At 44.7% G+C, this 1056232-nt stretch overlaps 12 protein-coding genes and 7 long non-coding RNA genes across 52 annotated transcripts; 8 read left to right on the top strand and 11 right to left on the bottom strand.

The window, feature by feature from the left end:
- Positions 1–85234: 85234 nt before the first annotated feature.
- GPATCH2L (G-patch domain containing 2 like) lies at positions 85235–146634 on the bottom strand. Of its 14 annotated transcripts, none has more exons than XM_055538721.1 (11): positions 146501–146632; positions 143671–144342; positions 128645–128709; positions 121688–121864; positions 119686–119765; positions 116893–116960; positions 115658–115717; positions 114124–114199; positions 113687–113772; positions 96899–96993; positions 85235–90646 (listed from the first exon to the last, which is right to left on the bottom strand). In XM_055538721.1, the coding sequence occupies exons 2-11, from the start codon at positions 144330–144332 to the stop codon at positions 90486–90488; spliced, it is 1530 nt and encodes a 509-aa protein (XP_055394696.1). In that variant the 5' UTR covers positions 144333–144342; positions 146501–146632; the 3' UTR covers positions 85235–90485. The 14 variants fall into 14 exon arrangements, 12 of the variants coding, with proteins under 12 accessions (XP_055394696.1, XP_055394699.1, XP_055394697.1 ...); XM_055538724.1 differs by having other exon boundaries at positions 114124–114159; positions 115663–115717; XM_055538723.1 differs by lacking the exon at positions 85235–90646 and adding an exon at positions 94727–95043 and having other exon boundaries at positions 146501–146634.
- Positions 146635–146689: 55 nt separating this feature from the next.
- LOC129621832 (uncharacterized) lies at positions 146690–150372 on the top strand. Its single transcript, XR_008699711.1, has 2 exons — positions 146690–147433; positions 148778–150372. It is a non-coding gene; the product is annotated as an uncharacterized LOC129621832 (long non-coding RNA).
- A 49945-nt stretch (positions 150373–200317) lies between these two features.
- On the top strand, positions 200318–202275 carry LOC129620673 (uncharacterized). The gene is made up of 3 exons (XR_008698653.1): positions 200318–200421; positions 200682–200828; positions 201177–202275. It is a non-coding gene; the product is annotated as an uncharacterized LOC129620673 (long non-coding RNA).
- Positions 202276–234992: 32717 nt separating this feature from the next.
- IFT43 (intraflagellar transport 43) lies at positions 234993–338519 on the bottom strand. The gene is made up of 9 exons (XM_055538720.1): positions 338387–338519; positions 335498–335590; positions 294430–294494; positions 263719–263751; positions 263036–263082; positions 236234–236306; positions 235917–235992; positions 235384–235446; positions 234993–235254 (listed from the first exon to the last, which is right to left on the bottom strand). Exons 1-9 carry the CDS (start codon positions 338438–338440, stop codon positions 235135–235137), a joined length of 624 nt encoding a protein of 207 aa, XP_055394695.1. The 5' UTR covers positions 338441–338519; the 3' UTR covers positions 234993–235134.
- Positions 273623–284171, bottom strand: LOC129621829 (uncharacterized). Of its 2 annotated transcripts, XR_008699707.1 has the most exons (3): positions 283801–284171; positions 280661–280823; positions 273623–274020 (listed from the first exon to the last, which is right to left on the bottom strand). It is a non-coding gene; the product is annotated as an uncharacterized LOC129621829 (long non-coding RNA). The 2 variants fall into 2 exon arrangements; XR_008699706.1 differs by lacking the exon at positions 283801–284171 and having other exon boundaries at positions 280661–280909.
- LOC129621830 (uncharacterized) lies at positions 285638–299450 on the top strand. Its single transcript, XR_008699708.1, has 3 exons — positions 285638–285767; positions 293348–293553; positions 299330–299450. It is a non-coding gene; the product is annotated as an uncharacterized LOC129621830 (long non-coding RNA).
- Positions 335060–368399, top strand: TGFB3 (transforming growth factor beta 3). Of its 2 annotated transcripts, none has more exons than XM_055538718.1 (8): positions 335060–335663; positions 344196–345025; positions 353890–354053; positions 354549–354678; positions 360368–360475; positions 363059–363224; positions 365819–365972; positions 367147–368399. In XM_055538718.1, exons 2-8 carry the CDS (start codon positions 344548–344550, stop codon positions 367303–367305), a joined length of 1359 nt encoding a protein of 452 aa, XP_055394693.1. In that variant the 5' UTR covers positions 335060–335663; positions 344196–344547; the 3' UTR covers positions 367306–368399. The 2 variants fall into 2 exon arrangements, with proteins under 2 accessions (XP_055394693.1, XP_055394692.1); XM_055538717.1 differs by having other exon boundaries at positions 343814–345025.
- Positions 368400–371477: 3078 nt separating this feature from the next.
- Positions 371478–688116, bottom strand: TTLL5 (tubulin tyrosine ligase like 5). Of its 5 annotated transcripts, none has more exons than XM_055538711.1 (34): positions 687973–688116; positions 686218–686386; positions 679915–680021; positions 667574–667656; positions 666202–666308; positions 662623–662753; positions 657352–657434; positions 649938–650007; positions 649423–649507; positions 637878–637979; positions 636007–636098; positions 635136–635243; positions 623423–623504; positions 621808–621869; positions 620245–620339; positions 617723–617764; positions 608477–608590; positions 608131–608222; positions 593606–593668; positions 588546–588584; positions 582803–582960; positions 581541–581847; positions 576258–576378; positions 573610–573756; positions 572412–572515; positions 570036–570163; positions 566715–566798; positions 565746–566141; positions 558078–558265; positions 534659–534813; positions 472380–472575; positions 452613–452827; positions 427252–427334; positions 371479–372205 (listed from the first exon to the last, which is right to left on the bottom strand). In XM_055538711.1, the coding sequence occupies exons 2-34, from the start codon at positions 686289–686291 to the stop codon at positions 372183–372185; spliced, it is 3936 nt and encodes a 1311-aa protein (XP_055394686.1). In that variant the 5' UTR covers positions 686292–686386; positions 687973–688116; the 3' UTR covers positions 371479–372182. The 5 variants fall into 5 exon arrangements, with proteins under 5 accessions (XP_055394687.1, XP_055394686.1, XP_055394683.1 ...); XM_055538708.1 differs by lacking the exon at positions 617723–617764 and adding an exon at positions 423195–423317; XM_055538712.1 differs by lacking the exon at positions 427252–427334 and having other exon boundaries at positions 371478–372205.
- LOC129621826 (RING-box protein 2) lies at positions 508269–509126 on the bottom strand. The gene has a single exon (XM_055538716.1). It carries the CDS (start codon positions 509030–509032, stop codon positions 508691–508693), a length of 342 nt encoding a protein of 113 aa, XP_055394691.1. The 5' UTR covers positions 509033–509126; the 3' UTR covers positions 508269–508690.
- A 118-nt stretch (positions 688117–688234) lies between the features above and the next one.
- ERG28 (ergosterol biosynthesis 28 homolog) lies at positions 688235–702261 on the top strand. The gene is made up of 5 exons (XM_055538715.1): positions 688235–688586; positions 690915–691078; positions 693643–693733; positions 697305–697423; positions 697550–702261. The coding sequence occupies exons 2-5, from the start codon at positions 690946–690948 to the stop codon at positions 697627–697629; spliced, it is 423 nt and encodes a 140-aa protein (XP_055394690.1). The 5' UTR covers positions 688235–688586; positions 690915–690945; the 3' UTR covers positions 697630–702261.
- Positions 702262–703618: 1357 nt separating this feature from the next.
- Positions 703619–730870, bottom strand: LOC129621823 (feline leukemia virus subgroup C receptor-related protein 2-like). Its single transcript, XM_055538714.1, has 11 exons — positions 730019–730870; positions 724153–724294; positions 721349–721489; positions 714099–714166; positions 712772–712875; positions 709290–709400; positions 708109–708214; positions 707851–707962; positions 707236–707278; positions 704376–704388; positions 703619–703699 (listed from the first exon to the last, which is right to left on the bottom strand). Exons 1-11 carry the CDS (start codon positions 730601–730603, stop codon positions 703619–703621), a joined length of 1506 nt encoding a protein of 501 aa, XP_055394689.1. The 5' UTR covers positions 730604–730870.
- Positions 730871–764075: 33205 nt separating this feature from the next.
- Positions 764076–773977, bottom strand: LOC129620672 (uncharacterized). 2 transcript variants are annotated; one of them, XR_008698652.1, is made up of 3 exons: positions 773806–773977; positions 773240–773589; positions 764076–764261 (listed from the first exon to the last, which is right to left on the bottom strand). It is a non-coding gene; the product is annotated as an uncharacterized LOC129620672 (long non-coding RNA). The 2 variants fall into 2 exon arrangements; XR_008698651.1 differs by lacking the exon at positions 764076–764261 and adding an exon at positions 766465–766564.
- A 1366-nt stretch (positions 773978–775343) lies between these two features.
- On the bottom strand, positions 775344–777947 carry LOC129620671 (uncharacterized). The gene is made up of 3 exons (XR_008698650.1): positions 776076–777947; positions 775722–775905; positions 775344–775626 (listed from the first exon to the last, which is right to left on the bottom strand). It is a non-coding gene; the product is annotated as an uncharacterized LOC129620671 (long non-coding RNA).
- A 9593-nt stretch (positions 777948–787540) lies between these two features.
- Positions 787541–845552, top strand: LOC129621821 (feline leukemia virus subgroup C receptor-related protein 2-like). The gene is given in 11 exon segments (XM_055538707.1): positions 787541–788173; positions 788176–788240; positions 810064–810205; positions 812619–812759; positions 823297–823364; positions 824594–824697; positions 837748–837858; positions 838660–838765; positions 838914–839024; positions 839706–839761; positions 843694–845552. Coding segments are annotated over 11 exon segments (1608 nt in total). The 5' UTR covers positions 787541–787680; the 3' UTR covers positions 843905–845552.
- Positions 845553–866823: 21271 nt separating this feature from the next.
- Positions 866824–879636, top strand: LOC129621820 (ergosterol biosynthetic protein 28 homolog). Of its 5 annotated transcripts, none has more exons than XM_055538705.1 (6): positions 866824–866952; positions 867319–867433; positions 869569–869766; positions 872041–872131; positions 878649–878701; positions 878894–879636. In XM_055538705.1, exons 3-6 carry the CDS (start codon positions 869601–869603, stop codon positions 878971–878973), a joined length of 390 nt encoding a protein of 129 aa, XP_055394680.1. In that variant the 5' UTR covers positions 866824–866952; positions 867319–867433; positions 869569–869600; the 3' UTR covers positions 878974–879636. The 5 variants fall into 5 exon arrangements, with proteins under 5 accessions (XP_055394680.1, XP_055394676.1, XP_055394677.1 ...); XM_055538702.1 differs by having other exon boundaries at positions 866833–866952; positions 878649–878767; XM_055538704.1 differs by having other exon boundaries at positions 866852–866952; positions 869569–869733; positions 878649–878767.
- Positions 879637–905789: 26153 nt separating this feature from the next.
- On the bottom strand, positions 905790–927772 carry LOC129621819 (ergosterol biosynthetic protein 28 homolog). Of its 4 annotated transcripts, none has more exons than XM_055538698.1 (5): positions 927636–927772; positions 915693–915857; positions 913295–913385; positions 906659–906777; positions 905790–906532 (listed from the first exon to the last, which is right to left on the bottom strand). In XM_055538698.1, exons 1-5 carry the CDS (start codon positions 927676–927678, stop codon positions 906453–906455), a joined length of 498 nt encoding a protein of 165 aa, XP_055394673.1. In that variant the 5' UTR covers positions 927679–927772; the 3' UTR covers positions 905790–906452. The 4 variants fall into 4 exon arrangements, with proteins under 4 accessions (XP_055394673.1, XP_055394675.1, XP_055394674.1 ...); XM_055538700.1 differs by having other exon boundaries at positions 906725–906777; XM_055538699.1 differs by lacking the exons at positions 906659–906777; positions 927636–927772 and adding exons at positions 917993–918107; positions 918474–918591.
- Positions 927773–934072: 6300 nt separating this feature from the next.
- On the bottom strand, positions 934073–991368 carry LOC129621818 (feline leukemia virus subgroup C receptor-related protein 2). 2 transcript variants are annotated; one of them, XM_055538694.1, is made up of 10 exons: positions 990261–991368; positions 962369–962510; positions 959790–959930; positions 949486–949553; positions 948149–948252; positions 941777–941887; positions 940870–940975; positions 940611–940722; positions 939874–939929; positions 934073–935910 (listed from the first exon to the last, which is right to left on the bottom strand). In XM_055538694.1, the coding sequence occupies exons 1-10, from the start codon at positions 990999–991001 to the stop codon at positions 935833–935835; spliced, it is 1659 nt and encodes a 552-aa protein (XP_055394669.1). In that variant the 5' UTR covers positions 991002–991368; the 3' UTR covers positions 934073–935832. The 2 variants fall into 2 exon arrangements, with proteins under 2 accessions (XP_055394669.1, XP_055394670.1); XM_055538695.1 differs by lacking the exon at positions 941777–941887.
- Positions 991369–998209: 6841 nt separating this feature from the next.
- BATF (basic leucine zipper ATF-like transcription factor) lies at positions 998210–1041674 on the bottom strand. 6 transcript variants are annotated; one of them, XM_055538693.1, is made up of 5 exons: positions 1041035–1041674; positions 1038628–1038732; positions 1019369–1019893; positions 999483–999765; positions 998210–999027 (listed from the first exon to the last, which is right to left on the bottom strand). In XM_055538693.1, the coding sequence occupies exons 1-3, from the start codon at positions 1041095–1041097 to the stop codon at positions 1019684–1019686; spliced, it is 378 nt and encodes a 125-aa protein (XP_055394668.1). In that variant the 5' UTR covers positions 1041098–1041674; the 3' UTR covers positions 998210–999027; positions 999483–999765; positions 1019369–1019683. The 6 variants fall into 6 exon arrangements, 1 of the variants encoding a protein (XP_055394668.1); XR_008699703.1 differs by lacking the exons at positions 1019369–1019893; positions 1038628–1038732; positions 1041035–1041674 and adding an exon at positions 1001676–1001783 and having other exon boundaries at positions 998409–999027; positions 999483–999660; XR_008699700.1 differs by lacking the exons at positions 1019369–1019893; positions 1038628–1038732; positions 1041035–1041674 and adding an exon at positions 1001595–1001726 and having other exon boundaries at positions 998409–999027; positions 999483–999660.
- On the top strand, positions 1025895–1027798 carry LOC129621817 (uncharacterized). The gene is made up of 2 exons (XR_008699705.1): positions 1025895–1026089; positions 1027479–1027798. It is a non-coding gene; the product is annotated as an uncharacterized LOC129621817 (long non-coding RNA).
- Positions 1041675–1056232: the final 14558 nt, after the last annotated feature.

Here is a 1056232-nt window from a genome sequence, read left to right as displayed (position 1 = left end):
AGGCCATGGCAGAGCATCGGGCTGGGATCCCTGTGTTATACAGCGACTGCCTGCTGGTTGCCTCGTTATTCATTTACACATGATGGTGTATATATGCCAGTGCCACTCTCTCCACCGGTCCCACCCTCTCCTTCCCCCGCTGTGCCCACCAGTCTGTCCTCTACATCCGGTCGCCATTTCTTCTCTGTAAGTAGGTTCATCAGTACTATTGTTCTAGATTCCATATATATGCATTAATATATGTAAACTGTTTTTCTCTTTCTGACTTACTTTACTCTGTGTAATAGGCTCTAGGTTCATCTGCCTCACTACAACTAACTCAAATTCATTCCTTTTTATGGCTGAGTAATGGTCTATTGTATATGTGCACCACAACTTCATTACAATCTCATGATAAATTTTCGACAGATGAGGAGTTGTTTCTTACGGATGAGCAAAGAATGTGGCTTCTTGAGATAGAATCTACTCCTGGTGAAGATATTGTGAAGACAGGTGAAATGACAACAAAGAATTTGGAATGTGACATAAACCTGGTTGACAGAGCAATGGCAAGATTTGAGAGAACTAATGCCAATTTTGAAGGAGGCTCTACTATGGGTAAAATGCTATCAAAGAGCATTGCCTGCCACAGAGAAACCATTCATGAAAGGAAGAGTCAATCAATGCAGCAAACTTGACTGTCGTCTTATTTTAAGAAAGTGCTGCAGCCACCCCAGCCTTCAGCACTGATCAGTCAGCAGCCGTCAGTATCATAGCAAGACCCTCCATCAGCCAAAAGATAGCATTTTTTAGCAATGAAGTATTTTTAATTTGAGATATGCGCCCTGTGTTTTTTTTTAGACATAATGCTATGGCATAGACTATAGTATAGTATACATATGATTTTTACATGCACTAGGAAACGAAAAACTTTGTGACTCGATTTATTGTAACATCAGCTTTCTTGTGGTGGTCTGGAACTAAACCCACCGTATCTCCAAGGTACACTTGTACAATGATTTTTGCTCTTTATTTCCTGCCGTAACTCCAGCAACAAACAAACAAACAAACAAACAAAAAACAGTGCCTAAAATTATAAGTAGAAACTTGATAAATATTGTTCAGAAAATGTATGAATTCTAGTCTTGGATCAGAGCCTAAATGTAGTTCTAGAGATTATAAAAAGAATATTTGCTACATTTTGCTTCTCACTAGGATGCAGTGGCTTATATTAGACCAATGTCCCCACCAAGAACAAATAGAAAAGCTGGATAAAATATAAAATTCTATTTGAGCGTATTGGAGAGCTTCCGAAACAGCTGGGCATTGGGGAGGGGCCTTGAAACATCCTGAACTCCCAGTTAGAACCTTTGAAGGGCTACACCCTAAGAGTAAGAAGCATTAGAGGTAGAACAAAACTTTAAAAGTCTAAATCCAGCTTTGTGTCATCTCAGTCTCTAATTGAATTGAGGTAATCTGCCTGCCTTAGCTGCCTTCCGGATGATAGAGTTAACCCTTTCTGGAGGAAGTTAACTCTGCCCAGAGCCTCCATGATTGTTCTTATACAAATCTGGTATTGAATAAAATTTCCCGGCACACAAACGAAGAGGACAGGGCACTTCCCTGGCAGCCGGTGGTTAAGACGTCATCTTCCAGTGCAGAGGGTGTGGGTTCGGTCCCTGGTCACCTAAGAGCCCACATGCCTCATGGTCAAAAACCCAAAACTTAGAACCTATATTGTAACAAATTCAATAACTACTTTAAAAATGGTCCACATCAAAATATATTTTGAAAAAAGAAAAGGACAAATAGAAGCAGATCCACAGATGAGCCAGATATTAACATTATTAGACATAGGTTTTAAAATAAACTGAGAATAAATGAGAGCTTCCTTACTATGTAAATGGGTATCCATCTAAAGTTTACAAAAAACCTTATGCTTAATCATAAATTATTAAGACCCTTCCTCCCTCTATGAAATTGACAATGAGGTAGGATTCCACTAAAATTACTTGTTTAGTATTGTGCTGGGATAATAGAGCAGTAAGGCAAAGAAAAGAAATATAAGAATTGGAAGCAAAATAAGAATGTCACTATTTGCAGGTAATATGATTATGCAGAAAATACAAAAACAATACAGATAAACTATCAGAATAAGTGAATTTGGCAAGGTCTTTGGATACATGGCCAATCCATGAAAGCTAATTTTGCCTCTGTATACTAGAACCAAACAATTAGAAAGCGTAGTTTAAAAATATATCATTTACGGACTTCCCTGGTGGTACAGTGGATAAGAATCCACCTACCAATTCAGGGGGCATGGGTTTGATCCCCAGTCCAGGAAGATTTCACATGCTGCAGAGCAACTAAGCCCACGTGCCACAGCTACTGAAGCTCATGAGCCTAGAGTCTCTGGTCTGCAACAAGAGAAGCCTGTGACCCACAGGTAGAGTAGCACCAGCTCACCAAAACTAGGGAAAGTCTGGGCTGTGATGAAAATCCAGTGGAGCCAAAAATGAATAAATAAATAATTTAAAAATGTATATCAATTACAATAGGATTTTCCCTGGTGGCTCAGATGGTAGAAAATCTGTCTGCAATGCAGGAGACCCAGATTCAATCCCTGGGTTGGGAAGATCTCCTGAAGAAGGGAATGGCTACGCCCCAGCATTCTGGCCTGGAGAATTCCATGAATAGAGGAGCCTGGTAGGCTATATAGTCCATGGGGTCACAAAGAGTTGGACATGACCGAGCGACTAACACACACAAACACACATACACAATAGCATTTTAAAAGTCAGATACTTGAAAGTAAATATAATGAAAGATGTTCAAAAATTTTTTACATAAAAAATTACCAAGTTATTGAGAGAAAGTGAAATACAAATAAATGGAGGGATAAGAAATATTCATGAATTATAAAGAGGGTAATTGTTCATTGATTGATGTATATATTCAGTGTCATCCCAATTAGATTCCAAACAGTTTTTTAAAGAAATTGACAAGCTGAATCTAAAATTTATATGAAAATGCAAAGGCTCAAAAGAATCCCCTAATGTTGAAGGAAAACAAAATTTGAGGACTTATTAAAAGACATGAAGAATTTTTATAAAATTCCACTAATTAAGATAGTATGCACATTTCTAAATAACACATGGGTCAAAGAAGAAATCTCAAAGGAAATTTTAAAACATTTTGAGTGAAATGAAAATGAATACATAACTTATCAAAATCTGTGGGATGCAGTAAAAATAGTGCTTAGAGGGCAATTTATAGTATTGAATCCATATATTAGAAAAGATCTAAAATCATTTATCTAAGCTTCCATTTTAGGAAATTAGAAAAAGAATAAGAAATTAAACCCAAAGCAAGCAGAAGAAAAGAAATAATAAAAGTTTGAGTAGAAATCAATGAAATTGAAAACAGAAAATCCATAGAGAAAAATCAATGAAACCAAAAGCTGTTCTCTGATAAGATCGATAAAATCAATAAGCCTCTAGCCAGAAAAAAAAGAAACTAAGAAAAAAAAAGACAGGGCACAAATTACTAATATCAGAAATGAAAAAGAATATATCATACAGACCTAATGGACATTAAAATGTTAATCAAGGAATACTATGAACAACTCTATACTCACAACTTTGATAACCTATATGAAATGGACCAGTTCTTTGAAAGACAAAATCTGCTAAAACTCACACAAGAAGAAATACACAATCTTAATAGGCCTATATTATTAAAGATGGAGAAGGCGATGGCACCCCACTCCAGTACTCTTGCCTGGAAAATCCTATGTACGGAGGAGCCTGGTGGGCTGCAGTCCATGGGGTCCTGAAGAGTCGGACACGACTGAGCGATTTCACTTTCACTTTTCACTTTCATGCATTGGAGAAGGAAACGGCAGCCCACTCCAGTGTTCTTGCCTGGAGAATCCCAGGGACGGGGGAGCCTGGTGGGCTGCCGTCTATGGGGTCGCAGAGAGTCGGACACGACTGAAGCGACTTAGCAGCAGCAACATACTATTAAAGAAAATTAATCAATAATTAATAACCTTCTAAGACATAAGCACCAGGTCCAGATGAATTATAGTGAATTCTACCTAACATTTGAGGGAAATTATACCAACTCACTACAGTCTCTTTCAGAAGATAGAAGAAAAGTGAATTTATCGTAATGCATTCTATGAGGCCAGCATTGCCCTAATATCAAAACCAAACAACGACATTATAAGAAAAGGACAATATGGGATTGATACAAAGACAGAAAATGAGACCAAGGGAACAGAATAGATCCACACATGGGTTACTGATTTATGACGATGATGTAGCTGCAGTAAAGTAGGAAACTGTTGCCTTTTCAACACCCAGGATTGGGTCACTTGGATATCCATTCACAGAAACCATTTCCAGATTTAACAACTAAAAGTGAAAGATACATTAATAAGGTTCTTTGAAGAAAACAGGGCAATATCTTTATAACCTTGGAGGAGTAGGTAAAGATGCCTCAAACAGGTCATAGGAAGCACTAACCATAGAGGAAAATATTGATAAGTTGGATTGCATTAAAATCAAGAGCTCTGTTCATGAAAAGACACCATTCAGAGAGCATAAAGTCTCACACTGATCAGAATGGCCATCATCAAAAAGTCTACAAATAATAACTGCTGGAGAGGGTATGGAGAAAAGGAAGCCTTTCTACACTCTTGGTGGGAATGTAAATCAATTGGTGCAGCCACTGTGGAAAACAGGATGGAGGGTTCTTAAAAAAACTAAAAATAGAGATACCATATGATCCAGCAATTCAACTCCTGGGCATTTATTTGGGAAAGACAAATACACTAATTTGAAAAGACACCTGCACCTCAATGTTAAGGAACATGTATTTACACTTACAATGTTAAGAAGCACTGTTTACAATAAAGGAAGCAAACTAAATGTCCATCAACAGATGAATGGATAAAGAAGATGCTGTACATATATGAATATTATTTAGCCAGAAGAAGAATGAAATAATGCCATTTGCGGCAACATGGATGGACTTAGAGATTATCATACTAAGTAAAGTAAGTCAAAGGTAAATATTATATGATATCACTTATATGTGGAATCTAAAAAATGATACAGATGAACTTATTTGCAAAATAGAAATAGACTCACAGACATAAAAACAAACTTATGGTTACCAAAGAGGAAACAGGAGCGGGTGGGGGATGAGAGCAAATTAGGTGTCCAGGATTAACAGATACACACAACTATACACAAAATAGGTAACAGCAATATTTACCAAAGTCTAATTCTCAATGATATAGTACATCTCTGTTTAACTTTATAAGAAACTAGCTATTTTCCAAAGTGGTTGAACATTTTGTATTCCCACCAGGAATAAATGAGTGTTCCGATTGGTTCACTTCTCATTAACTCTTGGTATTGGCAATCTTTTCCATTTTAGCCATTGTAATGATCATGAGAGAGTATCTTATGGTTTTAATTTGCATTTTCCTGATAATTAATGATATTATGCATCTATTTGTGTGCTTATTGGCCTTTTGTATATCTTCTTTCGTCTGTTTGAATATTTTGTCGATTTTTAAATTGGGTTGTTTGTCTTATTATTGAGCTATAAAACTTTATGTATTCTTGGTCCAAATGCTATGCATGCGTGTTTTCTCAATGGTATCTGTATTAGTTTTCTATTGATGCTGTAACTAGTTATCACAAACCTAGTGGCTAATAACAACTCAGATTTATTGCTTTATAGTTCTGGAGATCAATTCCACAGGTTTAAAATCAAGGTGTTGGCAGGGCAGCATTCCTCCTGGAGGTTTGAAAAGAACTGATTTTCTAGTTTCTAGCAGCTGCATTCACTCTCTGGCTGGTGGCCCCGCAGCATTGCAACCTCTGGTTCCATCATCACATCTCCTCTCTGTCTCTGACTCTCCTGCCTCCCTCTTAAAAGAGCCTTTGCATTCATATGAGGCCCACTGGATACCCCAGGAACATATCCATATCTCAGGATTCGTAATGAAATCTCATCTGTAAAGTCTCTGTTACCATGTAAGGTAACATATTCACCAGTTCCAAGATTAGGACATGGACATTTTGGGGAGGCCAACATTCAATCTACCACTGTGTCTTTCAATGAAGAAAAATTGTTTTGTTTTGTTTTTTCCATATTAGGGTTCTCCAGAGAAACAGAACCAATAGGAGATATAGCTGCATCCTTATGGAAAGAGATTTATTATAAGGAATTGGCTCTTGGAAACATGGAAGTTGACAAGTCTCAGGATCTTCAGAGTGAGTTGGCAAGCTGGAGACCCAGGAAGAACTGATGTTTCATTCAAGTCCAAGCGCAAGACAAAGTCAATGTCTCAGCTCAAAGGCAGGAAATAGAAGGAATCCCTTCTCACTCAAGGGAGTATAAGATATTTGTTGTATTCAGGCTTTCAACTGATTGGATGAATCTGCTTTACTCAGTTTGCTGATTTTAATGTTAATCATATCCAAAACATCCTCAGAGAAACATGCAGCATACTGGTTGACCAAATATCTGGGCAGCCCAGTCAAGCTGACATGTAAAATTAGCCATCATGAATCTATAGTCCATTTTGAGTTAATTTCTGTATATGGTATAAGGTAAGAAGAATTGAGGTTTTGTAGTTTTTCCAAATGGATATTCAGCCATTCTAGCATGATCTGTTGAAAAGACTTTCCTTTCCCCACTGAAAATCTTGGCCCTTATGTAGAAAATCACCCTAAAATATCTATAGGTCTACATTTGAACTCTCCATCCTAATTCATTCATTAATAGGTCTATCCTTACACCAATACTTTACTGCTGTAACTTTTAAGTCTTGAAATCTAGTAGTATAGCTCTTTCATCTTTGGTTTATTATGAGGACTTTGGATTTCCATATACATTTTGGAATATGCTCATCAATTTCTATTTTTTAAAAAAATGGTAGTTTGGGATTTCATTAAATCTACAGATCAATTTTTGGAAAATTAGCATCTTTAATTTGAGTTCTTTTTTAAAGTAATATTCTGTTAGTAATCTGAAGGTCCTCCCTGTTGACGCTGTTCAAAACAAATGATAATTAAAAACATAGCTCTAGTTCACTGAACTTAGCCTTGTACAGACTCAAGATGGCTCAGATGGTAAAGCGTCTGCCTACAATGCGGGAGACCTGGGTTCGATCCCTGGGTTGGGAAGATCCCCTGGAGAAGGAAATGGCAACCCACTCCAGTATTCTTGCCTGGAAAATCCCATGGAAGGAGGAGCCTAGTTGGCTACTGTCCGTGGGGTTGCAAAGAGTCGGACACGACTGAGTGAATTCACTTAGCCTTGTACAGGTACTCTCTATGTATAATTTTACTTAATAATCCCAACAATTTTATGAGATAGGTATTATTACCCCCATTTTTAAAATTTGTATGGGGATTTCCTTAGTGATCCAGTGTCTACTCCATTGTGTCTAAGAGCCCCCAGTGCAGCGGGGCTCAATCCATGTCCAGGGAACTAGATTCCACATGCTGCAACTAAAAAAAACAAACAAACTCGAATGCCACAACAAAGACGGAAGATCTTGTATGCCACAAATAAGGCTTGGTGCAGCCAAATAAAAAAATGAAAATAAACATTTTAAAAATTTTTATAGAGGCTCATGAGGGAGGAGATGTGTGTGTACTTATGGCTTATTCATGTTGATGTATGGCAGAAGCCAACACAGTATTGTAAAGCAATTATCTTCCAATTAAAAAATACATCTAAAAAATTTATAGAAGACAGTGATTCTGACAAGTGATTTACCTGAGGTTACAGTGTTAGCAAACAGCTGAGCTAGGATTTGAACCCCAGGCTTCCTAACTCCAAAAATCCATCTTCTTTCTTAAAAAACATGATGGCTGCTTTGTTTTATATTTCTCACTCCCTGCCTCTTCCTGCCCTGATTTCACTCCCACCCAATTGACTCCCTAGTTAACATGCATTACGCACCTACTATGGGTGCCTGGTGCTGGGTGAGGTCATTTATATACCTTTCCATCAGAGAGACACATATTCTTACAGATCTATGGGTACTTGTTTGTATATATATGCCCTTTCCACCGAACTCTCCCGTGACTGGAGTGAGGTTCTGCCCTCCATCACCTGTGCCGTAGAGGCAGGAGGAGAAGTTCCTAGGCCTGCCTGCCTGCCCCCAGCCAGCTCCAGGCCTCTGGCTTTCATAAGACTCGAGCTCAGCTGCTCTGTCTGGTCGCTCATTGTAGGAGTTGTAGATTTCTGTCTTCAGGTGAATGATTTGATTCTTTTCTCTGACCCTCAAAAAATAAGCAAACGTGCACAAACCAGGCAAAATGATGCACAGAAGACCCACCTCCAAACGTGGGAAACCAACGCTTCTATTTTTAGGTAACCCACTTGCTCTGCAACCTCACCCCTCTGTGGATAGATTCCTTCTGCTCACACTCGACTCGCTCCGAGGAAGCAGGTTTTCCGTACACTCTTTTGTTCCCAGCCACTCTGATGTATCTCCCTACTCCAGCCATCAGTCTCCCCATGCCAGGCCCTCAGGTCTGGATCTACTTCAAAGGCCCAGTAGCGCCCAAACTCTAGTCACCGTCTGCAGCAGTAGCAACTCCTCTGTTCCAAAGTCCCTACTCTTCCAACGTTAAGAGGGAACTTGGACGCGCACAGGTAAAATGGCATCTTGGGGGCGCTGTCATCTTCCTGCCACACTTACTTAGCAGAGAATACTTAAGACGCTCCAGTACTGGTGTCTGGTGCAATACTACAAATTAGGGAGACATTTGGAGGCAGGCTGGATGTGAGCCAAATAAGAGTCATCCAGGCATTTACCCCCTCATTCGACAAACATTCATGGAACACTCATCATGAGGTTCCTGGGACAATATTACATTCAGGGAACACAAAGGTGAACAGGACAGAGTCTCTGGCCTCAAGAAACTTACCAACTTGTCCACAGGCTGCAATTGTTGTTGTTCAGTTCCTAAGTCGGGTCTGGCTCTTTGCGACCCCATGGACCGCAGGGTGCCAGACCACAAAGAGCTACTTTTATAGCAGGAGGAGCTTAAAGAAACAACCAGAACTCACCAGGCAGGAGGTCGAACCAGAGAGCAGAATGGTGGCACCCTGTGGTCCCACTCTGCTCACAGGGAAAGGATGCAGGGTGGAGGATGGACCGGCCCAGGAGAGGACGTAGCCATGAGCTACTTTGCACAGCAGCTGATTCACTCGCTGCCCTGTCTGCAATGAGAGAATGTAAGGAAACAGGTGAACTCCTCATGTGCACAATGTAGATGACCTGAGGGCGCTGCCAGTGGAACTGAACCCTCCTGTTCAGTTCTCTAACATAGGGCGCTAGACGGTGGCTTCAGGCCTCGGGAAACACGGTGGTTGTCCTCCTGCAGGACATTTAAAGTTCCCGCATGTGACATACTGAAAAACATGCCTCGAGAACTTGAGGATAGAATTAGGGAACTTGAGCAAAGGAAGACAAGGTCTGTATTGAATATGCATTATCCATTGAACAGTGATGAAGGGCAGGCAGGACTGGAATCAAGACCACTTGAGGTTCGAAATTCAGTTTCACTACTTCTTATTTGCTGTGTGACTACGGACAAGTTACTTCACCTCTCGGAGCTCCAATTTCCTCATCTATAAAAGGGGCTAAAATACTTTCTTCCTAGTTTCGAGAAACGAGGAGGAAAATGAATGTCAATCTCTCATCCTTTCCCCATCCCTCATTTCATACGTGAATGAATGAAGTGCTACAGGGAAGTAGTAAACGCTCAAAAAGCACCCATTGTCATTATTGTCCTCATTCAAATTCCCACCTAGAGCTTCCCAGTGACTCGCCATTCTGTGCATACTTTGAGAGTTAGAAAGCCTCGCACAATGCAAACCCAAGTGCAGTTCTTGGCCAAGTGCTGTGTGCTAATCAGAGCACTGCTTCTCTTCTGTCAGCTCCCCTTTGGGTTTTGGACCCAGGCCTCCTTTCTAATTTCAGCCAATAGCTTCCTACAATAAGCGGAGAGGATCCTGGCCTGTACCTCTCTCTCTCTGTTTCTCTCCCCTCCTCCCTCCTCCTTTATTTTGGCCCAGGAACGTGTCCCCAGCATGTCAACAGCAGTGGGAAGTAACCTAATTAGTAGTTAGTTGATAGACTGCCCACCCTCGTGTCCCACTGGCAATCCAGCAGCCTTTTTCTGCAGACAGGAAAATATTTCCTTGCTAATTAATCTGAGCACAGGGATTTGAGTTTGGACCAAGGCAGGGAAATCCATCTCCAGGAGTCTTGTTCAATCGCATCTGTTTCTCCGGCAATCATTTCCTTCCCGCCCCCACCCCCTCCCTGACTCCCCCTGCTCCAGCTCACCCCTCTGGCCTTTCATCTTCTACCTTTATTAAGGCTGGTTACCCTGATGACTTTCCCGCCTGCACCCCCCTCCCCGTGGCCCCTCTCAAGAAGAGGCAGCCTGCTCTCTGAGGACTTGCTCTGGGCTGATTTTGTTCCAGCGCCAGGTGCTGCCCAAAGAGAGGAGAGTTCATGCCGATCGGCTTGGGGTCTCGGCTTGGGGTGGCTGAGACCCCAACGGCCCCACTGTGGTGCCCCCTGCCCCCACGATCCGCACTGCCAAACAAATACAGACATCTCACTGTCGTTTTTAAATAAGGCTCAGCGTCTGTCCCTGGGCCCTGCCCTGGTCCTCTGCAGAATCGTTGCTTTGCATCTGAAGTAGTTCCTGAGAAAGGGTAACCATCCCCATCGTTTTGCTTCCTCCCTCGTCTCTTCTGCCCGGTCCTGTTAGGTCTCCAGGACACACACTGGACACAGGCAGGGGGAAAGGGACTGGGTGTGGGAGTCCTTGAAGGGAAGGAGGTTCTTCATGACACAGAGGTGATGAGCTCATGTCTGTGGGGTAAGCTTGGGCTCCAACGTGAGAGAGGTAAAGGACCATTTCCCTGCTGCCGGCCCTTGAGTGCTTGTTATAGACCATAGGAGGCCTCCTTGGCTTGGAAGCATTCTTGAGGATGCTATCAGAGATTCCTCTCACCAGGGTCCCTTGATGACACCCCCTTTTTCACAAAGGCGAGCTCTTTCCTTCCCTGCGTGCGTGCTAAGTCGCTTCAGTCATGTCCGACTCTTTGCGACGCTATGGACCGTAGCCCACCAGGCTCCTCTGTACAGGGGGCTCTCCAGGCAAGCATACTGAAGTGGGCTGCCGTGCCTTCCTCCAGGGGATCCTGCCGGCCCAGGGATCCAACCTGTGTCTCTTGTGACTCCTGCATTGACGGGAGGGCTCCCCGCCAGCAGTGCCACTTGGGAGCCCCTTGCCTTGCCTGTCAGCTGCCTAAAGGATAAGGCTCCTCTAGACCCAAAGCTAGAGCAGACATCCTGGAATGTGAGGCCAAGTGGGCCTTAGGAAGCATCACTACGAACAAAGCCAGTGGAGGTGATGGAATTCCAGGGGAGCTATTTCAAATCCTGAAAGATGATGCTGTGAAAGTGCGGCACTCAATATGCCAGCACATTTGGAAAACTCAGCAGTGGCCAAAGGACTGGAAAAGGTCAGTTTTCATTCCAATCCCAAAGAAAGGCAATGCCAAAGAATGCTCAAACTACTGCACAATTGCACTCATCTCACATGCTAGTAAAGTGAAGCTCAAAATTCTCCAAGCCAGGCTTCATACGTGAACCGTGAACTTCCTGATGTTCAAGCTGGTTTTAGAAAAGGCAGAGGAACCAGAGATCAAATTGCCAACATCCGCTGGATCATGGAAAAAGCAAGAGAGTTCCAGAAAAACATCTATTTCTGCTTTATTGACTATGCCAAAGCCTTTGACTGTGTGGATCACAATAAACTGTGGAAAATTCTGAAAGAGACGGGAATACCAGACCACCTGACCTGCCTCTTGAGAAATCTGTATGCAGGTCAGGAAGCAACCGTTAGAACTGGACATGGAACAACAGACTGGTTCCAAATAGGAAAAGGAGTATGTCAAGGCTGTATATTGTCACCCTGCTTATTTAACTTCTATGCAGAGTACATCATGAGAAATGCTGGGCTGGAAGAAGCACAAGCTGGAATCAAAATTGCCGGGAGAAATATCAATAACCTTAGATATGCAGATGACACCACCCTTATGGCAGAAAGGGAAGAGGAACTAAAAAGCCTCTTGATAAAAGTGAAAGTGGAGAGTGAAAAAGTTGGCTTAAAGCTCAACATTCAGAAAACAAAGATCATGGCATCTGGTCCCATCACTTCATGGCAAATAGATGGGGAAACAGTGGGAAAAGTGTCAAACTTTATTTTTTGGGGCTCCAAAATCACTGCAGGTGGTGATTGCAGTCATGAAATTGAAAGATGCTTACTCCTTGGAAGGAAAGTTATGACCAACCTAGATAGCATATTCAAAAGCAGAGACATTACTTTGCCAACAAAGGTCCGTCTAGTCAAGGCTATGGTTTTTCCTGTGGTCATGTATGGATGTGAGAGTTGGACTGTGAAGAAAGCAGAGCACTGAAGAATTGATGCTTTTGAACTGTGGTGTTGGAGAAGACTCTTGAGAGTCCCTTGGACTGCAAGGAGATCAACAAGTCCATTCTGAAGGAGATCAGCCCTGGGTGTTCATTGGAAGGACTGATGCTGAAGCTGAAACTCCAATACTTTGGCCACCTCTTGCAAAGAGTTGACTCATTGGAAAAGACCCTGATGCTGGGAAGGATTGGGGGCAGGAGGAGAAGGGGACGACAGAGGATGAGATGGCTGGATGGCATCACCAACTCAATGGATATGAGTTTGAGTGAACTTCGGGAGTTGGTGATGGACAAGGAGGCCTGGCATGCTGTGATTCATGGGGTTGCAAAGAGTCAGACACGACTGAGAGACTGAACTGAACTGAACTGAAGGGGCTAAGGCAGAAGAGACATTGTCCAGGTGGTGTTTGCAAGTTACTTCTCACCAGGACATTTCTTTTTATTTATTTATTTCAATTGGAGGCTAATTACTTTACAATATTGTGGTGGGTTTTGCCATACACTGACATGAATCAGCCACGGATGTACATGTGTCCCCCCATCCTGAACCCCCCCTCCCACCTCCCTCCCCACCCCATCCCTCAGGGTTGTCCCAGTGCACTGGCTTTGAGTGCCCTGTTTCATGCATCAAACTTGCACAGGTCATCTATTTCACATATGGAAATACACAAGTTTCAGTGCTATTCTCTCAAACCAGGACATTTCTTAAAGAGTAGTCTGAATCTGTGATAACATGAAAAGCCATGTGAGTTTGCTTGCCCATCTCAGACAGGACTGAAGAACTGAGTGGCTGAGCTCCAGAGGACTCCTCAGGGCCCAGGGAGCAAAGTGGTCAAGATCATAGGCTCTGGAGTCAGGTTGCCCAGGTCCAAATACAGACTCAGCTATTATGAGCTGTATAGGTTCTTTACTGCTGTGTAACAAATTCTCCCCAAAGTTGACAGCTTAAAACATTTATTATCTTATTGGTTTTGTGGGCCTGGACCTTCCTGGCTGGGTCCTCTGACTCAGCATCTCTCACAAGGTGACCTTCAAAGTGTGTCTGACTAGGTGTTGCAGACGCCTCAGGGCTGCACTGGGGATGATCTACATCCAAACTAACTCCCAGCATTGTTGGCAGTTTTTGGCTCCGCATGAGCTGTTAACCAGAGGCTGCCCTCAATTCCCTGAAGCCTCTCCGGACAGCAGCTGGCTTCCCTAGGGCAAGGGGCCAGAGCGCAGCTAGGAAGAGACTGAACGGTTGTCACGGTCTTCTAGGACCTAATCTCTAAAGTGGCATCCATCACTTTGTCTTACTCTGTTAACTAGAAGCAAGAATGAACAGGTCCAGCCCGCATCCAAGGCCAGAGGATGGGTGTGAATGCCTGAGGCAGAGACCAGTGAGGGCATTTTCGAGGCTGCCCACCACATTAGCCATGTGGCTTTGGCAAGTTATCTAAACTCCCAGGGCCTCAGGTTCCTCATCTGTAAAATGGGTATGTTACTAATTAATAGCACATAGCCTGTGGGGATAAAGTTTCCCTGGTGGCTCAGAGGGTAAAAGAACCTGCCTGCAGGCTGATTCATGTTGAGGTCTGACAGAAAACAACAAAATTCTGTAAAGCAATTATCCTTCAATTAAAAATTAATTAATTAAAAAAAAAAAAAAAAAGAACCTGCCTGCAATGCAGGAGTTCCGGGTCCGATCCTTGGGTCAGGAAGATCCCCTGGAGAAAGGAATGGCTATGCATTCCAGTATTCTTGCCTGGAGAAGTCCATGGACAGAGGAGCCTGGTGGGCTGCAGTCCGTGAGGTCACAAAGAGTCAGACATGACTGAGCAATTAACAATTCCACTTTTTCAGCCTATGGAGATATTATATGGATTAAATACTGGTGAAGAACCTAAAACAGTGGCTGGGAAGTGTATGTTCAATACACATGAGCAGTTACAAGGATTAGAAGACAGAACTACCAGAAAGTGGTTCTGAGCTAGTAACACGCACCCATCAAATCAAGCGTCTGTCTGCTTTCTGCAGCTGGAGGTACCAGGACATACTAGAGAGGGGGAGGGGAGCAGGAGGCTGCAGATGAGCAGGAGGATGCCAAGGGTGGCGAAATTAACCTGGCAAGCAGGGCTATTCCTGGAGCCCAGGTCTTTATCTCCTAAAGGGGTTCAGGGCTTATGTTTATCTCCTGTGTAGCGTCCACATACATTGGGTCTTTCCTGTATACAGGAGACTATGTCCAGTGCTCTGCGTGCCTTATCTCATTTAATCTTCATAACACACCTGTGAGGCAGGTACTGGTCCTCTCCTCAGTTTACAGATCATGCACACTCTTAGCGGGAGGATTGTAAATTGGAGATTTAGAGGTTGAAAATTAAAGCCCAGAGAGGTTCAGAAACTTGCCTGGGGTCACACAGCCTCAAAGTGGCAGTGCGAGGAGTTGGATCGAGGTCTGTCTGATTCAGTAGCCACTGGGCGAGCAGGCAGGTGCCAAAAGAGAACAAAGAAGACAGCGGCAGCATCTCTGTTCTCTCATACCCGGAATCCCACTCCCTGGCCTCCCAAGATCTGCACAAGCTGTGATGCCGCCCCCTGCCTCAACACCCCTGCAACCCAAATGTGGTCCTTTAGGGTCTAGCTCTGGACCACCCGACTCAGCCTCCTTAAGGGGCCCCTCCACCAGAATCTCAGCATCATTCTTAGAGCCCTCGTCTGCTTCTTGGGCTTCCTCACAGTTGGCACAACCTGACTCCGTGCGCCTCCCAAAGTCACCTTTCTTCTCCACCCTCACGCTAACCTCTTTCTCCAGACTGTGTTCATCTGTCTTGAGCTCACAAGCTGCCCTTGCTGACCCCTGATTCTTCCAACATCACCGAGAGGCTCCCTCCCACCGACCACCGCATCCAAACCCCTCATCACACAGCCCCCGAGCCACACCAGAGAGAGGCCCACCGCCCTGACAAGAGGGCCTCCTGGAAGAGAGGAGAATTTTCGCTGCTCATCGCCAAGATGGAAGAGAAGGCCAAGGCCCCGAGGAGGGACGAGAGAATGATGGAGCCCCGGGGTGTAGATGCCAGGGGAGAGAGTGTGCTTCATGGGGGCTATAAATTCCCTTCTAATTCCAAATAATTCCGATTACATGGATGAGTAGTTTTCAATCAGGAAGATAATCTCAGAGATAGATGGCAGGATAATTGTTCGTAGCGCCGACGTAAATATTGTGTCGTTTCTATTAATCTCCGCGAATCGGCTGTCAGAGGTGTCACTCATTCATCACAACAAATTAAAAATAAAATTTTAAGAGAGAAAATCATGCCTGGGTGGGGGGTGGTGGAAGAGGCTGGGGTTGCCGTGAGAACTGTGAATAAGAGGGGGAGGTGTAGCCAGCAAGCTGTTGCTGGAAATAAATTTGGCTTCCCTATTTAATATATTTATTTATGAAAGCAAATGGGGACGAGGGCTGTAGATCTCTATTAACCTCCCCGTAGGGTGTGCACACATGCGAGCCTGTGCATGCGTGCACACACATGGGGGCCACTCCGCTAGCACTGCCCAGAGGTGAGCCAGGCCCTCAGAGCCACCTGGACAGAGCGTGTATTTATACATCCCAGAGGTACGTTGTCTCTGTGAACCGCACACCCCAGCCTCACCCAGCCAACAAGGGGTGGTGGGGCAGAGGGTGGATCTGGGCCGTGAGACCCCCTTTCACAGCAACTATCAGCCACTGAGAGAAACAGTATCTGGACCTAAATTGTCACTCCTGAAACAGGCTGGCAATTTTCTGTAACACCCTGGTCTTGCAGGGTAACTCAGGCACCTAGGAGCCTAGATTCAGAGGAAAGATCTCCTGAGAGATACCTGAGAAGGAAGACTGTGAGCCCATTCCTTTGTCTCTCTCCTATTTAAATTCCTCAAGGTATGGGGTCCCTTTAGGAGAAGGCACACATTTCCCCAACTCACCCCTCCCTACACCATGCACCCGCATCCCACCCACCCACCCCCCGCCTAACCATCCGTGGTGGCAGGTGTACTAAGACATCACTAGAATTTAGCCCCCGCAATGAGGCCCATTCTCCAGCATCACAGTGGGATAATCGGCTCTAATCTTTGTACATGTTCATTTCTATCAACTGTACACCTGCATATACTTTCAAAACATATTTGAGGATGCCTACCAGAATGCACACACTGCCAGAGTGTAGGGACAAGAGGAGGAAGTCCAGGACCCTGACACTGATTCCACCATCTGGTACGAAAAGTGCCTTCAGTCCGCCTATGTTTGCTGAAAGAATGACTGAGTGGATCAATGGGTGGAAACCAGGGTGATACTGAAATAATGTGCTCAGTCACTCAGTCATGTCCGACTCTTCGCAGCCCCAAGGACCGCAGGTTGCCAGGCTACACAGTCCATGGGATTTTCTAGGCAAGAATTCTGGAGGGGGTTACCATTTCCTACTTCAGGGGATCTTCCTGACCCAAGGATCGAACCCCCAACTCTGTGTCTCGTGCATTGGCAGGTCGATTCTTGACCACAAGCACCACCTGGGAAACATGAACTCAGGAAGGAATTTCGTGTCCAGAGATACATACCAGAGTGCTCCACACAACTGCTTGAGCTAGGCAGAATATTTGGAGTTATATTTTCCAGAGACAAAGCAAAGGAGGATGTTCCCTTCGTTACAAGATTCACAATGTTAGTAAGATGGTGTTCTGGGCTGTTCAGCAGAAGCTCAACTAAGGTCTGAGAGAGGGCACCTTGCCATAAAGGAAACAGCAAGCTCCTGGAGGTCTCTTGGTTTCATGGGTTTCCTCAGAGAGGACACTGTCGCTCTCCAGCTTGGTTTATATAACAAACCTGACTGCTGGAGCTCTGGGATCCTGTTGGGAAAGGCCTAGAGGGGGTTAACCCTCAGGGTGCCGATTTGCACTTAACGCTTCTGTTGTCCACGGGGAACCCTTGCCCTAAGGGGTGTCCAGAGGCAGAAGTCCAGAGCCTTTCTGGCTCAGTTTCTCTAGAAGATAAACCTCTCTTCTTTTGTTGGGGTGGGGTAGAGAAATCGGTTGCCCACGTGTCGGGGAGGGTACTTCTCCAAATGCAAACCAGTCCTTCTGTTTTTAGCACCATCTGTCTGCTTACTTTCCAAATACTACCTTGTGCCTCTGACACCTAAGCCTTTCTGGAATTGGGCTTAACCTGCCTCTGGGCTCCTCTGTCAATCTTCTACCTCTACTCCTACTCCTGACCTAGGCTTCAGCTTTCCCAGCAGTAGCCAGTAACCACTTGTTTGTTCATTTCCAGCCTCCAAAATCTAATTGCTATTGTCTGCTTCTCATTCTTTTTGTCCTTAAGGGTTCATAGCTTTCAAAAATCCATTTACCATACTTTGAGCTGGGTTTGGGGAAGGACTAGCAATAAATGCACGTGTTTCTATCTGTTATACTTAAACCTATGTCTCCATAGCCTTTTTATAACAAACAGGCTTGTGCTTTTCCTACACCTAATGTGACAGCTGAAGCTGAAACTCCAATACTTTGGTCACCTGATGCGAAGAACTGACTCATTGGAAAAGACCCTGATGCTGGGAAAGATTGAAGGCAGGAGAAGGGGAGGACAGAAGATAAGATGGCTGGATGGCATCACTGACTCAATGGACATGAGTTTGAGCAAGCTCTGGGAGTTGGTGAAGGACAGGGAAGCCTGGCGTGTTGCAGTCCATGGGGTCACAAAGAGTCGGACACGACTGAGCGACTGAACTGAAGCTGAATGTGGCAAAGACAGTGCTCTAGGCTCCCCAACCTGTGTTCTCCTCCAGGGCACTCGGGGAGATGACGTTTCCCAGACTCCCTTTTAGTTTGGGATCATGCAGCTGAATTTTCAGGAAAAAAATGTGTCAATGAATTCTACTCACTGTTTTCATTCCTTTCAGCCTCTTCATCCTTAAGAATGAGAGAAATCAGAGACAGCTGAGGCACCAGGTAGAAGCAGTTTAGATTCCTGAGTCTCTCTGGGAGAAGGATCGCCTGACCCACATCCGACTGCAAGGTGAACACAAAGTCAACCTTTATTGTTCTAAACCCCTGAGGACTCAGGGTTTATTTGTTGTTGCATCTTGGCCTGGGATATCCTGACTAATACAACAGCTTTTTATAGCACACTTCAGCAAAAGCCAACGGCATGTTCCCAAGAGATGGTTGTACAGGGAGCCAAAACCATACACAATTGAAGTAGCCGTATGGTTCTCGGGTAGTTCTGGCTAGGCCCAGGGTTGCAGTCTGGAATATCTGGGGAAGCGATCACACTCTAAGTGCTCCAGACAGTCTCCATATGAATTACATTTTGAAATAAAAATTTTTTTTTATCAGAGTTGGCCAGTTAAATCTTTGGGATTATATTCCTTATCAAGAATATATCATGCAGATACTGTGTTTCCAGTGAAGTGCTGAAACACACACTTTGAAAATGAGCCCGATGAGAAGTAGGATTAACATTCTCTTAGAAAGATAAAGTTGCTAACCGGTACTGAGGCTTGAATAGGAGGATAGCTTTGGGGAAAACAGCTGACTAAGGAGATCTATCAAACCAAGGAGATACAGGGGCCAAGGAGTTTCCCAAATAAGAGTTTTGAAATTTCTCCAAGACCTGCACAAGGAAGGTAGTGGGCCCAAGGTGGACAGTCAGAGTGAACATCTATGTTTTCTCTGCCTGTTGGTTCTTCTTTTCCCTGGTAAGAATTTCTTTGTTTTCCTTTGAGGGAGCTCCCCTCCTTCCCTTTCCATCAATGAGTGTGAGGTGGGGCTGACTTCACCTACCCACAGACGTGTGACCCCAGTCTGAGCAATCAGCAGGCTGCGTTCTCCAGGCCACAGGGATGGTTCAGGACGCACATGAAGTCTAGGTACACCAAAGGAGAGTGGACCCGGGGCTTTCGCTGAAACTACTGGGGAAGAATTATAGCTCCCCAGGGGTTGTTAAGCTGAATGATTATGGCCTCGGGGTTGCTGAAAACCCTGCTGTCACCATGAGAGGGGCAAGTTTCCTGAGAATAAAACTAACGCAAGAGGAAAGCCAAGCTAAGAGGTATAGGGCCCAGGACCAACTTCATTGGAGACCCCAGATCCAGACAAACTTAAATTCCACTCTATCTCTGGATCTGGGAGCTATATTTCCTTTTTTTTTTTTTCTTTGCCAGTCTGCATTTTGTTTCTGCTCTGGCAATGAGGAGGGTCTTGGCTCACAGAAAGACCTTTTGGCCCACCTGTGGCTTATAGTAAACTTCAAAGACATTCCTGGATTCATAAATAAGAATGAAGAGCTGGAACAGAAAGGGCCACTAGTCACCACCTGGACCCCAAGGGTTTCCTTTGCTTTCCCTTCAGCATAATTGACCCCCTTTGCTGTCAATATTGGTATAAGACCTGCAACTCCATTATGCTTTTGGCTGGTGTGAGTTGGTTTTTTTTAAACCAGCCGCCTTGGTATTCAGAGAAACATTCAGGAATGTACATGGAGACAGACCATTAAAAAAAAAAATCTACCTAGTACAGGGAGAGAAGGTAACATCTCAAGTCCTCAAAGTCTGTAATTTCACTAGCACCCATGATTCCTGGTATCTGTCTCTACATTTTTATAATTCAAATCATTTTTAAAAATGGAATAGTAGCAAGAGCTGCTATCTTTTTTTTTTTTTTTTTTTTTAAGCCATGCTGGGTCTTCACTGTGGCACATGCAAGCTTTCTCTAGTTGTGAAGCCCAGGCTTTCTCTAGCTGAGAACTGCCCCACTGCTTGTGGGAATCTTAGTTCCACGACCAGGGATCAAACCCATGTCCCCTGCAATGGAAGGTGGATTCTTAACCTCTGGGTCACCAGGGAAGACCCTGAATGCCCATTATAAATCAGGCCCCTTGACTTTTACAATGAGACTATGGGGTTGGTATCATTATCCCCATTTTACAGAAGGGGATACTCAGTCATAAAGTAACTTGTCAAGATCTGTCAGCTAGTGAGTGGCATAATTAGGATTTCTGAAGCTGCTTTACTGAGGTATAATTTACATGCCATAAACTTACCCACTGTGAGTGCACAATCTAACAATTTCTAGTAAGTTTATGAAGCTGTGCAGCCCTCACTGCTTAGCTTTAGAACATTTTCCACCTCAAGATCACCTTTGTCCCCCCTTGCAGTCACTCCCTGTCCACCCCCACCCCTTGTCCCTGGCCCCAGGCAACCCCTCATCTACTTTCTGTATCCAGACATTTGCCTTTTCCGGACCTTTGAGATAAATGAAATCATGCAGCATGGGAGCTTGTGCATCTGGCTTCCTTCACTCAGCTAATGCTCTCAGGTTCATCCATTTGTAGCATGTGCCAGCACTCTACTCCTGTGTGTTATTGAATTGTAGTCTACCGTATTGATACATTAGATTTCATCTGTCCATTCATCAGTTGAGAGGCATTTGAATTATTTCCACTTTTTTGCTATTATGCATAATGCTACTATGGACATTTGCATACATGTCTTCAGGTGGACAGATATTTTCATTTCCCTTCAGAAGACATCTAGGAATGGAATCACTGGATCATATTTGGATTTCAGATCCAGGTGTGTTTGACCCCAAAGCTTTAACTCACCACCCTATGCTCGTCTGTTTCTCCTCCCTGAAAATCAGTCTCTGGCAGTTAACATCCTTAACCAGGACATCCCCTTCCTCTCATCACCTTACTCCTACAGTGGGAGCTATGGTTTCTGCTGGGCGAGACATTGAGAAGACATATTCTGATGGTAGGTCTAGGAAAGAAAACGACCCTCTTCAAAAGCACAGGCAGAAAGGACTTTCCTGTGGCTGAGGTCCAATAGGTGAGAATCCACCCACCAATGCAAGGGATGCAGGTTCAATCCCTGGTCTGGGAGGATTCCACCTGCAGAGGGCCAGCTGGGCTCGTGTTCCACAATGACTGAGCCCACAGGCCACAACTACCGAAGCCTGCACACTCTGGAGTTCGTGCTCTGCAACAAGAGAAGTCATTGCAATGAGAAGCCCGCACAATGCAACCAGAGAGTAACCTCTGCTCGCTGCAATTAGAGAAAGCCCACAAGCAGCAATGAAAACCCATTGCAGCCCCCCAAAAAGGATACAGCATGGGCAGAGAGAAGTGCTGAGGATGAGGGACCTGTGACCCCTGCTCCCTTCATCCTCAAGGGTGGGGGCAGCTACACACCCCTGGGCTGTTTCAGCACAGCTGCCCGTGTCCTCTGGCCACACCTGACCCCCATCCCTGGTCAACCGGCAGCCTGATGCCTGGCTCCTCTCTCCACCTCCTCCCTCCATGCTTTCCAAACTGAAGTGACACTGGGAGGTTGTGTGTGCATGTTGGGGGTGGGGGTGGAGGGAGGAATGGAGAGCTGACAGATACCAGCTGTCAAGCGCTGTCAAAATAATGCTGACAATAAGCTGTGCTCCCCAGGTCAGGTTCAGGACTAACACTGCTGCTTTCTGCCTGCGGGGACCAGCTCTCAATGAAGTCTTTGATGAGCAGCCCAGCATTTGTCATCGTGGAATCTGGCCTGCGGGGAGGATTCAGGGGCTCCTGCTGCAGGCACTGGGGTGAGAGAGAATAGCATGGATGTCTGCGGGTTGGGGGAGCTATAGAAGAGAGTGATTTGGCTTCCCCACCAAACTGTAAGTTTCTTGAGGGCAAGGACTGCTTGCCAAACCCGTGGGGACCACATAGTACCTGGCATATGGCAGTGCTCAATAAATATTTGTGGGATGAAGCAATGGGTGAGGGAATGAATGACTGTGTGGATGCCTTCAGTGAGGCAAGTTTAAGGAAGTCCATCATAGGAGGTGGCTGGTTAGTTGATTTAGTTGCTAAGTCATGTCCAACTCTTGCGACCCCATGGACTGCAGCCTGCCAGGCTGCTCTGTCCATGGGATTCTCCAGGTAAGAATAATAATCATGGTCATGCTCCAGTTAGTTGGGGATGGGGTGTCTCTTCAGAACACAAAACACATGGGAAACCAGGGTTGGAGGGAGAAGCCACTTCTGCTCACAGACCCCCAGGGTGAAGACAGGAGTGCAGCCAAGGCCACCACAGAATTCAGGCCTCTCTGTGACTCTGCCGGGGCTGTTTGCTTAGAGAAAGGGGCCTCGGTGGCTTAAGTACCGATCAGTTCTCACCCATCCTCCCGCTTTCCGCTTCTCCTCTCCTGCACCATCCGCATAGGGTGCAGCCATCAGTGTGGTTGAGATGAGGCTCCGTGCCCTCTCCTGCCATCAGGAAAGATCTGCCCTGAGAACCTGAGCCCTAAGGGCAGCTGGGACACGTTGATGACACTGTTGCTCTGTTGCTCAGTCGTGTCCAGCTCTTTGCGGCCCCATGGACTGTAGACCACCAGGCTCCTGTTGTCCATGGAATTTTCCAGGAAAAAATATTGGAATGGGGTGCCATTCCTTTCTCCAGGGGATCTTCATGACCCAGGGATTGAACCCGAGTTTCTTATGGCTCCTGAACTGGCAGGCAGATTCTTACCACTAGGGCCATCTGGAAAGACCCAAGACATGAAGAGTCATCGTTAGAACCTTCCCTCTCTTGCCGCATAAGACTGACCTTCTTTCTATAGGAACTGGAATCCCAGTGCTCACCCTACACTTATCTCCAACCCTACCACATCGTCACTGCCCCACACAATATATAATGCATTCTTGGCATCTGTACCCCTCCCCAAACTTAGTCTTGAGTCCTTCTGTAACCCACTGCGATGGTTAGTATCAGGTGCCAATACAATCTGAAACAGAGATGCCTGTGACTCCTTGATGCAAAAGCTATAAAATTTATATGCAGAGTACATCATGCAAAATGCTGGGTTGGATGAAGCACAGGCTGGAATCAAGATTGCCAGGAGAAATATCAATAACCTCAGATATGCAGATGATACCACCCTAATGGCAGAAAGTGAAGAGGAACTAAAAAGCCTCTTGATAAAAGTGAAAGAGGAGAGTGAAAAAGCTGGCTTAAAACTCAACATTCAAAAACTAAGATCATGGCATCTGGTCCCATCACTTCATGGCAAATAGATGGGCAAACAATGGAAACAGTGAGGGGCTTTATTTTCTTGGGCTCCGAAATCACTGCAGATGGTGACTGCAGCCATGAAATTAAAAGAAACTTGCTCCTTGGAAGAAAAGCTATGACAAACCTAGACAGCATATTAAAAAGCAGGGACATTACTTTACCAACAAAGGTCCATATAGTCAAAGCTATGGTTTTTCCCGTAGTCATGTATGGATGTGAGAGTTGAACCATAAAGAAAGCTGAGCACCAAAGAATTGATGCTTTTGAACTGTGGTGCTGGAGAAGATGCTTGAGAGTCCCTTGGACAGCAAGGAGACCAAAGCAGTCGACCCTATAAGAAATCAACCCTGAATATTCATTGGAAGGACTGATGCTGAAGCTGAAACTCCAATGCTTTGGCTACCTGATGTGAAGAACTGACTCATTTGAAAAGACCCTGATGCTGGGAAAGATTGAGGGTGGGAGGAGAAGGGGACGACAGAGGATGAGATAGGCGGATGGCATCACCGACTCAATGGATATGAGTTTGAGCAAGCTCTGGAAGTTGGTGATGGATAGGGGAGCCTGGCTTGCTGTAGTCTATGGGGTCTCAAAGAGTTGGACACTACTGAGCAACTGAACTGAACTGAACTGAAAGCTATAAATCAAAACTTCAACTCTCCCTAACAGCATCCTCTAGTCAGCCTTGACCACCACCATGATCATTCGTATTTTCACAGTTTGCTCAGGCACATTTCACTCTGCTATGATAGCAGTCATTAATATGACAAACAAGTCTTCTGAAAGTCAGCAGGCAGCCCTCCAAGAACTCAAATGGCATCTCTTCAGGTGATTCTGCATTTTTAAAATAATGAATGCTTTTAAATGAATGTTTTTCCAAATATCAAAGTGGAAAATACTGAGACACTGTGCCCTGCTCTGTCTGAGGGCTTTTGTCCCTCTATCAATTTAGGAGAAGACTTGGCTTAACAGACTCCTGCATTTTTTAGGCTTCGTTTACCAAGTGATGAGGACTCCTGGCAATAAATTTGAACACCTTCCATTGCTCAAAACAGACCTAAATAGGGAATTTGTCATTTTATTGGCTGTCCAGCATATAATCCCCCTTCCTGCTATTATCCCAATAAGGAAAATTCACATTGGATGCCTTCTTGGGAGAGAGAACTCCTGCCCATCAAAATGGGGAATCGCCCACGGGGTGACATCCTAGGGGTAGAGGAAGACCTGCCCATCATTGTTTGTTGTTGTTCAGTCAGTAAGCTGTGTCTAATTCTTAGCGACCCCATACACTACAGCATGCCAGGTTTCCCTGACTTTCACTATCTCCAGAAGTTTGCTCAAACTCATGTCCATCATTAAGGAAGCTCAATCTTGACTCTTTTGACCCATCCTCAAAGATGGGCGAAGATGAGTGAGTTCAAATTGGCCAATGGGACCCTCTCTCCCTGGAGCAAGTGATTCAAGTGTGTGGGGCAGCTGGAGGCTGTGTTTATCTCAGCAGTCACTTCGGGGCACAGACCTGCCAGTTTTGCTCAGGTGGCCTTGGTCGGAATTCCTGCTGCAGTCCCTGGCTCTCCTGGCCCCCAACAAATTTGTGAGCCTTGATATTCCTTTAGAAAATTCCCTTTTACCCATTAGAGAGCCACAGCCAATTTCTGTTGCTTGCAACCAAGAACCTTCCCTGATGCAATTTGCATTATAAGAGCGATCATTCATTCAGCACCTTCTGAATGTGAAACATTGTACACTTTGCAGTTTGACTACAGCTACCTTTGTATGAATTACAAGATACCCCCTCTGGTGGCGGGGGGTGGGGTGGGGTGGGGTACTTGAAAATTTCTCCCTCTGGCAGACAAATTACCAAAGATGCCCCTTCCTCCATGGTGACGCAGCCCTTCATGGGGCACAGCGTGGGCTGGTCCCTTTGGGTTTGAGCAACTTGCATGGTCATACCTGGCTGCCTTGCTGTAATTTCTGTAACTACCACTCAATGTTTTCAAGTTTCAGGGAAACCAAGGCTCAGAGATGTTAAGCAATTGCTCGTTTCACTAGTAAGTGGCAGAGCCAGAGACAGACCAAATCTGCTTGACTCCAAACTTGCCAATTATACAACAGCCACTGCCTGCTGCATCAGAGATGGACCTAACCTAACCGTCCAGTTAGAGAACTGGACAGAAAGAGATTTCCCTGGTGATCCAGTGGTTAAAAGTCTGTCCTTCCAGTGCAGAGAGTACAGGTTCCATCCTTTGTCTGGGAATTATGACCCCACGTGCTACAGTGTGGCCAAAAGGAAAAAAAAAAGAACGGATAGGAAATGAAGCCAAGGAAAGACGATTTTAGGGTAAGAGCCAGCCCTTCTAGTCAGAGGCACCCTACTGAGCAACGTCCACAAGCATTTGTTCAGGGCTGTCTGATCAGCATCACCAGAGTGGGGGCAGGACCTAAATACACTACACCCACTGAAGTTTATCAGAAAAGACAGCAAAGCCATGAGTGAGTGAGAGTCCATCTCCCTGCTGCTTCTCTTTCACTAGAAGCCAGAGTAAAGGTACATGAATTTCCCTATGACCCAGCACTTCCACTCCTAGATAATTACCCAAAAGAAAACACAGATCTATAAAAAGATTTGGACACATACTCATAGCAGTTTGCTCATAACAATCCCAAACTGGAAACAACCCAAGGTCCACCAACTAAAACTGAATAAACAAATTATATACATTCATAGAGTGGATGATAGTGAATGATAGTGATTCTGTTCAGTGAATGACAGCAGCCAAATGAAAAAGACTTCATAGAGTGTGATTTCATGTAATTGAAATACAACCTATGGTGACTAACCTATGGCAACGATACTAACCTGTGATGATTGAAGTCAGAACATCGGTTTTTCTATGGTGGGGTCGGGGCAAGGGAATAAGAGAACTTTCTGGAATAACGGAACTGTTCTATATCATATCAATTTCATAGGTGTTGTTCAGTTGCTAAGTCGGGTCCGACTCTTTGTGACCCCATGGACTGCAGCACACCAGGCTTCTCTGTCCTTCACTATCTCCCTGAGTTTGTTCAAACTCAGGTCCATTGAGTCGGTAATGTCATCCAGCCATCTCATCCTCTGTTGCCCCCTTCTCCTCTTGCCCTCAATCTTCCCTAGCATCAATCTTTTCCAATGAGTTAGCTCTTCGCATCAGGTGACCAAAGAATTGGAGCTTCAGCTTCAGCAACAGTCCTTCCAATGAATATTCAGGGTTGATTTCCTATAGGACTGACTGCTTTGATCTTGCCATCCAAGGGACTCTCAAGAGTCTTCTCCAGCACCACAGTTGGAAAGCGTCAATTCTTTGACACTCAGCTTTCTTTGTGGTCCAACTCTCACATCCATACATGACTACTGGAAAAACATGGTCATAATCCATGGAGCTGAGCTTAAGAGCTACTCACTTTATTATATGTAAATTATACTTGAATTGTTTTTTCTAATGTCAGTTAAAAAGAAAAAGAGAATAAAGGCCAGAAGCTGCTCTTCCCTGGGGCTCAGAAGGCCACGTCTCCCCCCACCCCACAGGTGTGGCCATCCTACTGACACTTGGCACTTCCTAACCTGATCTCTGGCCCCCAGGCAGGTCCACTTATCCTCAGCCTCCAGACTTATCGCTCCTTCCCCCAGCTGGTGATGGAATTATCTCCACAGGATTCTAGCTGGGAAGAAAGACACTATAAAGAAACCTCTCAACATCCAAAGGAACTCCGCAGCTTTGGTTACAACTGCCCTCTGTAAGCTGCCCGTCCATGTGAGCTGCCTCGTGGACAGACAGCCTCAGAGGGGGAAGAGATAGCTCGGGTCCTGTGGTCCAAAGTGTTCCTCGGAGAAAGACCCATTGTCTCAACGCAAACTGAAGAAGGCAGATGAAATTCCAACCGCCTGTCCGGGCCCTCGATGAAGTGTTGGAAATAGAAGTGGGGGAGAAAGCACCTCTTTTCTGAGAGGCTTTGTGGTATGAGAGAAAGAGCGTGCACTCTGAGGCAGGGACAGGGGTTCAAACCCCAGCTGTGCCACTTATCAGGAGTGTGACTGGGAGCAGGTGACAGCCTCTGAGCTGGGAATGACACACGCTTAGAATCCTGCCCATAAAGCCTCATCCCCTCACCTGAGCTAAGCACATGGCATATGAGGATCGTTGCAACCTTCCTGCAGAAACGCAGTAACACACATGTGCAGAGGTAACCTGTGTACATGAACAGGCAAAGACCTCACCCTTCTTTGCATCTCAGGCTGAAGGTCAGTTCCTCAGTGATGGCTTCTTGGGCCTCTTGCAAACCAAATTAAACCCCCCTCCCAAATTCTCTCTCGAGCACTTATTCCAAATTATTATTACATATTCATCTGGGCTCATATGTCCCTTGTCCCCAGGCTACTATTTTCATGAAGGCAGAGACTACATCTGCTCTCTTTATCCACCCTTCCAGTAAACATGTAACACAGAGCAGGGCACGTAGTGAGTGTTCAGTATATATTGTGAGTGAAGAAACTCAGATCCACACTAAAAGATGGTTTGAAATGTATCCTCTCCAGAATCTGGAATGTGACGAAACTCGGTATGCAGCTACACATGGCAAAAGATATGAGATGTTTCTGCACGAAGATATGTGTTCATGGAGATTATCATTAAAGTGAAACCCACAAAACTTTATTCCTGGTTGGGATCTAGCCGTAAACTGGCATCTGGCAAAAGCACCATTTTTCATTCTAACAACCTGCATCTGTAAGCGGCACGTGCTCATAACAGAGCATATGCCTTTCACTCTGAAAAGCTCAATAAATCACTTGTGATATTTTTAATGGAGATGAAATTAAATTAAAACTACCAGCTTTTATTTTTTATGCAGTTCGCATTTTCAACATTTATTTTAGAATAGTTCAAGATCTGTAAAACCTAGGGCTTTGGTCTGAGGTTTCAGGGTTAGTTTCCATATTAATTTAAACTGCAAACATGATTTGGAAGTAAATCTACTGCCAAATATATATATACATACATGTGCATTCTGAAATCAAAGGTGCTTTTGGGATTATCAGTGGATATAGACTTCCAAGGCAGAGGAGCCTTGGAACTTAATTAATATTGTGGGGGAGGGGGTGTAAAATTGTTTTTACCAGTTACATTTTTAAGGAGGTCAGCTTCTGAAGTATCATGCCACCCTATTAATCAACAACTTTCCTTTCTTCAGATCATTCCCGATGACTCACTTCATCTGAGAAGCCTATTCTAAGCCCTCTTCAAGGAAAGTGAACTCAGACATAACCCTGACCACCTGCCAGTGAGCTCTCTCCCAAAGGAGGCAGTAACGCTGAGCTGGGCTTGCAGGAACACTCTGGACAAGGAGCCAACTCACCTTTACTCACCAGGGTCTTTGCTCTGGGCTGGACAGCCCCCGCCCAGCCAGGCTTCTCTGGCTGAGTCAGTCACACCTGGCCTGTTTATTTCTGAGCACACACAGTGAGTGGAACCCTGTGCTGAGAAGGTTTAGCAGCTTAGCTCTGTAAGGTCACCCTCTTTCTCTCCTCATCTTATACAGAAATAAATAGAAGCCCAGAGAGGTTAAATAATTTGCCCAAGGCAACTGAACTGAACTGAGTGGAACAGGGGGTGTGTGGGGGATGCCAAGGTCAGGCTAATTAGAATCTTAGTGATTGGTGAAGAGAGGGGTACGTAGTCAGCGCCAATGAGAACTGGTCTTGGGATTTCTCCTGGTACCTCTGAGATAGAAGATTTCTTGTTCCTAGAGTTGCTGAGCAGGCAGAAGACAAGCCAAGAGCTATGACAGCTATCTTGCCACCAAGGAAAGGAATGATGTCAGCACGGAAGTCATGGAGATGAGGAAGGGAAGGCACAAGGTTCTAGATAACATGGGGTACCTGGACCTAGTTCTAACAATTTGATCAACCACAACTTTTCAGATACTAGGGGTGATACTTCTCTCTTTGGCTTTATCCACTGTGAGTTGGCCACTGTGCTGTGCTTAGTCACTCAGTCTTGTCTGACTCTTTGTGACCCCGTGGACTATAGCCCACCAGGCTCCTCTGTCCTTGAACTTTTCCAGGCAAGAATATTGGAGTGGTTTGCCATGACCATCTCCAGGGGATCTTCCCAACCCAAGGATAGAACCCAGGTCTACTGCATTGCAGGCAGATTCTTTACCATACCAGGGTAGCCCCAGTTGGCTGACCACTATTATGGGCTAAAATGTGTCCCCCTAAATTCATAGGTTGCAGCTCTAACCCTCAGTTCTTCAGAATGTGGCTGGATTTGGAGATACGGACTTTTAGAGAGAGGTGATAAGTTGAAATGCAGCTGTGAGGGTGGGCCCTAACCCAATCTGACTAGTATCCTTATAAAAGGAGGAAATTGCATGTACAGAGAGGTCCCACAGTCTCACGCAAACAAGGAAAAGGCCTGTGAGGACGCAGTGTGTAGGTGGCCATCTGCAAGCCAAGCATAGAGGCCTCAAAAGAAACCAGACTGCTGACACCTTGATCTTAGAATTCTAGCCTCCGGAACTATGAGAAATAAATGTCTGTTGTTTAAGTCAGCGGTATTTCGTTGTTGCAGCCATGATGGTTACTTCTTTGTGTCAATCTGACAGTCCTAAGCGGATGCCCAGATAACTGATATGGCAGGATTTCTGGGTGTGTCTGGAAGGGTGTTTCTGGAAGAGATTAGCATTCGATTCAGAAAACAGTAAAGCGATTCACTCTCTCCAGGGTGCGTGTGTGATTAGTCGCTCAGTCTTTCGTGTCTGACTCTTTGTGACCCTGTGGACTGTAGCCTGCCATGCTCCTCTATCCGTGGGATTCTCCAGGTAAGAATACTGGAGTGTGTTGCCATTTCCTCCTCCAGGGGATCTTCCTGACCCAGGGATCAAACCAGTGTCTCTTATGTCTCCTGCATTGGCAGGCGGGTTCTTTACCACTAGCGCCACCTGGGAATCTGTTGGGGGCCTGAATGGAACAAAAAGGTCAAGGAAGGTGAATTCTCTCTCTTCCTGAAAGAAGAATGTCCATTGTTTTCTGCCATAGACATCATAGTTCCTGGTTCTCAGACCTTCAGATTCCAGGACCAAGAACTGGAGTTACACCCCCAGTTTTCCTGGTTCTGGCTTGCAGATGGCAGAGTGTAGGACTTCTCAGCTCCATAACAGCCTAGGCCAGCTAATAAATCTCCTCTTATTTATCAATCTATCTATGCATCCATCCTATTTGTTCTGTTTCTCTGGAGAACCCGGACTAATACAGTTGTTGTTGTCCAGTCACTCTGGGACCCCGTGGACTGCAGAACTTCAGGCTCCTCTGTCCTCCAGTATCTCCTGGAGTTTGCTCAAATTCATGTCCATTGAGTCAGTGATTCTATTTAACCATTTCATTCTAGCAAACTAATACAGCTATCAAAAGAATCTTGGTTTTCCTTTTGCTCAATCTATGGGAAGAACCATAAAAAGCAGCTTTTCAATACTGGATAAAAATACAGGAAGAGCTTCAGAAATGAGGGGGAACAGGGTGCTGAAATAGTCAGAAAGGACTTGGGGTGGGGGAAAGATGAAACTGGGGTTGGAAGTGAGCATTTTATGTATAGTAGATAAGTAAACTAGCCAAGGCTTCCCAGGTGGTGCTAGTGGTAAAGAATCTGCCTGCCAATGCAGGAGACAAAAGAGACAAGTGTTTGATTCCTGGGTCAGAAAGATCCCCTGGAGGAGGGCATGGCAACACACTCCAGTATTCTTGCCTGGAGAATCCAATGGACAGAGGAGCCTGGCGGGCTATCGTCCAGAGCGTCGCAAAGAGTCAAACATGACTGAAGCGACTTAGCACACATGGAAGCAAACTAACCAGAGAATAGCTGGGAGAGAAAAGGAAAAGTGGGTATTTAGGGGTTAGATTAGGGAAAGGTTTAAAATCCAGTCTAAGGAGTTTGGAATGTATGTTGTAGATGACGAGGGTTGGGGTAGAGGAGGGACAGTTTGAAGGTGGTGTCAGGGACAGAGAGAGACCAGAGTCAGGGAAGTCATGACTGAAATAAGGATCGCTCCCAGAATCACACTGGGGGATGGAGAGAGAAGGAGGCAACCCATGAGTTTGCTTGAGACAAGGCCCATTTCCAGGCTAAGGAGCCCCTGTGAGTGGCCTGGAAAGCTCTGGGGTTAGACTCGGTGAAAGCTTCAGTCTGCAAATGCTCTCTACACTTCTACACTTGCCTCCCTCCAGGGGCACAGCTGGAGGCCACTGTCACTGCCAAGGGCATGCAGCTAACTCCTCCATCATTTATGCCCCACCCTTAATGCCAGTCACTGTCAGAACTTCCCAGTTCCACTAACCCCCATGGCCTTTGTGCGTATGCCTAATATAGACAATAAAGTCTTACTGCCCCAACAAAACTCCCCTGGGTCCAAAACACCCTCTAGATCCAGCCTCCATCCTGGAAGAGGGGTGAAACCATCCTCTTCCCATAGCCTTCCACCATGGCAACTCCACAGAAACCAGTGCCAGGGCCCTTTCACTCAACAAATACTTGCTGTATATCTATAACATGCCAAGCCCTGTGATAGGCATTGGGCACTGAAATACAGGATTCAGGTAAGACCTGGGTGGGAGTTCATCCACTGCATATAAGACATTACAAAGCCATCATAATAAAGATTTTATAGAATTGGCTGAAAGATGGGCAAATGGGCCAGTGGAACCAAACAGGGTCCAGAAACAGACCCATATTTATAGGGTCATTTGATTTACAACAAAAGTGATGTTGCAGAACAGTGGGGAAAAGATGGTCTTTTGAATAAATGGTGCTGGGTCAAATCAATTTCAGTAAGGAAAATAAAAAGAAAATTAAGACCACCCATACCTCTTATCATACACAAGAATCAACTCCAAATAGACTATAACGAAAACAGAACAGCAAAACTTTGAGAGGATAGTATGTAAGAAAAAAGCACTGTCTATAAAGAAAGAGATCGATATATTTAACTTTGCTAAAATTAAGAAACTTCTCCAACTTTGATGGAACTGTTCTCCAACTTTGATCAAAGACCCCATTGCGACAGTGAAAAGCAAGCAACATGGCAAGAGAAGATTCTTACCAGGAATCAACCATATAACCAGCATAGGACTTACATTCAGACATATAACTCCCTCATATCAGTTATTTTAAAAGCCAAACACACAAAAAAAGAAAAATGGGCAAGATACTTGAACAGGCAATTCAGAAAGGGTATTCCAGTGAGCCAGTAAAGATGAAAATGTTCACCTCATTACAAATCCGGGAATGCAAATCAAGGCTGGAATGAGTTACCTCCATCTGTTTAAAAAAACCTGACGTCTTTGTTCTAGAGAAATGTGAAACAACAGGGACTGCCATGCAATGTTGGGGCAGGGAAAGTTGTAAAAACAAAGAGAACACTTTGATTCAGAAAGTCCTCTCTTGGATCCACAGCTAAGAAAAATGTGTGCACAGGAACACCGAAGACGTGGACACAAATGTTTATAGTTTATAGCAAGCCTTTTCATAATATTCAAAAGCTAAAAACTGCTCAAATATCCATCAACAATAGTTTAGATAAACTGTTGGGCAAGTTCCTACAATAGAGTACATACCCAGGTGAAAATAAATTAATTACAGCTAACCGTAACAAAACTGAGCTGAGCAAAAGAGACCAGGCACAAAAGAGAATTTATGTTATGATCCCAAGTTGCTCTGGTTCAGAAATAGACCAGACTAACAGTGGTGCTAGAGGTCAAGGGAATTGTTGCTTGCAGAGAAAAGGAGGGGTAAGGATTGAGAGGGAATGGAGGGAATTTTCTGGGTTGCTGGCCATGTCTGGGCAGTGAACACAGAATTTTGTTTTACAATAATTCATTGCATTTTATCCTTTATGTTTTGCGCAATTCTCTGTATATGTGCTATATCTTATAAATTGTTTTTTTTTAGCTGAATGTTTATACAGCCAACAAATTCACAATCGAGCTGGGAAAGCAGAAATGTAATCAGACACTTATAACACAGTGAGATAAATGTGCTGATGAGCCAGGCCTGGCCTCCCCTCCCAGCTTTGCCACATCCTAGTCATGTGATGACAAGTGAATTAGCCTCTGCTGGTCTTTTCCTCTTGTTTAAATGGGAATGATTATTATGCTCGCCTCATGGGGTTGTTTAAATGAGTAAATAATAGGTAATACGGCTAGAATATACCTTGTATATAGCAACTGATTGATATTCCTGTTAACTTTTATCATCATTGGGCTTTCCTGATGGCTCAGATGGTAAAGAATCTGCCTGCAATGCAGGAGACCTGGGTTCAATCCCTCAGTCGGGAAGATCCTCTGGAGAAGGGAATGGCAGCCACTTTAGTATTCTTGCCCGGAGACTTTCATGGACAGGGGAGCCTGGTGAGCTATAGTTCATGGGGTTGCAAAGGGTTGCACTCAGCTGAACGACTAACACTTCCACTCTTTTTTTTCAATTATCATCACTACTAGTTTCACTTTCACTATACCACAGGAGCTTAAAAAAGGAGCACGCAACCCACACAAAAGGCAGTAGAGTTTCGTTAATCTCTTCTGTCTGCTCTTGATCACTCTTCAGCCAGCTTTGGTACCCAGATGGCTTCCCTGGTGGCTCAGATGGTAAAAAGTCTGCCTTCAATGCAGGAGACCTGGGTTGGATTCCCAGGTCTGGAAAAACCCCTGGAGAAGGGAATAGCTACTAACTCTGGTATTCAAGAAGGTCGAAGAGAAAGGCACAGCATTATATTCCCCTGCCCTGTCTGCAAGGTCTTGGAATCAGCCACGGCAATCAATTCTCAACCTCACTTGCCTCAGGATCAGGCAGAGGAACGCCAGAGCCACTACCAATGCTTGAGACATCTGCCCATGCCCTGTGCACAGCAGGTGCTCAAGAAATGTTTATTGAAGGACTGTAAAATAAGGGGAGGAGCATGAAAGGGGAAAGCGGGTGAGTGAGTGAGCAAAGCAAGCTGAAGAGCAGGCAGGAAACTCACGTGTACCAACAACTGTGACTAGGAACAGATGTCGGACATCCTTTGGCCACCTCCCTTTCCCTCCTTGTGGCCAGAATCTTTGCTCTTCCCTGTCCCTCATCCTGCTCAAACCTGCTGCTCACCCAGACTAGAGGTCACATCGTGATCCACCGAGCCACCTACTGCTCAGACGGCCATGTGAGGGAGTTGCTATTTATCTTTGTTACCGCTGCAAGTGTCCGAGAAAAAACAGCTTCAGAGATCACATCTGTTGGGATAACCTATTGATTTGTGTCACATTTCTCCCAATCCCCATTTTATTGTTGTTCAAGACGGGGTCAGGGCAGGTCGAAAATAACTCTTTCCGATGGAGGCAACAGACTGGGGAATTCTAACAGGAATTCTGAATTCTCTAAAAGGTGTGGGCTGTGGAAGTAATGGAAGACCAAGGTAACCCAGTGCCAAATGGGTGGGTGAGGGGGTCGGAATGAGGTCTGTGACATTCAAGCTTAGGGAGAAAAGACAAAATTAACTAGGAAGATAGAATGGATTTACAACTTAGGATCGATACTCAGTACAAGATTTTAGAAGTTTTTTTTAAATTAGTTTTTCATACTGGACACACCAGTTTGCTGAATATAGTCCAAGTATTAGCCAACTATTCTATGGTCAATGAAAGGGAAGACATTTCATATTTATGAATACCAGATCATCTGCCAAATACTTCATCTATAGTATCAGTCGGCAAAATATGACCAAATCCAACCACTGGCTGTTTTTGTAAATAAAGTTTTCTTGGACCACAGTCATGTTCATTCATTTATATATTGTCTATGGCTGTTTTACTACTAATAGAGTTGAGTATCAACTCTAAGACCATATGGTCTGCAAAGCCTTAAATATTTACCATCTGGCCTGTTGCAGAAAACATCTATAGGATCTTGGCTAATTGCCACATCTCCATTTTACATAAGAAAACTTTAACTCATGAGTTAAATAACTTATTCAAGATCAGATTTAAGGGTAGTCCTGGGATTTGAATACAAGTCTGCTTGATGCAAAAAAAGTTCCTATAGATATGTGCCATTTTCCAAAGAAGAAGATATTATGTTCAATCTTAACAATGCTATTTATTTAAGTCAAATATCTACACAAATCACAACTCTACAAGTCAAATTTGGCCCAAGGACTGCTTAAACCCCACTCTTTCAATTGAGTAGTTTTTGAGGTTAAGGAAGATTTCTTTAGGCTTAGAAATCTTTTGATTATGCTGAGATTTCAGGGTAATGGTATTTGTCATTGAGTTAACTTATGGTCCATTTCATCTTAATTAGCTCTACGTTCCTCCTTAATCTTGACCAATACTAACCAGTAAGATGGGGGGACAAATATGAATCCCCTCTTGAAGGAGGCTAAGTAGGGGCATGAAAAGCCAGTGACAAGGCATAATCAGTAGTGATTTAGGGACAACTCAAGTCTTCTCTGTGTTTGTCTTTCATCTTCACTCCCTCCCCTGGCAGAAGAGTCATCCCGTCAGACACTGGGCATAGCTGTCATGATATTCAGGAGGGAGGAGGTAGAAAACTGCAGAACTTTTTCAGAATGCAACACTTTCCAAAGAATCTCTGATTCTCTCAGATAACTGATAGGAACAGATAGGATAATTCATAGGAACTGATGACTGATAACTCAAAGTGGGAAAAAAAAAAACCCTCATTGTGGTCAGAATGGAGAGGAAATATGCTACTGTTTGGAAAAAAAGAGTATTAAGTGAGGAAGAAAAGGCAAGTATAGAGAGATTCTCAAAGGACATGACATGACATCAGCATCTTGAGAGAGATTATTTAGGAATAACTGAGAAGAAATAATTCATAGAATGTGATTTTTTAATAGATCCAAAGGACATTAATGTAAACCCCTAGTCCCCTGTGCCCTGTAGCTCTTTTGGAACCATTTGTCCAGTGCTGTGAGTAGCATGGTCATGGAGTTTGCAAAAGAAAAAAAAAAAAAGATACTGGGAATTATGGAAGGATCTCAAAGGAAAGGAAAGAAAAACCATGGGGGTATTTTATTGGATGATGTAGAATAAAATCCATCAGTGCAATTGATGGCAGTTCCCCATCGCTGCCAACCCTAATTCTGAAGCAAAGTACCTTCAGGAATGTACTTCTATTCAAAGTCAACCTGGGGACCCCTGAGAGACACTAACCTTACCGATCTTTGGAGAAGGGATGCTCCAGGGTTAAGCTTGCCCTTTTCCAGCTGCCCCAGACATCCTAGTTCTCATCCCACAGTTGGATCCCTCCCTCACATGTTCTTGGACCAGCCTTTTCTTCCCACCTCCACACTAGCTACAGGGCGTGGACCATATGACCATGTATACACCCTGTTCTTGCCATACAGCTTCCCTACCTAGAACTGTTTGTGGGACAGCAGCCCTATTGATACTCCAGAGCAAGTTTAGAGAGAACGATGGGAAAACCAGGAAGGCCCAGGCATGGACAAAGCCCATGAAACTGACAAACACACCAAGAAATGTCTTTAATGTCAAATCTAGCCCTGTTTTCTTTCCCGCTCAAGACCACCTTTTCCAAGCGAGGAACTTAAGCCCCATTACAGTCTTTGAACGCTGCTGGGGACTGCAACTTCAGAACCGAAGCAGCTCTGGTCCCAGGCCGAGGCACCTCAGGAGTTAACCAGGGGTATTTATTTACAGGTTAAAGAGGCCAGCTCCAGAGTGCGCGCTGTGCTGAGGAGACGCAGAGCGTGAGCTAACAAGACGCTCTCTCTAGCGGCATTCTGGGCGATTACTCCCGAGCACCCAGCCATACCAAAATCAATAAACAATTTCAGCGCAGCCCAGGGAACTTTGCCACACTTAATAAAAGTCTCCAGCTGCAGTTATGGCTTCATTTCACCTTAACGTCTTCTTTAACTGTCCCTTCTTTTCAAGATCAATTAGAGGTACATGCAAAGAGAATAAAGAAATCCGCACGTGCAGATGCCCACACGCTAACACACACACGGCCAGCAAACAAGGTCAAAACTGGTAATGAGGGCAGATGGACTGTCCCCTCGTTGCTGTAATTCCCAGCTTTAGGGTGAGTGATGGTGGATATGTCTAGGCACACGGTTGGGGGAGTGGGATTGGGTTTTGGGGGAGAAAGGAGAGGGAGAGAATTGGGGGGATTTGTCCCCTAATTCCTAAGTACATATAACTAATCTAGATACAGAAAGCACTCCTACTCTATAGGTGTCCAGGTGAAAGTGTTAGTTGCTCCGTAGTGTCCGACTCTTTGCAACCCCATGGACTCGAGCCCAGCAAGCTCCTCTGTCCTTGAACTTTTCCGGGCAAGAATGCTGGAGTGGGTTGCCATTCCCTTCTCCAGGGGATCTTCCCAACCCAGGGCTTGAACCCAGTCTCCTGCATTGCAGGCAGATTCTTTACTGTCTGAGCCACCAGGGAAGCCCATAGGTGTCCAAGGAGCTCTGCTTTTCTGAAAACCGCTCATGATGCTTTGCTTTTGATTGTTTATTGACTCCCCAGAATATCAATTTAAGAATAGACAGAAATGGAACTTCCCTGGTGGTCCAGTGGTTAAGACAACGTGCTCCCACAGCAGGGGGTTAGGGTGTGCCTCTCTGGTCGGGGAACTAAGATCCTGTATGCCACAAGGTCCAGGTGTGCAAAAAGAGAAAGAAAGAAAGAAGAGATAGAAAAAGAGAGAGGAAATGAGGCCAAACTGTGTTGATTGTATTGCTAGTGACTTGAATTAAAGAGTTAAGAGACGTTGCTTGGAGCAGTGAGGCTGGATGGAGAAGAAGAGCTTTAATCTATGGACCAAAATGATGCGTGTTGTTGGGGTGTTTGTCTCACACACATGAGAAGCCCACCGTCACACTAGCTCTGGCACTCGTTTTAGTGTCTGCTTAACTGACCAGAGTTGTTAGCCATTTTCCAGGCTTGATTGGATATGTGACGAAACTAAATGAGAATCTGTTTAATTTTTTAAGCGTGGTCCCAGTGTGTGGTACATTCTATACATTAGAAAGTTCATTACATATGCACGTGTCTACATGCACAAACCCTTTCCTCTCACTTTGGAAAATTACTGGACTCTGTGAGATGAACCGCTCACCCTTTTAGGAAGTCAATAACACTAATTAATTCATCATCTTTCTTGGATTCTTTGCCATTGAAGTGTGGTTAGAAACAAGTGGAAAGCTTTATCTGCAAGAAGCAAGAAGATAAAGACCTTCGATGAAACATCCTTTACAAAAACAAAAGGAGCCACTCAGATGATGGGAATAGAGATAGTGTTAGGACTTTTAGAGTGAATAGTTCCCTTTCTCTGACTATAACTCTGAGCAGTAAGTGCCAAGAGACATCAAGCTGACCATCTTCTTTCAGGTAGAGAAGTCCTTTTGGAAGAAGAGATAGTGACTCTAATTGCTAGATGTGCTGTCCTTTCCCTAGACTGCAAAGGCACCCTTGCCATTGAGGATGTGAAAAGTGGACACACACGTGAAGAGGAAGGCTTTTTTACCAAGGACTCTGGATCCCAGAATCCGCTCTACCTCCAGGTGTGTCAGTACATTGGTGCTGGTTCTCTGAGCTACAGGCTTTCTCCACTTTTCCAAGGATTTGACTCCATCATCAGGACAGCTTCATCCTCTACTCAATTCTATGCTTCTCTCTCCAACTCCACACATTCTCATTCCTGCCTGCCACCCTCCAGTAGACTTTCACACCTCACCAGTCATCTTCCAATCAAGCTTTGGGAGACCCCAAGCATTTGGAAGGGTACAAGACATTTAAGTGGCAATTACAGCAAAGTTCATATTTCCCCCTGCCAGTACAGGAAGTGGCTCTGTGTAAAAGTTCTGTTCCCAGGGGTAGAAAGAATTAATTGTATTTGACAACTTCTAATGCAGTTACAACATGTTGGAATGCTAAAATTTGCAGTTTGGGAGAATATTCTTTAGCACTTCAGAGTAAAGAATAAAGACATACCAACCACAGAAATAAAGCAGACTTTCTAAATTTGTCTATTTTTGTCCTGAGACCAAACTAGATATGTCGACAAGTCAATTACAGAGCTGTCCACACACTAGGCACTTCCTCAGGTCCCGGTGGCCTTCCATCACTTACTAGCATGACAGGTCCCTGACATCTAGTTAACACATGAGGCAGGAAATCCTAAGCCTACTGGTAGCTAACATAGGATAAACCACAGGTGCACCTACCTTTCTAAAACTCAGTCAATAAACACATTTGTAAAAATATTCCACAAAATGTAGACGGATCTGCAGGTTCTAGCGGAAAAGCCCAACTACAAAGGTGTGTGTTCTTATGCCTTCCTCATGCCTCTAGCCTATTTAATATTTTCATGGTGAGCACAGAGGGGGAGGCTCATGTCTAATTCTGTCTTTTGATTTCCTGCAGGAGCTCAGGATGTGCAACTATCTTTATAAGCAACCTTCACAAGCATGCTCGTTTAAAAAATAATCAACTGGGAATCTGGTTAGAGTAATGCTTAGTGGTTGAGGACTAAGAAAGGCAAAGTGGAGATTAATGCAAAATATATCAGGTAGCTAAAAAAGAGAGAAATTGGACACCTGGGTATCTGAAGGCCTCCTTTATTTTGAGAATACATAAGACTTGTAAGATAACACACCTTCAAGTGGTGATTCAAATAGTATAATTCACCAAATTCACAAATGACAAGATCTGATCTTTGTATATTTTCTGATCTCTGTATGGTTCTGTATATCATGTAGAGCTTTGAAATATATATCTGGAGCCAAATAACATGGAAACTGGCTTCATCTGTAAATCAATTCCCGGGTTACTGATTGCCTTTTAAGGAAATTATTTGATAATTAAGTGTATATATGAGCTATGATAGGCGATTGAAAATCACCTAGAGAGAAGACTAGAAATAATCAGACAATGTGCTGACCTGGCCTCTCCCAACCTAGGCTACCCTCAACACCCACACTCACCCCACTATAACATGCATGATAATTGATCACCTCACACCCAAGTCTCAACCAAACTCACTTAGCTGCTGATAGTGGGTTTCTGTGTAGACATAGCTAGCACTGTACTCCGTGCTCTTTTAGGGCATGTCTTGTAACCTATTCCATTTAAACTTCTGCGCAAAGAGGACTGGGGCTTCCACTCATTTCTATAACAATATAGGACTCTGATTCTCAGGTCTACATCCAACTGTTGCATTGTGTAGGGTTCCCTTTGGGCCAAGGACTAACACAAGTTCTTTCTTGGTTCTTCTCAGGGCAAATAATGAACAATTACAAATACTTTTTTTTTTCTACATGACTAAGGCTACTACGGCTCAGTGGTAAAGAGTGTGCCTGCAACGCAGGAGACACAGGGGACGTGAGTTTGATTCCTGGGTCGGGAAGATCCCCTGCAGGAGGAAATGGCAACCCACTCTGGTATTCTTGCCTGAATAATCCCATGGAAGGAAGAGCCTGATCGGCTAATAGTCCAAAGGGTCACCAAGAGTTGGACATGACTGAGCACAGCACACATACAAGGCATTCTTACTCAGTTCAGTTCAGTTCAGTCGCTCAGTCGTGTCCTACTCTTTGTGACCCCATGAATCGCAGCACACCAGGTCTCCCTGTCCATCACCAACTCTTGGAGTTCACTCAGACTCACGTCCATCGAGTCAGTGATGCCATCCAGCCATCTCATCCTCTGGCGTCCCCTTCTCCTCTTGCCCCCAATCCCTCCCAGCATCAGAGTCTTTTCCAACGAGTCAACTCTTGGCATGAGGTGGCCAAAGTACTGGAGTTTCAGCTTTAGCATCATTCCTTCAAGAAAATCAGAGATACCAAAGGAACATTTCATGCAAAGATGGGCTCGATAAAGGACAGAAATGGTATGGACCTAACAGAAGCAGAAGATATTAAGAAGAGGTGGCAAGAATACACAGAAGAACTGTACAAAAAAGATCTTCACGACCCAGATAATCACCATGGTGTGATCACTGACCTAGAGCCAGACATCCTGGAATGTGAAGTCAAGTCGGCCTTGGAAATCATCACTACGAAAAAGCTAGTGGAGGTGATGGAATTCCAGTTGAGCTATTCCAAATCCTGAAAGATGATGCTGTGAAAGTGTCACACTCAATATGCCAGCAAATTTGGATAACTCAGCAGTGGCCACAGGACTGGAAAAGGTCACTTTCATTCCAATCCCAAAGAAAGGCAATGCCAAAGAATGCTCAAACTACCGCACAATTGTACTCATCTCACACACTAGTAAAGTAATGCTCAAAATTCTCCAAGCCAGGCTTCAGCAATAAGGGAACCGTGAACTTCCTGATGTTCAAGCTGGTTTTAGAAAAGGCAGAGGAACCAGAGATCAAATTGCCAACATCCACTGGATCTTGGAAAAAGCAAGAGAGTTCCAGAAAAACATCTGTTTCTGCTTTATTGACTATGCCAAAGCCTTTGACTGTGTGGATCACAAGAAACTGTGGAAAATTCTGAAAGAGATGGGAATACCAGACCACCTGACCTGCCTCTTGAGAAACATGTATGCAGGTCAGGAAGCAACAGTGAGAACTGGACATGGAACAACAGATTGGTTCCAAATAGGAAAAGGAGTACGTCAAGGCTGTATATTGTCACCCTGCTTATTTAACTTCTATGCAGAGTACATCATGAGAAATGCTGGGCTGGAAGAAGCACAAGCTGGAATCAAGATTGCTGGGAGAAATATCAATAACCTCAGATATGCAGATGACACCACCCTTATGGCAGAAAGGGAAGTGGAACTAAAAAGCCTCTTGATGAAAGTGAAAGAGGAGAGTGAAAAAGTTGGCTTAAAGCTCAACATTCAGAAAACGATGATCATGGCATCCGGTCCCATCACTTCATGGGAAATAGATGGGGAAACAGTGGAAACAGTGTCAGATTTTATTTTTTTGGGCTCCAAAATCACTGCAGGTGGTGATTGCAGTCATGAAATTGAAAGATGCTTACTCCTTGGAAGGAAAGTTATGACCAACCTAGCTAGCATATTCAAAAGCAGAGACATTACTTTGCCAACAAAGGTTCGTTTAGTCAAGGCTATGGTTTTTCCTGTGGTCATGTATGGATGTGAGAGTTGGACTGTGAAGAAGGCTGAGCGCCAAAGAATTGATGGTTTTGAACTGTGGTGTTGGAGAAGACTCTTGAGAGTCCCTTGGACTGCAAGGAGATCCAACTAGTCCATTCTGAAGGAGATCAGCCCTGGGATTTCTTTGGAAGGAATGATGCTAAAGCTGAAACTCCAGTACTTTGGCCACCTCATGCGAAGAGTTGACTCATTGGAAAAGACTCTGATGCTGGGAGGGATTGGGGGCAGGAGGAGAAGGGGACGCCAGAGGATGAGATGGCTGGATGGCATCACTGACTCGATGGACATGAGTCTCAGTGAACTCTGGGAGTTGGTGATGGACAGGGAGACCTGGTGTGCTGCGATTCATGGGGTCACAAAGAGTCGGACACGACTGAGTGACTGATCTGGTCTGATCTTCCAAAGGAATCCCAGGGCTGATCTCCTTCAGAGTGGACTGGTTGGATCTCCTTGCAGTCCAAGGGACTCTCAAGAGTCTTCTCCAACACCACAGTTCAAAAGCATCAATTCTTCAGTGCTCAGCCTTCTTCACAGTCCAACTCTCACATCCATACATGACCACTGGAAAAACCATAGCCTTGACTAGATGGACCCTTGTTGGCAAAGTAATGTCTCTGCTTTTGAATATGCTAGCTAGGTTGGTCATAACTTTCCTTCCAAGGAGTAAGCGTCTTAATTTCATGGCTGCAGTCACCATCTGCAGTGATTTTGGAGCCCCCAAAAATAAAGTCTGACACTGTTTCCACTGTTTCCCCATCTATTTCCCATGAAGTGATGGGACCGGATGCCATGATCATCGTTTTCTGAATGTTGAGCTTTAAGCCAACTTTTTCACTCTCCTCTTTCACTTTCATCAAGAGGCTTTTTAGTTCCACTTCCCTTTCTGCCATAAGGGTGGTGTCATCTGCATATCTGAGGTTATTGATATTTCTCCCGGCAATCTTGATTCCAGCTTGTGCTTCTTCCAGCCCAGCGTTTCTCATGATGTTCTCTACATAGAAGTTAAATAAGCAGGGTGACAATATACAGCCTTGACGTACTCCTTTTCCTATTTGGAACCAATCTGTTGTTCCATGTCCAGTTCTCACTGTTGCTTCCTGACCTGCATACATGTTTCTCAAGAGGCAGGTCAGGTGGTCTGGTATTCCCATCTCTTTCAGAATTTTCCACAGTTTCTTGTGATCCACACAGTCAAAGGCTTTGGCATAGTCAATAAAGCAGAAACAGATGTTTTTCTGGAACTCTCTTGCTTTTTCCAAGATCCAGTGGATGTTGGCAATTTGATCTCTGGTTCCTCTGCCTTTTCTAAAACCAGCTTGAACATCAGGAAGTTCACGGTTCCCTTATTGCTGAAGCCTGGCTTGGAGAATTTTGAGTATTACTTTACTAGCATGTGAGATGAGTGCAATTGTGCAGTAGTTTGAGCATTCTTTGGCATTGCCTTTCTTTGGGATTGGAATGAAAGTGACCTTTTCCAGTCCTGTGGCCACTGCTGAGTTATCCAAATTTGCTGGCATATTGAGTGTGGCACTTTCACAGCATCATCTTTCAGGATTTGGAATAGCTCAACTGGAATTCCATCACCTCCACTAGCTCCGTTCGTAGTGATGATTTCTAAGGCCCACTTGACTTCACATTCCAGGATGTCTGGCTCTAGGTGAGTGATCACACTATTGTGATTATCTGAGTCGTGAAGATCTTTTTTGTACAGTTCTTCTGTGTATTCTTGCCACCTCTTCTTAATATCTTCTGCTTCTGTTAGGTCCATACCATTTCTGTGCTTTATCGAGCCCATCTTTGCATGAAATGTTCCCTTGGTATCTCTAATGTTCTTGAAGAGATCTCTAGTCTTTCCCATTCTGTTGTTTTCCTCTATTTCTTCGCATTGATCGCTGAGGAAGGCTTTCTTATGTCTTCTTGCTATTCTTTGAACCTCTGCATTCAGATGCTTATATCTTTCCTTTTCTCCTTTGCTTTTCGCTTCTCTTCTTTTCACAGCTATTTGTAAGGCGTTCTTATAGTAAGCCCTTAAAAGTGAAAAGTGAAAGTGTTAGTCGCTCAGTCGTGTCTGAGTCTTTGCGACCCGGTGGACTGTAGCCCTCCAGGCTGCTCTGTCCATGGGATTCTCCAGGCAAGAATACTGGATGGGTTACCGCCCCCTTCTCTGGGGCATCTTCCCAACCCAGGGATCAAACCCACGTCTCTTATGTCTCCTGTCTTGCCTGGTAGGTTCTTTACCACTAGAGCCACCTGGGAAGCCCGAACATGGATGCATAAAGTCCCACAGCTTTTGAAAAGGACAATTTATTATCACTGTGCCGTCAGTCATTAATGCTATCCTAAGTCGATCAGGGTTTTTAAGACTCATCCTTCTTTCTTTTAAATTATTAATGACTGGGTTTGGTTTCAAAAATTTCAACTTTGTAATGAATTCTGTAGTATTCCCTGATACACATGTGCAGATTTGCTTGGAACCTGCAGTTTTTGTAATTATTTGACTTAAAGACCTGCAATGTTGCTGTTCAGTGTGAACCACCCATATCCCTTAGGAAAAAAGGTAGATTGATGAATCCCCACCACATACACACAATTTCACTGTAAGAGATCCTAGACTGTGATTACCGAGTTCTATTTTCCAACAGAAACTGAAAACAGGTAGGTGATCAGCCAAAGTCACAGATTCTAGCCCTTTTCATGAGCACACAGGGTTCCTGGATACTAATAGCTTAAGAAAGAGATTCAGCATCAATGAGAAATAATATGTTTCTTAGTGACATTAAATTTGCGCATGAGACCAGTCAGGATGGAAGCAAATTACAGTACACATTTTAGAGCTCTCCTGTGATTAAAAAAAAAACAAACCCAATGTTGTAATATTTCCACTTATAGAAATTCTGAAATTTGTTCCTAGTTTTGGAAGACAGTTCACAGAAGAGCTATGCTAATGTCACTGTAAAAACCAAGTCCTTTCTAAAGGTTGAATCAGAAAACACATTCAGGAAAGGGTAGTTTGTGGAAATGAAAATTATTCTAGGAAAATCAATACACCATCTAAGAGCCTTGGCTTGGAAACTCTTTGCTGGATTGTTCCCTCACCGAAGATCTCGTTCCTCTTCTCCAAGCATCCTACCGTGGACCTTTCATTCCCATTCCACCACTATGAAGGAAAGATAACCTTTCTCTTCATTAACTTCACTTCCTTCCAAAGGTTTGCTTCCATTTGGTCAACTAACACAAGAAAGAAGTTGCACCAACTTCTAGAATTCAGACAAAGGGCAACCGCAATGCACCGATGAATGAATCCTTTGCTGACCCAAATTTCAGGTGGGAATGGGGACTCCCTCAGTCACCCTCAACTGACCTCGCACCCTTTGTGACTCCAGCATAGCATGTTTGACTGTTGACTTACTAGGGCTATTATTATATTTAACTCTATTAGATACAGCAAGGAAAGACATAGATATAGATATAGACACACATATGTAATATACCTGGAGAAGGGCATGGCAATCCTCTCCAGTATTCTTGCCTGGAGAATCCCATGGAGCAGAGGAGCCTGAAGGGCTACAGTCTATGAATTGCAAAGAGTTGGACACGGCTGAGCAACTCACACACACATGTGCAATACACAATATTATATAATGATTTTTTGTTAAGTATCCATTGTGTGCAAAGTAGGTTCTTTGAAGGGAGAATGACACGAGGGTGAGAAATGTAAGTGGATGACTAAGAAGACAACATCTGAAAAACCATTTGGCGTTATAGATATCAAAACTGAACATACACTTTTAAGAGGTTACTCTATGACCCATCAACCTAGCCCTGATGTATGCATACGTATATTCACCAGAAGAATGGACAAGAATGTTCACAGCAACACTCTCTGTAACAGTCTCAAACTGGACACAACGTGGGTGTCCATCAACAGTAGCATGAACACAGAAATTGTGGTATATTTATACAGGGTAATGCTATTGCAATGAGAACGGACTACTGATCCATGTAACAAACTGAGTGAATCTCACAGACATAATAACAAGCTAAAGAAACCAGACCAAAAACATAGCACTAGGCATAGAGAATAGACTTATGGACCTGGGGAGAGGGGAGGAGAGGGTGAGATGTATGGAAAGAGTAACATGGAAACTTACATTACTATATGTAAAACAGATAGTCGATGGGAATTTGCTCAGGAAACCCAAACAGGGGCTCTGTGTCAACCTAGAGGGGTGGGATGGGGAGGGAGATGGGAGGGAGGCTTAAGAGGGAGGGGACATATGTATACCTATGGCTGATTCATGTTGAGGTTTGACAGAAAACAACAAAATTCTGTAAAGCAATTACCCTTCAATAAAAAAATAAAAAGAAAAAATACATAGCACTGTATACTTCCATTTGCATGAAATTTAAAAATAGACAAAACTGACCCATGTATTTAGAAGTAAGGATAGCAGTTACCCTTGAGAGGGGCTGGTGATTAAAAGTGGATAAGGAAAAGAATGAGAAAGGGAAAGTAAAAACTTTACTTGTACTTACTCTTTCAAAATAAAAATTAGATATATTTAAAATGTACAACATGATGTTTTGATATGAACGTACATAGTGAAATGGTTACTAGAGTCAGATCAGATCAGATCAGATCAGTCGCTCAGTTGTGTCTGACTCTTTGCGACCCCATGAATCGCAGTACGCCAGGCCTCCCTGTCCATCACCAACTCCTGGAGTTCACTCAGACTCACATCCATCGAGTCAGTGATGCCATCCAGTCATCTCATCCTCTGGCGTCCCCTTCTCCTCTTGCCCCCAATCCCTCCCACCATCAGAGTCTTTTCCAACGAGTCAACTCTTGGCATGAGGTGGCCAAAGTACTGGAGTTTCAGCTTTAGCATCATTCCTTCCAAAGAAATCCCAGGGCTGATCTCCTTCAGAATGGACTAGTTGGATCTCCTTGCAGTCCAAGGGACTCTCAAGAGTCTTCTCCAACACCACAGTTCAAAACCATCAATTCTTCGGTGCTCAGCTTTCTTCACAGTCCAACTCTCACATCCATACATGACCACAGGAAAAACCATAGCCTTGACTAGACGAACCTTTGTTGGCAAAGTAATGTCTCTGCTTTTGAATATGCTATCTAGGTTGGTCATAACTTTCCTTCCAAGGAGTAAATGTCTTTTAATTTCATACTAGAGTCAAGCTAATTACATTTCTGTTTACAAGGTTACCATTTTTTTGTATATGGCAAAAGCACCTGAGATCTACTCTCTTACCAAATTTTCGGTATACAATACGTTATTATTAACTTTAATCATCATTCTGTACATTAGCTCTCTAGACTATTCAGCTTACATAACTGCAACTTTGGACCCTTTGACCAACATCTCTGTTTTTGCCTGGCCTTCTCTCCCTGGTTCTACTTTTGGCTTCTATGTATTCAACTTTTTAAGATCCCCTATATATGTGAGATCATATGGTCTTTTTCTTCCTGTTTCTGGTTTATTCCACTTGTACGATGTCCTCTAGTTTCACTTATGATATAGGAAACGGATACATAGATATAATTCAGTACATTCCTTTGTCCACTCATCAGCTGATGGACATTTAAGTTGCTTCCATATCTTGACTACTGTGAATAATGCTGCAATGGACACAGACATCTTGTCAAAATACTGATTTCATTTCCTTTTGGCATATACCCAGAAGAGGGATTTCTGGGTCATCTGGTAAGTTTTAATTTTCTGAGGAACTTCCGTACTGTTTGCCATAATGACTATACCAATTTATATTCCCATCAACAGTGTACCAGGGTTTCCTTTCCTTCACATCCTAACACTTATCTTTTATCTTTTGATAATGGCCACCCATACAGGTGAGGTGATAGTTCACTGTGGCTTTGATTTGCATTTCCCTGATGATTAGTGATGTGGAACAACTTTTCATGGTGGCCATCTGCAGATCTTCTCTGGGAAAAATGTCTATCAAGTTTCTGTGTGGTCAGACCACTCAAGAGGGCTGTCCTCTTGCTCTTTGTATATTGCCTGCCTGGCCAGTCCCGGCTTCACCTATACTCTACTCACATAAGCACGCTTGCCCCCTCCCCCCAGCTAGTGACTGTTCTAATCCTCAGGCCAGAATGGCTGCACCTGCTAGTTTACTAAAGGGAAATATCTGACCTCTTGAGGGTTGTTAATCTGAGGGGCTGAAAAACGTTCCCCAGTTGCTGGTTTCCCTGGCAACTGATGAGCCAACCTGATGTCAATTCCCCCTATAAATGTTAGTAGCCTCTTTTCCTGGAGAAGGCAATGGCACCCCACTGCAGTACTCTTGCCTGGAGAATCCCACAGACAGAGGAGCCTGGTAGGCTGCAGTCCATGGGGTCGCGAAGAGTCGGACATGACTGAGCGACTCCACCTTCACTTTTCCCTTTCATGCATTGGAGAAGGAAATGGCAACCCACTCCAGTGTTCTTGCCTGGAGAATCCCAGGGACAGGGGAGCCTGGTGGGCTGCCGTCTATGGGGTCGCACAGAGTCGGACACGAATGAAGTGACTTGCAGCAGCAGCCTCTTTCCCCACCAAGAAGCAACAGTGGCCGCCATGGTCTGTCTGCTGGCTGCCATACACAGTGAGTTGCACTCCAGGAGCTTTTGGTACAGGCCGGTAAGATCCCCATCCAATAATCCATTGATGTCTCTTTCACCGACTCCGGGCTCTGTCTTCAGTCCCCAGGCTGGGCAACTACAAGGCTTGTTGGCCTGTAGGGTGCGGCCCAACCACTGAAGAGCCAGTCAGGAGGCCAAGGAAACTCCCATGAGCACTGAGATGTCAAGAAATACGGACAGGAATGGAAAATTGCAGGAGTAATCCCGAGGTGGCCATCCACCAGCATGCGGGGCCCTGTGGCAGCTGACCACTACCGGAGACATCTTTCTCTTCTATTATATTGGTGGCGTCCTGTTAAACCTCAGAGTCTCTTTCTAGCTTAAAAGTAGCAGCCCCAAGGTCCTGGCTCATCTGACTCCATGGGGGTGGCTGGTGAACACAGACAAAATCTCAAGGACTGAGATTATCTGTCATACTTAGGTGTTATCTGACCCCTAAATAGTTACGGACACAGGCTGTAGGGATATTGATTCAGGGACAGACTTGTGAGTTGGACATGGCCAGTTACCTAGAAGGGTTTGCTTGGGTCCTGTGGCAACAGCAAAGTAGTAAGAGTATCCTTGGGCCTCTGGGGCAGCTACAGATGTAGGCAGAGCTGCCATCGAGTGTGATGGGCACCAGCCCTGTGCACCTACAGAGCATTATAGCAGGTGGAAGACCTTACTAATGGTCTACCTGGGTCATCAAGTAATGCAGAAAATCATTATTCAGGGCCTGAAACAGCTGTGTATAATGTAAGGGCTGCCTCCCCCCAACTCCATTGGATAGCAACCCAGGAATCCTCTTTACCAGCCATGAAGTTCAGAAATGGGCTGATCAAAATGACAAACACTGGCACTTCCACCTGTCCACAGCCCCACCGCTGTCTGGCTAATTGGAAAGATGAACAAACGACCTAAACAAGAGTTGAGATGGGAAACCTGCTCTCTTAACACAAGGAGCAGAGGGCTGACTGGAGCCCTACTGCTGTAACTGAACATCCCAGGAGCAGTCATCCTGGTGCCGTGCTGTGTTAACCCACAGAGGCAACTAGTCAACACCATCCGAGTTCAACCGCTAACCACTGAGGGACCCCTGCCCACTATCGGTCAGGACAGTGGCTCAGGTTTCCTCTTGCCACAGGACCCACCTGGGGGATCACATTATAAAAAGCCGTGGGACAGGAGGATAGGTCCCTGGTGGTTTGGGTTTGCACCCCATGGGGAACAGGAGTAGAAGAGAACTTAGATTTCACCTGTCTTCTACCTGCCCCACTCAAGACCACTCAGGAGGCTAGGCACCATCATATTAACCCTGTGCTCTGCTGTTAATCCACCTCTCCAGTACTCGGCATCAACTGTGGGGACTGAAGGGGCTGGCCAGGACAGAGACCTCAGGTTGGGGCGGTGTGATCTCAGAGTGCTGCCATGGCTTGTATTCTGCTTAATGATCATGTCTCCCTTGTATTACGCCGGTTAAACATCTTCCATTTCAGCTCCAGTCTGAGTAGAGGGAAGTCTGTTTGCAGACTGGGTGACAGTGGCGGCCTCTCTGTGAAGTGAGTCATGGCTGGGTCTGCAGTGAGATGCCCTTGTTTCCCTGCAAAGCTTGCAGGCCTGCAGGTGCAGCCCAACAGGGCCTTTGATCTTTTTTTTTTTTTAGATCAGATCGTTCAGCTTTTTTCGCTGTTGAGCTGTATGAGTTCCTTTATATTTTTTGGATATTGACGGTTCATTGGATACATGGTTTGCAAATATTTCTCTCGGTCCATAGGTTGCTTTTTCATTGTGGTGATTGCTTGCTTTTTCACTGTGTTGGTTGTAGATGCTTTTTTAAAATATAATTTTATTTATTATTTATGTTTGGCTGCGCTGGGTCTTCATTGCTGCATACAGGCTTTCTCTAGTTGCAGTGCAAAGGCTTCTCGTTGTGGTGGCTTCTCTTGTTGCAGATCACAGGCTCTAGGGCAGGGGTGCCGTAGTTGTGGTGCGCGGGCTTAGCTGCCCTGTGGCATGTGGAATCTTCCCAGACCAGGGACTGAACCCATGTCCTTTGCATTGGCAGGTGGATTTCTTAACCAATGGACCACCAGGAAAATCCTGTGTGGATGTTTTTTAGTCTGATATAGTCTCACTTGTTTATATTTGCTTTTGATGTTGTATTCAAAAATCATCACCAGGGCAATATCAAGAAGCTTTTCCCATATATTTCCTTCTAGGAGTTTTTATGGTTTCAGGTCTTATATTTATTTCAGGTCTTTAATCCATTTTTAAGTTGATTCTGGTTTATGATGTAAGATGAGTCTGATTTAACTCTCTTGTATGTAAATATCGTGTTCCCAGCATCATTTATTGAAGACATTATCCTTTTATCATTGGGTATTCTCGGTGCCCTTGTCAAAAATGTGTTGACTGTATATGCTTGAGTTTATTTCTGGACTCTCAATTCTGTTCCATTGACCTATGTATCTGACTTTACGTGGTACCATACTGTTTTTTTGGTACAGTGGGCATGCATTTATTTAGAAATCTGTATTTTCATCAATAAAAATGAGACTACATATAAAGATATAAAGTGTGGGGGAGGGGGGGAAAGAGGGGAAAACTAACAATAGCAACAGAAATGGTAAAATACTTAGGAATAAGATGACCAAAACCGCATACACTCCTATAAAAGATGTGAAACATTAGAGAAACACAATGACTTGAAGTGGAAAGACATGCCATGTTGTAAAGGAAGAAATTTTCCTCTACCCTTCTAGATTCTTCTAGCTGATCTAAGAATTAAACTGACATGAGACTGATTAACAGAAGAAAATCAGACTTTTAATATCATCTTCCCAGGTGGCTCACAGGTAAAGAATCAGAAGACAAAGGAGACACAGGTTTGATCCTTGGATTGGTGAGATCCCCTGGAGAAGTAAATGGCAACCCACTCCAGAATTCTTGCTGGGAAAATCCTATGGATGGAGGAGCCTGGTGGGCTACAGTCCAAGGGGTTGCAACGAGTTGGATAGCCAACTGCCCTAGGAATGCAAGGTGTTAGGTGGCTAAAAAATCATGTCCCTACATGCTCTTTGTCCTCTCTAAACCCTCTTCAGTTGATGAAACTGGCCAGACTCTGGCCAAAAGGAATGCTCACTAGCAAGTGCTTTTAGTTTCAGATGATAGTATTGGGAATAGAGCCTGGATCTTTCCTCAGCAAATTAAATCTTTTAGCCCGCCACCTGTATTGACATGTTTTCCACACATGTGGATAATGTTTATCTCATTTTGAGAACTTTCTCTAGCATCTAAGCATCATTACATGGCATTTTGCCCAATGAGAACTGTGGAAAAATCCAGCACTAGTCCGTATAGAGTGTGTATGCTCACAAGTTCTAAATCTGTGCCCCTGCGACTCTACAGGGAGCTACTCTAAACTGTCCAGACAGAGCCCTAGTTTGGGTTAAGAATAAAGCCGGAAGACGGAGGCTATTTTTGGCTGGTTTTCCCTTTTTCATTTTGAACATGAAAAAAATGGGATGGGAACTCCCAGATGTACATTAACTGGCTGCCCAGCTTAGGATGGCTTAGGGAAAAGGAAGTTTTTCTAGAATGCTGCTGCTGCTGCTGCTGCTGCTAAGTCGCTTCAGTCGTGTCCGACTCTGTGCGACCCCATAGACGGCAGCCCACCAGGCTCTCCCGTCCCTGGGATTCTCCAGGCAAAAACATGAGTGGGTTGCCATTTCCTTCTCCAATGTATGAAAGTGAAAAGTGAAAGTGAAGTCGCTCAGGCGTGTCCGACTCTTAGTGACCCCATGGACTGCAGCCTACCAGGCTCCTCCGTCCATGGGATTTTCCACGCAAGAGTATTAGAGTGGGTTGCCATTGTCTTCTCTGTTTTCTAGAATAGTGGTTCTCAAAGCTTGATCCGTGGACAAAGAGCAATAGCACTATTAGAAACTTAGGAGGAATGCAAAGTCTCAGATCCACCTGGACCTACTGAGTCAAACTCTGGAGATGGAGCCTGGTCATTTGTGTCTTAACAAGCATTTTAGGAGATTCTGTATTTGTTCAAGCTTTAGAAAAATCCTACCCTCAACTTACAGCATGTAATTGATAATCACTTGGTTAAGTAACTGGACTGGATACGTTTCATTTACTCTTGTTTGTGCACAAACAATGGTAGAAACACACAGAGATCAGGACGCATGGCTTGTAGTCAGATAACTGCTTAGAATTAGCAGCAGAGCCTAGGTTCCTTGATTTCCAGAAAGTGGAAAATGTCTAGTCTTTTAAGAAGAATAAGGCGGTGTGAGGGAGGCAGAGAAGAAAAGGAGAGGGAGAAGGAAAGAAAAATCATGTATTTCAGTCCTGGTTCCCTAAGACATCAATTCTTAAGACAATCAGAGAATTCAAACACCAGTGATCTTCAAGACAGCCTTAAAGTTAAACATTTTCAACAATCCTATGCCCCACGACACTCAGCATTAGTGAGGGCGTTGTTCACATCTTTGAAGGAACAAACATCCCACCAGAGATGTGTCTGGTGCTTCAGAACTCTCTCCCAAACAACTCATTTGCTTTTATCTCCTAGACACTGAGAAGGGAATCGTCGATTATGCTTCCGTCTTCTGGAAAGCTCAGAAGCAAATTAGCAAGTGCACATCAATCGGCCTTTGGTAGAAGAGCCTCGTGTGGCTGTCTTGTTTTCCTGCCTCTATTTCCCCTGCCTGATGTTGCTCCCTGACCGTCTACCTTGCTGCCTTGTTCGTGGTTTTGTCAGACATCTCTAATCCTTTTACGAACAAGACTGGCAATATGAATTCAAAAGGTGGAGGGATTCTTTTCCCAAGCAAACTGAAAACCTGGGAGGAGCAGAAGGGTGACAAGCCACCAGTCCAACGGGAACTTCCCTGACCCCTCCAGCAGTGGTGGCCGAGGACATAGCAATCCGGATCAGCCTTTGAAAAAGCAAGAGCAAACACAGGGAAAGACAGCTGTTAGCGGCAGAAAAGCTTTCTGCATGTTGGTTTCCAGAGTTGAGAAAGCGGGAGGCAGAGAGGAAATTGGGTTCTAACTTCTCCATCTCATGAAATAGACCTATTTCTGTCTTCCTCCGTCTAAAGACTAAGTCGGCATCCACACGAGACTGGACCCAAGCCTTTCTCCCTTTGGGTGTAACGAACCAGCTACAGGGACAGACCACCCCACTTCCACTCGGCTCAGAGTTCTCAGGGAGACGGGCTGGCTTAAGGACAGGGAAGCATAGACAATTAAGGGCCTCTGGTTCAGGCTTATTGCAAAACTGAAAGAATATTGCTTTGATTTCCTATCTAGTTTGGAACAGGTCAAGGGCATCTTCCCTGGGTAGCTGTCTTGGAGGGACTTATTTCAACTTCAAGGCAGGCTGACTGGAAAGGACTTGGGAGTCAGCCACGGAACAGGGTGGTGGGGGCTGTGTGGAGCAGCCCACTCCCCCAGCCAGGAAAATTTCCATCCACAGCTCCATCAGAACTGCAGCGTCAACCTTGATCAGTCCCTTCTGAGACCAGTTACATCCATAATGACACCTCTGCACCTTCCCCTTCCCCCAGGGGCATGACAGATGAGAGGCTTCATGGAACAGGTCCCTGAGCCGCGATGGGAATCCGTCTCGCTCCATTGCAGGAAAAATATATATCCCTGAACAGCTGGGAGGAATTCTTTCATTATTCACCTGCGGTCTTATGGCTAGTCCTCACTTCCTCATTTTACAAGAAAAAAAAAGAAAACCGATTGAATGGCATATTCTGACAAGGCTTGTTTTTAAACACCAGGCTGGATGGAATAGGGGAGGTGGTGGCAAGAGCACTAGGAACAGAGGGTTTGTGAAGCCCAGGGCCCTGGAGACAAAGAGTAGAGCTGCCCCTGCAGGTGGGAGGCAAGGAAGCTTCCCAGGGTGGCCTGTATGCATGGTGAGCACACGGGGTCAGCTCAAGGATGCAGGCTTATGTCCCCCTCAAAAGCTTTTTGTTGGGAGCAGTTCACAGCCATCCAGAAATCAGACTAGGGGAGCTGTGTAGAAAGGAGAAGACAAATTATATCAAAGGCAGAGATAGTCACAGTGCGAATAAAGTGCAAGGTAGACACCCAAAAACACACTCAGTGGACACACTCAGTGTCGTCCACAACAGCAGGAAGCACGGGCATATATATTGAGAGGGTGGAAATCCTTAGAGTTCTCATGAGGGTGCTTACCCTCCAGAAGCTCATCCTAAGGTCAGAGGAAGCAGGCCAAGAGGAGATCATGGAGGAAGCAGCAGGGAAGGCAAGTTGGGTGGAGTATACCACAGTCATCCTGGCTAGGAGGAGGACATGGCCAACTCAACCAGTCCCCATAGGGGTCACACTACCACCTCCAAGGCAATATGGTGGTGATGGTGATATTTGACCATCTGGTCAAAGGCTGGAAGACTCATTCAGCTAAAGGCAGAGTATCTGATCAGTTCTTAACTAGCCTTCAGTATTAAACTGAGGCTTAGCAAACATCCACCATATTCATTTTCTATGCCATTTAACTAATTACCACAAAGTTAGCATATGGGGGCTCAGATGGTGAAGAGTCTGCCCGTAATGCAGGAGACATGGGTTCGATTCCTGGTTCAGGAAGATCCCCTGGAGAAGGAAATGGCACTCCACTCCAGTGTTCTTGCCTGGGAAATCCCATGGACGGAGGAACCTGGTAGGCTATAGTCCACGGGCTCACAGAGTTGGCTGTGACTGAGCAACTTTCAGTAGCATCTTTAAAGACACATTCACGCTGTATGGTCTCTGTGGGTCAGAATTCTGCACACAGTCTGAGTTGTTTGCTGAAGGGCCTCAGGTGTCACTTGGGGCTGTGCTCTCATCAGAGGCTCAACCAAGGGACCTGCTGCCAGGCTCCTTCAGATTATTAGCGGATATCATGTCCTTGTAGTTGCCAGAGTGTGGGTTTTAGCTTCTTGCTGGAATCTACCCTCATCTCCTAGCGACTGAGCACTGTCCCTTGTCACCTGATCTGCTTGCTTCCTGCAGCTCGCTTCTCCAAAGCCAGCAACAGAGAGAGGGTGGGGTGGCAAGGAGAGGGAGACCAAGGAAGAGAAAGGTGGCCAGCAAGATGGTGTCTCACATAGCATAATCATGGGTGCCACAGCCGTTGCCTTTACCGTATTGTATTTGTAGAAGGAAGTCAGTCAAGAGGAGGGGGGGTTACACAAAGGTATAGACATCGGGAGGACAGACATGAACAAGCCGTGTCTTAGACGGAGGTGAGAACAAAGTTACCTCTAAGAGGGAGGCAGAGAAGCGGGAGGGTGAGAGAGTCTGGAAATTAAAGAAAGTGTGAGATTTAAAACTATACCTGCAAACCTCAGTATCTGGACTGCATTTGGATCCTGATGTTTTTAATGTTTAAAAAACCTGTTGATTATGAAACAATTGGAAACTTGAATATCAACTGGATATTTGAAGACATTAAGAAATTATTACTTTTTGAAATTATATTTGTGGACTTTTAACGAGCCCTTACCTTCTAGAAATTCATCTGAAATATAAAAGATAAAATGATATGCTAAGAGATTTTTCTTTACAAAGCTACGGGAATAAGAGAAGGTAGAGCTATGAATGAGGTAGGAGCCCCAGAGGCTGATGTGGGGCTGGGATGATGGGCACATGGGAGTTCATTAAGTTACTAAGCTTTCATAGATACTCAAAATCCTGTATAATAAAAGCTTAAAAATAAGCATGAGTATATACCCTTATTGGTAATCATTATTAGTCATTTTCCAGGGGATCTTCCCTACCCAGAGCTCGAACCCAGGTCTCCTGCATTGCAGGCAGATCCTTTACCATCTGAACCACCAGAGAAGGCCCATTAGTAATCACAGACAAGCAAAAACCATGTTAGATCACTTTGTGTCTATCAAATTGCCAGAAATTTTTTACGTGACAGTACCCATTGCAAACTGAGGATGTGATGAAACAGGGGCTCGATGTGCTGCTGGGTGGGGATGGAGAGGGGGTGGAGTGTAAGAAATCATTTTGATAATATGTATCAAGAGTCTTAAATGTTCAATATCCTTTGATCCAATAATTCCATTTCTAGGAATTTACCCTAAAGGAATAGCCCTCAAAATGGACAAAACTTATGCACAAAGATAGTCACTACAGGACGTATACCAAAGAGCAGTCCAGCCCTGGCCACTGAAAAGTCTAACGCTGTGATTTATGATGGGTGCTTTGGGCCAAGTAGGGGCTTCCCTGGTGGCTCAGCTGGTAAAGAATCCCCCTGCAATGCGGGAGACCTGGGTTCGATCCTAGGGCTGGGAAGATCTCCTGGAGAAGGGAATGGCTACCCACTCCAGGGTTCTGGCCTGGAGAATTCTATGGACAATATAGTCCATGGGGTCACAAAGAGTCAGACACAACTGAGCAACTTTCACATTTTTTCTTGGGCCAACTGGTGTCCACTCTGTGTCTGAAGGGACTGGAGACTAAAGGGGCATTCTCCCAGGGAACCTCTGGATATGGTTTACCTGTAATCTCTGGACATCAAGGCTCAGGTGAGCTTCCTGGGTTGGCAGTACTGATACATGTTACACACCGTTGCCGGAAAAGTAACACTGTCTGTGACTCCATGGGAAGAAGACTGCTGGAAGCTCTTCCTCTGGCTGATTTTCATCTTTATTTTGAGCTGTGATAAACAATGGCCACAAGTATAACAGCCATCAGTGAGTTCTGTGAGTCCTACAGTGAATCATGGAAACTCAAGGTGGTCTTGAGGACCCCTAAATTTACAAGGGTGTCACAAGTGAGGGTGGTCATGTGAACTGTTCCCTAACTTTGCAGTTAGTGTCAGAAATTAAGGCAGTCTTGTGCATTGTGCCCCCTCTAACCTCACATGGGGTTATCTATAAAAAAAAAAATTCCCAGGTATGACTTCATTGTTCCATAATGGAACAGACTTATGTAATATTATGCAGATATTAAATGTAGCAATCATAAAGAATGTGTGTTACTAAGAGGGAGGGTATGTTACATGTCCAAAACTAAAAGTTTGATGTATGGTATTTTTACTACACACATGTAAAATTTTGAAATACAGGTAGAATAATGTGTACATGAAGTACACCAAAATGCCAATGGGTAGGTGTTCTGGGCTAGTAAGATTGTGATTTTGTTTTTTCTACTTCTCTGAACAATTGATGCTTTTGAACTGTGGTGCTGGCGATTTTTCTATTTCTCTAAACTTAAATGGCCCATAGTACGCCAATAAGTATAACTTACTTTGATAATCATAAATGTGTGTTTAATCCCTCAGTTCTGGCAATGATTCCATAGCATAAGGTAGCTCGTGACTGGGAAACTCTCAAAAGCTCAAACCTGACTATAAAACTAAAAACGTCACCGAAAGGAAAGAAAGGAAGACGGACTGTAAGGAAATCTAAGCAGCTGCAAGAGGAACTCTGACAAGCACAAATATAAAGGGTAGAGAGAAGAAACACGAAACAAGGGACCTACATAACTCTGCGAACAGTGACAGGCAGTGCTACAGAAGAGAAGTCCGTGATGACAAGGTGATGTGTGTCTATAATGGGGGCTGTGCCCTGGCAAACCCTTCAGATCACTTCCAGATTAACACTAACAGCAGAGCCTTCAGTCCTTAGGTGAAGCAATGGGGCCTTGAATTGACACAGTACTCAAAACACTTTCCCAAACACTGCCTCTATTCTCAGGGGCTTCTGTTCTTCAAAATCTTAGCAGAGCTGAATGTGAATAAAGACTTTAATGAACAAGATGAGTTGTGGTTAAAGGGTCAGATGGCTGAAGCCAGCAATAAGGGGAGATTTGCAAAAGAGCCAAGGCATTAAAAATGGTTTCTGCTGTTTTAAGTTTAGGGCAAGTCAAAGAAAAAGATGCCATGGGCACTGTTGTAGAATGATAGAGATTTTTATCAGAAATAAGGCAGAACTTCTACATCCCCTAATTTGCTTCCCTCTTTACTATCCAATAAAATCTTTTACCATGAAATGTGTAACACAAATGTTGATAAGAGGGAATCAAAGCCCTGAGTGAAGAGATTATAAAAAGTGCACCTGTTTTCCAGCTACTCTAATGAATTAAAGTCGCTTACCTCAATGAATTATTCTCCTAGATGCTGATAACTCTAGCAAATGGGATTGCTAAATTATTGTCAAGGATCTTGGATGTAACTGGAAGAACAGAAGATTCTAGAAGATGCAGGTTGGGGCTTTTGTAACAAGGGTAGCGTAGATCTAATGCATTATGTTTCACCAAGTATCTTCATACAAATTCTTGCCTGTTCTTTCCAGCAAACAAGTATAGTTGGATCAAGTGAGAATAAATGCTAAATGGTAAAGCTGCATACAGAAGCTTGAAATTGTAAGTGGGAGGGATTTAACTGTTCCATTCATCTTACAGATGAGGAGGCTGAGGTTCTAACAGACCTGCTAAATGTCCCACTGCTAGTTTACTTTGCAAATAAAGGAGCTTATTACTGCCACCCAAACAAGAGTATCAAATTCCAATTAAGCTCCAAGCACTACAATACAAAATGATGAACCTCAGGATGCTGTATGGATTCATGTGTAAACATACCCATGAAACATCAGATTGACATCATTTCTGTCTTTGTCATGATTGTTAGGCTCTCTGATATGGCATATCTATAATTCAACAAAGGGATTTCCTGATCCCCTTCCTTCAGGCACAAGGCTGACTGTCCTTATGGATGTGGATATGTGTCAGAGGCATCACCCAGGAAACCTGGAAAGTTGTGTTAATGGGGACCTAAAGCTGAATCAAGGAAAGCTAGGTCAGAACCTGGTAACAACCAAAACCTGTACTTTATTCTTTTTAGTTATATTGCAACAAGCAATAGACTCTCTCATAATTTTAAGGGGAACAGTGGAAGAAGTATGGTAAGTCTGGGAGAACTTGTGCAATTAGTAGGAAGGTGGAGAGGCCGGGCAAGGATGAGCAGGACTCAACTGGCTAGAGCTGTCCGGTCAGGCACTCCCGCTGGAACGCATGGATGTGCTGTTGTCTCTGGCGGAGGGGACACTGTCCTTGTTTCATGACTCAAGATGGCTAGCAGTGGAACTCACTGTTCCAACCTTCCATTTAGTGGGCCCACCCCTTGAGCCTGGAGAAGGGGAGGAGACATTTCATCTAAACTTCATGATGTGAGAGCAGAGGAGGACAGATCCCCAAAGAACAGAAATGTTGCTGGAAATAAGGTGAATGAACTACGTTTGGACCCCTGGGGTAATCTGCCTTCTGGGCCTGTGCTTATATGTGGAGTATTTTAGCGAGAAAACACTCCTCTACCCGTGAGAGAGTTGAGATAGGACTGAATGAGAGAATGCACAGCAAAGTGATTCATAAATGGAAAGGTGCCACAAAAGGCTTAATATTATTAATTGGACAGAAGGAGCCAAACTTCTCTGGCGCACTTTGGGAAGGAGCAGAGAGTGTCCATCAGCCCCCCTGGGTTCTCTTGAAGCCTGCCTGCCCAGTGGGAGTCACCGCTCTGTTAGGTAGTAACAGCGTGGGATGGGCTAAGCCGGCATCTTGGTCTCCGTCTCTCTGATAACTGGGTCTGTCTCTCAGTTGGTCCTCAAGTTGGGAAGGAACATGGATCTCAACCATCCACTTCCAGCCCCATCAAACCCAATCTCAGGGAAATCAGGAGAGCCAATGAGCAAGCCACAGTGAAGGCGGCAGGTGGAAGGCAAGCTGGAACAGGTCCCCAAGGCGGGGCTCCATGCTCACGGTGACTTTGATCTAGCTCTCACACTGGCTTGCATAAGCCTGCAGCTGCTCAAGGTCCCAGAGTACCCACACATGACATGGAATTTCACAGTGCAGTGGATGAGATATCGACATAAGAGTTGGCAACAGCACAGACTCCATCAGAACGCTTGGGGTCAAATTTTGGCTCTGCTCGGTGGTCTCAGGCAACTTAATTAACCTCTTTGTGTCTTATCTGTTTAATGGGAATAGTGACAGTACCAACTCCGCTGGGTTATTATGCAGATTAAATGAGACAAGTCTGGCACATAGTAAGGCTCAGTAATCATCATTATTAAGAAAAGAGCATATGCAACTAGAGATTATCACACTAAGTGAAGTCAGTCAGAAAGAGAAATGCCATATGATATCACTTATGTGGAATCCAAAACGTTCCACAAAATATGCGACACAAATGAAACAGAAACAGAATCAGGGACAGAGAGAACAGACTAAGTGTTGCCAGTGGGGAGGGGACTGGGGAAAGGAGGGGTTTCAAGGTACTAAAGTATAACACAAATAACTATAGTCAATATGCTAAGTCACTTCAGTCATGTCCGACTCTGTGTGACCCCATAGACGGCAGCCCACCAGGCTCCCCCATCCTTGGGATTCTCCAGGCAAGATGGAGTGGGTTGCCATTTCCTTCTCCAATGAATGAAAGTGAAAAGTGAAAGCGAAGTCGCTCAGTCGTATCCAACTCTTAGCGACCCCATGGACTGCAGCCTACCAGGCTCCTCCGTCCATGGGATTTTCCAAGCAAGAGTACTGGAGTGGGGTGTCATTGCCTTCTCCGACTATAGTCAATATTCCATGATAAACCATAATGGAAAATATTTTTTTTAAAAGAATGTATATACACGTGCAACTGCATCACTTTGCTGAACAGCCGTAATTAACACAGCATTGTAAATCAACTATACTTCAGTTTAAACAAATAAAAATTAAAAATATAGCACAGCTGCTAGTTTAATTAGGGGAGTCAGTAACTACCATACCCAGTGGGATTGCCTCAGAGATATTAACTAAAGAAAGTTTTTAAAGGTTATTCAAGGACCCTGTCCTGGATGCCATTCTCTCATTTTTGCCAGTGATGGAGAGCAAGACAGAAAAATGTATGCTTATCAAAGTGCAGAAAAACCAAAGCTGCAGATGAAGGTACACGCTTGCAATGGCAGGATATTCAGGATCTTAAAAAGGTGGATCCACAAACCAATCTAACAAGACAAAATGGAATAGTAATAGTAATTGTACTGTTCTTCATGTAGATCCAAATATAATCAAATTATATGAGCATAGGGTAGAAAAACAGCTTTGCAGCATGTATTAGAAATGCAACAACATTTTAGATTAGAGCTGTTTTAAAACTAATCCAAAGGATGTCTTCCAAAGCCCGCTTACTGACCACCAGTACAGAAAATGGAAGGGGATGCCTCTCACTTACCTCTGGGCTGATGATGGGGGATTAGGCAGGAGCAGGAAGGCTACTCAAGGAGTTTGAAAGGAGAAGGACCAGGGGTATGCTTCCAAACCAGACTGTTTGATGAGTAACCAAATATAAGGGTTAAATCTAAAGGAACTTAACAGGACTATAGATGGGAAAGAATCAGAAGAGGTTGGGAACCAAGTGCAAATAGGATCTAAGTGAACGTGGAGGGGATTTGAAGAGGAAATTATGAGTGATGTCCACGAGCAGCATAGAAGAGATTTGGGCTAGTGTGAGAAAATACTTTCTAAGAGGTGAGTTTTCTGACAATGGATGAGCAACACTGGAGGCAGTAGTATTCAGGAAACCACTGGGTTCACCTGATGGGGTAAATTACATAAATTTCATAAATCGGATGGGGAACAGGGCCGGACCACAGATTTAAGTCCCTGTCAATTCTGAATTTCTGTGATTCTATCATGAAACCATGAATACACAGCCTTGTTCTGACAGCAAGCATAGCATCTATCATATTAAGGGACATCAATCCATTATGTAACCCAGAAATTAAAGTTCAGTAAAGCCACTCCTAAGCTGCCATGTTTGATAGTTAGCTGAGCTCCTAACCCAAGAGTTCAAAGAAATTGAAGTCATGTTTCCTCTTGATGCCCGTAGAGAGTTTGCAATCACCTGGCTGCGGGCTGCAGCCCTCTGGATGGAAAGCATGTCTGAGTCAGTGTCTGTGTCAGGAGACAGATGGAAGCTGGCCACATGACCTCTGGTCCCACATCCATTCCACCAAATGGAGAGACATGACAAGCCTTTTATTTTCAGGACAGAGCGCCATTGATTATTCCCTGTTAATGCTTCCCTGTCGATGGCGGGCAGGGACTAGAGGGAAATGGAAGGATGTGATATCTGGGCCCCCAAAGGGAAAATCAATGTGATATGGTTTGTATTTCATCCTAGGATAACCTCTTTCTCTGAGTTCCAACCCACAGGCCACTGTTTTTCTCCACCAACTCCTCCAGATACTGTCATGTCCTTTCACACTCATCAAAGGACAGGGAGGAAGGGGAGAGCAGATAAGGAACGGGCACCGGGAATTATTAAACTCAGCTTTCATTTTCTTTTCGGAATTCACAGTCACTAAACAGGCTACAGGATACACGGAAACTTCCTCAGCAGGTTCAGATCAGAGGGGAAGAGCCAACTAAGTCAGCTGAAGAAACCCTTGTCTGACTTATTACTGATGCATCCGGCAGTCAGCTAGTCTCAAAGGATGACCTTGGAAAACTGACAACCTAGAAACTGCATGCCCCCTGGCACAATGCTGAAAGTTACAAGTTCAGAGAAAGAGGCAGAGACTTGTAATGTGGGGAGGTGAGAGGGAAGGAGCAACCTTTCTTTGTGTACACACACACACACGCACACACACACACAAATCAAACACCAAAACTGTTTATGTTCCTCCCTCCGCAAAAGGAACTCAACATTTTGAAACAAAATGCTTGAGATTCTGAGATCTTCCCTGTGGGGTCTGGGGGAAGAGAAAGCAACACTACCTTACTGTCTTTTAAGTAGAGATGCAAACCAGAAATATCCTGATACCTAGAGCTTATACTTACCCTCTAGTTCCAGACAGGGCTTTTTATTAGCATTTAACCTCCTCAGAGTTGAAGCCACAGAGACCCATAAGGCCGTGTTGCTTCTGGAAAGCTACGGGGTTATCTACTGCTATTTTCCCCTTTCATGTAGGAATTGATCCAGGAGAACTGAATAGACATTTTAACTCTACTTACTTTATGTCCTAGGTCCAGGAATCATGGACCAAGCCCTCTGGTTGGGGGACGCTGGACCAGGTGACCTCCAATGAGCTTTCCAACTCTCAGCCTCTACGTAGGGTCTCTGGTGATGGCCAGAGTGGCCAGGATTAGGAGGCTGCTCTCTGCTTGTAGGTAGAATTGAGTAGCCCATGTTTTACATACCTACACATGTGGATACCAGTTCCACTGGTTACAGGCAGTACTCTTCCCAGTACTACATGTATAGGATCATATCTGTGTTACAAACATGAGCTACTTTTAAATAACTTAGAGAAAGCATGTGTCCCTAGCAAGAGCATGATTCATTTTATGTTACTCAATTCACAAATGACTTGCAAGTGATGCCACCAGAGAGGCTGTGGATCATGAATATCCTAGAATGGTCTTGAGGCCATGTCTCCACATGTCCCTGGATACAACTCCCCATAGTGGGTCAACTTCATGCCTTGGGTTCTAACCCCGTCAGCTGCTCACAGTCACTTCTGCCTGAGTCCTTCTCCCCTGGGCTTTGGGGCTCCATTAGTCTCACTTCCCTATTGCCTAGGTGATTTCCTCTCTACTCCACAATGGCCAGATAGGCACTTTGAAGTCGGGGAGAGGAGGAGCTAAAGACCTCTATGGGCAATTGCTTAGGCCAACACCAGAGATAACACTTTGGCCACTTGTGAAGAGCCAACTCACTGGAAAGACCCTGATTCTGGGAAAAGATTGAGGGCAGGAGGAGAAGGGAGTGACAGAGGATGAGATGAGTGAGATGGCATTACTGACTCAATGGACATGAGTTTCGGCAACATGAGTTTCGGCAAACTCTGGGAGATAGTGAAGGACAGGGAAGCCTGGCGTGCAGCAGTCCATGGGGTCGCAAAGAGTTACACATGACTTAGTGGCCAAACACCACCACTACCAGCGATAATTCTATAGGGAAAGCAATTATTCTAGAGAAAGATGCTGGCCAGAAGCCTGGGGTGCTGAGTCCCAGCATGGCCTTCACTGTGGAAGACCTTTTTCAAACAGCATAGAGAATTACATATGGCCCCATGACCTATTCTGAAAGGAAATGCCAGAGCCCCTCAAGGATCCCCAAATGGCAGGGGGGAGGACCCCTTAAGGTGGTCCTGGAGGGCCTCTGAGCAGTACTTCCTGCCCAGTTCCTGAGTGTCAAGGGGAGGTGAGGTCTATAATGCCCTGCCCTGGCTCTCAGACATCCCTCTACACCCCTGCTCACAGACATTTTTTGTTTGTTTTGTGTTGTTTTTATTGACTATAACATATCTCCAGAAAAATGCACATCATGTTTCTGAGCTGTATTCATGTTGCTTCATGTTGTTTATTAATCTTTATATGTATTAATAGTATTCCACTGTATGACTATATCACAATATATGAATTCATTCTGTTGATGGATTTTTGTGTCATTTTCAGTTTGGGCGACTATGTATAGGGCGGCTATGTCCCTGTGGTTTGGGGCACATGTGTACACGTTTCTATTTCATATATAGCTAAGAATGGTACTCCTGTGTGGCTAGGTTTGCATATGTTTAGCTTCAGTTCAGTCGCTCAGTCGTGTCTGACTCTTCGCGACCCCATGAATCGTAGCACGCCAGGCCTCCCTGTCCATCATCAACCCCCAGAGTTCACTCAGACTCACGTCCATCGAGTCAGTGATGCCATCCAGCCATCTCATCCTCTGTCGTCCCCTTCTCCTCCTGACCCCAATCCCTCCCAGCATCAGAGTCTTTTTCAATGAGTCAGCTCTTCACTTGAGGTGGCCAAAGTACTGGAGTTTCAACTTTAGCATCGTTCCTTCCAAAGAACACCCAGGGCTGATCTCCTTCAGAATGGACTGCTTGGATCTCCTTGCAGTCCAAGGGACTCTCAAGAGTCTTCTCCAACACCACAGTTCAAAACCATCAATTCTTTGGCACTCAGCTTTCTTCACAGTCCAACTCTCACATCCATACATGACCACAGGAAAAACCATAGCCTTGACTAGATGGACCTTTGTTGGCAAAGTAATGTCTCTGCTTTTCAATATGCTATCTAGGTTGGTCACAACTTTTCTTCCAAGGAGTAAGCGTCTTTTAATTTCATGGCTGCAGTCACCATCTGCAGTGATTTTGGAGCCCCAAAAAATAAAGTCTGACACCGTTTCCACTGTTTCCCCATCTATTTCCCATGAAGTGATGGGACCAGATGCCATGATCTTCGTTTTCTGAATGTTGAGCTTTAAGCCAACTTTTTCACTCTCCACTTTCACTTTCATCAAGAGGCTTTTTAGTTTAGCTTAAAAACTAGCTCTTCACTTTAGCTTTAGTGGATATTGTCAAATAACCATCCAGGTGGCTAGACCAGTATACACCCTTGCCGGCAGTTTAGGGGAGTGTCTGTTGTTCCACATCCTTACCAGCACTCACTGTCAGTACTATCAGTCTTTTTCATTTTAGCCATTCTGTTGAGAGTGTATGATTTTGTGGTTTTAATTAACATTTCATGAATGACTAATAATGTTTAACCCTCTTTCATATACTTACTGACCATTTGGATATCCTCTTTTGTGATGTTTTCTGCAAGTCATTTGCCTGGTGTTGGATTATCTGCTTATTTAATTGATCTGTAGCCGTTTCTAAAATAGACTCTGGATGCAAGCCTTTTCTTAAGTATTTGTATTGCAAGTATAATCTCCTACCCTGTGGCTGACTTTTTTTTTTTTTTACCCTTGAGTTCTTCAAATAGAAAAATTTTAATTTAACCTAATACATCAGTCTTTATCTTGCTGGGTAGTACTTGTTATTTAGCATAAGAAATATTTACCTACTTCAAGGTAATGAAGACATTTTCCTGGTTTTGCTGCTGTTTTTCTTTTGGAAGCCTTATTGTTTTATGCTTTCACCTTTATAATACAATTTTTTATGGAACTGGTTTTAATTGGTAAAGATAGGGTCCGGAGAAGGCAATGGCACCCCACTCCAGTACTCTTGCCTGGAAAATCCCATGGACGGAGGAGCCTGGTAGGCTGCAGTCCATGGGGTCGTGAAGAGTCAGACACAACTGAGAGACTTCACTTTCACTTTTCCCTTTCATACATTGGAGAAGGAAATGGCAACCCACTCCAGTGTTCTTGCCTGGAGAATCCCAGGGATGGGGGGAACCTGGTGGGCTGCTGTCTATGGGGTCGCAGAGTTGGACACGACTGAAGCAACTTAGCAGCAGCAGCAAAGATAGGGTCAAGATTTATATTGCAAGTAAATATTCAGCTGAATGAGCACCTTTATGAAAGATCATCCATTCCTCACTACACTACAGTCATCTTTGTCCTTAGCAAGGGATTGTATGTATATGGGTCACTTCTTATCTGTATTCTATGCCATTGGTCTACTTGTCTATGTGTACATCAATACCGCATAGCACTATAGCTTTATAAGAAGTCTTGATACCTGGCAGTATAAGTCTTCCAGCTTTGTTCCTTCAAGACTATCTTCTCTATTCTTGGTCCTTAACATTTTCATATAAATATTAAAATTAGCTTGTTAATTTCCCCCTCCCAACACCCTCCCCACCCCCCCACCCCCACCGCCACCCCCGCAAAAGCTTTGATTTTGACTGGATTGCACTCCTTCTAAGAACTGATATTTGAGCCTTCAATTCATGAACACAGCGACTTTCTCCATAAGGTCTTTTTAATCTTTCAATGTTTTCTCTGTAAAGGTCTTTTATATCTTTCATTAGATATATTTCCAGGTATTTTGTATCTTTGATGCTGTTATAAATAGTATTTAAAATTTTCATTTTCAGTTTATTATAGATATGTAGAAACATACGTTTCTTTAATCCGGAGACCTTTCTATATTCATTTTAAATAATTCTAGCTATAGATTCCTTAGAATTTTCTACCTTAAGCAATAATTTTATCTGTGAATAAGGACAGTTTAATTTCTTCCTTTCTAGTTTTTCTAGAATCCACCTGCAATGCAGGAGACCTGGGTTCGATCCCTGGGTCAGGAAGATCTGCTGGAGAAGGGATAGGCTACCCACTCCGGTATTCTTGGGCTTCCCTGGTGGCTCAGCTGGTAAAGAATCCACCTGCAATGCGGGAGACCTGGGTTAGATCCCTGGGTTGGGAAGATCCCCTGGAGAAGGGAAAGGCTACCCACTCCAGTATTCTGGCCTGGAGAATTACATGGACTGTATACTCAGGGGGTCCCAAAGAGTTGGACATGACTGAGCGACTTTCACTTCTAGTTTTTATAAGTTTTTTTCTTGTTACAATGGTTAGACTCACTAATTCTTTTTTCTCTTGTTATAATGGTTAGAATCACTAGAATTCCTAACCTAGTACAATATTGAATAGAAGGAATATTAAGAGGTATTCCTAATTTCAGGGTGAAGGCATTCAGTATCTATTAACTATGATACTCTCTGTAAGATTTTTACAGATGATCTTTACCAGCTTAGTGGAGTTTCCTTCTATTCTTAGTGTATTAAGAGTATTTGTCATGAAAAGTATTTGATTTTATTAAATGCTTTTTCTATATCTATCTATATCATTTGGGGCTTCCCAGGTGGCACTAGTGGTAAAGAACCCACCTGCCAATGCAGGAGATGCAAGAGACACAGATTCAATCCCTGGATCGGGAAGATCCCCTGGAGTCAGAAATGGCACCCACTCTAGTATTCTTGCCTGGAGAATTCCAAGGACAGAGGAACCTGGTGGGCTACAGTCCATGGGGCCTCAAAGAGTCCAACGCGACCAAATACATACTTACATATTTCATTCTATTGAGATGATCTTATCCTTTTTCTACTTTTTTATGTTAATTTGTTTAAACAGACTCATTTTTAAATTGAGATATAATTCATTTACTACAATAGTGATCCTTTTAAAGTGTACAGTTCTGTGGTCTTTCAGGATATTTATAAAGTTGTACAAGCATCACCAGTATCTAATTCCAGGACATTTCAACCACCCCCAGAAAGAACTTCCCTACCCATCAGCAATCATTCCTCATTAACTTCTCCCTCCCAGACTGTCGTAGCCACTAACCTACTTTCCGTCTCTGTAGATTTGCCTTTTCTGGACACTTCATATAAGGAGAGTCATATGTGGCCTTTTGTGTCTGACTTCTTTCACTTAGCACAGTGTTATCAAGGTTCACTCATGTTGTATTATGAGTCAGTACTTCATCCCCTTTCGTGGCTGAATAATATTCCATCATATGGACAGAGCACCTTTTGTTTGTCCATTCATTAGTCAGTGGGTATATAGATTGTCTCCACTCCTATTATTAATCATGCTGCTATGCACACGGGACATAGGTTCATAGGTTTTTAGTTCTTGAGTGAATACCTAGGAGTAAAACTGCTGGGTCATACGGTAACCTGTGATTAACCTTTTGAGGAACTGTCCAGCTCTTTTCCAGGGTGGCTTACACCACTTTACATTCCCACAGCAATTTGTGAGAGTTCCAGTTTCTTCACATCCTTGCCTTACTCATTATTGCCTATATATATATTTTATTACTGTCTTCTTCATGGGTGTGAAGTAATGTATCATTGTGATTTTGACTTACATTTCTATTACGACTAATAATGTTGAGCATCTTTTCCTGGCCTGTTGGCCATTTGTATATTTTCTTTAGAGAAATGTGTACTCAAGTCCTTCGCCATTTTTTTTTTTAAAGTTGGGTTGTATGTCTTTTTGTTGTTTAGTTGTAAGAAAAACTTAAATATTCTGAATTTAGACCCTTATCTGATATATGAATTGCAAATATTTTCTCCTGCTTTGTGGGTTATCTCTTCATGTTCTTTATAGAGTTTTGGAGGACAAAAATCTAAACTGTTGATGAAGCTCAGTTTATCTTTTTTCATCTTTTGCTCGCTTGTGCTTTTGGTGTCATATCTAAGGAACCATTGCCTAACAATGTCATGAAGATTTACACTTGTATTTTCTTCTAAGAGTTTTATGTTTCAGCTCTTATGTTTAGATTTTTGATCCATTTTATTTTTTACATATGGTATATGAAGAGATCCCACTTCTTTTTTTTTAACATGTGGCTATCCAGTTGTGCCAGCACCATTTGTTGAAAACAGTTTGATTTGTAATGCTAAGCCAAGCTTGCCTTCCTAAAATAAATCATATGATTGGACTCTACTTGCTAATTTTGTTTAGTATAGTTGTACATATGTTCATGAGAAATATCAGTCTACAATTCTGCTTATTATAGCGTCCTAGTCACCCTTTGGTATTAAAATTATGAGTTGGAAATTGTCTCTTATTTTTCTATTATTTGGAAGTTTGTGTAAGATTATGGGCATTTCTTTAAATATTTAGACAAAATTGCTAGTTTCAGATTCAACTTCTTAAACAAATATAAAACATTTGGATTTTCTTTTTCCTCTTCAGTTGGTTAATTGTGTTTTCCTAGAAATTTCATGTAGATTTTCAATTTATAGGCATCAAGTTCTTTGTAATATCTACTTACGACACTGATAACTTGTACCTTCTTTCTTCTTTATTTTCTTCATCTGGCAGATTCCCCTTGTTAGCAGTTATTAATAATATTGGTCTTCTCAAAGAACCCACCTCTGGATTTGTCGACTTCCTTTTACCTATTTTTCTGTTTCATGACTTTCTGCTAGTATTTTCATATCTTCAGTTTTTTCCTCCACTCTTCTATCTTTGGATTTAATGTACTATTATTTTTCTACTTTCTGAGATGGACACTTAGCTTGATTTTTAACCTTTATTATCTTTTATTATATGAAATTTTAAAGAAACAAATTTCCCTATAAGTACAGCTTTAGTTTTGTTCTTTAAATTTTTATACACATTTTATTGTTATTTAGCTCAAAATACTAATGTTCATTGTAATTTCTTTTGAATTATTGTTTATTTAGAAATACATTGCTTGATTTCCAAGTATGTGAGGGTTTTCTAGTTACCTTTATGTTATTGATTACTACCTCAATCCCACTTTGGTCAAAGAATATATTTTGGATGGTTTTACCTTTTGGAACTTGTTAGAACTTACCAGCATGGTAAATGTCCCACAATTACTTAGAAAGAATACATACTCAGATAAGGTTGACTGTAGATGGTATGTATGTCAATTAGATTTATTACTCACGTAGTTGCAATCTCCTGCGTGTGCACTCAGTTGCTCAGTCGTGGCTGATTTTTTGTGACCCCATGGACTGTAGCCCGCCAGGTGCCTCTCTCCCATCTTCTTTTTTTTTTTTTCACTCTTTATTCCATCAGTTCCCTATAGTTCTGTGATTGTGCTTTTAAAACTGAATTAAGTGCATCAAAATACAAAATTATTGTATCTTCCTGATAGACTTATCTTTATGAACTGATCTTCTATCTTTAGTAATACTTCTTGACCTACATTTACCTTGACTGCTCTTTGTATGGCTACATCTCCTTTGGGTTAGTCTTTGCTGGGTGTATTTTTTCATTGCTTTGCTTTCAATCTTTCTTTGTCTTTACACTTAAAAGTGTCCCTCTTAAAAGCAGTATAGAGTTAGGTTTTTAAAATGTTCTTCCACATAGTAAGTAGTTTCTTTAAGATGATTCCAAATGATCTTCACCTCTTGTCATTCAAGCCCTTGTATAATCTCCTCCCCCTTGCACGTGCACTGAGCCTGACACACCTCTAGTGAATTCTAATGACCAGCAGTCAGAAGTTATTTCACACATACACAGTTGTATGTGAGGAGTGAAGCATGGCTTTAATTTTTTTCCAGAATACCATTCAATGGTACCCACTTCTTGAATATTTTCCCCACTGAATGAAAAGCTGCCCTAACCATATACTCAACTCCCATACATATTTAGGCCTATTTCTGAACTGTTTTGTTATGCTGATCTATTTATAAAGTATAACCACACTGTATTAACTGCTGTAAATTTACAAGTTTTAAAATATCTATGGAGTTAATCTCCCTCTATCACCATCCCTCTTTCTTGTATATTCTTACTTGTTTTTCCATATGAATCTGAGAATCAGCCTGTGTAAATCTTTTTCTTTTTAATCCTATTGGTATTGCTATTGGGTATCACGTAGATTAAGAAGAGGTGACATCTTTATGATACTGACTGTTCCTACTCAAGAACATGGGATGTCTTTCCATTTATTCAGGTCTTGTTTTACGTCCCTCATTAGCATTTTAAAGTTTCCTATAAAGTAATGTTTCTTAAGTTTATTCCCAAGTATTTTATATCTTATGTTTTTGGCTATTATAAAATGACCTTTTCTTTCCTTACAGAATGTAATTGGACATTGTGCATACAAAGGCTATTTCCTGAAAATTAATTTGTATCAATTTAATTTATTAAATTCTGATTTGTTTTTGGTTGGTCTTCCTTTAGTTCCTAAGTAAACAACCCAGGCATATCATCTACAAATTACAAGCCTGTCCTCTCTTCCTTTCTAATTTCTATACCTTTAACTTCTTTGGTCTAATTGTTTTGTCTAAGTCCTAGAGAACAATTTTAAATGATGATAATGATTAGTAAATGTCTTTGTCTTATTTCTGACTTTAATGAAATTGGTTCTCTAATTCTCATTTAAGCATGATGCTGGCTTTGGATTGAGATAAATATATTTTATCATATTAAGGAAACACTCAGTTAGTCTTAATATTAAATGAGCCTTGTTTTCCTGAAATAAGCCTCATTTTGTCATGGTGAACTACTCCTAGCTAGAGCCAGCTTGATTGGGTTCAAATTCTACCACCATTATTGGTAAGTTGAGCATTTATTAGGACATTTGATCTCTTTTTGACTCAGTTTTATTGTCTGTAAAGAAGGGATGTTAAGAATATCCACTTCACTCACTATGTTGCTATGAAAATCAAATAACTATGGAAAGTTGAGCATTTTTTCAAGTGTTTAAGGGGCATTTGCATTTTTTTCTGTAAACTGTTCATATCCTTTCCGTATCTTTCCATAGGATCTCCTCTATTTTTAGAAGCTCTTTATAAATAGAGGGGTTTCCCTAGTGGCTCTGGTAAAGAATCTGCCTGCAATGAGGAAGACCTGGTTCGATTCCTAGGTTGGGAAGATCCCCTGGAGAAGGGAACAGCTACCCAATCAAGAATTCTGGCCTGGAGAATTCCATGGACTGTATTGTCCATGGGGTTGCAAAGAGTCAGACAGGACTGAGCGTCAGTTTAGCTATAAATTAGAGACTAGCCCTTAATATTAATCAAGGAGAAGGCAATGGTAACCCACTCCAGTACTCTTGCCTGGACAATCCCATGGATGGAGGAGCCTAGTAGGCTGCAGTCCATGGGGTCGCACAGAGTTGGACACAACTGAAGCGACTTAGCAGTAGCAGCAGCCCTTAATCTGTGAAATAAATTGATGATGTTTTCCTAGTTATCACTTGTAGCTTATTTTACTTTGGTATATTTGAGATGTAAAAGGGATATTTTTGTTTTTGTTTTTTAGCATAGCCAAATATATCTGTTGTATCTAGATTTTTAAGTTATCCTTAGTCTGGAGGATACATTAGCCCCAGTTCTTCACCCTTTATCTGTATCCCCATGCTTTACCATGTGAATTTACAATCCCTTCCACCAAATGGGTGGAGAATATTTTCCTACTGGTCCAAGGAGACTGAAAGACATGTGGTGTTATTATGCAATAACTAATCAATACTGTTAGGAAAGTTTCCTCACTCCCAGGTTATAGAGCAGGGATGACAACTTTTAAAAAATATGTAAGTAAATATTCTAGAGTTTACAACCAGATATGTTCATGTATTTTTCCTTCTCCTCATTAAACCCTTCAAAAGTGGGGGAAAAAAAAAAAAATTCTTACTTAGCTTTCAACAGTCCAAAAAAGTCTCGCAGATTTGGACCAGCCTGTCTACTGAGAAATTCATCTTATTTTTTCCAGTATGTCTTAATATTGTACAATTAAATCTCTGATCAATTTGAAAATTATTCTGGCACATAGTATGAGAAATAGATCAATTTTCATTTTCATATGACTATTGAGTTATGCCAATACCTTTCATTTCTATAGTTCATCTTTCCTCCCCACTGACTTAAGGTACCACCTTTTATTTTTTTTTATTGTATAAAAATATAAGTATAGTTGACTTACAAAATTATATTTCCAGTGTACAGCACAGTGATTCAATATTTTTATAGATTATATTCCATTTAAAATTATTACAAAATAAGGGCTATACTTTCCTGTTCTGAACAATATCCTTGTTGCTTATCTATTCAATATATAGTAATTTGTATCTTTTAATCCCATCTGTTTTGAGCTCCTTCCCTCTTCTCTCTCTCCACTGGTATTAAATAGTTTGTTTTCTATATCTGTGAGTCTGTTTTGTTATATGTGGAATCTAAAAAAAATGTATATAAGTGATAACATTTCAATAAGTATAATATTTTCTAGGTCCATCCACATTGTTGCAAATGGCAGAATTTCATTCCTTTTTATGGCTGAATAATTTTGTTGTTTTTCAGTTGGTTGGTCGTGTCCGACTCTTTGCAACCCCATGGACTGCAGCACACCAGGCTTCCCTGTTCTTCACTATCTCCCGGAGTTGCTCAAACTCATGTCCATTGGCTCAGTGATGCCATCCAACCATCTCATCCTCTGTCGCCACCTTCTCCTCCCGCCTTCAATCTTTCGCAGCATCAGGGTCTTTTCCAATGAGTCAGTTCTTTGCATCAGATGGCCAAAGTATTGGAGCTTCAGCATCAGTCCTTCCAACGAGTATTCAGGGTTGATTTCCTTTAGGGTTGACTGGTTTGATCTCCTTGCAGTCCAGAGGACTCTCAAGAGTCTTCTTCAGGACCACAATTAGAAAGCATCAATTCTTCGGGTCCCAGCCTTCTTTATGGTCCAACTCTCACATCCATATATGACTACTAGAAAAACCATAGCTTTGACTATACAGACCTTTGCTGGCAAAGTGATGTCTCTGCTCTTTAATACTCTGTCTAGTTTTGTTCATAGCTTTTCCCCCAAGGCTTCCCTGATAGCTCAGTTGGTAAAGAATCCACCTGCAATGCAGGAGATACCGGTTTGATTCCTGGGTCAGGAAGATCTGCTGGAGAAGGGAAAGGCTACCCACTTCAGTATTCTGGCCTGGAGAATTACACAGACTGTATAGTCACGGGGTTGCAAAGAGTCAGACATGACTGAGTGACGTGCACTTTCACTTTCTTCCAAGGAGCAAGTGTCTTTTAACTTCATGGCTGCAGTCACCATTCACAGTGAGTTTGGAGCCCAAGAAAATAAAGTCTGTCACTGTTTCCATTTTTTCCCCCATCTATTTGCAATGAAGTGATGGGACCAGATGCTATGATCTTCGGTGTTTGAATGTTGAGTTTTAACTTAGATTTTTCATTCTCTTTCACCTTCATCAACAGGCTTTAGTTCCTCTTCGCTTTCTGCCGTAAGGGTGGTGTCATCTGCATATCTGAGCTTATTGAGTCTCAAGATTCTCCTGGCAATCTTGATTCCAGCTTGTGCTCCATCCAGCCCGACATTTCGCATGATGTACTCTGCATATAAATTAAATAAACAGGGTGACAATATACAGCCTTGACGTACTCCTTTCCCAATTTTGAACCAGTTCATTGTTCCATGTCGGTTCTAACTGCTGCTTCTTGACCTGTGTACAGGTTTCTCAGAAGGCAGGTAAGGTGATCTGCTAGTCCCATCTCTTTAAGAATTTTCCAGTTTGTTGTGATCCACACAGTCAAAGGCTTTAGTGTAGGCTGAGCAATACTCCATTGTATACATAGAGAACTATAGATATAGACGGAGAAGGCAATGGCACCCCACTCCGGTACTCTTGTCTGGAAAATCCCATGGACGGAGGAGCCTGGGAGGCTGCAGTCCATGGGGTTGCTAAGAGTTGGACACGACTGAGCGACTTCACTTTCACACATTGGAGAAGGAAATGGCAACCCACTCCAATGTTCTTGCCTGGAGAATCCCAGGGACGGGGGAGCCTAGTGGGCTGCCATCTATGGGGTTGCACAGAGTCGGACACGACTGAAGTGATGCAGCAGATAGATATAGATATGCACCACATCTTTATCCATTCATCTGCTGATGGGTGCTTGGGTTGCTTCCATATCTTGGTTATTGTAAATAATGCGAGTATCATTTCAAATTAGTATTTGGGGGTTTTATTTGTTTTCAATAAATACCCAGGAGTGGAACTGCTGAACCATATGGTAGTTCTATTTTTAGTTTTTAGGGGAATCTCCATACTGTTTTTTTCAATTGAGGCATTGTAGATGTACAATATTAAGTTGCAAGTGTATAGTATATTCACAATTTCTAAAGGTTATAATCCACTTATAGTTATTATAAAATATATTCCCCATGTTGTATATCCTTGTAGCTTATTTATTTTATATAGAATACTTGGTATCTCTTCATCTCTTGTCCCTAACTTGCCCCCCCTCCTTTCTATCTCCCCATCGGTAACCACCAGCTGTTTTTTAAATAATTTTATATTTATTTTTGATTGTCCTGGCTCTTGGTTCCCGCGTGCGGCTTTCCCCAGTTTGCAGCGAGTGGGAGATCCTCTCTAGTTCCGCGTGCGGGCTTCTCATTGTGGTGGCTTCTCTTGTTGCAGAGCATGGGCGCTCGGCTGCCTAGGCTTCAGTAGCTGTGGCACACAGACCTGGTTGCCCCACAGCATGTGGGGTTTTCCTGGACCAGGGATCGAACCTGAGTCCTCTGCATTGGCAGATGGATTCTTAACCACTGGACTACCAGGGAAGTCCCAACCATTAGTTTGTTCTCTATTGTCTGTGAGTCTTTCTTTTTCATTATATTTACTTGATGTTATATTTTCTTAGTTCCACAAATATAGTATTTGTCTCTCTGTGACTTAGTTCACTTATCATAATTGCAAATAGAAAAATGTCACTCTTTTTTTATGGCTGAGTAGTAGTAATAGTTCATTGTGTATATATACCACATCTTCTTTATCCATTTATCTGCTGATAAACACTTAGGCTGCATCCTTATCTTGGTAATTATAAATAATTTACACTTTGCTGGTGTATTTACTTCTATATTTGAATCCTTTTCACATCTTGTATACTTTTTATTCTTCTTAACTTTCTAGTTTATTTTCTTGTTTTACCTTTTATCCGTTATTAGTTTAAATGCTATATTCTTTATATTTATTCTTTTAATAGTTACTCCAAATATTTTAACATATCTACTTACTAAAGTCCCAAATTAATAAGACTCTTTAGTCCCCTCTTGAACAATTAAAGGGCAGTAAGACATGTTAACTCTCATCAACTCCTTTCAAAAGTATATGCTTTTGTTACCTGGTGTTTTGAAGCCTCTCTTTGACTTCCTGTTTAACATGTTTATATTTCATGCTAATAAATATCTAGGTTGTTTGTGAGTATGATTCTCCTGTATACTATTTCTGATGATTTGATCTCACAATATCTTATTTCCCTCTCGGGTTTGTGGTTTTTAAGTGTGAGCTACCCATAATCTTTGTGATTTTATCTATGGAAATTCTTTTGATACCTAGATTGGAGTTTCATTCTTCCAGAAAAGTGTGTGTTTGCTTCTGCCAGTCATCTGGGGTTACCACCTACCTTGGTCCACTGTAAATTAAATTCCTACTTGCAGTATTTTGGACCACCCAAGTAGTATAAATTTGGGCCAGAAACCTCTATAAGGGACAACTTGCTAAATATTTTTAGGTTAAATTAAAAGTCCTTCCTCCATCCAGGGCTAAGGTCAAGAAAGGTATGTTCCCTTGCTGTTACTTCTGCTTGGTGTGTTTATTTGGGATTTACCCTTACACTGCAAGTGTAGCACTTCCGAGGTCCTCACTCTGGGAGATCTCAGATCTTTCTGCCTTGAGCAGGCCCTACTCTACCTCCTGCACTTATCAGAGTCATCAAAAAAGAGACGCAAGGAGACCAAGTCTCAGCAGACACCTGCAGGGTGGAAGATGGCTTCTGTCTTACTTGACTCCCAAGTTTTGAGCTTTCACATCCCTTTTGACCTCTACAGATTCTTTCGTTTCTTGCCTCTGCTCTGTGCATGTAGAAAGCTATTTTTAACCCTCAATGATAAAGCTAACTCCAAAAGTAAAAGTACTAGGTAAGTTAGCAGGATAAAAATTAGCATATAATAATCAACAGCCTTCATATATAAGAACAATAACCAAGTAGAAGACATAATGGCAGAGAGAACCCCACTTACTAGCAACAAAGATTAAATATGTAGGGAATAACCTTAACAAGAAGCACACTGAAGCTATTCAAGGAAAAATTTAAAGCCGTCCTTAAAAGGCACACAGATAAGACTTGAACAGTAGAAATACAGCCCCTGTTCTTGGATAGGATGATTCAACATTGTAAAGATATCAGTTTTCCCTGTTAGTTAATAAATGTAACATGATATCAAAAATATCAACATTATTTTTATGGCATTACATGGGTTGATACTAAAGTTTATGTAGAAAAACAAACATGTAAGATTAGGAAAACACTGAGAAATTATGACAGGGGACTAGCTCTCCCTGTACTGGAAGTTTTCCATAATTGAAACAGTGTGGTACTGCGTACAAGCAGACAAACAGACCAATGGAACACAAGAGAAAGTTCAGAAAGAGACACAAACGCATGTAGATCCCGGGCTGAATCCTTAACCAGAGAAAGAACGTTATTGGGAAAAGTGGTGAAATTCAAATCAAGTATGCTGTTTAGTTAATAGGATTGTGTCGGTGTTCATTCCCTGGTTTTGATACTCGTATCTTGCCTACGTAACATTAGAAACTGGGAGAAGGGCATACATCAATTCTTTGTCCTATTCTCGCAATTTTCCTTCAGTCCAAAATTATTTAAAAATAAAACGTGTGTTTTTTAAGGTTCTGAATCCCGGACCCTAGAATATAGAGAAGACTGAGTCACAGTAACGTGGCACACTAGAAAAAGGGCCACTGGTCGCCACTGTTGGCCAGAAACATTTACCTGGCTTTGCTTTACACAGTTCCAAAGGGTTTAGCTCCCTTTATTTGCTTATAGCATGGTAGCAGTAAGATGAAAATTACAGATCAGCACTTAAGTGTGGGCCAGCTGTGTTGTTTCATCCTGTGGATGTTTTCTACAGCCTTGAAACTGCAAAGATTGTGAAGGTCCCTGATCTAAAAAGTGGGAAAGGATCAACACATTTACTGTCACTACTGAGAAATAAAGCCTCAAATGCGTAACTGGTGGTTGACAGCAACGACTCTTACTGAAGAACAGTACTAGGAATTAAGACCATCACATTGTGCTTTAAATTCTACCAAGATAAAATTCAAGTTGAGTAACTTCGGACCGGTATCACCAATAGAACAAGTAAGGGAACCGGTCAGCCATGGTATAAACTGGTATTTCCAATTAGGTTCAGTGTATGTCCTAAGTATGTCAGTAGCTCTTACAAATAGGGGGACCTGATTATATTTCCCAGAAAAGTAATTAAGGAGGTGCAAAGCAGTTTATATCTCAGTTCCAGTGCTTTGCTCCCACAGTGGGCCCGTTGCCGTAGGGTTTCCATGACTGCACAGAGGACTATCACAGCTCTCCAAATCAACAAGCAAGCCCATGTCCACAGAGCCCTCTATTTTCTGTCTCCTGCCTACCGTTCCCTGCTCCTCTGTATGCTTTATATGTCAGCCTTGCCAAAATTCTTGCAGTGATGGCCTCATCCTCTCTTAACACTTCCTTATCCTTCAAGATCTGTTAACAGTATTTTTTTAATCCTCCCTCTGTTCATTTTGAGTTGTCACTTCCTCCTTGCTGCCAAAATACCTTAATATTCTTATCTCAAAGTCAGTCCACATTGTAGTATTTGCTTTCCTCGTCTCTTCTTCAGAAGACCACGAACTTCGTAACAGTAGAAATGCCTTCCCTCTTTGCTCCCAGCAGAATGGTTGGCATACAATGTGTTCTATACACAGCTATGGGGCTTCCCAGGTGGGCCTTAGTGGTAAAGAACCCACCTGCCAATGCAGGAGACATAGGAGACAAGGGTTCGATCCCTGGGTCAGGAAGATCCCCTGGAAGAGGGCATGGCAACCCATTCCTGTATTCTTGCTGGAGAATCCCATGGACAAAGGAGCCTGGTGGGCTATAGTCCATAGGGTTGCAAAGAGTCAGACATGACTGAAGCGACTCAGCAGGCAGGAATCCACATCTACTGACTGAAAGGACATGTATGAAGGCCAAGACGTTAAAGACAGCTATTTGACTCGCAGTTCCATAAGGTTAGCAAGATGTTACAGTCCCTCACTACCTTTACCAACTGAAAGCCATGTCCTGGTTTAGGGGTCAGTTTCGCTTTGGCACACAAAGGACAGTACCTTTTTAGAGCCAGTGGTTTGTTAGGTTTATTGACTTGTGCTCTTGTCACCTTCAAAAACAAAAGGAGGTCAGTGTAGGAGGTGCCACAGAAGCTGGCTGTCTTCTTTCAGGGTCATAAGCACAGAGATTAGACCAGCTCGTGTACAGTTGCTCTCACAGAGAAACAGCCCACCAGAAGCAACACATAAATGAAGTAAAGGAATCTCACCAGACACCCAGCCCTGGGCCCAGAGGCACAAAGTTTATTTCAGATGTACATGCCCACAGTTCATTGGTATTGAAAAAAGGGCAGCATAGGGTATTGGTTGGGAATAGAACCTCTAGCACAAACAGACTTAAATTTGAATTCTGGCTGATACTTAACAGTTATGTGACTGAGTAAGTTAATTAAAACTGTAAGTGTATTTTGCTGCTTTAAAACAGAGACAAAAGCCCCTGTCTTAGAGTTGCTGAGGATTAAGGAAGATGCTGTTTACAAATAGCACATAATACTCAGTAAACAGTCACCATTATTAGGAGGAGGGGGACGATGGGCTCTGAATAGTAGTCTACTGGTTTCCAGCAGAGTGTCTAAGGGACTCAGAATGTCCTGCTTTGTGGCAGCCACCCTCTTCTCCAAAGTCCCTGACGAAGCAGGCTTAGTAAGTTCTCAGTAATGATCTGTTCTATCAGTGAACAGGGCAATGATTCTAGTGGACCTTTGTCATTCCTATCAGCTGTTCAGTATCTAACCTGCCCTCCTGTGTTTGGGGGATTCATCCATACTCAACAAAAGCTAAACATTCCAGATAATCTCATTCTCCCTTCCCGCAGTCAGGACACAGGCACCTGACAACTAATCAGACCTACCTGTCCCAGACTTGAAATCAGAAGCTAGTGATATGAAGAAGCCAGAAACATAGAGAGTCCCTTCTGGTGAGGGTGGAACCCCTGCACAGAGATCCAGAGGCAGCACGCAGTGACGTGGAAAATCAAGTTCCACTTCATCATTAGTAAGGATAATGCCTGAGACGCCAACAAGAAGTTCTCTGAGAAAGGAAGCTCCAACAAGGCACCCAAGGTCAAAAAGAGGTGACGAAATGAGTCTGTCTCATCCCTGAAACTCAAACTAAAATCTTACCAACAGTAGCAGTAAAAATAGACACCTTGAGATGGCTTTCCTTATGGATGATAATTATCAATGAAAGAAAGTGCGTCCCTCCCATCAGTGCTTTAAGCCAGCACATTAAGGCGGCATGGCAAAGGAACTCATCAGCACATGACTATTCCTGAAGTAAAGGAGGTGAGGGCAGAGGCAGACTTTCAGTCTGTGTTGGATTGACTTACTGACCAGTCTGCCCGTCTGTGGAGGCTGAGACAGTACAGAAGCAGGAGAAAGATGAGGGGAGCAGGGTCAGAAAAGGCAGAATTCCAGAAAGGAAGCAGTTACGTGGTATCAAGACATCAAGAGTGTCTTCTTCACGTGTACCCCAGCACTCATTACAGCACTGTTTCCAATAGCTAGGACATGGAAGCAACCTAGATGTCCATCAGCAGATGAATGGATAAGGAAGTTCTGGTACATATATACAATGGAATATTACTCAGCTATACTATACAGAGTGAAGTAAGTCAGAAAGAGAAACACCAATACGGTATAGTAACACATATATATATATATATGGAATTTAGAAAGATGGTAACAAGGATTCTATATGCAAGGCAGCAAAAGAGACACAGATGTAAAGAACAGACTATTACTGGACTATGCGGGAGAAGGCAAGGGTGGGCTGATATGAGAGAACAGCATTGAAACATGTATTCTACCATATGTAAAACAGATGAACAGCGCAAGTTCAATGCATGAAGCTGAACACTCAAAGCTGGTGCTCTGGGACAACCTAGAGGGATGCGGTGGGGAGGGAAGTAGGAGGGGGTGTTCGGGATAGGGGAGGGGGTGCAGGTACTCCCGTGGCTGAGTCGTGTTGATAAGTGGCAGGGGCCACCTGAGTAATGTGAAGTGATTGTCCTCCAATTAAAATTTTTTTTTAAAAAGCATCTCTTATGTCTCCTGCATTGGCAGGCGGGTTCTTTACCACTAGCACCACCCGGGAAGCCCAAAGATCAACCTAAGGACTAAATTTTAGCAACTAGAGGTCATTGGTGAGCCAGGCAAGAACGATTATAACTGTTCAACTGGTGAGGGTGGCAGCCAGGTTTTAACATGTTTGCTCTTAGCCCCAGGGGCACGTTGGCGGCATAACCTTGTTTTAAAAAGACTGTCCCACCACCACCCCATTCCTGTGTAACTGGCCTGTGTTTCAGTTGAGGGAATTAGGGGGGTTTTGTTTTTTTTTTTAATCTCCCCAGATGATCCCAGTGTGCAGCCAGGGTTAAAAACTACTGCTTCAGTGGATTGAGAATTAACAGAAAGTGCAGGAAAGGGCAGTACTTTTAGTGCTAGTCAAGAGGTTCAAAGAGTTGAGGAAAGGTATTTTTGTTTGAAGGGGAAGTCTTTGAAGGTGTTTAAATGCAAAGCTGTACGTGTCAGGAGTGAGAAGTTGTACTGAGCAAGGCATCTGATCTAGGGAGAGGCCCTGAGTGTAGGAGAAGGGATTCTTAGGGGCAGGACAGGCATTTCCAAGACAAAGAGGAGGTGAGGAAGGGTCTATGCGAAGGTGTGTAAGCGGCCTTTCCCCCTCTAATGCTCTACTATCTCTTAGGGGGAAGGTGAGATTCCCAGCTAGGAGTGAAAGGTGGGAACTGAAAGGGTTTAAAATGGTCAGTTTGTGAGAGCTAGTGACAACAGGTGGGAGACTGAGTAAGACAAATATTTAGAGCAGTTCAAGTTATCACCATGATTTGGCGGTGACAGATGTTTCATGGAGAAATACATGGCTCACTGTGGGCAGTGGGGGTTGGGGGGGGTGGGGGGGTGCAGGGAGCAAGGTGTAGAATCTATACCCAGTGAAATGAGTTGACTTACGTCATCAAGGCCGTTGGTAAGTTCTTGGATAATTCCTTTCCTTTTTCAATTAACATTTGCATGAGGGATCTGCAAGGGTCAGAACTCACTTCTAGGGAAAGAAAACATTAATTTTCATAACTTTTTATGTCTTTAAAAATTTTTATACTCCAATACCTTGATAAAATCTAGTAAAACTACCATGTTTAGCCAGAGGTGCTTTTTAACTAGTTTTCAAGATGGAAAAGAAAAATTATGTGATGCTTTAAAACACTACAAAAATTGAAAGACGAGCTAAACAATCTATTATGCATGTGTACTAATCGTGTTTTTTATTTTCTATGTATTATGATGTTTTGACATCTTAAACAAGGTTTCTGGATGGGGAGACTGCCCCTCCCAGGGCTGGCCAGTTCTTAGACCCAGCAAGGGACCCAGCATGCGTCTGATGTGCAAACTAACCAGGTCCGTGGAGACATACCTCCTCCCTTTGACCTGCACATCTCAGGCTGCAATCGTCCCAGGCCAGACATCCAGCAACTGGAGCCTACAATGTAGCCTTAAGGACCGGGAATTATTGGGAATTATTCACTAGCCATTCCTAAACTGTTCTCCCTGCCCTGCTTTGCCTTTCCCAAGAAAACCCCCATCAAGGCCCTGGCCTAAAACTATCACTTGCTCCCATCCTCTGCTTCTGACCCAAACTTGGTGTGGCCCTGCCGGGCAAACCATGTCTCTTGTTTCTAGGGAAACTAACATTAGACTTTTCTTTCAGTGGCACGGACCTCTCTCCATGTCATCACTCAGTTGCATTTATAAAGATCCAGGCACAAAACAGGAGCATCGGAGGAAATAGAGAACTCCTCCATAGCTACACATCTTCCCAGAAAGAACTCTGGTTCACAGGCTTTAGTAATAGAAGTCAGACCCAGGCCAATTCAAAGAAATAAAATCTAAAGGAAAAATGGCCATGACTTCATTTCAAAGCTTTAAGATTACTGTCTTCTGAAACACTGACTAGAAGTCAGCCAAAGAAAACATATAACATGCTGTTACTACTGGTCCCCAAGCCCTGTGGAATCACTAGATGAAATGTAAAACAAAGACAACAGCGTGTGATTAACTGGGAACACTGAAAATTGATCTTTACATGCTCTGAAGTACTGAGATTAATTCCCAGCAAAAGACAACCAATAACCCAACAGGTATTTATTACACAATAGCTATGTATTGGAGGTGGGTTCCCCACCCCCTTTTTTTTCATTTTTGTGAGCCACACTTTAAAGGCTTCTTCATTATGATGCTGGAAAATACATGACATTTTCCCATGAAACTAAGATGTAATGAACAGGTATCATAAAATCATGGGTGGCACTATCTTACACAAATCTTACACAGTTTTACTGTCAATGGCGAAAAACAACTTATCACTCACAGACTAAAAATCCAGTTGTATTTTAATCCACTTTTTAAAAGAGCTGTTTTCCATCCATCTAAAAATGGCCTCAATGGCATTTTTCTCCACATCATCCTATCTCAGTATTTCCAGATCTTTCAGGATCTTGAGGGGAAAAGTATGGTAAATAAAGACATTTAATAGTTTCTGCAAAGAACCATACACAAAACATTTCTATACTTATGGACGAAAGTATAAGAGCACCTCAGAGCTTAGGGGGGATACCAGTATATTAAAACACTTCTTTCCAACTACGGCAAAGCCTGCAGTTCTAACACGTCATGTGGAATCCCCTGGAGGGCTTCGAAGAGTGTTAGGCCTCACCCTCAGCTTCTGATTCAGCCGATCTGGTTGGCAGAGAATGTGTGGGTGCTGTTGGTCTCAGGGTCCTAGTCTGCTTACCCCATGCGTCTCCTTCTCTTCTCCTCACCTTCTCACTCTGGATCTTGCCAATATTCCTTTCCTTGGTGAACATCTTCAGGATCTGCCCCACTCTTCAAATACTGTGCTTAAAAAATTTATTCCCCACATTTGGCAATTTTACCTAGTGCAGTGGCAGGAAAATGTCTTCTTTGGGCCACTGAGTTTGTTTTGCTGAGCTTCTTACAAACTTTATAATCCACTCTTCAGCCAAGATTATTCGATATCCTTGTTTCTTTTCAACGTTGCTATCTGTAGGCATTTGATGTTCATCTGTTTTGTGACCTTAACGTAGATGAAGGCATCACTGGACCACTTGTGTTCAGTGCTAACAGCTGCTGCTGCTGCTAAGTCGCTTCAGTCGTGGCCGACTCTGTGCGACCCCATAGACGGCAGCCCACCAGGCTCCCCCGTCCCCGGGATTCTCCAGGCAAGGACACTGGAGTGGGTTGCCATTTCCTTCTCCAGTGCACGAAAGTGTAAAGTGAAAGTGAAGTCGCTCAGTCGTATCCAACCCTCAGCGACCCCATGGACTGCAGCCCACCAGGCTCCTCCATCCATGGGATTTTCCAGGCAAGAGTACTGGAGTGGGTGGCCACTGCCTTCTCCAAGTGCTAACAGCAGAATCCACCAATTTCCTCACCTTCTCCCTCTGTGCCAGTTTTCTAATGGGGTAGAAACCCAACCCGAATGCTGTCCGCTGTCACTGTCGGTCACTCCACTCACTGTCACGACTAGAGTGGGAGATCAGGAGATAAGGAAATACTGACAACTAAAATGGGCATTAACCAAGGAAGCAGCTGACAGTAAGAGCAATCTACTTCCACCACCCCTCCCACCATCATACGGACCATGATACAGTCTATAAACTATACCCCAAATAGAATGTAGCCACAGCTGCTGGAGAAAGTCACTCTGCTCTCATCCCAGCTCAAGGTAAGGTTCACCAAATATAGAATGCTGAATACGGATTCTAACACTGAGATTTTTACCTAGCCTGATCCCCAGGGAACAAAAGCTTGTGGCTCAGAATCATGTAGTAAAAGCCAAAATAAAGCAAAGACTTGACACGAATCATGCATCACCAGGAGACTTTGCCTTAAGCCAAAGTGGGGAACCCATCACACCAGCCATGACAGTGCTCACCTGGCTTCCTTGCTCAACACTGATCTGTTCGACTCTAGATGACTTCTGTGATAACTCTGCTCCTGTACTTGGAGCATCAAAACTTGCTGTGCTGTGGTCTAGACTGTACTTCTGGTTCCAAAATGCAGCAATATCTCAGATTCATCCATTTGGGATTCAGAAATAGTTTAATTACCTGTCCAAGGTGTTGAGCTGCACTTAGCAAAGGATGCCATAAACATCACCGATTAAGAATCTTTATTTCAGCTCTTGGTCATTTTGTTGCCAAAACAGGTCTTTTTTGCAGCCTGTCTGTACAGCCCAGCAAAACAATGTCACCTGAAATTTCCAATTATGCTTGATTTCTATAGAATTCAAGGCCTATTTATCAAGAACACACCACTCAACAAAGATCATACTCTGCTCCTCCAAATTTGGCACCAAAAACCAGCTACTAATTTCTTCTGAATAGTTATCAAAATGCAACAAAACTTCGGATGCAAATGAAGTTGTTCCCTTTAAAACATTGAATCTGAAATATAATCTTAAATTCCCTTGAACCTGTAAGCAGAACTATCCTTTATGAAAGATGCTCAGGCAAGTAGACAATGTCTTGACTTTCGTCCATTGTGAAAAATACCCAAGACTAGGATCTAGACAGGCAGACTATAGCATGCTGGGATAAATCAGAAACCTGAAATAAGGAAGAACTGGGGGACTCTGCTTCAGTTATTACTTTTGAGCAGATCATACGTATGTGGGCTCAAAAATTATCCTCAAAGGAAGTCAAGCTATCGGGTTTTCTTCCAACAGATTACAAAACTTGATTTTGAAATTATTTTTTTGTTGAAAGGTAACAGATTTTTCTTAATTTATAACATTACACACTTTGTTGTATAAAAAGGAAATTGAAAGCTTAAGATTCAAAATACACTTGATTCTAAGGTTAGTCCTCTGGAATGGACTCACAAAAAACAAGCAGAGTAAGTCAGTGAGTCTTCTATAAGCATGCTCATGCAGCAGCTTTAAAGAAGGAGCACAATTTACAACCCTGTGTTGGAAATGTATTTGTGTGCTTAATGGCTATTCTCTTAGGCAATTAATTTTCTTTCCTGCTTATTACATACAGGTAGATATGGCATTTTGGGGCTTCCTGGTAGATCAGCTGGTAAAGAATCTGCCTGCAATGCAAGAGACCCCCGGTTCCTGAGTCGGGAAGATCCCCTGGAGAAGGGATAGGCTACCCACTCTAGTATTCATGGGCTTCCCTGGTGGCTCAGACAGTAAAGAATTCGGCCACAATGTGGGAGACCTGGGTTTGATCTCTGGGTTCGAAAGAGCCCCTAGAAGAAGGCATGGCAACCCACTCCAGTATTCTGGCCTGGAGTATCCCCATGGACAGAGGAGCCTGGTGGGCTACAATCTATGGGGTTGCAAAGAGTTGGACATGACTGAGCAGCTAAGCACAGCACAGCATGGCATTTTGGGGTGCTCCCTGCTGAAAGTATTCAAAATATTCAGGAAAGATTGATCAAGAAAGAGGATATACAGCTTGTCTGGCATACTGTTTCAAAAATATGAGTCTCAGAGTGACTCAGTTCAATTAATGAAAAACAAAAGATTATAACCCAGGACTAAGAAAGTTTGAAAGTCTGGGATTTTAGTCTTGGCTTGATTATGTGATTTGGGGCAAGTCACGAAGTTCTGTGACTATTCTTAACCCTATAAAATGTAAAAGTAGTAATCACCTACCTTTTCATCACAGAAATATTTAAAATGTAAGTAAAGCTGTTCATATAAATTACTTTTAATCACAGGTAAAAAGGAGAATTATTAGGTTATGTGTCATGAAGAAAAAGATGCTACCCAAACTACAGAGGTCTCAATAGGCCATTATCGCAAGACTGATCTCTGCATGAGCCATGGAGCTTACTGCAAAGAAAATACAAGTATTATGTTCATGGATTTCTCCCCGAAATCCAACAAATTCTGTTAGAGATGTGTGCCTCAGGACACTACTGGGACTAAGTAAGAATGCACATATGACAACAAAAAGCAACCTTCATCACTGGAACAACAGAGCAGAACCACCTTATAGTCAATGGACATTGTTCCCTATCCTGGTGTGGGTGCAGCCTAATGGCAAGGAAGTACACGCGCCACCACAGGGCACCTGGGCGGCTCCCAGGGAAGCCGGGCTGGCTTGAGCACTACTCCTCACTCTAATCTCCACCTGCCCCTCGCTCCGCAGGATCCCTTGTTACGGACAACGGCCAGGTTCTCAGTCTTCGATAAAGTGCTGCGTAAACAGCTTCCGGTCCCCTTTTCCCACCAGATTCACACCCACCGCACTGACATGGCCATTCTGTAGCTACCACTGGTGAGGATGACAGTTTTCAAAGGACTACGAGAGTGCGGCCCACCCTTAGGTTCTGTGTGAGAAGAGGCACAATGGCGCTTCCGGGAGAGGAGGCTCTGTCCCGCCAGGTGCCGGAGTGCGCGCTGCTCCAGAGCGCCACCAGGGCAGTGGGCACTTGAGAACGGCTCCTGCGTATTGCAGAGTAAAAGCATTCAATTTGTACCAAAAAAGAGCCCTTCTGCCAACCAGGTCCCAGGATGACAGACACTCTTGATGATACTTTTTTAGAAAGGGTGGTTTTTCTCCAGTAGCTGTAGGCAGTCACGTATTCCTCATTTTGACAAAGGATCATCCAACTTCAGGCATGGCTGTATATATAACTCCACAGGCAGCTAAGCCGTCATAAACACGCCAAGTATAAAGTCATGTTGAAAAGACATTTTTCCTCCCCAAAGTATGGCCCCAAGAAGCCATTATTATAATTGAGTATGAATTTCTGCTACAGGTTATTGACCTATAATACTAACAGTAAAAGTCTCGTTTAGTACATAAAGGCTTACACCATGACATGAAGTATTTAGACACAATCCACCGACTATTTTAAATTCGCTGTACACCTAAAGGACCTTCTTCATTACACCCATCTGTATGTATATGTATAGAGGTCCTCTTTGGGTAGAACACAGACTTTGGAGATGAGGCAACATACAGTGCAGCTGCTGGCGATGCCAACAGGCCATCTAGAAAAACAGAGTAAGTTCCCAAGGCCCGTGCTGCTGGTGGCTCTTCTGAGGCTTCAAGTTAAGAACTTTCTGGATTTATCTTATTGGCACTCTGCTTGAATAAAGACCAGGCTCAAAGGCAAGCCTTATCTCCTGCAAATTAATTCCACACACAGGTCTTAACTCTGTGTTTGGAACTGACTGCAAATTTAGAACTTCCTCAAATGGTATTAAAAGCACTACACAAAAAATACGCAAAAGCAGGTACTGGTTTTTCAAGAAAAACAGGACATATCTGCAAAAAATCAACAGCTCTGTAAACAGAGCTGTAGGTAACTGTTGGGACAACAATAGCAATTTAACATATACAGCATTGGATGACCTTTTTTAAAAAAACTGCTGTCTCAATCCTTTATAATAATAATAAAAAAAAAGATTTGCACAACATGATTTTCTAAGAGAAAGAGTTCACTTCTTTGTTTGAAGAGGAGTCAGTCCGATGGTGAAAGGGCTGGGAATGTCAATTAAGATATGCAAGACAATATAATACAAAGTCTGATATTTGTTTCAACAACATCCAGTCAGCTCCTGGTGGGTGAAATACTGCATTCTAGCTGTATCCAGGGCTCTTTTCCTGTGGCATTTTAAAAGACGTAGCTGCAGCTGAGTCAGTGGCTTTCTCTGCGGCAGAGGTCCTGACCAGCCACTCAGAGTCTGGAGGTCTGGGGGCCTGTGACGCTGCTGTAGCTGACTCCACTGCATCCATGTGAACTGGTAAGGGTGTTACGGTTAAAGTGAGGAGGAAAAAAGTCAGAGAGACGAATTAGAACAAGAGGCATGTCAACACAAAACTTTTGTAATCCTCATATTTTATGTCCTATTAAACCAAGCAGCTACATAGGGTTTCTTTTTTTTTTTTAACCAAAAACTAAAGGCAAGATTTAAGTATGATAAGTATGTCTCCACATCAAGAAATAGGTTTAACTGAACAAATGAATAAATTCAGGAGTACAAATTCCTAATGTACTAATAACCACTTATGAAGCATTTATATGCCAGGAAGTATACTATATAAACACTGTATACTTACAATCTTATTTCTTAATGCACTCTTAGAAATAAGTATTGCCATTTCCATTTTTTGGGTCAGAAAACTGAGGCATAGAGAAAGCAGATAATTCATTCAGAGACACGGCTGTTTAAGCAGCAAGACTCAAACTCATATACTAGACTCCAAGCTCTCTGCTCTTTCTATAATGTTCCATGCCTCCAATATGACGGAGTCACCAATGAACACTGAACAGTAAGGCAAACGGTAGAAAAATTACACAGCCGGGCCATCTGTTTTCAGCACGGACATTAAGACATTCTGGACAGGATGCCACTGCTCGTGCAGGGCTGTCCTATTTCTTTTAGGACACCTACCCTTCGGGACCCTGTCCTTGAATGCTCAAAGCATTCCCAGTCACTGTGACAACCCAACACTGCCCCCACATTTGCAAATGCCCCCTGAGCAGAGGAGTACAACCACCATCACTCTACTGAAAACAAACATACACTAAAATAAAGCAAAACATTAAAAATTTTCATTTTTATCCTGTCACAATAATTCTACTCCCAGGAATATAATCTAGAAAAGTAATTTTCAAATTATGGGTCACAAACCCAATGTAGTAGGTCATGACAAATATTTTTTCCCCCCTTAATGAAAAAGAACAGAAAATATCAGAGGGAACCCAAAGGTTTATTTCAGATTTTACAGGTACACCCAATATATATTCAAACATAAATTTCTTACTGTGAGTTACCAAGAAAAAAAATCGAAAGCTATTACTCTATGGCACATATACAAGTTTTTTAGAGGGCAGTAGTTTTCAAACATTTCAGAACCTCAACCCCAGGAGCAAGAAATACATATGACATCACCACCCAAATCTCTCTTTTTCACACACAAGTATGCATGCTCATTCACTCTTATTTAAGTGAAAATAAATTTCATAAAAACTGTACCTACCATTACCCCAAGGTCATCAACCACGGGGGAAAAACTATCTGAGAAAAACTTTTTGTGTTGGCTACATATATATTTTTTTATTATGGCAAAATAGACAGAAAATATACCATTCTACTAATTTCTAAGCATACTCCTCAGGAGCAGTCAGTACATCCACACTGGTGCACAGCCATCGCCACCACCCACGTCCAGAACTTTTTCTTCATCCCAAATGGAAATTCTCTACTCATTAAACAATAACTCCCCATTCTCCTCCTCCCCCAGCCCTTGGCAACCACCATTTGTTTTTCTTTCTAAGAATTTGATTTGTTTTAGGTACCCCTTATAAGCGGAATCAAATCGTATTCATCCTTTTGTGTCTGGCTTCTTTTCCTTAACACACTGCCTTCATTCATATTGTAATGTGTGTCATAATTTCATTCTGATAATGAAAGTTTTCAGGTTGAATAATAATTTGTTGAATGTATAGATCACATCTTGGTTATCCACTCATTCAGGGATGAACATTTGGGTTGTTTCTACTTTTGGACTGCTGTGAATAATGTTGCTATGAACAATGTTGCTCTGAACATAGGTGTACAAATACCTATTTAAATCCTTGCTTTCAATTCTTTTGGGTGATATATATCCAGAAACAGAACTGCTGGATCACAGGGTAGTTTTATGTCTAAATTTTTGAGGAACCACGAGATCTTTACAGTGGCTGCACTATTTATATTCCCACCAGCAATACACAAGCTTTCCAATTTCTCCACATTCTTCAAACAACGCATGCTGTTTTTTTGACTTTGTTTGCTTGTTTTGATACAGCCATCATAAGAACTGAGAAATGGCCAAGAAAAACTTTTGCGTATGTTTGCCCACAGAATGGTGCAATACTTTCCCCAGTAGCATAAACCAGCATGAGAATAAGAATCTGATTACGATTATCATAAGAATATGATTGAAATGTTTATCAAGAATGACTAACTGTAATATATTCATCATGCACAGAAATGGAATACTATACATATGGCAATAATGAATGGATTCTGGTAGGATAAAATGTGAATGGAATCAAGAACTAGGTGAAACTTGTAACTTATAAAATATGACATTCCATTTACAGAAGCTTCAAAAACATGTAAAACTAGACAATATACTGCTTAGAGATACATGTATCTGTTGTCAAAACTATTTGAAAACAACAAAGAATGACAAATAATTAACCAAAAATATATATTAGGAAAATATATTCCCACTCTCCTTCATAGAGTGGGAAGAAAATTTTTTAAAAAGACATTCTTTTTTTTCCTAAGGGAATCTTTTTGTTTGAATATTTATTTATTTGACTGCGCCAGGTCTTAGTTATGGTACTTGGGATCTTGGGTCTTCGCTGCAGCATGCGGTATCTTAGTTGCAGCATGCGGTATCTTAGTTGCAGCATGCGAACTCTTGCAGTTGTGGCATAAAAGATCTGGTTCCCTGACCAAGGACTGAATCCAGGTGGAGTCTCGGCCACTGCACCACCAGAGAAGTCCTGATGCTCTTTTTTGTAAAGTAGATGGTGGGTACATGGATACTTGTTGTATTGTTTTTCTTTACACCACGTATATATTCTATAAACGTTCCTTTGCGGACATTCAATATTCATTTTCAAAAACATTTTTAACTTTAAAAAATATTTAAACCTAATTAAAAGGCATAGTAGGCAATAAGAATCTGCCCCATGACTCCTGAGACAAGGGCCAATCTAAAATGGAAGTACTGAATCCAATCCCAGGGTTAGAATAATATTGAGAATAACTCTGTTTTAAACATTCTATTCACTTAATTCATACATTAAATATCTAGTGAGATTGTCCCATGTGTGGAGTGCTGTGTTCTAGATGCTGGGGGTACAGCAGTGAGTAAGACAGGTGAAACCTCCTGCCCTGGTGAATGCACTGCTGGCATGGCTGGCCTGGTATCTGAAATCTTAGACAACTAATTAACAGGTTAACTGTTGGGTACCCTTTCAAGGACACATATCCTATCCCAAGAAGGTCAAAAAAGGCTCTTGGAAGGGTCAATCCAGTCAGGGCTTTGGGGACTTCCCTGGCAGTCCAGTGGTTAGGACTCTGCACTTCCACTGCAGGGAGCACAGTTGGGAAATTAAGATCCCACCCCCCCCACCCCCCACAAAAAATAATAAGTCAGGACTCTCAACAGAACATCTTGTCATCCCAATTCTCCTTTACCTAAAGCTATATGTTTACTTTTTGGGAAAAAAAAAAAAAAGGAATTTGCACACCCAAAGCTCTGATTTGCCACTCTAACAAAGAAAATCATCACAAGAAAAAGAAGTCTTGCTTCCATTTAAGTTCCTTATGCTTCTTATAACTACTTAGTCTCTCAAATTTTCAAGAAAATAACTTTTTTCTTTTTCAGTTGCATTCTTTAAGAACATACACAATAGCTGGTTCACTTCAGCACGGGGTAGACACTACTGGAAGTCCCTGTTCTGGTGTATCAACCTTAAAAGCAGGTTAATACTCTTACTCTCGAGGATCCAGGGTGGATCCCTGTGCACTAAGCACAAGCATGTTTTAAAGCCATAGAGGGAAGGGGAGTGGAGATGGATCTACCCAACGACCCCATGACAAGGTCCTTCTCCCTGGTCTTTGTTAATATTAATACAAAAAGACAGGAAGGCACGTTTTTCCTTTTTGTTCTTCACCTTTCTAGTCTTATTAATATCTTTAAATCCAGTCAATTTCAACTCAAAACTTTCCACTAATGGGGGAGGGGGAAAGGGAAAAGATTTGTGGCTGCATGTTTAAGAAAGAAGCTGAATTCATCACGGTGACAGGGGAGAGTGTTGGCAGAGATCTGAGCTATTTATTCTTTTAGGAAAATCCTATAAAGAATGACACAAGGAAGCCTCTATCTGCAGTCTTGTTCATCACACTGGTGAAGAATCCGATAACAGATGTATGCAGGAGCGTGATTTAGTGCCAGGAGCTGGCCCCTGATGTGTATTAATACAGCGGCAAAGCGGAACGCACCTCTCTTCATCACTCATTTCTATAAAAGAGGTGGAATCCGAGATGGCCCGATGTTAGGCAGAGCAAGCCCATTTGTTCTATTGACTGATGGCGCGGGCTTGGGCTATGTCCTTCACCTCCATGGGGCACTCAGGTTGTGGATAGGAAAAGAAAAAAAGAAAATGTTCAGTGAAGCAGGCCTTAGTCAACAAGTGAGAGGAGCTGGGCTCAGCAGGGGAAATGTTTAAGGCTCAAGTCTTCTTAATACCTCCCAGTACTTTCCTGATTTGAATATGGAGTATGGATTGTGAACTCTTCTCAGCAGTTCTGCTCTTATCAGCAATTAAAAGCTAAAAACATAAGCTAGACATTAAGGGGGAAAAAAAGAACAACAACAAAAAAAAGAACAAAAAATAGGGGAGACTACGTTTCACTGCCTCTATTAATTCCACAGACTGGATGAAGACCTGAGTTTTGACGTGGAATCATGGTTTGGAAGCAATCCTGTCATATACAAGACCAAACACCTGCAGTGTTTAAGAGGGCAGCTTGAGAGTCATAGGGAAATTGGACTGAATCTTGGTCTACAATTTATGAACCATGTAACCTCAGTGACTATTTTAACCTCTCTAAGCCTCAATTTTCCCGTGTGTAAATTGGGAATAAAAAACAGCATCTCCCTTATTAAGTTGTTGCAAAGGTTAAGTGAAATAATTCAGATAAAATGTTCAGTTCATGGCATGGCCATGTGAAAACTCACTTAAAAAAAAAAAGCTTCCTACAACCATCAGAACTGTGATTGAGACTGTTCAGTATGAACCACTACCAAGTAGCCATGCAAACAGAAGCTCACACAGGTCAGTTTCAGAGTATGCTGAAACTTACTAAGTTAGAGAGAGAGCAGTTTCTATCTGTCTGAGGTCTACTCTTTTACTCAGGTATCAAGTGCTCTGATCTATATATTATTGGGCTGGACAAAAAGTTCGCTCGGGTTTTCCCTTAAGCGATAATGGAAAAATCGGAATGAACTTTTTGGCCAAACCACTATCTATTTTCTGAAGAGAATAAAATAATTTATGATATACTCAATTCCCTCAGAGTGAATTCACCATCAGCAAGAAAATAACCATAAGTACTTCTGATAGGTCCTACAAGCAGATACGTTCTTTTTAACCAGAGTAATTTATCCTAAAATGTATTACAATGTATAAAGTATTTCCAATGATAACTAATTACATTTAATTATCTTAACTCCAAAGAAAAATATCTACAGACACCCAATATTCTTGATGATATAAATGATGATATAAATATATAATCATCCCCCTTTTTTCATCTAAGGATAACATACATACAGAGCACCTAAATCAATGAACCTTTATATGTGCACATACTCATGTAATCCCCACCAAGTTCATGGTATAAAGCATTTCCAGCATCACAAAAAATTTTTTCATGTCATCCTCTGGTCCCTACCCTACACTGACCGTAATTACTATTTTGGTTTCTATAGCTAGTTTTGCCCAGAAAACTTTTAAGTTTTAACTTGAAAACTTAATTAGGAATTTCATGACTAGGAAAATACTAGCACTCTACTAGACATTAGAACAGTGATACTGTATTGTACTGTACACCAAACATGAAAGTAAATAAACCCGCGCAGCTCCTTTACTACTGACTAAGCTGCCAGCCTGCCAGGGTTTTCCTTACCACACATCTAACTTCCTGTCTGTGCTGCAGCAGGAGTGCAGATGACTCCAGATTGCTGACGGTGAAACACAGGCATTCAAACTCAAGAAAGCAGAAGACAGTGAAAAAGCACAGACTTTAGGGTCAGAGAGACTTCAAGCAAATTACTTTTCACATTCTCAGTTTTCCCACAGAAAATGGGAATAAAATGACCTACTTTCTCATAAAGGTGAGATGAGAAGGTGTATAGAACATATAATTTAGTGCCTGACACACAGCAGGTGGTCAATAAAGGATAACTACATATCTAATTACCAGCATTTGGGCTGGACAGTGACGCCGTGGCCACAGGTTTCCGTTTCCTCTTGATGTCACGTGAACATGGGGGCCCCAGGTGTATGTTTGCCGGTCTGCAGATACGAGGAAGAAAAAATACTGCTTTAACTGGGTGATTCTTATTGTAAGACATTATGTTCAGCCCAGGTGAAACCCCTCACCCACTACACACACACACTAACAAAACGGGCACCACCCTTTGCCATCAAGTGTCAGTACAAGATTCAGAATTAATCCTAACTTATTCTTTACACACAATGTATGCCCATTTAAACTTATTACCTGAATTCAGAACAGACATCCAAGATTAATTTCAATAAATATGTGCTTCATTACATGCTAGTTTTGTACAATTATTTTTCATAAAAACCACAATTGTTCTAAACTTGTTAATGAAATACTTACTCCCAAGTGGTAATATATTGAAAAGTTTAATGCTGCATGAACACAGATATTTGCATAGAATTTTAATAGCAGGTTTAACCCTTCTATCAGTATAAATCTGGATTTCTAATAGTGACTGTATCACAAAATAAGTTTAGTTTCTGTGATTTTTAAAAGTAATAATTTATGTGCTAATAATAGGTTCCCTGAAATAAATATTCTGCTTGTTTAAAAAAGAAAACAGTAAGAACGTCAAAGCTAGAAAAGCAAAAGATTCTCTGAAAGGCAGTGGACTTAACACTGAAATTTTTGGCAGGTTATTTTATATAATTTTTATTTTATATTGGAGTACAGTTGATTTAATATCTGTCAAGATGGCGCCCACCAGAGCAAGACCCAGTTTTACTCACAGCCAGTCCCTCCCACCAGGAAGTGTCTACAAGCCTCTTATCCTCATCCATCAGAGGGCATACAGAATGAAAATCACAATCACAGAAAACTAATCAAACTGATCATATGGACCACAACCTTGTCTAACTCAATGAAACTATGAGCCATGCTGTGGAGGGCTAACCAAGACAGACGGGTCATGGTGGAGAGGTCTGACAAAACGTGGCTCACTGGAGAAGGGAATGGCAGCCACTTCAGCATTCTTGCCTTGAGAACCCCATGAACAGTATGAAAAAGCAAAAAGATAACACTGAAAGATGAACTCCCCAGGTCGATAGATGTTCAATATGCTGCTAGAGAAGAGCAGAGAGATAGCTCCAGAAGGAATGAAGAGGCTGAGCCAAAGCAAAAACAATGCCCAACTGTGGATATGCATGGTGGTGAAAGTAAAGTCCAATGCTGTAAAGAACAGTACTGCATAGGAACCTGGAATGTTAGGTCCATGCAGCAAGGTAAATTGGAAGTAGTAAACAGGAGATGGCAAGAGAGAAAATTGACATTTTAGGAATCAGTGAACTAAAATGGACCAGAATGGGCAAATTTAATTCAAATGACCATTATATCCACTACTGTGGGCAAGAATCCCTTAGAAAAAATAGAGTAGCCCTCATAGTCAACAAGAGTCTGAACTACAATACTTAGATGTAATCTCAAAAACGACAGAATGATCTCTATTCATTTCCAAGGCAAACCATTCAATATCACAGTAATTCAAGTTTATGCCCTGACCACTAATGCCAAAGAAGCTGAAGTTGAACAGTTCTGTGAAGACCTACAAGACTTTCTCGAACTAACACCAAAGATGTCCTTTTTCATCATGCAGAAGTAGGAAGTCAAGAGATACCTGGAGTATCAAGCAAGTTTGGTCTTGGAGTACAAAATAAAGCAGGGCAAAGGCTAACAGTTTTGCCAAGATTATGCCCTGGTTATAGCAAACATCCTCTTATAACAATACAAGAGATGACTCTACACATGGACATCACGAGATGGTCAACACTGATTTTAGACTGAATATATTCTTTGCAGCCAAAGACGGAAAAGCTCTATACAGTCAGCAAAATCAAGACTAGGAGCTGACTGGATCATGAACTCCTTATTGCAAAATTCAGACTTAAATTGAAGAAAGAAGGGAAAACCACTAAGCCATTAAGGTACGACCTAAATCAAATCCCTTACGATTATACAGTAGAAGTGACAAATAGATTCAAAGGAGTAGATCTGATAGACAGAGTGCCTGAAGAACTATGAACAGAGGTAAATGACATTGTACAGGAGGTGGTGATCAAAACCATCCCCAAGAACAAGAAACACAAACAGGCAAAATGGCTGTCTGAGGAGGGCTTACAAATAGCTGAGAAAAGAAGAGAAGCAAAAGGCAAAGGAGAAAAGGAAAGATATACCCATCTAAATGCAGAGTTCCAAAGAACAGCAAGGAGAGATAAGAAAGCCTTCCTAAGTGATCAATGCAAAGAGATAGAGGAAAACAATAGAATGGGAAAGACTAGAGATCTTTTCAAGAAAATCAGACATACTAAGGGAACATTTCATGCAAAGATGGGCACAATAAAGAACTGAAATGGAATGGATCTAACAGAAGCAGAAAATATTAAAAAGAGGTGGCAATAATACACAGAAGAACTATTAAAAAAAAGATCTTAATGAACCAGATAACCATGACAGTGTGATCACTCACCTAGAGCCAGACATTCTGGAGTGTGAAGTCAAGTGGGCCTTAGGAAGCATCACGATGAACAAAGCTAGTGGAGGTGATGGGATTCCAGCTTGAGCTATTTCAAATCCTAAAAGATGACCCTGTGAAAGTGTTGCACTCAATAGGCCAGCAAATCTGGAAAACTCAGCAGTGGCCACAGGTCTGAAAAAGGTCAGTTTTCATTCCAATCCCAAAGAAGGGCAATGCCAAAGAATGTTCAAGCTACCGAACAATTGCACTCTTTTCACATGCTAGCAAGGTAATGCTCAAATTCTCCAAGCCAGGCTTCAACAGTCTGTGAACTAAGAACTTTCAGATGGTCAACCTAGTTTTAGAAAAGGCAGTGGAACCAGAGATCAAACTGCTGACATCTGCTGGATCATAGAAAAAGCAAGAGAATTCCAGAAAAACATCTGCTTCACTGACTACGCTAAAGCCTTTGACTTTGTGGATCATAACAAACTGTGGAAAATTCTTAAAGAGATGGGAATACCAGACCACCCTACCTGCCTCTTGAGAAACCTGTATGCAGGTCAAGAAGCAACAGTTAGAACTGGATATGGAACAACAGACTGGTTCCAAATTGGGAAAAGGAGTACGTCAAGGCTGTATATTGTCACCCTGCTTATTTAACTTTGATGCAGAGTACATCATGCAAAATGGTTGGCTGGATGAAGCACAAGCTGGAACCAAGACTGCCAGGAGAAATATCAATAACCTCAGATATGCATATGACACCACCCTTACAGCAGACAGAGAAGAACTAAGGAGCCCCTTGATGAGGGTGAAAGAGGAGTGTGAAAAAGCTGGCTTAAAACTCAACACTCAAAAAACGAAGATCACGGCATCCGGTCCCATCACTTCATGGCAAATAGATGGGGGAATAATGGAAACAGTGACAGACTTCATTTTCTGGGGCTGCAAGATCACTGCAGATGGTGACTGCAGCCATGAAATAAAAAGACACTTGCTTCCTGGAAGAAAAGCGATGACAAACCTAGACACTGTATTAAAAAGCAAAGGCACTACACTTAGCCAGCAAAGGTCCATACAGCCAAAGCTTTGGTTTTTCCAGTAGTCATGTATGGATGTGAGAGTTAGACCACAAAGAAGGCTGAGCGCCCAAGAATTGATGCTTTTGAGCTGAGGTGTTGGAGAAGACTCTTCAGAGTCCCTTGGACTGCAAGGATATCAAACCAGTCAATCCTAAAGGAAATCAACCCTGAATATTCATTGGAAGGACTGATGCTGAAGTTCCAATATTTTGGCCACCTGATGCAAAGAGCAGACTCATTTGAAAAGACCCTGATGATGGGAAAGACTGAAGGCAGGAGGAGAAGGGGATGACAGAGGATGAGATGGGATAGCATCACCGACTCAATGGATGTGAGTTTGAGCAAGCTCCGGGCGATGGTGAAGGACAGGGTAGTCTGGTGTGCTGCAGTCCATGGGGTTGCAAGAAGTTGAACACGACTGAGTCACTGAACAAGAAATAGTTGATTTACAATATTGTGTTAATTTCAGGTGTACAGCAAAGTGATTCAGTTATACATATACATGTATGCATTTTTTCAGATTTTTTCCATATGGCTTATTATAGAATATTGAGTTCTCTGTGCTATACAGTAGATCCTTGTTGACTATTTTATATACAGCAGTGTTTATATGTTAATCCCTAACTCTTAATTTATCCCTCCCCCCAACCTTTCCCCTTTGGTAACCGTAAGTTTGTTTTCTATGTCTGTGAGTGTGTTTCTGTTGTATAAGTATAGTTCATTTCTATCGTATTTTAGAGTCCACATATAAGTGATATCATATATTTGTCTTTCTCTGACTTACTTGACTCAGTATGATAATCTCTAGGCCTATCCATGTTGCTACAAATGGCATTACTTCATTTTTTATGGCTCAGTAATACTCCAGTGTGTGTGTGTGTGTGTGTGTGTGCGCGCATGTGCGCACAGTACACACGCATCTTCTCTATCCATTCCTCTATTGATATACATTTAGGCTGCCTCCATGTCTTGGCTATTGTAAATAGTGCTGCAATGAACACTGGGATGCATATCTTTTCAAATTATGGTTTTCTGCCCAGGAATGGGATTGCTGGACCATATGGTAATTCTATTTTTAGTTTTCTGAGAAACCTCCATATTCTTTTTCAGTGGCTACAATAAGTTACATTCCCACCAACAGTGTTAAGAAGTTTCCCTTTTCTGCATACCCTCTCCAGCATTTGTTATCTGTAGACTTTCTAATGATGGGCATTCTGACTGGTGTGAGGTGGTACTTCACTGTACTTTCAATTTGCATTTCTCTAATTATTAGTGATGTTGAGCATCTTTTCACATGCTTTTTGGCCATCTGTATGTCTTCTTTAGAAAAATATTTATTTAGAGCTTCTGCTGATTTTTTGACTGGGTTGTTTATTTTTTTGATATTGAGCTGCATGAGCTGTTTGTATATTTTGGAGATTAATTGCTTGTTGGTCACTTCACTTACAAATATTTTCTCCTGTTCTATGGGCTGTCCTTTCATTTTGTTTATGGTTCTCTATGGTATGCAAAAGCTTTTAAGTTGAATTAGGTTCCACTTGTTTATTTTTGGTTTTATTTTCATTACTCAAGGAGGTGGACCCAAAAATATATTGCTGTGATTTAAGTCAGAGTTTTCTATGTTTTCCTCAGAGTTTTAGAGCATCGATATCTTACATTTAGGTGTATAATCCATTTTGAGTTTATTTTTGTGTATGGTGTTAGAGGATGTTCTAACTGTACACGTAGTTGCCTAGCTTTCCCCACACAACTTATGGAAGAGACTGTCTTTTCTCCATCGTATATTCCTGCCTCCTTTTATCACAGGTTGATCACAGATGTGTGGGTTTGTTTCTGGGCTTTTTATCCTGTTCAACTGATCTGTATTTCTGTTTTTGTGCCAGTACCAATACTGTTTTGATGAGTGTAGTTTTGTAGTATAGTCTGAAGTCAAGGAACCCAATTCCTTCAGCACTCTTTTTCTTTTTCAGGATTGCTTTGGCTACTTGGGGGTCTTCTGTATTTCCATACAAATTAAAATTTTTTGTTCTAGTTCTACAAAAATGCCATTGGTAATTTGATAGGGATTGCACTGAATCTATAGACTGCTTTGGGTATACAGTGTTTTGACAATATTGATTCTTAAGAACATGGCATATCTTTCCATTTGTTGTGTGTCATCTTTGATTTCTTTCATCAGTATCTTATAGTTTTCAGAGTACAGGTCTTTTGTCTCCTTAGGTAGGTTTATTCAGAAGTATTTTCTTTTTGATGTGATGGTAAATGGGATTGTTTCCTTAATTTCTCTTTCTAGTCTTCTGTTGTTAGTATATAGAAATTCAAGAGATTTCTGTGTATTAATTTTGTATCCTGCAACTTTACTGAATTCCCTGATGAGCTCTAGTAGTTTCCTGGTAGCCTCTTTAGAATTTTCTATGTATAGTGTATGTCATTTCCAATTTGGATTCCTTTTATTACTTTTTCTTCTTTGATTGCCATGGCTAGGAGGCTGGTATGCTATTTCATTTCCCTGCTTCCTCCTTCCTCTCAACCTAGACAGATCCTATCCCTGATTAAAGGAGCAAGCTGAGTCAGTCTCACATCTGCACACAGCTTTCCTTGAACACTCTAGGCCTCATCAGCCATGAATCATTATTTAACTGGTGTATATGTATCTGGTTTCTCTAAAGAGGCTAACATCCTTGGGAACAGGGACCATGTTTACATTTATTTCATAATTTTCCAGTGACCTACCAACTTCAGCACAAGGCACACAGCTGACCCCCCACTAAGTATCTGTTGACTAAAACAGATATGAATTAATAAAAGTTTTAAAAACAAAAATTCTCAATTGTACACTTACGGGGGATTCAAATGGTAATTTTTTTTAGCCATGCCGCACAGTTTGCAGGATCTTAGTCCCCTGACCAGGGACCAAACTCTGGCCTATGGCAGTGACAGCACTGAGTCCCAACCACTGGACCACCAGGTAGGCCCTAAAATGGCACATTCTGTGTTATGATATTTTAATACAACTTTAAAAAACACAGCCAGAGTACAAAGCACATACAAAAGACTCCAATAAAATTATATCAGATGAACTCCTAATTGGTAGTCCTAGCTGGGGAATCAAGTCTCATGGCTTAACAGCCTTAAAAATGAAACCTCACTCAAATTTAAGAGAATCTAGTTAGCAAGGCAACAAGACTACTGTTGAATAGGCAAATTTTCCTATCCAGAGGTCCCCAATCTGGCAACTTCCACAGTTTAAAAACATATGGGCATGTGCACCCACATGCTTCCCTCTCGCCCTCACACACACATGTATACTCTCTCTCTTTAAACAGCAAAAGCTTAAGAGTCAATTCAACTTATAAACAAGAAAAAATAAGAATTTGACTGAAACCATAAGAAATATTTTAGAATGCAAAGAACTCTACAAAAGGCAGATATTTACAATATAAAGCCTATGGTCCAAAAAATTCCACCTAAGTCACCTTTTATTGATCATTCGCATCTATATGGCAAAAGACTGTAAGTTAGGTACTCCATGAATAGTTAATTCTGAAACCCCAAGTGAAAGGAAAGTATAAATGTGTAAAATAGCGGAAATGATCCATTTTTTATACCTTATGGAGTTCTGGGAATAAGTCTAAATCAGCATGCCGATTTACTAATAAGAAACACGTAAGACAGAATGTCAGAGGTAGACAGGTCTAAATGTAGACGTATCAATTGCCTTTGAAGTCAAAGACAGGCAGAAAAGAAAGTGACACTACAAATTTTGTTTCTCCTCAAAACAGAGAAGTGTATAGAACAGAGCTTCCATTTTTCCCACAAGCAAGGTGCTTAAGTAAATACTATCCAAGCCCTTTGTTCTAGTTCAATCAAAAGTGAAAGCGAAAGTCGCTCAGTCTTATCTGACTCTTTGCAACCCCACGGATAGCCCACAGACTTCTCCAGGCCAGAATACTGGAGAGGGTAGCCGTTCCCTTCTCCAGGGGATGTTCCCAACCCAGGGATAGAACCCAAGTCTCCCACACTGCAGGCAGATTCTTTACTAGCCGAGCCACTGGGGAAGCCCAGCTCAATTGTGCTTCTCCTAAAGACCCAGAGGAAGAGAAAAGTCAAGCAAAGGGAAACAGTTTACAGCCATGCTCCTTTCTTCTTTACCTTAAGCTCACTGAAGGACTCACTAAAATGTTTCAGATTAAACGTTAACCCCATTTCTTCAAACTAAACAATGTTATTAGACATCAAGACAGTGGCTACCCTTGAGCTGTGGCTAGTGGAAGAGGAACAGCCACTAGAAAAGGCTCAGGCAACTTGCGGGATTCTTTCTGGAAATGTTCCACTTCTGGATCTAGATGCTGGGTTACTTGGATGTGGCTTCATGAAAATTCATCAGGTGTGTATTTCTTCGTACACTTCTCTGTATATATATTATCCTTCAATAAAAACTTTTTTAATTAAACTTTTTTAAATTAAAAACTATTGCTTCTTCAAGGTCAATGTTTATGAAATGCTAAGTTTTGACAGATACAAAATAACAATCATAAGAAAAACACTCAAAAGCGTTTTAAGGTAGTAATTCTCAAAGTATCAACTTGAGCTAAACAAAGCAAATACTGCCTTTTATTTACACGCCATCCATCATTTCACAGCTCTGTGTGCTTGATATATGTCAAGAAGATGGCTGAGGGCACATATTATCACTCTTTATGGACCTAGTCAGTAACATTTATCCCATATTTTCAAGGAATGACACATTTTGGAATAAAATTCTTTACATTTTAAACCATTTTAAATGGAAATGCAATGGTTTTTTTAAATGCTTATTTTAGTAAAATGAAAATAAGTATTACTTGCCTACTGTTCCGGAGAAGGCAATGGCACCCCACTCCAGTACTCTTGCCTGGAGAATCCTATGGATGGAGAGCCTGGTAGGCTGCAGTCCATGGGGTGGCTAAGAGTTGGACACGACTGAGCGACTTCACTTTCACTTTTCACTTTCATGCATTGGAGAAGGAAATGGCAACCCACTCCAGTGTTCTTGCCTGGAGAACCCCAGGGACGGGGGAGCCTGGTGGGCTGCTGTCTATGGGGTCGCACAGAGTCAGACATGACTGAAGCGACTTAGCAGCAGCAGCAGCCTACTGTTCTACACATAGTTATCCCCTGCAGTATATAGTGCAACATCCTGAGGAGGCCGCTGTGTGCTCAAGGTGGTCCTTGCAACACCTGCCCCCTGGGCCTTGCTTCCTGAATCCCCCACTGGTCTCTGCTCAGCGATGTTGAGGGCTTCGGGGTTAACTGTCCCTACGTTAGTTAAATGACTTCCGACTGCTAAAGCCTTCAGCCTGTCACTTCTCTGCAGTAAACGGTCTACTTCTACCATCTCATTCCCACTCCTAATTGTTACACCTTCAAAATTCATAAATTCCTCTTAGGAAAGAACTGGAGGCTTTCTGAAACCAGACAGCACGGTTGAGTAAGTCAGTAACCTTATTTTGTCATAAAAGTATGTAGTTCTGTGTGGACTGTTTCCTTTCTACTCAGGAGGGGAGTTTTGCTCCTTTCACCGTTCACTGAGTTTCTACCTGGTGGGGGAGATGATATGGTGGTGAACAAAACAGTCTCTTCCCTAATGGACTTTATAGCCTGGGCCCACTTCCAGAAGTACAGCTTCCCAGTTACAGAACCTGTATAGAAAGGAACTGAGGCAGCCCTAAAGAGACATCACGCTCACTCCTAAAATTCAGGTTAGTGCTCCTTCCCTCTTAAAACATTTCTCTTAAGACCATTTCCAGAGAGTCATTTCATAAGAGGCAGAATAACTTCACAACTTAGGGCTGAGTAACAACAAAAATTGTGTTGTTTTCACTCTGACAACGTCGCTGTCTCCCAAGACAGGGACTGAAGAGGGCCAACACTCAGGTGAGGAGGTATCACAGAGGGCCAGGGAACGGTGTGGGCTTCCCCTTCTCCTGGCACGCAGACCCCGATCCTTATCCACTGAGTGGCAGAAAACTTAACTACATTTCTTTTTTTAATTTTAACTCTTTTTTTTCCTTTTAAAGAGCAGTGCACGTTGCTCTTGTATGGTGAACCATGTCCTGTGCGAGGAGGGAGGGGCTCTTTCAATTACGCAGAGGCAAAAAAAGGCTAAGTACTAGTTAAGCTAAAGCCACCACCAAGTTAAAACTCCCTTCTCAACTGAAGTGATATATGGTTATGTAAGAAGAAGCTTTTACAAAATACACATCTCCCACCACGCAGGGATGGAAGAAGAATCTGTAATATGTTTATTTTGAAATTCTACCTCAGGTAATTCTGATAAGCTTCTACCTACTGTGAAAATTACTGAGCTAAAAAAAAAAAACCCTCCCAAGGCCAAGCTAGTCCATAAAAAAAATCTAAATATTTAACTTAAAGAATAAGAGAGTGATTAAATGAATATAAATGTAGATGAAAAATATATTTATTACTCCCCAGTATGCAAGCAATTAACCCAGAGAAAAGACAGGCCACGTTCGCTCTGTTCGTCTGATCTGGGCCTCAGTGTTCCGGGCACTGCTTCTTTCACAGCATGAGTGCTAGGTCAGAACTTCTCCTAAAAGCATCACATTCAGCAGTATTTGCTGAAAAGATCTGGGGGTGGTGCGGGTGGAACGAACATTAAAAACATTAAATGCACTCTTTAAAAATTCTTACTTCAGGAAAAAAAATCACTAAATTCACATTGTAACTGTGAAGGTGAATGCTGAAGATTAAAAATTAATTGAAAGAGTATTCTGTATATTCACACGTAAACACAACACGTCTATTTTATTTTTTACTGCAGGTAACTAAAAAGATCAGGTGAGTTGTTAAAACTGCAGTGTTACTTAGGAAACTGGGCAGGTCACTATGTCCTTGGGGCAGGAATGTACTTTTAGGGGAAGAAAAACTTACTTTGAGAAATACATGCATGTTTAATAGAACCAATGTTGGCAAAAAATAAATAAATAACTGAAGTGACTGCTTTAGATTTAGAACAAAGATGTTTAAAGTCATTCCTAAGGAAAGAAAACAGTCTTCTGTCAACAGCAAGCTAATTTTTAAGGAATGGTTCACCTTCAAAAAGCACTCATTTTAAAAACTCACTGAAAAGTTCACGTTTTGGTATGAAATAAAAATAAAATTTATTTTAAAAAGACATTTGCTGTATTTTTCCTTTAAAACACACAAATAAGTAACATCAGGAAAAAACTATTGATATTTCTAAGGACCAAAGGTCATATACATCATATATTCCAATTATTCTCCTCAATTACTAATCTATTCACCTCAATTATTTTTAACAAAAATTTATGGAGGCCTACACTGTGCTGGGTGCAGAGGTTACACACAAAATGACTGAGCCAAGGGCCCGTCCACCAGGAGCTCACAGCAGAGGGAGGGAGGCCGACGCATAAGGTGATACGAGACACTGAGCTGTAATCAAGGAGCAAGGAAAGTGAGGGGGAGAATGAGGGAAAAGAGGAGGAAACCTCAGGAGTACAGACCCCTCCTCACATGTGATTTTACCTTCAGGGTTAAGTGACATTTATTAGACACCCAGTCGGGGAAATATATCTTCACAGACTTGCACGTTTGACAGGACCCAGGCCTATGACGCCAGAAACAGGACTGTCGCAGTGAGGAGAGAAAACCACCTCCCGATCAGAGGACACAAAGGAGGTTTTAGGAAGAGATCCTGGCAATCCCACTCGTGTTTTCACTCAAACCAAACCTTCAGCAGTTTGTGACAAACTGCTCGCCAGCACCTGAACATTCTCTGTAATCTACTTACTTCCCTTTGCTGGGCGAAGGCTGGCATCTCATGCCACCCACAGGAGCAGAACAGTTTCATATCCCTTGGAAGGATGGGTATATTACAGTAGCAAAACAAGAGAGAGAGAAAATGCTTTCATCATTCCATACCTGGCAGTAAGATGCCAGCTGGCTGAGAGCTGCTATAAACAAGACAGTCCAACAGAGGACAAAAGATTCCAGAACTGTGCACTACAGAATGCAAAGTCCCGGTAGGAGCGGGCAGCCATATGGATTCCTAACACATGACTGAAACCAAGCGCTGAAGAGGTGAGCGAGAGCTACTGTGCATCACAGCATCCCCAGCAGATAGAGGACTAATAAAAGGTTCTTTCCCCTAAGCCCCGAGGTAAAACCTGAGGCTGTTTACTATGGCTCCAAAGGTCAAAATTAATAGCATGAATTGAGTCTTCTTTTTGCTCTTTGAAACTCCTTGTCAAGTGGCACAGCCAGCTGGGCACACAACTCTGATATGCAGATCATAGCGTTTGTGAACAGATAAAATGAATTACAATGAGTGCAGACTATCATATTTCAACTAACAGGAAGGTCTCTCTCTCTTTCACCCAAGCACTGTCCAAATGCCTTCTCTTATAGTCCACTTGGGGTCATTTTAAACACCTCAAGAATCTATACTAAATATTCGTTAGCAAATGACTCTGGAAGCCAACTCAAGGTTTGTAAAACTGCAGTTATCCTTAGAACAGGGTAGTGTAGTTAACTATATAACAAAAGTAAGTATTAGCTACCAGTATGCTAAATATTCAAGTATATTATTTCATTTTGATCCCGACCAGCCCCCAAAATATTGATATTTTCATTTTCAAGGTGAGGAAATTGAAGTACGGGGAGATTAATTCTTTTGCCCAGGTAAAAGCCAAGACTCTTATCTGAGTCTGCCTCAAACTAATATGAGATTAAAAACTTAAAAGAAAGAATAAAAGAAATGGTGATATACTACAAAGTGATCACCCAAAATAGAGGAAAGATCAGGAAAGTCGAAGAAACTCAAAACTGCCTCAAGATATTCAAAAACTACAACCGGCGACTTGTGCATCATACAAAGAGATGTAGCAATTTATAAGTTCCAGTTATGGTTCTCTAAGACAATAATGGTTTAAAAAAAAAAACTACCTTTCAATCAATAAATCTCTCATTTTGGAAAAAGCTGCCTACAGCTCTAGTTCCTTATTACCATCTGGGGCTGTGTCCTTGGCAGCAATACCAGCGCTTCTACCGGAACACCAATCACACCATCTGCTGTTTGAGCAGCAGCAATTCTTAGCACCGGCACCCCGTCTTACTACTTTAATAGCAACAGCCCAATACCAGCAACCAAAACAACCAAACCCAAACAGCTGGCTTACGAATTTTATCTATATACACCCTGCTCACGATCCAGCTACCCACACACTCACCCATCAACTCTGCCCATTTGCCCACCACTAAGTGCTGGACCCTACTGCTCTCCTCCTCACCTGCAGCAGTTCTCCAATGCTAAGAGAAGCCCAGCATTGTCCCTTCTGTACAGAACTGTGCTCACAACACCCAAGCACAGGACAATTATGAAATGGGCTTTCCCGTTAAGTGCATTACAAAGCATCAGTCGTAAAACCATATGCATTTCGGGCAATAGTTTTCAACCCTGGCTGCATGTTAGAGACACCTGGGAGCTCCAAAATACTGCCAGTGCCTGGGCCTCATCCCAGGCCAATCAGATCAGGATCCTGCCAAGTGGGGGACCAGCCTGGATATAATTTTTTTTTTTTTAAGCTTCTCAGGTGATTCAAAAGTACAGTCAGGGCTGAAAACCAGAAAACTTCAGTATTTCTAGGGTGGTATTTCTGAAAACCTCTTAGCCCACAAATGAATTAGGTGGTACAAAGACCACAAAGGTTCGCTCTCACTGCACCCGCCATCTGCGTGGTATTAAAATGACACATTGATCACATTTCTCTTAAAATCACTTCCCCATTATGTCTTGTTTATGGCAATGGAAAGGTAACAAGAGAGTACCTTGAGGTCACTCACTGCCCCCAGCAGCCCCCAAGCCTCCCTTGGAGAAGGCTCTAGCAGTAAGGAGGTGCTTGAGGAACCCTCCTCTCTCGCAGCTGAGTGTTTGGGGGGGAGTTGAACTGGTCCCATCCAGGCAGGAAGCAGCCTCAGCTCAGTAACCCGACAGGAGGAAACCTTCACAGTTCAGGCATGATCATCAAACTCTTTGTGCTCTTACAGGAGAGTAATTATAGGCATGTGAAAAAAGGGAAGCACTCCCCGAGGAACTCTTCCTCACATGCTTCCCAAGAGGCAGTAGGGCCATTAAAAATTCCATGATGAAGAGGAAAAACAGCCTGGGAACAGCCAGGAGGCAATACAGCAAATTAATACACCAGGCCTCCTCGGGGAAAGCTGTGATAAAACAGGAAACACTTCTCTCTTCGCAAAATAAAATTATACCGCTAATGATAACATAGTCACCACACACACACGCACAAATCGTTCTAATGATGGGTGTGAAATTCCCAATGCTGCCCAGATGCTTTGAAAGGAATCTTTACAGCAAATAAGATGGAACAAGAAAAAGACAAAATTTCCATTCGAAACCGTTTTTAATGTGGTCACTCACCGGCCTCTTCCCTGCCACCACTGCTCTTTAACATCCTTCCCTAGGTGCCAGGTTTTGTTAAATGGTCCATTCTTTGCAAAGCCCACCATCCATTTCTGAATCTGATAGCACCCGTCAGCCACACTGGAGCTAGGCTGCTCCTTCTCTGCTGACCCCTTGCCAGGCAGGGACCTCGCTATTAAGGAAAACAGGGAGCCCCGTGCGAAGTGACTCATCACCCACATTTCCTAAAACCTGTGGAGGTCACTTATGCTGACCATTTCTCACAGATCGGGGGTTCCCAAACTTTATTGCTCGTGCGCCCTCATCAGTAAAAAAAATCTGAACACTCCTTATATATGTAATACATACACATAAAAATATGTGCTGCTAGACTAATATATGTATAACTTAAAAAAAATTTTAAAGCATAAGATAATAAATAAATGTAAGTTTAAAAATGTTCTTCCCGTGCCCCAAAGAACCTTCATGTTTGCAACCCCGCTTTGTATCCACTGACCCAGGAATGATGCCAGGCAGGACAAGCATGAGCTGTAAGTGTCCACACTCTCCCATCCTGCTTTCAGCAACAGTCCGAAGCAATAAGCACTATTTCCACAGAGCTGAGTGCACCAGAAACACAGCCTCGGCTTCCTTATGTTTCCAAGTCTGAACGGCTTGGAAGAGAACCACAAGCACGGCCGGTAAGAGAACAAAGATAATGATGTGGATAATGAGATGCACAAAGAAACACGAAGCTCACACCCACTCCAACCAGGATGAGGCCTTAAAGGCAACAGGAGGCCTGACAAAGGCATGGATATACCAATCTCAGCACAGCTCAAGGCAGCAGAAGTCCGGGGAGGAGGACAAATCGTCCACTTTCAGTATCTGACATGACATGGTTTTACTCACAGAGTCTTCCTGAAGAGCACACGTGGACATTATTTTATTTGGTATTAAAATAAGTAGCTGGAGGGCTGCTTTCCTATGGACTGAAATTTCATCTTCCAAGACAGCCTGAGCACTACCACCTCTAAGAAAATCTCCCTGAGCCTGAGTGAGGAGCTGCTCTTCTGAGTTGCTATCACTCTGGTGCACACAATACCTGTCATTCCTAACTGTAGTTGTCCATTTCTACACCTGACCCTCCCATGAGGATATAAGCTCCTTTAGGATAGTATTAAATATTTAAACAAAGTACCTGGCACATAATAAAGTGTAAGGAAGTGAAAGTGTTCGTCACTCAGTTGTGACTGACTCTTTGCGACCCCAGGGACTGTAGGCCACCAGGCTCCTTTGTCCGTGGGATTTTCCAGGCAAGGAGGATACTGGAGTGGGTTGCCATTCCCTTCTCCAGGGAATCTGTCCCACCCAGGGATTGAACCCGGATCTCCTGCATTGCAGGCAGATTCTTTACCATCCGACCCACCAAGGAAGGCTTCCAAGGAAGGCTTCCCAGGAAGGCACATAGTAAGGACTCAGCAAATGAATGAATGAATGATGGCTAAACAGCATGCGACTAAGAAAAGGCCTTACAGTAGTTTACTAATATCCCCTAATTTTCCAAGCTCTTACTTAACACCATGCGTGATAGTCTCTTTTTTCAAAAGATTTTTCCTACTGAAATACTACTTTTCCAGTAGAAGGTCTGGCAGGCGGTTATAGTGCAGAGTTCATTATTATAGGCCATAGCAAATATCCTAACTATATCCATGAAAAAAATCATTTCTTTGTGCAGCCTGCCCCCCAAATCTATGAATATATCCACTTAACAATGTGTTAGGAAGAATAAAGAAAAAAAAATCATTGGAACCTTGGAAAGAAATTCTTTGTGCCACGAGAAATAATAAAAGTTCTATGGTTCAGCCTATTAGCTGCTCCTTATGCGCAATAACCCACTAGGGCATGCCATCATAGAAACCATATTTACTTTGCATTCACCCAACTTGAGAGAATGTATATTCAGAGGCACTGATCTCATTCTGCTATGCAAGTGCAGGATTTATCCTGACAAATTCATACTGAATGCCCCGTAAGCGCCAGACACTGTGTTAGGCGTGGGGGACGGATGTATCAGGGAACAAGACAAGGTCCCAGCACTCTGAAGCTTATAGTCTAGTGAGAGACAAGGGGAAAAGTAAGAAGAAAAACAAAACAACAATAAAGTCATTAGAGACTGTAATTAAAGCTCTAAAGGAAAGAGAGAACGAGCGGTGAGAGGTGCAGGCAGGTGCTTTTACACAGGATAGCCGGAGGGGGTCCTCCCAGAGGAGGTGGCCCCAGCTGGGGTGAGAAAGAGCCAACCACAGGAAAAGCTCTAAGACGGCAGTCCAGCAGAGGGAACACGTGTGAAGGTTCAGCGGCAGGAAAGAGTTGTGAATCTGAAGAATAAAACAGAGCTCCCAGGCACAGCTGGATCTCTCTCTCAGTGAGGAGGAAGCAGTCTATGAAAGGAGGCTGGACAAGAAGGCAGGAGTCAGATCACAGAAGATGAGTCAGAACTTAGGTCAAAGCTGAGTTTTTAAATCATACAGTAAGCCAAAGGACCACAGGAAAGATAACTTCAACACTCTGCCTCAGTTTCTGCCTCTCTAGAACAACTCCTGACCTCAAAAAGTTGCTGAGAGATCAAAGTAGACAGTATACACTAACATACTTTAATCTGAAAAGGCTTATAAAAGGACAATAGTATCATCTAGAAAAGACAGTCACTAGGACACAATTACCTGGCAGAGCAGTGCGCTGGTGAACATCTCCGGTGAGAAGCATCAGCAAGAACATCCAGGGAGTAAAGGGGAGAGAGAGGATTAAACTGCAGAATAAATGAGATTATTTCAGTAAGGCTTACATGAAACAGACCTGATCCTAAAGGGCTACCTGCTGCTTGCTTACTTTTCCCCTTTGATTATTCAACTCTCCTGTCACACCACAGACACCGTTCAATCAATCTGTGCACAGTCAACAGTGTGCCCACAAATGCAGCGTGACTAATCGAGCCAGCCTCAAAAACAGGCTAGTCCTTGGTAAGCAGCAATTTTTCACAAACTTCTGATACATAATAATTACTTAAGCGGCAGAATCCAGTACTTTCTAACTGACATAAAGGGAACTTATGCCTACTGATTTGCAGCCCTTGTTCCCAAGAATACTAGCATGAAATTACCTTGTCCTTATCCTGGCAGATGTTTCCAGTGAATAACTGGTTAGCACAAACCAGCAGCAGTGTAGTGGAAACAGAACTAGATTAAGAATTAGAATATCCAACGTTTAGTTCCAGCCTACCACTGAGTTGTCATATACTAAAAACTACAAAATCTCTTTGGGCTTTACCATCCTCATCTGTAAAACAGATGTATCACTATCTGTCTTACCTATTTCATGGGATTACTGTGAGGGCTACATAAAATATTACTTTTGGTTTAGAAAGTAATTTCAGTTTCTTATCTGTAAAACACCTATTCGCCTCAAAAGGGGGTTGTAAGGATCAACTGGGAACTATATAAAAGTACGTCACTTTATGTTGGCTAGCCTTCTTTGGATTTTTTTCTACAATAAATACTCCTCCCCCCACATTTCAGAAATAAATATATATGAATACTAGAAGAACAGCGAATGGTGTTAATCATTTCAAAAGAACTTAAAAAGTACACAAATTAAGCAACTGTCTGTCATAGAGGTTCCAGTTCCAGTGCTGTATGACTTTGGGCAAATGGTTTAAACCTCGTTTGTAAATAATCCATCTCATCTGTAAATTAACAGATCTGGATGAGATGATCATCATAGGTCTCTTTGCCTTTAGATTCTGATGCAAACACAATTAATACTCTAGCGTCGCAGTTCCCAAGCTGTAGTCTCTCACATTCCACCTTAATGACTATCTACCAGCCACCTGCTCTACTGCTTGTTTCATATTCTCCTGCGTATTAAGCTTTACTCAGCATTGTCATCACTATATTTCTGTGAAATAACAAGTTTGATAAAATGATTACATTTTTCTAATACAAATTATTTTAACTGAAGTAAAAACTGTGTATCCACATGCCATCTAAAATCATATAAATTCATACCAGTTAGGTCTATCACTGTTCTAGTTCATTTTGAAATAGTAACTTCAAGGCGAAAATGCCAAGTCTAAAAAGTATTACCAACTTATTAACAAGATAATAAGCAGAAAAACCAAAAAACCTATCAGTATTCGTCTATTTTACAACTAATCATCAAGATGAAACAAACTCTCTCCCAACAAAACACAAAAGGCTAGGACATTAAAGGAGCACACTAAGAGCCACTGCCAGCAATTTTAAAACCAGGACCCTTATACAGGCCTGGATACGCCGAGGGCCCCTCAGGGGTAGCCAGAGAAAGGAGTAAGAGGCTCTAAGGCCTCAACCCCATTTCAGCCAAAGCAGCTCTACCTTCTCCTGCTTCAAGTGTTTAGGATTCAACATTGCATTTCTCAGCATGGGATGCTAATACTGAACTAAAAAATAGGCAAATGAAGTTCATTCTGATTTTTTACTGCAAAGTTCAAAACCAGAATAAAAACTGGATTCCTATGAAATATGTTACACATAATAAACCGAAGATCACAGTTGAACCTAAAAAGGTGAAGTGACTCTTGTTCTTACTAGTGGATACTAAGATACTTTTGGAAAACAGTTCTCCAAGAAAATCAGAATAACATAAGGAACACGAACCTTACCTCGTGTGCACAAGCAGAAATGTGAGGAAAATCAGAAGCCAAGGCTTTATTCTTTCTAAAGAAAAGGAAATCAAATGATAAAGATGACAAAGAAAAATAATCTTACCTGATTTCGTTCTCTTTTCCCAGCTGATGGTAACCAGAAACTACAGAGAGGGAGAGAGTAAGAGGAAAGAAAACAATAAAAGAAGTGGTGAGTGAAGTTGCTCAGTCGTGTCCGACTCTGCGACCCCATGGACAGTAGCCAACCAGGCTCCTCCGTCCATGGGATTTTCCAGGCAAGAATACTGGAGTGCACAGCCATTCCCTTCTCCAGGGGATCGTCCCGACCCAGGAATCGAACCCGGGTCTCCCGCACTGTAGGCAGATGCCACCAGGGAAGTCAGAGAAGTGGTACGAACATTATTAGAGACAAGAAGATAAAAAAGATACTGGATTAATGAAGTGAAGAAAAAAGAAATGAGGAAAAAAAAAAGGAATCAGAAGAGAAAAGGAGATGTTAAATGTGTATGAACTTTTTTTTTTTTTTTTTTGCAGAAAATGACTCTTCAAAGTAAAAAGTCAGAATACAGAAGACTGGACACTAAAACAACTCAAGACGATGGTGTGAAACCAATGCACTCTCAGCTGTGCGGTGAGAACAGGATCCCAGTTCAACAAGGGCACAGACCACAGCTTGTCAATTTTATAACAACCAACCAGGTTGAAACGATACAGGATCACGATTGGACACTGACCATGACACAAACTAGAGACACCAAAGAGCCAATTGTGTTAGGGGGCAAGGCTGTCACAAGAAAAGGCAGAACACTACACACAGGCTCTCCAGTAGCACTTATCACAGTAGTTAGAACAAAAAGATATTTCTTTGTCTAGAGGCCTAAAAATGGGAAGCGCATACAGAAGAGAATACAGAAGCAATCACACATTTGAACAAAAAAATTTTAAGAGATGGAAAAAGTGATTTAAAATACAACATTCTCATTAGAGGCTACTTTTACAAGGTAGCACCTAGAGACATAAAATGCAAAGAAATAAAAACTAGTCTAGAAAGGAAAAACTAATCACTCTCATGAACTCAGCATGTTAGCCATGTTATAAAGTACCAATCTTTAAGATGACCTCATTCAGCTCTACAACAGAATTTCCAGGTTTCTTCATAAAATGTTCTTCTGCGCTCTCCTCCAAGGAACAGGCTAGGAGAGCACCAGTGAATACAGAAGCACTTACTCTTTCTGCCGAGGGTCACTAATGAGGTGGCCTATCCTCTCAGTACCCAGATTACTTATGCTGGACTCCTGAAAAGGCAAAGAAGGTAAAACAATCATTAAGTATGATCTGTCACCAAACTCACCCTTTCCCATGATTATACCAGTAACCCCAAAGCACATGTCAGATGTCAATCTTAAAATCCAATAGCAACTAGACAGCTTTTTATGGAACTCTATTGTAAAAGTATTGCATGGTATTCTAGACTCAGTTTTCTTTAGTGCTCAGAAAAAGTCTTTTTTTAAACTATGTATAGTATTTTAATATACCTCCTGGACTTATTTAAAAATGTCAAAATAGAAACAGTTTTTTAAAAAATCCAACAGCAGCCAATTTTTAACAGGCTAGCACACCAAGATCCCTAGAGTCATTCACTTATAGCCTCAACAGCCTTCATAACGTGACATTTGTGAAGTCCTCACCAGGAACACCTAAGTATCTACTGACTAAATGTATACAGGTCAAAAGATTTTTGTAACTTACAAAAATTGTCACCCTGTATTTTGTCTGTTAAACGTCATCTCCTAAAGTAAAAATACAAGTTGTATAAACTGGTTCTTAAATTAGTGGTTCTCAAGATTGTAATACAAAATCATACCCATACCACCACAAGCAATTCAGAAACTAATCTCAAAAAAACTGGAAAATGGCAGAAGGCACTCACCCTTCATTTAACTTGAGTGCACTTACAGTGAGTATCTATCACAGAACTTGGGCGAGCGTATTGACAGCACACGAGCAAGAGTTACACGCATGTGAGGACGTGTTAAGATGAAAGAGCATAAGTCATGGGCATGAGTGTCAAAAATGTTAAGCCTGTTACTCAAACACATTTGTTTCTGGGCAAACACTATTATCTGTATTCATCTGTGTGTGGATTAGCCTAAATATGAGGGTACACATTTTAGCAGAACTGACTGTGGAAAAATTAACTTGGAGGTCAGATTTTGGGTAGGAGTGGAGCTAAATGCAAAGGCTTCCCATACTGTATTCTTCCTATTTTTCACTCCTCACACCTACACCTCTTGGTCACAGACATAACCATGGTAATGGGGCCACGAGAAAAGATAGGTGAAAAATGAGCTATTTGTTACAGCAGAAAAATTATTAACTTAAAGTGCCGTAATGTTTAAATTTACAGTTTATTACTGTGTAAATTACAAGCAGTACTTTGCGTAATTAGCAGCTCGCTGGCAGGGAGCTGTGAATGAGACTCATTATTTATGATTACAATTTAGAAAAAGAGGAGAGAGACAGGGGAGGGAGAAGAAGGGGGGCAGAACAGTGACCTCTGCTAGAAATGACAAATATCCCTTTAAGGTGATGAAGATGAATTAACCAAGTCAATATTATCCTATTCATTTGAAATCATTACAGACACATCCAACAGGCCCTACTTTCCTTCCAGGCAAGCTAAAGGGGGTTCTCCAGGATGAAATTATTTACTTCCATGGGCGTGGAAGGCTCTTATTTTATAGGAGCTGAAACAAAATAAGGTAGGTGTTAGGGAGAACACCATGTGTCAAGCCTAACCAATAAAGAAGAAAAGTCAAACCATTGCTCTCTTCCCCACTCCCAACATCCTGGGGCCTCCCTCCACTCCATGTATTCCTACCTGCTAGCTGTCCTGTTAGAATAAGCTCCCACAATAGAAAATGCAGCGCTGTGTTGCCTATAAAATGAGTAATCCAAAAGAAAAGGTATTCTTCCAATAATCAAATATTTTTCTAATTAGAGATATGAAATAGAATTTAAAGACAGATAAAAATATGAATTCATCTGAAAATAAACAGACTCATTTCTTTTGCAGAAAACAGTCCTCTGATTAACCTATAAACAGAAGCTCCCTTAAGGCAGGAAGACTGTGGCTCTGATCACTGCATACCTGGTCGGGCACAGGGCCTGCCACACTCAGGCAGTCTAGATACTTACTGAGTGAACAAACATATTAATGCTCTAAAAATGCCTCTCCCACCCTTATTCTTTCTCCACCACAATCTTCTCTGACTGGTATTGAGCCTCAGCCTTATTTTCAATCTCAAAGCTAGAGTGAAAAATAAGTAATTAATTAAATTTAAATTTTAAAAAGATAAAAAAGAAGGAGACCTGGGTTCAATTCTCTGTGTTTTGCCACTTCTATCGGGATAACATCAGACATTCGTTAACACCTTTGAACCCATTTTCCTCATCCTTTAAAGAAAATATCACCTTTTTACCAAGAGTTTGGGGAGGAATAAATGAACTGAGTACCTAGCAGAGTTCCTGGCAAAGGCAGAACTGAGTAAATGGTAGACAGTCCTCCCTTATGGCCAAGGAGGGACTTTTGGAATTTGATAACAGGTCTTGCTTCCCATTTTTTTTTAATGAATTAGAATAAAAGACCAAAGTTAGAACAAAAGAAGCATTCGTGAATTCAAGAGGAGTCATAAAGAAGCCAAGAGCATTTCAACTTATACAATAATAATATAATCAAAAGAGTAGAAGGGACAGAGAGCGGGCCTCTAGGTTTACAGACCACCAACACTGTCATGACAGTGTTTGCTTTGTCAGAACTTGTGTAGGAATCAAGCTTCAGCTTTCATGTATGTATCCACTCATGTCCTATATAATGTTCACTCTTGTGAACGTGCAAAATACATCTGGTTTAATTAACCCCAGGGAGTTCTTCAGCACCTTTGATTACCAATAGGATACAAATCTCTTGGGGAATAAATTATCCTCCCAGGGAGCCTAGGAAACAGTGAGAGCTATCACCTTCCCCACAAGCCTTCTTCGCCCTTTTCTAAGGCATCGAGCTGCAGCTCCAGGCAGACGATTAAAGCGAGCGTGGTACCCTAAATAAAAAAGAAGACAGACCTCAGTAACTGAATGCACAAGATTCATTAGCAGTGATATGCTTTTAGTACACAAAGGCCTTCCACCTGGGATCTTACTAGATTGATCCTTAAACCAGTATCATTAGGCTATTTGCCAAGGATTTACTATTCCTTTGTCTTTGTCACCAGTGGTATGATCTTAGGCATGTCATTTACCTGTGACCTAGGCATCCTTGTTTAAAAAGGGAACACTCATTTGCTCAGTCCGCTTTTACAGGGCTTCAAGACTCCATGAAACAGCACATGGAAGGTACTTTATAAACTGAAAACACTACACAAACATAAGGTATTATCAACAATTTCTAATTACAAATTAAACATTAGCTATCATCTCAAAAACATTCTAACTCAGGGGCTTCCCTGGTGGCTCAGTGGTAAAAGAAATCGCTTGGCGGTGCAGGAGACACGGGTTCAATCCCTGGTCCAGGAAGATCCCATGGGCTGCGAAGCAACTGAGCCTATGTGTCACAACTACTGAACCTGAGCTCGAGAGCCCACGATCTGCAAATACTGAGCCCACGTGCCGCAACAACTGAGGCTGGCGTGCCCTAAAGCCCATGTTCTGCAACAGGACAAGAGAAGCCACAGCAATGAGCAGTCTGCGCGCCACAACGGAGAGTAGCCCTTGCTCACCGCAACTAGAGAAAAGCCCGCACAGCAAGGGAGACCCAGCACAGCCAAGAAATAAACAAACAAAAGTATTTAAAAAAAATTTTAAAGACATTCTAATTCACGAAACAGGTTAAAAAAAATAGCATGTATAATATAATCCCATTTTTCTAATTGCAGTATATGTTCTATACACAGAAGAGACTACTGGAAGAATCCACATGAAAATATTATCAGCGACTCTGGGTGTGGGATTACAGGCCATGTAAAGTTTCTTCTTTCTAGTCTTGCTTATTTGTATGTACTTTAAGTGGTCCATAAAGAACTTTTAGAAATGGTCATTGATGTGTTTATGAAAACTATTAAGGTACCAAATGATGTGCCTCGGCCAGGCATCCTTACCAAGAACAGACTGCTTTGAGAAGGTGTTTCAATCACCCAAATTCATAATGAAACACTGCAGGACAGGAATTCACAACTCTTAGTGCAATGCTGCACCCACAGATGCTCAACATACACTTGGAAACTGGATGATTTTTGGTTTCTGGGGATCTTTTCATCACAAATTTATAGAGCTAAAAGAAACCTCTGAAACAACATTGTTCAATGTCACAATATCCTAAGTCATCACTCTGATGCCCCAAGGAAATGAAGTAACTACCAGTCACAGAGCTAGGAAGACAGTACCAGAGAGTATTCCCACCTTTCCTTCCCCCGACCTAGGCTCCACTCACTCCACTTTGTTACATCATAATCAGTGGGAAAGCACAGGGAAAGAATACACATTTGTATTAAAGCCCACAATAACAGAATTACTAAAATAAATTTTTTTTTTTAATATTTTAAAATCACCCATTTAAAAAATGTCATTACGCCTGTTGTTGTTATGAATGTTGTTACTGAAATCTGTTCTCTTCCGAGATCCACTACTGCAGGCTTCCACTGGGCACTCAGGAGCCCACCGGTTTCACAGGATAGGCAGCAGTGACACACTGCTGGGCTTCTTAGACCCGGCACAGACGGCAACTGCAAGCTGAAGGGGTGCTCGCTAATATAAATCCCAAGAGTCTCCGTGGACTGATTCAGGTAAGAATGGAGAAAACCTCAAGCTCTGAGACTGACCGTTGAACCTTCTGGACAACTCCCTGGCCTAGTTCTAAAATTCAGACAGTCAATGCATGCTTACAGGCATGAGTAGGCTGGCCATGGGTGGACTCCCCCCAGAGAGAACATAAAAGTATGAAGTATGTTTTGGTTTCCTCGGAACTCACCTCTTTGAGCTGGTCGAGAAGGTAAAAGGAATGTGGAATCGGAAAGTTTATCCAGTCCAGAATCCATTCTCTCTACCTCGGAGCAGTGGTCAGGAGCCCACTTGGGCAGCAGATTAGGGACAGTGAATCCTGGGACGCATTCTCCTTCATAGAACCAATCACTCTGCTCATCGTCCCCTAAAGGAAAGAGATTCTGTCATGGCTAGAATTTTTAACGTGCTCTAAGAGAAGCCAAGTGGGAAGATGATGTCTCAGTGCTATAGGTCTGATTATATTTTTTTAAATAAAGTCAACGTACAAAAAAAAAAAATGTTTGCTACTTCTTGATCCATATTATGACAAAAACCGGGACATCAAACTAGTTCCACATAAATGTCACACTGAAACACACTGGGAAGCTTTTGATAGTAAAAACTAACAAAGTTACCGCTTATAAGTCCTGTCCACCTACCAGAACCCATGCTAAAAAAATCTGTAAATTTGTTATCTCTTCCAAACATTACACTAACTTAAACTTATCCATTAGGCAACTAAAGCCCAGAAAAATCAAGATAGAGTTAGCAATGGTGAAGCCACGGTACGCCTGAATAACTCCAAAGCCTTTAACATAAAAATGAACTGCCTCTCATGTACCATTCTAAGTGGCATACATGAACTTGGAGGTTAAAAACCCACAAATATTACTCAATTCGAAACTGGCTATTTTTGTAGGATTTCTTGCTGTTATTTCTTGTAATAGGTGAATAAAGAATGTATACTCATACCTTGTTTCTTCCTTGATATCTCATTAATGGGACAGAAAATCATCTTGACAGTAGCAACCCAAGCTACCAGAAAAAAAAAAAAAAACTAACCACAAAGACAATGTAACCCCCCAAGGCTTGTCGAGAAGTTATAACATTTGCCCAAGGCCATACTCAATTATTGACAAAGTCAAGACTAGAACCATACAGCCAGACTCTTGGTTCAAACTTCTTTCTACCAGCTACTATAATAGCATCTCAATTTCCAAAAGAGCTTATTCCTGCCCACAAAGAGTAAGATGGATAACTTTCTGTCTGCTACCCCTCACCCTTTTCAAAACAGCAAGGATGAAGGAAATTATTACTAGAACATCTAAAGAGTTCACATTGCATTCATTCTCTGATGGGTACTGGATCTCAGGGAAGCTGCTCAGACCTGTTAATCATAAGAAGTATCAGATTCATGGATCACTAAGGATAACTCTTAAATCACTGCAGAGATCTTTAAAAGGAAAAAGAAGCCACTAAAGAAGCTGCTCCAAATATTCTCTTATAAAAACACAACATCAACAGCTGTTTTTCAGAACAGTGGTTCTCAACCTTTAGTGTGCTTCAGAAGGATGGGGAAGGGCTACCAGAACACACACTGCTAGGCTGCACTGCCCAAACTTCTGCTTCTGGCCTAAACAGGACCAAGAACGCACATTTCTAACAAGTCCCCTGGTGAAGCTAAACTGGTCTGGAGACCACATTTGGAGAACCATTACTCTAAAAGCATCTAACCTAACCAGGTATAAGAATGAATAAAAGATAGGCATCAGAATTAACGATGATTAGTTTCACTCCAAGTCAATACAGTGATTCCTTCCTATTCATAAGCATTCCTTGGGCCCTTTATTAATTAGTATATCATAATTTTCCAATAACAAATGGCAGACTATAAGGGAATTTTTTTGTTTGTTTTGGTTCTCAAGCATTGACTCCAGATTTTCGATAATACAAAAAAGGACTCACTGAACTGGAAGGACCCTTGTGACATCATTTAGACCAGTAGTCTTCAACCCTGGTTCACTAGGATGCCTGATGCAGGAGCTCCTCAAAAGAGGGCTGCCAGAGAATAAGGGAGAGGCTGAGTGGGTCAAGCTCTGACCTCCTGCTCCTCTAGGAGCTTGCTTTAACCAGATTGAGTTTAGTTGTTTTATAATTTGAGGTTCTGTGTACAATTTTGTTTCAGGAAGAGAAAGGAGAATTTCCCCCTTATCTGTGTTCCCCAATAATCATTAAGAGCTTATTATATGCCAGATAATGTGTTACTACTGTGGTAAAAAATAAAAAACAACAACAAAAAACTCCTGCCTCTGAAAATCTTCCATGGAAAAGGCATGCATCTGTTATCAATAAAGTAATATGGTCAGTAAATAAAACAGTAAGTTCAGGAAAAGAAAAAGAGTTAAGGGTTCTAGGAGATGATGTGTACACTGATTGTATCAGAATCCCTTTAGGAAATATGTACATTTAAATGGGGTATTTGAGACTTCAGTGATTATTTACAAACATGTAAGCAGTATTAAGAGAAGCCAAAGGGATGCTGAAGCATCCCGGAGCCAGCAGAGCAGTGAGGCTTTACCATTCCTAGACCTGAAGAAGCAAGGGGAAATAATGCTTACCAGAACATGGAGAACTGTGGTTATAGAAGGGTCCAAACAGGGGTGGTAGCCTTCAGCAGAAGAACACAAACAGGAGCAACCAGGAGAAAGGGAGTCAGGGATGGTTCTAATCCAATGCGGTACCCTGCATTATTGTTTCCATCTCTTCATTGCCTCCCCATAACAGAATGATACATTCACACCCTTTGCCCTTTGCCCTGGGATTCCACAGAGCCTACCCCTTGAGGAAGAGCACACTTTTTCATCCCACAGACATGGGGCTTAGTCATCTGACTGGCTTCAGGTAGAACATGAGCAGATGTGATTCAAGCAAAAGCTTTAAATACTCATATATGTTCTGGCTTGGTCACTTGGCATTCACGTCCTCTGCCCTGAGAAGTCCATGTAACGCAGAGCCATTGCTCCTTTAGCCTAGGTCCCAGAATAAGAAAAAAATGAGTAGATACAAACCTAACTTGAAGCTTGGAGACAGGCTAAGCCCAGGCAAGAGCAGCTGAACCACAGCCAAGCCCCAGCCCCACGGCAAGAAATTAATGTACTGGATTGACCACACAGTTTGTTCGGGTTTTCCCATAGCATCTTACAGCAAAACCTGAACGGACTGTGGCCAACCCAACAATAAACCACTGAAACCTAGGGCTGCTAAACAGTATTATCATAATAAAAACTTGATACAACCAATCTCATTCACCTCCCCCCCGCGCACACACACACACACACTTCCACTGTTGCCTCCTCCTATCAGCCAAACCCAACCAGAAGTTGAGAGCAAAAAAACCCATGGATGTAGTCCATAAATATGCCCCAGAGGAGCAAAATGAGCACAGTCTTGGAGGATGACCAGCCATTCAAGGAATGGTAAAGATGAGAAATTCTGAAAGAGATGGGAATACCAGACCACCTGACCTGCCTTTTGAGAAACCTGTATGCAGGTCAGGAAGCAACAGTTAGAACTAGACATGGAACAACAGACTGGTTCCAAATAGGAAAAGGAGTACGTCAAGGCTGTATACTGTCACCCTGCTTATTTAACTTATATTCAGAGTACATCATGAGAAACGCTGGGCTGGAAGAAGCAAAGCTGGAATCAAGATTGCCGGGAGGAATATCAATAACCTCAGATATGCAGATGACACCACCCTTATGGCAGAAAGTGAAGAGAAACTAAAAAGCCTCTTGATGAAAGTGAAAGTGGAGAGTGAAAAAGTTGGCTTAAAGCTCAACATTCAGAAAACGAAGATCATGGCATCTGGTCCCATCACTTCATGGGAATTAGATGGGGAAACAATGGAAACAGTGTCAGACTTTATTTTTGGGAGTTCCAAAATCACTGCAGATGGTGACTGCAGCCATGAAATTAAAAGACGCTTACTCCTTGGAAGGAAAGTTATGACCAACCTAGATAGCATATTCAAAAGCAGAGACATTACTTTGCCAACAAAGGTCTGTCTTATCAAGGCTATGGTTTTTCCCGAGGTCATGTATGGATGTGAGAGTTGGACTGTGAAGAAAGCTGAGCACCGAAGAATTTATGCTTTTGAACTGTGATGCTGGAGAAGACTCTTGAGAGTCCCCTGGACTGCAAGGAGATACAACCAGTCCATTCTAAAGGAGATCAGTCCTGGGTGTTCTTTGGAAAGAATGATGCTGAAGCTGCAACTCCAATACTTTGGCCACCTCATGCGAAGAGCTGACTCATTGGAAAAGACTCTGATGCTGGGAGGGATTGAGGGCAGGAGGAGAGGGGGACAACAGAGGATGAGATGGCTGGATGGCATCACCGACTCAATGGACCTGAGTTTGGGTGAACTCTGGGAGTTGGTGATGGACAGGGAGGTCTGGCGTGCTGCAATTCATGGGGTCGCAAAGAGTCGGACATGACTGACCAACTGAACTGAACTGAACTGAAAGATGAGATTTAAGGCAGAGAGACCAACATAAGGAAAGACACAGAAGCAGGAAGAAACATACCTTTGTGCTGAGAACTCTAAGCATCTAAATATCACCAGAATGTGCAAAGTTGATGCAGAGACAAAGGGCAAGACTGGGGCTATAAAATATTCTATGACCTTCCATAATATACCAAGGATTTCTTGTCATTGGAAGGCTTTTCAAAGGCCCAAAACTTAATCTGTTGTAGTAACTCCACACTTTCTTACACCTCTGTATACACAGCATAACCTTTGAAAGATGCATTATGATACTATAGTAAAAGCAAAGAAAAAGAGCAAATATTAATATTAGTAATTCTGAATGTATGCTCCAGTTCATTCATGAAAGACCAAACTTTCCTGGTATGAGATAAGAGAACCAAAACCCTAGCTACAGACTATGCAGGAGTATATACGCACAGTCTCTAATGACACCTAGCTCCCTCAGAACCAGAAAGGGATAGGAACGCATTCATAGCAGCCTCCATTAGAGTGGGAAGCTCAACAACTCCACTTGTACCCACAACTCTGAGGCATGGGTGAGACACCTCCCCATGGTCTCTTTACAAAATTAGGATTTGGAACCTAAGTCTCACAGTCCTGGGATCCCTTCAGTTACTAAGGAGCCAATCTGGATCACCCTAGACATATAGCCACCGTGCTTCTAGCCTTCAATCACTTAACCCTCGGAGAAAAATCACTGAATTTCAGAAGGGACTTTAGACATCTACAAATCACTCACTTAGATTAAGAAAACCACAGTCTACCCTTTATAAAATTACATTCTGAAACCAGTCAATCCTAAAGGAAATCAACCTGAAATATTCATTGGAAGAACTGATGCTGAAGCTGGGCCACCTGATACGAAGAGTCAATTCATTGGAAAAGACTCTGATGCTGGGAAAGATTGAAGGCAAAAAGGAGAAGGGAGCAGCAAAGGATGAGATGGTTAGATATCATCACCGACTCAATGGACATGAATTTGAGCAAACTCTGGGAGAGAGTGGAGGACAGGGAAGCCTGGCATGCTGCAGTCCATGGGGTCAAAAAGAGCTGGACACGACTGAGCGAATGAACTGAACTAGCAATAAAAGGGAACAAATTACTCATAAATGAAAATATCACAGATAAATCTTACATACTTTAGATGAGGAGGAAAAGAAGCCAAACACAAAGAAATGAACATTCTGTAATTCCATTTATGAAGTTCTCCAACTGGCAAAACTAATCTAAAGTGGAAAATAAAATCAGAACATTAATCGCCAGGGCAGGGAATGACAAAGAAGGAACACAAAAGAAATCCCTGGACAGATAGCAATGTTCTATGAGTTGGGAGGTTACAAGACTTCATTTGTTTGTCAAAATCATGTAGCTAAGATATGCACATTTCAATTTATATAAATTGTAACTCAAAAAAAATGATAAAAATAATAAATGGAATGTGGTGTGGAGTGTGGGTGGAAACAAATGAAATAACAGCAGAAAGCTGGTAAGTGTTGAAACTGACTGGCTCATGAGGTTCATTATTGTATTTTGTTTACTTTCCATACGATTGATATTTGTTTAGAATTAAAAACTTAATATATGTAAACAAATAAATAAATTGCCTTATACCTGACTTCTGGAAAAGATTTAAAAAAAAAGAAAACCACAACCTAAGGGAGCTATAAAAAATTCTTACTGTTACACACTTAGTGTAGCACAAAAGTGTATAGGACAAGATCAAACTACTGTTTAAATAGTAAAAAATAAAGAACTGATATTTAACACACACAAGCCTTCCTCACAAGAAGTTTCTACTAAACTTCAGAAAAAAAGATCTTTTCTATCGTCTCTTCACCCAGAACACTACGATCATCTATTGTTGCTGTTTACTCACCCTTCAAGTCCGACTCTTTGCAACCCCATAGACTGCAGCATGCCAGGCCTCCCTGTCCCTCCCCATCTCCTGGAGTCTGCCCAGGTTCCTGTTTATTGTATCAGTGATGCCCCCTTCATGGATCACCGCCCTGTCATGGCAAGGGGGCTTGCATAACTCAATGAAGCTGTGAGTCATGCCGTGCAGGGCCACCCAAGATGGATGAGTCATAGCAGAGTTCTGACAAAACGTGATCCACTGGAGGAGAGAACAGCAAACCACCCCAGTACACTTGTCATGAGAACCTCATGAACTATATAAATGGTCACTTATAAATAAGGTTAAAAAAGTATATTCTCTCCATGTGAAAATAAGAATGTCTTACCATCCAGTAATACAATGTTACAAAATAACCTTATTATTATTTTTTGGTTTTAATAAAAAGCAACTTTCCAAAGTTCTATCCTTGATACTATAACATCCCTGGATCAATGATCCTCAAATTCTGAACTACCTGCATTAAAAAAAAAATCACCACAGGTACTTATGGAAAATGCAGACTCCAGGGGCTAACTCCAGACCAATCTGAGGAGCTCAGGAACTTGCAGTTTTAACAGTTCCCCACATGGTTTTTATGCCCTAAAGTTTGAGAACCACTTTCACAGACAACCATCATACTCCCAGTAAGGCACTCCTAGAACCATCCAAATCCTCCCAGAAATGTGGAACCAACGTCCCAAGGCTAGGATCACGATTACCTTGCCGGCCTTCATCGTTGGTAAAGAGCCCCGTGTCACTGCTGCTACACACACTGCTGGTTTCACTGAAACAAAGAGTAAAACACAAGAGAACACATCAGGTCCAGTCAACACGAAGCTGTCCATTCATCTGCTGGTTTTCAAGTCAAAAGATCCCAAGTTTCCCTCATTTCATTCTAACTCATTAGCCTATCAGAAATACAAATTTCACAGTTAAGTATAGGGGTAAATTCATTTTCCCCCAAACAAAAGAAATGTAAGAAGAGGAGAACTGTAAACTTTTACTTATATTTTATAGTACTTTCAAAAGATTGCAAGTCACTTTGTTAGTTTACCAAGAGGAAGTTAGACGCTCATGGAAGTAAATTTCAACCTGCTTTGGTATCACAAATTTATCAACCAATTTTATTTTTAAATATTGTCAACTATCAGTTTCAAATGAAGCCATGCAACTTAAAAGATATCCAACATGGTTCAAGTTTTCCCATTTACAAAGCAGCAAACAAAAATCCAGAAAAAAAAATCAGTATGACAAAAATTATATTTTCTAAATTTAATGTCTCTTGATATCAAGTGGATACAACAAAATTCACTTTAAAAATAAGGTTAAAAATGAAAACGTAAAAACAAATTCCATTTGAATTCACCAAAATAAAAACTCTGGCTCCACAGAATGCTGTCCAAGTCAGCTTCATCCTGAGCTACTTCCAACAACTGATTCTGCCTCTTCGGATGCTGCGTTTCTCCCACCTAATCATCAAATTCGATTTATCTGGCACAAGAAAAATTTCTCTATTCTTTACAATACGCCATTTCCTTGATGGGGATGTTTCCTTCCAAGCTAGTCAGTCAAGTTCGTTCACGTGCTCTAGAAGACAGAAGCAGCATCCTCACCCTGCTGCATAAAGAACAGGCTTGGCAAAACCCCAGTCTGCATTTCTGGATCCAAACTCTGAAAATATTTTGTATTTTGCAACATTTCCAAATGTCTTGCCAACACTAAATCCTAAAAATGCCAGTTAAATTATGTAGCAGTGTTTCCTCACTTAAGCTTCTCTCTGGGCAACAGATCCAAGAAATTTGTTGCAGTGAGAGCCAATAAAACATACCTGATTTCTTTAAAGCTTCTTTCATTTTCCTCTGCACTTATAAATGGAAACATTCTCCGGTGTCATTATGAGAAATGTCTCACAAAACTTAGCACCACTGGATTCTGATGGATTTAGCTTCTTCAAAGCGCTCTGCAGTTAAATCCAGAAGACATCCTCACAGGGTACTGCATTCTTCCTACTTCTGAGTTTAAGGAACGGTGCCTGCTAACTTTATGGTGCTGTTTTTGTTTTTAGCAAGTTCCTGAGAGCATTAGTGGTATACTCTAAGTCCACTGAGTCTTACTACATCCTCTCATATCAACTACTTTATTACTATCATCTTACCTCAAAGGTAAACCATATTTTATTTATTTTTTAGCTCCTCTACATGTTAAGGAGGGCTTAAAAAGCACATCAGACCATAAAACAAACATTCTCCTCCACCACTGTGTTATATGCATTCTTGGTTAGCATATCACTGAGATGTAAGGATCATCAAACAACAGCCTGTCAACTATTTTTGTATAGGCTGTGAGCTAAGAATGGTTTTTACAGTTTTAAATCACCAGGTAGAGGGGCAGATCAGAAGGACTCTATTTCGTGACATACAGACATGACACAAAATTCAAATTTCAGTGTCCATAAATAAAGTTTTATTGGAACAAAAAGTTCCTATACAGTTTTGCTCATTCGTTGACTATTACAGATTTTGGCTTCTTTCACACTACACCTGCAGAGTTGAGGAGTTGCAATAGAGAACATATATTACCCACGAAGCCCCCAAATACTTGCTAGCTGGCTTTTTACCGAGGAAATTTGCTGTTTCCTGCTCTATGGGTGTTTCAAGTTCTACCCTGCAATGTCTATGGGCTCCTCTATTTGAATATTTCCAATTAAGAAATTAAAACTACGGCCTTACTACAAAGTCTGTGGATTCTGCCCCCATTTATCTCCGGCCACCTGTAAGCACTACAAGATACCATGTTTCTTTCATCCTTTTTCACATGGATTCCATTATCTCCTCAGACTCTAAATAAAGGGAGTGATCTGCTGGATCCAGGAAGGTATGGGTAACCTAAAACCTTCCTGTCTTGTATATTTTCTATTTCTGTCAACAGTATTTAAAGAGACTCACTGTTCTTGAAAGAGCTTGCACTAAACTTGTCTGTAAGTTTTCTATATATAGTTAATTAGAGTAACAGCAATGATGTCATAGAAATACCACCAGGATTTTAAGACTGTGTTCTAGGGAGATATGTATTTTCTTCATTAAGAAAATAATGTGTGCCTTACAGAACACTTATTACATAAAAGTATCATCATTCCACCAATATCTGGAAATGACTATTTCATCTGATAGCATCTGCTAATTCTATCTATGTCTCCAGAAGAACTTGCATTGTGAAAATCTAACTACATGTAAAAAAAACTGCATAATTTACTGAGGACAAAAAAAGGAACTTCATGGCATTATTTGCACATAAACACTATGATACAGCATATAAAAATGTAGGGCTAGCTATGAAATAGAAGCAAATTTTTCCTTTTCCAATTTATAGGCCAAAGTCCTGTGGCCTTCATTCAATTCTGAATCAGAGATTACCATTTAAAAAAAAAATCAGATTAGTACGATTTTAATAATGATTCAGTCAACTGTAAAATGTTAATTCAGCTAACTAAACAGAATGTTTAATATTCTGTTAAAAATAAGCACTTATCTTCCAATAAAAACAATTGTCTTTTAGTACCTTTATAGATCACAAGGTCAAAAAGTTCAAAGGTGGTAGACTACTACACATTTTTCCTATTACAAAACCGTGAAAAGAGCTTATACCTTTTTTTGCTATGGGCAATTTTACTAGGCAAGGAAAATAGCTCTGTTCCTCATTTTTATAAGAAAAAGAAAATGAGATACTACCTCTGGTATCCACTTCACTATAGTTCTCTGAAGCTTAGTCAGGAAGACAGAAACTCAGCCTTGATTAATCATCAGAAAAAGTAACAAGATAAAGCCCACAAATATGGCACATAGTGAAAATCTTGTCTTTTCCTAAAATGACAGCAACTCCTAGAGGCACCACGCCTCCTGCCTTTGCCTCGGGAGCTGTTCTGTACTCCTTGTCTCACATGATTCTAATCTATAGAGAGTTTGCATATCAAAGTTTTCATTGAATATTTTGAAAATATTTTGGGGCAGAAATGTATCAATCCTACAATACATTATTCAAAAATATTCTACTGTAAACTGGGGCAATAAAAAGTCTCTAACAGAAAAAAGAGGAGGAAGGATTTCCCCCACTATTTCCCCTAAATTGTCACTCATTCACTTAGTAAGCATTTATTAAGTTTTACTTTATACCAGGCCCTGCTATAACCAGCACTAAAACTAACAAGGAAGCAGGCCAACCACAATTTAAATCCATGTATTTTATTGAGAAAAAAAAAAAAATTAGCCTAGTCTATGGAAGAAGAGTGTGAAAACACAGAAAGAAGAGTGCTTTCCAATGAAGAAAATTCTCCACTGAGGGTGGTGCAAGCTGAGAATTTAACCTTGTAATACTGAGAAAATCACCTCATATTAGAAGCCAGAAAGTATCTCAAAAATATTCATATGTGAGTAAAAATAGTAGTAATACCTCACACTTCTCTGGTTTTCACTGAAAAAAATAAAAAACAAACCCACAATTCAGCAGCATAGCCACTATTTAAAATAAGACCAAAAAAAAAAAAAAATTAAAGCCTAGATTTTTGGACGACCAATTAATTGTATTAATATTACCTACTTTTTATAATATTGTTAGAAAAACAACTGAACCATATCCAACTGAAATAACATAAATGTAAAGAAAGTCAACCTAACCAGCAGTTCCAAACGCTTTCCTCTCTCAACATTTTATTATGAAGACGTCCAAGCAAACAAAAAAACTGAAAGAAGTTACCACTCACACTCTATCACCTAGATATTGCAATTAACATTTTGGTTTTTTTGTCTTGTCACACGTGTCCACCTATCCTTACCCAATCATCTTGGTAATTCAAGGCACTCTGGGTAAACCAGATGACTGGGCATGCCATCCATTTTCAGAGGGGTAGATTATTACAGGAATCAAGCCTAATAAAATATATTGATATTTCTCATCCACTTAAATAGTTAATTCCAGGGTAGAGTTAGCTAAACATTGTAAATTTTGGTACAAATTTTTAAATGCTTTCATCTGAACTGCTCTTCTTGCCAAGTTCTGAAAATGAATTGCCTGTCCTTTTCAGGAACAATTTTTAAAAGTATGGTTTTCAAATTAGGAAAAAGTCTCCATTTTTAAAACACAATATTTTTATTCTATAGAAGAAATCCATGTTTTGGTCTTACTGACTTTTCTAATATGAAAGTCGTGCTTGTTGGTAAAAGCAGCGTCAATGAAGTAAAAAACTCCATCTCGGTACCAGAAACATTGAGAGCAGTGGTTCTCAACTGGAGGTAATTTTGTCCCCCTTCTCCTATCTTCCTACCCCACCCCAGCCCTTGGGGTCACTCGACCATATCTGGGAAAAGCTTTTTTGTCAGGACTTGGAGGCAGGTAGAAGGAGCTGGTATTCTATTGGCATTTAGCAAGCAGAGGCCAGGATGCCACTAACATCCTACAACGCACAAGACAGCCCTCACAACAGAGGATCATCTGGCCCAGAACTGTCGGCAGCATCAAAGGTGAGAACCCTCATCTAGAGTGATGAATAAAGTGGAGGGATGAAGGGGGTGGGACATCACAGTTTAGGAGGGAAACCACTTCAGAGGAGGGGCAGAGGTCAACATCCTATAAAAGAAACAATGTCATTCTGTTGCCAGGACTGGGTCAGGGCCTCAGTCTGAGGTCTAGCAGATCCCACAATGAGCAGGTAGCTGAACCTTCAGGCTAACTGGTCTGAAGAACTGAAACTCCTCACGAGTTGTACAGGTCACCCTTCCCGGCTTAGCCCAGACATAAAGAATATCCTACAGCCATGGATAAGAAAGATCCAGGCTGGGAAAGAAGGAAATACCTCGCTCACCTCAATGTCCCCAATGCCTAATACAGCACCTGGCACACAACAGGCATTCAGTAAATGTTGCGCAAATGAAATGAACTCATTCAAATCAGCTCTGTTGCCTCTCCTTGTATGGCTTTTGTGTCATGTCACTGCACCTCTCTAATCCTATTTCCATTCACGTTAAAATGTGGATGGACTGTTCTGAGGATGTGCTATGAGGATGTATCGCGTACGTTATCATGTATGGAGTCTAGGATGTATCTGTGGAGTCTAGAGCTATTATACAAAGGCAAAGGATGAAAGACTCAAAGGCTACTTCTAGGGTGATAATTTTTGTATGTTTCCCAATAATATTATTTTAGAGGCTAATAGTAGTAGTAATTTCCTCACTGGTATTCTTATTAAAATAGTCATCTAAATTCAATGGGACTCTCAATTATACCTCAATCTAAAAATTCTGTAGGACTCAAATCTATTTTCACTTTGAATGGAAAATTCATATGTGACCTATGAAACCTAGCATTTTCCCCACACTGGGTTTCACCCAAGAGAGGGAGACGCTGCTCTCAGCAGATATTAGACAAGTACCCCAAGAAGGGGTTTGGCACTTGAATTATTAGGAAAACTATTAATACAGAAAGCTACTATTCTGTATGACTCAGGGAACTCAGACCGGGGCTCTGTAACAACCTAGAGGGGTGGGCTGGGGAGGGACACGGTAGGGAGGTTCAAGAGGGAGGGGACATAGATACCTATGGCTGATTCATGTTGATGTTTGGCAGAAACCAACACAATATAGTAAAGTGATTATCCTTCAACTAAAAATAAACAAATCTAATTATAAAAAAGGCTACTATTACTTATTGATACCAATAACATCATTTACTGTGTTCTACTATAGAACCAACAAAGTACTAAGTGCTTTATATTCATTATTTCATTTCTTTTACCCTAAAAGTCTATGAGATAACTATGTCAACCTCATAATACAGATGAAGGAATATGGTTTGGAAAGATTGAGCAACTCGTCCCACACTGCACAACAAGAATTAGAACCAGGGTAGTGTATCTCCACTCCAGTACTCTTGCCTAGCAAATCCCATGGACGGAGGAGCCTGGTAGGCTGCAGTCCACGGGGTTGCTAGGATTTGGACACGACTGAGCGACTTCACTTTCACTTTTCATTTTCATGCATTGGAGAAGGAAATGGCAACCCACTCCAGTGTTCTTGCCTGGAGAATCCCAGGGACGGGGGAGCCTCGTGGGGTGCCGTCTCTGGGGTCGCACAGAGTCGGACACAACTGAAGCAACTTGGCAGTAGCAGTGTATCTCGACAGCCCAGCTACTCCCTGAATGGCCACTAAAATACAGGTGATGCCGAGTCATCTCATTTCCACTTACTCAAAGTCAATTCAGGTTTATTCAGAACGTAACTATGAATTTCAGCACTTCTCATTTTCATTTACCTGAAAATGCAGACCGACTGACTGAACTAGGGAAAAAGTTTACTCTTTGCTTTTTGCTACGTAGAACATTCAGATACAGCTGAAATTCTAGCTATATTTTGATGACTACAGCTTATAAGCTAAAAATGCATCATACATGCTGAATAGCATGAAAATGAATCACAAACTCAATTCAGAAAAGATCCTCTCTCCCTTCGTGCTACATCTTAAAATTTAAAACATAAACAACCATTTTCAGTATACTGAAAATATAACAATGTATTCTCAGAAATCTACACCTTGCTTGCCTTTATAGTTCCTAAATGTCCTTTCTTTGAAATCAAAGTAAAAACATTCTCTTAGTAAGTTCTGGGGAAATAATTACTCTGAGAATATTATTCCTGAATTTAGCTTCACGATAAGTAACGAAAATTCTCAGAAGACCAGTAGCCACCTGTGGTAACCAGACTCCCGCATGACTCCCGATGATGCCAGCCTTCTGGTATTTCACACCCTGGCTGGCCTGTGTAACCAACAGCACAGGCAGACGTAACAGTATGTCATGTCTGAGATTTGGGTACTTTAGGGAGAGGCTGCTCTCTCCCTCTCTCCTGCTCTCTCTCTCTCCTCCTTCTCTGTCAGACCATCTGCTCTATGGTAGGCCAACGACCATTTCTCAAGGATGCTAACAGCCCTGTAAGAGGGGCCCAAGAAAAGGAACTGAGACTCTCAATCCAGCAGACTATTAGGAAATGAGATCTACCAAAAGCCCTGTGAGTGAGCACGGAAGTGGATTCCTCAGCCCCAGCTGACCCTTGAGACGACGAGAGCCCTTACCGACAGTAAGACTGCAGAAGACAGACTGAACCAGAATCACACAGCTAAGCTGCTCCTAGATTCCTGACTTCAGAAACTGCACTTGAAGCTGATGTTTTATAAAGCTACTAAGTTCTAGGGCAACTTTTTCTGTAGCAATAAACACAGCATCTTTACGAATTCTCCTTGCTTTCTAGCCCTAACAAGAAGCTTCTAACTTCGAGAAGTCAAATCTCTGAATTCCCACAACTAAGAGCTTGTTCTCTAACCTGTGCTGTTTAGTCACTCAGTTGTGACCCCATGGACTGTAGCCCTCCAGGTTCCTCTGTCCATGGGGATTCTCCAGGCAAGAACACTGGAGTGGATTGACATGCCCTCCTCCATGGGATCTTCCCAACCCAGGGATCAAACCCAGGTCTCCTGCATTGCAGGACGATTCTTTACCATCTGACCCACTAGGGAAACCTCTGACCTGAGAGCTTACTAATTCTATCATATTACTGACCACAGAAAACTGTAAATTTAGACCTGAATAAGAGTACTTATACCTGTCACCATTACAGTAAGGAGGTACAGAATTAGTGCTATCCGTTATACTCAAAAGTTGTATCAGTAACTTTACCACCTCGGTTTCTCACCCATTTAAATTATTAACCAAGTAGCTTAAGTAAGATGTATCTTTTACAACTAACTTTAAAAGAAATAAGCAGGATGGAGTTAATGGCTTACACTATCATGCTAAAAAATAAGGGGCTTCCTTTTAATTTTTATTAAATAATAAAAAATACATTTAAAAAAAATTTTAATTGTCTTAGAATTTACAAAAACAGAAAGGTCACTCCTAGACCTATCACCTGAAACACCTTCCCTGGATTTCTCTTCCTTTTTCCTAAACTGAAGTGGTATATTTGTAATCATATGTAATCAGAGTTCTCATTATGGAAGCGCTCATGACTGAGGGACAGGTTTTTCAGAGAAGTATCTCCCACCAACTGCAAAATTATTCCCACAGTAAGTTATGAGAATGTGTAATGAAGGAGGTTATTTTTTCAGTTTCTTCAGATGGCACCAAGAAAGAAGGCAGCAACCTCTCCAGTTTCACAGGTCAATTAACATGGCCACTGCAATCAGGTATACTTCGTGGAGATAATAATTTCTGTCAGGATTTTGCTACTGAGCTATGGCAGTGACTTAGAGAAGTCCACCCCCTCCTTTTAAGGCTTAGTTAACAGATTCATCCTCAGCAAGACGAGATGCCTTTTCAGAGTAAGTTTTTAAAGAGCATGTATTTTGAGACTTGAATACCTGAGAATGTCTTTCTGATGTCTTCCCACTATCTTAGCTATACATAAAATTCAAGGTAGGGAGGGGAGAAGAGGAGGGGAGCAACCTTTACCCCTCAAAATTCTACAGGCAAGTCTATTAGCCCCTGGCGTACAGTACTCTAGGGATGAACACCAACCTTATTTTCATCCCTTTGAAGATTTTCTTTGCAACTGTTCCACTCCCACCACCAAAGCAGAATGCAAAAATGTTGCTAGGATATGACTAGAGGTCTCTTTTCATTAGCTTTCCCTTTTAATCTATACGCTTAATTGTTCAACCCAGGAACATGTTCTCTCTTCAGTTAGATTTTTTAAATCATTCTTCTATCCCAATGGTTTGGTTTCTTCCTTGGGAGTAATCACATACCTGCAGACTAGGCCTCCATTCCTGTGCTCCAGATCTATCACCTTCTCTCTCATTTTTATCTCCTCTGTGCATTTTGGGAGGGCTTCCAAAGTTTTCCACATCATCAACTCAATTTTCTGCAGAATGAATTGTCCTTCATTTTAACATTACATTTCAAATCTCCCTACACTCTTTCCTCCCACACTTCTGGGTTGTCAAACAGCTATCTTTCTGTCCTTATGACTTTCTGCTCCTGTTTCAAAGTGATTAGACTTCCTTGCATCCTTATGAAGATTTTCTAAAATGTTCTTCTGGTTTTCACTAGCTGTCATTTTCAAAGATGTGTTCTTCCTCTGAACACTCAGGAGGGTGTGCCCTTCTTCTTCTTCTGCAGAACCTGCTCAAAAGCCCCTTGCTGAGAATTAGTTTACCTACAATTTGGTATCTGCCAACAGAAGGGGTAGCTAAATTACTCCTGGTCCCATTCTCTACTCCCTTGGATACAGGTAACACACTCTTTTCACATCTACAACAAGCCAGGAAGATAGAGCCCCTGGCCTAATTCACCCCTAGATTTTTATCTCATACAGCTACGCAGGAGATTGAGATGGGATCGTCTTCTGATCCTCACTGCCTGATTCTGACCCCATTCCAGGAGTCTGCAATAAATGAAGGTATATAAAATACTACAGTCTCCAGAATGCACTGCTACTAGGACTGCTTTTTCCTTCTCTGTCTGCGCCAACAGTAAACTACTCTTGGAGACTCTTATTTCCCAGGACTCAATATGCTATGACTGTCTCCTACTCCCAAACATATATACACACAGAAAACACTACGATTCCGTATCGAGTACATTCTGGGAGTTACAACCTCCAGGCAGAAAATCAAGGATACTGACTGGGAAGTTAATGGTGCAACAACACTCGGGCTAAAACTACAGCCGCCCAACTTCCTGACTGAACTGAACCCTGCCTTTCTGAACCAAGGGCAGACTATAGGGAGAGAATGCAGGGCCTCACTACCGACAGTCAGGGCGAGCTCAGCACGGCTGCGGGCTTCCTACTGCACTCTCCAGAGCAGGTCTATCAGCCTTGGAGTTTGACAAAATCTTGGCGATAAGTCAGCTTTAAGTCCTGGTCTCTGGCAATGTTTCACATCTTCGTAAATATTTTAGGGGGTGGCTGAGGTTCCTTATCAGATGCTTTTTAAGGTGTGAAGTTATAATGATGTGAAGGAGACTGTGACAAAACAATTACAGCATCTCAGTGTTACAAGGGACCTTAGAGATCATTCAGTTCAGCCCCTCCAACTCTACACTTCACTAAGTGGTCATCAAGCCCAGGCTTGAAGTGATCTACCTGGTAAAACAACTCAATTTTTATGGAGATTTAATTTTCAGAATGCTATATTTTATACTGAGGCAACACTTCACACTCTGCACTTTCTATCTATGGATTCTATTTCCTTCCTCTAGAGTCACAGAATAATCAAAACATTTAAGAGACAGATCTTCAAATACAATAATGTAACATTAAATCCACCTCCCAAGTTGTTTTTCTTCCAGTTATTCCTTAGCATATAGCAGCAGAGCTTTGAATAAATCTATATAAGCACACTGTGCCAGCTATGCAATACTCTCCAATGTGACGGTATAACCGCAACAATGGTAAATATCCTCTTGGTCAGCATCCCTATTTACAGAATAGAAAAACAGAACATCCTCAACCTACCACATATAGTTTTTTCCACAGCTCCAGTAAACCCCTGATTAATGACCTCCACTTGCAAAGGAGGCTACTTACCTTAACCATGAAATAATGAATGCTATTGATCCAACAAGCTACTGCTATAGAGTGTTATTGATCACCTATCTTTGGTTAAAATGGTCCTCATTTAGCAATTTCACTGTTGCAAACACCTGGAGCAAAGCATGCTCATAATTAAAAAGAGTTTGGGAGAGTTCAAGTGAGAGGTGATGGACAGAGATCTCAGCTTTCCACCGCTTATTCTTGCTTCTGAGCTATTATTTGTGTCAGAAGGGATATTGATTTTCTATAAAAATAAGAAAACAAGAGGCACCAAGGGGCCGCAGAAGGTCAGCTTGGGCTAGAGAAGGAGGGGGGAGGTTTAGCACTCTATCTCTGTCATTTGGCTTCCAAGAGAAGAGAATATTTTCTTTCCTGTGAGATTGGCTTCTAATACATCACCTTAGGAAGGCCCCTGACTGCAACTTCAGGCCACCACCAAACCAATCCACTTACGAAAGAAAAGAAGCTAAATTATATTCAAGGGGAACAAATGAATGATGTTAGTGAAGAACAAAGCAAAATTGGGCTATGACTCACCTAATTAATAGCCACTGTACAGACAATTTGAATAAAGATCAGTAGAAAGTAATTTTACAAAAGAGTTGATCTATTCTAGAATGGAACACACATGGATAGAAAAATATTAAAATAATAATTGAGCTTTTTACATCATAACCACTTTCAGTCCCTCAGAACTCTTGAGGGATTGGTTGGTACAGAATTGAAGGAAGAACAGAAACAGAAAAGCAAAAAGAATTATAGGTTAAATTTAAAACTACTCTATGTTTGTAAGCAGAATAAATTTTAAGGAAAGTAGAAATAAAGTTCTCTGATTGAGACATAGATTTTCAAACTGAAAACACCTAATATATGCTTTTAAAAAGAACTATTTACTAAGCAAAGTAAAGCTTAATGATCAACTTCATCCTAATAATTTTACAAGCTGGATCATATATTCTGCCAACCCTCAAAACCACTGATATAAAGTTCTACACTTTGATCTGTATGCAAAGTGGCACATCCAAGCAGATTTATGAAAGAGTAATAACCAAAAGAATTCTTAAAAGGATTTCTTTTAACACATAAAAAAGGTTGAAAAATTTTGACAGAATCAACTCACCAAGACAGTATAACATCTAAATCATGAACTACTGCCTACTTAAAACATATGCTAATGTTAGTCCTGTTTATAGGGTGTATTTAATAATCTAAGGCAGAGATTTTGGTTCCAATTTACTATTGACAGGCAAAACATAACGTGCAGTCAACGAACAACTAAGAATCACCATGAGACTTTCCTGGTGGTTCAGTAGTTAAGACTCTGCACTTTCACTGCAGGGGACGCAGGATCCTGTTCAAGGAACTAAGATCCCACATGTCACATGGCATCCCCCCCCTCCCCCCCGGCTAAAAAAAAAGAATCACCCTCCTTCCTCATAGAGTATACTTAGGGGGGAAAAATACAAAGCACATGTGCTTGTAACTAAGATGAATCAGCATCAGTCAAGGTGAGTTGAAGACTCCTAAATACACTCTGAAGAATTTTTCTCATTCTACATCTGCTGCTTCTCCACCCAATATTCCCTTAGCTACAAGGATTTTGGTGTCCACCAAAAAACTCTTGTTCTTTGAAAGAACTCTGAAGTTATGGGCCAGGAAGATAGCCCCAATGTGGGAACAGGTCTCCTCAATTTGAAAAGAGAAGAATTTCCTAAGAACTGCTGCCTACTTCAATTTACCCAAGCTCTCAGATAACTAGATATGTATTATCACAATCTGACTATAATGTGTGACAGATGTATCTGGGGTAAGAAGGACCTGGAAAGATTCAAGTGCCTCACTGCAAAGTTACAGGCTCTGTATTTGCAACCATACTTGGGCTGTGATCTTAGAGAAGACAGAGTTAACAGTCACTCACACACACAATTAAGACACAGTTTAACAAGAAATTCTGGGGAAGAAATACATATACCCAAAAATATCATCCCAAAAAGCAGTTGTTTTTTTTTAAATTGTCATTCTTAATAGTAAGATGATTATTATTTGGTATGTAAGCTTGATATTGAAACAAACTTGAACACCTCAATTGAGGGTTTCACCATTATGAAAGGATACAAGTTAAGCATTTCTTGTCTGATTAAATATAGCATGATGAGAGGAAAAAAAAGGGGTTTATAATCCAAAATCATACATTTAAATTGGGTTAAAAGGCCCTAGAATATACAGCAGAGGAAAATCAGGAAAGCCAAATTATAAGCCTGCCAAGTCTGACTCTCTGCAACCCCAAGGACTATAGCCTACCAGGTTCCTCTGTCCATGGGATTTTCTAGCAAGAGTACTGGAGCGGGTTGGCATTCCCTTCTTCAGGGGATCCTCCCAACCCAGGGATCAAACCCGTGTCTCCTACATCTCCTGCAGTGGCAGGGGTGTTCTTTACCACTGAGCCACCTGGGAAGTCCCACCTAGTTGCACAGCCTGGCAAACATAAAGTTAGTAAGAAAAAATTTTAAAGCTAGATTAAAAACCACCCATGAAAGGTACAGGCATACAGACCTGAGCAGCTTTTCTTATTCCTGACAAAGTCTCACCTTGAAGTTCCTAAGATTTACGCTTTTGTTTTTCAGACAAATCTCAGAAGAAGCAAAACCCTAAGAAAGATCATCTGTTCTATTAGTTGTAAAAGTTAAGCTGAGACAGAAAAGTGCCATGGGAAAAGCAAGCTCAAAGAGCAATCAAACACAGTGGTTACCTATGAGCTATGGAATTAGGTTTGATTCCCAGTTTTGCTACTAGATGACCTTGGGCAAATTATCTCCACACTCATAAGCTCTATTTCTTCGTCTATAAAATACAAACAGTGGCCCCTACCACAGAGGGGAGTTGTGAACATTAAAAAAGAATATACGTTCTGCACAATAGTACAGGGCCTGGCACACAGTTAGTGCTTAATAAATGCTGACTAACACTGTTAAGGGATTCCCTCATAGCTCAGTCGGTAAAGAATCTGCCTGCAATGCAGGAGACCTGGGTTCAATTCCTGGGTCGGGAAGATCCTCTGGAGAAGGAAATGGCAACCCACTCCAGTATTCTCACCTGGAGAATCCCATGGACAGAGCAGCCTGGCGGACTACAGTCCATGGGATCACAAGAGTAGGACACAACTTACAACTAAACCACAACAATAACATAATACAGTGGTCCTCAGTTGGGAGTACTCAACCCTACGAGGGAGCACCCATGAAGGCATTTGTTTTGATACTATGAAGGGTGGTGGGAACTACGTAGGATGCCAAACACGAGACATCCCTCTTCACAAAGAGCTGCCTCACCCAAAACGCCAACAGCATCAGCATGGAGAAACAGACATCACACATTAATATTCACAACAATATTAAAGCATCAAGCTGGGGAGTATCGATGTTTCTAGGACTATCTATTTGAGATGTAAAAAATTTTAAAGTCACCCAAAACTACACCGACATTTTAAGCATGCACCCATCAGAGACAAATTTTGCTGGCTCAATGACATCTGGTGTAAGACTAATGGGATTCAGTACTGTTCTTTTCAAAGTCTACCATGTGTTCCGACAACTTGAATGTCAGCCAATAAAATAAACTCAATACAGTTAAACTCAAAGTAGTAGAAAACACAAACAGAGCCCAGAAATATTACTATCTCAAGCCATGATTCTTAATGGGTAAAGGCAGCTTACCAAGAACATTTACAAATTCCATATGCCTGGCACCAGCATTTTCTCTCCCACGCGCGCATGTGTACACACATACACACACACACAAATCTCTGCTGAGGCCCTGGTTCTAAAGAATAGTTATGTATGTATGAACTGCGTGGCATAAAGAGCAGCAAAATGTTTTTAAAATAAAACTCTCAGTTATGCATTTGAGGTACACATTTTAAATGACTTTCAGAAAACAAATGTGTTGCTATAAAATATAGCCTTCTTGATACAGGGTAACAGGATCATTAAGCCAGAGATAAACACAACCTGACTGGTTAAAAGAAAGCTACAAAGTCAGTGTTATCAGAGGCTGGTTTGAAAGAAAAGTTGAAATCATCAAGACTGTGGATTTGTGCTTAATTTGTAAAATTAACCAGGAAAATCTTTTGACTTAGTAAGATCAAAATGGAATAGAATGGGAGATCTCACCATTCTGACATGTTCTCATCAGAGCCCTGTTTTTGTTCATCTGCTTCACACTCCATCCTTTCTTTCCTTCCCGTTTTGCTTAGGAAAGTCCTGTTTTCTGCTGATTCACACAACCCGTGACCTGATGAGGTCCAGGGAGTATTCTCCTTCCAGCGGGACAGACGCTGCTTCTTGGCCGACTTGAACCTGCAGCCTCTCTCATAGCTCCAATCTGACACCTTGAGCTTCTGCTGAAGGCTAGCGGCCACCTCTGACGTCACTCGCTTCACCTTACGCCGGCGCCTGAGCGGTCGACAGGGTGCATTTTCAGTAAAGGAGTCAGATTCATGCCAAGAATGCTGCTTACTCTTAACAATGGCGTTGAGAGCTGGGTGCCGTTTGACTACCATTGTGTCATCTGAGTCACTGAAATTGGTGACTGGGGCCATTTCTCGACAGTCCTTGAGAGCCTCATCCAGACTGGACTCAGAGGCCTCACTGTAGCAGCAGGTATGCTCCGCCAGGTGAGTGAAGTCTGAACGGCGCTTCCGGCCTCTCCGTTTGCGAAGCTGCCGCCTCTGCTGCCGCGGGCTCAGGGCCATCTCCTCCCAGAGCTCACCAAGCTTATTCTGCTCAGATGTCTGCTCCAAGGCTGAGGCTAAGTCATGAACCAGCTCATCCATGAGGCCACATCTACCAAAGGAGGTTCAGAAGAAAAGAAAACAAGAGAAAGACTGAATAGGATCTGTTGCTTTAGGATAATTTTTTAAATAGATCGTGGCACTTCAGAGTCCACTCCATCTACAGAAAATTCACCTGCATTCACCTGGCTACACTTAAGATTCTATTCCTATCATCCATGCACTGTTAAGTCGCTAAAAATAGGTGTCTGGCCCTTGTTAAATGCCTATAGTCATCATGTTCTTAAGCACAAATACTCAAAATACTCACCAGATGTCAAGTGGGTTATTAGTAAAAACAAGCAAACTCAGGGGAGTTATCGCTCCCTTTTCCCAATTAAACTTGCTCAACAAAATTACCTGATGATGAGATCTAAAAGGTTTAGAGAATGTCTCTTTAGACAGGAGCAGAAAAACACTCAACTTCAAAACCATAGATGAAAAAGACTGTTCTACAGTCTTGGGTCACTAATAAGAAGTGTTCTGGCAGGAACAGAAAAACAACCTAGTGACGCCCCTTACAGAGGGCTGCCTGCAGCTCTGGTGATCCGGGAATTTGTAGTGACACAGGTTTGTATTGTGCCCGGAAAAAAAAAAAAAAAGACAGTTTGCACCTACTCTGGTTCCAGCTACCACCCAGAGGCTATGAAGTAAAGAGCTTTAAAGAGTATGTCATAAACTTGTGAAGAATTAGCAACTTTTAAGTTCTTCTCACTCTCCTTCAGAAAATAAAGTGAGCATCCAAATTCTGTGCTTCGGTGCCAGACAATCACACAGAAACAGGATATAACTGAGGCTGAAATGACAATACATGGAGTCTCTAAGATTTCTAGGTAACAGCTTTCCAAAATTTCCTATTTTTCAACTCATTATTGTCAAACCATCATACTTCAGGGATCACTTCAGAGGTAAACCTTCCAGAGGCAGAGAGCAGGAGGAACAATTTTCAAAATGCCTTTTTTTTAAAGGGAAATGTGTAATATACTTCATACACCTAATTAAATACATGTTAAACTAGCACTTTTTCCCTAGCTCTTAAGTTCAACCTATTTCAAGACCATAATTAGAGCTTAAAACTCTATGGTGCCACTCTCAGACCATATTTCCGTTCACCCAGTTTATATTTTGCAAAGGACTTTCTAAAAACCTATTTTCATGCTATCTCCATGCCAACCAACTCAAAGTCAGGAGGAGCAATAGTTGACACCTTGTTCCAAAACTACCAACCAAACAAAACTTCTCAAAGTGTCAAAAACCACACTCACTTAAGCAATAAGCTATTTAAAATGCCATAACTGGGGTTTGGGGAGACAACTGTCCCTAAAAACCAAATAGGTGAATCTAAATCTACTTCCCTCATCTCTATGCTTAACTACTGCTTTAAAAACTGTACAGACTTTAACACGGAAACAACTAGAAGCTGAATGCCCTGCCTGTGCAGTTGAATGCAAGCCTTTCAAAGACTGCAAAAATTGGAACAGCAGGTGACAGAAGAACCCTGGAACTCCTACCCTCCCTGGATGCACCGTCCGAGAGGATCCGGGGCCAGGCAAGCAAAGGCTGTCCCGAGTTGCGTAAAGGATGGGACCAGAAACCAGTAGAAGTAAAAAGAAAGACGCAGGCAGGCGCAGGGTCGTATAGGTGCAGACCGGGTTGGGAGGGGAGACGTTGCGGGAAGACAGGAGGGAACTTCTCAGTTGGGGCGACCGAGGAGCAGGGAGTCAGCTCTTCCAGGGCAGAAACTGCCAAGATGCAAGCCCTGGTGATCTAAACTCCCTCCCTGCCAGGGGTCGCAACGTGACCACATCTGTTGGGGAAAAAAAGTGTGTTTCGAAGGGCTCTCCCCACCACGACCAGGGGCCCTTCCCCGAGGACGAGGGCGACCACAGCTTGGGATACCAAGCCCTTACGCTGTCGCCACTCCCTAAAGAATCAGAAAGTAGAAAAGACAAAAAGTGATTGTCGCCTGGCAGATGGCCCGAAACCCTTATCCCCCACGGATTCGGGGGGGAGATGGGTCCTGAAAAACAAGGCCCGCCACCCTCACCCGCTCCCGCCAGCCTTTGCCGGCCCCCTGACGCCCCCCGGTCGGTCCGCGGCGGCCCAGAGCCCGGATCCCCGCTGGCGCCGACCCCCCGGACCCCGACCCTCTCATTTCCAGTCCCCCTCACCCGCTGCCGCAGCCACCTCCGAAGGCCGCCGCTTGCGGGGCCGAGTCTCCCGGCCGGAGCTTTCCTCTCTGACCTCATTTCCGGTCTGGGCCGGAGGGGTGGGGCGGCGGCGAGATGGGAGGAACTTGGCGGCGCGGGAGGCCCCGCCCCAGCACGGCGCTTCCTGCCAGCAGCCCCGCCCACTTCCGTCCCGTGGGACGCTGGGGGCCACGAGAACCCGGAAGGAAGGCAAGGGGGCCAGGAGCGGTGGTGTTTCGGGGCAGACGAAGGACCGGGGCTGACAGGACAGTGGCGCTGAGGTGCCCATCTTGGGGAAGAACCTACCCCGTGCAGGCCTCGTCTGCCTTGGAGACGTCAGGAAATTGGGCCCTAGAGAGGGGCGTGGGCCTTGTCCTTGCTGACTGGCTTTATACAAGCGCGTGGAAGTTAGGGAAATGAATCTTCATTTCCTAACTATGAGAGTTGTATAGCCTTTGACAGGATAGCGTCGTAGTGAGACTATTAAAGATGCACTTTGCCTTGCGTAACAAGTAGTACTGGATTATAACTTGAAGTATAGAATTGATGCTTTTGAACTGTGGTGTTGGAGAAGACTCTTGAGGGACACTTGGACTGCAAGGAGATCCATCCAGTCCACCCTAAAGGAAATCAGTTCTGAATATTCATTGGAAGGACTGATGCTGAAGCTGAAACTCCAATACTTCGGCCACTTGATGCAAAGAACTGACTCATTGGAAAATTTCCCTGATGCTGGGAAAGATTGAAGGCGAGAGGAGAAGGGGAGGACAGAGGATGAGATGGTTGGATGGCATCACCAACTCAATGGACATGAGTTTGAGTAAACTCTGGGAGTTGGTGATGGACAGGGAAGCTTGGCATGCTGTGGTCCATGGGGTCGCAGAGTCAGATGCAACTGAGCGACTGAACTGAAAGGTAACAGCCATAGTCAAACTGGGGTAAATCAATCACTTATACAAATAAATGTATAAATGGGGAAGGAGTGATGTCTTTGGTGCAGAAGTCTAAACAATTTTTTAGATACTCCACCATGAGGCCTCACTCCTCATTCTAAATGTGGCCTGTGCCGTGACTTCCTTCTGAAGAGTACCATGTGAAAAGTGGGGGAAGGAGAGTAACTTTTATAGTGGAGAAACTAAACAAGCACTGCCTCAGTCAGGTGATCAAGGTTAATATTAACAGTGATTAATCATGTTGATAGTATGTGCACTAGCGAGGATATGACAAATATGGCCTTTTATCTCTGTGATACTTTCCTTCTAAAACTCATAATCCCAGTCTCAATAAAAGGGAAGAAGTGGGCAGCCCCCACCTGAGGGACATTCTACAAAATGTCTGACCAATATTCCTCAAAATTCTCAAGATTTTCAAAGACAAAGTCTGAGAAACTGCCACAGCCAAGAGGAGCTTATGGACACATACCAAGTAAATGTAATATTGTATCCTGATGTGACACTGGATTAGAAAAAGGATATTTGGTAAAAACTAAAGAAATGTGGATAAATTATGGGCTTTAGTTAATAATAATGTCCCAACATTGGTTTGGAGAAGGCAATGGCACCCCACTCCAGTACTCTTGCCTGGAAAATCCCATGGACAGAGGACCCTGGTAGGCTGCAGTCCATGGGGTCGCTAAGAGTTGGACACAACAGAGCGGCTTCACTTTCACTTTTCACTTTCATGCATTGGAGAAGGAAATGGCAACCCGCTCCAGTGTTCTTGCCTGGAGAATCCCAGGGACGGTGGAGCCTGATGGGCTGCTGTCTGTGGGGTCGCACAGAGTCAGACACGACTGAAGCGACTTAGCAGCAGCAGCAACATTGGTTCATTAATTGTGACAAATGTTTACTAATGTGAGATGTTAATAATGGAGGACCTGAGTGTGGGGTATGTGGGAACAGTAGTACCTCTGAATTTTCCTGGAAACCTAAAGCTATTGTGAAATTAAGTTTATTTTTAAATAACTTTGACCCTGAAAATTCTGCCTCTATGAATTTTGTCTAAAGAAAAAATTAGAAATGGACAATGTAAAGTACAGGTAATTAATCTTTGTAGTGCCAACTTAAAAAAAAAAAAGCCTAACGTAAGAGCTGTGAGTTAAGTTTTATTGGGGCAAAATGAGGGCTATAGCCCAGGAGATAGCATCTCAGATAGCTCTGAGAAACTGCTCCAAAGAGGTAGAGGGGAAGGTCAGTGTATATGTGGTTTTGGTAAAGGGGGAGCACATTGCAATCAAACACGTTTTCTTTTGTTTGGCAGAATGTTTCTCCTAGTCACCAGAAGCAGTCATCACCATGAAGGACTTTAGGACTTCTCTGGATATAAGGAGATACAAGAACTGGGCTCATAAAATCGACTGTGAAATTATTTAACCATCTGAAGACTTGTTCTGCCAGTTTTTCCCAGAGCACAGAGTGCCTCTTTTCTGCCCTCCAACCTGAATTCCTTTCAGGGATTGTTGAAAGTCAGCATGATTTAATCCTTGTAGAGGTAGATGGCAAGTGCCAATTTGTAGTTGACAGCATTGTGGGAGGTTGGCATGAGACTACTAGAAAAAAGCCAGAAATCCTACAACAGGGGTTACTTATCTAAACTAGTGTATGTCTATGGGATGGAATACCTTGCAGCCTTTTGACAGTGATTATAGAAGAATATTTAATTTCACAAAAAGTCATCAATTTCTGATTGTGTACATTTCTGTACAATGGTTGTGCTTTAAAACATTCCTTTAAAGAAGAAAGTGGGCGGGGTGGGGGGGTTGCAGGGAAAGTTTCTTTAAAAATGTAGAGTATGAGACTATTCATGCATAAAGGAAATTAAATCTATACTTGCATAGGAATATGACCAGAATAATACATTACTTATCATCCAAAATAGTTCCATTATAAGTTATTGTATCTCCTACATGTTGTTCTTATGGGTTTTCAGAATTTTCTATAGGTGAAACATTGTGTAAAGAATGAAGGGTGTAGACAAAGATGACTTCAAGTTTTGAGCCAGAGTGACTAACAGAGTGAAGTGAAAATCAGTTGTGTCCAACTCTTTGCAACCCCATGGACTGTAGCCCTATGGACTGTAGTCTGCCAGGCTCCTCTGTCTATGGAATTCTCTGGGCAAGGATACTCGAGCGGGTAGCCATTCCCATCTCCAGAGGATCTTCCCAACCCAGGGATCGAACCCAGGTCTCCACATTGCAGGCAGATTCCTTACCAGCTGAGCCACCAGGGAAGCCCAAGAATACTGGGCTAACAGAGGGGTTGGTGCCTTTTGCACAGCTAGAGAAGTCAAGGAGAGAAAAAAGTTTGGTAGAAAGATGATTAATTCCACTTTGGACATGCTGAATTTGTGACTCCCACAGGACAAAAAGATGGAAATGTTCAAGAGGTGTCCGCAGCCATCAGCCTCTTTTCTGCTTAAGTGAAGTTCTCTCCCATAAATCATATCAGCTCCCATAGTGTCACTTCCCTCCATCAGCAATGAATGCTCCCACATTTCTTGAAATCCAGCTTTTGGTTTCAGCTTAAGTGAAGTTCTCTCCCATAAATCATATCAGCTCCCATAGTGTCACTTCCCTCCATCAGCAATGAATGCTCCCACATTTCTTGAAATCCAGCTTTTGGTTTCAGATTTATGCTAGATAATTTCCACTTATTTTCACAACCAGCACCTCCAGGTTAAGATGTCAAAACAAATCTTAGTTTCTTCCATAATCCCTATCATACGTGTCCTTCCCCCACTGTTCCCAGTTTGGGAAATGTCACCAGCATCATGCAGTTACCCAGGTAAATTAGCCATTAGCCCCTTTTTTCCCCCCTTAATACTTCTTCATCTAAATAAATGCCAAGCTTCAAGGATTCTACTTTGATAGCATTCTTGCATCCACCCTCCCCCTTTTGCTTTCTGTCTGCCACTGGGCACATCTGGGTAGGCAGCCTCTCGTGGATGGCATAGCAGCCTCCTTACTGGTCTTGCCACTTCCATTCTCTCCCCCAAAAGTCATTCTCTACACCGGCACCAGAGTGAGATTCCTGAAACACCATTTCACTTCATCTTCCACTATCTCCTGTGTCACGCTGGGCTCACCAGACCGCTTGCTTTTTCTTGAACACCCCTGGGGTTCGAGGGGATTTAAAGGCTCAGTGTCAGCGTCACCTCCATGGCGTCTTCGCCGTGCTTGCCTACTCTTTGGGATCTCTCAGAACTTGCTGGCATCTTTTTTTTTTCTTTACTGGTATCTTGATTACAACATTTCTTGACTCAGCCTTGAATCTGAGACAATTCTGTGCAAGTTTGCCTCCCCAGCTAAATTACTCTTACAACAAATATTCACTGAGTACCTATCACACATGTGGCCCTATGCTAAGCTCTGGAGATATAGCTGGGTGAGCAAAAATGAAGCCTACTGCACTGCCCCAGAGAGTCTCTTAGCCATTGTAGTCCCACCACTTCCAGGCACAGTCCTTTGTACATGGTAGGTGCTCCCTAACTACTGTCAGTTGACAAAAGTAAATATTTGTTTACTATGCTGGAACAGGAAATTAGAATTGCTTGTCTCAATCTTAAGAGAAAATTTAAATGAAAGCTAGTGATGGTGGGAGCCTGGGCAGGGCCACTCAAGGAAAGAGGATACAAGAGAAGAAACCCGCGGAGGGCAACGCCGTCAAAGGACAGAGAGCAGTGGGAAAGAATCAGTGTGTAAAAGCCAGAGAAGGGTGACATTTACGAAAAGAGACCAAGAGGACAATTAGAAACAGGTGTCAGGAAAGGCCATCACATTTGCTAAGTGAAGCAAGCACTGATTAAGTGTTTATGTAGACTTGGAGCAGGTAAAGTAGAGGCAGGAGAGAAACCAAGAGTGAAGCTCCATACATGATAAGCTGTGTCCTGTCCTGACGGCTTAACTTCCTCATCTGTCTGTCACAAGAGACAACAACAAAACATACTCATCTCTTGGGTGGAAGTTAAATAATGCAAAATGTTTCATTTAGAGCCCAACACAAATTAAGCACTCTAAAAATGTTAGTAATTATGGAGTAGCTGCTGCTGCTGCTGCTGCTAAGTCACTTCAGTCATGTCAGACTGTGTGACCCCATAGATGGCAGTCCACCAGGCTCCCCTGTCCCTGGGATTCTCCAGGCAAGAACACTGGAGTGGGTTGCCATTTCCTTCTCCAATGCATAAAAGTGAAAAGTGAAAGTGAAGTCGCTTAGTCGTGTCCGACTCTTAGCAACTCCATGGACTGCGGCCCACCAGGGTCCTCCATCCATGGGATTTTCCAGGCAAGAGTACTGGAGTGGGGTGCCATTGCCTTCTCCGAATTATGGAGTAGAGGAAGTCAAAAAGTTTCCCTTAACTGACCATCAGGATGGAACTTCAAGTTGAATGAGCAAATCACCAACTGAAAAGATCTGCACCCAGTAAGGAACAACAGGCTTCTCCCTTCTTTGTTTCCCACAGAGAAAAAACAAGTACCTCCACTGGCTGATTCATCGGATTCCATGTAGTTATAATAACCTGAAAGTCCTCTGCATGCCTGCACAACCTAGGATATGGTCCCTGCCCCATACTCCTAGTACCAGCCCATAAACTCTCCCTCCATGCCTCCCCACTCCCACCCCAGGGCCTTGGCATATGCTTTCCTGAAACCAAGAATATCTGTCTTTTAGGGCTTTGCAGGTGAGGGTCATGGAATATCCTCATCTTTGAAGTTTTGGCTAAAATGTCACTTCCACAAACAGGCCTTTTCTAATACCATCTTAAGAAATCCTACTCCCCTAAAGCCAGTTTCTATCTCATTGTCTTCTTTATTTCACTTATGGCCTATTTCATAATCCAACATTACCTTATTTTGTGTGTATTTGTTTATGCTCTGTCACATCCCACTAGACTATAAATATCATAAGAACAAGGAGATTGTCTTTTCTTTTGCTTTTGTGTTCCTTCACAGTTCATCTCATCAAAGCTATGGTTTTTCCAGTAGTCATGTATGGGTGTTGGAGAAGGAAATGGCAACCCACTCCAGTATTCTTGCCTAGAGAGTCCTGTGTTCGGAGGAGCCTGGTGGGCTGCTGTCTATGGGGTCACACAGAGTCGGACACAATTGAAGCGACTCAGCAGCAGCAGCAGCATGCTTTTTAGAACTCATCCTATGGGATTAGTTAGCAACTTAGCATGCATGCATGCATGTATGGATGTGGGAGTTGGACTATAAAGAAAGCTGAGCACTGAAGAATTGATGCTTTTGAACTGTGGTGTTGGAGAAGACTCTTGAGAGTCCCTTGGACAGCAAGGAGATCCAACCAGTCCATCCTAAAGAAAATCAGTCCTGAATATTCATTGGAAGGACTGATGCTGAAACTGAAACGCCAATCCTTTGGCCGCCTGCTGTGAAGAACGGAATCATTTGAAAAGACCCTGATGCTGGGAAAGGTTGAAGGCTGGAGGAGAAGGGGACCACAGAGAATGAGATGGTTGGATGGCATTACCGACTCAATGGACATGAGTTTGAGTAAACTCTGGGAGTTGGTGATGGACAGGGAGGCCTGGTGTGCTGCAGTCCATGAGGTCGCAAAGAGTCGGACATAACCGAGCGACTGAACTGAACAATTCGTCTCCTTGTTCAGAGCTTCTCTAAACTGATCCAAGACATTCTGAATCTTTCCCCCAAATATTCCAATAGCCACTGAAGGGATGTTGTTAATACTAATAGAAGCAGTGTCCACCAGGGAGGACAGGAAGTGTTTGCATTTACCTGAAAAATGGGTGCCTCCCTGAAACTTGCCCTCCTCCTGGCCCCAGCCCTTCTGACACCTTCTCTTTGGCAGGTGGCAGATGGCAGAGGTTTGTCAAATTCTACCTATGGCCCAGCTCTCGTACTGTCTCACTTAACCCTCCTCAACAACATCGAATTTGGGGGGTTGTCAAGGTAACATTTATCAAAGGCTTCCTTTGGGCCAGGCATCATGCTGAAGACTTTAAATTCATTATTTCATCTTTTCAGTATCCTTTTTGATGTTGGTGTGTGTATTAATTTCCTGTTGCTGCTAAAACAAATCACTACACGGTGACTCCAAACAACACAAATTTATTATCTTACAATTCCGTAAGTAGGTCAGAAGTTCCACATGGATCTCACTAGGCTAAAATCAAGGTGCTCAAATCATGGCTTGTTCCTTTCTGAAGCCTCTAGGGGAGAGCACATTTCTTGGCTTTTTCTCGCTTTGCCAGGCCTCCCAAATTCCTCAGCTTGTGCCCTCCCACCATCGTCAAAGCCAGCAATGTCAAATCTCTCTGATCCTCCTGCCACCATGTCTGTCTCTGACCACAGCTGGGAGAGGTTCTCTGTTTTTAGGAACCCATGTGCACCCACGTGAATAATTCAGGATAGTCATTCCGTCTCAAGATCCTTAACTTTAATCATATCTGCAAAGTATATTTGTTTGCCAGGGCTGTCATAACAAAGTACCACAGACTGGGTGCCATAAACAACAGTCATGCATTTTCTCACAATTCTGGAAGCTTGAAGTCTAAGATCAAGATGTCAGGAGGTTTGGTTTCTTCTGAACCCTCTCTCCTTGGCTTATAGATAGGCTGTCTTCACTCTTACCTTCACAGTGTCTTCCCTCCAAGTATGTCCATGTCTCAAGTTCCACTTCTTATAAGGGCACCAGTCATTGGATTAGGGCTCACACTAACAGTCTCATTTTAACTTAATTATCTATTTAAAGATCCTATTACCAAATATAGTCAAATTCTGAGGTACCAGGAGTTAATACATCAACATATGAACCTGGGGATACAGTCCATAACAGATTTAAGTCGATCATCATGCTATATATTTTCAATTTGTCCCATCTCTTCTTTTTCCCTCTTTTTCTTCCTTCTTTTGGATTAAGTGCTTTTTATTATTTTATTTTATATTCTTTGTTAGTTTATTGGTTATACCTCTGTTTTATGTTTTTAGTGGCTGCTTTAGGATTATTAACTTATTAACTTATTTTACTCTGCCTTCAAGTAATATTGTAACACTTTATACCTTGTCTACAACAATACCCCTCCATTTCCTCTGTCCTAGCCTCTGTGCTATTGTTATCACACATTTTACCTCTAAATATAGCAGAAATCCCCAAATACATTCTTTTTAAAAAATTAATTAATTTTGGTTGCATTGGGTCTTTGTTGCTACAAGTGGGCTTTCTCTAGTTGCAGCAAGCAGGGGCTACTCTTTGTTGTGGTACGTGGGCCGTTGCAGTGGTTTCTCTTGCTGTGAAGTACAAGCTCTAGGTGCACAGGCTTCCAGTAGATGCCTGGGCTCAGTTCCAGCACGTGGGCTCAGTAATTGTGGCTGGAGGGCTCTAGAGTGCAGGTTTAGTAGTTGGGGTGCATGGACTTAGCTGCTCCATGGCATGTGCAATCTACCCGTACCAGGGATCAAACCCATGTCCCCAGCATTGGCAGGTGGATTCTTATCCACTGTACCACCAGGGAAGTTCCCCACAATACACTCTTATTTGTTTGCCTTAAACAGTCAGTTATCATTTAGAGATTTTTTTTTTTTAATTAGGTAAGAGACTTATAATTTCACAAATGCCATTTTTGGTGCTTTTCATTTCTTTGTGTAGATCCAGATTTTTATGTAGTATAAATTTTCCTTCTACCTGAAGTATTTTCCCTTAACATTTCTTGTACTTCTGGTATGTTATTGATGATTCCTTCAGGTTTGTCTGAAAAAATTTTAAAAAAGCTTTATATCATCTTCATTTTTGAAAAATAGTTTGCTGAGTATAGAATCTTAGGTTGATGGTGCTTTCAGTACTTTAAAGATATTGCCCCATTGTCTTCTGGCTTGTGTTATTTCCAGGATAAAGTCTGCTGTTACTCTTATCTTTGTGCCTTTTGCAGAAAACACCTTTATACTGTTGCTGCTACTTTTTTCTCTGTAACTCTAGTTTTAAGCAAGTTGACTATGATGTGTCTTAGTATTCTTTGCATCATGTCTATTGTCCTTGGGATTCATTGACCTTTTTGGATCTATGGGCTTATAATTTTCATTCAATTTGGAAAGTTTTTGGCTATTATTTTTTTATTTATTATTATTATTATTATTTCTTCAAATATTATTTTTGTCCTCTCCCTTGCTCTCTACTTCTGCGACTCCAGTTACACATACTTTACATTGCTTCAAGTTGTTCTTTTGTTCTTTCTTTTTTGTTATTGTTGTGTTCTGTTCTCCACCACCACCTGCCCCGCCCCCGCCCCCGCCATGTGCTTTATTTTGGATAGTTTATATTGCTGTCTTTAGAGTCACAATAGTTTCTTCTATATCATCTAATCTGTTGTGACTCTCACCCAATATATTTTTCATCTCAGACATTGTATATTTTTAGAACTTAGATTTGGGGCTTTAAAAAATCTTCCATGTTTTTCCTTAATATGCTTATATTTTTTCTACCTTGTTAAACATCAAATATAGTTATAAAAGCTGTTTAATATCCTCATCTAATAGTTCTGTCATCTGTGTAATTCTGAGTCCATTTTTATTGATTGTTTTTTCTTTACATTACAATTGTATTTTCCTGCTTCTTTGTGCCTGGTAATTTTTTAAATTGCTTTCCAGACATAACTAATTTTACTTTGTTGTATACTGGAAAATTTTGTATTCCTTTAATTATTTAAGGTGGGAGTAAATACAGTCCGTAGCTGGTACAGTGGTAAAGAATCCGCCTGACAATGCAAGAGATGCAGATGTGATCCCTGAGTCGGGAAGATCCCGTGGAATAGGAAATAGCAACCCACTTAAGTATTCTTGCCTGGAAAACTCCATGGACAGAGAAGCCTGGTGGGCTACAGTCCAAGGGGTCTCAAAGAGTCAGACACACCTGAGCACACACACATGCACAAGCATATACTCCATTAATGCCAGAAAAGAAGTCCCAGGCCCTGTATTACATTGAAAATATTTTACTGGCCTGGGAGACTAGAGATTATTTTTCAATTCAGAAAGCTCTCAGATCAGATCAGTCGCTCAGTCGTGTCTGACTCTTTGTGACCCCATGAATCGCAGCACACCAGGCCACCCTGTCCACCACCAACTCCTGGAGTTCACTCAGACTCACGTCCATCGAGTCAGTGATGCCATCCAGCCATCTCATCCTCTGTCATCCCCTTCTCCTCCTGCCCCCAATCCCTCCCAGCATCAGAGTCTTTTCCAATGAGTCAACTCTTCGCTTGAGGTGGCCAAAGTACTGGAGTTTCAGCTTTAGCATCATTCCTTCCAAAGAACACCCAGGGCTGATCTCCTTCAGAATGGACTGGTTGGATCTCCTTGCAGTCCAAGGGACTCTCAAGAGTCTTCTCCAACATCGCAGTTAAAAAGCATCAATTCTTCGGCGCTCAGCCTTCTTCACAGTCCAACTCTCACATCCATACATGACCACAGGAAAAACCATAGCCTTGACTAGACGGACCTTTGTTGGCAAAGTAATGTCTCTGCTTTTGAATATGCTATCTAGGTTGGTCATAACTTTCCTTCCAAGGAGTAAGCATCTTTTACTTTCATGGCTGCAGTCACCATTTGCAGTGAGTTTGGAGCCCAGAAAAATAAAGTCTGACACTGTTTCCACTGTTTCCCCATCTATTTCCCATGAAGTGATGGGACCGGATGCCATGATCTTCATTTTCTGGATGTTGAGCTTTAAGCCAACTTTTTCACTCTCCACTTTCACTTTCATCAAGAGGCTTTTGAGTTCCTCTTCACTTTCTGCCATAAGGGTGGTGTCATCTGCATATCTGAGGTTATTGATATTTCTCCCGGCAATCTTGATTCCAGCTTGTGTTTCTTCCAGTCCAGTGTTTCTCATGATGTACTCTGCATATAAGTTAAATAAGCAGGGTGACAATATACAGCCTTGACGTACTCCTTTTCCTATTTGGAACCAGTCTGTTGTTCCATGTCCACTTCTAACTGTTGCTTCCTGACCTGCATACATGTTTCTCAAGAGGCAGGTCAGGTGGTCTGGTATTCCCATCTCTTTCAGAATTTTCCACAGTTTATTGTGATCCACACAGTCAAAGGCTTTGGCATAGTCAATAAAGCAGAAATAAATGTTTTTCTGGAACTCTCTTGCTTTTTCCATGATCCAGCAGATGTTGGCAATTTGATCTCTGGTTCCTCTGCCTTTTCTAAAACCAGCTTGAACATCTGGAAGTTCACGGTTCACATATTGCTGAAGCCTGGCTTGGAGAATTTTGAGCATTACTTTAGTAGCGTGTGAGATGAGTGCAATTGTGCAGTAGTTTGAGCATTCTTTGGCATTGCCTTTCTTTGGGATTGGAATGAAAAGTGACCTTTTCCAGTCCTGTGGCCACTGCTGAGTTTTCCAAATTTGCTGGCATATTGAGTGCAGCACTTTCACAGCATCATCTTTTTTTTTTTTTAGGTAGATAGGAGATTCATATTTTATTTCTCCACTGACATATTTACAGCAAATAGGCTCAACTGGAATTCTATCACCTCCACTAGCTTTGTTTGTAGTGATGCTTTCTAAGGCCCACTTGACTTCACATTCCAGGATGTCTGGCTGTAGGTCAGTGATCACACCATCGTGATTATCTGGGTCATGAAGCTCTTTTTTGTACAGTTCTTCTGTGTATTCTTGCCATCTCTTCTTAATATCTTCTGCTTCTGTTAGGTCCATACCATTTCTGTCCTTTATCGAGCCCATCTTTGCATGAAATGTTCCTTTGGTATCTCTGATTTTCTTGAAGAGATCTCTAGTCTTTCCCATTCTGTTGTTTTCCTCTATTTCTTTGCATTAATCGCTGAAGAAGGCTTTCTTATCTCTTCTTGCTATTCTTTGGAACTCTGCATTCAGATGTTTATATCTTTCCTTTGCTCCTTTGCTTTTCACTTCTCTTCTTTTCACAGCTATTTGTAAGGCCTCCCCAGACAGCCATTTTGCTTTTTTGCATTTCTTTTCCATGGGGATGGTCTTGATCCCTGAATCCTGTTCAGTGTCACGAACCTCATTCCCTAGTTCATCAGGCACTATATCTATCAGATCTAGGCCCTTAAATCTATTTCTCACTTCCACTGTATAATCATAAGGGATTTTATTTAGGTCATACCTGAATGGTCTAGTGGTTTTCCCTACTTTCTTCAATTTCAGTCTGAATTTGGCAATAAGGAGTTCATGATCTGAGCCACAGTCAGCTCTTGGTCTTGTTTTTGCTGATTGTATAGAGCTTCTCCATCTTTGACTGCAAAGAATATAATCAATCTGATTTTGGTGTTGACCATCTGGTGATGTCCATGTGTAGAGTCTTCTCTTGTGTTGTTGGAAGAGGGTGTTTGTTATGACCAGTGCATTTTCTTGGCAAAACTCTATTAGTCTTTGCCCTGCTTCATTGAGTATCCCAAGGCCAAATTTGCCTGTTACTCCAGGGGTTTCTTGACTTCCTACTTTAGCATTCCAGTCCCCTATAATGAAAAGGACATCTTTTTTGAGTGTTAATTCTAAAAGGTCTTGGAGGTCTTCATAGAACCATTCAACTTCAGCTTCTTCAGCGTTACTGGTTGGGGCATAGACTTGGATTACTGTGATATTGAATGGTTTGCCTTGGAAACGAACAGAGATCATTCTGTCGTTTTTGAGATTGCATCCAAGTATTGCATTTTGGACTCTTTTGTTGACCATGATGGCCACTCCATTTCTTCTGAGGGATTCCTGCCCGCAGTAGTAGATATAATAGTCATCTGAGTTAAATTCACCCATTCCAGTCCATTTCAGTTCGCTGATTCCTAGAATGTCGACATTCACTCTTGCCACCTCTTGTTTGACCACTTCCAATTTGCCTTGATCCATGGACCTGACATTCCAGGTTCCAATTGCAATATTGCTCTTTACAGCATCAGACCTTGCTTCTCTCACCAGTCACATCCACAGTTGGGTATTCTTTTTGCTTTGGCTCCATCCCTTCATTCTTTCTGGAGTTATTTCTCCACTGATCTCCAGTAGCGTATTGGGCACCTACTGACCTGGGGAGTTTCTCTTTCAGTATCCTATCATCTTGCCTTTTCATACTGTTCATGGGGTTCTCAAGGCAAGAATACTGAAGTGGTTTGCCATTCCCTTCTCCAGTGGACCACATTCTGTCAGATCTCTCCACCACGACCCAGCCATCTTGGGTTTCCCCATGGGCATGGCTTAGTTTCATTGAGTTAGACAAGGCTGTGGTCCTAGTGTGATTAGATTGACTAGTTTTCTGTTAGTATGGTTTCAGTGTGTTTGCCCTCTGATGCCCTCTTACATCACCTACTGTCTTACTTGGGTTTCTTTTACCTTGGGCGTGGGGTATCTCTTCACGGCTGCTCCAGCAAAGTGCAGCCATTGCTCCTTACCCTGGACGAGGGGTATTTCCTCACCACCACCCTTCCTGACCTTCAATGTGGGATAGCTCCTCTAGGCCCTCCTGCACCCCCACGCAGCCACGGCTCCTTGGACATGGGGTTGGTCCTCCCAGCCACCGCCCCTGGCCTTGGGCGTGGGGTTGCTCCTATTCCCTCTAAATTCTGTTGACAAGCTAGTTGTTTCCTTTTGTAGTCCACCTCTTTCTTAGAAAGAGCCAGCTGATCATTTCAATACTCTACCTGGAAATTTCACTACTCAAATCCATAGTTGATTAAGTAATTTTTCTACTGTCCAAATTACCTCAGACAAGTTTTACTGATTGTATAACTATACATAATATGGGCTACCTTTTTTTCCTGCTATAGCAGTATCTTTATCATCTTTCCCAGCCTACCTACTTGCTTTCCAATCCCAAAGCCAGTGTTTGTATCTTTGCCTTGGGTTTTATTTTTGTTTTTGGCAGCATCAAACTTCTAAGTACCAATTTATGTATCAGTTATCCACTTCAGAATAATACTGCATAACAAGTCACTCCAAAATTTGGTTGCTTAAAGCAACATCCACTTATTATTTCTCACAAGTCTATAGGCTGACTGATTAGGATTGCCCATCTGGGGAGGATTGGCAGGTCTCGTCTGGGATTGTTCATGTACCTGCAATCAGCAGGGAGACGGTTGCTCTAGTAAGTCTTCATCTGGGACAACTTGACTGTCTTCACATGCCTCCAGCACAGTCATGTTCTCATGACCAGAGTCTAGCCCTGGTATATTCTCCTGTGTGTTAGTTGCTAAGTCGTGTCTGACTCTTTGCAACTTCATGGACTGTAGGTCACCAGGCTCCTCTGTCCGTGGAATTCTCCCAGCAAGAATACTGGAGTGGATAGCCATTCCCTTCTCCAGAGGATCTTCCTGACCCAGGGATTGAACCCAGGTCTCCTGAATTGCAGAGGCGTTCTTTACAGTCTGGGAACCTGTTCTTTACACCAGGGAAGCCCATATCCTCGTGACTGGGGTAGTGTTCTAAGAGAGGTGCACGAGGAACTACACATTCTAAGATAGAAACATGCAGTGGTGACTCTGCTCCAGTCAAGCTCACAATTGAAACATTGGCCAAAGCTGGTCATGTGGCCAAGCCCAGAGTCAGCACGGAAAGGCATTAACAAAGGGAGGCATGAAACACCGGGAGAGTAATGCGATGAGCTATCCTACCCCTAAGTCTTATCAGCGTCCGCATTTTACGGATAGGAAACCAAGGCACAGAGATGTTAAATGACTTGCCCAAGGTCTCAACTCATGTGTGGTGGAGCTTGGGTTTGAACCCAGGTTATCTGGCTGTGGACTCCAGTGTACACAGTGCTGAACTACCTTCTGAGAACAGGCATTATGTGGGGTCTCTGCACACCCCCCACCCCCACTTGGATAACGGGTCATCTAGCCTCCTCTTGGGGCCTTCCAGAGACATATGGAAGCCACTGCCTCCCCAGAGGTCAGCCGGAAGTCACAAGGTCTGGCCAGCAGTGGTCCATGAGGTTGGTCCCAGCAGTCCCTGCTTCCTGGCCACCTCCCCCTGCCCCCCACCCCCGCCCCCGTGCCTGTGGCAGCACGGTGAAGTATTGCAGGGGTTAAAGGCAAGGAAGAGGGAAACAAAAGAAGGAATAAAGTCAAGAAATGTGCCATGAAGCTTCTTGCGGCGGCGGTGGCGGCGCAAAGCAGAGAAAGTCATTTCCAACTTCTTTCATCTCCTAGATGAAGCCACTAAATAAAGGGGCAAAAGCGGCGAACACAAGGGCTTTTAATCTGTCTCATCTCCTTCATAATAACTGCAAATTCTCCCCGGGCCCCTGGGAGTGAGCCTCTTCCCTCGGCTCGGCCTTATCTCCCCCCTCCACATTTCGCGGGCGCCGCGCCGCTCCCCGCGCGCGCTGCCCGGGCCGTCCCGGCGAGGCCTGGGGGAGCCGGCGCTCCCCGCCTCATTGTTCCGGCGGCCCGGGGCTCGGAGGAGGGATGAAGGCTGGTCAAAGGGAAGCGGGCTCGCCGCGGCTTCATTAACAGCGGCCTTTCAGCGGCGCGCATATCAGAGCCGGGCCTTTTCAGAGGCGCTAATTAGCAATTTGGATCCTTCCCCCCTCTGGAGAGGCGCCTTCAATCTAACAAGTGGGATCAGCGCGGCGCGCTCTCTCTCTCTTTCTTGCACTTAATATTTATTGTTTTCCGTTTCTCCCTCTCCTTTTCTTCCCCTTCCCCACCGGCCGCATTGTCCGGCTCTGCCACCAGATAAGGCCTTCAGGGTGGGAGGGGCGGGGGGAGGGATGCATCATTAACCGCTCTTAATTTCTCTGCGATGATAACTTCCTCTCTCGCACGGAGAGAAGTTAATCTTTCTGGGATGTTGAGAGAAAGAGGAGAGTTGGGACAGGATGGAGCTGGGGTGAATGGCCATAGAAGGGCGGAGATGACAGAAGGGACTACTCTCCTCGAATCCTCCCCACACACCCGATTTCCCAACTTTCCTGTCCGACTCCTAGGCCTTAGAACTGGATACTCGCATTCTTTGCCCTCCCCTCCCCGGCTCGACTCCGCAGCAACCTTTCTCAACCTATAGAAATTCAACTTACTCTCCAAAGTCAGGTCGGCTGCCACCGCCTCTATGACGCGCACCTTGATTGCCCCGTCCTGCCAGAATTTCCCTCCCTCCCCCTTCTGAAATCTCATAGCACTCGGGACACCAATTTTATATGGTGAATTCTGCCCACCTTCTGGTTGTTCACGACTCAAGTGTAGGGGTCACCAAATCTTTAAAATGTCTATATCCTCTATAGGATCAGCATGCAGTAAATGTTTGTTGAATGAATAGTCAGGAATAGCAAATTCCTGACTGCCACCAGAGCACAGGTTTGTCTCCTGTGTGTGTGTTTTTTTTTACTTCCTTCAGTTCAGTTCAGTTCAGTTCAGTCGCTCAGTCGTGTCCGACTGCGACGCCATGAACCACAGCACACCAAGCCTCCCTGTCCGTCACCAACTCCCGGAGTTCACTCAGACTCACGTCCATCGAGTCAGTGATGCCATCCAGCCATCTCATCCTCTGTCATCCCCTTCTCCTCCTACCCCCAATCCTTCCCAGCATCAGGGTCTTTTCCAATGAGTCAACTCTTCGCTTGAGGTGGCCAAAGTACTGGAGTTTCAGCATCAGTCCTTCCAATGAACACTCAGGACTGATCTCCTTTAGGATGGAGTGGTTGGATCTCCTTGCAGTCCAAGGGACTCTCAAGAGTCTTATCCAACACCACAGTTCAAAAGCATCAATTCTTCGGTGCTCAGCTTTCTTCACAGTCCAACTCTCACATCCATACGTGACCACTGGAAAAACCATAGCCTTGACTAGACGGACCTTTGTTGGCAAAGTAATGTCTCTGCTTTTGAATATGCTATCTAGGTTGGTCATAACTTTCCTTCCAAGGAGTAAGTGTCTTTTAATTTCATGGCTGCAATCACCATCTGCAGTGATTTTGGAGCCCCCCAAAATAAAGTCTGACACTGTTTCCACTGTTTTCCCATCTATTTGCCATGAAATGATGGGACCAGATGCCATGATCTTCGTTTTCTGAATGTTGAGCTTTAAGCCAACCTTTTCACTCTCTTCTTTCACTTTCATCAAGAGGGCTTTTTAGTTCCTCTTCACTTTCTGCCATAGGGTGGTGTCATCTGCATATCTGAGGTTATTGATATTTCTCCCAGCAATCTTGATTCCAGCTTGTGCTTCCTCCAGCTCAGCGTTTCTCGTGATGTATTCTGCATAGAAGTTAAATAAGCAGGGTGACAATATACAGCCTTGACATACTCCTTTTCCTATTTGGAACCAGTCTGTTGTTCCATGTCCACTTCTAACTGTTGCTTCCTGACCTGCATTCATGTTTCTCGAGAGGCAGGTCAGTGGTCTGATAGTCTCATCTCTTGAAGAATTTTCCACAGTTTATAGTGATCCACACAGTCAAAGACTTTGGCATAGTCAATAAAGCAGAAATAAATGTTTTTCTGGAACTCTCTTGCTTTTTCCATGATCCAGCGGATGTTGGCAATTTGATCTCTGGTTCCTCTGCCTTTTCTAAAACCAGCTTGAACATCTGGAAGTTCACGGTTCACGTATTGCTGAAGCCTGGCTTGGAGAAGTTTGAGCATTACTTTACTAGCGTGTGAGATGACTGCAATTGTGCAGTAGTTTGAGCATTCTTTGGCATTGCCTTTCTTTGGGATTGGAATGAAAACGGACCTTTTCCAGTCCTGTGGCCACTGCTGAGTTTTCCAAATTTGCTGGCATATTGAGTGCAGCACTTTCACAGCATCATCTTTCAGGATTTGGAATAGCTCAACTGGAATTCCATCACCTCCACTAGCTTTGTTTGTAGTGATGCTTTCTAAGGCCCACTTGACTTCACATTCCAGGATGTCTGGCTCTAGGTGAGTGATCACACCATCGTGATTATCTGGGTCGTGAAGATCTTTTTTGTACAGTTCTTCTGTGTATCCTTGCCACCTCTTCTTGGTATCTTCTGCTTCTGTTAGGTCCATACCATTTCTGTCCTTTATCAAGCCCATCTTTGCATGAAATGTTCTCTTGGTATCTCTAAATTTCTTGAAGAGATCTCTAGTCTTTCTCATTCTATTGTTTTCCTCTATTTCTTTGCATTGATCGCTGAGGAAGTCTTTCTTATCTCTCCTTGCTATTCTTTGGAACTCTGCATTCAAATGGGAATATCTTTCCAAACATATAAATAGTACCTGCTACCTCTCAGGTACTATTCTAAGTAAACTACATTAAATTAAAATGCCATTAAATGACATTCAGTCATTTAATCCTCATACAGCCCTAGGAGGTAGGTGTGATCTGCATTTTACATATGAGAAAACCAAAGCACAGAGAGATTAAGTAACTTGCCTATGATCACAGGGACTTCCCCGGTGGCTCAACAGTAAAGACTCTACCTGCAATGCAGGAGACGCAGGAGACATGGGTTTGATTCCTAAATTGGGAAGATCCCCTGGAGGAGGAAACCGGCAACCCACTTCAGCATTCATCCCTGAGAAATCCCATGGACAGAGAAGCCTGGCAGGCTACAGTCCATGGGTTGCAAAGAGTGGAACACAACTGAGTAACAGTATTATGGTCACAGAGCTGTTCAGCAGAGTTGGGATTCAAACCTAGGCTGCCTTGCTCCAGACTCTGTGCTCTTAAAACCACCTTGCCAGAATATGATCTTGGCTTCCACGGAGACGCCTGCCTCTCTAGCTGGATGGGAGGGAGGCCTAAGCCAAAAGTCCAGGCAGGCACAGAAGGGGTGGGTAAAGGTGGTAAATTAGCAAGGCCTTCACCTGGAAAGTCGACACCACAGCCAGATTTGACACTTGGTGTTTGGCATTTGGCCACTAAGTCAGTGATATCGTTGATGCCCGAAGCCCAGGTCCCATGGACCATACCGATACCGGCCCCAGCTAACCTGATCTTACTCATCCCAGGCCCGCTCTGCTCACAGAGGCGGCAGGGCAAAATCCCCAACAAACTCTGGTTTCTGCTATTCCAAAGTGCACAGAATGGAGAGTGAGGGAGGGCAGGAGAGCCCCTGAAAATCCCCTCCGAATTATAAACATATCCTCTTTAAGTACATTTCTAAGGATAACATTTGTATTACTCTGTCCTGTGCCTGCAGATAGGGCCGTGCCTATCTCCTCCATCTCCCCTCCTTTCTCTACACTCTGCTGGGAGCAGTCCCTATCTGAAGCGACGCTGGCAATCCGGCTTCCCTGCAATTGTTTCGATTGAGGGAAAAAATTAATTTCTGCCTATCGTTAATTGAGAGAATTGTGTGGAGGGCGAGGGAAGGGGAGGGGGAAGGAGAGGAAGGAAGAAGGCGGAGGGGAGCAATCGTGTTATTAACCGTGTCCCTTTCATAAGCAAATATTCTGATTGCCATCAGTGAGATGAGAGGCTCATTAATGCAGGAAGCAGAGAGGTGATTAGAGAACTTTCAAGAGCTATTGAGCTAAGTGGGAGGGAGGGTGGCAGGGATCTGGAGGCCGAGGGAATTTGGGAAGAACTGGGATGTGAGGAGGAAAGCCACTGGCCTTTTAGATGGGCTTTCCTGCTCTTCTGCCCCCTCTTCCCCTCTTCCCTGTACTCACTTCCAAATGGTTCCCAAAGCCATCAGCCAGAGTTGGGAAAAATGCAAAATGGTAAGTGAAAACTTTGCAAAAGACACACCTTCTCCAAAGACTCATACATCCTGATGCTAGACTGGTAGTCCACAGGTCAAATTGTCTAGCCCATTACAGGTTTGTCTAGTGGCCTATGTTTTAAAAATTATGTTGTTATCTTTACAAGATTGCCTCTACTCTCTGATGCCAGTCCCCACCAGTTCCTGTTTATTGCTCCCATTCTGCCTCACTTGTTTACATCCCTCACTTGTTCCCTGCTAGTCTGTGACAGCATTTCTGTCCCACTGGAGGCCCGGGGAAGTGGGGATTGAGAGGGGGGGCTGTTGAGAAGAGGTGGGCATGTGAAAGGGTGGCAGGGGTAGATGCCATTGGTGTCGCCTCTCATTCTCCTGCCCACCCGCTCTGGTTTCAGCCATAGCTGTGCTCACCAGGTACATGTGAACCCACCCCAACCAAACCTACCTCCAGCCAGAGCCTCACATTTCTCTCCAGTTTCCTGTCTTAGGGACTTCTCCAGGAAGCAGGTGCTTAGCAGTACCCATCACCAACACAGAAGCATGGTGGAGAAGCAGGGGAGAGTTTAAGTGTATACCTGTGAATGACTGAGTCACTTTGCTGTAGAGCAGAAATTAACATTGTCAATCAACCATACTTCAATAAAAAAAAAAAATTTTTTTTTTAAAAGCGTGGAAGAGTATATAGCCCCAGGGCCAACCGTTAGCCAATGGGGCACAGAGGCCCGTGGACAAATACCCTAGCCTTTCCAGAAGCACAATTCTAGGAGGCATTCTGAACCCAGTACAGAGCGCCTGATGGAGCTGAACCCCACTCCTCATAACAGCCCTCTCAATAATCACCCTTTCAGTTTCCTCTTTATCACTCTCGTTTTCTTCACCCTTCACTCCTGCTTCCTGACGTCATCTCTAAAACTATCTATTCCCAAGTCTACCCAAGCTCTGCTTTCAGGGGAACACAAACGAAGATGGTGGCCATGTGTGTCCCCAATTCGAAGAACAGGAGATGATCACCAGGGAGAAGTGGCAAGTGCCCCATCAGTGATGGCTCCACGTGGCTCTGGGCAGCAGTGGTGTTAAAGACAAGTGCGTGCGTGTGAGGCCAGAAGACCAGGAGCCAAGGAGGACGAAGAAGCTGTACACTGTGCTCAGGCACTGAGACAAAGCCACACGGGGATGCCAAGACGGGAGCACCTGGAAACTGACAGTCTGGTCAGAAAGAGCCATGTATGCAGCCCCGTGGCAGCACAGCCCGGTGGCCAACCTCCCAGGCTGTGGCCAGCCACTGCACCAGGGCTCAGCATGCTTTCAGACCCTGTGTGACCAGCTCTAGGTGCTTCCCAACCCCTCCCAAACCTCCCTTCCAAATGTGGACATGACAAAGTCCCCATGACAAATAGGAAACCTGCCCATCCTTCCTCACACCGCGGCACTTAACCTCCCAGAATCAACGCCAATGCCTGTTTTCACAGTAAGATGGTCCCAGCTGGAGGCACAGACAGGCAGAGGCTGCCTCTGGCCAAGGAATCTCAGGAAGAGACAGCTGGAGGGTCAGACAGCTGTGGTGGTTCTGCTCCCAGCCTCCACATCCAAAGAACATTCGGATTCTCTTCCAGGAACCAAATGTTCTCTTCCATCATATTCTGACTCTAAAATCCACCAGCAAAGAGATCAAGACCAAAAAGAGGCCAAGGAAAGAACTGGAAAGAGGAAAAGCAGAAAAGGGTGAAAAGTAGGGGAGAAGCAAGAGGGCCAGGCACTTGGAGATTTTCAGAACAATCTCCATTCTCTACGGTGCTTTCTGTTAAAAAAAAAAAAAATGAAAAAGGAATGATGGAGAAGGGGAGAGAGTCAGACAAGTTTAATGATGTGTGTTCAAAGCTCAGATTGGAAAAATGACAGAGAAAAGCAGCCTGTTTCGGCACTAATAAATTGTTCTCTGCCGTAAGAAGCGCCTGTCGCGGCATTAATACAGGCCCCTAATACACGGGTCAGGGTTAAGTAATTCTCTCCGGCAACTTAAGCGAATAATGAAGCTGGCAGCGGCTGGTGGTGCGGTGGGAGAGATGGTCTATGCCGCCGGCACTTTGTCTTCATTTATTATGCCAGCGGCCGCCCGGACGGGAAGCCTCCGCCGAGGAGATATCGCTTCATTTCGGCAAGGTAATGAAAGCCGGGTTGGGGGGAGGATAAACCAATTTGCCGGCTGACACTGGAAGGAGTGATTTGCAGACTCAAGAAGGGGAGAGGAGGGCCCATGTACAAGGAGGCACAAGGCTAAACCAAAGTGGGCCAAGGCCCTTCCACTCTGCACAGACCAGGTAGGGCCGCTGAGTGGGAAAAGCGTACCAAGCTAGGGGAAGGAGAGAACAAAGTCAGGGCCCAGGTCAGTGGGAAGGTGGCTGGAAGGATCCACTAGGAATAAGGGGAAGGACCAGAGATCAGGCCAAGGAAAAGAAAGGTCTCAGACATACTGGGTGGAGGCTTGGGCATGAGGCATTGTGAGAAGAAAACAGAAAGTGGAGGACAAGTAGAAGTCAAGGCTAGTCTGGCACGGAAAGCCAGATGAGAATGGCAAGGGGGAAAGTGTTTTGGCTGATGACAAACTTGAACTATCTGGAGCTAAACTGTCTTTGAAGGGAGAGTCTGAGACCACCCTGATGTTGAGTGATTTCTTCCTCTATGGGCAGCGTGGGCCAGCCTGGCCATCAGAATCGTCTTTGGCAGTTGTTCTCCAATGATATCCTCAGGCGGCAATCTGAATTTGGGGACAGAGGGTCTGAGGTTGTTATTAGAGAGGAGTAAGTTGGAGGTGCATCTCTTCGGAGCATCTCTTCGGTCTGCTGCTGCTGCTAAGTCACTTCAGTCGTGTTCGACTCTGTGCGACCCCATAGACAGCAGCCCACCAGGCTCCCCCATCCCTGGGATTCTCCAGGCAAGAACACTGGAGTGGGTTGCCATTTCCTTCTCCAAAGCATGAAACTGAAAAGTGAAAGTGAAGCTGCTCAGTCGTGTCTGACCCTCAGCGACCCCATGGATTGCAGCCTTCCAGGCTCCTCTGTCCATAGGATTTTCCAGGCAAGAGTACTGGAGTGGGGTGCCATTGCTCTTTGGTCTGGATGTGTCCAAATCACAGCAAAAGCCCCTCACACCCACAGACCCCCCGCCATCACTTCTGTCTTAAAAGTCGGGGGAAATCCTCCCCCGGGTCAGGTGTTCAGCTGAGTCTCCCTTGCAGTTGAGTACCTCCCTGGAGCAGTCTGGCCCAATTACAAGATGCTATTCTTCTCTGTCACATGGGAGGTAGGCAAGAGAGCAGGGGAGAACTGGTGAAGAGACCCAGTCCTGCCAGTCCTCATGGAATGTTTGTAACTGGGTGTTACCAACTTGCACATGCTTCTTCCAAGCCAAGTGAAATACCTGTAGGAGCAGGCATAATCCCAGGGATCTATAAAAGGTCTAGGAACATAATCCCAGGGATCTAGTAACATTGCCCTGTAATCTTCCCAAACATTATCAACTTTCTTTCATCCTTTCAGCACCAAGGCTTTTGGACAGCTCCAGGCAGACATTCAGGTTACCAAACAGGCTTTCTGCCCCCTATATTAACTCATTTTCAAGTTACCGAAGATCTGTTCCAGGTTTTCCAGGTGGCTCAGTGGTAAAGAATCTGCCTACCGATGCAGGAGATGCAGGAGATGAGGGTTCAATCCCTGGGTCGGGAAGATCCCCTGGAAGAGGAAATGGCAACCCACTCCAGTATTCTTGCCTGGTAAATCCCATAGACAGAGGAACGTGGTGGGCTACAGTCCATGAGGTCCCAAAGAGTTGGACATGACTTGGCAACGGAGCAGGCATGCAAGATCTATTCCTTCTCCCTTTCCCCAAGATTAAGGTGATCGGTTCTTCAGCAATCATAAATGGAGAAGAATCTCAACTTCCCTGTCCTCCCCTTGCCAACATGCATTTCTCTCCCTCTTGCCCTACACCCAGTCCTCTTCCCCATCCTCCCACTCACACACTCCCAAGTAATGCTGCCACTTTTCTCCCCTGATGTGGGTTAAGGATTTCCAATAAGGACCAAGTATTTGAAGCTTAGCACTGCAGTCTCTGGAGGAGCCAGGCCAATTTCACACTAATCTAACCCATGAAGGGAGAGAGCATCGGAAGCAAAAATTACATCAAAGAGAAGTTAATGCTGAGAAGCAGGCGACATAAAAAGGAGCTGCTTTCAGTTTCAAATGACTACACCAATCTGGATTAAGAGATCAGCCTGCCGAATGCTTGTATCACCATTTCTGTGCCCGGGCACCAGGCAGAATGAAGTCTTGTCCTCAGGCACTTCTCTGAATGGGGGTCAGAGGAGAAAATAAAGCTTCCAACTTACCTGCACATTCAGTGAGATAGGCCATGCCCTGTGCTAGGCACTTTTGAGGGGAAAAAAGTTAAAGATATACAAGAAAAAAGACTAGAAAGAACCACACACTACTGTACATAAAATAGATAATCAACAAGGACCTATTATATAGCACAAGGAACTCCACTCAATATTCTGTAACAACCTATAATGGAAAAGAACCTGAAAAAGAAGAGCTATAGGTATAACAGAATCACTTGGCTGCATACCTGAAAATAACACAGTGTTGTAAACCAACTATCCTCCAATATAAAATAAAACATTTTTTTAAAAAGACTAGAAGGAAGCAGACCAAAATGTTTGTTTTGGAGTGATTTTTTTTTTCCTCTCTCTATTGCTCCACATGTTTTGTAACGAAGTTACATTATTTTCACAGTGACAGAAATAGAGTAGATGTTTAAACAGCAATGGAAATGCAGTGTTTTTCTCTCCAGCTGGAATTTATATCTCCAGGTATTTTCCTTGGCACAGCACTTGACATAGTTATGCTTATATGTGAAAAAAAAAAAAAAAGTACTCTATAAAGGACCACACCGAGGTGGTCAGTGACAGAGGGGAACTACAGGTTCCCTGACTAAGACAGAAGTGGCAACCTGAGAAGTTCTTAGCACTTTAATTTTCCCCTTTCTCATAGGATCTAGGGGCTCTGTGTTTTTTAGTTCCCAGCACTTCACACAGAGCCTGACTGAATATCACTTATTAAATAAGCAAAAGAACGAATGAAAGGGAAACTAAAGATCTTTTCCATTTCATTTGACCACAGACAGAATTGCTCCAAAGTAGTCAATTTAAATCTATTCCCCACAAGGCCACGTGGCTCCCTCCCAAACACATAACCTGGTGCCCAGGACAGAATTCTTTTTTTGCCCTCAGATGCTCTCAGCCTGACAGAGTCCCTTGGGCAACCACTATGCCTGTCCCAGTGGGGTCCGTCTGCCCTAATCTTCCCACCGTTGGGCTTCTTCCCACTCCTTGAGCCCGAAGTCCACTGACCCCCAGGGGAATGACCCAGAGGGTGAAGTGGAAAGTCAGCAAGAGCCAGCGGACTCAGTCTGCCCGGCTCCCCAGGTGAAAAGCCGCCAAAGCCACGAGTCATCCCGTCTTAAGTAAGTGGAGCTGAAGTGAGACCAGCCTGCTGCCCACCCCTCCTCCTGCCCACCCTCAGGCGGCAGCCTGACAAGTGTAAATCCCAGAATGAATGAAGGCGCCCGGCCTCGGGGAGCCGGTGTCTCCGCGAGCATCTCCGCGCTGATTGACTTGTCGCCTCTGTGAGGCTGACTCTATCAGCTCCTCGGCGGCTCCAATTCCAGGTGTGATTTAGTTTGGAGATGAGAGGTGACAGTTAACATTGGTACTCGTCACTGTAGATCAGACGCAGTCACGCTGTCTTCCCCCTCCTCTCCTCCCCGGCCCGCCAGGTCCTCCTCCGCGGTGAGCTCACTGGCTCCCGCCGCGCCCACCCACCTCCCGGCCCGCTGGCGCGATCCGGATCCGCCGGCTCCCGCCTGACTCCTTTCTGCCCTCAGCCCTCCCAAGGGTTTCCTCCAAGCCCGGGACCTTCCTGGAGTCTGAACCCGGACGGCCCACATCCCCTGCCTCCCCCGCGAAGCCTGAGAGGCTTTTTGGTTCTTTCACCTCCTCATCTTCTCTTTTTCCTGGTAACCCCAGCCTCTGGATGCCCTCCTTACCTGCTGGCATCATACTTATGACATCAAAGAGCCGGCCTGGCGCTCACAGCTAGACCATGGCGCTTTCCTGGGGATTGCAAACAATTTCACAGAACACCAACTTCAGACAAAGCCACTCCCTGGCCACGGTGAACCAGGGTGAAAACAAGACCACTTCAAGATCAGGCCTGAACACAGATGAAAACAAGAACCTCATCCAAAGCACAAAATGACCAGCCACCTCTCTAACCTAGCCAATAGGATGACTGCTGCTTCTTTACCAATCATAGCTTTAGCCTAGGTCTAGTCTTGTCTTTTGGATAAGATTCATAAAAATACCCCAATCATAGAATTAGCCCATCTTCCTGTCAGCAACTAACCCAGAGCACAGTCCCAATTCCTTGAAGCCTCCCCTGTATCACCTAGCCTGAGTCCAAATCCTCTAATAGTTTATTTCTAACACCTCCTTATCCAGACATCCTACAGTGTGCCGTGGTGTGCACTCTGCATCATGGCAACAAGTTAGTATGTCCAACTTTGCTCAACTGCAGGGACATTCCTGAGGGCTTTGGCTGGGGGACGTTGGCACACACTTTGTATTTCCCCCATTCACAAACCTTGATGCAGAGGCCCAAGGACAGAAAGTGATGTGCGTGAGTGAGGGAAGTTGGCAGGAGTATGTACGTGCTGGGTCAGCAGGGAGCAGGGTTCAAGTCAGAAGGAAAATGAAAAATGTGTAAATCTTCCATTTCTCATATGGATGTTTCAAAGCTCTCCACACTCCAGAGAAGTGAGGGATGCAAGCCCCATTTTTACAGCTGAGGAGACAGAGTTTGAGAGGGAATAATAATTTGCCAAAGCCACATAGTAAATGGCTGGGATTCTAACTCAGGTGTTATATTTGTGACTCTCCAAAATTCATATGTTGAAGTCGTAACCCCCAGTGTAATGGTATTTGAATGTGGGGACTTTGGGTTTAGATTTTGATGAAGTCATGAGGGTTGGGTCCACCCCATGATGGGATTAGTGTCCTTATAAGAAGAGAAAGATAAGCCAGAGAGCTCTCTCCCTTGTGAAGAGAAAGTGGCTCTCTACAAGCCAGGAATTGGGTTGCCACTAGGAACTGAATCAGTTAGCACCTTGATCTTGAATTTCCCAGCTTCCAGGGCAATGAGAAAGAAATGTCTGTTGTTTAAGCCACCCAGGCCACTGTATTCTGTTACTGCAACCTGAGCAAACCAAGACATTAAGGTCTACATCATACAAAGCCATACTCCCAGGACTTCCCTGGTGGTCCAGTGGTTAAGAATCTGCCTGCCAAAGATGGGAACATGGGTTTGATCCCTGGTCTGGGAACTTAGATCCCGCATGCTGTGGGGCAGTTAAGCCCATGTACCACAGCTCCTGAGCCTAAATGCCCTAGAACCTGTGCTCCAAAACAAAAGAAGCCACTGCAATGAGAAGCCCGCGCACCACAGCTAGAGAGTAGCTCCCACTTGCCACAACTAGAGAAAGCCCATGTGCAGCAACAAGAGCCTGTGCACCAAAAGGAAGACCCAGCACAGCCATGAATAAATCAATTAATAATAAATAAACAAGAAAGCCCCACTCCCCGATAGATTCCCCCCATTTTAGTATTAACATTTAATTATAAAAGTAGTACAATAATAAATTATCATTATAAAAAATATATATTGCTGCTAATGTTTGCCCAAGCTTAAGTCTTGGTATCTTCTTGATCTTTCAGAGGTATTGCCATTAGCGGTTTGGTGTATAAACTTTCAGTTCTTTTTCTATGTACTTACATCCGTATATAAATACCCATAGAAAATATATATCATTGTTTTGTGGTGTGACTTTATCTTTACAGAAAATCTTTCTACAGAAGCCCTACAAGCTCAGGGATTTTGCCCTTGATCTTGAACTTCCATGGTCACAGTTGCATCCCTAGGATCTAGAAGTGTGCCCGGCACATACTCGGTGCTCAGTAAACATTTGTTGGTTGGATAAATGGGTAAAAAATCATGGAACCTTAGAAAGCCTCTCATGTGAAGGCTCTGGAGCTACCGCATTCCATTCACCACCTCCTGGCACTCCGTGGTGGGCGGGGCAGGATGTGGTTCTGTCCTCTGTGTAGCAATGCCCTGTTGATGGACACTTTGGTTGTTCCTGGTTTGTCACTACCATGGTGCAGCAGTGGACAGTGTGCACATCTCACCTGGTGCACACATGCACAGGTTTCTCTAGAATAGACGTGGCACTGTGGGTCACAAGGAATGCATGGTTTTAATTGTCTCTCCCAAACAGTCCTTTCCAAGAGGCTTTACAATTTATTCTCTCTCCAGCAGTATGTATGCCCAAATTCCTGATAATCCTTGATATTGCAAGCATGCGTGCTAAGTCGCTTCAGTTGTGTCTGACTCTTTGCGACTCTGTGGACTGTAGCCCACCAGGCTCCTCTGTTCATGGGATTCTCCAGGCAAGAATACTGAAGTGGGTTGCCATGCCTTACCTTAATGGGATCTTCCAGATCCAGAAATTGAAGCCATGTCTCTTATGTCTCCTGCATTGGTAGGTGAGTTCATTACCACTAGAGCACCTGGGAAGCCCCAATACTTGATATCACTACACTTTAAAATATTAACCTATTTGAAGGGTAGGAAATGGTACCTGCTTTTTTTTTTTCACATGATTACTTATACCAAAAGGTTCCTACTATAATTTCTGTGCAAGAAAAGTAGAGAGAAAGAGGAATCCCAGAGTATATTCAGGGAAACCTAGTGAAATTATAATAGCTGACATTAGTAAACACAGCTCTGTGTACATGCTAAATCCATACCTGGGAGGCAGACACATCTGAGTTTGAATCCTGGGAAAGCCCCACGCTAGCTGTGTGATCTCAAGGGAGTCACTTAGCCTTTCTTGGTCTTGGGCCTCCCAATCTGTTAAATGGGGGAAATAATGGTACCCACATTACAGGGTTGTAAGAAGAATTAAATGAGTTAACATTTGTCAAGTTCTTAACATGCCTGCCCATCACGCTGTATAAGTGGTCATTGGATAACTAAAAATGGATAGTTATCCACTGGATTACTAACATTAGAGTCTACATTTTTTTATATGTATTGATTCATTTCAGTCTCCCATCAGTTTTAATGAGGCAAAGACAATTGTTAATCTTGTTTCAAGGGCAAAGAGAGGTTGAGAAATTGGTCCAAGGTCACATAGGGCAGAGCTAGGATTTGAACCCAGATTTCCAGCACCACTTAACCACTGCACTGCATGTCAATGCTGGGAAAGGAAAGAGGCAGATTTTTCTTTTTGTGGGAGCTGTGAAAAGTGGAGGAAAACTCTGAAGCGTTGAGGAAGAAGCCACCGCAGCCTCCATCAGAGGACACTGCAGCCTCGTCCAGGGGAGCACTCTTCCCTCCATCCGGACTAGTTCTGGTCCAGAGTCCAAAACCTGTGTCCACACGCAGCCCCAGAACTTCCTCGCTCTCTGAGCTCGGGCGAACCGCCCACCTGGAGAGCCTTCTGTACTCCTGTGTCAAAGCTCCATCTGAACAGGCTTCCCAGGTGGCACTAGCAGTACAGAACCCATCTGCCAGTCCAGGAGACAAAATGCCAGCAGCGTTCCCCTGAGGATTAAAAGCAATAATACCCACAAAAGCCCTAAGTCTGACAGAGGCCCAAGAAAACCCCATTGTCCTTCCTTCCTGGGGCTTTAGGGCCATTTCTCTATTCAACCTCTTCCTAATTCTCTCCCCTTGAGACTCACACCATCATGAGGGTGGACCAGTGACATTCCAGGGATGGGGTGCTGAGCACAGTCTGCTCCAAGTACCGCAATAAAGGGCTGCATTTTCATAAAGAATTTAAAGACAAATCATTGAAAGTCAGCCTGCTTTTTATTATTAACATGCTCTAGTGATTTTAAACTATACCAGTGATAAAATCAGAGAAGGCAATAGCAACCCACTCCAGTACTCTTGCCTGGAAAATCCCATGGGTGGAGGAACCTGGTAGGCTGCAGTCTGTGGGGTCGCTAAGAGTCGGACACGACTCAGCGACTTCACTTTCACTTTTCCCTTTCATGCATTGGAGAAGGAAATGGCAACCCACTCCAGTGTTCTTGCCTGGAGAATCCCAGGGATGGGGGAGCCTGGTGGGCTGCTCTCTGTGGGATTGCACAGAGTCTGACACAACTGAAGTGACTTAGCAGCAGCAGCAGTGATAAAATACTCCTCCTTGAAAAAAAAAACAAACTTTTGTTGATTTAAGTTCTAAATGCCTGCACTCAGGGTGAACCAGCTCCCCACCCGGCCCTTGGTACACCACTGGGCAGGAATTCTACTTGGTGCAGGAGCATCTGCTCCAATAATGAGTCTTCACCTGGACCTCTTTGGGGGAGGGTAGCAAGAGGCAAGGAACCAAGGGAGCATGATTCTATGGACCACAGACGAGAGCCCTCTGCTGCTGCTGCTGCTAAGTCGCTTCAGTCATGTCCGACTCTATGCGACCCCATAGACGGCAGCCCACCAGGCTCCGCCATCCCTGGGATTCTCCAGGCAAGAACACTGGAGTGGGTTGCCATTTCCTTCTCCAATGCATAAAAGTGAAAAGTGAAAGTGAAGTCGCTCAGTTGTGTCAGACTCTTGGTGACCCCATGGACTGCAGCCTACCAGGTTCCTCCGCCCATGGGATTCTTACTGCATAACAAACCATTTCAAGGTAACATGGCTTAAAACAAGCACCATGTTAATGATTATGATACTGTGGGCTGGTTGGGCAGGGCTCAGCTGGGATGGCTCATCTCTGCTCCATGTGGTTCACCTGGGCTTGGTCTGTGGCTGGAATTTGGGCTGAAAGATACAAAAACAGCCTTCCTCTCATGCCTGGCCCTTCAGTGGAGATGGCTGGGACACTGCAACTTTTCTTTACTCCTAATTTTTCATCTTCTAGACCCTTCTTTGCATGTGATTGTTCTAACAGTATGACCTAGACAGTTTTTACCCTGTGGCTCAGAACTCCAAGACAGTGAAAGTAGACGCTCTCAAGGACCTCTTTGGACCTGGGCCTAGAACTTGTACAACCTTCCTTTGGCCACCAGTCATGGACCAGCCCAGGTTCAGTATGACAGGGAACTACACAAGAATGTCGATCAGAGAGGCTCAGGACCCCACCCAGCAAGGTACCATCTGAAAGCTGTGACTGTCCTGTAGTCAGGGAGTGTTTGAGCCTAGGTGACAGAGCTGTGCAGCTGAGGGTTTCCTCTGAAGCCTTCTACAGCCCTCCCCCAGGACACACTTACCTTACTCTGGGTAAGGCCTGGTCTCCCCAGGACCACCCCTCCCCCTAAATTCACCCCCTGGAATATCCCTTTCCTACCCCCATGAAAACGTACTCTCGGGATTGACGTGCCCTACTGACCTGTGCTGACATGGCATGCTGTGTGTGAATAAGCCCTGGGCAGTCCTGGGCCTGGCCCTCCCACCTTCCAGGAGGCCACAGCAGTTTTCTGGAGCAGTGAGTGAAAGTGTTAGTCACTCAGTCATGTCCGACTCTATGCAACCCCACAGAGTAGCCTGCCAGGCTCCTCTGTCCTTGGGATTCTCCAGGCAAGAATACTGGAGTGGGTAGCCATTCCCTTCTCCAGGGGAATTTTCCCTATCCAGGGATCGAACCCAGGTCTCCTGCATTGCAGACGAACTCTTTACCATCTGAGCCACCAAGTCCCTTGGTAAAACTCCAGGCACTTCAGCAAGTGGGTGCAGGAGAGGTTCCCGAGCAGGTGGGGGTGTGGTATCTCCTGGTTGCCTGTGTCCCTGACTGACTATATGCCAGTGGGAATTGCCCATTTGTCTGGAAAATTAGAGCCCCCTCAGTCTAGGCCATTCAGGGGAGTTTTCTGTTCATTACCTTCTCAGCTCGTTCTCTGGGTGCCTTTCCTTAATCATTTCCTTCAGAGCTAACAGCAATCACTACCACATGGCAAGTACTGCTTCTCCATCCCAGCCTTTGTGTTGTGGTCTTGGGGAACTGCCTCACTGCGTGGAGGGAGCTGCTGTCTGAGGGGGTGGGGGAGCCCACTGATGCTCCTCCATCTCCTGTGCTCTAAGCCCAGGTGCGAGGCCCATTACCCAAGACCCCTTCCGGCAGGCCCTGCCAGTGCCTCTTAGCGTCTCGCCCTCCCCCTCTCTCTGAGCTATACCCAAGTGTGTGTGTCTATTACAAGAAGGGGGAGAACAAGCCAGCAGTATGTCACGGGAGTAATAATTACATCCCCAACTCCCATCATGCCGTCTGCTGCTGACCTTTCACCCTTCCTCTCTTTTAATCACCCCCCAGCATCACTCACTCTGACAGAGCAGCAGCACGGGCCCTGTGACCTGTCAGCCCGGGGACATGACTTATAGGGCCTCGCAGGTGGACAAAGGGAAGGGAGATAGGCCACATAAATCTCCCTGGTGAATAAAGGAGAGTAATGGAGTGCTCTCCCCGGGCCCGCGCTAGCAGACTCCCGTGGTCTCGTTATTCGGCACAGAGTTTCGGTGATGAGGAAGTGGCCCAGGCTGACATGTGGGTCCCAATCAACCTTGCCAAAGCCAGCAGCCTCTAGAGGAGCCCCAATGTCACATCCACCCTGATGTCCCCGGAGGGGGCAGGACAGGGGAGGGCAGCTGGCTCCCAGGCTGGTTTATTGCATCTGCAAGTGGAGGAGTGCTTAGTCGCTCAGTCGTGTCTGACTCTTGTGACCCATAGCCTGTAGCCTGCCAGGCTCCTCTGTCCAGGGGATTCTCCAGGCAAGAATACTGGAGTGGGTTGCCATTTCCTTCTCCAGGGGATCTTCCTGACCCCAGGGATCGAACCTAGGTCTCCTGCATTGCAGTCAGACTCTTTACCGACTGAGCTACAAGGGAAGCCCACAAGTGGAGAGGAGGAAGGGAACCCACCTCAAGCCAAGCAGCCCCTGGCCTGGCTGCTCCTTGGGTGGTGGTCCCTAAGCTTGGTCAGGAGCTTCTTCCAGGAAGGGGAGAGGGCAGGAGCATCCGCAGGCCTGGAGCTCGCTCTCTAGAGAGAGCCCGGAGTGGTGCCCCTTACCTGGTAAGAGGTTCCCTGGACAGAGAACATTGAGGGGGTGACTTGGCGGATTGTGTGCAGGATTCATCGGGATCCTTCCAAGCTTCACTAATTAGCATGAGAGAACCTGTCCTCACTAAGGCATCTGAGAAGGAATGGGTACCCAATGGCCTGGAACCCTGAGCTGGGCAGGAATATCCCCCTCCCACAGGCAAACCCTCGAGTGGGGATGAGTTGCTGATTCTGAAACTCACTCATTCATTACGACACCAGCTGCCTCTCAAGTCTTTCTTTACCTGTTCATTTAGCTGCGGGGCTGCAAGCTAGGGCCCACAGGTGTCTTTTGTTTAGTCTGGAGTTGTTTTATCAAATTAGAATTTGCAGTTCTTCAGACAGTAGTGGCTCACTCCAGTCCACACTCCACAGACACCTGCCATCACACTTAATCCTGGTTCCAGTCATCTACACCACCTGCCTCTTCCCTATAGACAGTTTGACCCCAAGGAACCCCCTGAAGCCCAGGCCTCATTCCTAGGTGGTCCCACTCAGACCCTCCATCCTTCTTGAGGACGGTTTCCGCCTCACCTCCTACATCTGTCTGGAGAGCACATTAACTTCCTTGAACCTTTTATAGCTTTTACTGCATCTGAGACTCAGAATAACTCCCTGAGATGGCAAATGGCATCATCCCCATTTGGACAGCTGGAGAACATGAGTAAGAAGGTAACTGGCTTGCTTTAGGCCACACAACTGGTCAATGAAAGACAGAAGAGGACCCAGAGATTTTGATGTCAGATGTCTTTTTTTCCACCACACCATCAGTTCAGTTTAGTTCAGCCTCTCAGTTGTGTCCGACTCTTGATGACCCTATGGACTTCAGTACACCAGGCTTCCATGTCCATCGTCAACTCCTGGAGCTTGCTCAAACTCATGTCCATCGGGTCAGTGATACCATCCAACTGTCTCATCCTCTGTTGTCCTTCTCCTCCTGACTTCAATCTTTCCTAGCATCAGGGTCTTTTCTAAAGAGTCAGTTCTTCGCATCAGGTGGCCAAAGTATTGAAGCTTTGGCTTCAGCATGAATATTATTAGCATGAATATTATTCACCTTGCAATGAATATTAGGATTGATTTCCTTTAGGATTGACTGGTTTGATCTCCTTGCAGTCCAAGGGACTCTCAAGAGTCTTCTCCAACACCACAATTCAAAACATCAATCTTTAGCGTTCAGCTTCCTTTATGGTCCAACTCTCACATCTATACATGACCACTGGAAAAACCATAGCTTTCACTAGATGGACCTTTGTTGGCAAAGTACAGCAGACCATAATTCTTATGAATTGTTGACCCCACGACACTCAACTACATATTTACAGTTGGATCATCATATCTCAGAGTGCAAGGGCTATTGGGTCCAATTCTCTAACTTTGTGCACAAACAGCCTTCATGATAACTCCAACACAGATAGTCCCACAGCCCCCACTGACACCTCTGGGGCCAAGGGACTCACCATCTCAGAGGGATGGTTTATTCCATCCTTGTGGAGTATTTGCCTTTAGAAAACTCTTTCTCATCTTCCTGGAGCGCAAATATGTGAGGTCCTCTTACCACCGCCATGGACTCTTCTGCTGCTCTCAGTATCCACATGGAAGTGGCCCTCCCACTTGAAGGATCTGAAGACCCTTTGTCAGGTTCAACAGGCTCAGTTGCTGTATCGGTCAGGATCACAAGGGACAAAATACTGACCCTAAAGGGAATTTATTCATTCATGAAACTGGCAAGATCCAGGATTAGGCATTAGGGGACCCAAGGGTACAAACAGTGCTTTGAGGAGCCTGTCCCCATTTCTCAGCTCTGCCTTCCTCTACACTGACATTGTTCTCAGGTAAGTGCTCCCGATACGGAGGCTTCTGGGTAGACTCAGCCTAAATCCCACCAACTCAGTAAACGCCATGAAAAAGAGTTCCCCTTTCCCAAGAATTCCAGAAAAAGCCATGGGTAGGATTGTCTTTGACCGAGCTTGGGTCACATGTCCACCCATTAATCAGTCCCTGTGTCCAGGAAGATGGAGATCTCTGAATGGTCAGGCCCAGGTCATACACCCACCTCCGGGGATTGGCCCCACCTATATGACATGCCCAGTGAGGTGGGGGAGTCCCTGAAGGAAAATCATGGAGCACTTTACAGAACACGGGAAGATGGAGATTGGCCCACTGTAGTAGTCATGGTTTCCAGGCCTATGCCATCCTGATCATTCTCTCTCTGTGCGCTCTCTGGTATGTTTCTTTCCTTGTGTGGTGTAGTGGGGTGTAATTCAGAGAGTAGAACTGAGTCTCCCACAGGTGGTATCAACTGTGAAAAGTGGGTTCCAAGTGTGTCCTACCTGACTCCTGGACACTCCACTTCTATCAGACATGCAGGGTCCCATTCGGGACCACACTGCTGTTCTGGCCCCCTGCACCTGCAGGCAACTAACACACCCCGGTCTTGTACTGCCCTTTGGCCACCAACTTCCATCTCTTGGTTAGCAAGATTCATTTTGATATTTGGCAAAACTAATACAATTATGTAAAGTTTAAAAATAAAAAATAAAAAAAAAAACAAAGGAGTAACACTATTCAAGGCAAACCATTCAATATCACAGTAATCCAAGTCTATGCCCCAACCAGTAACGCTGAAGAAGCTGAAGTTCTATGAAGACCTACAAGATCTTTTAGAACTAACACTCAAAAAAGATGTCCTTTTCATTATAGGGGACTGGAATGCAAAAGTAGGAAGTCAAGAAACACCTGGAGTAACAGGCAAATTTGGCCTTGGAATACGGAATGAAGCACGCAAAGACTAATAGAGTTTTGTCAAGAAAATGCACTGATCATAACAAGCACCCTCTTCCAACAACACAAGAGAAGACTCTACACATGGACATCACCAGATGGTCAACACCAAAATCAGATTGATTATATTCTTTGCAGTCAAAGATGGAGAAGCTCTATACAGTCAGCAAAAATAAGACCAGGAGCTGACTGTGGCTCAGGTCATGAACTCCTTATTGCCAAATTCAGACTGAAATTGAAGAAAGTAGGGAAAACCACTAGACCATTCAGGTATGACCTAAATCAAATCCCTTATGATTATACAGTGGAAGTGAGAAATAGATATAAGGGCCTAGATCTGATAGATACAGTGCCTGATGAACTAGGGAATGAGGTTCGTGACATTGTACAGGAGACAGGGATCAAGACCATCCCCATGGAAAAGAAATGCAAAAAAGCAAAATGGCTGTCTGGGGAGGCCTTACAAATAGCTGTGAAAAGAAGAGAAGCGAAAAGCAAAGGAGCAAAGGAAAGATATAAGCATCTAAATGCAGAGTTCCAAAGAGTAGCAAGAAGAGATAAGAAAGCCTTCTTCAGCAATCAATGCAAAGAAATAGAGGAAAACAAAAGAATGGGAAAGACTAGAGATCTCTTCAAGAAAATTAGGGTTACCAAGGGAACATTTCATGCAAAGATGGGCACAATAAAGGACAGAAATGGCATGGACCTAACAAAAGCAGAAGATATTAAGAAGAGATGGCAAGAATACACAGAAGAACTGTACAAAAAAGATGTTCATGACCAAGATAATCACGATGGTGTGATCACTGACCTACAGCCAGACATCCTGGAATGTGAAGTCAAGTGGGCTTTAGAAAGCACCACTACGACAAAGCTAGTGGAGGTGATGGAATTCCACTTGAGCTATTTCAAATCCTGAAAGATGATGCTGAAAGTGCTGCGCTCAATATGCCAGCAAATTTGGAAAACTCAGCAGTGGCCACAGGACTGGAAAAGGTCCGTTTTCATTCCAATCCCAAAGAAAGGCAATGCCAAAGAATGCTCAAACTACTGCACAATTGCACTCATCTCACACGCTAGTAAAGTAATGCTCAAAATTCTCCAAGCCAGGCTTCAGCAATATGTGAACCATGAACTTCCTGATGTTCAAGCTGGTTTTAGAAAAGGCAGAGGAACCAGAGATCAAATTGCCAATATCTGCTGGATCATGGAAAAAGCAAGAGAGTTCCAGAAAAACATCTATTTTTGCTTTATTGACTATGCCAAAGCCTTTGATTGTGTGGATCACAATAAAATGTGGAAAATTCTGAAAGAGATGGGAATACCAGACCACCTGACCTGCCTCTTGAGAAATTTGTATGCAGGTCAGGAAGCAACAGTTAGAACTGGACGTGGCACTACAGACTAGTTCCAAATAGGAAAAGGAGCATGTCAAGGCTGTATATTGCCACCCTGCTTATTTAACTTATATGCAGAGTACATTATGAGAAACGCTGGACTGGAAGAAACACAAGCTGGAATCAAGATTGCCGGGAGAAATATCAATAACCTCAGATATGCAGATGACACCACCCTTATGGCAGAAAGTGAAGAGGAACTCAAAAGCCTCTTGATGAAAGTGAAAGTGGAGAGTGAAAAAGTTGGCTTAAAGCTCAACATTCAGAAAACGAAGATCATGGCATCCGGTCCCATCACTTCATGGCAAATAGATGGGGAAACAGTGGAAACAGTGTCAGACTTTATTTTTGGGGGCTCCAAAATCACTGCAGATGGTGACTGCAGCCATGAAATTAAAAGACACTTACTCCTTGGAAGGAAAGTTATGACCAACCTAGATAGCATATTCAAAAGCAGAGACATTACTTTGCCAACAAAGGTTCATCTAGTCAAGGCTGTGGTTTTTCCCGAGGTCATGTATGGATGTGAGAGTTGGACTGTGAAGAAGGCTGAGCGCCAAAGAATTGATGCTTTTGAACTGTGGTGTTGGAGAAGACTCTTGAGAGTCCCTTGGACTGCAAGGAGATCCAACCAGTCCATTCTGAAGGAGATCAGCCCTGGGATTTCTTTGGAAGGAATGATGCTAAAGCTGAAACTGCAATACGTTGGCCACCTCATGTGAAGAGTTGACTCATTGGAAAAGACTCTGATGCTGGAAGGGATTGGGGGCAGGAGGAGAAGGGGATGACAGAGGATGAGATGGCTGGATGGCATCACTGACTCGAAGGACGTGAGTCTGAGTGAACTCTGGGAGTTGGTGATGGACAGGGAGGCCTGGAGTGCTGCGATTCATGGGGTCGCAAAGAGTCGGACACGACTGAGCGACTGAACTGAACTGAACTGAACACTATTCAATTAAGCTTAATCATTTCAGCCTCATCATTGCAGTTCATTGGAATCATTTAACAAAAGTTAGTTCTGGCAGTCTGAAACTCTGGTCATATGTTTTTTTATTCTAGTCCCTGTCATATAAAGCTTAGTAGGACAGGATTAAGAGCACAGCCCTATGACCTCCCTCTAGAGACTTCATCCAGCCTGATCAGTTCAATGATTAGATCTCTTTAGTGAGAATAACAATAGAACCAATCTCAAAAGATTGTCATGATGGTTAAATGAGCTAATATTTGTAAAGCCCTTAGAACAGGACCTAGCACATGGTGAGTAATATGAAGGTGTTGGCTAAACAGACAGCTGGGCCTTGATTAATCAAGAGATATGAACTACAGCTGTGCTATTATTCAACCCCCATTTTCTGTACCAGGCCCCACATCTCTTGTGATAGGTTTTATCAAATGCCTTGACATACATGAATGATATCTCTGCCTTTCCCCTCATCGGTATTATAAAACACAGAAAGTGAGGTTTGGCTGGTATAAACAATGATGACCCCTTGTGACCCACATTCCTTTCTATGAGCTCCAAATCCATCTACTTGATAAGTGTACTGTTCTAAAACTGGGGACTGTCAATCTTTCTGATCAAGAATGTGTGGTACCACCTATTGGAAATTTCAGACAGCATGGTATTAGTGTCTCTGTTCTTGGAGTCAAAGTTATACTCAATAAAGAAGAGTAAATTCAGTTTCCTTGAGACCCGAAAAAACAATCCCCAAAGTCAGGACCCTGCCCTTGATCACTCACCAAACCAAGCTAAGCAATAAAGGAAGGTACTTGGATCAGTTAAAAATGCTGTGACCTGCAAGTAACAGAACACACAGATACCATAGCTTGATCGTAAGGATTGGTATAACCAAGAAGTTCAGAGGTGGCAGGTCTTAGGATTGGTTGAATGTTGGTTAACCATGTATTGAGAACCCAGATGCTTTCTGTTCAGTTCTGCCATCCTTAGCTTTTGATGCCTCATAGTTAGAAGGCAATGGCACCCCCACTCCAGTACTCTTGCATGGAGAATCCCATGGACGGAGGAGCCTGGTAGGCTGCAGTCCATGGGGTCGCTAAGAGTTGGACACGACTGAGTGACTTCACTTTCACTTTCGTGCATTGGAGAAGGAAATGGCAACCCACTCCAGTGTTCTTGCCTTGAGAATCCCAGGGACAAGGGAGCCTGGTGGGCTGCCATCTATGGGGTTGCACAGAGTCGGACATGACTGAAGTGACTTAGCAGCAGCAGCTAAAGCTCCAGATATCATGGCCTTCAAAGAGGCACAAAGACAGTAGATTCTCTTCCTTTTCCTATGGGATAATAAAATATATTATCTAGAAGTCCCCAGTGTACTTCTCCCTTGTACATCATTAGCCCTAAGAAAGTTACATGGTTTTCCCTAGCTACAAGTAAGGCTAGGAACTGGAGTATCTATATTGTACAGAGAGTGGTGGCAAGGGAGAAGTGGGTTAGGAATGGCTGCTGGGTAGCCAATAAACAAGGCCTACCATGACTTTCTAAGCAGGATGGTAGCCCTATTTATCCACCACCACACCCCAGAGCCCCTGGAGGAGGGCATGGCAACCCATTCCAGTGTTCTTGCCTTGAGAATCCCCACGGACAGAGGAGCCTGCAGGGCTGCAGTCCATGGGGTCACAAAGAGTCGGACACGACTGAGCAACTAAGCACAGCACGGCACCCCCTAGACCATATGTTAGCACTAGAAGTAACCTTCAATTCATCTTGTCCAACTTCATCTGGCTATGATAAAACAGAGGCCCAAGGAGAAAAAGACTTGTCCAAGGTCACACAGCTAGTTAGTAACTAGTTAGTAGCTGAACAGTGTTTTTATACATAAATGAGGATAATAATGTTTTAGTCAAGGCTAGACTCTCTCTCAAAGAGAGAGAGAGTTAGGCTCGTATAATTCTGAGGGTTGACAGTCTGAAATCTATAGGGCAGGCCAGCAGCCTGGAAATTCAGCTAAGAGTTGATGTTGCAGTTTTGAATTCCAGCTCTTAAGGAGGGCGGCAGGCTGGAAATTCAGGCAGGATCTCTATGTTGCAGTCTTGAGAATTCCTTCAGGAAATTTCGGTCTTAAGATGTTCAACTGATTAGATGTGGCCCATCCACATCATAGAGGGTAATCTGCTTTACTCAAACTCTAAGTGCTAATTATATCTTAAAAAATACCTTCACAGCAACGTCTAGACTGGTACTTACCCAAACAACTGGCTGCCAGAGCCTCACCAAGTTGGCACATAAATCAATCATCACACAGTAGCATCTATCCCATAAGGTTGTTATGATGATTAAATGAGTTAATACTTATAAAGCTCTTAGATGTACAGAATCAGTACTTGAAACTGCGCTAAATAAATAGATGTGTAAATGAACAAACAACTGGGACTTGAACCCAGGTCTTCTAGTACCATGGTTTTCAAACTGTGTTTCCACACTGAAGCCACATGCACAGGGGCATCACAGGATGCTATAAACTTTCCCAGCAAACAGTCAACATCTGCCAGTGTTGAGGAATGCTTGCTATCTGCCAAACACGATGTGAATTACCAACCTGAGGTAGTTCACATCTTCAGCGTTGGCTCATACTACATTCTTTACAGTGGTCGCATATCTTCAAGAAGCTGGATTTTCAGTATTTGCTACAATAAAGGTCAAAGCAGAACTGGTCAATCTTATTCCAAAGTCTGAGAAAATGTGCGGTGTCCAACAGGCACATATATCCCATTGGTATGTGATTACAGTTAACAATGAAATAAAATCTTTTTAAGTTTACATTTATGTCGGGACTTCCCTGGTGGTCCAGTGGCTAAGACTCTAGGCTTCCCATGCAGGGGGCCCAGGTTCGATCCCTGGTCAGGAAACTAGATCCCATGTGCCTCAACTAAGAGTCAGCATGGCGCAGCTAAAGATCCCACGTGCTACAACGAAGATGGAAAACCCCGCGTGCCACAGCTAAGACCAGGCTCAGCCAAATAAATTACAATAACTTTTAAAATTTAAGTTTATGTGTGCCTTTTTTTTTTCCCCAAATGGCTAATCAGTTGTGAAAACACAAATGTTTCAGCTGTTCAGACCTAACTACTTAAGAAACACAACTTTTAGGTATTTCTTTTGACCCAGGGGTATCGCAAAAAAAAAAAAAAAAAAAAAAATCGAGACCCTAAGAGTGTCGTGAACCAAGAATGTTTAGGAAACTTTGTTCCTTCTATTTCATTACATTTCTCGTGATTGTGCCTAATTCTTGTCCACCTCAAACATCCTGAAAGACAGCAGGAAGGGTAAGGAATTTGGCAAGGCTTCATTTACTCAGTGACTGAAAAAAGCCCTGGGTGGGGGCATTCCAGGTAAAACCAGGAGCCTGGCAGGTGGGCCAATGGGTCGCCCTCTCTGGCCCTAGAGACAAACCCAAACCGCAGCCCCCTTTTCCTCTGGGACAGCATCTGGATGCTAAGCCTTGTTCCCCCATCCCCACCTCCACCAGCCCCCACTCCAGCAGAGTGAGGCTCAACTGAATGGCTTCATTTTTGCTAGAAAGGGCACTGCCACGCAGTCCTGGGGCAAGGGAGGGGAGAGAAGACCCTCCCTAGCCTCCCCAGCTGGGCGGGTACCTCGGAAGAGCCGCAGTGCACAGCACCCCTGCCCTCCCCCCATCTGCCGTTTAACGATGATGGAAGCTGCTGTCAGTGCGCGGCGACAGTAATAAACACTCTTCTTAATAACACAGGGTGTACCTCTTATTAAAATGAATGGACTCCCACAGCGCAGCCTGGGGCTGCACGGCTGGCAGCCAGCCGGGGATGGCAGCCCTCAACTGGAGCAGTTTATCTGCTGTAATTACTGGCAGGACAACACAGTGGGGGCTTCTGGGGGCAGGCTGGGAGTGGGTCCAGGCCTAGACTCAGCTTAGAGTTACAATCACACACTTGGAGATACCCCACACAGACCTCACCCAAGAGCCCACCTTTCCACGTCCTGCGGTATAAAGACACACCTATCCAGAGTCACATGCATACACCTGGAGTTGACACAGGAATGCTCTGATGGGATCTGTGTGCCTGACGTGGTAAAAGGCAGCAAGAGGGACTGCCATGTTCTCAGGGGTGGCCTGATACCTCAGGGATGGGTGAGAAATGCGCGCTGTGCTTAGTCGCTCAGTCGTGCACAAGTCTTTGCAACCCCACGGACTGCAGCCCTGGCAGGCTCCTCTGTCCATGGGGAGTCTCCAGGCAAGAATACTGGAATGGGTGGCCATGCCCTCCTCCAGGGTGAGAAATAGGGCTCTGCAAATAAATAAAGCTCAGGGAGCACCCACAGAACTTCAAGGGGTACGGGAACCAGGTGGTAAGCTGCTTGGCAATGCTCAGGATCAGAGAGATCTCCAGAGAACTCCGGGCCTATGGCATCACAGTAACATGGGCATGTGCTCTTATGGCACCACGGGAGGCACTTAACAGAATTAGAATTGACCATTTTAAGATTTGTTACTTAAGAGTGCTAAAGGAATGTGTGACTGGATGAGTGAGTGAATTAGTGAAGTAACCACAAGTTCTGCAGGGAATGTGATGAGCGTGAGGACTTTTCTGGGCACGCGTACACAGACACACATGTGAACACACCCTCAGGCACAGACACACACACAGAGGCACACACAGACACATACACATGTAGATGGACACACACACATGGGAACATACAGTCACACATGCACACACCTGCACAGACACATACATGTTCACAACTTGTATCTGACACACCCCTTTTTCTGGCTCAAGCAGTGCTAGAAACACCAGTCAGTGCTAGAAACACACACACTGTCAGCTCAGGCACGTGACCTCAGACCCACTATGAGAGACTCTGCTTTTTAAGATATTTTCCTTTTGAGAAGTGAGAGAAAGGTGTTTTGTGAAGACACAAGAGAAGGTGAGACAAAGGGACTCGGGGACCCACAGCATTCCTTCCTTGCAGCCCCCAGTTCAGCCCAGCCTGCCCGTGATGCAACTGAGGCCCCATCAAGCAGAGGCCTCGCCCTGCCTTCCACTGAGCCGTGTTGCCCTGTTTTTACAGGGACCTAGACGCCTCTCCAGGACTCTCCACAAGAAGGGGTCTTCCCACAAGGTGAGTGAGTGATTGTGTGCGTGAAAGTCACTCAGTCATGTCCAACTGTATGGTTCATGGAATCTTCCAGGCCAGAATACTGGAGTGGGTAGCCTTTCCCTTCTCCAGGGGATCTTCCCAACCCAGGGATCGAACCCAGGTCTCCTGCATCACAGGTGGATTCTTTGCCAGCTGAGCCGTAAGGGAAGCCTCCCACAAGGTAGTGGTTTCCAACTCCATTCCTCCCCGGGCTTTGCAGGGGTTCTACTGGAGGAGGCAGTGGGGAAACTGAGAGAGAGAGAGATGGAGGGACAGAGTGAGGCAGGGAAGGCACGTGTCTATAGGTGGGTGTGCGTGCTCGAGGAGGGCCAGAATTTCTACTCCCCAGGAGGAGCAAATCTCCTTTTCCATCCTAGTATGAGGCTACACAAAAGAATTTGCCCAAAGGGCTCCATTCTTTACAAATATACAGAAATTGAAAACCACCAAACTAGCCTGGGAACAACTGTATCTTGCTTATCTCAGTCCAAGCTGGACCTCAGAAGCCATGGAGATGAAGCTTTAACCCATGAGATGCTGATAAAATCAGTCATTTCTGGCTTCTACCAAGCATTTCCTCTGGGCCAGGCCTGGCTGTGCACTTTAGAGAGGCCATCTCATCTAATTCCCACATCAACCCTGTCATCATCTCCACTTTATAAAGGAACAAGTAGATAGGAAGTAACAGTAGCAGGATTCACTCCCAGGCTGCCTGGTCCCAGAACTCAGGTTCTCTATCAGTGTACAGCACTGCCTTTGGAGGTAGCAAGCATGTGAACTTGACCTCAGGAACCGACACTGCAACCCTCAGCATTTTCCAGCTTCTTGGAAGCTATTCCTCACAAATGAGATGCTAGGTGGGAGGCAGCCTCTCACACTAGCCTCCTACAGGTGATGGTGGCTGCAGTAGGGGAGCTGGTTTTACACCTTATAGCCATGGGAGTGCACTGCTTTTAAATTTGGACGACTAGTTTGTATCTCGGAGAAGGCAATGGCACCCCATTCCAGTACTCTTGCCTGGAAAATCCCATGGGCAGAAGAGCCTGGTAGGCTGCAGTCCATGGGGTCGCTAAGAGTCAGACACGACTGAGAGACTTCACTTTCACTTTTCACTTTCATGCATTGGAGAAGGAAATGGCAACCCACTCCAGTGTTCTTGCCTGGAGAATCCCAGGGACAGGGGAGCCTGGTGGGCTGCCGTCTATGGGGTTGCATGGAGTCGGACATGACTGAAGCGACGCAGCAGCAGCAGCTTGTATCTGGCCAACTCCAGCTTCCAAGAATAACTACTAAACCTGGACTTAAAAACACAATACATACAATCATGGGTGACCCTTGGGAACATTAGACCAAGTGAAATAAACCAGTCACAAACAGACAACACTGCAGCATCTTTTCTGATCACAACTGTGTGAAACTAGAAATCGATGATAAGGAGGAAACTAGAAAAGCCACACACATGTGGAGATTAAACAGCATGCTAGTGAATGACTAATGGGTTACCATTTCCTTCTCCAGGGGATCATTCCGACTCAGGGATTGAACCTGGCTCTCCCTCTTTGCAGGCAGATTCTTTACTGACTAAGGTACAAGGGAAGCCCTTAATGGGTCAATAAAGAAATTAAAAAATACCTTGAGGCAAATGAAAACAGAAATACAACCTACCAAAACTTAATGGAATGCAGTTATAAGAGGAAAGTTAATAGAAATAAAAATGCTTACTTGAAACAAGAAAAATCTCAAACAACCTAACTTTATACAAGGAACTAGAAAAAGAACAAATGAAGCCCAAAATTAGTAGAGTAAATAAACAAGATCAGAGCAGAAATGGAAAAGAATAAAGAGGAAAAACATAAGATCAATAAAACTAAGAGCTGTTTCTTTAAAAAGTTCAATAAAATTGACAAAACTTTAGACTCACTCAGAAAAAAAGAGAAAGGACTCAAAACCAGAAATGAAAGAGGTAACATTACAATTGTTACCTCAGACATAGATGATCTGCAAGCAATTTTATGCCAACAGATTGGATGACCTAGAAGAAATGGATACATTCTTAGAAACATAAAGCCTTCCAAGACTGAATCAAGAAATAGGAAATCTGAATAAACAAACTACTGGCATGAAGATTGACTCAGTAATCAAAATTCTCCCAATAAACAGAAGTCCAGAACCAGGCAGCTTTGTGCTGAATTCCATCAAAGAGTCGAGAAGAATTAATGCCAATCCTTGTCAAACTCTTCCAAAAGATAGAACAAGAAGGGACACTTACCAATCATTTTATGAGGCCAGCATTATCCAGACGCAGAAACCAGAAAAGAACACCACAAGAAAAGAAAGTCACAGGCCAACATCCTTGATGAGTAGGCTTCCCAGGTGACTCAATGAAAAAAATCCACCTGCCAATGCAAGAGACACAAATTTGATCCCTGGGTTGGGAAGATCCCCTGGAGAAGGAAATGGCAACCAACTTCAGTATTCTTGCCCAGAGAATCCCATGGACAGAGGAGCCTGGCAGGCTGCAGTCCCTGGGGTCACAAAAGAGTCAGTCATGACTTAGCAACTAAACAACAGTCCCTGATGAATAAAGATGGAAAAATTCTCAATAAAATATTAGCAAACCTAATTGAACAATATATTAAAAGGATCATACACCTCAATCAAATGACATTTATTCCAGGAATACAAAGTCAGTCCAACATATATACACACATTATTAATATTATTATGAATATTATTCAGCCATAAGAAGAATGAAATGTAAACATTTTCAACAACAGGATGGACCCTGAATGGCATTATGATAAGGAAAGTGAGTCAGACAAAGACAATACACTCTCAATTATATGTGGAATCCAAAAGAAAAAACCAAGCTCATAGATGCAGAGAACAGACTGGTGGTTGTCAGAGGTAGGGGAGCATGAAAGGGGCAAAAGGAGTCAAAATGTACAAACTTCCAGTTAGAAAACAAGTCGTGGAGAGGTTAATATACAGCCGAGCGACTATAGTTAATAATACTGTATTATACATTTGCAAGTTGCAAAGAGAGTAAATCTTAAAATATCTCAGCACAAGAAGAAAATCTGTAACTACGTATGATATGGAAATTAACTAAACTTGATTGTCGTGATCATTTCACAGCACATACAAATATTAAATCATTATGCTGTGTATCTGAAACTAATATAAAATTGTATGTCAATTATACCTCAGTAAAGAAAAAAAAGAAAGTGGTTAAAATGGTTAAGATGCGTATTTTCCCACAAATACAAATGGAATGAAGGGTTTGGAAGAGCTAGGCCAGCAGGAAGTGTCCTCGGAAAGGGCTGCAGGGGATCTAGGTGTCAAGCCTTCAGCATCTGTCTCTGGTCCTCCTGCTGCTACTGCTGTTGCTGCTGCTAAGTCGCCTCAGTCGTGTCTGACTCTGTGCGACCCCAGAGACGGCAGCCCACCAGGCTCCCCCATCCTTGGGATTCTCCAGGCAAGAACACTGGAGTGGGGTGCCATTTCCTTCTCCAGTGCATAAAAGTGAAAAGTCAAAGTGAAGTTGCTCAGTTGTGTCCGACTCCTAGCGACTCCATGGCTGCAGCCTACCAGGCTCCTCCATCCATGGGATTTTCCAGGCAAGAGTACTGGAGTGGGGTGCCATTGCCTTCTCCAGGTCCTCCTGCTACCGCCACTCATCTTGAGCCTTCCCATACTTCCCAGATGATGAACAGGCCAGTCTTCAGCTGAGGGTGGCCCTGCAGCAACCTCTCCAAAATTAACCCCTTTCTCCCCTTCTCCTCCTCCTCGTTTCCCTTCTCCCCCTCCCCATGGTTTGCCCTCCTGACCTGAGCCACAGCTACAAATAGCTGGGATACTCCTCTGGTTCCTCTGGTTCCATGTTTCCACTGTGCTTAACTTGGCTCCAACTATGGGAACCACAGTGAAAGAGGAGAGTGAAAAATGTGGCTTAAAACTCAACATCCAGAAAACTAAGATCATGGCATCAGGTCCCATCACTTCATGGCAATAGATGGGGAAACAATGGAAACAGTGAGAGGTTTTATTTTGGGGGGCTCCCAAATCACTGCAGATGGTGACTGCAGCCATGAAATTAAAAGACGCTTGCTCCTTGGAAGAAAAGCTATGACCAACCTAGACAGCATATTAAAAAGCAGAGACATTACTTTACCAACAAAGGTCCATCCAGTCAAAGCTATGGTTTTTCCAGTGGTCGTGTATGGATGGGAGAAGGCAATGGCAACCCACTCCAAAACTCTTGCCTGGCAAATCCCATGGACGGAGGAGCCTGGTAGGCTGCAGTCCATGGGGTTGAAAAGAGTTGGACATGACTGAGCGACTTCATTTTCACTCATGCGTTGGAGAAGGAAAAGGCAATCCACTCCAGTAGTCTTGCCTGGAGAATCCCAAGGATGAGGGAGCCTGGTGGGTTGCCGTCTATGGGGTCACACAGAGTCGGACACGACTGAAGCGACTTAGCAGCAGCAGCATGTATGGATGTGAGAGTTGGACTATAAAGAAAGCTGAGCACCAAAGAATTGACGCTTTTGAACTGTGGTGTTGGAGAAGACTTTTGATGGTCCCTGAGACTGCAAGGAGACCCAACCGGTTAATCTTAAAGAAAATCAGGATTTCCATAAATATTCATTGGATGGACCGATGCTGAAGCTGAAACTCCAATACTTTGGTCACATGATGGGAAGAATTGACTTACTGGAAAATACCGTGATGCTAGGAAAGATTGAAGGCAGGAGGAGAAGGGGATGACAGAGGATGAGATGGTTGGATGGCATCACTGACTTAATGGACAAAAGTTTGGGTAAATTCTGGGAGTTGGTGATGGACAGGGAGGCCTGGTGTGTTGCAGTCCGTGGGGTCACAAAGAGTCAGACACGACTGAGCAACTGAACTGAACTGAACTGATGGGAACCACCAAGTTAAAGCAGAGCCAGTTCAAAACTGCATTTACCACCACAGTTCAGGTGGTTCTAGGACCAGCTTTTGATGGTGGGTGAGGAAGAGGCAGGGTCCAGAATTTAATGATCATAAAATGACATGCCTTTGGTGCACACCTGTGAAAAGGGTTTCACAATCATTGTTTCCTTTCATATTCACAATAAAGCTGGTGGTAGTGTGAGCCCATTTTACAGGTGAGGAAACTGAAGCTCTGGGTGTTTACACAAATTGCCCAAGGTCCCAAGCTTTTAGTCACTGAGCCATGCTGCTTCTGGTGGAATCCAGACACCTCTTCCCCTCCCGTGAGGAAAGAGGACGGCAAGTGCCTTCTCTTGGGATGAAGGATAGGGACTGTAATGACTTCCGTCATGCCTTTGGGCAGCTGTGATGACAGGAGTGAGAAATGGCTGGGCAACACCCACTGTCGAGGCCTCCAGTGACTAAGCTCATCAGACTCTGGGTCTAAAGATGTCTAATGAACAGGCTGGCTGCTGGGCCACCTGTGGTTGGGCCCTGCAGGTGAGGCATTCAATAAATCCCACTTTGGGCCCCTCCAAAATTTGTGTCCAGGTGTCCTCAAGGGAAACCTTAAATGGAACAGGAAGTTGTGAAGAAGGACGTGGCGCAGAAGGGGCAGTCTCACCTGATTTGCATTGGCAGTGATGACATCACCATTGGCGTGATGACATCACCATCGGCAGTGATGACATCACCATTGGCGTGATGACATCACCATCGGCAGTGATGACATCACCATTGGAGTGATGACATCACTACTGGCAGTGATGACAATAATAACCAAAGCACCACTGTTTGCGCACCCACCACGAACCAGGCACTTGCTCTGATCGTCTGCATCCTTGTTACTAAAATCACCTGGAAGCTAATTACAAATAAAGGCACTCAGGCCCTACCCCAGCCTTGCTGAGTCAGAATCTCCATTTTTCACAAGGTCCTCAGGTGATTCACGGGCACTGCCTCACACCTTGTCTTATTCAGTCCTTAGTGCCATGTTCCCAAGAAATTATGTTTTTTCTGTTCAGATTTTACAGATGAGGAAACTGAAGCCCAGGGGGGTGGATTTCATTGTCCAGGGACAAGAGGAGGAAAGAGTTGGAATCTGACCCTGTGGACAATGTGGCTTCAAACCTAAGAAAGAGGCGATGGGAAGTTTATGAGCTGTTCTCGCATTTTGGGCTTTTGATTCTTGTCTTTTAATCAGGCTGCCCCCCAGAAGGACACTGGAGGCTCCCTGCAAGCAGGAAGAGTTACTCAAGGGCTACTCTGGACCTCAGCCTTGCCCCTTCCTCCTGCACCCCAAGTGGGGCTTCCCTGAACTTGGACACAGCAGCCCCTTGAGGGAGGCGCTTGGGAGGGCAGTGCTCAGAGGGAAACAAGGATAATCTCTCACCTGCTGCTCCAGCTTGGTCCTCCTAACACTCACAGGCAGCCAAAGGGGGCCAACTTAGGGCCTGCCGGGTTAGCCCACCTCCCAGCGAGCCAGAGACATTCTCTCCCCTGCCCAGGAATGTGGTGCCCACTCCCTCCTTCAGGAAGCCCACGAAGCCACGTGGCATACGCCAGCAGCATCTTGGCCCGTGGGGCTGTGGCCCACGACGCGTCTCATTCCAAACTCCTCAATCTCTCCCATTAGCTGAGATTGCAGGTTCAGAGCACAAACATCGCTGCCTGTCACTGCAGCCGCACCTCCTCGCCAGCTGGGAATGGTCTCGTCTCCTTCAATCCATCACGGAGGGTTTCTATTGCTCTCCCTCTGTGAGGCCTCCCCCCAGCGCCTGGCCCAGGGGAGTTGCTGCGCTGCCAGGTGGGAGGAGAGAGGCGGCAGGAAGCCCAGGGCAGGGACCTCTCAGGCCCTGAGCCCGGTAGTACCTGGAGAACCCAGCCCTGACTAGCGAGCAGACTTGCTTCAGACCCAGAGGAAGCAAATGAGGAGGTGGCGGGAACAGAAGGGTTAGTTGCTCAGTCATGTCTGACTCTGCAACCCCACGGACTGTAGCCAGCCAGGCTCCCCTGTCCATGGGGATTCTCCAGGCCAGAATACTGGAGTGGGTTGCCATGCCTTCCTTCAGGGGACCTTCCTGATCCAGGGATCAAACCTGAGTCTCCTGCACTGCAGGCAGACTCTTTACCATCTGAGCCCCCAGCGAAGCCCCCAGCAGGAGCAGAGGCCTTCCCTAACACTCCCCAGGCGTGGGATGTACACTTGCTGCCCCCGGAGATGAAGTCACTGTTTTTAGAATTGCGAATCTGGGGGCCTCATCCCTGGGCTTTCTGACTCTGGGTATCTGGGGCAGAGCCTGAGAATCTGCATTTTTTAACAGAGCTGCTCCGTGTGATTCTGAGGCCATAGGTCCCTGGATCCCAATGTTGAGCAACTTGGCTGATGGAGCCTCTTATCAGTAGGTTAGGCCGGATGGTGCTGTCGTAACAAACAACCCCCACACCCTCAGGAGCTTAATACAATAACGATTCATTTCTTGCATCTCCATGCCCAAAGCTAGTTGGCTGGAGGTTCCTTTCACTGAGGTTATTCAGAAACCCAGCTGAGGAAACTCATCTAGACCAGATTTCTGTGATTGTGGTGAGCAGCACAGCTGGGGGGGTTGAACCGACAAGTGCTCCAGCCTGAAAGCGACACGGAGCACTCCTGCCCACAACCCACTGGCCAGAAATAATGCTAGCTAGCACCCTGCCCAACTTTGAGAGGATGGGGAGAAGTAAACGCCCCCCGCCACGTGTGCCAGGGGAGAGAGGAGTGGAATACGGGGGAACCGTCTGGGCGTTCCCCCTGGATGGCACTGAGGCTGAAAGCCCAGCCCCTGCCTGCTGACGCCTGACCCACTGGCTGCAGCCCAGCAAGATACAAAGGAAAGCACAGGGTGAGGGCCTGGGCCCGCCATCGTTTCCATGGCACTTAGTCGTCGCCAAAGTTTAGTCACATGCGTTATTGCATCAATGATTCTTGCTGCAGCAGAATTATTTATACATGTATATTATTTGTTAGGTTGTGTGTGTGTGTATGTGTGTGTGTGTGTGTTAGTTGCTCAGCCATGTCTAACTCTGTGCAATCCCATGGACTGTAGCCCGCCAGGCTTCCCTGTCCATGGAATTCTCCAGGTAAGAACATTGGAGTGGGTTGCCATGCCCTTCTCCAATTTGTTACAGGTTATATCATTTCACTTACTGGAGAAGGAAATGGCAACCCACTCCAGTATTCTTGCCTGGAGAATCCCAGGGACGGGGGAGCCTGGTGGGCTGCCGTCTATGGGGTCACACAGAGTCGGACACGACTGACGTGACTTAGCAGCAGCAGCAGCACATCATTTCACTTAGCTTTCAGAGCAGTTGAGCATATAACCCTTGAGGCCACAGTTAGTTACAGGGGAGGACTGAGGTTAGTGCCCAGGTGTTTGGGCTCCTAGGCCAGGGCCCTTCCGATCAGGCTCAGGCCAAAGCAGAGCCAGGGCAGGTTGGTCCCATGAACTTCAGGCTTGTTGGTTTGGGCTGGGCCTCCCTCAGTGGACAGGGTCCTCTGCCCTTGGAAGTCTCACATTAGGTCTGCAAGGGTCCAACTCCACTCTCTCACCCCTATGATGCTGCTGTCAGCCCCAGAGCTAACCAACTTTCTTTCTCTGCCATCTGCTGGGAAAAGGGAGACTCCATCAGCCCCTGACCACCAGCAGTCTCCCTAATAATATTTAGGCCCACCTCGCCAAGCCTGGGGCTTCCCTTATAGCTCAGTTGGTAAAGAATCTGCCTGCAATGTAGGAGACCCTGGTTTGATTCCTAGGTCGGAAGATGCCCTGGAGAAGGGATAGGCTACCTACTCCAGTATTCTCAGGCTTCCCTTGTGGCTCAGCTGGTAAAGAATCCACCTGCAATGCAGGAGACCTGAACTTGATCCCTGGGTTGGGAAGATCCACTGGAGAAGGGAAAGGCTACCCACTCCAGTATTCTGGCCTGGAGAATTCCATGGATACAGTCCATGGGGTGGCAAAAAGTCTAACACGACTGAGCAACTTTCACTTTTCACTTTCACTCCAAGACTGGCAGACAACACGTGCCAGGATTTAAGTTTAAGGGTGATGGGGAACTCACAAGTGAGTGGTGTATCTGAGACTAGGTAGGTTTTTCTGTGGGAAGTCAGGGAAGGAGTTTGGGGGCAGGGAAGACTTGTCCAATCATTTTTGGGAAATTAAGGAGATGAAAAAATTAGTCTAATCAAACTCTTATTTTACTGCCTAGCTATGAAATCCCGGCTAGAAAAGGCCAATGGACATAGGAAAATCTGGTCACACAGTCCACATTCTCAAATGTTCCCAGGGCCCCAGGAAACCGTGGAGGCCCACAGAGGTCCTGAGGCTGTCTTCAGGCAGGGCTGAGTGCTCGCCACAGCAGTGCAGCGGAGAGACTCTTGTGAACACAAGTACTGAAATGGGGCCACTTCTGTACTTTTCATCTTAAAATAGGTTTGTGCCCCCTCATACATGCCTTTTATTTTCTCCTAAGAAAAATACAGCATGGGGGCTCAGGGGCTCCCAGATCCCCGAGAGACTGTGTGCTGTCACTGAGCCGCTCCACGACCTTCAACCCACACCTCATTTTCCTCTGCCTCATCGTTATGCATCACTCTCAGCCCAGATAGTCAAGGGTGGGGTGGAGAAGAATGAGCCTGGGCCCGCTGACCCTCCGCTGGGGTATACTTATGGGGTGTATGGCCTCAGATCATGAAACTTCACAGAGACTGGGAGTTGGGGGACAGGGGGACGGTATAATTTTCAAGTTCAAAGACCTGGGACGGAGTTCCTGGCTCAATGATTTCCTATCTACGTGGTCTTGATAAATCTCTTATTTTTACTAACTTCCTTATCCATAAGATAGGACAATAATAACCGTCTGCTTTCTAAGACTTCAGTTCATTCCTCCAACAATTATTTATTGAGCAGGTGCAGCAGTTGGTGGGGGTGGGAGGGAGTGGACAATAACCAAGGGCACTAAGGAGGTGCTTACCGTGGTGGTAAGTGTCATGAAAGAGGCAATCAGGATGGTGAGATAAAGGGTAACAAGCTGAAGCTGGGAGATGGCTATTTAGACTAAGAGATCAGAGAATGTCTCTCTGAGGAGGTGGCATTTGATCTCAGACAAAAGTGCATGTGAAGACCTGGGGCAGTGCATTCAGACCGAGGGAAGTACAAAGGCCCTGTGGTAGAAAAGGGCTTGTCAGGCTGGCAGGCACTGGGGCAGTGTTTTGGAAGAAGACAAAGTACTCAGTGAGGCCAGCCCTGGGAGAAAAGTGAGCTCCAATGCAGGCCACAATGAACAAGGCCTAGGGACTAGTAGGTGGAAGTCCAGGCTTCCTGCTTTGTGATTTCTCCCCTCAGACCTGTCCCTGCCTTGTAGCTGCCCCAGGGGAACCAGAAGTGGTTAGGCAGCTGGCTAGACTGCCCTGGGATCAGAGAAGCCTTCCTACCTCACCTGGGTAAGCTCAGGCACTCAGTTGGCCTGGCTCATAGGAGGGGAACAGCTCATGACCTCTCAGGCCCAGACAATGGGAAGGGCTGGTGCACTCACTCCTGGCCAGGTGGGCCTGGATGAATCCTCCCAGGAGACGCCTGGGCACCCACTCAGCAGCCCTATTTCTGCCCTCCAGTCTACACACGCAGAGGAAGAGTGACCTCTAGTGATGGATGCCCGGCAGAGAGCTCAGTTGCCCAGCTGGCTGCCACCAGGCCCTGCTTCAGAGCCCAGAGTGGGCAAAGGTGGGGCAAGACTTCATGGGAACCAAGGAAGCCAGGGCAACTGCAGACCTAGAGCACAGGCTGTTCTCTGAGGGGTGAGAAACAGCCTCGTTTGCTGGCCAGGGCACTCAGCTGGGCTAAGGAGCCCTAAACAGAACCCAAGGCTGGGTGACCTAGGGGTCTGAAAGTCCCCCAGCCTCGGTTTCCCCTTCTAGGCTGTCCAAGATCCCCATGAGTCTCCTATCAAGACTCTACAGTAGGTATTGGTCTCTTCATTTTAGAGATGAAGACATGGAGGCACATATGGGGAGAGAAAGTACCAGAGCCAAGATTCAAGTCAAGATCAGTGTCATCCAAAGCCCACCCCTTTCTATTGTGCCTCACCCTCCCTCAGCCTGGACCTAACCAGGGGACTTCTCAGGACACTGGTGAGCTCCGGGGCATGGTCAGCCCTCTGGGCACCCATCTGGGGCTGCATGGTATGGGAGGCAGAGATAAGTCATTGTGCATGAGCAGGAAGCCCATGTGGGCAGGGTACTTGTGGGTGCAGGACCCCTGTGTATTCAGGGTCCACGCATGTGTGCAGGCTGTGTGTGCAGGAAATGGCTTGTCCAGCAAGCCCTGGGCCTTCCCAGGTCTACCACGCATCCTCCTTTTATTCTTACCCAGGAAATAGCAGAAACCCCCATCTCAGGATTGAGGGCAGGGGTAGGGGGTAGACGCTGAGGCTCCCCTCTATTGTGTCTTCCTGTTCATTTGCATTTCCATCCGCACAGCTGAAGAACTTGACAGGAAGACCCTCAAAGGTCCTGATGTCTGAGTCTTCTATACAACATCCAGCTTCAGGAGGGATGCCTCCGATGGTGGAGACCCACTGCCTCCATCACCACATCCCATTCCAATCTGTAGCATCCATTAGTCACAGAAAATTCCTCTTTATGCTAAGCTGTCATCTGCCTCCAATGAACTTTAAACTATCAAGTCTGGCTTTCTTCCTAGAGTCATATGAGATAACTCCATGGAGCCTTCTTACGATATCTTTGACGATTAAAAACTCTTCTAAGAGAGCTCCTGCAACTTGCAGAGGGATTCCCTCTAGTTATTGCCTGAGAACTGGTCAGAACATGTGTGAGAAGCTACTAGAGGTTGAGAAAGAACCACTGCAAAGCAGTAAGTCCAGCAGCTTCTTAACTTCACACCCGGCTGGAACTAGTTTGTGTTCCTGCCAGCCCTAATGGAAAGACCTCATAATAAACTGGGCATGGGGTAAAATCCCTGGAAGTGGGGACATATTAGAGCCAGACAACAGACTATCCTGGATCAGCATAATAAAGCATGGAAGTGATGAAACCTCCCAGATGAATGATGGCGGGGAAGAAAAGGGGAGTTGAGGACCAGGGTCAGGGCTTGAAGTATAGCTTCCTGTTCACTACACACCTTTTTTCACTGTTTGGAATTTTTACTGTGTATATATTCCTTTTAAAATACTTTTTTTTTTTTTTTTTAAAAAAGAGGGCAGGCTCTGGAGTCAGACTGTTTGAGAATCTGGCTCCCTCTCTTATAAGCTGGTTAAACTCAGGCAAATCACTGAAACCCTCCAAGCCTCGGGTTTCTTGTGGATGAACTGAATTTTGTCCTTTTGTTTCAGGTGACCATGACCATCCCTCAGTTCCAGAGATGGGCATATTACTATGATCTTAGGTGGTGGGGTCTCTAGGGTGATTAGATCATGAGGATGGAGCCCTCAGGAATGCAGTTAGTGCCCTATATAAGAGCCCCTGGATTTGAAAGAAAAAAAACTGAAAAAGAAGAGATACATGTATATGAATAACCAAATCACTTTGCTGTACACCTGAAACTAACACAACATTATTAATAAACTGTTCCAATATAAAATAAAAAGTTAAAAAATTAAAAAAAAAACTCTTCTGCAGGGAAGATCTAAATAGACATTTCTCCAAAGAAGACATACAGATGGCCAACAGACACATGAAAAGATGTTCCGTATTGCTAATTATAAGAGAAATGCAAATAAAAATTACAATGAGAATTATACTCCAATAAAAAAAACTACAATAAGGGGTCACCTCACACCAGTTAAAATGGCCATCATCCAAAAGTCTGCAAATAATTAATGCTGGAGAGGGCGTGGTGAAAAGGGAACTCCCCTACACTATTGGGAATGTATATTGGTGCTGCCACTATGGAGAATAGTATGGAGGTTCCTTAAAAAACTACAAATAGGGTTACTGTATGATCCAGCAATTCCACTCCTGAGTATATATATGCAGAAAAGACCTGACCACCAATTCAAAAAGATACATGCACCCCAGTGTTCACAGTAGCACCATGTACAATAACTAAGACATGGAAACAACCTAAGTACACACTGATGGCTTCCCTGGCGGCTCAGATGGTAAAGCGTCTGCCTCCAACGCAGGAGACTCTGGTTCGTTCCCTGGGTCGGGAAGGAAATGGCAACCCATTCCAGTACTCTTGCCTGGAAAATCCCATGGGCGGAGGAGGCTGGTAGGCTACAGTCCATGGGGTTGCAGTGTCGGACACGACATCTATCCATTGATAGATGAGTGGATAAAGAAGATGCGGCATATACATACAATGGAATACTACTCAGCCATAGGAAAGAGTGAAATAATGCCATTTGCAGCAACATGGATGAACCTAGAGATCATCATACCAAGTAAAGTAAGTCGAAGATAAAGGCCATAGATCACTTATATGTGGGGTCTAAAAAAATTATACAAGTGAACTTCTTTATAACATAGAAATAGATTCATGGACATAGAAAACAAACGAATGGTTATGAAAGGGGAAAGAGGGGAGATAAATTAGGATTGACAAATTCTGATGAACAGATATATACTACTATATATAAAATAAACAACAGGGATCTACTGTATAGCACACAGAAGTACATTTAATATCTTTTAATAACCTGTAATGGAAAAGAACCTGAAGCAGTACTCCTGAAACTAGCACAACATTGTAATCAACTAAAGTTTAATAAATAAAATAAAAATGAAAACATGGAACAGAAATGAAAAAGATTCTCTTCTGCAAGAAATATAGTCTGGGTTCGTTTGAGCATTTCTAATTGTCTAGCTTCTCTCCCACTCTGGCCGCCTCCTGACAACTTGTCTCTTCAGAAGCAAGTCAAACACGTTGGGAAACTGTATGTGAAACGGACTCTTTATGGTAAAGAAGCTTGGGCAAGAAAAAAACCCATGAACATAACCCGATTTTACTATATATGCTGTACGTTCCTACAAAATAGGAGGAAAGATTGGAATCAATGTTTAGAAAGAGCAGAAATAGTATAGTTTCTTGTTTATGTTGATTCAACAGCCATCCTAGAGCTATCAACAAAAAAACCATATATGTAGTCAATATATAGTTGCTTAATGAAACGAAAGGTAGACGAGAAGAAGAGAGAAACATACCATCGCCTTATTTTCCCCACCCCGTCTCCTTGTCATCATCCACTGGGCCCTAGAACATACCTTCAATTCAATAAATATTTACAGAGAATTTGGAGGCCTCAGAGCTCTGGCTCACCTTCCTGTTGGGGAATAAATCCTTTTTGTTTGCTTTGTTTTGGCTGCACTGGGTCTTCGTTGCTGTGCTCAGGTTCTTTGTTACGGCACGGTGCCCCGCAGCATGTGGGATCTTAGTTCCCCAACCAGGGACTGAACCCACATTCCTTGCACTGGAAGGCAGATTCTTCACCACTGGATCACCAAGCAAGTCCATGGGAATAAGTTCTTGAATTGTCCTTATGTGAGGTGACCAGATATTCAGAGTGGAAAAGAAGCCATTGTGTGAGTGATAGAAAATTTTTTTTAAAAGGAAAATTTTTTTCTTCCAACTTGATACCTGTATCCCAGTTCCCTTCTGAGGAACTGTTTCTCCCCCGGTCTCAGCCCTCTGCAGCCCCAGCTCAGAGCTGGTAATCTAGTCCAGAGCCAATTCCAGCTTCTGTCGTCCTGTTCCCACAGCTGATTTATAAACAGGGACGTGCCTCAGTCAAAGCCAATGGGACACAACGAGTCTATTGTTTCTGGGAATCTGAAAAGAGGCTCCTCTTGATAGATCTGAGGACCTAGCGTGTGCGATGAGTGCAATTATGTGGCAGTTTGAACATTCTTTGGCATTGCCTTTCTTTGGGATTGGAATGAAAATTGACCTTTTCCAATCCTGTGGCCACTGCTAAGTTTTCCAAATTTGCTGGCATATTGAGTGCAGCACTTTCACAGCATCATCTTTCAGGATTTGGAATAGCTCAACTGGCATTCCATCACCTCCACTAGCTTTGTTCGTAGTGATGCTTCCTAAGGCCCACTTGACTTCACATTCCAGGATGTCTGGCTCTAGGTCAGTGATCACACCATCGTGATTATCTGGGTCATGAAGATCTTTTTTGTACAGTTCTTCTGTGTATTCTTGCCACCTCTTCTTAATATCTTCTGCTTCTGTTAGGTCCATACCATTTCTGTCCTATATTGAGACTCTTGAGAGTCCCTTGGACTGCAAGAAGACCCAACTAGTCTATCCTAAAGGAGATCAGTCCTGGGTGTTCATTGGAAGGACTGATGTTGAAGCTGAAACTCCAATACTTTGGCCACCTGATGCGAAGAGCTGACTCATTTGAAAAGACCCTTAGCTGGGAAAGATTCAGGGCAGGAGGAGAAGGGGACAACAGAGAATGAGATGGTTGGATAGCATCACCAACTCAATGGACATGCGTTTGGGTAAACTCTGGGAGTTGGTGATGGACAGGGAGGCCTGGGTGCTGCGGTTCATGGGGTTGCAGAGTCGGACACAACTGAGCGATTGAACTGAACTGAAAATCTGGAGCTGCTGCAGCTGTCTTGTAACGATGAAGTGAACGGGCTGTAACATATTTTAAAATGTAAAAATGAACGCATTGGTTTGTCCCCAGAAGGCTCTTGCTGTCCTGCCTCTGTGTGTTTAGGTTTATATGGTATGGGGGACAATCTCTGCTCCCTCCATCTAGCCCATCTTCTCTCACAGCCACCCACCTGGATCTCTGAGCTCCCAGACTTGGTATACGTTCCAGGGTCACTGCCTTCTGCATTACCATTCTCTGAAGATACTTTCTTCCCATGGTGGCCAAGAACACTAGATCCCTTCGATGTCCACAAACAGAGTTTCTAGATCAAAAGTCAGCACCCACACCTGACCAGCTGGAATGGCTCAGTTAATGAGACCAGGGATTTTCCACCTCTGCTTTATGGAAAAATCTGGAAAGTGTTTTGCCTATGAAGGGAACTGGGTCTTGATTGAACACACACACACACGCACAGAAAACCATGAGCATGGTCCTGGCTCCTAAGTGAGGAGAATCACCCTGAGCTTAAAGGGCCAGTGGCACAGCCCAAATGTAGGCTGCCCAGCATCACCACTGTCCGCTTATTGTTCTTCAGTCAGTTCAGTTCAGTCGCTTAGTCGTGTCCGACTCTTTGCGACCCCATGAATCACAGCACGCCAGGCCTCCCTGTCCATCACCAACTCCCAGATTTCACCTCTTAGTCCTGGAGAAAAGAAGAGAAGTCAAGAGAAGAGAGAAGGCAAAGTCTGAGGTCAAGTGCCTTGGGACCTGGAGGAAGCAGTCTGTTGGCAATCCTTATACCCAGTGCTGGGAGGTGGCATCCTGAGGGAGCTTTTGGACCCTAGAGGGGACCCGGACCCTAGAGGGGACCCAAGCCCTGCACTCTGCACTCCTGCCCCTGCCTTCTGAGTCCCACAGCCCTGAATATCCTCTCCAAGGTTGGCCCTGATCTCTGCCTCACCCTAACTCAGCTTCTGGTTCATAGGGTCTTCAGGAGTGGGGACCAAATCTCAACAGCTCCCTGGGGCCTCTCACAGCATTGAGCAAGCTAGAACCAGCCTTCCAGCCCCAGGGGAGGGATGGAGAGGATTTGCAGGGCTGGGTAAAAACAGGGAGAGTGTGGTTGCTGTGATGGTGTTTTGGGAAGGGCTGGGGGACAATATGAGGCCTCCAACATTTCTGGGGCTTGGAGACACAAGCAAAGGTCTTCCCACCCATTTCTCAGGTGGAAACATCTTCTTCCCCATTTGCCCATCACAAGGAATGACAGTGCATGACAGCCATGTCGGGCCGTTCTCAGGCTGGAATAGACCTCATTTGATTTCATTCATGTAACAAGTCAATGAGCTACTGTGTGCCCCTTCTAGGAACTGGAGAGATGGAGCGCACAAAATAGAATCTCCATTCTTTTGAGGACTGTGTTCTAATGGGGAAAACAATGAATACAGATGAACAAGAAAATATCCAATAACAAATACATGCCAGGCAAAAAATTTAAATGGGGTGAGGTGACAGAAGACTACTTCAGCCTGGGTGGCTGGGGAATCTGAATTAAAAGGAGTAAGCCTTGGATGTCCCTGGTGGTCCAGTGGTTAAGAATCTACCTGCCAGTGCAGGGGACATGGGTTCAATTCCTGGTCTGGGAAGATCCCACATGCTGCAGAGCAACTAATCTCTAGCACCATAATTACTGAAGCCCCAGCACCCCAGAACCCATGCTCCACAACAGGAGAAGTCGCTGCAATGGGAACCCTCAGCACCGCAACTAGAAAGTAGCCCTTGTTTCCTGCAACTAGAGAAAGGCCCACATGCACCAATGAAGACCCAGTGCAACCAAAAATAAATTAAAAAAAATTTTTTTAAAGGAGTCATCCTTAGGAAAATCTAGGGAAGAACCTTCTGGATAGAGGGATGGGCTAGTGCAAAGGCTCTGGAGTGGGAAGATGCTTGGCCTGTTGGAGGAAGAGATGCCAAGTAACAATGTCTTGCCTTTTATTGAGCACTTATTAAGTGTCAGGCAATGTTCTAAGACATTTACATTTCATTTAATTCTCACAATCGCCCTACGGGATAAAGGACTTCAACACTGCCTTTTCAAAGATGGCAAGCCCAACACTTACAAAGGTCGCCCAAGGTCTCATAAGTAATAAATGGCTAAAGTGAAAAGTAAAGTTGCTCAGTGGTGTCTGACTCTTTGCAACCCCATGGAGTGAAGCCTACCAGGCTCCTCTGTCCATGGGATTTTCCAGGCAATAGTACTGGAGTGGGGTGCCGTTTCCTTCTCCAGGGGATCTTCCAGACCCAGGGATTGAACCCAGGTCTCCTAAATTATAGGCAGATGCTTTACCATCTGAGCCACCAGGGAAGTCTAATAAATGGCTAAGTTGAGACCCAATTCCAGGCAGTCTGACTGCGGAGTCTGTCCTCTTGACCACAATGCAAGGCAGCCTGAGGCAAGGGCAACGCTGCAGAAATAGACTTGAGAGCCTCAGACATGGATGACACTTAAAGTGGCAGGGTTGCACTAGGTGGCTCAGGTTCAAGTCGAGAGAGAGGAAAGAAAGAGAAGAGTGCCGATAGGAGCCCTCCAACCTTAGGAGGTGGAGCAGAGAACAGGGAACAGAGATGGAGCAGCCAAGGAAGCGGGAGGGAAACTGGGGCCTGTGTTGTCATGGCAACCAAGGAGGAGGCTGTCTCAGAAAGAAGAGTGAATTCAGTGGTACCTGTGTAATACGCTGTGGAGAGGCCAAGTGAATTGAACACAGAGAAGTGACCATAATTTGGTATCAAGAGGGGTCGCTGTTAATCTAGAGAACAGCTTCAATGCGGTGGAGGGGTCAGAAACCCCACTGGAGAGGTTGAGAGAAGAATGTAAGGTGAGCAAGCGGAGATGGCAAATTCAGTTGGCTCTGTGATGGAGGAAGACCAGGAATCACAGGATTCCCCAAGGACTGGGCCTGTGGTCTTCAACCAGGGGTCTAACTTTTCTAAGCCTCAGTTTCCTCATCTGTAAAATGGGGATGACGGTGATACCTCTTCTGCAGGACGGCAATGAGGAATCAAATGAAAGAGATGAAAGTGCTTCAAAACCCACAAAGCCTTGTGAAGACGTAAGATATTTCAGGGGTCTCGAATGCCTCTCTGTGTGTGAGTTGGGATTTGCTCCCTCCCCCTTTTTCCGCTTTAACCATCTGTCTCTCCAATCTGAAATCTGTTCTGCCTGACCCCCAGCTGACCAGAGCCTTCCTTCTCCCTCTGTCCTGCCACAGCCTCCTCTTCACAATCCTGGCTTGGCTCTGGGGGGCTCTGTTGAATATGCAAATGTCTCCCCAGCCAGCTGGTGTCTGCCTCCCAGAAACACATGTTCCAAAGCCCCTCTGCCTCACCAGGGAGGGGGGCCAGAGCCTCTGCCGCCTCCCCAGCCCAGAGAGGACACATGGCCAGGCAAGGAATGACACAGCCAGCAGATGGGGAAGGGCTGCTAGGCACAGGCGAAGATGCCAGGAGAGGGGCTGGGGATGCACACCAGCGGGCAGGGAGGAAGGGGCAGAGCGTCAGAGGCATGCCCACACACCACAAGAGCACGCTGTCCACCCAATGCATCTGTCCCTATTCATCCATCCATGGGGCTTCTTGGTACATTTTACAGCCTCCAAAATTCTACTGGGTTTTGCAAAATCAGCCTTGCCTACATTAAATATATATATATATGTCATAAAATACTTGAGACCTACACAAATGTATCAAGACTAACACAAAAAGACAAGTATACACTGCGATATTTAAAATGTTTAACTAACAAGGACCTACTGTATATATAGCACAGGGAACTCTGCTCAGTGTTATATGGCGGCCTGGATGAGGAGGGGATTTGGGGGAGAATGGGCTTCTCATTGCGGTGTCTTTTCTTGTTGCTGGGAAAGACTGAGGGCAGGAGGAGAAGGGGGAGACAGAAGATGAGATGGTTGGAGTTTGAGCAAGCGCCAGGAGATTGTGGAGGACAGGGAAGCCTGCGTGCTGCAGTCTGTGGGGTCACAAAGAGTCGGACACGACTGAGCGACTGAACGCCAACAGTGCCTAGTAGGGCTGGAAGGATGAGCTGGCTGAACAGGGCTGCTAACAACCAGCAGCCCCACCATCACCCAGCACAACACAGTGTGCCAAGCGCCACTCCAGCACTTGTTAAAAACGTTTAATGTATTTACTTTCCACTGCACTGTGTCTTTGTTGCAGCGCGAGGGCTTTCTCTAGTTGCAGTGAGCGAGGGCTACTCTGCTGCGGTGCGTGGGCTTCTCAATGTGGTGTCTTTTCTTGTTGCAGAACGTGGGCTCCAGGTGCGTGCAGGTGCGTGGCCTCAGTTGCTCTGCAGCATGTGGAACTTTCCCAGACCAGGGATTGAACCCATGTCCTCTGCATTGGGAGGTGGATTCTTAACCACTGGACCATCAGGGAAGTCCCCATTGCAAGCCTTTTATATGCACTGATTCATTTAATTTTCATACAACCCCATAGGCTAAATACTATTATTTCCTCCATTTTCCAAGTGAGGAAACGGAGGCGCAGAGTGTTGAAATGACTTGCCCAAAGTCACAGTTATAGAGCCAAGACTTGACCCAACCCTGCACGCACCACAACACTGTTGCCCCACGTGTACCCCAAGTTTCACCATGTGCCCCTCCTCATCAGCCAGGTGATGGTCACATCTGGACCCCAGAAGTTGGTGTCCAGAGGCTAAGGTCCTGAGCCTGGGGACACAGCTAACTTGGTGCCTAAGGAGCCCCAGGAAAGCATCAGGCACAGACAACAATGGAGCAGGGTCCTTCTTTCCAGGGTATAGGTGGTTGTGAGCCCGGTGGGAGACCCACCCCCGAGGGCAGCCTGGAACAACTGCTCAGATGCAATAGGCATTGTCCTGCTTATTTGGAAAATGGTGGGTAGAATAAGAGAGCGTCAAGGTTTTTGACTGTAGTTTCTAAAATCTCTTTCATCTCCCAAGTCACATGACTCTACAACAGAAGCTGGCAAATATATCTGTGGTATATGCATGTCTGACTCTCTGTGACCCCATGGACTATAGCCCATCAGACTCCTCTGTCCATGGGATTTCCCAGGCAGGAATACTGGTTGTGCTCGTGCTAAGTCACTTCAGTCGTGTCTGACTCTTTGAGACTCCATGGACCATAACCAGTCAGGCTCCTCTGTCCATGGGATTCTCCAGGCAAGCCTACTGGAGTGGTTGCCATTTCCTTCTCCAGGGGATCTTCCTGACCCAGGGATAGAACCCATGTCTCTTTCATCTCCTGCACTGGCAGGCAGATTCCTTACCCGTTCTGCCACCTGGGAAGCCCATTTCTGTAAAGGCCCAGAAAGTAAATACTTGAGGCTTTGAAGACCATACAGTCTGTGTCACAACCAACAAACTGCCAGTGAAGGGCGAAAGCAGCAGACAGTATGTAAACAGCTGGGTGCGGCTGTCTTCCAATAAAACTACGCATATTAGGAAGTTGAATTTTATATCATTTTCACTTGTCCTTAAGTATTGTTTTTTTTCTTTTCATTTCCCCCAACCATTTAAAAATGCAAAAACCCTTCTTAGTTCACAGGCCACATGAAAATGGGTAGCAGGTGGCAGTTTGCCAACTCCTGCTCTAGAAGAGCCTGGATGGGGAGACTAGGAGTCCTGGGTTTGAATGGCAGGTCTGCCATTCTCAGCTGTGCCATCACGAGCAAGCACATAACTTCTCTGAACCCGATACCTCCTACATACAATGGAGATACCACCGTCGACCCACCCCCACCAGCTTGGACTAAAATGAGAAGATTTGAGAGCATACAGTCAGGTCTTGGCAGAAGAGGCGGTCCTCCGGAATGTCAGCAGGTCCATGATTTATCTCCCCAAAGCCCTTCCAAGCTGAAAAGTTGAGGACACCGCTGGTTCCTTTCCATCTTTTGCTGCCACCTCTTCCTCCACCCCCAGCCCTGGGTCACCTCAGCTGCCCAGTGCCTGCTCCTCTGAAGGTCCAAGCCATATGTCACAGAAAGCCCAGGGTCAGAGCGTGCTCCGCTGGCCTTCATGAAGCCTGTGGCCACAGGCCTTCCCTGAGAGGGCAGTGTCCATTGTGTCAGGGTCCTTGGGAGTATTCACACACATTGCTCATATCAGACATTCAGACCTTGGAAAGCTCTTTATTCATGCCTCCTTTTTTTTTTTAAAACAACTCTTTGCTGTGGAACTTTACTGACTGGGTGATTCTAGTTATACCAGGAATCTGGCTTCTGCAAATGCCCTTGTGTCACCAACATGGGATACTGTTTTCTGAGGAATGGCAAAAAGGGATGAGGCCTAAGAGCAGGAGCAAGGGATGGAAGCTGGACCTCATAGATCTATAAGCATCCCATCCCCAGGGCCTGAGAGTGGGCAGCACTGAGCCTCAGAGGAAGGACCTGGGCAAAGGCTGGCATGCAGAGCCCCTTCTGGCAGTCACGTGTCATCTAGATTCTGCCCCATCGGGAAAGGGAAGTGGCTAGAGTTTCCGTCTTTGGTACTTTCAAGCCCACATTATGTATGTCTGGGCCAGGGAGGGAGGGGACCCAGGGCGAGGAGCATCACAGGCAAGGTTCCCCCTGCATCTCACCCTCTGTGTTAGCTTGCTAGGGCTGCCAGACCAACGTACCACACTGACTGGCTGGCTTAAGCAACCGGAATTTACTTTCTCACAGTTTAGAAGGCTGGATGTCCCAGATCAAGGTGCTGACAGGTTGGTTTCTCCTAAGCCCTCCCTCTCTGGCTTGCAGATGGCCACCCTGTGACCTCACATGGCCTTCCTCTGTACGAGCATCCCTGCTATCTCTCCCTCTTCTTCTAGGGAGACCAGTCATTTGGGCTTAGGGTCCCCTTATTGGACTACCCATTACCTTAACTGCCTCTCAAAGACCCCCATCTTCACACACGGTCACAGTCTGTGGTACTGGGGGTCAGGACCCCAACATAGAAATTTTGTGAGGCCCCAGTTCAGCTCAGAGCACTGTCTCTCCACCTCCAAGCCTGAGCTCCTCAAAGCCTCCCCCAGCCCATGATGATGTGGGCAGTGGGGGAGCCCTTGAGGTCCCCAGCCCTCAGGTTCTTGCAGACAGGAAAGGGCAGCCTTACAAGGGATGGGGTAAATGTTTTTGGAGGTGGCGGTGGAGGTATGAATGAACAGCACGTGAAGTGGGTAGGAAAGGCGGTCATATTTGTGTAGAAGTGGCACATTCCTCAAGGACCTGAAGGAGGAAACAGACAGAACAGGCTCCATCTTGAAAGCAGGACTCCATCTTGGGCTGGACTGTGGACTTTGAGCTCTATGCCCAGTATCTATGGAAACAACATACCAACTGGAAAACCAGACCCTCTGGATGGAAGAGCCCTAGGGCTCGAATCTAGACTCTCCGTCGCCTAAAAGAATACCCTAATTATCTATGTAACTGAATTGAATCATAAAGTCTATTATGCCTATTGGGGTATGACCACAGGCCTATTAATAATTGTCCACTGTTAACTACCTAGGCTTAAGGCATATGAATCACCGGTTAACTTTGTATCTTTCTTTTCCTTTGTTCAGACTAGTTTCAGGGAACTTGGGGAGGTGGGTTTGGGCACATACACTTACGGTATATAAGGTTTTCACAAAAACTGGTCAGGGTCCTTGACTAAGAGGAGGCTCTGCCTTGGGCCCGCGGGTGTAATAAACTGCACTCCACTATCTGCATTGTCCTTCTGAGTGAGTTTGTTTCCCGGGTCAGGCGGTTTCAACAGACTAACATGACCGTCTGTGATTCCAGGGACTAATGGGTTGGCGGGCTCCCAAAGGAAAGACACTCGACGCATGCAGACCCACAGCCTGGAGGCTGCATCGGCCCCTTGAAGGGCAGCACCGGCCCCAGCTCCACGTGTGGCTGGCAAAACCGAGTAGCAAACCGAGGAGCAGCCCAGACCAAAGCGAGCCCCACTGCTGCCGGTTCAAAATCACTCCAGGGCTCCCCTGAGCTCCGCCCACCTCGCCCTCCAGCGGCGGAGAGTGCAGCAGGGTGGGAAGAGAGGGCACCCAGCACATTGGCATGGCCTTCACCTCAGCCTCTCAGGCCCGCCCCCAGCCGTGCCCTCTCTCCCGCCACCGCCCCTTGGAGAAAACTTTCTCCAACTTGTGAGCTTCCTTCTTGAACTTTTCCCCGCTGGGCCGGGGAACGGGCGGGGGCGGGGGCGGGGGGCGGTGCGGTGGTGGCGCAGGGGGGGGAGGGTGGCGCAGGGGGGGGAGGGTGGCGCGGGGCTGGAGGGAGGGCGGCTGGGGGGCTGGGAGCTGCCTCACGCACCGCCTCTCCCCGTGCGGCCGGCACCTTCTGGCACGATTATTAAACGCAAATTACAAAAGACGTGACCCACGCGATCTTATTTCTTCTTTCAACAAGTGCTGCCTGCAGGGCCCTGATTCCGAATTCCGTTTCAATTATCTCGGCTATTTTAGACACAAAGCGCCCGGTGTTTGTGATGGCCAGCGACGAAGGAGGCGAGAGAGGAAGGTCCGGTGGCTCAGAAGGGGGATGCCTACCTCTCCCGTCTAAACTTGCATTTGCGGCAATTAAAGGCACCTAAAGCCAAAGAGGAGACCGGCTGAAACAAGTCGCATCCCCGCAGTACCCGATGCCCTGGGTGTGAGGTTACAGACGCACAAGCCCCAGTGGCTCCCCGGGCAGGAGAAGGGTCTGGAGCAGCCTTCCTGGGGGCTTCCCTTAGTGCTCCCTGTGCTCCTCCGTGCTGACGGCAACCTCAATACTCCCGGATGGAGGAGGCTTCTCCACCTCTCATCATTGGTTCTGGGGTAAAGATGCAACACAGCTCCCCTGTACAAGGCTGGTGGTGCCGGCAGGAGGACCCTCAAGAAGCAGAGAAGGAAACCAGTGGTGAATCCATTATCTTCCAGCAGGACCCACAGTGCCCCCAGCGCGACATCAGAAACCCCGGAGGAGGATTACATCTCTTGCTCCCAGACATGCCCAGCCCTGGGCCACGCACACAGGACACGGTGATGAAGAGCCCCAATTCCTGAGTTGCGGTCCCTGAAGAGCCCTGAGTCCCGGAAGTCTGCCCTCCCAGCTTGCCATTTACAAGCCAGATGACCTTGGGCAAGCTCTGTGACCTTTCTAGACCGACATCAGGGTTTTCATCTGTGAGAGATAGGGACGGTCATGGTAACTGCACCTCATCGAGTTTTGGGGAGGATTAAAGACAATATGATGGCGAGCCTCAGCGTGATGCCTGGCATGTGGAAGCATGCAGAGCGCCCATGGAGCTCTAGCCCAAAACCAGTGGAAGTCTGAGTGGCTCCAGCCAAAGCCACAGGTGTCAACATGTCAGGGGTCCCTGCCCTCCCACCTGCCACCCTGCCCCCTCCCGGACGCCTGTGATCCTGGGAAGGCCTGGGGGTGCTGGCCAAGTGCTGGTCCGCTGGCCGCCCATTCCCTACTGCCCGGCTGCGGGGACCGGGCCTGCCCAGTCACGGGAAAGCCGATTTATAGCTGCGCTTAGATGGCTGGCGAGCCATCTGTCACAGGGGCTCGGGCACCTTGTTCCACCTGTGTTGAGTGTGTTTTATTGGTGTTGAGCAGAGTGAGGCCAGAGCCGAGTCGGGGATAGGAAACCCACTCAAGTGAAAAATGAGGAGAGCCAAATGGGATTGAGAGAGCGATAGGGGGAGAGCTGGTGAGAAGGAGGTGAAGGGGTGGATTGTAAAACACAAGACAAATGGGTGCTGTGGCCTTGGGGTTGCTGGAGACGGGTACAGAAGGCTGGGGCCTCTACACCTTCCCCGCTCTCGGGGACCCATGGGAGCCCAGGGAGGTGCCAGTAGCGGCAGTGGCAGGCAGGTCAAAACCATCTAGAGGGAGAGGGACATAGGCACAGACATAGACGCAGGAGCCTCTGAGTCTGCAGGTCATGGTACAAAAAAAAAAAAAAAAAAAAAGGTTTTAAAAAGAAAAGCAAACCCATCTTGGGGCCCAGGGCTCCCCTGTCCTCTCCTGGCAGAATCTCGCTCCCCAGCCTACTCTGGGAAAAGGAGGCCGGGCTGATCAGCTTCCAATTTTACCCCCTTGCCTTATCGTCCCTCAGCACGGAAGTTTCAAGTCCAAAACCATGAAAAGGGGCTGCGGTGAGGCAGATTTAGAGATTTCCCTGTTAGGAACAAGAAAGGAAAGAGAGGGAGACAGGCAAAGGAAGAGAGGGAGAAAGAGAGGGGGAGAGTGAGGGGGTCGGAGAGAGAGACACTAGGCTTTGTGCCTGCAACAAGCCACTGAAGGTGCATTTTTAATTAAATTTATACAAAATGTGTCAGTTTTATCTCTAGGTTTCAAACCTGACTCTTTTTCTATCAAAGAGGAGTATTGATCTCCATTGCCCCGGAGCTACCTGACTGAATTAAACAGAATAAATAGAAGGAGGAGGACTGAAAGGGCTCAGAAACAACTGCAGAGGCAAAAATCTAATGGCTCCACAGTCATTTGCTGCAATTAAAAAACAAAACCATTTAGAGAGCCTGTTAACACCTTGAAGTCAGAAAACTCTCAGTTCAAAAAAAAAAAAAGGCTCCAAACAGCTCCCAGGCAAAACATTTTAATTGCTCTAAATCCTTCTATCTCTGGTGGGCACTTGGGTATCTATGCATTTCCCTGTGACACCCAGGCACGTGCGTGGTTCTGTCCCCTGGCAGTCCCCCCTCCGCCACCCCACCCGGCATCAGCCCCCTAGTTCTCTGGTTGTTTGCACTGAGCCACTCCCAGCCCCAGACGCACACTCAGACTCCAGCAGCTGGCTCCCTCCCTCACTAGGCAAGTGACTGTACCTCTCTGCACCTCAGTTTCCTCATCTGTAAGAGACAGGCAATAACACACACTTTATGGGGCAGTTGCAAGGATAAAGTAATACAGGAAAGGACTCTCTGTGCAATGCCTGGCAAGGTAAAGGCATCCACAGACCTCAAGTTCTCAAGGTGGTGACTTTGCATAAATACTGGCCATGGCACCCTTCCCTGCGTCTTACGAGCAACTTCTTTGAGGTATTATGACCCTAGCGTGTTTTCCTGGTTGGGCCTTTCTCCTCATAAGAGGCTCAGTTGCGATTCTGGGGCCCCGTGACCTCTCATTTGGACTCTGTGGCATCGGGAGTGGACGTTCCCATCACGGAAGAGACGCAGTGACCGACAGGCCCCAGGATGGTGGCGGTTCTGTGTGGCTGTGACGCTGCTGTGGGGAACCGCAGACAGGCGGCTTCCCGGCGTGTGCTCATGTAGTGCCACAGAGCTCTGCTCTTTATTTTTAGTATTTTTATTGGCGTATAGTTGTTCTGCAGTGTTCTGTCAGTTTCTGCTGTAAGCAAAGTGAATCAACTCTATGTTTACATATATGCCCTCTCTTTTGGGTTTCCTTCCACGTGGGTCACCACAGGGCACTTGAGTAGAGGTCCCTGTGCTCTACGGTAGGTTCACATTAGTTATCTATCTTATCAGCCCTGCACTTTAAAAAGGTCCCAACACTGGGGCTAATGCTCTGTGGTCCTCACTTTGAAATTCTAAATTTTTGAATAATAGGCCCCGCATTTTCACTTTTCACTAGGTGCTGCAAGCTCTGTAGCTTGTCTTGACCTCGGCATATCCCCACCGCACCCTCACGCGTTCCCTTTGTACTTATTTCTGTCAAGGACCACGGTGCTGCCAGTTACTCAAAATCATGGAGGAATCTTCACGTCTCTCCTTCACTGCCCCTTCTGTCACTGAGACCCTGCTGCCGCTCTAGGCCAGGTGTCAAATCCACGTTCATCCCTTTCCTTTCAGTCTGAGCTCCCCTCAGCTCAGGCCCTCTCCACCGCACATGTGGGAACTGCAGGGATTTCCCCTTGCTCAAGTCTCTTCCTCTTCAGTCCATGCCCATCAAGGCACACTTGGGCCTGGCCGGGGTCTGTCACTCAGCTGAGGTCAGCCCACTCGTGCGGGGCTACACGAAAGTGTGGTCCTGACACCTGCCACAGCAGCACCATGTGGGAGCTTACTAGGAGGAATTCAGATTCATGGCTGCCTACCAAATTAGAATCCCAGGCGGACGCGACCGACCGGCGCGCTAAGCGCGGCCAAGAGGAGCCACCTCATGTCCAAGGTCAGGGGCAGAAGCCAGGAGGACCCCATGCCCGAAGGGCGGCGGCCAAGAGGAGTTACCCCACGTCCAAGGTCAGGGGCAGCGGCCGAGAGTACCAGACTGCGACGGCTCAGGAATGGCCGAGAGGAGCTACCCTGCATCCGAGGTCGGGGGGGCGGCCGAGAGGAGATACCCAGCGTCCGAGGTCAGGGGCGGCGACGAGAAGAGTTACCCCATGTCCGAGGTCAGGGGCGGCGGCGGGGAGAACCAACCCCACGTCCAGGGAGCCATGGCTGCACGGGCACGGGAGGGCCTAGAGGAGCTATCCCATGTTGAAGGTCAGGAAGGCCGGCCGTGAGGAGATACCCCTCGTCCAAGGTAAGGAGCAATGGCTGTGCTTTGCTGGAGCAGCTGTGAAGAGATACCCCATGTCCAAGGTAAGAGAAACCCAAGTAAGACGGTAGGTGTTGCAAGAGGGCATCAGAGGGCAAACACACTGAAACCATACTCACAGAAAACTAGTCAATCTAATCACACTAGGACCACAGCCTTGTCTAACTCAAAGAACTAAGCCATGCCCCTGAGGCAACCCAAGATGGGTGGGTCATGGTGGAGAGGTCTGACAGAATGTGGTCCACTGGAGAAGGGAATGGCAAACCACTTCAGTATTCTTGCCTTGAGAACCCCATGAACAGTATGAAAAGGCAAAATGATAGGATACTGAAAGAGGAACTCCCCAGGTCAGTAGGTGCCCAATATGCTACTGGAGATCAGTGGAGAAATAACTCCAGAAGGAATGAAGGGATGGAGCCAAAGCAAAAAGAATACCCAACTGTGGATGTGACTGGTGATAGAAGCAAGGTCCAATGCTGTAAAGAGCAATATTGCATAGGAACCTGGAATGTCAGGTCCGTGAATCAAGGCAAATTACAAGTGGTCAAATAAGAGATGGCAAGAGTGAATGTCGACATTCTAGGAATCAGCGAACTGAAATGGACTGGAATGGGTGAATTTAACTCAGATGACCATTATATCTACTACTGCGGGCAGGAATCCCTCAGAAGAAATGGAGTAGCCATCATGGTCAACAAAAGAGTCCGAAATGCAGTACTTGGATGCAATCTCAAAAACGACAGAATGATCTCTGTTCATTTCCAAGGCAAACCATTCAATATCACAGTAATCCAAGTCTATGCCCCAACCAGTAATGCTGAAGAAGCTGAAGTTGAACGGTTCTGTGAAGACCTCCAAGACCTTTTAGAACTAACACCCAAAAAAGATGTCCTTTTCATTATAGGGGACTGGAATGCAAAAGTAGGAAGTCAAGAAACACCTGGAGTAACAGGCAAATTTGGCCTTGGAATACGGAATGAAGCAGGGCAAAGACTAATAGAGTTTTGCCAAGAAAATGCACTGGTCATAACAAACACCCTCTTCCAACAACACAAGAGAAGACTCTATACATGGACATCACCAAATGGTCAACACCGAAATCAGATTGATTATATTCTTTGCAGCCAAAGATGGAAAAGCTCTATAGAGTCAACAAAAACAAGACCAGGAGCTGACTGTGGCTCAGACCATGAACTCTTTATTGCCAAATTCAGACTGAAATTGAAGAAAGTAGGGAAAACCACTAGACCATTCAGGTATGACCTAAATAAAATCTCTTATGATTATACAGTGGAAGTGAGAAATAGATTTAAGGGCCTAGATCTGATAGAGTGCCTGATGAACTAGGGAATGAGGTTCGTGACATTGTACAGGAGACAGGGATCAAGACCATCCCCATGGAAAAGAAATGCAAAAAAGCAAAATGGCTGTCTGGGGAGGCCTTACAAATAGCTGTGAAAAGAAGAGATGCGAAAAGCAAAGGAGCAAAGGAAAGATATAAACATCTGAATGCAGAGTTCCAAAGAATAGCAAGAAGAGATAAGAAACCCTTCTTCAGCAATAAATGCAAAGAAATAGAGGAAAACAACAGAATGGGAAAGACTAGAGATCTCTTCAAGAAAATCAGAGATACCAAAGGAACATTTCATGCAAAGATGGGCTCGATAAAGGACAGAAATGGTATGGACCTAACAGAAGCAGAAGATATTAAGAAGAGATGGCAAGAATACACAGAAGAACTGTACAAAAAAGATCTTCATGACCAAGATAATCACGATGGTGTGATCACTGACCTAGAGCCAGACATCCTGGAATGTGAAGTCAAGTAGGCCTTAGAAAGCATCACTACGAACAAAGCTAGTGGAGGTGATAGAATTCCAGTTGAGCTATTCCAAATCCTGAAAGATGATGCTGTGAAAGTGCTGCACTCAATATGCCAGCAAATTTGGAAAACTCAGCAGTGGCCACAGGATTGGAAAAGGTCAATTTTCATTCCAATCCCAAAGAAAGGCAATGCCAAAGAATGCTCAAACTACCGCACAATTGCACTCATCTCACACACTAGTAAAGTAATGCTCAAAATTCTCCAAGCCAGGCTTCATAAGTGAACCGTGAACTTCCTGATGTTCAAGCTGGTTTTAGAAAAGGCAGAGGAACCAGAGATCAAATTGCCAACATCTGCTGGATCATGGAAAAAGCAAGAGAGTTCCAGAAAAACATCTATTTCTGCTTTATTGACTATGCCAAAGCCTTTGACTGTGTGGATCACAATAAACTGTGGGAAATTCTGAAAGAGATGGGAATACCAGACCACCTGACCTGCCTCTTGAGAAATTTGGTTGCAGGTCAGGAAGCAACAGTTAGAAGTGGACATGGAACAACAGACTGGTTCCAAATAGGAAAAGGAGTACGTCAAGGCTGTATATTCTCACCCTGTTTATTTAACTTATATGCAGAGTACATCATGAGAAATGCTGGACTGGAAGAAACACAAGCTGGAATCAAGATTGCCAGGAGAAATATCAATAACCTCAGATATGCAGATGACACCACCCTTATGGCAGAAAGTGAAGAGGAACTCAAAAGCCTCTTGATGAAAGTGAAAGTGGAGAGTGAAAAAGTTGGCTTAAAGCTCAACATTCAGAAAACGAAGATCATGGCATCCGGTCCCATCACTTCATGGGAAATAGATGGGGAAACAGTGGCAGACTTTATTTTTCTGGGCTCCAAAATCACTGCAGATGGTGACTGCAGCCATGAAATTAAAAGACGCTTACTCCTTGGAAGGAAAGTTATGACCAACCTAGATAGCATATTCAAAAGCAGAGACATTACTTTGCCAACAAAGGTTCATCTAGTCAAGGCTATGGTTTTTCCTGTGGTCATGTATGGATGTGAGAGTTGGACTGTGAAGAAAGCTGAGCACCTAAGAATTGATGCTTTTGAACTGTGGTGTTGGAGAAGACTCTTGAGAGTCCCTTGGACTGCAAGGAGATCCAACCAGTCCATTCTGAAGGAGATCAGCCCTGGGATTTCTTTGGAGGGAATGATGCTAAAGCTGAAACTGCAGTACTTTGGCCACCTCATGCGAAGAGTTGACTCATTGGAAAAGACTCTGATGCTGGGAGGGATTGGGGGCAGGAGGAGAAGGGGACGACAGAGGATGAGATGGCTGGATGGCATCACTGATTCGATGGACGTGAGTCTGAGTGAACTCCGGGAGTTGGTGATGGACAGGGAGGCCTGGTGCTGCGATTCATGGGGTCGCAAAGAGTCGGACACGACTGAGCAACTGATCTGATTTGATCTGATGGGGTCCAGGAATCTGCTTTTCAACAGGACCTCCCAGTGATTCTGAGGCAAAGGTTTGAGAAAAGCGAACGTGAAAGTCACTCAGTCGTGTCTGATTCTTTGTGACACCATAGACTATACAGTCCATGGAATTCTCCAGGCCAGAATACTGGAGTGGGTAGCCTTTCCCTTCTCCAGGGGATTTTCCCAACCCAGGTCTGCCACATTGCAGGCGGATTCTTTACCAGCTGAGCCACAAGGGAAGCCCATGAATACTGGAGTGGGTAGCCTATCCCTCCTCCAGCGGATCTTCCCGACCCAGGACTCAAACTGGGGTCTCCTGCATTGCAGGTGGATTTGAGAAGCACTGATTTGAAGTGCTTTAAAAGGTTTGAGAAGCACTGCTGTAAAAAAAACAAAACAAAACAAAAAAAAAACAACAACAACAGAAAAACAACCTTTTTATTTTATATTGAAGTACAGCCGGTCAGGAGCCTGGTGGGCTACAGTCCATGGGGTTGCAAAAGAGTTGGACATGACTTAATGATTAAACTACAAGAATAACATATTCAATCAGCAATGTTGTGCTAGTTTCAGGTCAACAGCAAAGGAACTCAGCCATATAGATAGATACATGTATTCACTCTCCCCCAAACTCCCCTCCCTTCCAGGCTGCTACATATTTAATAACACTGAGCAGCGTTCCCTATGCTATACAGTAGGGTTGTTGGTTATCCAGTTTAAATATAACAGTGACTACATGTCGATCCCAAACTCCCTAACTACCTCTTCCACTCATCCTTGCCCCTGGCAACCATAAGTTCGTTCTGAGAAGCATTGCTTTTTGATGAGCATTGGTCATCAACCAGCCATGCCTCCCCAGCCTTCCAGGCCAAGTGTGGCCCTGCCTGGGACATGTGCCCCTGCCCTCAGGCCCCTCTGGGAAAGTGGAATGTCCAGGCCACCGAGCCCATCTGTCCCCTGCCTATCAGGAGAACTGATCATGCCCATTTCCACGTGGGCCGTAGTGGGCTGCCCAACGTGGCTTAATTAAACAGGGGAAAAGATCAGGTTAATGCCAGATAAGCAGGCAGGATTAAAACAGACAGAAAGAATGGACAAAGGGGGAGTTGTCAGCACCCTGGCCTGTCTAGAATGATTATTAATAATGATAAGCTGGAGAACAAGAATAATAAAGGAATAATGAACTGGTTCTGAAAGTGACAGGAGATGGGATCTGATAGAGAGATGAGCCCTGGGGGCCTGATGCCCTGGGGATGGGGAGCAGGGTTTGTGGTGGAGGCTCGGGGCTGGGGGAAGGACTCTCTTCCTTCAAGGAGGCCAAAGACCCAGGAGGCCGATCGGACCCAGGTCCCAGTTAAAGCTATATTCACTCTCCTCCCTCTAGATGACTGCAGATCTTAAAGCCATGCAATGCATCAAAATCACCTGGGGGTACCACATTAAAAATGCAGATTCCCAGGCCCAACTCCGGAGGTGCTGATCCCCCAGGTCTAAGGTGAAGGCCAGGCATCAGCATTTTGGATGCCTTCCCAGGAGGATCTGTTGTGGTGGTCCATGAACTTTGCTTTTAGAAACACTGATCTTATATGCCAGGGATGGTATCTACCTGGAGCAGGGGGTACATGTCATGTTTGGATCATTCTGAAAACACATCTGGCAGCTGCTGCCAAAGGAGAGAGAGAAGAGGGGTGGGGAGGGGTGAATTGATGCCCTCCATGTGAGCTCTGCAAAGCGGGACAAAGGCAGGCCTACATCCAGGGAGGAAGTTGCACCAGCTTTGGCCTTGCTGTCATGCCCTGGTGCCTGGCATTGGCACTGACAGATACAAGCACTGTATCTCCTTTGGCCAGGGGTCACAAACTCACAGCGTCCACGGAAGCAAAGAAGAGGCAGGCCTGGGGGCGCCTCCAGGGTGCGCAGTACGGGAAGGCGGGTTCGGTACTACCGGATCTTTGCAAGAAGCGGAGGTCTGTTTGCCTTTTCCTGTGATACTCCTGATTTTTATATGTTGTCAGGTAAGACATAAATGTCAAGAAAACTGTTAAACTGTTTCAGCCAATATACTGTGAGTGCAGACTGCAGTCTGTGAGATGACAGTTTGCATGGCTCTTGAACAGGGTCGGAGGTGGGCAAGGTGACAGTTTAAAGTGCATATACTCAGGTGCCCCCTGCCAGGTCTCTAATCTTGCAGGTCAGGCTTGGGAACCTGTTTGTTGGGTAAGGTCTGTGGAGTCCTCAGAGGCAGGCGGGCCGTGCCAGGCAGCCACCTCTGAGAAGCCCTGGCTTGCAAGTATTGTCGTTTTGCCTCTAGACTCTAGGGTAACACTTTAAACAGCCCACTGAAAGGTGGGCAGACGGAAAACCTGACATCCTTGGCATCCTGTGCCCAGTGCCCCTGTCCTGCTGAGTGATGGGCACAGCTTCAAGGCTCTAGCATTGCCGTGGTACAAAAACTGCCCCTCACGGAGGAGACCCCAGTGTGGGGTCAGAACCTTGCTGCAGCCCGTCAGGAGAAGGAACCAACAGAACCCTGGATGTACTCCGAACAGGAATGGACTCTTCCCCAACTCATCCAGTGTTTGATGAAGATGAAATGAGAAAGCCCTGGGTTAAGCCTTACTTTCTCTTACCTGTAAAATGGGCACAATCGCAGTACTGCCTTGTTGAGTTGAGATGGTTGAGTGAGATACTCTACAGAGTGCATTGCATCTTTTGCCTGAAACCTGGTAAGGGCTTCATAAATGATAGCTATTATTGTTGTTGTTCACTCACTAACTTGTGTCTTCACTCTTTGCAACCCCATGGACTACAGCCTGCCAAGCTCCCCTGTCCCTCACTGTCTCCTAGAGTTTGCTCAGATTCATGTCCATCGAGTCACTGATGCCATCCAACCATCTCACCCTGTTACCCCCTTCTCCTCCTGCCCTCAATCTTTCTCAGCATCAGGGTCTTTTCCAATGAGTCGGCTCTTCACATCAGGTGGCCAAAGTACTGGAACTTCAGCTTTAGCAATCTTTCCAATGAATATTCAGGGTTGATTTCCTTTAGGATTAACTTGTTTGTCCTCCTTGTGGTCCAAGGGACTCTCAAGAGTCTTCTCCAGCACTACAATTCAAAAGCATCAATTCTTCGGCACTCAGCCTTCTTCTTCATTTTTTTTTTTATGGACCAACTCTCACATCCATTCATGACTACTGGAAAAACCATGACTTTGATGATACAGACCTCTGTCGGCAAAGTGACGTCTCTGCTTTTTAATATGCTGTCTAAGTTTGTCATAGCTTTCCTTCCAAGGAGCAAGAGTCTTGTAATTTCATGGCTGTGGTCACCATCTGCAGTGATTTTGGAGCCTAAGAAAATAAGGTCTATCCCTGCTTCCACTTTTTCTCAACCTATTTGCTTTGAAGTGATGGGACTGGAGGCCATAATCTTTGTTTTTTTAATAAATGATAGCCACGGCTGGACATAAACATGAACTGGGACACATGCTAACAGGGACACAGGGGGCACTTAGCTCTTAGTCTTAGCCAGGGACAAAGCTGTCTCAGGGGACAGCGCCTGACACTGCCTGGCCCCAGAGTGCTCATCAGTGAATTAGACACACGATCAAGAGGCCAACAGGGAATTCCCACTCTGGGACTGATTAGGACAGGCCCAGCCTCACCCTCCCCAACATGGACCGGACTCCCCTGTTTCCACCAGCGCCTTCTCCCTGTGGCCTCACAATCACTCTCCTAAGGCCCCCTTTGTCCTGGACCAGCCATCCCAGGGGACTGCTATTCCCTCTGCCATTTCTTACCTGGTGGGCGGCTGGAATGAGCAGAAGAGCTGCCTGTCTTTTCAGGGGCTTGATGGGAGTCTGGCAGAAGGAACTAGAGGTGACCCAGTGCTGGAAGGCAGCAGGTCCCTCAGAGCGGCCAGGGCGGAGGGAAGTCGGCTCCGTCTGAATGATCATTGCGTAGAAGGGCTGACGAGGGGATGGAACTGTGAGCAAGAGAATCTACAGAATAACGCCCATCATTGAAAAGGAGGCGGGAGAGAGGTACCGAAAGGAAGGTTCTGCAAGATGTGCTGTTGAGCAGAGAAAGCAAAATCCAGGCCATCCTTGCAGAATGGTCCCTACTACCTAAATAAAACTAAGCTCTGGGTCTCTATTTGTATGTCCATGTATATGTAAGTGCGCAGAAATCTCTGGAATGATATCACAGTCACCTCTGGGGAGGGCTGTGGAATGGAAGGGGGCAGGATATTCACTATATTTAGATATACAGTTTTAAATGTAGTGATTATGTATTTATGTATATAATTTCATGAATATGTGCAAGTTAAAGATCATATTTTAAAAATGGGATTTGTGAGCTTTTAAAAAAAGAAATTTTTTTTATTTTAAAGAGCTGGCATCCAAAGTTCCTATATCCCTGCATCCCCCAGGTCAAAAGATTTATTGCAATGCAAAAGATGGCATACCCTGTTCCCTCTGGGGTCACATCTGTTTTAATCAGTCTTGGGTCTTCAAGGTTCCCTGTGTCCGCCCTTACTCCAGGCTCAGTGGACCTGGGCTTCCATTAGAAAGTCAAATATGAGTCCCAAATGCCTGTGCTTTACTTCACATCGGACTACCTGTGGTAGTCAGACTTGCTGGCTTTTCTTTCCATGGAAACTCATGGAAGACTAAACTGCAGATAAGACTGTGAAGGCAGCTCTGGAGTCTGAGTAGACTCCTAGTCCGAGGGGCGGGGGCTGAGGTGGCCTTTCCACAGGGCCTCTTTGCTTCCTGAACCAGTTCTCAGGGGCAGCCAGGCTGCTGGGTCCCAGGGCACAGGGGACGTTGAAAAAACTGTATGATGCTGCAGAAACTAGGCCACCTCCTCTACCTGAAGGGGTGAGGGGACAACAGTGAGAATCAAGTTCACCGATGTACAATTGACATACCATAAAATCACTCTTTTTTAAGTGAATCCTTTGATGAGTTTTATAAACAGACATGTAACCAATTGCACAATCAAATTATGGAACATTTCCATCTCCCTAGAATGTTCCCTCCCACCTCCATGTAGCATTCCCCCCTCCCCCCGCCCTCCCCTGCCTCACCTAGGTTTGGGTTTTATTTATTTATTTTGTTTTCTAGTTAAAGAAGTAAGTGTTAGTCGCTCAGTCATGCCTGGCTCTTTGCGACCCCAGGGACTGCAGCCCACCAGGCTCCTCTGTCCATGAGATTTCCCAGGCAAGGATACTGGAGTGGGTTGCCATTTCCTTCTCCAGGGGATCTTCCCAACCCAGGGATCGAACCCAGGTCTCCCGCATTGCAGGCAATTCTTTACCAGCTGAGCCACAAGGGAAGCCCAAAGGCTATACTAATTTTTTCTCTTTGCTTCAGCTTCCCCTGCCAGTGCTATCTCCTCCAACTACACCCTAGGAGGGGGCTTTCTTGTTCAGTCTTGGTTCCACCGTCTTTGTCCTTAAAGTTGCATGAGCACCCCGGAGAGCATGCGTCTCAGGTACAGTGTGGGGCTGCCCACTGGGCTTCTGTCAGAACAAGCCTGGCCCTTCACAAAGCCTCCAGCAGCTTCCCCTCTGCTGAAGGAGAGCACGCCATCTCAACAGCTGTGTGCTAGGGTGGCGTGTCTACCGGGCCCCTGCCCCGGAGAGGTCTGGGGCACAGTCGTCTAAGTGGCATTTCTTCTTCCACCTTCATCAATGACCACCCCCTTCAGACTCTGAAGGAGGGCACACCCAGTCTCCTGGCAGGCCTGGTATCCACAACACCCGCTGTTCTCTGCCCATACAGCCACCAATAGAGTCTTTAGGCCTGACCTCAGCAAAAAAGAGGAAGCTGTTTTCTCCTCTGGCCTAGAGGACACCAGATTCTTTCATCAAATACCTGCTGGGGGGTTTCAGTTCCTCCTCGGTTGGATTAGGTTCTACGGTGGCACTTAAATGAGTGAGAGGGACTGAGCTCTGGCCAACCTCCCCCAGTCCCTCTCCAGGAATCCCAAACCCACTGCACCTCAGCCAGACCACAGGGGTCTGGGAGGCGTCTGGATTTTGGAGAAGCCGTTGCCCACTCCTCTAACCAGCTGCCTCCTCTCAGCCCTGCTCCAGAGTCTCGGCTGGACCACCACATCTAGCTGGACCACCCCAGGCCCACAGTTTGGGCCCTGCGGGAAGCAGACACCCAGACTGAAAGATAAAGAGGGAAAGATGCAGGACGCGACAGGAAGAGGCTTCAGGCCGAGATGAAGGGCTGACAGCTGTGGACAGAGAGGAGAGGAAGGAGGATTGGATAGCAAGGATCTCAGACTGCCATGCAGCTCTGACAAAGCTGCCGCCAGCCCCAGGAGGAGGTCTGGTGGGAAGACTGCTCTAGAGGAGTCCTGTGCTGGCCTGGACTGGCGAGCCCCGAACCACATCAGGTTCAGCAACGGTCTGGGAAGCTCACAGCCTGGACCTGGAAGCAGATCCTGAAGGCACGTCACTTCTTGGGCAAATTTCCCAAAGGGTGCAACCGACACTGTCTGTCCTCCAGAACTCGGCATGGAGACCTTGGCGGCTGGCAGCCGGGGTGGGCTCTCCTGCCCCGAAGGCCTGGAAGCCAGACACATTCCCGGCAGCCTTATCTCCATCACACCTCTGCAGCATGACTGAGGCACTGGTGGCAGCCACAGAAAGAAGGCAAACCTGCTAACGTTCTCCTGCTGAGCTGGACCTTTATCAGGAGCAGATGCCATCAGCTGCAGGGCAGAGTTTAAATGGTTCAATGGAGGGCAAATGACTGAGGGTCCAGTTATTGGCCCTGGAAATATCCCAGAACTCTGCTCAAACTCTCGTCAAACCCATACTGGACACCGGGTTAGATTTCTGATCAGAGGGGGATAACCCCAGAGTAGGTAACACTGGACCTCCTCCAGAGCTCATGTGGTTTTAGCGTGCCCGTCAGGCAGGGGCCTGCTTACTGACTAAAGAACACTGCTCTGCAAGTCAGGACTCAAGTTCCAATACCCATGACCTTGGATGAATGCCCTTGGGAAACAGGATTTATTGTTGTTCCATCATTCAGTCGTGTCTGACTCTTTGCCGACCCCATGGACTGCAGCACTCCAGGCTTCCCTGTCCTTCACCATCTCATCTTCTGTGGTCCCCTTCTCCTTCTGCCTTCAATCTTTCCTAGCATCCTGGTCTTTTCCAATGAGTTGGCTCTTTGCATCAGGTGGCCAAAGTATTGGAATTTTAGCTTCAGCATCAGTCCTTCCAATGAATATTCAGGGTTGATTTCCTTTAGGATGGACTGGTTGGATCTCCTTGAGTCCAAGGGACTCTCAAGAGTCTTCTCCAACACCACAGTTCAAAAGCATCAATTCTTCGTCACTCAGCCTTCTTTATGGTCCCACTCTCATACTCACTGGCAAAATGAGGAGATGGGGCAGCGTCTTGCAGTCAGTGCCTGGAGAGTGTGGTCAGAAATGGAAGTGAGGGCGGAGTGGGGTGTGTTGACCTGCCCCTATTCAACGGAGCTCTGGCCTCTCTGCTCATGGCAGTCTCTGCCCCAGGGACTGTGGCCTGGTAGACAGATCTCCCAATTTCATAAGAGAAGCTGGAAATCCAGGTTTAAAATAAAACCTTTCTATTTTAAATGTTGATAATTAACCGAATAATGAAAAAAACTTGCGTTAGCCAAATCAAACATGTCCTATGGGTCAAAATCAGCCTGTGGACCTCCCCCTCATGACCTTGGGGTAGATGCCCACGTGTAATCAGTGCCGAATATGCAGCCATCTGGGCAAGGGGGCATTGTCTGTCCAACCAGTGTGACCAGAGCTCAGCTCCTGAGTGCTGGCTTCGTGTGCCAGACACTGTACATGGTTAAAACAACACAATAATGCTTTGAGACAGGAATTGTTTTCTACAGATGAGAAAACCGAGGCACAGGGAGGCAGGGAATCTGCCTGAGGCCTTGAGGCTGTGACGGGAAAGCGCAGGGATTTGAACCTGGGATCATCTCCATTCTCAGCCTCTGTGCCCTCCTGCCTTGCTCCCTCCGTGCTGACTTCTGACTCCCAAGGGACAGTTAAGCACCAAGCAGGCCGAAAAGTACTCAGGAGGTAGCGGGGTGCAGATTCTGGGACTGGTATTTAGGAGGGTGCCCCATCCCTGTGCACCGCCCCTCCCAGTACCATCCCATCTGCTGGCAGGACCTGTGGCTGGTGGATGGCATCTACTGCAGCCCGAGAGAGAGCTCTGGAAGAGACAGCCTTCTGCAGGGCTCTTCCTGGTCTTCGCCCAGCCCCTCCCCAGCAGGTGTTCTCTGGCGGGGGACCACTTCCCCCATGCAGTGCTGTTTGCTGCAGCTGCGGCAGATGCTGCTGGGGTGAGTTGGCCAGCCCTCGTTCTGTGGAAGCCAGGAGCCTCTGCAGCCCCGGGGAATTCGGGGCTAATGCTCAGCCCTGGCACGGTCCCCTCTCTTGCTGACCCCTCCAGTCCAGGTCACCATGACAGATGCTGGGAACATATGCCGGGAATTAATTCACTCCGGCTCAGCCACGAGAGGGGCGGCCTCTTCCTCTGCTTGCTCCCAACACCCTTCCTCTCTGATGTCTGCTTCGCTAAAGGAAAAAAAAAATCAGGCTTTCCCTTCCTCCCTTGCTCCTAACCTCCCGCCACTGGGCTTTCTCACCAGTATTCTGAGCCTGCTGCCCAAGGTATCTGAGTCCTGAAGTCTGCCCTCCTCGACCCTGCTCCCGTCTTAAATAGGACCAAAGGCTAAGGAGCCTAATTGGTCTCTCCAGCTTTTTGCTTCCTGATAGATTCTGTCCCAACTGGAAATGATGAGGGGATTTTTTTCCTTGTTTTTTCCTTTTCTTAAGGGAAGTTTGCCTCTCTCTCTTAGGAGCCCAGAATCCCCCCATCCTTCCAGCCTTTCTTTCCATCTAACTCAGCTCACTCTTGCTGTGATTGCTTTTCTGAATGGCGACTAGCAGCTGAACTTGGGAAGCCTGCGGCTCTTGTTATTTCTCTTTCGTCTAAGGAGGGATTGGCAAACTTTTTCTGTAAAGGGCTAGAGAGTAAATAATTCAGGCTTTGCAGGCCACGCGGTCTCTGTCACAACTGAGTTCTGCTCCTGTAGCCCCAAGGTAGCCACAGGCAGTATGTAAATGAAGGTACGTGGCCGCGTTCCAGTAAACTTTACACAGGCAGGTGGCGGGCTGGATTTGGGCCACAGGCTGCAGTACGCTGACCCCTCTAAGCACACCAACCTCCTTTGCATTTCTTGGTGGACAAACCAAGCTCCCTCTCTCTTCTTTCATCTGCACTCTACAGTGGATTATTTGGGTTCCTGCACTTGTCTGGAAAGCCTCTGTGTTTTTCAAAACCAATGCTTTGAGAACACAGAGGAATCTTGTGTCTTTAGGGCCGTGTCTTATTTGACTTTGAACTCCTGGAATATGCAAAAGCCTGGAAAGAAACTCAAACAACACCCGGTCTTATCCTGGAGAAGCTTACAGGCTGGTGGGGAGAGTGGACAGATGAGCTGTGTGTTCTCAGCAGAGAACTGACAGGAAGAAGGCGGGGAGGGAGGAACCAGGAGATTGTGCCTCCTATAAACTTGGCAGTGACCTTTGAAAAAACTTACGGGAAGGAGATAAGAAAAAATCTTAATTTTTACTGAATTAATCCTGATACGATAAAGCACTGAAAAACCAAACAAATAAAACTGATGCCCTGGAAAAGTTTGGCAGTTAAAAGTTAAACAGAAATATACCATAGAATACCGGAGTGGGTAGCCATTTCCTTCTCCAGGGGATCGTCCCTACCCAAGGACCAAACCCATATCTCCTGAATTCCAGGCAGTTTCTTTACCATCTGAGCTACCAGGGAAACCCTAAATATACCATATGACCCAACAATTTCACTTCTAGGAATCTACCTTGGAGAAATGAAAATCATCTGTCCACACAAAGACATGGACACGAATGTCCACAGGGGCTTTATTCTTAAGTCCAAACTAGAAATGACTCAAATGTTCAAGAGCCGTGGAATGTCAAGCATAACATAGTATGTGTCCATATTAAGAGAAGAACGTTCAGTAATCCAAAGGATGAACCGCTGGCGCATGGTATGACACGGATAGACCTTGAAAATATGGTAAGTGGAAACAGCCAGACTCAAAAGACCACATGTAATGTGAGTTCCACTGATATAAAATTCCCAGAAAAGACCATTTGAGAGTGAGCAAGCAGATGAGTGGTTGCCTGGGGCTGGGCGTGGAAGAGGAGGCTAACCGTAAATGGACACAAGGGAGCCTTAGTGGATGATGAAAATGTTCCGGAGGCAGAATTATGGTGATGGTTGCATAACTCCATCAATTCACTAAAATCACTGAATGGCATACTTTCAGGGGGTAAATTTTAAGGCCTGCAAATTATACCTCAATAAAGTTGTTATAAAAACAAAACAACCCAGGTGCCAAACCATTATCTAGCCACGGCTGAGAGATGATGCCAGCGGGGGAAGGGAGGGTGGGAGCCCCTCGCGAGATGCAGGTGCTTGTTGTCACAATAAAATACCCATTGTGACTTTCCCGAGGTTCATTTCCTACCCCGTTCATTTCCAAACTCTAACAGCCGTCAGCTTTCACTGGGCATCACAATCCTAAGATTATCCCCATTTCAGAGATGAGAAAACAGGGTCAGAAGGGGAAAGGAGCTTGCTCAAGGAGCCACAGCGACTAAGTGGCAGAACTGGGCCTGGACCCTAGGACTGCCTGACTCCAGAAGCTGTGTTCTTGGATGCTGCTCCCTTCCCTCCCCCTTCCATCCATCTCCTTGCCCATTGACTCTTTGCCTCCCCCCACCATCCTCCCACCCCGGGTAGGGGGAAGCACAGCACTGCTTGGAGAAGCAGAGCGAGGATGCTAAAGCTTCCTTATCTCGAAAATCCTTTCATTCAAGCCTCCTGCAGCCATGCTCCCAGGAGCCGCCCTCACAAAGGCCTTGACTTCCGTGAGCAGCAGCGCCCCGTGGTCTGGCAGCCCTGGACTGGCACTAGCAGCGGTTTCCATGTGGAGCCTGTAGTTCCAGAAGCCTGTCTGGGGGGTGTACTGCTGCTGCTAAGTCGCTTCAGTCGTGTCTGACTGTGTGACCCCATAGACGGCAGCCCACCAGGCTCCCCCGTCCCTGGGACTCTGCAGGCAAGAACACTGGAGTGGGTTGCCATTTCCTTCTCCAATGCATGAAACTGAACAGTGAAAGTGAAGTCGCTCAGTCGTGTCCGACTCTTAGTGACCCCATGGACTGCAGCCCACCAGGCTCCTCCGTCCATGGGATTTTCCAGGCAAGAGTACTGGAGTGGAGTGCCATCGAGTTTAGCAAAGAGGTAGAGATGACCTCAGGTTCAGCCACAGGCTGGCCTTGCTTCTCATCAGAGCTACAGGTTTCCAGGGAGCGTCCCATGCAGGGGTTTCACAGGGCTGCCATCTGCCCTGCACACAGCAGGCCCTGGCCTGGGGGAGCTGACCACAGCCTCTGGACCTCTATTCCATGTCTGAAGAGCTGATGGTTCCTCTCTCCCTCGATGTGGCATTAACCCTTCTCTCCAGGCCGAGGCATAAAGGAGTCCTGCAGGCATTTGAGGAAACTTTTTCCGAAGGCTGCCTGGTGAGCTCATGGAGGCCTGAGGGTGTTCGTGTCACTGGAGGGAGCGGACCCCACATGTGCAGAGGCCTTTTCTGTGATGAGCCTGGCCCCCCAGCAAGACATAGCATCTCCTGTCCGCTGGCCCCCTCCCCACCAGGCACACTGCCTCCTGCTGCTGCTCAAAGCAGCCAGGCCTCCACTGCACTACATGCTTTTGCAAATACTGCTCTCTCTCCTTGGAACACTCTTCCCCAGGTACCAGTCCCACTCCTTCCTATACCTTCTTCAAATCTTTGCCCGCATGTCACCTTCTCAGTGAGGCCTCCCCTAATGGCCCCACCTAACTATGCACCCCCTGAGCCCAGCACCCCCTTCCCCGGCCTGCTGAGTTCCTCTCGCCAGCACCAGATGACCAGCTGACATCCTCTCTTACTTACTGGTCCATCTCCCCCACCGGAACAGAAGCACTTTGAGGGAAGATGATTTTGCTTGTCCAGTTCCCTGTCTGTAGAGTCTGAAACAGCACCTGGCATGTATTACTACAGTCTCTACCAGAATCTCACGAATGAACTTCCCCAGCAGGGCCCAGTCTATGAACTGCAGCTCTGTGGCTACCACCCACGCCAAATTTAGCCAGGTACCAGCTGGGGCTTCTCTGACATGAGCCAGTCTGGGAGAAACCAGAAAGGAACCCATCAATCCACCACATGAAGGAGGCCCACTCCATGCCTCCTCACCACGCCCCCACCCCCCGACCCCACCATGTCTGCAGAAAACCACGCTTGGGTACCTGTCGAAGCTTGTCCAGTCTATCGGGCCTCTTGTGTCATCTTCTTGGGAGGCCTTTGAAGTCTTGGGTGGGCTGGCTGGCACATAAAGAAGGCGTCTGAGAAGTAAACGGAGGGAGTCAAAACCCAGCCCCTGCGTGAGCTGCTGGCCAAAGACCTCCAAGGTTACCAGGGTCCCGAGGCGCTTGAATTTGCCAGGGATTAAGGTACTAGAAATAGACAGCCTTTCCTCCTTTGGGTTTCAGAATCTTGCAGGCTCAGGAAAAACCAGCCTGGATGGAAATTTCTCAGTGACCATGGGAATTATTCCAAAGAGGGGCTGTCTGGGCTAAAAGTGTGACACTGGAAAAGGAGGAGACAGGACCCCAAAGCCCCTAAATCCCTGAGTTTATAATTAACAGACACGCGTTCTCTTTGCCTGCTCTGAGCCGAGCCCGGTGGCTCACCGGGGCAAGGGCACCGTAGTCAGACAAAATCACCCCCCAGTGGGTTTTTGAAGTGTTGAGCCTCTTTGTTTTCCTGAATTTTAATGAAGGGCTTTCCAGGCAGGATGAGAGCAGCACTCAGCGCTCCCCACAGCGTGGAGTGGGCCTTGGCTAGCGGCCGCCAGCCTGCACAGGCCTGATCCGAAGTAGCACCTAGAAGCGGGCGGGAGACGTCCTGTCCTCAGATGGGATGTCTTGGGGAGAAAGAGAAAAACAAAAACAAAAGATGCCTCTGTTTCGAACAAGGGCTGGGCTCTGCTCCAGATCTTAGCATACGTTGGAAATAGGCGGTGATGATGCTTGGAGTGGGGGAGAGCAGTGGAGATAAACAGCTCTGTGTCGGAAAGGTTGGGGGTAATTGGGGGAGAGGCCTGGGGTTCCCTGAGAGTTTTTGTGGACAACTCAGGGCTGCCGAGCTGCCCTCTGCTAATGAGAATGAGAAACAGGGCCCTGGGAAACTGGGGGGACAGAAGGGAAACACGTGCTTTGGGAGCTCCAGGCCTGGGTTGCAGGAAGCAGGAGGGAAGGGGCACGCTATCAGAAGAGCCACCAAACCCTGACATGGGCAATGGGGTCACCTTATCACATGTTCTGTGTGATGTCTTCTCAGCTAAGTGGCCCTAAAAGCACAAAGGAGACAGTGCAATGTCACCAATGTCACTGACCATCCAAAGGGAGAAAGGTGTCCAGACAGGGCCTCCCCAGGACCCCAGCAGGAGATGCTCCCTGGAGCTGCTGTGGCCTCTGTGAACGGAATGGTTTCCAGGTGCGCAAAGCCTTCCCTTCCCCCACCTAGCTTTCCCTCATGCTCTTCAGCGATGGGGCGAGCTCCCATCAGTGGCTCAAAAGATGCCTTCCTTCAGCCTTGATGGATTTTTCCAAGAGAGCGGTGCAAATGAATGGAAGAGAGGGCAACAGAGCAAACACAATTTCTTGCCACAGAACAATGCAATTTCTTACAAGAGAAAATATTTTTATTACAAAATAGTCCATATATAAAAATCCCGAGCCTCTTGCGAGCTTCTTTAGGTTTATGGCCTTCTCCTCAAGTCCAGAGCGGAGGTGTGCGCGTGCAGGGAGAACAACCCCCTGGCTCAGGTGTGTGCGGGCTGCCCCACTGGGCCCTCCTTGTCTGTCTGCAGTGCGTCCCACTCGCTGAGGAGCTCGGAGGACACCTCCGTGTACAGATGGTCCCAGTCCCAGCTGACGTCATCCTGCGGGGAGCGGCATCCTGGGGTGAGACGGGGGAGACCCTCCCCTCCGGCACGGCCAGCCTCCCACCAAGGTCAGCCTCGGGGCCCGCTGCTCACAGCCGAGGGGCAGGACCTGCCGCTGCCACGTACCTCTCGAACCTCGTGCTCCGGCGCCAGGACTTTGGTGAGGAGCTTCAGGTCAATCTCTCCATCCTGTGAATGTCAGGGCAGGAGGGGGTATGTGTACCACGGGGCTTTTGGACAATGACCTCTGGGGACCAAGTTGAGTGGGGTAGAACTTTCCAAACCCAGCCCTGCTGGAACACCTTGTGAAACAGCAAACTTGTGGGTGGATCACACGGCCGCTGAGAGCTGGGGCGGACACCACGATGTCCTATGGCTGGGCACTCCTTGGGGCAAAGTGAACACCAGGGAGGGGCAGGCATGGCGCAGCACATCTACTGATGCCAAGAGGGCAGGCGGGGGCATGGGGGAGACTGGCCCTGAGAGCACTGGGATAGGCTGGGTCCAGGGATACTCTAATACCCGAGGAGGATGTCTCTGGCAAAGGGATTGTCGCCTGGCAGCCTCAGAGCCTCACGGAGAAGGGGCTGCAAGGCCTGGGAGAAACTGAGAAATCCCCGATGGGCGCCTGCCCCTCTGTGTAGCAGCTGTCCACTCACCAAGGTCTGAAAGGCTGAGTACTTCATGAGGTCATTGTCCAGGTCACGGTAGGTCATCACTCGGTTCACCTGGATGCTGTGGGAAAGACAGAATGTGGGCAGGAACCGACGCCAGCAACGCTGCCAGGCCGCCGTCTCCAGAGGCTCCTGGGCAGCTGGGAAGGACCAGAATGGGGAAAAAATGGGCAATAAATGGGAACCCTGGGATGGGGCCCATCACTAGAGACGTGTGGATCTCCCCGAGGGGGCAGCATCACTGCTGATGGCGCCTGGCACGTTCCCCAGCCTCCCTCCAACTTCAGGTGAATATAACATACCTGGGAGGGGCTGCCACCTGCAAGACGAAGTCTTCCTCCTGTACCTCCTCCAGGTCCGGAATAACAGGGATATCTGCAACCAGGGGGTAGGCAAAACTGTCAGCAGCATGAGTGGGGACCTAGCCCACTTCCCCACTGATGACTTAGCAGCTTCAATACCCTGGCCACCGTGAGGGCTAAGGCTTTGGGTAGAATGGACACTCAGATGGTCTCTGCCTCCAGCACCCCCACTCCCCCATTCAGGGTGGTGGAATTGAACTTGAAGTGTGCATGAGAACTGAAGGCAGACCTTCAACAATTTCCGAATCTCAGGCTTTACTACCCCAGAACCTGCGGGAATTAAAAGTTTCCTGGGTGGGGCCTGGGAGGCTGAATTTTTCCCTAAGATTTCTTGGCTGGTCCTGACATTTGGTCCACGTTAGGAGCCATGGGAGTAGCTCTCCAAGGAGAAATGTAAAGAAATGAGAAGTCCTGGACAGCCCTGGGGGGAAGCACTTAGAGGAGAGGAAGGAAAAGAGGAGCTGAGTGAGCGTGGCACGGTCAGAGACAGAGGAGTGGGGAACACGCTGTGTCACCAGGGGGACGTCTCCACGAGCGCACCTCCTCATGCCCGAGGCCCACGTGTGCATCAGCTCGTCCTAGTCTTCGCAACCGTCACAGCCCCGAGCCTGTATCTGCAAGGTCACTTTCCACCTAATGATGTGACCTGGCTTCCCGGCAGCGTCCAGGATCAGAGTCTCCATTCAAAGTGAAAGTGAAGGTCGCTCAGTCGTGTCCGACTCTTTGCGACCCCATGGGCTGTACAGTCCATGGAATTCTCCAGGCCAGAATACTGGAGTGGGTAGCCATTCCCTTCTCCAGGGGATCTTCCCAACCCAGGGAGCAAACCCAGGTCTCCCACATTGCAGGTGGATTCTTTACCAGCTGAACCGCAAGGGAAGCCCAAGAATACTAGAGTGGGTAGTCTAGCCCTTCTCCAGGGGATCTTCCCAACATAGGAATCAAACTGGGGTCTCCTGCATTGCAGGCAGATTCTTTACCAACTGAGCTATGAAGGAAGCCCGAGTCTCCATTGGCCAGGTCTAATATCCTAAACAATGCTAATTCTAAAGATGAGATTGCTGTCTCCTGGAGATTCTTCTTTTCTGAATTCTCTGTATGAGATGGACATACAGACACAGGAGGAGACACGAGGCCATTCCTTTCGTCAATCTAACAAGCCCGTGCAAAGGGAGAAACAGAGACGGCGCATCACTTAACAGCGGCAACTTGCTTACGGCAGAAAAACCAGCATCTTCTCGAACACCCCAGAGAAGGACTGCCTTCTCTCAGGGAGTATCACTGACTGGCAGAAGGGGTTTCTTTGTTTTAACCAGTCTGCACAGAGATAAAAAGAGATGGGGCAGGGGAAAAAAAAAAAGGTGAAGCAGGGAGAGACAGTCCTGGAAGTCCCAAACCAACTACGAATATTAAAAATTCCAGAGAGGCAAGAATAGTGAAGACACCCTTCCTTTTTGCTTCTATGGACTAAATTAACTTTTTTTTTTTAAAGAGATACAGAATCATTCCAAGAGCAGCTGGAAAGGACCCTTCCCACTTTCAGGCTATTCATTATTTAGACTTTGCAATGGTTCTAGTCAAGCTCAGCCTGAGTATATATAAATGTCAGTTCCCAGACTGGTGTCTTTATTACTGCTTCCGATGGCAGAGTTATAGATGTTGTACTTGGAAAGAGAGAGAGAGAACATGCAAGGGAGAGACGGAGACAGAAAATAAGACGAGCGAGAAAGAGACAGGCAGAGAAAGACAGAGAGTTAGAGGATGAAAATAAAAAGAAATGGCTGACAAAAGGGAAATAAAGAAGACGCACACACCAGCCCAGAAATAATGAATCACACTCAGCAAGTCCTCTATCCAGAAAGAAGCTGTTCAGAGGTTAGATGGTATCTCTCTATCCTGCTCGAGAATTGGATACGGAATTCTCTAATTTTCTATTTTTTATGCTAATAGAAATTCAGCTTGCTCTGAGCGGATCCAGTCCACTGCTGGCTGACGGCACCGTCCCTGAGTCTGGGGCGAGGGGCCTCCAGGCTGGTGAGACCACGTAGGCCCTGCAGCCGGGCAGGGAGGAAGCTGGCCGAGCCATGCGCCATCAGCACCGTGACAGGTCTGGTGTGAGACAGCGGGCTACTCTTGGCTCTGCTCGGCGTGGGGCCCAGCCTGAGATGAATATTCAGAAGCTGGTAAGAAAATGCCCCCTCTTTGCTGAGCTTCAGGCTCAGGATTGGGTCTTCCCCAGTCCTCCCTTGCTCTGCAATGTCAGCCTCTGGGCCCTGTCAACCCTGCCCAGCTTCTCCCAGCACCAAGTAGCTGTGCTTCGGCCCGCAGTCCGCTCTGGGTCCCCGAGGGCTTCCCCGTTCATCCCTGCCTCCTTCCTCCAAATGCGCAGGAAAGCGAGTGAGGCTGGCCCCATCTGCGCCAGAGCGGAGGTCAGCGCGGGCCTTGGCAAAGGGGCCGCTTGGAGGGACGCGGGTGGCGCTGGCCACACAGTGGGGTCTCTCTCTAATTGGAAGCCTGGTGCCCGACAGAGCCCAGCGAAGCGCCGGAGTGGGATGGAGCCAGCAATGACAGCCAGGCCGAGGCAAGCTGGAGCATTCCGGTGCAGCGACAGCTTGAGCTCGTCACTGCAGAGCCTGGCCATCCAACTCCCGGCCCCGGAGGAACAGGTGGCCGTGGAGCAGATCTTGGGCAAATTTCAAAGAACTTCCTCATTTTACAGTTTCTGATGTATAGTCACAAACAAGGGCTTGCTTATGAGTACGTGACACATTCCCAACAGTTGCTGTCCTCTTTGCCTCTTTCTCTCCCCCCAGTCCCACTCCCCTCTCTCTCACACACACATATACATGATGAACCAACCTATAAAAAGAAAATGGGCTTGAGAAATCAATCCGTTTCTTTACAAAATGACCTGCATGGAATGATGCAGCCGTGTCTGCAGTCAGCAATGGCTATGTCACCTGTAGGCCTGGACCAGAGACCCGGTCTGATTCAGGGTGTCAAGTTTAACATCCCAAGGTGTATGCGACGATATACCTTTGATAGCGATGATAAGAGGAATAAAGGACTCTGCTCCAGCACCATTGAAAATTCAGTCCTGCTATTGACTTTAGTCTCATTTTCTTCCATGCTGCTTACAATAAGAATGTTAACAGAAACAGTGGCTTTGTTAAGCATGTGGGCAGGACTCCTGTCTGGTGGTTAAGAGTGCAGGCCCTGGAGGCATTCACAGCCTGGTTCCCCCACGGACTAGCTGTGTGACTTTACCCTCTTGATGCCTCAGTTTCTACAGCTGTAAAATGGGGAGCATAACTACACCCATTTCATATGTTGCTGTAAGGTATACACGGGACACTTTTTATAAAACACTAAGCGCTATGCTGGGCACCTAATAAATATTCTGTACTATTCTTACTTTCCTGACAGATAAAACACTGAGTATGGAGAGAAGCTATACGGCTTTATCCTCATTTTCACATTTAATCCTGCCCATTTGCCTCATTTTCCAGATGACACTGAGGCTCAGCAAGATGGAGCAGCTTGCGTGGAGTGAGGCATTAGGAACGGACAGAGCAGGCTTCCCACTCCAGTTCAACTGCAACCACCCCCAACTCCCAGCCTGTGCCGCCCTCAGGCTTTCTTTGCAAAGGTGCAGTGACTTCAAACCGCTTTGGCTAGTGGAGGGGTGAGACAACCGCCTAGAGTTGGGACAGTTTGTTTTGCCTGGAGACTCAGGGTCCTCTGTTTTCGGTTATTCCTCTGCCTCCAGGAACCATAACTAAGCTAAGTCTCTCCCTCATCATACGCCCCACTGGCTACTTGCCTACAACAAGGCCATTGGAGCAGAAAGGAAAATGGACCAACATGCGAGAGCCCAGAGACTCCCTCCCCTGCTGGCCCTGTGGCGTTAAACCAGCCGTGACGAGGAGGAGGTGGCTGAGATACCTCAGACACCCCCAGGAAAGGGGCTGGTGAGGCGAGAGGGTTGACGTGCCAGCACCCTGGTAGCGGAGCCCTCATCCTTGATCTTGGTCCCCAAAGAGGGCGCCCTCCCCCCCCCCACAGGTCACCTGCCACTCTCTTCCACTTGGGCTCCTTAATAAAACGGGCCTTCCCTGCTGGGCATTTGCTCTGGGCCTCTCAGGTCAGCCATCTCACCTGCTGTTCACCTGCTTCTTGGCCCCATGTGGTGCCCAATTAGCCACACGGTGGGGAAACTGCATTTGTGTGACTTCATGGACTGTATGGTCCATGGAATTCTCCGGGCCAGAATACTAGAGTGGGTAGCTGTTCTATTCTCCAGGGGATCTTCCTGACCCAGGGATCAAACCCAGGTCTACCGCATTGCAGGCGGATTCTTTACCATCTGAGCCACCAGGTAAAAGTGACATCATATGTGGTAACAAATTCAAATGCCACAAATTCAAAAGTTTAAGACAGAAAACATCCTTTCCTTATATGAACCCCAGTCATCTCCCTAGAGGTGATCGCTATTAATCATTTCTCATATATGGTTACTGAAGAGAATTTCTGCATATACAGCACGTTTGTCCTTTTAAAAATGTTCGCAAGTGGCACGTTACATATCCATCGTTCTGTGACTGGTTTTTATCTTTCCTTTTCAGTGTACAGATTCATCTTATTCTTTTAAATGGCCATCTAGTATTCTATGGGTTTCCCTAATGGCTCAGACGGTAAAGAATTGGCCTGCAATATGGGAGACCCAGGTTCAATCCCTGGGTCGGGAAGAGCCCCTGGAGAAAGGAATGGCTACCCACTCCAGAATGGTTGCCTGGAGAATTCCATGGACAGAGGAGCCTGGCGGGCTAGTACTCTACTGAATGGATGCTGCATAATGCACATAATTCCATCCAGAGAGAATCTAACTTGGGATTTTGAGGGGTGGTGTGAGGGGTGAGAGGAGGTCTCAGAACTTGGACAGAGCAGCTGGAGGACAAACAGCACTAAGCCAGGCAGGGGACAGCGTGCTCAAAGGCGCCAGGAGACAAGGAGCAACTCTCCGAGGAAGGCTGGTGTGGCTGACGTGGAGGGCTCGGGAGAGCCACACAGAGTGAGGCAGGAGAGAAGGCATCAGGTGCCAGGTGGGGAAGAACCTGCATCGACCAGCCAGGAGACACACGCCTGATGGGTGCCTGCTAGAGGCAAGACCCCTCCAGAGGCACATTAGGGGCAAACCAAGATGGACTAAACAAGCATGAACAAGTTGCAGTGGGAGGGCCTATACACTTACAAAATGATGACAAATGAGCAGACTAAGTAAAATGCACATCCCTACCTTTGTAGATCATCTGGGAAGCCAAAAGCAGAATTCAGAGCTTCCTCTGTCTTTCCATAATACTTTATTCAAGGCCATGAGAGGGACCTGATCACCTTGCTGTAGGTGGAGTAAGTGAAATTTTCCCTCGGCCTACCTCCTATTTGAGGGTGAAGACTGTGTCTCAGTCACTTCTGCATTCCCAAAGATGGGCAGACTAAAGGACAATTGAACAGAACTGACATCAATAAACGTCTCTCAAATCTGAAAGCCATACCCATAGAAGCATGCCATGTTCATTTTCTCTAGATCATTCCGGTTGTAGTATAAGTGCTATTGAGTGTCAGAGCTGCTTAAGCAGGGTTCATTTCATAAGAACAACCAAGAGCCATCCTTAGACACTTCCTGGGTTTGATGGCATCATAGCAAAGGCTTTGCCTTACTTAAGAGCTGCAAGGCCTGCTGGGAAGGGCCTGTGCATATACAAGAAACGACGGAGCAGTGGGGTCAAAGTTACAGAGGAAGAGTCACTCAAATATGGTCCCTACGGACCCCTCGGCTTCCATCCTGAGGCTGGGTCACACTGTCCTTCACCAATCTCCCTGAGCTTCCTCTTGATCTCTGGTGTGCCCCAGTCTTATCATTCCACTTTCTGGGAGTCCCAGTAAAGGCTTGTTGATGTATAGCAACAACAGTAGGAACTAATTCCAAAGGGAGAGGTTGCCAAATGGAAAACTCATTATGATACCAGTACATCAGTCTGCCAACAGGCCTACCAACCAACCAACCACCAGATGAAACCACAGAAATAAATGAGGGATGCTTAAATAAATAATAGGAATGTGGGAACACCAGCAGGATCAATTACAACTGATTTCAAAGATGTGAGAAGCTGCCATTTGCCCTGAAATCCATTCATTGAGAATAATACCATCACACCGTCGCACTAAAATGCTAAGTACCCAGGAAGTCCCAGTGGGATCCTTTTTAGCCCCTGTGGCTTGACAGCAAGAAGCCTGCCTGCTTCTTGCAAAAACCCTGGCCCCAGGTGGCTGCAATGAGCCTGCCTTCACACCTGGCTGTCGTCTGCTTGTTTTGGTACAAGAACAGAAGGTGATTTCTTGGACTGGACTCCACCTGTGATGAGGGCACCCTGAGCATCACTCAGGCTCTTTCCCTGGAGCATAAATCTTCCTGCAGAGGAAGGAGAGAACAAAGGAGACACCCTGACCCGGGCCCTGGTCCCATCCAGGCAAGGATGGTGCAGGCAGGGAGCTGCTCCTCTCTGCATTTCTTTAGCTTCTACTCTGTGCTGATGGTTCTTGGTTGGGGATTTCTGAATAGGATTCCGTAGTCGTGGCCAGAAGGGTTTCTAGAGAGCTACATGAAGTCTCTTCTAAACTTCAGCACATTCTGATCCTGATGCCTTAGTAAACGGTACTAGGGTTGGCCTACCTGGCCTGGTCCTTCCAGATGCTGACTGATGACATCTGTCCCTCTCACTTCACTCACTAACCTCACCCCGGCTCCGCGGGGTAGAGGACCCACAGAGCCCCACACAACTGCTTCTCCGGCAGTACCCCGGCCACTGCAGGGGACTTGTGGGCTGCCAAGGGCTCACGTCCACCCTTTATAAGGCACAGCCATGTTCAACAACCAACCCACCTGAAAGGGACCTGACACCCTGCAGGGCGGACACCCCAAGAAGAGCAGTTGAGACAACCCCCAGTGGTGTGTTCAAAGTCAACAGACCTTCAGCAGAGCTCAAGAGCTTTCGAAAGAATGTCCATGTTTCTAGGAGATGGCAACTTTAAGCCCGAGATCATTATCATTTTTCTCTGCAGCTGCAAAACTTTGTTTTACTGAATGCTGTTACCTTCTGCCTCACGTATGGGGAATTTTAAACAGGCAAATGGAAGAAGGTCTGATTGAAGATGAAGTTAAGTGAAAGAAATTGGTCTCATTTAGCACATGACAGGATTCATCTGTGTTCCCAAGTCCACTGAGGTGGCATCATGGGCGTTTCATATTCATGAGCTGCTGCGCCACTGTGTCCCCTCATTTACAAAGAGCCGTGTTCAGCAAATTCTGTCCCCGCGGACACTCCGTGCATTTCATGGTCTTGTCAGAGAGACATCAAACGCTCCAGTAACCAAATACCAGAAAATGGCTTTAATTAGTGGATCTCAATCGTATAAATAACTTTTTTTTCTAAGTGAAAAAATGGAGCTTTTTTTTTTTTTTTTAAGGGAGAAGAAAAGGGGAAAGCAGTAGGCAACAGGCTTCAAACACCCGAAGGAACAAGGGGAAGGGATGCTCTCAGAGGAGCTCTGGGCCCCTGCAGTCCCTGGGTGGACTCGGGTTCCAGGGCAAAAAGGCACCTGCGGATCCCGGGCAGGTCTGCTTCATGAAGACGGGTCCCCGGTGAGTCCCCCTGACCCAGCCGGGCCACTCGGCTGGGAGGAGACGGGTGGCCCTCAGAGAAGACAGGCTGAACGTTGTGGCACCATTGGCCAGAGCGCCCGCTGCAGGGGCCGAGAAACAGGTTCTGACTATGAGCAAAAGGAGCACAAGCAGGTCCCTGGGGAAATCAGCGCCAGGGACAGAAAGAAGATGCCCGTCTCCTGAGGGGCTGGCTGGCAGGGGCTGTGGGGGGCCTCATCCATATCCCATATATGCTGAGAAGTCTCCGTGCTTCTACCCAACCGACCCCCTTCCTCGTGCTGCTGGGGAAGGAGATCACTGACCTCAAGATGAACATCAAAACAGCTGGTGTTGAACCTACATGCAAAGCAGAAATAGAGACAGGGACGTAGAGAAGAGAGGTACAGACGCCAACGGGGGAGCAGGGTAGGATGAACTGGGAGGTTGGCACTGACATATATATCAGTACGTTACTGTGCAAAGAATAGGTAAGTAATGGGAACCTGCTGTATAGCACAGAGAGCTCTAGTCAACGCTCTGTGGTGACCTAAACGGGAAGGAAATCCAAAAAGGAGGGGATAGATGTATACATCCGGCGGATTCATTTCGTTGTATAGCAGAAACTAACACAACACTGTAAAGCAATTACAGTCTAATAAAGACTGAAAAAAAAAAAGAAAAGAAAATAGAGCCGGTTGCTCCGTCCAGCCCCCACACTGTGGCAACCGTCCTGCCTGACGCTGGGCCGCGAGAGCAGGGCTGGGACTGAGTCTGTGTGAGACCAGCCGGGTCTCAGCGGGTGTGGTGCTGGCTGGACGGTGGGCAGACGGGAGGCTGTGCTGAGTGCTGACGCAGCTTGTGGCCTGCCTCAGGCGTGCAGGCCCGGCCTCATCGTATCGCCTGCAGGGGGGACAGTAGCACATTCCAGAAGGAGCCTCGAACGCAACACCCCAGGAGACTTGCCCCGTCATCCCAGCCAGTCCACCATGGGCTACGGGAGAGTCCCTATGGACCACGAGAAGGGTCGTCAACCAGGACTGACCCTTTGCAGCAATTAAAGGTGGTGCTCCTGACAGACAAAGCAGACCCAATGATGGTTCTCCACAGGGAAACGCCCCGTTCAGCCCAGGAGCCTAACATGGGGAAGGAACCCAGTGTCACCTGAGAGGGGCGACCTCTAGCAAACGACTTCCCTGGTGGCTCAGGTTGTAAAGCGACTACCTACAATACGGGAGACCCAGTTCGATCCCTGGGTCGGGAAGATCCCCCTGGAGAAGGCAGTGGCAACCCACTCCAGTATTCTTGCCTGGAAAATCTCATGGATGGAGGAGCCTGGTAGACTACAGTCCATGGGGTCACAGAGAGTTGGACACGACTGAGCGACTTCACTTTTTTGATACACTGGTTACTACTTGAAGGAAATTAAAACAATGAACAGGGAGGCTCCCGGTTACTGCCAGCAGCTCTCACTCGGCACCTCACGGCGGTTCCAGCTTTGATCCGGAGAGACGTGTTAAGGATGACGAGGGCTAAGGGCCTTTAAAGGTGACGAAGGATGAAGCGGCTGAAAGGGACGGAAAAGAGAGGACCTCTCCGCTCTCTTCAACAAGGCCCGAGACACAGCGAATACAGACTGATTGTGACAGAGAGCGGCCTTCTCAGGGCCGCCACTAGAAATGTTAGAAACCCGGCATATCTGATTCTATTTCATCCTCTTCGTGTTATGCTGGAAAAAAAAAAAACAAGACAAACTACACTGCTTTTATTCTAAATCCTTAGGTTTTGTGTTTTTCCTTATATATATTTATTAAAAAAATGCTCCTTTGATCAGTGCCACCCGTGACACCCCCACATACGGAACGGCTTCTGAGCGGTTTCCTCCGTGCAAGGCCACTGCTGGTGACAGCCAGCTGGTTTTGATCACAGCCATTCCGAATCGGATTTTCATAAGATAGATGAGGAGTCTTACCGCTGCTCTCTCTCTTATCAGATGCGAAACAGAGGGGGAGGGGGGGCAACGGGTCCTGAGGGAACAGCCCAACAATCAAGGGCTGCCTGGTTCTCTCTCCGTCCCTCCGCTGCTGCAATTTTCAAAGGCGTTTGCCTCGGGCACTTTTAAATGATGGTGTCTCAATTCTGTAATCATCTTTCAAGAGCTTTCTCTTAAAGGGTCTTTTAGGTAAACTCAGTCCATCAACCACACTTATGGACTCAGGAATCATTTTACCCAATATCTGCCCTCCTGCATGTGCATACGTATAGGCGAGTATACCCACACACGTGGCAGACATCTGGGCATGTTTAGAAAGCTGGGAGGACCTGAAACTGGAAAGGAAGACCCTACCGGTTGGCCATACCAAGTTCACCTCTCGCTAAGGTAAGAGGGTCCCCTATCACCGCTTCCCTGGATTTCTGCTATACCTAGGCTTTGCTTATCTGCAGGTGTTAGAAGGGAAGACTTCTCACAATGAGGCCCAAGTGATATGCTGAGTCCCAACCTCAGATGCACAATCAAGCCTGTTCCTTCCCGTCTCACCTAAGTGCTGTCTGACTGTCAGACTTCAAGACGAGTAAGGGCACCACGGCCACCTGCTTGGAGAATACAGTCCCCAGGCCACAGCTGACTGTGGCTTTAGTTACAGACTATTTGGAGCAACTCCTACAAATCCATTTGTCTCTTTTAGTTGCAGAGAACACCATGCCTTTTCTCTATACAGTCCCCATCGCTTGAAACAGACATCCTATGGCATCGAGCCTCTATTTCTTTCTAATCACATAAAAATCTAAGGAGCCTAAGATGTCCCTGGGCAGTGATTCTCACCAAACTGGCTTCATCCCCTCTCTTCCCTCATCCATCATTCCCTTCACAGCTGTGTGGAGAAGGACCTGTGCTTCTCCCCAAAGAGGGACCATGGCCCACAGTCACACCTAGGACTGTCTCACAAAGCTAAGTGGGATTAGCTTTGTCCTATCCCAATCCTCTTTTCTGTATTCGATAGGGAAAGAACCCAAGGAGTTACAGAATAAACACCCAGGTCTCCATAGCTATTTCAGGGAGGGTGAGCTCTCTTTTGCTTTTGTCAGTGCCTAATGTTGGAAGATTTATTATTAATCACATTCCTCCAAACAGACTACGGCACCACGGGATGCTGACGGAGCCTTCCCTGTGTTCCTGGAGGAAGGTCAATACAGACTGCTTCGTTTACAACGGTTGTGCATGTGTGGTCCAAGACTTGCTTCATCCTCCCCATCCCACCTCTTCAGACAGGGACATCCCAGAAAGCTGCTCACATGAACAAAGAAACTGGAGCCCTAGAGACTGGTCACTGTCAACTGCCTTTTGGGTAGAGATGTTCGTGATGGAGAGTTTGGGAAGGCTGGTGTGACCCAGACATGGTGGGGAACCACCAAGGGGCCTAGAGGACACTGTTCCGGCTCTGCCAGTGAGCAGTAGGTCTGGTCAACACTCCAGGCTGTGCTGGGCAGCTGGACCAGGGGAGGCAGGGGACAACTGAGGGGACAAAGCAGAACAACCAAAGTCTGGTCCAAGCTTAACTCTGTTTCCAAAACCTGCCCTGACACTGCCTTTTTGAGAGGCAAGGAGAACAGAGCCAAACCAGTCTCTACTCAGCTTGCTGAGTCAAGACAGTCCATCCGCTCCCAGATACCTACTCTGTGATGGCATGTTTTTCCCATGGTGGGATCATGGGACCTTGAACACAAAACCAAGTTAAAACAATTTCTCTTGCCGCATTAATGAAACTTCAGGCCAATTCCCTGTAACTTCTCTGGTGTCTCATTGGCTCTGGGAACCAGCCCTGGCCAAACCCACAATGGGGAGCTGTGAAGTCAGCCACTGGGGCCTCAAGAGTTTCCATCTGCTAGAGTTCATTTCCCCACGAGGAGTGTGGCTTTCACTGTCTATCATGGAAGAACCAAATCCAGACTCTTGCTGTGCAGAGCTGTACCAGAGGGCAGACCCAATCAGGAGTCAGGAAAGCCGGGTCCCAGGTCTGCCCCTGACCTGCTGATCTAGTGCAGCTATTTGTCAGCTCTGCTCCCAAGTTTCCTTATCACCAAAATGAGGTGCCTTCTATCTCAAAGACATCCTTATCTCTGGGGTGTCCACTGGAATATATCTCATGGTATAATTTTTAAAAAACACCTTACTGTCACATTGGCCTGTGGAGCAGTCTTCCCAAATATTCCAGCTACAGATACCACCTACGTGTCTGTAAGGCAAGCTGGGTCTTTTGTTTAGAGAATCACTGTATAGGGGACTTCCCTGGTAGTCTAGTGGTTAGGAATCCACCCTCCAGGGTACAGGACCTGGGTTCAATCCCTGTTCGGGAAACTAAAATCCCACATGCCATGAAATATTGAAGGCCAATGTAAGATCCCTCATGCTGCAACTAAGGCCTCATGTAGCTAAAATAAACAAATACTAAGAAAGGAGAATCGCTGTATGGAAAGTTCATTTTTCTCTAATGCAATGAGCCTACACAGATCCCTCCTGTGGCCCACAGCGAACTCAGCTCCGTATTCGCACCTTATAATCCGACACCCCTTACTGGGGAATCTTTGATGTCCCATACAGCGTCTGTGATGTCCCAAGTCTCCGTGATGTCAATTTGCTCACCCTCAGCTGCGTCTCAAGGATGACGCTGGTGGGAGAGCTCCAACCAGAGCCCTCCACGGCCCAGGGAGCACCCTGTGGGGTCTCTGTTCTTCTAAGTGTCCCACACTCCCTGGTGCTCACACTGCCGCCCTCATAAGACTCTCTTTCCTCTCACCCTAAAACAGGAGCTCCTCTCTGGAAGACCTAGCAGAGGAGCAAGAATTCCTTATTTAAAAGCAACCTCAGGACTTCTCTGGTGGTCCAGTGGCTAAGACTCTGCTCCCAATCCACGGGGCCTGGGTTTGATCCCTGGTCAGGGAACTAGATCCCACTTGCCACAGCTAAAGATCTCACCGCAACAAAGATTGAATGAACAGGTGAATATTTTAAAATGTAATAATAAAAAAGCAATCCCAATGGATCTGATAGAAAATAAAACATAAGATGGGGGAGGAATGGTTCAACCTGAAGGTTCTGTTCATGCCACACAGCTTTAAAGACCTAACTTCTCTGGCTTTTCTCTACTCAGCCCGGGTGCTGCTGACAAGACTTCAGAGACAGAGGATCAGCAGAGCCGAGGACAGGGGCCAGCGGGTTAATCTGAGAACCAGGAAAGGAGAGCAAAGCTGCACCAGGGCGCTGGGAAGATGAGTGGAGGCCAGCTTTCAGGATAAGCAGGCTGGAGAAACGAACCTAGCGCTTTGACGGTAAGGAGGAAGGCGCTGAGAGCAGGTGATCAGGAGTCTCGAAGGCCACGTCCCAGCTTCAGCTCTGTCATTTACTAGAGGTGATGTTCTGGAGCAGTTCGGGCTGTCTAAAATGTTTGGGAATTTCGCATGCAGGTTGTTACACAGAAACATTATTAAAGATTAAATTATATATTGTTGTGACCCCATGGACTGCAGCACGCCAGGCTTCCCTGTCTTTCACTATCTCCTGGAGTTAATTAAATAGGGCTTCCCTGATGGCTCAACAGGTAAAGAATTTGTCTGCAGTGCAGGAGACACGGGAGACACGGGTGTGACCCCTGGGTTGGAAAGATCCCCTAGAGGAGGAAACTGCAACCCACTCCAGTATTCGTGCCTGAAAAATCCCATGGACAGAGGAGCCTGGGGGCTACTGTCCAACAGGTCGCAAAAAGTCAGACATGATTGAGCGACTAAGCAGAACACAACACAGCGTAATTAAATAAATTATATTAAAAACAAAGGTAATACTCAAAACTTGCCACGTTCTAAGTTTTATTGCATTTTACTTTACCTATGCTTATGAACTTATTTACATCCAATGGACTGTGCGTTTAGTCACTCAGTCGTGTCTGACTCTTTGCGACCCCATGGACTTAACTTTCCCCTATGGAGCCCGCCAGGCTCCTCTGTCCATGGAATTCTCCAGGCAAGAATATTGGAGCGGGTTGCCACTTCCTCCTCCATCCAAAGGACTGGTGAGATGGAAATATGATATGCTGTGTGCTACTGTTCATCTCGTCCCAGTTTTGTGGTCACTGGTGTCATGCTGGGAGCTTGAAACCAGCCATGGCAGGAGTATGTGTGTGTTCAATCACTGTAGCCCACCAGGATCCTCTGTCCATGGAATTTTCTTAGCAAGAATACTGGAGTGGGTTGCCATTTCCTCCTCCAGGGAATCTTCCTGACTCAGGGATCGGACGCGAGTCTCTTGGGTCTCCTGCATTGGCAGGCGGAATCTTTACCACTGCGCCACCTAGGAACTCTACCCAATGAGGACTTTGCCCCCTCCCCACCCCGGAGAGCTGGTTGTTAAATAAGTACATCTCTGTTTATTAGTCATGTGACCTCTGTTAGCTATTTAACTTCCCAAGGCTTCAATTTCTTTCCCTGGAAAAGGGTAACGATCATAGTGTCTCCTCGTAGAAATGCTGAAGACTGACTAAAGCATTGCAGGGAAAACAGCACAAAGCCTGGCTCTCGGCAAACACGCACATTAATTATGGATCCCATTTTCCTGTAAGAAGGACTTCTTTTTCCAATCTCACACCTGCTATACTATAAACAACAGCAAGTTTAACAAGGCAGAGACAGCAGACAGGACAGTTACTCCTGGGATTAATGAATCCCACCCCACTCCACCCCTGCCCTCTTTCCTGCTCTATGTTTAGCTAAAAGGAACCCTGGTTAGAATAGTTTTTTAAAAAAAATCAGGGAGGCAGGACTTCCCTGGTGGTCCAGTGATTAAGAATCCACCTGCCAATGCAGGGCACACAGGTTTGACCCCTGGTCCAGGACGATCCCACAGGCCATGGGGCAACTAAGCCCATGTGCCACAGCTACTGAAGCCCAAATGCTCTGGAGCCCGTGCGCTGCAACAAGAGAAGCCACGGTGATGAGAAGCCTGCGTGCCGCAATGAGAGGAAGCCCACAAGCAGCAACAAAGCCCCAGTGCAGCCCAAAATTAAATAAAATAAATAAATAAAATTAGGCAGGCAAAGGGACTAGGTTTGGGTACCACCTAAGAAGTCCGATGCACTGTGTTAAGCTTAAGGAGCGAATGCCAATGTAATGGAACACTCTGACTAAGCAAGAGAAAAGAATTGAGACATCAGGGTTCCAATTTATCCGCATTAAAAGAATTCTTCCCACTCTCTCTTTCTCCGCATGAAAACTGCTTGGGCTAAGACTGACTGCTGTTTTCAGGAGAATGGATGAAAGATATGGTGGCAGAATTAAGCAAGGAATGAGAAAGAGCTCAAAAGAGCCACAGAAAGCCTGGGGACAGAGATGAACAGGGAGAGGGGTAACAGAGCAATAGCCTACTACAGATAGCGTTTTTCTAATTCTACTGACAGTCTGGCATCTCACATCTCATCCAACCTCATTGCTGGGATGTGTTCAGCCACTTTTACCTATTTTCCCTGTTGACATGGATAGAAAATTGAGCAATTACCCTTAAACTCAGAGCTCTCAGATCATCCAGATTGTTACACTTGCAGAATTAAGTCCCCAATTGCCCCTGGCTAAAAGTGGCTCAACCCCGCCTGTCCTTTAGGAATTACACTTTTGGGTTGGCCATAGGATTTATTATTCCTGAGGTTTTGAGGTATTTGATTCTGTCAAAACTGGACCCCAGGATACAAAGAGTGCCACCCTCTCCAGTGAGAAGGCGGCATGCCCCAGAGGCGTGGGAGCTGCCAGGAAGAGTTATTGAAAATTCCACCTGCAGTCCTGGATGACGCCAAGATGCGATGGTTACATCCAAAAGAGCTAATTCTTTTTTTCAAAGCTCCTGTTTTCAGAGACTTTCCACTTTTTAAACCAAGTTCTTTCCTAAATTGAATTTACCTGGGAGATAAGCTTTTTGAAAGTTGAGTCCGTATCTAATTGTGTTTTCAGAGATTCTCTCAATCTGAAGACTGTTCATCTTTTCTAAAGACAAAGAGTTCTTCTCTCCCATTTGTGTGCTGCTCAATGTTTCAAGTTTTACTATTTATTGGAGTTCACTTTCTGAGAGCTGGATTTTAGAGCTCGAACAGCCCTGGGAATTCTATTCTCTGATGCTTCTGGTGTCAGAGAGGTGACTGGACTCTGTGCCTGCTGGCTCCTCTACCAGGGTTCCCCCACCCCCCAGCACCCACCCCGCTTTTGCTGGCAACTTCTGCATGTCTCTCAAGTTTTGACGTTTGAAAGCCATTTCTTCAGAGAGGTCCTCCCTCCTCACCCAACCCAAATCAGGTCTCCCTGTCATTCTCTTTCATGGCACCCGAGTCTTCCTTCAGCGGACTCGACTACAATCTGTCCATACTCATTTAATGTGTGATTATTGGCTTAGTATCCCCTTCCCCGACTAGACTGTAAGCTGCATGAGGGTAAGGACTGAGAATGTCTTCTTGTACACCATCATGCCCCCAGTGCCAGCCCCAAGCATCGTGCATAGTAGGTATTCAACAAATGGTGGTTAAAGAAATGAATAAATGAATTACCTGCCCAGTATCACCTGTAGAGACTGGATCCAATTCTATTCCAGATCTGATGTTTTCTCTAACACCATGAAACCTTCCATGACAGAAGTCTAGAGGTCTTAAGGCAAACTAAAAACTTGATTCTAAGAATAGGGATGGATAATTAAGCCACTAAAAGGAAGGTCAGCCATCCTACAATTTGGGGACCCTGAGATCATTTGGGGGCTCTGGCTGTCCATTACAGGGCTTTCCCCATGGCTCAGCGGTAAAGAACCCAACTGCAATGCAGGAGATGCAGGAGACACAGGCTCTATCCCTGGGTCGGGAAGATCCCCTGGAGGAGGGCATGGTAACCCACTTCAGTATTCTTTCTGGGAACATCCCATGGACAGAGGTGCCTGGCGGGCTACAGTCCACAGGGTCACAAAGAGCTGGACATGACTGAGCAACTGAGCACAGAGCTGTCTACTATTCTCAGCTCTTCTCGACAACCACGAATCCCACCTTCCCTGAAGCACTTTATCGGTTCTAGCTGCAAGCCTACCCAGAATCAGCAAATTAGATGATTGGCAATCTGCAAACTTCACAGAAGCCAGTTTACACGAGGATGTTGAATACGCGTAGTTGAGAATGGCCCAGAATCAGGGCTTAGATCTGCAGAACCAGCTTCTCTCCTGGTGACGGCGAACTCCTCATTCATCCTCCAAGCGGAGTCACTCCTGATGCCAGGTGGCTTACCGTGGAAGGCTGTGCCTGTTTCTCTGCCTAACCTAATCCTATCTAGCCTACAGGACCCGAGTAAGTTCTACTTTCTTCTTGAAGGGCCGGCAGCCCACGCTTCAAAGCACTTAGCAAGGAAATCACTAATATAACAATAACCACTTGTTAACTCTGCCACTCACTACACTGCTACTTTAGTTACTTAATCCTTGTCTGGATTTTCATTTTTCATGTTTTGTCTCCTCAACAAAGTTCAGTGTCCCTTTAGAGCAGAGCCCTCCAAGGTTTTATGTTGTTGTTTGCTGTTGTTCAGTTGCTCAGCTGTGTCATGACACTTGGTGACCCCATGGACTGCAGCACGCCAGGCTTCCCCGTCCTTCACTATCTCCTGGAGTTTGCTCAAACTCATGTCCATTGAGTCAGTGATACTATCCAACCATCTCATCCTCTGTCACCCTCTTCTCCTCCTGCCCTCAATCCTTCTGAGCACAAGGGTCTTTTCTAGTGAGTCGGCTTGTCGCATCAGGTGGCCAAAGTATTGGAGCTTCAGCATCAGTCCTTCCAAAGAATATTCAAGGTTGATTTCCTTTAGGATTGATTGGTTTGATTTTCTTGTTGTCCAAGGGACTCTCAAGAGTCTTCTCCATCACCACAATTCAAAAGCAGCAATTCTTCGGTGCTCGGCCTTCTTTATGGTCCAAATCTCACATCCATACATGACTACTAGAAAAATCATAGCTTTGACTATACAGACCTTTGTCAGCAAAGTGGTATCTCTGCTTTTTAATACACTGTCTAGGTTTGTCAGAGCTTTTCTTCCAAGGAGTGAGCATCTTTTAATTTCATGGCTGCAGTCACTGTCCACAGTGATTCTGAAGCTCAAGAAAATAAATCAGTCATGGTTTCCTCTCTTCCCCCATCTATTTGCCATGAAGTGATGGGACTGAATGTGTCATGATCTTAGTTTTTTGAATGTTGAGTTTTAAAACAGTTTTTTCACTCTCCTCTTTCACTTTCATCAAGAGGCTCTTTAATTCCTCTTTGCTTTCTGCCATTAGGGTGGTATCATCTGTATATCTGAGGTTGTTGATATTTCTCCCAGGAACCTTGATTCCAGCTTGTGATTTATCCAGCCTGGCATTTCACATGATGTATTCTGCATATAAGTTAAATAAGCATGGTGACAATATACAGCCTTGACATACTCCTTTCCCAATTTTGAACCAGTCCATTGTTCCATGTCCAGTTATAACTGTTGCCTCTTGACCTGCAAACAGGTTTCTGAGGAAACAGGTAAGGTGATCTGCTATTCCCAACTCTTTATGAGTTTTCCACAGTTTGTTGTGGTCCACACAGTCAAAGGCTTTAGTGTAGTCAATGAAGCAGAACAGATGTATCTCTGGAATTCCCTTGCTTTTCTATGATCCAGTGGATGTTGGCAAGGTCTTACAAAGGATTTACAAATCGCTTCCTAAAGGCCTACTCCAACTTGATGATGCATTTTGTTCTGTTCGTACAGTGACATTTAAAACTTGTCATTATTTAAAATATGAATTTGACAACTTTCAGGTCATGCCATCTCCCCTCCAAGCTCACCACAGGCCTCACCATTCTTTATGGTCAAACATGCCTGCTGTTTCAAGTGTTTATATTATCTGCCGAGCCCCTAGAAACATTTGAGTTCACAGCCTGCCTTGGTCTTGCAAACAGTCCCTCTGCAGTACACTCTGGTTAACCAACAGATCCCCACACCACCTCTGCACAGGACTTACTCTCTGCTTCTCATTCAAAAAACACGTCTCATCCCAATAGCTCCTTCCTTTCTCTGTTTTTCTGTTCTCTTCCCTCAGAAGCCTGAGGGAAACATCAATAAACAAGAGGATGTGTTTCTCTTCTCTCCCTCAGCTTCTTCCCCAGGGAAGGAGGAGCAGCACCATGTATCAAGAGAGATCTAGGACTTCTCTGGCGCTCCAGTGGTCAAAACTCCATGCTTCCAATATAGCGGATGCAGGTTTAATCCCTGATCTGGAAAGTAAGTGAGTGAGTTAAGAGCATGAAGAGGAGGGAATAAAGGAGGAAACAGAGCTGGACTCCATCTTAGGCCAGGCTGCGAACATTAGGCTACAGGCTTGGTCACCCTCCCAATGGACTCTGAACTTTGTGCCTGGTGTCTATAGAAATGGCATACCCAAGGAAAATCAGACACCCCTGGATAAAAGCGCCTCAGGATTTGTACTTGGACTCTCCCTTGCCTAAAAGAATATGCTAATTATCTCTGTAACAAAATGGTAAATTCCATTATGTTTATCAGGATATGACCCCAGGCCTATTGATAAATATCCACTGTTTATCTAGTCTTGTGACACATGAATCATGCGTTAACTTTGATCCTATCTCTCTTTTACCTTGTCCAGACTAGTTTCAAGGAATTTGGGGAGGTGGGTTTGAGCAAGTACACTTAGGGTATATGAGGCTTCCCTGGTGGCTCAGACGGTAGAACGTTTGCCTGCAATGCGAGAGACCCAGGTTCAATCCCTGGGTTGGGAAGATCCCTTGGAGAAGGAAATGGCAACCCACTCCAGTACTCTTGCCTGGAACATTCCGTGGACTGAGAAGCCTGGTGGGCTCCGCAGGGGTCGCAAAGAGTTGGACACGACTGAGCAACTTCGCTTCTCTGGAAAGTAAGATCCCACATGCTGCCCAGTACAGCCAAAAAAAATAAAAGCAGAAACATCTTTTGAAGAGTGATGTAGGGAGGCTGAATGATGAGAAATATATCTCAAGAGACATGGCTCCTCAAAGTCTACATAAAAGAGGAGGAGGAAAGAAGGCCGGGCATGTCTCACTAGACCAGAGAATCCTGGAGGGCAGGGACTGTCTCACTCACCACCATTTCCGAGACCTGGAGCAGCACTGCCCACAGGAGACGTTTCATGAAGACCCCCTGGCTTTCCTCGGTGAAGGTTCATCTCCAAGATGCTCAGAGGAGGCCCTGGACCTTGGCTCCTCACTTCTATTCCTGGTAAATTCATCTTCTCCTTTGAGATGGCTCATCAATCACACAGCCCTACCAAGTACAGGAAGAGGAGTAGCCCCTTCCCAGGTGAGAATACACCTCACTGACGACCTCAAAGAACCCAGATGTGATTTTACTTTTTTAATTAAAAAAATGTATTTATTTATTGGGCTGGGCTGTGCTGGGTCTTGGCTGCTGCGTGGGTTTTTCTTTAGTTGCGGGGAGCGGGGGCTGTTCTCTGGTTGCTGTGTGCAGCGTTCTCAGTGCGGTGGCTTCTCCTGCTGTGGCACACGGGGTCAAGGGTGTGCAGGCTTCAGCAGTGGCAGCACGTGGGCTCCGAGGTTGCAACTCCCAGGCTCTAGAGCACAGTCACATGGCCTTAGCTGCTCTGAGGCATGTGGGATCTTCCCAAACCAGGGATCAAATCCATGTCTCCTGCATTGGCAGGCAGCTTCTTGAACACTGAGCCACCAGAGAAGCCCCCAGATGTGATTTTATTAAGGGAACCAGTAGGTTTCCTCACAGGTGCCCAGAGATCTGTTTAACGTCATTGCCGAATGAGCATCCATGTCCATGTCCAGGTTCAGGGCAATCATTCATGGAGTTTCCCCACCCACTGGTTATTCTAAGTTCAAAGGAGCAGGCTTAACTAGCCAACCAAGTAATTCTCTGAGCAAAGATAATTCTAGAGACTAGTTATATGTAACATATGATTCCTACTGCAAAATGGATTCTAAACATTCACATACGGTGAAATGGACTAAGTCGAGTGTGAAGTGTAACATATGAACTGATTTTCCATTAAAGGACTCAGGGATAACCGCATGGAAAACAGATTTATGCCAGGGCAGAGACATACCTCCTAGAAGGTAACATCAAGTGTACTCTGACAAGAAAGGCTTTTTTTGCTTCAAAGTCCTGGAGCCAAAATAAAAGTCAAATCACAAATTTCACATTCCAAGTTTATGAAAGGGAAAAGAACACCAGAGGTATTCTCCGAAAACAGCAACTTTCTTCTCTCCTTCCTTAATGCAATTGCATCAAGCATCCTATCAATCATGCCAGCACTGTGTCTTACACACTGGGGAGCTAACACTTACACAACCGACCTATGCAAGGAGATGCCAACACAGCAGAGGGTCGTGCTATTTGTTACAGCCCAGAGGCCAAGAGCAAGGACTCTGGGGCCAAGATATGCGTTCAAATCCTGGTGCTGGGCTGCGTTGTGCTAGCAACACATGGTGAACACAGCTGCCTTCCAAACCCTGGTGTTGTCACTTACTAGTTGTGTGACCTTTGGCAAAGTCGCCTTTCTTTGCCCTAGCCTCCCCATCCTTAAAATGGGGATGATGACCAATTAAAATGTCCCTTAACAAGTGAATAGATAACCAAGATAACCAAAAATGTGCTATGTACCCATGCAATGGAATATTATCAATAAAAATGAACTGGCTAATGATACATGCAACCAGCTGGATGGATCTCAAAATCATTCTAATGAGTGAAAAGAGTCAAACACAAAAGCATACATATGTATGATTCAGTGTCTAAAATTCTAGAAACTACAAACCACTCTATCATGACAAAAAAAAAAAAGAGATCACAGTTGCCTAGAGACAGGGGCAGAGGGAGGATGGACTGAAGAGAGTGAGAGCAACTTCTGGGCGTGATGGGAACGTTCTGCACATTGATGGTGGTGGAGGTTCCACTGGGTATACACAGCTGTAAAAATTCACACTGTGCACTTCGAATGAATGCAGTCTATCATATGCAAATCAGACCTCAATAAAACTGATATTAAAAAAAAAAAGTCTCCCACAGATTTGTTTTGAGAATTAGATGAGAAAAAAATGCGCACCACCAGGCCTGATGGCTGGCACATGGAAATGTTTGGTAATGCTGGTGACGGCGGTGGTGCTGGCGGAGGCCACGGCACGAGGACAGCGAGCGCGCGCCCCTGGGAGTCAGAGGACCCGAGTGCCTGTTCAGCCCAATGATTCCGTATAATAATGCCTAGGCCTCAGCCTCTCAACATGTCAAACAGCAGGCCTGGGCGACATGGCGTATCGAGACGCCAAAAGCTGCAACAAGTTGATTCTAATGCAATGACGCCACAATTGCGACCAGCATCGCCTTCTAACGATGCATGTGTGTGCATGTAAACTTCAGTATTCAGAGGGTTTTGCTGTGATATAGTTACTCCTTGAAATGGAGCATTTTCACACAACTGAGGGCTTCCCTGGTGGCTCAGACCATCAAGCATCAGCCAGCAATGCAGGAGACCCGGGTTCGACCCCTGGGGTTGGGAAGATCCTTTAGAGAAGGGAATGGCAACCCACTCCGGTATTCTTGCCTGGAGAATTCCATGGACAGAGGAGCCTGGTGGGCTACAGTCCATGGGTCTGCAAAGAGTCGGATACGACTGAGTGACTAACACTTTCTTTTTCTCCGAATTGAAAAAAAATGGAGAAGGAAGGATTTCATAAGTCCGTTGAGGGGAGTTGAAAACAAGTCCAAGCTAGGGTGGGAAGAGGTGTGAAGAGTTCCAGTTGAGTAAACCCTCTGCAGATCAGGAATTCAATGAGCACCCCAGCGTCATCAGCATCACAGTTTCCAAGCACACTGTACTTTGACCACCTGGTAGGGATCCTGCCTCCTTGAGCCCATTGGCACACCCTCCTGGTTGCTCTGCAGCCCTGTGTAACCGACGGCTGAAGCAGCAGAGCCTCCGAGGCCAGGCCGACCCAAAGTGTGGGAGAAGCCACCAATCGGCGAGCATCACAGCTGTGGCCGTAGTGGCGGCAGAGAACGTCCTGGAACACGTCTGGGAAGACAGACTTCCGGGGGAAGAAGCGCAGGGTACCTTGTTGACCAGCGCCACCGGGAATTAATAGCGGGTGGAGTAGCTTGGCAGCTGAGACGAACTGAGTGAGAAGAGCTGAGGCGGAATATCTAGCAAAAATAAATGACCTTGTCGATGAGAGAGAATGGAAAAGCAATCAAAGGGCTGAAGAATGATAGAAGGAGACTCAGGGGCTCTTACTAACCCTTAGAGCGAGTGCAGACTCAATTCCTGACCTCTAGTGACTACCTTTCTACCTTCATACCCCTTTGGGATGAGATGAGACGGAAGTACTTGTGCGCACGACTCCCTCTCCAGTCCTCAGTCCTGGCTTTGGAGGCATCACAGCAAGGCTGTCAAACGTCAGTGTGCAAAATATTTATCTGGGGAGCTTACTTAAATTAATGCAGATTCCCTGGGCCCCAATCCCAGCTTCTACTTTGCCAGTGGCCTGGGAATCTGTATTTTTAAACTTTTCATTTTCTTCTGGGGTGTAGCCAATTGACAATGTCGGGATGGGTTTCAGGTGAACAGCAAAGGGACTCAGCCATACATATGCATGTATCCATTCTCCCCCAGCGCTTCCCCAGGTTGAGATGGTAAAAAATCTGCCTGCAATGTGCGAGACCTGGATTCGGTCCCTGGTTGGGGAAGATCCCCTGGAGAAGGGAACAGCTACCCACTCCAGTATTCTAGCCTGGAGAATTCCATGGACAGAGGAGCCTGGTGGGCTACAGTTCATGGGGTCACAAAGAGCTGGACACGACTGAACAACTAAGCACTAAGCACATTCTCCCCCAAAAGCCCCCTCCCACCCAGGCCGGCACTTAACATTGAGCAGAGTTCCCTGTGCTATGCAGTAGGCCCTTGTTGTTTATTCATTTTAAATACAGCAGTGTGCACACATCCATCCCCAACTCTGTGAATCTGTATTTTAATCACCCTCCTAGCATATTTCACAATTGTCCTATATGACTCTCACACTAATCCTGTGCGGTAGCTATGGTACAGAGAATCATAGATGACATCTTTGACATAGATGATGACATAGAAGGAGAGATTCAATTCTCTCCTTTGCCTTACTAGTTACATGCAAAGGTTAATAGAAAGCTTTGGAACTCCACTTCTGGCCATGAGAGAGTAAGTGGTACCAGACTTGCCTTCCTGCTATAAACAATCAGAAAACTAGAAAAAATACAAGCTGCTTTCACACAGTGGAAAGAGGTAACACAGAACTGGGACCCCTGAGGGCAGGGAAATGAATGAAGTGGGCCCTGAAGTCACCCTAGCTTCTGCTTAGAGGTGCTTCCCGGGCACTGGTACAGGGTAGGGAACCCGAGTCGGGCACAGGGTGGAGTGGTGGGGTTGAGGAGACACAGGTCAATGTTTAGGTGGCTGGGATTTGAGAAACAACCTAAGTGTCCACTGATAGATGAATGGATACAGAAGACATGGTGTGTATATATATGTGTGTGTATACACACACGCACACACACACACATATAAGGCTTCCCAGGTGGCGCTAGTGGTAAAGAACCTGCCTGCCAATGCAGGAGACTTAAGAGACACAGGGTTTGATCCCTGGGTCAGGAAGATCCCCTGGAGGAGGAAATGGCAACCCATTCCAGTATTCTTGCCTGGAGAATCCCATGGACAGAGAAGCTGGGTGGGCTACAGTCAAAGGGTCGCAGAGTCAGACATGACTGAAGCATCTTAGCGCACAGCACACACGTACACACACACACACACACACATATATATATATGTATATATATATGTATGTGCATATATGTGTGTGTATATGTGTATATATATATATATATATATATGTATGTATGTGCTCATGCTGTGTGCTAAGTCGCTTACATATATATATATATATGTAGGGCTTCCCAGGTGGTGCTAGTGGTAAAGAACCTGTCTGCCAATGCAGGAGATGCAGGAGACCCAGGTTCAATCCTTGGGTTGGGAAGATCTCCTGGAGAAGGAAATGGCAACCCACTTCAGGATTCTTGCCTGGAAAATCCCACGGACAGAGGAGCTTGGTGGACTATAGTCCATGGAGTTGCAAAGAGTCGGGCACGACTGAAGGGACTTAGCAGAGAATATATATATATACACACAAACATATAGATGTGTATATACATACATACACAGTGGAATGTTGCTCAGCCATGAAAAAATGAAATCTTGCTGCTTGTGACAACATGGATGGACCTGGAGGGTATTAGGCTTAAGTGAAATAAATCAGACAGAGGACGACAAATACCATATGACCTCACTTATGTGTGGAATCTAAAAAAACAAAACAAACACAATACAGAAACAGACTTAAACACACAGAGGACAAGCAGGTGGCTGCCAGAGCAGGGGGTGGGGTGAAATTGGGCAACAGCAATAAGAGGCACAAACTTCCGGTGATAATATACATAAACCATTGGGAAGTTACATACAGCATGAGGAATATGGTCAATAAAATCGTAGTAACTTGCATGGGGACAGATTTATCATGAGCTCATTAATGGGTGCAAACGTCAAATCAATACACGGCACACCTGACACCAGCAAAACACGGTACATCAACCACGCTTCACTTAAACCCAAAGAAACAACGGCCACAATGATCTGAATCTGACGAAAACCACAAATCCACAGACTCAAGATGTTCAAGCAGGATAAACCCAAAGTAACCCACAACAAGGCACATCACGACCAAATTGCTGAGAATAACAGATAAGGGAAAATAAGTCTTAAAAGCAGGACAAAAAGACAGTGCATACAGGGGAGCAGAGATAAGGAGGACCACTGGCTTCTCGGCAGACAAGCAAGCCAACGGACGATGAACCAAGTACCTCAAAGACTAAAAGGAAAAACCGAGGCATCAGCCCAGAATCCTTTATCTGGTGAAAAGTAAAGACATTTTTCAGATGAACAAGACCGAGAGAATTTCTTGCCAGAGGACCCGCTCTACAAAAAAATAAAACATTACATGAAGCGCTTCAGGCACAAGGAAAATGATACTAGATGGAAACTGAATTCTACACAAAGGAACAGACTGAGGAAATGGTAAATATGTGAGTTAAAAAAGAGGCTTTGATCATTCAGGTCCTAAAGATAACCTCCCCTCTAGTAGGTTTCCTGCAAAAGGTACACACAAACTTTATCTCTTCGAGTTCTGAACACGGGCTTCAGCTGTGACACGGCTGCTAGCCACCGAAGCACTGTTTCTCCCTTATTTACAGCATCAGCCTTTAACCAACTATGTGCATGCACTAGAGATGCAAAGATAAACAAGACAAGGTGTCCACTATCAAGGAGCTTAGAGCCTGGTGGGAAGAACAACTGAGCCAATAAAGCGTTAAAGCATGACGGTCACTCAGCCCTGTGACCACAGGCAACTTCATCACTCTGTACTTTAGTTTCCTCAAATATAAAAGTGGGATAATAACAGTACTACCTCATAGGGCTGCTGTGAAAATGAAATGCTTCAGCATCTATAAATTGGGAGAACTGTGCCTGAGACTAATAATAAAGAACCAATAAGTACCAGCTATTATTGCTGTGGGGGGTGGTCGTTACAATGGAGGTTTGCTCAGGAGGTTGTGGGCGCAGGGAGAAACAACACCTGAGTCAGAGACGGCGGGTGGGATGGCAAGGGAAGACAGTTCAGAGGAAGTGATGCTTCTGGCCGAGTGCTGAAGGACAAGGAGGATTAATGGATAAGGAAGTGGGGAGGAATCCCAGGCAGGGGCAGCAGCACTCGGCCAGGCACAGAGACGCAACCCACAGGCCAGGACGAGGCCACAGGGTTGTGTCCAGTAAAGCCTGCAGCAAATGGCACCTTGGCTGTAGCCCAGGAGATGCCCTGGGACGTCTCTGGAAGCCCTTCTGACTTCCTCCACGGGCATCTTACCTCCTCCGTCATCTGACCTATCCAGGCTCTGCTGTCTGAGGCGGTGGCTGTCACCAAAAAAGAAGGAAAAGAAAGGAGGAAGTGAGTTTCAAACACAGGAAGGAACAACCTATTATATTTTGACGGCTTCCATTCCTTTTCCTAGGTGAAAATGTCTCTGGACCCACCTTCCTCCACCAGCTTGGTCAGGCCTGCTTCGTCAGTTTGGTCTGCCGTGCAAAGCACACAAGCTGTACCATCCCACCAGCAGCATCACACGGACCGCGAAAGGATGCTCCTCCCGCCCTACCTGCACACTCCGTCTTGACCTAGAAACCTGCCTTCTTTCTCTTTGATATGTCTGGGGAGGAGGCTAGGATTAGAAGGCTGGTGTTCCTTCTGCCCATCTTCATCAATAAAGCAGAACCTAAGGGTCAGTCCTGTTGACACCTGAACGTACAATCTAAGACCCAGGGCGTGGGAGACAGGACATGGCCATCCATGACAGAGTCCAGCCCTTCAGCTGCAGAAGCAGCATTCGCTGAGCCCCTGACTATCGCTCTGATCTCCAGCCTGAGCCCAGCCCACTCCCTGCTGTCTATGTTCGGATGCTGCGTTCAACAAAGGCTGAGCTGATGAGGACCACACAGACCACATGAAGGAGTAGGGTCACACAGGATGCTGTAAGAATACTGGAAACATACTCTTGTATTTCTTCAGAAGCCCTCCTTCGTGACCTGAAAGAGAGAGAGAGACAAAATTTATGAGAAACTGCTAGTCTCTGCACTGGCGTGGGACACTGGAGGGGTGTTTCAAAAGTAGGGTAAAATGAGAATAACTCAAGTGATCTATCTGTCTGGATTCCTCTTTATAGACCAAGGCCCACAACCGATGAGAGAGTGACGGTGATGCCTTCTTACGCCCTTTTCTCAGCATGTCGCCACATTAAGCTGTGGAGCTTGAGTGCTTAAATTGAAGGAGAAGCTCAAAACTCAAAAGCGGTGTGGATGATACCGTGCCTTCTTTTTCTTTCAACAGTTAACTGATCAGTTTACAGGAGCACACTCTTAGGACGGAGGCCGTGGGTCTCGTTTGGAGCTGTTGTGCGAACACACGTAGCTCCCCGTGAGCAGAAGGGGAAGAACCAGCTGCGCAGTTCAGGCCTGACTTCTTGCCTCCCCCACGGGAAGGACCACAAGGCCCCGTGAGTGATGGTGGCCTGTTCACACGCTTATGTGAGGCCCGGGTTCTCCAACCTGAACGTGTGTATGGACCATCTGGGAAGCTTGTCAGACATGCAGATCGCTGGGCCCAGCAGTGAGAGATTTCTGGATCGGCTGTCTAGGGGAGGGGGAATACATCTTAACTTTAACAGTCGTCACCCTTTAGCCAATCTTACTTAGAAGACTTAAGACCAGCGTTTCTCAGAGGCTCAGCAGTGACCTGCTTGGATTAGAATTCCTGGGAATTTGAGCGTGCATTACACCAAGATTACTTTTCTGTATGTGTGACGATCTCTGTGATAAGAGAGTATTTGTTTTCTTTATGAAATCTTTTAAGTCAGAAATCAATCACCATGATCCATGCAGGCACAGGGTGATGGTGATGCCTTAATGGCCGGGAGGCAGGATGCCTAAGAAGTCCCTCCCCAGGAAAAGTGACCTCGGAACCAACCGGCACTTTCTGCAAAAATGCAAATAATTCTCCCCAAGAGGGGAAAGGTAAAGTAAACCCTGGGACCACTGCCTCTGACTGTCGTGGTGAAGTTGAATGCTATAAACCTGCTGTCCGAAGGAGCCGGTCCTCTGTCACCAGCGGCAGGAAGGCTTGTATGGAAACTGGGATCAGAGGAGAGGAACAGGCTTCAGGAAGGTGGTCGCCCAGGCCAGCACCTTCCCACTCTACAGAAGGGGCAGTGCCGTCTTTGGTTACCCTCAGGAGTTTTAATAGAATCGTTCTTTCTGAAGCCCTGTGCCGGGGGAAGCAGCAGCAGTAACTCGGTCGGAAGGAAACCATAATGATAAGGCTACTCTTCGGGGGAAGGCTGATTAATTGCCATTTATTCACTCATCATCTGAATCGGTGTAATTCCTGCTGAGCCCACGTCCTGCTCCGCCCCACTCTCAGGGTAGCCCAGTATCTTCCTGCATCTCGTTGCATCCTGCAGGGAAGGAGTTGGAACTAGAGACCACGGCCCCCAGAGATGGAGGGCGGGGATGTCCTCAGGTGGCATTCTGTCTGTCTGTCTGTCTCTCCATCTCTCCTGCCAGAAACAGCAGGTTCTGGGAGAGCCTTCTGCTCGGGAGATGGAAAGCCTAGTGGGAACCTGTATGGGGCCTCAGAGAAATGGCGTGAAACCCTGCCTGTAGAACAGTGGGCCACTTTCAGGCCATACCAAGCTTCAGGTAAGTTTGGGCCGTGCCACACCACTGATTATTTTGGTTTGGTTTCATTTTGTTCTGTTTTAACATGAATTTGGTGTCCAAATTGGTATATTTTGTACAAAAAAAAAAATCTGGATTTCTGAATTCTTCAAATATGAACACTGGCAATACTGCACTTACATTCCCTTAAGGAAAACTCGGGGAAGCTGGGCTGTGCCCAGTGCCCTCCCCACTGCAAGCCTGAGCTCTGCCCTCCTAGAACTGGAGGTCCCTACTAGTTGAGGCTGGGAAAAATTGAAGGCAGGAGGAGAAGGGGACAACAGAGGATGAGATGGTTGGATGGCATCACCAACTCAATGGACATGAGTCTGAGTGAACTCCGGGAGTTGGTGATGGACAGGGAGGCCTGGCGTGCAGTGCAGTCCATGGGGTTGCAAATAGTTGGACACGACTGAGCGACTGAACTGAACTGAACTAGCTCTTTATCACTGAGCCTGCGGTGCCGGCTTGAGGAAGCAAGTGAAGCATTTCCCGTAGCTGTGCAGCTACCAAAAGTGAGAAAGCAAAAGGCAGTGGGAAGCATGCTTCAGGAGAACAGGCAGAGGGTACATTTCTTTACAGAACCGTGACTATGCAAGTAACTTCTGTTCCTTGGTGATATAAGTCAAGGAGCTATTCTGAAACGATCCCCACTTCACAGAGTTACTATACCTGACCAGTCAGTCCCCAAAGGCACCTCGGGCCATGCAGTGACGTGAAGTCTAGCACAAGGATTTTCAAACCACAGGTCATGACCCATTAGTGAGCCGTGAAACCCATTTAGAGGATCACCAGCAGCCTTTCTTTTTTAATCTTTCTTTTTTTTTCAATAGCAAAGAATAGTGAAGAGGGTATATTGCAAATCGTAAAGATAAATATTATGTAAGTTTTTTTTTTTAGGTTTATATACGGATATACCCAGTCATGATGGAGAGTACATTTTTAAAATTGCTGGAGATAGGTTAAAAAAAAAAAACAACACGTGGTGTTCTATCACTGCCCATCAGGCAACCCAAGAAGGAAGGACGTGGGGCTGCAGTCCCGTCTCTCCCAGGCTGTGGGTGGGTGGAGGCTGACATAGGGGACAGCGGGTTCTGGGTCATCTTGTCCTTGCAGACACATTTCCGGGGACACGGTGTGAGCCGGTCCAAGCCTGAGGCAGGAGGACTGCAGAGAGGCGGCCAGCTCCGCCCCAGGCTCCCACAGAGGTGCTGTGAGAGGGTTTGGGAGCCTGGCAGTTATCATACTGAGGAGCCCACTGTATAGAGACACAGCATGCTTTGGGATCTTCAGAGACTCTCATGCCTATCAGCAGTCGTTCTGGAAAGGATGCAGCCGCAGGCTCCGGGAGCACTGTGTCACGCACAGACTGGGACCGTGGGCGTCGCGCCGTGCGCTTCTGTCCACGTCACAGAGCCGGTTGGTGGTGAGGCTGAAACGAGACTCCCCATCGCCCACCTTCCACCCCAGATTCCAAATATGCTGCCCTGAGCCCTTGCAAAAGCAGGTACCCACTGATTCTTAGCTGTCCCCTGGGCTCCCCGAACACTGCTTGGATTTACTGGGCTCGCATGTTTTCCATACTTACAGGAGACAACAGACAGCTCATTGAAAACTTGACAGAATCCTTTACATGAGGAGTTCTTAACCAGTGGACCACAAGAGAATCACCCCTGGGGAGCTTTTGCGGTGTCCACCCCAGGCCCCCCGAGGGAGTAATTTCTAGAAAAGGAACCTAGTCATGGATGTGAGAATCACCACTTGAAACCTTATGTCAGACAGCAGGCTGAACTCGCTAGTTGCTAAGCAGCAGGAGGTAAGCCCTTTTGCCTCATCCTTCCGAGTTGCCTACTTTCTCCCCTGTGTGTTAATCGCTCAGTCGTGTCCAGCTCTTTGTGACCCCATGGACTGGAGCCCACCAGGCTGCTCTGTCCATGGAATTCTCCAGGCAAGAATCCTGGAGTGGGTAGCCATTCCCTTCTCCAGGGGATCTTCCCAACCCAGGGATCGAACCTGGGTCTCCTGCATTGCAGGCAGATTCTTTACCACCTGAGCCACCAGGGAAGCCCTTTCTCCTAACACAAGTGACAGGCTGAGGGGAGGAAGGAAACAGCCTCATGGACTGAAGGCTCCATTCCCGAGTGACCCTGAACTGGCGTTCCGAGACTCAGCTGGGATTCCCCGGTGTTCGTAAAAGCTCAGCAGGTGCCCTCCACCCGGGGAGGCCCAGAAGCAATTCAGGTCCGATTAGAGATGCTTGTTCAATATTCAAAATGTAAAACACAGAGGTTGCTGAACCAGCACTTTGAAAAGTTAATTAAATGCCAGGTTTCTTTTTAAGAGCTACTCCATCACTTGCTGATTGCTTTGGCCATTTTGCAGAATGAAGCTTTAACTCCGGACAATGAGAGTACATGTTCTCCCTCACCTCCCACCTTGGGGAGACAGGGTGACGGGAGTAAGGGCACCCTGGTCTCCTGCTCTGCAGCGAGGGATGGCTGGACCTGGTAGGTAACTTGCCAAGAAGGGAAACCACGGCCCTCTCTGTGTGGAGCTTTTCAAGTCACTAAGATCACTCAGCTTCATGAGAAGTTGTCTGTTCTTTAAACACTAAGTTCCCAGGTGGAGACATCAAGGTTAGGGGCATTGTCTGGTTTTCCCTATTTTATTTTTATTTTGCTTATTTTTAAATTATTTTTATTTGTTTTTATCTTTTGGCTGTGCCACACAGCATGTGGGATCTTAGTTCCCTGAGTAGGGATTGAACCTGTGTCCGCTGCATTGGAAGAGAGGAGTCTTAACCACTGGACCAACAAAAAAGTCCCTTGGTTTTTCCCTACTTTTCTTTAAAGCCCAGTCCTTCAGCTCCACACTCAATCAGTCCCCTCCTGGTGTTCACCCCCACTTCTCTACCATCCACACACTGGGTGTTTCCTCCTCAGCTCCACACATTCACCCTCAATTCTCAGGGAAAAGACCCTTCCCAGGCCCTCACCCACACAGACCGGTAAAGCTGATGACTGACGACAGCAACAGTTACCATTTATAGGGCTTGCTGGGCGCTGCTGCTGCTGCTGCTAAGTCACTTCAGTCGTGTCCGACTCTGTGTGACCCCATAGACGGCAGCCCACCAGGCTCCCCCGTCCCTGGGTGCTAGGCACTCTTATTTATATATCCCTGTTATATAACACGATATAAGCATTACATTTTACCTTATTTATTTATCACATTACCTTCTTTAACGTGCTCCCTTTTATAGATGAGGAGCCTGGAGCTCAGAGAAGGAAAGTTAATCTGACTAAAGTCACCCAGCTAGAAAGTGATCGGGCCGGAATACAAATTCCAGTTCTTAACCCCTACGTGATACAGGCACGCAGGCAGCTCTGCTGACCAGGGGAAGGGCTCATTCTACATTCTGCTTGAAATTCAATTCATATTTTCCACGATAAGACGAGGATATAGACTGTAAGACTTCTGACTTAGAGCAGCACGACAGCTTTGTACCAGGGGGTAGTTAATGTTGGCTTAATTGTTCTGCGTCACTGTTCGTGTATTTTTATTTACAACCTGACAGCTCGCGTAATGGCAGAGAGGAGACCCCATCCAGCCAGGTCACCCTTCCCTCCGTGTCCTCGCCTTTCCAAACTTCCTCTGCTCAGATGCACTTCCTTTCTTTTGACATTTAGAGACCACGCTGACATGCACTGGGCATGATTTTGGTCAGCGGAGGACAAACTTGCCGGCTTCCAGCACATCTCCCCTGCAGCAACACAGAACCACAGCCCGATCCTGGATGCTTGGTTTCACCCTGGGGCTCAGCGGCAGAGAAGGACCTCAGTGTGAAAACCCTCCCGGCCTGTGCGGCCCATCTCCTCTGCCTGCCCTCCTGCGTCAGGCCGAAGGCCTCAGCTGCTGCCTATACGGGTCACGTGCTGAAGGGTGAAAGGCGGCTCTAATGTAGACATCATCTCAGTTAAAATGCTGCTCTCGAGTTTAATGGAATACCGCAGAGATCTAAATGGAGATAAAGCACCACGGCTCAGAGAACAGCCAGGATGCTATCTTTATGCGGCATGACAATGTTCAGTGGTTAATTAGACACCGTTAACCTATTTTAGCAGGGGACATAACTGGGATAAATGGGGGGAAGTGTCCTTGAAGTCTCTTAATATCCATAACACATATTGGACCCTAGACTCACCTCCCTGCTGCAAGACAGCACAGGCTTAAAATAGATCAAAGTGCTGGACATGGAAGCGCCCAGTGGAAGACACTCTACCGGCCCACCCTGCCTGGGCCACGGTCTCTAACCGGCGAGGGATGTGAAGGGTTTGGACAAGTGGTTACTAGTACAACTTGTGGCCCATGAGAGAAGCGCTAAAGCCCCCGTAAGGGGCTTACAGGGCTCCCATGATAAAAAGAAGAAACTCTGCAGCCAGGGACCAAATTCATAAATACTTAGCAAGGGCAAGAGCAGGAGTGAGAGACCAGCTGAAGTGAAGCTAAAGCTACCTTATATTTTCAAAACATATCACTTCTCTGGAGGAAAAGCAGGCAAAATACCACTTTCTTGCGAGGTTTTCAACTCTCATAATTCTTAAATGTCCAATAAAAATCTCACAAACCTCGCTGAGGTCAGTTTTACCAAGATGTGAGAGAGGGGAGGTCATTTGTCCCAGGTCATATAACACATCACCAGGACATCCAACATTGAGGCTCTACTTTATAAATTGTATGACCCAGCAAATGAGCCTTCACAGCAAAAACCCGAATCTGAGCAGACGAGAAATCTTCCATTGTAATCTCAGCTACCAGGTCCATTCAGCATCAGGCAGGGGACCACTAAAACTGGGGTCCATCTGCTCCAAGTGTCCCCACACCTACAATGCTGATTAACAACCAGATAGTTCTCATGAACTGAAGTTTTCTTCGGCTAAAAGATTTCTCTTCATTGAAAATCTCTCCTGAAAGTTGAAACCCCCTCTTTCCTCCTGGGTTCCTAATTCTTGCCATTCATGCATTTAGTGTCTAGTGTTTTTCTAGGTATTGTTCGTTTTCCTTTCTTTTTAAAAACAAACAAGAACTCCCCAGCACCCAAATTCTGGCACTTTGGAGTTTTAGATCACCTTAGAGTCCAGTTAGCTCTTATTGGCATTATCAGCAAACAAGGTGTCTAGTAGAAAGACGAAGAACAATCTCCAAATCCTATCTGTAGACTCCCAAGCCATACCAAGTGGAAGGGATAGGGAATTACAAGGCAATTCCTGGGCGAAGTCTGCCCCCTGATGGTCAGATTCAAAACAACATCTTTGTTCCGATTCAAACTCAAGCATTTATTTATCAGGAGGAAAAAAAAGATTGAAATATAGAGACAGTCTTAGTAGCTAAAAATAATTACGGGAACACATAATATGTATGTATATGCCTGATATGAATAAAGTAAAAAGTTGAAGAGTTCACACCTCTAGATCTTAGGTACCTTGAATGAACACTATTTTATTTAGAACAAATGGTGGGTGTTGGGATTTGTGGATCTTTTGCTCAGGATTTTACAATTTGGCTGCAGAAAAAGAACATTATAGAGATGGCAGTAATGCCTCCAGAAGTCTTACCCACCGCAGTGCCTGAAAGACTGTGGCCACCATCCCACCTGCGCATCTTGTAGGTGAGGAAATAAAGAGACCAGGAGATGCAAAACGACTTCATTACAGACCCAAGGCGAGCTGGACACACAGCTAGAACTAGAAACCAACATTCCCTCATCTACTGCTGCTTCTATTACGGCCCAGATTTAACAGAACAAGTGTGTTGATCACTCAATTGTATCTGACTCTTGTGACCTCATGGACTGTTGCTCGCCAGGCTCGTTGGTCCATGGGATTCTCCAGGCAAGAATACTGGAGTGCACAGCCATTCCCTTCTCCAGGGGATCTTCCCAACCCAGGGACTGAACCTGGGTCTCCTGCACTGCAGGCAGATTCTTTACCATCTGAGCTACCAGGGAAGCCCAAAAGAACAAGTGAGGTCAGAGCGAAATATCATGGTAGCACTAAAGACAGAACTAATCTTTCTGGTTGGGTGACGCTGGAGAGACTCCCTAGAAAACGTGCTTGAGACTGGCAGAAAAGTCACAGGAGGAGAAAAACCTGAATAAAGGCAGGGGGCACAAAAGGGCCAGGTGTACTCAGAAAAGAGCAGGGGAGCCGGTGCGGCTGAGAAGGGTGGTGGCTGAGAATGAGAAGGGCGGAGGAACTGGCTGGACGTGCTGACAGACTGGAACAAGAAGCTCTTCCATGTAGGTATCAACCCCAGAAACACAGAAGCTGATACCGCTCAGGGATGGAAAGGGGGTGCTATACATTTTCACTGGGCTCCTTTTTTCCCCTTCAAGTTACTAAGACAATTGAGAGGGGGTACAATGAACAGTAGGCCACCTACCACATATCCGGCAACACAAAAGCAGCACGAAGGGTTAAGTGGAAGACACTCAGTCATCCTTCCTGCTGGAGAAGGATGGGGAGGAAAAATCTCTGGGAAGAAGTGCTGCCGAAAAATCCGCCACACTCAGATGCCACCCTCACGCAGTTTGCTGTAAGTGGACTTCCTGCAACTACTTTATACGTTGACTCCTTACTTTTACTTTAATTTACTTAAAAGAAAACTTTACATTCTCAATGGAAATTCTGCATTACCAACCATAGAGAAAGTAGTTACAAAAAAAACAATACAGCTTAAACAAAACACAAAATTTATTATAGCTACATATTGCTATTTGCCAAAGTCTGAGCCTATGGCATATTCCTCCTTTGTTAAAAAGGTAGATTAGCAAGGTATTAAGGAAATACTAGGTGCAAACTGAGACTTTCCCATTGATACAATTGGAGGGGGCTGAAAGCCGATGGGAGAGACAGTAACTTTGAGACTTGGGGCTGGTCTCTGGGAAATGTGGCCACAAGGACGAAAAGTGAAATGACACAGGACGTGGTAACCAAAGTAAGTGGAGATCACGGCTCCACAAGTCAGTTTTTGCTGTTGTTCAGTTGCTCAGTCACATCTGACTCTTTGTGACCCCATGGACTGCAGCACGCCAGGCCTCCCTGTCCTTCACCATCTCCCCGAGCTTGCCCAAACTCATGTCCATTGTGTCAGTGATGCCATCCAACCATCTCGTCCTCTGTCATCCCTTCTCCTGCCTTCTATCTTTTCCAGCATCAGGGTCTTTCCCAGTGAGTCGGCTCTTTGCATCAGTTGGCCAAAGTACTGGAGTTTCAGCTTCAGGATCAGTCCTTCCAATGAATCTTCAGGGTTGATTTCCTTTAGAATTGACTGGTTTGATCTCACTGCAGTCCAAGGAACTCTCAAGAGTCTTTTCCAGCACCACAGTTGAAAAAGCATCAATTCTTCAGTGCTTAGCCTTCTTTATGGTCTAATTCTCACATCCATACATGACTACTAGAAAAACCATAGCTTTGATTATATGGACCTTGGTTGGCAAAGTCAGGGGGCAAACTTTCATCAGTGCTTCTAAAAACCTTTATTTCAGTCCATTTTTTAAAAAACTAGAGATGATTTACACTGAATGATCAGGGTCTTTTACTTCTCCTAGAATTTTCTTCCATAATAAAGAAACCAGTGGAGACTTCATTCTGGTCATTCACTAGTTGTTCTCTCTGTCTTTCCGTTGCATCCTGTGGTCCCCCACAGGCCCGCAATCACACTGGGACTCACCCAAGTGAGAAGCTACCCACAGGGAAGGTGGTGCAGTGGTACCTGCTGCTAGAGGTGGCCCCCCTCCACTGCCAACGTGCGAGGCCCTCCCGGGGCCTGGCAGGGTACTGTGTGGGGCAGCCTTCTGGAAGGCTCCGGATCCAACCCAGTGACTCCCTGGTACAGAACCGAGGACACTCTGGCACTTCTCAATATGGCCTCTTGTGCGATGACCGCTGTGAAACCAGGAGAAAGAGGCCTAGCCCCCAGTAACCAGCGGTGGTGAGGGAAGACGGGACAAAAAGTAAAACCACCAGCAGGCCCACCAGACCAGAAAAGAACCGAGCTTATATAAAAGGGGTTCTATTTCGTGTGCATAAATTATACCTATGTCTGCCCGGGCTGTGGCTTCGACAAGGAAAACGGCTTTCAGTTACTTCTCAATAAAGGACTAAAAAGAGAAGGGAAAAGGCAGGTATGATGTTCACAGATGCATTTTATTTTTGAGAGACTGAATCCATCAAAGGGAGAACAAGGAGATCATGTATGCTGGGAGAATTCTAACCAATGGCGGGCACCCCCGTCGCTCCCTGCTGGCTTTCAGCCGGCTCACTCTGCAAAGCGGCGCATCCCCCTTTAGCAGACGGGCTGGCTCAGGGGACACAACTTCTTTTCCTTGAAAGTTTTTTTTTTTTGTTTTGTTCAGTAAGATTGCTTTATATGATCAACATCTCATTTCTGCGAGGGTCCCAGAGGACTGCAGTAAAGACGGGTTTTATTCTCACAGACGCGCTGTTGCACAAATAGCGAAGTGCACGGCCTTTTCATGAACTTGAGATGAATGCCTGCCGCTCTCCAGGTTTGAGGATGGCATGGCTGCAGAACAAGAGGCACATTCTATTACACTAATTAGCTGGACAACCTTGGGCGGTGGGGCAAGGTGACATCTGCGGGCTTTTCTAAGTCTTAAGATTCCACCCCTGAGCCACTTAACCACCCCAGGTCTCATTTTCTCCACCTCCAAACCGAAGGGGCTCACCTCGTGACCTCTTGGGTCCTTCCTCGGCTCTGTGAATGATGCTGACCCTGCCTCTACTGGTCCCCACTGCCCACCCCCCGAGTCTGTTCCCATGAAAACCATTTCCTACTCTGACAACCTCCCAAGCTGCCCCTTTCCCACACCTGGTTTGTGTGCTCAGTCACTAAGTCGTGCCTGACTCTTTGCAACCCCATGGACCGTAGCCCACCAGGCTCCTCTGTCCACGGGATTCTCCAGGCAAGAACACTGGAGTGGGTTGCCATGCCCTTCTCCGGGGGAATCTTCCTGATCCCCACAGCTGGTTTAATCCAGCCCTAAAATTTCAATCACTGTCATGTGCTGGTTTGGAGATTCCCAAAGTCAATGCGTGGGGAAAACAAAACCAAAGAGGAAAGGGAAGAGGGAGCAGAAGGGCAGGGAAAGAGGACGGGAACAGCAGGGAAAGGAAGCGGGGGACCCTTCTCCCTTACGCAGTCATTTCTAGAGACAACAAAGTTCACACAGACTCTCTTCCTACTGAAGACTTGAAGACATTTTCCTCCTCGGTCCCCCCTTCCCTTTCCCTGTGTGCTCAGTCACTTCAGCCGTGCCTGACTCTTTGCAACCCTAGGGACCGTACCCCACCGGGCTCCTCTGTCCGTGGGACGCTCCCAGGCAAGAATACTGGAGTGGATGGCCATGCCCTCCTCCAGGGGATCTTCCCGACCCAGGGACTAAACTTGCATATCCTGCGTCTCAGGCAGGCATTGCCGGTGGGTTCTTTACCCACTGAGCCCACCTGGGAAGCCCTCTTTTCTTGAAGAAGTGAAGTTGCTCAGTCGTGTCCACCTCTTTGTGACCCCATGGACTGTAGCCCACCAGGCTCCTCTGTCCATGGAATTTTCCAGGCAAGAGTACTGCAGTGGGTTGTCGTTTCCTTCTCCAGGGGATCTTCCTGACCCAGGGATCAAACCTGGGTCTCCCACATTGTAGGCAGATTCTTTCCCATCTGAGCCTCCAGGGAAGTCTCTTTTCTTAGGTGTTGTCAAAATCTGCCACGCTCTCCCAGCTTCACCGGGAGCCTGTACCTCCCCTTCCCACTCCTCTGCTAACCGCCTCGGTGGCTCACTTCCTCCTGATTATGACTCCTTTCTACTTCCTTTCCCTCTAAGCAGCTGGAGAGAAGGACCTGCTGACCCTCTGGACCTCCCAAGAGGGCACCTCAGAAGTCAACCCTCTGCTCTCCCGCTCCCAGAGGGCTGGAGGCCCTGGGGCTCAGCTGGCTCTGAGTACCGGCTCTGGAGTCAGAGGGTTCAAAGCTGAGCGTCACCATTCACTGGCTGTATGCTCTTGGGCAAGTCACTTAAATTCTGCAAAACTGGTGATAGCACCACATTTCGCTTCACGGGGTTGTCATTAGAATCAAGTGAGTTAATTTACATCAAGTATTTAGCGCAGTACTTGGCACACAGGATGAGACGGGGAACAGCCGTTGCTACTTCCATTACGATGATAATGAGGATGCTTTTAACTCCAGTCTCCACTCCCTGTGCTCAAGACACTGTCTTTCTCCTCCTCAATCCTACAACGGAACCCCTGCCCAGAGATGGGTGCTGGCTAGGTGTGCACAGCCATTGCTCCATACTTTCTGCTTCTAACCTCCTTGCTCCCCTGCTTCCCAGGTTACTGCTGCCTCTGGCTGAACCTGTCGGGAACCCCTCAGCCAACATGCCGGGCAGCCAACCCTGGAGGAATGAGACACACCCACTCTCCCCACCTGGCTAGCCGCCCGCCACCGACACCCGCCTAGTCCTCACGCCAGCCAGCCGCCCGCTGCTTCCCTGATGCTAACTCTCCCCTGATGCTGACTCGGTCTCCAGGTTCACCCTCAGCCTTCTCGGTGCACACCCTTCTCACGCTGTCCACCCTTGTCACTGCTTTCCACTTCCTCTGCCACTTGGCCACTTGGCTCCCTTCCTTCACTTCAGCCACGTTTGTTTATCCCTGTCTCAAAAGCAAATTTTTCTGCCTTTTGAGGCCTTTCCAAATGATTCCCTACTTCTAAGAAGCTCCCAGCATTAGGTGAGACTGTTTTTATGCTCCTTAGCACACCCGACTCTCTACATCACATGACACAGTCTCAGAAAGAACCCCAACCAGTGGTTTCTGTCTCTCGGCCTGATGGAGTCGACCACAGAAAACAGCATGGTGCCTACTCAGAACTCCTGTCCTCGTCCTCTCAACTCAAACCCTAATTCTGCTTTGGTTCGTAATGAGCCTAACTAAAAATATTCTACTCCCCAGCCTCTTTTGCACTGAGGGATGAGCATATACATTCCTGATCAATGAGAAAGGTGCAGCAGTCCGTGGAAAGCATATTCTACCCCCTCACCTCCAAAAGACAAATTCTTGCTAATAAAGAACCCTTTTTCTTCTCCTCCATATCATCCACCATTCTTCCTGCCTGGAAAACAGAGGTGAGGTCTGGAGGCACAGCAGCCATTATACCACTATGAGGCACAGCATGATGACAAAGGCCCACATGCAAAGGATGGTGGGCAGGAAGATGGAAAGAGTTCCATCTTCTGCTGTTACCACGGAGCTGCCACATCAGCCCTGGACCACAAAGTTCTGGACCTCCTATTTTCTGACATACACCTCTTTCCATTTAGAGCTCTACTAATACGGTTCTCTGCTGCTTGCCAATGCAGGAGCCTCAGGAGACAGGATTTCGATCCCTGGGCTGGGAAGATCCCCTGGAGGAGGAAATGGCAACCCACTCCAGTATTCTTGCCATGATAACACCATGGACAGAAAAGCCTGGTGGGCTAGAGTCCATGAGGTCACAAAGAGTGGGACACAACAGAGTGACTGAGCACACACGTATGCTGCTGCTTGCAGATGAATTCAACCTCACTAATACAAGAAAACTTGTGGCAAATGAGAAGTCATTCCAGGTGAGGAAGAACACATATCCTATGGAAAAACCACCCTCATGAAATCATAATTAGGTAACCTTAATAAATAGTCTCATAAGAGAAAGCAATGATTTGAAATGGACACATGAGGAGAGCAATTCACTGGAAATGGATGAGTGACATCACCAAAATCTGCCAGAACAAAAAGGGATGTCAAACTCAAGGGAAAAGCTGAGCAGGCCTCTCCGCAACTCCATCCAGCCTGGAGAGAGAAGCACTCACTATACAGAGTGGAGCTGGGGCAGCCCTTAAGAGGAGGCCTCTATGGGAGAAACAGGCAGCTTTTTACATCTGCAAATTCCCCAAGATGGTGCCACATCAGAAAAGCATTCAGAAGAGGTGTAATCGTGCGTCCCTTGCACCACCGGTCACAGCTGTCAACACATCCAAGGCTCCTGGTAAAGCACATGCCTGGAACTCACGGCCCTGCATGCAGGTCCTTCTCTGCCTTGTCCACCAACTTCCTTCACTTCTCCAGGCAGACCGCAGGCTTCCGTCTCCCCCGGGCTCTGCCTACTCCAAGCACACTGGGGCACACCCAGGCCTCCTCCACCGGCCCCTGTGCCTGGGAGGCTTGCTGCGTCTCGGGGTCTGTCGACTGTTCCATTTCAAGGCCGTGGTTTATGCACCCAGATGATTTGTCTCAAGTGGCTGTCCGGAAAGCACAGGTCAGACGGGCAGACACTCTTTCCGAGTTGTGCAGGGCCTTAGAGACCATTCAGCTCTAACGCTGAAGAGACAGAGCCCAAGGGTGTGGAGCTGGGGGCATCAGGAGAAGCTGGACTGCCCCGCTTTCTCCCAGACAGAGCTCGGTGGGAAGAAATCCTGGAGCCACAGGGCTTGAACATCTGGGATTTCCCAGGATTGTGACATCCTACAGCTGAATGGGGGAGCTTTGAGATCATCTAGTCCAAAGCCCTTGGGAGCCTCAGCCCAAAGAGTCCACATGACCTGCCTGCGCCAAGGTCACAGGGGAGCGGGTGATGGACATGGCGATGGGACTAGACCACAGGCAGATGTTTCAACTTCCAGCAGGCATGGGGAGGGGTGGGGGGCGCGGGGTAGGAAGGAGTGACCCTTGGAAGGAGGAGGATAGTGGAGGGGGGATGTATGGGGGAGATGGGCAGGGGAAATACCTCCCAGGCAGATGCCTGCCTTCATTTCGTGAACACTTGGAGCACCTGCTCTGGGCTGAGAGCCCATAGACCACTCTGCCCTTGGCCTTGGCAGGAGTCACGGCCGAAACCTATAACTAGAACCGGCTCCATAGCTGGCTGCCTGGGGACGGATCCAGTTCTTGGAGGGCACAGCAGGCTTAGAAGGAATGAACGTTTCTGATGCCTAACTGAACTGAACCACGAGCCCAATTGGGCCTGTTGACTGTGTGACCGGCGTGGCCTTGACCTGTGTAGACCGCATCCTTTGTGCTCACCAACTCTGCAGGCAGGCAGCCAGGGAAGCCGTGGGTCGCGCGTTCACCGCGTGCTGCTCTGCCCTCGGGGAACACCCGCTGAGACTCCCGCCAGCGCACACACACAACACCAGGGGTCAAGGGCACGAAACAGAAGGTGTCAAGGTGCAGAGAAGAAGAGCATGACCCACGGTCAGACTCACCTGGTTCAAATCCTGCCAGGCTCTTACTGGCTGTGTGACCGTGAGTATGTTAGTCAGCGTTTCTGAAGCTTTGTTTCCTTGTCTTTTAGTGGGGATAATAAGAGAACCTACCTAATGGGGGGGGGGGTTACTTTGAGGATAAATTAAGACAACTGTGCTTAGCACACCAGCCAGTGCCAAAGCCACAATGAACACCATGTGTGTGTGTGTTTTCCCATCCATACAACAAGAGGGCTGGGCATGGCATGTGGGTTGTCTACACGTGGTTCTGCAATGTGGCCCCAGAAGGTGGAATCTGGGTCAGAGGATGGAGCTGCAAATTTCCTAAAGAGGAGCTGTTTAAAAAAACATGGCAGGGGTGAGGGGGGGTGTTGTGTGTTTGTATATATGTGTATTTGCGTGTAATATATGTGTACACATACACACACACACAGTCCTCCCTCCATATCCATGGGTTCTGCATCTGCAGATTCAACCAACCACAGATTTAAAATATCTGAAGGAAAAAAAAATCTCAAAAAGCAAAACTTTAACTTGCCACACCCTGCCAACTCTTTACATAGCATTTGCATTGTATTTACAACTATTTACATAGCATTTACATCATATTAAGAATCATAAGTAATGCAGAGATGATTTAAAGTACATGGGAGGATGTGTATAAGTTATATGCAAATACCATGCCATGTGATATAAGAGATTTAAACACTGATGATTTTTATACCTATGGGTGTCCTGGAAGCAGTCCCCCCTTGGATCCCGAGGGACAACTACATATATATACTTCTGAAGGTGTATCTATTGTGCAAAACTATGTATCTATTGTTGGTAAAAGATACCAATGAACTGTTATGAGTAGCCACTTCTAGAGAGATGACTAGGATCGGAGGAAATGATAGTTTCAGGCAAATTTAGCTTCATGTCTTGTTTGAATTTTTATATCATTAAAATGTCCTTGGTTTGCTTATATAACTACAAAAGACTTAAAAAAAAAATATAAATGTCTCCACTGAATCCCCCAGCAGTGGAAGGAGTTCAGGCAGACCGAGGGCAGCACTGTAGAGGCACCAGAATCTGAAAGGATTTGGACAGAACCTTCTAATTTCACTTCCCTGGTGGCTCAGACATTAAAGCGTCTGTCTACAATGCAGGAGACCTGGGTTCGATCCCTAGGTTGGGAAGATCCCCTGGAGAAGGAAATGGCAACCCACTCCAGTACTCTTGCCTGGAAAATTCCATGGACAGAGGAGCCTGGTGGACTACAGTCCATGGGGTCACAAAGAGTCGGACACGACTGAGCAACTTCACTTTCACTTTCTAGTTTCCAGATCTCTGCTCTAAGTGATATAGTCCAGAGAGGCACATGAACATTCCATAGGACGCTGTGCTTTCTTGGCTACTGTAAATTAAGGGACCCCTCTGTGGGCCTGTCAATCCCTTCCCGAACCTGAGACTCCCTCTTTTACAATCCTACCCCTGGTTCCCAGCTCCAGTCACACAAGAATTTGTACCTCTGCAAAACTAGAAACTGCAAAGGACCAAAAGTCAAAGCCTTCATAGGACATGCCAAGAACCTATTCTAGAATCGCTCCTGGCTTTCAGTCATAAAGATAAAACTCAAGGGTAGTTTAACTAGTCAAGAAAAGCTGCAGGCCTGAGGGAAGCTGGGCAGGGTAGGGATGGATCGCAGCCTGTTACTTTGCAGTCTTAGGCAGCCCTTCCAACAGGCCTCCCTGCAGGTACCTGGGAAGCAGGGCCGCTGATGTGGGCTCTAGAAACGCGGCTCCTGGGCACCGTGCAGCCTCCGGCCTCAGCTGTCCCCTCCCAGGAGCACACGCACGGGCGGCAGGCCCATCTCCAGTCACTGCATGCACCCTCCCCACCTCCCTGGGCACCAGGCGCTCACCTCTGCTCCAGGGAGGGCCTGCGCAGGGCTGCCCAGGCAGCCTTAGTAGCAGCCCAGTAGTCTGAAGACTGCTCCACCTTTCAGAGCGGGAAGGGAAGTATCCAAATGCTACTCCAGGCGGGGCTTACGGGAACAGACTGCTATCACCTTCAACTGGGAGGCACTTGACAGAATTGCAAGATTCCAATTATTTCATATTTAGTCATTTGCATAAGTAAACTGCTTCTGTGACACTAGACGAGCCATCCAGGCCCCTAAACTGCAGTGAACAGAACACAGAACATCACTTTCATGGATCCAAATGGGAACGCAGGAAAATGTGCCTCTCTCAATCTTCAATGAAAAAAACGATATATGCTTCCTGTTCGTTCTCCAGCCTATGGAATTTATATGTACTGTATCTGAAGTCTTTGATATTTTCTAAAGAGTCATGTTACAGCAGCTACATGAATAAAAAATGCAAGTCTCCTTTTACAGCCTGGGAGAATATCATGCCTATTGTCTGCTCATGATTGGAGTACTATGCAGCCCTTAAAAATGATGCAGGTCTACTCTGTATTGAGATTCAGAAAGATCACCAAGAAATACTCTTATATGATAAAAGAAAAATGCAGAATAGATGTGCTACCGTTTATGGGGGGGGCATAGTTATAGAGCACATTAACTTATTTTTTTATAAATGCACAGAGTATCTTTGGCAGGAAACTCAATAAAACTAGTGAACAGTGGTTGACACAGGAAGGGGATCTGAGTATCTGGGGGCACAAAAAACAGAGAAAGAAACTTTCCTTTTATATCCCAGCCTTTTTTTTTTTAAGCTTTAATGAGGCATAACTGACAGAGATTATATATATTTAAGGTGTACAACGTTTACCACAATCAACTTAATACATACATCATCTCATACAGTTACCATTTGTGTGCATGCAGAGTGGGAATATTTAAGATTTACTGTCTTAGCAAATTTCACGATCCCAGTCTCTTTAATCTTTTGAATTCTATACCATGATTTTTTAAATACAGGGAATCTAGAAAAATGGTACAGATGAACCTATTTGCAGGGCAGGAATAGAGACACAGATGTACAGAATGGACTTATGGACACAGGAGGGGGAACAGGGAGGGTGGAACGAACTGGGAGAGTAGCTCTGACATATAAATACATTATCATGTGTAAAAGAGCTAGCAGGAAGCTACTGCATAGCACAGGGAGCTGAGCTCGGTGCTCTGTGATGACCTAGAGGGGTGGGATGGGGGATGTCGAAGGGAAGCTCAAGAGGGCGGGGATACCTGTATATATAGTTGATTCACTTTGTTGTACAGCAGAAACTAACATAACATCACAAAGCAATTATACTTTAATAATAAAAATAATAAGAGTTGAAAAATAAAATTTATTTAAAAAAAATAAAGTTAAACACTCACTCAGAGTTCTGATGTCTCGAAAGACGGGGTGCAGTGATACAGTGTCTACAGCATAAGGATCTGCACTGTCTCTGCGTCCTACTCTTTCTCTCTGTCACAGTTGTGTTCAGGAAGTGAGCCACCTTTCTCAACTTTGCTACATTTGAGTTTTAAGGTCAAACAGACCTTACTCCACAAAGAGGAAGAATATCATCACTATGGAAAGGGGTTCTGTCGACCAGAGTTAGACCTGGCGGCACGCGCTGGCCGAGGTGCAGCAGTCTGTCCCCGTGTCTGCAGGATGAACCAACGCTCACCTTCGCCTCTGCCCATGGAGAGTGACCTGCAGTGACTACCTCATGGCTGTGCACACTTCGGGGCTCAGTCGGAGAGGACAGTTCAGCAGAGTCCTGCCTTCATGCCCGCTACCTACCAGCCACCAACACAGTACAAGCGTTTGAAGACAAGAGAGTGTAAGAACAGAATGAGCTCAACAAATCACACATTCTTCCCCACTTCTTGAGGACACATTTTTCACTCGTTATGTTAATGGATGCAGTTTTGGTATCTATTTCATCTTCAGGTCCGACTGAACATAAATGATTTACAGCGATAAACAACGCAATGAAATTCTCAATGGTCTACACAAACAAATCAACAAGCCGAAAAAATCCCTGTGGATTCTCTAAGTTCATTAAAGTAAAAAACTTATCTAGATTGTCCTTTATCATCTTTCCATCCAGGTTCTGAACATGGCTTGAGAGCAAGACGAGAAATTCCTTTTTTGGGAGCCCACACAGATTGAACAAATGGAAGGTGTACGTTAAAAAGGTATGTTGTTGCTTGGTCCTGAAGCCACCTTTTTTTAATCTGTCGCGTCTCAGAAGCCACGTGGAGGAAAAGCACATGTGCAGGCAGGAGCAGTAAAGACAAAGACAAGACAGAGGTTCAAGCAGGGGGCTCACATGGGCATCTCCGAAATCCTCAATAACAGGGCCATGGCGCCCGAGCCCTGGGCACAGCTTTTGGAAACGGATGCACAATAACCTATCAAGACTTCCCTTCTCAACCATCTCTTGTGCAATGGCCTCATCTGATTTCATCCAACACTGGACACTCATCTCTGATACTTGATCAACCTTGCTGAGAGCTAAATAAATGTTCACTCGTGGTGCTCAGGACCGCTGCAGACATTGCCAGGTCATGCCAATTCTGGGATCCCAGGGCAGCACACAGCTCAGGGCAGCATGTGGAAAAGAAATTCTCCATACTGCTAAACAAAATCATATCTATTGATGAGAATTCTGAAGGTCAAGGGCTCAAGGATATCTGGTCCCTTTTTAATTACTGGAGCTCTGTAAGAAATGTCCAAAAGACTCAGTGACCACGTATGTACTGAGAACCTGTATATGTCAAGTGGTAAGTAATGCAAATGCAAAGGCAGCTGCCACTCTCAACCAGTTCAGAAAAAGAAAAAAAAAAAATAGAAAATGAGGAAAGAGCCACGTGCAGTAAAATATTAGCAATGGGAAGGATGTCTTGTTGTGCTATTCTTGCAACTTTTCTATAGATTTGAAAATTTTCAAACTAAAAAGACTGGATGGAGTAGGGGGAAAAGCAGGATGAAAGATATAATGAATTGTATTTCAGGCAACCAAACAGTTGTAGAGGAAGTATTTTTATGGAAGAATTTCTAATTTTCTATGAGTGAAAATTAGAAAATTACCATATGACACCTGTTAATGAAATCACAGCTCAAGGCAACAGTCATCAGTGGATACTCTGACCAGTAGGTGGGCGTCTGGTGGGCCATGTAACATGGAGGCCACACCCCTGACTCCAAGGACCCATCACAGCTTCACTGGCAGTGGGAGCCGGGACACCTGTGCCTACGGACGAGATGCAGCAGAATGTGCACAACACGACCCGGGAAGCGCTTCTGCCAGATGGTGAGTCTGTGTCTAACCATCAGCTGACCTAGATCTAACTTCCAGCCTCACTGGGAGATGGGGGCCAGAGGAGCAAGTCAGACACCACGACTAGGAATCAACAGGCCAGATCCAGAATGTGAGCCACCCTGTAGGACAAGTTTCTCAAAGGAAAAAAAAAAAAATCAATGGCGTGGGAGGAAAAAAGAGGTGGGTGTGGGGTGGGGATGGCTCAGAATGAAAGAGACTAAAGACATCTAATGACTATGTACAGGTGAGGACCTTGATTTGCCCTTTTTGTTATACAATCAACCATAAAAAGACATCGAGACAATGGAAGTGCTCGTGAATATACTCTAGCTATCAGATGACATTAAGGAACCATTATTAATTTTGATAGGCATGATAATGGAAGGATGGTTAATAAACAAAAACAGTCCCTATCAGTTAACAAAAATTATCTTCAACAGGAACGGAAGGAGGGAGGAGGGCAATGACATTTTAATATGTTGTCAAGCGCCTCTGCTCATCCTTGGCCTCATAAAGGATAAAGGATTTTTCATACCCACAGTAACTATATACCATTATATATATCTAGCCCAGTGCCTCCCCATCTCTTTCAAGACTTGGGGGCACTTAGTAAAAGCTGAATAGAAAACTGGGGTTGGACAGATGAGCCTGCTTGTGGCCACTGGTGACAGCTCAGGGTCCTTGGCAGCTCCAAGCTGGGCCCCAAAGGCCCACCTATATCCTGCACACGGCACACCAGTGGGCAGGCTCCAGCTAACCCACCTTCGGCGACATCTTTCTAAGAAACTGACTTCTATGGGGATGGCCAGCTTGGAACAGAGCTGCTTTAAAGAGGACAGAACACAGGTCTGCAACTGTGCTCACAGATCTAGGAGCCTGGCGGCTCTGAGTTTTTTGCCTTTCACACTTTGGTAGCCTAATAAGAATTAACTACTCGCTGCTAACAAGAAGGTAAAGAGACTCTGGTATGGCAATGACACCGAGGGAGAGGACAGAAGCCCTTTAGTATTCTTGGAACATCTCTGCCATTAAAAAAAAAAGCAAGAGGGAAAGAGAGAAGGAGGAGGGAAGGGGGCAACCTCAGGACCAGCACACGGGCTGTTCTACCGCCATCTTGATGTCCTTGACGCGTGCAGATGCTGTGGAAGTGGCTGGCACCAGAATGGCCCGTGAGAAGGAACGAGCAGCCAATGGAGATTTATGTGAGGAGAGTGAGATGGACAAGGTAAAATTGTCAGGAGGAGTTGTTAGAAAGTAAAATATATTGTGACAATTCCACTCCTGCCGTTCATCAATAAACTGACAGATCATTTAGTGTCAATTAGGAGTGATAGATGGACAAGTCCCCATGATCCTGGGCCAAAATTAATGGCTGGGAGGGAGAGGGTGATTGAAAATGACGGCTGACATTGAGAGCAAAGTCCTGAAAGTCCCCGAGGGGCCATTACTTGCCTCATTCCCTTGCAGATCAATGCAGGGACAAACCCAAAAACAGACACTTTGAGACAAAACTTAATCAGACTACCTTTCCTTCCTCTCTTTCCCAAGTCTAGCTGACTCTTGTTCAGCTCTATTCCCCACTAGGTACAAGTGCCCCACCTCGGACAACTTCAGAGCCAAGGCCAGCCTGGCTCCAAGATGGATTCTTTGGCATAGCTATGTCTGGGGTGCCAGGAGAGGGAACAGGCAGTGATTCCAGATCTCAGGCCATTCCTGAATACAGCCCTTTCCTAAGTGGCTCAGGGGTGAGTATTTGGGTTCCAGCAGCCAACAGCTCTGGCCAGGGAGGTGGGCAACACATGCCCTGCTTTCTAGCTTGGACAGGTTTATGCAGACAAAACAAAGGTATCCCAGAAATTCACACCCCTGTGGCTGTGGGCTGTGAGCCTCTCAGTAAACAGCCTCTTTTCTATTTCCCACTGGGGACAACACAGACCTCTCTAAGCCTCACCTTCCTTCTCCCCGCCTTGTCCTGGGATACCTTAAAAACTAGAATCTACCCAATATGGTTGGTGCAATGCACAGGTAAGGTGCAGCTATGGACTGAAAGTTTATGGCCCCCCAAATTCAAACGTTGATACCCTAATCCCCAATTCAATGGTGTTTGAAGGTGGGGCCTTTGGGAACTAATTGGGATTAGATGAGGTCATGAGGGTGGAGCCCCCATGATGGGATTAGTGCCCTCATAAAATAAGGAAGAGACATGAGATCTCTGTGCGTGCACGCACCAAGGAAGGCCATGTGAACCCAGCCATGCTAGCATCCAGATCTCAAAATTCTAACCTCCAGCACTGTGAGAAACAAATGTTTGCTGTTTAAACCACTCTGATTATGAGACTGTTGTAGAAGCCTGAACTGACTGAGACAGGTGACTAGCACATCCCCAAAGAATTTAAGGGCACATTATTTTTAGTGTGACTTCTCTGCTCTAACCAGACTGACAATACGGTAACTGCTCCCACCCCCAAGACTTACACCTACACTAATCCTTTCCCATGATCCTCTTTGCCCACCAGAATTCCCCCAGCTTGACCCCCAGCTCCTCTTCAAGGGGTTCCTTGACCACCGTGATTACTCTCCTCTGACGTCACATCATAGAGGTTGGCCACTCCTTTAGTTTCTCACTTATGATGTGCTCTAGGCGATCCTGATTTTTGTGCATGAAAATGCCTCATCTCCCCAACTGGAACCCAAGTTCTTGCAGGGCAGAAAGCCTACTGACACTCTGGACTCCCTGAGGCGCCTGCAAATAGCAGGAGTTCATGTTTCCAGCTTCATGGGGCAGGCCCTCAATGCAGCCCAGCAACTGCCTCTCTTACGGCTAGCTGATCCCCTTTCCTCTTTCTGCTTCCAATCTGTTCTACTAGGCTCCAGATGCCAGCTCTCCTTTGCTTGAACAAGTTTAACACTCAAGTTTGCCCTCCCACTTTGAAAAAAAGAAGGGGAAAAAAAGAGGTCAATTAAAAATGAAGTAGCCCCCAATTCCCTACTTCCTTCAGCCTTTCTTGATAACTTACAGGCCTTTCCAAAGCCCCTCTTGTCCTGAAGGAAAAAATGTCCCTGCCTCTTCCTGTCTAAGGTTAGTTAGCCTTTCTTAGAAGGTTTTATCCCATCCCTCAGGATCCTACTTCTTCACACCACCTCCCTTTCATCTGTAATCACTCTTTGCCAGCTATTACACACATAAGGCTCAACACAGATTCCTCCTTCCAAATACTGTCCCACCTGTGTCTGCACCTTCTCAGAGTAGGAGCCTGTACCACTGTTCCCAACCCCCTCACTTCCACCTTCCTCTTCCACATGCTGTAACTGACTCTGGCCCCAACACAAATCACTGTAATCACTTTCTCAAAGGCCCCTAGCAATCTCCAAACAGCCAAATCCAAGGCTTTGTCCTTGTCTTCTATTGGTACAGATGGCTCAAATTGCAACTGCTTTTCAACCTCTCCCCTCAACTCCTACGCTGAGGAAATGATCTATATTCTCTGCTGCTGGCTTCCAAGTCAAGTCCCTCTTTCTGCCTTCCTCATCTGATGACACCACTACCCAACCAGGGAGCGAGATCAGGCACCTTGCAATGACCTTAAACTCTGTCCTCTGCCCTGTACCCAACCAATGGCACGTCTGTTAACTCTTTCTCCAAAATGTCTCCAAATCTCCTTTCTGTCCACGCTCACACCACTGCCTTGGTTCAGGCTCTTCATACAGAGCATCACCTCCCCAATAGAGCTGCCAGCCTTGAGTTCAGGTCCCACACTGACACAGTAAGTGACCCCACAGAACTACTGATCTCATCATTCATGTGTTCAATAAATAGTCACAGAGAGCTTATTATGGACTGGCACTGTTTGAGGGACCTGGGGGTATGTGAACAAGTGTATGTCTCCTCTCACAGAGCTAATAAGACAGTAGAGAGAAAAAGACAATATGTGTATACGTGTATACACATGTGTGGGCTTCCCTGGTGGCTCAGATGGTAATGAATCTGCCTGCAATGCAGGAGATCTGGATTCTATCCAGAAGATACCCTGGAGAGGGGAATGGCTACCCACTCCATTTTTGCCTGGAGAATTCCATGGACAGAAGAACCTGGCAGGCTACAGTCCATGGGGTAGCAAAGAGTCTGAGCAACACACGACTGAGTAACTAACACACACACACACCATACACATGTATATGGACGTATGTCAGGCGGTGACTCTCCCAGCAGGAGGTGGGGAACAGTGATGAAGGGTGCTATAGACAGTGAGGTCACGTGGAGCCTGGGAAGACATGGGAAAGACTGTGTGGTATACTTTTGGGGGGAGATGCCTCTGGGGGGTTCTGAGCTGTTAAAAGTGAAACGACCTCACCCATGCTGTAAAGAGGTCATTCTGGCTCCTGCAGTTGAGACTGAAGGAGGCAGAGGTAGGCAGGGAGGAGGGCCTGGCTCGAGTCAGGGCCAGGAATGATGTTGGCAGTGCAGACAACAGGTGTGCTTGAAGTTTAGAATGAATATGGTTTGCTGACGGACTGAACCTGAGTAGAGACGGAAGGGTCCAGCATGATCCCAAAGTTCAGAGTCTGAGTGAAAGGGAAGGTGGAGCCCATTTACGGAGACCTGAGGGGGCTTGGGGAGGTGCAGACTAGGGGACAGGGTGGAAGGGGCGGAAGGGGCAGAAATTAAGAAGACAAATTTGGATACGTTAGGATTGAGTTGCACATTCAAGTAGAAAGGAGCTGTGGATGGCTAGATGCTAGTGGAAGGATTGGGCTAGAGATACAAACTCTGCAAGGGTCATCAGTGTGCAGGTGATGGGAGAACACCCAGGACTGAACGGAGATTATGCCAAGAGTGAGCGCTGACAGAGAAGAGGAGGCTGGTGGATAAGCCCTGGGCACACTGCCATTGAGCGGTTAGGACTGGGTCACAGACCAAGAAAGCCGAACAAGGAAATCCTTTGAAAAGTAACACGGGAAATGGAAAAGTGCCTCCCTCCCAGGAGAAACTGATCTGATCTGAAAAAATCTTTAATATATTCATTGAGGACTTAACATGAGATTCCCTTCCCCCCCACCCCCTCTAAGAAGCAGATATAGGATTTGTCTCATTTCCATATTTCAAAACAAATTCCAGATAATACAAACACAAGAATCCCCTAATAACTTAGTAGCTTCTCACTAGAACTTCTCACTCCTCTTCTTGTACTTGGTTAACATGAAAAACGGAGAAGGCAATGGCACCCCACTCCAGTACTTTTGCCTGGTGAATCCCATGTACAGAGGAGCCTGGTAGGCTGCAGTCCATGAGTTCGCTAGGAGTCGGACACGACTGAGTGACTTCACTTTCACTTTTCACTTTCATGCATTGGAGAAGGAAATGACAACCCACGCCAGTATTCTTGCCTGGAAAATCCCACGGACAGGGGAGCCTGGTGGGCTGCTGTCTATGGGGTTGCACAGAGTCAGACACAACTGAAGCGACTTAGCAGTAGCAGCAACATGAAAAAGGACTGTTATGTTTGGCAAGGACCAGTGTGGTACTTAATGATATATGAATAGAAAGACCACTGGAACAGAATCATGAGTTCAGAAATAGACCCAGGCACATGAACAGAAGTAGGCTATGGAGAAGGTGGGAAAGGATGAATTTCCAAATAAATGATGCTGGGACAAAAGTCACTTAGAAAAAAGAAATAAAACTGGATCCACACCTCATATTATACACCAGAATTAATTTCACATGGATGAGAGATCTAATTTTTAAAATGTAGATTTACATACCAATGTTCTCTTATGTCAGTCTCCCAATGCAATTGAAAACAACAACAACAACAAATGGGACTTAATCAGACTTACAAGCTTTTGCACAGCAAAGGAAACAATAACCAAAATGAAAAGACAACCCACAAACGGAAGAAGATATTTGCAAACAATGTGACCGACATGGGCTTAATTTCCAAAATACACAAACAGCTCGTATAACTCAACAACAAAAAAACAAACAAGCCAATCAAAAAAGTGGAAGACCTAAACAGACATCTCTCCAAAGAAGACAAACAGATGGCCAGTAGGCACATGAAAAGACGCTCAACATCACTGATTATTAGAGAAAAGCAAATCAAAACTACAAGGAGGCACCGCCTTATGCCAGGTGGGGAACATGGCCAGCATTAAAGAGTCTACATGCAGTAAGTGCTGGAAAGGGCGTGGGGATGGGGAGCTCTTTGACACTGTTGATGGGAATGCAGCATACAGTATGGACGCTCCTCAGAAAACCGAAAACAGAATGGCCACGTGATCCGGCAATCCTACTCCTGGGCAGATTCACAGACAAAACTGTAATTCAGAAAGATGCATAGCAGCGCTATTCACAATAGTCAAGACAGGGAAACCTCTGTCCATCAAGAGAGGAGTGGATAAAGAAGATGTGGCACTTACATACGATGGAAAATTACTCAGCCACAAAAAGAATGAAATAACGCCATTTGTAGCAACACGGCTGTAACTGGAGATGATCATACGAAGTGAAGTTAGAAAAAGAAAGACAAGTATCATATGGTATCACTTACATGCAGAATCTAAAATATGACTCAAATGAACCCATCTGTGAAGTGGAAAGAGAATCGGGGACATAAACACTAAAATGGTAGTTGCCAAGGGGGCGGGGGGTGGGAGAGGGGCGCAGTGGGAGTTTGGGATTATCAGACTGGTACACACAATGGATACACAACAAGGTCCTACTGCACAGCACAGGGAGCTATATTCAATATCCCGGGATAAATTATAATGGAAAAGAGCATGAAAAAGAAGTGTATATCTATGTAAAACTGAGGCACTTTGCTGTACAGCAGTAATTAACGCAACACTGTAAATCAACCATACTTCAATTAAAAATAAATAAATAAAATGTAGGTTTATAACATGGTCATGTTCCAAGAAAGCGTGATCTATAAAAACAGGTGGCTGCGCACTTAGGGTCAGCTGACCTTTGGCGAGGGATGCACGAATATACAACGGAGAAAAGCCGATTTCTTCAACAAGGGGTGATGGGAAAACTCGATAGCTACATGTGAAAGAATGAAATTACAACATTCTCTAATACCATATACAAAAATAAAAGTCAGAATGGATTAAAGACAGGAATGTAAGACCGGATACTATAAAACTCACTGAGGAAAACATAGGCAGAACACTCTGACACAAAATTGCAGCAATGCTCTTTTTTTGGATCTCCTAAAGCAAAGGAAATAAAAGCAAAAATAAACAAAATGGGACCTCATTAAACTTAAAAGTTCTTGCACAGAAAAGGAGACCATAAACAAAATGAAAAGACAACAAACTGAATGGGAGGAAATATTTGCAAATGGCAGGACCAATAAGCAGTTAATATACAACACATATAAACAGCTCATATAATTCAACATTAAAAAAAAACAAAACACCAAACAACTCAATTAAAAAATGGGTGGAAGAACTGAACAGACACTTTTTTCAAAGAGAAAATGCAGATGGCCAACAGGCACATCAAAAGATGCTAGGTATCACTAACCATCAGGGAAATGCAAATCAAAACCACAATGAGATACCTGTCATACCTGTCAGAATGCCTATCATCAAAAAAAAAAAAGGCACACAAACAATAAACGTTTGTAAGGATGTGGAGAAAAGGAAACCCTACACACTGCTGGTGGGAATATAAATCGGTGCAGGCACTGTGGGAAACTGAAGGTTTCTAAAAAAAACTAAAAATGGAACTACCATATGACCCAGCGACTACACTCCTGGGTATACACTCAAAAAGCAAAACCACCAATTTGAAAAGATACATGCACCCCAATGTTCAAAGCAGCATTATTTACAATTGCCAAAATATGGAAGCAACCTAAATGCCCATCAACAAAGTGAATGGATTAAGAAGAAATGGTGTACACACACACACACACACACAGAATGGAATACTACTCAGTCACAAAAAGAACAAAATTTTGTCATTTGTAGTGACATAGATGGACTTGTAGGGCATTATACTAAGTGAAATAAGTCAGGCAGAGAAAGACAAATACTGTATGATTTCACTTATATGTGGATTCTAAAAAAAATACAACAAACTAGTGAATATACCAAAAAAGAAGCAGACTCACAGGGAACAAACCAGTGGTTCCCAGTGGGGAATGGTGGTGAGGAAGGGCAACACAGGCAAGGGGAGTGGGAGGTAAAACTGCTGGGTGTAAGACAGGTTCAAGGATGTATTACCCAACACGGGCAGACAGTCAATATTCTACAATGATTATAATGGAAAGAAACCTTTAAAAATTGCATAAAAAGCAGAGGACTGGCCTGTGGGCCACAATTTGCTAAGTCTTAGTATATATAAACAAATAAGGATACATTAAAAATTTTATATATACACTTATTTATTTTGCAAAAAGAAGTATAGGAAGGATAAACCAGAAACTAATAAAGAAGTTATCCATAGGAGATGGACCGAAATGAGGTGAAAGGAATAAGGATGGGAGTAGGATATCTCTGAGTATATTTTTCTATACCATTTTGAGACAATAAAAAGTATACAGTATCATTCGTTCTTGCCAAAAACCTTTAATTTGAATCTAATCATGAGGAATCAATCAGCAAAATCCAGAATGTGCGACATTCTACAACTGACCTGGATTCCTCAAAAAAGTCAATACATTGGGTGAAGGTATGGTAACGGGGAAGGGGAGCTGGAAATATTTTAGAGTGTAAAAGATCCTAAAAAGAGATAGAACTACCAACACAATATATGAACTCTGATTGGCTCCTGGAACTACAAAAGACATTTTGGAGACAACTGGGGAAATTCAGACTATATTTTAAATATTATTAAATCACTATGAAATTTCTTAGATGTGACAATTATACGGTGATTATTCGGAGAATGTCAGTCTATAGAGACTCATGCTAGAGTATTCAGAGATCAAATATCATGATAATTGCATCTTGTTTTCAAATGCTTCAGGAGAGAAGAAAGCATATGTGTGGTGTGTGTCTATGTTTAGAGGTGGGGAGAGGAACAGAGGAGAAGAGGGGAACACTGGAAAAAAATATTTTTGATAATGCTATTTTCAAGGCAACAATTGCTGAAAGAAATTCAGAACAAAAGTAATACGTATTCTTTGAGAAAAGGAAATTCCTCTCCTGAGTTTATCTTTAGTTAAACTATATTGTTGGCCAAGGGCAGCAAATATATATACATATATATGTGTATTGGTTGACCATTCATCTAAGACTTAGTACAAGGGAACTGAAGGCCAAAATGATTTGTAATCCAGCAGTAACTAACAGGCAATTCCAATCTGTTTAGAAAAGTAACTTAAAGAAGAACACCGAATGTCAAAATATGGATGAACTTTTAAAACATTATGCAAGTGCAAGAAGCCGCTCATAAAAGACCACATAATACAGTAAATCCCCAACATAAGACCTTCAAGTTGCAGACTTTCAAAGATGCTAACGTGTGTGCCAGTCCCTGCATGCCAGCTGCTGAACTGCAGTACTGTACTTTTCAAGGTACTATATTGTAAGATTAAAAATGTTTTATTTTTTGTGTTTGTTTTTTTTATGTACACATTGTTTGTGTAAAAAGTGTTATAAACCTGTTACAGTACAGTACTATACAGCTGACTGTGTTAGGTGCGTACCTAGGCTAACTCTGTTGGACTTCTGAACAAGCTCTCAGAATGGAACTCGCCCGTATGCAGTGGACTTATGGTATGTGATTCCATTTACACGAAATGCCCAAAAATGGCAAATCAGAGTCAGAAAACAGGTTGGTAGTTGTCTAGGGCAGGGGAGCTTGGGGGGAAAAGGGCAGTGATTGCTAATGGGTATGGGGTAAGAAGTTCAGTTCAGTTCAGTGGCTCAGTCGTGTCCGACTCTTTGAGACCCCATGAATCGCAGCACGCCAGGCCTCCCTGTCCATCACCAGCTCCTGGAGTTCACTCAGACTCACGTCCATCGAGTCAGTGATGCCATCCAGCCATCTCATCCTCTGGCGTCCCCTTCTCCTCCTGCCCCCAATCCCTCCCAACATCAGAGTCTTTTCCAATGAGTCAACTCTTCACATGAGGTGGCCAAAGTACTGGAATTTCAGCTTCAGCATCATTCCTTCCAAAGAAATCCCAGGGCTGATCTCCTTCAGAAGACTCTCAGGAGTCTTCTCCAACACCACAGTTCAGGAGTGGTAATAAATATGGTCTAAAAGTGATTGTGGTGATGATAGTACAACTCTGAATATACTAAGAACGACTCAACTGTACATTTCCAATGGGTGAATTGTCAGGTATATGAATTACATCTCAACAGAGCTGTTATAAGAAAACAGAAGAATGACACAGGAGCACAGCATTCCCCGTTCCACCCCAACCCTGAGATGCTGGCACTCACTTGGAAACCTTCACAGAGGCCTCTGCCCAGCGTCCTTGCCGGCGGGGTGGCTTGGGAGGGGGAACCTGCAAGGGACAGAAGCCACAAAACAGTCACTCAGCATCATCGTTCCAGCAAACTGGGGCTGAGGTTAAGGTCACCTAAACCCTCCTTCAACCTACCAAAAGCTTCTGAATAAAAATGCAATACTATGAAACCTGGGTGCTTTCATACCTTTCATACCAGGAGGGCAGTCTGGCACTGTCAACTGAAAGCCCTAGAAATGCTCACACTTTCTGAGCCAACAATTCTAACCCCAGGAAATAATCAGAGAGAAATGTAATGTCATTTTTTTAATATAGTGAATAACTAGAAACAATCAAGTGGGTTAGTCGCTCTTTGTGACCCCATGGACTGTAGCCCACCAGGTTCCTCTGCCCATGGGATTCTCCAGGCAAGAATATTGGAGTGGGTTGCTATTTCCTTCTCCAAGGGATCTTTCCGACCCAGGGATTGAACTCAGGTCTCCTGCATTATGGGCAGATTCTTTACCATCTGAGCCACCAGGGAAGCCCTCAGAAACAATCAAAATGGACATCAACAAGGAATTAAGTAAATCATGAAATACACACGTGAAAATACTATACAATAATGAGAAACTGTTAAAAAAGAATAATGATATGAGTTAATGATATAAATGTTATATAATGTTACATTATGATATAAATGTTAACTTTTTGAAACATATTGCAAAACAGTAGGTACATGCTTCTGACTTTGTGAAAGAAAATCACATACATAATATCATACATGATTGAGAGGAAATCCAGTGATAGAATTAAGGCAATTTTTCTTTTTTCTTACGTGTACATTTTCTTTTTTTTTTTTTTTTTTACCAGTCAACTTATACCACTTTTAAAAACAGAAAAGTAATAAAATAAAAGTATAAGAGACAGGCTTGCTTCAAAGATACAAACTCATTCGGTGGGTTAAAAATCTACTTAAGTTATTTGGGCAGGAAGCATTCACTTGCAATAGATACATCCAGAAACCCAAGTCCAGGAATTCTTGTCTAACTATTTCAACTAAAAATACCAAGGTGGGAATTGATCAATCTACTGAAATACATTGGACAAAAGAGCAAAAGCCTTTCCTGTTTTGAATGACCCAGGACTCATCTAGGACTGCTGAGTTACCAATTTTCTTTTTCCAAGAACCTCACATAATCATAACTGCTGTTATCAGTCTGAGGAGATTCTTAGATAAGTGGACTACAATGGTGATTGACAGACTTTTTCTAAAAGGGCTAGGTGGGAAATATTTTTGATTTTGTGGGTTGCAAAGGCTCTGTTACAACTACTCAACTCTTGATACTGCAGGGCAATATGCAGCCACAGACAAGAATTAAACACCTGGGTGTAATGTTCCAATAAAACTTTATAAAAATAAGCATGCATGTTTTTATAAAGTTAAAACAAGCTCAGTCACTCAGTTGTGTCCGACCCTTTTGAGACTCCATGGACTGTAGCCTGCTAGGCTCCTCTGTCCATGGGATTGTCCCAGCAAGAACACTGGAGTGGATTGCCATTTCCTTCTCCAGAAACAAGAAGTGGGCCAAATTTTGTGGGAAGTATGTAGTCTGCAGTCTCTGGTGCTAAAATCACTGCAATATCCTTTCAATTTGTTGCTTAAAACCTAACTTGCAGCTTGGAAAAATTTTTCATTTATTTATTTTAATTGGAGGCTAATTAGTATACAATATTGTGGTGGTTTTTGCCATACTTCGACATGAATCAGCCACGGGTGTACATGTGTCCTCCCCCATCCTGAACCCCCCTACCACTACCCCCCACCCCACCACTCTGGGTTGTCCCAGAGCACCAGCTTTGAGTGCCCTGCTTCGTGTATTTTGTGCCCTGCTTCGTGTACTGAACTTGCACTGGTCATCTATTTTATTATGGTAAAATAATGTTTCAGTGCTATTCTCTCATATCGTCCCACCCTCACCTTCTCCCACATGGCCCAAAAGTCTGTTCTTTACATCTGTGTCTCTTTTGCTGTCTTACATATAAGGTCGTCATTACCGTCTTTCTAAATTCCATTTATATGTGTTAATATACTGTATTGGTGTTTCTCTTTCTGACTTACTTCACTCTGTATAATAGGCTCGTTTTGTCCACCTCATTAGAATGGACTCAAATGCATTCTTTTTTATAGCTGAGTAATATTCCATTGTGTATACGTACCACAGCTTTCTTATCCACTCGTCTGCTAATGGACATCTAGGTTGCTTTCATGCTCTAGCTATTGTAAACAGTGCTGCAATGAACATTGGGGTACATGTGTCTCTTTCAATTCTGCTTTCCTTGGTATGTATGCCCAGCAGTGGGATTGCTGGGTCGTATGGCAGTTCTGTTTCCAGTTTTTTAAGGAATCTCTACACTGTTCTCCATGGTGGATGTACTAGTGTGCATTCCTACCACCAGTGTAAGAGGGTTCCCTTTTCTCCACACCCTCTCCAGCATTTACTGTTTGTAGACTTTTTGATGGCAGCCATTCTAACTGGCATGAGATGGTACCTCACTGTGGTTTTGATTTGCATTTCTCTGACAATGAGTGACACTGAGCATCTTTTCGTGTATTTGTTAACCATCTGTATGTCTTTGGAGAAATGTCTGTTTAGTTCTTTGGCCCATTTTTGATTGGATCATTTATTTTCCTGGTATTGAGCTACATGAGCTGCTTGCATATATTTGAAGATTAATTCTTTGTCAGTTTCATTTGCTATTATTATCTCCCATTCTGACGGCTGCCTTTTCACCTTCCTTAGAGTTTCTTTCATTGTGCAAAAGCTTTAAAGTTTAATTAGGTCCCATTTGTTTATTTTTGTTTTTATTTCCATTACTCTGGGAGGTGGGTCATAGAGGATCTTGCTGTGATTTATGTCAGAGAGTGTTCTGCCTATATTTTCCTCTAAGAGTTTTATAGTTTCTGGTCTTGCATTTAGATCTTTAATCCATTTTGAGTTTCTTTTTGTGTATGGTGTTAGAAAGTGTTCTAGTTTCATTCTTTTACAGGTGGTTGGCCAGTTTTCCCAGCACCACTTGTTAAAGAGATGGTCTTTTCTCCATTGTATATTTTTGCCTCCTTTGTCAAAGATAAGGTGTCCATAGGTGTGTGGATTTATCTCTGGGCTTTCTATTTTGTTCCATTGATCTGTATTTCTGTCTTTGTGCTGTATACTGTCTTGATGACTGTAGCTTTGTAGTATAGTCCAAAGTCAGACAGGTTGATCCCTCCAGTTCCACTCTTTTTTCTCAAGATTGCTTTAGATATTCAAGGTTTTATGTGTTTCCATACAAATTGTGAAATTATTTGTTCTAGTTCTGTAAAAAATACCATTGGTAACTTGATAGGGATTGCATTGAATCTATAGATTGCTTTGGGTGGTATACTCATTTTCATTATATTGAGTCTTCCAATCCATGAACATGGTATATTTCTCCATCTAATTGTGTCATCTTTGATTTCTTTCATCAGTATTTTATAGTTTTTTATATATAGGCCTTTTGTTTCTTTAGGTAAATTTATTCCTAAGTATTTTATTCTTTTCATTGAAGGAGACTATAGCAAAAATCAACAAAACTAAAAGCTGGTTCTTTGAGAAAATAAATAAAATAGACAAACCATTAGCCAGACTCATCTAGAAAAAAAGGGAGAAGAATTAAATCAATAAAATTAGAAACGAAAATGGAGAAATCACAACAGACATCACAGAAATACAAAAGCTCATAAGAGACTACTATGAGCAACTACATGCCAATAAAATGGACAACTTGGAAGAAATGGACAAATTCTCAGAAAAGGATAACCTTCCAAAACTGAACCAGGAAGAAATAGAAAATCTTAACAGATCCATCACAAGCATGGAAATTGAAGCTGTAATCAAAAATCTTCCAACAAACAAAGGCCCATGACCAGAGGGCTTCACAGCTGAATTCTACCAAAAAGTTAGACAAGAGCTAACACCCATCCAACTCAAACTCTTCCAGAAAACTGCAGAGGTAGGTAAACTCCCAAACTCATTCCACGAGACCACCATCACCCTAATCCCAAAACCAGACAAAGATGCCACAAAAAAAGAAAACTACAGGCCAATATCACTGATGAACATAGATGCAGAAATCCTCAACAAAATTCTAGCAAACAGAATCCACAACATATTAAAAAGATCATACATCATGACCAGTTGGGCTTTATCCCAGGGATCCAAGGATTTTTCAATATGTGGAAATCAATCAATCTGATACATCATATTAACAAATTGAAAGATAAAATCCATATGATTATCTCAATAGATACAGAGAAAGCCTTTTTTTCAAAATTCAACACCCATTTATGATAAAAACTCTCCAGAAAGCAGGACTAGAAGGAACATACCTCAACATAATAAAAGCTATATACAACAAACCCACAACAAACATTATCCTCAATGGCAAAAAATTGAAAGCATTTCCTCTAAAATCAGGAACAAGACAAGGGTGCCCACTCTCACCACTACTATTCAACATAGTTTTGGAAGTCCTAGCCACAGAAATCAGAGAAGAAAAAGAAATAAAAGGAATCCAGATTGGAAAAGAAGTAAAACTGTTTGCAGATGACATGATGCTCTAGATAGAAAACCCCAAGGACATCACCAGAAAATTACTAGAGCTAATCAATGAATATAGTTAAGTTACAGGATACAAAATTCATACATAGAAATTCCTAGCATTCCTATACATTAACAATGAGAAAACAGAAAGAGAAATTAAGGAAACAATCCCATTCACCATTGCAACTAACTTGCAGCTTTTTAAGAAAACATTCCTTCAATGTGCTGAAATACATTTAACTTCTGATGTTTCTATTTTACACCAAGATGCACTCCCTTTCCTGGTTCTCCAGTAGCCTGCCAAGGATGAGCGCCATCTGGAGACTGGGCCTTTCTGTGGGGAGAGGAAGAACCTGCTGGAAAGGCCTGATGGAGGAGAAGCCAAGACTTGGAAAGCCTACATCCAAAGGACTTAACTCCCGAGAAACCTAGGCAGTACTTTAGAGAAAACAAACTTGGGTAATGGTGCTTTGTACTCTCAGAAACGACAAAAATGTAAGAGTAGAAAGTGAACTAGTGCTTAGGTTCTCAGCAGGGAACCCACAGAAGATGAAGGAAGAGATCCCACCATCAATTCCCAGTCCACACATCCTCTTTTGGTGTCTCTGCCACCCACACTCACCTGTCCCCAGACTGGATGGAGAAGCCTTTCATCCCAAGACCCCTCTTTCCTAAGACACAGCTGAGTGAACTAGCAATGCACTAGTCAGACCCAGTCAGAAACAACTGAGTTCTTGGTCCCAGAAATCTGGAACTGAAGCTCAGAGGTTAGGCTGCTCGGACAGCACCAAGTGCTGGAACTGTAAGGACCAGCTGGAATCAGAATAAAGCCAAATGGACACAAGCCAAAGTTGTGTATAAGCAGAGATCGGGAACCTTGTCTTGGTCAGCTCTTACTGTGCTTGCAAAGGTTAAAGAGATTGGAACTGAACCATATCAGGTGCCTCCAGGAGGTTTTAAACCAATCTGGCTCACAGCTTTCTTCCCTATGCGTTTGCAGATAACATCCCACTTTCCTTTACCATCTTGTAGGACCATCTTGTGACAAGGAGCCTTAATGAATTTGGAGGTCACAAACTAGGAACCACAAGTTTGGTCTGGCCATACAGTGGCTTTTGTCTGTTTCTAAATTTAAATTACTATTTTAAAAACTGCAAGATTTCCGCACAAAACAGCAGTTTCCAGCTTCTCTCGGAAAACTGGAAGCTCTAGTGGCCCTGGGGCTGAGCAGCAGCCGCCTTCTGGTGACTGGACATGTGCGTTCCAGTTTGCCACAGCCCCCACCGGCCCTGCCTGGCTCCTTCCTGCCCCGTCAAGCGCCAGTGGACATCTATTACGATGGCGATCATGCTGCTGTTTCTTTTCCAGTACAGAATTCCCTCCAGGTCCTATGACAACAGGAGGTGGGAAAATGAAAGCTGTGTCGGGTGTTTTGACAAAAACAGGAACGAGCATATACTTCTTGGTTGGAAGTGGGATCTCTTGACCGCATCAGCGTGCAGACCGCAGGTGTGCCTGTGCCCAACCCCTGGGCCCGCTTCACTTCCCCAGGCGCCCTGCCTGCCCCTGGGGCATCCGGGTGTTGGAAGGACAGGAGGAACCCATGTGAAATCCATGGTGCCCACAGGCTCAAGAGGCCCAGGTCTACCTGGCGCTTTTCCACCGAGAGCCTGCAAGAAGAGAGGGATCCTGCTGCCTCGGCAAGGTTCCTCAACCTGTGTGTCACGGCCCCGCCTCCGTTTTCTGCCATGGGGTGTGGGTGACAAGGGGGCAGGAGATGCAGAGACCCAACTGGGGAAGGATTGTGAGAGACTAGGCAGCAGGGAAAAGGGGTGTAAGTGATATCAAATGAGGTCAAGATGCTCTCATTTGAGAAACCACTAACCTGTTGAGGGATTAAATGAGTGACTACATGGTAAGTGCTCTGAGCAGTGCCTGGCACATAGTAAGTGCTGGATCTTTACTGTTAGCAGCAGCAGCAGCATCACTAATGTCAATATAGGAAAGGTTAGATCACGTGTAATAAAATACACTACACCATCTGGGGGCAAGATTCCTCTGAGCCTGGCATGAGCTGTCATTTTGATGATTAATCCATCATATGGTTCATAAAGTTCCCTAAGATTCCCAGGGCTTCCCTGGTGACTCAGCTGGTAAAGAATCTGCCTGCGATGTGGGAGACCTGGGTTCGATCTCTGGGTTAGGAAGATCCCCTGGAGAAGGGAAAGGCTACCCACTGCAGTACTGTGGCCTGGAGAATTCCATGGACTGTATAGTCCTTGGGGTCGCAAAGAGTCGGACACAACTGAGTGACTTACACTTTCACAAGATTCCCAAACCCAAAATGATCTGCTTTATCCTCTTCAACCACAAACCTCAGAAAGTCACAGCCATTGGGAGGATGAGTGAGAATCCTTTCTGTCCAGAGGTCACACAAAGACACATTTCCTCTCATCTTTCCATTCTGAAACGGTGGCAACTGCTAACACAGCAGCTTCCAAACAGAAAGACCACCATCCAAGAGTCACTCCTCCACAGCCAGAAGACCTTAACACCTTGTCCCCAAATCAAAGGGACTTGTGCACTAATAACTGAAGACTTCAGGAGCTGACATAATGCAGTAAAAACTGCATAGGCTGCTTTTCCTCGAGATCACTAAGAGTTACAAAAACATTCTCTACACCAAATGGGCAGGGTTTAGCGGCCTTCCCTGCTCCCCACCAGGAGTCTTGGCTACACTTGGGAGACAGCACTGAAGTGGCTGGGAGATGGGGGTGGGTAGAACTCAGCTGTCTGCAAGGTAGGACTTGGGTGTTTAGTGGGGGGTTGTCTTTTCTGATGGGGAATCCCTACGCTCATGATTTAGTACCCTGAGTCCAAGTGTAAGAAAAAACATTGTTTTGTAAATCTTCCTACTATGAGTCTTATTATGGCCACCCACAAATACCCTATCTGCATGAGACAGATGTAATTAACCTCTACTCAGTCAGTTTAGTCACTCAGTCATGTCTGATTCTTTGCGACCCCATGGACTGCAGCACGCCAGGCTTCCCCGTCCTTCACTATCTCCTGAAGCTTGCTCAAACTCATGTCCATTGAGTCGGTGATGCCATCCAACCATCTCATCCTCTGTCGTCCCCTTCTCCTCCTGCCCTCAAACTTTCCCAGCATCAGGGTCTTTTCCAATGAGTCAGCTCTTTGCATCAGGTGGTCAAAGTACTAGAGCGTCAGCTTCAGCATCAGTCCTTCCAGTGAATATTCAGGGTTGATTTCCCTGAGTTTAAGATTGACTGGTTTGATCTCCTTGCTGTCCAAGAGACTCTCAAGAGTCTTCTCCAGCACCACAGTTCAAAAGCATCAATTCTTCAGTGCTCAGCCTTCTTTATGGTCCAACCCTCACATCTGTACATGATCCAGTGATAAAGGCTCCTTCCCAGAATTCAACTTTGCTCCTCTGTGGAGAGCTGAGCGCTGCCCTACACACACCAGTTGAGTTAGAGAAAGCAGAAGAAGTCATCCTTGTTCTCAAATGAGACCCCAGTCCAGTGAGGCCAGGAAGACGCAGAACTCAGGGTGTATCAGGTCTCTGAGAAATCTACGTGGTGGACATCTGGCTTAATCTGAAACTACAAAGGCCACACTAGAGAGGGGACATAGGCATCAGGGATGGAGGAACTGGGGTATCCTTCCAGGGAGAGGCTTCATCCAGAGTCCAAAGGTGAAGCTGAGGAGGAAGCCCTCGGCCATGGGGCGGTTCCACTGAATTTTGCCGTTTTCTCATCACCTGTGGTGGTTTTTTGGAGAAGGCAATGGCACCCCACTCCAGTACTCTTGCCTGGAAAATCCCATGGATGGAGGAGCCTGGTGGGCTGCAGTCCATGGGGTCGCTAAGAGTCGGACATGACTGAGCAACTTCACTTTGACTTTTCACTTTCATGCACTGGAGAAGGAAATGGCAACCCACTCCAGTGTTCTTGCCTGGAGAATCCCAGGGACGGGGGAGCCTGGTGGGCTGCTGTCTATGGGGTCGCACAGAGTTGGACACGACTGAAGCGACCTAGCAGCAGCAGCAGTGGTGGTTTTTACTGGGCCACACTCTCCTGGGGCATCGTTCAGGCAGTGCTCTGACAAGCATGCATAAGCTTGCAAGACAGACCTGAAGCCTACACAGAATCGTAGCAGATGGGCAGTGCTGGGGACAAGGAGACTGACAGAAGCTTTATGGGGTAAGTGGGGCTTACCCTGGACTGGGGAGATAAGCAGAAATGAAAAGGAAAAGCAATCCAGAAGCAACCCGAAAAGGTGCCATGCTACCAGGACAGCACATAACACAGGGGCTGTAGCAGATGCTGCTCCCCGATCATCGTCCTGGTGGGGAGCCGAGGTCCTCAGCAGCCGTTATATACAGTGCTGGCTGGAAGTGAAAGCTGATGAGACTTGATCATAATGGAGTAGTTTAAAATCAGGTACAAACAACCTGTTTGAAAATGTAAGTGATGACTGGCTTTTCACAGTACGATTTAAAAGGTCTGGTGGGTTCTTCTGTGCAGACAGTCTAGCCCCTGAAAGCCTGGCTCCTCTCCCTAAAAGCTATGACGATGTCATGGAGACACCTGTTAGCACTGTTTCAGAAAGAGCCCTGAGCTGTCTCTCCAGGACAATCTGAAACACGGGACACGCTCTAAACCGAGATGCTACCATTGCTCCTTTTAGAATCAGCTGCCAGGACTGCTATGTTCTCCCGGCTGTGGTGACAAAAAAGATGCTGGGGGCACTCTGGGAGCCGGAATGCTCTCCCCAGCGCACGGTCAGAGCCCAGTCCTCACAGGGAGCTCTGAGAAACCGTCACCCTTCATTACAGAGCCCTCCATTCGGACCAGGGGAGGTCCTGCCCACCAGGTGTGGGTAGGACAAGAGGAGACATGAATGTGTAATTTATTATTTCTCAAATCGTGTGTGTCTGAGGTCTCGGTGCAAAGGCCTAGGCATTTAAAGAAAAAGGAATTGACTCTTGCCCCATCCTTGAAACTAGAAACTCAGTCTAAGACAGTGGTGACCTTTTTCATGGAGCCCACAAACACCGCAATCCTCCTTGACCAAGCACTTGGGGAGACACTACCAATCTGTATGAAGCATGGCTCTGGGAGAAATCTGTTTCCTAGCCCTGTGTTAGGAAAGAAGGGGGAAAAAAACCCCAATCCCTGGATAGGTGAGAGAGAGTAGGGCTCAAACGGATCTTAAAAATGAAGAGGGGACCTAGACCTAGAATTCAAAAGCCCTGGTTTATTCTTCACATTGCTCCACTTCTGAAATTCAGAGGCACGGCCCCAAGACATCTGCTGGGCAAACGATTTCCAATTTTGGCAGATTTAGTGCCAGGTAACGTTACCCAAACTTGTTTGTTTTTTTTTTAAAAAGAAAGAGTCTTAAAATGTGTAGCACCAGTAGGGACAAAATAGGAGTGGGTGACGGTAGCCCTGAGACAGTGCGTCCCTCGCGTTCTCTCCTAAAAGCTGGAGTCATGTCTCGAGTGTGGGAAAGCGGCACAGCCTGCCGGGGCTGCCGCCTGATGGACAGAGGGGCCAGGACCCCGCATAGCTCCTGGAGAGAAGCAAAAATGTGCTCTCTCCAAAAATAAACAGGGGCAGGAATGACGGCGAGTAAAGGGTTGGAAGCACGTGACCAGTGGTTGCGGTCCTGACATACCAGCTTTCGACAAAAAGGAGGCAGAGAGCAGGACATTCAGGAAACGGCCACTTTATATGGTCTCATCCGAATGGGCAAGGATTCAACTAACTGGAATTACCAAGTCACAGGGAGCCTCGAGGGCTAGACTTGTTTCTGATCTTTATATGGTTCCCCCAGATTCTTAAGATGCCGAAACAGAAAAGACACTGCAGTGCCAAAAAAGGAGCCTTTCGAGTTTAGAAACTTCTCACACACTCTCAGAAGTCCTGGAGAAACCCCACAGTGCGAAGCAGTCCAAACTCCAAACTGCATCCTATTTCAAAAAAGCCAGTCCAAACGTATGCGTGAATTCCCAATAGAAAAGACATTCCGTTCAGCAAGGATCCACTGCACACCTCACATCTCCCATCTTCCAGCTTCTAGGGGCCATACACCTCCCATGTTCAACCCTAGCTAGAAACAAACTTCCTTTCCTTTCTCCAGCAACCTGAGAAAAGATGCAGGAAAGCTTACATGCTTCATAAAAGAGAAGATTAACCCTTATTAATACGTGCATACGCTGTAGAGGCGGTGTGTGTTCTTCAAATCTGTCCACCATGCACAGTTCCATCTCTTTAAAAAAAATTTTTTTTTAATGTGGACCATTTTAAAAGTCTTTATTGAACTTGTTACAATATGGTTTCTGTTTCATGTTTTGGTTTTTTGGCCACAAGGCATGTAGGACCTTAGCGCCCCGACCAGGGATCAAACCCACACCTCCTGCGCTGGAGGGTGAAGTCTTAACCAGTGGACCACCAGGGAAGTCCTCCACAGTTTCATCTCTGCCAGTTTCTCCCTCTAGCTCACACTGGGTCTGACAACTAATTCACCACAGACTTGAGTTTTCCCCTCGTGGGTTTAAGGTCATGGCAGGTAATGGGCCATCCGAGCTTATAACTGAACCCTTATGAGGAAATGTAGCTCTTTCAGGCTGTAACGGACCTAACAAAATGCAAGATCTATTTTAAGCATGAGACAGAAACCTGACCACCAAGAGATGCTAAAGCCACTAACTGATTGATTGACAGGGAATCGTACATTCTCCTGGTGCCAAAGAATCACCCCCAAGTGTGTGCCAGGTGCGAGGGAGAAAAATGTTCCTTAACAAGAGATATCTATCGGCATCATAACTCAGGGATCCAACTTAGCCTGTGAATGGTGAGGACCAGTGTACAGCTACTAGAAGCGCATGGTGCCACCCAGAAAAAACTGTTGCCACAGAGCCTCACTGGGAATGCAAGTAAGCCTTCCGGGCTGACTACTTCTAACCTGCTTGCTGCAGGTCAGGTGAGACAGAAGGAAGTTTAGTGACACTAAGGAAGAAAGAACCAGAAAAGTCCAGCACGAGGGAAAATAAGGGGCTCCAACTCTTCAAAATGTCAACACCATTAAAAAGAGGGGATGAAATAGGAAACTATTCCAAACCAAAAGAGACTTAAGAGAGAGAGAAACTTAGTGGAGTGGTTCTTGATTGGACCCTAGTTTGAAAAAAATTAGCTGTAATAGACTGTTTTGGAGACAAGTGGGGGAAATGAACATGGTCTGGGTAATAGATGGCACTTAGGGAATTGCTAATATTGTTAGGTGTGGAGTTGTGGATTTCGAGGAAAATGTCCCTATTTCTCAGAGCTGTGCACTTAGGTATTGAAGTGGCGTTTTATGATGGTGGCTCTCAAATAGTTCAGCAAAAAGTTACATGTAAAACGTGTAAATACATATTTTTAGGTATTTTTAAAATTATCATTTAAGCCAATATGGAAAATGCTGAAAACAGCTGAACCTAGGTGGTGGGTGTATGTTTTCCATGGTACTATCATTTCTCCTTTTTAGATGTCTCAAATTTTAATGAAAAGTAAAAGCTAAAACAGAAAAACTGGATACATGAAGTTTAGGCTAACAAAAGGGAAAAAAGACAGGCGGTGAGGAGAAGAGCTCCAGTATGAGGGTTGTTCATGGGTAAATCTGCTCAAGGAAGACCTGTGCCAAATAGGAACAGAGACCTTCTCCACTTTGGAGCTGGAAACTCCTAACATCAGCATCCTGAAGGCCAAAATATAACTCTACACCCAAAAGATTGAGTCAGATCCCTGCCAGGGCTAGATGTGATAGAATGCATTTATAAATAAAAGTGCCTCCCCATGCCTCCTACCCCCACCCCTCAGTCTACCATCTTTTAATTGTGTATACACGCATACATGAAATTTGGTTAAGGAAACAAAAATGTGGTAGAAAGAACACTAGGCTAGACTGCTTCTAATCTTGGTTCTGTTTCTGACCCTGCCACTAACTAGTTTCATGATCCTGGATTTTAATTCATAATAGAGGTGATTCCCCCCAGTTCTATAATTCTGTGATTCTTTGAATCTGTGAAATTGTTATTTTTCAATTTGGGGAAAGGGTATCTAGGCAAAAAGATGTAAATGATGACATGAAATGTTTACCATCAATTTGAACTTGTATTAAGCGGAAGCAGACATAAAACAAAGAACACAAGGTTACAGAGAGAAATGAGACTATGTAAGCACAAACACTTCATCAGTGGTGAGACAACCGAAGCAATGAGAAGCAACACGTTAATCTATAGCTAATAATTATCACTTGATTTGGACAGGAAGGAGATCAAACTAGTCAATCCTAAAGGAAATCAACCCTGAGTACTCATTGGAAGGACTGATGCTGAAGCAGAAGCTCTAACACTTTGGCCATCTGACACAAAGAGTTAGACTCATTGGAAAAGACCCTGATGCTGGAAAAGACTGAGGGCAGGAGAAGAGGGTGACAGAGGATGAGATGGTTGGATGGCATCACCGACTCAATGGACATGAGTTTGAGGAAGCTCAGAAGATAGTGAAGGACAGGGAAGCCTGCATGCTACAGTCCATGGGGTCGCAAAGAGTCGGATATGACTGAGCAACAGAACAACAAATAATGATGGCCAACACCTACTGAGGGTTTACTCTATGCCAAAGCTTTAGTAGGATTACTTTGCAGAATCCCTATGACCCACTGAACTGTCCACCACCTCATAACAAATTTACTCAAGAGGAAAACTGAGGCTTAGATAACATTAACTCACCTAAAATCATTTGAGCGGTACAAAATGGAGCAAGGGTTCAAACCCAATTTGCTTTCTGACACCAAAGCTTCACACTAAACCAGACGATATCTGACTTCTTAGACGCTCAGTGCATGCCAGCTAGCACAGGCTTGAAAGGACACAGCGGCTACAGAAAAGAACCTGTCTGGGCTGCAACAAAGTGCCCAAATACAAGGGAGACTAGAACAATGACAAGGGTAAGACCTGGGAAGTCTAAACCAAAAGGAACATCTCCTTCATATATCTTCTGGGCACAAAGTACAGTTGACCATTGAACTATACTGGTCTGAATTGTGTGGGTCTACTGATTTGCAGATTTTTTTTTTTTCAATAAATACAGAGCAACACAATCCGTGGTTGCTTGATTCCATGGATGAGGAACCATGGATACGGAGGGCCGACTATGGGACTTGACATCTGTGGATCCGGATATCCGTTAGTGGGAGAGGGGTGTCTTGCAACCAAATCTGTACCTACTGATAATATAAATATGTTTAGTAAGACAGAGAGGCTTGGTCTGACCCTCACCTCTTTAGTGAGGCAAGCTGAGGGAAGGGTTAAGGGTAAAGTCAGGATTAAAACCCAAAATAAACTAAAACAGCTTGCATTCAGCTTGATTAAGGCTGAATTCAATATAAATCTCTGCACCGAGAAAGCAGCTGTCTCTTTACTGCACATCACAGCTATCCTGCACATACCAACAATGCAGTACCGTGCCATGCTAAGTCGCTTCAGTTGCGTCCGACTCTGCGATCCTATGAACTGTAGCCCGTCAGGCTCCTCGGTCCATGGGATTCTCTACGCAAGAATACTACAGTGGATTGCCATTCCCTTCTCCAGGGGATCTTCCTGACCCAGGGATCGAACCAGTGTATCTTACATCTAACCTGCATCGGCAGGAGGGCTCTTTACCACTAGCACCACCTGGGAAACCCCCCAACAGAGCAGTAGCTTTGAAGAATGAGTGACTAGGTGGAAGACAGGAGTTTGGCAGAAAGAAATAAAGAGGCAAAGCTATAGTTTGAAAGGGTTAGTTTAAGGGGGAGGGGAGGGAGGAGAGAGAAAGGAGGGAAAGGAGGGATGCTCCTGGGCTCAGATTCTAGAATCCTTTCTAGCTACGGAAGCCTTGGGCTAGTCACACCTTCATTAAGTCTCTTTTTCCTCTGCACAGAACGAAAGCAGTCTGTGCTGTTTTAGGGACCCGCTGTAAACATGGGAGACAAACTTGGGCATAAATGCTATATTATTTATCAGAAAAAAATAAAAGCAATGAAATGCAATCTTTGGGGGCTTTCCGGGTGGCTCAGATGGTAAAAAATCTGCCTGCAATGCAGAAGACACAGCTTCAATCCCTATGTTGGGAAGATCCCCTGGAGGAGGAAATGGCAACCCACTCCAGTATTCTTGCCTAGAGAATCCTATGGACACTGGAGCCTGGCAGGCTACAGTCCATGGGGTCACAAAGAGTCAGATATGACTGCACACATGCAGCCTTTGGAGGAAACAAACAAACGAACAAAAGACACTTCATTAATGCCCAGGGTTGAGACAACAGGGAGTCTGGGGGAGTCTCTTATTTGGGACTGCCGTGCACAAGTTCATGCCAGGGATCCAACTCCTACTTTAGTCCACTTTCTCTGAACAGAGAGAAATGCTTTAAAGTTGCCTGAACCGAGAGGAGGAAGCCACAGTTCCTTTGTGCACTGGGAGATCCGTGCGATGTTCAGACAACCAGAGTGTCTGGCGATGACTCTCGTGGTGTCATACTTCCCCCAATATTCCCACACACCCTATCGTAAAAAGGCCCAAATCCCATATCTCAATACAGTCATCAAACTGCCCACTTCAAATGACTCATGCAACAGGGCCGCCAGCCATTTGTTGGAGAGGCTGATCCAAAGAGAACAGATTTCAGCCCTCAAATCGTTCTTGAAATTCATCCTGGATGTTCCTAATTTGGGTGGCATCCTCTTAATCTCAATTATACCCCTTCCGGTCATTCAAAATCAGCTTTCTCAGGTCTGCGCCTTCCATACACTTGTCAAGAAACGCCCTTGTTTCCCCCAGACTTTCTTCCGTTCAGCCAGAATAAACATTCCTTTTAACTTTTATCATAAATCAAGACCTGTATGTCTGTGTCATTCCCTTAATGCCTGTCAGTTTGTTAAAACCCATCCGGCATGTATGTAACTGGAAGGATGCACAGCGTTGTGGGTGGAAGTGCCCAGCCCTCCAGGAAGCGACCCCTCCCGGCACCTGTGACTTTGGATAAGCACCATCCAGACTCGCTCCCTCAATGAAATCCAGACTGGGATGACCTGGAACAAGTGGAGAGCAGAGGAGGAAACGGTAACCTCTCTGCTTTAGGAAACCTGATCTCTCATGACCCCACAAGGGCGATGATGGAAAAGAAGTTGGGGGGAGCAAGGAGCAAGTGTTAACCCGTGAGTCATCAGAAGTGGGCAGTTTGAGGATGAGCGCTGAGATACGAGGCTTGGATCTTCTTATGGTAGGGTATGCTGGGATAGTTGGGAATATTCCCCTTACTGTGAGAGGCAGAGAGGAATGCCCGTCTGCAGCCCCTACTCCATTCAGTACCTTGGGACCACAGACATCACAGGCCTCGCCTTACAGTTCTTCATCCTGCTGTGGTCCCGGAGGTGAGAGGAGGAGATGCTCTGGGTGAATGCCAGGTCATGGCTGGCAAGTTAGCCCTACAACCCCCAGCCCCGCGACATGGCAAGTGACTCCGGCAATCCTAAAAAGTTGTTGTAACCTTCTAGGACTGTATTTCCTAAACTTTTAGATTTCATGGACAGCCAGTACTTCAAATAACAAATTTTGTTTGGGGAGGAGGGGCAAGCGGGGTCAGATATGGTTGGTAGTACCTGGTGGCTCAGATGGTAAAGCGCCTGTCTGCAATGCGGGAGACCCGGGGTTGAATCCCTGGGTTGGGAAGATCCCCTGGAGAAGGAAATGGTAGCCCACTCCATTATTCCTGACTGGAAAATCCCATGGACGGAGGAGCCTGGTAGGCTATAGTCCATGGGGTCACAGAGAGTCGGACAAGACTGAGAGATGTCACTGAGTTTACAGTTTTTAATTTTGTTGAGAATCTTAAAACACATACACACACACCATTTCATCTCACCACTATTTCATTAAAGAAGGGATCTTTTCAAGCTCTCCAAATTAGGAAGGACATAAACCAGAATAAATAATAATCCTTTAAGCTGAATAAATTCAGTTTATGAAAAACATGCTACATTATTCTTGGTTTGCTCATTTTAGGAAAAAAAAAAAGTCCTCCTATAGATCAGTGTTAAGGAGTCCTATACTCTCTCTCTTCTTCAGCTTTTCAGGCCAAGCCTGAGATTGACTTTTCAGGCTCCCTTCCCACCCTTTCTCACACAAGAAAGGCTGAAAGCCATCTGTTCGACTGCTCCCAGATGACAGCGGCCTGACACAAAAGGCAAGGCCTGGGTTCACTTACCCCATAAATCTTCCTACTTGGTTTGAGGCTTTACATGAAGAACCCCTGCCCTTGATATAGCATCCTGTCAACCTCTCCAACTCTAGAGGCCTTCCTTTCTTTTTCCTTCCAGTTTTATTGAGATTTAATTGACGTACAGCACCATATAAGTTGAAGGTGTACAGAATAATGATCTGATTTTCATATATCATGGAGTGATTATCGCTGCAAGTTTAATGAATATCTGCCATCTCATACAGATGCACAATTAAAGAAATAGAAACTTTCTTCCTGTGATGACAGCTCTCAGGATTTACTTGCTTAACAACTTTCATATGTAACATATAGCGCTGTTCATTATATTTATCATGTTCTATGTGAGAGCTCAGTTGGTAAAGAATCCACCTGCAATGCAGGAGACCCCAGTTTGATTCCTGGGTCAGGAAGATCTTCTGGAGAAGGGATAGGCTACCCACTCCAGTATTCTTGGGCTTCCCCGGTGGCTCAGCTGGTAAAGAATCCACCTGCAATGCAGGAGACCTGGGTTCGATCCCTGGATTGGGAAGATACCCTGGAGAAGGGAAAGGCTACCCACTCCAGTATTCTGGCCTAGAGAACTCCATAGACTGTATAGTCCATGGGGTTGCAAAGAGTCAGACATGACTGAGCAACTTTCACTTGCACTTTTCATGTTAAATCCCTAGTACTTATTTATCTTATAACTGGAAGTTTGTACCTTTTGATTGCCTTTTTCCAACTCCCTCTCCCACTCCCACCTCTGGTAATCACAAATCTGATCTCCATTTCCAAGAGTTTGTTTTTTGAAGTATAAACTGACCTATGTTAGTTCCTGTTACACAACATAGTGATTTGATATTTGTATACATTTCAAAATGATCATCACATTGAGTCTAGTTATCATCTGTCATCATACAAAGGTCTTATGGTTATTGACTATACTTCTCACGCTGTACATTTCATCCCCACGACTCATGTATTTTGCAGCTGGAAGTCGGTAGCTTTTAATCTCCCTCACCTATTTATTTCCTTGCCTGGCTCTCTCCCCTCAGACAAACATCTCCTGTTCTCTGGATCTATAACTCCAGAGTCCCTTCCAGACTGACTTTTCAGAGTGCTCAGGACAGCACATGCAAGGATGAGCGCTTCCATCCAGGTGACGGAATCCCAGGTCTCTGGGCCTCTTTTCTACCAATGTTTCTGATCATCACTACCAATTCACCACTGATATCAGAATACTTCCTGTCCCAATAGCTAACATACCTGAATGCCCATGTCAGTTATCTCAAGAGAAAACAGACACAATCTGTTTCTGCAACAACCACTCTCATTCTTTTCTTGCCAACAGTACCACTCAAAAACAACCACAGTGTTTTCTGAAGCAATCGCAAAGCAATTTGCAGCTTCTGGATCCAATAATGCAGGAGCAGTTTGTGTTCAACTAACCTTCACATAGATATCAAATATAAACTCTGGACAAAATATATGAAACAACTATTTGAAGGTCCTGGAGGGCAAACAAAAGCTGTAGGGGAAACTGGAAGGGATCTGACCCTTGAAAGACAAGAACAGCACTGGGTAAAAAAAAAAAAAAATTCCGTGTTTAAATGGACTTTCCCTTTGAAAGTGCACTCTCCAGTCCGGGCAGTGACTGAGCACCTAGAATTCAAGCAGAAAGATGTAGTTTTATTAGTTTGAGGACAAATTTGGGGCTGCCAGAGTCACTAAAAATAGACCAGGAGAAATCCTGGGAAGGAGGGAGCCCCAAATCTGCATATGAACTCCCCTAAAATCCTTTAGTCAATACCTGACCTACACATCCATGGAGAAGACTCCAAAAAACTCAGTGAAAAGCAATTGCAGTAGGGCTTTTAAAAAAATGAATGGAGGTAATATTTCAGCTGCTGCAGCCTGTAGGCAAGACAGAGATTGGAATATGGGTTTCAAGTTAAAGGTATTTGGTACACACCTCGGGGTTTTCCATTGATACTCCAGAAAAACCACACCTTAGCAGTAAACTCTATGTCCTGGGTCTATGGTATTTGCTCTGGGATTAAGGCCAAAACCAAAATAGACTTGACCTAGCAAAGCCTAAAACCAGTCTTCATAAATTCAAGGTGATCTGCAAATAATTAAACTGCCTGCTTAAACAAAAATCAAAACTTTCCAAAGAAAGATAACATAACCCAGAGTTCTAGGCTTTATTATCCACGACATCCTGCATACCAAAAAAACTACTTGACATGTGAAGAAACATGAAAACATGACCTATAGCCAAAAGTAAAAACAATAAAAACTGACCCCAAGATGACCCAGATACTGGAATTAACAGACAACGGTTTTAAAACCACTATTATAATAAATACGTTCAAGGATTTAAAAGATGCTTTAATGAATGAACGAATGGGAAATCTAATAAAGAAACAGAAGCTATGGGAAAAACAATATGGAAATGTGGAATTTAAAAGTTCAGTATTGACATGAAAAGTTCAAATTGGAGACAGCAGAAGAAATAATCAGTGAACTTGAAGACAGATGGACAGAAAATACCCAATTTGAAAAACAAAAAGATAAAGGAAAGAGGAAAATGAACCATGCTTCAGGGAAAAAAAACACAGGACAAACCTATGGGACAATAGCAAGCAGTTTAACAAACAGGCAACTGGAGTCCCAGCAAGGAGAGAGGAAATGGGGCAGAAAAGATATTGGAAATAGTAATGGTCTAAAATTCTCCAACCTGGTGAGACATACTGATTTACTAAATCTACAAACTGCAGCAAATTTCAAGCAGAATAAATACAAAGCCAATCGCCTAGGCACATCATAGTCAAACTCTGGAATCCAAAGATAAAAAGAAAGCCTTTACATAATGGAGAACAATCATCAGAAACAATGAAGGCAAAGGAATGACAACCTTTAGTGTTGAAAGCAAAAACAATTCTCAATTCAGAATTCTGTACTGATAGAAAAGATCCTTCAAAAATGAGGGTAAGATAAAAATATTTTTAGTAGAGCAAATAGAGAAGTTGTTCTTGGCAAACCCGTACTAAGAGAAGTTCTTCAGGCTAAACAGAATGACACTGTTGCAGTGAAAAGGGAAAAAGAAGAACCAGTTTTTCTTTCTTTTCTTTCCCTTTCCTGAGAACATAGATAAAAAGAACACCGAATAGGCCTCATCACTCCTAATGTTTACTTTAGCTATTTCTAATCTGTAGTTGGTAACTAAATTTGTTTACTTCACAACTATCTGACTCTAGGTAAGTTACACCCTGCACCCTTTACTCCTGCTAATTACATCCTGTGCCTTCATCTGGTTCTCTTCAGACCACTCCTTGTAGCTCTTTGCGTTTCAGAAAGGAGGCTGCAGTGGAATAAACTGGAGACAAACGGACCCATTTCCAGGACTGCCAGACCCAATTACCGGGCAACCTGACGCCAGCTACGGCTGTTCTACAGCAAGGCAAGAAGAAGAATGTTAGATTCTTACTACTTTGTCTCTTACCCCTTAGCCCAGACTGTGAGCCCTATCTATGGGGAGGAGGAGGGTGGTGGGGGGCGGGGGGCACAGATCTTGAGGCACTAGCCTGCAGTGTTCTCCCCGCCGCCAGCTGTGGATTAAAGCCATCTTTCTATTTCCTCCAAACCCTGTCTCTGTATTTTTTTGTTCAGCTTTGGTAGGCAGAGAAAGCCAAGGTTTTGGTCATATCAACACTTAGATGGAAATCTGCATCTACAGGAGAAAATGAAGAACAATTATAAAGGTAAGGATTTATTATATATATATTGGTGCTCAATCAAGTCCAGCTCTTTGCAGCCCTAGGGACTATGTAGCCTGCCAGGCTCCTCTGTTCATGGAATTTTCCAGGCAAGAATACTGGAGTGAGGTGTTATTTCCTTCTCCAGGGGATCTTCTTGACCCAGGGAATTCGTCTCGAACTAGGGAATGCATCTTGGATTCTTTCCCGCTAGTGCCACCTGGGAAGTCCATATGGGTGAATATAAAAGACTACCTTTTTTTCTTAATTTCTCTAAGTGGCAACTGTGTGAAATGGCAACTGTATTGTGGGGTTTATAAAGTACGCGATTTTTTTAAAGTATGACATTACTAGTACAGAGAATAAAGGGACAAATGGATTTATTCTGTCACAAGGGTCTCCCATTTCATGTGAAGTGATATAATACTATCTAGCCAGTGATAAGCATGCATAGTCTAATCCCTAGAGCAACCACTAAAAAAATAGTTCAAAAAGCTATACCTGAAAAGCCAATGGAGAGATTAAAATGGAATATAAAAGCAATCGGCCAAATACAGTAACATAATTCTCTATTACACTGGGTAAAGGCATGTGACCAGAAATGTTTCAGTCTATCGCCAGTGACATTCAACATTAGGCAGAACCCTTTTCCTGTAAAGTATCATTATTAAAAGAATATTTTACGACCATCCTGCTCCTTTTCAGTAATTATTGACATGCTACATAATGAGAAGAAATCTAGCCTAGCTAATGATTTCAATGAGGCTTTCCGACCACAATCCTATGGTTCCCGAGCAGATCAGACGTTCCATATTCACAGCCCAGCCTTTCCATCTCTTTGCCTCTCTTAAATCCTGGCTTTCCCCCATAGACTTCATTACTCTTGCAGCTCTTTCAGGTAGGGCCAGCTCATTCTTCAAAACCCCCTCAGGGTCCCAAGATAACCCTCCCATCTCACTCCCCAAAGTTCCTCTAGACCATTGCTCTTTCAAATTACTATGGAACATTTCCTTTGAAACTCATATTGTTCAACTATATCACTTCTCTTCCCTTCTTGATTCCTGTCACTAATAATTGCCTGAGAGCACATTGAGCAAAAATGTGGGCGTTCCTGGGCCACAACCAGCCCCACTGATGTTCACATGTAAAGTCAACACTCACATGAACAATCCATTTAATGCTTGGCTTCACAGTTCCTTGACCCTTTAAACGCCAGTGACCTTGCTACTTCCCCAAATTCGTTATCACCTGAAACTGCTCCAATCTGAAATATCTAGCCTTCTCCTCCTTCTGGATCTAGGAACTTCCTTCTTGGTTTCTCTCCCTTCCCTATCAACCCAGCTCACTGCCATGGTCCTGATGGTGTTCATGGCCTCCACGTCCCCTAGAACTGCCCCAAACCTGGATCAAGCCAACACTCTGCCTTCTCTGTGTCAATACTGTGCTGGGGGGTGTTGGAGGGACGGGCACAACCATGCAAACAAAGGCTTCAGAAGCTCAAACTCTGCCTTCTCTCAGATGGGTTCCACCTGGGCTCCCTGCTTCCAGACTCTCCTTTCTCTAATCTATATACTCCACCTATGCACAGGTCCCTAGGAGTTTCAGAGAGTTCCAGATGAAGATGAGAAGCTAACTCTCAATCAGGAGCCAAATCTACACAAGCATTTCAGATACACTGCCTGATAAGAACTCCAAGAAAGAAATCTGAAAATCCAAGGCCTAGTAACTTGGCTGCAAATTCTCATTACAAGGAAGGATTCACTTTCATATCTATTTTGAATTCATAATTTTCAATTATATTTCTTAAAGAAGGTCTCTAAATTGTGTAAGTCTCAGGACCACAAAACCTGGATCCATCCTTGCCCAATTATTGCCAGTGTACTCTTTCTAAAATGCAAATCTGATTGTATCTCTTCTTAGCTTCAGATCACACATTTGCACCTAGAAATAATGAAGGGTCTCTGCGCCATACAAAAGAATCAGAAGCTCTTTCTATATGTTCCTCTTAGAGACTCCAGAATGTATGATATTAATATATGCTGGTCACTCCCACATCTATTAACACTCATTTCCAACTTTCTCCCTTAAGCTCCAGACCAAATTTTCAACTGTTTACTCAGCAGCTCTCTTTGAAAATCCTGAAGGCGATTCACATTCAACAGGCCCAAAATTAAAATAATCATCTCTTTTTGCTCCCCCTACTGCTGAGACTTAAATTCTCCATCTCAGAAAGATCATTATCCATTCAGCCTTCTCAGCTACACATGGAGTCCACACAAGACCTGCCTTCCCCTCCTACCTCCAACAGCCAATCTGTTACCACCTCTTACCCATCTTCCTTGAAAAATGCCTCTGAGCACTGTCCTGGCCTATTCACCTCTCTGCCAGTCTTTAATTTTTTGTTTCCCAAAGTAGGGTACACATGCCAACGGTGTAAGCAAGATGACTGGGGGTGGTACACAAACGTGCCTCTTAAAAACTGCCATGTGTGGAACTTCCTTGGTGGTCCTGTGGTAAAGAATCGGCCTTCCAATGTAGGGGACGTGGGTTTGATCCCTGGTCAGGGAACTAAGATCCTACATGCTGGGGGGGCAAATAAGCTCACACACTGAAGCTAGAGTCCACACACTACAACTATGGAAGCCTGTGCCGCAGCTAGAGAGAGCCTGTGCGCCACAGTGAAGACCCGGCATAGCCAAAAAACAAAGAAAAACACACAGCCATGTGTGCATTTTAATACGTATCAGGAAAAAATATAGCTTTCACAAACAGCACTTTCCGTTCAAAAATAAATGTCTTTAAATATAAACAGGGAGCTGATTTAAAGAAAATTGTTAACACTCATGCTAGTGGTATGTGAATACCCAAACTACCAGAACAGTCTGGGAATGCCTGAAGTTTGGGAACCCTGCCTGCTTCATGGCTCATCATCTCAGGAGGAGATGCTCCAACTGCCTCCCTCCCACCAGACTCCCTGCCAACAAGCCCTCCCCCTCTAAACTATCCTCCACGTAGCTGCCAGACTCACCTTCCTAGAAAACGAAGTCAGCAACATCATTTCCTGCTTTAAAAATCTTTGTGGAATCCCCACAACATACAAAATAAACCAAACCCCTCCACTTGGAATGCCAGGCCTTCATTCCTAAGACACTGAGTTGTTCTCTGTGTGTTGGAAACACCAGGCCCCTGAGAGACACGGGCCTTGGTATAGCTTTTTCTGCTGCCCTTCTTTCTCACTGGAAAAATCTCTCCTCATTTACTGCAACCCACCTCCCAGGTCACCTCCTTTGGGACACCTTTCCTAAGTCCCAGGCAAGGTCAGTTGCTCCTTCCATGCTCCCACTGATGCCACTTAACTATGTTATAATTCTTTTGTCTGCAGAAAAGCCAGAGATCAAATTGCAAACATCCATTGGATCATAGAAAAAGCAAGGGATGTCCAGAAAAACATCTACTTCTGTTTCATTGATCACATTAAAGCCTTGGACTATGTGGATCACAGCCAAGTATATAGACTTTTCTTAAAGAGATGGGAATACCAGACCACCTTACCTGTCTTCTGAGAAATCTGTATGCAGGTCAAGAAGCAAGTTAAAACTGGACATGGAACAACAAACTGGTTCAAAATTGGGAAAGAAGTACATCAAGGCTGCATATTGTCACCCTGTTTTCTTAATTTCTATGCAAAGTACATCATGCAAAATACCAGACTGGATGAGGCTCAAGCTAGAATCAAGATTGCAGGGAGAAATATCAATAAGCTCAGATATTCAGACGACACCTCCCTAATGGCACAAAGCAAAGAGGAACTAAAGAGCCTCTTGATGAAGGTGAAAGAGGAGAGTGAAAAAGTTGGCTTAAAGCTCAACATTCAGAAAACTAAGATCATGGCATCCAGTCCCATCACTTCATCACAAATAGATGGGGAAACAATGGAAACAGTGCGAGACTTTATTTTCTTGAGCTCCAAAATCACTGCAGATGGTGACTGCAGCCATGAAATTAAAAGACACTTGCTCCTTGGAAGAAAAGCTATGACAAACCTAGATAGTATATTAAAAAGCAGATATATCACTTTGCTGACAAAGATCCATATAGTCAAAGCTATGGTTTTTCCAGTAGTCATGTATGGATGTGAGAGTTGGACCATAAAGAAAGCTGAGTGTTGAAGAATTGATGCTTTTGAATAGTGCCGCGGGAGAAGACTCTTGAGAGTCCCTTGGACTGCAAGGAGATCAAACCAGTTAATCCTAAAGGAAATCAACCCTGAATATTCATTGGAAGGATTGATGCTGAAGCTCCAGTACTTTGGCCATGTAATGTAAAGAGCTGACTTACTGGAAAAGACCCTGATGCTGGGAAAGACTGAGGGTAGGAGAAGGGGGTGACAGAGGATGAAATGGTTGGATGGCATCATCAAGTCAATGGACATGAGTTTGAGCAAACTCTGGGAGATAGTAAAGGACAAGGAAGTCTGGTGTGCTGCAGTCCACAAGGTTGCAAAGAGTCAGACACAACTGAGCAACTGAACAAAAGTTTGTGGTCTATATAACTAGAATATGGAGTTATCATACTCATTTTTGCATTGGAAAGTGTATATGAAATGTACAAATAATAAGTGAATAAATGAATGAAAGGATAAAGTGCTCTTATAAATACATCAATAAAAATATGTAAGAATGGATGGGCAAAAGGGAGTGGTATAGGGAATGGAGTTCTCTGTTATCACTGGTAAAGAATGAAAAACAGGAAGAGACACAGGAAAAAGAGAAAGAAGAGGGAAAAAGGGAGAAGCAGAGGAATGCTCAATAACAGAAGAAAAGGAGAAAAAAGATCTGGGAAGGAGATGGGGAGTGTCATAATTATTCATGCAATTCTTTCAACAATATTTGAGAACCTACCTGGTGTGGGGCGTGTGGGACTGCATTAGGTGCACGCCGCCCCTCTCTGACTGCTTCCCTGTGAGTACAGTGAAGCCTCAGGTGCTCAGTCAAATAGATCCTACTCCAGAGGGAGGGTCTGGTCTTCCTGGACCCTCTTAGTGGCATGAATCGCTCTTGACCCCTGAGTCCTTGACCCTCTCTCTTATCTTGGTTCTGGACGCCAAAGGGACCTGCTGTTGCCCTCTCCCCTCTGGCCATCCTCCTCGGTCTCCTCTTGTGAGCTTTTCTTTGGTTATGTGTGGCTTAAATGTGGGTGTTCCTCGGGTTCTACTGACTCCCCTTTAACTAGAGTTGGGTTCTCATTTACCACCTCAATAGCAACGACTCCCAACCTTTGGCTCCAGCTCGGAGCCCAGTCCAAAGCACAGGTCCTATAGTCAAAGCCTCCTGACTGACCTCCAGCTAGTGGTCTCACAGGCCCCTCAAACTAACTTTATCCCTGAACTGAACGCATCACCCCCACACACACACCTGGGCCCCATTCACTGGACTGGGGACCTACAAGGTGCAGCTCATGGGAGCAGAACAGGAACTCCTGGAAAGAGCAGGTAGTGAGGGAGACGCACCTGAACAATGACAAAGACATACAGTGACAAACTGCAGGTGAGGTGACAGAGGAAATGTAGGAAACTAAAAAAAAAAGTACTATGAGAGAGTACAATACAGGGAGCTAATTTAAATAAGAATATTCTCATTTAAATAAAAGAAAGGATATTCAAGCTGAACCCTTTGAAGACGTTGGAGTTGATAGGGACAGAGTGGAGGGACAATGTAGGTGATTAGTTAATCCCACTAGGAGATTATAAGTTAAAAAAAAAAAGAAAAAGAAAAAATGGGAGACCCCTGCAAGTTAATGATGACTCAAAAGAACAGGTTTGCTTAAGCACAAAACCATGCAGCCGAAGCACGGGACATGCTCCAAAACAATAAAACAACGGCATGAAACCCACATTCTGCCCAGTAAGCTCAGTAAGTTAATGATCCCTAGGACATGCTCTCTGCAAACATGAAAAACAGCACTTTGTGGACCCTGCTTGACTGTGTAGGGACCAACAAAGCCCCTGCTCAACCTGGAGGAGGAGCTGATAAGGGAAGCATGACATCTACTCAGGAATGACAAAGAAGTTCTTTTCCCTCTCCCCACTTTTTGTTTGACTGAATTGTAGCCCAGTATGGTTCTCAGGGCACAGCATCCTCTCACCAGCCCGCTTGTAAGTCTCAAGTGTCCTAGTCTAATAAATTACTTATTATCCACCACTTTGCTCTTGCTGAATTCTTCTCTGAGACATGAAAGACTACGGTACTGGAGCTCTTTGGAACCCTGCAAACACCACCAAATGGTTTCAGAGTCAGCCCAGCAAAGAGTCTAGATAAGTATTCCAGAGAATTCTATTCTATGGAATTACAGTACTCTAGGGAACTAGAATCATAATAGCAAAGTAAAAACTTCCTGTGTCTGCCACAAGGAAGCAGGTGTGAGATGGGGGTGGAGACACAGGAAGGCCCAAATCACAAAGGGGCAAAGCATTTGGTATTTTTTGCCCTGAGGGCAATGGGTGTCCTTGAAATGGCTCTGAGTATGAAATGAATTATGTACATTTTATAAGACCACTGCAGCTGACCTACAGGAGAACAAGAAAGTTCAGTTCAGTTGCTAAGTCGTGTCTGACTTTGCGACCTCATGGACTGCAGCACACTAGGCCTCCCTGTCCATCACCAACTCCCAGAGTTTACTCATACTCATGTCCATTGAGTCGCTGATGCCATCTAACCATCTCATCCTTTCATCCTAAAAGGAGAGACCAGTCATGAGGCAAATGACTCAGTCCAGGAGAGTTTATAGTGGCTTAAGTTTGAGCAAACTCCAGGAATTGGTAATGGACAGGGAAGCCTGGCATGCTGCGGTCCATGGGGTTGCAAAGAGCTGGACATGACTGAGCAACTGAACTGAACCCATTTCTTTACTTCTCAATTTATTTTTTCCTACCAGAATGCTAAGTACACTCAAAGATTCTCAGAAGTCTGCTCTGGGAACTTTGCTTGAAATATTAAGTCAATTTTCATTACAACAAAAGTATTATTACCATGAAAATTTTCATGTACAAAAACAAAGAAAAAGAAAATCTCTTAACATAAGTCAGTAGTCTACTCCTTCAAGGAGTCAAACCAAATTCCAATATTGCAGTAGAGTGAGACCCACATCAAACAGGTCAGATATGACTGAACGGATTATTTCCTGCCATATCAGTAAACAAGGATGTCACAGTCATCAGTGATAACTGCGCAACCCTCCAATACTGAAGGTGGAAGGAGAAGGGGATGACAGAGGAGGATATGGCTGGAGGCATCACAAACTCAATGGACATGAGTTTGAGTAAACTCCGGGAGCTGGCGATGGACAGGCAGGCCTGGCATGCTGCAGTCCACGGGGTTGCAGAGTCAGATGCGACTGAGCGACTGAACTGAACTGAACTGAACTGACTGAATATGAGCTGGTGAGCTCTAAAGGCACTCAAGAAGAACACCTGTGACGTAGCAGCCATCAGATTGCAGCCACTCCCTATGGTGAGGAAGCTCCAGATATCAAAAAACACAGGATGCTGGCCCCAGATAGCTGAGATGCATATGAAAGGAATGATTTCAGTGAGCCCAGACTCTTGCATCTTCCCATACATAGAAAAGCACTAAATTCCTTAACTTGGGTTATCTGGTTTTGATTAATAAAAATTTTTGATGTTCAGATTCCCTGCCCTTTGTTGCAAAACTTCTATATAACCTGGCTCCTCCACTTGGCTCCTTGGAGCCCTGTCTCAGGGCTACTTAAAATGCTGCCTCCCAGGCTTAAGCCCTAAAAATTTCTGCCAAACAAACTATAACTTTTTAGGTTGTGACTGAACTTTTAGGTTGTGACTATTTTTTAAGTCGATTCGACCTATGTTTGACAATCATGTATATGCAAATTAAGAATGCTGAGAGGAAAAAGACAAGGGTTCTCATCTTTCTTGAGGCAACAAAGTAGTAAGAGGTCACAGGCACTAAGCCCTTCCTTATAAAGAATGAGCCAGAAGAGTTTCCAAGCCATCAATATATACTTGAGCACATCTCAAAAGTTCAGAAAACATACATGCATAGGGAGAGAAGTGCAATGGCTACATTGAAGATGCATCAATGAACAAGAAACATTGAAAAATATTGAAATGTCATAGTCTAAATCTCATGATATTGCCAATTATTTCAGTGTCAAACAAGAAATGCTGGCCTTATATGGTTCATTTTCAAAAAAAGCAAGGGGGCTATTTTTTGAATACTGGAAAAACGTGACATTGCTTGCAAAAGTCACTGAGGACCACCACTCCATCGCCTGTATGGTCAACTGCTCCACTAACAAATCTGATGTGCCATGCTCTCCCTCATCTCCAAAACCTGGCATGTGCTCATGCCTCTACTTGAAGTATTCTCCCTTCCTTGGCCCACTCTGGCCCACCCCTTCCCTTGGCTAACTTCTACTCATCCTTCAAGTCTCAACTCAAACATGATTTTCTCCTAGACCACCTTTCCAGATGTCCCTAAGAGTAAAAGGGTTCAGTGATAGCATTCCCATATCCTTCTGTGTTCACCCCAACCTGTCAGTTAGTTCTCTGCAGCTCTGAGAGGAAGGTTCTAAGTGGACAGGGAGCATGTCTGGTTTATCACCATACTGCCAGCTTCAAGCCTGGCACACAGAAAGCTCTCAATCAAGTTTCATAAGTGAATGAATGAAGAAATGAATGGATGTCACCCTCTACTCCAAGGTCACTGAGATCACCAAGGTCATTCCTGCCCTCTTCATTTTCAACCCATGTGCCCCAGAACAACAAAATGATGTTAAGTCAGCAATTAAGGATCATTCTTTGAAAAGACCGCCAACCTCTAGACAGAGGGTCGGGTTGTGAAAAGAAGATGAAAAGGTATTAGCAAATAAGAATATCTCTGTATCATGAACAGAACTGCAACTGAGGATAAACTGAGAATACTATTTAATTCTCATCAGTTCAGTTCAGTTGCTCAGTCGTGTCCAACTCTTTGTGACCCCATGAACCAGGCCTCCCTGTCCATCACCAACTCCTGGAGTTTACCCAAACTCATGTCCATTGAGTTGGTGATGCCATCCAGCCATCTCATCCTCTGTCATCCCCTTCTCCTTCTGCCCTCAATCTTTCCCAGCATCAGGGTCTTTTCAAATGAGTCAGCTCTTCATATCAGGTAGCCAAAGTATTGGAGTTTCAGCTTCAACATCAGTCCTTCCAATGAACACCCAGGACTGATCTCCTTTAGGATTGACTGGTTGGATCTCCTTGCTGTCCAAGGAATTTTCAAGAGTCTTCTCCAACACCACAGTCCAAAAGCATCAATTCTTTGGGGCTCAGCTTTCTTTATAGTCCAACTCTCAAATCCATAGCCTTGACTAGAAAGGAAAAATCATACCCTTGACTAGATGGACCTTTGTTGGCAAAGTAATGTCTCTGCTTCTTAATATGACACAAATAATGACAATAATAGTTAGCATGTGGCAAGCACTGTCCTAAGAGCCCTTTACATTCTCTTATTTAATCTACCAGCAACCACAGAAGATAGTTATTACTATCAGCTCCATTCAGCAGATGAGGAAAGGGCTCAGAGTGGTTAAGCAAATTGTCCAGGATAGACACTGAGGAATTGGCAGAGCTGAGATTAAAGATAAAATGATCATTGTTTCTACTTCTCAGGTTGAACAGATAGTAACAGTAGCTAACTTATTGGAGCACTGAGCTAAATAAACTCTCCCATGTAGTTCTGACTTAACCCTCCCCATAGGAAAGGGAAGGAATTTTAGGTGCTCTTCAAGCACCACCTTTCTGTACGAAGCCAGTTTTACACATAGTTGAAGGAAACATCTACTTCTGCTTTATTTACTACACCAAAGCCTTTAACTGTGTGGTTCACAACAAACTGTGGAAAATTCCTAAAGAGATGGTAATACCAGATCACCTTACCTGCCTCCTGAGAAATCTGTATACAGGTCAAGAAGCAACAGTTAGAACTGGACATGGAACAATGGATTGGTTTCATATTAGGAAAGGAGTACGCCAAGACTGCATATTGTCACTCTGCTTATTTAACTTCTACGCAGAGTACATCATGTGAAATGCTGGGCTGGATGAAGCACAAGCTGGAATCAAGACTGCTGAGAGAAATATCAATAACCTCAGATATGCAGATGACACCACCCTTAGGGCAGAAAGCGAAGAAGAACTAAAGAGCCTCTTGATGAAAGTGAAAGAGGAGAGTGAAAAAGCTGGCTTAAAACTTTACATTCAAAAAACTAAGATCATGGCATCCAGTCCCATCACTTCATCACAAATAGACAGGGAAACAATGGAAACAGTGAGAGACTTTATTTTCTTGGGCTCTAAAATCACTGCAGATGGTGACTGCAGCCATGAAATTAAAAGACGCTTGTTCCTTGGAAGAAAAACTATGACCAACCTAGACAGCATATTTAAAAGCAGAGACATTACTTTGGTGACAAAGGTCCATCTAGTCAAAGCTATGGTTTTCCCAGCAGTCATGTATGGCTGTGAGAGTTGGACCATAAAGAGAGATGAGCACCAAAAAACTGATACTTTTGAACTGTGGTGTTGGATAAGATTCTTGAGAGTCCCTTGGACTGCAAGATCCAACCAATCAATCCTAAAGGAAATCAATCCTGAATATTCATTGGAAGGACTGATGTTGAAGCTGAAACTCCAATACTTTTGCCACCTGATGTGAAGAACTGACTCATTATAAAAGACCCTGATGCTGAGAAAGATTGAAGGTGGGAGGAGAAGGGGATGACAAGGATGAGATGGTTGGATGGTGTCACCGACTCGATGGACTTGAGTTTGAGCAAGCTCCAGGAGTTGGTGAGGGACAGGGAAGCCTGGCGTGCTGCAGTCCATGAGTTTGCAAAGAGTCGGACACGACTGAGTGACTGGACTGAACTAAGCAGGAGGCGTGTGGCAGTGCCCTGGGGCACTGACAGAGCCCGAGGAAGCGCTGTAGGGGAATCGTGAATGCTGTTCCCAACTGTGTGATCTACCCCCGGGGATGACGTTCCCGCCTACACAGCGAGCAGCCCCCAGGGATGGGTCGGTGAAGCACACGGGCCCATCTCCGAGGGAGAGTTCAAAAGTCGGGCATACGGAACGTGACGTGAAGATAAGTGTGGAAAACACATTCCTTGTGAACGGGTCTATGGTGGATTCCCCTGTATTCCTCTCTGAACAACATTGTCAGAAGCATCATTCAACCCAGCCTGTTGGAGAGGGACTACGAAAAAGGCTGAAAAATGTGACTAATCTAGGAAAGTTATTTTTGTGAGAAAGAAGAAAAAATGTCACCAAAAAGGGTCAGCAGATAACCCTAGCTGGGCTGAAAATAACTGCCCGCTGGCAGACCAGTGAGGAATAGGCGGAGGGCAAGAGACGTAATACAATGTGCCAGGGGAGCTCCAGCTGAGAGGAGCTGCTGGGGGATGAGGAAACTGGCCTAATTTGGGAACATGAGCCCAGCAGCATTGCTCAGATTCCTGCAAGAGAATCTGGCTGAATTTCAGTTCTGCGTCCTGGGAGGAGCACCAGAGGGATGAGGGGGGGGGGGGGCGGGGGCCGCCCGGAGGAGGAAGAGAAAAGAGAACAGCTGTGTCTCAAACGCTTTTCCAGACAAGTGGACGAATAAGGATGATCAAGTGAGAACTCACATCCTCGCCAAAAGGATTCCAAGAGGAAAACCCAAAAGTCTGTCAGCTCCCTCCAAAAGTCTTTCTCTATACTGGGACATCTGTGCATCTAACCATCCAGGAGGTAGGAGAAGTGGTGATTAAGCACCTGCCTGGAGGGAGAGAGAGGAGAGTCACGTGTTAGCTGAAGGACTGTGGATAGGTCACTCGACTCCTCGACTCCTCGAAGGCTCGGTGTCCTCGGAGCTAAAATGAGACCTACTTCAGGAGTGACCACAAGGCTTAAATAGGACAGTGTGTGTAACTGGCAGCCGCTCCAGTGTCAGCTATCATTATTATTCTTACAAGGACAATCTGCAAAATGGAAGCTAAGCTACAAACTGGTCTAGACCCAGCTGAGAAATACTCATCGAGAAAATAGGCAAGGGAATCCCCTGGCAGTCCAGTGGTTAGGACTCTGTGTTCTCACTGCTGAGGGCCCACATTCAATCCCTGGTTGGGGAACTAAAATCTCACAGGCCTCACCAGGCAGCCAAAAAAAAAAAAAAAAATCCCCCCAAACAAAAAACAGGCCAGTCCTGAGAGGTTCTGCCACAAGATTCCTCTTCCCCAACCTCAGTGTACGGCAGTGTCACTTCCCAGGAGAAAGTGTCCAGGTCTTTTCTTGAGGTTGAGTAGGTGCAGTATCATTTGAACTGACGCACGGTGAAATTCAGGCACAGAAATCCAGTTTAATGCCCAGGACTGCTCTCCCAGACTAAGTTATTCACTACAGATGTGGAGATGCTTATCAGGGAGCCGGTTAAAGTGTCCACAGTTGTAACACCAACGTGAGCTGCTAACTGAACCATGCATCTAGTGATGTAAGCCTGATTGGTGACAAGTGGCACACACACACACACACACACACACACACACACACACGACGGGTGCAGTCATAAACCTTCTAAGTACTTACAACTTCTTGAGAGGTGCCTGTGTGCAGGGACCTTTATGTGCATTACCTAATCCAACAGGACTCTATAGTCAACTCCGAGCTAGTAAAACTACTGGAAGAGCTCATCTTTCTGGTTCATCAGTATGATTAGACAGGTAAATTCTTCCAAATTTTTTAAAAATTTATATGGTTGGCTGCAGTCCCTGGGGTCACTAGACTCGGACATGACTGAGCGACTTCCCTTTCACTTTTCACTTTCATGCATTGGAGAAGGAAATGGCAACCCACTCCAGTGTTCTTGCCTGGAGAATCCCAGGGACGGGGGAGCCTGGTGGGCTGCCGTCTATGGGGTCGCACAGAGTCGGACACGACTGAAGCAACTTAGCAGTAGCAGCAGCAACAAGCAACTAAAGAGACCCTTCCTCTTCTTTCAGAGAGGGAGGAAGAGTCTAATTACCTGGGCTGAGTCACAGGTACTCTACAGGTAGAAAATCCTAAACGGTTACAGATAAAACAGGAAGAAGGGAAAGATGGAGAAGGGACAACACTGGCAAGTGCATCGAGTATCTCGGATCTTCGGGGCGTACAGATTTTCTCTGAACTCTATACAACCCCAAATTAGAAAACTGGAGAGGAATGTGGATTATTTTTTCTTTTTTTGGCTACTAAAAATAATTCTTTCCTTTTATACCCAAGCCTAGGAGAAAAAAATCTTTGCATACATCTTTTTTTAATTGATATGTCATAAATTGCCTACTCAGTGATTCCTCTTCTCCCTAACCCCCCAAACCCCAATGTGATGGGTATGGCAATGTGCCCAGCTGAAAAACTCCTTTGAAATTTAAAGTGGTTTTAAGACCTAGTTCTGACCGATGACATGTAACTAGGAAAGTCTACTTGGTGAAGTTTCTGGCTATCGCTTTCCTGTCAAGAAGGCACAGAGTTTCTTGGTAGGACCCTGGACTCTTCCCCTCTTCCCTCTCTCCTCACCTAGAATACAGATCAAATCTGTGGGGAATGACCGACTACGATGTGAACAATCACGAGAACGCATTACAAGCTCCAGAGGGCAGAGCAGGCATCCAGAAGGGGCGAGGGCGACACAGGACCCTCCCCCGTGACCGCACCTGCCCTGCCCTGCCCGCCACTGGACTTCTTGCTGTGAGAAAAACCACTCCCGTCTGCTCCAAGCCCTGCGGCTGAGTTTCTGATGCGTGCAGTCACATTTAATACCCATAGATACACAAGGACACCTGAAAAATCAATCCATCCTAAAAGAGCAGGAGTTTTAAACTCAAATGGAAACAGGAGTCAGGCAGATCAGAAGTGAGTAAATCTGACCAGGTGTATTCAAGTAAGAAAGGGTGAGCTGGAGAGGGCAGGCCGTGTGGAAGCAAGCACCTTAATCAGCTTAGGCCAACTGCTGCCAGGGGGAATGCCAGCCTGGTTTCAAAGAGGAGCCCCAAATCTGGATTTTCACATAAAGTTTCCTAATTTACAAAAGATAACACCCAAGTTTAAAAAATGCTTAACCCTGTCCGGATCAAAGTAGACTTGACTATAGGCTAAGATTAGCCTGAAGGCCACCAGCTTTCAACCTCGGTAGAGAGGGTTAAGGCACAATAATAGAATACCCAAGCTCTGGAGAGATAATAATATAATGAGCACTTATGTGTCAGACTGGGTTAAGGGCTTACTTTACATATGCTTATCTTGTTTTTTCTTTCTGGCCATCCTATTCAATCCCAAAGAAAGGCGATGCCAAAGAATGTTCAAACTACCACATAATTGCACTCATTTCACATGCTAGCAAGTCAAGTCGGACTCTTTGTGGCCCCATGGACTGTAGTCCTTGGAATTCTCCAGGCCAGAATACTGGAGTTGGTAGCCTATCTCTTCTCCAGCGGATCTTCCCAACCTAGGAACCGAACTGGAGTCTCCTGCATTGCAGGTGGATTCTTTACCAACTGAGCTATCAGGGAAGCCCACATGCTAGCAATGTAATGCTCAAAATCCATCACACTAGGCTTCAGCAACACACGAACCAAGAACTTCCAGATGTTCAAGCAGGATTTAGAAAAGGCAGAGGAACCAGAGATCAAATTGCCAACATCTGTTGGATCACAGAAAAAGCAAGAGAATTCCAAAAAAAATCTCCTGCTTCATTGACTACACTAAAGCCTTTGACTGTGTGGATCACAACAAACTGTGGAAAATTCTTAAAGAGATGGGAATAGCAGACCACCTTATCTGCCTCGTGAGAAACCTGTTTTCAGGTCAAGAATCAACAGTTATAACTGGACATGAAACAACAAACTGGTTAAAAATTGGGAAAGGAGTATGTCAATGCTGTATATTGTCACCTTCCTTATTTAACTTATATGCAGAATACATCATGTGCAATGCGGGGCTGGATAAATCACAAGCTGGAATCAAGATTGCCGGGAGAAATATCAACAATCTCAGATATGCAGATGATACCACCCTAATGGCAGAAAGTGAAGAGGAACTAAAGAGCCTCTTGATGAGGGTGAAAGAGGAGAGTAAAAAAGCTGGCTTAAAACTCAACATTTAAAAAACTAAGATCATGGCATCTGATCCCATCACTTCATGGCAAATAGAAGGGGCAAAAGTGGAATCAGAGACAGATTTTATTTTCTTGGGCTCCAAAATCACTGGGGACGGTGACTGCAGCCACAAAATTAAAACACACTTGCTCCTTGGAAGAAAAGCTATGACAAACCCAGATAGCATATTAAAAAGCAGAGACATCACTTTGCTGACAAAGGTCTGTATAGTCAAAGATATGATTTTTCAAGTAATATACAGATGTGAGAATTGGGCCATAAAGAAGGCTGAGCGCCAAAGAATTGATGCTTTTGAATTATGGTGCTGGAGTAAACTCTTGAGAGTCCCATGCACAGCAAGCAGATCAAACCAGTCAATCCTAAAGGAAATGAACCCTGAATATTCATTGGAAGGACTGATGCTGCAGCTGATGCAAAGAGTCAACTCATTGGAAAAGACCCTAATGCTGGGAAAGGTTGAAGACAGGAGGAAAAGAGGGTGGCAGAGGATGAGATGGTTGGATGGCATCACCGACTCTATGGACATGAGTTTGAGCAAGATCTGAGAGATGGTGAAGGACAGAGAAGCCTGGTGTGCTATAATCCACGGGGTCAAAGAGTCAGACACAACTTGGCGAATGAACGACAACATTTTACCAATGAGGAAACTGAGGTTTGGAAAGGTTAAGAAACTTGCTGAGCCATTGAGCTAACCTGTGGCACAGACAGGATTCCAGCCCATGGCTGTCCGACCCTGAGGCCTGTGTCCTTGTCCACCCTTTGGGAGGAATGCCCACTGCATCTAGAAAGCAAAAAAACCTGCTTCATATTGTTACTCGTCAGCCTGTGGATAAATGAGTAGCAACCCTTGGAAAGACTTCCAGTTCTAAAAGAGACCAGGCTCACATCCTCCTTCTCTGCAGCCCTTCAATAACAAGAGCAAAGCTCTGTCCAAATATTCTTATTCACCACTCACTGAATGAATGAACGTTTGTTCTGTGCCTTTAAGTTTATTAAAGTGCTTTTAAACGCATATCTCACTTAATCCTCACATCAACCTGGTGGTGTTGTTACCACTGTTTGACAGATAATGAAATGGAGGATTAGAGAGCTTAGTGGGTTTGTTCAAGATCCAGGCAATTAGCAGAGTCCAAGCTCGAGCCCTGGTCTTTCTGATGCCAAGCCTGTGTTCCCTCTATTTCAGCAGACCGCTGCCAGACTTCCTGTATGAGTTCCCCGCCTGCCGCCTCACTTTAAAGTCATCATTTGGGATTTCTCATGTGGCCCCGTGTCTAAGACTTCACACTCCCAATGTGAGCCCTGGACAGGGAACTACACCCTGCATGCCCCAGCTGCAAGTTTGCTTGCCATAACTAAAAGATTGCAGCTAAGACCAGGCGCAACAAAATAAATAATATTTTGAAAAATTAATAAAGTAAAAAATCATCATTTGTTTGAACTAATTACTGCTGCTAAGTCACTTCAGTCATGTCCAACTCTGTGCGACCCCATAGACGGCAGCCCACCAGGCTCCCCCATCCCTGGGATTCTCCAGGCAAGAACACTGGAGTGGGTTGCCATTTCCTTCTCCAATGCATGAAAGTGAAAAGTGAAAGTGAAGTCGCTCAGTCGTGTCCGACTCTTAGCGACCCCATGGACTGTAGCCCACCAGGCTCCTCCATCCATGCGATCTTCCAGGCAAGAGTACTGGAGTGGGGTGCCATTGCCTTCTCTGGAACTAATTACTACATGACTCTAAAGTAACTCCAGGACTTCCCTGGTAGTCCAGTGGTTAAGAATCTGCCTGCTAACGCAGGGAACAGGAATTCAATCCCTGCTCTAGGAAGATTCCACATGCCACGGGGCAACTAAGCGCATGGATCACATCTACTGAGCCTACATGTCACAACTACAGAAGCCCGAACGCTCCAGAGACCGTGCTCCGCAACAGGAGAAGCCACCGCAATGAGAAGCCCGCATACTACAGCCAGAGAGCAGCCCCTTGCTCGCTGCAACTAGAGAATGCCCGTGTGCGGCAACAAAGACCCAGTGCAGCCAAAAATAAAATAAAAAATTTTTTTTAAAAAGTAATTGCAGTATGTCTGACAGCCCCCAGGTACCATATTTATGTTTTCATGAATAGCTTCATCCTAGAATATACTCAGTGAGAGGACAAAAATAAATATATCAAGTAATATATTCAGAACTGGAATGTAAATGGGCACACACACAAGTCTTGGAAATCTAATTTTAGAAAGAATCAGTCAAAAAGTCCCACACAGCACAGTGTGCATCTGGCCTGAGGGAGGCTGCCCACACTGCTTTAAACCTCAAGTAACTCAGGGAGAGAAGGAATCCCGGAATTCTTACTGGCATTTTGCTGTCAGAGGCACCAGGTAGGTAAAGAACAGAATGACTTTTCATCATGTTCTCCCCGAAAAAATACTAAGGCCCAGAGGTTTTTTTTTGTTTGTTTGTTTTTTAAAGAGTACATGGCTCAGTGGAAATAAGTAGGTATTTCAAAAAGGCTGACATGCTGATAGGTGCATTATTCTGGAGTTAGGTGCTCACAGCCCTGACTCTCACCTGAGCTCAGGGGAAGGGAAGTGGGTAAACCTGCCTAGTGACCCCAGCCTGGAAGCTGATCCGGGGTGGGGGCCACAAAGGACTTCAAGGCCATCAGGACATCTCGGCCCATCTTGGGCTCACTCACCTCACCACTTAAGGTGGCTATAACCTCCTTCACAATGAGGTTGGCTTGTAATTAGCCTTCGTGACTGCCAGTGAGCATGCAAATGTAAGTTCCATTACTGTATGGGATTTGTCTTTTATTCACTGAAATATGCCAAGCCCCTAAAACAGTGCCTGGCACACAGTAAGCATCAATAAATACTTGTTAAATAAATTAATTAATGATCTGGGTGTGGGATGGATCTTCCCTGGCCCACAGGCTGAAGTGGCCAAAGCCCAAGAACAGACGTCCATTACCCTGGTCACTGGCTGGCTCATCTTCTCTTCACAGACATACACCACTGCAGTTCAAGCTCCTTGAGATCCAGGGTTGGGTCTGGTATCTCTTCTTTCACTGTCTCCCCTCCACTGTACCCCTTTCACTATGCCTCCAATGTGCCACTACGCTACCCCAACCCTGTAACACTCTTCTTCAGCTTCCAAGGGCCCTCATCACACACTATGAACTTCACCCCACTCACCCTCTGCATGCCTGCTCTGTGCCAGGCACTGTGATAAACAAAGGATAGGGACTTCCTTGGCGGTCCAGTGGTGACTGGATTCTGCGACTCCACTGCAGGAGGCACAGGTTCGATCCCTGGTCTGGGAACTAAAATCCCAAATGCCAATGCAGCATGGCCAAAAAAAAAAAAAAAAAATTGTTTTTTTTTTTTTTAAACACCCCTCGCCTTCCAAAAGGGAACATCTTCTGAGGGAGCCAAGAACATAAACAATTAGAATACAATACAGTGGGTTGGCCAAAACGTTCATTTGAGTTTTTCCATGCATTCTTATGGAAAAATCTGAATGAACTTTCTGGCTGATCTAATAAGCTCTACAAAGGAGGCACTATGGTCAAAGTCATAAACTGACAACCCTCAGGCCTAATAGAGCCCATATAGTGATTTAATTTTTATAATTAGTCACTGATCTCTAAAAATGTGTTGCTTTTACATAAAATTTCAGACTGCCAGAGTCTCTTGGAAAATCAGAAGAGCTGGCAGTACAGGACCTATATTCTCCAGACATCAGCGGCTGTGACCAGGAAGTGGTTACTCCAAGTGTGGTTACCTGTGGCCTCCACAGTCCCTCCCCGACCTCTCCCTACTGACTTCAGACCATGAGGCCAAGGGTCGGCCGCCAGTTCTTCTGTGTTGGCATGGTTGTTATCTGGGGTCACCTGGGTGGCTCAGTGGTATAGAATTTGCCTGCCAATGTAGGAGAGGCTGGTTCAATCCCTGGGTTGAGAACATCCCTTGGAGAAGGAAATGGCAATCCACTTCAGTATTCTTACCTGGGAAATGCCACAGACAGAAAAGCCTGGTGGGCTACAGTCCGTGGGACTGCAAAGAGTTGGACACAATCTAGCAACTAAACAACAACAAACAATTGTTATCTGAGAGGGAAACTGCTTCTCTGTACCCGTATTTCTATAATCAGTGAGAAAATAGAAGAGAAACTGAAAGGCCCATGTGGAGTGCTTGAAAGCATGGTAGAGCACTTATTTCTGATGAAAGTGAAGGATATTCCTACTTCTGTGATATGTAAGTCAAGTGTGTCTGTCTTGTCCGCAGCATGCTGTGCTCACCTACCTACCCGGTCCATCAGGCCTCCCAGCAGAGCTGCCCTCATAAACCCACTGTAGGCTAAGAGCTGGGCAACTGAGTAGCCATGTTGCCTGTTGCCCAGAAACTCACTCTCTAGTGGGCCAGACACATAAACAGAAAACGAGAGCCTGAAACAGGTACTATGGCAATTGAGAAGTACGAGCCCTAAGTCAGCCTGGAGAAGTGAGGAAAAGCTGACAGTGAGAATTACCCTGAAGCCAGCTCTAGAAAAGGGCAGAAGTTTCTTCACACAGGGCAGAGGAGGGTGAAAAGAAGTCCTGAGTAAACTGCCAAAAATAGTGCTCTGGCATCAAAAGCATTGCTCATCAAGATTACCCACCCTCCGCGGAGAAGCTGGATAAATTCCCACGATTCCAGGCCACTTGGAAAAGCTTCCAAGAAAGCAAGGCCAGTACCAGTACGGGTTCCCTTCCCGCCTGAAAACTGTAGAAAGCGCAGATCACCACTGAGAACAAAACGTCTACTTGTGTAATTCAACTTTACGTCACCAGCATGCCTCACTGGCTTTTATCTGGCAGGAATAAAAACCCGGATTTTGGCTGGATTTTGAAAGCTCCCAGTCCCTTGCTTCAGTTAACGTACAAAACTTCTTCACTGGGAATATAAAGCAATGCAGAGAAACTACTCTGGCATCAAAAGAAAACAGCTACTCTTTCATTTCTTGCTAATAGGACAAAGGCTGGGGAAGGGAATTCCCAAATCAATATAGGAGGAAGGCTGACATTAAAGAAAAAGAAAATAATAATAATAATATGAAAGGCCAAATCCTTGCTCACTGAGTAACTGCCAACTGTTAAGAGCTGAAAACTTTTTAGCACCCACCTCTGCAGTCAGAGTCGAAGAGGAATTCTTGCCACTGAGATGATTCTCGGCTTGGGTGGACTCCTGTTGAGCTCGGCGCCCCATCTTGGCCCCCTGTAAGGAGAGATGAGGGGTGCTGCTGACTCAAACGTCTCTGAGCCACTATGAGGAAGACAATTCTGCCAAGGTAAGCAAGGACTGGGTTTCTGATGACATGGGGTGGATGGGATTTGAACAACTTGAACATACTTAGAAAATGCTCCAAACCCTTCAAACAAAGTGCCCGAAGTCAGTTCTATATGGTAGGATAGGAAATTCATGCGCTGATCACAATGTTTTCTTTTAATGGCCATAGAACTATTCTACCCAAAGAAATGCAACTAGAACTTCCTCTAGAATGGACAGGGAGCTCATGCCACAGCTCAGGCAGAGTATGGTCAAGGCTCCCATGTCCCGATGTGGGATTTCAGGAGGGCCTAATTTCAAAGCTGCAGCTTGGCATGAAACTAGTTATCAAAAAGGCGTTTGGTGGGGGAAGAAATTCCATGGAAACTGAAACCAGAGAAATACAGATAGCATTTCCTTTGATGTATATGCTAATTGGATTTGTACTTACAGACATTAAAGGAAAGCTCTTACAAGAATTTTTTGAGACATCAGCTTTGGGAATCAGAACACTTAAAATTCTGAGTCATCAAAGGAACCATTTGCAGGTGTTTCCCAAAGCCCTCCTAGGGTGGAGGGCTCCATCTATGTCTCCAATGCCTCCCAGCACATACAAACATTATTTGGGCAGACTGGAGGGTGTTGAAATGTTTATATTTTTCTTTTTTTGCTCTTTAAAAAAAAAACAGCATTACTGTAAGCATTTTTAGATCTCATCTGATGTAGCTTCATTTGATTTCACAATAATAGGGACTGGGACTGAGGCCATTTTACAAATGATGTAATTGAGACCCAGGAAAGCAATAAAGTGGCAGATAAACATAAGAGCAAAATCTTCTGCCTTCAAATTCTGAAGGCTTTTTCTGTGCCCTGCTGGAATTTCAGTTCTAAGATGTTCTAAGAACTGACTGCATCAATAAATTGAGAGAAGTTACATGAGAGCTGCATAAAAACCCTTATGTAGTGTTTACACATGAAATTCTAATCAATCATTTAGATTTCAGGAATGACAGAAACAATATTTTGGACAATAAGCAGCTCATTTTCTTCCCAAGGTAGACAATTCTACTCCTTCACCTGTGGCTGCCCTTTTCCATGTATGATCACATTGGGTATCTGAATATGGCATATTACACGGAGTGATTGTGGTCAAACAAAACTTCAAGGATCTTGTCTCAACTGTTTATAGATGGTTTCTCTTGTATATTTGGCAAGGATTTTAAGGTTTTAAACTTTTGGAAGACCCTGTATAAATCCATAGGAATGACTGGTAGGGAAACTACATTACTACCTGGTTTTATATATTTTAAATGTATGGTCTCTTTATTGCCCATCTTCCTCCACTGAAACATAAGCCCCATGAGGGCAGGGGCTTAGTCTTTCTTTTCACTGTTATATTTCTAACACCTAGGACAATCAATGCCTGATACACAGAAGGAGCTCAGTAAATATTTGTTGAAAGAATAAATGAATAACTACACTCATTTTCTCCCGGTACTAAAAAATACACATATCAAGAAAGGCCTGATGACATAATATTCTCCTTGGTCAGTCAAGCAACCTGCTTCTTTCTAGAACAATTTGCTCCCATTCCTCATATCTCCTCTCTAGCAATTTGGAGGCTATCTGATGCTATTAGGGCACTTCAAGACATGTAGAGATTCCACAGCAGAAACTAAAGACTTGTGGGCCAATCTTTTAGTGACTCTGATCTTCAGTAATTTTAAAGGTAAAAAGGCTTGGTGAGGCCGTGATGGAATTAAGACACACACACACTGAACTTGGGTCTTGAATCTAGCTCAGTTATCTATATATATACGTGCTAAGCCGCTTCAGTTGTGTCAGACTCATTGAGACCCTATAGACTGTAGCCATTCAGGCTCCTCTCTCCATGGGATTCTCCAGGCAAGAATTCTGGAGTGGGTTGCCATGCCCTCCTCCGGGGGATCTTCCCGACACCGGGCTATAACCTTGGGTAAATCACGACCTCAGAAGCAACAGCCGCTAACCTCTTCTAATAACTCAGCATATGCCAGTTACTGTGTTAATGCTTTCCAGGCACATCTCATTTCATCTTCACCTCCTTGAAGGAGACATAAATCTCCATTCTAGAGATAAGGAAATCGATGCAACCCATGCAACAGCTTTACACTCCCTCTGACCTCTGGGCTCCCCATCTCGCCTCCGACCACGCCCTCGATCTTTAAAAATGAGGTAACGCCCACCTCCCCTGGGGATGAGTTGAAAGAAAGGCCCTCCCTAACTCCTTTCCCTCTTTCCACTCTGAAAACAGTACGTTTTTTACTTCAACTCCTGGCATGGCATGGCCAAGGGGAAAAGCTCTAGCATGAGTGCAAGTGACCTCGCCAGGGCCCCTCCAGTCACTCTCAGATCTATCTGTCCATCCTTGGGAAGTTGGCAAGTTGGAGCTCCAGAAAGCGGAGAGAAACTGGGAAATTTCCCACCGTTCTCACAGGCCGGCAGGGAAAGGATCTGTTTTCCAGTCTTTGAGAAGTTTAAAGAAAGCAAACCCTAGGCCAGCATTGGAGCTCACCGCTGCCCCAGGGGCGGAGCGAGGGAGGCCGCCTCCTCGCCGGCCTCACCCCCGCAAGGCTCAGAGCCTGCTGGCTCCTGGCGCCAGGGACAGGCTGGACCGAGGCGGCTCAGGAAAGCCAGGGCCGGCGGGGTCGCCCCTCCCCACCCGCTAATTTTTGGCCCCGATCCCCGCCCCGAGTCGGTCCTCACGGAGGTGGCCGGGCCGCGACGCCGCTCCTCGCCTAGGTCCAGCAAGTCCTCCATCTCTGAGGCTGCCTGACGTAACTTCCTGGAAACCCAGACGCTCAGTCGCGTCCCTGACGACGGCTCCGCCCTTTCACTCCAGGACTTAAAGGGTCCGCTTCAGTGTTTCCTGGAGTGTATGTGCCATCCTCAAATTTAAACCAAATCTTTCCTAAACCTACCTTTTCTGACATTTGGAAGGAATCTCCACATATTAAATCCTGATGAGGGTGCTCCTGTGGGACAGTGAAAAGTTTTAGTCTTTAGAAACTGCCTACCTCTGTTCAGTTCAGTCACTCAGTCATGTCCTACTCTTTGCAACCCCATGGACTGCACAGCACACCAGGCCTCCCTGTTCATCACCAACTCCCAGAGTTTACTCAGACTCATGTCCACTGAGTCGGTGATTCCATCCAACCATCTCATCCTCTGTCATCCCCTTCTCCTCCCGCCTTCAATCTTTCCCAGCATCAGGACCTACATCTGTGTAGATCTGTTCAAATAGGTAAGTTGTAAAGTGCAAAGCACTATTATTAATAGTAGTAACTATTCTCATCCTTTTCATGTGTATAGCTCTTGTCAATGTACAGAGGAACTTCACAGTTATTAGTGCATGGAAAATGCATAACAACTTTGTAGGAGACAAGATAAGTTATACTGTCTCCATTGGATGGACACCCTGAGCGTCAGGTGCTAATAAATGGTTTACGATGAAAAGTGCAATATACGTAATTTCTGCCTTCAAGAAGTTGACAGAGCAGTTGAACCAACACATCAAATATAACTTTCAAAAGTACAAATAGCCCCTCCAAGCCCCCATGAAGTGAACAAAAGTAGTATTTCTATCCAACAATTAAGACAGTGAGGTGCAGAACAGTACCTTGAGGAAAATCACCTGAGTATTAAGCAGCAGAGCCACATGCTTTTCTGACACCAGGTCTTACTGGTGTTTTTCTCTGGCGTGTATTGAGACTGACTGGGTGCCAGCTAGTCTCCTGGGCCAGTAGTGGAAGATGGTCCCCAAATTCCTAGCCTAATGGGACTATCAAGTCTTCATTGACTCTACATGTAAGGTTCCCTACGTCAATAACACCGACCAATCCTTGGTACTGGGGACTCCCAGCTGGGACCCCAGAACTTGAGTTCATGGCCCTGAAAGTGAAGTGTCCCCAGCATCATCCTAGGGGTAAGGCTTTAGATGGCTTCTCAAAAGCAAAGACGTGTAAGAGGGATTACCAACCCTAAAACTGGAATGTAGGATTTCTTCAATCCCTAATAAATGACTAGGTCCAACCATTTATCCACACGTTTACTGGGTAGGGCTATGTGCCAGCATGCCCGTGACAACAACAGTGCTGCCTGGATGTCAGAAGAGTTGAAACCTCGTCCTAGCTCGGCGGATACTACCTGTGTAGCCCTGCAGAACTTTCTCAGCTTCCTCCCTTGTAGTGACTCTTAGAGATTACCCCTAAAACCTTTTACTCATGAGTTCTGATTCTCAGTGAGAGTAATACCCTGTTAGATTTTAACCTGAATAAACATTCACTGCCAAAGATCTAAGATGGATGAAATATAGGCTCCAGTGAAGCCCTTGTTCCCTTCTTCCTTGGTGCCAGATGAGGAAGAAGGGATTAATCTTAGGATTTTCCCATTTCTTTTAATTGCTGTCAAACAGTAATCAATATGGAGGCTGCAAATAATAAAGAGCTTTATTGAGGGGGTAGGGCTCTGAAAATTGCAATTCGGGAGACACAGATTCTGGTAAAATCAAGAGTGTTCCAGGAAAGAGGAAGGGAAAGGAGATTATAAAGGCAAAGGCCATGATGCTGTTCTCTGATGCTAGAAAGGAAATATTTGTCTTTAAGGAATCAAGAGTTGTTTTAGAGTAAGGGTCTGATGCAAAGTACCGATTCATTGGAAAAGACCCTGATGCTGGGAAAGATTGAGGGCAGGAGGAAAAGGGGCCAACAGAGGTTGAGATGGCTGGATGGCATCACCGACTCAATAGACATGAGTTTGAGCAAGCTCCAGGAGATAGTGAAGGATAGGGAAGCCTGGTGTGCTGTAGTCCATGGGGTCGCAAAGAGTCGGACAGAACTGAGCAACCAAAAAACAACTGATAAGTAAACAGGCTGTCACAAGTTATTATAAGATAGGGGTCTGATAAGTATCTTGAATTTCTGGCAGATCTTCTGGATGCCTTCATTAGGACAGTGAGTGGACAGAAGGTTAGGTTTTACTCAGGCTGACACTTGCATAATTCATACTTCCTTAATGGCCTTCTGGTTCCATTTTAGAGAGCTCTTTTAGCAATACCGACTCCATTTCTATTTTCTTTCCACTTTTTATAGCCACACCACCACCACCACCACCACCACCAGTTTCCAAACCTTCACTCCCACTTCTTCCCCAAATTCCTGAAAGCAAAAGATGCTCACTCTGGGCAGAAAGAAGCCCTGGAATAGTGGCTTCCAAACCTTGCTGAGCACCTGAACCACCAGTGAAGTGTGTTGAAAATACACGTGTCAGAGCCCTGCCCTGTGGACTCTGATTGGTAGAGGTGGTATCCAGAAGGATATAACTTTAATAATTTTCCCTCCCATTTTGCAAGTATTTACTTAAAGGTCTCAGTAAGGCCTTCTCTGATTTTAAATTGCAACAGCCCCTTAACCTGGGCACTCTGTCTTCTCTGGTTTATTTTCCACCATGGCACTTACCTTTTATCACACCACATTATTTACATATGTTAAATCAGTTATTGCCTTCCCCATGGTCCTACCTCCACTTCTAGAATGTAAAGTCCTTAAGGGAATGATTTGGTTGGTTTTGTTCACTGCTGCCTCCACAGAGCCTAGAACAGTGCCTGGCATATAGTAAGTGTCAAAAATATTTTTCAAGTGATAGCTGAATTCCAGAGGAAATAGAGCATAATATTTAAGTGCACTGGTGGAGGGCATGGCAGCCCACTCCAGTATTCTTGCCTGGAGAATCCCCATAGACAGAGGAGCCTGGTGGACTACAGTCCACGGGGTCACAAGGAGTTGGAAAGGACTGAGCGACTAAGCACAGCACATTTAAGTGAATAGATGCTGGCAATAGACTTCCTGTGTCCCAATCTCAGTGTTGACTCCCCCTGATTATATGAACTAAAAGTAATTCAAACGCAAGTTACTTTAACCTTTTTACACCTGCTGCTGCGGCTGCTAAGTTGCTTCAGTCGTGTCCGAGTCTGTGCAACCCCATAGACGGCAGCCCATCTGGCTCCCCCGTCCCTGGGATTCTCCAGGCAAGAACACTGGAGTGGGTTGCCATTTCCTTCTCCAATGCATGAAAGTGAAAAGTGAAAGTGAAGTCGCTCAGTCGTGTCCGACTCTTCACGACCCCATGGACTGCAGCCTACCAGGCTCCTCCGTCCATGGGATTTTCCAGGCAAGAGTACTGGAGTGGGGTGCCATACACCTAGGATCCCTCATTTCTTATGCAAATAAAAATAATGTCTTCCCAAACCAGAGAGCCCGTGTTAAATATCACCTCCACCACTCACAAGCAGTGAAGCCTCTTAAACAGGTCTGTGTCTTCATTTCCTCAACTTAAGCTGATCAACCACAGCCCTGGGGATGCAGAGAACGTTCTTTCCGTTAATGTCCTAGGATCCAGGGTCAGGAAGGCTGGGGCGAAGTGGGATGGGGTGGCGGGGAGCAGCACCGATTTCCTGGAAAGCTATCAATTCGGAGATTATCCCGTGTCGGGGCGGGGTGGGGTGGTCGGGGGTGAGCGGGCAGTGGGGTGGAAAGGGCGCGGGCATTGTGGTTTGCCCTCCCGAAACTTTTGGTGAGAAAAGACCTAGAAACTTAGGCTGAGAGAAGGAACGAAGGCGGAGGAAAAAAAACCAAAAAAACCCTCCCCTCACCCATCTGGGAAATGGGCTCGGGCCAACTGCTGACTCCGCGCTGGCTGGCGCAGCTCCCCGCGGAACCCTCGGCCGGGGAGGGAGGCCGCGCACATCTGGAGGACATTTCTGCGAGAGCGACGGCGGAGCGGGGCTCGGGGAAGGGAGAGGTGCCCGTGTGCGCACGTGGGGCCCGGAGAGAGAGAGAGAGAGGCTGTTCCCCAGGGCACCCCGTCTTGTTTCTCCTCGCCCTCTTTCGAGCCCTTCTCCCGAGGTTCCCGGCATCACACACCTCCCCAACCACCCCCGCAGACTCCCCTCAACCAGCCCCTAACCACCCCCCCCACCAGCCCTCTCTTCAGCTGCCCCCGCCCTCCAGCTCCCCCCGCACCACCCTCCCGCAGCCCTCCAGCTCCTCCCTCCCCCTCCCGCCTCAAGCTCCCTCCCATCCAGCCTCCCCGCATCCAGCCTCCCCTCATCCAGCCCTCCAGACCTTCGCGGCTCCGACCCACCGAGCCTCTGTCACTGGCGGTCTCGCCTCGCCAGGGGGCACCCTCGGTCTGCCGGAAAACGCCACCCCTTTTTCAAGGCCCCTGGAGCATCTCCAAGCTTCCGGGAGCCACCCGACTCCACAGTCTTGTCAATGAAGAGTCGGGGCCAGGATAGCTGCGGGGCTGAACCCAACTCCAATCCCGCTCCGAGGCCGGGCGTCAACCTCTCCCACCCCAGCCCCGAGGGGTGGGCACGGCGGCCGTGCCCAGGCCCATGCCCAGGGTCCTGCCAGGCCGGGGGACGGGGGACTGGGGTAGGGGGGAGCGTCTAGGAGGGAGCAAGAGACCCGCCGAGGAGAGGACCGACTGACAGCTGGCGAGAGGGCGAAGGAGTTGGGGGAGAAGGAGGGGAGGGGATTCATCGGCCGTAACTTTCCAGAAAAACAGTCAACGTGTAGCCGGAGTGACTCCAAGGGGCGGGGGGGTAGGGGGGAGGAGAGAAAAAGTTCAGTTACCACGTCGATCGAGAGGGACTCGCAAAGTATTTTTCAAATGGGCTCGGCTTTTCCTGTGCCTGTTTAAAACATTAAAATCGTGCAGCAAAGGAGCCTGCGTGGTGCTCGGGTCCCTCCCCCCACCCACTCCACTCTCCACCTCTCTTCGCCCCCTCCTCGCCGCTCACCACCCACCCCCGCCCCCCGCCCCGGGGCCAGAAACGTCATGGGAGGGAGGTATAAAATTTCAGCAGGGAGAAATAGAGAAAGCAGTGTGTGTGCATGTGAGTGTGTGCGAGAGAGAGAGGGGGAGAGGAGCTTGAGCGAGAGGGAGAGGCAGAGAGAAGCTGGAGGGAGAGAAAGGGAGGGAATCCGAAAGCCAAGTCCAAGGGCATGAGCAAGAGAGGCGAGAGATAGGGGAAGAAGCCTGAGAAAGAAGGAATAACAGCTTTCCGGAGGAGGCGTGCAGTGAACTGGCTTCTATTTTATTTGTCTTTTCTTTTTTTTTATTTTTTTAAAGAGAATCAGGGAACAGAAGCAGAGGCCGAGGGAGAAGACGAGGTGCTGGTGACCTGGGCGTCCAAGTGGATTAACTGGGGATGCTCTCCAGGGGCTGTACCCCCTCTGCCTTCCAATTGCAAACATAAGCCCACATCCCAGCCAATGAAGATGAGAGGCAGCGTGAACAAAGTCATTTAGAAAGCCCCCCCGAGGAAGTGTAAACAAAAGAGAAAGCATGAATGGTGTGCCTGAGAGACAAGTGTGTGTTGCGCTGCGCCCCACCTTGAGCTGGGCCAGCAGCCGCCTAGCCCTGCCTCTCCCCACCTACTCACTGGTGATTTTTATTTTTTAATAATTTTTTTCTCTTTTCTTTTCCATCCTCTTTTCTTACTCTCCTTCAGGGCAAGGCAAGGATTTTGATTTGGGGACCCAGCCATGGTCCTTCTGCTCCTTCTTTAAAATTACCCACTTTCTCCCCATCGCCAAGCGGCGTTTGGCAATATCAGATATCCGCTCTATTTATTTTTACCTAAGGAAAAACTCCAGCTCCCTTCCCACTCCCAGCTGCCTTGCCACCCCTCCCAGCCCTCTGCTTTGCCCTCCACCTGGCCTGCTAGAAGTCAGAGCCCAGCAGAACCTGTTTAGACACATGGAGAAGAAACCCAGAGCTTCACGGCACACAGTCGGCTTCTTCGCGCTCAGGGTTGCCAGCGCTTCCTGGAAGTCCTGAAGCTCTCGCAGTGCAGTGAGTTCATGCACCTTCTTGCCAAGCCTCAGTCTTCGGGATCTAGGGAGGCCGCCTGGTTTTCCTCCCTCCTTCTGCACGACTGCCGGGGTCTCCTCCTGCCAGGCCTTGCGGCCTTTCTCCCCGGCCCCCGCCTGAAGATGCACTTGCAGAGGGCTCTGGTGGTCCTGGCCCTGCTGAACTTTGCCACGGTCAGCCTCTCCATGTCCACTTGCACCACCTTGGACTTCAACCACATCAAGAGGAAGCGGGTGGAAGCCATTAGGGGACAGATCTTGAGCAAACTCAGGCTCACCAGTCCCCCCGATCCATCCGGGTTGGCCAGTGTCCCCATCCAGGTCCTGGATCTTTACAACAGCACCCGAGAGCTACTGGAGGAGGTGCACGGGGAGAGGGGAGACGTCTGCACGCAAGCAAACACCGAGTCGGAGTATTATGCCAAAGAAATCTATAAATTCGACATGATCCAGGGGCTGGAGGAGCACAGTAAGTCCAGATTCCCTGCTGGGGGTGTCTGCTCTGGAGGGTCTGAGCTGGGGTGGGGAGCTCCACAGAGGACGGGGGTTGCCTAGCGATGACCACAGGGCAGGGTGCCCCAGCTATGCCCCGCACCAGGGACTGGGGGACACACGAGGTGCAATGCGCAGTTGGGGCTGGGTGGGTGAGGAGGGGGAGACAGAGCCATTCTGCTCAGAGCCCAGTGCCGCTGGGAGGCCAGGAGCCCTGGAGTTGAGCGGCATAGCGGAACTCACATCACATCGCTGAGGGATTTTAATTTGGAGTGACACTGTCCCGTTTTTGTGCTGTGGCACGTGTGGTCAGACAGGTAACTGGAAGCGCGCGGAGCTGTAGAGGGGCAGGGCTGGGCGCTCTTCTAAGAGAGCCCACACGGTTCCAAGAGGCTGGAAACCTTGGTCTCCTCCCTGCTGTATACACCTCATTGTGACACGTCTCACGTTCCATTTTTCCAGTTCTGGGAAAGAAGCGTATACCTGCCCCCAGTTCATGTCTTGTCCAGCTTCTTGAAGCCCAAGCAAGAGGCAGCCTCTGATTGCTTAGGCCCTTGGTCCACGCCACGCATGCGACCACGTGAGCTGTGTGCGTGGGGGGAGGGGGGACACACCTATGTTCACACGGCTGTGTGCTTGACAGCGATGCATCGTCCGGTTTTGTCCCATAGACGGACTCGTGTGCACAACATGGGCATCCTCCGGGCCCGTGGACGTGGGGGAAAGCGAGGATGTGGCTCCGGACATGTAGATGGCTGCTGGCAGCCCTTTTGTGTCTGCGTGTCAGGGGAAGAGAGGGTGGGAGGTGTGGCCGTGGGTGCACAGGGCACATGTGTCTGGGAGCGTGTCTTCCCAGGAGGCTCCTGTCTGTGCCGAGAAGCCGGGAGGCTTCTGGGTGAGCCGTCTGTGTGTGTTTGTACACGTGTGGAAGTCATGTGTGTTTACTGAACGGGGATTTAAAAAACCTCAATACAAGAGAGAGAGATTTGGCAGATGCTGAGAAACTGACAGCCCGGGAAGGAGGAATGTGAGCCCGCTCACAGGCCTGGGGGCTCTGGAGCAGCTCTGTTTGCTTTTCCTACCAGCAGGTGTCCTCGACGGCCAGGCTACCTCGAGGTAGCCGAGGCTCACCTGGGAGGGGGCCATGTCGGGAGTGGGGGTGGGAGAGTGGGATGGTGCCGGCCAGGTGAGGGTGGTCCGCTGGGGCACCTGGATAGAAAGAAGGAGGAGTGGGCAGCCCAGGGGTGCACCAGCTCTGGAGGAAGGTGTGGAAGGCCTCGCTGGGAGCTTGCCCATGCCAGGCCCAGGAGCCTGTGGTTACTGGCGAGGGGCTCCCACTCCGGTTTCCTGTGGCTGCCTTGGGAGGTAGCTCCCGTGTGGGGCAGAGGCCGGAGAAGGAGGTGCTCCCTGCCCGGGGTCCTCCAGGCCGGGCTGACTCCTGGTCTCCCAGGGCCTTGTGGTTCCCAGCAGTACCAGCAGCTGAATGCCTGGATAAACCCCCAGCACCCTGGGCACCCACAAAGGCAGGAGGTGGTGGCCAAACGTGGGAGGAGGGTAGAAAGCTGAGACCTGCAGGAGAGGTGTGAGGAAAGTCCAGGGCAGGAGGGAAGGACTGGGACCTTAAGGATCCGGGTCAGGAGGAGGAGTCCCAGGGAGGAGGAATTCTGAGTCACCCGGGCCCTCCCAGCCTGGAATCCCAAGCTGAGAACGAATGAGCCAGAGAGACGCAAGGGCACACAGGTGCCAGTGGATGTGTGTGCAAAGACTCAGAGCACAATTAGTGGACAGCCCTGGGATCCTCCAGGACAGGGCGGCACGGATGCTGGGCAGCTCTGGGCTGCAGCAGCAGGACTTTCCTTGAAACTGTAGTAGGTGAGGGTGGCCCTGGCCCTGGGGCCACGGAGCTGTGATCAGGCCGCGAGGAAACCTGGTACAGTGAGCAGGAGACTACTTGGGATATCATGGAGGATCTGGGGCCCCATGGGACCCGAGTGATGCCAGCAAGGCTTGCAGGTGCAAACAGGAAGCAGGCCCAGACTGTGCAGCTGGTGGAGGTGACACAGAGGCTGAGTAGACGCAGGCCCGGCCCGCCCTGCAGCTGGTCAGGTGCTGAGCCAGCCCCAGAGAGGCAGACGCGCAACGCACGCTAATTATAAAGAAGGCAGTGGGCAGATGCAAACGTCTAACAGATGCCGAGAGGGAGCAGAGCCACCCTCCAAGGCCTGGGGAGAGGGAAGCGTGTCTAGAACTCACGAGGGTGGGCTGGGGTCTGAGTGCCAGAGCCCTGGCTGCTGGACGGATGGGATTCCATCCCTTCCACATCTCATCATTCTCAGCCCCTTCGGGTACCCAGTGGGACAGGCTCTCAGAGGAAAGTGGCAGCAGGAGTTGGGGCAAGCAGACAGAGGTACCTGGAGGGCAAAGTGGAAGAAGGAGTAACCACCAGAGGCACAGAAAGGGCACCAAGGTGAGAGCAAAGAGGATAAGACCGTTCTCTGGCTCTGCCTGTCAGATGGGTACCTTGATTTCCCTATTTTTCAGATGAGAAGACTATAATGTGCCTCAGTTAAGTGCTACAACCCTAAAGAACCAGGGCTGTAACCTAGACATTTTGTCTACAGAATGCATGCTGTTAAGCACTAATGCAAACTGTAAAAATACATATAAAGTCCTACCTTTAACCTTTAGGCTCCAAGAGAAGTTTGGTTTATAATATGAACGAATTGGGCTTCCCTGGAGGCTCAGACAGTAAAGAATCTGCCTGCAAGGCAGGAGACCCAGGTTCCATCCCTGGGTCGGGAAGATCCTCAGAAAAGGAAATGGCAACCCACTCCAGTATTCTTGCCTGGGAAATCCCATGGACAGAGGAGCCTGGTGGGCTACAGTCCATGGATCACAAAGAGTTGGACATAATTGAGTGACTAACACACACACACACACACACACACACAAATGAATGAATCACATTTTGGACCAAGCAAGTAGGCATAGGAACCTGTAACCCTGGTGACACATTGCATAGAGGGATCACTGGGTGTTTTCTTTCTTAGCTCTGCCTATTTTTATGACTGGGAGATTCATATAGCCACAGACATTCTCCTGGAAGCGTTTTCTTTATCTGCTGAAGAATCCCAAGCAGGTTAAGCAGCTACACTGTGTGGAAGTGAGCAAATCACCTCTCTGACCCTCAGTTTCCTCATCAGTAAAGTTAACCTCTAAACTCCCTTCCAGCTGAAACAGTTCTATTGGGTTGGCCAAAAATTTCATTCAGCTATTTCCAGAAGATGTTACAGATGAACTTTTGGCCTACCCAATATATATACGTCTGGGATGATTCAGCAGATCTCTGCTGGGGAGTGAAGACAAGACTCTTATATATATTTTATTCCTTTATAATTCCCCAGGATTTTGCTATGGGAGGTGGGTGGAGGCTTTCTCTGACCCACGTGGTAGGGATCCACACATCTTTTTCAGTTCTTTTGTCATCCTTGTTATCAAGATTTACCAGTGTAGGTGTTGTTTTAACTTCTGGCTTGTAATTATCTGTGTCTGGCAAGAGACTCTTGTTTTTATCCAAGGTCTGGCGTTGAGACAACCAGCCAAACCAGAATTCACGAGCAAAGAGAGAACTTGATATTTTAGCATCTCTTTTCTGGATGCTACTTTTAGATCATGTTCATTCTGAAAATTAAAAGATATTTCCTATTGAAAGAACCCATTTGTTCTAAGTGCCAGTGCCCTTGGCACGCTAGGTCAGTGTTTCTCTAAGTGTGGACCAGAGGTTAGGTAAATGTGAAAAATGTCCATTCCCAGGCCCCAATCCACCCTTACAGAGTCAGAGTCTCTGGGAGAGGGGGACAGTGTCATCTTGGAGAATCTGTATTTTTAACACACTCCTTATTGATTTGTAAGTGCACTGATGCTTAAGACTCAATGAAAGAGGACAAGACCCTTCCTTAGAGGGGCTGCAAACACAAGTGCCTACAGAAGCCAGGCAGCTGATGCAGATAATCTGGAGGAAAAGCTGCAGCACAGGGACCACAACAAACTTCACAGGACACTTGGCCTCAGGGTCACAGAGAGAACAGACTGTATAGAGGAGGCTGGTGGGAGAGGGGCCTGGAAAATCCCATGAAAAGATGGGACCTACTGCTCAGCTCCTGCAGATTTTTGAATTTGGCAATGTGGGTCCAATTCGACTAGATCTTAACTGCTTCCCAGAAGAGCAGAAAATCTGAATCTTTCCGTGAAATTTCCCAGTTTTTAACCTGCTGCTGCTAAGTCGCTTCAGTCGTGTCCGACTCTGTGCGACCCCATGGACTGCAGCCTACCAGGCTTCTCCGTCCATGGGATTCTCCAGGCAAGAACACTGGAGTGGGTTGCCATTTCCTTCTCCAAGTTTTTAACCTACCTGGGCTTAAAACATTTGTGGCTTCTAATTCAAAATTTTATAAAATGATGCATTGGCCAAACAGTATTTTAATGGGTTAACATTTAAAGGGTAAATCCTTAAAGTTGTGGTTTATCAAACTTGCAGGGCATCTGGATGCCACAGTACCCTTTGCAGAGCACTATAAACCATGGTTCTCAATCCTGACTACATCTTAGGATCATCTGGAAGTCTTTTTTTTAAAAAAAAAGAAGCTCTGGACCCACCCTCACTCCAACGAGGTCATCAGAATCTCTGAAGAGCAGGTCCAGGCATCATCTGTTTTTAAAACTCTCCAGGTGATTCTCGGGAACAGCTGGGGTGGAGGAACACCGCCACACTGATGTATGTGGTCCCATCATTGGAGCTGGCAGCAGTTTTACTGGCAGAAATGATGGACACCGCAGAGGCACATCTAGGAGCCCAGGTGTCTGAAACATTAAAAAAAATAAAATGCACGGTCTAAACATGGTCAGCTGTTTCCAGGCTTTTCCATGAATACTCTGCATGAATATTCTTTGTTTATTTTTCTTTCCCTATAGCAAAAAAGGAGAAAATGGCACCCATTAATACATATACTGTGTGTGCAATGGAAAAAGTTGGTCATAATTTAATTTGTCAAGGTGGACCCCCTCATCCAGCTTTCAATAATACTAGTGTTCTGCAGAAGCAGGGCTTAATCACCAAACCGACTGGGAACTGGCTTTTGTCTGAGGCTTAAGTTGGTACTCTAGGCCCATTTCATGGAATCCTGCTACGCTTTGTTGGTGAAACCATCCCTCCAGTAGATGATCTCTGAGGTGCCCTCGAACTTCCAGATTCTCTGTTTCAGTAAATGAGGTTAGAAGACCTGGGTTCAAATCCACCTCTGCCACCTACTAGCTGAATGATTTTTTTAAAAATCTTTATTTATTTGTTGATTTTTGGCCATACTGGGGCTTCGTTGCTGTGCGGGGTTTTCTCTAGTTGCAATGAGTGTGGGCTGCTCTCTCGTGTTGGTGTGCGGGCTTGTCTCAGAGCACAGGCTCTGGAGTGCATGGGTTTCAGTAGTTGTAGCGCGTGGGCTCAGGAGTTGCGGTGCTTGGGCTCTGCAGCGCAGGCTCAGGCTTTGTTGCTCCAAGGCATAGGTCTTTCCAAACCGGGGATCGAACCCGTGTCTCCTGAATTGGCAGGCGGATTCTATACCACTGGGTCACCAGGGAAGCCCTCAGCTGAGTGATCTTGAAAAAGTGATTTAACCTTCCTGATGTTCATGCTTCTCTTTTTAAAATGGTAAATTTTACTTATTCTCCTCAAGGATCATTAGAGGGTCAGGTGAGTTAATAGACGTTCTATGAAATGTAAGAGAGTGTTATTACATTTTATTTATTTATACTCTGGCTCATTCCATGAAATATTTAAGGCATTGTTAGTATTCAGTGGATTTAATGGTCAAGGAGATTGTGTTTACATTTTATTTTCTCTCCCACTAATGATTGTGTCTGAGCTTTGCTTGCTAGTGTCAGTTTGCATGTGTCAACTAATTTATGTGTCACCCTGGCCAAGACCCCTCTGGGCATGAATTTCTTCATCTGAAGTGGGTTGTACTAGATCAGCCATCCCCAGCCTTTTTGGCACCAGGGACCAGTTTCATGGAAGATGATTTTTCCACGGACAGGGAGTGATGGGAGTGAGGTGGAGCTCAGGCAGTAATGGGAGTGATGGGGAGCGGCAGTAAAAACAGATGAAACTTCACTAGCTCACCCTGCTGCTCACCACCTGCTGTGAAGCCCGGTTCCTAGTTCCCTGAGGAACTAGAGGACCCCTAACATTCCTTCTGAGTCTTTTAGAAATCTGTAGATCCTAAGGAGTTAAAAATGACCTTTCCCACTTCCTTGAAATCTCCCTGAAATTCCCACCAAGAGGAGTCTATCTTGGGGAACAGTAACTGATGGATGAACTGGAAGAAACAAAGAAAGAGAGGTGACTAGGGTGTCCTGAAGATCCTCTTGGCTTCTCATTCCCCCATCTCCTGGCTCCCCACTGTTTTGTCCCCACTCTGACTCACCTCACTGGCTCAGGCTATCTTGTTTCTCTTTTCCTTTTTATAGCAATGTGCACACTGTGCTGAGATACCTTTTATCGCCTCTTGCAACAGTTACTGGAGGTACTAGTCTTGTTGCTTTGCTGTTCAGTCGCTCAGTTGTGTCCCACTCTGCAACCCCATGGACTACAGACCGCCAGGCTTCCCTGTCCTTTACCATCTCCTGGAGTTTGCTTAAACTCATGTCCATTGAGTCGGTGATGCCATCCAACCAATCTCATCCTTTGTCATCCCCTTCTCTTCCCGCCTTCAGTCTTTCCCAGCATCAGGGTCTTTTCAGATGAGTCAGCTCTTCACATCAAGTGGCCAAAGGATTGGAGTTTCAGCTTCAGCATCAGTCCTTCCGATGAATATTCAGGACTGATTTCCTTTAGGATGGACTGGTTGGATCTCCTTGCTGTCTAAGGGACTCTCAAGAGTCTTCTCCAGCACCACAGTTCGAAAGCATCAATTCTTCAGTGCTTAGCCTTCTTTATGGTCCAACACTCACATCTGTGAGGAGCTTACTTATATCCAGGGGATTACAGACTTTCAAACTCAAAAACTGAACTGCCATCATGATCCCTCTTTCTGGTTCTATCTGAAATGGTTTAGGGGAATCGTTGGCAGTGTTCATTCTTTCAGAGCCAGTTATTAATCAGGGCTTCATTAACTGGCATTCACACATTTGTTTTCCCAACATCTGTTCCATTAATTTTCTAAGAGCCAGTGTCAGACCCACCAGATGGCAGTTTCCAGAAACACTCACTCATCCTTTCCTAAAGCTCAGTAGCACGTGTGCTTGTGTCCAGGCCTCTGATCCTCCCGCCCTGTCCATGACTTCCTAAACCACCCCTGGGGTGATTATGGGCTTGTTCCAGCCATGTTCATTATGTGTGGAATCTGGGTCTCTGAGCTTGAATTTCAAGTTCTGGCTGTTGTTACCCTTTGTGTAGAAAGTGTTTCTCTGGGGTGTTAATGCTGCTCAGACCTTGGGGTTGTAAAGAAAAGGCAGGATCTTTTTGTCTCCCTTGTCTTGCTCTGATAGGAGTGGGAAAGAGCATGTGCTGTCTTCTATCTGTGGACAGAGGTGCAGGAGCCAGCAGGGTGCAGAGGCTGGCATAGCGTGTGCAGTCAGGGAAAATAATCCTTAGCAGCCAATGGTGATGGACCCGCTTTCACGCAATGAAGAAGCATCTGGGGGTCTGCCAGGCTCTAGATATGGGCTCTTTGCCACTCCTGTGCTATCTTGTTAGAGCTAAAGTGTCACTTTCCATGACTCCCTACTGTTCATGATATAAAATCAACCCCTTGGTCTGACATTTCAGCCTCCCCGCAGGTAGATCCCAATCGACTGTCTTGACCTTGTCTCATGGGCTCCAGCCTGGCTGCTTCAGGTCCCTCTTACTCACTTGCATTTTCCTCTCCTTCTATCGCTCTCTCCCTCCTCTGACCTGTTTACAGGGACTTCCAAGCGTCTCCAAAGGCCCTTACTGCTCTCTCTCTGGTCCTGTTGTTTGGTCCATGCACTAAACAACCTCTGTTAATAGCCCCACCTCTGAATGTTAATCTCCCTGAAGGCAGGGCCCCTGTCTGTCCATTTTTTTAAATGTTATTTATTTGACTGTGTCGGGTTTTTGTTTCTGCATACAGGATCTTCATCGCTTCGTGTGGGATCTTTCGCTGTGGCGCGTGGGCTCTCTGGTTGTGGCGCGTGGGCTCAATAGTTGCAGAGCTCGGGCTTAGTTTCTTTCTCCCCAGACACCTGAGATCTCAATTCCCTGACCAGGGGTTGAATCCATGTCCCCTGCCTTAGTAGACAGTGGATCCTTTACCACTGGCCCACCAGGGAGTTCCCTTGTCTATTCATTTTTGCTTCCCAGCGTTAGCCTGTGCTTGGCATGTAGCATTTGCTCAATGCACGTCTGATGAATGAATAAATGCTTGAATGAACAAAGGCGTGAATGAATCAGCTAGCTATGCAGTGATTAAACTCCTAGGGGAAATTGCTGATGCTGTTGGAGAATCTGTATTTTTTTAAAGGAGTAGGAAAGCAGGTTGGACAGCCTGCCAGAGTGGAGATAATGAGACAAGGGGTTGGAGGGGCCAGTTGTCAGTGCCATGTCCTGGGTGGGGCTCCATGCCTTGCTTCTCCATCAGGCCTGTGTATGGTTCCGGGCCACCGAGAATTTCCCTCCCATTTCTTACCTGTAGGTCTGAGGCCTCAAGGCTCTATCGCGGTCACAGGTGGGCCCCCCAGCCCCTTGATGAGTGTCTGCTGGCAGCACACTGTCCCCATGGGTGTTGCTCACACTGTGCTTCCCCCCTCCCCCAATGCTCTGCCTCCTAGATGACCTGACCGTCTGCCCCAAAGGCATCACCTCCAAGATTTTCCGCTTCAACGTGTCCTCAGTGGAGAAAAACGAAACCAACCTGTTCCGAGCAGAATTCCGGGTCTTTCGGATGCCCAACCCTGCCTCCAAGCGCAGCGAGCAGAGGATTGAGCTCTTCCAGGTGAACCTCTTCCCAGGACAGACACCACGTGGGGGGTAGAAGTCAGTTTCTTTGCCAGATTGAGCCTGTGCTCTGCTCGGAGTGCAGCAGGCCTGGGTATGAATCCCGCCTTCTCTGAGCTTTAGTTTCTGTACCTGTGTCTGTCATTAAGAACAGGGGTCCCTAACCTCTGGGCCACAGACCGGTACCTCCTGTCAGATCAGCGGCTGGCGGCATTAGATTAGAAATAAAGTGCATGATAAAGGTGATGCGCTTGAAACATCCCGAGACCACCCCTCTCCTTCCCGATCTGTGGAAAAGTTATCTTCCATGAAACTGGTCCCCGGTGGCAGAGTTTGGGGACTGCTGCTTAAGAGGATTAAGACTTAACTGAGGAGCTTGAAAGAGCATTTCAGAAGTCTTAGTTGGCTCCTGTTCCCCTCCCCATTCTGCTGCACCGTGACGCTCAGGTGCCCTGTCCTGGCCTCGGGACTTACTCCTTCCTCTGCCCCGTAGATTCTCCAGCCGGGTGAGCACATAGCCAAGCAGCGGTATATCGATGGCAAGAACCTGCCCACGCGGGGCACTGGCGAGTGGCTGTCTTTCGACGTCACAGACACTGTGCGTGAATGGCTCTTGCGGAGAGGTAGGTTGACTCAGGATGAACATTTTGGAAGGAACCTCTGGTCCCTTCTTTCTTCATGACACAGGGAAGGGGATGGCGCTAGGGGAGACAACAGATCTGGGTTCAAAGCCCAGCTTAGCCATTAACTTGCTGTGTGTCCATCATTCCTTCATTCAACTGATACTGAGTAAATGCTCCAAGCCAGGCCCTTGGGGATTCAGCAGTGAACCAGACAGGCAGGGTCCCAGATGTCATGGGGCTTTTGTTCTGGTGGGAGAGACACATAGTGAACAAATAAATGCTGAGGAATAAGACTTTCCAACGGTGATGAGTACCAGGAAGAACAGAAAGAGGGCGCAGTGCTAGTGCCTGGGTGGGGCCCGTCATCAGATGCTCAGCGGGAGTCTCTATGAAGAAGGAGCTGGTGCACTGAGGTCTGAGGGATGAGAAAGAGCCAGTCTGTGAAGGTCAGGATAAAGGATGTGCTAAAGCAAAAGCAATGAGACCCAGGCTCAGTTTGTTCTGGCAGCAGCAGACTGCCTGGTGTGACTGGAGCTGACGGGCTCAGAGAGAACCAGGAGCCAAAATATAGGACCCGCCAGGCCGTGGTCAGGCGTTAGAACTTATTCCAAGTGTGAAGAGATGTCCTGGGAGGGTTACAAGCAGGGCTGGGAATGTAGGGTGAGGTGATTTGGTTAAGATCCTCTGGTTGTCATGAGGTCAAGGGAAGAGGTTAGGGGCCACTGCAGCAACCCACGTGAGGGCGCTGTGGGCTTTGGCTGGGGCAGTTTGCTCTGTATTTTGGGTTGGTTCTGTATTTTGGAGGCGGAGCCAATAGGATTGACTGGGCTGATTAGGTGTGGGGTGAGAGGACAGAAGAGGAGTCTAGATGACTCTGAAGATTTGGGACTGAACACCCAGATGGTAACTCGTACTGAAATAAGGAGGCCTGGGAGACGAGCAGGTTTGGAGGTAGGTTCTATTTTGTTGATTAAGTTTGAAAGGCCTGGTAGTCAGTCATACAAGTAGGGCTGTCTAGTATGCATATCAGACTTCCTATGGTCCAAATCTCTCCTCCACTGGTTCTGCTTCCTCACCTTCCCTGCATGTCTCACAGAGCCATTTTAAAGATCCATTGTATTTCAGAGAACCTCCAAGTTTTCAGCTCATTATGTGAGTGCTGTGTGTGGTCACTCGGTTGTGTTGACTCTGCGACCCCATGGACTCTAGCCCTCCAGGCTCCTCTGTCCAGGGAATTTTCTGGGCAAGAATATTGGAATAGGTTGTCATTTCCTACTCCAGGGGATCTTCTCAAATCAGCAGTTGAACCCTCTTATGCCTTCTGCATTGGCAGATGGATTCTTTACCGCTGCACCACCTGGGAAGCCCGTTATGGGAGAGTGAGCTTCTATTAGGTCAGGCGAGGAAATGGAAGCCCAGAGAAGTTAAGTGGCTTGACCAGTCTTTGAGCCTGGATTAGAACTTGAACTTCCTGACTAACAGTCTTGGGGACTCAGGGCATCACACTCCACTAATTTCTCCTCTTCTTTACTTGGTGGCACTTCCTGGTCTGTGCTCAGTGGGGTGAGGGCACCTAAGGCAGTCCTGTCTGTTCTTTGTATTCCTCTTGCGAAGAATTTTCTGCCTTCATCAGCTGCTGTGGCTCCACAGTCCACCCACATAAGGATACCCAGAGTCCCTGGGACAGGTGGGGCCTTCCTTGTCCTCCTCGATGGTTTAGGAAGTTAAGGGTTAATGCTCGAAGGCAGAGATCACAAACATGTTGGCCTACGTATTGTTTTCAATTTAACTAGCGGTTAACAGTTTCTACGGAGAAGGCAGTGGCACCCCACTCCAGTACTCTTGCCTGGAAAATCCCATGGATGGAGGAGTCTGGTAGGCTGCAGTCCATGGGGTCGCTAAGAGTCAGACACGACTGAGCGACTTCACTTTCACTTTTTACTTTCATGCATTGGAGAAGGAAATGGCAACCCACTCCAGTGTTCTTGCCCAGAGAATCCCAGGGACGGGGGAGCCTGGTGGGCTGCCGTCTGTGGGGTCGCACAGAGTTGGACACGACTGAAGTGACTTAGCATAGCATAACAGTTTTAATTAATGTCCGGAGATTTCACATAAAACCTAGACATTTGACTTTTCTTGACAAATGGGTAACGATCCATCAGAGATGAGTAGGACCACCTCTTGAAGGTGGGGCATGTGGTCTTCATGTCACCCCAGGCCCCACCATTCCCCAGTGTTCTCCACGAGTGAGGCTGGCAGCCCCAGTTCAGCATGACGCACTGGCTCACTTTGCTCACATAACCTGCTGGGCTCTCTCGGCATCTGAGTGTGCAGGCTCCCATCTGAGGGGCATAACCTGGTGGCTGAACTGACAGATGGTGGGCTGGAGGTCCTGCCTCAGCTCCAAGGGTACCGGGAACCCCATTGGATCTCCCCAGCTGCACACGAAAGGAGGAAACCTCGGAGAACCCAGGCGCATCAGCTGACGGCAGCACCGTGGGAAATGGGACTCAGTCTGGAACTCAACATGGCTACAGAGAAGAGAGGCGGGGAAATTCATCTCTCAGCTTCCCTGTCTGATTCTGATCAGCTCCACCTGGATTTCTTTGAAGCCCTCGGCACTTAGAGTTCTTATTTTCACAGCTGCAGAACTCAATGAGAAGTTTGCATTGAGAATGATTTCCATCCTCCTTGAGACATCAAAAAAGATAATTTCGTAATAAAACCTATGGGTGTCCCACCCACCATCCACACCGCTGCCAATTCTGAGGTTAGTTCTTCCCTGGAACCTTCCGTTCCCACTCCGGCAGATGCTGCCCACCCCGTGTTCGGGGGAGTCAGACACAGACCTTTACTCTGCAGTTTCTGAGTCTCTTGAGGGTTCTTGGCCCCAAACAAAGTGGTAAATGGACTGCAAATGGAGGAGTCGGCGGTGTGGACTGTGAGGAAACTGAGTCACAGGTCCAGTCTTGTATTAGTTCAGCAAACATCAGAGAGCCTGCTCTGCACCAGTTCCCTTCTGGGCTAAGAGCCAGCTGGAGCCCTCTCCAGGGTTGGGGGCCCAGTCCCCACCCTCTTGTGCAATTGGTCCAATGTGTTGGCTTCTCTGTGTGCAGAGCCAGGCCTCCCCGAGCAGGGCGGGTGGGGAGCATGCCCAGTGCCTCGGCTCAGAACGGGGGCACACTGGGAAAACACAACTGTTTTGTGTCTCAGTGACTGGGTGGGCATCTTCCTTGGTGGTCCCTGCTGGGCCCTCTTTGTTCCTCTTTGTCTCGAACAGTCATGAGTGTGGCTCTGATGTCAGGCTGCCTGTGTTTGAATCTTGGTTCTACCACTTACTGGACACCTCCATCAAGCCATTTAATTTTCCCTGAGTCTCAGTGTCCTCATGTGGATAATGGGAGGGGAGGAATAACAGTCCCCGCTCTGTAGGATTAGTATGATTATATACCTGAGTTAGAGAGAAGGCAATGGCACCCCACTCCAGTACTGTTGCTGGAAAATCCAAATCCCATGGATGGAGGAGCCTGGTAGGCTGCAGTCCATGGGGTCGCTAAGAGTCGGACACGACTGAGCGACTTCACTTTCATGCATTGGAGAAGGAAATGGCAACCCACTCCAGTGTTCTTGCCTGGAGAATCCCATGGACGGAGAAGTGTGGTAGGCTGCAGTCCAGGGGGTTGCACAGAGTTGGACACGACTGAAGCGACTTAGCAGCAGCAGCAGCATACATGAGTTAAGGCATGCAGAGTCTTAGAGCATGCAGGCAGCAACGCTCAACAAACGTTGGTGATTGTCCCCATCATTCTCTGAGCCTCCTACCTAGACGGAGCCTGTTAGCTAAGCCAGGCACCATCTCACATGCACCACCTGTACCCTAACCCTAACTCTCCCCAACACGTCTGCATCTCAACCTTCTAACTCACAGACCCATGGGACTTTCAGTCTCTCCTGGACTGAAAATTCTTCTGGGTAATAGAAGTGTACTATTTTTTATGTAGTTTTATGTTTTTATGTTTTATGTAGCCCATTTCAGCTACTCCAGCTCCTTCTACCTGCCTTAAACCAGAAAGAGTACACTCCTTATGCCTCCCTCTCTGTTCACTTCTAGTTGTCCATCTCGGGCTCAGCATCCTTATTATATTGACTCCTCCCCTCCCTACCAGAGCTCACCTGGAACAGAAAGCTCAGCAGGTGTCAATGTGTCCCAGATGCTGCCATGACTGGGGTGGGATAGATAAAGCTGGGATCTGGAGTTTATGGAAGAAGGGACTGAGCTGGGTTTTTGTTTTTAATTATTTATGACTGTGCTGATCTTTGTTGCTGAGTGTGGGCTTCCTGTGATTGTGGACAGCGGGGGCTACTCTCTAGTTGCGGTGCACAGGCTTCTCATTGCAGTGGCTTCTCTCGTTGCAGAGCATGGGCTCCAGGGGGCACAGGCTTCAGTAGTTTAGGCAAGTGGGCTCAGCAGTTGTGGTCCCCGGGCTCTAGAGCGCAGGCTCAGTAGTTGTGGCCCACGCGCTTAGTTGCTCTGCAGCATGTGGGATCTTCCCGGATCAGGGATGGAACCCGCATCTCCTGCATTGGCAGGCAGATTCTTTCCCACTGAGCCACTGGGGAAGCCCCTTGAGCTGATTTTTAACCAGTAGAACTGGGACATCCAGGTCTGCCCAACGCTGCCTGCGGTCTCTGGGGTTCTGCCATTCTGCCCATGAGAAGGATGCTGAGCTGGGCTGGACTCTTTGGGGTTTTCCCTGATGACATCAGATTTCTGGAAGACTCCAGGTTGGCCCCAGGGCTGGATGCTCACACAGAACTAGGGTGATCTCAGACAACAGTGAACTCTCAGTTCACTAGGGTGAACTCAGGCTGACCCTAAGCTCAGAGGTCATCGCACACGTCCTCCCATACCTGGGCACTGCCCTGGATCAAGAGAGCTTCCCTGGTTCTTACCCACCAGAATTGGCACGATCCTAGACTCTACCTGGTTTCCCTGTACAAAACTACTGGATTCAGTTCAAATTTTTCATTTATTTTTCTCCCTTTCTTCCTTCCACTTTATGTTCAACCCCTTTTAGTAATTTCCTTGCTTTTCCAGTTTTAGTTACCAAAATACCTAATCCCACAGCCAATAGGAGAAAGGGCCAGAGCTGGCCTTTAAGCCCCAGAATATGAGTCACCAAACCCTGGCAGTCCAGGCTTCCTCACACTTGTCACCTCTTGTTCCTCTTCCTGTCTGCTCCATCCTTTCTCAGCGGGTTGGTTGAAAGTCTCCTCTCCCAGCTGACACGTCAGGGGGTGGGGGGGTGACTTTTTCCCTCCTCCTTTCCTGCACCCTCATTCTTTCGCCCCTACTAGGCTGGTGACAGCTTTTCCCTAATACCACCCTTGGAAAAATAGATGACTATTAAAATTCTCCTGCATGAGGCCCACTAGTTTATGTCTCCATTTGGTGACACATAACACAACAGAAATACGAGGCAACATGCTCATAAAGGTCCCCGATAGCTCTGGGAGCACTTTCTGTCTCCTGTGACTCTCAGTCCACTCTGGCCCCGTGACTGTGTGTGGCAGGAGAGACCTTGGCTCGTGCGTGTGTGGCTGTGGGTAGACAGCTACGTGGGTATGCGGGCTGCGAGCTTCATCACGCAGACTGCTTTCCTCACCAGCTCTGTGTCTTATTTTGCAGAATCCAACTTAGGTCTGGAAATCAGCATCCACTGTCCCTGTCACACCTTTCAGCCCAATGGGGATATCCTGGAAAACATTCAAGAGCTGATGGAAATCAAATTCAAAGGTAACAAAAGGGATGTTTATGGTAGGATGGGTGGGGGGAGTTAATAAAGCTAGATAAAACAGGAGACCCCTGGCCAGACCCTGAGAAGAGGAAGCAAGCTCCCTCACAGAGATGGCTGACTGTTTTGTATCGGGTTGGCCAGAAAGTTCTTATGGGTTTTTTCCATATTCTGTTTTGTCCTCAAAGCAAGAACTCCCTATTCTGTAGAGAGTGCATGAGCATCTGGAAGACAGTATTGTGCTGATAAGACCTCTGAAATCATATAGGCAAGCTGGTCTACTTCTCTGTACTCAGTCAGCAAACTGGGGGTGAGAGTACCTCTTTCACAGGGTTGTCATGAAATTATATGAGCTTACATATGTGAAATAGAGTGCTTGGCTACTCAGCAAATGAGAGTTGTCTTCACTTCCCCTAAAAGAAACGAACTTTGGTGGCCATGAACATGAGCTCTCTGACTGCTGGGCTTTCCAGATGTTGCAGAGCCCACCCAAGGCGTTATCTGGGTTTGAGCTGCTTCAGGCCTCAGGGTGCTTGCATGGAGAGGGCAAAATAGTTGAGAGACATGTCTGGTTTTCCAGTATGTTTTCAAGGTGCTGAGCCTAGACAGTCTCTGAATTTCAGAGAAATTCTGTTTTCTTTGCGGAGCCCTGTTGTGGGTTCACAGAGGCACTCCTGAGGCCAAGTGGTTTGTCAAAGTCAAACTAACCAATTTAAAGCCTAAGGTCAGAGATGTGTCTGGAAAAAGGTACCCATTTCAGGGCCTCTCTTGACCCCCAGCCCTGGGAAGTCCTTCATGAACTTTATTTCTGAACCTAATTTTTTTTTTGGCTGTACTGAGAGTCCCTTGGACTGCAAGGAGATCCAATCAGTCCATTCTAAAGGGGATCAGTCCTGGGTGTTCACTGGAAGGACTGATGCTGAAGCTGAAACTCCAATACTTTGGCTACCTGATGCGAAGAGCTGACTCATTTGAAAAGACTGTGATGCTGGGAAAGATTGAGGGCAGGAGGAGAAGGGGAAGACAGAGGATGAGATGGTTGGATGGCATCACCGACTCGATGGACATGGGTTTGGGTGGACTCTGGGAGTTGGTGATGGACAGGGAGGCCTGGAGTGCTGCAATTCATGGGGTCGCAGAGTCGGACACAACTGAGCGACTGAACTGAACTGAGTCTTTGTTGTTGCACTCGGGCTTTCTCTACTTGTGGCATGTGGGGTCTTCTTTAGTGTGATGCAAGGGCTTCTCACTGAGGTGCAAGCTTTTCTTGTTGCAGAGCATGGGTGGGTTCTAGAGTGTGCCGGCTCGGTATTGCCATGTGCAACAGAGCCTTTTTTTAAAGCAAATCATTTGACATCCTAATCACAGAACCTCACAGCTCAAAAGACCTTTGAAGTCCTTACCTACATTCTGAATTGGGATGAAATCCTCCCACTTCAGTCAATAGTTATCTTGTTCATAAAGCTGTTCAGAAACGGAAACTTGCGACCCAGCTTGCCGTCGATCTCCCAGTCCTAGTATGTATGCGTGAGGCCCATGTCCCTCCTCAGTTCAGTTCAGCCACTCAGTCGTGTCCGACTCTTTGCTACCCCATGGACTGCAGCACGCCAGGCCTCCCTGTCCATCCTGTCACCACGCAAATCTCACTCCTCCCGTTCCTGTCCCTGGTGGAGATGGACAGCCGCCAGCAGCTGGCCATCAAAATAGATCCTCTTGTAGTTGAGACTCAAATTCAGTTTTCAGGCTTTGCAGATGAACTAGCAGGTTTCCTTTGGAATTTCTCTGCTGTTTTCATACACTTCGTGATCCTATCTGAGTTTTATAGAGAAAACATTTTGAAAGTATAAGTGCAGTGTGAATGTTGTGTGTGTGTGTTAGTCCCTCAGTCGTGTCCAACTCTTTGTGACCCCATGGACTGTAACCCGCCAGGCTCCTCTGTCTATGGGGTTTTGGGGGGAAGAATACTGGAGAGGGTTGCCATTCCCTTCTCTAGAGATCTTTCCAACCCAGGGATCGAACGCAGGTCTCCCTCGTTGCAGGTGGATTCTTTACCGTCTGGGCCACCAGGGAAGGCCTGATGTGAACGTTAGCAATTGTTGATTCTTGTTCCCCTGGCTCCCATTCAAACTGTCTTAAATTGTGACATCTGGAAAGCATAGGGGGACTTAATGCCATCTTGACCAGTTCAGATTATGAGAGGAGACTCACACCTCAAGCTCTAAGTCTCAGGATCTAAACCGACAACTCAAAGGAATGTGTTAGAGCCTCGTAGTGACAAGGATGCTTCAGGAATCTCTGTAAATTCTCTAGGAAGCATCCCAGGAGGGGCTGTGCCCTCTGGAGGATTACCCTCAGGAGTCACGAGGGCATCTGACCACAGGCGTCTTGCAGGTCCCTTTGATACCAGTTCTTCCATTGGGTCTTCCCGTTCCTGCAGCTGGACAGTAGCATGAATCTGTGTCTTACCCATGCCTTCCTCGAATACCCCACCGTCCCACCTCCTGAACAGGGTGGGGATGGGATGAGAAAGTAGCATCCACCCTGCCCTCCCAGACAGGAGACCATCACCTTCCTTCCTTCTGCAGGTGTGGACAGCGATGATGATCCGGGCCGCGGAGATCTGGGGCGACTTAAGAAGAAAAAGGAACACATCCCTCATCTAATCCTCATGATGATCCCCCCAAACCGGCTAGACAGCCCAGGCCACAGTCAGAGGAAGAAGCGGGCCCTGGACACCAATTACTGCTTCCGGTAAGCCTGGGTGCACTCAGGACCCGTGAATTCCTGAAACAACATTGACTGCTCGCCTGTTGCCCCAGACCTAAGCCTTGTGCAACTGAGGGCCCTCGATGCTTTTCACACACACCTTGGGGAATGGAGATTTAGAACCTCTCATAAATCTGTTTTTCTGGGAGCCCCACTGTTTTTCCACAGCACAGGCCTGTAAAGGCCTGGATGAACTAAAGGAGGAGAGTGTTGCTGAGATGACTTGGATTAGAGGCTTCGTCTCTCCATGGTTTTCATGCTTTAAAATACTCTTAAGGTCTGCTTGTGTGGCAGGGAGATTAATGCAGAGTTTTCCATTAAAGGCTCAGTTCCCTAGGGAGGGTCCAAGGATGCTACTGGATGAGCAAAAATAAGACAAGTTTCCATTTGCAATGGGGAAGGTGAGCTAGAGAATTTATGAATTTGGAAATAGTTGGACAGCCATTGTAAAGAGGTTAAAAAAAGAGCATCCATTTTCTCTTATTTCAGAGTAGTTTCTCATTTATAAGGAAGGAGGATAAAAAAGCACAGACAGTGATTACTTAAAGGTAGACAATGACCACATCCATGGGAAAGTCTGAAGGATAAAATGCTTTAAGAAGCTGGGACACGGGACTTCCCTGGTGGTCCAGTGGTTAAGACTTCACCTTCCAGTGTAGGGGGTGTGGGTGCGGGTTCAATCCCTGGTCAGGGAGCTAAATCCCATGTGCCTCTCAGCCATAAAACCAAAACAGAAATAACAAGTATTTTAACAAATTCAATAAAGGCTTTAGAAGTGGTCCACATTAAAAAAAAAAATCTTAGAAAAGAATTTGGGATAAGGAGCTCATCTGTGGATGCAGGGAAGGCTTCAGAAGGGTGTGAAACTGGAGCTGGGTCTTCAGGGATGAGTGAGGCTTGGGTATGTAAGGTTATGGGAGGAGGAAGCACTTCCAGTAAAGGAAGGTGCATGAATGGGTCATTTTGGCTGGAGAGGAGGACGCCTGAATGGAGCTGGGGAGAATGAATTGGGAGATTTTTAGATCTAAAACCAGGCCTATTGTGGAACAACAGAATGAACTGGGGATGTTGAGTTTGAGGAACGGAGCGTATAGGGAAGGCAGCATGGTTGCCTCCAACTGTCTGAAGGCTGGCATGTCCATTTGTTCTGTGTGGCTCTCCTATCAGATAGGAATGGATGATCTTGGCTGCAAGGGCCAGTGGCTTAAGCCACGGGGGATTTCCTGTTCATAAGAAGTATGTAGGAGCAGCCCCAGGGTTGGTCTGGCTGCTTGCTTAATGCTGTTGAGGACACAGGCTTTCTCTTTCCAGTCTACCATGCCAAGTACGTTGGCTTGTCACCCCCTTGGTTATGGTCACATAAGCATAAGCAAGGCTGCTAGAGCTCTCGGCATCTTGTCCATGCTCAAGACAAGAGGAGGAGGGAAGTAGCAGAACCAGCAGCCTTCCTTTTCCATCTGTGACTTAAAAAAAAAAATTTATTTATTTATTTGGCTATACCAGGTCTTAGTTGCAGCACACGGGATCTTTAATCTTCCTTGCACCACGTGAGATCTTTAGTTGTGGCATGTGGGATTTAGTTCCCTTACCAGGGATTGAACCTGTGTCCCCTGCATTGGGAGCATGGAGTCTTAGCCACTGAACCACAAAGGAGGTCCCTCATCTTTGACTTTTATAAAGAATCAAATATCTGCCAGAACTTGCCCTTGCCCATTACATACTTCTGCTTCTGTCTGATTGATCTATGCAAGGTTGTATGACAATCTCTACCTGCAGGGGAGGCCAGGAAAATAAATATCTGGTGTTCCAGACTGTAACAGGAGGTGGCAAGAGAGAAGAGGAGTAGGAACGGCTCTTGAGTATAAAAACAAGAATGTCTACCATGGTTCACCAGGGAACCCGCAAGAAGTCAGATTTTGGCCAATAGCTGCCTTTGGAAGTAGCAAGTTTCTAGGTCTCAGCACAGGCTAGATGCCCACTTGGCAAGGGGTGTTGCCAAATGGAATCCTGCAGGCAACAGAACTGAAGTGGCCTGAGAGTCACACTGGGGTAATCTAGGAATCATGAGTCTAATGGAAGGATGTGTCTCGTTTTGATTCAATAGACTCTAGAATTAGACTGAGCAGTCATTTACTATAGTGTGTAAGTGCCTGAGCTTAGCGTTCATTTCTGGTTGCGTGCACATTAGGGAGGTAAAAGCAGGTCAACAAAGTCGAGTTGGCTAATAACACTCAGGGCTTGGTGTTAGGTGGAACACTTCAAGTCTTTATTTTGATTCATGATGTAAAAGGGACAGGACCACTTTTGCCTTTTTTCTCTCCATCATATATTATTTATGTATGTATCTATGCCTTCTATGTCCTTGGGATTCTGGTCTTCAACAGAGGAAAATGCCTTTATAGTTAATACAGCTCAGTGCACTTGAACCTGGGATCCCACTGACCAGAGCCACCCCTTATGATGACCAGGAAGGACTCCAGGTGCCCAGATGAGGGCCACTTGTGAAGTTTTTATGTTAGTGATTTCCTTGTCAGTTTTTTTTCTTTTTTTAGTAATTTATTTTTCTGTTGTTGTTGCAGCAATTTGGAGGAGAACTGCTGTGTGCGTCCTCTCTACATTGACTTCCGACAGGATCTGGGCTGGAAATGGGTCCATGAACCTAAGGGCTACTATGCCAACTTCTGCTCAGGCCCATGCCCGTACCTCCGCAGCTCAGACACAACGCACAGCACGGTATGGTACAGGTCATGCCTTATGGGGTGCTGGGGCTGAGCTGACCAGGCCACTTGTTTAAAAAGGATGCATGATGGGCTGCATGTTAAATGAGTGGATGGATGATGATCTGGGGTGTAAAATCCCTTATGGTGAAGGTTCTGATTTGGGCCCAACTCCAGTGGGTGACATTCTACCCTTTATAACTTTCTTGCATAGTTTCAACCAGACTTTTAAGTTGTTTATTTGCTCTTGTACTACGGGAATTACTTAGCTGTCACATGCCACTCCATATGTCAGAGAGTTTGGGGGCCAAAAGACTGCTACGATCAGATGCTGCTGCTTCTGCTAAATCGCTTCAGTTGTGTCCGACTCTGCGACCCCATAGAAGGCAGGCCACCAGGCTCCTCTGTCCGTGGGATTCTCCAGGCAAGAATACTGGAGTGGGTTGCCATTTCCCTCTCCATCTACGATCAGATAAAGAACTCTAATAATTCTTTTCTCTCGAAAGTAGAAGTTATTTTAAAAGATAATGTAAAACACACAGAAGAAGCCAACATGAAACAAAGGGAAGAGACGAGAGAGAGGGAAGTCGATGTCTGAAGCTAGCTTCTCTTTCTCTCCAGGGGAATCCGAGAGAGGGCCGTAACTTGTGAAGCATATTTCCTCATAGCTCCTCACCAAAGTGACCAGTTACAGCTAGGAGGAACCAACATAGGCATGTTTCTTCCCAGCCAAGAGAATTTCATGATCAGTTCCAAGTCCCTTGGTTGTGGGGGTCATGCTTAAACCAGTAATGCTCAGACCAGTGCCATATGTTGCGTTCCCTGTGAGCAGCAACCTGCCACTCACCCAAACTGGGTTCCGCCAGGTCCTCTGAAATAACATCAGTGGCCCATTTTGGTGGCTCAGATGGTAAAGAATTTTCTGGCAATGCAGGAGACCCGGATTTGATCCCTGGGTCAGGAAGATCCCCCTGGAGAAGGGAATGTCAACCCACTCCAGTACTGTTGCCTGGAGAACTCCATGGACAGAGGAGCCTGGGCAGGCTACTGTCCTTGGGGGTCTCAGAGTCAGACACAACTGAGCGACTAAGCACGCAGACTCTGGAGCAGCCCCAAGACCTTGTAGAGTCCCTGGGACCCCGGCTTGAAGCTCAGTTTTCCCAGCCTCTTAGTGATGCCTCTCTCCCCAGGTGCTGGGCCTGTACAACACCCTGAACCCGGAAGCCTCAGCCTCCCCTTGCTGCGTACCCCAGGACTTGGAGCCCCTGACCATCCTGTACTATGTCGGGAGGACCCCCAAAGTGGAGCAGCTGTCTAACATGGTGGTGAAGTCCTGCAAGTGCAGCTGAGGCCCGACCTCCACAGGGAGAGAGGAGGGATGACCACTGCCTGCCTGCCTGCCCCTCGGGAAACACAGCAGCGACGGACCTCACTGCGAGGCCTGGGGCCCGCGACCTCCGGCTCCAGGCAGATGATGGCTGAGACGAGGGTTCCCCTTCTGGAACATTTCTTCTTCTTGCTGGGTCTGAGAATCACTGTAGTAAAGCAAGTGTGGGTTTGGTTAGGGGAAGGTCGATTTCTTCAGGAGACATGGATTTTCCGTGTCAGAGGTGGTGGGGATGGAGGAAGAGGGGTGGTTGAGTTGACGCATTGCAGGGTTCACGGGATTCGGGACACCCTACGGGGGAAGGTGGGGTGGAGAACGGCCTGGACAGGACCAGACTGGAAGACCCTTGGCGCTGAGGTCAGATTGCTCATCCATCGCTGCCCCACGTCTGCTCGAGGGGCATCTGGATCACGTTATACCAGGCAAGCATCTTTCTTTAGGCAGGTTCCCAAGACAAAAGTCCCAGAATTGTATCTCATACTTACCTGGGATTAAGGACAAGTCTGTTAGTTTTGCAAATTGTCCCCTGGACGGCAATCGGCATTGAGGGTTGTTCTGGGAGAAGATCTAGGTAACGCAGGTCCCGGGGGTCATCAACTATATTGGGCCCAATGGATATGCAGAACTCCGAGGTAGAGGGTGGGAACTGACCCTCTCTGGTCTGCTCCTTGGGTTCCTCCTCTCGCCTTCTTCCTTGATCGTTATTTCTCCTTGGACATTTGGCTAGACACCTTCCAGGTCAGGGCGCACACGACTGGAGTTTGGGTCTCTGCAGCCTTGGGGCATCATGGGTTTCCCCTCCTGACCCCCACCCCCCAACCCCGAGACCCCGTGTTCATCTGGTGTTCCTGGAAGCAGGTGCTATGACGTGAGAGGCATGCAGGGAAGTTGCACACGTGCCACACAATGACTTGGCCCCAGACGCATAGACTGAGGTATAAAGACAAATAGAAATATTACTCTCAAAATCTTTGTATAAATTTTTGGGGAATCTTGGATCGTTTCATCTTCTGGAAGATTGTTTCTAAACAATAAAAGCCTTATTCTAAGGTGTAAGTCTTGACTCGTGAGGTATCCTTCTTAATGCCATGCCCACATCTAATGATCAGAGGGAAGTGGAATCTGAAGGCCGAGACTCTGGAACGCTGAGGCACTGCCGACTGTGAACTCCCTGGACAGCGCGCACCGCGCTGCCCTCCGCTCGCCCTCCGCCCTGTTCAGGGTCTCACAGTGGGGGGGGCTGTACTTCCATCTGTGTTTTGTTCCTTCTCGCAGCAGTTATCCTCAGACACACAGAGGCGGTGGCTGAGATTTGGGCAGAAATCATCTCCATTTGACCTCCATTTAACTGTGGGCAAAAATCACCCGGTGTGATTTTTGCATATGGAAATGTGTTGGCTTGTGTATTCACTATAAATTCAGGTGAGAATGAGAGAAACTGTCTGTGGCAAATGGCCCACGAATATGAGGCTGATTCTGTCCTCAGGTGGACCCTAGAAGAGCTCACCGGGGACTCCTTTTCGGAGGATGGGCCTCTAGTCAGGGAGTTTTGGAATGGAAGAGGCCAAGGAAAGCACAGCCCCACGTTCAACCTCTCATGTGAGGTCACGGGTGCCTGAGCAACGCACAATTCTACTGTGGTTTCATGTCCACCTGAAGCAATCAACTACAATAAGTGAGGAACCATCTAGCATGTTCCTCTACTGAAATTACCACTGGTTAAAAAAAGAAAAGACTTTCTGAAGCTAAAATTTGAGGGTGTAGGATGTGTACAATATGTTGGTGCCTGTATGTATGTGTCTGTCTCTGTGTGTGTTCATCTTGCTCCTTCTTGAGTTGTCCCAAATTAAACTCATGAATTTGGTCACTAAGACTCTTCTCCTGCTTTGTCTGCTGCTGCTGCTGCTAAGTCGCTTCAGTCGTGTCCGACTCTGTGCCACCCCATAGACGGCAGCCCACCAGGCTCCCCTGCCCCTGGGATTCTCCAGGCAAGAACACTGGAGTGGGTTGCCATTTCCTTCTCCAATGCAGGAAAGTGAAAAGTGAAAGTGAAGTCGCTCAGTCGTGTATGACTCTTCACGACCCCATGGACTGCAGCCTACCAGGCTCCTCCATCCATGAGACTTTCCAGGCAAGAGTACTGGAGTGGGTTGCCATTGCCTTCTCCCCTGCTTTGTCTACACCCAGCCAATTCTGAGGGCTCCTCTCTCACACTCCATCCCATGTGACACCCATTTACTTCCACTCTTATTTCAGGAACTATGTCCTGGCTGTAAAATCAGCGCTGGTGGGATTGTCCTGTCTTACCAAAGGGAGCCCGTGGGTCTGGAGAGGAGATACAGCATGCTTAGCTCATCAGCCATGGCAAAGCCAGCCCAGATTTTCAGTCTGTTCATTGATGGCAGTCCTAAATTTCAGTGGGCAAAAGAATCACCCAAGTGCTTATTTAAAACATGTAATTTCAGGCTGCAGCTTTAGAGATGTTGTTCTGGCTGGGTTAGGTCCAGCCTACCTAGAGACTGTATTTTGAGAAGTAGTGCCTTATCACTGATATTGTTGGTCCTTGAGGCTTAACTGAGAAGAGGGAAATAATCTTACAGGTCCTAGAATACCGTCTCCCCCCCCCATCCCTGGCTATTTATTGGCCAAACTATGGCATGTGGGATCTTAGTTCCCCAACCAGGGATCAAACTCAAGCCCCCTGCAGTGGAAGCATGGAGTCTCAATCTCTTAATCACTGGACTACCAGGGAAGTTCCAAACCCTCCTTTTTATCCAACCTCATTAGACATCACTAGAACATTGGCCTCTGTGTTCACCCTAATGAACTAAGGCCATGAGCAGTGTTTCCTGAAGGATCCCAAAGAAAAACAGCCCCACTGTGATTCCAAATCTTCTTTCTGTGTTAGGGCTCTATTCTTATCTTAGCTGATACAAATATGGGCAGGGGTCTGAAGCGCAGCCTCCCTGTTCCACATGTCACTTATAGGACTACAGAAACCTAAACCATTTTTCTGTCCATCTTTTAAAATATGTGCCTTTTTAGGGGAAGGGTAAAGAGGGGCTCTGTTCTTTATCTTTAAGGGTAAAGAGGGAGGATCATATGATTTGCTCAGTTTGTTACCAAGAGAAGTCCAGTACCAATAATAAGGACATTAAAATACTTGGGTAAATGAAGGAAGAGACCTGGAGTTTTGGAATTCTGGTCTTATACTTGATCAGCACGTGGTGACTGCAATAAGCAATTAGCCTGAGGAGTCAGTTCTGATGGTTATCTAGGGCAATTCTACACACTCTAGTTGGTCGAGAAGTTCTTTTACTGGACTCATACCTTCCTATGCTCTTTTATAAGAACTGTATGGTATGTCTCCCCAAACACCTTATTTCCCAGTTCTACACATCAGCAGGGGGCTATGGGGGAATTCTAATTTGTCTACTAATCAATTCATAACCAAATTAGCAAAACAATTAAGATGGTCCTCAAACGACTCAGAAGTCTCAGGAACATCTGAATGCATTCTCTCTTCTCTCCTGCAACTGACAGACTTCATCCCTCATGAAGAAAGAGAAGGCTTCCATGTGCTCAGACCTGTTTTCATTTACCAAGAAGGCAACAGAGCCCCTCTTCTCTCCGCCTTTCTGGGTGTCCTTTTTTTTTTAGGATTTCAGTGCTGAATCTCTACCACCCTGTTGTAGAAACCCCAGATGCTGGATTCTCCTCCAATAGCTTCCTGCGGTAGCTAAGTCAACCTTTAGTGGGCTCTGCAGTCACCTTTTAACCTTTTCACCAGTGGAAGCCAGAGAGAAGACCTGGCTAGGGTCCACCTAGGATGGATGAGGAAGCATGAAAGCAGAGGCTAAGCAGGAAGCAGCCAGGGGCTGAGATGTATCATTCTGAGAACTGTTTAGGTAAACACTGTGCAACTGGATACAAATTCACATGCCATGGGAGGACCTGTCTGCTGCAGTCTGGTAATGGAGACATGCGCAGGCACCAGCATCCCAGGTGCTAGAACTTCCCTTGGGGAAGAGCCTGGACCCACCATCTGCTGAAACCAAATGTAAGAATAAAACATTTCTTTTAGAGCTCGCATTTCTTAACACCAAAGTTTAAAAAATTGCCCAGCAATGAAATAAAATGACAAGCTGATCCCATTTCAGTCTTGTTTGTGAATACTGATTGTTGGCAAATTAGTAAATGGAAAAAAAAATAAAAATAGACTTACTTTATTAATTTTAGAAATCAGTTAATTCCAAAGGGTGCGTTTACCGTGGTGCTCATGTGGTCAGCGGCACACCGACTTCGTCTTTACGCCCCGGGAAACTTGTGATGCAAGCCCCCCTTTCTCCCAAACCCTCCGGAAAGGGAAGAACAGCTTTGGTAGATAATGTTGTTGGGATTCTAGGTTTGTAGGAGGTAAAGCTTAATACTGCAAAGTCTGGAAAAGAAGAGGAAGCAAAATGCAAATAGCCAAAGAGCCTCTTTTATATCATCTGTGTGGTAGCAGGAAAGGGGCAGAGAAGACCTAAGCAGGTGGGGGAAGGGGGGGAAAGAGGGAAAAGATACACGTGTGCTCAGATGGGGTATATATCGCATCTGCTGAAGGTCCCCGCTGCCAAGTTCCATTGAAACCCAGCTGATACGTTTCCCTGTCGTCTCAGAACAAGCCTGGACTGGCTGATGGGCAACAGTCTACGGCCACTTCTGCTGGAAGGCATTGGGGACTGAAGCAGCAAAAAATACTCTGGACCCCTTGCAGCACTGGTGAGTGCTTCACTGGAGTCAGGCACCCAGGGGTAGTGGAGCAGTGAGCAGGTTCCTCCTCCGCGGGTCTGTGCTTCATCTTTTAGTGTGAATGGGATCTGGAAGACAGGAAGTCAACCCCTGAGTATCGGACATGAGCATGTGGGCTTGTACTAATCTCTGGCAATGTTTGGATAAGTTAGCGTTACTGAAGAATAAAGTAGCTGTGGCCCAGATAAATGAAGGTCACTTGGAAGTAGAAAACTATTCAGTTAATAATTTAAGTTTATTTTTTAATTGGAGGATAACTGCTTTTCAGTGTTGTGTGGGTTTCTGCCATACAACACCATGAATCGGCCATAAGTATACACGTGTCCCCCGACTCTTGAACCTCCCTCCCACCCTTCTAGGCTGTCACCAAGCACTGGGTTGAACTCTTTTTAACTACTTTTGTTGGAAACTGTTCTAAAACACTCTCATTTTGCTGCTGCTGCTTTTTTGTGTAGTCCTCTTAGTTTCTTCCCCCACAAGAACATTTATCCCTTTTGCTTCTTCAATACAAGTTACCCTTTTTTCGAACCTCAGAGTCAGCATTTTTAGCATTTGATACTGAACTGCGTGGAAAAACTATTCTATGTATGCTCCAGTTTGTCTAAATCTTCCTTCCATGTGGGGTTATCAGGTAACACTTGCCCTTGTATCCCTTGCACTAGCCCCCAATATCCCTACACTCCTCCGTCCAGTTTAGGAAAAGGAGCATTACCACTACCTCAAATCCCCCGTGCTGCTCTAAGTCGCTTCAGTCATGTCCAACTCTGTGCGACTCCATAGACGGCAGCCCACCAGGCTCCTCTGTCCCTGGGATTCTCCAGGCAAGAATACTGGAGTGGGGTGCCATTCCTTCTCCAGTGCATGCACGCATACTAAGTCGCTTCAGTCGTGTCTGACTCTGTCTGACCGCATGGACAGCAGCCCACCAGGCTCCTCTGTCCATGGGATTCTCTAGGCAAGAGTACTGGAGGGGGTTGCCATTTCCTTCTCCAGTGAGACTCTCTTAATTCTTTCCCATCCCCGCTACCCTGAATTTTGGGTTTATCTTTCCCTTGTTTGCTTTAAAAAAAAAACAGGTTTGGTTACTATATATACTCATATCCTAAACATTATATTTCAGCTTTATGTAGGTTTGAATTTTACAATGCTATTTCGTTATGTGGCTATTCTTACATGTGATCTCAGCACACAACTGGAAGAATTTCTTTAGATAGATACTTAGGAGTGGAATTGTTGGGTCATAAATACTTGCATCTCCAACCCTCTAAAAATAATGCCAGATTATTTTTGAACGCAGTTGTACCAATTCACACCCCCTCTGACAGGGTAAGAGCTTCCCCCACCCCCTGGCCTTCTCTACATGTGGAAAAGTGGTATTGCCTGAGTATAAAATTTTTGTGAATCAACTGAGATACGATGGTATCCTACTGTGGCATCTGCCTGATTAGGAATGAGGTTGAGCATTTTTTCAAGTTTATCTAGTATTACACATACACTTCAACAAAATTCCAGGACATGCCTTTTGCTTATTTTCCAATTGAGTTATTGCTTTTTAATGTTTTTAAATAGCTCTATTGGGATATAATTCCATACCATTCAATTTATCCATTTAAGGTGTAAAATTCAGTGGCTTTTAGTATATTCAGAGTACACCCATCACCACAATCAAGTCTAGAACATTTTCATTGAAAGGAAATGAAAACCCACATCTCTTAGCCGTCACCCCCATACATCTCATCCCCTACCCCTAGGTAACCATTAATCTACTTTCTGTCTCTGTAGGTTTGCCTATTCTGTTGTTGCTGTGCAGTCTCTAAGTTGTGTCAGACTCTTTGCAGCCCCTTGGATTGCAGCACTCCAGGCTCTTCTGTCTATTATTATCTATCTAATACTGCCTATTCTGTGTGCTCAGTTGCCTCAGTCGTGTCTGACTCTTTAGGACTCCATGGACTGTAGTCTGCCAGGCTCCTCTGTCCATGGGATTCTCCAGGCAAGAATACTGGAACGGGTTGCCATGCCCCTCTACAGGGGATCTTCCCAACCCAGGGGCTGAACCTGCATCTTCTACAGCTCCTGCCTTGCAGGCAGATTCTTTACCGCTGAGCCATCAGAGAAGCCCATTCTGGACATTGCATATTAAGTGGAATCCTTTAATATGTAGTCCTCTGTGTCTGGCTTCTTTCATTTACCATAATGTTTTCAGGGGTTGTTCACATTGAAGAATGTATCAGTATTCTATTCCTGAAATGGCTGAGTAATACTCTCTTGTGTATATATACTATATTTACTCACTCATTAGTTGCTGGATGTTTGGGCTGTTTCCACCTCTTGGATATTATTAATAATGCTGCTATAAACACGGAGGGTTATGATCAACCTAGATAGCATATTCAAAAGCAGAGACATTACTTTGCCAACAAAGGTCCGTCTAGTCAAGGCTATGGTTTTTCCAGTAGTCATGTATGGATGTGAAAGTTGGACTGTGAAGAAAGCTGAGTGCCAAAGAATTGATGCTTTTGAACTGTGCTGTTGGAGAAGACTCTTGAGAGTCCCTTGGACTGCAAGGAGATCCAACCAGTCCATTCTAAAGGAGATCAGCCCTGGGATTTCTTTGGAAGGAATGATGCTGAAGCTGAAACTCCAGTACTTTGGCCACTTCATGTGAAGAGTTGACTCATTGGAAAAGACTCTGATGCTGGGAGGGATTGGGGGCAGGAGGAGAAGGGGACGACAGAGGATGAGATGGCTGGATGGCATCACGACTTGATGGACATGAGTTTGAGTGAACTCCGGGAGTTGGTGATGTACAGGGAGGCCTGGCGTGCTGTGATTCATGGGGTCGCGAAGAGTTGGACACAACTGAGCGACTGAACTGAACTGAACTGAAACATTCAAGTTCAAGTTTTTGTTTGGACATATGTCTTCATTTGGGTTACATACGAAAGAGTAGAATTGCTGGGTTATAATGGTAATTCTATGTTTAACGGTTTGAGGACCTGCCAAACTGTTTTCCAAAGTAGGTGCACCATTTTGGATTTCCACAAGCAGAGCATAAAGCTTCTAATTTCTTCACATCATCATCAACACTTGTTATTGTCTTTTTTTGAATATCGCCATTCTGGTGGGTATGAAATGATATTCTGATGTGGTTCTGATTTGCATTTATCTAGAAACTAATGCTTTGAGAATGTTTTCATATGCTATTTGCATGTATATCTTCTGTGAAGAAATGTCTTGTTCAGATCCTTTGCCCATTTAAAAAACTGAGTTGTCTTTTCAATTAATGAGTTGTAAGACTTCTCTACATATTCTAGATATAAGTCCCTTATTATATACATAATTGCAAATATTTTCTCCCATTCTGTGGTTTGTCATTTCATTTTGATGGTGTCCTCTGAAGCACAAAATGTAAAAATTCTGATGATGTCCAGTTTGTCTATTTCTTTTCTTTTTGTTGCTTATGCTTTTGATGTCATATCTAAGAAACTACTTACTGATTTTTAAAGTTCTTTGCTTAATACCTGGACAGTAAGTTTTTGAAGGTATGTTACAAACACCCTCACTGAGTTTGTGACTTGTTTCTTCAATCTTTTTAGAGTATCTTTTTTTTGTAGAGCTTGTTTCATGATTTATAAATTTATAAGTAAAGTCCTATTCTGAGATAAAAATTAGGTTGCATTTTTAGATATACACTTAACAAGCGACCTTTCCAGAAAATGACTTTGTTTCAAATGTTAAGAGGAGAGAGGAGGGTTCAGGATGGGGAACACATGTTTACCTGTGGTGGATTCATTTTGATATTTGGCAAAACTAATACAATTATGTAAAGTTTAAAAAAAAAAAAAAAAAAAAAAGACTTCTAGAATATCCAGGGCAGTCACCATAAAAAACAGATGATTTCTTTAAAACTCTTCTTTAAATTAAAAATTTCAAACATGCACACAAACTAGAAGAGTATCAGACACTTTCCTGTTCCCATCCTCTAGGTTTGATCACCATCAGCATCCTACAATTATTTCATTTCTCTCCCCGTGCATGCTTTTTCTTCTGGAATACTTTATAGAAAACCCAAGATAACACATCATTTTATCCATAAATACTTTAGCATGTATTTCATGTAGATAAGGACACAAGGATAAAAGGAAAACAAATCAACCCCCCCCCACCTGCCGCCCCACATAGTTAGGGTGTCTTAGAAGTTCTTAATTTGAACAAAGTCAAATTGATCAGTTTTCACCTTTCTAGTTTGCACTTCTGGAATCTGATTTGAGAAAGCATTTCCTTACATTATATATTGTCATATACTGTCTTATAAAATATGGACACTTTTGCTTCTGTATTTAAGTATTTTAATCCAAACTAAAATTGTGTACAGTATCAAGCACATATCTACTTTCAGTTTTTATTACACAATAACAAATTTTCCTAGCATTATTTATTGAAAAATCTACCCTTTCCTCCTTTAACTGCAGTATTTCTCTACCATACACTGTTTCCATGTAGAAGAAACACAGTTTACTGTGCCAATACCACATTTTCTTAATTTCTTTACCTTGATAATAATTCTGCTTATGTGGTAAGACAAGTCACATGTGGCCCCCTATCTCTCATTACTATTCTGTAAGAGTGTAAGGGTTATACTTGGCCTTTTTCTCTTCTAGGTAAATTTCAGAATCAATTTAAGTTTTTAAAAAATGAACAACTAATATCCTCTTCTCCAGCCTACAGATCAATTTTGGAGTGAACTGACATCTTACCAAACTGATTTTTAATCTATGAACATGTATCTCTCTTCACTGTTTTTTTTTTTTTCTTTCTTCTAAGTGACTCTACACAGGGCTTTGTAACTTTTTAAACACTAGGTTTTAACTATTTTTGTTAGATTCTTCCCTAGGTATATTATATGTTTTCATGATTATAACTTTGATACAAAGGTTCTGTGCTAAGTAGCTTCGGTTGTGTCTGACTCTTTGTCATGAGCCCTTGGATGGTAGCCCGCCAGGCTCCTCTGTCCATGGGATTTTCCAGACAAGAATACGTGAGTGGATTGCCAAGCCCTCCTCCAGGGGATCTTCCCAACCCAGGGATGGAACCCGCGTCTCTTATGTCTCCTGCACTGGCAGGCGGGTTCTTTACCACTACCACCACCTGGGAAGCCCGATACAAAGGCTCTCTTTTCTATCATCTGTAATCGATTTTGGAAAATGCTTATAAAGCTAAAAATTTACTTGAACACTTGTTTTGGGTTTCCAATCAGACAGATGCATTATGTGAGAATAATGACAGATTTTCTTCAGTCCTTTCTTCACTTTTTCCCTTGTGCTACTTTATTGACCAGGACTTTCAGTACAACACTCAATAGAAGTGATGGGTTCCCTTGTCCTGTTCTGCACCTTAAAGGAAATATTTTCAAGGTTTCCCAACTAATAGTATGATAGTTACTGTTGACTTTTTGTAGAGATATTCTATTATTAGGTTCTTTTCTGAGTTAGCTAGGAATTTTTTTTTATTTAAGTCATGAAAGTACTGAATTTATCAAATGCTCATTCTGTATCCATTGAGAGGAGCATATGATTTTTTTTCCCCGTTGATCCGTTACTGCAGAAAATTACAAGTCAATTTTTAAATATGACACAATCCTTGAAGCTCTGGGTGGCCCTAACTTGATCATGATTTTTTTTTGTTTTTAACATTGTTGGGCTCAGTTCGCTAATGCTGTAGCCAGATTTTTTTGCATTTATATCCACAATTAAGAAATTATAATTTCAGAACTTTTGGGGTTCTGTTAGGTCTTGATATTAAGATGATAATAAGAGTTAGGGTGTTCCCCCTTTTCCTTGACTCTGGAACAGTTTATAGAAGATTCGTGTATGTGGTTCTTGAATGTCCAGTAAAACTATAAAAGCCTAGGGTTGAGCTTGTGAGAAGACTTGTTCTTGACTCAGTTTCCTAATAAGTAAAAGAATATTTGGGCTTTATATTTAGTAAATTTTTGTAAGCTAAATACTAAAATTGTATCCATCCCTGGTAGCTCAGTTGGTAAAGAAGCTTCCTGGAATGTAGGAGATGCCAATTCGATTCCTGGGTCAGGAAGATCCCCTGGAGAAGGGACAGGCTACCCACTCTAGTATTCCTGGGCTTCCCTAGTGGCTCAGATGGTAAAGAATCAGCCTGCAATGTGGGAGACCTGGGTTCAATCCCTGGGTTGGGAAGATCCCCTGGAGAAGGGCATGGCAACCCACTCCAGTATTCTTGCCTAGAGAATCCCCATGGACAGAGGAGCCTGGTGGGCTAGTCCATGGGGTTGCAAAGAGTTGGATGCCACTGAGTGACTAAGCACACACATCCATCTCAACAAAGTTTTAAAAATGTATCAAAACAAGGTTATTCATAGTATCTTCCTACCACCTGTTTTATCTCTGAAGGATGTATAATGTCTCTATTTGTTCCTCACAACCCCATGTTTATTTTCTATTTTGTTAATTTCCTATTTTATCTTTATCATCTTTGAATTTATGTTGTTGTTCTTTTTTTAACTTCTTAAATCAGACACTTAGCACATTAACTTTCAGCCTCTCCCCTTTCCCTAGCATAATTTTGCCTTTAATATTCCTCAGGTTTTGATAAACAGTGTTTCCTAACTACGATTTTTTTGATGAATTAACTCTTTCTTAATTTCTAAACACATGAGACTCTTCCACTTATCCTTCTGTTATTGGACTGTGATCAAGGAAGATGGTCTTTGATTTAAAGCCTACTACATAGTCTCTACAGATACTAATGTTTATTATGCACTTACACAGCATGATGTTCTACAAATATCTATTATGTCAAGTCTGTTAACTGAGTAGTTCAAAATTCCTAAAATGTTTTCAAGATTTTCAGACTGCTTGATCTAGCAATTACTGAGTCACATTAAAACATTCCATAACGACGATGGATTTGTCTGTTTCTCTTTGTGGTCTGTTAAGTTCTGCCCAATATATATATATATATATTTATAACTATTCATTTTATTTAATTTTAAAAATCAGTCAATATGCTAGTTAAAATAAGTCCACAAGGAAAGGTTAGCTTCCTGGTGAATCTTTCGAACTTTTTGCCAAAATGTAGTGGTCCTTTTTATTTTTCAATATACTTTTTGCCTTAAAATCTATTTTGTCTGATGACTATAACTGCACTCTCCTAGTATATCTTTTTCCAACTTTTCCTTTCCTGCTTTTTTATATATTTATGATTGAGATGTATCTCTACTTTTAAACAGTCTACAAGTGGCTGCTTAAAACCGAGGCTGACAATATATCCTCTTCTGGTTGAACACTTCTCCCCACCTCCCCTGCTACTATCTTGCCCTGTCTGATGCAGCAGCCACAGAGATGATATTAGATCCAAAGTCAGCTCCTGCACGCCTCTACCCCGAACGCTCTGACGGCTCGCACTTCCCTCAAAAGGAAAGTACAGGTCCTTTCCTTAGCTTGTGGGGTCTTCGGGATCTGACCCCTCATCATCCCTGAGGCCCATCTGTGCCCACTCTTCCCTGCTCCCTACTGGCCTGCTTGTCTTTCCCAAACGCTGCAGCCACGATCCCTTTCAAGGCAGGCACTCGCGCTGTTCCCTCTGCTTGGAATTCCCTCCCTTCATCACCACCAGTTCAGGCCCTCACCCCCTTCAGGTCTTCACTCAAACGCCACCCTTCCTGACTACTGTTCAGAATAGTGCTTCTCCTCATTCCGTTTCCGTTCATGGCTTCGCTTTTTCTCTAGAACACTCACCACTATCTAATGTACTACTTGTGGTCCTTATTTGGTTTCCCGTCTCTCTCTCCCACTGGGGATTTTTGGTTCTTTTGTCCACTGCTCTGAGCTGTGTGCCTAGTGCTGACCATCATGTGTGGCACATAGTGCGGTTTTGTGCTAAGTTGTGTCCGACCCTTTGGCGACCCCAAGAACTGCAGCCAGCCAGGCTCCTTTGTCCATGGAATTTTCACATAGTAGATGCTCAGTAAATATGTGTCCAATGAATCAGTCTGACTTTCACTGGAACATTTAGTTCATTCACATTTCCGTAATTACTAATATTTTTATTTATTTCTTAAATCGTGCTATTTGTTCCACCTTTTCTGTGTTTTCTTATGGATTTATCATTTTTATCATCTCATTTCCTCTCTACTATTTTGGAAGTTTCACATTTGTAATCTTTTAGTAATTACTCTACTCACTTCTGCATTTGTATAAAGTATATATGGCTGAAGTTAATCAATATCTTCATCTTTTCATTGTACCATGTTGGGTTAGATGCCTCTGACTCTGATCATACCTTCTCTCTTGATTTATATGATATTGATGTTGGATATTTTCATTCCCTTCCTCTCCCTTTTAACCTCACAAGAACATCATTATTACTTCACTGGTCATTATGTTTATATTTGTCCATATTTTTACACAGTCTTTGCTCATAATTCCTCCTTGCATCTCAGACCTTTTTCTGGTATCATCTTTCTCTATTTGAAATACATTCTTTAGGTTCTTTCCTTTTGTGGCGGTTTGTTAGGGGCAAATTCTTCAGGGTTTTGTATGTTAAAAAGTGTCTTTTTTTTCATCCTCATCTGTGAAATGCTTTAAACATGCTTTAGGTCTGGTAATTCTTTCTTGTCATCAATGGTAAGGTTTCCACTATCTCTGTTGAGAAGTAAGCTGGCATCCTTTGGTAAGCCTTCTTTTTTCTCCAGCTGCTTTTAACGCCTTTCCTTCGTCTCTGGTACTCTAAAGTTTAAGTATGGTGTGTCTAGGTGTGGATTTCTTGCGATTCACTGCGATTTGTGTATCTTTCATCAGCTTTGGAAAGCTTTTAGCCATTAACTCTACAAATATTGCCCCTGTCCCATTTTTCTTTTCAGAACTCCAATTAGATATCTATTAGGGCTTCTCGCTTGGTTTTCCACCATTTTATTATTTTTTTCTGTACTACATTTCAGATAGTTTCTTTAAAAACAACTTCAGCTCATTGAATCTCTCTTCAGCTGGATCTAATCTGTACTGAAGCCCATCTGTTGATTTTTAAACTTTAATTACTATATTGTTTTCAATTCTGAAAGTGCTACTTAGTTCTTTTTCAAATCTATTTGGTCATAATTTTAATCTCTTGGTTTTACTCATAGTTTCACTCCCTCTTTTAATTTCTCTAAACATATGAGCAAGTTTTTTTGTGTTTGTTTTTAGCTATTTTTAAAAAAATCTATTTATTTTTAATTGAAGGATAATTATAATATTGTGGTGGTTTCTGTCATACATCAACATGGATCAGCCATAGGTATATATGTATGTCCCTTTTCTCTTGAGCCTCCCTCCCACCTCCCACCCTATGCCACCCCTCTAGGATGTCACAGATCCCTGGTTTGAGTTCCCTGAGTCATACAGCAAATCCCCACTGGCTGTTTTACTTATGTTAGTGTATATGTTTTCATGCTACTCTCTCCATTCATCCCCACCCCCTGCCTGCCTATGTCCATAAGTCTGTTCTCTATGTCTGCGTCTCTATTCAGTTCAGTTCAGTTCAGTCGCTCAGTCGTGTCTGACTCTTTGCAACCCCATGAATCGCAGCACACCAGGCCTCCCTGTACATCACCAACTCCCGGAGTTCACTCAGACTCATGTCCATCGAGTTGGTGATGCCATCCAGCCATCTCATCCTCTGTTGTCCTCTTCTCCTCCTGACCCCAATCCCTCCCAGCATCAGAGTCTTTTCCAATGAGTCATCTCTTCACATGAGGTGGCCAAAGTACTGGAGTTTCAGCTTTAGCATCATTCCTTCCAAAGAAATCCCAGGGCTGACCTCCTTCAGAATGGACTGGTTGGATCTCCTTGCAGTACAAGGGACTCTCAAGAGTCTTCTCCAACACCACAGTTTAAAAGCATCAATTCTTCAGCACTCAGCTTTCTTCACAGTCCAACTCTCACATCCATACATGACTACTGGAAAAACCATAGCCTTGACTAGACGGACCTTTGTTGGCAAAGTAATGTCTCTGCTTTTGAATATGCTGTCTAGGTTGGTCATAACTTTCCTTCCAAGGAGTAAGCGTCTTTTAACTTCATGGCTGCAATCACCATCTGCAGTGATTTTAGAGCCCAGAATAATAAAGTCTGACACTGTTTCCACTGTTTCCCCATCTATTTCCCATGAAGTGATGGGGCCAGACGACATGATCTTAGTTTTCTGAATGTTGAGCTTTAAGCCAACTTTTTCACTCTCCACTTTCACTTTCATCAAGAGGCTTTTTAGTTCCTCTTCACTTTCTGCCATAAGGATGGTGTCATCTGCATATCTGAGGTTATTGATATTTCTCCCAGCAATCTTGATTCCAGCTTGTGCTTCTTCCAGCCCAGTATTTCTCATGATGTACTCTGCATAGAAGTTAAATAAGCAGGGTGACAGTATACAGCCTTGATGTACTCCTTTTCCTATTTGGAACCAGTCTGTTGTTCCATGTCCAGTTCTAACTGTTGCTTCTTGACCTGCATACAGGTTTCTCAAGAGGCAGGTCAGGTGGTCTGGTATTCCCATCTCTTTCAGAATTTTCTACAGGTTATTGTGATCCACACAGTCAAAGGCTTTGGCATAGTCAATAAAACAGCAATAGATTGCTGCCCTGCAAATAGGTTCATCAGTACCATCTTTCTAGCTTTCATAAATATACATTAATATACAATATTTGTCTTTGAGAAGTATTTTTTTAATTGTACGTCTAGTTATTTCAGTATCTTAGTTTTTACAGGTCTGAGAGTGTTAGCTGTTACTTTTGCTGACTTTTATTTATGGCGCCATGTTTCCTTCTTTGCTAAACTGTGATACCATGGTTCTTAAAACGTTACCTGTGGGAATTATTTGAGATTTGAGTTGAAAGATGATTTCTCCAGGAAAAAAAAAAGTATTTAATTCTACTGGGTGCCTTGGGCCACTACTAGCTTAGGACTACTTAAACGAAATTCTCAGTGTGAAGTTTTTTGGAGCACCTAGGGAATAGGGTTGTAAATGGACAGGTGAGAGTCCCCTACTCCATCTCACTCCCCACCAAGGTTTAAGACAGGCAATTTCTTTCAGTGCTGAGCAGCAGAGGTCAGGTGGGCGGGTCGTTTACTTCTGGTTAAACTTTCCAAGGAGGAGATAGCCCCGTGGGGTCCCATCTTTATGTGAAAGGTCTCCGGTTAGACTCTCACCTTGAGATTGGCCTGTTGTCCCTTACATCTGCCATAATTCTGGTCAAGAGCTGCTTCCATCCCTTCTCCTGCCTAATGACCTGGTGCTGGATAATTGGGGCAGGAAGGGTATAGAATGATAATGTTACTGCATTTTCCCCTCCCTGCCTCTGTGGCCATGATCACAGCCCAATGCTTTTTTGTAGGACTTAAAAAAAAAAAAAAAAAAAAAACAGCCATTGAAGTTATCCCATTTTCTTTTTTGCTTTGATGTCCTAGTGTGGAAATGCTTTCTTGTTTTTTGGTCAAATGTCTATGGATCATACTATCTATCTATTTATACACTTGGCTTTTATCAAATAAAGTTATATCTTATTAGGTTAGTTCTAAAGTCAAGAAGCAACACAGGCATAACATCAGAGTTACTTTTGAAAATCATAAAGCACCTGTAAACTACATTATACTGGTTTGGCAACTATCAGAGTCCAGCAAACCCAATTTTTCTTCCAGCCTAGCACCAGATTAAAGTAACTGCCTTCTGTTACTTTAATACAGTGAATAAAAATATTTTTAAACATGGGGCAACATTTGCGAAGGTGAACCATGCCATCGGAGGCACCTGGGAGGAGAGGCGGCCCAGCAGATCCACACTCCACGCTCGCTTTAAGGCACACATTCCCTGAGCAGAATGGTTGACGGACTTCCCTGCTGCTGTTGCTGCTAAGTCGCTGCAGTCGTGTCCGACTTTGTGCGACCCCATAGATGGCAGCCCACCAGGCAGCCCCGTCCCTGGGATTCTCCAGGTAAGAACACTGGAGTGGGTTGCCATTTCCTTCTCCAGTGCAAGTGAAAAGTGAAAGTGAAGTTGCTCAGTCATGTCTGACTCTTAGCGACCCCATGGACTGCAGCCCACCAGGCTCCTCTGTCCTTGGGATTTTCCAGGCAAGACTACTGGAGTGGGGTGCCATTGCCTCCTCCGGACAGACTTCTCTAAATTGCCCCAAAGAGTTTCTTGCACCTTTTCTGGGGGGTGGGTAGGGGGAGGGGACTGTGTCTTGCACGTGTCCCTCACTTCCCCTGCGACGCTCTTTTAAGGGCAGAGACCATGTCTTACAAATCTTTATGTGGCCCGAGCTCCTAGTATTTTGGTGTGCGAGTATTTACAGGGGGATTGCATGGTGAACACTTTGCTGACTGCTGTGTAAATGATCAGTAGCACAGTTCCCAGTGGGAAGCAAAAGGCTCCCAACTAACAATACAGACTGTGCTTCTTCAAGCGTCAAAAGGCCTGGTGTGACAAGCAGCAATCACGCTCCAGACCAGCGCTCTACCACGCGTCGGCTGTCTCAAGGAAAGGGGTGCAGATTTCCAGTGAGATCCTCTGATCATGGCTTTTCTAATTGAGAAAAGACAGAACATCATCACGACCTCTCTTCCAATAGACAGCCTGGACCTCAACCACCATGATATAACTAGTGTGATCTTTCTCCCCGCAAAGTCTGAAGTGAGTAAGAGAAAATTAATTTTTTAAATTACCTAAATGCACAAAGTTTTTAAAGTTGTGCCTTAGATTTGCCCCTAAGGCCTTTCCAACTGATCTGAGTTGCCCTGGTAGTACCCTGGCAGCATTCTGGTTTGGTAAGGAAGAGAGTGAATGAATCACTTTATTTTTATCCTGAGTGACACAGGGGAAAGGAGACAGCTGGGGAGTGAGGGCCAACCTGCTGGCCTCCCCCCTACCTTCCTGGGCACAGCTCGAGTATGCAGGAGTGAACAACACAGGCGCAAAAGCAAAGATCCATTTCAGGAAGCCCTGCCCGGGTGACACACAGGAGCACCAGGCACAGCTGCAAGGGGTTTGTTCAGAGCAAAGAGCCCCCGAGTGACACTGAAAAGCAGTCACACGGGAGAAGGGAGCTGACCGACCGTGGCAGCACTATCGGGCTCTCACACCCTCCCAGAAATGCTCCTGCCTTTCTGAAAAATACAGGCACCTGGTGTAACTCCCTGATGCCAACACCAACATGGGCTCAAGAGACCATCCACGGTGGGGGGATGTGCTTCCTACTTGCAAATGAGCACTGAATAGTTTTAATTGCCGTTTAAAGGAACTCTCCTGTAAAGAACTAAAGTCACATAGACAATAAGCCTAATTCTTCTCAGAAAATTGTACCCAATGAAACTCTGAACGTATATTTCATTCTTACAGACCTGTAAAAACCGTATTACGCTTATTCGGGTTCATTTTCTTATTACAATAAACCCTAAGATGAGTGTGATAAAGTTACAGCATGGAACAGAAAGATACAAATCTATGAGAATGACTTTCAGATGTCACTCAGTCAGAAGTGTTTCTTTTTTTTAGCTACATTCAAGTGAAAGTGAAAGTTGCTCAGTCCTGTCAGACTCTTTGCAAACCCATGGACTATACAGTCCATGGAATTCTCCAGGCCAGAATACTAGAGTGGGTAGCCTTTCCCTTCTCCAGAGGATCTTCCAAACCCAGGGATCGAACCCAGGTCTCCTGCACTGCAGGCGGCTTCTTTGCTAGCTCAGATAGCGAGTATACTAAGGGCAGACTATTTAACATACTTGCATAGAGGGTTTTTTTTTTGGCATGCTCATGCTGCTTGCTCTTTGGCTTCAGTTGTGTTCTGATTCTTTGCGACTCTATCGACTAGAGTCCACCAGGCTCCTCTTGTCCATGGAATTCTCCAGGCAAGAATACTGGAGTGGATTGCCATTTCCTTCTCCAGGGGATCTTCTTGATCCAGATTTCGAACCAGGGTCTCCCTCACTGCAGGCAGATTCTTTACTGTCTGAGCCACCAGGGAAGCCCTTTTTTGGCATGAACATTTAATAATTTCCTTTCTTTTTGAAAATTTAAAAATTGCAAGGCTGATCTAAATAAAACTGCTTGGGATCTATTAATAATTCTACAATCTATCTACAACTATCTAGCTGTGAAGCATAATTCACTTAAGTATATCTGAGATATATATATATATTTATATATGTTTAGATATTTTTATATGTTTTTTTAAATTTTATTTTTATTTTTAATATAAATTTATTTTAACTGGAGGCTAATTACTTTACAATATTTTACTGGTTTTGCCATACATCAACATGAATCTGCCATGGATGTACACGTGTTCCCCATCCTGAACCCCCCTCCCACCTCCCTCTGCATACCATCCCTCTGGGTCATCCCAGTGCACCAGCCCTGAGCACCCTGTATCATGCATTGAACCTGGACTGGCAATTCGTTTCACATATGATATTATACATGTTTCAATGCTATTCTCCCAAATCATCCCACCCTCGCCCTCTCCCACAGAGTCCAAAAGACTGTTCTATACATCTGTGTCTCTTTTTGCTGTCTCGCATACAGGGTTATCGTTACCATCTTTCTAAATTCCATATATATGCGTTAGTATACTGTATTGGTGATTTTCTTTCTGGCTTACTTCGCTCTGTATAATAGGCTCCAGTTTCACCCACCTCATTAGAACTGATTCAAATGTATTCTTTTTAATGCCTGAGTAATACTCCATTGTGTATATGTACCACAGCTTTCTTATCCATTCCCCTGTTGATGGACATATATAATATCTATATGTAAAATGTTTATATATAATATACCTGTAAATAAGTCTGGATTTATAAAATATACCACTAAATTATTAAAAGGGAAATGATTTGTTTCAAAGAAGGTTTTTACGTTCTTGAAAATAATTGATTTCTTATGCAAATTTAATGATGGCCATTCTGACTGGTGTGAGATGGTACCTCATTGTAGTTTTGATTTGCATAAGAGAGTAATTAATTGCATAAGAAATTAATTAATGAAGTAGACTTTTTAATGATGGTCATTCTGACTGGTGTGAGGTGGTATTACCTCCCTGTAGTTTTGAAAGCCTGCTCATAATAAGAGTTGGAGAGGGTATGGAGAAAAGGGCCCCTTACACTGCTGGTAGGGCTGTAAGCTGGTGCAGCCACTATGCAGAGCAGTGTGGGGGCACGTTAAAACTAGAGTTGCCACAAAAAGTGAAAGGTGCTCAGTCGTGTCCAATTCTTTGCAACCCCATGGACTGTAGCCCACCAGGCTCCTCTGTCCGTGGAATTCTCCAGGCAAGAATACTGCAATGGGTAGCCATTCCGTTTTCCAGGGGATCATCCCAACCTAGGGATTGAACCCAGGTCTCCTGCATTGGAGGTGGATTCTTTACCATCTGAGCCACCAGGGAAGCCCAAGAATACTAGAGTGGGTAGCCTATCCTTTCTCCAGCAGATGTTCATGACCTGGGAATCGAACCAGGGTCTCCTGCACTGCAGGTGGATTCTTTACCAGCTGAACGACCAGAAAAGCCCCCCCAAAACTGCCATATGATCCAGTCATCCCACTCCTGGGCATATACTGAGACAAAAGTATAATCTGAAAAGATAAATGTACTTCAATGTTCACAGTATTACTATTTACAGCCAAGACATGGAAATAACCTAAATGTCCACTGACAGATGAGCGCATACAGAAGATACTGTGTACACACACACAATGGAATATTAATCAGCCATACACAGAGTGAACTAATGACATCTACAGCAGCAGGGATGCGCCTAGAGCTTGTCACACTAAGTGAAGGCAGGAAAAGGCAAATACCACACGATTATAACTTGTATGTGGAATCTATAATATGGCACAACTGAACTTACCTACAAAACAGAAGCAGACTCACAGACATACGGGAACAGACTGTGGTTGGCAAGGGGCAGAGGGAAGGGGAGAAGGACAGGACTGGGGGTTTGGAATCAGTAGAAGCAAACTGGTATGTATAGGATGGATAAACAAAAAGGCCCTACTGTATAGCACAGGGAACTATATTCAGTGTAGTATAATAAACCAAAATGGAAAAGAATATAAAAAAGTATACATGTGGGTAAGTGAATCACTGTTGTACAGCAGAAATTAATACAACATTGTAAATCACTACACTTCAATAAAATTAAGAAAAAATATAGTAACAATAAAAAGTTAAAAAAGGATTTAATTTCTTTATAGAGAGTTCTAGAAATGAAGAGTGGCAGAGTAACACAATGCTATGAACTTTAATCTGATTTCTTCTATTTACTAACCTTCTAATCTTTGGAATTTAATAATGATTACTGTTTTCTGACTACAAGAAAAATTCATGATCACTGTAAAAAATCTTAGGTTTAAGAAGAAATTTTTATATAGCTTTGAGTTCAAAAGCACTGAGGTATAGAGGGATCTTTCCTATTCTAGAACAATTATTTTTAGCCTGATAAAACTTCAGTCTCATTCCTCCTATAGTAAATGCAGCATTACTTCAAAAAAGCTACTGGATACCAAGGATCAGGAGAAGAGCAGATGTTCAATTACCTGAGGAAAGTAAATGAAGGGACCCTAAACCAGTGACTTTCAAGCTTTTTAAAAATTGCAACACATAGTATAAAAACTGCATTTCATGTGAACACACCCATAAGTAGCTTTATGACTTAAAGTCTCACAGAACAGTTCTTACTTTTACCATAGATGGAACTGGGTGTTTTTTCTTTCTACCCCATTCTGTTCCACTGTGGGGGGAGGGAGGAAGAATTGACCATTACAACCAGTGGTATGCTAGTAAATGTTTAACAACTGGCCCTTTGCGGTTAAATAAGCAAACAAAAGCCCCAACTTCGTGTTGCTGGCTGTTTTCCACCACAGCTGAGTTCAAGTAAGCAACGTGAAGTCACCGAAGGCAGGACCAAGAAGAGGCAGGCGCAGGCTCTTGTGGATCTGGCTGTGACCCACTAAATTGATTTGATGACCCACTCGTAGGTCATGACCCACAGTTTAAAAACCACTGCTCTAGAGTCTAGACAATCAAATTCCTCAGCAGTTCACAGGAAGCTGAGAGGGGCCAGCAAATACTGTTCCCAGGAGGTACTGAATGAGCGCACAAGCGCTGGGATGACAAGCCTCCTGGGCGCCAGAGGGGAACAACCTCCCACCCCGGGCATCTCTGAACCAGCCTTCAGCTTCCCCAAGACTGATCACGTGGAGAAAGTAAGTGGTACCAGCAGTAACCTTAGGAAAATCACCATCTCTCTGAGTTTCCTTTTCTTTACTGTTAGATAGAAATTGTGTACTTCAGTGGATTCTTATAGGATAATTCACATGAAGACATTCTGAAAATTGTAAAGGGATCTACAGGACAGTATTCATATGAAAATGACCACATTTAACAAAATCTTATTCACAGGGAATTAAATATCACCTGTCTTAGCATCTGAGTTCATCGATCATGCCCACCTTCTTGACCTCTCCTACGTGGTTCTCTGAGATTATGAAATACCCAGGTGCCTCCTCTCGAGGCTGGCTCCTTGGACTCCTCCACTGGCTCCTTTTCTCCTTCACACTTTGTTGCTCCTTTCCCTCAGGAGAATTTGTCCACTGACAGGTAGCTCTAAGGACCACTGCTAAACTCTACATCCAGTTTTGACTTCTCCCTGGCTTTTGAGAAGGCTTTTCTGAATTTAATGTTCAGCCATCATCTGAATCTGACTTCTAAAATATTATCCAGGAAGCACAGACTCTCCCAAACAGAATCAATCCAAAGGAGGTCACACCAAGACACACTGTAATTAAAATGGCAAACATTAAAGATAGAGAATATTAAAAGCAGCAAGGGAGAGGCAACAAGTTACATCCAGAAGAACTCCATAACACTATCAGCTGACTTTTCAGCAGAAACTTTCAAGTGATGAAAGGGAAAACCCTGCAACCAAGAGTACCTGGCGAGACTTTCATTTAGATATGATGGAGAGATCAAAAGCTTTACAGATAAGCACCACCAAAAAGCTTAGTACCACCAAACCAGCTTCACAAGAAATACTGAAGGGACTTCTCTAGTGAAAAAGAAGAGGCTACAACTAGGAACATGAAAATTATGAAAGGAAAAATCTCATTGGTAAAGGCAAATATACAGGAAAGGTAGTAAATCAGCTGTGTATAAAGCTAGTGCTGTGCTTGCTTAGTTGCTTCAGTCGCGTCCGACTCTTTGTGACCCCAGGGACTGTAGCCCACCAGGTCCTCTGTCTGTGGGGATTCTCCAGGCAAGAATACTGGAGTGGGTTGCCGTGCCCTCCTTCAGGGGATTTTCCCAACCCAGGGATTGAACCCAGGTCTCCCACATTATAGGCGGATTCTTCACCATCTGAGCCACTTAGGGAAGCTCATAAAGCTAGTAGGAAGGTTAAAAGACAAAAGCAGTAAAATCATCTGTAGCCACAATAAGTTGTTAAGGGATACACAAAGCAAAAAGATGTATCTTGTGATGTGTTGTTCAGTTGCTAAGCTGTCATGTCCGACTATTGCGACCCCGTGGACTGCAGCACGCCAAGCTCCCCTGTCCTTCACTACCTCCTGGAGTTTGCTCATATTCGTGTCTATTGAGTCATGCATGATGCTAACCATCTCATTCTCTGCCACCCCCTTCTCCTTTTGCTGCCTTCAATCTTTCCCACCATAAAACCGGTAAATGCGAGGGTGGGGGAGTCAAAACACGTACTGTGTGGGGAATAAAGCAAATAACTATGCAATATCTTTGTACGGTAACGTAACTAGACTTATTATGGTGATCATTTTGAAATGTAAAGAAATACCAAAATCACTATTTTGTGTAACAGGAGCTAACATAGTGTTGTAGGTCAGATATACTTCAAAAACAAACACACACACAGAAAAAGAGATCAGATTTGTGGTTATCAGATGCAGGGGGTGGAGGGAAGGGGAATTAGATGAGGGTGGGCAAAAGGTACAAACTTCCAGTTATAAGATAAGAACTAGGGATGTAACACACAACATGGTAAATACAATTAACACTGCTGGATGTTGCATATAAAAGTTGTTAAGAGAGTAAATCCTAGGAGTTCTCATCACAAGAAAATGTTCTCTCTTTCATTTCTATATGAGGTGATAAATATTCCCTAAACTTATCATGATAATCATTTCATGATGTGTGTAAGTAAAATCATTATCAGTTCAGTTCAGTCGCTCAGTTGTGTCCAACTCTTTGAGACCCCATGGACTGCAGCACGCCAGGCTTCCCTGTCCATCACCAATTTCTGGCGCTTGCTTAAACTCATGTCCATTGAGTCGGTGATGCTATCCAACCATTTCATCCTTTGTCGTCCCCTTCTCCTCCTGCCTTCAATCTTTCCCAGCATCAGGGTCTTTTCCAATAAGTCAGTTCTTTGCATCGGGCGGCCAAAGTATTGGAGCTTCATAAAATCATTATGCCATATACCTTAAACTTGTCCAGTGCTGTATGTTAACTATATCTCAATAAAACTGGGAGAAAAAATCTAAATATGAAATTCATAAAAATAAAATATGAATAGTATTATCTGCCCCACTCATCTACAATGCTGGGTGCTCTCATTCTTTCAATGGCACTTATATTATCTCAGTTATCAAGGTTTAATTTAAAATGGCTTACTCTGGGCTTCCCTGACAGCTCAGTTGGTAAAGAATCTGCCTGCAATGCAGGAGACCCCAGTTTAATTCCTGGGTCAGGAAGCTCCCCTGGAGAAGGGATAGGCTACCCACTCCAGTATTCTTGGGCTTCCTTTGTAACTCAGCTGGTAAAGAATCCACCTGTAATGCGGGAGACTTGGGTTCGATCCCTGGGTTGGGAAGAACTCCTGGAGAAGGGAAAGGCTACCCACTCCAGTATTCTGGCCTGGAGACTGTATAGTCCATGGGATCGCAAAGGGTTGGACATGACTGAATTTGAAGGCTTTTATATAAAAACTTAAATTTCATTTCTTCAAGGTCTTCTTTTCCCCCTTTGGGGGTACATCATGTGGCCTGTGGGATCTTAGTTCCCTGACCAGGGATTGAACCTGAGCCCATGGCACTGAAAGCTGGGGTCCTAACCACTGAACCACCAGAGAATTCCCCAAGGTCTTTCTCTTTAAAACACTCCTTTTATTTGTGCTTTTAAAAAGTAATCTGTGCACAGGTTTAAAAAAAACAAACAACCAAACAGTACAAAAGGGTATAGAGTTAAAAGTGTCTCTTCTACCCTAGACTCTGTTTTTGCTATGTATGTCTATATCCTTCTCAGAATAGTCTATGCCCACACAAACAAATGAGGGGCTTCCCAGGTGGCTCAAACGGCAGTGAATCTGCCTGCAATGTGGGAGACCTGGGTTCAATCCCTGGGTTGGGAAGATTCCCTGGAGAAGGGAACTGTTACCCACCCCAGTATTCTGGCCTGGAGAATCCCATGGACAGAGGAGGCTGGCAGGCTGCAGTCCATGGGGTCACAAAGAGTCGGACACGACTGAGTGACTTTCACTTTCATACAAACAAATACATGATAAACATATATTCCTTCTCCCCTTTTTACACAAATGGGAGCATAGCCCACAGTAGAATTTGAAAAAGTTTTTCACTTGACAATACATTTCTGAAATTGTTCCATATCATCATAAACATCTACTTTAGGAGAACTCTTTAGGTAACCCATAGAAATATTACTGAAATTCCAAGACACCATTTCAGCATGGGTCATCTTGTGAGATCTTCCCACTGTCTGCTTCCACAGTTTTTTATAAGGAAAACTGAAATGGACCCTAGAACCAGTCTGTCATCTTGTTATCGTGCAACCAGGGATAACAGGAAACAGCCTCTTCCTCTCTTAAAACAAAGGGCCACCCACAGGGGAGTTCCAGCAAAGCAGGAGCCAGATTACCAGAGCTTAATATTTGGAGACGTTATTACAAGTGATAGTTCTTCGAGTCCTCTGGGAGGTAAAGGGAGAGTTTAGCCTCACATTAGCATCATTTTAGAGACCAAAAAGAGGGCTGCAGGTGAAGAGAGGTTTGCCTGTGGATGGGAGTAATGACAGTTTTGCCACCTAGATGCTGATGGTTAGACAAACATGAGACAACCAAGCTGACAATGCTACTAATTTTAGAGGCTAAAGCTACTGGAAACTCAGTGTACTTTCTGAGGATTCAGATGTCAACTCACTATCACCACAAAGCAGATGTCCCTTGCATCCTTTGAACTAAAGCTTGAGTTTTAACTATCATCCATCCTTCTCTTGTAAAGATCTTCCTATTCGTTCTCCAAAGGCTCCTGAATATGTCTGTTACTTTATATTTATCTTCCAAACTAATCCGTACCTCCCACTAATCATTTTTATTACTTTTCACTGCATTTTCTAAACTGTATCCTCTCTCTGGGTTTTATGGTTCACTGCATGCCCATTTCTAAGCCACTGTCTTGTATCCCTCTTTTTGTCTATTAACAATAAAAGAGTGATTACAGCAGTTTCTCGACCTTTTATAACCTATGCTCTGCCAGCCAAGAAGATTTTACTTTCTGCAGTTTGTTTTACGAAAGCCATAAATTTCCTATCACTCTCCATACATAAAATTATATTATGGCTTGACATGCTTTTTTAAACTTATGGTCGCTACCCTCCTCTTTCCCCACTGCCACGCACTGCTGGTTGAGAAGCACCGTATTAGACATAGACTTAAGACTCCACTGTACCATTTCTCTTCAATCAACTCCATAAAGTGCCCTTTTTCACTCCCAGAAGAACTTGTCCCTAAGTGTCAAAAATTTCTATTGGCCAGATCAGAACAATCTTAGCTTCACAGAATGGTAGTATGGCCTAAAGACTGCATCAGTAAGGGAGTGTTCATGTATTTGATGAAGCTGAATCTGCCATGTAAAAACCGCCAATTTGTCCATCTCCTGACTTTTTATTTTTCCTTTACTAAAGGCAAAACAAAACTGGTGTGGTAGGCAGCCTTTTCAGCGGCCTCATGTGATGCCTGCCTGCTGGTACTCATGCCCTTAAGTAATTTCCTTTCCAGAGTACAGACCAGACTTACTGACCCATTTCTTACAAAGAGAATTCAGCAAAAGTTGTGGGATGTCACTTCCAAGGTTAAGTTATAAAAAGACAGTGGCTTCTGCCTTGGGTGCTTTCTTATTCTCTCCCGCATTGCTTGGTCACAGGAGGCCAGTTGCCATGTATTAGTCTGCCCAGGCTGCAATAACCACAGAATGGTTGGCTTAAACAACAGAAATTTATTTTCGCACAGTTCAGGAGGCTGGCAGTTTAAGATCAAAGTGTGGTCTGGTTCTTTCTAAGGCCTCTCCCCTAGACTTGCACAAAGCCATCTTCTTCCTGGGTTCTCAAAGGGTCCTTCCTCTGAGTGCATCCCTGATGATTCACTGCATGTCCAAATTCCCTCTTCTTAGAAAGACACCAGTTGGGCTGGATTAGGGCCCACCCCAAGAGTCTCCTTTTAACTTAACAACCCCTGTGGAGGCCCTATCTCCAAATATAGTCACATTCTGAGGTTCTGGGGGCGTTAAAATTTCACATACAAACCTGTAATGGGGTCACATTTCAGTTCATGCAGAGGTCCTTCAGAGAGGACTAGAATGGAAAGAGGCTTGCCCATTACCATGTGAGTGTGCCTGGAAGCAGATCCCCCAGCTAAGCCTTCAGATGAGATCACAGTTCCCACCTGACAAGGAACCTCAGGCCAGAGGTTCCCTGCTAAGCTAGGAAGCCTGACTCATAGAAACTGAGACAATAAATGCCTGTTCTTTTAAGCCATGATTCTGGGGTAAAATTTGTTATGCGGCAATAGATAAAAATAACAATAACCTCACGTATTAACAAAGAAAAACCAGTCTTAGCTGGGTTGCTTGGGCAAAGAATATTTAGGCTACTTGAACGTCTTTGTTAAATGGTGTTAAGGCCCAATTTTTCTTTGCTTCAAACCTTGCTGCAAAGAATCAGTGTACTTTTCTGCCCCAGTCTCTGAAGAATGAAACTGTTCTACGTGTTGCTTGATAAAAAACAAAACAAAACAATATTTTCACAAGCAATATCTCAGCTAGTTTTCACAGTGAGCCCATGAAGAAGATGCTGCAGCCGTTGTAATTCAGGTGCCAAGCAAAGCACCTGATACACAGTAGGCATTCAAAAACTACTTCTAAATGAATGTATTTCCATTTTACAGATGATGAAACTGAGCCTGTAGGAGTTAACTAACTTGTTCCAGATTGCACAGTTACTAAGTGGTAAGTATGGTAATAGAATTCAAGTCCAGGATTTCCTACTACAGTCACCTGACATATTTGCTATCTGCATCTTTCCTCCTTGAAGTTATGGGTAAAAAAACTAAAAAAATAAGAATTTCAGCTAACTGACACTTTACATTTCCCCCCTCTGGGGGCTGTGTAGGTATAAGCAAGTAGCAACATTCTGGAAATGATCAATGCATAAGGTATGGGCACATATGCCCCTGTAGTTTGCTACTGGGTCAATCTTAGAAGATTTGTATTTAAATCCGACTTCCTTGGTGGCTCAGATGGTAAAATGTCTGCCTGCAATGCGGGAGACCTGGGTTCGATCCCTGGGTGGGGAAGATCCCCTGGAGGAGAAAATGGCAACCCACTCCAGTATTCTTGCCTGGAAAATTCCATGGACAGAGGAGCCTGCTAGGCTACAGTCCATGGGGTCGCAAAGAGTCGGACATGACTGAGTGACTTCACTTTATCTTTTTTAAATTAAATAATTTTTTAATTGAAGGATAATTGCTTTACAGAATTTTGTTGCTTTCTGTCAAACTTCAACATGAATCAGCCATAGGTATACATATATCCCCTCCCTCTTAAATCTCCTTCCCCTCTCCCTCCCCATCCCAGCCCTCTAGCTTGATAGAGAGCCCCTGTTCCAGTTTCCTGAGACATACAGCAAATTCCTATTGGCTATCTATTTTACATACTATAATTAAATCTCATCTTTTTAGAGTTAACAAGTAGTGGATTTAACATCTTAAACCTATTAAAGATAGGTACTCTACTGTATGTCTGTTCTATTCCCCACATGGTTTTCTGGGTGAAGGAAAGAACATGGCCCTTGAACACCAGGAAAAAGCTGGTTGAAGCTGGTGAAGTTTCATGAAGTCTTTCCTCTTTCTCTCCAAGAAGTCCAATGGACAGAAAGAAGGATAGAAATAGTTACTAAAATGTTCCAAATTTACAAAATGTGAACATTGTATAGTTGATCTAACATAGTCCAGAGACTTATTTGGTGAATGTTACATTTTATAATAGTAACAGAAACTGACCATTTGTCCCAAATTCACTTACTGAATACCTACTAAGTGCCCAGCACTATGAAAAGTATTGGTGATATAGAGGTGAATGATATAATTTTTAATTCTCAGGTTACAATCTAGTGATAGAAGTCAATGAGTAAAATAAAGTAACATATTTCAGAAAATTCCATTACAGAGGAAGGCAAAGGGTATTACAGGAGTTGATGGTTAGAGGAGGAAGTGGGTCCTGTGGTCAGTGAAGGACTCTGGAAGAGATGACAAGATCTAGGAGTGGAAGCATGGCTGCAGTTAGCCAAGGTGAGACTGGGTTTCTGCAAAGAGGAAACAGCTTGTGCAATGGCGCGGAAGTGTGCAGCAGATTGTTTAGAATGACTGGAATTTACAGGTATGTGTTGGGAGAGTAGTGGAAAACATGCATAGAGAAGACAGTAGACCACAAAGGGCTTTGGTTACCCACTGAAGGATTCTGCACTTGTAGGAAAGCTTTTGAAAAACTTTTAGTGGGGAAGTATCATAATTATAATTGTTTTTAAAAGACCCCTAAGAACAGTGCAGAGGATAAAAGCAGAATGAGGTTGAGGGCAAAGAGACCTGTATGGAAAACACTACAGTAATTCAAACAAAATTAAGTCTGAGAAAATGAATGAGATTAGACATAAGATCTGAGAGGTATTTAAAGGGAAAAGTATAATTGATAACCAGTGGGATGTATGGGTTGATGGGAGTAGCTGGAATGGTTCTTAGGTTTCTGGCTTCACTTAATGAAGGTAAATAGAGAGGGGCCATAAGGGGAGTGTGGCCAAGAAGATGATGAGCACAGTTTTGGATGTGGTGGGTCTGCGATGACTGTGAGACAATCAGGAGAGAAATGTAGAGGTATCTGGGATACAGACATCCAGAGAGAAGTTTGAGCTGGAGAAGGGCTGCGACATACATGCTTTATGCATATGGCATTTCCAGAATTATGCACTGCACAACTCATCTGTGAAGCCATACATGAAGGCCCTGGCTGGAGGTACAGGTTTGGAACTGTCAAATGGAGGTCAGCCAAAATTACGGGAAAGAACTAAGGCCCACATCCAGGTGGTGGATGGTAAGCTCAGGCTGAGCACAAGATTCCTGGAGTACCACCGTGCTACCTCACCACTAACCAATCAGAAGAAAGTCATATACCCTGCAGCTCTCACCCCAAGTTTTGCCAATAAAAACGTTCCCCCAAAACCATAGGCGTTTTGAGCATTAGCCACCCATTCTCCTTGCTTGGCCCTGTAATAAGCCTCCCTCGAAGGCAGGATTCTAAAGAATGAAAATCCATAAGTAAGCAAAGGATAAAGAGCTTTATAAAAGTGACTAGGAAGTTTTCAGAGAGATGAGAAAGAGGAAAGCCAACCTTATCTAAAACTCATTAAAGATGAACACTTTAAAGATGTGGTTATTTCTTCAAACTGATTAAATAAACCATTCTTATTCATTCCTTACAAGGTTTATTATTAGCTTTTTTTTTTTAAATGACATTAGTATTGTCTGGCTATAGTTGATCTTAATCAGAACTTATTTCAGTCCCAGGTGAATAATTTTATATCAGGTGAAGTCACTACTTTCTTATATTACTAAAACTACTGCTTTGCTTGATCCTATTTTCACTTCTCCTTCGTATATCTTTCTCCTTCATATATCTTCCATTTGACCCCTGATCCAGTTATTCCTTGAATTTTGGGTTTCATGTTTTATTTACATTAATACATCTTAATACACCTAACCTACTGAACATCATAGCTTGGCCTGACCTACCTTAAACATGCTCAGAACATTTACATTAGCCTGCAATCAGGCAAAATCAGTGAAAACAAAGCCTGTTTTGGAATAAAGTATTGAATATCTTGGGGCTTCCCTGGTGGCTTAGTGGTAAAGAATCCACCTGCCAATGCAGGAGATGTGGGTTCGATCTCTGGGTCAGGAAGATCCTCTGGAGAAGGAAATGACAACCCACTCCAGCATTCTTGAGAGGTAAATCCCATGGACAGAGGAGCCTGGTGGGCTACAGTCCATGGGGTCACAAAAGAGTTGGACATGACTTAGCAACTAAACAACAACTGAATATCTCATGTAATCTGTTGACTAACTGTACTTAAAGTACAGGACAACAGACTGTTTGTCTAGGTTCAGAATGGTTGGAAGTGTACCAGCTGTCAATCCGCATGATCACCCGACTGACTGGGGGCTGTGTTCACTGCCGAGCATCACGAGAGAGGATAATACCTAGCCTAGGAAAATACCAAAATTCAAATTTTAAAGTATGGTTTCTACCAAATGTGTATTGCTTTCAGACCATCGTAAAAGGAAAAAACTGTGAGTTCAATGATCTAAAGTTGGGGACCATCTGTGTATATTAACATTTGTCAAAATACGAATTTGTATTTTGCTTCACTCTGAAGTTGTTTTTCCTTGTGTATATATTTACTCTGAATTAAGGTTGGGAATCTTGTGTTTCACTTTGTTATTCCTTACATGTACTTACTAGCGTGTTGAATGTAATTATTCATAGAAAGTTCCCATCACACACTCGAAGGCCACATTAGAATGCTAAACATTTCAAAGGTAGAAAGAGAAAACAGCAGTTCCAGAAAACGCTTTCAAAACTCTATTTACAAGCCTGTGTTTCTTTGAGTAATTGCTTTGGCCCTTAAGTTCAGTTTTTAAAACTAGAAGTCGCCTTGCCACATGTGAAATTGTTTTTCCTTTTCCCATGAATAAGATTTGAAAATTGAAAAGTTATTTTATTGAGGTTTTTAAGCATAACATGTTACAGATTATATAGACTTGAAGCATTTTGGAGTTGAACTTCATTTTTCAGTGTCAAGATAGTAATCAGCATCCTAGGAAAAAACAACTTCAGGTCAGATAAATTTGAGAAATGCTGGGAAAAAAAAACCAAACAAGTTTCTTTACTGAAAGATTCCTCACAGCCTTTAAACAGACTAATACATATTATGCCTCTTTAAGAAATGGCATAGAATAAATGGCATTTCTCAAATTTGTTTGACCGTGACGACCTGCATTTTGCAGAGTACACGCTGGGAGACATTGCCCTAATTCCACAGACGGGGGCTTTGAGCCTGACGAGGTTTTGTGACTTGCTCAAGATCACACAAATAGTAGCCAAGGTGAGATGACAGCTAGTTCCTTTGATTTTTAAATTGGGTCCTCTTCCTATATTGTACCACACTGCTGGTGTGCTCCGCACTTTTTCTCCTAAACTCTTCCTGGAGAGCACAGCACAGAACTGATACCGCTGACCCACAGACATTCTGACTTCAGAATGCCCTCAGAGATGCCCTCCTGCTCTAGTCATGACAGGATGATTTCTTGGGGAGCCTGTCAGCTGCTTTGTGGCCGTGAAATAAACTCTAGAGGCGGGGAGGGTGCTCTGGGAGGAGGAGCTCCCTGGGATGCTTTAGGATGCTTAGAAGAAAAGTGGATTTATGCCGGGGATAATTCCTAGAACAGATGTGAAACCAAATACTTCATATCACAATCCTGCCCCCACCCTTTCTGAAAGGGAAATGAAATAGCAGGATTAACCTACTCTTCATCAGATCGTGCTTTGTTTCTTTCAAAAAAAATCCCATGACCCGGGCAGATTCCATTTCCTGCTACTCCCCTTCCGACTGCAGTGAGAGGAGAACCCGGGAGGGGTGGAGAGGCTTTCCTTAGGCTCTGCAGGCACCAGGAGCACGAGGGTGGGGGTTAGAGAGGCACGCAGGACAGCAATGGCTGGGTAAGGCCCAGCACCAGCTCTTACCCCCACAAAACCTAGCTGGATTTCTCCTTCCAGAAGCCATCAGGAAGCATTCTTTTGCAAATATAATAAACATCTTATGATGCTGATAAATTCACCAGTTTGGGAAGAGGGAGAAATTAGAATTAGCTTAATTCTAGAGCTCTGTGAAAAAAGGACATATAGACTGAAAAGTGACTCATTTCTTCTCCCCCTTTTGGTTGTAAAGACTCAGTTCAGTTCTGTGCAGTTCAGTCGCTCAGTTGTGTCTGACTCTTTGCAACCCCGTGGACTGCAGCACGCCAGGCCTCCCTGTCCATCACCAACTCCTGGACTCAAGGTTTGTGAAAGAGATAGACAAACTTTAAAATAAACTATAATGTCTTGACCAGGGAATGACACAGCAAAGCAGGAATAAAGCAGATAATACACACACACACACACACACACACACACACGTACGTATATAATCATCACAAAGCCAGTTGTTCCATGCTTAAAGTGATTTGGAACTCAAGTATCATAAACTCTTCTGTAAGAACCAAGAGACTGGCAGCTTCTCACTGTTTACACTTCTCACTGATAGGCTGCTCCCTCTCGTGACCCCAGCAGTGAGGCCAGGACCATAGGCGAGTTAGCGGCAGCTACCTTCTTTCAGACCAGGCTTGACTGCAAGTGGTATCTGCCCACAGAAGATCTCTGGTGCCCCATGGCAATGAACATCAAGAGCATCCCCGCAAGCCAGAGGGCTGGGTCACTTGAGGTGTCTCTAAGAATCACCTTTCAAAGCCAAAACCACTTGCTCAATCATATCACAAGTGGGCAACAGGACAGTGTGAAGGGAGGGGTGCCTGCGGACGGCAGAATTAAAGGGATTAACAATGGGGGAGAAGCAATTGGTGGCACGGCTAGCCCCATTCTCAGCTGCTCTGTCTTGGATTTGGAGCATGAGGTGAAGCTTAAGGCTCTGAAACTATAATCAGGGTCCTCCTTGCTCCGTGCTGACTAAGGCAACAGAAATACCCGACACCTTTCCAAACGAGGAAAAAGCAAGTGAGGCCAGGCCCAGAGACAGCTGTTGTCCCCAGGCATACCACCTTCCTTGGAAGCCTGAAAACGAGGAGACAAAGCTAAGCCCGGGCATCTTTCTCCCTAGGACCTCGAGAGCACACCCAGCACAAGGAAGGCAGCCAATTAATTGCTGAATTAATGAACACGAATAAATACTTTGTGTATAAGGTTTTATTAAAGAATTTTGTTAAATTCTTTAGTAAGAAGTCAATACAATTTGACTGCTTACACTGAAGGCTTTTTGTTCTGTTTTTTACTTTTTAGGTATCAACTACTAACTTTTTAAAGGTCTGAGATCTATTTCAGACACTAATAAAATTCACCCATTTAAAGTGTATCTCAGGGTGTAGTGTACCCATCACCCCACCTACTTTTAGAATATTTTTATTATTCAAAAACAACCACCCCGAAAAACAAAACCCTATGACTACTGGCAGTCATTCCTCAGTCCCCCTTCCCCTATTCTAGTCCAGGGACCTACTGATCTACTTTCTGTCTCTACAGACTTGTTCCAGACATTGCACATCATAGAATCTACAGTATGGAGTCCTTTACTTAGCATTACATTTTCCAGGTTCACCCATGTGGTAAGCATGTCCCAGGACTTCATTCTTTTTATGGCTGAGCCATATTCCATTGCACACACCCCACTGTTTACTCATTCATTATCTGATAGACGTTTAGGTTGTTCCTACATGTTGGTTAGTGAGTAAGGCTGCTATGGACACTCAGGTACAGATTTTATATAAACATATGTTTTCATTTCTCCTGGATATATATTAATACTTGGGAGAACTGCTGGGTCACGTGGTAACGCTGTGCTTAACTGTTTGAGGAATCAACGAACTCTTCCCAAAGCAGTTGTGTTTTACATTCCCACCAGCAAGACTCTAGGGTTCTAATTTCTCTGTATCCTCACCAACACTTATTACCTGACTTTTTATTGGGTGTGAAGTGGTCTCTTTTTGTAGTTTTGACTTGCACTTCTTCTAATGACTAACCATGCATCTTTTCATGTGCTTATTGGCCATTTGTAAAAATTCAAATTCATTGTTCAGTTTAAAGATTGGGTTATCTGTCTTTTTATTGTTGAGATCTAAGAGATCCATATGTAATCTGAATAGAGTTTACTTGCCAGATATATGATCTACAAATGCTTTCTTCCATTCTGTGGGCTCTTTTCACTTTCTTTATGGTGCCTTTCAAAGCATATACATTTTTTCACCTTCATTCAATTCTTTTTTTTCAAATTGAAGTATAGTTGATTTATGATATTACATTAGTTTCAAGTGTACAACACAGCGAATTATTTCCATAGATTATACTCTATTAAAAGTTATTACAAAATAATAGCTCTAATTTCCTGTGTTGAAAAATATACCCTTGTTGCTTATCTAGTTTATACATACCAGTTTGTATCTCTTAATCCCAAACCACTATCTGGCCCCTCCCCCTCTGTCTCTCCACTGGAACCACTAGCTTATTTTCTGTATCTGTGATTCTGTTTAGGTTTGCTATATACATTTGCTTATTTTTAGATTCCACATATAAGTAATATCATATGGTATTTATCTTTTTCTGTCTGACTTATTCCACTCAGCATAATATTCTCTAGGTCCATCCACATTGCTGCAAATGACAGAATTTCATTATTTTTATGACTAATATATATATATATATGACTTCATGATTATGAGTCACAAATCATATGATTTATGAGATAAATCTCATATGATTATGAGATTATATTCTTATAATCTCATATGATTATGAAAATATAAATTATGAGTATATTTATATACATATTATGGCATATATATTTATGACTGAGTAATACACACACACACACATACTCTATAGCTTCTTTATCCACTCATTTGTTGATGAAAAATTGGGTTGTTTCCATATCTTGGCTACTTTAAATAGTGCTGCTATGAACGGTGGGCTGCTTGTATCTTTTCAAATTAGTGTTTTCAGTTTTTATGGATATATCCCTAGGAGTAGAATTGCTGGATCATATGGTATTTCTATTTTTAGATTTTGAGGCATCGCCATACTGTTTTCCATAGTGGCTACAGCAAATTATATTCCCATCAACAAGTGTATGAGGGGGGTCCCTTTTCTCCTCATCCTCGCCAACATTTATTATTAGTGTTCTCTTTGATGACACCCATTTTGACAGGTGTGATGTGATATCTCTTTGTTATTTTTACTTGTATTTCTTTATAATTAGCAATATTTAGATCTTTATATGTGCCTGTGGACCATCTGTATGTCTTTGGAAAAATGTTTATTCAAATCTTCTGCCCATTTTTTCTTTTAATTGGGCTATTTGTCTTTTTGGTTGTATGGATTGTTTATATATTTTGGATATTAACCCCTTGTTGGTCATAACATTTGCAAGTATCTTCTCCTATTCAGTAGGTTGTCTTTTCATTTTGTCAATGGTTCCCTTTGCTATGCAAAAGCTTTTAAGTTTAATTAGGTTCCATTTGTTTATTTGTGCATTTCTTTCTTTATCCTTAGGGGACAGATCCAAAAAATACTACATGATTTATGTCAAACAGTATCCTGCCTATGTATTCTTCTAGGAGTCCTATAGTTTTCAGTCTTACATTTAGGTCTTTAATTTTGAGTTGACTTTTGAATAGTGAGGAAATATCCTAATCTCACTGTTTTACATGTACTTGTCCAGTTTTCCCAGGACTTACTGAAGAGATAATCTTTTCTCCACTGTATATTCTTGTCTCCTTGGTTGTAGATTAATGACCATAGGTGCATGGGTTTATTTTTGGGCTCTCTATTCTGTTCCATCGATTTGTGCCAGTACCATGCTGTTTTGATTACTGTGGCTTTGCAAGTATAGTCTGAAGTCTGGAAGAACAATACCTCCAACTTCGTTCTTTTCTCTCAAGATTGCTTCAGCAATTCAGGCTCTTCTATGGCTCCATATAAATTTTAGGGATTATTTAGTTTATTAGTTCTTTGAAAAATGTCATGGGTAATTTGCTAGGGATTTCATTAAATCTGTAGATTTCTGTGAGTAGTATGGCCTTTTAACAATATTAATTCTTCCAACCCAAGAGCAATGGATATCTTTCCATCTCTTTGTATCACCTTCAATTTCCTTCATCAATGTTTTACAGTGTTAAGAGTAGGTCTTTCACTTCCTTGGTTAAGTTTATTTCTATTCTTTTTGATGCAATTTTAAATGGGATTTTTAAAACTTTTCTCCTTCTGATAGTTATTAGTATATTAGAAAAAAAACAGAGTTATGTATATTATTTTATATCCTGCAATTTTTACTGAATTCATATGTTAGTTCTAATAGTTTTTTGGGTGGAGACTTTAGGGTTTATATATAAAAGCACGTCATCTGCAAATAGTGACAGTTTTACTCCTTCCCTGTCAAATTTGGATGACTTTTATTTCTTTCTCTTGTCTAACTGCTGTGGCTAGGATTTCCAATACTATGATAAATAGAAGTGACAAGAATTGTATCACACTGATTGATTTGCAACTGTTGAACCATCCTTGTGTGCCTGAAATAAATCTAGCTTGATCATGTTGTACGATCATTTTTATATACTGTTGGATTTGATTTGTTAATATTTTGTTGAGATTTTTGCATCTATATCCATCAAAGATATTGACCTGTAATTTTCTTTTCTTTTTTTAAATGTCTTTGTCTGGTTTTGGTATCAAGGTAATGTGGCTTAGTAGAATGAATTTGGGGATGGTCGGTCCTCTTCAATTTTTTGGAACTGTTTAAGAAGAATAGGTATTAGCTCTTCTTTATGTGTTTGGTAGAATTTTATTGTGAAGTCATCCAGTTCTAGACTTTTATTTGCCAGGAGTTTTTTTTTTTTAATTACAAATTCAATACCACTACTAGTAACTGTTCAAATTGTCCATTTCTTCTTGATTCAGTCTTGACATGTTCTTTGTTTCTAGAAACTTGTCGTTTCTTCTGAGTTGTCCAGTTGTTGCCACATGACTGTTCATAGTGTTCTCTTATGATTTTTTTGTATCTCTGTGGTTTAAGTTATTTCTCCTCCTCATTTCTTATTTTATTTGGATCCTCTTTTCTTCTTGGTGAACCTGGCTAATCAAATATCAGTTTCATTTATCTTTTTAAAAAATCAGTTCATGATTTCATTGTTCTTTCTCATTGCTTCTGTTTTTTTGGTCTCTATTTTACTTATTTCCTTTCTGATCTTTATTATTTCTTTTCTTCTGCTGACTTTGGGACTTGTTTGTTCTTCTTTTTCTAACTCCTTTAAGGTGGTGGGTTAGATTGTTTGTTTGAGATTTTTCTTGTTTCTTGAGGAAGGTCTGTATCACTATAAATTTCCTTCTTAGAACTGCTTTTGCTGTATCCATAGATTTTGGAGTGTTGTGTTTCCAGTTTCATTTCTCTTGAGGTAAATTCTGATTTCTTCTTTGATTTCCTCATTGACCCATTGGTTTTTTTAGTAGCATGTTGTTTCGTCTCCATGTTTGTTCTTTTCCCATTTTTCTTTCTGCAATTGATTTCTTGTTTCATAACACTGTGGTCAGAAAAAAATGCTTGATATAATTTCTGTGTTCTTAAATTTGCTGAGACTTGTTTTGTGGCCCAGCGTGTGACCTATCCTGGAGAATGCTCCATGTGCACTTGAAAAGAATGTGTATTCTGCTGTTTTTGATATAATGTCCTGTACATATTTATTTAGTCCAGTTGGTCTGTTGTATCATTTAAGACCACTATTACCTTACTGATTTTCAGTCTGGATGATCTGTTCATCGATAAAAGTGGGGTATTAAAGTTCCTTAATATTGTAGTATTTGTTAAGTATCCGCTTTACATATTGAAGTAAGTACTCCTGAACTGAGTGCATATATATTAATGAGTATAATATCCTCCTGAAGCACATAAACTTTTCCTTAAGTGAGACAGGGGTCATTAATAACCTCTCTCACTTTTTAAAGCAGCTGTACTGTGATTACAGTAGTTAAGAGCAAGGGCTTAGAAGTCAAATCTCGGTTCAAAGCCTAGATTTGTCATCAGTCAGTTATGTGAACTTGGCTGTTTCCTAGTGTCTACACCTTAATTTTCTCTGTTAAGTGAAGAAGAAATTCTAACCCACTCATAAACACCATGGCAAGCTTTCTCTATAGTTTCTCTGCTCAACCCTGGGCATGTAAGGGTGAATAGCAGAGTCCTTGTCCCCAAGGAACTCAGAGTCTAGTGAGAAAGACAAACACTAAGAGGAGACCACAAAGGAACTGTAACAAATGCTACAAAGGAGAAGCTATACAGTTGCTATAAAAGGGGGACATGCCCTAATCAGAGAGACCAGAGAAAAGAAATTCACCTGAGGGTATGAAAGAACATTCAGGTGGAACAGAATCCTCAAAGGCTCTGTGGACTGAGGAAGTGTGGGGAGTTCAGAGAAGACCAGGATGGTTAATGTGGAGAAAGCATGTGGGAAAGGTGGTGTAGGGGGTAAGAACGGAAGGTAGTCATGTAAGACTTTTTATCCTGTTTTGTTTTGATCCCAAGAACAGTGGTAAGCTTTTTTTTTTTTTTGAAGGGCTTCAGGTAGTACATATATGTGTATGTCAGAAACAGTTTGCATCTTGAAATGCTCACAATGATGTGAGAATGGAAAGGAGGAAGAAGAGAGATGGCAAGGGTGGATGGACTAAGAAAGCAGTACAGTAGATCCAAGTGAGAATGTTTGGTGACTTGACTTTGAATCCTTGCACGTGGGGAAATATAACCCATGTTTCAAGCTAGGGAGTTAAGTCAATGATTATGAGTTTTGGGGTTATTCTGAGAACACTATCCAAAAGACACAAACGCAGCACACCTGATATTCTGTATACAATTTCAGGGGATTCACAGATCAACTGAAGTTATAACCATGGCTTGTACTTAGGTCATACGCCCCAAATTAGACAAGAAAGCTTTATAAACCCTTTGAATGTATCATGACCCCTTTGTTTTACTACTACTTCTTTCCTGAAGGACATGCCCTGTTTGTCAGACCTCCTTTCCCTGTCCTCTTATCTCCCTACCCTTACATCAAATGTCCCAAGAGGATCACAAGAGATGAGTCAGTTTTCCTAGTCCCAGGAATAGAAGATGCCTGATGACTCTTACCTTGTTAAACAAGAAAACAGTCTTTGTTTCTTTCATCTGCTAGATCCTTGGGTAGGTAATGGCCTTGCTACTGCTGCTGCTAAGTTGCTTCAGTCGTGTCTGACTCTGTGCAACCCCGTAGATGGCAGCCCACCAGGCTCCCCTGTCCCTGGGATTCTCCAGGCAAGAACACTAGAGTGGGTTGCCATTCCCTTCTCCAATGTATGAAAGTGAAAGATGAAAGTGAAGTCGCTCAGTTGTGTCTGACTCTTAGCGACTCCATGGACTGCAGCCTACCAGGCTCCTCCATCCATGGGATTTTCCAGGCAAGAATACTGGAGTGGGGTGCCATTGCCTTCTCCGGGTAATGGCCTTAGAACTACTTATACCTGAAACCTGTGATGCTGATGGTGTTCCTAGATTCAGGCCAGGCTTGAAGAGAACTATGGATTCCTCAAGAATAGCAAAAGATCAGATCTCTAGATTGAAGAATAACACTCACTTAACTCATATATTGCCAATGTCAATTTAGAAGGACATCAGCATGGCTTAGTGGTAAAGAATCTGCCTGCCAAGCAGGAGATGTGGGTTCAACTCCTGGCTCAGGAAAAGCCCCTGGAGAAGGAAATGGCAATCCACTCCAGTATTCTTGCTTGGGAAATCCCATGAACAGAAGAGCCTGATGGGCTGCAGTCCACAGAACTGCAAAAAGTTGGATACAACTCAGTGGTTAAACAGCAGCAGTAGCAACAATCATTTGTAAGAATCCTGTAACCCAGAATTATTTAGAGTGGAGTCCCAGATTGGTACCAGTTTTGAGAACTCTTTGTTACTAGGTTACAATGAGACAAGTTTAGAAATTGAAAGTGGGCAGTTAAAACCTTTATAGCAAATTGTCACAGCAATTTTATGCCTGATGAATCTGTTGATAATAAATTTGAGCATATCTGTTATATGATTTCTTATTTATCCAGTAAATTTTTTTGTGTATGTATTTTATTAAAGTAAAAGTCCATGTAGGACTTAAAAAGGAAAATAACTAGCTCTTAACCACCAAGGATTTGAAAAGAAATGCTATACTCAATGGAAAGTTCCCTAATTATTGCTTTAACAATGTGAAAGATATAACATGGAAATTTTACTCATGAATACAGAGGACTAGAAATGAGCCTGAATGGACTCGGAGGCACTAAAACCTGAGTTTTACTTCTAAATCTTTGCTATAGTAATGCATGTTCACTCCCCTCCTCTACATGAATGAAAGACATTCCCCACCTCCACTGCTACCCTCAGCCCTTTCTAGCGACGGCCCCATTACTCAAGGTTACGTTCTTGTTCCAGGCAGCCCATATCCAAGGACAGATTGGCAGAGAGTAAGTATGTAAACTGTGCCCTAGCCCCCTCACCATGACTCACAAATCTGAAAGGTCATTTCGGTTCTATAGCATCCTTGGGGGCCAGTTGAGGCCTCCTTTGTCACTGCATCACAGTGTATTTTCTCCCACTGTCCAATCCTGCTTCTTTCCATTCCCTTCCCTTCTATAGGTGCTGATCCCAAGAGCACTCCTTAATAAACTTCCTGCACACTAATGTACATCTTAAAGAGTTTGCTTTCTAAGGAATCTAACTTTTTAAATATTATTTAACAGTAATATGACTTCAAGGATCATAATGAAGCCACGTGCCTTGAATGGTGACACCACAGTAAGAACTACCATTTATCAAGAGCCTACCATGTACTACGAGGTGCACTGTATACAGAATCTATAGTTTTCTGTAATGTGGAGTAAAATACTCATAACATAAAATGAGATTGGATCAATAATCGAAAACCTCTCAACAAACAAAAGTCCAGGACCAGGTAGCTTCACTGAGTCTATGAAACAAGAACACCAATCCCTCAGAATTCTTCCAAAAAACAGAAGAGGAACACTTCCAAACTCATTTTACAAGGGTAGCAATACTTCAATACCAAAGTCACGTAAGGATGCCACAGAAAACAAAAATCATAGGCCCGATGAACAGATGAAAAAACGGTCCTCAACAAAATATTAGCAAACAGAATCCAATAATATATAAAAAGGATCATACACCATGATCAAGTGGAATTTACTTCAGGAATGCAAGGATACTTTAACACTCACAAATCAGTGTCTATATCACACTTAAAAAATGAAGGATAAAAATGATACAACCATTGCAACTGATGCAGAAAAAGCATTTAGCAAAACTAGCATCCATCCAACTTAAAAACTCTCAATAAAGTGACTACAGAGGGAATATACCTCAGTATAATAAAGGCTATAGCAGGAGACTCCAGTTTGATTCCTGGGTTGGGAAGATCTGCTGGAGAAGGGATAGGCTACCCACTCCAGTATTCTTGGGCTTCCCTGTAGCTCGGATAATAAAGAAACTGCCTGCAATGTAGAAAACCTGGGTTTGATCCCTGGGTCAGGAAGATCCTCTGGAGAAGGGAATGGCAACCCACTCCAGTATTCTTGCCAGAAGAATCCCCATGGACAGAGGAGCCTGGTGGGCTACAGTCCATGGGATCGCAAAGAGTTGGACATGACTGAGCAACTAACACTACTATGCCAAGCCCATGTTAATATCATACTAATATCATACTCAATAGTGAAAAGCAAAAAAATAATGACAGCTTTTCCTCTAAAATCAGGAACAAGACAAGGATGTTCACTTTTATGTGATACAATACCATCCCTGCCAGAAGAGCTAGACAAGAAAAAAATAAAAGCCATCCAAATCAAAAAGCAAGAATGAAACCATCACAGTTTGCAGATGACATATTGTGTATCTGTCAGTTCAGTCGCTCAGTCGTGTCCGACTCTTTGCGACCCCATGAATCGCAGCATGCCAGGCCTCCCTGTCCATCACCAACTCCCGGAGTTCACTCAGACTCACATCCATCAAGTCAGTGATGCCATCCAGCCATCTCATCCTCTGTTGTCCCCTTCTCCTCCTGCCCCCAATCCCTCCCAGCATCAGAGTCTTTTCCAATGAGTCATCTCTTCACATGAGGTGGCCAAATTACTGGAGTTTCAGCTTTAGCATCATTCCTTCCAAAGAAATCCCAGGACTGATCTCTTTAAGAATGGACTGGTTGGATCTCCTTGTAGTCCAAGGGACTCTCAAGAGTCTTCTCCAGCACCACAGTTCAAAAGCATCAATTCTTCGGCGCTTAGCTTTCTTCACAGTCCAACTCTCACATCCATACATGACCAATGGAAAAACCATAGCCTTGACTAGACAGACCTTTGTTGGCAAAGTAATGTCTCTGCTTTTGAATATGCTATCTAGGTTGGTCATAACTTTCCTTCCAAGGAGTAAGCGTCTTTTAATTTCATGGCTGCAGTCACCATCTGCAGTGATTTTGGAGCCCCCAAAAATAAAGTATATAGAGAACCCCAAAGATTTCACCAAAAACTATTAGAACAAATGAATTCCTAAAATTTAAGGATACAAAATCAACATACAAAAATCAGCTGAATTACTATACACTAACAATGAACCAACAGAAAGAGAAATTAAGAAAACAGTCCAATTTATAACTGCATCAAAAAGAATAAACTATGTAGGAATAAACCAAGAAGATGAAAGACCTGTACAATGAAAGCTATAACATGCTGATGAAAGAAACTGAAGAAGACATAAATGAATGGAGAGATATTCTGTGCATGGACTGGAAGAATTAATACTGTTAAAATGCTCATATTACCCAAAGCAGTCTTTGCAACCCAATGGACTACAGCACACCAGGCTTCCCTGTCCTTCACTATCTCCCAGAGTTAGCTCAAACTCATGTCCATTGAGTCAGTAATACCATCCAACCATCTCATCCTCCTCTGTCGCTCCCTTCTCTTCCTGCCTTCAATGTTTCCCAGTATCACAATCTTTTCCAGTGAGTCAGCTCTTCACATCAGATGGCCAAAGTATTGAAGTTTCAGCTTCAACATCAGTCCTTTCAATGACTATTCAGTGTTGATTTCCTTAAGGATTGAGTGGTTTGATACCCTTGCTGTCAAAGGGACTCTCAAGAGTCTTCTGCAGCACCACAGTTCAAAAGCATCAATTCTTTGGCACTCAGCCTCCTTTATGGTCCAACTCTCACATCCATACATGACTACTGGAAAAACCATAGCTTTGATTATACGGACCTCTGTCAGCAAAGTGATGTCTCTGCTTTTTAATACATTATCTACATTTGTCATAGCTTTCCTTCCAAGGAGCAAGCACCTTTTAATTTCATGGCTGCAGTCATCGTCCACAGTGATTTTGGAGCCCAAGAAAATAAACTCTGTCACTATTTCCACCTTTCCCCATCTATTTGCCATGAAGTGACATCAATCTTGGAGATGATTTTTTGGATTTGACACCAAAGGCAACAAAAGCAAAAATAAACAAGTAAGACTACATGAAACTAAAAAACTTCTACACAGCAAAAGAAATAATCAACAAAATGAAGGCAACTTATGGAGTGGGAGAAAATATTTGTAAGTCATATATCTGATAAGCAGTTAATATCCAAAACTTTCATATACATATACATATATATATATATAAACCTCATACCACTCAATAGCAGTAAAAAGAAACAATCCAGTTAAAAATGGGCAGAGAATCTGAATAGACACCTTTTAAAAAATTTTTATTTATTTATTTTTTGGAGGCTAATTACTTTACAGTATTGTACTGGTTTTGCCATACATTGACTTGAATCTGCCATGAGTGTACATGTGTTCCCCATCCTGAACCCCCTCCTACCTCCCTCCCCATCCCCTCCCTCTGGGTCATCCCAGTGCACCAGCCCCAAGCACCCTGTATCATGCATCGAACCTGGACTGGCGATCCGTTTCACATATGATAATATACATGTTTCAATGCCATTCTCCCAAACCATCCCACCCTTGCCCTCTCCCACAGAGTCCAAAAGACTGTTCTATACATCTGTGTCTCTTTTGCTGTCTCCCATACAGGGTTATCGTTACCATCTTTCTAAATTCCATATATATGCGTTAGTGTACTACATTGGTGTTTTTCTTTCTGGCTTACTTCACTCTGTATAAAAGGCTCCAGTTTCATCCACCTCATTAGAATAGATTCAAATGTATTCTTTTTAATGGCTGAGTAATATTCCATTGTGTGTATGTACCACTGCTTTCTTATCCATTCATCTGCTGATGGACATCTAGGTTGCTTTCATGTCCTGGCTATTATAAACAGTGCTGCGATGAACATTGGGGTACACGTGTCTCTTTCAGTTCTGGTTTCCTTGGTGCGTATGCCCAGCAGTGGGTTTGCTGGGTCATATGGCAGTTCTATTTCCAGTTTTTTAAGGAATCTCCACACTGTTCTCCATAGTGGCTGTACTAGTTTGCATTCCCACCAACAGTGTAAGAGGGTTCCCTTTTCTTCACACCCTCTCCAGAATTTATTGCTTGTAGACTTTTGGATAGCAGCCATTCTGACCGGCATGAAATGGTACCTCATTGTGGTTTTGATTTGCATTTCTCGAATAATGAGTGATGTTGAGCATCTTTTCATGTATTTGTTAGCCATCTGCATGTCTTCTTTGGAGAAATGTCTGTTTAGTTCTTTGGCCCATTTTTTGATTGGGTCATTTATTTTTCTGGAATTGAGCTGCAGGAGTTGCTTGTATATTTTTGAGATTAATTCCTTGTCAGTTGCTTCGTTTGCTATTATTTTCTCCCATTCTGAAGGCTGTCTTTTCACCTCGCTTATAGTTTTCTTTGTTGTGCAAAAGCTTTTAATTTTAATTAGGTCCCATTTGTTTATTTTTGCTTTTATTTCCAATATTCTGGGAGGTGGGTCATAGAGGATCCTGCTGTGATTTATGTTAGAGAGTGTTTTGCCTATGTCTTCCTCTAGGAATTTTATAGTTTCTGGTCTTAACGTTTAGATCTTTAATCCATTTTGAGTTTATTTTTGTGTATGGTGTTAGAAAGTGTTCTAGTTTCATTTTTTTACAAGTCGTTGACCAGTTTTCCCAGCACCACTTGTTAAAGAGATTGTCTTTTCTCTGTTGTATATTCTTGCCTCCTTTGTCGAAGATAAGGTGACCATAAGTGTGTGGATTTATCTCTGGGCTTTCTATTTTGTTCCATTGATCTATATTTCTGTCTTTGTGCCAGTACCATACTGTCTGGATGACTGTGGCTCTGTAGTAGAGCCTGAAGTCAGGTAGGTTGATTCCTCCAGTTCCATTCTTCTTTCTCAAGATAGCTTTGGCTATTCGAGGTTTTTTGTATTTCCATACAAATTGTGAAATTATTTGATCTAGTTCTGTGAAAAATACCGTCAGTAGCTTGATAGGGATTGCATTGAATGAATCTATAGATTGCTTTGGGTAGTATACTCATTTTCACAATATTGATTCTTCCAATCCATGACCATGGTATATTTCTCCATCTATTTGTGTCCTCTTTGATTTCTTTTGCCAGTGTTTTATAGTTTTCTATATATAGGTCTTTTGTTTCTTTAGGTAGATATATTCCTAAATATTTTATTCTTTTCATTGCAATGGTAAATGGAATTGTTTCCTTAATTTCTCTTTCTGTTTTCTCACTGTTAGTGTATAGGAATGCAAGGGATTTCTGTGTGTTGATTTTATATTCTGCAACTTTACTATATTCATTACTTAGCTCTAATAATTTTCTGGTGGAGTCTTTAGGGTTTTCTGAATAAACACTTTTTCCAAAGGATATATACAAATGGACAATAGCTATCTGAGAAAATGTGGAACATCACTAATCACCAGAAAAAAGCTGGCAACCATCATTCTACTTTCTGTCTCTGTGCATTTGACAACTCTAGGTCTCACACATAAGTGGAATGATACAGTATTTGTCATTTTCTGACTGGCTTAATTAACTCAGCATAACGATACTGGATGCTTGGGGCTGGTGCACTGGGACGACCCAGACGGAGGGTATGGGGAGGGGGGAGGGAGGAGGGTTCAGGATGGGGAACACATGTATACCTGTGGCAGATTCATTTTGATATTTGGCAAAACTAATACAATTATGTAAAGTTTAAAAATAAAATAAAATTTAAAAAAAATAAAAAAATAAAAAGCAGAAAAAAAAAATTAACTCAGCATAATGTCCTCAAGGTTCATTCATGCTGCAATGCAGAAATCCTTTCCTTCTTAAGCCTTAAATAATAACATTTCATTGTATATGTATAACTACATTTTGTTTATCTGTGATCCATTGATGGACACCTGGGTTGTTTCTACCCTGTAGCTATTGGGAATAATGCTGCTATGAACATGGGCATGCAAACAATATGTTCAAGACTCTGCCTTCAGTTCTTTTGGGTATATACACAAAAGTAAAACTGCTGAATTATACGGTCATTCTGTTTTTAATTCTTTAAGGAAGCACCATATGAGGCTGCACCATTTTACATTCTCACCAATGGTATACACAAGATTTCCATTTCTCTAATTTCGTTGCCAAAACTAGTTATTTTCTATATATATTTTTGTAAATAGTTGCCATCCTAATGAGTATAAGGTAATATCTCATTATGATTTTACTTTGTATTTCCTTTATGATTAGTGATGTTGAGCATATTTTCATGTGCTTATTGGCCCTCTGCATATCTCCCTTGGAGAAATGCCTATCTCCAGTCCTTTGCTCCTTTATAAATCATGTTGATTAGTTTTTGTTGTTGACGCAATCTGTAATCTTTGCATCAATCCTGCAAGATAGATTTTTTTTTTTTTTTTGGTCACATGGGCATGTGGGTCCTTAGTGCCCCAACCAGGGATCGAAGCTGTCCCCCATGCAGTGGAAGCATGGAGTCCTCACCAGTGGACCACCAGGGGATTCCTAAGGTTGATGCTTTTTTGCTTAAAGTACAGATGAAAAAACTGATTCAAAGAGGTTATGTGATTTAGCCCATGGTTGCCAAGTGGGAAGTGGTAGAGCCCAGAAAGGTCACTCTAACTTCAGAGTTATGCTCTTTTCAGTTTACATTGGAATTCTTACAAAAGTTAGGTATTATTGTTGATGATGCCAGTGATATTGGCATATGGCACTGAACTTGAAGGAAGAGGAAGTAGGGAAGCTAAGAGGTAATAAGGGCTGAGAGAACTTTAAGTTTTGGTTTTGAGAATACTATATAAATATAAATAAAAACTGTAACATATGACTTGAGAACCATAATGACAAATTTTAAAATATAATCAATACTAAGCAGAGCGCTAATATTATAGTATCCAATGTCAGGTATTATACAATTTAAGAGGAGCCTAAAGAATTCATGGAGAACTTCCCTCGTGGTCCAGTGGTTAAGAATTCACCTACCAATGCAAGAAACGTGGGTTTGATCCCTGGTCTGGAAGATCCCACATGATGTGGGGCAACTAAGCTCATGCACCACAACTGCTGAGTCCGCATGCTCTAGAGCATGCGCTTTGCAACAAGAGAAAGCTACTATAATGAGAAGCCTGCACACTGCAACTAGAGAGTACCCAGCTCATGCATCAAAGAAGACCCAGAGCAGCCAAATTAAAAAAAAAAAAAAAGAATTCATGGAGAGTTCAGAAGAGAATAAAAAAGACACTTCAGTGTTGAGAAGCCAAACCTGATCTATGTGATAAAGTTAAAGAGCTCCAATTAGTTAGTACAGAAGGAAAAAAAGCTGAAGGATAATATTTTTGAAAAACTATACCTCATTTTAATTGTTATAAAGAGATCCTTGATGTATCTAAAACAGAACATCTTTATCCTGAATTCTGCACTGTAATTGAATATAGCAACGTTATGAATGTGTATGAGGTTGTTATCTGAAAAGTAATGATCAGTCATTCTTTATTTTGTAGGAAGTAGTTTTAAAATATTGTAAGAAATAGGTTAGAAACACTAGGTAATTTATAAGGTAGGTGATTTTAGTTTTGAAGACTATTTAATAGTAAAATGCTTTATTTATAAAATTTTCATTGTAATCTTCTGAGATTAGGCATTTTACTTTAAAGTGAGGAGAATAAAAGGCATAAACTATTTTCCAGAAGAATTTTATGTGTGTTAAGTATTTTTTTTTTCTTAAGGGCTGATACTACAAGGTAATGCATTTTGGATATTGCTAGAAGTTTAAGAAATTTACAGAACATAATCCTGCCCTCAAGGATTTCTGGTCCTACTGAAAGAGGCAATTTGCTCCAGAAGTAAGTAATGATAAAAGATGACAAAGTACTTGAAGCATTGAACTTCGTGGTATAAAATATAAGTGCTCTAGGGATTTTTAAAAATGGCAAGATAAATTTAATTACATGAATAAGCATTATTGGAGGGGAAAAAACTTAACTGGATCCTTAAAGGATAAGAAACATTTGTATAGGTGAATAGGTACTCCAGATGTTGGCAAAAGAATACACACAGACAGAAACATGAAATTCCACTCATTCATCTATTCAATCTGAATTTTTTAAGTCCCTACTGCTGGCTGGGCATTGTGCTAAGCCTTGGGGTTTCAGCATCAAATCACAGCTGATCCTTGCCTTCCAGGGAATTATAGTCCAATGGGGGAACCAGTCAAGTGATCCCTGAGGATATTAGAATGTTTCAAGTGTCATATTCTAGTAGAGGGAATCACAGGGTTCCACTCAAGCATAGTCAGAAAGCATCTAAATCAGATCGGGCATGCAAAAGGGCAAGAGGAGGTAGATGGTGCAAAAGCAGAGGAAACTACATACAAATAAAGGCACAGAGAAGAAATATGCCGTATGATGGGGTGAGAATATCACTTAGCCTCCACAGTGCTCACAAAATGTTACCTGCGCCACCTGTTTTCCAAAGTATACAGAGGCATCTTCAACCAGTAATGTAGAAGACCAGGTGTCTGGACTTTAGCCTAAGAGTACAACTAGCTCTTACTAAGCAATCAATATTGCAAGAAGTTGTATTTTCAGATTGTCTGTGGCATATGCCATCCATCCAGTCCTCTAAATAACCAATCCTTTACACTTGGACTTTGTTGGACCACAAAGAAACTTAGATTATATTAGTTCTGTCCTTCACAAAACTGTCTTCGTTGACATGCACTGAAATACTTTGCCTTCATTGTTGGTCACCCAAGCAATGTGACCTACTTCTGTTATGTTAGGATGTTGAGGGCACTATCATTCATTCAGGGTTGCTCAGTGTCCTCTGTGTAAAGTAGAAAAATACAGGTTTTGGAGTAAGAGCTAGGAAGAAGCTTAATTTCCCCCCAGGGGATTTCTCCCTTTTTGATAATGAGAATTATATACTTTTATTCATCACACTTCCCATTTTGTCCTGGTTGTTAGGAGATTCAGAACCAGATTCAGCCTCAGTTATAGTAATTTTACTTGGTCTGATATTTGAAAAATTTGAAATATATACTTCTTGGCCTTGATTTTCCCTTTATATTTATTTTATTGCACATGGTTTTATATTTTTAAGACTCTGCTAGAGATGAGACGTCTATGCTACATCTGCCTAGCTACAATCTCAGCTGACGAAAATTGCCAGCCGTGCATAGACTGGAAACTTTTTAATCACATAATCAGGCTAACGCTAGAAGCAGCCTGACATCTGAAAGGCAGCAGCTACCTAACTTTAGTTCTGCACACCAGTGACACTTTGCTAGATGAGTGAATGGAAAATATTCTGATTCTGTCTTTTAAAGCTGAACGCAGCAAGTGGGGAGAGAAAGAATCACACAGAGAGGTCGAGCCACGAGTAAGGGTCACGAGCTGTTCACCCGAGAACAATGAAAGCTAGTTGCTGAGGAGACAATAGATGACCTGGTCATAGGGATGGCCTAACAGACTCGTCATTTAGCCACCATAGCTGCTAACTGTCCCAGATAAGGCTGCAGGTTTTCATGAGGTCTGACTTTTGAGACTGTCTCTCCCCTGAGCTTATGTACAATAACTTTCTGTTGCTGCTAAGTCGCTTCAGTTGTGTCTGACTCTGTGCGACCCCATAGACGGCAGCCCACCAGGCTCCACAGTCCCTGGGATTCTCCAGGCAAGAACACTGGAGTGGGTTGCCATTTCCTTCTCCGAATAACTTTCTGTACCAGAGGTAAACTGAGGGCCTCTCTCACCTCGATAATCAAAAGGCTATTGTAGACAACCCAAATCCTCAGCATGAAAAGAGGAGGGTAAGGATAGGTACCATGAATAATGGCGATTTGCAGTGGAGAACAGTAGAAAGGATGAGTAAATAGAAAATACAAGGCCTGAGAGAAGTCACATTTCTAGAAATTGCATATTTTAATGTCTGAAGATTAACTATGAATGATTCATTATTTACTAAGATTTGAAGCTCAGCCATAAAAAATTTAAAAATAACTCATCACATGTCTTGTCACATATCTTAATTTCCCTGGGAAGCAAACTAGAAGTGAATGGCAGGGAGGAAAGTCACTTTTTAATCCAACTGATACAAAAAAAGAAAAAGAGTGATTCTTCTACCCAACAACAAAAGCCAACCAACAAACAAGCAACACTGAAATAGCAGCTTCTAACCAGCTGACTTTCTTTTTCACACCCTGACAACCAGGTTGGATTTCTCAGGTATATCCCCATTTTATACTGGGGATACGTGCTATGTTTTATTGATGAAGCTGAAGGGACATTCCACACATTCAAGCTGCTCCCCTTTGGTATCACATAACCAGTTAACCTGGGTATAGGTTTCAAGAGAAGAGGGCTCACTGATACTTACAGAAGCCCCAAATGGACATACTTGCATGTCCAAAAGGTGCGATCAAAGAACTGTAAGAGACCATTGCTTTACTAGTGATGATCTTCATTCTGGGGACTTAAGAGAATCCGAGTCTTTTGCCTTATAATCCTAACCTGAAAAAATACAGAATAAATATAAATGTGAATCATGCCCACAGGGCAATATACTTCAAGTCACCATTCTCCACACCTTGCGTTACCTACCTACACACTCTTTGGGACCCAGTTCAAATTCTACAGGTCGGGCAAGCAGAGCTGTAAATATTTCCACGGGCAAAACTTGCTTTTTCCAAAGACAGGCATGGCTTAGCATGCCATTTTCTTTCTTTAGAACGTTTAGGAGCAATTATGTCCTAAGGATAAAAGGATGGCAGAGCAAAGGTATGTGCCTATAACAAGCATCTCATTGAAGCCAGAAGCATGATGTGTGGGTTCACTGGAGGAATAACCACAGAGTATAGATTGATGACTTATAGCGATAAAGTATAAAGGCTCCCAGGGTAAGGTAACTTTATGCTGGTTGCCTGCCCAATTCAGGACTGCAAGAATAAACAGGATCTTTTTCCACCCAAAGTGAATGGATACCACACAGGACAGCACAAACCTGCTACAAGATGCAGTGGTAGGTAGAGCTCTAACAGTCCAGGGTGCCAGGCAAATTTTTTCCAGAAGGTGATTGTGCTTCCTTAATACAAATGTAAGTTGAGAAAGGAGCCACCGCACTTCCCTCCTCTCTTTATAACAAAGTAGTAATTGTTAACAATTGAAGAATCATCACTCCTCTCTTGGGACTTTGCCAGCTCAGCAAGAGACAATATCCATTTTCAGATGTTATCTCAGTAGTCCATTTCTTAATCCCTTTCAGGAGCAGAGTTCCCTGATTTTCTTTAAGGCAAATGAACCCCCTTTGGGTGGGTTCTTAGAAGCACCCCCCCGCCCCCCGCCACCATTTCCCCTCAAACTGAAAGACGGGCTGTTTCCTATCCCCTATTTCCACCCAGGTTGTTCAGCTATGCCTGAGTTTTGTTGCTGAATGTAGAAAGAGTTACTACATGAAATGAAAGAGGCCTCGGGACAGGAAAGCATGAAACTTCAATGGCTGGCAGCCAGGCGATGTTGCCATGTAGAGGGACCCACATCCTTCTTGTGTGGCTGCAGCCAGATTGAGACTAGCAAAACACCTACTGTTCAAACATCACTTGTGCAATACAGCCTGTAATGAAGTACTAAGACCAGTTGCTTAGAACTGGGTGATACAAACCTAATTGATTCAGATTTTTTCCTGGTTCCTTGTACAACAAATCAAAGCTATTCTTCCTATTGAGGTCTCTTCTAAGAAAGTACATGTTGGGTATGGTGTGCTGAAGTCAGCACAGTTAAGGGAGGTATGAACAAGGCCTGGCAGGACGAAGTTGATTTTGGTCGTAGGTCCCAGACAGGGGGTCATGCCCGCCATCCAGGGGCAAACGTCAGTGTACTCAGAAGACAGAGGTGAGGGGAAAGGCTAGGCCAGAGCCTTATTTGGAGTTTCCTTGGGAAAGGTGAGGCGGGGCAGGGTAAACAGCTTAAGATGGGCTAGTTTAAATAATTCTGGAGGGCGTTGGGCTATAGGGGTGGTATCTACTTGCTTGGTCCCTGGTCCCAGAGTGACTTAGGGCAAGGGAAATTTTGACTTGTCATGGAAGAATTAGATAAGGAGGTAGTCAGGGATATAAACTTGGGATTGGCTGGTCTGTATATGAAAGGCACATGTGTGGACAAGTTGTCATTATCTTTAGGAATTAGCTTGCCTGGCAGGGGCAGTCTGTAAGGTCCCCAAATGCCAAAGCATCAAGAAAATAGAGTTGACATAATTGACTCTGAGATGAATGGATGCAAATTGACAATAAAGAATCTAAGAAGACACAGAACAGTGCATGTTTTTAAATATGCCACTTGCCTGGGGCAGCATATTGAGGATCTTAAACTGTCTTGAGTCCCCAGTATCCTTCAGCACATCTTTCTCATTTTTTGATAGGAACTGGTATTTTTTCAGTCTTATATAACATGCTATGCAAACACATATCAAAATCCTTGAATTTTACTTGACTGCCTCTCTAAACCCATATATGGAGAGCTGGTGATGACCTTCCTTCATGACTGTGGCTAAAGGGACCTCTGCCCAAGCAGTGATTCTGTCTACACTGTATTTAAATGGGAATAAAGCATGCGTCTGGGTGATGGGCTGTGGACTCCTGGGGTTCTGCCTCCTCACTTTGTAAACTACCTACCTAACTCCCCTGCTCAAGGAGAGGCAGCCCACTGCCATCTGCTGGGCTGGCGGGCCTGCCCCCGGGGCCTCCCCGCAGTTATACTGCCATCTGCTGGGCTGGCGGGCCTGCCCCCGGGGCCTCCCCGCAGTTATACTGCACCCACTGTCTTCTGGGCCCATACACACTCGGCGTGTGGTCTCACCCCCACCTCCCACCCCTAGCTTATGTACAGCTCAGGCTCAGCAGGATCTGTGTTTCCAATGGAGATTTAAGTGTTGAGAGACAAGCTCTTTCCCGGGGCTTCTTTGCTGATGAGGCTATGTTGCCAATGTATCTTCTGGGTGGACTGTAAGGGCTACTAATGAAATAGGTTCAAGGAAAGTGATATTACAACCGAGGCAAGTCCAAGTCTCACAGTCCTGGAAACGGAGGGACATTAGTACTTCTTGGCAGGCCGCTGGTTTGGTTTGGAGCTTGATGTCATATTCATTCTCCTGGCTGCCAGTCTCCTGAAGGAAATATTGACCTTCTTGCTTTAGTTTTCTATATTTTATGAGTTGTTCCTCACTGGATAGGCTGCTTAGTATCAGAACTGAAGGACACTGGGTAAGTATTACCAATAGCACTCTGGTTGTTTTCAGTTTCTCTGGTACATTTTGGTAGATGACCAAGCCGTGGATTTGGTGTTCCCTCCTCTCTTCTCATTCCTTTTTGGAAAGAGTTTAGATGGGCTGGGGAAAGATATTTGAAGCTTTCTGATCCAATGTAAATGAATCCTGTGGTGGGTAAATAATTTTCCTCCCTCCTTTGCCTCTCCTGGGGTAGTTTGATGAATAATGCTTCTCAAATAAGTTTATAAATATTCCACTAGAGGTAAGAGGAGTATTAAGCTCATAGCAGGTGTGCCATTAATGCTTTAGTGTGTAGGGTAGAGCAAAGAGGAAAGGAATCATCAAAATTTTGTGGTTTCATAGAATTTTCTGGAAGTGAGAGCGGGGAACAAAATACTGGGTGGGGGGAGGGTAGCACTGGTGAAGTGTGGGTATAACCTCACAAGATCAAGTCAGGGCATTCCTTCAATGAAGGAGCTTTTTTGGGACAAGTGGTAGGATGGAGTTATAGTTTTGTTTTTCTTCCAGTTATAGTATATGTTTATCTTAACTCAGAAAGAAGCATAATTAATCAATCTCGCCAAAAAATTAAAAAAAAATTTTTTTCTTTGCCTATCTCCTATTATCTCAAAGTCCAATTCACAAATTACTCAACTGTAGTCTAAAAGTCTTCTTTAATAATAAATATTCATCTTCTTTAGATGCTACTGCAATTTGGTCTTCAAATATCATGCTTTTCAACATATCCTGTTACATTTTATTTGTGAATAACTCAATTACGGTTTTAGTTTCTTCTTTGATTGGCCTTAACGTCCCCATACTTCTAACCAAAAGCCTCCATAAGATTAAGGAGATTTCTTACTGCCACAGCGCCACCTACTGGTACGTCAACACAGAAGCAAGATAGCGGTAGCTTAACTTGGACCCACAATTTTGGAGAGTCCTTCTGAGTTTCGGTTTTTATAAAATGCCAATTTCCTTGTCATTTTGAGAAACTATCACTTCTCTTGATAGCTATTAATACTCTTGCTGTGGCATAAAGTCAGCAAGTTATAATAAAAAAAATAAGCTCTTATTTCTTACTGTTACCTTAAATTGGCCCTGACTTCACCGACTTTGGTTTTCTGTGTCCTATAGCTGTAGCAAGGGCTCCAGATTGTGTGGGCAAGGGTTTGGATCTGGCGAAAATAACCTGGGGAGCTTCCAAAGATCCTGAAAAATGTAAGAAAAACCCCCACTTAACACTTTATTTAATCTTGGCTGAAAGGACAAGAGGTCAAATCTAAAACTAGGCTTCAGGGGATCATTGTTCACCCTGATGCTGGCGCCCCATTTCCTGCCAAACATCGAATCTATCCTCTCTCTCTTGCTTTCTAACCATGTTAAGAGTGGGTAATAAACCCAAATTCTTGTCCCTCTGGCTCTGGGGAGAGAACAACGTTTTGGGAGCAGTGAAGTGTATAAGACACTAGGGCAAGAATCTCAAAGGTTTGTTTATTTTTATTAATTTATTATATTCCAAAGCCACCCCAGATCTCCAACAACTGTACAATGCATGTGAAAAGAATAAGAATCTGAGAGTGAAAAATAGGTCATCCTGCCAAGAGCGGCCAGGCAAATAATTTCATTTGAAAGTCAAAGTGATTTCTAGATCCTTAGGGTTTGACTTCCACTGGCTTTACTTTATATTGAAGTAAGTTCCTTTCTCTTGTTGTCCCAGAGACAACAAAGCAGGCAGGCAGAGGCCCACTGAGGTCCTGCTGCCATGTCCCCATGCAAAAAGCATAAAGCAGCGCAGACTTTTACCAGGGCCCACATGGCCAAAGCTTAGCAGAGGACACTGCTTCTCACTACTTGTAAATGAAACCCACACTGGTGTTCGAAAGGCCAGGTAAGGTCCTTTTCTCTGACTATAGATCTACAATAGCTTTAAAAAAAAAAGCCTGGGGGAGTGTATATGGAGGCTGGGCTCCAGGACAGGAAAAGCTTAGGAGGAAGCAAAGAGACAGGGATGAGGGCAGCTGGTATGGCTTCAGGCCCTACAACAATGGTAGTTTACACCATCAAATCAGCATGAGAGAAATGCCAGTTATCTAATCTGTCGCGCTCTGCTATTTTCGTTCACCATTACCACTTCGGAACTCAAGAAGAACACCATGCTTATAACGGAGGAGGGCCAGTGGCTTTGGCTTTAAGCCAAAGGCCCTCATTCCAGCTTCCTTCTCAAATTTCCAAATCTGCTGACTCTACACCTTCCCCTCTATAGCACACACAGAATATAGCTGGAGGTAGGGAAGTCAAGGAAAAGTAACATTCACGGAGCATTCCAGGCATTCTGCTGAGAGCGCTCACGTTCACTACCTCATTTAACGTTCATAACAAAAAGAATGTCACTAAGCCACCGTCAGCGGGAAAGGACTTGTGAGTGGTTTTCAGCAGCACCCTGGGATGAACTACTTTATCTTCTTCAGATGGCCTGACGAACAGGGTCACACAGCTTAAAGGCCTGGTTGGTTAGACTTGGGGAGGGGGCAAGAGGTCAGGAAGCAGACTTTTGCTACATTCATGGACTCAATCACTGAGTTAACTGGACCAGACAGGAGCTAAGACACCTTTCTCAGGCAGTTTAGTGAGCCCTGTACAGGAAAACTTCCCAACTCCCAAGAGACGTGCAAACCTTCTGACTTGTTCTCCCTTCTTGTGGGTTTAAAGAAAAATGCTTTAAATAGCAGCCTAACCTCCTCCTTTTTATAGGATGTGCTTCTGAACCCCCAGAATAATGCCTTTAAATCTATGTATAACAGAGAAAAACAGATACTTTGTGGGTGAAACACTGAAGTGCCAGGTAGTTATTTAGTTATTATTATACTGCTAAGGTAAAACATTTATTGGGAAGTCTGGAAAATGCCTGAACTTTAGTTACCGCACATTCACCAGCATTTCTCTAAGGATCAAGAACCCCAAGGGAGTCATGGAAGAGAACAAATTCAAAGGACTTTGGAGGCCCAGAGTCATCTGGAGACAAAAGCAGTCCGCAGAAGGCTGTGTAAACAAGGCGGGAATACAACGCACTCATATTCAGTTAGAAGCAAGGAGAGATGTATTCATAGATAATAGAAGCTTAGGAGAACCAGGAGTACAACTTCCCCTTGTCCTGTGGTTTTACAGCGATACCAAATTCAGTACAACTGTTACAGAAACTTCTAAGTACCGTCAACAGTCAGTCAACACTACTTCATGATCAAGATGCTGGAAGTGTGACCTGCCTGGTCGCTCAAATTTCCAACTTCCTCGGCCAGAGTGCATGCAAAGAGTTCAGTTTCATACTTAATGTATCAAGGAGACATGCAAATGAAATAGGCAGGTTTCTTGGATCTCCTAAGCTTTGTAAACCTCTCCAGCCTCAGCAAATCTGAAGAGCTGCCAAGGCTCTAAGAGCTCTGTCTCATGGAAATCATTCCAGGTAGGCCATGGTTCTCTTCACCTCCCACTTCTCAGGCCATAAGAGTTCCAGGTGAAAATTTAACCTCCTTAAAAATAACTACCATATTCTAGGAGTTCTTTTTAGGGGGAAAGGGGAGGGGTAGTTATATACCCATCAACTATTTCTTGAATTTAGGTTTGAAGAGTTTAAGTGGAAAACAAAATCTATACTCTTTTCATATTATTATCTGACTTGGGTGCAGTTACAGAGCCTTTCTCTATATACAGTAAGCCTATGAGGTATATGTATTAATAATTATCCCCATGATACAGGCAAATGAACCAGATTCCTTAACAATCTTGTCATCATTTTAAGGTGCATTGTATCACACACACACACCCTTGCACCCTGCCCGTAAGCCCCCTGCTCAGAGGCCCTAGTTCCCAGCTACACTGATACAGGGGGGCTCCCAGAACACAGCACCATTTCAGCACCAGCCCCCTTCCCTCACTGGCCTTTGCCCACACTGGTCTTTGCCCACACTGGTCTCTCTTCCTGGACCTCCTTCCACCCCAGGCCTCCCCTCTCCTGGCTGAACTGTCAGAGTCAGACCCCAGTTTAGATGCGTCTTCCTCTAGGAAGCCCTCTTCTACCCCTAAAGAGCCTGGGCCAAGTTGCTTGGGTTCAAATACTGCTCCACCACTGACCAACTGTGGGAATTTGGATTATGGTTCACGATCCATCTGTGCCTGTGTTTCTTCAGCTGTAAAACAGGGAATACAGCCCCCATATGGCACGTGTGCTTTGTGAACAGATGAGTTATGGCATGTGAAGCAGTCAGAGGTGTGCCTGACACACAGCAACACTGTCTTCTATTATTCCCTGTGTTCCCAGTGCCTGGCACTCCCTCCTGCAGCCACATCCCGTCAACCTCTCTCTCCCTGAGCCTCTAAGCTTCTTGACCACAGGGAAGGCCTAGTTCACTCGTCATGTGTCTCACTGCCCAGCATGCTACCTTCTCCACAGGAGGTGTTCAAAAATAAATACTTGTTGAATCGAATAGTGGATTTGCTTTCAATTTTCTGACTACTTATGAGTGCAGGAACTGCTACTCACAGGAAACTATCCCCGGGCCAGTGCTGCCTTATACGTTGAGAGGCTTGAGGCCCTCAGCTACTACCTGGCAAGACCGTGGTGCTAGCAGGCAGGACGCAGCCCGGACCGCACCTCCAATCTGCACCCACGGGTCAGCTCCCACAGGCTCTCCACTTTCTAAGCAGTGGAGAGCACCTCCAATCTGCACCCACGGGTCAGCTCCCACAGGCTCTCCACTTCCTGAGCCTCTGTTTGCTCACATGAAGGGGACAGAGTACACCTCACAGGGCTGCGGTGAGGATTTAATGTAAGATGCTAATACCATGTGTGGAAACACCATATAAACGGTAAAACACTGGCAAGTTTTTTCAAATACAGGCAATTTTTACTAAATGCTGCAAATCCGATAATACTCTGCCAGACTGGGAAATTTCACCTACCCCAAACTAAGCTCAGAAAAACCACTTTATCCTAAAATGTATCATCTGAAAGAAGAGAGCGACTACATGCCCATTTGCCAACGCTTCAGAAGCCTGGGAGGCTTCGTTCTCTGAACTGGAGCTCTCCTCAGAGGCAGAGGAGAGAAGGGTGGGCCCGGTCCCTCCCCACTGCCCTGCCCGGACTAACCTGTGGAGCTGGTGATGGGCACAAAGGCTGCAGAGTTAAGGCTGCTCTGGAGTCCGTTCAGCTGCCCTTCTGCGGAGGCCCCTCTGAAACACAAGCGGCTTGGTTAGACCTGAAGACAGAAAGGCGAGGTCAACTACAGCCCTTCAGGGGCGCTGCCTCTTGCTTCTGGGGTTGCCCCCCACCCCGCCCCCGCCAGCTTCTTTTAAGACTTCTTTCAAGTACAGATGTCATCTTATCAGAAAGGACTTCTACTATCAACCTATCCCCTTCTTCTGAAGTGTTACATGTTTTAAAATTGTCCATTTCTCCCCACTAGAACACAGCTTCAAGAAAACATAGGCTTGGATCATGACTGTGTCCCCCGCCCCCCACTACCTATCACAACGCCTGCACCTAATAAGCACTCAACAGATAACTTGTTTACTGAATGAGTAAATTAAGTTCCTGGTATTGACTTAGATAAATCATAAGTAAAGACGTCAAAAAAAAAAAAAAAAAAAAGTTTTATGTGCTACAGTGGTTCTCAACTCGGGGAGGAAGGAGGGGCGGATTTAGCCCTCTATCCCCACCCTCCCAGCAAGGGACATTTGGTGATGCTGAGATATTTGTGGTTGTCACAACTGTGGGGCCTGCTGGCATCTAGTGGGTAGAGGCCGGGAATGGTGCTAAGCCTTTCCCGCAGGGCCCCTGGAAAGTGCCCCCAAAGAGTATTCTAGTCCAAGGTGTCAGCTGTGCCAAGGTTGAGAAACCACATATAGAGGTAGCTCCCCTCACAGCAAGTTTTGACAAGAGATAGGACAGAGTATTTTAGATTCTCCAGCACAGGTTCCCCAGCCGCCTGCTTTAAAAGTTCTTTCACTGGCCTCACGCCCTACAGACTATGCCAGGTCCTCCTGCTGCAGGCTCTTACAGCTCTGTCATTCTTTCATTGCATTTACCAAAATTATATATTTTTTTCTTTTTAAAATTTTTTTCCTTGACTGCATCTCATGGCATGCAGAACTTCTGAAGGGTCAAACCTGCATGCCCTGCAGTGGAAGCATGAAGGCTTAGCCACTGGACCACCAGGAAAGCCCCTACCAAAACCATGGGACTATGGGGTAGCTGTGAGCTTAACATCTGTCATCCTTGCTAGAATGTGAGCTCCATGAAGACAGAGATTCCTTCAGTCCTACTCACTGTTATACACTTAAAATTTCTAGAAGTAATCTGACCCATTACCCCATAAATACACCTATTTGTTGGGCCTGTCTACCTTGATTTCAGTTGACATGTAAAAATTTTACCTGGGAGAGTCAGTAAACACCCTCTTCCAACAACACAAGAGAAGACTCTACACATGGACATCACCAAATGGTCAATACTGCAATCAGATTGATTATATTCTTTGCAGCTCTATACAGTCAGCAAAAACAACACCAGGAGCTGACTGTGACTCAGATCATGAACTCCTTATTGCCAAATTCAGACTTAAATTGAAGAAAGTGGGGAAAACTACTAGACCATTCAGGTATGACCTAAATCAAATCCCTTACAATTATACAGTGGAAGTGAGAAATAGGTTCAAGGGATTAGATCTGATAGACAGAGTGCCTGAAGAACTATGAATGCAGTTTCATGACATTGTACAGGAGGCAGTGATCAAGACCATCCCCAAGAAAAAGAAATGCAAAAAGGCAAAATGGTTGTCTGAGGAGCCTTACAGATAGCTGAGAAAAAAAGAGAAGTGAAAGGTAAAGAAGAAAAGGAAAGATACATCCATTTGAATGCAGAGTTTCAAAGAATAGCAAGGAGAGATACGAAAGCCTCCCTAAGTGATCAATGCAAAGAAATAGAGGGAAACAATAGAATGGGAAAGACTACAGATCTCTTCAAGAAAATTAGAGATACCAAGGGAACATTTCATGCAAAGATGGGCACAATAAAGGACAGAAATGGTATGGATCTAACAGAAGCAGAAGATATTAAGAAGAGGAGGCAAGAATACACAGAACTATACAAAAAAGATCTTCATACCCAGATAATCTTGATGGTGTGATCACTCATCTAGAGCCAGACATCCTGGAGTGCAAAGTCAAGTGGGTCTTAGGAAGCATCAAAGCTAGTGGAGGTGATGGAATTCCAGTTGAGTTATTTCAAATCCTAAAAGATGATGCTGTGAAAGTGCTGCATTCAATATGCCAGAAAATTTGAAAAACTCAGCAGTGGCCACAGGTCTGGAAAAGGTCAGCTTTCATTCCAATCCCAAAGAAAGGCAACGCCAAAGAATGTTCAGACTACCACACAATTGCACTCATCTCACATGCTAGCAGAGTAATGCTCAAAATTCTCCAAGCCAGGCTTCAACAGTACATGAACCAAGAACTTCCAGATGTACAAGCTGGGTTTAGAAAAGGCAGAGGAACCAGAGATCAAATTGCCAACATCCATTGGATCATACAGAACGCAAGAGAATTCGAGAAAAACATCTGATTCATTGACTATGTTGATAAAAGCCTTGGACTGTGTGGATCACAACACACTGTGGAAAATTCTTCAAGAGATGGGAATACCAGACCACTTTACCTGCTTCCTGAGAAATCTGTATGCAGGTCAAGAAGCAACAGTTAGAACTGGACATGAAACAACAGACTGGTTCCAAATTGAGAAAAGAATATGTCAAGTCTGTATACTGTCACGCTGCTTATTTAACTTATATGCAAAGTACTTATATGCAATCATGTGAAATTCTGGGCACATAAGCTGGAATCAAGATTGCCAGGAGGAATATCAACAACCTCAGATATGCAGAGACACCACCCTTGTGACAGAAAGCAAAGATGAATCAAAGAGCCTCTTGATGAAAACGAAAGAGGAGAGTGAAAATGCTGGCTTAAAACTCAACATTCAAAAATGAAGATCATGACATCCAGTCTCATCACTTCATGGCAAATAGATGGGAAAACAGTGGAAACAGTGACAGACTTAATTTTGGGGGGCTCCAAAATCACTGCAGATCATGATTGCAGCCATAAAATTAAGACACTTGCTCTTGGAAGAAAAGTTATGACCAACCTAGACATCATATTAAAAAGCAGAGATGTTACTTTGCCAACAAAGGTCTGTCTAGTCAAAGCTATGATTTTTCCAGTAGTCATGTATAGATGTGAGAGTTAGACCATAAAGAAGGTTGAACGTTGAAGAATTAATGCTTTTGAACTGTGGTGTTGGAGAAGACTCTTGAGAGTCCCTTGGAATGCAAGAAGATAAAACCAGTCAATCCTAAAGGAAATCAGTCCTGAATATTCACTGGAAGGATTGCTGCTGAAGCTGAAGCTCCAATACTTTGGCCACCTGATGTGAAGAACTGACTCACTGGAAAATACCCTGATGCTGGGAAAGACTGAAGGCAGGAGATGAAGGGGATGACAGACGTACAAACTGTATTTTTCCCGGCAATCTTGATTCCAGCTTATGCTTCATCCAGCCCAGCATTTTGCATGATGTACTTTGCATATAAGTTAAATAAGCAGGGTGACAGTATACAGAGATGGTTGGATAGGATCACCAACTCGATGGACATGAGTTTGAGCAAGCTCTGGGAATTGGTGATGGAAAGGGAAGCCCAGTGTGCTGCAGTCTATGGGGTCGCAGAGTCGGACACAACTGAGTGACTGAACTGACGTGGGAGAGTCGAGTTCTTGTATACCCAGTTTTTTATCTGTTGAGCAGCATACAACCCAAGCTTTAGCACCTTCACCCAACACTATTTTTCCACTTATTCACTCATGCAAAAATTACCTACTAAGAATTCTCTATGCTTAGTGTCAGTGAGAAGGTAGACACCAGGCAAATACATAGGATACGAACTGTGTGATAAATGCTAAGAAGGAAAAGCACAAGGCATTATGAGAGAATACGATGGGGAACCTGATTGAGATGGTGAGCACAGTGGTCCAGGATGGCCTTTCTCAGGAAATCATACTTCAACCAAGTCATAAAGACAGGAGAAGTGGGCATGAACCAAGAGTAGGGAACGGGAAAGAGTTTTGGGCTGAAAAGAAACAGCTATGTAATGATTCTGAGGCAGAAAGGGTCTTCGAAGATCCTAATCCTGCTGCTACTGCTGCTGCTAAGTCGCTTAAGTCGTGTCCGACGCTGTGCGACCCCATAGACGGCAGCCCACCAGGCTCCCCGTCCCTGGGATTCTCCAGGCAAGGGCACTGGAGTGGGTTGCCATTTCCTTCTCCAATGCATGAAAGTGAAAAGTGAAAGTCAAGTTGCTCAGTCCTGTCCAACTCTTAGCGACCCCATGGACTGCAGCCCACTAGGCTCCTCTGTCCATGGGATTTTCCAGGCAAGAGTACTGGAGTGGGGTGCCACTGCCTTCTCCAATATCCTAATCCTAGGAACCTTTAAAGACCAGCAGGGCTCACCAAACATCCTTGACAGGAATCACCTGTGGTCACTTGTTAACCACACAGCTTTCCAGACCATTCCCTTAGAGATTCTGATTCAGTGGTCTGAGACAGGCCTTGAAAACAGATTTTTTTTTTTTACAGCCCCCAGGGGCCTAGGTGATTGGTACCACCAGAGAAGTCAGGAAAACACTGACTGGTGGGTACAGAGCAAGGTGGTATAAGGAGCTCTGGGAGCGCGTGGTAGAGGCTTAGGTGCCAGGTGGTCCCGACACCCCCCGATGGAGACAGGCCGCTTGAAATCACACTCCAGGTTCATGCTGTCTTACAGCCCTTCCCCTGCAGTGAGCTGCGACCTGGGCCCTGCCCACCCCTTTCCACTTCTGAGGACAGGGGAAGCACAGATGCAAGGAGGAGAGGAAGGAGCAGAGGGCTTTCCCTTTTCCCAAGCCTTCGCCTTGGAGACCTACATCTGGAATGCTGGTGCATTTTATTTAAGTCCCTCATGGACTCCTCAAAGCCATCCAAAGCACCTGTAAGGCTGATACTTGCTCTTCTAGGTCCAAATGAGAACCAAAAAGTTTTGGAGGGTCTGGGATGGGCTCTTTCCTTTAAAAAATGTTAAAAATCTAAAGGCCTGTTCACTTGCGTTAGGAGCCGCTGAGTCAAGAAAAGTTAAGGGGCTGATCCCAGTGTCACGGAGGAAGCCCTGAGTGTAGCAGTAGAAAGGCAAGTGGGCAGGCAGAAACGTGGAGGCAGTAAGAGAAACAAAGCAGGGGACAGAGGGCTACTCGGGAGGCGACTCCCTGGGGTTTCGAGCTAGTGCGTTCTCTTTCTCCGCTCCTCTCTGCAATTTCTATCCTACACTTCATCGTTATAGGCTGCCTCGTGGTCCTCACCCAAGATCTCCTGCCCCTGTCCCCTCTGTACCCAGTTCCACCCACCTTTCCATCCTCCTCCTTCCATCAGCCCCCCACCACAGGCGTCAGGAGAATATTTCTAAAGTTCAGCTGGGCTTCCCTGGTGGCTCCGTGGTAAAGAACTGCCTGTCAGTGTAGGAGACACAGGTTCGATCCCTGGGTCAGGAATATCCCCAGGAGAAGGAAATGGCAACCCACTCCGGTATTCTTGCCTGAGAAATCCCATGAACAGAGGAGCCTGGCGGGCTACAGTCCGTAGGGTCACAAAGAGTTTCAGACACAACTTAGCAACTAAACAACTACTGTTTCTCACATGAGGTCCCCTTCTCCCCACTGGAGGAGAAATATGTCCATAGACATCCAAGTGGAAGCACAGAGTAAGTTTTCCCATGGAAACACTGGTATACAAAATGGTTTGGGTTTATGTTATCACAACTTTAGGCACATGATGGGTAAATAGGCTTTTGTTGTGATTATAATATCACTTCCTTGGAAAATACATTTCAACTTCTGGACAACCCACTCCTAAATGAGACAAACACTGCTTGTCTAGAGCCTGCATGTTAACTTGCACTTGCTGATCTGATGATTCTTTGCTGTTTTCATAGGGAGTACTTGTATTTTAGGAAATATTTGCATAGGAAGGTAAGTATATGTTCCCTCGGTTCTTTCTAAGTTAATCACTGGGCTTTAACATTAAGATAACAGGACCTACCTCATAACATTGTTAAGAATTAAATAAGATGGTGGGTGTAAAGTACATCTTAGTACAGTGTCAGGCATCACACTTAGGGCTAAATAAACATTAATTATTAATATAGTAGCATTATTTTTACTTAGGAATACATGGATCACAGCCTTGTCATGGTGAAGGGGCTTGTGTAACTCAATGAAGCTATAAGCCATGCCATGTAGAGACACCCAAGACATGGGTCATGGTGGAGAGTTCTGACAAAACGTGGTCCACTGGAGGAGAGAATGGCAAACCATTCCAGTATTCTTGCTGCGAGAACCCCATGAACGGTAGGAAGAGGCAAAAAAATATGACACTGAAAGATAAGCCCTCCAGGTGGGAAGGTGTACAATATGCTACTGGGGAAGAGTGGATAGCAATTACTAATAGCTCCAGGAAGAACAAAGAGGCTGAGCCAAAGCAGAAATGATGCTCAGCTGTGGATGTGTTTGGTGGTAAAAGTAAAGTTCAGTGCTGTAAAAAACAATATTGCATAGGAACCTGGCATGTTAGGTTCATGAATCATAAATTCCAAGTGGTCAAGCAGGAGATGGCAAGAGTAAACATCGATGTCTTAGCAATCAGTGAACTAAAATGGACAGGAATGGGCGAATTTAATTCAAATGACCCTTATATCTACTACTGTGGGCAAGAATTCCTTAGAAGAAATGGAGTAGCCCTCATAGTCAACAAAAACATCTGAAATGCAGTACTTGGATGCAATCTCAAAAACAACAGAAGGTTCTTGCTTCAGTTCCAAGACAAACCTTTCAGCCTCACAGTAATCCACTGTCTATGTTCCACCCTCTAATGCTGAAAAAGCTGAAGTTGACTGGTTCTATGAAGACTTAGATCTTGAGCTTCTTATTGCAAAATTCAGGCTTAGATTGAAGGAAGTAGGGAAAGTAGGGGAAAAAAGACCTAAACCAAATCCCTTATGATTATACAGTGGCGACGATGAATAGATTAAAGGGATTAGATCTGCCAGACAGAGTGCCTGAAGAACTATGGGTGGAGGTTCGTACCATTGTACAAGAGGCAATGACCAAAATAATCGCAAAGAAAAAGAAAAGAATGTAAGGAGGTAAAGTGGTTGTCTGAACAGGCTTTACAGATATCTGAGAAAAGAAGAGAAAGGCAAGGAAGAAAGGGAAAGATATACCCAACTGAATGCAGAGTTTCAGAGAATAGCAAGGAGAGATAAGAAAGCCTTCTTAAGTGAACAATGCAAAGAAATAGAGGAAAACAACAGAATGGGAAAGAACAGAAATCTCTTCAAGAAAACTGAATATATCAAGGAACATTTCATACAAGCATGGGCACAATAAAGGACAGAAATGGTGAGGACCTAACAGAAGCAGAAGAGATTAAGAAGAAGTGGCAAGAATATGCAGAACAATACAAAAAAAGTCTTAATGACCCAGATTACCATGATGGTGTGGTCACTCCCCTAAAGTCAGACATCCTGGAGTGTGAAGTCAGTGGGCATTAGGAAGCAGCTAGTGGATGTAATGGAATTCCAGATGAATTATTTCAAATCCTAAAAGAGGATGCTGTGAAAGTGCTGCACTCGATATGTCAGCAAATTTAGAAAACTTAGCAGTGGCCACAGGACTGGAAAGGTCAGTTTTCATTCCAATCCCAAAGAGGAGCAATGCCAAAGAATCTTCAAACTACTGTACAATTGTGCTCATTTCACATGCTGGTAAGGTAATGCTCAAATCCTTCAAGTTAGGCTTCAGCAATACATGAACCAAGAAGTTCCAGAAGGCCAAGCTGGGTTTAGGAAAGGCAGAGGAACCAGAGATCAAATTGCCAACATTTGTTGGATCATATGGAAAGCAAGAGAATTCCAGAAAAACATCTACTTCTGTTTCACTGACTATGCTAAAGCCTTTGACTATGTGGACCACAACAAACTGTAGAAAATTCTTAAAGAGATGAGAATACCAGACCACCTTAGGTGGCTCCTGAGAAACCTGTACGGGAGGTCCAGTTAGAGCTGGACATGGAACAACAGACTGGTTCTAAACTGGGAAAAGAGTATGCCAAGGCTGTTCACCCTGCTTATTTAACTTTTATGCAGAGTATATAATACAAAATGCTGGGCTAGATGAATCACAAGTTGGAATCAAGACTGCTGGGAGAAATATCAGCAACCTGAGATATGCAGATGATACCTAATGAGAGAAAGTGAACAGGAACTAAAGGGCCTCTTGATGAGGGTGAAAGAGGAGAGTGAAAAAGTTGGCTTAAAACTCAACATTCAAAAACTAAGATCATGGCATCCAGTCCCATAATTTCATGGCAAGTAGAAGGGAAAAGTGGAAGCAGTGACAGATTTTATTTTCTTGGGTTCCAAAATCACTACAGATGGTGGCTACAGCCATGAAATTAAAAGACACTTGCTTCTTGAAAGGAAAGCTATGACAAACATAAAGAGCATATTAAAAAGCAGAGGTGTCACTTTGCTGACAAAGGTCGGCATAGCCAAAGCTACGGTCTTTCTAGTAGTCCTATGTGGATGTGAGAGTTGGACCATAAAGAAGGCTGAGTGTTGAAGAATTGATGCTTTTGAACTGTGGTGTTGGAGAAGACTCTTGAGAGTCCCTTGGACCACAAGGAGATCAAACCAGTCAATCTTTAAGGAAATTAACCCTGAATATTCATTGGAAGGACTGGTGCTGAAGCTGAAGCTCCAATACTTTGGCCATCTGAATAGAAGAAATGACTCATTGGAAAAGACTCTGCCGGTAGGAAAGATTGAAGGCAAAAGGAGAAGGGGACAGCAGAGGATAAGATGGTTAGACAGCATCACGGACACAACGGACATGAATTTGAGCAAACTCCAGCAGACATTAAAAGACAGGGAAGCCTGGTGTGCTGCAGTCCATGGGGTCACAAAGAGTCGGAGTTAACTTAGGGACTGAAGAACCACAGGAATATCAACAGTCTTTGCATTTACTATGGGCCTATCCATATGAAGAAGCATTTAAAAAATATGATTTATTTGGCTGTCACGTCTCAGGTATGGCATGTGGAATCTCCGTCGAGCATATGCACTCCAGATTGCAGGCTCAGTAGTTGTGGTATGAGGGCTTAGTTGCCCCACAACATGTGGATCTTAGTTCCCCATCAGGGATCCCACCCTGCATTTAAAGACAGATTTTTAACCACTGGATCACCAGGGAAGTCCCCTACATGAAGAAATATTAAGTTGGATGACTCACTGATTCTAATTCAGTATGGATTATTAGTGCTAAACTGTAGAAGAATGACCATGAGATGTTCAGAACCTGCAACTTAATAGCAATTCGCTATTAAAGTCAAAAGGTAATTGTTGGTAACTTATGAGGCAGAAATTAAATTCAGTCAAAATTACTTTCAAACTCTCTTTGGAAGACAGGTCTCATTTGAGACTGACAAGCAGTCTCAATAAATCTAACATAGGACTTCCCAATCTCCTGAGAAACTTGTATGTAGGTCAAGAAACAATGGTTAGAACTGGACACGGAACAACAGACTGGTTCAAAATTGAGAAAGGAGTACTGTTTTACTGTATATTGTCACCCTCTTAATTTAGCTTATATGCAGAGTACATAATGCAAAATGCTGGGCTGGATGAATCACAAAAGCTAGAGTTGAAACCATGGAGAGTGTGAGGGACGACTGATTCTGCAGTGTTCCTCAACTATTATTCCTGGAAATGGTGAAAGTTCTGGAGATGGAAGAAGAGTTGGACGTGGGCTTACTATAATCTCAGCTGCAGTAACTGGCCAGTTAAGACCCTTCTCTGCAGATGAACTGTCTATAATTATCAAAAACTGCTGAAGGGCAGGATTCCTGATGAACTGAGCCACTTAAAAAAAGTGAAATAAGATAGGTGCCTACGTTAGTAGCAATGATGAATTATTAGAACTCTATTAACGGTGACATCTCAACATAGAAAGGAACTTTCCTTGGGACATGTTCAAAGTTAGTACCTAAGAGTTTCCTCAAATATTAGATATATACTTCCTAACCCAGAATTCGATTCACTTGCTCCATTTCTTTCTACTCTTTTTGCCTCTTCCATTTTCCTGAGGTCTAAGAAAGATCCTGGCACTGAGGGGAACAGGCCTTTCAAAGATGCTGTTCAATAATACATTGCAAACAAATAGTATCTCTGTAAGTGGAAATATGTCTGCATTCATTATTTTGAGAGATTTCTTCTAGGGCAAGTCTCTACTTAGGGAATAGTGAAGTCGTTCAGCCGTGTCCGACTCTTCGCAACTCCAAGGACTGTAGCCTACCAGGCTCCTCAGTCCATGGAATTTTCCAGGCAAGAATACTGGAGTGGATTGCCATTTCCTTCTCCAGGGGATCCTCCCAACCCAGGGATCGAACCCAGGTCTCTGCATTGCAGGCAGACTCTTTACTCTCTGAGCCACCAGGGAAGCCCATTTAGGGCATAGAAGATGATTAAATGGGTGGCTAGGAGTTCTACCACCATTAAGATCACACCAGGCCTACATAACATGCCATCACCAAGGAGGGTTATAATGGGTAAAATCCCTGTTATCCATTTTGCTGGTAAGGGTGACCCTGTATTTCCTTTATTTGTGGTTTCCTCTCCCTGCCTCCAACCATTATTTTGATCGGTGGAAACTTTTCCTGAAAGTGATATTCTTTCTTTAAGATCTGTTTTGATCGTTACTTCACAAGGTTGACTGTGGTCTGGTGCTATATTTCAAGACTTTCCACATCTCTAACGTAGAGGTACTAGTTTTCTATTTCAATGGTTTAGTGAAAGTCTATCTTGGATTCAAGCCACCACGTTAGGAATGACCTTTCCATAGAAGGGAGAACCCACAAAAGGAAAACGCTCACGATTTTACAGAAAGAGTAGAGTTAGAAATGCTGATCTCGCCAGGGCTGTGGCAAAGAGCTGTGGTGGCATTTATCAAGGTCCTGAAAAGAAACATCCTCAAACTTGATAAATTTTATAAAATACTGGTGACCACCACTTTCAATTCTCAAAGGACAGAAGAAATTCTAAGATGCAAATTAGGTTAAAGAATTGAATTCCACCCCCGCCCCACCTCCTGCCAAAAGACTTCAACTTCGCTTAGCAAACATTTCTCACAGATTAATTATCTTCTAATTTTCCATACAACATATCTATGTGCAGATAGGTGTATGTGTAATCCTGTCCAGGGATGATATACACATTTCACAAACAGATACTAACATTCCAATCCTTAGCAAATAACAATTAGAACATTATTAATGGGACTCTGGTTCCAAAACCAATTCAAGAAACATTTAGTGAAGTCAATTTGTGTATTATTGGTGCACAGAACACATTTTACGAATTCACTTTTATTTCTTGTCCCATTTCTTTTCATTCCTATTATTTATGTGTATCTTTTCACTTAAAAAATTATTAATCATTGGAGAGTTTTTGTTTGCTGTTTCATTCATTGCTTCACCAAATTTTTAATGAACACCTAATATGTGCCGGCACATATTTAATGTTTAATGAGCACCTAATATGTGCCGGCACATATTTAATGTTTGAGCACCTAATATGTGCCGGCACATATTTAATGTTTAATGAGCACCTAATATGTGCCGGCACATATTTAATGTTTAATGAACACCTAATATGTGCCGGCACATATTTAATGTTTAATGAACACCTAATATGTGCCGGCACTGACTGAGGCACTGTTCTCCCAGATGCCACGTTGTTCTAAGTGATTTCTGTATTTTTATTATTTGATTTTGGTTAATTTACTGTTGTTTCATTTATAGCGTTTCAAGTTAAATAACTAACTCATTGATTTTCAAGCTTTCACATCTTCGGAATAAATGTATTTAAGGTTATAAGCTTAGAGTGCAGTTTTGACTATCCCACAAATCTGATATGTCATACTTTCATGGCCATTCAGTTCTAATGATTATTATTTTTGTTATGATTACCTCTTTAATAATTGAGTATTATATACTCTATTTTAAAAAACTTCTAAATACATGGGCCTTTAAAAAAAACTATTATTTCTAAATTAAGTATAATTATAAATTATATATGTAATTCTTCTCAAGTGGCTCAGTGGTAAAGAATCTACCTGCCAATGTAGAAGATGTGGGTTCAATACCTGGTCTGGGAAGATCCCCTGGAGAAGGAAATTGCAACTCACTCCAGTATTCTTGCCTGAGAACCCCACAGACAGAGAAGCCTGGAGGACTACAGTCCCTGGGAGTTGCAAAAGAGTTGAACACAACTTAGCGACTGAACAGAGAGAGAGAGACAGAGGGATTATAAAGTGTGATACTGCTATTTTGAAATAGGTGGAGCCTTCATTTATGACACAGTATGTACTGAAATTTCATAAATATTCCACATAAACTTTACTTATTTTTAAAATATTTGTTTATTTGGCTGCACCAGGTCTTCGTTGCAGCATGCAGAATTTTTAGTTGCAACAGGCAGACTCTCGATGCAGCTTGTGGTGTCTAGTTCCCCAACCAGGGATTGAACCTGGGCTGCTTGCACTGGGAGCACAGAGTCTTTGCCACTGGACCACCAGGGAAGTCCTCCACATGTACTTTAAAAGAATGTATATTATCCCTTTTGGGCCCAAGCGACGATGCATAGCTATTCATGTTTTCCCATGAGTAGTGACTCATAAGGGGGTGTTTGTAAAATTAATTTAGGGGACACAATCAGCATTTTTAAAAGTATTATGTGAAACTTTAACTTCATACATATATAGATATTTTTACTGGGTTGCATATAAAATGTATTTTTAAATTATGAGTGGTTGTCACAAAGATTAAATGCCACTTATTAAAGCAAACAGTTAATTCTGTATTTAAGTATTCAAAATCCTCAGAAATTTTTATTTGAGTTACTTATTAGTTACCAATAGAAGTATATTTAAATAAATCACTATGATAATTTGTGAATTTCTCTTAGATAATTTGCTAGCTTTTTATTTATATTTTTTGATTTACACACTTTGAGGTTATGTTAAGTGCATACAAGTGCTTTTCTTTATCCCTACCAGTGCTTTTTGTTTAATTTCCTTTTCCTATGGCTATCCAAGGAATTTCAGAAACAACATCTACTTCTGCTTGACTACTCAAAAACCTTTGTCTGTGGATCACAACAAACTGTAGAAAATTCTTAAAGAGATGGGAATACCAGACCACCTTACCTGCCTCCTGAGAAACCTGTATATGGGTCAAGAAGAAACAGTCAGAACCTTACATGGAACAACTGACAGGTACAAAATTGGGAAAGGAGTACGCCAAGGCTGTATACTGTCACCCTGTTTATTTAACTTAAATGCAGAGTACATAATGTAAAATGCCATACTGAATGAAGCACAAGCTGGAATCAAGACTGCCAGGAGAAATATCAACCTGAGATATGCAGATGACACCAGTCTAACAGCAAAAAGCAAGCGAAGAGGAACTAAACAGCCTCTTGATGAGGGTGAAAGAGAAGAGTGAAAAATCTGGCTTAAAACTCAACATTCAAAAAACTAAGATCATACCTCTGGTCCCATCACTTCATGGCAAATAGAAGGGGGAAAAGTGGAAGCAGTGACAGATTTTATTTTCTTGGGCTCCAAAATCACAGTGGTGACTACAGCCATGAAATTAAAAGATGCTTGCTCTTTGGAAGGAAAGCCATGACAAATCTAGATAGTATATTAAAAAGCAGAGACATCACTTTTCTGGTAAAGGTCCACATAGTCAAAGCTATGGTTTTTCCAGTACTAATGTATGTATGTGAGACCATAAAGACCATAAAGAAGGCTGAGCGCCGAAGAATTGATGCTTTTGAATTGTGCTGGAGAAGACTCTTGAGAGTCCCTTGGACTACCAAAAGATCAAACCAGTCAGTCTTAAAGGAAATCAACCGTGAACAGTCATCGGAAGGACTGATGCTGAAGTGGAAGCTCCAGTACTTTGGACATCTGATGAGAAGAGATGACTCATTGGAAAAGACCCTGATGCTAGGAAAGATTGAATGCAAGAGAAGGCAGCAGGAGAGGATGAGATATTAGATAGCATCACTGACTAAATGGACATGAATCTGAGCAAACTCCAGGAGATAGTGAAGGACAGGGAGGCCCGGTGTACTGGAGTCCACGGGGTGGCAAAGCTGGACAGACTTGGCAACTGAACCACAGCAGACTAGTTCTCATTCTAATTAGTATTGCATAGTTTATGTTTTCCAATCTTTTACCTTTCTGAGATTTTCCTTTCGATATATCTTTTAAGCAGCCTATAACTGGATGTTTTAAAAAACAGAATTAGATAATATATCTTTTAATAGAAGAGTATAATCTGTTAACATTTATTGGGATTACTCATGTGTTTTATTTTATCTTAGTTTTAATTTTCCACTTATTATCTTTTTCTTTTGCTTTTTTCCCCATTTCCTGCCTCCCACTGGATTCATAAAGTTTCTACATTCCCTTCTCTCCCCCTCTGTTGGTTTGAAAGCAGCAGACTGTATATGTATTACTTAGCTTCTATTTTCTAAGAAAGTCTAAAGCTATTCAGTATTTCCATCTTGCCCTTGAACTTGACACAGATGTGCTCACACATTTACTGTCCACTGAATACTCTTGTCCTTGAATCCTGCTGTTGTCATAAACGTGTTTAATCCTTTTAAGAAAACCAACAATTATTTTTATAGTTGTTAATGTGTACAGACATTTTACAGTTTTTGCACTTCATTATTTCATGTTATTCTGTGTTCACATTTATCTTCACTAATTTTTTCAGTGAGGGCCATGGGTATACTCCTAGACTTCGAATATCTCAAATTATTACTTTTTGCCTTCTTTCTTGAATGATAATTTAGCTATATATAGAATTCTAGACTGCAAGTTACTTTACCTCAACACTTTAAAGCTATTAGCTCTTGTCTTCTGCCACTTATTACTTCTGAAGAGAAGGTTGCTGCTATTCTCTTTTTCTTTGTAGTTAAAAGTAGGTTTCTTTCAGGTAATACATTAGACTACCCACTTATGCTTGATGGTCTGCACTTTCTATGCAGACACACTATGATGTCTCTAGAGGTACATTTATTTTGGTGCAAAGAATGATTTTTTTAGGTGAGGACCCATATCTTCAGCTGAGAATTCTGTTATTATTTTTTAAAGTATTGCTTGTTCACCTATCCTTTGGCTCTCTCTTCTGATACTCCTATTAGACTCACATGTCATATTCCACAAGATATGGCTAGATACATGATCGAATATGTCTCACCATTCAAAATATTAATTTCATCTGTACGGAATTCATGGTTCAGGTTTGATTCTGCAGGCAATCTTTCTTAATATTAGATTTATTCCTGTGTTCTACAGTTCTGGTTTGCAGGCTCAGTTTGAATAGGAATCACTTCCCCCTTTGTCTCTCCACTTGTTCATCCCTCCCTGTCGGAAGACTTCACAGTTGCCTCCACCCAGTCCCCCTGACTCCAATCTAGAACCAGACTTCACAGTGGTATTTTGGTGCCTCTGCCACAGAGACGAATAGAAATTCAGAAGGCATTTCATTATCTTTCTAACTCTGTAGGCTCATGGCCTCATGTAAAGATGGAGCCTCAGCCACTGGGTCCATGTCTGCTTTATCAGTCTCCTACAGAGGAGGGCCCATAGCATTCTTCAGCTCAGGATTTTCCAAGTGCGGTATACTGACATTTTGGACTGGATAATTCTTCACTATGGGCAACTGTCCTATGCTTCGCAGGATGCCTTTTTTAGTTTTTTTAGTACCACCGCTAGACTCTACTCATTACATGCCAGCAGCAACACCCCTCCCCCAACTCACAACCACTGACTCCAACACTGCCAAATGCCCTCTGGGGGCAGTATCATCTCCAGCTGAAAAAACCGCTCTTTTGTGTTCTATGAATGAGTCTCTCCTCCTGGGTAGGGCACTCTCAGGCCCCAATATGCCACGGGAGCTGAGGTCCAGGCTGCCACTGCCTGCTTCCGCAGCAGGGCTCACAAAGCTTGTTGCTTCAGCCTCGTTCACTGTGCTATTTGTTGCAAGTACACTTTGGGGCCATGGAGATGCTTCCCTTGTTTCTTTTTTCTTCTTTAAGCTGTTTTTCTATCACTGCTGTGTTTGAAGCAGAGGGGGAATACTAAGCATAAACTTATGGAGCCAACTTAACTGGAAGTCAGCAAGTCCAAATCTAATCTTTAGTTTTGTTTGAAACTAAATCTTCACCTTCAATAGTCATCAGAGTTATTAGTGTTCAGGAAATCAGAATGAGTGTGAATTTCCAGAGCCTGGTTAGCTAGAGCCATATCACACTTATGAACATCAGTTTAGTAACAACAAAAATGAGATTTAACAGGGAACAGTAACAGCAGCAGAAATTACAAACCACACCAACCAGCATGCAATGGACACTTACTATATGTCAGGGAAACACATGATCTCCTTTAAACCTAAGAACAACTCCATGATGTAGATAATATCTTACAGATAACAAAACAGAAGCTTAGAGATATCCCTAAATAACAGTCAATTAAGTGAAGGAGCCAGGATTCAAATCTAATTTCAAATCTTGGGCTATTAGCAGTTGTACTCCACAGCCTCGCATACTCTACATGGTCTAAATAATTAATGAAGAGATCTTTGTTACTTAGTGGTCCCTGAGGCATTCACTCTGATGCAAAATACTAAGTCGCCACTATCTCCACCTGCACCACCACCTCCTCCACTACCATTTCCTGAGAACTTATCATGAATATAAGTTCTATCAAGGGCTGGGGACTGAACTTCTCTCTCCTCTCTCAAAATCGATCTTCACGAATACAGGGCTCATGTCTGTCTTGTCCACCGGTGTTATCACCAACGTCCAGAGCAATGCATAGCAATGGACATTCAATATTTATATGATAAAAGGACAAAGACAAGACATCTGTCCCTAATAGAAAGCAGAACACATAGGAAAAGGAAAAATAAGATAAGGATGCAGATAGTAGAGCCAGCTGAGGAGTTGACAATGGGGCAGTTGGTCAAGCTACATCAAGGTGATAAACTAGAACCTGATCTTGAATAAAAGCAGGACTTCGACTCAAGATGGAGAAGGGCATTCTGTGCAGAGGGCATGACATGGGCAGGTAGGAGCAATGAATGGAGCCGAGTGGACTAGAGACAGGATGGAGAATATACCGCAGAGGGCTTCAACGTCCAGAGTAAGGACTCTCAACTTTATCTTGCAGGCAACTGGAAGCCTCCAGAGAGTTCAGAAGAAAGGTTCAAAGAACTACTTTAGAGACGATATTTTAAAATTGCTTCCTAGGCCTATGCGTGTACCCTATTTCTTGAAGTACCTATTTGGATAGTTTAAAAACTTCTACTGTGTTCTACTTGGGTTTTCTTTTTATTTAAGAATCAATTTTGAGAGTCTGCATTTTTCAAAATATTATCTTTCATCCAGTTTTGAAAATTTAGTAGCATATAACTACGTGCAGTGTTGTCCTGATTTTTTCACCTCCCCTATATCTACTTTTTTAAACTTTTATTAATTCTCTTATCTTTCTGACAGAACTGTGTGAAAATTATTTTCTGCTTCCCTGTCCCCCTACCCTGAACTAAAAAACGTTTTGGGTTTAGCTAATTTTGCTGCTTGTTTTTCCGTTTATATTGCTTTCTTCTTGATTTCCTTTGATCTGTTTTTCTTAGCTTTGTTTTATTGACCCTTTTCTAGCCTTTAGAGACGGAAGCTTAGTTCAGGTATGACAAATATGTGGCTTGCATAGTCACCACTCTCAGCATCAGACATTACTAATCTATCACAGCACTCTTTCTTGCTGAGCTCAGAGAAGTCCTCATAATTCTCTTTAACATGACACTGCTGTAATGAGTTGAAACCAGTTTACTGGTTGAAGCTAATCGGCCATTTGTATCTTGGTTAATTCCTTTACAATCTTCCATATTTAACACAAAATAATTATGAGTTTAGCTTTAAGTACACTGTTGCCTACATTTCAAACATAAGTTTGATATATGTAATTCATTTTTTACCTTTAAAAGTTATTTCAGCTTTATTGACTTGACAAAATTGTTAAGTTATTCAAAGTACATTGAGGTGATTTGGCATACATACTGCAGAAGGATTCCCCCATCTAGTTATTTCACACATGTATCACCTCACGTAGGGCTTCCCAGGTGGTGCTAGTGGTAAAGAATCCGTCTGCCAATGCAGGAGACGTAAGGGGTGGGTTTGATCCCTCGGTCGGGAAGATTCCCTAGAGGACACCATGACAACCTGGTCCAGTATTCTTGCCTGGAGAATCCCATGGACAGAGGAGCCTGGTGGGCTACAGTCCATAGGGCTCCAAAGAGTCGGACACAAGTGAAGTGCCTTAGTACACACACATCACCTCACATATTTACCTTTTTCTTTCTCTTTCTCCTTCTTCGTTTTGGGGAGAACATTTAAGTTCTACTCTCTTGGAAAACTTCAGTGTCTAGAATGGGCTTTTCTGTCTTGTTTTGATATGTACAATTCTTATTTTTAATGTAGTTTCCACAATAATTTTGATCTAAACTACTTAAAAGAGTATTTTAACATTCTAAATTTATTTGAGCATTTGTCCAGATTTTAAGGAGCTTCCCTGGTGGCTCAGAGGTTAAAGCGTCTGCCTGCAATGCGGGAGATCAGGGTTCGATCCCTGGGTAGGGAAGATTCCTCTGGAGAAGGAAATGGCAACCCACTCCAGTATTCTTGCCTGGAGAATCCCATGGATGGAGGAGCCTGGTGGGCTATAGTCCATGGGATCGCAACGAGTTGGACATGACTGAGTGAGACTTCCAGATTTTAAAATCTCATTTTATTATAAAGTGGTCAGAGAATGGAGAGTGCATAATTTCTGTTTTTTCAGGATTTATACTAAAATAGTTTTGAAAAATATTCCATGGGAGCTCTGCAGGGCATAAAATTGCATGTTATTAATTTAATCTCATTAATTATACTGTTCAAAAGCCTTTATGTCCTTAGGTTAGATCTGTTTTCCCTGTAATAATGACTATTCTATTTTCCTTTTGGAATTCATTATTTTAGGTGGAATCTATCTTTTCTCTCATCATTTTTACCTTTGTACACTTTTTTCCTCAGAATTTTGGCAGATTTTTAACAGTCTGTCCTGAATTTCACTAATTCCATTTTCTGCAGCACCCAATCTCTATTCACCATGTTTAATCCAATTTTTCACTCAGGTGTTCTCGTTTCCATTCAATCCTTCCTGACCCCAGACTACTTGCTCTCAGTTAGCTTTTTTGAGCTCTACACACCAATGCACACTAGGGATTTTTCTAAAATGTTTTCTTTCTTGATTAAACTTACTTTGGAGGTTGACAGCTCCTCTGAGTCTTCTCCATGGATCTTTCTTTAAAGCTATACTATCTATTTCCAGGCCCTGAGATTTTAAAACATTTGCTCATCCTCAGAGAAGAAAGTCTAAGTTTGCCAATAAGGACTGAGGATCACAGAGGAACTGATATGAATTCTATCAAAGGCTATTTTAAATTTCTATCCAAATCTTAAAAAAAAATTTTTTTTTAATTTATCTATTTGGCTGCATCAGGCCTTAGTTGTTCTAAGACGGGCTTCTCTCTAGTCGTGGCGTGTGGGCTCCAGAGCACGAGGGCTCAGTAGTTGCAGCATTGGGCTTAGTTGCCCCACGCATATGGGATCAGGGACTGGAAGGCAGATTCTTAACCACTGGACCACCAGGGAAGTCCCTATTCAAATCTTTTTAAAAGGGATTTTTTTCATAATCAGATAAGATAGAAGGGAAGTGAGAGATGGGAAATATCCAACAGTCACATTACCATTTTAACATCTCAGCAAGGATGAATGAAAAGTAAGATTTTAATTTAAATTATCTAAGTATAAAATCACCAAAGGAAGATTCATCATTCTATGAGTCTCATGTATTTCTCTCCCCACGGGACCATATATAATTCCAATGATAACAATTGGTTAGATGTGATTTAGAGTACCTATTTTCAGACTGATGTCATTGTCATCATGGCCAAAGCAAATCCTAAGATCTTCTAAGGCTACCACTGAGGTCCAAATGCTGAGAGCTAGTAAAGGAAAGAGAGTCTAAGTGGTGACTCGTCACCTGGCCCCCAGCTCTTTCTGTCTCCAGGCCCGCCTGCTTAGAGTGAGAGGGCTCTGTCTGGTGTGTTCCAGGGCTGCCAGTGTTTTCCTACACTGCACTCCCACAGGCAGGCAGTATATAAAGCCCACGATGGGGTTCTTCAGTCCTTCTTGTGCTGCATCAACAGACATTTCCCCAACACCTCACTAGGAGGGTGGCACTAACTATTCCTACTTTTGAGCATTTCATTGGCCATTTAAGTGGCAAAACTAGTGTGGAAAGGAAGTTTCTATGTGCTGACATTGCATTTTCCCAAAGGCACTATTTTAGGATGATTAATCTGTCCCTTGCTGCACAGAATGGATGTGAATAGATTGGTGGGGGGGTCTCTGAAATCAGTGGTCTACTGGGAAGAGTATGGGGTTAGCACAGTAGGGGATGTGAATTCTGGCTTTGGTTCTGCCACTGTCCATCTGTGTACCTTGCTATACCCAAAGCCATGCACGGCGCCTTCCTCCAGGTTTTTATCTTTCAGCACTAAGAGTCTATGACTATATTATATGGGAAGTGCATAAATTAGAAATCTCATATTTAAGGATGGATACACTACAGCTTCAATCATATTTCTCAAAGCTACACATAATAAGACTGAAAAGCTGATAAAGATGGTTAATAACCTACAACATGACATCTTCAATGCTTACCTCAAGACCCTACTTTTGGACCATTTTAACTCCTGATCACTTTGCCTCCTGTTCATGACTCATTTGTTAAAAAGATACAACATATTTTTTTCTTGATCCTTTATTTTTATATTTTTCTGACATTAATGTGAGCATCTCCATCACACTGCTGACCAAATGTTGAGGTCACATTAATTGGTGTTTGGATCAACATGCTCCTGGGTTTGGGATAGCTTTCCTGCCTCCTAATCCCTAGCAGCCTTTAGCAAAACACCACTGTCCTGGGTGCTGACACAGAATAGCAGTTGGCTTCGAATTCTACTGCGGTCACTCTGATGCAGAATATACTAAAACCTGGCAAGGAAAGGTAACTCCAGCTATTTAAAGAAAAGCCCTTTCGTTGAGTCTGGTGTTTCTCGTGCAGTTTTCTTTTCTCAGGGAAGTCCCAAGGTAAACAGCTTTGACCCTGCCTTTCCAAATTCATCTCTAGTCTCTGAGTTTTGCCCACATCCCTGGCAAACACTGATCTTCTCAGATTACTTTCTGTATATTTCCTGGAGAGTATGATTCTGGCTCTGAAAAAAAAGTCTTTTACAAGGAAGAGATGGTTCATATGCATGTAGTTGTTCAGCGGCTGTCATCCTTCCTAGTTAAGCTGCCTGCTTGGAAGAAATACCACAAATAGTTTTGAAAGGAGGATCTGAAGTTGGTACTAAATTATGAAGTGTTACAAACATTAGAGAGGAAAATCAAAAAAGGGTATTGGCACTGTGGAAAAGGCAAAAAAAAAATCTAAATCATTCTCTTCACAGAATTGACAAGTGAGATTTAGCTAAAGGAAATATAAGTCTATGAATCTGAGAACTCTAACAAAGAACTGCTGGGCCAAGAAAGGATGGGGAAAATGGCTGTAAAGAGTCAGGATTAAAAAACAAACGTGCTCATAAAAAAGCTTTCAATAGAACAGACTGAAAACAAGTTATTTTGGTTAATTATTCAGTGGGGACAGTGAGTTTTGTTTTACAGTTAGGAAATTGAAACCTTTAGAGGGAAAGTGACTAGACTATTATCATAAAGAAATAGGACCCCACTGTTCCGATTCTCAACTCCCTTTGCACCAAAATCAAAAGACATTCCATCTTTTATGTTCTATTGTTTTCTAAATTCAACCCTCTAGGATGTGGAAACTTTGATGCTCTTGGAAATTGCTTCTATATTCGTCCAGTGCCAACTTCTGCACTAGGAGAGGTCTGAAGTTCAACCCAAAAACACAGGGCTTGGCACGGTCAAAAGCTCATTACAACTTCTAATTAGTTGTGTCTCTTGGGACAAATATGGCATTCCTGAGTGTGACTCAGTATCGCCAGTCATAACCGATCAGTTAGTCAGTCAGTTCAATCGCTCAGTCGTGTTCAACTCTTTGTGACCCCACGAATCGCAGCATGCCACACCTCCCTGTCCATCACCAACTCCCGGAGTTCACTCAGACTCACGTCCATCGAGTCAGTTCCTGATTAATATGAACCAAGCCCGCATCAAGGTGGCAATAAGCTCAAGCAAATGAAACAACACATTTTGTAGGAAGAAAGCAAAAAATTATGATTAACCACAACACCTAAAACTCATTTAGTATTTACCATGTACCAGGCACTGTATTTGTGCTTGACATTCATCAATTCATTTACTTCTCTTAATAACCCCATGAGGCAGGTACTATTATCATTTCTATTTTAAACAGGAAACTGAATCACACAGATGTCAAGGAACTTGCTATGCTGGCTAGGAACAAGTACTTTGGAACAATAATAAGAATATGTCACCTGATACTTAGGATCCTGATTTCAGAAGCCATGAAAGGTTTCTCTAGATTAAAAATAACTTCAGCAATCCAATTGAAGTATGGCGTTTAGTTTATTGTAATGTATGGGAGACATTTTCTTTGTATTGCAGTATCTTCAAATGTACCATGGCAATATAGGATGTTAACATGGGGAAAACTTGGTGTACGTATCTTTATGTGTACTATCTTTACAACTTTTCCATAAATCTAAAATAATTCTTACATGAAAAGATTATTTCAAAAAACTTTATCTGGATGCTTCCTAGAAGGGAGAACTTTTCACTGAGTCAGTTCAGAGAAAAATAGTGCTATTCTTCTTCCTAAAAGTCTGAGAGCAGATTGAAAACAGGGGGGTCCTCAAGCCCTACATTTTTCATGTAAAGGAGAGGATGTTCAGGTCTCCACTAGCACTAACTTATTTAGCTTCACAGACTTGTGCTAGAGTTTTAAAGGCAAATTGGAAACTATTTCCTGGAACAACGCCTCAACAACATGCCTTTTGATACTTGGATTATACTTTTTAAATTCTGAAGAAATCTTGTTTTTTCCCCCTCTTTTGTGCTTTCTTTTTTGGTGCTGAGCTGCTTCCGGTTTTCCCACACTCCTGCCTGTCAGAGACAAGAAACCACAAAAATGCAGCAGAGCAAAGCCTGTCCATAGAGCTGCAATTTCATCTGAGAAGTCTGAAGAGCTCTCCTGCCAGTAGTGAATTCAGGGCAGTGAGTGGGGTCCTCCAATGTCTGGCCTCGCTCCTGCCAACAGAGCACCCCTCTCCACCAGCACACGAACTTCATCGGCCACCACAGGCCATCTCAGCAATAACTGGAAAGACCACGGCAAACAGCACACTCGCAAATTCAACATTCATTTCCCCGCCTAACTGTGGGCTTTTCAAACCTGGGAAGGAGTGCGTGCTTTTGGAATGCTTATGATGGTTACTAAGACTTACAGAGGTCTGAAGTGTGCCAGGTATCGTTCTATGTACTTTACATATTTTAAGTCTGCTCATCTTTATCAACTGTCCTATGAAACAGATATTATCTCCACAAACAAGGGAAAAAATAATTCTAGGGGGTTGTGTTAGCTCTTCATTGCTGTCTTAGGCTCTCTTTAGTTGCGGCAAGCGGACTTCTCATTGGGGTGGCTTCTCTTGTTACCGAGCATGGGCTCTAAGCATGCAGGCTTCAGTAGTCATGTCTTACAGGTTAAGTTGTCCCACAGCAAGTGGGATCTTAGTTCCCAGACCCGGGATCGGACCCGAGTCCCCTGCATTGGCAGGTGGATTCTTAACCACTGGACCACCAAGGAAGTCCCCAAGTAAGGAAATTGAAGCCAAGAGTTTAAGTAAATTGTAACTTGTTAAAGATCTCGCATCAATAAAGTGTGAAGAGGGGTCTGACACAGAAAGTCAGGCCCCGGGGGCTGTGCCCTTAAGGAACCGAGAGGGGCCACACATCCTTCTTGTCGTGCCATCGGCTCTCAACGACAAACTGAACTGTCTACTGCTCCAGAGAGTTCTCTAAAGTTATTACGATGCCAGTTATTCCTAGAACAGTGCTTGGCACTTAGTAGGCACTGAATAAATATTTGCTGAATAAATGAATCTGGCAGCAGTATAATTAAAACAACCACAAGGGATTGCTTTTCAATCCAAATTTGGTTCATTATCCAAGGGGGCAAAAACACGAACTGTTTTTTCTGTGCCCTAGGATTCCTTTTTATAACTCAAGTTGATTTTGTGAAGGACAAATGAATGGGGAACCCCAAGGAGAGCAAGAGAAATATACAAATCTCTTCTAGGTGTTCATCCATCAGGGATTGCCTCCTCCTCCGGACAGCTTTGGTAAGTCTGACAGCTTTGGACAGCTTTGGTAAGTCCCCCAGTTTTAAATGGATAGGAGCTGCTAAAACCAACACTTTTTTGTTTTTTACCAGTCCATTTCTAGTTTTCTAGGGAAAATGGCTAGAGGTAGAGTGAAGAATGTGACCTACAACATGTATGTGATGCAGGGACAGAGATGTCTTTTTTTTTTCAGGTAAGACAGAAAGATGACAAAAGGTATTAGAAACATCGTTGCTCCACAGAGCCTGATGACTAATGTCAATGAAGTTAATTCATCTTATGAAATCTCAATCCTATGTCTTCCCTTTCAAATGCCTAAAAACAAATAAACAAGGGTGGAGGTGAGGGAAGAGTGCTGCATTTTACATGAAATTGAAAAGATCTAACTCTGTAGAATGACTGAAAGGAGAATACATGCCGGAGGAAGTTCCCCCCTCCAAGTCCACAGTTCAGCACTGTTACCAGGTGTTGCGTCTGGTTGAGGCTCCTGCTAGAGGCCACAAGAGGCAGCTGGCAATGACCCTGAACCTGCCAGCTGCAATGCTCACCATCACCCTTGGCAAACTTAAAAGAGCAGTCTCTGCCCCTCTCACAGGGGGACAGCCTCGACGCTGGCCATGTTGTAATAGCTCCCCCGGTGATTCTAGCTTACAGCCAGGGCTGAGGAAACAGTTGGCCTGTATTCCCCATCAGGTGCTCTTTTCAACACTGCAGTACACATTGTCTTGAGCCTCCATAAATAAAGAGCATCGTTAGCACAGAATTGATACAACTCAGAAGGAACTGAACAGAAGAATTCCGAGAACTTACTTGGAAGCCCTTTGGGATGCTGCCTTTCTGAGGACTTGTTTGTGACTGGACGGGGGTTTGGGGACCAGGGAGGAGGAACTTGGAGGTGGCACCACTTTTTGTGGCAGAGTTGTTGGCTTCTGGCCACTGACTGTGGCGCTTGGAATTCTGCAAGCTGCACCATTGTTTATTGTCCATAAATTGGAGTTAGGTAGTGTCTGGCTGCCAAAGATCGCCTAGAGAAAAAGAAAAACAGAAGATTGATGGAGACATTCTTCACAGTCCGTTTGCTGTAAGTGAATAACAGGTTTGCAATCCTGAGGGGAGGACAAAAGGAAAAGGGAAACCATTCAAATGAAGCAACTTTAAAGAAAAAACACCTCCTCCAATAATGCCGTGCAGGTGTAGATTCAGAGAAGGGAAATCTCTTTTAGCAGAGAGTGGAGATGGTCTTGTTGAAAGTGCCCTGGGCTAGGACTCAGGGCAGCTGGGTACTATGAATTGTCCATAGACGTGAATTAGAGAAGCATTTGGTCTCTCCTGGTCTTAGTATTTCCCTTCATTGTTAAATTCAACAGGCATTTAATGAACGCCTCTTGTCGGATGTCAAGTACTAAAAATACAGCAGAGAACAAAAGTGACTTGAACCTGGCTCAATTCCAGCCCACTCAGAACTCTGAACTCCTCTGGAAGGTTTGCACCTTTGAGGAAAGAGAAGGACCCAGTGTGGAGTAGTAACATCTTGATGACCTAAAGATTAACATAAGACCTACACTTGGAAACACTTTCAAAGTAAAATTACAACATGAATACTGGTTATTATACATGAATACAAGATCACAACAAGGGTATTTTCGCTTAGAAGGTAAGCCAACAGATACTAAAAAAAGATCCCAAAATCACCATCCAGACATCACAAATACCAACACATATCTGTAGGAAGGATGTACACTTAATTTAATTGTACACTTCCTCAGAGAGAGGCTTAAAACAACTCTTGCAACTTATTTGCCTCATTATAAATAGGTTTTTTCTGTGTGTTACAAATTTTGTTACTGATTCTTGAAATATGTTAACACTGCTTTCAGTAGGCATGAAAGCTTTAAATATAAAAGGATATTAGGAAGAAAATATAAGTGAAAAAACACATAGGACTTTTTATTAAAAGGATTTCTGGCAATTGATTTCTACCTATAGGCACTACATTTCAAGAGGCAATGGGAGAAATGTCATTTTCTCGTGGCAAGGCCTGAAGGAATATCAGATGTTCTCAGGAGACATTCAGCTTCTAGGTAAACTACACTGGCAATATTTCTGTCCTTTATGAATTTTAGTTTTTGAGATATAAAAGATGAACTGAGTAGCTTTAGTAAAGAAGTGTTAACCAATCCTTCTACACTAATGCCTTGGAATGTCCCATTTCAGGAAAATGTATCCAAAGGTCCCTGGTTGGGCAGATACGGGGCAGCACAGGTAGTCGGCATTCTTGTGTGGAGGGAATGTGTGTGGTTGAGAGGCTTGACAAAGAGCAAAGTGATTTCAGAGGTGGATGCTCAAGGCAGTTTCTTACAGACCAACTGGACTGAAATGGTCCTCATCTCTGGAAGCCACCAGAGAGGGAACGAAAGAGTGGCTCACTCGCCTCTACCTCTGAGCAGAGGAGGGGCTCCAAGGAAGACCTGAGTCCAGGACAAAGCCTAGAGGGCAGGACTGCAGAGCGTGTACACGGGGCTGCACACAGGGATGCGGGCAGTGGGAGCAAGGGCGTGGGCCATCTGTAACCAAGGCGTGCAGCAGAGGCCAGCTTGTGGAACTGGCTCAAAAAGAAATCCACTCCTTTCAAGCACCATATCTAAGGGCCTGGGGAGGGAGGAGGGAGGAGGGTTCAGGATGGGGAACACATGTATACCTGTGGCGGATTCATTTTTGATATTTGGCAAAACTAATACAATTATGTAAAGTTTAAAAATAAAATAAAATTAAAAAAAAAAATCCATGGGAGAGATTCAATTGGAAGGAAGGAGGGTGGCAGGAAAGGGTGACCCCACGACCTCCCAATAAGTGAGCTTAGACTGAAGAGTGCTTGCAAGATGCCTTGCTCAGCGTGGGGAGGAAGCCGGAACTGACCATGAGGGCTGACGAGGTCTACGCTGGCCCTCTATAAACACATTCACTGGATGAGAAGCAGAGGAGGAAAACCACTGTAAGTGAAGAACTCGTGGAAATAAAAACACTCTTTATTGAGTTAGGTTTTCACACAGTGACGGAACTGCCATCAGGAAGAACATCTATTCAATACATGTTGCCATGGTGACAATAAATATATCTTTATATATAAAAATAAACATATCTTTACATGCCAATACACACACACAAAGATATATACCATGTTGGTATCTGCACAGAACAATTCTGAAAGGATTAAAAACAAAAACTGGCAGCCTCCATGGAAAAGAACTGGTTAGCTAGGGGTTAGGGGAAAAGGGAAACCAATTTTTGACTATATATCATTTGTGTCTTTTTGAATTTTATACCATCTAAATGTAGTTATTTATTCTAAAAATAAATTATTGAAAAGTCAAAAGTAAGTCAAGTTCTAATAAGATGTGAGCAGGCAGCAGATTAACTTTCTAAGTATAAATCAAAATATCAAATGAAGCCCAGCTGGTTCGAGGACTCGCCATTAGACTGTGCTGAAGAAGGAATTGACTGTTCAACACTTACTATGGCTTCAAGACCAGATCAGGTCATCAGCGACAGGCAAAGGCTCATCGAAGTGGAAAGAAACATGGCTCTACAGTCAGATGTGACAAGTGGTTAAGGCGTGACAAGTCAGACATGCTCAGTCGTGTCTAACTCTTTGCGACCCCATGGACTGTACCCTGCAAGGCTCCTCTGTCCGTAGAATTCTCCAGCAAGAACACTGGAGTGGGTAGCCATTCCCTTCTCCGGGGATCTTCCCAACCCAGGGATGGAACCCAGGTCTCCCTCATGGCAGGCAGTCTCCACCAGCTCAGCCACCAGGGCAGCCCATAGTCGGGTGTGCCTGGACTCAGATGTAGGCTCTGTCACTTATAAGTTGGGTGACCTTTCAAGTTACTTAACCTCTCTGAGCTTTAGCTTTCTCATCAGCAATTATAATCACTTGGCTGGACTGCGGGGGATTAGATGAAGATCAATAAGTAAACGTAGCCCAGGCACTCAGTAAAGGTTTCCTGAAATAAATCAAAGCCCCAGGCACACAGCAGAAACTGAAATGCCCCCTTTCTTCCCAAACTACCACCTCAGTTTACTGAGGAACCAAGCGGTGGCTGACATACGAGTCTGCTTATCTGCAGTGACTTGTGAATGGTGGTTGGTTCTGTGTTTTCCAGCGTATTTTTCCAGTCTTATGACGATGCTCACTAGCTGCAAAAGCAAACTCATAAACTGAAAGCACATGTGTAGGTTCCCCAGATCATGTTTACGCAATTCTTTCTGGCAGAACAGCCTTTTTCTCTTCTAAACACTTATAAAACTGCATTCATATCTGTCTTATCACATCTAGCACAATGACCTTGTATCACAGCCACTTATACACATACTTTTTTCTGTGTCTGGACAACACATACTGGAAATGCCTGCCTTTGTACCGGATTAATTTTTGTTTCACTAACAGTGCCAAGAAGACTGACTTGTGTACAAATGGTGCTTAATAAACATTTACTCCATAAGTGAAGAAAAAAAACCTCATATTATACCAACTACTAAATTCCTACACAAAAAAATTGACAAGTTTGTGTTTACATAGAGATGCAATCTCGTTGTAGGACCGTTCTCTGGAGTTTGAATAGTGAAAGTGCCTTCAACTTACACTCAGCCACAATACATAAGTTAAGCCCTTCTTCAGATTCCAAATGAAAATAAATTCACCTTCCTAGACGCACATACTGTGGCAGGACCTCAGACACTTGTTCCATAGTAATAAGATGGGTCTTTACCTCAAAACCACAAAATAAACCAGGAGAATTTATTGCTTAGGAGACTCACTTGCCTGGATACTAATAATTCTTCTTTTCTTCCCTCCAAAACTATCCTGATTTTGTTTGGGTAAAAACACGTGCCCACCTAGAACATTCTATTTCCCAGTCCCTCCTGCACCTTGAGATAACCCTGTGACCTGGTTCTGAATGGTAAATAGAGAAGTTTCCAGGTGCAGTTCTGGGAAAACTCTTCAAAGGGGGCAGGCTGGGCTGCCCGGGGCACAGCTGTTTTCCTTTACCGTTGTTCTTCACCCCGAACATGGCCCTCTACTTAGAAGCAGCCAAGGTGGAAGTCCCCTGCTAAGGACTGCAGAGGATAAAGACAGGAGGAGCATGGGTTCCTGACTGCACCACGGACTTTAGGAGCACCTCTATCTCTAGATACCTGGTTATACAAGGGAAAGAAAATAAATCTTTAACTTGTTTAAACAGCCATGGGTGGGAAGTGTTCTATTATATGCAGCCAAATGGAATCCTAACTGAGCTGAGATACAATTCTCAATCTACCAAAGAGTCAAGCTTGTTTCAGCTTCAATATAACAAAAATATAACTGCATCTCAAAAATAGCAGAGAGTCTTCCCAAATACAGTAAAAAGCTTCTAGGTTCTCATTTGTCATTTGGGGACCATACACTCATAAACTGAATGGATAATGAAATTATTGTAATTCTATGCCATCCAAAATTCCCCAAAGTCAGTAATGTGTCAGACAAGTTCCCAAGTGCTGCACCAAAGCCAAGGCTAAGTGGAATGAGACTAAAGTAATCAGAACTGATGAGAAGAAAACCAGAAAGTACTCAGGCAAAGATAAAAGAAGACATATAGATGTGTGTAGAATATTGGCGGAAATCAGCCTCCCCAAACCCCACCCGCCACCTCCCCAACCACAGCCTGTATTGACCCTAATCCTACAAGTCTACCACTATGACAGATTATGTGAACTGTTTTGTCCTGGTATTCACTCATAAATAAACAGGAGCATTATATAAAGTTCTCGCCATGTAATTCCTAAGAACTGTGAGGTCGGGACAGAGTGTCAGCACCCTGCACTTGCGGGCTAACCCAGGGTGGGGCCTGCGCTGCCATCGGTCACTGGCCTGGGAACGTGAAAGCTGTATCAGCACCAGCCTCCACTCAAGACCTGGTCAACACACACACAGGCCTTTGCTTCTTTATTGGGTGTGGGAAACAGCAATGCTTCGGCAAGGACACTCAGAGAAAACCACAGTTGGAGGCTTGGCTTGGCCCCAGACAAAAGAGTGGAAAGGCCCTCCTTCTCCCACAACAGAAGGGTAATCATGGGTGGGAAGGAGGAATCTGTGATAGACAGAACACAGACTGCAACTTGGAAGGTCACAGGGAAGCAAGATCTGGGTTCTCTTACTTGAAAGATAATATCATTCAGAGATTAAATTCTGGGAGGTTGTGTGGTGTATGTGTGTGTTTTAATGCCTTCCAGAGAAACACCCCTTTCAGTCCTGACTCAGGCTTCTTGGTGATGGAGTATAACTGGATGCCTCCCTGCAGAGAAATAACTTTCTAAATTCATTTTCTAAAAATTAAGGTAGATGAAGCAGGCAAATATGAATCTCTATTTGAGTGGGTTAACGTCACTTTGTACCCCTTTTTCTCTGCTATCAGAACAGCAAACATTTTAGGCATCATTCTCCCCATGTGAGATTTTATCCTAACTTGGATAAAGTTCCCATAACATAGCTTCTAGTTCTGGCAACTCAAGTACTGGATGGTTTATCTCCCTGAGAAGGTAAGATGCTAATCACTCATCTTTACTACAACCAGGCTGAGAGTTGCTCAACGCAAAGAACACATTACGTGCAACCATATAATGCTATAGAAAAAGGCAGGGGGATAGTGCTGTGCTTAGCCGCTCACTTGTGTCTGACTCTGTGACCCCGTGGACTGTGTAGCCCGCCAGGCTCCTCTGTCCATGGAGATTCTCTAGGCAAGAATACTGAAGTGGGTTGCCATGCCCTCCTCCAGGGGATCTTCCCAACCCAGGGATCAAACCCAGGTCTCCTGCACTGCAGGTGGATTCTTTACCATCTAAGTCACCAGGGAAGCCAGGGAGAGGGTAAGGGTAGCTATATCTATTTTGGCAAAATCAAGCTTCCAAAAGGTCTTCATCTCATCCTATATGCAGTTCTTGGCTGTCTTCATTTCACAGTGTTTGTCAGCTGGGGCAAGTCTGAAACCTGAGCAAGATAAAGAGTACAACTTTCAGTACTGCAACCAGCGGTGGGTAATGCCAGGACCTCAACAGGGATGACGCAGAAACCCCGAAGATGCTCTGGTTCATACAGAGAGAGACGGATGACCTGGGCACTGAGACAGGACTTTGAGATGCCAAAGAGATCTGAAAGTCCTCTGGCATTCCCTCTTATTTCTAAAACCAGTTAAGAATTTTTTCTCCTTTAGCAACGAGGAAAGAAGGCTCTTAGTAGTTCCAGTGACCTATTCTAAAGGATGTGAATACAGGTGCTTACTGGGACAGAACAATTGAAAAGAGAGTATTATTCAGAATTCTCTGAAAACACTGTGCTTCAGGCAGCCCCTAAATCAGTTGTACCTAACAACATTTGAGCAACAATGCAGGCCATGAAAAAGAGATATTCAAATATACTTACAGGCTTCAGGCTTCCTGCAACTAAGCATACAAAGATACCAACAGTGTCTCTCGGTTGATTTCTCAGTAGTATTGAGACACTTGAACAGATCTTGGGCTAGGTGTGTGTTACAAAGTCCTACTATGAGGCAGCTGGCTAAGGCCAGGGCTGCAGCCCATGGTCACAAAGCTACCTAGCCCTCAGACATCACATTCATGACATTCCCTCACTAGCGGCCCCATCACCCAACCAAATGACAGTCGTACTTTGGGAGAGGCTTACATTCTGAGGGCAAATTTGGACTCCAATGACTGTAGACTCTGCATTGCTTTCTATGTTTTCCTCCCTCAATGCTCAGAAATATTTGGCACACTAATGGTTTTTTGAAACACGTTCACTAAAAAAAAGGAAAGCTGTTTTAAAAGTCATTTCGAATTCCATTCTCTGATAACCTAAATAGTAATATTTAGTAGACTTTTTTCTGTGTATAATCACCTATTTTCTATGCATATTATACAGTATTTCTGTGGGCTTACAAAAATTGGTATATGATATCTGATTTTTCTGAGACTTTTTTTTTCATTCAAATATCTATCTTGAGCATTTGGTTCCATATCTATAATGGTAGATCTAGGTCACTGTTTTTAACGGCCATCTATTTTCTACTGGGCTTCCCTGGTGGCTCAGTGGTTAAAGAATCTACTTGCCAATGCAGGAGGCGTGGGTTCGATCCCTGAGTTGGGAAGATCCCCTGGAGAAGGAAATGGCAACCCACTCCAGTATTCTTGCAGGCGAAATTGCATGGACAGAGAAGCGTGTCAGGCTACAGTCCATGGGATCACAAAAGAAGTCAGATATGACTTAGCAACTAAATAACATTTTGTATTACAGTTTATCATAATTTACATCACCAACAGTAGAATACTATAAACTAACACAGTAGATCTATATACACAATTAAGGAACTAAGTTTCCAATACAACAGGTAGGAAAAAGTAGGCCCCCTAAAATTTTATCCTTTCATTTTGAAACCACACACACACACATACAGAAGTTTTAGCCAGGTTAATTCTCTATTTAAGAACAGTGTTGTGATAAACATCATGTTATTTCTACCTTTTGATATATGCTGGATCATTTCCTTAAAATAATTTCCTTGAAACAGAATAGCTAAGATCAGAAGGCTGCTGCTGCTTCTACATCTTTTTTAATACATATTCTCAAATTGCCCTCTGTAAAGGTTGTACCAATTATATTTCCATCAGTATGTTTGGAAGAATAACTGCCTTACCTTTCCTTGATTATTATAAGCAAACACAACATGTCCTATGGAAAGCTGGCTCCTAATTTGTTGCTAATGCTGTTTCTCTTTTTCTCTAATGTTTATAAGACATTTATGCTTTTGGACAAAAATATTATTTTTTTAACCATTTTACCATGGTACTATTAATCACTCTTTTTACTCTTTCTCCTCATGTCTCTCTCTAGCAATAATTTGCATATAATTTCCTGCTGTCCAAATAAGTAAATATTAGTTTTTAAAAATGTAGCTAATTAGTATTTTATGAGCCTTGAACTTCTAAACCACCTTCTTAAATATCATTCAAACCAATTTCTCCTTCTGGCATGAGGGGTTTGACTAAAATCCCAAGTTGAGATTATAATGCTATGGACATGTGCATGCATGCTCAGTCACTCCATCATGTCCAGCTTTGCAACACCATGGACTGTAGCCCGCCAGGCTACTCTGTCCATGGGATTTTCTGGGCAAGAATACTGGAGTGGGTTGCCATTTCCTTCTCCAGGCAATATACCCGACCCAAGGACTGAACCCGCATCTCTTGAGTCTCTGCATTGGCAGGTGAATTCTTTACCACTGAGCCACCTGGGAAGCCCCACAGATATGTACATTTAAGGTTAAAAGTAATATACAATAGAAGATATGTCTGCATCTTCAGGTTCATTGAAGTCTTATTTGCAGTAGCTAAGGTGTGGAAGCAATCTAAATGCCTATAGACTGATGAATGGATAAATGTATATACATATGACAGAGTATCATTAAGCCTTAAAAAATAAAGAAATCCTGCCATAAACTACAAAAGGTGAACCTTCAGGATATTATGGTAAATGAAATAAGCCAGTCACTAAAAAATAACATGACATGATTTAAGTGATAAGAGGAATCCAAAGTAATCACATTCACAGGAACACAAAGTGAAGTGGTGAATGTCAGAGGCTGGGTGGGGGCTGGAGCTGCTCAATGTGTGCGGAGTTTCAGTTACACAAGATGAAAACGTTTAATAATCTGCTGTACAAACACGTGAACAGTTAAAAATACTGCACAATAAATGAAAATCTCTGAGAGGGCAAATTTATGCTATGTGTTTCTTACCACAATGAAAAACAAAGTAATACATAACAGTAAGAGCAACACATTTTTATGGAGCTTTTAGCATGGTCAGCATTGCTCTAAGTGCTTTACATATTGTATCATAGAACGTTCCCAACCGTTTATGGCGGGTCCCATCATCACTTCCATCTACAGAAGAAATCAGAGCACAAAAAGCTTCCATGGTCTGTCCATGATGGCAAGTCCTGGGAGGAGTCTTATTCCATGGCCCCACTATACTACACTGCCTTCCTCGTTTAGGCAATGGCACCCCACTCCAGTACTTGCCTGGAAAATCCCATGGGCAGAGGAGCCTGGTAGGCTGCAGTCCATGGGGTCGCGAAGAGTCGGACACGACTGAGCGACTTCACTTTCACTTTTCACTTTCACGCATTGGAGAAGGAAATGGCAACCCACTCCAGTGTTCTTGCCTGGAGAATCCCAGGGGCAGGGGAGCCTGGTGGTCTGCCGTCTATGGGGTCGCACAGAGTCGGACACGACTGAAGCGACTTAGCAGCAGCAGCAGCACCCCCTTTTTACATCAACTCCATTGAAGTTAAATCTATCTCCCTTCCAAAGCAAAATTAAAGCAAACCTAGCAATGTGTCCAACTTTTACCAGATACATTTAAAAGACAGAGATTTCACTTAATTCATTCCAAGAAAAAACGGTTAAAAAAAACTTGTGCATAAGCAAATCTTTGTTACTTACTTGGAAAGTTAAAGTGTGCAAGAATATGTGTGTGTGCATGCATAATAAATAAAGGTAACCTCAAAAGATCACCCATGACCCCAGACTGAGAGTTCAATTGGTTAAAAAAATAACTCATAGCCTTACTTTCAATTGTCTCTTTTATCTTTTATTTACTAGTAGTTTTAGGGAATTATTTCTATATCAGTGCCCTTGTTCTCCTAATAATGTGTTTGCCTCATATCTTCTGATGAGTAAATGAAATAATTAGACAAATAATCTCTATGTTCCTTTACAACTTTAAATTCAGTTTCTAAATAACTTGCCTTTGTCTTCAAATGTATAGTTTATTTTATTTGGCTCAGAATATCACACATTGACCTACTGTTTATCTTATATAAACTTTGCTGTCATAGAGCTATTAAGTTTTTTTCCTGTGGCTGCATCCATCACGGATGGATGGGGTTCTTTATGTTTAAAGATGAAGTCTTTCATCATTTCACACAAAGTTACTGCTGTGAGTCCCTCATATGCCCACAGAAAAACAGAAAAAAGCCAGAGGTCAGAGAGTGAGGGGAGGGAAGGAAACTGGCCACCAGGCAACTGCAGCAGAACCCACATTTTAAGGGTATACGGCAAACAAGGCCAATACCAAGCAGCTGGTAGGTGAATAGCTGTCTCTTAGCATAACTAAACCAAATGGGGTTTTGAGTTTTGATTCATTGTATTGACCTTTTATTTCATATTTGTGTGTATGGATGTATAGCAGCAGAAACAATAAAACTCGAATGCCTTATCTGACTGATAATAAATGTATAAAACAAGGAGAAAATGAAGTGTCACTCATGGGGGAGGGAGGGAGAGTGGAAAAGGGCTTTAGAACCCTCTGACCTGGCTTGTCTATTATAACTGCAATAAAACTAGCTGTACAACCTTGTGCAAGTTACTTAAAGTTTTTGAGCATCAATTTCCTCATTAGTGGAACGGAGATAATACTACATCTAGCATACAAAAGGCACTCACTATACACCTATTTCCTTGCTCTCACCTTCCTCCTTCCAAGCAACAGCTTAGAAAACACTCTGGTAATAACCAGGGGATTTCTATCACTAGTAGTAATGAATCAGCATAATGAATTGATTTCTCTATTGTAACAGTGCATTAAGAATCAGATTTCTATGAAATCTATTGAGGAAGCAAGCATAATACAATCATGCAAAAGTGTCATCTGTGGTATTCACATCTGCAGATACCTGTCATGTTTCCTGAAAGCCTTCTCAAAAATACCAGCATAGAAATAAAATTTAAAAAATATGACCAATAACAAAAACAGGGTTGAAAGGACAAATTGATCACTGAAGAGATAATTCCTATGTTATTAACAGCCCACACATTGAATCTTCAAACTCATAGAACATATTTCAGGACGCTGCAAGAACAATCCCACTACTGGGCATATACCCTGAGAAGACCATAACTCAAAAAGACACACATAGGCCTCAACGTTCACTGCAGCACTATTTACAAAAGCCAGGACATGGAAGCAACCTAGATGTCCACTGACATATGAATGGATAAACATGTGGTACATACATACAATGGAATACTACTCAGCCATAAAAAGGAACAAAATTGAGTCATGTGTAGTGATGTGGATGAATCTAGAGCCTATCATACAGAGTGAAGTAAGTTAGAAATAGAAAAACAAATACAGTATATTAATGTATATATATGAAATCTAGAAAAATGGTACCAATGAGCCTATCTGCACGGCAGGAATAGAGACCCAGATGTAGAGAATGGACTTGTGAAACAGTGGAGGAAGGAGAGGGTGGGACAAATTGACGCAGGAGCACTGACATATATACACCGCCACCATGTAAAACAGCCAGCCAGTGGGGAGTTGCTGCGCAGCACAGGGGCTCAGCCTGGTGCTTTGTGATGACCTAGAGGAGTGGGAGAGGGGGATGGGATGGAGGCGAAAGGGGGAGGGCGATATGTATACACATGGCTGATTCACGCTGTTGTACAGCAGAACCCAACACAATATTGTAAAGCAATTATACTCCAATAAAAAACCAAAAAACTCAGTGGTCCCTGACATTGTTCCTAAATAATAAAAGTACAACGGAAGGTAGAGTGTGGCCATTTCTAAGAGTTTTAAGCCCTGGAACACCTTTTTTAAGGTGTGCCACCTGGGAAGCGTGATAATACATCTATTACTTATTGCATGCCTGAATATTGTCAGAGATGTAACATAGAGCATGATAGCCAAGAGCTTGGATGCTGGAGGCTGACCTGCCTGGATTCAAAAACCCCAGCTCCTTCATTTATTTGTCACTTTTTTGAGCCTGGGAAAGCCACATACGTGATGCTCTGTTTTTATAAGAAGGCAGTTGTGAAGATTCACTGTGATTATACAAATACCACTGCAGGTTTAGCGCTTGGGCACATGGAAACATCCTGAGGAATATGATCCTCACGAAAACCCACAGATACACATTATCGTCCCCACGTTAGAGATGAAGAAACCGAGGTTCAACGAGGTTTAAAGAGCTTGGCGCAGGTCATGGGCTCAGGTTGAAACAGGATTATCTGACTCCACAGCCTGTCCACAGTGCCTGTTTCTGAACAGCTGAATGCGGTTTTATGTGTATTATCACGTATTTTGAATGGCGTGTCATTATGGAAGAAGAGGTTAGTTTGGGCAAAATCTGCTACATTGAATGGCTCTAAGACAATCATAATCATAAACAAGCTAGATGAATTCCCAATAAAGGTCAGAAGGAAGTATAAAATTGAACAAAAGATCCCCAAACCAAATGAAAACAACACAAAACAAAACAGAGCAGCAGGAGGTTAGGAAGGTCAAATCAGCCTGCTCCAGGAACTTAAGCACTGGCCTGAGGTTGTGCCCAGACCACCCCCCTAATCCCCATGCCCAACCGTCCTCCCAGATACTCTTGTTGGAAAGACCTAGAAAGACTCCCCCTGCAGAGCTGGTCTGCTTGCTGGCTCTCCCTGGGTCAGGCTGAGGAGCTAGCATGTTATTGCTGGCTGCCTGGAAAAGCCTGGGTGCCTGCTGCCTCCCCCTCCCCCACAACACAAACACAGCGGCGAAGGCTGAAGTGCTCATTGCTGAAGGGGGGTGGCGGGGGGAGGGCGGGCGGTGTGTATGCACAATTTTTCTAGACACATGCAATGAACTTTTAGGAGCAGAATAACAAGACTTGGCTGGGTTTATATGGGAATCCTTCCCACACCTGTGAGGCTGTGCTTATATACACACACGCGGTTAGCAAAAAGCTCATTACACACGGCACCCAAGATGTTGCTATCGTACTGAAAGACCCCTTCAAGTCGACACTGAGCTGCCCCCCACCCTGCTTGTCTCGGGATGTTAGTCTCTATTGGCCCTCACCGAACCTAGCTGAGGTGAAATTGGGGATTTAGGATGAGGAAGGAAGGCAGACAGAGAGGAAGAACCAGAGGAACTGAGGATGTAAGGTTTTCTCCTACCCTGAGTTCCTTTGCAAAGTTAAAAATTACATCTACTAAAAATTGAAGGGCTTTGAAAACCAGTGAAAAATTAAGGTGTACTTAAAATCCTCTCTCTCCCACTCTGTTGTTAAAAGAAATATCAGCAGTTCTGCCTCCACCATCAAAATATCCTTAATTTTTCGGCTTTTGGGGCTTTTTTTTTTTTTTCCAGACTGGAGTAGGTAGAGGAGAGAGTGGGAGGGCAAGAGGATGGGGGTTGGGAGCAGAGCTTTAACAAAGAATCACTTTAACAGAAACTACTGAGTAATCGCTCTGCCCTGGGCCAAGAATAACATCAGCTCGATGTTGGCAATTAGAATCAGGTCAGTCGGGCCTCACAGCTGGTGCAGCCCTCCTTGCAGACCCCAGCAGGGAGGGCTACTCATGCTGATGTCACCAGCAGTCACTGCTGCCCAAGAAGGTCCCCCCGCTCAGCTGACAGAGAAGTTTTTTTTTTTTTTTTAATCCTTCTCCTTCGAGGGCAGGAAGCCAGTCTGAGAAGGAAGTGGGAAGCAGTGAGAGAAACCAGAGAGAAGACACCCTGGGATACATCAAGACATAGATTCATTGAACCACCCTTAGATGGCCAAGATCCCTCAACTTCCTCAGCCATCCTGCAACCCATTATAAATGAATGAATATACCTTAAAGCCCATGGAATAGTGCTTGGACCACCATATGTGCTTATTAAGTGCTGGCCATTCTTACTTAAACAAAGAGGGAGGAATCTGTGCCGTTACTTATCTCTCGTCCCTCATAAAACTGGAATCCTGAGAGCAGTGGTTGCTGGGCAAAATGTACCCTGATAAGAGGAATGAACAGGAAGTTTTCAAGTTTGGAAAATTTATTCATAAGGAAGCTGTGGTAGATGAAGTGAAAAAGATGGAAACAAAGTTCCTATTAAAAAAAAAAATGCCTGAAGTTTTATAAGGGCAACACTAAGTTTAACAAAACCAGCCTCCCTTCCAAAAGACACAGGACACATAATGAAAAGGAGATACTTCTAATCTCTTTCTCTCTAGCTCAGTGGTTCTCAGAAGTCTTGGCATCATCTGGGAACTTAGAAATGGAAATTATTGACACCCATTCCAAACCTTGAACTATAAAGAATAATGAGCACTGAAGAATTGATGCTTTTGAACTGTGATGTTGGAGAAGACTCTTGAGAGTCCCTTGGACTGCAAGGAGATCCAACCAGTCTATCCTAAAGGAGATCAGTCCTGGATGTTCATTGGTGGGACTGATGTTGAAGCTGAAACTCCAATACTTTGGCCACCTGATGCGAAGAGCTGACTTCTTTGAGAAGACCCTGATGCTGGGAAAGATTGAGGGCAGGAAGAGAAGGGGATGACAGAGGATGAGATGGTTGGATGGCATCACCGACTCAATGGACATGGGTTTGGGTGGACTTCGGGAGTTGGTGATGGACAGGGAGGCCTGGCGTGCTACGGTTCATGGGGTCGCAAAGAGTTGGACACGACTGAGCGACTGAACTGAACTGAACTGATCCCAAACCTACTGAATCAGAAATGGTGTCAGAGAAGCAACTGATGTTTTTAACAGACCCTTCAAGGAATTCTGGTGCTCAAAACCAAGGGTTTGCAAACCAGGGCTTGCAGGCCAAATCCAGCCTGCCATGTTTTTCATTTTTAAAATTATTTTATTTATTTATTCTATTTTTGGCTGTGCTAGGTCTTTGTTGCTGCACACGAGCTACCCCCTAGTTGCGGTGTGCAGGTTTATTGTGGTGGCTTCTCTTGCTGTGGAGCAGGGCTCTAGAGCACACAGGCTTTAGCAGCTGTGGCACGTGGGCTCAGTCGTTGTGACTCCTGGGCTCTAGAACACAGGCTCAGCAGTTGTGGTGCACGGGCTTAGTTCTGCAGCATGAGCCATCTTCCCGGGTCAGAGAGGGAACCTGTGCCTCCTGCACCGGCAGATGGAGTCTTTACCACTGAGCTACCAGGGAAGCCCCCTGCCATCTGTTTTTGTAAAGAAAGTTTTAGTGGAAAACAGCCATACTCATTCATTTACATGGTCTATGGCTATTTTCCTTGGCAGAGCTGAGTAGTTACCACAGACCCTATGTACAGCTTGTAGCACCTAAAATATTTACTTTATGGCCATTTACAGGAAAAGCTTGCTGACCTCTGCTCTGATTTAGAACCGTGTTTTTATAAACTGCTCATAGTTTCAATTTTATCTTGTTTTGTTTATCATGTTCTCTATCAAATGACCGGATCATACCTATTTCCTTGTGCCTCTGGCCTGGAAGCCTCTGCCAACGGCTCCAGGTGACTTTCTTCTCCCAGATCCATATTACAGGACCAGTCTTTTGTACGAGTGAGTCAGTAACACGGCAACTTCTAGACTTATGATTGAAAATCTAGACAGAGGTGAGGATCAAAGCTTACACTGCATGAATGGTTAGAGATGCCAATTTCCAAACTCATATCCTGAATCAGTTTTCCTTCCTGAAAGCTTCAAAAAGCTAAGCACAAAAGGGATAGACAACTTCCTTTGAATGCAATGCAAGAAAGGCTGCATGATTTTTCAACAATATTTTTAGGAGATCACTATGAAAGACACTGTCCATGTATAATAGTAGACTAGAATACAATATAGTATGTGTATGTATTAGTCACTCAGTCGTGACAAACTCTTTGAGACGCCATTGACTGTAGCCTGCCAGGCTGCTGTGTCCATGGAATTCTCCAGGCCAGAATACTGGAGTGGGTTGCCATTCCCTTCTCCAGGGCATCTTCCTTACTCAGGGATTGAACCAGGGTCTCCTGTACTGGAGGCAGATTCTTTATTGTCTGAGCCACCAAGGAAGCCCCACAATACTGTACAAGGTCCCTTTTAATGTCCTATTCCATAAACATGCTTCTCTTGTGAATGAATACTAGGTAAATCAGATTTCAATTCTATCCACTGCTCTCAAACAGGAGCAGGAAATGGCAACCCAATCCAGTGGTCTTGCCTGGAGAATCCCAGGGACAGGGGAGCCTGGTGGGCTGCTGTCTATGGGGTCGCACAGAGTCAGACACGACTGAAGCGACTTAGCAGCAGCAGCAGCAGCTCTCAAACAGGCAATTAACCAAATTGTTACTTATATCAATGGCTGTCTACACTTTGGCAACTTGAATCCAAAGCATAAGAAGTTCATCAGAGAAATCATCTCTATCTAAAGGGGTAACCCAAGGACAGACCATATAGGCCACACAGAGAAGGCAAACCCTGTTTCAGGCAATCATTTGGTTGTAATTTATAAAGGTATAATCACAAGCTGAGCTAAAAGTAGAGGCTTAAAAATCTAATACGGCTTTGCTCTTTTTGTGGAGTATTTCTAAAAATCCTCTGAAATAAAGTGCTCTAAGTTACTAAATATTCTTCATGTTATAACATTTAATAACTTATTTGCTATTTTAGTAGTTATAAACTCTTCAAGCTAATAGAATGTAGTTTCTTTCACTCTCTCCCACAGTCCCAAACTTCACCCCTACTCATTTTTACCTAAATCAACTGTGGATTAGAAGAACGGGGGAAAAAATAAAATGATGTTATAAACATATATAAAATTATGATAAATGATGTTCTGTTCCCTCTCCAGGAGACACGAGATTAACTCCCTTCTTGGGAGTTCTGACTTCTCCCTAAAACAGGTATTCTGACAGATTCTAAAAAACATATTTTCCATATACTTCATAGTTCAGTGAAACTAGGTCAGTATAATCCTCAGTGAAAAAAAAGAAAATCCACACAAGAATAGCAGTACTCTGAGTTTTCAAAGGAATGTGAGTTGCTGGAAGCTAATCAAAAGAATGAGAAGGACTTAGAAATGAAGCAGTTTCTAAAAGTGAAAATCAGCAAAACTGCCTTTTCCCTCAAAACTTTCAGTGCTCTGCAATCACCTCCTTTTTTTTTTTTTTAAATCATCCACCATTTCAGGGTATGGGAGCATTAAAAGGGACGAACTGTCTAGATTCTACTCAAATAAGGGAAATACGGCTATGTATATTTCCACTATCCAGCATCTGATTTGGCATTCTTAAGTAATCCAAACTGCATGGGGTTCAGAAGTTTTTAAAGTTTTAAGAAATTTACACAGATTTAAAAAAAAAACAAAACACCTAAAATATACTGTGGGAAAAAATAAAAATGGAGTTGTTGCTAAGAGCATTCTCTAAAATGAAGCCAGGAGGCCACTGAGGAAGTGTGGCTTCTGCACATCTCAGCAGGAACGGAATTTGAACCTCAACCGCTCCTTGTCTTAACACAGGCATCCAGAACATCTGCCCAGTGTTCCAGAAACTCAAGATGCTTAGGGGACCCTTATCCTCTAAGATAACTTGTGACAGTCTATTTATTTGTTGGTCCTTTACCCTAAAATGACTCATAACCACCTATCCTTTAAGGACAAACATTTCCTTCCATGTGTCAGGGTTGCACGGAACAACTCTAACCCTGTGGCATTGGCCTTGAGCCCCTGACCCTTTCTCTTCCTGGGAATAATCTTTTGGTATTACCCAAATCTGTCTCCTGAACTGGAATTCTTAAGACCCTGAATAAAGCTCTAGGGAATTCCCTGGGTGGGTGGGGTGTCCAGTGCTTGAGACTCCCTGATTTCACTACCATCTCTGATCAGGGAACTAAGATCCCCAACAAACCAGGCAGTGCAGCCAAAATGAAAAAAAAAAAAAGTTCAAAAACTGGCCTAAATGTCTCTGCTATCCCAAATATTATTTTTATTTATTAATTTTGGCTGTAGTGGGTCCTCGTTGCATCACACAGGCTTCTTTTGTTGCGCTGACTAGGCTCTCTAGTTGTGGTGCACAGGCTTAGTTGCTCCATAGGAGGTAGGATCTTAGTTCCCTGACCAGGGATCAAACCACATCCCCGACAATGGAAAGTGCGTTTTTCACCGCTGGACCACCAGAGAAATCCTCCACAAAGACTGCTTAAATAAAGAAATTTCTACGTGACAGAGGGTAGTGGGATGATGCTGTATTCCAGCTTTACAGATAAGAAGTCAGAATTTTTCTCCAGTAAAAAAAGACTTCACAAATGCTGGCATTTATGATTTCTTACAAAGAATCAACATAATATACGGGCTTTCCTGGTGGCTCAGACAGCAAAGAATCCACTTGCAATGTGGGAGACCTGGGTTCAATTCCTGGGTTGGGAAGATCCCCTGAGGAGGGCATGGCAACCTGCTCCAGTATTCTTGCCTGGAGAATCCCCATGGACAGTGGAGCCTGGTGGGCTACAGTCCAGCAAAGAGCTGGACGTGACTGAGTGACTAAACACAATATAATATACAGATTATACTACCACAGATAAAGATTTTCAAGTGATGAATGATACTGAAAAAAATAAAAATTCCTATGGACCTGGATGGTAGTTGAAAAGACAATAGAGAACACAATGATAATTGCTTTATTAGAAGGAAAAAAAAAAAAAAACCTTTGGGAATGTTACCTTTGAGTGAATACTGATTTTGCACAAATTAGTGCACACTACATACTACATTTTTATAAGAGCAAATGACAAGAGATTAAGCCAATATATTTCTTCACACAAATATCAGGGAAGCTCACAGAACCAGTATGGATTCATACAAGCAGAACATGAAAAAAAAACATGGTGAAGAAAAGTGAAAGTCACTCAGTCGTGTCCGACTCTTGAATTCTTTAGGCCAGAATACCAGGGTGGGTAGCTACTCTCTTATCCAGGGGATCTTCCTGACCCACAGATTGAACCAGGCTCTCCTGCTTTGTAGGAGGATTCTTTATCAGCTGAGCCACAAGGGAAGCCCATGATACCAGGGAAAAACATGGTAACTGATTCTAATGATAATCCCAAATCATCAAGAAAAATTTAAGTCTTCATGACCTGATTTTTTTTTTTTGTGAAGTCATCCTTTCTCTGTGAACTTCCTGTGAGCCACTCTGAGGTGGCTCAGACAGTAAAGCGTCTGTCTGCAATGCAGGAGACCTGGGTTCAATCCCTGGGTCGGGAAGATCCCCTGGAGAAGGAAATGGCAACCCACTCCAGTACTCTTGCCTGGAAAATCCTGTGGATGGAGGAGCCTGGTAGGTTACAGTCCATGGGGTCGCAAAGAGTCAGACACGACTGAGCGACTTCACTTTCACTTTTATAGACCAAAAAAATTATTTTAAAATGCTGGCTTTTAGGTATCTGGGAATTAGAACCTTTGAGAAATCATTGAATAAGATCAGGTAACAGAAAGGGTAAATATTACAAAAGAGATTTTTGTGCTGAAACTCTGAAATAAAAAAAAGGATGTTAAAACTGGTTCAGCATCACCCTTCAACAAAGCCAATGGATGGCTTCAGAACATGACTTGTTTGTAGATTTCCCCATGAACCAACCATTCAAGCCATGGAGGCACTGGTAAACTTTTGAGAGACTATTTCCACACTTCTCATGAAAGAAAAAAAAAAAAAATTTTTTTTAACAGAAGGAAGATACTAGTACATGGAAAAGCCTGATTTTGAATTACCTGGTGCCGAGCTCGACTCTGGTCCAGAAGCTGCCGGGACTGAAGTTTTTGCTGTTCTAGTTGTTGTAGGGCAAAATGGAGTTGGTAGCTGCCTGCAGTGGGGTGGTACTTGTGCTGGGGGGCCACCCCTGTAGCCTTGCTATATGCGTTGTTCTCTACCTCTCCCTCCCAGGCAAAGCCACCTGTCTGGAGGCTCCTGAAGAGAAAAGAAAGCAGATTTTTTAGAACGGTTATATGCACAATGAAGGCAAGGAGAGAAACACCTCTGTTATTTTTCCTTGATAGAACTGAACATAGTCTGGAATTACAAATCTGATTTACCTACTAAACCGCAGCCCCATGAAGACAAAGGTAGGTGGCTCTGCTTTCCATTCTATTCGCAGCACTTGTCCTAAGCCTTGGCATGGACTGTTAAATAATTTAAATAGCCATTTTCACTCCCCTTTAAAATGGCAATCCACTCCAGTACTCTTGCCTGGAAAATTCCATGGACAGAGGAGCCTTGTAGACTACAGTCCGTGGGGTCGCAAAGAGTCGGACACGACTGAACGACTTCACTTCTAATGGCCAAAAGGACCCCCCCAAGCGGAGCCTTGAGAGCTTCAAATGCAGGAGGGCAAGTTACTTTAAGGCGACAACAGAAGCACAATCATACTAACAGCGACTTCAAAAGCATACGGGTGAATGATACAGGATTCTTGGTTTTCCTTAGCCACCTATCGTGAAGTATCTGCTAATATCTCATATCATGGGACAGCATAACTGGTGTGAGAAGACACATTTTTTTCTTATTCTGAATTCATCTCATTTGGGTTCCGGCCACGTTGACATTTAGCTTGCGCACATTTAAGACATTACTGCTAGCTAAAATAAGCCAGCCAGAAGAGGACAAATATTGCATGATCTGTCATACAACAGTCAAATTCATGCAGACAGAAAGTTGAATAGTGGTTGTCTGGGGCTGGGGAGACAGGGATGGGGAAGATAGTGTATAAGGCGTATTGTGTTTTAGCTTGGGACGATGACAAAGCATTGGAGGTGGATGGCAGTGATAGTTGCACAACGTTGTGAAAGAGTGAAAGTGTGCAAGTGTTAGTCGCTCAGTCACGTCTGACTCTGCTACCCCATGGAGTGTAGCCTGCCAGTCTCCGTTCTCCATGGTATTCTCCAGGCCAGGATACTGGAGTGCGTTGCCATTTCCTTCTCCAGGGGATCTTCTCGACCCAGGGATGGAAACTGGGTCTCCTGCATTGCAGGCGGACTCTTTACCTGAGCCACCAGGCAATTGCAAATGTACTAAATGCCACGGAACTGACACTTAAAAGTAGCAAATTTTATTATATGTATTATTTTGTAAAAGTTTTTTTTTTAAGGTCTCTATTTATTTTTAGAACAATCTTATTTGTAAATCCTTCCATCTCCTTAACACTTTTGGCTATTCAACTCTGAACCTTCTTTAACTACCTAGTATTTTTTTTTTCTTTTCCTTTTAGAATTAAAGTGACCAGAAAATTGTACACAGAAGAAACATGAAGAGCCTCATGGTGAACTACCTTATCCCCAAACCTTGGTGAATGGGGCTTAGAGAAATAAAACAGTGCCTAATTCAAGAAACCTATTCATAGTGATTTAAATCATCATGTTGTTCTTTCCTTTGTAAATATCCTTTGGTGTTAATGGTCATTTCAGTGGCAGAGATGCAACAAGACTGGGGTGAGCTGACGCAGACCTTCCTGAGTCCTGACCTACCGGCCGCCTGGTTATTAACAGTCTGGGTCTTGGTGACCCCAAAAGAGCTCTGAGGGGGGGTCGGTGTGGGGAGCAAAGTAGGTCGTCTGCCGAGGCCAGAAGCCCACACTCCTCTCTTGCCAGGGACCTCCTCTCTCTCTCTGCGTGGTCATTCGGGTCTCTGCTTTGGTTTCCCTACCCCTCTCAAAGACATTCTGGACACCTTGTTAAGGGAAAGTGTGTAGTGTACTCTGAAGCCCATGGATGCAAGGGTTTCTACTCACGTGATCTCACCTCTGCTATGTCACATCCCTTGCACACCTACTCCCACAGTTGGGCTCCCACAGTGCAGTTGCACAATTACGCACTTTCGGCTAATCTTCCTGGAGAACAGCACCAGAAAGCTCAGAGCTTACTTATTACTAGCTTTCTTTCTTTCTTTCTTTTTTTTTTTTTTTGACATTTGATCTTCCTGATCCCTCCTGAACTACCTCAAGGTACCAGTTGCTAGACACAATCTTTTCCAAGGGGCTTCTGGAGATGTGGAGAAATGTGGAGATCAATGATAGTGCGTAAATATAAACTCCAGTATATGGATAAAATGTTAATGTTATTCACAAAGCAAAGTGTTGAGTGGGAGTCAAACAGGAGTTCCAGAGTTCAGGAGTGAGGGGCCAGAGGAAACGACTATCTCTCTTCTCGTTAGTGAGGGAAGAGAAAAGCTTACTAACAAAGATACAACAAATAGAGAAGGGAACTGAGGGAGCTCTGAGAGGAAGGGAGGGCAATGGAGCAAGGCATCCAGGTACAATGAAAAGCAGGAGCAAGCCAATCCAATGAACACAGGGGAAGAGACATGATACTGCAGGAACTGCCTGCTGAATAACTCTGCGATCTTTATGCCAATTAAGGCAGGAATTTGAATCTAGAATGAAATTATCACTTATGATAATTGGACCAAAGGTCAGACAATTCATCAATTGTGATTCTGCTTCCATTCCTGGTCTGCTGGTTACAGAAGGTTCTAGCCACAAGAAGCAGTCCAGGGATTGCTCAGGGATTCAATACTAAAGGGTTTATATAATAATATAGATTGTATTTCAGAATTCAGCTTATGGGCTAGCTAAATTGGTTTTATTTTCTAAAAACTGTTTTAGGGTCTTCTCTGGTGGTCCAGTGGCTAAGACTCCGTGCTCCCAGGGTTCAATTCCTGGTCAGGGAGGTAGATCCCACATGCCACAACTAAGAGCTGGCACGCCACAATTAAGATTCTATACGTCACAATGAAGATCGAAGATCCTTCCTGCCGCAACTAAGACCTGGGGCAGCCAGATAAATAAACAGATAAATAAAATATTAAAAAAAATCGGTAACAGCCAGTTATGCCTGCAACCAGCGCTGTTACTATTATAAAAACTGCTTTAATAACAAATATTCCTAGCAGACATTGCCTTTAATGTCTTCTTGTAACCAGAGAGTCTTATTAGGAGATGACCAGGGACAGAGTCTCAGGTGTATGGACATGAAGCAAGGGTCTGTCCATGTATACGGGGCAGGACAGTAGGTAAGAGATCAAATGAGGGCCTTTGGATAAGAGAAGGCTTATCCATCCTACTGCATACACATTGGACAGGCTGCAACAAGATTAATTTTTAAAGTGAAGGCTGTTTTTAATCTCATCAATAACAAAAGCACAGTCTCCAACTCACAAAAAGAAGTTTCTTCAGCAAGCAGAGGTTTTTAGCAAAGAGGAAGGAATTTTTACAGTGCAACAGTAGGTACGTGCATGAGTGCTCAGCGGTGTAAGGCAATGGGTAAGGGCCATGAGGAACCTGCTTGCTTTGAATTCCAGTGGGTGCTACTGAGACCTCGGTGTCTCACAGTCAAAGCACAGGACTTCGGGGTTTGCAATAGGCACATATTGTCATCACTGCCATGGAGGATGCCAGCTACACTGTCACTTGGGTTTGCCCCAAGTGAGATTATATATCTACATAGTCCTTTCCATGGCAGCTACAAGTTTCTCAAATACATTTCCTACTTCCACCAAAATTTTGAGATTCTGTTATTCTCTATAAAGTTCAGTTTTTATGTTATTCTTTGCTCAATACTAAAATATTATATACATTCCCTATAAATAACTTCCTTATACTTTTACGTTATTTATAGAGTAGGATAAACAGAGTTAAAAGAGTTAGCTGTGAGAATGCTCTGTTGAATATTCGATTCGAATTCAGAGATTCAAAGTGAACTATGCTGTATTTTGCCCTGACTACCTATGTAGCTAACAGCCAACAATACCGCAAACTTCTCTAAACCATTCTTTCTTTTACTAGGCTCGTCATTTGGAAGGCTGTCTTTCCTCCTTTCTTTAATACACCGTAGCACTGCAGGACTAAATGTTCTCACCATCACTGCCCTTCCCGCAACATGTCCCACCCCTCCAACTTCTGGTCAACAGGGCTGTATCTTTCCCACTGGTTTAGTATCTGTTCCATCAAATGGATGCTGGTTGTCAGGAACTCGGAGGAAACTGGTAAAATACATAGGTCTTTAGCAAAGCAAAACCTCCTGAGCAGGCTGTTGCCCTCTTCATAAAGATATGCCTTCAGTGTCACGATTTCCCAAGAGTAATATGATGTCTCAAAAGAGTATACAGGGTAGCGACGAAATGGAGGAACTCGACAGTTGTACAGTGTGATTCCGCAGTCCGTTTCCCCAGTTCCTTCCACCCCATCCAAGCAAAACCTGAGCAACCACGTACAAGGATGCCTCTGCCCTCTTGAGGGTGTTGGCAAGCGTGCTTTCATCTGTCCTGATAGTGGGGCTGTGGGATTACTGACATTTAATAGGTAGAGGTGCTAAATGCCCAAAAATACCAGGAAGAGTCAGCCTTGTGCTGGGAAACTATGCCACTGATGCTTCTAATGAGAAACAATGTGAAGACTGAGGGAGGTGCTTTTTGGAAAGAATCTTACTATTTCTTCACAAGAAAGAGTATCTACCCACTCCCATGACACTACACCCACTATAGACAGTGGAATGTCTATCTACGGGATGTACAGATATTCATGGACAGCAGAGGCTCCATTCTCTTTGCCTATAAATTTTTAATCTCAAACAAAGTAGTCATGGCACACAGTAAGTGCTGGAAAGGTGCTGCAAATGCCAAAAATCCTACGAATGAGGGAAGAGCTCCCACAAGCTGTCCAAAGCAGTGCTGGCCAGGGACTTCCCTAGTGGTCCAGAGACTAAGACTCTGCACTCCCAATGCTGGGGGCCCAGGTTCAATCCCTGATCAGGGAAATAGATCCCACATGCTGCAACTAAGAGTTTACACGCTCCAATTAAAGATCCTATGTGTCCCAACTAAGACTGGTGCAGCCAAGTAAGTAAATATATTAAAATGAATAATTAGAAAACAAAGCGGTGCTGGACAGAATAAGGATGCTACATGATCAGAGAGGCATTACAAATAGTGCTGGGGAACCCCCTTGGCCATGGGGGTTATTTTCAAGGGAAAAATTGGTGTGATTCTGCATGGAATGTTGTGTCCCCCATTCTTGATCCCTCCCAGGGCAGCTGGGGTTGGGTCATATTCACAAAGACCAAATGGATAAGAAGAGAACAGACAGGGCACACTACTCCGGCTTTTCTTACATCCAACTTCTCTATGCTTTATTATTTTTAAACTTTCATCTGTAAAATAGGGATATGATAATAGTACCTATCAACATTTCATAGGGTTATCATGCAGACTAAAGAGCGAACACAAGTCAAAGCACAGGCACACAGGAAGAGTTACAGAAATATATCACCACTTCAACTACTACCGTTATATTCTTCTCCCTCCTAAACAATTCCATTTCCCTGCTGCCCTATAGTTCTTTGAGGTATTATAGTATATAGAAACATAAATTTGATCATTTTCCACCAGAGGATTCTATGTTACAAAGTTAGCACAATCTAGTTATGAGTATTCATTGTGAGGTCAAAAGTGCTCCAAGTTATTAATACTAAAAAGGAAAGCCTTGATGTACAGTGAATCCAAAGGGTTATTATAATTGTATTGCAATTCCTTATGTTGAAGACTGAGACAAGTTATTTGGGGAGGGATGGATCCATCTCTTCTTCAATCCACTAAATAGTGAAGGTGGGAGACTTGCCTGGTGGTCCAGTGGCTAGGACTGCAGGCTCCTGATGCAGCGGGACTGGGTTCAATCCCTCATCAGGGAACTGGATCCCACATGCTGTAAAACTAAAACCCGGTGCAGCCAATAAATAATAAAATACTTTTAAAAAAATAGTGAAGGGGGTACCTATATAATCTACCCTGTCAGGTAGTCAGTTTTTTGCTCAAACCTACTTTCCGATCCTACATCAAAGCCAATCATCTCAGAGGCTGAACGTGTGATCTATAAGCAGCCATCAGTCCACCTTCCTCCACTCTTCACTGGTGATCTCAAACAGAGGACTTTCTGTTTATACTGCCTGTTTCTGTCCTAACATTCTCCCCAGTTTTCTAACATGGTTTCCATCCATGTAAATATAATGGCTTCCTTTTTCTATTCTAGACAGTGGTCAAGGGAGAGCAAGAGTGAACTGGAGAGGCCTCTGGGGCTCCTTAAAACTCATGATCCCAAAGGGGAGTCCTATCCTCCACTTTCAGAAATAATGAAATAGCTCTTTATTTTATTATAGCTCGTGCATTCAGCATCTTGAATATAACCTCTCTTGTAAATAAACGAAAGGTAAAAAAAAAAAACAGAAAACATTTAAGAGTTTCTGATGGACCTCTGCTTCTGAGCAAGTAGAAAGTTACTTATACCTTAATGAAAATAATAAGCTGAATACACTGCTAAATTATACTTATTTCAAAACCAACAGAATGCTGAGGAACAAAATGCTAAATGAATATAACCACAGGAAGTGACAAGCTCTTCGAATGGTCCCTGGGACGAGGAGGAATGGAAAGTGTCAAAGATGGGGCCTAAGATCTCCCCTTTGGGATCTACCAGCTCAACTTCTGACAAGCTTGTAACACCTAGACACGGCATGTTATTTTAGAAGCCCTAGCCACAGAATGAGTCTGTATCCACCCATCAACTCTTCCATCAACTTCATGGGGACACAGAAGGCTTGGGAGGGGTGGTGCTGTGTGCAAGGACTGATTAAAGTCCCTTTCAGAGAAATGATGGATATTATTCTTTGACCTTGACCAAAACGCAACAAGTAGTACAGTCTAAAAGTTAGTAATGTACAATCCGAGACCAAATCAATGAGCTTTTCATACTCTGTTGATCTATCTAGCATTTTGAATCGATTTTTTATCCATACAAGATTTTTGTAATATACAGCATTAATCTTTAGAAATACTGGTTCACTGAGTTATGCAGACCTTCCAAATGTAGACATATTTCATTACACAATATTAAAAAACTGTATTTGTTAGTATCCATCACTCAAATCTCACCAAAAAAATCATCTTTAAGTTTTAGGAAGGTGTCATATTCATAGTGGTCAATATCAATTTTTCAGAATTCTTTGCACAAAAAGATCTTACTGGTGATTTCATTCTGCCCCCCAAACCAGCCAGAGGTGAAACAAATCTAAAGTTACAACAAAGTCCAGACCCAGCTTAATTATCAAATTGGCTAACCCCTTCTCCCTCTGCCTCCTTTCCATACACTGGAAACCTGAGAAAAAGATGAACATGTTTTTTTGGGGAGTGAGGTGTAAATAGTATTTACTTACACCTATGATTTTACCTAAAATGTCCAGCATACAATTAATCATTATAAAAGGCATGTAGAAGCAAGAAAACATGACCCGTGAGAGAAAAGTCAGTAGAAGGACACAGAGAGGCGGTTGGACTTAGCAAACGTGGACTTCAAAATAACCATTATAAATTATTGGGTACCCAAGAGTATTGGGTAAAAGATGGGCAACACCTATAAACAGATGGAGGATTTCAATAGAGAGATGAAATCTATTAAACAAAGAACTGAACAAGAATCCTAGAAATGAAAAAAATATAAAATCAGAGATGAGGAGTGCATTTGGAATGTTTAACAGCAGACTGGACACAGTAGAATATCTAATATGTACAAAATTGAAATCCCAGTAGTTGAGTATAGAGGATGGGACAGAAGAAATATTTAAAGAGATTAGGGCTGGGAATTTCCAAAACTGATGGTAGACATTAACCTACAGACCTAAGGAGTTGAAAAAAACCCCAAGCAGAATACATACAAAGAAGCCCATACCCAGGCAGATCATAGTCAAACTGCTGAAACAAATCTTAAAAGCAGCCAAGGTGGCGAGGTACTTGGTGGTAGTAGTATTTTTACATACAAGGGAACAACAATGCAAATGATTTGATGATTTATTAAAAAATGACTGCCAGAAATGTTTAGTTATCTTTAAAGTGCTGAAAGGGAAACAAAAATTACAAAGTGCCAACCTAGACTTAAACATTTATAAAACACCCTCAATCATTCAGTCTATTTGATAATTATGGAAAACTAACCCAACAACTTTAGAATGTGTATTCAAGTACATGTGGAACATACACAAGACAGCCTAAACGCTGGGTCATAAAACAAATCTGAATAAAAATGAAAAGATCAAATCACACAGAGTATACTCTAACCAGAATGCTATTAAATTAAGAATCAATTAGCAAAAAGATATCTAGAAAATTCCCAAATATTTGGAAATTAAATAGCATACTTTAAATAACCTCTAGATCAAAGAAGAAATCACAAGAGAAACTAGAAAATGTATCAAACTGAATAGTAATGAAAACACAACCAAACAAAATTTGAACTGCAGGGAAGAGTCCTTAGATAGAAATATATAGCATTAATACTATATGGTCAGGGGCAGTGGCCAAGAGTAGCAACCCCACATCCAAGGAGCAGTGGCTGCGTGGGCGCAGGAGGGCCGAGAGGAGCTACTCCACGTTGAAGGTCAGGAGGGGTGGCAGTGAGGAGATACCCATCATCCAAGGTAAGGAGCAGCAGTCGTGCTTTGCTGGAGCAGCTGTGAAGAGATACCCCATGTCCAAGGTAAGAGAAACCCAAGTAAGACGGTAGGTGTTGTGAGAGGGCATCAGAGGGCAGACACACTGAAACCATACTCACAGAAAACTAGTCAATCTAATCACACAGACCACAGCCTTGTCTAACTCAATGAAACTAAGCCATGCCATGTGGGCCCACCCAAGACGGGCAGGTCATGGTGGAGAGGTCTGACAGGATGTGGTCCACTGGAGAAGGGAATGGCAAACCACTTCAGTATTCTTGCCTCGAGAACCCCATGAACAGTATGAAAAGGCAAAATGATAAGATACTGAAAGAGGAACTCGCCAGGATGGTAGGTACCCAATATGTTACTGGAGATCAGTGGAGAGATAACTCCAGAAAGAATGAAGGGATGGAGCCAAAGCAAAAACAATACCCAGCTGTGGATGTGACTGGTGATAAAAGCAAGGCCCAATGCTGTAAAGAGCAATATTGCATAGGAACCTGGAATGTCAGGTCCATGAATCAAGGCAAATTGGAAGTGGTCAAACAGGAGATGGCAAGAGTGAATGTTGACATTCTAGGAATCAGCGAACTCAAATGGACTGGAATGCGTGAATTTAACTCAGATGACCATATCTACTACTGTGGGCAGGAATTCCTTAGAAGAAATGGAGTAGCCATCATGGTCAACAAAAGAGTCCGAAATGCAGTACTTGGATGCAATCTCAAAAATGACAGAATGATCTCTGTTCATTTCCAAGGCAAACCATTCAATATCACAGTAATCCAAGTCTATGCCCCAACCAGTAACGCTGAAGAAGCTGAAGTTGAATGGTTCTATGAAGACCTACAAGACCTTTTAGAACTAACACCCAAAAAAGATTTCCTTTTCATTATAGGGGACTGGAATGCAAAAGTAGGAAGTCAAGAAACCCCTGGAGTAACAGGCAAATTTGGCCTTGGAATATGGAAGGAAGCAGGGCAAAGACTAATAGAGTTTTGCCAAGAGAATGCACTGGTCATAGCAAACACCCTCTTCCAACAACACAAGAGAAGACTCTACACATGGACATCACCAGATGGTCAACACTGAAATCAGACTGATTATATTCTTTGCAGCCAAAGATGGAGAAGCTCTATACAGTCAGCAAAAACAACACCAGGAGCTGACTGTGGCTCAGACCATGAACTCCTTATTGCCAAATTCAGACTGAAATTGAAGAAAGTAGGGAAAACCACTAGACCATTCAGGTATGACCTAAATCAAATCCCTTATGATTATACAGTGGAAGTGAGAAATAGATTTAAGGGACTAGATCTGATAAACAGAGTGCCTGACGAACTATGGATGGAGGTTCATGACATTGTACTGGAGACAGGGATCAAGACCATCCCCATGGAAAAGAAATGTAAAAAAGCAAAATGGCTGTCTGGGAAGGCCTTACAAATAGCTGTGAAAAGAAGAGAAGTGAAAAGCAAAGGAGAAAAGGAAAGATATAACCATCTGAATGCAGAGTTCCAAAGAATAGCAAGGAGAGATAAGAAAGCCTTCTTCAGCGACCAATGCAAAGAAATAGAGGGAAACAATAGAATGGGAAAGACTACAGATCTCTTCAAGAAAATCAGAGATACCAAGGGAACATTTCATGCAAAGATGGGCTCAACAAAGGACAGAAATGGTATGGACCTAATAGAAGCAGAAGATATTAAGGAGAGGTAGCAAGAATACACAGAAGAACTGTACAAGAGATCTTCACGACCAAGATAATCACAATGATGTGATCACTGACCTAGAGCCAGACATCCTGGAATGTGAAGTCAAGTGGGCCTTAGAAAGCATCACTACGAACAAAGCTAGTGGAGGTGATGGAATTCCAGTGGAGTGATTTCAAATCCTGAAAGATGATGCTGTGAAAGTGCTGCACTCAATATGCCAGCAAATTTGGAACACTCAGCAGTGGCCACAGGGCTTGAAAAGGTCAGTTTTCATTCCAATTCCAAGGAAAGGCAATGCCAAAGAATGCTCAAATTACCACACAATTGCACTCATCTCACATGCTAGTAAAGTAATGCTCAAAATTCTCCAAGCCAGGCTTCAGCAGTACGTGAACTGTGAACTTCTAGATGTTCAAGATGGTTTTAGAAAAGGCAGAGGAAGCGGAGATCAAATTGTCAACATCTGCTGGATCATGGAAAAAGCAAGAGAGTTCCAGAAAAACATCTATTTCTCCTTTATTGACTATGCCAAAGCCTTTGACTGTGTGGATCACAATAAACTGTGGACAATTCTGAAAGAGATGGGAATACCAAACCACCTGACCTGCCTCTTGAGAAATCTGTATGCAGGTCAGGAAGCAACAGTTAGAACTGGACATGGAACAACAGACTGGTTCCAAATAGGAAAAGGAGTACGTCAAGGCTGTATATTGTCACCCTGCTTATTTAACTTCTATGCAGAGTACATCATGAGAAACGCTGGGCTGGAAGAAGCACAAGCTGGAATCAAGATTGCCGGGAGAAATATCAATAGCCTCAGATATGCAGATGACACCACCCTTATGGCAGAAAGTGAAAAGGAACTAAAAAGCCTCTTGATCAAAGTGAAAGAGGAGAGTGAAAAGTTGGCTTAAAAGCTCCACATTCAGAAAACGAAGATCATGGCATCTGGTCCCATCACTTCATGGGAAATAGATGGGAAACAGTGGAAACAGGGTCAGACTTTATTTTTTTGGGCTCCAAAATCATTGCAGATAGTGATTGCAGCCATGAAATTAAAAGACGCTTACTCCTTGGAAGGAAAGTTATGACCAACCTAGATAGCATATCCAAAAGCAGAGACATTACTTTGCCCACAAAGGTCCGTCTGGTCAAGGCTATGGTTTTTCCTGTGGTCCTGTATGGATGTGAGAGTTGGACTGTGAAGAAAGCCAAGCGCCAAAGAATTGATGGTTTTGAACTGTGGTGTTGGAGAAGACTCTTGAGAGTCCCTTGGACTGGAAGGAGATCCAACCAGTCCATCCTAAAGGAGATCAGTCCTGGGTGTTCCTTGGAAGGAATGATGCTTAAGCTGAAACTCCAGTACTTTGGCCACCTCATGCGAAGAGTTGACTCATCGGAGAAGACTCTGATCCTGGGTGGGATTGGGGTCAGGAGGAGAAGGGGATGACAGAGGATGAGATGGCTGGATGGCATCACTGACTTGACGGATGTGAGTGTGAGTGAACTCCGGGAGTTGGTGATGGACAGGGAGGCTTGGCGTGCTGCGATTCATGGGGTCACAAGGAGTCGGACACGACTGAGCGACTGAACTGAACTGAATACTATACTGATTTTACACATTGATGTGTAATGCAAAATCAATGTCCTAAGCTGCCACTTTAAGAAGCTAGAAAAATAAAGCAAGTTAAACACAAAGTAAAAGAATAAAAAATAAAATAATAAGAGCAGAAGCTAATAAAGTAATTAAACAAGGAAGCCATTAGACTGAGGTGGCATTAATGCCTTGGCAGTCAACATAAGCAAACCAAAACCCACACTGGAGTCAATGCACTGACATTTGAGAAAATGCATTTAAGAACAACCAATCACAAACAGCCAAGTAGTCTTTTTCAAGTAAGGCAACCACTTAAGCTATAGCCAAATAATTTGCTTACTCTGCTTAAGAGTCTGCTCTGTTAAAAAAAAAAAAAAGCTTTCCCTTAGTCTCTGCCAGTGGAACACTCCAAACCATTTTCAATTTGAGTGAAAGTATGTTAGTAGCTCAGTCGTGTCTGACTCTTCGCGACCCCATGGACTGTACCCCGCCAGGCTCCTCTGTCCATGAGGTTCTCCAGGCAAGAGTACTGGAGAGGGCTGCCATGCCTTTCTCCAGGGGATCTTCCCAAGCCAGAGATCAAACTGAGGTCTCCTGAATTCTAAGCAGATTCTTCACCATCTGAGCCACCAGGGAAGTCCACTTAGTTTGGTGCTACCCAATTAAATTCAACGTTTGTTCAAATGAACTCTTTGAAAATTTATTAATAATGTACTTTAGTTAACCTTTTAATACAATGAAATAGAAAATGGGCAAATAGGAAATACCAACAAAATCAAAAGTTGCCTATATGAAAAGAATTGAAAATTGATATTCAAGCAAACTAATCATAAGGGGAAAATACGTATATTATTAATATCAGGAATGAAGAAGGGGAACATCATAGAGAGAATACAGATATCAAAAGTATAAGGCGATATTATGAACAACTCTGTCAAATACTCAACAACTTAAGATAAACTGAAAAAATCCTTGGAAAGAAATCCTTTTTGAAAGGGACATGATGAGAGAAAATCTAAATATATAAATTTGACTTGTAGTCAAAAACCTTCCTACCAAAGAAAGCTTCAAGTCCAGATGGTTTCAATGAATTCTATCAAACATTTAAAGAAGAAATAATTTTAGTCTTTCACAAAATCTGTCAGTGAAGACAAGGGAAAACTTTCCAACACATTTTATGATGTGAACCTCTCTCTGAAATTAAAAAAAAAACTTGACAAAAACATGAAAAGAAAATTACAGACCTATATGCCTGAACACACAAAGTTTTAATAAAACATTAGCAATTATAATCAATCTACCTGTCTCATATATAGGATATATATTATGATCAAGTGGTATTTATCACAAGTGTGATTTAAGGTTAAAAAAATCAATCACGTAATTTATCACATTAAGAAAATAAAGAAGAAAAATCATATGATAAGATGTCAAAATGCACTGGACAAAATTTTTTCATGTCTATTCATGACAGAAACTCTCCCTGTGGCGGATTCATTTTGATATTTGGCAAATCTAATACAGTTATGTAAAGTTTAAAAATAAAATAAAATTAAAAAAAAAAAAGAAAGAAACTCTCAATAAACTAGGAACAGAAAGAAAGTTGCTCAATCTAATAAAGGATGTTTATGAAAAACCTATGGTGAACATGAGACTTATTGGTGAAGCACTGAGCATTTTTTCTCCAAGATCAGGAATAAAGAAAAACGTTTGTTCTCAAAATTAGTAATATAAGACCCAGTCAGTGTCATAAGAAAAAATAAAAATGCCATTATTTATAGACATATTTCCTTACACTGAAAACTCTACAACTTTTAATAAAAACACTGCACCGGAAGAACTAGTAAATGGAGCAAAGCAGCAGAAATTAAGGTCCATTCAGCTCAGTTCAGTTCAGTTCAGTTGCTCAGTCATGTCCAACTCTTTGTGACCCCATGAACCGCAGCACGCCAGGCCTCCCTGTCCATCATTAACTCCCGAAGTCCACCCAAACCCATGTCCATTGAGTCAGTGATGCCATCCAGCCATCTCAACCTCTGTTGTCCCCTTCTCCTCCTGCCCTCAATCCCTCCCAGCATCAGGGTCTTTTCCAGTGAGTCAATTCTTCAAATCAGGTGGCCAAAGTATTGGAGTTTCAGCTTCAACATCAGTCCTTCCAATGAACACCCAGGATTGATCTCCTTTAGGATGGACTGGTTGGATCTCCTTGCAGTCCAGGGGACTCTCAAGAGTCTTCTCCAACACCACAGCTCAAAAGCATCAATTCTTCAGCACTCAGCTTTCTTTATAGTCCAACTATATATATATATATATATATATATATATATATATAGTCCATTAACAAAATACAATCATATTTTTATATGCTAGTCATACACAATTAAAATTTCAATGTAATTATTAATTGAAAATGAAACTTTAAAAGCAATATAATTTAAAAATTCATAAAAATATACCAAATATCTCCAAATAAAGATACTGGAAAATATATAAGGTATATATATTGATTTTATGAACATTAATGAGAAATCTGACACAAAACCTAAGTAAATATAAAGATATCCCGTATTCTTGACTGATTGGAAGATTCAACACTGCTAATATGTTTATTCTGGATTACAGACATTGGTTTTTCTCAGTTCACAATTTCCATCTAGAAATTTGTCTTGAAATTTTCTTTTATTCATTAAAGCCTACTTTTCTTTATACCCTTGCTCATAGTTATAATGGCCACTTTAAAATCTTTGTCTGTTAATTCTGTCATTGGAGGCGTCTAAGGATTGGGGTTGCAAAGTTGGACACAACTGAGCATGCACGCACACAAAGAAAAAAGGGAATCACTTAAGACCAGGATTGATTCACGAAAAAATAAGTCATGCTAGACTAACCTCAACATTCAAGAAACTAAGATCATGGCATCTGGTCCCATTACTACAAGGTGAAGAGATGGGGAAACAGTGCAAACAGTGACAGACTATTTTCTTGGGCTCCCAAATCACTGTAGATGGTGACTGCAGTCATGAAATCAAAAGACGCTTGCTCCTTGGAAGAAAAACTGTGACCAATCTAGACAGCATATTAAAAAGCAGAGACATTACTTTGCCAACAAAGGTCTGTGTAGTCAAAGCTATGGTTTTTCCAGTAGTCATGTATGGATGTGAGAGTTGGACTATAAAGAAAGCTGAGCATTGAATAATTTATGCTTTTGAACTGTGGTGTTGGAGAAGACTCATGAGAGTCCCTTGGACTGCAGGAGATCAAACCAGTCTATCCTGAAGAAAATCAATCCTGAATATTCATTGGAAGGACTGATTCTGAAGCTGAAAGTTCCAATACTTTGGCCACCTGATATGAAGAGTTGACTCAGAAAAGACTCTGATGTTAGCAAAGATTGAAGGCAGCAGGAGAAGAGGACAGCAGAGGATGAGATGTTGGATGGCATCACTGACTCAAAGCACGTGAGTTTAAGAAAGCTCTTGAAGATGGTGAAGGACAGAGAAGCCTGGCATGCTGCAGTCCAGGGGGTCGCAAAGAGTGGGACACATCTGAGCGACTAACACTTTCTTCTCACTTTCCAGGGAAGATGAGGAAGTGAAGGGAAGTCTGGAATGGCAGAACTATGGAATAGGTGGTGCTTCCAGAGAGGTTCAAAGCATTGGAGGAACAGCCCTGACAGGGACTCAAGGGGAGCTGGCCAACACGACACTGACAGTGAGAACAGGTACTTTAGCCCCTGAAGGATCAAATAAACGGGCGAGAGGTTCTGAAGAAGTGAGAGATACATAAGCAGAGTGACAGTAATGATGGTAAATGGTTGAAAGGCAGAAAAAGTCACGGGCTCTGGAAGCTTACACCGGAAGATATATTATGAAATTAGAAGTTATATATAGTCAAGAGGTCAGTGATAATTAAGTTTAACACTAAAATGACATAGTGTAGTCTCCAAGAAAAAGTCTGCTTACAAAAGGCTTCCATTGAATGACTGAGAGCTACTTTCATTAGTGAAAGAATAAAAGTCGAATTGCATGTAGATATCAATTTAATAAATAATACAGAAACTGCCTAGTAAGTCTTAAGGCTTGTTGTTAGTAACTGCTGACTAGGAACAGTAACAGCTGGCCACATGAAATTTGCGCCTCAAATTACTTAAGTGGAATGAATTCGAGATTTTATATTCATGGCGACAGGTGCCTTACTTAGAGAATTTTTGTTTTGGAAAATTATTTTAAAAGATCTCTAAAAATGCAAGTGCTGAAGGCTAAAAATTTATCTTTTTACCTTTGAATTTGCTCCCTGAGATAAGACTAAACACTTTTTTTTTCCTGTTTTGAATCTATAGAGTTATATTGAGATGGTTCTTTTGCAGAAAGAGCTGTAGTACAATAAAGGCAGTATGAGAGGTACAAAAAAGCTCAGAGACTGTCTGGAAGAACTATGTGAACTTTTGATGACCTATATGCTAGGTCAAAAAGCACAGAACTATATGAAATTATAAATGCAGGCTGATCTTCCTGCTTGAGAACAGGATGAAAAGCTTAAAAACCTTTAAATATTTTGTTTATTTGAGAGGATGAAAGGCTCTTGGGAAAGGATTAAAGAAATAATCCAAGAAAGAAGGCAAGAAGAAATAAAAGGCTTTGGATGCTGGAAAGGAATCAAAAACCAATGCAAGAGCTGGGTGGGTGAGAGAATTCCAGAGGGAGAGCAGAGTCCCTGTGCCCCTGGATCCGCCCCACAGGTTCCCAAGTAGACGACCCTCAGGACAGGCGCAGCACAGCTTGGTGAGGAAGAGTTGGGCTCCTGAACAAGACTGCTACGTTCAAATCCTGGCGTTACCACTTAAAGCAACATGCTCAACACCTCTCCGTGCCTTGGTTTCCTGGGCTATGAAATGGGAGTAAAACTCAATCTCACCTCTCACAGGGCTGGTTCAAGAATTAAATGTAATAATCTGTCTAAAAGCATTGCACAAATGTCTGGCACACACAATAAATGCTCAATAAATGTGAGCTGCTGTTATTAACATTCTTTCTGTGGAAAAATCAACCCAAACCTTTGCAAAAATAAGCAATCGGGATGCTAAGGTGTGAGCAATTCTATTACTTCTCAGAAGGAAAAGGAGCAAAGAAGTATTTGTAATTTCCTGACTGAGTACTGTGTCCACGTGGCTTAACCTGGGTGATAAACGGGGGAGTCAACCTAGTGGATCTGAAAAAAAAAAAAAGGACTTGGGAGTCCTCAGTGCATGCGAGCTGGGTCTCCCCAGCTACAGACAGCCGCTGCATGGCAGCCCCCACCTGAGGTCTCTTCTTCATGATGGAGACCTTGCTGCTCCAAACCAAGCCAGTGGGAGAATGCTCTGACCACAGGCAGGGTGCCGCCCCTGCGGGGAAGTGGGTGTTTACTAATAATGCTGTTACGGGAGGACAGCTGTTCAGGCACTGACGGATGATGGAGATTATCACCACTCTCCTTCCCCTCCCCCACTTCTGTTAATAAAAGCCTAAGCTATCAGCACTAGCTATATATAGTGCCTTTTGCAAAAGCATTTTTTTTTTTTAAGGACCAAAAGCAATATACTCACAAATGTCATAAACCTGAAAAACACAAAAAGAAAAGCAAAAAACAAAAGTCACCTATCTGCACTCCAACAACCAAAGACGGCTACTATAAACATTTTGTCAACATTCTGATATACACAATTCCTTTGTATTTCCCCACACAGAGTGATTCGGTAGTATCTGCTTCATAATCTGCTCTTTCAATCTGGCAATAGGTTGTGAAAAACATCCCACATGATAGTTCTGGTTTTGGCAATTCTTATTCAATGGTTAACTTCTATTACACTTAAAGTCAATTTAGACCCTTAAGCCTTCTTCACTTGAATTTCTGAAACCATGTGTACAGCTTTATGTTTTTTCTTATTAAATTCCATGAATTAAACTCATCATTCTAACCTGTTTAAATCATTGTGAATTCTGATCTTCATCCAAAATATTCAGTATCCCACTGTACTTAATGTCATCTGAAAGTAAGTTTAGTATGTCTTCTAGATATATAAGTGCCTAGTAGGCACCTAAATAAATATATATGGACAAATTAATTCATTGATTAATAATGGTGACCTAGTGAGCCAATCACAGAGATTTGTTGTCCTCAGAGACTTGGTTCTTGAACTAATCTGTTGTTTGGTATAGCTGCTTATTTACCAGGGATTCCTAATGATAGTATTATCATGTTCACATTTCTCTTTTATGCTCACAAGATTTCATTATGCCTTGTTGAAACCCAGTTACGGTAATTCTTTTTTTTTTTGCCTCCCAATCTTCTCTTTCTAAAGTAATTCCATCATGAAGGAAAATAAGGTTAGTCTAGCATGACTAATTTTTTCATGAATCAGTGCTAGACTTCAGTGATCCCCTTTCCTTCTTTTCATGCGTGTGTGCTCAGCTTGTCAGACTCTCTGCAGCCCCTTGGACTGTAGCCCGCCACGCTCCTCTGTCCATGGAATTTTCCAGGCAAGAATACTGGAGTGGGCTGTCACTTCCTCCTCCAGGGGATCTTCCCAACCCAAGGATCGAACCTGATCCTCCTGCATTTCCTGCACTGGCAGGTGGATTCTCTACTGCTGAGCCACCTGGGAAGCCCTCTCCTTCTTTAAGGGCTGCCAAATCACTGGTTTGCTAATCTGTCAGATTTTGGCCTGAAACTGACATCTCAATTACCAGTTTATATATTCAGCATCTAATTTATTTATATCTCTTCCCTTCTGTTCCCACAGTATGAGCTCTTTCATTGCACATGGAATAATATGCTGAATCATAATCACAGGACTAGAACTGTAAATCACAAATGAGTAATCATAAGAACTGCTCCTCTTTGGGCAAAGTAATTCAATTATTAAGTACAGAAAATAAGATTGATTCAATAGCTTGACCCTTGTGAGTTTCATTTTCTTTGAGGAATAAAGGATTTGGATAGGATAAGATGTACCCTGAAAAGAAGATAAGGGTTACTCATATCAATATAATATCAATTGACACCCTAAAAATATATCTATTATCTATTGCTTACTATAGGCTTCCCCGATAGCTCATTTGATAAAGAATCCGCCTGCAATGTGGGAGACCCAGGTTCGATCCCTGGGTTGGAAAGGTCCCTTGGAGAAGGGAAAGGCTACCCACTCCAGTATTCTGGCTTAGAGAATTCTATTGAGTGTGTAGTCCATGGGGTCACAAAGAGTTGCACTGTTTACTACACACGCTGAAAGTGGAAGCAGGACAACATATTGAAATAAGGTGGCTCAAAATCAATCAGAAGAAAAGAAAAAACAAGCAAGACTCAAAGAGATTAAGAACATGAGCAGGATCCAAGTAAGATACATACTTTGAAATACAGAATTACAAGCAATTGAGCAGGGAGGTTTCTGATCATTCATTCAATAAGCAGATACATAGAAAAGGAAAAGGAAACAGTAGTGATGTCTGAAAAATGTCTAGGGGGGTTATTCTGGCTAACTTTAACTCTGGTTTTATTAATACTGTGTGACCATGACATACATGTGGGAAGAAGAAGCTAAGAGCTGATATTCCGGCCCTTTTAAAGTACAGTGAGATCCCAGCCAGCTGGACTTGACAATGGATTTAGAATGTGAACCAGACTTCTGCTGTCTCCACACTCGTACCACTCCATGATTGATGGAACGATCCCCAGGAGGAGGAAATTAGGACAACGTTGGATTTCTCAGTACATCTGGCAGAAAATCTGGGGGCAAGTTTTATGGAACACAAGACTGGATACAAAACCAACCCTTTTAAAAGGTTAAGTTCACAGCACTGTTCTAGAAGACAACTTAGAATTCTGGGAGTCAGCCGGTTATGTAGATGGTGACTCCTTAGTCCTGTATCTGTTACCAGTCTGGATCTGCAAAGACAGATGGATGCTTAGCCTGATTAACAAGAAATGTCTTTGATCTAGCTCTTTACTTTGGCATAACCAGCATACCACATGAAGCCTGAAAAACGGAGCTGTGAACTAAAAAAGAAGTGAGCAAAGGGTGACCTTTAAGAAAGCCAAAAGAGAACTCCCTGACACCAGTTCATTCAACAAGGAAGACTGAACCCAGCTCAGAAGGATTTTTATCAAATAAAGGGAAAAGTCTGATGCCTTTGTGACAATACAGGTACACACGAGCACAGCTGGCCCTTGTAAACTTGGACCACCATCACTAGCTTTCACAGCCTGCAGAGACAAGCCAGGAAAAGTTTTCAAAGTGAAAGCTAATGTGCAGATCGTCTAGGGCAATTGACACGCCAATTTCCAAGAACTTCTACATTGAATTGTAGCTGGGTTCAAACGTAGTGCACACAAACAGCTTACACAGTGTCACACATTTAGAATTCCTGCCCCATCACATCAGTTAGGGCTCCTTTCGTTTCTCCTCTTTTTCCTGGGAAGCAAAACAGCAGGCGGCTTGGAACAGTCACGTCCACAGTTTTTCTGGCTTCAGTAACCTGTCTCTGCCCCCTTTCTCAATTGGCCAAGGGAAACGGGAGACGGTTCCAGAACTCCACCTTCCTTCCTTCCTATCCTCTTCTTTTTCATCATCCTGTTTTTGTTTTAAACCTTCTCTACCTGTTCTTTTCCTTTCTTTATAAATAATGATATTTTTATAAAATAGGGAGAATGCTGGGGAAATCACAAGGAAGGAGATTTTCTTTTCAAGCCATAGGGCCAAAGAGGGGAAAATAAAATGTGTGTAACAGTCAAGACTTCTTGCTGCAGTGTCTGTGTATGTGTGTGTGTGTGTGTGTGTGTGTGTGTGTGTACACTGCATCTGAAGAGCCCATTCTCAAGCTATCTACCAAACTATGGAAACAACCCTTCACTGCAACAGGAATTGGTCTCTTATTCATCAAGTCCATGGCAAGGCTACAACAGTACCTGCTTCTGTTGTGTCACGACAAGTCTACTGAAATTTGCTGTCCTCAAGATTTACTAGGGGGGTTTTGTTCAAGGTTACCGCTGCCATGAAATGCAGGCACCTACCTCCGATAAGATCAAATCATTAAAACTCACTATCTTAGTCCTCAGCTGCTTACACTGAACACTAATTTCTTACCAGCCCCATGGGAGGCAGCAATAGCATACGACAGTGGTTCTCAAAGTGTAGTCCCTGGACCAACAGCACAGCATCACCTGGGAACTTGTTAAAAGCGAAAATAGCAGAACTTCAGCCCAGGCTGACTGAAATCAGAAACTCTGAGGCTGGGCCCAGCAATCTCTGTTCTAACAAGCCATTCAAGGGATTCTGGTCCAGTGGTTAAGAGCATAGACTCTGCTACCACTTGTTGGGGTTTGAATCCTGACTGCCAGTCACCAAGGTGTCATTTAGGGCAAGTCACTTCATTGTTCTGTGCTTAGTCTCTTCATCTGTAAGACGGAAATGATAACGACTTATCTCACAGAGGATCTGTGAGCACTAAATCAGTTACTATGTGTGAAGGTCTGAGAACAGTTGCTGGCACAGGATAAAAGTTAGCTATTAAATAAGTTAAAGTACATAGAGCATTTAGAGCCTGGCAATTCATAAGTACTACAAGTTACCATTCACTACTCTTATTTCTTGTAATATCATCTTATTGTTGAGATTCAATGGGATGTAACCTGGACTTCTCACAAATCAACAGGCAGGCCATGTTCCTACATGATAAATTGCATCCTCTTGTTATAGAGAAGCTAATTACTTGTAGTATAAAAATGATAAAACCAGGAATACAGAATTTGTATTTTAGGGGTGAATCAAAACTCTTTAGAACTCAAATTCCAGACATTACACTTGCTGATGAAGAAATGTATGATTCATTTCTGTGTCTGTCTATGGCCACATTCCCCACACACTGAGTCCATAAATGGTCTGGAGGCTAAAAGGGACATGTTTCTTTATCTCTACTTCTTCTCTACATCCTCTTCATGATACTATGGTTTTTTCCCTCTGCGTTTGATCTTAGCCAAAAGCCCAAGAAGTGATGGTTCTCTTCTAAAATACCGTAGCTGTTAAACATGTGTTGGTTAAACTGTAGCTAAAATGGCAAATCACATTTATAAGATGTGTTGAGCAGCACCTGTGTGATCAGGCCATTGTGAGAAACCAAGAAGACCAAAAAAACCTACAACTTCCATCCCCTAGAGTCATGACATTTCCCTTGTATGAATTACGCACCATTAAAACCAGCCATCTTAATCGGTCTGAGCCACTGGTTCTAATCTGTGACAGAAATTAAGTTATATCCAGAAGAATAAGCATACAAAGCAAACAAAAATGTAATCCAAGTTGTAAATGCCATATACTTAGAGTTAGCTTCTTTAGTCTATTGATGCTTTCTGCCCACATACAATGGCACCCAACTCCAGTAATTTTGCCTGGAAAATCCCATGGACGGAGAAGCCTGGTGGGCTGCAGTCCATGGGGTCGCTAGAGTCAGACACGACTGAGCGACTTCACTTTCACTTTTCACTTTCATGCATTGGAGAAGGAAATGGCAACCCACTCCAGTGTTCTTGCTTGGAGAATCCCAGGGACGGGGGACCCTGGTGGGCTGCCGTCTCTGGGGTCGCACAGAGTCGGACACGACTGAAGCGACTTAGCAGCAGCAGCAGCAGCCCACATACAAAGCATGACATTAGTGTCTGATAAAAGTAAAAAACAGTGCAGACTCACAGACAATGGTAAAGGTATCTGTAATGCTGAACTGTAATATTCCAGCTGCTACCTTTGTCTTCACGTCTGTCCACAGGAATACTGTTTCTTACATTTCGTTAATGATAGTTTATTTTCAGAAATATTTCCACCTCTCCTTTGCACCTTATCATCACTAATAAATGGGTCTAGACCAGCCTGAAATGCCACTGTGAAAAGACTGGTATTGATTTTCCTCTTCCCACAAGTAGGGAAGGTCAAGCAATGAAAAGAACATAAACTTTCACATCAGAAAGAGCTGAATTCAGGCTTCCCACGTGGCTCAGTGGTAAAGAATCCGTCTGACAACGTAGGAGACATGGACTTGACCCCTGACCTGGGAAGATCTCACATGCCAAGGAGCAACTAAGCCTGTGTGCTGGAGCCCAGGAGTCGGAACTACTGAGCCCATGTGTCGAAACCACCGAAGCCTGCACCCCAGAGCCTGTGCTCAAAAGAAGCCACTGAAATGAGAAGCCTGCACACGATAACTAGAGAGCAGCCCCCACTCACCGCAACTAGAGAAAAGCCTGCGAAGCAACAAAGACTCAGCACGGCCAAAAATAAATATATAAAAAGAAAACCGCTTTTAGAAAAGAGAAAGAGCTGAACGTACATGTTTACATTTCTAAGGCTATGTCATTATCTGAACTTGAGGCTAACAATACCCATGTTACAGCCACGTTTTCAGGAGTAAACAGGGTAAATCATACAAAGCACAGGATCTAGCATGAGCTGGGCACTCAGTGAATATTAGTCCCTTTCTCCTTCCCTTCCTTTTGTTCTTCTATGTACGAGACAGCAAAACAGACACTGATGTATAGAACAGTCTTATGGACTCTGTTGGAGAGGGAGAGGGTGGGAAGATTTGGGAGAATGGCATTGAAACATGTATAATACCATGTATGAAATGAGTTGCCAGTCCAGGTTCGATGCACAATACTGGATGCTTGCGGCTGGTGCACTGGGATGACCTAGAGGGATGGTATGGGGAGGGAGGTGGGAGGAGGGTTCAGGATGGGGAACACATGTATACCTGTGGCGGATTCATTTGGATATTTGGCAAAACCAATACAATATTGTAAAGTTTAAAAATAAAATAAAATTTAAAAAAAAACAAACAAATGGTAGAACAGAATCTCAATGTTTCAGAATAAGGAAGAAATATTTCTGAATTGATAGCACGTTGTAGGGTGATTTAAGCAATATAAAAATCAATTTAAGGACTTCCCTGGTGGCCAGTGGTAAAGAGTTCTGCTAATGCAAGGGACACGGGTTTGATCCTGGACCAGGAGGATTCTACATGCTTCAGGGCAGTTAAGCCCTGTGCGCCACAACTACTAAAGCCGGAAGGCTCTAGAGCAGGGGCCCCCAACCCCAGGCCTTGGACCAGTAGCAGTCCACAGCCTGCTAGGAACTAGGCCACATACAGGAGGCGAGCGGCGTCCATCACTCCTCATCCCTCGCAGTACCGCCTCAACAAGACCCATCTCCCGACATTCGTGGAAAAGTTGTCTTCCATGAAACCCGTCCCTGATGCCAGAAAGGTTGGGGACCGCTGCTCTAGAGCCACGACTACTGAGTCCACGCACCTAAAGCCTGTGCTCTGCAAGAAGAGAGGCCACAGCAATGAGAAGCCAGCACACTGCGACCAAGAATAGGCCCCGCTTGCCGCCAACTAGAGAAAGCCCGCACGTAGTGATGGAGACCCAGCACAGCCAAAAATAAAATAAATAAAAAATTTAAAAGATCAATTGAAAAATTAATACATGCCGATCATAAAAATATATAAGTACTGACAAGAGTAAAGGAGGAGAAAAAAATATCACCCATAGTCCCATTTCATGTGGTGAGCACTCTGGCATGTTTCATGCCAGTCTTCTTCCAGTACGCTGTGATTATACTATCCCGTTTTTATCATTTAATGTTAATGCCAACACGCTGGATATATTTTACTTATGCACTTAAAACATGTGATTTTTTTTTTTTAATTAGGAAAAACACTCCCGCCTCTCCCTATACTCTGTATGCCACTGTGCTGGGAATAGGACACTGGCTTTAGAAGACAAGAGGAGGGAGCTGCTTCCCACAGGGGAAATCAAGGAAGATGTCAAACTAGAAATGGTCTCAGAAGATGGCCAGCACTTTGACAACTAGAAGACGCTGCAGGTAGAAGAAAAGAGGATGCGAAAGAGCAGCAAACAAGAGGAAACCCAGTGTGGCTCAACGGTGGGGATGGTGGAGGGCAAAGAGACCCTGCAGTTAAAGCTGGTAAGACAGAACTCTTGTTTATCCAGAAACATCAACACTAGTTGGTCAAAACTGCCATCTAAGCAAAGCACAGCATAGTAGCTTTAACTGGAATCACTCGTGTTCATGATGAAGGTACTTATAATGAAATATAAGCAATATAATGAAAAGGATACAAGTTAAGGTTTGGGGAAGGCAAGGGGCATGAGTGAGTATGGCTGAAGACGGCCAAACACAGAGACAGCCAAGTCTCATTACTATTACCAACGTCAGCTTATGTGAAGTCACTTGTGTCTGACTCTTTGTGACCCCATGGACTGTAGCCCGCCAGGCTCCTGTGTCCATGGGCTTCTCCAGGCAAGAATACTGGAGTAGGCTGCCATGCCTTCCTCCACGGCATCTTCCCGACCCAGGGATTGAACTGGCATCTCATATCTCCTGTATTGCCAGGCAGGTTCCTTACCACTAGTGCCACCCGGGAAGCCCAACATCAGCCTGAGGGCTTTCCAAATGCCTAATATCAAGCCAAGCCCTTTATATGCCTTATCTGAGTTGGTCTTCAGAGCAATCCATTGAGACAGGTATTATTACTATTCCATTTTAGATTTTTTTTTTAATTTTATTTTATTTAACTTTACAATATTGTATTGGTTTTGCCATATATCAAAATGAATCTGCCACAGGTATACATGTGTTCCCTATCCCGAACCCTCCTCCCTCCTCCCTCCCCATACCATCCCTCTGGGTCGTCCCAGTGCACCAGCCCCAAGCATCCAGTATCGTGCATCGAACCTGGACTGGTGACTCATTTCATATATGATATTATACATATTTCAATGCCATTCTCCCAAATCATCCCACCCTCTCCCTCTCCCACAGAGTCCAAAACACTGTTCTATACATCTGTGTCTCTTTTGCTGTCTCGTATACAGGGTTATTGTTACCATCTTTCTAAATTCCATATATATGCGTTAGTATACTGTATTGGTGTTTTTCTTTCTGGCTTACTTCACTCTGTATAATAGGCTCCAGTTTCATCCACCTCATTAGAACTGATTCAAATGTATTCTTTTTAATGGCTGAGTAATATTCCATTTTAGAGATTAGAAAACTGAAGTTTAGGTTAAATGACTCAGGTTTAACTTCTCTCATAGTAAGTTAAAGAGCTATTTTTGAACCTAAATCTGTATGATTACAAAGGTACAATGAAGAACAGAAAACTGGAACCTAAAATCAAAGTCAAAGTGAAGTCACTCAGTCGTGTCTGAATCTTTGCGACCCCATGGACTGCAGCCTCCCAGGCTCCTCCGTCCATGGGATTTTCCAGACAAGAGTACTGGAATGGGGTGCCATTTCCTTCTCCAGGGGATCTTCCTGACTTAGGGATTGAACCCGGGTCTTCTGCATTGCAGGAGGATTCGTTACCCTCTAAGCCACCAGGGAAGCCCAGAATAGTCTTCGCTAAAGATTTTATAACAAATTATTATTGTTACACACCTTTGTTTTGTTTTTGTTGTTGTTTAGTCACTAAGTCGTGTCTGACTCTTTTGTAACCCCATAGACTATAGCCCGCCAGGCTCTTCTGTCCATGGGATTTCCCAGGCAAGAATACTGGAAAAGTGAAAGTGAAAGTCACTCACTCATGACCAATTCTTTGCAACCCCATGGACTGTAGCCTGCCAGGCTCCTCTGTCCATGGAATTCTCCAGGCAAGAATACTGGAGTGGGCAGCTGTTTCCTTCACCAGGTGGTCTTCCCAACCCAGGGATCGAACCCAGGTCTCAAAGGCGGATTCTTCACCATCTGAGTCACCAGAAAAGCCCACAGACCTTTGTTTAGGAATACTAAAATCATCAAAAGCAGAGACATTATTTTGCCAACAAAGGTTCGTCTAGTCAAGGCTATGGTTTTTCCAGTGGTCATGTATGGATGTGAGAGTTGGACTGTGAAGAAAGCTGAGAGCTGAAAAATTGATGCTTTTGATCTGTGGTGTTGGAGAAGACTCTTGAGAGTCCCTTGGACTGCAAGGAGATCCAACCAGTCCATTCTAAAGGAGATCAGTCCTGGGTGTTCTTTGGAAGGAATGATGCTGAAGCTCAAACTCCAATACTTTGACCACCTCATGCGAAGAGTTGACTCATTGGAAAAGACTCTGATGCTGGGAGGGATTGGGGGCAGGAGGAGAAGGGGATGACAAAGGATGAGATGGCTGGATGGCATCACCGACTAGATGGACATGAGTTTGGGTGAACTCCAGGAGTTGGTGATGGACAGGGAGGCCTGGCGTGCTGCAATTCATAGGGTCGCAAAGAGTTGGACACGACTGAGCAACTGAACTGAACTGAACTGACTGAAAATCATCCAAGACCCACAATAAAATGCTCAACTGATGTGACAAAATAAGAAAAGTCAATACAATGGAGGAAGGATAATCTGTTTAAAGCCATCTGTTAACAAATGGTGCTGGAGCATTGTTGTACATTCACAGGCAAAAAAAAAAAAAGAACCTCAACCTAAGCCTCAGACTTAAAAATTAATTCAAAATGGATCATTCAAAACATTTACTTAAATTTAAAACATAAAACTACAAAATCATCCCCAGGATGATTCTGGGAAAACATTTGCAAAAAAAGAGATGTTTCAGTTTTAGCTGTGGGTAATATGAGGATACCAACGAAGACAGACAATAGTAGGTGCCAGGCAGGGTGCTAAATGTTCTCTGTGCCTTACACCTCACTGAAACCTTTCACATGCCAGGAGGCAGAGACTGACTGCGCTTCGTGCTGTAGCCGAGACAACTGCTGCTGGAGAGGTCGGGAGCTGCCCAGTTACCAGCAGAGCCCAACACCTGTCTGCCCTGTGATGCCGCCTGCCTGCTGCTGCCACTGTCTCACCTTTGAAACGGTGAATATTTGACAGAAAAAAAAAAGACATTTCTTGGACACATCAGACTTTTACAGGCACCTGGACAAAGTTCAAGTCAAGACGGAAGTAACAGCCAGGTGGACCAGGGAACGCATTCCTCTGTCACCCCTTTTCACTCACCGTCCCTAGACCAATGGCCAGGCCAAGGGGCAAATGCCTATCCTTGCCAATCTGCAGGCCGCATGGTCAGGGAGTGCCCTTCGGCTGCAGACAGTCTTTATATCTCAATTCCACAGTGGCAGGCATGGACTTTCAAGAGAAACAGAGGTCGGGGCCTCCAGACAAGCGCCCGGACTTCCACATGGGCTACTGGGTGGACTCTGGACTCCACAGAGGCCATTCATGTCGTGGGATCATTACCGACAGAGACTGCCTGTCTGTCCATGGGGGTTCTCATTAGCTCTGGCCAGCAATGGGAGAAAACATCATCACACAAAACCGGCGAGCTATGGTCAAGCAAGCTGCTGCTTAGTAAAGCCTAACCTGCAGAAAGAGTGCTGGGGCCCACTGTGAGGGGCAGCCAGCGGGTGCTCCCTCACTGTCTTACTACTTGCCTCCACCTTCCTTCTTTTTGCCTGACAGCAAGAGGAACACGGTCATCAGCCATGTGCCAGGACTTCAAAGCAGACACGGCCTCTGAACAGCTGAGCAGGGGGCTGTCCAGGTATGGAAGGGTTAAGGTGTGTCCTGTGCCGTTGGCCCTCGGTTATTATCACTTTGAAAAGCTGTGGGTTTACAGGAAGAGTGTGAGAATGCTGCAGCTTTCCCAGCCAACATTTGGTTCCCATTACCGTGAATAATCTCTCTCCGCCCTCTCTCCCCACCCCCCCACCCTGCTTCTACTTTTTCCACATTTTATATTAAAAGTACATCAAACACTTTTCTTCCTTTTTCATATTTTCCTTAAGCTTCCCTCCACTCAGTTTGCCGGCTTCTGTGACTTTTCTGGTTATCCAGGACTGAGGGAGGGGAAAGGGTAAGCCTCCTTGGACAGAATCAGTCGAAGACAAAAGCAGGAGGGAAAAGCACTTCAGCAGTGCAGGGTTCAGGAAAGAAGCTAAGGCACAGGGATTCTTCCTGGTCTTAACTGATACTGACAGAGAGCCCACTGACAGAACTCTTTTAGCCTCCTGCTTCTCAGTCCCATCTCAGCTATATTCTTGCCTGAAAACAAAGCATCTCTAAGATAATATATCTAAAGATAGGTCTTTGCCTAATTTCATCAGCAGAAAAAGAGCAGAGAATTTACAGGAAAGGAAGAAGTGATAGTCCAAGGAACAGATGCTGGCAAGTGTGGTTTAAGAGCACACTGCGGGTTGGAGGGGGTAGAGGCACAGCCATTTAAGAGCCCTTCTTGAGGCCAATTTTATAGTATCTATACACATTCAAAGTGTACATCTCATTTGACCCAACAAATTCCACTTCTTGGAATGTATTCTATAGAAACACTTGCAGGTGTGTACAAAGATACGTGTGAAGCATTCACTGAAGACGCCTAAATTCATGCAACTTAGTGTTCTTTAATAGGAGAATCACAAAATAAATTACGGTACAGTCATCTTTTGGAAGACTACATAGTGGTTAAGAATATTCAGATAAGCTTATACAGGGCCTTCCCTGGCGGTCCAGAGGTTAAGACTCTGTGCCTCCATTGCAGGGGCCACCAGTCTGATCCATGGGTAGGGAACTAAGATCCCCCAGGCTGCCCTGCATAAGCTTATACAAACAAACTGGAGAAACATGGCGACACTAGGGAGGAAGAAAAGTCACAGAACGATATATAGAAAAATATACAAATCAACCTTTTAACTGTGGCTACCTCTGAGGAGGTGACTTTATCAGCTCATAATCTATATATATTTCTGTTAGATTATTTTATAATGTGGTTACATGTATTATTTTTACAGTTAGTTTTTATAAAGTATGAACATAAATATTTCAGTCAATAGAAAATAGGAACATATATAATATATACATGTAGGTGTGTATGTGTGTATATGTGTATGTGTGTATATGTGTGGGTATGTGAATGTCCTCCCCACCCCCACAAAGCCCTATGTAAACAGTCTTAACCTGGAAGAAATCTGAAACTTGGAAAATTTCTTAACTTCACAATATGTACCAAGACAGACAAAATGACAGAGAAATGGATCAACGGGAAAAAAGACATGATGATTCTAAAAGGTCCCAAAGTTTCCAAGGGCAGAGTTGTGATAACGCAAACAGCAAACACTGGTCAAACCGTATGGTGCGTTTACCGCAAGGATGGAAGAAGGGAATTGTGTGTGTGTATGTGTGTGTGTGTATGTGTGATTGGGGTTGGGGCAGGACAAAGTAGAACAAGAATGTTAAACTTTCATCTTCAAATACGAATTTAATAACTAATATATAAAATAAAAAGCCCTCAGATGACAGATAAACATGATTTAGAAATATGAAAGTAAATAACAGAAAAAATAGCTAAAAAAAAAAAAAGTTGAAAGCAGTTATCTCTGGAGTGTGGAAATTAAGGTTGGGTAGCAATGGGAGAAGAGGGGTAGGGGATTCCCATTTTCATTATAAACTTTATAGAATTGCTAAACTTTTAAAACTATATACTTGAATTATTGTAGGAACCAGTTCCAAGATGGCCCCCAATGCTCCCCACATCCTGGTATTCATATCCTGGGTAATCCTCTCCCACAATGAATGGAGCTGGCTTGTGTAAACAGTAGGATATTGCAAAAATAATAGTGTATTTGAAAAATCTAAACATAAGAGCTGAAACTATAAAACACTTCAATGAAAACAAAGGGCAAAAGCTTCAGGACACTGGATTTGACAATGATTTCTTGGATACATGCCAAAGGCACAGACAAAGAAGAAAAAATTTTAAAAAAACAACAAAAACATACTTCATCACAATTAAAAACTTTTGTGTATCAAAGGATACTATCAACAGAGTAAAAATGCAATCCTCAGAATGGGAGAATATTCTAAATTTTCAAATCATGTATCTGATAATCCAAATATATCCAAAATATATACAGAACTCCTAAAACTCAACAACAAAAGAGCCAAACTCAATTTAAAAATGGGCAAAGGACCTGAATAGACATTTTTTTCTATAAAAAGCTACACAAATGACCAAGAAGTATATGCAGAAATGCTCAGCATCACTAACCATTCAGATCAGATCAGATCAGATCAGTCGCTAAGTCATGTCCGACTCTTTGCGACCCCATGAATCGCAGCACGCCAGGCCTTCCTGTCCATCACCAACTCCCAGAGTTCACTGAAACTCACGTCCATCGAGTCAGTGATGCCATCCAGCCATCTCATCCTCTGTCGTCCCCTTCTCCTCCTGCCCCGAATCCCTCCCAGCATCAGAGTCTTTTCCAATGAGTCAACTCTTGGCATGAGGTGGCCAAAGTACTGGAGTTTCAGCTTCAGCATCATTCCTTCCAAAGAAATCCCAGGGCTGATCTCCTTTAGAATGGACTGGTTGGATCTCCTTGCAGTCTAAGGGATTCTCAAGAGTCTTCTCCAACACCATAGTTCAAAAGCATCAATTCTTTGGCGCTCAGCCTTCTTCACAGTCCAACTCTCACATCCCTACATGACCACAGGAAAAACCATAGCCTTGACTAGATGAACCTTTGTTGGCAAAGTAATGTCTCTGCTTTTCAATATGTTGTCTAGGTTGGTCATAGCTTTTCTTCCAAGGAACAAGTGTCTTTTAATTTCACGGCTGCAATCACCATATGATTTTGGAGCCCCCAAAATAAAGTCTGACACTGTTTCCACTGTTTCCCCATCTATTTCCCATGAAGTGATGGGACCAGATGCCATGATCTTAGTTTTCTGAATGTGAAGCTTTAAGCCAACTTTTTCACTCTCCTCTTTCACTCTCCTCAAGAGGCTTTTTAGTTCCTCTTCACTTTCTGCCATAAGGGTGGTATCATCTGCATATCTGAGGTTATTGATATTTCTTCCGGCAATCTTGATTCCAGCTTGTGCTTCTTGCAGTCCAGCGTTTCTCATGATGTACTCTGCATATAAGTTAAATAAGCAGGGTGACAAGATACAGCCTCGACCTACTCCTTTTCCTATTTGGAACCAGTCTGTTGTTCATGTCCAGTTCTAACTGTTGCTTCCTGACCTGCAAATAGGTTTCTCAAGAGGCAGGTCAGGTGGTCTGGTATTCCCATCTCTTTCAGAATTTTCCACAGTTTCTTGTGATCCACACAGTCAAAGGCTTTGGCATAGCCAATAAAGCAGAAATAGATGTTTTTCTGGAACTCTCTTGCTTTTTCCATGATCCACCGGATGTTGGCAATTTGATCTCTGGTTCCTTTGCCTTTTCTAAAACCAGCTTGAACATCTGGAAGTTCATGGTTCACGTACTGCTGAAGCCTGGCTTGGAGAATTTTGAGCATTACTTTACTAGCGTGTGAGATGAGTGTAATTGTGCGGTAGTTCGAGCATTCTTTGGCATTGCCTTTCTTTGGGATTGGAATGAAAACGGACTTTTTCCAGTCTTGTGGCCACTGCTGAGTGTTCCAAATTTGCTGGCATATTGAGTGCAGCACTTTCACAGCATCATCTTTCAGGATTTGAAATAGCTCCACTGGAATTCCATCACCTCCACTAGCTTTGTTCGTAGTGATGCTTTCTAAGGCCCACTTGACTTCACATTCCAGGATGTCTGGCTCTAGGTGAGTGATCACACCATCATGATTAGCTGGGTGGTGAAGATCTTTTTTGTACAGTTCTTCTGTGTATTCTTGCCACCTCTTCTTAATATCTTCTGCTTCTGTTAAAGCAGAATGATAAAGGACATATCATTTCTGTCCTTTATAGAGCCGATCTTTGCATGAAATGTTCCCTTGGTATCCCTAATTTTCTTGAAGAGATCTCTAGTCTTTCCCAATCTGTTGTTTTCCTCTATTTCTTTGCATTGATCACTGAAGAAGGCTTTCTTATCTCTCCTTGCTATTCTTTGAAACTCTGCATTCAGATGCTTTTGTCTTTCCTTTTCTCCTTTGCTTTTCACTTCTCTTCTTTTCACAGCCATTTGTAAGGCCTCCCCAGATAGCCATTTTGCTTTTTTTGCATTTCTTTTCCATGGGGATGGTTTTGATCCCTGTCTTCTGTACAATGTCACGAACCTCCGTCCATAGTTCATCAGGCACTCTATCAGATCTACTCCCTTAAATCTATTTCTCACTTCCACTGTATAATCATAAGGGATTTGATTTAGGTCATACCTGAATGGTCTAGTGGTTTTCCCTACTTTCTTCAATTTCAGTCTGAATTTGGCAATAAGGAGTTCATGATCTGAGCCACAGTCAGTTCCTGGTCTTGTTTTTGCTGACTGTATAGAGCTTCTCCATCTTTGGCTGCAAAGCACAGAATCAATCCGATTTTGGACACCCATGCAAAAGCAGACGCATGCTGGCCAGCAGACCAGGTTCAAGGCATCTCTTGTCACTGAGGACTGACTATGTGTCAATTTGGGTAAGCAGTCCAAGGAGGCAGCCACTGCCATCCCCAGAGCCACTGCCCTGGCCAAGCTCTCCATTGTTGCTGTGCAGTAAGGCTACTCAGCAAGCAAGATCAGCAAGCCCCACACTGTCCTTTGCAAGGTGACAAGCCACTGCAGCTCTGTGCTGGTGTATCTCATCCAAACACCAAAACTACTGGCAGCCTCTGGGCTCTTGTGTCCAAGAAACTGATGCCCAGTGTCAATCACTACTATACCTTGTCTGGGGGGCTGCATTGCCACCCTCAGCAACTCCACCACGTCTACCTTTGATGCCATCTCAAACAGCTACAGCTACTCCTCTTGACCTCTAGAAAGAGATCATGTTCACAAAGTCTCCCTCTCAGGAACTCACTGACCTAAGAGCTATGTCAGAGTCTCTGTGAAGAAGACCCAAGCCCAGCCATGGTCAGCATGTAGAGTTTTTATACAAGAAAGATAAAGTGAATTAGTTACGCTTGGAAAAAAAAAAAAAAAGAATTATCATATGACTCAGCAATTCTACCTGCATATATACGCAGAAGATGAAAGCAGGGCCATGAGCAACTATCTGCACATCCATGACAACAGCAGCATTATTCACAACAGCAAAAGGCAGAAGCAACCCAAGAGTCCATCGACGGATAAATGGATAAACAAACTGTGGGATATACATATGACGGACGTTATTCAGCCTTAAAAGGAAGGAAATTCTGACACATGTCACAACGTGGAGGAACTCTGAGGACACTGTGCTAAATGAAATAAGCCAGACACAAAAGGATACATACTGTATAAATTCCACTCACACGAGGTACCTAGAGCGTCAAAACTTAACAGAGCCAGAAAGTGGAAGGATGCTTGCTACAGGCTGACGGAAGGAGGATGGGGAGTTATTTTTTAATTACATTTTAATTAAAACAGAGTTTCAGTTTTGCAAGATGAAAAGAGATCCTGAAGTAGATGGTGGGGATAGCTGCACAATAATGCAATGGAGTTAATGCTACTGAACTGCACACTTAAAAATGATAACTTTTATGTATATTTGTCCATGATGAAAAAATTTTTTAAAAATGACTGTGTAGGGTCATAAAAGACACGTGGCTTTGTCTTTCTCTGAGGTCACTCACTCCGGGGGAAGCCAGCTGCCATGGCATGAAGACACACAGGCAGCCCTGCGGAGAAGTCCATCTGCTGCAGAACTGGGGCCTCCTGCCAGCAGCCAGCCTGAACTCGTCATCCACGTGAGGGTCAGCATCCCAGAAGGGGATCCTTGGCCCCAGGCAAGCCTTCCCCGACAGCAGCCCTCCTGGCTGACATCTAAACGGCCCCCTCGTGAAAAGTGTCGGAGCCAGAACCACACAGTTAAGCTGCCCCTCAGTCCCTGACCCACAGAAACTGAGAAAAGACAGGTTTACTGTTCGGCTGCTACAAGGTTGAGGTAATTTATTATACAGCAATAGATCAGTTCTGCAACTACTTAGATACATTTGAAAAGGAAAAGAGAAATTTGCTTCAACGCGTTATCCTATCAGGGTAGCCTGCCGTCCTAGCAAAGTGTGTGACAGGGCATGACCACAATGCTGGGCTGCTGCATTCGAGGCATCTCTTCACTGACGCCTTACGAGAGAGATGCTCAACTACTCGGTACCGAGAAAACTTCACAAGTATGTAGCGTGTGACCAGTAGTAAAGTATATTTAATGACATATGTTAGCACGGTGTTAACAGCTGGGTTTGGCTGATGAGTCCTGAGCTGGCTGCAGCTGGTAGCATGGCGTAGTGCAAGGTATATTTGCAGTAAGAGGAGAAATGTAACATCAAGCTGGTGCCAAATACAGATACTGTGTGTGTGCTTAGGAGACTTTTCCTCCTAAGTATTTTCAAATCTATCAGTAGTCGCTCAGTCCTGTCCAGCTCTTTGTGATCCCACGGACTGTGAGCCGCCAGGCTCCTTTGTCCATGGGACTCTCCAGGCAAGAATATGGGAGTGGGTTGCTGTGCCCTCCTCCGGGGGATCTTCCCCATCCAGGGATTGAACCCGGGTCTCCTGCATTGCAGGCAGAGTCTTTACCGTGACTTTTCCTCATGAGTATATTCAAGTCTAGACAGGGCAGTCAATAAATCATACCACTCGCCCCTCCACACAGCCCTGAGAAATGACCAGGAGAGGAGTGAAACCGCAGCACTTTCACAGACACCGCGAGACACTGCTCTACTTTAAAACCGATTCCACCACGTGGAATTCACCTGGCTTGAGAATTGTTTTTTGAGTCTTTTAACTCCTTCAAGCGTGTTGAGGAAGATCCTAGCATATGGATGTGTGCTGCAAATGCAAAACAAGTGACAGCCACTCTCACAGCAGGTTTTTATTTTTTTTATTTTTTTTTTTTTTTCTGGGTTTTAAACTGTACTTTATTTGTTACTATAACATTGTCTTTTAAAAAAATTGATCAACCATAAGCATGCAAAAAATTCTCTTCTGAACGGAACCGCTTCAATAACTCCTTGGATATCGCTAAGTAAATTATGAAGGTTGTTCAATTTATAGTCCTCTCCCTTATAGCACTTCTAAGCAGTGTGTGAGACACATACCACAGAGGTAGGAAAGACCATCCTTAATAAATTATCTTAATTGTAGAGAATTTCTGAAAATAAAACTGAAAAAGGCCAAACCATGTCTTTGATGAGTCCCCAAAGACCACAGATCCATCTCCTATTCCAAGACTTAGTCCCCTGGAGAGTTCTAGCCTCTGTAGGGCACTTGATAACAAGATCCACCAGGGCTCCGAACAACTGACTGCTTGAAGAACACCTTTGGCTGCTCTCACTTCCCGATTCTCTGGACCACCCAGTCCTGCTGGCAGAGAGGGCAGCGATTGTTTTGTTTCACCCACAAGGACATGCAGCAGTTGTGGAAGGAATGATTACATTCTCCCCAGACCACAACACAATCCTCTTGTTTGTTTTCAGCTTGACATCTAAGACAGGCATCCATCACCTGGACCCTGCAGATGGCGCACGTATCGCACTCCACGTCCCAGCTCCACATGGCCACCGCGTTCCACTTCTTGAGAGAGAACATTTTGTCGCCGCCCGACTTGGATCCTGCGCTCCCCGAGTGAGAGGACAGGGCGCAGGGTTCCTCACCGTCTTCCACGTCGGCCATAGCGGCGGCGCGGAGCCGGCGACGGAGACGTTGGGTCGTGGGAGGCGGGCGGCTATGGCGGCTCCGTGGGGCTGTCCGACGGGCCACAGCGCCGCCTCACAGCAGGTTTTTAATCAGCTTAGTGTTTTTCCTCTCTCTGTGTGTGCTCAGTCGTATCTGACTCTTTGCCACCCCATGGACTGTAGCCCTCTGGGCTCCTCTGTCCATGGCATTTCCCAGGCAAGAAAACTGGAGTGGGTTGGTTCTTGTCTAGAGAAAGTCAAAGCGCAAATCCTAAAGATGGCAAGCATGTTGAGCTGTGGCTGGTTAAAGGAGAAAGTCTTAACCTAATTCACCTAAATTTTTGTGGTACCAAAGACAGTATTAGGGGAAGAGCTGCCTAGGTGGAAGTCTGGTCTGTGATTATGAACCTAGATATTTAAAGTCATTTGGCATATGTTAAACTAGTGGATACTATGTGTCAGAACCCTGGGGTAGGAAATGGCAACCCACTCCAGTATTCTTGCCTGGAAAATTCCATGGACAGAGGAGACTGGTGGGGTATAGTCCATGGGGTCGCAAAGAGTCGGACACAACTGAGCAATTGAGCACATACACATCAGATGCCACATTAAGAGCAAGAAGTATAAAGATGAGTAAGTCTGGACTTCTTTGGAAAACCTGTAACACAATGTAAATGACAGAGCTCCAGGCAAGCAGGTGGCCTCTGTGCGGGACGACAGTAGAAGGTGCAGAGAATAAGGGTTATCCAGAACGATGGCAAGAATTTGCCAGATATGAATGAGGGAAAGGAAAGACAGAGGAAATATTACATATAAAACCCCAGAAACATTAAAGGAAAAACAAACTTCCAAAACTCGGCTCACTTCTTCAGCTGACATTAATTAAAAGGGCAGATAATGGGATAAAACCCCCTTAGCATGGTGTATCAGGTTCGTGAACTCTTCCATCTCACCCTCAACACCGCCGCACATGCATACCACGCTCCCGCGACAGTGCCCTCAGGCATGCTCGTCCATTCCTGCCTGCCTTCACACAGGCTCGGGAGTCTCACTTAGTTGAAAAACAATAATCCATTCTCTGTAGAATCGACTGGGGTCTTCCTCTGACAAAGCTTATTCCTTGAAATGCCAGGATGCCTTTCATTGGCAGGTTTTGGTACTGTGACTGTTCTTCACAATGACTATTTCTCATTCACTGGACCGACCATTTAAAGCTAGTCATCATTCTGGTCTTTGTCCACTCAAAGCCTGGCAGTGTTACAGTCATGCAGCGTTTGCGGAATGAACAAATGCATGAAACTATGAACATTCCTCTCTCTGGACGAGTCCCACGTTCCACCCAAAGAAAGGAAACTAGAATTACCCTTTGAGGACTTAGTGGAATCAAATGGAAACGTCACTGGGTGAGAATTAGAATGGGTTCTCGTCCTGACGTTACCACCAGGTAGGCATGAGAATTTGCACAATCCACTTAACTTCTCTAGGCCTCAATTTTTAATACCTTTAAAACAGGGTATGGATAGAATGTGTGGATATGTTTACAGTTAATTCTCATTTACGGAGCACTTACTCTCTGGCAGGCCCTGTAAAAATACTTTCCTATATCATTTAATTTTCCGTTGCTTCTTAGGACATAGCTAGGAATTTTCAGCATTTTATCCTCATTTAGAGATAAGTACAATAGTTTCAAAGAATCTGCCCAAAGCGACATAGCTGGTAACATTTTCTGGCTAAAAAGGGGAGGGATCCAAATGGGTCTGCCTCCGTAGAACACCTGCTCTCAAACACTAGGTCATAACGTTTAAATGGAAGAGCACAGATATTCTAAAATAAAAGGGTTTGGACTTTCTGAAGCCATATGACAGTAGTAATAAATGGCAATGTTCTTTTAATTTACTTTTTTCTGGGAGGGAGACGCCTTAAGGTGATATGGAGAGGGTGACAGGTATGTGGAAATGCACCAAACAGAGTCTTGAAAGGGGGGCCATCCTTTCTGGATGAAAGGTCTGAGCCTAGAGAAAAGAAAATGCAAGATGAGATGAAATGGAAAGGGAGGATTAAAGGGATACAGCCTGGCAGAAAGGCAAGGGGAAGAGAGAAGAAAACAGGAAGGGACCCTGAGCCAAGCTGAGGATGAAGATCGGGGGGTCGGCAGGGGAGGATGAGGACGGGGCCCGTGCTGTCAGTGGGCAGAGTGGCGGGAGGCAGGTTGCCATGCTAGAGGAGGATCCACCAGCATGGAAACTCCAGCCTAAAGGGAAAGGGGTTGGGATGACTGTGTTTCTCGAAGAACTGAGGGGGCTTAAGAGAGACAGCTCAGCCTGAGCCTGAGAGGAGCAAAAGGGAGAGACTAGTAAGAAAAACAATGACCCCACAGGTCTGAAAGGAAGAACGTGCAGACTGAAAGAGAGGTGATGACAGAGTGTGCCTGGGATGGGCCATTTAACGCTTTAAACCTGTGCCAAGCTGAGTAATGTGGGCTTCAACTGGGGATGTACCTCAACTCTGGGAGAGAACAGACCCTGCATCGTCAGCAGCATGAGCAAACATTACAGTTTTACAGCAATAAGTATTATTAATACTGAAAAATCCCAGTCGTGTGTCGTGCTCCGTATTTTCCAAAGCATGTTCACAAGGGTCATCTCACTGAACCCCCAAGACAATCTGAGCATCTTTGCTTCTCACCTGGCAACATGAGGCTGAAGTTCAGTTAAGTGCTTTACCTCCAGCTCAGAAGTTCCAAGTGGGCCTGAAATTAGCACACGGGGCTTCTTGTCCTGGTGCAGGATTCTTTTGTGTAGGAATAAAACATACCCTGTGCCTTTCATTCAGTTACAGTTTATTTACAGTGCCTACAGTCCAGGAGAGCAAGAGCAAAGGCAGAGAAGATACAGACACAAGGGAGAGGACGCTGTGCGCCACAAGAGTGGAGTTCAGGGCAAGGAGCAAATCTGGGGCCAGCAGGAAAAGTCTCGGGTAACTGCAGACTGGACAGGAGAAAGGATGACTTAAGCAAAGGGGCAAGGAGGCAGAAAAACCTCAGAGTGGGCTTCAGAGGGTGGCTCTGCCTACCCATTCCTTGCCCCCCACCAGCACAGCAGAGGCAAGTGCAACCCTTTAACAAAACTGAAAACTAATACCTGTAAAACCAGGTATTGTTTCGTCTTGGTGAAAAAGATCTACATTCAAGAAATTTACTCTGAGTCCAAAAGCTGTCAGGATTGCATGCTGGGGGGTGGGGTGGGGTGTCACGCGTTCTTTTGGAAAAGGGAGATGTTCTACTGTCAGAGTGATGCTCTAAATCCTCAGAGAAATGGAGGAACTCCAATTTTTCAAAACTTACTATTTTTCCAAAATGGAAGAAGACTCTTGTTTGCCTCTCCTTTGGCAGTGATCAGAAAAGATTAGAGCTGAAAATGCAAGAGGGCTATTTCACAGCAGTCACAGAAAAAAGGGAAAAAAAGTGGGGAGTGGGGTGGGTATGCTTAGCACCTTACTCCACAATTTTATATTTACCCTCCCAACACGCAAGTTCCATTGTGTATTCTATGCACACATAGTAAAGAAAAAAATGTGATATGGGAACATAGTGAGGGAATCTGTGAAGTGCTGAAACAGCATACCTGGCAGCTGCTAAAACAAAACTTCAAAGATTTGGCTTCTTTGAAAAGCCATCAGGCAGGACCCCACCCACTCCCTCTGCTAGCCACAGCTTCCCTGGGAGCTGGTACACGTAACCACTTCCGCATGTTTGGCTCTGTTCCCTGGGCTATAGCAACTCTATAAGCCAAGTCAGAACTGCCAGCCAAGCAGGTGGGGGACTGGGGGCTGGGTAAGTGGAGGGAAGCAAGACCTCTCCCCACCATCTAGTCATGGGCATATCCCAGAAAATAAAATGATAACGTTAGGATCTGCTTAAAAAGTCCCTTCCTCTCAGCCAGCCCAGCTCTTGGCTAAACACTAGTAATTGGTTAAACACTAGTAATTCAGAAGCTCTGAGCTTTTGAGATTCCCAAGGTATTAAAATATGCCCCTTCCAGTACCACAAATTAGTTCAAGAACAGCATCTGTGGTAAATCTCTAGATCTAAACAAAAGAGCCTAATCAAGAATATGCCTTTCTTTGTACTTTTTTTTTTTCTTTCTGCTGACAAGTTTGGGTCTTTATCACATATTTGAACCTTCTGGGTCAACCATCTTGTCCTGTGCTGCCCAGTATGGTAACGATGAGCCACTTGTGGCTTTTGAGTACTTGCAATGTGGCTAGTATGATGAGGAACTGAATTTTTCTTTTTACTTAGTTTTAATTAATTTAAACATTTTTAAATCCACATGTGGCTTGCGGCTACCATATTGGATAGCACTGATCTAGCCACTGATTCACCAAACGTTTACTGAGCACTTTTTACAGCAAAGTGTAAGGATGTAAAGATTTGCAAGACTCAGTCTCTGCCCCTCAAAAGCTTACACTCCAATACAGGAGGTGAGACAAGTATACAGATAACTATAACACAAGGAGGAGTGGTGTGTGTGATAGCAGAGGTAAACAGATAGATTCTCTAGGCAAGAATACTGGGGTGTATTGCCAGGCCCTTCTCCAGGGGATCTTCCCGACCCAGAGACTGAACTCACGTCTCTTAAGTCTCCTGCATTGACAGGCAGGCTCCTTACCACTAGCGCCACCTGGGAAGTCCAGGTCACTTCTAATACCTAATAAAATGTGAATGTTGTGTAAACACAGTTACTGGACTACAGAGAATTCAAGTTTTGCTTTTTGGAACTTCCTGAATTTTTTTTTTTTTCCTAAATACTTCAATCCATGGATGCAGACCTGTGGATACGGAGGGCCGAAAACAAGTCTATCATACAGAGGACACAGAGAAGAGAGGAACTACTCCTAAGAACACCAAAAATCTGAAACATTACACACATACACATATTCAGTAAACATCCCAACTTATTAGTCAGCCAATGTGAAAAGGCTGAAAGTGAAGAGACAGCCATCCTATACTGGGCTGTCAAAGATGCCAGATGCCCTTTCACTCCTAAGTACCTTCTAGGAGTGGCTCTCAAGATTCCGTGGGTCTGGTGGGGTGGGGAGGATGTTGGTAAAAATAAGGGTTTCTGCCTTTTCCTCTTCTTTCACACCCTGCCTCTTCCAAGAGCACCTCTCCCCGCCCCCTCCCTCCCAAGGCAGAGGGCCTTTTGCTTGTAGGGCACTTTTGATCTTAGATAACTGGAAAGAACTAAAGAGGACCTGGGGACTTGGGAAGGTGGTTGTGTGAGTTCTGAACTCAACGGAGAAGAAACAGGGCTTCCTTCCCTAGTGTTCAGGTCATCAGGCTAGGAAGAGCCACAAAGATCAGTTCTTGGGGAATTAAAATTGGACACTAAGCCAGAGCTTCCTCTGAATTATATCTTTTAGGAACATGCATTTGGTGGATGAGGAATACAAGGAAGAGAAAGTCTAATGGTATTTTCTTGGGATGTCATCAGGGAAGGTTGCAGAAAGCCTACGCTGAGCTGAGCCCTGTAGGAGGAAAGACACAGGTGAGAAGCAGGGAGTCTGTTCATTCATTCATTATTTCTTTTACTTAATATTTGTTCGTCATGTTTAAGTGCCTACTGTTTACCAAGGCACTGGGATACAACAGTGAATAAGACAGCTTACACTTTCATGAAGTAATCACAGGAAACTAACAGGATAAGCATCATAGAACAGTATAAGGATAGGAAAATGTACCATTTTGATCCATTGCATTTGGCTGGAACTAAATATGTGAAGAATAAAACTGGAAAGGTAGACTGGGGCCAGATACAGGTATTCACTTTGAAAATTATTTTTTGTTTTGTTTTTCTTTTTGTGTTTGTGGTACATTGGAAGGTCCTTTTATTTCTTCCTTAAAATTTTTGTTATCATTATCAGAATTAAAAAAATAGAAAGAAAATCTTTAAAATAAATAAGACAAATTAGAAAAGCTTAGCCTTGAAAAGTAGAAGCGCATTTGTACCGTATTTTCAAGACATAATCTCCAGCTTATCTTTATAAGTAATAAATCAGTATTTTGCTAGCTTTGATTTTGTTTTCTATAATTTCTTACTTACTTGTGACCTGGAGGAATCAGAAAGTATGGTTGATGCTTTATAAGCCCCAACATCAATTTCTAGACTTTTATAGTTGAATGAACTGAAAATTCTCTTACAGTTAGGACCCAGCTTGATTTCCGTTTCTATCACTTTAAACTAATACATTTTATCAGCCAGACTGGTTCCTACTGATTGCCCCTTGAAAATGCCTGAAACCCCTTGTACGTTTCCTCTCTTTTTCTCCCTCCCCTTTCCTGCACCAGTCTGTAGCCTATATATAATCTAGGACTGTATTTAAACCCTTCCTCTGCAGATCCTGACCTTTCCACCCATCTCTAGGGCCTTTCCTGAATTGCAAGCTCCTCTGAGCCCATATAAGGGCTTCCCAGGTGGTGCTAGCGGTAAAGAACCTGCCTGCCAATGCAGGAGATGTAAGAAACGTGGGTTTTACCCCTGGGTCAAGGAAGATCCCCTGGAGGAAGGCATGTCAACCCACTCCAGTATTCTTGCCTGAAGAATCCCGTGGACAGACAAGCCTGGTGGGCTACAATCCACAGGGTCGCAAAGAGTCAGACATGACTGAAGCAACTTAGCACGCATGCACACACTGATCCCACATACCCTCCACTTTAATCACTTGCTCTGTGTTTCATGTGCCAAAAATAATTAAACTCCCAGGCAAGTATTCTCCAGACCGTCCTGCTGAGTGTCAGATCAAACGTACATGAGTATGCCACACATTTCTTGATCTCATAGATGCTCACATAGAGTCAAGCACAAAGTAAGCGTGCAATTATCTCTTAATTAACTTTGGCCTCTCTGCCTACCCAAGCCTTAGCTGCCCTTCCAGAGTCACCTCACACATCTTTCTTTACCATGAAGCTTTTGCCACTTTCTCCAGTCAGAGTGACCTATTTCTCCTCTGAAGGTGTACCACTCACAGCATAGTCCTTGTTGTCTACAATTAAGTACATATTGCCTTACACTGCTTGTATTAATAACTTAAATGACTATCAAATTTCCTCCTTGTGGACAGAGAGACCCCGTCTATTACTTCCTTCAGAGTCAGCCCCCTGCCTTGCATTTAGGAGATATTCGGTAACATGTTAACTTTTTAAGGATAACATTGTTTTAACAACTACCAGATGAAGCCATTTCCCAGCTGGAACATTACTTATTACCAGTTTCACCTTTCTTTTCAAGTATTTCAATATACTAAATATTTGGTGAAGAAGGTAACAAAACTCTTCTCTTAGGGTCTTGTATTTCAAATGTCAGTGTTGGGTTCAAGCAGCTAGCAAGATATTTGAGAACACTAATAACAGGCAGATTTTTTCATATACTCAGTTTTCCTTGGTGCAACCCAACTACACAAGAACATAATTTTATTTCCTGTAGCCTTTAAGTACAACCTATTTATTACCACCACTCCCCTGCGGCTTCCTTACCTGTGGTACCAGAAAGCCTGATTTTCTCATCCAAAGATTTCTAGATTATCGTCACATTACTGAGACGCATCCATATTTCACTTTCATCACATAAAGACAGTAAAACTTCTTTTACAAAACCAGGCAAACACGGTATTAATTATTGGCTTTGAAGCCAAATTAATACAAGTCTTAGCCTGATAATTCATGAAAGCTAAAAAACATCCCTTTATTGCCTCTAAAGCATAAGAAAGGTCCAATTAGGACAAGAGTTCTACTCTTACTTATTACGAACACCTGGGCCTGCCTTGTGACATTCTGAATTCCTAAATTCGCATATACTGCCTCTCTCACCTCCAGCCCTACTCTCATCTCCCAAAGAACACTTGGTTCCATATTAAAATGTTACCTTTTAAGTGGAGCTTCTCTATTTTTCCTTACAAGCATTTTAATAGTTTGTAATCAAAATTTTAATATATGGATCCTCACTTCACAATAAAAGCAAGTAAGGTAAACCGCAGAGATTAGGTATAACTGCTTTGTCTACTGTGATACAATATGACACTTCACATGTGTGGTGGCCAGCGGCATCTAAACTCAGCCGTGTAGCAGTACTGTATCTCAGGCAAGTCTAATTTTGTGTTACTCTCTTTTCTGGAAAAAGAACCCATACCAAGAACCTACACCCAAACCAGAACTTACACCAAACTTTTGCTCTGAAAAATGGCTGCAGGGATGAGAGAATCTTTACTGCTGCTGCTGCTAAGTCGCTTCAGTCGTGGCTGACTCTGTGACCCCACTGACGGCAGCCCACCAGGCTCCTCCATTCCTGGGATTCGATACTACAAGTCTATCATTTTATTAAAATATAGAGTCAAGAGGGATTTTTTCCTTTCAGCCTTTTAAACCCTCAGTCAGTTCAGTTCAGTCGCTCAGTCGTGTCCGACTCTAAAGAATTGATATCTTCTTTGTATTTGGTCAGTAACATGCTGAGAGTTTTTTAGCAATAAGACCGGCAGGAGGGTAGGTTGAGGTCTTTATTAGCTAAAGGTTCCAGGGAAGCCAGCTGGTTGTCCTAACTGTGTTGAGTCAACATTAAGTAAGCCGTACCAGGGATCATCAGTGTTTCTCTACAGCTGTCAGAAAGAAAGATACAGTGTTTCTTCACCACTGTGCATCTTTTCAACTGTCAGGGCTGGTAACCAGTTCCATGGGAAAGATGATAGAAAAACTGCATGAGAATTAAACTGAAACATGAATTAAGTAACTTTGATAAAACTTCCTAATTCTAGAAAAGGAGTCTCATTCTGCTTGTACATGGACTTTTGTCATTCAGTCCTCTTAAAACCAAAATAATCATCAATTGTGGATGGGTATCAAATTACAAAGCGAGTGGCTAAAAAGGAAAGGGTCTTGCCTCTACCAGTGACTCTGTATGTGTCTGAGCGTGCAGGTGTGTGCGTTAATCCTGAGGAACTGTACGTAAGGTGGTTTACCTTAGATGCTTGGGGGGTGCGGGCGGGAAGCAACCTAAATTGGAAACATGCTACACTGGCAAACCACAAAGCGAGCTTCGTTTTATCCTGACTTGTAGATAAGAAAAGATCCCCCGCCTTTCACGCCTGAGTCTGGGCCCAAACATTCCCGAACTTCCTTTGCCTAGGCCCCGGTATGAGGTCCAGCCAGCGAGCTTTGACACACTTCCAAAGTTTTTACCAACATTCCTTCAAAGAGGCAGAAGTCCAGTCATGCTGGCCTTGGCACAGACGCCTATGGCGCTCGGCTCTCTGGGTGCGGGAGAAACCAGAGACCGTCCCGGGGCCTGAACTGACATGGAGCTAACGCCTGAGAGGCTGCGTGTCTGGCTGAGCGAGAAAAGCAGCAGAGAGGACTCCGCGCCTTGATCACACGTGTGCCAGAGGCATGCAAGACTCGAGGTGATGGAGTGGCAAAAGCTAAAACTCAGGAGGAAGGCGATCAGGTAAACTTCATTTTCTGGGAAGGGAAGGAGGACAAGGAGAGAACTATCACTTCGGCAGCACTCTGAACAAGCGAGAGTTTTCCTTCTGGCTTTTAAGCCGCACTCCGCCCCCCACCACCACCACCCCCAAAGTGGTTTCTTTTTGTGATTGTGCTCTTTGGCTACAGAGTCTTGTTTATATAACAGGATAAAGTACAAAATTATAAGCTCCAAACTCCTCCAGAGAAAAGCTCTCCCAAAGCTCGACCCCCAGGATGGATGGAAAATATGAGTGTTCACTGGCTGGAACACTGAGCCGCAATGGAAATTTCAACATTGGGGAGAAGATAGCAGAGAGGAAGGGCCTGTTGAGTAGAAAGAAGTCACCCTTCAACAGAGGGGTCAAAGAAAAGAAAGAGTCTCTCCTGTTGGCCCCACCTTGATACCCTCCACTCCTCAGCTGCAACGGCCGCATCTCGGCAACACTGCTCCACAGGGCACTGCCTGTGGCTCACGCCAGCTCCCTCTAAACCAGATACTAAAACCAGGAGTGGAGGATCCCACATCCCAGGCAGGTCCAATTTTTAAGCTTCTCCTTTTTTTTTTTCCCACAGGAAGGGAAGTAAAGGGTATCAAGAACCTACACCCAAACCAAGCACTCCATTGGCTACTTTGATATGCACAACTCAACTAAATCTTGAAACAACTTAATGAGGTAGGTATTATCATCTGCACAGGGAAACTGTGGCTCAGAGAAGCTAGGTTAACTTGCCCGAGGTCACATACTCAGTAAGGCAAATCCTAAAGTCCCTTCTCTTTTCACTACACCATGCCATCTTGCTAATAGGAGTTGATGGACCCCTTGCCTATAAAGTTAACATGCTTTTAAAGAATATATCAATAGAAGCATTTAAAGGACTGGTTCCAGAATAATTTCCCTAAACAAAGGGAGAGAATGGAAGCAAAGCCTTACCATTCTGGTAATTCTTTTGCCCAACTATGGGACTCTCTTTTAAAACCTAATATCTTCCTACTCCTAGTCTCTTTATCATGGTTTAAAGAAATGTATGACTTTAAATTTGCTGTCTTAACTATTTTTATGAGTACAGTAGTGTTAAGTATGGTTACACTGCTATGCAAAAGATCTAACTTTTTCATCTTGCAAAACTGAAACTCTATAGTCATTAAACACTAATTCCCCATGTTCGGTTCCCCCAGCCCTTGGCAATCACCTTTCTACTTCCTGTTTCTACAATTTAGACAAGTTTAGAGACTTCATAGGAGTAGAATCCTACAGTGTTTGTCTTTTTGTGACTGGCTCATTTCATGCAGCACAATGTCCTCAGGTTCAGCCACATTCTAGTGTGTGACAGGGTCAATCCTTACATCCTCTTCTGCATTCCCCTTCTTCCACTTGCTTGTGTCACAAATTTAAATCTTTGTCATATGCTGCCCGACGTGGCTTCCTAACTGTTCCACATGGATGCGGTTCCTTCTTGCCGCCGGATGGTAGCCTTTTAGTCATCCAACAACAGGTCTTGAAAGTCTTTTAGACCCTACCCAGTGCCCTGCAGAGCTTCCCTGGTGGCTCAGTGGTAAAGAATCCAGCTGCAGTGCAGGAGACCCAGGTTCAATCCCTGGGTCAGGGAAATCCCCTGGAAAGGGAATGGCACCGGACTCCAGTATTCTTGCCTGGGAAGAGGAGCCTGGCAGGCTACAGTCCATGGGCTCACAAAAGATTCGAGCACAACGTGGAGACTAAACAACAGAAACAACAACAACAAAGTGGTATGTGCTAGGCTAAAATCAGAAGACAGCCCCTGGCCAGTGAGCTCCGGGAGGCAGGACAATTCTGTCTTACTTGTCAGTACTCCACAGCAGCTTCAAAGTTCTAAAATACAGTTTTAGAACTCTAAATTGTAAAGTTCTAAAATACAGTTGTTTTCCAGAGTGGAAGCCACCTGGCCAAGCAGCCTAGGTCCACGATGTCACAAAAAGGAGGAACAGACTCAGGGCTGTGCCTTCAACCTCCCCCATACATTTAACATCGAGGAACAGACAAATCTCCAGGTTGTGTGTGCTAACACAATGCCTAATACACAGAAAATGATTAGAGGGTTTATTTTTAAAGAAAATAAACAGTATTTCTGAAGACTGACTAAAAATGAAAAGGTGGGAAGTCAGAGTCCTGAGTCTCTACCAACGTTCATAAAAAAATAATCTAAAAGAAGGGAGAAAAGTATTAGCTGAACTGGTATCAAAACTTCTGGAAATTGGTCCCAAAAAATTAGGTAAAAGAAAGGGACCAGACTATAATTTATTATTTAAATGTAAGCGGGCAGAAGAACAAGGTAATGTGAAATAGCACCCAAATTTCCAAGATTTGTGGCTTCATTGTACCCCATTCCCCAGGACTGAATTTAAAATTCTAAAATACAATTGTTTTCCAGAGTGGAAGCCACCCAGCCAAGCAGCCTAGGTCCAAGATGTCACAAAAAGGAGGAACAGACTCAGGGCTGTGCCTTCAACCTCCCCCGCACCTTTAACATCGAGGAACAGACAAATCCCCAGGTTGTGTGTGTGAAAAAGCCAGAGATGGATAAAAATAATTCAATGACAAATGCTGGAAAAACATACAAAGGGGCAGAAGCCAGACATTCGTGGGATTCCCTGACAGCTCGATCCACAAGGAAGGGCTGGACTGGAAAAAAACAGAGCTTCAGGCTCCTGCCAAGCTGTCTGAGGCCCTGTTCTTCCCAAATCATTCCAAGCAGCAGCCAAAACTTTACAGTAACCCTTCCAGGTCTCCCAAAGAAAGATGCACTCTCACCTAGAAAGTGCTCCTCCCTGATGTGGTCCAGTTCCGTGCAAGGCTGGCAGTAACGAGGAGGTGCCTCTCAACATCAATTCTCAGCTCTGAATAACTCCCCGAGTGCCCAGAAAAATGGATAATTAAAAGGTAGCTTGAAAAACCCTAGCCATTTCACTGGCTAAAGAAAAGCTTAATAGCCAGGTATCAGCATCTAGGGATTTCCCAGGTGGCTCAGTGGTAAAGAATCTGCCTGTAACAGGAGACGCAGGTTCAATCCTTGGGTCAGAAGGATCCTGTGGAGAAGGGAATGGCAACCCACTCCAGTAATTCTTGCCTGGAGAATCCCACAGACAGAAGAGCCTGGTGGGCTGCAGTCTATGAGGTCGTAAAAGATTCGGACATGACTGAGCTACTAAATAACAACAACATCATCAGTATTATAAGAGTCAAATACAACCCCTTTAAGAAAAAAAGAGGTTGCGAACACTTGGTACCTGCATCGTGGATTGTATCATTCTCAATCGGCCTTGTTCAGAGGCACACCTCAGGTTTCTAAACATGTGACTGCATTTGGCCCTGACTACCTTCTCTTCTGGAGATTGGCCTGCAATTAATCTCACTTATTACCTCTGAAAAGTAACAACAGAGGAATGGCTGGCCAAGTCCAACTCTGAGTGTCTAGGGAACTGCAAGCTCCACGGCCAGGCCTCAGACTGTCTGGGCAAGGCGTGGGCTCTCTGCCTTCCTCTCCCACAACAAAGCTCCAACAGGGACTCCAGACAGACCAGAGGAACCGAGGGATTTGAGGAGCTGGGCTGAGCTCACACTGACCCAAGGGGAGACGACAGCCCTGGGCTACACTTGGGATGGTTTCAAAACAGCGGGGGAAGAACAAGGTTGTCTGGTGAAAACTTGTGTGATCCATAAAATTGAGAACAATAGCAACACCACAGGGAAATGAAAAATAACACTATTTGCAGAGCTCTTGTGAGTCACTAGTTTTCATTCCTGTGGCTACCAAGTCACTGACTCCTCCCATATGCAGATGAAAAGTACAGCCAGCAGCGGGTTCTCTTCACGTCTTTTCACTGTTTACAGGGCAGCCCCTGGTCGAGTGAATTATGAGAGTTTATCAGCACTGGAATCCACCGATGCTTTTGTGGATGTACACGTAAGAGTACCTTTTATTTACTCAGCACCCACTTCCAGGGAGATCAAAGTGCTTTAAGGACAACCTAAAAGCTCTCAAAACAGGCCAGTTTATGTGTAAGTATGCTTATCCAGTAAAAAGATTAAATGAATAGTTTAGGGTCACTTAGTGTCAAAACCAGTAATAAAACTCACAACTCTAAGCTACTAAGCCCTTCCTCATTAAACTTAGTCACCCTTACTACTAAGGAAGGAACAACAAGAAACTAAATATTCACAAAACAGTGACTTACAGGTAAATAAAGAAACTGAGGCCTGGAACAGAGCAGAATGCTTGAGGGAAGTCTGGCTGGGGCCCATGTCATCGCCAGTTCTGGAAGGACCACTTGAGAATTCACTTAGGGCTACTTGTGGGTGGGTATCTCTGGGAATTCCCCATGGAATTAGAACTCACAAGCTGAGCTTCCAGGCTGTCCTGGCAACCAGAGGTTGTTTGGGGGTAGGGGAAGATCTTCTAGGGCTACCTTGGACTAGAATGGGGCCTAGAAACTGACCTTGAACTTGAAGAAGAGGTGAAGGGAGGGATGTTACGGTACAACTAACCCCCAAAGGGAAAGACCAGGGAACTTTGCAGGGGTTACTTTCTGGCGCCAGTGGTTGTGACGTTGATTGTATCATGCGCCATTTCTACCACAGCCCATGAGCAGAGCCTAGCTGGGAGCAGGCCATTCACAGCGCTGGGCCCTAGTCCTGCCTCTGACCTGGACGGATCCCTCCATTGTTCTGTGTCTCAGCACTAACAGGTGTCACCAAGAGAAGGCTCTAAACCCAGCCATAATTTTTACTCCAAATACAAACTATAAAAAATACGAAAACTCAGGACTTCCCTTGGAAGTCCAGTGGTTAAGAATCTGTGCTCCCACTGCAAGGGGCGTAGAATTCCCAATCCCTGGTTGAGGAACTGATCCTGCATGCTGTGTCTGTCCAAAACGTACAGTCTTGACATTGTTTATCACATGGAAAACAACTGCAGTCCTGGATAAAGACAATATATCCAAGACTGTGGAGAAAATGTTTTCCGTAGAAACAAGGTTTGGATTGTAAAATGAAAATGGAATATTTGGAAATATTTTATATGGAAAATAAAGCTCTGTGGCATAAACAGAATTTCTTTTTTACGACTTATGTTTTAGGAATGTGGTTACTCTGTAACTGTAAATCACCAAAGGACAGACTTCTCCTGTGAAGAGAAGCATGTGGGAGGATGGACTATCTTCAAAAGTCCTGCCTCGTGGTCTTCAACACTTTCTAATTCTGAACCGAGATGGTTCTTTTCACCCTTGACCACAACGATCACTGGTATGAAAGACACTGTACCCGAGCATGATGTAATGTGCTTATGTTTATCTTGCTTCCTGGGCAGAGGCTCTGCTTCCCAAATTAGTTCCTTAAGTCATCATTCTAATGGCAACAGATACCTGGACAACAATTAGGTATTTCCTCCATGCCTGAGCCTTCGGTCACCCCTCCTCAGGGCAGGGGATCATCCAGAGTGCTGGCTGGCTGGCAGAGGCCTGGGGGTGGGGACCCGGTGGGACACGTGCGGTAGAGCCTCTTTATTTGGAGGGAACAATATCTCTCAGCTGGTTGGAATACTTCATCGTTAACAGTCCCATTACTCTCTAGTTCATCTGACTCAGGGACAGATACAATTAAACCCATATTTAATAGCCATTAGAGCCAAGATGTACTGGGAATCTGTTTCTTCATTTTTTTATACAGGGAGACTTAAAATACAGATGGAGACTAGATTTCAATAGAGTGGTTTCTTTTTTAAAGTAAAAGTTGCTGATTTTATGGCCGGAATTTATTTGCATTTTATCCTCCCCCATTTTGCTCAACTACATAGAGGGAATTTCCTTCCCACTTTCCAAATGAACATTGTCCAGAGAGTCTGAGTTTAATTAGATAACCTACATAAAAATACATAAAACAAATATATGCTTCAAAAGAAAAAAAAGAGTCCAAAGTTACTGAAACACAGCATAATACAAGGTATAAAAAGGAATTAGGAGACAAGGAGAAAATATCAAAAGTCAATACATGAAAATGTTGACTATGAGCAAGGATTATACACAGTATATGCCTCTGGGGTCCCCGCGATCCAAGCAGCTGCACAACCTCCATGCTCGGCCCATGCTCGGCCCTCACTGGGGCAGAGCCGCTGGAGGCTAGAAAACAATCCCAATAGCACCATATCTCCTGCACCCATGGGCACTGGCTTCCCTGCACACCTGGTCCTGCTGGGGTCCATACGATCCAAGCAGCTGTACCACCTCCAGGCCTGGTCCTCACTGGGGCAGACTCAAGGCCTCCAGGGAAGCCTCAGAAGCAAACTCCTGTGGATGAGCCACATGCAGAGGGGGGATAAAACCACAATTAAGCTCCAGGGATGGAGTGACTAAGAAAGAGGATCAAAAAACTTTCAAAAAGCTGTATAAGCTGTAAATTAAACCCACAAGAACAACTAGGTAGACTCTCTGTCTATGGACTATACAAAAGGATAATGAGTACTCCTACAAAAGAAAATTCTCTAGCTCTGGCAGCTCCGGATATTGGAGGCAAGCACACGTGGGAGGAGGGCCAGATTAGAATCTGAACTGTCCCCACAGCAGGTCCAGAGACCAGTCCTCCTGAGTACCGAAGGGCCTCCTAAGAAGGAGAAGGTGGGGTGTGGCTCACAGCAGTGAGGTGGGGTCGGGGGTGAGAATGCTGACAGCTGAGACCTGAGAAAAACATTTATTATTATTCTTATATTTTTATTCCTTCTATAGTTGGTTCTGAATATTCTTTTTTTTTTTATGTTGCTGTGGTTATTATTATTATCTCTTTTTGAACATACATTTTATTTCTTTTCTATATTTCTACTTCTATTTCAGCTTTTTGTGTTTTGTTGTTGTTGCTGTTTTTCATGTTGAAGTTTTACTTTAATATGCATGTATCTTTTTTATATATTTTGACTTAACTTTGCTTTTCTATTTGTTTTTCTTGTTTCACCATGCTTGTTTCTTTCGTTTCTTTGCTTTATTCCACAGTTGACACTCTGCTTTGGTCTTGTTTTCTGCTCTGTGTTTTAGTTGGTTTTGTTTTTAATTGGTTGATATTATTTTTGGTTTCTTTTGTTCGCCAGGTCACTCTCTTGAACTTTATTTTCTTTGATATGCTTTGGTTTCGTGTGTGCGGTATGTGTTGCATGTGTGTATATTCCTTTGTTTTTGTTTTTATTTGTCTAATTTTGCTCTTACCATTTGTCTGGGGTTCATTTTTAGTCTTTTGGGTTTTTGTTTGTTTGTTTATTGTTTGTTTTACTCCCTTTTATTACAGTATTCTTGCCTGGAGAATCCCAGGGACAGAGGAGCCTGGCAGCTGTCTATTGGGTCGCACAGAGTCAGACACGACTGAAGCGACTTAGCAGCAGCAGCAGCAGTGCCATAACAAGCAGCTTGTGAGATCTCGGCTGCCTGACCAGAAGTAAGGCCTGAGCCTCTGGAGTGGGAGTGTTGAGTACAGGACACTAGAGAACTCTTGATCCCAGGGAGTATTAATCAGTGAGAACTGCCACGGAGGCCTCCACCTGTATCAAGATTCAGCACCACCCGATCGCCTGCAGCACCTAGCACAGGATACCTTACCCAGCAACAAGCAAAACAAAAACACAACCCAATCATCAACAGACAGGCTTCCCACAGACACCCCAAAATACACCACTTCACATGGCCCTGACCATCAAGAGGAAAAAAACTCACTTCCTCCCACCAGAATGCAGGCACAAGTGCCTTCAAACATGAAGCCTACGCCAGGAACTGGACCAACCTCATCCATGAGACAAAAAGCAAGAGGAACGATGACCCTATAGCCTAGGGAAAGGCAGACCTCAAACACAGTATTTTACACAAAATGAAAAGACAGAGAAATATTGTGTAGACGAAGGAACAAAGATGAAGGAACAAGACCAAATAAACAAAGAGGAAATAGGCAAACTACTTGAAAAAGAATTCAGAATAATGACAGTAAAGATGATCCTGGGCTTTCCTGATAGCTCAATTGGTAAAGAATCTGCCTGCAAAGCAGGAGACCTCAATTTGATTCCTGGGAGGAAGATCTGCTAGAGAAGAAATAGGCTACTGACTCCAGTATCCTTGGGCTTCCTGGTGTCTCAGCGAGTAAAGAATCCACCTGCAATGCAGGAGACCTGGGTTCGATCCCTGGGTTGGGAAGATCCCCTGGAGAAGGGAAAGGCTTCCCACTCCAGTATTCTGGTCTGAAGAAAGACTGTACAGTCCATGGGGTTGCAAAGAGTTGGACACAACTGAGCTTCTTTCACTTTCACTTTTCAAAGATGATCCAAAATCTTGAAAATAGAATGGAGAAAATGCAAGAATCATTTAACACATTTCACAAGGAACTAGAAGAAATAAAAAATAAGTAAACAGTAATAACACAATTACTGAAATTAAAAATACTCTAGAAGGAATCGATAGCAGAATAATTGAGGGAGAACAGATGAGTGAGCTGGAAGGTATAATGGTAGGAATCATTGCCTAAGAGAAGAATAAAGAAAAAAAGAATGAAAAGAATTGATAGTCTCAGAGACTTCTGGGACAATATTAAATGCACCAACATTTGAATTATAGGGAGAAGAAGAGAAAAAGAAAGGGTTTGACAACATTTTTGAAGAGATTATATTTGAAAACTTCCCTAACATGGGAAAGGAAATAATGAAGTCCAGTAAATGCAGAGAGTCCCATACAGGATAAACCCAAGAAGAAACATGCCAAGACACATATTTATCAAACTAACACAAATTAAACAAAAAGAAAAAAATATTAAAAGCAGCAAGGGAAAGACAACAAGTAACATAAGAGAAATCCCATAAGGTTAACAGTTGATCTTTCAGTAGAAACTCTGTAGGCCAGACAGGAACGACAATATATATTTAAAGTAATGAAACTGAAAAATCTACAACTAAGATTACTCAGTACAGATCTCATTCAAGATTGATGGAGAAATCATAAGATTTATAGACAAGCAAAAGTTAAGAGAATTTAGCACCACCAAAAAAGCTTTACAACAAATGTTAATAGAAATTCTATAGGAGGGAAACACAAGAGAAGGAAAAGGCTTACAAAAACAAACCCAAAACAATTAAGAAAATACCAATAGGAACATATATATCAATAGTTACTTTAAATATAAATGAATCAAACACTCCAACCAAAAGACACGGAGTAGCTGAATGGATACAAAAATAAGACCCATATACATGCTGTCTACAAGAGACCCACCTCAGACCTAGGACACATACAGACTAAAATGAGAGGATAGAAAAAGATATTCCGTGCAAATGGAAATTTAAAAAAGCCCGAGTAGCAATTCTCATATCAGACAAAACAGATTTTAAAATAAAGAATATTACAAGAGATAAGGAAGGACATTACATAACGATCAAGGGATCAAGGAAACATAACAATTGTAAATATTTATGCACCCAACAAAGGAGCACCTCAATACATAAGGCAAACACGATAGACATAAAAGGGGAAATCGACAGTAACACAATAATATTAGGGGACTTAAACATTCCACTTATACAAATAGACAAATCATCCAGACAGAAAATTAATAAGGAAACACAAGCCTTAAATGATACATTAGACAAAATGTACCTAACTGACGTCTTCAGGAATTCCACCCAAGTGCACAAAGAGCAAACATTCTCCAGGATAGATCCTATATTGTGCCACAAATCAAGCCTCAGTAAATTTAAGAAAACTGAAATTGTATCAAGCATCTTTTCTGACCACAACACCATGAAACTAGATGTAAATTACAGGAAAAAAAAACTGTGAAAAACACAAATACATGAATGTTAAACACTACACTTCTAAATAACCAATAGGTTATTAGAGAAATCAAAAAAGACCTAGAAAACCTATGGGATGCAACAAAAGCAGTTCTAAGAGGGAAGTTTATAGCAATACAATCTTACCTTAAGAAACAAGAAAGACATCCAATAGACAACCTAACCTTACACCTAAAGCAATTGGAAAAAGATGAACCACCTCCCCCCAAAAAACAAACCAAACAAACAGACCCCAAAGTTAGTAGAAGGAAAGAAATCATAAACATCAGAGCAGAAATAAATGAAAATAAATGAAGGAAACAACAGCAAAGATTAATAAAACTAAAAGCCAGTTCTTTGAGAAGATAAACAAAATTGGCAAAACATTAGCCAGACTCGTTAAGACAAAAGGGAGGAGAATCAAATCAACACAATTAGAAGTGATAAAAGAAGAAGTGACAACAGGCAATGTAGAAATACAAAGGATCAGAAGAGACTTCTACAAGCAGCAGGCTGGATGAAGAAAGAGTTGGAATCAAGACTGCTGGGAGAAATATCAATAACCTCAGATATTCAGATAACACCACCCTTATGGCAGAAAGTGAAGAACTAAAGAGCCTCTTGATGAAAGTGAAAGAGAGTGAAAAAGCTGGCTTAAAACTCAACTTTCAGAAAACTAAGATCTTGGCATCTAGTCCCATCAATTTAGTTCAGTCAGTTCAGTCACTCAGTTGTGTCAAATTCTTTGTGACCTCATGAATTGCAGCACGCCAGGCCTCCCTGTCCAATACCAACTCCCAGAGTTCACTCAAACTCACGTCCATCGAGTCGGTGATGCCATCCAGCCATCTCATCCTCTGTCATCCACTTCTCCTCCTGCCCCCAATCCCTCCCAGCATCAGAGTCTTTTCCAATGAGTCAACTCTTCGCATGAGGTGGCCAAAGTATTGGAGTTTCAGCTTTAGCCTCAGTCCTTCCAATGAAGACTCAGGACTGATCTCCTTTAGGATGGACTGGTTGGATCTCCTTGCAGTCCAAGGAACTCTCAAGAGTCTTCTCCAACACCACAGTTCAAAAGCATCAATTCTTCGGTGCTCAGCTTTCTTCACAGTCCAACTCTCACATCCATACATGAAGTGATGGGACCGGATGCCATGATCTTGGTTTTCTGAATGTTGAGCTTTAAGCCAACATTTTCACTCTCCACTTTCACTTTCATCAAGAGGCTTTTTAGTTCCTCTTCACTTTCTGCCATAAGGGTGGTGTCATCTGCATATCTGAGGTTATTGATATTTCTCCCAGCAACCTTGATTCCAGATTGTGCTTCTTCCAGCCCAGTGGAAATTCTGCATATAAGTTAAATAAGCAGAAGTAGATGTTTTTCTGGAACTCTCTTGCTTTTTCCATGATCCAGCAGATGTTGGCAATTTGATCTCTGGTTCCTCTGCCTTTTCTAAAACCAGCTTGAACATCTGGAAGTTCACGGTTCACATATTGCTGAAGCCTGGCTTGGAGAATTTTGAGCATTACTTTACTAGCATGTAAGATGAGTACAATTGTGCAGTAGTTTGAGCATTCTTTGGCATTGCCTTTCTTTGAGATTGGAATGAAAAGTGACCTTTTCCAGTCCTGTGGCCACTGCTGAGTTTTCCAAATTTGCTGGCATATTGAGTGCAGCACTTTCACAGCATCATCTTTTAGGATTTGAAACAGCTCCACTGGAATTCCATCACCTCCACTAGCTTTGTTCGTAGTGGTGCTTTCTAAGGCCCACTTGACTTCACATTCCAGGATGTCTGGCTCTAGGTGAGTAATCACACCGTGATTATCTTGGTCATGAAGATCTTTTTTGTACAGTTCTTCTGTGTATTCTTGCCAACTCTTCTTAATATCTTCTGCTTCTGTTAGGTCCATACTATTTCTGTCCTTTATCGAGCCCATCTTGGCATGAAATGTTCCCTTGCTTTATTGACTATGCCAAAGTCTTTGAATGTGTGGATCACAATAAACTGTGGAAAATTCTGAAAGAGATGGGAATACCAGACCACCTGACCTGACCTGCCAGTCCCATCACTTCATGGCAAATAGATGGGGAAACAATGGAGACAGTGACAGACTTTATTTTGGGGGGCTCCAAAATCACTGCAGATGGTGACTCCATCTGTGAAATTAAAAGACACTTGCTCCTTGGAAGAAAAACTATGACCAACCTAGACAGCATATTAAAAAACAGAGACACTACTTTGCCAACAAAGGTCTGTCTAGTAAAAGCTATGGTTTTTCCAGTAGTCATGTATGGATGTGAGAGTTGGACTGTGAAGAAAGCTGAGCACTGAAGAATTGATGCTTTTGAACTGTGGTGTTGGAGAAGACTCTTGAGAGTCCCTTGGACTGCAAGGAGATCCAACCAGTCCATCCTAAAGGAGATCAGTCCTGAGTGTTCACTGGAAGGACTGATGCTAAAGCTGAAACTCCAATACTTTGGCCACCTGAGGTGAAGACCTGACTCATTTGAAAAGACCCTGATGCTGGGAAAGATTGAAGATGGGAGGAGAAGGGCATGACAGAGGTAGAGGATAAGATGTTTGGATGGCATCACCGATGCTATGGACATAAGTTTGAGTAGGCTCTGGGAGTTGGTGATGGACAGGGAAGCTGGCATGCTGCAGTCCATGGGGTCAGAAAGAGTCGGACATGACTGAGCGACTGAACTGAACTGATATGCCAATAAAACGGACAACCTACAAGAAATGGACAAATTCTTGGAAAAGTTCAACCTTCCAAGGCTGAACCAGGAAAAAATAGAAATTATGAACACATCAATCAGAAACACTGAAATCAAAACTGTGATAAAAAAATCTCCCAAAAAAACAAAAGTCCAGGGTCAGATGGCTTCACAGGTGAATTCTAGCAAATGATTGCATGCTCAGTTGCTTTAGTTGTGTCTGACTTTTTGTGACCCTATGGACTGTAGCCCACCAGGCTCCTCTGTTAATGGTGATTCTCCAGGCAAGAATACTGGAGTGGGTTGCCATTCCCTTCTCCAGGGGATCTTCCCAACCCAGGGATCAAACCGCATCTATGTTTCCTGCATTAGCAGGCAGTTTCTTTACCACAAGCACCACTTGGGAAGCCAATCAAACGTTTAGAGAACTGATAATGTCTAACTTTCTCAAACTCTTCCAAAAAACTGCACAGTGAGGAACACTCACTCTATGAGGCCATCATCACCCTGATACCAAAAATCTGACAAGGGGACATCACAAAAAAAGAAAATTATAGGCCAGTATCACTGATGAACACAGATGCAAAAGTCCTACAAAATTCTAGCAAAGAGAATCCAACAACACATTGAAAGGATCATACACCATGATCAAGTGGGGTTTATCCCAAAGATGCAAAGATTCTTCAATATATGCAAATCAATCAATGTGATCACCATATTAACCAATTGAAAGATAAAATTCATATGATAATCTCAACATATGCAGAAAAAGCTGTGGACAAAATTCAACACCCTTTTATGATAAAAACTCTTCAGAAAACTGGCATAGAAGGAACCTACCTCAACATAATAAAGGCCATATATGACAAATCCACAGCAAACATTATCCTCAATGGTAAAAAACTGAAAGCACATTCTCCAAGATCAGGAACAAGACAAGGGTGCCCAGTCTCACCACTATTATTCAACAGTTTTGGAAGTCCTAGCCATGGCAGTCACTGAAGAAAAAGAAATAAAATGAATCCAGATTGGAAAAAAAGAAGTAAAACATTCATTGCCTGCAGATAATATGATACTATACATAGAAAGATAGTAAAGATCCTATCAGAAAATTACTAGAGCTAATCAATGAATTTAGTAAAGTCACATGATACAAAATCAACACACAGAAATCCTCTGTATTCCTATACACTAACAACAAAAGATCAGAAAGAGAAATTAAGGACTCAATCCCATTCACCATTGCAACCAAAAGAATAAAATACCTAGGAATAAACCTACCTAAAGAGATAAAGGACCTGTATACAGAAAACTATAAGACACTCGTGAAAGAAATCAAAGATGACACAAACAGATGAAGAGATATAGCATGTTCTTGGATTCAAAGAATCAAAATTATGAAAATGACTCTACTACCCAAGCAATCTACAGATTCAATGCGATCCCTATCAAATTGCCAATAGCATTTTTCACAGAACTAGAACAAAATATTTCACAATTTCTAAGAACCCGAATAGCGAAAGCAATCTTATTAAGAAAAATGGAGCTAGAGAAATCAACCTTCCTGACTTCAGACTATACTACAAAATTACAGTCATCAAGGCAGTATGGTACTGGCACAAAAACAGATTATATAGATCAATGGAACAAGATAGAAAGCCCAGAGATAAACCCACGCACCTATGGGCACCCTATTTTTGACAAAGGAGGCAAGAATATGCAATGGAAAAAGGATAGTCTCTTCAATAACTGATGCTGGGAAAACTGGACAGTTATGTATAAAAGAATGAATATAGAACATTTCCCACCACCACACACAAAAATAAACTCAAAATGGATTAAAGACCTAAATGTAAGACCAGAAACTATAAAACTTAGATGAACACATAGGCAGAACACTCTTTGACATACATTGCAGCAAAATCCTCCAAGACCCACCTCTAAGAGTAATGGAAATAAAAACAAACAGGACCTGCTGAACTTAAAAGCTTTTGCAAAAGAAACTAAAAACAAGGAGAAAAGACAACCTTCAGAATGGGAGAAAATAACTGCAAATGAAGCAACTGACAAAGGATTAGTCCAAAATATACAAGCAGCTCATGCAGCTCAATATCAGAAAAACAACCCAATCAAAACAATGGACAGAAGACCTAAACAGACATTTCTCCAAAGAAGATGGCTAGTACACACATGAAAAAATGCTCAACACTGCTCATTATTAGAGAAATGCAAATTGAAACTACAAGAAGGTAATCACCTCACACTGGTCAGAATGGCCACCATCATCAAAAATCTACAAACAAAAAATGCTGGAGAGGATGTGGAGAAGAGGGAACCCTCATGCACAGTTGGTGGGAATGAAAATTGATACAGCCACTATGGAGGACAGTACAGAGACTTCTTTAAAAACTAGGAATAAAACTACTATATGACCCAGCAATCCCACTACTGGGCATATATCCTGAGTGTGTGTGCTCAGTCACATCCAACTCTTTGTAACCCCACGGACTGTATCCCACCAGGCTCCGCTGTCCACGGAATTTTCCAGGCAAGAATACGGGAGCGGGTTGCCACTTTCTGCTCCAGGAATCTTGTCAACCCAGGGATCAAACCCATGTCTCTTGTGTCTCCTACACTGGCAGGTAGATTCTTTACCACTAGCACCACCTAGGAAGCCCATATACCCTGAGAAAACCATAATTCAAAAAAGACACATATGCCCCCCAAAGTTCACTGCCCCACTATTACAATAGCTAGGACGTGGAAGTAACCAAGATCTCCACTGACAGATAAATGGATAAAGAAGTTGTGGTACATATATGAGTGGAATATCACTCAATCATAAAAAGGAATGAATCTGAGTCAGTTCTAGTGAGGTGGAGAAACCTAGAGCCTGTTATACAGAGTGAAGCACATCAGAGAAAAACAAGTATATATTAATGCATATATGAAATTTAGAAAAATGGTACACATGAACATATCTGCAGCTCAGGAATAAACATGCAGACATAGAGAACAGACTTGCAGACACAGCAGGGGGAAGGGAGGATGGCGTGAATTGAGAGTAACACTGAAACATACATTACCATATGTAATACACATAGCTAGTGAGAAGTTGCTGTATAACACAGGGAACTCAACCCAGCACTCGGTGACAACCTAGAGGGGTGGGAGGTGGGAGGGAGATTCAAGAGGGAAGGGACATATGTATACTTATGGCTGATTCATGTGTGTGGTTGTATAGGCACAAACCAACATAACATTGTAGAGCAATTACCCTTCAGTTAAAAACAAAACAAAAAAACCACAGTAAAAAGTCTTGCTTCTTCAGCCTGGAAGTAAACTTGCTAAACTGTATGAGAAATTTCCTTTTCATTTGATTTGGCCAAAAACTGTCTTATAAGTAAAACGAGGCCCTATATCAAAGCATCAGAGGATTAGGACACATGGAGAGAGGTGTCCGTCTTCCTGGTGTCTGTGCAGGCAACTCAAAGTGGGAATGACTTGCGTAGGACAGGCTGCCTGTGTGTGACCCACAGGCTGGCTCCACGCCCCTTACATACCTGCTTCCAGGAGGGGTGGGGTGGCTCTCAGGAGCTTGGGGGTCTGACTGTATCGACCATGTTGGGCCACCGGGACTGAGGACAGGCCGAAGTGTGGGGGGAGTTGAAGCACTGCTTCTGTTTATGACGCTGCTTGCCAAGTTCAGGTTTGTTACCTAGAAATGAAGTGAGGGAAATAAACTGACTTTATAGAGTTTTAGAAAAGCATCATTAAAAACATATTGGGGAAATCATGTCGAGTTCAGGCGATGCTGACTCATCGGGGCTGACACAGTGGTTGTGACAAAGGCACCCATTAAAGTGTGACCTCGGTGCACATCCAGGAGCACAGGTGAGGGTCCAAGTGTCAATATAAGTTAACAAGTATTTATTCCACCTACTACATGCAAAGCACCATACTACGCTAGGTGCAGTAAAATACAAAGATTAATAACAAAGAGGGTAAGTATTTACCAAGTATTTACTGTGTCATGCAAGGTTCTAAGAATTAGGCAGACTACTTAGCCTTTCTGACCCTTGTGTCCTCATATGAAAGTTCTAAATGCTCAATAAAGGTTAGTTATAAATAATAATTAGATAAAGTCACTGATTTAGAAAAAAGTTGCCCAGGCAATAGAAAAATGGGCACTGACTTCAATAAATGATTTATAAAAATTGAATATAATTAGCCAATTAAACAATTAAAACCACTCAGTTCTATTGTCAAAGAAATGTAAATTACAAGATAACACTTTTATCTGTTACACTGACATACACTAATAAAAAATATAGTACCTAACAATGTACTCCTGCCTGGAAAATCCCATGGGCGGAGAAGCCTGGTAGGCTGCAGTCCATGGGGTCGGGAAGAGTCGGACATGACTGAGCGACTTCACTTTCACTTCTCACTTTCATGCATTGGAGAAGGAAATGGCAACCCACTCCAGTGATCTTGCCTGGAGAATCCCAGGGACGGGGGAGCCTGGTGGGCTGCCGTCTATGGGGTCACACAGAGTCGGATACAACTGAAGTGACTTAGCAGCAGCAGTAACAATGCCAAAGGGTGTATTAGATGTGTAGCATACACACATATTAGATGTGTAGTGTAAATACACATCTTTCATTGGTAGACTCTTTCTACAAGAAAAGTATCAAAATTTTTGTACACTTTGATGCTACAGTCTAAGTTATAGGAACTATGCAAAAAAACAACTGCAGATCATTAACGAGGTACTATAATAGTTGTTACTATTTAGCAGAACTTAAAATGTGCCAAGCTCTGAGTAAACAAGTATATTACATACATCTCATTCATAATTCTATTTGCAGGTACAATTATTATCCCCACTTTACAAAGACAGAAACAGGAATAAATGGCAGAACTACAATCTGACCATAGTCTGAAACTCCAAATTCCCTGTTCTTCCTCACTACACTATACTGTGAACAGAAACTGAAAACAAGCATCCTTTTTAATATTGAAAAAGGAAAGATTTAAATGGCTAATAGTATTTAAATAAATTATGTTAAATAAACATGTTAAATAAATTTTGCTCTAAACATATAAGGGAATGTTATGTATCCACCAGAATTTTTTGCAGAATACTTAATGATTTAGGAACATGCCGATGTCTTGAATTAAAAAAAAGAAATCACAATATGAAACTGTACAGAGAACAGATTCAAATTTCCTTAAACGCACACATATGCGGATACACATTCCTAAAACGGATATGTTACTTTTATAATCCAGAAGGAAAAAAATGTACATTATTATGAAAAATACAGGTGTGAGCTGATAAGCTTAAAACCTGGATGGAGAGAGTGGAATCAGAAAACGAGGCTTCGAGAAGCATTTCAAATAAGATGCACAGAGGGTGCTGAAAAGGGGTGGGGGACTCAAGGCTGAAGGCAGGGTGCTGAGACACAGGGAAGAGTGACATGAGGAGATTTAAAGTCCAAAAAAAGTGTCCCAGGAAGCTAACAATTTTGACACAAATAGGATTTTTTTAAATCTGAAAGAAAATAAGTCATTTTTAGCAGTTTAGTGCTTCATTCCTAGTTACAGAATTCAGTAAGTGACAACTGCCCAGGCCTGTGTCTTCACACCAAAGACTCAAGTATTTTTGACCCCTTTCTGCCGCTACCAGGGGAGAAGAAAGCCCACATTGACAAAAGGGGGAAGATAGCGCAGCAGGTGACGGCAGTGCCCTCTGGCCCCTCTGAAGGGCCTTGACCCTCTTCCTGCACCCTACCTAGAAGCAACAAACGTGCTCAGACAATCGGGCGCTCCGCAGGACTCAGCTCACCCTTGCCCCAACACTAACGCCCCTGGCCCTAAAGATTAGGCTTCTCAAAGTAGACATGAGCTTACAGCTTATAAAGACGTTACCAAGTAGAAAGGTCTTTCTGATAACTAACAGCTTCTCCAATTACTGTCTTAGTTGGTTGTGCCAAAAACCTAATAAAAAAGGCTTATTAATAATTTATAGTGGGACAGCAATAAAATAAACAAAATGTACATACTTTACCATGGTTAGTATAAACTTTCTGGCTTGGACATGAGTGAATGGGAAGGAGAAGAGATATTAGACTTGGTACATTTTCTGTCTTTTGGTCAGACTGCCTTAATTGAAACATCATTGTCTTCATCGTGGGCTTCCCTGGTGGCTTAGCCAGTAAAGAATCTGTCTGCAACGCAGGAGACTGCCTGGATCAGGAAGATCCATAGAGAAGAAAATGGCAACCCCTTCCAGTATTCTTGCCTGGGAAATTCCATGGATAGAGGAGCCTGGGGGGCTACAGTTCATGGGGTCGAAAGAGTCAGACCCGACTTAGTGACCGAACCATCATTTTCATCATAATCACTAACATTTACTGAATGCTCACCATGTGCCATGGGCTTAGCTCACAGTCCTCAGCCTTTTGGGCACCAGGGACCAGTTTCATGGAAGATAATTTTTCCTTGGACTGGGGGAGGGGTGGATGGGTTTTGGGGGTGATTCAAACGCATTACATTTATTGTGCACTTTATTTTGTGGCAATCTCAGAATATTCGGCCTTGACTTTAGGGTTAGGATTCATGCCTATGAGAATCTGATGCTGCTGATCTGAAAGAAGGCTGAGCTCAGGCAGTAAGGCAAGCCATGGGAAGCGGTTGTACACACAGATGAAACTTCACCCTCCGCTCACTCCTGCTGGGCAGCCCCGGTCCAACGGCATGGACTGCTACAGGTCTGTGGCCCAGGAGTTGGGGACCCGCAGCTGAGATGCCCTTGATCATCTTGATGTGCACAATCACTTAACCCTGAGCCAGCCTTTCAAGAAATTTCTATTGTTACTCCCATTTTACAGAAGAGGCAACTGAAGTCTTAAGAGGTAAATAATTAGATAAAGGTAACACATCGACTAGATGGCAGGGCCAAGAGGAAAAGAGAGAAAGGCCTCTTCCAAATGCATGTGGTATACTTTATCCTAATCCTATGGCTTAACATCTGAGTCCTTGCAGGAGAAGTGCCAGGTACTTATAAGTGAGGTTTTTATCTCCCTTCATTACTCACAGAGATAGATACTGTGATACTCTTTTCTCTCTCTCTCTCTTTTTTTGTCACTCCACGTGGTTTTCTGGGATTTTAGTTCCTATACCAGGCATTGAACTCAGCCCCTTGTTAGTGGGAGAGGGGTGTCCTAACCACTGAACTTTTAGGAAATTCCCTGAGTACTCCCTTCTCAGATATGGAGAAACTAAGGGTCAGAGAAGTTATGGTAAGTCATTGGTTCAAGGTCACATAACAGTTGCAGAACTGGTACTCTTGTTTTAAAAGCCATTTTCCAGTTTTGAAACAAATAGGGAAACAGTCTTAGTTGTCCTTAACTACTAGAAGGTTTTGAAAATATAACTGGATATAGACCTCAAATTCTGAAAATAGTGATTATACAAGAATTGATAATACCTAACTATTCCAGGTTTTTCTCCTTTTCCTTAAATTTATTTTCCACTTGTCACCCTTCACCACAGCAGATTAGAGAAACAGACTAACAAAAAGCCCCAAACAAAAGCATCCTCAATCAGTTTTGTTTCTTGGCAGATACAGTAAGAGATGGTATGAACATAAAACTAATTTTGGACTCGTAGTGAATTTTATTTTTTCATGTAACATCCACTCTGCATTTCATGGATATATCAAGAATTGGCAGCCATTATTATTTCCTTCTACATAAAAGCAAAGCATCCTTAATTTATTTTGAGCAAGATAGCAAAAAAAGACCACTGCTTAAATGTGAGAGTATGTAAGGAATAAGAAAAGTTTTGAAGGTTCTCATCTTTCTATGCAAAGGATTCCCGCTAAAAAAAAAAAAAAAAAAAAAAAAAGGAGTCTATCTCTATTAAATAATAACAACTTGGCCCTCTAAATATTCAACTCTTACTTCTGTGATTTTTGTCTAGAAGACATTTAGTATCCAAGGCCATAATTACCTCCATACCACCCAGCTCTGTCTTACCAGGACATACATTGCTAATGAGTAATAAAATAATTTGGGGCTCACTTAGCTATGGCCTCAGAGTCTTCTTTATACAGTCCTCCAGGCAGCTGTCTCCAGTTAATCAGAACTGACAGGGGAGACAACTATTTTCACAACCCTTGTTCTAGAACAGTACTATCCAATAGAACATACTGTGATGGAATGTTCTATAAACTGCACAGTTCAATACAGTCACTGGCCACAGATGATTATTGTGCACTTGAAATATGACCAATGTGACTGAGGAACTGGATTGTAAAGTGTATTTAACTTAAATTTTAAAAGCCACATGAAGGCCGTGGCCATCTTATCAGACAGCACAGCTCTAGAGCCTTGACCAGATCTGGCTGAATCCTATGAGTACAGATTTATGCCTGCCTAAGTTCAGTCTACAGAGAAAGCAATGGCAGCCCACTCCAGTACCCTTGCCTGGAAAATCCCATGGATGGAGGAGCGTGGTAGGCTCCAGTCCATGGGGTCGCTAAGAGTTGGACACGACTGAGCGACTTCACTTTCACTTTCATGCATTGGAGAAGGAAATGGCAACCCGCTCCAGTGTTCTTGCCTGGAGAATCCCAGGGACAGAGGAGCCTGGTGGGCTGCTGTCTATGGGGTCACACAGAGTCGGACACGACTGAGTGACTTAGCAGCAGCAGCAGCAGCAAGTTCAGTCCAAGCAAATTATCTCTAGATTAAATGAGTTTTGAATGTCTCTAGTTCTTTCTTTTAGCTTCTCGGTTTTTTCTAGAATAGGCAGAAGAATTCCTTGAACTAAAACAGACCCACGCATCAACTCTGGTGGCCCTTGCTACACCTTGTCTTGACTAGGGATAGGGCTGACCAAAGGGCAGGGCAGGTCTTAAGAAATTCTATAAGCCAATTAGAGTTCACACCTGGCAGTTTCTTCCTTAAAGGGACAGAATGACGATGACTATTCCTGTCATAGGCTCCCTTTGCTTCCCCGTCCATCTACATTTCTCCAGCTAACATAACAAAACCAGATTTGATAAAATGAAGAGAAAGTGGAAAATGGCACTTAATTACACCTGATTTGCAACAAATGGGTAACATGTCACTACTAAAGAATTTTTTTTTTTAATGACAAGGCTCACAGCACATAAAGACATAGCACCAGTCACAAAACAGAGGTTCATCATTTGAGTGAGGAGGATCAGGCTATTAAGGTAGAGGTGGTCTGGCAACCCACTCCAGTATTCTGGCCTGGAGAATCCCATGGACAGAGGAGCCTGGCAGGCTATAGTCCATAGGGTCGCACAGAGTCGGACACAACTGAAGTGACTTTGCACAGCATAGTCGCCATTGGGCCAGTTGGCTCCTCTGGGCTAATAATCAGAGACTATGCTACTAAATCTAGGCTGGTCAACTCACGAATTTATGCCACGAGTTGCAAAGGGGTCTGGAAGACAGGATAGTTAAAGAACATGTCTTATTGATAAAGGATATCAACATCTTTATGTTGCTTATAAGAACTTTACAAGTCTATGTTTGGATCTCTAAAATGTTTTGCCATAGTTAGTTTTTAAGCAAATACGAAATCTTTCAGGTTCCTTTACAATAATAGTAATAACAACAAAGTTGGATTAGCGCTAATGATGGCTAACTTTAATCAGTATTTTGTTTTTGCCAGGCATTGTTCTAGACAATTAACTCAATCTTAAAGACACGTCTGTTAGGTACAATTATTGCCCTCATTTATAGATGGGGAAACTGAGATTAAGAGGTAAAATAATTTGCTCAAGAACAAATAATTGTTATCTATAAGCCCCTAGTTTCAATTCCTGTTTTCCCTGATACAAAACCTCCTGATTTTGCAGTTTTAACCACTGAGTTATTCCCACTGCCTTATAACTTTCAACCTGAACTTACTATTCTGTCTGTGGACCGGCATTTGCATTATCCAGGAGTTTGTTAAAAATGCAGACTCAGCCCAATCTCAGCCCCAGTGAACAGAAATCTGTATTTGACAAGAGCCACAGGTAATTCACGTGCATCTTTAAGCTTGAGAAGCACTTGCTACAGGGCATGGTGGGAAAGGAAAGAACAGGGAAGAGGAACCTTTCAAATCTAGTCCTCCATTAAGCTCAGGGGATCGTCCAAAAACCAGCAGAAATGCCCTAATGGAGTGGGGAACAACATACAAAACAACCAAAGGGAAGGAGGAGAGAAAACAATTCTATCAAGAACTTTGTGGCTTTACTATGTCTCATTGTCATTTGGATGCTCAAACATGAACGTGCATAATGTCAAGTATGCCAAGGATGCAAAAGTGGATGCAACAGTCTGGAACAAGCTTCAGGGAACTTCAAATCTAGCTTATCACGCTGCCATGAAAAATGGTGGTCATGAAAAATAAATCAAGACAAGGGCTTCCCTGGTGGCTCAATGATAAAGAATCCGCCTGCCAATGGAGGAGACGGGTTTCATCCCTGATCCAGGAAGATCCCATATGCCTTGGAGCAACTAAGCCACACCTACTGAGCCTGTGCAGAGCCCATGTGCCTCAACTACTGCAGCCTGCATGCCCTAGAGCCTGTGCTCCACAAAAAGAGAAGCCACCGCAATGAGAAGCCCACATGCCCCAACTCCAGAGTCGCCCCAGTCGCCATAACCAGAGAAAAGCCCAAACAACTAAATAAATAAAATTATGTATAAAAAACAAACCAAGATATTTAATCCTCATAATAATCAGCTTGTTAAATATTCTTCCACCCCTGCCTTTCTCTAAGTGAAGGACAGCCTGTAGGAGAATCCAGTCTTGAGCTTGTGCGTGCGTGCGTGCCAAGGCCCACCTGAGCCTTAGGGTCCGCAGGCAGATGTTTCACCCCTTGCTCTCCTCCTCCCCCTCCTTTTCCTCTGCTCCCACTCTCTCGGAGAGGCTTCTGCAGAAGTTCCACTCCCGTTCCCTTCCTCATGTCCGTTGCCACGCTGACCTCAGGGTGTTTTTTCTTTCAGTACCAAAACTCTTGTTTATTTTAGAGCCAACCTTCCGAATAAGGCAGGTGAGCAAATATCTGAATGTGTGGGGTAGGGACACATTGCACGCATTCCATCTAGACAGGTGTTTAAATTACTGCGGGAATAAATACAGGTGATGGATTGAGAAAAGGGGCAGCAGAAACAGAGAGGGAGGCCAATTTCCGGTGGCTGGCCCGCCCAAGTGTTACTGCTTGTTGCTGCTGTTTGCTCAAAGTAGCGCTACTGCCAGTGCTGTGATTAAAATATGATGGCATTGCCCTGATGGCTTCCCAGAATATACCTACCACCCACTCAGACACATAACCTTTTGGTATCCAAAAAGGATCCCGGGCCAGGCCTAACTAGATCACTGTTGCTCTGTAGGCATGCTCGAGAAATGCTACAGTCCTGAATGCTCAAAAGAAGTCCAAAACTCAAAGATTTAAGTTCATAAATATTTACTCTGTTGCTGCAAAGCCTTGGGTAATGTCCTAAGAATATGGGTGGCCATACTCTTAAAATGGGGCCTCTGCCCTTAAGCCATGAAGGAGTTGGTAATCGAGTGAGAAAAACATCCAGACAAATAGCAATATTAAAGGCCTCCAGGATATGGTAATTGCTGTAATAAAGGCATTAAGGAAATTCAAAGAAGGCAGTTGAACTGGTCCTAAAATGATCCGTAGGAGGACTGGTTTGGGGCTGGTGGAATGGTGGTGGCTCCAAGGAGAAAAGATAAGGCAGGATTAAAAATATAGAGACAGATAAGCAAGAAGAGTCTCTGAGAAACAGAAAGACACTCTAATTAGGCTAAAGCTTAGAGCAATGGAAGATGGAAACCAATAGGAGAACACCTTGGGGAGGTCCCTGAATTCTACTCTCTTCATCTAGTAGACAACAGTAAGATGGCTCGCAGATTCTGACAGAGTAGGGCTATGCCAGGACTGTGGGGAAGCAGGGAAATCTGGCTGAGAATCAGCATGGTCAGGCGAGACATAATAAGGATGGGATGCAGGACACGCTTTGCTGGTCTCTCCTCATCCCCCCTCCCACCCCATCCCAAGGCTGAAGAAGAGTGCTGGGCCTTGGAACTGGACAGCGGCATTTGTAGTAAGATGATAAAAGCTCTCAAGTTCATGTGTTCACATTTTCTTTTGAATCAGCCCTCTTTTGGATTGCATCCTCCCAAACAGCTGGCAAGGCAAGTTGGCACTGCCCACCCTTTAAGAAGGGAAGGTCCAAGAGTGGGCATCTTAGGCCAGCTTTGTTCTAGGGCCTCATGGGAAAATGCGCCTTTCCTTAGATTTATCATTCCACGCCCCCCCTCAACAGGAAAATGATTTGAGGATCAAGACAAGGAGGTGGGCCAGGAGCGAGGTGCCTAGGAGGCAGACTAGATGGCTTCTGTCTAGGCCTGAGACCTGGAGGCAAAAGAAGACATTGGCTCATCCAGCCCATGTCACCAAAGCTAGGATTCCTACTCAGGAGACTGGAGCCAAAAATCTTGTAGTGATTAAGAGATGCTTTGGCTTGGGAGATCGTCTCTGGGAATCTTCTCTTGACTCTCAAGTTAGCCGCTATGGAATCTGGATTCCAGCCATAGTTCTCTTGCAGTCAGTGTTTAATGACCAATAACTTCTAGATCCACCATGGAACAACAAAAACAAACAAACTGACGTTTAAGGATAGTGAGGTTTTAGCAAATATTTGAAAAGACAAAACAGGTTAATGGAAAAAAAACAAGTTGCCAGTGTCTACTGCGATATTGAATCCCCCACCATATCAACGTTAACTAGCATCTACTTCTGTGCATTTTGGAGAAGGCAATGGCAGCCCACTCCAGTACTCTTGCCTGGAAAATCCCATGGGTGGCAGAGCCTGGTAGGCTGCAGTCCATCAGGTCGCTAAGAGTTGGACCCGACTGAGCGACTTCACTTTCACTTTTCACTTTCATGCCTTGGAGAAGGAAATGGCAACCCACTCCACTGTTCTTGCCTGGAGAATCTCAGGGACGGGGAAGCCTGGTGGGCTGCCGTCTATGGTGTCACACAGAGTCAGACACGACTGAAGCGACCTAGCAGCAGCAGCAGCACTTCTATGCATGCATGTGCCGTCAGAGACGCTCAGAGGGCTCAAACAAACCTTGTGCGCACCAGGACCCGGAGACCCCACAGAGACTGAGAAAGAACTGTGTTTGAGTGTTTCCTGTGGAGGTACAGGTCAGCAGTGGACTGCTGCGGGGGCAGGGGCTCTAGATGCAGTAGACCTGGGTATGGCATTAGCCCTCTTGGAGGAGGTTGCCATTAACCCCACCATAGAACAGCCAGAACTTAACACAGGACTGGGAAACAGACTTTTAAAAAGAGAAAAGCTATGAACAACCTAGACAGCATATTAAAAAGCAGAGACATTACTTTGCCAACAAAGATCTGTCTAGTCAAAGCTATGGTTTTTCCAGTAGTCATGTATGGATGTGAGAGTTGGAGTACAAAGAAAGCTGAGGGCTGAAGAATTGATGCTTTTGAACTGTGGTGTTGGAGAGTCTCTTGGACAGTAAGGAGATCTAACCTGTCCATCCCAAAGTAAATCAGTCCTGAATATTCATTGGAAGGACTTATGCTGAAGCTGAAACTCCAATACTTTGGCCACCTGATGTGAAGAACTGACTCATTGGAAAAGACCCCGATGCTGGGAAAGACTGAAGATGGGAGGAGAAGGGGATGACAGAGGATGAGACGGTTGGATGGCATCACCAACTCAATGAACATGATGAGTAAGCTCCAGGATTTGGTGATGGACAGGGAGGCCTGGCGTACTGCTGTCCATGGGGTCCCAGAGAGTCAGATATGACTGAACAGCTGAACCGAACTGAACCACTGTGCAAGCATGTGCCATCAATCCCTCAAGAACAAGACACTCTCCACTTACAGCAGGCCCCAGGGTTCTACATTTCTACTGATATGGCTTGTCTACAAATGTAGTGGCAAAAACCCTTCTCTAACTGGGGCTTATGGGTTTTCACAAGACTTTCACCTTAACACAGCATCAAGGTGTCTCATTGTGCTTGGGAAAACACAAGCAGCAAATACAGATACAGCTGTGCCAGGAGAGGCAGGAATTATCTCCAACCTGGAAACTGAAAAATCAGAGGCTATTTTGGGTTTCGCCATTAGCCCTAGGAAGGTCCTTCACACCACATCAGTAGAGCTGGATCCTGAAATCTTGTTGCTAGTACATTGCGCTTTACTTTCCAATGTTAGATTTATTTTTCACAGAAGAGTTCCCTCAGCTATAAAGGATCCTTGCCATTACACTGTTTCAAGAGCATAATGGTAGAGTTGAAGAGCTTCATGCCATGTTTTGCATTGTATTCTAATTATAGGTTTATTCACTTATCTTGCCCCACAAATTACATGCTCCCTTAGGACGAGGACTGCATCTTATTTCCTTTTGTATCCCTGGAGTTTACCCAGTAGGCACAAAAGTATTTATATAAATGAAGTGGGTCTCATCTAGTCTCAAATAAACCTCACAAACACACCTCAATCTCCAACTAGCAGCTAGTTTCACCAGTGAGTTAAAAAGTGATTCATGTCACTGGAAGGCTTGCAAGGAAATTAAAGGTTCCAAATTACCTCTCTTTAAAAATACCATAAGGGAAGGACTGCTTTGGAATAAGGGGAAATGAAATAATCAGTGACTAGAGTGAGAGATAAGTGTTGCTCTTGCTATTATCAACGTGCATAATTTTAGAGATGATTTCTACCCAGTCTTGAAGTTTTGGGCAAAGTTCTCAAATGGGTCGAATAATAGCTTAGACATACAGATTTTATTCCTTGTCGATGAATATACTATATATGCTTTTCATGACACTGAAACAGCAAACAGATAACACTCCATTTGAGATTCACTCAGGCAACCTCAGGTTTACTAAGGCTGTCTGCAAATTTCATGTATCTTATTTATCAAAATGGAGATGGAAATTCCACATCAAAGACTTAGTAATAGCTTAACATAAGAACAAATCAGTGGCAGAGCATTCCCAATGCAGCTTATAATCTTGGCATAGCTCAGTCTCCTCATTATAGCATGGTCCATAAAATCTTAACTAAGTCGTCTAATGAGGTCTAGAGATGGGGTTCCACAAGATTATTTAATTAATCCAACAAATATTTATCAGACACTCTGTGGCATTCTTTTGAGCACTGAGGATAGAATAATCTTTTTTTTTTTTTTTTTAATTTAAAAAATTCTTGCCTTCATGGAGATTATGGCCTGGGGGAGGGTGGGTGTTGTATCACTGAAATATACAAAGAATGTCTGAAGGTAAGATAATCACAAATTTAGAGCAATCACTTTTGGCCAAATTACTGATATTAATGACCATATACTACCTAAAAGTTTTCAGGAGTTCTCAACTTGGAGACCTTGGGTCCACCAGGCATCATGCAGGAGTTAAGCTAGAGGGGGAGGAAATGTTTATGAACCCTCTGAAATTAATGTACATTTCTAAGTTTGAGTGCACATTTTTTTCAGGACAAAAACTGTAACTTGCATTCAATTCTCAAAGGAATCTCTCACTCCAAAAAGGTTAAGACTCACTTCATACCACTGCTACGAAGATCAATTTTTCTAAAGCTGTATTCACACTGTACTCTGAACTATGCAGCAGCATCTTGAGAACAACGTTCTCTGTGTCCTTCACATACAAAGGCTCGTCAGAATACGATGGGATCAACTCAGTCTGTCATGGACCCTTCATTGCCCTGACCATGGGGCCCTGAATTGAATAGAGAAATGTAGTGGTGAATCCTATCTGACTTGTTTTACCATATGTCGCTGGAACAAAAGGCAATCCTTGAATAAAAAAAAAATCACTGGACCAAGATCTATTTCACTCAAGATAAATGAAAACGCAAAGTGCTGGATCTGTACTTAATTACATGATTTGTATCATCCTTAAACAGCTACTTTTAAACCATTCTTCCAAGGGCACTTCCTGAGCAGGTATTAAATCATTAGCCATGACCACAAACATGTTTTAAGGGATGACCTTCGTCTCCTGTTCCTGGATACTGATAAAATGAATCTCAAGAAACTTATATTCTAATCAGCAGGAGATAAGAGTTCCAGTGTTAACCTCACTTTCAAAGGAGTTAGGAAAGGCAAGGAACCTCTGCAGCTCTGCTGCATTAGCACTCAGTTCTCTTGCCATGTCTTCTCTCATAAACGCTGTCACTTACATGACATACATACACACACAGACACTTGGTGTTCCAAAATCTACCAAGAGTTCCAGATCAAGAATTGCCAAAGACATTCCTGGAAAACCTTACAAGATGGCCAGATCCGTTTCTTGTACTTCTAATTCATTATTCAGTCTTTGAGTCGATGGGGGCCACCGCCACCACGATAAACAGATCTACTCTCACTGCATCTCCAGGGATTAAGAAGGCCGCTCAGTGATGAACCCGAATTCACTACCAAACAATCTGATGGCTTGGCTACAACTCTACAGTGGCCTTAAGCTCAGTTACTAGAGTCTAAGGAGAGGTGAGAGTCCTGTGTAGAATGAGAAGAGGCAGAAAAACACCAAGGGAAAGAGTATAAAGTCAGAGAGATCTGGGTTTGAGTCCTGGTGCCATCACCTGCCATTTGTGTGACCTCAGCAGAGTGGCTTATGCTTTCAGCTATCTTCTTCATCTGTTAAAAAAAGTCTCTACTTCATAAGGTTACAGAGATAATAATGCATATAAAGTACTTACCACAGTGTCCAGTACAAAGCAGACATTCAACTAATGTCACCTACTTTATTATGAAGGGCAGGTGTATTGAAAAAAAAAAAATGGAAGAGGAATAGTTTTTTAAAACAAATGTAAAAACCAACATAACACAGAAGAAAAATTTTTTTCAATTTAGCAAGCATGTAATAAGTGCATACCAAGTGCTGGGTGATGTATTAGAAAGAACACCATCACATAGTTTATAACTCAATAGAAAAGAAGAGATGCAAAACTATAACATATTTTGTTATAGGGAATGACTAATGAAGGGCTACAGACATAGACAATGGAAAGATGACGTCTGGATAGGGTGGCAGGGGATTATTCATTCATTTATTTTAAAAATAAGTATCAAATCCACACTATATACCCAGGTTGGGAAAACTGGTGAAAAAATGGACATGGTCACTTTCCACCTTAACCAGGTACCTTATAGTCCAGTAGAATTAGCACATTTACTGAGTACTACCCATGAGTTAGGTTCTGAGGCAGCAAAGGATAGTGCCTCCAAAGAGCTCACTGTTCATTAAAGGAGAGAGCTGTCTGGACAAATACAAATAGCTGTATGGTGAATGAGATGGCATGCCTCTGAGAGAAGTGGCACGTACACTGAGCCTGGACAAACGTATACAGTTACATACGGTGCTGTTGTTCAGCCAGTCGTGTCCAACTCTTTGTGATCCCCTGGACTGCAGCAGGCCAGGCTTCCCTATCTCCCGCAGTTTGCTCAAATTCATGTCCATTGAGTCAGGGATGCCATCCAACCATCTCATCCTCTATTGCCACCTTCTCCCTTCCTTAATCTTTCCCAGCATCAGGATCTTTTCCAATGAGCTGGGTCTTTGCATCAGGCAGCCAAAGTACTGGAGCTTCAGCTTCAGCATCAGTCCTTCCAATGAATATTCAGGATTGACTTCCTTAAGGATTGACTGGTTTGATCTCTTTGCTATTCAAGGGACTCTCAAGAGTCTTCTCCAGCTTCACAATTCAAAAGCATCAATTCTTTGGCACTCAGCCTGGGAGAGGTCCAACTCCCAAATCCATACATGACTACTGGTAAAGCCATAGCTTTGACTAGATGGATCTTTGCCAGCAAAGTGATGTCTCTGCTTTTTAATGCACTGATGAGCTTTGCCATAGTTTTTCTTCTAAGGAGCAAGTGTCTTTTAATTTCATGGCTGCAGTCACCATCTGCAGTGATTTTGAAGCCCAAGAAAAAAAAATCTGCCACTGTTTCCATGTTTTCCCCATCCATTTGCCATGAAGTGATGGGACCAGATACCATCTTAGTTTTTTGAATGTTGAGTTTTATGCCAGTTTTTTCACTCTCTTCTTTCACCTTCATCAAAAGGGTCTTTAGTTCCTCATCGCTTTCTGCCATAAGGGTGGTATGATTTGCATATCTGAAGTTGATATTTCTCCCGGCAATCTTGATTCCAGCTTGTGCTACAGCCAGCCCGTCATTTCGTATGATGTACTCTGCATATAAGTTAAAAAAAAAGCAGGTGACAAAATAGAGCCTCAACATACTCAGTTCCCAATTTTGAACCAGTTCATTGTTCCATGTCCAGTCCTAACTGTTGCTTCTTGAGCTGCATACAGGTTTCTCAGGAGGCAGGTAAGGTGGTCTGGAATGTCCATCTCTTTAAGAATTTTCCTCAGTTTGTTGTGATCCACACAGTAAAAGGCTTTAGCATAGTCAATGAAGCAGAAGTACATGCTTTTCTGAAATTCCCTTGTTTTTTCTATGATCCAACGGATATTGGCGATTTGATCTCTGGTTCCTCTGCCTTTTCTAAATCCACTTGGTACATCTGAAAGTTCTCAGTTCACGTACTGTTGACTGGGGAACGTTTCCCAAGAGGAGACAGCATAAATTAAGGAACAGAGACTAAGAAAATTCTGGATGAGCTGCACAAAAACCTCTGTCATGGGAAGGAGACAGGTTGGAGAAGTAACCTGGAGCCAGATTCTACATAAAGGCTTTGAATAACATTCAATAGCTGGGGCTTCACTTTGAAGATAACAGGATTCCATTCAAGATTCTTGAGCAAAGGAGTATCATTATCAGACTGGTGGTTTAGAAAGATTCCTTTAGAACAAAGACTAGGGTGAATAGAGGAGAATGGCTGGGAGACCATTTAGGAGGTTAACTGTAGTGATCCAGTCCAGAGATAATTAAGTCCTTAAGCAGAACAGAAGATGTGAAACAGAGAAGATACATATCAGAGAAATTATAGAGTCAGACTCAACAAGAACTGGCAACAACTGCCCTGACATAGAATGAGGAAACAGAAAAGCTGATAAACTAAAGGCTCTATACCTAAGCCCCTAGGAGAACTGCAGTGTCACTGATACAGAGGGGGAAAAGGGGAGAAGAACAGATAAGTATTAGATATAGTGAACATATTTTGAGTATTTTCAAAACATGCTTAAAAAGTACATTGAATATTCTGGGTTCTTGCAATACAGTTGGATGGAGATGTCTAGCAGGCAGTTGGAAACCTGGACATGACACTCAGAAAACAGGTTCAAACTAAAGACGTATATTTGGGAGCAATCTGCAGACCAGTACTAGATGACGCTATGGGAAGAGGAAATCTACCCAAGGGGAGGCACTACAGAGAGGCATAAAGTTCAAGTGAGCTCTGGAATTCAGATGCATGCTGAAGAATGCCTGTGAGAACAGGGGGAAACAGATGTCCAGGCCACAATCCCCTTCTTTAATCAGAAAGACTCTGCTGTTGTCAGTTTATACATTTCAGGCCTAAATACCAGTGGCCTTTTAAAAATGTGGAAAGTGGAGTCTAGTTTTTTGGGGGGAAGTATAGGATCAGCTCTCAAAGAAATTATTGAAGGGCTGGAGAAGCTAAGGGGAGTTTTCAGGAAGGAGGCAGTCAATAAGAGTGCCATGTACTAAAAGAAAATGAGGATTAATAATAGGTGACTGAAGCTGGCAATTCCAAGGTCATCAGTGACCTTTGAGAGTTACTGTTTTGTTTAGTCGCTCAGTCATGTCTGACTCTTTTGCGACCCCCGTGGACTGTAGCCTGCCAGGCTCCTCTGTCCTTGGGATTTCCCAGGCAAGAATATTGGAGTGGGTTGCTGTTTCCTTCTCCAGGGAATCTTCCCAACCCAGGGATTGACCCCGTGTCTTTTGCAATGGCAGGTGGATTCTTTACCACTGAGCCACCTGGGAAGGCGTCTGAGAAAGAGTCAAAATGGTAAGAGATTAAAATAAAGGTTATTTTAGAACAAGGGACCATCAGTAGATCAACGACCTAAGGAAAATCTGGGGTTTAAAGCCTGAAGAGACACAGAAGAGCCGGGGAAGTGATAGGATCAACTGGTACTATGACCCAGAGCAGGGAGGCACGAGGGTCCAGGAGACTTTGTCTTGACACTGTAATTACTCCACTTGACACAGAAGAAAATTAAGGCACAGGGAATTTAAATAACTTGTCCAAAGTCTCATTGACCCAAGGGCTTCTGTTTTTTCCATGTACCCTTTTCTGTTTCTAGAAATGGAGAAAAGGAAAGTATATGACACAAAGAAGCACAACTTTTCTACCCAGAAAAATACAGATCCAAAGAGGCTACACTTAGGGGAAAAAAATTACAAAATCAGAACGCAAATGGACAATAGTTCAAACGTGTCAGATACGGTCAGGAGGCAGGAAGAGCATTTCCAGTAATGAATGCCCAAGCGTGTGATAACTGGGGGCTGCTGGCGTCAATCCTGGAAAACACCTGTAACCACGTCAAAAAATTGTGCTTCCTCTCTGCCAGCTTCACCTTCAAATAGCAATTTCTGAAACTGAGATCTACTCCAGGTCCACCCTGGACCCTGAAGAAATGAGCAGAATCACAATGGAAACTGCTGAAGCAGAAGAAATGATCAAAGAGCTCCTTGAGTGCAAACGGATGGGTAAGCGGTGTGAGCCAACGTTCTCGACCTGGGCGGACACCCTTCTCTAGGTCTAGGCGGGAAAGGGGCAGGGTGAGGAGCAAAAGTAAAAAGACATTGAATGCTTTTTCGTTTCTCCTCTCCATCTAAATGAAAAATGGAGAAGTAAAAAGCATCTCCTCCCTCCCATGTATCTGTCAGCATATTTCCAGGAGGCCTGGCCACAGCCCGGGCACTGGCTGGCCGGGAACAGAGCCTGACACAGCACATTCGCTAGCACCGGAGCCTCGCCTGGGTGGTCGGCTGTTATTCTTCTTTGATTAAACTCCCAGGCTGGAAGAGCTGGAGCTGCTCCTAGTGATAGCTGGTCCTGCAATCTCACACTGGCCCGCACAGAGAGGCCGGTGCTCCCTCTGTCTTCCCGCCTCCCTCTCCTCACCGCAGAGCTGGGCTCCTTTGCCACATTCTTCTGTTCACTGACAGCGGTAACCACAGAGGGCTGCTTCTGTGTGTGCAGAGGGCTGCAGCTGTAAAGCACACCTCTCCTGGCATGGGGGTGAGGAAAAGATAGTGAGATCTCATAGTCAAGCTGCTACTCCAGCGTCACGCTGTCAGCTACCTACCACAGGGCTCTCTCCCCAACCAGCGAAAGATGCTTTTAGAGCACCCTGCTTTCAGGGGTGTACACACTCATTTCCAAAGGATCCCAGCCCCCAAAGATAACCAGCTTCTCACGTGTCAAGGGAAAGAACTAAATCTGACCTTCTCTCTGCTCAGATTTGTTAGGCTGAATAATCCTAGATGGAAAATATGTAACTCTAGTTTCCAAGCATACGCAAACACTTCCAAAGTGGCCACAGTGGCCACTTCATGGTGGCAGGGCAAGTTCAATATTCTTGTATGCTCTAGGCTATAAATAAGCTTAAATCATAGCAGAAATAGTAAAAGTAGTTACAAGATAAATGAAGTCCTGTTTTTAGACAAATAAATTCGTTAAGAATCTAGCCTCTAATGGAAATGATGGGCAACTCAAAGTTTTATAATCAAATTTGTAGGTTGTCTGAGTACTTTGCTTTCTTTTCTTTTGGCTAATTAACTGTTCCTCAGCATCTTCACCAGCGAGCAGGGAGGAAAATGGAATGCCATTGCTTCATCCTGCAACCCATCCTCCTCCCAGCTACCTAAGTGACACAGTTAAAAGGCAAGGCCCATTTGTCTCTGTGGCTCCCGGTCATTGTTGAGATAAAGAGCCGAGTTCCTTCACAGGTCATTCAAAGCGCTCCTTGAATCAGCCCTTGTCTTCTCCTCTGGCATCCGTTTCAGCTGCTTTCTGCTGACTCCCTATGCTCCAACATTGCTAACCACCAGCTTCCTGGTTCTCCACGTACACACATGCAAGCTTTTCTTTTGGAGCCTGCCCCACCCTTCTTCTGCCACCCACCTGCCTACCCTTAAGATTCAGTGTAGGGGTAATCTCTTCCAAGAAGGCGGCTTTGGCACTCCCACTCCCACCCACATGCTGGGTTAGGTACCCTCTGGTGGCTTTGTTATTCCCTAGAAACCTCGGTGCATATCCCATGCGAGTACATTCCATAACACATTCTATCATGTATTATGTGGCTGTTTCCCATCCCACACTGTGAGTTACTTCACACTGAGATCTATTGTCTTGTATCATCCCTATGGCTTAGCATTAAGGTTTGGAACACTCCTAAGAGTGTAACAAAATATTTTTGAATGAATGAGTTAAAAGAATGCATTTGAATAAAAAGTTTTATGGAAAATGCAACTAAAAGCTTTAATGGGCAAGTAGCTGAAATCATAGACAAAATAAAGGAACTCTTTTACAGAAATTCCCTCAAATTTCAATTTTTCAGGGGAGGGGAACCATGCCACACAGCATGCAGGATCTTAGTTACCTGACCAGAGAATGAATCCATGCTCCCTGTGACGGAAGTACAGTCTCAACTGCTGGACTGCCAGGCAAGCCCCAAATTTCAATTTTTTTAATACTCATCTTCCAAAACAGCATGAAAATTTAAAATCAGCATACCTTACTTAGTGGAAGATCTCTTAACACTTTGCCAAGAAAAGTAATATAGAGATATATATCAGGGCTTATGGAATATAATACTTTGGCCACCCAAAAGACCCTGATGCTGGGAAAGATTGAAGGCAGATGCTGGGAAAGATTGATGGCAACAGGAGGAGGGGGCAACAGAGGATGAGATGGTTAGATAGCATCATCGACTCAATGGACATGAGTTTGGGCAAACTCTGGGAGATAGTGAAGGACGGGGGAGCGTGTGTGCTGCAGTCCACGGGGTCACAAAGAGTAGGACACGACTTAGCAACTGAGCAACAACATGGCATATAATTCAAGCAAGAACCACAGGAAAATCCACAGCTTTAAATTAAAAACAAAAAAAGAAGAAGAAGAAATGAGTGAAAATAAAGGAAGTACTCAATTCAAGAAATTAGGAGGAAATACCAAAAACTATAGAATGCAGAAGGAAGGAAGTTAGCAAAGATAAAACAAGAAGATAACCAATTTAAAAACTATAACAGAAAGAATATATCCTATTGAACAGAGAAGGAGGAAAGAAAATATTCATGAAAAAAAGCACAGACACAAAACAGGAATTGAAAATAAGGAACTAATGACAGATAAGAGGAAATTAGAAACAGTTGAAGGAATTACTGTACACAGAGTTACTTCTGGTGAGCTGAGCTAAAGGTTCACACCCCAAGTCCGGAGAGGAGAGTGGACCTTTCAGCACGTTCCAACTGGAGGCGCGCCTCTCACCAGGACCACAGACACCTTATCACTTGCCTCAGTGAATAAGCAACCAAGGCACTTTGTTTCAAACACAGCTAGAAGCAAAAGGAAATGGCTAGTAAACGGATGTTCCAGGGCCCATATTAAGTCATTACAACATGTTATTATTTACCAGAAAAAGAACAATATAAGAATTCCCCAAATTCCAAATTAAGGAATTACTTTCTCTGAGGAGAAATAACACAAATAACACATAACTTGAACTTTTCAACCGCAACATTCATTTTGGTAACACAATGTTTTATCCAAAAACTGACTTCAAATCAAATCACAAACCTTTAGTTATTAAGAGCCTTCTACAGTTTTGAAAGAGTGATCCTTTCCAAGCATACAGCATTTAGACTTTACAGAAAGGTTTTTGCATACTGTCTTCATGACCTTGTTGTATTTTCCCCATCAACAAATAAAGACCGTGAGGTGTACAGAATTTGAGTGAATTGCCCAAGATCACACAGCTAGTAGAAGAAGGCAAAAAAAAGTTGGCCACTGTTTCCCCATCTATTTGCCATGAAGTGATGGGACCAGATGCCATGATCTTCATTTTCTGAATGTTGAGCTTTAAGCCAACTTTTTCACTCTCCACTTTCACTTTCATCAAGAGGCTTTTGAGTTCCTCTTCACTTTCTGCCATAAGGGTGGTGTCATCTGCATATCTGAGGTTATTGATATTTCTCCCGGCAATCTTGATTCCAGCTTGCGTTTCTCATGATGTACTCTGCATAGAAGTTAAATAAGCAGGGTGACAATATACAGCCTTGACATACTCCTTTTCCTATTTGGAATCCGTCTGTTGTTCCATGTCCAGTTCTAACTGTTGCATCCTGACCTGCATACAGATTTCTCAAAAGACAGGTCAGGTGGTCTGGTATTCCTATCTCTTTCAGAATTTTCCACAGTTTATTGTGATCCACACACTCAAAGGCTTTGGCATAGTCAATAAAACAGAAATAGATGTTTTTCTGGAACTCTCATGCTTTTTCGATGATCCAGCAGATGTTGGCATTTGATCTCTGGTTCCTCTGCCTTTTCTAAAACCAGCTTGAACATCTGGAAGTTCACGGTTCATGTATTGCTGAAGCCTGGCTTGGAGAATTTTGAGCATTACTTTACTAACGTGTGAGATGAATACAATTGTGCGGTAGTTTGAGCATTCTTTGGCATTGTCTTTCTTTGGGATTGGAATGAAAACTGACCTTTTCCAGTCTTGTGGCCACTGCTGAGTTTTCCAAATTTGCTGGCATATTGAATGCAGCACTTTCACAGCATCATCTTTTAGAATTTGAAATAGCTCCACTGGAATTCCATCACCTCCACTAGCTTTGTTCGTAGTGATGCTTTCTAAGGCCCACTTGACTTTGGACTCCAGGATGTCTGACTCTAGGGGACTGATCACACCATCATGATTAGCTGGGTCGTGAAGATCTTTTTTGTACAGTTCTTCTGTGTATTCTTGCCACCTCTTCTTAATATCTTCTGCTTCTGTTAGGTCCATACCATTTCTGTCCTTTATTGAGCCCATCTTTCATGAAATGTTCCCTTGGTATGTCTAATTTTCTTGAAGAGATCTCTAGTCTGTCCCATTCTAGTGTTTTCTTCTATTTCTTTGCAGTGACCACTGAGGAGGGCTTTCTTATCTCTCCTTGCTATTCTTTGGAATTCTGCATTCAAATGGGTATATCTTTCCTTTTCTCCTTTGCTTTTAGCCTCTCTTCTTTTCACAGCTATTTGTAAGGCCTCCTCAGACAGCCATTTTGCTGTTTTACATTTCTTTTTCTTGGGGGTGGTCTTGCTCCCTGTCTCCTGTACAGTGTAATGAACCTCTGTCCATATAGTTCATCAGGCACTCTGTCTATCAGATCTAGTCCCATCAATCTATTTCTCACTTCCACTGTATAATCGTAAGGAATTTGATTTAGGTCACAACTGAAGTCTAGTGCTTCTAGTTGCTCATTAAAATCAGAAACATACTCCAGGCTGTGACCCAGTGAAAACAGTGTCGCGAATCACCGGTCCTTCCCCTCCTCATAGCCACTGCACATTTCACAATTCCTTCTTATTCTATTTTCTTTTCACATCATTCTGTCACTAAAATCTAACTATTAATTACTTTAAAGTCTCAACACTGCCTGTACAAGATTCTTCACTTTCTAATTCACATTAGGCTTTTTACCTACTCCCTTTAAACTATTAGAGATTTGAAAAAGAAAATTCATTACAACCTCACACTCTGGGATGAGGCGGAAGTAAAGCTTGAATTATGGCCCATAATTTTACACAGAGAAGTAGGGCACCACCAGGGAGCAGTGTGTTGCCTGCTTTTAACATGCACTTGAAGTAGTCTATTGCTTCACTTTTTTCCTAGATTTGATTATCAGTAGAGGATTGTCAGGCTTCCCAGGTCATGCTAGTGGTAAAGAACCTGCCTGCCAGTGCAAGAGACGTAAGAGACGTGGATTCGATCCCCTGGAGGAGAGCAAGGCAACGGACTCCAGTATTCTTGCCTGGGGAATCCCATGGACAGAGGAGCCTGGCAGACAGACTACAATGGGGTCGCAAAGAGTCAGACATGACTGAAGTAACTTAGCACAGCACAGCACACAGCACAGAGAGTTGTCACCAATGAAAGAATACGACACTGTGAAGATACAGAAAACTGTAACTTTGGACTTGAATTATAATAATTCCTTTGGAGGATTTTGATGCCATTTTGCATTAAGAAAAAGGAAAAAATATGGCTTCTACTTCCAGTTAAATACCATAGAGATAATCAGCAAGAAGGGCTAAAAGAATCCTATAGTTCTTAACTTCACTGTGTTGTAAGCTAGTCAACATACATATAACGTAAAAGTCAAAATCCCAGTATCCATCAAGCTTGCTGGATGACCTTGATTATATCATTCTTTTAGCCTCAGTTTCCCCCATCTGTAAAATGGGGAGAATGATATGGTTTGGATGAGGGCTTATTGAAAGAACTCATTAATCAGTGCCCAGAAAACATCCTGGCATCAAGAGATGAAAGGTAGTACAGTTAAAAAAGTAAAAGGTAATGTTATGGCATTCTGGTAAAAAGATTTCTAAGACTACAACTCATTGGCAAATTTTACCAATGAAATAAGTTATTTTTAAAGATCGTTTAAAAGTGTATTTACAACTGAACATTCGAGTTTATTTGTCCATGAAATAGGTACATCACAGCTAGCAGCAGACTTAACTTTGCAATACCTGTGACAGAAATCCTTTCTTTAAAGCCAAAGAGGAACACTTTTAGCTAACATTCTTTAGCTCAAAAAACCAATGAACATTCATTCAATAAGCATCAGCATATGGGCATTAGTAAAGACAGGAATGGCAGAGAACTATGGAGTTAATCCTATCCACTGGTTAAAAGCTCCATGACACCCCAAACTGCCATACCTGTTGGGTGAGGAGGCTGATGTGAGTAGATGGAGAATACTGCCTGGCTGCCTGCTTCTCGGCCAGCCGCTGAAGTTCGGCCGTAACCATACTTGGGTTGTATCGTTTGCTGTATGAAGAGCCATCTTCTCCCTCCTTTTGGGTTCTGGCCACTCCTGAATGCTGCTTGTTTGGATGGCATGAACCTGCTAAAGAGAAAAGCTTTCATCCACTTAGGAAAAAAAGATTAGAAAAACTTAGGATGATGACAACCAATAGGTAGTTCATTGAATCCCAGGGATCTTTGACAACAAGAGGAGCAAGGAACTATCTTCAAAAGCTCACAAAAGTAAACGCATACTCTTATTATACCCGAGGATCTCTTCCCATCACCGATTTATTACAGGCATCCATAACTATGTTTTTGCATAATATGAATCCTTCACAAAAAAAGAATTTTCATTGTATGTAGTGGGGAATAATTGATCCTAAAATTAATGAATATAAAAAGTGCAGCCTTGAAAATCGTGATTCTTGCTTTTCTTGTTACGTGACAGTACTTGGCGGTAGTCTGTTGCGCCCACTGTCAAATCATCTACACCGCAGCCCGCCGGGCTCCTCTGTCCAAGGGTTTCTCCAGGCAAGAATACTGGAATGGGCTGCCACGCCCTCCGCCAGGGGAGCTTCCCAACCCAGGGACTGAATCTGCATATCTTACACTGGTAGGTGGGTCTTTACCACCAGCACCACCTGGGAAGCCCCATAATCCTCCTTACAAAGCTCAAAAAGGAAAAGAAGGATAAAAGCAAAACTGAATTTATTTAGAAAAACAGTAATAATCCTATATTATCAAATTTCAATTGATTTCTCTTTCAGATTTCAGTTTCTTCTTTCAACTATAATATCAGAGAAATCTATTGTTTTTGAGCACTGAAATTTTGGCAAAAAGAAATTATTTAATAAAAATTCAAGGTTCATATTTGTTCTATGATAAGTCACACAATCCATTAGAAAAAAATTAAAATGTCTGAAAAGTGGAAACACTAATGTGTTTCCTTTCTGTCTTAGTAGTGCTTATATAACCATGATCATCCTTGTATATACAGTTTGATGATGGTGCTTTATTATATTATTTGACACATATAAAATACTATCTACAATAGATGTACAAGTTATAAAACATATAATGAACTGACTACATAAGTCATATTAACATGCATCAACCCATGGGTTCCTTCTCATTCTTAATCTCCCCTTATCATTCATCCCCTTCTTTTTTTTAAATATAGTTCTATTCTTCATTTCTGTGTGTGTAGGCATACTTAAAATACAGTTAATTTTGCTTGTTTTTGAGCTCTATAAAAATGGTATCTTATTGTAGTAATTTCCTGGGACTTGTTTTTGTTAATACCATACTTCTAATATTTATCCTTTCTCAGTATAGGTGAAATTCATTAACTTTACATGGTGCTTGGTATTCCATTTTGGAAATACACTACAACTTATTTTTCTATTTCCTCATTGATGGTTATTTTGGTTACTGCAAGCTTATTGCTATTGTAAACAGTTCAGTTGTGAACACTCTTGCATACATGTCCTAGGGCATGTGTAGAAGAACTTCTCTTGTGTATGTGGCTAGAAGTTGAGTCAGAGAGTATAAGAATTTAAAAATTCATGTGATAATAACAAATGGTATGTTTTACACTACCACAAACAAAATACAAGCCTTCCTGCTGATCAGTATCCCCTCCAACTCTTAGTATTGTCAAATATCTTAATTCTTCCCTCTTTTAAGAGGGTGGAAGATCTCACTGTAGTTTTCACTTACATCCATCTGATTAATAATGATGTTGAGCCAATTTTTCTTATGGTATACTTTTGGTGGCATTATCCATTTCGTGTAGATTTTCAATTTTATTGGAACACAGTGGTTAACAGTATTCTAATTTTTTTTTCACCCAAGCTAATTTGTATTTTCTGTGTGCTTTTCATTCTTCGTATCATTTATCCATGTCTTCTCTCTTTTCCTGATCAATCTCACCAAAGGTTGCTCCACCACCTTAGGCTTTTCAAAGAATTTTTGGCTTTGATATTTTCTCTACTTTATTTTTAAAATCTTTAATTTTTACTTTTGTCTTTGCTGTTTAATATATCTTTTCTCTTTCTTCTTTATTTAGATTTATAATATTGCTGTTTTTATAACATCTGAGATCATATATTTAGCCTTCCTTTTCAAAAATAAGTATTTTAGGTAGTAAATGTCCCTCCAAATACTGTTTTTCATTGCCCTCCACACATTTAAATATGGAAGTTTCTTCATTATCTTTCAGCTCTAAAACTTTTACATTTATTTCCATTATGATATCTTCAAACCCTCTTTCTTTGCTGACTTATAAAATTTCTTTATCTATTAGTAATAGAAATCATTGGAAATCTCCCACTAACATAGTGGATTTACAGATTCCTCATGCAGGTATATCAATTTTTGTTTTACTTATTTGGAGGTTATTTTGTTAGGTGCAGTTAGAACTATTCTCTTTCTGCTGAACCAGACTTTCTGTTTTATGTAATTACTCTCTGTATCTGTGAAGAAAATTTTATCTCTTAAAGTCTAATATAAGTTAATATATGCTAAGTCAGGGCTTCCCTTGTGGCTCAGCTGGTAAAGAATCCAGCTGCAATGCAGGAGACCTGGGTTCGATCCCTGGGTTGGGAAGATCCCCTGGAGAAGGGAAAGGCTACCCACTCCAGTATTCTGGTCTGGAGAATTCCATGGACTGTATAGTTCATGGGGTTGCAAAGAGTCAGACAGGACTGAGCAACGGTCACTTTAATGCTAAGTAAACTTAGCATATATTAATATATCTATACCACTTTTTTCTGGTTGGTATTCTAAGAATTATTATCATGAATGAGTACAGAATTTTATCAAATTCTTTTTCTCCATCTACTGAAATGATGAATACAATTTGGGAATGAGGTTAAGATATTATTTAAGCTTAGACTTTTTGGCATTTCTTTCTTCATCCTTTTACTTTCAACCATTTGATGTCCTTATTTTTACAAGTGTCTTTCTTTGCTAAACAACATATAGTTGGATTAAAAAAAAATCAATCTGACACTAACAAGTTCAGTCCGTTTATATTCATTTGATTCTTCATATATTAGGACTTGGTTTACCATCTTCAAGCTTCCATTTCTTGCATTTTCTTTTTTTTATTTTTATTTTATTTTATTTTATTTTTAAACTTTACAAAATTGTACCAGTTTTGCCAAACATAAAAATGAATCCACCACAGGCATACATGTGTTCCCCATCCTGAACCCTCCTCCCTCCTCCCTCCCCATACCATCCCTCTGGGTCATCCCAGTGCACTAGCCCCAAGCATCCAGTAGCGTGCATCGAATCTGGACTAGCAACTCGTTTCATACATGATATTATACATGTTTCAATGCCATTCTCCCAAATCTTCCTACCCTCTCCCTCTCCCACAGAGTCCATAAGACTGTTCTATACATCAGTGTCTCTTTTGCTGTCTCGTACACAGGGTTATTGTTACCATCTTTCTAAATTCCATATATATGCGTTAGTATACTGTATTGGTGTTTTTCTTTCTGGCTTACTTCACTCTGTATAATAGGCTCCAGTTTCATCCACCTCATTAGAACGGATTCAAATGTATTCTTTTTAATGGCTGAGTAATACTCCATTGTGTATATGTACCATAGCTTTCTTATCCATTCATCTGCTGATGGACATCTAGGTTGCTTCCATGTCCTGGCTATTATAAACAGTGCTGCGATGAACATTGGGGTACACGTGTCTCTTTCCCTTCTGGTTTCCTCAGTGTGTATGCCCAGCAGTGGGATTGCTGGATCATAAGGCAGTTCTATTTCCAGTTTTTTAAGGAATCTCCACACTGTTCTCAATAGTGGCTGTACTAGTTTGCATTCCCACCAACAGTGTAAGAGGGTTCCCTTTTCTCCACATCCTCTCCAGCATTTATTACTTGTAGACTTTTGGATCGCAGCCATTCTGACTGGTGTGAAATGGTACCTCATAGTGGTTTTGATTTGCATTTCTCTGATAATGAGTGATGTTGAGCATCTTTTCATGTGTTTGTTAGCCATCTGTATGTCTTCTTTGGAGAAATGTCTGTTTAGTTCTTTGGCCCATTTTTGATTGGGTCATTTATTTTTCTGGAGTTGAGCTGTAGGAGTTGCTTGTATATTCTTGAGATTAGTTGTTTGTCAGTTGCTTCATTTGCTATTATTTTCTCCCATTCTGAAGGCTGTCTTTTCACCTTGCTAATAGTTTTCTTTGATGTGCAGAAGCTTTTAAGGTTAATTAGGTCCCATTTGTTTATTTTTGCTTTTATTTCCAATATTCTGGGAGGTGGGTCATAGAGGATCCTGCTGTGATGTATGTCAGAGAGTGTTTTGCCTATGTTCTCCTCTAGGAGTTTTATAGTTTCTGGTCTTAGGTTTAGATCTTTAATCCATTTTGAGTTTATTTTTGTGTATGGTGTTAGAAAATGTTCTAGTTTCATTCTTTTACAAGTGGTTGACCAGATTTCCCAGCACCACTTGTTAAAGAGATTGTCTTTAATCCATTGTATATTCTTGCCTCCTTTGTCAAAGATAAGGTGTCCATATGTGCATGGATTTATCTCTGGGCTTTCTGTTTTGTTCCATTGATCTATATTTCTGTCTTTGTGCCAGTACCATACTGTCTTGATAACTCTGGCTTTGTAGTAGAGCCTGAAGTCAGGTAGGTTGATTCCTCCAGTTCCATTCTTCTTTCTCAAGATAGCTTTGGCTATTCGAGGTTTTTTGTATTTCCATACAAATTGTGAAATTATTTGTTCTAGCCCTGTGAGGAATACTGTTGGTAGCTTGATAGATATTGCGTTGAATCTATAAATTGCTTTAGGTAGTACACTCATTTTCACTATATTGATTCTTCCAATCCATGAACATGGTATATTTCACCATCTATTAGTGTCCTCTTTGATTTCTTTCACCAGTGTTTTATCGTTTTCTATAACATATTCTAAGCTTTGTGTTTTCTGTGCTTCTATGTCTATAGGTGTTTCCCCAGGCCCAATTCTTTCTCTTTCCAAATGTTTAAGTTTTCATATTTTAATTTTTTCAGTGGTGACCCCTGAAACATGATACAGCATATATATCATGAAAAAGTCTAAATAATATCTTAACCTCATTCAAAACTATTCAATCACCACAGAAAATTTTGACTCCAGTCACCTATAGGCTATTATTGTAGTCAACTATATATTATTATCTATATATTATTGTCCACTACTGTTTAAGCCATTCAGAGGATGGTTTCTGACCACAGTGGAAATAAGTTAAAAGGCAATTACAAAAAAACAGAAAATGCCAACTATGTGAAATTAAACAATAAAAACAATCCATGGGTCAAGAAAAATCACAATGGAAATTAGGCAATATTTTCAAACTGACTAGCTTCTTCCGTTCCTTACCATTCTCTGGGAAATGTATGAAAAAGAAAGGTTTAAAAAAGAAGTTCTGCACATTTGAATCAGTTCTAATGAGGTGGATGAAACTGGAGCCTATTATACAGAGTGAAGTAAGCCAGAAAGAAAAACACCAATACAGTATACTAACGCATATATATGGAATTTAGAAAGATGGTAACAATAACCCTGTGTACGAGACAGCAAAAGAGACACTGATGTATAGAACAGTCTTATGGACTCTGTTGAAGAGGGAGAGGGTGGGAAGATTTGGGAGAATGGGATTGAAACATGTGTAATATCATGTATGAAATGAGTTGCCAGTCCAGATTCGATGCATGCTACTGGATGCTTGAGGCTGGTGCACTGGGACGACCCAGAGGGATGGCATGGGGAGGGAGGAGGGAGGAGGGAGGAGGGAGGAGGGTTCAGGATGGGGAGCACATGTATACCTGCGGTGGATTTGTTTTGATGTTTGGCAAAACTAATACAGTGTTTGAGGTTTAAAAATAAAATAAAATTAAAAAAAAAAAAAAAAAGAAGTTCTGATGATAACACAAGGTATTGGAGGCATTGACCTTACTGAATTTCTTTCACACGGGAGAAAATCAGAACATAATTGATTATTATTATATTGATTTTAGAAGATTAAACCATAAGAATAATCACTCAGAATTAGCAGAAATACACATATTTGTACATATTTATATTTATGACATTAAAATAGACCATTTAGTATCTCTGATTCAAATTTCATATTATAATATCCATTTCATTTGAAATCGGATACCAATTAAATATATGCTGGCTATTTATTCAGGACATGGAAGCAACTTAAATCTCTACCAACAGAGGAATGGATAAAGAAGATGTGGTACAAATATACAATGGAATATTACTCAGGCATAAAGAAGAACAAAATTGGGTCATTTGTAGAGATGTGGATGGACCTAGAGATTGTCATACAGAGTGAAGTTAAGTCAGAAAGAGAAAAACAAATATATATCATATATTAACACATATATGTGGAATCTAGAAAAATGGTATGGATGATCTTATTTGAAAAACAGAAACAGGGAAACAGATGTAGAGAAGAAATGTTTGGACATCAAAGTGGGGAAGACGGGATGGGATAAATTGGGAGATTGGGATTGACATATATACACTACTATGTATAAAACAGATAACTAACTAGAACCTAGTGTATAGCACAGGGAACTCTACCTAATGCTCTCTGATGACCTACATTAGAAGGGAATCTTTTTAAAAAAGAGTGGATATATGTATATATATGACTGATTCACTTTGCTGCACAGCAGAAACTAATACAACATTGTAAAGCAACTATACTCCAATAAAAATTAAATAAAGGAAAATAGAAATATATATTGGCTATTTCTAATGCCACAGTAATGAAGACAACGTGGTACTGGCATAAGTACAAATACATAGATCAGTGGAGCAGAACTGAGATTCCAGAAGTAAACGCTTACATTTGAGATTAAATGATTTTTCACAAAAGTGCCATGACAATTCAACAGGGAAATAATACTCTTTCAACAAATAGTGCTGGGACAACTAAATATTCACATGCAAAAGAATGATGTTAAGACCTTTATGCCACACCATATAAAAAATTCTATCAAAATGGACAAAAGACCTAAACTATAAAACTCTTAGAAAAAACAGACATCTTTGCGACCTTGGGTTAGGCAATAGTTTTTCAGATATGATATCAAATGCACAAGCAACAAAAGAGAAAATAAATTAGATTTCATCAAGATTAAAAACTTTTGTGCATCAAGAAAATGAAATGACAAGCAACAGAATGAGAGAAAATACTTCTAAATCAAGCATCTGGCAAGGGACTTATACCCAGAATATATAAAGAACACTTACAACTCAACAACAAAAAGACAGATATCACAATTATCCCTTGACCACACTGTAAGCTCCCAGTAAATAGAAGCCCTATTTTATTCATCTCTTTATCTTCAGTACCTAAAAGAAAGCACTGCATTTTCTTATCAGTAAATGAATGTCACTGGACCAAATGCAAGACTTTTCCTTAGTCACAGCCTGCATCCCTTTATCTTTCAAAAGAAAAAGCAAAGGGAAGAGATGACATTCTGTTTTTATTGGGGCTGGGGAGGAGCTGACATTGTGGACTCCCTTTCATTTTCTCACTCACCTGCCTTTGCTGAAGAGGGACGAGACAGTTTCTGGCTATAGATGTGTGCAGCACTTTGGAAAGAGGAAAAGGGGCCAATGGTGTAACTGCCTGATCGACAGCGTGGCAGGCCAGCGGGGCTTGGTACGTTCTGTGTCCCAGGATGCATGGAGAGAGAAGCACTGTCAGGGACTGTGCTCAGTAAAACTGCTGGCTGGTGAGGCATGCTGGGGATAGCTGGAGGGATCTGAGATAGAGAATGGTGGCCTGGCCTTGGTGAGAGGTCAGGGGTGGTAACAATAGATGACAAGTGGGTGTTGGGAATTTTCTGCAGAAGGGTAGCAGCAGGACCAGAGAAAGAAGTAGAAGAATTGGTATAGATTAATTTAGCCTCTTTTTCTGCTGAAGTGGTAAATCCTATTAAAATAAAAACAAACAAACAAAAACAGATCATGTTAGGAAAAGCTAACACATAGTCTCTATATGTAAACATGAACATTTTTAAACATCAAACTAACCTTAGCATGAAACAGATACCATGAAAAATACAAATTTTAATGAACAGTCATCATGAACTTAATGAATTTTGTCCACTGAGACAATCTGGCATTAGAAATAGTTCATTTCTAGTCCTTGTTAAAAGCTGGTGTTGCGACTACCTCCATCAACCAGAACGGATGTTTTATAAACGTCAGGGCATCAGGACAAAGTTTCTGGTAATGAGAGCTAACTCCTCTCCCTCTGATTTTCACCCTTCTAGAAACAAGTGCTCAGAATTTTAAACATTAAGAAAGTAAAAAATTCCTTGGAAAGATGTTAATAGGTTATTGGTAGATAAAAGGAAATTCTAACAGAGAAGGAAAAACAAAGAAAATGAGCTTTCTGGAGTAACGCTGCATGCCCTAAAATCATTTAATATCTGATGAGTTTTTTTTTTATTAAGAGATTTATCTGAGAGTAACAAATCTATGCAGGTTTGAAGTCACTCACGAGATAATTTATCAGAGTGAATTTCTGTTGTCTGTTGCTGTTTGGGCTGCTTTATTTTCACTTCTTCCATCGTTTCAGGATGATCTGAAATAAATAAATACTGAGCTGAGGTTCTATCACTAATCAAACACTAGAGCACCACTCTACACATAATTTTGTTTCCAGAATATAACGCAACTAGTAATCAGTGCCAATAACTATTGCATTTCTCACTGCACTTTTCCAAGGATGGCCATGTCCATATCCCTGTTGAGTGGGACACCAAGCAAATGATTCCAAACTAGACCAGCTAGCCCAAAGCCCAGCTCCAGCTGACCAAACCAGGGAAAGATATGGAAAGCCAGGGCAGTGATCCATGAACTGCCGACAAACTAGGACCTGCCTGGGAAAGACAGTGAGGGCGGTAAAGGGGCTCCCCCAGGTGGCGCTAGTGGGAAAGAACCCGCCTGCTAACGCGGGCCATGTAAGAGACATGGGTCTGGAAGATTTCCTGGACGAGGGCACGGCAATCCACTCCAGTATTCTTGCCTGGAGAATCCCATGGACAGAGGAGCCTGGCGGATTATGGTCCATAGGGTCATAAAGAGTCAGACACAACTGAAACGAGTTAGCACGAATGCCAGGGCAGTAAGATGCCTCTGTCAAGAATTCAAATTTGGAGAACTAAGAGACCAAACTGCTTGGTGGTACACACTGGAGCAAAGAAGTCACAACACATATGGCAGGGAACTGCCAAGAGATGAAAATAACAGCCCCAGTATTTGTTGGCATGATATCCGAATATCACAACAGCTCTGTATCTTAATCTCAGTTTTCCTTGAATAAGTTGAGTGAATGTGCTTATTAATCAGCATATTCAACAAGAAAATCATTCTAGTAACATAAATTTCCACTGTAATAAATCAGGTTTTCTTTTCCTACTACAGAATTTTTAAACAGAACAGCCAGAGCTAATCATATACTTAGAGAAACAGTCCCAAAATCTTTTCTCAGGGCCAAGTTCATACAAACACTTAAGAAAGGCCATTTTACAGATCATCTTTCAGAATGAAAGAATAAGGACATATGAATTCTCTTCTTTCCACCACTATCAGCAGTGGTAATACTGTCACACACTTGTCGGCTCATGTTTGAAACAAGAACAAATACTATCAAATGTCATAATGTTGTTCCCTTGATTGAGGCCTTCCTACTGCCTGTCCAGTTAATCTTGATTGGAATCGCTAGGTATAAATGTTACAGTAAGTCTCCTACAGACAAACCTTCAAGTTGCAAACTTTCAAAGATGCGAACATGCCCCTGTATGCCAGCTGCTGTACAGTTGTTTAGTTGCTAAGTCATGGCCAACTCTTTCGAGACCCCATGGACTGTGGTCCGCCAGGCTCCTCTGTCCATGAGATTTCCCTGGCAAGAGTGCTGGAGTGGTTTGCCATTTCCTATTCCAGGGGATCTTCCCGACCCAGAGATCCAACCTGCATTTCCTGCATTGTCAAGCGGATTCTTTACCACTGAGTCACCAAGGAAGCCCTGTTGTACAGTACTATACTTTTTCAAGGTACTGAACTATAAGATTAAAAATGCTTTATTTTTTGTGTTTGTTTTCTATGTGTTATTTGTGTGAAAAGTATTATAAACCTATTATGGTACTTAGTTGGGAACCTAGGCTAACTTTGTTGGACTTACAAATAAAATTGGACTTATGAACACACTCTCAGAATGGAATTCATTCGTTATGTAGGGGACTTACTGTATTACATAAAGGTAGTCCTTAACACATGAACCCCAGAATCTCTGAGGATCCACCTGTACAAACAGGTGCTGCTGGTACCTGTTGTCAGAGCTTCCCCAACAGTGCCAGGGGAGAAGTTGCTATCTGAATGCCAAGCTGGGGCCTCACCTCCCTAGGTTAGTACACAGTTCCCCTTCCATTACAAACACTCCTCAGTCCCCCTTCCCTAACACTGTCATAGGATCTTTTCAGAGATTCTATCAACCTTCTTCCTGAATTTACTCATACGACTTCATCCAGCAGACAATAAATATTATAAAGTCAAGAACTGTGACGGCCCTGGTTCCTGCGCTCTCTAGCAACTGCTATTATCATAACGTCTGACACTTAATAGGTGTCTATTTAAAAATATGTAAAAGGAATGAATGAAAAGATGAATAAACTAGCTTTAGAACTTAGATTTAGGAAAGCTCAAAGAAGAAGGTGGACTCAGAAGGATGTTTGCTAATATAATACTTCAATTATGCAGTGAGCTAGACAGGCTTTTAGACTAGCCCCTGCAGCTAATCAGTTTTGAAAACATTAACACTGCTTCCTCAGGAAAACGTACCCTACATTTTAGATGACCAATTGTCTTGGCTTTTTCCACATTACGCTATGATCACCTTAAGAGTAGCGAAGAAGTCTACATCTCTGAGTCTAGTGGTTAGCATACTACAAAATTAGTATATTGATTATCTGTGTCTTATGCTCCCATCTAGATTTTAAATGCATCTTATACTTGAAGCACAAGCTTTGTTTATTATAACTGAGTGTTGCTGCTATTTTTTTTTTTTTTTTTTTTGATCATATGACATGGGCTGGATAGTTTGGTCCACGTCAGTTTCAAAATCCCCAATCCTGGAGTTCCCCAGCAGTAAGAAACTTTTGAAATGTTGTGGGAACACTGGGTTATCACAATGACTGAAGGAAGACAGCAGCATTTAGGGCTTGTGACTAAGGATATGAGACATCCCACCAGGTATGTGGGAATAATCCCGCACAACAAAGAATTCTCATACCCCAAATGCAAATGGTGATAAGCTGGAGGAAGCAAAAAAAACTTAAGGACAGTGAGAAGTAATCATCAGGAGCAGCAGCAGAACGGAGATTAAGAGCACAAGCTCTGAGTCAGAAAGACTAAAGTTTGGATTCCTGCTCCACTGGACAGTGCTGGGCGCCCCTGAGCAAGTCACTCCAGCTCTGTTTCCTCATCTGTAGAGAAGTTTTATAATAGCACCTACTCCATAAAAAAATAAGATCATGTCCAATAGACAGTAACATGAGTTCTCACAAAATGTTAGCTGTTATTAGTTTGTCTTGAATGCTCTACTGTTAATTTTCATAGGAAAAAAAAAAGTTTGAACATAATCCTCTTCCACTTTTAGGACAAAAATACAAGGCTTCCTCACTCTCCCACCCCCACAACTACAAAATTCCACCACCTTGGAGTCTATTAGTGCTTAGGCAACATATTATTTTTGGTTCTCCTCTGCACATCTCACTTTTTCACTTGTTCTTCTTATTTTTCATTAATTAACCAACATACTTACCACCCTTTGCCCCGCTATCAGAAAAACTGTTGCTGTTTTTGGAACTTTTTGAGTGCGTCCCCAGGAAGACACTCGCAGACTTGTTTTTTTGGGTATAAAAAGTCAACACCTCCTCCAGTTCAGCCTCACTGAAATGGGGAGAAAAAGGATGGTCAGAACAGGAAGCTCTTCTGGAAAATCTTTCCACCAGACTTTATTATGGAAATGGAGTAAGCTGAAGAAGGGGGAAATGAAAAGCACAAGCTGAAAACTCCCTATTAATAGGTAGTTAAAAAGGAAAATAAATGAAGTAGTCCGAAAATTTTAAAGCACAACAAGGTTTAATTTATTCCACAGTGAATTTTCTAGATCTGCACTGTCCAATGTGGTAGCCACTAGTCATATGTGACTATTTATATTTAAATGAATTAAAATTAAAGATCCATTTCCTTGGTTACATAGCCACATTTCAAGTAGTCAGTAGCTACAATACAGAAAGTTCTACGTTCTAAATCAGGGGTCAACCAGGAACCGACTGTGGGCCACAACTGATCAGCAGTCTGTTCCTGCATGGCTCCCAGCTAAGAATGGTTTATACATTTTTAAAGAAGAATATGCTATAAAGACCACACGGAGTTCACTAAGTCTGAAATATTTATTATGTGGACCTTGACAGTTTGTCCACCTACCACTTCTAGACAATTGGAGTATATTCACTAAAGGAGTCACTCTGTCATAAATAAGGAGATTCACTAGGGTATCCAGGGAAGATTTCCCTTACCATCTATACAATGGAGATTGAAACAGTCTCTAGGTAACTTCAAATATAGAAATTATATGCAATTTTTATGAACACCCACAAAATGAAAAGCATAAGGAAATAGAAGAGGGCCTGTTTACTAGAAGTCTTGTGGTAAACATATCACGTCCGGGTTTTTTAACACCTGTAGCAGCTCCTCAATGGCCTTTTGCATTTTTTCACGGAGCCTGTCAATGTTCCAGATAAGTGACCCTCAAATAAGCAAAATACTCCTGCATCATTACAAAGAGCCCAGATCCCAGCTTCAGAATACACTGCTGTGACAAGCCCAGAAGCTGCTTCTGTGAACCTCAGGGTAAACTCCAAGGTCTCCACACACAATCAGCACAATCCACAATCAGTAAATATGTTCTAAAATATTTTATCTCCAAGTCGATATCATTGGTTAACAGTATATATAATTAATTTTTAGCAGCCAAATAGGCCTGGTAGGGGAAACACTCTTCACTTCTTAAAAGGTTGCTTTTTAGTTTCTTTTTTTATATTTCAGAGATTTTGAAGATCTCTAGGAAGAACTAGAAATTAATGTTTTAACTTTAAAAGTAGAGCCATTTTCTGAACATAATCCAGCCTTTTTTTCTTTGCTATTTTCATAATGTTGAGGTAAGAAACTACTTCTTGCTTTGTTTCTATACTTGCTTTATCAACCATATTCCTCAAGACCTAAGAATGTCAACAAAATAACATTACACAATTATGAACGCCTATAAAATGATGTATTTGTTTGTTGTATGTTTAAGCACATGATCCTGGGGCTATAATTAGCTGCATACAGAGTATTACACACAGATCACACTATGTTGGTGGTTGATAAATCACCACCTGACTTAACGTCACAAATCAACAAAGAGTTGATTTTCTACTGCTTTCCTCCCCACTGGGACTTTGATGACTGAAGACTAACTAAGGCAGATTTACACATGTTTTATGCTTTATTTTAGTGGTTTTGTCCAGCCCTCTACTTAAGAAAAAAGTTCTCCTGGACAGGTCTTATAAAATTAAAAATTAAATGGCATTATTACTTCTTCCTTTGCAAACACACTGTAAATGGACAAAGTGGCCTGGTTAATTTGTATTAAGATAGAGAGCTGAATGTTGATATTTTCCATCCCTAAAGGCTAACCTTAAGCATGAAAGACTTGTTTTATTTTATATAAATTAGGCATAACCCTCATAGTACTGAACAACTGCCAACTCCTCAACCCACTCAATGTAGGCAAAATGTGGTCATCTCCACTGCATCAGTAGGGCAGGAATAAATTCAGATCCGGTAAACACTAGAAGCCTCTAACTTCAAATTTCCAAAGTGCTCCCTCAGCACTTTAAGTGGTGTGTACTTTGAAGGCTGTCTAGAAATATAGCCCAGATGCCCAGCAGCAGTGTTTTGATAACTGAAACCATGACAACTGCCAATAACTGGCTGAGATATGGAGACACAAAGACTATGAAACCCTTTTTCTCTTCTTATAAGTGACTCTACTCACATCCATGTTAGAAACAAGAGAATATTGGGAACTCAATGGGGCAGTGTGGAAGACAGAATAAGGTCTAGTTTATTAGTGAAGAATGTCTTCTACCTTGCTTGTCTGATGAACTCCTGAAAGTTTTCCGAATTCACCCCATCTTCCTCTTCTTCCTCAAGTTTCTTCTTTGATTTCTTTTCAGTCATTTGTTCTGTTTCCTATCCAGTCCCCAATCCCAAAGAAAAACAAGATAAAACTGACTCCTGATAAATGCATAATTCATCATCTGGTTTCATTATCATTGGGTTAATTTGTCTTTATAGAAAAGACATCCACTTCTTCAATGTCCTTTGGCCACCTATAAATTTGGTATATTATTTTCTGCCATCATTTCATGAAACATTTTAAAGTTTCCAACTCAGAGCTTCAGAATAAACATAAATTTTTACCATGTTTTTACTTATATACTCAGGTAGCCCTGTGAAAAAAAAAGACCTTGCTGATGTCTGTGGTCACACTTGAAGCATGACAATAGAGACACTGTATTTTGTTACAATTAGGAGGAGGAAAGCTCAGACTTGGAAGACACTTCTATAGCAGCATCCAAATTGCATAAATTCTTCACTTATATAAGACAAAATTCTCAACGCTAGAGTAGCTATGTAGCTATGGATTTGTTGTGTTGATCTTGTACTGACCATTCCACACATTCTACAAAAGCTATTTAAATTTCCAGGACTCAGATTTCTTCTCTGAAAAATGAGCACACACCCAGCTCCTCCCACTCCAAAATGACATTTCTAAAGTATTCTAAGACCCTTGGATAAAAGATGCTTTGCAAACTAGTTTCACTAAATAGTCAATTTTCTGGGCTTGGCGGTAAAACGAAGTCACTATCTAAAATGTTCTAGAGAACAAAGTATAACTCTCTCAGGAAACAAGACTGTGTCCTTCCATTAAACCCACAGTTCACATCTGCTCTCCTATAGTCAATTCACCGCTGTCTCCAGGCACAGTAATGACAATGCAAATCCACACAGCCCAGGATTCATCTCAGATACAACAGCACTCAGAAGGAATATGCTTCCGGATGAGAGTGAACTATGGCCTCTGGGCCTTCACAAGTAATAAGTAGCTTTTCAGACGAGCTGAGTTAAGGAGTGAGGTCTAACTCCCCATAACTGTCATACACAGCACACGATGACGCTAGAAGGGAAAAAGATCCTCTTCACCCAGCTGGACAGAGGCTTCTAGCCTGTTTCTGACAGTGGGTGGTGATCCAAAGCACAGGACTAACGGATGAACCACCTACCTTGCTGTACACAGAGATAAAGTCACCCAGCTGGTGGGCCAGGATTCTTCTGCGTTCCAGAAGTGCCAGTCTCCGACTGGGTAATACCATCCTTAGTGAGTGCTGGAGGTTACTTGATGCTCGCTTGAGGAAACGAACCACTAGCTCCTATAAATTAGAGAGTCATTGGGGAGAAAAAGAAGAGATTGTGCTAAGCAACAGAAGACAAGCTACAAGGGGATTATACAATGGAGAGCTAAGAAGAGGTATACTATACTCTCAACAAATAAGACCCAGAGCAAACATACTAGGTATAAGAATACAGCCAGACAAGAACAAAACAAAACAAAACAAATGTAGCATCTTTCCTTAATAAGCTGACAATGAGAAAATAAAAATCAAGTCTGTATGCAAATAATTATGTAATAAAGTAATAGCTGTAAAAGTACCACTACTCATAAATACATAGTACTACAATAATCCAAACTGCAGACATCACTTCTAATAGGGTGACCAGAGAAAAGTGCTTAGGAAAAGACAAAGGTAGCAGAAACTAAAACCTTGGAAGCGCAGGAAGTCATCAAAGATGAGAAGGGAGAGAAGGAATACAGAAATACTGACACTTCGAGGGAGGAAAGAGGAGGAAGAATCAGAAAACAAACAATCAACAACAAACCATGACAGAAATATTAGAAATGCACGAAGAAATCCAGGAGAAAAGTCATGGAAGCCAAGGCAGGAAGGTACCCACGTCACAAGCTTCCAAGAGGCTGAATTGAGAAAGGACCACAACTACTTTCAGCACAGTAAAGGGAATGGAACAAAGAGGTTAAGAAATGAATGGACAATGAAGAATAAACGTGAAGAGGAGAAACTCCTGACTTAAAACGTTTAGTGACAAACAGAAAGAATCGTTACTAAGCTTGAAAGGCGATAGCTTTTTATTTGTTTATTTTTTTCTTCCCCAAGAATAAGGGTGCTTTTAGAGTTGTGTGTTGGCAAGGGGAGCACAGTGAAAAGTCATTAAGGGGTAGAAGAGATACATCTCATTTGAGATGGGGCAAAGGATTTTGAAATCTGAATATCAATCAGATCATTCAACTTGGATCAGAGAAGGCAATTCCACACCCAGCGTCCTCATAAACAAGACCACTGTCACAATCGCCAGGTCATGGCTGAGGCTTTGCTGTCTAGATAGATTCTCATTTGGGAATGCACAGAATTGATACTAAGTTCTGCAGTGATAATCCTAAATATTCCTATTAAAAGCCCCATGGAAATCCTGTGTGAATTCTAAGCCAGCAGCTGCAATGGTTATTCTCTTCTGAGCTATTTTTCTTTTCTTCTTGAATTTGATTTTGGTTCATTGTTCTTTGGTGCCAGTTTACTCCAACATAAAGAAACAGTCTCATTACCAGAGGGTTGGATTTCATTGTTCCACTCTGCTGTCTTTCCTATAGCATGGTTTAAACTGCTATACTAAAACATTATTTTTTCACAGTGGAGCAGACAAACTGACTCTCAAAAAGGCAGTTTCAATTTTCCACTTGGAAAGAGTAGAGCTAACATTTTCCACTGATGGTTGAAGAATTATTCACAACACACAAGGTTTTATCTCTGGGTTGCAATGGCTACTTTAAATTCACGAGTTGTTTTCTGGGATATCCATCATGTTTTTATAATAAGCCCAGCATACTGTATGCCTCTCATATGTGGAGAACTGAAAATTACAGTAGGGTCACCGTGAGCTGGCCAAAGGAGGCAGCTTTCTCAGACTTAGAGGTCCCTTTCCTTTCAGTGACAGATCTCTATGGTAAAAAAGTAAAGAATGGCTGTGGCTTCTTCTATAAGCACTGGCCTTTCCAAAGAGCTTGAGGCTTCCTGTCATTCTGACCCAAAAAGGAAAACCTTGCTAGAATATTAAATTTTAGGCAGGTTTGAATGACTTATGTATAGTAAAAATCATTACACAAGTTTGTTTTCAGTAATCTAAGAATTTTATAAAGTAACAACTAGTAAAGAAAAAAAAAGTTCAACTGGAGGATGGTACATTCTCAGAGGGCCTGTGATAAAGTGTTGACTTTGAAAGAGGTAACTCCACCCCTTAGGGTAGAAATGAAATGCCTTCCGATCCACGGAAACAGTGCAAAGGAAATCATGCACAACTGTAACACCTGAGTGTAAGTTCCAGGTTCACCACATATGAGCTACAGGACAACAGGCAGGCCCCCATTCTCTAGGTGTTTGTTTCCTCATCTGCAAAATGGGGATGACAGTGTCTATCTTAAAGAGTTAATACAATGTGAAGCTGCTTGGGAAAGGACCCTGAAAATTGTTATCCTCTTCTAGGGCTTTGCATGGGCCTGACGTCTAATGAGGAGTCAATTCCATTTTCAGAATGAAGAAAATGGACACCTCAACGCATATTGCTCCAGATTTAAGCGTGGCTCCAGATTCAAGATTTAATTCACAGTAAAGTAAGAGAAATCTATAAGCTACACTGTGGAAAGATTCCTTCTCCAGAAGTACACTGTTCTGTACCTTAGTATAGGGAACAAAGAAAGAAAGGAATAAAGAAAGAAAGAGGGAGGTAAGGGAGAAAGAGAGGGAAGGAATAGAGAGAAAGAAAAAAGGGGAAACTAAAAAGGTTCCAACAAGAAGAACCTCACCATCTGTTCATCCTCTTTGGCAGCCCAGCTGGCACTGAACGTTTGACCTCCACTGTCTTTCATCAGGCGGATTTGAACATGCTGGAGATAGGCAGAGAATGCTATTCGGGCCTGCACTTTGCTACAGAAATCCAAAACAACACACCGTTATGAGACAGAATGGTGCACCAACCAAATGCGTGCTTGCCTTTCTCAATGCGGCCTTTGAGGATCCTTCTATTAGGATGGCTACGAAAAATGAAGCCCATCATACAGCCACTGAATAAAGATTCCTTCTACCCAGCAGATGAGATTTCTGCTTTTTCTATTTAAAGAATGAGAGATGAAGAATTATACTTATTTTCTCATTATTACCACAGGGGGTAAAAAAAATCAAACAAGAAAAGAGATTCATCTTTTCTACTCTTAAGTCTTATCTCTTTGAACTTTTAAACAACTTTCTTAAGGAAATGGACACGAAAATACTGAATTTTCATAAGAACCTTTGTATTGATATAGAAAGGCTTTTCTTTTCTGCCTTTGTGCTTATGTGTGTTCCGTCACTTTTGTCATGTCCGACTCTATGTGACCCCATGGGCTGTAGCCCGCCAGGCTCCTCTGTTCATGGGATTCTCAAGACAAGAACACTGGAGTGGGTTGCCATGCCCTCCTCCAGGGGGTCTTCCCGACCCAGGGATCCAACCTGCATGTCTTACGTATCATGCACTGGCAGGCGGGTTCTTTATCACTAGTGCCATGGGCCCTTTCAGTTCAGTTCAGGTCAGTTACTACAAAAGGATGGCTTTTGTTATGGCAACTGATTCTGGGTGTCTGAAATCCTCCAAAGCAGCAAAGAGATAAATCTTAAGAAGGAACTTTTGAGACCAAATTTTAAGGTCAGGCTTTTTTCTCAACTGCAAGACAGGAGTGGCTGGAGCCCAGAACAAATGAGCGAGATCCAACAGAGTCTGGCGCAGAGGCACTGACGGGCTAGGACGAGCCCAGATGTTTGGTGGGAAAAAGACACATGTGCATTCAGTACAGAGCACCTCAGCGACAACACTGAAGAACCCCGCTGACTTCCGCTGGGGCCCTAGGCAGGCAACAAGGGAATCTGACCAAGCTAGCCTTCAGCGGACAGAAGTACCAAGAAACCACTGGTGACTTTCACTTCAGCTGCGAGCTGCGGGAGATCTGTTTTCCTTCAGGAGAGCTTTTGGTTACTTCAGCTGCTCAGCCTTCTGACATACTAGCCAAAATTATGTCAGGGAGGATTAGGGCCCAACACAAGTTCTGTTTACACTCCTCACACATGCCATCACTGAATGCTCTCTACTCACTGTTCCCCAAGGTTAGGACGAAGGACTGGTCCAGAGTAAACTGGAAATCCTAGGAGGGTCTATGTCTAGCTTCTGTGTGTGTGTCGGAAGGGACAGAGGTAGATTTGCCTTTCAAGCTCTTCAGAACGTGAAATACAAAGCTGCACCTTTGTCACTAGTAAGAACAGCTTAGGGGAGCACAATATGATTTTGAAATGTGTATTTTCAAATGTTTCTCATCAAGACCACACTTAAAATCCTTGTTCTGGAGACCATATATCACTTTCCTCTCAACCATTCCCATAAGCTTTCCCTCCACAACAAATTATTTTCAAGTCAAAGTGAAGGGGAAAAAAACAAAAACAAAAAACCTCTCCACTTTGGCCAACAAATTTACTTGCAATATAATAAGCTACAAGTGTCATGTTTCAGATACCTGCAAATGTAGCAGCATACCCAATTTTATTGATTATTCCTCTAATATTAAAATACAGAAGTCTTTGGATAAGGGAAATATCGCTTGGAAGTTGAGATTTCAATCATTATTTTGTGGCATATCATTGTTGTAAATCAAATGAACAAGTATTGAGTTTTCCATTTCTAAAAATCTCACTAAGAGAACTTCCATGGGGTCACAAAAGAGTTGGTGATGACTTCGTAGCTAAACAACAACAACAAGCCTTACTACAGAGATCTGTGAGATGTTAATCCTGAGGTGCCCTAAGGTATTGGAGATACTGGTCAGCTAGAAATCTGCAACAAACAAGCCAAAAAGCTAGAATGATTTACACTGGAGAAATCTATTTTTAAAACATAAAAGCCTTTGTAAATCCTCAGTATGCAAAATATACAACTTAGTGGGCTGGGGCTTCGAGTCTTGAAGCCTGGCCATGGACCACCCCCCAGATCCCTCAGTAGCCGCTGAGATATCCCATACAATGAGAGGCAGCTCAGGGGAACAGAATTTTAAAACCACTGATTTATACGAACACACCCTGCAATTATAACAGCTTACTCATTGAAAGTGAGATGTGTGAGATTTAGGAATAACTAATTTATTTCTACAACATCTAAGTAGAATGTTACTGCTGAAAAGGACCTTAGAATATAATTCAGTGGCTTTGAAATGTTCCATTTCATTCAGTGGATTCTTCTTTCCCCTCTAGAGAGCCCAGTCTGAAAAACCTGTCCATGTCTAACCTGATCACTTGGCCTAACGGAAAAGAAAACTGAGACACGCTGACTTGCCCGTGATCACACAGTCAGCTGGTAAGCAATGAAAAGTCATAGCCAAGTCTTCTGACAGAGCTCAGTGTGCTCTCCACTAATGGAGCCATGCTCATTCTCCACGCACCACTCCAAACCTCAACCTACCCTCCACCCCCCTAAACACCAACAGCACACTCCAGCCTTGCGCTTTAAGAAGTGACCTCTAGCTTAGAAAATAAAGGCCATCGTGCGTGAACACTTACACTTCCTGACTCTTTAACTTCTAATCACTGCATTCAACCCACAGTGCTTTAGGGGCTTCCCAGGCGGCTCAGCGGTAAAGAATCCACCTCCCAGTGCAAAAAGGACATTAGAGACGGGGGTTCAATCCCTGGATCAGGAAGATCCCCTGGGGTAGGAAATGGCAACCCACTCCAGTATTTTTGCCTGTACAATTCCATGGACAAAGGAGCCTGGTGGGCTGCAGTCCATGGGGTCACAAAGAGTTGGACATGACTGGGCATGGTCGCACGCCTAGTACTTTCTTTCTGACTTAAGACGGTGAGGCACCCCTCCACTGGCCTCTTTCTACCTTCCTATAAGACAATATATCCATTCCTGTATGTATTTTTAATTCTTTTACCATCAAATCCTCCCCCTAATCTATAAATCAGCTCCAGAATCCCTATCTTAAGAAATCTTTTTTCTCTTAGCCTGCTCTCTGATCAGAGTTCTCACCTTCCTTTCATTCATTGTCAAACCCTCTGAAAATGCCATTTCACACTTGCTTTTCTATTTACTCTGCTCAGTTTCTCTTCTATCCACAAAGTCCACACCCACGTCATAAATGCAAGAGACTGTTCAGAGGCCTCATTCTAAACTGGGCTGCCTGAGGCACTCACTCTTTAGCTTGAAACTCTCTTCTTGCAGCTTACCACCCTGTCTCCTCCCAGTTTTATAGCTGTCTCTCTAACTGCTATTTCTTGATCTCTTACTATAGAATGTTGCTTTTCTCCAGGCCTCAGTTCTCTTCCTTTTCTTGTTGTCCATGTTTACTGAACTAAACTGAAATAAACAAGTTCATCCACTCTGAAGCTGTACAGTCCTATTCAACTCTGACTCACAAAGCTGTATTTTCACCTATCTACTGAACATCTTCACCCTAGAGCTCTTCCACCTCACTGTGTCCCAAACAAAACACATTATTTTTATCATGAAACCAACGCCTGTGCTCCTTATATTGACTGGCTGCAATATCACGTGACCAAATTTGCAAAAATATAGGCTCTGTGGGGTTCTTACATCCACAAAGACCAAGCCCTAGCAACTTTAACTTGCAAATTTCATTAACTCCATCCCATCCTCTTCACTCCTATAGCCATTGCTCTGATAGGGCCTTCATCTTCCCGGCTCTGGGCTACTTGAACAGCCCCTAACTCAGTGCTCTACCCTTTGTCACTGTTCAGTCGTGTCTGACTCTTTCCGACCCCATGGACTGCAGCACACCAGGCTTCCCTGTCCTTCATCATCTCCCGGAGCTTGCTGAAACTCATGTCCATTGAGCTGGTGATGCCATCCAACCATCTCATCCTCTGTCATCCCCTTCTCCTCCTGCCTTTGATCTTTACCCTTACTTCTCCTCTTATCAATCACTATCCCACAACACGACCAGAATTTACTTCCTAAATCAAGATCTGACCATATCACTCATCCGCTTAAAAATTATCCATTTAGAAAAAAGTCCAGGCTCCTCTATGGCCCTTTATGATCAAATGACATCCAATTTTTTAGTCTCACTTCTTACCACACCCTTTTCTCCACATAACTCCACACCACTAATCTATATTCCTCAGACTTGCCAAGCTCATTTCAATTGCAGGGTTTTTATACTTGCTGCTCTGCCTGGAATATTCTGCCACCTGATATTCACATGATTTACTCCACCTCATCATTCAGGACTCACCCTAAAGGTTACCTCTCCATGTCTGAAGCACCATAATCTAAAGAAACTTCTGCCCTATTGCAGTCTAATACCACACCCTATTTTATTGTCTACACAGCACTTCTTATTGCCTGAAGTTACCTTGTTTCTTTGTTTACTGTCAGCCTTCCCCGCTAGCCTGCGACTTTCACGAGCCTGTCTTGGTCTCTACTGCAACATTACACAGTCTGGCACAATTCCTGATATAGAGCAGGTACTCAGTAAATATTTGTCAAGGGACTGAATGAATGACTGTACCATCACCCTCTGCGCCTTTATTCCCTCTACTAGCACTCCCACACTTAGCTGTCATCTTCCAAATCCTGAAAGCCTACTCATCCGTCAAGTCCTGGTTCAGATCTTGTCTCCTCCCTAACCTCTCCCTACCCCTCCCAGGCAAGACCAGTCACTCCTTATCCTGGGTCCTAAGAGCCCTTTGTCCATACTGGGGTCATAGCCCCCCCTCTTTAAGTGTCCCCACACTAAGCCATGAGCTGATTTGAGCTCCTTGTCTTGGGTCACCTTGTACTTCAAAGTCATTGATACTAAAACCCCCAAAATATTTGTTAAGCTAGTAAGACCTGGGTTTGATTCATAGCTCCAGACCTTGGACAAGCAACTTCTCTAAGGCCCAGTTTCCTTGATAACAATAATATCAAATCACATTCATTAATTCACAGGAATCCTGTGCATAAAAAATGAAAAATGGCTATAAAGCCACTAGCACAATGCCCTGGTGCACAGTACAAACGACCTGCTTTCGGTTTTACCAGAATAATTAGGAAAGATACATACCTAAGATTGCCATTATCTTGCAGGATCTGCATCAGGTTAAATTTAGGCTCTGGCTCCTGAGTTTCAATTCTGCAGCATTGTTCACCTTTGTTATTCCACTCAGGAACCTTCATGGCATTTTCTTTGGGTGAATTTTCTATCATAACAGTCAGTGAGGGTGTGTATTTGGCTTGATTTTCTCCAAGGGACCCTGCAGACTCCTCCTGGTAAGCTTCCTGTTCTTCATCTTCATTGTCTAATGCAACTTCTTCCTCTTCTTCACTCTCTGTCTCAGTTTTAACATTCATTTCAGCTGGTTGGGTAATCACTAAATGCGAAGAATCACTAATGTTGCTGAAAAAAGGATTAAATTTTCCTCTCTCCCAATACCTTCCTTTTATCCTTTTAGTAAAAACCCATTTCTAAATTGGATGCCAAATAATGCACAACATTCACAGCATACACACGCCCCTCTCCAATCTTATACCTTCTAAAAACCTACTAATGATCTTCATTAGAGATGATGCTTCTCATCACAATACCAATGGCTGACTCACATCTCTAGGCAGAAAACTTTTTAGTGATCCCTACAGTGTGTTAAAAGTTTCTAGAGGGATGCTTTTCATGGAGGTACACAGAGCAGGGGGATATCTTTCCACCCTTTGTTTATCCATTCTCCTTCTCCTTCATGCCTTTGGCAGGTCTTTGAGGACAAGGGCCACAGCTTTTTTTATTTGTCAGTGAAACTGCAGTGACTAATGTGGCTGACACAGGCACTCAACAAACAAAAGGAGGAGGGAGAAAGAGAAGTCAATTTGTCAGTGACAAATAGATCTATAACATGGGAGATTCTGGGAGAGAAAGAAATTCCCCCTTTTCTGTTTGTGTTTAAAATACTTACACCATTCAGCAAATGCCAAAGGATAAATTGGACTTCATACCTAATCATGAAAACTCCAAATAAGAATGCTCGGGGGTTCCACTGAACTTAAGCTAAGTATCAGGTAGCAAAATGATGCTGGAATAAGAGCAAAAGCCCACATGTGTATGCTTCAGATAGTCTTCAACACAAATATTACAGAATGGAAGGTTTAAAAAACTGATTTTTTTTGAAATGAGTTTCAGAGGAAACGAGTATATATATCAACAAACAAACAAACAAAAAAAAGTAAGCGTATGTGATCAGGAAAGTCCTGATTCATTAAGTACTAGTTAAGAAGCTGATTACATCAGTCTGACAGGACACACATATTGGAGCTTGGTGAAGGCTCCCCGGCAGGTACCTGGGTATTTTGGCCTCATTGCCCTTAATCTGCCACTCCGTCGTCTACGTTTTCGCACCTCCAGAGACAGGAGCTTCCTCTCATAGAGAGCAGCGTGCAGCTTGGCCCTTGAATTCATACTCTCTACCTTCAGTTCTGGTGCTCCATCAATCGCCATTCTGTGAGGAAAAAACATGGCAGCTAGAACTTTCAGAAGTTCTTTTATTCCAAGACTAAGCTTGATAGAACTCTGTCATGATGTCAGACCAGGCATGGTTACTCTCATGAGTTCTGAAATGTCTGGCCAATAAATGGGAATATTGGAATCTATGTTAAAATTTCACTAATGGCCTATCTGAATTTGTTAAATGTTGTGAACAAAAATATGTCTGAAGACAATGGTTAAGCATTTTTATCTATCCAACAATACGGGCTGACTATTCAGTGCAGAGACCATAAAGTGCTACCAACACCCAAGCCTAGAATGACTTGAGATACTGGCAACACTTCAGTTCTTAAGCTGAGGGACGGCCAGAGGTGTACTTATTATTTATTCATTATAACTTAGAATGACACAAACATTCTTTTGAAGTAGGCAGTATTTAATGAATACAGATTTAGCAGCTGTTGAGGAAAGAGCTGATAATCGGTGATGAGAGCAGCACAGACCTGAATGAGACTAACGGGCAGAGAGCGTCCTTGTGAAAAGTCACTATGATCTTGGGACACATTAAGTCTCAAGCACTCCAACAGGAGGGACATCTCCCTTGGAGCACAGTGAGTTAGAAGAGGAGCTGGGGAGAGGTGGCAGGGACTCCCCCGGTGTTGAGCACAGGTCAGGAGTTAGGGTGAGAGGCACGGACAAGGGAAGGCAGCAGATGGGGGACAATGCCAAATTCAATCAGGTCATGGATGGGGAGAGGGACGGCCACAGCTACACTAGGCATCAGAAAAATCATAAAATTAGGGAAGTGACAGGCATCATCAACCCTCCACACAAGGACCGGGCAGAGTATAGGACAGGTAGAGAAATCCAGGTCACCAAAGAGAGACAGGGTTCTTGGGTCACCAAGTCAGAAAAGACATATCCACATTAGTGTTGGAAAGCAGGCAGCCAATGCTGTGCACCCAGAACTCAAGGTCTTACTGGTTGGCTCTGAACTCTCTCTCTCGTGAACTCTTTAGAACAGGGCTCCCCAATCTCGGGGATCTAATGCCTGATGATCTGGGGTGGGGCCCACATAATAACAATAGAAACGAAGTGCACAATCAATGCAACGCACCAGAATCATCCCCAAACAATCCCCTCTACCCCACCTACGGAAAAATCATCTTCCCCAAAACCCGCCCCGGTTCCAAAAGGTTGAGGACCACTTTGAGGTCATAATTCATCATCGCTCCCCTAGGAGTTTTCAGTCCCTGAGTATGATGGAAAGGCTGTGTCTTCTGGTCTATTTAAGGCTTCTAGGGATTTCTGGTTGGATAGTCTGGACATAAACATTTTGAAGGCCTCCTCTCTAGAGCAGGAAATTGAGCTAAGAACTGGAAATGTCCTGACACCGGGGGCAGAAAAGGGAAGCAAATTAATAAACTTTTAAAAATTGTTCAACCCAAGTTTATCATAATCTCAACAACTGAATGTTAGCCCCCCACACACAGTTGTGAAAATGGTTTTAGATAATTAAATAATAAAGAAAATAAAACAAATCTGATGTTTAAAATAACAACTATAAGCTTCTAAGGAACCCTGAACAGACATACAACTCACCACTATTACAAGGCATGGCAGTAGGGAGCGCTGGGGGAGGAAACAGAACTGTGTGTATAGTTCTCTGAGGGCAAGGCCCGCGCTTGTCTTTTCTCACTGGTCAGTGACACTTCTGAGACTGCTCAGCATACACCCAACATACTATAAATACTTCTTATTTAATAAACAATTGAACTCCTTATAAATAAATTGTAATAGCTTTTATCTACATCTATTTCCTTTTATCTTTCTAACATTTTATGAAATATTTAAATACAATTATACAATGAACATCCATATACCCACTGGCCAGTTTCTACAATGAATATTTTACTATATTTATTTCATCACATATATATTTAATCTTCTCTTTTTATATCCAAATACCAATCCACTTAATTTTTTAAGCATTTCAAAGTTGCACAAAGACATCAGTGCACTTCACTCCTAAACACTTAACTGATGAAATTATTGGGATCTAGAGGTCAATATTTGCTTTATAGGGCTTTGAACTTTTTTCCCTTCTCTTTTCTGTAACCTAAAAATAATATACAGTGAAATACCCAAATATTAAATGTCCATATGTCCATTTGATGAGACCTAGAGCTATGCAACCCAAATTCTAACATTCTAACCCTCAGAAAGTCCTCACATCCCTTCCTAGTAAACCCCTCCCTCATACTCCTCAAGGAAACTGTTCTGAATTTTTTCATCACATTTTGGATTTACCTGTCCTAGAACTTCATAAAAACAGAATCATACAGTATGAACTCATTTATTAGCATATTTTTGAGATGGATCAAAACTATGGCTTGCGTAATAATTTTCTTAAAAGTGTTTTTAATAAACAAAATTTTTAATATTGAGGACATTTAACTTACCATTTTTTTCCTTTTTGCTTACTGCTTTCTGTGTCATATCTAAAAACTTCTGCCAAGCCCAAAGTTACAAAGATATTTTCACTCACAAAGTTTTATAGCAATATTTTTTATGTATATGTCTATGAATCACCTATAATTTTTCTGGGCAATAGAGGTTGAGGTTCATTTTTTAAAATACAATATCCAGTTTCACCCCCATCTGTTAAAAAGTTTCCAAGTTTCCTTTCCCCATTGGATTACGTTAGGCCTCTTGTTTAAAGTCATAAGGGCCCATTTCTGGGCTTTTTATTCTCTTTCACTGATTAAATCTGTAAGTTTTCATTACTACAGCATGATATTCCTTTAAGTCAGGTACTTTAGGTCTTTTTCAAGATTACTTTGGATATTCTAACTCCTCTGCATTTTTATATACACTGAAAAAAAAAAAACAGTTGGTCAATTTCTACCAAAAAAATTACTACAATATTCTTTAGATCATTTTGTGGAGAATGAATACTTACAATATTAAGTTTTCTAAACCATGAACATGACATATCACTGTACTTATTTAGATCTTCTTTAGTCTCTTTAAGTAACATTCAGGAGCTTTTAATATATATAGTAAGCATAGTTGTAAAATTTATCCCTAAGAATTTTGACCTTATATCCCAAGACCTTGCTAAGCACACTTGTAAGTTCTTATAGTCATTCTGTATATGCCTTAGAATTTTCTACTAACCTGATCATGTCATCTAAGAGGAAAGATTTTAACCTCTTCATTTCTAATCTGTATACCTCTTATTTCTTTTTCTATCCCTTGTTTTACTGTACTGTTTAGGAACTCACCATAAAAGTAAATACAAGTGGTAAGAGCAGACATCTTGCCTAATTACTAATCATAGGGGTAAAGCCTTCAATATTTCAGTTTGACATTAGAAATAGGTTTTTCATAGAAGGCCTTTATCAGATTGAAGTTCTCTTCTATGCCTGATTTACTAAGAATTTTTCTCATAACATGTATTTAATTTTATCAATTCAATATATGTGGGTTGTTTGGGGTCTTTTTGCAGCTAATAAAATGATCATTGGGTTTTTTTCCCCTTTATTTAATATATAGGAAATTAAATTGACTAATTCTCAAACCTTAAACCAACTGTGCCTTACTGGGGAAAATCTCACTTTAGCCATCTGTATTATCCTTTTAATATACTAATCAACTCTATTTGCTATTATTCTTTTAAGGAATTTTGTGTCTATGTTCACGTAGATATAAGCCTATAATTTTTTAAAATGTTTTTGTCAAGTTTTCATGCCATACTCTTCTGGTATCATAAAATGAATTGGGAAGTACCCTTGCCTATTTTTTTGGAAAGAATTTCTTTAAGACTGGTATATGTTCTTCCTCAAATATTGATACAATTCACCAGTGAAATGACTTGCAGTGTGCTTTGTAGCTAAGTTTTTTTTTATATAAATTCAATATTCTGATTAAGCATAGGGCTATTCAAAATTTCTATTTCAGCTTGTACCAGTTTTACTGAGAGTTCTCTCCCCACAGGGAATTCAGACATTTCATTCAGGTTGTCAAAGTAGTGAAATAAGGTTGCTAATAATAATAATATTCCCATAATATCCTTTTTATGTCTGTAGGATCCATAGTGATAATCCTACTTTACTATCTGACATTGGTAATCAGTGTTTTCTCTTTTTTTTAGATAAATCTACTTAAGAGTTTATCAATTCTGCTATTGGATTTTTATTAACTTTCTTTATTGTTTGTCTTGTATTTAATTGGTCTGCCCTTTATCATTTCCTTTCTTCAACTTACTTTTGGTCACTCTTCATTTCCTAGTTCCATAAAATTGAACATTAGATCAGTGATCTAGTCCTGTTTCCTAGTACAAGTATTAAAGTTATAAATCACATGCCGCCCCCTCACACACACACACACACACACACACAAGCAAACAGTACTTTGGCTGTACCTCACACATTTTAATGTTCTATTTTCATGATCATTTTGAATTTTCCTCATGAGTTCTTCCTTGAGCCATTGATTAGTTAGAAATAAAAATATTAATTCCAAAATATTTGGATATTTTCTATTGTTATTGATTTCTAATTTCATTGCAGTCAAAGAACATACTCTTAATAATTTTAATTTTTTTAAATGAATTAAGATTTGTTTCATGCTTCAGCATAAGGTTTTCATAGGCTACCTTTTATTTGCTTATATACCACCAGAAAACCAGTTCTGGTGACACATAAAATGTCCTAAAGGAAGAACAAAACCCACCAACGTTTAAATAAACATTCTTGTTGTTGAAGTTTTTCCCCCTAATTTCTAAACTGACAGTAGTATATCTATGAAATGTATTCCTTGACTAATAACTGGAGAAAATTTATAAGCTAAGCATGACTTTCATTTAGAAACAAACTATAAAAGTTTATTTTTCTCAGTTTTCCCTAAATTAAATGGCTATCATATTTTCCTCCTTTAAAGAAAAATCAGGTTTATGCTTCAAAAGATTTGGATGAGAAAACCAAATTTATCTTAAATTCTTAAATGCAAAAGAAAAAGCTAAATATAGGAGTTTCTTTCTTATTATCACTGTGTTTTTTGAAGAGAAACAGCACAAAGGGGATGTATGCAATCTCTCAAACTGGAAGGTATGTATGTAGGGTTAAGAGTTCTTATTCTGGCTGCAGTTTTCAGTTGGGCAAGGCCATCCCAGTCATTCTTCTAAGACCTATCTCTCTTCTGCCAAAATTAAGAGCCACAGATATTTTGCACACTTCTAGTTCCAAGGCAAACTGCAAGTAGTTCTGCTCAGTCCTATATGGTACAAAGTCCCATACCTGTATGCCCCAGGTATGTCAAGGCCAAAACATAACCTTTTCTTTGAATTTAGCCTGAGATTGATCTTGAAATCTCACTAAGACTTTGGGCTCTCTCACATAGCCAAACACAACTACTATCATTGAAATGATATATTTGTAGTTAAAAAATATAAATCCCAAACTTAGTTTGTAAAAAGTTTGCCACACAGTAGTGCTTCAATACTGAAAATGGTTATGTAAAGTATCATGCTTAGTCTGTGCATGGCCACATATTATGCACAGGGAAAGAATTTCTCAACTTTTAAAAATCAGTTACCGTGTTCTTCCTGTCAATAAGCTTCTTCTTGGGTTTCCCCTACAGGAGTAGAAAGGACAAGTGGGTTAGAGCACTACACAGATACTCTCTCCTGAATTCACACTCACACACACACACACACACACACTCCTGAGATTTATACTACAGAGCTTCAACATGGAATTATGCCAGGGAAGGCATCTTGGGGTAGAAGCAGAGAGATGAATCGAGAACATGCTCAGAAAAGAACAGAGTACCATAACCTTTAGGGAAGATCAATAAAAAAACAAAAGATAGAGGACAAATGAATTCTAGAGAAAAATTCTAACAATTACTTGCATTTGTACATATAGCCACAAATCTAATCACACTTACTGTTCACAATAATAATATGAGCCCTGTTTATAAAAATGAGCAGGATAAGACCATTTGGTGACAAGCTCAATGTCAGAGCTTTAAACAGTTTAAATCTGAACCCACAACTTTGGTCTCAGACTTCAGGACTCTTTCTACTTGCACTGAACTATATTAGGGAAAGAAGTTCATCTCAGTTCTCATGGGGGTTCAAAAAAGATGCTCATGATAAATAGATTTTCCACAATTAAAAAAAAAATCTCTTTAAAAAAGAGATGTTCCTCATTGTTTCTAGAGTTGGGCTCTAACCACAGGAAGTAAGTACCATTCACATTTAAAGTGGCTTCTGTTTGTCATTCAATTTCCTTTCACTTGACACACTTTTAAAAAAATTTCCCCAGCTTTACTTGTACTCATTTATGAATGTGTATATTTAGTTTGGTACAATTTTATCACTGCGTAGGTTCATGTATCCACAGACAAGATACTGAACAACCCCATCACTATTGGATCCCGTATGTTGCCGTTTTATAAGCACACACTTTTTACCTAACTTCTGGCTTCATCTGTTCTCCATGCTAAAATTTTATCATTTCAAAATGGTTATATAAATGCAATCATACAACATGTAACCTATGGTATTGATCTTTTAAAAAAGAGACAGATGCAATCAATATCAAGATATTCTATCTATAGAAAAAAATCAACTGAAAAATCTGTCTCCACCAAAACACTTTACCTTTTCCTCCCCATGTCTTCCGTCTGTGCCAGTGTCCTAATACTGCCAACCTATTAGCAGAAAGTCTCAAAATTATTTTAACTTTTTTAAATCAGATAATGGTTTTTCTCTGTAATTTGCAATCATGAATTCACATGACAGTCACCGGGGTGGCTTTTTAATAAGTACAAGACTTCAGTTTGGGATTGGCTAGGGCACAAATGGGCTTCCCTCTGTGGCTCAACAGTCCACCTGCAATACAGGAGCTGTAGGAGAAACAGGTTCAATCCCTGAGTCAGGAAGATCCCCTGGAAAAGGGCATGGCAACCCATTCCAGTATTCTTGCCTGGAGAATCCCAGGGACAGAGGAGCCTGGTGGGCTACAGTCCACGGGGTTGCAAAGAGTCGGACATGACTGAAACGGCCTAGCACGCACATGTGGCACAAATATGATGTTGCTAAAATACAGCCAGAGTTAAAACTACTGCCGTGCCATGAGACAGCAGGTAAGACACTGTTCGCCAGGGCAGGATGGGGGAGTGAGTATGAAGTGGGAGGGCAGGGAAGGCAGACAAAATGAACCAATTATGAAATGAAATGATTAGAGAATTAGTTTGAAAGTAGTTCTGACAATAATACAATAGAATTTGCAAAAGAGAAAACATGAATTCAGATTGAAGAGAACAGATTTAATGGAAGATGTAAGGCTTGCAACAAACATAATTTAATTTTTTTAATGCATGTTTGTGTGTGTGCCTGCTTCATGATAGGTTCTGATACTGTTAAAGAGGAATATAACCAAGTATCTACTCTTAAAAGCCAACTTGAAAGTAGACAAGAGTAGTTAGTACTAACTGGCAATTATAATACAATATGTACAATATGGCGATCTAAATCTGATGGAGGGATAAGAAAGGCTGGGAGAACTTCCTTCTAGTCTGGGTAAGAGGATGAATGACATAGCTAGAAAAAGAATTCAGGGTAAACTGAAGGCCACTCCAAGGGAATGTATGGGAATTCCAATGGAATGTAAGGATAAGGAGGCATGAAAGAGCAGTAGATATGGTCTAATTGGCCATGGGTTGGTACTGAAAAGCAGAGATTAGGCTAAAAAGGTAGGAAGAGTAAATCATAAGGGCCTTTCTTTGCTAAACAGAAATTCATGTTTTTTGAATCACAGTTTTTAGAATGCTTTATAAGCAGGAGTTGCTGCTAGAGCCTAAAGAAAGAAGTCAAGGAAAATATCAATTTGGATGGGAAAAAAAACAAAATTAATCCTCTAAAAGAAATTCAGCATCATATACATGTAGGGGATCATCCGCAGTTGTGTAAGTGCAATTTTGTTACCAAAAGAAATAACAGAATTTTTTCATGTTACTTTAGAGTTGTTCCAGGGGTCTCAAAATATTGCCAACACTTCCCACGCTTTTTAAACTATGGTGGTTATTAGTCCCACTGCTAGGCCTACTACTATTAACACATTATTGAATGTGTTGATGAAAAAAGCACATATGTTATTATATCTCAAATGTTTTCATTGTTTTGCTCACCCCGGAAAGAATGCTTCCTAATTTTGGTAGTGGCTTCCAGATTGCCTGTTCTACCTTTCTTCTCCCTCACAAGAAGCTCAATTACAGAGTAATCAAGCCTCAAGCATAGACCCCATGTCAGTTCACAAACAGACTGACACAACCTTTAAGGAAACTCAGGCAAATTACCAATCCTAAACAAATAGTCCATTACTTATAAATATGACTAGACAATTAGAAATCACCAGATGTTGCAGGAAATATAAGAGCATAAACTAGAAAGAATGAGATAAACAAGGAGAAATAATCCAGAAGAATTCAAAATAGTGCAAAAAACAGAAAAGAACTTTCAATAATCATGCTAGAGAGATTAAAAAACATATTTGTAATACTGTGATTTATAGTGAGAAATATATATACTTACTTGGTTTTCATCCCTGTTTCTGGCACAGAGCTCCTAAAACCCTTAAAATGTCTAAGTGATGAGTGGTAAAGGCATCGTTTGTCATGCTAATGAGGTGACTTTTAGAAAGTCCTTGGATCACTTCAGGATGGGGGCTGGTCACCAGAGGAATCAACCCTGTGATGAGAGGGTTGAAGCTTTCAGTCTCATCCCCCGACTTTCTGGGAGGGGAGAGGGGCTAGAGATAGAGTTCAATTACCCACAGTCGATGATTTAACCAATCATACTTATGCCATGTGGCCCCCATAAAAACCTAGAAGTATGGGGTTCAGAGAGCTTCCAAGTTGCTGAACTTGTGGAGAAGTGGGGAGAATGGTGCACTTGGAGAGGGCCCTAAGTGTCTTTCCCATCTGGCTGTTCATGAGTTATATATACCCCTTTATAATAAACTGGTGATCCAATGAGTTGAATATTCTTCTGAATATCCCCCCCACAGAAGGGGTCATGGAAATCTCTTATATGCAGCCAGTAGGTCAGAAATAAAGGTAACAACCTGGGCTGTGATTAGCATCTAAAGTAAGGTGGGGGGATTGTGGTGGGGGAGGTAGAATCTTGTAGGACTGGACCATTAACCTGGAATCTGATGCTGATCTCCAGGTAGATAGTGTCAGAACTGAACATGTTGCAATTGCTTGGTGCTGTAGGGGAAACTCCTACCTCCTCCACATTGGAACTGGTACCACAACCAATTTAATATTACATCCATAAACTATGAAAACTAGTCAGAAAGCAAAAGCAGTTGTTGGATGTTAAAATCGTACCTGCCAAAATAAAAAGAAGTCGATCAAACAATCCTCTTCAGTGCTGGTGCTGAGTAACAAGATAGGTAAGGCTAAAGATCAATTTAGATTTTTTAGAAGACAAAGTTCAAAAAAGTTCCAAGAATTTAAAGCTAAGAGACCATGAGACCAAAAGTATGAGAAAAAAGTAAAGAAATATGGAGGATATAGCACAAGATCCAAATTTCATCTAACAGAAGGTCCCCAGGAAAGACAGGATACGGGGAATATTTCCCACAGTTTAAGAGACTGAAACCTTCAGACTGAAAGGATTCATCCACTGCAAAAGCAAAATACTGAAAAGTAACACATCAGAACAAATCTTAGTATAGTGTCTGAACTGGAACAATAAAGAAGGCTTGTAAAAATTTCCAGGGAGGAGGTAGCAGGTAGGGAACTGGGACCAGGTTATATATAAAGAACTGAGTTTCTACATAGTCCAAGTACATCTCAAGATCTCTTTCACTGGAAGCTACATAGTGTAATTACTTAATCAATGGTAATAACCACAAATTTACAGAGAGAAACTGGAAATCCTATGCAGTTTCTGATGATGGATAATGAAATCACAAGAAGTGGCTGAAATCAGGATATCTCTTTTTAAGAATCCCACGTAAAAAGCACACATACCTTGAAAATAATACAGACTTCTTTAAATACCTAAGGTTCCTTGTTGGTCAATTACTGAACTGTACTGCAATGCAGTTATGTCTCGGGGGCAACAGAAGTATGTGGGACTAAGGAGTCCCTGACTGCTGTGCTATTTGAATTCCGGCGTCTGTTTCCCATCATTTCTGCCCTATTTCCCCTTGTATTGAGGTTATCAGTTGTCATTTCTTACAACTCTCACAGTATTTATTTTGTGAATTACCTCTCCTGTAGCTTTTCTAATCTGATCCTTTTAGTCTCGTCTAGTCTAGAAAGACAGATAATCATGTCTGTGATAAGCGTGTCTAAAGCAAAAAGGCACTGAGAAAGGGCCTTCCTTTAAGGAGGAAAAATTTTAGGATATGTGTTAAGGTCTTTACGGTTTAATCTGTAGCGTCTACAAATATTACAAAGTGCTGAGAGTTAATGAGTTCTAAAAAAAATGAGGTTTTATGTTGTGTTTTCCATAAAGCTCTTTCTATCAAATATTCCTGAAGAGTTTCATAAAACCTCTTTTCTTCATTTGCATTTACTTTCTGTTAATTTTATGATCTAGTCCTACTGAATTTATAAGATTAGCAAATCTCCACCTGTCTTGAAAGAGACGTGTCGCCAGCATATAGTTCATGGAGGTCTTGTGTTCAAGGTAGGACCTAAAAGACAAAGAGAGGAACTGGTTATTTCTGAAAGCTTAGCTGAAGAGGAAAAATATAGAAACAAAACACAAATCAAGCACAAAAGTGACAGGTTTTCTAAAAATATATATATAGTCTCTAACGTGACAAAGGAGGAGATATTTGCTCAAATTAAAATGATAAAAAAACTAGAATAGCAGAAAATACAATAAAAGAAAATAGATGACAATAATAAGAAAATAAAAAGGAAGGCAGGATTTCTTGGATTAATAAAAGCTTGTATACTAAATTCAGAAAATAAAACTGGAAAACAAAAATGAAACCACCACCACAAATCACAGATAGCTAGAAAAGAGGTCAAATGAAGCTGGGAATGGAAGATGCATAAAGGGCATGAAAACACTGACAGATTGTTTCAATCATCTTATTTCTCCAGAGGCTTCAGTGGCTCCGTGATGCCAACTGCAAGAGGCATACACTTTCTCTTTCAAGATTTCAAAACCTGGGTCATCTGTACCATCCGTTCATTCACCCTTTGTCCTCACAGTTCCCCAACAGGGGTCCTAAAGTCCAGACAAGTCTCCTATGACGCTCTCATACCACACCTCCCACTGACATTTTTGCCTCTGTCTGGACACCTTCTCCTCACACCCTCTTTACTTATCCATAATCCACCCTTCAAGAAGCAGCTCAAGTCCACTGTGCTGCATGAAGCCTTCCCTGAGACTGCTGCAAGTCTACAAAGGTTCCCTTGTTCTGGCCTTCCTCCTTCGCCTTCACTGCACGCCAGAGGGACCTGTCATACGCTGTCTTGTAGAATAACTTTCTCTTCTTGGAAAGCAGCATGATGCAGCAGGGAAAAGTAGGATCTGGAGTCAAAACACCTGAATCAAGTCCCACTGTGTGATCGTGGACAAGTCACATTACTTTCCTGAGCCTTATTTTCCTTATCATTAAAATGGGAATAACAATGATGTGTATATGTGAGTGAGTGTTAGTCACTCAGTCATGTCTGAATCTTTAAGACCCCATGGACTGTAGCCCGCTAGGCTCTTCTGTCCATGGTGTTCTCCAGACAAGAGTACTGGAGAGGGTTGCCATTTCCTTCTCCAGGGGATCTTCCTGACCCAGGGATTGAACCTGGGTCTCCTGCACTGCAGGCAGTTTCTTTACCATCTGAGCCACCAGGAAGATGTGTATAAAGTACATTATAATTACAAGGAGCAATACAAATATGAGCTATTTCTATTACATGTATAAATAAATTCTCTCTAATCATACTGCTAACTCTCAAAGGACAGAGATCCCAACTAACACGTGTTTCACACTCAAAGCACCAAGCATACTGCTAAATACTTGTTGATATTCAATAAACATACATTAATAAAAAAGGAATATTTGTTAGCAGACAAGTGCATCTTTTCCACGCTGCATGAAGGTAACTCAATTAGTTTAAAATTCTTAGTGCTCTCTTTCACTTTTCTCAGGAAACAGTTGAGCATTACCTTCTTTTTTTAGCATTATCTTTTAAAGTTGAACATTCACTTATCTTATTGCTCTAGATACATTCCATTCCTAGATATATACCCAGGAAACACACATTATAATATTTAGAGCACAGCTGTCTTTAACAGCAAAAAGACCAGGAAGTTGTCAAATACCATCAAAAAGAGAATGGGAAATTTAACAGCGATATAAAGTCATAGAAGAATATAATAAAGCACTGAAAAACAATGAATGAATTAAAAAGCTACATGTAACAAAATAAACCTTAATAATATAATATTGAATGAAAAAAGGAAGAATACATAAAGCATGCCATTTTTAAAAGAAAAAGTTCAAAAGCAATACAAACTAAACAACAGAATTCTGTTTCTACATATAAGATGATAACTGCTGTAAGACTTGCTCTTTCACCATAAACAGCTAGAAAAGTGCATAAAATATATGAAACAGCTGTTTGCACACATGAAACAATAGGCAGTTCAGGACTGTGATACCTGAAAAGGGAGATAAATGAAGGGAGCCCCTGACTGTTCCACCTTCCTACCAGAGGCAATTTCAGACAATGCAGAAAGAGAAGGAATTCAAGGAAAATCCAAGAGTCTCTGTGTTCACAAGACAGAGATCATAGTTCTAGAAGTGCTAGAATTTTCAGAGCAATGTCCTGGAAAGGAAGAAGCTATACATAAGAAGAAATCAAAACAAACAAAAAAATCATCACAAAGGACCCTTTGAATCTTTGGATGAATTCAGATCTACTCAGGCACAAGGTGAAAAAGTGCACAGGCTGTGCAAGGAGCAACTGTCAGAGTAAAGAAATTAAGGAGAAAGTGTAAGCTGAATACTTTGCACATACAAGGCTGCCAATTGATCTGAGTTCCCACCAGCCAGAATGGAGAGATCTCACTGAACATGGGAGTCATTTAACAGACACCCGCAAAGAGTCTTCAGTAGTGGAATTATCCTAGACCTAGACAAAAAGCTATTCTAAACAAACCATAAAAACACTTTTAAATGAGCCTGAAAAAGATTAAGCTGATCTACAAGTAACTTAAGTGTCTAGCCTAAAAAGAACTTTCAACAGGCTTTAAAGAAGCAATAAAATCCAAACACAACCATACAACATTTATAATGTGCAATTACAACATTCCCTTTTAAAAGAATCACTGTACATCTGCAGAAACAGAAAAAATACAACTCATTGACAAAAGGAAAATCAGTCAATAGAAACAGACTCAGAAATGACAGAGATAATAGAACAAGATTTTAAAACAGTTATTATAAACATAATACATGCACATGAGTCTAAAGGAAATCATAAAAATAATTTTTCAAAAGAGAAAAAGAAGATATAAAGAGAAACAGATGGTAGTCCTAAAGGTAAAAATAAAATACGTGAAATGAACATTTCATTGATTAGAATTAATAGAAGATTTAACACTGCAGATGATTTAATTCCTTCAAAGATGAATAAAATGAGAACCAGAGAAAGAAAACCATCCAAAATGAAGAAAGAAAAAGAATATAAAAAAATGAATGGAGCTATGTAACCATAGTACTGAAAGGAGAGGAGGGAAATGGAAAAAGCAAATAAACAAACAAAAAATTTGAGGAAATAACTGCCAAAAGTTTTCCAAATTTGAGGAAAACTATATATAACTCCATAGACCAAGAAACTCAATGAATCTGAAGCAGAAGAAACATGAAGAAAATGACACCAAAGCATATATCATAATCACATTGTTGAGAATCAGTTATCAAGAAATAATCTAAAAAGCAGGCTGAGAAAAAGAGCCACATTATGCACCAAAGAACAAAGGAAAAAATTACTGCGTGCTTCTAATCAGAAAAGCCAAAAGCCAACAGAACAATACTTTTGAAGTATCAGGGGATAAGTGCCAGCCCAGAACTCTAAAACCAATGAAAAAAATCTTTCAAAATTGAAAATATAAGATAGACTTACAGATAAACAACACTTGAGAGAATTGATTGCACTAAAATAAATCCTAAAAGTTCTTCAGATGGAAGAAAATGATGTCAGATAAAAATATGATCAACATAAAAGAAAGAAGAGCAATGGAAATGATAGTAAATGCATAATTATGAGACTTTCCCTCCTATTTAAATTTCCTTAAACTGTTCAAAGCAAAAATAACCAAAGCACTACGGTATTTAAAACTTAAATAGAAATAAAATGCATGACAACAACAGCCCAAAGGACAGGAGGGAAGAATGGAGGTATACAGGTTGTAAAATTCCTAAATTATACATGAAATAGTGTAACATTATTTCAAGGTGCCCTATGATAAGTAAAAGATGTATATTGTCACCCTAGAGCAACCACACTTTTAAAAAGCACAACAAAGAAGCAGGAGGAATGAATTAATCCAAAAAAGACAGGAGAAAAAAAAAGGGAATAAAGAACACATTAGACAAAAAGAAAACAGAAAGTAATGTGGCACATTAAATCCAATCACATCACCATGCTGTACATTAGATTCCCAGAGTCTATTCATCTTAAACCTGATTTGTACCCTTTGATCAACACCTCCTATTTCCCCATACCAGTCCATGGCAACTATCAGTCTACTCTTTGTTTCTATCAGTTCTACTTTTTTTTTTTCAATCAAGATTCCACATATGAGTGAGATTATACAATATTTGCTGTTCTGGTTTATTTCAGCTAGCATTATCCCTTAAGGTTCATCCAGGTTGCCACAATGGCAGGACTTCCTTTTTTTGACAGTAATCTACTTTAACTATAAAGATGCAGAGAGATTAAAAGTAACACAATAAAAAAAAAGATACGGCATGCAAACACTAGTCGTAAGAAAGTTGGAATGGGTAAGGGTGAGGGGAGGAGAAACTGGTGAAGACAGTCAAAAGGTACAAGTTTCCAGTTACAAGATAAGGAAGTACTAGGGTTATAATGTACAACATGTAAAAAAGAATTAATACTTCTATATGCTATAGATAAAAATTTTTAAGAGACTAAATCTTAAGAGTTCTTTAGTTTTAGTTCTTCTCTGTTTAACTTTGTGTCTCTATGAGCTGATGGATGTTCACTAAACTTACTGTGATAATCATTCCATGACGTAAGTCAAATCATTATACTACACAACTTAAAAAAAAAAGAAAGCTAAAGCAAGTATATTAAGCAGACAAACAGACTTGTGGACAAACAGCATTATCAAAGATAAACAGGGACATTTCATGGCAGTAAATAAGTCAATTTATGAAGAAGACATAACCAGTCTATTGCAGAGGGACCTAATGACAGAGTTCCAAAATCCACGAGAAGAAAAACTGACAAAACCAAAAGGAGAAACTGCCAAGGTCTCAATTACAATGGGAGATTTCAACATACACTCTTGATGACTGATAAAATTAGTAAAATAGAGAACATCTGAACTGTCCAATACTTTGACCTAACAGACATTTATAGAACACTCCACCCAACAATAAATAGCAGGATGTATATTCTTTTCAATGTACATGTTACGTTTGCTGCTGCTGCTGCTGCTAAGTTGCTTCAGTTGTGTCCGACTCTAGGACAAGTCATATCCTGAACCATAAAACAAGTCTCAGTACATTTTAAAAGATTCAGCTTACACAAAGTACATTTTCTGAGTACAAAAGAAGTAAACTGGAAATCATTAACAGAAAAATCTCTAGAAAAAAATCCAAATATCTGAAAACTAAATAACGCATTTCTAAATAGTCCATAGGCCAAAGACAGAATAAAAACAAAAAATACAACAATCAAAATATATGGAACTCTGCAAAAACAGTACTTGGTAGGAAATTTATAGCGCTTAAACACATACAGAAAAGAAGAAAGGTCTCAAATCAATGACATCAGCTTCTATCTAGAGAAACTAGGGGGGAAAAAAAGCAAATGAAGTCCCCTAGTAAGTTAAAGAAAGGTAACAATATTAGAAGGAAGTCAATGTATAAGAAATAGAAAACAATGAAACTAAAAACTGGGTCTCTTAGAAGATCAATGAAATTGATAAACCTCTAGCCAGACTGAATATGATAACAAGAGAGAAGAATTAAATTACCAATATCAGAAATGAGAGAAGTAACATCACTGCAGATTCTACCAATATTAAAAGGATAGGTGAATATTAGGAATAATTTTGTGCTTACAAACACAACATATATGAAATGGACAAATCCTTGAAAAGATACCAACTACCAAAGGTCATTCAACTACAAAGAGCTAATCTGAATAGCCCTGCATGTGTTAAAGAAACTGAAATTGAACTTCTGGTCCGGATAGTTCACTAGTGAATTCTACCAAACATTCAAGAAATTAAAAAATACCAATTCTCCATAAATTCTTCCAGAAAATTGAAGAGATGAGAACACTACCCAACTTATTCTATGAGGCCAGCATTATCCTCATACTGAAACCAAATATATTATAATAAAACCACAGATCAGTATCTCTTATGAACAGAGATGTAAAAATCTCATTTTAGTAAATCAAATTCAATAGTCTTTAAAAGGATACATGTCAGACCAAATGGAATTTATTTCAGGAAAGCAATGTTGAGTTTAACATTAAAAAATGGATGTAATTCACTATATTAAAAAAACAAAACAGAAAAAACATATTATTATGTCAAGAGATGCAGAAAAAGTAATTGGCAAAATCTAACATCCATTTCAGTGTGTCTGCCACAGCCTTGTCTAACTCAATGAAACTAAGCCATGCCTGTGGGGCAACCCAAGATGGGCGGGTCATGGTGGAGAGATCTGACAGAATGTGGTCCACTGGAGAAGGGAATGGCAGACCACTTCAGTATTCTTGCCTTGAGAACCCCATGAACAGTATGAAAAGGCAAAATGATAGGATACTGAAAGAGAAACTCCCCAGGTCAGTAGGTGCCCAATATGCTACTGGAGATCAGTGGAGAAATAACTCCAGAAAGAATGAAGGGATGGAGCCAAAGCAAAAACAATACCCAGCTTTGGATGTGACTGGTGATAGAAGCAAGGTCCGATGCTGTAAAGAGCAATATTGCATAGGAACCTGGAATGTTAGGTCCATGAATCAAGGCAAATTGGAAGTGGTCAAACAAGGGATGGCAAGAGTGAATGTCGACATTCTAGGAATCAGCGAACTCAAATGGACTGGAATGGGTGAATTTAACTCAGATGACCATTATATCTACTACTGCGGGCAGGAATCCCTCAGAAGAAATGGAGTAGCCATCATGGTCAACAACAGAGTCCAAAATGCAGTACTTGGATGCAATCTCAAAAATGAAAGAATGATCTCTGTTCATTTCCAAGGCAAACCATTCAATATCAAAGTAATCCAAGTCTATGCCCCAACCAGTAACGCTGAAGAAGCTGAAGTTGAACAGTTCTATGAAGACCTACAAGACCTTTTAGAACGAACACCCAAAAAAGATGTCCTTTTCATTACAGGGGACTGGAATGCAAAAGTAGGAAGTCAAGAAACCCCTGGAGTAACAGGCAAATTTGGCCTTGGAATACTCAATGAAGCAGGGCAAAGACTAATAGAGTTTTGCCAAGAAAATGCACTGGTCATAAAAAACACCCTCTTCCAACAACACAAGAGAAGACTCTATACATGGACATCACCAGATGGTCAACACTGAAATCAGATTGATTATGTTCTTTGCAGCCAAAGATGGAGAAGCTCTACACAGTCAGCAAAAACAAGACCAGGAGCTGACTGTGGCTCAGATCATGAACTCCTTATTGCCAAATTCAGACTGAAACTGAAGAAAGTAGGGAAAACCACTAGACCATTCAGGTATGACCTAAATCAAATCCCTTATGATTATACAGTGGAAGTGAGAAATAGATTTAAGGGCCTAGATGTGATAGATAGAGTGCCTGATGAACTACGGAATGAGGTTCGTGACATTGTACAGGAGACAGGGATCAAGACCATCCCCATGGAAAAGAAATGCAAAAAAGCAAAATGGCTGTCTGGGGAGGCCTTACAAATAGCTGTGAAAAGAAGAGAAGCGAAAAGCAAAGGAGAAAAGGAAAGACATAAGCATCTGAATGCAGAGTTCCAAAGAATGGCAAGAAGAGATAAGAAAGCCTTCCTCAGCGATCAATGCAAAGAAATAGAGGAAAACAACAGAATGGGAAAGACTAGAGATCTCTTCAAGAAAATTAGAGATACCAAGGGAACATTTCATGCAAAGATGGGCTTGATAAAGGACAGAAATGGCATGGACCTAACAGAAGCAGAAGATATTAAGAAGAGGTGGCAAGAATACACAGAAGAACTGTACAAAAAAGATCTTCACGACCCAGATAATCACGATGGTGTGATCACTGACCTAGAGCCAGACATCCTGGAATGTGAAGTCAAGTGGGCCTTAGAAAGCATCACTATGAACAAAGCTAGTGGAGGTGATAGAATTCCAGTTGAGCTATTTCAAATCCTGAAAGATGATGCTGTGAAAGTGCTGCACTCAATATACCAAATTTGGGAAACTCAGCAGTGGCCACAGGACTGGAAAAGGTCAGTTTTCATTCCAATCCCAAAGAAAGGCAATGCCAAAGAATGCTCAAACTACCGCACAATTGTATTCATCTCACACACTAGTAAAGTAATGCTCAAAATTCTCCAAGCCAGGCTTCAGCAATATGTGAACTGTGAACTTCCTGATGTTCAAGCTGGTTTTAGAAAAGGCAGAGGAACCAGAGATCAAATTGCCAACATCTGCTGGATCATGGAAAAAGCAAGAGAGTTCCAGAAAAACATCTATTTCTGCTTTACTGACTATGCCAAAGCCTTTGACTGTGTGGATCACAATAAACTGTGGAAAATTCTGAAAGAGATGGGAATACCAGACCACCTGATCTGCCTCTTGAGAAATTTGTATGCAGGTCAGGAAGCAACAGTTAGAACTGGACATGTAACAACTGACTGGTTCCAAACAGGAAAAGGAGTACGTCAAGGCTGTGTATTGTCACCCTGCTTATTTAACTTATATGCAGAGTACATCATGAGAAATGCTGGACTGGAAGAAACACAAGCTGGAATCAAGATTGCCGGGAGAAATATCAAGAACCTCAGATATGCAGATGACACCACCCTTATGGCAGAAAGTGAAGAGGAACTCAAAAGCCTCTTGATGAAAGTGAAAGTGGAGAGTGAAAAAGTTGGCTTAAAGCTCAACATTCAGAAAACAAAGATCATGGCATCCGGTCCCATCACTTCATGGGAAATAGATGGGGAAACAGTGGAAACAGCGTCAGACTTTATTTTTTTGGGCTCCAAAATCACTGCAGATGGTGACTGCAGCCATGAAATTAAAAGACGCTTACTCCTTGGAAGGAAAATCATGACCAACCTAGATAGCATATTCAGAAGCAGAGACATTACTTTGCCAACAAAGGTCCGTCTAGTCAAGGCTATGGTTTTTCCTGTGGTCATGTATGGATGTGAGAGTTGGACTGTGAAGAAAGCTGAGCGCTGAAGAATTGATGCCTTTGAACTGTGGTGTTGGAGAAGACTCTTGAGAGTCCCTTGGACTGCAAGGAGATCCAACCAGTCCATTCTGAAGGAGATCAGCCCTGGGATTTCTTTGGAGGGAATGATGCTAAAGCTGAAACTCCAGTACTTTGGCCACCTCATGAGAAGAGTTGACTCATTGGAAAAGACTCTGATGCTGGGAGGGATTGGGGGCAGGAGGAGAAGGGGACAACAAAGGATGAGATGGCTGAATGGCATCACTGACTCGATGGACGTGAGTCTGAGTGAACTCCGGGAGTTGGTGATGGACAGGGAGGCCTGGCGTGCTGCGATTCATTGGGTCGCAAAGAGTCGGACACAACTGAGCAACTGAACTGAACTGAACACCCATTTCTGATAAAAACTCTTAGCAAAAGAGAAATAGAAGGGAACTCCTTCAATCTGATGAAGCACATCTACGAAAAACCTAACACTAACATCATACTTACCCACTCCGGTGTTCTTGCCTGGAGAATCCCAGGGACGGGGGAGCCTGGTGGGCTGCCCATCTATGGGGTCGCACAGAGTCGGACACGACTGAAGCGACTTAGCAGCAGCAACTGCAGCAGCAACATCATACTTAATAATGAAAGGCTGAATGCTTGCCCTAAGAATGAAAACCAGACTGGGATGTCTGCTCTCACTGGTCCTGCTCAACACTGTGCTGGAGGTTCTTACCAATGTAATCAAGCAAGAATAAAGCAATAAAACATATCCAGATTGGAAAGAAAGAAAACTGTCTTTATTCACAGACAATATTTTCAACTAGGTAGGAGATCCTATGGAATCTCCAAAAACCTTCAATAACTGACAAGTGAGTTTAGCAAGATTGTGTGCGTGCAAGCTAAGTTGCTTCACTTGTGTCCGACTCTGTGCAATGGACTATGGGCTGTAGCCTATGGACTGTAGCCCACCAGGCTCCTCTGTCCAGGGGATTCTCCAGGCAAGAATACTGGAGTGGGTTACCATTGCCCTTCTCCAGGGGAGCTTTCCGAACCAGGGATCAAACCCTCATCTCTCACATCTCCTACACTGACAGGCAGGTCCTTTACCACTAGTGCCACCTGGAAAGCCCCGGGTAGTGCAAGATTACAGGACACACGTGAAAGTGAAAGTCATTTGGCCGTGTCCAACTCTTTGCGATTCCACGGACTACACAGTCCATGGAATTCTCCAGGCCAGAATACTGGAGTGGGTAGCTTTTCCATTCTCCAGGGGATCTTCCCAACCAAGGGATCGAACCCAGGTCTCCCACATTGCAGGTGGATTCTTTACCAGCTGAGCCACAAGGGAGGCTCAAGAATACTGGAGTGGGTAGACTATCCCTTTTCCTGCGGATCTTACAGACCCAGGAATCGAACCAGGGTCTCCTGCATTGCAGGCAGATTCTTTACCAGCTGAGCTATCAGGGATGCCCCAGTCAATATGGAAAAGTCAACTATATTCCTATGTACTAACAACAAACTATCAGACATTGAAATTAAAAAAACAAAATCAGTTATACTCGAATCAAAACATATTAAATACTTAGGAATAGATCTGACAAAAAAAATGTGAAAGATCTGTACACTGAACACCACAAAACACTGCTGAGAAAAATTAAAGATGACCTAAATAAATGGACAAATATACCTTGTTCATGGGCTGGAAGACTCAATATTGTTAAGATGTCAATTCTCTTCAAACTGATCTAGAGAGCCAATACAATCCCAATCAAAATCCCAAGGAGGCTTTTTCGTAGAAACTGACAAACTAATTCTAAAATCCAAATGGAAGTGCAAATGACCTAGAATAGCCAAAACAACCTGGAAAAAGAGCAAAGTTAGAACAAGATTTTTTATAAAGCTACAGTAATCAAGACAGTGTGGTACTGTATTGGCACAAAGACAAAAAGATTAGTGGAATAGAATAAACAGTGGTTTTCCACAAAAGTGAAAAGATGGTTCAATGGACAAAAGGTAGTCTTTTCAAAAAGTGGTGCAAAAACTATTGGATATCCATCTGGAAGAAGAAAGAACTATGATCCATATATATACATGGTACATAATTTTTGTACCATATACAAAAATTAACTCAAAATGGAACAGACTTAAATGTAAAACTTAAAACTATATCTAAAAGAAAACTTGAGATAGGCAAAAATTTCTTAGATGCCAAAGCACAGTAATTAAAACAAAAAAATTGGACTTAAAAATCTCTGCTCCTCAAAAGCTACTATTTAAAGGATGAGAAGACAAGCAACATATCGGGGGTGGGGGGCAGGGGAGGTGGAGGGAGGGGTGGTGGAAATCTTCTCAATGCACACATCTGATAAAGGAATCATATCCAAAAAAAAAGAACTCTCATAGCTCAATTATAAGAAAACAAACTCATTTTAAAAATGGGCAAAATATCTAGTCATCAAATGGCAAATAAGTACATGAAGACATGCTCAACATCACTAATCATTAGGAAAATGCATGTGAAACCATGAGATATCACTACACCTCTCTTAGAGGAGCTAAAATTAAACTGGCCATACAAACTGGTGATGAGGATGTGGAGAGAGTGAAGCTCTCATACATTTATGATAGGAATGCAAAATGGTAAAACCACATGGCAGTTTCTTAAAAAGTGAAACATATACAATGATATGATCCAGTCATTCCACAAGTAGGCATTTACCTAAGAGAAATGAAAGCACATGTTTATATAAAAATTTCTATACAGATGCTCACAGAGCCTTTCTTTACAATAACCAAAAAACTAGGAGGAACCTAAATGTTAATCCACAGAGGAGAGGATAAACAAATTCTGATATATGTCTGTTAACAAAATGCCACTCGACAATAAAAGGAGATCAAACCACTGATACATGCTATAACATGTATGAATCAAAAAATAATCTTGCCAGATAAAAAGAAAGATCAGCAAGTAAGAGGCCAACCAACAGAATTCCATATATGAAATCCTAGGAAAAGAACATATCTCTTTATTGACAGAAAGCAGATCAGTAGCTACCTGGGACAGGTAGGGCAGGGAAAGGAGGAACAGGAGAGAGGAATCACCAAGGGGGACAAAGAGACAGTTGGGAGTGATGTACATGTTCACTGTGTTGACTGCGGTGGGTAGTTTCAGGGATTTATACATATCTTACTTTATGAAATAGTACACTTTGAATATGCGAATCTTATTGTATATCAATTATAACTCAACAAAGCTGTTAAAAATAACATGTACATGAAATACTAAGCAGTAAGTTTAATGTGTTCAAGATTTACACTGAAAACCATAAAACACTGCTAAGAGAAAGAAAGCAAAGAGGTCCTAAACAAATAGGGAAATGAGATATATCATGTTTATGGATTTGGAAAATTCAATAACTGTTAAAATATCCACTTTCCCAATATTAATCTATATGTTCAAGGTAATGCCAACCAAAAGTCAGCATAGAAACTGACAAAAAAAATTCTAAACTTCCTTTGGAAATACAAAGGACACAAAAGAGTCACAATACTTGTGAAAAAGAACAAAGTTGGAAGACTTACACTACCTAATTTCAAGACTTAGTATAAAGCTACAGATATTAAGACAAACACATAGATCAGTGAAACTGAATAAAGTCTAGAAATAGATACATATATATTTCAGTTAATTTTCAACAAAGATGCCAAGTTAAATTCAATAAGGTAATTTCAAAAAATGGTGCTGGAACAAATGGACATCCATATGGAAGGAATTTCAACCCTTATGTCACACCATACACTAAAATTGAATCAATACATATCATAGACCTAAATATAAAAGCCAAAATTATAAAACTTCTAGAAAAAAACAAAAGAGAAAAGGCTTTGTGAACTTGGGGTTGGTAAAGCCTTAGAAAACACAAAATGCAAAAATCTTAAAAAAGAATTAGTTAATTGGATTTCATTAACATGTAAAACTTCTGTATTTTGAAAGCCACTGTTATAAACAAAAAGGCTAGCCACAGACTTGGAGAAAATATTCACAATGTAAATATCTGGGAAAGGACTTATATTAAGAGTCCTCTATAACATAGAAATAAAAAAATAAAAATCTTAAAATTTAAAATGAAAAAAGAAAGATACAAAAATGGCCAATAGCACATGAAGGCTCAATATCATTGTTCATCAGACAAAAACAAATTAAAACTACAAATAAACACTACACACACACACACACACAAACACACACACACTAGAATGAGTAAAATTAAAAAAGCTTGACATTTTACCAGCTGCTAGCAAGGACAGGAAGTCAGTGGAACTCCCATGCTGCTGCTGCTGCTAAGTCGCATCAGTCGTGTCCGACTCTGTGCGACCCCATGGACGGCAGCCCACCAGGCTCCCCCATCCCTGGGATTCTCCAGGCAAGAACACTGGAGTGGGTTGCCATTTCCTTTTCCAATCTGTGAAAGTGAAGTCGCTCAGTTGTGTCCAACTCTTCGCGACCCCATGGACTGCAGCCTACCAGGCTCCTCCGTCCACGGGATGTTCCGGGCAAGAGTACTGGAGTGGGTCGCCAGTGCATCACTGGTAAATGTAAAATGGTTCTTTCTCTTATCCCTTATCATATGACCCACCTACTCCACCCCTAGGTATTTATTCAAGAAACACAAAATCATATATCCACACAGAGACTTGTGCATGAATGTTCGTAACAGCAGCTTTCTTCACAACAGCCCCAAACTGGACACAATCCAAATGTTCCACAAAGGTGAGGAGATAAACAAACTGTGCTATATTCATACAATGAAACGGTATGTAATAATGATAAGGAATGAACTACCACTGTTTCACACAACATGGACAATTCTCAAAGTTATGCCAAACAAAAGAATGCAGACATTGAAAAATATATACTGTATGATTCTATTTGTATAAAATTCTAGAAAAACTATAGTGCTATAAAAAGCAAATCAGTAGCTATTGGAGGCTCAGGGTAATGAGGCACTGACTGTAAAGGGCCATGAGAGGCCATCTGGAGGTAACGTAATGTTCTATATCTTGATTGTGGTGATTAAATTGATAGCTATATTTGTCAAAATTCATCACCAAACTTAAAATAAAATGGATGCATTTTATGGCATGAAAACTTGATCTCAACAATGATTAAAAATAAACAGTATATTGTCTACATACACTTAACAGAAGGTAAAAAAAATTTTTTTCAAATCAAGGTAATAATAACCACAAAATTTAGGACAGTATCTAACTCTGGGCTAGAGGGCTAGTAAGGAAGGAAGCAGGGAACTAGCAAAAAGGGAGGAATGATGCACAAGTAGATTAAATTATCATTAAAGCTTTAGTTCTCTGGTGGACTAATATTCATTATTGTTACAAATAATTAAGATAAGAAAAGCACCAAGTAGAGAGCACTGATGATACTATGTCACAATTAATTCAATTCTCTGGACCTGAGGTACAGATTTAAAAAAAAAAAAAAAAGGTAGTCACCTCACCCATATATTTCCCATGTCTCTGATGTGGGGAATATGCGAATAAATCCACCTCTCCGATCATTCTCTTCCTTCACCCTCCGTAAAACTTTGATCTACATGGAGGAAGAGAAAATAAAATGAGCACCTATTTTGATAAATGTAATCCATGTGGTTACAGGACAGAGTTATGACCCGAGAATATGCAAGAAGCATGAAGGAAGAAATTAATTCCCTTTAAGATGCTGTTTTTGAGAGGCTATATCTCCCATGTTCAGTGTAAGACAGGACTGTCATGAATATTATGAATCACTATTTTTCACTGAACCCTATGTTAACCCACACAGGCCTGAGATGGAGTCATCTTTACCTCCTCCATTGACAGACCAAGCACAGAGCCACCTAACTTCCCCGGCACCTTCTCCCGTGCTGAGCCCACAAGGTTTTTCATTTCCGCATCACTGGCGGAGAGTGGACGGGAACGCTAGGGAGGAGAAAAAAGAAAAACAAAACGTATTGCCATCGTCTTTCTTCACTTCCCTCTAGTCAGTCCCTCAATACCATTATGTTTCATAATATGTATAAGCTCAAATCCAAAGCCCACTTTCTGTAATAGATCTCTTAGCCTGAAATCCTGGCAAACAGATGAAAGCTAGTAAATTCAAAGAAGAGAAAAAAAGGACAGAACGAAAACACTACGGGTTGAAACAGACACACAAAAAAGAAAGATACTCACATGGCTTCCTAAGCTAGTACTTACTCCTAATCTTCGTTTTGACATAAATCTAACAGTTTGAAAGATATGGGGGAAAAAATCTGAAAATAACTTCAATGTAAGGTTAGAAAGGCAATGCCAAAGAATGCTCAAACTACCGCACAACTGCACTCATCTCACACGCTAGTAAAGTAATGCTCAAAATTCTCCAAGCCAGGCTTCAGCAATACGTGAACCATGAACTTCCTGATGTTCAAGCTGGTTTTAGGAAAGGCAGAGGAACCAGAGATCAACTTGCCAACATCTGCTGGATCATGGAAAAAGCAAGAGAGTTCCAGAAAAACATCTATTTCTGCTTTATTGACTATGCTAAAGCCTTTGAGTGTGTGGATCACAATAAACTGTGGAAAATTCTGAAAGAGATGGGAATACCAGACCACCTGACCTGCCTCTTGAGAAACCTATTTGCAGGTCAGGAAGCAACAGTTAGAACTGGACATGGAACAACAGACTGGTTCCAATAGGAAAAGGAGTACGTCAAGGCTGTATATTGTCACCCTGCTTATTTAACTTATATGCAGAGTTATCATGAGAAACACTGGGCTGGAAGAAGCACAAGCTGGAATTAAGATTGCCGGGAGAAATATCAATAGCCTCAGATATGCAGATGACACCACCCTTAGGGCAGAAAGTAAAGAGGAACTAAAAAGCCTCTTGATGAAAGTGAAAGTGGAGAGTGAAAAAGTTGGCTTAAAGTTCAACATTCAGAAAACGAAGATCATGGCATCTGGTCCCATCACTTCATGGGAAATAGATGGGGAAACAGTGGAAACAGTGTCAGACTTTAATTTTGGGGGCTCCAAAAATCACTGCAGATGGTGACTGCAGCCATGAAAGTAAAAGACACTTACTCCTTGGAAGGAAAGTTATGACCAACCTAGACAGCATATTAAAAAGCAGAGACATCACTTTGCCAACAAAAGTCCATCTAGTCAAGGCTATGGTTTTTCCAGTGGTCATGTATGGATGTGAGAATTGGACTGTGAAGAAAGCTGAGTGCCAAAGAATTGATGCTTTTAAACTGTGGTGCTGGAGAAGACTCTTGCAAGTCCCTTGGACTGCAAGGAGATCCAGCCAGTCCGTCCTAAAGGAGACCAGTCCTGGGTGTTCACTGGAAGGACTGATGCTAAAGCTGAAACTCCAATACTTTGGTCACCTCATGTGAAGAGTTGACTCATTGGAAAAGACCCTGATGCTGGGAGGGATTGGGGGGCAGGAGGAGAAGAGGACGACAGAGGATGAGATGGCTAGATGGCATCACTGACTCGATGCACATGTGTTTGGGTAAACTCCGGGAGTTGGTGATGGACAGGAAGGCCTGGCGTGCTGCGATTCATGGGGTCACAAAGAGTTGGACACGACTGAGCGACTGAACTGAACTGAAGATTAGATATGTGTTTATTTCAGGAAGTCACTATATTCTTTTTAACACTCGGGAAGGAGAGCTAGGAAAAGTGATACATAAGACAGAAAAACAATAAGCAATCTGCTATGTCACCGATGACAAAGTTGGACAGTGGGATGTTTCAGAACTTGAGGGGGAAATATTGAGATGAGAGTTATCAGTGATGCAGAAAAGAAATGTGAGCAAGGCTATGACGTGAGAAACACTGTAGCTGCTGGACTTCAAGAGACTTGTATCTAGGATGACTGCCTTGGGTACTCCAAGGAGGCACCCCAGTCGGTCATGCTCCTTATGAGATCCCCAAAGATGATCAGGGTGACTTCAGCTTCTGAATGATGATCAGGAAGGTTGTCGGAGAATGAAAGTTTTAAGTGATTGTGATGTTATGAGAGCAGAGAAATATAAAGGCAACAAAGGAAGGCAGATGTATGAAACGTGAAAATAAACTATTATTTTAAAAAAACTGATAACTTGGCTGATAACTAAATCAGCCAAGTTAAGTCAGCCAAGTGGGAATAAGGAATGAATAATCCAAGAAATGGGGGTGCAATTTGTCTCTCTAAGAGTCCAAGAAGTAACTCTGACCAGACAGAAGAAATCTTACTGTCAGAAACTATTGTTTATTTTCCTCTTTGTGTACATCTATGGAAAGGCTTTTTGACAACTCACTTTTGACATTTTTAGCTACACTCAATGGCAGTGGTTTAGTTGCTAAGTCGTGTCCAACTCACAACCCCACGGACTATATCCTGCCAGGTTCCTTTGTCCGTGGAATTCTCCAGCCAAGAATACTAAAGTGGGCTGCCATTTCCTTTTCCAGGGGATCTTCTTGACTCAGGAATTGAACCCAGGTCTCCCACACAGCAGGCAGATCCTTTACCAACTGAGTTACAAGAGAAGCTCCTCAACAATACTCATTGTTAAACTAAATGTTTGTGTTGCCCCAAAATTCATGCTGAAGCTCTAACCCACACAATGTGATGGTATTTGGAGACATGGCTTTTCGGTGGTAAGTAGGTGAGGACGTGAGAATGAGGCACTGGTCTAATGAGATAAATGCCTTGTAAACAAGAGTCACCAGGGAGCTTGTTCTCTCTCTCTCTGCCTGAATATGCACAAAGAGCACAGTGCAAGATGATGACCATCTACAAGCCAAAAGAAGAGGCCTCAGAGCAAAACCTATCTTGCCAGCACATTGACCTGGAACTTCCCAGCCGTCAGAACTGTGAGAAATAGATTTCTGTGGTTTAAGTCACCTGGTCTATGGTATTTTGTTATGGTAGCATACAGACTAACGTCTACCTGTATATAAATAACCATGATTGGCTTTATCTTTGGATGCAGGGGAGACCAATATATACTAATCTTTAAAACCAGCATGGAGTTATAAAACACAGATTTTCTGATAAGCAAATCCATGAAAGAAAAATCATGAAATCAGCAGATACAAGCAATAGTGAAGGCAGGAACTTTTATCTCGTTAGCTTTTCCTGTGGTATCTTTAGCATCTAGAACACTACTTGGCATGAAGCAGGAGATCAATAAATATTTTTTTAAGAAATAAATAATGTGCTGACGCACAGATCAACCATGGTTAGAATTAAAATTTGCAGAGGATTTTGGAAAAAAAATTCAACTCCCTTCTAATCCCTGGAAATACATTACATAGCACATGTTGGGATTACAGGGCAATTAAGAAAAAAGTTTAAAAATTTAGGAAGGGAATCAATATAATCATTTTCAAAAATCTTTAAAGTGTGAGTTCTTATTTAGCATATAATTTGGAAAAGCCAAAATACTAAATGGGTGTCTTGAGGACGTCTGTCATTTTCACACATTATTTACTGTTTGCTAAAAAGACTTATCTACCTCACATGTCACAACATGACTTTGATCAGAAAGACACTGGCAGTAAAACCTCCAAAGTCAAGTTGCCTTATCACCTCACACTAGTTAAAGATATCTTAAAGTCCTCTGAAATTATGAAAGAAGAGAATGTGAAGTAAGCATTCATTTTAATGATATAAATAAAAATAAAGATTAAGCATTTTAGAATACAAAGAATGCTACTTTAAAATGCTGATTAACTGTATTACAAGGTCACTGATAAAAGTATTTTAAGAAATAGTTATTGCCTATCAGAATAGTTTTAAGGAATCGTCATATTTATATGAACATGGATCAAGTCACTACTGATCAAGTCACTCGTCTGATGAGCACCACCAATTAAAAAAATTTTTTTTTTTGCTTTTTTGTCTTTTTTGTTGTTGTTGTTCAACCTCTTGTCTTTATTAGGGGTTTTTTGCTTGTTTTTTGTTTATTTTTCTTTTTTTATCTTTTTAAACTTTTTTTTTTTTGCTTTCCTAGGACCTAATTTTCATTTCTGTAGAACTGCTTCCTGATAGAGTGATATTGCTGGCTTCCAAAGATTGAGATTATTATGATGCTGCTGCAACCTTCCTCTACTCATCTAAGCCTGCTCCCACAAAGAATGAGCACCTCAAAACATTCCCAGTCATTTTCAGAGTTGTCACCGACCCGCATTCACAATACTCACAGTACACAATCCTAACTCCAGCCACGGCATGCCTGTGTGAATGTTATCTGAGTGGGGTGTGTAGGAATTCAAGCAGGTGCTCCTGGTCGGGGTACTCGGGAGGTTAGACAAAGGAGGGGGTAATGGTGCTTGTTAGATGAATGCTCCAGCTGTTAACTTCCATGAACCAAGGTCTTTATTTTACTGCCACAAATACCACAAGGCTGCAAAGAAAAGTTCAATGCTACTTCAAGAGAAAAAAAATGTGGCTGGAAACTCCTTTAATCTCTTCACCCATTTATCTCAGTGTCAACCATTAAGAAGGCTGAGGGGGGCTTCCCTGGTGGTCCAGTGGCTAATACTTTGTGCTCCCAATGCAGGGGACCTGGGTTCGATCCCTGGTTGGGAAATGTCCCACATGCCGCAATTAAGACCCAGCACAACCAAATAAATATTAAAAACAACAAAAATGAAGAAGAAGAAGGCTGAGAGGGAGAAATGTGAAAAGATGTAGCTCCTGAAATCTAGGTATCTCAGATGCTTCTCTAACATCCACCCAGGTGTCCTATGTCTTTGGAGAAGCCAGTGGAAAATAATCAGATTAGAAAGTCAAAAATATTTTGCCAACCTCATCTTTTCAATAAATTTGAAATTAGAGAGCAATTTTTTAATCTACATAATATCTGTTGTGCTGGTTCATAGAGAAATGTATTTATACAGGAACAGCAAAGCATTACTATTCTAGACCTACAAATACTTATTAACGAAATGAAGCCTTAACAAATGAATTACAGACACAGGTAAGAGAAAAAGGGGAGAAGAAAGGATAATAAAGAAAAAAAGAAAGAAGAAAAATGCTTATGAGTACCAAGGAGATACTTAGAAATTAAAAGCAAAGAAAAAAGAAATAAGGCTGACTTGAAAGGCCATCAGGATTGTCAAAAATAAGAGCAAAATAGTTTAAATGCAAGCCATTCTGTGGTTTTGACTTTGGACACAAAAACTCAGCTTCATTCTCCAGGTAGTAGATAGAATAAATCCACATACTCCAATGAATTGACTGACTACACTAAGGAAATAAAGCTCCTCTGAACGCAAAAAGAACCACTGCCTCTGGCTAGATGACACAAGATTTAAACTACTGGGTTCTCAGATACACTTTTAACTGTCACAGTAAGAATTCTGCCATGCAACATGAATCTAAATTGTTAAAATAGCATTAGTACAACTCAGGATACACAACTACACCCAGGGAAGAAACATGTACACAGCTAACTTTTGTTGCTAGGGAAGAACTGAAAAGTACCAGTTAGGAGAACTGGACAAACACAGAAAATAAAAAAATGGTGAGGCATCCTCAAAGATATCAAAATTGAGGGGTTAAAAAAAAATCTGTTTGAAAGAGAACACATGCAGAGAATAAAAAAATCTCCCAACTCAATTTTACAAAGTTTGGAATTCTGTGTTAAAAACACATGGATTAGAAACACATCAATTTATATGTGATGCATCTTGCCACCCAGAAAATAAGAAGGACAAGTTTAAGAAGTGAAATGAATCACTGCTATCAAATGAAAGAAAATGAACCAAAAAAGACCACATGTGAACAAATCTGGGTGGAAATAGACCAAAAATGGCTAACAGAGAAGTCTTAAATATAATGATAACGGGAAGTACACTACTGAGAAATTAGGGGGGGAGAAAAGAAAGCAAGTAAGTAGGTGTGTGTTACAGTAAAAGAAAGAGACATGTAGCATCTGAAAATGTGCAATAAACCTAAGTCAGCAGGTCTGAGAGACATGCATCTTGTTATTAACAGAACTGGCTTTAAAAACAAAAAAACTTACCAAAACCACTTACAATTATGTTTGAAAAATCATGGAGAACTGAGGAGGTACCAGAGGATTAGAAAAAAACAAATGAGGTACCAATCTTCAAAAATGTAAGAAGTATGCTCCTGGTGATTACCGCCTGGTAAGTCTAACTTGAATCCCTAGTAAAATAATGGAACAAATATTAAAAGAAAAAAAATCCATAAACATTTAGAGTTTAATGGGTTCATAAAGAATAGTAGTACGGAGACTGCTTTATTTTAAAACATGCTTTAAAATTTTGATTTTTTGGACAAAATAACAAAAAGGAGGAAAAGCACAAAAATATTTAATGTCTCTGGTTGTTAGAGAAGCATCTGTGAAAATTTTATAGAATTTTTACTTTTAGTTTTATTTCCAATCAGGACTCAGTATCATGATATAATAAAATACACCAATAAAAGCTGAACACAGTTAAAAGACAACTATAAGGTAAGATAAGTAGCAGTGAATCAAATTAGGAGGTGACTGGGTACTGATTAAGCATTGAATTTAGAATATGTATTGGTGTCTGGAAGGATGAATAATAAATTAATTGGGTTGATTTGCATTTCTTGATGATAGTAAATGTGAAAAGACATGACTATAAATAAGTGAATATCAAAATAACACCAGATACTGACAATGGAAAAAGGAAAATCAAAATAGGACTTGAAAGTGTGAAGGGGACTAAATCTTCTGAGGGTTATCTGTGTGTCCAAAACTATCCCAAGTATTTTCCCTATGTTTGATCATTCCTTTCTCAGCATAACTCCATTTGTGTATTACTACCCTCATTTGTAATGTAATTTGTGTAAAACACAAATGGAATTATGGTAAGAAAGGAATGGGAGAAGCCTCTTGAGAGTCCCTTGGACTGCAAGATTAAACCAGTCAATTCTTAAGGAAATCAACCCTGAATATTCATTGGAAGGACTGATGCTGAAGCGGAAGCTCCAATACTTTGGCCACCTGATGCAAAGAACTAACAACTAACTCATTGAAAAAGACCCTGATGCTGGGAAAGACTGAAGGCAGAAGGAGAAAAGGGTGGCAGAGGATGAGAAGGTTTGATAGCATCACTGACTCAGTGGACATGAATCTCAGCAAACTCTGGGAGATAGTGAAGGACATGTAAGCCTGGTGTGCTGCATTCCATGGGGTCTCAAAGAGTCAGACACAATTTAGCGACTGAACACACACCCTCATTTGATGGATGAGGGAAGTGAGCCTGAGAAATAAACGAACTTGCTGAAGGTCTAAGAGTTAGTGACTGGCAGAGTTCAAATTCGAACCCAGGTCTATCTGACCTCAAAGTCCCTGTTCCTTCCACAGAACAATACTGCCTGCCTTGGAACACTAAAATATAATTTCTGTTGAGTGAAAAATATTAAACCATAGGCCTTCAAGGGAAGGGAGAAATGGAGAAAAAGATAATGGATTAAAAAGGAATTATCAGACAACAAGTAAAAAAATGTATCTTCAACAATCTGACAGCACCAAAAAAAGAAATGTTTACAGTCTAAATGGCCAGAGCTAAGAGTTTCTTTTCTTTTTTCACTTAGCTCTGATGAAACTATTGTAGACTTGAAAGTGTTTCATTAACAGAAAGACAGGGACACGGGAGAACATTGCAAAGGACAATAAGAGTTAAGAATTCAATACGTTTAAGACTGCCCCAATAAAGTCACGAGCCTTTGCATCATGTGAGCCGTGCTGAAATACCTAACCACTACAGTGAGACCTTGCTTGTCCATAGGTTGTTTGCAACTTATGAATATTCAAGCAATAGAGGTAGAACAGAATTAAAACAGGTAATGGGACATTAAGATTAGAATTCCATATCAAAGACACTTCTTTGGAGTCAAGTTCAGACGGCTATGAAACAGTACTTTAATGTTCTCCTTAAAGAGATTAGGTCAAGAGATACGTAGAGTATAAGGTCTTTGAAAGCAACAGCCTTGGGTTTTGTCTGTTTTTTGTTTGCCATGGAGAGGAGCTTGCACACTTAGGTACCTGCTAAATACAAAACACCATTACAGAGTTTTGAATTCCACCAGTTAAACAACAAAACTTGTATTACAAAACTATGCTAATCAGTTACCAAATATTAGACAACACAGCAGGTCTTTTTTTTTTTTCCATTTCTTGAATTCATATATACCATGTAAATCACTTTATCAAAAATAATAGCTAGAAACTTACAATTCAAGCTTCCAAGCTTGAAAGAATCTGTATCAGAGAGTACAAACACCAAAATAAATATATACGGGAGCCTTTTACTGAAGGATTAATAATTGCAAGTGACGCATTTATGAATGGGAACATCTACATCCTCCACATCAACGCATCAAATAGCAGGAGCAGTCCCCTCACTACTACCCTATCACTTCAAAAAGATGCTAAAAAAAAGCTGCATAGAGGAAAGCAACAGTGTATCTCACATACTGCTAACAAGAACAGAAGGAAGACACATGCTGATCATTCAGAGACTGAGATAAAATATTCTGTCTTTATTTTATAGGTAGTAACTAAGATAGTAATGATGGCAGCGTTTCTAAGATTCATGACTACATATCACTACACATAAGAAAAGGCTTCTGTTAAAAAACAAACAAACAAACAAATATAGCCCAATATCCAATGTGAAAACATTTCCAACATTAAGCTCCTGACAAGGGTATGTTTCATAAGACACCTGAACAAATGAAAGGTGACTTGTGAACGATGATATTTCCTTTCTGGAATATTTTAGTCAAAGCCATAGATATGCCTCTAAACTGTGTTCATCATCTGGATTCAGCTGCCTCCATCACAGCATGATCACTATCAGAAAAAGAGGATTCAGAAATCCCTGCAACCTCTACTTTTATATACTACATCTGAAAAGATCTCAGCATTCATTTTCACTTATTCTATTTTACATTGTTATACTATTCAAGGAGCAGGTGCATGAAATATATACTGTGAAACGGTGAAGCTAAAAGGCTTTCCATTTGGGGAATGGAGATAAAAGTTTGAATGAACTCTCCATATGATCCAGAACTTACCTGCTTGACGGTTGATGACTGAAACTGTGCAGATACTGGACGCTATAAAAGACAGAAAAATGGAATAAAGCCTTATCTTCTCCTAACATGCCTGTATTTTCCAACTCCTACATCTAATATAAAAAAGAAAAAAAATAATCTCCAAGCAGAGAACAAAAGCCAAAGCCCTATATTTTGCACTTGAAAGATTAGAGCATTTATTATTTTTCACACCGCGTTCTCCTGTGGTATAATCATTCCAGCTTCACCTTCTCACCACTGAGAACTCAATCCCACTGTAACGTACTGAAGATGCTGAAGATATTAGTCCACCTGGTAAAATGGTCTCACACAGTACATGGAACTAATCTACAGCTTCTTAAGCCTTTAAGTAATTACCCTGTGGACTGCTCATGGATAAAGTCACGCTGTTACCTACCAGTTAGCAGAGCACACAGCGAGTAGGTTCTTCACTATTTGCAAAGTCACCAATAAAAGCTGACAGGCAAGCTAAGAAAAGGGGTCAATTCATTCAAGATTGACATACAGCTACTCCTAGAGTGGAACTTGCAGAAACTCTGTTAAAGCCGCAGAGAAACATTCATAATATTTTATACACAATCCTATGACTCACAGATACTGCAGAAAACAATTTAAAGGAACATGCGTGATTGCCTCAATTCAGTTTTCCTAGTACACCTAGGTTAAACCCTCTACTTTTCTGTTAAAAGTTAAAGAAAACCCTTTGACCTGTAATGTACTACTGATCAGGACTTCCCTAGTGGCTCAGCGGTAAAGAATTCACCTGCACTGCTGGAGACACCAGAGGGGAGGGTTCGATCCCTGGGTCAGGAGGATCCCCTGGAGGAGGGCATGGCAACCCACTCCGGTTTTCTTGCCTGGAGAATCCCATGGACAGAGGAGCCTGGCGGGCTACCGTCCATGGGGTCGCAAAGAGTTGGACACGACTGAAGCGACTGAGCACACACACACACACACACACACACATACATACAACTGATCAAGTACAACACTGCTGCATGATTTCACTTCTAATCTAATACCCCTTAAAATATAGTTCACCTTGTTCTATACTACAGCACTGATACTAATAGGGAATAATTGGAAAGCAAGAGGTCACAGGCAGCCTGCAAACTAAATCCACCTCACCGACATACTATGTTTCATCTGCAAAGTATTATTTTTTAAATTAAACTTGTTGTCAGTATTTTAAAATAAGATTCCTGATTTCTCTAGAAAGTAAGAATATCTGACAACTCACAGGAGTCATCAGCTAAAGCACAGAAGTAAAAGAGTTGCCCTGTTAATGTGAAGCATGCACTACCCACTTTACTGCAGTCATGGCACTCGTGTATCATACCTGGCCCTATTTACTCTGCAATCCTCAGAGGCATTTTGAAGTTTCAAACCCTGTTCTAATGAAAAGCTATCTGAATAAATAATGCATGTAAGCTTAGCAAACAGAAGTAGCAGTACTCTAAATGAGACCAGCAAACAAAAAGAGGAGAAATGGCAGGGAAAAAGGGAGAGATGAGGGCTAAAGTGGAGGTGGGATGAACGCAGTAGGGAAAAAATAAGGGAAAGAGGAGGAATGGGGAGAAACAGCAGCTGTTTCTGCCTTCAAAGAGCTTACAGTCTCACAGAGGACTACTGGACAATTTAAAGGCAACAAATCAACAAAGGCAAAACAATGCAGTTGAGAACCGGTAAATAATGTTGTAATGAAAAGAAAAGGCCATGACAGAGTGGAATGGATTTAATAAGAAAGGGTCTCCAAACTTCTGAGCAGGTAAGGTAATCAGTCCAGATAGGAAGAGAGGAGGAAAGGGGACCTTTTGGATAAGAAGAAAGGTTAAAGGCAAAGAAACACAAGTGGAAAGTAGCCAGGTCTAGACGGGCAGGGACTGATCAGATGATGGAATGGATAAACCATCAGACAGCTGACTGGTTTACCTGGAACAAAAATGCAGAGTACACAAAGACTGGAGCAACATTGGGTCAAATGAGGTTTCAGACACACCCGCCAAGCTCTCTGCAGACATTTAGCTCATTTAAATTCAGTCAGCACCTCATGATCACTGAGGGTCCTTGTGAAGAGAATCGCATGTAGAGAAGATATTATTTCAATTGAGCATCTTCTCTGCAAAGCTAGCCTGACGATCATAAAGAATGCAGCAGAGTGCTGATGAGAAATTTGCAGACTCCCTCTCTGTGCCTCATTCATGAGCATATCAATGTGAAAAGACTGGGAGCAATTTTTCAAAAGAGAGAGGAAGAAAAAAGAAAGATAATGAAAAAGGAAGCCAAAAGAAAGACAAAAAGCAGAAAGTAACATGGTTTGAAAGCATTAAAAGCGTAAGCTATTAGCCATGGCTGAATATAACTGCCTCCTGTCTAGAATGGTCCCCCAATTCTCCTGCTGTAAGTGACCTTCTAATCATAGTGCTTCAGCTCACTTATTGACAACAGCTGCCACTTTACAATAAGCTTCCTTGGGGCTTTCTGCTGCTGGAACTGCTTACCTGAGGTTTCTGGAAAGGGTTTCGCCTGGAAGAGTCAAACGTGGGGTAAATTGGCCGGGTTGATGTCCGCTGGGCAGGATCTTGACACACAAACCCTGAATGGGGAATGGGAAACATTAAAACTGCCATCTGCTAAGAAATTAGAAGGTTTAGCTGCACCTTTCCTTTCGACGGACAAGCTCGGTTTCACTGCCATAAATCTGATAGAGCTCCATCTTGAAGAGGTTTAGGCATGACTCTCCCATACACATCCTCCACTTGAACTCTGAACTATCACGACTGGAGTGAACAAGAAAGGAAAATATGCAGATTAGTCAGCCTTCCCTGTTGGGAACCGAAATGTGATTCTGATGGACAAAGAGATGGAGACTTTCGATGACATTCAGAGTAAAAGTTCACTTAAAAACACACAGTTGTTAATAAAGACAAATTATTTTAAAGTGGCTTCCTGGATGGTGACTGGAAAATAACAGTGTTGGTTTCTACCAGGAGAATCCAGAAGCAAGTGAGGGGTCTTGTCCTGTTATAGGATCCACTTCTGGAATGTCTAAAAGGGAGAGGGAGAGGGTGGGATGATTTGGGAGAATGGCATTAAAACATGTATAATATCATATATGAAACGAGTCGACAGTCCAGGTTCGATGCATGATGCTGGATGCTTGGGGCTGGTGCACTGGGACGACCCAGAGGGATGGTATGGGGAGGGAGGAGGGAGGAGGGTTCAGGATGGGGAACACATGTATATACCTGTAGCAGATTCATTTTGATATATGGCAAAACCAATACAATATTGTAAAGTTAAAAAATAAAATAAAATATATAAAAAATAATAATAATAATAATAAAAAAAAAAGAAAAGTGGTCTACTACTGGCAAGTTCCAAAATACGCACTGTAGATTTTCCAGGGCTTAAGAAATTAGGCTTGGGCTAATCTCACTTATTTCCTAAAAAGAAGCAGATTCTCATCCAAGGAGAAAGGGGGAGCAAAGTTTTACAGCATTTGCTGGTACATCAAGTGCTAGTTCAAGTGCGTCTTATTATGTGTTTTTTGGGGTACTTAAAACAACAACAACAACCCTAAACCCACAACATACCCTCTTGGCAGCCCATCTCCATCTCAAAGTTTTGTTTTATCTACTCACAAAGGGATTTTTTCCTTGTCCTGGCTCAGTTATAACTACTACAGAAGAGACCGTGTTGACACCAGTAAAGGCTGCATAGCAGAAACAGCCAGTCTCCTTGGTAACAAAGCCTCTTCAGTGGGTTTCACTATCTCATCTCAGGGCAAAATATATTTTCTCCAGATCTTTGCTTAATTCTCTTCCTCAGCTCATGATTCCTGTGCTCCAGGAATTAGGTCTCAGCCCTAGCTGTGGTTCAGCCTAAGGGCAGAAAGGAGCCAGGAGGTGTAGAAACATATAAACGCTTCCCTGAAAATATAATTTTTGAGTACAAAACATTCAGTATGGCTGAGGAACTGCCAGTTGGCAACACATATAGAGTCTGACAAAATGGATGCTCTACTTCACATTTATGAGTCTTCAGAAAAGAATACTACTCACCTACAACAGTGAACATATCTGAGATCATACTGGCTTTAATCTTTAGGTCCAGAGGTGCATCACTAACAGAATAAAGAAAGAAAAGAGCAATTGATAATTTTATAGGTTAAGAGAATAGCTGCTCTTAACAGCCCTCAATATAAAAGAGCTACCAAATGTCAGTGAGGAGCAACACTAAAGTACATCAAATCCATGGGGGGGAGAATCTGGGCAAAACTTCTAGACATAAAAGCCTGGTGTCAAGCTCATCCTCTGTAAGGCAGGCCCAGCTGTGAGGCGCTGACCCACAGACACTCAACCTTTTTATTCCAGAAGGTCTTGTTTGCACAGGGCCATGAACACTGCTTTATTATCACTGTGGATTTTAGAGGTTCAGATTTTTAACATGCTCTTTTATGAGCATGCCCATCATCCAAATTATTTTTTACTGCTATGATCATCAAATCACATTCACATGCAAGAGAAGGAACTTGGGCTATCTTTGTACTTTTTTAAGACTTCATTTTCCATTCTAAATTGATCTCCTTAAGATTGTGTGCTTGCAAATTAAAGCAAAAAAAAAACAAAAAACAAAACTGTAGCAAAGTATCACCAGACGATACAGCAGGAACCCACATGGAAACAGAAACAAGAAAGCCTGAAAGCGTGGGGCCTCCCTGTGGTGATGATGCGATGCTGGCTTTGGGGTTGAGGTGTTCCCCCAGAAACCAGCCTCCTCTAACCCCTTACCCTGGGGCTCTCTAACACTGTATGATGTGCATTGCCAGGAAATCTACAAAACACTGACTTAATCTAAGTGTAGGGCAACATCTGAAGCATCTGTATTATCCAGCTCTACACCTTATAATTGGGGTGAAGCCAAACTCCCATCCAACCAAGTAGTCAGTCAGTCTTTATTTGATTACTTGGCATTTTGCCAACATTTTTCATTGTTAAAAATGCAGCAGCTGGGTGGTCTCTGGCATAAATCTCTAGGGTTTTCTAGCTGTTTAGAGAAGCATATAACTAACAGAAACTCTGGCTGTAGCCACAGATAGAAGCAGAGTCTTCTCTGGTATTGGAAAATAAGTTTCTTTCCTTCTTCTAAACGATAGGTTAAAAATAATTTTTTAAAATGTCTGAAGATTTTAGACTTTAATCTTGGATGGATAACACCAGGACATGGACAGGGTAAAAGGACCAGATATTATTTACACACTCCTAGGCCCAGCTCTATACCTTTATGATATGTGTGGGTTAGAGCATGTATAAACCTTTGGTAACAAAGGAAATATATCTCATATATTTCTTTACCCTTAGCTGAACACCTACAAAGCTTAAAAAAAGTGTGAGAGGGAATGCAGTGGAGATAAAAATGAAAGAAGCATCCCTAGAAGCCCAATAAGACAGTAAACAGAGACTGCAAATTGACTAGTAAGACAGAGGTCCATGGTTGCAATACGGACTCTGATAATATGCCACAAATCCCCCAAATTTAGAAATTCTAATCATCTCAATCTAATAAAGAAGGGGGGAAAAATCTCCTAGTGCCAAGAGAAATGACCAAAAAAATAAGTATTTTAGTGTTGCTTATTGAAGGTTTGTACTTTGCTAGTTGGTGGAACAGACTACTTACCAGGCCAAAGAAGGAGAGAGATTCACTTCCAACAACCATGGCTTCAGGGTAGAATCTATGAGCACGTCAAAGCCATAGAGTTCTAGAAACACAACATAACACAATACACAAAATCATTTTCCATGTCACAACCAAAGATCTGGAAGTCAATCCGGTCAACTTCCATCAATGGCCTAGAAACTTGCTGAGTATCCAGAGACAGTAGATGCAGAGAATGTTCAAATCCAAGAGAAATTAATCAGGTTCTAGAGATAATAATGCTCCGTGGTTTCTATTATCCACTCTTGACATTTCTGAGTTCTATACAGAAAGTTACCTGACTCTAAAAGTTAACAAGCATGATTCTGGTGCTGTGCAGAAGGCTAAAAAATGTCAGGAAAAGGAATGCAGCAAGTGCATCTAATATCAATGCTGCTGGGCTTGTTTTGGGTTGTTCTTCTCCACCACACTCTGAAAACAGGAAAATCTACTGAAGGCCTCTCTAGGATCTTCCCATCACACTTTTTTAAACCAAGACCTTGCTTTTGCAACCTAGGTCAAAAAAAAAAAAAAAGCACACACACACACACAAAAGGCATAAATCTATTTGTTCTTTCCCCTCTAAGGTTCCAATTCCCCTTTGAAGATAGAAAATAAAATATACCAGCCCAACATAGAAAGACAGAAGAGAAAGGAGGGGGCTAATGGCAGCCAAGCAGGACTACGACAGGTCACAAGAAGGGAAGGAGCCAAGGATCACATTTCCTTTGCTAATTCTTGTCCCTTAAGTCCCCAACTGTTACAAAGCCAGAACCAGGAGTTGGCTCTTCTCCTGGAATGCAGGGATGAGAGGCTAACTTGGAACCTTAGCTGGCAACCTTTACTCTCATTATGATCATTAACGAGGCCCTCTCCACAGTCCTCCTCAGTATACACACATAGAATACATCAGACTTTCCGAAGTCCCACTCATTCTCAAACATCCCACTCTGTGTCCCTCAAATAAACTGTTTGCACACACCTTCTTTGCAAGAGAAAAGACTAGCTTCCTGACAATTCGACCAGAGGTCACAGGCCACACAGCTCACACCCACGGAATACAACCAGGTATTTTCCAGAAATTCATTTTGAGGCAAATTTCTTTACTTCAAGAACTTCTCCATTTCTCAGTCCTCTCAGACACACAGAAGAACAAATGGGAATTTCTAAAAAGATGATGCCAAAGACTCCTTCTGGAACATGGAAGTGTGGTGCAATGGGAATCCAGGGACCCAGGCCCTCCTCACCACACTGCCCTTCATTCCCTATGGAGCCTGAGAGGATCATCTCTCTCCCTCATATTTATTAGCACACTCTGGCTTCCCTTATCCTCTATCAATCACCATTTGTTGATATCTGTATGCTCAGTTAACCTATAAACAGAATTCCTACTTATGCAACATAGATTCAGGTAGATATGCATTTTTAAATTCTCTCTCAGGAAAAGTTTTTCAGGAAGGAGTTGGTTTCCATAGTACTTATTTAGGATTCCATTTAATTTACAAAAATAATCACAAATTATAAGAGAGTCTGAGACAGGATTCACCCTCATGTAACTACACCAAAATCATATATTATCAAAACTTTAAAGGTGTAAAGAAAAGGAAGCTCCTTTACCTATCTTTTTTTTTTTTTTGGTAGCATACTCGTAGCTTTTATGGCCAGTACATTCTTCTGACTATTTTACCCCATCTTCAATCATTCAATAGAATATTCCCCCTTTAATGTGAGAAAAATCTTTCTGTGATACAGCACTAGTAAAGGCATTTAAGAGGAAAAAACTACAAAAACTACAAATCCATGTTAACATTACACAAGCAGAGAAAAGTACAATAGGAGTCTGATTCAAGAAAAACTTTCTCTTCAGTTTTTGAAAGCTGAAGCACAGGATTCAACTATTTCATAAACTGGTAAAATTAATAATAATAATAGCTTAAGGAACAGGACAAGAATAATGACTTATGCACATATTGATCAGATTTGCAGAATCAGCCACAAATGAACACAAATTGAAATCAGAAAAACAAGCAGTAAGACCCGTTATTTAAACACCTCACAATAAGCAGCCGACATATTTACTTAACTCTCTCTCAAATTTAGAGGCAAAGTCCAAGACTCTCAGTTGAAAGGCTGAGAAACCAGTAATGTGGAAAGTAAGAGAAAAGAAAAAAAAACCCAAAGAGAGACAACAGCCTTTATCAGTTCAGTTCAGTTGCTCAGTTTGTCCGACTCTCTGCAACCCCATAGACTGCAGCACTCCAGGCTTCCCTGTCCATCGCCAACTCAGGTGAATCAAGTCCACCAGTGCCAAATGATCTCAAAATCAACTCTGAACCTAACCAACATCTGTACACACAGATATACAGATGTGTGACAGCATCGTAGCACACTGCAAAGCCCAGGTCACCTGAGAGGCTGGAACTGGAGGAGAGGACTGGGGTGACAAAGAGAGCACTTGTATCAGGCTTATCTCTTACAACGATCAACTCGGCTTAATCAAAATCATTTGGTTACTTGGCAGGCTACAAGAGTCCTTAGAGCAAATCTTTTAACTTAGGCTTAGTCTTTTCTCTGGACATTACAGATTTTAAAAGGTAAAAAGCATCAATAAGTTGCACTGAGAATATTAAACTTCCTCACCTTTTGATGTATGTTTTAGCAGCAGTGTCTACAATTTCAAAAATTCAGTTATCCATGATGACATACACCAGTGCTCCTGTCATTAAAAGGTGCAGGCAAACTAGGCTTCTCCAGTTCTGAGAGCTAACTTTGTTGGTTCCTCTGTGTTATCTCCATCGTGACCGAAAAACAAGTATCTTCAAAGGACTGTTGCTACCACCTTACTCAACAATGTTTCCCCAAGAAAATTTTCCTTGGAGAGATACAGTTCCTTCAACCCCAGCCAAAACAAAACAAACTTGCAAATCTGACTGGTGCATGGTAAGAAGCAGCCTGACTCCAGATCACATTTTACATTAGCACCCTTATCCCCCTATTTCTTTCAAGCAGTTTCTTAGAAAGCAATCTACACTTAGCCGCATTTGTTTCTTAATGCCTGTTGACTCTCCCACCCAGAGCAATTTGCTTCTGTTGCCATTCTTTAATAACTGACTGTTCTCACTATGATCCCAAAGACTGCCTTGCTGCTTTAAGCCCAAGCACCTGAAAACTGCTGACCACCCCTTACTTATTAGAACTTTCCTCGCCCTTGGTTCCAGGACACTGCTCTCGTCTGACTGTCCTCCTTCTTTCTCTCTGTCTTTCGTCTCTTCTCTTCTGCCCAGCTAGTCACTGGTAGGTTTGCTCAGGGTAGCATCCTCAGGTCTCTTCCCTTCTAAGTTCTAGCTCTTTTTGGCTGCTCTCATGTATTCTCGTAGCTGCAATTAATATTAGGATGATGACATTCCAATCTCTGTCTTTAGTCAAGTGTCTCCTGGACACCAAATCCGTAAATCCAAATGCTATCCAGACAACTTCACTAGGATATCCCACAGGTACTCGACGCTCAACAAAACATAGCTCAATATCTTCTCCCAAAACTTTGTTTGGCTTCCCACTGTTCTTCATCTTGGAAAACCCCACACACTAGTCACCTATGCTACAGACACTCTTCACCACCTGCCAAATGCAACACATTATCATATCTCTTTCTCTATTTCTCTTTAGTCTACTTTCTATATTTCCCTTTGAGGTAAAATTTACATATTTAACGAAATGGACAGATCTGAAGTGTGCTATTTGATGAGTCTTGATACATCCATAAAACCCACATTCGTATCAACACACAGAACACTTCCATCACCCCAGAAAGATCCCTCATTCCCCTTCCTGGTAAATACCCTGCTCCCTGTCACCACACCACCAGAAACTATTATTCTTATTTGTTATACCAGGGATCAGTTTTGCCTATTCTAGAGTCTCATATAAATGGATGCATACAGGATACACTCTTTTGAGTCTGACTTTTCTCATTTAGTATGCTTTTGAGGTTCATCCATCTATCATTATTTCTTATTTGAAGACAGGTTTACTGAGGTGTAATTTACACACAATAAAGTTCACCCTTCTGAATTACAGTTTGATGAATTTTGACAAATGTATGGTTACTCGCCATCACCGATATGTAGAACAATTCTATCACAAATGTTCCCTTTGTCCCTTTGCAGTCAATGCTCTCTCCCGGTCAACTGGCAATCATGATCTGATTTCTGCCTTTTCCAAAAGTCAAATAAACGGAATCACAAAGTACATAGCCGTCTGAGAGCGGCTTCTTTCACTTAGCACTGTGCGTGTGAGATTTAGCTACATCATCACACATGTCAATACTGTAATTCATTCCTTTTACTGCTCAGTAGTATTCCATTTTATAGACCACAGTTTGTTTATCTATTCAACGGGTGATAGACATCTGGGCTGCTTCCAATTTTTGGCGATTATAAATAAAACTGCTACGCACATTCGTGTAAAGCTATTTGCATGAACATATGGTTTCATTTTTCTTGGGTAGATACCTAGGAATGGGAGTGCTGAGTCATGTGGCTAAGTGTATACTGTCACTGTGTTCCTCCTACTGCCAATCATTTCCCTAGCACTAGTCTCTCCCTATTGTAGTCCATTCTCCACATGGCTATCAGAATTATGTTCTAAGACACAAATCTAACAGTCAGATGGAAAGACAGGCAGTGAATTGGTCCAGCAACAGACTCTAATGTCAGGCTGGTTCCTGGAGGACTATAGTCACTTCATGGGGCTTTCTGGGTGGCTCAGCAATAAAGAATCCATCTACAGTGCAGGAGGATCCAAGAGACACTGGTTCAATCCCTGCGTTGGGATAAGCCCATGGAGGAGGGCATGGCAACCCACTCAAGTATTCTTGCCTGGAGAATCCCAAGGACAAAGGAGCCTGGCGGGCTACAGTCCATGGGGTCGCAAAGAATTGAACATGACTGAAGCGACTGAACTACAACACAATAATGTTATACAGTATTCCCTCTGTTATAGTTCTGTCATACAAAGCTATAGGTCAAGTCATGATAAAAGTTAAAGGAAAAATAGTAATCCTGTTTTTCCACTGCTCAAAAAACTCCATAGCTGTCTATTGTCTACAGGATGAATTTATACATGCCAGTGCTTTATAAGGAGCAGGAAATGGCAACCCACTCCAGTATTCTTGCCAGGATAATGCCATGGACAGAGAAGCCTGGAGGACTACAGTCCATGGGGTCGCAAAGAGTTGGACAGGACTGAGTGACTGAGCGCAGTGCTTCACAAAGGGGCCCTAAACTACTTCTATAACCTTGTCTCTCACCACCTAATCCAACTCAGGCTACATCTAGTCACACTGAACTTTTCATTTCAAAACATGCCACTTCCTGTCATGACACTGCATTTTGCATGTCATATTCCCTCTGCTAGGGATGGCCTTCTCTGGCTCCCCGAGGCATAGAGCTGGTAACTCCTCGTATATTCCAAGGGCACCTGAGTCACTCTACTACTTGTCCTGAAATGTGTCATTTCATTTCTGCTTATCTCCACCACTTGAGGGCAGAGGTCACGTCTCATTCATTGCTCTATACCAAACAGCCTGTACTATACAAAGCACACAGGAAGCAATCAAGAAATAATGATTTAAAAAAAAGAAGAAAAAAAAAATTTTTTAATGTAAAACACTACAATTTTTGAGAAAGACAAAATAATTTGCGGCTACTTCCTAAAAATAACCCTAACCAGAAGACTTAATACTCATAATAAAGTCACCAATTACAAAGAAATAGGAGAAATTCTAATTAAGATTTTTACATATTAAGGAGAAATTTAATAAAAAGAGGCATAGAATGGGAGGAAGAAAAAAAAGATTTAACAGAGAAAATAACAGTGCATCCAAGTCCTAAGAAGATTACTAAACATGTCATACCATTAGTTCTGGAAATCAACCTACTAAAACTCCCCAGAAAAAAGGTCCTAGCTGAAGTTGTAATCTTTGAAATTGGAAAGTGCTGACATTAGCCAGTGCTCGCTGTCAGTCAAATGCGATTGTATAATGGAAATTCTTTTCACCTTGCTTTGGATTGGAATTAAAAATCTAAGAAGGAAGACTCTATCTGGGGTCCAGCAGGAAAATTTGGGGAAAAAAAAAAAAACATACGAAAATCCCAGAGAAAAATGAACTAAATAAAAGAAAAAGCCCAGAGCCAATTTGTTAACTAGTCCAATAAATCAACATGGTATCTGGCTACCATATGTAAAGGTGGACTTGAAGGGAAAATCTAGAAGGTGGTGTAGTGGTAAAGAATCTGCCTGTCAATGTAGGAGATGCAAGAGATGCGGGTTTGATCCCTGTGTTGGGAAGATCCCCTGGAGTAGGAAATGGTAGCCCATTCCAGTATTCTTGCCTGGAAAATTCCATGGACAAAGAAGCCTGGCGGGCAACAGTCCACAGGGTCACAAACAGCTGGACACGACTGAGCATGCACGCACGTACACATGTACTGTTGATTAGAACAGAAAGAGGCCTTTTTTAGGCCTGATCTGCTAAAAAGGATGATATCATTTTTCCTGAGATCTAGTTACAGGAGAACAGAGGGAGAATCCAGGATATGAGGCATGCCAAAAATGGCTGGACGCACCAGAACTTGTATTTATGTGGGTGGAGAGTGAGCCAGAGAGACCTGGCTTTCAAACTTGGCTTTGCCATTTATTAACAGCATGACCTGGGACAAATTATTTAACCTCTCTGAATCTTTTTTCCTTGTCTATAAAACATGAGTAATAAATACCAACAAAACTGTTATGAGGACTAAAGGAAATAGCCAATGAAGTGTGCCTGACAAACAGTAGGTACTTTCTTTTAAGTTCCTTCTACAGTAAACTTCCCTTCCCATCTAAACAGAAGCATTCGATTAGCCAGAAAAGAAAATTATCTCAAAAAGTGAACTGTTTGATGACTTTCATTATTTTTTTTTATTGGTCAAGTAGTTTACATTATAAAATGTATGCTGCCCACTGTCAGTCCTTCAGCAAATATTTATGAACAGCCCTACTTTAAGAATGTCAGTTTAGGGGTTTCCCTGGTGGTCCAGTAGTTAAAAAAATCTGCCTTGCAATGCAGGGGACATGGGTTCGATCCCTGGTCCGGGAAGATCCCACATGCCGCAGAGTAACTTAAGTCTGTGAGTCACAACTACTGAGCCTGCCCATCTAGAGCCCATGCTCAGCAAAAAGAGAAGCCCACCCACTGCAACTAGAGAAAGCCCGAGCAGCAGTGAAGACCCGGTGCAGTCAAAAAATAAATAAATTTTGGAAAAGAAAAAAAAAAAGAACGTCAGCATAATTACCCCATGAAATAGTCTTAAACAATATCAATAAAAGGCCAAACCAGCATACATTCCACAAAATAGGGTATATTGAACATGGCGGCAGTGGTTTAGTCACTAAGTCATGTCTGACTCTTGTGATACCACGGACTGTAGCCTGCCAGCTTCCTCTGTCCATGGGATTCTCCAGGAGAGAATACTGCAGTGGGTTGCCATTTCCTTCTCCAGAGGATCTTCCCCACTCAGGAACTGAACTCAGGTCTCCTGCATTGCAGGCAGATTCTTTACCGACTGAGCTATGAGGGAAGTCCTTATATTGAGCACAGTTCACCAGTCTCTGACCTAAATGGGGCCAGCCTGATCAATTCTACAAGTGGCAGAACAGCTGGTTCATACGCTCTTGGGCTAGAGAGGACCGGGGTCATAGCTTGTTACTTCAGCCATCCTCATACACACAGATGAAACCACTGTCAGCAGCAGCATCTTTAAAGGATAGCTAACATCCTGTTGTTCTTGGCTGCTTTTCTCCAATTGCTCAAAAAAAAATTAAAAAAAAAAAAAAAAAGCTGTTCTCATAGCCAGTTATCTCACATTGCCAATTTCCTAAGCATATTTAAAGGGTTGCTGTTTGTAGCATATATTTCACATGGTACCACATTTTCAAAATCTTAAACACAGCAAATATTAAGACTGTCAAAAGTTTGTTTTATTGGGAGAGGCATCAAAAATCCTATTGACCATTAGCCCTATGACCAAGATGACTTGATTGCCAAAACTCCTCTTCTGACCCCTTTTCTCTTAAGCTGTCTCTTTCATTTGAGTTCTCCAATTCACTAGCTCCAGGGGGAAGGGACTTAATTTCTCAGGGCCCCAATTTCTTTATTCAGACTAATTATTCTCTGAGGTCCTTTCCAGATGTACAAATTTATTAAAAGGCACCAAGTGGCTAAGTTTCTGGTAGCTTATGAAGGTTCCTAGGTCTACTTTTAAATACTATGAACACAATGCAGGTATTTGTGTATGTTGTCCCATGTAAAATTTGGTTTGATTAAACCACCACCTTATCATCTACACCTTGAACACAGGAACTGAGAAAAGTTACCAGCATAAGTAAACAAAGGAATGGGAATATTGAAGATACCTGGGAACATTGTTGGACACTACAGTCACAGGCCAGAGACACGTAGATACTAGTGGAGTGCTCCTGGCAAGGAATCACATAATGTGGAAGGACAGAAACAACCACCCAAAGAATATAGTGAACCCCATCACCCGACTATCGGCTTCCTCTAAAACACCAATGCCCTGTTCAAGCCAAATTCTTCTGGGAAGCTCTCAATTCCTGTTTACTCTAAAACAAATGAAAAAGAGAAGGAGAAAAAAAAAAAAACACACCAGATTATTCCTTGTAACTTAAACCCCAGGGGAGGTTGGGAACCAGTGGGAGGCAAAGAGATTCACACAAATACACACACGTATACAAAATCATTTCTGATGGGGGGAGGTTAATAAGGCACACAAAATCCCAGGGCTGACAGGAAGTGGAATTAGAACCACAAAAGCCAAGAAGATAGTCAACAGTTTAAAAAACTCCAGATGCACTCAGTTTATTAAAACTGAACACAAGCAGGGAGCCAGGAAGGAGACCCATGGCTGATGAAATAGTCTTACAGGGTATTTCACCGAGTCAGAGAAAGTCACTGCTCATTTCTCATCAGAACTTCTAATGCCATTAAAATCAAGAAATTCTTAAGCTTCCAAAAGGCAATCAGGTAATGAAATAAAATAGAAAAAAACATTCAGAAGAGCTTTTGATGATTTCTAGAACAAAGATTTTCACAATAAGAGCTACTAGAAATTTACTCTTATAGAAAAGCCACGTAGATATGGAAAAGAAATACTTATTTTTTAAATCTAATAAGGTGTTTGCAGTTGGAATTATATTTCCCATGCCCCCTCCTCAAAAAGAATGCAATAATTCTAGGAGCTCTAAGTCCTGACTACACCAGATCCACTGGGCCACCACAAGGCAATTAAAGCAAAGAACCAATCATTCATTCAACAAAATTTTCCAGACATCCTCCAATAGCAAAAAAAATGCTGCTGTGCACAAAAGGAGCAACAGCAAGGGAGACATTGTTGCCATCTTCAGGGAGACAGACACATAAACGAGAAGTAGAGGGCATGAAGGGGCTCCTGAAGACTGAACAGAAGACTGGGGTCAGGGAGGCTAATTGTGGTGGGAAGACTTAGGGAAAACATCACCAAAGAAGTGATACTTGACTTCATCTTGAAAGAAGTCAGGTAAAGTAACAAGAGAAAGATATTTCATCTTTCATCATCTTTCATCATTCATTTCATCTTTCGTCATCTTTCAGGTAAAGTAACAGGAGAAAGATATTTCAGGCATAGGATAAAAGCAGGTGCAAGGCAGAGGGTGAGGAGAGGAGCCACAAAGGCCAGGGAGATGGTAAAAGATTTGGTTCAGAAGAAGCGGAGACGGAGGGGAAGGGGAGACATGGGGACTACTAAGACTCTAAGCTCGGCAGCTACTGATAGGAAGAGAACACAGGGGAACACATACAGAGCAGCATGAGCAGGGAGGGCGCTTGGCTGGGCCAGGATTCCTGGAGGGGGCACGTCAAGTCGAGTCTCAAGATACAAACAGGAGTGTGCAGGGCCAACAGGGGGGCATCTTCTAGCTGGACACTGGCACTTACGCAGAGGCCCAAGGGAACAGAGTACGCGGGGACTCCACTGGCTTCTCAGGTGCAAGCGGGGAAATGATACTCCAGAAAAGTCGGCTGGAGTCAGATCCTTAGAGACCTACCTAGTTTCTAAGACCTACCTTAGAGACCTTCAAAGCCCTACCAAGTTTCTATTCGTAAGTTAGGTCTGCTGCTGCTGCTAAGTCGCTTCAGTCGTGTCCAACTCTGTGTGACCCCATAGACAGCAGCCCACCAGGCTCCCCCGTCCCTGGGATTCTCCAGGCAAGAACACTGGAGTGGGTTGCCATTTCCTTCTCCAATGCATGGAAGTGAAAGTGAAGTTGCTCGATCATGTCTGACTCTTAGCGACCCCATGGACTGCAGCCCACCAGGCTCCTCTGTCCATGGGATTTTCCAGGCAAGAGTACTGAAGTGGGCTGCCATTGTCTAGGGAGCCACTAAAGGATTTTAGGAGACACGAACATATTTGCATTTTAAAAGAGATACACAGACATCGTAACCTCTTCTTTTCCTATATAATTTTAGGTCCTAGTTTATCCACCATCTTCTATTCAGAGTCTCAATTTGTATTCCCTTTGTTGAATGCCCCTCAAGTACAGACTGCTATGATAATCTAATATTAAAGAGATCAAGAATTATAATGCCTAATTATAAAAATAATAAAAAAACATTTTTATGGAGTACAAATTAAGGGCTGATAAGTGCCAAGTGCTTGGCACATGTCATCTCATTCGATCTCAGGGTACTCTCAGAAGGTAAGTGCCCTCATTATTGCCGTTTTACAGTCGAGGAAACAGGATTAGAGTAACTTGCTGAAAATCAGGAGTGTAGATGAGTCTCAAACTCAGTCTGTCAGGCTCTAACACACGTGTTCTTTAGTTCTCTGGTATCCTGCCTCTGGAGCAAGCTGGGGCTCTCACAGTCTTACTACTGTATTCCTTTAATTATCCACCCCATCAATGAGCCTACTGTGTTTCACTAACGCAGCCTGCCACCTGCTGAAAATCTGTGTGAGTGCACAGACACTCATGCCAGCCTTCACCAAGGAGTCACGGCCGCACAGACAGCACATGGGCGCAGCTACCACAGCGCCACAGTCTCCGCAGACGTCAGTGGGCAATAGGCGCCCATCTGGCAGCTGTGAACTGCTTCCTGCTCCTTCGCTGTGCGATCGGGGAACCAAGGGTGGGAGCGGAGGGGTGGAGGAGGAGAAAGGGAAGAAAGAAGAGGTGGGGTGGGCTGGGGGGGAACTCACTAGAAAGAAGACTGAAACAGAGAGGAGGAGTCATTGGAAAATGGGAGAAAGTACATACTGGTACCAGCCAGAGCTTCTTGGAACAGTTCCCAGTCTGGCTGCCAAAGAGCTCTGGAATATATTTGTTAGAGCTGGATTCCTGTACAGTCCATTGCAGACTTTTTCTGATTGCAGTCTGACAAAGAGACCCACACTTTTAGTTCCAATCCCCGCTTCCCACACAGAAAGCCGGTTAGTCCTCAGGGGACCTCCAACTAAGCTCACCACTGGCCTCTTCATATGCTACGTGAGTTTAGAAAAGAAACAAAAGTCCACCACATACCTTTGACTCCTGTAGAATCACTAAGCCTCTCTACCCCAGGATCCCATCCCAACTTCCCGAGCCCCTTTTCACTTACCAAAACAACTGCTCCGATGAGGAACAAAGGTTTTACAGGCTGTGGCAATAGCTAGTTCAGCAGAGATTATAGTCTTAATGATCAGGTCCTCTACATGGGCCATCAGTGCTACAGAGGAAAAAAACAAAACACTATAATGCACGGATCAGGACTGGATTCCAGAACACAGCATAATTATAAAAGCACACGTGCTCATTCAAAGAAGTCTCCACGTGGCATGTGAATGGTGCTCCATGTGAATGGTGCTCCAGGACAAGGCATGTATGTGAACAGAGGGATGCAGGCAAGAATGGAGGTCCTGGGGGATGCACTCAAGTGGCCTCCAACGACAAGAGACAGACTGGAAAAGGAGTCTTCCCCTCTTCTTATTCTCCTCCTCTCACCCTGCCCTTTGTGGACTGAACCAGGCACAGGTTCTCATTCTGCTCAAGGCTCAGTGATAGTGTCCACTTTGATTCAGAGCCCTTGTACTCAAACTTGACCCCATGCGTTCACTAATTCAACAACATGAATGAGAGAGACTGCCTGAGGAAAATCTGAACTCAGGGCCAATGCAGAGGTAAGACAATTTGTTATATCAATCTAAAAAGCTGACCGTAGTTTAGTGAGAGCACTTTGATAGTCAAGAAGGACAAACTCACTAAAGACTAAGGAAAAAGTTGTCTTCCAAACGAGAAACAAGAAAAGGGATTTGGGGAGCCATGATAAGTAAGCCCGTTGTTCTCTGGGCAGGAAAAATTAGCACTAAGAACCATGATCCCATTAGACATCTCAGCGACACTTTCAGAAGTAGAGAGAAAGACTCCTGGCAAGAGGCAATAGTACAGTGACGCAAGAAGCGAAGTCAGGAAGGAACAGGCCCGGCACTCACCAGTTGTGTCTCTGCCTTCTTGTTTCAGATACCGGAGCATAGCACTCATGCTCCACTTGTTCCCATAATCCTCCACTTCCGGATCATCACAGCTAAAACAGATTCATGGATCAAGGTCACAGAGGCAACTAGGCCTGCCTCTAGAAATAAGAGTTTTCAAATAGTCTTTAGAAAAATCTTCCCTTTGCTGACTTCCATTCACCCATTTTTTTTTCTTGGTCCTTTCTTGTCATATCTGCCTTTGTACCAGTTTCTTCCATCGAAATGAAAATGCATATATTAACAGCTCACCTTAATGAAGGAGGTTGGGGGAAAAGAAGGCAAAATCCTCCTTAACTAAACATGATGCATCATGAATGAGTAGAACAAATTTGTGACTGTGAACAAATTTAAGAATGGTCACAATGCATTAATAGACTGAAATGGTTTGGGATACTAACCTGGCCTTTGAGGTAAATGTCACATGTGCCCACAAAACAACCTCTAATGCCATTTTCACACCAGAACTGAGTCTCTTGGGCTAGTGAGCTAATCTTGTGTAGCATTTTAATGAGCTAACCCTGAACAAAACTGTGTTGGCATCTGAAGCAAGCTCCCTTCTGTCAAGTGGTAGACATGGCTTTTTTGGGGATACCTTTTGAGGTATCACCCAAGGGAGAACTCTCCAGGGCGACAACTGAAGCAGTGAACTACGGCACTGCTACAGCCACAAACAGGGCACCTTCCCAGGCTGCCGGAAGGGCTTTGCAACCTGAAACCTGTATTTTACAGCTGCCCCCTTATTCCCCACCACCAGCCCTCAACCTACCAGTTGCATCTTTGCCCATCTTCCAAAGTCCAGGATACTGTACCTTCCACCAATTCCAAACACCGGTCACAGGACACTCAATGAAATCTATACAGCTCTGGCAACTATGCCATCACTTCCAGATTCCGTTCTTTCTTTCCTTGGGCCTTCTAGGGACCTATTTTTAGTCTCAGTAGAAAGTAACTGTTTGGGTTTCTTTTTTATTTTTCCACTTTCTGGCAAAATTATCAGGATGAAAGAAAACAGAGCAGAAAGAATATTTCCACACAGCTGGGCTGGTACTCTGTTCCACTGAATCTTTTTCTGAGATGGCCTCATTTCTTTTCTTATTTAATTTATTCCTAACATTTTTCCCCTGATCATAAAAATGTTTTAGAAAAACTTAGGAAATACATAAAAGCACAGAGAAGACGACAGATATCCTCCACCCATAATCCCATTCATTATAGTTAAGGACTATTCACATTTTAAAATCTATCCTTCTAGTTTTCTTCTCTCCCCCACACTCCCTCAAAGGGGAAAAAAAAATCAGCTTTAGTTATCCTATGTATTCAAAAAAGAAGTGAAATTGCGTGCACTGTAGAGTAACCTGCTTCTTCCCCCAGACAATGTACAGGGATGAACATTCTTGTCTCTGAACCTGTGTGCATACCCTTTGTTATTTCTTAAGGTTAAGTTCCTAGAAATACAATTGCTGGGTCAAAGGGCACAGTATTTTTGAAGCTTTTGATACATTTTGCCAAGTGCTGAAATGACCTAACTTCTTGGCTTCTAAAAAGTTCCATATGCCTAGAAAATTCCCACCCCTAAGTCAAGTGAGGGAACTTAACAATGAGGAAGACGAAACTTGGGAAGGCAGGCATGTTGTGGTGGAGAAAGGGGACACTGTGGCTGGGCAATCAATAGAGAAGCCATAGCAGGTGAGCCTCAAAACTACACGAAACGACTCTAACAGCTCTACTCTAAGTCACATGGACATAAAGGTCGAGTTTTCCTCCAGTGCACTCCAGCACCTGCCTGTGAGGCTGACCTCCCCGGCTCCTAGCTCAGGCACAGTCAGTACCTGACATAGTCTCCACTCTTCTTATTCACACTGTAGTTGGTCAGGTGCATGAACTGGTTCCGAATGTTCTTGGCTCCCTGGTCATATCGCACGGTTGCAAACCTGATAAAAGAGACACAGATTAAATCTCACAATAGGGCTTCAATAAAACATAGGATCAGTGAGATATTAATAAAGAGAGGGTGGCATCTGCTCAAACCCTGAGTGCTTATTACGTGCCAACTCCCGTGCTAAGTGTTTCATGTATAACATCACATTTAATTCAACCATTAAAGCAATTCTTTGAAGTAGGGACTAGTATGTCTAATTTTTTTGATAGGGACATTAAAATATGACTTGGAAGATTAAGTAACTTGCCCCAAATCACACTGACTCCAAAATCCATGTTCTTAACCATGGATGTTTTCTGATATAAAATCTTAGCCTGATAGGAAGGATTAAAATGAAAACAAATTTATTGACAATCAGGGAAACTGTGCATAGGATGCTACAGATGAGGGCACATTAGCTGGTCAAGAAACACTTGAGTGTCTATACAATAGTACCTGGTACTAAGGCATTCTTTGGAAAATATTATGCCAAAAGGAAAAAAGGACGCATAATAATATATAGACTTAGAACTCAGAGCCACAGGAAAAAAAACAAACTGATCTATAAAATTAAGAAAATAATGGCAGCATTAATAGCATACAAAGGCGAGGTCTACAGAATGGCATAAATGTAAACATAGAGTGGATTAATTCCTGAATTTGGAATGAAGGCAAAAAGAGGGATTAAACACGGAGTCCACTGAAAACAGAGCAGCAATCCGATATTCTGGACTGTTGTCAAAAGAAGACCGAAGTATAAAATATATGTGCCTCTGAAGGAAGTAGCCAAAGAGAGAGAAAACTTTCCAGTGATGCTCAACATCAACAAAAGGACACTCGAGTTGAATGGTTATGGTAAATATATCATTCCCTGTTTACATACCACTCTAACCGTATCACCCCCTTCACTAAAGCAGTTGTCCCGAGAGGCACAGCCAAGCGTGTGAAAAAAAATCCTGGAAGGCCACAAGTTTATTTTCATATGATTTGCAAATTATTTACATGTGCTTACTCAGACTATGAAGTCAACATGAATTTTTACCACATTAAAGGGCAGCATTTAAAATTTCTCCTTTCCTCTATTTCTTCTCACTCACCCACTATCTCTGTTCCTTAATTCCCCGTACTGGAAATATATAAGAGCCAAAAAAGAAGAGTGGAAAAAGGACAAACCCTCAAAACTAAAATAAACAAACATGAGGCCAGGAAGAAGGATGTGGACAAAGAGAAAATGTTGACCAGGCATGAACAGCTAAGGGACAAGAGTTTGACTGCATGAGAAGGACCTCAGATTTTCCAGAAACTTCCGGTAGTTATCACTTAACTTTAGCCATGTCATTCTATGGTGAGTAAACCTTACCTATATATCCCCGCCTTTCTTCTTCAGAGATTCTTCAATGAAGAGGGAACCAGTCATTCTCTGAATTCTTGTGCAATGTGAGGGGGGCCCATGCAGGCCCTGCAGAGGCAGCCTGCCTCAACCAGACATTACCTCACAGAGACATACCTCCTGCCATCTCTCCCCCAAAATAATGATTTAGAAGGAGGAAAAAAAGTTCTGCTTCAGAGAAAGAGGTTTTTCACCTCTTCTAAATTCAAGTATCTGATCTAATTTGGTCAACAATGTGAAAAGATTGGCAAAGGCCTGGCAGTCAACCGTAAACTGGTACCCAACATATCTGTTGTCCCTACACTCCTTTTTTCAGTAGTACTACATCTCTTAAAAAAAAAAAAAAAAAATTTCTTCTTCCTAGTCTTCCTTTTTGCTGGAGCACTTATGTTCTAAAACTCAGCAGGGACAAGATTATTTATGTTACAGTTCTACAGAGCATAAGCAGAAGTAAGAATAAGAGAAAACAAAAATGAAAAACCTGAACCCAATGGAAGTTACCCAAAAGGGCAAAAGTGCTACTTTGTTTATTTCAGTCAGCTGAACAAGGAAAGGAGAAGACCATGGAGAGGAAAGGCAGGTGCACGTGACCTCTGTCCTCCCGTCCCAGGAGGTTCTTACGGTCCTCACTGAAACAGGATGGAACAGACCCTATTCATCTCTGATAACCACTTTCCCACATTTTCTTCTTATTTCTAGACCAAAGGTCCTACTAATTTCAGATCTGGCCTACTAACCAAGTTCTGATCAACCTACAAAGATTGTTTTTTGTTTTAAAACTTGAATAACTTGGCCATCATTTAAAATTGAGACCTTTCTTCCTCAAGTCCAGTGGCAGGCAAGGCCCACGTGAGGAAGATGGTGGACAGGATGGGAAGGCAGCCCAGAGGCAATACAAGGAGGAGGTTATCTAAGCAGGGTGGTGGCCCCACAGGGGTCAAAGTTCACTCAAGGAGGGCATCTGAATGGAGTGGTAACAGGAAGGTTGGAGACTGGCTACATATGAGGGAACTGAGTAAATACGTGTGTTGAAGATAACAGAAGTCAGATTCCTCGCTGTTGGAAAAAAAGGCAAAAAATATGGAAAGGGGAAAAATGAGCACAAATCCGGTAGTTTTGAGGTAAAATTGGAGGTGTTCACCTGAACTCTTGCTTTTCAATACAGAGATATAGAAAAAAAATAAAGATGTAAATGTCTATGTATTTGTACATGTAGGTATATCTATACACATATTTCCTAGGTCTGTCCATTGCACGAACCTAAGAGTAGACATAGCTGAGAACTATGAGCATATCTAGCACCTGTATCTGGATTTCCAAATACTATTCTCCATTAAGGGGCTTCTCAGATGGCTCAGTCGGAGAAGGCAATGGCACCCCACTCCAGTACTCTTGCCTGGAAAATCCCATGGATGGAGGACCCTGGTAGGCTGCAGTCCATGGGGTCACTGAGGGTCGGACACGACTGAGCGACTTCACTTTCACTTTTCACTTTCATGAATCGGAGAAGGAAATGGCAACCCACTGCAGTGTTCTTGCCTGGAGAATCCCAGGGATAGGGGAGCCTGATGGGCTGCCATCTATGGGGTCGCACAGAGTCGGACATGACTGAAGTGACTTAGCAGCAGCAGCAGGTGGTTCAGTGGTAAAGAATCTGCCTGCTAATGCAGGAGTCGTAGTTAGACACGAATTCGATCCCTGGGTGGGGAAGACCCCGTGGAGGAGGAAAACAGCAACCCACACCAATATTCGTGCAAGGATAATCCCATGGATAGAGGCCCCGGGTGGGCTACAGTACATGGGGTCTCAAAGAGTCAGACATGACTGAGCATGCACACACCTGATCCTCCATTAAAAGCAATCATTGCTCCTTGGAGACAATGGTTGATTCAGGGCTGGGCAGAGAAAGAAGATGAGCCTGAAATATCTTGTGCTTAAAGAATGAAGGGACACGTCAAAAGAACACCAAAGTCAGCTTACAGGAGCTCCCACTGGCCAAATCTGGGGCAATTTGAGCATCAAAATAAATCAAGAGAGTAAAGGATTATAACCCATTAAGTAACGTAGGAATCCTTAAGTCCACATTGGTGTATATAAACAAATGAATACATCAATAGGATGGAGAGAAAACTCTTTCTGGGGCTAAAATGCCAAATAATAAAAGTAAAAGTATGATGGGATTAGAAATTCATCACTGGACAACCATCACAGTAATCATTCATTCAAGCAAGAAACATCAATGAATATTAAAATTGGGTGAAAATGTGATGAGGAATGACATCCTACACGGTCTCAAAGTATCTCTTCATAAGATAATAATATGTATCAATTACAGGGGGAAAACAAAGCAATTTTACAGTGGAGAAATCTGCCAGATGTTGTCCTAAGTGTCAAACACCACTAAATAATTGTCATATACCATCAGATTTAATGCGTGAGAACATGGCATCACTTCTGTGACATTCTGGCCAAAAATATATAAGCTGAGTCTAATTATGAAAAAATAACAGACAAACCCAAATTGAAGGCCATTCTACAAAAAGATCGGCCTAAATCTTCAAAAATGCTAGTCATGAAAGTCAAGGAAAGGCAGAGTAAACACTCCAGATCAAAGAAGACTAAAGGGACGTGACAGCTAAATATAATGTGTGATCCTGAATTTGGACCCTTGTATTATAAAGAAAACTATCAGGACAGTTGGCCAAATTTGAATGAGGTTCTCAGACGAAATGGAAAAGGCAGTTCTTCATACTATTTTTACAGCTTTTCTATAACATCAAAATGGTTTCAAAATTAAAAGTCTAAAAACTTTTATCAACAAAAATAAGTTTCTCTTATTTTTAATAATTAATAATAAAATCTAGATTTTTTTCAGCCTCCCTTAAAACAGCCAGAAGATTTGGCAATACCACGTGTTGTAGTCCATTCAGGCTGCCATAACAAAATACCATAAACTGTGAAGCTTATAAACAACAGAAATTTATTTCCATTGGCTGGAAGTCCAGGGTCCAGATGCAGGCAGACAGAGAGCACCTTCCTGTTGTATCCTCACAAGGTGGAAGGGGTAAAGAATCTCTCCAGGACCTTTTTTATAAAAGGGCACTAATTGTATTCGTGAGGGCTTCACCCTCATGACCTAATCCCCCCCAAAGCCCCCACCTCCTAATACCTTGGAGGGGAGGGGTTAGGATTTCAACATATGAACTTGGGAGATCACATTCAGACCATAGTACCAGCATTACTGCACATCAGTTACTTACTGCCAATGAACAAACAGTAAAGGCCCTTCAGGTGGGACATGTGATCTACTGTTCTCCAGTCTCCAACCAGCCAACTTACTCAGTGAATGTCCTTGTAAGCATTCTGGTTTGTGACTTGTGATTTAGATTTTTACATATCAAACTTCACTCTATTTAAGTCTGAAAGCTTCAACAAGTTTCTTTACTAGAATTAAACTACCCTACTAGATGGGCTTCCCTGGTGGCTCAGAATCCTCCTGGCAATGCAGGAGTCATAGGAAATGCAGGTTTGATCCCTGAGTTCGGAAGATCCCCTGGAGAAGGAAATGGCAACCTACTCCAGTATTCTTGCTTGGGAAATCCCATGGACAGAGGAGCCTGGCAAAGAGTTGGACATGGCTTAGCAAATAAACAACAACTTTATAAATACTTCTCTCTTAACACATACTGAAATTTACATCATGAATTAAGTCTTGAACCTCCCTCTTAATGAAATCAAGATTTAGGAACAGTTCTCAAGACAGAACCTGGAGAAGGAAATGGCAACCCCACTCCAGTATTCTTGCCTGCGGAATCCCATGGACAGAGAGAGGAGCCTTGCAGGCTACAGTCCAGGGGGCTGCAAGAGTCAGATATGACTTAGCAACTAAACCACCACCTCAAGACAGAATTCCATAGCCTTGACCTTTAAACCAAAATAAAGAAAGAGTAGAAAACAAAAAGGGAGGCAGTGGGGTAGGGGGATATCTGCTTTCTTTGCCAAATCTGAAACCCTGGTACTATTTCACAACCTACTGATGAATAGAGAACTATATGCCCTTTTCTCTCTTTTTTATTTTGTGACACTAAAACATATATAATCTTTATTCTGACAATGCATTCTTAAATCAAAAACATTTCCTTTTTGCTTTCTAATGTTTCTCAGTAAGAATCAAGACAATGATAATAATTTGTCTCAAACTCCTGAGTGTGAATGTGAAGGAAAGGGTTTTGGCGTTAGACATATAGCAGGTACCTGACGAGCACTAACTAAAGCTACACTTGGAGTTGCTCGTTTGGGAACTTGACCAACATGGGACTCAAACGGGAAAAGAAATCAGAGTTGGTGGGGTCTTTTGCAAACTCTCTTCCCTCATTCAAAAACTACTTTGTTCTTCTATGAATGTGACACCGTAGTCAGAGTCATAGGGAATCCTGATGGAGGACAGTTAACACCGCACCCCCGACCCCGCTTTGATAGCTACATATTCTAACAAACATTCACCACCACTGTACAAAGTAAGAGGACGCCAGCTCTCAGGAGACCCTGGCTGTGGCACACGTGTTATCTTTTAGCAGGTGGAACCCGTTCTGAGCCAGAAAGGCCTGGAGGATGAAGAGACGGCACCTCGGGCAGTCTTGCCAGAAGCCACTGGGTTTCATCCCGGCCTGACCCAGAAAAATCTCATGGAAGAGAACGAGAGGCCCACCAGCTCTCTGATCTGCTGTCAACCAGCTGCGGCCGGAGACTGCCAAAGTGCTGCGATGACTAGGCAGCGCCCTGCGGAGCCGTCTGGGAGGGGATTACCAGCCTGATCCTCTGCTCTTCAGAGCCAGAAATGACTCAAACTTCACAAACAGCCGGGGCCTGCCAGGGAGGGTGACAATGAGCGCTGGAGAGGGTTTTCTCCCCCTGGTTAGTGTCTCTTCCCCCCGTCTCACTGCGGTGGCACATTCTGGACAGTGTGCAGCCTGTGAGGTAATCTGAATTCCTTGGCAACCGGCAAGTACCTGAATTCTTTCAAAACCACAGGAATCCAGCAGAGAAAAGGTAAATATCCCAGCGGAGCCAGTGTTAATTAGCAAGGAAGGCTACTGAAGAAGGAACTGGGGGTGGGGGAGGAAGGGAGAGGCATTTCAAATGCTTTGGGATCTTTTCTCAATTTCCACTGAACAATATGGCCGAGGCAGAAGAGGGGCGGTCCCCGACTTGGGCCTTGTCAGGGTCCCCTCCTCCCAGGCCAGAGCGTGGGTGGAACTTTCCTGGTTCCCTGGATGGACACTTTCATTTCCCCCCAGTGGCCAGCGCTACCTATCTTTGGGTCACCGGATAGCACATTTGGTTTTCAACTCAATTTGGTTTTAAGGTGTTTTTTTTTTCTTTCAACTTTTTATTTTTCGTGTTTCAGTGAAAATTTGGCTATTAGTTTTGTCTCCAAAAGGGCCTCATCAAATCATTTAGACCACATACTGGATCCACCTAAAACTGTAAAATCCAGGACAAAGTCTTTTTGGATTCCGCCTCTGACAGGAAAAAGAACCTACAGCATTTCGGTAGAGAACAGCACCCCTCTCTGGAAACTTGAGTGTCTGCTGCTGGTGCAAAACAGCAGCAACACACACGTGAAACTCACAACTGGGAAGGGGCAAAATGCTGGACTCAAATACCACTAACACAGTTTTTTTTTTAAAGTCTCAATAATTGGCTCACATATAAGAAAATGATGAGAGTTTTTCTACTTCCTATGTAAACAAAGCAAGGACAAATCAAATGATTTACCTAGAAAGAACCTACTTTGGGTCTTTTTCTTTAGCAAATTTAAGAATGTAAAGAATTTACACAAAATTCTTTTTTCACAGAACTGTCTTGCAAAAAGAACTTATTCTTTCTGTCACTTAAACATGAATTTTGAGGCCCCAAATGGAAGTGATAAGGGATAAAATCATTCTTTTCTAAACAAGGAAACCAATTACATTGCCACTGGTTCTGTCTCTTTAGGAAAGATTATGGTTTTTCTTGCTGAGCCTCAAAGTAAAATGGTCTAGTGATCTCATCCCGAACTGATTATCTTCAGAAATGTCTATTTAAAACACACGTGACCCAAGATTACTAGAGGCTGCAGAGCTGGAGATGCTGTAGACTATTGTTGAATGTAATGACACTGTCAAACGGCTTCTGAGGATTAAAAAGCAACAGATGAATGCCAAGATACACAGTGGTTAAGACACAGGGACTTAGGCACATGGAAGCTATTGTGCAGAGCATATGCACCCTCCCAGGACTAATAGCCTATCATAATGAACCATTGTAAGGATTTTACATTCATCTAAGGCGATGGCACCCCACTCCAGTACTCTTGCCTGGCAAATCCCGTGGACAGAGGAGCCTGGTGGGCTACAGTCCATGGGGTCGCAAGGAGTCGGACACGACTGAGCGACTTCCCTTTCACTTTTCATTTTCACGCATTGGAGAGGGAAATGGCAACCCACTCCAGTGTTCTTGCCTGGAGAATCCCAGGGACGGGGGAGCCTGGTGGGCTGCCATCTATGGGGTCACACAGAGTCGGATACAACTGAAGTGACTTAGCAGCAGTAGCAGCAGCATACTTTCAGGTAAAATAAGCCAAAGCCTTGAAAATTAGTATTTTTTTTGTTCAATTTAATCCAAATTTTTACAAAGTTGTTTTCCAAATTATTCTGGGGAAGAGCATCCACTTTTTAAATATACATATATATACTCAGTTCCAGCTGGAGGCAAGAGACAAGAGTTACTCAGGTCAGTGGTTTCTGACTTCCAACACACACCCAACAGCCAAAGCACTTGCACATCTGTAGTAAACTCTATAATAAATATCAGTACTGCTCTCATTTCATGTCTGAATGACTGAGGCTTAAAACGACACCAAATTTAACCAATAGAGAGGGTGTTAATATTGTGGGTGAAATACCTTTGGAATAATATGCAAAACATAGTGCAATGAGATCCTGGAAAAACAGTGAGCATAACCTTGAGGCCTTCTCCCCATTCAAGAAGTCCAGTCTAGACTAGATATTCAGTGCTGCTCCTCACGCTCTATGTGACTCCTCCCCCGACTACCAAAGAACAAGAATGTCAGAACACGAAGATTGTTTTGTGTGGCCACGGGTGTCTACCCAGGTCATCTCATCCTAATTCTGCAACAAGCACAATAAATGACATTTAATAGAAATATGATGATGGACAGTCACAGCTGGTTTAAAATTTACAAATATAGGCTCTCATGAACCCTCTTAAAAAAAAAAAAAAAGAGGTCCAGTTTAGTACATCACCATATATCAAATAGATAGCCAATGGGAATTTTCAGTATGACTCAGGGAACACAAGCTGGGGCTCTGTAACAACCTACAAGGGTGAGATGGGGAGGGAGGTGGGAGGGAGGCGCAGGAGGGAGGGGACATGTGTATACCTATGGCTGATTCATGCTGATGTTTGGCAGAAATTCACACAGGAGTATAAAGCAATTATCCTTCAATTAAAAGTAAATAAATTTTAAAAATAAAAGAAGTCCAGTTTAGAACTTACAATTGCAGGGGGAAAGACAGCTAGGGAGTTTGGGATGGACATATACATGCGACTATATTTAAAGTGAATAACCAACAGGGACCTACTATAGGACATGAAACTCTGCTCAACATTAGGTGACAGCCTGGATGGGAGGCGAGTTTGGGGGAGAATGAGTTCCTTTGCTGTTCACCTGCAATTATCACAACGTTGTTAAACAGCTATGCTGCTGCTGCTGCTAAGTCACTTCAGTCGTGTCCGACTCTGTGCGACCCCACAGACGGCAGCCCACCAGGCTCCCCTGTCCCTGGGATTCTCCAGGCAAGAACACTGGAGTGGCTTGCCATTTCCTTCTCCAATGCAGGAAAGTGAAAAGTGAAAGTGAAGTCGCTCAGTCGTGTCTGACCCTCAGCGACCCCATGGATTACAGCCTTCCAGGCTCCTCCGTCCAAGGGATTTTCCAGGCAAGAGTACTGGAGTGGGGTGTTGAACAGCTATACTCCCATACAAAATAAAAAGTTAAAAAAAAAAAAAAAGAAGTCCAGTTTATGGCAGGACATAATCAGTTCCTGAGAAGGGTACAGGAGACAAGTTGAATGAGGATGAGTGGAGGTGAAGAAGCTCATGACACACACAGGAGGGAAGCTCAGACATCTCAGATTACAAAAGGGACCCTCAGCACTTCATACACCTGAGCAGAAGTCAGGGGCCCATTTCACTGTCTTCTCATTCTAGGTAATATACTCAGCTTTTATCCCTATACATCAAAATCTGAGAGCACAAGTGTCTCAAAACACTACAGAAAACTTTTCCAGGAAAATATGATTAGAGTTAGTAGTTTGTGCCCAGATACCTGGTTCAGCCCTTTATCTAAACACTTAGAAATGTTTTAGTTTTTCTCCTCAATTTTCAAGGAACCAGAGATCAGAACTAGGGTGCTTCAGTGGCCATCAGTGTTCCCAGAATTTAAACTCAAAAATCTTAGTAAAGAATATGACCGGGCTTATGAATGCTGCCAGTGCCACCTAGAGGTAAAGGGAAGACATGGCTCAAGCAGTTAGAATCCAGTTAACTGTTCTCACCCTTGGACTCTAGTCACAGGATGTATCAAAAACGTCTGAGTCTAAAAAATAATTAAAATATGATTCTAAAAGAACAGTTATCACAATATAATAATATATGTCAAAACATCAATAATTATATGGATAGCCTTCTTTTATTCATGGTATTTCTCATCTTTGAAGTACATTTTCTAAAACACAGAAACACGTATAGGCCATGCTTTTTACAGATGCAAACCACCTCCTGAAGTACTACACTATATAAGGAACTTCAGAGCAAGCTACTTGGAAAAAAAAAAGTGTGTATATACATACATACATATATATATATATATATATCGGAGAAGGCGATGGCACCCCACTCCAATACTCTTGCCTGGAAAATCCCATGGACGGAGGAGCCTGGTGGGCTGCAGTCCATGGGGTCACTAAGAGTTGGACACGACTGAGCAACTTCACTTTCACTTTTCACTTTCACGCATTGGAGAAGGAAATGGCAACCCACTCCAGTGCTCTTGCCTGGAGAATCCCAGGGACGGGAGGAGTCTGGTGGGCTCCCGTCTACCGGGTCACACAGAGTCGGACACGACTAAAGCGACTTAGCTTATATATATATATATATATATATATATATATATATTAGTTTTGTAGGAGAAAAGAACACAAACACACCAAATTTATCCTCATTTTAAATGATTTAAGGGGTCTAAAATAACACTGTCACCTGTAAAATTTTATGGATACAGGAAGTGAAACTTCAAATTAAGTTGAACTTTATTTTGTAAGTCACACTACCTTAAAACCTACAAAGTACCTCAAGAAAAACAGAAATGTGTGTGTGTGTGTGTGTATAAAATCCCTAAAAATATATTAAAGACTTGTAAATTAAAAAAAAAAAGTGGCTAATGCCCCTCTCTTAAATACAAGAGGTCATGAAACAGCTCAAGCCTTCAGCTCTGGAGTCAGATCCAGGGGTTTAAATTCCCTCTCCACTGTCAACCAGTTGGAGACGTCAGGGAAGTGACTTCAAGTTTCCTTAACTCTCTAAGCCTCAGTTCCTTCAACTACAAAATTACCTCAACTTTAAGGTTGTTGTGAGCATTACAATAAATGTCTGGTATATAACAGCTATATATGTGTGGGATATTTTTTTTTCCTTTCTAGAACATTTGCGAAGCACAGTGGCCCGAGAATTTTCCCACCTTATCACCGCTGCATGAGAGCACAATATGATCCTGGATCCCAGCTGGGAAAGGTAAGCGTGTACATATACAGCCTTATTCATGTGCATGGATATGCGGGTGAGACTGTGAATGAAACTAAGACTGATTTCTGTAATCTGAAGCTCCTCTGGGGACGCTCCTGTTTTCCTGAGTTGAATACAACAGGAACGATGACCTGACCTTAACACACTCTTCAATGGGTCAACTCACATTAACAACACCCTACACCCGAGGGTCTCTTACCGAGCTAGTCCTTCTTCATAGAGATAGATGACAAGAGGGTCATAGGAAGTCACCAGCACATAGAGGCGCACATCAAATTTGAAATCTAGAAAAAAAAAATCAGGGTGCAAAGGGAAAACTAAGCTCTTGGTTTTCTGTTACAGAACTGAACAGGACAACTGTAACAGAGAAACATGAAAGAAAAAACAGTCCTCTCCCCCAGGAAACACACACAGTGCACACACCTTACCTTTGAGGATAAATAATGATTATACCACATAAACATATATACAGTTTCCATACATATTTGTTACTATTATAACAATAGAACACACTGTTTTTTATTATCTCAAAATCATCTTCAAAGTAATCCCATGAGTTGGGTAAGAAACCAGCTTCATCTCTGGAGTCACAGTTGCCAAGCATTTCACACTAGCTTAATAAACACTTACTAGAGAAGACTATAAAAACGTTAAAAAAAAAAAAAAATTAGTGAGATCTAGCCCAATCCAGTCAAAGGCTTAATCACAACTCACCATCTATGAGCAGGGGGTTGTTAATATAACGGGAGACCAGGATGTTCTCTTCCAGGGAAATCTGGTTTGGCTGTTGAGCAAAGAGAAAACTGAAAGGTCAAAATGCAAAGGAAACCTAGCTTACTGTAAAGAAGCAAAGTTCTTAACCTTTGAGAAATGATAATATGGAAAACTAAAACTTTAAGAAAAGTTTTCCTCTAAGCTACCCATACATTAGTTGGCCATATAATATACCACTTCCATAAACATTGTGAGAATCCAGTTATTGGGCGGGGGGCAGATTTACACAGCACCTCTCCCATAATAAACAGAATCTAAACAGCTTTAAAGATTTTTATACATGATATTAAATAATTACATACCAAGAAAATAAAATTTACTTAAAAAAATAAATAAAAACTTGCATTCTCCCAGATGTAAATAAAGCACGTTGGATATTTTAAAATACCACCATTATTCTTACAGGAAGGCTTTCATCAAGTTACTCAGAGAAATTACAGATCTTTCTACAAAGGATTCTGGCATTTTCCCCATGAAATGGGATGGATGTTTCATTGATTCACTTAATAGTGCTTACTGTGCCACTGTAGGTAAAGATTGTACTAGATCTCTTAAAGACTTTTTTCAATGAAAAAGAATTGCCTACACAATAAATAATGATGAGTATTGATGGGTGCTGCATAAGGCACTGGGGATACAGTGATGAAGGAAACAGATGCGATCCCTGCCCTCACGGAGCCCAAGCTCTACTCCCAAAGAGTCTGATGATTGGGGAGAGGGAGAGCAAAATACAGACTTTAAAAGAACACAAAGCAGCATGTCTACAAGCGTGAGATGTGAGGTTGCCTAGTGGAAATGCAGACCTGCCAGGAGGACCAGTCAGGGAAGGCTGGTTCAGGATGGGTAGGTTCAGAAGGGAGCGCTGAAAGCTAGCAAGCACACGGTGGAAAGGAAAGGAGGCCGGTGTGTAAAGACAAAGCCCAGGTAGAAAGGAGAGTGGGCAGATTCAGTGACCTGGGGCTAAAAGATTCAATTGGGAAATAATGAAAAATATGGTTAGATAATTAGAAAGGAAGACCCCACTGGCAAAGGGATTTAAACCCCTGGTAAGAGGAATTTAGATTGAACATAGTGGGAAACAGGAAATTACTGTAGATTCTTGATTAAAGATCTGGAACAGAACAACTCCAAGTGAGATGAAGACAGAAAAATCAGCTGTCAGGCACCACAATCCGTACGGGACAAAAGGACTCCAAAAAGCAAGCGTCTCTGATGATAATTGTGAAGATACAACTAAAGTAGCAGCAACAGACACGCTATTAACATTAGCAGGAAAAATTACAAGTGTACCGGATGTCCGCTACGTGCCAACACTGCTCTCATCCTTCACAAGTACTATTTCATCTAATCATCGTCTAACACCACATGGTAGGTATAACACCATCCAAATATTACGGATGAGGGGCGAGTCAGAGAGGGTTAGGAAACTGCTCAAAGTCACACAGCTAAGAAGTGATAGAGCACCATCTGAACCCAGACAGTCTGCCTGAGAAACTCAGTTCTTAAGCACTATTTTCACCTTTTCTCCCAAGTTCTGACCTAAAATAACTGTCCCCCCAATTCAAAAGTTGTCTTTATAAAAATGTATTTGTTATCCTAAGTACTACAGGGTTTTTTTTGTTTTTTTTTTTAAAGGATAATTTTGTGACCCCGGGGTGAAGATGATAAGATTTCCCTCTCATTTCCCACTGCTGCCATCTCACTCTGAACACAACTTCACAAGCCATTTCTATGCGTCATACGGACACTACAACATCACTACTGATTCATGCTTTGGCTCTGGTCACCCACACCATTTCCTGATCAGTTTCTCACACAGACTATCACTATTTTGAGTCAGCTTAGGGTGTAAGAACTGATGCAATCACAGTACAAAGCAGCAAGCTACAGGCTGTGTTCCGAACCTAAAAGTAAACAATTGCAGCTCTTTTTCTACTAAGTAACACCTACAGGCTACAATGGATACTTGACCACCCAACCTGACCACCCAGCTTTCCTCGGAACCAGAGACGACACTGGTAATGGTCTTCACTCTATGACACTCTAGCTAACGTCCACGCCCATTTCCTCTCTTTCCTTCCTCATCATATACATTTGTCCTTTGAGTTATGCAGAACATAATCTCTTACACTGTTCAGATAACTTGTTCAATGGTCTATACCTCTCATTTCTGTCTGCATCAGCAATTAAACTGTAAGTTCACATAAGAATGATTTTGAATACAGTTTTTTTTTTTGTATACTATAATATACAGATAAGCAACTAATGAAATCTCTAACATCTTCAAGCCTTTTTGATATTTTCATCCAAATATCTTCTTGATATTTTCATCCATCCCCAATTAACTCATTTTAAATGATGTAAATTCTAAGCTCAAATTGCCCTCCTAAGTATGCTAAAGCAAGAATCTGAATTGTCGGGAAACACATCCATTTTTCTAATTCGACTTTAAAGCTCATGGTATCTGTTAAGTTATTGTGAGATAGAATGGTACAGCGGTCAAGAGGGTATGCTCTGGAATCAGGCAGGCCTGAGTTACAATCTTCACTTACTAAGGAAGAAAGAGTAACGACCTTTTAGGATTCTCATAAAAAAGACTAAGTGAGATTGTATTTGGGAGGTACAGTGGTAGGCACGTAGTAAATGCTCAAGAAATATCAGTTATTATTAGTACTGCAAACTCAACAGTATCTGTGTAGTTCCATTTACTGAGTACCACAATTCAATAGCATGCCTCATAGCATGCCATATACCACTCATATGATTCAGTGCACTCAGTTATAATGAAGAGACGTAAGAATTAGGAGACAATCCCTATTCCTACAATAAAGAGTCATAAGAATTAGGAGATGATCCCTACTCCTCAGGCAGGCTGGCACCTGGCACGCAGCAGGGACGTCCTAAATATCTGTTGAACAGTGAGACCTATGAGCGTGTGGAGAGCGCATGAGCAGGCAGAAACAAGAGAGCTGTGGAGAATTACATTCACAAATAGAGGGGTGAACAGTGACCCAAATACTCTCCTAACCATAACTCTCCTGATACTTCAAAATTTCAGAGAATATATGCGTATCGTATTTACCAAGGATAATGTGTGAGACAAGGATGACTAAACTTGATTTCCATAATCAAATCCATACCTTAATCAGAAAACACCAGATCTTTTCCCTCCTTGATTTGAATATACTAAATTGGGAAAATATGGCATTTAGTCATGGTTACTGAAGGAGCTGGAGCAAACTCGACTCTGCTCCTTTATGCTGTGTTTCCAGAGTTAAAGAGCCCAGCACGGAGCCCAGCCAAGACGCTCCCACCTGTAGGAGCTCACACTCCTCTCTCTTCAGTGTTACATGCAAGGAATGCTTTTCCTATCCTTTATCCTATTCTCGTAATGGCAAAAGTGGCTATTTGCAGATATTTTCCAAAAGGTTATGACTATTATGGGGAACTTTTAATGAGAGGCCCTTCTTGCTCCAGTGGGAAGACAGGGGAAGGTGTTTTTACTTGGCCCTCACACCTAACTCTGCCCTACCCCGCCATGCCTCACCCACTCACACTAGTGGGGCTCACAGATCCTCCAGCAGAGCCCTCCCTCTCCATTCCCCTCGAGTCTAAAAGCAAAGCAGGCAGCGGCCTTGGAAAGAGTTACTTCATCCAGTTGGCTAATGGGTCACATATTCCATGGGAAAGGATCCAGGTATGGAACAGAGGAGATGGTGAGGCCGTGTGTGTGTGTGTGTGTGTGTGTAGGGAGGGAGAGGAGCGTATTAACTGTATGGTTTGTAGGTCTGGGTAATATGTGATAAAATTCCAGATCTGGAGAAAAATTGGGAATATTTTCCCATTACATCCACATGCTGCCAGCTCCCCTGGTGCTTGCTGGCATCTCCCCAGGCTTCTGTCTGGCACCTCCACCAAAGACCTCAAAGAATCAGACTCATTCCAAAGCTTCACTGAGGGAGAGGGGGCAGGCAAAGGGTCCCGCCAAGTACTTTGATCTCTGCAGGGGGTCTCCAGGGAGTTAGTCCAGGGAGAGGTGGGAGGCAGGAGGAGAGTCTGCCAAACGCGCATTCTCTAAAGACTTGTCACCCCCTTTATGAGACAGGGAAGAGTCAGGGCACGGGGTTCTCAGCCCCACCAAGGAAAGTTTAACTTTTCTATTCTTTATGATGTTGATTTTAAAATAACAAATCACTAGGGCAAAAGAGCATTCCAAGAGAAAAACGTCCCAGATGAGCTGGGAATAGATCCTATTCTTTTTGACTCATGTCTAAGAAAATAAAAAGCAAACTTGTACCACAGTTGACTTTCAATAGCAATTCCATTTGGCAGCTCAAACCCAAACCCAAACGAGGGCCGTCTATGAGATTCAAACAACACTGGAGCTCCTGGCGCGGAGCTGGAGGAAAAGCTGTTGGACAGGAGCCGTCACACCAAGGTCAGAACAGAAACAAGAAAAGAGAGCTCTGCGGCATATGACCAGGGTCTTCTGTCCACAAAAGACCCGGGGCAGAAGGCCTCCGGAGTGACCCAAGGGCAGGGAGCAGGCCTTGTAGCCTGGGCCTGGGGCTGCACAGTTACTGCATCAGAACCACATCCGGTATTTCTCCAGCATAAAAGGTCTGGCTATCAGTGTTTACTGTACAGTTTTTAGTCCAGACTGAATTTGAGGATTTTCCCATGTGAAAGACCCCTCAGAAAATCAGTTTCTGCACATATAGAAAGTAGCTCAGATCGTGTGCAGAGACAGAGAATTGGGAAACTTGAGACGGTGTACCAACTGCACACACAGCCTCCATCTCCAGCTCTCCCTTCCAGGGTCCCACTCGAAGGACAGAGAAGATATTTTTAAAAGAACGAAATGATAAATAACAAAGCTAGAAACAGTTAAAGGAACCAACAAAAGACCAAAGGTTTAAGGAAATCCTGAAAGACGGGAAGCAGATGGGAACAGGTTGAGAAAATAGCAGAGGAAGACCCAGCCCCACATATCACAGAGGGGAGAGTGATCTTCCCAAGAAGGCATCTGAGACGTTCCAAGCTGGCAGTGAACACGCATATGGAGAGCAGGAGGGAGCCAAGGGACAAGAATAGGATAATTAATTAACAAATGGTGTTTAAAACACTGCGGCCAACAGGCCTTCAACAGCCACAGCTTAGCCCTCAGAATGAAACCTAACGGGAGGACGTCTGTGTGCGTGGGCGCAGGGATCTGACAGAGGAGGGGAACTCTGCAACCCCTGGCAGACACAAAAGGGAAAACAGGGGAAGGGCAGCGCCGCCCCAGAGGGAGATCGCCAAACTCCTCTGTTATAGCCTTGCGTTCCGGGAAACAAACTCACCCAGAAGGACAATGCAGATAGTGGAGTGCAGGGAACCCGACCAGTTTTTGTGAAAACCTTATAAATCCTAAGGGTACTTGCTCAAACCTACCTCCCCAAATTCTCTGAAACTAGTATGAACAAAGGAAAAGAAAGAAACAATCAAAGTTAACCCATGATTCATATGCCTTAAACTCATGATTCGTATGCCTTAAACCTAGGTAGTTAACAGTGGACAATTATCAATAGGTCTGTGGTCATACCCCAATAAGCATAACAGAATTTATGATTCTATTTGGTTACACAGATAATTAGGGTATTTGTTTAGGCGACGGAGAGTCTAGGTAGGAGCCCTGGGGCTCTTCCATCCAGGGGGTCTGGTTTTCCAGTTGGTATGTCGTTTCCATAGATATTGGGCATAGAGCTCAAAGTCCACAGTCCAGCCCAAGATGGAGTCCTGCTTTCAAGATGGAGCCTGTTCTGTCTGTTTCCTCCTTTACTTCCTTTAAATCCACAATCAGACCCATCCTGTTTTGGCAAGGGAGAGGGAAGAGGCAACGATCCTCACCCACAGCAACCTACGGTGCGGACTGACAGTCAACACACCTTGCCCTTGCCACAAGGCTCAGTCCGCCCTCCTGTCCAGGGAATCAGTCCTATACAATGGCAGGGGAAACCCAGGCCGGCTGTCAATTTCAATCAGTCTAGTCTTCCATTCGTTAGTATGACTCAACACTGAAGGTCACTAAAATTGAGAGAACCCAATAGCAAGAGAAAAAAAAAAAGGGGGCCCAAGAAAAGTCATGGAACAAAAGAGAACTTTAAAAAGCTTTCAATTCGTATGGTCAGAAAGACCAGCTGGCAAACTGCATCTATTAAGCAATAACAAGATGTTATCCAGAAAAAAAAAAAAAAGGCAAATCGGAAAATAAGAATTTTTGTACATTATGAGAGCCAATATAGAAATACAGTAGATGGAATGAATGATAAAATGGATCACACTCAAACTGGTGATCCAGAAGATAATGATGGGAAAAGACAGAGAGTTTAAAATGGAAAAAAGTTGACATGAAGACCCAAAATGCTTCAAAAAGGAGTTTCAGAAGGAGAACAAGACAAAAATGAATGATTTTCCCTGAAATAAAGAAAAATCACTAGTTTCTAAACTGAAAGGGCTGACCAAACGTGCAGAAGGAAGTATGAACAAAGACCCAGACTGAAATATTGATTAAATTTCAGAATTCCCATCTATAAAATTTCCGTAAGTTTAAATTTTTTACTCAACTTATAAAGCAGAGAAACTGAATCAGTTATTGAAGAGATAAACCTTTAAAATATAAAAACAATAAAAAAGTAAGTGAACTTAGAGATGGAATGTGGAAGGGAGGATAGGAGGCGATATGCGTGCAGTGAATATCAAACTGAGAATTAAGAAACAAAATGTAAAGTTGAGAAAAAATAAAACACAAATCAACTGTATTGAGTTACTAACTACTGTTAAAAGTCTAATGAGTGAGACTGGGGTTAAGACTTTATTTACTCTGTATATCTGTCCAACTGAAAAACAACTTTTAATGAGGATCTGGCAAAGAATCAAGATACTGATGACTTCTGAAAAAAGAAGCGGATGAGGAGGAAGAAGGGGGGCTGGCAGGAGCACCAAGGATGCCATGCCGAATTAAATTAAGGTTAATTTGCTTGATGATCTTGAGGGTAGGAACCCACAGTTCTCCCCACGATAGGAATTAAATGTACGTGCTACCAGCTAATGCTTAGTGTGGAGGAATTTGCAAGACAGAATGCTGAAAGCAGAAAAAGTACTTCTTTTCTGTTGACAGTAAAGGCTGCCCTCCCCCCAAATTCAATCAAGTGACATTACTTGTAGAGTAACTGCTGGCGTGGGAGGAGGTTACTGCCAGTAAGGTGAACAGTAGACTCACGCCCTCCCTCAAAGTACACTTCTGAATGCACACTTAGCTAACACAAAGGGAAGAACAAACACAGAGTCAAGTGTGCCACCGTTACAAACTTACATTGTTGATCAGGTAGACGCCCCGCCCCCTGGAAGAGGCCACTGGTTTTACGATCCAAGGTCCCCGGTCCTTTGAATATGAATCTGCTCAAAATATTGGAAGACAAAAAAAAAGGGGGGAGAAAGAAAGGACATGAGTTTATTATCTCAAATTTCAACATGGTTATCTACTCAGGTACCCAAAGAATTTTCCAAATTTCCAAGTGAAGGACAGCAGCTAAAATAACCTGTATTTTTGGACTAGCCTTAAAAATGAGAAGATAGACAGAGAAGGGAAAGAGATAAGGAGAAAAAAGGAGACAGCAAAATTACATAATATATTTCTTCCATCATTTCCCTTCTTGAATGGGAGGATGAAGACAAAATAAGGCACATATTCAGATGTTAGTCTATTACTGTCACAAACCACCTTCAAGAATCTTGCAGGCCATGCAATCTCTATTACAACTACTCAATTCTGTCACTGTAGCTCAAAAGCCACCAGAAAGAATATGTAAACAAAGGGGCATGGCTGGGTCCCCCAAAACTTAATGGATGGACACCAAATTTCCTATGATTTCCACATGTCACAAAATTTTATTCATCTTTGATTTGTTTTTCCCCAACCATTTAAAAATGTAAAAACCATTTTTTTAGTTCATGGGACCAGATTTGACACAAAAGCTGTAGTTTCCAGACACCTGTTCTACATAATGAAATACTAAGCAGACACACAAAATGAGAGTGTTATTAATGAGAGGCAACGAGCTCAAAGACAGGCTGCTGAGTGAAAAGAAGTAAAGTGCAAGGCACTGGCTATCATACACTCCCATCTGTTCACAAACACACTCAAGTCATGTGCTAGTAAGCACTCAGAATATCTTTAGAAGGATATGTATAAATACTATACTGATCACTTCTGGGGAGAACTAGATGACTGAGAAAGAGAAGAGGAAAAAGGCTTTTCACTGATTATCGTTTTGTACTTCTCTTGTGCCATGACTATATTACCTTTCAAAAAATATAATTTATGTAATTTTAGTATTGTAATGGATATTTACAGTTATTTACAGTTATAAGACAAATTTACAGTTATAAGACAAATTAACCTTTATTAATCTCTATAAAGTGAAGCCACTGAATACATATATATGTGTCCCCAAATTTTGCCATTATCCCCAAATTCTGAGATTACAATAGATTGAAAACAAAAGGAACTATTAAAAGAAAACAAAAAGATTTTTTAAACTTCATTCATTCAGTACTTCTAAGTACCCAACACATGTCAAGCAGTTCTCGAGTGTGTGGAATGCAGATAGTCTTCACCTTCAGAGAGATTAGCCCAGCAGAAAGGCAGACACTAAGCAAGAAATCAGACATTTACAAAGAGGAGGGAGGGGGCCACAGGAATGCCACAGAAAACGACCACACCTCACTGGAGACAGAACCCTCTGGGAACAAATGAATGAAGAAAAAGCTTGTTTTCAGAACAGGGAAAATCTAGCTAAATGCAACTTCTGCCATCTAACACTTTTAACAAACCTTACTTTGTGGGTGGGCCTTATCAGAAGTTGCTGCTTCTATTGGTGCTTCACTTTTATCATATTCTCAAAATCTTAAATACCAAAAATTTGTCCTTTATGCTAGGCGTTTCTCCTTGATTTGTTGTATTTCAGAAGAAGGACTGATTTCTTTCACAGGTTCCAAAAATGTGCATCAGACGCAGAGGCAGGGCAAAGAGCTGGGCAGTCTGTCAGGACGAAATATACTAGACCAGGGGCCTGCAGTTCTTTCCAGTGCCTTCTAGCTCCTAGAGTGGCAGCATGCTCAGTCTAATGGAAAAAGCACGGAACCAGGAGTAGGAAGATCTGAGTTCTAATTATCCAGTCTCATCTTTAAAATGCAGGCTTTAAATTCAAATTATGAGATCTCTCATTATCCTACTATTAGGATTCTATAAGTTTACTGATTGCTATGAAATCCAATCATCTGCAATTAACTGGATGACATCAAAGTTTTGCTCATTCCTTTGAATTATTTCTGCCTCTCTTACATCTAAAGATAGCCAGAGGACACAATTCTGGCCCGTGAGGAGTAACCAGGAATCTGCTGGGCTGTGGGGTAAGGTCTCTGCCTTTCTGATATTGGCGCCACCCTGTCTTCCTCGCTGTTTCCTTCTTCCTGTTTAGAAAAGCTGTCCACTGGGGGGACGAGGCTGCAACTGGCAAGACTTTTGGTTAGCTCTCTGGTGTCACAGACCTCCAACCGCACCGCACACCGTCCACTAGCAGCAGCGGCACCGGGGATCCAGCAAGATCTGGTCCGCATAGTCCAAGCCTCACATCCTAATTACTGCAAACAGTTTGGCAATATCCAGGCTTTTTCATCTCCTGGGGCAGTGTTTGGTCTGTGGGCTTGGGCTCTGCAGAGATGCATTTCAGGTTTTCCCTTATAAGAACAGAAAGCTACAAATTTATGAGACCCGCCTTGACTGGTATCTCTAGCATCTTCAGGCAGCCCTCACGTTCCTCATCAGTTCTCTTCCAAAAGCCCTTTGCAGGCTATTCACACGTCTTTCTGCCCCTCAAACACCCAAACCCATCCCTAGGCCCCTCATTCCTGGTATGTGTCCTCATCGCCCTCCTCACCAAGAAGGCTGGTAATTTGTAACATAAACCCACTCACCTGCTTCCCTCCCATTGAAAAGTGCTATCTCGATGACCACTTAGCTTCCTTCCTTCCACCTTTTAGGGGAGAGACTCACCCTTCTACTTGCGCTCTTGATCAAACTCTCTCCTGCCTCGCCTGGGATCTCATTCCTTTGCTCGTATCTTCAACCTCTCTCTCCCCTCTGATTTCTCTGTGGTTCTTCCTCTCTCTCTTTTTCTCATCCATGGTAATCATATCCACCTCCACATCTACAACTTCAAGAATCTATATCCCTGGCCAAAATTCAAAACTCCCTTTACAACTCCTGTAAAACATCACCACATGGATGCCAACAGGCACCTCAAACCCACACCAGGTGCAAATGTGACACTCCTCTTGCCCTTCTAGAATGCAGAACCCATAAGAATTTGAAGAATATGCTGCAGTAGCAATTTCACTGAAAAACAGGTCAGGCTTGAACAGATCGGGGCACTCGAACTCTATCCAATCTTCTGAATGAGCATTCAGCCCTCAAACCGGCCTCCAAAGGGTGGGGAAGAACCACAGATTAGGAACTAGTGGAGAGCGAAAAGGGAATTTTCAACTTAATATCCCTTTAGTGTTTAATACAGAATTATTCTAGACTTTGATTTCTCATTAGGGATTCAACAGCAGGAGGTGTTCACTGTCAGGAACCCTTTTACATTGCTGACATGGTAGCTGAGGCATTTTTAGGCTATCATGTTGGCTTCCTACATAATTTTTTTACTTTTTTTATGTAACAATGCATCTCAACATAACTTGAAATAGGAAATATTATTGAACATGTGTTATGTACCTATCAGGCCCCATTCCAAGTGCTTTCCATGTATCAAGCTACTTAAACATCCCAGCACTATAACATTCATACAGGTAACAGTCCCACTGAACAGAGGAGAAAGGGAAGACACAGGAGGTTCTGGTATCGTGGCTAAAACCCCCTAACAAAAATCCCTAACTACAAATGTTCAGCTCTGAGTACACTGTCGCTCTGAAGTTAACTTAATTCATGTACTGAATTCTCTGTTCTGACCCGTTCCAGAGCCTGCTGTGGACCAACACTGAACCACTAGTCCCAGCACGGGCAACAGGTGCTCTCAGAGGAACGGCCTCTCCGAGGTGAAGGAGGAGGCCTGTGACCACCCCTGACGCGAGTCCCAGAGGATGAACACCCCACTGCGCGACCAGACCAGACTCAAAGTCCAACAGGTTAACAGAATCAAAGCCAGGAAATCTAGAGCAAACTTTCTCTTCCTCTTTCCATGCTTCCTCATGATAGAGGAAGAGTCTCTCTCTCTCGGACTTAGTGAGAAGAAAACTATCTGTCTATCCTGTGTCAAATCTGATCTCCCTCACAGAAGTGGCTTCTCTCAAGGGAGGTATTGAGAGATGGTCATTGTGTGCACACGCCCAGTGTCTTTAGCCACAAGGCACAGTGGTGAGGAGCTTGGCTTCTGGAACCAAACAGCTGTATAATCTACAGAAAGATACTTAACCTCACTGTACCTTAGTCTTCTCACCTACAAAGCTGGGAGTAGTAACAGTTCCTACCTCAGAGTAAGGCACCACTTAGAAGAGGGCTTAACAGAAGGAAAATGTTCATCAGCTATTATCACTGCTTCTACTTCAGTTCAGCTCAGTTGCTCAGTCGTGTCTGACTCTTTGCGACCTCATGGACTGCGGCACGCCAGGCCTCCCTGTCCATCACCAACTCCCAGAGTCTATTCAAACTCATGTCCCTTGAGTCAGTGATGCCATCCAGCCATCTCATCCTCTGTTGTCCCCTTCTCCTCCCGCCTTCAATCTTTCTCAGCACAGGGTCTTTTCAAATAAGTCAGCTCTTCGCTTCTGTTTAGACTCTCCCAAAAGACCTGCCTCACTCTTTCTCTGTACTTATGCCTCTTCTGTGCACTAAGTCTACTGAGACAGACTCTGCCCACCAAGGAGCAAAACCTGAAATAGCCTGTCCCCTCTGTCTGGACATAAAGAGGTCTAAGTTCACTTAAGGCAAAAGAAACAATGACACCTGTATGCAGGCCACACATTCCTATCTAGCTTAACCAGCACGACAGCGGACATCCGCATTGCTATCTCACTCCCATGAATATATTTCAATTAGTCTAAACTCCAAGGAAACAGGGTGACGAACTGGCACCTCTAAACCCTATCACTAAAAGATGCGTGATACTTGTACCCCCGAAGAACATAAGTCACACACGTCCAAAAGTTGAGGTGACAAACATTCCTTAAATGACAAGAGGAAGAGAGATACCAAATAGGGTGCCTCTGTAGTTCATATGCAGAAGTATATTCTTCCTTACATGGGCACTAACTCATCAATGAAAAAGGACTTTCCGTATTAGACAGGAGCACATTTCTATGACACCCCAGTGTGTCCTTACATACCTGACACTGACAAGCTTACTAAGAATACACACACAGACATACTCAGAATACAACAGTGTTAAAGTTATCTCTGCAGCTGTTTTACTAAAGAAGCAACTTTTTAAGGATTTGAAAAGCCCCTGGGAGTGAATAACTCTGCTCCAAGTTCAGTTGCTGGGAATGGGGATGAGGGATGGGGCACCAGGAGTCAAGCACTTACTACAGAATTCCGCATACTCAGCTGGCAGCAGGAAGGTCTGGGGGAGGATGTGAAAAGCCTTGAATCCATGTGTATGCTGCATTCGAATGATGTTTTTGTACAGTCGGTCCTTCCGGGTTAGTTCATATGACCTAAGTTTCATAAAAGCATTTCCATTTCAGTAAACTATGACTCAGAGGTTTTCCTATGTTAAAGAGTTCCCAGTTCATAAGCAGTTACTGAGGACAGTCTTATACCCCAAATCTATCACTTTGTCAAGGAAATGATCACCTTAAAACCAGGGCAATCACTGCTATCGATCAAGGATTGGAATCTGGCAAACTACAAAGATGGGCTTCAGTTAGCCATGACCGCACTCATGAGTCTCTGGTTTGTTGCACTATTTAAAGACCATCCAAGAATCTTTGCTGTAACCATTAAAAACACATTCCATCTGTTGCTCAGTTCAAAATTTTCACTTTGATTTCTTAAAATCAAAGGTTTCTTTGCAAGATCTAGGTATCACCAACACTTCTTCCTTACCCACTGTCCTCCTTGGATTTAGAGCAGAGGTCCTCAAATTTTAGTGCATAAGAATCACTCATAAAGTTCCTTAAAAATGAATGTTCCAAGATCACATCTCCAAAAATTGGGGGATGAAGTCTAGGATTCTGCATTTAAACATGCACCCCAGGTGATTTTGCTACAGATGGTCCAAAAAACTGATTTGGTCTAAATCAGTGATTTCTGAACTTGACTGAGATATGGATCACTCACTGCTTTTAAAATATATAACTTTCTAGGAATATATTTACCTAGAAAGATTAAGCACCTGGAAGGTGCTTTTTAAATATACACCTTCTCTGGAAATGGTGATTCCTTGAATTTGCAATTAAGACCTGTGACTGTAATGTACCCCCAGTGATGCTTATCATTAAGCAATTAGAAACAATAAACCAGAGGATAAGAAAAACAACACATTCTCGTACAGCTACCCAGTATTAGTGGTCTCCAAACATTTTTGCTTTGTACTCCTGATACAAATTTTGGGAAACCACGTATCTTTTTAGTTGACATGTAAGATTTTTCATCATAAACTTAAATTGTTCCAAAGGATCTAACGAATGGCAAATGTAGTTTTAAAATAAAACTATAACAGTATCCTTTTAAGTATATTCAAGGGAACCTCAATAACAATAGGATTCATTAGCCACTGTGCATTTTCTTTTTTTTTTTTTTTTTTTTTGTGCATTTTCTAAGTATTATAAAAGAAAAGGCTCTCCTCATCGGTAAATATTTCACTTTTTAAAATATTATATTTTTTACTGAAATTAACATATAAACAGGAAAATAAACAAGTCACAAATGCAGAGCATGATAAACTTCAGTCTATCTGTGTGACCACCACTGAGCACAGAACATTCCCAGCACCCCAAAAGCCACCCTCATACTCCCACCCAGACACAACTCTCCCCTTTCATCCTTGCGTTTACTTCTTTCATTACATTTTCCACAAACAGCTTAGCCTAACATAACAGACTCAATGCTTGTGTCTTTTACATTATATTATACCTTTTCTATAAGAAAAATGTGCATACAAATTATGTTTAATACTTTTTAATTTCCTGTGATCATAAGGCTGTGTCTGTTATACATATATTGACCTATCATTACAGGAACATAGTACACAATTTATCAAAACACCATAAAGACTATAACTTTTGATTATAATATATATCATACAAAAATCAATTTCTCCATTTTGATAATTACACTATGGTTATAACTGATGTTAACAGAAGGAAAACTGGGTAAAGAAAACAAAGGAGCTCTGTATTATTTCTGCAACTTCTCTAAAAGTCTACAATTATTTAGAATAAAAAGTTACATTAAAAGAGCACCCAATAATATTGGAAACATTTTAAGTGTTTGCATTCTTCTTGTACATGAGTCAGCTGAGCTCCTACAATTCAAACAGGAGTCAAGAAAACATAGGTTAGAATTTATGAATACTGAGTTCAAATTGAGATGGAATTCCTATATACCTACAGTGTATTTCAAAAGCTATTGAAATAAATAATATATTACTAACAGGCATTAGGAATGCAGTCTCTACTGTAGGCTATTTTAAGACTGTTTAAATATTTCTTTAAAATAGCTGTATCTGATTTACTTCAACTACCCAGTCACCCATTTAGAAAACTAGTCACATCTTCCAGACATTAAGGAAGAAACTAAGGTTTAAACTATTTTCTGCCCATGAAGCTCAAATATAAAATGAAACTGGAACCTGTAGAAAAGATTTTAAATACACATTTATCTAAGATGATGAAGAAATTATTTGATGTCGGAGACAGCATAAGCTGGGTATTTATATACATTAACCGAATATGAGACAGTAGAACTGAATAATCAAGAAGAAAACTTCATTTCATAAAAATGAGGAGTAAAATACATGAAGTGATTGTAAAGAAAACTTCTTGAGTGAGTAACTGGGGCATAAGTCCTGGAAATAAAATATAACATAACCACTGAGCAATTAACACAATTTTTATTAGATCTGCATCTCTTCATTAGATAGATGAGATTACCTGCCCTCTTCCCCAACAGGCCATGTATCTCTCTGTCGTTAAATATTACTCACTGCTAGAATAAAACAGGGGATTCAGCATCAATTCTATTCCTGTTTCCTTTTTCATAGATGTAAACACTGAGAAACATAATAGCTAACACTTATATACAGTGTTTACTATGTGGCAGGCATGTGACGTTCTAAGCACTTCAGATCTTGATACCTAAAATCCTCACTATAGTCCTACAAAGTGTGTGTTATTAGTATCTTCTTTTTACAAATGAGGAAGCTGAAGCTCAGAAAGCTCACCTGCCCAAGATCAGTCAGTAGAGCTGAGATCTGGGCCCAGGTACACTGGCTACAGAGCTCCTGCTTCTAGCTACCAAGCAGTATTGCCTCTCGAGGCTGACATTAACCAATGAGACTGGAAGAAGTTTAATACAGCAATGATCCTCAACTCTTTGAACTATTTACTAATTATAAGTCAAAAGCCATAAGATGATCTATCATTAAAATTTATATTTAATGATTTATCAGCTGACAACTTGATCATGTCCTTCTTTAACTCTGTTAAAAAGCAAAGAAATGGAAATCACTAACAGGCTAAAAGATTCATCAATTCCATGTTTGGAACCCTGGAAAGTTTAACATCTCTGCATAATATACATATTAAGAATCTAGGTGGGCTATTCTTTTATAAAGGGGAAAAACAGTAACTGAAAAAGGAGGTGAGAGGTGAGATCTAGCCACATTGAGGGGCTCACAAGCAGCTCGATTTGAGGAAAGAGAATCTATGGAATTTGCAATCCAGAGTAGTGTATTTTACAACCATCCATTCTACAGAGCCCTCACAAAGTCTTCAACTACATCCAGGAAGGTGAACACCTCAGTTTGATTTATAGACGGCTGCCCTATATCACAGACTTCCTTTTTTTTTTTTTTTTTTAAAGATGTTAATTATCTCTGCTGGCTACATGCCTCAATGTCAGGTACCTATAAACGGAGCAAAGTAGCTGCAAGAGCATTACCTGGGAAAGTGATTAACCTTTTGTGCTTCAGAGAGGGTACGAAGTAAGAAGGGCTTCAGGTGGGATCCTGTCCACATTAGGTTATAGTCAGTGCTGCTCGGATGAACCTAAGGCAGATAAAAAGACAAGATAAGAACCACCAGAGACAGCCCCTGGAAGAAAATGGAAGAAAAAGCCATAGAGATTATTCACCCACAGAGCTGGTGGGCCCATTAGGATCTGAGCCTAGTAAGACAAAAAAGCTGAGTGTAAGAACACGGGCATAAGCAAGTTTAAAGAACTGTGAGAGGTGGGCAAGTACTACCTACAAAGAGTAGAATTAACTCTTTTATAGAAGTCCATGATACCTCTTAATATTCTTACATATCAAAGTAAGAGATGAGGACTGCCTTATCAGACTGTCCTTGCAGATGCTGAGTATAAAGTGATATCAGATCTAAAACCTTATACCAACTCAGAATTCACTCATTCACTAGAATTCATTTGTTCATTCATTCAACAATTATGTACCCTCTGCCTCTGATGTAGCAGGTACCACTTTAAACCCTGTAGATAAAAGATAAACAAAGACAGGATATAAACTGGTATCAGAACTTCCTCAAAATGTCTACTTCACATCTCAATGTAAGATAAGAAGTGAACAACCAGACTTTTATCAATTGTCTCAAAATGTCTACAATGAAAGTCTGTCCAGCATTTTTACCTGTCCCTATTGATACCAACATCCCCATTTTCCCAATTTTCTTTTAAAGGATCTGCCAATCGCCCACCCCCCCTTTCCCCCAAGGAGTGGACCCTTGACTCAAGCTAGTCCAATCATTCCATCTCCAGAATACAGCTCTTGAGTGGAGAAAGGCACAAGGACAATGAATAGAGTCAATTCATTCCACAGCAGCAAAAGTGGTCTTGAAGACTTCTGTTGCCAGATCCCTAGGGCTATTGCAGTCTCCCTTTCAAAGGCCTGCTTTTTCAGCTGTTCCTCTGATTCTGCTAGCCACTTTATGCACATCTTTACTACAAATTCCTTTTCCTTTTTGGTTTAAGTTAGGCAGAGTCTGTTTCTGTTGCTTATAATCAAAGAGCTCTAACTGAATATTAGATGATTCCTTATGGACATCTCTGCCTCTAGCTCATGCCTAAAAACATAGCAAGGAAAAAAAGTTAAAAAAAAAAAAACCCACACAGTCTTGTGGAAATGTTTTCCATGTATTTCATGGCAAAGCCACTCAGAAAGTCAATGCAAATTCTGCATCATCTCTAAGTAGGGGTCCCATGTACTTTCTAGAGCTAGCCTTGTTAGATCATAGTCAGTTAGGTAGCTGGGACTTTCAGCTTTTGAGCAAATCAGGTAAGGTAATGAAAACGAGCTTACTTCATGAAATCCATGGGCTGTCAGAATGCTGCGTACCAGGCGACTGTCTGTTCGTACAATCTTGTAAGACAAGTGATAACGTTCTAAAGAAAAACAGAATCAAGTTCAATAACAGGAAAGTTAACTGTGGAGAAAGGAATAAAAGAGATAAACAGTAATATGGTGGCCGCCGTAATTACACAAAATAACATTATACTGCTATCCTTATGCTACTAATAAGTGGATTATTTTGGAACAAGGGGATCTTAACCAGAGAACCTGAGGTTCATGGGGCTTCACAAAACATGGGGTGGAGGTGGAGGGAGAAATGACATCCTTATTTTCAGTAATTTCTAGTTGCAATTTAACAGTACCTTCAATCAGGAATGTAAGCAACAAAGCGGAATGGTACTAGCAGTGCCTGTGAGCCTGCCACCCAGAGATAGCAAGTATTGGAAGATTCTTTTACACTTGTTCAGTTATCTTAGAAAACCCCTTATTCTCAGGAGTTCCTTGGTTGCCTAGTGGTTAGGACTCTAGGTTTTTCACTGCGGTGGCCTGGGATCAGCCCCTGGTTGGAGAACTGAGATACTTGCAAGCGGCAAGGCACAGCCCCCCCAAAAAAATCACTTATTCTCACAGTATTTAAAAATTAATAGAGTTAACAGACCCACAACTAAGTCATGTTATTTAGCACACTAATAAAAAGCATACATATCACAAACTTGGTTTTGAAAAATATTCTGAGACTATATTTCAATACAATTTATTTTCTTTGTAGTCTTGTGTATCTTTAAAATACACCTAAAAAACAGTAGTCTGAGAAGAGACCCACAGCTTCCCCATACTGCCAACACCACTCACTACACCAAAAAAGGCTAGGAAGCCCTGTTCTAGATAGCCCCATGTGCAACAATTCTGATCACCAGCATATCTTAGACCAGAGATATGATACACTGGTGATGTGCAGATCGAAACCAATCTGCAGACCTGGCTTCTTTGTTCTCATCGTGCTTTAAAAAAAAAAAATTGAGGGGGGCTTCCCTGGTGGCTCAGGGATAAAGGATCTGCCTGCCAATGCAGAAGACCCAGGTTCCACCCCTGATCCAGGAAGGTCCCACATGCCACCACAGAGCCACTAAGCCCGCGTGCCACAACTATGAAGCCTGTACTCTAGAGCCTGGGAGCCTCAACCACTGAGCCTCTTATGCCGCAGCTACTGAAACCCTCATGGCCCAGAACTCATGCTCAGCAACAAGAGAATTCACCCCAATGAGAAGCCTGCACACTGCCATTAGAGAGTAGCCTCCACTCACCCCAGCTAGAGGAAAACCTGTGCAGCAAGGAAGACCCAGCACAGCCAAAAAAAAAAAAATTTTAACGTGTTAAAATAAATAAATAAAATTGAGGGACTTCCCCGGTGATCCAGTGGGTAAGACTCCACACCACCAATGCATGAGGCCCGGGTTTGATCCCTAGTCAGGGAGCTATAATAGATCCCGCATGCCACAACAATGATTGAAGATTCCGTGTGCCATAACTAAAACCCCGTGCAGCCAAATAAATGAATTAAAAATATTTTTTAAAAATTAAAAATAAAATTAAATTAAATTTCTAATCTTTTGCAATTGGAGGAATTCATATAAAAATATAGATTTCTGGACTTCTCTTGAAAACCCTGGCAACTTTGGGCTATCCCTTTGGCAAGGCAACAGTCAAGCAGAGATGTGCACATGCTTCTGTCAGTACAGACCCTCACTGTCCGGGTTCAGCACCTTCACCACTTGGCCTGCCTCACCCATTTCCTGCCGGGCCCCAGAGGGCACGCTGCGCTTGTGACTCCTGGCTAAGAAGAATGTCTGTAATCATGTGAGGCTTCTATATACCTTGAAAGACTAACATTTTCCCTGGCCCATTATATTCAATCTCTTTCTACACATCACTATAAATTGTTAGCTAAGAGAGATGGGAATACTAGACCACCTGACCTGCCTCTTGAGAAACCTGTATGCAGGTCAGGAAGCAACAGTTAGAACTGGACATGGAACAAAAGACTGGTTCCAAATAGGAAAAGGAGTACGTCAAGGCTGTATATTGTCACCCTGCTTATTTAATTTATATGCAGACTACATCATGAGAAATGCTGGGCTGGAAGAAGCACAAGCTGGAATCAAGACTGCCGGGAGAAACATCAATAACCTCAGATATGCAGATGACACCACCCTTATGGCAGAAAGTGAAGAGGAACTAAAAAGCCTCTTGATGAAAGTAAAAGAGGAGAGTAGAAATGTTGGCTTAAAGCTCAACATTCAGAAAACGAAGATCATGGCATCTGGTCCCATCACTTCATGGAAAATAGATGGGGAAACAGTGGAAACAGTGTCAGACTTTATTTTTCTGGGCTCAAGAGTGTGTGTTCTAAAGTTTCCTAGAGCTTATCTCTATAAAAACGATCAATACGAAGAGGAATTAGCTGAACTGTTTCACTCTAGCCATAAGTAATATTCAACTATGGATAAACGATCCAACTAATTTTGTAAATGCAAAATTCATAATTAAGAAATGGATTTCTATTTTTTCTACTTTTATGTTTATTACTTATTGAAATTTTAATTTACTCATACTGTTTTCCTCAATTTTGTATATTCATTAAGATTGTGACATAGCTTAATCCAGGGCACATATTCAGTTTCTGGAGATACAATGATCACAGTAAATTTAAAAGGTTTTTTGGAGTTTGTGTCCTGGTTTCAAGTTGGGGAAGGAAAGCACAAGGTAAGCGTGGAATACACTGCTATGCCAAGAAAGAGGGCGGTCACAGGGCTGAGAACACGCCACAGGGTCCTGAAGGGGCTCCCCAAAGCCAAATTTGAGGCAATTGGAATATAAGAATGAATGCTGACAGAAATAGATTTTTAACTCACTTATAAAAAAGAAAACCACCCATGAGTCCACACTGCTCAGAAGGTGAGAAAGCTATACTAGTTTTCTAGGGCGGAAATCCAATGCAAGTGCCATCAAGGCACGGGCAGGGCTGCACTCCTTTCTACTGGCTCCAGGTAGGATCCGTTTCCTTTCCTCTTCCAGCTTCTGGAGACTGCCCCCATTCTCTAGCTGGTTGTCCCTTTCTTCCGTCTTCAGAGCCAGCAATGGCAGGCCTAGTCCTTCTCACACTGCATCAGTATGACGCTTCTTCTGTCTCCTTAGTGACTGTCCTCTTTCTGACAAAGCAATATATTCCACGCCTATCTTGCAATTACATTGGGCCCACTTGAAGAATCTCCTTATCTTAAGGGTTAGCTGATTAGCAATTTTAATTCCTATGACCTCAATTCCCCTTTGCTAAGTCAGGTAACATTTTCACAGGTTCTGGGGATTAGGAAGTAGACATCTTTGGAAGATTATTATTCTGTCTACATAGAAGGGAAAGCTCTTCTTTACAGAAAAGCCAGCTAATAAATGTAGCAGGACAAACTGAAATATAAAACCACTATTTTACAAAAACTGTGATAATAGTAAGTGATTCAGACAAAAATCAATGAACACCAATGAGCGAGAGGCTAGTGGAGAATAGGTTATTCAGACATCTCAAACATCACTACAGAGAATGCTTATAACAAAAGGCAAGAGTACCTTTAGAATGAAGCAATCTGATAAATACTATCTAACCAAACAATTTAACTTGTCATCACTAATCATGCAATAAAATGATGCTATATGCTTCCTAATGTGATACAGAGTGACACATGACTTCATTAAGTGATAGTCCTGAAAATTTTTTTTCAACTTTTTTAACCTGAATCTAAATATGTGAAATCAATCTGACAAGCCCAAACTTAAGGACATCCACAAAGCAACTAGTCTGGAATCTTCACAAATGTCCATGCTATGAAAGACAAAAAAAAAAAAATCCACTAAATGGATGTAGATAATAAAGGAGACTAAAGAAATATGACAACTAAATGCAACCTCTGATTGGATACTCAATTGGCGGGGTGGGGGGGGGGTGTGGACAAGATAAAGAACAAAACTGGAACAATAAGAAAATCTGGGCGGAGACTATATATTAGATAAGATGGTTTCAGCAATGGCAGATTTCCTGAGGGTTATCTATGTACTCTGGTTATAGAGAGGATCCCTTGTTCTGAGGATAAACATGTTGAATAAGGTATTTAGGCGTGATGCACTTGAACTCATTTTCAAATGGTTCAGAGACAGAAAGAGAGGGAGAAGCAAATATGACAAAATGCTAATAATAATGTTAATAATTGTAAAACTAGGGAAACAGTATACATGAATTCACTGTACTATTCTCATAACGTGGGAGGTTTTATTTTTTTAAATAAAATGTTCAGAAAAATTAAAGAAAACCAGGTCTTTTTCATTATAGTAACTGATCACTGACATCCCCAGTTTTACATGTAAAAAGCCCAAGCCTCAGAATCTTCCTGCAATGCAAGAGACCCTGGTTCGATTCCTGGGTCGGGAAGATCCCCTGGAGAAGGGTTAGGCTACCCACTCCAGTATTCTTGGGCTTCTCCGGTGGTTCAGATGGTAAAGAATCACCTGCAATGTGGGAGACTCAGGTTCGATCCCTGGGTTGGGAAAATGGGAAGAGCTCCTGGAGAAGGGAAAGGCTACCCACTCCAGTATTCTGGAAATACTGGAAAATCCCCATGGACAGAGGAGCCTGGCAGGCTACAGTCCATTGGGTCGCAAGAGTTGGACACGACTGAGTGACTAAGCACACATCAGCTGCTGGGGACCAGGACTGCACCCGATTCCCTGCCTGCTCTACAGTGCCTGCCCCAGGCCACAGGGAAGATGGTCAGTAAGGTGTTTGGAAAAACACTGGAGTCAAACTGCCAAGGTTCAAACTTCTGGCTCTGCTACTTCCTGCCTGTCATCTTAAATAAGTTATTTAATTTCACTATGCTCAATTTCCTCACCTATAAAATGAGGTTGATAACAAAGGGACTTATCTTACAGGGTAGCTAAAAGCATTGAATCAGTTAATACATGTTGAGCTTTTAGAATAAGAAAGCTTGCTGATAAGGGAATTTCCTGACAGTCCAGTGGCTAGAACTTTAGGCTTTCACTCTGTGTTCAATCCCTGGATGGGAAACTAAGATCCCACAAACCACAAGGTGCAGCCAAAAAGAGAAAAAGAAAAAAGTTTGCTGATACATAGGAAAAAATTTTGTATAGTGGAAAAAAATAAAAACCACACTGCAAAATAGCTACAAATATATACTGATACACAGAATACATAGTAAATTATACACTTGGGCTTCTGAAATATCTGGGGCTTCCTTGGTGGCCCAATAGTTAAGAGTCTGCCTTGCAATGCAGGGGACATCAGTTTGATCCCTAGTCCAGGAAGATCCCACAGGCCACGGAACAACTAAACCCATGAATCACAACTACTGAAGCCCATCCCCTAGAGCCCGTGCTCTGCAACAAGAGAAGCCACCACAATGAGAAGCCCACACACCGCAACTAGAGAGCAGCCCCCACTCACTGCAACTAGAGAAAGCCCAAGCAGCAATGGGAGAAGGCAATGGCACCCCACTCCAGTACTCTTGCCTGGAAAATCCCATGGACGGAGGAGCCTGGTAGTCTGCAGTCCATGGGGTCACTAAGAGTCGGACACGACTGAGCAACTTCACTTTCACTTTTCACTTTCATGTTTCGGAGAAGGAAATGGCAACCCACTCCAGTGTTCTCACCTGGAGAATCCCAGACCGGGGAGCCTGGTGGGCTGCCGTCTATGGGGTCACACAGAGTCAGACACGACTGAAGTGACTTAGCAGCAGCAGCAAGCAGCAATGAACGCCCAGTGCAGCCAAAAATAAATAAATAAAAGAGCAATACCTAGTAAGCCTGGGCTCCCTCTCCCCAGACAGAATCCAGTGGAGAACTACAACTCTAAACTGAATCTACCAACTGCTCAAGTCACAACGACCTCAGCCATGTTTTCTTCCATACAAAAACAAGAGGCAGGGCGAGCAAACTGCCAAATATCCAACACCTAAGACTCTAACACACATCGCATCAGTTCTACTATGAGACTGTAGAACTGTCTCGTCAACCACTCACATGCATCCCAAAAGACAATCTGAAGTACTAGGACGCCCGGGAAGTTCCAGAACTAACTGTAGCACAGCAAAGACAAACAAGGAACCTATAATCTAACTGCCAGCTCAGAAGCACCTAGAGTAGTGACGTGCCCTAAGGAGTTTGTGGAACTAGAAGGAAGATAAAACTAACATTTTTTAAAATTACTTTAGAATTCAAGAATAACCCTTTCAATGGCAACACAGTGTATTTCTGCCTCCCTGTCAGAAGACTAGGTCCTTACCTGTACTGTTGACGATGGCGTCATTAGCCACATGTAACTTGAGCACCGCAAGGGTGACTAGTATGACAAAAGAAATGAATTTTTCATCTTATTTAACTTTAATTAATTTTTAATTTTAAAACTCATACTCAATTTGGTCTCAGTACAAGTTGGAAAACTTGTTTGGAACAACTTGAGCATAGGAATTTACTATAATTTCAAACTGTAACATTTATGAAATCTAAACACGGACCAAATGCTTCCAGTGAAAACTCTGCACCACATGGCGATGTACTAAAAGTGCAAAATACACCCTGGATGTAAAATATCGTCACAATTTTTTTATACTGAGCAAATGTGAAAATGATACTTTGGATTAAATAAAATATATTATTAAAGTTAATTCCACCTGTTTCTGCTTTTTTTTTTAAAATAAAGCTACTGAAGAATTACACCACATTTCTGTTGGACAGTGCTAGTCTATACAGATGCAAACTGATGAAAATGATACATTCAGGGACAGAACATAAAATGCTTCATTCCAGGAAAAGATTACTTTAAAGTGAAAATATCTGTTGCCTCTAAAATGCAATTCCACTTAAATATTCAAAGCATGTAATTTTGGAAAAAACATGGATATGGTGAGTAAAAACATATTCCTGGAATATTTCACAAATAAAGCATATGAAATCTTATTGTATGAAAAATATTAACAGTGAATTCAATGAAACATTTAATAACAGAAAAAAACAAGGTTGGAATCTCACACTCTAAGATCAACAGGAGATAACTAATGCCCCAGATACACTTCTCAAGGGGATTTAACCCAGGATTACTATTTGAGCAGATCTATGTCAGCTATATTTTAAGACAGAGGGGAAAAAAAAAAAACACCAACAGACCAAGAGTGTTTAACAACCCAGAAATCTCAGGAAGCAACTAATAAAACTGATTCAAATTGGTCTTTTCATAAAGGAAGGTGAAGAAAATTATTAAACCTCAAGGAATTAGGAATATATAGAAAATTCAAAAACAATGTTTGACAAAACAAGTTTAGTGGCTTTTTTTAAAACACAGGAAAAAAATCTAAAAACTTATAGGTTCTAGAAAATTGTGACTGCTTGAATAATGGCATGATTACATCAATGGATGCTAATGTCCAATAAATGTTAGGTATTCTAGAAAAGAAGGGTCTGCCTATTGCCACAGAATACATGGATTCATTTGTGTGACAAGCAAACCAAAAAGAAACATGTTTGAGGGAAGGATTATTTACTTCTGCTGTTTTTAACCCACCTTTGATGTTTTGACTCTAACCATATTTTTAGAGGGAGATTCTCAGCAAACGTTAGTAAATCTTCAGTGACTTCAACTTCTGTGAACATGAATGAATCACATGCCTTTAAGTGGTAACCTAGCAACTCGCTGAAGGGATTAGAATGCCAGGACCCTTGGGGAGGGAGGAAAATCCAAATCCCAGAAGCAGGTGCTAATCCTCATCTGAACTCTGGCTTACTGTGGGGCAAGAATAGACCTTAGAGTCATCTCACAGTAGAGTAGATCTTGTTCAACAAATAGAGTAAGCAGCACAGATTTTGAGTGCCTACTATGTGCTAAACATAACGTGATCTCATTCTCACAATGCCTGCAAGGTAGCTATTATCTCCATTTCACTAATAATGAAATGGATTGAGAGACTGTAAGTGATTGCACAAGATTCACAACTAGTAAATGCCAAAGCTGGGATCTGAAGTATTGACTCAGAACCCATGTAAAGATGCTTTCCACTATATCACACAACAAAAGTTCAGATGCATGGGATGTGACCTTTGGAGACAGCTACAGGCTAAGGCCAGGATTCAAAGCACTGCTTAAAATCAAAGATGAGTGAAGGTAAATGAAATGAAGACTATGGTTTTTCTAGTAGTCATGTATGGATGTGAGAGTTCGACCATAAAGAAGGTTGAGTGCCAAAGAACTGATGCTTTCTAATTGTGGTGCTGGAGTAGACTCTTTGGAGAGTCCCTCGGACTACAAGGAGATCAAACCGGTCGATCATAAAGGAAATCAACCCTGAATATTCATTGGAAGGACTGATGCTGAAGCTGAAGCTCCAATACTTTGGCTGCCTGAAACAAAAAGCTGATTGATTAGAAAAGACCCTGAAGTTGGAAAAGATTGAATGCAAAAGGAGAAGGGGGTGGTAGAGGATAAGATGGTTAAATAGCATCACTGACCCAATGATTCATTGAACATGAATCTGAGCAAACTCCAGGAGACAGTGAAGAACGGGGAGCCTGGCGTGTTATAGTCTATGGGGTAGCAAAGAGTCGGATATGACTTAGCGACTAAGCAACAAACAATAACAGAAAAACAATAGCAAAAATAAGCAAAATAAAAAGCTAATTCTTTAAAATGATTCTCCAAGTGGACAAACTTTTAGTTAGAATGACATAAAAGAAAAGATTCAAATCACTAAAATCAGAAATGAAGGGTGGATATTACTACTGTATAACAGAAACAAAAAGGATTACAAAAGAACACTAAAACAACTATATGCAAACAAAATTACATAAACTAAATAAAATGTGCAAAAAGCCCAGAGAAACACACAGATTACCAAAACAGACTCAATAAGAAACAGAACAGACAAGTAGAGGTTAAACCAGTGATCAAAAACCCGTCAACAAAGAAAAGCCCAGGACTAAATGCTTCACTGGTGAATTCTATCAAACATTTAAAGAACTGTGGTGGTGATTTAGTCGCTAAGTCGTGTCCAACTCTTTCAACCCCATGGACTGTAGACTGCCAGGCTCCTTTGTCCATGGGATTCTCCAGGCAAGAATAATGGAGTGGGTTGCCATTTCCTTCTCCAGGGGATCTTCCCAACCCAGGAATTGAACCCAGGTCTCCTTCACTGCAGGTAGATTATTTACCAACTGGAACTCTTTACCAATGAGGGAAGCCCATTTAAAGCCAATCTTTTTCAAACTCTTTCAAAGAGGAGGAAGGAGCCCATTCTGTGAGCCCAGCATTACCCTGATACCAAAGCTAGATAAAGGCATTAAGAGAAAACCAGAAAACAATATTCCTTATGAATATAGATGCAAACATCCTCAATAAAATACTAGCAAACCAAATCCAGCAGCATATTAAAAGGACTATATACCATGCCCAAATGCGATTTAGCTCAGGAATTCAAGGCTGGTTTGGTATACAAAAGTCAATCAACATAACATACCACATTCATAAAATGAAGGAAAAAAGACATAGAATCATCTTGATTGATGTGGAAAAGGCATTTGACAAACCCAATAGTGTTGTAAGATGACAACACTCAACTAAGGAATAGAAGGGAACTTCCTCAACATGATAGAGGGCATTTATGAAACCCCGGAGCCAACATCAAACTGAATGGTAAAAGACTGAAAGCTTTCCCCCTAAGATTAGGAATAAGACAAAGATGCCCATTTTCATGACTTCTATTCAACACTGTACTGGAAGTTCTAGCCAGGTAAGGAAGGAAGGGAAGGAGGGAGGGACGGAGGGATTGATAAATCTCCATTTACTGATCACATGATCTTACATAGAAATAATCCTAAAGAATACACACACACATAGTATCAGAGCTAACAAATGAGTTCAGCATAAGATCAGTATACAAAAATTCATAGTATTTTATACACTGACAATGAACAACTCAAAAATGAAATTAAGAAAACAATTCCATTTATAAGAGCATCAGAAGGAATAAAATACTGAGGAATAATGTTAACCAAGGAGCTATAAGACGTGCACACTAAAAACTGTAAAACATTGCTAAAGAAACTAAAGAAGACCTAAATAAATAGGAAGACATCCCATGCTCATGGACTAGAAGACTTAAATGTAAGACGGCAACACTTCCAACAGCAATTTACAGATTCAATGTACTCCCTACCAAAATCTAAACAGCCTTTCTTGCAGAAATGAAAAAGCTGGTCCCAAATTCATATGGAATTGCAATGGACCCTGAATAGCAAAAAAAAAAAAAAAAAAAAAAAAAACTTAAAAAAGAAGAACAAACTTAGAGGACTCACATTTCCCAGTTTCAAAACTTAGCTCAAAGATACAGTCAGAAAAATAACATGGCACTGGTATAAGGATACAGAATGACAGAATATTAAGAGTCCAGAAATAAACCCATACGTTCAATAGTCAATTGATTTTCAACAATAGTCCCAAGATTATTCAACAAGGAAAGAACAGTCTCTTCAACTACCCATGTGGGGGATTATCCACATGTAAAAGAATGAAGGTTGGACCCTTATCTCACAGTATGCAAAAAAGTTAACTCAAAATGCATCAAAAGACTGCTTAGCTCTAAATGTAAGAGCTTAAACTATAAAACTCTTAGAAGAAAACATAGGGATCATGACTTTGGGTTAGGTGATGATTTCTTAGATACGACACCAAAAGTATAAGCAATAAAAGAAAAAGTAGATAAACTGAATATCATCAAAATGAAAAACTTTTGCCATGAGAGAAAACTATCAAGAGCATGAAAAGACAAACTACAGAACAGGAAAAAATATTTGGAAATCATTTTTCTGATAAGGTTCTAGTATCCGGAATGTGTAAAGAACTCTTACAACTAAACAACAAAAAGACAAGCAACCCAATTAGAAAATAGGCAAAAACCTTGATAGACATTTCTCCAAAGAACACATGTAAATGGCCAAAGGGGACATGAAAAGATGCTCAATGACAGTAATAGGGAAATGCAAATCATAACCATAATAAGATACCACTTCACACCATTGCTGGTGGGAATGTAAAATTGTACAGTCACTGAAAAATCCTTTGGCAGTTCTTTAATAAGTTAATCACAGAATTACCATCCAACCTAGCAATTCCATTCCTAGGTATATACCCAAGAGAACTGAAAACAAACAAAAGATTGTACATGACTGTTCACAGTAGCACTATTTACAAGAGTCAAAAGATGGAAACATTTATCTGTCAACTGATGAATGGATAAACAAAATGTGGTGTATCTGTACAACGGAATATTATTTGGGCTTCACTTGTGGCTCAGCTGGTAAAGAATCCACTTGCAATGCAGAAGACCTGGGTTTGATCCCTGGGTTGGGAAGATCCCCTGGAGAAGGGAAAGGTTACCCATGCTAGTATTCTGGTGTGGAGAATTCCATGGACCGTACAGTCCACAGGGTTGCAAAGAGTTGGACACAACTGAGCGACTTTTACTTTCATATTTATCCATCAACTGATGAATGGATAAACAAAATCTGGCATGTCTGTACAATGGAATATTATTCAGCCACAAAAAGAATGAAGTACTGATATATGCTACAACATGGATGAACCCTGAAAATATTATGCTAAGTGTAAGACGCCATACACAAGAGGCTACATGTTGTGTGGGACCATTTATAAGAAATATCCAGACTAGGTAACAGCACGGAGGCAGAAAAACCAGTGGTTTCCAGGAGCTGGGATGAGGGGGTTGTGGAATGACTGTTCAATGGATACTGAGTTTACTTTTAGATGAAAATGTTCTAGAATTAGTAAATGATGATGGCGGAACAATACTACGAATGTACCAAATGCCGCTGAGTTGTCCACTGAAACGATGAAAACAATAATTTTGTTATGTGTATTTTACCATAATTGAAGAAAACAATTATCACTAAACTTTGTGTGATAATCATTTCACGATACATGTAAGTTAAACCACCATGCCACACACCTTAAACTTTCTACAGTGCTGTATGTCAATGATCTCTAAAGACAAAAAAACATAAACACTTGTACACATAACTCTAAAAACAAAAAACAAGGAAAAAAATTTAATATGCAGAAAACAATATAAGGAATCATAAATAATCCTTTCAAGTATAAAACATCATGAGAATCTTCTCCTGACCAAGGCCCTTTCCCTAAATGTGGTTATCACTTTCTCCAAGGCGAGGTTATCAGGGCCATGACCAGCCCTGCCTTCTTTGGGGAAAATCATACCTACCTCCAATTACTCGAATATTGTTGTCCTTTGTCAGAATAGCCTCAGCATGGAATACCAAAACTGGGATTCTCCTGCAGCCTCCAGTCCACATGATGCATGGATTATCTCTACAACCGTAACAGAAGGCTTTATTAATTCACAGCTCAAAATCTGAATTGACCATTGAAGCAGATCACCGGGGTTGGCTGCTTAGCAACTTTCCCCTTCTTCTGGAACAAGCATTCCAAAAGTGCTATGGGAAACCATTTCTCTCCCATTCTCAATCACGTGGTCTGTTCCAGATGAACTCCATCCCTGGGGCAGGGACAGGCCTTGATTGACTTCAGCCAATCAGGGTTTTGCACACCCTAGTTATAGTTACTGGTTCAGGGATGAGGACATGAAGCAGCTGGAGACAGTGTGTTGGGAGACAGTATGGCCCTCCAGGAGAGGGATCCTTTCTTCCTCTTCTGAAGCAGCTTTGAGAGATGGCCTCCTCCCCTTATGTGTAAGAGAATGAGGTCTGGAAGTGCGATTGTTACTGTTTGACCTTGGAAGGACAGCCTGGAGCTGTGAGCAAAGGAGAAAGTCAGGGGGAGCCTGCCTGAATGAGAGAAATGAGACCCTGAGTGGCAAACGTGCAGGTACAGAATCAAGTCTTTCCTAAATATGAGTTAACACACTCCGTTTATTATTTAGGACAATTTATGTCTTAGTCCCCAGGACAGATAAGAATCCTAACTAAAAACTAAAATAATCACAATAACTGACATACCCCTTTTACACCCTATAGTCCCTTTTTAAGCCAATTTGAGGACACATCCTAACAATCTGAGCTAGGAAACCTAAAGAAATACAAGTATTCCAATTAAGACTATATGTTTGAAAGCAAGCCTATACTAAATGGAACAATATTTTCTTCCAGAAGAGGACCTCTAACTTTCTCTTACCTTCCAGAAATCTCTGTCAAATCAATCTCAAATGTGTATTTATTCACAGATTAGAAAAATCTTCAACTGCCTTAGTGCAGGGAGGCAGGAAAGGAAAGAAATGGCCTGGATCCCTCTAATGTGTCAAGAATTACACTAAGAGCTATCAAATTATCTCATTTAATCCTCTTGCCAGTACTTTGAATCAAAGAAAAGGTGTCTCCGAGAGATTATGTCATTTCCTCAGAGTCATACAGCTGGTTGTGCAAGGGAACAGACATCTGACCCAAGTGTCTGTGTTCTTTCCACTCTTCCATCTCCATAATCCCATTTCAGTGATATTTTGCATAAACATCTTAAACTGAACCCCTGATGAATTGAAATTAATCAATATCTTTTATGGAATAAGATCCATTTATTATTATTATTATCATTAATCCAAAGATTCAGGCTGCTCTCAAAAACTCACATGACCACACCCCTTAAAAAAGCCATACCACAAACCTCAAGGCCAAGTTAGACACTCCCAACACAGGTTTAAACAGATCCATGCTTTGAATGTACAGGCTGCCAGGCTACCATTCTCAGAACTGAGGCAGCTTTACACTTAGGATGAGTTGCCAAGAGATTTAGTGAAGAAAGCAGAGACCGCTACACCTAGTTCATTCCCTGTTTTCTAGAAATGGAAAGAGGATGTTTAATGTTCCTGAAATTTGACTTGGGTGACAGTGACCATTTGAGAGAAATGGTGTTTACAGGGTGCAAGAAGGATTTGTGTGTGTGTCTGTGTGTGTGATTTGCTTTCTTTTCCATCTTAATCAACATCCCTGGTGGCTCAGATGATAAAGAGTCCGCATGCAATGTGGGAGACCTGAGTTTGATTCCTGGGTTGGGAAGATCCCCTGGAGGAGGAAATGGCAACCCACTCCAATATTCTTGTCTGGAGAATCCCACGGACAGAGGAATTTGGTGTACTACAGTCCATAGGGTCACGAAGAGTAAGACATGACTCAGCGACTAAGCACAGTACCATCTTAAACACCTGTAAAAGGGACCAGATAATTCCTATGATCCCTTTCAATGTTTTTTTTTTTTTTCTCCCACTACACATCTAAGTCAGAGGATAGAGGTAAAAATAAGCAAGTGGAGCTATCAAGCTTTAGATAGAAACTTTGGAAATTGACTAAAGTTCCTTGTCAATCCACCTCTAACTGCAAACTGGCACCAGTCTGCCTTAGCACCTACAAATGATGCATTACTGATAAAAGGTAAAAATGTTTGACAAGAGTCAGGAACACAATAAGCACACACAGCTAACAAGAGCCAAGGCCTGAATCATACCATCTGTAGAAAGCCACATCCCTGACAGAGAATCTTTTCATTTACAACCTCTGAAAAGAGAAAACAGGTAGCAGATGAATTGTTAATTCAGTAAGGTCAAACTAAAAATACTTAAGGCAGGCGCTGCATTGTCACTAAAAGCATGTTCCCACCAGTTGGCGCTAAAGGGAAAAGATTCAAATGATTAGGAAACTGAAAATTTGGACTTTAAATATTCATTTACACCAGAAACCAGGACATATTAAGAAATTACACTTTTACAGACATGAAAGGACAAAAAACTTGGATTAGTAACCAAAGTAGACTAGTTTTATGGCTTACTTTATTGAAAGCCTAAGAACATTTTGGTTTTTAAACAGTTATTTCATGAGGAACAGGTATTATTCACTCTTGGGATCCAGCCTACATAACTCAAAGCCTCTAAGCCTCATTCATCCCAATGTCTGTGCTGGAAATGCCTTCCCCACTTTCTCTGTTCACCTAATCCCACTCTCTATAGCCCAGCTCATCTCACCACCTCCCTGGAGCCTTCCCCAGCTACTGCAGCCCACAGAGATGTATTTCTCTGAACTGTAGCACTCGCTGTATAATCATTTGTTGAAAATGAAAGCTGCTCAGTCATGTCCAAGTCTTTGCGACCTCAAGGACTATACAGTCCATGGAATTCTCCAGGTCAGAATTTTGGAGTGTGTAGCCTTTCCCTTCTCCATGGGATCTTCCCAATCCAGGAATCAAATCCAGGTTTCCTGCATTGCAGGCAGATTCTTTACCAACTGAGCTATGAGGGAAGCCCATCATTTATTGAAGATCTTTTTAACTGATGTAAAGCCAGCCTTTACAATCAGAATTAGATACTTTTTAAGGACCAAAGAACCTACATACCAAATGAACATTTCCACATTTATATGTATAAATTTATAATTTGGGATCCCCAAGGAAAATATAGAAAAAGAGCCCCTTTACATTTACTATTGTAAAGAATGTCATGCAAAACAAGGATGCCTGGACAGTTTCTAGCTCTAATGTCCAGGATTGCAAAGCATGAATACTTTAATACAGCCTGGGGATCTGAGCAGATCTAGCAGATGTCCATGGAGAGACATCTTGGAATCAAGTCAACATCTTAGATGATTTAAGACCTTTGAACTTGCAAAACTTTAGAAATGTAAGCATGTTCCTCCAAGTGTGAACAAGATTGACTTTAAGATTCCTAAAGTATAAAACAAGTGTTTCATAGACATGAGCTGATGGAACATTAATAATCAAAACTCAACAGTAGGAGTTTAAAAGTAAGAGGAGCAAATGTCCATCAATTTGAACTGGGGTGAGGTGGGGTGGGATTACACCTGTATTTTCACTAGCTTCTACTAGAAATTTAGCATTTCTCAATTGTGAATACAGGCAACAATCCACAGTGCTACTAGCATTACCTGCCCCTTCGACTCCATCTGAAATGATAGCTTTTTTGTACCATATCACAGTTGTTGCAGACATCTCAAAATAACATTGACATTTATCACTACTTCCAAGTTATGGCAGTTACTAAAATTGCCACTAGATTGCCACTAGATCCCCTGTGACTACAGTCTTTTCATCTGGTATAATGAGGATGGACCACAATCTGGCAAGCTTCTACCCTCAAGCAATCATTCAGTTACCAAATGGTGAAGGCTCCCAGTGGTGGTCTAGGTATCTATGATGTGCCTTTGTATCCTCCACTTACAAGTGTTAATCAGACACAACCCAAGGACAGAGAGCTTATGCAAACTAAAAACAGTCCTCATGTCGCTGTCTTTAGAAAGTAAAATTTAGGTTTTACCTTCTAAATGAATGATCTTGCTAAAAACATTAACAAATGCACCATATATTCATTCATTAAGTTAGTCATTCAGGCAGCAAGTATTTATTGAGTACCTACTAAAATAAAATTAGTTTGAGTCATCTAAAATAAAATGAAATTATGTTGAGTCATCTAAAGTTCTCAATATTTTGACTGTGTTTGACTTACCTAAATAGCAATTTCATACAATTCAATCTAATACTTGTTGGACCCAACCTATAAGCCCACTAATAAAAAGGACAGTCATGAAGTAAAAGTTAAAAGAAGATCTTGAATCAGAAAGACGGATGTCTGCAGAAGAAGTTAAAAATGTGGAGAAACGGCTAAGAGGCAGCACACAGAAAAAGTCACAAAAAGGCAAAGTGCCCGGAGGAAATTATCCATTTAATTATCCTGAAGGAGAATGACCCAAATACATTAATAAGAGCAAATTTCTTATTATTTTCTATGACCTAACAGTGATGAAAAGCCTTTCCCCAAAGCTTTACTAATGCTTCAATAATTTTTTCTAATTAAATAATATAAACTTCTGCTGTATTATAAGAAATATACTTTAAAATCAATATTAAATCCAGCAGGAATAATGCCTTAACACTTGTATGGCACTTTATAATTTAAAGGTACTTTGATTTGCCAACAAAGGTCCGTTTAGTCAAGGCTATTGTTTTTCCAGTGGTCATGTATGGATGTGAGAGTTGGACTGTGAAGAAAGCTGAGCACCGAAGAATTCATGCTTTTGAACTGTGGTGTTGGAGAAGACACTTGAGAGTCCTTGGACTGCAAGGAGATCCAGCCTTTGCATTCTAAAGGAGATCAGTCCTGGGTGTTCTTTGGAAGGACTGATGCTAAACCTGAAACTCCAATACTTTGGCCACCTCATGCAAAGAGTTGACTCACTGGAAAAGACTCTGATGCTGGGAGGGATTGGGGGCAGGAGGAGAAGGGGATGACAGAGGATGAGATGGCTGGATGGCATCACCGACTCGATGGACATGAGTCTGGGTGAACTCCGGGAGTTGGTAATGGACAGGGAGGCCTGGTGTGCTGCGATTCATGGGGTCGCAAAGAGTCGGACACGACTGAGCAACTGAACTAACTATTCTACTTGATTCAGCCTGGCAGAAACTATCCCCACTTTTCAGATGACATAGCACATGAATCCTAGTGAACTTACACAAAACCTTAAAAACGAATCTTATCTTTAAGCCAGATTCCCTCTTTGCTCTCTGTGTCATGTAATAATATTAAAGGAGGCGAAACATCTAAGAGCTTCAAAATCCTGGGACCCAGGTCTAATCTCAATCTATCCCTTAACCTCCATGCGACCCTAAGGAAGTTCTTTGATATGTGTGGGGCTGAGCTTAGTTAAATGGGAATAACAACATCTTCAGATGTTATTGTTAAATGGGATACAGCAGTTAAAGCCCTTAGCATCACCTATAGCAGCTACATTTCCACTATCTTCATTTATATTCTTGTGAGAATCCAGCAATGAAGAAACTTGACTCTTATCTAAAAGAACTTGAGAAAGCCATGTGTCTCAATAGACAGCACAGGCCTCAGAATTCTAATGGCCTGTCCCACACTTCCTCAAATAATTTATTATTATCATCACTCTATCATCCTAAAGGCTTTGGAGAAAATAACCAATGTCACAGTGCTGGGAGACCTACTTTTCTTCCACATCTAAATAATTCAAAAACTCCTATGTTAGGAGCTCTGATCAAGAGTTGACTAAGAGCTACTACTTGTACCATCTAGGGCCGATGTTCACTCATGAGGCCAGAACAGAGCCTTATCTCATTTCAGATAGCTGAAGTGAAGTGAAGTGAAGTGAAGTCGCTCAGTCGTGTCTGACTCTTTGCGACCCCATGGACTGTAGCCTGCCAGGCTCTTCTGTCCATGGGATTCTCCAGGCAAGAATACTGGAGTGGGTTACCATTTCCTTCTCCAGGGGATCTTCCTGACCCAGGGATCGAACAAGGGTATCCCGCATTGGAGGCAGACGCTTTAACCTCTGAGCCACCAGGGAAGCCAGATGGCTTATGGTCATCCCCATAAAAGATCCCAAATTAGACCACGTATGGAGACTAAAACCAGAGTCAGATAACACTAAAGGAAGGATATTGGATAAAAGAGGATAGGGGTAAAATAAAAGAGAACTATCTTCCAACCTGAAGGCAAAGGGACAAAAGCAGGCTTGCTATTACTTACTCCTGGCTTACCACCTCCTCATCCTCTGAGGATGATGCTGTTTCCTCCAGGTCCCGGGCCATCACGACTGGCATTTCCTTTAGAGTTTGTCATGCAGTCAGCAGACGGGGGCCTCAGAGACCTTTCCTTGCACATTCACTGGATCAAACAATTTGGGTGGCACAGATTCCTGCAAGAGAGACAAAGGATCTGAAACATAACCCAGCTGTCTTTATGTTCATTATTAACGGTGATCTTTTATGTAACTAAAACAGATATTTATGTAAATAGGGTCCAGCCTCTAGAAACTTACCTTTTTTCACAGTGCCTCACATAGGATCATTGTATATGGTACAATGATCAAGATTTTTTTTACAAACATATTGTCTGTCCTCTGTGTATCTGAAGAGAGGCTATTAAGTTTCCTGTGTTTCTTTTACATACTAAATCTAATGTGCATCAAAATGATAGGGTTACTTAAATTTTAGGAAAATCTGAGATATGCAGCTGATTTCCTTGATAGCAAAACCTGACATGAGCTAAAATGAAAAACCCAACTTTTAAGATCCTTCTAAATATTTCTTTAGAGTATAGATAAAATACGATCATGATTCCACTGAAATAAATACAAGCAAAAAATGAATATATTCTGCTGAATCAAGGTTGTAAATAGCGGCGGGGGGGGGGGGGCGGGGAGGGGGTGGTGGCTGAGGGGAGAGGGGTCTGTTCTTCCAAACGCTCTCAAAAATTATTCTCCCTTACTGAAAATCACAAACTATTATCCGAATATCGAATAGACATTAAAATTAGCCTATTTCTAATTATAATACTTTAATAGAGAAAAGGTACATTTCATTGTGTGTTTGAGGATGGACTAGAAATAACAGATAAGAAAATGTTTGAATAACCATAATCCTATTACTCAAAGATTACCATTCAATCTTTCCAAACCTTATTTTTCTATGCATTAATATATGTTGTTGCTATGTTGCTAAGCCGCTTCAGTCGTGTCCACTCTGACGCTGTGCGACCCCATAGACGGCAGCCCACCAGGCTCCCCCATCCCTGGGATTCTCAAGGTAAGAACACTGGAGTGGGTTGCCATTGCCTTCTCCAATGCATGAAAGTGAAAGTGAAGTCGCTCAGTCGTGTCCGACTCTTAGCGACCCCATGGACTGTAGCCCACCAGGCTCCTCCGTCCATGGGATTTTCCAGGCAAGAGTACTGGAGTGGGGTGCCATTGCCTTCTCCGCATTAATATATGGGATAATCTAAACAGGGGGCGAGGAAAGCCAGTTCCGACAAGGATTCCCTACACATGTTCAGCGAAATGGGCAGTATGGAACAATCTCAAGGCTTTCTACCGAGTATCCCCAACAGGATTTCTCAGTATTTCCCAAAATGTTGGGAAGTCCCTTAAATTCATACAAAAGAAACTAAACCTCCAAGCGACGAAGGGATGCCAACCTGTCCTAGGCTGAGAGCTGGGCAGGAACAGACAGGGCGATCGGAAGATTGAGGGCACTTGCCCGAGGAGTGTCCTCTCCCTAAAGGGATCAGGCTCTCAGATCCACCCATGGCTCAGCCCATCCCAGGGAGGTCCTCAGATGCTCCCCACGGAAAGGACGCGGGGAGCCGCAGCCGCTGCGATTCAGCCCAGCGCGCCCGGAAGCCAACAGCTGTCCCGGACAGGGAGAGGGAAGTGCAGCGGTCGGCGCCCGCCCGGACTCGGGGCGCCCTCTCTTCGGGGAGGAGAGCGCGGGCGCAGGCGTTTACCTGTTTCATCTTCCCATCGCTCGGGGCAGGCAGGCGGGGACAGCGCTCTGCGCCTACCTCCCTCCTCCTTCCCCAGCCGGGCTCAAGGCCGCAGCCGAAGGCGGCTTCCCCCGTTACTACAACAACCAACCAGCAACCGCCCGCTCGGACCCACTGCGCAGGCGCCTGCGCCCCGGCGCGGAAGACGCTTAGCTTCAGGCGCGTACAATTGTCGTCACCGCCGCGACGAGCGGGCACAGGGCTCCGCTCCCCACATAAGTCTTGACTTACTTTTCCTGCTCTTTCCCCCTCCGCCCCCAAAAGATTGACTCCGAACCTGGAGTGTTTTGCTGCGCTCAACAGGAGGGTTCACTGCAAGGGCGGCGTGCTGGGGGTGAGGTTTGCGGATCGGCAACCGCTGATTGGTAGTAAAGCGGTTCACGCCCCATCGCCTGCTCGAGCATAACCTAAACAGCCAATCAGAACGAGGGCTGATCGCAACAAACCAATGCCGGAGCCGGGCTGAGAGTGGGGGCGGGGACAAGTGGTTCAGGTAGACCCAGGTCTGGAGCTGTGCTAGGGCAGTTCCTTTGCTGCTGCTACTACTGCTGCTGTGCCGAGAGTACTGTCGCCAGGTAGGGTGAATGTTGGGCGGGGTGGGGGGTGGAGGTGGGTGTCTGTGTGGCTTCTAATGGAGAGGATCCGCACAGCCTGAAGCAGTGGAGATGGGACAGAAGAAAGATACCCGGGAGGCAACCTTGTAGGGGGAAAAGAGATTTCAGAGACCAAGAGAAGACGAAGCTGGGAAAATGAAGTAAGCTTGGTAGGTACAGAACGAGTGAATCGATGAACAAATGAGTGGCCACTCTGAGCCTGGCACAATACGAGAAACTTTTGCTTTCTAAAGTAATTCTTATAATAACTCTTGGAATAGGTAATTTTAATCTCCATTTTGCAGGTAAGGAAATCTAAGCTGTAAAGTGTAAATTACTTCCCCACAGTCACACAGCTACTGAAAAGTGAGACCAGGAAAGGAAACTCTCACCTGACTCTAGTAAACCACCTTACCTTTGCTGGCCTGTGCCTGGGTAAATTTTGAGAATAGACGTTGGATACTCTAACAGGCCCTCAAAAGCTTTGAGGAAGTCGTGCTGAGGGACTGGCAGAGCAGTTTGAAAGAGTGCTCAGGCTCTGCCTTCATCATCTATCTTCTGGAGTTTCTGAGAATTTCTGTGAAATGGGCATAAGTTCTGTCAAAGAGAGAGGTCATCCATACAGCTTTTCTGATTCTGAGAGCTTAAGGCTCCTGGTGAGGCAAGTGAGAAAACAATATGGTAGGAGGGGTGGAGTGTGTGTGTCTTGGCCCATGCTGAAACTGCTTGTGATTCCATTAGAGCTTCATTCTCTCTGGACTTTAACAAAATCCAGTTTTGTGATCCATTTGCACTGAGGGGTTCATCCACTGACCCTTCTATCTCTGGAACTTGCTGTGTTTTTTGGTGCATCACACTTCTGCCATTACTGACTTTAATATTTGTTTCAGCTGAGTAATGTAGGACCATGCCAAAAGGCCTACTGTCAAAGTGACAAAGGAAGCCTGATAATTTATCGCCACTTAAGGTTCAAAAAATTATCCAGACAATAGATAAACCATGGGTCACATACCAAAGATGAGAAGAAGCACTTCCATGATTCGATTTTTATCTACATGGTTTTTATTTAAACCAAGATGATTGAAATCTGTGCTCAGCAATGGTTGATCGAACATTTTGTTCTGTTTTTTAAATAAAAAGTACATAGCCTGATGGTATTTTCTATACCACTTGAGGACAGGTGGCTATGGCTCGCTTGTCTCTCACAGAAATGGAAACTTCATCAAAATATGCTCAGTGAGACATCTTAGAGACCAATAGACCATGGTTTTTATCTGAGCTCTTTCATCTATAGACTGTGTAACCTTAAGCAAGTCACTTAACACATCTATGCCATCCCTCATCTATAAAGTGGAAATATTAATAGTGTCTACCAACTTTGTTTAAGGATTAAATGAAATAATATATGATAGGTGCTTGGCACAGTGCATGGCATATACAAGTCCTCAATAACTGTGGATTCTTCTGCAACCCAACACCAACATTGCTGTTTCCTTCTCCATCTAATTTTCTTACTATTTGTCAACTCACAACAATTTATTAATTTGTAACTTTTATATTGTTCTCCTAATTTATGAAGCATGATGTCCCTGAAAACCAAAGTATAGAAAAGTTAAAGCATATTAATAATGCCCTCAAACCATACATGCCACTCAGACATAGAAGGCTTGTCTGTCCTTGGAAGGATCGCTCACCAGTAGCCAGGCAGGTATCTATCAGTAGATTTATAATCACCTTTGAGCTACTTGCTGTACAAAAGGTTGACGTGAAACACCAGGTTACAAGTAAAGATCCCAGGGGACTAATTCTAGCCAAGAGAAGAGAGTACTGATTTAGGCTAATATTTTGGAGAAATTCCTTAGACAAACATAAGCATGGTGCTGCTTATTTCAGAGTATACTGTTGACTCACCACTATTAGTATGATGAAATATTGAGACCAATTTCTGTGAGTCTTACACTAAATTCCATTTTATTTCTTTGTAGTGACGTTTGGACACCTCCCTCTCTTCTGTTTCTTTCTTTCCATTTTTCCCACTGGGTTTGTCACTTCCACCCACTGCATTATTTAGTCTTTTTACTCTGGTCAGCACACTTTGATTTAAGGTAGATATTCAAAGGCAGTGTGCCAACCCTATGAAGGGTGCCTGGGGATAGACGAGCCTCCGGCACTTGGGAGAGAAGTTTATGAAATCACTGACAAAGTAGGATTAGTACAGCTCTCATGAATGGGACACAGGTTAACTACAGAGCTTATGGTAGAAACACATTAACCATCTATTGTCTCCTGCCCTTTGCTTTTGTTTCCAAGGCAAAAAGCCCTCTCAGGTTGGAGGCGAGCCATGAGCCGATTCCTAAACATGTTACGAAGCTGGCTGGTGATGGTATCCATCGTAGCCGCGGGGAACTCACTACAGAGCTTCCGAGACCACACCTTTCTCTATGAAAAGCTCTATACCGGCAAACCAGACCTGGGTAAGAAAGCAAACACCTCCATCCTTTGTGGTAGTGGCTTAAATGGTGGTCCCCAGACCTGGCTTTACATCACAATAACTGTGAAAAACTAAAATCAAACAAAGCACAGGTGGCCAATTCCCTCTCCAGACCCAATTACTGAATCTTTCACCCCCTGGATGTGTCACAGGAAGTTCTTTTTAGAAACTTCCCAGGTGATTCTGATTCTGCCTAAGCTAGTGATCCTAAGCCACTAGAGTAACAGACGTGGTGGATAACAATTGGTCCATTTTGCCCGCAAGCTTCTCTGAATACCTTTCCCTTCATTTTACACTGCCCTTGGCAGCTGGTCTGTACAAATACCATTACAAAAACAAGTGAGGAGACAGACTTCTGATGACTCTGATACCTGATGAGGAAACCATGAAGAAGGTTTTCCTGTTGCTTCTTTCAGAAATCAGGTCATGGGCCGTATGGTTTATACCCTACATTGCATATGGAGAAGTACTCATCCAAGGTCTTCTCAAACCATGACACAGACCCTGAAAAGATATCCAAAATCCCTCCAGGTTGGTTTCCCACATGAACTTCCACAGGCCCACAATGGCTTTTCCCAGCGTCCTGAGCCTCTCTGCTGGAGAGTGGTTGCACATTTCAGCTTGCGCTTCCCTGCTTTGATACGTGGGGTGGCTTGAGCTGCCGCACCATTTCATAGTAGCGACAATTCTATGTCACATATATAGGTAACCTAGATTCAGGCTCTGACCTAGCTCATTTTTCTGCAACATCTGGGTATAAAATGAAAGTAAATAGGCTAAGCCTCACTTTGAACAAAGCTTAGAGAACCTGGAAAAGTGGGTGGAATAATTCCACTTTTCACCCTCCAGTGCTGTCCTCCGGTGGTCCAGGAACTCTGTATAGATTCACAGGTTTTTAGAGGTCATCTTACCTAGCCCTTTGAATTTAAAGTTGAGACAGAAAAGTCCAGGGGTTATGTGATTTGTCGAAGGGCAATAGGTGAGCAGAAGTGTGTTTGTTAGCTTGTGCAGGCCTGCATGCACACACAGCCCGGAAATAGGTCCCTCGGGACCTCCTGGTACTTTGCTGGTGATACCAGGACCCTGGAGCATCCAGTAGAAGAATTTTACTTGATGCCTACTCTGGTTAGGATTACTGAGATACTCCATTTGTATATCTCACCCTTAGTGAGATATATAGAAGTAGAATAGAGAAATTTCCTATCTTTCCATCAGAAGAGCTATCAAAATGCTTTAAAAAGAGTGTAAAAAGAAAAAATATATATAGCCCTCCAGGACTGACTTCCCTGGTGGCTCAGATGGTAAAGCATCTGCCTACCATGCAGGAGACCTGGGTTCCATCACTGGGTCGGGAAGATCCCCTGGAGAAGGAAATGGCAACCCACTCCAACATTCTTGCCTCAAAAATCCCATGGACCGAAGAGCCTAGTAGGCTACAGTCCATGGGGTCACAAAGAGGCGGACACAACTGAGCGACTTCACTTCAGGACTAACCGTTAAATATTAGTTTGGGATATGGGATTTTTTTTCTCAAAATGACTACCATCTAAAGATCTTTGGGGTTATGAATTTGGTGTTTCTGTCTGGTTTTCCAAAGGCTCAAAAATCCTTAAAGGAAAATCCTGAAAGACCTTTCGGTTGTGAGTCTTGTCCCTTAAAATTTCTCTTGCTCAGGAGACCAGCAAAGGAAGTATCTTTGCTTTTCACCGTAGATCAATGCCAGTACATTAAAATCAACAAGGCAAGGCTTTAGAAAATACCAGGGGGGTTTCAGCCTACCTCCAGAGTATACGATTTCACTGATCTGGTATCCAGGTCTTGGTAATTTGATACAATTTTGTCAGTTGATTCTAATATATGCCCAGGGTCAAGAAGCACTGTTATGATGGACTATGATTCACACTCTCTGGAGAAGATATTAGCACAGCAGTGCCAGAATGAAACCAGCAAGAGCAGAGTGGCCCCAGAAAACACCAGAGCTTTGTTCCCTTCCCGCACACACAGGAAACCAGCCTCATTAGGATTTCATTCACATAATATAGATCTGAATTCAGGAGATCCAGGGACCTGGGTCTCTTAAAGACCAGGTGTGGGTGCAGGGCTCAGTATTTCTGTGTTCTGTCCTGCATCAGCCTCACTGAAAGTCTGCTGACCTCCTAGGCATCTTGCATTGACAGACCACTCTCCATCGTGTTCCTCCACACTTATCCTGATTCAGACTCGCTTGCTTCACCAACACCAGAGCGGCTTCCAGGCAGAGCCATAAACCACTAACCCAGGAGTTACTGTCTAAGTGGGCTGTTTGTTGGGTTTCTACTCTTGGAACTCGCCCGCCCAACTGTAGGCATTGGAAGAGAAGCTGAACCAGTTCTCCTTCCGGAATTCTTTCCATCCCTTCTAGTTCGCATGTGCAGCATCAGAGCCTGTACTTTGCCCAGCCAAGGGGATCGCAGGCTCAGCTCTCTGACTCCTCCAGTGAAGCTGGAGGACTTTGGAGGGAACCCTGACGCACCCTTCTCAACACTCCTGCTTGTTTCTGCTGCACAGTGAATGGCCTCCAAGCTCGGACCTATGGAATCTGGACGCTGCTCTCATCAGTGGTTCGGTGCCTCTGCGCCATCGACATTCACAACAAAACGTATGTAAAGGAGGAAACAGCATCTCCCTGTGTTGGAAATGGGTGCTAAGCAGAGCCATTGTGTTCCTCCCTCAGAGACTTGTTTATCAATGCCAGTAAGTGAAAATCAACAAGGCAAGGCTTTAGAAAATACCAGGGGTTCCTGGGCCCATCTCCAGAGTGTATGATTTAACTGATATGGTATCCAGGTCTGGGTAATTTGATAAAATTTCTTCAGTTGATTCTAATAAATGCCCAGGGCCAAGAGGCAATTATGATGGACTATGATTCCATCATATGACCTATGATTTGATACAGTAACCTAGGATGTGAAGATAAAAGATTACTAAGTACCATTCCTTTCAGGGCTATAAAACAGAACAGGCCTGAAGGTCTTTAAAGCTTAACAATTCTTTGAAACGGACACAGCAAACTGGTTATGTTGTGATCCAGTGGCCTGCATCATATCAGTCTACTTCTTTACTAACGAGTTAGCCTTTCTGCTAAAGAGGTAGTGTGCTTGCTCTTTTTAGAGAGGCCATGGCGTGCCTATACTCACATTCCTCCTTGAGAGGCAGGGTGAACAGAAATCACGATAGGTGATGTCAAGAGCTCACCAGTAAACAGCTGTTTGTTTACACAGAGTAATGAAGGGAGGGACACAGAGTAATGAAGGGAGGGTCACAGAGAAACAAGGACTCCTCTGTATTCTGCCTCTTCAGAGGGCTCACACAGACTGTGTGCATGTGTGCGTGCATGCTCATGTCCAACTCTTTGCGACCGCATGGACTGTAGCCCACCAGGCAAGAATACTGAAGTGGGTTGCCATTTCCTACTCCAGGGGATCTTCCTGACCCAGGGTAGGATCAAACCTGCATCTCTTGAGCTCCTACATTGGCAGGCAGATTGTTTACCTCTTTGCCACCTGGGAAGCCCCTCATACAGACTGCTGCTGCTGCCGCCACGTCGATTCAGTCGTTTCCAACTGAACTATGGGGTGCGACCTACCAGGCTCCTCTGTCCCTGGGATTCTCAGGCAAGAACACTCGAGTGGGTTGCCATTTCCTTATCCAATGCATGCATGCTAAGTCGCTTCAGTCGTGTCCGACTCTGTGGGACCCTATGGACAGCAGCCCACCAGGCTCCTCTGTCCATGGGATTTTCTATGCAAGAATGCTGGAGTGGGTTGCCATTTCATTCTCCATCATAAAACTAGTGTGGAACAAGTGCAGCCCCTGGGCTAGATAGTGTTGTAATCCGAACTGGCCACTGGAGGGGGCTCGAGCTTTCTTTACAACACCAATCATCACCGCAATTTAGGTGGAAAGTTTGCTCAGGTCCCCAGGTGAGGCCACCAAAAGAATTTCATACCAAAATACTTTTGTGTTAACCAGAGTCTCAGCATCTGGGCAAGAGAGGAGATGGTGATATTTATTGAGCCCCTCTTATTATACCAGATGCTTCAACATGACTTTGATGAAGTCTCCTCCTAGTAGCCCTGGGAAGCAGTGATTTTTGTTGCTGATTCTGTAGATCTGCATATTAGAGACTCAGTTCATTTAAACTGAGAAGACTAGGACAAGTGGGATTTGAGGGCTGTTAGCACTGTGATCTCTCCAGCTTTATTTTTTCGTACTTTTGAACCTGCAACTATGGTCTACTTGTTCTAGATTGATATGTATTTTTGGAAGCAGTGAGGTTTAGTGGAAACACTCTGAGGCCCAAGAATGAAAATTAGAAAATAGGCTCTGGTCTCATTTCTGTTGGTAATAGCTTTGAAGCAGCAAGTTTATTATAGACCTTCTCTGCATCTCAGTCCCTTCATGTATAAAATGAGATTCGTGGATCTGTTTTTCCTCTCAGGGTGACTGGGAGGGAGTAAGGACTGCATAATCATTTTAACGACCTTTACCATGATGAAGAATTACTGACAAGTAGAAGGGGTGTATCTTTTCTTTGTTGTGCTTTGGGGATGAACAGGGACAGCTGAGACTTAACTTTAGGTCTCTTACCCATTCATTTCCCCTTCACCCAACACAGGACAGCCGGAAATGCTGACTTCTATTTCCAATTTTTTTGTAAAGCCTGGATTTTTTGTCCCTGTGCTTCTGATATGCTCTCTGATTATATTCCCTCCCTAACCAGAAACCTGACCCACTCTAGTGTTCTTGCCTGGAGAATCCAGGGACGGGGGAGCCTGGTGGGTTGCCGTCTATGGGGTCGCACAGAGTCAGACACGACTGAAGCGACATAGCAGCAGCAGCAGCAGCAACCAGAAACCTGAAGTCAATTCCTAGCTGTTCTCACTTTCTGAAACAGTCTGCATTCTTCCTGTTTAATCGGTCTTTCTCTAAATAAGCCAACTTTCACTTGAAAGAAAAAAGACATCCAGGAAGCTTTAACTGAAATCTGTAATATTTTATTTCTTAGGAAAAAGGTATCTGAAGCAAAAATGTCAAGATTGTGAGATTTGATGGAGTAGGGTATTGGTTGTATAGGGGTAAATTCTATTATGAATGATTTTTTTGTATGTTTGAAGTATTTCATAATTTTTAAATTTCATAGTTAAAGAAGAAAGATACCAGCTATCAAAGTGGTCCATCTTCCTATAAATTCTGTGTTCTCCACCTCCTTGTCAAAACTGAGGAACAAGTTATCTTCCTATGAGGTTGTCATTGTGTCCTCCATCTGACCATTTTGCTAGGTTAAGATGCAGAGTATCTTAAGATGCAGCCAATGTTGCAAAATCATCTAAAAGTCCCAGAAAGGCCCTTGCTACCCATTCCTCATTCATGCTCTTCATTCAGTGGCATCCATCAGATGAGCACTGACCAGGCCCTGGCCAGACACTTGCAAAGGGGGCTTGGACTAGAGTCAAGCCAGTTTGAGTAAGTAGAATACATAAGTGTGATTGATCCAGAATTGTCTACACTACCTAGGATTTCCATAGTTCAGACTCTGCTATCACTGGCTTCACCACCTTGCTAAGACTTGCAAAGCCACTCTGGATGGCTGGGTCATTCTCCTCTCGATTTAGCAGTTGAAGGCTTTGGTTTTGCCCTGCTGCTGCTGCTGCTAAGTTGCTTCAGTCGTGTCCAACTCTGTGCGACCCCATAGATGGCAGCCCACCAGGCTCTGCCATCCCTGGGATTCTCCAGGCAAGAACACTGGAGTGGGTTGCCATTGCCTTCTCCATTGTGTGAAAGTGAAAAGTGAAAGTGAAGTCACTCAGTCGCATCTGACTTGTGGCGACCCCATGGACTGCAGCCTACCAGCCTCCTCTATCCATGGGATTTTCTAGGCAAGAGTACTGGAGTGGCTTGGCATTGCCTTCTCCATTGGTTTTGCCCTAGAGGTGAATAAAATTGATGTGATCTAGCAGCTGCCATCTGTGGGGTCACACAAAGTTGGACACGACTGATGCAACTTAGCAGCAACAGCAGCAGCAGCCAGGTCTTTCGCGGGACCAAGTCTCCTTTTTCTTTAGCCATAGTCATTTCCTGGGTTTTGATTTGTGTGTTTCAAGTCTGACTACTTCCTCTACACTGAACAAGCTGTACCTACAATCCCATTTCTGTCTGCTCCCCTGTAGGCTGTACTACATCACGCTCTGGACCTTCTTCCTCGCATTGGGGCACTTCCTCTGTGAGTTGTTTGTATTTGGGACCGCGGCTCCCACGATTGGCGTCATGGCACCCCTCATGGTGGCAAGTAAGCATTGAATGGCCCTGGAACTCCCACAGGAGCCGTCCCAGCCCTAAGGACCAGCCTTATACAAGTAATCTAAGCAAGCGCAGTGCTTATGTCAGCCACTAACCTTGTCTGTCTGTATTTAAGGTATCTCAATCCTGGGCATGCTAGTGGGGCTCCGGCACCTAGAAGCAGAACCAGGATCCAGACAGAAGAAGAGAAACTGAGGCCAACATCCCCATGTCCAAGACGTCATCTCCCGCCTTTGCTCACCTCTTCCGTCTCTATGCTCTTCAGTTTCATTTCTGCTCCATCATCCACTTCTAGCCTTTCACATTGGGGTTTTTTTTTTTTTCCTTTAATTAAAAATTTTTTAAGATATAACATGCATACAGAAAGTCGGTGCCATTTAAATGTATGTAAAGAATCAAATTCTCTAAGCCAGGCTTCAGCAATACGTGAACCGTGAACTTCCAGATGTTCCAACTGATTTTAGAAAAGGCAGAGGAACCAGAGATCAAATTGCCAACATCCGCTGGATCATGGAAAAAGCAAGAAAGTTCCAGAAAACCATCTATTTCTGCTTTATTGACTATGCCAATGCCTTTGACTGTGTGGATCACAATAAACTGTGGAAAATTCTGAAAGATGGGAGTACCTGACCACCTGACCTGCCTCTTCTGAAACCTGTATGCAGGTCAGGAAGCAACAGTTAGAACTGGACATGGAACAAAAGACTGGTTCCAAATAGGAAAAGGAGTACATCAAAGCTGTATATTGTCACCCTGCTTTGTTAACTTATATGCAGAGTACGTCATGAGAAATGCTGGGCTGGATGAAGCACAAGCTGGAATCAAAATTGCTGGCAGAAATATCAATAATCTCACATATGCAGATGGCACCACCCTTATGGCAGAAAGTGAAGAAGAACTAAAGAGCCTCTTGATGAAAGTGAAAAAGTTGGCTTAAGACTCAACGTTCAGAAAACTAAGATCATGTCATCTGGTCCCATCACGTCATGGCAAATAGATGGGGAAACAGTGGCTGACTTTATTTTTCTGGGCTCCAAAATCACTACAGATGGGGATTGCAGCCATGAAATTAAAAGATGCTTACTCTTTGGAAGGAAAGTTATGACCAACCTAGACAGCATATTAAAAAGCAGAGACATTACTTTGTCACCAAAGTCTGTCTAGTCAAGGCTATGGTTTTTCCAGTAGTCATGTATGGATGTGAGAGTTGGACTATGATGAAAGCTGAGCACCAAAGAATTGATGCTTTTGAACTGTGGTGCTGGAGAAGACTCTTGAGAGTCCCTTGGACTGCAAGGAGATCCAACCAGTCCATCCTAAAGGAGATCAGTCCTGGATGTTCATTGGAAGGACTGATGTTGAAGCTGAAACTCCAATACTTTGGCCACCTGATATGAAGAGCTGACTTATTGAAAAGACCCTGATGCAGGGAAAGATTGGGGGCAGGAGGAGAAGGGGACGACAGAGGATGAGATGGTTAGATGGCATCACCGACTTGATGGACATGGGTTTGAGTGGACTCCAGGAGTTGGTGATGGACAGGGAGGCCTGGCGTGCTGCGGTTCATGGGGTCACAAAGAGTCGGACATGACTGAGCGACTGAACTGAACTAAACAGAAAGAATCATTTTAGAATGACGTACGTCTGTCCAAATCAAGGAACTGCCAATATATCTGAAGCCCACTGTGTGCTCTTCCCGCACCCACAGCCTCTTCCAGGACCACCTTTCCAGCCTTCTCCTTTTTTCATTTTATTTTTAACTGTTGACTTGACTTGTATGTTTGGAAGACACAAACTGTGAAACTTCAAGCTGCTACTTTGCCCAGAGCATTGCCACCAAGGACTGCTTTGAGGGGTTGTCCATCCAGGTTGGGTTTCTCTCTGCTGCAGGACCCAAGACTCTGAACCATCTGGGGGACAAGCAGTTCTTCTAAGAAGGGCTTGCCGGCCAGTGAGCGTGGCCCCTGTCCTCGTGCCTACAGGTGGATCAGGGTTGGAAGGGTCTTTTAGACCTTCCAGTCAGCTGTATTTGTGTAATGAGACTTGTAATAAATAGAGAAACCTTCTGGTCTGATCCGTCCTGGTACTTTGGCCTCCTCTAAGCCCAGAGTGCCCCTGTCCTCCTCTGAGGCCCAGCAGAGGAAGATCCCAGCTTTCTGCTGATCAAATACAGCATAATGAGTAGGACAGTGCAAGACCCAGGTAAACCTGGCTACCTTTTATCTCTTGTTCATTTCTCAAGAAGTCAAATCTTCCTCCTCTCTGTCCCCACCTTCAAAATTCTGAGCACACAACTGAACAGCCAGAACCCTCTCTTGTTTTCTTCACAAAGAAGAAACAGGTTCCTGAGAAAGCAGAACCAGACGACATGGAAGAAACAGCTGTATGAGCATGAGAAGAGCACTGGAGCCCAAGGACAAGGCACTGGAGCAGACGGCTGCCATCCAGACTCAGCCCTGAGCACCTCCACAGTGGCTGGACCCTCACACACAGTGTATAGGTGCGAGAACCCATTCACAACTTCAGCGAGTGTTTATTGAACACTTACTCCATGCCAGACACTTGGGAAGGGAAAATGAATGACCCAGGCAATGTCCCTGGGGTCAAGAAACAGACTGTCAACAAGCCCACACCTGAAAGCACAACCCCAGACAGTGCTAAGACTCTAGAAAACCAGGTACCGTGATTCGGACGAGGAGGGTGGTACAGAACTCAGATCGCTGGGAAAAGCCTCTCTGAGGAGGTGGGATCTGAGTTGAATATGTGTGAGGCAGTATTTGAGCTTCCCTGGTAGCTCAGACTGTAAAAGCGTCTGCCTACAATGTGGGAGACCCGAGTTCGATCCCTGGGTTGGAAAGATCCCCTGGAGAAGGAAATGGCAACCCACTCCAGTACTCTTGCCTGGAAAATCCCATGGATGGAGGAGCCTGGTGGGCTGCAGTCCATGGGGTCGCAAAGAGTCAGCACTTAGTCTTGTTCAAAGACTAAGATCACTGTAACTACAGAATGGTGATGTTCCTAAGTGAAAGGGAGGAGTTGGAAAGGGAGCAGGGGGCTTGTGAAGGGCATTCCCAACCAGTTAAGGCTCTTCAGGTGAAAGGAACAAAATCTTCCTTAAACTAGCTGAAGCGTAAAGATAACATTGGCTGACAAAACTGGAAAGAGGATTATAGGCTTCAGGAATGGTTTGATCAGGACTCAGTTGCATTTCTCTGGAGTTCTTTTGACTCTGCCCTCCTGTGTTGGCTTCATCCCCAGGCTGGCTTCGTTCATGGTACCAAAAGCGGTTGTAGCAATTCCAGGCCTCGTGTCCCCACCTAGAAAGAGAGCTCTGTGGTACAATCTATCTTTCCCTTACCAGCTATTGTAGGAGGCAGTAAGAAAAGCAGTGATCTTACAGAGAGTAAATGTTCGGGTGGAGGTCTGCAGGGAGCCCAGCTTAGAAAGGAATGAATGAAAGCACAAGACGATATGGGTCTTCTAGGCGTGCCTCAAGGAAATGTGATTCCAAGTAAATAAAGGCAAGATCCCAGAGGATCTACAGAAATGATACAGAGTATTTGGCAGCTACTCTGGCTATTAGGGTTCTCAAACAGCCCAGGCTTGGCTCCCTTCCCAGGTGATATAAAGTGGAATCCTAACGTTGTTTGTCTGCCTAAGGATTGCTGACAGAGAGGGAGCCAGAGTGCCCCAGACGCAGTCAGCTCGCTAGAGAAGAAATGTCCAGGAAAGTGATGACTGCAGCCCATTCCTGTAACGCGCATAAGGTGAATGCATTACGAAGGGAAGAGGGACAGGAAGGGAAACAACCCAGAACTGCAGAAAACAAAACTGGATTCCGGCCCAGACAGTCTGCTGCACGAGTGCTGTGCTTGTAGAACAGACATGCCAGCCACCCTGGGAGATACAGCCAGAAACCACAGTGGGCTCTTGGCAGCAGGCACACTCGGGTGACGCTGTCCACGCTTGGCAGCAGGCACACTGTCCTCGTGTGGACGCTGTGTGGAAAGCAGTCCCAGTCCCGTGTTAGGCACCGAGTTGCAATCCCCAAATAGGCCAGGTGTAACCTCTGCAGCCTCATCTTAAAAATAACCCACAAGGGGGAAAAACCTAAACAGACATTTCTCCGAAGAAGATGTATCGCTGTCTAATAAACACATGAAAATATACTCAACATCACTGATTATTAGAGAAATGCAAATCAAAACCACAATGAGATATTACCTCACACTGGTCAGAATGGCCATCATTAAAATGTCTACAAACAATAAATGTTGGAGAGGGTGTGGAGAAAAGGGAACTCTTGCACTGTTGGTGGGAATGTAAATTGATACAGCCACTATGGAGGATGGTATGGAGATTCCTTAAAAAACTAGGAGTAAAACCACCATATGACCGAGCAATCCCAGTCCTAGGCATATACCGTGAGGAAGCCAGGGTTGAAAAAGACACATGTATCCCATGGTTCATTGGAGCACTGTTTACAATAGCTAGAACACAGAAGCAGCCTAGATGTGCATCAACAGATGAATGGATAAAGAAGTGTTACATATACAGAGTGGAATATTACTCAGCCATAAAAGGAACACATTTGAGTCAGTTCTGATGAGGTAGATGAACATAGAACCTATTATACAGAGTGAAGTGAGTCAGAAAGAGAAAGAGAAATGCTGTATTCTAGTCCACATATATGGAACCTAGAAAAATGATACTGAAGAATTTATTTACAGGACAGCAGTGGAGAAGCAGACATAGAGAACAGACTTATGGACATGGGGAGAGGGGAGGAGCAGGTGAAATGTATGGAAAGAGTAACATGGAAACTTACATTACCATATGTAAAATAGGTAGCCAACAAGAATTTGCTGTATGGCTCAGGAAACTCAGACAGGGCTCTGTATCAACCTAGAGGGGTGGGATGGGGGGAGTTTCAAAAGGGATGTGATGTATGTATACCTATGGCTGATTCATGTTGAAGCTTGACAGAAAACAACAAAATTCTGTAAAGCAATTATCCTTCAATAAAAATTAAAAAAAATAATAACCCAGTAGATGGCAATGTCTATGCAGCAGAGGACCACCTCTCATGGTATGGAGCCCCCACCCCTCCTTCCCATTCCCACCCCCAAAGCTGTCTCTGCCCCAAAAAATGACAAGGCAAGCCATAATAACTATTTATATATTAAAAATAAAGCAATAGTTTCAGTAAGCATTTTGTTTATGCATTTTAAGTCACTGAAGAGTAAACACTTTGGCCTTATCGAAAGGAAAAAACCATCACTGTCCACTTCCCTCCCACCCCTAACTCAGTCCTCCTGCCAGAAGTTTGGCTTCTCTTATGTGCAGAGTATCTGTGCACACACACAGACACCGCGGGCTCACCTCGGGTCCTGGCCCAAGCACCGCTGCCACGCAGGCCACTCCAAGGTGCTGCGGCCAAGGCAGTGGGCACAACAGAACAGCACAGGCGTCTTGATTACAGAGCTCAGGGCACAGGAGAACTGGCAGAAACGTCTTATTTTGAGGCGATTCTCCCCAAGCCCTTGAGTAGAGCCAGATGCAGGCAAGGCAGGAGAGGTCAGCTTGGGCTGGTTGAAAGGAGTCCCTTTAAATTCAGGGTGTCTGAGAAAGGATTGTTGCTGGAAGAGGGATGAGGAGAGGCTGCAAACACTGTCCCCACCAGAGGTGGACGAGGTCATCTAAGCCAGCAGACCCAAGGCCCATTCAAGGACCACCTCTCCTGCCCTTTCATCTCTCGGGAGACCCTTGGAGTTCTCGGGGGCAATGATCCAGGTGAGTTTGCAGTGAAGCACACAGACAGTAGGCTGGGCTCGCCCTTCCTCTGGAGAACATCTCCCTAGAGAGGGGCTGGAGCAGGAAGGTGAGGCAGCAGCCAGGACTGACTCCAGGATTCTCTCTGCTCGCCCCCTTCCCCCAGCTCCCAGAACCTGCAGGGGGAGGGCAGGGGCCCAACACGTGTGGTGGAAAGGGCATCTGCCCCACGGAGACAGGGCAAGCTCTGGAGTGGCTTCCAAGAGGCAGAGCGATGTCCTCCAAGACACAGATGTTCCTCCTGGTTCCCCCAGAAGCTGCTCGGTGAAGGCCGTGGGGCTGGAAAGCAGAACTGTGCTGGCTGGAGAGGTGGGGGTGGTCCGAGTCCCCAGAGTTGCTCCTCTGCCCTCTCTCAGAAATGCTCCTCCTGGACAGTGGTGGGGGCTTTGCTGTTCTTGCTGTCCTCCTCCTCCTCCTCCCCCTCCTGGGGTTTCTACAAGACAGACAAGGGGACAGCCCTTGGGGTGAGGAGGTAGGGACTCCACCCTGCTGAGTATCTGCCTGCCTGTATATCTGGAATCCGGGGGGAAGACCAGAGTCCCAGGCACTCAGCATCCCCGACTGAACAAGGACAAGGACAGGGGCTCTGGTCAACCACGGTGCTCCCTAGACACACACATCATCACGACAGGAGCGAAGGAGGAGCGAAAAGGTCAGCCTTCGGGGTCACCACAGCCTCAGGGACCACCTCACTGTGAGTGCCACTGAGCTCCGGTCACCCTCCTCCCCTTCTGACAGCCTCGCCCCACCTGGATGGACCCCCATGTGGCTGTGGATGGGCCAGGTCTGCCCCCTCCTCAGGAGTGCTGACTGCCCCCGGTCAGGGGCAGCTCCCAGGTGAGGAGCATGGTTACCACATGTGTGGAACAGATGCACAGTGAACTGTTACAAAGACAGGATGCAGTATGGCTCAAAGTATGTATATAGTAATATAGCTCCCCCAGAGAAGAAGAGACTTGGGTCTGTTTGTCATCAGATTTCTTGGGGATGATGGCTCAGAATTAGAAGTTCTTCAGGGTCACACTTGTTAGCTGGGTGGGATTAATATGCCCTGAAGATTATGCTCTGAGGCCCCTAAGTACTAACTGCCAACTTGGGCGTCTGTCTGCTGTTTTAGGAACACTTTGCTTCTTCCCTCAGGGGCTCATCTCGCTCCCAACAAGGCCTCAAGCACAGGCCGAGCCCCACACAGCTATGACCATTGAGGCTGGTGGAGCACATGCAGGCCACTTCAGCTGGACAAATGGCACTTCACCCGCCACGACGCCCAGGGCAGCCTGTGGCAGAGGCAACAGCAGGAGATCCAGCATCTGGTTCTCCATCTTGCTAACTTGTTGGCACCAGCTCGGCCTCATCCCTGAGAAGCCCTCACTCAGGAGGCCTCACTCAGCAGCCACCTTCTACCACTCACACCACCTCCTGTCTCTGACACACTCATGCACACACACCCGCCTCCTTGAGTGCCATCACCTTGAAGTCACAGATAAATAGGGCTTAGTGTCTCTGGGGCCGAGAACTACCAACTGGAAGAAAAATGGAAACCCAAACACAGATTGTCATCATTAGCGTCAGTCCTGACCAACTGGAAGTTCTGGCTCTTTCTGCCAATGACCCACCTCACTGATCAGAAAGCGCAGCTCTGGCCCGATGCACTCCCTGCCCTGTCGTCCCCTGGCGCTGAGACTGAAGTCCTGGGACGGTCTGCAGGTCCCACTCACACCCGCCACCTCGGTGGGGAAATGATGCCTCCTTCAGGACGCCCTCTGACAGCCCTGACTCCCCTGGAACCAGCCCCATGTGCCTCTGACCCCCGTCCCACCTGGCGCCCCAGGTGCGAGGGAGGTGCGGACGCAGGGCGCATCCAGGACAGCCCCGTGAGGCTGCACCCACTGGCCTCCTGGCCCAACTCGCACTGCTTCCCACGGTCCACACGCACAGGACTGAGCCCTCACCGCCTGCTGGATAACAAACCTGGCCCACGGGGACAAGGATCCGCCTGTGTGACAGGGAAATGTGGGATGACCTAAGTAGGAAACAGGAGGAAATGGACATGCGTACATGGAGACGTGGGGTTGGGGGCAGCAGTGTAGAAAGGTTGTCAGACTCTCCTAAGGAAACAAGCAGAGTAGAAAGCCCAATGCACAGTGTACCCACAGGAAACACACAGGGAAATGAGTAAGATGTTACTTACTAAATTATCTCTGGTTGCTGCAAACATCAGCCCAGGACTTCCATTTCCCTAAATCTGAAAGGGAAACACAGATTATAAAGTAAATATAGCAAAATTTGTATCACTTCACACAATGGGTCACATTTCAAATTGAAACATTTTTACTAGAATCCATCCTGTTATCACAGGCATCTTTTACCCAGGCTCACAATCTATTCACCAAAGTGTCCCAAATCACATGTCCTCATCTGTGGCACAGGGCCCAGACCATCTCCACAGGGGTGATGCCAGGGTTCTCACAGGCTCCTGAGGAGACCACTCCTGTCTCAGGCATTCCCTGTGCCCCACTGAATGTCCTGTCCCAGGCGCCTCCCCCCACCTGCTCCCTGCTGCCCGCTGCCAACTCCAGAGCTTGAGATCAGAGGACAAAGACCTAACGATTAGCATCCGATCATCAAAAGGACTAAATATACCTGTTTCAGATTTAATTTTTCTTGTGGAAATTGGCAAAGATTTTTCAAACTGGTAAATACGTCAGTTTGGACCTTACATACTCTGAGAGCAGGGTAAACAAGTAGCGTTGACAGCACCTTTCTAGAGGACAGCTGAGTAATACACATCAAGGTCTTAAACATGGGCATGGCCACTGACCCGTTACTCAAGGAAATACTTTGCTCAAGAACAGGCCCAAAGATCCAGCTTCTGGGACACTGATCACAGTATTGTTTAAAAACAAAATTTAGAAACAACCTTAATGTTCCTGGACAAGAAAACTGTTAAATTGTGTTTATCCATGTGCAGTTCTTAGAACATTGTGCAGTCATTAAAGGTATGCTGCAAGTGGGGGGAAAAGTGTATTGTAAGAAACTAATGAACTGATAAAGCGCTGGCAACAAGTTAAAAAAAAAAGCACATAGAACAAGATTCCATTTCTATTAAAAAATACAGCTATGTACACTATTATATGTGGACACGGACATATATAAGAAATGCAAAAATAACAGCACCTCATCTCTAGCTGATGCTATTACAGGTGACCCTTAAATTTTTATACTTTTCCATATTTTTTAGTTATTTTACAAAGAAACATGTATTACCTCTGTAATAAGCTTTAGGTCTTTTCTTCTGTTTTTAAAGGACTATATCCTACTATGCTCCTTCTTAAAGCTGAAAATTCCTTTCATCCTGGCTCAGAGTTGAAACCTAACAGTTTGATTAAAATACTCCATAGCCCATTAGCGCAATTGGGAAGCACTTTTCTGTTCTGGATCAAACTCCTGGTCCTCTCCCCTTTCACCATCAATGCCTGCTTCCTGACTTGTCCTTATAGAGCCTTGCTGGCAACCCACTGGTCTCTCCATCCCCTGGCACTGCCTGGGGGGCAGTCACATGCCAGGAGAGCCACTGCCTGGAGACCACCACCATGATGGGGCGATGGAGCCAACCCCCAGCCTTCCTCCCCAGTCACCAATCGAGGCTGAGAGGAGAGGAGCCGGGGCCTCGGGACTTGTCTCAGGACACCCTGGGTGGGTGCTGCTCTGTAGACTGACGCAGGGACCAGCTCTGGGGGCCAGAGCAGGGAGGCCAGGAGCAGGGAAGGAAGTGGCAGAAAAACCCGGAGAGGGCAGCAGAAAAGTGGGGCTGAGCCCCACGGAGGAAACCCTTTGCCTCCACGTGTGTGACGCTGAGCGGCTCTCACAGCCACCAGTCCCCCGGGTGCTCCCCCCGCTTCCCCCCAATGCCACAGCCTCAGCAAAGTCTGTGCCCACATCTCAGCCCAGCAGCTCCCACATACTCACATTCGCAGGAGCCTCTGCCTCCGGAGATCTGCCTTAGTGAATGCTAAGATCAAGGGAGGACAAAAAGGGCGAGTTATCAAGCAAAGCAATGGTCAAGCTCATCCACGAGAGGGAGCCCTTAACTCTCCTAAGGGTCACGGGTATCCCACCTCCTTCAGAGCTTCCAGGTATCTGGAGGTTCCACCAGCCAGCTTGACAGAGCCTGGGAACCACTGCTGTGCCGGACAGGAAGAAGCCAGTGACGACACTGGCCTCCATGCATAGACCCCTGATATTTGCAGGGAGTTTGCACACAGTGCTCCAAGCCTCACAGCCATCTCCATTCTACAGATTAGGAAAGTGGGGCTCCCAGAGGCTGTCCCCTTGCCCAAGGTCAAGGGCTATGGAGGTCAGTGTCACAGTGCAGGGTTCCAACAAGGGTCTATTGTGGGTAGGGTGGGGGCAAAGCCCATGCTCATGCCTCCCAAAGATACTTCCTCACGAGCCCTCCGCTTTGCACCACTGCACCAGTGTCCCGGATCTGTGTGATCAGTCAGGACACAGGGGTCTGAATCTGCCAACAGCGTAAACTCAGGTGCAGTCAGAGCATCACTTTGTCCTGAGACCCTGACTCACTAGTGAGCACTGCTCCAAGGGTCAGGAAGACACACAGGAAGATGTTCCCAGGCATGGTTCCATAGTTGTCGATAATCTGGCCCTGGGAGATGGTGAAGATGATCCCGAATACCTGCAAAGACACGGAGAAGACAGGAAACGGGCCCAGCCACGCAGCCCACAGGGAGCTGAGCTGCCTTATGCAGCGCCTGCACCCGCTGAACCCAGCAGGGAACCCAGACTCACAGCTTCAAGGCCACCACCCAACGAGAGGCCTACCTGGGCAGACACATTGAGGAGGCCAGACGACACAACTTCTGATTCCGGGTATGTCAGCTCCACGGCAAACTCAAACCCCAGAGTGAGATAGCCGGTTATGGAGAAGCTGACGACCAGATCACAGAAACAAGGTGATGGAGGACTTCCGGAACAAGGAGGACAGGAACCCATCTCCTCCGTACAACTCCGTACGGCTTTGCCTGTTGTCTTTCTTCCCATCAAGACATTCCAGGCCCTTGAAAACCCGGCCAGGCCAAGGAAACAGGGACCCTTGCAGGCCAGAAAGGAGCTGAGGCTATTTTCTGAGTGGCCCTTTGGGGATCCCTGTTCCTTCTGCATCCAACCATCAGTTAGACAGGGCCAGCATTTACAGGAGGGTTGGGATGCCTGGAGTGTTCAGCCCTCAGCTGAGAACTGCTGTGTGATGGGTTCACAGCCCTGGGCTGGCAGGGGAAGTCCCTAGATATTGACCAGCTTCTCCATGGCTCTCTGGGACTCAAGAGGAGGGGCTCAGAGTCTTGAGTGTCCTTCAGAGAGGTGCCAGCAAAGCAGGACTCAATATCTCTCTCTCTCTCTCTCACACACACACACAGTCATGTATAGCGCATGAAAAATAATTGGGAGGTGACAATGAGCAGAGATCCCTGTGGACAGGTTCTTTCTCATATAACAGGTCTAGAAAATGCCAGTTCTGTGACCTGACATATGCACCACACCTTCTGCTGCTTTCACATCTGTAATCATTCTCATGACTTCTAACACCTGCATACATATGGCAGGCCACTCTTATCTTCTGGGTCTCAGAGCAGTTATGTGACATGCCTCGGGTTTCAGATAGTCCCTGGCATAAGTGACATTAGGACCCACCCTTTTTGATTCCCAGACCCGTGTGCTTTCTGTGGCCCCTTGTTGTCCCAGGCAGAGTTCATAAAGACAGGACATTTCCTAGCCTCCTAGAGATTTGTGAAGGACACAGTCCATCTCATCAGCATGCATGGGCCTGGAAGCCCCCAGGGAGCCTTCTGAAATCTGACAGGTGAACATGACCTCTGGCCACCATTTGCGTCTTTCTGGAGGTCAGTGAGAGGCTGCAGAGGGACTCCTATTGCTTCTAGGAGGTCAGAGCTTTAGGAGCCATGCGGTGGTGCTTTCCAGTTAAGCAGGTGAGAGGTGAAACTTACCCAATTATCCCAGCAGCGATGTATACTATCCACAGGTGTCCCAGGTTCAAGGTCCCTGTGTACCCCGCCATGCCCACCAGAGTCATGATGTAGAGTACCAGGGTGGTCTCCCTACAAAGAGAGGTGAAGGCTCTAAGCGACGGCCCACAGACTTCACCAAGATCTTTCCTTCCTCCCTCCCACCCTCCCTCCCTCCCATCCTTCGGGCACCTACTATATGTCAAGTCCTCTGCTGTGTGCTAGGACATCTACTCACATGGACACGGTGTCTATGTGGTTAGTGGACAGAAGACCCATGATCACACAAATAGTTCTTGTGCTCAGAGCTACCAAGGGTCAGACCAAGACAGTATGAAGCCATCTTGAGGCATGTGTGTTCTGCTGTAGACCCCTCTCAACAAGATCACTCTGCACCTGGACTTGACACATCCTACCTACATAAAAGAAGGGCACAGCTCTTTCGTCTCCTTCTCCTTCACCAAAAAAAAAAAAAAAACAGGGGCACACACCAGCTGTGGTCAGGTGGCAGTGGTCACAGGACCAAGAAGCCCATCTGCTTGTCTGCATCGCCCCCCGACCCCCAGACACTGCCGGGCAGGGACCTGACTGTGAGAGTCTCTGTCGTCTCTGAGTCCTTCCTCTTGCCACCTGCACACGTGCAGCACAGCTTTTCCTGCTGAATCTGAACTCCTCCACTCCTGACAGTGCAGCTGAGAGAACAGTCTCCAGCCCTGAACTAGCCCCTGATTCCAAAGCCCAAGGGAGAAAGCTGCGCCCCGTCCCGGGTGCGTGTCCCTCTGCTGGTCCCTCAGAAGGCCCATCAGTGCTGGCTTCCGTTTCGGGCTCACCGTGCCTGTGCCCCTCCACGCATCTCTCCCCCAGGTTGCCCCTCAGGACCGCTGTGGCCCTGACTCCTGCACTGGGACCAGCCCCCTCTCCCTGTCCTCCTGACTGAGGTCAGGGACGCACAAGGCACCTCCTTGTGCGCTCTGGCCACGAGCATCAGGACTCAGACCACGAAAGCTCAGAGCCTGCCCTCATTTCTGCTGAAGCCAGAAACAAGGTGGGGTGGCTGGCAGGTGTATACTGTGCTTACGTCAAACTAATATTGCACTTGTTGGATGCCAGAGATTCTCTTAAGCACTTTACATGCAGTTAGTATTTCATTCAACTCTTACAAAGGGTGTGCAAGACAAGTCTGTACAACTATCCTGAATGTGACCAAAGAGGAAACATGAAGCTCAGGTTACATATCCAAAGTCATGCACGCAGTAACCGCATAGCTAAGGTTTGAACCCAGAGCTGGGATTGGAAATCTGTGCTCTTTCTACTCCCCTACACAGGAATACTAATACCCTGTTAGTCTTTGGAAAAGAGCAACAGCCTCTGAAGGACACACCTCCCTCCTGGGTCTTCAGAGCAGCTGCTGAGGTCAGAGGGCCTTCATCTCTTCTCACCCTGCTCCCCGCATCCAGGCCCTCCCGCTGCACAACCCAGCCCCATGGACACCCATCTCCCTTGCTGACCACACAAGCTCACCTTTTGCCATATGTCTTTACACACAGCTTCTTCTCAAACCACTAGCCTGTCTGCAAAACTATCTGTAGCCTCAGCCAGACATAAATGGACCTGACCATCCAATTTCCGTCTCCAAACCAAAGGGGACCCACCTGAGAGCCTCAGGGAGAAGGAACAGGCACCAAAATGCCCAGATGACAGAGCTCCCCCACCCTTTCTCTGCCCAAGTAGTGGAGCGGAAAGAAGAATGTCCATGCTGATTGCAGGATGCGGACATCAAATGCCACTAGGAACCGTGTCAGCTAGACTCTGCAGTGTCCTCCCAGCCTTTCACTGTCTTTTCTGGTTCATCTGAATCATCTGGTTGCCCACATCCCGGCCCCGCCAACATTTCAATCCCTCCTTTCTGTTGCCACAGAGCAAGCCTGGAAGAGAAACGCTGCTATTCCCTGGTTCAAGGGTGGCCAGTCCTCACTACTTGAAGCAAGCAATTGGCATATGGCAGAAAGGAGGCAGTAGCCCAGCTCCACCAGTAGTAATTAAGTCCGGCCGGGCTCCTCCTTGTGTCCAGCCAGGCAGCCACATCCCCAGGGAGGGCCTCAATTGTCCTTTGCCGAGGGCAGCCAGAGGGAGCCCTGGTCTGACCAGAGCCTCACAGAAGTGGGTTTGTGTGCAGAGAACAGGTCTGCCTCTATCTGTCGCCTCCAGACACTGGGAACTTTGGAGGCCTTGACAAAGCAGCCCAGAATACTGCCCTGCTCAGCGCAGGACAGCCCAGGCAGCTGCCCCACTGAGCAGCATTAACTGAGCACCCAGTGGATGAGGAGCACGGGACAGACACAAGTTGAGCCTCTGTTTCCAGAGCACTTTCTCCAAGGCTGGCTACTGAATCAAGGCATTTGGGTTAATTTTTAAATGCAGACTCCCCTACTGAATTGACATCCATGAGGGTGGAACCCAGGGATCTGTGTTTTTAGTAAGTGTCCTGGCTGCTGCTGCTGCTAAGTCGCTTCAGTCGTGTCCGACTCTGTGTGACATAGAGTCACACAGATGGCATAGATGGCAGCTCACCAGGCTCCCCCGTCCCTGGGATACTCCAAGAAAGAACATTGGAGTGGGTTGCCATTTCCTTCTCCAATGCACGAAAGTGAAAATTGAAAGTGAGGTCGCTCAGTCGTGTCCGACTCTTAGTGACCTCATGGACTGAAGCCTACCAGGCTCCTCCGCCCATGGGATTTTCCAGGAAAGGACACTGGAGTGGGTTGCCATTTCCTTCTCCAATTCATGAAAGTGAAACGTGAAAGTGAAGTCGCTCAGTCGTGTCTGACTCTTAGTGACCCCATGGACTGAAGCCTACCAGGCTCCTGTGCCCATAGGATTTTCCAGGCAAAAGAGTACTGGAGTAGGGTGCCATTGCCTTCTCCGATTAGCCTGCAATCCACTAAAATTTTAGTGGCTCTTAGAAATGCACTGGGTAATCAGGACTAAACCATATCACAGTATTTACCAATGACGTGGAAGCAATTGCAAGGTAATACACTGAAAACTGTTGGAAGCACAGAGCACCCTGGTTAACCCCATGGGGTCCATGAAGGAGCCATGGAAACCTGGCAATGGAACTACCTTCTCATCCCCACTCTTTGGCATTTCCACATATGTCCAACTGCTGATCCTTTTCTATGTTTCTTTTCTCCTTCCTCTGCTTCTTCCATGATCTACTTGGATGGAACTCAGAAAGGCCTGACGTCCTCTATCTCTAATCTTCCTATGGTCCCCACAGGGAAGGCACTGCTTCCCTCATTTTATAAATGAGGAAACTGAGCCTCCAAGAAGATACATCTAAACTGCCTCCTTGACCACTCAGACCCCAGCTGCTGCAATCACATCCTCGGAGCCATGTTCCTAATGAACATGTCATTTCATAACACAGTCTCCAATTCAGTCCAAGAGGAAGAGTCACTTACTTGTAGGTTTTGGTCCTATCCAGCCAGATGCTTGAGATCACAGTCCCAAGCATTCCTGCAACAGCAATGGTCAGGCCGATTCTTCCAACTATCACACCTTCCTCCTGGAAAAACCACAGCCCCAAGGATCACTCAAGGATGGAACAAGACATCTGATGGGGTGCAGTCACCATCAGCCAAAGGAGTAAAGGCAAGTAGCTGGCGTGACATTAGAGCCAGTTCTCAGAAAGTATTAGAACAAGATGACCTGTAAGAAGCTTCCAGCGGGGACAGAATCCTAGAATAATTGCTCCTCCCAACATAATATAACCCTGGATGTGTGTGGATCATACTGAATCCTGGGGGAAAATAAATTCTACCCTAGAACCACTTTTAGATAGATTTTTAAAAATATAATCTTTATAGGAAACCTTTGTCATTATTCCCATCTCTAAGATGGAAAAACTGTATATATATATATATATATATATATATATATATATATATATATCTCCAAAGATTCCATACTTAGATTTTTTTTCCAGCTATCAGTGCTAAAGGGATAGAAAGATAATAATTATATATATTTAAAGTGTTTTTAGAAGCCAGACAGCCATGCTGGGGATTTTTATATCATCATCTCATTTAATTCTCCGAATTCCCCACCATATGGTTAGGAATCAATAATCCCCATATACTCATATGAAGACTCTGAGGCACAGTGAGATTAGCCCACTAGCCCAAGGTCATGGGGCCTTTATTAAGTGCAGAGGTAGGATTCGAACTCAGAGCTGTCACCCTCCAACAGTGGAACACTCAACGCACAGTGGCCCATGCTCCCACAAGCATGAGACCCTTGATTTTTAAAAGGAGGCCTGGGCCTTGGATTCTTGATTCTAAATACTCAGAGTCCCATTCCCAACCCTCCCTGGTTCTGGAAACATTTGCAACAGGCTTTCTGTTGAGCCACTAAGCGTTTAAAATCAAACCTTGTCCCCATTTCACAACTGAGATGTTTCAGCTGCGAGTCTGTGTGTATGTGTTTGCCTCCTATGTTGTCCGGCACCACATTATGTACCTTACACATATATATCTTAGCATTTACTTTCTAAGCCTCAACTAATCTTTCAATAAGTAATTAGGCTTCTTCTGAGAAAAGAAAATGAGAGCTAAGAGACCGTAAACCAGTTTATCACACATCTGAGTTCTATTGGCGGTAGGGCTGAGCCCCAGAGCCACCTCCCTCCAAATCCTGGAGCTCACACCATAGCATGCTGCCTCCCCAGCTCCTGCCCAGACTAAAGATGGCCTTCTCTCAGGACCCAGCAGGTTTGGGGAACACCCTTACCGGGTAGTGGAAGATCACCATGCGATTCAGCAGGGTGCACAAGGCATAAAAAGCACCAGCATTCAGACCTGAAGGAGGCAGGGAGAAACACAGCATTAGGGGCGTTCTCCTGCTGGGGCCATGGCTGACTTCTGCCCCCAGAGGTGAGAGGTCAGAAATGCTCACCTCCTTGCAGTGAGAGTGGTGCCCTCAGAGAAGAAGAAATGTGCCAAAACAAACAAAAGTAATCACTTTAATCTCTTCTTAACCACACAGCATTGCCGACTCATCCCTTTAGCTCTGTCCTGGAAACCCAGGTTCCAGAAAGTACATATTACTCCCAGTCAGAACTGTCTACATCCCTCTTAAGGGTTGGCCTGACCTAAGGGTTCAGTTTAACTACTGGACACCTTTCCACCTCCTCCTGATGACCTATGCCCCCTAAAGAATGCTCCAGACCTCTGACCCCTGACAACATTCCCTCTGCAGGTAGATTGTCACCTCTTTTCAACATCCCTCTTTCAACTCTCGTCTCAGATTCCATATCACCCAAAATCCTATATTTGAAATCAGAAAGGACCCTAAAGAACATCTAGTTGATGCTCCTGATTCATTGATTCATCCATCAAGTAAATGGAGCACCTAGAATACATTTTAGTAATTGGTGTCATTAGAGAATGAGGCCATTTGTCCAAAACCATATAGTGACTGTGTAACTAAGATGAGACTAAAACTGATCCAAAGAAAAGGGCCTCCTACCCTCCCTTCATGATAATGGTTATGATTGTGGTGACGCTCACACGACTACCACTGGCACACTTGGCATTGGGTCCACTTAGAAAGATGTAAGACAGGACCCGGTGCCCAGGCAGGGCAGCCTCAGGAACTGATGGTGATGGTGGTGGTGATGGTGATGATGTTGGTGGTGCTGGTGGTGATGGTGGTGGTGGTGGTGGGGGTGGTGGTGGTGGTGGTGATAGGTGGTGGTGATGATGTTGGTGGTGCTGGTGGTGATGGTGGTGGTGGTTGTGGTGATGGTGGTGGTGGTGATGATGTTGGTGGTGCTGGTGGTGATGATGGTGATGGTGATGCTGGTGATGCTGGTGGTGGTGGTGGTGGTGATGGTGGTGGTGATGATGGTGATGGTGATGCTGGTGGTGATGGTTGTGATGGTGGTGGTGGTGGTGATGGTGGGGCTGGCAATGGGGGTGATGGTGGTGGTTGTGGGGGTGGTGGTGCTGGTGGTGGTGGTGATGGTGATGGTTGGGGTGGTGGTGGTGATGGTGATTGTGGTGGTGACGGTGGTGGTGGTGGTGGTGATGGTGATGGTGGTGGTGGTGGTGTTAGTGACGCTGGTGGTGATGGTGATGGTGGTGGTGGTGGTGATGGTGGGGCTGGCAATGGGGGTGGTGGTGGTGGTGCTGGTGGTCTTGGGGGTGATGGTGGTGGTGGTGGTGGTGATGCTGGTGGTGGTGGTGATGGCGGTGGTTGGGGTGGTGGTGGTGACGGTGGTGGTGGTGGTGGTGATGGTGATGGTGGTGGTGGTGTTAGTGACGCTGGTGGTGATGGTGATGGTGGCAGAGGTAGTGATGGTGGGGCTGGCAATGGGAGTGATGGTGGTGGTGGTGGTGATGCTGGTGGTGATGGTGGTGGTGGTGATGGTGGGGCTGGCAGTGGGAGTGATGGTGGTGCTGGTGGTGATGCTGGTGGTGATGGTGGTGATGGTGATGGTGGTGGTGGTGGGGCTGGCAATGGGGGTGATGGTGGTGCTGGTGGTGATGCTGATGCTGGTGGTGATGGTGGTGGTGGTGGTAGTGATGGTGGGGCTGGCAATGGGGGTGATGGTGGTGGTGGTGGTGGGGGTGATGGTGGTGGTGATGGTGGTGGTGGTGGTGATGGTGGGGCTGGCAATGGGGGTGGTGATGGTGATGCTGGTGTTGATGGTGGTGGTGGTGGGGGGTGATGGTGGTGGGGGGTGATGGTGGTGATGGTGGTGGTTATGCTGGTGGTGGTGGTGGTTACGCTGGTGGTGATGGTGGTGATGGTGATGCTGGTGGTGGTGGTGGTGTGGGTGATGGTGGTGGTGGTGGTGATGGTGGGGCTGGCAATGGGGGTGATGGTGATGGTGGTGGTGATGCTGGTGGTGATGGTGGTGATGGTGGTGGTGATGGTGGTGGTGGTGGTGATGGTGGTGGTGGTGATGGTGGTGGTGATGGTGATGGTGGTGGTGATGGTGGTGGTGATGGTGGTGGTGGTGATGGTGGTGGTGGTGATGGTGGGGCTGGCAATGGGGGTGATGGTGATGATGGTGGTGATGCTGGTGGTGATGGTGGTGGTGGTGGTGATGGTGGTGGTGGTGATGGTGGGGCTGGCAATGGGGGTGATGGTGGTGGTGGTGGTGATGCTGGTGGTGATGGTGGTGGTGGTGGTGATGGTGGTGACGCTGGTGGTGATGGTGGTGGTGGTTGAGGTGGTGATGGTGGTGGTGATGATGGTGATGCTGGTGGTAGTGGTGGTTACGCTGGTGGTGATGGTGGTGGTGGTGGTGGTGATGCTGGTGGTGAGGGCAGTGGCATGTCCTTATGTACTTGACACTTTTCTAAATACCTTACAGTCCTAATAAGATAAAGTAGGTCATATTCTCTTCCAATTTTATAGATGTGAAAGGTACACTCAGATTTGAGAAACAATTATACAGAGGTCATTCTGGAAGACTCACCAGGGGTCTTTTTAATTTCAGCTAATTTTGAGGCTCACGTGACTGCCACTGGCACACCTGGCATTAGGCCCACTTAGAAGGACATAAGAGAGGACACGGTGCCCAGGGATGGCAGCCTCAGGCACCCCTCTTCACTGGAGCCAGTCCACAGGACCCCAGGCCACAGAGCCACTCAGAAGCCATCCTCTTTCGCCCCCAAGCAGATGGCTCAGCGCAGGGAAACATGGGCATGGCCCCCACCCTGCCTCAACCCCTCCCAGGAGCCACTATTGTTTGTAACTCATGCACAGGCATAGTTGCCAGGATCCCCGTAAAGGACAGGCCCATGGAGAGAGTCGCTGTGCTCAGAGAAGGACAATGAAGGGCTTCCCAACAGGGGTGAGAAGATGGCCCAGGAGGGGGATCAAGCTGGTAGAGCAGTGGGACGTGGAGCTCATCTTCTCCCACCAAAACATTAGAAACACACCTGCAATGGAACAAATCACACAGAACAGCTACCGAACACTGACAGAAGCCCCCAGACTTCCATAAAGACGAGAAAACCTCCACAAAGAAGGAATCAGGGTGGGGCCTCTGCCCCAGGAGGGAGCTGTGAAGGAGGGAAGGTTCCTGCACCTGGGGAGGCCTCCTCACCAGGAAGGGGATAAAACTGGATGAGGAAGAGCTTCTGAGCCCAGGAGGAGGGCACAGCAACTGGTTTGTCAAAGGCAAAAAGGAGAATGACCGGCACAGAAGGCCAGCACCGTCTCCCGGCACCTCCCAGCCTGAGATACTCCTCCGTCGGTCTGGGCAGGGACTGAATGATGAAGCTCAGGCTTCAGAGGTCAGACCCAGGGAGAGGTCCAGGGTTGGCTGCGTGAAAATAGCCTGAATAGGTGACTGCGGCAAAGGAGGGTGAACTTAGATGCTTGGGCCTGCCAGAGAGGCAAGGTGTCACATGAGGGGAGGGGCAGGACCACCATAAGAGCTTCTTTCCCTGTGAGCATGCCCAGGAAACAGGACACCACTTACAGGAGGTCCAAGGAGAGCACAAGTCACCACTGTCCTGGTGGGCTCCAGGGGCAGGCACAGATTGCCACTAGGAGACCCATGAGTAGGCGCCAGGCCCTGTGCCCACTGTCCTGGGGGCACGCAAGGCCTGCTGTAACTGCACACCCCATATCACTGGGATAACAGCCAGCACACATTGAGGGAAGAGGCAGCAAGCATCTAAACTAAAAGCAGCCTCTCGATTCCAAAAGAGAGGGCAGAGGAGAAGGACTTGAGCTCACTTCCTCTTGCAAAAATGCCAAACTTGGAAAAAGAATGAAGGCACAGACTGAGAACTTACAAGAGATGTTCAACAAAGAGCTAGGAAATATAAAGAACAAACAGAGGTGAACAACACAGTAACTGCTATAAAAAACACACTAGGAGGAATCGATAGCAGAATAACTGAGGCAGAAGAGCACATAAATGAGGTGGGAGACTGAATGATGGAAATCACTGCTGTGGGACAGAATGAAGACAAAAGAATGAACAGAAATGAGGGCTGTCTCAGAGACTTCTGGGACAACACTAAACATACCAACACTTGCATTGCTGCTGCTGCTAAGTCACTTGAGTCGTGTCTGGCTCTGTGCAGCCCCATAGACGGCAGCCCACCAGGCTCCCCCATCCCTGGGATTCTCCAGGCAAGAATGCTGCAGTGGGTTGCCATTTCCTTCTCCAATGAATGAAAGTGAAAGTGAAGTCGCTCAGTCGTGTCTGACCCTCAGCAACCCCATGGACTGCAGCCTACCAGGCTCCTCCATCCATGGGATTTTCCAGATGAGAGTACTGGAGTGGGGTGCCAGTGCCTTCTCCAACACTTGCATTATAGTGGTCCAAAAGGAGAATAGAGGGCATGAGAAAATATTTGAAGAGATTATAGTCAAAAATTTCCTAATATGAGAAAGTAAACATTCACTCAAGTCCAGGAAGCAGAGAGACTCCCATACAAAATAAACCCAAGGAGAACATGCAGAGACACGTATTAATCAAACTGACAAAATTAAAGACAAAGAAACTATTAAAAGCAACCAAGGAGAAGCAACAAATAACATACAATGGAACTCCCATAAGCTTGTCATTGTTCAGTTGCTAAGTCATATCCGGCTCTTTGTGACCCCATGGACTACAGCACACCAGGCTTCCCTGTCCTACACTGTCTCCTGGAGTTTGCTCAGACTCATGTCCATTGAGTTGGTGATGCCATCTAACCTCTCATCCTCTGTTGCCCCTTCTCCCCTGCCCTCAATCTTTCCCATAAGGTTATCAGCTGATTTTTCAGCAGAAACTTTGCTGGCCAGAAGGGAATGGCAAGATATATTTGAAGTAATGAAAAGGAATAACCTACAACTAAGAATACTCTACCTAGACAGGTCATTCAGATTTGACAGAGAAATTAAGCTTTACAGATAAGCAAAAGCTAAAAGAATTCAGCAGCACCAAATCAGTGTTATAACAAATCCTAAAGGAATTCTCTAGGCAGGGAAAAAAAGAAAAGGCAACTACAATCAAGAAAATTGCAAATGGGGAAGCTCACTAGTAAAGACTAACATAAGGTAGAAAATAATCCACACACACATAGGATATCAAAACCAGCAATCATGAGGAGCAAACAAATGCAGGATATTGGAAATGCACTTGAAATCAGAAGACCAGCAACTTAAAACAACCCTTATATATAGAGCTTTATCAAAAGCTATGAAAACCACAAACCAAAAACCTATAATAGATACACAAGAACAAAAACAGCAACCCAAACATATCACTATAGATAGACATCCAATCACAAGAGAAGAGAATAAAAGACAAAGGGAAGAAAACAGACTTTCAAAAACAAATCCTAAACAATTAACAAAATGGCAATAAGAACATTCACATTGTTAATTACCTTAAATGTAAATAGATTAAATGCTCCCACCAAAAGACATAGACTGACTGAATGGATACAAAAAGAAGACCCATATATATGCTGTCTATAAGAAACCCACTTCAGATCTAGGAACACACACAAACTGAAAGGGACAGAATGAAATAAAAAATATTCCATGCAAATGGAAATCAAGAGAAAGCTAGAGCAATACTTATATCAGACAAAATAGACTTTAAAGAATATTACAAGATACAAAGAAGGACACTACATAATGATCAAGGGATATATAAAAATTATATATATATATGCACTCAACATAGAGGCACCCAAATATATAAGGCAAATGCTAACAGCCATACAAGGAGAAATCAACAGTAACACAATAATAGTAGGGACTTATAAGCTGGTTCTTTGAAAAGATAAGCAATATTGATAAACCTTTAGCTAGATTCATCATGAAAAAAAGGGAAGGAACACAAAATCATAAATTAGAAAGGAAAGAGGAGACGTTAAAACTGACACCACATAAATACAAAGGGAGACTACTATAAAAAACTATATGCCAATAAACGGACAACCTTGAAGAAATGGACAAATTCTTAGAAAGACACAGCCTTCTGAAACTGAACCGGAAAGAAGTAGAAAATATGAACAGACCAACTGCAAGTTCTGAAATTAAAACAGTGACTTAAAAACTCCCAACAGGAACTTTCCTGGTGGTCCAGTGGTTAAAATCTGCCTTCCAATGTAAGAGGGATGTGGGTTCAATCCCTGGGCAGAGAACTAAAATCCCACATGCTGTGTGGCCAAACTAATAAACAAAAAACATAAAAACAACAATGCAGTACACCCAGTTAGACTTGACTTTCAGGAAAATAATTTTTTAGTATAAAAATGCCCCAAATCCAGATACATCAGGTCTCTTCTTTCACATTTCTAGTTGAAGTACATGCCTGGACACATCTGCTTCTTACCATACCTGATGTTATCTTGCATTCAGGTAAAAAAAGGAGCCAAGTGAGCAGATGAAGGATTGGTTGGGGAATGATTCACGTAGTAAGACTCATGTAAACATCCATCCATACATTCATTCAATCACCCATTTAACAATTGTCAGCTTGGAGTACCTGCTCTAGGCTATAATTTCTCCTACTGCTGAGGAAATATATAGGTTAATAGACATAAATCCCTACTCTCAGGGAGTTCCTAGTTTGTGGGAAAACAGACCTGGAAATGACTTATCGTGTCTGACTCTTTGTGACCCCATGGACTGTAGCCTACCAGGCTCCTCCATCCATGGAATTTTCCAGGCAAGAGTACTGGAGTGGGTTGCCATTTCCTTCTCCAAAGATGTACTAAGAACAGCACAATAAATGGTCACCTAATACTGCTTCACAGCAGACATACTGGGGGATGAGACTTGGAGGGTCAGCGGGCATGTTGCCAGGTGACTTGACAGGGGAAGGAATGGTTTCCTAGGTAAACTTAAAGGAACAGAGAAGACTCTGCGGCACAGCTGGCTCTTCTGTTTAACCCTAAATGATGACTTTACATATACATTTGGGATCTGGAAACAGTAAGATACACAGAAACATCAGGTCTCTCGTCTCAAATGCCCAGTTCCAGTACACCCCAGACACACGTGTATCATACCATAGGTGATGACTAGCAGCACAAAGTTGAGGTTTTTGAAGAGTTGGATGATGGAACTTAAGTACGAAGCATCACTAGACACCAAGGCATAGCTCAGGGACTGGGCCCTGCTGGAGGGATGTTTAGGTTTCTCTTTGAACACTGAAAGGAAAAAAACAGAGATCATTGCAAGTCCCCTGGTCCTACTCCTGCAGAGCTGACACACGGATAAGAGCTGACTCCCTCATCTGAGAAGGGGCTCAGACTCCAAAAGGAAATATTAACTCTTTGATTAAATCCTCTCGAGTCTCCTCTCTTGAAGCTGCATCTCACTGTCCGTGGCTGAGGGGCTGGTCCTTTGACTACTTTTTCTTAATGACCTTTGGACAGCTGCGATCATTGGACTTTCCAGGCAGTGCTCAAGGATAAAGGAGTCCTGTAATAAACGGCAAATACCAAATGGCAGAGCACTGAAAAATCCCATAGTAACCAGTGGACAGAAAGGAAGTGAGAGCTGAGGCTCTGGGATTAGTGGGCCCAGATGGGGACTCAGTCCCAGAGCTCCTCCCAGGGAAAGGGCTGGGCTGCCCATGCTGAGCACAGAGCCTGGCACCTGCTGCCAATAAACACTCCCTGAGTGAAGGAAGGAGCTGTTCCTATTGCAGAGACCTCGAGTCCCTCCCTAGTTTCTCAGAGTGTGAATCGGACATCTTCCTCTTGAGAAACCAGAGGACTAACACACACTCCTGCAGGACTGGGGCTCTGATAGGAAGGACCGGGGAGGGACAGTGGGAAAACCATTCTCCGTATGTTCTAGCTTCAGTACAGCCGGTACAGTCCATTTCACTGCACTGACTGCTGTCCAGTTCTCTGGGGGCCAGATCAGTTTAACCAGCTGTCTGCCTAAATTGGTCCCCCAGCTGAAGCACCATCTTCACCCCCAGACTCCATAAGAACACTTGTAAAAGGTCGGGAGACTGTCTCCATTTAGAGGAAGCTCTGGAAATGAGGTTTAATCACTTGAAGATCAAATGATCCCACCCTGCTCAGACAACCCTCCAGCCCAGACTACTGGGCCCTGCTTCTTCCTTCTCTGGAAATAGTCTTGAGCAACCTACCACCTTTGGGAACCTCTCATCCATTATCTGGCCTGTTCACCTCCCTTTCTATTATGTGTATGTGCTGTGCTTAGTCGTGTCTGACTCTTCGCAGTGCCCTGGACTACAGCCCACCAGGCTTCTCTGTCCATGGGGATTCTCCAGGCAAAAATACTGGAGTGAGTAGCCTATCCCTTCTTCAGGGGATCTTCCCAACCCAGGAATCAGACCAGGGTTTCCTGCATTGCAGGCAGATTCTTGACCAGCTGAGCTAACAAATTGGTCCCAAGTTTTCTATTAGTGGAAAGAAATCAGGGAAAGAAATGTTTTGTTTTTTAATATCTGTAATGGCAGGGTTTGCTCAGGGACTTGCCAACTGCAAACCACAATTCAGATAAGATTTGTCAGTTCTTTTTACTCAACGACTGTGTGTGTTTAATAGTAAAATGTCACGCTGTAGAAATGTCCTACCTTCACATCTCAACTGCAAAGGACCAGGCCCTCATTTGCTACAAACACAAGGATTGACAACTAGGGTTACATTACAGTTTGAAACTTCAGTTCTGGCTGAGATTGTTTTCAGCCACAGCTTCACAGCTTCCCACCTTTCCAGGAGCAAGAAGGAACTCCATCCAAGAGATCCTGTGAGCTTTGAAAAGCCGTCAGGCAGCCCCTCCTCAGCTTGGACCCAGGGAGGGAATGACAGTGAGAACAGCTGGATGAGGTGCGTGATCATAAAACTGTTTGACTGTGGAGGTGAGGCCGGCAGGGAGGAAGGAAAACTTAAACATGTGTGGTGGAATTTTCAGATATTAAGAGACAGCTGGTTAATCTTTAAAGACAAATGACTCACTGAGAATGAACACTTCTTCTGCACTCTTTCTGAATTTATCACAGCCTGTGTGATATCACTCAGATGATAAAAGAGGATATAAATCATATTAACCAAATATCTCAATGCTTAGATATATATTCATATAAAATTAATAGTAGTTTTTGAGGTTTCTGGTTGGGGTTAGCTGGTACAATGGTGATCCTTTTCTTTATGCTTTTTTGTGTGTATTTTCTAGATTTTTCCATAATAAGCCTATCTTATATACCTTTTTAAAAAGTATTTTAGAAATGTGGCCCCCAGGTATTTTCAGGTGAACGTATGAGAGGACTACTGTTTGTAGGTCAATCCTGTTTTGTTCCAGAACTTTAGAGTATGGAGTTAAACAATTTAGGCTTGAATCCAATCTCTGCCACTTACTATCTGATCTTGAATACCTTCACTCTCCTCAAGTATCAGTTTCCCCTTAGTTAAGTGAACTGAGAGTGGGACCCCCTCTCTAGGGCACTTGAAGAGTCAGTGAGATCAGGCACACTCAGCACAGGGCCTGTGACATCATAAATGCTCACCGGGGTTTCATCAAGGAAATCGGTAGGCTGCCCATTAATTCTAATGAGGTCACGCTAAGAAACTGGTGAATTACAGCTAAACTTTACTGAGCAGCTAACAAAGTACACAGGACCAGCTAGCACTGTATGAGCAGCAACTACTCAGGCTATAAGGCTTTTAAGGTCTTTAGACCATTAGAAGCCCAGCCTCCAGTTTCTGTAGATATATTTTATAGAATGCATGGTACCTAGAATGGTGTTCTAGGGTCATGTTCATAAGGTCTTCACCCAAGTCAGCAGGACTTCCCTCCATCCTCACCGACCCCTTAAATCTGCTAATGACCTTACCGACAATGACAAGGATGAAAAGCAGAGTGGCCACCCCTGCTGTTACGTAGAACATGATGCTGATATAGTAGGCAAGCTCATCAGGGTTGTCGATGTTGGGTACCGAGACAGCAGGGACCAAGAACCCAAGGGCAATTCCAAGCTATAGAAGACAGAGAGAATCAATAGTAGTATAAGTGTCCAAGAGGGGACAGTACACACTTAACCCACTCCTAATAAGAATCATAATCCCCAACTTCCGTTCTCTCTTAGAACACAAACAGGGATTGTTTTCCCTCTTAAGACACCACAGAGATCTTTCTTTTGCTTCACAATTCAACTTATGTACATTCATGACACCCCTCGGTATCAACCCTATTGAAAAAATTATAGTTGGAGTTCTCAATGCAAGCTGGCTCTTCTCTAGCTGCAAACTACTGAACAATGTTCCTATACTCCCATCGCTAAGGTAGAATGAAATCATGCCATTTACAGTAACACTGATGGACCTAGAGATTCTCATACTGAGTAAAATAAGTTAGACAGAGAAAAACAAATATCATTATGATATCTCTTAAATGTGGAATGCTCAAAATCTTTCAAGCTAGGTTCAGCAGTATAAGAACCAAGAACTTCCAGATGTACAAGCTGGGTTTCGAAGAGGCAGAAGATTCAGAGATCATGTTGCCAACATTTGTTGGATCATGCAGAAAACATGGGAGTTTCAGAAAAAACATCTCCTTTTGCTTCATTGACTACATGAAAAGCTTTGACTGTGTGGATCACAACAAACTGTGGAAAATTCTTAAAGAGATGGGAGTACCAGACCACTTTACCTGTCTCCTGAGAATTCTGTATCTGGGTCAAGAATCCAACAGTTAGATCATTACATAGAACAACTGACTGGCTCAAAATTGGGAAAGGAGTACCACAAAGTGGTATCCCTGCTTATTTAACTTATATGCTGAGTTGCTGTTGTTTAGTCGCTAAGTCATGTCCAATTCTTTGCCTGCCAGTCTCTTCTCTCCATGGGATTCTCCAGGCAAGAATACTGGAGTGGGTTGCCATTTCCTTCTCTAGGGGAACTTTACAACCCAGGGATCGAAGCCATGTCTCCTGCATTGCAGGCAGATTCTTTACTACTGAGTCACCTGGGAAACCCATATGCAGACTTTATCATGTGAAATGCTGAGCTGGATGAATCACAAGCTGGAATCAAGAATGCTGGGAGAAATAGCAGCAACCTCAGATATACAGATGACACCACTCTAATGGCAGAAAGTGAAGAGGAACTACTAAAGACCTCTTTATGAGGGTGAAAGAGGAGAATGAAAAAGCTGGCTTGAAACTCAACATTCAAAAAACTAAGATCATTTCATCTGGTCTCATCACTTCATGACAAACAGAAGGGGAAAAAGTAGAAGCAGTGGCAGATTTTCTTTTTCTTGGGCTCCAAAACCACTGCATACTGTGATTGCAGCCGTGAAATTAAAAGATGCTTGCTCCTTGAAAAAAAATCTCTGACAAACCTAGACGGTGTATTAAAAGGCAGAGACATCATTTTGCTAACAAAGATCCATATTTTCAAGCTGTGTTTTTTACAGTAGTCATGTACAGATGTGAGATTTGGACTATAAAGAAGGCTGAGCACCAAAGAATTGATGTTTTCAAATTGTGGTGTTGATGAAAACTCTTAAGAGTCCCTTGGACACCAAGGAGATTAAACTAGTCGATCCTAAAGGAAATCAGTCCTGAATATTCATTGAAAGGACAATGCTGAAGCCAAAGATCCAATACTTTGACCACCTGACCAGAGGAGCCAACTTATTGAAAAGATCCTGATGCTGGGAAAGATTGAAGGTAAAAGGAGAAGACGGTGGCAGTGGATGAGATGGTTAGATAGCATCACCATCTCAATGGACATGAATTTGAGCAAACTTTGGGAGATAATGGAGATCAGAGGAGGCTGGTATGCTGCAGTCCATGAGGTCACAAAGAGTCAGAAATGACTGAGAGACTAAACAACAACAATAACAATATGTGGAATCTACAAAAAGGGTACAAAATGAACTTATTTACAAAACAGAAATAGAGTTAAAGGTGTAGAAAACAAATTTATGATTACCAGGAGGACATAAGGTGGGGGTGTGGAGGGATAAATTGGGAGATTGTGATTGACATATACATACCATTATATATAAAATAGATTGCTAATAAGGACCTACTATAACACTTAGGGTGTGTGCATCACAATAAACTGTGGAAAATTCTGAAAGAGATGGGAATACTAGACCATCTGACCTGCCTGTTGAGAAACCTGTATGCGGGTCAGGAAGCAACAGTTAGAACTGGACATAGAACAACAGACTGGTTCCAAATAGGAAAAGGAGTACGTCAAGGCTGTATATTGTCACCCTGCTTATTTAACTTATATGCAGAGTACATCATGAGAAACACTTGGCTGGAAGAAGCACAAGCTGGAATCAAAATTGCTGGGAGAAATATCAATAACCTCAGATATGCAGATGATACCACCCTTATGGCAGAAAGTGATGAAGAACTAAAGAGCCTCTTGATGAAAGTGAAAGAGGAGAGTGAAAAAGTTAGCTTAAAGCTCAACATTCAGAAAACTAAGATCATGGCATCCAGTCCCATCACTTCATGGCAAATAGATGGGGAAACAGTGGAAACAGTGGCTGACTTTATTTTTCTGGGCTCCAAAATCACTACAGATGGTGATTGCAGCCATGAAATTAAAAGAAAGATGCTTACTCCTTGGAAGGAACGTTATGACCAACCTAGACAGCCTATTAGAAAGCAGAGACATTACTTTGTCAACAAAGGTCCGTCTAGTCAAGGCTATGGTTTTTCCAGTAGTCATGTATGGATGTGAGAGTTGGACTATAAAGAAAGCTGAGCACAGAAGAACTGATTCTTTTGAACTGTGTTGTTGGAGAAGACTCTTGAGAGTCCCTAGGACTGCAAGAAGATCCAACCAGTCCATCCTAAAGGAGATCATTCCTGGGTGTTCATTGGAAGGACTGATGCTGAAGTTGAAACTCCAATACTTTGGCTACCTAATGCAAAGAGCTGACTCATTTGAAAAGGCCCTGATGCTGGGAAAGATTGAGGGCGAGAGGAGAAGGGGATGACAGAGGATGTGATGGTTGGATGGCATCACCGACTCGATGGACTTGAGTTTGGGTAAACTCCGGGAGTTGGTGATGGACAGGGAGGCCTGGTGTGCTGCGGTTCATGGGGTCGCAAAGAGTCGGACATGACTAAATGATTGAACTGAAGTGAACTCATACCACTTACTATATAAAACTCTACTCAATACTCTATAATGGCCTATTTTGGGAAATAATCGAAAAAGGGTAGCTATATGTATATCAATAATGGAGTCACTTTACTGTACACCTGGGGCTAACACAACATTGCAAATCAACTATATCGTATAAAAAAAAATTTTTTTTTAAGTACCATTAGGTAAAACATAAATTTGGTGTGCTCTGCTGTGTCAGGTTTGCAGAAAGGAATGGGGTGTTGGGAGACACAGGATAGGGGAGAGGGGAGGGCTGCTACTGCTAAGTCGCTTCAGTCGTGTCTGACTCTGTGCAACCCCATAGACGGAAGCCCACCAGGCTTCGCTGTCCCTGGGATTCTCCAGGCAAGAACACTGGAGTGGGTTGCCATTTCCTTCTCCAATGCATGAAAGTGAAAAGTGAAAGTGAAGTCGCTCAGTCTTGTCTGACTCTTAGTGACCCCATGGACTGCAGCCCACCAGGCTCCCCAGTCCATGGGATTTGCCAGGCAAGAGTACTGGAGTGGGCTGCCATTGCCTTCTCCGAGGGGAGGGCAAAGGTGAGCAAAACCTCCATCAAGTTTTCTATTATTTTGAACGTGGCTTTTTCCTGGTTGGGCATATGTTTGGTTGTTGTCTTAGAAAAACTCCCATAAGAAAGCTATTTTAGCCACTTTCTAGTTTACTTCATGTATCTGTGGGAGGGACAAGGGTGTGGAGCTTCCTGGTCCACAATCTACTAAGGGACAGGCTGGGTGGGAAGGTCAAGGGAGAAGAAAACTGAAGACGTAGACTTAATTCCACAGAATTGTCAGGCCCTCAAGACTGCCTGCCAAGGCAACACGGCCAGGACAGAAGTCAGGCCAGGCTACCAGAGCCTCCTCCCATGCAGTGCACTGAGCTGAAGGTCAAAGAAGCAGGGTTAGAAGCTTCTGCTGTGGTTCCACCTCACAGACCTGCAGGGCCTCTACCACCCTGCTCCGCACGCCCCAGGGGTCCAGGATATTTTCAGAACCTCAACTGAATCAGAATTATAAGCGCTGCCCCAAGCCCACCCTCCCGTCTCACTCTGGAGAATGAGCTCCCAGCTCCTCCCCCTGGGAGCTGGACCCTTCCTACAGCAGCACAGACACGCCAGCCCTGACAGGAACCCGGCTCCAGGCAGGAGGGCGCCTTCCCAGGGCGCGGAGCTCCTCTCTCCTGCTGATTTCACGTCTGATCACAAACCTCGCCTGGGAAGCCAGGTGGAAACACAGGTGCCTGGCCTCTTCCCTGGAGGATCTGATTGGGAAGTCCAGGTGAGGGCCCAGGCATCTGTCATCTGTCCTGGACCCACAGGTGAGGTAAATGGGCACCATTTGAGGGAGCACTGGTCTAGTTTCCTTCCCGGAGTGGCCAGCCTCTGAGCTCACCCACCTGCCTGTATCTTTGGTGAGGGCTTTGCATGAAGGAGAAACCAGAACTGGCATTCAGTTCCCCTTTACCTTCCCTAGAAGTCTCACCCTAGAAGTCTAATATAACCCACAATTTCAAAACTTTTAAAATAACAATAATTATAATAAGTTTTTGAGTTTTATCAGCATATAAAAAAAGAGTTTGTAAGCTAGACTCAAAAGACAAATATTATTTGATTTTGGTTATATGCATTATCTAGAACATGCAAATTCATAGAAAGTAGAAGAGCTTACTAGAGGCAGGAGGAGGGGGAAAGGACAGGTTGTCATTTAACCGGTATAGAGTTGTTGGGGATGAAGAAAAAAAGTTTTGGGTACATATATTGGTAATTCTTATACAACCTTGTGAAAATAATGCCATTGAATTAATTGTACATGTATGACTGGGTAAAATTACAAATATGTCTATTTCAACACAATTTAAAAAATCAGGTTCATAACATGCCCAACTTTCTGGCCCATGAACTCATGGAGATGCAAAGAATTTAAGACTCTCCTTTCAGAATGAAGGAAAAACAAAGGCTTTCCAGGACTTTCCATGGTTTGTAGGCCTTGGAAATCAGAGCAGCAGTTCTACTCTATCCTCCTGCACTCAACTCTAACCTCCAGGGAAGGAGTTGGGCCCCAGGCTCTGACCCGCTGTCCTGGCCTCAGCTGTGTGTAAGGAAGGTGAGAGCAACACCAGGGCCACCAGGGCCCTGCTCTGCTTTCCACGGGGTATGGGAGATGCTGCGCTTGAGGAAAGATGGTTGGACGGGCAAAAAACATCTGCCAAACTCTAAGACACAGAATAGTCTGACTATTCTGTGCAGGAACTGCTCCCCAAGGAAGAACAGCAGCATAGAACTCACAGGTTCAAGCTGGTGAAGTAAATTGAGCAATGAGATCATAAAGATGGCGACAGCAGGCTTTCTGCCTGCAGAGGAGATACCATGGGTGACGGGAAAGGCCCATCCTTCTGTCTCCCCACTTTTCTCACACAGTCACTCAGTCACACTTAGTCAGACTCAGCCACACTTCACCTAGGGTTGTAAACACTGTTGCAGTCGGAAAACACAGGTTTCACACAGTGGGGCAGTTCGGTACAATGAACACTCAGTCCCCAGTGAACACCCACTCCTCCACCCACCTGATTGCCGAGGACAGCTATGGAGCAGGCGGTTGACACCTCATCATCTCCAAACCAGACGGAAGCAATGCGGGAGGGCATACCCAGGATGAAGACCTGGGCCACGGAGCAGACGACCTGGCCCAGCACCGCGACTGGGAAGAGACGCGGCTGCAGGCTGCCCAGCTTCACCCAGGCCCCCAGGCAGTTGAGAGCGGAGCCAGTGAGGGCGATGGTCCGCAGGCCGAACTTCTCCAAGAGCCAGGCCACCGGCAGGAGCAGAGGGATGTAGGCCAGCATGTAGCACATGGACAGCCAGTCGATGGCAAAGGCACTGACCCTGTAGAAGTTCATGAAGATGTTATTGATGGAGCCGTACTGGATCCACTGGAAGGCGTTGCACATGGAGTAGCAGCTGAACACCAGGACCACCGCCCACCGGCGCTTGCTCACCTTGATCATGAACTCTCTGTCCAAGACTCTGAACAGGGTGTAGCCACGGGCTTCAGCCTCGAGTGGGGACATCTGAGAAGGGGTGCCATCATGCTCCTGTTGGTTCAGATCTTCATCCTCCATGTCTCCAACCTGTACCGGAGCCCTGAGCATGTGCTAGGGACTCCAGCAGTCTTAAGAGACAGTGCTTTAACCGGTTCTCTGAAGCCCTCAGGCCACTTGCCCTGCCTGTTGCAGAGTCCCAGAATAAAGGGAGGCCTGAGCCTACCGAAGAGCCTAGAGTGGGGCTCCCTGTGCTCCCCTCCCAGTTACTGCTCCCACTTGGCCTTTATGTCCTCTGTCCCTGACTGCTATGCCCTAGGCTGGTGGAAAATGCCTCAAGCCAGTTCTGGCAACCTCCCAAGGCTTTCTGGCCAGTTCAACCCATCAAAAACAGTTATCTCCTTGCACAAGAACTTTACAGGACTCTGATAGCTCTAGGGTGGGCATTGGGGCCTGGCTCCACCTCACTCCCCCACCCTAATTCCCAACCCTTTTCGCTAGACTTTCAGTATAAAGAGAAATTTGTAGATTTCCCAGGCTGGTTGTGTTCTTGGGATAAAGTGAGTTATAGAAAACTTGTCTCCTATTTGCTTTCCCCCAGACCTGGTCTTTTGTTAGGGAACTCAGATTTGCAGCTAATTGGCAGGGTTCTTCTTTCCTTTGGATTCCCGGGGCCTCCTACACGTGGGGACCTGAGTGGGAGGGGAGAGGGAAGTTCTCAGATGCTGAAGACCCAGTGTCAGTTGAGTGAACTGCCTAGCACAGCACACACTGTTAAGTGGGCTCTGCAGCCAACTAGCCCTAGACTGCCCCCTGCTGGTCTGCAGCCCATCCCAGAAGGTAAACCCTCACGCCAAAGACTGGAACACTCATTTATTTCAGCCCAGAGGGGAGATTAGAGGCCAGATCCTCCCTGGTTTCAAACACCAGCCCAGCTGCTCCTAGGTGTGTTCTGTAAATTAAGATTCTCCACATCTCTGTGTCTCAGTGTTTTGGAAAATCTGTGAAACAGGGATGATGAGATGGTACCTACCTCACAGTATTGTTTGGAGGCTTGAGTGGGTTAAGATTTGAAAGCTCTTGGAAAATTCCTGGCGGGTAGTAAGCATTCCAGGAGTGTCAGGTATCCTAACAATTAAAAACACACAACTGTTTGAGGTGTGCTAAATCTGTTTAGTGTATTCGCTCATTTAAGCATCACAAGAATTCTGTGATGGAAGTGCTTTCACTAGTGTGCAGTTTTTAGATTCGAAACCTGAGACACAAAGAAGGGAAGTAACTTCTTACTTGAGGTCTCAGCTGATGTAAAGAGAGGCGTAATTCTCCTGCAAGTGTGTATCCGTTGTGATACATGCCAGCTACTCAGGCACAGTCTGGGGACAGCTGTGTTGGCATCCCCTTGGGTTTATTACAAAGGCCCCAACCTACTGAATCAGCGGCTGCATTTGAAAAGACCTCTAGGTGATTCATTTGTTAGCATATTAAAGTTCAAGTGCCACTGAGTGCTGTGCTTTCTTGTGTTCTTTAATTTTCACAGCAAAAAAGGAAGAATTTAAGGCTCTGTGGATGTGGTTCTAAACTTGTTCTGCACATTAAAATCACATGGGGAACTCCACATTCCCAAAGCCTTTGCCACACTCCAGATCAGGTCTCTGAGAGTGGATCCAGCCTTGGCATGTTTAAAGTTGCAGCCAGGTTTGAGCACCCTTGTGATTTGAGAGCCACTGGTTTCCAGGAGCGGGAATACTGCTTGAAGGCATCCAATTTTTCAGTAGAAATCATGAAGTCTTGGATTATAGTAGAGTGTCTGAAGACGGAACTCATACCCATATAAGAACTTCTACATTAATTTCCCATCCCCTGTCTCAATATTCCTAAGTTTTCCCAATCTTCTCCAGGGAGCATGGAACTTTCTTTCTCAGGAAACTCTCTGAGAGGTCTCACTGTTTCTTTCCCTAGGTTATCATGGTTCTCTACTAAAACCTTGAAGATACATTCTTAACTTCATTTTATGGATCTGGAAACTGAGGCCCAGAGAGTCAGAGGGTCTTGCCAGAGCCCTACAGCTGACTGGGATCAGAACAAGCAGACCCGTTTCCTGAGTCCCTTTCCACGAGTCTCTCCCATGTGCTCCTCTGGGGCAATGCTTCAGTGTAGTGACAATTCCCAAGTATCTAAGCTGGGATTCAAGGGCTATTTGGAGTTGCCTTTTGTGTGGAGGGAGTCAGATCTACTATGAGCCTTGGACTTAGTGTACTCAGGGTTCGTTCTACACTATGGGCTTTGGGATCCTGGGCAAGTTATTTCACCTCTTTGGTCTTCAGTTTATGAATGTGTGAAATGAAGATTAAAACTACGGTGTCATAGTGTTGCTGTGAGAATTATTTATAATTAAGATAATGTGTCAATTGTTTTCAAAACAATATTCCGACAGCCACCAAGTACTGTAGTACTGTCTCTTGGCTGATTCCCACCAGGGAGAGGAAAGGTGTACAAATGTGGGGTAGGTTTTACATTGAGAGAAATATTTTGTATTCAGGGAAGAAACACTCATTGAGCGGCTTACTATATGTTCTATTCATCAGCATGTTCTGTCTACAGACATCAATCGGTATACACTGAAGCTGAAGGAAAAGTACATTTTAGTGGTTGCTTTTTAAAGGGATTCTGCTTCCTGGTTCTTTCCAATTGACTCCCCCGGGGAGCTAGAGAGAACCCCTGACTTTGAGTTCGAGTCTTCCTGGTTCTGTGCAGAAAGGTTAGAAAGTCTCCCCCTGGAGGCCAGCGCTACCACTGGCGTTAGGAGCTGACCCTGAAGTCCAAAGGTGGTGGTGTTTTTTTATTTTTTCTTAGTTTTCCTTTGGTTACATATCAAAGGCAAAGATGAGCTGGACTTAACGGTCAAAACAGATAGAGATGAGAAAGGAAGACACCATTTGGCTGGGGGTGTTGAGGGAGGTAGGCCCTCCTCAATCCCTCCACCCCAAAAACACATGTGGGGGTGGGCAGCGTCTCAGTCTTACCTCTCCCACCTCCCTCAGCACCAAAGGCCTCCTACCCCAGGGGCTGCTCCCACCGCAACCTGGGCGGTACATGCAGCGGTTTCCAGCAGTCCCAAGGTCTGCGGGTGGCACCCTTTTGGATCGCTTACCACCACCTGCGCGGGGGCTGTAGAGTGACAGCATGGAGGGCATGAAGGGCAGGCTAAATCGCTAATGAATCAGGTGAGGCCCTCGGTGAATCGCCCTAAAAAGTACTGACACGTGGAGTTTGTATAAATGCTGCCCTTACGCATCCTGCATGTGCCATTTCCATGTGCAATACTGCGCTCACGACACCCTGTCTGCCTCAGCGTCCGCGCTTCCCACGTATTCCAGCTGGAAACTCTGCTGCATGTCTCTGTTCAGCCTGGGACCCTGAGTGAGGGAAACTCCACTGACATGCCTGTCTCAATATCTGTGTGTAGAGTGGGCTGAATTTCTTATCACTATGGAATTTTGAAAACTGGAATGAAGAAGAGAGCCAATCAGTTTACACAGAGAGAAGAAAGGTTCTTAAAACACTTTCAAGAAAACAGGTGCAGAATGTCATCAGGTTGTGGTCAAGCCTGGAACCTGGAGGTCAGTAGAACGATGTTTTCTGAAGGAGAATCATTTCCTGCCTAGACTCCTACACGGAGACCACCGAAGGAAAAAAACAAAACAAAACAAAAAAAACTACTAGAAAAGAACCAAACACTTTCACACATGTAAAGTTTTTAAAGGCACTTCCTTCTCCTCCCAAGAAGCTGCTAAAGGATGTGCTTCACCAAAATGAGGGAGGAGACCGAGAGAGAGTAAGATGTAAGATCGAAGAAGCCAGAACGACAACCCAGGAAAGGAAAGGGGACTCACCAAGACGACAGCAAAGGAACATCCCAGGGACAGCTATGAGCCAGGCAGAGAAACCGCCCATTCAGACTGAAGCCGATAAAAGACTCCAGGAAAGGTTGGTCAAGATGACCCTGAGAAGACTGTGTTTTGGAATATTGAAAGAGGTTTACAGACTGGGAGAGAATTAGGGATGGGACTCGTGATCAGTACCACAAATATAGCTAAATAAATGGGGAGGGGAGGCAATCTTAAATTCCAGTGAAATATAAAAAGTTATGGAGGAAAAGGGAACAAAGTCATGATTACCTTAAGAGACTCAGTTGTGAACAACGTGAGCACAGTCATGATAATATGAACACTGAACTTGAAGTGATCAAATTTAACCAAAATGATCAAAGTGTATCAGGAGGATGGGGGAACAGGAAGTGGGTACATGCATGTGGTGGAGATGAGGGCGGGGTGAGCAGAGCTGAATTCTTGACTGCCATATTGGAAAGTCAGCAGATAATGCCTAACATGGATAAAATCAGGAAGTATCTGTATACCCATGTTACTTAGAGTGAGGAAGGTAAATACCAAAGAATCATCTGCTAATGGCTGAAATAGTTGCCTCAGAGGACCAAGAAGGCAAAGTAGGCAATGATATGTTTGATAGATGATAATTTGAGTTTTTTAAACTAAGCCTTGCTTAGCGCCCAAGTCTGAGTCAGAGTTCACCTGCTCACCTTTCTGGTAGCCCCTTTCTAATGGTAGCATGAATGCTTGTTTTCCTCTTTAAGTCCTCTATTTTCCATGGGTTCTTTGAGGTTATAAATCATTCGTTTCATAGTCAATCCTGAACCTCTAAGCCTGCTAACTGGCCCCAGAAGGGACATGAAGGTGTAACTGAAGTGACTTCCGAGAGGCAATTCCTGAGTGTGCCCCTCCAGAGACCTCAACATGAATGAAAGTTTGGTTTAAAAAAACCTCAAAATTTAAACATAGATCAACAATAGAGATTGAGCTGCTTCTCTGAGGCCCACAGGTGATGTCCAGGGGTGAGGTCAATTCCATCCTGGACTTTATAATATTGGAGCTAAAATGAACACCAAGTCTCCAACCCTGGAGCCGCAGGGAAGCCTCTTCAGTTGAGCTGTGTCCTCCAAAGCTGTGCTGGGTGTCTCCTCAGAAAAGCAGGTGTGTGTTCAGAGGCCCTGTTACCTGCACTCAAGTCTTCACCCTTCTCTGGCCTTCTGTCTGCTTCTAGTGGCTTTCAGGCTTGTAGCCTCTCTGGGGGTCTGATGCCTTCTATAATATTTGTGACTCACCTGCTGCCCCAGCATCCAAAGGCCAAGCCCAGGTCTGCTTCTCCCCTGAATCCTTGTGTCAGTGAGTAGCTCTGCCAGCTCGCAGTCAGCCAAGCCCAAGCCCTGAGAGGCACCATCACTCTGTCCAGTGGGTGCAGACCTCCTCACCTTCTTACTTCAGATTCTCATGGCTTCTCACCTTGATTCTGTGACGCCATCTTCATCGTTCTTACACGTCTTATTCACATCACTCAGTTCCACAGGGCATTTCCCTTCCGTCCCAGCTTCTGCACTGCCTTGAACACTCCAGTAGCCATCCCTCACTTCCAGAAGTTTCTCACTCCCTGACTTGGCGCACAGGAGGTTGTGATGTTGCCCTGGCCACCGCTCCCACCACTGCTCACTCCCACCTTTCCCTCCACGTGCTGGACCCGCCTGCAGCTCCCAGGCAGCACTAGGAACACATCCTGCCTAGCGTGTGCCATGCTTCACTGCAGGACAAGCATCACATCCTCCAGGAAGCCTTGCTTAGCGCCCAAGTCTGAGTCAGAGTTCACCTGCTTACCTTTCTGGTAGCTCCTTTCTAATGGTAGCATGAATGCTTGTTTTCCTCTTTAAGTCCTCTATTTTCCATGGGTTCTTTGAGGTTATAAATCATTCGTTTCATAGTCAATCCTGAACCTCTAAGCCTGCTAACTGGCCCCAGAAGGGACATGAAGGTGTAACTGAAGTGACTTCCGAGAGGCAATTCCTGAGTGTGCCCCTCCAGAGACCTCAACATGAATGAAAGCGTGTCCAGCTGTTACCCAGCCCAAGCTTTCTCTGCTCACCACACGACAGGGCAGTAAATGGGAGATGAGTTGCTGGGGGCAATGAATAATGACTTTAATCAGGAAGCTAGCAGATTAAGAATTTGACAGACTACTATCTCAAGAAACCTATCTTCCCTCAGTGTGAAATGGTCTCCTTTTATACTTAGAACTATCCGCAACAGAGGAAGTGAGCGGCCACTGTGATGGCAACGGATGGCTGAGAGGGACCTCTGTCAGTCTCTGTTAGCCTGCCCCACCCCTATTACAATTCCCATGTATCAATCTAGATACAATCTAGTGGGAATAAGGGGTGATAATCTTTCTAGCCACTTCCTGCTAAACAGAGATGATGAGGGCCAGGTTGTGAAATGGAATTGATCAGCTTTGGGCTAGGAATAATTAAAAATTTTAGTAAATAATACATTTCTCTTTCTTTAAATACAACTATTTGAACCTGATGAAATTTCTTCTATGAGGAGATTTTAATCTCAACACTTGTCTTTTTTGAAGAGCAACCTTAAGGCTTCTAAGGGCTCACAAACCTATTGCTCTCTAGGCCTCTCAGGAGTTGGGTCATTTTCTGATGACAGTGGGGCTGCTTTGACCTGAATGTGATGTTTCCATGGCTTTACTCCAGCTAACTTGACAGATGACTGCATGGTAATTAAAACCAGGGGCTTCCCTGGTGGCTCAGAGCTAAAGAATCTGCCTGCCAAGCAGGAGACCTGGGTTCGATCCCCGGACAAGGACATGGCAACCCAATCCAGTATTCTTGCCTGGACAATTCCATGCACAGAGGAGCCTGATGGGCTGCAGTCCACGGGGCTGCAAAGAGTGGGACATGACTGAGTGACTAAAACTTTCACTATTATGTGTAGGGCTTCTATAATCAAATTGTCCACATATTGGAAGAAGAGTCCTTCATCCAATTTTAAGTTTCTAAGGTCCCTAGCCAACATTAACATTTCCCAAAAAGGTAAGGGGAATTTTTTTCCACTGTACCACATGCAGCATGTGGGATCTTAGTTCACCAACCAGGGATAGAACCTGTGACCCCTGCAGTGCAGTAGAGGCATGGAGTCTTAACCAGGGACCATCAGGGAAGCCTCCAAGGTAGGGCAATTCTTCAATCCTTGAGGCAGGACTGTCCAACTATACTGTTGTACTATCTGTTCTTGTGGGCTATCATTCAAAAACAAACAGCTGCTATGATTCTTCTGTGGTAGAAATGCAGAAAAAAAGCATCTGGACTTGAATGTCCAGAACTGACAACCAGTTTTAATTCTCCTAGAACAGTTGAAAGCAGAGTGGATAGTTGTAAGTAGCTACCACAGGGCAAGTCTTAGACTATTTCATTACTAGCCCTCAAGTCTTAGACAAAGCAATACTCCACTGAGTTTGACTTTTTGACTGAGAAGATACTGGTGTTATATGGGGACAAAGTGTAATCAGTCCTGTTTTCAAAAACCTTAGAGAATTGGCTGAATTCCCTTGTGGGTTTCTTGCTTAAGGGGGTATTAGGTGTCCCAGCATCCCTTTTGAATGGGGTTTGTATTAGCCTTGTGTTTTCGCCCTATCCTGGGGTGCCATCTGGAGAAGGAAATGGCACCCCACTCCAGTACTCTTACCTGGAAAACCCCATGGATGGAGGAGCCTGGTAGGCTGCAGTCCATGGGGTCGCTAAGTCGGACATGACTGAGCAAATTCACTTTCACTTTTCACTTCCATGCATTGGAGAAGGAAATGGCAACCCACTCCAATGTTCTTGCCTGGAGAATCCCAGGGACAGGGGAGCCTGGTGGGCTGCCATCTATGGGGTCACACAGAGTCGGACACTACTGAAGTGACTTAGCAGCAGCAGCAGGGGTGCCATCAGCCTGCACTTCCAGCCTTACCTTTCTGTAGGCCTGGGAGGAGAGGTGCTGGGAGACGAGGGTTCTGACTCCTTTTCTGGGATGTCCATGAGTGCCATGTAGGCATACAACAAGCTCTGGTGGGACCCTTGAGAGGGTAACAGGCAGGAAGGCCAGTGGTCTCCAAACAGAGGAAATAGCCTGCAAGTGTCAGACATTTTTATCTCTCTTAAGCGGCAGGAAGAAACAAACTAGCGATATTTTTTCCTTCTCTATACAAATTTAAAAAGCGTTTTCTCTTAAAATACTGTGTTGCCATAATGACACCTGGTTTCACCTGAAGTTAAATATTCTCAAATCTCAGTTCAGTTCAGTCGCTCAGTCGTGTCTTTGCAACCCCATGAATCGCAGTACGCCAGGCTTCCCTGTCCATCACCAACTCCGGGAGTTCACCCAGACTCACGTCCATCAAGTCAGTGATGCCATCCAGCCATCTCATCCTTTGTCGTCCCCTTCTCCTCTTGCCCCCAATCCCTCCCAGCATCAGTCTTTTCCAATAAGTCAACTCTTCGCATGAGGTGGCCAAAGTACTGGAGTTTCAGCTTTAGCATCATTCCCTCCAAAGAAATCCCAGGGCTGATCTCCTTCAGAATGGACTGGTTGGATCTCCTTGCAGTCCAAGGGACTCTCAAGAGTCTTCTCCAATACCACAGTTCAAAAGCATCAATTCTTCGGCGCTCAGCCTTCTTCACAGTCCAACTTTCACATCCATACATGACCACAGGAAAAACCATAGCCTTGACTAGACGAACCTTTGTTGGCAAAGTAATGTCTCTGCTTTTGAATATGCTATCTAGGTTGGTCATGACTTTCCTTCCAAGGAGTAAATGTCTTTTGATTTCATGGCTGCAGTCACCATCTGCAGTGATTTTGGAGCCCAAAAAAATAAAGTCTGAAACTGTTTCCCCATCTATTTGCCATGAAGTGATGGGACCGGATGCCATTCTCAAACCTAGAGATAAGCCTTTTTCTTATGCAAATGTTTGCCTTAAGTTATGCTAATATACAAAAGCGCAGGCGGCAGCGCGGCGAAAGGAGCTACCCCACGGCGGAGGTCAGGGGCAGCGGCCGAGAGTTCCAGGCTGCGAAGGTGCAGGAACAGCTGAGAGGAGCTACCCCACGTCCGAGGTCGGGGCGGGGGCGGCTGAGAGGAGTTACCCCGCGTCAGAGGTCAGGGGCGGCGGCCGGGAGGAGATACCCCACGCCCTTAAGCCCGAGGCCAGGGCGGGAGGGCAGGAGGAGCTACCTCACGCCCTTACGCCTGAGGCCAGGGCCAGCGGCCGGGAGGACCAAACCCATGCCCTGGCTGCACGGGCACAGGAGGGCCTAGAGGAGCTATCCCATGTTGAAGGTCAGGAAGGGTGGCGGTGAGGAGATACCCCCTCGTCCAAGGCAAGGAGCCTTGGCTGCGCTTTGCTGGAGCAGCCGTGAGAGATACCTCACGCCCAAGGTAAGAGAAACCCAAGTAAGATGGTAGGTGTTGCAAAAGGGCATCAGAGGGCAGACACACTGAAACCATACTCAAAGAAAACTAGTCAATCTAATCACACTAGGACCACAGCCTTGTCTAACTCAATGAAACAAAGCCATGCCCGTGGGGCGACCCAAGATGGGCGGGTCATGGTGGAGAGATCTGATAGAATGTGGGCCACTGGAGAAGGGAATGGCAAACCACTTCAGTATTCTTACCTTGAGAACCCCATGAACAGTATGAAAAGGCAAAATGATAGGATACTGAAAGAGAAACTCCCCAGGTCAGTAGGTGCCCAATATGCTACTGGAGATCAGTGGAGAAATAACTCCAGAAAGAATGAAGGGATGGAGCCAAAGCAAAAAGAATACCCAGCTGTGGATGTGACTGGTGATAGAAGCAAGGTCCAATGCTATAAAGAGCAATATTGCATAGGAACCTGGAATGTCAGGTCCATGAATCAAGGCAAATTGGAAGTGGTCAAACAAGAGATGGCAAGAGTGAATGTCGACATTCTAGGAATCAGCGAACTCAAATGGACTGGAATGGGTGAATTTAACTCAGATGACCATTATATCTACTACTGCAGGCAGGAATCCCTCAGAAGAAATGGAGTAGCCATCATGGTCAACAAAAGAGTTCGAAATGCAGTACTTGGATACAATCTCAAAAACGACAGAATGATCTCTGTTTGTTTCCAAGGCAAACCATTCAATATCCCAGTAATCCAAGTCTATACCCCAACCAGTAACGCTGAAGAAGCTGAAGTTGAACGGTTCTATGAAGACCTACAAGACCTTTTAGAACTAACACCCAAAAAAGATGTCCCTTTCATTATAGGGGACAGGAATGCAAAAGTAGGACGTGAAGAAACACCTGGAGTAACAGGCAAATTTGGCCTTGGAATATGGAATGAAGCAGGGCAAAGACTAATAGAGTTTTGCCAAGAAAGTGCACTGGTCATAACAAACACCCTCTTCTAACAACACAAGAGAAGACTCTATACATGGACATCACCAGATGGTCAACACCAAAATCAGACTGATTATATTCTTTGCAGCCAAAGATGGAGAAGCTCTATACAGTCAGCAAAAACAAGACCAGGAGCTGACTGTGGCTCAGATCATGAACTCCTTATTGCCAAATTCAGACTGAAATTGAAGAAAGTAGGGAAAACCACTAGACCATTCAGGTATGGCCTAAATCAAATCCCTTATGATTATACAGTGGAAGTGAGAAATCGATTTAAGGGCCTAGATCTGATAGATAGAATGCCTGATGAACTACGGAATGAGGTTCGTGACATTGTACAGGAGACAGGGATCAAGACCATCCCCATGGAAAAGAAATGCAAAAAAGCAAAATGGCTGCCTGGGGAGGCCTTACAAATAGCTGTGAAAAGAAGAGAAGCGAAAAGCAAAGGAGAAAAGGAAAGATATAAACATCTGAATGCAGAGTTCCAAAGAATAGCAAGAAGAGATAAGAAAGCCTTCCTCAGCGATCAATGCAAAGAAATAGAGGAAAACAACAGAATGGGAAAGACTAGAGATCTCTTCAAGAAAATCAGAGATACCAAAGGAACATTTCATGCAAAGATGGGCTCGATAAAGGACAGAAAGGGTATGGACCTAACAGAAGCAGAAGATATTAAGAAGAGATGGCAAGAATACATAGAAGAACTGTACAAAAAAGATCTTCACAACCCCGATAATCATGATGGTGTGATCACTGACCTAGAGCCAGACATCCTGGAATGTGAAGTCAAGTGGGCCTTAGAAAGCATCACTATGAACAAAGCTAGTGGAGGTGATGGAATTCCAGTGGAGCTCTTTCAAATCCTGAAAGATGATGCTGTTTAAGTGCTGCACTCAATATGCCAGCAAATTTGGAAAAATCAGCAGTGGCCACAGGACTGGAAAAGGTCCGTTTTCATTCCAATCCCAAAGAAAGGCAATGCCAAAGAATGCTCAGACTACCGCACAATTGCACTCATCTCACACGCTAGTGAAGTATGCTTAAAATTCTCCAAGCCAGGCATCAGCAATATGTGAACCGTGAACTTCCTGATGTTCAAGCTGGTTTTAGAAAAGGCAGAGAAACCAGAGATCAACTTGCCAACATCTGCTGGATCATGGAAAAAGCAAAAGAGTTCCAGAAAAACATCTATTTCTGCTTTATTGACTATGCCAAAGCCTTTGACTGTGTAGATCACAATAAACTGTGGAAAATTCTGAAATATATGGGAATACCAGACCACCTGACCTGCCTCTTGAGAAACCTGTTTGCAGGTCAGGAAGCAACAATTAGAATTTGGACATGGAACAACAGACTAGTTCCAAATAGGAAAAGGTGTACGTCAAGGCTGTATATTGTCACCCTGCTTATTTAACTTATATGCAGAGTACATCATGAGAAATGCTGGACTGGAAGAAACACAAGCTGGAATCAAGATTGCTGGGAGAAATATCAATAACCTCAGATATGCAGATGACACCACCCTTATGGCAGAAAGTGAAGAGGAACTAAAAAGCTTCTTGATGAAGGTGAAAGTGGAGAGTGAAAAAGTTGGCTTAAGGCTCAACATTCAGAAAACCAAGGTCATGGCATCCAGTCCCATCACTTCATGGGAAATAGATGGGGAAACAGTGGAAACAGTGTCAGACTTTATTTTTCTGGGCTCCAAAATCACTACAGATGGTGACTGCAGCCATGAAATTAAAAGATGCTTACTCCTTGGAAGGAAAGTTTTGACCAACCTAGAGAGCATATTCAAAAGCAGAGACATTACTTTGCCAACAAAGGTTCGTCTAGTCAAGGCTATGGTTTTTCCTGTGGTCATGTATGGATGTGAAAGTTGGACTGTGAAGAAGGCTGAGCGCCGAAGAATTGATGCTTTTGAACTGTGGTGTTGGAGAAGACTCTTGAGAGTCCCTTGGACTGCAAGGAGATCCAACCAGTCCATTCTGAAGGAGATCAGCCCTGGGATTTCTTTGGAGGGAATGATGCTAAAGCTGAAACTCCAGTACTTTGGCCACCTCATGCAAAGAGTTGACTCATTGGAAAAGACTCTGATGCTGGGAGGGATTGGGGGCAAGAGGAGAAGAGGACGACAAAGGATGAGATGGCTGGATGGCATCACTGACTCGATGGACGTGAGTCTGGGTGAACTCCAGGAGTTGGTGATGGACAGGGAGGCCTGGCGTGCTGTGATTCATGGGGTCCCAAAGAGTCAGACACGACTGAGCGACTGATCTGATCTGATAGTCCTACTGCCCAGAGATAACCTAGTAACATTTTAGTCATTTCCCAGAGTTTTCTATGGATGTGCTTATGCCATCGAGTTTTTTATCTTTTTGGCCATACCACCCAGCATGCAAACTTCCCTGACCAGGGATAGAACCAAGCCCCCTGCAGTGGAAGCACAGAATCTTAACCATTGAACTGCCTGGGCAGCCCTCTCTTGGGGCTTTCTACCCTGCTTGTTTCTGTAGGAAAGTCTGACAGCCTTTCCACACCACTGCCCCCCAACCCCACGTCTCTATTTCCTCCTGTTTGCTACTTAGGTCGTCCCACATTTCCCTGTCTCGCAGGCAGATCCTTGTCCCCGTGGGCCAGGTTTGTTACCCAGCAGGTGGTAAGGGCTCAGTCCTGTGCGTGTGCACTGTGGGAAGCAGCGCAAGTTGGGCCAGGAGGCCAGTGGGTGCAGCCTCATGGGGCTGTCCTGGATGCGCCCTGCGTCTGCACCTCCTTCGCACCTGGGGCGCCGGGTGGGATGGGGGTCAGAGGAACACGGGGCTGGTGCCAGGGGAGTCAGGGCTGTCAGAGGGCATCCTGAAGGAGCCATCATTTCCCCACCGAGGTGGCGGGTGTGAGTGGGACCTGCAGACCGTCCCAGGACTTCAGTCTCAGCGCCAGGGGATGACAGGGCAGGGAGCACATTGGGCCAGAGCTGCGCCTTCTGATCAGTGAGGTGGGTCATTGGCAGAAAGAGCCAGAACTTCTGGCTGGGGGCTCATGAGTCACCTTGAGGAAGACAATCTGCATCTTCTTCCAGTTGGTAGTTCTCTGCCATAAGAGACATAAGCCTTGTTTGGTTGTGATTTCAAGGTGGTGGCACTGGAGGAGGCAGGTGTGTGTGCATGAGTGTGTCAAAGAGAGGAGATGGACTGAACAGTTGAAATCGGCTGCTGGCTCCTGAATGAGGGCATCTTGGGGTTCGGACTGAGATTCTCAGCCAAAAATGTAGCAAGATAGACAATTGGAAGCTGGATCTACTGCTGTAGCCTCCGGAGGGGCTGCCCTTAGAATTTTCTGGGAAAGAAAGTTTTTCCTTCAGCTGACGTGGCCTGCATGTGCTCCACCAGCCTCGATGGTCATAGCTGTGTGGGGCTCAGCCTGTGCTCAAGACCTTGTTGGGAACAAGATGAGCCCCTGAGGGAAGAAGCAAAGTGCTCCTAAAACAGCAGACAGACGCCCAAGTTGGCAGTTAGTACTTAGGGGCCTCAGAGCATAATCTTCAGGGCATATTAATCCCACCCAGCTAACAAGTGTGACCCTGAAGAACTTCTAATTCTGAGCCATTGTCCCCAAGAAATCTGATGACATACAGACCCAAGTCTCTTCTTCTCTGGGGGAGCTATATTACTATATACATACTTTGAGCCATACTGCATCCTGTCTTTGTAACAGTTCATTGTGCGTCTGTTCCACACACATAGTAACCATGCTCCTCACCTGCGGGCTGCCCCTGACTGGGGGGAGTCAGCACTCCTGAGGAGGGGGCAGACCTGGCCCATCCACAGCCATGTGGGTCCATCCAGGTAGGGCGAGGCTGTCAGAAGGGGAGGAGGGTGACCGGAGCTCAGTGGCACTCACAGTGAGATGGTCCCTGAGGCTGTGGTGTCCCGGATGGCTGACATTTTGCTCTTCCTTTGCTCCTGTCGTGATGGTGTGTGTGTCTGGGGAGCACAGTGCGTGACTGGAGCCCCTGTCCTCGTCCTTGTTCAGTCGGGGATGCTGAGTGCCTGGGACTCTGGTCTTCCCCCCGGATTCCAGATGTACGGGCAGGCAGATACTCAGCAGGGTGCAGTCCCTACCTCCTTACCCCAAGGGCTGTCCCCTTGTCTGTCTTGTAGAAACCCCAGGACAGGGAGGTGGAGGAGGACAGCAAGAACAGCAAAGCCCCCACCACTGTCCAGGAGGAGCATTTCTGAGAGAGGGCAGAGGAGCAACTCGGGGGACTCGGACTGCCCCCGCCTCTCCAGCCAGCACAGTTCTGCCTGCCAGCCCCACGGCCTTCACCTGAGCAGCTTCTGGGGGAACTGGGAGGAACATCTGTGTCTTGGAGGACACCGCTCTGCCTCCTGGAAGCCACTCCAGAGCTTGTCCTGTCTCCGTGGGGGAGATGCCCTTTCCACCATCCAGGTTAGGGCCCTGCCCTCCCCCTGCAGGTTCTGGGAGCTGGGGAGGCAGAGAGAATCCTGGAGTCAGTCCTGGCTGCTGCCTCACCTTCCTGCTCCAGCCCCTCTCTAGGGAGATGTTCTCCAGAGGAAGGGCGAGCCCAGCCCACTGTCTGTGTCCTTCACCACAAACTCACCTGGATCATTGCCCCCGAGAACTCCAAGGGTCTCCTGAGAGATGAAAGGGCAGAAGGAGAGGTGGCCCTTGAATGGGCCTTGGGTCTGCTGGCTTAGATGACCTCGTCCACCTCTGGTGGGGACAGTGTTTGCAGCCCCAAACCCTCTCCCCACCCCTTCTCCAGCAACAATCCTTTCTCAGACACCCTGTATTTAAAGGGACTCCTTTCAACCAGCCCAAGCTGACCTCTCCTGCCTTGCCTGCATCTGGCTCTACTCAAGGGCTTGGGGAGAATCGCCTCAAAATAAGACGTTTCTGCCAGTTCTCCTGTGCTCTGAGCTCTGTAATCAAGACGCCTGTGCTGTTCTGTTGTGCCCACTGCCTTGGCCGCAGCACCTTGGAGTGGCCTGCGTGGCAGCAGTGCTTGGTCCAGGACCCAAGGTGAGCCTACCATGTCTGTGTGTGTGCACAGATACTCCGCACATAAGAGAAGCCAAACTTCTGGCAGGAGGACCGAGTTAGGGGTGGGAGGGAAGTGGACAGTGATGGTTTTCTACTTTTTGATGAGGCCCAAGTGTTTACTCTTCAGTCCCTTAAAATGCATAAACAAAATGCTTACCGAAACCATTGTTTTATTTTAAAAACATAATTAGTTATTTTCTACTTGTTAATATCAGATGATCAAGGCAGCGATAGATTCTCCATATGGTCTGCCCTGTCATTTGTTGGGGCAGAGATGGCTTTTGGGGTGAGAATGGGAAGGAGGTGTGGGGCTCCGTAGCATGAGAGGTGGTCCTCTGCTGCATAGATGTTGCCATCGACTGGGTTATTTTTAAGATGAGGCTGCAGAGGTTACACCTGGCCTATTTGGGGATTGCAACTCGGTGCCTAACACAGGACTGGGACTGCTTTCCACACAGCGTCCACACGAGGACAGTGTGCCTGCTGCCAAGCGTGGACAGCGTCACCTGAGTGTACCCACTGCCAAGAGCCCACTGTGGTTTCTGGCTGTATCTCCCAGGGTGGCTGGCATGTCTGTTCTACAAGCACAGCACTCGTGCAGCAGACTGTCTGGGCCGGAATCCAGTTTTGTTTTCTGCAGTTCTGGGTTGTTTCCCTTCCTGTCCCTCTTCCCTTCGTAATGCATTCACCTTATGCGCGTTACAGGAATGGGCTGCAGTCATCACTGTCCTGGACATTTCTTCTCTAGCGAGCTGACTGCGTCTGGGGCACTCTGGCTCCCTCTCTGTCAGCAATCCTTAGGCAGACAAACAACGTTAGGATTCCACTTTAAATCACCTGGGAAGGGAGCCAAGCCTGGGCTGTTCGAGAACCCTAATAGCCAGAGTAGCTGCCAAATACTCTGTATCATTTCTGTAGATCCTCTGGGATCTTGCCTTTATTTACTTGGAATCACATTTCCTTGAGGCACGCCTAGAAGACCCATATCGTCTTGTGCTTTCATTCACTCCTTTCTAAGCTGGGCTCCCTGCAGACCTCCACCCGAACATTAACTCTCTGTAAGATCACTGCTTTTCTTACTGCCTCCTACAATAGCTGGTAAGGGAAAGATAGTTTGTACCACGGAGCTCTCTTTCTAGGTGGGGACACGAGGCCTGGAATTGCTACAACCTCTTTTGGTACCATGAACGAAGCCAGCCTGGGGATGAAGCCAACACAGGAGGGCAGAGTCAAAAGAACTCCAGAGAAATGGAACTGAGTCCTGATCAAACCATTCCTGAAGCCTATAATCCTCTTTCCAGTTTTGTCAGCCAATGTTATCTTTATGGCTTCAGCTAGTTTAAGAAAGATTTTGTTCCTTTCACTTAAAGATCCTTAACTGGTTGGGAATGCCCTTCACAAGCTCCCTTTCCAACTCCTACCTTTCACTTAGGAATGTCACCATTCTGTAGTTTAGTGACCTTAGTCCTTGAACAGACTAAGTGCTTCTAGGTCTGCCCTAGACACTGCCTCACATATGAAGACATATGACCTCTGTGATTCAACTCAGATCCCACCTCCTCAGAGAGGCTTTTCCCAGTGATCTGAGTTCTGTACCTCTCTCCTCGTCCGAATCACGGTACCTGGTTTTCTAGAGTCTTAGCACTGTCTGGGGTTTTCTTTCAGGTGTGGGCTTGTTGACAGTCTGTTTCTTGACCCCAGGGACATTGCCTGGGTCATTCATTTTCCCTTCCCAAGTGTCTGGCATGGAGTAAGTGTTCAATAAACACTCGCTGAAGTAGCGAATGGGTTCTCGCATCTATACACTGTGTGTGAGCGTCCAGCCACTGTGGAGGTGCTCAGGGCTGTGTTTGGACGGCAGCCGTCTGCTCCAGTGCCTTGTCCTTGGGCTCCAGTGTTCTTTTCATGCTCATACAGCTGTTTCCTGTATGTTGTCTGATTCTGCTTTCTCAAGAACCTGTTTCTTCTTTGCGAAGAAAACTAGAGAGGGTTCTGGCTGTTCAGTTGTGTGCTCAGAATTTGGAAGGTGGGGATAGAGGAAGATTTGACTTCATGAGAAATGAACAAGAGACTAAAGGCAGCCAGGTTTACCTGGGTCTTGTGCTGTCCTACTCATTATGGTGTATTTGATCTGCAGAAAGCTTGGATATTCCTCTGCTGAGCCTCAGAGGAGGGCAGGGGCACTCTGGGCTTAGGGGAGGCCAAAGTACCAGGACAGATCAGAGCAGAAGGTTTCTCTATTTATCACAAATCTCGTTACACAAATGTAGCTGACTGGAGAGTCTAAAAATAACCTAGACCCTTCCAACCCTGATCCACCCATAGGCGCAAGGACAGGGGCCATGCTACTGGCTGGGGAGCCTTTCTTAGAAGAACTGCTTGTACCACAGATGGTTCAGAGTCTTGGGTCCTGCAGCAGAGAGAAGCCCAACCTGGGTGGAGAACCCCTCAAGGCAGCCCTTGGTGGCAATGCTCTGGGCAAGGCAGCAGCTTCAGGTTTCACAGTTTGTGTGTTCCCACCACACAAGTCAAGAGGACAGTTAAAAATAAAGCAAAAAGCAGAAGGCTGGAAAAGTGGTCCTGGAAGAGGCTCTGTGTGGGAGAAGGGCACACAGTGGACTTCGGATATCCTTGCAGTTTCTTGATTTGGATGGAGGTACAGAGCACTCATTCTAAAATGATTCTTTACATACATTTAAATGGCACTGACTTTCTGTATGCATGTAATATCTTAAAAGTTTTTTAATTAAAGGAAAAAAAAAAAACCCAAATGCAAAGGGCTATAAGTGGATGATGGAGCAGAAATGAAACTGAAGAGCATAGAGAAGGAAGAGGTGAGCAAAGGCAGGAGATGATGTCTTGGACATGGGCATGTTGGCCTCAGTTTCTCTTCTTCTGTCTGGATCCTGGTTCTGCTTCTAGGTGCTGGACCCCCACTAGCATGCCCAGGATTGAGATACCTTAAATACAGACAGACATGGTTAGTGGCTGACATAAGCACTGTGCTTGCTTAGATTACTTGTATAAGGCTGGTCCTTTGGGCTGGGGACGGTTCCTGTGGGAGTTCCAGGGCCATTCAATGCTTATTTGCCACTGTGAGGGGTGCCATGACGCCAATTGTGGGAGCTGTGGTCCGAAATACAAACAACTCAAACAGTATGTGCCCCGTGGCGATGAAGAAGGTCCAGAGCGTGATGTAGTAGAGCCTACAGGGGAACAGACAGAAATGGGACTGAAGGTACAGCTTATTCAGTGCAGAGGAAGTAGTCAGACTTGAAACACACAAATCAAAACCCAGGAAATGACTATGGCTAAAGAAAAAGGAGACTTGGCCCTGTGAAAGACCTGGCTGCTTGATCACATCAATTTTATTCACGACTAGGGCGAAATTTGGAGAAGGCAATGGCACCCCACTCTAGTACTCTTGCCTGGAGAATCCCATGGACAGAGGAGCCTGGTGAGCTGCAGTCTATGGGTTGCAAAGAGTCGGACACGACTGAGTGACTTCACTTTCACTTTTCACTTTCATGCATTGGACAAGGAAATGGCAACCCACTCCAGTGTTCTTGCCTGGAGAATCCTGGGGACAGGGGAGCCTTGTAGGCTGCCGTCTATGAGATTGCACAGAGTCGGACACGACTGAAATGACTTAGCAGTAGCAGTAGGGCAAAACTGAAGCCTTCAACTGATAAATCGAGAGGGGAATGAACCAGCCGTCCAGAATAGCTTTGCAAGTCTTAGCAAGGTGATGAAGCCAGTGATAGCAAAGCAGAGTCTCAAGTATGGCAGTCCTACGTAGTGTAGACAATTTTTGGATCAATCACACTTATGTATTCTATTTACTCAAATTGTCTTGACTCTAGTCCAAGCCCGCTTTGTAAATGGCTGGCCAGGGGCTGGTCAGTGCTCATCTGATGGATGACACCGAATGAAGGGCATGAATGAGGAATGGGTGGTAAGGGCATTTCTGGGGCTTTTAGGTGCTTTTGCAACATGGGCTGAACCTTAAGATATTTTGCATTTTAACCTAGCAAAATGGTCAGATGGAGAACACAGTGATAACCTCACAGGAAGAGAACTTGTTCCTCAGTTTTGACAAGGAGGTGGAGAAGACAGAAGTTATAGGATGATGGAGCTCTTAGATTGCTGGTATCTTTTTTTAAAACTATTTAATAATTAATTTATTTAATTAATAAAATTTATTTAATCATAAATTTAAAAATTATGAAGTACTTCAAACATACAAAAAATCATACATAATAGAATTTATCCCTATGCAACCAATACCCTACTTATCAAAACTCAGTATCTTGACATTCTTGCTTCAGATATATTTTTCCTAAGAAAATATTACAGAATTCAGTTAAAGCTTCCTCTGGATCCTTTTTCCACCCTGATCCCATTCTCCTGCCTACCTTCTTCCCAGAAGGAACTAATATCTTAAAGTTGATTTTTATCATTCCTGTGCATATTTTTACACACTTAGGAAACATGTATGTACGGGTTATTTTTTTTTTTTTAATTGAAAGTAGTTTTTTTTTTTTTTTAGAAAAATACACATTAAATGGGCAGAATGCAGACTGTCTCAGAAAGTAAGAACAGCTGGGAGTTGATTTCAAGTTTCTGGTTACGGAGGGGATAGAGTCAGAGAGCATATCAGAAGCACATGGACCAAACTCCCAGGCTTTAAAAAGAAAGTTGGAACTAGAAGTCAGCATCTCCGGCTGTCTTGTGTTGGGGGAAGGGGTAATGAATGGTAAGAGAGGTAAAGATAAGTCTCAGCTGTCTTGGCTCATCTCCAAAGCACAACAGACAAAAAATACACCTCTTCTACTTGTCAGTAATTCTTCATCATGGTAAAGGTCGTTAAAATGATTATGCGGTCCTTACTCCCTCCCAGTCACCCTGAGAGGACACACAAGTCTCATTTTATACATGAAGGGACTGAGATGCAGAGAAGGTCTATAATAAACCTGCTGCTTCAAAGCTAGTTACCAATAGAAATGAGACCAGAGCCTATTTTCCAGTTTTCATTGTTGGGCCTCAGAGTGTTTCCACTAAACCATGCTACTTCCAAAAATATACGTCAATCTAGAACAAGTAAACCATAGTTTCAGGTTGAAAAATAGGAAAAAATAAAGTTGAAGAGATCACAGTACTAATAACCCTCAAATCCCACTTGTCCTAGTCTTCCTCAGTTTAAATGAATTGAGTCTCTAATATGCAGATCTGCAGAATCAGCAAAAAAAATCACTGCTTCCCAGGGCTACGAGGAAGACTTAATCAATGTCATCATGTGGTATAATAAGAGGCTCAATAAACATCACCATCTCCTCTCTTGCCCCAGTGCTGAGAGTCTGGCTAACACAAAAAAATTTTAGTATGACGCTCTTTTGGTGGCCTCACTTGGGGACCTGAGCAAAGTTTCCATCTTGATTGGGGTGATGATTGCTGTTGGAAAGAAAGCTCGAGCCCCCTCCAGTGGCCAGTTCAGATTACAACACTATCTAGCCCAGAGGCTGTGATTGCTGGCTATTGTTCCACACTAGAAGGCAATGGCACCCCACTCCAGTACTCTTGCCTGGAAAATCCCGTGGACAGAGGAGCCTGGTAGGCTGCAGTCCATGGGGTCGCTAAGAGTCGGATACGACTGAATGACTTCACTTTCACTTTTCACTTTCATGCATTGGAGAAGGAAATGGCAACCCACTCCAGTGTTCTTGCCTGGAGAATCCCAGGGACGGGGAAGCCTGGTGGGCTGCCGTCTATGGGGTCCAACAGAGTCGGACACGACTGAAGCGACTTAGCAGCAGCAGTCTGTATGAGGGCTTCCCAGGTGGCAAAGAGGTAAAGAATCTGCCTGCCAATGCAGGAACTCAAGAGATGTAGGTTTGATCCATCCCTGGGTCAGGAAGATCCCCTGGAGTAGGAAATGGCAACCTGCTCCAGTATTCTTGCCTGGAAAATACCATGGACAGAGGAGCCTGGTGGGCTACAGTCCATGGGGTCGCAAAGAGTTGAACAGGAGTGTGCACACACACATGCACGCAGTCTGTGTGAGTCCTCTGAAGAGGCAGAATACAGAGGTGTGCTCAGCTCTCTGTGACCCTCCCTTCACGACTCTGTGTAAACACACAACCATATACTAGTGGGATCATGATGTCATAGATCGTGATTTTTTTTCATCCCTTCTTCTCAGGGAGGAATGTGAGAATAGGTATGTTATGGCCTCTCTAAAAAGAACAAGCACACTACCTCTTTAGTAGAAGAAAGGTTGACCCGTTAGTAAAGAAGTAGAGGGATGTGATGCAGGCCACTGGATCACAGCATAACCAGTTTGCTGAGTCCATTTCAAAGATTTTTAAGCTTAAAAACCTTCTGGCCTGTGATGTTTTCTAGCCCTGGAAGGATGGTACCTGGTAATCTTTTATATTCACATCCTAGGTTACTATATCAAATCATAGGCCATATGATGGAATTATAGTCCATTATAATAGTGCTTCTTGACTCTAGGCATTTATTAGAATCAACTGAAGAAATTTTATCAAATTATCAAGACCTGGATATCAGAACAGTTAAATCATATACTATGGAGGTGGACCCAGGACACCCCTGGTATTTTCTAATCCTTGCTTTGTTGATTTTAATGATAAACAGGTCTCCGAGGGAGGACCACAATGGCTCTGCTTAGCACCCATTGCCAACACAGGGAGACTGGTGCTGTTCCCTCCCTTATATACATTTTGTTGTGAATGTCGATGGTGCAGAGGCAGCGAACCACTGATGAGAGCAGCGTCCAGACTCCAAAGGTCCAAGCTTGGAGGCCATTCACTGTGCAGCAGAAACAAGCAGGAGTGTTGAGAATGGAGGGTCAGGGTTCCCTCCAAACTCCTCCAGCTTCACTGGAGGAGTCAGAAAGCTGAGCCTGAGATCCCCTTGGCTGGCCAAAGTACAGGCTCTGATGCTGCACCTGGGAACTAGGATGGATGGAAAGAATTCCAGAAGGAAAACTTGTTCACCTCCTTTTCAAACACCTGCAGTTGGATGGGTGAATTCCAAGAGTAGAAACCTAACAAACAGCCCACTTTGGCAGTTATTCCTGGGTTAGTGGTTTACCGGTCTGCCTGGAATCCGCTCTGGTGTTGGTGAAGCCCAGTGAGTCTGAATCAGGATAAGTGTGGGGAACATGGTGGCGAGCGGTCTGTCAATAAGAGATGCCTAGGAGGTCAGCAGACTTTCAGTGAGGCTGATACAGGAGAGAACACAGAAATACTGAGTCCTGTCTAGACACCCACATCTGGTCTTTAAGAGACCCTGGTCCCTGGATCTCCTGAATTCAAATCTATATCATGGGAATGAAGCCCTAACGAGGCTGGTTTCCTGTGTGTGCAGGAAGGGAACAAAGCTCTGGTGTTAGCTGGGACCACTCTCCTTTTGCTAGCTTCATTCTGGCACTGCTGTGCTAAATATCTTGTCTGGAGTGTTTAAATCATAGTCCATCATAACAGTGCTTCTTGACCCTGGGCATTTATTAGACTCAACTGATGAAATTTTATAAAATTACCAAGACCTGGATACCAGATCAGTTAAATCACATACTATGGAGGTGGGCCCAGGACACCCCTGCTATTTTTGAAAGCCTTGCCTTGTTGTTTTTAATGTACCAGTGTTGATCTACAGTGAAAAGCAAGGATACTTCCTTTGCTGGTCTCCTGAGCTAGAGAAATTTTAAGGGACAAGACTCACAACTGAAATATCTTTCGGGATTTTCCTTTAAGGATTTTCCAGCCTTTGGAAAACCAGACAGCAACACTAAATTCACAACCCCAAAGATCTTTAGATGGGAGTCATTTTGAGAAAAAAATCCGATATCCCAAACTAAAATATAGAGGTTAGTTCTTGAGAGCTATATTCTTTTTTTTTCTTTTTTCATTCTTTATAAAGCATTTTGATAGCGCTTCTGATGAAACGACAGGAAATTTCTCTTTTCTATTTCTATATATCTCTTTATGAGTGAGAACTAAAAATGGAATATCTCAGTAACCCTAACCAGAGTAGGCATCAGGTACAATTCTTCTACTGGATGCTCCAGGGTCCTGCTATCACCAGCAAAGCACCAGGAGGTCCCGAGGGACTATTTCCGAGCTGTGTGTGCATGCAGGCCTGCACAGGCGCGCACACACTGTTCTGCTCACCTATTGCCCTTCGACAAATCAGATAACCTCTGAGCCTTTCTGTCTCAATTTTAAATTCAAAGGGCTAGGACAGATGACCTCAAAAACCTGTGAATCTATACAGAGTTCCTGGACCACTGGAGGACAGCACTGGAGGGTGAAAAGTGGAATTGTTCCACCCACTTTTCCAGGTTCTCTAAGCTTTGTTCAAAGTGAGCCTTAGCCTTCTTACTTTCATTTTATACTCAGATGCTGCAAAAATGTGAGCTAAGTCAGAACCTGAATCTGGATTACCTATATATGTGACATAGAATTGTCGCTACTATGAAACGGTGCTGCAGCTCAAGCCACCCCACGTATCAAAGCAGGGAAGCGCAAGCTGAAATGTGCAACCACTCTCCAGCAGAGAGGCTCAGGACGCTGGGGAAAGCCATCGTGGGCCTGTGGAAATTCATGTGAGAAACCAACCTGGAGGGATTTTGGATATCTTTTCAGGGTCTGTGTCATGGTTTGAGAAGACCTTGGATGAGTACTTCTCCATATGCAATGTAGGGTATAAACCATACGCCCAATGACCTGATTTCTGAAAGAAGCAACAGGAAAACCTTCATGGTTTCCTCATCAGGTATCAGAGTCATCAGAAGTCTGTCTCCTCACTTGTTTTTGTAATGGTATTTGTACAGACCAGCTGCCAAGGGCAGTGTAAAATGAAGGGAAAGGTATTCAGAGAAGCTTGCGGGCAAAATGGACCAATTGTTATCCACCACATCTGTTACTCTAGTGGCTTAGGATCACTAGCTTAGGCAGAATCAGAATCACCTGGGAAGTTTCTAAAAAGAACTTCCTGTGACACATCCAGGGGGTGAAAGATTCAGTAATTAGGTCTGGAGAGGGAATTGGCCACTTATGTTTTGTTTGGTTTTAGTTTTTTGCAGTTATTATGATGTACAGCCAGGTCTGGGGACCACCATTTAGGCCACTCCCACAAAGGATGCAGGTCTTTGCTTTCTCACCCAGGTCTGGTTTGCCAGTGTAGATATTTTCAGAGAAAAAGGTGTAGTCTCGGAAGCTCTGCAGCGAGTGACCCGCGGCCATGATGGGCGTCATCATCAGCCAGCTGCGTAACATGTTCAGAAATCGGCTCATGGCTCCCCTTCAACCTGAGAGGGCTTTTTGCCTTGGAAACAAAAGCAAAGGGCAGGAGACAACAGATGGTTAATGTGCTTCAACCGTAAGCTCTGCAGTCAACCTGTGTCCCATTCATGAGAGCTGTACTAATCTTGCTTCGTCAGTCATTTCATAAACTCCTCTCCCAAGCGCCAGAGGCTCGTCTATCCCCAGGCACCCTTCATAGGGTTGGCACTTCGCCTTTGAATACCTACCTTCACTCAAAGTGTGCTGACAAGAGTAATAAAAAAGGGCTAAATAATGCAGTGGCTGGAAATGACAGACCCTGTGGAAAAAGTGGGGAGAAAGGGAACAGAGGAGAGGGAGGTGTTCAAACATCACTACAAAGAAATAAAATGGACTCTAATGAAAGATTTATGGAAGTTGGTCTCAATATTTCATCATACTACCAGTGGTGAGTCAACAGCATACTGTGCAATAGGTAGCACCATGCTTATTTTTGGCTAAGGAATTTCTCCAAAATATTAGCCTAAATCAACACTCTCTTCTCGTGGCTGAAATCAGACCCCTGGGATCTTTACGAATAACCTGATGCTTCACATCATTCTTTTGTACTGCAAGTACCTCAAAGGTAATTACAAATCTACTAACAGATTCCTTCCTGTCTGCTGGTGATCAATCCTTCGAAGCACAGAGAAGTCTTGCACGTCTAAGTGGCATCTATGGTTTGAGGGAAATATTTACATGCTTTAAGTTTTCTCTACTTTGGTTCACAGGGATTCCATGTTCCATAAATTAGGAAAACAATATAAAAGTTAAAAATAAATAAATTGTGGTGACTTGAGAAACAGTGAGAAAATTAGACGGAGAAGGAAACAGCTATGTTGGTGTTGGGTTGCAGAAGAAATTACAGTTATTGATTGTTTGTATACACCACGTGCTATGCCAAAAACCTATCTATTATCTCACTGAATCCTTAAACAAGGTCGGGAGACACCATTAATATTTCCAATTTACAGATGAGGGCTGGCACAGAGGTGTTAAGTGACTTGCTTGAGGTTACACAGGCAAGAGATGAAAGAGCTGAGATACAGAACATGGTCCATGGATCTCTAAGATGGTCTCACTCAGCATATTTGGATGAAGTTTCCATTTTTGAGAGAGTCAAGCAAACCATAGCCACCTGTCTTCAAGCGTATAGAAAATACCATCGGGGTATATACTTTTTATTTAAAAAACAGAACAAAATATTAGATCAACCGTTGCTAAGCACTGATTCAAATTCTCTTGGTTTAAATAAAAACCATGTAATAGAAATCTAATCATGGAATTGATTCTTCCCATCTTTGGTATGTGACCCATGGTTTGTCTAGCGTCTGGTTAATTTCTTTGGCCTGAAGTGGCGATAAATTATCAGGCTTCCTTTGTCACTTTGACCGTAGGCCTTGTGTTATAGTCCCACATTACTCAGCTGAAAGAAATACTAACATCAGTAATGGCTCAAAACGGTGTGACACACCAAAAAATAAAGAAAGTTCCAGAGGTAGAAGCGTCAGTGGATGAAAGGCTCAGTGCAAATGGGTCACAAAAGCAGACTCTGTCAAAGTCCAGAGAGAATGAAGCTCTAATGGAATCACAAGCAGTTCCAGCATGGGCCAAGATACACACACTCCCCTCCCCTCCTCCTTGTTTTCCCTCCCTCCCTCAGTAGGACACTTAAGCTCTCAGGGTCAGAAAAGCTGCATGGATGGCCTCCCTCTTTGACAGAACTTAGGCCCCTTTCACAGAAGCTCTCAGAAACTCCAGAAGATAGCTGGTGAAGGCAGAGCCTGAGCACTCTTCCAAACTGCCCTGCCAGTCCCTCAGCACGGCTTCCTCAACGCTTTTGAGGGCCTCTGAGAGAATCCCACATGTATTCCCCAATTTTGCCCTGACTTAGGCCAGGAAAGATGTGATGTTTAGTAGAGTCGGGAGTGAGTGGTTCCTTTTCTGGTCTCACTGTTCAGTAGCTGTGTGACCATGGGCAAGTAATTCACACTTTACAGCTTAGGTTTCCTTACCTGCAAAAAGGAGATTAAAATTACCTATTCCAAGGGTTATTATAAGAATTACCTTAGGAAGCAAAGGTACCTCTCATTGTGCCAGGCTCAGAGTGGCCACTCATTCGTTCATCGATTCACTCGTTCTGTACCTACCAAGCTTTCTTCGTTTTCCCAGCTCCCTCCTCTCTTCGTCTCTGAAATCTCTTTTTCTCCCTACAAAGTTGCCTCCCGGGTATCTTCCTTCTATCCCATCTCCGTTTTTCCAGGCTGTGCGGATCCTCTCCACTAGAAGCCACACAGATACCTACTTCTCCCCCCTACATACACCCTACCTGGCTAAACTATTCTCAGCACAGCAACAGCAACAGCAGAGAAACTGCCCCAGCACAGCTGCAGACCTGAGTCTACCTAAGCCCTCGTTCCCGCCCCCACTCTCAGCCTGGCTCCCAGATTGGGTTGTTTCTATCTGTCCTCGTTCTGATTGGCTGTTTTCGTTCTGCTGGAAGCCATGGGTCTTGGACCCCTTTACCGCTAATCAGCGGTTGCAGCTGCCCAAGTCTCAACCCCAGCACTCGGCCCTTGCAGTGAACACTCCTGTTGAGTGCAGCAGAATAACTCCGGGTTCGGAGTCAATCGTTTTGGGACGGCGGGAAAAAGAGCAGATAAAAGAATTTAAGACTTCTGTGAAGACCGGTCGGTGAAGGAGGAGGGAGGGAGGTGCAGAGCGCTGTCCCCGCCTGGCCGCCCCGAGCGATGGGAAGATGAAACAGGTAAACGCCTGCGCCCGCGCCCTCCTCCCCGGAGAGAGGGGCGCCCCGAATCCCGGCGGGCGCCGGCCGCTGCACTTGCCTCTCCTTGTCTTGGAACAGCTGTTGGCTTCCGGGCGCGCTGTGCTGAATCGCAGCGGCTGCGGCTCCCCGCGTCCTTTCCGTGGGGAGCATCTGAGGACCTCCCTGGGATGCGGGTGAGCCATGGGACTGAGAGCCTGATCCTTTTAGGGTGAGGACACTCCTCGGGCGAGTGTCCTCAATCTTCCGATCGCCCTGTCTCTTCCTGCCCAGCTCGCAGCCTAGCACAGGTTGGCATCCCTTCGTCGCTTGGAGGTTTAGTTTGTTTTTTATTAACTTAAGGGACTTCCCAACATTTGGGGAAATTCTGAGAAATCCTGTAGGGGATACTCAGAAGAAAAGCTTGAGATTGTTCCATACTGCCCATTTCGTGGAACATGTGTAGAGATCCTTGTCTGAATTGCCTTTCCTCGCCCCCTATTTATGTTATCACATATGTTAATGCATAGAAAAATAAGGTTTGGAAAGATTGAATGTTCATCTTTGAGTAATAGGATTATGGTCATTCAAACATTTTCTTATCTATTATTTCTAGTCCATCCTCAAACACAATGAAATGTACCTTCTCTTTATTAAAGTGTTTTAATTAGAAATAGTATAATTTTAATGTCAATTTGATATTGGGATCATAGTTTGTGATTTTCAACAAGGGAGAATAATTTTTGAGAGCGTTTGGAGGGAAGGTTCCCCTCCCCCCGGCTATTTATAACCTTGATTCAGCAGAATAAGACCATGGCATCTGGTCCATCACTTCATGGCAAATAGATGGGGAAACAATGGAAACAGTGAGAGACCTTATCTCCAAAATCACTGTAGATGGTGACTGCAGCCATGACATTAAAAGACGCTTGCTCCTTGGATGAAAAGCTATTACCAACCTACACAGCATATTAAAAAGTAGAGACATGACTTTACAAACAAAGGTCTGTCTAGTCAAAGGCATAGTTTTTCCAGTAGTCATGTATGGATGTGAGATTTGGACCATCAAGAAGATTGAGTGTCAAAGAATTGATGCTTTAGAATTGTGGTGCTGCAGAAGACTCTTTTGAGAGTCCCTCAGACTACAAGGAGTTCAAACCAGTCAATCATAAGGGAAATCAACCCTGAATATTAATTGGAAGGACTGATGCTGACACTGAGGCTCCAATACTTTGGCCATCTGATAGAAAGAGCCGATTGATAGAAAAAGACCCTGAAGTTGGGAAAGATTGAACACAAAAGAGAAGAGGGTGGCAGAGGGTAAGACGGTTGAATAGCATGACCAACTCAATGACTCAAAAACACCAATCTGAGCAAACTCAAGGAGACAGTGAAGGACAGGGGAGCCTGGCGTGTTATAGTCCATGGGGTAGCAAGGAATTGGACATGACTTAGTGACTAAACAACAAACATCCAGAATAGAAAAACACTAGCAAAAATAAGCAAAATAAAAAGCTAACTCTTAAAAATGATTCTCAAAGCTGACAAAATTTTAGTTCAGTTTCAGTTCAGTTGCTCAGTTGTATCTGACTCTTTGCGACCCATGGACTGCAGCACGCCAGTCCTCCCTGTCCTTCACCAACTCCCGGAGCTTACTCAAACTCATCTCCATTGAGTCAGTGACACCATCCAACCATCTCATCCTCTGTCATCCCCTTCTCCTCCCGCCTTCCGTCTTTCCCAGCATCAGGGTCTTTTCAAATGAGTCAATTCTTCACATCAGGTGGCCAAAGTATTGCAGTTTCAGCTTCAGTATCAGTCCTTCCAATGAATATTCAGGACTGATTTCCTTTAGGATGAACAGGTTGGATCTCCTTGCTGTCCAAGGGACTCTCAAGATTCTTCTCCTACACTGCAGTTCAAAAGCATCAATTCTTCATCGCTCAGCTTTCTTTATAGTCCAACTGTCACATCCATACCTGACTACTGGAAAAACCATAGCTTTGACTAGATGGACCTTTGTTGACAAAGTAATGTCTCTGCTTTTTAATATGCTATCTAGGTTGGTCATAACTTTTCTTCCAAGGAGCAAGCATGTTTTAATTTCATGGCTGCAGTCACCATCTGCAGTGATTTTGGACCCAGAAAAATAAAGTCAGCCACTGTTTCCCCATCTATTTGCAATGAAGTGATGGGACCAGATGCCATGATCTTAGTTTTCTGAATGTTGAGTTTAAAGCCAACTTTTTCACTCTCTTTCACTTTCATCAAAAGGGTCTTTAGTTCTTTTTCACTTTCTGCCATAAGGGTGGTGCTATCTGCATATCTAAGGTTATTGATATTTCTCCTGGCAATCTTGATCCAGCTTGTGCTTCCTCCAAGCCCAGCATTTCTTATGATGTACTCTGAATATAAGTTAAATAAACAGGGTGGCAATATATAGCCTTGATGTACTCCTTTCCTGATTTGGAACCAGTCTGTTGTTCCATGTCCAGATCTAACTGTTGCTTCCTGACCTGCATACAGATTTCTCAAGAGGCAGGTCAGATGGTCTGGTATTCCCATCTCTTATAGAATTTTCCACAGTTTGTTGTGATCCACACAGTCAATGGCTTTTGCATAGTCAATAAAACAGAAGTAGATGTTTTTCTGGAACTCTCTTGCTTTTTCGATGATCCAGCAGATGTTGGCAATTTGATCTCTTGTTCCTCTGCCTTTTCTAAATCCAGCTGAACATCTGGAAGATCATGGTTCATGTACTGTTGAAGCCTGACTTGGAGAATTTTGTGCATTACTTTACAAGCGTGTGAATGAGTGCAGTTGTACAATAGTTTCAGCATTCTTCGGCATTGCCTTTCTTTGGGACTGGCATGAAAACTGACCTTTTCCAGTTCTGTGGCCACTGCTAATCAAAATGATTAGGAAACTGAAAATTGGGACTCTAAAATTTCATTTACACCAGAAACCAGGACATATTAAGAAATTACACTTTGACAGACATGAAAGAACAAAAAAGTTAGATTAGTAAACAAAGTAGACTAGTTTTATGGCTTACTTTATTGAAAGCCTAAGAGCATTTTGGTTTTTAAACAGTTATTTCATGAGGAACAGGTATTATTCACTCTTGGGATCCAGCCTACATAACTCAAAGCCTCTAAGCCTCATTCATCCCAATGTCTGTGCTGGAAATGCCTTCCCCACTTTCTCTGTTCACCTAATCCCACTCTCTATAGTCCAGCTCATCTCACCACCTCCCTGGAGCCTTCCCCAGCTCCTGCAGCCCACAGAGTTGTATTTCTCTGAACTGTAGCACTTGCTGTATAATCATTTGTTGATGATCTTTTTAATGGATATAAAGCCAGCTTTTACAATCAGAATTCAATACTTTATAAGGACTAAAGAACGTATATACCAAGCGAACATTTCCACGTCTATATGTATAAATTTATAATTTGGGATCCCCAAGGAAAATATAGAAAAAGAGCCCCTTTACATTTACTATTGCAAAGAATGTCGTGCAAAACAAGGATGCCTGGACAGTTTCTAGCTCTAATGTCCAGGATTGCAAAGCATGAATACTTTAATACAGACTGGGGATCTGAGCAGATCTAGCAGATGTCCATGGAGAGACATCTTGGGACCAAGTCAACATCCTAGGTGATTTAAGACCTTTGAACTTCCAAAACTTAAAAAATGTAAGCCTGTTCCTCCAAGTGTGAACAAGATTGACTTTAAGATTCCTAAAGTATAAAACAAGTGTTTCATAGACATGAGCTGATGAAACATTAACAATCAAAACTCAACAGTAAGAGTTTAAAAGTAAGAGGAGCAGATGTTCATCAATTTGAACTGGGGTGAGGTGGGATGGTATTACACCTGTATTTTCACTAACTTCTACTAGAAATTTAGCATTTCTCATTTGCGAATATAGGCAACAAATCACAGTAGTATTAGCATTACCTGCACCTTCGACTCCATCTGAAATGACAGATTTTTGGTACCATATGACAGTTGTTGCAGACATCTCAAAATAACATTGATATTTATCACTACTTCTAAGTTACAGCAGTTACTAAAACTGCTACTAGATCACCTGTGATTACAGTCTTCTCATCTGGTGTGATGAGGATGGACCACAATTTGGCAAGCCTCTACCCTCAAGCAATCATTCTGTTACCAACTGGTGACCTCTCACAATGGTGGTCCAAGTATCTATGATGTTCCTGGTATTCTCCACTTACAAGTGTTAATCAGAGACCACCCAAGGATGGGGAGCTTATGCAAACTAAGCAAAAATAGTCTTCATGTTGCTGTCTTTAGAAAATAAAATTGAAGTTTTACCTTCTAAATGAATGATCTTGCTATTTTATACATTAATAAATTCCAGATGTATTCATTCATTAAGTTAGTCATTCGGGCAGCAAGTATGTATAGAGCACTTACTAAAATAAAATTAGTTTGAATCATCTAAAATAAAATGAAATTATGTTGAGTCATCTAAAATTCTCAATATTTTGACTGTCTTTGGCTTACCAAAATAGCAATTTCATATAGTTCAATCTAATACTTGTGAGCCCAACCCCTAAGCCCACTAATAAAAGAGACAGTCATAAAGTAAAAGAAGATCTTCATTCAGAAAGACAGATGCCTGCACAAGTTAAAAATGTGGTGAAATGGCTAAGAGGCAGCACACAGAAAAAGTCACAAAAAGGCTAAGTGCCCAGAGGAAACTATCCATTTAATTATCCTGAAGGAGAATGACCCAAATACATTAATAATAACAAATCTGTATTATTTTCTATGACATAACCTGATGAAAAGCCTCTCCCCAAAGCTTTACTAATTTTTCAATATTTTTTTCTAATTAAATAATATAATCTTCTGCTGTATTATAAGAGATATACTTTTAAATCAATATTAAATCTGGCAAGAATAATGCCTTAACATTTGTATGGCACTTTATGATTTAAAGGTAATTTTATACACATTATTCTATTATATTCAGCATGGGAAATACTATCCCCACTTTTCAGATGACATAGCACATGAATCCTAGTGGACTTACACAAAACCTTAAAAACGAATCTTATCTTTAAGCCAGATTCCCTCTTTGCTCCCTGTGTCATGTAATAATATTAAAGGAGGCGAAACATCTAAGAGCTTCAAAATCCTGGGACCCAGGTCTAATCTCAATCTATCCCTTAACCTCCATGCGACCCTAAGGAAGTTCTTTGATATGTGTGGGGCTGAGCTTAGTTAAGTGGGAATAACAACATCTTCAGATGTTATTGTTAAATGGGATACAGCAGTTAAAGCCCTTAGCATCACCTATAGCAGCTACATTTCCACTATCTTCATTTATATTCTTGTGAGAATCCAGCAATGAAGAAACTTGACTCTTATCTAGAAGAACTTGAGAAAGCCATGTGTCTCAATAGACAGCACAGGCCTCAGAATTCTAATGGCCTGTCCCACACTTCCTCAAATAATTTATTATTATCATCACTCTATCATCCTAAAGGCTTTGAGAAAATAACCAATGTCACAGTGCTGGGAGACCTACTTTTCTTCCATATCTAAAAAATTCAAAAAATCCTATGTTAGGAGCTCTGATCAAGAGTTGACTAAGAGCTACTATCTGTACCATCTAGGGCCGATGTTCACTCATGAGGCCAGAACAGAGCCGTATCTCATTTCAGATAGCTGAAGTGAAGTGAAGTGAAGTCGCTCAGTCGTGTCTGACTCTTTGCAACCCCATGGACTGTAGCCTGCCAGGCTCCTCTGTCCATGGGATTCTCCAGGCAAGAATACTGGAGTGGGTTACCATTTCCTTCTCCAGGGGATCTTCCCAACCCAGGGATCAAACCTGGGTCTCCCACACTGGAGGCAGACGCTTTAACCTTTGAGCCACCAGGGAAGCCAGATAGCTTATGGTCATCCCCATAAAAGATCCCAAATTAGACCATGTATGGAGACTAAAACCAGAGTCAGATAACACCAAAGGAAGGATATTGGTAAAAGAGGATAGGAGTAAAATAAGAGAACTATCTTTCAACCTGAAGGCAAAGGGTCAAAAGCAGGCTTGCAATTACTTACTCCTGGCTTACCACCTCCTCATCCTCTGAGGATGATGCTGTTTCCTCAGGGTCCTGAGCCATCATGACCTGCATTTCCTTTAGAGTTTGTCATGCAGTCAGCAGACGGGGGCCTCAGAGACCTTTCCTTGCACATTCACTGGATCAAACAATTTGGGTAGCACAGATTCCTGCAAGAGAGACAAAGGATCTGAAATGCAATGCAGCTGTCATTTTGTTCATCATTGCTGGTGATCTTCTATGTAATGAAAATGGATATTTACCTAAATACTGACCAACATCTATAAGCTTAGCTTTTTTCACAGTGCCTCACATATGACATAAAGATCAAGATTTTATTTGTCAAACATATTGTCTATCCTCTGTGTATTTGAAGAGCGGCTATTAAGTTTCCTGTGTTTCTTTTACATACTAAACCTAATGTGCACCAAAAGGATAGGCTTACTTAACTTTGAGGAAAATGTGAGATACACAGCTGATGGCATAAAACATGGGTTCCTTGCTAGCAAAACCTGACATGAGTTAAAAAGAAAAACACAAGTTTTAAGATGCTAGCAAATATTTCTTTAGACTTTATGACAAGCATAGGGAAAATAAGATCATGATTCCACTGAAATAAATTCAAGCAAAAAATGAATATATTCTGCTGAATCAAGGCTATAAATAGCTGGGGTGGGGGTGGGGTGGGGGGGAGACTGTCCATCGAAATGCTCTGAAAAATTATTCTCCCTTACTGAAAGTCATAATCTATGATCCAAATATCAAACAGACATTAAAATTAGCCTATTGCTAATTAAAATAATAAAGAAAAGGTACATTTCATTGTGTGTTTGAGGATGGAATAGAAATAACAGGTAAGAAAATGTTTGAATGACCATAAATCCTTTTATTCAAAGATTACCATTCAATCTTTCCAAACCTTATTTTTCTATGCATTAATATATCTGATAATGTAAATAGGGGGCGAGGAAAGCCAATTCCCACAAGAATCCCTACACAAGTACAGCAAAATGGGCAGTATGGTACAATCTCAAGGTTTTCTTCCGAGTATCCCCAACAGGATTTTTCAGTATTTCCCAAAATGTTGGGAAGTCCCTTAAATTAATAAAAAACAAACTAAACCTCCAGGTGATGAAGGGATGCCAACCTGTCCTAGGCTGCGAGCTGGCCAGGAAGAAACAAGGCAATGGGCAGATTGAGGGCACGCACCCGATGAGCATCCTCGCACTAAAGGGATGAAGCTCTCAGTCCCACCGTTGCTCACCCCATCCCAGGAAGGTTCTCAGATGCTCCCCATGGAAAAAACGTGGAGAGCCGCACCCACTGTGATTCAGCCCAGCGCGCCCAGAAGTCAACAGCTGTTCCTGGACAAGGAGAGGGAACTGCAGCTGCCGACACCACCGGACTCAGGGGCGCCCCTCTCTCCCGAGAGGAAGGCGTGGGCGCAGGCCTTTACCTGTTTAATCTTCCCATCGCTCGGCTGGCAGGCGGGGACAGCGCTCTGTGCCTACCTCCCTCCTCCTTCCCCATCCAGGCTCCACAGAAGTCTTGACTTCTTTTTCCCCGCTCTTTCCCCCTCCATCCCAGAAAGATTGACTCGGAACCAGGAGTTGTTCTGCTGCGCTCAACAAGAGGGTTCACTGCAAGGGTGCTGTCTTGGAGGGGGTGAGGCTTCAGTCAGTTCAGTCGCTCAGTCATGTCCGACTCTTTGCACCCCATGGACTGCAGCACTCCAGGCCTCCCTGCCCATCACCAGCTCCCAGAGATTACCCAAACTCACGTCCATCCAGTCAGTGAAGTCATCCAACTGTCCAGGGAGTTTGTAACTTCCTCAATCCTGTCTCATCACAACAAAAATTTGAAGCGATGGGCGGACCAGGCTTACAGCCCTTGGATGGACCAGTGTCACAGCTCCGTGTTACAGCTCAGTTTATTCAGAAAGTAAAGGAAAATACGTCCTTGAGGCATGAGGGTATGCCGACCCATAAGACGCGAAGAGAAGAGAGCCCTCCCCTGCCCCCCATTCCCGGCCCAATTTGGCTCCTCTTTTTACATGTTTTTTCTCCTCCCTCTGGGCCTGCCCTATGTAAATTGGGCTAGCCAGGAGTGCTGTTTGTTTTACCTGAGGTCCTCATCTGGTTCTCCGACCTTCCTTTGTTCTATTTTCGCAGGCTTTTCCCTTCCTTGACTTTTAGCCACCGCCATTCTGGACTCCTTTTTCCTATTCTAACTCCCTAACATTCCTTCTCAAGAGATGGGAGGCCCAGTTCCCTGGGAATAAGGGCGTGAGGGCTTTCTGGCTAATTCCTGCTGAACTGGGATGGTGAGGGGCGTTGGGCCTCCATGTCTTGCTAGTCTCAGGCTTCAGAGTCCTTACAGTGGTGTCCATCTAAGAGTGAGTGATATTTTCTGTGGTTGGCTGTAGTTTTATATATCCTCATTGAACTGGCACTGCATGTTGTAGCTTGTTGACCTGGGCAGAGACAAAATGGGTTAGACAACTGATAATACATGGAGCAGTCATAAGGAGCGTCTATATGGTGATGACAGGGAATAGTAGGGGCATTAGCCAACTCCAAATTTCCCATAGCCAGGAGGATCCCCCAAAGAGAGATTATGGCCACCCCAAGAACTCTCCAGCTCTTTCTTTGAGGTCCTGTAGTATCTAGAATGTTTTTCTTGAGGACTAACAACAGGTCTCATTCAAGATGGCTCAAGTTCCTCCTTGTTTACGGATCAGGAGATCTATTTCCTGTCTATTTTGGAGTACAACACCTTCCCAGCTGTGTTGACTCTTTAGAGCTATCCAGAGAAATCTTATCCCCAGAAACTTAATTTTGGGGGTGTTCACTAGAATGGCACTCATTTGTAGCTCTGAATAGGTATCTGAGATCTCCCGGGGCTCACAGGTGTATTGAGTGTCCTCTTCTGTGTTCTTCCATGGCTTGACTTGTGTGTAGTGAATCCAGGAGTCGTGTCCTGGTACCTTGACTGCTGGGGGGGTAGAAAGTACTACAGGGTAGGGCCCTTCCATGTGGGCTGGAGTTGAGCCTTTGGGGACCCATCCTTCCAGACTTTAATTAGGACTTGAGTCCCTAATTAAAGTCCCTTTATTTAGGACTTGAGTCACCCATATAGTGGTGACTCTTTAGAATCATTTGGGTCCTGGTTGACACCCCACAAGTGTATATCCTGTTGGAATTGCCCAATGGCCATGGTATAAACCAGAGGGTCTGAGCCTCTGGATCTGGGATGAGGTCATTGACATAAACAAAAGATCTCCATATAGCACCTCATAAGGACTAAGACTAACCTATTCCTTAGGGGCAATACGGGTGCAGATGAGAGCTATTGGTAAAGCCTCCTTCCATCCCAGGAAGGTCTTTTAGGTTAGCTTTTTTATCACTGATTTTAAGAATTGGTTGGCTCTTTCTACTTTTCCTGAAGACTGAGGCCTCCAGGCACAATGGAGATACTAAGTAATCCCCAATGCTTTAGAGACCCTTGGGTGACCTTAGAAGTAAATGATGTCCCATTGTCACTTTGTAATGACCTGGGCAGACCAAATCCCGGAATGATTTCATGGAGCAGTTTTTTTTTTTAACCATCTCCTCAAACTTCTCAGTCTGTGTGGGAAAGCCTTCAATCTAGTTTGTGACTGTATCTATCATGACTAATAGGTATTTATACCCTTGAGAAACTGACATCTGGGTGAAGTCCATCTGCAAGACCTCTCCTGGGTAGGTGCCACATCCTTGGAAGGACTAGGCCAGCTGGGGTCTTCGAGTTCCTTGGGGGTTGTTTTTTAATTGGCAAGTGGGACAAGAGGAGACCGACCACTTGCCTTATAGTTGTTTGGAGACCTGTCCCTCTGAAGGAACTTTCTAGTCATCTTTGGAGGGCCTTCTCCCCTAAATGAGTGGCAGCATGTAAGGAGTTAACCAACTTCCATTGGAGGATCCCAGACAGAAAAAGGAGTCCCTCCTTTGGAAACACATCATATGATCTTCTTGAAAGCCCTCAGTCTTAGCTTTAAGAGTCTCCCTTCAGTATATGAAGAAGTTTCTGGCATTTTAGTCTGTGGAACTAAGGTGGCAACCAGTATTAGGTCATTGTTCTGTAATGTTGCTCTCTTAGTGCCTGATTGGCTGCTTGGTTCCCTTGTGCCACTTCTGTGCTCCCTTTTTGAGTTCCTTTACAGTGGGAGACTGAAACCTTAGTGAGCAGATGAACTGCCTCCAAGAGCCTAAGGAATTGATCACCATATTTGACTGGGGAACCTTAGGTGGCCAGTGGCCCCTTTCTTTCCAAATAGCAGCATGAGCATGTAGCACCAGAAAGGCATACTTGGACTCAGTGTAAATGGCTACTCTTTTTCCTTTTCACAGCTCTAAAGCTCGAGTCAGGTCTATGAGTTCAGCAAATTTGGCTGAAGCACCTGGTGGCAAAGTTTAGCCTCTATGGTCTCAAAACTGGAGACTACTGCACATCCACTCTTCTTTTTCCATCCAAGACAAAGCTGCCTCAATCAGTGTACCAGACTTCCTCAGGATTTGTGAGAGGATCTTCTGACAATCCCTCTGGGGGTTTTGTCCAGTGGTCAAAGGTTTCTAGTCAAGAGTGAAAGAGGAGAGAGCCCTTGGGGGTAGGCAGGAGGGTGGCAGGGTTAAGAACCTTACAAGGGGATATAGTCAGGCCTGAATTTTCCATCAGCACTACTTGATATCTGAGAATCTTTGATCAGACATCTGTAAATGGCCTCTCCCATTTAGGAGTTGTTTCACTTGGTGGCTGGAAAAAAATTGTTTGCCCCCAAGAGAGAGTTTTAAAGCATCTTCTATCAGGATTGCAATAGCTGCAAGATTTCGAAGGCAGGGAAAGATCTCTTCCCAATAAGGGAGGAGGACACTCAGGAACCACCAGAAACTGGTGGGAAAATATTTGTCCGTCCCAGCAACAGAGAAGTGCTTGGGTGAATCTTTTAGTAATCGTTTTTCCTGTATCACCCAAATGGTACAGGGTTTGGGAGGAGAAGGCTCTGGAGTAGGAGGTCAGGACAGAGTAGGTAGCCTCTGTGCCAACCAAGAAATTCTCAGACCTACCTGTCACATCCAGTTCCAACCTTGGCTCCAGCCCCATGATGGTTATCTGTGACAGGTGGGCTGGCTGGAGCGGGCCACTTCAGTTGAACCATCGTGAGGGAAGGCTTGGTGCTTGATCTTGAGGCTCTTGGGTCCTGAGGGCAGAGTGCCACCCTCCTTCCAATTGATGGCATTTGTAGCAAGCCGTTTTAGGAGACTTGTCATGGTTTAGACAGTCTTTGGCCCAATGCCGTACCTGTCTACAGATTAGGCATTTGCCTTGTGCCTTGTCCTTCATGGACTCGGGGTTTGCCATAGGGCTTCCCTGGAAGGCAGCCAGCATCGGGCATGCCTTGTCTCTCCTTTTCTCCCTTCCCTGAGTCTTGGCCTCCCTCTCCTGTTCTCTGTTATAAAAGGTATTGGTGGTTGTCTGGGCCATCTCATCTAAAGAAGAAGCAGGGTTCTGATGCTATAGCTGTTGTAACTTTATCCTGATGTCTGATGCACAATGGGGCAGGAATTTGTCCTTTAAAATCACCTGTCCCTTGTAAGAGTCTAAGTCCATTTTGGTAAACTTCTAGAGGGTCTCTTTAGCCTTTTTAGAAAGGCAGTGGGTTTCTCATTGGGCTCCTGAGTTATTGCTGAGACTCAGTCATAGCTGATTACTTTTTGCTGGGCTGCTTTCAGTCCTGCCTTCACATAGGTCAGAAAATGATCCCTTTCCCAGATGTGTTCAGGGTCATTATAATTCCAACTAGGATCTGAGGAGGGAACCGCAGTTTCCCCTACTGGGTATTTATTGCTTGACATGTGAAGCCCCATAGCATACCTTTGGGCTCCCTTAAAGACCCTAGTATCAGTCCTGGGTGTTCTTTGGAAGGACTGATGCTAAAGCTGAAACTCCAATACTTTGGCCACCTCATGCAAAGAGTTGACTCATTGGAAAAGACTCTGATGCTGGGAGGGATTGGGGGCAGGAGGAGAAGGGGACAACAGAGGATGAGATGGCTGGATGCCATCACCGACTCGATGGCCAAGAGTTTGGGTGAACTCCGGGAGTTGGTGATGGACAGGGAGGCCTGGCATGCTGCAATTCATGGGGTCGCAAAGAGTCGGACACGACTGAGTGACTGAACTGAAATGAACTGAACTGATGTTCAGGGTCAGATAAAGTTTGACTAAATATGACCATGATGTCCTTCCTTGTCAAGTCAAAAACCAAGGTAATATGTTGGAATGTATCTGTATATTTGCCTGGGTCATCTGTATAGCTTCCCAGGTCTTGTTTGATCCATCTTAGTTCTAAGAAGTTCTTAGTCTTGTGGGCCCAGGTTGGTATGAATTCTCCTCCAGTTTTGACTAAGGGACATACTCGAGTTGCCTTTTGTGGAGGGAGTGCTCCCGGATATGGGGGCACGTTTGGATACAAGGAAGGAGAACCAGGCAACTCGGGAACCATGGGAGGTGAGCCTTCACGGGGGGAGGAGAGGGGGGGTTCCTTTTCTTGGTGGTCTGTACCTAGCACATTTGCCTAGCAGTGAAGGAGGTAACAGACAGAACAGGCTCCATCTTGAAAGGAGGAGCCCATCTTAGGCCAGACTGTGAACGTTGGCTACATGCATGGTCACCCTCCCAATGGACTCTGAAATTTGTGCCCAGTGTCTATAGAAACAGCATACCAATGGAAAACCAGACCCCCTGGATGAAAGAGCCTCAGGACTTGTACCAACCTAGACTCTCCATTGCCTAAAAGAATATGCTAATTATCTCTGTAACAGAACAGAGTCATAAATTATATTATGCTTATTGGGCTATGACCACAGGCCTATTGATAAATGTCCACTGTTTAACTACCTAGGCTTATGGTACATGAATCATGGGTTAACTTTGATTGTATCTCTCTTTCACTTTGTCCAGACTAGTTCAAGGAATTTGGGGAGGTGAGTTTGAACATGTATACTTAGGGTATATAAGGTTTTTACAAAAACTGGTTGGGGTCCTTGGCTAAGAGGAGACTCTGCCTTTGGCCCACCAGTATAATAAACTGCACTCCATTATCTGCATTGTCTTTCTGAGTGAGCTTGTTTCCTGGAGCACATGGCTAAAACAGTAGGCTCACTTTTAGGGCATACAACAATCCCATACTTAAGACAGAGTTCCTTCATATCTCTTAGTGGGAAGAAAATTTGGACATAGGGGATTTTTGTCCATTTCCCTTGTCTTTTGCAGAATAAGTCTAGCTGCACAATGGCACTGTAATTTAAACTTCCATCCTCAGGCCAGTGTTCCTTGTCCCCTAGAGGATACCATGGCCACACAGTGGTACAAAAGAATTTTAAGCAAATTCTCCTTAGAGTGAGAGGATGGAACAGCTTACACTTATCAAGGGCATCTGTTGGGAAGTGGATTGGTTCTTTCCCATCTGAAAGACAGTGATGACAGGGCGGAAAAGAAAAAAGAAAAATCTAATAGGCCTCCTCCAATTTCCATGGGTGGACTTCTTTAAGGGTGAGTCATTTGAAGCTTATCTTACCCAGTACTGTTGCAACCTGAGAGCCAGCCATTCCCAGGTCAGGGTGCAGATCCCCAGGCAAGCTGAGGCATAGCACCCTCCTGGAGATCAAATCCCCAGGCAGGTTGGGGCAGGAAAGGCATGTTGACCTACTGGGGTCACTGGACTGGAGGATCTCCAAGCAGGTTGAGGTGTGACAACCTTTTGAGGAACAGATACCTATGCAGGTCAAGGCAGGTCGGCCTCCTGGGACCCCCAGACTGGAGATGAATGTCCCCAAGTTCTCCAGCATGACTCGTGCTGGGTAGGATTAAAGGGTTGTAACAGACCAGATGTTCCATAAATGTGGAGTTGAGATTTGATCCGGGGGTATGTTCATAACTTTACAAGAATGGTGGTAAGGAATGGGGCCCAAATGGCCTGCAGGGCTAACTCCCAAAGTGGCAAACATTATCCCCGGAAGCCCTATTGCCCTTGAAGGGATGCCACCAACAGATGGCCTTCTAGTGGGCATTGCATGCCTGTCACCCACCCTAGCGGGTTCACTGAGAAATGCTGTTGTTGCACATGTTATAGGAAACATGGAAGATGAAGGCCTGACTATCCAGAGGGATTGGATATTATACAGTATTTCCCTCCCAAGGGCCAGCTATTTTCAGGCTGTCCCTCCAGAAGATTGTAGAGGCAACATTGTGAGCCTGGACAGGCCTCAGGAAAAGAGCATGGAACAGGAGGGAAGGGGGCAGGGCACAACTTTTGAAAGAATGACATAGCGCAAGACCATAACATAAACTGATTAACATCAAATGGGCCCAAGATGGCAAGTCAAATCCAACTAAACCTTAATTTCCAATGTGTAAGCTAAATGACACACCCAGAGGTGGCAGGACAGTTCCAAGGCACTGTCTAAAGACAGAGAGTGGATGCTTTCCCATGGTTGGGATGAACCTCCCACTCATTACCATATGAAATCACTCAGCTCGGGAAAACTAACCACACCACATTCCATGGCCACCTCAGTCTTCTCTGCGATGGCCCACACCTTGTGGCATGTGCTTTTCTCTGACTCTGAACAAATCCACCTCTTACCTATTGCTGTGTCTCTAACTGGATTTTTGCAATGAAACATCAGAGCCTGAGCTTCATTTGGTCCTGAAGCCAGACACCACGGGTTTTGGCCAGGCTCAAGTCCCAGGAGAGAGGAGCAAAGGACAGGAGGAAAAAGCACTGGGAAAAACGTGCCAAGGAATCTTCATTACCTGCCAGAAAATCTGCTAAATACCTGACCTGTGCTCACAGTTTTCATTGACCTGATCCTTGGCACAAAGAAGATTAAGGACAGAAGAACGCCCAACTGCTTGGGCAACACCTACTGGGGCCCAGCAGAGCCTTTGGGACATGCTGAGGAGTAGCCCCTGCCAGGGTCCCTCAATTGCACCCACTGCCACTCACCTTTTCATGGGGGGTTCGAGGAAACAAGAAACGAGAGATTGTAAAGAAATTAAGATTTTGTTAGGCATATGTCCTTCCAGCCATAGGAGCAAGGACCTCCTACCTTAACTGGAGATCTTCTGCAATCTGAGACTGAGCCGCGGGAGTTTTCTGCTGTTTGTTTTTCGCTGTCCCAGTTTCCAGTACGCTGGGCTTCTGTCACTTCCCCTGTGCTGGGATTTCTTCGCCTTGAGCTTCCACAGTGAGAGCTTTCGCTGAGTTGGGCTCCTGCTATGCTTGGCCTCCTCCTTGTAGGAGAAGAGCCGAGGTTGTTTCAGACAGGTAAAATCTGAGTCACAGCACCACAGATGTCAGGGGAGTTTGTAATTTCCTCGGTTCTGTCTCGTCGCAACAAGAATTTGAAGCGATGGATGGACCACCATTACAGCCCTCGGACGGACCAGTGTTACAGCCCTCGAATAGAAAAGTGTTACAGCTCCGTGTTACAGCTCTTTTTATTGAGAAAGTAAAGGAAAATACATTCTCGAGGCGTGAGGGCATGCCAACCCAAAAGACGCGAGGAGAAGAGAGGACCCTGGCTCAATTTTGGCTCCTCTTTTTATGTTTTTTCTCCTCCCCCTGGGCCTGTGCTATGTAAACTGGTCTAGCCAGGAGTGCTGTTTGGCTTACCTGAGGTCTTCACTCTGGCCCACGGACCTTCCTTTGTTCTATTTTAACTTCCTTCTCTTTTAGCCACCACCATTCTGGACTCCTTTTTCCTATTCTAACTACCTAACACAACCATCTCATCCTTTGTCATCCACTTCTCATCCCGCCTTCAATCTTTCCCAGCTTCAGGGTCTTTTCCAATGAGTCAGTCCTTTGCATCAGGTGGCCAAAGTATTGCAGTCTCAGCATGGGGGCGGGGAGGTGGGGGGGAGGGGCTTGGGCAGTGCCAACCACAGATTGGCAGTGACGGGTCGCCTGCTCGAGCAGAATCAAAACAGCCAATCAGAAGGAGGACTGATGGAAACAAACCAATCGGAGCCCGGCTGAGAGTGGGGGCGGGGACAGTGGGGGCTCAGGTAGACTCAGGTCTGCAGCTGTGCTGAGGCAGATTCTTTGCTGCTGCTGCTGCTGCTGCTGCTGTTGTGCTGAGAGTACTCTCGCCAGGGAGGGTGTATGTGGGAGGCAGAAGAGGTAGGTATCTGTGTGGCTTCTAATTGAGAGGATCCGCACAGCCTGGAACAATGGAGATGGGATAGAAGGAAGATACCCGGAGGCAACCTTGTAGGGAGAAAAGAGATTTCAGAGACCAAGAGAAGAGGGAGCTGGGAAAACGAAGAAGGCTTGTAGGTACAGAACGAGTGAATCGATGAACGAATGAGTGGCCTCTCTGAGCCTGGCACAATGCGAGGAAGCTTTGCTTTCTAAAGTAATTCTTATAATAACCCTTGGAATAGGTAATTTTAATCTCCTTTTTGCAGGTAAGGAAACCGAAGCTGTAAAGTGTGAATTACTTGCCCATGGTCACACAGCTTACTGAATAGTGAGACCAGAAAAGGAACCACTCACTCTACTAAACACCACACCGTTCCTGGCCTGGGTCAGGGCAAAATTGGGGAATACAGGTGGGATTCTCTCAGAGGCTCTCAAAAGCGTTGAGGAAGCCGTGCTGAGGGACTGGCAGAGCAGTTTGGAAGAGTGCTCAGGCTCTGCCTTCACCAGCTATCTTCTGGAGTTTCTGAGAGCTTCTGTGAAACGAGCCTAAGTTCTGTCAAAGAGGGAGGCCATCCATGCAGCTTTTCTGACCTTGAGAGCTTAAGTGTCCTACTGAGGGAGGGAGGGAAAACAAGGAGGAGGGGAGGGGAGGGGAATGTGTATGTCTTGGCCCATGCTGGAACTGCTTGTGATTCCATTAGAGCTTCATTCTCTCTGGACTTTGACAGAGTCCGCTTTTGTGACCCATTTGCACTGAGACTTCATCCTCTGATGCTTCTACCTCTGGAACTTTCTTTGTTTTTTGGTGTGTCACACTGTCTTGAGGCATTACTGACGTTAATATTTGTTTCAGCTGAGTAATGTGGGACCAAACCAAAAGGCCTACTGTCAAAGTGACAAAGGAAGCCTGATAATTTATCACCACTTCAGGCCGAAGAAATTAACCAGACCGTAGATAAACCATGGGTCACATACCAAAGATGGGAAGAATCAATTCCATGATTAGATTTCTATCTACATCATTTTTATTTGAACCAAGATGATTGAAATCAAGCTCAACAAGGGATGATTAACATCCCCTGATCACTCCTCCGTCTTCTCCCAGGTCTGCCTCCTGGAACCCGCTCCAGAGCTTGCCGCATCTTTGTGGGGGAGATGCACTTTCCACCACACAGATTGGGGCCCCGCCTTCCCTCTGCAGGTTCTGGGAGCTGGGGAGGCAGAGAATCCTGGAGTCAGTCTTGGCTGCTGCCTCACCTTCCTGCTCCAGCTTATCCCTTGGGACAAAGCCTGCACATTATCCAGAAAGAAAGTTTATCAGGAGATTAACTTTTTCTAGTGTCTGAAGCAGAGAAGGCAATGGCACCCCACTCCAGTACTCTTACCTGGAAAATCCCATGGATGGAGGAGCCTGGTGGGCTGCAGTCCACGGGGTCGCTGAGGGTCGGACACGACTGAGCGACTTCACTTTCACTTTTCACTTTCATGCATTGGAGAAGGAAATGGCAACCCAGTGCAGTGTTCTTGCCTGGAGAATCCCAGGGATGGGGGAGCCTGATGGGCTGCCATCTATGGGGTCGCACAGAGTCGGACATGACTGAAGCGATGTAGCAGCAGTGTCTGAAGACCATTAGGAGCCCAGTTCTAAGGAGCAGCAGCTGCTCTGGGTGAGGGTCATTCTTGGGCCCCCAGACTGACCACTGAGATTCTGTGGGAGAGCAAACACCCTCAGGACATACCCCTCAGGACTCCGGGACCAGGTTCTTCTGGCTCGTGTTGGCATCTGTCTGCAAATCCTCTTTCCTCAGAGCAGATCAAACCAAACATCAATAAACTTGACAAAACCTTTGCTGTGGCTTAGAACAAGAAGCCGATTTCAGAGAGTTGACCTCTTTGGGATGTGATGGTGCTAAGAATCTGGGGAGTCTGGTAGTCTGATTCGGGAACAGAAAGGCTCTCTTCTGCAGAAGACGTCCCGGCCCAGGGCCTTGTGTGCGTCATTGCCACCTCCGTGCCTTCCTCCAGACGCCGCCACTCAGGGGCTTGTGTTCTCCTGCCTGTGACCCTCACTGCAAACTCAACTGGGTCCTCCCCCCCTGAGAACTCCAAAGGTCCCTGAGCGATGAGGGGAAGGGGCAGAAGGAGAGGTGGCCCGTGAATGGGACTTGGGTCTGCTGGGTTAGGTAAGCGTGTCCACCTCTGGTGGGGACAGTGTTTGCAGCCCCAGCCCCTCTCGCCATCCCTCTTCCAGCAGTAATCCTTTCTCAAATATCCTGAATTTAAAGGGACTCCCTTTCAACCAGGGGCCCTCAGGTGTTGCCAGTGGTAAGGAGTCTGCCTGCCAATGCAGGAGCTGCAAGAGACACAGGTTTGATCTCTCGGTCAGGAAGACCCCCTGGAGTAGGAAATGGCAACTCACTCCAGTATTCTCACCTGGGGAATCTGATGGACAGAGGAGCCTGGTGGGCTACAGTCCGTGGGGTCACACAGAATCAGACATGACTGAGCACACATGCACGCACGCACCCTTTCAACCAACCCAAGCTTACCTCTCCTGCCTTACCTGCTGTCTTGCTCTAGTCATGTGCTTGGGGAAAATCTCCTCAAAATAAGACATTTTAGTTGCTTCTCATGTCCTTGATCTCTGTGCCGTGACCCCTGTTCTGTTTTGTTGTGACCACTGCCCCCCAGGCTCAGCATATTTGAGCTGCCTGGGTGGAAATGGTGCTGGGCGCTTGGGCCTCTGCCCAAGGGTAGCTGGTGTGTGTGTGTATACAGTACTCTGTATATAAAAGAAGTTCACACTTCTGGTGTGAGATTTGAGTTAAGGGGTGGAAAGGAGGTAGAAAATGATGGTGCCTTAATTTCCCATAAGGAGAATGTGTTTACTCTTGAGCCTCTTAAATGTATAAACAAAATGTTTACTGAAACCATTGCTGTATTGGAAATCATAATTAGTATTTTCTATTTATACACCAGATCTATTAAAGCAATAAAATATCCTCCGTGTGGTCTGTTTGTTTCTTGTTGGGACAGAGATGGCTTTGGCGGTGGGAACAGGCTGGAGGGGTGGGGGCTCAGGGTAGAGGAAGCGCTCCTCCACACTGTGGAAGGTGGTCCTCTGTAGACATAGATGTTACCATGCCAGTAGGTTATTTTTTAAAGATAAGGCTGCAAACTTTGCTGTCCACGTGGAGACTGCAGCTTAAGGCCCGATCAGTGGCCCCAACCACTTTCCATACAGCACGATCATTTTACAGTGCAAGTCGACCACATCACTCCTCCACTTCCAACCCCTAGCTTCTTAGCTCAACCAAAGCCCAGTCCTCACCAGAGCCTACAAGACCACATGCACTGTGGCCCCCACCTACTTATCTGACCATCTGTTCTCTACTTTTGTGTTCAGTCTCTCTGGTCCAGCCACACGACCTCCCTGCCATGCATAGAACATACCAAGCATATTCCCACCACAGGTCCTTTGCACCTGCCAATGCCTGTGTCTGGGGTTCAAATACTCCAGATATGCATATGACTTGTCTTCTCACTTCTGCTCAAACTTCCCCTCCTCAGCCAGGCCTTCCCTACCCACCAGCTCACTGTCTTGCTGTCTTCCGTGCTTACACTCATTGTTTGTCTTCTGAGTGTCTTCCCCACAGGACTGTGAGCCTCAGCAGCTTGAAGACCTTGTCAGTGTGTTCACCGTCTCTTGCTCGGTGCTTGGACCAGTGCGCGGCTTGTAGTCAGGGTTCTAAATGCACTTGTTGAAGGAAGAAATGGGTGAGTGGATATTACCAGCCCCAGACCACCCTCCATCCCTGCCTCCTCCCACCTCCCACTGACTTTCACGAAGGAGAGGAAAGAATTCCTGGATCTCTAGACCCCACAGAGTCCTTGTGATGTCTCAGACTTTCCCAGGACCCTGGCTGGGTGCTGGGTTTTGATGACTGCAGAGATGCTGGGGACGTGTCAGATTGAAAGGGAGTGAGGGTCTGGGAGACAGAGGGAAGCAAGCTCCGTGACGGGCTTGGGGTCAGGCTCTGCGGGGACGCTGTCCTGGCTCATGTACCATGAGGGCTGTGGGGTGTGTCATGTACCATGAAGGAAGCAGGGTGTGTCAGTCGTTTCACGTGTGGTTACTGATTCACAGAGAGGAGGTGTGCCAACACGGAAACGACACGGCGTTGTCACTGTGTGCGTCCCCTGGATGCTTGCCATCTGAGTCTGTGCCCATTCCTCTCCCTCGGTATTCCCCACACTGCAGTCACCCAGGCACCATGAGCAGCACCCCATTTCTGCAGCATCCATAAACTCTCTGCACTGTGACGTCCCTTTTTAAACCCACTCGCTTTTCTTGAATCCAGGGATCTGAAAAGGAAACTCGCAGACAAGGGAGGCCAACAGGAAAGGTGGGAGCAGCCTGCCGGCAGGAGGAGCTGTCTGCCCAGTGGAGGCAGAGGGGCTTTGGTAGTGCAGGCAGGGAGGGGTGGGGGTGGGGGTGGGGGTGGGGGCAGGTCCCAGGGGCTGAGCAGAGCGGGAGGAGGTGGAAGGGGAGGGGCCTGGGACCCTGGGACCCTGGGAGGAGGAGCAGGAGAGGTGGCGGCCTGGGACTGGGAGCTGGGCTGGGGAGGCTGCTGGGGGGAAGCTGAGGGGCAGGGAGGTGGGGGCTGACATTGAGGTGCTGCGCTTGTGGGGTTGGGGGGTGAGATGTGAGTGAGAGACAGGATAGAGGCTGCGGGGGGCCTGGGGAGGGTGTTAGGGTGGGGGAGCCCATGGGGGAGGCTGAGACAAGAGCAGGCAGAGGAAGGGGCTGGGGGGAGGGGGCACAATGAGGGGCCCTAAGAGTTAAGGGAGGAACGCAGAGGAGCAAGCTGCCTGTAAGAGATCCTGGTGGGGCAGGCCTGAAAAGGGGCTGGAGGAAGGGCAGTGATGGGGAGAGACGGGGCTGGGTGTCCCCTTCCCGATGGGCCTGGCTGCCCCCTGGGACTGGACAGGGAGCATGCTGGCCTCAACTGGGCGGCTGCCCTTGTGTTGCTCGTGTCTGAAATGAGCTCACTCACCCCTGGTACACGGCTCCTACCCCAAAGGAGATCAGTCATCGAGTTTGTGCTCTCCTGCTAGACAGGTAAAGGAGGTCTTGGGAGCACTGGGGAGTGAGAAGCACGTCAAGGAGTGAGAAAGGAGAGGGAGAGGGACCAGGAGGGTGAGTTGTCACAGGGACATCTGTAACAGCAGAGACTTGGACTCTGGAGGCGTCTGCAGTATCACAAGTTGTTGTGCATGAGAAATTTGACACAGGCAGCCTCCAATGTGGCTGTGATCCCGATCATTACTCTGGAGAATGTGGTGGTGTTTATTAGGAAAATGTGGATGCTCCCCAGCCCCAGGAAGAGGGGAAGCAGGTCCCTCACTTCTACTGGCCCCTGCTTCTCAGGACATATGAGTTCACTGTTACGTGCTGCTGGACTCATCTCCTGGTTGATTGCCCCTCTCCTTATGGGAACCGCCCCTCCTCCAGTCCAATGTGCACCCACGGAATGGGCTCCCTTGCCCCCATGGGCATGGCTGATGAGTCTAGGACTAGGCTAGGATTCTAGGAGTTTGTATTTAGCCAGAACATCAGGGCAGCCTTTCTCTGGCAGCTGAAGATGTCAAACAGTGAAACTTCAGCATGCAGAAAACTAGTCTTCAGGAAGAGAGACAAAGAAAGCTGACATGCAGGATGCTATGAACTGTTTGTGTCTCCAAAATTTATATACTGAAAACTCACCCCCCCCCTTCAAAGATGTGATGGTTTTAGGTGGCATGTCCTGTATGAGGTGAATGGGTCATGAGGGTGGAACCCCCATAAATGGGATCAGTGCCTTTATAAAAAAGGACCCCAGAGAGCTCCCTTGCCCCTTCTCTATGTGGGGACACAGCAAAAGAAGCTTCCTAGAATCAGGAATTGGATCTCACCAGACATGGAATCTGCCATCACCTAGAACCTGGGACCTCCCAGCCTGTAGAACTAATTGTAAGAAATAAGTTTCTGCCATGTGTAAGGTATTTTGGTTACAGCAGCTCAGAGGGACTGAGACACAGGGAGACGGAGAGAAGGAAGGAGTCCTGAGTGCCGTCCAGCCCTGGCTGGGGCAGTTCCCGAGGCATCAGCAGGTCTGACTTTTCTGCCACTTGCCTGACTACCTCCTCCTTGAAGTCTGAGCCCCCTGACTGCCTAATCTGGTTCAAGTTGGGCATTTGTCATCTGCAGTCAATGTAACAGAAAAAGGAAAAGATGCTTGAAAAAGTTAGGCTGCAGTCAGCATTCTTGGTTTCCCCATTTGAGACACTAGGAGGCACTTTCAAGGCTGCTGGAGCTCAGGACTGCTGCTGGCTTCAGCTGCAGGGACCTCACCCAGCTATCGACTTTAAAAAACTGCAGGGAATCCATAAATCCTTGGGCTTCATTTTGATGCTTGTTTCTTTCTAATTACTCATTTACTCTCAGAATTAAGGTGAGCCAAGTGTTCCACCCTGAAGCCAAAGAGTGAAACCTGAGAGGATTTACTTTCCATTCAAATTTGATTATTGGATTTTCATGGAAATCACACTCTGATTTCAGCCCCCTTCTGGAGCCTCTGGACCTTGCAGAGGCTGAGGCAGCTGTAGGAAGGGGTTGGAGACTTAGTAGAGAAGCAGGAGAGAGAAACAGGAGGCGGGGAGTGTATAATGCAGGCGCTTTTCCTGTACAACTTGTCTCTGCAAGATTTCCAGGAGGAGGCCGTTCCCTTCCCTGCAAGGGCATCATCCTGAGTCCTCCCTGTTACTCCCTGTCCCCAACGTTATAAAGTCCAGGATGTAATTGACCTCACCCATGAACATGACCTGTGGGCCTCAGAGAAGCAGTTCAATCTCTATTATTGATCTATGTTTAAATTTTGAGGTTTTTTAAAACCAAACTTCTCCATAGTTTAAAAAACTCAAATTATCATCTATCAAACATTTCATTGCCTACCTTGCTTTCCTGGTCCTCTGAGGCAACTATTCAGCCATTAGCGGATGAATCTTTGGTATTTACCTTCCTTACTCTAAATAACATGGGTATGCAGATACTGCAGATGGTGACTGCAGCCATGAAATGAAAAGAGGCTTACTCCTTGAAAGGAAAGTTATGACCAACCTAGATAGTATATTCAAAAGCAGAAACATTACTTTGCCAACAAAGGTGCATCTAGTCAAGGCTATGGTTTTTCCTGTGGTCATGTATGGATGTGAGAGTTGGACTGTGAAGAAGGCTGAGCGCCGAAGAATTGATGCTTTTGAACTGTAGTGTTGGAGAAGACTCTTGAAAGTCCCTTGGACTGCAAGGAGATCCAACCAGTCCATTCTAAAGGGGATCAGCCCTGGGATTTCTTTGGAAGGAATGATGCTAAAGCTGAAACTCCAGTACTTTGGCCACCTCATGCGAAGAGTTGACTCATTGGAAAAGACTCTGATGCTGGGAGGGATTGGGGGGAGCAGGAGAAGGGGATGACAGAGGATGAGATGGCTGGATGGCATCACTAACTCAATGGACGTGAGTCTCAGTGAACTCTAGGAGTTGATGTTGGACAGGGAGGCCTGGCGTGCTGCGATTCATGGGGTCGCAAAGAGTTGGACGTGACTGAGTGACTGATCTCTGATCTCTCTCTGAGGCAGATACTTCCTGATTTTATCCATGTTAGGCATTATCTGCTGACTTTCCAATATTGCAGTCAAGGATTCAGCTCTGCTCACCCCGCCCTCATCTCCACCACATGCATGTACCCACTTCCTGTTCCCCCATCCTCCCGATACACTTGTCATATTTGATCATATCAAGTTCAGTGTTCATATTATTATGATTGTGCTCACATTGTTCACAACTGAGTCTCTTAAGGTAGTCATGACTTTGTTCCCTTTTCCTCCATAGCTTTTTATATTTCACTGGAATTTAAGATTGCCTCCCCTCCCCATTTATTTAGCTATATTTGTGGTACTGATCACGAGTCCCATCCCTAATGCTCTCCCAGTCTATAAACCTCTTTCAATATTCTAAAACACAGTCCTCTCAGGGTCATCTTGACCAACCTTTCCTGGAGTCTTTGATCGGCTTCAGTCTGAATGGGCGGTTTCTCTGCCTGGCTCATAGCTGTCCCTGGGTGCCGGGGTCCAGCTCCAGCTGATCCAGGGTATTTGAAGGACAGACGGCACAGGCGACCTATTTATTTAAATATTTTATCAAAGATATAAAAAGTAATAGGATGAGGATAGCTCAGTAGGAAAATTCAGTGGAGAAAAGAGGCTGAGTAGCTTGGTTTACACGGGAGACCAATAAAACTTCAAGACAAGAAGTTTGAACCACTTACGTAGGCCGCAGGTGTCCTTCCGTTCTCCTGAAGGAGAGGAGACACTGAGGCCTCCCCGGTCAGATCTTAGAAGCCCAGGCATAATTAGCAAGCATGGCGGGTTCTGCACTCCAGATGGAGACTCAGCCAGAATTTGTGAGAGAGAGCGACATGGGGAGACCAAGTTTCGGTGAACAAGGCCCGCACTTTATTTTCCAAAGTAGTTTTTATACCTTAAGTTATGCATAGAGGATAATGGGGGAAGGGGTGGAGTCATGCAAGGACAGCAGTTCCTGGTTCTAATCGAAGCCAGGCTTTCAAACTTATCATATGCAAAAGTTCAGGTGATTTATATCATCTTCTGGCCCGGAGGCCTGTTAACATTTTAAGAAACTTATTTTTCTCTAAAGGTGATTATTCCAAAGTCAGGCACCAGCCTCCAAAAAAGCATTGGACAAAGCTGCATTCCTATAGGGCAAAGGTGAGGTGGGCTCAATCAAGAAAAGAATTAACTCAAGGGTCCAAGGTTACAAACATTGAGGCTACTACTTACATTTCTATACACCCATTATATCAATCAATACACTGCCAAGGACACAGTAGGTAAGGAGTATGGAGGCTTAGCAGCAAACATTGGCCCAATAAGTGAAAAACCCTTCACCAATACAATTTCTAATCAATCTTTTAACTATTCAAAGGAATCTGTGTTTAAACAGTTTAGAACATCTCCTGCCTCTCACAGTTGGGAGGCTCTGAACAATCACATGTGGCCGGAAAAACCTATTCAGGCAGGCTAGAGGATATCCAAAGGAGTTTGTAGGTTGAAACACTGTCACATCCAGGAATTATTAACTGGAGCTGTAAGCTAACTCTTTTTTCAGAGAGAGGTAGTGGGGGACAGCCCCCCTGTGAAGTCAGAGGTGTTGGTGAGAGCACAAAGCAGAAAGTAGGCAGACTCTGGTTTGGGGGTAGATGCTCGAGAATTTCCAGGGGGACTCCTGAGACTCGATCCCGCCTTTGCATATGCCGAGCCTCCTTCCTCATGACCTTTGCCATGGGCGGAGCTCCTGCTCCCGGCAGTGATAGAATTCTAGTTGAGCTATTCCAGATCCTGAAAGATGATGCTGTGGAAAGTGCTGCACTCAATATGCAATATGCAATATGCACTCAATATGTAATATGCCGGCTCCCGGCACCTGGGATGTTCCTTTGCTGTCGTCTTGGTGAGTCCCCTTTCCTTTCCTGGGTTGTCGTCCTGGCTTCTTCGATCTTACATCTTACTCTCTCTCGGTCTCCTCCCTCATTTTGGTGAAGCACATCCTTTAGCAGCTTCTTGGGAGGAGAAGGAAGTACCTTTAAAAACTTTACATGTGTGAAAGTGTTTGGTTCTTTTCTAGTAGTTTCCCCCCGCCCCCCTTCCCCTTTGGTGGTCTCCGTGTAGGAGTCTAGGCAGGAAATGATTCTCCTTCAGAAAACATTGTTCTTCTGACCTCCAGGTTCCAGGCTTGACCACAACCTGATGACGCTCTGCACCTGTTTTCTTGAAAGTGTTTTAAGAACCTGTTCTTCTCTCTGTGTAAACTGATTGGCTCTCCTCTTCATTTCAGTTTTCAAAATTCCGTGGTGATAAGAAATTCAGCCCACTCTACACACAGATATTGAGACAGGCATGTGCAGTGGAGTTTCTCTCACTCAGGGTCCCAGGCTGAACAGAGACATGCAGCAGAGTTTCCAGCTGGAATACGTGGGAAGCGTGGATGCTGAGGCAGACAGGGTGTCGCGAGCGCAGTATTGCACATGGAAATGGCACATGCAGGATGCGTAAGGGCAGCATTTATACAAACTCCACGTGTCAGTACTTTTTAGGGGGATTCACCAAGGGCCTCACCTGATTCATTAGCGATTTAGCCTGCCCTTCACGTCCTCCATGCTGTCACTCTACAGCCCCCGCGGAGGTGGTGGTAAGCGATCCAAAAGGGTGCCACCCGCAGACCTTGGGACTGCTGGAAACCGCTGCATGTACCGCCCAGGTTGCGGTGGGAGCAGCCCCTGGGGCTGGAGGCCTTTGGTGCTGTGGGAGGTGGGAGAGGTAAGACTGAGACGCTGCCCACCCCCACATGTGTTTTTGGGGTGGAGGGATTGAGGAGGGCCTACCTCCCTCAACACCCCCAACCAAATGGTGTCTTCCTTTCTCATCTCTATCTGTTTTGACCGTTAAGTCCAGCTCATCTTTGCCTTTGATATGTAACCAAAGGAAAACTAAGAAAAAATAAAAAAACACCACCACCTTTGGACTTCAGGGTCAGCTCCTAACGCCAGTGGTAGTGCTGGCCTCCAGGGGGAGACTTTCTAACCTTTCTGCACAGAACCAGGAAGACTCGAACTCAAAGTCAGGGGTTCTCTCTAGCTCCCTGGGGGAGTCAATTGGAAAGAACCAGGAAGCAGAATCCCTTTAAAAAGCAACCACTAAAATGTACTTTTCCTTCAGCTTCAGCATATACTGATTGATGTCTATAGACAGAACATACTGATGAATAGAACATATAGTAAGCCACTCAATGAGTGTTTCTTCCCTGAATACAAAATATTTCTCTCAATGTAAATCTACCCACATTTTCTATACCTTTCCTCTCCCTGGTGGGAATCAGCCAAGAGACAGTAGTACTACAGTACTTGGTGGCTGTCGGAATATTGTTTTTGAAAACAATTGACACATTATCTTAATTATTAATAATTCTCACAGCAACCCTATGACACATCTGGTTTTAATCTTCATTTCACACATTCATAATCTGAAGACTAAAGAGGTAAAATAACTTGCCCAGGATCCTAAAGCCCATAGTGTAGAACGAACCCTGAGTACACTAAGTCCAAGGCTCACAGTAGATCTGACTCCCTCCACACAAAAGGCAACTCCAAATAGCCCTTGAATCCCAGCTTAGATACTTGGGAATTGTCACTACACTGAAGCATTGCCCCAGAGGAGCACATGGGAGAGACTCGTGGAAAGGGACTCAGGAAACCCGTCTGCCTGTTCTGATGCCAGTCAGCTGTGGGGCTCTGACAATGCCCTCTGACTCTCTGGGCCTGAATTTCCAGATCTGTAAAATGATGTTAAGAATGTATCTGCAGAGTTTTAGGAGAGAACCATGATAACCTAGGGAAAGAAACAGTGAGATCTCTCAGAGAGCTTCCAGAGAATGGAAGATGGAAGTTCCATGCTCCCTGGAGAAAGATGGGGAAACCTTTGGAATTTTGAGACAGAGGATGGGTAATTAATGTAGAAGTTCTTAGATGGGTATGATTTCCGTCTTCAGACACTCTACTATAATCCAAGACTTCATGATTTCTACTGAAAAATTGGATGCCTTCAAGCAGTATTCCCGCTCCTGGAAACCAGTGGCTCTCAAATCACAAGGGTGCTCAAACCTGGCTGCAACTTTAAACATGCCAAGGCTGGATCCACTCTCAGAGACCTGATCTGGAGTGTGGCAAAGGCTTTGGGAATGTGGAGTTCCCCGTGTGATTTTAATGTGCAGAACAAGTTTAGAACCACATCCGCAGAGCCTTAAATTCTTCCTTTTTTGCTGTGAAAATTAAAGAACACAAGAAAGCACAGCACTCAGTGGCACTTGAACTTTAATATGCTAACAAACGGATCACCTAGAGGTCTTTCAAAATGCAGCCGCTGATTCAGTAGGTTGGGGCTTTTGTAATAAACCCAAGGGGATGCCAACCCTGCTGTCCCCAGACTGTGCCTGAGTGGCCAGTGTGTATCATGACGGATACACAGGAGAATTATGCCTCTTTACATCAGCTGAGACCTCAAGTAAGAAGTTACTTCCCTTCTTTGTGTCTCAGGTTTCGAATCTAAAAACTGCACACTAGTGAAAGCACTTCCATCACAGAATTCTTGTGGTGCTTAAATGAGCGAATACACTAAACAGATTTAGCACACCTCAAACAGTTGTGTGTTTTTAATTGTTAGGATACCTGACACTCCTGGAATGCTTACTACCCACCAGGAATTTTCCAAGTGCTTTCAAATCTTAACCCACTCAAGCCTCCAAACAATACTGTGAGGTAGGTACCATTATCTCATCATCCCTGTTTCACAGATTTTCCAAAACACTGAGACACAGAGATGTGGAGAATCTTAATTTACGGAACACACCTAGGAGCAGCTGGGCTGGTGGTTGAAACCAGGGAAGATCTGGCCTCTAATCTCCCCTCTGGGCTGAAATTAATGAGTGTTCCAGGCTTTGACTTGAGGCTTTACCTGGCTGCAGACCAGCAGAGGGCAGTCTAGGGCTAGCTGGCTGCAGAGCCCACTTAACAGTGTGTGCTGTGCTAGGCAGTTCACTCAACTGACACTGGGTCTTCAGCATCTGAGAACTCCCCTCTCCCCTCCCACCAGGTCCCCACGTGTAGGAGGCCCCCGGGAATCCAAAGGAAAGAAGAACCCTGCCAATTAGCTGCAAATCTGAGTTCCCTAACAAAAGACCAGGTCTGGGGGAAAGCAAATAGGAGACAAGTTTTCTATAACTCACTTTATCCCAAGAGCACAACCAGCCTGGGAAATCTACAAATTTCTCTTTATACTGAAAGTCTAGCAAAAAGGGTTGGGAATTAGGGTGGGGGAGTGAGGTGGAGCCAGGCCCCAATGCCCACCCTAGAGCTATCAGAGTCCTGTAAAGTTCTTGTGCAAGGAGATAACTGTTTTTGATGGGCTGAACTGGCCAGAAAGCCTTGGGAGGTTGCCAGAACTGGCTTGAGGCATTTTCCACCAGCCTAGGGCATAGCAGTCAGGGACAGAGGACATAAAGGCCAAGTGGGAGCAGTAACTGGGAGGGAAGCACAGGGAGCCTCACTATAGGCTCTTCGGTAGGCTCAGGCCTCCCTTTATTCTGGGACTCTGGGACAGATGGGACAAGTGGCCTGAGGGCTTCAGAGAACCGGTCAAAGCACTGTCTCTTAAGACTGCTGGAGTCCCTAGCACATGCTCATGGCTCCGGTAGAGGTTGGAGACATGGAGGATGAAGATCCAAACCAACAGGAGCATGATGGCACCCCTTCTCAGATGTCCCCACTTGAGGTGGAAGCCCGTGGCTACACCCTATTCAGAGTCTTGGACAGAGAGTTCATGATCAAGGTGAGCAAGCGCCGGTGGGCGGTGGTCCTGGTGTTCAGCTGCTACTCCATGTGCAACGCCTTCCAGTGGATCCAGTACGGCTCCATCAATAACATCTTCATGAACTTCTACGGGGTCAGTGCCTTTGCCATCGACTGGCTGTCCATGTGCTACATGCTGGCCTACATCCCTCTGCTCCTGCCGGTGGCCTGGCTCTTGGAGAAGTTCGGCCTGCGGACCATCGCCCTCACTGGCTCCGCTCTCAACTGCCTGGGAGCCTGGGTGAAGCTGGGCAGCCTGAATCCACGTCTCTTCCCAGTCACGGTGCTGGGCCAGGTCGTCTGCTCCGTGGCCCAGGTCTTCATTCCGTCTGGTTCGGGGCTAATGAGGTGTCAACCGCCTGCTCCATAGCTATCTTTGGCAATCAGGTGGGTAGAGGAGTGGGTGGCGTTCACTGTGGGACTGAGGGTGTTGGTTGTACCAAACTGCTTCACTGTGTGAAGACTAGCTTTCCGACTTCAGCAGTGTTTGTGACTCTGGCTGACTGTGGCTGGGTGTGACTGAGTGAGTGGATGATTGTGACCGAGCGAGTATGTAAGAGAAGTGGGGAAACGAAAGGAAGGGCCTTTGCTGTCACCGCAGTTTCTCTTCCTCCAGCAGAAACCGTGCTTCTGGAACACATGTTGTCTTTATGATCTCATTCCTGAACTTACTTCACCAGCTTGACAAGATAGCTCTTCTTTCTCAGGGAATAGCCCCTGGCCGTCTGACTATTCTGTGCCATTGGAGGTTGGCGGGTGTTTTTTGCCTGTCCAACCAGCTTTCCCAGAGTGCAGCATCTCCTGCGGCTGCTGCTGCTAAGTCGCCTCAGTCGTGTCCGACTCTGTGCGACCTAGTAGCCCACCAGGCCCATCCGTCCCTGGGATTCTCCAGGCAAGAACTCTGAAGTGGGTTGCCATTTCCTTCTCCAACGCATGAAAGTGAAAAGTGAAAGTGAAGTTGCTGAGTCGTGTCCGACTCAGGTCTGAGTGATGTCTGGGGGTAGGTGAAGGCCAGCGCCTGTGTGCTTGTGTTTGTGGTCACTGTCAAGGCACTTGAAGCACCTACCCCCATGGCTGGCTACTTGCTGACCTCCCCTTCTGGTTGGGAGAGAGGACCAGGTAGGGACTGGGAGAGCCAGGGCAAGGCTGGTGAAGACTGGCATGAGAAGGGGTGGGGCCAGGACCAACCCTCTAATGCTCATGGGGGCAGCCAGGTCGTGCAAGGAAAAGTGACACAGGAGGAGGGTCACGGCATCGTGAGAGCACGCGTCCCAGCTGAACTGGCAGCTGCTTCAGCCTCCACCAACTGTTCGTATACACAGCACGACCGTCTCATGTTATCAGACCGTCTCATTTGTTGTTGCCTTTAAAGAAGCCAGGAACCAGATTTTTACTTAAATTTATTTTTATTTGTGCTAAAATTATAACTTATTCATAATTTCAACCATTCATAATTATACAGTTCAATGGCATTAAGTAGTTTCACAATGTTGTTTAAGAATTACCAGTATCTATACCCAAATATTTTTTTTTATCATTCCCAACAACTCTGTACTCATTAAATAGGAACTCCTCTATAATCTCTATTCCATCACTACTCTATTCTACTTTCTGTCTCCATTAATTTGCCTATTCTAGGTACTGCATAGAACCAAAATCATGCAATATTTTGTCTTTGGAGTCTGGCTTATGAAATCTGTTTTTGTTTTTTGTTAATTCTGATAAAACTCAAAAATTATGCTGTTGTTGTTACTGTCCATGTTTTGAGATTGTGGGTCATATAAGACTTCTAGGGAAGGTAAAGAGGAACTGAATGCCAGTTCTGGTTTCTCCTTCATGCAAAGCCGTCACCAAAGATACAGGCAGGTGGGTGAGCTCAGAGGCTGGCCACTCCGGGAAGGAAACTAGACCAGTGCTCCCTCAAATGGTGCCCATTTACCTCACCTGTGGGTCCAGGACGGACGACAGATGCCTGGGCCCTCACCTGGACTTCCCAATCAGATCCTCCAGGGAAGAGGCCAGGCGCCTGTGTTTCCACCTGGCTTCCCAGGCGAGGTTTGTGATCAGACGTGAAATCAGCAGGAGAGAGGAGCTCCGTGCCCTGGGAAGGCGCCCTCCTGCCTGGAGCCGGGTTCCTGTCAGGGCTGGCGTGTCTGTGCTGCTGTAGGAAGGGTCCAGCTCCCAGGGGAGGAGCTGGGAGCTCATTCTCCACAGTGAGACGGGAGGGTGGGCTTGGGTGGGGCTCCTAATTCTGATTCACTTAAAGTTCTGAAAATAAACAAAGCCCTGGGGGTTTGGGGGGGTTTGGGGGGGTGGGGAGGCCCTGCAGGCCTGTGAGGTGGAACCATAGCAGAAGCTCCTAATCCTGCTTCTTTGACCTTCAGCTCAGTGCACTGCATGGGAGGAGGCTCTGGTAGCCTGGCCTGACTCCCGACTTGGCCGTGTTGTGTTGGCAGGCGGTCTTGAGGGTCTGATGATTCTGTGGAATCAAGTCTACGTCTTCAGTTTAGCATCCAGGGCCCCTCCTTCCTTGCCTTTCCTAGCCAGCCTGTCTCTTGTTCCCTCCCAGTGTTTCCCCTGCTCTGACCTTGCTTTTCCCCAGTTCTGGCTTCTTAGTTCTGTCCTTGAAGATACATTGCTTAGAGATTAAGCCTATAGCCTTGGAGAGTGACATCAGTAGATGGTGGACCAGGAAGCTCCACACGCTTCTTCTCCCATGGAAACATTAAATAAATGAGAAACTGGCTAAAATAACCTTCCCTATGGCATTTCTGTACATCAAAGATCTACAACAACCAAGGAAGGAAACACCCAACTGAAGAAAAAGTCACATTCAAAATGGTAGAAAGTTTCATGGCCATTTTGCTCAAGTTTGCCCCTCCCCTCTCCCTTCTCCTGTGCCTCCCTGCAAACCTGAGAGCACAAAGCAGACCAAACTTGCAACATTTTACATCGATTGTTTCTATACACTAACAATGAACAATCCCCAAAGGAAAGTAAGAAAACAATTCCAATTACAGTAGCATTGAAGAGAACACTTGAGTCATTTAACCAGCGAAGTGAAAGACTTGTGCACTGAAAACTGCAAAATGTTACTGAAAAAATTAAAGAAGTTATAAATAAATATAAAAACATCCTGTGTTCATGGATTGGAAGACCTTAATGTTGTTAAGATGTCAATACTACACAAAACAGTAGTATAAATCTATAAATTCAGCACAATCACTATCAAAATCCTGATTTTTTTTTACAGATGAAGGAAAAAATTGCATCCTAAAATTCATATGCGGAAGTTTAAGGGACACTGAGTAGTCAAAGCAATCTTGGAAAAGAATCCCAAAGTTGGAGATCTGACACATCCTAATGTGTCTAATAAAACTAACAAAACTAATAACAAAGTTATAGTAATCATGACAGTGTGGAATCAGCGTAAAGACAGACTTACAGACCAAAGGAGTACAGAGTCCAGAAATAAACCCTCACATCAGTTCAGTTCAGTTCAGTCCAGTTACTCAGTCCAAGTTGCTCAACTCGGACACTAACTATTGGAGTTAGTGCAGACCCCAGGAGTTAAGGGCTTGGACCCACGAGACTGTCTCCATTTGCAAGTCCTAGGGACCTCCTGTATTTCTGACTGACTAGCTATAAGGTGGGGCTCCTATGAGCCCTGCTTAGGATCTATAATTTGCTAGAATGGTTCAGGGAACTCAGATAAACAGTTTACTTACCTGTTTTTCCTGGTTTATTATAAAGGGTACAAGTCAGGAAAAGCCAAGTGGAGGAGATTTCAGAGCCTCTGTGGGGTGCGCCCTCTTAGCACTTTGATGTCACGTGTTTACCAGCCTCACAGAACTTTCCTGGTTCAAGAGTTTTTCTAGAGCTCAATTTCTAGCTGCCCTCCTATTCTCAAGGAGGGGGAATGGGATTTGCTGCTGCTGCTGCTAAGTCCCATCAGTCGTGTCCGACTCTGTGCGACCCCATAGACGGGGGCTCACCAGGCTCCCCCATCCCTGGGATTCTCCAGGCAAGAATACTGGAGTGGTTTGTCATTTCCTTCTCCAGTGCACGAAAGTGAAAAGTGAAAGTGAAGTCGCTCAGTTGTGTCCGACTCTTTGCGACCCATGAACTGCAGCCTACCAGGTTTCTGTGTCCATGGGATTTCGCAGGCAAGAGTACTGGAGTGGGTTGCCATTGCCTTCTCTGGGGGGTTGCTGAAAGTTCCCAAACTCTAATCACTTGAGCTTCTGGAGACCAGCTCCATCCCACGGCTCTAGAGGGGCCCCAGTCTGAGTCACCTCATAGCATAAGCTCCGGTGTGATGGAAACAGGATCCTTATGAATCACAAAGGATACTCCTATCACTCAGAAAAGCCCAGGGTTTAGAGCTCTGTACCAGGAACCAGAGTAAAGACTAAATAAATTTTTATTATACCACAGGTACTGGGAGTAATCAAATTCATAGAGGCAAAATGTAGAATGGTGGTTTTGGGGGGCTGGGGCAGGAGCGTGGCAGGAGCTCGTGTTTAATGGATACAGAGATTCAGTTTGGAAAGCTGAAAAGTATTGGCGATGGATGGAGGCGATGGTTGCACGGTAATATGAATGCACTTAGTGCTGCTGAACTGTACAGTTAGAAACAATGAAAATAGTAAAGGTTAGGCCATATGTGTGTGTGTGTGTGTGTGTGTGTGTGTGTGTGTGTGTGTGTGTATTCTACTTCAAAAGAAACAAGCTACACACTGCTTGGGAGGTGTTTCCTGCGCTTGGGTACCTGGTACCTGCTCACCCTGCCGTCACCTCGTCAGTCTCTGTGCCGGCAGAAGGTGGTCCTTGCCCTTCTGTGTAACTGCTGAGTTTGCATGGATACTGGCCTTTTTTTCCCCATGGTTCGTGTTTCCCTGTTTCCTTAACTTTTCTCCTGTCCTCTTCCCCTGTTCCTCCACCTCCTCTAAATGGGAAACTTGCCAAAGCACTGGAACCCTGACTAGTACATCTCTCCCGTGTCTCAGGCCTCTGGGCATAGCAGGCGCTTATGAATGGTCAGACTTATTAGTAAACAAGTATTCCTTTCCTGAGGGGAAGTAAGGTGACCACTCAGGTAGCTGAGAGCTCAGGTGGTTGTCGAAAGGGACTCTCATGCCTGGATTGTCTTCCTGACATGACTCAATCTTATTCCTTCAGTGGAAAAATCTATTCAGTCCTTACAGGGCACCTTGAACTCTCCTGGGCCCATGATGGTTAGAACACCACCTTTAGCCCTGCTGTGTACTCTTGGACAAGGCCTTAACTTTTCTAACTTTTGGCATCTTCTTTTGCAAGATGGAGATAATATTGAAAGAAAGTATTAGTTACTCAGTTGTATCCAACTTTTTGTTCCTCCGTGGACTGTAGCCCACCAAGCTCTGTCCATGGAATTCTCCAGGCAAGAATACTGGAGTGGGTTGCCATTCTCTTCTCTGGGGGACTCCCCGACCCAGGGGTCGAACCCAGGTCTCCTACATTGCAGGCAGACTCTTTACCATCTGAGCCATCTGGGAGCCCACAGGAGATAATATTACTAATGGATATGAACTTGGGAAAACTTGGGGAGATGGTAGGAACAGGGGAGGCCTGGAGTGCTGTAGTTCATGGGGTCACAAAGAGTCAGACAGGACTGGGCAACTGAACAGCAGCTGCAAAAGGCGGCTGAGAGGAGTAATGAGCGCATTTAGTGAGCAGAGTTTATCTGCCGAATGAAGAACAGGTGCTGTCGCTACTATATCCTCAACACGGATAATTGGCTGCTGATCTGGAAAGAGAGACCAGCACTAAATGCTCATTATAGCACTGTGTGGCAGGCTTAAGGGTCCATGTGTACAGGACATTCAGGGCTCACTCTGTGGGAGGACATGCTCCAGAGTGAATGTCGGGGGACCCAGCCGGACAGCATCCCCAAGGGGGTGATGGTTATGAGCCGATTCTCCATGAATGAAGTGACCAGGAATTGGGTCAACAGGGAAGAGTGGGCCTTTCTAGAAGTTTCCAGGCAGTATCCTGATGGGAACTTGTTCCTCTTGAGAACTACTCAGACTAAAAGCTGTCTGGTGCTGGGAGATGGTGTTACCTTCCCAGTGTGTGGTTGATGAAACCTGGCATCTGTGTTGAAGATTTTAGGGTCTCGGGGATGATAACAGGTACTGGGCCGGCTCCTACACATCAGACCTCAGGCTTACAAACCTAAAACCCTACTGAAGGAGGGATGGTGCCCAGGCTTATCAGATGGACACAGCCGTTTTCCACTGCCGGATTCTTGATATTTATCCAACAAAGCTGTTAACAGGATGTCCTTTCCTTGCCTTCACCTCCCCCCAACCCTGCCCCTGACATCAAAGGGCCTGTGTGAATTGGTTGGATCCCTATCAGAGATCCCTATCAGGGCTTTTCCCCCAGTGGCTCAGACAGTATCTGCCTGCAAAGCAGGAGACCCGGGTTCAATCTCTGGGTTGGGAAGACGCACCTGGAGAAGGAAATGAAAACCCACTCCAGTATTCTTGCCTGGAGAATTCCACGGAGAGAGGAGCCTGGTGGGCTATACAGTCCAGGGGGTCGCCAAGAGTTGGACACAACTCGGTGGCTAACACTATCAGAGATGATAAAGAGCTACAGGGTTAGGGTGCAAGTGGGTGTTTGCTCTTCTTTCTTTCTTCTCTATCTCTTGACTTCTGTCTAGCACCATCCCAAACTTAACCCAAGGGAGCATCTCCCTTGTCTAGGTTCTTCAGGACTATGGGCCTTTGTCTTTGCTGAGTTATTCAGGGGTGGGAGGTATCCTGCAGGTTCTGGAGGCCCATCTGGACTCCTCTGCCTCTTCCCCCTTTTGCAAGCATCTCTCCTTTTCTCTGCTGGTGAAATCTGTAGCTTGGCCTCTGAGCCCCACTCGGTTGGAGATGAGGCCTTGCCCCAGCGTGAGGACAGAGAGTACCAGGGCACTGTGTTTGCAGGAGGGTCTTGGGAGGTAGGGCTAGCTTTCCCTTGATCATCAACTTCTTGGGATTAGTGCAGTGGTATTTGCTGTGGCTCCTGTCCGACTCTTTCTTTCGAGAGGAGGTGAACACAAACCTCTTTTGGTACCAGATCAGTCTTGATGGGACAACTCTGCTGACTCCAGGAAGGAAGGGGACAGGAGCTGGAGCAAGGTTGGGGGTTATTTTTCTTCCTCTTCCTCTCCACTGGACATTCCTGATCTCTACCCCCACGTTGCTGTGTTGGCATGGCTGCGTCCGCCCTGCTGGCTCTGGACGCAGCTGTCTCTGCTCAGGGCCATTTGCTGTGCCCACCAACTCAGAAATGTAGGAAGTGGGGTGCCATGAGTCGTGGCCTTAAAGCGGGGTCCGTCACAACCAGCTGTTTGGGGTGGCGGCTCCCCCTTGAGCAGTCCTCACTTCCTCAGACCTTTGACCCGGGCTTCCTGTTTGTGGAGCCACTCAGTGAACTCAGAGGCCCGTTTCTTCTCTGTCAAGGAGCTAGGCAGGAGCACGCCGGGGTCCCACCATCCACCCCTGCCTGGGACTCCAAGGAAGGCAGTAGCTGGGAATTAGCTCTTGATTTCTGTCCTTGGGGGGTGCTAAGTCACTTCAGTCATGGCCGACTCTGTGCAGCTCTATGGGCCGTAGTCCATCAAGCTCCTCTGTCCATGGGATTTCCCAGGTAAGAATACAGGAGCGGGTTGCCATGCCCTTCTCTAGGAGATCTTCCCGACCCAGGGATCGAACCCTCGTCTCCTATGTCTCCTGTATTGGCAGGCAGCTTCTTTACCACTAGCACCACCTGGGGAGTCCTCGGGGCAGTGAAGGGCCATTGTTTCTAAGTGAGCTCCAGGAATCTCCAGCTTCAGCACCACCTGGGCTGGGGATGGGGAAAGGGGGAGTGTTGTTGTTAGATATGCAGATTGCCAGGCCTAGGGGGCCAGATCCAGGGAATTACCCTCTCCAGGGTGGGACTTTAGAATGTGTGGTTTTGATTCTCCACCAGGGACTGTGATATTGAAATTTGAGAACTCCTGATACGGGAGCCGTGGGACCCTGACCTGGCTCTGCCAGCCCCTGTCTTTGGGGCCTCTGGTTGGACACCTGCCCTCTTGGTGCATCAGCTTCCTTATCTGTAACGAGGAAGCCAGCCTCACAGGTGGACATCCACGTTAAACGAGGTGTGAAAGCTCCTGAACCTGGAGGAGCCTCTACAGACATTCACTGAGTGCACATCCTTCTTCTCCCTCCCACCAAACGCAGGTTCGCAGCACTCCTTCAGGTGCCTCTGGATCTAGGCCTTTCTTTCATCTCAGCTGCTCTCCTAGGAACACCACTCACCGACCCTCCTCCCTGACACCATAGGTCAGGAAGGAACTTAAGCAGACCTGCCTATCCACTCCCCCCACCGATGCGTTAGGTTGGTGCTGGCATCCCCACCCTTCTAGAAATAGGTCACCTCCCCATAAGACCTTCTTTATAGAAAACAGGCCAGAAGAGGCCTTGGTGGGCACACGGTGGGGACTGAGAACGTGCTGATGGAAAGATGGATGACTGGTGTTCTGGTTTTACCCTTTATCTTTGGGGCATTGTCTTCTCATTGCTGAAGGGAGATTCCAGAGCATATATTTGCCATCGAATGACATGTCACCCAGGGGCTCAGGAGCATGGGAGTGGTGGGTGGAGGAAAAATGCAGCTTGGCCCAGCCCTCTTACTAATCTTTTCCACTTTTTATGTGTCAGTGGGCCTCCTGAGAAAATCCCCTCCACCTGCTTCCTCAGCAGCCTTGGAAGCTGGTCCTGGGAAGAATGGCAGGTGGGGAAGCTCCTTCTTCTTTGAGACTGGCTGACTTGAGGGGTGAGGCCTGGGAAGACCTGGCTGCCAAGAGACATTCTCAGCCTCTAGCCTTGGGACAGGCATCTCGATAATGCCTTGCTTTATTTGTGGAGTCAAGACAGCCCTAGGGCTTCCCTGGTGTCTCGGTGGTTAAGAATCTGCCTGCTAAGCAGGAGATGTGGGTTTGATCCCTGGGTCAGGAAGATCCCCTGGAGCAGGGAATGGCAACCCACTCCAGTATTCTTGCCCAGAGAATTCCAGGGACAGAGGGGCCTGGCGGGTTACAGTCTATGGGATCGCAAAAGAGGCAGCAACTATACAACGGTAATGACAGTCCTCCTTGGAAATGTTCGGTTCTCTCAAGGCTACTGTGAGGGAAGGAAGTTGTGTTTGCAGGGATCAGATCACCACTCTCATTTTGTTGAGAGACACCCAGAGATATTGACATTTTCTCCAGTTACTGTAGTGCCTCTGACTCGCTGTCCAGAAAGAACTTTAAGAAGAAAGTTATTTATTTACTTGGCTGTTTTGGGTCTTAGTTGGGGCATGTGGGATCTAGTTCCCCGACCAGGGATCGAACCCAGGCCCCCCTACATTGGGAACATGGGCTCTTAGCCACTGGACCACCAGGGACGCCCCTAGAAGGAACTTTGATAATAGGTCCAGAGTAATTGTTAGCCATTCTATAATGACCCAAACACATTCCTTAGTTATGTAGCAAACCCCATTGCAAAGGACCCCATTGGTCCCTGGCTCATCTTGGGTCTCAGACCACGTGTTCCTGGGCTGTGTGGCTGCTTGAAGCCTGGCTCAGCGAGGCTCTGTGGGAAGAGAACAGGGCTGGGAGTGGACCAACAGAAGTCCTGATGTTACCTCACTACTGATCAGCTCTGTGACTTCAGAGAGTTGAGCCAACTCAGTTATGAAATGGAGAGAAGGACGGGCCCTCCCAGGGCTCTGTGTCTCATCTGTGCCATGGGCTTCCTGCTGTTCACCTCACTGGATGGTTTTGATGCTGTTTGTATGCTGGATGTGCAGGTGCCTTGAAAACTGTGAAATTCTGTGCAAATGTGGGCTTTTGAAAGTGAAAATGAAAGTTGCTCAGTCTTGCCAGACTCTTTGTGATCCCATGAACTTATACAGTCCATGGAATTCTCCAGGCCAGAATACTGGAGGGGGTAGCCTTTCACTTCTCAGGGGATCTTCCCAACCTAGGGATCAAACCCAGGTCTCCCACATTGTAGGTGGATTCTTTACCAACTGAGCCACAAGAGAAGCCCAAGAATACTGGAGTGGGTAGCCTACCCCTTCTCCAGGGCATGTTCCTGACCCAGGGATCGAACTGGCGTCCCCTGCATTGTACGTGGATTCTTTACCAACTGAGCTATCAGGGAAGCCCCTTAGTGCCCTGAAAAAAATGTCTATAGACCTGCCCATGACACTTAGAAAGTAAAAGGCTTCCTGTATATAGATCAGGTCCTGGCCACCTGGTAAAGAGCCACCTTGGATTAGGGGCCACACCCTTGGTTTACAGGGCTCACCATTCTTGATTTTAGAGTCAGCTGTTGATTTCATACAAAGTTCCAGTCGTTCTGGTTGTCGGAGCCTCTCCCAGAGCTGCTGGGTTCCAGAGCATCCCTGCTGATTTGGTCTTTTTGACTTGAGCCATGATGCAGCTCCTGAGGTCCTATGGACCATTCTAACTCCTTTTTGATTCCAAGAAGGCCTTTTGCCGGGGGTTGGCACAAAGCAGCTTTTCAATCTCTGTATGCCCTGATGGCTCCCGTCTTCAATGTGGGCAGTAGCCTTGGTGGCAGAACGCAGAACTGACTTAGCCCTCACTGTCAGGAGAGGCTCCCGGGAGCAAGAAGCCTTCCTCAGGGCCTAGTGGTCCTGGTGTTACCACAGTTTCTCCCGGGCCCCTTACAGTTGGGCTTTCCTGGTGGCTCAGTCGGTAAAGAACCTGCCTGCAATGCAGAAGACCCGAGTTTGATCCCCGGGTCAGGAGGATCCCCTGGAAAAGGAAATGGCAGCCTACTGTGGTATTCTTGCCCAGGAAATCCCATGGACAGAGCAGCCTGGTGGACTACAGTCCATGGGGTCGCAAAGAGTCGGACACGACTGAGCTACTAAACCACCACCAGCAACCACCTAAGGGTGATGCTGCCCCACAGTAACAAGGGGGGACTGGTGGGGCTCAGACCGTCCATGTGCCTGTGATCACCGACTTTTCTCTCTCCAGAGTTCTTCTGTCTCTCCTTGGGGAAGAGGGGACCCCATTATCTGCCCCAGGAGTGCTCGCCTTGTATTCTCATGCTGCTCCACAAAAATCCACATCCTTTACAAGGGTGTCCCCACTGTGGGTCGGATCTCTGTCCCTTTCAAGTACCTGACACAGGCCCCTGGCCATCGGTCTGTGTTTCTCTTTGAACTCTATTGATTCTGGATTGCATCCATTCCAGCCAGCCTCTGGGTGTTTCCCCAGTTGACAGACCACATGTAATGTGACAAATGAGAGCAGTGAATGAAGGCTCTAACCCCCTTGGCTGTCTATCTCATGTGGTACAACCTTGGATTAAGGGTTTCGTTGGCTGGTTGGTTTGTCATTAAGTTATGTCTGACTCTTTGTGACCCTATGGACTGTAGCGTGCCAGGCACCTCCATCCATGGAATTTCCCAAGCAGGAATACTGGAACGCACTGCCATTTCCTTCTTCAGGAGATCTTCCCAACCCAGGGATAGGATCCAGCTTGGCAGGTGGCTTCTTTGCCCCTGAGCCACCTGGGAAGCCTCTAAGGCCTGTGTGTATGTGTGCTAAGTCCCTTCCGTGGAGTCTGACTCTTTGCAACCCTATGGATCGTAGCCCACCAGGCTCCTCTGTCTATGGGATTCTCCAGGCAAGAGCACTGGAGTGAACTGCCATGCCTTCCTCCAGGGGATCTTCCTGACCCAGGGATCGAACCCACGTCTCTTACATCTCCTGCATTAGCAAGCGGGTTCCTTACCACTAGCGCCACCCAGGAAACCCATTAAGGGCTATATTCTGCATTTATAGGGCCAAGCACTCTGACCTTTATGTCAGTTCTTGGGAGCTATGGTTTCTTTGAGACAATGCACCACAGCCTTTATTTACTGACTGAACAAATATTTCTTGAATATCTACTCTGTGCAAACCCACACTCTGAGCTCTGAGGAAAGAGTTGTTCAGTTGCTCAGTCGTGTCCGACTCTTTGAGACCCCATGGACTTTAGCAATGAAAAGAAAAGTTCCTGAATTCACATCTAAGGGAAGAGGGATTAGACTCTAAGGCTGATGGAGTGACTAGTGGTGGAAGTGTCGGGCCAAGTAGGAGGTGAGCTGACCTCAGGTAAGTAGGTCCTGGGTAACTCCCTAAATCCCAGGCCAGAATTCATGGTATTACTCTCCAGGGATGGTGGTAGATATGGGTGATTAATAGTTTTTCTGGTGCAAGGTTTAGATTTCTTTTTCTTTCCAGATCTCTCTGGGACCAGGAGCCAGGGCTAGTTACCTTATGAAGTTGGCATCTTAGGGAAAAACTACCTAGGGCCCAACCTGTCTCTTTTTGGAGGCTCACCCTGAAGTAGGAGGAGCTGGGTCTGGCTCGTGGCAGACTGCTAAGAAACCACTCTTCCAGGGCCTGCCTGTGAGTAAGCCCTCTGGTCTGAGTTTCACCTCTGAAAGTCAGAAGTGGGGGTCTTTCAACCAAGAAAGCCCAATCAGACTCAGACGAAAACTTGGGAGTATTAGAAACGTGTATGGTCACATGAGGGGCTTCCCTGGTAGCTCAGCTGGTAAAGAATCTGTCTGCAATGCAGAAGACCCGGGTTCAATCCCTGGGTTGGGAAGATCCCCTGGAGGAGGGCATGGCAACCCACTCCAGTATTCTTGCCAGGAGAATTCCATAGACAGAGGAGCCTGGCGGGCTAATGGGGTCACGGAGTCAGACACGACTGGCGACTAAGCGTGCACACATGGTCACATGAACTGCTTTCAGGAATGACAGCATGTGACGTATCAGACAAAGGAAACAGTTCTTCTGCTTTGGGCTATTTCACCATCTGTCACCAGGCAGGGAGTGGTGAGGTTGAGCATGGGAACAGTACCCGAGATGTGTGAGTTCAACTGTTGGCTGCCGTGGGCTGGCATCTGGTTGGGGGTTGGTGGAAGTGCCAAAGGCATCTCAGTGGAGCTTTTTATTTTTTCCAAGAGTTGGAGAAAGTGAGGTCTGCATCCGCCCCTTTCCTGGCCTGGTGGTTAGAAAGATGTCCCTTTTCTTTCCTCTTCCCCGACTGAATCACTGGGGAAGTTCTAGGAGCCTGTGGCCACTGGCTGTCCGCTTTGTCATGAGGGGGACCTTTGGGTGGAGAAGTGGGCCATGAGTCGGGCACTTGGGGAAAGGGGAGCAGAGGCTGGGAGGGGGTGAAGGCTGCTCTCACCTGGACCAGGACTGAGCCTCTGCTGACGTCACCCCAAGCACAATTTCAGGAGCAGCACCGACCCTTAAAAGGAGGCATGTGTGCACCAGGAGCCTCCCGAGGTGATGACTGAAGGCAGCACAAATATGAAGCTGAACTAAAAGAAAAAAAAAAGCAAGCCCTTTGTCAAAAAAATTAATCAAAATTTTCCAGTAGAACTCAGACCCCTTCCCTAAACTTAGCACCTTCTCTGTTTAGAGCCCAGGGTACCTCTGCTACCTGCACCCTCTCAATAATGAGGAGGAAACCCATCCCCAAGGCTGTAGGTCAAGATCAAGGCATGTTGGCTCCTTGGAAGCTTGGTAATGTTCTTCATCTTGCATTTATCTCCTCCCCTACCTTTTAGTGTGGTGCTTCCTATCAGTGGGTGTTCAGTAAATCTTAAGTGTAGGTTTGAGGGTGGGTGGTTGATCAGCCTACATTCCAGTGACCCTCATGTCTGATCTTGGGGAGCTCCAAACTGGGGGTCTTCCCTGCGTCATTCCACCTTGCATCTGCTTTCTTTTGGTGGTCAACTCTTGCAGTTCAGCAAATTGCTACTATGCCCAGCTTCTTTGCTGTAGCAGAGACTGGCAATACTTGATTTAGGTTTGAGCTGTGGAGTTCTGAAAGTCTTCTCTGTTCAGAAGGTATTTTCTGAGCCTCATTTCTGTTCTTGGCAGAGTACTGGTGTGGCATGGGGAGGGGTCACACAAGGAAAGATTTGTCAATGTCCCTGTCCTCATGGTGGTAAAATCTAGCTGGAGAGATGACAAATAGCCTACATGGAAGACAATCAGAAGTCAAGCATGTAGGAACAGGAAACCCCATAGGGGCTGACTAAGTGCTCAACAGTCAGACTACAGCTGGAACCACATCTGCTGATTGCTTCCTCCGGTAGCTAGACTCATGGGAGGGGCTTGAATGATAGCATCGCACCTGCAGGCCTGGAGATGTTATCAGGTCTGAGGCAGTTCCTTCCATGAAATTTGCCCACTTTGGCAAGGGGCTTGGAATCCAATTGCCAAGGGCTTGCATCTCAGTTCTGCCATTAGAAGCTGGATGACCTTGGGCAAAGTTATAGTTTTCTCTTCTGTAAAAACCAAACCAGAGATAATCTTGCTGACTTTAGGGAGTTGTTGTAAGGAATTAAATGAAATAGCGTGAAAAATCATTTAGCAACTGCCTAGCACACAGTGGGTGCTCATTATGTATTCATGTCCTTCCTTCTGCTTTGAATAATAGCTAGGACTGGAATGTTCGGCCAAATGGTTAAGGCTATGCACTCTAGTACCCATGGCCTGAACTTGAAGCCTAGCATAGAACACTTGCTGTTCTGTGACCTTGGACAAGCTACTTAAATGCTAGTTTTCTCAATTTTAAAATAGAGATTTGGGGACTTCCTTGGTGGTCGAGTGGTTAAGAATCCGCCTTCCAGTGCAAGGAACACGTTCAACCCCTGGTCAGGGAACTAGGATCCCACATGCCATGGGGCAACCAAGCCTACACGCCACAATGAAAACCCAGCACCACCAAAACAGCATAGAAAGCAAAACAACAACAAAAATAGGGATTAAAGGAGGGTGTGTGTGCACGTAAGTACAGCATTTAGAAGCAGAGCCTGGTGGGCTGCCGTCTCTGGGGTCACACAGAGTCGGGCACGACTGAAGCGACTTAGCAGCACCAGCAGCAGCGGGCAGGCAGCTGTGGCGTGGTGAGCAGAGAGTCAGCCTTGATGGAGTTTCTGACCTTCCCTGGAGGCAAGTCTTACAGGCCGTCCAGGTTTCCCTGGTGCTCCTCCTGCCTTCACCTCATCTCTTTCCTCAAGCGCCTGCTAAGTTGCTTCAGTCGTGTCCGACTCTTGGCCTGCTAGGCTCCTCTGTCCACGGGATTCTCCAGGCAAGAATACTGGAGTAGGTTACCATGCCCTGCTCCAGGGGATCTTCCTGACCCAGATATCAAACCCATACCTCTTTCGTGTCCTGCATTGGCAGGCGGGTTCTTTGTCGCTAGCGCCGCCTGAAGGGCTGAGGAAACCCAAGAGTGTCGCGGTTATGTAAGCCACCAGCGCACTCACAGGTCTGAGGACAAGCCCTGTGCTTAGGGGAGGGCTTCTAAGGGAGTCTAGAGTCTGACCAGCTGTGACACCGCTTCTCAAGTTCTTAGGGACCTAAGCTTAGCCTTTTAAATCCATAAACCTCTTTCATGGGCGATTTGTCCCCAAATCAATGAGATTGCTTTTGTTCCTGAAGGTCTGCTCCATCCTTAATCCTGAGTTGGCTTTTTCAGAAAAAGCCAGGGGCTGGGATTTGGGAATTTAAAAAATACAGTCATGTGAGCAGGCTCTGCCTGCACGTTATTGCTGACTGTGATGTGTTCCTAGGAGCTGCCAGGTGGTCCTGGGTGGCCCGTCCTCATGAGTAAACCGTTGATAGAGTTCAGTGTTGCCATGCCCAGCAGCCGCCTCGCTCCTTTCCGGGGCATCCAAGACTCAGTCCCAGGACCGCCCTCTGAGCCTGCTCACACTCAAAGGGGGCTTTCCTGCAGCGTGCCATGCCACCCTGGGGGCCCAGAGCCTTTTCTGTGTGTCATTTTGCCCAGATTAGTTATGCCTTGATCACTGAGGTGTGGTGATTTCACTGAGGTGTAAACAGTGGTCTGAGTGGCCCTGGCCAAGCAGGGAGAGCGGTATTAATAGGAGCGGAATTTTGTGTTGAGCGTGCAGACTTGCCTCCGCAGCACTGCTTTGTGGTGTTTAAATGCACACATCAGTGTGTAGGGATGAACCTTGAGTGCTGAAGTCACTTCTGGGTTTTGTCCACAGGGTGTGGTGGCGGCCTCCCTGCGGGTGGCCCTGCTGTCCACGTCTGAGGCACCAGAGTCCAGACGTGCAGCCCAGGAGTGGGTGGGTTTGTGTGTTTGGGATGGAAAGTTGACATAGTGCTTTTTGTAGCACCTTTTGGTGCTTCTCTGGTGGCTCAGACGGTAAAGAATCTGCCTGCAGTGTGGTAGGCCTGGGTTCAATCCTTGGGTGAGGAACATTCCCTGGAGAAGGAAATGGCAGCCCATTCCAGTATTCTTGCCCAGAAAATTCCATGGATAGAGGAGCCTGGTGGGCAATAGTCCATAGGGTGACAAAGAGTCAGATACAACTGAACAGCTAACACTTTCACTTTAATGCCCGTAAACTCTGTATGGACTTAAATGACCCTTTATGAAAGAACATTTTCGTATGTTTGTCTATGTACATTCTTCTCAACTGTTGTTCTCCGTGAGCTCTAGTTTCTGACTAATCTGTAATGATTAATAGATCATGAAGATCATCGCTAATGTGTACAGACGTGTGTAGATACACACCTGTTCGTGGTCACCCATCACATAGAAACAGCCTTGTGGGGGTGGCATCGTGCTGTGCGCTTTAAGATTGCTCATGGGGGTTGATCAGCTTTAAGCAAACCTGGTGTATGGAAATTTAGATTAAACCCAGATTTCTCTCTCATGTGGTGCTAATTTAAAAGGAACCTTCACATGTTATTTTAAAAAGCACACTTTCTCAAAGAGCCTTGTCTAGACAGTTTGAAGTTTCCAACCACATCATTCCCCAGGTCTGGGTTCAGAGCTAGTCTGGAAGGGAAGTGATGTTTCCTGATGTGCCAGTAAACTGCATCCCTTTCGTTCAATGCCCATTTATTGAATAATCCCCTGTCCTGTTTACCAGGCAGAAAACTAATGTCAGAAGAAAGGGTGAAATTTAAAGGATTCAAGGGGTTGGGTCAAGGAAGCCAGGCCTCCCTGAAATAATCAAGGACTCAGAGAAGGAACTGAGGGTGAGCTGGGCTCTAAAAGGTTCGAGGTTTGCAAGCAGTGAACCTGCTGGGATAGAGATGATGAAGGGTTGGACTTGTGAATCACCCAATGCAGGGACATCCAGAGAAGCAGATGGAGATGAGACTGGAGGTGAAGAAAGACAGGAATATCAGGCTGAGGGGCGTGGACGTGGTCCTCCCTGGGAGAAGGCTGGCTCCTTGAGGGTCCTTGAGCTGGACCCCGTGGAAGGTGCTTCTGAACACACTGTGCAAGCTGGTGGGGGAGAGGTCACATCACCTGAAAGGGACACAGAGGCAAAGTGGGAATCCCAGGGAGGCTGGGGAGGGTCTAGACAGCATGGATGTGAGAAGGCAGAGGCCAGGGAAACCGAGAGATGAGAGAGGCAGAGAGAAGGAGCAGAGACAGATGACAAGGAGAACCAGGGTAGGTGGCTGAGCGGCTGCAACGGTCAAACGAGCACATCTTGTTTGTCCAGGTGGCCTGTCCTCCCAGGGTTGTCACCCGTGCTGTGGGAGAGCGTGGCGGATGGGAAGGGAGTGAACCCTCCTGACATAGAGCATCCTGCTGGGAAGTCCATTCCGATGGGCCCACTAGTCCTCAGAGCAACCCCCTGAGCTAGGGGGTATGAACTAGGCAGTACAGTACCTTCCTGTGGGCTAGGAAACAGGCGAAATGAAGGGAAATAACACGTCAACGTCAGCCTTCTAGTGACTGGCAGAGCTGGGCTGTGAACTCAGACCTTTCTGACCCCGGAGCCTTTAACCGCTGTATAGAGTGATGACAAGTCAGAGGGACATTGGGGTAGAAAGGAGGAAGCAGGAGAGGTTTGCTTTGAAATGAACAATGTTCACTCTTAAAATGAACCTCATGGGTGTGAGCTCCTTGAGGAGCAAGGTGATTCCTGGTGAAGACATAAGGAGACCAAGTTGGAAGGGAGCCTTCAAGTCCGGGGCTTCCGCTGCAGGGAAACTCTGATCCAGTAAGGGGACATTTCTGATCCTTGGTCCCAGGGAACTGGCTCTTGGGAGCCCTGAAATCCAAGAGATATGTTGTCCTGATCTGGTGACTATGGCCAAAGGGGAGGAATGAGGCAGTGGGGGCCTAGCCGTGGGGCTGAGAGTGGGCCCGGCTTTCTCTGATCAGCCGGTCTGCCTGGGGGAGGAAAGGGCCAAGGAGGAATGAGGTTTGGTGGGTGAGAACCTGCTTGCTGATGTGGTTGCCTCCTGGATGAGGTGCCTGCGACCTTGGCAGAGGGTTCAGATGGGGACCAGTGGTCTGTCCCGGTTCCGGTAGGACTGAGCCCTCACCATGGTGTTGAAACAGAGCTCCCTGCCTTTTGTGAAAGCCCCAGGGTCTTCCTCGGATGGTCTGGGCATGTTCATGACCAGGCAGCTTTGGGGGGCAGCTTTGTGCCTGGGTTCTGATTCAGTCTGACTTGGGGCTTTTCTGAGTGCCCCATGTGGATGGTGATGGGGACAGTGGTTCTGTGGGTCTCAGAGCAAATATAACACACGTTGTGCTGTGCTGCGTAGTGGGTTAAGTGTGGACGTCTTAGCCCAGATGCAGCCTCGTGGTTTCTGGATTAATTTTTGCTCTGCCAAGTGCATAATCCGGAACGACAAGTGATGCGTGACGCAAGTATGGCTTCCTCCTGTCACCCAGAGCCCTCGGGCTGTACAGGCGTGTTTTTAACTGGGACATTTGCACTGCGAGTGCTCATGATCGCAGCTCTTGCAACAGGGTTTAGATGCCATCCTTGCGTTTGCAGAAAGGGTGAAATCAAATCAAAGATAAAAATAGAGTGTCTTCCCAGTCTGCATCTCCATCCTTCATTCACCCCGTTTGGATTAAATGTCTTCTTTTGGGGCAAAGTGCACCATCGTAATTAGGCTCCTAGGCTCTGAAGGCTGGAGACTGTGACTGGGTTTGTCTGTGAGTTGTGTACTTTGCCCATGACTATTTGAGGAGGATAAAACTAGAACAAATGCTGGGGCAAAGGGCAAGCCAGAACCAGTTAGCAGTGATTTTTTTTTTTTAAGCAGTGATTTTTAATCCTTTACATTCATGGTGTGAGTCTTTGCTTTTTTTGTGAGCATGGAAAAGATGAGGATCCTACCCTTGGGAGCACCATTCTCTCAATTCTTCACATTTTTCTTGGCCTCACTTGGGCTGCAGGTCTCTGATTTTCACCCTGGTGGGTGTCCTATCGAGTGTGTGACAGAACTCAAAGGAGTGAAAATATAGGCTTCTAGGTTGACTGATGTCCCACCAGCACCATTTCCTGGGAGGCAGGAGGTGAGCTGGGGCCCAGAGTCGGACAGAACTGGTTTGGGAGCCCAACTCTTATGCTACCAGCCAGTGTGATGCTGGCTGCATACTGACCAGTTTTTCTCATTTTTGTCTTTGTTGTAAGAGTTCATGGACTAAGTGAAAAAGATAAGCTGTATTACATGCCCAGTGCCTAGCAGATGCTCAAAAGCTAGTCAGGATCCTACCCTCTTCCCACCCACACCCCCACACCCATTTTCTTCCCTTACAACTGGAAGTACAGCATGGTTTGTAGAGAGAACATAGTCATTAGCGGGCAGACCTGTGTGATTCTACCAGCTTTGTGTAGATAAGACCTTCTCCCAATATCTATCTGTCCATCCACCCAGCCAGCCAACATGACTGAGTTCCTGCTAAGGTACAGACTCGGAATCTAGGAGCTGGGTATAGGGCTCTGGACACTCACTGAGCATGGCTTTCAAGAAGCAGGAGAAATATATGCTCTGAAAAACAGAAGAGGCAGCAGCTGGCAGCATGATCCCTGTGTTTGAATGTTCACACTGGGTATGAAAGTGCCGCCAAAGCCGGCATCCTCCTGGAGAAAGGTCCCTGTGGGACAGCCTTGCCGCCTGGCCAGGGTCGCCTCAGGCCCTTAAGCTGATTGCCCCATCCTGAGGCTGGAAAAGCACTCATTCAGGCTTAGAGTGTGGACAGAGTGTGGACAGAGGATGGAGTGGGGCCTCTGAGGGCTCAGGTGTGCAGCGTGGACCCAGCTGGGAGGACCTCCCTCTCGAGGCAGATCACTGGGCATTAGGTCCCCCTCCATCAAGGTCCTTTTGAGAATGAGAGAATCCCAGAACCTTGAGTGATGTCCCATATCTTCCCTCATTCTTGCCAAAGGGACCCCCTGGCATCCTGTTTGACTGCTAGATCTGCAACTTCAAAGTGCTTAGGAAACCAGAGAGGGCGTGCAGTGGCCCAGCTTCCCAGCTGTGAAGGCTACATTTGCCCCTCTATCTTTGGCTGGTTTTTACCCTCAACATCTTGGAGACCAGCAGTTAAGAAGCGGGACTCAACTCTGATAGATTAATGTAAGTGAGGATCAGATAAAGCTCTAAGGACATGAAATACCTTCTCTCATGGAGGAGCCTGCTCGCTTGGACTTTTCTCATGACTTTAGCCCTGAAGGGCAATCTAGGCCCCATGAAGGAGGCACGTCTTAGAGACGCCAGGAGATCTGGTTTCTCAACTCTGTGTGACCCTGAACAAGTCACTAAACCTCTATTTGGTCCTCTAATAATGGGTTTATAACAGAGGATGATAAAGGAACTCTGGAACTATTGTTCAATCATTTCAACCCACAAATATCTCCATTTGTGTTACCTTTTGTATCTCTCTTTTAATTCTCCCTGTCCCCACTAGATTATAAAGCTCCTTGAAGCAGTATCTGCCATATATGTCTCTGTACCCCCTCAGAAATCCAGCAGAATACATTCCAAAAAGCAGGTGCTTAGAAGATCAGTTTGACTTGTTGATTGTATACAGTACGCACTGGAAGAATGCTACTCTGAACCTGTTGATGATGACTTTTGAGACTCTTTCAGAGCTAAGAATCACTAGTGACTACCTTGAGTGGCTATAATTGACAGGCTAGAAAACCAACTGGGACGATGAGTGCACTGGCAGTTAATGAAGTTATAATCGGCCTGAAAGCAAATTGCTTCTCTCCCTGCAAATTCAATAAAGGAGAAGTGGTACCTTAACACAAAAGAGTTAGCGTCTCTCAATTCTAGAATTTGAATCTTGCATGAGTTTTCAGGCTGCTTTCCAATTTCCACCTTGGTATTTCATGTGGCAGAAAGGTTTGGGACCTTGTATCTCAGCTGGTCACTCCTGAATCACGGTGTTTCTGTTGTCAGAAATCGCCAACTGTTAGGTCCCTGAAGTTAGAACTGCAGTGCTGATATGAGATGTTTCAATTTGTTGGGGTATGTGAATGTGTGTGTGTGTGTGTGTTTATAGCCAGTTTGCATGTGCCAATGTCCTGTGTATATAAATGTATGCAGTTCTGTGAATTCACACCACAGATGCTTTCTAAATGACAAGTTGCAGAGTGAACTTAAACACATTTGTCAGTGTGGTCACAATGTTTGGCTTCCATCTCTCACTGAATGCAAGTTCTTGGGGTTGTAGTGTATAGAATTTATTCCTCAGCTGGTCTCTCAGCTATAGGTTAACAGATTCAGTGAAATCAAGAATTTAACTGGAACCAAAAGCAAAACTAGCATTGTTTTACTTTACCACAGAGATGGGAGTATAAAAACTGCTCTTCATTAATTTGTTGTTAGAAAAAAAAATCACCTGCAATGAGAACCCCAACTACAATCTTTTTCAGTGGTTCCCTCGTAGCTCAGTCAGTAAAGAATCTGCCTGCAATGCAGGAGACCTGGGATCGATTCCTGGGTCGGGAAGATCCCTTGGAGAAGGAAAAGGCAACCCACTCCAGTATTCTTGCCTGGAGAATCCCATGGACAGAGGAGCCTGGCAGGCTACAGTCCATGTGATCACAAGAGTCGGACACGACTTAGCAACTAAACCACCACTGATAGTGACGGTGGTCAAGGGGGTGTGTGTGTTGACCTGTCAATCAAAAGAAAGATCTCTGGTGTCTTGAGTGGGAAACAACCCCTGTCTGGGATTTAAGGACTGGAAGTTGAGGATTGTTTCTTATTAGGAGTCTCTTAAATGTGTGCCTCTTGGCTATTGATACTACAATTGATTGTCTCTGTCTTCTATAGCTTGGAATTGCCATTGGGTTCTTGGTCCCTCCCGTCTTGGTACCCAACATCAAAGACCAGGACAAGCTTGCCTACCACATCAGCATCATGTTCTACATAATAGCAGGTGTGGCCACTCTGCTTTTCATCCTTGTCATCATAGGTAAGGTCACAGATAGACCCATGGGGGGCGGGGAGACAGGGAGGTCCTGCTGACCTGGGTGAGGACCTTGTGAATATGGCCCTAGAACACCATTCTAGGTATTATGTATTTTATAAAACATGTCTATAGAAACTGGAAGCCAAGCTTCCAATGGTCTTCAAATGTTTTAGCCAGAGTAGTTGCTGCCCATACAATATTAACTGGTCCTGTGTGCTTTGTTAGATGCTCAATCAAGATTAGTTCTAATGACCAGTTCCTCAGTATGACCTTATTAGAATTAATGGGCAGCCTTGATCCCCTTGATACAACTCTGCTGAGCAGTTATGATACCACAGGCCCTGTGCTGAGTGTACCTGTTCTCATCGACCCCTATGGGGGGGGAGGGGAGGTCCTAATATCAGTGTCTCTTAACCAAGAGAAAACCGTGACTTAAGAGGAGATAAGGAAATTATTCAAGATTAGATAGTAAGTGGCAGAGATTGAATTCTAGCCTAAGCTGCTAACTCCATAATCTACATTTCTGAAACAAAACAAGATTGACCCACAAACGCTAAAACTCTCATATATTCACCCGAGAAGGCCTGGAGCCCACATTTTTTAAATGTTTTGAAAAAATGTGTATAGGATAACACTCATTATGAAAAAATCTAGAAGATACAAAAAGTATACACAAAACGATGACCATTAACTTAGCCTAGAATTAGTTAATCCCAAGGACCAGCCCCAGAGAACTACTGTTACTCCATGTATACAGATTTAATCATTGAGATGTTTGGTATAATTTATATCATCTTTTATTATCTGAGTAATATCAGATGGGCGGTGATAAAGAGTGTAGAAGTTTTCATTTTCAGTGAGTCAATTGTCTTTAAAGGTTAACCAGCTTTCATTTAATATTTGAAAACTCCACCATACACGTTAAAGGTTTCCTTCCCACCTGCCGGCCTCACCTCCAGAGTCAAACACTATTATGATCATGGACCTCCCCTAGCTGATCTCACTGGGTCATTCCCTCCTGGGGTCCACACTGAAAGGAAGGGCTTTTCAGAGTTCACAGAAGCTCCTGGACGGAGAACCTGGACTTCCTGGAAAGGTGAGAAAGGTGTTCCTTTGAAGCTGTGGTTGAGAACAGGAAGGAACATCCTCAGACAGCCTTGAAGTTTCAAATTATAATGTGCTCAGCTCCAAATTCTTGTGTTGGTAGCAGGTGAGGGCCTGGTCCTGTGCAGAGATCCTGGAGTTCGGACCTTTCTTTGCTTTACATTTTACTAGCAAGCAGTGACCATTGCTCACTGAATAAAGAACTGAAAAATCTTATCCAAACTGTGGTTTGTGGTCGCTCAATCCTTGAGCAAACAGCCATTGTTGCCAAGAGTGAAAAAAAAAAAATCTCTCCCCTTGATTTCTTTCCCCTGATAGAAAGGGAGGTGAACAGGTCAGACAATGATTGAGAGGTTCCCAGCGGGTGGGGGAAGTTGGCCAGGACTATTTCCGGAAAGGAAGAAGCACAGCTCTGAAGTCTGGACTGAAGATTTATCTGGGTGGAGGGGGAAGACCTTTGATGTTCAAGAGAGTAAACCTCATTTCCAAAGCTTCCTCTAACTGGAAACCATCTCCTGACCTTTCAGGAGCATTCTCATGGAGGCTGGGGGTGAAGAGGGGGGACCAATTTAGGCAGACAGCTGGTTAAACTGATCTGGCCCCCAGAGAACTGGACAGCAGTCAGTGCAGTGAAATGGACTGTACCGGCTGTACTGAAGCTAGAACATACGGAGAATGGTTTTCCCACTGTCCCTCCCCGGTCCCTCCTATCAGAGCCCCAGTCCTGCAGGAGCGTGTGTTAGTCCTCTGGTTTCCCAGGAGGCAGATGTCCGATTCACACTCTGAAACTAGGGAGGGACTCGAGGTCTCTGCAGTAGGAGCAGCTCCTTCCCTCACTCAGGGAGTGTTTATTGGCAGCAGGTGCCAGGCTCTGTGCTCAGCATGGGCAGCCCAGCCCTTTCCCCGGGAGGCGCTCTGGGGCTGAGTCCTCATCTGGGCCCACAATTCCCAGAGCCTCAGCTCTCACTTCCTTTCTGTCCACTGGTTACTATGGGATTTTTCAGTGCTCTGCCATTTGGTATTTGCCATTTATTACAGGACTCCTTTATCCTTGAGCACTGCCTGGAAAGTCCAATGATCGCAGCTGTCCAAAGGTCATCAAGAAAAAGTAGTCAAAGGACCAGCCCCTCAGCCACAGACAGTGAGATGCAGCTTCAAGAGAGGAGACTCGAGAGGATTTAATCAAAGAGTTAATATTTCCTTTTGGAGTCTGAGCCCCTTCTCAGATGAGGGAGTCAGCTCTTATCCATGTGTCAGCTCTGCAGGAGTAGGACCAGGGGACTTGCGATGATCTCTGTTTTTTTCCTTTCAGTGTTCAAAGAGAAACTTAAACATCTCCCCAGCAGGGCCCAGTCCCTGAGCTATGCCTTGGCGTCTGCTGATGCTTCATACTTAAGTTCCATCATCCAACTCTTCAAAAACCTCAGCTTTGTGCTGCTAGTCATCACCTATGGTATGATGCACGTGTGTCCGTGTGTCCGGGGCTGGGCATGTGAGGCAAGAGGACTGATGTTTCTGTGCACCTTACTGTTTCCAGATCCCAAATGTATATGTAAAGTCATCGTTTAGGGTTAAGCAGAAGAGCCAGCTGTGCCGCAGAGTCTTCCCTGTTCCTTTAAGTTTACCAAGGAAACCATTCCTTTCCCTGTCAAGTCACCCGGCAACATGCCTGCTGACCCTCCAAGTCTCATCCCAGTATGTATGTCTGCTGTGAAGCAGTATTAGAAAGAAAGTGAAGTCGCTCAGTCGTGTCCTACCAGGCTTAGCCTCAGTCATAGCCTAACAGACTTCTCCGTCCATGGGATTTTCCAGGCAAGAGTGCTGGAGTGGGTTGCCATTTCCTTCTCCAGGGGATCTTCCTGACCCAGGGATCGAACCCGGGTCTCCTGTATTGCAGGCAGACACTTTAACCTCTGAGCCTCCAGTATTAGGCTAAAGCAGTATTAGGTGACTGTGTATTGTGCTGTTCTTAGTACATCTTTGGAGAAGGAAATGACAACCCACTCCAGTACTCTTGCCTTGAAAATTCCATGGACGGAGCAGCCTGGTAGGCTACAGTCCATGGGGTCGGAAAGAGACAGACAGGACAAGTCATTTCCAGATCTCTTTTCCCACAAACTAGGAACTCCCTGAGAGTAGAGATTTCTTTAACCTGGATAATTCATCAGCAGTAGGAGGAATTGTAGCCTGGCGCAGGTACTCCAGCCGTTGTTAGATGCGTGATTGAATGAATGTGTGGACGGATGTTTACATGAGTTTCACTAGGTGAATCACTCCCCAGCCAATCCTTCATCTGCTAACTTGGCTTCTTTTCTACCTGAATGGAATACAACATCCAAATTTCATGTAATTTTCTTGGCTTTGGTAAGATAAATGTCAGTCTTTCTGTTGGCATATTGGCTTACCTTTCCAGCAAGGTGTTTGCAGCATCTTCTTTCTAATAATTAATGGTAATATTGTCCTACACCTGGGCAAGGCCACAACCTCAGGGCATTCCATTAAAGGTGTCTTTACAGATCCATGCAACTCTGCTGCTATCCACTCTGCCCATTTAACTCTCCAGTTTGGTGTAATTAAAATCCTGGAAATATATCATGCTCAATAACTAGAAGAAAAAAGATGTGAGATTGGTTTGACGTGACTTATTCTTAGTGAAATCCCAGTTGGCTATTGTTCAGTTGCTTAGTTGTGTCCAACTCTTTGTAACCCCATGCACTGTAGCATGCCAGCCTTCTCTGTCCTTCACTGTCTCCTGGAGCCTGCTCAAACTCATGTCCATTGAGTCGGTGATTTCATCCAACCATTTCATCCTCTGTTATCCCCTCCTCCTCCTCTTTCACAGCATCAGGGTCTTTTTCAATGACTTGGCTATAACCTTAGGTTTTCTCTAGGCTCCGAAACCATGTGTTTTTCAACAATAATAACATTTACTATGTGCCAAGATTTTTTTATTTAACTCCCACCACACCAATGTGCAGTAAGCGGTATCATTTTTCCCAATTTAACATTTGAGGAAACAAACTCAGAGAGATTAATAATACCTCAAGAACACACAGCTTTTAAATGGGCAGAGCCAAGATTCAAACACAGATTTGTTAGACTCCAAAGCCTGATCCATGATTGCCTGTGCTCCTTCCTTGAATTTTGCCAGGGAACAGCACGCACTGCAGTACTCTTGCCTGGAAAATCCCATGGACAAAGGAGCCTGATAGGCTACAGTCCATGGGGTCTCCAAGAGTCAGGCATGACTGAACGACTTCACTTTCACTTTCACTTTCATGCATTGGAGGAGGAAATGGCAACCCACTCCGGTATTCTTGCCTGGAGAATCCCAGGGACAGAGGAGCCTGGTGGGGTGCTGTCTATGGGGTTGCACAGGGTTGGACACGACTGAAGCAACTTAGTACTAGCAACTTAGCATTTTAAGCTTATCAATGCCCTTTGCCTGAATTAAACTGTTTACCTGCTGAGGCGTTAGCTAAGAGGTGGTATCATCAGTAGAGAGGCACCCTTGGTTTTCAGGCATATGAATCGGTTAGGTGAATAGCCCCAGGTATCCATGTCAGGAGCTACCCCACGTCCGAGGTCAGGGGCAGCAGCCGAGAGTGCCAGGCTGCAATGGCACAGGAACAGCAGAGAAGAGCTACCCAAGTCCGAGGTCACAGGCGGCGGCTGGGAGGAGCTACCCCACATCTGAGGTTAGGGGTGGCGGCCAAGAGAAGCTACCCCATGCCCGAGGCCAGGGGCAGCAGCCGGGAGGACCAACCCCACGTCCAAGGAGCTGTGGCTGCGTGGGCGCAGTAGAGCCTAGAGGAGCTATCCGACATTGAAGGTCAGGAACGGCAGTGGTGAGGCGATACCCTTCGTCCAAGATAGGGAGCAGTGGCTGCGCTTTGCTGGAGCAGCCGTGAAGAGATACCCCACGCCCCAAGGTAAGAGAAACCCAAGTAAGATGGTAGGTGTTGCAAGAAGGCATCAGAGGGCAAACACTGAAACCATACTCACAATCTAATCACACTAGGACCACAGCCTTGTCTAACTCAATGAAACTAAGCCATGCCCGTGGGGCAACCCAAGATGGGCAGGCCATGGTGGATAGATCTGACAGAATGTGGTCCACTGGAGAAGGGAATGGCAAACCACTTCAGTATTCTTGCCTCGAGAACCCCATGAACAGTATGAAAAGGCAAAATGATAGGATACTGAAAGAGAAACTCCCCAGGTCAGTAGGTGCCCAGTATGCTACTGGAGATCAGTGGAGAAATAACTCCAGAAAGAATGAAGGGATGGAGCCAAAGCAAAAAGAATACCCAGCTGTGGATGTGACTGGTGATAGAAGCAAGGTCCGATGCTGTAAAGAGCAATATTGCATAGGAACCTGGAATGTCAGGTCCATGAATCAAGGCAAATTGGAAGTGGTCAACCAAGAGATGGCAAGAGTGAATGTCGACATTTTAGGAATCAGCGAACTGAAATGGACTGGAATGGGTGAATTTAACTCAGATGACCATTATATCTACTGCTGCGGGCAGGAATCCCTCAGAAGAAATGGAGTGGCCATCATGGTCAACAAAAGAGTCCAAAATGCAGTACTTGGATGCAATCTCAAAAACGACAGAATGATCTCTGTTCGTTTCCAAGGCAAACCATTCAATATCACAGTAATCCAAGTCTATGCCCCAACCAGTAACGCTGAAGAAGCTGAAGTTGAACGGTTCTATGAAGACCTACAAGACCTTTTAGAACTAACACCCAAAAAAGATGTCCTTTTCTTTCTAGGGGACTGGAATGCAAAAGTGGGACGTCAAGAAACACCTAGAGTAACAGGCAAATTTGGCCTTGGAATACGGAATGAAGCAGGGCAAAGACTAATAGCGTTTTGCCAAGAAAATGCACTGGTCATAGCAAACACCCTCTTCCAACAACACAAGAGAAGACTCTACATATGGACATCACCAGATGGTCAACACCAAAATCAGATTGATTATGTTCTTTGCAGCCAAAGATGGAGAAGCTCTATACAGTCAGCAAAAACAAGACCAGGAGCTGACTGTGGCTCAGATCATGAACTCCTTATTACCAAATTCAGACTTAAACTGAAGAAAGGAGGGAAAATCACTAGACCATTCAGATATGACCTAAATCAAATCCCTTATGATTATACAGTGGAGGTGAGAAATAGATTTAAGGGCCTAGATCTGATAGATCTAGGTCTGATGAACTATGGAATGAGGTTCATGACATTGTGTACAGGAGACAGGGATCAAGACCATTCCCATGGAAAAGAAATGCAGAAAAACAAAATGGCTGTCTGTGGAGGCCTTACAAATAGCTGTGAAAAGAAGAGAAGCGAAAAGCAAAGGAGAAAAGGAAAAATATAAGCATCTGAATGCAGAGTTCCAAAGAATAGCAAGGAGAGATAAGAAAGCCTTCCTTAGCGATCAATGCAGAGAAATAGAGGAAAACAACAGAATGGGAAAGACTAGAGATCTCGTCAAGAAAATTAGAGATACCAAGGGAACATTTCATGCAAAGATGGGCTCGATAAAAGACAGAAATGGTATGGACCTAACAGAAGCAGAAGATATTAAGAAGAGGTGGCAAGAATACACAGAAGAACTGTACAAAAAAATCTTCACGACCCAGATAATCACGATGGTGTGATCACTGACCTAGAGCCAGACATCCTGGAATGTGAAGTCAAGTGGGCCTTAGAAAGCATCACTACGAACAAAGCTAGTGGAGGTGATGGAATTCCAGTTGAGCTCTTTAAAATCCTGAAAGATGATGCTCTGAAACTGCTGCACTCAATATGCCAGCAAATTTGGAAAAGTCAGCAGTGGCCACAGGACTGGAAAAGATCAGTTTTCATTCCAATCCCAAAGAATGGCTATGCCAAAGAATGCTCAAATTACCTCACAATTGCACGCATCTCACATGCTAGTAAAGTAATGCTCAAAATTCTCCAAGCCAGGCTTGAGCAATACGTGAACCGTGAACTTCCTGATGTTTAAGCTGGTTTTAGAAAAGGCAGAGGAACCAGAGATCAAATTGGCAACATCCGCTGGATCATGGAAAAAGCAAGAGAGTTCCAGAAAAACATCTATTTCTGCTTTATTGACTATGCCAAAGCCTTTGACTGTGTGGATCACAATAAACTGTGGACAATTCTGAAAGAGATGGGAATACCAGACCACCTGACCTGCCTCTTGAGAAATCTGTATACAGGTCAGGAAGCAACAGTTAGAACTGGACATGAAAAAACAGACTGGTTCCAAATAGGAAAAGGAGTACGTCAAGGCTGTATATTGTCACCCTGCTTATTTAACTTTTATGCAGAGTACATCATGAGAAATGCCAGACTGGAAGAAACACAAGCTGCAATCAAGATTGCCAAGAGAAACATCAATAACCTCAGATATGCAGATGACACCACCCTTATGGCAGAAAGTGAAGAGGAACTCAAAAGCCTCTTGATGAAAGTGAAAGTGGAGAGTGAAAAAGTTGGCTTAAGGCTCAACATTCAGAAAATGAAGATCATGGCATTCGGTCCCATCACTTCATGGGAAATAGATGGGGAAACAGTGGAAACAGTGTCAGACTTTATTTTTTGGGGCTCCAAAATCACTGCAAATGGTGATTGCAGCCATGAAATTAAAAGACACTTACTCCTTGGAAGGAAAGTTATGACCAACCTAGATAGTATATTCAAAAGCAGAGACATTACTTTGCCAACAAAGGTCCGTCTAGTCAAGGCTATGGTTTTTGCTGTGGTCATGTATGGATGTGAGAGTTGGACTGTGAAGAAGGCTGAGCGCCGAAGAATTGATGCTTTTGAACTGTGGTGTTGGAGAAGACTCTTGAGAGTCCCTTGGACTGCAAGGAGATCCAACCAGTCCATTCTGAAGGAGATCAACCCTGGGATTTCTTTGGAGGGAATGATGCTAAAGCTGAAACTCCAGTACTTTGGCCACCTCATGTGAAGAGTTGACTCATTGGAAAAGACTCTGATGCTGGGAGGGATTGGGGGCAGGAGGAGAAGGGGATGACAGAGGATGAGATGGCTGGATGGCATCACTGACTCGATGGATGTGAGTCTGAGTGAACTATGGGAGTTGGTGATGGACAGGGAGGCCTGGCGTGCTACAATTCATGGGGTCGCAAAGAGTTGGACACAACTGAGCGACTGAACTGAACTGAACTGAACTGATCCATGTCAGTCTTCAAGGTCTGTGGTCTCCAATCCTCCTCTTTCCACCTTCTCGGTTCTGAGTGTGTCTCTGCATTCATTCACAAAACAAAGTTTCTAATTCTCAGGGTGGCCAACTAAAGATAAAAATGGTGATAAAGTGGAGTTGCTCACCACTGAGAGATATTCAAGTGTAGGTGGAACCAACCACTTAGTGGGGATATTGTGGGGAATATCAGCCTATAGATGGATAGTGAAACATGATAGTGAAACTTTGGCCACCTGATGCAAAGAGCTGCCTCTTTAGAAAAGACCCTGATGCTGGGGGAAATTGAAGGCGGGAGGAGAAGAGGACGACAGAGGATGAAATGGTTGGAAGAGGATGACAGAGGATGAAATGGTTGGATGGCATCACTGATTCAATGGACATGGGTTTGGGTGAACTCCAGAAGTTGGTGATGGACAGGGAGGCCTGGCGTGCTGCAGGCCATGGGGTCACAAAGAGTCAGACACAACTGAGCTACTGAACTGAACTGAAATGTGATGATCTTTTGGTTCCCTTCCAGACTCAGGATTCCATGCTTCTAAGAACTTTCCCTTTTCCCTAGAATTAAACGTTTTGAGTGCATCAGCCTTGACCACCATAGTCCTTATTGTGTCTGACAACAGGGCATTTGAGACCTACCATGGAATTCTAGGGCAGATAACCTCTTAATAAATATCTTCTGTGAGTAAGAATGGTGATGGTGGTATTAAACAGGCAATGGCCTCATTCCAGAGGTTTCTAGTCTTCAGTGCTAGAGGCTATTGATGGCAGGGTCAGGTCACTGACCCATGAAAGTAAGAAATAACAAAATGTCAAGGAGCAGCACTGTTTGATATGGGCTCAGCTCTGGGCCATGCTGCGGGGCAAAGCGGCTTCTTTTCCTTCCATCTTGCACAGCTGGTTGCATCTATGGTCTTCAGTCTGGCAGAATGGTGTTAATTCCGTGGTTCTGGTTATCCTTCCTTATCTATCTGGTTAAGTGATAACACAGAGAATAAATGCGTTAACACTTCTGGGATGGTGGAGTGAGGACGGTAGATCTTCTCATCCTCCATGAAAACAAAAACACTGGCAGAGATTATCAGCATCAGTAATTTCAGGGTTCTTGACTAAAGGCTTAACCCAACGAGCATCTGCTCAAGGCAAATGGCTAAATAATGGTAAAGTAGCAAGCTTTGTGTCTTAAATTGTCCTATTCCAATCCTCCCATCTAGACTCTGTGGTAGCCTTGAAAACCAGCTTCCCAAACATGATAGCTGTGAAAACTAGCAACCTCACAGCCACTGGAGGGGCCAAACAGTTTTGGACACCCCCCCCCCGCCCCCCTCCCCAACAAAGTCCCATCCCTAGCTCACTGTTTATAGACGTCTGTTTCCCTGGAAAGGCTCCATTCAGAGGATTTGCCTATATGTGACCTGACTCAGAGTTTTCTCAGTGGGAAAGCGCTATGTCCAGGGTATTGATTGAAAACAGTCACTGTTTAACATCACAACTGCCTGAGGTTACAATACCAGTTGGGGTCATCAAGAGGCTGGCCGAAGATCTTGAAAGGAAAATCTGGAGAATGAGACAACCAGGGGGCTTTGGAAACCTCTCACATATTCTTCAGTTCAGTTCAGTTAAGTCTCTCAGTCGTGTCTGATTCTTTGCGACCCCATGAATTGCAGCATGCCAGCCCTCCCTGTCCATTACCAACTCCCAGAGTTCACTCAAACTCACACTCAAATATAACACAGTCACCTGCATTCCTGTGAGAGGTAGTCATGCACAGGACAGAGCATGAATTTCATTCCTGCCCTTCAGTGTGGACGCCGGACCCCTTGGTTCGGTCAGTGGAGTGGAAAGAAAGTGAAGTCGCTTGGTCGTGTCCAACTCTTTGTGACCCCATGGATTGTAGCCTACCAGGCTTCTCCATCCATGGGATTTTCCAGGCAAGGGTACTGGAGTGGGTTTCCATTTCCTTCTCCAGATCTTCCCTACCCAGGGATCAAGCCCGGGGCCCCCGCATTGCAGGCAGAAGCTTTTACTGTCTGAGCCAGCAGGGAAGTTAGTGGAGTAGACTCTCACCATTTAACTGTATCTGGCAACCTTTGGCAATATGGCGAGGGCCATCTAGATTCAAAAGGGATTCGAAATTTCTAATTCCTTTAGGGTTGGAGTATAGAAAGAATTGGAAAGAATGGCAGTCTTCCAAGGGGAACGCCTGCTCCCCTCCACACCCTCCCGCCTTAGCCCCGACTCCGTCTCCTGTCTGGCTGGGAGCTGGGGATGGTTCTTGGTAGATCACACTAGTTTAGCCAAGCCAGTGGGTCTCATACCGAACCAGTGGGTCTCAAGCTTTATCAGGATTACCTGGAGGACTTGTTCACACAGACTGCCCAAAGCCCCACTCCCAGTTTCTACAGCAGGAGGTCTGCTGTAGAAGCAGTGGTCACGATTTGCATCTCTAACGAGCTCCCAGGGGTTGTTGATCTGGAAGAGATTTTCCTAACATTTTCCTAAACCTTTGGCCTCACAAAGCTGCTCAACATCCTGGATCAGCCCCTCTGCACTGTGTCTGTCTCTTGTGTTTGGGTCACAAAAGTGCTGGTGTTTAGAGTTTTTTGCTCCCAGTCCTCTTGGATAATTTCTCAGTTGCCTGGGGATTCTGCCCTCCTTGTTCAGCCCAGCTGGGCCCAAGCTGAACTTGACTGGCGTGTGCCCTGTCCCCTGGCCTTGTTAAACTGAGGGGCAGGAAGGGGGCTGGTATCATCCTCCTTGCACCACCCTACCCCCCATTTCAGGAATGTGTCTCCTTGTGGGTTCTCTTGACCTGGAAATGGAATTTCCAAGTGGCTGGGAGTGGTAAGTGGTAAGAAGGTGAGGTGTAGCTATGCTTGTTATCTAAGAGGTTGCTGAGAGCCTGTGTGGCAGCTGTAGTGATATTTGGTGGCACGTCTGGGGCACTGAGCTCAGCCTTGCTGCATCCCTGAGGTGACCTGCTCGGAGAGTCTGGGCGTGAAACTACCAGTGAGCTGAGCTGGGAGAGTGTTTGAGGATCAGTTCTGTGAGGATATAAAATCGAGTGTTTAAGATGGAGGAGCTGGCATTCTACAGTCTGGGTTCGATGCAGCCCTGCCTCTTACCATGCACGTGATGGTGTGGAGGGCAAACCAGACCCCCCACTTTGCAGGAGAATTTGACCTTGGCTTAACTTTGTATCTCATTCCTCTGGGAACCTGATGAAGAATGGAAGTCAACTGCGGTTAGACTTTACTTCTCATGAAAATAACTGCAGTGGGCTGGGCGATCTTCTCACCCCTGTTGGGAAGCCCTTCATTGTCCTTCTCTGAGCACAGCGACTCTCTCCACGGGCCTGTCCTTTATGGGGATCCTGGCAACTATGCCTGTGCTTGAGTTACAAACAACAGTGGCCGCTGGGAGGGGTTGAGGCAGGGTGGGGGCCACGCCCACGTTTCCCTGCGCTGAGCCATCCGCTTGGGGGCGAAAGAGGATGGCTTCTGAGCGGCTCTGTGGCCTGGGGTCCTGTGGACCGGCTCCAGTGAAGAGGGGCGCCCAAGGCTGCCGTCCCTGGGCACCGTGTCCTGTCTTACGTCCTTCTAAGTGGGCCTAATGCCAGGTGTGCCAGTGGCAGTCACGTGAGCCTCAAAATTAGCTGAAATTAAAAAGACCCCTGGTGGGCCTTCCAGAATGGCCTCTGTATTTGTTTTTTAAATGTGTGTGCCTTTTCTTATCTATGAAATGGGAATGAGGATATGTCAGCTGCTTTCCGGGATTGTCATGAGGACGGTAAGTTGTTTAGAAAAGCGCCTATTAGCACATAAGAGTGTGCTGCTGCCCTCACCACCGCCACCACCACCATCAGCCATCACCACCGATTCCTGAGGCTGCCCTGCCTGGGCACCGGGCCCCGTCTTACGTCCTTTTCAGTGGACCCAAGGCCAAGTGTGCAGGGGCGGCCGTGTGGCCTGACCGCCATCGCCAGCCCTGCCATGTCCCCATCGCCACCGCGTCCTCACCCTCACCACACGCCCACCTCCACTGTCGTCACCACGACGCCACCACCGTCGTCACCGTCACTGTTAGTAGGAAAGGAGGGCAGGGGGTCCGTCTCCTTTGGATTCATATTTAGTCTCACATTAGCTACGAAGTCACTGTAAGGTTTGAACAAAATGACTTCGTCCTCTGAGGAAATTGATTCTTACAGAATGTTCTAAGTATTCCATTTATTGGTTGGATAAATTGATGAATTAGGAGAGTCATTAAATGTTCTTCAGGGTCCTTTCTGGTTTCAAATATAAGACTTGTGTGGTGTTGCATCTGAGAAGAAAAGTTGGAGAGATGTGAAAACAGGTGAGAATGGGAGTAATGTCAGGCGTCAGAGGTCTGGAGCATTCTGGAGGGGGCATAGGTCATCAGGAGGAGGTGGAAAAGCGTCCAGTATTTTCACTGAGCCCTTAGGCCAGGCCAGCACTTAAGAGGGATGTAGATGGATCTGACCTAGGAGTAATATGTACTTCCTGGAGCCTGTGTTTTTACGACAGGATAAAGGGATGAGAGGGCAATGGCGTGCGGCTAAAAAGAGGTTACGATGGTTACCTTGGGTTGATCTGGAGCATTTCTTCTTCTCTGAGGTCACCACCTTCAGTGACAGCAAGGATGAGAATCTCCTTCCTCTCTCACCACTGGAGGGAGAGCCAGCGATGGCCCCACCAGGACAGGGACCCTAATGCTGTGTTCCCCTCCTTCCTTCAGGTCTGAATGCTGGTGCTTTTTATGCCTTGTCCACTCTGCTGACTCTCATGGTGATCTTCCACTACCCGGTAAGGGCGTCCCCTAAGCTGACCAATCCCGGAGAGAAGGAGATTTCTAGTGTCTGGGCAGGCGCTGGGGAGGCGGTGTGGTATGGTGTGTGCTCCAGGATTTGGAGGGAGGCGGCCCTGGGTCTCAGCCCCAGGTCCTGTGGTTCTCAGCGGTGTGAGAGCTCGTTAAAATCGCTGAGCTCTCATTCTCTTTTCTGCAAAAGAAGTCTAGGTATTTATTGAAAGTTTAATTTAATTTTATATTTTTAAGAGACCAATTTAGAATGAGTAAATCATAAGATTTATACATGTAAAGTACACAGCACGATGCCTGGCAACTTAGTAGGGAAACGTATATACACATAGAATCACCTATGAAGTCAATTACATTGTGAAATGTGAGCAGGATTTAAAGTCTTAGTTGCTCAACGGAAAGCAGGTTGCATGTCTCCAGAACTAGGGAGGGTTAAATACTGGGAACTGGACATTGAGTATCCTGGAGTTGGGATGTCAGGCCCAACCCTCTTTCGGAAGGTCAAGGGTCTCAGCTTGGGAACCGTGGGCTACCATGGGTGAGTGAGTGTTCCAGTGTGGGAGGTTGACAGGTCTGAGTTCAAATCCTGCCTCTGCACTTAATAAAGGCCTCATGACCTTCGGCTAGTAGGCTAATTTCAGTGTGCCTTGATGTCTTCATCTGTAAAATGGAGAGTATTGATTCTTAACCTCCTGGTGGGCAGTCAGGAGAATTAAATGAGATGATGATATAAAACCCTCAACATGCTATCTGGCTCTTAATAAACACACAAACATATGTAATGTCTTCCTACCTCAAACAGTGATGAGTGGGGGAAAAAAAAAATCTCTAAGTATGAAATGTTTGGATATACATATTTCAGTTTTTCTATCTGTGAAATGAGAATAATGATAAAGGGTTCCTATGAGGATTATATTTTTGAAAAATCTACCTAAAACTGGTTTCTAAGGATAGAATTTGTTTCCCCCCAGCATCCAGTATCATGCACCCACACCCAGGGTTATATTATATTATATTAGGAGGAGCAATTATTCTAGGATTTCCTCCCCTAGAATTACTGGCAGCTTTTTACAGCTTGTCTTGTTCTGCTACTTTCTGAGAATTGGCTGCGGTGGCACCCCAGCTACTTGCCTTACCCCTTTGCCTCCTGGTGAGTGCGCCCCATCAGATGTCTTGTTCCATCCTTGAGTGATCCTTGGGGCTATGGTTTCCCCAGGGGGAAGAAGTGAATGCTGGAAGAATCGGCCTGACCATCGTCCTTGCAGGAATGCTTGGGGCTGTGATCTCAGGCATCTGACTGGATAGGACCAAAACCTACAAGTAAGTGACTCTTCCGCTTGGACTGAATTGGAGACCCATGTTTTGAAATGACATGTTCATTAGGAACATGGCTGCAAGGATGTGATTGCAGCAGCTGGGGTCTGAGTGGTCAAGGAGGCAGTTCAGATGTATTTTCTCGGGGATGAGAAGGTGGTTCCATTGCCAAATTCCCATGGCTTGCTCATGGACCTCCTGGGGTTAACCAGGGTGCTCTGTGCTTCCAACAGTTTTCAGTGTATTACCTTGCAGTTGCTTCCACTTCATTGGTGAATACTGTGATGTGGTTTAGTCCTGAACGCCCAGTGCATTTCTAAGAGCCACTAAGGTTTTAGTGGATTGCAGGATAATCCAGGATGCTTACTACAAATACAGATCCCTGGGCCCCACTCCTCATGGATGTCAACTCAGTAGGGGAGTCTGCATTTAGAAATCAACCCAGATGCCTTGATTCAGTAGCCAGCCCTGGAGAAAGTGCTCTGGAAACAGAGGCTCAACTTGTGTCTGTCCCGTGCTCCGCATCCACTGGGTGCTCAGTTAATGCTGCTCAGTGGGGCAGCTGCCTGGGCTGTCCTGCGCTGGGCAGGGCAGTATTCTGGGCTGCTTTGTCAAGGCCTCCAAAGTTCCCAGTGTCTGGAGGCGACAGACAGTGGCAGACCTGTTCTCTGCTGCCGGGGTCCAGCCCCGGCTGATCCAGGGTCTTCGAAGGAGAGACGGCTAGGCGGCCTATTCAAATGTTAATTAGATATAATAAAGAGGAATAGAATGAGGATAGCTCAGTAGGAAAATTCAGTGGAGAAAAGAAGCTGAGTGGCTTGGTTTACGCGGAAAATCAATATAACCCGTGACACCAGGTTAGCTCTGACCACGGAGGCCGCAGGCGCCCTCTCGAATAGCGGAAGGTGCCCCACCTTAGACACCTTCTCGAGTGGGTCTTAGAAGCCCAGGCAAATAAATGGTCGCAGAGGACATCCACGCTCCAGATGGACACTCAGCTAGAAGTGAAAGGGAAGAATGACATGGGGAGACCAAGCGTTGGTGAGCAAGGCCCATAGCTTTATTTTCAACAGGGGCTTTTATACCCTAAGTTACACATAGAGGACAATAGGGGATGCAAAGTCAGCAGTCTTTGATGCTTATCAAAAACCAGGGTTTCTTTCCTGCAGATTTATCGTATACAAATGGTTTAGGTGATTTACATCATCTTCTGGCCAGAGGCCTATTAACATTTTATGACTCTTGACAAGGACTTATCAACAAAGACTTATTTTCTCTAAGAGTAATTATTTTAAGGTTTGGCGCCATCCTCCGAAGATAAGATTACGTTCCTATAGGGTGGATGTGTAATGGGTTTACAAAGGAAAGAATTTACTACCTTAAGGGTCTAAAGTTACTAACACCAGGCCACTACTTATTTTTTCTACATACCAACTATATTAATTAATGCACATTCAAGGATACAATTCAAGGGATGTGAAAACTTGGCAACAAACATTGGCTCATCAATGAAATCTTTTACTAGCTTTATTCTGACAGTTTCTAATTCTCTGAGAGGCTCTAAGCTATTTGAATATCTTAAGCTTCCCGTGCCTCTGGAGGCTGGGAGACTGTAAACAATCGTATGCATAGCTGTAGGTGTCCGGGTAAACTTGTCAGGCGAGTTAGAGAGCCATCTGAGGGGTTTGGATTTAAACACTCCTAATTGCCCAGGAACTTTATTAATTGGAGCTATAAGTTAACTCTTTGACAGAGAGAGTGAGATGGTGGTGGGGGACAGCCCCCAGTAAAGTCAGAGGTGAGAGCACAAAGCAATAAAGTAGGCAGACTCTGGTTTTTGGGGGGTAGATGCTCGAGAATATCCGGGGGCACTCCCGAGGCTCGATCCCGCCTTTGCGTATGCCGAGCCCCCTTCCTCATGACCTTTGTCACGAGTGGAATGTCTCTCGCCGGCTCCCAGCATCTCCCCCTTTTTTATTTCTTAAAACAGCCAGATGTAGCTCAGTCGCGAGCCTCTGAATGCTCTGCCGAAGAATCCTGACAATACAAGGAAGAATGAATATGAGAAGCAGAATTAAAACAGCCACAGTAACATAGCTAAGGAAGGTAGACAGCATATTTTTTCCTGAAATGTAGTTAGAGAAAGTATGGAAGAAATCATTTGCTGTTCCAGCGGCAGTAAAGTCTAATCGGGAGTGTTCCATGGTTGCTATTTGATTGTGAAGTTTCCCTAAGTCTAGACCAATGTCAGAGCTGTTCCAGATACCTGAAATATGGTTTTTAATCTTTTCCCATTCAAAATCTGTCTCATTTACTTTCAGGGGTGTTACACATATCCACCGATAGTCAGCATGACAGGACAGTGCCATTTTCACCTTTAAAGCCTGCAATTCAGTCCCAATATGTATTACTGCTTCCTCTAGGGCGTCTACCCTCATTTCTAACTTCCTGTCTATAGCTTCCTGTGTTGCCAATGCTAAAGAAACATTTTTGGACATAGAATCAACATACTGAGCAGTATGTACTTGTTGAGTCAATGATATTGCTGTCACAGTAACAGAAGTGATTGCACTTATCAAAGCTGCTATTCCCAAGATAAGTAAGCCCACAAACCGTCGGGTTCGCATTAAATCCTGCAGTTGTTGTAATACAGCCAAACCGTAATTATCATACCAATAAGAATGCACAGATACAGGTATCATGAGATAGGGTGGGCGTTTCAACACAACAAAAGAACAAACATTATATTGGGGGGTCAAACAAGATGAAAGCATACATTGTTCACAACACCACTACCACAAAGGAGCAAACATTATATTGAGGGTTTAAACAAGATGAGCCAGGAAGCAGCTGCAGGCGTCGGCCCGGGGGAGCAGTGTCCCCAGCATCAGGAGGCAGAACGCGAGCGGCAGGCTGTGGGCCTCGGCGCTTACAGAGGGCGGAGGGGCGGGGATCGCGGCCTTGGGCTAGCCGCCGCGGCTTGGGCTCCCAGCGTTCCCCTCTCGCCGGCGGGAGCGCGCTGGTCTGGACTGCATTCCGCGGGCGCGCTTTCTTCTCTGGCCCTCACTCACCGCACAGACTTCTTTGCTCTAGGTCGCGGGGTGCAGCGAGAAGGGTACCGGGCGCTGCTGGCGGCGCGGAGGCGAGAGCTGGCTGGGGGAGGGGGAGCGAGCGAGTGCGCGCCGCGAACCTGGTCTTTGGGGAACGTGACATGACGAATTTGTCTGAGATCCAAATCGAAGAATCTGCATTCTGTAGAAATATACAAGCATACCCTCTCCCACAAGTTAGCAACACATCTGGCCTTTTTCACTCTCCAGTATGGAGGTCTTTTTACTTGACCAGGGGCCGAGTCGTAGCCTGTAATTCAGGCATCTAGTGTCTCATCATTGTAGTCTGCCCCTGTGTGTTTACGTTTAAGTGATTAATTACAATTTGGACATAACTATTTGTCTAGCTGTTTACCTAGACATATGAAATTTATACCTTGAACCAGCTGCATTTTGATGGTGAATTTTGTGAGAATTTTTGGCCTTATCAATCTTTTTATTTAAGTTTAAAACAATTACTTTAGTCAATGCATCTGCCAAAGCATTTCCTTCATGTAAAGGGCCGGGCAAGCTGGAATGGGCTCTATGTCCCACAAAATATTTTTTATCTCTGTGTTTAATCTTTCTGTAAATCAGATAACAAGGAGAAGATAGTAGTTTTATTTTTTGGAATATTAGCAGTTTCAATATGAGGAAACAACCCTACAATATATCAGGAGTCAGTCAAAAGATTAAAGGTGTGGTCTCCTAAATGTTGAAAGGCCTAAATAACTGCTTGTAACTCAGTCTTGACATTTTATTCCCTTGAATTAAAAGATCTTTTAAAGGCCTTGGAGCTGTAATTTCCTGCACCCAAAAGGCTAGATCACTAGATTCAAATGTTTTGTGGCTCTTAGCTTGAGAAGTCAAGTTTTTTCTTTTCTGATAATAAGGTAAAAGCAAAAGCTATGTTACTCTTTGACCTTTATTAATTTATACAGTTTTGGTAGGCAGTGAGATCAAGACTTTAATTTCTCAATATAATCAGAATCTACTACACCATGCACCACCGAAATTTCTTCTTTTTTTTTTTTTTTTTTTTATTTGAAAAGAAAGCGAGCTACGCCCCAGGACAAATCTTCCAAAGTCCTCAGGTAGGGGGCCAGCCACTCCCGTTGGAATTGGAGTAAGCGGCACGTCAGGGGTTAATATTGTTGCTCAATCCTCTTGTCTTTTCTCCTAGCCTGGGTGAGACCCCCCCTGAGGGGGTTTTCTCCAAGGAGCACGCTCTGCATATTGTGTACTAAAAGCTCCTTTGTTTAAAAAACTTTTTATCTTCCTCAGGCTTAGGCAACTCTTTGAGAGGCTTTGGGGGCAAAGTGGGGAACTCCTGGGTCCTGGGAGGCACAAACGGAGGCGGTGGCAATCGCCTTAAATCAGAAAGTGGTGGATAAGTTTTTTAAAGGTTTGCGCAGAGAGGGAGGGAGCTCGCCAGGGCGCTCAGCCGCAGCGTCCTGTAAGCCCTCTCCTTCCTCGTGAGGTAAAGCACTTTCTCCCTCCTTTTTTTTTTTTTTTTTTTTTTTCCAATAGCAGAAATTATGATCTGTGCAGAAAGTGGAGACTCACCACCATCCACCGCTATAGCCTCTCCCATAGGCTATTTAACAGCCTCATGACGGAGGTCCAGGACATGTCTAATCATAATACACAGAGCCAATAAACATTTGTCTATTCTTAGATGCAGAGAAACCCATTTTTTTTTTTTTTTGAGAATATTTTTATTTATTTTGTACCCTCTTTACCCTATCTAAACTGCAGAGGGGACTAGAAAAGAAGCCTCAAGGTGAGGATCAAATTTATCCTCGGAACTAGAGAAAACCCCTTTCCGGGAAACTCCTAGCTGAGGCCCTTTACCCCCACATGGAGGAGGAGGCATGGGGGGATGGGAGCGTCCCGTATTTCTCTTCTCCTGTTTTGGAGATCTTTTAACTGTTTGGTGACTAAATCTTACAGACTGTCTGATAAGGGATGTTTCCCTCAAGCTCCTAGGAGCAGATGATCTGACAGGGGAAGTTTCTCCTAGGCCTTTTGGGGCATCATTGTTTAAGAGATGCCGATCTCCATCAGAGTGATATTTAGCTATTATCTCGCCTAAATTTTCTTTTTCTTTTGGGGAAGGCTGATCTTGTTTCTCATCCCTAACTTTAAGTTGTTCCTGAGTAGTCATGGCTGCTAACATTTTTCTTAGTTGCCTATAGTCAGGTGGGTCTTCATTTTTCTCATTTTCCTGAGGTTTAACTACAGTTTCGACCTCATTTTCCTCTTTAAAGGTTACTTTTTTAGATTCAGGGGCAGGTTTAGCCACAGCATTTTCTTCACTATCCCCTTTAAGATGTACTTTTTCTGAATCGGGGGCAGGGTCTAAGACATCTCTAATGATGTTCCATAAGGAAAAAGCGTCATTAGGAACATTTTCTGAGCCATGTTCGGCATGGTAAGTTTTTAGCTGTTTTCCTACTTTTTCCCAGACATCTAAGTTAACAGAGCCTTCGTCTGGGAACCAGGGACAGTGCTCTTGTACAAATGAAAAAAATGATTGAATGGCAGATTTTTTAACTTTGATTCCTCTTTTATTTAATAACTGTAAGATTACTCCTATAAAGAGCTGTCTTTCATTTGATTCAGTGTTACCCATGTCAGAAAATTAAGTATAGTAAAAGATTTTGCTTTTAGCTATCAAAAGATCAGGCTTTTCTTTGGCCTTTTAACTTCAGAAACTGTTTTCTCTCTCTAAGTCTAACACTTTAACACTTTCAACACTTCCCACTCCTCTCGCCCTGTCTGTCCTACAGGGGGGTCCGCGGCACCCTTGAGTGGGGTCCTAGCCGTCCCGAACACTGGAAGGACATTAGGGCTGATGACCCAGATTGTCCCGGGGGGGGGAACAGAAGGCTGGTGACCCAAACTGTTCCGAGGGGGGAGCAGTAGAGCTGATGACCCAAACTGCTCCGTGGGGGAACAAGAGAGCTGATGACCCAGTTGTTCCGAGAACGGGGGAGCAAAAGGGCTGATGACCCTAATTGCTTTGGGGAGCTTACCTTCGAAAAACCTGTTTCGGGCGCCACCTGCCGGGGTCCAGCCCCGGCTGATCCAGGGTCTTCGAAGGAGAGACGGCTAGGCGGCCTATTCAAATGTTAATTAGATATAATAAAGAGGAATAGAATGAGGATAGCTCAGTAGGAAAATTCAGTGGAGAAAAGAAGCTGAGTGGCTTGGTTTACGCGGAAAATCAATATAACCCGTGACACCAGGTTAGCTCTGACCACGGAGGCCGCAGGCGCCCTCTCGAATAGCGGAAGGTGCCCCACCTTAGACACCTTCTCGAGTGGGTCTTAGAAGCCCAGGCAAATAAATGGTCGCAGAGGACATCCACGCTCCAGATGGACACTCAGCTAGAAGTGAAAGGGAAGAATGACATGGGGAGACCAAGCGTTGGTGAGCAAGGCCCATAGCTTTATTTTCAACAGGGGCTTTTATACCCTAAGTTACACATAGAGGACAATAGGGGATGCAAAGTCAGCAGTCTTTGATGCTTATCAAAAACCAGGGTTTCTTTCCTGCAGATTTATCGTATACAAATGGTTTAGGTGATTTACATCATCTTCTGGCCAGAGGCCTATTAACATTTTATGACTCTTGACAAGGACTTATCAACAAAGACTTATTTTCTCTAAGAGTAATTATTTTAAGGTTTGGCGCCATCCTCCGAAGATAAGATTACGTTCCTATAGGGTGGATGTGTAATGGGTTTACAAAGGAAAGAATTTACTACCTTAAGGGTCTAAAGTTACTAACACCAGGCCACTACTTATTTTTTCTACATACCAACTATATTAATTAATGCACATTCAAGGATACAATTCAAGGGATGTGAAAACTTGGCAACAAACATTGGCTCATCAATGAAATCTTTTACTAGCTTTATTCTGACAGTTTCTAATTCTCTGAGAGGCTCTAAGCTATTTGAATATCTTAAGCTTCCCGTGCCTCTGGAGGCTGGGAGACTGTAAACAATCGTATGCATAGCTGTAGGTGTCCGGGTAAACTTGTCAGGCGAGTTAGAGAGCCATCTGAGGGGTTTGGATTTAAACACTCCTAATTGCCCAGGAACTTTATTAATTGGAGCTATAAGTTAACTCTTTGACAGAGAGAGTGAGATGGTGGTGGGGGACAGCCCCCAGTAAAGTCAGAGGTGAGAGCACAAAGCAATAAAGTAGGCAGACTCTGGTTTTTGGGGGGTAGATGCTCGAGAATATCCGGGGGCACTCCCGAGGCTCGATCCCGCCTTTGCGTATGCCGAGCCCCCTTCCTCATGACCTTTGTCACGAGTGGAATGTCTCTCGCCGGCTCCCAGCACTCTGCACACAAACCCGCTTCTGTCAGGCTCTGGTCAGACCAGGGCTCCCTCTGGCTGCCCTCATCAAAGGCCAGTTGAGGCCCTCCCTGGGGATGTGGCTGCCTGGCTGGACACAAGGAGGAGCCCGGCCGGACTTAATTACTGCTGGTGGAGCTGGGCTACTGCCTCCTTTCTGCCATATGCCAATTGCTTGCTTCAGGCAGTGAGGACTGGCCACCCTTGAACCAGGGAATAGCAGCATGTCTTTTCCGGGCTTGCTCTGTGGCAACAGAAAGGAGGGGTTGAAATGTTGGCGGGGCCAGGATATGGGCAACCAGATGGTTCAGATGAACCAGAAAAGACAGTGAAAAGACAGTGAAAGGCTGGGAGGACACTGCAGAGTCTAGCTGACACGGTTCCTAGTGGCATTTGATGTCCGCATCCTGCAATCAGCATGGACATTCTTCTTTCCGCTCCACTACTTGGGCAGAGAAAGGGTGGGGGAGCGCTGTCATCTGGGCATTTTGGTGCCTGTTCCTTCTCCCTGAGGCTCCCAGGTGTGTCCCCTTTGGTTTGGAGACGGAAACTGGATGGTCAGGTTCATTTATGTCTGGCTGAGGCTACAGGTAGTTTTGCAGACAGGCCAGTGGTTTAAGAAGAAGCTTTGTGTAAAGAAATATGGCAAAAGGCGAGCTTGTGTGGTCAGCAAGGGAGATGGGTGTCCATGGGGCTGGGTTGTGCAGCGGGAGGGCCTGGATGCGGGGAGCAGGGTGAGAAGAGATGAAGGCCCTCTGACCTCAGCAGCTGCTTTGAAGACCCAGGAGGGAGAGGTGTCCTTCAGAGGCTGTTGCTCATTTCCGAAGATGTAGCCCCATCTTGCGTTAGTATTCCTGTGTGTGGGAGCGGAGAGAGCGTGGGTTTCTAATCCTGCATTTACCTACTGGGTGACTTTGGACAAGTAACTTGGCTGGTCTGAGCTCAGTTTCCACATTTGTCGTATTGGAGATAGTCATATGCTTCTTTTTTCCTACCCGTTTTATTGAGATATAATGGACTTAAACTGTATCTATATACAGCATATGATTTAATTTACATACATCATGAAATCGACATCGCAGATAGTTTAGTGAACATCCATCATCGTGTATGGATACAAAATTAAAGAAATAGAAAAAATTTCAGGATGAGGACCTTTAGGACTTATTTTCTTAACAACTTGTATACATAACATATACCATGTTGATTATATTTATCATGTTGTACATTACATACTTGTGTGTGTGTGCTGGTCGCTCAGCTGTGTCCGACTCTTTTGCGACCAGATGGTCTGTCCATCGGAGAAGGCAATGGCACCCCACTCCAGTACTCTTGCCTGGAAAATCCCATGGATGGAGGAGCCTGGTAGGCTGCAGTCCATGGGGTCGCTAAGAGTCGGGCATGACTGAGCGACTTCACTTTCACTTTTCACTTTCATGCATCGGAGAAGGAAATGGCAACCCACTCCAGTGTTCTTGCCTGGAGCATCCCAGGGACAGAGGAGCCTGACGGGCTGCCGTCTGTGGGGTCGCACAGAGTCGGACACGACTGAAACGACTTAGCAGCAGCAGCAGCAGGTCTGTCCATGGAATTCCCCAGGCAAGAATGCTGGAGTGGGTAGCTGTTCCCTTCTCCAGGGGATCTTCTTGATCCAGAGATGGAACCCTGGTCTACCTGGGTAGAATGTAGGGTAGCAATGTAGGCTGGAACCCAGTCTACATTGCTGGCAGATTCTTTACTATCTGAGCTACCAGGGAAGCCCACATTACATACTCAGTCCTTACTTATTTTACACCTGGAAGTTTTTAACCTTTTGATTGCCTCCTTACTATTTTCCCTTCCCCTACCCCATCGTCACCTTTGGTACCCACGAATCGGATCTCTTTTTCTGTGAGTTTGCGTGCTTGTTTGGTTTTTGACATTATTGACCTACTACACTAGTAGGTTCCTTAACACAACTTAATGATTCAATGTTCCTAGGAATTTCAGAATGAGCCCTAAGTTAAGTCTGGCTGTGGTCTGTTCCCATACCAGGATATTACTACTCATGGACTGTATTCCCCGCCCTGTGCATTTCAGCCCTTTGATTCATCTGTTTTCCAGCTGTAAGTTTGTACTTCTTAGTCTCTCTCACCTGTTCCTTTCCTCTCCCCCGCCCTCTCCCTCTGGCAGCCATCTGTGTGTTCTCTGTCTCTATGAGTGTGTTTCTGACTTAACGACTGTTCATTTGTTTTGTGTTTTAGACTCTGCATAGCAATGAAATCATATAGTGTTTGTATTTCTCTAACTTATTTCACTTAGCACAAGAGCCTTTGGGTCCATACATGTCACTGCAAATGGCAAGAGTTCGTTCCTTTTTATGGCTGAAATACGTATGTGTGCATACCACATCTTTTTAATCCGTTTATCTATCGATGGGCACTTAGATTGCCTCTGTATCTTGGCTTTTGTATGTAATGTTACAATGAACATAGGGGTACATATATAGTTTTGAATTAGTGTTTTGGTTTTCTTGGGATGAATGCTCAGGAGTGGAATCGCTGGGTCATCCGAGTGTTCTGGTTTGTCCTATATATGCGTATGGTTTCATTTATTTTGGCTGAGCTGGATCTTTGTTGTTTTGCAGTCTGTTCTCTAGTGGTGTGTGGGCTTCTCACTGCAGTGGTTTCTCCTGTGGTGGAGCACAGTCTCTAGAGTGCCTGGGCTTCAGTAGTTGCTGTTCTAGAGTTCCATTGATGGGGTGCACAGGCCTTCTTTCTCTGCCCCACGTGGGATCTTCCCAGACCAGGGATCAAATCCATGTCTCCTGCATTCGCACATAGATTCTTTACCACTGGGCCAGCAGGGAAGCCCCCTGGGTGTTCTATTTTGAACCTTTTTTTAGGAATCTCCGTACTGTTTTCTATAGTGGCCGCACCAATCTGCAGTGCCCACCGGCAGTTCACAGGGCCCCTTTCCGCGTGCTTCTCGGCCGTCTGTGTGTCTTCTGTGGAAGAATGTCCGCATGGATCCTATGCCCACTTTACCCTTGGGTTTTTTTTTCCTTTTGATGTTGAGTTGTATTAAATCTCTGTATAGCTTGGGTCTGGAGAAGGCAATGGCACCCCACTCCAGTACTCTTGCCTGGAAAATCCCATGGATGGAGGCGCCTGGTGGGCTGCAGTCCATGGGGTCACTCGGAGTCGGACACAACTGAGCGACTTCACTTTCTCTTTTCCCTTTCATGCATTGGAGAAGGAAATGGCAACCTACTCCATTGTTCTTGCCTGGAGAATCCCAGGGACGGGGGAGCTTGGGGGGCTGCCGTCTCTGGGGTGGCACAGAGTTGGACATGACTGAAGTGACTTAGCATAGCATAGCATAGCTTGGATATTGACTCCTTACAGATACACCTTCTCCATGCAGTAGATGGCCTTTTGCCTTTGTTGGTAGTCTCCTTTCCTGTGCTAAAGCTCTCCAGTTTGATGTAGTCCTGTTTGTTTGATTTTGCTTTTGGCTTCCTTGCCCGAGGAGACATTTCCTGCCCCCCCCCCCGCCCCCCGCCCCCCCCACCTTGAAATTACTAAGACTGATGTCAGTGTACTGCCTATAAATTTATTCTAGAATTTTTGTGGTTTCAATCTTAAATTTGTCTTTAATCCATTTTGAGTTTGTTTTTCTGCATAGCGTGAGAGAGCAGTTGAGTTTGATTCTTTTGTATATAGCTCTCCAATTTTCCCAACAGCATCTATTGAAGAGTCTGTCTTTCCCCCACTGTATGTTCTTGCCTCTTTCATCATGGGCTCATTGTTCACATACACGTGGGTTCATTTCTGAGTCCCTATTCAGATCCATGGATCTATGTGTCTGTTTGTGCCAGTATCATTGTGGTTGGATTACAGTAGCTTTGGAGGACAGTGTGAAATCTGGAAGAACTGATACCTCTAGTTTTATACTTTCTCAAGACTGCTTTGGCCATATGGGGTCTTTTGTATTTCCATACAAATTTTAGAATTATTTGTTCTAATTCTGCCAAGTTGCCATTAGTGTTCTGACAGCAATTGCTTTGACTATGCCGACTGCCTTGGATTACACTGTTTAAAGATTTTTCTTGTGTCCTGAGACTTGCTTGTGTCACTAAAAACTTGCCTCTTGGAACTGCTTTTCCTGTACCTTGCATAGTTTGTGTTGTGTTTTTTGTTAATTTGTTTCCAGATGTTCTTTTTTTTTTTTTAATTTCTACTTTGATTTCTTCAGTGACCCAATGGTTGCTTGGTAGATAATTGTTTAGCCTCCATGTTTTTGTGTTTTTTGTAGTTTTTTTCTCATTGTTGATTTTTAAAAAATATTTTAAAGTTTCTTTTTACATTAAAAAAATTTGCTTATTTTTTAATTGAAGGATAATTGCTTTACAGAATTTTGTTGTTTTCTTTCAAACATCAACATGAATCAGCCATTCTCATAGTTAATTTCTAACCTCAGTTTTGTGATTAGAAAAGATGCTTGATATGATTTCAGTTCTTAAATCAGTCATACATTTCCTGCAGGGCTTTTGTAAGGGTTAAATGAAATACTAAATATATGTAAAGTGCTTATGAGAATCTCTGGCATCCACCAAGTGCAGTATTAGTTTGACATAAGCACAGTATACACCTGCCGGCCCCACTGTGTTTCTGGCTTCAGCAGAGTTGAGGGCAGGCTCTGAGCTTTCGTGGTCTGAGTCCTGATGCTCGTGGCCAGAGTGCACAAGGAGGTGCCTTGTGCGTCCCTGACCTCAGTCAGGAGGACGGGGAGAGGGGGCCGGTCCCAGTGCAGGACTCAGGGCCACAGCGGTCCTGAGGGGCAACCTGGGGGAGAGGTGCGTGGAGGGGCACAGGCAGGGTGAGCCCGAAACGGAAGCCAGCACTGATGGGCCTTCTGAGGGACCAGCAGAGGGACACGCTCCCGGGACGGGGCGCAGCTTTCTCCCTTGGGCTTTGGAATCAGGGGCTAGTTCAGGGCTGGAGACTGTTCTCTCAGCTGCACTGTCAGGAGTGGAGGAGTTCAGATTCAGCAGGAAAAGCTGTGCTGCACGTGTGCAGGTGGCAAGAGGAAGGACTCAGAGACGACAGAGACTCTCACAGTCAGGTCCCTGCCCGGCACTGTCCGGGGGGTGGGGGGCGATGCAGACAAGCAGAATGGGCTTCTTGGTCCTGTGACCACTCACACGTGACCACAGCTGGTGTGTGCCCCTGTATTTTGTTTTTTTTTTCTGGTGGAAGGAGAAAAGGAAAGGGCTGTGTCCCTGCCTGTGGATAGGATGTGGCCAGTCCAGGTGCAGTGTTTACTCGCTGAGAGGTTTCTGCAGGAGAACACACGTGCTACAAGATGGCTTCACACTGCCCTGGTCTGACCCTTTGTAGCTCTGAGCACAGTGTGATCACTAGTCCAGTGTCCATCAACCTCATGGACAGAAAATTCTATGAGAGTAAATAGCACACAGACGTGGGCTTGCTCAGCACTCAGCAGTTGCCCAATAGATAAGAAGTGGGGTGGAGGAAAAGAGGAAGGAAGGAAGGGAAAATATCCTGTTAAAGTCTGCAGTTTATGACTCAACTTCATTGCCTCTGCTTGTAGGGAGACAACTTTGGTGGTCTATATCATGACTCTGGTGGGCATGGTGGTTTACACATACACCTTGAACCTGGGACACTTGTGGGTAGTATTCATCACGGCTGGCGCAATGGGGTAAGTTGTACTTCGAACCTACTTAACTGGAAAGCACCATCCAGGGTTCTGAGACCTACTGACATCCTAAGATGGCGATAGAGATCTGCTGCCTCTCATGACTTCTGCAAACCTGGAAATGGCCAGAGGTCATGTTCACTCATAAGACTTCAAAAGGCTGCCTCGGGCATCCAGGCCATCCATGCTGTTGGAATGGACTATGTCCTTCATAAATCTCTGGGAGGCTAGGAAATGTTTAGCGTCTTTATGAGCTCTGCCTGGGACAACATGGGGTCACAGAAAGTACACAGGCCTGGATCACAGAAAGTACACAGGATCAGAAAGGGTGGGTCCTGAGCTCACTGTTGCCGACTGTTTATTAGATCATAGGCACCTCCCTACTCACTCTGAGGCTCAGTGTCTTCATCCGTAATTGCAGATGAGTGGCCTCCCTTGTGGAGTTGTTGGAAAGAAGGAGAGGATTAACAGATGTGAAAGCACCAGGAAGTGTGGTGCAGTTGTAAGAGATCAGAGCTGGAATTTTCTAGACCTGTTGTATGACAAAGTATAGGAAATGGCTCCCCTTCCACAGGGATCTCTGCTCAGCTTCACCTCTTGCTTATTTTCCTATGGACGATACACGTGAGGGTGTGTGAGCATGCGTGTGGGTAATGACCACCTAGGGGGTGGCCTGATTTTCAAGGGCCTGTCATGTCTTGATGGGAAGAAACAGAAAAAGGAGTTGTAGGGCAGGAGCTGGGCACCCTTTTTTCCTTGCTCTGGAATTTCTCCATCACCTCGTTTCTGTGATCTGGCCTTCAGATTCTTTATGACTGGCTACCTCCCACTGGGGTTTGAGTTTGCCGTGGAGCTGACATACCCGGAATCAGAAGGCATGTCGTCTGGCCTCCTCAACGTGTCTGCCCAGGTAGGCCTCTCGTTGGGTGGTGGCACTGGAGCCGTGGGCCTGTGTTCCCTGCCGGGCTCGGCGGGTGCAGGCGCTGCATAAGGCAGCTCAGCTCCCCGTGGGCTGCGTGGCTGGGCCCCCGTTTCCTGTCTTCTCCGTGTCTTTGCAGGTATTCGGGATCATCTTCACCATCTCTCAGGGTCAGATTATCGACAACTATGGAACCATGCCTGGGAACATCTTCCTGTGTGTCTTCCTGACCCTTGAGCGGTGCTCACTGGTGAGTCAGGGCCTCAGGACAAAGTGATGCTCTGACTGTGCCTGAGTTTATGCTGTTGGCAGTTTGGCACCCAATGTCTTCACTGATCATACAGCTAAGGGGCTCACGTGCAGCAGGGCAGACGAGAGGCCTCATGAGGAAGTATCTTTGGCAGGCAGTAGCATATTTTGTTGGAATGAGCTTCAGTTTTGGAAGCTTCGGTTTTTTGGAATAAGCTTCAGTTTTTTGGAATGAGCTTCAGTTTTTTTGGAATGAAACTAATGAGCTTCAGTTTTTTGGAATGACCTTTCCAAAAGACCCTTGTTGGAACCCTGCACTGTGACACTGACCTCCATAGCCCTTGACCTTGGGCAAGGGGACCAGCCTCTGGGAGCCCCACTTTCCTAATCTGTAGAATGGAGATGGCTGTGAGGCTTGGAGCACTGTGTGCAAACTCCCTGCAAATATCAGGGGTCTATGCAAGGAGGCCAGTGTCGTCACTGGCTTCTTCCTGTCTGGCACAGCAGTGGTTCCCAGGCTCTGTCAAGCTGGCTGGTGGAACCTCCAGATCCCTGGAAGGTCTGAAGGAGGTGGGATACCCATGACCCTTAGGAGAGTACGGGCTCCCTCTTGTGGTTGAACTTGACCATTGCTCTGCTTGATGTCTTTCTGTTGCTCTTCTTCTGTGTCCTTGAACCTCAGCATTCATCAAGGCAGATTTCCGGAGGCAGGATGCAAACAAAGAAATTCCTGAGACTGTGAGTATGTGGGAGCTGCTGGGCTGAGATGTGGGCTCAGACTTTGCTGAGGCTGTGGCATTGGGGGGAAGCGGGGGGTAGTGCCCAAGGGACTGGTGGCTGTGAGAGCCGCTCAGCATCACACACATGGAGATAAAGGGTTTCCTCCGTGGGGCTCAGCCCCGCTTTTCTGCTGCCCTCTCCAGGTTTTTCTGCCACTTCCTTCCCTGCTCCTGGCCTCCCTGCTCTGGCCCCCAGAGCTGGTCCCTGCGTCACAGTCTGCCGAGCAGCACCCACCCCGGGGTCCTGAGACAAGTCCCGAGGCCCCGGCTCCTCTCCTCTCAGCCTGGGGTTCATGAACAGAGAGGAAATGTGGGGGGCTGGCTCCTCACCCTGTCATAGCGGTGGTGGCCCCGAGGCAGTGGCTCTCCTGGCATGTGGCAGGGCCTCAGGAGGTGCCAGGGAGGGGCCAGAGCCAATGGGTTGCCAGCAGGGCTCTAAAAGTACAAGTCACGAAGCAGGAGTGGATCATGGTGGAAGTTGAAAGGACCAGGAATTAGATTGAGAACAGAAGAGTATTTCCCATCTTTTCTAATTGGGAAAGATGGGCACTCTTTTAAGCATCGTGCTGTGCTGTGCTTAGTCACAAAGTGTCCGACTTTGTGACCAAACACTTTGTGACTAAGTCACTTCAAAGTGTCCGACTCTTGGCAACCCTATGGACTGTAGCCTGCCAGGCTCCTCTGTCCATGGGGATTCTCCAGGCAAGGATACTGGAGTGGGTCACCATGCCCTCCTCCAGGGGATCTTCCCAACGAAGGGATCGAACCCAGGTCTCCCGCATTGTGGGAGGATTCCTTACCATCTGAGCCACCAGGGAAGCCCAAGAATACTAGAGTGGGTAGCCTATCCCTTCTCCGGGGGCTCTTCCCAACCCAGGAATCGAACTGGGGTCTCCTGCATTGCAGGTGGAGCTACCAGGGAATCCTTTAACCAATGTGTTAGATATCAAATCTGAATCAGGATGAAAGGAATTTCAGCTCTCAGGAGTCAGTGGGATATTGCTTAAAAAAAAAAAAAACACCCAAAACCTGTTACAGAGGTAATACACATACGTTGTAGAAAAAATTTAAAATATAGCAAAGTGTACAAATTTTTTAATCCTTCGTTTGTTTTAAAGTGTACAAAATTTGAAAGACATCGTGTAATAGCATCACCTAGAGATGAGGTCCTGTATTTTTCATTTCCTCACACATCTGTGTACACATATATATGTGTAGTTATATGTATGTATTTTTTAAACAAAAGTAGAATCTTGCGCTTTTGTGGTTCTGCAAGCTTTCTTGTTCCATGTGCTTTCGCACTTTCTGCAAGCACTTCGTCAGGTCATTAGTCTTTTACAATGTACTTGACATCACAGTGTTCTAATAACTGCACATGGATAGACATGATTTGATTGACAACTTTCCTGTCCAGGAACACTTAGAGTCTCTCTGACTGTTGTTAGAAATGATATTGTGTTTACTGTTCTGCAGCTGACTCTTTGGGCATGTTCTTAAGCACTGTATTTTCTTGAGAAATGGATCAGTGGTTGTGCCTGTAGTTAAGACTTTGATATGTGTTACCAGACTGGCCTGTAGGAAGGAGGTACTATCAATACTACTAATGTACATTGCTCTAGCGGTGTATGAGGCCAACCCTGAGTATTTATCATTTTGAAAATCTTTGCCAATTATCGAAGGCAAAAATGGTATCTGAGAGAGGTACGTTTAAGCTTTAAGGATGTGCGCTGAGAGACGTTTGTCCTCTGATCTCACACCCTGGAGTTGGCAGGTGGCAGCAGGGAGCAAGTGAAGGGGGAGGCGAGGCGCCTGGGACAGGACGTTCAGTGGGGACACGGGGAACGCCTGAGACAGGAGCGGTCTTCTCAGGAGCCTGTGAGAAGCGTGGCATCAGCCCCGCAGAGATGGGCTTGTCCCTGTGCCATAGACGAGGACACGTGATCTGGGACACTTGGGTGACTATATTCTGAGCCTATGGAAAGGTGCCTATGATAACAGGATGGATTACTCGTGAAAAGCTTTCAATTTGAAATGTGATGCATTGTGTCAAGCTATATGAGACTCTGCTGTGTTTACTCTGTAATCAGTGTTTCCCTGGGCAAAAGCAAACAGAGGAAAGTAAAGGCCGCCTGTAGGCCTAGTGCCCAGAGGTACCCTAGTGACACTTTAGTCATTTCCCAGTGTCTTCTGTGGATGCAGAAATGTGCTTGTGCACGCTGGATTTTCTACTCTGCTTGTTTCCTTAGGAGAGTCTGACAACCTTTCTACACCGCTGCCCGCAACCCCACGTCTCCATGTACACTTGTCCATTTCCTCCTGTTTCCTACTTAGGTTGTCCCACATTTCCCTGTCTCTCAGGCAGATCCTTGTCCCCATGGGCCAGGTTTGTTATCCAGTAGGTGGTGAGGGCTCAGTTCTGTGCATGTGGACTGTGGGAAGCAGAGCGAGTCGGGCCAGGAGGCCAGTGGGTGCAGGCTCACGGTGCTGTCCTGGATACACCTGGGGGGCCTGGTGGGCCAGGGGTCAGAGTCACGCGGGGCTGGTCCCAGGGGAGTCAGGGCTGTCAGAGGGCGTCCTGAAGGAGCCATCATTTCCCCACCGAGGTGGCGGGTGTGAGTGGGACCTGCAGACCGTCCCAGGACTTCAGTCTCAGTGCCAGGGGATGACAGGGCAGGGAGCACATCAGGCCAGAGCTGCGCTTTCTGATCAGTGAGGTGGGTCATTGGCAGAAAGAGCCAGAACTTCCAGTGAGTCCGGACTGACGTTGATGATGACAATCTGTGTTTGGGTTTCCATTTGTCTTCCAGTTGGTAGTTCTCGGCCCCAGAGACACTAAGCCCTATTTATCTGTGACTTCAAGGTGATGGCGCTGAAGGAGGCGGGTGTGTGTGCATGAGTATGTCGGAGACAGGAGGTGGTGTGAGTGGTTGAAGTCTGCTGCTGGCTCCTGAGTGAGGGCTTCTCAGGGATGAGGCCGAGCTGGTGCCAACAAGTTAGCAAGATGGAGAACCAGACGCTGGATCTCCCGCTTTGCCTCTGCCACGGGCTGCCCTGCAGGTCGTGGCGGGTGACGTGCTGTTTTTCCAGCTGACATGGCCTGCATGTGCTCCGCCAGCCTCGATGGTCAGAGCTGTGTGGGGCTTGGCCTGTGCTCGAGGCCTTGTTGGGAGCAAGATGAGCCCCTGAGGGAAGAAGCAAAGTGTTCCTAAAACAGCAGACAAACGCCCAAGTTGGCAGTTAGTACTTAGAGGCCTCAGAGCATAATCTTCAGGGCATATTTAAATCCCACCCAGCTAACAAGCGTGACCCTGAATACCTTCTAATTCTGTGCCATCGTCCCCAAGAAATCTGATGACAAAGAGCCAAAGTCTCTTTCTCTCTGGGGACGCTATATTACTATATACATACTTTGAGCCATACTGCATCCTGTCTTTGTAACAGTTCACTGTGCGTCTGTTCCACACACGTGGTAACCGTGCTCCTCACCTGGGGGCTGCCCCTGACCGGGGGTAGTCAGCACTCCCGAGGAGAGGGCAGACCTGGTCCATCCACAGCCACGTGGGGCTCCATCCAGGTGGGGTGAGGCTGTCAGAAGGGGAGGAGGGTGACCGGAGCTCAGTGGCACTCACAGTGAGATGGTCCCTGGAGGCTGTGGTGTCCCTGAAGGCTGACCTTTTTGCTCCTCCTTTACCCCTGTCGTGATGGTGTGTGTGTCTGGGGAGCACTGTGCGTGACCAGAGCCCCTGTCCTTGTCCTTGTTCAGTCAGGGATGCTGAGTGCCTGGGACTCTGGTCTTCCCCCCGGATTCTAGACGTATGGGCAGGAAGATGCTCCAGCAGGGAGGAGTCCCTGCCTCTTCCCTCAAGGGCTGTCCCCTTGTCTGTCTTGTAGAAACCCCAGGAGGGGGAGGAGGAGGAGGACAGCAAGAGCAGCAAAGCCCCCACCACTGTGCAGGAGGAGCATTTCTGAGAGAGAGCGGAGGAGCGACTCGGGGGACTCGGACCGCCCCCACCTCTCCAGCCAGCACAGCTCTGCCTGCCAGCCCCACGGCCTTCACCTAGCAGCTTCTGGGGGAACTGGGAGGAACATCTGTGTCTTGTAGGATAGTGCCTCTGCCTCCTGGAACCCACTCTAGAGCTTGCCCTGTGTCCGTGGGGCAGATGCCCTTTCCACCACACAGGTTGGGGCCCCGCCCTCCCCCTGCAGGTTCTGGGAGCTGGGGAGGCAGAGAGAATCCTGGAGTCAGTCCTGGCTGCTGCCTCACCTTCCTGCTCCAGTCCATCTCTTGGGACAAAGCCTGCACATTATCCCGAAAGAAAGCTTATTCAGGAGATTAACGTTTTCTAGTGTCTGAAGACCCTTAGGAGCCCAGTTTTAAGGAGCAGCGGCTGCTCTGGACGAGGGTCATTCTTGGGCCCCCAGACTGACCACTGAGATTCTGTGGGAGAGCAAACACCCTCAGGACAAACCCCTCAGGACTCTGGGACCAGGTTCTTCTGGCTCATGTTGCGAATGTCTGCAAACCCTCTCTCCTCAGAGCTGATCAAACCAAACATCAATAAACTTGATAAAAACATTGCTGTGACCTAGAAGACTAAGCCGATTTCAGACAGTTGACCTCCTCAGGATGTGATGGTGCTAAGAATCTGGGGAGTCTGGTAGCCTGATTCGGGAACAGAAAGGCTCTCTTCTGCAGAAGACGTCCCGGCCCAGGGCCTTGTGTGCGTCACTGCCACCTCCGTGCCTTCCTCCAGACGCCGCCACTCAGGGGCTCGTGTTCTCCTGCCTGTGACCCTCACTGCAAACTCAGCTGGGTCCTTCCCCCCTGAGAACTCCAAAGGTCCCTGAGAGATGAGGGGAAGGGGCAGAAGGAGAGGTGGCCCGTGAATGGGCCTCGGGTCTGCTGGGTTAGGTAAGCATGTCCACTTCTGGTGGGGACAGTGTTTGCAGCCCCAGCCCCTCTCGCCACGCCCTTCTATAATAGTAATAATTCTTTCTCAGATATTCTGAATTTAAAGGGACTCCCTTTCGATCAGGGGCTTCTCAGGTATCGCCAGTGGTAAAGAATCTGCCTGCCAAAGCAGGAGACTCAAGAGACACAGGTCCGATCGCTGGGTCGGGAAGATCTCCTGGAGCAGGAAATGGCATCTCACTCCAGTATTCTTGCCTGGGGAATCCCATGGACAGAGGAGCCTGGCAGGCTGTAGGCTATGGAGTCCCAGAGTCAGACATGAGTGAGCGCACACATACACATGTCCTTTCAACCAGCCCAAGCTGCCCTCTCCTGCCTCACCTGCTGTCTGGCTCTACTCACGGGCTTGGGGAGAATCTCCTCAAAATAGGACATTTTGGTTGTTTCTCACGTGCCTTGCGCTCTGTGATCACAACCTCTGTGCTGCTTTGTTGTGGCCACTGCCCCGGGCTCAGCATACTGGAGCTGCCTGCATGGAAGCGGTGCTGGGTACTTGGGCCACTGCCCGAGGGCAGCTGGTGTGTGTGTGTGTGTGTGTGTGTATACAGTGCTCTGTACATAAAAGAAGAAGTTCACACTTCTGATGCAAGGACTGAGTTAGGGGTGGAAAGGAGGTGGAAAATGAAGGTGCCTTACTTTTTCATAAGCAGAAAGTGTTTACTCTTGAGTCTCTTAATTTTATAAACAAAATGTTTACTGAAACCATCGTTTTATTTGAAATCATAATTAGTATTTTCTATTTGTAACACCAGATGTATTAAAGCAATAAAATATCCTCCGTGTGGTCTGCCTTGTCACTCACTGGTTGGGACAGAGATGGCTTTGGCGGTGGGAACAGGCTGGAGGGGTGGGGGCTCGGGGTAGAGGAGGCGCTCCTCCACACTGTGGAAGGTGGTCCTCTGTAGACATAGATGTTACCATGCTCGTGGGTTAGTTTTTAAAGATGAGGCTGCAGACGTTACTGTCTGTCCACGTGGAGACTGCAGCTCAAGGCGGGATCAGTGGCTGCAGCAACTTTCTGTTCCGAGTGATCCTTTCACAGTGCGTGTCAACCACATCAGTCCACTTCAGACCCTCTCCTAGCTTCTTACCTCAACCACAGCCCAGACCTCACCAGAGCCCACAAGACCCCATGCACTGTGGCCCCCACCTTCCTGTCTGACCGTCTGTCCTCCACGGTTCTGTTCAGTCTCTCTGCTCCAGCCACACGACCTCCCTGCCGTGCCTTGAATGTACCAAGCCTGTTCCCACCGCAGGGCCATTGCACCTGCCAGTCCCTGTGTCTGGGGTGCACTGGCTGCAGATGTCCATATGACTTGTTTCCTCACTTCAGCTCAAACATCCCCTCTCCAGAGAGGCCTCCCCTGCCTGCCACCTCACTCTGTCTTGCTGCCTTACACGATGTTGTGATTGTTGTTTATCTACCGCCTGTCTTCCCCACAGGACTGGAAATTTCACTTTGGGGACCTTGTCACTGTGTTCACTGCTCCTTCCTCTGTGCTTGGACCAGTGCCAGGCATGTAGTCAGGGCTCCAGATGCACTGTTGAAGGATGACCTGGAAGAGTGGGTACCACCCCCCCGAGACCGTCTCCACCCCTGCCTCCCCCCACTTCTCAGTGACCTTCGCAGAAGGGAGGAAGGGATTGCACACTATGAACAAGAGCAGTTTCCGTGGACTCTGGACTTTGCCGTGGCCGAGGCAGCTGCAGGAAAGGGTGGGAGGCCCAGTAGGGAAGCAGGAGAGAGGACCAGGAGGCAGGGAGATAATTCAGGCACTTTTCCTTCACAACTTATCTCTGCAAGATTTCCAGGAGGAGGCTGAATTTAAAAAATAGATACACAAAAAGCAGCAAAGGTTTACTGTATAGCAGTGGGGACTACAGTCAATATCTTGTAATAACCTATAATGGGAAATAATCTGAAAATAATATGTACTATCTGTGTATGTATATATGTAATTGAATCACCTTGCTGTGTGCCTGAAACATTGCAAGTCAATGATACGTCAATAAAATATATATATAAAGAAAAAAATTCCACGGACAGACGAACCCGGTGGGTTAACATCCATAGCATCACAAAGAATTGGACAAAACTGACTGACTGAGCTTCATCATCAACCTACAAAGGACCATCCAGTGATCTCTCAAAATTGCTTGATTTATACTAAAGATAACCCAAAGACTGCTGTCAGATCTCCCCGGATAGGGACCAAACACATAGGAGCCTGCGCCACGGACTGACAAATAGACTTGACTTCAATGCCTTGAGCCACAGGAAATTTCAGATTCCTGCTAGTATTGGTGGTCTTTTTCAGGATTGGTGGAGGCACCAGGACTGAAAAAGCCTCCAAAGTAGTGAAAGCCATGTTTAAGGAAAATTTCCCCCAATTTGGATAGTTTGCTGCTGCTGCTGCTGCTGCTAAATCGCTTCAGTTGTGTCTGACTCTGTGCGACCCCATAGACGGCAGCCCACCAGGCTCTGCTGTCCCTGGGATTCTCCAGGCAAGAACACTGGAGTGGGTTGCCATTTCCTTCTCCAGTGCATGAAAGTGAAAAGTGAAAGTGAAGTCGCTCAGTCATGTCCGACTCTTCGAGACCCCATGGACTGCAGCCCACCAGGCTCCCCCATCCATGGGATTTTCCAGGCAAGAGTACTGGAGTGAGGTTGCCATTGCCTTTCTCCATTGGATAGTCTAGCACCCTTCAAAGTGATAATGGGCCTGCTTTTTTCTCTAGCATAACCCAATAGATGTCCAAACCACTGCAAATTAATGGAAAGCTATATTCATTCTGGAGTGCACATTCAATAGGAATAACAGAGAAAATGAATTCTACATTAAATAGCATTGCAAATATATGTTGAGTCTAATTTAACTTGGGGTTAGGGCTTGACAGTTGCCCCACTATGGATCAGAGTGGCTTCCAGAAGCAGGCTTAAAATTAGCCTCTTTTTATTGTATGGTAGGCCATTCCATGTGTCTGCCCAGGAGGGAGACTGTATAAATACTCCGAAAGATTTAGCAGTTGCCAATTATGTTCAAACTCTAGGCACAATACAAACCTCTGTTCATGAATTTGCTTCTAGCAAGTCTTCCTTACATCCTTTCCAGCCTGGACATTGCATCCTCTTAAAACATGTGGAGGACAAGGGCCTGAGCACCAGCTGACTGCAAAGTGGACAGAACCACCTGTGGTATTACTTATCGCACACTCATCTGTCAGGTTAGCTGGAGTAACTGGAGTAAAGCCACAATACATCACAGTCAGGTCAAAGCAGCCTCACCGTCATCAGAAAATGACCCAACTCCTGAGTCCTAGAGAGCAGTGTGTTTGTGAACCCTTAGAAGACTTAAGGTTACTCTTCAGAAAGGATAAGTACTGAGAATGAAATTTCCTTGCAGAAGGAATTTCATCAGGTTCAAATAGTTGCAGAGAACTGTTTTACTTCCTAAAATTATTAAGGAGTATTCCTGACCCAAAGCTGATAATTCCATTTCATGATCACCCCCTCATTGCCTCTGTTCAGCAGGAAGTAGCCAGAACAATCATCACCCCTTATTCCCACAAGATTGTGGCATGGACATTGATAGATAGGAATTGCAATAGGGTCGGGGCAAGCACATGGCTGTTAGTGAGTGACTGTTAGAGGTCCCGCCCAGCCATTGGTTAGAGTCAGAATGGCCCCCTACTTCCTCTGTTTAAAAGGAGCTGAATTCAGACTGAGGGAAGTTGGGTTTTGTTTTTTTTAATGAAACAAAGATAACTATTTTTAATGATAAAAGGTACAATTCACTAAGAAGATAGACATCATAAACAAACAAAAAGCAAAAATCAGAAGAAATATAAGAGAAAAGAAAAAATATATAATCATAGTGAGACATATAAACATTTCTCTGAGAATATTTTATCAAGTGCAATGGCACCCCACTCTAGTACTCTTGCCTGGAAAATCCCATGGACGGAGGAGCCTGGTAGGCTGCAGTCCACCGGGTCTCGAAGAGTCGGACACGACTCTCCTTCACTTTTCATTTTCATGCATTGGAGAAGGAAATGGCAACCCACTCCAGTGTTGTTGCCTGGAGAATCCCAGGGATGGGGGAGCCTGGTGGGCTGCCGTCTGTGGGGTCGCACAGAGTTGGACACGACTGAAGCGACTTAGCAGCAGCATAAAAAATAAGAATAGGAGCATCTTGAAGGATGTTATTAATACTTTAAATACAATAGATCTGTTTATATTAATTTATATTAACCTTATATACTACACAAATATACTTAAAATTTTATATCTCATAAGTTATTAGATGTCCACAGGGCATTTAGAAAAACTGACAAAAGATAAATATTATTAAATTTCAGAAAGCAGAATTCTTTTTTTGGTGATTCAGTTATACAAATGGATATGTTATTTTTGAAATTATTTTCCATCATATGTTATTACAAGATATTGCCTATCATTCTGTATGCTATACAGTAAACCTTTGTTGCTGTTGCATGTCTATTTTTTTAATTAGCAATCTATCATTCTATTCATGCTAAGTCAAACAAGTAGAATCAAAATGTCATAATTTTTTTCAGTTAGGCAAAAATTCATAAGGTTTCTAAAATATATATATATTATACATATTATTTATATATGTATAGAAGAGCTTTTCTACTACACTTGATAAAGAACATCAAAAAGAGAAAAAAAAGGAAGAGATGGAGAAAACATAAACAAAATGAAATGGGAGCACTGAATATGAAATAGAAAAAGTGAAACAAACTAAATAAAAGTAAAAGGTCATCATGCTGCTGCCGCTGCCAAGTCACTTCAGTCGTGTCCGACTCTGTGCGACCCCATAGATGGCAGCCCATCAGGCTCCCCCATCCCTGGGATTCTCCAGGCAAGAATACTGGAGTGGGTTGCCATTTCCTTCTCCAATGCATGAAAGTGAAAAGTGAAAGTAAAGTTGCTCAGTAGTGTCCGACTCTTCGAGACCCCATGGACCGCAGCCCACCAGGCTCCTCTGTCCATGGGATTTTCCAGGCAAGAGTACTGCATGGGGGTGCCATTGCCTTCTCCGAAAAGATCATCATAGAGTCCAGTTATTTTTAAACAGGGCTGCTCATTAGAAACGTATCTGGAGCTCTGGTGAAAAAAAAGCAATACCTGGGCATTTGTATTTTTCAAAAAGTTCCAAGATAATTTTGATATGCATCTGGATTTAAAAAGTGATTACAGGTTTTTCTATTAAATGATAACATAGAATTCTGTTATTTTTCTGAAAACCAATCATGATAAAATGGTATTAAGTGAGTAATAGTTTTATAATTGAAAAGTTGTGGCTGCAAGCCATGTGCTATGCTGGAATTCATGACCTCCAGCAGAGAGGATTTTGATCCAGGGGCATTTTGTGTAGCAAAAAGTTTTGTTGTAGGAAGGGGGGGCCCCCTCCAGGGCCCCGAGAGAGGTCTCTTGTCTAACACTCAGAAAAGAATAGTCTGAGGAGACATGTGCTGACAAAGCAAGAGATTTTATTGGGAAAGGAGCACCTGGGCGGAGAGCAGTAGGGTAAGGGAACCCAGGAGAACTGCTCTGCCGCGTGGCTCGCAGTCTCGGGTTTTATGGGATGAGATGAGTTTCCGGGTGGTCTTTGGCCAATCATTGTGACTCAGAGTCCTTCCTGGTGGTGCACGCACCGCTCAGCCAATATGGATGCCAGCGAGAGAGATTCTGGGAAGTGGGCGGACACGCGGTGTCCCCTTTTGACCTTTCCCAAACGCTTCCGGTTGGTGGTGGCTTATTAGTTCCGTATTCCTTATCAGGACCTCCTGTCCTAAAACAACTCATGCAAATGATTACTAGAGAGCCTGGCCAGGGTGGGCGGTTTCAGTGAATGTGTTTTCCCTAACAGTTTTCTTCAAGTATAAAAGGGATAAAGAAAGCTTCTGACACAAACATCAGAAGGGGACAGAAAGAGTGCCCCCTTGCTGGTGTTTAGCAAGAAGTTATACATCTGTTAGCAAGTTGCTAATCAGATAAAAGAAGCACATCGACACTGAGCGAGTTGCCCCAGGCCCCTCTCCTACCACCTGCGTTTTTGATAGCATTGGCACAAGGTGAGTCATCCCGAGCCATGACACAGTTGACATGAATCTTGAAAAAAGGCAGCTTTCCAAGCAAATACGCAGTTTCATTAGCATAGCTTACGAAAACATTTCCATGAGTAAGATGTACTGGTTTGTTGAGCCATTATCAGTTCAAGGTTTGAGAAAAAGCTTAGTCTTAGGCAGAACCGATTTGAAGAAAGGCAGATTCCAAGTCAAATACATAGTTTCATTAACATAGCTTAAAAAGATTTCCATAAGAAAAACGCATTGGTTAGCTTAAGGTTTGAGAAAAGTTACATTCAGGCAGAACAAAGTGTCGTCATGACAAGACAGGATTAGAAAAGAAAAAAAAACAAAAAACAAAAAACATCTGCCACCTGCAGTTTATTTCCTCCTGCCTCTTGGGGACCCCTAGCCTTCCTACCTGTTACCCTTTCATAATCACAATAGTGAAAGATGTTTATCAATTTTCACAATCAATAGCCAGACAAAAAATAAAAGATAATGACAATTGCAAGCCCTAATGGGAACATGATAACCTAATCCAGAGCAACGTTGGGCTGGCTAACAGCCAGATATGCTTTCATGTTGACACCTCTGGAGGGGACTACATCAGGAATTGCCTCTCTTCAGTCACACTTTCCTGTCCCTTCTGGGGCCAGTCAGCAAGCTGAGAGGTCGGAGGTTTAATAAGAAAGAAATGATTCATAACCTTGAAGAAACCACAGTGAATGGAGGACTTAAGCAAATAAACACTCATGCTACAGTGAGACAGGAGCTACCAGAAAGGTGGACAGGCAGGAAGTGAGGGGAGCCCCTGAATCACACTTGGGCTCTAAGGAAGGCTTCCTGGAGGAGGTGATGCTTGTCCTGCAGTGAGACAGGACACTAGGCATGATGTGCTCAGGTGCTGGCTGGGAGCTGCAGGTGGGTCCAGCAGGTGGAGGGAAAGCTGGGAGTGGGCGGTGATGGGAGAGGCGGCCAGAGCAGCATCACGACCTCCTGTGCGCTAAGCCAGGGAGTGAGAACCTCCTGGAAGGTAGGGGCAGGACAGAGGCCCGGACAGAAGTGAAGAGCCCTGTGGAGGGTGTGATGGGGAATGAGAGGCCTAAGAACAATGAAGTCGGCGTCGCGTGATCAAGGTAAGGAGCCATGAGAATCTGAACGAGAGTCGTGCCCATGGGGAAGGTGGTGAGGAGGTCTGCTCCCAGTGGACACAGTGATGGCGCCTCTCAGGGCTTGGGCTTGGCTGACTGCGAGCTGGCAGAGCTGCTCACTGACACACAGCATTCAGGGGAGAAGCGGAACTGGGCTTGGCCTTTGGATGCTGGGGCAGCAGATGAGCCACAAATAGAAAAGTTTAAACCTACACAGAGTCTACAAGCCTGAAAGTCACTAGAAACAGGTGGGAGGTTGGAAAGGGTGAAGACAGAGGTAACAGAGCCTCTGACCACATACCTGCTTTTCTGAGGAGACACCCAGCACGGCTTTGGAGGACACAGCTCAACTGAAGAAGCTTCCCGCGGCACCAGGGTTGGAGGTTTGGTGTTCAGTTTAGCTCCAACATTATAAAGTCCAGGATGGAATTGACCTCATCCTTGGACATCACCTGTGCGCCTCAGAGAAGCAGCACAATCTTCATTCAACTTGTTCCATTTTAAAATTTTACAGTTTTTTTTTAAACCAAAGCTTTATATAGTTTAAAAAATCAAATAGCCATGTATCAAAAATGTCATTGCTTTCCCTGCTTTCCTGGTCCTCTGAGGTAACTACTTTCAGTTATTAGTAGGTGATTTCTTTGGTATTTATCTCCATAGCTCTGAATAACATGGGTATATAGATACTTCCATGCTTCCCTTGTGGCTCAGGTGGTAAAGAATCCGCCTGCAATGCAGGAGACCCTGGTTCAATAACTGGGTTGGGAAGATCCGCTGGAGAAGGGATAGGCTACCCACTCCAGTATTCTGGCCTGGAGAATTCCATGGACAGTTCATGGCATCACAAAGTCACGGGGACATGACTGAGCAACTTTCACTTTCTCTATAGATACTTCCTGATTTTGTCCACCTTAGGCATTGTCTGTTGATTTTCCAATATGGTAGACAAGGATTTAGCTCTACTCACCCTACCTTCATCTCTACCTCATACATGTGCCCACTTTCCATTCCCGCATCCTCCCAATATAGTTATGCCATATTGGATTATATCAACTTTGTTTTCACAGTATTATGGTTGTGTTCACATTGTTCACAACTGAAGTCACTTAAAGTCACCATGGCTTTGTTCCCCTTTCCTCCATAGCTTTTTATATTCCACTGAAGTTTTAAATTGACGCCCTTCCCCATTTACTTGGTTATATTTGTGGTTTTTATCACAAGTCCAGCCCCTAATTCTCTCCAAGTTCTGTTTACCCCACTCTATAGTTTCAAATACAATCCCCTCAGTGTCATCTTATTGACAGAATCTTTCCTGGAGTCTTTGATCAGCGTCCATCCGAACAGGCTGTTTTCCTGCCCGACTCATAGCTGTCCACCTGGGAATTTCCTTTTCCACAGTCTCAGTGATTCCCATCCCCTGCCCTCATAACCCAGTTTCCTGAATCTCATCTCTCACTCTCTCTAGGTTGCCTCCCTTGTTTTGGTGGAGCATATCCTTTAGCAGCTTCTGGACATGGAGACAGTTCATTTTCAGTTTGGAAAGTGTGAAGTTTGGAAGCGTGAAGATGTGTGACTCGCACTTTTGTTCGGGAGTTTGAGTGTAGGATTCTAGGCAGTTAAGGGTTCTCCTTCAGACGGCGCTGTTGTACTCAGCTCCAGCTTCCCAGCTTGAAGACAGCCTGCTGACATTCTGTGCCTGTTTTCTTCAAAGTGTTTTATGAACCTGTTCTTATCTCTCTGAAAACTCATTGGATCTCCTCTTGGTCCCAGTTTTCTGAAATTTCGTGGTGATGTGGAGTTCAACTCAATTCTATGGACAGGTATCCAGATAGACATGTGCAGTGAAACTTCTCTCATTCAGGATTCCAGGCTGTACAGAGATGTTCACAAGAACTTGGAGCTAAAATATTAGGGAAATGAAGGAGGTGAAGCAGACAGGGTGTGGGCAAGTGTGCAGTATTACACATGTAAATGACAAATACAAGATGTCCAAGGGCACCATTTTTACAAATTCCAAGCGTCAGTACTTCCTAAGAGGGACTCATACAGGGTCTCAACCTGATGTGTAAGCCATTTAGCCTTCCCATTCCCTCCTCACTTCCACTGTATAATCATAAGGGATTTGATTTAGGTCATACCTGAATGGTCTAGTGGTTTTCCCTTGTTCTTCAATTTAAGTCTGAATTTGGCAATAAGGAGTTCATGATCTGAGCCACAGTCAGCTCCTGGTCTTGTTCTTGTTGACTGTACAGAGCTTCTCCATCTTTGGCTGCAAAGAACATAATCAATCTGGTTTCGGTGTTGACCATCTGGTGATGTCCATGTGTAGAGTCTTCTCTTGTGTTGTTGGAAGAGGGTGTTTGCTATGACCAGTGCATTCTCTTGGCGAAACTCTATTAGTCTTTGCCCTGCTTCATTCCGTATTACAAGGCCAAATTTGCCTGTTACTCCAGGTGTTTCTTGACTCCCTACTTTTGCATTCCAGTCCCCAATAATGAAGAGGACATCATTTTTGGGTGTTAGTTCTAAAAGGTCTTGTAGGTCTTCATAGAACCATTGAACTTCAGCTTCTTCAGCATTGCTGGTTGGGGCATAGACTTGGATTACTGTGATATTGAATGGTTTGCCTTGGAAATGAACAGAGATCATTCTGTCGTTTTTGAGACAGACTGGTTCCAAATAGGAAAAGGAGTACGTCAAGGCTGTATATTGTCACCCTGCTTATTTAACTTCTATGCAGAATACATCATGAGAAACGCTGGACTGGAAGAAGCACAAGCTGGAATCAAGATTGCCGGGAGAAATATCAATAACCTCAGATATGCAGATGACACCACCCTTATGGCAGAAAGTGAAGAGGAACTAAAAGGCCTCGATGAAAGTGAAAGTGGAGAGTGAAAAAGTTGGCTTAAAGCTCTACATTCAGAAAACGAAGATCATGGCATCCGGTCCCATCACTTCATGGGAAATAGATGGGGAAACAGTGGACACAGTGTCGGACTTTATTTTTTTGGGCTCCAAAATCACTGCAGATGGTGACTGCAGCCATGAAATTAAAAGACGCTTACTCCTTGGAAGCAAAGTTATGACCAACCTAGATAGCATATCCAAAAGCAGAGACATTACTTTGCCAACAAAGGTCCGTCTAGTCAAGGCTATGGTTTTTCCTGTGGTCATGTATGGATGTGAGAGTTGGACTGTGAAGAAGGCTGAGTGCCGAGGAATTGATGCTTTTGAACTGTGGTGTTGGAGAAGCCTCTTGAAAGTCCCTTAGACTGCAAGGAGATCCAACCAGTCCATTCTGAAGGAGATCAGCCCTGGGATTTCTTTGGAAGGAATGATGCTGAAGCTGAAACTCCAGTACTTTGGCCACCTCATGCGAAGAGTTGACTCATTGGAAAAGACTCTGATGCTGGGAGGGATTGGGGGCAGGAGGAGAAGGGGACGACAGAGGATGAGATGGCTGGATGGTCTGGGTGAACTCTGGGAGTTGGTGATGGACAGGGAGGCCTGGCGTGCTGTGATTCATGAGTCGGACACGACTCAGCGACTGAACTGAGCTGATTCCCTCCTCCGGCTCCATGCTTCCACATCTACAGCCCCGGTGGAGGTGATGGTAAACCAATGCATGACATTTGGACTTCAGGTTTAATTCCTATTGCCTTGAGTAGTTGTTGGCCTCTAGGGGGCAGACTGTGCTAGCTTTCTGTAGAAAACCAGGAGCTGGTTCTCTCCACAGGGATGCTCAAACCTGGCTGCAAGTTGACATCACCAGGGGAGTTTTAAACATGCAGATTCTGGGGCTACTCTCAGAGATCTTGACCTGAAATGTGGTTCAGGTTTTGGGAATGTGAAGAGTTCCCCCATGGGATTTTAATGTGCAGCTCAAGTTTAGAACCATAGCCCCAGAGCTTTGAATTCTTCATTTTGGGGGTGAAGATGAAAAAAGAAAGAAAGCAAGGAAGCACAGCAACCAATGACTGTTTAATGTACAAACCAACAAATCACCTAGATGTCTTTTTAAATGCAGCCTCTAGTTCAGTAGGTCCAGGGTGAGCCTAGGCTTTTAACAGGCTCCAGGGCTTGCCCATACGCTGTCCCCAGACTCTGCCTGAGGAGCCAGGCTGCAGCTTGGATGAATATGAGATGAGACTTGTGGCTCTTTAGCAGCTGAGACTTTATCTTAAAGTCAATCTTGTTCACACTTGGAGGAACAGGCTTACGTTTTTAAAGTTTTGGACGTTCGAAGGTCTTAAATCACGTAGGATGTTGACTTGGTCCCAAGATGTCTCTCCATGGACATCTGCTAGATCCGCTCAGATCCCCAGGCTGTATTAAAGTATTCATGCTTTGCAATCCTAGTTTTACACGACATTCTTTGCAATAGTAAATGAAAAGGGGCTCTTTTTCTCTATTTTCGTGGGGATCCCAAATTATAAATTTATACATATAGATGTGGAAATCTGCACTTGGTATCTAGGTTCTTTAGTCCTTACAAAGTATTTAATTCTGATTGTAAAAGCTGGATTTATATCCATTAAAAAGATCATCAACAAATGATTATACAGCGAGTGCTACAGTTCAGAGAAATACAACTCTGTGGGCTGCAGGAGCTGGGGAAGGCTCCAGGGAGGTGGTGAGATGAGCTGGACTATAGAGAGTGGGATTAGGTGAACAGAGAAAGTGGGGAAGGCATTTCCAGCACAGACATTGGGATGAATGAGGCTTAGAGGCTTTGAGTTATGTAGGCTGGATCCCAAGAGTGAATAATATCTATTCCTCATGAAACAACTGTTTAAAAACCAAAATGTTCTTAGACTTTCAATAAAGTAAACCATAAAACTAGTCTACTTTGGTTACCAATTTAACTTTTTTGTTCTTTCATGTCTGTAAAAGTGTAATTTATTAATGTGTCCTGGTTTCCGGTGTAAATGAAAATTTAAAGTCCCAGTTTTCAGTTTCCTAATCATTTTGATTAGCAGTGGCCACAGGACTGGAAAAGGTCAGTTTTCATTCCAATCCCAAAGAAAGGCAATGCCAAAGAATGCTCAAACTGTTGTAGCCATGCGTTCCGGGAAACAAACTCACTCAGAAGGACAATGCAGATAGTGGAGTGCAGTTTATTACACCGGCGGGCCCAAGGCAGAATCTCCTCTTAGCCAAGGACCCCGACCAGCATTTGTGAAACTCTTTTATACTCCACGTGAACGTGTCTGAACCCACCACTCCAAATTCCTTGAGACTTACATCAACCAAGGAAAATACAATCCCAATAACCCCATCATTCACGTGCTATGTGCTCATGGGCTCAAACAGTCAAACAGTTAGCCAATAATCAATAAACCCGAGGTTACACTCCAATAGATATAGAAACATTTATGGCCTGTCTGGAGGAAGGGGTGATTAGTGAATGTTTTCTTTTAGGTGGTGAGTAACAAGATACGATCTTCAAGGTTCCCCTGTCTGCAGGGGGTCTTATCCTTCTGTTGTTGTTTTCATGGGCACTAAACAGAGTTCAGAGTCCATTGGAAAGGTGGCCAAGCATGATCAGCATGAACAGGCCTAAGATGGAGTTCAGGCCCTATGAATTCCTTCTTCATTCCCCCCTCTTGATGCTCTTAACTCATATTATGAGCATCATTCATAGGGATATATTGCACCCTGGCTCTCCAACCGCCAATTTGGGAGAATGACTACAACCTTCGGGTTACAAAGTTCATAATACATTGTAAAATTCAGGGTCCACAAAGCAGAACTATCAAGGCAACTATAACAGTGGTAAATATAGTTTTCCACCAATCGCCCTTCACCCAAGATAGGACCGAAGTCCAGAAAGGAATGTTTTCATTTGACATTGCTTTTACCTGGTTTTTCATGTCATCTAAAGCAGTCGATACATTACCAGATAAGTCAGGAATGTATACACAACATTCAACCTTAATTATAGCACAGGTCCCTCCTTGAGCAGCTGTGAGTATGTCTAAAGCCATTCTTTTATGAATTACCGCTTTTCTCATTTGGATTTGCTCTTCATTTAAGGCTTGGATGGCTTTTGTTCTATCCAGGAGGGCCTGTTTTGTGAAATTAGTCAAGGTCTCTACTTTAATCATGATATCTGTTGTCCCTATAGAGGATACAAAAAAGGCAGCAATATACTTATACCATTGAAACACGGATCTTGTCCACCTAGCATGTAAATAAGGTAGATTTACTGGGGCTACCAGGGTAGATTTACAACAAGTAGGTTAGGCTTTTGTTACACGGGCATTTATATCAAATGTAATCCCATGACCCGAGTCTATTGACTATAGGTCTTACACCAAGAAAGCAAGGAGAGGTTATGATTGACAAGAGAGGAAAGTCTCTTTTTGTCATCCCAGAAAAGAGCAGAGTGGTTTCAAATCTCCTTGGCAGAGCAGTGATACCCACCAAGGAAGTCCATCCATCACTGACAGAGGCATAGCCCCACATATCCAGCAGCTGGAGGTGTTTTGGAAGTCTGCATAGAAATGTGCCCATAAGATGAAAACATTGTCCTGAGTTGAAACGGAAGTTAAATTCAAAATCACGTTGATGAGGCCAAGCAGCAGGAGTTGATTGTGCGGCTTCATCCTGAAGGGGCTCGTCCAGGATCTTTTTTCCTTCTTCTTAAGGATGGTCTTAGTCTCTCGAGGGTCAGCGGGGTCCCTCTGTGCAGCCCACTCAGTGTTTTTTGGGTCCGCATGGTATGTTCTCATCACCCTCGTATGATGGATCCAAGGGGCAATACCTGCAACTTTAACTGCAGTAGGGGTAGTTAGAATAACATAAGGGCCTTTCACCAAGGGGCTAGCAAATCGTGTTTCCAATCTTTGACCCATACTTGGTTACCAAGTATAAACTCATGAATCTGTTCCCCAAGGGGGAACGGCACCCTTTCTTGTACAAACTTAGTTACCTGATTTATTACCATACCCAGTTCCATCTGCTGTGAAATCCTATTCCCCCTTACTGAGGCAAATTTCTTGACACCTGTTTTATTATGGGAGGGGGCCTCCCATTCACAATTTCGTATGGAGAATAGCCTTGGAACTGTGGGGTCATCCTGAGCCTGAGCAGAGCCATCGGAAGCAAGTCCACCCAGGAGCAGTCAGTCTCTATGATCCACTTGGAGAGTCTCTTTAATGTCCGGTTGGTTCATTCCACCGTCTCAGAACTCTGGGCCTATATGCAGTGTGCAGTTTCCATTTGATGTTTAAAATTTTGCTTACTTGTTGTACTAAATCAGCTACAAAAGCCAGGTCATTGTCTGAACCAATGCTGGTAGGAAGTTCAAATCTGGGAACTATTTCCCTAAGCAGGCACTGGGCTACTTCTGATGCTCTTTCAGTCCAGGTAGGAAAAGCTTCTACCCATGCGGAAAACGTACATACCGTGACCAGCAGGTAATGGTAGTGTCGGTGAGGTTTCATTTCAGTGAAGTCCACTCCCTGGTGTTCAAAGGGCAGCGTGCCTTTCAGCTAAATACCCGGAGGTTTTTGTCTGAATACCCGAGAGGCAGCATTAACCTGTGAGCAGGCAGCATGGCCTAGGTGGGTCGCTTGGTGTGTTTGGCTTACCAGATTGTGTGCCAGTTCCTCCGGTACCAATAGTTTGCCACTTGGCAAGTCCCACCATCCCTTTTCAGTCTTGATGGCCCCTTCCGCTTTAGCTAACCTGATAGCCGTTGTCCTTGTTTTATCAGGCTAGTGCCATCAGTATATAGGGCCCAACTAGGGTCTGGACCCTTGTGTCCTTCTTTAATATAAACCCCAGATACCTTACCTCCTCCTTGCAGATCTGTGCCTTCTTCTTCAACACCCAGTAACCTGCTTCCATCAGCAGCTGGAGCAGTGCTTTTGTCCCTTTCCAGCATTTTTCCTTGGTTTCGGCAGCCAGCAGCAGGTCATCCCCGTATTGTAGGAGCCAACATCCATACTCTTCCTGATGGAATGAGTTTAGGTCAGAAGCCACGGCTTCCCCAAAGATGGCTGGGGAGTTCTTAAACCCTTGTTGGGGAGTCCAGATGAGCTGTTTCTTGGTGCCCCCGACTGGATCTTCCCATTCAAAGGCAAAGATGGGCTGTGACGCTGGGGTGAGGCATACGCAGGAAAAGGCGTCCTTGAGATCTAGGCGAGTATAAACTTTAGTCTTCAGCGGGAGGAGGCTAAGTAAGGTATAGGGGTTTGAAACAGTGGGGTGTAAAGTCACAGTAGCCTGGTTGACTAGCCTGAGATCCTGTACAGGCCTATAGTCCTGCCCTCCTTCCGTTTTGACTGGCAGGATCGGCATATTCCAAGCCGACTGACACTCTACTAGAATGCCCGCTTGTTTCAATCTATTGATGTAGGGCGGTATGTTGGCCCAGGCCTCTATCCGTAGTGGGTGCTGGAGCTTTCTAACTGGGATGGTGCCTGGTTTGAGTTCTATTATCACTGGGGCTTGATGTTTAGCCAGCCTGGGGCGAGGAGGGGTGGTTGTCTTCCGCCCAGACCTCAGGGGATAATTGAGTTAGCTCGCTGTCATGCTCTTCCAGCCCACCGGTTCTTCCTTCGGAGGCTCATGCAACCTCCACTCATCTTGGGGTGGTATTGAGAGAGAAAGAGCAAATAAGTCATAGTGTCCATCCGGAAGGTGGGCCTCTCCTCAGGGGAGAAAGTCACTTGTGCTCCTAGTTTGGAGAGCAAGTCTCTTCCCAACAGGGGTACTGGGCACTCAGGACTTGGTGCCCCCCATCTGACATTTTCTGGGCTGGCAAAACGATTTAATCATCTCTTCTCCCGATACCCCAGTTACAGCGGTAGTCGTTTTGGACAGTGGTGCCACAGGTTTTGTTACTACCGAACTACAGGTTCTGCTCCAGTATCCACCATGAAGTCACTGTTTTGGTCCCCCACTTTTAAGGTTACCATGGGTTCTTGGGGGCCTGATATCTCTGAGCCCCAGCAGCCCTATTTAATTTCCAACTGAGCAAGCCCCACAACTGTGGGAGCTTCCTCTTCCTTCCTTGCCCTAGGGCATTCATTCTTCCGGTGGCCAAAAGCTCGGCACCAGGCACACTGGTTTGGCTGTAACCGGGCCCGGGGCCTCCGTGGGGACTGGTTGAAGGACTGTCCTGTCACTGGGGCAGAGGAGGTTTTCAGGAGGGCCTTAGATAGACTTTCCCAGAGCAGCAGCTAGCATTGTAAATCTCCTGTCTGTTCTCTTTCGTTCCCTCCGGCTCTCTGGCAGAGCGCAGTCTCTGCTTAATTCCAACGTCTCCCTCCCCTTCTTGTCAGTACTCACCGGGAAGGGAAAGGCGGGTATAGCTTGGGGTGTTCGGCTGGAGCCGGATCCTGGAAGTGTTGGCCAGAGGCTTCTGTCACTGGGATCGGAGCCTGCTGAAGTGGTGGCTCTACGACCTCAGGGAGAGCTGGCAGAGGAGCAGTGGCTGCTGCAGGACTTCACCTGGCCCTGGATTGGGCATTAAGGTGGCCTCCGGTCCTGGTGGAGCACTGGGAGGCGGGCGCGTCATTATCCAGTATGGGGGAGGGGGTCAGGTCGTCCCCGTCCAAATCCTGTAGAATTTCCTATTTTATCATCATTCAATTTTTGTGCCATTAATATTTCCCCCTTTCCCTTCTGGATACAGAACCTTGTCCAAGTAGGAGGGTCTTGAACTAACCCTAGCCATGAGTCAATATATGGATATTGATCCAGGTATCCTGCCTCTCCTGTGACTACTGTATAGACTGCTTCCACTATTTTTAAGTTCATGGTGTTCTCTGGTGGCCATCCTACTCCCATAGGGGGCCATTCGACCTCACAGAGTATGTGGAGGTGGTTAGGCTTCATCTTCACCCCAGAGTCTCCTCCTAATCCCTTCTTAAAAATTTTAATCACGCACTCCAATATGGTTGCCTTAGATTCACTTCCCCCCATCCTGCTTACCTTCTTGGACCTTCTTCTATTTTTCCTTTTCGTTCTGTCTATGAAGTTCTCAGTAGCCTATGTACTTCTGATATTTCCACTCAATGACACTTAAATTGCCATTCTGCCTCCTTCCTAATTGGGGCGAGAGGAGCCTTACCTGACAGATCCCAGAGGGAGAATGGGGATCGGCGTGCCTTCACCTTCCGGTCACCACAGCTGAACCAGAACACCACGTGGTCCAAGACTGTTTCTCCCTTAAAGTCCGTTCTGCCTTGGTGGGCTTGATCAGGTGCAGATGAAAACACAGATGGGTTAAATATCCCATGTCCTAGGCCATCTCTGGAAAAGCCAATTCATACTCACTTATGTATTCCCCTCCTTCTAGCCTGAAAATTCCAAGGGGGTCAAGAATTTCACAGCAGATGGGACACCTCCTGGGGGAGGGTAGAATATGAGCACACAAGGACCAAGTTTCTTCTCCTAAAAATCCCCTGGCAATCGCTTGGTAATAATTTTCCCCAAGACGGCGTGGACACCACCTCCTAAATGACCTTCACAAATTTCTTTCCTAAGCCCTAACATGCTCATCGACCTGTGTACCAAGCAATTGTCACCTGCCTATTCCAGGCTCCTGTGGGTCCCTGCTCCTTCTAGTCCCTCCCGGGGGCTGATCAGGCCCCCTCTTCCACCCTGCCATGTGGGTTCCTCCTCACCTGAGCGCTCAATTCCCTTGCTGCTGTTCACTACCTGCCAAAGCAAAGAAACCAGGTGTTGAAAGGCTGAATTCTTCCAGAGGAGCGAGGTGCTTTCCCCCTCTAGGAGATTCAAGCCAAAAAGCCTCGCGGTGGCCTCAAATGAGACCTGTCTCCTCAAAGTGAGGAGTTTCCTGGCCAATGCACCAAATGTTGTAGCCAGGCATTCCGAGAAACAAACCCACTCAGAAGGACAATGCAGATAGTGGAGTGCAGTTTATTACACCAGCGGGCCCAAGGCAGAGTCGCCTCTTAGCCAAGGACCCCGACCAGCATTTGTGAAACTCTTTTATACCCCACGTGTACGTGTCTGAACCCACCACTCCAAATTCCTTGAGACTTACATCAACCAAGGAAAATACAATCCCAATAACCCCATCATTCACGTGCTATGTGCTCATGTGCTCAAAACAGTCAAACAGCCAATAATCAATAAACCCGAGGTTACATTCCAATAGACATAGAAAAATATATGGCCTGTCTGGAGGAAGAGGTGATTATTGTATGTTTTCTCTTAGGTGGTGAGTAACCTAGATACGCTCTTCAAGGTTCCCCTGTCTGGAGGGGGTCTTATCCTTCTGTTGTTGTTTTCATAGGCACTAAACAGAGAGGTCAGAGTCCATTGGAAAGGCGGCCAAGCACGATCAGCATGAACAGGCCTAAGATGGAGTTCAGGCCCTAGGAATTTCTTCTTCAAAACTACCGAACAATTGCACTCTCTCACACACTAGTTAAGTAATGCTAAAATTCTCCACGCCGGGCTTCAGCAATACGTGAACTGTGAACTTCCAAATGTTCAAGCTGGTTTTAGAAAAGGCAGAGGAACAACTTGCCAACATCCGCTGGATCATGGAAAAAGCAAGAGAGTTCCAGAAAAACATCTATTTCTGCTTTATTAACTTTGCCAAAGCCTTTGACTGTGTGGATCACAATAATCTGTGGAAAATTCTGAAAGAGATGGCAATACCAGACCACCTGACCTGCCTCTTGAGAAACCTGTTTGCAGGTTAGGAAGCAACAGTTAGAACTGGACATGGAACAACAGACTAGTTCCAAATAGGAGAAGGAATACGTCAAGGCTGTATATTGTCACCTTGCTTATTTAACTTCTGTGCAGAGTACATCATGAGAAACGCTGGGCTGGAGGAAGCACAAGCTGGAATCAAGATTGCTGGGAGAAATATCAACCTCAGATATGCAGATGACACCACCCTTATGGCAGAAAGTGAAGAGGAACTAAAGAGCCTCTTGATGAAAGTGAAAGAGGAGAGTGAAAAAGTTGGCTTAAGGTTCAACATTCAGAAAACTAAGATCATCGCATCCGGTCCCATCACTTCATGGCAAATAGATGGGGAAACAGTGGAAACAGCAGCTGGCTTTATTTTTCTGGGCTCCAAAATCACTGCAGATGGTGATTGCAGTCATGAAATTAAAAGACACTCCTTGGAAGGAAAGTTATGACCAAACTAGACAGCATATTAAAAAGCAGAGACATTACTTTGTCAACAATAGTCTGTCTAGTCAAGGCTACGGTTTTTCCAGTGGTCCTGTATGGATGTGAGAGTTGGACTATAAAGAAAGCTGAGGGATGAAGAATTGATGCTTTTGAACTGTGGTATTGGAGAAGACTCTTGAGAGTCCCTTGGACAGCAAGGAGATCCAACCAATCCATCCTGAAGGAGATCAGTCCTGGGTGTTCATTGGTGGGACTGATGTTGAAGCTGAAACTCCAATACTTTGGCCACCTGATGTGGAGAGCTGACTCATTTGAAAAGACCCTGATGCTGGGAAACATTAAGGGCAGGCCGAGAAGGTGATGACAGAGGATGAGATGGATGGATGGTGTCACCGACTCGATGGAGATGAGTTTGAGTAAGCTCCGGGAGTTTGTGATGGACAGGGAGGCCTGGTGTGCTGCAGTCTATGGGGTCGTTCGACTGAGCAAGTGAACTGAAACTGAACTAAAATTTTGTCAGCTTTGAGAATGATTTTAAAGCGTTAACTTTTATTCTGCTTATTTTTGCTAGTGTTTTTCTATTCTTGATATTTGTTGTTTAGTCACTAAGTCATGTCCAGTTCCTTGCTACCCCATGGACTATAACATGCCAGGCTCCCCTGTCCTTCACTGTCTCCTCAGTTTGCTGAGATTGGTGTTTTTGAGTCATTGAGTTGGTCATGCTATTCAGCTGTCTTACCCTCTGCCACCCCCTTCTCTTTTCTGTTCAATCTTTCCCAACTGCAGGGTCTTTTTCTATCAATCGGCTCTTTCTATCAGATGGCCAAAGTACTGGAGCCTCAGTGTCAACATCCGTCCTTCCAATTAATATTCAGGGTTGATTTCCCTTACGATTGACTGGTTTGAATTCCTTGTAGTCTGAGGGACTCTCAAAAGAGTCTTCTGCAGCACCACAATTCTAAAGCATCAATTCTTTGACACTCAACCTTCTTTATGGTCCAAATCTCACATCCATACATGACTACTGGAAAAACTATAGCTTTGACTAGATGGACATTTGTTTGTAAAGTAATGTCTCTGCTTTTTAATATGCTGTCTAGGTTGGTCACAGCTTTTCATCCAAGGAGCAAGCATCTTTTAATTTCGTGGCTGTAGTCACCATCTACAGTGATTTTGGCTGCTGCTGCTGCTAAGTCATTTCAGTCATGTCCAACTCTGTGCGACCCCAGAGACGGCAGCCTACCAGGCTCCTCTGTCCTGGGATTCTGCAGGCAAGAACACTGGAGTGGGTTGCCATTTCCTTCTCCAATGCATCAGAGTGAAAAGTCAAAGTGAACTCGCTCAGTTGCGTTCGACTCTTCGCGATCCCATGGACTGTACCCACCAGGCTCCTCCATCCATGGGATTTTCCAGGCAAGAGTACTGGAGTGGGGTGCCATTGCCTTCTCCGAAAGTGATTTTGGAGCCCCCCAGAATAAAGTCTCTCACTGTTTCCATTGTTTCCCCATCTGTTTGCCATGAAGTGATGGACCAGATGCCATGGTCTTATTCTGCTGAATCAAGGTTATAAATAGCTGGGGGGAGGGGAACCTTCCCTCCAAACGCTCTCAAAAATTATTCTCCCTTGTTGAAAATCATAAACTATGATCCGAATATCAAATTGACATTAAAATTAGCCTATTGCTAATTAAAATACTTTAATAAAGAAAAGGTACATTTCATTGTGTTTGAGGATGGACTAGAAATAATAGATAAGAAAATGTTTCAATGACCATAATGCTATTTCTCAAAGATGAGCAGTTGATCTTTCCAAATCTTATTTTTCTATGCATTAACATATGTGATAACGTAAATAGGGGGCGAGGAAAGGCAATTCCGACAAGGATCCCTACACATGTTCAGCGAAATGGGCAGTATGGAACAATCTCAAGGTTTTCTTCCGAGTGTCCCCAACAGGATTTCTCAGAATTTCCCCAAATGTTGGGAAGTCCCTTAAATTAATAAAAAACAAACTAAGCTTCCAAGCGACGAAGGGATGCCAACCTGTGCTAGGCCGCGAGCTGGGCAGGAAGAAACAGGGAGATCGGAAGATTGAGGACTCTCGCCCGAGGAGTGTCCTCACCCTAAGAGGATCAGGCTCTCAGTCCCACCCATGGCTCACCCCCATCCCAGGGAGGTCCTCAGATGCTCCCCACGGAAAGGACGCGGGGAGCCGCAGCCGCTGCGATTCAGCCCAGCGCGCCCGGAAGCCAACAGCTGTTCCAAGACAAGGAGAGGCAAGTGCAGCGGCCGGCGCCCGCCGGGACTCGGGGCGCCCCTCTCTCCGGGGAGGAGGGCGCGGGCGCAGGCGTTTACCTGTTTCATCTTCCCATCGCTCGAGGCGGCCAGGCGGGGACAGCGCTCTCCACCTCCCTCCCTCCTCCTTCACCGGCAGGTCTTCACAGGCGTCTTGAAGTCTTTTATCCGCTCTTTTCCCCGCCGTCCCAAATACATTGACTCCGAACACGGAGTTGTTCTGCTGCACTCAACAGGAGTGTTCACTGCAAGGGCCGAGTGCTGGGGTTGAGGCTTGGACAGCTGCAACCGCTGATTAGCAGTAAAGGGGTCCAAGACCCATGGCTTCCAGCAGAACGAAAACAGCCAATCAGAACGAGGACAGATAGAAACAACCCAATCTGGGAGCCAGGCTGAGAGTGGGGGCGGGAACAAGGGCTCAGGTTGACTCAGGTCTGCAGCTGTGCTGGGGCAGTTTCGCTGCTGCTGCTGCTGTGCTGAGAGTACTCTCAACAGGTAGGGTGTATGTAGTGGGGAGAGGCGGAGAAGGCGATGGCACCCACTCCAGTACTCTTGCCTGGAAAATCCCATGGATGGAGGAGCCTGGTAGGCTGCAGTCCATGGGGTCGCTAAGAGTCGGACACGACTGAGCGACTTCACTTTCATGCATTGGAGAAGGAAATGGCAACCCACTCCAGTATGCTTGCCTGGAGAATCCCAGGGACGGTGGAGCCTGTTGGGCTGCCGTCTATGGGGTCGCACAGAGTCGGACACGACTGAAGCGACTTAGCAGCAGCAGCAGCAGCGGGGAGGGGGGGGGGGCGGGGAATGGGGGGGAGAGGTGGGTATCTGTGTGACTTCTAATGGAAAGGATCCGCACAGCCTGGAAAAATGGAGATGGGATAGAAGGAAGATACCCGGGAGGCAACCTTGTAGGGAGAAAAAAGAGATTTCAGAGACCAAGAGAGGAGGGAGCTGGGAAAACGAAGAAAGCTTGGTAGGTACAGAACGAGTGAATCGATGAACGAATGAATGGCCCCTCTGAGCCTGGCACAATGCGAGGAAGCTTTGCTTTCTAAAGTAATTCTTATAATAATGCTTGGAATAGGTAATTTTAATCTCCTATTTGCAGGTAAGGAAACCGAAGCTGTAAAGTGTGAATTACTTGCCCATGGTCACACAGCTACTGAATAGTGAGACCAGGAAAGGAACCACTCACTCCCGACTCTACTAAACACCACACGTTTCCTGGCCTGGGTCAGGGCAAAATTGGGGAATACATGTGGGATTCTCTCAGAGGCCCTCAAAAGCGTTGAGGAAGCTGTGCTGAGGGACTGGCAGAGCAATTTGGAAGAGTGCTCAGGCTCTGCCTTCACCAGCTATCTTCTGGAGTTTCTGAGAGCTTCTGTGAAAGGGGCCTAAGTTCTGTCAAAGAGGGAGGCCATCCATGCAGCTTTTCTGACCCTGAGAGCTTAAGTGTCCTACTGAGGGAGGGAGGAGGGGAGGGGAGTGTGTGTATCTTGGCCCATGCTGGAACTGCTTGTGATTCCATTAGAGCTTCATTCTCTCTGGACTTTGACAGAGGCCACTTTTGTGACCCATTTGCACTGAGCCTTTCATCCACTGACCCTTCTTCCTCTGGAACTTTCTTTGTTTTTTGGTGTGTCACACTGTTTTGAGCCATTACTGATGTTAGTATTTCTTTCAGCTGAGTAATGTGGGACTATAACACAAGGCCTACGGTCAAAGTGACAAAGGAAGCCTGATAATTTATCGCCACTTCAGGCCAAAGAAATGAACCAGACGCTAGACAAACCATGGGTCACATACCAAAGATGGGAAGCATCAATTCCATGATTAGATTTCTATTACATGGTTTTTATTTAAACCAAGAGAATTTGAATCGGTGCTCAGCAAGGGTTGATCTAACATTTTGTTCTGTTTTTTAAATAAAAAGTATACACCCCGATGGTATTTTCTATACGCTTGAAGACAGGTGGCTATGGTTTGCTTGACTCTCTCAAAAATGGAAACTTCATCCAAATATGCTCAGTGAGACCATCATAGAGACGCATGGACCATGTTCTGTATCTCAGCTCTTTCATCTCTTGCCTGTGTAACCTCAAGCAAGTCACTTAACACCTCTGTGCCAGCCCCCATCTGTAAAGTGGAAATATTAATGGTGTCTCCCGACCTTGTTTAAGGATTCAGTGAGATAATAGATAGGTTTTTGGCACAGCACGTGGTGTATACAATCAATAACTGTAATTTCTTCCGCAACCCAACACCAACATAGCTGTTTCCTTCTCCGTCTAATTTTCTCACTGTTTCTCAAGTCCCCACAATTTATTTATTTTTAACTTTTATTTTGTTTTCCTAATTTATGGAACATGGAATCCCTGTGAACCAAAGTAGAGAAAACTTAAAGCATATAAATATTTCCCTCAAACCATAGATGCCACTTAGACGTGCAAGACTTCTCTGTGCTTGGAAGGATCGATCACCAGTGGCCAGGAAGGTACCTGTTAGTAGATTTATAATTACCTTTGAGGTACTTGCAGTACAAAAGAATGTCGTGAAGCATCAGGTTAGACGTAAAGATCCCAGGGGTCTGATTTCAGCCACGAGAAGCGAGTGTTGATTTAGGCTAATATTTTGGAGAAATTCCTTAGCCGAAAATAAGCATGGTGCTACCTATTGCACAGTATGCTGTTGACTCACCACTGGTAGTATGATGAAATATTGAGACCAACTTCCATAAATCTTTCATTAGAGTCCATTTTATTTCTTTGTAGTGATGTTTGAACACCTCCCTCTCCTCTGTTCCCTTTGTCCACACTTTTTCCACAGGGTCTGTCATTTCCAGCCACTGCATTATTTAGCCCTTTTTTATTACTCTTGTCAGCACACTTTGAGTGAAGGTAGGTATTCAAAGGCGAAGTGCCAACCCTATGAAGGGTGCCTGGGGATAGACGAGCCTCTGGTGCTTGGGAGAGCACCATTTCATTTATGAAATGACTGACGAAGTAAGATTAGTGCAGCTCTCATGAATGGGACACAGGTTGACTGCAGAGCTTACGGTTGAAGCACATTAACCATCTGTTGTCTCCTGCCCTTTGCTTTTGTTTCCAGGGCAAAAAGCCCTCTCAGGTTGGAGGGGAGCCATGAGCAGATTCCTCAACGTGTTACGCAGCTGGCTGATGATGACATCCATCATAGTCGTGGGTCACTCGCTGCAGAGCTTCCGAGACCACACCTTTCTCTATGAAAATATCTACACTGGCAAACCAGACCTGGGTGAGAAAGCAAAGACCTGCATCCTTTGTGCAGGTGACTCTGATGCCTGATGAGGAAACCATGAAGAAGGTTTTCCTGTTGCTTCTTTCAGAAATTAGGTCATGGGCCGTATGGTTTATACCCTACCTTGCATATGGAGAAGTACTCATCCAAGGTCTTCTCAAACCATGACACAGACCCTGAAAAGATATCCAAAATCCCTCCAGGTTGGTTTCCCACATGAACTTCTGCAGGCCCGCCATGGCTTTCCCCAGTGTCCTGAGCCTCTTTGCTGGAGAGTGGTTGCACATTTCAGCTTGCGCTTCCCTGCTTTGATACGTGGGGTGGCTTGAGCTGCTGCACCGTTTCATAGTAGCGACAATTCTATGTCACATATATAGGTAACCCACATTCAGGTTCTGACTTAGCTCACATTTTTGCAGCATCTGAGTATAAAATGAAAGTAAGAAGGCTAAGGCTCACTTTGAACAAAGCTTAGAGAACCTGGAAAAGTGGGTGGAACAATTCCACTTTTCACCCTCCAGTGCTGTCCTCCGGTGGTCCAGGAACTCTGTATAGATTCACAGGTTTTTGAGGTCATCTGTCCTAGCCCTTTGAATTTAAAATTGAGACAGAAAGGCTCAGAGGTCATCTGATTTGTCGAAGGGCAATAGGTGAGCAGAACTCTGTGTGCGCGCCTGTGCAGGCCTGCATGCACACACAGCTCAGAAGTAGGTCCCACATGACCTCCTGGTGCTTTGCTGGTGATAGCAGGACCCTGGAGCATCCAGTAGAAGAATTGTACCTGATGCCTACTCTGGTTAGGGTTACTGAGATATTCCATTTTTAGTTCTCACTCATAAAGAGATATATAGAAATAGAAAAGAGAAATTTCCTGTCATTTCATCAGAAGCACTATCAAAATGCTTTATAAAGAATGTAAAAAAAAAAAAAAAAAAGAATATAGCTCTCCAGGACTAACCGCTATATTTTAGTTTGGGATATGAGATTTTTTTCTCAAGATGACTTCCATCTAAAGATCTTTGGGGTTGTGAATTTAGTGTTGCTGTCTGGTTTTCCAAAGGCTGAAAAATCCTTAAAGGAAAACCCTGAAAATCACAAATTTTGGTTGTGAGTGTTGTCCCCTAAAATTTCTCTTGCTCAGGAGACCAGCAAAGGAAGTATCCTTGCTTTTCCCTATAGATCAATACCAGTACATTAAAATCAACAAGGCAAGGCTTTCAAAAATACCAGGGACCTCCTGGGCCCACCTGCATGCTGCTGCTGCTGCTAAGTCGCTTCAGTCGTAACCGGCTCAGTGTGACCCCATAGACAGCAGCCCCCCAGGCTCCCCCATCCCTGGGATTCTCCAGGCAAGAACACTGGAGTGGGTTGACATTTCCTCTCCAATGCATGAAACTGAAAAGTGAAAGTGAAGTTGCTCAGTCGTGTCCGACTCTTAGCGACCCCATGGACTGAAGCCCACCAGGCTTCCCCACCAATGGGATTTTCCAGGCAAGAGTACTGGAGTGGGTCGCCATTGCCTTCTCCAGCCCACCTCCATAGTATATGATTTAACTGATCTGGTATCCAGGTCTTGGTAATTTTAAAAAATTTTGTCAGTTGAGTCTAATAAATGCCCAGGGTCAAGAAGCACTGTTATGATAGACTATGATTTAAGCACTCTGGACAAGATATTTAGCACAGCAGTGCCAGAATGAAGCTGGCAAGAGCGGAGTGGTCCCAGCTAACACCGGAGCTTTGTTCCCTTCCTGCACGCACAGGAAACCAGCCTCGTTAGGGCTTCATTCACGTGATATAGACCTGAATTCAGGAGATCCAGGGACCTGGGTCTCTTAAAGACCAGGTGTGGGTGCAGGGCTCAGTATTTCTGTGTTCTGTCCTGCATCAGCCTCACTGAAAGTCTGCTGACCTCCTAGGCATCTTGCATTGACAGACCGCTCTCCACCGTGTTCCTCCACGCTTATCCTGATTCAGACTCACTGGGCTTCACCAAAACCAGAGCAGATTCCAGGGAGACCCATAAACCACTACCCCAAGAGTTACTGCCAAAGTAGGCTGTTTGTTGGGTTTCTACTCTTGGAACTCGCCCACCCAACTATAGGCATTTGAAGAGGGGCTGAATCAACTTTCCTTCTGGAATTCTTTCCATTCCTTCTAGTTCCCACGTGCAGCATTAGAGCCTATACCTTACCCAGCCAAGGGGATCACAGGCTCAGCTCTCTGACTCCTCTAGTGAAGCTGGAGGAGTTTGGAGGGAACCCTGACGCACCCTTCTCAACACTCCTGCTTGTTTCTGCTGCACAGTGAATGGCCTCCAAGCTCGGACCTTTGGAGTCTGGACGCTGCTCTCATCAGTGGTTCGCTGCCTCTGCGCCATCGACATTCACAACAAAACGTATGTAAGGGAGGGAACAGCACCAGTCTCCCTGTGTTGGCAATGGGTGCTAAGCAGAGCCATTGTGTTCCTCCCTCAAGACTTGTTTATCATTACAATTAACAAGGCAAGGCTTCAGAAAATACTAGGGGGTTCCTGGGTCCACCTCCAGAGGGTACGATTTAGCTGTTCTGATATCCAGGTCTTGATAATTTGATAAAATTTCTTCAGTTGATTCTAATAAATGCCCAGAGTCAAGAAGCACTGTTATGATGGATTATGGTTCCATCATATGGCCTAGGATTTGATTCAGTAACCTAGGATGTGAACATTAAAGATTCAGTTCAGTTCAGCCACTCAGTCGTGTCCACCTCTTTGCGACCCTGTGATTTGCAGCACGCCAGGCCTCCCTGTCCATCACCAACTCCCGGAGTTCACTCATACTCATGTCCATCGAGTCGGTGATGCCATCCAGCCATCTCATCCTCTATCATCCCCTTCTCCTCCTGTCCCCAATCACTCCCAGCATCAGAGTCTTTTCCAATGAGTCAACTCTTCGCATGAGGTGGCCAAAGTACTAGAGTTTCAGCTTTAGCATCAGTCCTTCCAAAGAACACCCAGGACTCCTTTAGAATGGACTGGTTGGATCTCCTTGCAGTCCAAGGGACTCTCAAGAGTCTTCTCCAACACCACAGTTCAAAAGCATCAATTCTTCGGCGTTCAGCTTTCTTCACAGTCCAACTCTCACATCCATACCTGACTACTGGAAAAACCATAGCCATGACTAGATGGACCTTTGTTGACAAAGTAATGTTTCTGCTTTTTAATATGCTGTCTAGGTTGGTCATAACTTTCCTTCCAAGGAGTAAGCATCTTTAATTTCATGGCTGCAGTCACCATCTGCAGTGATTTTGGAGCCAAATAAATAAAGTTTGACACTGTTTCCACTGTTTCCCCATCTACTTGCCATGAGGTGATGGGACCAGATGCCATGATCTTAGTTTTCTGAATGGTGAGCTTTAAACAATTTTTTTACTCTCCTCTCACTTTCATCAAGAGGCTTTTTAGTTCCTCTTCACTTTCTGCCATAAGCGTGGTGTCATCTGCATATCTGAGGTTATTGATATTTCTCCCAGCAATCTTGATTCCAGCTTGTGCTTCTTCCAGCCCAGCGTTTTTCATGATGTACTCTGCATAGAAGTTAAATAAGCAGGGTGACAATATACAGCCTTGACGTACTCCTTTTCCTATTTGGAACCAGTCTGTTGTTCCAGGTCCAATTCTAACTGTTGCTTCCTGACCCGCATATAGGTTTCTCAAGAGGCAGGTCAGGTGGTCTGGTATTCCCGTCTCTTTCAGAATTTTCCACAGTTGATTGTGATCCACACAGTCAAAGGCTTTGGCATAGTCAGTAAAGCAGAAAGAGAAGTTTTTTCTGGAACTGTCTTGCTTTTTCCATGATCCAGCAGATGTTGGCAATTTGATCCCTGGTTCCTCTGCCTTTTCTAAAACCAGCTTGAACATCTGGAAGTTCATGGTTCACGTATTGCTCAAGCCTGGCTTGGAGAATTTTGAGCATTACTTTACTAGCATGTGAGATGAGTGCTATTGTGCAGTAGTTTGAGCATTCTTTGGCATTGCCTTTCTTTGGAATTGGAATGAAGACTCACATTTTCCAGTCCTGTGGCCACTGCTGAATTTTCCAAATCTGCTGGCATATTGAGTGTAGCACTTTCCCAGCATCGTCTTTCAGGATTTGAAATAGCTCCACTGGAATTCCATCACCTCCACTAGCTTTGTTCGTAGTGATGCTTTCTAAGGCCCACTTGACTTCACATTCCAGGATGCCTGGCTCTAGGTGAGTGACCACACCATCGTGATTATCTTGGTTGTGAAGATCGTTTTTGTACAGTTCTTCTGTGTGTTCTTGCCACCTCTTCTTAATATCTTCTGCTTATGTTAGGTCCATACCATTTCTGTCCTTTATCGAGCCCATCTTTGCATGACATGTTCCCTTGGTATCTCTAATTTTCTTGATGAGCTCTCTAGTCTTTCCCATTCTGTTGTTTTCCTCTATTTCTTTGCATTGATTGCTGAGGAAGGCTCTCTTCTCTCTCCTTGCTATTCTTTGGAACTCTGCGTTCAGATGCTTCTATCTTTCCTTTTCTCCTTTGTTTTTTCACTTCTCTTCTTTTCACAGCTATTTGTAAGGCCTCCCCAGACAGCCATTTTGCTTTTTTGCATTTCTTTTCCATGGGGATGGTCTTGATCCCTGTCTCCTGTACAATGTCATGAACCTCATTCCATAGTTCATCAGGCACTCTATCTATCAGATCTAGTCCCTTAAGTCTATTTCTCACTTCCACTGAATAATCATAAGGGATTTGATTTAGGTAATACCTGAATGGTCTAGTGATTTTCCCTGCTTTCTTCAATTTCAGTCTGAATTTGGCAATGAGGAGTTCATGATCTGAGCCACAGTCAACTCCCGGTCTTGTTTTTGCTGACTGTATAGAGCTTCTCTATCTTTGGCTGCAAATAATATAATCAATCTGATCTCGGTGTTGACCCTCTGGTGATGTCCATGTGTAGAGTCTTCTCTTGTGTTGTTGGAAGAGGGTGTTTGCTATGACCAGTGCATTTTCTTGGCAAAACTCTATTGGCCTTTGTCCTGCTTCATTCCGTACTCCAAGGCCAAAACAGCCTATTACTCCATGGGGTTTCTTAACTTCCTACTTTTGCATTCCAGTCCCCTATAATGAAAAGGACATTTTGGGGGGGTGTTAGTTCTAAACGGTCTTGTAGGTCTTCATAGAACTGTTCAACTTCAGCTTCTTCAGTGTTACTGGTTGGGGCATAGACTTGGATTACTGTGATATTGAATGGTTTCCCTTGGAAACGAACAGAAATCATTCTGTCGTTTGAGACTGCATCCAAGTACTGCATTTTGGACTCTTGTTGACCATGATGGCTACTCCATTTCCTCTAAAGGATCCTTCCTGCCCGCAGTAGTAGATATAATGGTCATCTGAGTTAAATGCACCCATTCCAGCCCATTTTATTTCGCTGATTCCTAGAACGTTGACGTTCACTCTTGCCATCTCCTGTTTGACCACTTCCAATTTGCCTTGATTCATGGACCTAACATTCCAGGTTCCTATGCAATATTGCTCTTTACAGCATCGGACCTTGCTTCTATCACCAGTCACATCCACAACTGGGTATTGTTTTTGCTTTGGCTCCATCCCTTCATTCTTTCTGGAGTTATTTCTCCACTGATCTCCAGTAGCATATTGGGCACCTACCGACCTGGGGAGTTCCTCTTTCAGTATCCTATCATTTTGCCTTTTCATACTGTTCATGGGGTTGTCAAGGCAAGAATACAGAAGTGGTTTGCCATTCCCTTCTCCAGTGGACCACATTCTGTCAGACCTCTCCACCATGACCCTCCCGTCCTGAGTGGCCCCACACGGCATGGCTTAGTTTCATTGAGTTAGACAAGGCTGTGGTCCATGTGATTCGATTGGAGAGTTTTCTGTGAGTATGGTTTCAGTGTGTGTGCCCTCTGATGCCCTCTTGCAACACCTACCGTCTTACTTGGGTTTCTCTTACCTCGGACGTGGGGTATCTCTTCATGTCCGCTCCAGTAAAGCGCAGCCGCTGCTCCTTACCTTGGACGTGGGGTATCTCCTCATGGCTGCCCCTCTTGACCTTGAACGTGGAGTAGCTCCTCTCGGCCCTCCTGTGCCCGCGCAGCCAGCGCACCTACGTACCATTCCTTCCAGGGACAGAAAACATCACAGGCCTGAAGGTCTTTAAAGCTTAAAAATCTTTGAAACAAACACAGCAAACTGGTTATGTGTGATCCAGTGGCCTGCATCATATTCCTCTACTTCTTTACTGAGGGGTCAGCCTTTCTTCTACTAAAGAGGTAGTATGCCTGCTCTTTTTAGAGAGGCCTTGACGTACCTTATTCTCACATTCCTCCTTGAGCGGCAGGGATGAACAGAAATCAGGATCCATGATGTCATGAGCTCACCAGTGAATGGTTGTGTGTTTACACAGAGTCATGAAGGGAGGGTCACAGAGAACCCAGCACACCTCTGTATTCTGCCTCTTCAGAGGACTCACACAGACTGCGTGCATGTGTGCGTGCACACTCAAGTCCAACTCTTTGCGACCCCATGGACTGTAGCCCACCAGGCTCCTCTGTCCATGGTATTTTCCAGGCAAGAACACTGGAGCAGGTTGCCATTTCCTACTCCAGGGGATCTTCCTGACCCAGGGATGGATCAAACCTGCATCTCTTGAGTTCCTGCATTGGCAGGCAGATTCTTTACCTCTTGGCCATCTGGGAAGCCCTCATACAGACTAGTGTGGAACAATTGCTGGCAGTCGCAGCCCCTGGGCTGGATCGTGTTGTAATCTAAACTGGCCCCTGGAGGGGGCTCGAGCTTTCTTCCCAACACCAATTATCACCGCAATCAAGGTGGGAACTTTGCTCAGGTCCCCAAGTGAGGCCACCAAAAGAGCTTCATACTAAGATTTTTTTGTGTTAGCCGGACTCTCGGCACCTGGACAAGAGAGGAGGTGGTGGTATTTATTGAGCCTCTTATTATACCACATGCTTCCAGTGACGTTGATGAAGTCTCCTCCTAGTAGCCCTGGGAAGCAGTGATTTTTGTTGCTGATTTTGTAGATTTGCGTATTAGAGACTCGATTCATTTAAACTGAGGAAGACCAGGACAAGTGGGATTTGAGGGCTGTTAGCACTGTGATCTATTCATCTTTATTTTTTTGAACCTGAAACTATGGTTTACTTGTTCCACACTGACATATATTTTTGGAAGTAGCATGGTTTAGTGAAAACACTCTGAGGCTCAAGAATGAAAACTGGAAAATAGGCTCTGGTCTCCTTTCTGTTGGTAACTAGCTTTGAAGCAGCAGGTTTATTAGACCTTCTTTGCATCTCAGCCCCTTCATATATAAAATGAGACTCGTGTAACTGTTTTTCCTCTCAGGGTGACTGGGAGGGAGTAAGGACTGCATAATCATTTTAACGACCTTTACCATGATGAAGAATTACTGACGAGTAGAAGGGGTGTATCTTTTGTTTGTTGTGCTTTGGGGATGAGCCGAGACAGCTGAGACTTATCTTTACCTCTCTTACCCATTCATTATCCCTTCACCCAACACAGGACAGCCAAAATGCTGACTTCTATTTCCAACCTTTTTTTAAAAGCCTGGGAGTTTGGTCCATGTACTTCTGATATGCTCTCTGACTCTATCCCCTCCCTAACCAGAAACTTGAAATCAATTCTCAGCTGTTCTTACTTTCTGAGACAGTCTGCATTCTGCCCATTTAATGTGTATTTCTCCAAAGAAACCTACTTTCACTTAAAAAAAAAAAAGAAAAGACATCAACCCAATGATACACACATACATCATGTATGTATCAAAATACATACATGTTTACTAAGTGTGTAAAAATATGCATAGGAATGATAAAAGTCAATCTTAAGATGTTAGTTCCTTCTGGGGAGAAAGGAGGCAGGAGAATGGGATCAGGGTGGAAAAGGATCCACAGGAAGGTTTAACTGAAATCTGTAATATTTTATTTCTTAGGAAAAGTGTCTGAAGCAAAAATGTCAAGAAAATGAGATTTGATGGAGTAGGGTATTGGTTGCATAGGGGTAAATTCTATGATGTATGATTTTTTGTATTTTTGAAATATTTCATAATTTGTAAATTTCAGAAAGAAGAAAGACACCAGGTATCAAAGTGGTCCATCTTCCTATAACTTCTGTCTTCTCCATCTTCTTGTCAAAACGGAGGAACAAATTCTCTTCCTGTGAGGTTATCACTGTGTCCTCCCTCTGGCCATTTTGCTAGGTTAAGATGCAAAATATCTTAAGATGCAGCCCATATTGCAAAAGCATCTAAAAGCCCCAGAAAGTCCCTTGCTACCCATTCCTCATTCAGGCCCTTCATTCGGTGGCATCCATCAGATGAGCACTGAGCAGCCCCTGGCTGTTGCTGCTGCTGCTGCTGCTAAGTCGCTTCAGTCGTGTCTGACTCTGTGCGGCCCCATAGACGGCAGCCCACCAGGCTCCCCAGTCCCTGGGATTCTCCAGGCAAGAACACTGAGACAGGTGCAAAGCGGGCTTGGACTAGAGTAAAGACAATTTGAGCGAGTAGAATATGGAAATGTGATTGGTCCACAATCATCTGCACTACCTAGGATTGCCATACCCCAGACTCTGCTCTGCTGTTACTGGTCTCACCACCTTGCTAAGACTTGCAAAGGCACTCTGCTGGGTCATCCTCCTCTCAATTTAGCACTTGAAAGCTTCAGTTTTACCCTAGACATGAGGAAAATTGATGTGATCCAGCAGCCAGGTCTTTTGCAGGACCAAGTCTCCTTTTTCTTTAGCCATAGTCATTTCCTGGGTTTTGATTTGTGTGTTTCAAGTCTGACTACCTCCTCTGCACTGAAAAAGCTGAACCTTCAGTCCCGTTTCTGTCTGTTCCCCTGTAGGCTCTACTACATCACGCTCTGGACCTTCTTCATTGGCATGGGGCACTTCCTCTGTGAGTTGTTTGTTTTTGGGACCGTGGCTCCCATGATTTTCATCCTGGCAATCCTCACGGTGGCAAGTAAGCATCGAGTGACCCTGGAACTCCCACAGGAGCCGTCCCAGCCCTAAGGACCAGCCTTATACAAGTAATCTAAGCAAGCACGGTGCTTATGTCAGCCACTGACCTTGTCTGTCTGTATTTAAGGTATCTCAATCCTGGGCATGCTAGTGGGGCTCCGACACCTAGAAGCAGAACCAGGATCCAGACAGAAGAAGAGAAACTGAGGCCAACATCCCCATGTCCAAGACGTCATCTCCCGCCTTTGCTCGCCTCTTCCGTCTCTATGCTCTTCAGTTTCATTTCTGCTCCATCACCCACTTACAGCCTTTCATATTTGGGGTTTTTTTTTTTTCCTCTTTAATTTAAAATTTAAGATAAAACATGCATACAGAAAGTCAGTACCATTTAAATGTATGCAAAGAATCATTTTAGAATGAGTGCTCTGTACCTCCATCCAAATCGAGGAACTGGCAGTATATACGAAGGCCACTGTGTACCCTTCCGCAACCCACAGCCTCTTCCAGGAGCACTTTTCCAGCCTTCTGCTTTTTCCTTTTATTTTTAACTGTCCACTTGACTTGTGTGGTGGGAACACACCAACTGTGAAACATAAAGGTGCTGCCTTGCCCAGAGCATTGCCACCAAGGGCTGCTATGAGGGGTTGTCCATGCAGGTTGGGCTTCTCTCTGCTGCAGGACCCAAGACTCAGAACCATCCACGGGACAAAAAGTTCTTCTAAGAAGGTCTCCCCGGCCAGTGAGCTTGGCCCCTGACCTTGAGTCTACGGGGGGATCAGGTTTGGAAAGGTCTGGGCTAGTTTTAGACTCTCCCGTCAGCTGTATTTGTGTAATGATATTTGTAATAAATAGAGAAGCCTTCTGCTCTGATCCGTCCTGGTACTTTGGCCTCCCCTAAGCCCAGAGTGCCCCTGCCCTCCTCTGAGGCCCAGCAGAGGGAGATCTCAGCTTTCTGCGGATCAAATACACCATAATGAGTAGGACAGTGCAAGACCCAGGCAAACCTTGCAGCCCTTAGTCTCCTGTTCATTTCTCATGATGTCATCTTCCTCATCTCTATCCCCACTTTCCGAATTCTGAGCACACAACTGAACAGCCAGAACACTCTCTTGTTTTCCTCGCAAAGAAGAAACAGGTTCTTGAGAAAGCAGAATCAGACAACATACAGGAAACAGCTGTATGAGCATGGAAAGGACACTGGAGCCCAAGGACAAGGCACTGGAGCAGACGGCTGCCGTCCAAACACAGCCCTGAGCACCTCCACAGTGGCTGGATGCTCACACACAGTGTATAGATGTGAGAACCCATTCGCTACTTCAGCGAGTGTTTATTGAACACTTACTCCATGCCAGACACTTGGGAAGGGAAAATGAATGACCCAGGCAATGTCCCTGTAGTCAAGAAACAGACTGTCAACAAGCCCACACCTGAAAGAAAACCCCAGACAGTGCTAAGACTCTAAACAACCAGGTACCGTGATTCAGACGAGGAGGGAGGTGCAGAACTGAGATCACTGGGAAAAGCCTCTCTGAGGAGGTGGGATCTGAGTTGAATCACAGAGGTCATATGTCTTCATATGTGAGGCAGTATCTAGGGCAGACCTAGCAGCACTTGGTCTGTTCAAGGACTAAGGTCACTAAACTACAGAATGGTGACGTTCCTAAGTGAAAGGGAGGAGTTGGAAAGGGAGCAGGGGGCTTGTGAAGGGCATTCCCAACCAGTTAAGGCTCTTCAGGTGAAAGGAACAAAATCTTCCTTAAACTAGCTGAAGCCATAAAGATAACATTGGCTGACAAAACTGGAAAGAGGATTATAGGCTTCAGGAATGGTTTGATCAGGACTCAGTTCCATTTCTCTGGAGTTCTTTTGACTCTGCCCTCCTGTGTTGGCTTCATCCCCAGGCTGGCTTCGTTCATGGTACCAAAAGCGGTTGTAGCAATTCCAGGCCTCGTGTCCCCACCTAGAAAGAGAGCTCCGTGGTACAAACTATCTTTCCCTTACCAGCTATTGTAGGAGGCAGTAAGAAAAGCAGTGATCTTACAGAGAGTTAATGTTCGGGTGGAGGTCTGCAGGGAGCCCAGCTTAGAAAGGAGTGGATGAAAGCACAAGACGATATGGGTCTTCTAGGCGTGCCTCAAGGAAATGTGATTCCAAGTAAACAAAGGCAAGATCCCAGAGGATCTACAGAAATGATACAGAGTATTTGGCAGCTACTCTGGCTATTAGGGTTCTCGAACAGCCCAGGCTTGGCTCCCTTCCTAGGTGATTTAAAGTGGGATCCTAACGTTGTTTGTCTGTATAAGGATTGCTGACAGAGAGGGAGCCAGAGTGCCCCAGACGCAGTCAGCTCGCTAGAGAAGAAATGTCCAGGAAAGTGATGACTGCAGCCCATTCCTGTAACGCGCATAAGGTGAATGCATTACGAAGGGAAGAGGGACAGGAAGGGAAACAACCCAGAACTGCAGAAAACAAAACTGGATTCCGGCCCAGACAGTCTGCTGCACGACTGCTGTGCTTGTAGAACAGACATGCCAGCCACCCTGGGAGATACAGCCAGAAACCACAGTGGGCTCTTGGCAGTAGGCACACTCAGGTGACGCTGTCCACGCTTGGCAGCAGGCACACTGTCCTCGTGTGGACGCTGTGTGGAAAGCAGTCCCAGTCCCGTGTTAGGCACCGAGTTGCAGTCCCCAAATAGGCCAGGTGTAACCTCTGCAGCCTCATCTTAAAAATAACCCAGTCAATGGCAACGTCTATGCAACAGAGGACCACCTCTCATGCTATGGAGCCCCACACCTCCTTCCCATTCTCACCCCAAAAGCCATCTCTGCCCTAACAAATGACAAGGCAGACCACATGGAGAATCTATTACTGCCTTGAAACATTTGATATTAACAACTAGAAAATAACTAATTATGTTTTTAAAATAAAACAATGGCTTCAGTAAGCATTTTGTTTAGGCATTGTAAGGGACTGAAGGGTAAACACTTGGGCCTCATCAAAATGTAGAAAACCATCACTGTCCACTTCCCTCCCACCCCTAACTCGGTCCTCCTGCCAGAAGTTTGGCTTCTCTTCTGTACAGAGTATCTGTGCACACAGACACAGACACCGCGGGCTCACCTCGGGTCCTGGCCCAAGCACCGCTGCCACGCAGGCCACTCCAAGGTGCTGCGGCCAAGGCAGTGGGCACAACAGAACAGCACAGGCGTCTTGATTACAGAGCTCAGAGCACAGGAGAACTGGCAGAAACGTCTTATTTTGAGGCGATTCTCCCCAAGCCCTTGAGTAGAGCCAGATGCAGGCAAGGCAGGAGAGGTCAGCTTGGGCTGGTTGAAAGGAGTCCCTTTAAATACAGGGTGTCTGAGAAAGGATTGTTGCTGGAGAAGGTGTGGGGAGAGGGTTTGGGATTGCAAGCATTGTCCCCACCAGAGATGGACGAGGTCATCTAAGCCAGCAGATCCAAGGCCCATTCAAGGGCCACCTCTCCTTCTGCCCTTTCATCTCTCGGGAGACCCTTGGAGTTCTCGGGGGCAATGATCCAGGTGAGTTTGTGGTGAAGGACACAGACAGTGGGCTGGGCTCACCCTTCCTCTGGAGAACATCTCCCTAGGGAAGGGCTGGAGCAGGAAGGTGAGGCAGCAGCCAGGACTGACTCCAGAATTCTCTCTGCCCCCCACCCCCAGCTCCCAGAACCTGCAGGGGAAGGGCAGGGCCCCAACCTGGGTGGTGGAAAGGGCATTTCCCCCACGGAGACAGGGCAAGCTCTGGAGTAGCTTCCAGGAGGCAGAGCGCTGTCCCCCAAGACACAGATGTTCCTCCCAGTTCCCCCAGAAGCTGCTCGGCGAAGGCCGTAGGGCTGGCAGGCAGAGCTCTGCTGGCTGGAGAGGTGGGGGTGGTCCGAGTCTCCCGAGTCACTCCTCTGCCCTCTCTCAGAAATGCTCCTCCTGGACAGTGGTGGGGGCTTTGCTGCTCTTGCTGTCCTCCTCCCCCTCCCCCTCCTGGGGTTTCTACAAGACAGACAAGGGGACAGCCCTTGGGGTGAGGAGGTAGGGACCCCACCCTGCTGAGTATCTGCCTGCCCGTACGTCTGGAATCCGGGGGGAAGACGCGAGTCCCAGGCACTCAGCATCCCCGACGGAACAAGGACGAGGACGGGGCTCCGGTCAAGCACAGTGCTCCCCAGACACACACACCATCATGACAGGAGCAAAGGAGGAGCGAAAAGGTCAGCCTTCCGGGACACCACAGCCTCAGGGACCACCTCACTGTGAGTGCCACTGAGCTCCGGTCACCCTCCTCCCCTTCTGACAGCCTCGCCCCATCTGGATGGACCCCCATGTGCCTGTGGAAGGGCCAGGTCTGTCCCCTCCTCAGGAGTGCTGACTACCCCTGGTCAGGGGCAGCCCCCAGGTGAGGAATACAGTTACCACGTGTGTGGAACAGATGCTCAGTGAACTGTTATAAAGACAGGATGCTCTAATGAGGTGGATGAAACTGGAGCCTATTATACAGAGTGAAGTAAGCCAGAAAGAAAAACACCAATACAGTATACTAACATATATATATGGAATTTAGAAAGATGGTAACAATAACCCTGTATACGAGACAGCAAAAGAGACACTGATGTATAGAAGAGTCTTTTGGACTCTGTGGGAGAGGGAGAGGGGGGGATGATTTTGGAGAATGGCATTGAAACATGTATGCTATCATGTATGAAACGAGTCGCCAGTCCAGGTTCGATGCACGATACTGGATGCTTGGGGCTGGAGCACTGGGACGACCCAGAGGGATGGTATGGGGAGGGAGGTGGGAGGAGGCTTCAGGATGGGGAACGCATGTATACCTGTGGCGGATTCATTTTGATATATGGCAAAACCAATACAATATTGTAAAGTTAAAAAATAAAATAAAATTAAATTAAATAAAGGCAGGATGCAGTATGGCTCAAAGTATGTATATAGTAATATAGCGCCCCCAGAGAAGAAGAGACTTGGGTCTGTATGTCATCAGATTTCTTGGGGACGATGGCTCAGAATTAGAAGTTCTTCAGGGTCACACTTGTTAGCTGGGTGGGATTAATATGCCCTGAAGATTATGCTCTGAGGCCCCTAAGTACTAACTGCCAACTTGGGCGTTTGTCTGCTGTTTTAGGAACACTTTGCTTCTTCCCTCAGGGGCTCATCTCACTCCCAACAAGGCCTCGAGCACAGGCCGAGCCCCACACAGCTCTGACCATCGAGGCTGGTGGAGCACATGCAGGCCACGTCAGCTGAAGGAAAAACTTTCTTTCCCAGAACATTCTAAGGGCAGCCCCTCCGGAGGCTACAGCAGTAGATCCAGCTTCCAATTGTCTATCTTGCTACCTTTTTGGCTGAGAATCTCAGCCCGAACCCCAAGACGCCCTTGTTCAGGAGCCAGCAACCAATTTCAACTGTTCAGTCCATCTCCTCTCTTTGACACACTCATGCACACACACCTGCCTCCTCCAGTGCCATCACCTTGAAATCACAACCAAACAAGGCTCATGTCTCTTATGGCGGAGAAGTACCAACTGGAAGAAGATGCAGATTGTCTTCCTCAAGGTGACTCATGAGCCCCCAGCCAGAAGTTCTGGCTTTCTGCCAATGACCCACCTCACTGATCAGAAAGCGCAGCTCTGGCCCGATGAGCTCCCTGCCCTGTCATCCCCTGGCACCGAGACTGAAGCCCTGGGACAGTCTGCGGGTCCCACTCACACCCGCCACCTTGGTGGGGAAAAGACGGCTCCTTCAGGACACCCTCTGACAGCCTTGACTCCCCTGGAACCAGACCCCCGTGACTCTGACCCCCGTGCCACCAGGCCCCCCAGGTGTATCCAGGACAGCACCGTGAGCCTGCACCCACTGGCCTCCTGGCCCGACTCGCGCTGCTTCCCACAGTCCGCATGCACGGGACTGAGCCCTCACCGCCTGCTGGATAACAAACCTGGTCCACGGGGACAAGGATCTGCCTGCGAGACAGGGAAATGTGGGACAACCTAAGTAGGAAACAGGAGGAAATGGAGACGTGGGCTTGGGGGGCAGTGGTGTGGAAAGGCTGTCAGACTCTCCTACGGAAACAAGCAGGGTAGAAAGCCCCAAGAGAGGGCTGCCTGGGCAGTTCAATGATTAAGATTCTGTGCTTCCACTGCAGGGGGCTTGGTTCTATCCCTGGTCAGGGAAGTTTGCCTGCTGGGCGGTATGGCCAAAAAGATAAAAAACTCAATGGCATAAGCACATCCGTAGAAAACACTGGGAAATGACTAAAATGTTACCAGGTTATCTCTGGGCAGTAGGACTATAGGCAACCTTTACTTTTGTCTCTTTGCCTGTATCTGCCCAGGAAAACACAGATTGTAAACTAAACATAGTAAAATCTTATCACTTGACACAATGCATCACATTGCAAATTGAAATATTTTCAAGAGAAATCTATCCTGTTTTTTCACAAGTACCTTTACCCCAGGTTCAGGCTATAGTCACCAAAGTTCCCAAATCATGTTTCCTCATCAGTGGCTCTGAGACAAGTCCATCTCCACAGGGGTGATGGCAGGGTTCTCACAGACTCCTGAGAAGACCGCTCCTGTCTCAGGCCTTCCCTGTGTCCCCACCGAACGTCCTGTCCCAGGCGCCTCCCCCCACCTGCTCCCTGCCAACTCCAGAGCATAAGATCAGAGGACAAACAAGGAACTAAAGATTAGCATCCATGAGCCAGCACATATCCTTAATATACCTCTTTTAGACACCATTTTTGCTTGGGGAAATTGTCAAGGATTTTCAAGATTTTATATACTCAGCACTGGCCTCATACATTGCTGAAGCAATGTCCATTGGTAGTATTGACAGTACCTTTCTACAGGCCAATCTGGCAATACACATGAAAGTGTTAAAAACGGGCATGATCAGCCCGAGTCAACCTCCAGCCAGGGGCATGGAACTAGAACCTTAGCCAAATTTCTGCAATAAACACTTGTGATTTGGTGGGGGGAAGAGGATGCAGGTTTTCTTGGTTTTTGCTTTTTAGCTCTAGGTAAAGTAGACTCGGTGCTCTGACAATGGATCACTAGGAGGAGTAAAGAGGAGTAAATGTCACATACAGGTGCATTAAAATAATTGTGTTCATCTGAGACACTTGGACTTCCAGCAACGCTTGGATGGCCGGCTGAGATTTCCATCCTGGATCTTTCCATCACGGGTAGCTCCAGGGATGAACAGCAAACTGACTGTCGTTGAACAACTCAGATTCATGGTCAGTAGACCTCTAACAGCAGCTGATGGAATCAGCCAACCAAAGTTGGCTGCCGGAGAAAGTCCATCTCCAGAAAGTTCACCAGAGTCTGCTTCCCAGGGAATCCAGCCTGTGACAGTTTATGCCAGATATGTTTCATAACAGCAAACACTAAGCGATCTGGAAGGTGGCTCACCCATCACTTGGATGGCAATAAAGACCCCATCAGTGGTACCTGGGGTGCAGATATCTCCAGGCAAAAGTCAATACATAAGGTCTAAATTTAGAACATGATGAAAGTGTTTTATGAACAGCAATGCAAAACAATGTAAAACAAGAGTTTATGAAAGACAGACAAGAAAATTGAAGATCCACCTACAGTTTTTAAAACCACCCCTCCAATGAAGCAAATATACTATCTCCATGAAAGGGAATGGAATAAGTTTACAGAAGAACCTAGAATATAGAGATTAGAATTATATTCTTCTAAACATAGAAACCGTGGTTATTTTGACTTGTTAATGCTAGAAGAAAATTGCCACTCAGAAATACCAGCAATAGTAGAGAAGTTATCTTGACCATAATTTAAAAGTGACAGGATCTTGTGAAAAAGTGTGCCATTCTGGAAAGTTTTATGGGAAATGAAAGGCATAGTTCAAGGAATTGTAACTGTATGTAATAGACTAAGAATTCAGAGTCCCCTGGTTCAGTGGAAACTGTTGGGGTACACTGCTCAGCCCTCTCCTGCAATCTCTCTATTCTTCTTTCCATAATGAAGCTCTGTTTTAAATCATCATTTATCAACCTTAACCTAAAGAGTCCTTAATATACAACTAAGACCCCAAACATTCATTTGAGATTCAGTCTCCCATCTTCAGCTGCTTTCTGTAGTAGTTTCAAGTGTTGACAAGTGTGTGGATGTTGGAATCTGAAATAACAAGATTCAGATCCCAGGTCTGCACTATGTCAACTGTGCAACCCCGGGCTAGTGAGTTAACTTCTCTCTAAATCTAGGTTTCTTATTCTGAAAATGGCAGTTATCATTTTTATCATCAAATTTTTTATATTATTATTGATGAAATTATACGTGGAAAAGAACTGTGAGAGTATCTAGGACATGGTATCTCCTCTTTAATTCATTAAATATGCTCAGTTGCCTGGATCATTCTCTTATTCTCCTGTTTCCATAAGCAATTTTGAGTATTAAATTGCTGAAATATTATGAAAACAGTTTGACTTAAACTAGCTTAATTTTCTTAACTTCAGTTTCTATAATCCTTCAGTTTCCTTGCCAATTAATCCTTCAGTTTCCTTGCCAATTAATCACAAAGGTTGCAGCAGTAATCCAGATAACTAGAGGGGTGGAGAGAACTAGATGAGCACAGGTGTTTATCTAGGATAGACAAAAAATTAGGTAAAAGATTAGCTATTAGGGTGAGGGAAAGTGGAGTGAATAGGAAAGAATATAACCTAAAGGAATTCCGTTGTTTAAGTGAAATGAAGTCAAGTGAAGTAGCTCAGTCGTATCCAACTCTTTGCAACGCCATGCACTTTAGCCTACCAGGCTCCTCTATCTGTGGAAATCTCTAGGCAAGAATACTGGAGTGGGTTGCCATTTCCTCCTCCAGGGGATCTTCCTAACCCAGGGATCGAACCCACGTCTCCCACATTGCAGGCAGACGCTTTACCATCTGAGCCACCAGGGAAGCCCATTGTTCAAGGTCTTAATAAAAACTATTTACTCTTTCACATTAGGTCAGATAGAATTGGCTGTCCTAGGTCACATCACAGTCAATGTATGAGTTAGGGATTTCTCCTAATCATTTTCACACCATAACTTAACTGGTGGTTCTTAAGAATCAACCAATTTGAAAGAGCCTTCTCTGACCCGTACGCCTCCTTTTCCTATATATCCTTTTACTTCCCTGGCTTATTATTACCTCACACTTGGATAAAGAGTATAATTTTATATTTGGTCTTCCTAGGTAGGTTAACGGAGAAGGCAGTGGCATCCCACTACAGTGTTCTTGCCTGGAAAATCCCATGGATGGAGGAGCCTGATAGGCTACAGTCCATGGGGTCCCTAGAGTCGGACACGGCTGAGCGACTTCACTTTCACTCACTGGAGAAGGAAATGGCAACCCACTCCAGTGTTCTTGCCTGGAGAATCCCAGGGATGGGGGAGCCTGGTGGGCTGCCGTCTATGGGGGTTGCACAGAGTCAACCATGACTGAAGCGACCTAGCAGTAGCAGCAGCAGCTAGGCTAAGCTGGAAGCAAACCTGAAAAAAATTATTTAATAAAGACCCTCCCACCTAATTTCATACAGATCTTATGGATGATGATTCTGTTGAAGCCCAGAAAAGTTAAGTGAACTATCTAAACATTATATAGTGAGTGAGTGCTAAAATGAAAATTATAACCAAGGAAATCTCTCTAACAAGGCAACATTATCCATCACAGCCAATTATGAATTATTCTGCTCTCAGATTTATCTTCTTCAAACAATAATTTCAGCTCCTCAAAAGCGGCCATTGCTCCTACTTCATCTGCAAATACAATCTGTGTTCACTGTCATCCAAGACTGAATTATCCGGCATTAGCTCACTGTGGAAATTTTCTTCCCAGGACTTGGAAACGGCAAACCTGAAAGAACAACACTCGGACAGTCTCTGCAAGTACTGACAACTTTATTTCTGCAGTCAAGCCTTTTTATAGGAGCAAGGAACAAAGAGCTTAGAGCATACGGCCAGCAGAGCACGTACAAGGCTAAGATAGAATCAGTAAAAGATACTTCAAGGACCAGCGCATTCTTAACGACCCATGTGTTTATCCATGACCCATTTTCTCAAGCAACATCTTTAATGTTTAATCGCTAAATTTTAGCACCGAGCATAGCCAAAGGCAGGAAATGTTTTTCAGCTATCAGTACACGATGCCTGGGTACTTCTGGCCCTTCGCCATTTCCCCGAGGACCTTCTCCTTCAAGGCTATTTTGCACTGCGCCTCCCAACACTTACCTACTTTTATTTCCCACCACATTTCCAAACAAATCCCCATACCTCTCATTCTGGTATAACAGGCTCTTGCACACGCACTCTTTATAGGCTGTAGACTTTTGCTTTTGATGCTTACAACACGCAGAAGTGTGGCTGAGAGGAGCTACCCCTCGCCCAAGGTCAGGGGTGGCGACCCAGAGCGCCAGGCTGCGAGGCCACAGGCGCGGCCAAGAGGAGCTACCACACGCTCGAGGTCAGGGGCAGCAGCCGAGAGGAGCAATCCCACGTCCAGGGAGTGATGGCTGCGTGGGAGCAAGAGGGCCAAGACGAGCTACTCCACGTTCAAGGTCAGGAGGGGCGGCCATGAGGAGATACCCCTCGTCCAAGGTAAGGAGCAGCGGCTGCACTTTGCTGGAGCAGCTATGAAGAGATACCCCATGTCCAAGGTAAGAGAAACCCAAGTAAGATGGTAGGTGTTGCAAGAGGGCATCAGAGGGCACACACACTGAAACCATAATCACAGAAAACTAGCCAATCTGATCACACGGACCACAGCCTGATCTAACTCAATGAAACTAAGCCATGCCGTGTGGGTCCACCCAGGATAGGTGGGTCATGGTGGAGAGGTCTGACAGAATGTGGTCCACTGGAGAAGGGAATGGCAAACCACTTCAGTATTCTTGCCTTGAGAACCCCATGAACAGTATGAAAAGGCAATGTGATAAGATACTGAAAGAGGAACTCCCCGGGTCGGTAGGTGCCCAATATGCCACTGGAGATCAGTGGAGAAATAACTCCAGAAAGAACGAAGGGATGACTCATTGGAAAAGACCCTGATGCTGGGAGGGATTGGGGGCAAGAGGAGAAGGGGATGACAGAGGATGAGATGGCTGGATGGCATCACCGACTCAATGGACATGAGTCTGAGTGAGCTCCGGGAGTTGGTGATGGACAGGGAGGCCTGGCGTGCTGCAATTCATGGGCTTGCAAAGAGTCGGACATGACTGAGCAACTGAACCAAACTAAATTTAGTGGGTTGCCATTGCCTTCTAATTCTAAAATTAATCTTTCAATAAGTAATTTGGCTTCTTTTGAGAAAAGAGAATGAGAGCTCAGCGATGCTAATAACCAGCTCTCACACCGCTGAGAACTACTGGACCTGGGGCTGAGACCCAGGGCCACCTCCCTCCAAATCCTGGAGCACACACCATACCATACCACCTCCCCAGCTCCTGCCCAGACACTAGAAATCTCCTTCTCTCTGGGACTGGTCAGCTTAGGGAACACCCTTACCGGGTAGTGGAAGATCACCATGCGAGTCAGCAGAGTGGACAAGGCATAAAAAGCACCAGCATTCAGACCTGAAGGAAGGAGGGGAAACACAGCATTAGGGTCATTGTCCTGATGGGGCCATTGCTGGCTCTCCCCTTAGCAGTGAGGGAGGTCAGAAACCCTCCTCCTGGTTGCCACTGGGAGTGGTACCCTTAGAGAAGAGGAAATACTCCAAAACAACCCAAAGTAACCATTTTAACCTCTTTTTAGCCACACACCATCGTCTCTGATCCCTTTATCCTGTCCTGGTAACACAGGCTCCAGAAAGTATTACTGGAAGGTACACTGTATCACCCGGAGAAGGCAATGGCACCCCACTCCAGTACTTTTGCCTAGAAAATCCCATGGAGGGAGGAGCCTGGTAGGCTGCAGTCCATGGGGTCGCTAGAGTCGGACACGAGTGAGCGACTTCACTTTCACTTTTCACTTTCATTCATTGGAGAAGGAAATGGCAACCTACTCCGGTGTTCTTGCCTGGAGAATCCCAGGGACAGAGGAGCCTAGTGGGCTGCCATCTCTGGGGTCACACAGAGTCGGACACGACTGAAGCGACTTAGCAGCAGCAGCAGCAGCACACTGTATCACCTATACACTAAAGTATTACAGGTCAGAACCACCCACATCCCTCTTAAGGGTGGTCCCAACCAAAGGGCTCAGTGGAACTACTGGACACCTTCCACCTCCTCCTGATGACCTATCCAGTCCTCAGAAGGCTCCAGACCTCTGACCTCTGACAACATTCTCTCCACTGGAGGTGCCTCACCTCTTTCCTTATCCCTCCAACTTTCTTCTTGGATTCAAAAATCACAGAAAATCTTCTATTTAAAGCCCAAAAGGACCCTAAAGAACATTTAGTTGCCTCTCCTAATCACATGGATTCATCCAGCAAATGAATGGAGCACCTAGAATATACGGTAGGAATCTGTATCCTTAGAGGATGATGCCAGTTGTCCAAAGTCATACAGTGACTTAGTGACTAAGAGACAGAAACTGATTCCAAGGAGAAGGGCCTCCCACCTTCCTTTCATGTTAATGATGTTAATGACGATGGTGGTAAGGATGATGGCAGCAGCAGATACTATTTATAGAACTCAAGTTTAGGACCAACGGGCTCAACTAAACTCATGTAGTTTATCAATAACTACCCCCCACTCCCAGCCAGACAGGAGACTGAAACAAGGCTAAGGCAGGAAGGGGAAGAGAAAGATGGTGTGAAGGATAGCAAGCAGGACCCAACTGGGGCTCTCGCAGGTACAAAATCCTTTCTTTGTCCTCTGTGTCTTATTTGTAGTGAAAAGACTTTGTCTCCTAGGCCTTCCCTGAGTTCCAAAGAGCAGGCATGAGCAGTTACTAATTAGGAAAGCGGGGGAATGCAGAAACAAAGGGAAAGCAGTCAGAAACAGTGGCTGAGTCCTAGTTCCTTCCCAAGTTCCTCTTTTACAGGAATGTTGGTGATGTGTTATATGCAGACATGATTATCCCCAACAAGGTAAACCTGCCAGGCCAGGGCCATATTCCTGTGAGAAAATGTGATTACCCCTCAGAGGCTGCCCATTAGGTCATTCCTGGTATCAGCCATGTGGAAGAAGTGCAGGTGACTAAGGGGGTGGGCTTTAAAAAGGCAGAAGGGTCTTGTCATCACCTTTCTCTCCTGGTGAAAACCAGTTTCTTTAAACTGTGATCCAGAGACCACTGGCATTAAAAGATCTTAGAATCTAAAACTGCATATTCTGAAGCTCTACCTTGGATGTGCTAAATCTGATTCTCCTGAAACAAGGCCAAGAATTCACATTTTAACAACAACAACCACACACACACAACCTTTGCATTTCTTAACACTTGGAATGAATGGCCTTAGAAATGAGATCACTGAGCAAACCCAGACTCTGAGAGGCCAGGGTTAATGTGGAGGCAACTGGGATGGGAAAGGGCTTCAGGACCCCGAGAATCACCTACAACCCACCCGCATTAGAAGTTCTCAAATTTGCTGCAAGCTAGAATCTCCCAGAATGATTATGAAAGCAGATTCCCAGGCCCTTGCAGACTATCTGTATCTGACTTTCCAGAAGAGAGGCAGGGAATCCAGGCACAGACCACCCACAACCCAGGGGACTCTACCATGAGGCCAGTGTGGGAAACTAATCTCAGATCTCATCTCTGGGTTCTGGGTATTCTGTGCTATTTCACTTTTGTCTTCCTGACCCAGGAGTAAACTCTTGATTTAAAAGGCCAGTCTGACCTCAGAAAAGCTCCAGGGAATCCCGGAAGCATTTGCTGACCACCCTGAAGCTAGCATTTTGGGGGGACACAACCCCTCCAAGGCCCATATAGGGTGGTGTAAAGGCCTTAGTGCCAAATTCAGACTTATATTGAAAAAAAGTAGGGAAAACCTCTAGACCATTCAGGTATGACCTAAATGAAATCCCTTATGATTATACAGTGGAAGTGAGAAATAGATTTAAGGGCCTAGATCTGATAGAGTGCCTGATGAACTATGGAATGAGGTTCATGACATAGAACAGGAGACAGGGATCAAGACCATCCCCATGGAAAAGAAATGCAAAAAAAGCAAAACGGATGTCTGGGGAGGCCTTACAAATAGCTGTGAGAAGAAAAGAAGTGAAAAGTAAAGGAGAAAAGGAAACATATAAGCATCTGAATGCAGAGTTCCAAAGAATAGCAAGGAGAGATAAGAAAGCCTTCCTCAGCAATCAATGCAAAGAAATAGAGGAAAACAACAGAATGGGAAAGACTAGAGATCTCTTCAAGAAAACTAGAGATACCAAGGGAACATTTCATGCAAAGATGGGCTCGATAAAGGACAGAATGGTATGGACCTAACAGAAGCAGAAGATATTAAGAAGAGGTGGCAAGAATACACAGAAGAACTGTACAAAAAAGACCTTCAGACCAAGATAATTACGATAGTGTGGTCACTGACCTGGAGCCAGACATCCTGGAATGTGAAGTCAAGTGGGCCTTAGAAAGCATGACTACGAACAAAGTTAGTGGAGGTGATGGAATTCCAGTTGACCTATTTCAAATCCTCAAAGATAATGCTGTGAAAGTGCTACACTCAATGTGCCAGCAAATTTGGAAAATTCAGCAGTGGCCACAGGACTGGAAAGGGTCAGTTTTCATTCTAATCCCAAAGAAAGGCAATGCCAAAGAATGCTCAAACTATTGCACAATTGCACTCATCTCACATGCTAGCAAAGTAATGCTCAAAATTTTCCAAGCCAGGCTTGAGCAATACATGAACCATGAACTTCCAGATGTTCAAGCTGGTTTTAGACAAGGCAGAGGAACCAGAGATCAAATTGCCAACATCTGCTGGATCATGGAAAAAGCAAGAGAGTTCCAGAAAAACATCTATTTCTGCTTTATTAACTATGCCAAAGCCTTTGACTGTGTGGATCACAATCAACTGTGGAAAATTCTTCAAGAGATGGCAATACCAGACCACCTGACCCACCTCTTGAGAAATGTGTATGCAGGTCAGGAAGCAAAGTTAGAACTGGACATGGAACAACAGACTGGTTCCAAATAGGAAAAGGAGTACGTCAAGGCTGTATATTGTCACCCTGCTTATTTAACTTCTATGCAGAGTACATCATGAGAAACGTTGGGCTGGAGGAAGCACAAGCTAGAATCAAGATTGCTGGGAGAAACATCAATAACCTCAGATATGCAGATGACACCACCCTTATGGCAGAAAGTGAAGAGGAACTAAAAAGCCTCTTGAGGAGAGTGAAAGAGGAGAATGAAAAAGTTGGCTTAAAGCTCAACATTCAGAAAACGAAGATCATGGCATCCGGTCCCACCACTTCATGGGAAATAGATGGGGAAACAGTGGAAACAGTGTCAGACTTTGGGGGCTCCAAAATCACTGTAGATGGTGACTGCAGCCATGAAATTAAAAGACACTTACTCCTTGGAAGGAAAGTTATGACCAACCTAGATAGCATATTCAAAAGCAGAACCATTACTTTGCCAACAAAGGTCTGTCTAGTCAAGGCTATGGTTTTTCCTGTGGTCATGTATGGATGTGAGACTTGGACTGTGAAGAAGGCTGAGCGCCGAAGAATTGATGCTTTTGAAGTGTGGTGTTGGAGAAGACTCTTGAGAGTCCCTTAGATTGCAAGGAGATCCAACAAGTCCGTTCTGAAGGAGATCAGCCCTGGGATTTCACTCAGTCGTGTCCGACTCTTTGCAACCCCACGGATTGCAGCACGCCAGGCCTCCCTGTCTATCACCAACTCCTGGAGTTCACCCAGACTCACATCCATTGAGTCAGTGATGCCATCCAGCCATCTTATCCTCTGTCATCCCCTTCTCCTCCTGCCCCCAATCCCTCCCAGCATCAGAGTCTTTTCCAATGAGTCAACTCTTCACATGAGGTGGCCAAAGTACTGGAGTTCCAGCTTTAGCATCATTCCCTCCAAAGAAATCCCAGGGCTGATCTCCTTCAGAATGGACTGGTTGGATCTCCTTGCAGTCCAAGGGACTCTCAAGAGTCTTCTCCAACACCACACTTCAAAAGCATCAATTCTTCGGCGCTCAGCCTTCTTCACAGTCCAACTCTCACATCCATACATGACCACAGGAAAAACCATAGCCTTGACTAGATGGACCTTTGTTGGCAAAGTAACCTCTCTGCTTTTGAATATGCTATCTAGGTTGGTCATAACTTTGCTTCCAAGGAGTAAGCGTCTTTTAATTTCATGGCTGCAGTCACCATCTGCAGTGATTTTAGAGCCCAGAATAATAAAGTCTGACACTGTTTCCACTGTTTCCCCATCTATTTCCCATGAAGTGGTGGGACCGGATGCCATGATCTTCGTTTTCTGAATGTTGAGCTTTAAGCCAACTTTTTCACTCTCCACTTTCACTCTCCTCAAGAGGCTTTTTAGTTCCTCTTCACTTTCTGCCATAAGGGTGGTGTCATCTGCATATCTGAGGTTATTGATGTTTCTCCCAGCAATCTTGATTCTAGCTTGTGCTTCCTCCAGCCCAACGTTTCTCATGATGTACTCTGCATAGAAGTTAAATAAGCAGGGTGACAATATACAGCCTTGACGTACTCCTTTTCCTATTTGGAACCAGTCTGTTGTTTCATGTCCAGTTCTAACTTTGCTTCCTGACCTGCATACACATTTCTCAAGAGGCGGGTCAAGTGGTCTGGTATTGCCATCTCTTGAAGAATTTTCCACAGTTGATTGTGATCCACACAGTCAAAGGCTTTGGCATAGTCAATAAAGCAGAAATAGATGTTTTTCTGGAACTCTCTTGCTTTTTCCATGATCCAGCAGATGTTGGCAATTTGATCTCTGGTTCCTCTGCCTTTTCTAAAACCATCTTGAACATCAGGAAGTTCACGGTTCACGTATTGCTCAAGCCTGGCTTGGAGAATTTTGAGCATTACTTTACTAGCATGTGAGATGAGTGCAATTGTGCAATAGTTTGAGCATTCTTTGGCATTGCCTTTCTTTGGGATTAGAATGAAAACTGACCCTTTCCAGTCCTGTGGCCACTGCTAACTTTTCCAGATTTCCTCGCATATTGAGTGCAGCAATTCACAGTATCATCTTTCAGGATTTGAAATAGGTCAACTGGAATTCCATCACCTCCACTAGCTTTGTTCTTAGTGACCCTTTCTAAGGCCCACTTGACTTACCTTACCTTGGACGAGGGGTATCTCCTCATGGCCGCCCCTCCTGACCTTGAACGTGGAGTAGCTCATCTTGGCCCTCTTGCTCCCACGCAGCCATCACTCCCTGGACGTGGGATTGCTCCTCTCGGCTGCTGCCCCTGACCTCGAGCGTGTGGTAGCTCCTCTTGGCCGCGCCTGTGGCCTCGCAGCCTGGCGCTCTGGGTCGCCACCCCTGACCTTGGGCGAGGGGTAGCTCCTCTCAGCCACACTTCTGCGTGTTGTAAGCATCAAAAGCAAAAGTCTACAGCCTATAAAGAGTGCGTGTGCAAGAGCCTGTTATACCAGAATGAGAGGTATGGGGATTTGTTTGGAAATGTGGTGGGAAATAAAAGTAGGTAAGTGTTGGGAGGCGCAGTGCAAAATAGCCTTGAAGGAGAAGGTCCTCGGGGAAATGGCGAAGGGCCAGAAGTACCCAGGCATCGTGTACTGATAGCTGAAAAACATTTCCTGCCTTTGGCTATGCTCGGTGCTAAAATTTAGCGATTAAACATTAAAGATGTTGCTTGAGAAAATGGGTCATGGATAAACACATGGGTCGTTAAGAATGCGCTGGTCCTTGAAGTATCTTTTACTGATTCTATCTTAGCCTTGTACGTGCTCTGCTGGCCGTATGCTCTAAGCTCTTTGTTCCTTGCTCCTATAAAAAGGCTTGACTGCAGAAATAAAGTTGTCAGTACTTGCAGAGACTGTCCGAGTGTTGTTCTTTCAGGTTTGCCGTTTCCAAGTCCTGGGAAGAAAATTTCCACAGTGAGCTAATGCCGGATAATTCAGTCTTGGATGACAGTGAACACAGATTGTATTTGCAGATGAAGTAGGAGCAATGGCCGCTTTTGAGGAGCTGAAATTATTGTTTGAAGAAGATAAATCTGAGAGCAGAATAATTCATAATTGGCTGTGATGGATAATGTTGCCTTGTTAGAGAGATTTCCTTGGTTATAATTTTCATTTTAGCACTCACTCACTATATAATGTTTAGATAGTTCACTTAACTTTTCTGGGCTTCAACAGAATCATCATCCATAAGATCTGTATGAAATTAGGTGGGAGGGTCTTTATTAAATAATTTTTTTCAGGTTTGCTTCCAGCTTAGCCTAGCTGCTGCTGCTACTGCTAGGTCGCTTCAGTCATGGTTGACTCTGTGCAACCCCCATAGACGGCAGCCCACCAGGCTCCCCCATCCCTGGGATTCTCCAGGCAAGAACACTGGAGTGGGTTGCCATTTCCTTCTCCAGTGAGTGAAAGTGAAGTCGCTCAGCCGTGTCCGACTCTAGGGACCCCATGGACTGTAGCCTATCAGGCTCCTCCATCCATGGGATTTTCCAGGCAAGAACACTGTAGTGGGATGCCACTGCCTTCTCCGTTAACCTACCTAGGAAGACCAAATATAAAATTATACTCTTTATCCAAGTGTGAGGTAATAATAAGCCAGGGAAGTAAAAGGATATATAGGAAAAGGAGGCGTACGGGTCAGAGAAGGCTCTTTCAAATTGGTTGATTCTTAAGAACCACCAGTTAAGTTATGGTGTGAAAATGATTAGGAGAAATCCCTAACTCATACATTGACTGTGATGTGACCTAGGACAGCCAATTCTATCTGACCTAATGTGAAAGAGTAAATAGTTTTTATTAAGACCTTGAACAATGGGCTTCCCTGGTGGCTCAGATGGTAAAGCGTCTGCCTGCAATGTGGGAGACGTGGGTTCGATCCCTGGGTTAGGAAGATCCCCTGGAGGAGGAAATGGCAACCCACTCCAGTATTCTTGCCTAGAGATTTCCACAGATAGAGGAGCCTGGTAGGCTAAAGTGCATGGCGTTGCAAAGAGTTGGATACGACTGAGCTACTTCACTTGACTTCATTTCACTTAAACAACGGAATTCCTTTAGGTTATATTCTTTCCTATTCACTCCACTTTCCCTCACCCTAATAGCTAATCTTTTACCTAATTTTTTGTCTATCCTAGATAAACACCTGTGCTCATCTAGTTCTCTCCACCCCTCTAGTTATCTGGATTACTGCTGCAACCTTTGTGATTAATTGGCAAGGAAACTGAAGGATTAATTGGCAAGGAAACTGAAGGATTATAGAAACTGAAGTTAAGAAAATTAAGCTAGTTTAAGTCAAACTGTTTTCATAATATTTCAGCAATTTAATACTCAAAATTGCTTATGGAAACAGGAGAATAAGAGAATGATCCAGGCAACTGAGCATATTTAATGAATTAAAGAGGAGATACCATGTCCTAGATACTCTCACAGTTCTTTTCCACGTATAATTTCATCAATAATAATATAAAAAATTTGATGATAAAAATGATAACTGCCATTTTCAGAATAAGAAACCTAGATTTAGAGAGAAGTTAACTCACTAGCCCGGGGTTGCACAGTTGACATAGTGCAGACCTGGGATCTGAATCTTGTTATTTCAGATTCCAACATCCACACACTTGTCAACACTTGAAACTACTACAGAAAGCAGCTGAAGATGGGAGACTGAATCTCAAATGAATGTTTGGGGTCTTAGTTGTATATTAAGGACTCTTTAGGTTAAGGTTGATAAATGATGATTTAAAACAGAGCTTCATTATGGAAAGAAGAATAGAGAGATTGCAGGAGAGGGCTGAGCAGTGTACCCCAACAGTTTCCACTGAACCAGGGGACTCTGAATTCTTAGTCTATTACATACAGTTACAATTCCTTGAACTATGCCTTTCATTTCCCATAAAACTTTCCAGAATGGCACACTTTTTCACAAGATCCTGTCACTTTTAAATTATGGTCAAGATAACTTCTCTACTATTGCTGGTATTTCTGAGTGGCAATTTTCTTCTAGCATTAACAAGTCAAAATAACCACGGTTTCTATGTTTAGAAGAATATAATTCTAATCTCTATATTCTAGGTTCTTCTGTAAACTTATTCCATTCCCTTTCATGGAGATAGTATATTTGCTTCATTGGAGGGGTGGTTTTAAAAACTGTAGGTGGATCTTCAATTTTCTTGTCTGTCTTTCATAAACTCTTGTTTTACATTGTTTTGCATTGCTGTTCATAAAACACTTTCATCATGTTCTAAATTTAGACCTTATGTATTGACTTTTGCCTGGAGATATCTGCACCCCAGGTACCACTGATGGGGTCTTTATTGCCATCCAAGTGATGGGTGAGCCACCTTCCAGATCGCTTAGTGTTTGCTGTTATGAAACATATCTGGCATAAACTGTCACAGGCTGGATTCCCTGGGAAGCAGACTCTGGTGAACTTTCTGGAGATGGACTTTCTCCGGCAGCCAACTTTGGTTGGCTGATTCCATCAGCTGCTGTTAGAGGTCTACTGACCATGAATCTGAGTTGTTCAACGACAGTCAGTTTGCTGTTCATCCCTGGAGCTACCCGTGATGGAAAGATCCAGGATGGAAATCTCAGCCGGCCATCCAAGCGTTGCTGGAAGTCCAAGTGTCTCAGATGAACACAATTATTTTAATGCACCTGTATGTGACATTTACTCCTCTTTACTCCTCCTAGTGATCCATTGTCAGAGCACCGAGTCTACTTTACCTAGAGCTAAAAAGCAAAAACCAAGAAAACCTGCATCCTCTTCCCCCCACCAAATCACAAGTGTTTATTGCAGAAATTTGGCTAAGGTTCTAGTTCCATGCCCCTGGCTGGAGGTTGACTCGGGCTGATCATGCCCGTTTTTAACACTTTCATGTGTATTGCCAGATTGGCCTGTAGAAAGGTACTGTCAATACTACCAATGGACATTGCTTCAGCAATGTATGAGGCCAGTGCTGAGTATATAAAATCTTGAAAATCCTTGACAATTTCCCCAAGCAAAAATGGTGTCTAAAAGAGGTATATTAAGGATATGTGCTGGCTCATGGATGCTAATCTTTAGTTCCTTGTTTGTCCTCTGATCTTATGCTCTGGAGTTGGCAGGGAGCAGGTGGGGGGAGGCGCCTGGGACAGGACGTTCGGTGGGGACACAGGGAAGGCCTGAGACAGGAGCGGTCTTCTCAGGAGTCTGTGAGAACCCTGCCATCACCCCTGTGGAGATGGACTTGTCTCAGAGCCACTGATGAGGAAACATGATTTGGGAACTTTGGTGACTATAGCCTGAACCTGGGGTAAAGGTACTTGTGAAAAAACAGGATAGATTTCTCTTGAAAATATTTCAATTTGCAATGTGATGCATTGTGTCAAGTGATAAGATTTTACTATGTTTAGTTTACAATCTGTGTTTTCCTGGGCAGATACAGGCAAAGAGACAAAAGTAAAGGTTGCCTATAGTCCTACTGCCCAGAGATAACCTGGTAACATTTTAGTCATTTCCCAGTGTTTTCTACGGATGTGCTTATGCCATTGAGTTTTTTATCTTTTTGGCCATACCGCCCAGCAGGCAAACTTCCCTGACCAGGGATAGAACCAAGCCCCCTGCAGTGGAAGCACAGAATCTTAATCATTGAACTGCCCAGGCAGCCCTCTCTTGGGGCTTTCTACCCTGCTTGTTTCCGTAGGAGAGTCTGACAGCCTTTCCACACCACTGCCCCCCAAGCCCACGTCTCCATTTCCTCCTGTTTCCTACTTAGGTTGTCCCACATTTCCCTGTCTCGCAGGCAGATCCTTGTCCCCGTGGACCAGGTTTGTTATCCAGCAGGCGGTGAGGGCTCAGTCCCGTGCATGCGGACTGTGGGAAGCAGCGCGAGTCGGGCCAGGAGGCCAGTGGGTGCAGGCTCACGGTGCTGTCCTGGATACACCTGGGGGGCCTGGTGGCACGGGGGTCAGAGTCACGGGGGTCTGGTTCCAGGGGAGTCAAGGCTGTCAGAGGGTGTCCTGAAGGAGCCGTCTTTTCCCCACCAAGGTGGCGGGTGTGAGTGGGACCCGCAGACTGTCCCAGGGCTTCAGTCTCGGTGCCAGGGGATGACAGGGCAGGGAGCTCATCGGGCCAGAGCTGCGCTTTCTGATCAGTGAGGTGGGTCATTGGCAGAAAGCCAGAACTTCTGGCTGGGGGCTCATGAGTCACCTTGAGGAAGACAATCTGCATCTTCTTCCAGTTGGTACTTCTCCGCCATAAGAGACATGAGCCTTGTTTGGTTGTGATTTCAAGGTGATGGCACTGGAGGAGGCAGGTGTGTGTGCATGAGTGTGTCAAAGAGAGGAGATGGACTGAACAGTTGAAATTGGTTGCTGGCTCCTGAACAAGGGCGTCTTGGGGTTCGGGCTGAGATTCTCAGCCAAAAAGGTAGCAAGATAGACAATTGGAAGCTGGATCTACTGCTGTAGCCTCCGGAGGGGCTGCCCTTAGAATGTTCTGGGAAAGAAAGTTTTTCCTTCAGCTGACGTGGCCTGCATGTGCTCCACCAGCCTCGATGGTCAGAGCTGTGTGGGGCTCGGCCTGTGCTCGAGGCCTTGTTGGGAGTGAGATGAGCCCCTGAGGGAAGAAGCAAAGTGTTCCTAAAACAGCAGACAAACGCCCAAGTTGGCAGTTAGTACTTAGGGGCCTCAGAGCATAATCTTCAGGGCATATTAATCCCACCCAGCTAACAAGTGTGACCCTGAAGAACTTCTAATTCTGAGCCATCGTCCCCAAGAAATCTGATGACATACAGACCCAAGTCTCTTCTTCTCTGGGGGCGCTATATTACTATATACATACTTTGAGCCATACTGCATCCTGCCTTTATTTAATTTAATTTTATTTTATTTTTTAACTTTACAATATTGTATTGGTTTTGCCATATATCAAAATGAATCCGCCACAGGTATACATGCGTTCCCCATCCTGAAGCCTCCTCCCACCTCCCTCCCCATACCATCCCTCTGGGTCGTCCCAGTGCTCCAGCCCCAAGCATCCAGTATCGTGCATCGAACCTGGACTGGCGACTCGTTTCATACATGATAGCATACATGTTTCAATGCCATTCTCCAAAATCATCCCCCCCTCTCCCTCTCCCACAGAGTCCAAAAGACTCTTCTATACATCAGTGTCTCTTTTGCTGTCTCGTATACAGGGTTATTGTTACCATCTTTCTAAATTCCATATATATATGTTAGTATACTGTATTGGTGTTTTTCTTTCTGGCTTACTTCACTCTGTATAATAGGCTCCAGTTTCATCCACCTCATTAGAGCATCCTGTCTTTATAACAGTTCACTGAGCATCTGTTCCACACACGTGGTAACTGTATTCCTCACCTGGGGGCTGCCCCTGACCAGGGGTAGTCAGCACTCCTGAGGAGGGGACAGACCTGGCCCTTCCACAGGCACATGGGGGTCCATCCAGATGGGGCGAGGCTGTCAGAAGGGGAGGAGGGTGACCGGAGCTCAGTGGCACTCACAGTGAGGTGGTCCCTGAGGCTGTGGTGTCCCGGAAGGCTGACCTTTTCGCTCCTCCTTTGCTCCTGTCATGATGGTGTGTGTGTCTGGGGAGCACTGTGCTTGACCGGAGCCCCGTCCTCGTCCTTGTTCCGTCGGGGATGCTGAGTGCCTGGGACTCGCGTCTTCCCCCCGGATTCCAGACGTACGGGCAGGCAGATACTCAGCAGGGTGGGGTCCCTACCTCCTCACCCCAAGGGCTGTCCCCTTGTCTGTCTTGTAGAAACCCCAGGAGGGGGAGGGGGAGGAGGACAGCAAGAGCAGCAAAGCCCCCACCACTGTCCAGGAGGAGCATTTCTGAGAGAGGGCAGAGGAGTGACTCGGGAGACTCGGACCACCCCCACCTCTCCAGCCAGCAGAGCTCTGCCTGCCAGCCCTACGGCCTTCGCCGAGCAGCTTCTGGGGGAACTGGGAGGAACATCTGTGTCTTGGGGGACAGCGCTCTGCCTCCTGGAAGCTACTCCAGAGCTTGCCCTGTCTCCGTGGGGGAAATGCCCTTTCCACCACCCAGGTTGGGGCCCTGCCCTTCCCCTGCAGGTTCTGGGAGCTGGGGGTGGGGGGCAGAGAGAATTCTGGAGTCAGTCCTGGCTGCTGCCTCACCTTCCTGCTCCAGCCCTTCCCTAGGGAGATGTTCTCCAGAGGAAGGGTGAGCCCAGCCCACTGTCTGTGTCCTTCACCACAAACTCACCTGGATCATTGCCCCCGAGAACTCCAAGGGTCTCCCGAGAGATGAAAGGGCAGAAGGAGAGGTGGCCCTTGAATGGGCCTTGGATCTGCTGGCTTAGATGACCTCGTCCATCTCTGGTGGGGACAATGCTTGCAATCCCAAACCCTCTCCCCACACCTTCTCCAGCAACAATCCTTTCTCAGACACCCTGTATTTAAAGGGACTCCTTTCAACCAGCCCAAGCTGACCTCTCCTGCCTTGCCTGCATCTGGCTCTACTCAAGGGCTTGGGGAGAATCGCCTCAAAATAAGACGTTTCTGCCAGTTCTCCTGTGCTCTGAGCTCTGTAATCAAGACGCCTGTGCTGTTCTGTTGTGCCCACTGCCTTGGCCGCAGCACCTTGGAGTGGCCTGCGTGGCAGCGGTGCTTGGGCCAGGACCCGAGGTGAGCCCGCGGTGTCTGTGTCTGTGTGCACAGATACTCTGTACAGAAGAGAAGCCAAACTTCTGGCAGGAGGACCGAGTTAGGGGTGGGAGGGAAGTGGACAGTGATGGTTTTCTACATTTTGATGAGGCCCAAGTGTTTACCCTTCAGTCCCTTACAATGCCTAAACAAAATGCTTACTGAAGCCATTGTTTTATTTTAAAAACATAATTAGTTATTTTCTAGTTGTTAATATCAAATGTTTCAAGGCAGTAATAGATTCTCCATGTGGTCTGCCTTGTCATTTGTTAGGGCAGAGATGGCTTTTGGGGTGAGAATGGGAAGGAGGTGTGGGGCTCCATAGCATGAGAGGTGGTCCTCTGTTGCATAGACGTTGCCATTGACTGGGTTATTTTTAAGATGAGGCTGCAGAGGTTACACCTGGCCTATTTGGGGACTGCAACTCGGTGCCTAACACGGGACTGGGACTGCTTTCCACACAGCGTCCACACGAGGACAGTGTGCCTGCTGCCAAGCGTGGACAGCGTCACCTGAGTGTGCCTACTGCCAAGAGCCCACTGTGGTTTCTGGCTGTATCTCCCAGGGTGGCTGGCATGTCTGTTCTACAAGCACAGCAGTCGTGCAGCAGACTGTCTGGGCCGGAATCCAGTTTTGTTTTCTGCAGTTCTGGGTTGTTTCCCTTCCTGTCCCTCTTCCCTTCGTAATGCATTCACCTTATGCGCGTTACAGGAATGGGCTGCAGTCATCACTTTCCTGGACATTTCTTCTCTAGCGAGCTGACTGCGTCTGGGGCACTCTGGCTCCCTCTCTGTCAGCAATCCTTATACAGACAAACAACGTTAGGATCCCACTTTAAATCACCTAGGAAGGGAGCCAAGCCTGGGCTGTTCGAGAACCCTAATAGCCAGAGTAGCTGCCAAATACTCTGTATCATTTCTGTAGATCCTCTGGGATCTTGCCTTTGTTTACTTGGAATCACATTTCCTTGAGGCACGCCTAGAAGACCCATATCGTCTTGTGCTTTCATCCACTCCTTTCTAAGCTGGGCTCCCTGCAGACCTCCACCCGAACATTAACTCTCTGTAAGATCACTGCTTTTCTTACTGCCTCCTACAATAGCTGGTAAGGGAAAGATAGTTTGTACCACGGAGCTCTCTTTCTAGGTGGGGACACGAGGCCTGGAATTGCTACAACCGCTTTTGGTACCATGAACGAAGCCAGCCTGGGGATGAAGCCAACACAGGAGGGCAGAGTCAAAAGAACTCCAGAGAAATGGAACTGAGTCCTGATCAAACCATTCCTGAAGCCTATAATCCTCTTTCCAGTTTTGTCAGCCAATGTTATCTTTATGGCTTCAGCTAGTTTAAGGAAGATTTTGTTCCTTTCACCTGAAGAGCCTTAACTGGTTGGGAATGCCCTTCACAAGCCCCCTGCTCCCTTTCCAACTCCTCCCTTTCACTTAGGAACGTCACCATTCTGTAGTTTAGTGACCTTAGTCCTTGAACAGACCAAGTGCTGCTAGGTCTGCCCTAGATACTGCCTCACATATGAAGACATATGACCTCTGTGATTCAACTCAGATCCCACCTCCTCAGAGAGGCTTTTCCCAGTGATCTCAGTTCTGCACCTCCCTCCTCGTCTGAATCACGGTACCTGGTTGTTTAGAGTCTTAGCACTGTCTGGGGTTTTCTTTCAGGTGTGGGCTTGTTGACAGTCTGTTTCTTGACTACAGGGACATTGCCTGGGTCATTCATTTTCCCTTCCCAAGTGTCTGGCATGGAGTAAGTGTTCAATAAACACTCGCTGAAGTAGCGAATGGGTTCTCACATCTATACACTGTGTGTGAGCATCCAGCCACTGTGGAGGTGCTCAGGGCTGTGTTTGGACGGCAGCCGTCTGCTCCAGTGCCTTGTCCTTGGGCTCCAGTGTCCTTTCCATGCTCATACAGCTGTTTCCTGTATGTTGTCTGATTCTGCTTTCTCAAGAACCTGTTTCTTCTTTGCGAGGAAAACAAGAGAGTGTTCTGGCTGTTCAGTTGTGTGCTCAGAATTCGGAAAGTGGGGATAGAGATGAGGAAGATGACATCATGAGAAATGAACAGGAGACTAAGGGCTGCAAGGTTTGCCTGGGTCTTGCACTGTCCTACTCATTATGGTGTATTTGATCCGCAGAAAGCTGAGATCTCCCTCTGCTGGGCCTCAGAGGAGGGCAGGGGCACTCTGGGCTTAGGGGAGGCCAAAGTACCAGGACGGATCAGAGCAGAAGGCTTCTCTATTTATTACAAATATCATTACACAAATACAGCTGACGGGAGAGTCTAAAACTAGCCCAGACCTTTCCAAACCTGATCCCCCCGTAGACTCAAGGTCAGGGGCCAAGCTCACTGGCCGGGGAGACCTTCTTAGAAGAACTTTTTGTCCCGTGGATGGTTCTGAGTCTTGGGTCCTGCAGCAGAGAGAAGCCCAACCTGCATGGACAACCCCTCATAGCAGCCCTTGGTGGCAATGCTCTGGGCAAGGCAGCACCTTTATGTTTCACAGTTGGTGTGTTCCCACCACACAAGTCAAGTGGACAGTTAAAAATAAAAGGAAAAAGCAGAAGGCTGGAAAAGTGCTCCTGGAAGAGGCTGTGGGTTGCGGAAGGGTACACAGTGGCCTTCGTATATACTGCCAGTTCCTCGATTTGGATGGAGGTACAGAGCACTCATTCTAAAATGATTCTTTGCATACATTTAAATGGTACTGACTTTCTGTATGCATGTTTTATCTTAAATTTTAAATTAAAGAGGAAAAAAAAAAAACCCCAAATATGAAAGGCTGTAAGTGGGTGATGGAGCAGAAATGAAACTGAAGAGCATAGAGACGGAAGAGGCGAGCAAAGGCGGGAGATGACGTCTTGGACATGGGGATGTTGGCCTCAGTTTCTCTTCTTCTGTCTGGATCCTGGTTCTGCTTCTAGGTGTCGGAGCCCCACTAGCATGCCCAGGATTGAGATACCTTAAATACAGACAGACAAGGTCAGTGGCTGACATAAGCACCGTGCTTGCTTAGATTACTTGTATAAGGCTGGTCCTTAGGGCTGGGACGGCTCCTGTGGGAGTTCCAGGGTCACTCGATGCTTACTTGCCACCGTGAGGATTGCCAGGATGAAAATCATGGGAGCCACGGTCCCAAAAACAAACAACTCACAGAGGAAGTGCCCCATGCCAATGAAGAAGGTCCAGAGCGTGATGTAGTAGAGCCTACAGGGGAACAGACAGAAACGGGACTGAAGGTTCAGCTTTTTCAGTGCAGAGGAGGTAGTCAGACTTGAAACACACAAATCAAAACCCAGGAAATGACTATGGCTAAAGAAAAAGGAGACTTGGTCCTGCAAAAGACCTGGCTGCTGGATCACATCAATTTTCCTCATGTCTAGGGTAAAACTGAAGCTTTCAAGTGCTAAATTGAGAGGAGGATGACCCAGCAGAGTGCCTTTGCAAGTCTTAGCAAGGTGGTGAGACCAGTAACAGCAGAGCAGAGTCTGGGGTATGGCAATCCTAGGTAGTGCAGATGATTGTGGACCAATCACATTTCCATATTCTACTCGCTCAAATTGTCTTTACTCTAGTCCAAGCCCGCTTTGCACCTGTCTCAGTGTTCTTGCCTGGAGAATCCCAGGGACTGGGGAGCCTGGTGGGCTGCCGTCTATGGGGCCGCACAGAGTCAGACACGACTGAAGCGACTTAGCAGCAGCAGCAGCAGCAACAGCCAGGGGCTGCTCAGTGCTCATCTGATGGATGCCACCGAATGAAGGGCCTGAATGAGGAATGGGTAGCAAGGGACTTTCTGGGGCTTTTAGATGCTTTTGCAATATGGGCTGCATCTTAAGATATTTTGCATCTTAACCTAGCAAAATGGCCAGAGGGAGGACACAGTGATAACCTCACAGGAAGAGAATTTGTTCCTCCGTTTTGACAAGAAGATGGAGAAGACAGAAGTTATAGGAAGATGGACCACTTTGATACCTGGTGTCTTTCTTCTTTCTGAAATTTACAAATTATGAAATATTTCAAAAATACAAAAAATCATACATCATAGAATTTACCCCTATGCAACCAATACCCTACTCCATCAAATCTCATTTTCTTGACATTTTTGCTTCAGACACTTTTCCTAAGAAATAAAATATTACAGATTTCAGTTAAACCTTCCTGTGGATCCTTTTCCACCCTGATCCCATTCTCCTGCCTCCTTTCTCCCCAGAAGGAACTAACATCTTAAGATTGACTTTTATCATTCCTATGCATATTTTTACACACTTAGTAAACATGTATGTATTTTGATACATACATGATGTATGTGTGTATCATTGGGTTGATGTCTTTTCTTTTTTTTTTTTAAGTGAAAGTAGGTTTCTTTGGAGAAATACACATTAAATGGGCAGAATGCAGACTGTCTCAGAAAGTAAGAACAGCTGAGAATTGATTTCAAGTTTCTGGTTAGGGAGGGGATAGAGTCAGAGAGCATATCAGAAGTACATGGACCAAACTCCCAGGCTTTTAAAAAAAGGTTGGAAATAGAAGTCAGCATTTTGGCTGTCCTGTGTTGGGTGAAGGGATAATGAATGGGTAAGAGAGGTAAAGATAAGTCTCAGCTGTCTCGGCTCATCCCCAAAGCACAACAAACAAAAGATACACCCCTTCTACTCGTCAGTAATTCTTCATCATGGTAAAGGTCGTTAAAATGATTATGCAGTCCTTACTCCCTCCCAGTCACCCTGAGAGGAAAAACAGTTACACGAGTCTCATTTTATATATGAAGGGGCTGAGATGCAAAGAAGGTCTAATAAACCTGCTGCTTCAAAGCTAGTTACCAACAGAAAGGAGACCAGAGCCTATTTTCCAGTTTTCATTCTTGAGCCTCAGAGTGTTTTCACTAAACCATGCTACTTCCAAAAATATATGTCAGTGTGGAACAAGTAAACCATAGTTTCAGGTTCAAAAAAATAAAGATGAATAGATCACAGTGCTAACAGCCCTCAAATCCCACTTGTCCTGGTCTTCCTCAGTTTAAATGAATCGAGTCTCTAATACGCAAATCTACAAAATCAGCAACAAAAATCACTGCTTCCCAGGGCTACTAGGAGGAGACTTCATCAACGTCACTGGAAGCATGTGGTATAATAAGAGGCTCAATAAATACCACCACCTCCTCTCTTGTCCAGGTGCCGAGAGTCCGGCTAACACAAAAAAATCTTAGTATGAAGCTCTTTTGGTGGCCTCACTTGGGGACCTGAGCAAAGTTCCCACCTTGATTGCGGTGATAATTGGTGTTGGGAAGAAAGCTCGAGCCCCCTCCAGGGGCCAGTTTAGATTACAACACGATCCAGCCCAGGGGCTGCGACTGCCAGCAATTGTTCCACACTAGTCTGTATGAGGGCTTCCCAGATGGCCAAGAGGTAAAGAATCTGCCTGCCAATGCAGGAACTCAAGAGATGCAGGTTTGATCCATCCCTGGGTCAGGAAGATCCCCTGGAGTAGGAAATGGCAACCTGCTCCAGTGTTCTTGCCTGGAAAATACCATGGACAGAGGAGCCTGGTGGGCTACAGTCCATGGGGTCGCAAAGAGTTGGACTTGAGTGTGCACGCACACATGCACGCAGTCTGTGTGAGTCCTCTGAAGAGGCAGAATACAGAGGTGTGCTGGGTTCTCTGTGACCCTCCCTTCATGACTCTGTGTAAACACACAACCATTCACTGGTGAGCTCATGACATCATGGATCCTGATTTCTGTTCATCCCTGCCGCTCAAGGAGGAATGTGAGAATAAGGTACGTCAAGGCCTCTCTAAAAAGAGCAGGCATACTACCTCTTTAGTAGAAGAAAGGCTGACCCCTCAGTAAAGAAGTAGAGGAATATGATGCAGGCCACTGGATCACACATAACCAGTTTGCTGTGTTTGTTTCAAAGATTTTTAAGCTTTAAAGACCTTCAGGCCTGTGATGTTTTCTGTCCCTGGAAGGAATGGTACGTAGGTGCGCTGGCTGCGCGGGCACAGGAGGGCCGAGAGGAGCTACTCCACGTTCAAGGTCAAGAGGGGCAGCCATGAGGAGATACCCCACGTCCAAGGTAAGGAGCAGCGGCTGCGCTTTACTGGAGCGGACATGAAGAGATACCCCACGTCCGAGGTAAGAGAAACCCAAGTAAGACGGTAGGTGTTGCAAGAGGGCATCAGAGGGCACACACACTGAAACCATACTCACAGAAAACTCTCCAATCGAATCACATGGACCACAGCCTTGTCTAACTCAATGAAACTAAGCCATGCCGTGTGGGGCCACTCAGGACGGGAGGGTCATGGTGGAGAGGTCTGACAGAATGTGGTCCACTGGAGAAGGGAATGGCAAACCACTTCTGTATTCTTGCCTTGACAACCCCATGAACAGTATGAAAAGGCAAAATGATAGGATACTGAAAGAGGAACTCCCCAGGTCGGTAGGTGCCCAATATGCTACTGGAGATCAGTGGAGAAATAACTCCAGAAAGAATGAAGGGATGGAGCCAAAGCAAAAACAATACCCAGTTGTGGATGTGACTGGTGATAGAAGCAAGGTCCGATGCTGTAAAGAGCAATATTGCATAGGAACCTGGAATGTTAGGTCCATGAATCAAGGCAAATTGGAAGTGGTCAAACAGGAGATGGCAAGAGTGAACGTCAACGTTCTAGGAATCAGCGAAATAAAATGGGCTGGAATGGGTGCATTTAACTCAGATGACCATTATATCTACTACTGCGGGCAGGAAGGATCCTTTAGAGGAAATGGAGTAGCCATCATGGTCAACAAGAGTCCAAAATGCAGTACTTGGATGCAGTCTCAAACGACAGAATGATTTCTGTTCGTTTCCAAGGGAAACCATTCAATATCACAGTAATCCAAGTCTATGCCCCAACCAGTAACACTGAAGAAGCTGAAGTTGAACAGTTCTATGAAGACCTACAAGACCGTTTAGAACTAACACCCCCCCAAAATGTCCTTTTCATTATAGGGGACTGGAATGCAAAAGTAGGAAGTTAAGAAACCCCATGGAGTAATAGGCTGTTTTGGCCTTGGAGTACGGAATGAAGCAGGACAAAGGCCAATAGAGTTTTGCCAAGAAAATGCACTGGTCATAGCAAACACCCTCTTCCAACAACACAAGAGAAGACTCTACACATGGACATCACCAGAGGGTCAACACCGAGATCAGATTGATTATATTATTTGCAGCCAAAGATAGAGAAGCTCTATACAGTCAGCAAAAACAAGACCGGGAGTTGACTGTGGCTCAGATCATGAACTCCTCATTGCCAAATTCAGACTGAAATTGAAGAAAGCAGGGAAAATCACTAGACCATTCAGGTATTACCTAAATCAAATCCCTTATGATTATTCAGTGGAAGTGAGAAATAGACTTAAGGGACTAGATCTGATAGATAGAGTGCCTGATGAACTATGGAATGAGGTTCATGACATTGTACAGGAGACAGGGATCAAGACCATCCCCATGGAAAAGAAATGCAAAAAAGCAAAATGGCTGTCTGGGGAGGCCTTACAAATAGCTGTGAAAAGAAGAGAAGTGAAAAAACAAAGGAGAAAAGGAAAGATAGAAGCATCTGAACGCAGAGTTCCAAAGAATAGCAAGGAGAGAGAAGAGAGCCTTCCTCAGCAATCAATGCAAAGAAATAGAGGAAAACAACAGAATGGGAAAGACTAGAGAGCTCATCAAGAAAATTAGAGATACCAAGGGAACATGTCATGCAAAGATGGGCTCGATAAAGGACAGAAATGGTATGGACCTAACATAAGCAGAAGATATTAAGAAGAGGTGGCAAGAACACACAGAAGAACTGTACAAAAACGATCTTCACAACCAAGATAATCACGATGGTGTGGTCACTCACCTAGAGCCAGGCATCCTGGAATGTGAAGTCAAGTGGGCCTTAGAAAGCATCACTACGAACAAAGCTAGTGGAGGTGATGGAATTCCAGTGGAGCTATTTCAAATCCTGAAAGACGATGCTGGGAAAGTGCTACACTCAATATGCCAGCAGATTTGGAAAATTCAGCAGTGGCCACAGGACTGGAAAATGTGAGTCTTCATTCCAATTCCAAAGAAAGGCAATGCCAAAGAATGCTCAAACTACTGCACAATAGCACTCATCTCACATGCTAGTAAAGTAATGCTCAAAATTCTCCAAGCCAGGCTTGAGCAATACGTGAACCATGAACTTCCAGATGTTCAAGCTGGTTTTAGAAAAGGCAGAGGAACCAGGGATCAAATTGCCAACATCTGCTGGATCATGGAAAAAGCAAGACAGTTCCAGAAAAAACTTCTCTTTCTGCTTTACTGACTATGCCAAAGCCTTTGACTGTGTGGATCACAATCAACTGTGGAAAATTCTGAAAGAGACGGGAATACCAGACCACCTGACCTGCCTCTTGAGAAACCTATATGCGGGTCAGGAAGCAACAGTTAGAATTGGACCTGGAACAACAGACTGGTTCCAAATAGGAAAAGGAGTACGTCAAGGCTGTATATTGTCACCCTGCTTATTTAACTTCTATGCAGAGTACATCATGAGAAACGCTGGGCTGGAAGAAGCACAAGCTGGAATCAAGATTGCTGGGAGAAATATCAATAACCTCAGATATGCAGATGACACCACGCTTATGGCAGAAAGTGAAGAGGAACTAAAAAGCCTCTTGATGAAAGTGAGAGGAGAGTAAAAAAATTGTTTAAAGCTCACCATTCAGAAAACTAAGATCATGGCATCTGGTCCCATCACCTCATGGCAAGTAGATGGGGAAACAGTGGAAACAGTGTCAAACTTTATTTATTTGGCTCCAAAATCACTGCAGATGGTGACTGCAGCCATGAAATTAAAGATGCTTACTCCTTGGAAGGAAAGTTATGACCAACCTAGACAGCATATTAAAAAGCAGAAACATTACTTTGTCAACAAAGGTCCATCTAGTCATGGCTATGGTTTTTCCAGTAGTCAGGTATGGATGTGAGAGTTGGACTGTGAAGAAAGCTGAACGCCGAAGAATTGATGCTTTTGAACTGTGGTGTTGGAGAAGACTCTTGAGAGTCCCTTGGACTGCAAGGAGATCCAACCAGTCCATTCTAAAGGAGTCCTGGGTGTTCTTTGGAAGGACTGATGCTAAAGCTGAAACTCTAGTACTTTGGCCACCTCATGCGAAGAGTTGACTCATTGGAAAAGACTCTGATGCTGGGAGTGATTGGGGACAGGAGGAGAAGGGGATGATAGAGGATGAGATGGCTGGATGGCATCACCGACTCGATGGACATGAGTATGAGTGAACTCCGGGAGTTGGTGATGGACAGGGAGGCCTGGCGTGCTGCAAATCACAGGGTCGCAAAGAGGTGGACACGACTGAGTGGCTGAACTGAACTGAATCTTTAATGTTCACATCCTAGGTTACTGAATCAAATCCTAGGCCATATGATGGAACCATAATCCATCATAACAGTGCTTCTTGACTCTGGGCATTTATTAGAATCAACTGAAGAAATTTTATCAAATTATCAAGACCTGGATATCAGAACAGCTAAATCGTACCCTCTGGAGGTGGACCCAGGAACCCCCTAGTATTTTCTGAAGCCTTGCCTTGTTAATTGTAATGATAAACAAGTCTTGAGGGAGGAACACAATGGCTCTGCTTAGCACCCATTGCCAACACAGGGAGACTGGTGCTGTTCCCTCCCTTACATACGTTTTGTTGTGAATGTCGATGGCGCAGAGGCAGCGAACCACTGATGAGAGCAGCGTCCAGACTCCAAAGGTCCGAGCTTGGAGGCCATTCACTGTGCAGCAGAAACAAGCAGGAGTGTTGAGAAGGGTGCGTCAGGGTTCCCTCCAAACTCCTCCAGCTTCACTAGAGGAGTCAGAGAGCTGAGCCTGTGATCCCCTTGGCTGGGTAAGGTATAGGCTCTAATGCTGCACGTGGGAACTAGAAGGAATGGAAAGAATTCCAGAAGGAAAGTTGATTCAGCCCCTCTTCAAATGCCTATAGTTGGGTGGGCGAGTTCCAAGAGTAGAAACCCAACAAACAGCCTACTTTGGCAGTAACTCTTGGGGTAGTGGTTTATGGGTCTCCCTGGAATCTGCTCTGGTTTTGGTGAAGCCCAGTGAGTCTGAATCAGGATAAGCGTGGAGGAACACGGTGGAGAGCGGTCTGTCAATGCAAGATGCCTAGGAGGTCAGCAGACTTTCAGTGAGGCTGATGCAGGACAGAACACAGAAATACTGAGCCCTGCACCCACACCTGGTCTTTAAGAGACCCAGGTCCCTGGATCTCCTGAATTCAGGTCTATATCACGTGAATGAAGCCCTAACGAGGCTGGTTTCCTGTGCGTGCAGGAAGGGAACAAAGCTCCGGTGTTAGCTGGGACCACTCCGCTCTTGCCAGCTTCATTCTGGCACTGCTGTGCTAAATATCTTGTCCAGAGTGCTTAAATCATAGTCTATCATAACAGTGCTTCTTGACCCTGGGCATTTATTAGACTCAACTGACAAAATTTTTTAAAATTACCAAGACCTGGATACCAGATCAGTTAAATCATATACTATGGAGGTGGGCTGGAGAAGGCAATGGCGACCCACTCCAGTACTCTTGCCTGGAAAATCCCATTGGTGGGGAAGCCTGGTGGGCTTCAGTCCATGGGGTCGCTAAGAGTCGGACACGACTGAGCAACTTCACTTTCACTTTTCAGTTTCATGCATTGGAGAGGAAATGTCAACCCACTCCAGTGTTCTTGCCTGGAGAATCCCAGGGATGGGGGAGCCTGGGGGGCTGCTGTCTATGGGGTCACACTGAGCCGGTTACGACTGAAGCGACTTAGCAGCAGCAGCAGCATGCAGGTGGGCCCAGGAGGTCCCTGGTATTTTTGAAAGCCTTGCCTTGTTGATTTTAATGTACTGGTATTGATCTATAGGGAAAAGCAAGGATACTTCCTTTGCTGGTCTCCTGAGCAAGAGAAATTTTAGGGGACAACACTCACAACCAAAATTTGTGATTTTCAGGGTTTTCCTTTAAGGATTTTTCAGCCTTTGGAAAACCAGACAGCAACACTAAATTCACAACCCCAAAGATCTTTAGATGGAAGTCATCTTGAGAAAAAAATCTCATATCCCAAACTAAAATATAGCGGTTAGTCCTGGAGAGCTATATTCTTTTTTTTTTTTTTTTTTACATTCTTTATAAAGCATTTTGATAGTGCTTCTGATGAAATGACAGGAAATTTCTCTTTTCTATTTCTATATATCTCTTTATGAGTGAGAACTAAAAATGGAATATCTCAGTAACCCTAACCAGAGTAGGCATCAGGTACAATTCTTCTACTGGATGCTCCAGGGTCCTGCTATCACCAGCAAAGCACCAGGAGGTCATGTGGGACCTACTTCTGAGCTGTGTGTGCATGCAGGCCTGCACAGGCGCGCACACAGAGTTCTGCTCACCTATTGCCCTTCGACAAATCAGATGACCTCTGAGCCTTTCTGTCTCAATTTTAAATTCAAAGGGCTAGGACAGATGACCTCAAAAACCTGTGAATCTATACAGAGTTCCTGGACCACCGGAGGACAGCACTGGAGGGTGAAAAGTGGAATTGTTCCACCCACTTTTCCAGGTTCTCTAAGCTTTGTTCAAAGTGAGCCTTAGCCTTCTTACTTTCATTTTATACTCAGATGCTGCAAAAATGTGAGCTAAGTCAGAACCTGAATGTGGGTTACCTATATATGTGACATAGAATTGTCGCTACTATGAAACGGTGCAGCAGCTCAAGCCACCCCACGTATCAAAGCAGGGAAGCGCAAGCTGAAATGTGCAACCACTCTCCAGCAAAGAGGCTCAGGACACTGGGGAAAGCCATGGCGGGCCTGCAGAAGTTCATGTGGGAAACCAACCTGGAGGGATTTTGGATATCTTTTCAGGGTCTGTGTCATGGTTTGAGAAGACCTTGGATGAGTACTTCTCCATATGCAAGGTAGGGTATAAACCATACGGCCCATGACCTAATTTCTGAAAGAAGCAACAGGAAAACCTTCTTCATGGTTTCCTCATCAGGCATCAGAGTCACCTGCACAAAGGATGCAGGTCTTTGCTTTCTCACCCAGGTCTGGTTTGCCAGTGTAGATATTTTCATAGAGAAAGGTGTGGTCTCGGAAGCTCTGCAGCGAGTGACCCACGACTATGATGGATGTCATCATCAGCCAGCTGCGTAACACGTTGAGGAATCTGCTCATGGCTCCCCTCCAACCTGAGAGGGCTTTTTGCCCTGGAAACAAAAGCAAAGGGCAGGAGACAACAGATGGTTAATGTGCTTCAACCGTAAGCTCTGCAGTCAACCTGTGTCCCATTCATGAGAGCTGCACTAATCTTACTTCGTCAGTCATTTCATAAATGAAATGGTGCTCTCCCAAGCACCAGAGGCTCGTCTATCCCCAGGCACCCTTCATAGGGTTGGCACTTCGCCTTTGAATACCTACCTTCACTCAAAGTGTGCTGACAAGAGTAATAAAAAAGGGCTAAATAATGCAGTGGCTGGAAATGACAGACCCTGTGGAAAAAGTGTGGACAAAGGGAACAGAGGAGAGGGAGGTGTTCAAACATCACTACAAAGAAATAAAATGGACTCTAATGAAAGATTTATGGAAGTTGGTCTCAATATTTCATCATACTACCAGTGGTGAGTCAACAGCATACTGTGCAATAGGTAGCACCATGCTTATTTTCGGCTAAGGAATTTCTCCAAAATATTAGCCTAAATCAACACTCGCTTCTCGTGGCTGAAATCAGACCCCTGGGATCTTTACGTCTAACCTGATGCTTCACGACATTCTTTTGTACTGCAAGTACCTCAAAGGTAATTATAAATCTACTAACAGGTACCTTCCTGGCCACTGGTGATCGATCCTTCCAAGCACAGAGAAGTCTTGCACGTCTAAGTGGCATCTATGGTTTGAGGGAAATATTTATATGCTTTAAGTTTTCTCTACTTTGGTTCACAGGGATTCCATGTTCCATAAATTAGGAAAACAAAATAAAAGTTAAAAATAAATAAATTGTGGGGACTTGAGAAACAGTGAGAAAATTAGACGGAGAAGGAAACAGCTATGTTGGTGTTGGGTTGCGGAAGAAATTACAGTTATTGATTGTATACACCACGTGCTGTGCCAAAAACCTATCTATTATCTCACTGAATCCTTAAACAAGGTCGGGAGACACCATTAATATTTCCACTTTACAGATGGGGGCTGGCACAGAGGTGTTAAGTGACTTGCTTGAGGTTACACAGGCAAGAGATGAAAGAGCTGAGATACAGAACATGGTCCATGCGTCTCTATGATGGTCTCACTGAGCATATTTGGATGAAGTTTCCATTTTTGAGAGAGTCAAGCAAACCATAGCCACCTGTCTTCAAGCGTATAGAAAATACCATCGGGGTGTATACTTTTTATTTAAAAAACAGAACAAAATGTTAGATCAACCCTTGCTGAGCACCGATTCAAATTCTCTTGGTTTAAATAAAAACCATGTAATAGAAATCTAATCATGGAATTGATGCTTCCCATCTTTGGTATGTGACCCATGGTTTGTCTAGCGTCTGGTTCATTTCTTTGGCCTGAAGTGGCGATAAATTATCAGGCTTCCTTTGTCACTTTGACCGTAGGCCTTGTGTTATAGTCCCACATTACTCAGCTGAAAGAAATACTAACATCAGTAATGGCTCAAAACAGTGTGACACACCAAAAAACAAAGAAAGTTCCAGAGGAAGAAGGGTCAGTGGATGAAAGGCTCAGTGCAAATGGGTCACAAAAGTGGCCTCTGTCAAAGTCCAGAGAGAATGAAGCTCTAATGGAATCACAAGCAGTTCCAGCATGGGCCAAGATACACACACTCCCCTCCCCTCCTCCCTCCCTCAGTAGGACACTTAAGCTCTCAGGGTCAGAAAAGCTGCATGGATGGCCTCCCTCTTTGACAGAACTTAGGCCCCTTTCACAGAAGCTCTCAGAAACTCCAGAAGATAGCTGGTGAAGGCAGAGCCTGAGCACTCTTCCAAATTGCTCTGCCAGTCCCTCAGCACAGCTTCCTCAACGCTTTTGAGGGCCTCTGAGAGAATCCCACATGTATTCCCCAATTTTGTCCTGACCCAGGCCAGGAAACGTGTGGTGTTTAGTAGAGTCGGGAGTGAGTGGTTCCTTTCCTGGTCTCACTATTCAGTAGCTGTGTGACCATGGGCAAGTAATTCACACTTTACAGCTTCGGTTTCCTTACCTGCAAATAGGAGATTAAAATTACCTATTCCAAGCATTATTATAAGAATTACTTTAGAAAGCAAAGCTTCCTCGCATTGTGCCAGGCTCAGAGGGGCCATTCATTCGTTCATCGATTCACTCGTTCTGTACCTACCAAGCTTTCTTCGTTTTCCCAGCTCCCTCCTCTCTTGGTCTCTGAAATCTCTTTTTTCTCCCTACAAGGTTGCCTCCCGGGTATCTTCCTTCTATCCCATCTCCATTTTTCCAGGCTGTGCGGATCCTTTCCATTAGAAGTCACACAGATACCCACCTCTCCCCCCCATTCCCCGCCCCCCCCCCCTCCCCGCTGCTGCTGCTGCTGCTAAGTCGCTTCAGTCGTGTCCGACTCTGTGCGACCCCATAGACGGCAGCCCAACAGGCTCCACCGTCCCTGGGATTCTCCAGGCAAGCATACTGGAGTGGGTTGCCATTTCCTTCTCCAATGCATGAAAGTGAAGTCGCTCAGTCGTGTCCGACTCTTAGCGACCCCATGGACTGCAGCCTACCAGGCTCCTCCATCCATGGGATTTTCCAGGCAAGAGTACTGGAGTGGGTGCCATCGCCTTCTCCGCCTCTCCCCACTACATACACCCTACCTGTTGAGAGTACTCTCAGCACAGCAGCAGCAGCAGCGAAACTGCCCCAGCACAGCTGCAGACCTGAGTCAACCTGAGCCCTTGTTCCCGCCCCCACTCTCAGCCTGGCTCCCAGATTGGGTTGTTTCTATCTGTCCTCGTTCTGATTGGCTGTTTTTGTTCTGCTGGAAGCCATGGGTCTTGGACCCCTTTACTGCTAATCAGCGGTTGCAGCTGTCCAAGCCTCAACCCCAGCACTCGGCCCTTGCAGTGAACACTCCTGTTGAGTGCAGCAGAACAACTCCATGTTCGGAGTCAATGTATTTGGGACGGCGGGGAAAAGAGCGGATAAAAGACTTCAAGACGCCTGTGAAGACCTGCCGGTGAAGGAGGAGGGAGGGAGGTGGAGAGCGCTGTCCCCGCCTGGCCGCCTCGAGCGATGGGAAGATGAAACAGGTAAACGCCTGCGCCCGCGCCCTCCTCCCCGGAGAGAGGGGCGCCCCGAGTCCCGGCGGGCGCCGGCCGCTGCACTTGCCTCTCCTTGTCTTGGAACAGCTGTTGGCTTCCGGGCGCGCTGGGCTGAATCGCAGCGGCTGCGGCTCCCCGCGTCCTTTCCGTGGGGAGCATCTGAGGACCTCCCTGGGATGGGGGTGAGCCATGGGTGGGACTGAGAGCCTGATCCTCTTAGGGTGAGGACACTCCTCGGGCGAGAGTCCTCAATCTTCCGATCTCCCTGTTTCTTCCTGCCCAGCTCGCGGCCTAGCACAGGTTGGCATCCCTTCGTCGCTTGGAAGTTTAGTTTGTTTTTTATTAATTTAAGGGACTTCCCAACATTTGGGGAAATTCTGAGAAATCCTGTTGGGGACACTCGGAAGAAAACCTTGAGATTGTTCCATACTGCCCATTTCGCTGAACATGTGTAGGGATCCTTGTCGGAATTGCCTTTCCTCGCCCCCTATTTACGTTATCACATATGTTAATGCATAGAAAAATAAGATTTGGAAAGATCAACTGCTCATCTTTGAGAAATAGCATTATGGTCATTGAAACATTTTCTTATCTATTATTTCTAGTCCATCCTCAAACACAATGAAATGTACCTTTTCTTTATTAAAGTATTTTAATTAGCAATAGGCTAATTTTAATGTCAATTTGATATTCGGATCATAGTTTATGATTTCCAACAAGGGAGAATAATTTTTGAGAGCGTTTGGAGGGAAGGTTCCCCTCCCCCCAGCTATTTATAACCTTGATTCAGCAGAATAAGACCATGGCATCTGGTCCATCACTTCATGGCAAATAGATGGGGAAACAATGGAAACAGTGAGAGACTTTATTCTGGGGGGCTCCAAAATCACTTTCGGAGAAGGCAATGGCACCCCACTCCAGTACTCTTGCCTGGAAAATCCCATGGATGGAGGAGCCTGGTGGGTACAGTCCATGGGATCGCGAAGAGTCGAACGCAACTGAGCGAGTTCACTTTGACTTTTCACTCTGATGCATTGGAGAAGGAAATGGCAACCCACTCCAGTGTTCTTGCCTGCAGAATCCCAGGGACAGAGGAGCCTGGTAGGCTGCCGTCTCTGGGGTCGCACAGAGTCGGACATGACTGAAATGACTTAGCAGCAGCAGCAGCAGCCAAAATCACTGTAGATGGTGACTACAGCCACGAAATTAAAAGATGCTTGCTCCTTGGATGAAAAGCTGTGACCAACCTAGACAGCATATTAAAAAGCAGAGACATTACTTTACAAACAAATGTCCATCTAGTCAAAGCTATAGTTTTTCCAGTAGTCATGTATGGATGTGAGATTTGGACCATAAAGAAGGTTGAGTGTCAAAGAATTGATGCTTTAGAATTGTGGTGCTGCAGAAGACTCTTTTGAGAGTCCCTCAGACTACAAGGAATTCAAACCAGTCAATCGTAAGGGAAATCAACCCTGAATATTAATTGGAAGGACGGATGTTGACACTGAGGCTCCAATACTTTGGCCATCTGATAGAAAGAGCCGATTGATAGAAAAAGACCCTGAAGTTGGGAAAGACTGAACAGAAAAGAGAAGGGGGTGGCAGAGGGTAAGACAGCTGAATAGCATGACCAACTCAATGACTCAAAAACACCAATCTCAGCAAACTGAGGAGACAGTGAAGGACAGGGGAGCCTGGCATGTTATAGTCCATGGGGTAGCAAGGAATTGGACATGACTTAGTGACTAAACAACAAATATCAAGAATAGAAAAACACTAGCAAAAATAAGCAAAATAAAAGTTAACGCTTTAAAATCATTCTCAAAGCTGACAAAATTTTAGTTCAGTTTCAGTTCACTTGCTCAGTCGAACGACCCCATAGACTGCAGCACACCAGGCCTCCCTGTCCATCACAAACTCCCGGAGCTTACTCAAACTCATCTCCATCGAGTCGGTGACACCATCCATCCATCTCATCCTCTGTCATCACCTTCTCTGCCTGTCCTTAATGTTTCCCAGCATCAGGGTCTTTTCAAATGAGTCAGCTCTCCACATCAGGTGGCCAAAGTATTGGAGTTTCAGCTTCAACATCAGTCCCACCAATGAACACCCAGGACTGATCTCCTTCAGGATGGATTGGTTGGATCTCCTTGCTGTCCAAGGGACTCTCAAGAGTCTTCTCCAACACCACAGTTCAAAAGCATCAATTCTTCATCCCTCAGCTTTCTTTATAGTCCAACTCTCACATCCATACAGGACCACTGGAAAAACCGTAGCCTTGACTAGACAGACTATTGTTGACAAAGTAATGTCTCTGCTTTTTAATATGCTGTCTAGTTTGGTCATAACTTTCCTTCCAAGGAGTGTCTTTTAATTTCATGACTGCAATCACCATCTGCAGTGATTTTGGAGCCCAGAAAAATAAAGCCAGCCGCTGTTTCCACTGTTTCCCCATCTATTTGCCATGAAGTGATGGGACCGGATGCGATGATCTTAGTTTTCTGAATGTTGAACCTTAAGCCAACTTTTTCACTCTCCTCTTTCACTTTCATCAAGAGGCTCTTTAGTTCCTCTTCACTTTCTGCCATAAGGGTGGTGTCATCTGCATATCTGAGGTTATTGATGTTTCTCCCAGCAATCTTGATTCCAGCTTGTGCTTCCTCCAGCCCAGCGTTTCTCATGATGTACTCTGCACAGAAGTTAAATAAGCAAGGTGACAATATACAGCCTTGACGTATTCCTTCTCCTATTTGGAACTAGTCTGTTGTTCCATGTCCAGTTCTAACTGTTGCTTCCTAACCTGCAAACAGGTTTCTCAAGAGGCAGGTCAGGTGGTCTGGTATTCCCGTCTCTTTCAGAATTTTCCACAGATTATTGTGATCCACACAGTCAAAGGCTTTGGCAAAGTCAATAAAGCAGAAATAGATGTTTTTCTGGAACTCTCTTGCTTTTTCCATGATCCAGCAGATGTTGGCAAGTTGTTCCTCTGCCTTTTCTAAAACCAGCTTGAACATTTGGAAGTTCACAGTTCACGTATTGCTGAAGCCCGGCGTGGAGAATTTTAGCATTACTTAACTAGTGTGTGAGAGAGTGCAATTGTTCGGTAGTTTTGAAGAAGGAATTCCTAGGGCCTGAACTCCATCTTAGGCCTGTTCGTGCTGATCGTGCTTGGCCACCTTTCCAATGGACTCTGACCTCTCTGTTTAGTGCCTATGAAAACAACAACAGAAGGATAAGACCCCCTCCAGACAGGGGAACCTTGAAGATCGTATCTTGTTACTCACCACCTAAAAGAAAACATTCACTAATCACCCCTTCCTCCAGACAGGCCATAAATGTTTCTATATCTATTGGAGTGTAACCTCGGGTTTATTGATTATTGGCTAACTGTTTGACTGTTTGAGCACATGAGCACATAGCACGTGAATGATGGGGTTATTGGGATTGTATTTTCCTTGGTTGATGTAAGTCTCAAGGAATTTGGAGTGGTGGGTTCAGACACGTACACGTGGAGTATAAAAGATTTTCACAAATGCTGGTCGGGGTCCTTGGCTAAGAGGCGACTCTGCCTTGGGCCCGCCGGTGTAATAAACTGCACTCCACTATCTGCATTGTCCTTCTGAGTGAGTTTGTTTCCCGGAACGCATGGCTACAACAGTTTGAGCATTCTTTGGCATTGCCTTTCTTTGGGATTGGAATGAAAACTGACCTTTTCCAGTCCTGTGGCCACTGCTAATCAAAATGATTAGGAAACTGAAAACTGGGACTTTAAATTTTCATTTACACCAGAAACCAGGACACATTAATAAATTACACTTTTACAGACATGAAAGAACAAAAAAGTTCAATTGGTAACCAAAGTAGACTAGTTTAATGGTTGAAATCCTAAGAACATTTTGGTTTTTAAACAGTTGTTTCATGAGGAATAGATATTATTCACTCTTGGGATCCAGCCTACATAACTCAAAGCCTCTAAGCCTCATTCATCCCAATGTCTGTGCTGGAAATGCCTTCCCCACTTTCTCTGTTCACCTAATCCCACTCTCTATAGTCCAGCTCATCTCACCACCTCCCTGGAGCCTTCCCCAGCTCCTGCAGCCCACAGAGTTGTATTTCTCTGAACTGTAGCACTCGCTGTATAATCATTTGTTGATGATCTTTTTAATGGATATAAAGCCAGCTTTTACAATCAGAATTAAATACTTTGTAAGGACTAAAGAACCTATATACCAAGTGCAGATTTCCACATCTATATGTATAAATTTATAATTTGGGATCCCCACGAAAATATAGAAAAAGAGCCCCTTTACATTTACTTGCAAAGAATGTCGTGTAAAACTAGGATTGCAAAGCATGAATACTTTAATACAGCCTGGGGATCTGAGCAGATCTAGCAGATGTCCATGGAGAGACATCTTGGGACCAAGTCAACATCCTAGGTGATTTAAGACCTTCGAACGTCCAAAACTTTAAAAATGTAAGCCTGTTCCTCCAAGTGTGAACAAGATTGACTTTAAGATAAAGTCTCAGCTGCTAAAGAGCCACAAGTCTCATCTCATATTCATCCAAGCTGCAGCCTGGCTCCTCAGGCAGAGTCTGGGGACAGTGTATGGGCAAGCCCTGGAGCCTGTTAAAAGCCTAGGCTCACCCTGGACCTACTGAACTAGAGGCTGCATTTAAAAAGACATCTAGGTGATTTGTTGGTTTGCACATTAAACAGTCATTGGTTGCTGTGCTTCCTTGCTTTCTTTCTTTTTTCATCTTCACCCCCCAAATGAAGAATTCAAAGCTCTGGGGCTATGGTTCTAAACTTGAGCTGCACATTAAAATCCCATGGGGGAACTCTTCACATTCCCAAAACCTGAACCACATTTCAGGTCAAGATCTCTGAGAGTAGCCCCAGAATCTGCATGTTTAAAACTCCCCTGGTGATGTCAGCTTGCAGCCAGGTTTGAGCATCCCTGTGGAGAGAACCAGCTCCTGGTTTTCTACAGAAAGCTAGCACAGTCTGCCCCCTAGAGGCCAACAACTACTCAAGGCAATAGGAATTAAACCTGAAGTCCAAATGTCATGCATTGGTTTACCATCACCTCCACCGGGGCTGTAGATGTGGAAGCATGGAGCCAGAGGAGGGAATCAGCTCAGTTCAGTCGCTGAGTCGTGTCCGACTCATGAATCACAGCACGCCAGGCCTCCCTATCCATCACCAACTCCTGGAGTTCACCCAGACCATCCAGCCATCTCATCCTCTGTCGTCCCCTTCTCCTCCTGCCCCCAATCCCTCCCAGCATCAGAGTCTTTTCCAATGAGTCAACTCTTCGCATGAGGTGGCCAAAGTACTGGAGTTTCAGCTTCAGCATCATTCCTTCCAAAGAAATCCCAGGGCTGATCTCCTTCAGAATGGACTGGTTGGATCTCCTTGCAGTCTAAGGGACTTTCAAGAGGCTTCTCCGACACCACAGTTCAAAAGCATCAATTCTTCGGCACTCAGCCTTCTTCACAGTCCAACTCTCACATCCATACATGACCACAGGAAAAACCATAGCCTTGACTAGACGGACCTTTGTTGGCAAAGTAATGCCTCTGCTTTTGGATATGCTATCTAGGTTGGTCATAACTTTGCTTCCAAGGAGTAAGCGTCTTTTAATTTCATGGCTGCAGTCACCATCTGCAGTGATTTTGGAGCCCAAAAAAATAAAGTCTGACACTGTGTCCACTGTTTCCCCATCTATTTCCCATGAAGTGATGGGACCGGATGCCATGATCTTTGTTTTCTGAATGTAGAGCTATAAGCCAACTTTTTCACTCTCCACTTTCACTTTCATCGAGGCCTTTTAGTTCCTCTTCACTTTCTGCCATAAGGGTGGTGTCATCTGCATATCTGAGGTTATTGATGTTTCTCCCGGCAATCTTGATTCCAGCTTGTGCTTCTTCCAGTCCAGCGTTTCTCATGATGTACTCTGCATAGAAGTTAATTAAGCAGGGTGACAATATACAGCCTTGACATACTCCTTTTCCTATTTGGAACCAGTCTGTCTCAAAAACGACAGAATGATCTCTGTTCATTTCCAAGGCAAACCATTCAATATCACAGTAATCCAAGTCTATGCCCCAACCAGCAATGCTGAAGAAGCTGAAGTTCAATGGTTCTATGAAGACCTACAAGACCTTTTAGAACTAACACCCAAAAAAGATGTCCTCTTCATTATTGGGGACCGGAATGCAAAAGTAGGAAGTCAAGAAACACCTGGAGTAACAGGCAAATTTGGCCTTGGAATACGGAATGAAGCAGGGCAAAGACTAATAGAGTTTTGCCAAGAGAATGCACTGGTCATAGCAAACACCCTCTTCCAACAACACAAGAGAAGACTCTACACATGGACATCACCAGATGGTCAACACCGAAACCAGATTGATTATGTTCTTTGCAGCCAAAGATGGAGAAGCTCTGTACAGTCAACAAGAACAAGACCAGGAGCTGACTGTGGCTCAGATCATGAACTCCTTATTGCCAAATTCAGACTTAAATTGAAGAACAAGGGAAAACCACTAGACCATTCAGGTATGACCTAAATCAAATCCCTTATGATTATACAGTGGAAGTGAGGAGGGAATGGGAAGGCTAAATGGCTTACACATCAGGTTGAGACCCTGTATGAGTCCCTCTTAGGAAGTACTGACGCTTGGAATTTGTAAAAATGGTGCCCTTGGACATCTTGTATTTGTCATTTACATGTGTAATACTGCACACTTGCCCACACCCTGTCTGCTTCACCTCCTTCATTTCCCTAATATTTTAGCTCCAAGTTCTTGTGAACATCTCTGTACAGCCTGGAATCCTGAATGAGAGAAGTTTCACTGCACATGTCTATCTGGATACCTGTCCATAGAATTGAGTTGAACTCCACATCACCACGAAATTTCAGAAAACTGGGACCAAGAGGAGATCCAATGAGTTTTCAGAGAGATAAGAACAGGTTCATAAAACACTTTGAAGAAAACAGGCACAGAATGTCAGCAGGCTGTCTTCAAGCTGGGAAGCTGGAGCTGAGTACAACAGCGCCGTCTGAAGGAGAACCCTTAACTGCCTAGAATCCTACACTCAAACTCCCGAACAAAAGTGCGAGTCACACATCTTCACACTTCCAAACTTCACACTTTCCAAACTGAAAATGAACTGTCTCCATGTCCAGAAGCTGCTAAAGGATATGCTCCACCAAAACAAGGGAGGCAACCTAGAGAGAGTGAGAGATGAGATTCAGGAAACTGGGTTATGAGGGCAGGGGATGGGAATCACTGAGACTGTGGAAAAGGAAATTCCCAGGTGGACAGCTATGAGTCGGGCAGGAAAACAGCCTGTTCGGATGGACGCTGATCAAAGACTCCAGGAAAGATTCTATCAATAAGATGACACTGAGGGGATTGTATTTGAAACTATAGAGTGGGGTAAACAGAACTTGGAGAGAATTAGGGGCTGGACTTGTGATAAAAACCACAAATATAACCAAGTAAATGGGGAAGGGCGTCAATTTAAAACTTCAGTGGAATATAAAAAGCTATGGAGGAAAGGGGAACAAAGCCATGGTGACTTTAAGTGACTTCAGTTGTGAACAATGTGAACACAACCATAATACTGTGAAAACAAAGTTGATATAATCCAATATGGCATAACTATATTGGGAGGATGCCGGAATGGAAAGTGGGCACATGTATGAGGTAGAGATGAAGGTAGGGTGAGTAGAGCTAAATCCTTGTCTATCATATTGGAAAATCAACAGACAATGCCTAAGGTGGACAAAATCAGGAAGTATCTATAGAGAAAGTGAAAGTTGCTCAGTCATGTCCCCGTGACTTTGTGACGCCATGAACTGTCCCTGGAATTCTCCAGGCCAGAATACTGGAGTGGGTAGCCTATCCCTTCTCCAGCGGATCTTCCCAACCCAGTTATTGAACCAGGGTCTCCTGCATTGCAGGCGGATTCTTTACCATCTGAGCCACAAGGGAAGCATGGAAGTATCTATATACCCATGTTATTCAGAGCTATGGAGATAAATACCAAAGAAATCACCTACTAATAACTGAAAGTAGTTACCTCAGAGGACCAGGAAAGCAGGGAAAGCAATGACATTTTTGATACATGGCTATTTGATTTTTTAAACTATATAAAGCTTTGGTTTAAAAAAAAACTGTAAAATTTTAAAATGGAACAAGTTGAATGAAGATTGTGCTGCTTCTCTGAGGCGCACAGGTGATGTCCAAGGATGAGGTCAATTCCATCCTGGACTTTATAATGTTGGAGCTAAACTGAACACCAAACCTCCAACCCTGGTGCCGCGGGAAGCTTCTTCAGTTGAGCTGTGTCCTCCAAAGCCGTGCTGGGTGTCTCCTCAGAAAAGCAGGTATGTGGTCAGAGGCTCTGTTACCTCTGTCTTCACCCTTTCCGACCTCCCACCTGTTTCTAGTGACTTTCAGGCTTGTAGACTCTGTGTAGGTTTAAACTTTTCTATTTGTGGCTCATCTGCTGCCCCAGCATCCAAAGGCCAAGCCCAGTTCCGCTTCTCCCCTGAATGCTGTGTGTCAGTGAGCAGCTCTGCCAGCTCGCAGTCAGCCAAGCCCAAGCCCTGAGAGGCGCCATCACTGTGTCCACTGGGAGCAGACCTCCTCACCACCTTCCCCATGGGCACGACTCTCGTTCAGATTCTCATGGCTCCTTACCTTGATCACGCGACGCCGACTTCATTGTTCTTAGGCCTCTCATTCCCCATCACACCCTCCACAGGGCTCTTCACTTCTGTCCGGGCCTCTGTCCTGCCCCTACCTTCCAGGAGGTTCTCACTCCCTGGCTTAGCGCACAGGAGGTCGTGATGCTGCTCTGGCCGCCTCTCCCATCACCGCCCACTCCCAGCTTTCCCTCCACCTGCTGGACCCACCTGCAGCTCCCAGCCAGCACCTGAGCACATCATGCCTAGTGTCCTGTCTCACTGCAGGACAAGCATCACCTCCTCCAGGAAGCCTTCCTTAGAGCCCAAGTGTGATTCACGGGCTCCCCTCACTTCCTGCCTGTCCACCTTTCTGGTAGCTCCTGTCTCACTGTAGCATGAGTGTTTATTTGCTTAAGTCCTCCATTCACTGTGGTTTCTTCAAGGTTATGAACCATTTCCTTCTTATTAAACCTCCGACCTCTCAGCTTGCTGACTGGCCCCAGAAGGGACAGGAAAGTGTGACTGAAGAGAGGCAATTCCTGATGTAGTCCCCTCCAGAGGTGTCAACATGAAAGCATATCCGGCTGTTAGCCAGCCCAACGTTGCTCTGGATTAGGTTATCATGTTCCCATTAGGGCTTGCAATTGTCATTATCTTTTATTTTTTGTCTGGCTATTGATTGTGAAAATTGATAAACATCTTTCACTATTGTGATTATGAAAGGGTAACAGGTAGGAAGGCTAGGGGTCCCCAAGAGGCAGGAGGAAATAAACTGCAGGTGGCAGATGTTTTTTGTTTTTTGTTTTCTTTTCTAATCCTGTCTTGTCATGACGACACTTTGTTCTTCTCAAACCTTAAGCTAACCAATGCGTTTTTCTTATGGAAATCTTTTTAAGCTATGTTAATGAAACTATGTATTTGACTTGGAATCTGCCTTTCTTCAAATCGGTTCTGCCTAAGACTAAGCTTTTTCTCAAACCTTGAACTGATAATGGCTCAACAAACCAGTACATCTTACTCATGGAAATGTTTTCGTAAGCTATGCTAATGAAACTGCGTATTTGCTTGGAAATCCGCCTTTTTTCAAGATTCATGTCAACTGTGTCATGGCTCGGGATGACTCACCTTGTGCCAATGCTATCAAAAACGCAGGTGGTAGGAGAGGGGCCTGGGGCAACTCGCTCAGTGTCGATGTGCTTCTTTTATCTGATTAGCAACTTGCTAACAGATGTATAACTTCTTGCTAAACACCAGCAAGGGGGCACTCTTTCTGTCCCCTTCTGATGTTTGTGTCAGAAGCTTTCTTTATCCCTTTTATACTTGAAGAAAACTGTTAGGGAAAACACATTCACTGAAACCGCCCACCCTGGCCAGGCTCTCTAGTAACCATTTGCATGAGTTGTTTTAGGACAGGAGGTCCTGATAAAGAATACGGAACTAATAAGCCACCACCAACCAGAAGCGTTTGGGAAAGGTCAAAAGGGGACACCGCGTGTCCGCCCACTTCCCAGAATCTCTCTCGCTGGCATCCATATTGGCTGAGCGGTGCGTGCACCACCAGGAAGGACTCTGAGTCACAATGATTGGCCAAAGACCACCGGGAAACTCATCTCATCCCATAAAACCCGAGACTGTGAGCCACGCGGCAGAGCAGTTCTCCTGGGTTCCCTTACCCTACTGCTCTCCGCCCAGGTGCTCCTTTCCCAATAAAATCTCTTGCTTTGTCAGCACATGTCTCCTCAGACTATTCTTTTCTGAGTGTTAGACAAGAGACCTCTCTCGGGGCCCTGGAGGGGGCCCCCCCTTCCTACAACAAAACTTTTTGCTACACAAAATGCCCCTGGATCAAAATCCTCTCTGCTGGAGGTCATGAATTCCAGCATAGCACATGGCTTGCAGCCGCAACTTTTCAATTATAAAACTATTACTCACTTAATACCATTTTATCATGATTGGTTTTCAGAAAAATAACAGAATTCTATGTTATCATTTAATAGAAAAACCTGTAATCACTTTTTAAATCCAGATGCATATCAAAATTATCTTGGAACTTTTTGAAAAATACAAATGCCCAGGTATTGCTTTTTTTTCACCAGAGCTCCAGATACGTTTCTAATGAGCAGCCCTGTTTAAAAATAACTGGACTCTATGATGATCTTTTCGGAGAAGGCAATGGCACCCCCATGCAGTACTCTTGCCTGGAAAATCCCATGGACAGAGGAGCCTGGTGGGCTGCGGTCCATGGGGTCTCGAAGAGTCGGACACTACTGAGCACCTTTACTTTCACTTTTCACTTTCATGCATTGGAGAAGGAAATGGCAACCCACTCCAGTGTTCTTGCCTGGAGAATCCCAGGGATGGGGGAGCCTGATGGGCTGCCATCTATGGGGTCGCACAGAGTCGGACACGACTGAAGTGACTTGGCAGCGGCAGCAGCATGATGACCTTTTACTTTTATTTAGTTTGTTTCACTTTTTCTATTTCATATTCAGTGCTCCCATTTCATTTTGTTTATGTTTTCTCCATCTCTTCCTTTTTTTTCTCTTTTTGATGTTCTTTATCAAGTGTAGTAGAAAAGCTCTTCTATACATATATAAATAATATGTATAATATATATATATTTTAGAAACCTTATGAATTTTTGCCTAACTGAAAAAAATTATGACATTTTGATTCTACTTGTTTGACTTAGCATGAATAGAATGATAGATTGCTAATTAAAAAAATAGACTTGCAACAGCAACAAAGGTTTACTGTATAGCATACAGAATGATAGGCAATATCTTGTGATAATATATGATGGAAAATAATTTCAAAAATAACATATCCATTTGTATAACTGAATCACCAAAAAAAGAATTCTGCTTTCTGAAATTTAATAATATTTATCTTTTGTCAGTTTTTCTAAATGCCCTGTGGACATCTAATAACTTATGAGATATAAAATTTTAAGTATATTTGTGTAGTATATAAGGTTAATATAAATTAATATAAACAGATCTATTGTATTTAAATTATTAATAACATCCTTCAAGATGCTCCTATTCTTATTTTTTATGCTGCTGCTAAGTCGCTTCAGTCGTGTCCAACTCTGTGCGACCCCACAGACGGCAGCCCACCAGGCTCCCCCATCCCTGGGATTCTCCAGGCAACAACACTGGAGTGGGTTGCCATTTCCTTCTCCAATGCATGAAAATGAAAAGTGAAGAAGAGTCGTGTCCGACTCTTCGAGACCCCCATGGACTGCAGCCTACCAGGCTCCTCCGTCCATGGGATTTTCCAGGCAAGAGTACTAGAGTGGGGTGCCATTGCACTTGATAAAATATTCTCAGAGAAATGTTTATATGTCTCACTATGATTATATATTTTTTCTTTTCTCTTATATTTCTTCTGATTTTTGCTTTTTGTTTGTTTATGATGTCTATCTTCTTAGTGAATTGTACCTTTTATCATTAAAAATAGTTATCTTTGTTTCATTAAAAAAAACAAAACCCAACTTCCCTCAGTCTGAATTCAGCTCCTTTTAAACAGAGGAAGTAGGGGGCCATTCTGACTCTAACCAATGGCTGGGCGGGACCTCTAACAGTCACTCACTAACAGCCATGTGCTTGCCCCGACCCTATTGCAATTCCTATCTATCAATGTCCATGCCACAATCTTGTGGGAATAAGGGGTGATGATTGTTCTGGCTACTTCCTGCTGAACAGAGGCAATGAGGGGGTGATCATGAAATGGAATTATCAGCTTTGGGTCAGGAATACTCCTTAATAATTTTAGGAAGTAAAACAGTTCTCTGCAACTATTTGAACCTGATGAAATTCCTTCTGCAAGGAAATTTCATTCTCAGTACTTATCCTTTCTGAAGAGTAACCTTAAGTCTTCTAAGGGTTCACAAACACACTGCTCTCTAGGACTCAGGAGTTGGGTCATTTTCTGATGACGGTGAGGCTGCTTTGACCTGACTGTGATGTATCGTGGCTTTACTCCAGTTACTCCAGCTAACCTGACAGATGAGTGTGCGATAAGTAATACCACAGGTGGTTCTGTCCACTTTGCAGTCAGCTGGTGCTCAGGCCCTTGTCCTCCACATGTTTTAAGAGGATGCAATGTCCAGGCTGGAAAGGATGTAAGGAAGACTTGCTAGAAGCAAATTCATGAACAGAGGTTTGTATTGTGCCTAGAGTTTGAACATAATTGGCAACTGCTAAATCTTTCGGAGTATTTATACAGTCTCCCTCCTGGGCAGACACATGGAATGGCCTACCATACAATAAAAAGAGGCTAATTTTAAGCCTGCTTCTGGAAGCCACTCTGATCCATAGTGGGGCAACTGTCAAGCCCTAACCCCAAGTTAAATTAGACTCAACATATATTTGCAATGCTATTTAATGTAGAATTCATTTTCTCTGTTATTCCTATTGAATGTGCACTCCAGAATGAATATAGCTTTCCATTAATTTGCAGTGGTTTGGACATCTATTGGGTTTTGCTAGAGAAAAAAGCAGGCCCATTATCACTTTGAAGGGTGCTAGACTATCCAATGGAGAAAGGCAATGGCAACCCCACTCCAGTACTCTTGCCTGGAAAATCCCATGGATGGGGGAGCCTGGTGGGCTGCAGTCCATGGGGTCTCGAAGAGTCGGACATGACTGAGCGACTTCACTTTCACTTTTCACTTTCATGCATTGGAGAAGGAAATGGCAACCCACTCCAGTGTTCTTGCCTGGAGAATCCCAGGGACAGCAGAGCCTGGTGGGCTGCCGTCTATGGGGTCGCACAGAGTCAGACACAACTGAAGCGATTTAGCAGCAGCAGCAGCAGCAAACTATCCAAATTGGGGGAAATTTTCCTTAAACATGGCTTTCACTACTTTGGAGGCTTTTTCAGTCCTGGTGCCTCCACCAATCCTGAAAAAGACCACCAATACTAGCAGGAATCTGAAATTTCCTGTGGCTCAAGGCATTGAAGTCAAGTCTATTTGTCAGTCCGTGGCGCAGGCTCCTATGTGTTTGGTCCCTATCCGGGGAGATCTGACAGCAGTCTTTGGGTTATTTTTAGTACAAATCAAGCAATTTTGAGAGATCACTGGATGGTCCTTTGTAGGTTGATGATGAAGCTCAGTCAGTCAGTTTTGTCCAATTCTTTGTGATGCTATGGATGTTAACCCACCGGGTTCGTCTGTCCGTGGAATTTTTTTCTTTATATATATATTTTATTGACGTATCATTGACTTGCAATGTTTCAGGCACACAGCAAGGTGATTCAATTACATATATACATACACAGATAGTACATATTATTTTCAGATTATTTCCCATTATAGGTTATTACAAGATATTGACCGTAGTTCCCACTGCTATACAGTAAACCTTTGCTGCTTTTTGTGTATCTATTTTTTAAATTCAGCCTCCTCCTGGAAATCTTGCAGAGATAAGTTGTGAAGGAAAAGTGCCTGAATTATCTCCCTGCCTCCTGGTCCTCTCTCCTGCTTCCCTACTGGGCCTCCCACCCTTTCCTGCAGCTGCCTCGGCCACGGCAAAGTCCAGAGTCCACGGAAATTGCTCTTGTTCATAGTGTGCAATCCCTTCCTCCCTTCTGCGAAGGTCACTGAGAAGTGGGGGGAGACAGGGGTGGAGACGGTCTCGGGGGGGTGGTACCCACTCTTCCAGGTCATCCTTCAACAGTGCATCTGGAGCCCTGACTACATGCCTGGCACTGGTCCAAGCACAGAGGAAGGAGCAGTGAACACAGTGACAAGGTCCCCAAAGTGAAGTTTCCAGTCCTGTGGGGAAGACAGTCGGTAGATAAACAACAATCACAACATCGTGTAAGGCAGCAAGACAGAGTGAGGTGGCAGGCAGGGGAGGCCTCTCTGGAGAGGGGATGTTTGAGCTGAAGTGAGGAAACAAGTCATATGGACATCTGCAGCCAGTGCACCCCAGACACAGGGACTGGCAGGTGCAATGGCCCTGCGGTGGGAACAGGCTTGGTACATTCAAGGCACGGCAGGGAGGTCGTGTGGCTGGAGCAGAGAGACTGAACAGAACCGTGGAGGACAGACGGTCAGACAGGAAGGTGGGGGCCACAGTGCATGGGGTCTTGTGGGCTCTGGTGAGGTCTGGGCTGTGGTTGAGGTAAGAAGCTAGGAGAGGGTCTGAAGTGGACTGATGTGGTTGACACGCACTGTGAAAGGATCACTCGGAATGGAAAGTTGCTGCAGCCACTGATCCTGCCTTGAGCTGCAGTCTCCACGTGGACAGACAGTAACGTCTGCAGCCTCATCTTTAAAAACTAACCCACGAGCATGGTAACATCTATGTCTACGGAGGACCACCTTCCACAGTGTGGAGGAGCGCCTCCTCTACCCCGAGCCCCCACCCCTCCAGCCTGTTCCCACTGCCAAAGCCATCTCTGTCCCAACCAGTGACAAGGCAGACCACACGGAGGATATTTTATTGCTTTAATACATCTGGTGTTACAAATAGAAAATACTAATTATGATTTCAAATAAAACGATGGTTTCAGTAAACATTTTGTTTATAAAATTAAGAGACTCAAGAGTAAACACTTTCTGCTTATGAAAAAGTAAGGCACCTTCATTTTCCACCTCCTTTCCACCCCTAACTCAGTCCTTGCACCAGAAGTGTGAACTTCTTCTTTTATGTACAGAGCACTGTATACACACACACACACACCAGCTGCCCTCGGGCAGTGGCCCAAGCACCCAAGCAGTGCTTCCATGCAGGCAGCTCCAGTACGCTGAGCCCGGGGCAGTGGCCACAACAAAGCAGCACAGAGGTTGTGATCACAGAGCTCAAGGCACGTGAGAAACAACCAAAATGTCCTATTTTGAGGAGATTCTCCCCAAGCCCGTGAGTAGAGCCAGACAGCAGGTGAGGCAGGAGAAGGCAGCTTGGGCTGGTTGAAAGGACATGTGTATGTGTGCGCTCACTCATGTCTGACTCTGGGACTCCATAGCCTACAGCCTGCCAGGCTCCTCTGTCCATGGGATTCCCCAGGCAAGAATACTGGAGTGAGATGCCATTTCCTGCTCCAGGAGATCTTCCCGACCCAGCGATCGGACCTGTGTCTCTTGAGTCTCCTGCATTGGCAGGCAGATTCTTTACCACTGGCGATACCTGAGAAGCCCCTGATCGAAAGGGAGTCCTTTTAAATTCAGAATATCTGAGAAAGAATTATTACTATTATAGAAGGGCGTGGCGAGAGGGGCTGGGGCTGCAAACACTGTCCCCACCAGAAGTGGACATGCTTACCTAACCCAGCAGACCCGAGTCCCATTCACGGGCCACCTCTCCTTCTGCCCCTTCCCCTCATCGCTCAGGGACCTTTGGAGTTCTCAGGGGGGAAGGACCCAGCTGAGTTTGCAGTGAGGGTCACAGGCAGGAGAACACGAGCCCCTGAGTGGAGTCTGGAGGAAGGCACGGAGGTGGCAGTGACGCACACAAGGCCCTGGGCCGGGACGTCTTCTGCAGAAGAGAGCCTTTCTGTTCCCGAATCAGGCTACCAGACTCCCCAGATTCTTAGCACCATCACATCCTGAGGTCAACTGTCTGAAATCGGCTTAGTCTTCTAGGTCACAGCAATGTTTTTATCAAGTTTATTGATGTTTGGTTTGATCAGCTCTGAGGAGAGAGGGTTTGCAGACATTCGCAACATGAGCCAGAAGAACCTGGTCCCAGAGTCCTGAGGGTTTGTCCTGAGGGTGTTTGCTCTCCCACAGAATCTCAGTGGTCAGTCTGGGGGCCCAAGAATGACCCTCATCCAGAGCAGCCGCTGCTCCTTAAAACTGGGCTCCTAAGGGTCTTCAGACACTAGAAAACGTTAATCTCCTGAATAAGCTTTCTTTCGGGATAATGTGCAGGCTTTGTCCCAAGAGATGGACTGGAGCAGGAAGGTGAGGCAGCAGCCAGGACTGACTCCAGGATTCTCTCTGCCTCCCCAGCTCCCAGAACCTGCAGGGGGAGGGCGGGGCCCCAACCTGTGTGGTGGAAAGGGCATCAGCCCCACGGACACAGGGCAAGCTCTGGAGTGGGTTCCAGGAGGCAGATGCACTATCCTACAAGACACAGATGTTCCTCCCAGTTCCCCCAGAAGCTGCTCGGTGAAGGCCGTGGGGCTGGCAGGCAGAGCTCTGCTGGCTGGAGAGGTGGGGGCGGTCCGAGTCCCCCGAGTCGCTCCTCTGCCCTCTCTCAGAAATGCTCCTCCTGCACAGTGGTGGGGGCTCTGCTGCTCTTGCTGTCCTCCTCCTCCTCCCCCTCCTGGGGTTTCTACAAGACAGACAAGGGGACAGCCCTTGAGGGAAGAGGCAGGGACTCCTCCCTGCTGGAGCATCTTCCTGCCCATACGTCTAGAATCCGGGGGGAAGACCAGAGTCCCAGGCACTCAGCATCCCTGACTGAACAAGGACAAGGACAGGGGCTCCGGTCACGCACAGTGCTCCCCAGACACACACCATCATGACAGGGGTAAAGGAGGACCAAAAAGGTCAGCCTTCAGGGACACCACAGCCTCCAGGGACCATCTCACTGTGAGTGCCACTGAGCTCTGGTCACCCTCCTCCCCTTCTGACAGCCTCACCCCACCTGGATGGAGCCCCACGTGGCTGTGGATGGGCCAGGTCTGTCCTCTCCTCGGGGGTGCTGACTACCCCCATCAGGGGCAGCCCCCAGGTGAGGAGCACGGTTACCACGTGTGTGGAACAGACGCACAGTGAACTGTTATAAAGACAGGATGCAGTATGGCTCAAAGGATGTATATAGTAATATAGCGCCCCCAGAGAAGAAGAGACTTCGGCTGTTTGTCATCAGATTTCTTAGGGACAATTTCACGGAATTAGAAGGTATTCAGGGTGACGCTTGTTAGCTGGGTGGGATTTAAATATGCCCTGAAGATTATGCTCTGAGGCCTCTAAGTACTAACTGCCAACTTGGGCGTTTGTCTGCTGTTTTAGGAACACTTTGCTTCTTCCCTCAGGGGCTCATCTTGCTCCCAACGAGGCCTCGAGCACAGGCCAAGCCCCACACAGCTCTGACCATCGAGGCTGGCGGAGCACATGCAGGCCACGTCAGCTGGACAAACGGCACTTCACCTGCCACAACCCGCAGGGCAGCCCGTGGCAGAGGCAAAGCGGGAGATCCAGCGTCCGGTTCTCCATCTTGCTAACTTGTCGGCACCAGCTTGGCCTCATCCCTGAGAAGCCCTCACTCAGGAGCCAGCAGCAGACTTCAACCACTCACACCACCTCCTGTCTCTGACACACTCAGGCACACACACCCGCCTCCTTCAGCGCCATCACCTTGAAGTCACAGATAAATAGGGCTTAGTGTCTCTGGGGCCGAGAACTACCAACTGGAAGACAAATGGAAACCCAAACACAGATTGTCATCATCAGCGTCAGTCCTGACTCACTGGAAGTTCTGGCTCTTTCTGCCAATGACCCACCTCACTGATCAGAAAGCGCAGCTCTGGCCTGATGCGCTCCCTGCCCTGTCGTCCCCTGGCGCTGAGACTGAAGTCCTGGGACGGTCTGCAGGTCCCACTCACACCTGCCACCTCGGTGGGGAAATGATGGCTCCTTCAGGACGCCCTCTGACAGCCCTGACTCCCCTGGGACCAGCCCCGCGTGACTCTGACCCCCGGCCCACCAGGCCCCCCAGGTGTATCCAGGACAGCACCGTGAGCCTGCACCCACTGGCCTCCTGGCCCGACTCACGCTGCTTCCCACAGTCCACATGCACAGAACTGAGCCCTCACCGCCTGCTGGATAACAAACCTGGCCCACGGGGACAAGGATCTACCTGCGAGACAGGGAAATGTGGGCCGACCTAAGTAGGAAACAGGAGGAAACGGACAAGTGTACATGGAGACGTGGGGTTGCGGGCAGCGGTGTAGAAAGGTTGTCAGACTCTCCTAAGGAAGCGGTGTAGAAAGGTTGTCAGACTCTCCTAAGGAAACAAGCAGAGTAGAAAATCCAGCGTGCACAAGCACATTTCTGCATCCACAGAAGACACTGGGAAATGACTAAAGTGTCACTAGGGTACCTCTGGGCACTAGGCCTACAGGCGGCCTTTACTTTCCTCTGTTTGCTTTTGCCCAGGGAAACACTGATTACACAGTAAACACAGCAGAGTCTCATATAGCTTGACACAATGCATCACATCTCAAATTGAAAGCTTTTCACGAGTAATCCATCCTGTTATCATAGGCACCTTTTCGTAGGCTCACAGTATAGTCACCCAAGTGTCCCAGATCACGTGTCCTCGTCTATGGCACAGGGACAAGCCCATCTCTGCGGGGCTGATGCCACGCTTCTCACAGGCTCCTGAGAAGACCGCTCCTGTCTCAGGCGTTCCCCGTGTCCCCACTGAACGTCCTGTCCCAGGCGCCTCGCCTCCCCCTTCACCTGCTCCCTGCTGCCACCTGCCAACTCCAGGGTGTGAGATCAGAGGACAAACGTCTCTCAGCGCACATCCTTAAAGCTTAAACGTACCTCTCTCAGATACCATTTTTGCCTTCGATAATTGGCAAAGATTTTCAAAATGATAAATACTCAGGGTTGGCCTCATACACCGCTAGAGCAATGTACATTAGTAGTATTGATAGTACCTCCTTCCTACAGGCCAGTCTGGTAACACATATCAAAGTCTTAACTACAGGCACAACCACTGATCCATTTCTCAAGAAAATACAGTGCTTAAGAACATGCCCAAAGAGTCAGCTGCAGAACAGTAAACACAATATCATTTCTAACAACAGTCAGAGAGACTCTAAGTGTTCCTGGACAGGAAAGTTGTCAATCAAATCATGTCTATCCATGTGCAGTTATTAGAACACTGTGATGTCAAGTACATTGTAAAAGACTAATGACCTGACGAAGTGCTTGCAGAAAGTGCGAAAGCACATGGAACAAGAAAGCTTGCAGAACCACAAAAGCGCAAGATTCTACTTTTGTTTAAAAAATACATACATATAACTACACATATATATGTGTACACAGATGTGTGAGGAAATGAAAAATACAGGACCTCATCTCTAGGTGATGCTATTACACGATGTCTTTCAAATTTTGTACACTTTAAAACAAACGAAGGATTAAAAAATTTGTACACTTTGCTATATTTTAAATTTTTTCTACAAAGTATGTGTATTACCTCTGTAACAGGTTTTGGGTGTTTTGTTTTTTTTAAGCAATATCCCACTGACTCCTGAGAGATGAAATTCCTTTCATCCTGATTCAGATTTGATACCTAACACATTGGTTAAAGGATTCCCTGGTAGCTCCACCTGCAATGCAGGAGACCCCAGTTCGATTCCTGGGTTGGGAAGAGCCCCTGGAGAAGGGATAGGCTACCCACTCTAGTATTCTTGGGCTTCCCTGGTGGCTCAGATGGTAAGGAATCCTCCCACAATGCGGGAGACCTGGGTTCGATCCCTTCGTTGGGAAGATCCCCTGGAGGAGGGCATGGTGACCCACTCCAGTATCCTTGCCTGGAGAATCCCCATGGACAGAGGAGCCTGGCAGGCTACAGTCCATAGGGTTGCCAAGAGTCGGACACTTTGAAGTGACTTAGTCACAAAGTGCTTGGTCACAAAGTCGGACACTTTGTGACTAAGCACAGCACAGCACGATGCTTAAAAGAGTGCCCATCTTTCCCAATTAGAAAAGATGGGAAATACTCTTCTGTTCCCAATCTAATTCCTGATCCTCTCCCCTTCCACCATGATCCACTCCTGCTTCGTGACTTGTACTTTTAGAGCCCTGCTGGCAACCCATTGGCTCTGGCCCCTCCCTGGCACCTCCTGAGGCCCTGCCACATGCCAGGAGAGCCACTGCCTCGGGGCCACCACCGCTATGACAGGGTGAGGAGCCAGCCCCCCACATTTCCTCTCTGTTCATGAACCCCAGGCTGAGAGGAGAGGAGCCGGGGCCTCGGGACTTGTCTCAGGACCCCGGGGTGGGTGCTGCTCGGCAGACTGTGACGCAGGGACCAGCTCTGGGGGCCAGAGCAGGGAGGCCAGGAGCAGGGAAGGAAGTGGCAGAAAAACCCGGAGAGGGCAGCAGAAAAGCGGGGCTGAGCCCCACGGAGGAAACCCTTTATCTCCATGTGTGTGATGCTGAGCGGCTCTCACAGCCACCAGTCCCTTGGGCACTACCCCCCGCTTCCCCCCAATGCCACAGCCTCAGCAAAGTCTGAGCCCACATCTCAGCCCAGCAGCTCCCACATACTCACAGTCTCAGGAATTTCTTTGTTTGCATCCTGCCTCCGGAGATCTGCCTTGATGAATGCTGAGGTTCAAGGACACAGAAGAAGAGCAACAGAAAGACATCAAGCAGAGCAATGGTCAAGTTCAACCACAAGAGGGAGCCCGTACTCTCCTAAGGGTCATGGGTATCCCACCTCCTTCAGACCTTCCAGGGATCTGGAGGTTCCACCAGCCAGCTTGACAGAGCCTGGGAACCACTGCTGTGCCAGACAGGAAGAAGCCAGTGACGACACTGGCCTCCTTGCATAGACCCCTGATATTTGCAGGGAGTTTGCACACAGTGCTCCAAGCCTCACAGCCATCTCCATTCTACAGATTAGGAAAGTGGGGCTCCCAGAGGCTGGTCCCCTTGCCCAAGGCCAAGGGCTATGGAGGTCAGTGTCACAGTGCAGGGTTCCAACAAGGGTCTTTTGGAAAGGTCATTCCAAAAAACTGAAGCTCATTAGTTTCATTCCAAAAAAACTGAAGCTCATTCCAAAAAACTGAAGCTTATTCCAAAAAACTGAAGCTTCCAAAACTGAAGCTCATTCCAACAAAATATGCTACTGCCTGCCAAAGATACTTCCTCATGAGGCCTCTCGTCTGCCCTGCTGCACGTGAGCCCCTTAGCTGTATGATCAGTGAAGACATTGGGTGCCAAACTGCCAACAGCATAAACTCAGGCACAGTCAGAGCATCACTTTGTCCTGAGGCCCTGACTCACCAGTGAGCACCGCTCCAAGGGTCAGGAAGACACACAGGAAGATGTTCCCAGGCATGGTTCCATAGTTGTCGATAATCTGGCCCTGAGAGATGGTGAAGATGATCCCGAATACCTGCAAAGACACGGAGAAAACGGGAAACAGGGGCCCAGCACGCAGCCCACGGGGAGCTGAGCTGCCTTATGCAGCGCCTGCACCCGCCGAGCCCGGCAGGGAACACAGGCCCACGGCTCCAGTGCCACCACCCAACGAGAGGCCTACCTGGGCAGACACATTGAGGAGGCCAGACGACATGCCTTCTGATTCCGGGTATGTCAGCTCCACGGCAAACTCAAACCCCAGTGGGAGGTAGCCAGTCATAAAGAATCTGAAGGCCAGATCACAGAAACGAGGTGATGGAGAAATTCCAGAGCAAGGAAAAAAGGGTGCCCAGCTCCTGCCCTACAACTCCTTTTTCTGTTTCTTCCCATCAAGACATGACAGGCCTTTGAAAATCAGGCCACCCCCTAGGTGGTCATTACCCACACGCATGTTCACACACCCTCACGTGTATCGTCCATAGGAAAATAAGCAAGAGGTGAAGCTGAGCAGAGATCCCTGTGGAAGGGGAGCCATTTCCTATACTTTGTCATACAACAGGTCTAGAAAATTCCAGCTCTGATCTCTTACAACTGCACCACACTTCCTGGTGCTTTCACATCTGTTAATCCTCTTCTTCTTTCCAACAACTCCACAAGGGAGGCCACTCATCTGCAATTACGGATGAAGACACTGAGCCTCAGAGTGAGTAGGGAGGTGCCTACGATCTAATAAACAGTCGGCAACAGTGAGCTCAGGACCCACCCTTTCTGATCCTGTGTACTTTCTGTGATCCAGGCCTGTGTACTTTCTGTGACCCCATGTTGTCCCAGGCAGAGCTCATAAAGACGCTAAACATTTCCTAGCCTCCCAGAGATTTATGAAGGACATAGTCCATTCCAACAGCATGGATAGCCTGGATGCCCGAGGCAGCCTTTTGAAGTCTTATGAGTGAACATGACCTCTGGCCATTTCCAGGTTTGCAGAAGTCATGAGAGGCAGCAGATCTCTATCGCCATCTTAGGATGTCAGTAGGTCTCGGAACCGTGGTTGGTGCTTTCCAGTTAAGTAGGTTCGAAATACAACTTACCCCATTGCGCCAGCCGTGATGAATACTACCCACAAGTGTCCCAGGTTCAAGGTATATGTGTAAACCACCATGCCCACCAGAGTCATGATATAGACCACCAAAGTTGTCTCCCTACAAGCAGAGGCAATGAAGTTGAGTCATAAACTGCAGACTTTAACAGGATATTTTCCATTCCTTCCTTCCTCTTTTCCTCCACCCCACTTCTTATCTATTGGGCAACTGCTGAGTGCTGAGCAAGCCCACGTCTGTGTGCTATTTACTCTCATAGAATTTTCTGTCCATGAGGTTGATGGACACTGGACCAGTGATCACACTGTGCTCAGAGCTACAAAGGGTCAGACCAGGGCAGTGTGAAGCCATCTTGTAGCACATGTGTTCTGCTGCAGAAACCTCTCAGCGAGTAAACACTGCACCTGGACTGGCCACATCCTATCCACAGGCAGGGACACAGCCCTTTCCTTTTCTCCTTCCACCAGAAAAAAAAAAACAAAATACAGGGGCACACACCAGCTGTGCTCACGTGTGAGTGGTCACAGGACCAAGAAGCCCATTCTGCTTGTCTGCATCGCCCCCCGCCCCCCGGACAGTGCCGGGCAGGGACCTGACTGTGAGAGTCTCTGTCGTCTCTGAGTCCTTTCTCTTGCCACCTGCACACGTGCAGCACAGCTTTTCCCGCTGAATCTGAACTCCTCCACTCCTGACAGTGCAGCTGAGAGAACAGTCTCCAGCCCTGAACTAGCCCCTGACTCCAAAGCCCAAGGGAGAAAGCTGCGCCCCGTCCCGGGAGCGTGTCCCTCTGCTGGTCCCTCAGAAGGCCCATCAGTGCTGGCTTCCGTTTCGGGCTCACCCTGCCTGTGCACCTCTCCCCCAGGTTGCCCCTCAGGACCGCTGTGGCCCTGAGTCCTGCACTGGGACCGGCCCCCTCTCCCCGTCCTCCTGACTGAGGTCAGGGACGCACAAGGCACCTCCTTGTGCACTCTGGCCACGAGCATCAGGACTCAGACCACGAAAGCTCAGAGCCTGCCCTCAACTCTGCTGAAGCCAGAAACACGGTGGGGCCGGCAGGTGTATACTGTGCTTATGTCAAACTAATACTGCACTTGGTGGATGCCAGAGATTCTCATAAGCACTTTACATATATTTAGTATTTCATTTAACCCTTACAAAAGCCCTGCAGGAAATGTATGACTGATTTAAGAACTGAAATCATATCAAGCATCTTTTCTTATCACAAAACTGAGGTTAGAAATTAACTATGAGAATGGCTGATTCATGTTGATGTTTGAAAGAAAACAACAAAATTCTGTAAAGCAATTATCCTTCAATTAAAAAATAAGCAAATTTTTTTTAATGTAAAAAGGAACTTTAAAATATTTTTTAAAAATCAACAATGAGAAAAAAACTACAAAAAACACAAAAACATGGAGGCTAAACAATTATCTACCAAGCAACCACTAGGTCACTGAAGAAATCAAAGTAGAAATTAAAAAAAAAAAAAGAACATCTGGAAACAAATTAACAAAAAACACAACACAAACTATGCAGGGTACAGGAAAAGCAGTTCCAAGAGGCAAGATTTTAGTGACACAAGCAAGTCTCAGGACACAAGAAAAATCTTTAAACAGTGTAATCCAAGGCAGTCGGCATAGTCAAAGCAATTGCTGTCAGAACACTAATGGCAACTTGGCAGAATTAGAACAAATAATTCTAAAATTTGTATGGAAATACAAAAGACCCCATATGGCCAAAGCAGTCTTGAGAAAGTATAAAACTAAAGGTATCAGTTCTTCCAGATTTCACACTGTCCTCCAAAGCTACTGTAATCCAACCACAATGATACTGGCACAAACAGACACATAGATCCATGGATCTGAATAGGGACTCAGAAATGAACCCACGTGTATGTGAACAATGAGCCCATGATGAAAGAGGCAAGAACATACAGTGGGGGAAAGACAGACTCTTCAATAGATGCTGTTAGGAAAACTGGACAGCTATATACAAAAGAATCAAACTCAACTGCTCTCTCACGCTATGCAGAAAAACAAACTCAAAATGGATTAAAGACAAATTTAAGATTGAAACCACAAAAATTCTAGAATAAATTTATAGGCAGTACACTGACATCAGTCTTAGTAATTTTGGGGGGGGAGGGCGGGGGGGTGGGAAATGTTTCCTCAGGCAAGGAAGCCAAAAGCAAAATCAAACAAACAGGACTACATCAAACTGGAGAGCTTTAGCACAGGAAAGGAGACTACCAACAAAGGCAAAAGGCCATCTACTGCATGGAGAAGGTGTATCTGTAAGGAGTCAATATCCAAGCTATGCTATGCTATGCTATGCTATGCTAAGTCACTTCAGTCATGTCCGACTCTGTGCGACCCCAGAGACGGCAGCCCCCCAAGCTCCCCCGTCCCTGGGATTCTCCAGGCAAGAACAATGGAGTGGGTTGCCATTTCCTTCTCCAATGCATGAAAGGGAAAAGAGAAAGTGAAGTCGCTCAGTTGTGTCCGACTCCAAGTGACCCCATGGACTGCAGCCCACCAGGCGCCTCCATCCATTGGATTTTCCAGGCAAGAGTACTGGAGTGGGGTGCTATTGCCTTCTCCGGATCCAAGCTATACAGAGATTTAATGCAACTCAACATCAAAAGGAAAAAAAAACGCAAGGGAAAAGTGGGCATAGGATCCATGCGGACATTCTTCCACAGAAGACACACAGACGGCCGAGAAGCACGCGGAAAGGGGCCCTGTGAACTGCCGGTGGGCGCTGCAAATTGGTGCGGCCACTATAGAAAACAGTACGGAGATTCCTAAAAAAAGGTTCAAAATAGAACACCCAGGGGGCTTCCCTGCTGGCCCAGTGGTAAAGAATCTATGTGCGAATGCAGGAGACATGGGTTTGATCCCTGGTCTGGGAAGATCCCATGTGGGGCAGAGAAAGAAGGCCTGTGCACCCCATCAATGGAACTCTAGAACAGCAACTACTGAAGCCCAGGCACTCTAGAGACTGTGCTCCACCACAGGAGAAACCACTGCAGTGAGAAGCCCACACACCACTAGAGAACAGACTGCAAAACAACAAAGATCCAGCTCAGCCAAAATAAATGAAACCATACGCATATATAGGACAAACCAGAACACTCGGATGACCCAGCGATTCCACTCCTGAGCATTCATCCCAAGAAAACCAAAACACTAATTCAAAACTATATATGTACCCCTATGTTCATTGTAACATTACATACAAAAGCCAAGATACAGAGGCAATCTAAGTGCCCATCGATAGATAAACGGATTAAAAAGATGTGGTATGCACACATACGTATTTCAGCCATAAAAAGGAACGAACTCTTGCCATTTGCAGTGACATGTATGGACCCAAAAGCTCTTGTGCTAAGTGAAATAAGTTAGAGAAATACAAACACTATATGATTTCATTGCTATGCAGAGTCTAAAACACAAAACAAATGAACAGTCGTTAAGTCAGAAACACACTCATAGAGACAGAGAACACACAGATGGCTGCCAGAGGGAGAAGGCAGGGGAGAGGAAAGGAACAGGTGAGAGAGACTAAGAGGTACAAACTTACAGCCGGAAAACAGATGAATCAAAGGGCTGAAATGCACAGGGCGGGGAATACAGTCCATGAGTAGTAATATCCTGGTATGGGAACAGACCACAGCCAGACTTAACTTAGGGCTCATTCTGAAATTCCTAGGAACATTGAATCATTAAGTTGTGTTAAGGAACCTACTAGTGTAGTAGGTCAATAATGTCAAAAACCAAACAAGCACGCAAACTCACAGAAAAAGAGATCCGATTCGTGGGTACCAAAGGTGACGATGGGGTAGGGGAAGGGAAAATAGGAAGAAGGCAATCAAAAGGTTAAAAACTTCCAGGTATAAAATAAGTAAGGACTGAGTATGTAATGTGGGCTTCCCTGGTAGCTCAGATAGTAAAGAATCTGCCAGCAATGTAGACTGGGTTCCAGCCTACATTGCTACCCTACATTCTACCCAGGTAGACCAGGGTTCCATCTCTGGATCAAGAAGATCCCCTGGAGAAGGGAATGGCTACCCACTGCAGTATTCTTGCCTGGGGAATTCCATGGACAGACCTGCTGCTGCTGCTGCTAAGTCGCTTCAGTCGTGTCCGACTCTGTGCGACCCCACAGACGGCAGCCCATCAGGCTCCTCTGTCCCTGGGATTCTCCAGGCAAGAACACTGGAGTGGGTTGCCATTTCCTTCTCCGATGCATGAAAGTGAAAAGTGAAAGTGAAGTCGCTCAGTCATGCCCGACTCTTAGCGACCCCATGGACTGCAGCCTACCAGGCTCCTCCGTCCATGGGATTTTCCAGGCAAGAGTACTGGAGTGGGGTGCCATTGCCTTCTCCGATGGACAGACCATCTGGTCGCAAAAGAGTCGGACACAGCTGAGCGACCAGCACACACACACAAGTATGTAATGTACAACATGATAAATATAATCAACATGGTATATGTTATGTATACAAGTTGTTAAGAAAATAAGTCCTAAAGGTCCTCATCCTGAAATTTTTTCTATTTCTTTAATTTTGTATCCATACACGATGATGGATGTTCACTAAACTATCTGCGATGTCGATTTCATGATGTATGTAAATTAAATCATATGCTGTATATAGATACAGTTTAAGTCCATTATATCTCAATAAAACGGGTAGGAAAAAAGAAGCATATGACTATCTCCAATACGACAAATGTGGAAACTGAGCTCAGACCAGCCAAGTTACTTGTCCAAAGTCACCCAGTAGGTAAATGCAGGATTAGAAACCCACGCTCTCTCCACTCCCACACATAGGAATACTAACGCAAGATGGGGCTACATCTTCGGAGATGAGCAACAGCCTCTGAAGGACACCTCTCCCTCCTGGGTCTTCAAAGCAGCTGCTGAGGTCAGAGGGCCTTCATCTCTTCTCACCCTGCTCCCCGCATCCAGGCCCTCCCGCTGCAGAACCCAGCCCCATGGACACCCATCTCCCTTGCTGACCACACAAGCTCGCCTTTTGCCATATTTCTTTACACAAAGCTTCTTCTTAAACCACTGGTCTCCCTGCAAAGCTACCTGTAGCCTCAGCCAGACATAAATGGACCTGACCATCCAGTTTCCGTCTCCAAACCAAAGGGGACACACCTGGGAGCCTCAGGGAGAAGGAACAGGCACCAAAATGCCCAGATGACAGAGCTCCCCCACCCTTTCTCTGCCCAAGTAGTGGAGTGGAAAGAAGAATGTCCATGCTGATTGCAGGATGCGGACATCAAATGCCACTAGGAACCGTGTCAGCTAGACTCTGCAGTGTCCTCCCAGCCTTTCACTGTCTTTTCACTGTCTTTTCTGGTTCATCTGAACCATCTGGTTGCCCATATCCTGGCCCCGCCAACATTTCAACCCCTCCTTTCTGTTGCCACAGAGCAAGCCCGGAAAAGACATGCTGCTATTCCCTGGTTCAAGGGTGGCCAGTCCTCACTGCCTGAAGCAAGCAATTGGCATATGGCAGAAAGGAGGCAGTAGCCCAGCTCCACCAGCAGTAATTAAGTCCGGCCGGGCTCCTCCTTGTGTCCAGCCAGGCAGCCACATCCCCAGGGAGGGCCTCAACTGGCCTTTGATGAGGGCAGCCAGAGGGAGCCCTGGTCTGACCAGAGCCTGACAGAAGCGGGTTTGTGTGCAGAGAACAGGTCTGCTGCTGTCTGTCGCCTCCAGACACTGGGAACTTTGGAGGCCTTGACAAAGCAGCCCAGAATACTGCCCTGCCCAGCGCAGGACAGCCCAGGCAGCTGCCCCACTGAGCAGCATTAACTGAGCACCCAGTGGATGCGGAGCACGGGACAGACACAAGTTGAGCCTCTGTTTCCAGAGCACTTTCTCCAAGGCTGGCTACTGAATCAAGGCGTCTGGGTTGATTTCTAAATGCAGACTCCCCTACTGAGTTGACATCCATGAGGAGTGGGGCCCAGGGATCTGTATTTGTAGTAAGCATCCTGGATTATCCTGCAATCCACTAAAACCTTAGTGGCTCTTAGAAATGCACTGGGCGTTCAGGACTAAACCACATCACAGTATTTACCAATGAAGTGGAAGCAACTGCAAGGTAATACACTGAAAATTGTTGGAAGCACAGAGCACCCTGGTTAACCCCAGGAGGTCCACGAGCAAGCCATGGGAATTTGGCCATGGAACCACCTTCTCATCCCCGAGAAGATACATCTGAACTGCCTCTTTGACCACTCAGACCCCAGCTGCTGCAATCACATCCTTGCAGCCATGTTCCTAATGAACATGTCATTTCAAAACATGGGTCTCCAATTCAGTCCAAGCGGAAGAGTCACTTACTTGTAGGTTTTGGTCCTATCCAGCCAGATGCCTGAGATCACAGCCCCAAGCATTCCTGCAAGGACGATGGTCAGGCCGATTCTTCCAGCATTCACTTCTTCCCCCTGGGGAAACCATAGCCCCAAGGATCACTCAAGGATGGAACAAGACATCTGATGGGGCGCACTCACCAGGAGGCAAAGGGGTAAGGCAAGTAACTGGGGTGCCACCGCAGCCAATTCTCAGAAAGTAGCAGAACAAGACAAGCTGTAAAAAGCTGCCAGTAATTCTAGGGGAGGAAATCCTAGAATAATTGCTCCTCTTAATATAATATAATATAACCCTGGGTGTGGGTGCATGATACTGGATGCTGGGGGAAAACAAATTCTATCCTTAGAAACCAGTTTTAGGTAGATTTTTCAAAAATATAATCCTCATAGGAACCCTTTATCATTATTCTCATTTCACAGATAGAAAAACTGAAATATGTATATCCAAACATTTCATACTTAGGGTTTTTTTTTTTTTTTTCCCCACTCATCACTGTTTGAGGTAGGAAGACATTACATATGTTTGTGTGTTTATTAAGAGCCAGATAGCATGTTGAGGGTTTTATATCATCATCTCATTTAATTCTCCTGACTGCCCACCAGGAGGTTAAGAATCAATACTCTCCATTTTACAGATGAAGACATCAAGGCACACTGAAATTAGCCTACTAGCCGAAGGTCATGAGGCCTTTATTGAGTGCAGAGGCAGGATTTGAACTCAGACCTGTCAACCTCCCACACTGGAACACTCACTCACCCATGGTAGCCCACGGTTCCCAAGCTGAGACCCTTGACCTTCCGAAAGAGGGTTGGGCCTGACATCCCAACTCCAGGACACTCAATGTCCAGTTCCCAGTATTTAACCCTCCCTAGTTCTGGAGACATGCAACCTGCTTTCCATTGAGCAACTAAGACTTTAAATCCTGCTCACATTTCACAACGTAATTGACTTCATAGGTGATTCTATGTGTATATACGTTTCCCTACTAAGTTGCCAGGCACCGTGCTGTGTACTTTACATGTATAAATCTTATGATTTACTCATTCTAAATTGGTCTTTTAAAAATATAAAATTAAATTAAAGTTTCAATAAATAACTAGACTTCTTTTGCAGAAAAGAGAATAAGAGCTCAGCGATTTTAATGAGCTCTCACACCGCTGAGAACCACAGGACCTGGGGCTGAGACCCAGGGCCGCCTCCCTCCAAATCCTGGAGCACACATCATACCACACCGCCTCCCCAGCGCCTGCCCAGACACTAGAAATCTCCTTCTCTCCGGGACTGGTCAGCTTACGGGATGCCCTTACCGGGTAGTGGAAGATCACCATGCGAGTCAGCAGAGTGGACAAGGCATAAAAAGCACCAGCATTCAGACCTGAAGGAAGGAGGGGAACACAGCATTAGGGTCCCTGTCCTGGTGGGGCCATCGCTGGCTCTCCCTCCAGTGGTGAGAGAGGAAGGAGATTCTCATCCTTGCTGTCACTGAAGGTGGTGACCTCAGAGAAGAAGAAATGCTCCGGAACAACCCAAGGTAACCATCGTAACCTCTTTTTAGCCTCATGCCATTGCCCTCTCATCCCTTTATCCTGTTGTAAAAACACAGGCTCCAGGAAGTACACATTACTCCTAGGTCAGATCCATCTACATCCCTCTTAAGCGCTGGCCTGGCCTAAGGGCTCAGTGAAACTACTGGACACCTTTCCACCTCCTCCTGATGACCTATGCCCCCTCCAGAATGCTCCAGACCTCTGACGCCTGACATTACTCCCATTCTCACCTGTTTTCACATCTCTCCAACTTTTCTTCTCAGATGCAACACCACACAAGTCTTATATTTGAAACCAGAAAGGACCCTGAAGAACATTTAGATGACTCTCCTAATTCGTCAATTTATCCAACCAATAAATGGAATACTTAGAACATTCTGTAAGAATCAATTTCCTCAAGGGACGAAGTCATTTTGTTCAAACCTTACAGTGACTTCGTAGCTAATATGAGACTAAATATGAATCCAAAGGAGACGGACCCCCTGCCCTCCTTTCCTACTAACAGTGACGGTGACGACGGTGGTGGCGTCGTGGTGACGACAGTGGAGGTGGGCGTGTGGTGAGGGTGAGGACGCGGTGGCGATGGGGACATGGCAGGGCTGGCGATGGCGGTCAGGCCACACGGCCGCCCCTGCACACTTGGCCTTGGGTCCACTGAAAAGGACGTAAGACGGGGCCCGGTGCCCAGGCAGGGCAGCCTCAGGAATCGGTGGTGATGGCTGATGGTGGTGGTGGCGGTGGTGAGGGCAGCAGCACGCTCTTATGTGCTAATAGGCGCTTTTCTAAACAACTTACCGTCCTCATGACAATCCCGGAAAGCAGCTGACATATCCTCATTCCCATTTCATAGATAAGAAAAGGCACACACATTTAAAAAACAAATACAGAGGCCGTTCTGGAAGGCCCACCAGGGGTCTTTTTAATTTCAGCTAATTTTGAGGCTCACATGACTGCCACTGGCACACCTGGCATTAGGCCCGCTTAGAAGGACATAAGACAGGACACGGTGCCCAGGGACGGCAGCCTCGGGCGCCCCTCTTCACTGGAGCCGGTCCACAGGACCTCAGGCCGCAGAGCCACCCAGAAGCCATCCTCTTTTGCCCCCAAGCGGATGGCTCAGCGCAGGGAAACATGGGCGTGACCCCCACCCTGCCTCAACCCCTCCCAGCAGCCACTGTTGTTTGTAACTCAAGCACAGGCATAGTTGCCAGGATCCCCGTAAAGGACAGGCCCGTGGAGAGAGTCGCCGTGCCTAGAGAAACACAAAGAATGGCTTCCCAACAGGGCTGAGAAGATCGCCCAGCCCACTGCAGTTATTTTCATGAGAAGTAAAGTCTAACCGCAGTTGACTTCCATTCTTCATCAGGTTCCCAGAGGAATGAGATACAAAGTTAAGCCAAGGTCAAATTCTCCTGCAAAGTGGGGGGTCTGGTTTGCCCTCCACACCATCATGTTCGTGGTAAGAGGCAGGGCTGCATCAAACCCAGACTGTAGGGTGCCAGCTCCTCCATCTTAAACACTCGATTTTATATCCTCACGGAACTGATCCTCAAAGACTCCCCCAGCTCAGCTCACTGGTAGTTTCACGCCCAGACTCTCCGAGCAGGTCACCTCAGGGATGCAGCAAGGCTGAGCTCAGTGCCCCAGACGTGCCACCAAATATCACTACAGCTGCCACTCAGGCTCTCAGCAACCTCTTAGATAACAAGCATAGCTACACCTCACCTTCTTACCACTTACCACTCCCAGCCACTTGGAAATTCCATTTCCAGGTCAAGAGAACCCACAAGGAGACACATTCCTGAAATGGGGGGTAGGGTGGTGCAAGGAGGATGATACCAGCCCCCTTCCTGCCCCTCAGTTTAACAAGGCCAGGGGGCAGAGCACACGCCAGGTCAAGTTCAGCTTGGGCCCACCTGGGCTGAACAAGGAGGGCAGAATCCCCAGGCAACTGAGAAATTATCCAAGAGGACTGGGAGCAAAAAACTCTAAACACCAACACTTTCGTGACCCCAAAACAGAGAAAGAAACAGTGCAGAGAGGGCTGATCAGGGAAGGCGAGCAGCTTTGTGAGGCTCAAAGGTTTAGGAAAATCTCTTCCAGATCAACAACCCCTGGGAGCTCGTTAGAGATGCAAATCGTGACCGCACCCAGACCTCCTGCTGTAGAAACTGGGAGTGGGGCTTTTGTCCGTGCTAACAAGTCCTCGAGGTAATCCTGATAAAGCTTGAGACCCACTGGTTCAGCTAGATTAGTGTCATCTACCAGTAACCATCCCTGGCTCCCAGCCAGACAGGAGATGGAGTCAGGGCTAAGGCAGGGAGGGTGTAGAGCCGGGCAGGGGTTCCCCCTGGAAGGCTGCCATTCTTTTCAATTCTTTCTACATTCCAACCCTAAAGGAATTAGAAATTTCGAATCCCTTTTGAATAAGATGGCCCTCCCCATATTGCCAAAGGTTGCCAGATACAGTTAAATGGCGAGAGTCTACTCCACTGACTTCCCTGCTGGCTCAGACGGTAAAAGCTTCTGCTTGCAATGCAGGGGCCCTGGGCTCGATCCTGGGTCGGGAAGATCTCCTGGAGAAGGAAATGGCAACCCACTCCAGTACCTTGCCTGGAAAATCCCATGGCTCTTGCCTGGAAAATCCCATGGATGGAGAAGCCTGGTAGGCTACAATCCATGGGGTCACAAAGAGTCGGACACGACCAAGTGACTTCACTTTCTTTCCACTCCACTGACCGAACCAAGGGGTCCGGCGTCCACACTGAAGGGTAGGAATGGAATTCATGCTCTGTCCTGTGCATGACTACTTCTCACAGGAATGCAGGTGACTGTGTTATATTTGAGTGTGATTGTCCCTCAACAATGTAAGCCTGCCAGGTCAGTGAAATGTGATCGCCCCTGAAAGGCCAGGTCGTGCCTGTATCAGCCACCTGTGGGAGAGGTGTGGGTCCCTGAGGGGGTGGACTTTAGAAAGGCAGAAGGGACTCTGAGTTTCTGTCTTGTGTCAAGACTAAATTATACAAATGGCAGCCTAGAGATCACTGGCATTAGAAGGCCTCAGATTTTTTAAATGCAGATTTCTGAGCTCTACCAGGACCTACTTAATTTGATTCTCCTGGAATGAAGTTAGGAATCTGCATTTTAACAACAATAAACCACCCCCCCCCTCCCCGGGCATCTCTTAAACTCACTGATAAGGTGACTAAATGGCCTTGGGCACAAGAAGATCACAGAGCAGGCCCAGGCTGTGAGAGGCTGGGGTTCCCATGGAGGCAGCTGGGAGGGGAAGGGGCTTCAAGACCCCAAGAATCACCCATTACACACCCACATTAGAGGTTCTCAACTCTGCTGCATGCTAGAATCTCCTGGAATGCTTGCAAAGGCAGATTCCCAGGCCCTCGCAGACTCTCTGAATCTGACTTTCCAGAAGAGAGACAGGGAATCCAGGCACACACCACCCACAACCCAGGGGACTCTACTATCAGGCCAGAGTGGGAAACTCTGATCCCAGATCTCATGTCTGGGTTCTGGGAACTCTGTGCTCATTTCCCTTTTGTCCTCCTGAACCTGGAGTAAACTGTTGGTTTAAAGGGCCAGCCTGACCTCAGCAAAGCTCCAGGGACTCCCAGAAGGATTTGCTACACCCCGTATCTTGCCAGCATCTTGAGGGGTCACACAGCTCCTCTGAGGCCCATGTAGGGCGGTGTAAAGGCCTTGAGAGCCCCAAGGACAGGTGTCCTCGGATTCAGGTTGAGGCTGTGAGTTCAGATGCCCAACCCTGCAGATTCTTCACAAGCATAGCTTGAGTTCCAGGGAACTCAAATGGGAAGCAAAGGTTATTATTCTTTTCTGAGGGGCCGGTTCTTAGAGAGACAAAGGAGGACCCCAGGATGGGTGAAGGTGGTACACTCAGTCATTAGCAGAGCTGATACCAAAAACTCAGACCTTATGTTCCTTAGGTACCAACTCTGCATTCACTGGCCCATCAATCAAGGCTTTTAATCCAAGACATGTGCACCCAGATCCAGCACATTTGTCCATGAAACTCTATCAACTGCTTGATTCCCAACGACATGGTCCTAAGAGTTCATAATTCAGAGGAAAATACAAACATTGTGTATCATACGGTTACGTGTGTCCTCATCGCTCAGTTGTGTCGACTCTTTACGACCCCGTGGACTGTAGCCCACTAGGCTCCTCTGTCCATGGAATTTTCTGGACAAAAATACTGGAGTACATTGCCATTTCTTACCCCAGGGTACTCCAGGGGATCTTCCCGACGCTGGGATCAAATCCGAGTTTCCTGCATCTCCTTTATTGGCAGGCAGATTCTTCACCACTGAGCTACCTGGGAAGCCCTACACGAAATGGTTATACATGCATATAATTAAAGTATGAACCATGTCCCTTTTCAAAGCTTAACCTGCAGGATTCTGGGAGGTCTCATAGCATTTAGTCGAATTTGTAGAGGGTCTTTTTTTTTGGTTGTGTGTGCCTTTTCAATTTGGAGCAAAGATTGTAGGAGAAGAAAGCAGGGATTCTTAGGCAGATTGAGTGTCAAACAGTGCCTTTATATGACCTGTAACCCTCAGAAAGACACATTCAGATTGAAACCTCATCATGCCCATGTCCCAAAGATGGCTGGTCAGTGAAGGCAGGTCCTGCTTCTAACCCCCAGAACTCCAGAGCCTCATCTTCAAGGAAAGCAAGCCCCAGGGAAAGGGTCTGAGGACTGAATCTGAGGAAGGACAATCCATCACTACCACCCCTGCCAGACAGATCCAGAAGCCACTCAGGCAACTAAGGCTGAAAACAGACCCCCGTTCTGTCTCCAAGAGGCTCCCTTCGGCATGGGGAGACAAAGTGGTGTGGTTAGGAAGACAGGCTTTGGTCTCAGACAGACAGTTTATACTAAGCTCTCTTGCTTACTACTGTTTAATCACAGGCAAGGAATTAAATCAGAGCCTCAGTTTCCTTAGGTATAAAATGGAGCAGTTAAGCACCTAGGTCATGGATTTCTTTAGAAGATTAAATGAGATAATGCATATAAAGCACTTTACATGGTGCCTGACACACAGTAATGGCTTGATAACATTTTTTCCCAAATCTGTGATCAAGCCTAAGAATCATTTCCTAGTTGGCAAAGACCCTGTCACCAAGTCCAACCCTCTCTCAAGAAAATAAGGCTTGTGTTTTTCTGACTATAATGAAATGTGTGCAAACAACCAGATTAGTTCAACGCTTTCTCACTGGGATTGCCCCAGGCTTTTGAGAAAAATGTTAAGAAATTCTATTTTTTTTGAAACTGGACATTTTTAATATAATGTCATCCCTACAAACGAGATTCTTCTCCTTCCCCATTTGTTGCCGCTGCAGTTTGGACTCATTTTGTAACACCTGTGTCCTTTGTCATGTGCAACCACTGGTTTCTGCTCTACTAACTTAGTTTAGGACTAATGATTAGACAGAGATTTCCTTAAATACTGTAAGCCCATAAGTCTCCCATTTTGCTGAGGACCTCTGTGTATTCGCTGGGATTCGCCTGTGATGCTTCAGCAGGGTGGTGCCACCTCTGCCCTAGCCTTCACTTTCCCCTTACACAGAGCTTCACGTTCAGCCAGAGGTGAGACTTTAGCACTTCCCTGGGTCTGTCCTGAGCATGTGCATAGCTCTGGGCATGCAGATTTCTAGACTGCTAAGAATATGTCAGAGGTTTCCAAAGCCCCCTGGTTGTCTCATTCTCCAGATTTTCCTTTCAAGATCTTTGGCCAGCCTCCTGATGACCCCAACCAGTATTGCAACCTCAGACAGTTGTGATGTTAAACAGTGACTGCTTTTAATAAATACCCTGGACATAGTGCTTTCCCATTGAGAAAACTCTGAGACAGGTCAAATATAGGCAAATCCTCTGAATGGACCCTTTACAGGGAAACGGAAGTCAAATAAACAGTGAGCTAGGGATGGGACGTTGTTGGGGAGGGGGGCGGGGGGGGGTGTCCAAAACTGTTTGGCCCCTCCAGTGGCTGTGAGGTTGCTAGTTTTCACAGCTATCATGTCTGGGAAGCTAGTTTTCAAGGCTACCACAGAGTCTGGAGGGGAGGATTGGAATAGGACAACTTAAGACACAAAGCTTGCTACTTTACCATTATTTAGCCATTTGCCTTGAACAGATGCTCGTTGGGTTAAGCCTTTAGTCAAGAACCCTGAAATTACTGATGCTGATAATCTCTGCCAGTGTTTTTGTTTTCATGGAGGAGCAGAAGATCTACTGTCCTCACTCCACCATCCCAGAAGTGTTAACCCATTTATTCTCTGTGTTATCACTTAACCAGATAGATAAGGAAGAGTATCCAGAACCCACAGCCCAGCCCATATCAAACAGTGCTGCTCCTCATACATTTTGTTATTTCTTACTTTCATGGGTCAGTGACTTAACCCTGCCATCAACAGCCTCTAGCACTGAAGACTGAAACCTCTGGAATGAGGCCACTGCCTGGTTAATACCACCATCACCATTCTCACTCACAGAAGATATTTATTAAGCAGTTATCTGCCCTAGAATTCCACTGCTGCTGCTGCTGCTGCTAAGTCACTTCAGTCGTGTCCGACTCTGTGCGACCCCATAGATGGCAGCCCACCAGGCTCTTCTGTCCCTGGGATTCTCCAGGCAAGAACACTGGAGTGGGTTGCCATTTCCTTCTCCAATGCATGAAAGTGAAAAGTGAAAGTGAAGTCGCCCAGTCGTGTCCGACTCTTAGTGACCCCATGGACTGCAGCCTACCAGGCTCCTCTGTCCATGGGATTTTCCAGGCAAGAGTACTGGAGTGGAGTGCCATTGCCTTCTCCTAGAATTCCATGGTAGGTCTCAAATGCCCTGTTGTCAGACACAATAAGGTTTATAGCGGTCAAGGGCTGATGCACTCAAGACGTTTAATTCTAGGGAAAAGGGAAAGTTCTTAGAAGCATGGAATCCTGAGTCTGGAAGGAAACCAAAAGATCCCATTTCAGTTCAGTTCAGTTCAGTCTCTCAGTCGTGTCCGACTCTTTGCAACCCCATGAATTGCAGCACGCCAGGCCTCCCTGTCCATCATCAACTCCCAGAGTTCATGCAAACCCATGTCCATTGAATCGGTGATGCCATCCAGCCATCTCATCCTCTGTTGTCCCCTTCTCCTCCCGCCTTCAATCTCCCCCAGCATCAGGGTCTTTTCTAATGAGGCAGTTCTTCACATCAGGTGGCCAAAGTTTCACTATCATGATTCACCATCCATCTATAGGCTGATATTCCCTACAATATCCCCACTAAGTAGTTGGTTCCACCTACACTTGAATATCTCTCAGTGGTGAGCAACTCCACTTTATCACCATTTTTATCACTTTATCACCATTTTTATCTTTAGTTGGCCACCCTGAGAACTGGAAACTTTGTTTTGTCAATGAATGCAGAGACACGCTCAGAACTAAGAAGGTGGAGAGAGGAGGATTGGAGACCACGGACCTTGAAGACTGACATGGATACCTGGTGCTATTCACCTAACCGATTCATATGCCTGAAAACCAGGGGTGCCTCTCTACTGATGATACCACCTCTTAGCTAACGCCTCAGCAGGCAAACACTCTAATTCAGGTAAAGGGCATTGATAAGCTTAAAATGCTAAGTTGCTACTGCTAAGTTGCTTCAGTCGTGTCCAACCTTGTGCGACCCCATAGACAGCAGCCCACCAGGCTCCTCTGTCCCTGGGATTCTCCAGGCAAGAACACTGGAGTGGGTTGCCATTTCCTTCTCCAATGCATGAAAGTGAAAAGTGAAAGTGAAGTCGCTCAGTCCTGCCTGACTCTTCGACACCCCATGGACTGCAGCCTACCAGGCTCCTTTGTCCATGGAATTTTCCAGGCAAGAGTACTGGAGTGGGTTGCCGTTCCCTGGCAAAATTCAAGAAGGAGCACAGGCAATCATGGATCAGGCTTTGGAGTCTGACAAATCTGTGTTTGAATCTTGGCTCTGCCCTTTAAAAGCTGTGTATTCTTGAGGTATTACTTAATCTCTCTGAGTTTGTTTCCTCATCTGTTAAAATGGGGAAAATGATACCATTTACCGCACATTGGTGTGGTGGGAGTTAAATAAAAAATTCTTGGCACATAGCAAATGTTATTATTGTTGAAAGACACATGGTTTCGGAGCCTAGAGAAAACCTAAGGGTATAGCCAAGTCATTATAAAAGACCCTGATGCTGGGAAAGAGGAGGAAGAGGGGATGACAGAGGATGAAATGGTTGGATGGCATCACCGACTCGATGGACATGAGTTTGAGCAAGCTCCAGGAGACAGTGAAGGACAGAGAAGGCTGGCATGCTGCAGTCCATGGGGTTGCAAAGAGTTGGACACGACTGAGCGACTGAACAATAGCCAACTGGGATTTCACTAAGAATAAGTCATGTCAAACCAATCTCACATCTTTTTTCTTCTGGTTATTGAGCATGATATACTTCCATGATTTTAATCACACCAAACTGGAGGGGTAAATGGGCAGAGTGGATAGCAGTAGAGTTGCGTGGATCTGTAAGACACCTTTAATGGAATGCCCTGAGGTTGTGGCCTTGCCCAGGTCTAGGACAACATTACCATTAATCATTAGAAAGAAGATGCTGCAAACACCTTGCTGGAAAGGTAAGCTGATATGCCAACAGAAAGACTGACATTTATCTTACCAAAGCCAAGAAAATTACATGAAATTTGGATGTTGTCTTCCATTCAGGTAGAAAAGAGGCCAAGTTAACAGATGAAGGATTGGTTGGGGAGTGATTCACGTAGTGAGACTCATGTAAACGTCCATCCACACATTCATTCAATCACGCATCTAACAACTGCTGGAGTACCTGCTCCAGGCTACAGTTCCTCCTACTGCTGATGAACTATACAGGTAAAAAGACATAAATCTCTACTCTCAGGGAGTTCCTAGTTTGTGGGGAAAGAGATCTGGAAATGACTTGTCCTGTCTGACTCTTTGTGACCCCGTGGACTGTAGCCCACCAGGCTCCTCCGACCATGGGATTTTCCAGGCAAGAGTACTGGAGTGAGTTGCCATTTACTTCTCCAAAGATGTATGGTGAAGTCGCTCAGTCGTGTCCGACTCTTTGCGGCCCCATGGACTGTAGCCTACTAGGCTCCTCCATCCATGGGATTCTCCAGGCAAGAATACTGGAGTGGGTTGCCATTTCCTTCTCCAGGAGACCTTCCCAACCCAGAGATCGAACCTGGGCCTCCCACATTGCAGGCAGACGCTTTACCCTCTGAGCCACCAGAGAAGCCCTAAAAAAGCTACAAGCTTCCCTTGTAGCTCAGTCAGTAGCGAATCTACCTGCAGTGCAGGAGACCTGGGTTCAATCCCTGGGTTGGGAAGATCCCCTAGAGAAGGAAATGGCAACCCACTCCAATATCATTGCCTGGAAAAATCTCATGGACAGAGAAGCCTGGTGAGCTGCAGCCCACGGGGTCTCAAAGAGTCGGGCACAACTGAGCAACTAACACTTACTAAAAGATGTACTAAGAACAACACAATAAACGGTCACCTAATACTGCTTTAGGCCTTCCCTGGTGGCTCAGAGGGTAAAGCGTCTGCCTGCAATGCAGGAGACCCAGGTTCAATCCCTGGGTCGGGAAGATACCCTGGAGAAGGAAATGGCAACCCACTCCAGCACTCTTGCCTGGAAAATCCCATGGACAGAGAAGCCTGTTAGGCTATGACTGAGGCTAAGTCTGGTACGACACGACTGAGCGACTTCACTTTCTTTCTAATACTGCTTTGCAGCAGACATACTGGGATGAGACTTGGAGGATCAGCAGGCATGTTGCCAGGTGACTTGACAGGGGAAGGAATGGTTTCCCAGGTAAACTTAAAGGAACAGGGAAGACTCTGAGGCACAGCTGGCTCTTCTGCTTAACCCTAAATGACGACTTTACATATACATTTGGGATCTGGAAACTGTAAGATGCACAGAAACATCAGGTCTCTTGTCTCAAGTGCCCGGTTCCAGTACACCCCAGACACACGTGTATCATACCATAGGTGATGATTAGCAGCACAAAGTTGAGGTTTTTGAAGAGTCGGATGATGGAACTTAAGTACGAAGCATCAGTAGACGCCAAGGCATAGCTCAGGGACTGGGCCCTGCTTGGAGGATGTTTAGGCTTCTCTTTGAACACTGAAAGGAAACAAACAGAGATCTTTGCAAGTCCCCTGGTCCTACTCCTGCAGAGCTGACACATGGATAAGAGCTGACTCCCTCATCTGAGAAGGGGCTCAGACTCCAAAAGGAAATATTAACTCTTTGATGAAATCCTCTCGAGTCTCCTCTCTTGAAGCTGCATCTCACTGTCTGTGGCTGAGGGGCTGGTCCTTTGACTACTTTTTCTTAATGACCTTTGGACAGCTGCGATCATTGGACTTTCCAGGCAGTGCTCAAGGATAAAGGAGTCCTGTAATAAATGGCAAATACCAAATGGCAGAGCACTGAAGAATCCCACAGTAACCAGTGGACAGAAAGGAAGTGAGAGCTGAGGCTCTGGGAATTGTGGGCCCAGATGAGGACTCAGCCCCAGAGCGCCTCTCAGGGAAAGGGCTGGGCTGCCCATGAGAGCACAGAGCCTGGCACCTGCTGCCAATAAACACTTCTTGAGTGAGGGAAGGAGCTTCTCCTATTGCAGAGACCTCGAGTCCCTCCCTAGTTTCAGAATGTGAATCGGACATCTGCCTCCTGGGAAACCAGAGGACTAACACACGCTCCTGCAGGACTGGGGCTCTGATAGGAAGGACCGGGGAGGGACAGTGGGAAAACCATTCTCCGTACGTTCTAGCTTCAGTACAGCCGGTACAGTCCATCTCACTGCACTGACTGCTGTCCAGTTCTCTGGGGGCCAGACCAGTTTAACCAGCTGTCTGCCTAAATTGGTCCCCCAGCTGAAGCACCATCTTCACCCCCAGCCTCCATGAGAATGCTCCTGAAAGGTCAGGAGATGGTTTCCAGTTAGAGGAAGCTTTGGAAATGAGGTTTACTCTCTTGAACATCAAAGGTCTTCCCGTTCCACCCAGATAAATCTCCAGTCCGGACTTCAGAGCCTTGCTTCTTCCTTTCCGGAAATAGTCCTGGCCAACTTCCCCCACCCGCTGGGAACCTCTCAATCATTGTCTGACCTGTTCGCCTCCCCTTCTATCAGGGGAAAGAAATCAAGGCGAGAGATTTTTTTTTTTAATCTTGGCAACAATAGCTGTTTGCTCAAGGATTGAGCAACCACAAACCACAATTTGGATAAGATTTTCCAGTTCCTTACTCAGTGAGCAGTGGTCAGTGCTTGCTAGTATAATGTAAAGCAAAGAAAGGTCCCAACTCCAGGATCTCTGCAAAGGACCAGGCCCTCACCTGCTACCAACACAAGAATCTGGAGCTGAGCACATTATAATTCAAAACTTCAAGGCTGTCTGAGGATATTCCTTCCTGTTCTCAACCACAGCTTCAAAGGAACACCTTTCTCACCTTTCCAGGAACTCCAGGTTCTCCGTCCAGGAGATTCTGTGAACTCTGAAAAGCCCTTCCTCTCAGTGTGGACCCCAGGGAGGGAATGACCCAGTGAGATCAGCTAGGGGAGGTCCATGATCATAATAGTGTTTGACTCTGGAGGTGAGGCCGGCAGGCGGGAAGGAAACCTTTAACGTGTATGGTGGAGTTTCAAATATTAAATGAAAGCTGGTTAACCTTTAAAGACAACTGACTCACTGAAAATGAAAACCTCTTCTACACTCTTTATCACAGCCCATCTGATATTACTCAGATAATAAAAGATGATATAAATTATACTAACCAAACATCTCAATGATTAAATCTGTATACATGGAGTAACAGTAGTTCTCTGGGGCTGGTCCTTGGGATTAACTAATTCTAGGCTAAGTTAATGGTCATCGTTTTGTGTATGCTTTTTTGTATCTTCTATATTTTTTCATAATGAGCATTATCCTATACACATTTTTTCCAAGTATTTAAAAAATGTGGGCCCCAGGCATTCTCAGGTGATTATATGAGAGCTTTAGTGTTTGTGGGTCAATCCTGTTTTATTTCAGAAATGTAGATTATGGAGTTAGCAGCTTAGGCTAGAATTCAATCTCTGCCACTTACTATCTAATCTTGAATAATTTCCTTATCTCCTCTTAAGTCACAGTTTTCTCTTGGTTAAGAGACACTGATACTAGGCGCCCCCCCCCCCACCCCTGCCCTCATAGGGGTCAATGAGAACAGGTACACTCAGCACAGGGCCTGTGGTATCACAAGTGCTCAGCAGAGTTGCATCAAGGGGATCAAGGCTGCCCATTAATTCTAATAAGGTCATACTGAGGAACTGGTCATTAGAACTAATCTTGACTGAGCATCTAACAAAGCACACAGGACCAGTTAATATTGTATGGGCAGCAACTACTCTGGCTAAAACATTTGAAGACCACTGGAAGCTTGGCTTCCAGTTTCTATAGACATGTTTTATAAAATACATAATACCTAGAATGGTATTCTAGGGCCATATTCACAAGGTCCTCAACCAGGTCAGCAGGACATCCCTGTCTCCCTGCCCCCCATGGGTCTATCTGTGACCTTACCTATGATGACAAGGATGAAAAGCAGAGTGGCCACACCTGCTATTATGTAGAACATGATGCTGATGTGGTAGGCAAGCTTGTCCTGGTCTTTGATGTTGGGTACCAAGACGGGAGGGACCAAGAACCCAATGGCAATTCCAAGCTATAGAAGACAGAGACAATCAATTATAGTATCAATAGCCAAGAGGCACACATTTAAGAGACTCCTAATAAGAAACAATCCTCAACTTCCAGTCCTTAAATCCCAGACAGGGGTTGTTTCCCACTCAAGACACCAGAGATCTTTCTTTTGATTGACAGGTCAACCCACACACCCTCTTGACCACCGTCACTCTCAGTGGTGGTTTAGTTGCTAAGTCGTGTCCGACTCTTGTGATCACATGGACTGTAGCCTGCCAGGCTCCTCTGTCCATGGGATTCTCCAGGCAAGAATACTGGAGTGGGTTGCCTTTTCCTTCTCCAAGGGATCTTCCCGACCCAGAAATCGATCCCAGGTCTCCTGCATTGCAGGCAGATTCTTTACTGACTGAGCTACGAGGGAACCACTGAAAAAGATTATAGTTGGGGTTCTCATTGCAGGCGATTTTTTTTTCTAACAACAAATTAATGAAGAGCAGTTTTTATACTCCCATCTCTGTGGTAAAGTAAAACAATGCTAGTTTTGCTTTTGGTTCCAGTTAAATTCTTGATTTCACTGAATCTGTTAACCTGTAGCTGAGAGATCAGCTGAGGGATAAATTCTATACACTACAACCCCAAGAACTTGCATTCAGTGAGAGATGGAAGCCAAACATTGTGACCACACTGACAAACGTGAATGTTTAAGTTAACTTTATAACTTGTCACTTAGAAAGCATCTGTGGTGTGAATTCACAGAACTGCATACATTTATATACACAGGACATCGGCACATGCAAACTGGCTATAAACACGCGCACACACACACACACACACTCACACTCACATACCCCAACAAATTGAAACATCTTATATCAGCACTGCAGTTCTAACTTCAGGGACCTAACAGTTGGCGATTTCTGACAGCAGAAACACCGTGATTCAGGAGTGACCAGCTGAGATACAAGGTCCCAAACCTTTCTGCCACATGAAATACCAAGGTGGAAATTGGAAAACAGCCTGGAAACTCATGCAAGATTCAAATTCTAGAATTGAGAGATGCTAACTCTTTTGTGTTAAGGTACCACTTCTCCTTTATTGAATTTGCAGGGAGAGAAGCAATTTGCTTTCAGGCCGATTATAACTTCATTAACTGCCAGTGCACTCATCGTCCCAGTTGGTTTTCTAGCCTGTCAATTATAGCCACTCAAGGTAGTCACTAGTGATTCTTAGCTCTGAAATAGTCTCAAAAGTCATCATCAACAGGTTCAGAGTAGCATTCTTCCAGTGCGTACTGTATACAATCAACAAGTCAAACTGATCTTCTAAGCACCTGCTTTTTGAAATGTATTCTGCTGGATTTCTGAGGGGCAACAGAGACGTACATGGCAGATACTGCTTCAAGGAGCTTTATAATCTAGTGGGGACAGGGAGAATTAAAAGAGAGATACAAAAGGTAACACAAATGGAGATACTTGTGGATTGAAATGATTGAACAATAGTTCCAGAGTTCCTTTATCATCCTCTGTTATAAACCCATTATTAGAGGACCAAATAGAGGTTTAGTGACTTGTTCAGGGTCACACAGAGTTGAGAAACCAGATCTCCTGGCATCTCTAAGACGTGCCTCCTTCATGGGGCCTAGATTGCCCTTCAGGGCTAAAGTCATGAGAAAAGTCCAAGCGAGCAGGCTCCTCCATGAGAGAAGGTATTTCATGTCCTTAGAGCTTTATCTGATCCTCACTTACATTAATCTATCAGAGTTGAGTCCCGCTTCTTAACTGCTGGTCTCCAAGATGTTGAGGGTAAAAACCAGCCAAAGATAGAGGGGCAAATGTAGCCTTCACAGCTGGGAATCTGGGCCACTGCATGCCCTCTTTGGTTTCCTAAGCGCTTGGAAGTTGCAGCTCTAGCATCAAACAGGATGCTAGAGGGTCCCTTTGGCAAGAACAAGGGAAGATGTGGGACTTCACTCAAGGTCCTGGGATTCTCTCATTCTCAAAAGGACCTTGATGGAGGGGGACCTAATGCCCAGTGATCTTCTGCCTCGAGAGGGAAGTCCTCCCAGCTGGGTCCATGCTGCACACCTGAGCCCTCAGAGGCCCCACTCCATCCTCTGTCCACACTCCGTCCACACTCTAAGCCTGAACGAGTGCTTTTCCAGCCTCAGGATGGGGCAATCAGCTTAAGGGCCTGAGGCGGCCCTGGCCAGCGGCAAGGCTGTCCCACAGGGACCTTTCTCCAGGAGGATGCCGGCTTTGGCGGTACTTTCATACCCAGTGTGAACATTCAAACACAGGGATCACGCTGCCAGCTGCTGCCTCTTTTGTTTTTCAGAGCATATATTTCTCCTGCTTCTTGAAAGCCATGCTCAGTGAGTGTGCAGAGCCCTATACCCAGCTCCTAGATCCCGAGTCTGTGCCTTAGCAGGAACTCAGTCATGTTGGCTGGCTGGGTGGATGGACAGATAGATATTGGGAGAAGGTCTTATCTACACAAAGCTGGTAGAATCACACAGGTCTGCCCGCTAATGACTATGTTCTCTCTACAAACCATGCTGTACTTCCAGTTGTAAGGGAAGAAAATGGGTGTGGGGGTGTGGGTGGGAAGAGGGTAGGATCCTGACTAGCTTTTGAGCATCTGCTAGGCACTGGGCATGTAATACAGCTTATCTTTTTCACTTAGTCCATGAACTCTTACAACAAAGACAAAAATGAGAAAAACTGGTCAGTATGCAGCCAGCATCACACTGGCTGGTAGCATAAGAGTTGGGCTCCCAAACCAGTTCTGTCTGACTCTGAGCCCCAGCTCACCTCCTGCCTCCCAGGAAATGGTGCTGGTGGGACATCAGTCAACCTAGAAGCCTATATTTTCACTCCTTTGAGTTCTGTCACACACTCGATAGGACACCCACCAGGGTGAAAACCAAGAAAATGTGAAGAATTGAGAGAATGCTGCTCCCAAGGGTAGGATCCTCATCTTTTCCATGCTCACAAAAAAAGCAAGGACCCACACCATGAATGTAAAGGATTAAAAATCACTGCTTAAAAAAAAAAATCACTGCTAACTGGTTCTGGCTTGCCCTTTGCCCCAGCATTTGTTCTAGTTTTATCCTCCTCAAATAGTCATGGGCAAAGTACACAACTCATAGACAAACCCAGTCACAGTCTCCAGCCTTCAGAGCCTAGGAGCCTAATTATGATGGTGCACTTTGCCCCAAAAGAAGACATTTAATCCAAACGGGGTGAATGAAGAATGGAGATGCAGACTGGGAAGACATTCTATTTTTATCTTTGATTTGATTTCACCCTTTCTGCAAACGCAAGGATGACATCTAAACCCTGTTGCAAGAGCTGCGATCATGAGCACTTGCAGAGCAAATGTTCCAGTTAAAAACACGCCTGTGCAGCCCGAGGGCTTCGGGTGACAGGAGGAAGCCATACTTGCGTCATGCATCACTTGGTATTCTGGCTCATGCACTTGGCAGAGCAAAAATTAATCCAGAAACCACGAGGCTGCATCTGGGGTAAAATGTCCACACTTAACCACTACACAGCACAGCACAACATGTGTTATGTTTGCTCTGAGACCCACAGAACCACTGTCCCCATCACCATCCACATGGGGCACCCAGAAAAGCCCCAAGTCAGACAGAATCAGAACCCAGGCACAAAGCTGCCCCCCAAAGCTGCCTGGTCATGAACATGCCCAGACCATCCAGGGTCTCCCCAAAGCTGCCTGATCATGAACACGCCCAGACCATCTGAGGAAGACCCTGGGGCTTTCGCAAAAGGCAGGGAGCTCTGTGTCAACACCATGGTGAGGGCTCAGTCCTACCGGAACCAGGACAGACCACTGGTCCCCATCTGAACCCTCTGCCAGGGTCGCAGGCACCTCATCCTCCAGACCCAGGTATTGGCCAGGAGGGTGCCGCTCCTCTTGGTAGGAAGCAACCATATCAGCAAGCAGGTTCTCACCCACCAAACCTCATTCCTCCTCGGCCCTTTCCTCCCCCAGGCAGACCGGCTGATCAGAAAAAGCCGGGCCCACTCTCAGCCCCACGGCTAGGCCCCCACTGCCTCATTCCTCCCCTTTGGCCATAGTCACCAGATCAGGACAACATATCTCTTGGATTTCAGGGCTCCCAAGAGCCAGCTCCCTGGGACCAAAGATCAGAAATGTCCCCTTACTGGGTCAGCAGTTTCCCTGCAGCAGAAGCCCCGGACTTGAAGGCTCCCTTCCAACTTGGTCTCCTTATGTCTTCACCAGGAATCACCTTGCTCCTCAAGGAGCTCACATCCATGAGGTTCATTTTGAGAGTGAACATTGTTCATTTCAAAGCAAACCTCTCCTGCTTCCTCCTTTCTACCCCAATGTCCCTCTGACTTGTCATCACTCTATACAGCAGTTAAGGGCTTAGGCTCTGGGGTCAGAAAGGTTTGAGTTCACAGCCCAGCTGCCAGTCACTAGAAGGCTGATGTTGACATGTTATTTCCCTTCATTTCGCCTGTTTCCTAGCCCACGGGAAGGTACTGTACTGCCACTCAGGGGGTTGCTCTGAGGACTAGTGGGCCCATCGGAATGGACTTCCCAGCAGGATGCTCTATGTCAGGAGGGTTCACTCCCTTCCCACCCGCCATGCTCTCTCACAGTACACGCGACAGGCCTGGGAAGAAAGGCCACCTGGACAAACAAGACGTGCTCGGTTGACCGATGTAGCCGCTCAGCCACCTACCCTGGTTCTCCTCCTCATCCTTCTCTGTTCCTTCTCTCCATGGAATTTTCCAGGCAAGAATACTGGAGTGGGATGCCATTTCCTTCTCCAGGGAATCTTTCTCATCCAAGGATCGAACCCGGGCCTCCCACACTGCAAGCAGATTCTTTACAGCCTGAGCCACCAGGGAAGCACCAAAAGGCGCTACAAAAAGCAATATGTCAACTTTCCATCCCATACACACAAACCCACCCACTCCTGGGCTCATGTCTGGACTCTGGTGCCTCAGACGTGGACAGCAGGGCCATCCGCAGGGAGGCCGCCACCACACCCTGTGGACAAAACCCAGAAGTGACTTCAGCACTCAAGGTTCATCCCTACACACTGCTGTGTGCATTTAAACACCACAAAGCGGTGCTGCTGAGACAAGTCGGCACGCTCAACACAAAATTCCACTCCTATTAAAGCCACTCTCCCCGCTTGGCCAGGGCCACTCAGACCACTGTTTACACCTCAGTGAAAACACTACACCTCAGTGATCAAGGCATAACTAATCTGGGCAAAATGACACACAGAAAAGGCTCCGGGCCCCCAGGGCGGGGTGGCACGCTGCAGGAAAGCCCAGGTTCAGAGGGCGGTCCTGGGACTGAGTCTTGGGTGCCCCGGAAAGGAGCGAGGCGGCTGCTGGGCACGGCAACACTGAACTCGATCAACGGTTTACTCATGAGGGCGGGCCACCCAGGACCACCTGGCAGCTCCTAGGAACACATCACAGTCAGCAATAACGTGCAGGCAGAGCCTGCTCACATGACTGTATTTTTTAAATTCCCAAATCCCAGCCCCTGGCTTCTTCTGAAAAAGCCAACTTGGGATTAAGGATGGAGCAGACCTTCAGGAACAAAAGCAATCTCATTGATTTGGGGACAAATCGCCCATGAAAGAGGTTTATGGATTTAAAAGGCTAAGCTTAGGTCCCTAAGAACTTGAGAAGCGGTGTCACAGCTGGTCAGACTCTAGACTCCCTTAGAAGCCCTCCCCTAAGCACAGGGCTTGTCCTCAGATCTGTGAGTGCGCTGGTGGCTTACATAACCGCGACACTCTTGGGTTTCCTCAGCCCTTCAGGCGGCACTAGCGACAAAGAACCCGCCTGCCAGTGCAGGACACGAAAGAGGTATGGGTTTGATATCTGGGTCAGGAAGATCCCCTGGAGCAGGGCATGGTAACCTACTCCAGTATTCTTGTCTGGAGAATCCCATGGACAGAGGAGCCTAGTAGGCCAAGAGTCGGACACGACTGAAGCAACTTAGCAGGCGCTTGAGGAAAGAGATGAGGTGAAGGCAGGAGGAGCACCAGGGAAACCGGGACGGCCTGTAAGACTTGCCTCCCAGGGAAGGTCAGAAACCCCATCAAGGCTGACTCACTGCTTGCCACGCCACAGCTGCCGGCCTAGGTGCTACTAAACGCTGTACCTACATGCACACACACCCTCTTTTAACCCCTATTTTTGTTGTTGTTTTGCTTTCTATGCTGTTTTGGCGGTGCTGGGTTTTCATTGTGGCCTGTAGGCTTGGTTGCCCCATGGCATGTGGGATCCTAGTTCCCTGACCAGGGGTCGAACGTGTTCCTTGCATTGGAAGGCGGATTCTTAACCACTTGACCACCAAGGAAGTCCCCAAATCTCTATTTTAAAATTGAGAAAACTAGCATTTAAGTAGCTTGTCCAAGGTCACAGAACAGCAAGTGTTCTATGCTAGGCTTCAAGTTCAGGCCATGGGTACTAGAGTGCGTAGCCTTAACCATTTGGCCGAACATTCCAGTCCTAGCTGTTATTCAAAGCAGAAGGAAGGACATGAATACATAATGAGCACCCACTGTGTGCTAGGCAGTTGCTAAATTGTTTTTCACGCTATTTTATTTAATTCCTCACAACAACTCCCTAAAGTCGGCAAGATTATCTCTGGTTTGGTTTTTACAGAAGAGAAAACTATAACTTGCCCAAGGTCACCCAGCTTCTAATGGCAGAACTGAGATGTGAGCCCTTGGCAATCGGATTCCAAGCCCCTTGCCAAAGTGGGCAAATTTCATGGAAGGAACTGCCTCAGACCTGATAACATCTCCAGGCTTGCAGGTGCGATGCTATCATTCAAGCGCCTCCCATGAGTCTAGCTACCGGAGGAAGCAATCAGCAGATGTGGTTCCAGCTGTAGTCTGACTGATGACCACTTAGTCAGCCCCTATGGGGTTTCCTGTTCTTACATGCTTGACTTCTGATTGTCTTCCATGTAGGCTATTTGTCATCTCTCCAGCTAGATTTCAGCACCATGAGGACAGGGACATTGACAAACCTTTCCTTGTGTGACCCCTCCCCATGCCACACCAGTACTCTGCCAAGAACAGAAATGAGGCTCAGAAAATACCTTCTGAACAGAGAAGACTTTCAGAACTCCACAGCTCAAACCTAAATCAAGTATTGCCAGTTTCTGCTACAGCAAAGAAGCTGGGCAGAGTAGCAATTTGCTGAACTGCAAGAATTGACCACCAAAAGAAAGCAGATGCAAGATGGAATGACGCAGGGAAGACCCCCAATTTAGAGCTCCCCAAGATCAGACACGGGGGTCACTGGAATGTAGGCTGATCAACCACCCACCCTCAAACCTACACTTAAGAGTTACTGAACACCCACTGATAGGAAGCACCACACTAAAAGGTAGGGGAGGAGATAAATGCAAGATGAAGAGCATTACCAAGCTTCCAAGGAACCAACATGCCTTGAACTTGACCTACAGCCTCAGCGATGGGTTTCCTCCTCATTATTGAGAGGGTGCAGACAGCAGAGGTACCCTGGGCTCTAAACAGAGAAGGTGCTAAGTTTAGGGAAGGGGTCTGAGTTCTACTGGAAAATTTAGATTAATTTTTTTGACAAAGGGCTTGCTTTTTTTTTCTTTTAGTTCAGCTTCATATTTGTGCTGCCTTCAGTCATCACCTCGGGAGGCTCCTGGTGCACACGTGCCTCCTTTTAAGGGTCGCTGCTGCTCCTGAAATTGTGCTTGGGGTGACATCAGCAAAGGCTCGGTCCTGGTCCAGGTGAGAGCAGCCTTCACCCCCTTCCAGCCTCTGCTCCCCTTTCCCCAAGTGCCCGACTCATGGCCGACTTCTCCACCCAAAGGTCCCCCTCATGACAGAGCAGACAGCCAGTGGCCACAGGCTCCTAGAACTTCCCCAGTGATTCAGTCAGGGAAGAGGAAAGAAAAGGGACATCTTTCTAACCACCAGGCCAGGAAAGGGGCGGATGCAGACCTCACTTTCTCCAACTCTTGGAAAAAATAAAAAGCTCCATTGAGATGCTTTGGCACTTCCACCAACCCCCAACCAGACGCCAGCCCACGGCAGCCAACAGTTGAACTCACACATCTCGGGTACTGTTCCCATGCTCAACCTCACCACTCCCTGCCTGGTGACAGATGGTGAAATAGCCCAAAGCAGAAGAACTGTTTCCTTTGTCTGATATGTCACATGCTGTCATTCCTGAAAGCAGTTCATGTGACCATGAGTGCACGCTTAGTCGCCAGTTGTGTCTGACTCCGTGACCCCATTAGCCCGCCAGGCTCCTCTGTCTATGGAATTCTCCTGGCAAGAATACTGGAGTGGGTTGCCATGCCCTCCTCCAGGGGATCTTCCCAACCCAGGGATTGAACCCAGGTCTTCTGCATTGCAGACAGATTCTTTACCAGCTGAGCTACCAGGAAGCCCCTTATGTGACCATACACATTTCTAATACTCCCAAGTCTTCATTTGAGTCTGACTGGGCTTTCTTGGTTGAAAGACCCCCACTTCTGACTTTCAGAGGTGAAACTCAGACCAGAGGGCTTACTCACAGGCAGGCCCTGGAAGAGTGGTTTCTTAACAGTCTGCCACGAGCCAGACCCAGCTCCTCCTACTTCAGGGTGAGCCTCCAAAAAGAGACAGGCTGGGCCCTAGGTAGTTTTTCCCTAAGATGCCAACTTCATAAGGTAACTAGCCCTGGCTCCTGGTCCCAGAGAGATCTGGAAAGAAAAAGAAATCTAAACCTTGCACCAGAAAAACTATTAATCACCCATATCTACCACCATCCCTGGAGAGTAATACCATGAACTCTGGCCTGGGATTTAGGGAGTTACCCAGGACCTACTTACCTGAGGTCAGCTCACCCCCTACTTGGCCCGACACTTCCACCACTAGTCATTTCATCAGCCTTAGAGTCTAATCCCTCTTCTCTTAGATGTGAATTCAGGAACTTTTCTTTTCATTGCTAAAGTCCATGGGGTCTCAAAGAGTCGGACACTACTGAGTGACTGAACAACTCTTTCCTCAGAGCACAGAATGTGGGTTGGCACAGAGTAGATATTCAAGAAATATTTGTTCAGTCAGTAAATAAAGGCTGTGGTGCATTGTCTCAAAGAAACCATAGCTCCCAAGAACTGACATAAAGGTCAGAGTGCTTGGCCCTATAAATGCAGAGTATAGCCCTTAATGGGTTTCCTGGGTGGTGCTAGTGGTAAGGAACCCGCTTGCTAATGCAGGAGATGTAAGAGACGTGGGTTCGATCCCTGGGTCAGGAAGATCCCCTGGAGGAAGGCATGGCAGTTCACTCCAGTGCTCTTGCCTGGAGAATCCCATAGACAGAGGAGCCTGGTGGGCTACGATCCATAGGGTTGCAAAGAGTCAGACTCCACGGAAGGGACTTAGCACACATACACACAGGCCTTAATGGCTTCCCAGGTGGCTCAGGGGCAAAGAAGCCACCTGCCAAGCTGGATCCAATCCCTGGGTTGGGAAGACCTCCTGGAGAAGGAAATGGCAACCCGTTCCAGTATTCCTGCTTGGGAAATTCCATGGATGGAGGTGCCTGGCATGCTACAGTCCATAGGGTCACAAAGAGCCAGACATAACGACAAAACCACCAGCCATCGAAACCCTTAATCCAAGGTTGTACCACATGAGATAGACAGCCAAGGGGGTTAGAGCCTTCATTCACTGCTCTCATTTGTCACATTACATGTGGTCTGTCAACTGGGGAAATACCCAGAGGCTGGCTGGAATGGATGCAATCCAGAATCAATAGAATTCAAAGAGAAACAAAGACTGATGGCCAGGGGCCTGTGTCAGGTACTTGAAAGGGACAGAGATCTGGCCCACAGTGGGGACACCCTGGTAAAGGATGTGGATTTTTGTGGAGCAGCATGAGAATACAAGGCGAGCACTCCTGGGGCAGATAATGGGGTCCCCTCTTCCCCAAGGAGAGACAGAAGAACTCTGGAGAGAGAAAAGTCGGTGATCACAGGCACATGGACGGTCTGAGCCCCACCAGTCCCCGCTTGTTACTGTGGGGCAGCATCACCCTTAGGTGGTTGCTGGTGGTGGTTTAGTAGCTCAGTCGTGTCCGACTCTTTGCGACCCCATGGACTGTAGTCCACCAGGCTGCTCTGTCCATGGGATTTCCTGGGCAAGAATACCACAGTAGGCTGCCATTTCCTTTTCCAGGGGATCCTCCTGACCCGGGGATCAAACTCGGGTCTTCTGCATTGCAGGCAGGTTCTTTACCGACTGAGCCACCAGGAAAGCCCAACTGTAAGGGGCCCGGGAGAAACTGTGGTAACACCAGGACCACTAGGCCCTGAGGAAGGCTTCTTGCTCCCGGGAGCCTCTCCTGACAGTGAGGGCTAAGTCAGTTCTGCGTTCTGCCACCAAGGCTACTGCCCACATTGAAGACGGGAGCCATCAGGGCATACAGAGATTGAAAAGCTGCTTTGTGCCAACCCCCGGCAAAAGGCCTTCTTGGAATCAAAAAGGAGTTAGAATGGTCCATAGGACCTCAGGAGCTGCATCATGGCTCAAGTCAAAAAGACCAAATCAGCAGGGATGCTCTGGAACCCAGCAGCTCTGGGAGAGGCCCCGACAACCAGAACGACTGGAACTTTGTATGAAATCAACAGCTGACCCTAAAATCAAGAATGGTGAGCCCTGTAAACCAAGGGTGTGGCCCCTAATCCAAGGTGGCTCTTTACCAGGTGGCCAGGACCTGATCTATATACAGGAAGCCTTTTACTTTCTGAGTGTCATGGGCAGGTCTACAGACATTTTTTTTCAGGGCACTTAAGGGGCTTCCCTGATAGCTCAGTTGGTTAAAGAATCCACCTACAATGCAGGGGACGCCGGTTCGATCCCTGGGTCAGGAACATGCCCTGGAGAAGGGGTAGGCTACCCATGCCAGTATTCTTGGGCTTCCCTTGTGGCTCCGTTGGTAAAGAATCCGCCTACAGTATGGGAGACCTGGGTTTGATCCCTGGGTTGGGAAGATCCCCTCAAGAAGGGAAAGGCTACCCCCTCCAGTATTCTGGCCTAGAGAATTCCATGGACTGTAAAAGTCCTGGGATCACAAAGAGTTGGGCACGACTGAGCAACTATCATTTTCACTTTCAAAAGCCCACATTTGCACAGAATTTCACAGTTTTCAAGGCACCTGCACGTCCAGCATACAAACAGCATCAAAACCATCCAGTGAGGTGAACAGCAGGAAGCCCATGGCACAGATGAGACACAGAGCCCTGGGAGGGCCCGTCCTTCTCTCCATTTCATAACTGAGTTGGCTCAACTCGCTGAAGTCACAGAGCTGATCAGTAGTGAGGTAACATCAGGACTTCTGCTGGTCCACTCCCAGCCCTGTTCTCTTCCCACAGAGCCTCACTGAGCCAGGCTTCAAGCAGCCACACAGCCCAGGAACACGTGGTCTGAGACCCAAGATGAGCCAGGGACCAATGGGGTCCTTTGCAATGGGGTTTGCTACATAACTAAGGAATGTGTTTGGGTCATTTGAATGTTAGAATGGCTAACAATTACTCTGGACCTATTATCAAAGTTCCTTCTAGGGGCATCCCTGGTGGTCCAGTGGCTAAGAGCCCATGTTCCCAATGTAGGGGGGCCTGGGTTCGATCCCTGGTCAGGGAACTAGATCCCACATGCCCCAACTAAGACCCAAAACAGCCAAGTAAATAAATAACTTTCTTCTTAAAGTTCTTTCTGGACAGCGAGTCAGAGGCACTACAGTAACTGGAGAAAATGTCAATATCTCTGGGTGTCTCTCAACAAAATGAGAGTGGTGATCTGATCCCTGCAAACACAACTTCCTTCCCTCACAGTAGCCTTGAGAGAACCGAACATTTCCAAGGAGGACTGTCATGACCGTTGTATAGTTGCTGCCTCTTTTGCGATCCCATAGACTAACCCGCCAGGCCCCTCTGTCCCTGGAATTCTCTGGGCAAGAATACTGGAGTGGGTTGCCATTCCCTGCTCCAGGGGATCTTCCTGACCCAGGGATCAAACCCGCATCTCCTGCTTGGCAAGCAGATTCTTAACCACCGAGACACCAGGGAAGCCCTAGGGCTGTCTTGACTCCACAAATAAAGCAAGGCATTATTGAGATGCCTGTCCCAAGGCTACAGGCTGAGAATGTCTCTTGGCAGCCAGGTCTTCCCAGGCCTCACCCCTCAAGTCAGCCAGTCTCAAAGAAGGAGGAGCTTCCCCACCTGCCACTCTTCCCAGGACCAGCTTCCAAGGCTGCTGAGGAAGCAGGTGGAGGGGATTTTCTCAGGAGGCCCACTGACACATAAAAAGTGGAAAAGATTAGTAAGAGGGCTGGGCCAAGCTGCATTTTTCCTCCACCCACCACTCCCATGCTCCTGAGCCCCTGGGTGACATGTCATTCGATGGCAAATATATGCTCTGGAATCTCCCTTCAGCAATGAGAAGACAATGCCCCAAAGATAAAGGGTAAAACCAGAACACCAGTCATCCATCTTTCCATCAGCACGTTCTCAGTCCCCACCGTGTGCCCACTAAGGCCTCTTCTGGCCTGTTTTCTATAAAGAAGGTCTTATGGGGGGTGACCTATTTCTAGAAGGGTGGGGATGCCAGCACCAACCTAACGCATCGGTGGAGGGAGTAGACAGGCAGGTCTGCTTAAGTTCCTTCCTGACCTATGGTGTCAGGGAGGAGGGTCGGTGAGTGGTGTTCCTGGGAGAGCAGCTGAGATGAAAGAAAGGCCTAGATCCAGAGGCACCTGAAGGAGTGCTGCGAACCTGCGTTTGGTGGGAGGGAGAAGAAGGATGTGCACTCAGTGAATGTCTGTGGAGGCTCCTCCAGGTTCAGGAGCTTTCACACCTCGTTTAATGTGGATGTCCACCTGTGAGGCTGGCTTCCTCGTTACAGATAAGGAAGCTGATGCACCAAGAGGGCAGGTGTCCAACCAGAGGCCCCAAAGACAGGTGCTGGCAGAGCCGGGTCAGGGTCCCACGGCTCCCGTATCAGGAGTTCTCAAATTTCAATATCACAGTCCCTGGTGGAGAATCAAAACCACAGATTCTAAAGTCCCACTCTGGAGAGGGTAATTCCCTGGATCTGGCCCCCTAGGCCTGGCAATCTGCATATCTAACAACAACACTCCCCCTTTCCCCATCCCCCGCCCAGGTGGTGCTGAAGCTGGAGATTCCTGGAGCTCACTTAGAAACAATGGCCCTTCACTGCCCCGAGGACTCCCCAGGTGGTGCTAGTGGTAAAGAAGCTGCCTGCCAATACAGGAGACATAGGAGACGAGGGTTCGATCCCTGGGTTGGGAAGATCTCCTAGAGACGGGCATGGCAACCCGCTCCTGTATTCTTGCCTGGGAAATCCCATGGACAGAGGAGCTTGATGGACTACGGCCCATAGAGCTGCACAGAGTCGGCCATGACTGAAGTGACTTAGCACCCCCCAAGGACAGAAATCAAGAGCTAATTCCCAGCTACTGCCTTCCTTGGAGTCCCAGGCAGGGGTGGATGGTGGGACCCCGGCGTGCTCCTGCCTAGCTCCTTGACAGAGAAGAAACGGGCCTCTGAGTTCACTGAGTGGCTCCACAAACAGGAAGCCCAGGTCAAAGGTCTGAGGAAGCGAGGACTGCTCAAGGGGGAGCCACCACCCCAAACAGCTGGTTGCGACGGACCCCACTTTAAGGCCACGACTCATGGCACCCCACTTCCTACATTTCTGAGTTGGTGGGCACAGCAAATGGCCCTGAGCAGAGATAGCTGCGTCCAGAGCCAGCAGGGCGGACACAGCCATGCCAACACAGCAACGTGGGGGTAGAGATCAGGAATGTCCAGGGGAGAGGAAAAGGAAGAAAAATAACCCCCAACCTTGCTCCAGCTCCTGTCCCCTTCCTTCCTGGAGTCAGCAGAGTTGTCCCATCAAGACTGATCTGGTACCGAAAGGGGTTTGTGTTCACCTCCTCTCGAAAGAGTCGGACAGGAGCCACAGCAAATACCACTCCACTTGTGGTTCAGGGACACTGTGTCTAATCCCAAGAAGTTGATGATCAAGGGAAAGCTAGCCCTACCTCCCAAGACCCTCCTGCAAACACAGTGCCCTGGTGCTCTCTGTCCTCACGCTGGGGCAAGGCCTCATCTCCAACCGAGTGGGGCTCAGAGGCCAAGCTACAGATTTCACCAGCAGAGAAAAGGAGAGATGCTTGCAAAAGGGGGAAGAGGCAGAGGAGTCCGGATGGGCCTCCAGAACCTGCAGGATACCTCCCACCCCTGAATAACTCAGCAAAGACAAAGGCCCATAGTCCTGAAGAACCTAGACAAGGGAGATGCTCCCTTGGGTTAAGTTTGGGATGGTGCTAGACAGAAGTCAAGAGATAGAGAAGAAAGAAAGAAGAGCAAACACCCACTTGCACCCTAACCCTGTAGCTCTTTATCATCTCTGATAGTGTTAGCCACTGAGTTGTGTCCGAGTCTTGGCGACCCCCTGGACTGTATAGCCCACCAGGCTCCTCTCTCCGTGGAATTCTCCAGGCAAGAATACTGGAGTGGGTTTTCATTTCCTTCTCCAGGTGCGTCTTCCCAACCCAGAGATTGAACCCAGGTCTCCTGCTTTGCAGGCAGATACTGTCTGAGCCACTGGGGAAAAAGCCCTGATAGGGATCTCTGATAGGGATCCAACCAATTCACACAGGGCCCTTTGATGTCAGGGGCAGGGTTGGGGGGAGGTGAAGGCAAGGAAAGGACATCCTGTTAACAGCTTTGTTGGATAAACATCAAGATTCAGGCAGTGGAAAAGGGCTGTGTCCACCTGATAAGCCTGGGAGCCATCCCTCCTTCAGTAGGGTCTTGGATTTGTAAGCCTGAGGTCTGATGTGTAGAGCCGGCCCAGTACCTGTATCATCCCTGACCCTAAAATCTTCAACACAGATGCCAGGTTCCATCAACCACACACTGGGAAGGTAACACCATCTCCCAGCACCAGACAGCTTTTAGTCTGAGTAGTTCTCAAGAGGAACAAGTCCCCATCAGGATACTGCCTGGAAACTTCTAGAAAGGCCCACTCTTCCCTGTTGACCCAATTCCTGGTCACTTCATTCATGGAGAATCGGCTCATAACCATCACCCCCTTGGGGATGCTGTCCGGCTGGGTCCCCCGACGTTCACTCTGGAGCATGTCCTCCCACAGAGTGAGGCCTGAATGTCCTGTACACATGGACCCATAAGCCTGCCACACAGTGCTATAATGAGCATTTAGTGCTGGTCTCTCTTTCCAGATCAGCAGCCAATTATCCGTGTTGAGGATATAGTAGCGACAGCACCTGTTCTTCATTCGGCAGATAAACTCTGCTCACTAAATGCGCTCATTACTCCTCTCAGCCGCCTTTTGCAGCTGCTGTTCAGTTGCCCAGTCCTGTCTGACTCTTTGTGACCCCATGAACTACAGCACTCCAGGCCTCCCCTGTTCCTACCATCTCCCCAAGTTTTCCCAAGTTCATATCCATTAGTAATATTATCTCCTGTGGGCTCCCAGATGGCTCAGATGGTAAAGAGTCTGCCTGCAATGTAGGAGACCTGGGTTCGACCCCTGGGTCGGGGAGTCCCCCAGAGAAGACAATGGCAACTCACTCCTGTATTCTTGCCTCGAGAATTCCATGGACAGAGTTTGGTGGGCTACAGTCCACGGAGGAACAAAGAGTCGGATACAACTGAGTAACTAATGCTTTCTTTCAATATTATCTCCATCTTGCAAAAGAAGATGCCAAAAGTTAGAAAAGTTAAGGCCTTGTCCAAGAGTACACAGCAGGGCTAAAGACAGTGTTCTAACCATCATGGGCCCAGCAGAGTTCAAGGTGCCCCGTAAGGACTGAATAGATTTTTCCACTGAAGGAATAAGATTGAGTCATGTCAGGAAGACAATCCAGGCATGAGAGTCCCTTTCGACAACCACCTGAGCTCTCAGCTACCTGAGTGGTCACCTTACTTACCCTCAGGAAAGGAATACTTGTTTACTAATAAGTCTGACCATTCATAAGCGCCTGCTATGCCCAGAGGCCTGAGACACGGGAGAGATGTACTAGTCAGGGTTCCAGTGCTTTGGCAAGTTTCCCATTTAGAGGAGGTGGAGGAACAGGGGAAGAGGACAGGAGAAAAGTTAAGGAAACAGGGAAACACGAACCATGGGGGAAAAAAGGCCAGTATCCATGGAAACTCAGCAGTTACACAGAAGGGCAAGGACCACCTTCTGCCGGCACCGAGACTGACGAGGTGACGGCAGGGTGAGCAGGTACCAGGTACCCAAGCGCAGGAAACACCTCCCAAGCAGTGTGTAGCTTGTTTCTTTTGAAGTAGAATACACACACACACACACACACACATATGGCCTAACCTTTACTATTTTCATTGTTTCTAACTGTACAGTTCAGCAGCACTAAGTGCATTCATATTACCGTGCAACCATCGCCTCCATCCATCGCCAATACTTTTCAGCTTTCCAAACTGAATCTCTGTATCCATTAAACACGAGCTCCTGCCACCCTCCTGCCCCAGCCCCCCAAAACCACCATTCTACATTTTGCCTCTATGAATTTGATTACTCCCAGTATCTGTGGTATAATAAAAATTTATTTAGTCTTTACTCTGGTTCCTGGTACAGAGCTCTAAACCCTGGGCTTTTCTGAGTGATAGGAGTATCCTTTGTGATTCATAAGGATCCTGTTTCCATCACACCGGAGCTTATGCTATGAGGTGACTCAGACTGGGGCCCCTCTAGAGCCGTGGGATGGAGCTGGTCTCCAGAAGCTCAAGTGATTAGAGTTTGGGAACTTTCAGCAAACCCCCGGAGAAGGCAATGGCAGCCCACTCCAGTACTCTTGCCTGGGAAATCCCATGGACAGAGGAACCTGGTAGGCTGCAGTCCACGACTGAGCGACTTCACTTTCACTTTTCACTTTCCTCGCTGGATAAGGAAATGACAAACCACTCCAGTATTCTTGCCTGGAGAATCCCAGGGAAGGGGGAGCCTGGTGAGCTGCTGTTTATGGGGTCGCACAGAGTCAGACACGACTGATGCGACTTAGCAGCAGCAGCAGCAGCAGCAAACCCCTCTCCCCCTCCTTGAGAATAGGAGGGCAGCTGGGAATTGAGCTCTACAAAAACTCTTGAGCCAGGAAAATTCTGTGAGGCTGGTAAACACATGACATCAAAGTGCTAAGAGGGAGGCACCCCACAGAGGCTCTGAAATCTCCTCCACTTGGCTTTTCCTGACTTGTACCCTTTATAATAAACCAGGAAAAACAGGTAAGTCAACTGTATATCTGAGTTCCCTGAACCATTCTAGCAAATTACAGATCCTGAGCAGGGCTCATAGCAACCCCACCTTATAGCTAGTCAGTCAGAAATAAAGGGGGTCCCTAGGACTTGCAACGGAGAAGGCAATGGCACCCCACTCCAGTACTCTTGCCTGGAAAATGCCATGGACGGAGGAGCCTGGTAGGCTGCAGTCCATGGGGTCGCTAAGAGTCGGACACGTCTGAGCGACTTCACTTTCAGTTTTCACTTTCATGCATTGGAGAAGGAAATGGCAATCCACTCCAGTGTTCTTGCCTGGAGAATCCCAGGGACGGGGGAGCCTGGTGGGCTGCCGTCTATGGGGTCGCACAGAGTCGGACACGACTGAAGTGACTTAGCAGCAGCAGAAGCAGGACTTGCAAATGGAGACAGTCTTGTGAGTCCAAGCCCTTAATTTCTGGGGTCTGCACTATCTCCAAGTAGTTAGTGTCCGAGTTAACTGAATTGGGGAACACCCAGTTGGTATCGCAGAAAGTCAGAATTGGTTGGTGTCAGAAAAAAAAGACAGCTCAATACGTCACATAAGTAGAATTCCAGAATATCTATTTTTTGTGACTACCATATTCAACTCAGCCACAGTGTCTTTAAGGTCCATCCATGTGTAGCATGTCAGAATTTCCTTTAAGAATGAATAATATTCCAGCATGTGTATATTTCATATTTTAACAATCAGCCATAGATGAACACTTGGGTTGCTTCCACCTTTTAGCGATTGTGAAGAATCATGCCATAAACATGGGTACAAATATCTGTTCAAGTTCCTGCTTTGAATTCTTTTGGGTATATACCCAGAAGTAGAATTGCTAAATGCTATGGTAATTCTGTTTTTAGTTTTTTGAGGAAGTGCCACACTGTCTTCCATGTGACTGCACCATTTTACATTTCCATCAGCGATGCACAAGGGTTACAATTTCTCCACATTTTTTCCTACATTTATTACTTTTTTCTTTTGGACAGTCATCTTAAGGGGCAATGAAGTGGCATCTCATTGCAGTTTTGATTTGTGTTTCCCTAATGTTGAGCTTTTTTTCATATACTTATTGAGCATCCACGCATTTTTGGGGGAGAGAAATTTCTATTCAAGTCTTTGGCTCATTTTTAAATTGGGTTGTGTGTTCGATGTTGTTCAGCTGCAGGAGTTCTTTATGTATGCTGGCTATGAACTGCATATCAGATACATGATTTGCAGATAGTTTCTCCCATTCCACGGCTAGCCTTTTCATTCTGTTGAGAGAGTCCTTTTTAGATGAAAGTTTTCCATTTTGATGTAGTCCAGTTATGCTATTGTTGTTATAGACGTTTTTAGTGTCACATCCCAGAAACCGCTGCCATCATTACCAAATCCAGTATCATGAAGATTTCCCCCTACATTTTCTTCTCAGAGTTTTATAGCTTCTCGCAATACCATTTGTTGAAAAGACTGGTGATCATCATGTGTCCTTGTAGGTTCATCGGTTGTAACCCATGCACCGCTCTAGTGGGGGCTGTTGACAATGTGAGAGGCTACACAAGAAGCAGGTGCGGGGAATATATGGGAAACCTCTACCTTCCTCTTGATTTTGCTGTGACCCTAGGAACTGCTCTAGAAAACAAAGTCTATTATAAAAAAAAAAAAAAAGGCTGTCCTTTTCCTCTTAAACGGTCTTGACACTCTTGTTGAAAATCATTTGACTGCGTAAAGTGGTCATGTATGGATGTGAGAGTTGGACTGTGAAGAAGGCTGAGCACCAAAGAATTGATGCTTTTGAACTGTGGTGTTGGAGAAGACTCTTGAGAGTCCCTTGGACTGCAAGGAGATCCAACCAGTTCATTCTGAAGGAGATCAGTCCTGGGTGTTCATTGGAAGGACTGATGCTCTGGCCACCTCATAAGAAGAGTTGACTCATTGGAAAAAACTCTGATTCTGGGAGGGATTGGAGGCAGGAGGAGAAGGGGATGACAGAGGATGAGACGGCTGGATGACATCACCAACTCGATGGACATGAGTTTGAGTAGACTCCAGGAGCTGGTGATGGACAGGGAGGCCTGGCGTGCTGTGATTCAGGGGGTCTCAGAGTTGGACATGACTGAGCGACTGAACTGAACTGATGTGAGGGTTTATTTCTGGACTGTGTATTCCTTTGGTCTGTAAGTCTGTCTTTACGCTGATACTACACTGTCATGATTACTATAGCTTTGTTATTAGTTTTGTTAGTTTTATTAGACACATTTAAGTGTCAGATCTCCAACTTTGTGATTCTTTTCCAAGATTGCTTTGACTACTCAATGTCCCTTAAACTTCCACATATGAATTTTAGGATGCATTTTTTTTCTTCATATGTAAAAAAAATCAGGATTTTGATAGTGATTGTGCTGAATTTATAGATTTATACTACCGCTTTGTGTAGTATTGACATCTTAACAATGTTAAGGTCTTCCAATCCATGAACACAGGATGTTTTTACAATTATTTATGACTTCTTTAATTTTTTTCAGCAACATTTTACAGTTTCAGTGCACAAGTCTTTCATTTTGCTGGTTAAATGACTCAAGTGTTTTCTTCAATGATACTGTAATTGGAATTGTTTTCTTACTTTCCTTTGGGGATTGTTCATTGTTATTATAGAAACAATCGATGTAAAATGTTGCAAGTTTGGTCTGCTTTGTGCTCTCAGTTTTGCAGGGAGGCACAGGAGAAGGGAGAGGGGAGGGGCAAACTTGAGCAAAATGGCCATGAAACTTTCTACCATTTTGAATGTGACTTTTTCTTCAGTTGGGTGTTTCCTTCCTTGGTTGTTGTAGATCTTTGATGTACAGAAATGCCATAGGGAAGGTTATTTTAGCCAGTTTCTCATTTATTTAATGTTTCCATGGGAGAAGAAGCGTGTGGAGCTTCCTGGTTCACCATCTACTGATGTCACTCTCCAAGGCTATAGGCTTAATCTCTAAGCAATGTATCTTCAAGGACAGAACTAAGAAGCCAGAGCAGGGGAAAAGCAAGGTCAAAGCAGGGGAAACACTGGGAGGGAACAAGAGACAGGCTGGCTAGGAAAGGCAAGGAAGGAGGGGCCCTGGATGCTAAACTGAAGACGTAGACTTGATTCCACGGAATCATCAGACCCTCAAGACTGCCTGCCAACACAACACGGCCAAGTCGGGAGTCAGGCCAGGCTACCAGAGCCTCCTCCCGAGCAGTGCACTGAGCTGAAGGTCAAAGAAGGAGGATTAGGAGCTTCTGCTATGGTTCCACCTCACAGGCCTGCAGGGCCTCCCCACCCCCCCAAACCCCCCCAAACCCCCAGGGCTTTGTTTATTTTCAGAACCTCAAGTGAATCAGAATTATAAGCGCTGCCCCAAGCCCACCCTCCCGTCTCACTCTGGAGAATGAGCTCCCAGCTCCTCCCCCTGGGAGCTGGACCCTTCCTACAGCAGCACAGACACGCCAGCCCTGACAGGAACCCGGCTCCAGGCAGGAGGGCGCCTTCCCAGGGCACGGAGCTCCTCTCTCCTGCTGATTTCACGTCTGATCACAAACCTCGCCTGGGAAGCCAGGTGGAAACACAGGCGCCTGGCCTCTTCCCTGGAGGATCTGATTGGGAAGTCCAGGTGAGGGCCCAGGCATCTGTCGTCCGTCCTGGACCCACAGGTGAGGTAAATGGGCACCATTTGAGGGAGCACTGGTCTAGTTTCCTTCCCCGAGTGGCCAGCCTCTGAGCTCACCCACCTGCCTGTATCTTTGGTGACGGCTTTGCATGAAGGAGAAACCAGAACTGGCATTCAGTTCCTCTTTACCTTCCCTAGAAGTCTCACCCTAGAAGTCTTATATGACCCACAATCTCAAAACATGGACAGTAACAACAGCATAATTTTTGAGTTTTATCAGAATTAACAAAAAACAAAAACAGATTTCATAAGCCAGACTCCAAAGACAAAATATTGCATGATTTTGGTTCTATGCAGTACCTTGAATAGGCAAATTAATGGAGACAGAAAGTAGAATAGAGTAGTGATAGAATAGAGATTATAGAGGAGTTCCTGTTTAATGAGTACAGAGTTGTTGGGAATGATAAAAATAAATATTCGGGTATAGATACTGGTAATTCTTAAACAACATTGTGAAACTACTCAATGCCATTGAACTGTATACTTATGAATGGTTAAAATTATGAATAAGTTATAATTTTAGCACAATTAAAAATTTTTAAGTAAAAATCTGGTTTCTGGCTTCTTTAAAGGCAACAACAAATGAGATGGTCTGATAACATGAGACGGTCGTGCTGTGTATAAGAATGGTTGGCGGAGGCTGAAGCAGCTGCCAGTTCAGCTGGGACGCGTGCTCTCACGATGCTGTGACCCCCCTCCTGTGTCACTTTTCCTTGCACGACCTGGCTGCCCCCATGAGCATTAGAGGGTTGGTCCTGGCCCCACCCCTTCTCATGCCAGTCTCCACCAGCCTTGCCCTGGCTCTCCCAGTCCCTACCTGGTCCTCTCTCCCAACCAGAAGGGGAGGTCAGCAAGTAGCCAGCCACGAGGGCAGGTGCTTCACGTGCCTTGACAGTGACCACAAACACAAGCACACAGGCACTGGCCTTCACCTCTCCTCAGACATCACTCAGACCTTGTGAGTTTCTCTGACATGGCAACAGCCAGATTGATAAGCCTGAACTTTGACCCACCCATGTGCTTGGGAGTCTGGAACAAGACGAGGCTGGCCAGCCACCTCTCCTGACCTTGACTCCTGAGTCAGCCTCAGGAACACCCAGTCTCCCTGGGCAACAGAGGACCAGCCAGTCCAGTGAACACCACCTCCTCAAGATGTGACTCACTTTCCTAGAGCCCGCATTTATCCACGAGAGCCTGATTTCCAAATGCTTGAAATATGATGAGATTCAGGACCCAATGCCCCCGAATATGGGACCTTGGCATAGTGAATATTTTAAGCTGAAGGAGTTTGAGAACTGCAAAGCAGGAAGGTCACTCTGACCTCCTCCCCCCTCCTTCCCCTTCTTCCCCAAAACGAGCCTTAAAACCCTCCTGTGGGAGGTACCCTCCTGGCACCCAGAGGAAGGGAGCATCCTTGTCTCTGAAGATAAAAGGACACTGCAGAAAAGAATCCTGACATATAGGCCTTGACAGTGCTCCCGATCTACAATGATCTCAGACCTATCCTCTGCGTGTCCACTCTTATCAAACCCGGCACAGAAGTGCACAAGTCTGGACTTCCCTGGTGACTCAGTGGTAAAGAATTAGCCTGCCAGTGCAGGAGACACGAGTTCAATCCCTGATGCCGGAAGATCCCACATATGGCAGAGCAACTAAGCCCGTGTGCCACAACTGTTGAGCCTGTGCTCTAGAGCCTGGGAGCCACAACTGCTGAAGCCCACACACCCTAGAGCGCGTGCTCTTCAATAAGAGAAACCTCCGCAATGAGAAGCCCACACACAACTAGAGTAGCCCCTGCTTGCTGCAACTAGAGAAAAGTCCATGCAACAACGAAGACCCAGCACAACCAAAAATAAATAAAATCTTTTTTTTTTGAAGTGCATAGGTCCAACTATTGCTTCATTTCCTCACAAACACTTCCGTGTCACCTAATATTTATAGTAAATAATTATGCATAATTTGCTTTTATTAATCTGACTTTGTCCATTTAATTTTTAGCTGGGGACCCTAAGACAGTCAAGGAAAACTTCTTCCTCCACTACAATTAGCATCATCATTCCAGACATAATGGAAAATGTTGCTAGCCTGTAGGCCTAAAATACATGCCAACTTCTAAAGACTCACCATGGAAAAAGAATGTAAAACAGCCTCTCGGTAATTTTATTACATTGATTACATGTCAAAATACTATGTTGGATATACCGAGTTAAATAAAATATAGTTCTAAACCTAATTTCACTGTTCTGTTTACTTTTGTAAACAAATCTACATTTTACCTGTTTTTCATGTGGCTCCTAGAAAATTTGGTCATGGATGTGGCTTGTGTTTGTGGCTTTCATTATATTTCTATTGGACAGGGCTATTCTCCAAAGGCCACAGCCAAGGCTGCTGTAGAACTCTAAGGTAACTGTATTTTCCTCACGTTGAAAAGCAAACTGGTTCTCTCTAGTCTTTTTCTGGGTGGCGCTATGCTGGGAGCTGCCCTGGGGCCCTGGAGGAAATCCCTTCTGGTCTCAGCGCTGGAGGCTCCTCATTGGGGCTGGGGCTGCCTTGAAGATCTAACCCTGCTCCCACATCTCCCTCACTCCCATGCTACCAAGGGGTCACCAGATCTCACACAAGGCTTTCCTCCCTGCCTGGCTCAATAACAATGTGTCCACATCACTCAAAACCCCACACAGATGGTTCTCCCTGGAAACAATGGAACCAGTGTTGCGAACACTGCGGAACTGCTACCACCTGTGCGAGGGTCACAGCAAGTGCCTCAGCTGCGGTCCACGACTCCCTGTCCACTCTCACCCCAGCTCAGATCCACTGGTTTCTTCGCCCCGGAGCCTGGAGCCCCACCTTCCTGAGGCTCAGGGAGGCAGGAACAGCCCCTCCGCAGGCAGCAGGTGAAGTGTGCCTGCTAGTCACGCCCAGCTTTTTGTGACCCCACAGGCTGCAGCCCGCTGGGCCCCTCTGTCCATGCAATCTCCCAAGCAAGAATACTGGAGTGGGTTGCCATTTCCTCTTCCAGGGGATCTTCCCAACCCAGGGACTGAACCCACATCTCCTGTGTCTCCTGCATTGGCAGGCGGCTTCTTTTACACTGAGCCACCTGGGAAATCCATCAGGTGAGGAGGCAATGCTAATGCCTGGAAAGTCAGAACAGAAGGCAGGGGCTGGCTCACAAATTCTAGACAAACTGCTAGACACTGCGTCACCACCAACAAACCTCGAGACACAGGACCAAAACTTGAAACTCGGAATCGTGCCGTTTTTATTTTTAAATATATGCTTTGTCCCCATGAAGACCCAATAATGGCCCACTGACAGGGCCTGTGGAAGTGGAACTGGCTTCAAACCTCCTTTTTATCACTCAGGGCCTGTAGGACCCTGGAAAAGGTTGCTCCATTTATCTGCATCTGAAGTTTCTCACCTGTAACAACAAAGACAATCCCACCCACCTCAGAGGCTTAAAAAAAAAAAAAAAACCATATGGATAAAAAAGTGCCTTGTATTATCATAGGTGTTTGATAGAAATTAGCTTCTTTCTCCTTCAATCTTCCCTTAGCAATGACAAGAAAACAGTAAAAACCTCACAAAGAACTGAAAACAAATCCTCTATACCCTCATCTTGTTGCTTCTTGTGTGTTTGTTTTTTTTTAAATCTGGATGTTGGTGCCTGGTACAATTTAAAAGCCTGGGAGGAGAACTCTGAAGGCAAGGGATCCTCTGTGTAGCCCCAGCACAGCACCTGGCCAAGGCGTCTGTTTCTATTCTAATACACCAGCCATGCTGGTAGTGGTTTAGTCGCTAAGTCGTTTCCAACTCTTGCAACCCCAGGGACTGTAGCCCGCCAGGCTCCTCTGTCCATGGGATTTCCTAGGCAAGAATACTGGAGTGGGTTGCCATTTCCTCCTCCAGGGGATCTTTCCCACCCAGGGATCAAGTGCAGGTCTCGTGCATTGCAGGCAGATTCTTTACCAACTGAGCCACTGCAGGTTCTGGGTAAATGCCTATTGAGTCAAGGAATGAATGAGGTCAGAATTACCAGGGAACAGGAGTTTGGCTGATCAGTGTGAAGTCTGCGGCCACGAAGAGTAACTCTCTGAAAAGACGCTTATAGTCTGTTTAGACAGCTTCATGGAATCTATTTTTTTTTTCCCCTAAAAAAAGAGCTCAAGGTGTTCTATTAATATTTCTCCACTATTCCATCATGCTTTACTTAGGAAAAAAGGTTAAAACACATGCCAAGAGCCAGTCACCTCTACGTGAGGAAGCATAAGCAGTTCAGCTTTTCATAATTTTTTAACTTAGCCCGGTGGGTTAAGCCTAAAAGAACACACTAAATTGATGGCTCCATGACAAGAATATATGCTGTTAGGGTGTCTTTCAATGTGAAATTCTTAGCGTTTTCTGACCTTGGTGGGGAGTAGGGGTAGGAAATGGCTAACTATTCATACTAAATTTTAAAGATATATTTGGCTTTAAGTTAGGGCTTCCCTGGTGGCTCAGATGGTAAAGAATCTGCCTGCAATGCTTGAGACCTGGGTTTGATCCCTGGGTCTGGATGATCCCCTGGAGAAGGGAATGGCAACCCACTCCAGTATTCTTGCCTAGAGAATCCCATGGACAGAGGAGCCTGGTGGGATACAGTCCATGGGGTTGCAAAGAGTCAGACACGACTGAGTGACTAACACTTAAACTTCTCCCTCACAGGTGTGTGTGGAGAAGTCTGAAAAGCAATTAGCTTTTGCTCCATGGTTAACAAAAAAAGTGTTGGGTTCTCTGATCTCACCAGGCCACCTGAGGGTGCATCTCTCTCCTGCCCTCCCCAAACAATGGGTTTGGGACTGCAGTGACCTTATCTGAATCCTGCTGGGGCTGCAAATAGACAGCTTTAACCCTCTGGAGACATGAAAGATCCTGCCCCCCGACTCCTCAGCTTCACCCTCGGATAAAGAAAACATCCAGTAACGTCAACCCCACCAACAATGCTGCAATGGAGATATTCAAATCTGTGGTCACAGCACCTTCGAGTATGCTATGCTATGCCTGACCCTGTGTGACCCCACAGACGGCAGCCCACCAGGCTCCCCCGTCCCTGGGATTCTCCAGGCAAGAACACTGGAGTGGGTTGCCATTTCCTTCTCCAATGCATGAAAGTGAAAAGTCAAAGTGAAGTCGCTCAGACGTGTCCGACTCTTAGTGACCCCATGAACTGCAGCCTACCAGGCTCCCCCGTCCATGGGATTTTCCAGGCAAGAGTACTGGAGTGGGGTGCCACTGCCTTCTCCGACCTTCGAGTACAGGGTGTTGTAAATGTCACCCTCAGTACCTATTTTTTAATTACCCTGAACAAAAATATCCAACTGGTTTCTTCCCCAGCCCTTAATTCCATTCAATCTTCTGAATGGTCAAACCCACAGGTTAAAGAAAACTGGGTAGAGGCTTTTCTGTTGCCTGCTCGTGCTGAGAAGGCCTGTTGCTTTCACTGACTGCTTACACTATTACCCAAGTGGCAGGACTTACTGGCCTGAAAAAATTTAGCTCAAGTTACCTTTCCGGTGGTAAAGATGAACAGAATGACAATTTACCTTTAGAGAAGTTTGGAAATTTCTGACCCAAATAAGAACTTTCTAAATGAAAGCTTAAACGTTCTAAATCAGCAGTTCCCAACCTTTTGGCACCAAGGACAGGTTTCATGAAAGACAATTTTTGCACAGGCTGGGAGGGGTGGATGGTTTGGGGATGATTCAAGCTCATCACATTTACTGCGCACTTTATTTCTCATCTAATGCCACCGCTGATCTGACAGGAGGTACCTGTCCATGGCCCAAAAGTCGGGACCCCTGTTCTAAATGTAATAAACAGGGAAGAGAAAACAAGCCTTCAAGAACTAAGGGTTCCTGGTCATTTGTTAGATATGTCACCAAAACTGCATGTGCTTTGGAAGAAGTGAGACCCACCCCCCCAGGCAGTGGTCCAGATAAAGAAGGACCCCGTAAATAGCTGCCTCAGCCTTTCGGACACAGGGATCAGACTCACAACAAGCCCACCTTTCTGGGTCATATCCAGACAGAGATGCAAAGAATTTAATATTCTCCTTCCCCTAAGGAGGAAAGACAAAGGATTAAGATGTGAACTTTTCAGGCCTTCCCATGGCTTCTAGGCCTTGGAAATTCAGAGCAAGAATTTGATTCCATCCTCCTGGACTTGACTCTAACTCTCAGGGTAGGCATTTGACACCAAGCACTGCTCCCACTGTCCTGGCTCCAGCTGTATATAAAGAAGGTGAGCGCAGTGCCAACGTTGCTCTTGCCTTTCCACGTGGTGTAGGAGATGCTGCACTCTGGGAAAGCTGGTTGGACAGGCAAAAAACACGGGCCAACCTCTGATGACACAGAATAGTCTGACGGCCAGGAGCTATTCCCTGAGAAAGAGCTATCCTGTTCAAGCTGGTGAAGTAAGTTCAGGAATAAGATCATAAAGACAACATGTGTTTCAGAAGCACGCTTTCTGCTGGAGGAAGAGAAACTGCGGTGACAGCAAAGGCCCTTCCTTTCGTTTCCCCACTTCTCTTACATACTCGCTCGGTCACAATCATCCACTCACTCAGTCACACCCAGCCACAGTCAGCCAGAGTCACAAACACTGCTGAAGTCGGAAAGCTAGTCTTCACACAGTGAAGCAGTTTGGTACAACCAACACCCTCAGTCCCACAGTGAACGCCACCCACTCCTCTACCCACCTGATTGCCAAAGACAGCTATGGAGCAGGCAGTTGACACCTCATTAGCCCCGAACCAGACGGAAGCAATGCGGGAGGGCATACCCAGGATGAAGACCTGGGCCACGGAGCAGACGACCTGGCCCAGCACCGTGACTGGGAAGAGACGTGGCTTCAGGCTGCCCAGCTTCACCCAGGCCCCCAGGCAGTTGAGAGCGGAGCCAGTGAGGGCGACGGTCCGCAGGCCAAATTTTTCCAAGAGCCAGGCCACCGGCAGGAGCAGAGGGATGTAGGTCAGCATGTAGCACATGGACAGCCAGTCGATGGCAAAGGCACTGACCCCGTAGAAGTTCATGAAGATGTTATTGATGGAGCCGTACTGGATCCACTGGAAGGCGTTGCACATGGAGTAGCAGCTGAACACCAGGACCACCGCCCACCGGCGCTTGCTCACCTTGATCACGCTAAGATCTTCAGGGCCCGAGCTACTGGGTTGGATCAAGCCACTAGGTTGAGCCAAGGTACTTGGGTGGGCCGAACTACTAGGGTATACAGAGACACTGGGGTGGATCGAGACGCTGGGGTGAGCCGAGACGCTGGGGTGGATCGAGACGCTGGGGTGGGCCGAGACGCTGGGGTGCATCGAGACGCTGGGGTGGGCCGAGACGCTGGGGTGGACTGAGAAATCGGGGTGCTCCTGGAGCGCCGAAGTTTGCGAAGGGGTGCCATCGTGGTCCTGTTGGTTAGGGTCTTCATTCACCATGACCGCAGCCTCTCCTGGCGCCCTAAGCAGGTGCTGACAACTCGAGTCGACTTAAAGGACAGTGGTGTCGCCTGGTCAGCTACAGCTGACGTGGCACTTGCCCAGCCTGCTCCAGAGGAATAAACTGAGTCCCCAGCCTGCGTAAAAGCCAGCGAGTGGGACTCTTCCGCTCAGCCCCAAGCTTCGGCTCTCACTTTTCCTTGGCGTCCTCCGTCCCTGACAGTTGTCCCCCAGACCGGCTGCAGACCGGCCTGAGCCAGGTCCTGGCCGCTGGTGCCTTGAGTGCCTCGGAGGCGTCCTGCCACCTTCAGCCCCTAGGTCCTGGTCACAGTTTTCTCCCGGCGGCGCAGCCACTCGGCTGGGACTCGGATTGCTCCTCGGCGGCTTGCAGCCTCGCCCCCTCCGCACACGTGACCGCCCCGCCCCCGCCGTGCGCGGCTTCCACCCCACTACGAACCCCCCACCCCCACTCCCACCCCACCCCACCCCACCCCGCCCCCACAGCCTCCAGCCTTCTCTAGCCGCTGGCCGGACAGTACAGTTGTTTCGCCACCGCTTGCGGGTGCATTCCTCCCCCCCACGCCCCAGGCGCCATGGAAACCGCCCGGTTAACCCCCTCACCCTGGCACTGCTTTCTCAAATTCATTTGCCCCCTCCCGGGGCACTCTGCAAGAAAATGCCCTTCGCTTTTGCGAAGGTAATCCTCTAAATAGAGTCTCCTCCCTGTCAGTCCGCATTCCCTGCGCGCCCACACGGATGCCCGGCGCCTCCAAACGGCTCTGTGGTATCCAAGAGGGATTCTCGACTTTTGCCCACTTGGCTGAGCTCCTCAGCCCTTGTTGGACTTTCGGAATAAAGACAGATTTGTAGATTTCCCGGGCTGGTTGCGCTCCTGGGGTAAAGGCGAGAAGCGCAAACTCACTTCCCCTCTTTGCTTTCCCTGCGAACCTGGTCTTACATTGGGGAACTTCAGATTTGAATCTCTTCAGTAGGACTCTTCTTTTTTCATGGATCCCCGGACGGCCTCCTAGGCGACAACTTGAGGACGGAAAAGAGAGGGGAGTTCTAAGACGCTGAAGACCCAGCGCAGGTTTTGTAGTGAGGTGCCCAGCACAGCGCCCGGTAAGTGGGCTCTGCACGCATGTAGCCCTATGCTGCCCCCTGCTGGTGCACAGCCCATTCTGCAGAAAAGAAGTCAACGGCCTCTGGAAGGTCAGGCCTGCGGTGATTGCAGCCCTAGGGAGGAATAAGGGCCCAGATCTTCCCTGGGTTCAAACACGACTTAGATGCTCCCAGGCCTGCTTAGTAAACTAAGATACCCCACCTCTCTGTGCCTCAGTAGCTGGGAAAATCAGTAAAACAGGGATGATGAAATAATAGTACCTACCTCACAGAGTTGTTTTGAGGCTTGGATAAGTTAAGGCTTGAAAGCACTTGAAACATTCCTGGCAGATGATAAGCCTTCCCAGAGTGTCGGATATCCTAACAATTAAAAACTGAACATTTCTATTGTGCTAGAAATGTATACTCTGTTACCTCATTTAAGCATCCAAGAATTCTGTGGTGTAAGTGCTACTGCTTGTCTGCGTTTTATAGATCAGAAAACTGACCTCAAAGAAGAAAAGTCTCAGCTGACCTAAAGAGCCATAAGTCTCATCTCATATTTATCCAAGCTGCAGCCTGGCTTCTCAGGCAGAGTCTGGGGACAGTGTGTGGGCATGCCCTGGGAGCTTGTTAAAAGCCCAGGATCACCCTGGACCTACTGAACTAGAGGCTGCATTTTAAGAGACATCTAGGTGATTTGTTTGCTCATTAAAAAGCCATTGGGTGCCTGTGCTTCCTTGTTTTTCTTTTTATCTTCACCCCCAAAATGAAGAATTCAAAGCTCTGGGGCTGAGATTCTCAGCTTGGTCTGCGCATTAAAATCCCATGGGCAACTCTCCACATTCCCGAAGCCTGAATCATATCTCAGATTAGGATCTGTGCTGCTGCTGCTGCTAAGTCACTTCAGTCGTGTCCGACTCTGTGTGACACCATAGACAGCAGCCCACCAGGCTCCCCGTCCCTGGGATTCTCCAGGCAAAAATACTGGAGTGGGTTGCCATTTCCTTCTCCAGTGCATGCATGCATGCTAAGTCACTTCAGTCATGTCCGACTCTGTGCGACCCTACAGACAGCAGGCCACCAGACTCCTCTGTCCACAGGATTCTCTAGGCAAGAATACTGGAGTGGGTTGCCATTTCCTTCTCCATAGGATCTGTGAGAGGGAACCTAAGCATCCGTATGATTGAAGATACCCAGGTGACCTCAATGTTCAGCCAAGTTTGAGCACCATTGTGGCTTTAGAACCACTGGTTCTCATTGGAGGCACCCAATTTTGGGGGTAGAAATCATGGAGTCTTGGATTACAATGGAGTATTTGAAAGAACTCATACCCATTTAAGAATTTGTATTAATACATTAAATTCACTTTCACTATTCTCAGTTTTCCAATAGTGTTTCCCATCTTTCTCCAGGGAACACAGAACTTCTGTTCTCTTAGAAACCATTCTGACATCTCTGTTCCTTGCCCTAGGTTATCAAGGTCCTCTCCCCAAACTCCACAGATACATTCTTGACTTCATTTAACAGATCTGGAAACTGAAGCCCAGAGTCAGAAAGTGTTGTCACAGTCCCACAGCTGATTAGCATCAGAACCAGTAATAAGGAGATAGGTTTCCTGTGTTCATTTCCACATGTCTCTCCCACATGCTCCTTGGGGCAATGCTTCAGTTTGCTGAGAATTCCCAGGGGCTGTCACCTGAGATTCAAGTGATATTTGGGGTTGCTTTTTGTGTGGAAGAAGTCAGATCTACTGTGAGCTCTGGATTCAGTGTACTCAAGTTTTATTCTGCATTATGAGCTTTAAAAGATGCTTGCTCCTTGGAAGAAAAGTTATGACCAACCTAGACAACATATTAAAAACAAGAGACATTACTTTTCAATAAAGGTCTGTATAGTCAAAGCTATGTTATTTGCAATAGTCACATGGATGTGAGTGTTGGATCATAAAGAAGTCTGAGTGCCGAAGAATCGATGCTTTTGAACTGTGGTGTTGGACAGTAACAACTTGAGAGTTGTTATTATCAAGTTACTCTTGAGAGTCCCTTGGACTGCAAGGAGATCAAACCAGTCAATCCGAAATGAAATCAACCCTGAATACTCATTGGAAGGACTGATGCTGAAGCGAAACATGCAAAGAGCCAACTCATTAGAAAAGATCCTGATGCTGGGAAAGACTGAAGGCAGGAGGAGCTGGGGACAGCAAGAGCACGAGATGCTTGGAGGGCATCACCAACTCAATGGACATGAGTTTGAACAAGCTCTGGGAGATGGTGAAGGACAGGGAAGCCTGGCATGCCACAGCTCTCGGGGTCACAAAGAATTGGACACGACTGAGTGACTGAATGACAACAACAATGAGCTTTGGGATCCTGGGCGAGTTCTTTTACCTCTTTAGCGTCTGAATGTGTAAAATGAGGATTAAAACTACTTGCCTCATAGGGTTGTTATGAGATTTAATTAAGATAGTGTATCAGCGGTTTTCAATAATGATATTCTGGCGGTCTCCAGGGTAGTGCTGTCTCTTGGCTGATTCCCACCAGGGATGGGACAGGTATACAAATGTCAGGTAGATTTTACATTGAACTATTCTGTATGTATCCACTGGAGAGACATTTACTGAGCAGCTTACCACACGTTCTATCTAGTTATCGGTATATCTACTTATCAGTATCAATAGGTACACCTTCAGGGTGAGTACATTTTAGGGACTGCTTCCTGAAAAGGGCCCTGGTTCCTGATTCTATTTCAGCTGTCATCCCTGGGAGCTTCGGGACCCACTGACCTGGAACTCAAGCCTTCCTGGCTCTCTACAGAAAATTAGCAATGTCTGATCCCTCTGCGTGCGTGCTAAGTCACTTCAGTCATATCCAACTCTTTGCAACCCCATGGACTGTAGCCCACCAGGATCCTCTGTCCATGGGGTTCTCCAGGCAAGAATAGTGGAGTGGGTTGCCATGCCCTTCTCCAGGGGAGCTTCCCAACCCAGGGATTGAACCTGCAGCTCTTTGTCTTTGGCAGACATGTTCTTTACCACTAGCGCCACCTGGGAAGCCTGCTCCGTAGAGGCCAGCAACTACTCCTGGACTTGAAGTCAAGCTGTGGCATCTTTTTTGATAGCTTAGCAGCATCTCCACTGGAGCTGTAGATGTGGGAACGTGGTGCATGAAGAGGGCATGAGAAAACTAAATGGCTAATGAATCAGGCTGTGATCCTGGATGAAAGGGAAAGTTAGTAGCTCAGTCGTGTCCTACTCTGCAACCCGATGGACTGTAGTTCGCCAGGCTCCTGTGTCCATGGAATTCTACAGGCAAGAATACTAGAGTGGGTTGCCATGCCCTTTTCCAGGTGATCTTCCTGACCCAGGGATCGAACCCAGACCTCCTGCATGCAGGCAGATTTTTTACCACTGTGCCACAAGGGCAAAGTCGACCCTGGATGAGTCTCCCTTAAAAAGTACTGACAGATAGAATTTGTAAAAAGGTTGCCCTTACACATCTTGTATGAGTAACGTATGTGTGTAACACAGCACACTCACCCACACCCCTCTCTCAGTTCCCATATATTCCAGCTCTAAACTCTTGGGCACGTCTCTGTTCAGCCTGAAACCCTGAGTGAGGGTAGTTCCACTGCACAGGACTGTCTTCATATCTATGTGTGGAGTTGAGTTGAATTCCACATCACCACAGAATTGCAGAAAACTGGGACAAAGAGGAGATCCAAGGAGTTTTCAGAGCAAGAAGAACAGGTTTCTTAAAACATTTTAAAGAAAACAGGTATAGAATGTCATCAGGTTATTCTCAAGCCTGGAAAACTAGAGGTCAGTAGAACAATGCCTTCTGGAGAATCATTTCCTGCCTAGAATCCTATACTCAAAACTATCAAAAAAGAAGTATTGGAAAAGAATCAAACATTTTCACACATGAATAGTTTTTTAAAAGGTAGTTTCATATCCTCTTTCTCAGGAAGCTGCTAAAGGAAGTGCTCCACCAAAACAAGGGAGGAAACCTAGAGAGTAAGACATGAGATCCAGGAAACTGGGACATGACAGCAAGTGATGGAATTCACCAAGATCGTGGTAAAGGAACATCCCGGGTGGACAGCTATGAGCCAGTCAGAGAAACAGTCTGTTCTGATGGAAGCTGATCAAAGACTCCAGGAAAGATTGGTCCAAAAGATGACATTGATAAGACTGTGTCTGAAAATACTGGGAACGGTTTACATAATTGGGAGAGAGCTGGGGGATTGGAGTAGTGATAAGCACAAATTAAGTGCCACAATTTTGAACTCTGGTGGAATATAAAAAGCTATGGAGGAAAGGGGAATAAAATCATGGTTACTTGAATTGACTCAGTTGTAAACAGCATGAACACAACCATAATAATGTAAAGACTGAAAATTGATATAACCAAATATGACAGCTGTATTGGGAGGATGGAGGAACGGGAAGTGGGCACACGTATGTGGTGGAGGTGAGGGTGGGGCGAGCAGAGCTGAATCCCTGTGCGCCGTACTGGAAAGTCAATGGATGATGCCTAATGTGGACAAAACCAGCAAGTATCTATACACCCATGTTGTTTAGAGCTAGGAAGGTAAATACCAAACAAAAAAAAATCATCTGCTAATGGCTGAAAATAGTTGACTCAGAGGACCAGGAAAGCAGGGTAAGCAGTGACATTTTTGATACATAACTGATTTTTAAACCATGTATATATATATTAAAAAAAACTAAAGAATTTTAAAATAGAACCAAATTAAATAGAGATTGAGCTGCTTCACTGAGGCCCATGGGTGTTTCCAGGGGCGATGTCAGTTCCATCCTGGGCTTTACAATGTTGGAGCTAAAATGAATACCTAGGCTGCAGCCTTGGAGACTCAGGGAAGCCTGTGCTGGGTGTCTCCTCAGAAAAGCAGGTGTGTGTTCAGAGGCCCTGTTACCTGCACTCAAGTCTTCACCCTTCTCTGGCCTTCTGTCTGCTTCTAGTGACTTTCAGGCTTGTAGCCTCTCTGGGGGTCTGATGCCTTTTATAATATTTGTGGCTCACCTGCTGCCCCAGCATCCAAAGGCCGACCCAGGTCTGCTTCTCCCCTGAATCCTTGTGTCAGTGAGCAGCTCTGCCAGCTCGCAGTCAGCCAAACCCAAGCCCTGAGAGGCACCATCACTCTGTCCACTGGGTGCAGACCTCCTCACCTTCTTAGTTCAGATTCTCATGGCTTCTCACCTTGGTCCTATGATGCCCTCCTCATTGTTCTTATGCCTCCCAGTCCCCATCCCGCAGCTCCACAGGGCTCTCCACTTCTCTCCAGGACTCTTCCCTGCCTCGGGTCTGCCTTGAGTCCTCCGGTGGCTGCTGCTAGTTTGCAGAAGGTTCCCACTCCTTGGCTTAGCACACAGGTCTTTGTGATGTCGCTCTGGCCACCTCGCCCACCACTGCCCACTCCCACCTTTCGCTCCAGGAGGGTGGGCCCGCTTGTAGCTCCCAGCGAGCATTATGAACTCATCAGGCCTAACATGTGACTTGCCTCACTGCAGGACAAACATCACCTCCTCCAGGAAGCCTTCCTCAGGGCCCAAGTGTGATTCAGAGGCTTCCCTTATATCCTGTATGTTCCCCTTTATGATAGCTCCTGTCTTACAGTAGCATGAATATTTATTTTCTTCAGTAAGTCATCCACTTACTTGAGTCCCTCAAGTCCCTCAGTAGGAATCTTGCCTATTCATGTTCAAACCGCAACCTCTGGCTTGCTGTCCTGACCTAGAAGGGACATGACGGCATAACTGAAGTGACTTCTGAGAGGCAATTCCTGACGAATCCCCCTTCAGAGGCCTTGGCATGAATGAAAGCAGGTCCAGGTGGTTCTGAATCGTCCCATCTTTGTTCGCTTCATTTGCTCATTTCTTTCCTAAGGCGCCTCCCCCATGGATGTTTTCCATCCTGCGCCCCTCACCCAAAATCTCATGGAGCCCATGGTCAGGATAATCGGGGGGCACACCTATGCTGATGGGGAATCTGAATTCCTTCCCCTCTTCCTTCCTTTCAGAGAGTCTCCAAGTCTGTCCTCGAAAGGGGTGTAGGCAGAGCCTGCTGAGGCCCAAGGCAGGAGGGAGATACCTTCTCCTTAGAAGAGGGCGGCATGAGAGCTTCGTGTCTGGATATGGAGATACCAGGCTCTGCCCTGGGCGCAAGGTTCGAAATCGATTTTTCAGTTCCTTGGAAACACAAGACTGCAACTAGAGGGGCTGGAAATGGTACCAGCCCTTCTTTAAGGGAAGGCCCTTGTGCCCATTTTATTTTCAACTGTACCAACTGGGTTGTGTCCATGGGTATCCACTCTGTTGTTCTTCATACCTCTTTATGTCTTGAGTGCTTCTTAATAATTAGAAAATTAAAAAAAAGTTACTCCATAAACATGGAAAGCCCTAACTAAAAAAAACACGAGTCAAAGAGGAAGGAGATATTAAAATGGCTTTTTTTTTTTTGCATAATCTATAGAAAGCCCAGAGGTGTGAAGCTTTCTTTGCATATTGAAATAGAGGAACTGCATTAGCAGTGAGAGTTGTTGCTGCCTGGGCAACAGTTAACAGCCCATGGGTGACAAAGCAGAGGGGTGCTGACCCGGCAGGGTTATGTGATGCTGGAACTGCAGTGTAGACAAGAGATAGAATCATGTGGTCCAGCCCCGTGCTGTATAAAGATCCTCTCTGGCTTGTGGAGCTGTCTTCACAGTCATTCATTCATTTTCACAGTCGTCACCACGGACCCCGTGCTGTGCTGGGTGTCAGGGAAACCGACACAACAAAGACCATGGTTCTAGGGGACTTCCCAGGGGGCCCAGTGGTTAAGACTTGGCCTTCCAATGCAGGGGGTGTGGGTTCAGTCCCTGGTCAGGGATTGAAGATCCCATATGCCTTGCCGCCAAGAAACTAAAACATAAAACAGAAGCAATATGGTAATAAATTCAATAAAGACTTTAAAAGTGGTAATTACGTCGCTCACTCGTGTCTGACTCTTTGCGACCCCCCAGGCCAGAATACCAGCGTGGATAGCCTTTCCCTTCTCCAGGGGATCTTCCCAACCCAGGGATCAAACCCAGGTCTCCTGCATTGCAGATGGATTCTTTACCAGCTGAGCCACAAGGGAAGCCCAAGAATACTGGAGTGGGTAGCCTATCCCTTCTCCAGGGTTGGGAAGGTCTGCTGGAGAAGGGAGAGATCTACCCGCTCCAGTATTCTGGCCTGGAGAACTCCATGGACTATACAGTCTATGGGGTTGCAAAGACTTGGACAGCACTTTAAAAATGATTCTCAACAACAACAACAAAAAAGTCTTTAAAGAAAACAAAACAAATGAACAACAACAAAAAGACTGTGGTACTTACCCTTGGGGAATCCACAGATTCACGAGACTCATCTGTGAACCCATCATTGTGGGGCAATGCAGTGAACGTGTGGTGGAGATCCATGCTGGTTCACAGTTGACAAAGCAGGGAGCCAGAAGGGGGCTTCTAGGAGATGTTCCAACAGAATCTTGAGGGGCAGGTAGGACTTGGCCAGACTCTGTAGCAGAGTTGGGGTTCAGTGGTGAGCAAAACACATGTGTTCCCTCCCTCCCTGCACAGAATTGACGGTCTAGTTGGGAGGACAGCCACCAGTCAGTCACGCCTATAAGTAAAACTAGGATAAGTACTATGAGGGTTATTTGTAAGAATTTATAAAGAATGGATGGGCTAGATCTTAAAGCAGGTCTTAAGAAAGAGTGGGGACTAATTAAGAGAAAGAAAGAGGAAAGGCATTCCAGGCAGAGGAAACAGTACATGCAGAGGCCCTGAGGCAGGAAGAGGCAGGGCCTTTCAAGGAGTTACACTGTGTGTCTGTGTGTCTGGAGCAGAGAGAGGGTGAAGATAACACTGGAGAGAGAGGCAGCAGCTCCTGGTGCAGGAGCCATCACAGGCTTTTCATTTTACCCTGAGAGCAGAGGGGAGCCACCGAGAGGATTCAAGCAGGGGAGGGTCAGATTTGTCATTGGGATAGGCTTCTCTGGCTGCTTCCTGGAGAAGCCAGTTGGAGAAGGGGGCGATGAGCAAAGAGACAGAGAGACCTCTCATGAGGCCGCTGTGTCACCCAGGTGAGAATGGAGTTTGTGAACTGAGCACAGGCAATGGCAGGAGGGTGGGGCACAGTGGGCAGTGAGAGCGAGGGATGGACGGGATTGGATGGGGAAGGGGAGGCACAGGGAGGACTCAGGATGATGCCCTGGGAGACAGGGGAACGGCCTCCTCCTGGAAATCTTGCAGAGACAAGTTGTACAGTTAAAGCGCCTGCATTATACCCCCCGCCTCCTGTTTCTCCTGCTTCCCTACTGGGCCTCCCACCCCTTTCTGCAGCTGCTCTAAGTTCAGAGTATAATTCCCATGAAAAGCCAATAATCAAATTTTATGGAAAGTAAATCCTCTCCTTTTTCACTCTTTAGTGTCACACGCCCTCAAGGCTTCAGGGTGGGACACTTGGCTCAGGTTCACTTTAATTCTGTGAGTAAATGAATAATTAGAAAGAAACAATCAAGTCCAAGATGAAACCCAAGGATTTATGGATTCCCCGCAGTTCTCCCAAGTCGACAGCTGGGTGACGTGCCTGCAGTTGATGCCATCAGCTGACTTGAGCTCCGAGCAGCCTTGAAAGTGCCTCCTAGTGTTTCAAGCGCGGAGACCAAGAATGCTGACTGCATCTCACTTTTTCCAATCACCTTTTTCTCTTACTGTTACATTGACTGCACGTGACAAACACCCAACTTGAACCAGCTTAGGCCCAGGGAGAATGTGTTTCAGCTGCAGTAGGGGAGATCACAGACTTCAAGGAGGAGGTGACCAGGCAAGTGGCGGAAAGGTCAGACCTGCTGATGCCTTGGGAACTGCCCCAGCCAGAGCTGGACCACACTCAGGACTCTTTCCTTCTCTCTGTCTCCCTGTGTCTCAGTCCCTCTGAGCTGCTGTAACCTAAATACCTTACACATGGCAGAAACTTATTTCTCACAGTTAGTTCTACAGGCTGGGAGGTCCCAGGTTCTAGGTGCCAGAAGAATCGATGTCTGCTGAGGCCTAATTCCTGTTCCTAGAAGGCTTCTCTTGCTGTGTCTCTGGGGTCTTTTTTTTTTTTTTTTTTTTTTAAATAAGGGCACTAATCCCATTACTGGGGGTGCCACCTTCATGTCACAGTTACCCGCTAAAGGGCCCAGCCCCCAACACCATCACATTCTGGTTTAGGTTTCAGCATGTACATTTGGGAGACACAAAATTCACAGCATCCTGCACGTCGGCTTTCTCTGTCTCTCTTCTTGAAGACTAGTTTTCTGCATTGTGCTGTCTCACCCCTTAACCTTTTCAGCTGTCTGAGAAAGGCTGCCCTGATCTTCTGACTAAATACAAACTCCAGAGTAATGACTGGGACCACAACCACGTTGCAGGCTGCCTGTGTCAATTTCTCATGCACGATACCTTGTGGATACTGCAGACGCCTCCAGAGTCCAAGCACAGCCCCGAGTCTCTGCTGTTATGGATGTCCCCATGACAACTCACCTTCCTGGTCCTTCCCCCTCTCCTTTCTCACTCCTTAACGTGCTTCTTAGTCCCCAGTGCACGCAAAATCTCCTTAACCTGCCCAGCAGGAAGAGCACAAACGGCTTTCTGGCCCACAAACTCGCTGACTGATCTCCTTTAGAATGCAAGTAAAAGCAGAGTCGCTCAGTCGTGTCCGACTCTTTGCAACCCAATGGACTGTATCCTGCCAGGCTCCTCCGTCCATGAGGTTTTCCAGGCAAGACTATTGGAGTGGGTTGCCATTTCCTTCTCCGGGGGATCTTCCCAACCCAGGGATTGAACCCAGGTCCCACATTGCAGGCAGATTCTCTACCATCTGAGCCACCAGGGAAGGGACAAGTAGGAGCCATGTACCAGGGGTGAGTGAGCTCATTTCAGACACGAGCGACACAAGGGCAGCCGCCCAGTTGAGGCCAGCACGCTCCCTGTCCAGTCCCAGGAGGACAGCCAGGCCCATCAGGAAGGGGGCACCCAGCCCCGTCTCTCCCCATCACTGCCCTTCCTCCAGCCCCTTTTCAGGCCCGCCCCACCGGGATCTCTTATAGGCAGCTTGCTCCTCTGCGTTCCTCCCTTAACTCTTAGGGCCACCCTCACTGTGCCCCCTCCCCGCTGCCCCCTCCTCTGCCTGCTCTTGTCTCAGCCTCCCCCACAGGCTCCCCCACCCCAACACCCTGCCCAGGCCCCCCCGCAGCCTCCACCCTGTCTCTCACTCACATCTCACCCCCCAACCCCACAAGCGCAACACCTCAATGTCAACCCCCACCTCCCTGTCCCTCAGCTTCCCTGGCGGCCTCCCCAGCCCAGCTCCCAGTCCCAGGCCACCCCCTCTCCTGCCCCTCCTCCCAGGGTCCGGGGCCCCTCCCCGTCCACCTCCTCCCCAGCTCTGCTCTGCCCCTGGGACCTGCCCCCCACCCCCAGCCCCTCCCTGCCTGCCCTGCCAAGGCCCCTCTGCCTCCACTGGGCAGACAGTTCCTCCTGCCGTCAGGCTGCTCCCACCTTTCCTGTTTGGCCTCCCTTGTCTGCGAGTTTCCTTTTCAGATCCATGGATTCAAGAAAAGCGAGTGGGTTTTTAAAAATGAAGTCACACCGTCTCTTCGGGAAGTGGTATTGGGATAGCTGGACACCTGCATGTAAACTGATAAAGAGCCCACCAGGTTCTTCTGTCCATGGAATTTTCCAGGCAAGAATACTGGAGTGGATTGCCAGTTCCTCCTCAAGAGGATCTCCCCTGCCACCTCCCCCCCCACCCCCCCAGGGATCAGACCCGCATTTCCTACATCTCCTTCATTGGCAGGCAAATTCTTTACCATTGAGCAACCTGGGAATTCCCATGACATAAATCATACTTTTTTTTTTTAAGCTGAGTCTCCAAAGGCAATTGAAATTAAAACAAAAATAAACAAATGGGACCCAATTAAACATACAACCTTTTGCACAATAAAGGAAATCATAGACCAAAATGGAAAGACAACCTACAGAATGGGAGAAAATATTTGCAAACGGTCTAACAGACATGGGCTCAATTTCCAAAACATACAAATAGCTTATACAACTCAACAACAACATAAAACAGACAACCCAATTGAAAAATGAGCAGAAGACCTAATTAAACATTTCTCCAAAGAAGAAATACAAAGGTACAAGAAAAGACGCTCAACATCCTTAATTATTAGAAAAATGCAAATCAAAACTGCAATGAGGTACCACCTCACATCAGAATGGCGATCATAAAAGTCTGCAAATAACAAATGCTGAAGACGATGTGGAAAAAAAGGAACTCTCTTAACACTGTTGGTGAGAGTGTAAATCGGTGCAGCTGCTACAGAAAGCAATATGGAGGTTCCTCAGAAAACTACAAATAGAACCACTACTATATGACCCAGCAATTCTACCCTGGGCATATAACCAGACTACACTCTAATTCAGAAAGATCCATGCTGTTCAGTCAGTTCAATTCAGTTCAGTTCAGTCGCTCACTCGTGTCCGACTCTTTGCGACCCCATGAATCGCAGCACGCCAGGCCTCCCTGTCCATCACCAACTCCTGGAGTTCACTCCGACTCACGTCCGAGTCAGTGATGCCATCCAGCCATCTCATCCTCTGTCGTCCCCTTCTCCTCCTGCCCCCAATCCCTCCCAGCATCAGAGTCTTTTCCAATGAGGCAACTCTTCGCATGAGGTGGCCAAAGTACTGGAGTTTCAGCTTTAGCATCATTCCTTCCAAAGAAATCCCAGGGCTGATCTCCTTCAGAATGGACTGGTTGGATCTCCTTGCAGTCCATGCTGTTCAGAGCAGCACTATTCACAGAAGCCAAGACATGGCAACCACCTAAATGCCCATCAACAGAAGAGTGGACAGAGAAGATGCAGTGCACACATGCAATGGAGTACCACTCAGTGATGGAAAGGAATGAAACAATGCCATTAGCGGCAACGTGGATGCAACTAGAGATTATCATACTGAGTAAAGTCAGTCAGAAAAAGACAAATACCATATTGTATCTCTTATATGTGGAATATAAAATATGATACAAATAAACCTATCTATGAAACAGAAAGAGTCTCATAGGGAATAGACTTGTGGTTGCCAAAGGAGAGGGGTTTGGGGGAGGGCTGGAGCGGGAGGCGGGGGCTAGCGGATGTAAGGCATTATATAGAGAATAGATAAATAGCAAGGTCCTATTGCACAGCACTGAGAACTATATCCAGTATCCTGTGACAAACCATAATGAAAAATTATTTAGATGAACATATATATATATATATATATATATACACACACAAAACTGAATCGGTTTGCTATACAGCAGAAAGTAATACAACATTGTAAATCAACTATGCTAAGTAGCTTCAGTTGTGCCCAACTGAACTATGGACTGTAGCCTTCCAGTCTCGTCTGTCCATGGGATTCTCCAGGCAGGAATACTGGAGTGGGTTGCCTTGCCCTCCTTCAGAGGAACTTCCTAACCCAGGGATCGAACCTGCATCTCTTACATTGTCTCCCACGTTGGCAGGCAGGTTCTTTACCTCCAGCGCCTCCTGGTAGCTAGCTCATGGACGCTACAGACATGGCGGTGGTGGCGCCTGGGTGACTGCAGTGTGGGGAGTACCGAGGGAGAGGAATGGGCACAGACTCAGATGGCAAGCATCCAGGGGACACACACAGTGATAATACCGTGTAGTTTCCGTGTTGGCACACCTCCTCTCTGTGAATCAGTAACCACACGTGAAATGACTGACACACCCTGCTTCCATCCCCGCAGCCCTCATGGTACATGAGCCAGGACTCAGCGTCCCCACAGAGCCTGACCCCAAGCCCATCACGGAGCTTGCTGCCCTCTGTCTCCCAGACACTCAGTCCCTTGGAATCTGACACGTCCCCAGCCTCTCCGCAGTCATCAAAACCCAGCACCCAGCCAGGGTTCTGGGAAAGTCTGAGACATCACAAGGACTCTGTGGGGTCTAGAGATCCAGGAATTCTTTCCTCTCCTTCGTGAAAGTCAGTGGGAGGTGGGAGGAGGCAGGGATGGAGGGTGGTCTGGGGCTGGTGATATCCACTCACTCATTTCTTCCTTCAACAAGTGCATTTAGAACCCTGACTATAAGCCACTGGTCCAAGCACTGAGGAAGAGATGGTGGACTCACTGACAAGGTCTTCAAACTGCTGAGGCTCACAGTCCTGTGCGGAAGACACTCAGTGGGTAAAAAATGAGTGTAACAGCACGGAAGACAGCAAGACAGAGTGAGGTGCAGGTAGGGAAGGCCTGGCTGCAGAGGGTAAGTTTCAGCAGAAGTGAGGAGACAAGCCACAAGCCCAATATGTGTATCAGGCAAACTCAGACACAGGAATTGGCAGGTGCAAAGACCCTGTGGTGGGAACTTGGTTGGTACATTCAAGGCACAGCAAGGAGGTCGTGTGGCTGAAGCAGAGAGAGAGAGAGGAAAGAGAGAGTGGGGGACAGATGTTCGTGTAGGCAGGGGCTGCTTTGCATGGAGTCTTGTGGGCTCTGGTGAGGACTTGGGCTTTGGTTGAGGTAAGAAGCTAGAGAGGGTTTTAAGTGGAGGAGCGATGTGGTTGACTTGCACTGTAAAAGGATCATTCTGGCTGCAGTGTTGAGTAGTCAGGGGACCAAAAGTAGAAGCAAGGGAGCAGCTGGGGAATGCTAGCAAGGGATAAATGAGGCAAGTAGATATATATGCTTTGGGGTAAGAGGTATTGATGGTGGGCTGGGTGGATCATGGCACCAACTGTCAAAATGGGGGATCCCTCTGTGAAAATGTAACTCAGCACAGAAGAGTCATGTCTTCAGCTATTTGGGTGTCTCAAGCCACACACACACACATATACACACCCAGATATATACACACACAGATATACACACACACAAACATATAGACACACACACATACACACATATACACACACATATATAACCACACATATACACACAGCAGTAACAGCAGAGTCTCTCGCTATGAAGCCTAAAGATACATTGATAATATAAAATCTCCACTCAGGACATTTACTCAAATTGAAGCAAAAACAGAGACTAATATTTAGATGGCCACAATTTGCTCTTGAGGCAAATGAGTCAATCAACTCAATCTTCAGAGCAACAGTTGAAACCAGAATCAATCCTGATAGGTAGTATGGCATGTTCAATTTAGTTTCAACACCTCTAGCACCTGCCATGGGAGAAGACAATGGCACCCCACTCCAGTACTCTTGCCTGGAAAATACCATGGGCGGAGGAGCCTGGTAGGCTGCAGTCCATGGGGTCGCTGAGAGTTGGAAACGACTGAACGACTTTACTTTTACTTTTCACTTTCATGCATTCCCTGGTGGCTCAGACGGTAAAGCGTCTGCCTGCAATGCGGGAGACCCGGGTTCGATTCCTGGGTCGGGAAGATCCCTTGGAGAAGGAAATGGCAATCCACTCCAGCACTCTTGCCTGGAAAATCCCATGACGGAGGGGCCTGATAGGCTACAGTCCATGGGGTCGCAAAGAGTTGGACACGACTGAGCGACTTCACTTTCCTTTCACTTTCATGCATTGGAGAAGGAAATGGCACCCCACTCCAGTGTTCTTGCCTGGAGAATCCCAGGGACGGGGGAGCCTGGTGGGCTGCCATCTATGGGGTCGCACAGAGTCGGACACGACTGAAGCGACAGCAGCAGCAGCAGCGGCACCTGCCATAACCCGTCCTCCAATCTCTAGTATTCTTATCCCTCCCTACCCTCTTGTCAATCAAAAGAGACCTTCAGAGAAGGAAGAGGCAAAAATTCTGTCTACAGTGTAAATGACTGATAAGACAAACTATTGCTCATACTGGGAACATTTGCACTTCGGATGTAATAAGTGCCTTAAGCCACAAGAACAAAGTCTAGTGTTCTTCTGCCTTTGTGATTATATTCTATCAACAGCCACCTGTCTCACAAAAGTTGTCCTAATCTTTCATTCACCGTAGTTGGAAGATACTTGACTGTTTAAGCACAAGAGCATTTTTTCAAAGGGATATTTTTTTTTCCAAAAGGATATTTTTTTATATATTACTTTAAAACCCATTAAGCTTCTAACTGTTTTAAAATTCTCAAACTCAATGTGCATCTTCAATCCATCCTTGAACCTCATCCCATCCTCATCCTCCATTCTTTCCTTCAGTCCATTTATGATCCACTGTGTCAGACTTGCCAGGTCAAAATGGTCCTTGAGTCAAATGTTCTGCTTTACTTCAAGTTGGTTGACTTGGTGATGACTGATGAGAGCTTGTGACTGCCAGCGGGGCGCTCCCTGCCCTTGATCACCCTGTCTACCAGCAGCCGTTTCCTGAGGCTTCGGTACTTGCTATGTCAACTGATGAGTTGTTTTTACCTTGGAGAGGGTCTACAAATAGGTTTCAAGAGTCTGTGAACCCCTGAAATCATATAATCTAGATTTGGTGAGTACATAAATACAAAGGGGAGCAAAGAAATCCAACGGCCACCAAATGTGAGAAATTAGGAGACAGATGGGCCCGTGGGCTGGACAGCCGGTGTTTGTCAAGTGGAGTAAAACTGAAGCTTTGTTCTCATCCAGACACTCCAAGGACAAAGCTAGTGGCAGAAGCTGAGCTCTGTTGAAGTAAAGAGATAAGGTGCCCACTCCTGAGGTCAAGGAAGACTTCCCTGTCTGCACATGTGCAAGAAGGCTCCTTGGGGGTCAAAAAGGGAGGGGTGCCAAGGCATAATAAGTGCAGACACACCCTCACAGGCCTCAACAGTGGGATCCATCTTAGCAAAAAGTTGAACACGCATCTTGGGGAGTGTCCTAGGAATAGTCGGGAGTGAAAAAAGAAATAAGATAACTGGCCGAAGGTAAATGAAGCCCCAGAAGAGCTGCCCTATACAAGTGATTTAAATCACCTCTTTATTACCCACCTCCTTGTTAGAGAGGACACCCAGGCCCTTTCTCTCAGGGTGTGTATTTCTGCTTTGCTTCTGTCTTAAATAAAGAAACCGCTTCTCTGTGTGCTCTCCCACCTGTTATGCTGGATGTCTAACAGTAAACTTTGTATCTGTCTTTACAATGTTTGCCTCCTTGAAACATTCTTGCTTTCAGTGGGGGTAAGGGTCATGGGAACTTTGCTTCTAGACTCTAGCCCCTGCTGGTCTAGTAGCTAGGATTCCTGATTTTCACCCAAGCTACCCAGATTCATACTGTTCATGGGGTTCTCAAAGCAAGAATACTGAAGTGGTTTGCCATTCCCATCATCCAGGATGAGATAGTTGGATGACATCACCAACTTGATGGACATGAGTTTGAGCAAGCTCCGGGAGTTGGTGAAGGACAGGGAAGCCTGGTGTGCTGCAGTCCATGGGGTTGCAAAGAGTTGGGTACGACTGAGTGACTGAACTAACTGACTGACCCAGATTCAATTCCTGGGCAGGGAACTAAGATCTCTCTTTAGGACCGTTCACCGCTGTCTCTCTGAGATCAAAATCATCAGTTTAGATGGGTACTCAGATATTTCAGGTAAAAAACAAAAACAGTCAACTTTTGAGTATGCCACCTAATATCTGCCCTCACTAGATACACCGTGTTCGGGCCTCATCCTTCTGTTAGGTTTTTTTTGTCGCTATGGGCAACTGGATCATGTAGCCCAAATATTAAGTGAATTTCTTAATACAAATGATGCACTTTGGAGGTAACCTTTGAGGACTAAACAGAGAAGGACTAAGCTGGGTTAATTCTGGGCAGAGAGAAGCACGTGTTTCGTGAAGCCATTCCTGCCTTCTGGAAGGTGACCCTTTTATTCCCGCTCCACTTTGCACCAAGATTCCAAGAACCAGGTCTAAAAGGAGAATGTGGATTCTGGCTTCCATGTTTCAGGTGACTTTGAGTTTGGGAGAAGACCCAGAAAGAGCCATGGGAAGTGCAGGAAGTGCTTACCTGGCCAGCTAAGATGTCCTACTACAGTTAAGACCGAAATCGCTCAGCAGCCACACGTTTCAAATTGAGGTAACTCCCCGCTACCTTAAAGGTCAGGACAGCCGCTGTGCTGACAGAGGCCTCCTCTCCCTGGCAGTCTACCCCACAGCTCTTGAGTCATCACGTCTGGATGACTAGGCTGACAAAAACAAGGTTTCAGGGGCTGAGTAGAATTGGTGGGAAGCAGGGCGGTAGGGCAGAGTGGCGGAGTAGGAAAGCACTGCCCCTGGAGTCCAAGGACCTGGACTCTAGCCCCTGCCCTGTGAACTTGGGTGGGCCTACCACGTTGATCTCTTGGCTGTTGGATGCAATTAGATAATGCAAGACATGGTGCATGAACTTCCCAGGAAGTGGAAGGTGCTCAGTGAGATGGATTGTGCAGCACTCTGAGGCAGAAGTCTTGGCCCTACACCAGGCTATGATCCTCCTGGTTCCTCACAGGAAAGGGTCTTCATAGCTTGCCTTATGGAAACCAGGTTGGTCCCCTGATCTGTAGAGATTTGCATCCCTAACCATTTATTCTACAGATGTTTCCACACAGCTATGCTGAAGCCCAATGAGGCACCAGCTTGCATCTAGAGGTCACTTCTGCATATCCTGGGAATACAGAAATGGTCGGCTGCCAGAGGTAGAATGCAAACTGTCTGGGTCTCTCCTAAGCTGGGAAGTGGGGATGGATCCAGGAAAGGGAAGGAAGGAGACGGAGCGGGGGTCGGGGGTGGGGCGTGGCGGGGGGAGGGGGGGTTGCCACAGTTCTCCGTCTTGTCACTAGGTGGCAGCACCAACACAGGACTGCTGTCCAGATCCCGTAACCTGGGACTTGAGAAATTCCATCATGAGCACTCAAGCCTGGTAAACAGCTCCAGCTTTGGAGGCAACAAGGGCAGGTTTGAGTCCCGTATCTGCCCTTAGCTGTGTGACCTTGAGCAAACCATTTAAGCTCTTTTGAGTCTGTTTCTTTACCTGTAATAATAGTCCCTACAATAAGGTAAATGCTTGATAAGTGGCAGACACTGATGTCCCTGCCCTCGGTGAGAAGATTAAACAGCATAGTTCCCTTATTCTTTTATCACTCTTATTTTGTGCCTTTTCCCCCCTCTTTCAAGAGCACCCCTGATGCTTATTTCAAATGAGCATGTAGATAAACACTGGGCTGGGGGAAGGCAGGGGAAGGTCCACTGTGACTTTCCTAGAACAGACTCAGCTTTTCCCCTTCCATCCCTCTACCCTTTCTCTTCATTATCTTTCTTCTACCTTGGGATTTTTATATTTTACTTACAAATGTATGTTAACCGCTTGCTCTGGGCAACTTTAAAGCCCTGGGCTAGGTGGGACAAGTAGGGGTGGGGTGTGCAAAGGGAGCAGAGAGGACAATTTTTTTTTTTTTTTTACTACTTCTCAAAGCATGCAGGATCTTAGTTCCCTGACTGGGGATCAAACCCACATCCCCCTGCCTTGGAAGCATGGAGTCCTAGCCACTGGATCGCCAGGGAAGTCCCGGATGGGAACAGAATTATATACACTGAAGACAGAGTCCTCCTTCAGAAGTGTTCCCAGTGCTGTAGGCACTGAACCAATCACTAGGTGGTGGGCACCCAGCACAGCTGAAATAATTATTAAAATATTTACATCGTTGCAAGTCAGTAGTCCCTGCCCTAGTGCCGTTCCTTGCTGCAGAGCAGAGAAGGCTCCACTCTGCTCCAGCACCAACGTCCATGCTGATTGGCCGGTGCCTGGCCTGAATTTTGAATATTGCCCCTGAGCAGGTTGGTTGGACTCACACAGAATGAACTACGGAGGATGGAGAATGCAGCCTGGAGGCTGAGCTGCCAAGTCCCATCCCAGTCATAGTTTTAAAATCAGAGACTGGGGTTCTCACCAGAGGCAGTGATGGGTCTGAATTCAGGTCAGGCACACCAGTGGCTGGTGCAGTGCTGGCTGAACGCTCATTTCTCATGGAGCACGGGGCATCCCAGAACCCTCTCAGAAAATAATCTATTCCTATTGGCCCCTGAGAATTAGGATCCAGTACTTGCTGGCTTCCTGGGAAACCCAGGTATGAGACATCGTTTCTGAGTTTAGGGTTTCTTAATAGAAGCTGACTTTAGCTGATTTAGGGGCTTGGATGATAAAGAATTCACCTGCAATTCAGGAGACCCGCGTTTGATTCCTGGGTGGGAAAGACTCCCTAGAGGAGGCTATGGCTACCCACTCCTGTATTCTTGCCTGGAGAATCCCATAGACAGAGGAGCCTGGTGGGCCACGGTCCATAGGGTCACAAAAGAGTCAGGCACAACTGAAGCGACTTAGCATGCATGCACTAGCTGATTTTTAGGAGAAAGTGAATTTGTTGAAAGGAGATTGTGTGGCTCATAAAATCCAAAGGAAGGCTGAAGAAAAGACTCAGAATAAGGCAGGATTCAGGTTAGTTTTCCAACACAGAATTCTCTAGTCAGGGTTTGCAGTGGAAGTGGAGAGCTAAACACTCACTGTCTTTTGGGTCTTCCTTTGTTCTACTCAAAAGTCATTCCCAGGACACAGTCTGATTGGTCCAGCCTGGGTCACACCATTGCACCTGGCCAAATAAGGCAAGGCGCCTGATTGATAGCTCTACACATGGGAAAGAAGCAATGCTTTAAGAGGAAATTAGGGTAATTTACCAAAGGAAGGAGGCATGGATTCTGGGTGGTGAAAAATGACCCTGCTAATCACCCACTTCTCAATTCTATGTCACAGTTCAAGTGACACCCTGTCTTCAGCTCCCAGGGGTTAGATCCAGGCAGAACTAGATCCCCATACCAATGGTACTTTAAACTTCTAGAGGCCACCAGATCAAGCCAGTCAGCCTGGGTTCCTACAGCCTTGTGCTTCCTACCTCCCTGGGGATAAACAATAGGCCAGCATCTGAGGGGGCCATAAGGAATTTTTACCTGAAGTAGACAAACTTTAAGACTATCAGAACTCCTTCCTTCCTTCCCTCCTTCCTTTTTCCCTTCCTTCATTTGTCAAACAAATAATAAGGGTCTCCTGTGCTGGGTACTAGGGACACGGAAGAAACTAAGACAGAGACAGTCTCTGCTTTTGCTTATGGGCCCTGAATGGCCTATGTAGACAGCCATTTGCCTGTCCACCATTAGTCATCACTGGTGGCTTTGTCCATGATTTGGACTTGTCTCTATCATTCTCTCTCAGGAGACACCAACGTGGCTATCATGTTTGAGGCTCCAATGGAAGATGCTGCCTGGGGATGTGTCCTCTTTCTTTCTGTCAGAGGACTGGTTTATAGAGAGGGGGTATATGTGTGAGTGTGTCTGTGTGTGTGTGTCTGTGTGTGTCTGTGTCTGTGCCTGTGTGTGTATCTGTGTGTGTGTGTCTGTGTGTGTCTGTGTGTGTCTGTGTGTGTGTGTAAGTCTATGTGTATGTCTGTGTGTGTGTGTATGTGTGTCTGTGTGTCTGTGTGTGTGTCTGTGTGTGTGTGTGTCTGTGTGTGTGTGTCTGTGTGTGTGTGTGTCTGTCTTTGTGTGTCTGTGTGTCTGTGTGTGTCTGTGTAGGGGATGAGGGGATGGAGAGCCAGCTGAGCAGGGAGGCATGCCGACTTCCCCTGTATATTATCATGGACTTTGAGGAGCAAAACAGAAACCAAGGAGGGTTGACAGGGCAAATGTCCTTTTGGAGAGTCCTGCTCAGGAGGCCAGCTTGCTTTTGCTTTGATCCTGGTCCTTGGCTCTGTCTGACGGATGACATCTAAATACAAGACAGAGAGCTAGATGGCGGTGTGCCTCAAGAGATACAGCTCACCTATGCTTCCTGTGGCCCCGTCTGGGGCTCCTGTCCCCAGTTTCTACCGACTCTACAGGAATGAGTCCCTTCTCTTGATTCCTTTTCTTTAAAGATCTGACTTGTGGCTACTCTCCATATGTTAGTTGAATGGAATTTTGTTGCTTGCATTCTATTGTCAGAATAAGAATTGTCTTGGATTCAGTACAGTTCAGTTACTCAGTCGTGTCCAACTTTTTGCGACCCCATGGACTGCAACACACTAGGCCTCCCTGTCCATCACCAACTTCTGGAGCTTACTCAAACTCATGTCCATCGAGTCGGTGATGCCATCCAACCATCTCATCCTCTGTCGTCCCCTTCTCCTTCTACCTTCAATGTTTTGGATTATACACCCCTAAAAGGCAGGCACTGTGTGAGCTGAGGGGTAGAGGATGCAAGGTGTCCAGGGTCCCATCAAAGATTTGAGTCTTCACCTTAATAGTCATCTGGAATAACTTTGACCCTCTAATCATGCCCTGTGCCAGCAGGCAGTTGATAAGCAATTGATGTGAATAATGCTGACTTCACTCAGAGAAGATGCACAAATAGAGATGGGCAGGACCTGCTGCTGATGAGACAACCTGATTTCACTTTTCCAACAGCACAGCTATGAACAGCCGATCTCCAAAGTTGATCACTGACTGCACATAGCAAGATGGTTCCGAAAGTTTAGCGTCAGTATCTTAAAATGCCTCGAGATGGGGAAATGAGATATGTTGCTTTTCACTTTTCAGACTTGGATGCGTCTCTAGATAAAGTAGAAAGGGAAAATTTCAGAGATGCTACTGGGCTTCTAAACTTTAGTATTTATACTATATATTTGCTGGTTTTGAAAATTTAAATCTATTGATTTTATATAAATATATATATGTATTCAGTTTTGGCCAGCACAGAAGTTTTATTCATCTCTCTCTTACCCCTTTATTCTTGTGTTCAATGCATATTAAAAAGTAATGACAAAAAAAAAAAGTAATGACATAGAAAACAGAGCAAATATTTATTAATACATAACACGTACATAACAATACATCCCAACTTTCTTCCTGGTGTCTCAGACATAAAGCGTCTGCCTGCAATGCAGGAGACCTGGGTTTAATCCTTGGGTTGGGAAGATCCCCTGGAGAAGGGAATGGCAACCCACTCCAGCACTCTTGCCTGGAAAATCCCATGGACAGAGGAACCTAGTGGGCTACAGTCCATGGGGTCACAAAGAGTCGGGCACCACTGAGCGACTTCACAACATGTACATTAATGAGTCGTGTTTCTTAATCGACTGTAGTTTTTAGCATATTTCTTTAGATCATTTCACTTTTTATGAAAGTATATTAATTTGTAAAGGAAGATGTATATCATCATAAAAAATGGAAAACCACTAAACTTATTGAAATAAATATACACTGACTAAATAAGTTTTACTTGAGTATCATCTAAAATCATCCTGCATTCTAAGCAGGCACTGTGGCGATTGAGTGGAACTTTGAAAAATGGATAGAATTTTAAAAAGCTAAGGTGGCATAATAAAGTGAGGCATCTGCCATTTAGATCAGATTCACCTCATGCTACTTAAATCAGAAAGGATAGGGAATCTTATTAAAAATGAGGATTCCTGGGTCCCACTTCCAGACTTACTGAAGAGACAATAGCTAGATGAGCAAAGGCTTGATGAAAGGGAAGTTTGAGATGTGGACAAGGACATGAACGAGGACTGTGAACAGCCTGGCCAGTCCACAGGGTTTGCTTCCAAGAGACGAGAGGTGGACAGGAGTGTCAGGGTGGGTTAGTAGGCCGTCCTGGACAAAGTGAGGGTTCTGCAGTTAGGTGGGAGGGGAGAATGGCCTTGAGAGGTCAATCATCAGTCTCTGCCACTGTTCCTAACCTTGGTCTTTTCATAAGGAATCCTCCAGAAGAAGCCAGACAAACCTCCTAGGCATCAGTGAAATTTGTCTCTGTAAATTTCTCCTCTAAAGAGGGGGCTCTTTAGCTGTGCCTGCTGGTAGATTCTTTAAACCAGAATCAACTTTTTATTCCATTTTCCTGGAAGTAGATTAACTCAAATCACATATCAAGCAGTTGAGAAACAAGATTTTCAGGAGGAAGGGACTTCTCTGGCAGTCCATTGGTTAAGACTTTGCCTTCCAACGCAGAGGGTGAGGGTTCAATCCCTGGTCAAGGGGCTAAGATCTCACAAGCCTTGCAGCCAAAAAAACAAAACACAAAATGGAAGCAGTATAGTAACAAATTCAATAAAGACTTTAAAAATAGTCCACATCAAAAAATGTTTTTAAAAAAAGATTTTCAAGAGGAATATGTCTCTATTCCTTTCCAGTCCCCTGGTATGCACAATAGTAGCCAGTCATCCACATGGTGAGGATTCCATTACATACATACTGGCCACCAAGTCTAAAATGCACCATTGGGCATTGTTCCCTCAGCCTAGGAACCTTGGGTACCTCTTAAAATGCTAATCCCCTGAGACAGAGTAAAGATGATTTCGTCTGTCCCACCTTAGTGTTGGTCTTAGTTCACATAGCCTTCGTTTTCCCCCTTGGAATTCCTGGGCCGCTTGGGAGCACTGACTCCCGTGAGGCAGAAGGAGGCCAGGGCAGCAAAGAGAGCCTGCCTGTCTGTCCCAGAGAGACATGGAGTCCCCAGCCGGCTGGGGAAGCTGCATGCGAAGCCGCAGCTGCAGCTGGGACATTGACTGGAGGTATGAATAAACACTGCTGGGAAGTTTGGGTCCAGCAGATGGCAACCCCGTGACCTCTGAGCTGACTTTACCTCCCTCTCTCTCCCCACCCACGCTTCTCAGCCCGAAGACCAAAATTCTGGCTTTCCTGTAATTTGTTTTGACACTATCTCAGGGAAGAGCGCTGCAAGCAAGAGACGAACACTGAGGACAACAGGAACCCTCTGTCAAACTGACAGAGGACGATGTGCCCATTTCTTGCTGCATAGGGCATTCACCTCGCCGGGGTGTTCCGCGGAGACATGGTTAACCCAGATCAGACTGACACATTGGCAGGCCTCTGCAGGGCCACCCTCAGACCCCGGCACAAGAGGTCCCTGCTCTGGACTCCCCCCATTATGGTAACTCCCCTCCTCCTGCTATACCCCTTCTCATGGGGCCCTGAGTCCTGAGGACTGAAGGGATGTGCCTACCCAGAGCCCTCTATCCCTTTAGACCACGCTCCATATTCTCAGCACATTGGAATCCCCTGTCAGCGTCCCTAGCTGTCTTCCAGCAGCTGTAACCTTCTTCCCCGGATAACTCTTCACCAGAGTAGATCAGACCCTGGTAGGTGCCCCCCTGGACCTGAGGGAGTGGCCCACGGATGGCTTCTATGGAGGAGGGCTGTGGGTGGACCGGTCTCATAGGCTGGTTATGTCCACTGACATTCGCACGAGGCCTCTGTGGAGGAGCCGGAGGAGAGACGAGAAGAGAACAGGTTGCAGTCTCAAGGCTGTTTCTCCCTGTGCTGCCTTGTGCTAATACGAAGTTCTGAAGCATCGCAGGACTTTATATTCAAACCCCACCTTCCAGGTTGTGAGGAAGGTCCATTTATCAAGGCAAGAGAAAAGAGCATATTTTGTCTAACACAGTTAACATATTTTATAAGTTTGATACCAGTAAATATTTAGCCATAGGGTACATGGCCTCTGTACTCTTGCTACAAGCCCTGCAAATATGAGAGGCAAACCTCCTCCACACACACATTTTGTTTGATCGGCAGAGGGTTTTAAAAACTGGAGGAATTCATGTAGAAATTCTGATTTGGGGCTTTTCTTGGAGAGGAAGCTCTGGCCACACTGGCCCTGAATTCCAGGGCAGCATGGAATGGGACCGAGGGGCAGCTGTTTGCTTTCAGCAGGTAAGCGCTCATTGTTCAGCCTGCCACATTCCCAGCCACTCCCAATTGTCCTGCGTCCAGTGAGTTTCACGTACTTACAGTGCCTCCCTGGGCCCTGGAGGGATTTATACGTGACTGGGCCACCCACCTGAGGGACTATCTCTGTCATGGGTAGGAGGCTGAGACAGAGCCTGGATGGTGAGACATCCGAAGTCAGGGCACTGGTAGTTGAGACCTCTCTGTAGCTGCCCCTCCAATTTCCCTGTGTGGCAATGAAGTCAGCTTTGACACTCACCCTAGCCTTCTGTGGTCTCTGTCAGACTGATCAGAAAGGAGAAGTGGAACTTCCCAGGCTCATTAGAAAGTAGCGAATGAAAGGGGAAGAGAAGTCCTTGCCGAGAGACAGGAGTGGCACACGTGAGCCCTGCATTTCTGGTTATGGCTCTGAGTGTCATTCAGAAGGTGCCCAGCACTGGTCATGTGCCTCCTGCGGGGGGTTTCTGGGGGGAAATCACAGAGCTAGAGCAGGGGTGGGGACAACATCTCTGACTGGAGGGAGGCCCAAGAGAGGTCTGGTCCAGGAAGGGCTAGCTGGAAAGTTCTGCTTCCTGAGACTGAGAGAGAAAAATCAAATTCTAGTCAATGCAGGCCATATCTCAAGGGGCCATTGGCGGCTTTGCTTTGCCTGTTAACACAGGTGTGGGAAGGAGCTACCCAAAGTATCAGAGCTACCAGAAACCAAGCCCTGAAGGAAATGGAGGAGAGTTCCTTCTTGCCATAGCCCCTCATCCCAGGCTACACCAAGTTCGTGCACTGGAAGAGGAGTCTCATTTACCAAGTTCTGTTGGGACACCAAAGGTTAAAATGCAGGATTCTGCAAGCAATGCTGATCCTTGGGAGAGGTCTTCCGGCCTGTCTCCAACAAGCTCCAAGCCCCCTTCCCACATGCTGGGCCTCCATGGGGAATCGACTTCAGGGATGAGAGCTGAATGGAGGCAATGCACCTTCAGAGGCCCTTGGGCTGCACATCTCCCACAGTTAGGCCACAGGGAGGTCAGGTGGCCACGTGCTAGGACGCAGCACTTGCAGGCCTCTGCAGAGTTTAGTAGTCACACTAGTCCAGCACTGGCATAATCCCAGCGGGTAGGAGAGACGGACAGGGAAGGGCCCTGAAACCTTGCCTCAAGTCAACCAGAGCTGTCAGCGGGCAGGCCCACGAGATGCTGGCACGGGGAGCAAGCTTGTTCCTCCCTTCCCCCCATGCTCGCTGCATCCCAAGACGGCTACCAGCAGGGAGGCCACAGGCAGTGGCTCTGAAGGACCACGGGGTGGGCTGCAGAGGCTGCTAAGGGGCTGCATCTGATACCTTCCATGCCACTCCCTGTCATTTTGGGCCCCAGCTGGCTCATCAGGGGCCATGTGTGTGTCTGTCGGGGTGGGGGGAGCGGTGGAGACAGGTCCTGCCATGGCTCTTGGGCAGTGGTATGGATAAGGCCAGAGGGCACTTGGCCTGGGGATTTCTGAGGAGCAAGTGGACATCCGAGCAGGAAAACCAGAGCACACTGGTTTCAGCTCTGCCAAAATTTTGTGGGTTCGAAGCCCTGAAGATAATCCTATGTTATCTCAGCCACATAACAGGACTGATGCTGAAGCTGAAGCTCCAATACTTTGGCCAACTGATACAAACAACCGACTCATTGGAAAAGACCCCGATGCTAGGAAAGATTGAAGGCAGGAGGAGAAGGGGATGACAGAGGATGAGATGGTTGGATGGCATCACCGAGTTGATGGACATGAGTTTGAGTGAGTTCTGGGAGCTGGTGATGGACAGGGAGGCCTGGCGTGCTGCAGTCCATGGGGCCGCAAAGAGTTGGACACAACTGAGCGACTGAACTAATCTGAGCCGCTGCTGCCCTCAAACCGTGGAGCCTCGAGGAGACAGCAAAGCTGTGTGTGCACTATCCCAGCTTCCCAGGGGAGGTGGAGTCCTCAGCAGGACACTGGTGCCTGTGTCTCTGAACCACAGGTTGCCCCGCAGAGAGGAAAGCCTTGCCTTCCTGTGAGGTGCTCCTTGAGTTACTAGTGCTCCTGGCGTGGGGCCAGGCATGCAGCAGTCCCCAGGGCTGGCCGTCTGGAAGGGGCTGAGTCTGCGCAGTCCTGTGAGAGGTGAGTACCAGCCTGAATGACCATTCCACTCCACCGCACCAGCCCTTCTCTCCTGCAGAGAATGACCCTAGAACTGTCTAGAGCTGACAATCTAGAAAGCATCATACAATGAGGCATGGAAAGTGGGAGATGACATAGAGGCGATTTGGGGAGGGAAATGATGGAGATACATAGAGGGGGAATTGAAGATGCTTTGAGAAAACCCAGCTTCCCAAGTAGATGAACAAGCCGTGGGAAAGAGCCGAATGAGCAGCGTCTCCAGACCTTTAAAGGTTCCTGAGCCCAAGAACCAAAAAAATGACAGAACTTTGGGTTTCAAGCCCTTGCCAGATTGGTTTCTTTTAAGACATTTATTTAGAAAAATACCGTACCCTGCTCCCTCTGGGTCACGAGACTTGGGCGTCATGCTTGACCCATCTCTGGGTCGGGCCTCCCAGCCAGTTGAAGGTCCGGGCCCCTAGCGGCGTGTGGCCATGCTGCAGGCGGCTGCACACACTTCAGTTGCCGCGCGTTCCCGTCCCCGGGCTCTCGATCCTGGGTTCCGGCCTCTGCCTCTGGCTTTCTGGCTGGCGAGAGGATGCTGACGGAGGACGGCTGCCTGGCTACAGTCTGTGTGCCCCTCCCGAGACCCCGGGAGCAGCTGGAGACGGAGGCTCTGCTCTCTGCTCGCCCTCCCTCGGGGGAGCTCAGGGCTGGAAGCGCGGGGAGCTGACGTGAGGCTGGTGGAAGGCGTGGGTGCTGTACACCACCTCGGGGGGTGAGGGCGTGCCGGGGGCCAGCACAGAGCACAGGGGCTCGTGGCTGCTCAGCACCGACGTGAAGTACTTCATCTCTTCCGTGAGCTGCTTGATCTCCTTGCGCAGTGCCGCGTTCTGCTTCTCCAAGTCTTCACTCTCCTGTGAGCAGAAAGGATGGACATTGCAGGTTACTCTCAGGGCGCAGGGGAAGATTGGGGGGCGTGGAGGAGGCAATGGGAGTTCCGCATTAGATTTCCACTAGCACGGCCAGGCAGGGCATCGGTGACTTTTTCTGCACATGCGAGTGTGTGCACGCGTGCGTGTGTATTGGCATGTGTCATGTGTGTGGATGGGTGCGGTGCTGTGTGCTGTGCTTAGTCCTGTGCTGTGCTCAGTCGCACCCGACTCTTGGAGACCCATGGACTGCAGCCCCTCAGGCTCCTCTGTCCATGGAGATTCTCCAGGCGAGAATACTGGAGTGGGTTACCATGCCCTGCTCCAGGGGATCTTCCCAACCCAGGGATCGAACCCAGGTCTCCGGCGTTGCAGGCAGATTCTTTACCATCTGAGCCACCAGGGAAGCCCATGCATCTGTATAAATACATGTATATTTGTACATGTATATGCATAGCTGTTTAGATCAAACCATATGAAATTGCTGATATTTATTTTGACCTCGGAAAATGGCAGTTGCATTCGGTCCCAACTAACAGAGATATGTGTGTGTGTGTGTGTGTGTGTGTGTGAAGGCATGTGTGAATTGCATTAGTGTGCTCCTTTGCGTGCAGGTACATGCATAGGTCTCCATAAGTGTATATGAGAGTTGAGAGTGGCAAGTGCATGTCCAGGCCAGTGCATGACCAGCTAGAGCTGGAAAAAATGGAAAAGAGTTTGTGAGACTGACTTATACTAATTTCACTCTTTTCTGCTCTGTTACACTGGTGTGTTTGCCTAAGGTTCCCAGCATTTGCATTTAGTCTTATGAATGGAGTCCTTGGTTAACTGTCTACTTCACCCAGATTCTAAAATGTTTGGGGTCTTCTAAATGATAAATGGTCAATCTCCAGCAGAGTTCTCTCTCCCAGCAGCTTGTCCTGTGGAACTCTGGGTGTGACCCAGCACCTGTGCTTTCTTTTTTTCCAGAAACATCTTTACCCCTTGCTTCAGGGAACCATCAGATATATGCTAATCAGAAAACCTCAGGACACCCCTGGTGGTCCAGTGGTTAAGAATCCGCCCCCCAATACAGGGGATGTGAATTCAGTCCCTGGTTGGAAAACTAAGATGCTGCAAAACCCCTAAGTCTGCATGCCGCAACTAGAGAAGCCTGTGCACGGCCACTAGAGAGAAGCCCACATGTGCCAAAACAAAGACTCAGCGCAGCCACAGCAATTTTAAAAAGAAAGACTCAGGGTAAAGAGCTCTGACTACCGATCACATCATTAATTAATCAACAATTACACCCTGGTAATTAGCATTTACTGGAAAACAATCCCACCTTCAGAAAACCAGGGGAATTGCATTTCCAATGTGATTTTAATGTTCACATTCTTTGACTCAGATAGATCGTCTTTGCTAATCATTGGTACCCACAGAGGAAGAAAAAATGGCACTGGAGATGCAAATAAATTACATTTCTGTTCAAAAAGTGACCTAATATTTGGATTCTAGGTCTTATTTTTCTTGCTCTGTTTCACTTAGCTTGTTTTCCAAGCTTGCCATGACATTAGAACTAATCTGAAGGCCTGATAAAAATATAGTTCCAGGCACTTCCTGAAATCTAGAGGTTTGAACTCAGTGAGTTTGGGATTTGGGGTTTGAATTCTGGGAATCTGAATTTTTAACAAATGCCCCAGATTATTCTAATCACCAAACAAGTTTGAAAATAATAGCTAGTAATGTTAAATGTGATAATAAATGTGTTCTAACTATCCAAGCACTTATTAAGTGCTTGGCGTGGAGTATGAACTCAAGTGCTTGTTGATTGGCCGCCTGATGACATCAACCGATGGATCAGAAGTTGACTCAGAATTACAGTAGGCAGTGAGCAGATGTGTGATAACTTGACATTTAAAATTTGCTTTAGAAAACCAGCTTCAGGTTAATGAGAGAGTTAGTTACTCTGCCAACTGCCCTAAGCCCTGCAAATGGGAGTTCTTTTGAAGTGGTAAGGAGAACGTGGCCTTATCCATCAAGGCAGCTTCCGGCGGTTTGTCCAGGACAGACGCTAGCGTGCTCAACCTCAGCCTGGCATTTCCTGTGTGTGGCCCGGGGCTAGAAAATGTGTCCAGGTCGATACAAAGGAAAACCCCATCTCTAAAACAGGGTGGGGAGATGGGATACCAAGAGCCACGATGGTAGAGACAGGGGCACTGGCTGCTGCTTCTGCAAGGTGTGACCGGCTCATTCATCTCACCATTTGGTTATTTCCGGGCACATCCCAGAGAAAGGGCGTCCCCTCTCTTTACCAAAAGGTAAGATAAAGCAACACATGAGACTGGGGGGCGTTGGCAAGACGGGAACTGGGGGCCGGGAGTCCTGGCCCCTTCCTCTGGCCCTTTTCCTCGCCCCCTCTGAGAGTTTCCACCGGTGACAACATTTACTGTAAGTTCTGCGCTCCGAAGAGCCTGGGCAAACCCCGAGGCAGAAGGGAGGGGCGGGGTAGGCGGGCCGCAGGGACCAACCGCTCTGACCTTCTCTCCGCCCAGAGGCCGGCGGCTTTCGGGAAGTGACAGCGGGCTCTTCCTCCCTAAGCCACCCTGCTGAGCTCCAGCTTCGTCCTTTCCTTCTCCCTGCCCCCTGGGAGATCCCGGAGCTCCAGGGGAGTGTTCAAAACCACCATGGCCTCTAACTAGAAAACAACCAGCTGCGACAAGAAACTCGTCTTTACCTTGGGAAGCAAGACTGTTTCCTGCCAGGGCCCCAGAGAAACCTGCACTGCCAGCCCAGGGGCCCTGCAGCCAGCCAGAAGCTTCGCAGAGGAAGAGCCTGGCTTCCCTCGCAGAAGCGAGCAGCTGAGCTAGGGCTCTCATCCCCACCTACCCCTGCCCGGCCTAGGTCCACTCTGACCCTCCCTGGGTCCCAGCATGCCCTGCAAAGGGTTCACACAGGGACATCTGGCTGAGGGACACCTGAGAGCAGCTCTCCACCCAGAAGTACCATGATCACAGCCCCCCTAACTTCCCCTGAATTCCCAATAGGGCCTGGAAACCGAGAACTCAGCAAGGGGAAAGGAAAGTAACATTTAGAAAGTAAATTTTAGCTTCTAATGTGTGTGTCTTCTCCTAAGGTGGGGGGGCAGAGCTGCTCTTGGGCTTCCACATAACCTGCTTTTTACTTTTGGGGATACATTTAGATCCTTTAGGCTCCTTGCAATAACCCTCTGAGGTGGCTATGTAAGGCCAGCCCTTATCATTGTCTCCATTTTACAGATGAGGCCAACTGAGACCCTGGGAGAAACCTATTGCACAAACCCCCTACTCCCATCCCTAAAGGAGTACAGGCTGGTGGCAGCAGCTGCTGAAACAAAGAGCTCTAGATCCACCTAGAGACACTTATTTTCTAACTATCCCTTCCCCCACCCCACCCCCGACCCCCGACACCCATAAATTCGTTCTCTAAGTCTGTGAATCTGTTTATGTTTTGTAAATAAATTCATTCGTATCATCGACATGTACACACTGCTATATTTAAAATGGATAACCAACAAGGCCCTACCATATAGCACAAGGAACTCTGCTCAGTGTTATGAGGCAGCCTGGATGGGAGGGGAGTTTGGGGGAGAATGGATACATGTATATGTATGGCTGAGTCCCTTTGCTGTCCACCTGAAACTATCAACTAAACATTATTTATCAGCTCTAGTCCAATACAAAATAAAAAGTAAAAAAATAAAAATAAAAAGACACATTTTTCTCGGAGGTCCAGAAAGTTTGAGTGGGTGACTGATCCAAAGGCCCAGAACCAGGCAGATGCAGAGCAGGGCTGGGCTCTCGGCTTCTCCATCTTCAGTCCTGTGCTCCTTTTAGCCCACCCACTGCTTCTCCTGAGAGACTTGACGACTCAGGGTCTCTGGAGTCACTAAGATCACTAGCCTTCTAAGAGAAAACTGGGTCTTGGTTTGGTGATCCTTCAAGACAACACAAGAACCCTGGGTCAGTCATACTCTTCCAAACACAGAGCTAATCATCACCTCCTGCCCTGAGCTGGGATGGAGTCTAATGTGCAGCTACTCTATGAGAGGGTTGACTTGGGGCCAGACCATCCCCAGACCACAGCATGGTCTGGAATACATGGCAATGGGGGTGGGGGAGTGGGAGGGCTCCATCAGGTAACAGTGGACAGGGGTCTTGGTCCTGGCTCTGGCTGGGTGACTCTCGGTGACATCCTTTTCCTCTCTGAGCGGCAGTTGCCTCACTTTAAACTAGGAAGACTGGACCAACACAGTGATTCTCAATCTTGGTCACACACTAGGATCAGTGGGATCCCTGGAAAGTTTTACTGATGCCTGATTCTGATTTAATCAGGCTGTGGTGCACCTGGGCATTGAGTTGTTAAAGGCTCCCCAGGGGAGTCTAATGTTCAGTGAATGTTGAAAACCAGAGGACTAGAAGCCCAAGCCCTCTCTAACTTTCAAATATTTCAGATTTTAAATTGACTACCTGTGTATTAGCCAACTAGAGCCTCTAACTGTTTGGAAAGAGTAGTTGTGTGTTGGAACCAGAGGTATGTAGGCTCAATGTATATGAGATAGGTAGTAGAAACCAAAAATTTAAAAGACTAATCCAGTTTGAATTAATAATGACTAACATTTCTTGGGCGATACCATGTGCCAAGTACATTACAGTTACCATTACATTTAATCTTTGCAACAACCCTATGTGGTAGATAATGTTACTAGCCACATTGTACAGAAGAGGGAAATCTAAGGTAGAGAGAAGTTCAGTAACTTGTTCAAGGTCACACAGCTTGTCAGCTGTAGCACCAGTACTTGAACTGAGACTGTCTGCCTTCAGAGCCTGTGCCCACCATCCGCTGTTGCCTTTGAAGTCTGTTTAAATCTTATGATACCTGGTAATTATCTCCTGTGAGGCCTCAGCCTGGTTGACTTTCCTATTTCATCTTCCCTCTCTTCCCGCCTCATGCAAATTGAGATGCTAATATTCACAATTCACCCTCACCTGTGAGGTTACTTGGCGCTGCCCTTACCATGAACCACAAGCAGTTTGGGGGTGGCTAAGGAGGAGGCTTCTTGGGGGTGTGGGAACATTCTGGGAAATTCCCTAGTGGAGGGGCCAAGCAGGGGGTCACTGTAGAGTGCTTCAATGATGGGGAATCCCCAGGCAGGTCCCTTCCCCACAGGGAAGCCAGTTGGGACTGAGGCTAAGGACTAACTCTAACCCAAGGCTCTAGCGGGGACTCTCCAGGCCTCCTTTGCAGGGCTTGGAGCGTCTTCCTGCCAGGTCTGGTTTAGTGCCTTGACCTTCTCCTTGAGTTTTCTAATCACACTTTCCAGAAGGGTGAAAATAGTCCCTGTGTTTTTCTCCTCAACAGAACCTACAGTTATTGGTAGGGTGACCTTTCAGCTCCCACCCACACTTCAATACGAGAGTGGTGTGTGAAGCTCACACCCAGCTCTTGTCTCAATCCCCAGCAGTCTGCAACCCCCCCGCCCTCCCAGGCAGAACTAGGCTGGAGCCCACCACTCCTGGAGAAGTCCATGAACGGAGAGGCAGGGCACGTCCCAAGCCATAGTGGGATCTGTGCTATGTCTCCCACCAATCCTGGGAAAATAGCCCCACTCCTGTTCCTCACCTGAGGAGGAGAGAAGAATCACTAAACCACAGGTCTTTGCACTGAATTCTGGAGAAATCTATACTTTTGAGCCTTAAAGCTGAAGCTCCAGGACTGTCAGCACCTGGTCATCCACTGGCACTTAACCACATCAGCCACGCCCCTCAGGGCCCTGCCCTCTCTTCTGTTCCTTGGCTTTCAGGACCATGACTTCATTGATCTCATATATGAGAAACACTATAAGATGGCTCACTCAACATCTATCCTGAACTCCTTACCCCTGCTTTCCTCTAGAGAGGCTAGGAAAAGAATTCCTCAATTACCCAGCTTCCCCTGCAGCTAGATAGGACCATGTGACAGATTCTGACCAATGAGACATAAGCAGAAATACAGGGAGGGAGAGGATGAAGCTTCGCTTCCCCGGGGATAAAAGGGAAAGCCTCACCAGAAAAACGCTAACCTCTCTGGACACAGATTGATGCCTGGAGATTCAGGAGCCATCTTGCAGCCTTCGGGATGAAACCCCCCATCCTGAGAATGACTGCCCAAGAGAGAGAAGGAGGTTGGTTCTTTGATGACATTCTTGTACTATCTCTGGTCTGTCTACTTCTGAACTTCTTATTTGAGAAAAATCTAAAATACAAGTGGTGACTTGTTGATGCCTCTGCTGGATAGTTTTTCTGTAACTCCTGACACCTCAAGTTAGAAAGGATATCGTCCAGTTTTGAAAAACAAACTAATAATTTCCATCAACATCAAGGTCTGAACTGTTTTCTTTGGTTTTGTTTTAAGCTCCAGGTCTCTGGGACAGAGCGTCTGGGTATCTACTCACAAAATTGCCCCAGATTCACTCCACACATTCTACCACATGCATCAGACAGGCTTCTAAATGTCACCACTCCCCAATTCTCAGCCCTAGCTGCACACTGCAGTTTCCTGGAGAGCTTTTTTTTTTTTTTAAATCTTGATTCCTGGATTTTACCACTGAGAGGTTCCAATTTAGTTGTTCCAGTACTTGCCAGGTGAGCTTAATGAACAACTAGCTTGAGACGTATGTTCATAGTAGATTCTTCTTGAAAATAATAAAACAATATAAATATATACAGTTTGATGTTGTTAAATTTATGATATCATATTTATATATTTACTTATATTTTGTTTTATTAAATGTATTTATTGTGTAACATAGTATAAATAATATAAAGAACTTTAAAGAAGGAAGAGGATATTTCTAAGTCAAAATTTTTTCTAAAAGTAAATGGCTATTTAAGGCAAAGAGTCTTATAGTTGGTGAAAATTTCAAGTGGCCCAAAATAGTTCACTCTTATAGAAAGGCAAGAGGTAGAGGACTTATTGGAATCTCATTAATGATAACTTCATCAAATTATTTGTCCTATGGATTGTTAAGCTCGGTGAGGACAGGAGCCATCCTTGTCTTCACTGTTTCATTCTCAGTGAAGGACAAAACACGGTCTGGAGTGAAAGACAGTGTTTTGTCCTGGGACTGTGCCTGGCACACAGTGAAGTGATCAGTAAAATCATGTTTCTTGATTGCCAACTTGGAGTCTGTAAGAATTTACCAAAATCTGAGACCTGCATTTGAAGAGTCTGCTAAATTTGTGATATCCATGAAATTTTCCAGGGAGTGTTTAACCAAGCATTTAAGTACTTTTATTGCTTTTGCATTTAACTCTAGAAGAGTTACAAATGAGTGTTTGGTGGTGGTTTAGCCGGTAAGTTATTTCTGACTCCTGTGACCCCATGGACTGTAGCCCGCCAGGCTCCTCTGTCCATTGGATTTCCCAGGCAAGAATGCTGGAGTGGATTGCCATTTCCTTCACCAGGGAATCTTCCCGACCCAGGGATCGAACTCTGGTATGCTGCATTGCAGGTGGATTCTTTATCAACTGAGCCATCAGGGAAGCAGATTCTTTTTTTTTTTTTTTTTAAGGCCTGCTTAGCCACATTGTTGTTCCCCAGACTGAAGCTGTGGAGTGGAGGCAGCTGAATTACAGCACTATCAGAACCCTGCATGCAGTTTCCCTGGCCTCAACTTGACCTGTCCCAACCAAACGAAGCAAAGGAGACCTGACCAACTGTAGTGAAAAACCCAGCCAGGGAAACAGCGTTCTTAAAGTTTGTATAACCAACTGGAAAGAAGGGCATACATTTTCACATATGATCTACTTCTGATATCTTCATGTGATTGATTTATAGGAAAATACTGGCCTCTCTGCATTAAACAAATAAAATCTTCTCTCCAATGCAAAACTGACAAATGCGCTATTGCTTTCTTTTGACATTTGCGCTCGAATTATTTCTCAAACAGCCCAGTGAAGTGTAATTGCTTTACATTTGTGGATTAGAATTTAGGTTCAGATATATCTGCCCTCTCCCTGTCCCCACTGGATTTGAATTCATTTTACTGAGGCCCCCACCCCCACCCCATCTGGTTCCTGCTCCCTGGGGCACAATGGCCTTTTTTCCTGAGTTCCTTCCTCTTCTTGAGCTCACAGTCCTGGGCCCCACAAGGCATCTTTCTGACCCTTGACAGGCCCCACAGAGTTTGACCTGAAGGCTCTGCAGATAGCACTCTCTCCCGAGATCTTCCCGGGCTCCTTACAATGACTCATATTTGATTTCAGATGTCAGGCCCTCAGAAGGACCTTCCTTGACACCATTCCCAGCCCAGTCCTTAAGTCACTGTTAACACTGCACCATTTGCTTTCCTTTGAAGCCCTCCTCACTGTGTGTGATTAGTGAGATAGTAAATAACAATTGGTCAGTTGATTTTCCAGTGTGACTTCTGATTGAATGTAAGGTCCCTGAAATCAGGGACTTAGTCTGTCTTGTCCCTGCTGAACTCTCATCACCTAGGAAAAAAAAAAATGCCCATAGGAGGCATTTCATATATACTTATACAGCAGAAAGAATCATTTCTGTCGACATGAGCTCCAGTACTAGGAATATGGCCTTTGTTTTTGTCATTTTCTGGACTACCGCACCCTCTTAGCAATAGGCATATTTTTGTGTCCGCTGAGTAACTGGAAAATATTTTAGTAACAGGGTCATCTCGTGCAGGTAATTGCCTTCTAGCACCAGGAATCTAGCCCCCTCTAGTTGGCTCTGAACTTAATCTTTACTCGTGAATTTCCTAAGAGCCTTAGGTCATCCTCCTTGGTTCCCTTCAATCTAGTGTGACCAGATGTTTACTGGGACACTCCCAGTTCATAGTATTGTCCTCATGTAATTTTTTACTAGTGGCTCTTTTCACTCTCAAAAATGTCCCTGTTTGGAAGATAAATTATGAGATCTTCTGCCAAAGGCTTTCTCCTAAATTCTAACTCAGGGATACCCTCACTGTTCTCATCCTCTGTCCACCAGAATTCACTCAGGGTCTATTTGATCATTTTCTTACGTTTTTTAATAAAAAAACATACAATATAAATATATTAAAGATATATTTTTAAAAAGTATACCCACCCATGATTCTAGTCCTCTAAACACAACCCTTTTCATTTGTACATGTTGCCATCTTGTCCTTTTTAACAAATAATAGCAGCCAAAACGTCCAGCAATTAGAAAGCCATGTAAGGCAAACAGTTGATCATCTGTTTGTTGATACAACCATTACAATAATAATTATGGTGATTTTTGGAAGTGTGACAAAATTATTATGACAGAAAAGAAAAGACAAATTTGTATATATACTTAGAGTATACTTACAAAATCACCATAATTATTATTTTAATGGCTACATCAACAAAAGGATGGTCCACAGTTTACCTTATGTGGTTTTCTAATGCTGGAGATTTTGGTTGCTGTTGTAAATAATGGTGTAGTGAACATCTTGCAGTCCTTGGTTAGTATTTTTATAAAAGGTTGTGTAAGATATACAGTGTCATCGGCCTTGAATCTATATATTAATTATTACAACGACATTGTCAGGATTTAGGTGTTGTAATTTTAGGTGTTTTTGTTTTTGGGTTTTTTTTTGGCCTTTCTGCATGGCACTGGGGACCTTAGTTCCCCAATCAGGGATCAAACCCATGCCCCCTGCAGTGAAAGTTCAGAGTCTTAACCACTGGACTACCGAGAAAGTCCCAAGTGTTGTAATTTTAAATAATTTATTTTGCTAACAAACTTTTGGAAAGTTTCTTAATTTCATTATAATGTTACAGGTTATTGATTACTAAGAAGAAATAAATTTCTATATATGTATTCCCTAGTATAGCATTCTCAACCAAGGAAAATTTTGACCCCCCAAGGAACATTTGGGAAGATTTAGAAATATTTCTGATTTTCATAAGCAGAGGGGCAAGGTGGTGCTACTGGCATCTAGTGGGTAGGTTTTAGATTTTACAATCCTGGAGACCAACCCCCTCCCACACACACAACAAAGAACTGTCCAACTCAAAACGTCAATATTGCCGAGGCTGGGAAACCCATGGTGTGTATTGTTTTCACAATCAGAATAGAAAATTGGGCTATGTTCATTTCAGTAGGAAAAAGCATTACGTAAGCTTTCTGTTCATAGCCTGTGCCCACTTACCTACTGGCATCTTGAGGTTTTTCTTAAAAAGGCTGTTCTTTCTATACTGTAAGTATTAAATCTGAATTTATTTAATTTGACAGAAATATTCCCCTAGTATGTCATTGTCCTTTTGATTTCGGATTACACCTTTAAGATCTTTTTTAAAATAAATGAACCTTGACTTCCCTTGTGGTTGAGTGGCTAAGACTCTGAGCTCCCAATGCAGGAGACCCGTGTCCAGTCCCTGGTCAGGGAACTAGATCCCTAAGACCCAGCACAGCCAAATACATAAATAAAATAATGGAACTTTTCAATTTAGCCCCTTTCAACCTGGGACTCTCTGCCTTTCTGGTCTCTTACTATGTGGTTGGGCTCTGTTGCTGAACAGTGTCTGGACTGTTCACATGTCCTGGTTAATGGCCTACTTCTTAACTCACCCGTTGCAAAAGGACGTGTGAGAGCAACACCATCTGCAGAGCAAAGTCCTGCTCAGCAAAGTGGCACAAAAACAAAAGCAAGTGGTGGGAAGGCAAGAGGTTTCGTTTCTTGGGTGTCCTTGAGGAAAACAGCAGCGTCAACAGTAATACACACAGCAGGGTGACCTGGAGCAACTCTGAGTTTCTTTTTAATTCTGCGATTCCATCAAGAAGGGGACATGACCACAGTTATGGTTAGTCCCTCTACAAACTCCCGTATGGACCATGGCAGGGTCCCCTACAGGTACTCCGCATTCTGAAGGGGACTTTGTCCTGTGGAACCAGTCTATGGAATCCCCCTAGGACTCGGGGGGCCTGACTGAGTCCTACAGAGGAAATGGAGAAAACCCCAGAGCAGCTTGGGGTTTGGTGAGACTCCCTCATCCTTTCCAAGAGAAAGTAGTCTGGTAGCCACTGAAAACAGCTTCATGAAGACTTCAGCTGAGTGGCTGCCACCAATTTCTGACTGGGACATGTAATCGCTTTCAGACAGAAATTCCTTATACTGCCGAATACGCCTGCTGACCATAACCACACTGACCGCTGATTAGTAGGACAAGAAGTTAGCGGGGTGTGAATTCCTCCATGTGTTTTTCCTTCCCAAATGAGAATCGTCAAATTTTTATTGCAGATTTTTTAAATGGTACACATTTATTATAATAAAAAGAACTACAGAAAAGTACCAGGAGTAAGGTGACTTATTCAAATCTCAACCACATAGAAGAATCCACGGTTAGCATTTTAAAGACTGTTCTTCCAGACATCTCTTTATGCATGCAAACATGCCCCCAAACCACAACTTTTACATCAAGAGGATTATACTCTGCATATTCTTTGTCACTTGCTTTGTCACTCAATGCCATGTCATTAACATCTTTCTGTGTTGATAAATACAGATCCACTTAGTCATTTTTAGTGCTAGCATAGAATTCTAGTGTATGAATGTGTCATAATATACTTATCTCCATAGCTGGGCATATGTCCAATTTTAGAGTATTGATAAAGTGTATGCTGCTGCTGCTAAGTCTCTCCAGTCGTGTCTGACTCTGTGCGACCCCAGAGACGGCAGCCCACCAGGCTCCCCCGTCCCTGGGATTCTCCAGGCAAGAACACTGGAGTGGGTGATAAAGTGTATACTGTTCACAAATAATGATGAATTGGCCATCTTTGTGCATCATTGTTTCTTCAAACTCCTGTAGGTGGAATTGCTCCACCAAAGAGCAGGATGTTAATATTTATTGCTACACAGCTTTCTTTAAAAATGGTCTCAATGGCTTTGATCTAGTGCTTACTTTCTCAGCTAGGCCTACCTAATGGTGGAGGAGAAAAAGTGTCAACTTTGGAGGATGGTGCTTAAAGAACAAAAGAAAAAAATTCAGGAAGGGGTTCAAGGAGGATCAGTCTTCACAAGAGTCCAAAGGAAGAGGCTGTGTTGCCTAGTGGTTAGGAAGATGGGTTCTGAAGTCAGACAGACCTAGTTACAAAATGTGTGACCTTGGACAAGTTACTTAACCTAATACAGGAATGACAAAATAAGGTTTTTGTGCAGATTAAATGAGACAACTGCAGGTAGAGCACATAACGCACAGTGCCTGGTATATAGTTGTGTGTTCAATTAATATGTTTTTAATAAAAAGAAGTTCAGAGCAGTAAAGGCATAAGAGAAATGTCCTCTCCATGGATAGTTCACTGATTTTACACTGAACTTCTTTAGGCTGGAACCAGCAAGAACATTCTTTCTGTGGTTTTCATTTTGCTTTATTTTTTTTTACCTATGACTTCTCTATACCAATAGAACTTATGGTATAATCTCCTAGAGGGAGGAAAAAAAAAAAAAAAACTGATAGAATGAAAAAGAACCATAAACAGCCTTCTTGCCCAGGCCTTACCAGAAGACCAAGAACAACACTCTTCATCTAAGGAGGCCCGGGAAGTGAGCATCTCTGCTGAGCTTTGCTTCTTCCATTACTTAATTTTCCTCCAATTATAAAAACTTTATTTCTCATAGCATCAGCTTAATTTCAGACATAATTTACCCCCCTGATATTTGCTATATATGACATTAAAGATCTACCCTGGACCTGTAAATCTTTCTCTTTTTTTTAGACTAGTGTGAGATCTTCCACACTAGAGGCTGCCCCAGGCAAACACCCATCCCTCCTCCAATCTAAGTATCTGAAGTTCCAGCTTCCAGATCTGACCCTGTAACTCTGCTTTGCTTCCAGCTCCATCCTCAAGGCCAGATCTGACTTGTCAACATCATAGCTCTGGGCTAATATTACTGCCTCTCCATCGCCTCTTCTACTCTCAGCCTTTTCGTGAACACAGCTTCTCAACTGATCTCAATGCTCTTTCCCACTGACCTGGGACACAGGCTCAAAATCCTTCCTGCTACAAGGCACCAGAGTATCCGACAATTACCAAGATAACCACACAAATGAAACTGATTCGCTGTCCCTTACAGTGGCTTGTTTAGTGCTGGAGACCTAAAGATTCCTCATTAGAAATCCCAATTGACTGTTGTCCCGAAGGACTGAGATATTTATGCACGATGTTCAGGGATAAAACATCACAGTGGAAGACTTTTCAATGTTTGAGATCAAATTAGAAAAGAAATCATTCTAATGCACATGTAATAATGATCTATATTGGGAATTTAATATCTATATTATATAAATAAAAGCACATAATAAAAACATCCAAACTATATAAAAAAGTAGAAAAACACAAAGTATCTCTCTTCTGCTTTAGACCTTTTGTCCTACTTTCAGAAATATGTATCATTAGCAATTTTGGGGGAAAACCTACTTGAAAATTTTTAAGCTTATATGCATATGTACATATATGTTTTTATTTTCGTTAAAAATATGCATGGAAGAAAACTATACTCCAGATTCATACTTATTCACTTAAGAGTATAGAAGCTTGATAATCTTTTCAGAGTAGCACATTCAGATTTAACTTGTTATTTTAATACCTTCGTGGTATTCCACCGAATAAACCAACTCTAGTTTATTGAATGAGTCTCTTACTGATGACCATTTAGCTTGTTTCCTGTCTTTGCTATGACAAGCAATGCAGCGAGGATTATATCTACATGTACATAATTGTGTAATCCGTGAATATGTTTGTAAACAGATTCCTAGATGTAAAATCGCCAACTTACCGTGTGTGCGCACTAGTAACTTTGAACATGGTCAAATTGCTCCCTAATGGAGTTGCACCAATTTATGCTTCCAATACCTGCTTCACCATCATCTTGGCAACATGGTCTTTTAGCAACATTTTCTGTCTTTGTCAGTCTGGCAGAGAATGTAACTGTTGCTTTAACTGTCATTTTCCTAACTGAGGTCTAGCAGCTTTTCTGTATTTATTTGCCATTTATTTTTCTCTTTCTATAAATTGCCTATTCTTCTTATTATTCATTTTTTCTTTTGTTTGTAGATCATTTTCTTATTCATAAAGGCTCTCGTATATTAAGCAAATATGCCCTTTTTTGGTCATATGTGTTGCAGGTATTTTTCTCAGTCTTCACTTGCTTTTGATTTTGCATATTAGGTACTTTGAACTGTATAGACATTTTCACTTATGTATAAAATACACTTTTTATTGATAAATGTGTATCAATCTTTCCCTTTATGGCTTCAGGGTTTTTCATTTTACCTGGAAGACTTAATTCCAAGATAAATGTTTTTAATGCTAATTCTTCAAATTTATTTAATTTTTTTCTATATTTAATCTATATGCATTGTAAAAGAAGTGAAGACTCTAGCTTTTTTTTTTTTTTTCAGATGACCAACCAGTTTTCCCAACACAATTTATTGAGTACTTCATTTTTCTCTTGTTTCAAGTGCCATCTTAGACATTTTGCATTTTTACTTGTGTCTTAGGAACTAACACAAATTTGAGTCTATTTGTCTTTGAGTCTATTTGTATTTGGGTCTCAAATTTGAGTTTGTTTGGAGGTCTACTTCTATGTTCTGTTCTGTCCAATATTCTATCTTTTCCACATTGTTTTGATTTCTATATTTATAATTCATTTTAATATTTTATTCAGCTAATTGTCTCTAATTACCCTCTTTTTTTAGAATTTTCCTAGAAATTCTCACATGGTTATTTTTCACAAGGTATTTACAATATCTAATTTAATTTCCTCCAATACTCAGAAAATCCTATTTTATTGAGATCACATTAAATTAGATAAATTTCTAAATTAACTTAAGGAAAATTGCTATCTTTATATAAGACATATTTTTTCAATTATTTGAAATTTTAAAAATCACCTAGAATAATTTTGAAGCTTAAAACAATTAAACCCTGTATTTTTTTGTTAAATTTATTCCTTCTTTCCATTTGCTGTTCTTGGTATTGTAAATAGAATCTTTCTTTCTATTAAATTTTTTAATCTAATTTGCATAAGAAAAGTTATTACTTTTTGTGTTAACTTTGAAAGCTGACTGGGTTCTTGTTATTTTTAATAGTTTTTAGCTGATTATCTTAGATTCACTTATTACTTTTGAAAGTGAATGGCTCAAGATATGACTTTCTCCTTTTTAATCAATACCTATTCTATGCCTAACGGACTCTATACTTGACTGCGGGAGAAAATGAACTGAGTGTGCGGAGTGCTGTGTGAGACACCAACCAAATGAGAATTAAAACAGAATGTGGGGGAATTCCTTGGTAGTCCAGGGTTTAGAACTCTGAGCTTCAACTGCAGGGGGCACAGGTTCAATCCCTGGTCAGGGAACTAGAATCCCACATGCCACGAGGTGCAGCAAAACAAACAAAAAGACAGAACGTGGATACTGTTGATATTAAGCTTATGAAAAGGAGCTCCTCCTGATCTGGCTTATATGAGTGGTAGTCAAGGCCAGAGATGTTATCACATTGGCATGAGGTTAAACTGCTTGTTGAAAGCATCAGCTTCCCTACTCTGCTATTTTAAAAGCAATCTACACACAGAGTGTTGATGCAAACCACTTATAGGATAGATACTGAAAATGCTAAATAATAGGTATTCCTCTCTCTCACTGGAGAAACAGAATAATTTTTTTGCTATTTTAAGAGAAATACTAGTGACAAAGTTGAAACCAAGAAATCAGTTGTTACCCCAGCATCTAAGAGGCTAGCATACTAATACAAAGGTGGTCCTTATTTAGGACCACAGTACTTTCTAAACCCTGGTCTTTTACATCTTGTTAGGTGAGTCCTATGGCTGTGTCTTTGGGCCAGAGAATGGGTCCAGAGCCTCAACATGTGGAGACAAGCATGGAAAGGAATCAAGGGCAAACCACCCACCCAACCCTAAGAATGCTGGTGATAAATAGAAGGCTTTCTACCTGAATCACAAACATGATTAAGGGGATAATGGATGCAGAAGATGGGTGATTATTGTCTGAGAGGAAATGAACATTTCAGATCACAATCAAGCTCTCTGTTTGACGGTGGCAGATTTGTATGTTGCTGCCAAATTTCAGATCACAGCCAAACCCTCTGCTTGATGGTGGCAGATTTATATGTTGCTACCAAAAGTTTCTGCCCAAAGTCAAGAAACATAAGTCACACTGGTTGCAACACTCAGGCTTGCTGTATAAACTCTGAGGTGTTCTACTCACTGGTCAAAAAGTGAAGGTGAATGCCATGGTGCTCAGAAGAAAGGAGTGGGGAGGAGTCTGTGTCCAGGTATGGCAAAGATGAGAACATTCTAGAGACTGAGGCCAGGGTTTTGAGTGTGGACATGGTGACTACATGACTTGGGTCTCCATGGACCCCCAAACCCGAGAGCGTATCTTGGTATACTAGTATAATCAGATGGGCTATATATCTTCTGGCTCAAACTCTTTTCTTGCAAAGAGAGGCAGCAGAGTCAGTGTTGAAAACCTGGCCATAGCAAGGAAGCATGCATATCACCCTCACTGATATGTCCCCAGCGAGTTGAAAAAAGCCCAGAGGGTTGAGTTCCCAGGGAGACAGTGGCACAGCTCGAGTTAGGGAAGACTCCTCTGCTCCTATCGGGAGGTAGAGGGCTCTCCATCACTAGGCATGACAGGCATACTTTGGGGATCATGTCCAGAGGGTGTTGTAGAGATTCTTGAGCATCAAAAGTGTGTCCGAACTTTCCAGCCTTTAAAAAATCTTTCAGCCCTGAGATCCTGTGGTTTATATATAAATATAAGTCCAGGTGCATAAAACTTTAGCTGTAGTCATCTTATTTCTTATAATGATAACTATCATTAATATTACTCTTATTATACTTAAAATTTTTGAATAGTTATGATATGCCTAGGAGGACTGAGCTTGAGCTGTTTATATGCACTCCATCTATGAGGTAGTCATCGTCCCATTTTCCTGATAAGGGAACCGCAACTAAGGGAAGTAAAGGACATCTCTGCAGCCTAAGGTGGGTCATACAGACACTGAATGGCAGAACTGGGACTCACACCATGTCCTCATGACGGCGGCACTGCTAAGCAATACATAATTTCCTTTTTAAAAAATATTTCAAACTTATAAAGCCTATAGCAGATTTCCAGTTTCAGAACATTGTCTACTTATACCAAAAGATAGACTTTATCCTTACTAATTTTATTTATTTGTTCATTTGCTTGTTCTAAAGAATATTGAATAAGAATCAGACGCTGATGGAGGCAAAGTGAGCAATCATAGATTTTTCAAGCCTAAAAGAGTAAATTGGAGTGTCATGAGCCCCTAAGCCATGGTGAAATCATGGAGAACATATCAGCAGCAGGGCCACCACCAGGTTAACATTTAGACTACTGATCACAATTACCAAAGAGAACAGGCTTAGTGTTCATTCATTCTTTCTTTCAACAATTATTCATGAGTGTAAAACCACGTTAGTATGCATTGGAAGACATGTTGAATACGTTTCAAATAAAACACGAGCAACCAATCAGAGATCTTCACACTACCTGCTCTCTGCTTCCTTACAAAGTTAAAAAGGGTATCTTTTTACCTAAAACTGCACCTTACTTTTCCTTGATGGGATTAACACATTTATTCTTTAACTGACCAGTTACCAGGCTAATCTTTCAAGTAAACATAAGCATATTCATTTTTGATGCCAATTCCCCTTTTTATCATTGGAATGAATTCCCAGGATGCTAGGGGTCTGGGAATGGTGTGGGGTTGGCGGAAGCACGGGGAAGGATGAGAAAGGACAGTGTTGCTAGAGGAAGGGCTGATGGGATAGAAGAGAAAGGAGCTAGTGGAATAAGGGTTGATTGAAAAGGAGCAAATTAAAGGGCAGGGTGAAGAGAGGCAAGGTGGTAAGGTGAGGGAGATGAGGAGAAGGCTTTTCTGTAAGAAGCACACAGCCACGATTTGTAAACACTGACCAGAATCTTGTGCTGCTGAAAGAAATGCAGTTCTGATCACCCAAGGCCCCTGCTCAAGCCAGGGGTCAGGGCTTCCCTAGAAAGTGCAAGACTGGAGGCAACTCAGTCAGGATGATAACTGTGCCAGACACGTGCACTTGGAACTGTTATCATTCACAGGCCATCGTGGGATACCATCAAAATAGAAATTTTGAAATCAAACCTTAATAATGTTCAGAAAAGAAGTTGTGGGGTGCAGCACCCTGTGGACCTCATTGTCCCAAATGCAGGGCCCGGAGTGGCCACCCCGCTGGCCTCCCAGGGGATGGGACTATATACATGTGTTCCTAGCACTGTGAGATGATAGACCCCCCCAAAGCACATAACACCTTCTGAACTGCTCCCAAAAGCAATCGTGACTTCTGCTGCCTGGGTCCACGCAGGATGGAGCTCTCTGAGGTTGTCCCATCCCTGAGCAGGTGGATCTGCCTTCCACCAGCCTCTGGGCTGCCACACTCAGCACCTTTCCTCCACATGCCATCCTGGGGCTCATTTCTCTTTCAGCCTCCTGGCCCCTTTCCTGCGACAGAATCTTCACACACCCACTCCACCTGCATCCCTCACCCCTCCACTGACACCCCACATACACATCTCCACACAGGCAGACTCAAGGCTCCGTCCTGGCATCCCCAGGTTGGTGGGGAGCAAAGCCTACAGCCCAAGAGGATGAAGAGAGGTCTGAACACTCACCAGGTGGAGGGTGTCGGCTTTCTGTGTCTGCCTCTGCCGGCTCTTCTGGGCGGCGATGCGATTTTTCTCCCTTCTCTGAACCTTTCTCACATCATCAGATGAGTCCTGGGGAGCAGAGATGATGAAAATTAGGGGAGTCTACTCCTCTCTTCTGAGCTGAAGCCGCCTCTCATGGTGTTTGGTATCCTGCCGTCCACTCTTCCATTTCTTCATCATTATTTGCCTGTCCACACCCTGGTGACCAAAACGCTGAACCCAAAAGGGAACTCTTCCCCACACTCTGTGAAACTCTCTTGTGTCTCTGTAGCTTTGGCCAGAAGATACAGGAAGAGGGCAAAAGAGCTTGAGGCCTCAGGAGGGCTGTATTTGGAAAAAGATGGTTAAGGCGATGAAGTATGTTTCATCACCTCTCCTGTTCAGGGCTGCTCCACCCTTACTCTGTTACTTCTGGCCTAGAACCTTCTTGTTTTTATTTTTGTTTTTTCCTAAAATGTTGTTGAGCACTCGCTATGTGCTTGCTTCTGTGCAAGTGTTTTTCCCTGAGGTGCTCTTGTTGAACCCCCTGATTTGGTGAAGTTGATGTGAGTATTTGCATCTTACATGGGGGAGCGAAGGCTCAAAGAGCTTGCCCAGGAGCTCACAGTACTCTGGCAAGTTGCATCCTCGAGTGCTGTCTGATGCCTCTCCAAGCCACTCCCTCACCCACTACCAACTACTTCTTCCCTGGTGTGACCCCTTGGGGCTTCTGTTTCCTACACCCCCGCCCCCGCCCCAGTATGAGGTCCCCATCCCAGATCTGCCTCTTTGTCCCCTGCATTCCCTTCCTTATGCTCAGTGTCCCTGACATCCCCCAGGGTGCCCTGAGCACAAGCCCTAGTACAAATTGGAGACCAGGAACAGTTTTAATGATGGAGATGACCTGGCCCTGGCAGATAGGAGACGGGTGCTTAGAAGGACCTGGGGACCTTTGGTGTCATCTGAGTGCCTCCCACAGATGGGCATGTGCTCTACTTGGGCAGAGAGGTTAGCTCTAGCTTTGCCCAGACGCTACAGGGTAAGTGTAGAAGTTTGACCGAAGCCCTCCTGCACCCCCAGTTCTGTGCCGTCTCACATCCCTGCAGGCTAGTGGGACACAGTTCCCAGGACAAGAGTCTGCCCTCCCAAGCATATGTCTCACCAACGGGCCCAGTACTTCCAGGCCATTGCAGTCAGAGGGCAGTGGGTTAGATAGGAAGGAAGTGCTCTTCCTCTCAGGGGTTTGGGGAGCCGGGTTACCATGAAAGCTGTGAGTAATTTCCTTCCTAAGAAGAGCACAGACTTCCAGGCGGTCTGAACAGCTCGATTTGGTCTCGAGCCGAGGACTGGCTTGTCTGTCCTCTAGAGGTCTCCACGAAGGCTCCTTCCTACCTGCCTCTCTTCTGTCAAGTACTGATGACAGAAGCTGTGGTATATGTTTGTATACTTGTATTCGGGCTGCAGCTTTTTCAAGGCCCTCTCGGACACCCGTGCGAAGGAAAGAAGGCAGTTTTTAAACCCCGAGTTGGAGAAGACATTGTCCTCCACCGTTGTACTGGATGAGCAGGGAGAGGGCTTCCTGGGGAGAGGGCTGTCAAGCAATGTGATGAGGAGAAAGCCCCGGGAGATGGGAAGCAGCCAGTATGCTCGTGGTGTTTTGTTTTGTTTTTCTTTTCTTTGAGTAACCCTCAAGTTGAAAATTTTTGAGTTGGAAGTTACAATCTTAGACACCCAGAATCTCCACCCTCACCTCTCTAGTTTCCCCAGAGCTGAGCTACAAGGGAATAATTTCAAGTGCCCAGAACCATCTCCTGATTCATTTCTTTCCTCCTCCAGCCCCCCTTCCCCCATCCTGTGCCAGCAACAGGTTCTGTGCTAGGAGGTAAGATAGATCCTTCCGAGCTGGCCTGGGGTCCTCCTCCTTCTAACTTGCCTCCCCCCACCCCATCCCTTTCCTCTCCTCTTCTGCTGGCTGTCTCCTGGGCAACCATCTAGCTTTCAGGGTGTGCGTGCCCTCAGCCCGCATCAACGCTCCACCCCACTCACTCTGCTACAGCCTTGGAGAGAGGTAGACTCTCTCTTCTGAGAGACCAGAGTTCTTTGGTGCCCATTCCCCTGGGCTTCCTAGAAAGCTTCCTGGGATGGGACCCCAGGTGAGGTGAAGGCGATGGGTACCATTAGGGGACACGGAGAGCATCCTCTTGCAGGAGGGGCGGAAGGTTGAGGGTCTCCGCCTGAGACGCACAGCTTCCTTGCAGCCCTTGAGTCTAACAGGATGCTCCAGCCATCTCCTGGCCCCTCAGCGTCCCTGGGCAGAGGCCCAGGAAGCCTGGCCCTCTTCCTGCTGCCCCGGAGAATCAGGAGGGAGGAGGAGGGAAAGGCAGGACCCTACCTGTTTGCCGGGGGGTGGAGAGCGGCTGAAGCTGGAGTCGCTGCTGTCGGAGCTGTGAGGCATGGCCGCAGTCTTCCGGGCTCTCCACGCAGCCCCAGGCGCCTCGGGGCTCTCCTGTCACCAGCTGGCCTCCCTTCCTGACTGCTCCCCCCAGGCCAGCAGCCCACCCCCCTCCTCAGGGCCCTCCTCTGCCCGCCTTGCCGCTGCCCCTGACCCCTGCGTCCTCCTCGCTCCGGGGTGCAGAGGCTCTGCTCCCCACAGGGACATGTCGCTTGCCTTGGGGCTCGCGCCCTCTCTCTTGTGGTTTCTGGTAACGCCTGGAAGTCACATGGGCGGAAACTTAAGTTAGAAGTTAAATTGAGAGAAAATACATATCTGGGAAAAGACCCACAGAATTATTTGAAAGAAAGAAAAGACCAAAAAAAAAAAAGATACACAAAACCCCAGATGCCTTCCGACAGTTTGAAAGGCAGAACAGCTCACTTCAATTGATGAAGATAAAAAGAGAAAAACAGCCCAGGGAGGGAAAAACCCTAGCCAGAATTAGCAAGTCCGTCTTCTGTCAACATGGGCAGAAAGGAGAGGACAGCAAGGAAAGAGTTTCCATTGTCACCCGACTTGATTTTTAAACTGAAATGAAAGCAACGGGCTGGGATTTCTTTCTGGTTTTTCAGCAAAGCGGCTGCCTGTCCTGTCTTGCGGGGGGGCCTTCTCTGTTTCTCCTGCCTTGGGGTGGGCTGGGGTGAAGGGCCCCAAGGGCTCAGACCTTTCCAGACAGACAGAAGGGGTGGTGGTAGGTCTGAAAGCCACAGGGGCTAGCCTGGAATCGATGTTCTAAGCATTTATTCATCGCTTATGCCTCTTGGCAGGTGCTCTCTCTAGAGGAAAGATGCTTCCTGTGTTGAAGGTCTTTCAGGGGATCCGGGTCAGCCTGGAATCTTAGTGATTCATGAAGGTCCCAAGGTCAGAGCCCAAAGTGTAGGAACAGCTGAACACACACACAGCCACAGAAATGAGCACTGTACTTGGAGTTGAAATAATCAGGATTTGAAATCTCCCTCTATCCCTTAGTATGTCTGTGGCCTTGGATAGCTTACTCATTTATCTGTAAATAAGGGTGATAAAATCTTCTCTGCCTACCTCTCAGGGCTGTTTCAAGAAGGAAATAAAAATGGATTACAAAGCCCCAGCAGACTGTAAACTATGCCATGAAGACAATTGTTAGTTGTAGTGCCACTTGACCTGTTACATACATGTTTGATAAGTTCTCAATAAGCAATTCCCCACACACCTAGGCATTCGAGCTTTCAAAAAATGTCTTGTCTTATTCCCCATACGGCTCCAAGCTAAATATTTGCCTTGCTTAGTCCTCACTGAAAGGAAGTATGGCCCCTGAGGGATGTTGTGTCCACTGGCTGAATTTCTGCCCTAAGACAATACTGTCCTAGAGGTAAATTGAGCAAAACAAAATCCCTTCCCCCATGGAAGTTGTATTTGAGTGGGGGGAGCAGACTGTAAACAAAGCAATTAATATTTAACACAGCAGAAGGTGACAAGGGGCATGGAAGAAAATAAAGCAGGTATGGGGTGGGGAATTCAGGGGGTCAGTGGGTTGCTCTTTCTGCAGGGTGGTTGGAAAAGGCCTTCCTGAAAGGGAGACAAGTGAGCAGAGCCCTGAAGGGAAGGAGGGAGTGAATGGTGTGGGTGTCTAGGGGAAGAACATTCCAGCAAGGACCTGAGGTGGGAGAGGAACAGCAGGGAGGCCAGGGGAGCTGGAGTGAAGAGCTGTGAGTGGTAGGAGGTGAAGTCAGTGAGGTACCAAGCATTTACATCGGCCTCAGAGGCCACTGTAAGGATTTTGGCTTTTGTTCTGAAAGAGATGGGGAGCTCCCAGAGGACCTTCCCTCCCACTTGGACGCTGTGATTCTCTACCTCAGCCACTGTCTGTTCCCAGCACTCATCTAACTTAGTAATTATTTACTTTGTTTTCTCCGGGTGTTCCCTCTTTGGAAGGTGAGTGCCATTTGTGAGTTTCATTCAACAAGTGTTTATTGAGCACCTACGCTGTCCCCAGTTCTAAGTAAGGATATAGTTAGTATTTTGACTGTTTCTCTGAATGAGATGGTGAATCCGTTTGTTTTGCTGCATGAAAAACCACACACAAAAAAAGAAATCTCAGTGGCTTAAAACAACAGCCATTTAGTCAGCTTTCGAGTGAGAGGATCATCTGGAATATTCCCCCTGGGAGCTGGGGGGTCTCAACAGGACCTCATCATGTGTCCTCATATACCCAGTAGGTTGGCTGATTATCGGCTGGTCTAGGACAAACTTGTCCAGGACAGTTCTGCTTCACATGGCTTCTCATCCCTCAACAGGCTCTCCCAGGCTTGTTAACACAGCCATTCAGATTCCAAGAGGAAGGCTAGAAGCATTCAAAGCCTCCTGGGGCCCAGATTTCCCACCACAGTCCTTCTGCCACATTCTACTGGACAAAGATAGTTACAAGGCCAGGTCAGATGCTCTGGGTTGAGAAAGAGACTTCATCTCTCGATGGGAAGAATTTAAAGAATTGTGGCCATGTCTGTGGTCTCCCACAGATGAGGTTTTAGAGCAGGAGTGATGAGCTCTAATTTAGGGTTTTTCGGTTTTTTTTTTAATCTGTTTATTTAGTTTTGGCTGCACTGGGTCTTCATTGCTATGCACAGGCTTCCTCTAGTTGTAGCTCATGGGCTGTAGAGTGCAGGCTTAATAGTTGTGGGACACGGGATTAGTTGCCCCGAGGCATGTGAGATCGTCCAGGACCAGGGATTGAACCTGTGACCCCTGCATTAGCAGATGGTTTCTTAACCACTGAACCACCAGGGAAATCCCTAATTTGAGTTTTAACAGGATTTCTCTGGAAGCAGTTGAGATTTAGTGTAGTGTAGAGGAACAAATGGAAGTAGGGAGGCCAGGTAGGATTCCAGCATTGGATTAGTGCAAGAATCCAAATAAAAAATATTGGTGACAGTGACCAGTGAAGTAGTGATGAAGGTGGTGAGAAGTGGGCCATGTAATAACCAAGGACTGTGTCTCTCTTATTTACAATTATATACCCAGGGTGTTCCTGGGTCAATCAGTCTTGTCCAGCTCTTTCGTGACCCCGTGGACTGTAGCCCACCAGGCTCCTCTGTCCATGGGATTTCCCAGCAAGAATACAGGAGTGGGTTGCCATTTCCTTCTCCAGGGGATCTTCCCAACTCAGGGATTGAACCCACGTCTCCTGCATTGGCAAATGGATTCTTTACCACTGCGCCAACTGGGAAGCCCACACCCAGGGCGTAGTAGATGCCTAAGAAATAGCTGTCAATGAAATTAATGTCTGAATAAATTCCCAGAGAACTTTGCCTATAACTTATGGCTCTTCTCATGACCACCTTGTCCTGTATCTTTTCTCATGGTTAGTGTACTGAAAGCTCTGTAAGGATAAAAGCTGGCATGTTTGTGTTTTATTCAGTTTAATTTAACAATGATTAATGCCGCTTGTGGGGCTTCCCTGGTGACTCAGATGGTAAAGACTCCGCCTGCAGTGCAGGAGACCAGGGTTCTATCCCTGGGTTTAGAAGATCCCCTGGAAGAAGGCACAGCAACCCACTCCAGTATTCTTGCATGGAGAATCCCCACTGATAGAGCAGCCTGGTGGACTACAGTCCATGGGGTCGCAGAGTCAGACATGACTGAGTGACTAGCACACACGCAATGCCTATCATATGGCAGAAATTGGAAGTCTGAGTAAGGCAGAGACCCCCCAGCCCCATAGTAAGAAGGGAAAGAAGTCCAATAACCAGAAAGGCTATCAGAAGTATAATAATAATGTAATAATTGTAATAATGTTCAGGTGAAGTTCTTTTTGTGTGTGTGTGTGTGTGTGTGTGTAATAAAGTTTTATTAAAGTATAAGGGAGCTAGAGAAAGCTTCTGACATAGGCATCAGAAGGGGGCAGAAAGAGTACCCACTTGCTAGTGTTAACAATGAGGTTATATAATCCAAAGAATGTCTGGAGGTTGCAAAGACCTCATCAGACCCACTCCCATAATTTACATCTTAAGGTAACACTGTCCTCAGGCAAGATACATCCTTGTAAAGACCAGGTCTACTCCCATAATTAACATTTTAAGATAACAAAAGGTTGAATCCAAAGACTGTCCTTAGGCAGGATACATTATTGTTATATAATCCTAAGGAATGTGGAGAAAGAAAAAAAAAAAGCATGTCCTTTCTTCCTCCTTGAGAATTCCAGACCCCTCTCTCCTTGGGGACCCCTAGACTCCCTATCAACTTGCCTAGGAACTGACTCTCTTATTCCCCCCTTTTCTTTTAGGAGAATTATGTTGCCTAGGGAAAAGGGGCATCGTTCTCATTCCATAACTACTTCCGAGCTGACAAGGGGCATTGTCCCTAAATTGGTGAGGCAACATATTCTCCTAATCCTCATATTGAGGATATCTGATCCAGGGGCCCCAAATAGTAGCTGGAGGAAGCTACAGCAGTAGCAGGAGTTTGAGCAACCATTTGTAACTTAAAAGCTTTCATGCGGCTAGAAACAAATCCAGTTATACAATTACAGTGCAGGGAGCAAACAGCAAAAACACAACATTCAGAATCATAATTAAAAGTCACATTATGTCCATAGTTAAAGTGCAAAGTGTTGCACCAGTCCATTTTAGGGTTAGTAAATGTCATCAGATGAAGAAGAGGCATCGCATGTGATTGTTGTCGAAGGTATTCACAGACTTGGAGAAAGTCTTTTCTTTGAAGTGGGGATGTCCACCACGGGAAGCCTTCCACTGACGAAGAGGGGAGCGCTCCGCAGACCCAGCAGTTTATCTTTTAGATCCTCCCAAGCTTGTCCTGAAGGATCCCGGACGAGCCCCCAAGATGAAAGATTGTTGTTGAATCATGCGAATACACCGGGATTCTTGGCCCCCGGAGGAGAAGAATTCAATCTGGGGCCAGAGACGAGGCTTGATCGCTCAGAGCTTTTGTGTAATAAAGTTTTATTAAAGTATAAAGGAGATAGAGAAAGCTTCTGACATAGGCATCAGAAGGGGGCAGAAAGAGTACCCCTCAGGTGAAGTTCTTAACTCTTTAAACTTTCTACCATTCAACAGTGTTTTAAACACTTGTTATATGAATGACTGCTTTATTCTGTGGTTCCAAATCAATATACTGCTTTAATATTCAACAGAGACTAGCGATGACAGAAATGAAAAATTAGCTCCCATGAAGAAAGATGGTCTCCTTCAATAGTAATGATTATCAATTATTTTTAAATATTTAAGATTAAAGAATAATAAACACTTGATATCTACCATTAAGCTTAATAATAAATAAGATGACTAGAACTGAAGGCCCCTATAAATCCTTCCCTAATCCTGTTCCCTCTCCACCCAGATAACGGTTATCCAGAATGTTGTTCTTATCATTTTTACATGTTTCTCTTTATTTGAACCATATCTGTATGTATACCTATGTAATACATGGTGCTGCCATGCATTATTTTTAACTTCTTACATTGTCAATATTTTTACATTTAATTTCTAGTTTTTATTACACAGTATCTGAATGGTCACAGCAAGACTTGGAATATTGGCATTCCCACTGAGGTTATTCTACACAGTATCTGAATGGTCACGGCAAGACTTGGAATACTGGCATTCCCACGGAGGTTATTCTGGAGAACACTACAAAGCCACCAAGTGACTGATGTAAAACAGCTCAATCAACATCAGCCCAGAGCCTAAGGATAATACTAAAGGTAGCTTTCTTGCTGGCTCAGTGGTAAAGACTCTGCCTGCAATGCAGGAGACGCAGGTTCAATCCCTGGGTTGGGATGATCCACTGAAGAAGGAAATGGCAACCCACTCCAGTATTTTGCCTGAGAAATCCTATGGACAGAGAGGCCTGGCAGGCTACAGTCCACGGGGTCACAAAAGACTTGGACATGACTAGGTGACTGAACAACAACAAAGCATTTGCAAGACACTTAAATCCCTTATGTTGACAACTAACATCTGTTAGTCAGAACATTTGCTGGTTCTTTCACGGTCCTGGTACAAATTAGAAAAGAGTGCCACCTCTTGGTAGGCAATCCCAGGCCAAAAGGCAGGGACTGGTGAACCCCTATTTGACTTACCGTCAGGGCTCTTGTGCAGTAAACAGTCCAGTACCCTTGCTGTGTCTCACTTCCTATGTGTCAGGCACATAAAATGACTCATTTAATCCTCACAACAGACACAGAAGCTAAGTAGAGTTGACCTTTGAACAACTCAGGGGTTAGGGGTGCCGCATATAACTTTCAACTCTCCCAAATCTTTGACTTAATAGCCTACTGTTGACTGGAAAACTTACTGATAACCTAAACAGATGATTAACACATATTTTGTATGTAATATGTGTTATATGCTGTATTCTTATAATAAAGTAAGCTAGAAGAAAGAAAATGTTATTAAGAAAATCATAAGGAAGAGAAAATTCATTTACAGGACTATATTTCATTTATCAATACTGTAAGTTTACATCATCTGTTTATAAGATGAATCATCTGTCAGTACCTACCTCAATATTGCTTTATGTGATACAAAGATGTTATACATGTGACTAATACTGGACATCAAAAATGGAAAGACCATGTGAAAAATTCATATTTATTACAGGTATGATGATTCATGCACAGATAACGAACAAACAAGCAATATGACTGTTTTATGGTAGCCTAGCTTATACTCTGGGAGAAGGCAATGGCACCCCACTCCAGTACTCTTGCCTGGAAAATCCCATGGACAGAGGAGCCTGGTAGGCTGCAGTCCATGGGGTCGCTAAGAGTTGGACACGACTGAGCGACCTCACTTTCACTTTTCACTTTCATGCATTGGAGGAGGAAATGCCAACCCACTCCAGTGTTCTTGCCTGGAGAATCCCAGGGACAGCGGGGCCTGGTGGGCTGCTGTCTATGGGGCCACACAGAGTCAGACACAACTGAAGCGACTTAGCAGCAGCAGCAGCAGCAGCTTATACTCTAATGAGTGAGTGAACTGTTACAAAATTTTTAAGGTATACTGTATTACAGTCATATTTATAATGCAGTATGAGAAACACTGTTACTTTTTTAAACCTATGTTGATAGGCTGATTGGCCACTTCTCCAGTTACTTCAGAGAGAGAGGCATCCTATGCTGCTGCTGCTGCTAAGTCACTTCAGTCGTGTCCGACTGTGTGCGACCCCGTAGACGGCAGCCCCCCAGGCTCCCCCGTCCCTGGGATTCTCCAGGCAAGAACACTGGAGTGGTTTGCCATTTCCTTCTCCAATGCATGAAAGTGAAAAGTGAAAGTGAAGTCGCTCAGTCGTGTCCAACTCTTAGCGACCCCATGGACTGCAGCCCACCAGGTTTCTCCGTCCATGGGATTTTCCAGGCAAGAGTACTGGATACTAAAAAGTAGTGTAATTTTTGAAAGCAAATAACTTTTGAGTAGTGGGATCACAGAGGTGGGAGAGGGGGTGGTGCTGAGGGAGAGGATGGGAGAAGCGGAAAGAAAGGCAACTCTGAGAATTTAGGGCAGCAGCCATTTGCCAATATGTATTTATTTCAGTGTGTAAATAACTAGAATCATAACACATGTGCCTATCGGATGAGCCTTGTTTAAAATTAGCAGGATATGTTGTAAGCAAATGGGCTTCTTACGGTAATTGAAAATAGATATTTTTTAAGTACCATAAGCTTGCTATATTCACACCAGTCTAGTTCTCCTATTCCTTTGCTGTTTCCAGTGCCAGCACAAATATAGACTTCAGTCCAACTCTTACTGAATCAGTTCATTTCCAAGACCCCTGTTTTACGAAAGCTAAGATGCTCTGACCAAATTGTTGAGAAAATGGGTTGAAACTGCGGAACCTAGCAAAGCAGAACCTTTCTGAGTGTTGGTGGTGTGCCCCCAGGGGTTGGGGGTGGGAGTCAGGGGCTGAACAAACAACTAGGTACTTTTCCTTCAGGATAGTCATTTCAGAAATCAAGCTTCCCTACCTGGGAGGAGGTACAAAATCTCCCAAAGTCGAAAAAAAGGAAGGAAATACTTGCTTGGGACCCCCCTCAGTTATTCTGATATAACTGGTCTCAGCTCGGGTATTTTTTAAAAAGCTCCCCACGTGGTTCTAACACGAAGCCATTGGATGGAGGGGAAATTGTGGAGCCCATTTCTCCAGGAGGGGTTCCATCATGGCCTCAGAGTCCAGTTAAGCTTCTCCGCCCAGTTCTTTCATCTCTATTCATCCTCTCTCACCGGCCCTGGACACAAAGGCCTCCATGCCCGGGGGTTAACCGGCTCCAAGTCCACTTTCCTCACCTGATTTGAGCTGACACAGGGCCTATATGTGTGAGCCCCAGGGTCCAGTCCACAAAGCAGATTAGGCAGAAGGGTTGGGAGGGCGGGCGTCGTGGGCCCTGGACGGGGATGAGAGTCAGGGATGGTTAGGGGAGCTCCCTCCCCTAGCAGGCGCTCGAGGGGCATCAGCGAGCACCTGGGACCACTGGCTGCACTTTCAGGCCCCTGAGCCTTTTCCTCTGAGAGGAGTTTCACGTTCCTAGAGCTCTCTGCCTCACGTTCCCTGATACCCCCTGTCTAGTTAGTAAAGACGAAACCCAGGAAGAGGAGCGAAGACTCTTCTGCAAGTGCAGGCAAATGTCCCCCAGGCCCCCAAGGGCTCCTCACTGGTGGCAATTAGGCGGGAGGCCTTCTCGTCAGCTGCTGCCCACCCTTGCAGGCCACCCCCACCCAGGTCAGAATTCCTGGGTTGTCACCCCTCCCATCTAGACCAGGAACACTGACACCAAAAACCCACTCTTTTTTCCGAGCTCTCTCTGAGCACCTCGCTGGATGTACCACCTTTGAAATCTTAAGAGCTGACTGCTGCTTGTTAGCTATTTGAGTAAAAATAATAAAAATCCCCTAGCTGCCTTATTAAAAAAAAAATTTTTTTTTGGCGGTAAGGCACAAAGCACAGTATGGCACATCTTCAATGCTTACAAGATGGCTAAAGGGGATTTTTCTCAAAGTTTCCCAAACAAGCAGGGAAAATATTTACCTGAAGGCAGAGCACTCCAACAAAGGGGCCAGAGTGGGTGGCCAGGTGATGGTAGGGAAATTCCCCCTGAAGGCATGGGCAGGGCCTGTAGTCCAACCCTCTTCTTATCTGGGCTTTAAGCTTTAAGCCGAGATAGGCTTTGTAGGAAGCCTCTTAGGAGGCAGTGGCCGCCCTGAATATGTCGGCCCCAAAGGGTTAAATCAGATTTCTTAACTCACATTTTGACATTTGGACAGATTAATCTTTTCTGTGGGGGGCTATTGTAGGCTGTATAGCTGTATCTCTGATCCCTATGCATTAGATGCCAGTAAAATTCCCCAGTTATGAAAACCAAAAATGTTTCCAGATCTTGCTTCAGTTCAGTTCAGTACAGTTCAGTCGCTCAGTCGTGTCCGACTCTTTGCGACCCCATGAACCACAGCACACCAGGCCTTCCTGTCCATCACCAACTCCTGGACTCCACCCAAACCCATGTCCATTGTGTAGGTGATGCCATCCAACCATCTCATCTTCTGTCATCCCCTTCTCCTGCCCTCAATCTTTCCCAGCATCAGAGTCTTTTCAAATGAGTCAGCTCTCCACATCAGGTGGCCAAAGTACTGGAGTTTCACCTTCAACATCAATCCCTCCAATGAACACCCAGAACTGATCTCCTTCAGGATGGACTGGTTGGATCTCCTTGCAGTCCAAGGGACTCTCAAGTCTTTTCCAACACCAGAGTTCAAAAGCATCAATTCTTCAGTGCTCAACTTTCTTTATAGTCCAACTCTCACATCCGTACATGACTACTGGAAAAACCATAGCCTTGACTAGACGGACCTTTGTTGGCAAGGTAATGTCTCTGCCTTTGAATATGCTATCTAGGTTGGTTATAACTTTCCTTCCAAGGAGTAAGCATCTTTTAATTTCATGGCTGCAGTCACCATCTGCAGTGATTTTGGAGCCCAGAAAAATAAAGTCTGACACTGTTTCCACTGTTTCCCCATCTATTTCCCATGAAGTGATGGGACCAGATGCCATGATCTTAGTTTTCTGAATGTTGAGTTTTAAGCCAACTTTTTCACTCTCCACTTTCACTTTCATCAAGAGGCTCTTTAGTTCTTCTTCACTTTCTGCCATAAGGGTGGTGTCATCTGCATATCTGAGGTTATTGATATTTCTCCTGGCCATCTTGATTCCAGCTTGTGCTTCTTCCAGCCCAGTGTTTCTCATGATGTACTCTGCATATAAGTTAAATAAGCAGGGTGACAATATACAGCTTTGATGTACTCCTTTTCCTATTTAGAACCAGTCTATTGTTCTATGTCCAGTTTTAACTGTTTCTTCCTGACCTGCATACAGGTTTCTCAAGAGGCAGGTCAGGTGGTCTGGTATTCCCATCTCTTTCAGAATTTTCCACAGTTTATTGTGATCCACACAAAGGCTTTGGCATAGTCAATAAATCAAAAATAGATATTTTTTTGGAACTCTCTTGCTTTTTCGATGATCCAGCGGATGTTGGCAATTTGACCTCTGTTTCTTCTGCCTTTTCTAAAACTAGCTTGAACATCTGGAAGTTCACGGTTCACATATTGCTGAAGCCTGGCTTGGAGAATTTTGAGCATTACTTTACAAGCGTGTGAGATGAGTGCAATTGTGCGGTAGTTTGAGCATTCTTTGGCATTGCCTTTCTTTGGGATTGGAATGAAAACTGACCTTTTCCAGTCCTGTGGCTACTGCTGAGTTTTCCAAATTTGCTGGCAGATCTTGCTAAGCAGATGTAAACTATTATATGTTCAGTCGCCCAGTCCTATCTGACTCTTTGCGTCCCCATGGACTGCAGCATGCAAGGCCTCCCTGTCCCTCCTCACCATCTCCTGAAGTTTGCCCAAGTTCATGTCCATTGCATCGGTGATTCCATCCAGCCATCTCATCCTTTGACACCCTCTTCTCCTTCTGCCCTCTACCTTTCCCAGCATCAGGGACTTTTCCAATGAGTCAGCTGTTTGCATCAAGTAACCAAAATACTGGAGCTTCAGCATCAGTCATTCCAATGAGTGTTCAGGGTTGATTTCCCTTAAGATTGACTTGTTTGATCTCCTTGCTAGCCAAGGGACTCTCAGGAGTCCTCTCCAGCACAGTTCGAAGGCATCAATTTTTTGGCGCTCTGCCTTCTTTATGGTCCAGCTCTCACAACCGTATGTGACCACTGGGAAGCCCATGGCCTTGACTATATGGACCTTTGTTGGCAGAGTAATGTCTTTGCTTTTCAACACACTGTCTAGGTTTGTTACAACTTTCCTGCCAAGAAGCAGTAATCTGATTTCACTGTAGTCATCATCTGCAGTGATTTCAGAGCCCAAGAAGAGGAAATCTGTCACTCCTTCCACCTTTTCTCCTTTTATTTGTCATGAAGTAATGGGACTGGATGCCATGATCTTAGTTTTTTTAATATTTAATTTTAAGCTGGCTCTTTCACTCTCCTCCTTCACCCTCATCAAGAGACTCTTTAGTTCCTCTTCACTTTCCGCCATTAGAGTGGTATCATTCACGTATCTGGGGTTTCCCTTGTGGCTCAGCTGGTAAAGAATCCACCTGCAATAAAGGGGACCTGGGTTCGATCCCTGGGTTGGAAAGATCCCCTGGAGAAGGGAAAGGCTACCCACTCCAGTATTCTGGCCTGGAGAATTCCATGGACTATATACAGTTCATGGGATCGAAAAGAGTACAGGCACGACTGAGCAACTTTCACTTCACTTCACATCCGCATATCTGAGATTGTTGATATTTCTCCTGCCTATCTTGATTCCAGCTTGTAACTCATCCAGTCCTGTATTTCTCATGATGTGCTCAGCGTATAGGCTAAATAAACAGGGTGACAGCAGACAGCTCTGTCATACTCCGTTCTCAGTCCTGAACCAATCAGTTGTTCCATACTGTTCTAACTGTTCTTATTCTAACTGTTGCTTGTTGGCCCGCCTACAGGTTTCTTAGGGGACAAGTAAGATGGTCTGGTATTCCTATCTCTTTAAGAGCTTTCCACAGTTTGTTATGATCCACACAGTCAAAGGCTTTAGTGTAGTCAATGAAACAGAGATAGATTTTTTTTTGGAATTCCCTTGCCTTCTCTATGATCCAACAAATGTTGGCAATTTGATCTCTGGTTCCTCTGCCCTTTCTAAACCCAGCTTGGATTTCTGGAAGTTCTTCGTTTGCATAATGCTGAAACCTATCATACAAGATTTTAAGCATGATCTTACTAGCATGGGAGATGAGTTCAATTGTCCAGTGGTTAGAACATTCTTTAGTACTACCATTCTTGGGAATTGGGATGAGGATTGACCTTTTCTAGTCCTGTAGCCACTGCTGGGATCTTCCAGATTTGCTGATCTATTAAGTGCAACACTTTGATAGCATCATCCTTTAGGGTTTTGAATAGCTCTACTGGAATTCCATTGCATCCACTAGCTTATTAACAGCATATACAGAATGGATATATAACAAGATCTTACTGAATAGCACAGGGAACTATATTCAATTTTCTGTGAAAACCACAACAGAAAAGAATATGAAAAAGCATGTACATAAATGTATAACTGAATCACTTTGCTATACAGCAGAAATTAACACATTGTAAACCAACTATACTTCAATAAAATAGAATTTTAAAACAATGTTTTTTGTCCTTGCTAATTAACTTATGGGATTTTTAGTTCCCCAACAGGGATTAAACCTGGGTGTGAGAGTTCAGAATCCTAATCTCTGGAGTGCCAGGGAATTCCCTCAATAAAATAAAATTTTTTAAAAAGTTTCTAGACCTTGCCAGATGTCCCCTGGGAGGAGGATCAAAATTACCCCAGATAAGAACCACTGAATTAAAGACCATGCACCTTAACGTGGCAATGATTCCCCCCATCAGTCTGGACCTGAAGACTTCCTTAAAAACCCTTCAAAGTTCAGGAAACCTCTAGACAGATCTGCTCTATTCCATGCAACTTCTCAGTCCCTAGGTTTTGGACTTCCTTCAGCCAGTGGGTGTAGCCATACTGACTTCAGAGCCTTGGGCAGCTGAGCATCAGAGCTGCTCCAGATAGGCTCCCTTCTTTCCTGCCCCTTGCAGACCAGTGAAAAAGGAGCATGACCTCTCAAGGTCAAGAGAGAGGCCACTCCAGTTTTTAGTTGGTGACTATATTTAAAAATGCAGCTATATCAGGATAAGATAACAAATACAGTGCTGCTTTTAAAAAAAAAAAATTGTTTGGCTGCAAAATCTTTCAGTGTGACCCACGGACTCTCCAGTTGTGGCACGTGGACTCCAAAGTGCACAAGCTTAGTTGCTCTGTGGCATGTGGGATCTTAGTTCCCTGAAAGAAAGAAAGAAAATGAAGTCTCTCAGTTGTGTCCGACTCTTTGCGACCCCATGGACTGTAGCCTGCTAGGCTCCTCCGTCCATGGGATTTTCCAGACAAGAGTACTGGAGTGGGTTGCCATTTCCTTTTCCAGGGGATCTTCCCAACCCAGGGATCGAACCCAGGTCCCCCACGTTGCTCAGACGCTTTACTGTCTGAGCCACCAGGGAAGCCCATAGTTCCCTGAGCAGGGATCAAACCTGCACCCAATGCACTGCAAGGCAGACTCTTAACCACCAGGGAAGTCCCAATAATGTTGTATTTTTAAAGCAGCATGTTTGCACTAAAATCAGATAATTATGGAGTTTATACACTATTGGTTCATGGCTCCCTGGAGGTGGTACTGACAGACAGTGGAAAGTAACTTCAACAATGGGTGGATCCCTTGTTTTCTGGCCTGGCTGAGTCTTTCTGTCTGGATATACGAGTTCACTTGGACATAAGGTGCTTTGAGAACGTGAGACCTATCAAATCACTTTTCAGCACCACCAGCCTCATCCACCAAATCCTGAAAGGATGTGGAGAGAGTTCCTTGGAAGAAGATGAGAAAAGGGAAATGCTACTTAGCTTTGAATTTGAATATACAATCAAATGTTCTGACTCTGTTGCTTAGTAACCATGTGATCTTGGGCAGAGCACTTAAAACTCTGTGCCTCGGTTTCCTCATCTACGTAATGGGAATTACAGTACCCGCTTCTTAATGGGCTTCCCTGGTAGCTCAGATAGTAAAGAATCTGCCTGCAATGCAGAAGACCAGGGCTCGATTCCTGGGTTGGGAAGATTCCCTGGAGAAGGGAACACCCCTGGAGAAGGAAGCAGCTACCCACTCCAGTATTCTGGCCCAGAGAACTCCATGGACTATGAAGAGTTGGACATGACTGAATGACTTTCACATAATAGTGGACATATTTAAATAACTTAGCACAGTGATTGTGCCTAGTAAGCATTTTGTGCTGGTACTGTTGTTATTCTCATTTTATATAGCCCCCAGTAGATCTGGTCTTATTTTGGAACAGTCTCATCCACAAGAAGCATTAAGAAGAGGGAAGCAATCACGTGTCAGCTTTCTGAAGTCTTCCTGACACAGTTTCTCCCCAAAGTCACCCTCCTCAAAGCTGCTGTGCCAGGCTCACCTTTCTTTTCTGAGGTTTCTACTCAAATCTCACATGCTTTCTGTGACCTTCACTCTTTTCTTGCTAAGCAACTCTCCTCTCTACCTCCCAACCAAGTGTTCTTTGATCCTGGACTAGACATCTCCAGGCCAGGTCCGTATCACTTACCTTTTTGCCCCATTGTCTTCCTCTTCACTCTCTCCTGGATCCATAGGGCAAAGGTTCAGTAGCCACTGGCCCCTGAACAAAGATATCTCCTCCACAGGCGGTTGTTATTTATTCACCTGCTGTTGGACATTTGAGCTGTCCTCAAGTTTTGACTATTGAGTAAAATGTCTCTGCATATTAATATACATATGAATGGTGGGTGTATACTTTCATTTTTCTTGGGTGACTACATAAATGAGGATATCTGAAACCTTGCTATAGTCACTTATTCATTCAAGTAGACTTTATGTAGATTTCTTAGGCTTTTCTTCGATGATAATGATTTTTGTGAATACAGTTTTACATTTTCCTTTCCAACCCATTTGCTTTTTTTTTGTTGTTTTGCCTTATTGCAAGTGTCTTTGTGTAAAATA

Source organism: Bubalus kerabau, chromosome 10 (genome assembly GCF_029407905.1).
Source record: "Bubalus kerabau isolate K-KA32 ecotype Philippines breed swamp buffalo chromosome 10, PCC_UOA_SB_1v2, whole genome shotgun sequence".
NCBI classification, from domain to species: Eukaryota; Metazoa; Chordata; class Mammalia; order Artiodactyla; family Bovidae; genus Bubalus; species Bubalus kerabau.
This window is presented reverse-complemented; position numbering and strand designations above follow the sequence as displayed.

Bases quoted from the DNA above. Each gene is read 5' to 3' on its own strand.
- LOC129621823 (XM_055538714.1), bottom strand. From the start codon at position 730,603: ATGCTCAGGGCTCCGGTACAGGTTGGAGACATGGAGGATGAAGATCTG. The intron at 724,295-730,018 runs GTGGGTGGAGGA...TGTCTTCTATAG, and splicing joins TAGCTGTCCTCGGCAATCAG to CTTGGAATTGCCCTTGGGTT. The intron at 708,215-709,289 runs GTAAGTTTCACC...TCTGGTCGTCAG, and splicing joins ATCGCTGCTGGGATAATTGG to CTTCTCCATAACCGGCTATC.
- TGFB3 (XM_055538718.1), top strand. From the start codon at position 344,548: ATGCACCTTCTTGCCAAGCCTCAGTCTTCGGGATCTAGGGAGGCCGCC. The intron at 354,054-354,548 runs GTGAACCTCTTC...TCTGCCCCGTAG, and splicing joins AGAGGATTGAGCTCTTCCAG to ATTCTCCAGCCGGGTGAGCA. The intron at 363,225-365,818 runs GTAAGCCTGGGT...TTGTTGTTGCAG, and splicing joins GACACCAATTACTGCTTCCG to CAATTTGGAGGAGAACTGCT.
- LOC129621819 (XM_055538697.1), bottom strand. From the start codon at position 927,678: ATGAGAGGCCTAAGAACAATGAAGTCGGCGTCGCGTGATCAAG. The intron at 915,858-927,635 runs GTAAGGAGCCAT...TTTTGTTTCCAG, and splicing joins GTCGGCGTCGCGTGATCAAG to GGCAAAAAGCCCTCTCAGGT. The intron at 913,386-915,692 runs GTGAGAAAGCAA...TCTGCTGCACAG, and splicing joins CACTGGCAAACCAGACCTGG to TGAATGGCCTCCAAGCTCGG.
- LOC129621820 (XM_055538701.1), top strand. From the start codon at position 869,601: ATGAGCAGATTCCTCAACGTGTTACGCAGCTGGCTGATGATGACATCC. The intron at 869,767-872,040 runs GTGACTCTGATG...TCTGCTGCACAG, and splicing joins GACCTGCATCCTTTGTGCAG to TGAATGGCCTCCAAGCTCGG. The intron at 872,132-878,893 runs GTATGTAAGGGA...TCTGTATTTAAG, and splicing joins ATCGACATTCACAACAAAAC to GTATCTCAATCCTGGGCATG.
- LOC129621818 (XM_055538694.1), bottom strand. From the start codon at position 991,001: ATGGTGAATGAAGACCCTAACCAACAGGACCACGATGGCACCCCTTCG. The intron at 949,554-959,789 runs GTATGATACACG...TCCTTCCTTCAG, and splicing joins GCTGCTAATCATCACCTATG to GTCTGAATGCTGGTGCTTTT. The intron at 935,911-939,873 runs GTGAGTATGTGG...TCTGTCTTGTAG, and splicing joins ACAAAGAAATTCCTGAGACT to AAACCCCAGGAGGGGGAGGA.
- TTLL5 (XM_055538708.1), bottom strand. From the start codon at position 686,291: ATGCCAGTCGTGATGGCCCGGGACCTGGAGGAAACAGCATCATCCTCA. The intron at 667,657-679,914 runs GTAGGTATGATT...GTTTTTCTTTAG, and splicing joins CAATATTCGAGTAATTGGAG to AACGTTATCACTTGTCTTAC. The intron at 452,828-472,379 runs GTAATTCAAAAT...CTTTTTCTCTAG, and splicing joins AGAGTCGAGCTCGGCACCAG to GCGATCTTTGGCAGCCAGAC.
- LOC129621826 (XM_055538716.1), bottom strand. From the start codon at position 509,032: ATGGCCGACGTGGAAGACGGTGAGGAACCCTGCGCCCTGTCCTCTCAC.
- GPATCH2L (XM_055538721.1), bottom strand. From the start codon at position 144,332: ATGGATGAGCTGGTTCATGACTTAGCCTCAGCCTTGGAGCAGACATCT. The intron at 128,710-143,670 runs GTGAGATCTCCC...TCTTTGTTTCAG, and splicing joins GATGAGAACATGTCAGAATG to TGAAACCAGCAGTGTGTGTA. The intron at 113,773-114,123 runs GTAATTTCATGC...TTTATTCTGCAG, and splicing joins TCTGCCAGGATAAGGACAAG to TTTAATCCTCTCTCTCCCCT.
- IFT43 (XM_055538720.1), bottom strand. From the start codon at position 338,440: ATGGAGGACTTGCTGGACCTAGGCGAGGAGCGGCGTCGCGGCCCGGCC. The intron at 294,495-335,497 runs GTGGGTGCTAAA...TGTCCCTTGCAG, and splicing joins CTTCGACTCTGACTGCAGAG to GTTCCCCCTCCCAAGCCACC. The intron at 236,307-263,035 runs GTAAGATGCCCG...CCCTGGTTGCAG, and splicing joins TAGGTCAGATGACGGAGGAG to ATATCCCTGTTATTCCGGAC.
- ERG28 (XM_055538715.1), top strand. From the start codon at position 690,946: ATGAGCCGATTCCTAAACATGTTACGAAGCTGGCTGGTGATGGTATCC. The intron at 691,079-693,642 runs GTAAGAAAGCAA...TCTGCTGCACAG, and splicing joins TACCGGCAAACCAGACCTGG to TGAATGGCCTCCAAGCTCGG. The intron at 693,734-697,304 runs GTATGTAAAGGA...GCTCCCCTGTAG, and splicing joins ATCGACATTCACAACAAAAC to GCTGTACTACATCACGCTCT.
- BATF (XM_055538693.1), bottom strand. From the start codon at position 1,041,097: ATGCCTCACAGCTCCGACAGCAGCGACTCCAGCTTCAGCCGCTCTCCA. The intron at 1,038,733-1,041,034 runs GTAGGGTCCTGC...TCTGCTCCCCAG, and splicing joins CTCCACCCCCCGGCAAACAG to GACTCATCTGATGATGTGAG. The intron at 1,019,894-1,038,627 runs GTGAGTGTTCAG...TTCTGCTCACAG, and splicing joins AAGCCGACACCCTCCACCTG to GAGAGTGAAGACTTGGAGAA.